Source organism: Podarcis raffonei, chromosome 3 (genome assembly GCF_027172205.1).
Source record: "Podarcis raffonei isolate rPodRaf1 chromosome 3, rPodRaf1.pri, whole genome shotgun sequence".
Lineage (NCBI taxonomy): Eukaryota > Metazoa > Chordata > Lepidosauria > Squamata > Lacertidae > Podarcis > Podarcis raffonei.
Window position 1 is genome coordinate 25,059,656 of NC_070604.1, and position 1,153,433 is coordinate 26,213,088.

Here is a 1,153,433-nt window from a genome sequence, read left to right on the forward strand (position 1 = left end):
CTGCCATTTCTTTCACTTTGCCTAAACCAAATGTGAATCTGCTGAACTGTGCATTTTCAGAGTTTCCAGCATTGTCTAATACTCCAATTTATGATTCTAACACTTATTCCGAGAACTTAGAATAGGATATTAACAGATATACTGGGCTAACATGATGTTGTGCCAGTGTTGTTAGATGTTATGAACATAGCTGTCAACCGTCCCTTCTTTGGTGGGAAACTCCCTTATCCCAGCACCATGTCCCGCTGCTGTCCTGGATTGATGATATCCTGTAAATTTCCCGGGTTTCAAAGGAAGCAGCTCCTCTCCCTCCCTCCCTGCCGGCCAGGGAGGAGGGAGGCTCCAACTGTGTTGCTTGGCTGCGTTGCTCACCCAATAAGGAGTCTAAGAACGAATGGGGGGTGGAGCTTGCATGCCTTGTGCCGATCAAATCGGCCGCGTTGCCTGGAGACTCGCCTTTGCTCAGCGCTTCCCAGCGGAGAGGTGACAGTGGTTTTCCTTGCTGCATCCCCTTTGCCGGGTTGCTGCGCTGTGGGAACCACCGCTTGAGGCTTCGTTTGGCTGCTGGCTGGGCTTTCTGCCTTTGGCTCGGAGGGGCTCAGAAGTTGAACATACCTGTGCTCGGAATCGGATGGATGTGTCATCGACGGCCCATTCACCCTTGCCGGGGAAAAGGTCTCTCTGGAGCGTGGGCACATGGCGGGGGGGGGGGGAGGAAATCCCATATTTTGGCTGCTGATCCCTTATTTTCGAGGCTGCTGGTCCCTTATTTTCAAATCTGTAAGTTGACAGCTATGGTTATGAAAGCTCCCTTTGGGCATGCACAACCTCCTTCAACACCTGCTGGGTTTATAATTTGCCTAATATGGTAAGGTTATCGGATTCTTTTCAATGAATCCGGGGACACTTTTCAACTTTGGTTGATGGAGACGGATTTTGTCAGGGGACTGATTTGTAAATCTGGGGACTTTCCCCTGGAAACAGGGACGTTTGTTAACCTTATAATATGGCAGTGTGTCTTGACACCAAGGCACCCGCATCACATTTTAAGAAGCAAAGGAAGGAAAGGCACCTGACATAAGACCTTGGAAGAGCTGTTGCCAGCTAATTTTAAAATATACAACACCAAACTAGGTGGGCCAATGACTCAGTATGATCGTTTCTTATATCCATAAGCTCATTTGAACAAAATAGCATTGGTATTTCCAACACAATCTTATCTGTAAGAACATAGGGCACTGCCTTATATCTAGTTGAATCATTAGCCCATGTAGTTCTATATTGGTTCTCAGCATCACTCCCAGGTTTGAGAGCTCCGGGGATTCCAGGCACTTAACCCAGGGTTTGTTTTCCTCAGAATGAGGGACAGTGGAGACTGCTGTGTCTGTAGGATATATGGCTTATTCACACACACACACAATCTGAGCCTACGATGGAGGGGCTGAGTCAACACCACAAGGTCTGACAACCATAGCCTTGGATTCCAGCACAGATTTCCACCTGCCACCTGCTTCTAGCTCACTAAAGGTAAAGGACCCCTGGACAGTTAAGTCCAGTCGAAGGCAACTCTGGGGTTGTGGTGCTCATCTCGCTTTCAGGACGAGGGAGCTGGCATTTGCCCAAGGGAGTGGTGCCCTAAGCTATTAGCTTGTTTAGCTTATACGTAAATCCGGCGCTGCCTATTAAAACAAACGACACACACACATCATTGACCGCAGTCAAACGTCTGGCTTTTCCTGCAGCTCAAAACCGGGGAGAAAAGAAAGCAAAAGCAACCCCCAAAACAAACGCAATACACCACCCATGGTGGGAACGTCTCCAAAACGTGACCTAAGCTTTTGTAAGAGCTCCCTGACTTCCATTGCTTTTCAGCTCCCTGAACGATAGTAGCAGGAAGAAGGCGGGAGCGGGGCAGGGAAGGGGACGATACCCGACTTTAGAACTTTCCCCGTACTTTATGACGCTCATAGTGGGAAACCCCACGCCCACTTTTCTCTATGGTTTTCGTGAAGCAAGAGCGGGACCGGAAGAGAGTGGGAGGGAGGGAACCGGAAAAGAGGGACGAGAGAAAGGCATGCTCTGTGCGCATGCCCCTTCAGCCGACGGCGGTTTCTTTTGAACGGCACCGTTGCTCCCTTCCTCATGGAGCTCACCGACGTCCCGCCGCGTTGTGCCCGGCCTGTCTTGACAGGTAGCGGCCCAGCGGAGAGGCGGCCTCTTGTCAGGCCTCCCAGTGGGGATGGGGGAGCCTCTGGAGCGCTTTCCCCACGTGTGCGGGGCTTTTTGTCGCCTTGGACTGGCGACGGGGAGGTGGGGGGCGCCCTCAGGCAGAATACTTTTTCCAGCTTGGGGCGAAAGCTGGGCCTACGAAGGAGGCAGACGCGCGGGGTTTGCAGCCTTTTCTCTCCCCCTCGCGGTCGCCCACCCGCTTCTTCCTAAGGCATGTGCTTGAAGTTAACCCTTGGGGGCTCACTAGAAATGTTTGGGGGGCGGGAGCCTCCAGATCAAGGTCAGGAGCCCCTCTCCGCTCAGCCCCCCCCGCTCGTTTTCCATGGCTGACTGTATAATGTAACAGACCGCATGCTGTGTACCCAGTTTCTTAAAGGTAAAGGGTAAAGGGACCCCTAACCATTAGGTCCAGTTGTGACCGACTCTGGGGTTGCGGCGCTCATCTCACTTTATTGGCCGAGGGAGCCGGCGTACAGCTTCCGGGTAATGTGGCCAGCATGACTAAGCTGCTTCTGGTGAACCAGAGCAGCGCACGGAAACGCCGTTTACCTTCCCGCTGGAGCAGTACCTATTTATCTACTTGCACTTTGAGGTTCTTTCGAACTGCTAGGTTGGCAGGAGCAGGGACCGAACAACGGGAGCTCACCCCATCATGGGGATTCGAACCGCCGACCTTCTGATCGGCAAGTCCTAGGCTCTGTGGTTTAACCCACAGTACCACCCGTGTCCCTACCCAGTTTCTTAAGGGCTTAAAAATAATAAATTCCCATTTTAAACAGTACTGAATACAGTCATACCTCGCTTCAGGTTGTGCATTTTCAGGTTACGGACACACTGAAACCCGGAAGTACCGGAACGAGTTACTTCCGGGTTTCAGCATTCACACATTCACACAAGTGTTAAATCGCGTTTTGTGCATGTGCAGAAGCGCCGAATCGCAACCCGCATGTGCGCAGACACAGCGCTGCGGGTTGTGGACGTGCCTTCCACACGGATCACGTTTGCAACCCGAGCATCCACTGTATACCTTCCTTTTTGTACAATGTTGATACTTCCTTAATGGTGGTAGTGGTGATTTATTAAATTTCTATACAGCCCAGTATCGGAACAACAAGCTAACCTCCCCCTCCCCCCAAAAAATGCATAGTAACAAACTATGCACACACACACACCCCAGTTTAAAAGGCACTTATATAACCAGTCAAAGGCCTAATTGCAGTGTCCTGGGCTGCCCAGATGACAAGGCCCCCCATTGGCCTCACTGATGTGGTTAAAAGGAAAGCAGAGCAATGCATTTGGCGGCAGCTTGGCTGTAGGAGTTGCCAGAAGGAGGCATACAAGATGCTATGCAACCATCTTAGGCACTCCTCTGGATTTGCGTTGGGTTTACTCCTTAGTCTTTTCTTCACTCAAGGATGTCCCACAAGGCAGTGAGTAAGAACAACTATATGCATATGATGTAAAGCAGGAATTAACTGATGTAATTCTATGGAAATAATTGAGACACTGCACCCTGAAAGTGGCAATCCAAAGATTATTCAACATTTCGTACTATTTAGACAGGAGTGCCTGGCGTGCTCTGGTCCATGGGGTCACGAAGAGTCGGACACGACTAAACAACAACAACTATTTAGATCTTTCTCTTTTTTTTATTCCTTTATAGGTGTTGTAGCCTATGTTGAAGTATGGTCATCCAGCAGAACAGAAAACTACTCTAAAAGTTTTACTCAACAACTTATTGATATGGGAGCAAAAGTAAGTTACTCTTTTTTGAAGAAAGCAGAATTGGTTACACATTGTAACAATTGTTGCTACCTAAGAATATCAATGAATTCAACCACACTCCCCTGTGTGTTGGACTGTGGCCAAGGTGTATAGTAAAGCGCTTTAGAATTAATCAGCTTGTTTTTCTGCCTAAATAAAATATGTTAATAATTGACACATTTTTAAAAGCTGCACATTATTTGCTTACCTAGTAAAGTGGTGTGTCATAATGTATTGCTTTTCATTCAGGTCGGAGCTAAACAGTACAAACTGAGAGCATTTGCAGATGATTTAGTTTTAACTCTACAAGAGCCAGACACTAGTACGAGAAGAGTCTTAGAGTTAATACAAGTATTTGGTCAAGTAGCAGGTTTTAAGCTGAACAAACAGAAAACGAAAGTACTGGATAAAAATTTAACAGTTGCAGAAAGAGAGAAATTCCAGAGTGAAACTGGTTTAACGGTAGCAAAGAAGGTGAAATACCTGGGGATAAATTTGACATCCAAGAATGTGAATCTATTTAAAGATAACTATGAGAAATGCTGGGCAGAAGTGAAAAAAGATTTAGAAATATGGTCAAGTTTGAGACTTTCCTTGTTAGGCCGAATTGCTGTTATCAAGATGAATGTTTTGCCGAGAATGCTATTTCTGTTTCAAACATTGCAGATTGTGGATAAAATGGATTGTTTCAAGAGGTGGCAAAAAGATATATCTAGATTTGTCTGGCAGGGCAAAAAGCCCAGAATAAAATTTAAGATACTAACTGATGCAAAAGAAAGAGGGGGGTTTGCCCTGCCGGACTTAAAACTGTACTACGAATCAGCGGCTTTTTGCTGGCTGAAAAATTGGCTGCTTCTTGAAAATACAGATATTTTGGATTTGGAAGGGTTCAATAATAGATTTGGCTGGCATGCATATATGTGGTATGACAAGGTTAAAATCCACCAAGGTTTCAAAAACCATATTGTTAGAAAAGCCCTATACAATGTATGGATTAGGTACAAAGACTTGTTGGAAAACAAAACCCCCAGGTGGTTGTCACCGATGGAAGCAAAGGAAGTGAAAAAATTAAATATGGAATCCAAATGGCCGAAATATTGGGAAATTATAGAGTATGAGGAGGGAAAAGTTAAATTGCAGAGTTATGAGAAATTGAAGTCTAAGGTAAGAGACTGGCTTCATTATTACCAGATAAATGAAGTTTTTAAACAGGACAGGAAAATTGGCTTCCAGGTGGAGAGGTCGAAACTAGAAACAGAGCTTTTGGAACCCAGTACTAAGAATTTGTCAAGAATGTATAACTTGCTGTTGAAATGGAACACACAGGACGAGATGGTTAAATCAGCTATGATTAAATGGGCACAAGACATTGGACATGACATTATGTTTGCTGACTGGGAACAGTTATGGACCACCAGTATAAAGTTCACGGCATGTAATGCCTTAAGAGAGAATATTATGAAAATGATTTATAGGTGGTACATGACCCCAGTCAAGCTTGCAAAAATTTATCATTTGCCCAATAACAAATGCTGGAAATGTAATGAAACAGAAGGTACTTTCTATCACCTTTGGTGGACGTGCCCAAAGATTAAGGCTTTCTGGGAAAGGATTTATAATGAAATGAAAAAGGTGCTTAAATGCACTTTTGTGAAGAAACCAGAAGCCTTTCTCCTGGGCATGGTAGGCCAACTGGTGTCAAAGAAAGATAGGACGTTTTTTATGTATGCGACAACAGCAGCAAGAGTACTTTTAGCAAAGTACTGGAAGGCACAAGAACTACCCACACTGGAAGAATGGCAGACGAAGGTGATTGACTACATGGGACTGGCTGAGATGACCGGCAGAATCCGCGACCAAGGGAAAGAGACGGTGGAAGAAGATTGGAAGAAATTTAAAGTTTATCTTAAGAACTGTTGTAAAATTAATGAGTGTTAAAATGTTTTGAGTAATGCAAAATAGAATTGCAGTGATAAACAACTGGACATGAGAAAAAGGATTTAAAGGAAGTGTTATAAGTAATTAAAATCAGGGGTTGCTGGAAAGATTTAAAACAGGGATGCAGAAAAAGGAGGTATGGGGAAGTCGCTGAAAGAAGGTTTAAAGAAAAGAAGGTTAAGAAATTATACGTGTTTATATGTTTGTTTGTTTATGTATTGTTTTGTATTGTCTTTTAATATGTGTTGAAAAATTAATAAAAATTTATTTAAAAAAAACATAATGTATTGCTTTTCAGTACAACTTATAGGGAGATACTTTATGTTCTTATGTTCTATAGGTTTCTAAGACTTTCAACAAGCAAGTGACCCACGTAATCTTTAAAGAAGGACTCTCCTCCACATGGAATAGAGCTCAGAAGGCTGGGATAAAACTAGTATCAGTGCTTTGGGTTGAAAAGTAAGTACTGCCAGTATCTGTAGACTGCTTTTCACCATAGATGAAAGCAATTTGAAGAACAATCAGTAAAACAGTTATTCAGCCATATAATGTGGCATTTAAAGCAAACAAAAAAACATGGGTTAAAAAAACCATAAATTTCCTAGTTAAGTATAATACAACACACTTAAAATGTCAACAGAATAGAAAGCTCTTCAAGTGCCTGAAGTTCAACAGGCTGCAAGGTATACCTGATCTCAGCTGAGAGGGAGTTTCTCAGAGTTGGGCCTGCACTGCTGTGACTCCTAGTGGCTGCAAGGAATATGTTGGAGACATGGATGACCACAAACAGTGACTCCCTTGAAGACCTCAGTGATCTGGCAGGGATATAAGAAATCAGGTGGTTTTTAAGGTATCCTGGACCTGAGTTGTTAATGGCCTTGTAAATTAATACAGTTAACCTTGAACTTAGCCCAGTAATATATTGGCAGCCAGTGCGAGCTTTTAAGGAAGGGAGTTATGGGCTGCTGGTAGTTTGTGCCCACCAACAGTCTACCTTGAGTAAAAATTAGTTGAATACAACCAAGTCTTGAGGTTACCAATGCATGAATCACCATGGCCTGGCAATCCCTGTCCTGGAAAAGCCAAAGTTGGCATATCAGCTATAGCTGAAAAAAGGCAGCCCTACCCATTGAGACTGCTGTAGCACAAGTAACAGAGATGGGTACAGGAACACCTCCAAACAATGAACCTTTTGTTTCAGAGGCAACTGGCCAATCTCCAGGGTATGAAGGGGGAAATACTGAAAGCAGAATGCTAGTAGCATCAGTGGGGGTGTCAAAAATGCAGTATGTAGTTGCATATTTGAATAAAATGGTGGCAAGCAACAACTGCTGGCGACAATTATGCAAGATCCAAGCTGAGCCTCTCAAAGGAGGCACACATTGGGGAGAACTCATAGCTCAGAAGTAGTACATGTGTGTTGCTTGCAGAAGGTCCCAAGTTCAATCCTTAGCATTGCCAGTTAACAGCATCTTGGATACCACAGCTAAGGAAGACCTTGGAGAGCTACTACCAATCAGAGTAGTAGACAATACTGGACTAGATGGCCGAATCATCCCGTGACAGAAGTATATATGTAGGTATCAAGTATTTTTTCTTAAACAAAATGTTTAAGAAGAAGATAAATGGTACAGTGAAATTCAATGTAAACTACAAGTGTGTGTGTCTGTGTGTGTGCGCGTGCGCATAAAATAAGGATTTAATTTTTGTAATCTTTAGAGACATAAGCCTGACATGGGCACAGGATATGTCAAAAGGATGGGGGGGAAAGTAAAGTATAATGATTTCTTATTTGGTGTTTTAGAAACAAGTGTATTCAATTTACCCAATTCTTAAGTAGGTTATCTTGCTCTTTATCTGTGCAGGCTGTTGGCTTTGATAGCTGATCTTGCTTTAATTATTTATTTTGTGGTGCACCAATGCAATCTGTCAAATGTTTTCATGACTGTATATATTTTCAACTTCATTAGTAAAATATACCAGATGTCTGGGGTATATTTATAATGTGTATGCTTTACAACTGTAAGATCACTAGGTGTCACTAGAAGTGCATTGTTCAGCTACTTAAATTTTTTTTGCTGTTATCTCATAGTTTTGTAATCTGAGTTTTATATCAAGAGATTGCAAATCAGGGATTTTCAAACTTCCTACCTGAAGGGGAACACTTTTCTGTGTTAACTTCTTTGTTGTGGAACACCCCTGTTGCAGAGTGTTCTGTGGCGTAGTTGAAGATGTGCTCTCAGTTCTCCCAGGGCAGTGGATGAGCTTGTTTATTTATAAAGTTTATTGATTACCTAATCAACAAAAGTTTTCTGGGAAGTTCATAACAGGTTCTGACATAACTGAAACATGAAAATATTAGAACGTTAATTGAAACACTGTTACCTTGGAGAACTGATGTTATTTGAGAACAACCCAGCAGTAACCTGCAGTTTAGATCCCTTCAGGATCAGCCCTCCCAGTAGCCCCTTTCATTTCTGTTTTGCTGCGGCAATACAAAAACTGGGTGGGATTAAACTAATAAGCCCTGTCGGCAGAAGTCCTATGCAAGAACTTTGACTTTCATAATGGGGCTTTTCCCTCTCCTCCCTCCAAAATTGGCTTGGGTGGGGGTTCAGGAGAACTCCCAACACAGTGTGCAAGGGGAGGAGGAGGAGTATCGTTTCCCCTGGCAAGCCTAAATGCTTGCTGTGATGGAATGATAGCCTTAGTGCAATGCTGAATTCCTGTGGATGCTTAACGTTTAACAATAATAAACTAACAGTTTAGTATTGCTAAACTCTAAACATTACGGTATTTGCTTCTGTGGTAAAGCAGCACAGGCATTCTGCAAGGCCATTTCACTATAGAAAGACCCTACAACAGATGGTATTGGAAAGCCACAACAGTGAAATCAGGAAGAGGTTGATGCCCTAGGGGTGGCAGTGATAGCTGCTGGTCTGTCTTAGGAGGCAGGATGTTTTGCCTTGAACCTGGAAGGGCCCACAACAAAACATTACAGTTGTGAAGTGCTCGTATTCAGAGATCCAGCCAGGATCTTCCCCAAAAGAAGTTATTCAACATGTTCTGTCTTCATTGAGCTACTTTGAGATCTCTCCCACTAAAATATGCCTTGTATGTATACAAAGCTTAGAATTTTTCCAAGCATCTTGACACCCCCCCCCTTTAGTGCAGTTTCACCTGTAGTGTCTAAAGAAGAATAGACATTCGGAAAATGAGTTTCTTGGTAACGTGATCATATGATGAGTAAAGTTTGGCAATGGAGGACAGTTCTTTCTAAATATTTTCTAAATAGGCTTTAGAAAAACCCTAATTTTTTGGAGTGCAGATTGGACAATAGTGCTGCAGTGTAACATAGTAACAGTTCAAGCCCATTATTAGAAAACTGGCAGTTCAGATGCTCTGTGAAGTGTTCACATCATTCATCACACAAAATTCAGGTCATAAACTCTTAGATACTGAAAATTTATACCTGCTTTGGGTGAGAAATATTGACCCTGTGTGTTCTTAGAAAATACTTGTCAAGACCATTTGATCCATAATGAAATGCTTACACTGAAAACACTTTCATGTGAAAATTAGCTTTTTGCACTTGGACCGATCATAGCTTGCAATTTATATATAAAAAGTCCATAATCTCTGAAGCTTCTGTAACAGATCTATGGATTCCTAGGATAGGCTGTAGATAAAGGCATAGTGGCTGGGAAGAAACGTATCTGTTAGACCACATTGCAAATATTTTGTTTTGCTTTCTGTTACTGCCTGCTGTGTGTGGATTTTCAAATTTGTCTTGGTTGGTTTGACTAGATTAGGCATGACATGAAGGATTGAAACTTTTTGGCATGCTCACAGATAGGGAAGCTACAGCCATGCATGTTAGCAAGAGGTTAGCTGGGCAATTTTATGTTCCTGAGTTTTCAGGACTGAAGAAATGACTGATAAAAGTGTAAGTATTAGAAATAGTGTATGTTCTCTCATTGAAATTCCAGTGCTTGTTGTTTCAAAAGAGTAGGAGAGACCAAGGATGCTCACTTTGAACATAAAACAGAGTGACTGACATTTAAGCCTTGCCAGAAGGGCTTTGTCTTGAACTCTGGGTGCCAGCAAAACTAAGGAATGTGACCCCTGTCCTTCCTATCCAGTGCCTAAATTACTAGTTTATTTACAGCTTTGTGCTCTATCTTCATTCTAATGAATATAAATAGAAATTGTAGCATGTTAAACATCCCTTTTACAAGCAGGCGAGTGGTTCATATGGTGATCTGAGCTTTCTAGAAAAGAAATATAACTAAGGGATTTTAGATATGATGGAAGGAACAGATGAGAAGTAAACTATAGAATTGTAGAGTTGGAAGAGATCCAAAGGGTCATCTAGTTCAATGCAGGAATCACAGCTAAATAATCCCTGACAGATGGGCATCTTAACCTCTATTTAGAAAACTCCAGTAAAGGAGAATCCATCACCTTCTGAGGTTCGAGCCCTACCCTTTTGAGCAAGATACCCTCTAGGGCAGGCAGATGCAAACTCCAGCCCTTCACATGTTTGGGACTACAACTCCCATCATCCCTGACCACTGGTCCTGTTAGCTAGGCATGATGGGAATTGTAGTCCCAAACATCTGGAGGGCCGGAGTTTGCCTATGCCTGCTCTAGGGGTTGTGGCCAGCTGTGGCTTTGCAACCAAATTTTACACTAAAGATATATATGAATTCATTTTTGTTTTGTTTTGCTCAGATGCCGAGAAGCTGGAGCACATGTTGATGAGTCACTGTATCCTGCAATAAATACTAATGAAGGGTTATCTCAATTTTTTAAAAAGGTGTGTATATAGCTTCCTAATGGTCTTGAATGTAACCTTTAATTTTTATTTCAAATTGATCCTAATTAATCTTTGGTTGTCTGAAAGTTATCAGTGGGTTGAGTGCTTAAAATTTAGCACAGGTGTTCCAAAGTCCAACTTACCTATAAGTGACCTGCGGTTCAGGTAGTGGTGTTTACTAACATTCTAGCCTTGCACCCTGAGAAAATTATCTGGTAATGTTTGTTATTAACATTGCAGTTATCAGCTGCCCCCCTCAACCTTCTTTTTGCCTCCATAAATTTATGGTGGGTCACTCAACTTCTCATATGAAGCCAAAATGTCTGTAGCCTGTTTTTTTAAAAAATTATTATTATTATTATTATTATAGGTCAGTATGGGATGTGCAAAACCCACCCTTTGGAGTGTTTCAGTTTATCTTACTCAGCAGGCTTTATGTAGATTTCCAAGAGAGTATCTCCTTAAAATAAAATAAAAAAGCTGCTCATGCAGCGTTCCTGCAGTTTTGAAATTGCGTACTTATAGGAGGAAACCAGTGCACACATGCTGACAAGACTGCTAGATATGGGTAGGAATGTTTTGGCGGCTGTGCTGTGGCTTGGTGGAAATATATTATACCTTATATACAGTATTTCTATCTTCCCATATCCTGTGAGAAATGTGAAAGAAGTATTATTTCTTAGATTTATGAATGCTTTAAATATTTTGTTGTTGTTGTTTCATAGCACAAATGCATGCAGCCCAAAGACGTTGTTAGAAAAGCTCCGGAAAATGACAAGAGACTACAAAAAAGGATTGATGTTCTGACTAAAGAGTTAGCTATACAAAAAGCAGCAACAGGCAAGTATAAAACCTGTTCTAATGCACTGAAAAGAAATACTGGGATTTTCAAAAACTTGAGGATGGTCTTAAGGAATGGTTTTTCAATTGTAATTGAAACTAATATCAAGAAGTGGAGGCCCCTGTGAAATTTGTAGGGTCAGATAAACCATGAGAAGGGAGAAGGCAAATGTCTTCCTTCACTATTTTGTTCCTCTTTCTTGTCTTTCCCTACTAATTGATCATTTGTGGAGGAAAGAGGAACAGGAGCAACTAAATTTTCCACAAACTTGTTTCTCTATAACTTTCTCAAATCCTCCCCAATGGCCAGTTTGGGGTCAACGTGCTCTGAATCCTTTGATTTCCCACTCTGCAGTCTCTGGTTAGAAAGGAGAAACTCAGGCATGCTCAGCTGTCATACATAGTTCTAGTCTCTGTTCTGGGCCAGCCTCCTCTGCACTCCTCTCTTTGGCTGGATATATTTCTGTGTCCAGGGCAGCTGTCTACCAGCTCCATCTGGTACACAGGCTGAGACCCTACCTGCCCACAGACTGTCTCGCCAGAGTTGTGCATGCTCTTGTTATCTTCTGCTTGGACTACTGCAATGCGCTCTACGTGGGGCTACCTTTGAAGGTGATCCGGAAACTACAACTAATCCAGAATGTGGCAGGTAGACTGATGACTGGGAGTGGCCGCCGAGAACATATAACACCGGTCCTGAAAGACGTACATTAACTCCCAGTACGTTTCCGAGCACAATTCAAAGTCTTGGTGCCGACCTTTAAAGCCCTAAACAGCCTCAGCCCAGTATAACTGAAGGAGCGTCTCCAACCCCGTTGTTTAGCCCAGACACTGAGGTCCATATCTGAAGGCCTTCTGGTGGTTCTCTCCCTGCGAGAAGTGAGGTTACAGGGAACAAGGCAGAGGGCCTTTTTAGTAGTGGTGCCTGCCCTGTGGAACGTCCTCCCATCAGATGTCAAGGAAATAAACAACTATCTGACTATCTGACTTAGAAGACATCTAAAGGCAGCCCTGTTAAGGGAAGTTTTTATGTTTGATGTTGTATTGTGTTTTTGATATTCTGTTGGGAGCCTCCAAGAGTGGCTGGGGAAACCTAACCAGATGGGAGAGGTGGAAATAAATTATTACTATTATTACTATTATTTCCTGGAATCAGTAAGCTACAATAAAGTATATGTGCTTCACCCACATTCAGAACCAACTCTGAGCAAGCAAGGGAGCAGTTTTTGACAGACACTCCAAAGTTTTTCTACAAGGGTAATGAGACCCAGATAGCCAACCTTCCTCACCACTACCCATGTTAGACACTCAGCCTTTCCATACTGTGGAATTCTATAGGATATTATAAATCAGATAACTTACGTTCGGAATAATATTTTCTGTTAAGGTTTCTCCAGAATTAGTGCCTTTTTAAAAAGTCTGGTGTAGGCCTTCATCTAGCAGCAGCAATCTATATATAGAAATAGTTTTCCTTGCATGGATTAGCTGCAGCACAAATGCCAAAGTTAGCTACACATAATAGGGAAATCTGCATCCAGCATCTAGTTTCCATGTGCATTTCTCCCTCTCTCCCCCCCCCCCCCGCCTTTTTGGGCTCTGCCTGATTGATCAGTAAGTTTTAAGTAAAATAATTATTAGCAGATAAAATTCCCATACAGTGGTACCTCTGGTTACATATGCTTCAGGTTACAGACTCCACTAACCCAGAAATAGTGCTTCAGGTAAAGAACTTTGCTTCAGGATGAGAACAGAAATCGTGCTCCGGCAGCGCAGCAGCAGCAGGAGGCCCCATTAGCTAAAGTGGTGCTTCAGGTTAAGAACAGTTTCAGGTTAAGTACGGACCTCCGGAACGAATTAAGTACTTAACCCGAGGTACCACTGTAGTTTCTTTAGCAGTGACAAAAGTATTGGCAGAAGTAGATAGGACCAGGAAATAGCTGGTGAAATACCAGCCTGATCTTAATTTCCATTGTTGGGTTAGCATGTGTTGCTTATCCCACCTCATATCCCTATATTGTAGTGCAGGCTTCCTCAAACTCGGCCCCCCAGGTGTTTTTGGCCTACAACTCCCATCATCCCTAGCTAGCAGGACCAGTGGTCAGGGATGATGGGAATTGTAGTCTCAAAACATCTGGAGGGCCAAGTTTGAGGAAGCCTGTTGTAATGCAGTAGTAGCTAATGTGAACACCTCCCTATGTTCTTGGACTCCATCAGTTTCAGCCAGCATGGCCAATAGTGAGGGACTGTAGGAATCGGAGTCCAATAACTTGTAGACAACACCACATTGACTGCCTCTGTTGTATTGCATGTGTTTGGTTCTTTTATCGACTGACTGAATCTGTCATGTTTCAAGTTTAATCTCTTGGCCACAATAAACTGAATTAAATATTGAATTGGATGAATGTTGTGTCCTATGGGAGGCTATAGCTGATTGGCTAGAACCATGAACCAGAGTGATACTGTGAGGAGGTGAAGATACACTGCAGCATTCTAGTTGTGTTTCCCACTTGTTTAGATACGTTTGGAAAGTTTTTGGAAACTTGCCCAAAACCTGTAGCTATAAAATTGTATAAAATTAGCTTTTCAAAATGTTACGTTGAATATTGCCATTGAATATTTAATCCGCCTTATAATTTGCCTTTTAGAAACAGATGCACCGGTTTTGTTATTTAAAGATGATGGTTCATTAGTCTACAGCCCAGCAAGTAAAATAAAGTATCAGTGCAGAGCAATGGAGAAAAGAATAAAAGAAATGAAGGAGAAAAGAGAAAATCTTTCCCCTACTGGTATGATTCTATGTTTCTTGTGATTTGTGAAAGGGCAAAAATTATTTTACTTTTTTACTGCTGATGTTTTCTGGGCATTGTCACCATTTTGCCAGTATTTTGCCCCTGAACCAGACTATAGTGCTGGAAACATACTGATATATTTTGTTATTTTGTGTAAAACACCTGAGTTTGATGTCTTAAGTTTTGCAGCTTATTCATGTGTATGTTCTCTAAACCCATACATATTGAAGCCTTGTTTACTTTGCTCCTAATATAAATAAGTATGAGAAAAATTGCATTAAGCTTTACAGTAAGTGTTGTGATGGGATGTGAAAGTTTTCCTAGACCCAAGAACATGTTACTTTTTTGTTCTAAACTAGCACATTTATATTTATTTTAATCATAAATAGACTTTTTTCTTTTCATGTTTTCTCCTTCTCTGCAAAATCAAAAAGCAGAAACCAGTAGAAGTGTGGGGAATATTCTGCCTGTCAGATCTAGATTTAAGAACTCCTCTAAGCTGTTAACAATCCCTCATTGAAGACAGACAAGTCTCTCAGTAGCTTTATGACTATTAAATACTGAACACTTAACACATCTAAAATATTTAAAACTAATTTGAATTTCTAAAAGGCTTGTAAATATAGTACTATATAGTAGTATGGTGTTTGTATTAACACATTAGTATTTAATAAATCTATTTGTTCTGTACCTTAACATGTATTGAAATACAAAAATTGAATCTGTGAATTATTTAGCTAATTATTTGCACTTTTAGCTTCACAGATGTCTCAGGGATCTGACTCTAGTTCTAATCCAGCAATGCATGAATCAATTCTTGTTTCTACCAGTTCAGCTTGCGCATTGTCATCAGGTAAAAGGAGGGGGGGACTTCTAGTATTCATGTGTAAAAATTAAAACATAAATATAAAATATTGTCTCATGTTAGATAGTATATTGTAAATAAGATGTTTTAACGCTGCATATGAGATTAAATTGGCTATGTGGCCTCTTTCCAGGCTTGCATCAGTGGACATGGTGTGTATGATGCTGTAGTCATACAAAGGTTAAGGACTGCATGGGATGTTTTACTGAAGAGAGCTGTTGAAATAGACTTTTCTCAGTTATGAGGGGGAAATGCTAAGTTTCTTGATGCTCTAGTATTTCTAATTGTAAGCATAAAAGTATGACTTTTTAAGTCTCTTGCCTTGTTCAAAGCTTCAAAGTAATTTGTGATACAAAGTAATCACAGGAATTAACCAGACACAAGTTACTTGTTGCCAGAGGGTGCAATTTTGCTCGCAAGGCCATATTCACCAAACCTTGTCCACCCAACCATCAGCTGAAATTAGTGGGGATTAAAGCCTCTGTCAAAAATAACTGAATAGTGTTGTGCCGATTTCTTTGAATCGTCTTTAAGATGCTGGTTGTTTTCTGCTTTTAATGCAATGTTAATTGCTTTCTGCTTTAGGAGAGAGCAGTGACCATTTAAACTCAAGTTTCACTAACTTGTTGGGAAATTCTAAAAGCAAGAACCTGAAAAAGGAATCTAGCAAATGTGTGCCTGAAGTTGAAGGAGCCAGAGAAGTGCTAGGCAGTTCTCCAGTTTACGCAGGTGACCCTAAACACACAACTCTGAAAGAATCTAGTGGCAAACATTTAAGAAATACATTTTGCTTGGAAGATGGCTTGCTTCCCACAATGGCGAAAGCTGAAATGTCCTCTGCAGAGAAACACAGTGAAATGAAGGATTGCTTTACAGCTAAGACTGGAAGTCACCTTTTCCAGACAAACAATGAGTACAGACTGTCTTCGGAAAAACTGGACCACTTGGAATTTGCTGAAAGTAGCAGCAACTATCACATAAATTCAGAAAGTGAGCTACCTTCAGTTAATCAAAGTCTTTCTCTGGTAACAACTGAATGTTCTTCCACTGGCAGAAAGCCAAGGAAACCAAGGAGGAGATCAAGAATTGGATTGAATACCTCTGTAATACGTGAGAGTGATTCTCAGAATGAGTTCTTGAAATCAGTGCTCACACCTGTTAAGTGTGCTAAAGACCAAGATACTTCTTTTGAAGATTATTTTTCACCTTCTAACGGTAATAAGCATAAAAGTAGAGTTAGCCTTCCTTTTCAATGCCTGCAGAAATCACAGAGTCCTGAGCCAGTGTTGCAAGGGTCAAGTAAAACCACTGCGGTATGTAGCAAAAAGAGGAAAAGGGTGGCTGAGATTAATGAGAATACTACAAGTAGTGACTGCATGCTGTCTGTACTCCCTTGGAGTAAAGAAAGTGAAACTTTAAAGTGCATGTCAAAAAGGACAAAAGGAGGCACTGAAGAGACCCCAGACTGTCTTCCAAAGCCCAGCATTCAGGAAAAAAACTCCACACCCAATATAAATAGATGCTTTCCCACAACTGGTAAGTTGCTTCAAAGAATGAACATCCAGAGGTAAAACCCTGTAAGCTACTTAAAAGCATTTGAGAATCTTCATTCTGAAGTGTAGATTGAGAGAGATTTGTTGTTGTTGTTGAGAACACATATTGGTGGAAGAAGACTTCCGTATACATGGTATCAATATTTTGAGTGGGGAAAACGGCAACAGAAAATACTTTTTAGAGGCCTAGATTTGGAAAACAAATGGAGTGAGAATAAGAGGCTTTTTGATAGTACTCCATAAATGTTTTTGTAACCTCATTGTTACAAAATCCACTCCACCAGCCCGGTAGTCCAGCTCTGGCACAGAAATAGGGCCTGATCCTGTGGACCCTCCAACAAAATAGGGGGTGGGATTTGGATGCATCAGTATTGTGCCCCTGGAGCTTTCTGCAGGTTCCGTGAGGTTTTGCTGTCTACATGAAGTTAATGTGTTTTTCAAAGTGGAATCAATTTCTTATAAAATCTAATGCTACCAAGAGTTCTTGAATGGTAGAAATCCGAATTACTGTACCAAATTTGGCAGGTACCATTTTTTAAAAGATATATACATCATGGGGAATCTTCAGCATTTGACTTCCTAAGTATATTATTTACTGTATATTATATTATTGTAAGAATCACATTCTTTGAATTACTGAGATTTTAAGGCCTTGATGCTTGGGTGAGTGGAAGTTGTTTCGTGGTCATGTGTTTTATGTTAAATAGGATTTAATGTTTAGGGCTTGCATACTTCAATAATTTCAAGCAAAATACAATGTATAGTGCATATACACTCTTGTGTATGGGAAGTCTTGTTTAGTCAAGTGAAAGTGGGGGTAAACAAGTGAAAATGAATCATATGCAGTTACATGTGTTTTGTGAATTGAATTTTTAAAAAGAACCCCTGAACAGAATTATTACGGATTAAAAATGTATGTATATGATTATTAAAAATGTAGCATATGTAATGAATACAATTTCAGATTTTCAGCAAAAATTACTTGATTCTCAAAGCAGGTTTGTCTATTGCTTTTGTCTCTCAGTTTCTGTGATGTAGCTAGTGATTTAAGAATGTACTAAATGTAAAATAATTCATTTATTCTAGTAAAGAACAAGCTTTTTTTTAAAAAAAGTCAGCGTCTTCTATTTATTACAAGTGTTGTTCAGTTCAGTGGGTCTTGCTCCTAAGTATGTTTATATGAGATTGCCAGTTTAAGAAGTATACTTCACTGGGACTAGTGGAATTTACTTCTGAGAAAACTTGCTCAGGCTATAATGAGAGATTGCTTTACATGTATTCTAAGTAAACCTCATTGTGTTGATTTCTGAAGTCAACGATCAGCCAGAATTCAAATCTCACATTTGGAGTGAATAATTTGATCATTGCATGGAGAAAATAACTACCCTGCCTTCCTCTTAATGTCTAAACTGAATGCAAATTTTTCAGCAGTGATGTGCGGTAGAACAATGAATGGATGCCAATTGCAAATATAATACAGAACAACTTTCAAAGTTACAGCTTTATTTGCTAAATTCAAGTTAAATAAACATGCTAAATAAACATTTGATCATTTGACCATACAATGAAACGCATCCAGTATTTCTTAGAGTTGGTTCACAAATGTATGTACAGGCCTTTCCTAATGATAATCTATTAGCATTGGAGCTACGGTGCAGCATTTACATCCCATACTACTTAAGTAAAACCACAAGCTCCAGATTGTATGGGAGGGGTTTGTCCCACAGCCCCTCCTCGTGGGTATTTAACTGAGGCATGCATAGCTTAATAAACCAGAGCCCTCTGCATATAACCAGACACTTCCATGGATTCACCATGGCTCCATCACTTTGCTGCAGCATTTTACACTAAATCAGATATCGCTTATATGCAGAAGGGGAGTTTCTTAGCTTTTTCAGGCAGCTCAGGGAACTGTAGAAAGGTTGTTAACCATATATGCATCTGCAGCTATTTGGATCTCTGTCTGATGGTTCTCTTTGGGGTTACCATTGTCTTTGGCACCTTGAAGATGAGGAAATATAATATGGCATAAGCTTTTGCAGGCTGAGTCCCCTTAAACATATGCAAGTATAGGGTAGAAATCTTTCAGTCTTGTGAAAATATAGAAATGTCACTCAGATATAAAAATAGTCTTGAGCCCACAAAAGCATATGCCATAATTTCTTCATTTTTAAGGTGCAACAAGACTGTTGTTATGTAGCAGCAAACCAAGGATATTGTTCAAAAAATAAGTAATAAATCCATACCAAGTGCCATACTACTGCTATCAAATGCTGTTGATAAGTGCTGCTATTTCCACTATCCAGTGAACCCTACCCTGCCTCATTTATGTCCTAGAACTTCTAATTTGTGAATTTTCAACCATTTCAGACTCAGGATCCACCTTTAACCTAAACATGCATTTGGGGACCTATTTCTTAATAGTTTACCATATATTTGAATGGTGATAGTGCTTCTGCTGTGACCCACCTTGGATCAGGCCTGAAGACCAGTATTCGAGATGATCTAAATCTCTCGTATTTAGGGTTAACCTCCCATTCTGTCCTTGTTTCAAACTCACAAGGTGAGCGGTAATAAAAACGTTCATGGGGGTTGCACATGGAAGTTGCTATTTCAAGAATGAAATGCAAAGTGAGTTTCTATTAGTAAAGCTTGGCTTTCTCTCTTCCTGCTCTACAAAGCCCCCCAAAAGCCTTGGTTCCTGAACATTTTTTAGGGGAGAAGCAACTGGAAATGGGTGCTTCTAGCAATCCTCTTCATGCAACCCAGGACTTGACCATGTTCTGCATAAGACCCAGCCTCATTCCATTTTGAAAGAGATATTTTCTACCACCCTGTATTGCAAGACTCTTTTAAAAACTTAATACTTCTCCAGTAAAGTATGCTAACTAGAAACATTCTCTGCCGGGTGTTCAAGTTAAGTTTACAGTAGGCCCCGGTGATGTATTTGTAGACTCCTGAAAATGCATTAATGTATGTTCAGGGAGTTTCTATAACCGCTGATTACAAAGTCGTGAACTTTTCACCTCAAATTATACAGTTTCCTGAATTAGTGGGCAACTGAATGCATGTACATTCATAATCGGCAAGGCTAAAAGTTAAACTTGATATCTAGGCAATAAATACTATGGCTAGAATCCAAAGAATACAGGAGGAACACAGTATATGGATCTGGAGCTTACTCTAAAAGGGTCTTGCCTCTTAGGAAGCATGAATGTGTATGGTAAAAAAGAAATCTAGCAAAATAAGGTTTTGTACCCACAATCTGGCTCAAAAAAATTGACAAAGTAACTTTGTTTAGGGACTAGAACATCTTGAAGGAGACTTCAGTGGCATCAGTCTGTACTTTATCCTAATTGATGCAAACACAGATTTAATATCAGTAGCTCTGAAACTTACTTTTTTGCCAAGAGAAAAATGCATACAGTCGAAGTTCATATTTCATTTTTATCTAGTATCATCGCTGGTATTAAAAGATGACAGGTGTCTTGAATGTCAGCTTTTCTTAAATATACCATTTGCATTGTGGAACACTTGAATTGTGGGTGAATATACAGGAAAATATATAGGAACGCGGGTGGTGCTGTGGGTTAAACCACAGAGCCTAGGACTTGCCGATCAGAAGGTTGGCGGTTCAAATCCCCATGACGGGGTGAGCTCCCGTTGCTCAGTCCCTGCTCCTGCCAACCTAGCAGTTCAACAGCATGTCAAAGTGCAAGTAGAGTCTGGCGGGAAGGTAAACAGCGTTTCCATGCGTTGCTCTCGTTCACCAGAAGCGGCTTAGTCTTGCTGGCCACATGACCTGGAAGCTGTACGCCGGCTCCCTCGGCCAGTAAAGCGAGATGAGCGCGCAACCCCAGAGTCGGCCACGACTGGACCTAATGGTCAGGGGTCCCTTTACCTTTACCTATACAGGAAAAAATAATATGGAAAAGTTCACAATTGCTTTATGAAAGCGTGTTTGTACTAAATGAATACTGTATATACCAGATAATGTCTATATAGCAAAGTAAAAGACAACATTAAGGCTGCAGTCCTGTGCACACTCACCTGGGAGTAAGTCCATATGAACTCAAAGGGGCTTACTTCTGAGGAGACAGAAATAGGATTGTACTGTAAACAATCTAAATTATATTGAAATATAATTTTCATTAATGACATTATTAAACTTGCCACATTTTAACCAACAGCAATGGGTTCACCTATTTGTTTCAAATATTTTGTGCTGAAAATAGTAGACTGTAAGATGAAAATAATTTACATAATATTGGGGAACCCCATATGTTTGGAGGGAGGTCCAGGGTGGGATTCAGCTAAGGAGCCCTGTCAATGGAAGCTCTTCCCTCCTCTGTGCACCCCTTCACCCCTTGAAATGGACTTGGGGGTGGGAGAACCCCCCAGAACAGCATGGGAGAGGCTGGGGCAAACGGAAAGTTTGTAATAGCATGGCATTTAATTCTACACAGCTTGAAAGAGTTGCATCAGTCACATTTTGAAAAATGTCCATTCTACAAAAATTGTGGGTTTTGTATGTACAGTGGTGCCCCGCAAGACGAATGCCTCGCAAGACGAAAAACTCGCTAGACGAAAGGGTTTTCCGTTTTTTGAGTCGTTCTGCAAGACGAATTTCCCTATGGACTTGCTTCGGAAGACGAAACGTCTTGCGAGTTCTTGTGAGTTTGTTTCCTTTTTCTTAAAGCCGCTAAGCCGTTAATAGCCGCTAAGCCGTTAATAGCCGCTAAGCCACTAATAGCCGTGCTTCGCAAGACGAAAAAACCGCAAGACGAAGAGACTCGCAGAACGGATTAATTTCGTCTTGCGAGGCACCACTGTACAGAGCTGCATCTAATCTTATTCCTTTTCCAGATTATTTACTGCTGTTTTGAATGACCTTGGTTTCTAGGTGGTGACAATTTGTCCATGGATGAAGTCAAAGATGGTTCATGTGAATTTTTGTGTGACCAAGTGAATGAGCCTAGTGAGAAATTAATGAGTACCGGGAGACTCAAAAAGGTGAGTGTGCCTGGTCAGAATATCAAGAAACACATACAGTATGCATGGAAATAGGCATATAGGAAGTGCATTATAGGGATACAGCTCTGGAGAAAGACTTCCTTCCATGTGTAGCATTCTTAAATCACCCATCCATCTGATATTTGCCTTCCTGGGGGGGCAGGGAAGAGAGGTGCCAGTACAGTGGTGCCTCGCAAGACGAAATTAATTCGTTCCGCAAGTTTTTTCTTCTTGCGAGTTTTTCGTCTTGCGAAGCACGGTTTCCCATAGGAATGCATTGAAAATCAATCAATGCGTTCCTAGGGAAACCGCCTTCAGACCAGGTCCGGGGACAGTCTGTCCCCCAACCTCTTCTGAAGGCGGGGGGGGGGCAAGGACTTCTCCGCTGTCCCGGGGCGATCTGAAAATGCTGGCGGGCGGCAGCGCAGCGTTCGCTGCCGCCCGCCAGCATTTTCAGATCGCCCCGGGACAGCGGAGAAGTCTCCGCTGTCCAGGGGATTTTAAAATGCTGGCGGGCGGCAGCGCAGCCTTCGCTGCCGCCCGCCAGCATTTTCAGATCGCCCCGGGACAGCGGAGAAGTCTCCGCTGTCCCGGGAAGGCAGGCGGGGGGAGCAAAGACTTTTGCCCCCCGCCGGCCTTCAGAAGAGGTCCAGGACCTCTTCTGAAGGCCGGCGGTGGGCCAAAGTCTTTGCTCCCCCCGGCCTGCCTTCAAAAGCCATCGGGATAGCGGAGAAACGCGCTGCGCTTCTCCGCTATCCCGGGAAGGCAGGCGGGGGGGAGCAAAGACTTTTGCCCCCTGCCGGCCTTCAGAAGAGGTCCAGGACCTCTTCTGAAGGCCGGCGGAGATTTCCCTATGGGCTTTCTTCTTGCGAAGCAAGCCCATAGGGAAATTCGTTTTGCGAAGCACCTCCAAAACGGAAAACTCTTTCGTCTTGCGAGTTTTTCGTTTTGCGAGGCGTTCGTCTTGCGGGGCACCACTGTATTGTTCCTGTCTTCCCTGCCCTCTCCACAGTGAGTTTTAGCATGAGGGGCAAGGGGTACTAAATCAGGGAATCAACAGCAAGGCTTTTTATGATTAAGCCTGTTCAGTGGGGCATGCAGCAAAATGTTTCCGTGTATTCCTACGGAAGTGTTCCTGTTCAGAGTTCCAGAAAGCCATTCCTTCCAAACAGAACGTGGATTCTGCTCTGCCCCCGACTTTGTTTTTCTGAGTTTCTTTTTCAATTGAAACTCAACATTTCATAGCTATGGCACGGCACATACTTATCCTCATAAGGCTGTTTCTTGTTGGGGGGCTGGTGGGAGCGTTGCCTCCTAATTTAGGAAATATATATCATTATATTTCATGGTTCCCTCAAGCAGGGCAATACCTCCCTCTTTTCTCTGTGATGGCCCCATTTTGGCTCTCAACTCCTTGACTTTGTTATTGTGGGGATCGATGCTTAATGGCTCTTAAATTTTTTTTTATATATATAAGATATTTATTAAGATTTTTTATAATATTACAATAAAATAAAATAAGAAAAAACAGAATAACAAAAATACAGAATAAAGAAACTTTTTAAGAAAAGAAAAACACACATACATTTTCAATTACTTATTTTCTTTTAACTTGTTTCCCGGACCTCGTCATACCTCCCTTTTTTGTATTCCACCCCAAATTGTTAGTTCAGCAAATCCTTACCATTATATTATTACCTATTTATAATCCTTTTTTTTCATATCTCTTAAAGCATTACAGCTGGAAACCACTTAATTTCAATCCAACATCATTCTAACACTCATTAATTTTACAATATTTCTGTAAATAATCTTTAAATTTCTTCCAATTTTCTTCCACCGACTCTTCTCCCTGGTCTCGGATTCTGCCAGTCATTTCTGCCAATCCCATATAGTCCATCACCTTCATCTGCCATTCTTCCAAAGTGGGTAGTTCTTGTGTCTTCCAATACTTTGCAATAAGTATTCTTGCTGCTGTTGTAGCATACAGGTGGCAAAACCAGAGCAGCACACGGAAACATCGTTTACCTTCCCACCAGAGCAGTACCCATTTATCTATTTGCTTTCAAACTGCTAGGTTGGCAGGAGCTGGGACCAAGCAACAGGAGCTCATCCCGTCACAGGGATTCAAACCGCCGACCTTCTGATCAGCAAGCCCAAGAGTCTTAGTGGTTTAGACCACAGCGCCACCTAGATAGATAGATAGATAGATAGATGCATTATATATTATGATATATTGTATATGTCATATATATTCCTATATAAATATTTCCTATATTTTCAAAGTTCAAGAGTGAATGTCACTTATGTCGCACAAGAGGGAGATATCAGTAATCGGGGGCGGGGGGAAGAATATTAAAAAGCTGCCCAGTCAGCATGCTTAGTTGCCACTGGCTTTGTGGGGAGAGGAATGATGGAGAACTAGGTGGAAGGAAATTGGAACAAAGTGTCATGTTAGAGGGTATGTCCAACAGACTTGTGCACTGAGGAGGAAGACTTCACACTGCCATTTGATTACAGGTCCCACTTATAGTCAGTGGGTACAAACAAATTATTAAATGGCTGTTAATTTTTGAGTAGTTGGCAGCTTAAAGTGTTCTTTTCAGTGTTGCTCAGTTCCATGTACAAACACAGGAATCAAAGTACTTTTCCAAAGTCTCTGGTGTGGTTCAGAGAGGGTGTGGGGCTTGCCTGTGTGTGCATCTCCTATTAACAAAGTGGCTCTCTTTTGCTTAGTACTGTACCAATAATTTGTTGTGGATTTGCTAATGTGTTCTTTAATATACTTCAGTAGGGGAAAGAGAGAGAGAATGTGTGTGTGTGTGTGTAATTGAATTTATCTGTCCAATGCTTCAATCTATTCACTTATCTAAATGACATGTTCTCTGAAATAATAAAATCACTTGGTGTGTCTTGCAGATTAGAGCACAACAGAATTTAATATGATTAATCAAGGATGTTCAAATTATTTAATGGTTGCATCACCTCTGTAGGCAGTGGAGGCAGGTCCATAACAGTGCATTTACAGTTTAACAAGAGATAGAGGCAAGTTCAGGCTCAGCGGACTTCATGTCTAAAGCTACATCCCCCCCCCCAGTATTAAAGAATCCAGGTCATCAAAATGAATAACCAAGAATCCTATTATTCTTGTAACATACTGTACATAGTATTTGCATATTGGGGGTATTCACACAAGCCTCATTACATGCTGTATGCACGAGAGAGCGTGTGGCTAGCACTGCTCTCTCTGCATCAGTGCATGCTGTGGCCATGACCCCTGCTGACCAACAAAGCAGGAAATTCAGGACCATTCAGGAATTCCCCACATGTGAATAAGTGCTATGCATACAGAATAGCCGCAGAATGACCACCAAACTCAGAGCTGACAGGGTGTGCCCAAGCATGTGCATTGGCAGCAGGAGTGTGAAGCTAGCCAGCTTGATCCCACAATCCCGTCCTGTGTCCTTTCAGTGTATAAGAGCAGTGAAGGGGAGGGATGAATTCCCTCTACTGTGTGTATGATGCTATGTTGACACCAAATGGCCACAGATTTGATTAGAAAAGACTTGCTTGAGCATGGCCCAGCACTCAACCTTTCTTCCCAACAGAGGCTATGTGAACAGAAACAAAATAAAATCTTGCTTTTACTGGATACTTCTGGCATAACCTCCATATATGGTACTATATAACCAGTAAAGGGAAACTTTAATCTTCATATGATTTACATCTTTATGTCTTCAGTGGAAGGTTGATAACTACAACTCTGGGTGGAAATGTCTCATACTTGTTTGACATGCTCTTCCTTCTTTCCTTCCTTAACCCTGTAGCCATCAAGAACATTGGTCATGACAAGCATGCCTTCTGAGTAAGTACTAGATATTTTGATGACATTCCTGCCTGCGTATATCTTGGTTTGTAGACCCAGGCAGGTGTTACAAGCCAGTGAAATGTAAACATGTGAGGCAGGTCAGTGGAATGCTAGTTCCTCTTACCTTCCATGATTGTCCTGTCACACTCAACTTATGGATGATGATTTTGTGAAGAGGGGAGCTTCTGGTATCTGTGGAAGCTCCACACCTCTTTTGGAACGCTGAAAGAAATGAGGGTTCCCAAATGGGGGGAAGAACGTTTTCAAACCTTTGCAAATACAGGAAGCTCCCCTCTTCACACAGCCATCCTCTATAGGTTGAAGGTGACTGGGGCGGTGATGGAAGGGGGCAGAGCTAGTGCACTTGTCCTTGCTGTCCTTCGCATAGTTACTCTTCATCGGATCATAATGGCAGCATTATAGAACTAGTATTACAGAGACATCACCTTGCCAACAAAGGTCCATATAGTTAAAGCCATGGTTTTCCCAGTAGTGATGTATGGAAGTGAGATCTGGACCATAAAGAAGGCTGATCGCCGAAGAATTGGTGCTTTTGAATTATGGAGCTGGAGGACACTCTTGAGAGTCCCATGGCCTGCAAGCAGATCAAACCTATCCATTCTGAAGGAAATCAGCCCTGAGTGCTAACTGGAAGGGCAGATCCTGAAGCTAAGGCTGCAATACTTCGGCCACCTCATGAGAAGAGAAGACTCCCTGGAAAAGACCCTGATGTTGGGAAAGATGGAGAGCACAAGGAGAAGGGGACGACAGAGGACGAGATGGTTGGACAGTGTTCTTGAAACTACAAACATGAGTTTGACCAAGCTGTGGGAGGTTGTGGAAGACAGGAGTGCCTGGCGTGCTCTGGTCCATGGGGTCACGAAGAGTCGGACACGATTAAACGACTAAACAACAAATTACAGGGCTATGTAACTTAAATGGCAAGGTTTGGTTGACTACGGTAGGAATAACAGGGCAGCATTGAACTAAGCAGTTTTGCTAGCAGAAGCACCAGAGAACTACTTCTTCCCTGGATCCTCCGGAACAGATTCACAAGGCGTCTGGGGAAGGGGTGGAGTTGCGTTATGCAACCAGAAATGCTTCTGCTAGTGGAATTGTTTAGCTGGATACCATGTATAGAGTTGAGCACACCAAGCTATAACTAGCAAAGCTACCGGTAGAAAATATAACATGTGATTAGAAAGTTGAAATTTAAGTATACACGGAGTCTAACTTTTGGTCTTTGGGCTCTGAAGTTTGCTGTAGTTTTCTAATTTTTTTAAAAACACACCATAACAAATCTATTTTAGTTACTTTTGTGCAACAGGTACTATAGAACACATGCTATTTTCCAAGGGATGCTACAAATAAGCCAGATGTTGAGGGCAGCTGCCATAATATGCGGATGCGCAGCAAGACTTCTCCACGTACTTAGCAAAGAGCATCTGACAAACTTGCACTTTCCATTCTGTCTAGTGGTGGTTTCTGAAATACTTTGCTTCTTAGGGATATATCTGTGAGTTTGTGTATGTAAACCCTAAAAATCATTGCCTGTATGGAGAAACATATGTCAGTGGAGAAGCATGACTGGCGGTGCAACCTTCTGTATGTTTATGCAGCAGCCCCCAAATCTTACTTGTCCTTAAAGTTGCAGCCTAAGTCAAGACCAGCATATTTGTGCTGATGTTTTTTCAGTGCTTATGGATATGTAATGATATGCATATATCAATTTTTAAAAATCCACAATTTCAAAAATATTCTATTTAGCCATATTAACTTGTATTATGGACTTCTCTCCATCTCTCTTTGAAGGAAGCAGAATGTGGTTGTTCAGGTGGTGAAGAAGTTGGGAGGCTTTCTGTTTTCAGATGAAGTGCGTGACAATACAAGCCATGTGATTGCAGGGAGCTCCCGTCGTACTTTAAACATATTGATGGGAATTGCTCGCGGCTGTTGGATTCTATGTTACGAATGGGTAAGTAATATGGCTGACCATCCATTCATTGTTTCTTCTCTTTCCTTAACTATTTGATATTTTTAGCTATTTCTAAATGAACACATAATCCTCCATTACATGAAATGTTTCAGGTGTGCTGATGATCAGGATAGCTTCAGGTTTTGCAACAGTCATACATAAGGCAATCAATACAAACTTCTGAACTTAAGCACTGTTATTTCCACATTTCTTTGGCATTCTGTCAATGCACAATGTTCCCATTGAGAGTTTCGTTTCCCCCAAAGCAAACCCAAACTGCAGGCATGGAGTTGGGGGTGGGTGGGTATTGGGAACACAGCAGAGACTGAAGGATTCAGGCCACTCTGCACCCCAAACCAAAGGGAAATTAATTTTAGGATGGATGTTTCTTTTCTGTTGTTAGTAAGTAATCAGGAAACAGAACTAAAGCAATAACTGATTCCACCCATATGGTGATGGATGACTGTTGCTAGATTATTACATTGGGGAGGAGCCCCTTGTTTGAGTAAAAGGGGTGAGGTCTCTAATTTACACACACACACACAGCTGCAGCTCTTGGTCGCATATCAATATCATGCATCATATCATATCATTCCTCCAACCCTCAGGACTGACTTTACAAGGGGGAGGTGAGAAAGCTCCATTGTACAAACAGATTTCTGCTTGCCATTTTCTGGATGCTATCGAGCACTACAACTTTTGCTGAACATCTGCAGATGGTTTGGTGAACATTGAACTGAACATACATGTTAAACCAGGCTTCCTCAACCTCTGCCCTCCAGATGTTTTTGGTCTACAACTCCCATGATCCCTAGCTAGCAGGACCAGTGGTCAGGGATGATGGGAATTGTAGTCTCAAAACATCTGGAGGGCCGCGTTTGAGGAAGCCTGTATTAAATCACGAGTATATGCTTTATTCATCTAGAGTGGGGTGGGGAAATTTGACCCAGCACATGTGATGTCAGGTGCGGAGCAGGCTGGATCAGCTATGCAGTTAACTTCTCTATGGGGAACTCGACCATGCAGCTGGTCTTTCCAGAAAGCAGGAATGAAGTTGACATTAAAGCCTGAGGAGTCAACTTGCATGGCCAAGTTCCCCTTGGGGAACTCGATTGTGCAGCTGATCCCTGCAGAAATCAGCTTTGCTAGCCCTATGCTTGGCACAGGAAGACATAGGACTGGCAAAGGCTCTTGGGAACTGCAGTACTACTGACTGTTGGGCACTTGGAAAGTGCTGCACAAGGGATTTTGTCAGATGGATGGGCGTCAATCCTCTAGCATCATAATGGCATGAGGTAATTGACAGGTGGGTCATCCTGCTCACTCGTCAAAGTTGGCCCACAAGGTTGGGACAGATAGGGATCTGGCCTGCTAGGCCAAAAGATTCCCCACCTCAATCTAGATTTTCAATTCACTGTATAGGAGTTGCTTTCAGCATTAAATCAGCCTAAAAATAAACTCCAGAAATAACAGCGAGGGGTTTACATATATTTTCTACATTATTTTAAAATCTAATGGGATGAAACACAGACATTCAAAAGAATGGTAAACTAGTATTCAAACTCTACATACTACTATGTAGTTATTTTAAGAAAAATAGATTATAAGCAAAAGACAACTGAAACCCCACTGTCCCAGGACTAGGAAGGAATCAAATACAGCTGCAGAAACAGGAAGTCATTTAATGCCAGGGGATTTCTGTGCCAGATGGATCATATTTTCTGAAACCGTGTTGAAATAAATGATATCTGGCTAGATGTTTCTGAATCAGGCCTGTAAATAAAACCAATATAGGTATGGCATTGCCTGCAATTGTACATTAATAAGTACTTTTAAACTAAAACTTTTACACAACTTGTTTTTTGAAGATTTGAACTGCATTGTCTAATGTTTGCTTTCTGTTTTCCCCTATTTGGTGTTACGTTAGCCATACCGGAATCTCTTGAAATGTTATATTTCACAAGTATCTTCTTTTCTCCATTAGCAACGTTCAAAGTGACCTGGATAACTTGTGTGTCATGTGTACCGTGCATTGCAAACTTCTCAGATAAAATAATCTGGTATTTGAGTAGGACAAACTGGAAGAGCCCTTGAGGTCCAGGAACAGGGAAAAAAGAAAAGAAGGGGGGGGGGTTGAGCCTGGGAAAAGCTCCAAGAATTTGGTGATGGAGCCAGTATTTAATTTCACTTTCTCCTTATTTCTGCTTGTTGTGTGTGAACCGGGGATTGTAGTTTATCACAAATGCCGGCTTAATTAAACAAGCCTGCTTCATAACCCATGGTTTAAAGTTAGCATATTTTGAAATGGACAGGAGTTTGAGACTAATCCTAGGTCTTTGGTGTATATGCAGAGAAAGTCACTTTGAATGTTAGCAAAGTCACCCTATCCACTCAGGAAAACAAGATGGGTGTGCAGAAAACAGAAGATTCACTCAGGCATTTTGCCTAGCACTAAACCATGGTTTATTGCTTTGTTTGAAACAGTCCATTATTACTCCAAGAGCTTTCGGAGACAATTGACAGGCCTTCATTCAACCATTAATGCTTCTGAGCCACTACCCCTTTGTTGATTTAAGAAGGATTACCATGAGTTGGCAAAGATTTGGCAAGTCACCGGATACTGTTAACAATGTTCTTCCCTCACTTACCAGACAATAATTGCATTAAATCTTTTATTGGTGAAAATTTGTGACAGAACACATCCCAGTCTTTTTCTTAAATAGAAGCCAGTGGCGGAAGTGACACACATAACAGAGGATGTCATATTGTTCCTGTGGAAAAAGTCATTGAACCGTTTTCAACTGCACTTGTTTTGATCTTTTGTTCAGCTCTCTTTGTAATGGCCCCTCCGGGTATGGGCATGTTAAATCATTGTTATGAACACCCCAGCTGCTGACCACTGATCTAACAATGAATGGCTTTGATTTTTGCTGTCTGTTTTATTGTTTCACACATTATCTAATTTTGCATAGCACCGAGAGACAGAAATTGCCAGTGGAGTTAGCTACTGTAATTACAGTCAGGTTACAGCTGAGGAAGGACGGCCAGTTGGTGCAAGGAAGCCTAAACTATTTGTTCATATCCTTGCACGTGTGTCCTATGTAGTGTGGGAGCCGAGAATAAATTTTTTTAAAAAAACTTAAGTTTTATTAAATTTTCATAACTTGAGACAGTTTTGAATTGCTCCAGATTGCCGAAATAAATCAACAACTGTGCTTTGCACCCGAAACCTTTTTCTAAGCAGATTGCCAAATAAAAGAAGCAATAAACTTGGTAAATATAGACTTGTATCCAAAGATCACCAGCTACAAGTGGGTGACTTTTTAGGGCCAAAAAAGCCATACACAAAGGAGGTTTTCTGACTTCCACCAGGTCTTTTCCACAGTTATAGGCTGCTGAACCACAAACATGCTATCTAGGGGAGCCACTCACGCATCTAAGGAACACAAATTTGGTAGACGCTTGGGTCTGTAGCAAGAAAGTAGATTTTTACTCGCAGTTAATGCTGCACAGATAAAAGTCACTGTTCCTCTCTACTTCTCTGTCTCATGGGACTAGTGGCATAGTTGCAATGTATGCCACTAAGTAGTGGCATAGTTGCAAGACGATATAAGACGTATTTGAATTTTTCAGCAGATCTGTTCAAAACAGCCAAGCAAGCTTGGTTTCTATGCTACATTGTTTTCCAGCTCAATCCTACATCAACCATGTTACAGCCCAATCGTAACCATGTCTACTGTGAAGTAAATCCTACTGATTTCAATGGGGCTTGCTCCCAAGTAAGTGGGTTTAGCACTGCAGGCTTAGTCAGCAGCAAAAGCAACAAGGGGTTGTGTGACACCATTAGCTTTCATGATCATCCAGTGCCATAATAAGACAGCATCTTATGACTGTAGTGCATGAAAAGCTATGCTGTGCTTCCTTTGTTGCTCTCTAAGTGCCACAAGACTCGTTTTTTAACATCAACATTGGTATTCTCTTGCAGCGGTCCTCTTTGCGGAGGTACCTCACTTGCTGAAGTACAATTGGCGCCAATCTTGTTTACCTCAAGCCTTTGCCTTAGTTTGATGGAGTTCAATTTCACAGTTGTAGCTTAGTTTTAAGAAAGTTTGGAGTTGCCTATGACTACAGGTGACGCTGTGGTGTAAATCACAGAGCCTTGGGCTTGCCAATTGGAAGGTCGGTGGTCCAAATCCCCGCGACGGGGTGAGCTCCCGTTGCTCATTCCCTGCTCCTGCCAACCTAGCAGTTCGAAAGCACACCAGCGCAAGTAGATAAATAGGTACCGCTGTGGTGGGAAGGTAAATGCCATTTCCGTGCCCTGCTCTGGTTTTGCCAGAAGCGGCTTAGTCATGCTGGCCACAAGACCCGGAAAAACTGTCTGCGGACAAACGTCAGCTCCCTCGGCCAGTAAAGCGAGATGAGCGCTGCAACCCCAGAGTCGTTCGTGACTGGACTTAACTGTCAAGGGTCCTTTACCTTTACCTTTTTATGACTACTTTAAGTGTGGTGTTTTATCTGCTTGATAGTGAAGGTGTTGTTTTAACCCTTATGCTGTAGCCCACCCTGAGATCATGAATGAACAGTGTGCTAGAAAAGAAATAAGTAGAGCTTGGGCTCAATGGCCAGGATCCGAAGACATGGGCAGTTGCTTTCCATTTTCAAAAGAGCATTGAGGTTGTGCTTCTTGAACAGCTGATTGCCTTGTAATGCAGCAAAGTTGCTTCTCAGACTGAGGGCACCTCAAAAGGAGTCTGTGATGCAGCATGGACATCTGTTTAAAGAGGGAGGAAAGAAAAGAAAAAAAATGCCCCAAATCCCAAACATCTGAAATAATACTGTGGGTCCGACCCATATCTACAGACTTGGAAACCCTTAACCTTCATTGAAAAACCTTAATGTTTTTCCAGTGTTTTTCCTTGACTTTTAAGTTTTCATCTTGTCTTTCTGCACAGTAGTATATCACTTCTGAGAAACAGTTTAAGTAGACTAAAATTTATAGCGCCATGTTTTCTTTGCCATGTTACGTCTATATGTATAATTCATAGCTTCCCAGAATCTGACATGGGGAGTAGAACCCCAATATAGTGCTGCCTGTTCAACTTCTGATTTATTTTATTTATGTATTCATAGAGACTACTCTTCAGGTTCTGAATACAACTAAATATAGTTTGATCTTTTTGTAGGTGTTGTGGTCTCTTGAATATGGCCACTGGATGTCTGAAGAACCCTATGAACTCTCTGTGGATTTCCCTGCAGCCCCAGTAAGTAATACATGATTTACTTTTTAACTTATTCAGAAATAAGTCAATTTTTTATCTTGGAATATGGATCAACAACAGAAGTGTGCTCACAATATATCCAATCAAATGGTGACAAAAAAATTTCTTCCCCTTTACCTTCTCTTGACAAAGGCCTGTTAGTACGGGAATATTCAAACTTTCAAGTCATGTAAAATTTCTAATGAAACCGCCCCATTCACCAGACATGGGGCTGACAACATCCCTTATGGTGTGATTCCTAAGTGGAAATGTTGTGAAAAGGCTTTTGACAGGTGGGTGGGGGCAACCCTCCTGTCAATCATCTGTTATCAGAATGTCAACTTTCACCCGGGAAGCTGGTCCCGATACTCCTGCTCTAATCTGTACTTAATTCTCAGAGAAAGCAGAAACAGTTTGCTGTTGTTTAAATGCATCCAAAATACCGAGAAATGTCCCAACTACTGGGTGTTATTTAAACATAAAGGAACTAGGAAAGAAGAAAAGTGCAATTTTCCTACAAAATATATTTAACCACACAATATGTGTTGCAGGGCTATTCTGACTTTTAAAATACTGATGGAAATATCTGATATATTAAAAGGGGGAAATAGTTGTCTATTATTATATACTTGGTACTGGATGTAAAGCATAGAAATATTTTTTACAAATCCTTATTAAATATACTAGTATGGGCTACCAAATATCCCCAAATATGTGATTACAAATGGTAGGAATCAGACTACAGGAAGTAATTACAAAACAATGTGCTTATGTACATAATTACAACCATGGCATGAGATAGGAATAGGAATACAATAAAGATGACCAAATAAGTGTCCCTTGTTTTAAGGTAGTCATTAAAGTTCAGTAAAAGGGCATAAAGAATCACTTCGAAAGCTTAAGTAATTTCTGTTTATGATCTAGATGTATTTCACAGTTCCAGTTATGCACTAACACCTTAAGCTGGTTGGGAGTCCTTTTATTGTTCTCTTTTGCCAAATCATTATTGCATCAGATACCTCTTCTTGCTTGACATTTAATTGCGATGAAATTCAGTGGCTGTTGAAAACAAGCTGATTCCCGAAGGATATATGTGCATGTTATCCAGGCGGAAAAAAACCAGTTAAGCTGCATCTGTGGTCTTAAAATATTTGTCAAATATAGTATTTTGAAGTTATTTCAATAGGCACTTCATACAAAGAGCAAATGTTTTTAGAAATCTGCTGGTCGGATCATCATAGTTGTGGCCTTGAGAGAGTAGCCTGCGCCTTTCCAGTAGTACCATTTAATTCCTTTAAATTTGTTTGTGTTCTGTCGCAATGGATAGTAGAGGCCATTCAGATTGGAAGGACCGCATGCATCAAACCACCATCCTGTTTAAAAAAATATAAATGAAAGGGAGTATGAAAAAATAATAATAGATGCATTGCTTTCAAGTTGTTTATACAGATTCTCAGATTTTTTTATAAATCTTAAAATAATCACACGTACACAACATACTAGAATATATGTATATGTGTATATGTTATATACACGTATACACCTGACACCTGCTGTTCTAGCTACTCTCATTCTAAGTAAGCTGAACAGGAACTGCTTTATATCAAAGACATATATCTTAGTGCACAAGTTCAACATGATGTAGCCCTCTTGGCACTCATCCTGAGATCCTTGTGCTGGATCAAGTGCTTCAACACACTGGATCAAATTTGATCGCCCCCTTTTAATTCTCTGCTCAGTCAACTTTAAAAGACCCACAAACACAAAAATCCCTGGACCTATTAGCAGGTTTCTTCTCTAGGGGCACCTTTCTTATAAACACTGTTGTTGTACAAATTGATCCCAAACCATAGGGAATTATTTCAGGCACCCCAGAACCTGAAGCTTTCTTTTGCAAGAAAACCACAGCAGCTATCCTTTTCTTATGTGGAAAGTATTCATCCCTTCAGAGGAGGATGCCGTGCCTGCAAATTTTATCCGCTTCTGGGCAACAGAATCCCCTCTGTTGCCATTCTCTAGGTTTTATAGTTCCTAGATATATCTAAAAATGGTGAGTTTAAAAAATGAGCTGTTCTAGTGGCGCTAGTTACTTTTGCTGGGCCTGCACAGTTATTTCTAATTGTTATTACTATGTGTAATAGCAGTTGCTGCAGTGTTTACAGAGTGAAGTTCCTGTGGTAGGAACATAAGAACAGCTCTGCTGGATCAGACCAAAGGCCTATCCAGCTTAATATCCTGTTTCCCACAGTGGCCAACCACTTGCCTATGGGAATCCCACAAGCAGGATATGAGCTTTCCTACTGTTATGCCCCAGCAAATGGCATTCAGAAGTACCGTATTTTTCGCTCTATAGGACACACTTTTCCCCCTCCAAAAATGAAGGGGAAATGTGTGTGTGTCCTATGGAGCGAATGCAGGGGGAAGGCAGGCAGGAAAAGCCCTCAAAAACCGCACACAAGCTCCGCGCGGCTCCTGTGGGCTTTTGCGGGAGGTGGGGGTGTTGCCATAGCCCCGCGACCCTCTCCCGGCTGGAGAGGTGGCGCGCGGCTATGGCAGCAGCCTCTCCGCTGCGCGCCTTTCTGCTGCTCCCCGACTTGCTCTTTGGGGCTGGAGGTGGGCTTCCCCCCAGCAGCCCCAAAGAGCAGGTTGAAAGGAACCTGAACGGCACCTTGTTTTAGAGGGGGGAAACAAGGGGCAGCACCCTCTCTGCGCAGCACCTCCTGCCACTTCGCTGAAGAGGCGCTGGGCAGAGAGGGGAAGAATTTTTTTTCTCCCCCCTATAAAACAAGGTGTGTCCTTTTGTCCAGTGCGTCCTATAGAGCGAAAATACGGTATTTGCCTCTGATACTGAAGGTATCGGGAGGAATCCAAGAATTCAAAAATGCTTAGAGCCCAGTAAGTGCCTGCATAGAGTTAACTGCAGCTGCACCAAGCACGCTGGAACGAAACGCTAAACTATAGTTTAGAGTTAGGAGAACTAGCCTAGCCTCCCCTGAGCTCATGCACTCTGCTCTCTTCCCCGTAGCCACAAGGAAGAGGTTTTTTATTAGTAGTATTAACTGCAGCCGGTCCACATCGGGCAAGACTGCACAAACTTTGGGCAGTATTAACTATGGTTAGTGGAAACAAGCCAAGCCATAGTTTATTAGGCTGTCTGGTTTTTGCTAACTGTAGTTAAGATTAACCACAATTTAGTGTTCAAGTGACACCTAAAATGGAAGCAGTACCTTGTTTTGAATCTCCTTCTTGCAGAAAGAGAAGATAGGAAGGGGAGCGTGTGAGCCCAGTGAGACTAGGTGTAGTCTTGTAATGATAAACCATGGTTGAGCATTTCGTCCAAATGCAGCCATTATCTAATTCTATGTTGCATCCCAAGGTCCTCTTTAGCTATAGGTCACAGTACTTTGTACTCAGGTTTCATCAGTTAACACTGTCATACTATTATTGTGACATTACACCGGTTCAAAAGGAAGGAAGGAAGTTGATAATTTGACTGTTCGCCATTCCCATATTTTCTTCACTTCCTCTGTCTGTCTGCATATCTGACTTGGACAAGCTACATTGCAGATTGCACCCTTGCAGTCATAAAGTCCTAGTGGTTGTATCGCAGTGTCCCAGGTATTTTGCTGCTGCGATGCAAAACCAGAACTTACTGCTGTTCTGTTGAGCACAGCCCTGGCAACTGAATGTGTCCACTTTTTGGTTAATTGGTTATGTGCTATTTATTCAAAAGTGAGCATCAAAATGGAAAAATGTGGAAGCCATCAAATTGCAACATTTCGGACTTTTCATGGTTTTGCCCAGATACCATGGCAAAATCTACTTTTATGGCTCGATTCAGCGCCAGCAGAAATAGGAAGAGTCTGAAAATAGGAAGTGAGCAGAAAATGCTACTCTTACCTCCTGTTAGCATTTGTGAGCATTTGCAGATGCATTTGTCATTGTCTGCATCCTTTGTGCTAAAACCATTTCCTGGTTGGCTTATGCTGCTTATTTTCCCTGCCGTCCCCGTAACTCCTTTAAGGTGGATCCTGTAGAAAAGCAAAATGGGAAACAAACGAATACATGCTGAAGCAATTGTGGTGGTGAAGTCTGTGCTGGAAAGGAAGCGTTTTCCAAGAAGTATCCTGTTCTGTTCTCCAGTTAATGATCTACTATGTGTCTTTTGCACACAGTATGCCAGGAACTTCTTGTCAACAAAATGTGTTGTTCTGGAAGAGAAATAGCCTTGTTTGCTCCTGAACTGTTGTACTAGATTAGCAAAAACAACAAAGAGATTTGAATAGATATTAACTGTGACTGAATTACAGTCCAGAGCCTTCTGGAAGGACCACAGGTTCTCTGCTCGCGATCTAAAGCCAAAGAAAGTGTTTTTTCCTCTTCAAAATATAATTTTTGTATGCAAATTCACATTGATGGAATTGCTTGACCTGTTGAAACATACAATTCTTCAGCTGGGATATAACACTAGTGCTCTGGTGTTTTGGCACAGAAAGTATTCTTCCTTGCAGGTCCAAGTTGGAATTAGAAAGCTTACAATTTATATTCCTGCAAGAAGTGGTCTTATTTTTCAAAAGTTCTCAGCCCCCCACTGCTTCTCTTAAGATTCTGAAAGAAAGAGACTGTTCAAGCCAATTGCTATATAACAGAGTCTATTTTTTATGCTAGCATTTATAAACATTTAAGACGTTATTCAGAAAGGAGTCTGATCTGTCTCAGGAGCAATACAGAGAACCTGAAGGGGATGTATCCAAAGTTTGATAATTCAGTCTCATTGCCCTGATGAAGTGAAGGCCTTTGACATTTTCCTACTTGTCATTTGAAAATGTCTGTGAGTTCAAGCCAGCAAATGGCTACAGATATATAGCGTGGGAACATCGCCTCAGATTCAGCACTGAGCATTCAGATGACATACATCTGAAGCCATTTTCTGGCAACCATTCCACCTGTGCATTTGAAAACATTTAATGTCTGACAAAGCCAGATCTACCAAATGCTTCCTGTATCATCATGGCTTATAGGTACAATACACCGAGCTTTAGAATATCTATGCACAACATATAATGACTGATGCTTGAACAACAGCAGTCAGTGAGGTCCGGATCAAGTCTCTCCATCTCCCAGTCGAGATTTACATATTTTCTTTTGGGGAAAGTGTGCACAGCTGAAATCACTAGACATGTAACTCTTGGTGGTACATGCAGCCTTTTTCAGGCTATATCTGTGCATGGATCATGTTCAGTGGATGGCTAGGGGAGACTGTCATTGCTAGTTTATGTTGGATTCCCTCAGCAGCTGCCACTTTATTTAATCTATATCAGTGTTTATTTTGGCTTTTTCTCAGCTGCTTTACATTTCAAAGTTTTCAAAATGATAAGCAGAAACTGCTTTCAAGTAGTGTTACTATATAGCTTCACCGTCAGGTTGACTATCAAAATAATCTATGTTTCGTAAGTGAAACATGTTTTCAAACGCTACGTTTTGTGGCTCAAAAACTTGGTTGCATTTCAAAAGGACCTATATTTGCAGACAGCTATCTTGTTCTGTAGAAATTGCTTTTTAATAATGTAAATGGACAAGGGCAATGACCCATTTTGCAAAAGTTACCTTTATAAAGATTATATTGCCTTCATTTTAAAAAAAATCCCTGCTGTAGAGCCTAACTATTTTCAGATGAGGAAATATTTACGTTGGAGTCAGAATGATATTTTGCTTCCTTATGAAGAAGAAACAAAAGCTTTCTTTAGGATATTGCTGTGACCCACAGAATGCTTAAGTGGGCTGTACCTAAGTAAAAACTAACGTCCTTGCTAGTAAATCTTTCTTTGTACTTCGTTTTTTAATATAAGCAGAGCCCTGCAGACTCTAGTCTGTCCAGCCCAGCACCCTGCTCTCAGTGTGCCCAGTCAGATGCCCTTGGGAAGCCTACATGCAAAGACATGAGCACAACGGCACTCTTCACAATTGTGCTGCCCAGCAACTGGCATTCAGAGGACATAGACATCATATCTAGTAGCCACTCATAGTCTTACACCACAAATTTGTTGCTGGGACAGCTCTTGGGTTGGGGCAACTGAATAATATGTTTTAAACAGTTCTAGTTTTCTTCCTCTGTTTTGTTTTTGTTGGGTTGGTGTTGGTTAAATGTTTAGTTGGGGTTGGCAGTGACTGTAATTTGGTCATAACTGTAAACTGTTTATTGTTATTGTTGTTTTTAGTTTCTTTTGATTTATTGGTTTGTTTGTTGCTCATATGGGATATTTTGTTTTTTAATGTTTTATCTTTTGTTGTGTTTTTATATGTGTTGTAAGCTGCCCAGAGTGGCTGGGGAAACCCAGTCAGATGGGAGGGATATAAATTAAATTATTATTATTATTCATTTTTAAAGCCATCCATGTTGGTGGCCATCACTACATATGATGGATGCAAACGCCATCGTTTAATTATACTTCATTTGTCTGTCCTGGCTCTTCCACTATTCAGCTCCATTGGATGACCTCAGGTTCTAGTTTTATAAGAGGGAAAACCTCTTGCTTTCCAATTTCTCCACACTTAATAATCTATCGTGTCCCCTTTTACTCTTCCTTTTTTTCTTAAAACAAAAAGGCCCAAATGTTGTAACCTTTCCTCATAGAGGAGTCTCCCTGGCACCTTAATCATGTTGGTTCCCCTTTCCTGATCCTTTTCCAACTCTAAAACATCCCTTTTGAGGTCCAGCAAATATTATAGAATGGTACATTTGTACAATAAATTACGGTACCATGAACTTCTTCATTGGCTGTCAGAGCTAGTAAGGCAATGGAAAAGATCCTATGGTGATCTGTACTCAGTGACTGATGCCCGAACAAGGTGTATCTTTTTCCCAAACTGGGAAGGCTTTGAGTTTAAGTGGAGGAATTGCTTGACGCTTCCTCCTGCCCATTTCTCCACTCAAAATGCCCTCTCGGCAGGTGATTCTCCACCCATGGGGAATAGGCATGCTTCTATCTTCAAAACAATAAAAAGGAGCTTAGGGTTGCAATCCAGTACATGCATACTGGGGAGTAATTCCTGTTGAAAACAGGGCTTGCATCGGAAAGGCCATGTGTATAGGATTCTGCTGCATATTGCATTTAAGCATTTCCCATTATCTTTCAAGTCAATATATTGGTTCTTTGTCAAATGGTTATAACATTAAAAAAACAAAGTAGCAATTAAGTTTATAGATGAGCAATGGTCTAGCTCTTTTCAGCGTTGACTTACCTGTATTTTAGTTCTTCGTTTGCAAGATAGAAATGTTCATATAAGGAATATGCCTCATTTGCTTCCCAGTCCTTCAACTGTATTCTAAGAACATACTGCTTCTGATTGGTTAGTTGGGAAACTAACTCATTGCCCAGCCAGTACTCCCCAGAAGGATTCCCAAATCCCTGTAATCCAAATTGGACATTTTAACTGTATTAGTTTTGTTTGACTCTGAAGTCAGCAGGTCACGCCATCCCAAAAAATAAAATGTTACGGTTGTCAATCTGTCATCACATAAAACACTTCACAATGCCAAAATTTCTGGGTCTTTCTATTTTTTTGAGAAGTAGATTTCAACAAACGTAAACTTAGGAGTCTGGAAACAAAATGGAACTTTGTTCTTGCTAACTGTGGGGCAAAATGCCAGTGGAAATATCCATTAATATTTTTTTTAAAAAAAAACCCACCATAAATTAAACATCACCGTGTTAATAGCCAATGTGTGGGCTAAAGATTCCTTTTTAAAACACAGATGCCTCTCATGCAGTAACATAAGGCAGGTAAGATTGCTCTAGTCTCACCCGAAGAAAATGCCTTATTACATAGATCTAAGTTTTATAATTCATGTTAAACATCCAGAGCTTAGCTACTGGGCCTATGGTTTGCCTGTAGAAGACCCTAGTTTCATCCTCCTGCCTTCTCTGGTTAAAAGGAACTTAGGTCCAGAGCTATGAAAGATCTTATAACCTCCAATTGTGTGGGTGACCTCAGTTATAATCAAAGCTATTCAGAAGTTAAATTGTTCAAGATTATGGCAGTTCTGCCTTACCGCTTTGTACTCCGCCCACGTCCGGTCAAAGTCAACTTTGCCGTCTGAGCGTCGCTGAATAATCGTCCAACCTCCTCCGCTGGTCTCCATATCACAGTATGTCTGTCAGTACATACAAACATTGAAATTACTCACATTTCATTTGATTCATTCTATCTGATAGAAATTCTGGCAAAAAAAGCATTACTGTAAATGGGAGGAGGGAATAGGAAGACACTTACTCGCTCATTTCCATAGCATTTTTGTTGTTGTTGTATTAATAGCTTTTACTCCAACTTTTATTCCCAAGAGCTCAAGGTGGCGCATACATGGTTCTTCCCCCTCATCCTTTAATCCTCACAACCACCCTGTGAGGTAGGTTAGGCTGAGAGTCCCCGGTGAACTTCTATAACTAAAATGAGCTGCTTGCTATGCAAACGCTGTTACCTTAATCCAGCAAGATAGATAACAAGTATGAACTCAAGGATGCTGTGGAGGGAGAAAAACTGCCCTGAGCATGCATGGGACAAGTCCAAAGTGCTCCTGCACTAGTTGTACACAAATAAACGGTACCGTTGAAGGGGAATTGTTGCTTTCTACTTGCCGCCATTACTGGCAAGTAGAAAGCAACCAGTAGTGATGTATGGAAGTGAGAGCTGGACCATAAAGAAAGCTGATCGCCGAAGAATTGATGCTTTTGAATTATGGTGCTGGAGGAGACTCTTGAGAGTCCCATGGACTGCAAGAAGATCAAACCTCTCCATTCTGAAGGAAATCAGCCCTGAGTGCTCACTGGAAGGACAGATCCTGAAGCTAAGGCTGCAATACTTTGGCCACCTCATGAGAAGAGATGACTCCCTGGAAAAGACCCTGATGTTGGGAAAGATTGAGGGCACAAGGAGAAGGGGACGACAGAGGACGAGATGGTTGGACAGTGTTCTCGAAGTGACCAGCATGAGTTTGACCAAACTGCAGGAGGCAGTGGAAGACAGGAGTGCCTGGCGTGCTCTGGTTCATGGGTCACGAAGAGTCGGACATGACTAAACGACTAAACAACAACAACAACAACTTGCCGCCATTATTTTCCTTATTGGTCTCCATTATTGCCCTTAAAACTGCCTATGCTAACCATCTAGTCCAGGCATAGGCAAACTTGGCCCTCCAGATGTTTTGGGACTACAATTCCCATCATCCCAGACCGCTGGTCCTGTTAGCTAGGGATGATGGGAGTTGCAGTCCCAAAACATCTGGAGGGCCGAGTTTGCCTATGCCTGATCTAGTCTGATGTGGAGGTTTCATGAAACTTAGAGATTCATGAATTCACAGAGGCCTCTCCAACAGATAGGCAAAGGAAACTTGTTGCTGCACTACAATTCCTATCCTACCTGTCCATTAGCTTTGTTGGCTGAGGCTGATGGGAGTTGGCATCTGTAGGGCTGCAGATTGTGTTGCAATGAAACCATATTCCTGAAATGGTTAAAATGTTAGCTAAAGTCTCCTTCCATCAGATCCTGTATTTTGCTGCCAATTTTGGTTTCCAAAACACTTCTGTTTTCTTTTTGTTTTTGAAGGCCTTTCTTTGTTGCTCTGGGGGAGACCTACATAAAGCTGAAAACTAAGGAGCATTATTAATGGACAGAAGCCCATATAATTAAGGATTGGATTAGGTAGATCGTGGTAGATGGAATGCATCCCCTTCAAAAAATGCATGACTAATTCTAGTTCAGGAGGTTATTTACTATGGCCCTTCAGTTTCCTCAACAGAATTGGTTTGAACTTTTCGGCTGCTAAAAGGCGTAATTTAGTATTTAAAAGGGCAAGGGTTTTCCAAATGGGTGTTGCACTGAAAGAGTAAACAACCATAGGATTCACAAAATCATTGAAGTGCACAAAGAACATTTTGGCAACAGAATGTATAGAATTTCTATGAAACGGGAGGCCAAAGTTAGACTCTAAACAACCACGTGCTCATTGAGATTTTGGCTATGTGCTTTTCAAACAGCAGCCCTCCCTGGCACCAAGCAAAGAGTTTTTGAAACTTCTGCTGTTTGTGGTGTGGCATGATGGTGTGATATTTCTTTGGGGTCCCACTAACCTGCCTCAAGCTATTTTTCAGTTGCATGTAGTAGGTAAATATAATATGGCCCTCTTAAATGATTATTGTTTCTTAAGATAGGGGAGAAATGAGATCACTTCTAACAACAGTACAGTGGTTTTTTGCCTTGTCAGTTTTTAGCATGTCAGTTTTACACTGTGCTTTCCAATGAAAGCTTGCAGGGGGGAAAACAAGCCCAGTAAAATACATTGTGCAGCAGTGTTTATAAGTCTCTTGGGAATTTAGAGTCAGCATCGAGAGGAAAAAGATCAAAACAGAGTAAACGCCGAGAGGAAAAAGATCAAAACACAAACAGCCAGAGTCTAACAAATGAAAGGCAATTCTGTGTCACCGCTCACAAAGTAAGTAAAATAACATCAATAACCTCTGAAATAAATGGCAGTTTGAGATAATAATTTGGACATCTATCCCAGCCTACAAAAATGTCACCCATATTTTCTCTATTGATGTAATGGTAGCAATTCTGCAGCTTCCATATGCAGTGATACCCACCAGGACTGCTTCTGCAAAACTTCAATTTCCAAGGGGTGCTATAGGTGGCTCCATGTAAACTGCACTGAAATGAATGAAGGCAGTGCAATAATAGTGTTTGATGGATTGCACTCCTAAGGCTGTGATAATCCATTAAACTTCTTCTGCAAATAAGAGTCAGTATGATGAAGTCTAAACACTATAATCATTGTATTCTATGTAGCAGGTCTGGGAATAAAAATAGCATCATCAATCATACTGCCTAATTACTGGCCTAACAATGACCCTGATTTTGGGTGGGTGTTTTGTTTTGCTTTTTTTAAAAAGAGCTCTTTACAGAAACATAGTAAAACAGTGGTATGCAGAAACCTGACGATTACTTGAAATATGTAGAGCTGACATGTTCCACCACAAGCCTGTTGACTGACGTGTAAGATACTGAGAAGGCTATTGAAGTCACTTACAAAACTGAGCAGATATCCAAGTGCAGAATATTGAAACTACAGTGCTAAAAGTGGTTTATGTTTGACGCAGTGAGAGCCAATGTGGACCAGATGTTTCTAGTGTACTGTCCACCCAACTGCTCTACAATCTCCCTGACCAAGCTGGCAGAGGTAGGTTCAGCGTTGGGGTTGGAGAACCCTTTCACAGTGTTGTTGAGGGTGGGGGGAGGCATCTATATCCATGCCAAAACTGCTTCAGATGAGTCATATCAGGACTTCATGGCCTCCACGATAGCTATGCGGCTTTTTCAATACATCAGTGGTGCAATACATGTAACTGGTCATACCCTCAACCTGGTCTTTGCCACAGAGCAGAATGGAAATACTCTGTTGATTGTGTGTGTGTTCACTATGAATCCATTGTCACCATCATCTTTTTATTATTTGTACCCTGACCATCTGACTCAGTTGCCCCAGCCACGCTAAGCAGCTTCCAACAGATATATAAAAAAATAAAATAAAACATCAAACGTTATCTTTGATGCCTTTGGATGTCTTCTAAAAGTTGTATAGTTATCTCCTTGAAATCTGATGGGAAGGTGTTCCACAGGGTGGGCGCCACTACCGAGAAGGCCCTCTGCCTGGTTCCCTGTGACTTCACTTCTCGCAGTGAGGGTACTGCCAGAAGTCCCTCAGACAGACCACTCTCTGGTGAGGTTTGGGCTAAATCTTCAAGTATGTGGGACCCAGTGAGTTAGTCTGCTTTTGAAGACTGCTGGTATCTGACAGATTCCTGAATGCTCTGGGGGATTCTCCGGCTGACATGTCTGGCACCCCTGTTGAGACTATTGTTTCACTATGAAATGGTGAGCTGCATAAAGCTATTGAGGGAGTATTTCCCCTTCCCATGTTTTCTTAATTTGTTTGTTCCTCAGCTTCTTGGCCTCCTTCAGTGTATGAATGTGGTTGTGTTGTGAATTTGCAGAAGGGGTGGGGCCATCAATCTAGCTACTGAAGAACAATTAGATGGGGACAACTATACATCATAGTGGTCAACAAAGTTTGCAACTGGACAGTCTCCAGACTGTTGATCTACATAAGGATGGACACGGAAAGCATTCTTAGCCCTCTTTCATAAGACTATACTGCTGTTGTTGCATTTTCCTTTTCTAAATTGGAAAGCGGAGTTTCATGGTGAGTTTAAAAGTACTTAAAACTGACACAATGATATTGGGGGGAAAATATTGAAGGAGGATCTGGTCCTGCCTAAATTTAATCAAGAGAATGTTTTACCTTTTTTGCATCTCCTGTGTTTGGCACTGTTAATGTGTAGACACCACTGGTTGTCAGTCCTGCTTTGAATGCTTCAGCACAGTCCTTGAAACTGATGTGTTCTCCTCCAGTTTCCAGAGCATTATTGGATGCTGAAAAGCAAGTACACATATTAAGCATATAATATAAATGCATTCAAATGGCCATTGTATTTGAAAAACCTCTAGGAAAACTTCTACAGAGCTGACTTTAGCTATGTACTATTCTCTTCTCTGCCTCATTTGTTCAAAGCCTTTCAGATTGTTTACCTTTTAGATCTGCTTCATAAATTTGGTTTCCTTAAAGTACAAGGTTGCTTCCAGCTTTTTAATTGTTTTTCCACACTCCTCTGATAGTTGACACTTTTAGAAGCGCCCCCCCCCCGACACTGGCAAGTGTTCAGGATTTTATTTTTTTCCCACATCGGTGCTGAGGCTAACACAGCTTGTTTACTTGTTTGTGCACTAACTTAGGAGATAACATCAGCAGAAACACGCAGAGTTTTGGAAATATGCTTAACAGGCTATCTTTAGGCCTTTGAGGACTGTATTGTCCTGTATAGGGCATGGTGGTTTTGCTTAAAGAAGAAGAAGAAAACATTCTGAATTGGTTCCGTGTTTATTATGTTTGCGTAACTATATTTATAATTACCGTATTTTTTGCTCTATAAGATGCACCAGACCACAAGACGCACCTAATTTTTGGAGGAGGAAAACAAGAAAAAAAATATTCTGAATCTCAGAAGCCAGAACAGCAAGAGGGATCGCTGCGCAGTGAAAGCAGCAATCCCTCTTGCTGTTCTGGCTTCTGGGATAGCTGCACAGCCTGCATTCGCTCCATAAGACGCACACACATTTCCCCTTACTTTTTAGGAGGGAAAAAGTGTGTCTTATAGAGCAAAAAATACGGTATTTGTAAATAGAAATGGACCTGCAATAAAATATGTGCAGTGAAGAGTGCAGCAGTTCAGCTAGCCATGCCTTATTTCAGTCATCGTCCCCCACCCCAGTTTTCTTCCTTCTTCCAACAACCAGTCAGTATGCTCAGTCCCCATTGGGCTGCTGTGATTCCATTTTCTTCTTCTTCTTTTTTAGGCTTCTGCAAAATATGCAGTTCATCAAGCATGCCAATATTGTCTTCATGTGTGTGGATGGTACTGTTTTGGCTACATTAAATAAACTCCACACTTGGGGAATGAGTTCGCTTGCGACTTTTTTCAGCTGGAACTCAATTCTGGCACCTCTCATGTGGGCACCATTGCCATTCTAAGAGAAGAAGAATGAGTTCTGGCACCTCTTTTTCTAGAAAAATAGCACTGAATATATAGAATCATGGTAATTAATGGTGGAGTAAAAGTTTGTTCCTATCTTCTCAAGTTCTGAGGCCGTTAACAATTAACAGCAAGTAGCATCCCTGTCACATTTTAAACGTGTTACTTTCAATTCTGTGCATACGGCTTGGGAGATTTTGTGTAAAGCGTGGGAACTAAACCTAATCAACCTCAGAGAAACCCCCTAGAATCACAAAACGGGGACTGTGAAGGGCTTTAGTTGGCGTTAGCTGGGTCCTCCTCATTGCTGGTGTCACACAAGCTGCAAAAGACAGCCTCTGGCGCCTCAAAGGGTTAATTTAATTCAGATACTAGAGAGCAACCAGAATTGTCTTTGGCAGAAGTTAGTCCTCTGTGGTCACACTGTAATGGTGCCAGAGGCTTTGGCCTTGTGGGTGACCCGCAGGCTTGTCATTCTCAGAATTACTATGGTATGAGGTTCGACACACACACAGGAAAGCAGGCTAACCAGATCTCACGCTGGTGCCAGGCTCAGAGTATCTTTGGCCCTCGTCATTCCTTTCTTACCCACATGGATAGGCAACAAACTGGCCTAAGCCTACGCATACCTGTTATAATTATACTTTACACTTGGAAAGAATCTGAGGGTCGTTGCGGAGGTGGGGGAAAGCTCACCAAAAAGGAAATTGTTTCTCACTGCAGCAATTAGCGTCTTCTACTCCACTTACGGTTTGGTGTAGAAATCATAGAGAACAGGCTCTGCACAGTCTCCCTCAGATCGTGTTGCTGTTTTTGCAGGAACGAGTTGTTGGCTGTGGCTGTGGCCAGCTGTTTTTCTAGTTCTTCTATTGTGGAGTTCTGTCTGGACACGAGTGACTGGAGCTTATCTTTCTCATCTCTAATCGACTGTAACTGGGACGTATGCTTGTCTTCTATATCAATAACTTTTTTTTCCAGAAAGCTAAAAAAAATAAGAGGGGGAAGAAAACACTGTTATTGGTTTAGCACTTTTACGTGGCTAAAGTGAGGGGGGGGGGGGACAAAACTGAGCCAGCTAAGGAACCACAAGTTTCCACTGTAGGTTCTGATCAGAAGTTACCTGCCATACAAAGTCTGGTGAGACACCCGAGTGCCTCTCCTGTTCCCCAGCTCCTAATGGTGAACAAAAAGTAAAGTCTTTTGCAAGCTTATACCATGGTTATTTGAACGTAGTATCTAATTCCCTGATCTGTTCCTTACAAATAGTAGTGGATTTTGCGGTGGGAGGAGACCCACAGTGCCATGTTTCAGTACAGGGTTCCCCAAACTTGGATATCCAGCTGGTTTTGGACTACAACTCCCTTCATCCCTTGCTAGCAGGATCAATGGCTGGGGATAATGGGAATTGTGGTGCAAAAACAGCTGGAAACCTAAGTTTGGGAAACCCTGTGTTAGAAGAATCACATATTCCTTTGCTCTGATGATCTAAATTCTACAACATGAATGCATGATGCGAATTCAGCACAATATACACAATAGCCTTTTCTTTTGTTTTGTTTTTTTTAAAAAAAGATTTTTATTGAAGTTTTACAGAAAAGAAAAATAGAAATTCACAGAATAAAAAAACCCTAGATTACAAAAAAAAGAAAGAAACACCAAAAATACAAAAAGAAAGCACAACTAATTAAGAAAAATTAAATTTAAACAAAGAAGAGTTAAAACCAATCCATTTTTCCAATAACCTCAATTTCATATGCTTATGTTCTTGACCTCCTCGCACCTCCCCCCTTTTGTATTCCCATTCAGATATTTAATTCAGCAAATTCTTACCCTTTTTCAAATGTTAAACTTTATACCATAACATATACTATATCCATATTTTCAAGCATATCAATACCTTTTTTTGCATAATCTTATTAACTTTTATCACTAATTACCACTTATTGCCAATCCAAGCATAGTTTTAGCATTCATTAATTTTATAGTATTTCTGAAGATAGTCTTTGAATTTCTTCCAGTCTTCTTCCACCAACTCTTCTCCCAGGTCTCGGATTCTGCCAGTCATTTCCGCCAGTTCCATATACTCTATCAGCTTCATCTGCCACTCTTCCAGGGTGGGTAGCTCTTGTGTCTTCCAATACTTTGCGATGAGAATTCTTGCTGCTGTTGTTGCGTACATAAAGAAATTTCTGTCTTTCTTTGGCACCAATTGGCCCACCATGCCCAAGAGAAAGGCCTCTGGCTTCTTAAGGAATGTATGTTTAAATATTTTTTTCATTTCATTATATATCATCTCCCAGAAAGCCTTAATCTTTGGGCATGTCCACCAAAGGTGAAAGAATGTTCCTTCACTTTCTTTACACTTCCAACATTTATTGTCAGGCAAGTGATAGATTTTTGCAAGCTTGACTGGTGTCATGTACCACCTGTATATCATTTTCATAATATTCTCTCTTAGGGCATTACATGCCGTAAATTTCATACCTGTGGTCCACAACCATTCCCAGTCAGCAAACATGATGTTATGACCAACATCTTGTGCCCATTTAATCATAGCAGATTTAACTGTTTCATCCTGCGTATTCCATTTTAGCAGCAAGTTATACATTCTTGAGAGTGTTTTAGTTTTGGATTCTAACAACTCAGTTTCCAATTTAGATTTTTCCACCTGGAAGCCTATTTTTTTATCCAAGTTATAGGCTTCTCTTATTTGAAAATAGTGCAGCCAATCTCGCACCTTATCTTTTAATTTCTCAAAACTCTGCAGTTTCAGTTTATCTCCTTCTTGTTCCAATATTTCCCAATATTTCGGCCATTTGGCCTCCATATTGGACTTTTTCAGTGCCTTTGCTTCCATTGGTGACAACCACCTTGGGGTTTTATTCTCCAGTAAGTCTTTATATCTTAACCAGACATTAAACAATGCTTTCCTGACAATATGATTTTTAAATGCCTTATGAGCTTTAACCTTGTCGTACCACAAATATGCATGCCACCCAAAAACATTGTTAAAACCTTCTAAATCCAAAATGTCTGTGTTTTCAAGAAGCAGCCATTCTTTCAGCCAACAAAATGCAGCCGATTCATAATAAAGTTTCAATAGCCTTTTCTTTTGGTCAACTCTGCAGCTTTTAATTTTGCTTAATTCTGCAACTTTCACTCTTTTGCAAAATTTACTCCGATTCTGACAACATACTGTAAAAGAGAATCGGGATCTGTGCAGGCCACTAAAGCCCTACCCCAATGCCTAGGAAATCTGATTCAGCTGCCCCTCTGGCAGCTGAGATTCCAGCAGCCATTGCAAACTTGCTTTCAAATGCATCTTCAGAACGTTGACGCTACACGGTTTTAGAACTGGGCAGGGGGAATGAAATTTGAGATTCTCATGATGCTGAATTCCTCAATCAATGCTGTTATGTACTGAAGTTCTCACCCTGGGCCAGCAGGGGGATACTGTAGATAGTTATGCAAATGAAGGATCAAAAGTGACGTTCAGTGATTGGATGGATACTGTAGATAGTTATGCAAATGAAGGATCGAAAGTGACGTTCAGTGATTGGATAGTTTTAGAAAGTTGTTACAGTAACGAGGTACTGGAGCTCTATATAAGCAGGCTGACTGAGCCCTTCAGTTCAGTTCTGTTTCAGCTTACAAATAAAGAGCTGCTTTGGAAGAATCGCTGTGTCGTCTGATATGTTCACCCACAACTTAACAAATGCCATGTTTGGTTTTGCTGTATATGCATAAATCAAGCAGTCCTGCTGTATATGTCCTGCCCTGAAGACACCATATTCAAATAACTGCTGTTCAGCATCGATTGCGTGCATTAGAAGCTGTGTTGGATCAGCAGACCAGATTTCATTTTACACTTCTTCTATGTACGCTGAGAAAATCTTTCACAACTCAGGTCCCATAGTATACTTGTTCTAGCAAAGGACAAGTGTGTTCAAGTGCTATCCCTGCACTTGCCGCAATAAATCACATTGTAATAGTGAACCCATATTTTCTTTGCTCCCCTTGAGTAAAGTATCTTGTTTGCATAAAACAAACCTTGCAGGAGCATGCACAAATATAGCAAGGGAGTGAAGACAAATATGAAAACATGCCCTTTCCTTTCAGCACTCATGTTTACCAGAAATGAAAAGCCATTTCAGCATAGGACTTCAGCTGAATCATACAGCTTGGCTCATTTTACATTCAACCCCGCATTGTACTGTTAGAAGCACAGGATGGCAACCCTATGATTCGAAACATATTTCATCTTCATTTCAGAAAACAATTCCCCTTTCTCTGTAATATAGCTGTTGACACATCAGCTTCTCCCTGTGAGGACTGTTAAGCCGAACAGATGGGCTGATTATGCATTTACCATTGAAAAATTGTGTCGGTAGCAGATTACAATCCAGTTTGGAGAACAGTAAGGTTGATTTCTCTTCCATGTGAGACTAGCCAACTGCAGATCACGCATGAGGCTTATGCAGTAAGCAAAGTTCACAGTTCCCCCTCTTTTCTCCAGCTAGCCTAATGTGATCCCAGCTCAGCAAGAAATGTTAACAGTTCTGTTGGCCAGCTGTCATTCAAAATGTTCTGGGTAAACAAAAAGAGCCTCCAAGTCCTTTGATGTTGTATGCTGAGAATGGATGCAAGCAGGGATCATGTCTGGCTCTCAATTAATACAAAAGGAAGCCAAGAGTGGAATCAAATACTTATCTCTTTGGTGGTTTGAAAATCACAGTAACATTTTTGCAGCATCCAGCGCAGCTGGACAGCCAGATTTTGCCTGGCAATCAAATAAGCTTTCTCATTAGGAATGAAGGGTGAGTTTCCCCCCTTTTGGTGGGGGAAATGGTAAATAAAGGATATTTCAAATCCACCATCTTGTCACACCAGGTAGGTTTAGAATATGGCTCTAGTGAAAGACACACAGACAAGAGATGGATTGTTTTGTCATCTGATAGGCAGGAACTCATTATATTCCTTGGTATGATCAAGTGGGTGAGACACAACTTGGCATCTTTTGCTAAATAAATAAATAATGCTGCCTTATGAGTGGGAAATAATAATAATAATTATTATTATTATTATTATTATTATTATTATTATTATTTATACCCCGCCCTCCCCAGCCAAGGCCGGGCTCAGGGCGGCTAACAAGCAATAATAAAAACAAGTTGAATGAATATGACTTAAAAACAACATTAAAATACAACATTAAAATATTGAAACATTAAAATATTGAAACATTAAAATATTGAAACATTAAAATATTAATATGTAGCCTCATCGCAGGAGGAGAAAGGAAAAGAAAAAAGAAAGAGGGGGAGGGAATCAAATTGGCTCCAAGCCAAAGGCCAGGCGGAACAACTCTGTCTTACAGGCCCTGCGGAAAGAAATCAGATCCTGCAGGGCCCTGGTCTCATGAGGCAGAGCGTTCCACCAGGCCGGAGCCAGAGTTGAAAAGGTCCTGGCTCTGATTGAAGCTAATCTAACTTCCTTAGGGCCCGGGACCACTAGGGTGTTGCTATTTATGGACCTTGAGGCTCTCAAGGCAATGGGATGCCTTTAATGAGCTCAAGACCTGATAGTCATTCCTCAAGTTCAAAGGAATTACACATGTAAGCTAGGTTGGCATCCATTGATTGCTTATTATTCTCTTACAGCTCCCATTACCCACCTGGCCCCCCTGCATTTTTTTTTAGACTGCAACTCCCATCACTTCAGCCAGCACAACAGTGGAAAGCTAGGGGTGATGGGGCTTGTGGTCCAAAATATATTGATGGCACAAGATTGATGAAGGCCATCTTTACAGTATTGCTGAAATGACTAATCTGCGGAGCTATTCTCCTTTTCCAAATCACATATCAGTTTTTGTTATTTGTAGTCTCTGCTTATCTGTAGGTAGGAGGGAAAGTGGGGACTTTAGTGAGGGTGAAGACTAAAAGCTACAGAGCTTTTGCAAGCAGGAGAGAACTTAGATTGTAAATGATAGTTATTTTCATTTCTTCAACAGGACCTATGTGCATGTCAGTTGAATTCTATATATTGCACACATGGTCTTGGGAATGAAGAATGTGGCCCCATAACTTCTGGCACATTTCAAATTCCATGCATACAAATAATATTTCCTGGTGTTAAAAAAGTCATCTCCATTTCTGTTCATTGTTACAAAAGACTTGATGCTCATTTGAAATATCCTGAGGTCATTTCAATTCGTCATCTCATTATAGATTTCCCTGCTGGGAATAAAGCACATTTGAGAACAATAATACATTACCAGATAGGAAGAGTTATTACCTGTTTTTTTCTTGCAGTTTTCCTATCTCGCTGGTCTGATCTGAAATCTGCCTTTCTAGTTTGATAGTTGAAATTGAATGCGCCTGAAGCTGAAGCTCAAGCCTTGTTGTCTGATTCAGTACCTACATTTTGAGAAATGCAATTTTGAATCACATTAGAAATAATTCAGAATAATTTACAAATTAATCCCATCCTTAAACACCTAGACTGTCATCACTATTTACCTGAATGAAAGGAAAGCTAAAACCTCTTGAAGGTTTGATAAAATGTAAGTGACATTTACTTATGTCTATATTTGCAGAAGACAAGTTGCAATATATGTGGGCCGTATCAGTCTTGTGTGTCGTGACCTGAGCTGTTCCCAGTTTTATGAATGACCAAGGGCACCCACAGTTGTAGCCTCCTGGATGTGACAGCCATTTTGTGGATGTGGTGGTGATTTTCTAAGTTGCCACGCTGACTGGAGTCACTTCTAGGTCACTGTGGGTGTACCTGTAGACAGGGTTTGTTTTTCTTTCTTGATTAATCATTCCATGGTTCCAGGTTAGTATGATATCCGCTGCTTATTCTTGAAGTCTCAAGAACAACATCTGTTTTTAAGAATGAGGCAGCAAAATTGTCACATGGACTGTTGCTTAGCATTCCATTCTGCTGCATGCTCCTCATTGTGTTTTAAAATAACTCTTTTAATTCATCAGAATTTGGCTTCAGTTGGCAGGAGGAATTTATTACTCACATCCTTCATGTTGAATGGTCATTGAGGACATGTTTTCACACTTAAGGGTATTTCCAAAATGTTGCAGAGGAATTCATTCATTAATTAGAAGATATTACACACACACACACACATACACACACACAATGCCCTTTATCATATCAAGTTCCCAGGTAACAGACAACACAAAATATTAAGAAAAGAGAAGATGAAACTTCAAAACGTACCAAAACTTGCACAATTAATTCACTAAAGTCTATTAAAATGTCTCAGAAAATCAAAATGGTTTTGCCTGGTACCTAAATTAAAGCCATGTTGGTGCCAGTGATCTTCTTGCAAGGACATTCCATCACTGAGGATACACTGCCAAGGAAACCCTTTTCCTTAGTAATAATATTTGTCCCTCTGGTGAAAGAGGAACATAGGAAGGGCTTCTGTAGACTATCTTAAAGGAGCAGCAACAGGTTGAAATGAAACACACACACATGCTCCTGAAATTTGGGCCCCATACCATTTTGAATTTTAAAGTAGGAACCAACTCCTTCAGTTGGGCCCCGAAATAAACTGACAGCCAGTTCTGTTAAAACTGCTGTGATATGGGTAAATTAGGCCGCACTAGTCAATATTCCGTCAGTCTATGCTAACTGAGGCTCCTGAAGCTTCTGAGAACTGTCTTCAAGAGCAGCTCCACAAATAACACATTGTAGTAACCCATTTGGGAGATAACCAGAGCGTGGATCACTGTGGCCAGAACTAGCGTCTTTGAAAGAGTAGTTCTTTACTTAATCCCCTTACATTGTTAATTAAACCCAGTACAAACCCAGTCACCAGCACAAATATTCAGCTTCTAAACTAATGCTGACTATAAAAGCATTCTTCAGAAATTTAAGTTTGCAGTAGTATGACATTACACATGGTTTGAAACTGATTCACATGACTTTTCGGAAGCAATCAAACAAATGTTTCATTGATTCTGCTACTCACACTTTTGACCTTGGACCACTTTGGACATGAAAAATGGAATAAAGCGGGGATGATTTAGCATTGTTCTGAAGTAGAGATTTAAGTGTTTCCGTCTTTATAGGAAGCAACATTACAGTGCAAATATGGTAGTGATCTGAGAGTCATCGTGTAGCAGAACCCTTTCCCTGGTGTACTTAGTGTACCACATATGGTGAACTACTACATTGGAAGAGCTTTTGAAAATATAACCCCACACCATCAATATGAAATGGTGCATTCCAGAATTTTGTCACCTCGTTTTTGGTCCTGTATAGAATGCTTTTGGTTTTTATACTAACCAATCGCTATGTGCTAACGCTAGGTTTTCCTCCCCCAACCACCCTTCACTTTAGTTTAAAAGTCTGGAAAATAACTATAACTATACACAAGCTCCACTCGAAAAGCTTACTTAGCTTATTCTAAGAATGTAAGGAGTTCTGAAATGAATTTATTATTTCAAAACATCTATATTGTTTTTTCTGTGAATATAATAGTTTGCGGTTACTCCATAATAACCATATTTTTGGATGAGATCTGACTTGAAATCTAAAATGAAGAGCAATTTTTGTTGTTGTTCCAATCTGAGTATGGGAATGTCTCTGTTCCCCACAATTGATTTGGGACTTGAACAACAACTTGAAAAAAATGTGACAATTTATTTTTCTTTGTAGCTTCCTGTTACTCCCTAACCTTTCTCCCACTCAGTTCAATCTTTTGATTTATCCTGCAACTAAATTATAACCATTGAAATGCTCAGGCTTATCCAAGTTCCATTGCAGACTATGCCTTGCATAAGGCGTGCATAACTTGGGTCACTCCAAGTTTTTGCAGCCTGAGTGCTGCAAATTGGACTCAGCTCTGAATTTTGATGCTAGTTCGGATCAGAACTTCTCGGTTTCAAACATTAGTTTGACCACTAGGAATAACAGTAACCTTCTTGAAACACTTTGCAAATTAGAGTGCTATGTAAACAGCAAGCCTCCATCTGCAGTATACTTTTAAAGCAGTATCATACCATGTTAAACAGTCATAGCTTCCCTCAAAGAATTCTAGGTGCTGGGAGCTGCAAGGAGACCAGTTTCCCCTCACAGAACCATAGATCCTTATGGATCCTCATAATTTATATAAGAGATCCCCTCAACAATTCGTAGGTCTCCCCTGTGTCCTGAAATGTGTTCTATGATTGGTTGGTTGCTTTGTTATTATGTGAAAAACACAAAGATCCACAAGATGTGACTAAGATCAGGTTTTTTGTGGTGCTGTCAAGCGTTTGAGCTATGATTTATACTGTGCAGTCTACTAGTGTAAGTTTTAATTGACTGATTAGTAGGGCTGGGCGATAATACCATCCCAAACTGGTTTGAAATCCATATCATGATATCGGTTTCATAATTTTTGACCTGGCAATATATTGTGAATCATGAAGTTTGTTTGCCTTGCAAAAATCATAATGTTAGGAAAAAACGTGAAGCCAGCCAATGTCTCTACATAGTTCTATGCTTAGTTCAGACATTGTGATATATCACAATGCTGCAAACCAAATATCATCCAGCCTGACTTAAAGCATACAATATAGAGCACACGAGTCCTTTGAGTTCAGAGTTAGCTTCAGCTTGAACGACTGGTACTTACATGTGCTTCAACATCTGTTAATTTGCGGGTCTGTTCAGCAGTTTGATTTAGCAGATTTGTGCCTATTTCAATCATGACCGCCGTCTGGTTCTGCACTGCATTCTGCTGGATCTCCACCATTTCTTTTTTCATGTTATCCTGAATGTAGCTTTCGAGCTGCATGTCGGAAGAAGAAGAACGTTTTATGTTCATGTGCTGTTTTGTTTATTTATAAACATGATTCTGGAGAGATTGCTAAGCATTTCTTAAATTACAGATGTTTCCCGTCCGTTTCGTGGGAGTGGGGGCGAAAGAGTTTAACAAGCAAAACAAAATGGGGAAGCCTCTTACAAACCAGAGATCAGCATCTGGAGATGCTTGAGCCAGCTCTGCCATTAGGAATGTGGAGCCAGTCCACTCAGGCAGCCGGTGCTGGTGGGTGCAAGACAACTGCAGGCCCGCACTGTTCCCAAGGCCCCCTTGCACACCCATTGACAGCCAGTTGTTTCAGGTGGATGCTGTCTTGTTAGCAGTGATGAGGTAATATGCAGCTACCAGTCCAGTTGAGTCCCATATGTAGAAAGTGGGCCACCATTTTGTCTTTGCCTCAAGCAGCAAAATATATTCGACTGTCCCTGCTAATAGTAACTGCCTGTAGTCAATGTAGAGACAGGGGGGATATGAAAGGAGCATTTCATATGACCCTGGGACTTGTCAGCAGTTAACTAGCCAGGTATTCTAATCCACTCCACCTTCACAATAACCATCCAGTGAAAACTAGTCACTACCCAGAGTTGTAAGCAACAAGCTGGCGTCGAGTGAGAAAGGGAGAAATTTGTTACATTTCCCATCTGTCTCTATGCTCCCATATCTCTGACTGGTAAACACCACTGTCACTATTTTGTTACAACAGCCCCTTATTGAGAAAATGTTGGACTTTCGATTCGCTGGGGTGCCTTTCTCTTTGATATTTTTTTTTTAAAATGTGCTTATGCATCAGCCTGAACTAGAGCTTTCCAGAATTCTTTGGTCTCCAGAAATTCAATATCTCAACAGAAGGGTTAGGGTTAGGGTGCTGGTGCTCAGTGCAAATGTACATGTATATAGTCACCTGTGTGTCACTGGAAAGAGTGCATTGCTCACACACTTTGAGAAGTTTAACTGACTTTTGATATATGGCTGCTTCCACCCATTGTCACCTCTGGTGGCCCTGTGCTGGTGTTAGCAACAGCGGGAATTTTATTTAGATATCAGAGCAGCTTAGACAAAGGCTTAGGAGTTTAGTCACCTTCCTGAACCAAGAGTTCAAATGTTTAAGAGCATCTTACACTTTCATTGTTAGGGATTAGACAAGAAGTCTGGTATGCTGTAACAATGCTGTTTGCACATTGTGGCTCAACTTTTAGACAAACAAAACATAAAAAGCAAGGGTGAGAAACCACGTCTTCCTTCTAGGGATGCCAAAATAACAACTGTTTCGAAAGGCTCTCCGGGCACGTCGGCATAATAACTGTTTAGCAGATCTCGCCAACCCCATAGTCCAAGGCTTTAATTAAGCTTTTTATTAAAAAGGAATAAAAATCCTTTTTTTGCATTATGGATTAGCAAGTACAGTGACTTCGCTTAGACCTGAAAGTCTCTGAAAACTGATCCCCACACAAACACCATTTTATGATTTCTGAGAGATGTTTTAAGGTCTCTCCTGCCCCCAGCCAAGTTCTCAGCAGCTAGAAGCACTCTCATCTCTCACCATTCAATTCCCAGCTCAAGCTAGTTATTCAGTAAAGTCTCATTCCTAATGGGAAATATTATGCTTAATTGTATCTCCTGACAATATTTGTGGGCCATGACCTTTTCTTCTCTCTTCCTTCCCATGTTGCCATTATCTCCTTTGAGCTCCTCTAAATAGGAAACTGTTCTTTATGTATCGTCTTATTCTAATGCCAGGGTATGTGGCAATGATGTACAGTAGAAGTTTTTTTGCTATAAATCTCTGAATTGTATGGCTTTTATTTTGATTAAATTGGTTCTTGGGACTTACCCTTAAGCATGCAGCCCATCCTAATAATTCCTTTTTAGTGCTAAATTCATTTCTCTGGATTCCAGAAGATCATATATAATCACTTTTTCTTCTCTGAAACCCAGATATCGTAGCTGATATCTGGGCTTAATATAGACAGCTAGTTTCAACTTTCCATCTGAAGACCCTGCATTTTGTCATTTACTGTTTGTACAAAGCTTACCAATTGTTCACCACCCCAGTTTTGCTTAATGGTGATTTATTGGCCTGTGGAAGTTGCCTTGTAGACTCAAGAAGGATGAGTCTGTTGTACTTTGTTACTTCCAGGTGAACTGGGAGAGGTGACAGTGACTGGGGGAGTTCATCCCCAATTCAAAAGATTCGCCAGCTATGGTAATTTTCTGGGCCTTGCCTAACCTGAGGGAAATAGACGGCATGGACTTGTGTACTTTATGGTTGTTCAATCAAAACTGTATGTTCTCAGTCTAAACTGCATGTTTCCTTTTATTTCCTTGCAACTGTAAGCAGTCCAGTCCCCATTCCCCTGAAAGTGTCAAGATGTTGTCTTTAGAGAATTATATGCCACTCACCTTCTCTCAAAAGACATCATCTCGACACTTTCAGGGGAATGGGGACTGGACTGCTTACAGTTACAAGGAAATAAAAGGAAACATACAGTTTAGATTGAGTACATACCATTCCTTGAACACCAGTTGGAAGTACATTATTACTCATTTTTAAAATAAGAATGGATTTGCCAGTTCCTGTCTGAAATGAAGACTCTCCTTGAACCTTCTTGTTTACGTCTGTTTCAAAGAACAAGTCAGGCACCAGACTAACAAATGGGTTGTGCTTTTCTTGAGACATTTTAGTTGCTCATCCATGTGATTTATAATTCCACATTGATGAGGAATAACTAAAACCTCGCATTTATGAGGACTAAGTTTTCCATATATATGCATTTTGTGTTCTTGGCAGCAATGATTGTTGTATGCGCAACTCTTCATTTTTGCCAACTAAGTGCCACCATTTACAGAAAAGTGAATGCTGAAGTACATGATGCAGACGGCTGGTGGGAGGCATCTCACTGGAACAGTCATAAAAATTTAAGCCTGAAAATACTGAGTTACTTGGAGATAATTAGGATGGAATTTAGAAGGTCCTGGGAATGTGCATTGGAATTCTTGACTTTTCTTTAAACAGCAGATCCTCATACACTCCTTCATGATGCCCAACGGCTTGAGGGGGAAAGCTGCTGTTTGAAAGCCCACTCCCTCGTGTGAAATTAGTTGCCCGTTTCCTCAGATCCCAGCCTGAGAACAAGTATTGAAGGAACTGCTTTAGGTACCCAAGCCTGAGGGTATTTGGTTCCAGGCTGTCTTAGAGGTCAGCCTTTAAAAAGTGGGGGCTTGATTCTGCCTCCTTGATGCACTCTAACATGTCCCTTCTGTGGATTAACAGCAGAAGAGAATTGTGTGAATGTAAGGTCTAGGGCAGGGGTCAGCAAACTTTTTCAGCAGGGGGCCGGTCCACTGTCCCTCAGACCTTGTGGGGGGGCGGACTATATTTTGGGGGGGAAATGAACGAATTCCTATGCCCCACAAATAACCCAGAGATGCAGTTTAAATAAAAGGACATATTCTACTCGTGTAAAAACACTCTGATTCCCTGACCATCCACAGGCCACATTTAGAAAGCGATTAGGCCGGATCCAGCCCCTGGGCCTTAGTTTGCCTACCCATGGTCTAGGGTAAATGACAATGGGATGGATCATAGGCAGAGACGGTTTCCTTTCCTGGAAATCCTTTTTGTCCCATTCCATAGCCTTCTCCCTCCACCTCCAGCTACCGTGTTAGCTTCCAGACTTTCACAATGAGCAGTCCAAAGTTGCAACAGAGCTTGCATTTGAACCCTGATCTCCTTGGTCCTACTGCAGCACCCTAATCATTACAGTAGAGGTGAGAAGTACAAATATTAACCCCACTGAGGGGTGGGACATGGCAGTGGAGAGGAGAAAATGCTGCCAAAAGTCATTTGCTCCCTTCATCCCTGGATTCTGAGCCTATATCAACTGCTCTTGAAGGTCTTGTGAGTTTTAAAAGCTTCCACTGTGCCACACAAGGATGCAGTTTTGGGGGGGTGGGAACACAAGCTCCCTTGGGCATGCAGAAACTTCGAGTAGTTCTTTGGTTCCTAGGCAAAGTTTATTTGCTGTATGTGGCTTTTGGTGCTTCTTCCCCTTTTTATCCTCACGAAACCCTGTAGGCAAGTCAGGCTGAGAAATGGTGACAGGCCTAAGGTCACCTGGTGAGCTTCACTGCTGAGGGTTTCCTCAATCCTTACCCATTCCATTGCAGTCTAACTGCTGTACCACGCTGTCACTCTGAAGCTGTATTCCAGTGAAGGCTTGTTCATGAGAAGTACTTTTTGGTGTTTTCATGGAATCAGCTCTGGAGTGACCCAACACCAAAAAGATGGATCTGAGAGGCTAAGTAAACAAATAAACAGACAAACCTGGAACAAAATTACGAAGTGGAGTAGCTGGGTTCACTGCCACCTGCAATCTTATCCCAGGTTTACTGAGTTTTAATATCACCAGATGGGTCCAGAAAAGTATGGCTTTGACAAAGTATATTTCAGAAAGGTCAAAACTACAATACCCATGTACTAATCACTCAGTAACCTTATTGTCCCAGACTAATTTCATGGTGCATGTCTCAAATTCAGTCCTGAGAAACCACATACCAGAACAATTTTGCATAATGTGGAAGAACGTACATGTAGTCTTAGAGAAATCTATGAATTTGCTATAGGTTAGTATGAGTTGTACAGGAACAGCATGCCACAGTAATATGCTTGGTTCAATTAGAGGCTTCCCACCCCACAATTTACAGGTCGTATAAAACCAGAGCAGATGTATTAAATACATGAGACTTGGATAAACAAATAATAGTAAGGGAAGGTAGAACTACATAGGTGAGTTAAGGTCACTTAAGGTTTCGTTTCTTACTTTTGTCGCCAAAAAAGCACAATTAATGTGCCCACAGCATTTAACTACTGGCCTCTGTTTTCTAATGCAAAGCAGAACGTTAAAGATGTAAAAAGGTTTATTGAAATACAAAAAGCACAGCCCTTCTTTAGGGGCATATCTTAAAAAAAATAACACCCCTATTAAAATTACTATGAGACTTAATAGCATTCACATTTCTTTTTTCTTTTTTAATTGCAATTAGCCAGCAACATTATTTTAAAAAACACAACATGGTGGTGACAATTTATTATTCTGAAAGTGTTCACAATTGATTAACCGGAGTGGACTTTTTAGAAGCCTTCTTCAGTCTAGGAGGCAGGATTTTTGTACAATAGTAGGCATTATCATAATTGTGTGGGTTTTTTTATATGTGCAACTTGTTAGTTTACCATTCTGTAATGTTGTTAGTCCAATATTCTAGGGTATTATAAAGTTAATGAGGAGTTCATCATTTTTTTCCAGATTATTCCCCTGAAAAACTGTGTAGTTCAAACTATGTGGACTCCCAATTTTTTATTGGTTGAACCTTCTGTGAAACATTAATAGTATGCCATCATCCTCTTTCAATGGTCTTCTTTTCTTCATAGCATGTTGATCATGCTGTGGGAGTTAGAAAACAATAAAACTAATCTGGATATTTTTCTCAGGGGAAAAATAGGATATTTGGCCATTTCAAGTGGTGTTCTAAAATTGCTTACTTATGTGCTGTAAAAAAGAACAGGTGTGTGAATTATATCTTTATATTCCTATCTCAAAAGAGCCCAGAGAACATGGTCCCACTCCTTTTTTTTCCTTTGCTACAATGTTATGTGGTAAGGCTTGCTGGGAAAGTGAAGTCACATCCGCCCCATATATTTATAGCACATGGTTTCCCCTAAGAAAACATGAGAACTGTCGGCTACGCCTCACAGAGCTACAATTCCCATTACCCTTAACAAACCACAGTTCCCAAGATTCTTTTGGGAAAGCCCAAATATACGGTGTGCATGTGACCTGGAAATTTTTCCATGTCTTCACTTTATCAGAAAACAAATGATATCTTCTCACCACCAGCCATCTCCAACTTGTTTTCATCAAGTCTTCAGTCAGAAGGGCCTTGGCAGATTATAGTTTCTTGGCAAAGGGCAATGCACAGTCACTAATTTGTAATCTATCCTTTCGGATAATCGTTGGTCTTGTCTCGGTGTTGGATTTTTTAAAGTCTGCAAATCCCAGAGAGATACCATGCAGGAGATACATGGAATAACTTGATTTTGAGAAGGGGCCATAGCTCAGAGGCAGAGAGCATACTTTTCATGCAGACAGTGGCTTTCCCTATTGCTAAAGTCACCCAGTTCTAGGAAGCTGGGCAGCGATGGCATGGGATGAATGATACTGTGGACTTCTCCTTCAGAAGCTTCTGACCTTGAAGGTGGTGTGGAAAAGTGCAGGGTTACTAAGGTAATGTGAGAAGAGTGCCCAGGATGAGTCCCACTGAAAATCAAAGGGCTTCCTATGTATAGAGTCATAGCTTGGTGATGTGATTTATTTCAAAAGGAAGCCTTGCATTTATAGCAAAAGTCTAGTTTAAAAGGAGTAGGCTGAGAGGGGCTGCCATGCTCAATGGCCTTGCTTTATGCGTTATTACAGTGGGGATTCCAGCATTTGCTTGCTGTTATCATATACATCCATGATCTACCAGCTGCTTCAACAAGTATATTCTTAAACCTTCTGAATTCTGTTTGAAGTTCATAGGGTGAATTCATCCTAAACACAGAGGTTCTTGCTTCAGTAGCTTGTTGACTTTGAAAGGGTACACCATGTTTTAGCAACTATCTTTGGCCACGTCCCCATGCAATGCGGGGGGGGGGGATTCAGCTGCCATTTATTATTTCACGTGAACAGAAAAATATGGTTCTTAGCTTGCTGCTTAACTGTGTTCTCATTTTATATAACGCTTTAAAGTCAATTAATGCCAGTGCTTTATTGACAAGAGTCCCCAGCCCACAAATCGTTTATGATACCCTCTTTAGATACTGGCTTTAGACGGCCGGGGAAGGGCATGGTTTTCCTAAAAGCACTGGAAGCCAGGCTTGTGGATTTCATTAAGGGCTTCCCTTTCCCCCTGAAGCAAATGTCACCCTCTATCAGCTTGCCTGTAATCCTTTCGATTCTCTTCTGCAAAGCCTAAAACTAAAAGAATTATACTTTCACAATTCACATTTCCCCCCCACAAGAGCCTGTTATTTATTTTCTGTCTCTTGTTTTCTGTCCTCTTAGTGTTAGAAAGATACGTGGATATATTGACATAGATAGATAGATTCCCAGTAACAAGAATTTAGTCTTGTGAAATTTGCAGCCTAACAAGTACATAACTCCAGGCTGGAAAAGAGTCAATTTAAAACTGGTTTGCTGCCCTTTATAGTTCGGGCAGGAAGTCCCTGTAGACCTCTGTTGTTTGTCAAGAAAAAACAATCCTCTTGAGAATGCGGATGGGAATGCTTGAGAAGCCTACAGTATTAATTTTATATACAGCCTGCTGAGAGCGTCTCTGTCAGTCCAGACCTCCAGCTAAGCTTGCCTCTCTTATCTCCTTTTCCTGTCAACAAACGAAAAAGGTGAAAGTAACTAAATGAAAACTAGCTAGACAGACATTGGGATAGATTAGAAATCCTCAGGGCAACAGCCACATGTGTGTGGCATGTATATAAGCACAGACATATACCTTCCAGAAAGTTTAAGTGGTAAGTCTTACAACAGTAAACAGAGATGGAAACCAAAACGCTAGAGAGGAGATCGTCTTAATGAAAGCCATTTGTGTGCTAAATTGAAAGGAAAGCTACCGTCTTTGAAGCCATATGTTTGATTGGTTATTTGAAAATTCTTCTTTGCGATGGTATTCTGTGATTCCGAAGGCTAGAAAAGTGTAACTTGGGCTTGCTATTTATTGGTTCTTGAAAGCACCCATTGACCTTAGAGTTTGTTTTGGCAGTACATGTATGCATTATGAAATTGTGGATGTACCCAAAACGTAAGAACTGGGTCTTATACATACACTTTCTCTCTGCATAGTAGACATCACTGCTCAGTATAAAAAATTCCTGGGGACGCTTAAGTAGGGAATAATCCCCACTGGACAGAAGAGATTTACTTCTGAAGTTGAACAAACATTCATCATCTTCACCAAAGGCCTTTCTCTGGCTACACTCCGTACCTTCAGAGGTCAAACAGGTGGTCTGTGGTTAGACCCAGACTGTGGAATCCTCTTTGTCAGCAAGTTTGCTGTGTGTTTAGTCTGCCATCTTTGATGCACCAGTCAAAATCCATCCTATCATGAGTTTATTGCTGATTTTTGATTTATTTACTTATTGTTACATTATTTTATCAGTTGTTTTAACTGCTGGCTCTGCAGTTTTGTTCATATGTTTATTGTTCCAGGGTTTGTTTCTTACTTTATTCAGTTATTTCATAAAATTTATACGCCGCTTGAATGTTAAAAACAAAAACCTCAAGACTGTGTACAAAAATATAAAAATAAAACAACAAAATCATCAATAAGGAGAATTAACAACAATTACTGGAGACTTTCGAGAACATTAGATGCAGAACAGGGTATGGTACAGTATCTGTGTGAAAAATCATGACCTTTTAATCATTTCACAGCATTCCAAACATTTACAATATTTCTTTAAGGTTCTGCCTTTGGAACAAAACGTGTGTGACAATTAGGCAGTTCCTAACAGGCAATATGCCAGACACAGCATATCACATTTCCGTATGTTGTGCCCACAATGGCTTCTCCAGTTTGCAAACATGCCCACGAAGTTTAGCAGCTCCTGTTTTCAAGCATCCATTTCACTGTGGTTACACGAGCTCTTAATGGAATGCCTAGTAAGAAAATCCTGGGAGCTAGCTGAAGTCTGCTAATGCCTGAATATAGGATGAATTCCTTTGTTTGGATACTAATATGCCATAATCCATAATAATTTTCCTCGTATCAAAGAGTAGCTTGGTATATGTTTCACTTTTTCCTGCTGTTGGAATGAACACTGTACTTTTTACAGCATTTGCTTTTTCTTAAATTACTCATATAACTGAACCAGTTTGGGTATTAGCATTGTGCCAAAAAAATTTATCCTGCATTTTTTGACATTTCTCCATCAGTTAATGCGGGAGGGAGAACGTATTTGAAAATTCGCAACAGTGAGAGAAAAATGTCAGTGCAATTCTCCTGGGAGGGATGTAAGCTTTCTGTTGTGCCTGTGTTACTTTTGAGGTGCCTAAGGGATGTTTAAGGCACATGGGTGGCGCTGTGGTCTAAACCACAGAGCCTAGGGCTTGCCAATCAGAAGGTCGGCAGTTCGAATCCCCGCGATGGGGTGAGCTCCCGTTGCTCGGTCCCAGCTCCTGCCAACCTAGCAGTTCGAAAGCACATCAAGTTCAAGTAGATAAATAGGTACTGCTCTGGCGGGAAGGTAAATGGTGTTTCCGTGCACTGCTCTGCTTTGCCAGAAGCGGCTTAGTCATGCTGGCCACATGATCTGGAAAAACTGTCTGCGGACAAACGCCGGCTCCCTTGGCCTATAAAGCGAGATGAGCGTACAGCCCCAGAGTCGTTCGTGACTGGACCTAACAGTCAGGGGTACCTTTACCTTTACCTTTAAGGGATGTTTAGGAGCATCCTTCTTCTCATTCTCCAAATCACCTCACCAGTGATCTGTACTCTGAGGCTTTCCCAGGTTCCTGGGCCTCAGTTAAAAGCCCATTATGAGGTAAACTTATCTCACGGGCCTTTTTAAGATCAGGAAGCATGTGGTGCCAAGGGAGGCTGCAGAGTACCAGAGAAATGTTCATGGCGAGTGGAGGAGAGACACCACACACCATCCCCAGCCTCTTCAGAACAACTGAAATTCGAATAATACTGAACTTTAAAGAAAGTGAGGGACAGGACAGCACTGGTATTAAGAAAATGGTGGGCACATAGTACGTGCTATTGAATTTTCAGTTCTCTAATAGACTTTGTCAACCATCGTCATGGCTATGTCACTGGTTTATTTTTCCATGTAAGATCAGTGGCGTAGCGTGGGGGGTGCAGGGGGGGCTGGCCGCACCAGGCGCAACATCGGGGGGGGCGTGCTCGCAGTGCTAAAATCAGTGCTAAAATCCACGGGTTAGGGGGCGCAAATTACTTGCCTTGCCCCGGGTGCTGACAACCCACGCTACGCCACTGTGTAAGATTGATTTCATTCAGCTCAGTTTCACCATTAAGAAGCATTGAGAGATTCCACCTGGGCAGAGCTTAAGGTTCACTATGTGCATCGTAAAACAGAATAAAGGGGAAACTCACACATAGACTGTAACGTTACTGACCAGGTCAGCGGAACAGCTTCCCATCTGATGTCAGGGGATGAGTAATTCTATCATCTTTAGAAGACATCTGAAGGCAGCCCTGTATAGGGAAGCTTTTGAATGTGCAATGTTTTATTATGTTAAATATATGTCGGAAGCCAACCAGAGTGGCTGGGGCAACCCAGTCAGACGGGCGAGGTATTATTATTATTATTATTATTATTATTATTATTATTATTATTATTATTACTATTATTATTATTATTATTATTAGGAAGCTGTGACCTTTTGCTGCTCTCCATCATGTGTAATGTAGAAAGAACAGCAAAAAGCATTTTCTTATGCACGTGGGAAGGTCACATTCCTCAGCTGCAGATCCCCATTTCGCATCACGCTCAACATTAGAGCGTCTGGGGTGGTTTTGTGGGTGCGTATAGGAGAAAATTAGGGAGAAGGTTTAGTAAAGAATGTGAGTTGTGCAGAAATCCTTTCTGCTCGTGCACAGTGATCTTTGTATCCAAGCCACAATGCCTAATTGGCGAGTTGAGCCCCCTTCTATTTATGCATCACAGGATATAAATTGCCTTCAGAGATAATTTTATATGCCTCCAGCCCCTGACTGTGAAACGCCTCGCATTCTGCTGCTGCCTGTTTTTGTGGAAAGCAGCTTAGTTGGTTTGGCTTTTGTGCCTGTTTTTACACAGCAATAAAGGGACTGCTTTGATTTCCCAAGCATGCTGCTTGTGTTTTAGCTTCCTAAGGATACCTATTTGCTGGTAGCCAAGCATTAGACCCAACTTAAACAGTATTGCACTTGAAGGAAATTGTTCTCAAAATAACACGCTTTGAAAGAATATAAATCTCTTTCTGCCTGCTGCTCCCTGAGCACAGCATTTCAGAAGCTACCAAACTATTCTTCCAAAAGTTCATATTGACCTTTCTTAAATATTCACAGAGGTTGTTACGCAACAGGTGGACAAACGTTTCTCAAATATCTGCAGTGTTTTCTACTGTGGATGCACATCTGCTATTGAATAAGAAACTTTTTTGCTAGAGAAGATTGGAGCAACTTGCAAAGGCAGAGACAGTTCGGTGTGAACCAGTCCTATATGTTCCCAGCTTCTACCCAATAATCAAATTTAAGAACAGAAGTGATAATAGCTTACTTTAGAATAGTAATATATTCTGTCCAAGCACATAACATAAGAGTATAAATTTAATATATCATGAGAACCTGCTTGTTGCATTCAGGTCTTGCAGAAAGTGCACCTCACTTGGAGCTAAAATGATTACTTAGAGGTTGACTTAGACAAGTGATGTTCTACCCCCCACTGTGCCATTTCTTTCTTTCTTTTTTATTGGAAACTTTTCCATCTGGCTAACCTGCTTTAACTTCAAGAAACGGGTCAGTCCAAAATCTACAGTTTCTAGGCAATAAATAATTTAAAAAGAAATGGGTCAGCAGTCTGATAGGATTCAATCTAATAATGGAATAAGTGGATCTGGCTGTTGAAAAATATACTTCCTTCCCTAATAAATGCAAGCTTCAAAGCCTCCATTTCCAATGGCATCTGAAGCCACACAGGCCAAGCAGAATATATAAAATTAATATATGTTAGATATGTAATATAGGGTAATTCATAATGAAGTATGCAGTTTCCATTTATAGTAAATGGAAACTGTATGCTTCATTATGAATCACCCTGTACAATAAAATCAGACTTTGTACACATTGTCTTGTCCTATATGATCATATGGAGTCACTGCAACAAAGGACTTAAGGCCATCTTTAACACCATGCATTATCAACTTATTGAAACCCCAAAATAACAATATTGTCCAGTTTAAAGTTTATTTACAGTTAGGTAGGAAGGTTACTAATTAGTGTAAGAATGTTAGGATGCCATGGGAGTAAGATCCCCACCACCAAGCTCCCTCAGTATGTTCTGATTATCCAAATCCGGGTCATCTTTGATACCACCTCCATGCATTTTCTCTGTCCAATTCTATATGACACATTTGCACGATGTCAGACAGTGAAGCATCCTTGGCAATGTGGGGGAAATAGCCCAAGTCATGCAGTGGCATAACCTTGGTGCTTCCTCCTAGAGCCTTATTTGCTCTGTAGATGCTTGTTGCATTGGACCATTTGCTTCTCAAAATCCCTGGTTGTGTGGCCAATTCAACAGAAACTAGGTAGAGTCAAGAAACTCTCAAACAAGGGATATGTGCCAATGAACTGAAGTATTTTTTAAGAGAGCAAATGTTTTCCACAGGCTTTCTTATGCATTATGTATCTGTTCTGGAATTTTTTTACCTCTTCTTTGCTTGGTCATCTTCTACCAGATTTTGCTAAGTTTTTATACTCCCATACCTTAAGAATTTGTACCTTGCTCTACAGCTCACAGACTCATATATTGTGTAATGAGTCACCTAGATACCCTCTTTGTATAGATAGAGAGAGGTTTCTAAGGTCAAAATCTCCATCCATGCCACTTGTGATGGCACGAATCAAAGCTGAACATTTTCATGCTATTGAAAATATATGTGGTTGGTGGCATTTGGTGGTACTGTCAGCTAGAGACAACAGTACTTTCTTTAACTGTGGGCCAGAGACCAGCTCAAAGGAAGCTTGCACAAAAATAATCACTAATGGTTTTGCATCACCACGGAGGATTATTGGTAGACAGGGGAAAGCAGCGTTGCTGACATCTTGCTGTCTGACAGCAGATGACATTTGGGTGTACTGGACTAGGACCTTGGGTGTATTGGACTAGGGTTCAAATCTCCACTGAGTCATGAGGCTCACTGGGTGACTTTGTTCAGTCACCATTACTCAGTCTAATCTACTTCACAGAGCTCTTTGTGAGGATGAAATGGGAAGCAGGAGAATCATGTATGCCACCTTGAGCTCCTTGACAGAAAGGTGGGATAGAAATAATAAATGGATAGTAATAACTTGCTAAGTTAGGCTTGCTAAGATATATAAGACTGAATCAGGTAAGTGGTGGAGATGCAAAGAGGTAGAGGGAACGTTCTTTCATACATGGTGGACCTGTAAAAGGGTAAAAGAGTATTGGGAAGTAATCCATAATGAATTGAAAAAAATGTTTAAAAGTACTTTCCAAAAAAAGAACCAGAATCCTTTCTGTTGGGGATAATTCAGAATGAAATTCCCAGGTGTCAAAAACGATTATTTATGTATGCCACTACTGCAGCCCGTGTTTTGTTAGTCCAAAAATGGAAAATGAGCAAGGTCCCAACTAAAGAAGAATGGCAACTTGAGCTGACGGAATATGTGCAGCTTACAGACTTAACATATGGAAACAAGAAGAAGATACATTTAGAGAAGATTGGAAAATGTTTATTGAATATATGGGGGGGGGGATTCTGTACACTTGAAAATGTTGGCAGCCTTAAGATAAATTCAACAGTGTAAATAAATTTTGATGGATGTAATAATGGAATGCTGAATGGTTTAGTTTATGTAAAAGATGCAGGTATTTATGATATGCAAAATGAACCATGGAAAGGGAGGAAGGGAAGTCATTGATATTTTAAGGATGTTTAAATGAGTACTCTAAATTGTAAAACAGAAATTTTAAGAAAAATTATATATAAAAAAGATAGTAATAACTTGAAAACAGTACATAAATAGAAATAAATTTTGCTCCCTGAAGGAAGCCTCCACCCACTAGAATAATTCCAAATCTCACCAAATTATTTGTACACCAATTCCTGCCTTCATCTATTTCTCCCACCTCTATGGTGCTACTTGAAACAGGTCACTTCTACCTGCTGTTGAATTCTGTTATGCTATCTCTCATTCTTGTACACCAAACAATGATTTGAAATAAAAACCATTGGAACTATTTTGTCTCATAGTTAATAAATTTTATGGTAGCGTGGAGCTTAACACACAACGGATTGGCCTGTGGGGTCTCCTCACATCTCAAAGATCTCAAAATTATGTTAACACTAGAAATTATATTAACAGCTGTACTGTAACAGTGTAATAGCTGTATAGTATGGTATGTATTTTCTCCATTAGACTATTAAAGGATTTGAAAAGGTCAGTGATTTATTTACATCAGTTTTTTCAAAGCATCTAAAGTTTACCCAGTTAAGTGAGCCTATTCCACTCAGGAAGCAAACTGGCCAATGGACATTATACAAAGAGCTTAAAGTAAAAAAATAAAATAAAAAATTATATATATTCCAGGCTAAAACTGCTTTTTATAAAAAGGGCCTTCTGCTGTACACATCAGTTGTTTGGAATTTTTGTATGCAGCCGTTTTAACTAGACGCTCTTGCACAACTTAACTAAAATACTTTTTGAAAAAAAGAATGTTTTCCCACAAAGCTGGACAAGCCCAGAGGTCTATTTTGCGATCTAAAATGGGGTGTGTTGAACTTTGGTCCAGTCATTTTAGGTTTTGTCACAGGAGCTCCTTCGCGGAGCGCAACTGAGTGAGATGTTGCCATTGATCCATCTGTCTGAATGGCAGTTCCATCAATAATTGTAATAAATAAGCTCACCTTCCATGTGCAAAGTAACAGCGGAATGAAAAGTTTGCCGGAAGTTGTGCTTGTTCTCAGGTCTGTGCTATTGAACAGAACTGTTCAAAGTATGGCAGGCAAGCCAGTCAAATGCTGAACACAGATGAACATGCCTGATAACTGAGTCAGAGCAACTGTCTATCTAGCTCACTATGTCTGGTTTTACTAGCAGTGCCCTCTCCAAGGTCTTTCCCAGCCCTGTGATCTGAGATTCTTTACTGGGAAGTGCCAGTGATTAAATGTGAGACAGTGAAGCATCTACTCTACCATTGAACTGAAGTTCCTCCCCAGCTGGCTGCCTGTTACTCCGAGCATGGGGAATTATTTCCAGATATTCCATGTAGCCAAGAATGAGTGTGCAGCCAGGGGCATCAGCTCCTGGGGGCTGAGTCCTTTTGGGTTTGTCTATATTTCAGGAGTAGCCCCCCCCCATGCCCCAAAAGTACAGAGCCAATTGTGGCACAGCTCCAGTGGCCAGCTCCTTGGGTTGAAGCAGTCTCTTGCCAGTGATGGCACCAAGAGGAGGTGGAGGATGAGCCAATGGGTGTTGAAGCTGCGTGGCCACCAGGTTTGGTTCTGTCCCTAGCTCCTCCCAGCATCCAGACACCATGTGTATGACATCACCCCCCTCCCATCGCCCTTGAAAGCTGGTGCCTCTGGTAGCAGCCTTGCTTATTACTGCATTTTGATGTCACCTGACAGCAATAGTACAAGTGTGTGAGTGAATGAACGTCTTCTGGAGATCTGCAGGAGTCATGGGTCATGCTCCCTGATTTAAGAGTGGACATAACCAGCCTGCCAGCTTTCTCAAGTGAGCTTGTTGCTGTCCATTTTCTCAACTGTTTAGCGAGCATCTCTAAACAGGAACAAGGCCTTTGGCATTCAGGAACACCAGGAGACGAGCCCGTTAGAGATTCAGCATAGTGGTCCTGGCCTAGACTGCCGGGTAGCTGGGGAATGATGATTGCACATTTGTGTAGGGCACTCCTATACCCTGTGCTTTGCATCCCAAATGCATACTGTGTGGCTGCACACAGCGTCACCTGTAAAAGAACCAAGGAGATGACCTGGGCTGTGTGGCAGTGTGCATTTGGTGACCTTGCATACAGCTGTGTTGATCTCCCAGAAGTTATGCAGATGAACCAGCTGTCTCATTGCAGAACCAGAGCTTCATATGCATTAGTCAAACAACTGCCTGTCCATCACATCCCAAGCCACCTTTCAGACAGGGGCAAAAATGAATATTGTCCTTAGATTTTTCTTTTCTTAAACTTCCTTTAGGCGGAAGGAACTCTAGTCAAGTCAAGTACCTTTATTGGCATCACAATATAAAACGTTTCAGATCACTGGGATAATTAAAGGACAAGGTTGAAGCTGTCAAGGGGTATAGGGTCTATTTCCCGAAGGGATGGTTCGTTGGGAACCCTTTCAGGCAAAATTGTGGCTAAAAAGGAAGCTACTAGAGCAGTGGTATCTTTGTCCCGATCTGCCAGGAGAAACCTCATTTGATTTCTCCTCTGGGCCGTGGGCCAGAGGTCCAACATTTTACTCAGCATCAGTTGGCAAGGTCTGCTATGTAAAGGGCAATCTAAGAGAATGTGTTCCATTGAATATGGTACTTCTTGGTTGCAGGCACACAAACGGGCTTGATATGGAGTGTGTGAGAATCTGCCTTTAGTTGCTGCAGAAGGGAAAGCATTTAATCTCGCGAGCATAAAGGCTCTTCAATGGGAAGGGAGTAGTAAATCCTTTAAGTATTTGACACAGGTTCCGTAGGGTGTTGTAATACCTAAGGCCTCCAGAGAACAAGATCTTGGAGTGGAAGGAACTCTATTCATGCTTAAAGGCACTTTGTCCTAGATGCCAGAATGATTATAAACAAAAGCTGGCACAGGTCAATTGCATTTGCTACGGCGTTTGCATTTGCTATGGACAGGGGGGTGCATTTTAAAGCTTCCAGGGGGACCTGGCTTCTGAAATCTTACAGAAGACAACAGTCTCTGCAAATAGCTGAATTCTCTATTCCCCGCTCACTGATCAAATTGTGATCAGGGCTATGCCAGCTAGTCCCACCCCTGACATCAAGCATGCTGGCTTGTCCTGTCCCCTGCTGTCTGCGCATTTGGCATGAAAGTCTGCAGCAAGAAAGCTTGCAGATATATGTGAAGGCTTCCACACGATTGGGTTCCTGGTCCACTGAATGCAGAGATAGTTAAGGCAAGCCAGCATGTCTGGAGGTGGGGCTAGCCAAGCATGGCACTGTTCATGCGAAATGTGCTATTGCCTGACTATTGCCTGATAAGATGTAAGTGGTATTTAATTGATCCATTGCTAGCCCTCCTTCAGAAAGCCACTTTCACCACTCAGGGTAGGAGAGATACTTTGTGGAATATGAAACCAAGGTTGTGAATAGGCTAGGTTGCTCTCCCTGTGAGAGATCTCCCAAATGCTTCTCTCCCGTCAAAACTACAGAGGAGAGCATTTCCAGCAAGGCAGCCCATACAGACCCTTCATTTACCTTTGCATCGTCAGCAACCATTATGCCAGTCTCATCCTGCGCACTCCTTTGATTACAAGGCCCTGCACTAACTGACAAGCAGCTGCTGTGCCTTCCATGCCGATAAATAAACAGGTTCCCTAGCAACACCAACACCTCCCTTGAATACTACAAATGCATCCCGTGGCTTTTAATTACATGCTCCCTATCAATGATGTTCAGCAGAGGATATAATAACGGCATGGAAAGCAATATTATTGTAATACACGTTATGCTGAGATGTTAGGGAGAGGAAATGGCAAGAGCCTGGGCGAGGGGCAAAGGTTCCTCTGTATAACAGAAATGAATGAGGAGGGAAACGGGCCTACAGAAGAGAATGTGAATCTGCACAGCTAAGTGTCAGTTAGGGAAGGCATGTCCAAAGTCCGTTTTGGGGGCCTAATTCAGCCTGTTGGTTGGTTCAATCTGGCCCCTGTGGCAGTTAATTTCCTGGGGTAAAATCCTTTAAAAAAAACAACCCTTACCAACTTAAACCCTTAAAAAAAACCTCAACAACTTCAATCCTAAAAAAGCTCAACAACACTGGAGTTAACAACTTTAGTCAGCCCTTTGGTCGGCCCTCACGGCCCTTCACTTCATCAAATCTGGCCCTCTTTGAAAAATGTTTGGACACCACTGGTGTAGGGTTTGGGGAAGTAGAGGCATATTTGCCAGCATTTGGCCAGTTTGAGTGTATATATGTAAGCTTATGTACATGGAATAAAGTTTGTGTGAGAGAGCGTGCAAAGATTTCTTGAGCCATTATTTTGTGGGCATCTCCACAGTTGGTTTGCACGGTCCTTTCAGAACAGCTAGCGGAAAGTTAGTTTATTCTCCATCACAGATAACCTTTAACTATTTCATGCCTCTCTTGAGAGGGCAGCGCATCTCATTTGTCAACATTCCTAGCTGTAATAACGTAACTACACGACCATCAGATCTGTCAACCCCTTCGTCTGATATGTTAGGCTATTTCTGTGAAGCAGCTGTGAATCAAATTAATGGCTGTACCTGTTTGCAAACCACACCAGGGTAAAAACCTCATTTTTCCATATCTTGAACCTACTGCAACTGTAGACTAACAATAGCGATAGTTGTTTCTTGGAAACAACATTATATTATCAAGTATGTTAGAAATTGATTACAAGGGAATGTAATAGATTGTTTAGCCTATACCGAACTCAAGCAGGCTTTGTTTTTCTCCTGCAATACTGGGAAGACTTAAATAAAAATGGGAAATTCTGGGGTTGTGGCAGACTTCAAAGGACTATTGTGGTGCAGAATCTTATATGCATTATAGGATTCTACTTCGTCTTGAATTGTGATTTGCTGGAACATATCGTATGAAATTAGCCTGTTCTTTTTGTATGCCAGATATTAGTTTTGCTCAGACGTCAGACAAATTGGTATTTTTAGAAAAGGGGTTTTAAAAGATATTGGAAGATAAGGTGGTGTGCTAATAATAGTAATCTCATTTTAACTGCAAGCCCTTCCATGGTGGTTGTGGTTTTCTAGGAACGTCTGAAACACTGGCCTTGGTTTTCTGTTAGTTTCCGGAATGCACAGCAACTCTTGACACCTTCCAGCTTCCTATTGGGCTTGTGAGGCATCCACAGTGATTTCCACTCTCTTCCATTCAGACAGTTTGGTGTCCATTCAGAAAGATAACATTTCCTTTTGATGACTGATTGAAGGTGGGAAATGTGATACTGTGTGAGGATGTAGAATGCATTTGAAACAAAGATTTTGTGCATAACTGGTGCTAGAAAGATTTTTATGCTGGCAGTGTTATTTCAAGCACCCTTCAAAAATAAGTGGTTCCTAGGGTTTAGAAAGGCTCACTAAAGAAAAAAGGGAAAATTAAATTTGTCAGATTTTCCAGAACCGGTTGAAATGGTTACAAAGTGGCATTCGAGGGCATCCATGTGTTATGTACATTAATTTGCCTTAGCATAAATAAAAGAGTTTATAAATAATGAATTGGAATGATCCCTATGGATTTTTCTTCATGTTATTCTTATTTACTAGGTTTCATTAGGAAAACAGTTTGGGACCTAAGTTGCTTGAGGATAATGAGGGTAAGATAGCCTAAGTGCCCTATGTTAAAGGAATGACAAGCCAAACACAAAACCAGTGTCATCCAATAGAAAGTTAGGGTTTCGGTTAACCCAATGGACCTTACTTCTGCACAATTGCATTGTCAGCTGATAAAATGTAGAAATAGAATGTTTATTTGTTTTTTAAATGGATTGACTGACCTCCAAAAGTAAGTACCTGGTTTTAATGACTTTGCTGAATGTGCTTGTCATAAAGAAATTCCCAGAGATTTATAGGAAAAAGCAATAAATAAAATTGCTGACCTGAGAAATGTGTTGTGGCAGTCTTGCAATTGATCCTGACTCTCCTAGTTATTTTAGTTTTTTACTTAAAGTAAAAGGGTGGGGGTGTGGAAAGTAAACTTTTTTTGTAATTCAGTGCTGTTATTTAAGTAAATATAAAAACAATGGACATAAAGCTGGGTTCTGAAACCCTTTTTCTATCCATCTATCTACCTACCTGTCTATATGAATGGTGGCATGACATTTATGGTAAACATTTTGCAGCTTGAAGTTCAATCTTACCAATGCCTACTCAGAAGTAACGCTCATGATGTTCAATGGGATTTGCTCTAAAATAATCTGTATAAGATTGTAGCCCATCTATCGGGAAGTAAGGTCTCATTTAACTCAATAGGACAGACATACTTTTGAAAGGACATACCTAGGATCGTTCTGCTAGATACACAGCTATTTAAACAACCTTCCCCAAAGCATATTTTAGATTATTAAATGCAGTTTTAAATTCTCTCACATAACTGTTCAGTGTTACTTTATAATCTTATCTGCTTCTTATCATAGGAAGATGTGGGACACATTAGTCTGCAATAACAGCTCATAATACATGCTTGATTAAAAGCTTCAAACAGGGCCTATATTGATTTTAATTTTTTCTGATGCTGCGTTAGTGAGGTGTATTCTAAGTATTTGCAGCCTTCTCTGTAATGAATATACTGAGATATTAAATGAGATCCTTTAAAGCTTCAGTCCTTAGCAAGGACCCTAGAGAATTAATCTAACTGAACTTAATGGGACCTACCTCTGAATCTGCAGGCTTAGGTTTTCAGCGCAATCATTTCATCCTCAGAAGACATGTCTTGTATCATGTGACTTTGCAAGGATATCATGCAGTTAAGCTGCACTTTCTATTCAGTTTGTCTATGATGCTATCCTTTGCACACTTACTTTGAAGTAAACCTCAACTTCAGAGTAAACATGAATAAATTGAACTGTCACACAGTCTAGATAAACTGTTCGATAGTCAAGAAAGTGATTTTGTTAGCTTTTTCCATGTAGGATGCTTGTTCGCAAATCCATTTGTTTGTAACTAACCAATTATCACATATTAATCCATCATAGTCTAGTGGTGCAGGAATTACAGAAACTTGTAGAACAAAACAATAGTTATCCGGACGCCACCCAAAGTAACGTTATTTCACACACAAAATTGAATCCCTATATCGAAGTCAGTAACTTAAGACATTCAAAATGATTAAAATAATATTCACAGATACATTCTGCACCAGTCCACAGAGCTGTTGTTCAAGAATACTGTTGCCAAAGTCCCATTCAAATCTTTGGGACTCAAGCATATCTCATTTTAAATCATATGTGCACACTGTAGGAAACCACAATTAACTTTGATTATGACCCCCCACCCTTGCACATTATACGCTATGCTATGGGTACACACAGTGTAAAATTGGGCTTCCTGCTATTTTCTCATGGTGTGAATCAGACCTTAATAATGCTAACTATTGCCTGCAGTGCTAAGCAAATTTAACTGGAAGTAAATTCCACGTATGAAACCCTGCATATCTGACAGTTGCGTGCATGTGAGCTTGCACCCTCCGCATGGCATTCTGAAAATATAATATGGATAGAAACAAAGAAGCTGTTTCTAGCTATTCATAGCATACAGGTTTAAAAGCTTTTTTTTTTCCTCCCTGAAAAACATGGTGCAACATTTTAGAACAAATAAATCAGTTAGCCCGTTGCTCTAGTTCAGGAAACAAAATTCCTCAGGCTGGATTTTTCACATGGCTGTAAATAGCATGCAGTCGTACTAAATGTTTTCGACAAAGTTGTTTGTCAAGAGCAAGTGAATGAAATGTTCCGCAACTCAATGTACTCACTCGTCAAAAGGGAAAACAACAAATCAGCAAAGTGTGCTGCTGCAAGAACCCGCATGTAGGATAGAAATAATACGGGGGGATTTTTTTACCTTCATTAGCCACTGCGTGTTGTTTTCCAGGATGTTTTCAAGAAGCTGGAGCCTTTGTATGGAATCATCATAATCTAAAGGTGCATCCCTCTGCACTGCATTGGAAACGTAGGAGGTAGAGGAAGAAGAACGGCAATTTTCTGTTTCAGGCAAAAGGAAAGTGTAGCTGCACAAGCCATGCTGGACTTGGTACTGCTTTTTGCCCAGGGTCTCTATGTTTTTCCTAAAGGAGTTGAATCCCAGAACGAGAGCGAGATTGCAGCTCAGAATAAAGCAAACATGCCGCCACATTTTCTCCTTTATAAATCAGAAGATCAAACGCTGTTAAAGAGCGAAGGTTATCTAGATAGCGTCTTCCAGCAGTCAGTGCCCCACTGACATGTGCGAATCTGCGGGGGGGGGGGGGGGAGTTGAGTCCCAGTTTCTTGTTGAGTCCCAAGCTTGGTTAAAAAGTTGTCAGGCAGATCTGTCTCAGCTGCTGCTGGCTCTGTGGTCCATTTTCAGATTCTGCGTTTTTCTTTTTGAAAAGGATATAATCATCTGCTGTTCCAAATTATGCAGTGTCCTTTCCTTCAGCTAGATTGAGAAGAGGACTTGAACATGTGCAGCTAGTAACATTCCTCTTTCTTGTATATCCGTTATCTTCCTGGTGAGGGTTGCGTAGTGAGGCAGCATGACTGTTTAGAGCATGCTGTTTTATGCATTTAGCGTCCTGCAGGAAGCCTCTCCAGGGGCAAAAATGGATCAGCTAAAGGAGACTCATGAATTTCCTAAGCACCTCCCCTATCGAGGGTCTCCAGGATGTCTCATTCTCTCTGAAAATCTCTGTGTTGTGAGCTTGTTTTTTAAAAAAACTGAGGCTGTATCTGTTACTTTTAATACTTTAAAATTTACAAACACAGTCACAGGCATTCCTTTGCTTCCTGCTGGGGAGATGCGAAAAGTCCCTTTTGAGTTTAATCTTAAAGTCAACATTGTATGGTTTGCTTAGCATTTTGTGCAAATGGAAATCTTATTTCCAAACAAAAGCAGACTTCGATACTGCTGGAAACACTTGAGTGAATATTTAGCCCAGAGTAGTAAGAAACCTCGGATTATCTCTTAGGCAATACAGAATGCTGGAAATTGGTTTGGGACCATAGAAGCAAGACATTGAATATGTGTTGGCTCTGTTCAGCCATCATGAATAGGCTTTGTGCTAATACGTTCCCACCTCCCACTGCATTCTATTAATTTCTTTTCAGGCGAGTGCAAACCATAGTTTGCCGTGACATCCAAATTCAGCAAACTATGGTTTGCACAAACTACAATCAGCATCCATGATTTCAAGTGTATTCCCAGTTTGGATGCATACTGTAGTTTGGTCACACTGTAGTTTGTCCCAATTCGGGCACCCTGGCACCCTGTGGTTTCTGTGAAACAAGAAATGAGTGCGCCCATAGGAGAAGGGAGTAAATGAAGCCCATGATCTTTTTGCTGCTTCCTTACCTAAATGACGATATTTTCCCCACACTTCCATCTACAAACCAGAAGTTTGCTTAGGAAGCACATGTTATCTATGCTTACATCTCATTTCAGTCCCAGAGTACCATGTTTTTCAGATACCTGTCAATGTATCCTCAAATGACCCAGATGTTCTGCATGCTAGCTATGCTTCCTTCCACTCCCTCACTTGTACTAAAGCACAAGTGACCAAGTTGCATCCCATCTGACCCCCAACGTCACTTTAATGCAACCCCTGGCACCACCTGAAGCTGCTTATTGTTCTTGTCCCATCCCCCTGCTTCTTAAGTTTCCCTTCCCTCTTTCTTTGTAGTCTCAGGACAATTGGAAGGAGCACTATTTTGTTTGATAAAAATAAATTGATTGTATTTTCATGTTATTACCAGTATTAGTGTCCTAAGTATAGGAAGCCGGCGGAACTTCTGCTGCCTTAAATTAAAATAGCATAATTTATTTGTTCAGAAGCAGGGCTACTGCCTCCTGAGCTCACCTAAGCCTGACCGGGGTGGGGGGGAGCCTTAAAAGGTCGGCGTGCACCACCCTTTTTTGCAAGCATAGACCTCTGGGTAACCTCTGAGTTACCAGGTCATGTGACTGAACTGAATGAAGTTAGGATCCAGCATATGCCCAGTCCCACTTCCACCCGTCTTCCAGAGCACCCTTCCCCCCCCCCCCAGGGCTTACACCAGTATAAAATTCACCAGTCTCAGCTTAGAGGGCTCAGCTCTGGTTGAGCTGGGAGGGAGGTGCATCTCTCTGGCTGAGCCAGGGTGTGGGACTTATGCCAGCAGAGCCTGGCTGCACCAGGTATTGGCAGCTGAGCCAGAGATCTATTGGATCCTAACATCATTCCAGCGAATCTTTGGTTTATGTTGCTCCCTAAGTCTGCTGTACCACAGGACACTATCATCTGTATACTTGCTTGAACGGAAGCCAATCAAATCCAGTGGGAGTTACTTTTGAGTAGACCTGCACAGGCCTGGGAATTCTTATCTGAGGTAGTCAGGGTGAATTAGCCAGTACTCATTAGAAGTTTCCAGAGCAGTATCTTCAAGGGCAAGAGAATTTCGCACAAAATTATAATTGCAGTATATTTAAAGAAGCGCAAGAAATAAAAGAGTGTAGAGCACGGGTGTCAAACACAAGGCCCGCGGGCCGAATCCGGCCCGCCAGACCTCGTCATGTGGCCCGTGTAGCCGCCGCCGGCCGCCAGCCTTCACCTTTTATTCTCGCTTTTTTTTTTTACACAAGAAAGCCGCCTCTTCAGCGCATGCGCGGCAGCCTACAAGCCAGAGAACGTCTGCCCTCTAGCGGCACCGGCCGTTCTACAGAGGAAACCTCCACTTTACATGCATTCCTACAGATACAACCGGCCCTTTGAGGGTGACCAAACTGCTGATGCGGCCCCCGATGAATTTGAGTTTGACACCCCTGGTGTAGAGGGTATCCAGTGATGGCTGTCTGTCTGTCTGCTTATACAACAGAAGTCCGCTTATGCAATGGGATTTCCTGTTTCCCTTCATCTTTCCTCCCGCACTCCCCCCCAAAAAAAAACTCCTCTAGAGGGTTCTCTGGAGCACATTTGTGAAAGAAAAAGCAATCATCCAAGGACAAACTGCATGATAAGTATCACATGCCGTTTGGACCTGATACTGCTTTACCAAATGAAGGTGGGGCCATAGCTTCATGGAGCTATGGAGCTTCACGGAGCAGAGCGGGGACCGCCTTCTGCAACACTGGCCAGCTTCCCATTGGCCGCAGGAAGCTCCTGCAGCCAATGGGAAGCTGCGCGCGCCTCCTCCGCGCCAGAAGGAGCGCCGGAAATAGCGTTTGCACATGCGTCCGGTCCACCGCGGCATCTGCGGGACCGTGAACCGGCCCAAGCCACAAAAACTTTGCCGACCCCTGTGCAAGATCCCTGTTTCAGTCCCCAGAAATGCCAAGTAAAAGAGGACCTCGCAGCCAACAATGGGAGAGAGGTGTGCCTGAGATCTGCTGCAAGTCGGATCAGGCAATACTGGACTGGACCTGACATAAGGCAGATTTCTGAGGCAGATCCATAGGCATCTACATATTCCAACAAGCTGGCGAAACAGTGAGAAATGCCAAGGGAAGTTTGCAGTAACTTCCCATGTGTTCTTCTGTACTGGATGCAAGCTTGTCTAAACACGCCCTGTAAAAATTACCCCATCCTGTGGGAATCCTAAAATTATTATTCTCCCAATAAGAGGTCCTCTTGAGGAGGCGAGCATTCTTTATTGAGCATGGTCATGTTTTGCTTGGCCAAGTGTGTTGAAGTTTGTGGTGAAGAATATGTTTTGTAGATGTGTCAGCCCAATTACACGTTGGCTTCCTCCTCCTGGTGTCCATAGAATGCCCCTTTTCTCATCAGTGTCATTATTAGATCCCTCAGGGAGGGGGGAATGGTTGGACTCTCCCATAATGTCCAGGAATGTATCCTGCGATTTTTACCACAGGATGTCATTAGGGTAAGAACAGTGAGGCCCATGGGGAGATTCTTGGCCATATTCTCCATGGTCTTGGATGGATCCTTCCCTCAGCCATGTGGCTATTTTGGATTTTCTGAGTCACATATGACTTAAGCTCCCAAACTGGTATGCCATTGATAGACCCACATCGTGATCTTAATATAACATGGGTGTAATTCTGGTTTCTGTACATGCCAGAGCAATTGTATAACCGTCGTGCCCTCAACACCACCTCTGCAGTTTTGCTCAACATCCAGCCTGGAGAACGCCTAAGCTTGCCTACTATTTTGTTGCATTTTAGTTGGTTCAAGTAAAGATAAATGGAATTTATTTAGCAAATGCCCAAGATCTCTGAGTCTGGGGCATGTGTGGCCAACCTGTGGCATACCTACATAGGTAGCACATTTTGTGGTATGGCTGGGCCAGAGCTGGAGAGCTTTGGGGCTAAAAGCACAATCAGACCTGCAATCCTGTCTATCTTTCTCTTGATACTTTGCTGCTTATTCTTTATAAACCCCATACATAGTGCTGTGCTTGATGAGTAGCACAGTTAAAATTTTAACTTGTGAAAGCAATGATTGGTAGAGGAAAGGCCCCAGCAAGTTCTGCTATGCCAATATACTAACTCTGCAAAAAGTTTTCTAAAATACCTGTGGCCAAATGTTCTTTAATATTCTTTCTCCACACAATTCAAAGGATGTAGTAATGGTTTACTAATCAATCTTGTTTTAAGCATTTCATTTAGCACTGACCACACCATCTTCCAGTAACATCTTGCCTCCTGACGTCGCCACTATATATGGAGGAAAATCCCCCTTACTGTCTTTGCAGAAACAACATTTGTCATTGCCTTAATCCTATTGCCTTTTTACTCCTCCATGCTATTGTTCAGCTATTTTAACTTAATTTTATCTAAAATTTGTTGCTATTATGAAGTTGGCACCAGTGCTGAATAAAAAATTTCAAAGTTAATCCAGGATTTCGTTCTGCAGCTCTTTTGCAATAGATCTGTGCTAGTCTTGGGAATTGTTTGACTCCAGTTGACACACACACACACACACACACACACACACACTCATTCAAAAGCTACAGTACAGCTTTTTCCACTGCCATAATATCGCAGAATGATCACTCCAGTCCTCAATCCCACATCACTGTCATGTTGGCTCGCCAAATACCAACTACCAATCTGGTTTATTAGACATTTTCCAATCAACTTTTCAAACATCTCCGCTCTGAACTCCTACCTTTTGATTCTGAGTTCTTTAATTTGCTTCATATTTAATCGTGTGTGTGTGTGTGTGTGTTTCAGACATAATCTTGTCATCTTCATGTTCAGCATGTTCTTCAGATGGAACAGTCATTTTTTTTTTGCACTGTGATTTCCTGCTTGTTTTTGATTGATTATACACTTTTAGACATAAAATAGCAAATACTGTCTCAGTATATTTAAAGTATAAATTAGATCTTTCCCATTTAAAAAAAAAAGTTAAAGGGTGTTCACTCAACATAACTCACCTTGTAAAAGGGGTTAAAGATATAGTTTGCCAGATGTGCTTCAGGCATTTTCTTTCCTGGGAAACACTAATTTCCCCTTCCTTAGGCAGTCTTTTTTTCTCCCTTTTAAAAAAATCCACACAGTATATTACTTAGCTCTTTTAAAAGAGATGCCTGGATCCCACTGCTATTATCTTTTTACTTCCAGCTGCATAGCCTCTGTTTGACGGGCACTTCTGTGAGATCTTTGGTTCCAACACAGAAAGCATAAACATTTGGAAAGTAGTATAAAACTTGGCAGGCTGGCTTACATGCAGATCCTCAGCGTACTTCCTTGTAATCCGTCCCGTTGATTTTGAGTGAGCTTTCATTCCAGTAGAATTTAGGTTGCAATGCCCTTCCCATTTATTTGTTTCTTTAAAACACTTCTCTGTTGCTTTATATTCAGGAATTCCAAAGGGGTGTGATAAATCCTTTTCTAAATAAAAAAATAAAACTCGGTACCAATGTTAGTGGTCAATAAGTCCAGTTGTGAGGAAAGAGATTTAAAGTACCATATTTTTCGCCCCATAGGGCGCAGCGGCCCATAGGGCGCACCTAGTTTGGGGGGGGATAAAGAAAAAAATTACCCCCCCCCAGCACAGGGCTGGGGTGGGGGAAGCCCGAGCTTCCCCCGTCCCCAGCCCCCAGAACAGGCTACTATCCGCAAGCCTAGGGAGCCCGGCGGGAAGTCGCGCTGGTCTCCCCAGGCTTGCGGATATCTTCCCGAAGCCCGGGGCACGTGACTCAGCGCGCCCATGGGTTCGGGATGCAGGCAGCTCCCACCGCCACCCTCCAAACCAGATCGGGGAACAGCAGGACGGCGGCGCTCCGCCTCCGTGCTGTCCCCTGAGCTTGTGGGGCTGGCGGTGGGGAAAGCAGCGCTTCTCCCCACCGCCAGCCTCCAAACCAGGTCAGGTTTGGAGGCTGCTATCCGCAAGCCTTGGGAGCCTGACGGGAACTCCCGTGGAGCTCCAAAGGCTTGTGGATAGCTTCAGCGAAAGCCTGCATTCGCCCCATAGGATGCACACACATTTCCCCTTCATTTTTGGAGGGGGGAAAGTGTGTCCTATAGGGCGAAAAATACAGTATCTGAAGAACTCTGGGTGCATGCCATATCTGACGGAGGACTGTTCCATTTGGAAGGTGCTGGCCTCTTCCAAGGTGGTTGTCAGATAGATCCTTGGTTGAAGACCCACCAAGGGGGCTTCATCTAAGAATCTCAGTGAACACGCAGGTCTGTATGACAGGAGGCACCCTCTCAGGTAACCAGGTCCCAAGTTGTTTAGGGATTTGTAAACTAGCAACAAACCTTTCAGCTTGACTTGGTATGAAATTGGCAGTCCGTGCAGTTCCTTTGTTGTAAGAAAAACTGCACCTTTTCCCTTATGGGGAATCCAAGAGCCCATATAGAGGCCTTAAGTAGGTTCCCTCTTGGAAGGAGAAAATAACAGAGGCCAACCAGAAAATATTGAGAAGCTGTTGCAACAGGGTGCTCCCCTCGCACACAGGAGGCAGAAGGGACCCCAAACAATGGTGTGCAAGCCCTTATATAGACTTCTGAAGTTGCCCACCCTGTAGCCAGAGACCACCCCCAAAACATCATACATACATCACAGAAAGAAGCTGTCTACAGCAGAAATTCTTTCTGCCAGGATACCTGATAATGGTCACTGGTTGCATTAACAAGACAGCCCAGTCATTCTTTTGTGATGGTAAATACTTTAATTCCTGAATCCAGGTCACAGGCATACCCTATTCACCCCCACAAGTACGCCCTTAAGACAGGTAAGCAAAAGACAATGGAGAGATTTTCCCATTTCCTTCCTCCTTGCAGAGAAATATTTGAGGTCACTGGGAGAGTCAAAATGACTTCAGGATTGTTCTCCTGTTCTATTTTAGACACGTGGCTTAAATACTTATGTATGTGTTTGCCTTGTAAATTTATGAACGCTTATTTTATATTTGGGACCTTGGAATTCTTTGTTGTTGTTGTTGTTTACTCGTTTAGTCGTGTCCGACTCTTCATGACCCCATGGACCAGAGCACGCCAGGCACTTCTGTCTTCCACTGCCTCCCGCAGTTTGGTCAAACTCATGCTGGTAGCTTCGAGAACACTGTCCAACCATCTCATCCTCTGTCGTCCCCTTCTCCTTGTGCCCTCCATCTTTCCCAACATCAGGGTCTTTTCCAGGGAGTCTTCTCTTCTCATGAGGTGGCCAAAGTATTGGAGCCTCAGCTTCACAATCTGTCCTTCCAGTGAGCACTCAGGGCTGATTTCCTTCAGAATGGAGAGGTTTGATCTTCTTGCAGTCCATGGGACTCTCAAGAGTCTCCTCCAGCACCATAATTCAAAAGCATCAATTCTTTGGCAATCAGCCTTCTTTATGGTCCAGCTCTCACTTCCATACATCACTACTGGGAAAACTATAGCTTTAACTATACGGACCTTTGTCGGCAAGGTGATGTCTCTGCTTTTTAAGATGCTGTCTGGGTTTGTCATTGCTTTTCTCCCAAGAAGCAGACGTATTTTAATTTCGTGGCTGCTGTCACCATCTGCAGTGATCATGGAGCCCAAGAAAGTAAAATCTCTCACTGCCTCCATTTCTTCCCCTTCTATTTGCCAGGAGGTGATGGGACCAGTGGCCATGATCTTCATTTTTTTGATGTTGAGCTTCAGACCATATTTTGCGCTCTCCTCTTTCACCCTCATTAAAAGGTTCTTTAATTCCTCCTCACTTTCTGCTATCAAGGTTGTGCCATCTGCATATCTGACGTTGTTGATATTTCTTCCAGCAATCTTAATTCCGGCTTGGGATTCATCCAGCCCAGCCTTTCGCATGATGAATTCTGCATATAAGTTAAATAAGCAGGGAGACAATATACAGCCTTGTTGTGCTCCTGTTGCTTGGTCCCTGCTCCTGCCAACCTAGCAGTTCGAAAGCATGTCAAATGCAAGTAGATAAATAGGTACCACTCCGGTGGGAAGGTAAATGGCGTTTTTGTGCGCTGCTTCTGGTTTGCCAGAAGCAGCTTATTCATGCTGACCACATGACCAGGAAGCTGTACGCCGGCTCCCTCGGCCAATAAAGCGAGATAAGCGCCACAACCCCAGAGTCGGCCACGACTGGACCTAATGGTCAGGGGTCCCTTTACCCTTTACCTTTAATGGCAGCTCCACGTACAGAGTATTTCAACAATCTGGGCTTGAAGTTACCAGTGCTTGGGACACTGTGGCCAAGCTGTTGCTGTTCAGGATGGTTGTAGTTGGTGTAGCAGCTGAAACACTTTTAGAAACGCTTAGGTCAATTGATTGTGGATTAAAAAGAAATTGTGCTGTGTTTTCTCCAGAACGCCAAGCCATTTTTGTTGTCGATGTTGAATTATTCCTTGCCCTTGCGCCAAGAGAGCCAAGTTCTCAAATATCCTTTGAGCTACTTGACAGAAACGTACAAAGATGCCCAAGAGAATGCACAAAGCAGCAGCAGAGTGTACACAAAGCCCCACTCTTCAAAAGAGAAGGGATGCAAGAACTCAGAAGACATTTTGGTGAGATGGCATCTGTTGAAGGCGCCGCTTTTTTCACAGAGGTTAAAATAGTGTGCGCAGTTCCTAGCAGCATTGTCATGTTCTATAAACTGCATTAGCATTATTGCTATAGCAGGGATGCAGAATCCAGATGTTTGTGGACTTCAACTCCCATCAGGGCCAGCTGGCCAGCCAACATCTGGAAGGCCACAGGTTCTCCCTTTCTGCCATGTTGCCCATGGTCTATCAGTCCTTGTTGAATTCTGTCTCTTTCCCATCTCACTCTGTTTTAGCTGTACAGTGGTACCTCGGGTTAAGCACTTAATTCGTTCTGGAGGTGCGTTCTTAACCTGAAACTGTTCTTAACCTGAGGTACCACTTTAGCTAATGGGGCCTCTTGCTGCCGCCGCGCCGCCGGAGCATGATTTCTGTTCTCATCCTGAAGCAAAGTTCTTAACCCGAGGTACTATTTTTGGGTTAGCGGAGTCTGTAACCTGAAGCATATGTAACTTTAAGCGTATGTAACCCGAGGTACCACTGTATATAAATTGCTTTTCAGTATGTGGCATTGAAGAATACTGTATGGTTGAAACATGTTTCGGCAACTGAAAGTTTTGCTTATCAGTAATAGGCTCTTGTTACTCTCCTGAGAACATTCCTTGTAATTTATCACTTGGTACATAAGCTGTTTTATCTTATTATCTTTTATCTTATTTCAGGGCAACTGAAACTACAGTTTACCTGTGTAAATCTGTTAATGTTCTACTCCTTTCTATCTTTTAATAACCACTGAATTTTATCATTGTGTTTCTCAGCTGTTTCTTCTTATTTTTTTAAATAGTTATATAATTAATAAAATTTCCAGAATTTGATGGTCCTGACTTCTTGCATTGTGCTCTGGTGTTGGGTAGACAGGAATTATTATTATTTGTTTGATTCTAGTTTCACTTTTGCATGGCTTTACTAGGGTCTGTTTCCATCTACTCAAGAGAGTTAAAATGTTGTAATCCTGAGGTTTACTGCTCCGTTCTTCTATAATACAGCATTTGTTCAGATAGGCTAAAGCAAATCTGTCTCATCCTTGAATGTCTCCAACATTATCTTGCTAAATAAGTCCCATGGACTTTCCCTCCCAAAATACTTTCTTCACCTAAAAGGACTCGCTGATTCTGGATATTTCCAAGTGGTGCACCTGACCTTTAACCCCTGCTAGTTTCAATCCCTTCACCTCATAAGGAAATCTCAGAACAGTTAGTCAATTGCTAGAGAAACAGGAGGTTTGCCTTGTTGTAGACTTCCCCTGTTTTCTTTAATCTCCTGCACACCTCTGAGTACTCCATATTAGTATTTATTTGTTTAAATATTCATAGCAGTGCGGAACACAATGTACAGAATTACAATAAGATCAGTAAAAACATCAATAAATACTGGGCTGGAAAAATAATTCCTGTTCCAAATGCTGTTAATTAACTGGCGATTAATTAACGCTTATTGTCCGCATATATTTTAGCCATTTAGATTTAGTGGCACAACTTTATGAATGTCTAGTAGGAAGTAAGGCACACTGTGTTACATGGGGCTTACTCCAAGGTAAATGTGTATGGGATTGCAATTTAAAACATAGGGAGAAAGAAGTTTTGTAGCATTAAGCTTCTTGCAGTTGTTTGGATGCAGGTTATTTGTATTTTTTTAAAAAATGTATTGCTTATGTATCTATATGAAACTATTATAATGCATTCCTGTTTTTAGATACGTTGTAAGCCACTCGGTGTATCAAGTGACTTACAAGTCTAATACAAATAAGATTCAGAATTGGACTAACAAACCTAAATATTTATTGCAATATGTAAAATGGGTCAAAATACATGAAACTGAAAAAGAATGAAAATTCAAAGCAACACTTTTTATGCTTCCGCCAATCGTCCCAAATTTATTTCTGGTTTAAAACAAAACTTACCCAACCGAAAGGTTTTGGTCCTTAGTTTAGATTTAGAACAGATGGAGGAATGTACTTGAATGAGAAAACAAAGCGCTCTGTATTCAAAATAAATTTTAAGAATGTTAAATCTAAAAATCATTTGGCCAACATTATACAGAGCAGGGGTGGGAAGCCTTTTTTAACCCAAGGGTCATGTTCCCTCACAGGAAACCTTCCAGGGGCCGCATGCCAGTGGTGGGCGTGGCCAGAGCAATGGCTGTGGCTCCTACCTTTGTATAAGACGCCACATTTCAGCCACACAAACTTCATAGGTTTAGATGCATGTGCTCAGACACCTCTCTTTTCAGTCAGAATGGCACATTCCAAGCTGGTTGGTGGGGTGTGGGATGGCTTTGGAAAATAGGCATGGCAGATAGGTAGGTAGGTAGGTAGGTAGGTAGGTAGATCGATAGATAAATAGATAGATGATAGATAGACAGACAGATAGATAGATATAGATATAGATAGATACAACTCTGTTAAAAGGAACATGGGTGGCACTGTAGTCTAAACCACTGAGCCTCTTGGGCTTGCCGATCAAAAGGTCAGCGGTTTGAATCCCTGCAACAGGTGAGCTCCTGTTGCTCTGTCCTAGCTCCTGCAAACCTAGCAGTTCAAAAGCATGCCAGTGCAAGAAGATAAATACGTACCGCTGCGGTGGGAAGGCAAACGGTGTTACCATGCACTCTGGTTTCCGTCACGGTGTACCGTTGCGCCAAAAGCGGTTTAGTCATGCTGGCCACGTGACCCGGGAAGCTGTCTGCGGACAAACACCGGCTCCCTCGGCCTGAAAAGCTTTGACTGGACTTAACCGTTCTTGCAAATATAGAACTATTACAGGTTTTATTTTGTTAAGGTTAAGATCATTTTCAGTTGCTGTCGAAGCTGAGCATTATATTTTTGCATTTCTCCCCAGTCTGGTAGTTTATGCATTAGGTGTGATCCAAGGGCTTGCAAATACAGTGGTACCTCGGGTTACATACGCTTCAGGTTACGTAAGCTTCAGGTTACAGACTCCGCTAACCCAGAAATAGTGCTTCAGGTTAAGAACTTTACTTCAGAAATCATGCTCCGGCGGCGCGGCAGCAGCAGGGAGGCCCCATTAGCTAAAGTGGTACTTCAGGTTAAGAACAGTTTCAGGTTAAGAACGGACCTCCGGAACGAATTAAGTACTTAACCTGAGGTACCACTGTATACAGAGGCTTCCCCAAGACTATCCATTGCACATGAAACGCTTTCCACTACTTTTCATAACACATAACAGGGCCGGCGCTACCATGAAGCAGAACGAGGCAGCTGCCTCAGGAGGCAAATTCAGAGGGGTGGAAAGTGGCTAGAAAGGTGTGCCACGTGGTCTTCCCTGCAGTCCCTAAGCTCTGCTTGCTGCCTTGGCATGACCAGTGTGCCAACGAGGCAGCCTGCCTTGGGTGGCATGCTTCTCCCACCCCACCAGGGTGTGGGCCTGATTCTGTAGGCGGGGTGGGGGAGCATCAGTAGTGCATCTTGCCTCAAGTGCCCAAAGGTCTCTGGCCAGCCCTCGCACATAATTTTACTTTTAAATAGGCCTCATTTCTACATTACGTGGTATATAACTGTATTTAGGTCATTTATTTTCTTGGGCTCCATGATCACTGCAGATGGTGACAGCAGTCACGAAATTAAAAGACGCCTGCTCCTTGGGAGAAAGGTGATGGCAAACCTAGACAGCATCTTAAAAAGCAGAGACATCACCTTGCCAACAAAGGTCCGTATAGTTAAAGCCATGGTTTTCCCAGTAGTGGTGTATGGAAGTGAGAGCTGGACCACAAAGAAGGCTGATCGCCGAAGAATTGATGCTTTTAAATTATGGTGCTGGAGGAGACTCTTGAGAGTCCCATGGACTGCAAGAAGATCAAATGCATCCATTCTTAAGGAAATCAGCCCTGAGTGCTCACTGGAAGGGCAGATCCTGAAACTGAGGCTCCAATACTTTGGCCATCTCATGAGAAGAGAAGACTCCCTGCAAAAGACCCTGATGTTGGGAAAGATTGAGGGCACAAGGAGAAAGGGACGACAGAGGATGAGATGGTTGGACAGTGTTCTAGAAGCTACAAACATGAGTCTGACCAAACTGCGGGAGGCAGTGGAAGACAGAAGTGCCTGGCATGCTCTGGTCCATGGGGTCACGAAGAGTCAGACACGACTAAACGACTAAACAACAACAACAGGCCATTTAGGCTGCAGTGCTAGCCTCACTTTTTGGGAGCAAGGCTCGGGCTGATCTGAACCAAAATAGAATTATTCTACAGTACTTTGCCTTCATGCACGCTACCTCTTAAACAGGTTTCAAGAGAGAGAAAACATGCATTGTTTTGTACAGGCATGTTTAATGATGGATTTTAAAGTCCTTTCAAAGTATTTGCCTTTTTAAGTTGTTTTGATTTCCAAACACCTCCATCTCCGCCGCTTAGGAAGCCTCCCGTTTCAAGCTGGCATTCATGAATCAATCGGTATAAATACATGTTACCTCAACTCTGGAGTCACACGACTCATTAAAAACTGATGTCAGAGAAAATAAAAAGGAAGTGAGAAATTGGGTAAGAGGAATAAACAATGGTTTTAGAGCAAAGGACATTTGTGGCAACAGCAAAATAATTAGTTCCTGACATCTGTTTCCCTAACAGAAAAAGCAGTTGTATGTTAACCCCTTTATAAATGCAAGCAGTATGTTTGTAGAGAGTTCTGATATGGAGGTACAAATAGTGAACACAGTTCCTATAAACTAAACTTCTCATCACAACAAGTTAATACCGCCCCCGGCCCGATTCTTATCAGCTGAGCTCTGGTATTTTCTAGCCTGGCTCTAAAGTATAAGTACCAACAAAATGTTCTGATGTACTAAACGTGCCGCATTTGTATTGACCTTATTCAGTTCTGATGAAACCAAACTGACCATTTCCTCCCTCTGTTTCCTTCATGTTGAATTTTAGATTGTAAGCACCTCGGGGCAGAGCCTGCTTTGTGTGTTTTCCCCAGGTAGCTCTGTTAATACTCAGGAGCTTGTTTTATCCACTCTGGCTCACACCCTAATGCATAACAGTTTTCCTTCACAGTACCTGAAATCCAAAATACTGCCTGTAGTGCTCATATGTGCAATGGAGCTTTTCAGGCGACCCCTTCCCAACACAGCCATTCACAAGGTTTCCCTGGGGTCGTATTCAATCAGCCACTGATTGTAAGTTGTTTAAAACCTTTTCTTTAAAAAAAAAAAGTGTGTGTGTGTGTGTGTGTGTTTTAACCCACCTTGGAAACTTAGGGTGAAGGGTAGGAAATAAAGAAACAATTCCATAGAATAAGGTCAAAACCAAAGTGGGTTAACCAGAATAGGCATCCTCAAAACAAAATAGTTTTGTGAACGGGAACCGATTCCCGCGCTGCGCAGGGGGTGTTCCGGCCCCTGCCCTGCCATCGTCGCTGACGCGCCACGCCCCCCGGAATGGCACCAATCGGGTGGCAGCTCGGGGGCGTGGTTTAGCTGCTCAAATGCAGCTGCGCCAGCTTTTCCCTCCATTGCACTGCCGGATTTCTTCAAGTCACCCACCCACCACTCTCTTTAGTGTGTACTTCTCGCTTGACCTTGCTATGGGCCTATGGTTGGTCGCCTTGGTTGCCCAGGGAGCCTGGTAGGAGTTTTTTCCCAATTGGCAAATTGGCACCGGCCTCTTGGTTTTCTTGCCTACCTTGTAGCAATCGTCACAACTTTCTTGGTATTTGGCGGTTAGGCATTGGAATGTGTTGTTGGTGTATGGAAGGGCAGGGCGTGGCCATCGCCTACCCCTTCACTTATGGGTATTCCGTTAAAGGAATCCGGCGGTCGTGGATCCTGTCCGATACCCTGCATGGCTGGGGGCCATGGCACAACCCCTGGTGACATCAGGGGAGGGCTTATAGTTGTATTTGCATCAACAGGCTCTCCCTACTGGTGGTTAACCCTTGTCAGACTCACCCCTCTCCGAGTGGGTGGAGTCAAAATTTGCTGTTGTCCAATGCCTAAGCCAATACCTCTCACATGCTGTAATCAATAAAGTTGTGGCCTTTTCTAGCCCATTAACCTAATATACTGTGTCCACGTGTCTTTATTATTCCCAAGTGGGGGATGGGTCCTCGAATCACAAACCCGTTTTAGTTTTCACCATCGATTTATTTGCCCTTCTGCTTGCCCTACTATATGAAGTTTCCACATTTTATCCTAATGTCCCAGGTTCAGTCCCTGGCTCTGGGTAGAGTAAACAAAAAGCTCCTCCCTAAATCCTCAGAGGGCTACTGACATTTTGTGTAGCCATATTGAATTGATCTAGGAGAGCCATGTGGTCTCATTGGGATCAGTTCATTTAATGTTTGATATTTTACTAGGTTTTTATATGTGCTGTAAGCCGCCCAGAGTGGCTGGGGAAACCCATCCAGATGAGCGGGGTATAAATAATAAAATTATCATCATCATCATCAGTGTGCTCTACGTGGGGCTACCTTTGAAGGTGACCCAGAAATTACAACTAATCCAGAATGCAGCAGCTAGACTGGTGACTGGGAGCGGCTGCCGAGACCACAAAAGACATACATTGGCTCCCAGTACATTTCCGAGCACAATTCAAAGTGTTGGTGCTGACCTTTAAAGCCCTAAACGGCCTCTGCCTAGTATACCTGAAGGAGCGTCTCCACCCCCATCGTTCAGCCCAGACACTGAGGTCCAGCTCTGAGGGCCTTCTGGCAGTTCCCTCACTGTGAGAAGTAAGGTTACAGGGAACCAGGCAGAGGGCTTTCTCAGTAGTGGTGCCTGCCTGTGGAACACCCGCCCATCAGATGTCAAGGAAATAACCATCTCACTTTTAGAAGACATCTGAAGACAGCCCTGTTTAGGACAGTTTTTGATGCTTGGTGTTTTATCATGTTTTTAATATTCTGTTGGGTGGGGTATAAATAATAAACTTATTATCATCATCATCATCATCATCATCATCACTATTTCTGGGCCCAACTGAGCCACGATGCACCAGCACAATAGATAACTATTTCATTGATGAGTAAAGAAAATTACATTAGTCCATAAACTACCAATTTTATTTTTTTGAGGTCTGAATTATTGCTGCTCTCACATACATGCATGTGTGAACATCGGCGTGTAGTACTTTGAACCCCCAAGAGTTAAGTCTTGTAGCTCAAATCTAAACTCTCAGCTATTAATTCTGTTGTCTGTGCACAATTCTATTAGAATCACAATATGGTAACAATAAACAATATTATTTAGCAGGAACGGTTTGGGTGAACACCGCAGGGTAGCTGGAATGTACCAAATAGGCCTCAGCAGGGAATGTCATGGTATTTGACCCAGTGTGAATGCAGCTGTTTCTGTGATGGGTATAGGACTCCTGGCAAAGGCTTCGCGCACTCTCACTCTCTGTTTTGGTCTGTTTCAAATAATTTTTTATATTAGAAGAAAGAATGATAGAAAGGGCAATGCCTGTTGGCCTGAGCTCTCTTTGTTTATCGGAATGGAAAGTTACAGAAACATTTCCCAAACGGTTCTGACCTCATTCCAGTTTTTATGTATGTACAGAAAGTCACGAGGAGTGTAAATGTGAATTACCGTATTTTTTGCCCCATAGGACGCACTTTTTCCCCTCCAAAAATGAAGGGGAAATCTGTGTGCGTACTATGGGGCGAATGCAGGCTTTCGCTGAAGCCTGGAGAGCGAGAGGGGTCACTGCGCACCGACCCCTCTCACTCTCCAGGCTTCGCGCAGCTCTCCACAAGGCGCGGGAGCCCGGCGCCGGGCTCCCATGGCTTGTGGAGAGTTGCCTGTTCTGGGGGCTGGGGGAAATAACATTTTTTTCCTTTATTTCCCCCCAAAAAAACTAGGTGCGCCTTATGGGACGGTGCGTCCTATAGGGCGAAAAATACGGTAGTACCATTTCTGTTGGATGCAGACAACTGATAACTTTTATGGTCAATTAATATGTGAGAAGCTTATTAAGCCTTGTGAACTGCGGTTCTCACCGCAACTACTTCAACACTTTTTCCAGAGGGTCGGCCACAAGTCAGTGTCACCTTCAGCAGACCCTCCAAGTGACCCTATTTTCCAGGAATGGTTCTGGATTTACAGAAGCCATCCCAGTTTCTGATTTGATCCTAGAATGTCCCTCTTTTCCTTAGAATGTCCCTACTTTCATCAGAGAAGTGTTGGAGGGTATGGTAGGATGTCCCTATTTTTGTTGGGCAAATGTTGGAGAGGACATCTCTATTTTCACCAGAGAAATGTTGTTGGGTATGCCTTAGCCTCCCCAAAGAGTTAGCCAGCCCTAGGCTAGAGCAATCTATACAGGTCAGAATCAGCCACATTATCAGCATGCTGGGCCCTGTGTACCTGTGGAATGCTATTCCATTTAGCTTTTAAAAAGTCAGATTTTCAGATCTGGGAGGGGGAATTCCAGAAGCCAAACATCGGGGGGGGGAGAGGGGGGGTTGTTCATGACATTGTACAGGTGGCCCATGAAAAGTGTGTGAACAAAGCGTGGATATTCCAAAGCACATGCGCAGCACTGAATCAAGCCGAAGGGCTGCACCACCATTCATATAAAGTAAAGGTGTGGGAAACCACATAGGTGCAGGTTCATATTTTAATATTTTCAAGTATAAAATATCTGAACAAATAAGGAATGAAATGTGATAAATCCCAGTGCATTTCGAGTATCACTCTTCTTCAGCTGAGGAAGAAGGCTTGGCCAGGATCCAACCCATTATATTTAGCAGGGACAGTTTGGGTGAACACCGCAGGGAAGCTGGAAAGTACCAAAGAGGCCACAGCAGGAAATGTCATGGTATTCGACCCACGGCAAATGCAGCTAATTCTGAGATGGGTCTTTTGTTGGCTAAGCCATTGCTGCTTCTTTGTCTGTTTGAAATATTGTTATTATTTTAATTCTAGAAGCCCAAAAGATTGATGGAAGGGGTAATTGGCATGAGTTCTTGGTGTATATTGGAACAGTAAGCAAAAAAAAAAGTTTCTCAGCCAGCCCAAAAGTAGACGGTCTCTATCTCATTTCAGTTTTTATATTTATTTGGAAGCTTTAGTGAAATCCATATGGGGAATATAAATATTAATTACTGGTGTGTGCATTGAATTCAGAAAACTTAAACCTTGTAAGTTATGGCTAGTTAACGTATGAAAAGATGAGGTCCATGAAAAAAAAAGGATAGTCATGTTTCATATCAGGGATGTTGATCTATTGAGAAAAGAAGAAGCACTGATAGACAAACTCCAAACTCCTTCAACCTGCTACGGCGGCGGTTAGGCATTGGAATAATGTGTTTGTGGTGTGTGGAAGGGCTAGGTGTGGCCATCGCCTACGCCTTCAATTTTTGGGTATTCCGTTAAAGGAATCCGGCGGTCGTGGATCCTGTCCGATGCCTGTGTGGCGGGAGGCCATGGCACGACTCTTGGTGACATCAGGGGAGAGCTTATAGTTGGATTAGCATCAACAGGCTCCACCTACTGGTGAATAAACCCCCTTTTAGACTCACCCCTCTCCGAGTGGGTGGAGTCAACTGACGCGATCCAATGCCTAAGCCAATACCTTTTCACTTGCTGTAATCAATAAAGTTGTGGCCTTTTCTTGCCCATTAACCTTATATTACGTGTCCGTGTGTCTTCATTCCACTAAGCGGGGATCGGGTCCTCGAACCACAACTACCTCCCGATGAATGACCCTCTGGAACTTTAGGGTAAGTGATTGGGAGTGGGGTTGCATCAGCATCATTTTATTTTCCTTTCCTCAAAAAACATCATGCTCAAAGCGGCTTGCAACAAAGAATACATCTCAAGATCAACCATCGCTAGAACCATTTCATAATGGCTTGCTGAAACTGCAACATAACAGCAAATATAACATCCAAAAACAACATTTCAGTACTATAACTATAACAAGATTGCATTGACGACATTATACCTCCTGGCAACAGAAAAATAACAAGGGAGCTTGACACCTTGGTTTTGTCTTGGTCCTAGAAACACCTGTCCCTTGATCTTGCTCACAGGCCTTCTCCAGCAGCAGCTTCTTAGAAGACTTCCAAAAGCAGGGAGTGGGGTAGCTGGGAACACTCCTCCAACGATGTGGCAGGAAGAAGAGGGAATCTGCAGAAAATCATCTTTTCCCTCCTTCCTCCAGCAGCAGCCTACTCTGCATCTAAGTCCCTTCGGTGAATGCAAAGAGCAATTCATAATAATAATAATAATAATAATAATAATAATAATAATAATATAATAATAATAATAATATAATAATAATTATTATTATTTATACCCCGCCCATCTGGCTGGGCTTCCCCAGCCACTCTGGGCAGCTTCCAAAAAAATATTAAAATACTGTGATACATCAAACATTAAAAGCTTCCCTAAACAGGGCTGCCTTCAGATGTCTTCTAAAAGTCTGGTAGTTGTTGTTCTCTTTGACATCTGGTGGGAGGGCGCTCCACAGGGTGGGCGCCACTACCGAGAAGGCCCTCTGCCTGCTTCCCTGTAACTTGCCTTCTCGCAGTGAGGGAACTGCCAGAAGGCCCTCGGTGCTGGACCTCAGTGTCCGGGTAAAATGATGGAGGTGGAGACGCTCCTTCAGATATACGGGACCGAGGCCGTTTAGGGCTTTAAAGGTCAGCACCAACACTTTGAATTGTGCTCGGAAACGTACTGTTTCAGTTTTGCCGAAGACGAGCCTGATACCAGCCCGTTGTCTTTGAGGAGGTGTCAGATAATAGGCAAATCCTGTCTCGAATTGTTTTGTTCTTCAATGGCTGTTTTACACATGTGGGTCACCACTTAGTATTGCAGTCGTTGGCAAAGAAGCATGTTTGAGCTCATCTCTCCAGCTCACCCTGATGAGCACATAATAATAGATAACTCTTTACTGGCAAGTAGCAATTAAAAAGTTGATAATATATATGCATGTGTAACATGAATTCTTCTTCGCTTGACTGTGGGGGTTATGTCCCAAGCTTTGAATTGTGTGAGATCTGAATTTTTGGCCCATCTCATGGGGAAGAAGTATTTTGAACCAATGCAAGTTAAAAACATAAGAAGAATAGAATTGTAGAGTTGGAAGGGACTCTTGAGGATCATCTGCTTGAAGCCCCTGCAATGCAGGAATATGTAGCTGCCCCATACGGGGATCGAACCTGCAGCCTTGGCATGATCAGCACCACGCTCTAACCAACTGAGCTATCCAGAACACTGCTGCATCACACCAAATCAGTCCAGCTTGTTGTTGTTCTCATAGTGTCCAAGCAGAAGGTGGTGGAAGCCAGCCTGAAAGCAGGCCTTGAACACAAACAACACCCTCCCCATTTTCGGGTCCCCAGCAACTAGTGTCCAGAGACTTACTGCCTCCAACAGAGCAGCTAGTAGCCTTTGAATCTCCATTAATTTCTCTAAACTCACGTATGCTTGTAAAAGTCTTTCATAGATTAGGTTTGACTCCAAAGACATCCACCTGAAAGTGTGTTTAGGATTGCAGCCTTAGCTTGTATTTGGAATATAATAGTGCTGTAGTTAAATCAACTGCAATTCACGTGTAACTTTACGCATCAGTCTGTTTGAGAAATGACCCTTCTTTACTTTGATTTTTTTAAATTTCACACGTAAATGAAAGGAACTTGACATTACCTTCAAATGTCAAAGCAGTATGTGTTAAAGCTTCTGATACAAAATGTGTGAAGATGAGTGTTTATCTTTTGGGTCGAATCCTGATTCCTTGGTTCTTTTAATAGCCTATATTCCACAATTTACTGCTGCTTTAGATAAACAGCTGGAGAAACAGACCTTCAGAGCTTACTATTTATAGTTGTCTTAAATCTTACAAGAGAAAAACCGTAGTTCGTTAGTGTTAGGCAGCTGTTTAGGAATCTTTATTGGCTCTTCCTTATCATTCATTTAGAGTAGTATATCTAGCAATAAAAATGATCATAAATCTGCTTTGCATATTATGCGGACAAAATTGATTTCCCCCCCTTAAGATGTTAGTCCTGTTTTATATGGAAGGCAGGACTGCTGGATATTTAGACTAGAAATCTGCCTCACGCTATAAATGTTCAAATATCTGTTGGACACTCACAAGTTTTGAATGGACAGAATTTCAGCTGTGAGTCTCTAGAGAATCCCCCCCCCGAAACTTATATGTTGAAATTCTAGACGCAAAGCTAACTTGCACTCCTTGTTCTACACATGAAGGGGGTTATTCTGTGACAATTAATTATTCCTGTTGCTTCTGCAAGGTGCACAGAGATGTTTTGCAGCCCAAGACAGGAAGAACATTCAACAAATGCCTCTTCTCACTCACTGGCGGTTAACAACGCAATAATGATAATGAATTTGCTGCCTCCTTCTGCCCAATGATGTTCTAATGTCCTATGTGAAGAGACATACGCACAAACCAATAACAACTCTCTTTATTTATTCCCAAAGATTATATAGCCCCTCTTGTTAGCCCTAAAGCCTGCTACCTATCAGTTTCAGGCGATGACAAATTTTGTATTCTGAGCTGATTATTGGCCCTCCCCCACTTCCTCCCATGCATCCCACCCATAGTTAGCTAGTATGAGGACCACTCATTTTCATTTGCTTGCCTTTTCACGGCTCCCGGCATTTGCAGGAAGCAGATTTATCTTTCTGTTTGGCATGCTTATTAACATGGACAGGATTCCTGTGCCTAGGAGGGGCTTTGCCTAATAAGCAAGGGAGCAGCTCTTGGGTGCATTCAGCGCATATCTCTTCTGCATTGTGGGGCATGTGGAGACATGGATCAGCCCAGTCCATTCAAATGAATGGGCAAGCCATTTGTGCTTGAAACAGTAAATTGGATTTGATAAAAACAGTACAGGGGGCATCAATTGACGCATGGCCACTGACGTGTGGATCCTTTTGGACCTGGAAGAGGGTGGAATGGATGGGGTGGAACAGGGGCAGAGCAGGCTTATGCGCACTCTGTTGACATGTGCGGGGGCCAGGAGCAGAACCCCCCAGTCAAAAATGGTCTCGGCCTATACTAGGGTTGCCATATTTTGAAAAGCAAAAAGGAGGTCACATTTGCCAGCTTCTACTTTTAGCTATGGATCTCTAGGACGACTCTCATTCTACACACCCATGAAAAAGAGAACATGTCCTACAAAAAGAGGACATATGGCAACCTGAACTAGCTCAAACAGTGTAACATTCACTCAAATTCAAATGCTTGAAGGCTCCAGTGCTACAGACACATATTAGTGTCCCTACAGTGGGACTTGCTTCTTAATAAATACGTGTAGGGCGATTGCTTTTATAGCCAATTATTTTCTTTTATTTTCCCCTGCTGTGTTATCATTTGACTTCAGAAAAACACATATTTAAACCAGCAGTGTTTTGGTTCCTGAATGTGATAGATTGTAAAATTCAAAACAAAGATATTTGCACATGCTTCCTTGCTTTATGTTTTCAGGTGTCATCTTTCCAAAAAAAGTTAGATTGCTGGGCTTGATATCTTCTTCTTTCATCTATTGATGGTAGGGAAGTGTGTGAGAAAGCTGCTCCTGAGAGAGAAAAAGCTTGTGATCCCTAAAACCACCCATCTCACCGTATCCCTGAAAGGGATTCAAAGACCTTGCGTTGTACTACATCATCTATTAGGAGGGTTCGCGTGTTACATTCAACAATAGTTGAACTGTACAAATCAACAAGTATGCACTCTTTCACACAAAATGTGAACATTTGTAGAAATGAGTGCAACATGTGAATAACCTGGTGGTTTTGTAGCAGTAGCGGTTGCAATTGCATTCCCTATGGCTTTGCTTTTAAAAGAATGTGCCCCCAACCGCCACTTAAACATGAAAGGAAAGTGACAATTTGTTCATACATCATGACTGCAATGTTATTTTTTAATATACTCTGCCTTGTATCCTTCCCCCTGCCCAGTTTAGTAAATGCAGTGTTCTGGTTAAAATGACTGACTATAGATCACTCACTCTCTTCCCTTTGGACTCTTCCACTCATCCTCTCAGTATGTTGTTTGTTTCCCCCATGCACCCCCTTTCCTTTCCTTCCTTCCCCTCTGTCTATTGTTTCCCACCTGCTGTGATTTACATCGGTTTGTGTCCCGTGGTATCCTACTGCTGATGCAAGCTTATTTCATTGAGTGGAGGCTTCCATCAGTGGAACAGGGAAGGCTGTGATTTTTGCCAATCTACCCTCCACCTGCCACTAATGCTTTCCCAAAGGGCCATCGAACCCTCTGAAGCCCATTGGGGGTGCAGAGGGAGAAGGAATCAAACGGAAATCACCTCCATCCCCGTGTATGGGAAATGCATGCAGAAGACAAAAATGTTAGTGATCTGACACAGTTACCCTTCCTGTCTCTGTTCCTTCCCCCTCCCTTGGTCTTGTGAAAATTTTTGATGGTGTGAGAACAGTCTTTAATGTCCTGAGAATGTTGAGAGGAGGCGAAGCCCCACACACAGCTGGCTTAATCAGTTTTGGAGGATAATGCTGGGTACCTTCTTTGATGTTGGACATTGTTTTGAGAAAGTGGGGCGTTGGGAGGGGGTGGCTAATGGATGATCTGCACGTCGCCAGTCTTGGAAGCCACACAGGCTAGCTATAAAATCAGATGGTTTGGGCAGAGTTTCTTTGAAGCTCGCGCAGGGGCCAATCGGCCACAGGGCCGTGCAAACTGAGGCTACCTGGGGGAGTCGCTTTGCTGCTTCTTGAGGGCCTGCTTCAATCTTCAATCTTCTCACTCGCTTGTGTATTTTATCTCACTTCTGAACCACCTTGCCTTTGGCAAGACACCCCGGTCTGTTGATGGAGACCCCTGCTGCCTCTAAGAGCTTCCTATCAACAGGGTGCTAGAGGCTTTTGTCAACATGTGATGAAAGATGCCTCTTGGGAGCAAAGACCAGTATATGGCCTACTCAGTTCTGTAAGCCGGTGTATCGTGTTTCTGGTGCTGTATAATAAACGGTTTACCTTTATAAAGTGTCTCTGCCTACTTAAAGCAGAGGTAGCCTATGCCATTGCCTTCAGATGTTGTGGAATGCTGTCAGCCATCATGACTAATGCTCAGGGATGATAGGAGTTAAAGTTCACAACATCTGCAGGGCGCCATGTTGGCTACACCTATTCTAGACCTTCCATATGGCAAAAGTCATTTTCTCTTCAAATTCAATAAGAGAATTCACCAGTGCAGTGTTCTTTCAGATGTTTGCTACGTCTGTGATGAATGATGCTTGTTTTTCTGGGCTTTTTTAATTAGAGTGTTTCTACATTTGCCAAAGAAAATGTTGGAAGGCAGACAAAAACTGAAAATTATTGATGTAATAGCTTATTTGTAAAGGAAACTGAACTTGTTTGGTATTTTATTGAAACAGGAAGTTCAGCAATCCGTCCGCAGGACTAACAAAAAATTCTCAGGTGCTGGTTGAGTCATCTGTTGTTGAGCGTAATCACATTCTCCCCTGATTTGCTTTTAAAGTTCAGTGCAGTTTTTTAAGGAAGGAAATTAAGCGTGGATTTGTAAATCTGTCTTCTAAGAGCTGCCAGCTGAAATAATTCAGCACTGTAAGCACCATGTTGTATGGATTTCTGCTAGACCTTTCTGTTTTAATACATGCCAGGATTCTACAGGTTTTCAAGTTTTTTTGGGGGGGAGGTGGAATTGCAAAGAATGCAAGGATTAGCTTTAAACTAGATGTCAAACTTGAAGTTTGAAGCTGGTTCTTAATCCTTTGCCAAAACTCATGTTTAATCATGTTGACCTTGATGCCATTATTTCCCAACAGCCTCCAATATTGAAAGACCTGTTCTCATTCGTTGCATTTCACTGTAGATGTAGTTTTAGCAAGAACATCTTTATTCAGAGAAGTAGCTGAATGACCTCTGCCTGAATCTGAAAACTTAAGGAAGGTGAACCTATGGTGGCTAAGACCATCCTAAAGCATGAAAAAGTGGGGTATGGAGGTTTTTAAAAAGTTATTTGTAGATTCCCAAGAGGATGGTGTTCCCTTCCCATCACTTCTTCTAACATTTGCAGCACAAATGATGCCTGAAATAAAAAGAAAATGTTTGGCACACTACGAGGTACTGTTACGCGTCTTAATGGCATCTCAGCTAAAATTAAAGAATAAAGAATGTACCCGGACTGTGCTTTTAATAATTGTAGTTTGTTTTAGATAGAACAGAAGGTCTAGCATAATGCGTATTTTTGGTTAATAAAACAAAGCGCAGCTCTTAATGTAGTACTCCATTTATGATGAACTTTGGGAAAGAAATCTTTGGGGAGCATGTTTGCCAGGCTTTCGCTTTCAACAATCTCTCTGATAACTGTTATTAGTGGAATAAAAGCTCTTTCAGTTTCAGTGCACCACAGTAATAAACAAACATACAAATCTTGCACGGTAAGGCAAAGGCAACACTGAAAAGACCAAAAAAGAGAGGTTTTTTCATTAGAGAGAAGCTCCCTCACAATCGCCATATGAATTCTGAATTCATATATAGCTTTTAGAAAATCACTTTCATCTAGAATATAGGCACATGTACTTCCTTCTGGTAGAAATTGTATTTGCTATGCAGGAAAAAGTGATTCAGACATTTTCAATATGAAATTGAAAATTTGCCAGACAATAGATTCATCTGCCAAACACTTTCACAGAGCGTTCCCACTGGAAGGTTGTATTTCAGACAATTACTGAAATTAACTTTTCTTATCAGTGTGTGAGAGTATTAAGGCTTATCTTGCAACATACGGTGGAAAGGCACATTTTAGTTAAATTGTCCGTGCTCTAGTTTGTTCTCCCTCCCCTTTCTTCTAGGGCATGGAACATACTTGAATGATACAAACAAAGAGACACAATAACTAAGGGGGAAATACACTTAATATAGCACATTAGTTTTCAACTGGGAATGGACAAATGGTGGAACAGCACTCTTGTCTTCCCTTAATTTCTTATTTGTGAATTTAGCCTGTATACACCATGACTCAAGACTTTATTAAGTATTATAATGGATGCTAAAGTAATCTCACAACTTTACATTCTAGAACTGTAATATGTGAGTTGCTTAATATGATCTGGATGTGCAAGAGAGTGGCGGGCCTTTTTAATTTTGCATGTGCTTTTTTGAACGTGGGTGGAGGGCACCACACAGGAAACTAGACTTTTCTGTCTGGATTTTTTATTTTTTAAATATGGCAACCCTAGCAAACCTACTCTTGTTGATGTCACCTTTTCAGGTGTTCATAGTAGGTGCAATATGGGAAAGGGAGTGGCAGCCTCATGCCCTGACCTACAGGTATTCATTAACATGTGTGTGTGAGTTCTCACAGCTAGAAGAATGGAAGTAGTTTAAAACACTATCCTAAACTCATATATATATTGCCGCACCCGGCCATAAGACGCACCTAGTTTTTAGAGGAGGAAAACAAGAAAGCAACGCAAAGCCTCCTGAGCAAAGAGGGAGGAGCGCTCCCTCTTCGCTCAAGAGGCTTTGCATGGCTATCCCTGAAGCCAGGAGAGCAAGAGGGATCAGTGTGCACAGATTCCTCTTGCTCTTCTGGCTTCAGGGAAAGCTGCGCAGCCTGCATTCGCTCCATAAGACGCACACACATTTCCCCTGACTTTTTAGGAGGGGAAAAGTGTGTCTTATAGAGTGAAAAATATGGTACTTGATTGCTGCTCCATTGATTTAATGGAGCAAGGAAGCATACATTTTGATTGCTTTTAAATGTGAACAATTTCTGTAGAAACTGAAGTGCCGTGTCTCTTTCAAAGAATCTGATTGCCAATTCCAGTTTCAAATGGACAACTCGCTCCATAGGCTCTGTTCATAATCTCAGTACTATCCATTCCAGCTGTGCAGCATGTAAGTATTTAAATGTACAGCAGCCCTTGACATCATGGTTTAGAACTTTTCCTCTCTGGCATTTCCTGATTTTACATCTTTATTGTGAAACATAAAATAGAAGCCATTTCTTTTTCCTTGTTCGATTTCCTTGTCTACTCGAATACATTGCCAGTACCACTGGAACCACTGTGAAAACAAAATGACTTTTTGTTACGACCACAACAAATAAAAGCTTTCAGGAACAATGTTGAACAAGCCGGAATACAGCAGGCCCTTTAAATCATGTCCTCCAAAATGTGTAAAACAGCAGGATTACAAAGCAAGTTACATTGTGTGTGTGTTCTTTCTAACAAACTCTGGCTCTTGCTGGCTTTTAACATAAACAGAGCTTGTCACTTCCAATCAGCATCAGGTTAGAAGCTTTAGCGCCACAAAAGCGATGGGACAATTTTAGCACAATCTGGTTTGATTATTAATTTTAGATAAAGCAAAGCTAGATTAATGTCTCTTGCAGATCGTTTTATTTCTCTTGGATTTTGCTGATTAGCCTAAATGTCTCTAAAGGCAGAGAAACGCTATTTCGAATAATTGAAAAGTGTATAAATTGCATTTATCCTGAGGAGGTTCTAACATTTAAAAGAGTGTGTACGTTATCCATGTTAACGTAAATGTTTAACCCAGGGTTGGAAAACCTGTGACTCTCCAGGTGTTTTTGAATTTCAGCTCCCAACACCAGCAGCAGCCACCAACCATCACAACACCTGGAGGGCTACCCCGTTAACCGTTTAACCAAGTCACTTTGTATTTTCACGAATAAACATTTTTCACTTTTGTTAAAGTCATTGTAGAGATCTCCCTTTGGCAACTTGGTGCCCTCCAGAAGTTTTGGGCTGCTCATTAGGCCATAACTCTCATTAGGCCAAGCCAGCATGGCTGATGCCCGAAAGGGTGGAATAGATTTAGTGCATACATCACTCTATCAATATCTTAACCACAGCTTCAAGATCAGACTCATGTGCCTTCTCTGTATCCTCTCTCTGGTATGAATTCCAACTCCCTTCCCAGCCTATAGCTCACTATAATATGTGCACTGATACTAACCATGGTTTATATACTAACAAGTATTGCCAGTATAGTATCTCAGGGCATTATGCATGGTTCTCTGCCTCTTTTTCAAAATATAGTCCGGCCCCCCACAAGGTCTGAGGGACAGTGGACCGGCCCCCTGCTGAAAAAGTTCGCTGACCCCTGACTAACACATTAGCTCCATCCACCTAAGGAATTGGTTAGCATTTGTGTTGTATTTGCATTGCAAATGTATTTCACAAAGAATAAGTGGTATTGGGGAAGAAGTTGGCAGTTGGTTATTCTCTTAGTTGATTCTTTGACTCAGAACCTGGGAGTGTGGCGACTTCGACACTGCCTGGAGGTTTGTGAGGAGAGGCAAGCTGTGGATTAATAACTTGTGCACAGTTGTGATGGAGTTTTGAAAACAAAAAGGACTAAACCCTCTCTTGGGTTCAAGGGAGAGAAACACATTGTATTCATTCATATATATATATATATATATATATATATATATATATATATATATGAAGGAAGGAAGGAAGAATACTTGTTGCTCAACTGTTGCCAACCTGACAAGTAAAGATTTATCTTCAAGTCTTGTGTAAGGTATCTATTTTATCACAAATAGCTAACAGAATTCACCTTTCATGCCACACTAAATCTGTTGGCCTGGGATTCAGTTTATCCAAAGCCCACCCTCCTCCCCCAGCACTTTCCTAGACTGGATCCCTTAACTAACCAGCCTAAAGCAGGTTTTTGGGAAAGTGGTAGATCATTCGCTGCTTAACTCTCCAGCCTCCGCTTCACTTAGGAATGTTCTGTACGGCCACAATCCTATCTTACCTGGGGGTAAAATTCAGCAAGTGCAGGGGAATATACTCCTGAGCAAACACATATTGTACTTATTTATTTATTTATTTTAAAAAGAGGTCATTTTGGTTCATTTAAATAAATATCGCTGTGTGTAAAATATTTTTTTTAAAAATGGGTTGATTAATATCAATGTTGTCCTGACTTTGTTTTCTAAAAATTATAGAGCCCTCTATCAATGTCCTATGGATCTCTTCTAGTCTTAGTTATGAGACTTTGGTATATAACTATCACACTTATATCTCGGTTAGCTTTAACTCTAAGACTCTGCATTGGTAGACTTCATGTGCATGTGAGCTGTTATGCGCAAAATTCAATTTCTAAAGAGTGCATCAGAATAGTTCCTTTTTTCTCTTCAAACAGATCTGCAGATTTCAGCGCTACCTTCCAAATAGAGAAGTTCACCAGAAACTCTTTTCAAATCATCCTGCAATGTTCATATCTCCTGCTAGTCAACCACCCTATAAGAAACTATGTGAGCTGGTACAGCTTTGTGGGGGGAAAGTGTGCAAAACTCCCCGTCAGGCTAAAATCTGCATTGGAGAATACAGGGTTAGAAATAATATGGACATACAGTGTTTATCCGAAAAATGGATTCTAGGTAAGTGATCTGATTATTACTTTTTAACATAAAACCATAGCTGTGCGTGCACTTAAGCAAATCTGCACATCATCCACTCCCATGTTAACATGCCAGTATACAATACACACATAGAGCTGTCTCACAAAACTAGTTCTTCCTATGCACAAGAAATGATGATCCCTGCTCATCAATCGCACACAAGTCCTCCATAATTTAAGGGAAATGTGAATGTGTGAGCTTGACAGTGCATAGATATTGCTTTTCTTATTTCAATATCCGTAGTCAAACACCTTCCATTTTCTTTGTGCATAAAAATTCCTCTGACTATATCCACATAACACTTCAGCCCACAACGACATTTCCCCATCTGATCACACGTGTGTGTGGCAAAGAAGAAGCCATGCCTGCTGGCACTTAGGAGAAACTGACTGTGTGACCCAACTGCTGCTATTTGAACTGCCTACCAGTCTAGTTGGGACGCGGGTGGCGCTGTGGTCTAAACCACAGAGGCTAGGGCTTGCCGATCAGAAGGTTGGTGGTTTGAATCCCCGCGATGGGTTGAACTCCCGTTGTTTGGTCCCAGCTCCTGCCCACCTAGCAGTTCGAAAGCACGTCAAAGTGCAAGTGATAAATAGGTACCACTCTGGCGGGAAGGTAAATGCTGTTTCCGTGTGCTGCTCCGGTTCGCCAGAAGCGGCTTAGTCATGCTGGCCACATGACCCGGAAGCTGTCTTCGGACAAACGCCAGCTCCCTTGGCCTATAGAGTGAGATGAGCGCGCAACCCCAGAGTCGTCTGCGACTGTACCTAACAGTCAGGGGTACCTTTACCTTTAACTTACCAGTCTAGCTGCATTACTGAGCCTGCCTATCCCTACGCATTTATGTGCATGGAAATTATGAGTGGGCCTTACACTGTTCCACTTTCTTCTCAGTGTGTATAAAAGAATATTCAGACTGAGGAATCCTACAGTTATCTGAATGCAGGATCTCCTTTTAGCTCAGTCTTGAACCTACTAGGCCAGGTGGGTTCAACATCCAGGCTGAAAGGTGATTCTCCCATTCGGTGTGCAAATAGATCTCCCAGTTTAGTGTCTGCTTCTATGCAAATCTGTTGGTCCGCTCTAAATAATATCCTTCATTTCCCATCCCCACAGATTCAGTCACACAGAACAAGATCTGTCCGCCTGAAAACTACAAATTTCAGAGTAAGTAAACAACACCAGAATCTTTGGACTTCATCTAGCAAACCGAGCAATAAATACTTCCCACGTCATAAATGTAATGAAACATGCTTACTTTTTTTAAAAAAATGCAAGAACCTTCAATGTTGAAGTGGCAAAGGACATCTAAGCCCTACACTCAGTCTGTCCAAAGATATGTGAATGAGCATCACACAGATGTAAAGCCAAACAGCAATGTGGTTTCACAACCATGTTAGCGTCACAAACGCTACAGTGGGCTGCAAATAGATACTTTTGTTTATGAAATCAAAGCCTATAAAACATGAAGACGGGGTAGATGAATTTCTAACTTTGCCAATATTTTTGCTCTTTATGCATATAAAATTTTATTTGCTCCTTTCATACAAATGGCACTAGAAGACTCTCTGCAAACGAGGAACCACCTTTTACAGACAAGCATATGAACCCCTTTATTAGGAAACTTGCTGCCAAGACAGCAATATATCATGGACTGAAATAGAAATAAATAAAAAGTGGCATGTGAACACATGGTTCCCAGTAAAGAGCAGAATATGATATCAAAAATTATTCTTAAAAGTTTGTGTATCATGATCTCCTAGCCCTCTCATAAATGTTTTATGCACAAAAACCTGTCATCACTAATTTATGTAACCCAACATACCAAATTGATTTTCTCATAAGTTGTCTTGAAATGAAATTTCAAGTCATGTACAGTGCAACCTCCTGGGACAAATGTTCATTTTTATTAGGTGCATATGTAACAGACTTTACAGTGGGAGAATAATAAAGATATTTACAACAAACGTATTTAAATGACGGAAACTGGTCATCTTTGCTTTAAAAAGACATTTTCTACTCACTCGATAGCTCTGTCAGGTTTTATGCATGCAGCTTCTTTGTTAAACAGCTCTGATTTTAGCCAAATGCAGGAACATTTGACAAATTGGGAGTCACCAGAGTTTACACTGTTGGCACATGAGTGAAGAGCTTTTCTAATATATATGCAGTGGTACCTCGGGTTAAGAACTTAATTTGTTCTGGAGGTCCGTTCTTAACCTGAAACTGTTCTTAACCCGAGGTACCACTTTAGCTAATGGGGCCTGCTGTGCAGCCGCCGTGTGATTTCTGTTCTCATCCTAAAGCAAAGTTCTTAACCTGAGGTACTGTTTCTGGGTTAGCGGAGTCTGTAACCTGAAGCATCTGCAACCTGAAACATCTGTAACCCAAGGTACCACTGTATATATGCCACTGTATATATATATACTCAGAGATCCTTACAAATAAAAATCTCCTCCTGCAAGGAATACTTGCATTTCACACATTTCACACATCGCACAGCAAGAAACCAGTTTGCTGCCAAGCATACGAGGCTCTTTAGCCAATCTTAACTCCGTATTGACTGCATCTGTGTAACCCGTGCGTTTTTAAAAATACTGGTTTGTTGCATTCACACTTTCGCGTCCTTAAAAATGCAGCATATGAAAAGGTTCTTGGTTCTCTCCTGTAGATGGAGAAATTTGTGGAAACATTAATCCGGAATGCATAATCTTGTCACCCTCTTCTGCGCTTCACTGGGAGAGAGGCACTACAGTGGAAAGCAATATTAAGGAATGTTCTTTGGCTACAACTCTCATCCATCATTATGGGCCATGCTGGCTGGGATGGGTGTTTTGGCTAAGTGTAGTTTCTGTTCTTATCAGTTTAATGCTTGCTGGGATGGTGGGAGTTGGAGTCCAATAACCTCTCAAGAACCACAGGTTTCCCATCCCTGCAGTACAGCGTAGGACCTAGCGTAGGATCAAGCAGTTGGTCCTTTACCTTTCCCGCCCCGACCTGGCCACAGTAATCCATGCGACGGTCACCTCCAGGCTTGACTACTGTAATTCGCTCTTCGCGGGGCTGCCCTTGAAGCTGTCCCAGAAACTCCAGAGGGTGCAGAATGCTGCAGCGAGGCTCCTCACAGGGTTTCTGCTATGGGAGCATATTCACCCAGTGCTTTTCCAGCTGCACTGGCTCCCGGTGGAGTACAGGGTCAGGTTTAAGGTGCTGGTTTTGACCTTTAAAGCCCTTTACAGCCTAGGACCCTTGTACCTACGGGACCGGTATGCCCCACGGAGGACCTTAAGGTCCATAAATAGCAATAACCTAGAGGTCCCAGGCTGTAAGGAAGTCAGATTAGCCTCAACCAGAGCCAGGGCCTTTTCAACTCTGGCTCCGGCCTGGTGGAACGCTCTGTCTCATGAGACCAGGGCCCTGCAGGATCTGATTTCTTTCCACAGGGCCTGTAAGACAGAGTTGTTCCACCTGGCCTTTGGCTTGGAATCAGCTTGACTCCCTTCCCCTCTATCTTTTTTCCTCTCTCCTTCTGTGATGGAACTCCTATTTGGGGACTTCCTTGGCTTTTTTTATGGCCCACATAGAACCAGTCTGGATAGTTGGCCTTGGTGAAGATTTAATGTTTTCATCCCAAAAAAATTTTTGATTTGAGTTTCTACTGAAAAGAGGCTGCATTTTAATGTTGTATTTAAATCTGTTTTTAAGTTGTATTTCAATCAATTGTTTTATATCTGGCCCTGAGGAGGGGGGGGGTATAAATAAAATTTACTATTATTAGAGGAATCCTGAATCAGTATTGGGGTCTGTGGAGTGAGAGAAGCATAGCTATTGGCCAGCACTCTGAGCCAATTCCCCAAAGCTGTCAGAGCATCCCCATTTCCCAAAAGCTGACAGAGCTTTGCATCAATAGAACACTTCATCAAGAAGTACGGCAAGGGATTTCAGTAGAGCAGAGCTGTCTACCTGTGCCTAGGCTGCCTTTTTGTAGGATGTTGCTTTAGATTATGTTTGTATCACTGCTGCTTGCTCAAACGACAAAAGTGGGATATCGGAATCCAGTGGTAAGTTCTACCAGGTTATAGATACCTTTCTGAATGTTTTCCAAATAGGTTTGCTCAGTGCTTTTTCTGGGGGGGGGGGTTACACGGGGGTACACATACCCCTAAACATTTTGTGAATCTAAGTTTGGCCTCATTGAGGAGCAGTATTTCAATGAATAGGAAAATGAGAGTGTCCCTAAACATTTTTTTTAGAAAAAATGCATTGGGTTTGCTTTACATGTCACATATATATTCTTGCCATGGCAGTAGGATTTCAGTGCTATCATCAAGAGACATTAAGGTTATTACAACCCCGCACTTAAATATCATTCCCTGGATGAACATCATTCAAACACAGGTCAATGTTTGCAGAAATTCAAATAATTTCAATATATATTAGCATGTGGATGACATGTAGCTGGTTTGGAGTCAAGGTTTTGCGGGTCCCAATAGCATGATAGCATTTACAGCTTTCAGTTTCTGGGGAAGGGAAAGCTTCTCTTTTTACAGTTCACATTTGGAGTCTGCCTACATGGCCAGGAGAAGGAAACTTCCATCACTCACCTTGCCTTAAGAAGACCATTATTTCCAAGTACCTATTTCCATTTTCTCACCATTAAACTACTATTTGGGTTCATGAAGTTCAATAGGATATATAAGAAGTGCACTAAAATATGGCTTTGCAACACAATCTTGAAACCAAAAATAAAACACTCATTTTTTTCTGTTCAAAGCAGTTATTATTTATTTATTTAATAATAATAATAATAATAATAATAATAATAATAATAATAATACCACCTTTATTGTCATTGTACAACCTGTGTGCAATGAAATTAAACAAGCCTCCCCCCCAACACTCAATCTCTTATCAAACAACATACCACCTCACAAGTCAATTTCACTATGCTATTTTTCGTTCAACAGCCTAACAGCCCGCAGATAGAAGCTATTTTTTAGCCTGTTGGTACGGCTGATTATACTTCATTATATCTCATTTCTATACTGCTTTATATTTTAAGGAAACAAAGCTCAAAGAAAGCTACATTAGAATATCATATAAAGCCATCCAGAATAAAACAGTACAGAAGAAAGTCAAATATAAAGTATAAATTGGGACTCTCCTGAAATAAACTTCTATATAGGTATCTCCTAACAAGCATATGTAGGATGTCAGACATAAGAGGAAATGCTACTTCTCTGCAGAAGGGATTATTTTATTGTTTCTTAAATAAATGGCACCGTTTCCTGACCTTTTAATTCCCCATAACTGTTTTCCATAAAATATCACAAGAAGCAGAAGGTATTAATACTTAACCTTCCACCTAATCGGGCTTCCTGAACTGAAACAACTGTTCTGGGAAGACAGTGTTCTGAATGCCTCAATCCATACATTGTACTGAGGTCCTTTTCATCATAAAGAATAACTTCCTTCCATCCACAGCAGCCAGTAATAATGATAATGAGCTTGCCTGGGGATGTTAGATGGCAAGGCTGAAACTAATAAGTGGGTGGAGCTGTCATCTCATTTGTGGCGCAGGGTTTTTCCGTTATAGAGGCCCCCAGGCAGCACATATCATGGATAACAAGCTAGTAAATGACTCTTTTACTAAAGTAGGAGGAATCTACAGCCTCTTCCCTGGGGCACAGATTTGTTTAGGTATGTATGCTCCCTTTTTCTTGTCGCGTTCTGGCCAAACCTTTGAAGCAATGGTTTCTACAGTAAAAAGATTACTTGAGACTGCTGCTATTGGCCTTTTGCTGTGCTATTTGGGGATTCCAAAATAATATTACTATTATATTTGGGGTCAGGAATAATACCGGCACCCAGTGAATGGCTAAGCATTTTTACAAGCAAAACATCTGAACTGGAGGTGAGTTTCCAGGTGCATTCTGCAACGATTCTGGCATGGTCCCACCTTGTTCCGTAGGGAACAGTATTCTCCTATATAGCTGTCTGCAGATGCCTTGGGATAAATTATTGGAATGAGATGTCTTCCATCCACACTCACATGTATGTATACAGGGACTGCTCCTTATGGAATTGATTTGTCTTTATAGTGATTTCCTATGCCCATGTAGCTTAAAATTTAAAATGAATCCGGAAATGCTTATGCAGATAAAGTCTGGAAAGCATAAACAGATGTGCTGCCTGATAGCTCTCTGCTTTAGCCACCGTGCTGCAAGCCTCTGCAATGCGCTGGAACAGTTAATGTGGCACCCTAGGCAAATCAAGAGGGGCAGAGCAGTATCTGAGCTGTATAAGTAGTTGCTGAAATCATTATGACAGGGGGAACTTTAAAAAAAACCAAAAAAACTCCCCAGCTCCAGATTAGAAAATAGCATGAAAAGCTTTCAGGCAATATGGGGAAAACAGTGGTCCAGGATATGAGTTTTATAGCCTTCATTCATTAAAGAAAACACATTGCGTGTACACGTGCATCACTTTCCATCCTGTGACCAGGCAGTCCTGTGTCAGTAGGAGCTTAAACTTGATATTCATATCAAGGAAGTTCTCCCACCTTTGTCCAGGCCATTTCCTCCCTGTTTGTAATCCATTTCAGCTGGGGTGCGTTTGATATTTAGATGTAAATATCCTGTGTCCTGTATCACGCAGTGGCATGAATGATATCATATTTTGAAAGTATGTAAACATCAAAAATTCCTCAATTGACTCATCACAAAATGAGCTCATTACTTTCTGTTTTCTGCATAATTTTGTTGCTGTGAATGATCCTTGCTGGGATAAGCCGTTTACGTTAGAATGTTGCTCAGATTTTCCTGGCTAACTCTGAGACAACTATAGCGGTATGAACCTAAATCAGTTTCCACATAACAGTGTTGAAAAGTGAAAGGCCCATTCAATATAATGAAATAATTAAGAATTCCCTTATTGCATAGCTATTTAAAATGCCCAATCATTGCAATTTATAATGTGCTTATCCAACACATATCAAGCATTTAAAAGAGCAGATACTATCTCATTAATCCTTACAGCAGCCTTGTAAATGATTTCAGTATCCTGCACATTACAGAGGGAGGGCTAAATGTGAGGAAATTTGGACTTTCAAAAAAACCCCACAGTAGACTTATGACAAATAGGAATCAAACCATGAGTTTCCTTGTTCACATTCTTAGTTGCAAAGCTTTTACTAGTTTAAAGGGGGAAACCTTGTCAGGTGTCCAACGATCATAGCTGTCAAGTGTCCCTTATTTGAAGGGACAGTCCCTTATTCCAGCGCCATGTCCCGCTGCTGTCCCTTATTGACGGATGTCCCTTAAATGTCCCTTAAATGATGTCCCTTAAATTTCAAAGGAAGCAGCTCCTCTCCTTTCCTCCCTGCCAGCCAGGGAGGAGGGAGGCTCCAACTGTGTTGCTTGGCTATGTTGCTCACCCAATAAGAAGTCTAAGAAAGACTGGGGGGGTGGAGCTTGCAAGCTTTTTGTGTGGCTAGTTAATGCAAGCTGAGGAGGGTTTTGAATGCTGGGCGCCATTTTGTTGCACATGCTGCTGCAAACTTTGCAGTGCAAAGCCAGGCCGGGGAGGCATCTTAAGTTGAGGCTGCATAGGCCTTGTGGTACATGTGATTCAGATTCTATTCAGTGGAACCTCTGGTTACAAAGTTGGTTGGACAGTGTTCTCGAAGCTACCAGCATGAGTTTGATCAGACTGCAGTAGGACAGGAAGACTGGAGTGCCTGGAACAGGTGAGGCTGCAGGTCCCTTATTTTGGCTGCTGGTCCCTTATTTTCAAATCTGTAAGTTGACAGCTATTCCAATGATGCCAGCTCCTGATGTAGAACCTGAACATGCAGTCATACCCATTCAAAACGTGTCCTACTGAGGATCACTAGTTTAGAGCCTAGTGTGTCTCTAGAGCACAGAGAACAGAAGAAGGTGTGTCAGACCAGCAACTAGCAGGTCTTGGAATAAACTCACTCATCACTGCACAGAGCTTATGCACAGGAACAGAAAGAAGTACTTTGGTAAGATACTTCCACACTGGCTGTGCAAGTCCACCCTTATAGACAGGCTTCCCCCTCCTTGTCTTACAACAGCTCGTTTTAATTGTACACAAAGATTGTCAGTTGCGGAGCTGGAGGGCAAAATGCTGCTGTTTTTATGGCAGAGGATTTATATTTTCTCTGACATTGCCCAGGCAACACACACCCAATTACAAGAAAAATCAGAGTCTGGGAAGCAACGATGTTGTTTTGTTCCCAGTAAATTCCATATCTTATTTACAGTCTTTTTTTTTTTAATGATGTTTCAGATATTTTGATATCCAGTGTAAAAAGTATCACAATGCTTGATGACAGAAAGCAAGACAATTGGACTTTCCGAAGGAAAAAAGCTCTTTAGAGTTCCCCCTGATATAACGTTCGTTTACACAGGTCCCTTCCACAGAAATAAATGCCACCCATACTCAGGGAAATAGCACACGTGATATTTTTCTACGTTGGTCATACATAGTCCAGAAAAGTAAGCCAAAGGCACTCTCCCATTCACTGAGATATGAAAACTAGGAGTTAAATGGCACCTTCAACCTAGGTTATGGGTGCAACAATGGGATGTCTAGGTGTACTTTTTTTTATAACAATGAACTGCAGCTAAAATATTCATTTTTCACATGATCTAGTCCTTCCCCTGCTCACCCCCTTAATATTCTTAAGACGGTCTCTTCTCCAGTCTTCAGAAAGTAGCTGCAAGTGAGGAGGCAGAAAAGGGCCTCCTTTCCTCCCACTCTGCCATTTTAATCAAATCTTAGGTGCGGTACTGCGCCCATAGCTCAGAAACTGCATGCACTAATGAAATGTCCTGTCGCAAAATGCGCCCAGAACAATGGGAGTTTTGAACACTGATGTGGGTGCATCACTCAATGAACAGTAACTGAGTGTGTAAACTGAGTCCTGAAAACACTTTGGGTGATATGAAAGCCCCCATCTGGTGCTGAAATTTGTAAACATGCCTCAGTTTTGCACTACCAGTGGTACTTCGCCAAAAAATGCAAGAGGCATTAGCTGTGTTTATGGTCCCTTACAGAAAACTAATGACAACAGAGGTAAAAGCCCATTGGAGGCTGAATGTGTAGACCGTGCTATTTCCATGCGCTTTGCGTAAATACAAAAAGTACTTTCCATATACTGTGTGTTAGAAGTAGTGCAAATGTGCAAATGCTGCACTCCTCTATAGAATTACAAATGAGAGAAATGGGAAAACGATGGTGCTGGAAATCTGCCAGTCATCTATGAATGGTGGTTACACCATGTTGATGAAGTGTCCTAATTAATTGTATTTTACACCCTGCCTTTCCTCTAAGGAGCTCAAAGCAGTATTCTCTTACTGCCGTTGTACCCTCATGGCAACCTGGTCACATAGGTCAGATTGAGAGAAAGGACCCAACCCAAGAACGACCTTGGGTGCAAACTTCAAGAATGAATAGGAATTTGATCCTGGTTCCCCTGAGTCCTAGTCTGGGACTCCAAGCCCTTCAGACGTTACAACAGCAGTGGGATCTCCTTTTATGTGGTATTGAGATACAGTGGTACCTCTGGTTAAGAACTTAATTCGTTCTGGAGATCCGTTCTTAACCTGAAACTGTTCTTAACCTGAGGTACCACTTTAGCTAATGGGGCCTCCCGCTGCTGCCGCCGCGCCACTACCATGCAATTTCTGTTCTCATCCTGAGGTAAAGTTCTTAACCTGAGGTACTACTTCTGGGTTAGCAGAGTCTGTAACCTGAAGCATCTGTAACCTGAGGTACCACTGTACACTATATCTGGCCTCACATGGGTAGGTCCAATCATGCAGATCTTTCCAACCTGGTCATTGACCAAGGTCCTAAAAAGATGGTTCCATGCACAAGAAGGCTTCATTTAATAGGCGCTGTGGGTGAAGTCCACAGAAAAGCAACTTCTACACTCCTCCTTTAACATATTGAACTGATAGGAGCGCATCCGTTCCCCGTTATCCTGCCATCCCTTTTTCAAGGTGCTGGAATCCGAGGAATCAGCTGTATCTCAAGTTGGATCTTATACCGTACACAGACTCCAGAATCTTGGAGCTGGTTCTTTGTGTGTGCTGTATTGCAGCTTTTAGTCAAGCTAAGTGAGTATTTTATAAGGGCTTTTTTGTTCTTGTAGTTTCCACATGGCTATCTTAATATCTTCTGGAAGGTTATCACTTGTAAGTGACTGATAAAAGCACATAAATGATTTTGGCTACATCTTTTTAACCAAAATAACCGCTATAAATAGGCAGATAATGTCTGGGATCTCCACAGCCTAAGTGCTATAAATAGTTCTTAACATTTTCCCACTTCATGCTTTTGAAAAGAACATTCTCCACTTCCTTTCTTCAAGAACCCTGGGGAATTATACTAGAGCACCACTGCTCAAATATATATATATGTTTGGAGAGTTACAAAAACATGGTTAACGAACTTGATAACAGCCACTACAAAATCCATTGAAGGAGGTCAAGTGCACTGAGTTAGCGCTGTTCAAGTCATCATTCATACTAAACTGTCTAACCCAATTATTTGTCTTCAGCTTGGTTCAAGAATAATGTTACTTTCTAACCTTTCATTTAGGGATTTCAGCCGTAGGAATATGGAATGCAGTTGATGTTCTTGAAGAATTAAAACAAACCATCTAGACCACTAAAGATCTTCTCTTTAGAATGCCCTTCCTGGGGGCATCAGCCTGATTTCAGCAATAAATAACTCAGGTAGGAAAGATGGGCTGTACAATATTATTTATGTTTTCTGTACAGTAGTTGGCCCTGAAAACAGACTCCATAGGTGCAAGTCAAAATGCCTGATCGATAAAGAACTAGCAGCTGCCTAAGTTCTAGCACACCCTGCTGGCTGAGACATTAAGAAAAAAGCTGCAACAGATGTAAAACTGGGTTAAGGAACTTTGGGCAGGTTTTTCAGGTTTCGTTAGCATTCAGAAATGCATGTTGAGTCATCGTATTGCCATGTGTTATAAACATGGCCCATGTTTTGCATTCAGACGTTCCCAGCTTCACCTCCAGCGGGTGTTGTGAAAGACCTTTGGCTGAGGTCTCATGCTGAGGTCCCATACATTTAAAGCACTCTTAAACCACTTTGACCGTCGCCCAACTCAAAATAGTCCGGCATGAAAAGCCCCAAACACGGCTCCATGGGTGATTCTGAGTCAACTCCCTGGGACAGTTTATTGTTGTACATTGTTGCTAAATTTAGTGTTGTACATTGTTTTAATTGTCTGTTTTAACCATATCTGCACAGCAGTTTCTAATGTTGTGAGTGTCTTCTATTTAAGAGGCTTCTACTCTGCAGCCTATTATAGTTGTTTTAACTGCGAGTCTTTTAGTTCTTTTGCTCTTACAGTTGTTTTAACTGCGTGTCCTTGTTTGTTTTTAGTTCTTAGCTGTTTTAATTATCAGTTTTTTATCCATCCATTATCCGTGTTTAATCTTGTATTTTATCCAGATGTTTTATCCTATGCCTGTTTCCTTGTCCTCATTTGCTCGAACAATTATCGGTTAAAAAAAATCCTAACTGCTATTTTATCTATATGCTTTTTTTAATCCTGGTCTGAGACCGTAATAAAGTTCAAACCACTTTGACCGTCATGGCTTCCCCCAGAGCATCCTAGAAACTGTACTTTGATAAGGGTGCTTAGGGTCTCAACAACTTTCAGTACCCTATTAACAAACTATGGTTCCCAGGATTCTCTGTGGCCGTCCAAGCATAGCTGTCAACTTTTCCCTTTTCTTGAAAGGAATCCTATTCGGAATAAGGGAATGTCCCTTAAAAAAAGGGAAAAGTTGACAGCTATGCATCCAAGCAGTGCAAGAGTGCTTTGCATGTATGGTGTGGGTGTGACTTCGACCCTGGACATCTGCTGCCAGTCAGAGTAGACTGTATAGGGCTAAACAAATAATCCGATGTGGCATAGGTCCAACTTCCTCTGATAAGCCATCCCTGACAGTGCTTAAATGAATGTCACTGCATGAGCAACAGCGGCTACAGAGGTGGCAGAAAGCGAGCAGTGGAGACAAGCAGGAAATAGACACACAAGACTGAAATAGCCCACAGATTCCCATTTCCATCTCATAAAAGGGGTAGTGTGGGATTGAATGATGGGAAACTGAGAATAGACCAGAGTGTGACAAGAACTCCAGATTTCCACACACACCCCAATACTGCTGGACCTTGTAATAAAAAAATTAAGGTCTTATATATGTTCATAAATGTACCAACCAAGCACGTACATAGATATGTGGACCACATGTCTGGAGCAGCACAGGAAGACCATTCTGAAACCATTTTGACTCCCCAACTGACCAAATGTTTTCTCTGCAAGGAGGGAGGGGGTGAGGGAACCTCCCCATTGTCTCAGGAATTGGGTAATCACTATCTCAAAGGAATGGGCAGACTACCAGGAAAGGCAATCAGATAATGCATTATCAGATAACCTGGCAGACAGGAAAAACAACAACATTCAAATTTCTGTTGTAGACCACCTTTTCTGTGATGTAGGTATGATGTTTGTGGGGGGTGGTCTTGGGTTACACCCCTTCTGTGATGTATGTATGATGTATGGAGGGGTGGTCTTGAGCTCCATGGCAGGGAATTTAAAATGTCTATATAAGGGCAGGCACACCTTTGTTCTGGGTCCTCCTCCGTCCTCCTGCATATGAGGGGAGCACCCTGTTGCAACAGCTTTAATAAAGATCCAGCTTACTAGCTGCTTTGCTTCTCAATATTCTCTGATTGGCCTCTGTTATTTTCTCCTACCGATAGGGAACCCACTTAAGGACTCTATACGGGCTCTTGGATACCCCATAAGGGAAGAAGGGCAGATTTTGTTTACAACGACCTTTTCATTGAAAAGAAAAAGCAGTGATACCAACTGGACATTTCTCAGAAGCCTCTTTGCCTTAAGGTCCATGTCAAAAGCAGTCCAGCTTTTTCAACTGTGGGTAATCATGCTTCTCATGCAGCCCTATGCATCAAGAGAAATGTAAAAAGACTTGTATCTCCTGGTTTTCATTCATTGCTCACCTGTTTGCACTTGTTTGCTACCCCACCCCACGCTTTGTAAATAAAATTACTTTTGGTTCAGTCTTTGTTTAGGCCGACTCAGCCAGGACTTCATCACAGTCCCTGCAACTTGTTCTATGTCAGTGGCTTGGAAAATTACTCTGAATGGCTTAATGAAGAAGCATCTGCAAATGCCATGCTTTGTCGTCACACATAATATAGCTGCTGGAGATGTTCTGTGCCTTGCATCTGTAAAATAATCTGGGAGGTGAAGAAGGCAAGGTTCAGTTCAGTTCACATCCCACCTTTTCTCCAAAGATATCAAGGTCGTGTCCATGGTTTCCCCTCTTTTATTTAATCCCCAGAACGATCCTGTGAGGTAGGTTAACCTGAGAGGTGGTGACTGGGCCTAATTCAATCAGTGAGCTTCATGGCCAAGAGGGGCTTCAAACTCATGTCTCCCAGCGCCTAGTAAAACACTCTAAACACTACACCACATTGGCTGTCATGTAAATACAACCTGAACCATACTCTGTCCAATTTTGGTTCTGTAATGTACATGAATTAGGGACGCGGGTGGCGCTGTGGGTTAAACCACAGAGCCTAGGACTTGCTGATCAGAAGGTCGGCTGTTCAAATCCCCACAACAGGGTGAGCTCCCGTTGCTCGGTCCCTACTCCTGCCAACCTAGCAGTTTGAAAGCACGTCAAAGTGCAAGTAGATAAATAGGTACCGCTCCGGCGGGAAGGTAAATGGAGTTTCCGTGCGCTGCTCTGGTTCGCCAGAAGCGGCTTAGTCATGCTGGCCACATGACCTGGAAGCTGTACGCCAGCTCCCTTGGCCAATAAAGCGAGATGAGCACCGCAACCCCAGAGTCGGCCATGACTGGACCTAATGGTCAAGGGTCCCTTTACCTTTACCTAATGTACATGAAGTCCAAATTTAGGAATATAGCATTTTTCTTTGTCAAAATTGGGATGTTGGAGGGCTAAGGATCTGATACAAAATTATCAGCAACCCTCCTAACTAGACTTCTTCAAGATTCATATGGCCAAGAAAGATTAGTAATGATATTGTTCCCTGTCATAGTCTTCATACGGTAACCCCCTGTTATATCATCCATCTAGGACAACAGAGGGCATAGCTTGAAAACACAGCTCAGTAAAAGCGAATCAATGTGAAGCTGGCCAGGGATTTGATGGGTAACTTTTTCTAACATGGACCATCTTTAGAAGGGGAAACCAAGGAGGCAAAATTATAATAATTTTAAAGCCTCCTGAGAACTTATTACCACTTCATCCATTTTTAGCACTGCATTTTGACCCCAGTATGAAGCAAATATATATTAAACCATTTATCTAATCTTGGACAAATGGTTTATTTGGCACATTGGAATGAAGTACCAAAATTCTGGTAAAAGGTGGCTCCTGACTGCATGAGAGCTTCAGCAAGCTGAATTGCCGATCAAGCTTAAGATCAATCTAGCTGTTTGCTGAAGCTTTCAGATTCAAGGATGAGCAAACATGCTATTAAAAGCAACGTATTAAACCCTTAATGCTAGCTTCGCTGAAGAAATGGCATGATTTGGCAGTTGTCCTATAATAGCAAAAGGATTATTCAGACATATATAATTATTTGGATCAGAATGGGAAACTACAAATAGCAAAAAGAAGCTGGCAAACAGCCAGATGTGGGAATGGACCTGAAAGATGGAGAAAGAGAAGTCTCAGTAAAACTTAAAATGTGGCTTATTGTAAAAGCAAAAGAAGTTGCAACTTACATATTAATAACAAGCTGGATCCAGACTTAATCACACTTAGTTGCGAGTAACATAAGTTCAGTTGATTTCAATGGGTCTGTTTTAAGGATTTATTTATTTAAAAACATTTCCATACTGATTAATATCTTAAAATTCTCTAAACGCTGTAAACACTAAGTCTAGATGCTTTTTATGTTAGAGGAAATTATGAAATGGTGAAGTATCTCAATATCATGCAGACCTATTCTTGCACACCTTTAAATACAGTGGTACCTTGGGTTAAGTACTTAATTCGTTCCGGAGGTCCGTTCTTAACCTGAAACTGTTCTTAAACTGAAGCACCACTTTAGCTAATGGGGCCTCCTGCTGCTGCGCCGCCGGAGCACGATTTCTGTTCTCATCCTGAAGCAAAGTTCTTAACCCAAGGTACTATTTCTGGGTTAGCGGAGTCTGTAACCTGAAGCTTATGTAACCCAAGGTATCACTGTATTATATTATTTTTGAAATTTGTTAGTGGTCTTTTTTCCTAGAGGGTACCCAGTTAGGCCTAGAAGATGTCCAATTAAGCCTAGAAGATGTCCAATTAGTATAGAAACATATTAGCGGGAACAAATAGTCTCCACACACAAAAATAATAAACATAGCATTGAGTTTTTCGCATCATTTTACATAATCTTGGTTTTTTTGCGGTGGCTGTATTAAATTTTATTCAATCATTTTTTAAAATAAAGGAACATATAGAAGTTGCTCTAATTTGCCTGTTTATTTCAATGTTGAGCAGCATACTTATTCTAATGTGACATTTACCAGTATCTTTTCAGCCCTTACAACAATGTAAAGTATTACATGCAGCAATGTCAGAAATCATAGTTTTTCAACTTCCCACCCACATCTTGGCTCACATTGCTTGCCTGAATGACCTTAATTCAGCCCTGAGAAAACATATCCAAATAGCAAATATGCGTCCTAAAAATAAAATAAAACCAAGTTGGCACCGATGGGCAAGGCTGTACTTTCTTGATGACTCAAGGCAGGTTACCCTAACTCGGTAATTTTTAAACCGTGATAAACTGAAAAGAGCACAGCTACTTACTCCCCTGTCTAAGGATCACAAATAGCTGAGCAGTATGGCATGCTTTAAAAGCTAGCCATTCCAAAGCAGCTGTTTCTGGCACTAATAATAGCTGGCCTGGGACCCTAGGGGCTCTGCCCCATGCCCCTCACTGCTGTGAGCATGCTCTTTATTAGAGGAGAATGACAGGCAGATCCAGCTCAGGCTGAATCTGACATCATGACTTTGGGAGGTCAAAACAAAGCATCAGTAGGTCTGGCACAATTTGTGAATGTGTGCAATGCAGGTGTGAGATGTTCACATCTGAATAATCCATGTAGACTTTGTTGTTGCTTTTAATGTACTTATATCCTGCTGTTTTAATGTACTTTTAATGTACTTATATCCTGCTATTTAACTTATATGCAGAATTCATCATGCGAAAGGCTGGGCTGGATGAATCCCAAGCCGGAATTAAGATCGCTGGAAGAAATATCAACAACCTCAGATATGCAGATGACACAACATTGATGGCAGAAAGTGAGGAGGAATTAAAGAACCTTTTATTGAGGGTGAAAAAGGAGAGCGCAAAATATGGTCTGAAGCTCAACATCAAAAAAACGAAGATCATGGCCACTGGTCCCATCACCTCCTGGAAAATAGAAGGGGAAGAAATGGAGGCAGTGAGAGATATTACTTTCTTGGGCTCCATGATCACTGCAGATGGTGACAGCAGTCACGAAATTAAAAGACGCCTGCTCCTTGGGAGAAAGGCGATGGCAAACCTAGACAGCATCTTAAAAAGCAGAGACATCACCTTACCAACAAAGGTCCGTATAGTTAAAGCTATGGTTTTCCCAGTAGTGATGTATGGAAGTGAGAGCTGGACCATAAAGAAGGCTGATTGCCGAAGAATTGATGCTTTTGAATTATGGTGCTGGAGGAGACTCTTGAGAGTCCCATGGACTGCAAGAACATCAAACGTATCCATTCTTAAGGAAATCAGCCCTGAGTGCTCACTGGAAGGACAGATCCTGAAGCTGAGGCTCCAATACTTTGGCCACCTCATGAGAAGAGAATACTCCCTGGAAAAGACCCTGATGTTGGGAAGGATGGAGGGCACAAGAAGAAGGGGACGACAGAGGATGATATGGTTGGACAGTGTTCTCGAAGCTACAAACATGAGTCTGACCAAACTGTGGGAGGCATTGGAAGACAGAAGTGCCTGGCGTGCTCTGGTCCATGGGGTCACAAAGAGTCGGACACAACTAAATGACTAAACAACAACAAATCCTGCTGTATTTTAAAAGAAAAAAATCAACTTACAACATAAAACAAAAATCAATAAACTGCTTACAAATGGTGTAAAACTATGCCTAAAGTCTGTCTAAAATATGTGAGGGTTCCTTTTCCTCTTAAAATCTGATAACTCCCCCTAGTTTGGTGTATTTATCCAACCACTGTTGTATTTATCCAACCACTGTTTCTATGTTTTTATTAACGGGCAGAGCAGACACTTGGTTATGAGCTATCAGACAGTAGACTCTTAAATCAGTGGGGAAACCATTAAGATATCGGAGATGATCTGCCAAAAAAGCTGAAAAACATCTTCATGTATGCAACAACGGCCACAAGAGTTTTAATAGCACAAGGATGGAAGGCTGAAGAAACCCCAACTAAAGAATCACGGCAAGAAAAATTGATGGACTATGCAGAACTGGCAAAACTGACATACAAGCTACGGGACTAGGATAACTGTGACTTTAAAGATGAATGGGAACCCTTTACAAAGTATTTGAAGACGCAACAAAGCGAACTGGACTCCTTGGCTGGTTTTGAATAAACATTCACAAACTTTTCATTGATAATAATCAGCTAAATAGTGTGAGGATTTATATGAAAACAGCAGAAAACAGAAAAATACTTTAAAATATACTCATCTCACTTTATTGGCCGAGGGAGCCGGCGTACAGCTTCCGGGTCATGTGACCAGCATGACTAAGCTGCTTCTGGCGAACCAGAGCAGCACACGGAAACACTGTTTACCTTCCCGCCGGAGCGGTACCTATTTATCTACTTGCAATTTGGCGTGCTTTCGAACAGTGCCACCCTATATATAAAAATGAGCAAACCAGTGATATTTTAGGGAGCAGGTGGAGCCCATGGCTTACATCCTAGGAGCCTACACAACACAAAACACTGTTGCTGTATGTAGGTTTTACTTTATTTGTTTTCTATCTTATATTTTGGAAATTGGTACATCCAGTTTTGTTTTTTTCTTTTAAAAAGTTTGGGGCCCCCAAGAGAGTGGGGCCCTAAGCTATAGCTTGTTTAGCTTTTAAGTAATTCCGGCGCGCTTAACAGCAAAAAAAGACTAACGAATTAATGCGGCGTTTGGAATCTGCAAAACATTGACAGGAGGAGCAATTAAAAAAGATAATGAGCTAAGCCCTAAGGGCGCCTTTACGCGCGCCTTTTCCCTCCCGGGCACGAGAGGCGAGAAGCGAGGCGGGGAGAGGCTCGCCTCCTCCGGGCAGGCGGGCGGAGCAAGCATTGGCCAACCCCCGGAAGTCTCCGGCGAAGCGGAGGCGGAGCTGCCTTGTCGCCGGCGCCCTTCTCCTCCTCCTCCTCGGTGCGCGGCCAAGAGGCACGGGGGTGGCGGGCAGGTGAGGGCTTCACGTGCGCTTCCCGAGCCGGAGGAGGAGCTGCCGGTGCTGGCTGCTCCTTGCTTCTCCGCTGCGCCCTCCCACGCTGCTTCCTGCCTGGGCCACCCGCGGGCCATGCGGCCGAGCTGCGGAGTCCTCCTCTTCCTCCTCGGCGGCGGCGCCTGCAGCTGCGAGGCGTGAGAAGAGGCGCCTCCTCCATCTCCACCTCTTCCTCCTCCTCCTTCATGTGCTAGCGGCGTCGCGAAGCCCAGGAGCCAGATCTTCATTTCTTCTTTCTTTCTTTCTCCCTCCCTTTTTTAAAGTCAGCCCAACTCTGGCCGAAAAGATGCTGCTGTCGCTGGTTCTGCACACCTACTCCATGCGCTACGTGCTGCCCACCGCCCTGATGATGGGCACCGCGCCCACCTACGTGCTGGCCTGGGGCGCCTGGCGCCTGCTCTCTACGCTGCTCCCCGCGCGCGTCTACCACGAGGTGGATGACCGGCTGTACACCCTCTACCAGAGCATGGTGCTCTTCTTCTTCGAGAACTACACCGGCGTGCAGGTCAGGGCGGCTGCTGCTGGCGCTGGCGGAGGCGCCACGCCTCCTTAGGGGGGGCTGGGGGAGATAGGAACCCACCCCCTCTCACCTTTCCCTCCACCACCTCGCGTCTCTGGATGCCAAGGCGGAGAGGGACTCGGGCAACTTGGCTACAGGTGGGCGAGGCTGCGCGCAGGTGAGCAAGCGGAGGCAGGGGCTGCGCCTTCCTCGCAGCGCGCGCTCTCTCTCTCTCTCTTCCCACAGAGAGGGGGTTGCCAGCTCGGTTTCCTCACCTTCCCAGGCTCTGGGTGGCCTCGCTGGTGGGAGCGATCCTTCCCAGGCAGCGCTGGGGCTCTGCCTACTTCCTCGATGCTGATAACACCTAGGTTGTGCACAGCAAGCCGAATTTGCGCTGGGGAGCCAGCAGAGTTTCATTCTGGGAGGGTGGAGGGAAAGGGACCCTTCTTGGTAGTCGCATCCATCCTGTGGAACGCCTTCCCACCAGATGTCAAGGAAATAAACAACTACACTGGTACGTCGGGTTACATACGCTTCAGATTACAGACTCCGCTAACCCAGAAATAGTACCTCGGGTTAAGAACTTTGCTTCAGGATGGGAACAGAAATCGTGCTCCGCTCGCGCGGTGGCAGCAGGAGGCCCCATTAGCTAAAGTGGTGCTTCAGGTTAAGAATAGTTTCAGGTTAAGAACGGACCTCCAGAACAAATTTCTTAACCCAAGGTACCACTGTATCTGACTTTCAGAGGGCATCTGAAGGTGTATAGGGAAGCTTTTAATGTTTGGTGTTTTTTTGTTGGGAGCTGCCTGGAGTGGCTGGGCTAACCCAGTCAGATGGGCGGCATATAAATAACAAAGGTGGCACAGTTGGTCTAGTCTTCCTTGTAACTGTGGCTCCCAGAAAGAGGTGATCTACCAGAGGCGGTGGCTGCTCCTACCAGTGTCTGCCTCCTCATCATAGCTTATCTGCCATGCCCCTTTGAGTGGCACGTTCAGTCCGATGCACCCAGCCTTTGCTGCTGTCCATTGTGATGGTGCACTTCTGCCATTCCTTTCTGGCTAGTACATCACTCGGAGGGTGAGTGATCGAGGAAGAGAGGTAGCTGTCAGGAACAGCCCTGCCTCGACTTGCTCTCCACTCTCTGTGGGTGGTAGAGCAGGCAGGAATCTCTGCCTGTTGAACCCAGTTCCAGGTTGCACAACCTAGAGAGGCTGGCAAGCGAGCAGGTGGGAAATGAGCAGAGGTAGCAAGGAGCAACAGTCAGCTCTTCCTTTCCACCTCCATGCCTGGGCTGGGCTCTATTCTCAGCACAGAGAGAGGGCAGTTGAATGAGGATTGCTGGTGCTCTTTTGCAAAGGCCACTGTTTACCCACGTTGGTAGGTGAGCAGGTGAACAAACAGTATCTGTATTGGCAACCTTTGCCTTTTTCCAGCAAGACCTCCACCTCTCTAGGGTTAAAGGGGAGGAGCAGACTCTTCCACCCCAGCAGAGTCCGAGCCTTCCAAGATTACTCCTCCCAACTTTGGCGGTTGTTTATCATCTGCAGGAGACTATCTTGACTTGTCTGGGACCTTGTAAGTTGCCTTACCATCCACCGTACTGTCTTAACTGGCACTCGGGAAACAAGTGCAGGCCTCCTCCCAACTAGAGAGTGAAAGGGGAATAACACAATGAGGATTCTGTACACCTTAAAGACTTAAAGGGTTTATTTGTGTCATAAGGCTTTGTGAACTTGGCCAATGAAAGCTGGCCATTGTAAACCTGGCAGCCTTTAAGGTACCATGCCTGGTGTTAAGTCTTAACAGAATAATATGGTTGCCCTTCTGGAATTTGACATAGAGGAATATAAAAGGAAAAGGTATGATATTGCATGTTGCTCATCAAGGTACCACGCCTTTTTAAAAGGTGGTGTTTTGTGCATCTCTGGTTGGCCGCACTCAACTGCAGCTACACTGGTTCAGACAACGTGCTTGAAATGGTGGTTCGTGCATATTTGTTGAATGGCAGATCTTCAATAGTGGCTGTGACGTGAATACGGCACTAGAAAGGGCTATCCTTCTGGACTGAAAGGTAGCCCCTGAGTGGGGAACCTGTAGCTTCTCAGATGTTGCTGAACTACATGCTTCCATCATCCTTGACCACTGACCATGCTGATCGGAGAGGACTGGAGTTCCACAGTGTCTGGAGGACTGCAGGGTCCCTGTAATCCTTTGAATGGCTTGGTATTTGAGCAAATTATGCAAGTATGGTCCTTCCTAGCTGTCTTTGCCACCCATCTAAGGAAAGGCATAGACGTATGAGCTCTCTGTGAACAGTAAAAGGTAAAGGTGAAGGTACCCCTGACCGTTAGGTCCAGTTGCGGATGACTCTGGGGTTGCGGCGCTCATCTCGCTCTGTAGGCCAAGGGAGCCGGCGTTTGTCCACAGACAACTTCCGGGTCATGTGGCCAGCATGACTAAGCCGCTTCTGGCAAACCAGAGCAGTGCACAGAAATGCCATTTACCTTGCTTTCGAACTTCTAGGTGGGCAGGAGCAGGGACCGAGCAACAGGAGCTCACCCCATCACGGGGATTCGAGCCGCCAGCCTTCTGATCGGCAAGTCCTAGGCTCTGTGCTTTAGACCACAGCGCCACCCACATCCCTGTGAACAGTAGACTTAAATAGATCCATAAAGCAGCAGTCCCACTTCTCTAATAAGGCATTGTGGTTTGACTTGTCCCTTGTTGTAGCACTCCATGTTGTTACCTGTTGCTTTCTAATGTGAAACAAGGCATAGGTTTAACTTGCCGTGAACTTCCAGTTACCATTCCATCCAAGTCCATACATTCAACATCAGAAGGAGGAGTTACTTCTACATGGCTTTGGTGCACCCAACTGAAACTTTTCTGTCTCTTCCTCCAATTTCATTTAGTATTTAAACTGTTGAAACTCTTAAAGATGCTAATAAGAGTTCAATTTGCAGAATTTTTCAACAACTTGTGTTGCATGTTTTCTTCCCCGAGTTGTGCTACCTAAGCCTGATATCTAGAGGATGACTTCTAGTTTCATTCTAAACCATCAGTTCATCATGTGGTAAAGCTGTTCCTAGGCCGTACCACTTCGGATTGTAAGTGGGGAATTGCACGATTCAATGGTCTGTTCCCCACTTGAAAGCAAAACATACTAACAATGACAAAGAGATTAATTTCAGTCAAGCTTATCTGTTTCACATGATGGTTTGGGGCCAGGATTGGGAGTTGTTGTTTTCTTACTGGTGGTACATTTGATCATACAATTCCATACCTGCAACCTGTCAGTACATTCATTCCAAAGACAGTTTTATTAAATAATATAAGCTATATTACTCTTAAAAGTCCATTGGCTTTACATTATGCCTGTCGCTACACCAAGTGCCTGCTTGATGTCTTAAAATGTCTTCACCAAACTACGCGTGCTAACAGAAGCAGCAAATCCTTTCCACTGATGAGAACTACCAGTGGCTATGTATTACAGTGTAGTTTCCCGATCATAAACTAGAATGGCTCCCCAAACTAATAGCTGCTTTTAAAAATGAGAGATTTGACAGGGTATCTTTAGGGCAAGTGCATGTAGTTTCGTTGGAGATCTGGAAGTGATAACTTTTTTTGGCTGCTGAAACATCTGAGGGCCGAACCTCAAGGATCGCCTCTCCCCATATAAACCCACAAGGACCTTGCAATCATCACCTGAGGCCCTTTATTTGTGTGTCTCCACGAGAGGCCCAAAGCGTAACAACATGAGAATGGGCCTTTTCTGCAGTGTCTCCCTGCTTGTGGAAGCTTGCCTGGCTTATATATCTTTATATATCTTTAGACGCCAGGGAAAAACATTCCTCTTCCCTCAGGCCTTTGGCTAATTAAACATCTAATTAAATCTAAGGCCTCTTAAATTGGGCTGGGACCCAGGGATATTGTTTCTGTTTTTTTAATTATTATTTTATATATTTTTGTGTTTTTGTAAATCGCCCTGTGATCTTCGGATAAAGGGCAGTATATAAATTTAATGAATACATAAAAATAAAATAATAATATGTTTAAACAAACAAGCAAACAAAAATCTTTTGAGATGAATGCTAAATGGGATGGTAGTATCCTGATCTTTGGACATGCCAGTTTGGAAGCGAGTTCCAAGGAAGCTTGTAGTCAGCCAATTGTATTTAGGCAAATCTTTTCAAGATCAACTGTTCATTTCAGCACTGCTGCCAGCAAGCAGATGTTTCAAACTAAGGGTACCAAACTGATGTTAGATGGTCCTTTCATTGAGTATGCTTGACTAAACTAGTCATCCAGAGGTCAAAGACTTCTGCATCCTGTTAAACTTTTCATTGCTTTCTCTTCATTCATGAGGTAATGTTTTCCTGTTTCCTCCCCTGCCATTTCTATCTTTATGATGATAGTAAAATAAAAACCTAACCCTCTCTCACTTGTGTACCTTACCTCAATCAGGTTGTGTTAAGAAAAATATATTTTACATATTTGGATCGTGTTTGCTTTATAAATATGCATACATGTTTGCTACTAATTCCACAGGAAGATCGAGAGAGTGTGCTTAAGGGGTTTTCATCTTTTAAAAGGGATTTCAAAGATGGAAGCTGGGTCTCTGTTTAAAGCATAATACATTCCCTCACGTGAAATAATTCCATTATTTTCACATGTTGGTTCTTGAACTGATCAGGTACTGATTGTTACATAGAAACACTTAAGACAATGTCTGCTGCCATCTTTTTACTGCTGCTTCAATGGGTATTGCGTATGACTTTTGCTGTAATTGTATTTTTTTTTTGTTTGTAAACTGCTTTGAAATTCATTGGAATAAATAGCAGCCTAGAAATACTATGAATCAAATCAGTATTAAGACTTTACCTGAACCGCACTAACATGAACATGTCATGATTTTGCAAGACAAACTTTTTCTCCTCTCATTGTAAAAGAATGATTGCATGTAAGAGTACACTTTTATAAGCCAATTTAGTTGTACATCCCTTCAGTTTCATAGACACAGGTGAACGCTTAAGTTATACATGGTCATTCTGACTTCAGTAAAGTGCCACATAAAGTCATGGGTAGATTAAGTTGGGGCATCAAGGTGAAAAAAAGGGAGAAGGTAGTCCTGTCATAATGTGGGAATTGTTAAATCTTCTCTCTCAAGAGTTTAAATAAGATAAAGCTTGATCCTAGGTTTTGTTGGTGTTCTTCAGGCTGTTAAATCAAGTACCTTTTTTCTTTCCTAGATAATTCTGTATGGCGATCTGCCAAAAAATAAGGAGAATGTGGTATATATATCAAATCATCAGTGTACAGGTTTGTATGCAATTTCCTTACCTGTAAGAGTTTTTTAATTAAATAATTATTAAAAGCAAAAACAAAAAGTGTTCATATAACCACTGAGAATGAAATTCTCTAGATATAGATACTTGGGATTGCATGTTAAGATTAAATAAACAAAAATACATGGTATGATCCTGATAGATGAGCAGAATAATGGGTCTTTTAAGCTGTTTCTTTGCAAAACAGCCCCCACATGCTTCCTAACAAGGTGCCTCGAATTTGGAAGTGCTTTTGAACCAACACAAACAGTTGTATCCAATGGCGGCTCTTGCACAAAGCAAGACACCCATTGGTTTATTCCAGTCCTGCTCATGGCAGCCCACTGAAATGCCACCCCTAAGCTTGGGAGGAACCAATGGAAGAAGGTATTGTAACGCTCAAGAGGGATGCAGTAGGATTGGTGAAAAATGGGGGGGTTCTGCTTTTCATGAGCAAAAGTGATTTCCACTGGAAATCTGCATACAGTGTTCAGTTTTAATTGTGTGCTGCTCATTTTTTGCCAAGTGTCTAATATCTGTTTTGAACTTGGCTGATTGGCAAATTATATTACGCCACTTTTCCGTGTATAAGACAATTTTTAAAATTATAAATTAATGTTTGAGCGATTCTCAGCAATCTCCCCCCCCCCCAAAGCTCAGCAACTCTCAACTCTTTTGTAAATTTGGAGTCCCCAAAAATAGGGGTCGTCTTATACATGGGGGCCCGTTATACACAGAAAAATGTGGTAAATACTGGAACCCTGGGGGGGGGGTGATTTCAAGAAGTCCCATTCTAGTTCTTCTGATTCTGGTTTTAAAAAAAAACACTACTAAACATGAAGGTGTGTTTCTGGTTTGTTGTCTGTTGAGTCAGTGTTTCTCACCAGATCCTTCAAGATATGCATCTATTCTGTGTTGGCAGGAGATTAACAGTTATGTAGTGGTATTGTGCAAACAGTACAAGCTTTGTTTAAAAAATGAAGAAATGTGTGCTAAAATACTAAAGAGTAATAAGGGAATATGATTGTGGAAAGAACTTACCTTGCATTGCCACTGACCGCAGTTCATCTTTCATGTTCATAAGCACTAGACAAGCATTAAATAATGTTGGGAAGGATTTTGACATTAGCCTAGGGACATAAATGTTTGAGTTTTGTTTGTTTGTTTTGCAGTTGACTGGATTATAGCAGATATGTTGGCCGTCAGGCAAAATGCTCTGGGACATGTTCGATATGTTTTGAAAGACGGGTTAAAGTGGCTTCCTTTATACGGGTGGTATTTTTCTCAGGTAAATCCTAATCCTTTCTCCACAAGACATGAAATAACTAGTACTTTCTGCTAAATTTTGACATGCCTCAATCCTGAGCATATTTACTTGGAAGTAAATCCCATTTATTTCAGTAAAACTTAGTCCCAAGTACTGTAAGGCATGCTTGAAGTCAGGTCCATGCAATGATTCTGTCTTGATAATGTGTTTTTGTTTCATATTTGAAACAGAATAGTGAAACTTCAACTCTTTCTAGTTAGCAGATTTTATCTGGTAGGGTTAGGAGGGTATTTTTGGCTCTCCAGTCAGGTGTTTAGCAAACTAAAAGTAACTCACTGAACTTGGGACAATGCCCGCTAAGATGCAAAAACCACGTGTCCATGTCCTACACAATTAACAGTGCAATTCTGGCATTTATTTATTTATTAGAAGTAAGTGACATGGAGTTCTCAGGTAAGTGGGTGCAGGATGAACCCTAATACAATTTCGAGCGTACTGAATTGAGTCCCACTGAATTCAGTGGTGTTGACTTCTTAGTAACCATATATAGGATTGCATTTGAAACATTTATCCTTTAGTTAAATTAGTTACGTATTTCAGTCTGGCTTTAATCACATTTTAGTCCTGGGTTTGACTCAGTGCATGGACTGTGTTTATGGGATAATATCCTTGCTGTTGCACATATTCATAACATGTTAGCAAAATTGGGTTGTGTTTCCAAAGAAAGCAAGAATAATTTGATAGATGTCTGCATATGCTAAAATTCACTGAATTGTGGCTTTTATGTCTTTGTCACCGTGAAGTTTCTGATTAAAAAAAAACCAAGTAGCCCTTTTATGTCAATGACTTGATTTAGATATGTTCTTATATTTTCTTATTCTCTTTCCTTTTTGCTTTTTTGCTCCTCTAGTTGAGCTTCATATGGATTTTATCCTAGTAGGCTATCAGGGTGATCTAGTGAGCTGTGTTCCATTAGACACAATAGTTGAAATTCAGAAGATCTTTGGCAGACAAGGGGTAGTGTTTCTCACTAGGTGAGTGTGGTTCCATATCTAAACTCGTGACATATATTTTTAGCAGAGAGAGATAAGAGCTATAATGACAGTTTTCCACTTCTCTGCATATGGTCCCATAATTCACATCTTGTGTCCCGAAAGTCACAAGATGTTGGTTCGCAGATGCCAAAACACAAGCTGCATAGCACATACCTCCATTTTTCGAACGCCACTCTATACAATCACTTCAAATGAATGAACCCCTTCTATATTTTGAGTAAATCTGGAGTAGCTTTCTGCTGCCAGGCAGGGATGAGGGGTATAATTTTCATACATTAGTTTCTTGTAGGTTCCCCTTTGGCATTCGTTCAGACTAGGACTGCCATACATCTAGACATTACCGGGATTTCAAATGCGGAATTGACGTCTGGGGGGAGGCGGGATTTCCGAAAGGCGGCGCTTTGTCCTGGATCTTAGGCAAGTCAATCGGAAAAACCCTTTGAAATATGGCAACTCTAGTTCAGACCGGGTAGTGACTGATCTTCCATGGGTGTGCTGCCATAGAAAATATTAATTATCAGGGTGAGTTGTGTTTTGTCAAATCCAATGTATGAAATGGCCACCATAAGAATCACTTCAAATGTTACTGCTTCTGTGTGAAGGCCACTCAAAAAGTTGGGAGTAGATCCCTGGAGAGATCCAGCCTGATCTATGTGGTCAGTAAACTGGGATTATTCATATGGTCACCCTGGTGGTAAGTAACCGTACACATGTTACAGTTCCCCCATGGAATCCTTTTTTTGGTTGCCTTCTCTTAAGAACCACAATGTTTGACTCAGACCTACAAGTTTGGTGCATGGAAAATAGGTTCCCCCTGGAGGAAGCTTTCAATTGCTCTTCATGGCTGTTGCTTCTGTGGTAAAATCTCACCCTGCATATTCATAAACAATATGTGACTGCTCATTGAGTGTGTCACCGTGTGGATTGAAAAGCTTGACAAATAAGATTGGCTATTTTTCTCCATAGCAATAAGTTTAAAAACAAAACAAAAAACTTCTTATGGGCATAAGAAAATTGACTCCTGTATGGCAAGCGCTGCAGAGAATGATTTTGCAAATCATTCCCACATGGTTGTTAGTTGGTACGCGCCAGCATTTGATCTAGCAGGTGCACTGAGAGAAAAATGGACCTTTGGTACCTCATGGTAAACAATATGGCATGAACTGTAGTAATTTACTTGCTGGTGTACAAATCAGGCCTTGAGTTGAACCAGTGAAGTTGCTTTCCTTTGGCATAAATAATAATAAATAATAAATAAATTTTTATTTATATCCCGACCTCCCCAGCCGAAGCCGGGCTCAGCAACAATAAAATAAGACAACATTTTAAAATCATTTCATTAAAAAATTACTTCAAATCAAATTGATGGCAACCATTGGGTAGAGTTCTGTGAAGATTGCCAAAGGAGGGAGTCAGCCTGTGTCCTGGCCAAAGGCCTGTTGGAACAGCTCTGTCTTGCAGGCCCTGCGGAAAGATGTCAAGTCCAGGGAACAAGGAAGGACAGCATTGTTTTTACATTGCCTCTTTTCCCTTGTTTCTCAATACAGGTGCTGCAATCCTGGCCAATTTATCTGTTTCACTCCAGAGATAATTGAGCGATTTGCAGATTTTTTAAAATCTTGCAATAAAATCCAAAAATTAAGTAGTCCCACAAATCCTCGAACTGCTTTAATAGTTCATAGGTTTTCCCCAAAGAATTCTGAGAACTGTAGTTTTAGGTCCTCACAGACCTAAAATTCCCAGCATCCTTAACAAACTACAGCTCTGAGGATACGGTTCCCCACCTTTTCTTGTCCATGCCCCTCACCTAAGCATCTCTGAAATCCTGATTCCCCCCCCCCCGTGACATATAATTCTTATTATTCAAAAAGTGAACTCCTGTTTACGTGGAGGAAGCTAAAAAGCCATTAACTTGGTCTAACTCATTCTCAAATTGCCCCCCTTGAAAATCAAACTGCCCCCCTGTGGGGCCTGCGCTCCACGTTGGGAACCACGGCTTTAGAGGAATTCATGTGCTTTAAATGTATGGTGTGGTTGTGACCTCAGGAAGTGGTTTTCAGGACACCCCGTGGCTATGTATTTTTCATCCTCGGGCTGAGACCAAATTGTCCTCCTCCTCCTTGGTCTGTAGCTGTGTGATAACAGATTATTTCATCAGAATAATGCTCTTGTTGTTTTCTGGAAGGGAAGAGGCAGCAAATTAGCAACGCAAGAAGAGCCCTCCTGGATCAGGCCGAAGGCCTGTTTAGTCCAGAATTCAGTTTCCCACAGGAAACAGCCAGCAGCTGTTGGTTTTCTTGCCAGTGGCTATCACCAGACTGAAAATGCCCATTCCTGGAGCTCCCTCTCCTCTTGGAAGCAACCCCCTTCCTCCTGACAAGTGACTAGGACCAGGTGGTTCTTCTCCTCTCTTGTGCAACCACAGTAAATAATTCTACTTGCTGTCATTTTAGGATAGGTATTTTGTTTACTCCCCATTGTTGTTCAAGATCATTCATCTGCAGTTTTCCCAGTTAACTTCCAAAAAATACTAGTCTGCCGAGCAGTCTTATTCCCATGGATGATGAGGAGATAAAAAGCTGGGTTTTCCTTTAGATCAGCAGTTCTCAACCTGTGGGTCCCCAGATGTTGTTGGACTACAACTCCCATCATCCCTGAGCTCTGGCCTTGCTAGCTAGGGGTGATGGGAGTTGTAGTTCAACAACATCTGGGTACCCACAGGCTGAGAAAGGCAGCTTTAGATCATGGGTTGTGGATGCTTTTCATGCTGCAAATAGGAGAATTCAGTGGACACCTTGGCCAACATTCAGTGTCGCAAATCACATCTGCAAATTATGGCACTTAAAGGTATTTAAGGGGAAATTCTATTGATAAGGATATGCAAAGTATATGGAGTCAGTTGGCAGGTATTCTTTTTTTAAAAAAAATTCTCCCTGACATGCCAAATGGTACAAGAACAAAACAAAAAACCACTTCCTCCTCTTCCTGTTGATACTGTGTTGGTGATGTCACTCGCGCTCCACTAAAACTTTCCAGTGACAATTAATTACAGAATTGTGATGGAATGCATATTTCCTACCTCAGATAAACATCCTGTTGTGGAATATATGTGTGTAGGATCTGAGTATGTAGAAAGCAGAACACAACTTTTAAGGAAAACACGCTAGTAAACACTTCTGTATGCCTCCTTCCCAAGCACAAAACACACTCTTAAAGCATTAGAGAATAACTATGAAAAAGCTAATAAGGTATTTATCAGCTTCTTGGAAATGTATTCTAACACTCTGTTGATTCTCAGTTTAATGTTGATTCCCAGAAAAGTCCTACATACACAACACAGTGCCGTGAAGTGAACATGTAGATAAAAAGTAATAGCTTAAAATGTGGCAGAAAATTATCACCTGATCCACCTGACTCTATAGAAAACTGATCTCTCAGTTGCAAACATTTTTACTTGGAAGGAAGGCCTGGGGATTTCAGTGGAATTTAGAACTTGAAAACATGTCGTAACTTCATCAGAGGTGATGGTTTTAACATTTTCCTTTGTGAGATATGTTATAGCTCCCTGTAATTATTTTGTTTCAACCCTCTACTTCTTGTTATTACCTGCTTTACCCTATAGCTGGTCAAGCCCATTTATAATAAGTTTCCTATATTAAAAGTTAGGGTTGTGTTTGGCAAAGTCATACTTAGAGTAAATCAGTGGACGTGATAAACTTAAGTCCTTTGATTTCAGTGGGTCTGCTCTGAGTTTGACTTAATCAGGTACAATCCAGTATTGTATGTGTGCCTGTTGCTTTTCTCTTGAGTAGGCATTGCATGCTGAGCCAGCTGTCTTTGTTTTGCAGACAAGGGCTGCTGAATGCTTTGAAGCAGTTGGCCAAGGTTGAAATTAGGGAACAAAGCGATAAAGTGATTAAACATTAGTAGCTTTTCGTCTTAATTGATTGTAATAATCGTTTTATTACTTGTATGTGACACCTGAGGTCTGCTATAATCCTGATTCTGAGGCAATCCCTGTTGGATTCTCTACATCAGCCTTTCTCAAGCTTGGGTCCCCAAATGTTGTTGGACTGCAACTCCCATCATTCCTAGCTAGCAGAACCAGTGATGATTGGAGTTGCAGTCCAAGAATATTTGGCAACCCAAAGTTGGGAAAAGCTACTACGTACTAATCAGCCCACATCTATGTCCAGTTCTGGGTGCTGTAATTTTAAGGAAGACATTGACAAATTGCAGCATCTCTAGAGGATGGTGACCAAGATGCTGAGGGATAAGAATTGCAATTTATTTGAGGCACAATTGAAAGAATTGAGTAGAGAAGACCACAGCGAGTCGTGATAGCTGTCTTCAAATACCTGAAGGGCTATCGTGCAGAAGATAGAGCAGTTTTGTTCTCTGTTGCGCCAGAGTACTGTATCAGCAGGCTGGGGAATAGAATCCTTTAATGCCATACTTGAAATGTAACTCTTTTTTTGTTAACTTGGCACAATAGGACATTTTATTAATTAACTGTTATGCATGGATGTGTTCATGAATTCATTACAACTGCTTCTTTTAAGTCAAGGCATCTGGTATTAATTGAAGCCATCGGCCTTTCCCTTTCCTTCTCTCTCCTTTCCATTTTGCACTTGGGGAACCAGTTCAAGAATTAGCCAATATATCTGCAGTTCTGAAAATGGGTTGCATTCAACTAAGCACTAAATAGTGCTTTGCACAAATAGAACAGCTTCTCCTTATTCCCCCCCCCCAATGCCTCACCCCTAAATGTGTTCTGGATTTTCTCCCTCCCCTAATCTTCCAGAGCAGATTTGAGAGAGGATAGCCCAGGCTGGGGATGGAAGGTGGAGTACAGATGGAGTCCCATTGCACATTCATAAGTTATTGCACACTCTTGCATTTATTTAGTTTCTTACTGCCCACTGGTTTAAAATACTTTTAGCTTATATAGTGCCCCCTTTTTTGGTTTTATTTCATTGTAAGCATGTCTATAAACATAAATGTGGGTGTGTTCAAAGGTGGGTTGCTTGGTTCAACAGCATTTTGTAGTGTGACTATGCATGCATCTAGCTCGGGTCGGCAACCTAAGGTCCATGGGCCACAAGCAGCCCATGGGGGTTATTTAACCGGCCCATGGACCGCCACCACCTGCTCGGTTGGCTCCCGTGCGCCGCGCTAAACTGGCCTTCCACAACACTGGCCGGCTTCCCATTGGCTGCAGGAAGCTCCTGCAGCCAATGGGAAGCTGCGTACGCCTCCTCTGTGCCAGAAGGAGTGCCGGAAATAGCGTTTGCACATGAGTGCGCACACTCTGGCCCATTGTGGCGTCTGTGGGTCCGTGAAACGGCCCAAGCCACAAAAGCTTTGCCGACCCCTGATCTAGCTGATATTATTTGCTTTGTATTCCATTGGGGGAGGGGGAAATACCATACTTAAATGACTTTTTCTTGGAACGTTTGATTAGTCTCCATATAGAATTGGCTGTGCTTTTAGAAAAATATAACCTAGGTGTAGTTCATGAAGCACAACTGGAAAGTGTGCTCCCATTTACGCTCCATCTGCACTCTACATTTAACGTAGTATAAGAGTCATACCTCTAGTTGCGTTAGGTTCACGTTGCATTTTTTCTGGTTACAAACATGGCATAGCCGTAAGTGTTTACTTCCGGGTTTGCCACTATGCACAGGAGCGATCTGTGCGCTTTGTGCATGCGCAGGAGCGATCTATCGCATCACATGCAGAAGCGGCGCTCCACTTACAGACTTTTTGGGGTGCGAACGGCACCCCAGAACGGATCACGTCCGTAAGTAAAGGTACCACTGTACTTTATCCCGAGAGTTGCAGCTTGTTAAGGGTGCTGAGAGTTCCTAGGAAACCCCCATTCCCCCTCACAGAACCACATTTCCCATAGTTCCATGAGAAGAGGGATTGGCTATTAAGCCACTCTGAGAATTGCAGTTCTGTGAGGGGACTTGGGGTCTCCTAGCAACTCTCAGCACCCTTAACAAACTACACATCCCAGGATTCTTTGAGGCAAGCCATGACTGTTAAAGTGCAGGTGCAGCATTAGACAAAGCAAAGCTGAGGAGTTTAGCAAGTTGACTTATGCTAGACTTATTTGTCCATCTAGCCCAGTATCAACTATTTTGACTGGTAACAGCCCTCCAGGATTTCACCCTGGTAATGGATCCTTTTAACTGAACCTTCCAGGGATTGAACCTGGGATTTTCTGTATGTAAATTATCCATAGTCCTTCACCTTAGCAAATGGCAACACAGCCTCTCTGCTTATCCCTCAGGTCCCTGTCAGTGTCCCAGTTCTTCTATTACTTTCCCGATTTCTCTGCTTTCTCTCTCTGGAGCACTCCTCCTTCTTCAGGAGACACTGAATATCACCAATGAATTTTAGCTCTTTAATATCCTTGCTACAGTTTCACCTGTAGCAGTTTAAGCTGTTGTGTTCATATGGACACAAATGTGAAACGAGTTTTGCGTTAAGTGTAATAACGGGTCTTTTTAGAGGGACCTTATTTCTATCTATTTTTTAAGAAATTGGCATTTCTAATTTCATGTTTTTTAGAGTATTGAAAATCTGTGTACTTTGTTTCATAAACTATTGTCATCAGTATATTTTCTTTCTTTCTTTGCTAGCATGGAGGAGTCTATGTGAAACGAAGCGCCAAATTTAATGAAAGGAAAATGAGGAACAAGTTGCAAGCCCAGATAAAGGCTGGAACTCCAGTAAGATTATATATTTCCTATGTGTGTGTATGTGTGTTTTATAACTGCCATAAAAATGAAAGTGACAAGAATGCTTGTCTCATATGTTGCCCCAGATGCATGGCTCACCTTTCTTCCCCCGCTGAACAGATGAGTGGCTGGATTGGCTTGTTTGTTTGTTTGTTTGTCGGTTGGTTGGTTGGTTGGTTGGTTGGTTTATACACCGTGTGCATGCCAAAATGGCTTCCAGCATGGAGGAATCTTACGTTTGCGCGTCGAGGTCCCCAAAACACCACAAATAAGGAAAAAAAAGAAACTTGATTTTTAAGGCTTTTGGCATAATTTTGGCCACAACTTTATTAAAAATACAGCAATGTGAGTGGTTGCTTAGGCATTGGTAGCGACTAACTGACCCCGCACGGGGACAGCTCTGACATTCGCACGCCCCGCGAAGTCAGAAAGGGTAAGTCACCTGGGGAGAGAGACAGGACTGGGAACCATGCCTCACCTCTCCCCAGAATGCTCCCTGGGGCTCTTGCGTGGCCCTAGCCCCTTGCCAGGGGGTTCGGACAAAAGCATGGGGAGCCCCTGGGTTCCTTTAACGGAAAACCCTTGCAGCAGCAGCATTTTGGAGGGGCAGGCACCACCAATCCTTACCCCTCCACCAACCAATTCCCAAACCAATGCCTAACCGCAACCTTACAAGTTGTGACGACTTGCTACGCAGTAGACAAAAACCAAATGGCATCAGCCAAATGGACAAAATTCCTATCACGCCCCTGCCCCAAAGCAGACGACCCCATGACAGGCACAGCAAGGTCAAGCAAACAGCCTAACATTAGGGAAGGGAGGGCGGGTGATCCGAAGCACGCAGTGAAAGAGGAAGCTCGTCACTGCGTGCAGTGTATTTAACCAACAGGGCTCTCAATCAATAAATGGCAACATATAAATCTCCCCAGTAACAGCCCGCCCCTGCTTAAAGATGGCCAAACTCTTTTGCCCAGCAACAGTGAGGTGTCTTGTCAGCCCCCACCGCAACACGTGCTCTCCATGAGGGAGAACACGCTTTGCCTTACACACTTTCGTTTTCTGTGAACGGATGTCTTCCACGTGGTTAGTAGATAGCACTGTACCCTCCCAGAAAACTCTTGGTGTCAGAATATAAAACCTATTTCTGCAGTATCAACTTTCTCTGAATTAGGTCTGGTGGTTGTTGCTGTTTTTGCAAATTAAATAATGCTTCTATTGCTCAGCTAATATGAAGTTTCATATAGGCTAAAAAAGGAGGTGATTGCTATCATAACTCCCAATAGAGTGTCATGTGGATGCTCAGTCTTACAGCTTACCTGGAACCTTGTAACCGAGTGTTCATCATACCCACCAAAGCATCAGTTTTTGCATGTTGGGATCAGGAAGAAATCAGCAGCAGCATTCCTTCCTTCCTTCCTTGTCAGCTGAGTGTCATACAAAGGATAGCATGTTCTCTTTGCTTGCCAATACCTATAGCTGTCACACACCAAACAAGGTTTGCTAGCCAGGGCTGTTAGGTTAATTTGTTCTAGTTGAGAAGGCATCTTGTATTTCTTGGTCTTTGTATTATTTAAAGTTGCAGTACATTCAGTTGCAACTGGTTAGGGATCTCTGGACAGGATATAAAGAGAGAGAGATTTGCTCACTAAACTGTGTTGGTTTACTTTCTCTGACTTGAACCATTTAGTATGTTCTTACACACAATTTTTGTTGCTTCTACTGCTTAATTTTTCCTTGAAAATTCGGATTCCTTGAATATCAAGATTGCTCATCTTAACAGAAAACGACTGTTATTGCATATCTTTATAAACATGTCCTCTGTGTTTTATTCAATCCACTTCTCCCCTCCCCATTGCGCACACACATACTGTGCACACATACTTTGCTGTCATACTGTAGCTTAGAGATCATGTTGTGATGCTTCCTTTTAAAAAAAATTGTGCATATAAATATGTTTTAATTCCACAGATGTATCTTGTGATTTTTCCAGAGGGAACACGGTACAACCCAGAACTACCAAAAACCATTGCAGATAGTCAATCATATGCTGATAAGGCAGGTAAGGTGAACTTCAAAGAATTTTGGGAAGCAGGGAACTTCGAACAGATAATATTCACTGTTGCGTAGACACAGCCCTACGGTTTAAGGATCACCAAGGAGAAAGGGACATTAGTTGAAAAAGAGTGAGGCTTGACCATAGGTGGGTGCTGAATCTACACATAAAAGATAACATGTGTGGTCTTAGTGTTTGTTCCTTTTCATTGGTACTGCAGGTAGCATTAATGTTTAAAGTATAGTCAGACAAGGAAACTTTTCACAAGTATGTCCTTTGAGAGATTCATTGCAAGCAAACTGTGCTTGCATGCAATAAATATTGTGCCCACGCGATTCCTCTGGCATGAGCTTTGCAGAGTACGCAATGTCATTGGAAGCCGATTGAAGTCTGAACACTGTCTGTCCTTCTGGACAATGAAGGAAAGAACACCTTGAAAGCTACAACTAGTGTTTATTGTAGTAAACAATAATAAATACATAGATTACTATATACAGTGATACCTCTGGTTACGTACTTAATTCGTTCCGGAGGTCTGTTCTTAACCTGAAACTGTTCTTAACCTGAAGCACCACTTTAGCTAATGGGGTCTCCTGCTGCCGCCGCGCCGGAGCACGATTTCTGTTCTCATCCTGAAGCAAAGTTCTTAACCTGAGGTACTATTTCTGGGTTAGCGGAGTATGTAACCTGAAGCGTATGTAACCTGACGTACCACTGTACAGATACAGAGTATTAACAGCATGTACACTCTCTCAGCAAACTGCCATTAACCAATCCCTCACACTATAACCACCACAGACAGAGAGACTCTCTCAGAACACAGGCATATACGTATAGCTGCTCTGTTACAGTATAACACTGATTGGCTGAGCGCTCTGCCAAGAATATCTCACATGTCCGTGTGCACACATATATATATTTGAGTCAGTATTTTAAAAATGGCAACTAATCCAACGGGCAGGATTCACCTAACAGGACCTTCTAGCAGAAGCCCTGTGCAAGGACTTCCCCCTGTGGAACGGGGCTTCCCCCACTGCACCCCCTGAAATTTGCTCATGAGGAGATTTGTTCTACCTCGCAAGCTGAAATTCTTACACAGACAAAACATTTATCATAGTGCAGCATTGAATTACACCCAAAGAACTTAGAGTAAACTTTTTAAAATGCAATTTGCCAGGCATTTTTGGGTGACCACGCTCCTTTTTAGAAGCTTAAATACAATGAATATTTTCTCGCTTCTGAATATTGTTAACAGTCTTGGATGCTTTCGTTGAGATTCCTGCATTGCAAAGGGTTAGAATCCCTTCCAGTTCTGTGATTCTATGATATATTAATATTATCATTTGCTGCGCTTATTAGTTACTTATTTAATGAAAAGTAAACTCAGATGAATATAAACTGGACCAGGTTTTCCTGTAACAAAAGGTTCAACTATCCAGGCAACAAACCTGCTACTTGACGTCTTTGTACTCTGAGTACATAAAGGTTTAGCTGCAAGTCTGATAATCATGTATCAGTTTCAAGGATCACCATCTAGTTGGCAAGGCAAGAGGCCAGGCTCTCTTATCTTTTTAATTTTTCTGCAGTTGTAACATTCAGCCTAACAGTACAAGCTTTGTACTACAGAGCTTCATTGCTCTTCACTTAGAATTTATTTTCAAGTGGAAAGAAATTGGAGCAACAGTGGCTGGTTATCGGACTTCCTTTCCTAGTCTAAACACAATAAAGCATTCAGAAACTTTTAATTGCTACAGAATTACTGCTGCTAGCGTTTTGGCTGGGTTTAGGCTTTGAGAACATACTAAACCATTTTTTTGTCCTGTATTGAATGCTAATTGGCTTCTGGGCTCAAATCAAGGTGCTAATTTGACTTTTTAAAGCCAACTGCATTGCGACCTGGATACCTTGGGTGTCTCATTTTTCTGCTTTGTTTCGTCTTGAACACACTGTTCAGGATCTGAGTTCTTGCTGCAGGTTCCACTAGCCGTGTTTTAATGATATGTACTACCTTAATGACTGGCACTTGTTTGAATTTGTTCTCTTATGTTTTACTATTACGTGTTCTTATGTGAGCCACCTTGAATCCACCTTGTGGGAAAGAACCATTTTTAATACATAGGCAAATCTGGTGGTTCACAAGGCTACATCACAGACGAAATAACATTAGGAATAAATATGAATATCAAGGTAAAACTTATTCAAACAGAAGCAAATAAACAACAGAATGTTTTGAGAGCCTCCATTTAGAACACCAAAAATTAAATGCTTAGTTCTCAACAACATGTTTGGTAATCTTGCCAGTTATTACGAAGGCACAGAGCTCTGTTAAAATTCAGAGACAGCTTTCTGGGTCATGTGGTCAACATGACTAAACCGCTTCTGGCGCAATGGGACACGGTGACAGAAACCAGAGCCCACGGAAATGCCGTTTACCTTCTTGCAACAGCAGTACCTATTTATCTACTTGCACTGGTGTGCTTTCAAACTGCTAGGTTGGTAGGAGCTGGGACAGAGCAACGGGAGCTCACCCCGTCGCGGGGATTCGAACTGCCGACCTTCCGATCGGCAAGCCCAAGAAGCTCGGTGGTTTAGGCCACAGCACCACTCGCATCCCTTACAAGTATTATTTAGCAACATGGCAAGACTCAGTATTTAGGCTTGGGGGGGTGATATCTACTTGTTTCCATCCACCAAGCACCCTTCAGAGCAGACATGGGGGGTTGCAGGGGCAGGAGAGGAAAGGGAATTCCTGTCAAACAATTGGACATGGGTTCCTAAAATAATAAGCAGATGTTCATGGTAGTCAGTGCTTACTGCCAAATCAGGCTAGTAATTTGACTAGTACTTTGTGACGCATGTCCAGAACAGCAGTCCCATTCTTGCATCATACATCTGGAAGGCCACAAGGGATTCAGATATGTATGTGCTAAAGTTGCAAACCTGTTCTTTGCAAGTGAGGTACATATTTTTCCTTGGTTATGCTGACCATTCACCTTCCTAGCCATTTTCACGTGTGGTTTTTTTGTGTTATTTTGTGGATGTTTTATCGAAAGCTTGGAGCAATATTAGCCGAACTGAACGCTTGGTAATAAAAACAATTGCTGTCATAACACTGCGTCCAGCACACATGGGCTGGAACAACATCTCAGCAACACAAACACTGTGGCACTTTTGATACAAAATTCACATGCTAAAAAGCTGTGTTAGGTTTCAAAATATTTGCATAGTCTTGTATTGAATAAGTAAACATTTCTGGAATGGCTGCGATGGACCTGACATCAGTGTTGTCCTTGGTTGTAACAAGTGTTGAAGGAATACAGTTTGGTGGAAGCAGGAAAAAGAGAAATATTGTTTGCAGGAAAGTTGGTTAAGAGATGCAGCACATTCCTGATGGTGTAGAAAATGAATTGTCTTTAACTACTCTGTAAATGGAGGATTTGAAGCAACCCTCTTTTATTCCAGTTGCATTGTATGTAGCAGAATCATTGGAGCACTGAGCTGTAACCTAATATATCATGCTCACAGTCATGTTGTCAGATTATTATTTTTTACACAAAATAAGGGCAAGACTGAGACCTCCCTATTATTTTAATATTGATTTTGGATGGTGGCATTTTGTTAACAGCAGGATACTGGAATTCCAGTTAATGTTTCCAAAAATAAAATCAGGCTGTCTCTTCTTTAACTAAGGAACTTTTGTCTTGCTTTAGTTCACATTTTAAATTATTTCGTTTTCCTCTTGTTGAACAGGTTTTATTCCTCTCAGTTGCATTATGTTGTTTTATGTTTCAATATTGTGCTATAGTTCTAAACATATTATGTATTCTGCCATGAACTCCATTTTCTGATGAAGATGGCACCTCATAATTTTTTAAAGGAACGTGATTGTGAGATTCATTGTAAGATCCTTTTGTACAAGAACTTGCAACTTACCAAAAGTAAATCTCTTTATTATAAACGCATAATAGGAATTTAGAGCTTTACGTATTTCTGCTGCATATTAACATGGTTTAAATAATCTGAGAGTAACATATGAACCATAGTTTTGCTTGGAAGCAAAACTTAACCAAATAGGGCAAAATCTTTGAGGGCATGTAACTTTATTTAGGATGAAATGAGCCAACTGATATATCAGTAAAGCCCACCCAACTATCAGGACTCATCTGGGTTCCTCCTTGAGCTACTCAATTGAACCTGGTTGTGGAAAACGGATGGAAGCAGTTGAATAGCCAATGTCCACAGCAGCTCTCTTTGGACGTGAAAGTAGTTAGGGCAAACCTTAAAATTAGGAAGCCCTAACTTACAGGCTACAATTTATCTAGTGTTCCCCATAGGCTGAAAGTTTATAAAAGGCAGACTTCAAATACTGGCCTCTTAAGACTTGAGGAATACATGAACATATTGTGCAAGCTGGGAATACTGTTATTTTCCCATGGCTTTCTAGTGGGGGGAATATTAAGGTCACCATTTTTATCTATGCAATACGGTGTACCACGGATATGTGTGCTTGACAATCCTTGATATTATTTCACCTAGAATTCAATTTGCTTAAGATGCTTGCTCTTGAAATTTGATCTAAGCAGTGGTTTTCATTTTGTTTTTCTGTGTGGGTTCTTTTGGTGCTTAGCTAGCGATCCTTGATGAGATCAGTGGTAGCAGACGGGCTTCAATGAAACAACGACTTGTTTGCCACAACCAATGTTTCCACCTTTGGTATGCAGAACAGTGTTGGATACATTTGTGTGTGGAATAAGTAAGACGCTGTGCGTCTTAGGATGCTGTTGCTGAGGCCCAGCCGGCCTGGCCGCACCCTCCATGAACTCTGTGTCTAACCTAGAACATGTCCCAGAATCCTCTGCAGTGCCCAGCAATTCTGTGGCAAATTGTATTAGGGTTCCTGGGCAAACAGTTCCTTGAGGTAGAAAGTTTTCAATACACCGGCCTTGTTCACGCATAACTCGAATCCAAGCCATGATTTAGTGTGAACGAGCAACTTCCAAGAAAGAGATTGTGGTTATTTTTGGCCTGTCCCTGTTTGCTGCTCCTTTTGTCTTAGCATATTGTCTGGATCTGAACTTGTGGTTGAGCTCTCTGAAACCAAATATGAGTTCTAAACTGTAGGGCAAACCTTGGTTAAAGCTCGTGGTTTGTCTTGGGAGAGCTAAACCATGAGTCCAGCTTCAGACGATGCAGTAAGCCAAACCGTGTCATGTCCTAGAGCAGGGATGGCCAACAGTTCGATCGCGATCTACTGGTAGATCCCCAGGAGGTTTTGGTAAATCGCGGTCGATCGCTGGTTCCCTTTCCTCAGCGGTGGTAAAATAGAATCAGGCCCCACCCCCTCACCCCGCCCTCCATTTTTGCACAATCTCCAGAACGCAACACAGAGCTTTTGCAATGATGCTGATTGTTTCCTTAGCGATCTTTTGGTGAGCAACTTTCCTCCTAAAAAAGCTCAGCAACTTTTCCCTGAACCCCTAAAAAAACAGAACTTTCTTCCCTAAAAAAAGCTCAACAACACTTTGACCTGTGAACCCCTCCCCAAAAGGGGTAGATCACTGCCAGTTTTTTATTTTGTGAGTAGATCGCTGTCTCTTAGGAGTTGGCCATCCCTGTCCTAGAGCACAATGAGTGGAAGAAGAGCAAAGCTGCTGCAAAATTGGCTTTGGGTGCCCACATGACTTGGCTTAATGTTACGTGCGGACTGGCCCCCTAATTTAATGTGACCTGCAGACTAGAGACAAACAGGAGTTAATATGTCACACTATCATCATACTCTGGAGGCTTCAGTTCTCCAGGAGAAAAAGCCACTTTTAATACATTTTCAGTATACTTTTTCTCTTGCTTAGGACTTGCTGTATTAAAACATGTACTGACACCACGGGTGAAGGCTACTCATGTTGCAATTGATTCGATGAGAACCTACTTAGATGCAGTTTATGACATTACGGTAGCATATGAAGGTACTGTGGACCAGAAAGGACAAAGGAAAGTGGCTCCATCCATGACAGGTGAGTTGGTGATGTTGAATTAATTTAAGCAAGAATGGGGAGTCTGTTTTGGACAGCGGGTTGGACCAAATTGTGGCCAACCCTCCACAAGCCATATTTGACAGGTGGGCGGGGCCTAGTATACAGGGATGTGAACAAAGCACTTGTGGAAGGTTTGGGCCAATGATGTATCTCAACTCTTGCCCATCATAGTTTTTAAAAACCAGCCAGAAGAGGTTGATTGGGTTGGTCTAGAAGTTAAATGCTTCTGTGCCAGCTGCCTTAAAGGAGGGGGTGGTGTAAGGCCTCAAGAGGACAGTCCTGAGGTTTGTGACAACTACTGCCCAGTTGCTAATATCCCCTTCTTGGGCAAGCAAACTTGAGATGGTTGTGACTGTTCACCTTCATTCAGTGCTTGGGGGGAAACTGATTACCAGGTGTCTGAATCATTTTCATGAGAGGTTTTTTAGCAGAGACTGGGTAGCAACAGATTTCCTGCAATCAGCAAGTGTGTGGCCTCTGAGGTTCTCTGACCAGGTATTTTAAGTTCATGTAGGCTTTTCTGCTCGTAATTTTTAGCTGTCTCAAAATGGGTTTTATGAAGATTTTGACTTAATCTTTTGTTGTGGTTATTCTCATCCATGGGGATGAAGGATGGTCCAAAATATTTTTTAATATACTTCTTGTTCAGGAGACTGGTGGGAAGTCACACGCTCTCCCTGTTCTGATGTTAATTTTGGTACTTAATGTCCATCCCATTATTCCTGACTAGAACGTAATGTCAGGTCCATTTACCTCAGACCTGGGGGACTTTGGCCCTCCAGGTCTTGTTGAATTGCAGTTCCCATCAGCAAACATGGCCAGTGGTAGTACAAGAACCTTTGAAGGGCCAGCGTTTCCCCACATCTGATTTATCTGAACCTTACCCCCTTTTTCATTGTGGGTGATCGTGGGGTGATTCGCAGCATCTTTCAATGTGGCAGTGATAGCCAGGGTGACTGCAGCATCTACCCTAACCTTGGGAGATTAAGCCCTCTTTAAAGGATTGTGGATATCTGTCCCTATCTCCTGGGTCACTTCTCTGTCTCAAAATACTAAAAACTTTGAAATCATCCCTCTCTCCTATTGCACTCTGCCTTTGGCATACTTGCAAGATCTGACTAGTGTTCATTAATTTTGGAAAACAGCCCTTCAATCACTGTTTTAGATTAAAACCTACATGTCAACTCTTGGCCTGTGATGAAATCGGGTGCAGGGGCTACCAATATATTTAAGAATATCACCTCTTTTGTCAAAACAAACGGGTGACTTCAGTCATTTTGTGGGTACTCCTAGGCGGGATTTTTCCTGTTTCAAAAAATGTAATGCATTTAAGCTAGTTTATATTTTAGTATTAGTCTTTTAATGTATCACACAAAACATAAACCCATTTGACAAGACTCAAACTACTACTTGTCTCTGAGCCTGTAACCTTTTGGAGAGTTTTGTACTTTGCTTTCTTTTTATCCTTCTTTGGAGATAATGGATGAAGAACACTGTGTCACATTACGATTCAGTCCCATTCCTTGGTACCAGTGGTAGAAACATTGTAGTGCTAATGGTTTTGGTGTTCTTGCCATTTAATCTATCTGAAATTATCTTAGTTTTTCCTCCCGTTTCTCATGATTACGGTACTTCTGCAAGCAAACACAGATGCTCATTGATGTTTAGTTTCTACTCCTTTTATTTCCTATGACTGAAAGCCATCCTAGAAATAGTTCCTTTCAAGTTGGTTGCGCTTTTGTTCCCATGAGAATTTGCCTAACACATTCTAATCAGTTTCTGATTCACAGCAAGAAAGTTGTCCCTAATCAAAAGCTTGAGGGGTAATGTATGGTTCTTAATTATGTTGCTTCTTGCGGAGGGAGCATTTTGTTTTATTCCTCCTTCCAAGAATAGCCTTTTGGCAACTTTGGAAGAATTAAGCAACCCATCAAATGCTGGCATTTCAAGCCAATGTTTCTGAAGTTGGATGTAATTTGTACTTAATGAATTGTTGCAATGGGGTTTGGTTTTTTTAGCTTAATTACATAAGCCTTTGGGGAGTTGAGCCGATGTGAAATTAAGGGTCATGGGACTACGCAACCTTTAGTGGCTCTTATGATAGAATCCAGCTGTTCCTCCGCAAAAACAGGAATGCCATAAATTGTTCTTATCCACTGGTAAGCCAAAGTAGTTACAGTGACATTGTGTCTTTTGGAAAAAAATGAATTAGTCTCGCTAAGATGAACTGCGTACAATTAAAATAGTTCCTTGGTCAACTGGCTATAATCAAGAGTTTCGTTCTTGCAACTGCATTGACTATTTGGTTTTTTTTAAAAAAATTAGAATGGTATTAAGGCTAAGGGTAACATAGTATGCAGGAGTGAGAGTGGCAGTTTCTCCCACAGTGGTTTCCACACTTTGGAAGAAAAGCTGGAGGACTGCCATGAGGCAGTTTTGATTTTATGTTGCGCCTTCCTTTTTGCTTTATCCCATGAGTACAGCACTGACACGGTTGAAACGGCGACCCAAGATATAATGCATTTCAAGGATTTGCAGGGCAAATTGGCACTTGGAGGGCGAAGAGCTAAATGAGATTGCTTTGCATTGCTTGCACCTGCCCAGGACCCTAAAATAACCTCAGCTAGGGCAAAGGCAACATGCAACTCTTGTAATGATAGATGCTCCTGACCTACCAGTGTGTGGCAGAAGTATGGAGAGGCACATACCTAAAATACTCGTGCGAGTTAAAAGGGAAGGAGTGCAGAAGTCCCCAGTGTCCACTTTTCTTCCATGTTACATTCTAAATAAAATCAGAAGGATGCAAATTATTATTTATATTGTTCCTGCAGAATGGTATTTTGTGATTAATGGACACCCAAAGCACACAAACCATCAATAAAAGTAAAACTAAGGTCATGGTTTAAAATCCTTTCAGCTGTGCCTAGTGCTCTTGGTATCAGAATTCACTTAACGATACATACTACAGTTCTCGTGTTCTGTTTTCTGCATTCCTGAATTGCATTGCGACTTACAAGTCATATCTTGTTCCTGCTGGCTCTGAACTTTAACCCTGTGGAATTATTCGTGATTCTCTCCTCCCTTCTCTGCCGCCCGAAATACTACTTTATACTGTGATTCTCAAGATCAAATGGATTTAGTAGCTTTCATATGTGCACCTGAAGTTGGGTGTTTAGTTTGTGTGTGTTGATTTTCACAACTCCTATACTGAACTGTAAACCATTAGGCATCTGGTTGGCCACTGTGGGAACAAAATATTGGACTTGATGGGCCTTTGGCATGATCCAGAAGTGCTCTTCTTATGTTCCTAACAGTTTCATATATTTGTGCAAGTTTTAGAAGAAGGTGGTGATTTTGACTTCAATAGCCAAAGAAAGTGAGAGAATGTATGTGTCCACTTCAGTGGCACTTATGAAAGTAACACTCCTACCCTCTATTTTTTAGATTGGAAAAGTATTTTAAAAGGGAAAAAATGCCGTATTTTTTGCTCTCACCTTTTCCCTCCTAAAAAGTAAGGGGAAATGTGTGTGCATCTTATGGAGCGAATGCAGGCTGTGCAGCTATCACAGAAGCCAGAACAGCAAGAGGGATTGCTGCTTTCACTACATAGTGATCCCTCTTGCTATTCTGGCTTCTGAGATTCAGAATATTTTTTTTCTTGTTTTTCTCCTCCAAAAGACTAGGTGCGTCTTGTGATCTGGTGCGTCTTATAGAGCGAAAAATACGGTACATTTCATACATTATTTAAGGTTTAAGTAGACATTAATGTCTCTGAACATGGATGGAAACAGTGGTGTTATACTCTGCCTTGTGAGAGTACTTACCTTGAAAAGCAACCTAAAAAATTTTTTTTAAATAAAAAAAATATAAAACGAATTGTGATCTTGTTACTCAAAGTTCCGACCTTGGAGTAATTTTCAAAAGCCTGTTTCTTTTAAAGAATGCCGAATAACACTGCACAATTACTGGATTTGGCTTTAAATTTACTGAACGACAGTGGAGTTGCTGCTGATGGGACAAGTGTATTCATGATGCTCTTTTGGGTTTTGTAGACTTCCTTTGTAAGGAGTGTCCAAGAATCCATATTTATGTTGATCGCATTGCACTCAAAGATATTCCTGAAGAACAGATGTATATGAGAAGATGGCTTCACGAACGTTTTGAAATCAAGGATAAGTAAGTAAATACAGTGATGTGACACTGCTTCTGGAGCAGCATTAATACGGCTTGAAAGTTCCACAGAACTCAACAAAATCTTAACTCTTTATTGCATACCATCAGTGAAGGGTTGGATCCAGATTTTGCCTTCCATGGTTGAAAAGGCACCTTCTGGAAAAGCTTCTGGTCCAGCAAAGGGGTGCTGCTGGTGGAGAAGGTAGAGACCTCTTTTGCCTGTTCATCTAGCACCCCCTATTACGCTCTTCTGAAAGGTTGGAGAACCTTCCGGAACAAGAAAGAGGTGGTGCTCTATGCTACGGGAGGAGTAGGGAAAGTAGACTTTGCTTTCGTTCAGGGGGTACTTCTGCTGGTGGGAACAAAGTTTGGATCCAATCTAAAATGTTTCCCACAGACCTTTTGCTTATATTTTATAAATGTGTGGATGCCCACGAGTTAATATAGCCAATGTGGACAAGGAGTTGGATTTGGATATGGGAAGCAGAGCTTCAAATCTTGGTTCCTATAGTAAGCTTCTTAGTGGCTATGAGTCTGCTCACCTTCTCTCAGGTTAAATTTACTTCCATGGGTGTTTCGGAGTATAAAATTCTCAAGCACCAAAAACTACAAAGCACAATGTTTTTAGAGCATACATTTTAGGATAGAGATAAACTGTTGAATTGGGACGCAGGTGGCACTGTGGGTTAAACCACAGAGCCTAGGGCTTGCCGATCAGAAGGTCGGCGGTTTGAATCTCCGCAACAGGGTGAGCTCCCGTTGCTCGGTCCCTGCTCCTGCCAACCTAGCAGTTCAAAAGCACGTCAAAGTGCAAGTAGATAAATAGGTACCGCTCCGGCAGGAAAGTAAACGGCGTTTCCATGCGCTGCTCTGGTTCACCAGAAGCGGCTTAGTCATGCTAGCCACATGACCCGGAAGCTGTACGCCGGCTCCCTCGGCCAGTAACGCGAGATGATCGCCGCAACCCCGGAGTCCGCCACGACTGGACCTAATGGTCAGGGGTCCCTTTACCTTTACCTAAACTGATGAATAGTGAATTATCTTTGCTCGCTATTCCAGGCTGGATTTACATGACCATTTGCTACATAGCCTACCTGGGCAAAGCCAGGCTGTTCTCCTCACTTGAGTCTATTTTGCCCACTTGGGAGGAAAAAAGTGTCCAATTCACATAATGAAGTTTGCCAGTCCAACAGCTGCCTCTGCCCAATACTGTTTGCACATGATAACGTGTGTGACATTTGTGTTCATCACCCAACTATGATAAGCCTGTTACCTTTTTTTTATCCTTTCTTTGCTCCTAGGTTGCTAATAGAATTTTATGATGCAAAAGATTCTAAAAGAAGGAACAAGTTCCCTGGGAAATGTGTCCGTTCCAAACTCAGTCTCAAGAAAACTTTGCCATCTTTGCTGTTTTTAAGTGGGCTGACTGTTAGTATGCTGCTGACAGAATCTGGACGGAAACTCTACATGAAAACATGGCTCTATGGAACTTTGATTGGCTGTCTGTGGGTCAGCGTTAAAGCGTAAGGTTCTGCACCTACAACCAGTGACGTTATTCTCCTGTCTTGCACATCACATCAAACTCTTTCCTGAATTTATAAAATGTAAATAAAGCCTTATTAATGGAACATTGGATGAATTGAGACTTGTGACCTAAATCTGCCATGGTCAGTGTGGAGAACATGTATATGTAATTATGCTCCTGATTTTTCCCCTCAGAAAAAGCAGCAGAGAGCCAGAATTATAATGCATTTTCCCTCTATGGGTGGATATCTATCTATCTGCACATGATTTAATAGAACATGTGATTATAGATAAACAGCTGAAGTGGACCTCTGAATGTATTTTACTTTAGGTTTATATATTTATTCCTGACCCACGTTCTTTAGTTCACTATGGAAATTATCACAGCTGCGTCACAAACTAAAAACCAAAGCTAATAGCTCCCAACACATTTGTTTCCTTTTTTTTCCTTTTTAAATTGAGTTTCTCAAATTTACAAAGCAATTGGTAGAACATGAAAAGCTATTTTTAAAGAAAAAATATGGGTAAAAACTCTTCATGTGGAAATTACTTTAACATATGCATGATTTAATTATATTACTAGATGGCTTAGTTTTTGTTTGCAACATGTTTAATTTTATTCTCGAAAAGACTTGTGTTCTTGATTTAAAACACCACGTGTTGGTGCATAAATGATTTTATATATACAATATGTTCAACTAGTAAGTCGATAATTGAGGCTATCTTGGTTGTAACCTACCTAGATTCGCAAAGAGCATATTGGTACATTTCAGCTACACAATTAGTTTAAGTCATAATATGTGTGCCATAAAAAGCAGTGCGCATTCCAGTTTCCTGTTACCCCAGGACCACTTCACATGGGGTGTTTTGTCCACAAAGAAAACGATCGCTTTTATCAGGAGCGACCATATAGTGTCACTTGTGAATATTTTGCTGTGAATACACCAGTCGGGAAACAAGTGTTGGTGAAACATTGACTTGTGTGAAGTGGTTCTGAGCCATATGGAACCAAATGAATGTGCCTTGCCATGATTGATGCTGCTGTGCAGCTTGGAGTATATTTTATGGTAACAAGGAACATCAATGTGTTCTTGCCAAAATGTAGACTATGTGCCTTTTTAATCTACTGATCTTAAATTTAACCTAATATTTCACAGCCTGATCATTTAACACTGTAATTTTGGGGTATTTCCAAAGCTTTTCACAGTTGGCGTGCACTTGAACTTGAAGTATGCAGTTTTGCACTGTAGAATAATAGTGAGAGATGCATATTCTATTAGTATTTAATCCACTCACCAATGTGTTTTGTAAGAACCAGTGGTTCTTGTTGCTATTTGGTGATATATTGGGGAAATATTTCCTGTTGTCATGGGGCTAATTATTCTGTATCAACTAAGGGAAGGGATTCTATTTCGTATCTATTATTTTGTAAAAACAAAAAATCAAGATTCCACTATCAAAATGGAAAAAGATTAGAGGCTATTTTTATCTTTCTGAGTTTTTTTCACAAGAAGTTTCTGTTGGCCTTGGAATTATTTAAGACCCAACATGAACTAAAATGCTTGTCTTAGATTTTTAAAATATTAAATGCGTTTAGCTTCAGTTATGATGAGTAAGAAACACCTTGTTCTTGTGTGTTCTCCTGGAAGTGTATAGTATACTTCATTTCAGATGTTCATCTACTTCATTATTCTGCCTTCTGGTTACTAGAGCAGACTTGCTGGTTAATGGAATAATCTATGGAAGAACAATGTGTTGGGTTTGTAGCCTCTGAGAAAGGATATGCTGTCAATCTCTGTGTCCTAGACCTGCGGAATTGCCTTCCAGTTTTATTGTAAAGCTTTTTTTGTTAATGGTTTGCCTATCAAACCTATGGGTATCGTTCAACTCTACAACTAAAACAAGCTGCTTAAATTTAATGAGGCAGAACAATTCTTTGGAAGTTGAACAGAAACATTTTAACTGTTCACAGATTCCAGATTATCTGGGACACAAATCATCTCCTTCGCGAAGCTTTATTTTAAACTTAATATCTTTGGCAAGTTGCTGTAGCTTCCCCCATGATTTGTTTATTTAAAAATTGCTATTAATTTGAGGCATTGGCTGCTATTTCAGAACATAAGTAGATATTGACTTATAATTTTTTAAAAGCAGTGTGACAACCTACTGCCTGTTACTATTGTTTCTGAACTTTCAGAGTTTTAATACCTTACTCTATATGGACAGGCCACCACTAACCTTTAATGTAAATTGGGTCAATAAATATAACTTTATTGGATGCCCTGCTGCTACAGCAGTCGAGATACAAGTTTTCATCCGCAGGGTTGTAATTCTGCAAAAACAGAGAACATGCACACCCTTCAGACTTTCACACTAAATGGCTCTTTTGACATCTGAAGAGGGCCTTTGTAAGAGAACAAAACTAAGGGCAGACAATGTGATTGTCCCTTTGCCTTGCCTGACAGGAATACTAGAACTGAATCGCCTAATTTTGATGGAGCATTTATTTGTGGCAAGGAGTAAGCAAGGCCACATTCCACATGTAGCCATAGACATACGGGAGTCACTTCCTCACGGTGTGATCTCATTCTGCAGAGGTTTGTGTGAATCAAGGGACCATCAGATTGGCAACACTAACTGAGCCAGGAGCAAAGTGATTGGGTACGAAAGATGCACATAATTAGCCCCACCCATATGGTGGATTGACCCTCATGCTTCTCACTAGTTTGGGGTTACACCATGAGGAAACAAGTCCCACACTCTTGCAGAGCCAGATGAGTTTTAAAGGCATGGATGCTATTGGCAACTTGGAGTACAATTGGCTTAGTTGCCTGTTCTGCTCTGGATATTCCACTGGATAAATCTTAGTATTTTTGTATTTCACATCAATTTTTTTTTTTAAATGGCTGTGAAAGCTTCAAAAGTCACTTTACCTGAGACCCCTGGTTCTAATTTGCTTAAATTCCTTTGAGTATCACAAAGGCATAATTAGAAAGGGGGTTGTAAATGTGCAATGAAAATAGGCTCCTTTGAAAATGATTTTTTTCCCCGTGCCAGCATTACTCAATAATAGTTGTGTTCACCATATTCATTTTGCTAATTGGTGTTTCTGGTTTGGTCTCAGTTGTTCGGAAAGAGTTTCACTCTGTAAATGGTTTCGAATATTGCACATTTATATGTGCTGGCTGGTAATAAGTTCAAACTGCAAACTGCATTGCAAAGGCAGTGAGGTAAGAGACAAGTACCAAAGAGCGGTTTGGTGATTTTGCATTCGTAGAAAGTCTCTCTCTTGAATTGGGGTAATTATGTAGTTCACAGAAATGTTTCTTGCAGCTCACATAAATATTTCTTTGGGAAATGAACTGACAGCTTCTCTTGTCAGTTTAAATGTGAAATCTCTCCCTCTCTCATTGAAAGGGTTATGATCTGTGCTTATGGAAGAGATACTGTTTGTTCACATTCTGGAAACTAAAAGAGTTGATGCCAGGATTAAATTAAACATACATTCCAGTAGAAACTTCTTTGAAGGATTATTTTATTGATTTTGAATGTGTGTGATCGTAAGTAAATATTGAAACTGGAACAAACTTTCGCAAATGATTGCTGTGTCTGGCCCATTCTGTCATGTGAAAAGTCAGTCTCAATAGTTACAAGGCGTTGCTTGGTTTTAAAGTGCGCTTTAAGCCTTTAACAAACATGTATATTGCATGGCACGGCTGTGATGTTCCAAGGTATTCAGAATTTCTTTCATGGCCACTACATTGGCTCAACTTGGTTTGGTTTGGGTGTTTTCTTTTTGGAGGTGTTTATCAACTCTGTTGGCCTGCATAGTGTTCATCATTATCACAATTGCACACATCCACAATGTGAAGATTTACATTGTTTTATTCTGGTTCAGAAAGTGGGGCTTTAACAGAGTTTGGGTGCTCTAGAGCAGTGGATCCCATTTAGGGATCTGGGGATCCCCGAGAGTCTGCAGAACACACTCAGGGGGTCCACGGCACCATCCCCTGCCAGGGACTCACTTTTTTTGTTAATTGCACAGTGAAAGCCACAACCTCACTCCAAATAAGTACTGTTTTTAACTAATTAATCGCTTTAAGCCTAGGATGAAATTTGCACACAGGAGGACTAATTAATAATAACAAATTACTACTATTAAAAGGGACGCAGGTGGCGCTCTGGGTTAAACCACAGGGCCTAGGGCTTGTTGATCAGAAGGTCAGCGGTTCGAATCCCCGTGACAGGGTGAGCTCCTGTTGTTCGGTCCCTGCTCCTGCCAACCTAGCAGTTTGAAAGCACGTCAAAGTGCAAGTAGATAAATAGGTACCGCTTTGGCGGGAAGGTAAACGGCGTTTCCGTGCGCTGCTCTGGTTCGCCAAAAGCAGCTTAGTCATGCTGACCACATGACCCGGAAGCTGTACCCCGGCTCCCTCGGCCAGTAAAGCGAGATGAGCGCCGCAACCCCAGAGTTGGCTACGACTGGACCTAATGGTCAGGGGTCCCTTTATCTTTACCTTACTACTACTACTACTACTACTACTACTACTACTACTACTACTATTACCAACATTACAAAATTTCTCCTGTTTTCCACTCAGTCTTCACAAATACTTTTATCAAGCCCTGACCATGCCTTCATCTATGTCCCTGAAGGATCCCTCAGTTAGCAGAACCATATGCTGCAATGTTTTCCTAAGGTGTATCATCTCAGATTACAAGTAAGGAATAGCATGTTTAATTTCTCATATAAAAAGCCTTCTACATACAGAACACTTACAAGTTGGGGACACAATTGCTTTTCTTATTATTCCGTGAAGCAATGGAGACAAGTTTTTCCTGCTGCCTAGGGATAGGCAATTTGTGGTAATTCCACAACTTTCATGGTCTGTTTTTCAGTATACCAAAAACCCTTTGCTTTTTAGGGGCCACCCCACATCTTCTTCAAACAGTTGCTTTGCACAGGTAACTACCATAGAGTTATCAAATTTTCCAAAAGTAGAGAGTCTGTGGCTTGGTTTTTGGAAAAATAAGGGGTCCTCAGTAATTAGCTAATTGGGAACCACTCTAGAGGCATGAATTGACTTGCAAAGGAAACATTGCTTATTAGAGCAGGAACCAAAGTAAGAAAGATGAATCTCCCAGAAAGGTTTTGTGTTCAGAATGGAAAGCTCCTTTGAATACATCAATGTAATGTTCCTGGGGCAGCTGGGAGAGAGCGAATAAAATGCTGTGGAAATTTCATTGTATAAAAATCATCAATATTCTGAGGCAAGTGTTTCCCATCTTCAAAGTAAGTCTTTAAAAAATTGTTTTGGGCAACCCCCTGCATTTCTACAACATCACCCTTCAAACAGTTACTTCCATCAGAAATGGACGTAGCGTTCCTGTCTCCCCAGAGCATAGGAAACATTTTGTAGAGAGCCCCTGAGTAGCTTTGAAAGCTATTTGTACAAAAAGTCAACCACACACAGCAATATCCGCCAACACAGCCAAGTGAAACTGCAGGGGAAATTAAGCAAGGCAGGATTAAATTTCTAGAAGAGTACTTCACCAGAACACTGCTTTGTATTGTTGGCATTTACAAAAAAAGAGGGGAAAGTACTGTGCTATTCAGCTACAAAGAGATTCGAAGCTCTCCAAAGCAGCAGTCTGAATTTGGCACTTCGCTTTAATGCACCTCACATAATAGACACACACATTATTTTTATTTTTATTATTTAAGAACTCCAATTCCTTCACAATGCACCCACACCATGGGAGTGCTGCTACTTGCATTGTGGCAGCACCTGCAAAAAATCTTGCAGTTGTTATGTCAGCATTCTGAAATTAAGCTCCTTTAACTGCAAAAGTGGGGAAATGTTATTGGAGAGTAAGCCTTGTCTTTGGATGTTGACCCAGTTTGACACTGGGCTGCCATTTAATTGGAACCTATTAAGAGGACATTGGATTGCCAAGGCTTAAGTTTTGGCAAGATTGTTATTTTTTTTTCTTCTAAAAGGAACAGGCAACCTGGATAAAACAATATATGCTTCAAATGCTTTACAAACTGGATGTGAGTTGACTTGCAAATATGGAACTGTTAAGGCACTTATCATAAAATATGTTATGTTGTTGTCGTTTAGTCGTGTCCGACTCTTCGTGACCCCATGGACCAGAGCATGCCAGGCACTCCTGTCTTCCACTGCCTCCCGCAGTTTGGTCAAACTCATGCTGGTAGCTTCGAGAACACTGTCCAACCACCTCGTCCTCTGCCGTCCCCTTCTCCTTGTGCCCTCCATCTTTCCCAACATCAGGGTCTTTTCCAGGGAGTCTTCTCTTCTCATGAGGTGGCCAAAGTATTGGAGCCTCAGCTTCACGATCTGTCCTTCCAGTGAGCACTCAGGGCTGATTTCCTTCAGAATGGATAGGTTTGATCTTCTTAAATATAGTTCACCAGATAGCATTCGTACAAGCATTTAAGTAACATTTCCAGAATAGCAAATTCTTTCAGGAAGGAGAGGTTGGTATTCATTCTTAAATTCTAAGGCCATGGAGGTTATTTCACACTGTTCCTTCCCACCTCCTCCTTGGTGAGCACTCGATTTTCATCACCTATTTATATAAGTTATTCCTAAATATTAGATTAGTTGATTGAAAAATATTGATATGGCTCTCCTTCATCCTCCTTGGCTTACGTATCCAGTAAAATGAATATACTGAATCCAATATGTTTCCTGGTGTTTGTTTTTTGCCCAGTGCAGCAGAACATCAATGTCTTAAGTCTACAGTGGTCTACCAGCGTCTTACAACCACAGCCTGGGTTGCTCTTAATCGAGGGTCAGCAAACGTTTTCAGCAGGGGGCCGGTCTACTGTCCCTCAGACCTTGTGGGGGACCGGACTATATTGGGGGGGACATGAATTCCTAGGCCCCACAAATAACCCAGAGATGCATTTTAAATACAAGCACACATTCTACTCATATAAAAACACCAGGCAGGCCCCACAAATAACCCAGAGATGCATTTTAAATAAAAGCACACATTCTACTCATGTAAAAATATGCTGATTCCTGGACCATCCGCAGGCTTAATTTAGAAGGCGATTGGGCCAGAACCCGCCTCTGGGCCTTAGTTTGTCTACCCATACTCTTAATATTTCCTACATATAACTGGGTGGATGGGGAGGATCCTATAGAAATAGAGTCATATTAGTATACTGCTCTTCAGTCTTTTTAAATCTATTTCATACCTGGCACACATTTGCAGGAGAGTTCTTTTTTTCTTTAGTTTTTGGTTACAGGGACCAGTCTCCTTCCCGCATTGTCTTCTGCCTCACAGACTGCCTCCCAACATATATGTGAATTTGGGGTGTGGATGGCAGGCTCCGTGTGAGTACAAGACCTTTTGTACGCTTGTACACAAATGCATGAGAATTCAGGCTTGTTTAGTGCAGCTTTAAATAAATCCAGAAAAGATGTTGGTTATCTCCCACTCCCATGTGTGCACACATCGTTAAATCAGCTCTGGGAGCAACATCGTTGGACAGATCTGGCACCACTTTTATGGCTTGCAAATGGACATAACTTATCAGGGAAGACTAGAAAATCCCTGTTATAAAGATGTAAATTAAGCTTCCATCAGCACGTTTTTTTGTTAATTCCCAATACCTCTTCCCTTGCGAATCCTGAATCTTAAAAGTAGTGATGGGAACAAATTGATACATTTAATCTATTGTCATTCGCTTCCATTGCATCTCAAATGTTACTTAATGGCAGATTATTACCTTCTTCTTTTTTTTCCTTTTTATTGTCACGTTTAAAAACAGCCCCATGTTAGGACTGTGGCAGATCTAGCAACTTTATTACAACGTGTTCTGAAACAAAATTAATTTGGCTACGGTAAGACTAAAAGTGGCAAACCTGGGAGTAAGCCCCATTTAGCTCAGTGGGGTTTACTTCTGAGTAGGCGTGCGTAGAATTGCACAGACAATAATTTTTCAGCATGTCTTCCAAGTTTTTTTTGTAACTAGATATGTGCTCTCAGCTGACTGTCTATGCAACATAAAACTTGCACCGTAAAAAAAAACTTCAGTGGCTCCTAGAACATTTGGTGTGGAGTTTGTTTTTGAGTTTAGGTGGGCAACAGATTGCCTCATTTTAGGCACCCTCCAAATAATTATTTAATCTGCCCACTGGAACAAGTTTTCTTGACTTTCTAACCTTCTTTCATCCTTGTTCTATGTAGTATCAGAACAATTGGAAGGGGCCGTATTTTTTTATCATAAATTGCTTTTTCTCAGCTGTGTGACTTGGGGGGGGGGGAGTCCATCGCTCCTGCAGTCTGAGAACAAGCTGTCAGGCTTCTTTTATATGCCTATGTGGCACATTAAAACTGGAAAGGAATTCCTTTCCCTTCCCAAACGGTATATGTAATTGTCAATTGTACTGATATATATACAGTGGTACCTCGGGTTACAGACTCCGCTAACCCAGAAGTAGTACCTCGGGCTAAGAATTTTACCTCAGGATGAGAACATAAATTGTGTGGCGGCAGCAGGAGGCCCCATTAGCTAAAGTGGCACCTCAGGTTAAGAACAGTTTCAAGTTAAGAATGGACCTCCAGAACAAATTAAGTTCTTAACCCGAGGTACCACTGTATAAATTTTGAGAGTAACCCCATGGTTTACTTCTTAACAGATGTGCATAGGATTAGGAAATCTAATCCGAGACAGCCATGGAAAAAACCAAAGCAGGGTGTTATTTATTCTGAATTGATCCATGCTACTTTTGTCCCTAGATCCACCCACCGTCAGATCTGGCCTACCTACTGCCGAAATGTGACTTATTGCAGATAACCCCAAAGTAAATGCAGCCCTTGATGGGGAGAAGGAGGAGTTGCCCACAAAATGCAAAGCCTAAAGGGGAAAGTTGAGTTCTTTGGTTCATTATCTGACCAAGAAAACTTGACTGAATGAAAACCTTATTCCCCTCGGTGCCTTTTTGCCCTTTAGAGAAGGCATGCCAAGAAGCTATGTTTAAAACCTGGCTCTTAACACTGCTCAACTAGGGAGATCAATTGAGCTGTTTTCAATGTCAGTGAGTAACCTGATGTCTCAGCGGGCAACCCATCAGGGATTGTTGCTGGAAAGAGAGATCATCCTCCAGTTTCTCTTCTCTCTCAGTTGTCACACTCCACTTCTTTTTGGAGCTGCTCCAAACAAGCAGATGTAATGTGGGAAGCATTGGTTTAAGTGGCAAAATGCACATCCTTCACTGTGGATTCAAAAACATTTGCTGAAACTGAACTGAAACGTCTCATAAACATCAGCTATCCAAAAGTGCATTTTCAGTGTTGGAAGAGCTTTAATGCCTCCTAAGGGCGTTCCCAGAGTTCTCTTCAGGGTTTTCTTCCTATTTGCTGTTCATACTTTAACCCAGCTTCCCCCAACCTCCTGTCAGTTGCAGCAGACATGGCCAATGGTCAGGGCTGGATTTAGGTTTGATGAGGCCCTAAGCTACTGAAGGTAACAGGGCCCTCTGTCAACAAGGTGAAGGTGAAGGGTCCTTTGTCAACAAAAAAGTGTCACTATTTTTTGTGTTGAATATATGCTATATGGTAATTTATGGACCTAATAGGTATCTAAAGCCATTTGCACATAACAAAATATGTATTTTATCAAAGTAATTGTTGAACTGAAATACAATTAAGAAGAAGAATTGTATGCTTTTGAATTATGGTGCTGGAGGAGACTCTTGAGAGTCCCATGGACTGAAAGAAGATCAAACCTCTCCATTCTGAAGGAAATCAGCCCTGAGTGCTCCCTGGAAGGACAGATCCTGAAGCTGAGGCTCCAATACTTTGGCCACCTCATGAGAAGAGAAGACTCCCTGGAAAAGACCCTGAAGTTGGGAAAGATGGAGGGCACAAGGAGAAGGGGACGACAGAGGACGAGATGGTTGGATAGTGTCTTTGAAGCTACAAACATGAGTCTGACCAAACTGCGGGAGGCAGTGGAAGACAGAAGTGCCTGGCGTGCTCTGGTCCATGGGGTCACGAAGAGTCGGACACGAGTAAACGACTAAATAACAACAACAACAACAAATATTAATAGTGAAATACAATTAAGAAGAAGTATATTAATAGTGAAATAATCATTAAGCTCTAACTTAAAATGATTTTTTTATTCATAATAATAATGCAAAAACATTGGCATTTGGCAATAACAAAAGTTCCTTTAGAAACACAATTTTCAAAGACTCATAATTTTTTGGGGGGGGCAAGAGAGTGGGGCTCTAAGCTATAGCTTTTTTACCTTATATGTAAATCTGGCACTGCCAATGGAGAGAGATGGTGATAGTGTAGAACAGCAACATCTGAAAATAGCTAAAAGCAGCATCCCTCAACTGTGTGCCTATCAGAGATCCTGCTCGTGAATCATTCCAGCATGTGAGTGGAGCCTCACCAAGTAGGCAGGCCTACTATCTCCCTGATGATTTCCCCCTGAATAGCACAGAACTGTAAAATGGAATATCTGTTAATTTGGAGTGATAAGTTGTAGGTTTATGAAATCCTCAACAGTTGCATATTTAAGGCAAAACTACCTTGCTAGGGGGACGCAGGTGGCGCTGTGGGTTAAACCACAGAGCTTAGGACTTGCTGATCAGAAGGTCGGTGGTTTGAATCCCCGTGACTGAGTGAGCTCCCGTTGTTTGGTCCCTGCTCCTGCCAACCTAGCAGTTCAAAAGCACGTCAAAGTGCAAGTAGATAAATAGGTACCACTCTGACGGGAAGGTACACCGCATTTCTGTGTGCTGCTCTGGTTCACCAGAAGTGGCTTAGTCATGCTGGCCACATGACCCGGAAGCTGTACACTGGCTCCCTCGGCCAATAAAGCGAGATGAGAGCCGCAACCCCAGAGTCGGCCACAACTGGACCTAATGGTCAGGGGTACCTTTACCGTTACCTTTACCATGCTAGGAGCAAACAGCTGAAGCTACCTTGTCCTGTAGAAGTGGCACGGTGTACTTCAAAACACTCTTATCTATTTCGAGATTGAATCCATTGGACCCTAGTCCCATGGAGAATCTGTGACGGCCCCCCCTTATTTCACGCAGTCATGGAAAACTGTTTCTGTCGTAACAGACATCTGGTGTGCCAAACAGCTGCTAAAAAATAAGTATTGTGGCAAGTGCTGCGTTTTTGTTGGGAGTGCTGCAGCAGTGGAAGAAACAGCTACAAAGATTTGTGCCAGTTAAAAACATTTCTCGGGTAACAACTCCTAAGGAGAGTACTCTTTGAAGAGAGAAATAGATGCAGGAGGTGAGAAATGAAGTAGCACGTTTCAGGAAGTCTAGGTTTGAAAGTATTTTTTAAAGCATTTTAACGGAGTGGGAGTGAAAAAGAGACCTCAGGTATAGATATCACAGAGCTGTTATTCTTAGCACCATCTGGTGGTAAGCTACACATACCAAAAAAATAATAATTCTGAATTCCACAGCCGACACAGCAGAAACATAACTACAAACTATGGTCTTCTTCCTCCTCCTCCTCCTCCTCCTCCTCCTCCTCCTCCTCCTCTTCTTCTTCTTCTTCTTCTTCTTCTTCTTCTTCTTTTTTCTTTTTCTTTTTTTTTTTTTTTGCATGAGAAAGTAGTAGGAAATTATGACATTGGGAACACATATTGAATTGGTTCAACATTGGGAGGTGGTGGTGCCCAGGAATGCTGGTAAAAGCTGGGGAGACGAAGGCCACCTTAGAATACTGAAGGGTTCATCACTTAGCTCATAGGAAGATGATGCCACAAATTAAATTTGGGTGAATAAGTGTTGCCATAGAAGTACAGGTCATCCATAGCCTTGACACACATTACATTTACTTCTGGTTGATAGGGTTTTAACAAATGAAAAATCACCAGCTTATCCAAATGAGAAGGAAATGCATGCAGTCACCCTGGATCACATAGATAGACAATGCTACCTCGGGTTACATACTCTTCAGGTTACATACCCTTCAGGTTACAGACTCCGCTAACCCAGAAATAGTTCCTCGGGTTAAGAACTTTGCTTCAGGATGAGAACAGAAATTGTGCGGCGGCAGTGGGAGGCCCTATTAGCTAAAGTGGTACCTCAGGTTAAGAACAGTTTCAGGTTAAGAATGGACCTCCGGAACGAATTAAGTTCTTAACCCGAGGTACCACTGTATAGATACTGTATACAAATACCCACCTTGAACTAGGGAATTCCACTGAATGTTCCCCGCAGGGCTGGCCCTACCATTGGGTAGAGTGTGGTGTTATGGTCAGGACTGTGTGCCATGCGGCCTGCCTTCTCCTCCCTCAGCTAGTCTGCCTCCCTCAGCTGTGTTAGGGCAGGGGTGTCCAACCAGTAGATCGCAATCTACCGGTAGATCCCTGGCTGATCCTGGTAGATCATGGAATCCTTATCGTGTACAAAAAGTTATGGGGGGGAGCTAAAAATCTCTGTGCAATCCTCCCCCAAAAAAGCTCAATAACTCTGGGCAATCCACCCCCCCCCCACACACACATGCTGCTCCTCCCTCCAATGACAATGCCAGTTTTTTTATACTGGGAGTAGATTGCAGTCTCTTGGGAGTTGGACATGCCAGTGTTAGGGGATGCAATCCCACAGCCGATGTTGATGTAAAGTTCCCTGGCTTCTGCACATGGGATTGCTATTCACCTCAGGCAGCCAAATGTCTTGGTCCGGGCCTCAATACTTAAGAGTTCTATTTCCCACTGCCTTTTTAAATAGCTGCTGTGCTTAATCTCTTTGAGAACAAGGACTAACACTACCTGCATGCTCTCTCGTATCATGGAGCCATCCCTCCCCATTTCCCCCCTATACTTTTTTCTGATGAATTGCTTGCTTTCACAAAGTGCATAAGGGTTCAGGAATAAACTATAGCTTGAATCCCACAAAAAGTGTAAGCATACAATCAAGATATGGATAAAATTATTAAAATACAATGATTTGTGATCTTGCCTATGCAGAATGAAGCCTCAATATGAAACTGAAAAGGCAAGCAAATAATAGATTTATACGACAGGATAAAAGCAGTTTGACTAAGGGGTCATTTTCAGTGGTCCAAAAACTGGATTTTGCAGTAAGAGTTAGCCACTTGGCTGAACTCTACAGATGATAAGGTGAGCTGACTAACCTTTAAGTTACTGTGCACACGTGGTGAATATGAAGATATCTGAGCTGACAGAAAAAGCTGGTGGTGTTTTGCTGCTAGTGCCTAGTCATTCATATATTTTGGGACACCCTCCAGATCTCAAATTATAGATTGCCAGTTATCGTGCATTCTGTAAAGAGAAATTGTACCACTCTACATTTAATTCTTGCTTGCCTTTGGGGACATTTAGGTTAGGTTCCAGCCAATATTAGCCATGTTTAGGTCCCTCATTGTTAAAGAGGCAGAGACAGACATGCCCAATGGGATATTAAGTGGTCAACAGGGCTGGGTAGGGTCCTTTGTTTAAAGCTGCTCAAGCAAATTGCAGTGTCTGCACAAAGTTTATGTTCAGCAGCACACAGTTGCCTCTGGTGTCAATAGTGGACGTTTCACTCTCCACACAGAGCAGCCTTTGCCAACCTGGTGCCCTCCAGAACTTTTGGACTTCAACTATCAAGTGGGCTGGTAGGATGCTGTAGACCATAAACATCTGGAGGGCAAAGGCTGTTGACACCTCCAGCAGCTAAGAGCATATTTGGAACAGGGCAAACTGTGGTCAAAAGCAGGAAGCGTATGAAAAGCGGGAACCATTCTTCGAAGAATGTCCCTGGATGATAAATCTAGGATAGTTTGTTTATGGAAAGACTTTCTGCCTGTATTAGGTTCAGTGTTGGACTATGCTGGAAAAGAAGAGCTCAAGTAACATGAGATCCCTAAAAATAGATGGCTTGCAGAAGAATTAAGTGCACTTACTGTGCCCTCTGACATACACAAACACTGCTTATCTTCATTTCCTTATCTTGTCTGTTTGACACCTCATTTGATTACATATTTATTCATTTGGCTCCACAATCCACCTCCTGACAGTTCAGTACTGATACTGTTCGCAGCCTGAGGGAAGGGTCTTTCTGTTTAGGAGAGCAGGGGGTGGGAGTGGGTTTCTGTGTTTGAAAAAAAAGAAGAAGTAGGCAGATTCTCAGTAAACAACAAGCACAGCAATTATTTTAGACGGGCACCAGCCTAGTTTTGCTGGGCTTTCAGTACTACTCTTACTTTTTCCTGTATGGATTCAGGGACTTCAAAATGTGCTCTTCTGAGGCAAGACTTGGGACAGGGGCATACCTGAGGGGGCTTATTGGTGAAAGCAATGTGAAGCAATGTATATTTCAGGAAGCAGCTTGCAAAAATCTATATTAGGTGTGCATTATGCGAAATATTCACAAAACTTCATACACATTTCTGTGTAGGTTTTTTTTTAAAGACTCAGAACTGCTGCAGAAATTGACTGAACTGAAATAAAGATTGCGGTTCTCTCTTTGTTTGCAGTGCCCAAGAAGACGTGTAAACCATTTTGAGTGGGGTTTTTTTTAATACAATCAAGCAGTAGTATATAAACTTTATGAAATAAATAAAATTAAAATGCCAAGTTGCTGCTTTGGGTGTTATTCATTTCACTATAAACATTCAGTATTGACATCATCACTCACTCTGCTGCTTAGATCAGGGGGCCGTATATCCAGAGCAGTCTAATCCCAAGATTTTTTGTGAGGGACATGGTCAAATGTTTCTATATCTGCAGAATTCCGATCAGTTGCCAGCTTTTTTTCTGCCTGAAAAAGGCTATCCAGCCTCCTATTCTCACAGCAGCCAATCAAAGGCCCATGAGAAGTGCCCAAGCAGAACCTAAACACAAAATACTTATCCTTCCTGCCATTTCAAGCAACTGGTGTTCAGATGCATTGCTCAGGTAAGAGATGGCCCAGATTTCAGTGTGCACCAATGTGCACTCGATCAATTTAGGATAGAAAATATGAGCAGTGTTATCCTTGTTCTACCTCTTTGCAAAGAAGCCATTCAAATTCCCTCCAGCCCAGGCAGCTGATCAAACACCATGTTGTTGAACTGTGGATATAACATAAACTTTGACCCTGGCATGGCACACAAACAATGGTGAAGAATATCGCACCTGTGGCATCCAAAGCACCAGACAACTATACAAGACATGTGTTGTGGGAAACAGAGGAGCCAGCACAAGGAAAATCCATATAGTTCTGTCCCGGTAGAGTGCCACACAGCAGATCCAGGAAGTAGTTATGCATTATGTGACCACAATTAGCAGCGTAATTAGGCACAGCCGCCTACACCAACTTGTTTGTGCTGTAAGCAGACGGGGAGCTGTTACTCTCTCTCTCTCTCTCTGCATAATGCAGATGAGGAACTGTTGCAGATTTCAGAGCTCGCTCAAACATCCACACATGGGATTAATTTCTCTTTGTTAAAAGTCAATTTGGAGAGTGAACACTTTTGCTTGAAGCAGATTCCATTAGTCCACCCTAATCGGGTTTAGTGCAAACAAGGACTAGGAATTTTTACACCCTCTCGACCAAGGCGGTAAGTCTTAAAGGCTGGGTAAAGGTAAAGATAAAGGGACCCCGATCATTAGGTCCAGTCGTGACCGACTCTCGGGTTGCGGCGCTCATCTCGCTTTACTAGCCGAGGGAGCCGGCGTACAGCTTCCGGGTCATGACTAAGCCGCTTCTGGCAAACCAGAGCAGTGCACAGAAACGCCGTTTACCTTCCCGCCAGAGCAGTACCTATTTATCTACTTGCACTTTGATGTGCTTTCGAACTGCTAGGTTGGCAGGAGCTGGGATCGAGCAACGGGAGCTCACCCCGCTGCAGGGATTCGAACCACCGACCTTCTGATCAGCAAGTCCTACGATCTGTGGTTTAACCCACAGCGCCACCTGCGTCTCATTAAAGGCTGGGTAGGAGGAAGAAATTCAGCAGCTGTAGTTTTTATGATAGAGGTAGAAAAGACTCTACAGCCTGAAAGAGATAATGCACATACAGTGGTACCTCGGGTTACATATGCTTCAGGTTACAGACTCCGCTAACCCAGAAATAGTGCTTCAGGTTAAGAACTTTGCTTCAGGATAGGAACAGAAATCGGGCTCCGGCGGCACAGCAGCAGCAGCAGCAGGAAGCCCCATTAGCTAAAGTTAAGAACAGGTTAAGAACAGTTTCAGGTTAAGTATGGACCTCTGGAACGAATTAAGTACTTAACCCGAGGTACTACTGTACTTTTGTAACCTAAGAAAGTTTATTTTTTAAAAAAATGTAAACCAGCATGATGCATTTGGGGGAACTTTCTGCTGATTGGGGCCCTGGATTTCTGCTCTGTCCTTTAAACTGTACCACCAAATGAAAGACCTTTGATTGGGAAGTGAAACTGCTGCACGTAAGCTCTCAGGAGTTGCACTGTGATGACATCCTCGGTGTTTGGTTCCACCTCTGTATTACTGTGAGAGTCATGATACTCATGATGTGTCATTAGAGACCTTGCAGATGATTCAGCTGAAGTTTTGGCTTCCTGATCAGATGAACCCTGATGCAAATGTTACCATAGTGCAGAGCTTTCCAAACTGTGCGTCGCAACATGTTAGTGTGTCAGCAGCATTGTGTAGGTGTGTTGCACAAACGCTCCCTGCGCCCTTCCAGGGGGGCTGGAGAGGGGTTAGTTTAACCTCTGGTTTGCTAGTAAAACCAGAGTGATGCAAAATGATGCATGCTCAAAAAGTGTGTCACCAACTTGAGAAGTTTGGAAAGCTCTGCCATAGTGTATTCACAGAGCTATGCAAATTAAAAATGGTGTTGCAGTTGTTGTTGTTGTCGTTTTAAACCTATTATTATTATTATTATTATTATTATTATTATTATTATTATTATTATTTTAAGCTCGAACTTTATTGACAATCTTATACAACAAACATAATGTATATCTTCTTAACTAGACAAGAATATAAACCGTATAAACAAAAAGCATATACAAGTAATACTCCATTTGTTTACAGACATTGAACTTATTTTATATTTTTACTATCTCTTATTTTCTTATCTATTTATTAACATAAATTTTAAAAATGTAGTTGGACTTCCTTTCATTTCCCGATGTGTATTTTCTTTCTGATGTTGAATGTACCTTACATTATTAGCTTATCCTTTGTTTTCTTTTCCAATACATTCTTACAACAGTTTGTACCTTTTGATTTCTTTCGTTTGTGTTTCATTAGACAAGGGTCAATCAAATGCTTCCATAGACAACATACCCCTATTATGAATTCGTATATATCTCTTATTTTTTCCCATTTTTGTGTAAACACTTGCCTTGTATTGCCTCTCAAGCTGTTTGTCAGTTGTGCCATTTCTGCATATTCCTGTAACTTGCTTTGCCATTCCATTATAGCTGGAACATTTGTTTTAATCCTGTTATTAATCCATACCCAAAGGCAAGCATATGGCACCTCGGGAAGAAGAAACTTTGAGTCAAACTTTAGGACAAGGTGGAGGTTAAAGAATGCATTTCGACACAGACAAATTTAATTAACAATGTTTGAGAGCAGAGAGGTATATGCCAATGTCTGCCCCCTCTCCCCGGTTCCAGCCCAGATCTGCAAGATCTGTACTGTAGCGGGAAAGTTGACAAGGTCAGTAACAGTAGATAGGGAATTGATGCCACAGACACCAATCTGACCTCTACATAGTCATTAGCACTAGTGGAATCGTTTCCCCAAGACCCATGCAAATTCCTCCCTCAGGTACCATTTACTAATGAGATCTTCAAAACCAAATCTCACCCACACGTCTCAAATATGGACGCAAGGCCCAGAATGGAGACAAAAGTTCCCAGACAGCCTGCTGCGGAATATATCTCTGTGTAAATAAATCAAAGGGCTGTTTTTTAAAAACCATCAAACTGTCAGCAGGAGCTAGTTGTTTATTTTTAAATACAGTATATTTTACAGATACCCTGTTGCACTGAGACAAGAGATCTTGTTTTATGAATGTCTCTCAGTGGTGGGGATATGGAAATCTTGAATTATAATCTCATCTCACTGAGGCCTGCTTGAGTTTCCGCGAAGACAGTTAGCAGGAAAATCTCTCAACAATGTCCTGAAAAGGGCTTAGTAATTTCTTTGGAAATTCATCCCATAGGGGATTTAGACTAGACAATACAGAGACATACATATATTGCCTCTGTCATGAACTCAAATTGGTTACAAATTCCATCTGCATGATCCACGGCATCTATTGACACTTCCTTGGTAACTTTTTTCATCTGTTGTACGTATACTGCTTGAAGATTTTTAAATGTTAAATTAATGTTTTAAATTTCATTAAGAAACATTTATTTTCTTCAACTTTAAAAGTTGTTAAATGAATAAATTTAAATGCATTTCTAAACCTCATAATACTTAAATGCATTAGTCTTTAAGGTTCCATGAAGCTCTTGGTATATCAGGATCCGCCCTGCCCCTGCATAGTATTGTTACAGATTTGTGGGTGCCCCGACTCCTCTGGGTTTCTGGGTGCCCTGCCCCCCCCCGATTCCTGGGTGTTGGGGTTTAATCAGTGTTTAGACAATTAAGGTGAGCTAACTGACGTTGAAATTAGCAGTGTAAAAATACCAGTTTTCCTGTTCAGGAGATCAGCTGATAGAGGTGCCATTAAAAGACGAAGAGAGCAGGTCATTGAGAGACATTGACAATGCAAATATTGTCCTTTCCCTGCCAGCCGTGATTAGTGGGCAGAGACAAAAGAGTTGGGAGGGGAAGGTTGCTGGGGTTACAGGGGGCATGATGTTACCACAAGAAAATAGTCTCCTTTTGCATGAGGTTTTTGGAAGGAGCAGGAAGGATGGAGGGGGCAGAAGTCCATGTGGGCTGGCTGGGATAGACTAAACACAGAGACCAGGGAGCATGGCTGGCTTCTACTTTGGACTGAAGCTATGGGAGAAGCAACAAGAGACACTCGTGGAGTATAGTTCTGCACTCCCTCCATCAAGGTGTACATATGTGTAAATAGAGCCATAAATCTTAAAGACACTGCAGTCTCCTCTGCCTATTTCCCCTGCCCAAAGGGGAAACACAAGGCCTGGTTAAGTGTCAAGACTACTGGGGTGGCCTGTAGAATTTCTTGCCAGTTTCATTCGCTCCCACACATGGAGAGAGATTCTTTCACTTGAAGATGGCCAACTGATGTGATCGGTCAGGTCTGCTGCCTTGAAGCAGGGGGGCGGGGCTTCCTGTTCATTCTGCTGAGTTCTGTCCTAAAGTCCTGTTCTGATGCCACCACTGCATTTAAAAAAATCTGTTATGATGGGGAGACTGCTCCTTGGGATGCTTGCAGTGGATGACCCAAACCCAGGGTGCAAATGTGCAATATTAGTAACTGTAATACTTATTGCCCCCCTCACCACTCATCAAATTATTGATCTATTTATTGGGAAGAGAATGGTTTGCACCCGCATCAGAGTGCTGGGCTTCTCCTGACTCAGCACTGTTGAGATAGATAGATAGATAGACAGACAGACAGACAGACAGACAGAATGCCACTGACACCAAAATCTGAGGTGGGGGCAGGAAAAAAAATGCTTTGCATGGACAGTTTGAACCCCCAGTCTGAGGCTTAACTACACCTGCTCTACAGTGTAATACTAGAATTAAAGTCTGTTCTGAAGTCCTGGAGAAGATAGGCAGCCATTCTAAATGTCCCTGTGTTTAGGCAAGAACTTGAAAAAAAAAGCTAATAATTGGATGCAGGTTTTCTGGTGATAAGCATCTGTCCCCCCCCCCCCAAAAAAAAAACTATTTTCAAGGAAGGGGCATCCATTTTAGGACAGTTAAAAGCTTTAGGATTTGGTTTTAGAATGTTAAGAGGGATTATTTTTCAAGTTCCCATTTTTGTGCCAAGGATTATATTAATAAATCAGATCAGCGGATGATGAGAACTCTTTTCCTTTCTCTTTTGTTTAGACCATTGCCCTAATCTTAAGTGTATAACTGTACTGGAAAGCTGGAAGGTCTCCAGAAGCAGCCCTTCCTCCTTAGACCACTTCCGCTGCCACTCACTCGCTCAAGCCACGATATTTGGCTTGGGCCAAATTCCAGCTGAAATACATGACATGAAAAGCACCAACTGTCTCTCAAAAAGCAAACACTGTTCCAGATTTAAACTTGAACTGTAAAACGGGAATGTCGGCGAAATAGCCAAGGGAATTAACAGTAGTTGGGATAGGGAAACTACTTCCCTCCCACCCTCTCCTGCTGCTGAAAACAAGGGAAGATTTGATGCATTAAACAGCTTTTCTTACCTACTTAACATTTGTTTTCTTTTCCAGGTCTCTCTGCAGACTAATGAGGAAAAAGGATCTGTTTGCACAAAAACTGAGCACCCTGGAACTTAGAAGTGTGTTTGAGGCTGCAGCCTCTGCGAATCAAGCTCTTATTATTTTCCATCTTGATTCCACAGCTGAGACATGCTTCATTCTATGCATTCTTCACGTATTGGAAAGAAAGACATGATAGTTGCAGTACAACCTCATAAATCTCCTCTGATTTCAATTCTGAGTCTATGAACTCCAGCAAAATTCTCATGAGAAAACAGTATCTGTCTATAAAAACTCCTGAACTCCCCACGGGAATTGGCTGGTTTAGAAGGGTTCAGGGGTTGAGGGCTGTGGCTTATTTGCAAAGATTTTCTCAGTAAATACATCATGGCAACACAGGATAACAACCACTGCACTCCGCGCGAGGAATGTCCATCCTTCTTTTTATAATGCATGAACTTTTGAGCCTTCCGACTGAAAAACAAACTTTGAGCAAATGGATTAAATGCAAGCGTATCCTTTCAGTAGGAGACGCTCCAATTATTGGTCAGGGATTTGCTTTCTGTTACAAGAGAGCCTAATTTCACTTTGCGATAAACCAGATTATGAGAACAGATTTGTCAGCCAGATTTGTTTGGCTAAGACATGACTTATAGCAATTCTGTCAGCAGTGCTTATAGTTCTTTCAGAAGGGCGACGCTTCCATCAGCCATCCTGCGGTGACTCTCTTTCTGCCATGAGATGCACAGCCGATCCTAACAATGCATGGAACACATTAACTGGATTCTGTAAGGTGTCCTAGGAATCAGTATGATCAGTTCTATTGGTGAAGCCCTAGGCTGCCACCACGGCAAGTGTGATCACAGGTTCATAAGAGTTGGAGGTCGTTTAGTTCAACAGTTGGTAGAGTGTGAGACTCTTGATCTCAGGGTCATGGATCTGAGCCCCACGTTGGGCAAAAGATTCCTGCATTGCAGTGGGCTGGATTCAAAGACCCTTGGGGTCTCTTCCAACTCTATTCTATGAAACCCTGTGCTCAGTGTGGGATTTGCAATGCAGGATGAAACAACAGCATCCTTAACAGAAGGCCACCCTATGTTTTTGTTGTTTAGTCATCTTAATGACCCCTTGAACATGCCTTGGAAACTCTCGCTTTCTTCTCAAAACTTCTCCTTTTTTTATGTCCTTGGAGCTTTCCTGGCAAAATACTGGAGTGGTTTGCCAGTTCCTTCTCCAGGTGGATCACATTTACAGTGGTAGCTTGGGTTACATACTCTTCAGGTTACATATGCTTCAGGTTACAGACTCCGCTAACCCAGAAATAGTACCTCAGGTTAAGAACTTTGCTTCAGGATGAGAACAGAAATCGTGCTCACCGCGGTGGTGTGGCAGCAGCGGGAGGCCCCATTAGCTAAAGTGGTGCTTCAGGTTAAGAACAGTTTCAGGTTCAGAATGGACCTCCGGAACGAATTAAGTACTTAACCCAAGGTACGACTGTAGTCTAAACTCTCAGCTATGACCTATCCGTCTTGGGTGGCCCTGCATGGCATAGCTCATAGCTTCTCTGAGTTATTCAAGCCCCTTCGCCACGACATGGCAGTGATCCATGAAGGGGCTGCCACCCTTAGCCAGGGACTAATTCCATTTGCTACTCTTAAACTGTGTGATGTGACATCACATAAGCAGTCAAATACAACATTTCCTGTTTGCCCAGAGTGGACACGCAAGGGAATGTTGCTCCAGCCAGGAGGACTTCCTGTCAAACCTGGTTTTCAGCATCCTCCCCCTCCATGTGACTAGGTAGATGGGCATGACCCTGGCAGGCCCTATAAAGGGGCTAGTCACACAGCCATCTTCCTCTTCCTCTTGATTCTCTCAATCTCTTGACGATCTTGATGCCTTTTGCTGTGTGCTGGCTCTCAGCCAGCTGCAAATGGGCTCATCCCTCACAAGAGGATGAACTCACACCTTTCTCTGCAGCCGTAACTAAAATCTAAAGCCTGTCTTCAGGATCGTACTGTGAACGGAATGTAAGTAAACCTTATCATTACTTTCTAAAGGAAGACTGTCGTGTCATTATTGTTTTTAAGAGGGAACTAAAGGGGAAATTTGGGACGTGGGTGGCGCTGTGGGTTAAACCACAGAGCCTAGGACTTGCCGATCAGAAGGTCGGCAGTTTGAATCCCCGCGACGGGGTGAGTTCCTGTTCCTCAGTCCCAGCTCCTGCCAACCTAGCAGTTCAAAAGCACATCAAAGTGCAAGTAGATAAATAGGTACCACTCCGGCGGGAAGGTAAATGGCGTTTCGGTGCACTGCTTTGGTTTGCCAGAAGCGGCTTAGGCATGCTGACCACATGACCCGGAAGCTGTACGCAGGCTCCCTTGGCCAATAAAGTGAGATGAGCGCCGCAACCCCAGAGTCGGCCACGACTGGACCTAATGGTCAGGGGTCCCTTTCCCTTACTAAAGGGGAAATTTACCAGGAACAATCCAATCTGGACAAGCCAGACTGGATTTCTCAATTTATATGGTTCCAATGAATCCATCAACTTGCTTCTGGGAATGGGCTCTGCTATTAGCTCACTAGCGTGTGTGAGGAAGGATACTATTTAATCAATATATGCTCTCCTATTATCCTCAACATTCCCACACAAACACCTGACTAGCACTGTTGTAGGCAAGGAGGTGCACATTTTGTGTGTGTGTAACCTCTCATATGTCACACACATGCGTGACAAAGCGTGTGTGACACAGGAGGATGAGGGCTCTGGAGGAGTCGGCCACTGGACCTGCATTGCGTGTTGCGCGCGTGACTTCACACATGCGTGACGCACTAAGATTGATGTGTGGGTTGGACTGCATCTCTTTGTTCTGAAAGGATGTTTGCAACAACACTGGGATGTAAAATTATTTGTTTTCTGCTTAAAGTTCACTCTTATGTAATCAAAGGAATAACTGAGCCTCCTTTCTTTGACCAAAGTAACACCTTCACATCTTCGTGTCCCTGTTAATAAGATTTGTTTAGTCTCATGGATACAAGACTGGCATCACATTTCAAAAAGCCGCTCCTAAGTACAAATCTTATTATTAAAAAGATTTACCTTTATCTTATTATTAAAAAATTCTTTGTCTCTTTCTGATCTTCTGATCTTAGCCCAGAACATTTAACTAAAGTCTAAGACCTGGATTACAAGGATAATTCGGAAATATTCAAGAAATCTTTTTTTGGGGGGGTGGGGGAGAGAGGGAGATGCAAGGTATTTTATTAGTAACCCATATTGCGCTGCACTGGAAACTCACAGAAATACAGGAGGCAAATATGATGTTCACTTTAATAATAGTTTTATTATTTATAAAGGGCAGTCATATAGGTAATGCCCTTTTAAAATGTGTTGGGGGGGTTATTGGGTTGTTTTTATTTTGATTATATATTCTGTGGTTTTATATTCTGATATTTTTCTGCCCTGAGACCTGCATGTATAGGGCAGTATAGAAGAAATAATAATAATAATAATAATAATAATAATAATAATAATAATAATGGTGACCAAATTCATTTGCTGCTTCTCCAGAGGGTGAGACCTAAAACAGTGGATCCACATTACGAGAAAGAGGATTTCCATCTATGTTATTGTCAGAGGCTCAGGAGCAGAAGAGCAGGGGAGAGAGCAAATAGAGAGCGGAGGAGAGGAATCAGAGGGGAGCGTAGGGGAATATGACAGTGGACCGAGAGATTCCATGAGCTTCTCCAGCGAATCAGAAGATTCCCAGGAGGGGGCGCCTATGGTAAGGGCGAGGCGAGTCCCAGGGGGGACGATCCATAAACAAGGAACCAGAGGGGAGTCCCAAAGGAGTAGCGGAGGAGTAGGGCCAGTTCCCCCACCAGAGCACAGTGGGGGGGAAGAGTCACGTGAGTCAGGACCAGCTTCTCCTCCATCGGGGAGTGGGGAGACGGAGGGAAGGCCAGGTCCAGCTAGCCTCCCCGAAAGGGGGAGCAGTGACACAAGTGCTACGGTCTGATGGATAGATGTAGCGTTGCGCGCTGCGCGTCTGGAAATGAGACTGAACTTCAATAAAGACTTTTTAACTTGAGCAAGAAGCAGCGTTGGTCTTGTGTGAGCTGGGACCTTGGGCAGCGCTGACAGTTATACTCAAAGTAGACTCACTGAAATTAATGGTCCAAAGTTAGAAATCTGCAGAGCCTCAAATTAGTGCTTATAATGGAAACACTGACTAAGTATTAACTTTGGCATGGCAAACACAACATGCTAATTATACCTCTATTCTTAACTATAACTTTTGTGGCTGAAATTATGGCTAGAACATACTATGTTTCATCATGGGATAGTTCTGTCCTTAGCATACACATGTAGCTCCCAGATAAAGATTGTTTTGATTTCTTTCCCAGCAAGACTTCCATGCATGGCACTGATTTTATACTGGCCCCAGTTAGGTTTACTGCCAATTGTAGACTTTGCTGAATGCATCTACACACACTCATTTTTTAAAATCTTGAAATAAGGAGTCTGAATTCATCCATACTAGTATTCTTCTAATACTAGATAAGGTGAAATGGGTTCAGCAAGACATTTAAACAAGAAAATGTTCAACCAGACAAGAGGAGCACTCTACAGTATTGACCTAGAAGGTACAATGACCGTGCAGAAGTACCGAATGGATGAGTTAGTTAATCAATTCCTTATTTATTATTCTTTAAATTACTTTCAGTATTATAATGATCACTGTCATATTACTGTGCTGGCTTATTTGGTTGTGCCTAGTTTGTTCTCTTTTTCAATTATAATTTTGCATTTCCCTGTAACAATAAATTATGAACTGCCCAACTAATTTCATCTCATAGTAGGACATTAAAATAATGGATCTAAGTTAGACATGTCCGTTAATTTGAATAAGTCTGCTCTGAGTATGGCAAACACTGTATGCAATTCTATATATTTTTGCAGTGTTTATAAATAAAACACATCTGGGTACTTTTTCCTTCCTTCCTTTCTTTGTTTGTTTGTTAAAGACAACCAATTTGAATACTTTTAGAAATTGATCCCCAAGACTTGGGGGGGCGGCGGTATTTTAGGAGTACATTGTATTTACACACACTTTTAGAAGAAATGCTTTGTTCCATCAGTAAAAAAATAAATACTTTCAGGCATAATTACATAAAAATACCAGGTAGGATTTAAATAACGCTTAAAATTCTCAGCCTCTGCTGAAACATTTCAGAACAAAGGAATTGTCATACGCACACTAAACAAATAACAGGGAACGATCTTGACAAATATTTTCTCAGCTGAGTACAAATGGCTTCAGATGGCTCATTAAAAAAATAAATAAGAAGTTTTTAAGGGTTGGTTCTACTCTTTGTACTTTTGCCTGGCTTCTGCTTCTGGTCCCCAGATTGCAGGAGGTTCACTAGTGAAATATTTACCACTATGTCAACATTTGCTACCAGAATTACTGTTGTTGGCAATATAGCTCCTAATAACTGATGTGATGTTTGGCCCACCCAGCAGGAGTTCTGTGTATCTTAGGGGCTTCTGGCTAACCACTGAATTCAGGATACAGGAGAAAAGGAACCTCTGGTTTGCTCCGACAACACAGTTCGAATGCTCTTGCATGCCACCAAAATGGGTAGCATTACATGAGCAATAGTTGTGGATTGTTGTGGGAAAATAGCCCATAGGATTGTGTTTGTCTCAGAACTACCTGAGCCGCCTTCATTACAAGCATACAGAGAGAAACTACTGTTCTAAAAAGGGATGCAGGTGGTGCTGTGGACTAAACCACCGAGCCTCTTGGGCTTGCTGATCAGAAGGTCGGCGGTTCGAATCCCCATGAAGGAATGAGCTCCCGTTGCTCTGTCCCAGCTCCTGCCAACCTAGCAGTTCGAAAGCACACCAGTGCAAGTAGATAAATAGGTATGGCTGTGGAGGGAAGGTAAACAGCGTTTCTGTGCACTGTGGCTTCCCTCAAGCTGTCTGTGGACAAACGCCAGCTCCCTCAGCCTGGAATTTGACTGGACTTAACTGTCCAGGGGTCCTTTACCTTTACCCTATTGTTCTCTCAAACAAGCAAAGGCAAAGGCTTATAGGGAAAGAAAGAACACACTTCCTTATCTAATAGTACAATGCGTTTTCAATATAAGAAATATCCTTGTGGTTACAGAACAGCCTGACTTTTCTCAAAACCTTATTTTCCTCATCAAACCTCCCACCCCCTTGCCACATACACAGTTGTCCTGGACTTCCCCACTGCAGAAGGATGTGCAGATCAGGAATTGGCCTTTATGGTATGGTTACCAGATTTTTTCCAGTGAATCTGGGGACTTTTTTTTTTTTTTTTGAAGCTGAGTAGCAACAGGGAGTTAGTAGTGGGGATGGTGAGGCAAAAGACCCTGGGCCCAAGCACACATGCATATTGTATAAAGGTGCAAACCCTTCTTTCGTGCCATGTGAAACATAAATGCGCAGTTTTTTTATAAACTGGGAAACGGCGCACCACCTGCCCATGACTCCCGAGCCTTCCCCGATCTCCTTCCCCCTTCCCCCTTCGTTTTGACAGATCAGGGGAGGCTCAGGAGTCACAGGCAGGCGGCCGTTGCCCAGGAGGAGCCAACCGGGTAGTGCAGTTGGCTCTGGCTGGCTTCAGGAGCTGCTCACTGCCTGCTACCGTGGCACAGGAAAAATGGCGGGTGCCACGGCAACAAGCAGCTCCTGAAGCCAGCCAGAGCCAACTGCACTACCAGGCTGGCTCCAGACTGCTGAGGCTGCCGCGGCCACGTTTCCCAGGGACAGATTTGCAAATCCGGGGACTGTCCCCCGGAACGTCTGGTAACCCTACTCTACGGTCACTTGAGGACACACTGTTAAGCCAATCTTACTCTGCTATGAGTGATCACCAAAGAAGAAAATGGCCAAGAAGCAGCATGTAGCCCTCATAACTAGTAGTCTCCACGAATGTGTCTAGCCACATCTAAGCTTGGGGCCATTGTGATAGTGTATTCAAACGCATCAATTCTTAAGGAAATCAGCCCTGAATGCTCACTGGAAGGACAGATCGTGAAGCTGAGGCTCCAGTACTTTGGCCACCTCATGAGAAGAGAAGACTCCCTGGAAAAGACCCTGATGTTGGGAAAGATGGAGGGCACAAGGAGAAGGGGACGACAGAGGACGAGATGGTTGGATAGTGTTTTTGAGGTTACCAGCATGAGTTTGACCAAACTGCGGGAGGTAGTGGAGGACAGAGGTGCCTGGCGTGCTCTGGTCCATGGGGTCACGAAGAGTTGGACACGACTAAACGACTAAATAACAACAACAACAAATTCCTCGGCTTAATGATGTATTGTGTGAAGAATCATTTCCTTTTGCCAGTCCGAAATATCCCATCAGTCAGCTTTGTTTGATGATACCAGCTTCTGTTATTGTGAGAGAGGGAGGAAAACTTCGCTGCATCCACTTTCTCCCTCCACCAACTTGTATAATTTTATTGTACAATTATTATACAATTATACAACTATTATACAGTTATTCTCTAATCCTTTTAGAGTTATTGGTGGTGATGGGAATACAAAGAAATGGGGAATATAATTTAAAAATAGACTGCCGAGCAGAAACAAAGAGAAGAAGAAAAAACAATGTTTTTCTTTGGAAGAAAGATTAATTGACCGTTCCAGTTATTTTAAAGCATTTGCATCCAAGGCCTGCAAATATACCATATGCTTTATGGTCCAGACTCCAGGGGAAAATAATAATAATAGGGGGGCAAGCTTTAATTGGTATGCAACTTGATGATGCATGTGTTTATTCATCGGCATTAATCAGCTGATTTATCAGAGAAGGCTGAGATGGAAATTATATTTGGGAATCTATTTTGGCCGTTTCATGAGCATATCCATAACACACACACACACAAATTTTAACAGAGTGTTAGACTGCATAGAATCGACAGGTCCTTTTTCATAGGTGGAACATTATCTATTTTTTATTTTTATATCCCACCACTTTTTCTCCAATTCAGGCAGCATCCCTGGCTCTCCCTCTCCTCATGCTGTCCTCACAACAACCCTGTGAGGTAGGTAAAGCTGAGAGACAGTGTTGGGCCCAAGGTCCCCCAGTGTGCTTCGTGGCCGAGTGGGATTTGAACCCTGGTCTCCCAGGTCCTAGCCCAGCACTCTAACCATTATACCACACTGGCTTAGCCTAGGCTTGGCAACACTCCTTCTCACCACTGACTAGATATGGAGACATGCCGTGGGATTGATATACAGTGGTACCTCGGGTTAAGAACTTAATTCGCTCTGGAGGTCCATTCTTAACCTGAAACCGTTCTTAACCTCAGGTACCACTTAAGCTAATGGGGCCTCCCACTGCCACCACACCGCTGCCGCACAATTTCTGTTCTTATCCTGAAGCAAAGTTCTTAACACAAGGTACTATTTCTGGGTTAGCAGAATCTGTAACCTGAAGCATCTGTAACCTGAAGCATCTGTAACCCAAGGTACCACTGTACTGAACTTGTTCAGCAAGACACAGGTGGTATTTGCCCCTATTTTGCAGGGACCGTCCCAGATTTACAGAAGCCATCCCGGTTTCTGATTTGAACCCAGAATGTCTCACTTTTCCTTAGGTAAAGGTAAAGGGACCCCTGACCATTAGGTCCAGTCGTGGCAGACTCTGGGGTTGCGGCGCTCATCTCGCTTTATTGGCCGAGGGAGCCGGCGTACAGCTTCCGGGTCATGTGGCCGGCATGACTAAGCTGCTTCTGGCGAACCAGAGCAGCACACGGAAACCGCCGGAGCAGTATCTATTTATCTACTTGCACTTTGACGTGCTTTCGAACTGCTAGGTTGGCAGGAGCAGGGACGGAGCAATGGGAGCTCACCCCGTCGCGGGGATTCGAACTGCCGACCTTTTGATTGGCAAGTCCTAGGCTCTGTGGTTTAACCCATAGCACCACCCACACCCCTCCACTTTTCCTTAGGAAGTCCCTATTTTCATCAGAGAAATGTTGGCAGATATGCATTGAGTCTCACCAGATCTCAGCCTGTGGGTACCCAGATGATGTTGAACTCCCATCATCCCTTAACTCTGGCCTTGCTAGCTAGGGGTGATGGGAGTTGTAGTTCAACAACATCTGGGGACCCACAGGTTGAGAAAGGCTGCAAGTTTACACTGACTTCTTTAAACTGACTTCTTTAGAACCACCTCCTTTTAGACTTGGCACTTTCGCTTTCTACTTTCACCCACGCGGTGGCACTGTTGCCTTGCCTTGAAACGCTCCGGCCTCGGTCAAAGGAGCAAAAAACCCGGGCAAGAAAATAAAGAGGACGTACTAGGAAAGGTCTTGGAATTACGCCCACCCTACCCCACACCCCATCGCAAACCCGCACCTCCGAGGGCCGTCGCTACCTTGCAAAGAGGCCCGCGAAGGCACACCCACCCACGAAGCCTCCCTCTCACTCTGCGCCGGTAGGAGGCGCGCAAGAGAGCGCAAAGATGCGGATGGAGACGGAGGCGGATCCCGAAGGCGAGGAAGGCGCTGCCCGCACTGCGAAGCTAGGTAGGTGGGCAGCGGGAGAAAGGAGGTGGGCAGCGGGTGAAAGGAGGCCGCGCGGGACAGAGGCTTGCTATGCGCCCCCCAGGGAGATGGGGGCATGGGAGGGAGAGGGCCAGGTGGCGGCAGCAGCAGCAGCAGCAACAGCCGCCTTTGCATGCCCCGCACTGTGCACCGGACTGACAGCAGAGCGCGCCAGCCCGGGCTGGAGCTCCCTCCTTCCCCTTCTCCGGTGCAATAGCCTCGCCTGGCCTATGGCAGCCCGCCGGGCCGCGATTGACAAGCCCGGCCAAGGCCGAGGGCCTTGCAGAGCCGTCACTTCCTCGGGTGCCTCCCACTCCCTGTTGCTGCTCCGGGTGTCGTTTTCGCGTGAACTCTTTGCAGGGCAAAAGGGAGGTGCCTCGCCCCCGCCACCGGGGATATGCGGAAAGAGCAAAGGGAAACTTGCAGGATTTGGGGGTGAAAACCTGGGCTGGGGGGGCGAGGGCGAGAGAGAGGCCCGGCGCGCCCAGATAATGCCTCTCAGCTGGTGGTCAAACATGGCAGGCGCGCCGCCCGTGTTTTCCAAACTGAAACTTTTGCACGCGCTCAGAAGATCGGCGAGGGTCGCGTTTTGCAAGAGGTGTCACATGTGCGGGTTATCTTCCTGCTGATGCTGCGCAAAGCCATCCTGAGTCCAGAGCAGCCTTTCTCAGCCTTGGGTCCGCAGATGGAACAGGCTCCCTCCAAACGTGGTGGGTTCTCCATCCAGAGGAGATTTTTGAGCAGAGGTTGGACGGCATTGGGGGAGGGGAGGGAAGCTGCTCCGCCCCCTAAATAAAAAAAAAAAATAGTAAAGGTAAAGGGATCCCTGACCATTAGGTCCAGTCGTGGCCAACTCTGGGGTTGCAGTGCTCTATTGGCCGAGGGAGCCGACATACAGCTTCCGGGTCATGTGGCCAGCATGACTAAGGCGCTTCTGGCAAACCAGAGCAGCTCACGGAAATGCTGTTTACCTTCCCGCTGGAGCAGTACTTATTTATCTACTTGCACTTTGATGTGCTTTTGAACTGCTAGGTTGGCAGGAGCAGGGACCGAGCAACGGGAGCTCACCCTGTCGCGGGGATTCAAACTGCTAACCTTCTGATCAGCAAGTCCTAGGCTCTGTGGTTTAACCCACAGTGCCACCCGCTAACTGACAAATCGCATTGCAGATAGCTCAGTTCTGCCACACAGCCCAACGTTATAGATCCTGGCTACGCCCATGCTGGATGGCCATCAGTAATGGATGTTTTAGCTGAAGTTCCTTCACTGCAGAGGCTTGGATCAAATTCCATGATTCTTTGACTACAACTCTCATCGTCCCTGGCCCCTGGTCCCGCTAGCTCTAGGGGTGATGGGAGTTGTAGTCTTACAATTGGATTCTGCAACAGGGCTCCCCGTTCTGGTCATTTTGGGAGGGAAGCTTGCATCCAAGGGCAAACTGAAAAAGTAAATAACAAAAAAAAAATTGGCCCTGGGAAACAGTAAAAAAAGTTTCAGAAGTTAAATTGCTAGGTAGGAGGTTGACCTCCAGGACCTCCAGGTTAGACTTTTGAAGAATGTTAGGTGGCCATTGCGTAGCCTGGAAAAACTGCAAATTCTCCATGATTTGTAGGGAAAGTGGTTAGGTTTATTATGCTCTGGAGAGCAGTTTGGGATAAAGGGCCAAGGTACTTTAGAATTAGCTAAGAGCGGTGGCGGAATTTGGGCTTTTATATTTCAGCGGCGCTGAAATTCGGTGCCCTCTCCTGGCTCTCGCGTTCCGTTGTTTGCCATTGTTGCAGTGTCCCCAGTGGCGCCCTCTCAGCTCAGCACCCCCCAGTGCTGACAAACCAGTCCTGCCCCCCCCCAATCCGTCTCCACTAAGAGCTAGTTTGCCCCTTAACACCTGCCATGTGGAGGCTGCTGTTACCATGTGGTGAGCAGTTTTGAGTACAGTGGCAGGACAGGGCAGACTGCACCATACTGTTTTTATTCATTCATTCATTCATACATACATACATACCCCGCCCATCTGGCTGGGTTTCCGGGCAGCTCTCAACAGAATATTAAAAACATGATAAAACATCAAACATTAAAAACTTCCCTAAACAGGGCTGCCTTCAGATGTCTTCTAAAAGTCAGATAATTGTTTATTTCCTTGACATCTGATGGGAGGGGGTTCCACAGGGCGGGTGCCACTACCGAGAAGGCCCTCTACCTGGTTCTCTGTAACCTCACTTCTCACAGGGAGGGAACTGCCAGAAGGTCCTCTGAGCTGGACCTCAGCTGAACAATGGGGGTGGAGACGCTCCTTCAGGTATACTGAGCCGAGGCCATTTAGGGCTTTAAAGGTCAGCACCAACACTTTGAATTGTGCTCGGAAATGTATTGGGAGCCAATGTAGGTCTTTCAGGACCAGTGTTATATGGTCTCGGCCACTCCCAGTCAACCAGTCTAGCTGTAGAGCTCGAAAACTCACTTTGTCTCTGGTATTTGTAATATGGAGACTGGTATCTTAAGACAGCTTGAATGAAAGACAGGATTTCTTCTAATCCTCCAGTTTGCAGACCTGACCATGGGTGCATATTGGTTTGCTGGGTGGACAGAGCTGACCGCCATGTCCAGGAATGTGTTTTCCTTTAATTGTTGGGTGTTCATAACTCTCTTTCCCCCTCTTTCCCTGAGTTTTTCTATATTCTCACTGGTAACTTGGTTTTCTGCCCTATAGATTTTTCATCATGAGTGTGGACTGGATTGGCTTTGGTTATGCTGCGGTTGTGGCTCTCGGAGGTGCTGCAGGATATATTCGCAAAGGTAAACACTGGAATTGTAGAATACACACACACAAAAATGGAGTCTTCTTTCCCACTTCTCCTTGGATCACATTCCAGTGGTGTAGAAAGAATCATGTGAAACACTTCAGTTTCCCGTTTAGGGAAGATTTTAATGTTTGATGTTTTATCATCTTTTTAATATTCTGTTGGGAGCTGCCCAGAGTGGCTGGAGAAACCCAGCCAGATGGGCAGGGTATAAATAATAAATTGTTGTTGTTGTTATTTATTAAATGACTAAATAAATAAATATGTAGGGCTGGAGGAGAGGGGGTTACTCCCCTCAGTGCCATCATGATACAAAAGCTCATTTTCTGTCTATACTTTACCAGAGTGTTTGATGTGAGACGAGCCTAGTCATTTAATAATTCTGATTTAGTCTTCAGGTAAGGCCAAAAATCTAGTTAGTTAAGATACTTATGGAATCCAACTTGGCGGGCACCCCACCAGATTTTGAGGTTCTGCTGAACCTCAGCCAGACAGCTTGCTTTTCACTTCACTATAAAAAGAAACTAAATTAAAACGTGAGCGTTCTCTCCTACCAAAAGTGCTCCTTCTTTTAAAGTTTTTTTTTTAAGATGTCTTTGAATTTATCTTGTATATTTATTTTCTCTCTCACATACATACATAGCACTTTTGCACAAAACTGGTTTCAAGACTGAAATCCATAAAGCCTTTCAGATTTCAACCAGATCAGAATAAAATCTTAAATCTGGTCTGGTCAGATACATTTTAAATACAGTCATACCTCGGGTTGAAATAGCTTCGTGTTGAGCGTTTTCGGGTTGCGCTCTGCGGCGACCCAGAAGTAACGAAACCTGTTACTTCCAGGTTTCGCCGCTCACACATGCGCAGACGCTCAAAATGACATCACGCAGATGCGCGGAAGCGGCGAATGGTGATCCGTGCAGACGCGGGTTGCATTCGCTTCAGGATGTGAACGGGGCTCCGGAACGGATCCTGTTCGTATCCAGAGGTACAACTGTAAATGTATTTTAAGTTTACCAAAAGGTGACCGTCATATTTCAAAAAGACATTGTAGAAGCATTTCCGTTTCTTTTTCAGTTTTTTGCATATTTCCTTTTTTCCCTCTAAGCTTGATCTATTGTGATATCATTGTTACAGGCAGTAAAATCTCCTTGGTGGCTGGCCTGTTCTTCGGCTTGATGGCTGCTTATGGCGCATATTGGGTAACTCACGACCCCAGAGATATAAAGATATCGTTGTGTAAGTATCCTGCTTTCTGGAAAAGGCAGTGCACAGCAAGTTTAACAAGAAATTGAAATCTTGCTTTGAACGTAGTCATCCTAAAACAAATGATCATAAACTGAAAACAGATAGCTGTAAAATGGGAAGTACCTTTGTAACAGCTGCAGGTATTGACTCAAAATAGTCAGTCACCTCCAGTTTTAACTGCTTCATTTGGCTCCAGGGGGCATTTGGACTTCCAGTGAGTAAATGTAATAGGCTGAGATGAAAGCAGCTCCCATGTTTTCTTTAATGTTAGGAAATGTTTCACATTTGGCAACACTAATCGATGGTTCAGCTCTTCCATGTGCAGAGCTATAATCTATTTACATAGTACCAGGGTGGATTTGATTTAAATCAGATCAGTTTAAATCACGATTTAAATCATGATTTAAATCACTAGTCAGTAAGATTTAAATCATTTTTTTTACAGAAAGGCTCATTCTTGCCGGTATAATCTTAATATTTACAACCAGATGAAGGTTTCATTTTTGGAATAATTAATTTTCAGAGTAGTTTTTACAGTTATATCAAAAATTACTGATTTGGTTATACATAGACAGATAATTATGAAATTATTGTGAGGTTTGATAAGTTAACTGTTTGTATTTGGACAACTTTTCTGCTGTACTTTATTGGAAGGAGAAAAACAATCATTTCCTTAAGAACAATTTAAACAATTTATTTAACTAAAACACTCATATTATAGCATATTTATCCATGTTTGTTAACTGATGTGGTTAAACATTTTTTGAAAAAACAAACAAACCTCAGACTGAGTTTTAGCACACATGAAAAACTTAAAACAAATCCTTATTTCCTGATGGATAGCCTTTGGACTATAATGTAACTTAAATAGAAAACTATCTTTAGAAAGATTTTTCCTCCAAAAGCATTTTATTTTAAAAATCCAATTTAAATTTTTTATTTCCAATTTAAATTTTTAAAAATCCAATTTAAATTAAAAAATCTGATTTTTTTAATTAAGAAAAACTTTGATTTTTATCCACCCTGCATAGCACTCACCTGAGCCTTGCAGAGCTGTGCATCATGAGGATAGAGCAGTCTGGTACCCTCAAGATCTTTGGGACCACAACTTCCATCATCCTTGGTCACTGAGCACGCCCTGTTGTTGTTACGTTTTGTTGTTGTGAACTACCCTGGAAACATGGTTGAAAGGCAGCATTTAAAAACCCATAGAATTAATAATAAACTAATGCTTGTATGTATATTTGCAGTCACAGCTTTCCTCCTGACAGTTGTAATGGGAGTGAGGTTTAAGAGGACCAAGAAGCTAATGCCAGCTGGAATCATAGCAGGCCTCAGGTAGGTAAATAAAGAGAGAGAGAGTCCCCTTTTTTACTCAGCTGCACTCCAGTCAGCACATACTTGAGAGAGTAAGCATCCTTGAACACTGGGGGACTTACTTCAGAGTAAGTAAGCATAGGATTGTATTGCACACAACTTTAAACCACGGTCAGAGAGCTGCTGGTTGCGAATCTGTCTCTTGATTATAGAACTAGTTTTTAGGTGACAAAAGTTGTGGCAGTTGCATCCAGACTGTCCCTTACACAAGCAGAAAGGGTCTATCTGTGAGGTCATGGCAGAAACTCTTGCCGGAAGAACAGGAGGCGATTTGAGTTGATCCCAACTTTTCCTCCGCAAGCACTTTTCCTTCCACACTGTTCCCTTCGGAGCTGGCTTCAGGGAGCAGCAGGATACTGGGGAAAGTTTGCCTCTTGCTGGTTGCAAACCACAGCATTTCATAGTTTTCTGAGACCAAATTCTGTGTGTTCTGTGATTTTGCAGCTACACTGAGGTACATGCTTTTATATTGGAGATACAGTTTCCAATATAGATTTTATATTGGAGATATAGTTTCCTGACCTTTAAAACAAACAAGCAAGTTTCTTGTGTTTTAAAAGTAGAAAGCTAGGATTGAGAGTACATCATCAGTAGACTGAGGGAATGTTCTTTCATATGTGGTCAAAGAGTATTGGGAAATAATCCATCATGAATTGTGGGGAAAGGTTAAAAGTACTTTTCCCAAAAAAAACCCCACACACACCAGAATCCTTTTTGTTGGGGATAATCCAGACAGAAATTCCCAGTATGCCACTGCTGCTGCCCGTGTTTTGTTAGCCCCAAAATGGAAAACGAGCGAGTTCCCAAATAAAGAGGAATGGCAACTTAAACTGGTGGAATGTGCGCAGCTTGCAGACCTAACATATAGAATAAGAGAACAAGAAGAACAAATGTTTCAAGAAGATTGGAAAAATTTTATTGAATATTTGGGGGAAAATTGTGTGCGCTCGAAAACGTGGGCAGCATTAAGATAAATTCAACAGTGTAAATAAGTTTTGAAGGATGTAATACTTTAATGGAATACTGAATAGTTTAGTTCATGTAAAATATGCAGGGATTTATAATAGGCAAAATGAACCATGGAAAGAGAAGAACGGAAGTCTTTGATATTTTAAGGTTGTTTAAATGAGTATTCTAAATTGTAAAACAGAAAATTTAAGAGATAGAAAGAGACAGAACATCTTCAGTGCCTTGTAAAACTGGAGAGAGGGGTAGGGGGCAGTTTTGGCCAGCCTTTTTTTTGCTTATCTCTATGATTTGAAGAATAACTAAATGCACTAACTAAATAACCAAATGAATAACATTTGCATAGTTTGTGCAGTTCACAGAATTCAGGTTTTCTGAGCAGGGACTTTGGGTTACCTTGGTGTAGGGTTTTGTTTTTTAAAAAAAGATTAGAGTACACATAGTCCTAGATATGGAAATGTATTTTTCACGTCTCAACTGGCAGCATGCTTGCTAATTTCACTCTCTCTCTCTCTCTTTTAAACATAGCCTTCTGATGATCTTGAAGCTTGTTCTCCACCTGGTATGAGAGACCAAAGCAGGAAGAAACAGCATTTGTATAATTTTACATGAACAAGCAACAATTCCTTTGTATTTTTCAATGTATATGTAGGAAGATCAAGCACTTTTGGGTTTAATGACTACTGCACAAAAGGCAGTGTTCCTTTTTTTTTTTTGGATTTGGGGCTACATTCTTTAGTGTTTTCTCTAAGTAGCATTTTCTTGGGCTGTGGTCCTATACCCCTGGGAGCTATTGACCTCAATGGCATTTATTTCTGATTAGAAATGCATACGATTGTTCGTAATTTTTGTTGACATCTATGTTCTTGTTTAGACAAGTGATTGACTTGTTCTTTAATGACGATCCTAGTTATTTTTTTTACTTTTTGTGGAGCAATGAGATTTCAGTGATGCCTTACTCTTAACAGTAAGAAGTACACCATCAGAAATAATAGGAATCACAAGAGCATTGAAACTCAGACTCCTGCTCTGTGGCATATGCTTTGAAATTCATCTGCAGCCCTGAATGACAATTTTGCAGACATGGAGATTTACAAAACATGAAACAGAGCATTGCAAACATGCATACATAACAATTTTCATTATATGGATCTTCTTATGTTGTACTGAAGCTCCCTGATTAATAGACATATGTGATGCATATAGAACTAAAAACATTTTTTATTGCCGAAACACAGGAAAGCTTTGTTTCCGTCCAGAAATCCAGAATATAGAAACTGCCAAAACTGAAATAAAGAAGTTTAATATATTGAAGGCATGTTCTCTTGTCTTAACTGCTGACATTGAAAAACTTCTTGAATTCTTAGGATGATGAGGTATAAATAACCAGAAGCTTTTGTGATGTTACTACTAGGTAAAGGTAAAAAGGTTAAGTCCAGTCAAAGGCGATGATGGGGTTGCGACGCTCATCTCACTTTCAGGACGAGGGAGCCGACGTTTGTCCACAGACAGCTTTCCGAGTCATGTGACCAGCATGACTAAACCACTTCTGGTGCAATGGGGCACTGACGGAAACCAGAGCACACAGAAAAACTGTTTTCCTTCGTGCCACAGCGGTACCTATTTATCTACTCGCACTAGTATGCTTTCGAACTGCTAGGTTGGCAGGAGCTGGGACAGAGCAACAGGAGCTCACCCCGTCGTGTGGATTCGAACCACTGACCTTCCAATCGCCAAGCCCAAGAGGCTCAGTGGTTTGGACCACAGTGCCACCCGCGTTACTACTTGGTGTGACTTATGTTCTGTGTCCTTCAAATGTTGTATTGTCACCACTCGGGATTTTTAAGGTGAACTTTGGAAGAGTTCAGAATCAGGCCAAAATCCTCACCAGTTCATCATCCCGTTGTCACAGTAATCAGCCAAATGCCTATTCAAACCCCCAAAACAGGAACTGAGTGCAAGCACTCTACTCACTTGTGATTCCCAAGTCTGGCATACAGTTTGCCCTAAGTACCATATATGCATTTCACATATTTCGTTTAATTTTTATGAAAAAATAATACCATGTGGAGGGATCAGGTCCATGGCACACTGGAAGAGAAGGCTAACCCATTCCCTCTGCTGAGTCTTGATGGAAACCCACTGCCACCTGCCAAAAGATGCTTCCTGCATGATGCTTCCTGCCAAAAGATGCTTCCTTCTTTCAACATGAGATGAAGCCTTAACTCCCTTCTCCCTGTTTGTCATGAGCCCAATCCTGATTTTGCTCTGCTGCAACTGCTGACCTCAGAGCAACAGGGAGACATATTATTCTCTCCAACACTGTCCAGTGTCGCAGCTAAATTTCTGCTCCAGGGCGAAACTTAATTCTGCAGTCCAAACACCTATACAGTACTCAGATTAAGATCTGAAAGGAATTGTGCAATTCCTTTCCCTCTTGTGTTTCTTTAACAATTAACCACCCTGTTTTCTTGCTTGACTTAGACACACTATGTTCATTCTCTCCCTCCTCCCCCCACCCGCACAATCATCCCAACCTTTCACCCAGTCAGACACTTGGTTACATAAGTGCCAGGTTGCTAGGCTGATCATTTGGTGCCCCCCCCCGCAAAATGTCCCCCTGTGTCCCTTTAACATTCTGTGAACCTTTGCCCAGACTGTGCAGCGCAGGCCTCTGAAACCAAATGCAACCGTTTTGTAGCATCTAAACACAAAATGGCGGAGCATGTTAATTTCTTCACTCTACTTGGTCAGAAGCCCATTGGGTTCAATGGGACTTGCTCCTGATAAGTATAGGAAGGCTGCCTGAGGAGGCTCAGTCATCTAAATGCTATTTACCTCCCATGTTCACTACGTCGGCATGACAATTTACAGTGGCACAATGACACACAGAGCTATTTATAGTGGTCACCAGACATGAGCTTTGCCTGTTTCTTTCTCTCTCGCTCTCTCGCTCTCTCTCTCTCTCTCTTCCTCTTTCTCTCTCTCACTCTCTCTCTCTTGTGTGTGTAAGTGCCCCCAGATTAATCTCCAGAATCAATAAACAACAGTAAGACAGTCCTTTCTGCATTTGTTCAACAGCTTAATTTTAAACCAGCTATTAAACTGCTGAGTTGTACTCATTGTATCTCCAAGGCCAGAAAAGTTGATAATTAATTCATGCAGTGAGTTTTGCAACTTTTTTTAAAAAAGACAACAAACTAACTGGATAGGGTGAAAACAAAGTAAAAAAATTCCTTCCAGTAGCACCTTAGAGACCAACTAAGTTTGTTATTGGTATGAGCTTTCGTGTGCATGCACACTTCTTCAGATACACAGTGTGCATGCACACAAATACTCACACCAATAACAAACTTAGTTGGTCTCTAAGGTGCTACTGGAAGGAATTTTTTTATTTTGTTTCGACTACGGCAGACCAACATGGCTACCTACCTGTAACTAGAACTATAGATAGGGTCAGCCACCAAAGTCTGGCAGAGCACCCAGTCATTTTCCCACAGACAGAACTTCAGCAGCTACAGTTTTCCATTACTTCATAGTGAATTTTGCAGCTGTTGAAGGCCACATATTTAATAATATAAGCAGGCGTATTCCATGCATTATACTGAATGCACACATGGCGGGGAGCATGTCCATGGAACATGTCCGTGCTGCAGGTGGAGTTAGCTCATGTGGTCCTATTAAGCCATGTGCCAAACTCCCAATAGGAAGATTTATGGCTCTAAATCGGGGTGCGAAGCCTGTGGCCTTCCACATGTTGTCAGACTCCAAATACTATCAACCCCCATCCAGCATGGCCAATGAACAGAGATGAGGGGCGTTACAGTCTGACAACTTCTGGAGGGCCATAGGCACAGAAATCACACATCAATACTTTTATTTCTTGTATTTATAAAGTGTGCAACCTACTCAAACATTCCAAGCCGACAGTATTATTGTAGGTCATGTGTAAGGTTGCCAACTCTGGCTGAGTGGCTGAGGTAATTCCAGGATAGAGTTTTCAAACTGAGATTGAATTTCGGCATGTTTCATTACCCTTTGAAATGCTGGTTAGAATTCACAGAATTCTTTCACCCCTTTAAACAGTAAACCCTGGGGAGCTACCAAGATAAAGAAGCAGCATAAATTGGAACCTCCTAATGCTCTGGGTAAGTGGGGGAAAGGATAAACACAGGTTAAATGCAGGCCCAGTCTTGTTTGATGACACAAGGCTGACAAATTAACAAGGCTGAGAATTGGGATTCTCTAGTTTAGTAGTCTAAAGCAAGTATATTCAGGGATTAATATAGTACTTCTCTGAAGTATATTCAGGGATTAATATAGTACTTCTCTGAAATGATCAGAGCAGTAATCATTTGCTTTGTGAATATTCCAGTTCTCATACTGTATCATCTATTTGGCTGGAGGGTGAAAAACAAACCCAAGGAGTGGCTCAGTGACTGCTTACCCTGGTATAATACTGTTGTTTTAAACAGATTAGTTCCTTGTTAAGTGCCCATGGCAACTTTGGAAAACAAATAAATGTGGGACAAAAAGAAAGCACTTTTCTTTACAATATTCTACTTCTAAGGCAAATCTACCGATTAAAACTTTTAAAGGCATGGGAGACGTGAAAGTTTTGCATCACAAGTGTAACACTCGTCCTCAGGCCCTTTTTGCAGAGAGGTGAGTGGTGGTCATGTACCCATTGCTGAGAATAGTCCTCTGTTTTGGGGGGCTGGGGAACCTGTGGCTCTCTGTACATCAGCTCTTAACATCTTCCTGACAGTAAGAGCTGTTTGACAGTGGAATTTGCTGCCAAGGAGTTGTTACGAAAAAGGAGCAATGCAGAAGCGAGCTCCAGATGGCTGGAATGGTAAACAGGAAGCTGATGTTATTGGATTGTACCGTGGGAACCAGGGACAGTCTGTTCAGAGCTCTGAGCGCCGGATGTTAGCTCAGAGTGGCACATGACCCTGTACTGGAAGTACATGGGTGGAGTTTTTCTCTCTCTGCAGTTGTGAATCAGAGGGTACAGACGTGTTTTCTCTGTACTGCTGAAAGACAGGAATAAAGACATGTAAATATATTTCTGTCTGTCTCTTCCCGCCCCCCCTGGGAATGGAGGAGGGGGAGGAGTGGTGTGTTCTTCTTCACGTTGAGGAGAATCGCCGATTGGAGACCTCCCTTGATCTTGCCGGGAGTCGCAGACAGGAGGTCATAAGGATTCAAGCCGGGCACCTGGAGGGTGGCCAAATTCCTCTGGACTAAGCTGGACCTGCTGGCTTGAAATCCGACATCTGGTAGCAGAGGTTACATCTGGAAGCAATCGCCGATGGATAAAAGATCCATGAGAATCTGCATGAGAGGTGAGAGGTCGATGAATCGTTGCCATCCTCTGCACCTAAGGAGATAAAGAAAGCGTCTGCCTGCAGCCAGAAAGCTGAACAGACAGCTGGACACCGAAAGGCAACGGAGCTAAAAGGTAGGCTGCATTTTGGGCAAAAGAGAGTGAACACAGAAAGGATTATTCTCTGTTCACGAAAGAGCTGCATTTTAAGAAAAACAAGCTCTGAGGGCAAGCTTGCATACCAGGAATTCCTGTGGTGAGATAAGGATTCCCGTCTTGAGCAGGTTGCTAGGCAACGGCCGCACAGTACTTGTAAAGTTACTGAATGGCTCAAAAAGAGCCTGGGAAGTCGAATTGTTATGATATCTGCGCAGCTGTGCAAGGGTTTTGAAAATAAGCCCAAAGGTTTGCCTGCCAGTGAAAGCAGTAAACAAGCCTAAAGACTTTTGGGTTTTACTGGCTTGAAAGTGAAAGCAGGCTTGAGAGAGAAAGCACAGACTTGGTTTCAGCATGGATGCCAGGAAGGGGGGAGCGTTACCTTGTCCACCTCCCCTGAGTGCCGTGGTTCTAGATGAACACAGCCGGCATGCTGCACTGGAAGTAAAGCACAGGGGGAGGGAGGAACGGAGTTCTAATTCCCCCACCGATGAAGCTACTGGAGAGGAAGCTGTAGCTTTGAACGTTGTCCAGTGTTACAATTGTGGACAGGCTGGGCATCTTCAGCGGAACTGCAAGAAGCCACGTCAGCCAAAAGGAGCGAAGGGCCGCTCAGCAAAGCCTGAGGCATCAGGCAAAGGTCATACCAAGACTTCGGTGAAACCTGCAAAGGCTTTGATGGCGAAAGGAACCACGCCAGATGTTAGGAACGCGTTTGTAATTGACACTGGATGTACTTTTCATATGTCCCCACACAGAGAACTCTTTTCAACGTTTAAGAAGCAAAGCTTCGCTGTGAAACAGGCCAACGGTCTGTGTGTGTGGATCATTTCTCTAACTATGTCTGGGTTTATGTGTTGAGAAAGCCACAGGAAGCCTTAGAGAGGTTTCAGGAGTTTTGTGACAAAGTTAAGAGTATGCATGATGCTAACATTGATTGTCTATTCACAGATGAGAAGCAGATTTTTCTTTTACAGGATTTCCAGCGGTTCCTGCAGAAGAAGGGGATAAGACACAAGATTGCTGTTTCAGCGGAAGCGTGGAACAGGGGTGTCTGTGTACGTGTGAACAGAGAATTGCAAAAGGGGATGGAAGCGCAATTGCTTAGTTCACATTTGCCACATGAGTACTGGGCCGAGTCTCTGATGTCGTATTGTTATACGAAAGTGAGAAAGGTTTCAAAAGAGTTGGGAAGTTCTCCTTTTGAGAAACTGTTCCACAGAAAACCTTCTGTTGCCCATTTCAAGGTTTTTGGGTCTCATGTGAGAACAGAAGCTCCAGGTGGAGTAAAGAATGCCAGAGGCATTTTTGTGGGGTATGAAAAGGGTCTCTACAGAGTAATTTTGTCTGAATCTGGTCAGGTGATTCTCACAAAATTTCTAGAGAGTGCTCCTGAACAGGAGAGAGTGATAGTACACACATTTCCCACTGAGGACGATTCAGATGATGATGATTTTACTGATTACAGCTGTACTGAGAGTGATGAAACTGATAGCTCGGAGAGCTCAGTTGTCACAGTCATTGAGAGGAAGTCTCACACAATGGATAGGCCTTCACAACTGAAGGATGAACCACTGTTTACCATTGGAACTGGTTCTCCAAAGAGTCCTGAGACTGGACCAGTGAGCAGAGAGGATCAGCACCTCATACGTAGGTCTGAGAGAGTTACAAAGGGTCAACCACCCAAGAGGTACTCAAAAGAGTTTGCTAATTTAGCTGTTGCATGTGTTGCTGTTGTAAACAACCAAGGACAGGTTGGAGCTGTGTCTAAGTCAGAGACAAAGACACAACAGAGAGTTGCTAGCCAAGGTAATGCAGATGCACTCATTCCTTGGAAACCAGACAACCAGAGAGGTACACTGGGGAAACCAGTGGCGGGGAGTTCCAAGGGTGGAACTGAAACAACAGGGGAGTGTTATGTGTATAACAACTGTTTGTTTTCTTCTCTGGATCACGCTTTGCTTGCTGCAACACGCATTGATTCTTTTGGGGGAGGATGTTACGAAAAAGGAGCAATGCAGAAGCGAGCTCCAGATGGCTGGAATGGTAAACAGGAAGCTGATGTTATTGGATTGTACCGTGGGAACCAGGGACAGTCTGTTCAGAGCTCTGAGCGCCGGATGTTAGCTCAGAGTGGCACATGACCCTGTACTGGAAGTACATGGGTGGAGTTTTTCTCTCTCTGCAGTTGTGAATCAGAGGGTACAGACGTGTTTTCTCTGTACTGCTGAAAGACAGGAATAAAGACATGTAAATATATTTCTGTCTGTCTCTTTCCCCCCCCCCCCCGGGAATGGAGGAGGGGGAGGAGTGGTGTGTTCTTCTTCACGTTGAGGAGAATCGCCGATTGGAGACCTCCCTTGATCTTGCCGGGAGTCGCAGACAGGAGGTCATAAGGATTCAAGCCGGGCACCTGGAGGGTGGCCAAATTCCTCTGGACTAAGCTGGACCTGCTGGCTTGAAATCCGACAGGAGTGTGGTGGAGTCTCCTTCTTTGGAGGTCTTTAAGCAGAGGCTTGACAACCATATGTCAGGAGTGCTCTGATGGTGTTTCCTGCTTGGCAGGGGGTTGGACTCGATGGCCCTTGTGGTCTCTTCCAACTCTATGATTCTATGATTCTATGATCTCTGACCATCAGCCACATGGGCTAGGCTTCCCTGTTCTATTCAAGGGACTGACCAGTTCAAGCCCTTCAAATATAAAGAACCCTAAGAAAGACGAGTAGGGATCTTGGAGGTGCCCATCAGAAGCTGGCACATGGGCAATGTTTCTCATTTGGCAGCACTCATTGATGGGGCTGTGAGATGTAAGAATCAGGTGCAGTCAAACACAACATGGGTAGAGTAGACATGAAGGTTCTCTCAGTCCTCCAGCTGGAACTTCCTGCTTTCCAGGACTGAGACGAAACTTCCTATGTACAACTTGAGATGGACGTGGCCTCTCCTGAAGTAGAAAGAACCAGAACCACAGGCTGGCGACCATCTTCTCTCTCTCATCTTTATTGATGCCATCTTAACAACAGCACTACTAAGATGCACCCTTGGCTCCAGGCCAAGAGAAGAAAAAGGGGGCTTTCTCCCATAAGGAGATAGTCACCACATTTAAACTATGTCCTAACCTTTTACGTCTGGGAACCTTTGTGTGAACAGATGATTACTTGTGAGTAAACATTTTATGCTTTACAGAAGAATGTGTAGCGACTTATTTTAGGGAGGATTAAATGGGGGAAATACCAGGAAATATTTACAGAGACTCTAAGGAGTCTGAGCAAGCTATCTGCTGTGTGTGTGTTTAAGAAAGGGGAATGTTAACTCTGCTGATTTTGTTGAACTTGTAAAGACTAGTTGGGATAGGATATCTTAGACAATATATCCTCACCTCCATCCCTAAACATTCCCACAGGGGCTGCCCCTTCTTGTATGGAGCTCAACTCCCCTGCACTCACCAGAGCCTTGCACAGCTTTGTATTCTCATCATTTCTGACCACTGGCCAAATTGACTCTGCTGGCTGTGACTTGCAGGTTTCCTTTGAACTGTGGGTGGAAGGGAGATGAACACAGCTTTTCTATTCCAGTGTGGACTTTGATTCTCTAGCTGAATTGGGCAGCTTCCAAATCACTTTGCACTTGAGACAGGCCATTTTCTAAAATGCCAAATTGGAGTCGGAACTGAAATCTGTGATCAGCACATACTGAAGCGTGTAAGATCATGGAAAGTTGGGAGGAAAACCATCTGGGTTGAGATCTAAGCATGCTTACATGAAATGAGTAGGATTTCCTTCTAAAATCCATGTTTCACAGAGAGATGCATGCTAGCAAACAGTCGTAATAAATTCAGCTCAACAGAAAAGAAAGAAATGCATTTTAATTGTTAAGGCAATTATCCTTGTTAATGATTGAGTTACTACATAGTAACAAATTCAGTGCCTGAATAGATTTGTGTCGTAGGGCAAGGAAGACAAAGGATAATTTAGTAACATAGTAATAATCACTAACAGTACATATGACTGCCTTTGACATGATTTCTACATTTCTCCTGCTGCTGCTCATCTGAAGACATTCTAAGTGGCACATAACCAGTTGTTTGTTGACCCTGGCAATGTTTTCCAACAATGGACAAAAATGTAATTTAAACATTTTATTCAATTTTTTCAGTATATGAATGCATAAAAATCAAAAGGCTTCTGAGTAATTTGCATAAATCTAACTGGATGTTGGGGTTGATATTATAGTACACAACAACTGATTTCTCAAAATTAGCACACAGCCCTGAAATTCATGCAAAATGTTGTAATTCAATTTTAAGACCTTGTTTGGATCTACCTGGGTTCTCAAGCATCAAAATCATAGACTCCCCACATGTTTAGCATAAATCCTGATTAATGTAATTGAACTACTTTTGCCACCAGCAAGTTATATCTCTGAGCTAATACTGAAAGAACATACTTTTAGTCTGGATTGAGCGGCATGAAGGGTCTATATAACCCCATCATTTTCTTATCCCAAACTGGTTTGGACATTATTATTACCCATGATTATGCCAGGTTTCTGAAAGCATGGCCCCTTACCAGAATGGATTTAAAAGTTGAGTTAGATGTGGGAGTAACTTTTCACAGAATTTGTAATAAAATATCAAGGTGGCTGACAAAAAGTTAGCGAAGGTGTATGTGGAGAAGCAGTATAAATCAAGAAAAATAAGGCCAATGTTTGCAGTGATTGTCGTAGCTCAAGTGCTCAGAAGTTGAAAATCTTCCTGATCTGTACAATATAATTTTCATCAAATGGGGGCTTCCTCTGGCTGCCAGGCTGCAAGAATTTCTTAATTGTAGGGATGTTGCTTACTCTTGTCTTGAAGGCCTAGATGAAAAAACAAGAATCTCCTCTAAGAATAAGGAAAAACTTCCCAACATAGATGGGCTTACATTTGAGAAAAAGACCCCATCCTTTAGCTTCAAATGTTTGCTTTCCTCTTCCCTCCCCATTCCATTTTCCTTTTGAATCATTGTGAACTTTGGGCAGGGGTTTTGAAAATGTTATATGTTTCCACATGCATTATTATTGTTGTTGTTTCTAGACATGTACAGTGGTACCTCGGGATGCGAACGGGATCTGTTCCAGAGCCCCGTTCGCATCCCAAACAGAAAGTAAGACGCAACAGCACGTCTGCGCATGCGCGTGTTGCGTTTCGCAGCTTCCGTGCATGCGCGTCTGCGCATATGCAAGCAGCAAAACCCGGAAGTAACGCGCTCCGTTCATTCCGGGTCGCTGTGGAGCGCAACCTGAAAATACTTATCCTGAAGCGTATTTATCCAGAGGTATGACTGTACTGAAAATGGAATTCTTTGATTGTCAAATTCTGAGTGGTTGAAATAAAGTTTTAAGCACTATTATGACATGGGAGTTTTGAAAAGCAACCAATCTGCTTAATAATAAGCAGGGGCATATTTTTACAAGCATTGTAAAAGTATTCAGAGATAATTATACACATGAGTCTAAATCAGTGAAAGAATGCATCCATGGAAAAAGATCTGTGGTCCCATGGTGTTGAATCCACATGTGAAATCTGAACTTTATAGTCTTTCTACAAGCCCCCCCCCCCAGCTTTATAATCCGGTGGGCCTTTTTTGGTCAGGTTGTCTTGTAATGCATCAAACTAAGGCAATTCTAGCCAGGAGACGAAGCACTTTTACCATCAAGCAAAGTAGATGCAGAAGTCTAGATGCCTGCTCCACAGAAACTTCCAGATGCCTGACATAAGGACATAAGACATATCCCCCAGATGGCCACTTGGACTTGCTCTCATACACCACCATAATCACCATCATATAGATGCTAAGTGCGGCACACTCCTATGACTGAAGTTTATCCAGTTGCTGTATTTGCACTCTGTGAATACACACAGTCTTACAGTTTCCGTTCCATCTCATTTCTCAGAACATGTCCTAGTTCACTCACTTGCAGCAGAGGAAACGCAGAAAGAACATCAGGCTTCATCTCTTCGACCATCAGAATAGCTTCAAGCAGATGAACATCTGCCCAGCTGAACTTCCCACCAACAAGGAAATCTTGTCCATGATCTTTTAAAACCTGTGGCATACAAAGAAATATAAGTCAGTGTTGAGGGTTTGTAGACCCCTGGCTCAGACTGGGCAACAGAGGCTCCTTGTGGATTATTTCTGCTTCTTTTGTGTTTCAGACATGTAAGGCTGAGAGGCAGGCAGGGACTGTCCCATGAGAGTAGCCACTTGGCTTTTTCGTTCAAATATACATTTTACACACCTGCATGTATCCCATTGAATAACACCGAAAGGACCTCATTGCTGTGATCCTCTGCTCAGTAGCATTGGAACTTGACATCGGGAGTGGGAAACCACATATTTGCTGGACTCCAGCTCCCATCAGCCATAGCCAGCATGGCCAATGGTCAGGAATTAGGAGAGTTGTAGTCCAAAAAGAAATGTTGGTAGACTTGTAGGTTTATTATTCCACATTTAAGTGCTGCTGCAGAATTTTGCTACTGCTATGGATGGTTCCCCCCATACACCTTCAGCAGTTAAGATCTAGTTGCACATTCTACGTTGCTACCTGACAATCCCTTACCTTTTCATAAACTGGGAAGTATCTGGTTGTGGCCCTCTCAAAAATTAGGCTGGTCTGCTTTTCTTTGTTCTCAGGGGGCTGGAAAGGGAGCGTCATTATCATCCCCATCAGATCAGTTGTTCCTTCCACGTACATGTCAATCCTGAAAGAAGCCATTAGAACAGTTACTTTCTTTTTTGTTCTTCTTCTTGTTGTTGCTGTCAATCAAAATACAAGAAAATCGAAATATAATTACAGCATATTATACGCCCCAAAATTAGAAATACATTAACAATATAATGTATACAGTAAATAAAAAATAGAAACAGATTCAATGATGCTGTTTATCCAAACAGAAATATATATATAATTACTTATGTGACTTTCACCATTCCTAAATTTATATGCAGGTGAAAAATCATGACCAGCTCTAATACATTTCAGCAGCCCTGTGGAAGGACATATATTTGTGCAACCAGTCAGTTGCAACCCAGCATGAATGATGGGATCTTCCACACATGTATGGAAGGTTAGCATATGGAAGGTTAGCAAGCATGATGCACGATGTGTTTGGCATTATCATGTTATTGGACAGTTTCCCTCCCCAAGGAGCTTTAGTCTAAATGTTCTTGTAAGAATCACATTGTGACATATAGCTCTGGGAATATAGAGATGCATAAACAGAAAGATGATTGCATGTTTGCAGTTCAGGGCAGACATTCTGTGTTTTCAGCTTCTGTCAAGAGCTGGCTTTCTATTCAAAAATAAACCTAGGATGAATTCTACATGTTCATAAGTACAGTGCTCTCTCCTTCAGGTCCTTCCCGTAGAGGTTGTGCTTTGCTGCGATGTAGCTGAGAATAGCTCGCGTCTGCACCATCTTCATCCCATCTATTTCCACCATGGGCACTTGCTGAAACAGGAGCTGTCCATCTTTAAAGGAGAAAAAGATGGGGATGAATGATTCAGTTCTCACAAACTTAGATAGTTTAAACGAGTACTTCAAATTGATTCAGCCTGCCTTCTTTGAAAGCTAAAACTGAAGTATTGCAGTCTCAAATAAGGATCACATCTTGGTAGAGCAGCTTTCTTTAGGAAAATGTGGCTCCCCATTGGTTTGTATGATTCAAATAGAGACGTTTTCCATTCCAGCCTGTTTTCATTCCATACACTGTTTCTATTCATCATTCATTTCTCTGTCCATTGTAATGGGATTTAAAAAGATTTTTTATTGAAAATTTTCGAGATACAATACAATAAAAAACTAATAAAAAAGAGGAAGCAAAAGGAAAACAAAAGGACAAAGAGGAAAGAAAGAAAGAAAGAAAGAAAGAAAGAAAGAAAGAAAGAAAGAAAGAATACAAAGCCCTTTTTAGGTGGATCTTAACCTTTATCTCACACAAAAGTGGATGGACCCTCCCAGTTCTCACTGGGGGGATCTTCCTTTCCCTGCCTCTCACACAGGATCATTCATCAGCAATCCATTACTTTCCCACAGTGATAAAATTATGTAACTTACAGAATTAGTTACATAGCTTACATTGGTGTTACGTTACGTCATCCCATTCATTTTGGTGTGACGTAAACGCAACACAAATGGGGTGTTTGTAAGTACTTTCAAACTGTTTTCAACGTTGTGTTTTAATATTGCAACCCCCTCTTTGGGGCCTTAGGTTGAAGAACAGGCGGGAAATAAATAAATATAATCAATTATGTATCATTTGCGGACAGAAAGAAACAACAGTGAATACCAGTCATATTAAGTGGATTGATTTCCATTCTGGACATGGGCAAATATACCAAGCTGGCAATTTCTGCTCCCACTTCCATTTCTGTTGAAATTCTATGACATCCCCAAATCCAAATTCCTTTGTGTTTTCCCTGTGCAAGCAAAAACCAAACCATATTTTTTTTACCCATGAAAATAACAGTATTTGTAGACTCTGATGTGGACCCCAACACTAAGTGGTTTCTGAAGTTTTCATTTAAAGAATCAATGGGGGCTCCCCCTTAATTCTTTAAATATATCAGTCCCATGTAGAGAATACCTTCACCCATAGACTTACTCTTCCGTAATTTTTCCAAGTCTTCATTTGTTTCAATAAATTGTTCTTCAAACTGAAACAGAATAGAACAAACAGAATCATGTTTGCTTTTCATGTCCTAATTATCTTGAGAGAAATAGATGCTTGTCATTTTCCTTGACTTTAAAAGCACCTGGAGCTTGGGGGACTGTTTTGAAAACCTGCAAAATGCAATACAGCCATTAAATTCCTTTTCCCCTGCCTCACTGCTGTATCCTCGTATTGATTCATATTACAAAAAGGATGGTTGGGATGAAAAGGGCCCCTTTGTCTTGGCAGAAATCATGTGTTTGGTCAGTATACAAGGCAGAGTTTCTTTCCTATGTTTATTTTCAGCGTGCCACACCATTCATATGATTCTATTGCTTGAAATGACTTCAAAAGACAAACCGTCCAAACCACTGAAATGAGATCATATTGAAGATTCTGAAGCATTCCCAGAGACACATTTGTCTTGGCCTTCCCTCTGTAGCTGGGGAGTGTGATCCCTCTCTCTTACATATAGCATTTTCTATTATGCCAAAAATAAATTTTTATATATTCTAAAATACACCCACAGGTTCTCTGTTTTTGAAATATATTTGGAGTTGAGAGTGGATTTCATGCTCTTTATTCAGCTCATAGTGGTGAGGAAGAATGGAAGTTCCCCCAGAATGTCTGCTTTATATACATTATTTACACAACGGGCCCCACGTGATTGGCTAATTCCGGGATTCTCCTGTAGGCCAGTCAGGTTGCAGATTCACTTCCACCTGGAGCTGGATTGGGTGGCTCCTGTGGACCAATCAGACTGCTGCATTCTGAATCCTATTGTTCTAGGACCAATCAGACTGCTGCATTTTGGATCCTATTCAACTCAATACATAACAGGTTTGCATGCATTTCTCTGAACTATATGGCTGATTAGATGACCTATATTCACTTGCCTGGGAGTACAGCCCACCAAACCCATTGGGATTCCCATTTAAGTCAACATGTATAGGATTGTGCTGCATGATTGAAAACAAACAACTGTCCCCTGAATTGGCAGCCAAATAGTTTTATTACTTGGGACAGAGATTTTCCATGCAGCTAGGGTTGCCATACGTCTGGGGAAAGCTGGACATGTCCTCTTTTGGAGGGCCAACATGCCGCTGCCAGCCTGAGCTGAGGACTAAGAGGCGCATGGGTGTGGCGGCAGCCCCAGCTCGGACTGGCAGTGGCTCAGGCTGTCCTCCTTTTTGCTTTTCAAAATATGGAAACCCTAGATTAACATCAGAGTCTTGTGGCATCTTAAAGCTGCACTGAGTGGCTGGGGCAACCCAGTCAGATGAGCGGCATATAAACAATAACAACAACAACTAATAATAATAATTTTAGTATGGCATAATTTTTCATGGACTACAGTCCACTTCATCAGATGCTTAAAACATTCTCCTGAGTTGCAGCAGGAGTGTATGTGTTTGTGTATACAGACACACAAACATACAGAGAGAATTGTGTTGATAGCACAACATATTGCACATATATTCAGCTGTGTGTGCAAAGGAGGCCATTCATCTTAACTATTGCTAGTTCATTCATCCAGCGTTGCCTCCTTCCTTTTATTTTTATGGTCACACAAACCTCCACTCCAGCTGCTGCAAGGAGCCAGCGTATAGATTCCATCTTCCCTCTCCCTCGAACATAGTGCAACTTGGGTTTCCCAGCCATCTTTTCAGCCTTCTACTTTGTCAAGTACTGCACAACTGGGTTTCGCAGTAGAACAATGTTATGGACTGTCCTAAAATGGAAGATACAGAAAACTGGGGATCAAACAGACAGAACATTGGAAGTGTTGGGATACAACTCCGCTTGTATTGGAGGCTGGTGGGTCTGCACGGGGAGAAAGAAGATAGAGAGGAAACCTCATGGCTTCCTAGATTGTCCTTTAACATGTGCTGACCTTTCCTCAGGTGCTAGACTGATGCACTCACTCTTGCTGACCTCATTTCCTACGGCTCCCTCTTATCTTGAGAGAGGAGACATTGTTATGTTTCTCTTGCTGAGAACAAAGAACAGGCATGGCGCTCTTTTTCTCCCTCCACTTTAGTTAGCTAGAACTAGGATCTTTTCTATCAAGCATGTACTGTATTTTTCGCTCTATAAGACGCACCAGACCATAAGACGCACCTAGTTTTTGGAGGAGGAAAACAAGAAAAAAAATATTCTGAATCCCAGAAGCTAGAACAGCAAGAGGGATCGCTGCGCAGCGAAAGCAGCGATTCCTCTTGCTGTTCTGGCTTCTGGTATAGCTGCGCAGCCTGCATTTGCTCCATAAGACGCACACACATTTCCCCTTACTTTTTAGGAGAGAAAAAGTGAGTCTTATAGAGCAAAAAATACGGTATTTCCGTTAATAAACTTGTCTTTCCTACTCAGAGCCTCAGTGTGATTGCATCAAGGGTAAGGCATGCTGCTCATTGTTAAGCTCATCTTTTAATGATCATGCACTTAAATTCCGTCTCCCATCATTCAGCAGGTAGACTGCTCTGACTTTGTGCTGGGCGACAGTTTTATCTGTTGAATTTCCACCTCTCATACAGTTGTTAAAGGCACAAAGCATACAGTTATCTACCTTTCAGGCCTTGGAAATAGAATGGGGATGTATGACTAAGCAGATCTGAGTAGCTTAAAACTGAGCTGTTGAACAAGCACACATAGAATCTTAGAATTGGAAGGGACCACTAGGATCATCTAGTCCAGCCCCCTAAAATGCAAGAATCTTTTGCCCAACATGAGTCTCGAACCCACAACCCTGAGATTTAGAGCCTCGTGCTCTACCCACTGAGCTATCTCAGACCCTCTCTGCTTCTCTGCAGTTTCTTTGTTGATTTTGGATCTTTCTCTCAGGTCAGATACACAGAGTGAACTATGCCACCAACCCAAGTTCTTGTAGCTGCTCCCTCTCTGTCCTTCTTCCAGCTTTGGATTGGCTATGGAGAGGGCCAGAATTGATCTCAGAGGCTTGCAGTTGATGATGAACTGCCCTGAGACCTCTGGGTATAGGGCAGTAAATAAATGCAATAAAGAAATAATAATGGTGATGATGATCTGTTAAATACAATCTGGATTTTAGTATGCTGCAGCATGACCTTGCAATTAAGTTAACCATTTACCTTAAGTACGGATTTATGTACCCTGAACCATTTGATAGTGATAGCTGTTGCAACCAGAGCGGCCAACTTTTGAACTGAACACAAAAAGAGTTCTGCTGGATTAAGTCAATGGCCAGTATCTTGTTCTACAGTGGCTAGCCAGATGTCTATGAGAAGCTTGCAAGCAGAACCTGGGGGGGGAAAGTACTCTCCCCTCGTATTGTTTCCAGTAACTGGTATTCAGAAACAGGCTGCCTATGACAGTGGAGGTAGAATTACCTCTGTGTGATCAGACTGTGGACTTCCTCTTGAGCTCACCTTTGCTTATTACATTGCCTGAACTATTGCCTCTGTGTGACCTGACCTTGGACTGTCTCTTGACCTTGACCTTGCCTGAATTACTAGCTGGGTGTCCAGTGCCTGGACTGCTTTGTGCCCTAATTATGGACCCTTTCCAGCTGGGAGACCTGGCTTGGAACTCTCCCAGTCTTCAGCTTCATTGAATGTCCTCAAGTTCCAGCATTATGAGTGTGAGTGTGTGTGTGTGTGTGTGTGTGTGACTCCTCTATCCACTTTCTCTACACCATGCATAATTTTATATATGTCTATCATAATTTTATACACCTCCATTTGCTCCTGTAGCTGTGCCTTTAAAGGTCACGTGATGTCCTATAATAGTACTACTCTCCTCTGCCTTGTATCCTGGAGTACTGTATCCAGTTATGGACACCACAGTTTAAGAAGGTTATTGACAAGCTGAAACGTGTGCAGAAGAGGGTGGACAAGTTGATACAGGATCTAGAAAGGAAGCCTTATGAGCAGGCATAGGCAAACTCAGCCCTCCAGATGTTTTGGGACTACAACTCCCATCATCCCTAGCTAACAGGACCAGTGGTCGGGGATGATGGGCGTTGTAGTCCCAAAACATCTGGAGGGCCAAGTTTGCCTATGCCTGCTTATGAGGAACAGTTGAGAGAGCTAGGTATGTTTAGCCTGGAAAAGAGAAGACTGAGAGCCCTTCAAATACCTGAAGGGCTGCCACATGGAAGATGGAGCAAAATGTGCCCAAGGCCCTATAAATTAGGGATTGTCATTTGATATAGCATGCCTGTTCATTCAGCTTTCATTCAATCTTGAACCCCTCCCGGTTCACTACAGTTTCAGCATTTTGTTGTTCTTGCCGTTTGCTGTGCAGCAGGACTTGTAATCCATTTAGAAATGTTTGAGCCAACTTATGTAACAAGGAGGTGTCCGCTTACGAAATCAGCTGGGTTCTGTAACCTGACTTCTCTGACTCATATCAGATGTGCATATATACTGCATGGGTTGCAATGTGAATATGCAGAATACTGTCTTGATACATTCCCCTTTCGTTTCCCCACAACCTGCTGGCTGAGTGTGTTCAATGTGTTTGGTCCTTCGTGTTTTCTGCTTTGGGTTCAAAAGAGCACTTGCCATTCTTGTTGAAAGTGGTCTAGACACCTCAGTTTATTACAGCTAGCCAGGGGGGGCAGTTGTCCCACTTTTGTGGTGACTATAGCCCCTCTGGACAGCAATAATGTGGGAGCACTGGGGAAACCTTGCAGAACAAACTCAAGCTGAATAAACCCAACCCGAATGCACTATTATTGTGTCAGAACATGCTGCAGAATACAGCCACAAAAAACCACCAGCAGTCTGGAGGGGTCTCTTGTCTCCCAGGTCCTAGTCCAACACTTCAATCGCTACACCACACCGAAAGGTGTTTGTAAGAGAGGATTTTAAAAAATAAAACATAAAGGGAGGGAACACATTCTTTCCCCATAGATTTGTAGCTTGGACAGAACTATCCATTTGGTAATATGTATGTGTGAATTGAAAACTGCACGCTTCCTAATTTGAAAAGAAATTAAAATTTTAAACAGCAAATAGAACTTCTGAAACAATTGGTTTCCTTAAGGGTCATGGAAGGAAAGTTTCCCCTCCTCCTAGCAGCCATCTGAGACTCTCCAAAAGGTTTCCAGGAAAAAGTCATCCCTAACCGCTCCCCCTCTCTCTTGGCATATTACTATTGTCAGCTTGTTCTTGTAGCAGTTGGTAAATTGTTCCAATCAAATCTCCGCGAAGCCCGCCTCACTTTCTTCCCTGCAACATACCACAAAACCCCAGAATAGTGGACCTTGCTTACTTTATCCAGCTTCTTCTCTGTTCCTCTTTTTCCCCCTCTCTGCCCCTCCCAACACCCTTCACAGCTCAGGAAAAGAAACTCCGGTGATCCAACGTCTAAGTTTTTCAGTTATTTCCCAGCCACGATATATCCCCTATCAAAGCTGCCTATCCAATTTGCTTATCCAGCTAGTTTTAATTCTTGCTAACATTTGCTTTCACCTTTTTAGATTCTACTTCTCGACTCTCTAAAATCCCTCTTTCCCCTTTCCCCAGCACAGCAAGCTAGCAACATGCAAACTTTGGCAGATGTCAAGTTTATTTTAAACAGCTGAACTACTGGCCCCATTTCCCCTCCCCTCCAGCCCTCGTTTACATGGCAGGAAAGCAGCGTCTGATCCTGAACTGTTACTTCCAAGCTTCTTGTTTTGACTTCCCTTCCACCCACTGTACTGTAGTTTCTGCATTCTGCTTTCCTTTCTTTCCCTCCACGCTTTAAAATCCCACCGTCCTGCTTTCGAAAAAAGAAGGAAAAACCCTTGTTCTCCTTTGCTCATCTCTACTGCAACTAATGTCTGCTAAAGTGGATTTTTAAAAAAATGCAAATCTGTCACCTTTGCTGCACTTCTCCCTGGTTTAAATTACTTCCCACATAGCTGAGTGCAGAAAGCAAAACACTTCACATTTTCGAGTACTAACCTCCAAACCTGAATCCCCTTCCAGGGTCTAGGCAAAGAAACTGAGCTTCAAAAGGCTTTGTTTGGTTTGGTTTTGGTTTTTGTTCCACCTTCTCTGAAGATTTGCACGGGGGTGGGGGGTTATCCTGTGAGAAAAACACAACGCCTGCTGCACAGATCCAATCAGCTTTGCCTGAGTTGCCCACAACTTTCTGACACTTGAGTCTCTCTCGCCCACCCTTGCAGACGGGGAGGAGGAAATCTCTGCAGCGTCAGGACTCAGCTGTACAGAAGTCCTATAAAATTCCTGAGGCGTGGCTCCGCTCTGAACAGAGAATATTCTGGAGACTAGTTTATTGTGGACAGAGTTCACTTCATCAGACACATTCTATGTTATCCGTTTGTGTGTGTGTGTGTGTGTGTGTGTGTGTGTGTGTGTGTGTGTATTATAGTTTGTTTCTGTGTGTGTATGTGTGTAAAAAAGATAAAAATTGAAATGCTCATACGCAGTGCTATTTTTGTAGAAAAACAGGTGCCAGAGCTCACCATAAACTTCCCCATGTTCTCTTAGAAGGAGGTTGGCACCCACCTGAGAGATGCTGGAACTGAGTTCTAGCAAGTTCTGGCTGGGGAAAAAAGCCCTGCTTATATGCTGATAAATTGTAAAATGCCTCACCGCTTCCCTCTTCCAGCACCCATTCCCCTATTGCTATTGAATTTGTAATAAACAGTTACGTGGGTGAGAAAACCTGACTGACAAGACTTGTTTTGCAAGGTAGTCATTTGATTGGATTGGAAAATAAAAATATTGCTCAGAGAAGAAGGGAAGGGGAGAAAAAAGACCTTATACTTATAACCAAGGCTTTTTTTGTGTTGAAAGTGCTTACTGGTATGGAGTAGTGGCCATCTTTTGTTGCCTGTGGCAGCCATTTTGTGCTGGCACCCACGGCACATTTGTCAATATATGAGTACTGGCACCTCTCTTTCTTTCTTTTTCAACCAAAAGGTTATGATACTACGATCCTACTACGTATAGCCCCGCTGAATCCAGTAAAGCAATCTTTATTTTTTAAAAAAGACTCCTTTCATTCCTCACTTGAAACAGACAGTATTGATCCCACCAGCAGGAAGAGAGGAGCAGAAGCCGGGACAACTGTAAAGCAGGTAAATGTTTTGCCACCATTTCTCTGCTTTGCTCCCTTCTGAAGGGAGAGGGGAGATGTTGGAGCATCCATGAAGGACCCTGGACCCAGATGTTAAGTTGTGGGTGAACATATCAGAGGACACAGTGATTCTTCAGACAGCTCTTGTTTATTCATAAGCCAGAGCAGAACTGAACCGAAGGGTTCAGCCAACCTGCTTAAATAGAGCTCAACTACAAGGCAACAGTAACAACTTTCTGTAACTATCCAATCACTGAACGTCACTTTCAATTCCTTATTTGCATATGTGGACCTGAGTGAAAACTATCTACAGTATCCCCCTGCTGGCCCAGGGTGAGAACTTCAGTACATAACACCAGACACTGCTGATTTGCAGCAGCTGGCCTGATGACAGACTTCTGGGCCAGGTTAAAACGAGGGAATTGCTGGGTTGAAGGGGATTGCTTTTGGATGGTGGGATCTGACTTTCCATTTGCTTGGGGATTAAATAAGCAATTGCATGTGGACCAGATAATGCACTACCGCCACTGAACAACAGCTGTTCCTAGGCCTACCTCTTTTTGCCATTCCTAAGAGAGTACTTTCAGATGTCAATGTAAGTACTTTTCCTGTAATTTCATTGGTGTCGTTTTCTACCCCATACGAAAATAGTAACAGGGCGTAATCCTGTGATAAAATGTTGCGGTCAGTGCAGCAACGGAACAAATCATGTGCTTTTCATGTGAAAATAAATGATCTGAGCATTATTATTTTTTAAAAAAACAACCCATGCCTGTCATCAGGGATTTGGGTGAAGAGAACATGAAGGGTGTTTCACGTATGACGCAGCAGGAAGCGTCTGGCACCATATATACACCTGGCAGGAAGCCACAGGTCCTTTCAGTCTGATAATAGTATAGAAGGTGTAACTTTGACATTTTAAAACTGAATGGTAAGACAGTGGAAAGAGACTTCACCAGAGTAGCTGGAATTTCCTGGGCTGTAGGACGTTTTAAGGCACAGTTTCTTTCTGTGTGGAGAAAGAGATCGGATAAAGCAAGTCTTTGCAAAAGGTTAGTACTGGATGTTTGAAGTAAGTGACTTTTTCAGCCTTAGCATGTGCAATTCTATACAGGTCTACCACAAAGTAAGCTCCATTGCAGCCAATGGAACCCAGTGTGGATATAGGATTGCAGTTTAAGATACTTTAAATTATCTGCTGTGTGGGTTATGAGTTAAATATTAACTTCAAAAAGCTACTGGAGCAATGTAATAATTTTTTGCAGCTTGCTGACTTTACAGTGCGTTTGCAGAACTTTGACACAAGGAAAGAGGGGAGAATTAATTGCATTTTAATCTATGAAAGCAGGACAAGTGAAAATAAAGCATGGGGCGGATTAGCCAGGGCAAACAGTGAAAGCACAGGATGAGGGAGAGGAAGGGAAGATAAAGAGTGGTTGAAATTCAGCTGGATGAAAGCAAAGAGAAGGGGCTTGGGCATGAAATGTGGTTCAGAATGGCATGTTTTGCTTTGAAGCAAAGCCACAAGTCAGAGAGGAATGTTCCCTCGTGGTGTGAGAAGGGGGATTTCATATGGTTTTCTGTTGCTGGAAGGAGTGGAAACATTGTTGGAGCTCTTATAAAAGAAAGACATTGCTGAAAAAAGCCAATTTGGAACAGACTACCATCATTTTCTGGGGACGCGGGGGGTGCTGTGGGTTAAACCACAGAGCCTAGGACTTGCCGATCAGAAGGCTGGCGGTTCGAATCCCCGCGACAGGGTGAGCTCCCGTTGCTCGGTCCCTGCTCCTGCCAACCTAGCAGTTCGAAAGCACGTCAAAGTGAAAGTAGATAAATAGGAGCGGGAAGGTAAACGGTGTTTCTGTACGCTGCTCTGGTTCGCCAGAAGCGGCTTAGTCATGCTGGCCACATGATCCGGAAGCTGTACGCCGGCTCCCTCGGCCAGTAAAGCAAGATGAGTGCCGCAACCCCAGAGTCGGTCACGACTGGACCTAATTGTCAGGGGTCCCTTTACCTTTACCATCATTTTATGGGGGCGAAATAAATGCTGTAAAAATCCCACAACATATTTTTCTGAGAATAAGCACCATTGAATTCTGTGGCCCTTGTTTCTGTATAGGCCTTGGCTGCATAAGACAGGAATCCCTAAGCACACTTTCCTCAGTGAGTGCCACTGAGTTTCATGGGACTTGCTTCCAGGGAAACATGCATAGGATTGAGTTTCCATGTCACCATTTTAATATTATTATGCACCATTATTTTAAAACTATTGCAAAATGTTCTTAAATTTAGGATTGCTTTATGCATACAACAACACCTGTTGATTTGATGTCTGTACAGCTTGCAATAAATAAATAAGAAAGAATATGTTGATTTTCTGCATACAGTGGTACTTCGGGTTAAGTACTTAATTCGTTCCAGAGGTCCGTACTTAACCTGAAACTGTTCTTAACCTGAAGCAGCACTTTAGCTAATGGGGCCTCCTGCTGCTGCCGCGCCGCCAGAGCCCGATTTCTGTTCTTATCCTGAAGCAAAGTTCTTAACCTGAAGCAATATTTCTGGGTTAACGGAGTCTGTAACCTGAAGTGTATGTAACCCGAGGTACCACTGTACTGTTAAATGCAGATAATACAAGAATGGAACATGTGCAGTTTTGGAATTTTTAATGCAAGCCAAAACAGCTAACAACCCTCCGAGAACAACTTGGCTCGCCCCTCAAGGCAATACCCTTTGCTCCTTTCAGTTGGCTCCAGCTGCAAATTTTCATGGTCCACCCAACCGCCCATCTGGGTCCAGCTGCAAACCTCTGAATCTCTTGATCTGCCAAGAAAGCATCAGCATGTGAAAACAGCTAAAGGCGAGGGAGTATTTCTTTAAGGTGAAATAACTAGATAACCTCAATGAAACCAACTTTACATGTTAAAAGAATGGCAATGCTCACAATTTTGCAGCTGCCGTACTGGATTTGGACCTTAACAAGTCCTAAACTGCCTGCAGGGGGACTGTTTGCATTGCTTTTTCTCTTACAATTACATTTAACCTTTCTGTTGTGCTGTGGATTTCATTCCAGTCTTAAACGATGCGCTGCCTGGACATGTAGAGCTGGTAGAGAGCTTTTGAGCTGTGACATGTTTGCAGAACAGAGATCTCATTCATCCATTTCTGAGGGCAATGGAAATCTTGGTGTTTGCTTTAGATTAAGGTTTCATCAGCCTTTGAGCATTAATACCTGTGACTCAGCCTCGGTTGACTTGCTTCATAGTAACTCCAAAGCCGCTGTTCTTTTCTCCCTCCTGGGTTCTCCTTTGTGTCAGGTATAAAAAGCAAGATGATGTGGCTCAAACATAATGATATTGAGCTGAGAAACCACCCTAGTCATATTGTGTTTGTAAGCAGCGTTTAAAGCAGAGTTTCCCAGCTCAGACACCATGGGAACATTTTTTAACCTGTCAATATATAAGCACTGAAGGCAAACATGTGAAGAGAGGAAGGGAGGAGGAAATGCACATTGCACATGCACACTGCTCATTCTCGAGCCAGTAAACAATGGTTTGTTGTTTCTTTGTTGTTTGAACTTGGTTTAGGGGGATGGGGACTCAACTGAGGGTGCAGTCAGATGTGGGGAATGCTGCATTTGTTTTCCTGATTATAAGGCTAGCACTGCTCTCCCAAATTCTAAGGTTCCATTTATACTGCATTACCTATTGTGTTGGACGCAGGTGGCCCTGTGGGTTAAACCACAGAGCCTAGGACTTGCCAATCAGAAGGTTGGCGGTTCAAATCCCCATGAGGGGATGAGCTCCCGTTGCTCGGTCCCTGCTCCTGCCAACCTACCCGTTCAATAGCACGTCAAAGTGCAAGTAGATGAATAGGTACCGCTCCAGCGGGAAGGTAAATGGCGTTTCCGTGCACTGCTTTGGTTCGCCAGAAGCAGTTTAGTCATGCTGGCCACATGACCCAGAAGCTGTACACCAGCTCCCTCGGCCAATAAAGCAAGATGAGCGCCACAACCCCAGAGTCAGCCACGACTGGACCTAATGGTCAGGGGTCCCTTTACCTTTACCTTACCTATTGTGTTGTGCAACTGGCTTTTTGATTAAGATACCATCATTAAATTTTAAATGGGGGGGGTTGTATACCAGAATACTGCCTCAAATTTCATCCCGTGAAATTACAACACAAAGCTCCAGCAATTTTCTGAGTCAACAGGGTTGTAAATGGTTTGTTTCTGGAAGAAAATAGCACAGAAGTGAGCACTAAACTTCTGCTAGTTTTCCAGAAGTGGCCTTTACACCCTGTGAATGATAACGTAAAATGTGGAAGTTATCAGGTAAGGAAATGTTGGGGAAACATAATAAATTGCTGTCTGAATGGAGATCAAGTTCTGTCCTGACCTACTTATTATAATTTAAAGCCTCTAATCCATGGGTAGGCAAACTAAGGCCTGGGGCCCGGATCTGACCCAATCGCCTTCTAAATCTGGCCCTCAGACGGTCTGGGAATCAGTGTGTTTTTACATGAGTAGAATGTGTCCTTTTATTTAAAAAGCATCTCTGGGTTATTTGTGGGGCATAGGAATTCATTCTTCTTCTTCTTCTTTTTACAAAATATGGTCCGGCCCCCCACAAGGTCTGAGGGACAGTGGATCGGCCCCCTGCTGAAAAAGTTTGCTGACCCCTGCTCTAATCTGAACCAGCCTTCACCAATCCGACACCCTCCAGATATTGTTTGACTCCAATCCCATCATCCCTGGTCTTTGGTCATGCTGACTGGATCTGATAGTAGTCATTGCCCGAAACATGTGGGAAGGACAGATCTAATCCATACAATTCAAGTTGTTTCCATAAATTTGTGAGCATCATTAACATAAAGAATATAAACAAGGGATTGAATTATAATAAATGTGACAGAAAACGATGCCACAATTTCAGGCCCAACAATATCCACCTATGGAGCCCATTTCAACGCTGATGAGTTTGTAGGTTATTATGGCTAATGACTTTTGAAATTTTGTGCTTGGGCACCAATATAAGATATTATTTATTTCATAAAATTTATATACCATTTGATTGTAAAAACATTGTTTACCGTGTTCTCCTCTTAAATGTCCTTGGGAAATCAGACAATTCTTCCATGTCCTTTTCCTGTTGTAACCACAAGAATACTCAGCCTTTCCATCTGTGCATAATACATATTCTCTTCGTTTTGCTCCACCTAATCAAACTTTTCAGCAAAATCGTACCTGCATGGTTGTGTACACAATTTATCTAATTAAACTTTTTCTTCTCCCCATTAAATGGCACTCATCAGGAAACCAGCAGCTTGGAAATATGTCTGGGAAACCAAAACTGACGTATTTTGAAGGCAGAGGAAGAATGGAGTCCATCAGATGGCTCTTAGCAGCAGCTGGAGTGGAGGTTGGTTGCTTATGTTTGGAAAACTCCCCTTACACCAGATTGCTTGTGAAATTTGCACTATTGTGTGCTCTGAGCTTTGAACAGGAGATTTCACAATTCACAGCTCACACTCTTAGCTATTTCTGTATCTACAGAAGAGCCAATGCAGTACCTTTATGCAATGAAAAGAACTGGCATGACATAGGAATGAAAATAACTTGATTTGTTTTCCTGTCTTTTTCCAGTTTGAAGAAACGTTTTTGAAAACAAGAGAACAGTATTTGAAGTTAATCAAAGGTAAAACTCACCTATATATGAGTTAATCAAAGGTGAAACTCACATATATAGGTGCAAACCTATATATGCCTATTCAGAGGGGAACCCCACTAAATTCAGTGGGGCTTATGCCCAGATAAGTGAACAGCTTTTTGCTACCCATGTATCTTTTTCTCCAAAATCTGGAAATACCATTTGACATGTTTGACAAATATGTCATCTGAAACGGCAGTCAAACTCCATTCATTTGTTTAAGGATAACCTTGCAGGTGGCTTGCACATGCAACTAAATCTGAGCAAATGCCTGAAGCTTTACTTATAACCTGGATTTAAGGCTGTTGACAAGGGGGTTAAATGGATTGTAACTGCACTATCAATGCTAAGTCTTTATCAGCATATATGGTGCAGCTATGATCAGTTAAACCACTAAGAATAGGCTTAAATCTTCCAGGTTATAAATGGCTTAAATCTAGGTTGGTAAGTGGATTGTTTGCTCAGATTTAGCTAGATGGGCAAACTATCTACAAGATTGTCCTTGGAGAGATTAGTGGAGTTCAACTGACTTTCCAGATGACATATTGACAAAGGGTACATGAGCAGCAAAAGCTACCATGGATGGTTGTTTCCTGGCACCTTGCGTTGCTTATTTTCCTTACTGTGGGCAACTCATGCATGCATCTGAGTTTTTATATTAAATGTTGGTGCTGTAGGTGCAGGCAATGTTTCATGAGAACATGCATCTATAGATAACATGCAGTGAGGAATGCACAGAGATTGCTGCCATTTCTCACAAAGGTTTGACTCTTAAGTCACTATTTTTATTTCAGCTAGAAGTAGGTATGTGGCTGAACTCTTGGGCTAGCTAGACAGTTGTTGAGTTTTTTTGAGAGCTGAAGGTAGTTTGAGAGAGACCTCAGCATCCATGGGTCTACACACACACATTTCTTTTGTCCCACTATTGTTACCTCTGGCCAAACAGGTTTTGCATGTTTTCTGAAACCACAAGGCAAAAGTGGAGAAGAAGCAGCAAAAGAAGCAGAACCTCTTTCTTTTGTGCAGCCAACAGTGTTTTCACACATAAAGCACAAGTCATGCTGTTGCCTCTTCTGCTCCTGAATGTCCCACATATAAAATATAAAATGTAAAATCTATATTGGTAGGAATATATTGGTAGGCATCAGGCTTGTTTACACATTTTTGTCTACTTGAAGAAGCCATGGTCCGATCTGAAAAATACAAATATTTAGGTTATAAAACTATAAAAATAAAGAAAATTTAAGCTTGCAAAACAATAATTGCCATGTGGTTAGGGTAGAACGACGTGTCAGTGTCCACTTATCCCCAGTGTAAATATGACATATCGGCAAAAGTCGGAAACTGAAAGATAATAGCATGTACACGAAAATCGATTTCAGATTATCAGCATTGAAAGAACGTATAAGAACAATTGAAAAATCTCATGCAACAGAAAATGAAAAAAAAATGTTGGAGATCTGGACGGGGGAAACATAATTAATATTCTCCCCAAAATGTGTAATATTCCTTGGTGCAAAAGATCTTTCAAATTTTATTGCATGTTACATAATCCAGGTTGCAATCCACAAGCTCTTCCTTGCAGGCAGTTTTAAATGGGCTTGAGTACCTGGGCTGTGGGATAGAATATTGTAACATACCTCCTTGGAACAATTAGCTTTATTTTGCTTGGTGTATTCTTTGGGGGTGGTAGATTATAAAATGGCCCCAGGATCTGACATTCAAATGGCCTGAGCATGTAGAAATCTGTCCAGATTTAAAGGTGTGGTTGATTCTTGGAATGCTGCAGAACCCATGGGAAGCTGGAGGTTTGAATCATATGCAAAACAGGGCCTGGGTTAGAAAATTTACTGCTTAGCAATGTTTTCGAATCCTTTTAATTGTTTTTAGCATTGTTTAGCCAAAAAGGTTCCAGGAGTGGCTTACAGATCTTGAAAATAAACAAGACAGTTCCTGCTCTCAGGCTAACAGTCCAAAAGATGTGACAGAAAAGGAAAAAGGTGTTGGACAGAGAAGAAAATAAGCAAAAAGCTGATACCAGTTCTTAGTGCTACTAGGTAAAGGTAAAGGGACCCCTGACCATTAGGTCCAGTTGTGACCGACTCTGGGGTTGCAGCGCTCATCTCGCTTTATTGGCCGAGAGAGCTGGCGTACAGCTTCCAGGTCGTGTGGCCAGCATGACTAAGCTGCTTCTGGCAAAACAGAGCAGCGCACAGAAATGCCGTTTACCTTCCCACCGGAGTGGTACCTATTTATCACTTGCACTTTAACATGCTTTTGAACTGCTAGGTTGGCAGGAGCTGGGACCGAGCAACGGGAGCTCACCCCGTCACGGGGATTCGAACCGCCAACCTTCTGATCAGCAAGCCCTAGGCTCTGTGGTTTAACCCACTAGTTTCTTCTACAAAGCCAAAAGGGGCTGGTCTCTCTACAGAACTAACATAGGAGCCCTAGCAAAGCACTTCTTGCTATGCTGAGCTGATTTCCCCCAGCTCTGCAAACTGTGTAAAGTATTGGTTGTTTTTTCTATCTCAGGTTGTGAGCTTGATGCAATCTTGTGTTAGACACTCACACAGGTGGCACCTGGGAAAGGTGAGAGAGCTTATTCAGTGAGTCGAATGTTGGACTCATTAGTCACCATAGCAGGGAGAAGTCAGCTTTTCTTCTCTGACAATGGAAGAGCCTCCAGTCTATTTGGAAGGTTGCACACACATTCCAGACATGAGATACGTTACTAAATGATAGTACTGTAGATTGAAATTTCTCTTGGCTGTTTGCCTTCTGGCAGAAAGTGAGGCCACACGCTAGCTTTGAAAGTGTTTCACTGTGGAGGAATCTTGCCACATTTCCTTAATCTCACAGAATAACTGTTTTGGAAAGATGAATAACTTTGCCTTTGCTTTTTTCCTTTGCTTTCCTAAAGATGGATACTTGCTGTTTGATCAAGTCCCTCTGGTCGAGATGGATGGACTGAAGCTGGTCCAGACCAAGGCCATCCTCAACTACATTGCGGGGAAATATAACCTCCATGGGAAGAACCTGAAAGAAAGAGCACAGTACCGTATCATGGTTCACCATACTGTACTTGATAGCTGCATTAAAAGACTCCAGTGGCGTTAACAGTGTTTGCACATGCTCACAAATTTGCATTGACTAGGAAAGAGGGAAAAGGCTGTGAGAGGCCAAGGAAAAGATATTCTGGAATATTTTGGCTTCTTGTTCTAACACCCATCCCATATGTGTGTTCATCTGGTGTGTTACATTTTATGGGTGATGTCCAGTGTTGATCACACTCAGAATAGACCCACTGAAATCCATGAGCAAAAGGCCACTGATTTCAATGGTCTCCTTGTTCTTCTATGTATGACTAACCTTGGCTTTTACCCTAACATCCTACTGTTATGTGCTCTCACTTTAGAGTGTCAAGGAGCAATATTTAGAGGTTCAGCTTCTTTTAGGATGATGGAGAGGGAACCCTGGAGGCTTATGTAAATAATGACATTATTTACATATCTAGGGAAGCAAACAGCCTTTCCACCAGCCAGTAGCAGCTCCCTAGGCAGCTATTTCTGCAGCTTCCTTGAAATAGCTCCTAGGTTCAGCTAATTCCACTTAGAAACTTCCAGTTCTCTCTCTCTAAGGGGGTTGAGATAACCGCTAAGCATTGAAATAATGCATGAGGATAGGTCAACAGGCCACATAAGTTAGACCCACCTCCCATTTTTATGTTCCTATTTTCCCAAGAAGTTCAATCTAGCAGATTAATTTTCCTTCTCCATGCCTGCCTTGTCCTCACAGCATTGACATGTATGTGGAAGGAACCATGGACCTGATGGGCATGATTCTGGTGTATTCTTTCTCCCCACCTGAGCAAAAGGAGAAGCAGCTTGCTTCTGTTCTTGAGAAGGCCACTACCAGGTACTTCCCAGTCTACGAAAAGGTATGACAACAACGATTCCCATTCGTAGCTACATCAGGGATGGGGAACCCAAAGCTGAGTTACACATTACCCAGGACCAGCCTGTGCCTTCTAGATCTTTTGGACAACAATTCCCAACTGGCAGGGTATTTCAAGGACCAGTCCTTACCCTCTCCTTCTGGGTCTTCAAGAGTTTATTTGCAGTGCCTTGTCCAACTTTATGTTACCAAATCAATGGTTGGACTAAATCGATGCCTAGGGTTGTCCCTTTTTTGTTTTCAACTTCATCACTTGATAAAGATTTGCATAGCTGGGAATATAGATTGCAGGGAGAGGGCTAGATTTCTCCCTCCAGGCATTCAAGTCCCAGCAGGCAGGTCTTCTCAGCCTTGGCTGCCAAGTGATGGCCGTTCCAACAGGCATCACTTCTGTCTAGTAAGTCTCTCTGTAAACTAATAGTGATCTCAATTCTTTGAGTGCTGGTTTTTATGCAGCCAAAATGGCATCACGCAGACATATGTGGGAGGCATCACCATGCTTTGGGGAACCCCTGAGGTTTTCGCAAAAACAAAAGCTCTTTAGGTGGGGGGGGCACTAAGGCAGTTTTTTAAAAAAAACAAAACAAAACACCTTGAAACACCGAGAAGGGGCAAAGCATGGTGTGCTGAGTGACTGGGTTTTTTTGGGGGGGGAGCCGAAAATGAGGATGGGTAGCTAGAATCTTCTACCCTGCAAATTCTGATGATTCCCTCACAGCAGGGGGGAGTGTTTCACCTGCATTATCTCTTATTTGAGCCTGTCTCGCCTGGTGCTGCCTGTAAGGGAGAGGGGTGGGGAGAGAACTATCAAAATCTGCATAGCACATATGATGTTTGAATAGAAGTTGGCCACACTATCCCAAAATTCCCCAGAAAAATTAAAAGTACATTCTTTATTTTTGTTTTCTAGGCCCTGAAACAGCCGGGACAAGAGTTTCTCGTTGGCAATCGCCTCAGCTGGGCAGACGTACAGCTGCTTGAAGCAATCTTAATGGTAGAGGAGCTAAAAGCTGATGTTCTTGCACCCTTCCCTCAACTGCAGGTAAACGGTTGGTCGAGCGCGTTGCGCATAATTCTGCTCTTGTCATGTCTCAGAATGCGTCGGTTCTGACCTCTGGATTGACGTGTGTAGAATTCAACTAAGGCTGAACTTGACCCTTCTTTCTTTCTTCTTTCTCTCTTTGGCGATCACTCGTAGCCGAGTAAGATTGTCTTCCATAAACACAGTTTTAACAATGAGTCCGTAAGTGACTGTGGAGGCCAATTCTGGATCCACACGTCCTTCCACAATGGGGACATTGGTTTCTGGGTGGGAGTTGATCACCGTGTGGATTTGCCAAGCGTGCCTTCGTCTTAGCACGTTTCTCCCTTGCATCCTGAGTTTGAGTGTCTTCAAAGCCCATGGCACCTTTGGTAAAGGCTGTTCTCCAACTGAGGCGCTGGCCTGTGAGCACTCCAGTTGGAGAACAGCCTTTACCAAAAGCTTGACCCTTACACAAGGGACTATAATGATTCCCTATCTGGGCAACTGATACCAGGAAGCTGCCTTCTAGAAAGTCAGACTGTCAGTCCATCCAACTCAGTTTTGTCTGCGCCAACTCGCCAATTCTCCATAATTTCAGACAGGGGAACCTCTGAGCCCCACTTGGGGATTGAACCTGGAACCTTCTGCATACAAAGCAGAGGTTGTACCATGGATTTATGGCCCTTCCTGCTCCTTCCCTGCTCCCTCTCAGCATGTTGGCTGAAGGACTCTGGGAGGGTGCAGTGACCTCTCTTTGCTCATCTTCCTCACACACACACCCAATCTTTAGGCAATGTGCTGTGACCATGAGTCATTGATTTTTACAGTGCTTGATTGTTCAAACAACAACAACCCTCAAAGCTGTCAACTCAGTGGTGTTGATGTGATGAAGCGAGCCAAGGGAGAAACCAGACCACTGTGCCCACCTTCGCTCCCCACACTTCTCAAGTCCTGCTGCTACCTTGACACAGTGGCTCTCTGACACTGTTCTTGGCAGACTGGCAAGCCCTAAGTGCCAGTGGTGTAGCATGGGTTGCTGGCACCTGAGGCGGGGCAAGTGTTATCCCCACCCCCTGGTGGACTGGGCAGCTGGTGTGGGGGCACATGCTGGGCTGTGTGTGTGTTTGCACAGAGCCTGCAAGGAGGATGAACGGAGCCCGCCTCCAATAGGCTCTTCGCTGGCTGCTTCCATCCACCTGCCCTCTAACCCAACCCACCCACTGCCTTGCCTCAGCTGCCAGGGCTCTTTGCCTGTCTTGAGGGTGCCTGGTTGTGCCCCCTCAAACATGTGCACCCCGGTCCACAGTCCCCCTGCCTCCCCCAAAGGCACACTCCACAGAGCTGCTTCCCTGTGCACAATCCCCATCTTGTACTATTATGTTTGCGTCTCGAGGCCCCAAGACCCACCCCCAAAATAAATACACACAGACACTTATATTAGTTTAAGTTTTTTGGGCAAATTCTGGCCACAACTTTATTGAAATACAATCACGTGAGTGGTGTTGGCTTAGGCATTGACTCCCCACTATAACTGACTCCACCTCTCAGGGTGATCGACCAATGGGGTAAACCAAATGAGGGAGCAAGGTCGATGAGGACCAACCAAAGCTCACCCCTGGGTTCCTGTGGTCCTGGCATGGCCCTAGCCCCTCAAGCAGACTTCAGACGAGATCCAGGACTCCCAGATTCCTTTAACGGAATACCCAGTTCCTGGAGGGGCAGGTGATGGCCGCACCTCCCCTCCCCACAATCCAACTGAGCCAATGCCTAACCACCACCTTACAAGTTGTGACGATTTGCTAAGGGGTAGGCGAAAACCAAATGGCTAAAAGCCAATCTGCCAAATGGAAAAAATTCCTACCCAGCCCCTGTTCCAAAACAGGTGACCCAAACCAAAGCAAGGCCAAGTGACTCTACCTAAACTAGGGAGGGTGGGCGGGTGTTCAGCCGTGCAAATGCAAGTGCCCCACTTGCATCACACAGCAGTTTTTAAAGCCCCTGGGATCACACCACCTACTGGCTATTGGCTAAAACAGCCTGGCATGATCCCAGGGGAATGTCCAGGACTTCCTGCTGCTTCCTCTCCCCCATCATTTTAACCCTGTCAGGTGAGCTCTTGGATCCCGAGCGCAACCAGGACCCTCTGTTATGAGGATCCCATTTACTTGTTTACAAGTACTGGCAAAGGGGCAGCAGGGGTTGAAAGAGGTCATGGTTAAAGGATCGATGCCAGCTGGCAAGGCAGCAGAGAACACCAGGTTGGTGGCGTCAGAGATCAAGAAGGCAGCTGGGTGAGAGGGTGTGTTTCTGGTTCAGAATTCACGAGGCCGGCAAGCTGCTGTCTGTTCTGAATCCAAGTGTACGGAGTCATTTGGATTACTTCAGACCTTCTGCCTGAAAGGGTTTCGCGCTGGTTTGTACATGAATTGGACCAGATTATCTTCATTAGTGCTGTGAATCAAGACTGGAGTAGGGATAGATGAATCTGTTAGATTCAAGTTGTCTCTGTTTCTCAGTTTTCCAATCTCAAGTGGAGTTTGCTACCTTTCCAGGTTTTTTTCACCAGGTTTTTTTAGTGCGCATATTTCTTAACATGGAGATTATTGTATCCAGTGCAGTAGCCTAATACGCCCACCTTTGCAAGTGATTTCCCCTAATAGAAATCATTTGGGGAACTCATCGTCACTCACAGTATATGCGATTTTTGTGCACTTTTCTCTAAAAATTCCATTTTTGTGGAGGGGAAAAGTTCATTTGGAGAAGCGCATAGCAAAATGCAAAGAAGTGCAAATGCTGAAGGACAGTTTCTTGTTTCGTGGAACATGAATTATGCTATTTATCCTTAAAATGCAAATTTCTCCACTATCCTTAGGACAAATGGGAAGAAGTGAAGTTTTTCGGGGGGGGGGCAGGTGGCAGCAGGAACATGTACTCAGGAAGATACACCCTAGGGAAGTTCCCACATAGCTCCAGCAATGTGCCCAGAGGCTTCCACTTATGCAGCTGATTGCAGCATCTGGTTTCCATATCAAAGAAGTGGACCTTTTTGCCAGATTTAGATGTTGGCACCACAGACTGGGATCCATTCAGGGGGGAGCAGCAACCAGACCATGTGGATATTAGCTTTTTTTATGGGCAGGGCAAGTCTCTCTTTCTGATGATTGCTTTATATTGACGCAATTCCTTTCTAAACAGCTCTTCAGGTTGTATTTTCAAAAATCCTTTTAAAAGGATGTTGCTCTGTGCTCAAGAAGCTATTCTGTTGCTTAGGGGGGGGACTTCTATGCTTTATTTGTTCATCTTTTGCTCTAGGCTTTCAAAGCAAGGACAAGCAATCTTCCCACTATAAAGAAATTCCTGCAGCCTGGAAGCCAAAGGAAACCGCCCCCTGACGATGCATATGTCGCAACTGTGCGTGAAGTTTTCGCGAGTGAATAAGAAGCATTGAATCAGATTTTTAAGGCTACTTGCCAAAGTCACTATGACTGCTGAAAACCAGTAGGCCTGTAAATGAAATGATTGTTACCTCTCATGAAAAAGCAAAAAGTGACGATACGGAATGTTGAGCAGATGCTGTTTCTGTGCATGGGGGTAAATTGATTTAAAGTATGTAAAGTGCTTGCATTAAAATATTCAACAAGAGTGTGTTTTCTTTTGTACTGCAAAGCGACACGGCTACTTATTTATTTATTTGTGCAAATATTTATAGCTTCCCATCTAATGCATTCCTTTTACTCAGAATGGCTCACAATAGTATTTTTTAAATTTTTTTTAAAAAAACCTTGACATCCACAATAAAACAACTATATACAGTGGTACCTTGGGTTACATACGCTTCAGGTTACATACGCTTCAGGTTACAGACTCTGCTAACTCAGAAATTTTGCTTCAGGTTAAGAACTTTGCTTCAGGATGAGAACAGAAATTTTGCTCAGACGGCGCGGCAGCAGCGGGAGGCCCCATTAGCTAAAATGGTGCTTCAGGTTAAGAACAGTTTCAGGTTAAGTACGGACCTCCGGAATGAAGTACTTAACCCGAGGTACCACTGTATTCCAACAGCCATAAGAACAACATCAACCTATTAAAATAGGAAAACTTCATTTTTCCAGCACAGTAGTGGGCGAGAACAGGAACGTGTTCGGCAACCAATGGAAAGCGGCAAGGGAGAATGTGAAAGGAACCTCATGTATTCCAAAATTTGGATGCAGCCTCTCAGAAAGCCCTTTCTTTTGGCCCAGCCAGTTGTCTCTCCAGTGTGGGGAGATGGCAGTTGTCTCCATGCCCTGCTTTCAGGTTTCCCATTGGCCCTTGGTTGGCCACTGAGACAGGATGCTGGGCTAGAAAGGCCTTTAGTGTGACCCAAGAAGGGCCCTTAAACAGGCTCAGATGGTCCTTCTAGTGATCTAGTCATGAGCCATTTAGCACATCAAGGTCGTAACCAGCATTTTGAATTGTGCCTGGGAAAGAACCAGAAGCCAGTGCAGCTGTTGTGCTTCTTTGTCTGGCACAATTTCTGCAGATTATATTTTCCCTTCCTATCCCCAATATTACCTAATTACTACTGTTTATTAAATTCTAATATTCCCGAACAGGCTCTATAACAGTATCATAGCTTTCAGATGCTGTATTTTGCCTTGCATGCATGGGGAGTCAGATTCTGTGAGCAGAAAATAATCCATTTGAGATGGGCTAATCTTTGCAGATAAATAAAGTAAATAATAGGATAAAAAGTGTCTTGTGCATTGAGGACTAATAGACTAGAGGTTTTTTCCCCAGTGTCCGTGTGACTGTAGCACAGATGGATTTGTTTCTCTGTGTGGATACATATATTTGGTATTTTTAAAACTTTCCACAAGGGTCTTTTGTGCTGTGCTGTGTAACAGAGTAGCATAGCTACGCTTCAGGAATGTGAAAAGGCCTGGCCTTGGGGGGACTTCCTCCTCCCCCTCAGCAAAAGGGTGGGCGAGGGAAACCCCCCTGATTTAGCAGCCAGGCAAAACTGCTTGGACTTGTTCAGCAGCAGCAGCAGCAGCTTTATCTTCTCGTAGATGCAAATCTTCAGAGAAGGTGGAACAGAAAGGAGCAAAGAAAAGGCAGAGCTCAGTTTCTTAGGCTTAATCTGGAGCTGGTCCTGCCTTTTTTTCTCATCTACTCTTCAGAAAAGCAGCTGACACAGGCCTCCAGACTGCTCACATATCCTCCAATATTTCTCTGATGAAAATAGGGAAGTTCTGTTCAACAACAACAACAATTTATTTACACTCGACCCACCTGACTGGGTTGCCCCAGCTGAAATAAATCTGGGAGTGTCCCTGGAAAACAGGGACACTTGGAGGGTCTGTCATCAGCAGGGAAGTCCTGTGTATTTGACCTTTTCCTGTATTTTCTAGCTAGCAGCTGCAGTGACTTCATGCTCAATGATAGAAGGATTTGGGCTGAATATACCAAGAGCACAAATGTTTGTCTTCAGTGCACCTGCATACATTTACCCAAAACTGAGTTGCATCATATTAGACACTACAAGCATGAGAAAACTACTCCCATTTTAATTAACTGACTGATTGTAGGTGAAAACTGTTACGAAAGGCAAAGCAAGTGTTTATTTCTATTTAAACTAGGGAGATACAGATAGGCTGTTCTCTTGTCTCAGAAGGTGGAGCTTCTGAGCTTTTATAACCTTGAACCACACAAATTCAGGCCTCACTCTGCTTGAGAAGAACTTTCACATGTCCAGCAGGACTTCCAGCAGGTTAGTATTCTAAGGTAGACAATTACTTTGGAGAGTCATAGCTCAAGAGCAGCACCCTGGACAGAGCAGTGGTACAGGGACAATCCCCAGAGACCTCACCTCTGCCCAAAGGTTTTCTTCTTCTTACCAGGAGAGTACTAAAGGTTTGAGGGGGCGAGGGGTACTGTAATCCTCAGAACCGAAGCCCAAAGGCAGGAGCTGGGCAGCAGGCAGAGTTCTAAAAATTAAACAGGAGGATAGTCTTGGTCGCACTTCAGAGGAAAAAGGAGTTTTGGGTAGGCACAGGAGAGAATTTTTTCCCTTCTTTTTCCCTTTTATTATTATTTATTACTTATTAAATTTGTATACCCCCCATCGTTCACAGATCTCAAAGTTTACAGCATAAATTTTTGCATTTGAAAGGCAAAACTTGCCAAATCTGCATCTCCAAACAAACCTCTCCCTTGAAATTTACACTTATTGTAATGCATATATTATAGAAAAGAATGTACAAAGAGGGTGTGGTTATCCACGGTTGAGGGGGTTGTAGATCCTTTTTGAGAGAGAGAGAGAGCAGGGACCCTATATAACTATCCTAGGAACCCAGCTGCCAAAAGTGGAGATCTATATTGGCTTAACAGCAGTGTTGGTAAATGGACTGCAAAGAGTAATACCAACTATTATTAAAAATGACTAAACAGGGTTTATAAAGATGAGACAAGCTGCAGATAACATCAGGCTGGTAGTGGATTTGATAAATTTAAACAGGAACAGTGAAGATTTAGCTATACTATCTCTAGATGTGGAAAAAGTTTTTGATAAGGTCCACAAACAATATATGGAAAAGGTAAGCAAGATGAGTGCCACAACCCAAGAGTCGTCCGCGACCGGACCTAACGGTCGGGGGCCCTTTACCTTTACCTTTATTATAAAAATTTGGCTTTCCATTAGACTTTATAAAATGGATAAACATATTATATTGCTCCCCTACCTCTAGAGTTAAGACAAATGACGTTATGTCTGCACCTTTTGTATAATCCAGAGGTACTAGGCAAGGCTACCCACTTTTGCCCTTGCTTTTTAATATCTGTTTGGAACCCCTGGTGTGTACAATTAGACAGCATAAGGAAATATTTCATGTAATTCATAACTCACTTGAATACAAATTGGTAATGCTTGCAGATGATATTCTTCTGTTTATCACAAAACCTCACAGTACTATTCCAATATTAATGCAAAATATAGGTGTTTTTGGGAATATCTCTGGGTATACTATAAACTGGTCCAAATCGGAGTTGGTGTTAATAGGAAATAACTTTTTGGTCCAACTGTTTAAACAATACCAATTTCATATTTGCATAGACAACATTAAATATCTAGGCATATTAATACCACGAGACTTATCCAAATTAGCGTCATTAAACATCAACAAAATATATCATGAGGTATCAATTGATATCGACAGATGGGAGTCATTGAAACTGACCCTGTGGGGAAAAGTCAATGCTATTAAAATGAACCAAATACCTAAACTAGTTTATATCTTAAGAGGAATTCCAATCCACATACCGAGCAAATACTTTCACAAAATTAAATCTTTGTTTAGAAAATGCCTTTTGGGATCTTCAGTTCCAAGAATATCTATGCAAAAAAATGCAAATATTGATAAAGGAAGGAAGATTTGGGATCCCAGACTTAGAACTGTACCACGAAGCTTACTGTATTTACTGCCAGGTACACAATTCTGGAGACCCATAACTGAAAACAACTGTCCAAATTGGGCTACAGTGGACGCTCAGGTTGCAAACATGAGGCACGTTCGCAACCCGCAGTGCAGCGTCGGCGCACACACGGGTTGCGATTCAGTGCTTCTGTGCATGCGCAAAGTGCGATTTAGCGCTTATGTGCATGCACGAGCACTGAAACCTGGAAGTAACCCGTTCCGGTACTTCCGGGTTTCGGTGCGTCCGTAACCTAAAAATGCGCAACCTGAAGCGTCTGTAACCCAAGGTATGACTGTACTTTGGAATATTCCTATGTAGCACCTTTAGATAGTTGGGCGGCACTTGGATCTAAATACATTAATACTCAAGATACTATCGAAACAATAACATCATTTCAAACAATATGGTACCACATGTCCAAAAAAATATAAATTTGACCTTTTCTCCCACAACAAAATGACTTTGTGGCAAAAACCCATCTTTAAAAATCGGGAAAGAATTAACTAGAAAAAAGAAAGAAAGAAAAAACATTGGGAAAGAAATGGTTGTATGGGAGAGGTGGATGAATTTGGGTATATTAATGTTAGACCAGCTGATAAACGAAGAGGATGAATTTTATACATATTCTATCTTAAGAGACAAATACAGATTACCTATAAAGGCTCAATGGCAATATCTCCAAACACCTGCTAATCACCATCTATGGACCAGCAGCTTTAAAAAAAAAAAAAACTTTTGATTTTCCAACATAAATTATAACACATTACAACTGACAATACAAAAACAAACAAACATATAAACATGTATAATTTCATAACCTTTTTTTCCTTAAACCCAATTTCAACGACTTCCCCATGCCTCCCTTTTCTGCATCCCTGTTTTAGACTTTTTCAGCAACCCCTGATCTCAATTGCTTATAATTCACTTTCTTTAACCTTTTTCTCTTACCCAACATCTATGGACCAGCAGCTTTTACAGCCCCAGAGACCCCAGAGATATTGAAGCAGCTGATTAATTCTTATGCAAAAAAAAAAAAAAGCCATCCATCAACATATATAAATCTTTGTTACTAGCAAACCAATTTGATATACAGGTATTGAGGGAGGAATGGAACAAAGAATTGGAAGTCTCAATTTTGACCACATAGTGGTGAACGCTTTTAAAGTGCTATAACAAGGGTGTGTCTGGACCTTAAATTGAGGCTCATACAACAAAAAATAATATTTAGAATATACTGGACCCCATTATGTTTGTTTTAAAAAGGGCTATCTAAGGTATCTAACTGTTGGAGATGCAAGAGGAATAATGCTTCTCTAAAACATATGTTTTTCCATTGTCCTATGTTGAAATATTTTTGGCAGAAGGTAACTGACACTATCAACAGAACTGTACGGAACAACTTTACATTTACAGAGCAAAATATCCTCTTGAATTATATACCCAGCACATTTTGTGACAATATGAGATGACTCTCTGTGCCCTTACCATGGCAAAAGGACCAATACTGATGAATTGGAAAAATAAAAACGCGGCTCCCTTCTACGATTGGATTGAAGACTTATACAAACTTGCAACATATGAACAACTTGCATATGAACGCAGACTTCCGATGGACAAATTCAACAATATTTGGAATCCATTCTTACAAATACTGTAATAGGTTAGGATCTGGTGAAGTACAACAACAAATTTGTAAAGTATACTGTTTTGGGTTTTCTTCCCCTCCCCCCTTTACTTTCCCTTCTACATGGGTGCTGTTTCTCTTTCTCTTTTTCTCTCTTTTCTTCATGTCTCACCATGTTTAGTGCGCATATTTTTTTTTAAAAGGGGGAAAGGAGATGCAAGGCAGTTGATGGCCATGGCAGTGGTGCGAGTACAAGGGGGGAGTTGCCATTTTGTTTCTCTAGGAGCAAAGACAATGGCCATCTGATGGAGGTTAAATAGTAATGGATGTTTGGGAGGACGGGTTTAATTCTTGTTTCCTATTTTATCTGTGCAATACTATGCTACATCTGCTTGCGCTTCGTGATTATGAAATTGAGTTGTTGTTTTTTTAAAAAAAGCAGAAGGCTTTAGTATGAAATCCTTTCTTGCTGCAAGCAATCACCAGAGCACCATTTTGAACAGTTGTCCTGCTCTGCAGTGGTTTCCCTATCAAACATGACCTCTCAATCTCTCTCTCTGTGTCTTTCATCATAACAGGAAAGCAAACACTTAGGAACATGGCTGGGAAACCTAAGCTTTACTACTTCAATGGAAGAGGTCGAATGGAAACCATAAGGTGGCTGTTGGCTGCAGCAGGAGTCGAGGTTTGTTTGTCTTCAGAATTTCTCTGAGAAAGCACCTTTCCCCCACCCCCAAAAAGAATGAAGGGAACTGTTGTTTGTTCAGCGTTGTTATGTAACAAGAATTGGGGTAAACTACACCTTCCAGGATTCCTCGTGGGAAGTCATGTGCTTTCCAAGCGCTCTAAATGTAAGGTGTGTACAGAATCTCCAAGTGTCCCTATTTTCCAGGGATGTCCCTGTTTTAGAGAAGCCATCCCAGTTTCTGATGTGATCCCAGAATGTCCCGCTTTTTCTTAGGTCGTCCCTATTTTCATTGGAGAAATGTTGGAGGATATGGAGTTATCTGACTCCCGAACTGTCTGAAGGCAATCCTGTATGAGGATGTATTTTTAAAATGTTTAATGTTTTCTTATGTTTTTATATGTGTTGGAAGCCACCCAGAGTGGCTGTGGCAACCCGGTAAGATGTGGTATAAACAATAAAATTATCATTTATTGGTGTTTTGCGACTTTGACCTGTTGCAGGACCTTAGCCAGACCTTAGTAGAGCATATGCAGAGTTCCAGAAAGCAATCAGTTGCAGGCAGGATGGACGAAGCAGGAACAAATGCTGCTACTAGTAACTTGGTTACTTTGATGTGTTTATTATTTACAGCAGACTCTACAAGTTACTGGGGATGCAGGTGGCACTGTGGGTTAATCCACAGAGCCTAGGATTTGCCGATCAGAAGGTCGGCAGTTCGAATCCCTGCAACGGAGTGAGCTCCCGTTGCTTGGTCCCAGCTCCTGCCAACCTAGCAGTTCAAAAGCACATCAAAGTACAAGTAGATAAATAGGTACCGCTCCAGTGGGAAGGTAAACAGCGTTTCCGTGTGCTGCTCTGGTTTGCCAGAGGTGGCTTAGTCATGCTGGCCACAGGCCAGCTGTACGCCACAGGAAGCTGTACGCCAGCTCCCTTGGCCAGTAAAGCGAGATGAGCACCGCAACCCCAGAGTTGGTCATGACTGGACCTAATGGTCAGGGGTCCCTTCACCTTACCTTACTACAAGCTACTATATACAAGAACAAAAATGGATCTTAACTAGCTCTCTCTTAACAAACTCCAAACAACTCTCAGAACACCACACTGACCAACAACACATTCCAGTCAGTAGGTCATAAATCATTATGCCTGTGTGAGACTTCAACCAATGGTAAAGCTGTTCCCAGGCTTCCATATCTCCAGGCAGAATTACTCCTTTCTGCTCAGTCATCCTTGGCTGTCTGCCAATTCTTAATTGACTCTGTGTGAAGCTGAACAGAATAACACGTAGTCAAAAATCCCAACATCATTATGGAATGGGACGTCCCTATTTTCATCGGAAGAATGTTGGTATGTGTGTGCATGTAGACTAAGAATCCATTTCTGGCAGTTTCTAATTTTGGTTCCAGCCCTACCATTTGCCAGGGGGAAGCACCTGCCTCAGGCGGTTGATTTTAGCTATCCTGGAAAGGGTGGCAGATTGTTGTGTTATTTCCATTCATTATTATTGTACTTTTACTGCTAAGGAGGGGGAGACATGATTGTAGGATTTTTTTATGCTTCATGTGATAAGGTAATGTGACCAGCCTGTAGTACTAGTATCTACCTTGATTTCTGCATGGGAAACATTTGCTGTTTTGTCCCAGACAGAAGGAAAAAAGCTGGCCCAACTTTCACACCGAGGCAACTGCTTTTTGTTCCCAAAAAGTTGACTGTGAAAGGGGAGAATACTTAAAAGGTTTTCATCAAATTTCCTTCAGTGGTTTGGAAGGAGTTTGGAGCCTGAAATTATTTCATGATGCCCCTGAAATATTTTGCCTCTTTTATTTTCTAGTTTGAAGAACAACTTATTGAGGTGAAAGAAGATCTAGAAAAATTAAGGCAGGGTAAGTATGTCATCTGAATGTTTATTATATTATATTATATTATATTATATTATATTATATTATATTATATTATTAATAGTTTTTTATATTTTATATGTTATATGTTATAATCCAGTTGTGGACTGGGTATTTTCCTATCCCTACTCGGATCAGAACAGAACTCCTGAAATCAATACACATGACTAATGCAAGTCTGTTGATTTCAGTAGGTCTGTTCTAAGAACAACTTTATAAGATACAACCCATAGAAATGGGTATTATTTCTATTCACCTCTCAAGACATTTACAATGATAAGCACACAAACCTCAGGATTGCAGTGAAGCCCTACCCTCCTCCTGCCCAGGTTTATGGCAAACCTCCAATTGAAGTTAATAGAGCAGGGTAGATTCTCTGTACAATATGAAGAACAGATAGCCGACTCAGAAAAGTCACTGTGCAATTTTACGTGTGCCTACTCACATGTGGACAACACTGAGTTCAGTGGGACTATCTTCCAGGGAAGGGTGTATAGGATCTCAGCCTTAGTAGCAGGTGTTTTCTAAATATACTTGTTTCTCCAGTTCTGCATTGTGCAGTTTCAGTTATGTGTGCACACTTTAAGGCAAAAATATGTGTGAATACACTGTTGTGATCTAGTTATATTACTTTTATATACAATGTTGTCATCTGGTTATTTTGCCACTCAACTCTGCATTCTGAAGAATGGTTTGCTTGTTTTTTTTAGCTAGAGAGCAGAAGTAGCTTAAATAACATACAAAACTAGTTTCCACTGTGTGCTTGCTGTACAGATTTAGCACATGTTCTGCAAAAAGGTTTTGAGGGAAAAGCAGAGGCAAACATGATTATCGCAAAGGCTCAATGTAAAAGTAAAGTCTCAAAATCAAAGCATGGCTTGGGAGATGCTCCTGAAAATTAAATTTCCATAGTAATTACCTGGGAGGATGGACTGATTTTTCATCTTCCTTTCACAAGGTGGAGACCTGCTCTTTCAGCAAGTGCCCATGGTGGAAATGGATGGGATGAAGATGGTGCAGACCCGAGCTATTCTCAACTACATTGCAACCAAACACAATCTCTACGGGAAGGACATGAAGCAGAGAGTATGGTACTGTAACATTCCTTTAAGTTTGGTTCATAAAGCACGTTTTGGTTTGCTGTATATGATATAAGAGGAAATCTCTGCTCTGTCATATGATCTACTGATGACTTATGAGTCAGTATGTTTCATCTCTACTGTCAGATTGGGCAAGAAAGGTTCCAGAGGAACCGGCATGAGCTAATTCGACCTCTCAGTCCCAGCAAAGTTTTTGTGGACTGGTTCCTTTGAAATCAACGTGGTTTCTCCAAAGTTCATACTCTAGTCTTTCATGTAATCCCAATAACCTGGATCACTGGAGGGCATTGTATTTTTCTTTTGCAGATGTATAAATTTGAGTTTTGACATAAGGCTCTTCCTTAGAAAAAAGTGTAGCCATTGAAGATCATAGTACGCCAAGAAGCACATGTATTAAAAACACAGAGAGAGGCTCTTTCCAAAGAAAAATACCCTTTCTCCAACATACCAGATTGCACCTGTTTATCTGCTGGGATATCACACATTTTGTGCCTGTGATGCTACTACAATATTCCATGCCCCTCCCCTCCCTGACAGGTTTTTGGCTCTGTTTGTTTTACATTATCATTATCATTACTGCCACTGCTACTGTTGTTGTTTTTCTTGTAATCTGAATAACTGAGATGAGGAAACACCTTTCTACTATTGACAAATGAGTTTTATTATAACCAACACATTTCCAACATAACAGAGCGATTCACCTGCTACCGAGTGATCCGGTCATGGCAACATTCTCTTTCCTTCAGGATTGATACGTACTGTGAAGCTACTATGGATATGAATAAATCAATAACCATGCTTCCCTTCAAGCCAGCTAACAAGAGGGAGAAGGCGTTTGCAGACATTATTGAAAAAGCCACCACCAGATACTTCCCAGTCTTCGAAAAGGTACGAGGCGAAGAAGGAATGAAACTTACAACCCTTTTAAGAGAAGTCACCTAGGCTCAACTGCAATGTTGATAGGACTGCTTGGTCCAACATAAAAACATAGAAGCATAGAATTGTAGGGTTGGAATGTTGGGAATCATTCTGCATAGAAACAGTAAAGATGTTTGTACCTTTAAGAACTGTTTATGGGAGCTTTGGGCAGATTGGATACAGCTGGTCTTGACTACAAAAGGGGAAAAGCTTCAGTTTAAACTTTGCCTGCAGAAAAAACACCCACAAGCTTTGCTGTTTGTTGTTTTGTAATAAAACCTTTATTTAATTTGGTTTTACACCAGTCTCGTGGTGTCACAGTCTCTGTCATCTGCCACCAGTGGAAAATCCCCCTCTAACATGGACGGGACCACAAGGGACATCTATGGCAACTCCTGCAAAGCAGGAATCTTTTCCCAGCATAGGATTCAAACCCATGGCTCTGAGATTAGGAGCCTCACATTCAGTGGCGTAGCGTGGGGGGTGCCAGGGGTGCCGGCCGCACCGGGCGCAACATCTGGGGGGGCGCGAGTCCAGAGGGAAGGGACAAGTTCCTTCCTCCGCCGGGCTCCCCGTCGCCACCGCCAGCCTTGCGCCCTAGCGCGCGCGCCGCCCCCCGCCGCCGCTGCGGCTGTGCTCCACTCACTGCTCGCAGGAGGAGCAGCCGCTGCAGCAGCGCCGACGCCGCCACCGACGCCTGGCCGGGCGCGGGCAGCCTCCGCACCCCGATGCCGACGCCGACGCCATCCCCTCGGCCCAGCCACAGGCGGCGGCTGCTTCTGCCGACTGGGAGGGAGGAGAGCTCCGAGGGGCCTCGACGCGCCCTGCGCTCCCCAAAACCCTCCGAGAGGAAGCCGGCGGGCGGGCGAGGGTCTCCCGGCGGAAGGGGGCGCCGCTGGCTCCGGCTCTCAGCGCAAGTCTCAGCCGCGGGGCGGGGGGGGCGAGGACGGAGCTCGGCTGGAAGCCCCCGGACCTGGCCGGGAGGAGGAGAGGCGCTCGCCAAGCCCGGATCTGGAGCGCCTCGGAGCGCGGGCTCCACCTACAGCCCAAGGAGAGGAGGGGGCGGGGAGGCGCCCGAGGGGAGGGGGCTTCGGGTGCCTCGGCCCGGGGGCTCTGCAAATAATAAATTTAATAAATTCCTGCTGAGCCTTTGGGGGGGTCCTTGGCTCCTTCGCTCGCCCCCAGCCCCAGTGGCATAGCGTGGGGGGGTGCAGGGGGGCCGGCCGCACCGGCCACAACATCTGGGGGGGCACTCGCACTCGAGTGCTAAAATCCACGGGTTAGGGGGCGCAAATTACTTGCCTTGCCCCGGGTGCTGACAACCCACGCTACGCCACTGCTCACATTCTTACTGACTGAGCTACCATTTCCTTATTCTTTGCATTTTCCAAACTTCTAATAGCAACTCTTCAGTTTTAAAAAGCTGTGTGAGAGAAGACCAGGAATCACACACAGTATTCATTTATGACATGAACTTCTTATCTCAGCTTCTGCACGACCCCATTGAAGCAGTGATTTGGGGGAAAGTGCTCCATCTTCTCCTTGTTAGGCAGTCGTTTGTTGGAACTCATACTTCAGAAATTATACAAATCCTCTTCCACTCATGATGCAATATTATCCGGGTGTTAGATAATTCAAAAGTGGTCGGAATACACATTCTTCTTTTTGCATATTTTTGTGTATTTACCTAAAGCACTCTCAATATATTTCATGCTGGCCACATAACCCAGAAAGCTGTCTGTGGAGAAACACCAGCTCCCTCGGCCAGAAAACAAGATGAGTGCCACAACCCCATAGTTGCCTTTGACTGGACCTAACCATCCAGAGGTCCTTTACCTTTTCTTTTTTTCTTTTTACCTTATTTCATGCTCTGTAGGTCTTCAAAGATCATGGGCAAAATTTTCTTGTTGGAAATCAGCTCAGCAGAGCGGATATTCAATTGCTTGAAGCCATTTTAACAGTGGAAGAGCTGAAGGCTGATATTCTCACCAAATTCCCTCTTTTAATGGTAAGTAACACCATTTCACAACTTATTATAAAAGTGAAAAGATAGGCAGTGAACAGGTTCCCTGGCTCTTGCAAGATCTCATTAGCTGCCAGATCAAGAATGTGAAATCCTCCAGATATTGTGCAATGCAGCTCCCATCCGCTCTGATCATTGGGTTTCTACAAGTCATTTGTGAATTAAATGTAGACACATACAGGTTAACCCACATACGATTATAAACCTGCAATAGAGCTCAAATGTTGACCTCCCTTTTCAAAGGGACATAATTGGGTTTTCAGTAGATATGAAGTTTCTCACTTGTAGTTTCATTATTGACCATGAAACTGTTGTAACCGTAGATGACAAATTATTATTTGGGAATGCCACCATTTCTCCTTTTCTCTTCTAAAATATTTTGCTCTCTCTCTCTTAGGCTTTTAAAGAGAGAATAAGCAACATACCTACAGTCAAGAAATTTCTGCAGCCCGGTAGCCCAAGAAAACCACCAATAGATGAAAAGGGTATTAAAAAGGCAACGGAAGTTTTCCACTTAATTGACGACTAGCATCATAGTTGATGCACTATTGTAGCCACAGGCAAAGCACTAAAACTGAAATGGGACAACACTGTTTCGCCTCAGCAAGCTGTCCTAAGTTATAAAAGAGTCCTTAACTGTTAACAGATGAAATAATAGTTTAATGGGAATTGTCTCATTTCATTTTGTTCATTTACTTGGAGCACAACCTCAGTAAAGCCCTTTGATTCCTTTATAACAAGAGTTTCTGCAATAACAACTCAAATAATTTTTTGCAAACACTACCCTCAGCTAAAGCACACATGATGCAGGCAATAAGAACACTGTCATATCAATCACCAAAAAAAAGATAAAAGAATATACAACCCATACAATAGGTAAAGGTAAAGGTACCCCTGCCCGTACGGGCCAGTCTTGCCAGACTCTAGGGTTGTGCGCTCATCTCACTCTATAGGCCGGGAGCCAGCGCTGTCCGCAGACACTTCCGGGTCATGTGGCCAGCGTGACGAAGCTGCTCCGGCGAACTGGCACCAGAGCAGCACACGGAACGCCGTTTACCTTCCCGCTAGAAAGCGGTACCTATTTATCTACTTGCACTTAAGGGTGCTTTCGAACTGCTAGGTTGGCAGGCGCTGGGACCAAACGATGGGAGCGCACCCCGCCGCGGGGATTCATGCGATTGGCAAGTCCTGGCGCTGAGGTTTTACCCACAGCGCCACCCGCGTCCCTGACAATACACAACATTAAAACACAATATCTATCTATCTAAACAACTAATACAAATAGGGTGGGTTTTTTCATGCCCGGTCCACCATGTTCTCCTCAAGGAATGTTCTTCTCAGTTTTCAGGGACCATTCCTGATATAAAACAGAAGCTCCCCAAGGTTTAAAATGTTCCTGTGTGTATGGTGTATATATATGTATGTGCTTTGGTGGTGGGGCACACAGCATTGCATGGCAACGGGCACTTCTCCCAAACCTGGACTTGGTTGTTTTATAGGTTGAGAAGTTCTGGAGCACTTCACTGTTGTACCATTAATTCAGCCAAGAACTATACTTGCATCTTCAGCCTCCAATTATATGGATGTGGTGGGCCGCTCAGTATGCTTACTGAAGCATAAGCAAAGCTCTAGTATGGCACTTTTATTCTTTGCATATCTAAAACACCATTGTCTCTGGATTTCTATTGCAAAAAGTCTAAATCACATAGGAGGCCCACATTCATGGATAAGCCTTTTGTGAGTTAAATTTAGACACATATAGGTCACCTACCTACGATTATAGACCTGCAATGGAGCTCGAATGTTGACCTCCCTTTCCAAAGGTGCATGCCAGAAATAATTGGGTTTAGCGTACATATCAAGTTTGAGTACACATAAAGTAGTTTCATTATTGACTATGAAATCATAGTAACTGTAAGCGGCAAATGATTACACCTACTCTCACTCTCACACACATTTCAAAGTATAATATGCTAATAAGTGTAAATAAATGACAGCCTATGTTTTAGTTCCAAAGTTTTAACCACAACTTTTCATGATTCATCCTATCAAACTAAGATCAGCCCAATCCTCCCATTTCATCAACAAGTACCGCCAGTGCTATTTTTCTAGAAAAAGAGGAGCCAGAGCTCACCACGAACACCTCCCTTGTTCTTTTGTAATGGCAATGGTGCCCACCTGAGAGGTGCTGGACCTGAGTTCTGGCTGGTGGGGGGGGGGAGCCCTGCATACAGATATACTCTGATTGAGATCTCAGTTCATATTGGGTTCTGATTGCTTTAAGTTGGACTTTGACCAACCTGAAACTTCCATTAGTTGAAGCTCTCTTGATGGCTGCTGAACATTGCAGTCAACTCCCTTACTGCTAATTCCTTAGGGTAATTGGCATTTGACTCAGGCTCCTATTTTCTTTCCAAGCTCGTCATATTATGTGAGATGTACCGGATTTTTCGCTCCACAAGACACACTTCTTTCTTCCTAAAAAGTAAGGGGAAATGTCTGTGTGTCTTATGGAGCGAATGTGTGGTCCCTGGAGCCGAATTGCCCAGGGGCAAAAAGCAGATCAAGCTTTTTCTTTTTTTCTTTTCTTTTTTGAAAGAGGGAAGTGGGTGTTGAAACAAAGCCACTGATTGTTTGCCGATTGGGGAGAGATATAAGGGATGCTAGAGATAAAAGAGGCTGCCTGGGAGGGGGGAGGTAAAGACAGCGAACTTGCAAAGGGGGGAAACAGGAAGACTAAAGCAATAAGGAGAGAAATTAGAAGAAAAGGAGGAGCAAAAAACTGCTCCAGCTAAGGAAAAGACACTAAGGCAAACAAGAGGGAAGGGAGAGTTGAAAGGAAACAGCTGATTGGTGGGATCGGAAGAGAGATGAGGGAGGCTAGTGGAGGCTGCCTGGGAGGGGGGAGGTAAAAGCCCATGGATCCTCAGGATTTTTACATTGGGTCACCCCAAATTCACCATCAGATCACATAGCATGTCCATGGCTACAGCCTGCACCAAAAAAATCACGCACCCACTGTTGCCTGGGGCTGCAATGGTGCAGAAACGTGGTTACAAAGCATGGATCCACATGGATCCTCAGGATTTTTGCATTGGGCTACCCCAAACTCACCATCAGATCACATGTCTGTGGACACAGCATGAACCACAAAAATCATACATCCACTGTTTCGTTCAGAATATTTTTTTCTTGTTTTCCTGCTCTAAAAACTAGGTGCGTCTTATGGTCGGGTGCATCTTATGGAGCGAAAAATACGGTATGTATTCTCAATTCATGACAAGTTCAGGACAGGCCAAACAATACCCCATCATTAAGCAGTATATAAATAAATACCTGTGCGTGTTTGCTTTGATGCCATTTTACCCGTCGCTCCTGTGTACATACACACAAAGGCTGGGACACTCAATGGCCCCCCTCTTGCTCACCCCACCCCCAACTACGGGACTGGGCGAGACTACTCAGTTAATAATAATAATAATAATAATAATAATAATAATAATAATAATTTATTTATACCCTGCCCATCTGGCTGGGTTTCCCCAGCCACACTGGGCAGTTCCCAACAGAATATGAAAAACATGATAAAACATCAAACATTATAAACTTTCTTGAACAGGGTTGCCTTCAGATGTCTTCTAAAAGTCAAATAGTTGTTTATCTCCTTGACATCTGATGGGAGCGCGTTCCAGAGGGCGGGCACCACTACCGAGAAGGCCCTATGCCTGGTTCCCTGTAACCTCACTTCTCACCGTGAGGGAACCACCAGAAGGCCCTCAGAGTCTGAGCTGAACAATGGGGGTGGAGACACTCCTTCAGGTATACTGGGCCAGAGGTCAGCTTTGAAGGTCAGCACCAACACTTTGAATTGTGTTCGGAAACATACTGGGAACCAATGTAGATCTTTCAGGACCGGTGTTATATAGGCTGCAAAACCACAAATCAGGTGGTTCTCCTGGAGCTCGAGCTCCAAATGTCTATTCCTTGCTGGTACAAACCGGAAATTCCTTGCAATAGAAACTCAAAACCTGAGCATCTGATAAGCCTTATCTAAAAGTCTTATACTAACTTTCATCCAAGTCAGGAGATCACAAGACTCTAGTGTCAAATATCGCTACATGCCACCCAATTTCCAAGCGGTGCGAGTTTCCAGGTGTTGAAGGCATTTATCCAAGATTGTGCTTCTTTGTCTGGCACAATGTCTGCAGATTATTTTTTCCCTTCCTATCCCTGATATTACCTAATTACTACTGTTTATTAAATTCTAGTATTCCCGAACAGGCTCTATAACAGTATCATAGCTTTCAGATGCTGTATTTTGCCTTGCACGCATGGGGAGTCAGATTCTGTGAGCAGAAAATAATCCATTTGAGATGGGCTAATCTTACACAATTTTGCAGATAAATAAAGTAAATAATAGGACAAAAAGTGTCTTGTGCATTGACGACTAATTGACTAGAGGTTTTTTCCCCAGTGTCCGTGTGACTGTAGCACAGATGGATTTGTTTCTCTGTGTGGATACAATACAGTGGTACCTCGAGTTAAGAACTTAATTCGTTCTGGAGGACTGTTCTTAACTGGAAACTGTTCTTAACCTGAAGCACCACTTTAGCTAATGGGGCCTCCTGCCGCCGCCGTGTCGCCGGAGCACGATTTCTGTTCTCATCCTGAAGCAAAGTACTTAACCCGAGGTAATATTTCTGGGTTAGCAGAGTATGTAACCTGAAGCGTATGTAACCCGAGGTACCACTGTATTTGGTATTTTTAAAACTTTCCACAATGGTCTTTTGTGCTGTGCTGTGTAACAGAGTAGCATAGCTACGCTTCAGGAATGTGAAAAGGCTGTAACTCAGCACTGGCCTTGGGGGGACTTCCTCCTCCCCCTCAGCAAAAGGGTGGGCGAGGGAAACCCCCCTGATTTAGCAGCCAGGCAAAACTGCTTGGACTTGTTCAGCAGCAGCAGCAGCAGCAGCTTTATCTTCTCGTAGATGCAAATCTTCAGAGAAGGTGGAACAAAAACCAGCAAAGAAAAGGCAGAGCTCAGTTTCTTTTGCCTAGACCCTGGAAGTGGATTCAGGTTTGGTTGTAGGTTAGTACTGGGGAGGCGGGGGGGGGGGCGGATTACTTACACACTCAGTCATCTGGTAATAATTGAAAAGAGGGATGAGGAACCAAAGGTGGCAAACTGGCATTTCTATCCAGTTTGGCACACCTTAAATGCAATTCGGTTGCACTTTGATTTTAGTGGAGGTGAGCGACGGAGTAGCAGGGGGTTTTTAGAAAGCAGAAGGGTCGGGTGTTGAAAAGAGAGGAAGGGGCAGAAGGGAAAGGGGTTTGAGACGTAGAAGTGGACTCCTGAAAGACAACAGGGGCAATTAGTTGGGTCAGCAAGTTGGGTAGGGGAAAGGAAATACTGTGGGGTAACTGCAAACGGAGAAGTTGAAAGAAGCAGAGGTTGCTCTCCTGAGATGTGAAAAATGGTAGGTGGGAAGGTGAGCGGGAAGTGGCTGGATAAAGAGAACAACACCCACCATTTTGAGGTCTGGGGGATAAGCAGGAGGAGTCCAGAAAATGAAGCATTGCAGGAACGAGCTTACATTAATAGTATATCAGGAGACAGGGGTGGGCTTTCCCTGGAAGGACTATTGTACTGTAACTGCACAGCAGCCAGAAATTCAACAAGAAAGCCCATTGCTTTGTCAGTGGGGCAGAGTGAGAGAAAAGCTGTCGGTTTTCTGGTGCTCTGGCTGCCAAGAATAGAAGCTCCTAGTTGGCAGCAATCACCTCTGCATATTAAGAAGTCTAAAAATGTGTTCTAATGCTGTGAAACTTTGTGCGCACACTTGAGAGTAGCTAGTTCTAGTGGTACTTTCTTAGTGAACAGACTTAACACCTGGGCTAGGACTGAAAATTATTATCAGTTTTAAGAGGGCTGGTTATGCTTTGCCTGCCTTGCATTTGCAGTGCCAAGAGAAGAGGGGAGCTTTGATGTTTATATTGACTTGGATCCTAAGGCAGGTTAACTCAAGAGAAATTCCCTATCCCTTGTAGGTGGTGTAAGGGATGGAAGGATTAACCAAAATCAGACTTCAGTTCTAGGATAACTTAAGGAAGTTGATGGAAGGAAACATGGGCATAGTCAAGGGGAGGGGGAGGGCATACTGAAGGGGACCCTCTAGGTCCACAAATAATATTGAAAAGCATTGAATGGACTCAGTTATCTGAGGTTCTGTACACAGACACACACACACACACACACACACACAGCAGAAGCCTGCCCCCCGCCGCAATGTCCTATTTAAAGGTAAAGGGACCCCTGACCATTAGGTCCAGTCGTGACCGACCCTGGGGTTGCGGCACTCATCTCGTTTTATTGGCCGAGGGAGCCGGCGTACAGCTTCTGGGTCATGTGGCCAGCATGACTAAGGTACTTCTGGCGAACCAGAGCAGCGCACAGAAACGCCGTTTACCTTCCCGCCAGAGCGGCACCTATTTATCTATTTGCACTTTGACGTGCTTTTGAACTGCTAGGTTGGCAGGAGCAGGGACCGAGCAACGGGAGCTCACCCCGTCATGGGGATTCGAACCACCGACCTTCTGATCGGCAATTCCTAGGCTCTATGGTTTAACCCACAGCGCCACCTGCGTCCCATAATGTCCAATTTACAGGGTATTTAAACTCATGATTTCCTAAAGAAAACTTTGGCTGCTCTGCCTTCTAACAAGAATCCTGGCTATGCCCATTAGAAGGAAAGTTTCTAGTCCTCTTCATTCCCACATCAGCCACTCATGCTGGAGCATTGTGGAGGGACCACATTGTTTAAGAGGACCCTCTGATTCTCGTTACACACTTTGGAAAGAATATATCTATAACTGCCAAACATATAGGATTGATTACAATAGCAGACATGCAAAGTTAACAATCTTCTTTAAAACTTGGGGAGAGTCAGTGACATGATTACCTAAATAAAGGTGCTTGCTTGGCAGAAGTTGTTCAGAAGTTGGCAGTCTAGTTGCAATAGCTATCCCTATGAAATGGACCAGTTCATACATGCATACTTCTGGTCAATGGTTAACTTATTGCAATGTCATGCTACAATGTGCTCAAATCCTGAAGGAATGAATCCTCAGTCGGAAGCCTCTAAAATTACAGGTGCCCCCCAGAGAGATTCTTTCTGACCCTCTCCCCATCCAATCTAAATCTGGAAGAGGGACAAGGAAAGAGCAGCATCTGTGGCATCAGGCTACAAAAAGTTGGATGGGGGGCATAGTTCACTCTGTGTAAAGATCCAAAAACAATTTTTGAAAAAACAGCAGAGAACCAGACATGTGCGCAATTGTTCAACACCTCAGTTTTAAGGCTGTTGCTGCTGGTGCTTTGTGCATTGAACAGCTTCAGAAGAGGCAAAAACCCAATGCATAAATTTCACCCTCAGCATGAAGCTAAAGTAGTGGGGGAAAGTCTACCTGCTGAAGCATGAGAGTTGGAGTTTAACTGCAGATGTTGAGCTTAAAAATAAATCTCTGTTTTGGGGGAGCATGTTTTACCATCGATGCAATTGCACTGAGACTCGATGAGTTTAGGAAAATAAGAAAGCCAAGTTGATTAATGGAAATAATGCTCACTGGAAGGACAGATCATGAAGCTGAGGCTCCAATACTTTGGCCACCTCATGAGAAGAGAAGACTCCCTGGAAAAGACCCTGATGTTGGGAAAGATTGAGGGCACAATGAGAAGGGGACGACAGAGGACGAGATGGTTGGATAGGGTTCTCGAAGCTACCAGCATGAGTCTGACCAAACTGCAGGAGGCAGTGGAAGACAGGAGTGCCTGGCGTGCTCTGGTCCATGGGGTCACGAATAGTCGGACATGACAACGACTAAACAACAACAACATGCTTGATAGGAAAGATCGTACTTCTGTCTAACACAGGTTGCAAGGAGCCTCGCTTGTTCTTTGTTCTCAGTAGGAGAAACATATAAAGATGTCTCATCTCCCAAGGTAAGGATGAAGAAGTAGGAAAATAAGGTCAGCAACCATGAGAGGATCAGTTGAGAACCCGAGGACAGGTCAGGTTAAAGAACAGTCTAGAAAGCTTGAAGCTTTCCTCCTTTTTTTGGGTTATATTTTATTACATTTCAACATTTTTAGCATATACAATCAAAACACAATTTCATATTTTTGTCAACTTCCAATGTCTTTTTCCATGGAGTTGTTGTTTCTTTCCTTCTGCTGAACCCTCTCTTCTATCTATCAAATCTTAACCACAATATTGTGCGCAAACCTACCAGCCTTTAGTACAAGCTGAGTTGTATCCCAGCACTTTTGACACTGAATGTTCTGCCTGTTCGACTCATGGCCATTTCCCCCTATTCTAATGCATCTTTCTCCCGCTTCCATTTTTAGGACAGTCCGCAATACAGTTCTACTGTGAAGTTCTTTCGTCAATTGTGTTGTGCTTGACAGAGTAGAAGACTACCCAAAACGATGGCTGGGAAACCCAAGTTGCACTATGCTAACGGGAGAGGGAAGATGGAATCCATCCGTTGGCTGCTTGCAGCAGCTGGAGTAGAGGTTTGTGTGCCCATGAAAGGAAGAGGCGGGGCAATGCTGGGTAGATGAACCAACAATGGCCAAAATAAATGGCCTCTTCTGCACAGGAAGCAGAAGATGCCACAGATGTCTTATCAACATAACTGTGTGTGCGCATGTTCCTGTATATATTCTTATATGCATTTATATGTGTATGCTTCAGCTCAGGAAAACTACTGAAGCATATGATGAAATAGAGTGTAGTCTTTCAAAAATATGCTCCTGCTTATGTCACTCAAGCAGTGAAGCCAATTTCCACCGACTTTTAAGGGTGTGGGTTTCTCAATTCTGGGTGCTCATACGCTGTATGGGAAATATCCGTCCCCAGAAAGCAAACACTTTGGCTGACAATTAAAAGACCATTTCTTCATATTGACTCATACAGCAGAAGCCAATGCATGTTCACTTAGATGTGAGTCGCACTCAGGAGATATAGGACTGCAGCATCAATCATCTGCTAGAGAACCTGCGGCTATATTTTAGAATATATAATTTCCAACGTAACAGAAATGTCACCAGTAAGAGAGGGGAATCATAATACAGTTGTACCTCAGAAGTCGACTGGAATCGGTTCTGGAAGTCTGTTCAACTTCCAAAACATTTGGAAACCAAGGCACAGCTTCCGATTGGTTGCAGGAAGGCATGGAACCCACGTCGGACGTTCGGGTTCCAAAGAACGTTCTCAAACTGGCCAAAATGTTCAGCTTGCAAAGCGTTTGACTTCCAAGGTACGACTGTATTCCACAGCTACAGAAAGAGGGCCAAGGGCAATTGGATGTCTGGCATTGGTTCAGAGTTCTTTGTCTGGGTCTTATTTCAATGGGTTGAATGGCTTGTCCTTGGAAGCCATTTTTAGGAATATGCTTATATGAATAGCGTGGCTAATCTGCACCATGAAAATAAAAATAGCAAAGAAAATATGCATTGTGTAGAGTCTGAGCATATGATTTCTGCAAAGACAAAGAGCCCATTTTCACCCAACCACTGCTTCTCTAATAGAAATCAGTTCAAATGAAGGGTACAGGTTGAGAAAAATGAAATTTAAAAGCTGTACTGCATCTTGCAGTTTTTCAAAAAATTCCAAGAAGCATCAGCTGCTCTTAAACTAAAATAAAAGAGAAGTATCTGTTAATTATTCTCTGTAAGGTCAGCAAAGACTTGTAAAGTTAGGATTTTAAAAAAAAATTGGCTGCTTTGTTTCAGTTTGAAGAAGAATTTATAGAGAAAAAGGAAGACTTGGAAAAATTACGGAATGGTAAGTCTATAGGTGTAAGTGTTGCCCGCATGTGACTGCTTTAAAGAATGGCTCCTTATTGACTGAATCTGTTAAAAATAAAAACCACTTTGTCCTGGGGTCCATGTCAGTGTCTACACATAGTTATTTTCAGGGGTGAGATTGGTTCAGTCTCCCTTGAACTAGAAAAACAATAGGGAATCTGGATTTAGGGATGTTGAAGAATTTCAAGCAAAGTGGAAATGGGAGGGGAAATTGCCAGTGTTTGCTTATTTGTCTCATGTCCAGAAGAGAAATCAATCCAGTTGATGGGATTAAGCTTGGATAGCTTAGTTGGATAGAGCAAGGTGCTGATAAACCCAAGATTGCAGGTTCCCTGTGTGGGACAGCTACATATTCCTGCATTGCAGGGGTTATGGACAAGATGATCCTCAGCGTCCCTTCCAACTCTACAATTCTGTGGTTGGTATGCACTGTTGTTGCTTTCTGTCTACAGACAATAAATAAATGATTGTGCCATTCATTCATTCATTCATTCATTCATTCATTCATTCATTCATTCATACATACATTTCCTACTCTTCACCATAAGGTCCCAGGGTGGGTTACAACATTGAAACACAACATTAAAAACAATTTGTAACAATGTATATAAACACATGAGATGTATACACACAGAGACACACATTTGTGTTGTGCTTCCTTTGCATTAGAAGGAATGAGATGGCAAAAGATAACGACCATGTGATTTACACAATGAGTTATGTAAGTCACGTAATTTCGCCAATGATGAACAGAATAGAAATAGCACATGGAACAAATACAGGGTGGAAATAAAACGATGCCTTTCCATGTTGCTATTTGAGCTGTGCAAACCAAAAGGGAGGCAGATTTTCCTGAAGAAAGATCTGTATCAGAGACTTAATACAGTGGTACCTCAGGTTACATACGCTTCAGGTTACAGACTCCGCTAACCCAGAAATAGTGCTTCAGGTTAAGAACTTTGCTTCAGGATGAGAACAGAAATCGTGCTCCGGCAGCACGGCGGCAGCAGGAGGTCCCATTAACTAAAGTGGTGCTTCAGGTTAAGAACAGTTTCAGGTTAAGTACGGACCTCCGGAACAAATTAAGTACTTAACCCGAGGTACCACTGTACACCATTTTTAACTTTCAAAGAAGGCAGTCTGAATCGATCTGAAGTATTGGTTTAAGCTACTTAAGTTGGTAAAGACTGAATCACTTATCCCACACTCGCCCCCTTTTTTAAAGATGGACAGCTCCTGTTTCAGCAAGTGCCCATGGTGGAAATGGATGGGATGAAGATGGTGCAGACACGAGCTATTCTCAGCTACATTGCAGCAAAGCACAACCTCTACGGGAAGGACATGAAGGAGAGAGCACTGTACTTACGAACATGTAGAATTCACTCTAGGTCTATTTTTTTAATAGAAAGCCAGCTCTTGACAGAAGCTGAAATATGGAATGTATGCACTGAACTGCAAACATCCAGCTATCTTCCTGCTTTTGCATCTCTGTATTCCTAGAGCTAGAGCTAGCTATGTCACAATGTGACTCTTACAAGGAAATTTAGGCTATAGCTACTTGCGGAGGAAAACCGTACCATAAAATGGTAATGGCAAGCTTAACATAACTGTCAACTTTCCAACCATGTATGGAACATGCCAGATTGAATATCAGAGAATGGAAAGACATTGCATATGTTATTTATAATACAGTATTAATTATTCTCTTATTTCTGTGTAATTATGATATGCTCTAATTATATTTAGATTGACCTGTACTTTCACGATAATAATTGGGTGGTAATTTCTTGTCTGAGGATATGCAGCGTTAAAATGGGAAAACGGGAAGCCACGGGGGGGGTTATTGTTGTTGCTGTTGTTGTTTAGTCGTTTAGTCGTGTCCAACTCTTCGTGACCCCATAGACCAGAGCACGCCAGGCACTCCTGTCATCCACTGCCTCCCACAGTTTGGTCAAACTCATGCTGGTAGCTTCGAGAACACTGTCCAACCATCTCGTCTTCTGTCGTCCCCTTCTCCTTGTGTCCTCAATAATCTTTCCCAACATCTGGGGGGGGGGGTAGGAAATCTAATAGGAATAGATGGAGAAAATATGTAGAATATGCGTATATGTATTGAAACTTTGGAAAAATAAAAAATAAAATAATAGTAATAATAATAAGGCAAAAAAGAAAAGAAATAAGAGAAACTAAGAAAACAAACCCTGAAAGGAACTGTTCTAATGGCTTCTTTCAGGATTGACATGTACGTGGAAGGAACAACTGATCTGATGGGGATGATAATGACACTCCCTTTCCAGCCCCCTGAGAACAAAGAAAAGCAGACCAGCCTAATTTTTGAGAGGGCCACAACCAGATACTTCCCAGTTTATGAAAAGGTAAGGGATTGTCAGGTAGCAACGTAGAATGTGCAACTAGATCTTAACTTCTGAAGGTGTATGGGGAGAACCATCCATAGCAGCAGCAAAATTCTGCGGAAGCACTTAAATGTGGAATAGTGAACCTACAAGTCCACCAACATTTTTGGGGGGTAGTACAACTCTCGCCGCAACCCCAGAGTCGTCTGCGACTGGACTTAACTGCCAGGAGTCCTTTACATTTACCTTTTTTACAACTCTCCTAATTCCTGACCATTAGCCATGCTGGCTAGGGCTGATGGGAGTCCAGCAAATATGTGGTTTCCCACCCCGATGTCAAGTTCCAATGCTACTGAGCAGAGGATCACAGCAATGAGGGCCTTTCGGTGTTATGCAGTGGGGATACATGCAGGTGTGTGAAATGTATATTTGAACGAAAAAGCCAAGTGGCTACTCTCATGGGACAGTCCCTGCCTGCCTCTCAGCCTTACATGTCTGAAACACAAAAGAAGCAGAAATAATCCACAAGGAGCCTCTGTTGCCCAGTCTGAGCCAGGGGTCTACAAACCCTCAACAATGGCTTCTATTTCTTTGTATGACACAGGTTTTAAAAGATCATGGACAAGATTTCCTTGTTGGTGGGAAGTTCAGCTGGGCAGATGTCCATCTGCTTGAAGCTATTCTGATGGTCGAAGAGATGAAGCCTGATGTTCTTTCTGCCTTTCCTCTACTGCAAGTGAGTGAACTAGGACATGTTCTGAGAAATGAGATGGAACGGAAACTGTAAGACTGTGTGTATTCACAGAGTGCAAATACAGCAACTGGATAAACTTCAGTCATAGGAGTGTGCCGCACTTAGCATGTCATAATCTCGATGTTGGTGATTATGGTGGTGTATGAGAGAGCAAGTTCAAGTGACTATCTGGGGGATATGTCTTATGTCAGGCATCTGGAAGTTTCTGTGGAGCAGGCATCTAGACTTCTGCATCTACTTTGCTTGATGGTAAAAGTGCTTCATCTCCTGGCTAGAATTGCCTCAGTTTGATGCATGGCAAGACAACCTGACTGAAAAAGGCTCATGAGATCATAGAGTTGGAGGGGGCCTTGTAGAAAGACTATAGAGAAAGTTCAGATTTCACATGCGGCTTGAGGACCATGGGACAATAGGACCGCAGATCTTCTCCTTCCCATAGGTGATTGAATGTGAAAACTATTGTTACTGTGTTCATTAATCAGTCAGAATCTTTATTTGTTTGTGTGGGGAATGTTCAGGGATGTAGGAGAGGCTATATTGTCTGATAATAGCCTTTCCAACTTGTGTTAACAAGTTCACAATTTAGCAGAGTAACATTCTCCTTTTTAAACTTGCAGCAGATGCGTTTGCTCAGGCTCGCTAAAGCCTCTATAAAAACTGTTCTGGTATTTCCCCCTCATTCCCTCATAAAAGATAAGACACGACACAGTCTCCTATAAAAGCATAAAAAGGTTTACTCACACATCATTCTGTTCACAATAGGATCCCAGGAGGCAGACTTAGCTTACCGTAGAAAAGTAACATATACCTGGAAACTATCTCATAAGAAGACAGTACCTTTGTCCTCTCTTGGCTGGAGCCAAGAGAGCATCTTTGGCTAAGCAGATGTTGCTTCTTTGATGCATGTAGTCAAAAAGAGAGGGAGATGGCTGCCCTGCCCTGTGCTTTTGTTGTTACCTGCACAGGTGAGGCCACACCCACTTCAAGTCACATGCAGAGGAAGTCTGTCCCAGCCCAGAAGGAAACAGGAAGTTTACCTGCTGGCTGGACAAACGTTCCTCCCCATGTGTAAACATGTTCACTCTAGGAATGTTGTACTTTACTGCTCTTGTGTTTCACATCCCACAGTTTGAAGGAATTGGATTTCTATTATAATCAAACCAGCCTTTTACCCAATTTTATTTTATGAATCTGAAATAAATAGGGAAGGGAACAAATTGAGACCCCCCCCCACACACATTACTAATAACCCCATGTAGTATTTATGGGGTTTTTTTTAAAAAAAACTTTTTATTAACACATACTGCACTACTTCATTAATTTAGACTCATGGGCTTAATTTTTTCTGTATGGTTTTTGAATGCTTGAAAACAAGGTACGGCTTATTAATGAACAGATAGGTTGCTTTTCAAAATTCCTCCATCAAATGACCATTTAAAAACTTTGTGATTTTAAACTTTTATCCTATGATAAAATAACTGCTTGGAATGACATAATCTTCAACACATGCACACAAAGCACTGCACACATATTGAAAGTAAAAATGGCCCTTGCCCCCAAGCTTGCAATGATACACATGATACACATGATACAAAAGGGAAAAGGAATGGGGAGGGAAGAGGAAAGCAAACATTTGAAGCCAATAGATGGGGCCAGGCCCAGTGGTGGAGGAACCCTCTCTGGCACCTGGGGTGGCACAGCCTGTACAGACTGCGCATGTGTGGCATCTCGCGCGTGTGCACTGCTTATGGAATGCCGCACATGCGCAGTCCATACGGGCTGCCACTCGCCCACGGCAACCGTACGGGCTGCCACACAAGCGGTATCCCATACGGACAGCGCACGAGAGTGGCAGCCCATATGGACGGCACACGCCATCTGCCGCTCTACAGCTGGGGGGAGGCAGGGGCCATCTTGTCACCCCTCCCAGAGTGGCACCTGGGGCAGAACGCCCCCTCCCTCCCCCTTCCTACACCCCTGGCCAGGTCGGTCTTCTTCTCCAATATGTGAACTGCATTTTTTTGTAAGTCCATCTATGTTGGTACCTTTTTCTTAGACGTGCTTCTTGTTTTTCAATCTAGGACTTCAAGGCAAGGGTAAGCAACATCTCCACAATTAAGAAATTCTTGGAGCCAGGCAGCCAGAGGAAATTTGAATTAGACGACAAGGCTCTTCAAGAGATCAGGAAGATTTTCAACATCTGAGAACATCTGCTATGAAGATCACAACAAATACTGGCATGATTTTAACAAATCTGTATGACTTCTCTTTTACTAGTTGGAGGATTAACAGTGTAGTCCTAGTCATGTCTATTCAGCATTAGTTCCATTTGAATTCAGTGTAGCTTACTTCTGGGTAAATGTAGGTATAGGATTGGAGCCTAAATTCATAAAATAGTGTTTCCTCTTGGTTCCATAGTCTCAAATGCTTTTGACTGCAAACTCATGAAAAATGTAGTAGATGAGAACTCTTTTGTGAAGATTCTGAGGCCTCCTTTAGATATTAGTCTAATGCAACCTTCCCAAACCTGGTATGAAACCTTCCAGGGGTTTTGGACTACAGTTCCCATCAGCCACAGCCAGCACGGCCAACAGTCAAAGAATGAAATTGCCAGAGCCAACAAACATTTGATATTGTGCAAGGATTTTTTTCAGCCAGAACTCACTGGAACTGAGTTCCGCCACCTCTCTGGTTCATTCCAGAGTTCAAATGCTACTGAGCAGAGGATCACCATAATGGCACTGTGTAAATCCACAAAAGGAGATGATGATAATACTGTGTGATGGTACAATAAAATGAAATAAAGCATTCTAAAGCATTTGTACTTCAGTGCCATGTTTTACTTGAGTAGACAATAACATGTCTGTTCTGTCATGACTGGTTCCTGTTGTGCTTTGCGTAGATGTGACGGGATCTGTGTGGTCCTGCTGGATTAGAGGCAAGCAAAATATATCCTATTAACGTACTTCCTGCCAGAAAATGAGCTGTTTTCATAGCCTTCTACAGCAATTAGACTGACCAGCCATAGCAGCAATCTTTACCAGTCCACCATGCTATCCTCAAGGAACGTTCTTCTCAGTTTTATGATTTGTCACAAATTTGTAAAAGCCAGACAACAAATATGTGATTTTCACTTGATCATCCAGATCAGGTATCTTACATAACAAATCAAGAATAATTTCTGGATTGCCTGTAGAAATCCAGTTTTGCATACCTTTAATTGTAGCGATCTAGTCGCCCCAACCTATGCCAAAAGGTGGGTGGGACCAACAGGGAAGCCCTGTGTATTTGACCTTTTTCTGTATTTTGTGGCTAGCAGCTGCAACCAGAGACTGCAGTGGCCTCCTGCCCAGTTATACAAAGGCTTCAGTTGAATATACAGTACTAAGACCAGGAATGTTTGCCCTCAGTGCAGCTGTACAGATTTACAATAAACCGAGTTGCATCATGTTACGCAAGCATGAGACAACCTTTCCCATTGTGAATTAACTTTGAGTGACTGATTTGTTGTAGGTGAAATGTCTCACAAAAGGCAGAGTCAGTGTTTTTCTATTTGCAATAGGGAGTTTCTGCTACAGATAAGCTGTTCTCTCAGAAGGTGGAGCTTCTGAGCTTTTATAACCCTGAGCCACACAAGTTCGGAGCTCTCTCTCCTTGAGAAGAACTTCCACTTGTTCAGGACTTGCAGCAGGTTAGTATTCTAAGGTAGACGATTGCTTTGGAGAGTCATTGCTCAAGAGCAACACCCTGGACAGAGGAGTAGTGCAGGGACAATTTCCAAAGACCTCACCTCTGCCCAAAGGTTTTCTTCTTCTTACCCGCAGAGTACTAAAGGTTTGTGGGTTGGGAGGGGGGGGATACTGTAATCCTCAGACCTGTAATCCTCGGAACAGAGACATTTCCCTTTGGACAGACCAAGGGCAGGAGCTGGGCAGTGGGCAGAGTTCTAAAAATAAAATGGGGTTGGTCTTTGTTGCACCTCAGAGGAAAAAGAAATCTTGGGTAAGAATGGGAGAGAAATTAGATTCATTTTTGTTATGTACTGAGTTGAATAGGATCCAAACTGCAGCAGTCTGATTGGTCCTAGAACAATAGGATCCAAAATGCAGCAGTCTGATTGGTTCCTAGAACAATAGGATTCAGAATGCAGCCGTCTGGTTGGTCCTAGAACAATGCAGCAATATGATTGGTCAGCAGGAGCCACCCAATCCAGCTCCAGATAGAAGTGAATCCGCAACCTGATTGGCGTACAGGAGAAGTCCGGAATCAGCCAATCACGTGCAGCCCATTGTGTAAATAATGTATATAAAGCAGATACTTTGAGGTGACTTCTATTCCTCCTCACCACTATGAGCTGAATAAAGAGCATGAAATCACTTTGCGACTCTGAGTATATTTCAATTTTTAAAATAGTAACTCAGTAAATTTCATTTTCCAAAAACATAGCTATCCCTTGAAATTTGACTGCAGTTCTCCAGCCAAACAATGTGCAAAAACACATATGGTGAGGTAAAATGTGCATATAAATGCATATATTATTGAAAGGAATGTAGAAAATGGGTGTGGTTATCCAGGGTTGAGGAGGGTGTAGATGCCATCCAATTGTCTTAGGGACTCCAGTCTGGATTTGCTTAGGGTTTAATCCTTAGCCTTTTCTTCTTCCTAGGATATCCCACAAGGCAATGGAGGTTTAGGGTCAGAGGTTACCTCCTCCTAGATGGGTTACCTTCCCAGATTGATGAGCCCCACCTGCCCCTCACTTCCCTCTACAGCATGTGCAGAAACCGCCTTCTTGACCCTTGGACCCACTGTTGGTCTCATCCCTCAACCTGCCAGAGCTTGTCCTTGCATGGAGGGGAGGTGCCTAACTCACATGGGTTTGAGACCCACCAGCTATCCTTACCTGGTTTAGCCAGCCAGTCAAAGAGGTGGTGCTTCAGATGTGACTCATCACTACAAACACCCATCATCCCTGGCGGTTGGCCATGCTGGAAAGCTATGTGCCCAGACTTGCCTGAGGAGATGAGAGGCAGCTGATGGCAATGGCGATGGTGCGAGTATGAGGGGGAAGTTACAATTTTGTGGCTCTGGAAACATGGACCATGGCTGTCCAAGAGGGGGTGATAGTCATAGATCATGGGTAGGCAAACTAAGGCCCGGGGCCCGGATCCGGCCCAATTGCCTTCTAAATCCGGACCATGGATGGTCCGGGAATCAGCATGTTTTTACATGAGTAGAATGTGTCCTTTTATTTAAAATGCATCTCTGGGTTTTTTTTGGGGGGGCTGCCTGGTGTTTTTACATGAGTAGAATGTGTGCTTTTATTTAAAATGCATCTCTGGGTTATTTGTGAGTTAGGTGCCTGCTTTATTTATAAACCAGAAGGCTTTAATATGAAATACGTCCTTGCTGTAAGCCATCACCAGAGCACCATTTTGAACAGTTGTCCTGGTTTCCCTATCAAACATGACCTCTCAATCTCTCTCTGTCTGTCTCTCATCATAACAGGAAAGCAAACACTTAGGAACATGGCTGAGAAACCGAAGCTTTACTACTTCAATGGAAGAGGCCGAATGGAAACCATAAGGTGGCTCTTGGCTGCAGCAGGAGTCGAGGTTTGTTTGTCTTCAGAATTTCTCTGAGAAAGCACCTTTCTCCCACCCCCAAAAAAGAATCAAGGGAACTGTTGTTTTTCCAGCATTCTTATATTTCAGGCAGTTTCCAAATTTGGGTCGAGCATTATCATTTGTGAGTGAGGTGCCTGCTTCAGGCGGGGGATTTTATCTATCCTGGAAGGGGCAGCTAATTGATGAGTTATTTTCATTCATTATTATTGTACTTCTGTTGCTAAGGAGGGGGGGGTATGATTGTGTGGACAGGCGGAGTCCCTCAAACCCTGTGTGTCCCCTGTGTGGAATAACGACTCAAGACAACGTGCTATGGGATTAAAATTGGCCACAACTTTATTATGTTTCAGATGTGGGTAGACCTTGGCTCAGGCATTGGACGTTTATCCCTCTCAGTCCCCTGCCAGGGATCTGGGGAACATCAGGGTTATCCATGCGGGGGTGGGCTGGCTCTGGAGAACATATGTTCAAGCAGAGAGAGCCTGCCCGTTATGCCGCCGTCGCAAGGAAAGCAATGACAATCTCCAGTCATACGGCCGAAGCCTCCCCTCAAACAACCCCTTTAACGGGGAACCCTGGTATCGCCACCACAAAGAGAAGGGGGGGCATGAGTCACTGCTGCACGCCCCCCCCCCCATTTAGGGAAGATAGACTAAAGGATTCTGCCCAAGGCCTGATACCACCAAAGTTGTGACGTTTTGCTATGGGAAAGGCAAACCTGCCAATGCAGGAGAATTCCTTTGTGACCCTTCAACAGCGACCTTGACATAGTAGCGCCTGCATACCTGTGAAGAAAAGGTTAACCTGCAAAAGAAGTCTTAACTAAGGGTGGGTAGGATGGGAGAAGCTCTGGAGCCAACTGACGATTCCCAGGTAAGATCCTCCCCCTACTGTGTGGGCAGGTGGTCCCTCAGCAACTGGCTGAGGTAGGCGGAGATCTCCAGGTGTCCCACCTGGGGAAGGCCAAGCCAAGCCTGTGCTAATGGTGCCACATAGGGTCCAGGGGGCTGCACGTGACCACACAAAGAGCACCCCCCCATTTAATGTGGGGAGCGGTCATTGTGGGATTTACTGCTTCAAGTGCTAAAATGATATGACTAGCCTGTAGTACTTGATTTGTGCATGGGAAACATTTGTTGTTCTGTCCCAGACAGAGAAAATTATTGGGCGGGCTGGCCCGGAATTCGGCTGGGAAAGGGGAGTTTTCATCAAATTTTCTCCAGTAGTTTGAAAACTTGAAAAGCCCTGTGTCATTTTTGGAGCCTGAAATTATTTCATGAGACCCTTGAAATATTCTGCCTCTTTTATTTTTTAGTTTGAAGAACAATTAATTGAGACCAAAGAAGATCTAGAAAAATTAAAGCATGGTGAGTATGTTACCTGAATATCAGTGGGACTGTCTTCTAGTACAGTAAAGCCTTATAGTCTTAATACCAGGGGTTTTCAAAGTGGACTCGTTTCTCTAGTTCTGCATTGTGCACACTTTCAGGCAGGAATATGTGTCAATACACAGTTGTGAGCTGGTTATATTGCCTTTCCCCCTCTTCTTTGAAAGAAAAGAGAGTTATCCAGATACCCACAACACATACCACTCAACTCTGAATTGTGCAGAATGGTTTGCTTGTTTTTTAGTTGGAGAACAGAAGTAGCTTAAATAACATACAAAACTAGTTTCCAATGTGTGATTGCTGTACTAATTTAGCACATGTTCTGCAAAACGGTTTTGAGGGACAAGCAGAGGCAAACATGATTATCGCAAAGGCACAATGTAAAAGTAAAGTCTCAAAATCAAAGCATGGCTTGGGAGATGCTCCTGAAAATTAAATTTCCATAGTAATTACCTGGGAGGATGGACTGATTTTTCATCTTCCTTTCACAAGGTGGAGACCTGCTCTTTCAGCAAGTGCCCATGGTGGAAATGGATGGGATGAAGATGGTGCAGACCCGAGCTATTCTCAACTACATTGCCGCCAAATACAATCTCTACGGGAAGGACGTGAAGCAGAGAGCACTGTAACATTCCTCTGCGTTTGGTTACTAAATGCATACTTTGGTTGGCTGTACATGATATAAGATCATCTCTGTTCTGTCATATGATCTACTGACGAGTTATGAGTCAGCATGTTTCATCTTGGGCAAGAAAGGGTCCAGTATGAGGTAATTTGACCTCCCAGTCCCAGCAAAGTTCATGTGGACTGGTTCCTTGGAAATCAATGAATTTTCATGTAATCCCAACAGGAGATTGGGAGGTCATTGTCCCTTCCCAATGTTTGGTTTTTTTGGGGGGGGGGTTCTTGCAAGTGTATAAAATTGATTTTTCATATAAGGCTTTTCTTATAAAAGGTGTAGCTGGTGAAGATCACTATAATGTCAAGCAAATTATAGGGGCTTTTGTTGCATAGAGCGAGGCTCTTTCCAGGGAAAATGCCCTTTCTCCAACATACAGAATCATTGTACTTGTTTTTCTGCTGGGTCATCACACATTTTTGCCCGTGACACTACCGCCCAATTCCTCCACAAAGTTTTGGCTCTGCATTATCAGAATTAGTACTATTGCTGTTGCTGCTGCTACCACTACTGTTTTTCTTGTTTCAAATTTTTTTATTAAATTTTCCAAATTTTACACAACACAAAATAACAAAAAACAAAACATACAAAAAACAAAAACAAACATACATTCAAAACTTCTTACAGATAAAGATCCAAATTACATTCCATTATTGAGAGACTTCCTCAAATCCTTCCTAACTGATTTTCATTAAATCTCATTTTAGCAATTTTCCAATATCCACTTTCTAATAAAATTAACCTGTTCAAATTACTAATTTCCTTTCTTTCCATATTATTCTGAATCCATAATCTTATACAGTAGTGCCCCGCAAGACGAATGCCTCGCAAGACGAAAAACTCGCTAGACGAAAGGGTTTTCCGTTTTTTGAGTCGTTCCGCAGGACGAATTTCACTATGGGTCTTGCGAGTTCTTGCGAGTTTGTTTCCTTTTTCTTAAAACCGCTAAGCCGCTAAGCCGTTAATAGCCGCTAAGCCGCTAATAGCCGCTAATAGCCGTGCTTCGCAAGACGAAAAAACCGCAAGACGAAGAGACTCGCGGAACGGATTAATTTCGTCTTGCGAGGCACCACTGTACAACCACTACTGTTTTTCTTATTATTATCTGAGTATGGGAGGAGGAAACACTTTCTCTTTCAAATAGGATTGATATGTATTGCGAAGGTGCTATGGATCTGAATGAATTGAAAAAGATGCTTCACTTCAAGCCAGCTGACAGCAAGGAGAAGGAGTTTGCAAACGTTATTGAAAAAGCCACCACCAGATACTTCCCAGTCTTTGAAAAGGTATGGGGCGAAGGAAACTTACAAACCTTTTAACAGAACGAAGTCACCTATGCTCAGCTGGAGTTGGCAGCTGGCAATGTTAATAGGGACGCGGGTGGCGCTGTGGGTAAAACCTCAACGCCTAGGACTTGCCGATCGCATGGTCGGCGGTTCGAATCCCCGTGGTGGGGTGAGCTCCCGTCGTTAAAAAAAGTTTAAAAAGTAAAACAAAAAATTAGCTGTGTGAGAGAAGATCAGGAATCACACACAGTGTTCATTTACCATGTGAACTCTGATCTCAGAATCTGCCCTGCCTTACTGAAACATGATAAGCAGTGGTTTGGGAAGAGGGAATGTAATGATCAAGCTTCTCTTTCTTAGCCAGCAGTTTGTTAGAAGACATGAATCAGAACTGATACAAATACTCTCGATCTCCTGATACAATATAATCTGGGCGCGTGGTATTCAAAAGTGGTTCAGATATAGAGTCTCCATTTTGTGTATGTACCTGAAGTACTCTTCAAACATTTCCTGCTCTATAGGTCCTCAAAGATCATGGACAAAATTACCTGGTAGGAAATCAGCTCAGCAGAGCAGATATTCAATTGCTTGAAACCATTTTAATGGCAGAAGAGCTGAAGGCTGATATTCTCTCCAAATTCCCTCTTTTAAAGGTAAGCATGCTTACTGAAGCATAAGCAAAGTTCTAGTATGGCACTTTTATTCTTTGCATATCTAAAACACCATTGTCTCTGGATTTCTATTGCACAAAGTCTAAATCACACAGGAGGCCCACATTCATGGATAAGCCTTCTGTGAATTAAATTTAGACACAAACAGGTAACCTACCTATGATTATAGACCTGCAATGGAGCTTGAATATTGACCTCCCTTTCCAAAGGTGCATGCCTGAAATAACTGGGTTTAGCGTATGTACAAAGTTTGAGTACATATAAAGTTTATCACCTGTAGTTTCATTATTGACTATGAAATCATAGTAACTGTAAGCGGCAAATGATTATTTGGGGATGCCACCATTTCTCCTTTTCTCTTCAAAAATATTTTGCGCTCTCTCTCTCTCTCTCTCTCTCTCTCTCTCTCTCTCTCTCTCAGGCCTTTAAAGAGAGAATAAGCAACATCCCGACAGTGAAGAAATATCTGCAGCCTGGTAGTCCAAGAAGACCACCAGCAGATGAAAAGGCTATTGAAAAGGCAATGAAAATTTTCGCCTGAATCATGGCTGAGGATCACAGATGATGCACTATTGTATTCACAGGCAATGGGCAAAAACTGAAATGGGACCACAATGGCATAGCGTAAATCCACAAAGCTACAGTAGGAACCAAAATAACTAACAGAACAAAAGGAAGTGATAATACTGTGCTGCATTACACTAAAATGAAATAAAGCATTCTACAACTTTTCTATTCTGGTTGTTTTAGTTCCAGTATGACGTCATTTACATTGATCTTAAACAGCAGGGGAGCTCATAAGCAGCCTTGTCATACTTTTTGTTGTTGTTGTTCGAACTGGAGCTGACAACCGACAGTTTACACCTACTCTCACTCTCTCACACATTTCAAAGTATAGTATCCTAATAAATGTAAATAACTGACACTCTGTGATTTAGTTCCAAAGTTTTAACCACAACTTTTCATGATTTATCCTACCAAACACTGCTGTAAGATCTACAAAGGTTGTAGATAGGTCTTAGGTCCTTTACCATACTTCTTAATCTGATGGTTTAAGATGTAATATTGGTTTATATATTTAGCTAAGTGTGCATTTATGAATATTTATTCTATGATTGAGACCTTAAAATTCTTGTAACAATCCCCCATTGGGGGCAATAATTTAACTAAAATTGTTGCCCCACTAAACAACCTGATGTCCACTCTTCCCAAATGTTGAAACAGGGTGTGTTTATGTAACCCTGAGGAAACTTGCATGTCAGGTCTTTTTTTCCCCCTTCAATTTTTAAACATACATACATACATACATACATACATACGTCTTAATTGTACTTAATCCAATCTTAGTAACATTGTTAAGTGACTTCCTCAAATCCCCCTGGCTGAATATCATTGTAACAGTTTTCCAAAACCAATTTTCTTATAAAATTAACTTAATCACTTAACATCTTTCTTTCTTTTTTCCCCTTTTAACTTTAAACATGCTATTCTCTAACATTTCATATATAAATCCTAAGCCTATCTGGTATTTGCAAGTTTTTCCAATTAAGTTATCTTAAAATGTTTAACGACATAGTCTTTGAATTCATCCATTCCTCCTGGCAGTCCTCCTCCTTCTGGTCGCAGACTCTTCCAGTCAGGTCAGCTAGCTCTCAAAAGTCCATCATCTTCATCTGCCATTCTTCCACTGTTGGGACTTGTGTTTTCCAATTCTTAGCTAACAAAATTCTAGCTGCAGTTGTGGCATACAAAAACAGTCTAACATCTTTTTTCGGCAATTCCAAACCTGTTATTCCAAGAAGAAAGGCCTCTGGTTTCTTAATAAATGTATATTTCAACATTTCTTTCAATTCATTATAAATCTTTTCCCAGAAGTCTTTCACCTCGGGGCAGGTCCACCACATATGATAAAAGGTACCTTCTTTTTCTTTACATTTCCAACATAAATTATCACTATTATTATATATCTTTGCCAATTTTACAGGAGTTAAGTACAATCTATACATCATTTTCATAATATTTTCCTTTAACACCGTACATACAGTGAACTTGACCCCTTTCCTCCATAACCTCTCCCAATCTTCAAACATTATGTTATGTCCCACATCTCTTGCCCAGTCTGTCATCACAGATTTAACTTGTTCATCCTTTGTATGCCATTCCAACAATAAATTACACATTTTAGACAAATTTTTAACTTTAGACTCTGTTTCCAACTTAGTTTTTTCTAAAACAAAACCATCTTTCTTATCTAATTTTCACAATTTATTAATCTGTTGGTAATGTAATGTAGCCAATTTATTTTATCTTTAATTTGATCAAATGGTTTTAAATTATCCTTCTTTATCTTCCAGTAACAGATCAGAGTATCTCAACCACTTGGTTTCCATATTTAACTTTTTCTGGGCCTTTGCCTCCATTGGTGAAAGCCATCTCTCTAAGAGTTTTCCTCTCTAAGAGATCTTTGTATTTTATCCAAACATTATATAAGGATTTTCTAATTACATGATTTTTAAAACCATTATGGACCTTTACCTGGTCATACCATAGATGGGCATGCCATCCAAACACGTTATCAAATCCCTCCAAGTCTAAAACATCAGCGTCATGCATATCAGGTCTCTTAAGACTATTCACAAGTGTAGCAGTGCACATAGCTGGACATAGGATTCTGTATCATATAAAATAACATCATCTTGTTTTGTTCTATTCTTAAAATACTGGTGGCCTTCTAACACTTTGAGAGAAGACTTCTCTCCCTTTTCGCTTTTAAAATCAGGGTCTATGCTTTGCATTCCGGGATGCAGGTGGCGCTGTGGGTTAAATCACAGATCCTAGGACTTGCCGATCAGAAGGTCGGCGGTTTGAATCCCCGCGACGGGGTGAGCTCCCGTTGCTCAGTCCCTGCTCCTGCCAACCTAGCAGTTCCAAAGCACGTCAAAGTGCAAGTAGATAAATAGGTACTGCTCCGGCGGGAAGGTAAACGGCATTTCCGTGCACTGCTCTGGTTCGCCAGAAGTGGCTTAGTCATGCTAGCCACATCACCCGGAAGCTGTACGCCGGCTCCCTCAGCCAATAAAGCAAGATGAGCGCCGCAACCCCAGAGTTGGTCACGACTGGACCTAATGGTCAGGGGTCCCTTTACCTTTACCTATGCTTTGCATTCAGCAGGAAGGTCCATTTAAAATGAAATATGATCAAGGTAATCTTAGACCACACCAAATAATTGTGGGGTGGGGGAATGAAAGCAGAATTTCTTCCATGAAGAAAACACTGTATATTTCCCAGACAATGGGTTATATTCTACTAAATAGTTGCTATAGCAGGAGCTGGCACAGCGACTCATGCTAGTACAACAAGGATTCCCCCCCCCCACGTCCTCCATGCCTTCCCAAACAGCTCTGGGGGTAGGTCAGGAGAACATCAGGATGACACACAGAGGGAGGAAAAGGGAGGTCATTCTGTCTGGCAAGAAGCAATGTTTGTGTTGGCAGAATGATCGTAATAGCGCAACACTGAACTCCTCCCAATCAATTGTATCCAACCCTGCCATTCCACTCACAAAGCAGGAACAACTCCTCTCCTCTGCAGCCACCATGCAACCTCAAAATCTGCTCCAGGGTGCTGGGGGAACCTCCCAGAGCAGATTTGGGAGGGGAAATAGGGAGAGGACACACATCCAGGGCACACACCCCTCTCTCCTCTTTTGACCCATGCAGAAAAGCTGAGAAGAGACATTATCACCCTCCCCGGAGTGGGAGCCTCTTCGGCTACCTGACCGGAAGGTGGCGGATCGAATCCGCACAACAGGGTGAGCTCCCATTGCCCTGTCCCAGCTTCTGCTAACCTAGCAGTTCAAAAGCACACCAGTGCAAGTAGATAAATAGGTACCACTATGGCAGGGAAGTAAATGGCGTTTCCATGCGCTCTGGTTTCCGTCATGGTGTCCCGTTGTGCCAGAAGCGGTTTAGTCATGCTGGCCACATGACCCGGAAAGCTGTCTCTGGACAAACAGCGGCTCTCTCAGCCTGAAGCAAGATGAGCACCACACCCCATAGCCACCTTTGACTGAACTTAATCGTCCAGGGGTCCTTTACCTTTAACTTTTGCTCTTCAGTAGAATCTAAAGGTGTTTCCAATAAACAAAAAGGCTTGACTTCACAGGCTCTTGGAATGAATGAAAGTACAGTGGTACCTCGGGTTAAATATTTAATTCGTTCCAGAGGTCTGCTCTTAACCTGAAACTGTTCTTAACCTGAAGCACCACTTTAGCTAATGGGGCCTCCTGCTGCCGCCGCGCCGCCGGAGCCCGATTTCTGTTCTTATCCTGAAACAAAGTTCTTAACCTGAAGCACTATTTCTGGGTTAGCAGAGTGTGTAACCTGAAGCATATGTAACCTGAAGCGTATGTAACCCGAGGTACCACTGTAATAATCTATTCTGCCTGAGACCTCTGACACATTTTTATTTTATTTTAATATAATTATCTCTGCTTTCCTAGAGACTTTGTCCTCTGCTATTGATGAACCATTATAATAGACCAGGATTTCACTTTAAAGCATAGCTCCAGGGAACGTATTTATTTCCATTATCCCCCTCTGGACCTTCCTGGTCTCTGCTTGCTGGGCTCTAGGCATTTAAAGGTTAGCTGTGCAAGTAAGCTGTGTGTAGATCAGAATAACATCAGCCCCAGAGAGCAATTTCCTGCGTGGTTGAAGATAACCAGCACTATGGTAAGCATCCTTTCCTATTGTCTTGCTTTGACAACCACAGCTAATGAAAGGAAGGGAGGCAGATGGCAGAAATGTACAAAACGTATTCATGGTGTAGAGAAAGTGGATAGAGAGAAGCCTTTTTTGTCCCCTTCTCCTAATACTGGAACTGACAGCCAGCCAATGGAACTGACTGATGGTAGACCCAAGACAACACACAGCTCATTTATGGAACTCACTGCCACAAGATGTGGAGATATGGCCACTAGTTTATAGGATTCTGAGATGTAATCACTAGGGAATGTCTTATCAATGGCTATAAGTCATGACAGGTATGGGGAACCTCTAAATTCAGAGGAGCATGTTGTTGAATACCAGCCCCTGGAAGGAGAGGGCTGTTGCCTTCGGACTCATGATTGTGGGCTTCCCAGAGGCATCTGGCTTTGCCATTTTGGAAACAGGACACTGGGACTGGAAGGACTTTTGATCTTATCTGGCAAGGCTCATTTTGCAATGTTATGTAGTAGCAGGCTAAAAAAAGAAAGGTATAAGGGCACAAAATACTCTGTCATTCAATGTAAATGACTACAAAAGTCAGATGATTTGTCTGTCTGTCTCTTTCTCTCCAGTACGGATTCATCAACACTTGCCTGAAGTCTCTTCTAATAGAGAAATTTGGTGAAGAAACCTGGGAACATCTCAAGTGAGTATGTGTACCTTTCCGACATTGTACGAGTGAGATTTGAAAACTTAAAAGTCAAGCAGGGGATAATCCTTTCAGTTATGGACACACTAGAGAGAAACACGGGGAAAAAAGAAGATCCTCATTGCACCTTAAAGACTAACAGATTTATTGTGGCATAAGCTAGTGTGGACAATTGTCCACTTCATCAGATTCATTCAGAAAGATGCATCTGACATGAAGCGAGCTCTAGTGTGAAATTTGTTAGGTCCACAAATATTTAGAGTGCCACAGTTAACATTTGGGAAAGATAAAAAAAAAATTCAGAATGGGTTCAGCAACATCTCTGGCAAGTGCAGTGGTACATGCGCCCTATTTTTGTTTTATACAATTCATGCATGTCCATGCATATTTCACAGTAGGCTCCATCTTAAAAGAGGCATTCTCTCCTGTTTGAGAGAGAAGGGGAAATTCCTGTTTTTAAGAAGGTGCCGGCCAACAGTGGGTTTGTAAGCACTTGAAGAACGATTTTACAGGGTTAAAAAAACCCAAAAAATCTCTCTCTAATTAATTTTGTGTACATTTAAAATGGTTTTAAGAAAATTATGCAAGTAACATTGCAGTCTTCCTTAAAAGTTTTGCATTGATATATTTTTAAGTAGATTGTACACATCGCACAATAAATCATGCTCTCCGTTTCGTTTTATATTCAGATGCTGATGTTAGTTTTGATACTTTTACAGGACAAAAACTGGGATTGAAGACACCTTTATGACATACACAGTTTATGATGATGCTGTCACAATGAAGCTGGTCCAAGAAACCTGCAAAACACTAAGTTGTGAAACATGTTCTGGTTTCATTTATTATCTTTGCATTCTTTTAATTTTGCCTTCTTAAAATTCACTTTCTCGCTTTTAATTTACTTTGATGTTATGTTTAACTGTATTATTTGGTTTATATTGTTTTATCTTATGAAATAAGCTTAGTTTAGGGACAAAGAATTGTGCGACCCCATTCTGAATGTGTTTTCTGCCGTCCTGGGTTCTTTGGGGAGGAAGGGAGGGATAGAAATACAATCAATGAATAAATAAAATACTGATGGACAAGTAAAACATGCAACATGATCCAAGGAATGTTTACTCAGAAGTAAGCTGCATTATGTTCCATTGGACTTAGTCCTAGGAAAGTATGTATGGGGTACAACTTAAATTCAATTGCAAATTGCACTTGTTTCTAGGCAAATGGGCATGCGCATATATATATATATATATATATATATATATATATATATATATATGAGTGTCCTGGAAGTAAGTCCCATTGGACTTATTTAAAGTGGGCCTGTCAGCTTCATCAGTGGAGCATGGTGCCGCTGCCTTGACTCCAGATGAAGGCCATGGGGTATCCTTCCCATTCAGGGGTGTGGAATCTGTGGCCCTCCAGAGGTTGCTTTCATCCCTGATCGTTGGGCTAGCTGGCTGGAGCTGGCTGAAGTTGCCGTCCCATTACACCTGGGGGGGCTGCAGGTTTCCCACCCCTGCCTTAGCTAATCATCCAGTTCCCTCATCAGCTGCACTTTTTGCCCACCAAAACAGCTAAATGGAGCTCCTACTAAAATGCAAGAACTAGCCTTGCTATTGACGACTCTGCTGTCCCGCCCATTGCCCTGTGAGAACTGTACACATTTCTCTGAATGGAGAAATTTTGTGAAGAAAGTCATATGATACTGGGGGCATTAACAAATGCTAGGGTGTTGCGTTGAGGGGGGGAACAGGCAAGTCTTCTTCATGGCAAAAGGTATACTTTCTGCTGTGCACAGGTATGTCTCCTTCCTGTCCTCTGCCAAACGCAATATTAGTGCTATGCCATGCCACACACTCTCCTCACATCACCAAACAAGGGGTAGCACTATTGGAGAGGGTAGGGTCAGCCATATGTTTCCTGGCAAGAGGAGGCGAGATCTTTCTGAGCAGCTGAGAGGTCTCTGCATTCAGACTAGGACGTTGGCCAGGCTTGTGATCTTTTGAGAAGGTATAATGGCTGGATTTTGCTCATGCTCAGTGCTTAAGAGCGATTATTATTTGTTCATTATTTGTTCATCTCATTTATTTCCACTCAGAGGTGTCAGAAGAGGCAGTGCTCAAACTTTTCGGGGAATACTTTTTCAGTTTCTGTAAGATGTCTGGATACGACAGAATGCTACGGACCCTAGGAGGAAATTTGATGGAGTTTATCGAGAACCTTGATGCCCTTCATAGCTATCTTGCCTTGTCCTACCAGGTACCTCCTTTGCTGTGTAGACACAATTCTGAAAAGCCCTTTTTAGAAAGGGGGGGTGAATGTGTGACCTGGACCTGCCAGTCCCTGGCAAAACTGAGGGCTTCTTTTCCCTATCACAATGCTGAGGTGAGGGGAAAAGTTTAATCTGCTCATTCTACCTGGGATGATGTGATACAGCACTGTTCTCTACTGGGGCAGTTTGATAAGTTTAAAGTCCACCTCTCAGCTTAGTACTACGACTGGGAAATCTACAATGACAATACAAGAATTACAATACAATAATTGTTCAGTCCGGACACTGAGATCCAGCGCCAAGGGCCTTCTGGTGGTTCTCTCACTGTGAGAAGTGAGGTTACCAGGAACCAGGCAAATTACCTTCTCAGTAGTGGTGCCCAACCTGTGGAACTCCCTCCCATCAGATATCAAGGAGATAAACAACTAACTTTTAGAAGGCAGCCCTGTTTAGGGAAGTTTTTAATGTTTGGTGTTTTATTGTGTTTTTCATATTCTGTTTGGAGCCGCCCACAGTGGCTGGTGAAGCCCAGCCAGATGGGCAGGGTATAAATAATAAAGTAGTAGTAGTAGTAGTAGTAGTAGTAGTAAAAGCAATACTGAATCCTTTTTCATTCCTCCTCTTGGCCGCACAAGAGAAAGAGAGTAGAGGGAGAAGTATGTGATGTAATATGAAACTGTGGTTAAGCATTACGACTGAACTCCCTACAGGCATTTTGACTCTGAAAAGTTGCCTGGGAAGGGAATGTGGTTCTTGTTTGGAGAAAGCTCGCTCCCCCCTTAACAGAATTGTCTCAGAAGCGCTTGTCCCAAGGATGTTAGGAATGCATCTTTTAAGAATGTTGAGCATAACTATTGTGTGTAGGATTTCCGCCCAAGAAAATAAAGCAATAGTTTTTCTACTTAGGAAATGAATGCGCCATCATTCCGAGTAGAAAGAACCGATGGGATGTTGTTGCTCCACTATTACTCCGACAGAAAAGGCCTGTATCATATTGTCCCAGGTATGCTACAATATCTTGTTCCTTGTCAGGTTTTGCTCTGGAAACCTTTCCATAGAGGGTAGAAAATATGTTTGCACTAATGAACTACCTGTTTCCTATTTTGGGACAATTCCTCCTTCCTCTCCAGTGGTCCTTATGACCCATCCCACATTGTTCAACAGGGTTCCCCTCCCTGACTGCAGTCTCCATGAAGAGAATTCCACCTAAAAAGCCAGAATGCTTCAACCCTAATTGCTAGAGGAGAGGGAAGTCTGGGCATGTGTGAAGAAGGAAGGATGGAGCATTGTTTTCATCCAGGAGCGCCTCTTGATTAATGCCAATTGTCCGAATTATGGAGGAGCCAACCACAAATCATGCTTGAGGTGGAGGCTGGTCCATGGCAGCAACACACTCCCAGGCCGCACCCGCTCTGCCTTTCAAGTTGGCAGACACGGGTTAGCGTGGCACAGCGGGATGCAGTGAGCTCCCCAGACCCCACTGGGGAACATTGCCAGGAATTTTGCCTCATAAATCCTGGCTTTCCCCTGCCTGAACCTGAGGAGCAACCACCATTGACTCATGACGTGACCGGAAACACAAATGATTATTCTTTCATACATAGGAATCCTTGAAGCTGTGTCAAGAGATTTCTTTGACAGCGAAGTGACGCTGAAAATTCTTCATCAAGATGTAGAAGAGGAGCGCACTGGGAAGAAAGAACACGTGGTGTTTTTTCTTTCGCAGAATGAGAAAGAAGCAAAGAATGGGATCGAAGAAAAAATAGCCTCTGCAGGTGGAGACTGTCAGGAGGATGAAAAGGTGACAAAATTGGTCCTGTCAAAAGTGGGAGGGGGGTTAGTTTTGAGTTAGCAGAAACATTCGTGGCTTAGAGAGGGGGAGCAGCCTTGCAAGTCTCTTAAGATATTGTAACAGATGAATCACTCTCCATGTGTACAGCAAAACTGATGTATACAGATTTAATTATTGTGCTTTATACCTTCTATGGCAACCATGAGGTCGCTCTGTGTAAATGGAATATGAGCATGATTCAGTTAATCTTAATTACCACGATGTACCATTTTTCTACCAATGTTCTATTTAGGGACTGGATGCTGCTTTCCAGAAAGGGAAGGAAGAATCTGTGTTGCACCAACTAGAAAAGAAATCTCACTGGGACATTGTGAGGCACATTGTGAAATTTAGGAGAGGTATATTAGAGCCTTTTTAACCTCAGCATAATTATTGAAATGAAAGAAGGGCCTCATCTGCATAAATTAGAGGCTGTCCTTGGATGTAAGTATCCTTACAGAAAACTGCCAGATGATATAATAGATTGATATAATTGGAATGTGATGCCTTGCTGCTCCTCAGTTTCACTGATCTACCCTTAAGTTCAGGTAAGTGAAAGCCTGGAATATTATGTCATAGACAGCGATACCCACCCCTTCTGACTACACACACCAAATGTTGTATCCTGCTCCAAATTTTGATGCCATGTTCTCCCCACCACCACCACCACCAATAAAAATCAGATTGTAAATATGTTAGAAACTGTGTGGAACTGTTTCAGCCAAACCTTTATTATCCAACGAGTAGAGCTTCACAACCTCCAGAATAATGAATATCAAGGTGTAGGGGGGTGCGGGTTCTGAACAGCTACTTGTGTCTTCCAAACCAGAAATAGATGCTGGTCTGGCCCTATCATGCATTATCCCCCTAAAACGGTGAAGCATTATCCCGCTACAAAGGGGGATAACTAAGGCAGGAATTGATATCTGAATGGTATAGCAAGACGTTTTCCAAGTGTTGGCTACAGCAAAGGAAAGGATGTATCAATGGAGAATGATCAAATTACTATATACAGGCGAAATGTGGATATTCAAGAAAAGATTCTCTCTTTGTAAGTTCACTCTGTGTGTTGTCTATCACTCTGTGTTTCATAGAGGACCTTATTCGTACCTTGGAGCCATTTTTTCCTGAGAGACTTTGGGTTGAGGAGAGAACTTTCTGTTGTGCGTTTCCTTTCCACATTGTGTTCGATGAAACAGTAAGTTATCCGTTGGCCTGAATCCTTGTAGCTGGAATAGAGATGTGTGTTGAGTTGGTCTCATAGTATCTTTGGTTGAAGTATATGCAAAGTTTTAAAATTACGAATGCATGTTGACAAAAGGTTTTGGGTTTTTTTAGTTTAAAAAATGATGTAAGTAGGATCACACATGAAGGGTTTTTTTGTTGGTTCTCAAGAGAGTTTGAAAACTTTCCTTTTAGTCATGAAATTATGCTACCTTTCTATCTGCTCCTCAGCTGATGATCAAGCAGGCTGGTGTGAACATTCAGAAATTTGTACCAGGCTTGCAGATCTATGGAACCAGATTAGATGAGTATTTCTCTATTGTTCACCCACAAGTTACATTCACAATCTTTAGCATACGGAAGTTTATCAACAGCCAGTTTGTTCTCAAGATACGAAGGGATGCGCTGCCTAACTTGTGGACGAGAAGGCCCATGCTAAAGCTCAGAGGTATCAAACAAACTTGCTTTTTGCAGACATCTGAATGCTAAGGACCCCCATGCTAGCACTGTGGTGGCAAGGAAACTTGAGAGATGGTCACCTGCAGTTTTATTTAAAAATGGTTGGAAGGCTTTGGAAGACTCCCACATTTCTAGATGTTAGTTTATCTATGTGATTCCATTCATGGATTGCTTCCCGTAAGTGTCCTGAAGTGATTTCACAGAAAAAATATATAGAGACAATTAAAAATAATTCCATATTTAAAAACAATTTAAAAGTCAATGCAGAAACAGACTGGTATAAATAACTCCACTTAAAAGGCTGGCTGAGAAACAAAGGTCTTCAATAGGCACCAAAAAAAAAAGAAAGAAAATAAAGATGGCACCAGAATAGATGCAACCACACTAAGGGCCAGATTCATATACAGTATTTTAGTAATTTGGGCCTGTAAACAGTTAATCTGAACAATTAAGATCTAATGTCCATTCATTCTGAGTGGTGGTTGCACAAGAAACCAGCATTTAATACTCGGGAGCAAAGAGAATATAGCCTGGTGTCTCCTGATCCTATGAAACTTACTCACAAATCATATAGAGACTTTCCTTAGCAAATGGAATACCACCATAACTGCTTGTACGCAAGACAAAATAAAACAAGTAAACAGATCTACATTTGGGGTGTACAATATACATCTCTGCTATAAATTTGTGTATTGCATTTCCATATTTTATTAATATGGCAAATGCCAATTAAAAAAATGTTGCCCACCTCTCCCTTAGGAGCCATTCCTCCTTCCCCAACTCTTCCAGTGCCTCACAAAATAATTCAAAATTCTAGACCCAAATTCTAAACCTCTGTTATGATCTGGTGACGAAGCATTTGCAAGATTTGGGGGGGTTCAAGGTGTACAATAGGTTTGTGGTGGTGTTACAAGTAAGATCCCACTTAATCAGTAGCTTTAAACACAATGGAATATCATTCTGTAACTTATTTCATTTTTTTAACGAAAAGGACAAATGATCTGGATGGATTCCATGCAGTGCATGATGTACTTGTGCTCACCCAAGTTGCGCAGTTTGGAGGAACTGGAAGAGCAACGGATGCACCTCTCTGACATTGCACAGCACGACACAACAAGGGATCTCATCCTCTTCAACCAGCAACGGCTGGCAGAGATAGAGCTATCTAACCAGCTAGAGAGGAAGAAGGAAGAGCTAAGGATTCTCTCCAAAAACCTGGAAGCGGAAAAGAAGAAATCGGAGGCTCTGCTGTATGCCATGTTGCCAAAACATGTAGCCAATCAGCTTAAGGAGGGCAAAAAGGTGGAAGCAGGTAAATGCTTTTTATTGTCCTTTCATGCTTTTGTGGCAGCGAGGATATCACTGTAATGTTTTGAAAGACTGGGCAGCTACCCAATTTCAAATGGGAAATTCTAATAAAGCAAGACAGAGGCGGTTCGGCAGATAGTCTGGGGAAAACTGGCTGATACTCTAACATTGCTGATTTTGCAGGTTTGGCCTTGGTTGGTTCCCCGAGTTAGGCTGGGAACTCAAAATTAGAGTGGGGTGTATGTCTCATAAATAAATATATTACGGTATGATGAGCTTGAGTGATTTCAGCTGGAATGTGGGGTTATAGCTTGCTATTTAAAGTGTGTCAGAAGTACTGCCACCTAAGAGATTCACCTCAACGCAAAAGGATTCAGAGGATATGTTATTCTTTCTTTGCATATTTTTACATTAAAAGCAGATTTTGAGAACTGGAAAGTTCTGTCTGAATGCATCCTGCTTAAAAGTGTCTGGGACCATGTGCAAAGGTTTGCTGCCTTCACTGACAAACCCATTGGTTCAATAAAATGTAACACTAGTCTAAGCCACTTGAGTCCATCTTGAAACAGAAAGACTTTCCACGGTCTGGGGTTGCCAAGCTTTTTTGGAATAGAGGGAACATTTTGAATTTTGAGAGGGTGCTGGGGACTCAAGTCACAAAATGGCTGCCGTGGAGTGTGGCATAGCACAAAATGGCTGCCATTGGGCATGCAGCATAGCACAAAATTAAAGAGACAACCACCCCTGACTGCCTTATTCTTACCATGGGAAGAATGGTCCTAATGAAGGAGATTGCACACGTACCAATGGTGTTGCTGTCTAATGATAAGAAGCAATATTCCTCAGTACCAGAGGGAATATGCAGGGTGACCATAGCCACAGCCACCGCCTGGGAAGAGTGGGGCCACTACTGCCTGCTCCTCTCTGCTCTACTTTTCTCTCTCCTGCCACAGGAGTTTCCAGTCACCTCAGGCAGCAGCAGTGGTGTGTGCATGTGGCAGTGGAGGCAGCAGCGGCAGGGCGCCATTTTCTGCTTTGCCTCGAGCGGCAAAATATCTTGGGCTGGCCCTGAATGTGGGGATTGGTTTTTCATCTCTACCAACAGAAGGACCGAAGCAAATGGCACTGTCAACTGTGTTGGCCTTACAAACAGAATGGTGTCTTGTTTTTGTGGCTTAAAATAAACAAAACAGACTTTCCAAAATAGCCATTCTTCTTTTAATTATTCCCTAGGAGATTTTAGTTGCTGCACAATACTTTTCAGTGATGTCGTGACCTTCACAAACATCTGCTCTGCCTGTGAACCTATTCAGATAGTGAACATGCTTAATTCCATGTACTCAAGATTTGATCGGCTAACTAGTGTCCACAGTGTTTATAAAGTAAGCGTTCTTGCAATTTACACACATTTTCATCACTTATTCTGCCTTTCCTGCTCATCTTGATGTTTATAGCTGGTTGTATCAAGCCCTATCGCTATGAAAAATTGTTTTAGAATGATGGGCACAAGGATGAGAATGAAAACTGAAGACTATTAACTTGTCAAAAACATTATATTGTCAAGCCTTTCCAGACCAGTTTTTCCTTCATATCATTTCCCTCTGCAGAATGCCAGTGTTCTTTCCTCCTTTTATTCCTGTAAATATTTCCCCTGCTACCTAGAGCAGGCATAGGCAAACTCGGCCCTCCAGATGTTTTGGGACTACAACTTCCATCATCCCTAGCCAACAGTGGTCAGGGATGATGGGAACTGTAGTCCCAAAACATCCGGAGGGCTGAGTTTGCCTATGCCTGACCTAGAGGATAAACTGCACTAGTGCAACCCTTTAATTGTGGTGGTGGTGATAATGTATTATGTTAACTATCCGGGACAGATTAATGTCTCCATCCAACACTGCCCACATAGAAACATAGAGTTGGAAGAGACCCAAGAGTCATCTGGCTCAACCCCCTGCAATGTAGAAATCTCAGCTGAAGTCGAGGAAATGTTGTGTGCTTATTAATAAGCCTTGCTACAGGGGGCAACTGGCTGTGGACCCTCATGAGAGCAGCCCCTGAGCTATAGGTGAAATATAGGAAGGACATCTCTCTGTGTGGGACAGAAAAGTGGGGAGCAGTCATGGCACGTGTTGGCCAAGGAATTTTCTGTCTTCCCATCCCTACAGTATGTCTCTCTATTGACTTACAGGTGGAAACAATAGGAGACGCCTACATGGTTGTAGGAGGGATCCCAGTGCCTGTCAGCAGTCATGCTGAAAGGGTGGCTAATTTTGCCCTGGGCATGAGAATAGCTGCAAGAGAAGTGATGAACCCACTCACAGATAAGCCTATACAGGTACATTTGATCTCAACTTCAACTGCATGATTCTATGGATGCCTAACTCAGAAGTAATTCCCACTGAATTCCTGCAGTTGGCAAGGCAGTTGGATGGGATGACCTCCCAGTTCTCTTCCAACTCTGGATCTCAGTTCCAGCACCTCTCAGGTGGCTGCCATTTCCATTGTAAGAGAACACAGGAGGCATTCATAGTGATTTCCGGCACCTCTTTTTTCTAGAAAAATAGCGCTGTTGGAAGGTGTCCCTGTTAGTTATGCCTTTAATTGCCCTCCTGTGTCTGGTGAGACACTCAGACATTGCTATATCCCATTAAGGACTCACTGTTAAAACCGTGTTCATGGAAGACAATCTTACTCGGCTACAAGTGATCACCAAAGAAGAAGAAGAAGAATCCCATATATTATTTTCCCAAATGTTCCGGAGTATTTCAGTCTGGTTCTTCCATTGCTGAGCTATCTCTCATTATGCTGCAGTCAGTAGGAAGCCGACTAGTTTGCTGTGGTGCAGAAAGTGTTTTCGAATGACGGCCTTGCTAAATGTAATGTTATACTGCAACAAATCCAGGAGGTTGAATGAAGAACAACCAACTATTTCTTTTAGAGCTGTAACAGAGAACACATTTTTCTTTGTTGTGTTTATGCCAGCAGATTAGAATTGGGGTGCACACTGGACCAGTTTTGGCTGGAGTGGTTGGGGAGAAAATGCCCAGGTATTGCTTGTTTGGCGATACAGTCAACACAGCTTCTAGGATGGAAAGCCATGGACTTCCAGATAAAATCCATCTGAGCCCAACAACGTTCAGGTAAGAACCTGCAAATCAATCGCAACACAAGGAAAATTCTCCTCTTGTCTTATCTACATTGGCAGTACCAAGGCTATCAAATATCAGACATTTTGTGGGATCTGTGCTGTCCCTAGGACCACTAATATGCTCCACATCAATTATTGAATTATCTTCAAGGGAAGGCAGTGAGAACTTTTGTAGGGCAAAGCGGATGACCTACTGATGGGTACTACTGCCTTTCTCATATTCCAATTGTCCACTCTATATATCATGTGTGGGGAACCTCCAGGTGTTGCTCAACTACAACTCCCACCATTGGCCGTGCTTGCTGGGGCTGATGGGAGTTGTAGTTCAGCAACATCTGGAGGGCCAAACGTTCCCAAAGCCTACTGCAGATCAATAGCAACATTTTCTGGCACTGGCTCCTTATCTAGCCAAAAGAGCACTAGGTAAAGGGACCCCTGACCATTAGGTCCAGTCGTGACCGACTCTGGGGTTGCGATGCTCATCTCACTTTATTGGCTGAGGGAGCCGATGTACAGCTTCCGGGTCATGTGGCCAGCATGACTAAGTCGCTTCTGGTGAACCAGGGCAGAGCACGGAAACACCATTTACCTTCCCTCTGGAGCAGTACCTATTTATCTACTTGCACTTTGACGTGGGACCGAGCAATGGGAGCTCACCCCATCACGGGGATTCGAACCGCCGACCAAGTACCAAGGCTATCGAATCCCAGACATTTTGTGGAGGAGTGGGCAGTATCATGAGGGACAGAGGTGTTGGACACCTGAGGATTTTGGGAAATGGGTGAATTGTGAGCCCCACATTTGCTGTGCTTCTTTCACTCAACAGAGCATTATCACACCAAGTGTTTGAGATGGTGGAAAGGGGAGAGATACAGGTCAAAGGAAAAGGGAAAATGACAACGCATTTTCTGAGGAAAAACCTCCATGCCACCGAGAATGAAATAATGGGACGACTGGAAGAGACATCTGGTAATGGTGACGGCAATGGTGTGAGTCTGTCGAGGGACAGAGAAATTCTTACTGTTGTTTAATATTTATAGCATCATGTAAGGTGTCAGTTCTGAAATGAAATCGCTCCGCCACTATCTACATTGTGTGATGTATCTGCACTAAGAGGTTGATGTATTTATCTCTATATTCTTGGATTTAGGTTCCATGGGCAGGCCTAGTTCTTATGAAATCAAGCATTGTTTTTCCTACACTTTATTTTTGAGCCTCGCTGTGCAAAACGTCACCTTACAATTAGCCTTTTGAACGCACAAGATTCTTACTTGTCTTTTCCGTAACGGATTAATCTTGCTCATGTGCTTTGACTGGTGAGATACAAAAATGGAATCCTCAGCTCAAATTCAGAGAAAACCAAGCAAAAACTAACAAAGAAACAGGCATTCCAGTTGTTGTTGTTGTTTTTAAATGCAGTAATAATAATTCTGCCTCAATATGTTGGTGCTGGAATTTCCAAGCTGATGCACTTTTGATGGTTCTTAAATGCTTTAATTTTTATTTCATTTTTAGCTGTTTGTTTTGGTGCTTTGTTGTTTGCTGCCCTGGGCTCCTTTGGGAAGAAAGGCAGGATAGACTTTTAATAAATACTACTACAGTGGTACCTTGGTTCCCGAATGGCCTAGTTGTCAAACAAATCGGCTCCCGAAAGCTGTAATTGTTCTGGTTTGCAAACGTTTTTCACAAAGCCGAATGTCCAACGCAGCTTCCGATTGAGTGCAGGAAGCTCCCGCAGCCAATCGGAAGCTGCGCCTTGGTTTTCAAATGGTTTCAGAAGTTGCACAGACTTCAGGAACGAATTATGAGGAGGTGTGTTAATTTGTATAGAATTTACACAATACTAGCCCTTTTTTTTGTTGTTGTTGAAGCAGACACTTTGGAATGCGATCATGGCAAGAATGTTGTAATAATGAAGTATGCTGAAGATTCTCTTACAGCCAGGGACGCAGAGCATTTCGAAGATGTGGCAGGTTTGTTACAATGTTCACCCAATGCACAGGAACTGTGGGATTAGTATTTGTCAGCGCTGCCCAAGGTCCCAGCTCACACAAGACCAACGCTGCTTCTTGCTCAAGTTTAAAAGTCTTTATTGAAGTTCAGTCTCATTTCCAGACGTGCAGCGCGCAACGCTACATCTATCCGTCAGACCGTAGAAGTCCCATCTGAATCTCCGCCCCCCTGACACCAGCTTAAGATTCTAGCTTTACTCCACCTTTTCCTCTGTTCCTTCTTTCTCTGGGTCCTTCTGCTAGTCGGAGTCTCTGCCCTCCGAGATTCTTCTGACGCTGATTCTCCCGACTCCTCCCCCCCCCTCTTTCGGGCTTTAGGACCTGGCTCCCAATCCGGGTTTTCTGCTGTCCCGCGCTCCTCCACATTTGAACTTGGCGCGCGCGCGCAGCCTCCCACTTTCCTTCTGACCGTTACACTTGTGTCACTGCTCCCCCTTTCGGGGAGGCTAGCTGGACCTGGCCTTCCCTCCTTCTCCCCACTCCCCGATGGAGGAGAAGATGGTCCTGACTCACGTGACTCTTCCCCCCCACTGTGCTCTGGTGGGGAAACTGGCCCTACTCCTCCGCTACTCCTTTGGGACTCCCCTCTGGTTCCTTGTTTATGGATCGTCCCCTCTGGGATTCGCCTCGCCCTTACCATAGGCGCCCTCTCCTGGGAATCTTCTGATTCGCTGGAGAAGCTCATGGAATCTCTCGGTCCACTGTCATATTCCCCTACGCTCCCCTCTGATTCCTCTCCTCCGCTCTCTATCTGCTCTCTCCCCTGCTCTTCTGCTCCTGAGCCTCTGACAGTATTGGTTACCATACTCATGTTTATCTCCCCAATTTTGGAGAGGGAGGGGGGAAGTGAATAAACTCACCATCCCTCAAAACTTCTAGCAGCCTCAAATAAATCTGCTGCTATAGTGAATCCAGAAGGCTTGATTCAGTTGGTGCAATTCTATAAGTGCAAGGGCTTTTGAACCTCAATGGAAGAGAATGGGTTTTTTAAAAAATCAAGTATTAAATAAAGGAAACACATGAGATAAAATTGGATGGTATAATTGAATATGTAGCAGAATAAGGGTTGCATAGAATGCCATGGAAAAATGAACTGGGAAGTGATATGTGATGGGCAATGTATGTATGATGAATGTAAAATTCAGTACGTTTCCGAGCACAATTCAAAGTGTTGGTGCTGACCTTTAAAGCCCTAAACGGCCTCGGTCCAGTATACACGAAGGAGCGTCTCCACCTCCATCGTTCTGCCCAGATGCTGAGGTCCAGCGCCGAGGGCCTTCTGGCGGTTCCCTCATTGCGAGAAGCCATGTTACAGGGAACCAGGCAGAGGGCTTTCTCGGTAGTGGCACCTGCCCTGTGGAATGCCTTCCCACCAGGTGTCAAAGAGAAAAATAACTACCAAACTTTTAGAAGACATCTGAAGGCAGCCCTGTTTAGGGAAGCTTTTAATGTTTAATAGGTTATTGTATTTTAGTGTTTTGTTGGAAGCCGCCCAGAGTGGCTGGGGAAACCCAGCCAGATGGGCGGGGTATAAATAATAAATTGTTGTTGTTGTTGTTATAAAAAAACAGTGGAAAATGCAAATTTAAAAGGGGGGGATTTTTGCTGATTTCCCCTGCCTCTTGGAACTGTTGTCGCTTTGATTACCTAGATGCAGAAACATGCACATTCCCTTTCAAAAATGAGAGTTGAACTGAATTGGGGGGGGGGATATTGCGTGAACTATCATTACCCATGTGAATTACTGTACTCCCTTACGGCAGCAGACAATAATGGGGCTACCTCTAGCATAGCTAACAAATTGGCTCTAAATTAGAATATTCCTGATTGTTTTTCTCGCACCTTTGGTTTCCTTCTCCCTGGTTACCTGTTAGGGGCTGAAAGTGATGCTCCCCGCGGAGAGGATTCACAGCAGAAAAAAGAAGTCTCACTTCCTAATCTGTCAGAGAGTGCGGCTCCCTCAGCACTTTGCGTCCTGTTTTAGAAAAATGGTCATATGAGGAATGAAAACTCAATGGGGGGGGGGGAGGAGAGAACTTCTGCATTTTACCTACACTACAGCTTGGAACGTAACCGTGTGTGATGAATTAAAGAAACAGCAAAGGAAGGGCAGGCAATATTTTGCTGAGAATAAATGGTCTACTTCATCCTTCTCTTAAAGAGTTTGCACTCCTTACAGGCCAAGCATGAATGGCTTTGAGTCATTTTAAACTTCTTTCCTTCTTGTAATGTTTGGCCACATTGGATAGGATGAGAGAAGCCACAGGAAGCGCAGTTCTCCTTTCTATGCAAAGCTATGTGATGGGGAGGGGGGGCTGTCTGTCTGTATGTGCATAAATACATAATTGATGAATGATACGGGTCTTATATATTCTTTAATGGTATATTTATGATTGTTTTAAAAGGTGTTCTAAGTTGCTTGGAGACCTTTGGGTAACTAGTGACCAACAAAGAACAATAGACAATAAACTGTCCGTCAGAAACAGGGCTTAGCTTTAATCACCATTCTCACAATTCAAGATGAATTATCTCAGATTTATTTATATGAATAATCACATCTGACACAATGGAATTAAATTATAAAGCAAAAAAACCCCCACACCCCTACTTTTTTATTCACAACAAAACCTCTGTCTGAGTCTTTCCCTTAAATTGTTGTTGTTGTTTACTGCAATTATTATTACAATTATTACAATTTGTTATCCGCCCTTCACCCTAAGGGCTCATGGCAGGTTACAGCAATTAAAGCACAACATTAATGTTAAAATTATTATTATACAATATTAAAAGCAGTTTTAAAATGAGTTAAAATTTTACAAAAATAAGGCAGGTCCTAAAAACATACATCTCAAGAGTCAAAACATTAGCAAGTCCCTGTTAATTGCAGTTGGCAAGTCTTTTCCTGATCTGCGATTTGGGGACTACAAAGGGCTTAATGCCACATGGACAACTTTCTCTTCAGGCTTCCTTAGGGAAGCTGCCATTAATAATCAGCAAAGGGCAACAGGCAGTGCACTAGCTCGCCTTTCAGGTGGCACTAGAGACTAAAAATCTCTCTCCCACCTTTCTTGTGATTCAGTATGCCCAATACCTTTCCTTCCCAAAAGCCCTTGTTTAGAATCAGCATAGACCCAATTACCAGCTCCTGGCACTTTCTGAAATAAGATTTACCACTTCTGCTGGTGCTCAATGAACGATGAGACACGTAGCTTATCGAGTTCTTAGAGCAAACTGTCAGCAATTGACACTGTTTATTTAATGCCATGACTGTGCCAGGTGTTCCTGGGGTGTTAGGCAGGTGGGTAAGCTGGTAAGAAGCTGTGGTGTTTCCCATTTCCTGAGGTAAATTTCAGGAGGAGCCGTACTCCTTCGATTTCTATCTCTTTTCCTTCTGGTGTGGTGTTCTGTACATAGTATGCTTAGTGGTAAGGTTTAGATTCATTATAAGTAATTGTAAGTTTAAGTTAGGTCTGCTGCAACTGGATTTCTTATGGACAGTGCCAATCCTGAATGTATTGGATTTGTGACCATTATGCTCATTTGCCTTCAGTAGCCGTAAAGCTCAGCTGGATGAAATATAATTGTCTCTGGTCTATTTTTGGGGGAATCCTGCAATGTGTTTTAATTTTTACTCTGCTAATTATACATTGGAATCTGCTCTGGATCAATATTGAGTAGAATTGCACGACACAAACGCCACTCTGTAACTGGAAAGATGTGCTGTGCAATTCTCTCCATGGTCTGTCAAAGCACATCTCACTTACATTTTGACTTTAATTTGCACAAGACACTTTTTGGTGCCTGATATCCCAAGAATACTAGGCCTGAAATCCATTCTAAGGAGTAAACCCTCTTGAACACAAGACATAATTCTGTATAAACGTGCCTAGGATGATAGAGGTGTCCTATCAAACAGAGCCAGGACATAGCTTCCAAAAAACTGAAGAAAAATTAACCAGACATACATTTAAACAAGATGACCTGGTGGAGGACAATGGGAAGTTTTACGGTTTGTACTTTCTTCTAAATAAGGTACACCGGGTAGAGGAACAGCACACAGCTTCTAAAAATTCCATTTCCTCAAACAAATAATAATGTGATTTGAGGGGAAAGTGCAGTATCGCCACGACAAAACACCTGCCTTAAGGGAAAATAGGAATCATGTGTGGGGAAAAGTGCATCTTTATTGTGAAGGGAATAATCCAGGGTAAAGGGTTCTTTGCATAGTCCCTGGTTCATTAAACTACTTTTAAAAATTGACATATCAACTTTCAACAGAAGTTTCCATGGCAGAAACCCAATAAAAAAGTAAAAAGACCACACAAAAAACTTTAACATTAAATTGCTAAAAATAAAGAAGAAAAGCACACACCCAGCCATCAGAACAGTAGTACAAGTAGTGCAAGAAACAGTAATAATATATCAACCTTTCAAAGTTCAGGAAGTTAGTGAAGCAGGCACAAGCCAAGTATCTCTGAGTTTCCCCCAACCAGGGAACCACCACAGAAAAAGCACTGTCTCTTGTTGTCATCTGCCTCTATTTTGAAGGCAGAAACATACAGGCAAGTTTATTTGGGAGCAAGTGGTCCTTCAGTTACCTTTCCTCCCATAGGCACAAGGGTTAGATGTTGTGCTTTTTCAGAAAGGAAAATAAATTACCTATATATGCCCTTAATAAGATTAAACAGTATTATCTAGAGCTTTCCCACGCCAGAGTTTGCCGTAGGTTTGCGTTCACACGTAATTTGTGTTGTACCAGAACTTTACCCTCAAATAATACAAATCTTGATTGGTAAATCGCTGGAAATTCGACTCCAAACCGCTCCATTCAGGGTCACAAATAATTTGTTTTGGTAGTTTGGGGTGGGTGGATCAATTGTCACTTTTGGCTAACCCCCTTCCACCCCACTGCTTCCTCAGTCTTTTCATTTCTTTTCTTGTAACTATTTCTGGTACATTCCTGAAAGGAGGATATTTTTATCCTTTTGATCCCTCAGATTTGCACAAAACCAGAAAACTGCACAAGGAAATGGCACTAGCATTAGCCTCTCCTCCTTTGTGTGTGTATAATTCTGAACCATCAGGTTTGCTGAGACCAGAAAACTGCACAAGCAAATTTACAATTGCCTGGCTATGCCTACTGCACACTTCTTATGCAGATTTTCCAAATAAATAAAAAACCCAAGGTGCACAGCTATCTGTGCGCGTTCCCTGTTGTTACTTAATTGGCATAATAACAAATGAGAAGACAGGTTCAAACAGAAAAGGAAACTCCTACCAGTATGAATGCGAAAGATTGTGGTTTCTCCTCAGAAACAAATTCAAGTATGCACAAGTGTGGAATACTCCAAGTTGATTTGGATGGGAAAAAGTGGATTAACAGATAAATAATGCTCACATGTGGACAAGCCCCTCAATACATTTGCTGGAAGCAGACAGCAGTAAGCAGACAAGGTGCACCAAGCCAGAACTGCTCAAAGGACAAGGAATAATTGTACTAGATCAAAATCTAGAACTTCAAGCGAGAGATCCCAACCACATACCAGAAGGGAAATTGACCTCATTGAATTCCAGCTCTACCAACAAATCTCACCTGGATAACAGTCTCTAACAATACAATTTGCATTTCTTTAAAATGGCTTTAGGAATGTTCCACATTAAAACAAGGCATCCACATTTCCTTTCATTCCCTTCATCTCTTCCTCTGGTGACGGGCAGACATCTAGTGAAAGAAAAAAGCACATCTATAAATATTATTACCCAGATGATTTGTCAATGAATGTATTTGTAACACTTTGATTTTGACAGTTCAGTCAGTTTAACAATATTTTTTAAAATACTTTTTACTGTTTTATTTTCTTTTATTGCTACTGGATTTTATTGCTTTTAGGCACCATTTTACATTTTTTTGTAACATTGTATTTCTAAGTCAGTTTCAAACAGCAAACTGCTCTCTTTTCCCATAAGTATTTTGGTACATTTGGCGCAATTTTTAAAAATAACCTAAAACACACACACACAAAAATGCCACCTTTTAGTAAACAAGGGGCTCTGCTGAAAATGGATTCATGACGACTGTATCGGTGTTCCTCTGTTTGAATGAACAGTCAATTTAACAACATTGTTACTGGCTTCTGTTTTAACACACACACACCGTACTTTTCCGTCTATAAGACGCCCCCATGTATAAGACACCGCCTATTTTGGGGGACTCAGATTTAAGAAAATCGGGCGAGATGGCGTCGTGTATAAGGCGCCCCCTAATTTTAACATTATTTTTAAGGGGGGAAACCTAGTCTTATACACAGAAGAATACGGTGTGTGAGTGTATACACACCCACACCCATCTTTCCTGATAAATTTACTCCCACACAAAATGTGTGCTATTTTACATTGGCAGGAAAAAAACTGCTCTGGGGGGTTCTTTAACTCGCTGGGACAGATTTTGAAGATGCACTGATGGAGGGAGGAGCTATAGGGGAGAGGAAAGTTCGGTTGCACAAGCTGTTTTACCAGAACAGCAACATTGGATGTGATCCACTGTCACTATATGGAAAATTATTTGGCCAACTTGTAGTCCTGCTGAGAGCTACTTTTCCATTCTAATTAGGAGATGTCTCCAACCTCAGCTTGTGTAACTGTATATGAGACTTTCTTCCAATAAGCGTCCAACTCTCTTTAATAAACTTTTATGTTTAAATCAGCAGACTCTCTAAAACGATGTCCCTTTAAATTGTCCTTATTGCACAGAAAGAATCACTGATATTCTTGAAGCAAGGATCACTCACAACATGGAGAAAACACGTTTAATCACGTATCACATCACTTTTCTTGAGAAACTGAGATTAACCATACACTGAAGCATAACAGCTAACAAAAAATCCAGCTCACTAATGTAATAAGCAAAATGCTGCCATGTTAATAGCAAAGTGTATTAGAATTTGTCTAGTATTAGTATATCATTAATTCTTAAAACTGAAAAGTGATTTTTAAAAATGTGCTCTTATATCCTAAAGACTCTTATTTTCTTTAGTTTTTGTATGCCCAAGAAACTTATTTTTCCTCTCTTTGTATTTGTTAATATTCTAAAATTCAACAAAAACCATTTGGGGGGGGACCCAGTTCAGGTTTTTTTAAAAAAGGAGGAAACAATTGGCATTTCCCTAATCCACATCCATTAAAAAGACAAGAAACAAGAAATATCTGTTTCAGAAATGAATTTATTTTACCTCATTACATTACATTGCAATGTGCACTTTGTAGCTTAACAGTGCTAAATAAACAAGCATATTGGCTGATATGATAAGTTACCAAAATGAGTTTTCCCAGTGGGAACTACAATAGGCTATCCTGACTTTGTTTTACACAATATTAACTTTCACAGTACTGTTTCTACTTTTGAGCCCTAACTTTAAGTAAAGGGATATCTGAAAACTTGGGGGGGGGGGGAGGAAAGAAGTGAGAAAGAAGCTGGCCTATACAAAAATAATTACTGTATCAAAAGTCTCATTTTGTTGTTTTAGTTTTTGAACTAAAGAAAGAAGACATTGTTTTCATGCCACTCTTGTCAACTTTTGCCAGGGCCTTTTGAGCAGCTGACATCTTACTGTTTGCCTGGAAATAAGAACAGAGGAAAAAGTTAGACTAAAGTACAGTTTCCATGCTACGTCACATGCCTATCAAACAGAAACCACACATACCCTTTAGCTTTTGTATATCCCTTCACACCATTGTGCCTAAATATTTTATCTGGGGGATAATTGGATAAATGTAATCACATGGTTTGCAGATCTGGCTAATATAAAAAGGTGACATTCGGCCTGATCCGAACAACATTTCTTCACATTTAGATAGGTGGGATGTTTTATCAGTTAGACGGCACAAACATTAATGAAAACATCAGACACCAGAATTCTGATCATGCTGGGAATACACTGAAGTTAAATGCATGGTTTTTTATCCCAGAAATGCTACAGTAAAAACAAAGATTAATATACACAACTTTAATGCACATCCACACATACAGTGAACCGCCCTGAGATCTTGTGATAAAGGATGGTATATTTTTTTAAAAAAATGTTAAATGAAGAAGTAAAATTAGACTACTGTTGCTGCTTGAAATTCTTCATCTTGAAACTCTGTGTTTCTCAGGTTTTCCAACATCTTTCATGAGTAAACTGAACTGAATTATGCAGACTACTCAGCTCTTTCCACATCTTAAATACTGTACTATGCCTGCCCCAAAATTTTGTACTGTGTGTGATTCTCGAGTTCCTTTTTACTAAGCTAAGAGTGTCACCTGTAAGCTACACTCCAGCCCTAAGTCTTGATGTCACAAACATCCTAACTGCTTGGGGTGAATATGTTAGAAAATTGTTCCTTAACTAGGGAGGCTTGCTGTCACCAACAATGGAATCAGCAGTGCTGTGGACTTCCCCAATGGGAACTCCATAGAGCAACTGACCTCTGCTGAAAGCAGGACTTTGCTTTTCCTTTATAGCAAGGCTTGGCCTCAAGCTGTGCTATGAAGGAAAAATGGGTCACCTGATGTCATAGTGATGTCAGGTGACTGACAGATGGGCGGAGCCTCTCTCTCACACCCCTTGCTTAAAGTGGCCCACTGTGGGTGGAGGAACTCAGGGAATGGATTCAACATTCCAGGATACTGTTGTAGCAGATTTATTAAAAGCTTTACTAGTTCTTTAGTCCTAGATAGCCATGAAAGCCTTTTAAATTCCTGCCACCAATATTTTCACCATTTCTTGAACTAGTTAGAATATACTATTCTAAAACTTAATGGGTTTTTTCCTCACATATAGAATTAGGGGTTTTTTTCAGCCAGAACTTCCTGGAACTCAATTCTGGCACCTCTCAGGTGGATGCCATTGCCATTGTAAGAGAATGAGGAAAGTGTTCATGGTGAGTTCTGGCACCCCTTTTTCTGGAAAAATAGCACTGGATAGAATGCACTGTACATGTTTAGAATATGCATTCTACTTTCTCCTGAGTAAAGGAGCATCCTACAAGAAAATGAGGCTGCTAGTCAAAAAGCTAGTCGGAAAAGCGATATACAACTCACCTTTTTGCTTTTCAGATCACTAGTATTAAACTTGGTGTAATCCTCTTCTGCTTCCACGGGGGCATCTGATAATTTCCTTTTCTGCAATGTTAGAGTGAGGATTTGCTCCATAAAAATCACAGTGTATTGCATACACTGATCTTCAGCATAAACAAAAAACGTTCAGGCTTAATGTGAGCAATGGTGATAAAGTCATCCAAAGCAGTATCGCCTGTCCTCTAGATTAAGTGGGTAAGCCGATTGCAGAACATGCAAGCAGAGGTGGGAAAAATGCTGAGTGAGAATGGTTGGATAAAGGAAGAAGACTATGAGCAGAGGAAGCAGAGATCTGAAAAGTGGAAGTAGTATGGACCTGGGGAAGTGAAAGGCCAAGGACATTAATACAAAAGACACAAGTGTATTTTCTTATCCTGCATGCATCTGTATAACTCCTGCTTTGAAAACCATAGGCATAATTGTAGCACTTCATTGCCAACATATACTCTATGTACCAGTCAATTTGAAAGGACTTCCTCATTTGATTGGTGGTTAAAATGTCTGTGATTAAAAATAATTGCACATTCTTCTTACATCTTGCTGAACACTGTGACACTGTTTCATGCTTTCAGCTCGATGCTTTAAAAAAGCCCAGTTATCAATGGGGGTGGGGAGTTTGTTATCAATGGGAAAAGAAGTATTTCAAGACTTGACTTCCTCTCCTCTAAGGATTGCTCTGGAACAGCATTTCTTTTTCACCATCTCCAGGGTTCCAGACCATGGTCTGAAGGCTCACGATGCAACCACCTCGCTGAGGCTAAGCTCACCTGAGTCTGGCCAATGCCTGAACAGGGATCTGCCTGAAAACCCCATGCAAACTGCCCTCAAGTTCCGTGATGGAAGGAACGCAGGGCATAACTGCATGAAAACGATATGTATCCAGCAGTATCTAAATATTCATTACCTTAGATGCTGGCTCCGCTGGAGGACTTGCAATCTGTGGGAGCCTGGAAAGCAAAACAAAAAAGAAAAGAGGTTAAGGAAGTCAAATTTTAGAACTATCAAGCTAGAATATTTTATCTATTTATTTTGAAGTATTTGTGTGGGAGACAAGCAAGAGTGGGTTTTTATCAGGGTGGGAGCCTGGGGAAAGGGGAAAACTTTCCAGGTGGGAGCTGGGGATACTCACTTTTTGCATTGAAGATTAAGGTAAAACTGGAATATATATATATAGCCCTGTATTCGAGTTTTACCCTAATCTTCAATCCTCTCTTTTCTTTCTTCTTTTGCCTTCCTTTCTTTGCTTTTGCTGTCTCTCTCTCTCTCTCTCTCTCTCTCTCTCCCTCTCTCTCTCTGACTTCATTTGTTCTAGATATAATTTGATTGCATTGTGAAAACTTTAATAAAAACTTCTGGGCTAGAACAGCCATGCACCACAAAAAAAAAAAAAAGAATTCTACTTTTATTTCAAAGTTGTATTCCCTGTGTGTCAGTTCTGAAACAAAAATGCCAAAGCCAAATGACAACAAATATTACTTCAGATGCAACCGAATAATCAAATGATGTAAGCAGTGGGCAGGAAGACTAAAAAACATAAAAACAGCATTAGGAGAAAATGTAATATGTACAAAAAATAATCTAGTGGGGGTGTAAGAAAGGAGTGTGTCTTGAAAGGCTGTGTGGCCTGGGATAAGACCTGGAGGGCCACATTGGCCCCTGAGCCTCCCCTTTCATCTTCAGACAAGTAACTAGGCAAAGCAAATGTTAAACTTAGTCACAGGCGTCATATTTTCTAAGTGCTGAATCAAGTGCATGTGTACGTACTTTACAAATTAGAAAGAGAAAAACACACCCACCAAAGGCAGAAACAGCAGTAAAGCAGCAATTTCAGTATTTCATTATAATATTTTCTGACAGTCTCAATGCCTTCTGTACTTAACTAAAACAGTGATTCTCAAGGTTTGAGCCCCCGGGTTCCAAATTAACTGGCTGAAAATTGCAGACACAGATGGATCCTTTCCACCTAATACAGTGGTACCTCGGGTTAAGTACTTAATTCGTTCTGGAGGTCCGTTCTTAACCTGAAAATGTTCTTAACCTGAAGCACCACTTTAGCTAATGGGGCCTCCTGCTGCTGCCGCACCGCCGGAGCACGATTTCTGTTCTCATCCTGAAGCAAAGTTCTTAACCTGAAGCACTATTTCTGGTTTAGCGGAGTCTGTAACCTGAAGAGTATGTAACCCGAGGTACCACTGTATATAAAGAGCTAAAACATGGGAGGGAATCAGTCATTGTCATCAAAGTTATCCCTTACAACATAAAGCTTGTATACTCACCTCAAATACTGAGCTAGTGCGGTACTCAGCTCTTCAGAAATATATTCAGTAATTAAACCATGAGCATAGCGAATATAGTCCTCTGAAAGAAAAACAAAATAAATGCTATAAAACATCTCTCCTTTAGAATGCTCAGTCTCCTAATTAACACTGCCCCAAGTTTACCACTTCCATCTGTGATGAGTGATCCGCACCTTTAGTTTCATGGTGTTCCCATCAGTGCATCTCACACACCCTTTGGCCTAAACCAGATGTGGGGAACCGCTGACTCTCAGCAAGCATGGCCAATGGTTAGGGCTGACGGGAGTTGCAGTCCAGCAACAGTTGGGAGGGCCAAAGGCTTCTCACACCTGCCCTAAACGGAATCAATACTTGCAAAGAGCAGACACCGAATGCTATAGACAGCTTGCAGCATGCCAGCAGTACTTACGTCCCGACTGTCACTCATAATTCAAATGCAGCAGTGGTTGTCAGCTTTGTATTGGTTGTGTCTTGGGGAAAAATAAAATTGGAAAGGTATGGATAACCACACAGATGGCCATGCAAATGTTCCCTATTGGTTTCATAAGCCCAGGCAACCAGATGGGTCTGACCCTCCCTGTCTGACCCTCTCTTCTCTTTCCAACTGAATACTCCTGAAGGCATAAAACTGGCTATAAAGTTATGTAGCAACTATTATCTGTTTTGCCTCAAAAGGATAGCAGTGCTGGGAACATCAACTAGTTTTGGGGAGGGAGATGGGTGCATTGTGGCCACTGTCATAGTGTTTAGCAGGAGTGGCCTGATGACTATAAAAACACCACAGAGAAACTGAAAAGAATGCCTGGAAAAGCAACTAAGTGAAGGAGGGAAAGTGCAACACACAAGCTGATGTCATATGGCAGTTGTTACAGTAAGGAAAATTTAAATACAGTGGTACCTCGGGTTAAGTACTTAATTCGTTCCGGAAGTCCGTTCTTAACCTGAAACTGTTCTTAACCTGAAGCACCACTTTAGCTAATGGGGCCTCCCGCTGCTGCTGCGCCGGAGAACAATTTCTGTTCTCATCCTGAAGCAAAGTTCTTAACCTGAAGCACTATTTCTGGGTTAGCGGAGTCTGTTACCTGAAGCGTATGTAACCCGAGGTACCACTGTACTGCAAGAGAAAATCATGTATGCGAACAAATTAAGTACTGTACAAATCTTACCAGCATAAATGTTTTATATTTCACTTGGGACCTAAATCCCCTTACCTTCAGTGGCATCCGTGTTCCGTTTGCCGCTGATAAATGTAGCAGACTGCACCTTTCCACCCACAGGTATGTCATTGTCTTTTAACACTTTGACAGTCTGGTCGACCTGACAAAAGCCGCAAAACAGAAGGGCTTATCATCGCTGCCGTTGCGCGTACATGCAATGTACCACCAAAGCCAAACCCTGAACCTACGAACTGAAATCTAGCACACGTTTGTAGCTGCTACCACACTGACATGGGTCACAATCTTCTACGGTTGCCCAAATAAACCCCCTTTTGGTGGGATGAATGAGAATTGTGCAAGAAAAAAGTGGCACTCCTGAGACATTTCCGTTCGTGTAAAATGTAACTGCTCAGGAGAAAATCACAGAGGACTGCATTTACGGCATACAATTTACTGTTACAATAGCTACAAACTTAGCAAATTATTGATACACTTTTAAAAAGGTTTCCTAACCAAACTTTTTCCCTACTGCGGCCAGCAAAGGCTACTGAGGTATTCCATTTGGAGAGCGATCACAACTAAGCTAGCATAACTACAGCAGAAAAAGTGGGGATTTTAAGCAGAGATTGGATGGCTGTCTGTCAGGGATGTTTTAGCTAAGATTCCTGCATTGCAGGGGGTTGGACTAGATGACCCTTGGATCCCTTCCAACTATGAGTCTATGAGTAAGTGGAATGCAGCTTATGCTGCTCACAGAAAATGTGAAGAGACAGGGGAGGGGAGAGGGAAAGTCCTGCATTACATCTGAATGCCCCCCTTTTATTTTCAGACAAGTAACTATGCAAAGCAAATGTGAAACTTAGTTCAGGGGCGTCATATTTTCTAAGTGCTGAATCGAGTGCCGCATGAGAGCACATGTACGTACTTTACAAATTGGAAGGAGGAATACACACCCACCAGAGGCAGAAACAGCAGTAAAGCAGCAATTTTAGTACAGTGGTACCTCTGGTTACGAACTTAATTTGTTCCGGAGATCCGTTCTTAACCTGAAACCATTCTTAACCTGAGGTACTTTAGCTAATGGGGTCTCCCGCCGCCGCTGTGTGATTTCTGTTCTCATCCTGAGGTAAAGTTCTTAACCTGAGGTACTACTTTTGGGTTAGCGGAGTCTGTAACCCAAAGTGTTTGTAACCCAAGGTGTTTGTAGCCCGAGGTACCACTGTATTTCATTGTTATATATTATGACAATCTCAATGCCTTCTGTACTTAAGTAAATCAGCAGATCTCAAAAGTTTGCACCCCCATGGTTCCACATGAGTTGGCTTAAATTATGGAAGTCCACCAGTCACAAAATGGCTGCCCAAGGGTTGAGCCAGTCACAAAGTGGAGGCGGGTGGAGGTGGAGTTTGGGATAATCTGCAGGAAATTACTGACAACTACTGATATCTAATCCGTCCCAGAAATTATATAGGAACATGGGACGCTTACTGGTAAGGTTCCTTCCGGACTGGTGTAACTAAGGCATCCAATAGTGCAGGTAAAGAAGAGGAAGGTCCTTAGAAATCGGCTGCATCCTTATAGCACTGTTACACGTTTTCAGTTTTAACTATGGTCCCTTGCTTTTGTACAAGGCAACATGTAATATTCAGAATTCATCACAATAGAAAAGAAACTCTTTTAACATAAAGATACCTTCTTCTTCAGCCACTTCAGTGTTTTCTCCTCGCTGTATTTATAAAATTTTCTGCCACCTATTTCTGAGACAAAAAGAGTCACTTCGTATTTAGGTTTGTACTTTCATGACATTTATTTATTTATTTGTTGAATTTATATACCGCTCTGACATGAAATAAGACATTGCATTAGATATGCTATTTCAGCATCCGTACAAGGTTACCAGTGAACACATTTTTTATACACACACACACACACCAGGTTACCAGTGAACACATTTATAAACACACATATACATATACAGTGCTTTTTTTTCTTTAAAAAAATGTTTACGGGTACTCTCATTTTGACTCAAGAAAATCACCATTTTATAAACCAAATCGGGGTAAATAAATACAGTAAATACAACGAAACCGACCAATCACTGTGCTAGATTCCAACTCCTACTTCACACATTAAATGCTCACTTCCATCTGAGATTCTGGAAACACCATGCCAGGAAATGAGGCCGTCATCAGAGGTAGCAATGGAACTGATGATTCACCGTGCTAGAGAAGAAGCTTTTTTTATTATTATTTTTAGTTTCTTCTCCCGTTAGATTCACAAAATGTTTAAGGGTATGCGTACTCCTGTGTACCCCCAGAAAAAAAGCACTGTACATACACACACACACACACACATATATATATATATATTACACACCCAAGGTTACCAGGGAAACACACACACACAACCTTATAAACATTGGTCTATTTTGCTCATTAACTGGCAGGGCTCTCCTGTGTTTCAGAGAGGGCTCTCTTCCAGTCTTACCTACAGATGTCAGGGACTGAACCGGGGACCATGTGCATGCAAAAAATGTATTCTACTACTAATTAAGCTACAGTCCCTCCCTCTACAACTTGGGCATGTTGAACACGCTTAGAGTTTCAGCTTACATTCCTGGCACTCACGATTGCAGAAACTGTTGTGAAAGTATGAATACTCTGTGTTCAGTGGCCTCTGTCATACAGACCCTCTATAGTTTGACATGGTTCACTCGGAGTTATTTCTGCATGTATGGCTTGTGAAAGCTGACTGTGACAAACCTTCACTGTCCTAACAGCATGAACTGACAAAGGACTGTAAAACCTGTATCAAATGCTGCTTGCTCAATTTATTTGTCAGACCTTGTACCTTTTTCATCTACTAGGTGGTGAACAGATTGAGAAACGTTCTTGCAATTTAGCAACACTGCACAGGAAGAGAACTCTTCGTCTACCAGGAACTGATCCAAAGGCTGAAACTTTCCCTGCTGGAAAAAGGGAAGATAAATCAAAATGGTGAATGGATCAAAGTGATTCTAAAATATTTTGCCAGAAATATATTTTTTTTTATGGCCAGGTAATTTCAGCTAGAGATGGATGGCTGACAGGTACTACCAAAAGCTGCTAAAAAATTAAAGAACATCGAAGCATTAACAGTTATTTCGGACTGATGAAAAAGGCAACAGAATTCTTTAATGAAGGGTGTTTAAATAAAGCTTTTTTAAAAGAATCAGTATTTTAAACTCCTAGTGACTCTTTGTTGTCAAGGATAAATACAAGTTCTGCAAGTGAAAATGCACCAACAGAATTAGCAGACCAAAAGGCAACAAGATTTTGTACTCTCTCTTTCACTAGAAAGATTTACGGACAGAACTCTGGAATAGCCAATCTTTCTTCCTCACAATACATGTTCCAGTTTGGCTTGAAGCCCTACAGGGGTTGTTTTCTACATAATTTAATAATTTTAAGTGACAGCCATGCCAACCTAACCAGGTAGTACCCAAATACATTATAATATGTAGTGGAGTCTACTGACTACAGCACTTGAACACCTACCTACTTTAGAGCATTAATTTACAGTTGTTTTTGGAGAAAAGCAATATAATGTCATCCTTAAAAATTTCTAGTTACCTACCTCTTTCTCTGCCTTGGTAAGGTAAAACAACAACAGAAATAAGGGATCCACTGGTGTAGCAAATAATAGCCGTCCATCTAAAAGTATATAAAAAAGCATCATCATGACAATAGATAAATAATTATAATAGTAATTTCCCTTGATAAAGACCATCTTCCCCTGAATAAAGAAATAGGTTCTATACCACAAATAAAATATTGTTATATTTGATTTTGGGTGCTCAAATGTATTTCTTTATCCAGGAGCAGATCCATGTAGACAATTTTGAGCTAGGAGGCCTGACTTGGTATAAGACAGCTTCCTATGTTCCTGTGTATATTCTTATACAGATCTGAATTGAGGGCAATGGAAGCATAAAGCTTCGCCCAGGTCGTTACATGTAAATGAGGATAAACTAAGCCGCAGTAGCTCAGGAATCTGTGTATGCCTAAAATCATGAGGAATCACTGCTTGAAGATCAGGTTGCAAATGGAGAAAGAGGACACTGCTCACCATGTTGAACAGCTTCGCCTATAAACCACGACCGGTATTCTTCATGAAAAGCTTTCACTTCAAACACCTGACGGCCATCACTTCCGAACAAGTAAAGGGCTGCTTGTCCTGTTAAAACGACGACACAGATATTGGTTTCGGATTTCTGAAGCTGCCAATAGGCACCCCCAATCAAAGGAGGAAAGTAAACTCTCAGGAGAATGCTGGACTATATGCAAAAGAAACTCAGACAAATAGAAAAGTTTAAGCATCACACTGAAACTAAGGATTGCCAACTCATGCACCCACAGAGTATCCCAGGTACCCACAGAGTACCCTTAGACTGCAAAGAAGCATTATATTGTAGCTAACAATTGGCTGCTGTTCATGAATGGGTGAAGTGGGGGGGTCACCATTGTTTCCCTGGTTTGCAAATGTGCCCATGGGTCCAAAATGGTTGACAACTCCTGTGCCAACCCATGGTTTAGGAAGCTTAACTATCGTTTGGCAGGGATGACATCTGGATGTAATGCTAACTGTTGAGAGAAGCAATAAGCTTTGGCTCCCCGACTGTGGTTTGTTTCAGGGCGGGGAGTTGGAACACAAACACTGGTTTGGACAGAATGTCAAGCCAGCCAACTCTGTGGTTTGTTTCCTTGCTCCAGGAAAGGAAGAGGGAAGGAAGGCTCAAGCTGCGTGCACAAGCAGGCAGCTCATAAAGGTAAAGGTACCCCTGACCGTTAAGTCCAGTTGCGGACGACTCTGGGGTTGCGGTGCTCATCTCGCTCTATAGGCTGAGGGAGCTGGCGTTTGTCCGCAGACAGCTTCCGGGTCATGTGGCCAGCATGACTAAGCTGCTTCTGGCACAACGGAACACCGAAACCAGAGCAGCACACGGAAATGCCGTTTACCTTCACGCCAGAGCGGTACCTATTTATCTACTTGCACTTTGATGTGCTTTCGAACTGCTAGGTGGGCAGGACACAAGCTAAATTTGCTTAACGTGTTCCATCTGAATGTAAGCATTGTGTATAAACTGGTAAACCATGGTTTGCAGTCAGCTAGCAAAGCAAAACTGGAAATCATGACCTGAAGTAGATTTACAAAACCATAGTATTAACTATAAAAGGTAAAGGGACCCCTGAACATTAGGTCCAGTCGCGGATGACTCTGGGGTTGCAGTGCTCATCTCGCTTTATTGGCCCAGGGAGCCGGCATACAGCTTCCAGGTCATGTGGCCAGCATGACTAAGCTGCTTCTGGCAAATCAGAGAAGCGCACGGAAACGCCGTTTACGCTGGAGCGGTACCTATTTGTCTACTTGCACTTTGATGTGCTTTCGAACTGCTAGGTTGGCAGAAGCAGGGAACAAGCAACGGGGCACTCACCCCATCATGGAGATTCGAACTGACGACCTTCTGATCGACAAGCCCTAGCCTGTGGTTTAACCCACAGCGCCACCTGTGTCCCTGTATTAACTATAGTTTGGCATGATGTCTGAACTAAGTCTATTACAGATATCATGTGAGATCAACATATCCCAGTCCTTTTGACCCTTGGGAATTAATTTCAAAGAAATCTGACATGGATCTGGGCAGCCCAGGACTTCCATACACATTGCCCAGGCTTGTGGTGCTGCTAACACAGTGGTTTTAATTCACCCCCAGCGGCACACTCCATTGTCTCTCGAGACAGACGGATGTCAACAACAATATGCCTTGGATGTAGCCATTGTTTTATTAGCTCTGGGACAGAGGAACAGCTGGCAGCTTAACTCAGCCCCCCAAACCCATGTATTTTACAGTAAAACACAATTCACAACATACAGAAACATACAGACATAATCTTACAGAAAACATTTACTGAATAGACCAAAAGCCCTATTCTTTTTTAACACGTCCTTTTAAAGCTTCAGCCTACAAAGGAAATACAGTGGTACCTTGGTTCTCGAATGGAATCTGTTCCAGAAGTCCATTCTTCTTCAGAAAACATTCAAAAACCAAGGCGCAGCTTCCAATTGGCTGCAGGAGCTTCCTGCACTCAATCGGAAGCTGCGGAAGCCACGCTGGACGTTCGGCTTCCAAAAAATGTTCACAAACCGGAATACTCACTTCCAGGTTTGCGGTGTTTGGGAGCCAAAACATTCGAGTCACAAGGTGTTCCAGAACCAAGGTATGACTGTAATTCAAATTTGAAGGTAAGGGAAGAATTACAATTTCAGACTTGCCTGTACTTGGATTACGCAGTTTTGTAAATAAAGGCTCAGAGCCCGGCTTCTTTGGCAGATTAGTAGCAGATTCTGAAAAAAGTTAAATTCCAAAGTGAGATATACCCTTCATATATTTATAAATATTCACATCTAACTACTATTACTGTAAATATGGTTGAGGCTTCCCTCGTTACCTGTGAAGAGTAAGAATTGCCCCCAGGAGATCAGGTGAGCCCCTATCTTCTGAATACAGTGGTACCTCAGGTTAAGTACTTAATTTGTTCCGGAGGTCCGTACTTAACCTGAAACTGTTCTTAACCTGAAGCACCACTTTAGCTAATGGGGCCTCCCGCTGCTGCCGCACCGCCGGAGCACGATTTCTGTTCTCATCCTGAAGCAAAGTTCTTAACCTGAGGTAATATTTCTGGGTTAGCGGAGTCTGTAACCTGAAGCGTATGTAACCCGAGGTACCATTGTACAGACTTCTATTAAACAGGGTTGCAATCTAGAAGCTGTGCACTCAGATTCACCAAGTCAACATCATCATCACTCATAGGCAGGGAGAGAGTATGTCTGAGCTGCCACAACATTTCATGCTACTCATCCTAATTTCACCTGAAAACACAGCCAGGCAGAGCCATTGCTCTCTCCATGCTTTCTGAAGCTGGAAGACAAAGCAGAAGAAAGGAGGAGAAAAGAGAGAGCAGTGCAAATCACAGCAACAGCCAAGATGAAGAGAGAAGAGGCAAAAAGCAAGACAGGGGAGCAGCCCTCATTCCCCACAGTTGTAGGCCTAGTCTACACACGCAACAAAACATAGCAATAAGAGCTGTGATGTGGTAAAATACTGCGTGGGCTTGAATGTCACCTGACATAAAAGAAACTTCACACCAACAGGAAACATGTTGGACCACAACATCTTTCACTGGTGTGCTAGATCTTTCCTTGTGGGGATTTGAGTGTTTGTTTTGCCACATGGGATAACAATCTTAACTGGCAGGCTCTCACTCCTGCAGTTTGATATGTTAAAGACTCATGGGCGTAGCCAGGAGGGCAGCTGCCCTCCCAATCAAGTAAATAAATAAAAATACTTAACTAACTGACCAATTGCATTGCAGATAACTTGGTTCTGTCCCCCCCCCCAACATAAAGCCTGCCCCACACCGAAAATAAATCCTGGCTACACCAGGCCATGTGTACATGGTCAGAATCCCATCTCAGAGGCAGATGAAATGGAGGAGAAAGAGGTCAGATTGAGAAGAAGATCAGGAGGACACGGAGACTTGAGTGATAGGGGAAAGGCAGAAAGAGGAAACGCTTGCTTCCTGTGTCTCATCCTCCCACACTTTGTGTGAGATGGTTTTGTGTGTGTGTGTGCACACTCACACACACACACAAGTTGACATGCATGCACGTGCATGTGTGTGCCAGAGAGAAGGGCACAACTGTGAGAATGCCCTCTCTGCCCTATCTTCTCCACCCATTGCAAATATTGGCAAACCCCCTGTTTTTAAAAAAATCTGCAATGTCTGCATGTCACAGAAGTCAGTTCAAATTCTTCAGCATTTTAATAGTGGTCTCCACCCTTGCATTCAAAGAACTAGCTTTACCATGAATTCCCGCTCATGACTGCGACTGCCACAGAATGACAAACCGGTATGATTATGGCTGTGATCCAATGAGATGCTAGAGCAAGACCTTAGGGATGCCCTTGTTGTTGTTTAGTCGTTTAGTCGTGTCCGACTCTTCGTGACCCCATGGACCAGAGCACGCCAGGCACTCCTGTCTTCCACTGCCTCCCACAGTTTGGTCAAACTCATGCTGGTAGCTTCGAGAACACTGTCCAACCATCTCGTCCTCTGTCGTCCCCTTCGTCTTGTGCCCTCAATCTTTCCCAACATCAGGGTCTTTTCCAGGGAGTCTTCTCTTCTCATGAGGTGGCTAAAGTCTTGGAGCCTCAGCTTCAGGATCTGTCCTTCCAGTGAGCACTCAGGGCTGATTTCCTTAAGAATGGAGAGGTTTGATCTTCTTGCAGTCCATGAGACTCTTAAGAGTCTCCTCCAGCACCATAATTCAAAAGCATCAATTCTTCGGCGATCAGCCTTCTTTATGGTCCAGCTTTCACTTCCATACATCACTACTGGGAAAACCATAGCTTTAACTATATGGACCTTTGTTGGCAAGGTGAGGTCTCTGCTTTTTAAGATGCTGTCTAGGTTTGTCATTGCTTTTCTCCCAAGGGATGCCCTTAGTATATATATTTATGCTCTTTCCACACACACACACACACACACACAAACACAAACACAAACCAGCTCTAAACAGCAAATCCTCTGGGGCCATATTGTAGCTGTCCCAACTTAGCACAGCAGTAAATTGAGGAAAACAAGTCCAGACCCCCTTGGACACGTGTAACTGGTCAGAGCAGCTCTTTGGATCGAGGCCTTTATCGGCCACAACTCATTTTAAAAAGCGATCATATTTTTTTTATCTTGCTAGCAGGCTCCACCACCTCCCCTTTTTAAAAAAAAAGCACCAAGTGCTCCAGGAAGTGACTTCCAGTTTCGTTTCTGCGAATTCTCGCCGAGATGTTTTCTGTTCCTTATGGCACTGATCAGATCCTCCAGAAATGCCTTTAGGGGGATACACACATACATACATACCCGCGCGCGCACAGACACGCGTTACCCCAAGAGGGCAACTTAACTTCAGGACAAGGGAGGGAAGATCCATTCATTCAAATGAAAAGATTCCACCCCCACCCCAGAAAAGAGCCCATCCTTTCACAGCTGCAGCAGCCCTCTCCCCGCGCCTCTTTGCAAGGAGTTCTTTACCTGGCGCAACGATCACCCATTGGCCGCCGCCGCCTCCGTTCCCCGCGGAGGCTTCCAAGACCCGCTGCCTCCCAGCCGGCATGTTGCCTTCTGCTCGCCGCGGACCCGCCCCCGCCCCTCCCCTCGCTATAACCCTAGACATACAAAAACTAAAAGAGGTGCACATGCGGGCCAGCTGGCGGGTCGTCGCATGGGAATGCCCTCGCTAGACTTCTTCGCTTGGCGTCCACGCACAAAGACAAGTTTTATACATTTTAGTTTTTGGGTCGGTGCTTTTTTTCTTCTAGGAAAGAAAAACGGTGCTGGTACACGCCCATGAAGCTGTTACACTAAAGGTGCCGGTTGAGTTCCCCCGGGGGGGGGGGAGCCCTGTTTTTGTTATATTTTCTAAATTTCTGATAATATTTTACTTTTATGTTTTGGATAATGTTATCATTTTTGAAGTCACTTCTTTTGGATAATTGAAACAAGTCGTTTGGCATGGGGGGGTGCAAGAAGCAGGGCACCAGCAGTGTGTATATTTTTATATATTCTGTAAGTCACTTGGAGATCTTTCAGTGACCAGGCTGGGTATTGATTGATTGATTGATTGATTGACTGACTGACTGATTAAATTTGTATACCACGCAATAGCCGGAGGTCTCAGGGCGGTTCACAGAACAAAATCAAAATATAAAACCACTATATATATAATCAAAATAAAAACAACAACCCAATAACACCTCCCCCCCAAAAAGGAACCAGGTTTTAAAAGGGCATAGAATGTCAATCAAATCAACCAAAGACCTGGTTAAAAAGGAACGTTTTTGCCTGGCGCCTAAAGGTGTATAATGAAGGCGCCAGGCGAACTTTATACTGTTTCACTTTGTAAAATTTGGAACTTTACACATTGTTCCCTATGGGTAGGCAGCAGCTAACTTTGTCAGGGTGTGTGAGACAGAGAAGGGACCACGAGGGTCATCTAGTCCAACCTCCTTTTCACCCGACGTGGGGCTCAAACCCACAAACTCGAGAGTCTTATGCTCTACCGACTGAGCTATGCAAGCTAAGATCCTGGCATCTAAGGAACCAGGCTATCTCATCTTCAACCAATGGAGTTATCAGTCTATAATTATTGCTAATGTAAGTCTGTGCTGCTGACTTTAGGCGGAAATCCAAAATTTCCCGCGCAGGCTTGGGCCAGCGCCACCTGGCGGAATAATACTTCCAAAGCATTTAATCGACAATAAACTCTGCGGCTACCCTCTTGTGGCTAAATCATATCATTTCAGGCTTTCTGAAATATGTCTCTCTGAAAGATATGTTTGCACAGTATTCTTTACTTAACAAGCTTTGGGAGAAAGTGCTGGACTGTGTAACTATATGACTGTGCAGAAAGTTAACTCTTTCAGCGGAGAATATTTTATTGAACTATATACCTGCAGTATGGAAATTATCAACGGGACAACGGAAATGGATTTTCCATGCCTTAACAGTTAAAAAAGAACATTTATGCCTGGCGCCTAAAGGTGCATAATGAAGGCGCAGGTAAACTTTATACTGTTTATACTGTCAGTTGTCAGCTCCAATTCCAACAACAAAAAGTATGACAAGGCTGCTTATGTGCTCCCCTGCTGTTTAATATTAATGTAAACAACGTCATACTGGAGCTAAAACAACCAGAATACAAAAGTTGTAGAATGCTTTATTTCATTTTAGTGTAGTGCAGCACAGTATTATCACTACTTCCTTTTGTTCTGTTAGTTATTTTGGTTCCTACTGTAGCTTTGTGGATTTACACTATGCCATTGTGGTCCCATTTCAGTTTTTGCCCATTGCCTGTGAATACAATAGTGCATCATCTGTGATCCTCAGCCATGATTCAGGCGAAAATTTTCATTGCCTTTTCAATAGCCTTTTCATCTGTTGGTGGTTTTCTTGGACTACCAGGCTGCAGAAATTTCTTCACTGTCGGGATGTTGCTCATTCTCTCTTTAAAGGCCTAAGAGAGAGAGCGAGAGAGCAAAATATTTTTGAAGAGAAAAGGAGAAATGGTGGCATCCCCAAATAATCATTTGCCGCTTACGGTTACTATGATTTCATAGTCAATAATGAAACTACAAGTGATAAACTTTATATGTACTCAGATTTTGTACATGCGCTAAATCCAGTTATTTCAGGCATGCACTTTTGGAAAGGGATTTCAACATTTGAGCTCCATTGCAGGTCTATAATCGTAGGCAGGTTACCTGTTTGTGTCTAAATTTAATTCACAGAAGGCTTATCCGTGAATGTGGGCCTCCTGTGTGATTTAGACTTTGTGCAATAGAAATCCAGAGACAATGGTGCTTTAGATATGCAAAGAATAAAAGTGCCATACTAGAACTTTGCTTATGCTTCAGTAAGCATGCTTACCTTTAAAAGAGGGAATTTGGAGAGAATATCATCCTTCAGCTCTTCTGCCATTAAAATGGTTTCAAGCAATTGAATATCTGCTCTGCTGAGCTGATTTCCTACCAGGTAATTTTGTCCATGATCTTTGAGGACCTATAGAGCAGGAAATGTTTGAAGAGTACTTCAGGTACATACACAAAATGGAGACTCTATATCTGAACCACTTTTGAATATCACGCGCCCAGATTATATTGTATCAAGAGATCGAGAGTATTTGTATCAGTTCTGATTCATGTCTTCTAACAAACTGCTGGCTAAGAAAGAGAAGCTTGATCATTACATTCCCTCTTCCCAAACCACTGCTTGTCATGTTTCAATGAGGCAGGGCAGATTCTGAGATCAGAGTTCACATGGTAAACGAACACTGTGTGTGATTCCTGATCTTCTCTCACACAGCTAATTTTTTGTTTTACTTTTTTAACTTTTAGCTCAGAAGCTTGGAAAATACAAGGAATAAGGAAATGATTTCTGATGAGCCAAGCAGTCCTATCAACATTACCAGCTGCCAACTCCAGCTGAGCATAGGTGACTTCGTTCTATTAAAAGGTTTGTAAGTTTCCTTCGCCCCATACCTTTTCAAAGACTGGAAAGTATCTGGTGGTGGCTTTTTCAATAACGTTTGCAAACTCCTTCTCCTTGCTGTCAGCTGGCTTGAAGGGAAGCATCATTATCAATTCATTCAGATCCATAGCACCTTCGCAATACATATCAATCCTATTTGAAAGAGAAAGTGTTTCCTTCTCTCATACTCAGGTAATAATAAGAAAAACAGTAGTGGCAGCAGCAGCAGCAGCAGCAATAGTACTAATTATGATAATGCAGAGCCAAAACCTTGTGGAGGAATTGGGCAGTAGTGTCACAGGCAAAAATGTGTGATGACCCAGCAGAAAAACAAGTACAATGATCCTGTATGTTGGAGAAAGGGCATTTTCCCTGGAAAAAGCCTCTCTCTATGCAACAAAAGCCCCTATAATGTGCTTGCCAGTATAGCGATCTTCACCGGTTAGACCTTTTATAAAGAAAGCCTTATATCAAAAATCAATTTTATACACTTGCAAGAACCCCCCCCCCCCCCAAAAAAAAACATTGGGAAGGGACAGTGACCTCCCAATCTCCTATTGGGACTACATGAAAATTCATTGATTTCCAATGAACCAGTCCACATGAACTTTGCTGGGACTGGGAGGTCAAATTACCTCATACTGGACCCTTTCTTGTCCAAGATGAAACATGCTGACTCATAACTCATCAGTAGATCATATGACAGACCAGAGATGATCTTATATCATGTACAGACAACCAAAGTATGCATTTAGTAACCAAACTTAAAGGAATGTTACAGTACCATGCTCTCTGCTTCATGTCCTTCCCGGAGAGATTATATTTGGCGGCAATGTAGTTGAGAATAGCTCGGCTCTGCACCATCTTCATCCCATCCATTTCCACCATGGGCACTTGCTGAAAGAGCAGGTCTCCACCTTGTGAAAGGAAAATGAAAAATCAGTCCATCCTCCCAGGTAATTACTATGGAAATTAAATTTTCAGGAGCATCTCCCAAGCCATCATTTGATTTTGAGACTTTACTTTTACATTGTGCCTTTGCGATAATCATGTTTGCCTCTGCTTGTCCCTCAAAACCCTTTTGCAGAACATGTGCTAAATTAGTACAGCAATCACACATTGGAAACTAGTTTTGTATGTTATTTAAGCTACTTCTGTTCTCCAGCTAAAAAACAAGCAAACCATTCTGCACAATGCAGAGTTGAGTGGTATGTGTTGTGGGTATCTGGATAACTCTCTTTTCTTTCAAAGAAGAGGGGGAAAGGCAATATAACCAGATCACAACTGTGTATTGACACATATTCCTGCCTGAAAGTGTGCACAATGCAGAACTAGAGAAACAAGTCCACTTTGAAAACCCCTGCTATTAAGACTATAAGGCTTTACTGTACTAGAAGACAGTCCCACTGATATTCAGGTAACATACTCACCATGCTTTAATTTTTCTAGATATTCTTTGGTCTCAATTAATTGTTCTTCAAACTGAAAAATAAAAGAGGCAGAATATTTCAAGGGTCTCATGAAATAATTTCAGGCTCCAAAAATGACACAGGGCCTTTCAAGTTTTCAAAATTTGATGAAAACTCCCCTTTCCCAGCCGAATTCTGGGCCAGCCCGCCCAATAATTTTCTCTGTCTGGGACAGAACAACAAATGTTTCCCATGCACAAATCAAGTACTACAGGCTAGTCATATCATTTTAGCACTTGAAGCAGTAAACCCCACAATGACCGCTCCCCACATTAAATGGGGGTGCCCTTTGCGTGGTCACGTGCAGCCCCCTGGACCCTATGTGGCACCATTAGCACAGGCTTGGCTTGACCTTCCCCAGGTGGGACACCTGGAGATCTCCGCCTACCTCAGCCAGTTGCCCAATCCCGCCTGGGGAGGCGTTGCCAAGGTGACCAGGCCAGGTAGGGGGAAGGACCACCTGCCCATACAATAGGGGGAGGATCTTACGCGGGAATTGTCAGTTGGCTCCAGAGCTTCTCCCACCCTACCCACCCTCAGTTAAGACTTCTTTGCAGGTTAACCTTTTCTTCACAGGTATGCAGGCGCTACTATGTCAAGGTCGCTGTTGAAGGGTCACAAAGGAATTCTCCTGCATTGGCATGTTTTGCCTTTCCTGTAGCAAAACGTCACAACTTTGGCAGTATCAGGCCTTGGGCGGAATCCTTTAGTCTATCTTCCCTAAATGGGGGGGGGCGTGCAGCGGTGACCCACGCCCCCTCCTCTTTGTGGCAGCGATAACAGGGTTCCCCGTTAAAGGGGTTGTTTGAGGGGAGGCTTTGGCCGTGCACCTGGAGGTTGTCATTGCTCTCCCCTGCGACGGCGGCGTAACAGGGGCAGGCTCTCTCTGCTTGAACATATGTTCTCCAGAGCCAGCCCACCCCCCCACCCCCACACTGGATAACCCTGATGTTCTCCAGATCCGCGGTGGGGGACTGAGAGGGATAAAAGCCCAATGCCTGAGTCAAGGTCTACCCACATCTGAAACATAATAAAGTTGTGGCCAATTTTAATCCCATAGCATGTTGTCTTGAGTCGTTATTCCATATGGGGGACACCCAGGGTTTGGGGGACTCCGCCTGTCCACACAATCATGTCTCCTCCCCCCCTACTTAGCAGCAAAAGTACAATAATAATGACAATAACTCATCAATTACCGTATTTTTCGCTCTATAAGATGCACCAGACCACAAGACGCACCTAGTTTTTGGAGGAGGAAAACAAGAAAAAAAATATTCTGAATCTCAGAAGCCAGAACAGCAGGAGGGATCGCTGTGCAGCGAAAGCAGCGATCCCTCTTGCTGTTCTGGCTTCTGGTAAGCTGCGCAGCCTGCATTCACTCCATAAGACGCACACACATTTCCCCTTACTTTTTAGGAGGGAAAAAGTGAGTCTTATACAGCAAAAAATACGGTAGCTGCCCCTTCCAGGATAGATAAAATCCCCCGCCTGAAGCAGGCACCTCCCTCACAAATGATAATGCTGGACTCAAATTTGGAAACTGTCTGAAATATAAGAATGCTGGAAAAACAACAGTTCCCTTCATTCTTTTTGGGGGTGGGGGAAAGGTGCTTTGTCAGAGAAATTCTGAAGACAAACAAACCTCGACTCCTGCTGCAGCCAAGAGCCACCTTATACTTTCCATTCGGCCTCTTCCATTGAAGTAGTAAAGCTTCGGTTTCCCAGCCATGTTCCTAAGTGTTTGCTTTCCTGTTATGATGAGAGACAGAGAGAGAGAGATTGAGAGGTCATGTTTGATAGGGAAACCACTGCAGAGCAGGACAACTGTTCAAAATGGTGCTCTGGTGATTGCTTACAGCAAGAAAGGATTTCATACTAAAGCCTTCTGGTTTATTTTTATTTAACAAACTCTTTTTCATAATCATGGAGCACAAGCAGATAAAATAGGAAGCAAGAGTTAAAAAAACACCAACGATCTATGACAGGGGTCAGCACTTTTTCGGCAGGAGGCCGGTCCACTGTCCCTCAGACCTTGTGGGGGGCCGGACTATATTTTGGGGAAAAAATAATGAATGAATTCCTATGCCCCACACATAACCAGATATGCATTTTAAATAAAAGCACACATTCTACTCATGGAAAAACACCAGGCAGGCCCCACAAAAAAACCCAGAGATGCATTTTAAATAAAAGGACACATTCTACTCATGTAAAAACATGCTGATTCCCGGACCATCCGTGGGTCGGATTTAGAAGGCAATTGGGCCGGATCCAGGCCCTGGGCCTTAGTTTGCCTACCCATGATCTATGACTATCACCCCCTCTTGGACAGCCACGGTCTATGTTCCCAGAGCCACAAAATTGTAACTTCCCCCTCGTACTCGCACCATTGCCATTGCCACCAGCTGCCTCTCATCTCCTCAGGCAACTCTGGTAACATGGCTTTCCAGCATGGCCAACCGCCAGGGATGATGGGTGTTTGTAGTGATGAATCACATCTGAAGCACCACCTCTAACTTAAAACTGTTTCAGATTTCCTTACATGGACACTCCCTTCTCTCAACCTGTTTTCCCCAATTGCCACCAGTGAGAGACACATCATGCTCCTTCTAGGGTTGTTTGTCTGTCTTTGGTTCCCACTCTGCACTCAGCTCTCTCCTGTGGCTCCTAGAAGCTGCCAGCATGTGACAGTGGCCACACCCTGGGAAATAGCTTTGACTGGCTGGCTAAACCAGGTAAGGATAGCTGATGGGTCTCAAACCCATGTGAGTTAGGGACTTCCCCTCCATGCAAGGACAGGCTCTGGCAGGTTGAGGGATGAGACCAACAGTGGGTCCAAGGGTCAAGAAGGCGGTTTCTGCACATGCTGTAGAGGGAAGTGAGGGGCAGGTGGGGCTCATCAATCTGAGAAGGTATTTTTAATTAATATTTTCTTTTTTATCAACCACCAAAACACAAACAGTGAACCCCCCCCCCAGGCGGCTGATACATTGGGTATATATATTCAATAATATACATATTCAATAATATTCAATAATAACATATTCAAATCAACCATATATACACTTCTATATACCTTAACACTCCTCCCTCCACAAGGTTTATTTAACTTTTAACATTTTAATTGCCCCAAATTGTTCAAACCTGCCCAAATAATTCAATATCTTCTCAAACCAATCCTCCTCTTTCTCACTGACCTTAAGCCCTTTCATTCTATGTATCCTCACAGTTAGGTATTCTAAAATCATAATATTATTCAGTTTTTTCCTCCCTTGGTTCACCCCTAGCTCTTCTGCATTTTTCCAATTACTCACTATAACCTGTTTGGCTGCAATTACCACCAATTTTACCCATTTACATTCCTCTTTTGTTTTTAACTCGGTACTACTCAGGGTAATAAGAACCATTAATTTAGATATTTCCACATCAATCTGGGAAGGTAACCCATCTAGGAGGAGGTAACCTCTGACCCTAAACCTCCATTGCCCTAGGAAGAAAAGGCTAAGAAGTAAACCCTAAGCAAATCCAGAGTGGAGTCCCTAAGACAGTTGGATGGTATCTACACCCTCCTCAACCCTGGATAACCACACCCATATTCTACATTCGTTTCAATAATATATGCATTTATATGCACATTTTACCTCACCATATGTGTTTTTACACATTATTTGGCTGGAGAACAGCAGTGCAAATTTCAAGGGATAGCTATGTTTTGGGGAAATGAAATTTGGTGAGTTACTATTTTTTAAATGAATCTAATTTCTCTCCCATTCTTACCCAAGATTTCTTTTTTGTCCGGGGTGCAACAAAGACCAACCCCATATCATTTTTAGAACTCTGCCCACTGCCCAGCTCCTGCCCTTGGTCTGTCCAAAGGGAAATGTCTCTGTTCTGAGGATTACAGGTCTGAGGATTACAGTATCCGCCCTCCGCAACCCACAAACCTTTAGTACTCTGCGGGTAAGAAGAAGAAAACCTTTGGGCAGAGGTGAGGTCTTTGGAAATTGTCCCTGCACTACTCCTCTGTCCAGGGTGTTGCTCTTGACCAATGACTCTCCAAAGCAATCGTCTACCTTAGAATACTAACCTGCTGCAAGTCCTGAACAAGTGGAAGTTCTTCTCAAGGAGAGAGAGCTCCGAACTTGTGTGGCTCAGGGTTATAAAAGCTCAGAAGCTCCACCTTCCAAGAGGAGAGAACAGCTTATCTGTAGCAGAAACTCCCTATTGCAAATAGAAAAACACTTACTCTGCCTTTCGTGAGACTTTTCACCTACAACAAATCAGTCACGCAAAGTTAATTCACAACGGGAAAGGTTGTCTCACGCTTGCATAACATGATGCAACTCGGTTTATTGTATCTGTACAGCTGCACTGAGGGCAAACATTCCTGGTCTTAGTACTGTATATTCAACTGAAACCTTTGTATAACTGGGCAGGAGGCCACTGCAGTCTCTGGTTGCAGCTGCTAGCCACAAAATACAGAAAAAAGTCAACTACACAGGGCTTCCCTGTTGGTCCTACCCACCTTTTGACGGGGGTTGGGCCAAATAGATCACTACAATTAAAGGTATGCAAAACTGGATTTCTACAGGCAATCCAAAAATTATTCTTGATTTGTTATGTAAGATACCTGATCCGGATGATCAAGTGAAAATCACATATTTGATGTCTGGCTTTGAAAAATTTGTGACAGCTGAAGTTGCTGTCATAAAACTGAGAAGAATGTTCCTTGAGGATAGCATGGTGGACTGGTAAAGAATTGCTGCTATGGCTGATCAGTCTAATTGCTGTAGAAGGCTATGAAAACAGCTCATTTTCTGGCAGGAAGTACGTTAATAGGATATATTTTGCTTGCCTCTAATCCAGCAGGACCACACAGATCCCGTCACATCTACGCAAAGCACAACAGGAACTAGTCATGACAGAACAGACATGTTATTGACAGCTCAAGCAAAACATGGCACTGAAGTACAAAAGCTGTAGAATGCTTTATTTCATTTTATTGTACCATCACACAGTATCATCATCATCTCCTTTTGTGGATTTACACAGTGCCATTATGGTGATCCTCTACTCAGTAGCATTTGAACTCTGGAATGAACCAGAGAGGTGGTGGAACTCAGTTCCAGTGAGTTCCAGCTGAAAAAAATCCTTGCACAATATCAAGCATTTGTTGGCTCTGGCAATTTCATTCTTTGACTGTTGGCCATGCTGGCTGTGGCTGATGGGAACTGCAGTCCAAAACCCCTGGAAGGTATCATACCAAGTTTCGGCAGGTTGCATTAGACTAATATCTAAAGGAGGCCTCAGAATCTTCACAAATGAGTTCTCATCTACTACATTTTTCAAGAGTTTGCAATCAAAAGCATTTGAGACTATGGAACCAAGAGGAAACACTATTTTATGAATTTAGGCTCCAATCCTATACCTGCATTTACCCAGAAGTAAGCTACACTGAATTCAAATTGTACTAATGCTGAATAGACATGAATAGGACGACACTGTTAATCCTCCAACTAGTAAGAGAGAAGTCACACAGATTTGTTAAAATCATGCCAGTATTTGTAGTGATCATCATAGCAGATGTTCTCAGATGTTGAAAATCTTTCTGATCTCTTGGAGAGCCTTGTCGTCTAATTCAAATTTCCTCTGGCTGCCTGGCTCCAAGAATTTCTTAATTGTGGAGATGTTGCTTACCCTTGCCTTGAAGTCCTAGATTGAAAAACAAGAAGCACTTCTAAGAAAAAGGTACCAACATAGATGGACTTACACAAAAATGCAGTTCACATATTGGAGAAGAAGACCAGGGGTGGCCAGGGCCTGGCCTGGCTAGGGGTGTAGGAAGGGGGGTGGAGGGGGTGAGCCGCCCCAGGTGCCACTCTGGGAGGGGTGACAAGATGGCCCCTGCCTCCCCCCAGCTGTAGAACGGCCGAGGGCATATGCAGTCCGCATGGGATACTGCTTGAGTGGCAGCCCATATGGACTGCGCATGTGCGGCATTCCATAAGGAGTGCACACATGCGAGATGCCGCACATGCGCAGTTTGCACGGGCTGTGCCGCCCCAGGTGCCAGAGAGGGTTCCTCCACCACTGGGCCTGGCCTCATCCATTGGCTTCATATGTTTGCTTTCCTCTTCCCTCCCCATTCCTTTTCCCTTTTGTATCATGTGTATCATTGCAAGCTTGGGGGCAAGGGCCATTTTTACTATCATTATGTGTGCAGTGCTTTGAAAATTTTAGATTTTTCTAAATGTTTAGTAATAATTATTATTTCTAGACATGTGTTGAAGATTTATGTCATTCCAAGCAGTTCTTTTATCATAGGATAAAGTTTTAAATCACAAAGTTTTTAAATGCTCATTTGATGGAGGAATTTTGAAGAGCAATCTATCTGTTCATTAATAAGCAGTACCTTGTTTTTCAAGCATGCAAAAACCGTACAGAAAATATTAAGTCCATGAGTCTAAATTCATGAAGTAGTGCAGTATGTGTTAATAAAAAGTTTAAAAAAACAAAACCCATAAATACTACACGGGGTTATTAGTAATGTGTGGAGAGGGGTCTCAATTTGCTCCCTTCCCTATTTATTTCAGATTCATAAAATAAAATTGGGTAAAAGGCTGGTTTGATTGTAATAGTAATCCCATTGCTGCAAACAAATAAAGATTCTGACTAATGAACACAGTAACAATAATTTTCACATTCAATCACCTATGGGAAGGAGATCTATGGACATAATGTCCCATGGTCCTCAAGCCACATGTGAAGAAATATAAGTCAGTGTTGAGGGTATGTAGACCCCTGGCTCATACTGGGCAACAGAGGCTCGTTGTGGATTATTTCTGCTTCTTTTGTGCTTCAGACATGTAAGGCTGAGAGGCGGGCAGGGATAAAACATCTGTGGCATCTTCTGCTTCCTGTGCATCTAAGGAACCAGACTATCTCATCTTCAATCAATGGAGTTATCAGTCTATCATTATGCTATTGTAAGTCTGTGCTGCTGACTTTAGGCGGAAATCCAAAATTTCCCGCGCAGGCTTGGGCCAGCGCCACCTGGCGGAATAATACTTCCAAAACATTTAATCGACAATACACTCTGCCGCTACCCTCTTGTGGCTAAACCATATCATTTCAGGCTTTCTGAAACATGTCTCTCTGAAACACATGTTTGCACAGTGCTCTTTACTGAACAAGCTTTGGGAGAAAGTACTGGACTGTGTAACTATATGACTGTGCAGAAAAAGTTAAATCTTTCAGCGGATAATATTTTATTGAACTATATACCTGCAGTATGGGAATTATCAACGGGACAACGGAAATGGATATTTCATGCCTTAACGGTGACCAAAAGATTGATACTGAGGAATTGGAAAAATAAAGATATGCTATACCCTTCAATCAATAGACTGACGATATGACATCAATGGCAATTTATGAACAGACTGCTTACAGGCGCAGACTCTGTATGGATAAATACGATAGCATTTGGAATGAGTTTATGCAAAATTTAGTAGACTATTAGCATTTAAATAAGCACTAGGGCAGGCATAGGCAAACTCGGTCCTCCAGATGTTTTGGGACTACAACTCCCATCACCCCTAGCTAACAGGACCAGTGGTCAGGTATGATGGGAATTGTAGTCTCAAAACACCTGGCAGGCCGAGTTTGCCTATTTCTGCACTTGGGCAATAACACTACACCAATTTATACAAGAATGTATGGGAATATCATATATTGCTCCCTTTTTTGTATATTTTCGTTTTTATATGTGTTATTGTTGTTTTTCTCCCTCTCCCGTTTCCTTCTTTTTCTGTATCGCTTTATTTTTTTTTTAACTGAAACACAAAAGAATGGCCAGGCTGCCCAGGTAATACAATCAGAGACAATGATCAGATATCGACGAAACCTCAATTTTTACATCAAAAACAAAACAAGAATTACATAAGTTCCCATGGACTTCCTCCCTCCCCTTTATAGGTTAACTTTTTTTCTCCTGCAGTAAATTGCCTCCTTTGGCTGCTGAGCTTTGGACTTAAGCAGCTTTTTCAAAAGAAGAAGAAGAAGGGAGGGGGGAGAATCAGCAGCAACCGGATCCGCTCCAGATTATCCACCCCATCCCCAGCCACTCTTATGGCGGAGTGTCGGAAGTCAGACGTCATATCCGGGAGAGAGGCGAAGCGAAGCGGATGTTCCCCGCCCGCCTTCTTCCGGCGCAGGCGCAGAACGCGGTTGTGGCTGTACTGAGGCTTCGCGGCCCTCTCGCTCGGTCAGTCGCGGCGCCGACGACGCTCCCGTTTCTCTCAGCAGCGGCAGCAGTTTCCCACACAAGGCCGTCGCCATGGCGATGCAAGCGGCGAAACGCGCCAATGTAAGCTGGGACCCCCCTTTCCCTTTCTCCTGTGCGTGGCGGGGCCATTTTGCACGTCAGCTGCCCTTTCCTCGCTTCCGACTCCTCTTCTCCTTTCTGCCCCTCTCTCTCTCGCCGCCTTCCGCCTCTGGTTCTTCGCCTCTTCCTCCTCCACCTTCGGGACATTCAGGAGGGCGCGTCACGTGGGAAAGGGCGTGAAGCGGGTCCGCTGGGGTAGCCTCCTTCGGGCTGGGGGGTGCACTCCCATATGTTGTGGGGCTGCCATTATTATTATTATTATTATTATTATTATTATTATTAGCCGCCTTCGGGCTTTGGGGGGCACCCCATATGTTGTGGAGCTGTCATTATTATTATTTATTAGCCTTCGGGCTCGGGGGGGGGGCACCACCATATATTGTGGGGTTGCCATTATTATTATTAGTCTTCGGGTTCAGGGGCACCCCTGTATGTTGTGGGGCTGCCATTATTATTAGCCTTCGGGCTTTGGAGGGCACCCCATATGTTGTGGGGCTGTCGTTATTATTATTATTTATTAGCCTTCGGGCTCGGGGGGCACCCCCATATATTGTGGGGTTGCAGTCACTAATTATTAGCCTTCAGGTTCAGGGGGTTCCCCTATATGCTGTGGGGCTGCCATTATTATTATTGTTATTATTAATTAGCCTTTGGGCTCTGGGGGCACCCCTATATGTTGTGGTGAGCATTATTATTATTAGCCTACTTTGGACTCTGGGGAGGCACCCCCCATATGTTGTGGGGCTACCATTAGTATTATTAGCCTTCGGGCTCTGAAGGGCACCCCCATATATTGTGGGGCTGCCATTATTGTTATTCCTCACCCACCTGACAAGTTTGCCCCAGCCACTCTGGGTGGCTTCCAACATATATAAAAACACAATAAAAGATTAAAACCCTACTAGGTCTCTATGGTTTTTCTCCCTGAGCATCTCCTCTTGTGAACAGATGCCAATTTTTATTCGTCGACTTGTATGGTCCTGTCCTCTCTGTATGCCAGTAAATGTTGATTGATTGAAATAAAACATCTAAAAACTTCCCCATACAGGGCTGCCTTGGAATGTGTTCTAAAGGTTGTATAGTTGCTCTTTTCCTTGGATCAGGAGTCACATAACTACACACCCTCCAAACTTTCTCCGATGTAGAGACCAGGAGTCGTGCTTTTTCTGTTAGCAAAGCTGGCTGGGGATGACCTGGATAGCACTCGCAACAAGGCAGAGTCATAGAATTGCATAGAGTTGGAAGGACCCCCTGAGGGTCATCTAGTCCAACCCTCTGCAGTGCCAAAGTTAAAATTATTCTCTGATTACATATCTACATACCATACAAAGAAATCATGTTGCTAATTTGTTTCTGGTTTGTAATTTTTACCGACTCTAGATCCGTCTGCCCCCTGAAGTGAATCGAATTTTATATATCAGAAACTTACCGTATAAGATCACAGCAGAAGAAATGTATGACATTTTTGGAAAATATGGACCGATTCGACAAATCAGAGTGTAAGTCTGTTGTACGTTGCCAAACAAAGCATAGAAATTAGAATTTTCTTACTTATGTCAAGTAGCTTTCTAGTTGACTGACACATCATTATTGCAGCTTTCAGTGTAAAATAAAGCAGTTGGGAGTCTAAATATATCAGCCCACTTGATTTGAATTCTGTCTGGGGAACAAACCAATATAGGCAATGCACATAGAGACATAGATAATATGGGGGATATTCCGTGAGTGAAAATATTAGAATTATGTAGAGAGTTTTGGTTGTGTGTGAGTTTGGGTTGGGTTTTTTTGTTTTGTTTTTTTACAGGGGGGATAATTAATAGACCCAAAAGGGAGCAATTTGTTGTGAGAAAATTGTTACTGTATAGGCATATCTTACGCAGCCCAATCTAATGCACAGTTTCATTGAGTTCAGCTCCAAGTGAGACAGCATAGGATTGATGTCACTGCCTTTCCTAGGGTCAGAATGTAACGGTGACTACAACAAAGAGGTGTAAATATTAACATGATTTTTTTCTTATCTTTTGCTAACATTAATTTTTTGTTTTGTTTTTTGTTACAGAGGAAATACTCCTGAAACTAGAGGTACAGCCTACGTTGTCTATGAAGATATCTTTGATGCCAAGAATGCTTGTGACCATCTGTCAGGATTCAACGTGTGCAACAGATACCTTGTTGTCTTGTACTATAATGCAAACAGGGCAAGTACAAGAGCTTTTCTTAAAACATTTGAACATGAGATTAACTTTTTTATAAGATCATTGTGAAAACAGTTCTGGAATAATTCAATTTAAGTGAATTGGCGTGTTTCCTCTTTATTTACCCTCAATAGCAGGGGCTTGTATAAAGGAAACAGGACTCTTCCAGTCCTGTTTATTCCTAATCAGATTGTGTGTCCTTTAAGATTCTCTAAAGCAAATATCCTCTAAACTTCTTCAGCTGACAATTGAAGTGAATCTGTATTTTGTGTAAATAAAAAAACCTGAATCTTTAAAAGTGTTTATCAAACTCGGAACGGAACAAGTTCAATACAGGCTGCGTATTCAGAGCAAGGTATTGACTGAATGCCCCAGCCAGAGTATTCAGAGTGGACGGGGAAATGCACAATCTCACAGGATTTCCATACGTGTTAGGTTTGTCCAGCCCCCTGTGTGGACGAGGAACCAGCAGGCAGGATGGAGGCTTGTTGTTTCAATGCTTTAGCTCACTGTTGCAGACTGTGAAATAACCTTGTGGGAAAGGTCTGGATTTCTGTGTACCACAGAAAGAAAATGAGCAAATGATTTGAATGGTTTGACTCCTCAGTCTAGCATCTTGGTTTTGAGCTGCTTTGGCTACTAACATAACTGGCATTTATGTTCAAATCTCTCTTGAGGCTCAGAACAGATGTCAGGGTTTTAATCTGTGCATGGATTGATTGATTGATTGATTGATTGATTGATTGACTGATTGACTGAATCTGTGCAGATCTTGATATGTCTCTTAGAAGCTCTGCATCTGTCTTGCCTATGAGACAAATGTGTGTTTTTTTCCCACAGAAGTTAAAATGCCAGCAAAAAGGGGGGGCGGAATGGGGGTTAGTTTAGTTGCTTGTACCGCATTGATGTCTTAAAACAAAGAAAGGGATCACCTTTCTTTCATCCAGTTCACAAAGCTTCTTTGCTTGGTTACTTGGAGGTGAATCTTTCTACAGCTGATGAGAGGAGATGCCTTATAAAAGCCTGTTAACAGATGTGCCTGGGGGCACCCAGCAATTTCTCCCCTGTTCCACCTCCTGATTTGTGAAAATCTTAGAGCAGCATGGGCACAACATGAGGCTGCTTATGCAGTATTATTTAGGGTCAAGCTGTTCTTTCCCAAATACCTTTCCTGAGGAATTAAATAAATGTGTTTTGGAACATAGTTACTATAAAGTGTCTGCTTTTCTTGGTAGCAAGGCAAGTTGCCTGTTTATCATTTAAATTCATAAGATAATCATTTAAATAAAAAAGTGAGATTGCTTTGAAATAAATAGATGGGATGAAGTTGTTTTGACTAAAGCGTGTTCTTTTGTTAATAATATTTTTGTTTTATTACAGGCATTCCAAAAGATGGATACAAAGAAGAAGGAAGAGCAGCTCAAACTTCTGAAGGAGAAATACGGAATAAATACAGACCCACCAAAATAAAAAATATAACCTCTATGAGGAACTGGCTTTTTTGGACTTTTTTTTTTCTTTTAAAAAAATCCTATCGGTGTTTCTAAACTAAGTGCCCCACAAAATGTTCATGATTAGTTTGGAGCAAGGACATTTTGGGATGCTAGATTTAGTGAAAACATAGCTTTATAATCCCAGTTTTGGAAAGACTCGTGACTGCCCTATCGTTATGATACTTGGCACTTTGAAATTAAGGTTAGCCATAGAATTTGGTACACTTTTGTAGAAATCTCCTACAGCTCAGAGCCTTATAAAAAGCTTTTTGAATATTTAATCAATATAATCATTACAGTTGTGAGAACATGTAAAACATTCCGGGATAAAATTCTGTATTTAATCTGTTAGGAAAGTACACTTATTTTGTGTTTTGGTTTCATAAATGTATTTTCACAATTTGTCTTTTTCAGTGGCATGAAGATATGCTTTAAAAAGAGCTGCAAGTAGGGAATGAGGTTTGCAAGTGAGATACTATGCCTAGTGTTCATCTAACCTTAGGGAAGAATTCAGCTTGATGTCTGGTGCAATTAGGGTAGTGAACTGGCTCCAAGATGTATCTTAAAGAGTTTTGTTACAGAGAATAGCAGAGCTCATTTGGCATTTGCTGCAGTGGTCTTATTTGCTTGGGCTGACCCACTATCTTGGGTTTTGAATCCGTAATTCATCTGCAAGGACGACTAAAACGACAAACTCATCTCTGCAGTGAAGCTCTTCAAAAGAGGAAAGGAGTTCTAGGCTTATTGTGTCCATCCAGAGACAGTGTCAATTTTTTTGACAATGTTTTTCTGGTCTGGCTTTTCATTTTGCTGTTAATATTGCTTGCTCTTCTAAGTGACAGACATAACTTTAAAATTAAGTTTTAACTTTGTTCATTTGACAAATAAAAATAGTATGCCATTTTCCTTTTAATTTCTGTTACTATGTGTTTATTCAGATTTTAATATTTCTTTGGTTCTGACAATATAAAACCAACTGTACTTAGTGCTGATTACTCAGCAAAGCAGTGTCTTTGGGGTTTCATTGACAAAGGAGATTCGCAGATTGCTCTTCTAGAGCCTGTTTTAGGGGCCCTGTTTCTCTGTGTGCACACAAAGTAAACAGTTTTTGCTTTCCGCACAAGGATATGGAAAGCAAGTGCCTAGAGGGTTATTTGGATGAAATCTCTTCAGTAGTTTCCTTGTGAGGCAACAGAATACAAGGAATGAGGCCAATTTAAAAGGAATGGGGGAAAGGGTGGCTTGCCAAGGTATTAATGTCTTTGTACACTTCTGTTGATGCAGTTGAATTTATGTTTTTTGTGTGTTTTTTAGGCTACACCAGAAATTGTGCCCAGAAAGTAGCTTAGCCTTCTAAAATGCTTTTATGTTAATAATGGAAGGAAACAGAATTCCCTTATTTGAAAATTACACTGACATAATTCTACAACAAAGCTGAGAGAAAAAGAGCACAAATTAATGCTTTGGTTGTCTTGATGAATATCATAACCCTTATATATATCTGCAACTTGTGACAGTACGTGGAATGGGGTGCACTGATATAACTGTGCTAGTTGCCTAAGCTTAGCATTTAGACAAACCTCAGATCAAGAACTTAAATAATGGCTCCTGACCCTCATGATTGTAGGGGCAGAATGCTCAAACCATAAAGTTCCTGAAGAAAGCTAATTTTTATTGAGAAAGCAAGCCAAAGCTTGTATGCTAGTCTTAAGCCTTCTTCCTCCACGCCTGGCTCCTGTCATTTTATTGCCTCCTGCTTATTTGAGGCATCTATATACTTCTTAATTATTCACATTTCTAAGTGGTGTGCATCAAAGCAATCCACTGAAAATGGGACAAATACAAAAATGATCACACAACACTACATTAAAATGCTGTTAAAACCTTAAGTTTAGCAAGGTGGGGGGTGCCTGTCTCATCTCAGGAGAGCATTTCACAGCCTTGACCCCACTATGCTGAATGCATAGGTAATAGTTACGGGCTGTTAATCTGAGCAAGGGGGGATCAACAACGCAGACTCCCCCCACAAGATCTTTGTGATCAGGCCAGGATATAAAAGATCAGGTGGTTTTTAAGATTTACCGCCCCCATGTTAAGGTGCTTGTAATTTAATTTTCCAAGAGAAAAAAACCGCCCCAAATCCTGCAGATTGATTCCACTCTAGCTTCTGTGTTTCTACTAACCTCAAGTGTGAAAGCTAAGCGGGTATCATTTTGGTCAGCCTGAATGGGTTCCATCACTTACAGATTGCCTAGCTGGGCTTGTATGGCATATGAGTTCCAAAAAAAAGAGCAGAGATATAAATTCATATGGGAGGAATTGTAGCTCAACAGTATAAGAAGGCCCAGGTTACAATCAGGCACATCATCAATCAAAAGAACCAGATAGCAAGTAATGGGAAAGGACTCTGGCTGAAACCTCAAAAAAACACAGCTTGTCAGAACAGATGATGATGCGCTAGGCAAGTTGAGCTATCCTGTCCTTTCCCTTTCAGTACCCACTACATGCACACCTCCTCCAAATTTTCTGGGGACATACAAGGGGCCACAGCTTGGAGAAAATAAAGTTTCGCTGTGCAAGAAGAAATCTGACGACTTGACACTGGACATCGCCCATTATTTACAGAGTATATTTTGAGTGTAGAACACGGTATCCTTTCTTAAATACATTTTGTACAGAGTTTTAATTATTCAAATACAGGCAATCCTTGTTTTGCTCGCATTGGCAGGGCCTGCGTAAAGGGTTTGGCCCTTTTAGTGACGTTTTTGTGTCACTTCCAGGTTTGGCACTGGGTGCACATGCGCAATTGGACGAACATCAGTCGGTCGTTGCCTGTAATACATGAAAAGCACTTGTTTCCAGTCAGTGTAGACAATATTCAGATAGACTAATGGTCTGAATCAGTAGAAGGAAGCTGCCTATGTGCCTATAGTAAGATTTTGGTTATTAGATCCGATTATCCAAAAACTGCAGCAATATTACCAGTGGAGTGAGAAAGAATTCTTGCGCTTAAGTTTTTTAACTGCTTAAAAAAACGAGAAAGCAAAAAAAAATTCCATAAAGTATCAAGATTTTATTTTTCTCCTTGGAAAGTTATCACGTGAGATGTTTTCTTTAAAACAGCAGCAAGCAGAACATACAAATTGAGGGGAAAGTGGCAGCGCAGGTAACTAGGTTTGGCTAATGCCCACTCGTGTACGAAACGTACACTGGATTTCTGAGCACCCTTGTGTGTGTTTTTCTTTAAGTGTATAAGGCAGTGGTTTTTCAGTAAGTAAACTATATATTTATAGGTTTATATATATATATTTATATATTATATATAGTTTCAATCACAATTTTGGAGCTTCACATGCAAATTAAAATAAAATGTACAACTCAGATGTAACAGCCATCTTTTTTTCCTGTCTCTACAGCAAAGAAGCATCTAATCGGGGACAAATTCCAACACTAATAACAGTAAAAAAGGGAGGAAGAAGTGGGGAAAACAACCCTCAGACGAGGCATGGTAGGCATGAGAGCTTGAGTGAAAACGATGGAAATTCCAGTGAAGATGCCTCCCTTTCAGAGGAAGGGGAAAGAAGGGTGGTTATCAACAGGTGCTTTCAGTCAGTCGCCCCTCTTTACTCTATCCTAAGTAGCTCCACGTCAAAAATCAGAGTAGCGTTGGGAGGGATGACTCCGGGATGCCCCATGGGTCCATACGCCATGTCAGGTGTACAGGTCAACTTTGCTCTTTGTCCTAGGCTCATCTGGCATTTTTTTTAAACGATAGCAAATGGGAGAGAGAAAACGAGAAGCAAAAGAAAAGATCAGAACATGTCAGCAACGCAAGCATTTCAACATGTGCTGTATGTTAAAAAAGAGTGGTTCCAGTGAGGAAGTCACAGGTCATAATCTCCATCTTTTAAGTAATAGGGGTCAAGATACCATGCAGGAAGGGTGACTAACCTGTGGCTCTCTAGGTGCTGTTGGACTACAAGTCCCATCATCCCGGACTACTGGGCTGCTAGGAAATGGAGTCCAACAACCTCTGGAGAGCCAAAGGTTCCCCATGCTTGCCACCTAGCAACCAAACACCACCAGAAGAACGCAGGAATTTGCAGTAGGGCTATGCAGAATGGTACTTTGGCCAATCTGCCAACAGGTGGAAATAATATATTAATGGCATCACAGTAATTCCTAATGCAGCAATCCACTAGGTGGAGCCAACAGACACTTGACCAAGGCAAGCAATTAATTGCGGGATATCAATGAGAGGTTGGATGTCTTAGGATGGCAGAAACTGCACTTCTAGAAACAAATTCATTGGCGTAAGCATCACTGAACATAATGGAATGAACCTCTGAGTAAAACACACATGAGGGTGGGAAAATGCCATCTTAAAAGTAAGGTATTCCTCACACATGCTGAATAATTTTCTCTGCCACACTCCACCTGGAGGTTGTATATTTGGTAATATAGCAGCTTCGGGAATCTAAAAGGTAAAGCTCTGCTCCAGGAAGAGCAGAAGCAGCTGCAGAGGCACTCAGTTGATCATACACCTGAGGATGATGCAATCATGAACAAATTCACTGCACTACTGTAAATTTAGACTTTGCCTAGGATGTTTAAGGCCTATTCACATTGGCTGTATGGACTCCCAGCTGACTGAGCCTGCAAGAAGGCAGTTGTCAAGCATGTTGCTTAGACTGAATTTACGATGCACCACTACGAACCTAAATCACTGGTCGCTTAATTTTAAAAGGTACTGTTTGATTAATTCCTTAAGTTACTGCAAATGTAGGTTCTGGAGCATTTTCAGAAGTGCAGCAAAAGTTGATCTCTGCTGAATTCATGGTGAGAGCAGGAACATAGCCAATTGAGGCTCCGACAGGCTGAAGCAGGAAGTGCTGGAGTAATGCCCCTGGGTTCCAAAACTTTAAAGGGCAATCCTAGGCATTTCTACTGAGAATCAAATCCCACTGAGTTAAACTGGACTTCCTATCAGGTAAGCGTGTACATAGGATTGCAGCCATATTCTGCTGAATGCTGTTTATATTCAAAGCAGCATACAAGTCCATGCACATTACGCTCTGCTCTGAGACTATAAATATGACACTCTTCCCATGATGTTAACCCCTCATTATTGTACTTGTTCTATCGGTTCTGAAAAGAGCACCAGCATAATCCTGCATACCTGTGCAGTACCTTCCTCAAATCCTTTAATGACCTCTTGCCTGCCGATCTTGAACCTGAAAGGCTTGTTTCGATCTCGGGAGGAATCAAACTTCTTTCCGTTCTGTAGCATTCCTGCCAGAACACAAAAACAGCTCTTGTTCCAGTCAAGCCTGCTGAGTTTTTGAGATGGTGGCACATTTGAAAAATGGCTGCTGAAGTCTGAACAAAACAGATATGCTCTGCTAGTCTTTAAAGGCTAGGCTAGGAAACCCACATACGGAGTTAGCTGCAATATCCCCATGACAGTGGTTTGTTACTGTAGTTATCTGGGTGGTGGTAATTCAGGCCTAGAGGTCACTACCAAGCCTTGGGTCACCTAATAAAGGTAAAGGTAAAGTGACCGCTGACCATTAGGTCCAGTCGTGACTGACTCTGGGGTTACGGCACTCGTCTCGCTTTATTGGCCGAGGGAGCTGGCGTACAGCTTCCGGGTCATGTGGCCAGCATGACTAAGCCACTTCTGGCGAACCAGAGCAGCGCACGGAAACGCCGTTTACCTTCCCGCCAGAGCGGTACCTATTTATCTACTTGCACTTTGACGTGCTTTCGAACTGCTAGGTTAGCAGGAGCAGGGACCGAGCAACGGGAGCTCACCCCATCACGGGGATTCGAATCACCAACCTTCTGATCGGCAAGTCCTAGGCTCTGTGGTTTAACCTACAGCGCCACCCGAATGCTGGACACTAAAAAAGCAATATTTTGCTCCCTTGGTGCTGGTCTGTTGCAAGACACTTCCAGCTGTACTATAACAGGACTGCATTTATCCTTCAAATTCCAGACTATGAATGAGTGACCAATTTCTTACAACTGCGTAACCCTCCCAGCAATGCTGTTGCCTGCGAAGACCCCCCAGAGTCATCCAGACAAATAGGCAACTAGGGCAGCCGACACAAGACTATCCGGTTACAGACAAACAAGCCGCACTTTATATATTCAAGAGAAAAGATGACACAAGCAAATAAGTAAACAAAAAAACAGAAGTTCTCAATATTACGACTACCAATAAAACAACAGAGGCTTTTAATTTTTTAAAACAATGGAATATGAATTTTGTATATTTATGCCAAAACGCTTGGCAGCCATGATGGACTTTCTAATGTGAAAAGGGTTAAAATTGTAGGTGTAAGCCAAGAGAGAAAACAAGGATAAATAATAATTTTATAGACTGCTGTCATGTCCCTCCCTTGCTTGCCTTTGTTCTAAACTAATGTGTGCGTACATTTTAATCAAATTGATTACACAGCAATACCGGTATGTTTCCCTTTCAAATCGCACATGTTCCTGAAATCAAGAACAAATAGAAATTGGCAAGCCAGAATACACTCTGTAAAGTCTGACCTTGCATTATGCAGGTTGAAACAAAGCCTAGAAACTTCAGTGGACAGCTGTGTAATGTATAAACTTTTTCTACTAAAGGCCAGTGCGACCACACTCAGCATCACTAGAAACAAAAGAAATGTGCAAGAGAAACCAGTGGAAACACGACAAAATGTTAGTTGAAATGGCACACACATATATACACAGCATAACAAACTCACACAAAATATAATGACAGAAAAAATAGGGAAAGGATTAAGGCTTTCATTAGCATTCCCAAAATATATGGGGTGTTCCTGCCAGCCAAAATGAGTGCCAGGTGTGCCTCTGTGCCCAGTGGAGCCAATAAAATCTTTGTGTCTAAGCATAAAATGAATCATACCTTATCCAAGATAATCTGCCATCACTTAAGGGAGATCATCATTTAAGTGGGGAAGCATGTTCTGTTCAAGGGCCGCATTCCCTTGTGGGCAACTTTCCAGGGGCCACATATCAGTGGTGAGTGGGGCCAGAGGCAAAATTGGGTTGAGCAATGAATGTAAACTTTACCTTTGTATATTAGGGTAGTTTCTACACATATTCTATCCTCCATCCAGGAAAGCAAGAGGCATGATCAGAGCAAGGGTAATTGTGTGGCCTAAGGGGAGTCCTGAGGGCCAGGCAGAGAGGCCTGAAGGGCCATGTTCAGATTCCAGGTTCCCCATGCCCAACATAAAGGCATGGAAATAGAGGTTTCCCCAGGTGCATAGTGGAAAATTTTGCTGTGGGAGATATCGGGTGATGCCCTATAGTGGCCCTGTTCTGGATGGGTCCTGGGGAAATCCTTAAATTTCTCAGCTGCTCATATTTTACTCAATTATATTCCAATGCTGTGGGCCTTAACAAAGGGGCAACCTAATGTCCTCTGCCCTCTCCCACCTGAAAAAGCTATCCTTAGGAGGTGGCATAAACAGAACAAACATTTGGACATTTGAGATCCATACTTGGAATTGTCTGAATGAAGTAGAAGCCCAGAGGCTCTGCTGGAGCCTATTCCCCACCCTTTCCGCCCCTCTTCAAACAAATGTCATGGGAAGAGACTAGAAGAACCATAGGTAAATATACCTCACCAAGAGCTTCCAAAATTAAGTGGAACTTAAGAGTCAAAATAGATGTGACATGGTAGCCTTGTCTCGTTTAATGATGTATCTGCCCCACTGGTGCCTAAAGAGAGGGGTAATGCCTCTCAGTTCATTCATAGCCCACCTTTCCACCAAGGAGCTCAAAGGGCATACAGTGGTACCTCGGGTTAAGTGCTTAATTCATTCCGGCGGTCCGTTCTTAACCTGAAACTGTTCTTAACCTGAAGCACCACTTTAGCTAATGGGGCCTCCTGCTGCTGCCGCGCCGCCAGAGCATGATTTCTGTTCTCATCCTGAAGCAAAGTTATTAACCTGAGGTACTTATTTCTGGGTTAACCGTGTCTGTAACCTGAAGCGTATGTAAGCTGAAGCGTATGTAAGCTGAAGCGTATGTAACCCGAGGTACCACTGTACATAGTTCTCCTTCTCCCCATTTTAGCCCTAGTCTAACACTTTAACCATGACCCCTCACTGGTCCATTCTCCTTTGAAAGAGATCTGTGACCGAGGGAGCCAAACACTCCCTCATCTTACCTTCCTGGCTAATGTCATTCAATAAACTTTTTCTCAAACATGGTTCCAGTGCTAGACTTGAGCTGGCCTTGGAAAAAAGCATCTGGGGTGACAGAATGTGAAGTAGTAAGACAGGAAAGTTTCAACTCCACTTATCCACATATCCCTTCCTTGTAAGTGAATGGAGCATGCTTAATATCAAACACAGCAGCCCCCCCCATCACATCTTGCTCAGCATATGACTAATTCCTTAGCTAATACTGTCTACTGATAATATGGCTGAAGGGCAGTCACACCTCAATTAAGGCTGAGATGCTTAACTGTACCAGATACAGCTGCACTGGTGACATGCTGACTCATCCCAGAAACTCAGAAGCTCAAGGATACTTGAAAAAAAAATTCATCTGCAAAGAGACAGTATGAACATCTGCCAAAAATCCAAATATAGCTGCAGCTGTTTTGAACCACAGTCTAAAGGAATGTAGGAACACAGACCTTTTTGCTTCTATTCTGAATACAGTGAGTACATGCTTTACCTGGTCAGGGGAAGTTATTCACTCATGCTGTTTCCAGGTAAGATTCTCATTTTTGCAAATCTCAGTTGCAATAAGAATACATTATTGGTTGTGATTTTGGGAATGACTATTATGCCACTTGCTATTAATAGTCCTTGCTGAGAGCCAATCAGCATTTTAACAACCCAATATGGCTTCGGCTTCTGAGTTGCTTGTCATCTCCAGCACAGACAGTCACTGAGTGCAAGTTTTTGCAAGGCTTGCAAGTTAAATGCTCCTGCTCATGTCCTCTTTTGATCCATGTAGCACGTAGGGACTTTACATTGAGCCTGTGCCTTTGGCTGCTTTAACAACTTTGCTTCAGAGACATCAACCAGCAACAACTTTGCTTCAGAGACATCAACCAGCACTGGATAATGTGCCTGTAATTAACATTATGAGAGGCCTTGGGACATTTAGGCGCTGAAAAGGGAATATGATGAAATTGGGTGGCGGCAGAGCTCGCTTTACAGAACAGGGTTTCAAATAATTCACCAGGATGGTCAAAATATGCTTAACATTGCTGCGTTTCCAGTCAATTTGATATCACCTGCCCTTTATTTATTGAAAAAAAGATTTTACTCTCCTCAGTTGATTATATTGTGTTCATATACGCATAAACAATCCAACCCAATCTTTATAATGATCACTTATCAGCCACCAAGTTACAGTCAAACAAATATGATTATAAATTGCAATTTACCGGTCAATATAAGAATATTAGAAATTAACAACATAGCAAAAGAGAAGGATATGTGTGTGCATTGTCACACATTCACAGTCATACTTAGAATGGGTTATTGTGTGCTAGTATCATTGGTAAGAAGATTTAATATAAGCAGTAAATGTAAACATAAACTGTGGACGTCCCACTACTCCAAGCAAATAAGTGAGGCAGGGGGAGAAGAAATAAGAGAGAGGTTGCAGGTCTCGTTCAGATGACAACATGTTGCCAAGCATCCCAGGAAGACTCAGGTATGCTTTCTTTGAAATATTCTTGCAATTACCCCAAGACAGGACACATTTGACAGATCACATAAACCTTGACTTAAATTGTTTTTATACATTATTTTTCCCCATTTTGAGGGGGGGGGAGAGATCAAGCTGGATTATGAAAAATCAGGAGACAAGTAAAACCAGAAACTGATCATATAGAGAAGGAGGAGTTCAAAGAAACCCCTAGCATGTCAACAACACATGTGAGAAGTCTGCAGAATCATGCCCCTCACTGCCCATTCTGCTCCATTTGCATTTAGCTAGGGTGCAGAGGAGCCCTATTATAGACATGCCTACATTTATGCATGGAGTCCTCAGGGTAAGGGGATTCTGGGTTCTTTCACATGGAAGAGAACACATTGCACACACATTGGTAGCTGCTTACTTTCGGTCTCTTCTCACATTGGCTGAATGCCTAGTGGGGAACATGGCCAGAAAACGCATCAACAATGGGCAAAGTTAACAAACAGCTCCAGAGCCCTTCTTTCTCGTGTGCTTTTAAAATGTGAATGGGTTCATCAGAACTTCTGCCTGCTATATAAAGATGGTCGTGTTGACACCTCCATATCCCTGGCCAGAACTGATCGTGCAAGGACTAGGAAGTCCTACCCACCCTGCACACGGCTGCCATTTAAATTTTAGTGATGGTGCTGATCCCTTGTTGGGGCAGGGGGAGTTTAACTCAGTCACACTCCCCTCCCACTACTGAATCAGGGACAGGCCTATTTAACTATATGTAGCACTGCTTTGTTCATGCATAGCTGCCATGAAATGACAAGCTGTGGCAGAGGAGTAACGTTCCTTTGACCACTGTGTTGAATCAAGCACCATGAATAAGCCACATAGCAATGAGATGAAAACTGAGATAGCTGAAAGGCAATACCAGATTTTAAAGGGAAAGTATTTGTTATTTCACCTGCCAACTTGCCCTTTGCTCACTCATCTGTGAGGCCATTGGGTTGGGGCAGGGAAGAGGATGCGAGTATGGTGACGATGGAGGGAGCTGCCATCTTTTCTCTTGGCACTGATAATGCCTACAGCCTGATCAACAGAGCTGAGATGCTCTGTTACAGCAGGTTTGTCTGGGCAAATCAGGCCTGAGTACCATGTTTGCAATCAAACCCACAATAATAGTAACAGTATTTTATTGATCCTCCCAGACTATGACAGTCTCCAGTTCTCTCTAGACCACATGCAGTAAACAATACCAATAACCAGATGGACTGATAGTCCTCTAGTCTGATATCTATTTAACGTATCAACAAAAGTTGTTGACTAACAGTCTTGATTTGTTGTACACAGCGAACAAGCAACTGGGCACTTTAAAATGCATATGTGGTATGCACAGCTGATGAGACCAGTTAAATGGATGACACCTTCTATTGCAGTGTGAGCACAGAGTGGTAGTTTGGTGGTTAAGCAAATTATGAGGTTATTCCACCTTGAGCACTGATGCAATGTAACTGCCTAAAAAGCACAATCCGGGAAAGAGTTTAGTCACAATCAACTCATCCGGGGGTCTCAGGTAAACCATGATATCTAAGCCATAGCCCCTACTGTCTTCTGCAAGAAGGGGATAATATGATCCTACCTGAAAATGTTGTTGTGAGAAGTAATGAGATAATGTATGGAGAATGTTTTGAAAACTCAGGACTATATTAATGTGAGGTATGAGTTATTGTTACTGAATACTGCTTGTGGCATGATTCAGAAATGTGATTTAACCCTTGCGACATTTTGCCTTGCTGCAATCTGTATTTTCATTTTTGTGGTTATGAGCAGCTGCTGCTCGGTTATTTATTTATTAGCCTAATGGATTCCTAACCGTGTAGGAGACAGTTACAAAGCCATGCAAGACACACACTTTAGGGTTTCAGGAAATCCTAATCTGCACTGCCACAAAACATGCAAAGAAGGAGCTACACTTTTATTTGAACCTGCCAAAATTAGAAAGTTCAGTCTTTCCCATTTCTCTAGATAATAATGTCAGTCAAAGCCATATATCAGAGTCCTAGGTGGTCGATTGTTTCCCAGCTTTAATGCAATCTCTGGGTGGGTATATAGCAATTTCACCACACATACGCATGCACCTGATGAGGGCTTCCAATCTCTCTAACTATTTGGCAAGATAACACAGGCAAGCATGCTATCCTGAGGTTAACAAGCTCACAAGGGGAGGGGGTGAGTATGCCTAAAAGGTAAGTAAAAAGAGGAGAGTTTGTATTTTGGAAGGATTTTTTATGTCCTTGACAGACAGACATAATCCTCCCCAGGGATGAACTTTGGGAAACAGCTTCTGCTACTTTAGATGGCCCTTTCACCAGAGCAATTTTGTAGCATTTAAAAATGTGCTTTCATTATTTTCTTTCTTTCTTTTTACAAATAAGATGACAAATGATATTTGTTGTTGCCTAAGATGTACAGGTGTATCATTTTAATAATAATAAAAGAGGACAACAGCCCACCTGAAAAATGCAGGGAAGGGCAAGGCAGACTACATACCCAGAATTGCTGGACTGTATCTCAGCCAGAGACATTAGGAAGGCAGGAGGGAGGCAAAGGGGAGCCAAACTATCACTTTTGTATCTTACTTCTCACCCCAAGGAAGATCAGACCTCCATACAAACTTGTGAAGTAGTAAAGTTAGCCAAAGATATATAGCCATTTCCAGAGCTATCCTTTCACAAGCAAGAATTGGGAAAGAAAATAACCCCCCTGATTTGTTAATGAAACAATTGCTTTGATTCAATTCACACAGGAAGAAAAAAGGCATGTTGTGTGGGAGATCTGTGACTGGCTCTCTCAACACTGTGAATTGCATCCTTCTCACAGACAACAGTTTACCTAAGAATGAGACAAGTGTTTTGTGTAAGGAGTTACCATTGTCTTTTCGGCTTGCTAATAGGGAATACTGCTTGGATTGGTTTGAATGGGGAGCTAAAGGTGTCACTCAAAGGTTGACTGGGCAATTTCATCCAGGCACTGAACAGACTCAAACCTGATTAGCTTCAGTAAAATATCTTCGGGTTATGCTGCTGGCCTGGTTAAGAGAAGGAATGAACCATAGGATTACTGTTAGGAGGTCATGGGTCAATACTGGCCCTTACTGGGCGAGTCTATTCAGAGGCTGCTTGAATGTCATCAACTGGTAGATCACCAATACAACTTCTGCTTCATAATAACACCAATGCTACATTAGAAGATTGGCAGCTTCCTGAAGACAACAGGAATACAAAGACATTTTCAAATGACTAGGCTTCCCAAAATGGCTGCATACACATTTGCGGGAGAAGACAACAATAGTACACACTGTGGGTAGTGAAATACTAATTTTCTTATAATAATTGATTCACATGTGGGGGTGACATTCAATCCAGAAATTCACAAGCAGAAGGTGTTGTGTTGCATTTGTCTCATTCACAAAAATACTCTAGACTTGACATGAAGATGTTAAATCTATGGATCAAAGCTACTCTTATAATTCTCAATTAGCAATCTCTATCGCAGCTGCCACCCTTCCTGGTGCGTCTAAATTATACACAATTTCAGCTCATGTGCAAATCATCATTTCAAGCTTTGCTTGATTCGGAAGGGGGGGGAGGTGTAACCACAGAACTCTGAAATGCCACCTGCCAACTAAATGGCAGATAAATATTTTAACAGCAGCCACTTCATGCTGGGAAACTTGGCATGGCTGTTGAAGACAATCAACAGCACCACGACAGAAATGTGCATCCTGTATGGATTAGCTGAAGAGGCATGCTGGAGCAGGGCGGGGGGACTCTGACAAGCAAGACAGGATGGCGTGTGCTAAAATGGCAGAAAACAAAGTACTCTCTGGTTTACAGCAGTGGCAAAAGCCTGTCTTGTGGAAATTCCTGCCTAGCTTAAAGAAAAACATCAGTTATTACTGGGGACGGGGTAGGGGAGAATCTGCCCCAGGCAGTGAAAGAGGCCAAGATGCTTAGGTCTAGCTTTCACTGGCACAGAGCCATATATGCAATGAAAGGCTTAAGAGAACTTTCAGCTGGTGTCTCTGTGCCAACAATAGATATGAGCAGCAAAAATATTTACAGAACTAAAGTGGGATGAGACCAGAAGGTGGGAAGTCGTGCTGGCGCTTAATATAAACACAAGAGCACCATTAGAGAGCCTAGTTGTGACCCATGTTGGCTTACCTCAACCCGCGGGGAGCGTCTGCACAGGGAGCCCTGACAGATGGGGAAGAATGACTCAATCCAAAATTCATGTCACCTCCTAGCACAAGATCTCTTTTCACACATGCTGTTCTGCCCAGGCCACCCCTTGCCACAAGGGATATATTAATAGCAACATGTTCATACTGTACACACTGCAGGAACGCAAGCACTTCCATAGGAAGGGTGAAGTCAGAGCTGTAAAAACCAAAGCAAACCATTTTTTTAATGGCAAAAGTCAGAGCTGTAAAAACCAAAGCAAACCATTTTTTTAATGGCATGGACATCCCCTGTTAGAATCCCCCACCCCAACCTTTTGATGTGCAATCCAGTGCTTTCTCAAAGAAAGGAAATCCAAAAAGCTCAATAATGTTTTGCTTTTGGAACAAGCAGGCCAGGAGGCAGCTGTACAGTAAGCAACACTAGAAATGTCTATATGTAGTGTTAGAAACTGGGATAGAAAAGCTGGGGGCCAAATGGCTTCTGGGACCTGAGTTGTGGGTGCCAAAGCATAATGTCTAGTCACCACTGGGGGGCGGGTGTCAGCAACACTTTTTATTTATTATTTTGATAAGCATGAATTAATACCCAATTCACATAAGTGACACATTGTTAATATCACATTTTAGCAGAAATTGTTAATACATGTTGAATTTGGTGTTTACAATAAAAATATTGGTACCGTACTTTAGTTTTCAAATCATTCTACTCTTTATTGTTAAACTCCTTAACGTATTGTTTATCCTTAACATACACTTCGAGGCTTCAAAGCACATATATTTCGGTAATATTTGAGTATCGGCCAGGTGCAAAAAAGGGCACCAAGACTTTTTGAGGTTCTTGCAAATGAAGAAACTTTAGGCACAAAATGCGCCTGGCACCCTGCTAATTTCGAACCCTGTCTATATGGCATGCTATTCTCTCTTAATCTTTGTTGATTTTTACTTTTTGGGGGGTCAAACACGTATCACAATATGCCAGTCAATACCTACAATGGGAGGCCTATGCAGGAAAAGGTCCTTGATTCAGTAACAGAGCACATGCCTTGCATGTAAAATGTCCCCAGTTGAAACTGAAGCTCCTGTTATTTTTGCTATTGGATGCTGCATGTTGTAATCTTGTTACATTTATAGCATTGAAATGTGGGGGTTTGTGTGTTATGATTGCTATAGGGATTCCACTCCAGATTTGTGTAGGGCTCTCTTCTCCTGAAGATCTCCCACAAGGCAGCCGAGGTTTAGGGTCAGAGTTTTCCTTCTCCTAGATGGGCTACCTTCCTAGGTTGAAGAGCCCCATCTGCCCTGGTTGGATGGTGCCCTGTATGCCTCCTTCGGGCAACTCCTGCAGCCAAGCTGGTGCTGAACGTATTGCTCTGCTTTCCTTTGAACCACATCAGCAAGGCCGAGATAGGAGTCTTGTCATCTGGGCAGCCCAGGACCTCCATGCGCACTGCCTAGCCTTGTACCCCGGGGATGTCACTTTGATGCTACTATCACAGCAGTTTGACTTCACCCCCAGAGACATACTCCATTCTCTCTTGAGACAGATGGATGCCAACAACAAAACAACTGTTTTGCTACATAATTATGAAATTGTTACTATGTTGTTTTGCAGTATATTACAGTATACAGTGGTACCTTGGGTTACATACGCTTCAGGTTACATATGCTTCAGGTTACAGACTCCGCTAACCCAGAAATAGTACCTCAGGTTAAGAACTTTGCTTCAGGATGAGAACAGAAATCGTGCTCAGGCGGTGCGGCGGCAGCAGGAGACCCCATTAGCTAAAGTGGTGCTTCAGGTTAAGAACAGTTTCAGGTTAAGAACGGACCTCCAGAATGAATTAAGTACTTAACCCGAGGTACCACTTTATTGCATTGTATTTCATATATTATTATGAAATTGATTTGTAGTGCTTGCTTGAACTATTTCCCTCTTTGCTTTGCTGTAAGCTGCTGTGAGCATGATTTATTTTGGGGGTGGGGGCAGAAAAGCTGCAGACACATAAAATCAATGAATGAATAATCTCTGGTAGACCTTGTGGGTTAGTAACTGAAAAACCATTGTCAGTCAGTGTCACTCTATATTTGGCAGTTTCCGATGCTTCACATAAGCAGATTCCTCTATGACTAAGGACATGTGCAAGGACTAGTCATGCTCCACTGAAGAGTAGCCTTTTTGTACCTCTATGGGAAAAAGCAGGCTACATGGATCTACAGTATATTTTTAAGGCCATAGCAGCCAAGCACTGCAGTGTGAATGTAGCTGCATGAGGGCTATGAGAAAAATGAAGAGGAAAGACTGAAGTTGGGGGAGATCCCCTCTTCTACACGTAGAGGAGAATGGGTCATGCCCAGAGTTATGCAGTGCTGACTATAAGGGTTAAAGCCACACAGTCAAATTCTTGCCTCAAATTTCCCCGCAAGTGAACAGATGTACAAACAGCAATAAAAGGTAAAGGGACCCCTGACCATTGTGGCACTCATCTCTTTACTGGCCAAGTGAGCCGGCGTACAGCTTCTGGGTCATGTGGCCAGCATGCCTAAGCTGCTTTTGGTGAACTAGAGCAACGCACGGAAACGCCATTTACCTTCCCGCCAGAGCGGTATCTATTTATCTACTTGCACTTTGACGTGCTTTCAAACTGCTAGGTTGGCAGGAGCTGGGACCGAGCAATGGGAGCTCACCCTGTCACGAGGATTCGAAACGCTGACCTTCTGATCGGCAAGCCCTAGGCTCTGTGGTTTAGACCACAGCGCCACCTGCATCCCACACAAACAGCAATAAATGCCACTTATTAAAACTTTTTAAAACAACAACAACACATGCACAAAATTAGGACTGCAACTTTTAAAACAGAGAAATCTGTCAAGTCAGCAGGTGCCAGTTTTAAATGACGACAACACGTTTAAATTGGTGGAGATGGGAGCTAAGATCACACTTTTAACAAGTTAGTCATGTAATGCTGCTGTAAAAACAGGGGATTAAAAACAAAATATTAAAGATGGGGATTCAACAAGAGGTGGTGTGTTGCAAACGGGCTGAAGCAGTGCTTTTCTTCCAGAAAAAAAAAGGTGCGGGTAGTGCATACCCTTAAGTACCCCCAGAAAAAGCACTGGATTAAAGCCACTCAAGGATAACTATACCACAAGAATGCAGAATGCTGGTTATTATGATGCTAAAAGCAATATAGAGCAAGTAGAACCCTAAGAATTTATAAAATCTGCCAGTGATTCTGGAGCAATATTTCATTTTAATTAACCAAATTATATAAATATGTGTTTCACAGGACCCTAATATATATACATACATTCCTAATATACATATACAAGTATTGCAAGATAAGCTTAGCCGGCACAGAATTTTGCTCAGTTTCTGCACCATGAGAAATGCATGGTGACCACAAATTCCATAAAAGCACTAGCTACCTTTAAAACTGCAAAAACCCTGAAGACATATTATGTAATACATTGTTCTTCAGCAAAGCACAGTATCAAATACAAGGAACCACCTCAGAGGTCCATGCAAAATATGATTCCCACTAAAAATACAATATTGCTTTTCAAAACTGGTTATTTAGGAACACAATCCCCACCCACCCATTTTATCCTCACAACAAAACCCAGTCAGGTAGGTTAGGTTGAAAGTTACTACAAAAATCTCTGTGGAGAGGATACTTGAATTGACAATGCATAAATAAACGTATTGCTTGTGTACTGTGTACTGCATATCAAACTTAATAAGAATGTACCACTGGACAAGTTACTGCAGCTATATGTTGTTCTTGTATTTACCTGAAAATCAATAAAAAATATTTGGATTTTATTTTTTAAAAAGTTACTGGCCCAGGATCATTCAGTGAGCTTAGTGGATCAGAAGGGGGAGGGGGGATCACCCCAGGACTCCCAGCTCCCACAATCCATCATTCTAACCACTACACCACACCATAGACAGAAGTATAATAAAGCCTATTCCTTTTTATTGTTTGTTTAATCCAGGGTTTCCCAAACCTGGGTCTCCAGCTGCTTTTGGACTACAATTCCCATCATCCCCAACCACTGGTCCTGCTAGCCAGGGATGATGGGAGTTGTAGTACAACAACAGCTCAAAACCTATGTTTGGGAAACTCTGGTTAATCTACACTTCACAGAAAAAACGGCAATGAGTAATTTCCACTATCTGCCATGTTGATTGTCCATGCTCAGAACCAAAAAAATGTCCCATTCATTAAAAAAAAAAACCACCCCCACCCCCAAACACGGCTAAGAAAGTGAGAATAACGGCAGGATCAGAACGATTTTGTCTCATTCCTGTTGGCCAGTATTAACTTCCCTTGTTCTACTGACTCAGTAGTTCTGTGTGCCATATTAGCAGCTGTCCATGCTAGCTCTTCAGGATGAGAGACAGATTAATGCACCAGGAGATACTTAATCGCACCAGTAATTATTCACATGTTATCACCTCTGTGACTTATTTCCAATCACACATAGATACATTTCACGCTGTGATATATTTTTCACACATAGGCTGCCCCGATGGAAAGAGCATAAGGGACAGCTGCCAGCTCCACAGCTAGAGAGGCCGTCTGTCTTCTGACAGGGTTCCTGTACACTGAAACAGCTGCACAGACAGGCAGAAGTCCAGCAGGTACAGTTTTACCAGGCAAGGAGACGTAGCGAAAGGGGAATCGGCACCCACTGAACTGTGCCTCGCATGCTGCTGTTCAAGCCACCCTGACAACGTTGCAACCTTATCCACAGCTCACCCCCAGTATCTCAAATGTTACAGCAGCATCAGGACTGATTGCTTAACACTGTCTTTCGCACTTACAATGTCTGATACAGTATCCAGGTCTAAAATAGAACTTGGATGTGATGTGGTTAATCAAACCAAACACAGTTGGTGCAGGGCTGGCCCCAGACATTTTGCTGCCCGGGATGTAATGGCATGTGCTGCTTCTCTCCTCGCCCCCCACCTGCCAGCTCGAGGGGCACAGCACCAAAGGCTTGCCAAGTCATTTGGCACCAGTGGTAGAAAATCCCACATTTCAGGAGTAAAAACACAACTCTTTTATTCATTCATTCATTCATTCATTCATTCATTCATTCATTCAATTTCTATCCTACCCTTCCACCTGAAAGAGCCCAGAGTCACAAATATATTGATGATGATGATGATGATTATAACAGTTATCCCAAAGTGCCCAGGAAGGGTGTACTGTAGCCATCAAATGCCTGGGTAAACAATGATCTTTTTAAATTTATCCTGAAAGTCAATAATGAGACACATGTCACCAGAGAAGACACTCCACAAATGGAGAACTGCCACTGAAAAGCCTGTGTTAAAGGTCAATGTCTGCCAGGCAGCTGCTGGTAGTGCAAGCCTCTAAGATGCCTGATGCTGGGGAAGGCACTCTTTTTATGTAGGTTCCAAGCTATTTAGGGCTTTGTATACTAGTACTAAAAAAAAGTATACTAGTACTAAGGGACGCGGATGGCACTGAGGGTTAAACCACAGCGCCTAGGACTTGCCGATCAGAAGGTCGGTGGTTCAAATCCCCATGACGGGGTGAGCTCCCGTTGCTCGGTCCCTGCTCCTGCCAACCTAGCAGTTTGAAAGCATGCCAGTGCAAGTAGATAAATAGGCACCACTTCGGCAGGAAGGTAAACGGCATTTTCGTGTGCTGCTCTGGTTCACCAGAAGCGGCTTAGTCATGCTGGCTTAGTCGTGCTGGCCACATAACCTGGAAGCTGCCGGCTCCCTTGGCCAATAAAGCAAGATGAGCGCTGCAACCCCAGAGTCGGTCACGACTGGACCTAATGGTCAGGGGTCCCTTTACCTTTATACTAGTACTAACGTTCTGAATTGGACCTCACTGGCAGCCAGTGCAGCTTTCAGGACTGGTGACACAGGTTCCACTGGGCTGCCCCACTTATCATCTGCAAGAGCTGCAGCCTCTGGGCCCTCTTCAAGGGCAGCCCTACATATAGCCAGTAGCCAAGATGGGAGCTCACCAGAGAATGAGCAACTGAGCTATCACAGTACCTGGAGAATCAGCTTAAGTTAGGCATAAGCACTCCTAGTTACAGAAGTCACTTGAGACCCTAATGACAAGTTGGAATCCAGAAGTACTCCCAAAAGTACTTGTTTCTTCAGTGGCGAGCTGCAAACCTTCCAGAACAGGTTGTACACCTTAATTTCTGGACATGGGAATCACCTACCCGCAGTGCTTCTGTCTTATTGGGATTCAGCAGTAATTAATTGGCCCCGATCCAGCCCTTCACTGCTTCCAGACACCTGTGGAACACCTTCACAGTCCCTCCTGATTGTGATGGAATGGAGCTAAAGCTGTGTCATCAGCACATGGGTGGCACTGTGTTCCAAATCCCCAGGTGACAGCTCCCAACTGTTTCATGTAAATTTTAAATAGCTCAGGAGACAGAAGAGACACTTGTGAGACATCAGAGTCCCAAAGCCACTGAGCCGAGCAACAATCTCTGATTACTACTTTCTGGTAGCAATCCTATGCGTAGCAGCAGAATTACAGTAATACGTTACCTCCAGTTTCCACCTCCTTGGGTTGCTCCAGAAGAACACTATGTTCAATGGTGTCAAAAACCACTGAGATGTCAAGGAAAACTAAGAGGTTCACACTACCCTGTTTTACTCCATTTGAAGGTCATTTATAAGGGTGACTAAGGCTGATTCAGCATCCAAACCAGAAAGGATCTTGATAATACACTTCTTCCAGGCATACCTGCAGAACTAAAGTCGGGAGATTCTCCAACTCACCAGATTACTTCAGACAGCTTAGTCAGGGAGGTGGTTGGGCAGTAGGGAAGACAGTATACCAACATGACTTGCCTCCCAGCACCAAGTATAAACCCTCCCATCCAGTTCCCAGATGGACTGACCTCTTGGTGAGAATGATAAAACTTTTATGGGTCACTGCCCAGTCACCTCCACGTCTCTCTAACCTTGACTGAATCTGTACCTTCAGGACACGTAAAATGAGCTGCCTGAGTGGCCACTCCACTCTACCTCATGGTAGGGTTTGGCCCTATGAGAAAAACTTCAGCCTTCACCTTCCATAGAAGACAACTAGATCTAATCTTCACACACACAAAAAAATAGTTTCTTGGTAGCTGATTCAGGCACAAGCATGCTTATAGTTGCAGAAGCTCAATAACATGGCTCACTCACACCTACTATACATCCAGGGTCGGCTCAAGACCACAAAATGCTTCCCTCCACCAGGGAAGAAGGAGTGAGTGATGATCTACATCAGGAACAAGGCGGTAATAAAGATCTACACTGAGAAAGATGCGGGAATAAGGATCTACTTTAGGTACGAGAAGTGGGGGAAGGCCTACTTTGGGGGGAAAGGGTGGGAGAAGACCAAGAGTGCCTCCTGTCCACCAAGAGGCCACTCTAGAGGCAGCATTGATGGGGGGATGCCAAGGAAGAGGCAGATCTGGCCTCCAGGAAGTGTATCACAGCTGTTGCTGACACTGTACCGGGGCGGCAGCCGTGGGCGGGGCATTCCTTGGAGGCTGGATCTGCTGCCACTGTGAATCCTGCCACCCAAGGTGATCACCTCAGCTTCCCTCATGGGTGGGGTCAGCTCTGCATGCATCTCAAGGCAATTTACAAGTATGCCATATAAAGTGGTACCTCAGGTTACATACGCTTCAGGTTACAGACTCCGCTAATCCAGAAATAGTGCTTCAGGTTAAGAACTTTGCTTCAGGATGAGAACAGAAATCGTGCGACGGCGGCAGCGGGAGGCCCATTAGCTAAAGTGGTGATTCAGGTTAAGAACGAACCTCCGGAATGAATTAAGTACTTAACCCGAGGTACCACTGTAACCAGTTTAGAAACAGTACAAAAGACAACTGAAGAGAGGTTGGAAAAACAGTTCTCAATGAACACCTAAGGCAGAGCCCTTTTCATCCAGCTGGAAAAGCTTGTCAAAACAAAAATGTCTTCAACTATTTCCGGGAAATGCAGTGAGTGGATGCCTGTCATATCTCATCAGGGATGCTGCTCCACATGGTTTATCGTGCTGTCTATTTCCCCACCTTCCTACCCTATTATTGGTGGGAGGGGAAATGCTCAACATGACAACGCTGAGACAGGGAAAGTTTTGCTACACTATGATGAGGGAGAGGAAGCCTGAGACGCAGTTGCTGCTCGGAATATTCAGAAAATACTTGGTTAGAATCAGAAGACATTTATGGAGTGAAAGACATGCTACTCTGTACTTAATGCAGTGCAGAAATAACTTACATTATTTCAGGAATACAGAACAGGAACCGGAGGAAAAGAAACCCACAACAGGAGCCAGCGAACAATCAATGAGTGCTCTCACTTACAAAATATTGCCAGAGTTGTCTATTTTGAACAAAATCAATTTAGCCCAAGGTGCCTTTCCATAATGAACCATTCACAGACAGTGGTCTGCAATTACTTTCTTTTTTGGTGGCACAATCAATAAACAGTAACGTTTTCTAATAAAGTTGCCTTCCTTACAATTCCTAATTGGTTGCAATTGATGGGCAATTTTCCCCCATTAAAGTCAATGTCTATGCTTGGTGGCTCCTTTTTTCCAATCTTAAGTGCACCGTCCCATTTCCACATCAGCTTGCAGTAATTCTTTTTAAACTCTGGACAAAAATAGATACAGACTGGGGTGTAACAGGGTAGGGCATGCTTATGTGTGCTCCACCAACACGCACAGGGTCTGGGAACGGAACCACAGCACAAAATGGTAGCTGCCTGTATGTATTTTTATGTATGGTACATTTCTCCCACACATTTTTGTATGCAATTTTGCCTCGTAAATACATTTTTGCACAGAATTTCTAACAACACTTATTTTTGCACAGTATCGAGTAATATACGCTTTTGTGTGTGTGCACCCTTTCCCCTCAAATAAAGATTTGGCATTTTTAATGTTTGGCTGGTTAGCTGCATTGCAAAATTCAGAAAAAATGTGAATTCCTGTCACACTCCCATGGGTGCCAGGAGGTATAAGTCTCTCGCCAAAGCATTCACTAAGGATACCATTGAGGGGGTGCAGTGTAGTGCAGTGCAAAGAAACTGGGGACAAAGACAAGGTTCAAAACATGATCCAGAGACAACCCTCCCAAGATCAGTTAACACAGGGTGTCCCAGCACCACGTAGCTCAGCAATCATAGAAGACTAGGTTTCGGAACGAAAAGCCTTTCCTCCAACAACTGGATGGCTCAAGAGGGAGACCTTTAATACTGCAGTCTCCTAAACTACATCCTAACCTCAGCAGCTGACAATGAAGCAGCTTTGGGGATTATTTACTCACAGGGAGACACCCTCACTCGCAACCCAAGGTCCATAGATGTATACTATGTTGCTGCTCTTTGTCTCAAATCTTTTGGTTTGGGCATTCTCTAGAACTGTGGAGGGTGACAACACCTCTTCCTCTGCTCTTCGGCAGGTCTCCCCAGCACCAGGAGGCCCCTCAAGGAGACCCTTAGCACTGTTTCCAAGGGACCCTGCCTGCTCCTCAACACCCTTGACCTGTGTGGAGTCTGAGCCATCCTTTCAGGACTCAGTGTCTGGTACCAGGTCAGTGCCAGGCTTGGCAATTTCACAGCAGCAATCCCATTCTTACGTGGGTTCAGGGACTACAATTTAGGTGGGCTCAAATGGAATGAATTTCTACTTCATCCGTACTCAGAAGTTCTGCTGCGCCTATGTGTCTTACTATGGAGTTATGTGTGTTTACAGCCAAAGGGTTTTTGAAAAGCACACACTCCATCACCATCAACACAGTTTCCTGTATTGGACTTTATGATTAAAATGGTGGCAAATAACACAAGATACCTAAACATAAAAGAAGAAAAAGGTTATTTATCCAGAAGATTTCTGTGAACTCAAGTATGCTGAATTAACACAGCAAGCTGCTGAATATAAAGGTCACTGGATTAACATGGCAGCAGATTTACAAAAAATCAAGTTGAGTTTTACTTATCCAAGCAATTGTTCACCTGTCAAAGTGTGAGTCACAAAAGAAGGGGTAAAGAGCACCGTGGAACTGAACAATTTCACCCATGCCGCCACATTTCTGTAAAGACATTCAGAGTAATCTGGTTTAAATATGTGGTTAATAATAAATTGGTATCTCTGCATTTTGGGTTGGTTTCCCTGCCCCACTTTAAGGAAATTCTAATATGGTAGCCATGTAGCCTGAAGTCTTCTAGTCTGCTCCTTCTTTCCATTACCAGAATGGTGATAAATATATCATCATAGTCATCTCAAGGGAGAGTTATTTTTTGCCACTTCTTGCAAGTTTCTGCCAGTTATTGCAATTATATTAATGGCCACAGCAGCCAAGTTTAGCTCACTTTACAGTGGTTCCCAGAATCAAGAAAAAAGCCGGCTAAAAAGGGATTATAGGATCATAGTACAAGAGTTGGGTCTTTGTATAACTCCATCAGTAATGACATCTCAGCATCACACACATACTATTCTCCAGCTATGTCAGAAGCGAGGCACCTCCTCCCAGATCATCAGAACTTCTGCTGCATGGAGACAGCACTCAGATACCTTTTTGGAGAGCAGTTCTTACTCTTTACTAACTCTGAACGAACCCAGTAAATACAACAATAATCTATGGATCATTTCTAAATCCCGATTTCATTCTGTGCTGAGTCAGTGATTTTGGTAATAAGAGCAAACAGTTAAAGGCACACAATGTAAAAATGGAGGGAGGGGGGGGCTCACCTACTTAAAAAAAACCCAATTTCATTAAGAACCTAACAACTTGAGGTTGTTAAAATGAAGAAGCAATGCTTAAAAATACTTCTCTTTATGTCAACATTTGTCAAACGCGAGATATGGTTTGCAGTGGCTTTACATGACAGAATTCCTGTTCTTCTCTTAGTGACATGGTCATTTTCAGTTGTCTCACAAGGACACACTTGCAGAATTGGGCTTCAGAACTGAGCAAACTTCACCACCGTCGTATTGTCTTCTGCCAAGTAATGTTCCACAAGATCTTTCTGCGAAGCAACTGTCTGGGGGTGGGGTGCTTTTCTCTGTGTGCCACATTATAATAGCAGAACCCCCCCCCCCAATCATCTGGATCTACCTACGGTTTTGAATTTTGCACCTTTTTCCAGAAAAACCACCGGCGTACATTCAGCACAATGCAGCTTCCTGTTTTCTGCCATTGCAACAATCACAGCTCACAACAACACATACAGAGCCTGCGTGCAAACAGCTGTATGTGCATGATGGCCACTCCTCATAGAAAAGCCAGCTCTTACTTAGTGCTGCAACACTATCAGCAGCAGTAACAGAGGTGAGGACAGACAAAGGCGGCTCTGCAATCTCTGTGGGCTACTACCTGCACACACACCGTCCCCCAGGCACACACATTAAAATTGCCCTACCCACTAACATGACACTCCACTTCTTCATGCTGATTTTCTTTTAACACTCTGCTTCTTCAGACTGCCTCAACCCACCCCAGATTCTTGGGTTCCACCCTTTTTAATGCTGGGCTCTGCCCTGTAGCCTATGGTCGTTTGAAAGCGAGTCCCATATTTCAGGTTGGGATTACAGGTGAGTCCCAGCTCTTAGTAAGCTGAAGACCACTGCACCCGAACACTGACAGGCTTTCTAGCTGCTCTCCACAAATAACATCATAAGTGTTCAGTATGTACTGAGCAGTAGAGGAAATGGTAAAAAACAGCAAGGCAGGAGTGGAGTCATTTGTGCTGTACTGAAGAAAGAAAGCTTCTGCTTTGATTCTGTAGCGATGACAACATGAATAGCTAGACTACAACCTCTGGTCCTTTTTATGAAATGGGTGGGGAGATGGAGAGAAAAGCTAGAAGGGTCAGGGTACTTCTTTTAGTATAATAACCTGAGCAACAATTATCCGAATTCATGTAGCATTTTGAATAAACTGAATGCCATTATACAAAGATGTAGGACATCATGAATCAGTATGGAGAAATGAATATGGTTGGACTGCAAACGGAAAATAACAATCTGAAAACACAAAATGGTCTATTCATAATGGAACTCACCTGTATAATGGACCACACATGTCTGGCCTTTCTTTGGAAATGTCCTTCCTGTTTAAAAACATGAACAAACGCATACGTTAAAAATGCTGTTGAACATCCTTTTAGAAAAGTGGATGTTTAAAAAGAGTCAAAGCAGAATAAACTCATTCATATCAAAACCTACATTAAATACAAGATAAAATGGAAATTGAATAATTTGGGTTTTCTGTGTTAAAAACACCGACCAGTGTAAGAAAACAAAGGTGTAGAGGCAGAGATGGTGTCATGTAGTGTGAATGACATTGTAATCACATACCTGTAGCTTATGCTAGTCTCACCCTCCCAGAGAGTGGCTTATATGTGCCATTTAGAAAGAAGGGGGAACAGATTTCAATTTTCAGTGACCATCAATTTAAACAATACAATTGGGATCATTCTTTTACTACTGTGTTTTTTTAATTAAATGACAACCATGCCTAAAGAGGGCCCACAAATATGATTTCAAAGAGCAGTGACCAAAAGCTTGATTTCGGCCAGCTTCTAGTTTGCTTCATCACAGGACCATTTTCAACAAAGTTATCAGTGACATGGGGAGGCAAACAGCAGAAGAATGTGCCTCATACTGGGATCATGATGCCTTCCACGTTGTCCCTGTAAAATGTTGAGCATCTGGTCCACAGGGGATACACTTACCGTACTTTGTATCGGCTACCTTGAGAACAAAAGAGCAGCCCTGCTCATTCAGAGCAAAGACCTAGAATAATAGAATTTTAGAGTTGGAAGGGGATCCGAGTGTTATCTAGTCCCCTGCAATGTAGAAATATTTTGCCCAGCATAGAACCGGAAGATATTTCAAAAAGTTCCAAAGTTGTTGAGCAAAAATAAATAAATTGGAGCTATTTTTTCAGGTAAATCATCAGAAATGACACTGCCGACATGACTTGCCATGCGTCCAGATTTCCCCGGACATTTTTAGCGATTTCTGCAACAGACACTGTTACCAAATGCAGTATTCCGGCTATGTCCAGGAAATTCCAGAGGTATGGCAACCCTACTTGAACCCACAATCCTGAGATTAAGAGTCTCATGCTCTACTGACTGAGCTATCTAGTCAAGCATCCTTTTCCCATGGTGGCCAATCAGATGTCTCAGGCACTTACTCACCTGCCAAAATCTGTAGACTATTGTCCACAGTAATTATATTCACCAGTCAGGGGCTGTAAATCTGGTGAAACAGAAGAGTTATGCCTGGCTGAACACGCTGTAACCATTTTAGAATGAGCAGAGCATTTGAGGTTTTACAGGATTCTTCCTCTGTGCTGTGAGCTGGGCTAAACTGCCATCATTCTATTGTATGTTCTCAAACCAAGCTGCACCCACAACGAAGACTTCTTCAAAGTCAATGTTTGGCTAATGACTAAGTGGCACACATTTCCTCCATGGCAAAAAGCTATCTCCACTTCATGGCAAAAAGCTATCTCCACATGTTACTGTCAGCCACAAAACCCTGCTAAATCCCATTCACTGGTCACCCCCACCCCGTAAAAACAGGAGTTCTTTGCTTTGCTAGCTCTGCAGTTGCAGCAGCGGTCTCTTCAATAAGAGCCTTCTCCAGGTTTTCACAGAGGAGCAAGCCTGAAGCCTTGTCTTTCTCCTGAATGGAGAGGCTCACATTTTAAACAGGGAAGTACAGCGTACTATAATTTGCTCTTGTTACTAAATTACTTCACTGCGCTTGGATTTATGCAGCTGTCAGCAAATGCCATTTAAATATCCCTAATCGCTTGTGGCTGCCGATGCTGCTGCCGAAGAAGCAGAAGACTGCAGCCCACCGATCCACAGAGCCCTCTGGGCATTTTCCCTCATTATGTTGCTCAGGACAGGCACCCTCCACTATATTCTAAGCCAGGGAGTCTCAAGTTTCCCCCCACCCGACAGCAGGAAAACACCGCTCCCATCCCCCACCATATATATATGTAGGTATATTTGCATTTAGCATTTTTTCCACGCATTTTGCATTTTAAAATTCCTGTTCCGAACATCCTGTAGGTTCCACTTTCTCCGATCCTCCCTGATTCAATCTCCTGAGACAGCCAGAGAAAGAGACAGTCACCTACCCATTCAGCCCTCTGACCTCAAATATCCCTCTGAAATGATAGGAAATCCGATCCCTTCGTCAGCCGCAGATGAGCTGAAATATACTTTACAAGCTTGGCAAGGTGGACAAGAGTGATGGCCAAGGCAGGAGAGAGCCAAAGAACCACAGGGTACTGACCAGGGTGTGGAGAGCAGGAGGACGCGCTGCACCTCAAATAAGGTACCCAGAAACCCTGAACACGCACCTGCATTGCACTGAGCTGGCCCTCAACAGCTCCGTCGGTGGAGCCTGAAGCTCTTAAATCTCAGAGTCGTGGGTTCGAGTCCCATGGTGGGCAAAAGATTCCTGCATTGCAGGGGGCTGGACTAGATGATCGTTGGGGTCCCTTCCAACTGGACAATTCCAGAACCGACGTTGCTCCACCGTTACCAGGAGCACCCCTACTTGGTACCATTCCCTGGCCAAAAAAACTCCCCTTCCAGTTCATTCATCGCCTTCTCCCAACCAAATCTCTCCTCTTCTGAGCAGCCAGAGGCTTCACCACCACCACCACCACCCTCCTTTCCCCCATAGGCACCCAGCTCCGCCTGCAGCTGCTTTGCCCTGCCGCCCCTCTCTTCCCCGCGCCCCTCAGCCCGAACCCGCAGCGAGGGGGGCACCGCACCGTCTCCCGGCGTGATGGTCTCCACTTCCACCCCCATGGCCGCCGTGCTCCCGACCCGGCGCGCTCCCGCTTGGCAACCTGCTCCCCGCACCACGCGCCACCGTCCTCCTCGGCAGGTCCCGGCTTAGCTAGACCCTCCAGCCGGCGCATAGCTCCCCGCCCCTCTCCGCAGCTGACGGACAAGCGCCTCCGGAGCTGCCCATCAGCCCACCCGGCCAATGGAAAAGTGGGGAGGGGGCTGCAGGCGCCGCCGTCGCCCAATCCCCCCGCGAGGTGGCGGAGGGGAAGGCAGGGCGAAAAGCCTCCCGTGGGGAGGAGCTGGGCGGCGGAGTAAGAGGGCGGGGGACCGCACTGCAAAAAGATTAGACCGGCAGGCAGGGCGCGCAGCTTGCGGAATGAATGCAGTCCTGTTTCCTTGCGGGAAGCAGGCGCTGCTCCTTTGGCAGCGCAGAGCCCGGCTTGCCAAACGCGTGCGGGAAACGGCTCCGCATTTTAAGTGGAGGTTGGGTGGCCGCATGTCATGTGAGATCCCTGCATTGCAGGGGGTTGGGCTAGATGATCCTCGGGATCCCTTCTAACTCTGTGAGCCTATGATTCCAATTTAGGGCTTTAATGCACTTTTTTAAAAACTTTACTTTGCTCAGTTCCATGCTGAGTATCAAGCACCGTTTCAGAGGCAGAGCGCTAAGGCAGGAAGCTACTCCTATTAAGAGGCTGGTTTTCCTCAAGGGCCCCATCTCCCCATATGAACCAACCCAGACCCTGCGATCTTCCTCGTGTGCTTCCTCCACAAGAGTTCTGGAGTGGTAAAACAAGAATGGCCATTTTCTGCAGTGTCCCCCCTCCCCTGTGAAATACTCTCTCCAAGGAGGCTCACCTGACACCTACATTAAATATATTTAGGCGCCAGGTGAAAACAGTTCTCTTCAACCAGGCATTTGGCTGATTAACATTCTGTGGGCTTTAAAATGTGTGAATGGGGCAGGGAGGGGTTATTGGTTTGGTTTGTGTTATGTACTGAGTTGAATAGGATCCAAAATGCAGCAATCTGACTGGCAAAATATTCCTACATTGCAGGGGACAATAGGATTCAGAATGCAGCAGTCGGATTGGTCCTAGAAAAATAGGATTCAGAATGCAGCATTCAGATTGGTCTTAGAACAATAGGATCCAGAATGCAGCAGTTGGTTTGGTCCACAGGAGCCACCCAATCCAGCTCCAGTGAATCTGTAACCTGGTTGGCCTACAGGAGAATCCCACAATTAGCCAATCACATGGGGCCCATTGTGTAAATAATGTATATAATGCAGACATTCTGGGGGAACTTCCATTCCTCCTCACCACTATGAGCTGAATAAAGGGCATGAAATCCACTCTCGACTCTGAGTATATTTCAGTTTGCTTTTGTTTTATTATGTATTTTGTGTTTCCATTCTGTATTTTTATGTTGTGGACTGCCCTGTGATCTTTGGATGAAGGGCGCTATACAAATTTTAAAAATAAATAAAAATACCACAGAGTAAGGATCCAGGCCTACCAAACGGAATTGAAAAAGCTGCAACCGCGAGACTCGTTTCCAGAGAAACCCTCTCTGCCTGCAGCCTCAGGAAATAAAGCAACAAGGACCCTGCAGCTATCATTATACTGGACAAGAATAGAAATGAACCTGTAGAAAACAGGGGTGTTGATTTTTTTAATAGGGAGGCACCATTGCTCAGCGGTAAAGGTAGCAGCTTTGACTGCAGAAGGTCCCTGGGAAAGATCCTTCCAGTTGCAGAACTTGGGGTCTCAAATTTCAGCAGCGCCCTGTGCAACGCCAAAATTGGGCACACACCCCCACTCAATTCTAAAGCATAGTTTGCGTCTCTGGCGGAGTCCCCAAGGCTTCATGCCCAGTGCAGTTGAATCAGTTGCATTCCCCTACATCTGCCTCTAATCCTCTTCCTAAGGCCCAAAGAGCAAATGCCTGCTGAGGAAAAGCCTTAGCTAAGCGGTGGAGCATTTGTTTTGCATGCAGAAGGTACCAGGTTCAACCTCCAAGGCATCTCCAGGTAGGACTGGGACAGGCTTCCTGTCTGAAGCCCTCATGAGCCACTGCCAGTAAGTATAGCGCCAAATTGGAACAAATGGCAACAGATTGCTATTTGTTCCGATTTAGCTCTAAAGAGCAGGTTTTCTGGGGGAAAGCAGTGGAAGAAAGGCAAAACAACTCAGACCCATACCTAGATAGCACAGGACAAGTGGAAAACTGCTCAGATCCATGCTTTCTAGTCACAGGGCAAGCGGAAGTGCGGATGAGCCCTAAGTGTAAAGCAGTTTCCTAAGAAACTGAGAAAGGAGCTCTGCTGGAGCAAATCAAGGGTTCATCTAGTCCTGCATCCCACAGCAGCTAACCACAAGTGTCATGGAATTTGGGTAAGGGATGTAGCTTGGATGCATTTCACAATCCTTGTTGGAAGTATTGGTGCACACTATTCATGATTTCTTTTTTTAAAAGAGGAGGCTATCAATGGCTGATAATCCTAAAGGCAATATACTGCCTCCATGATCAGATGTACTGCACCTCTAGATGCCATTTGCTGGGGGACAACAGCTAGACAGAGCATCTGACTAGGAAGACAGTTAAGGAAAACAGGAATTAAGGAAAATTAAGGAATTAAGGAAAACAGGATACTGAATTACACAGATCTTTGGTCTGATCCAGCTTTTTGTATGCACTTATGTTCTCTAACCAAAGGTTTTTCAAGGTTAGAATTGCCTTATATATAAGAAAGTAAATTGCACAGAATCCTATGGCAATATCAGGCTTCATACAATTCCTAAGCACAATAGGACTATAACAACTGTATGATGCAAGTGACATATATATGTAATAAACGACAGATTTCTGCCTTCACTATTTACAAAGAATTAATGCTGGAAATTTTCCCAATCCTTCTCTTGCTAGTTTAATTTAATTTTCACTAAATCAATTAAAGAAACAGTCCATAAAATCACTTTGTTTTATTCTTATTTCTTTTAAATCACTTTCCAGGAAGATTTACTTTAATATATACTGTTTACTTGCAAAAAATTGTTTGGAAACAAATACTTTCATTCCTCCATCCAATTGCCCCCCCCCATTCAGTAATTCAGTACTGTAAGGTTTTGAGGTCCTCTCGGGGTCTGCCCCTAGCACTCTAAGTGGTAGAAAGCTTTAAGACAGATCCAGTCCAATACATTTTGCTGCCTGGGGTGAAGGACAAGACGACAGCTCCCTCCCTTCTTCCATGTACTGAAGCCCACTAGACTGGCATTTGGATATTCCTTCAGCCCTGGTGATGGGACAGTATCCATCACTACATGAGGGCAGCAGGCTAGCTTAGGGACTGGAGAGCAGGTCACATAGCACAAACAGCTATCTTCTTCACCTCACTGTTGCCGCCTGCCCATCCCCACCTGCCACTTGAGGCAGATGTTTCACTCTACCCAACGGTAGGGCTGGCTCTGCTTTAAGAGACAGTGCAAGGAAGGAGATTGGATAGGATGGAAGCCCCCCATTCCTCCAGGAGCTGTTGGCTCCACACAGAATGAATTGGCATAGGAGCACTTTTTGACAAGCAATCCCCCTCTCCCTTATTTAGATGATGTAGTTCTTTATGGGGAACTGGCTTCAGCCACCACGCCCACTGGCAGACCAACTCTGTATTGCAAAGATGTCTGCAAATGTGGCATGAGGAATGAGATCATTACCCCACTCTTACTTACCATCCTAGGCCGCCCATCTGCGGCCACATTGTCCTTTCTTTTATCAGATCAAAATGATTGGACAACAGCAAAGGTTGCCAGGTTTATCAAGGGTGCAATGAGATTAAGGGCCACTATCTGAACGATAATCTTGGTCATTTGATTGCCCTTTTTACACATTGTTGTCTTTTTAATTGTATATATTGCTTGTTTTATGTTGCTATGGCTGTTGGCTAATGCAAATAAAGTTTATCTATCTATCAAATGTGGCATGAAGGCTGGCAACATCAACTCCATGATGCCTGGAGACAGTCAGGTCATGTATCCGTAGCAGTGATCAGAGGAGGAATGACCACTGGGAGGAGCTTCATCCACCCCACCTGCAACAAAACATGTCTCCCCTGTATCGGTCTGTAGAAGGCCCTGTAACCTTTCAAGTTTGACTTCGCCCTCAAGGCACACTATGCCAACCAGTTATGTGGAGGACTACAGCACCATATGCCTTCCTTAATGTCTGAATCAACTTACAAGCACTGAGTCATTTATTGGTGCATTTGGATTTCTTTCAGCATGTCCAGTCTGTGAGACACACACACACACACACACACACACACACACACCCTTCAAGGGTAAAAATGCTGAGAAAAGAATTTGGATGTGAGAATGTTCTCTCAAGTCTTCCATTGCAATATGTAACCTTCTACAGAGTGACATACTTTTGATGGACCACAATGCACAGACATACACACACAAAGTAATGTGCAGGAAGTGGGGGGCCTGAACAAAATGTGTTTGCTTTCAAGTTCTTTTTGTAACTTCACAAAGAGATCAAGGCCAAGCTGTGAAAATCATTGTAATAGCCCTTAAAGCTTCTAGCTTAATTTACAAGTCAAGGCTGCAGTCTGATACATGATTAGTACTGACAAGCAGCCCAATGCCTCAAGGTTTTGTGTATTGGGCTTATATTGTTATTGTTGTTGTTATTATTATTATTATTATTATGCATTGTTGCTATATTTCACCTATGTGTGATTTTACCCACATGATACTGTATATTTGAATTTAAATTATGTTCACAATATTTTTGTGAATACATTAAAAAAACAAGAAATAAAGATTTTAGGTAAAAGGAGGAGGAGGGTTGAAGTACTTCTTCTCTATGTTCCTGTGAAATATTGGTAGTGTTCAGCTGATGTATTGGTAGTATTAAATTTGAAGTCGCAACAAGGTTTATGAGATCTGAGCCCAGCTTAGCCAGGGGAACCATTGTGAATTGGAGGAAACCTGGTCCCTCCCCCCATTTCAGGTCATCGGTGTATGCCACAAATAACTAAAACCATTCAAGTATTTTGTGAACAGGGAACTTTTGCAGACATGTCTGTTAAAAGGCTGCTTTAACTGTGCCTGTGAAACTGTCAGAGGCGCCATCTGGTGGCTGTTTTTACTTTTGTGAATTGATGTACTACTCCAGCCAAAGATACAGAATTGATGTACAAGTCATAATGGGATCTCGGAGGAAGTGCATTTCATTTGGAATTCCTTCTGCTCTGTTGTGGGAAAGAACAGCCTATCTGCTGCACTGGGTGCCTTTTGTGTCAGTTAGTGGGTGGTTACTTTCAGTTCTACAATTCTATGAATCTATTATTCTAAATAAGGTCAGCAAGATGGGAGGCAGTTGAGGCAAGGGAGTAAAGTAAAACATGGACAAGAGATGAACTGCACTGCTTTGAGTTGGCTTCTGCAATATCTTATTCACAGCAAGAAAGAAATTCATTGCAAAGCCTTGCATCTTTTAATCATACAGTATTGTGAACATTTATTTCTCATACTCCTAAATGCTGGGATTCAGCACTCAAATGTGTGAAATAAAACTAATAAAGATAACAGTGCTTCTGAGCATGTGCAGAGCACATTTCCTTGACCAGAAAGTAATCACAGGTAGCCCATAAGCATCTTTAATTACCATCAGTGCTTCAAGATAGTATGACTCCGGCTTGAGGCCCAGATTTTCTCTTTTTATGACCTTTTGATTTGGATTACAGAATAAAGTGAGAAAAGAGTAAATGCAGAAGAAGAAAAGTCTGGAATCAATTGGTCTGCCACTCACAGAAACCAACACCTTATTTCTGTTGCTCTTGCTTTTGTTTCCTGTCACTCCCATTACTTGTTTGGAACTACTGGCAAAACTGAATACTACCCTTCTTTCCTTATACTTCAAGAATGTGATTAAATATTCTTTGTGTTCCCTTCAGGGGCTGTGAAAGAAAAAGTGTCAGGTCATTATTTCATGCTGCAGCTGCATTGCTTGCTAGTGCGTAAGAGCTTTCCTCCATTCAGTGAAGGGACCGTTATTCACTGAAGGTATTAAACTGCTATTTTAAAACACAGGCCCAGCCCTTAAAGAGTTAAAAATAGGCTTCCAAGAACATGTCATCTCAGAGAACAGTAATTAGCTAAACCTTATTAGATGTCACATGTGTCTGTGAGAGACACAGAGAGAGAGAGCGCCTCCCCAGAAAAGAGTATGGTTAGAGCAGCTTTGATGTAGATCTATACATCAGCAGAGCTACATCGCAAAAGAGGCTTGAAAGAAGGGGCATTGCCATAGGGAAATCGGTCTTCGGTCAAGGAGCATTTGCTTTGTCAAGCTGTTCTGATGAATCCTGTGGGAAATCAACTTTGGAGCCAACCACATTAGCAAGGAGGGTTGAATAATGGAACTGGGGAAAGCGAAGCTGCTGAGAACAGGCCTTAATGCTTTGCACCAGGCCATACACCCTGTGCATGGGATTGCTTGGACAGATGGCAAGCAGGTGGCACTGACTGGCCTGCACTTTCACAACAAAGAACTGCGGTTTGGTGACTCAACGGTTATTGGTCAGTTTGAACACGTCCATGGACTTTACTGGAGCCCGTGTTACTCGTCTGACACGCCAGCCCTGCTAGCTGTTCAGCATAAGAAGCATGTCAGCGTTTGGCAACTGAGCCACGTTGCCTCGGAAAAGAATAAGCTCCTGGTTTCTCAGACCTGTGAAATTGGCGAGCCTTTCCAGTTGCTTCCTCAGGGATGTGTGTGGCACCCAAAGAGGGACGTTTTGTCTGTGCTTACCAAAAGGGATGCTTCTGTTTTATATGCCGTTCGTTCAGACAACTCCAGGATTAAAGCAGATATCAAAAGCAGTGGTCTCATCCACTGTGCTTGCTGGACTAAGGATGGCCATCGCTTAGTCGTTGCTATAGGCAGCGCTCTTCACTCCTATATATGGGACGATGCCCAGAAAACATTAAACGCTTGCTCCTTTTGCCCAATATTTGACGTTGGAAGCTACATTTGTGCTATTGAAGCCACTTTGGATTTTCAAATTGCTGTGGCTACCGAACTCCCCCTTGATAAGATTTGTGGCTTAAATGCAGGCATTACATTTGAATTGCCTGTAGGAACGGAAACGGGTTCTTTAACTTCGCAGTCTACACTGGTGCTTGGGGATGAGGAATACTCTATGGATCTGCGAAGGAAGTCTATAGATTCAGACAAATCAGTAGCCATTGATTCAGTAGCTTCATCTTCCTCGGGCCCAGTTGATTTAACCCACATCCTTTCAAATCACCGGAGATCTGATCCCAGTCCTCTCATTCCTTTGAGAAGGAAGGATTACCCTTCAGGAACTGGCCAAGATTCGTCACACTTGATCTTAGTGACTTTTGAAGGAAAGGTAACCACAACCAGGAAAGTCAGCATTCCAGGAATTTTGGTCCCTGATATAATTGCTTTTGACCTTAGAGCTCAGATTGTGGCAATAGCTTCTAACACTTGTAACATTGTTTTGGTCTACTCAGTCACTTCATCCTGCATGCCCAACATTCAGCAAATCCAACTAGAGAAAAGCGAACGACCCAAGGGTCTGTCCTTTTTGACAGAGAAACTCTTACTAGTTCTGATAGGGAAGCAGAAGTTCACTGACCCCTCACTTATCCCGTCATCTAATTCTGATAGATATATCATCCGACTGATGATCAAAGAATTAATATTTGAGGAAGAGCCATCAGCAAAATCTGATACCGCCCACAGTCTGCCATTCAGTTTTGAGTCCTCTGTGAACATTCCTGGGAAAAGAAAGTATTTTGAGAATCTTGCTGCAGAGGATCACATTGTAGGGCGGGAGCTCTTAATCCCAGGCAGAACGATTATTCAGTCACCTAGTGGCAGGAGGCGAATGCTGGAAGAAGTGAAGAGCCCTAGTTATGAGCAAAGTTCATCATCTAGTGTGAGCGATTTTGATGAGAAAAGAGTCTTAGGTGACCCATCCATTGCACTGGAAACTTTGGATGCAGAACCAATTAATCGGTCAGTAGCCCTGTTTGGTCTTGGAACGCCTACCAGGTTTTCCAATAGATCAGTTTCTTCTAAAGTGATGCAGGAAACTTTGAATTCTCCTAAAAACAGCAGCTTGGCTAATGAAAAAGGAACCAGTCAAATATCCAGGAATTTGGAAAAATTGTGTGGCAGCTTCAATGACTTACAGTTGAGACTTCTGGAACTAGTAGATTTCACAAAAAATGGAAAGAGACTATCTGTAGCTTACCCATCTTCTCAAGAACCACCTTTTGTTCACATCACCTACCAGGTAATTTATATACCATTCTCCAAAGTAGTTTGCTCTTAGAAACTTCATGACAGTTCTTAGAAACTTCATTACATGATTTTGCTTAATTAGTAAGTTTCACATGAGCTTCATGCTGTGCTTGATTTAAATGGTGAAATGATAGTTATTAGGAGCAATGGTTATGTCTGATATTCTGCACAGGAAAATCCAGACCTATGCTTCCTTTACTGTTCAGCTTAATTGTCATTGATGTATTATATATGTCCATTTGTTCTAAGTCATCTGTTTCCAAATCTTACGGCATATTTTTTTTACTACAAGAGATAACTGGCAGCTCTATATGTGGCTTTCGAAATGCTTTGAATCTTTTTAGAGAGAGAAGATATCAGACCAACTTCTGTAGATAAGAATATATAAGCTTCAAAGGATCATGGGTCTCACAGCATAAAAGCGTTCAGGAAATATGGGATATTAATATTTGATTACATAATGAAGCAATTTAAGAAAATCAAAATCCATGGATCAAGGTTCCTGTTTCCTCAACAGCAATTCTTTTTTCCTCCCTTGCTTTTTCATGAAATAATTGTCACTATTTTATTAATTTGATTGCTAGTCAATGTTGTAGTGTTTTGTGGTACAACACTAATGGCAACAAAAATTAGTCAATAATTTAGATGTGCTGCATTAAGCAAGCTGGAGCATAAAAACCATTATTTGTATTTCTTTAATAATTCAGAGTAACTTCCATTAATATATAAAATATAGTGTAGTAGCAAGGCAGATATCTATCTTCCTCCTTCCACTCTTTTCTAAGAAACTTCTGTAGAGTTGCTATTGGGTTTTTCCTAACAAATTTTATTATTATTATGAAGCAATAGTTTTTTTAAAAAAAATATCTCTATGATATGAAGCTTGACTCTGCACTCTCCTATTCCAATGACCCAGGCAGAAAATTGTGGTGTGCTGAGGATTTGGGGGCTGCTTTGTTATTAGAGGTATAGCAGTGGAATTATTTTACGCTTTTTGTTTTGCTGTGAGTTAATTTTATCTAAACCAGTCCATCCAGAGGGTAAATGAGATATTTGCTCTGGGAGCTGCTTCCGCTGCCTTTAATCCTTCCAACTCATGGTTGACTTTTCAACTACTGTTGTTGCCTTCCTCTTCCTCCTCTTCCATTCCACCCCGCTCCACCCACACAACCACTCCAGGGGTGCATTTTTCAGGCCTGGATAAAGTCACTTTGCCAGCCTTTAAGCACAGCTGCTTTTAAAGCAGAAGCTACTCAAAGAGTAGGGCTATGTACCTGTCATGGGGGTGCCTTATTGCGCCCCCTCAAAAATATGCAGCTGGGGCCATGCCCCCCGGCTCCCCCCCCCACCTATGCCTGTGTTTCCCAGTGACCAGGCTCAGGCTAGCAAATAGGAGTCAAAAACCCACAAAACTTTTTTGAGGGGGCCAAACGCCCACAAAGTTAATGGGCATTTCCATTCAAATGGGTGTGTGTGTGTGCACTGCATCATGTGATTATGTAGAGTGGGGCTTACCTGGGTCCCCACAATATTTTATTTAAGTTGGCATCCCTGACCTTGCCATAGCTGTCAACTTTTCCTTTTTCTTGTGAGGAATCCTATTCGGAATAAGGGAATTTCCCTTAAGAAAAGGGAAAAGTTGACAGCTATGGACCTTGCACCTGGGATAGGTATAAGTAGGAACCTAGATACATCGGGCTGGTCTGCACCGATGGCTCTTTGATGCAGATTGTCATGTCAGTAATCTCTAACGTGCTTTTCCCACACTGAGTTGTGGGTTGTCTTTTGGCTCAAGTAACTTAAAAATAAATAAATGAATACATAGATGTAGTCTAATACAAATTAATGCTTTGCTGATGGTAAAAAAGGAGAGGCCTTGGGGATCTCTAGGAGTCATGGTTGTACAAGACACAGTTGTACAAGTTAGTGGGGATTCCTGAATGGGTTGGATGTGAACAAAATAAATTGTGGAGTGTGCCTGATAGTCAAGGAGGAGGGCTGAAGCAATGGCTGAAATGAAATGAAGGGAACTGTAATAAGTTTTTTCCTCCAATCTAAAATACAGAAGCCTGCAATACAGATAATAATACTTAATGCTTTTGATGAAGACTTGCAAAGTATGAGAATGCTCATTCATGGTGGGCCATGAATGCAACAGACATGTACTTTTTTTGTATGTAAATAGCAGGCAAGAATCTTGATTCTGCCTGACACAATTCAGCAATTTTGTGGGAAGCAATATTGTGGGAGAGAAAGAGCTAAGTTCCTGCTCTCTTCCACTAATGGTCCCAAGCCTACTTTGCAGTGGTTGCATATGTTAATTGCCTTCATGCAGTTAACATCCCTTCAAGTTTGGCCCTTAAAATCAATATATATATAGTGGGAGCATGCTGTTAGTCCAAATGGACTAGCATGTTCCCACGTGACATTAGACTTCAGTGAGCCCACTACCACATGCAGCTTCTAAGATGGGTTGCTGTGGAAGGGCTGCGTAGGTGCCCACTGATGCAGCAAACCACTGTTGCTCACTGCTGACTACCTTGACCCTGTTAACCCATTCATCTCACTCCTTGATGGACCCTTGGGCACCCTGTGCAGGTGGGTGGGGTGGTAGTGCTTGGCTCCAATCCTGCCCCACGTTAACCACACTGCAATGGCTAACCCAAAGGCCCAGGTGAGTGACTAGTTTCAGAAGCATGAGTTGTCAGAGTCAGGCCATTCAGCAATCAGTTCTTCTGACCAGATATTTTTTTCCAAAGCTGGAACGCACCAGAACTCAGTTCTGGCACCTCTCAGGTGGGCGACATTGCCATTATAAGAGAACAAGGCACCTCTTTTTCTAGAAAAATAGCACTGCTTCTGACCATGCTGACCCCTTAGGGTAGACCTGCATACACAAGCAATTGTGCGAATGTGAAACATATATGGCATCTCTTCTGTACCATTACTTTGCCTCCCAATGTAACATTCAAGAGTCATTTTACATATTGTGCAGAATGATGATTGTGCTTGTTTACTGCAGGGAAGCATTAAAAAACATAACTTGCCCACTTGCTGTCCAATTTTCTTTCACTTAATTTAAGATGTACCTTTATATTATAGGGGAAATCTGTAATAGTGATCTTCTAATAGCAGTCACAAGGGCCCCTGAATCAGATTGGGACTCTTTAAGGCGCGCACACACACACATTTTCTGTTTTCCCAGTTAAAATACAGAAAGAAAGGGGGGGGGGAGAGATGCCATTTGCCCTGCAGGACAGGATCTTACCAGAAATTGTGCTTCAGCATTCTGCACTAACTCAGGTTTCTGGACCAAACAAGGGAAGTCCCACATAGATTGTATTGCAGTAATCCAGTCTTGAAGTTACCAGTGTCTGATCTACAGTGGCCAAGCTATCCTGGTCCAGGAATGGCTGCAGCTGATAAAAGGTGCTTCTAGCCACCAAGACTACCTGATACGAAGCTGCACTGGCCAAAAGCCAGGGCACATCATTCTGTACTAGCTGCAATTTTTGAATCAGACTCAAGGGCAGCCCTACGTAGCATGCATTGCTATACTGCATTCTAAAGGTTACCAGTGGCTGCACCACTGTAGCCAAACTATCCCTGTCTAGGAACATACGTAGCTGGCATACCAGCTGAAGTTGGAAGAAAGCACTCTTTCACAAATCCAGTGTTTCTCCCATCCTCCAAATATGCAAGGTTCATTCCAACTCCTCACCATTTTCCCACTGCTTGACATTCACCTCTAAGGTGACCTGCTGCTACCCTGAAGTTTTATCTTGAAAGAGCTGCCATCCAGGTAGCTTATGCTCTTCTAGGCTGCAGGAAACGCTGTGCACCTCACAAGGACAGAGACTGCAAACAAACTAGGCAATTGTGATGGTGGCTGGATCTCATCTCCTGTATACCCTCAGAGGGCAATTCCCACTCACGACATTTTGCAGTCTACTTTAGAAATATAGCAATATTTTTACAAACATATTCTTTTAACCAAAGCATCTGAATGAAAATAGCTAATTATTTTGTGAAAATTTGTTTCCTACTATCCTCTATGGACCTTAGCAGCCTCCTCCCCAATCTGCAATCCTAGGATAAATAGGCTGGCCTGCCTTGTTCCTGCAATGTTAAGGGTTGTTGAAGCTATGTGTGTAATCACTATAGAAATCTTTATTCTCATTGTGCAGTTCAGTTAACATGGAAGTATAGTCCTCTCCCACACCTTGTATCTAAGCCTGAAATATAGGAAGCAACCTTAGATAGAGTCAGCATTGGGCTATGTAGCTCAGTGTTTATCAACTAGAATATATTAATATATACAGTGGTACCTCGGGTTACATATGCTTCAAGTTACATACGTTTCAGGTTACAGACTCCGCTAACCCAGAAATAGTACCTCGGGTTAAGAACTTTGCTTCAGGATGAGAACAGAAATTGTGCTCCGGTGGTGCAGCAGCAGCAGGAGGCCCCATTAGCTAAAGTGGTGCTTCAGGTTAAGAACAGTTTCAGGTTAAGAACAGACCTCTGGAACGAATTAAGTACTTAACCCGAGGTACCACTGTAAAAGTAAGAAATTTTGCATATGGAAGGTGAGAAGTTCATACACAGCTTATTGTGTGATCCTTGAATCATCAGAGGTGCATAGTAGTTTGGCACTATTTTGAAAATTCAAATAAAATCCTTTACTTAAGGATAAGTAAATTACAGACATGTATAATATAAGATGATACTAAAGAACCAGGGGAGGGAATCAGAAGTGAAGCAACCTGTTCCAGTACTGGATCTGAGACCTTCCGCATGCAAAGCTTGTGCTCTGTTGCTAAGCTGTGGCCATTCCCAAAGGATGTGGGGAATCAGAACTGGACACAAAATGTAGTGCAAACCAGTGCTACTCAAAGTAGTGGTCCGTGGACCGGCATCAGTCCGCAGGCTATTGGCTGCTGGTCCCTGGTGAATACACAACAGCCTGGGTGGGATGTTTCAGGGACCAAATATGGTACTGATCCCTGGTACATTGGGTTGGGGTGGGGGGAATTGCTGGTTCACAACATCAAATAGCTTGAGAAGCACTGGTGCAAACAACACATGCTAAACACAACAATAAGCACAGAGGTCCAAGCAAAAAGTGCAAGCACACAATTCAGACTGCACATTATGTTAGCCTGATTACTGCTTCTTCCTTATAATGGACCCAGCCACAGGATGGGGGGATCTATAGCAGAGGAGTGCTTAACCACCCTTGCTGATGCACCCTCATTTCATGCTTTGCTGTGTCTTGTAGAGTGCAAGGCTTTCTTTAGGGAAATAAACAAAAATCAGTGTGTGTGATGAATTAATTTAGAATTAGAAGAAACAGTTGTGGTTTGGACAAAGTTGACAGAGTTGGGAATAAGTGTGTATGCCATGAGCAACTGAGGGAAATTATTGTAATAATGCACATCTCTAAGTCGGTAAGGAAGAAGATATTTGGTATAAACAGCTATTACAATGTCCTATTTAAGAGACACCGAGGAGCTGAGGATGTTTAATGTACAGCATCGAACCCTCTTTTTGCTGGCAGTGATCATTTGCTCCATCAACAGTAAATGAAACAGAATAGGAAGGTAAATTTAGGGAAGCGTGTTAAATGTACACAATAAAGTTGAGAAAGATAAGAGGCAAACTTGTGATAAACAGTGAGAGGGTAGAGAACAGAGAGGAAGGAGAGACTGGAGAAGTCAATAAACTGAGCCAAGGAGCAGGTGAATCATCACAGAGGTCATCTTTAATAAATCCACAAACCATTCTTATAATCGGGAAGGCAATTTTGAACTAGATTGAAAACATAAAAGGAGTCATGAAAACTGATGAAAGATGAGGGCGATATGGCTCAGCTTTATAGTGTGATAGACTAGTCAGTTTTGAAAGCAAGATTTAAAAAGCCTGTTAAGAAGTGGAAATGCAGTAGTCAAAACAGGGGATTAATGCTTGGAGGCATTAAAGCCCAAGAGGACGGGGTGAAGAAAGGGCGCCTTCTAATAGCGTTCTAATGAGGCTGAGCACCCACAAATAGAAATTCTGAATGAAAAACAGTACTGTGTATTTCAAAATTAGAAGCACAGACTTCTTACTTAGATGAAAGTCCTGGTTACTAATTCTGTGAAGGTCCTGGTTACTAATTCTATGAAGTTCTATAAAAGTTCCTTCCTCTCTAGCTGGTAACCTGATTAATCATTCAACTAGACTCTCTTCAGGGGATAATAGTGTTCTGTTTGGTAAAGAGCCTCATTACTGTGATTTATGTGTATGGTGTTAGTAGCTTGCTAACTTTTGCAAATGAGAGAGAGTCTTGTCTTTGAAGCTAAACAAGTAGAGAGAAGCAGGAGAGATCTTTAAAGAATGTTACAGTGGGTAGATTTGACGGAGGGGGCAGGAGGGAGCCGAGGGGGCTGCCCAGCGCAGCTGAGACCTGACACACATGGTGGTGGCACCAGTCATAGTGCAAGAAACGTGTGGCGAGCCGTGCCAAGGCACCGAAAGGGGCAGGAAGCAAGAGGGTGCTCCACCCCATCAGAGGAAGGCCTGACCAGCTGCCTGCTCTCCACGCGCAACCCATCCAGCCACCCAGGGGCCGTGCATGCTGCTCACACTGTGCAATACCAGACCAGAAAAGGGAACCCCCTTCCTCCCAGTCTCATGGCACCTTCGGGGCTTCTGCAGCCCAGCTGTGCCTGGGCCAACAGCCCCTGCTGCCCGCCCCCACCCCCACCCCATGCTACGACTCCAATTATATTTATTTGCCAAGCATTTTCTGATCAGTTATAGTCTTGTCTGCTGTATCTGTACATTGCATTTTGTTTAATGTGGTTTGGTTGAATTTCTTTAAATGTTTTAAATAGTTGCTTCTAACTGTGTTTACTGATAATTTTCTTATTTTATTCTTTTTGTAAACTGCTTTGAGGTTTTTTAGTTAAACAGTGTATAAATTTTATGAAATAAATAAATAAGAAAAAAAGTGTACTATCATAAGTAAGAAAACACAGTATTACTGAAATCTAATAGTGACTCTGCGTGATTGTAGTGATGGTATATCCAAGATATCCTTTGACTGCTCATTCTTGATGTTGTTTGTGCTGTACTTTTGTACTGTTTTATTGTTGTTAGCCACCCTGAGCCCGGCTTCGGCTGGGGAGGGCGGGATATAAATAAAATTTATTATTATTATTATTATTATTATTATTATTATTGATGGCTTGTGCTCCTGAAGCTATTGGGGCAGTCATACATGATCCCGCTGTCAACAGCATTTGCACCAGCAAAGGTTATTTATTTATTTAGAGCATTTGTGTTCTTTGTCCAAAAAAATCTCCCAGAGCAGCTTACATACAACAAAAACAAGGCAGTCCCTACCTGCAGGCTTGGGGGAAGGGGGAAGGCTAACACACAAGTGGAAAGTAGGGCTGCCATACGTCTGGATTTTCCCAGACAGTACCAGGATTTCAAAGGCGGTATTGACTTCCAGGGGAATTTCTGAAAGGCGGAGCTTAGTCTTGGATTTTAGGCCAATCAATTGAAAAATCATGTGGGTTTTGGGGTCTTCCTAAAAAAACAACCACTCAACAACTTTCAGGGTGTCCTGGTTTTTACTTTTTGAAACATGGCAACCCTAGGGGAAAGGGACCGGGGAGAGAAGAGAAAAATCAAAATTCAGGCACTCTATTTCAAATACAACCAACCTCTTTTAATCAGTTGCTTTTGATAACTTATGCAACATTTTGCGTGTTAAGAAAGCTTAATGGGTTTTTCCTCCTCTATAAATGCACAGTCCGTCACGTAAGAAAAAATGAGAATCTGTGCCAAGGTAGTGGTTATTACCTGTCACATCCTCTCACAGAAAGTAAAATCTTCAACCATTCATGGTGCCTACCTCCCCTTTCCTTTACAATATTTCTGTTCAGAATGTATAGTATGTGGTTAAGGTTTCAGTCTGAACTACTAGAAAAGATTTGGGTTCTGTTTGCAGAAGCATAAAGGCAGCTTCTGATGAGGTGGTGAAGCTGTTGGTAAGGGTAACAACATAATGGCATATTCCCACATGAAAAACTAGCATGCAATGAAGGATAGGCTTTTGATCTCAGGTTCCTTCCCTATGTACACAATATTTATTGTACAAAGGAGCATTCAACCATGCGAGACCCTACCTGCTTATGAAATAGTATAAACCAGGCACAGATTTACCACATTTTCCTGCTGTTTGTGAGAACTAGACCACTGTGATGCTGTATACTGTACATCAGAAAACACAAATATAAAAATGACCTTTAACTGAAAGAAAATGCACATAAGAGGAGGGTGCTTATAGGATTTTGCATGGTGCGCAGGTGCCCATTGATGCAGCAAAACTATCTAAGACGCTGACAGAGCAAGTGAACCTGAGTAGAAACCAGCATCTGTGTGCTAAAGGAGATTAGGAGACATTTATTTGTACTGAAGGTTAATTAAGATGAGGAACAGATTACTAAAAACAGAAACAGAAGATGCAGCTGTGAGTCTGCTGAAAGGGAATGTTGGTATAAGTTTTCAGTATCAGAATGGAAACACTGCAGAACCACAGCAGAATGAGATCTATATTACTTTGATGGTCCTGATTATTTTCCCGTTAAAATGCCTGTGACACTGCATTTTATTTCTTGTTTAATATCTGGAGGACTAAATAGGATGTTGATGTGATTTACGGATGGTCTAAATTGAGAAGTGTTGCAAACAAATACCAATTACTTAGTGGTGAGGGAATAGGATGCGCCCTGGATTGGTTAGGAAGTAATGGAGTGAACTCCAAACAGTGTGATCCTCAGCACTTTTACTGAGAATCATAGCATGTTGACTGGGGACTACCTTGTGTATTTAATGCTGAAGCCAAAATGAGTAAAGAAAGGGGGGAGAGATTTAATAACAAAACCAGTCTCTTTATTTCCAAGCAGGAATGTGTGGGGTGTTAGGGAAGGGGAAGTACTTCTGGTGGGGAATAGGTCATGCTACTTCTGGAGTAGTTTATCCACCCTGCACTCAGCTCTCACCTGTGGCTCCTGGAAGCTGTCAGTATGCAACAGTGGCAACACCGCAGAAATTACTTTGTCTGGCTAAACCAGGTGAGGGTAGCCAATGGGTCTTAAACCCTCCACACTACTGGTCCAGATCGCTACATTTACACACATGCTCTTGAAGTCACCATCTCTAGCCTGAGATGACTGAGCCAGCAGCATTCAGAGACTCACAACAACATCTGAGTGATCCTAGCAGGGTTGTAGCCCCATACTTTGGGAAATCCCGAACCTTTCTTTAAAAAACAAAGAAGTCTCTTATAAACAAGTTGTTTTTGTGCTGTCCCCACCCCTTACTTTTGGGCATGTGAAAATATAGAAAGCAGAATTTATGAAAATTGCTGATTCATAGGGCTAATTAACAATAATTAATGTAAATGTGACCAATATTCTAACAAGATGTTTATCCCTATATGTTTATGTGCCTGAAGAAGCATTTTTCAAACGGAGCTATAGCTGAAGAAACAAGAACTGTTCTCCTGTGTGATGGCAAGGTTCATCTGAATTTAGTCCAACGACTTTTTGATCTGCCTATTGTTGAAATGAAACATGGTAAGTTCTCTATTACTATAATAATAATAATTTTATTATTTATACTCCACCCGACTGGGTTGCCCCAGCCACTCTCTCTCTCTCTTTTAAAAAATGCAAGTGTTTATTATAGTAGGTAGTACTTTTGGGGAACATAAGTTGTGCTATTAAGGGATTGTTTACATGTACATCCTCCAATGTGATGGAAGTTTAACTGAGTTCTATTCCCTTTCCTGGCAACCTTATTCTCCTGAGTGCATCTCAACACTTGCCTGACACTGATCAAGCCCTACTCAGTTGGTTCACAGGTATCATGACCTATATCTACAATAGATGGTCAGTTTAATCCTCATGTTTTTTCAGCAGAATGTTGTTTCTACCATTGATAGGGACCTTCTTGTTTTGTCTCAATGTCTGTCCTTAGCCATATATTAGTTGACTATGTCCAGAAATATGCTACATATTAGTAGGGTTCCCTTCTTGCAGCAGAGCACCCAATCAAGCTACTAATTCTCACCTGGGTCTAATGTCATGTAGCATAAATGGGGAAGTTTAATATTTAGCATGATTGTTCAGCAATCCCACAACCGAAACAGGCTGGTTGCTGCCTTTGCTTACTGGATTAAGTCGAAAAACAAAACTCATAGGAAAGATTTCCTAACTGGTTTGCTGACAATTGAATGCCTTTCTCTTATCAGATACAGACACCATATACTCAGTGATACTTAAAACAGGTGTATCAATTTGTTATGCTCTGGATTAGTTTAATCTACGCTGAGAACAGAAGGAGCTCAGCAACATAATCTTCCAAACTCCCACCTTTGATTTATTTGTGAAGGTAGCGAGCAGTCGGGAAAAGAAAGATCTTTATACATGGCTTCTTTGTTCATGCCTCTATGTATTCAATGATTTAACAACTTCAGCAGCAGCTCAACCATTTTCAGCCTATAATGTTTTCTGCAAGTAGCTTTATCATATACTGTAAATATATACACAATACATTGAGGACACAGGGATTGTCCACACTTTTGCTTGTTCCATACCTAGAATGGGTCTGAGCGGTTTTCTACGTGCCCCATGCTTTCTAGCATGGGTCCAAACAGTTTTGCCTTTGCACCACCACTTTCCCCCAGAAAACCCACTGTTTAGCATTAAATTGGAACAAATGGCAATCCACAGATAAATGTATAGCTGTTTGTTCCAAATCAGCACTAAAGAATGGGCAGTATAATTAATAATAATAATAATAATAACTTGAAGGGAAACATAGGGGCAGACACTTTTAAGGTTAGGTAACTATTGAGTGTTTTCATAGCTTTGCTTTTTGAATGCAAGTGAGGGTCCAACTTTAATTAAGGAAAAATGTATATCTTTAGGAAACACTGCCCCAGTCCCATACAAAACACAATGTGAAGTTGAACATATCATTTTGAATGTAGAATTTTAATTCATTAAGGAAAACTGTCCTTTCCTCCTTTTTAAAGAGTTATGTGAGCACTTAATCACCCATACTTTCATATACTATGGCTTAGATCAGGCATAGGCAAACTCAGCCCTCCAGATGTTTTAGGACTACAACTCCCACCATCCCTAGCTAATAGGATCAGTGGTCAGGGATGATGGGAGTTGTAGTCCCAAAACATCTGGAGGGCCGAGTTTGCCTATGCCTGGCTTAGATATTAAGATTAACTTTCATTCAACTTTCTTTAGGTTTTCCATTCTATGCTCCTCCATGCTACCTTCTGTACCCCATAACAAGCCTCTCTGAAGGAGAAGGGTTGTTGGCAGGGTTGCTGGAGGAGTGGAATTGCCCCCAAACTGGGCAAAAACTGGTAAAAGCCACAGTTGTCCAACTCAGACAACTAATAAATCTAACTCTTTAGTTATACTCTGAAATAAAAAATAATTATTGATATTATATTCTTATTAGGCCAACCATGTTTAGAAATTACTAAAGCTTTTTAACCCTTCAGTCACATCCTCGCCTATCCAGATACTGTATACTTTAATTTACAATCTAGATTTGTTAAATGCTTTCTCCCTGCTAAATGAATTCTGTACATGCCAACTCAGAAACCAGCTGTACTCAGTTCAATAGGACTTACTCCCAGGAAAAGGTATATAGGTTTGCAGCCTTTGTTTTTCTCTAGTAAGTTTAGAAAAACACAGTTTACTCTCAAGTAAGTTGACTGCATTGCAGGCATAATAACATTTATCTGTACCCAATGCAGAGTGTTAAATAAACTATTTTGGAAGTAACCCCCCCCCCCCCATGTTTTACATATAAGGTTAGCGATGTAATTGCGTAGGTTTACATGACACACACAAACACCCAAGCACAGGGTAGTTTATAGAATCAAAAGTCTGTCCAGAATTAGAAAGAAAGCATTAACTGCAAAAGATTAAAAGTTCATGCTTGGTAACAGTAATCTTCTTATGACGCGACAGACAACACGAAACAGCAAAGCAACATGTGTAGGTGTTTAATTAATAGATTTAATAAAAAGAACTTTCTGTACTTTCAGATACAGTATTATAAGGAAACAACACATTTGTTTTGCTTTAATTGGTCAAATTGGAGTGCACAGTTTATTATTTCCCACCAAACCTTATTGGGTACAAGATACCATCATCTATAAAAGGTAGCTGTTCTGATTATAGGCATGCACATTAAAAACACACACACACCTGCTCTTGGTAGAAATTAAACCTAATGAAGTTCTAAAACACAAATGTCTTAGCTCCTTTGTTTTAAATTCAGAAATTAACTTGAACTGTGAATTGGATAGATTTGACCCATGCATAAAGCAGATCAATTGGCTTGGTTTGCACGTTATGGTAAGCCATGGCCTGAAACAAACAATGTCTTAGGGCTCACCCACACTTCTGCTTGTCATGCCACTTTCCTCTGGGAAACCCACTCTCTACAGCTGAATCAGAGCAAATGTCAATAGGGTTTTCCATGGATTGACATTTGCTCCGATTCAGTGGTAAAGAGCAGGTTTTCTCAGGGAAAGCAGTGAGGCAAATGGAAAGCCGTGCACAGAAAGCACAGGACAAGCAGAAAACTTCTCTGGCCCTTGCTTTTTAGGAGTGGGACAAGCAAAGTGTAGATGAGCCCTTATTACCGTGACAATGTGTTGGTGGAAACACTTCAATTTTTGCCCATTCAGGTGCTCCCTTTGCAAAGCCAGGAGTACAAAAATAACAGCAATGCCCTAGCATTACTTGCAAAGCAGCACTCATTGTTTGTTTATCTCCAAACAAACCATAGGTGGCAGCCAAAGTTTGTTCTTGAATTACCTATACATAATTATGATTTCACATGCAGAAGTTTCTCTAAACACAACTTGACTTCACATGCATATTCCTGCATGAGAAAAAATTCCACATGCCAAAGAGGTTTCTCAAAGTTTAACTTGAGAAAGTGTACAAGGAGCCTTTGAACAGACTTATGAGTTCAATCTGCCCCGCACAAACACACCAATTCTCCATGCAAAGCTAGTGGAACAAAGAGGGTAAAGTATACATGTTCAATATTTTTACTAGGAAATCATCCCTGAATGTTAAAATTTTTAGTTAATCCTAGAAAAGTCTTGATATGTGAGTTGAAATCATGGTAAATAAAAAACATAATAAACTGGTGCTTCATTGTCAGTTTTCCCCAGGCCCTTGGTGTACACGTTTCCAGTTATGAGGTTTAGTTGTTCCTTCTCCTGCCCCCTTCCCCATTACCATGCCAGAACAAGTGGAGCCAAATGAAAATACCAAAAAGGGAAAAAATACTGATAAATGGTTTGTCCATCTTGGTTCAAAAGCTACATCAGCATGGTAACCCATTAAGCTTTGCAACACTGTAGGAAGAACCTATGAAAAAGACATGAACAAAGCATGAATTTAGGGTGAATGCTAACATTTACGTAGGCAATTGCATTCCCTACATAACACTGATGCTTTCCTTTCCTTTCCCTTTAGGTTCTTCTTGGATTGTTCTTACTGCAGATGGTGAAGGTTTTATACCATTAACATTTAAGGCAAAGCAAGAGATCATCATAAGGGAAGGGAGTGATAGTTTGGAAGCCTGTGGAAGTCACTCCTTCAAAAGAAACATTTCTTCGCAACCACCGAGCAGCGTGACATAATGAGGCAAACCAAAAAAAGATGTTCTTCAACATAAATAACTGCATGAGTAGAAAATGATCAGCAGGATTTTTGACTGCATTTTAAACTATAACTCATGTGGCTTGTGTTCCATGGTAGCTAGTCCTCCTCACAGTAATCTACTGGATCAGATCTAGTATGTCATGTCTGTATCCACTGAGGCTACAGACTGAGATTCCTGGCACTGAAAAGGAGAATACTGAACTAAAAGTAATGTCACGACAATGGGTAAATATTGACATATTCAGATTTGGTATATATTCTGTGCATGAAAAGTTAGCATTAATGAAGTTCATGTTTGCTAAAGAAAGGCTAAGTTTGGTAGGCTGACTAACTTGCCCTAAGGATTCTGGGGGTGTGAAAAACATGCACTCGTTTGGAGTTTACACAATGCCAAGATGCTGGTGCAGAATGGTTTGGTCTGTTTTAATTTTTCATGTGGCAAAGCTTCTCCCTAGATTATACTAAAGAACATCAAGAAACAACAAAGCAAAGAAGAAAAAGATACAATGGTGTGGTTACTAACTTTTAGTGAGTACAACTCATTCACAGGAAATGCCCATTGGCAGAAAGAAATGGAAGCAGATTTCACCAATATCTCCTTCCCACAGCAGCTTCCTGTGCCCTCTGTGGTGTAGTGGCTAGAGCACTGGACTAGAACCTAGGAAAACCAGGGATCAAATATCCACTTAGCCATGAACCTACCTGGTTTCTGACCTAGAAGAAATATGAGTACCTTTGAGGAATGGTGGGATATAATGGTAACATTAAAAAATTGTGAGACCTTCTGACATACAGGTGGCGATTTGGGCTGCAGAGGAAAACGAGAACTGGCAAAAAACCTCCCCCTTTGGCCTGTTAGTTCTGCTCTAGGCAACTCTAGATCCAGTCCATATGTGTTTATTTTGCCACAAATGCAGTGAGATTGACACGTGCATTTATTATAAATGACATAACAAAATGTATGTGTTCTACCTTTTTCCTACATGAAACTGAATTATGAAGCAATTATTAGACTGTACAGTGTTAATTAATTAATTAATTTTTTACACAATGCATAATGGTTTCTGTAAACCTTTTCTTTATTGCTGACAACCGCATTCATACAGTCTACACATAAGATGAAACTCATATGGCAGAATATAAATTGTTGCTGAGAATCCCCTTCCGGTTGTTATTCTAGCATTTCAAGTTTCTCCCATACGTAAGACTAACTGGCCTATATTTCCACTCTGTCTATGAGCCAAACTGAATGTGACATGGAAGATCTCCTTGGTTACTTGTATGCTTTTCCACATGAGACAAATCAACGCTTTGAGTGATTTAAATTAGGAAAATGATGTGTGGAGAAGGATTAAAAAGTAAAACCCTTCTCCTAGCACCATGGCCCCTGTCCAAACTGGGGCGAGGGTGGGATTTACTGCTTTTAATTAGGAAAAAAATGGAATATCCTATTATCATCTCTCTTATATTGCATCTAGTTTGGCTCTTAGTCTAAACTAAGTTTACAGTGGCTCAAAGTCTAAGACGATTTATACTGAAGTCCTAATAGATAAAAAAAAAATATTTTCTCCAGAGTTCAGTACAAAGGTATGCTTACATTACAAGCTTAAATTGATTTCAGTGACATAGCTTCCCTTCCCAGAACACTGGAAATTGTAGTTCTGTGTTGCTGTGAAGGCTGCCACAGAATGTCTGAACCCTTGGAAGAACATTTCTAGAGTTCTGTGGCCAAAGTAAGGACAGCTAAAAGCAATCAACCAATTTCTTTCTACCTGTAGCATTATACTGTAAAACAAGAATTCTGTGGATCTTGAAATTAAAAAGAAGTAACTTTAGATTATTATTTTTTCCAAAGCTTCTATTTTTGGACTTTTGATATGAAGGCAGCTTGCTTTCAATTACTGAAGATGAGGCGCAAAGGTGGCACTACCAGCCTGATTATGAACGAACTGCCATAATTTATGAGAGACTTTACATATATTGTGCAATGTGACATTCGCTAGCATATATATATTTTCTCTACTTGTATTATATATTTACATAGTTAAAACAGAATTTTCAAGAAGTTATGCTGCATCTGTGCCAGCAAATATATATATTTTTATAAACACGAGAGATGTATCTACAAATATGCAGATTATTAAATGTGTCTAATTCATGCCATGGAGTTATTATGCTTGTTATTTGGAAGGAGGGACTTACTCATTTCCTTAAGTAGTGGATTGCTGCTTTTAAAAATATGATCCAGTATATTACCTGTGATGGTTCATCCATATAATTTGGGATACATATAGGGGAAGAAACTAGCCCTTTCTCCTCTAACTGTAATTCTAAGTCTTACCTCTTCTCCCTCATTGTGACTTATTCAATATTTGCTCGGAATATTGTTCTTTCTTCCGCTACCATGTCTTTGCTCCACCACAAGCCTCCAAGAGTCCTTGGGAGAAGGCTGCACCTTTTCACAAAACAGCAAAAATGACAGGGGGTTTCATTCTGACATTGATTTGATATTATTTCTAATAATTTCTAAACAGGGAGAGATGTGTTTAGTCTTTTGCCGCAAGAGCAAGAGTCCTGCGGCCCCTTAAAGACTAGCAAATATGACATAAAATGTTCACCATCAGATTGTTATCCCCTTGTTCCAGGTAACACAACATATATAGTAAGGTTACATGTGTGAAAAGAGCTCAGAGGTACTGAAAAAGCACAGACAGCAATAAACCACGGGGTTTCATAAACGCACAGGGAAAGTCAATTCATCTGAACCCGTTCTTAATAATGGCAAAAAGGTGAGAGGAGACCTTCATAGCTTACCAAAAAAGGGGCCAAGACAAACAGGAAAAACACCCAGAGCGCCTCCATTTAAAGACCTCCCAGAGACCCAAGGACTGCACATGTGTGTCTTCTTATTTGCTGTACACTTGTTTATTAAATTCAGCGGTTGTTTTTTACCAGGACGAGAGTTTCAGAGGCAGAGCTAGCTACCTACACATGTAACCTATTTCTACGAAGAGGTCGGGTTATACTCACAGCAACCTTACGCGCTAGGACGGAGACTAGCGGCCTGCGCCCATGTGTATATAAAGCCCAGGACTTGTCCCCCGACCCAGAAACGTGGGAACTGTGGTGTGTTAAAATGTTGGGAACTGTAGCTCTGGAAGGGGGTGAATTATAGCTTCTGACATTCTTGGTGGTGGTGTTTGGTGCGTTTGGTCAACCTCAGCCTGACGCGCTTCGTGGCCGAATGGGCGTTTGAGGCAGGCTTTCAAGCCGTGGTCGCCTGTGAGGGAAAACGCCAGTATATATATAGACCTAATGTATATATGTGTGTGTGTGTGTGTGTGTGTGTGTGTGTGTGTATATATATATATATATATATATATATATATATATATAGACCTAATATATGTATATAGACCTAATGGTCAGGGGTCCCTTTACCTTTACATGTATGTAAGTATACACACAGCATACACACAGAGTATACACACAGAGCACTTGTTTTTATTGTCAGCCACATAAAATGTATTGAGAAGCTTACGAGCTCCTAATGAACAAACCGTGGAAGGTTGCCTCATAACGGCCAAATGAAGCCCCGCGGACGAGGCGGGACCAGCGCGTCTCCTGGCCCCGCCTCCCTGTCAGAAATTCTCCTCACGAACCGCACGCGCCGCCTGCCACCCAACCGCATAGAAGCTTAAGCCACGTGAGCGAGGCCTCAAAAAAAAAGGGGGGGGAGGGGAAAGCAGCTCCCTTGTCGCGAGAGGGCGTTTGTTAGATCATAGAGAGACCCGTTGGTGGTAAGTAGAGCGCCGTCGACTGAGGAGCGTAGACAAGGGGAGCTGACGCGAGGCGCCCGGCTTAAGGTCCCGCCCCTTTTTCCTCCTACTGCCACCACCGAAGGCCTCCCGAAAGCCAGCCAGCGCCCCTTGTGGTGGCTCGGGAGCCGAGCAGCTCCTCCTCCTCCGCTCGCGAACTAACAGGAATGAACAGAGCGCCGAGCGGGTGCGAGAAGAGGCCGATGTCGTTATCCCGATTGGCGACCGAACCGCGTTTCCTTATAAGGTAAGAGCCTCCCGCGGCTGGGGCGGGGGCGGGCAGGTAGGCGGGGGCGATGGAGGAGGAGGGGGCGGGGCCAACGGCCCGAGGGAAAAACCCCGAGGCGCTGCTGTTTTATAGTGGGTGGGTGTGTAGCACGATTTAGGCCGCAGTCCAATACGCCTGCTTGGGGCTGAGTCCCGTTGAACTTCAGTTTAAAGAAAAGCAAATCCACACGGACAGTTCTTTCATGGTATCGGAAGGGATCCTGAGGATCATCTAGTCCAACCCCCTGCAATGCAGGAATAAGGCAGCGCCGGTCCCATACGGGGCTCGAACCTGCGACCTTGGGGTTATCGGCATAGCTGTCAACTTTCAGATTTGAAAATAAGGGATCAGTAGCCTCACCTGTCCCGGGGAGCCTCGAAAATAAGGGATCAGCAGGCTCAACTGTCCTCGGGAGCCTCGAAAATAAGGAATCAGCAGCCTCACCTGTCCCGGGAAGCCTCAAAAATAAGGGATCAGCAGGCTCACCTGTCCCGGGAAGCCTCAAAAATAAGGGATCAGCAGGCTCAACTGTCCCGAGGACAGTCTACGGAATATCTAACAATCTGGGATAGCAGCGGGAAACGACACTGGAATAAGGGAATTTCCCGCAAAAAAGGGGAAGGTTGACAGCTATGGTTATCGGCAGCCCGCTCCAAACCAACTGGAGCTGTGAGTCACAGAACAGTCCTCAGTCTAGGCCTTGGGGGCCCTTCGCAATACGGTTTGTATAAAATCGTAGAATTTCAGTGTCGCAAGGGGTCCCCGAGGGTCATCTAGTCCAACCCCCTTCAGTGCAGGAATCTTTCGACTCGGGGCTCGAACCCACAACCCTGAGAGGAAGGGTCTCGTGCTCTACCTGACTAGGCTGCTATCGCGCTGGAAGAGAGATTTCTGCTCTCATGAAGCAGAGTTAAGCGTGACCGCGGTTGCTCCAAGCGCATTAAAAATTGTCAAATTGGAAGGGACCCCATCTGGTCCACATTTTGCTTGAGTCTGCAACCCTGAGATTTAAGAGTCTTACACTCTGCCAACTGAACTAGTGAAGAAGCAGGCATGCGGGTTCCAACAATTATATATGCTTGTATGATTCTGAACTCCCCAAAGACTGGCAGAGCCTACAGAAAACACCTTGCTTGCTTTGTTCGGAAATTTTTTTTGTTTGGCTATTGTATGCACTTTACAAGTTACCTGCCGCCAAGCAACTGGGTTTTTGAAAGACTTAACAATGATACCAAGGCCAGTGCAGAGTAGCATAACAAATCAAGCTGGAATTGTGTCACAAGCATAAAGCAAGAACTATGTGCAGACATCCCTGCTGTGGTCTATACATCAAGTCTCACACATGCAGCACTAGTTTAGTTTGCTGCCTGATAGCTGACAAAACGGGTTCTGGGCCACAAGAGTTTATGCCACAATTTATTACTTCATAAGGTACCCCGAGACTCTTTGTTATATGTGGAGTGTATTGTCAAGTAATCGCTCCTCAGTTGTCTCCCAGGACAGACGGATGCCAACCATGCATGTAGAAGACATACTAAAAAACATACCTATTTCACAGATGGGATCACTAAGGCAGAGTTGGGACGTATCACTGGCTTGGATCATTTTGAATGCTCTGCACGTGTTCTGAATTCTCTACCGTAGATACTCATTTATTCACCTTTAGCCTATCTATAGTACAGGGAATACAGAACACATGCAGAGCATTGAAACTAATCCAAGCCAATGGCAGGAAAGGCACAATCTGCATTATATAGTCAAGGTTTTAGGCTTTTACCAGATATTTTTCTGTTGCACACTTCTCCCAGCCACTACAAACACTTTTGAAAAAAAGAAATGGGAAGGCAGCTGTACCCCAAGCAGTAGGGCTGATTATTTTTCACTCTGATGGTAAACTTAGTACAAAGTTCCCCCTCCTCTCCCCAGCTTCTTATATTTGCCTTATGCAAGGCAGATTTGGGTTTGACACAAAGCATACACTTGGCAGGGAGCTGCTGCCAATCCTGACTCTGTGGTGAGAGTACCTGTCTGACATAGATGTCAGAAAACACATCCCACCCCCTCCCAAAGAATTATGGGTACCATAGTTTTGTCAAGAGTTGCTGGGATTTGTACCTCTGAGGGATAAACTGCAGTACCCATAATTCTTTTGAGTGAAGGAATGTGTTTCAAATGGGCTTTAAAGCTATAGTGTGTATGCATCCTTAGAGATAAAAATGGGTAATGTGAGAAGAACATCAATATTCTAGCATTTGTTAAAGTTGCTATTGTCTATTACAGTATTGTAACAAAATAATATAAATACTTTTTAAAAATTGCAAATAATACCTACTGATACATGGGCCCCTATATCTCGGACTTTGTTATTTTAACCCATGTGCAACTATACTCATTCCATGTGCCTATTTTATAGTTTTGTTTTTCATCTTTTTATTCATTGTTCTTTCTTTTATTATATACATTGTAAAATGAAATTTAAAAAACTCTATGGAAAAAAGATACATGAACCTCAGTTGTATACTTTACTCCCCTTTTTGCTTATTGTCTCAAATCACTAAAGATTTTTTTTAAAAAAGGATGAATGCTAGAAGAAAACAAGGAACCTTGATGGATCAAGGCAGAGATTCATCCAGCATGCTTTTTTAGACAGTGAGCCTCAAAATGTTCTTGGGAATTTACCTTTCGTATTTGCGTCATTATATGGCATAAAGACAAATTAGCAACAGCAAAAATGTTTCAAATAATGTTTTTTGTTTGCTTGCTTTATAGATGTATTCCTTCAGAACATAAAAATGGAGTTGGGGAAAGGAAAATTGCTGAGAACTGGCCTCAATGCCTTATACCAGGCCATACATCCTGTGCATGGGATTGCTTGGACTGATGGAAAGCAAGTGATCCTGACTTCGTTGTATCAGTATAATGGAGAACCTAAATTTGGCAACTCGAATGTTGTTGGCCAGTTTGAACACGTTCACGGACTTTACTGGGCTCCATCTTGTGCCCCAGATCTCCCTGCACTCCTTGCTATCCAGCATAAAAAACACATCACCATGTGGCAGCTATGTTACAGTGTTTCTGAAAGAAACAAACTGATGGTTTATCAAATCAGCGAAATTGGTGAGCTGTTTCCCATCCTTCCTCAGGGTTGTGTGTGGCATCCGAAAAAGGAAATCTTGGCTGTGCTTACTACGCGGGACACCTCTGTGCTACACTCGGTTCGGATCAACAACTCCAGAATAAAAGCAGATATTAAAAGCAGTGCACTCATCCACTGTGCTTGCTGGACTGAGGAAGGCAACCGCTTGGTGGTTGGGATAGGCAGTGCCCTCCATTCCTATATTTGGGATGATGAACAGAAAACTTTGAATGCATGCTCTTTTTGCCCGATATTTGACGTGGGAGGCTACATCTGTGCAATCGAAGCGACATTAGGTTCTCAAGTGGCGGTTGCTACCGAACTTCCACTAGATAAGATATGTAGCTTAAACGCAGGCATTTCGTTTGAAATGCCATCTGAGGCTGTCGGAAACTCTGTTCCCTCACAAACTTCCTCGTCGGCCTGCAAAGAAGAGCTCTCTGTAGACAGTGGGAAAAAGTTAACAGACCAAGAAAAACCTGGGTCCATTGCAACTTCTACATCTTCGTCGGTGGATCTAACCCACCTTACTGCAAGCAAGCAGCAGACTGATAACAATTCTCTCCTTCATCTAAGAACTAAGGATTACTTAACAGGAAGCGGCCAAGATGCCTCACACCTGATCTTGGTGACTTTTGAAAGAAAAGTGACAGCTACCAAAAAAGTCAGCATCTCAGGGATTCTGGTCCCAGACATAATGACTTTTGATTCTAAAACTCAAACTGTGGCAGTGGCATCCAACACTTGTAATATAATTTTGGCTTACTCTTTATCTTCATCTCACTTGCCTAACATTCAACAAATTCAACTGGAGAAAAGCGAAAGGCCAAAGGGATTGTGTTTCCTGACAGAAAAGCTATTGCTGATACTGGTTGGAAAACAGAAATTAACAGACCCGGCTTTTCTTCCATCGTCACGCTCGGACAAGTACATTCTCCGTTTGATGGTCAAAGAAATTGTGTGCAAAGAAGACTTTTCTGCCTTTTCGGGGACTACCCAGGTTTGCTTTGCAAACATACCGGTAAAAAAAGAAGGCATAGAAATTCATTCTTCAGAGCCTCATATACTATGTGATGGATTGGTACTGCCAAGTTGCACAGCGATCCAGTCTCCTAGAAACAGAAGAAAACTCATAGAAGAAATTAAGAGCCCTGCTAATGAGCAAAGCATGCTGACCAATGCAGTTGACTTCCAGGAGAAAAAGATTTCCAGGGACTTCCCTCAAGTTCTGGGATGTTTGGATGCTGAACCAACAAATCGTTCACTTGTTCTTCAAGGAATCGAAACCTCTTCAGGATTGTCAAACGTATCCATTTCACCAAACAAGCATGTGCATAGTTCTACGGATATGTCAAATTCCTCAAAAACAAACTTGCTGCAAATTGAAAAAGAACCCTCTTACACCTCTAAGCATCTGGAAAGGCTGTGCTGCAGGTTTGCAGAATTGCAGCATCAGCTTTTTGAACTAACTGAGCTTTTGAAATCGGGGAAAAAACCTCTGCTGGGATATCCATCTTCGCGTGCTCCCTCTTTTGTTAACATCACTTATCAGGTACCTTTCGAACAAAAAGTATATGTATTCATCTGCTTTATTGTTACCAGCTATGCTTAAAAATACTAGCAATCTTGCTTCCTATCTCTGGAGAGAAGCAACTTTTGTATAGCAGCATGGGCTAAGACAAACTCACTGAAGGGAGGCAAACTATTTTACTGTCCAAAATTAGCTGTGTGACACTAAGAGCATCTAGGGATGGGAGCCTGTGGCCTTCCAGACATTGCTGGACTACAACTCCCATCATCCCTGGCAATTGGCTATTCTGCCTGGGGCTGATGAGGTTTGGGAGTGCAACAAATCTGGAGAGCCACATCCATAGAGCAACAGCTGGGAAGGAGACCTCTGGAAATTCTCCACTGGGCATTCATCCGTTGAGACTGCTTGGAATTCTTGTGTGCACAAACAATGCATATCTGTTGCACTGGCCTGCAGATCCTTGAATGCAGTCCCAGACTCTGGGCATCAGTTTGATTTTGGCAAGTGCTGTCCAATTTGAGTGCTTCTGCTAATTACCTGTTAAGGGCAAATCAGCAAAGAGGTGGCCTGGCTATAGTTCCCCCGCTCCTGGGCCAAGCAGGTGATCAGCACAGGCTGAGTTGGAACATTCAGCAAATTTAGATACATGCAGATTTGTTGCAAGGTGCCTGGGAACGGGGTGAAATAAGTCTTGATCACGCTAGTAGTTTGTTGTTAATTTACAGAAGGATTGTTCCGGAACTGTTACACCTGAGAAGCGAGCTGTTATCCTCTGCGATGGCAAACTTCGTCTAAGTCTAATTCAGCAGATTTTCAACCTGACTCTTGTTGAAATGCAGCATGGTAAGTTCTGTTTGTCAGAAATATGGTATTTAGTGAAAATATTTGATTGATCTGGAAGGAAGGCAGTGTGCCAGTGGGAAAACAGTTGTGCCTTTTATTGTGTGTGTTATATTTGGTCTAATTTAGAATTCAGAAACGGAAGTTGCTTTACATTTTTGTTTATAAGAGGCGAGGGTGCCAGAGCCCTTTATTTTCAGCTAGGGTTTGTGCTTATTAGAAGACCATTTGGGAAATCAGAGAAGGAATACTGATTTCTTCTGCATAACTTGTATCTTCTGTGTCATTTCTCACAATATCACCTATGCTTTAGAGTAATGTTTACAATTATACCTTGGGTTACAGACGCTTCAGGTTGCGTTTTTTCGGGTTATGGACGCGCCAAAACCCGGAAGTACTGGAACAGGTTACTTCCGGGTTTCGGCAGTTGCGCATGCGCAGACGCGCCGAATCGCAACCCGTATGTGCGCAGACGCACCACTGCAGGTTGCGAATGCTGCAGGTTGCAAATGTGTATCCCGCACGGATCACGTTTGCAACCCGAGAGTCCACTGTATTTCAGTAGCAAGTGTAGAGATATTTCTGAGCATTAGCTCTGCTTTTCCTCATAGGGAATTTCATTTTGATTACCCTTTTCCAGCTCTACAGTATCCTTTTTGAGGTGTTTGACCAGAATTATACTCGGCATCCCAAGTGCAGTTGCCTAATTGCAGACATTTTACAAGTTAACAGCACTATCAAGGCCCAGTAAAAAAACAGAGTGTGCCCAATTTAGCAACACCCCATTCCATACCCAGTGGCTTCAGCATGCTTCATTTGTTGCAAGCTGCTGCAAGAACTCCCAAATGGCATTTGGAATAATTTAAGAAAATTGCCACCGTTCCGTTCAAATAGGCAGTTGCATTCTTGCTATCAATAGTGATTTTCAGATTGATTCCCCTTATTCAATTATGAAAGTAAATCTTACAAATTGCAACTTGCCCTAATTTTCCTTGCACAATTTCAGGGTGGGTTATTAACACGTCTACAATGTGTTACATATACTGGCTTGTTTAACTGTGCCTGCAGAGATATTTTGAAAGTCTTGTGCGGTATTGGCCTTAAGTTGAGTTCAGATAAAGCATTAAGCAGAAAGATTAAAAGTTCACATGACTGTAAAGCCTCAGTCTTCTCATGATGTCACTTGCCGCATAGTGTTACATAACTGACAAATGGAGCTGCCAGTAAGAATTGCATTTCTAGCAGTTCCTAAAATTACGGGTAGTGAATGACGTCGCCATGTCGATATAAAATTTGAGAAGTACTGCATGACTGCTAAAAGGTGACTACACCTGTAATCCAGGAACAGTTTTACAGTTTGGAACCAAGTTCCTTTGGAAAGGCTGCTTCACGAGGTGCTGGCAGAACTATCATTTGGACCTGCCAGTTTTCGCCCTGATTGCGCTTTCAGGAAGAGGTGGTTTGGGAAAGCTGTTTGCTGCCCTTCCTGACATCTTTTACAATAATGCCCCCCTTGCATGTCTGCGAGTGTGCCTCCCTGTTTCTCCTGAACTGCTTTGCTGATGCTGGTATTATTCTATCCATGCCCTACCCCAACTCAAGCTGGCATGTACTGTCTGGTTTTACTCCCCTTCCCTATTTTACCTCCTGCTTTTTAAGCCTCTGACCTGAAAAAAGCAAGCCTCCAAATGCCTCTTTAATAATGATGATGATGATGATATATTATTATTTATACCCTAAGGGATGCGGGTGGCGCTGTGGGTTAAACCACAGAGCCTAGGGCTTGCTGATCAGAAGGTCGGTGGTTCGAATCACCACAACGGGGTGAGCTCCCGTTGCTCAGTCCCTGCTCCTGCCAACCTAGCAGTTCGAAAGCACGTCAAAGTGCAAGTAGATAAATAGGTACCACTCTGGCGGGAAGGTAAACAGCATTTCCGTGCGCTGCTCTGGTTTGCCAGAAGCGGCTTAGTCATGCTGGCCACATGACCTGGAAGCTGTACGCCGGCTCCATCAGCCAATAAAATGAGATGATCGTCGCAACCCCAGAGTCGTCCACGACTGGACCTAATGGTCAGGGGTCCTTTTACCTTTACTTATACCCTGCCATCTGGGGTATAAATACTTTGGAATGGCGTTGGGGGAAATGGCTGCTTTTAACTGCTTTAGGAAAGCAGAGGCATGCCAAATGCTTTCAGTTCTATCAAGGCTAAGATCATCTCCACAGTGTTTCCATGCACATTCCAGGAAGAACACCCCACCACAATCTTTAGGCAGCTCACTAACATTGCTGTATCAATGGGCTGAAACTGAGATGAAAGGGAGGAGGGCCCTGAATAGTGCAGCTAGGTAGATATGGACCTTGGGCTTAACAGTCATTTCACACCCACCCACCCTCCACCATTTCATTCTTTACTTCCAACATTCCTGCTGTGTTGGAAGAAGGCGGGGGGGGGGGACCCCAAACCAAAAGCAGTTTGGTTACCCTGATTTTTTTTAGAGAAAAATACTCTTGAGCATCTGCAGCACTGCATTTTCAGACTTCGCAAAATTGTAGTGCCATCAGGACTACAATAAAAAAATGGGAGTTTGCTTCTGCTGCTCAGCAAGAAACATCTGAAGTCATTGGCAGCCAAGCTACAGAACAGTGGGGTCTGTGGCCTTGCTTGACAAAGGCTAAAGCATAGAATCCAACCTTTGTTGCTGCTTCATTCTCCAGTACTGAGGTGCTGCATGCTTCTCTGTTCACTGGGCTACAAGCTGAACCAAGACATGGACGGCTGTCAGAGTGGAGTGGTCACCCCCAATTTCTGTTTGGTTTGCTAGTACTATCCCTTCCCTTGGGAGTGTTCATGTCTTACTAACTTGTACCAGCCATTCAGAGAGTATAATCACTGTATTGAAATACCACCATTCTCAATGTACAAGGTAGAATCTGAATTGCAAGAATTGTCTGAATTAAATGTTTCCAGCCAAGAATTGCCCGTGTCATTTTGATGCACTCATTTTAAAAGTTGTCTGTGACTTGGAAGTCATGTCAAGATGTATTTCTTGCTGCTTTCTGTGTACGTAAAAATTAATCTAACATTGCTAGCTAGAAGCAGGAGTTCCAGCTTGGTCCCATGACCATGGATGCCCAGGGCTGTGGGTGCCCTTCATGGGGAATTTTGTGGGTGCTCGGGCACCCAGGGCCCCGGGGAGTTGGCACCTATGGCTAGAAGTGTATTGCATAATACATAACTGTTGAGTCTGATACCGTTAAGCTAAATTCTGAATTTAGGCCAGCCAGCCAGCTACTGTCATTTTATATTGCAAACAGTGTAACAAAGATCACTGTTTTTCTATTATGCTCTTGAAAAATTGTATGTATCTAATGTCTTCAACAGGTTTGTCCTGGATTGTGCTCACTTCAGACAACGAAGGTTTTATTCCATTAACATTTGATGCCCTGCAGGAGATAGTCATAAGGGATGCCCGCTCTAGTGATATTGCCAGCTGTAACGATAGCAGCACTGATTCTTCCAAAACACTGAAAACTATCAGTTCCACAGGTGGTGGATACAGGAAGATTTCCTCCCAAAGCTTGGATCGTGATAACAGTTCTATGGAAGTAATGGGAGAACATTCTTCTCAGTGTCTGGTACAGAGCAGTTCTTCAGGCCAAACCAGTACGGCTTCATAACCAAATAAAGTTTTTACTGCCCATAATTAAAAGTTGCATTTTCATGGGGGGGAGGGTTCCCTGCTTTTACACTCCAATGGTGTTTCACCATTTTGTACATCTTACCTTGTCGGTCTTTTTTAAAATATAATTTACAGCTCTGCAAACTTCAGGTTATTTTAGTAATGGATCCTGGTATAGTTCTGTAGATTACATCCACATGTTTATTCAGTCTCTTATTTTATTTATTTATTTATTTATAAAAAGTATAAATTGCCAGGGCAGTGTACAGCAACAACCCTATTTATTAACAAATTTATATTTTCAGATTTCCTCACCAATTATGTTTCTCTACTAAACACAAAAGTCAAATTTTATCCAGAGCATTGGTCTTCAGGGGGTTTTGTCATTAGAATTTACTCAGGAGACATCTCAGTGGCATGAACACACTGAAAACTATGTTACTGGTGGTATTTATGATTCTAGAAGCGGAAATCAAAACTGGCTCATATTTATTGCTGTGCCATATAACACACTCCTCCTGCTACAGTTTCTGTATTGTTATACTAATGTATTTGTATTTTACCAGTGCCTGGAAATTCCTATGCACTTGAACAAGTGATTATTTAAATCCACTTACAGAACTAGTCACTAATTAGAATCATGATAAGAGTAACTGCATCTAACCTTAATGTATCTCAACTGAAGTCTTCCTTCAAAATGTCAAAGAGTATGCATGTATCGAAGAAGAACAATTCTAAGCTATAATAAAAAGTAGATTTGTTTAATTCATAACAGCTATGGAGACTGATTGCTGGGTATTCTAAAGTGATATCACATACCCTAGGAGGTGAGGGGCAGAGTTAATATTTGGGAACTGGAGATCTCAAACATGATGTTTTGCTGCTTTGCAATGCTGTTTAGACCTTACAGGTGAGTAGGTTGGTGGATGTTTCAAGAAAGAAGAATGGGAAAGGGGCATATAAAACATATTAAAAACCCTAATCCATTTTTATAAAATCCTGGTTAAAATAAGATGTTAAAATAATAATGGAGAAACTGTTAAAATCACCTGACAGCTAATATTGCCATTATACATTTTCATTGCACTGCTAACTATTATCTTACATATACCAAAATATTTTTTAATAAACTGATTCAGCTTCTCCAAAAAGCAGCAGCTGCTATCTCTCCTATGCTAGTCAGCTGAACAGCATGTTTTCGTTCTGGAATACGGCATGTTCTATTCTAATAGTAATTGTCAAAACTATCCTCTGTGGCATTTGCAGGTCTATCAGCAGTTTGAGATGATTTAATTGATTATTTAATTTCTATACTGCCTAATAGATTAGACTTTTCTCTAAGCGGTGTACAAAAATTTGAAGCAACAACTTAAAATATTACAAAAATACATAATTACATATAAAAATGTTACAAAATACAAAGTTGTGAATATATCTATAAAGCAGTATCAATTCATTTTCCTTCTGACACACCCTTCAGCCTTTGGGTTCTCACCCAGGGTCCAAACAAACTCTCAGCTCAACCACAAAAGTCCCACAATTAGAAGACTTCCTGGAAACAGCAGGCATGTGAAGGTTTAAAGGTTTAAAAAAAAGTGCCTGAAAGGCAGTTCAGTAATTTATCTTCCCTTGCAATGTTCACCTACAGGGGAGTGTTGAACGCATACTAGGCGTGCTTTCAGTTCCAAAAGGGTTTTCACAGGTTTAAAACTGGTAATGTGGCTGCTAGGGATGTATTAAGGCATCGTTTTCTGTTGTATCTTGTATTTGTGGCATCCACTGCAGCTTGCCTTGCACCAAAAACGTTACTCATCTTGCTGTCCGCTGCAGCAAAAATACAGAACCTATGTGATTTCTGGCATAAATTACTTTGTCATTGTTATTCCATCCCATTCATTTTAATGCAAAGCAAACATAATGCAAACAGGGGGGAATATAATCAAATACACATTGGTTGAAGACAAACCATCAACAGTGACATACCGTTCGGGACATGGGACAGATAAGCAAACATGATGTTGATTTCCTCTTCAGCTTCTGCCAGAATTCTCCGACATCCCTTGTGGCTGCACAGAGACTGTAAAGGAGGACAAGCTTTCTTGGCAGCAAAAAGATTAAAATTCCTTGGGTTACTGTGTCATCTTTGAGACCCTTAAACAATACAGTGGCCTAGTCTTGTATTTTGTAGGCTTAATATCCACTATGTAATGGAAGAAGCGTTTAGTTTCCACCACCTCATTCAGCTCATATATAGCTTGACAACTCCCAGATACATTAGGCTTCAGGATTAGATACAAAAGCAACTTTTTTGCTTTGTTGTGAGGTATCACGGCAAGCAATGCCAAATAGCATACTTTTAACATTTAAATCCTCAAATCTACTCATTCATTGGGCCCAGCTGATTATCTGCTTCAAATGGGTTGTGCTCCAAAATAACTTAAATGCGCCCGTTCTAAGTGTTCAGAATTTTCCCCAACCCTGTGAAAGCTTTTAAACATAAACTTACGAACACTACAGTTCATTAACAAAATACATGCTCCATTTCTAAATATATTCAGCTATACACTCTAGCCATTAAAAATCCAACATGTACCAGGTCAGACTGAGAGAACCTGCTCTTCACTGTAAAAATAGCGCAATTTCTCTGCCGACAGCTAAGTGTGATAATGGGAGTTTTATACTTCATCATATCCAGCCAACACTGGTCACAAAGCCTGCCATGTACCATATAATCTGCCCCCCGCTTAGATTTCCTAGCAATGCTACATGCTGCATTGGATATTTTTAGCTCACTAAGAACCTACCTGGAGAGTCAATTTACTTGCAAGCAGAGGAAGACAACACATGTAGCTGTGTGCTCTGTTTTTGTATCTCTTTCTGTGTATGGACTGGCTTCAAGTTTCATTAATCTGTACTCTCAACACAGGATCAAAACATGACCTGGGAGAAATGAGTGAAATAGCACTGGATGGCAGTTACAGTGTGACATTGGGAAACAATAACTTAGCACATTGTGAAAGAGAATGCCAATATTCTGTGTGCACAGGCAGACACAACACTGACTAATCACTCCTGTCCCAAGCATTTGGCACCTGAACGGATAATTATTTACATTATCTGGAAACTTCTGTGGAATCTGCCGCGGAGCTCATGAGCAGGTGGTGTTCATTTGCAGATGCTATTAATAGGAACTGGTGCCTCCATCTGAAGACTGTATGCACCTCTGCTGCAATTAGAGTCCTAGGAGCTCAGAAAAGCACCATAGAAATTACCCAAATTGTGACTCCAATATGAAGGTGCCAGTTCAAAACAACAACAACAGAACCTCCACATGAACATCTGACTACAAAATCAGTGGTGGACCGTGTGGTACTCCTGAAGGGTGGCAACTATTTGGTGCAATAACCTCTGAAAGTCTTGACTTTCAGAATGTAGCAATCAAAAGGGTTCTCCCAATAATACAGTACCTGGAAAAAATATGGTTTTCACCTGATTAGCTATTTTTTAAATAAACTACCTCCAACCCTCTTGTGCACACTGTCATACCAAGAAATGCCAAAAGTAGTAATGCAACGGAGTGGCAATTGTTTGAACCCTTGATTTTGAAGAGCCACACTCAATATTATTATCTCCAGGTAAATAATCACGGAGCTAGCTGTTCACTTAGAATAGCAAATCTCCAACATTTTACAGGAGCAAAGACACAAAGGTTTTGCTCTTTTCTTTTGGAGCATCGTGCTGGATTACAGATGCTCTTGCTTTGTCACAGCCTTAATTTGATAGTTTAAATATGGGCTTGAATTTAAAAAGCACATGAAAAGCAAGCCTTTCTATTTGTCAATATGTTTTTGCACAGAGCCACTTTTCATGGGACATAACCAAGTGTCTATAAAAAAAGTCTTGATTTAGATAAGTAGAAGGTGCAAAACATTACATTTCAAAATCATGAAAACATGCCGACACTTTGAAGGGTTGATGAAGAAAAGAAGATTCCCCCCATTTTTATTTTTGCTGTCATCGGTTATTTATAACAAATTATCAAAGGGGATTGTTTGACGAACAGAGAGTCTGCGTAGGCATGGATAACATGACCTCTTAGTTGAAATTTTGAGGACTACCCATCCTTGGAGACAGACTGTCGGGTGATGCTTAGAAGGCAGCTTGTTTTCCAATCCTCAGTATAGCTGTAGATCAGTGGAACGAGCAGCAAGCAGTTTCCCCAGTGTTCTATACATACAGGTTCTAAGCATTCCTCTCCAAACTATGCTCCAAGTTACAATGTGTTCTGAATTCATTTAGCCTTGATAAATAGATATGTGTATCATCTGTGAAATAAAGCTTCGGTGGAATAAGGAACAGCCTTTTATCCCACAAAGCACTGCTGCCTGGTTAGGTTTTCGTTACCACAAGCTATTCCGGCTTTCAAAGAGGAGTGATTTCTTCATTCTTACAGAGAATGCTTGAACGACGCCTGTTTGAAAAAATGCAAAAGAACCACACATGAAGAAATGTGGTTTCTGTGGTTGACGTTGTAACATAGGTGCTAAGACAATGACATCTAATAAAGGTAAAAGGTAAAGGACTCCTGGATGGTTAAGTCCAATCAAAGGTGACTATGGGATGCGATGCTCATCTCACTTTTCAGGCTAAGGAAGCTGGCATTTGCCCACAGACAGCTTTCCGGGTCATGTGGCCAGCATGACTAAACCGCTTCTGGTACAATGGAACACTGTGACAAGTGCCAGAGCGCACAGAAACACTGTTTACCTTCCTGCCACAGTGGTACCTATTTACCTACTTGTACTGGTGTGCTTTCAAACTGTTAGGTTGGCAGAAGCTGGGACAGAGCAACAGGAGCTCACTCTGTCACATGGATTCGAATTGCTGACCTACCAAATGGCAAGTTCAAGAGGCTCAGTGGTTTAGACCACAGCGCCACCTGCATCCCCTGGACCCAGCCTTTTTGAAGTGTTTCGTTTCAGTTATGCATCATCTGAAATTGTTCCTGAGGCATTGGGAACCTGGCAACTATTCTTCCATGCTTTTGTAACTTTCAGGGTGGTTACATGGTCCTGCCCCTTAGTAGTATTTGAAGTGGCAGCTTGTAGCTCAGAGGTGGGGAATGCTTTTGGCCCGGTGGGGCCTCTCCCCTACGGCTGCTTTAGAGTGTTGATGGACCCTCCAGAACACTGTAGGAGGTGGCCCTGAGAAGTGCAGGGTGAAGGGGCAGTCAACAAAAATCACTTTCCTTTGCAGCTTTGCACTGACATTATTAACAATGCAAAAATGCAATAGCAGGGCATTACATCATACCATATAGAAAGCCTATAGAGCCTCTGCTGAAATGAAGCCAGAAAATGCTGGTAGTCAAGCAATGCAGTATGATTTTCAAAGTAAAAGACTTTGTTTTCTAGGTCAGTAAAGGGGTTCTCTGTATGCAGCATAATACAAGGTGTTTGTTTTGGAATTGCCTATCTCTTCCATAGTGAGCACTAAGAGAATCTGTTGTAGGTACATACTTACCTTCGTCTTTCAAGGGCATGTTTTGTTTCCTTTCGAGTTTCTTCATTGATTGGATAGAAAATGAGTATAAACAAGCCTAATGGCACGAGAATAGATGGGACTGCTCCAACCAAGACTTTCAGCATGATAACAACACTGTGAGACTGTTTGCACACTCCTGATTTGAAGCCTGCAAGACTATTTAAAAAATAAATACAGATGTTACAGTCGTATCTTCATACTACTAGTGTGTGTGTGTGTGTGTGTGTGTGTGTGTGTGTAACCTCTCCCACCCACAATGTAGAGCCTTCCCCATAATTTTTTTCCCTGGGGTTTCACTGGCTCCTTGATATCATCTCAGCTTCCTTGGAGATTTTTTTTCTTGCTGATGCCAGATCTGAGTAATGAAGAAGGTAGGGGCTTACAGATGAAACAGTCACGTTTTTACCTCTCGCTGTGGTCAAGACTGAAGCAATGAGCCAATTATTAACTACATTCTGTAGCCGAAATCTTCGGCAAACCAGTTTCACATTGTGGAATTAATTTATTTCACCCTGTACAAGGACATGTATTTATTAACCTTTGTATCCTATGAAACTTTTTTGACATTTTTAAGCAAGCAGAATGCAGTAGAATTCATTATCTGCTAGAAATTCTGTGAACTATAAGTTCCCTGTCTGCAGACACTAAAGCAGGAGTAGAGCATGTTCACTGCATTGAGGCAAGACTTAATTTTAAATTGTCTTGCACTAAAAATTGCATGTGGAGTCTTTGCTATTCACTCAAACACTAGCTGGATTTTGTGACTTTTTAACTGATGCACTTCCTATTTCACATCAAAATGCACATTCAGGCAGTTCAGTGGAGCTCTGATGAAATTTGCAATATAAATGCACAGGGGTCCACAAACTTCAGATGGCTGTGGTAGCAACCAAAAAGAGCAGAGTCTTTACCCAACTTCAAACTGCATCTCGGAAAAACACAGTGCAGGATTAAGGACAGTCCTATTTCCCTCCTCCCTCTCTAAGCCTGGGTATAAGGAAGGTGTAAGGAATCACCTTTGCAGTTACACAGAGCTTCTGGAGGCCTCTGACCAGCTCTGGGGCACAACATCACTGTTGGAACGATTCCTACACACTTGGGAGCGGATCCATTTGATAAAGAGGACTGAGGCTTGTAGTTTGTGCTTCATAAGCCCAGTATAACTGTGGGGATGATACCCAACCCCTTTCCCCACTTTCAAGGTCAGTAGGGAAAGGTGAGACTCATCATACTAGCCATGGAAAGTGGAATTGTACATCTGTGCAGGTTCACACAACACCCCCAACAACAATTTGTACATGTGAACTGCTTTGAGGTTTTCTACAATCGAGCAGCATATAGATTTTATGAAATAAATATAATTTGACATGTAGGAATTTGTCTCCACACACTGCTTCCAAGCTGTTAAATGAGTGTTGTTGTTTTTAACCCTCATTAGGAAAGAGCCACAATCCACAGCTTGTATATTCCAAGTAGGTTGAAAACTAAGCAGGGCTGGCTTTGGATTTCAAAATGGTTTTTTGTATCAGGTAAACAAATATTAATTTACACATTTAGATTCCACTCGGAATGTCATTCGAGGGTCTCCTGCTGCCTATTTTTACAACATGGCAGGTTTGCAATCTGAGAAATCGAGACTCGCCTAAGGTCATCTAGAGAACCTCTCTTTTTTGTATTTGTTTGTTTTTCTTTTTGCCCAGCAAACCTCATGGTGAGGATTTTAACTTGGATGCTCCTCCGACCTAGTTTGACCCTTTAGCCACCTCACTTGACTGGCTCTCATTAGGTTTGATACTCAGAGATTCACCACTTCCTGCTTACTGATACTCCTGGGCGTGGATGCTGGTTCTAGTGGTAATAAGAGCCTTGAACTATAAGTGATACTGAGAGTTTAACTGAACAAACCCCACATTAGTTTACCATGCCCTGGGTTCCTATGTACCTAAAAGAACCCAGATACTGACACATGGATATTTATAATGTGGTCCTATATCTATGTCTGGAGCAACCATGTGTGTGCGTGCGTGTGTGCGTGTTTTACTCACTTCAGACTAGCTGCAGAAATTCCTAGTCCAATCCCAGCTGACATCTTATGAAAAAAGGTATATGAAGCATAAAAGATGGTTTCATGTCCTACTGAATTAGGATTCTGCACCCGAAAGTAGTCGACTACATCAGGCAACATGGACCTTTAACCAACCAATGAAAATAATTACACATCCATTAGATATTTCTGGGAAAAGATGTGACATTTTAATGAGCAGCATACAGTACTTTAAAAGAAAGACATTTTCATCTTTTGTGGCACAATTAATAAATATTATACCACTTATGTAAAACATGGAGGGTTTACAAACTAATTAGGTCAGGTCAGGTAGGAATCCTGAAGCAATTAATGATCTCGCAGGTTAATGGACAGAAACTTAACACTGGCAGAGGTTTGCTATTCTGGAATAAGCATGAGGGAGGGAGGCTGGGACTGCACTCTTGATTAACATCAAATTTAATTACTTCTGCTGATAGGTTAGTGATGTCTAGAACAACAGAGAATAAAACTGAATGAGTGTAGCATATTCCCCAGGAGGACTTCTGTAATGAGTTACAGTAAGAGACCTTTGTAAAACCTCTCAAGCCATTACGAGAGAGACATAGCGAGAGAGATCCCAAATATCTATGCTCCTAACAAGATAGCAGATTTTCAAAGCATCTGCGGGTATTGTACTGGCTGAAAACACCAGTGCGACTCTCAAGAAAATTCATTCCTCTGTTTGAACAGCTCTTTGATCTGCTCTCAACCAATACAAATTATGTTGTACGTTTATTATTATGTTCCCATAAACCTTTTTACAAATGCAATAGCCATCTTAAGGTGCCTGGCTGTGCTCTCTATAGGAGATGAATAAATGTAAGTTTAAGTCCTTCTTAGTGATGCCTAACATTTCAAGGAAGTATTAATATGGCAGAGGCTGCTTCTCCTAAGGTGAGGGTTAAAGAGAGAAACAAGACATTTGTGCAACTCTTCTCACATCCCCTTTTGCATATTTCCACACTCAATCTCTTATCTATGCTAGGGGGAAAATAGCATGAAAAGTGGCTTTTAACTTCTGCTTAGGAAGCTGCTTTCACTGCGTGCAGGCGAAAAAGAGCTGGCCTGTGAGTTTGGGCGAGTCAAAAGTCTACTGTGATACACTGCTCTTTTTCTTAGTGCCCTGATACAGGGCACAGGTAGTATACCTTACAGATACTACAAAGTCTGATGTGCCGCACATCCTACTGTGTAACAGATATTTCCTTTTAAATGCCGATAACAGTTGATTTTGTACCTGGTACACATATGCACACACACCTATAAGACTGTCCTACCATGGCAACAGCAAAGAGGCTGCGATGCTAATCCCTGAAACACCAGCCGAAAGGTAGGCAACAGCCGGTTCTGGAAAGAACACCAGCATGGTCGAAGCAGGAATCATCAACTGGAAGAAATGGAAATCGGGAGAAATGTGTATGGTTAGATCAGCGTTACTGTGGAGTTGAGAAACAGGAGTGCAGGAGTGGGGGACCTGGCTCCCATTTGGCCTGCAACGCTGTATCCTACAAATGGTGCTCACCTGCCTCATACCTGCTATGTCTGATGTGGATCAGGTATGGACTTTGTTATAAAGGAACAGCTGACAGCTTAAAGGGAGCTTCTGATTTGTTCCTTTGCAAGCAGGGCTCCCGGCTAGTTCCCATCAGCTGAGCAATGCCGACAGGGAACTCTGCTGAGATCGGGTGTGCTAAGAAGTTCCCTGTTGGGAACTCCCTAGGAGAGAGCCTGAGGAGGCTGGAGGATGCAGTCTGGGTCCAAAAGGCTTCTTCCAGTGCTCTGAATCCAAACAGCTTCCCTTGCACCTGCAACCCTGCCCTCGGTGGTGGCATGGGTGCTTTGGTGGAGGCTTATATCATCAGTTAGTGGATCCCCTGTCCCTGAGGACGTCCCTTGGATCGTGACAACTGCTTGCTTTTTAACCATTTAGTCTTAAATTTATCCAAGCATGGGCACCTGGACCTTAACTACTCTAAATCGAAAGGCTGACTACCTTCCCCGCAAACAACACCCAGAATTACTAAGCCCAGTCTTGCACCAAATGCAGTATTGTAAGCCTAAGATCAGTTGATGAAAATAATGCATTTGGTTTGCAGTTCATGAAGCTTGTGTTTTTTTCATGGAACAGGGTGGGCATTAGGGGAAGACCCTGGTTTTCGCGTCTGTATGCAGGTAGAAATATGACCTGCTTAAAGCCTTTTGTCATTTGGAAAGACAATTACGGGGAGAGCTTCACCTGTTGACACTCTGAAGTCAAACCTCTTATTACGTGTGTGGGGGCCCTGATTTATTTTGGGGCCCTCCGCCCCACCTGCAGAAGCTATAAATCTTCAGTCAACAGACACACCTGTGCTTCCTATATGCAACATGTGGTCATCCACTCAAGAGGTTAAAGATGCAGGCTGTGTTTGCTGCAGGGGAAATCATGGACTTCCTGCCTCTGCCTCACACAGTGCATCTCGTACCCACCACAGTATAGAACACACCCAGTTTGCTCTGTGAGGAAAATATCTGCCAATCCATGTTGACACCATATCTTTCTAATTTTATAATTTCTTACAGGTGTGCATGGGGCAGACATTTCTGGCTCAGCTCACCATGCTATGCAAGCATCAAATATATACAGTCGTACCTTGGATCTCAAACGCCTTGGCTCCCGAACGATCAAAACCCAGTAGCTAGTGTTCCGGTTTCCAAAAGATTTTCAGAAGCCAAACATCCAACACGGCTTCCAATTGGCTGCAGGAGCTTCCTGTAGCCAATCAGAAGCTGCACGTTGGTTCCCAAACATTTTGGAAGTCAAGTGGACTTCCGGAACGGATTCTGTTTAACTTCCAAGGTATGACTGTACATAGCTGAGCAAGCTCTGCTTAGAAGCGCTGCCTAATCATTCATAAGCAGACACTCAGCTAGACAGCTCTGCCTATAATAACCAGTGTTTCTAAAACGAAAGAGTCAACAATCAACAGAACTCTGAATGAGAAATACACACACTTGAATTAGTTTGTAATACTCAGCAATAGACCTTGTTTCACCACAAGAGAGCACTCAAACAATACAAGATTGCATGTGCACAGATTAAGCACAGCTGCAGTGTTTACCCACTTGGAATCCAAAGCACCCAGATATTTAAAACCAATAGTGCCATAAAATGGGATTTTCTTGTAAAGAAGGAGTATGACCCAGCATTCCAGAGGCTCACACTAATATTCTTAAAAGCTTTGCTAGCATAAGCAGAGAAGCAGGAAATAAATTCACGGCTGATGTATCTCTGCTCTTTGCAGACAAATGATTGTAGGTAGTGCTTGCTCTTAGCCTTCTCATTAATTGTAACAGAAAATCTGCACTTACAAAGTATCTTCCTCCCTGACACAGTTCAGGAACTCCTGATATGCACAGATTTTATAATTAGCTCATTTGGGTAGGCAATTCTATGATATTCTAAACCAGAGTGGTGACAGAGAACCTTGATTAAAGGCATGAGAGAATAAGCCCTTAGGAAAATAAAATGCTCTAATACTTCATGTTATAAATTTCAGAAAGATAAAAGTACCAGGTTGACCCATTTAAGAATGTTCTAAGTGTGCTTTATACTATACCAGCCAAAATCAAGCAGTTTGCCATCATCAACATTCCCTGTAGTTAAAATTAATCAAGATTTCCCTTATACTGGATTAAACAATGGCTTAAAGGGAAACACTGGCTAGTCTCTTGAAGACTGCAGGAAAGAATGCAATGTTACCAGAAGTAGCCTTTAATTAACCTTGCGTTATATAATCTACACCCTACCTATCAAGGCAGAGTATAGCCCATAGTGTGAAGGAGAGAATGATCCAATCCAAAGTAGGAGGGAATGCAGGGAAAATGAAGACAAATCTGAACGATAACCAGAAATTGGGAGCCCATGTTGGCCTGGCTAGGAAAAGAAGCACAAAGGCCAAAAGGGGGAAGGTGTCTCAAGTTTCAAAAGCACTGTTAAAAATGTTTGGTGCAATCCCAGAAACGGCTATTTCTAAAGAACAAAAATGCCAGCTTGCATTTAGTGCCTCAGTTGCTTACTTACTGATATCCCACCCGCAGTAGTCTTTTTGCCGAACTTGTTCAGAAACCATTGCCAGCATGGAACGCTCAGTGCTGCAGATATCTATGAATGATGAGAAAAACCATTACAGGAGAAAGTATGCTTCATATCAAGGGGATCAAGGAAGCACCATATGAATAATTGCACACATCACAAAAAGGGAAGGGCACAAACGAGGCCATATGGGTTCACCGCAAAGCAGTTCTCATAGAATCATAGAACTGTTATCTAGTCCAACCCCCCTGCAATGCAAGAATCCTGCCCAAAAAAATCCCTGGGTGGACCCAAACCACCAACCTTCTGGTTAAAAGCCAGACACACTAACCCACTGCACCATCTCTATCATGTGAACTTGATAAACATGGGTCAAAAAGCTGATCAGAGAGTTAGCAAATAATGTTTTTAAAACGCAAATCAAACTCAATTAATTTCACATCCTGCCCAACTTCCTAGCTGAAATCCAGATCATTTACTTGCCTGATGACATGAAATTAACCCTGGGTGTGGCATGATCCAGGGTCTAAATAGTGATATGCATACCATATTATGAAAATAAGAGCGTAAGAGCAACATACTTTGCAAGGGGCTCTGCTTTGTCCACATGCTTACCAAGACAATCATCACTAAATAATCAATGTGGTTGTGAAGATTAGTTGCAGCAGAACAAAAGAGGACAAAGTTGTTTTGTACAACCTGGAGAGTTGAAGACAAGAGGAACAAAACGATAAATTAGTCACAAAGCAAACGTGGAGCAGGGTTGATTAATCAAGGCCATTTAAATGGTTTAAAACCAGATTTCCCATTTACAAATGCTGAACAAGAGCGCATGTGAACTGATTGCTATAATAATTAAACACATGCTGGCTGGCAACAAGACAAAGCTGCTACTAGCAGGGAGCATAATCAAAATATCTCATTATGCATGCCATTTAAACAATGCAAATATATATACATTCACTTTTTGAATATATTAAAAACAACAAAATTTGTTCCAATATAAGTACATTTAACATAAACTAGCAGTTGTGCAGTTAGGTAATTTTAGACTATCTACGTACTGTTACATACGCTTCAGGTTACAGACTCCGCTAACCCAGAAATAGTGCTTCAGGTTAAGAACTTTGCTTCAGGATGAGAACAGAAATCGTGCTCCGGGGGCGTGGCAGCAGCAGGAGGCCCCATTAGCTAAAGTGGTGCTTCAGGTTAAGAACAGTTTCATATTAAGTATGGACCTCCAGAATGAATTAAGTACTTAACCCGAGGTACCACTGTAATGGTCTTATAGAGAGTTTCCTCTATAGGTGGTAGTGAATTAGTTCACTAACATCAGATAAATAACCCTTCATGTGTGCAGCAAACAGAGGGTTATCACTGGCTTATCTCCCAACTTTCATCAAAATGCCTGAAGAAATACAGCATGGTGAAGAGGGGGATACCTGTGTCTTCCAGGCAGAGGCTGCCCAGTTTATATCCCTGATAATCAACATCTTTTACTCCAATGAGGACATATTTATGTGGGAGATCATTTCCAGTGCCACCAATGAACTGGACAAGATCCACTATAAAAGTATGACAGACCCCTCAAAGTCAGTCCACAATGACTGGCAGTGTCTCGCCAGGGTTATTGCAGATTGCACAGCTTGAAGCAATTGGATGCATAACAACTGGTTCATTTTGGAATAAGCCATTGTCCAGACCCATAAGTTTGATTCAAAGCTTTACTTGCAGAACTTTATTCAAAACAGAACAAAGCACAGTAAATGATACACCCAAAATATCCATAAGGTCATGTGCAATGGCCAGCACAGGCTCAGTTTCTTAGAAATAAAATAACATGATCAGAGCTGACAAACATAGCTCTCTCTCAAAGACTCCATTAGCCTGTATTCCAGCCCCAAGGCTGTTGAGCTCATTTACGTATCCCTACCCCAAGGAGTCTGGGAACAAAGACCAAAGGCCACTCCCTTTCAAAATGGTGATTTGCAATTCAATACCTCTCATGTGATCTAAGGTTAAACACAAGGTGTTAGCTAGCAAGAGAGGAGTAACAGTAAATTATCAACTCATCTAGGAGCGTAGAGAGCTTAATATAGCCCCGTGGAAAATCCCCAAGTTAAAGCGTTCAGTAATATACATAGGCATTCTCCATTTCAGTGTGAATTGAACAATTATACTTAACAAGGGTTTCAGGCAGTGGACATTTCCAGCCCCACAGGGAGATGCCAGGTATTGAACCTTGGACCTTCTGAATCATCATCCATTGCTGAGCTAATTGGACTGCTTTTGGATAAGCTGTTGTTCAATTATTGTTATATTTTAAAATGGTATTTGTATTTGTTAAAGAGCCAAAGAATGAGTTTGGTAGAAGGAACTCTTGAGATGGTCCAACCATCTTGAAGTGGGGGGAAATCCACTACAGCTTCCAACTTAACACCGGTGGTTTGTAACTAACTATCTATCTATCTATCTATCTATCTATCTATCTATCTATCTATCTATATGACCATGTTTCTGTTTCACAGTTGATGTGGGTTCTTTCATAGTTCAGGTACAATCTATGCTGCTGCAAATCCTCTTATGAACTAGAATTACCTGAACAGCTGTTGAAATCAGGAGAAATGATGCTGCAAGTTTCACATATGGTCCACACATCAGTGCAAGTTTGTGTCCCTTAAGGAAGGGAATTTGTTGGTCTGATTTTAAGGCATAAGGATCTATAACGAGTGGAATAAATATATAAATGCATATATGATACCTTGTTTTTAAAGTAGGAAAGAAATGTATTAGGAATGTTTGTTGCGATTAAATAAACTCACCTACTTTTTCTTTCACTCCAGCGCAAAGGGCAATAATGCCAATGAGGTATAATACTGATATTGTTCCTCCTGCAATCATGTAGAGTTTTTTGTTCTAAAAAATAAAAATAGGTGGTAGTGGTGATGTGGGGTGGAAAAAGGGAATCAAATTTCACTAAGACTATATAGGTGAGAAAATGCTTGATACAAACAAAATGAATATATATTTATATTTGAAAATCTATGAAGCACGATGGGTAGAGGGGCAAAAGGATTAGTTTCTAAACTGTACTCTGTATTGCTTAAAGTAACTTATGGATATATGGAACCTCTTAAAAAGATATGGGAACTAGATACTGGTACATAAATTTTCCCCAAAGATTAGAATAAAATTTGGGATTCACAACCCTTAAAATCTGTTTCCAGTTTTCTCAGGGTAAACACCTTAAAATTGTTACACAGATGGCATCACACTCCTTTCCAAATGTCAAAAATGTTTTCTTCTGTATCACTTAACGGTTGGAGAGGTTGCAATAAACTTGGCACATATTATCATTTATAGTGGGAATGTCAATTGGTGCAAGATTTTTGGAACATAAATTTGATAGAAATGATAAACATTACTAAAGAAATTGTTGTTTGCTGTCCAAATTAATATTACTGAGTATTTTTTATGATAACAATGTAAATATATTGTCAAAAGAATTGGTCTTATATATCATCTTGGGAGCATGAATAGTAATTGTAACTGAATGGAAAACAACCCCAAATCTTAACACTGGACACTTCGTACTGATCACTCTGGAATATAGCTATAATAGAGAAAATCACACAGAATCTGAGGTTTTGACAAGGACTAGAACCTCAAGAAACATTTTATATGATTTGGCATTCCTTTATGACATATACAGTACAACGGAACCATCATTTTAAATACAATCCTTGTCACAAGCCAGCAAATCTGGAATTATACTTGATCTGATAAAGTTGATAGTCTTTACCCGGACTTTATTATTTTAACTCATGTACAACTACTCATTCTATGTTATAGTTTAATTTTCATCTTCATCTTCCAGTTAAATAAAAAACTTTACACTGAAACTTTACACTGAGCCAAAATTTCACCTACATATGTAATCTATAAAGTTGTGGCCATTTTAAATTCAGATTGTTGTCTGTTTCAGTTTGTTCTATCACACCTCACTTTAGTCACTGCCTAGGGGAGGGTGGCACTGCGACTGGGACCACAACTCCCAGCACACATCAAATGCCAAACATATTTTATTTTATTTATTCAAGATGTGTGTGTGCGTGCGTGTGCGCGCGCGCGCACACACACAAACATACAGTCTGTGTGTGTGTGTGTGTGTGTGTGTGTGTGTGTGTGTGTGTAAACCAAAGCTTCTCAGTGGTGTTGAACAGATAATTGGAAAAATAAGAGTAGCAGACAATAACTGAAATACTAACATCCCTCAGAAGTAATGAATACCACTATCATGTTTAGGCTCAAAGTTCATTTTAGTAGGGTTACCATGTTTCAAAAAGTGGTTGACAAAGATGTTGAGCCTCTTCTTTTTTCCCAAAGTGGTTGAGCTTTTTTGGCAAAACTGCCCCCCCAAAAGACAATCTTGAGCTATTCTTAAGGAAAATCAGCAAAAACAACGCTGCTGACATAGGTTGCCATACATCTGGATTCTCCCAGACATTTTTCCAATTTCCGCCCAGACACTGCTTCCTACTACAGTATTCCGGGTACATCTAGGAAATTCCAGATGTATGGCAACCCTAATTTTAGGAAAGTTCCTGTCCCAATTCTATTGCGATTGCTATTAAGAAAATCAATAACATATCTAGACAGTAGGATGGTGAAATACAGTATGCTCCTTCCCCCCTGCCCAAATCTTTTGAAAGCTTTTCAACTTACTGCCTCAGACATGTCTGGAACCCTGGAACTGTTTCCGTACAGATCGGTGGGAGAGTCCATGTTATCCACACTATCGTTACAGTGGTCAGAGCTGTGAGCATTGGAGACCATACTGACCTGGAGTGTAGCTCCAACCAATGTTCCAAGACCTTCAAATCCCATTCCTAAAGTAGGGAAAAAAGCCCACTTCTTTTTAAACCTGAAATGGTGGAACAGCTGCCAACAAGGTTCAGAAATAACTGAGCACTTCCCTGTTGTGATGTCAAAAGGTTTTTGTGACCCCCGCCACAAATATTGCCTTTTAAATAAAGAAATAAAACTGCCCCCAGCTATTCTTGCTTGGTGACACCCACTAGGGGCCAGGAGGGTTGACCATGTGTCAATGTGACCCTTAGCTCAAAAAAGAAGCTACCCACCCCTCCCTTGAAGATTATGAGCTCCTATAGACAAGAACAGCCTTTCTGGAGTCATCTGTCTTCCAATATAGTTCAAGCTATGTTACTAGAGGCTACATTGAATCATGATCCCTCCTCTACCTCCGTCTTCATGCTTCAATTCCTTCCCTGCATCTGAAACAGGGGGAAACAAAACTGAAACCAACTTCAAACAGTGACTTCCAGTTCTAATTTGGAGGGCAAGTGTTAAAGGAATTTGCTAATTTGGATATAGTAGTAGCAACTGTGGTTTGCCTGAAACGTTAAGGCAGGGAGAGAATCAGGGTGTGGAAGGACAGGAAGGAAGGGGATGGGGAATCATGCAATTCTGAGGCTTGCTTACAAAACACCAACCCATAGTTTGGCAACACAAGAGAACTGAGCTTTTCTGTTTTTCAATACTAGTCCCACCCCTTTGCCACAGCTCCCCCAATATGTCTGGGGAGAGGGGAGTCTCCAGAGCATCATGCTACATGCAGCATGCTCAGTAAGACTCACGGTATGCCGTTGCTGAATCTCGTTCCTTCTGGTCTGCACTCAAAAACATGACGAGAGCTGTATATGGTACATGGAATAGCTGTAACAAAAGTACACACACACCAGTTAGGAAAATGCAATGTTTTTTTCTGGGGGGATGCAGGGACACGCATAGCCCTAAACATTTTGTGACTCTAAGTTTGGCTTCATTGAGGGGTAGTACTTCAATATGAGTAGGAAAATGAGAGTACCCCTAAACATTTTTTAAAGGAAAAAAAGCACTGGAAAAATGTATCACTTTAGCATGCTGCTTTTCATCGTAACCAGAAGGCTTGCCATGTAGTTAGGCCCAGTAATCCTGCTCCTTATGAGGCATGCTGTACCTTTCTCCTCCAACCTTCAAATGTGCAATAGCTCAAAAAGGAAGTAAAAAGAGCCTTAGCCATCCTTGGAGGCAGGAGTTTCTTCGCTCAACTCCCCGACAATTTTTTTCTGGTCCCCAAAGACCTCACTCGTTTTGACGGTTGTGGCTGTAGGATAATCAGCCTCATATAACCAAAATTCTTAAGTGTAATTAATGCACAAAAGGGTTAGTGCCAGAATAAGCTGTCCTGCCAGGCTTAGCTAGGTCACATACACCCTACTTTGGCAGAAAGGAAGTCTAGTCTATTGTTCCCTCAGTCTACCATGCGAACTCTGGTGTGTAAAGAGGTCTGAGCTTGGTTCCTACAAAGCCATCTTTGTGTATCTATACAAATTATTTAGGAACTTCCACCACTTTGGAACTAACTTAAGTCTTTACTGCCTGTGTTTTCTGAATGCTGTATGGAAAAGCACATGATTCTGACCTTTGAAGAGTTTGTAAGTAAACCATGTTAACTTACTAATGGATGGTATTTTTCTAGTCTAAGGGAAGTGGGGAAATTTGGAAGGAACTGAGAATGACATATTTTAAGGTATAATGGCCTGTATTTCCGTGCTTTACCTTGCTGCATGTTTTGTGATTTTAAATCACAGCAAAGAGTACTCTCACCAAAGAGTACTTGCCCCAAACCTGGATCTGGACATCCAGGAATTCTCCTTTTTATACCTATCTTTTCCTTTCCCAACCAACAGTGGCAAGGTAAATAAATAAATAGACACAGCGCACTGTGCACAGTCCAGTGCACTGATGGGGAGGTAGATCACCCCCACCCTGGTCATCAAGGAAATCATTTTGTAAGTGTGGACAGAATGATACCCCCCCAGCTGTTCTGCATGGCTCAGCTGAGGCTTTGTGTGGCAGAGTATGGGTTGGCCACACCCTTCAAAAGCATATATCCCCCCTTGCAAAAAAGAGGAGTTGGCAAAAGGTGAATGCAGCCCTTAGACCAAAAATGGGTTAGCTACCCTTGCTCTAGAATTTCCTGAAATGCTGCTCTGCAGGAGGCACAGATCCCAGGTGTGTTGACATAGGTCTCCTAAACACAGGATATAACCTACCAGGAAAGCTCCACTGCTCATCCTGGATTTAAAACTTTAATATTTGAAGCAAGCATTTATGGTAAAAAAACGACAACATTACTGTTCAGAAAAATTAAGGGCATTTTCAAATATGAACTAGAAGAATGTTCTGCATTTCTTATGTCTATAATGCTAATAGAAAACCTGCACTAGCTAGAACTAAGTACCCATTCAAATTAAAAATTGGCCTTCCCCTTTCTATCCTGATCAAGCATGCACAAAAATGATGAGATAAATACAGGGGTGCTGTTGGTATATATCCGGAAATGCCCACACATTGCCTGGCAAAAGGGTATGAGGAAGTTTCTTCTTCTTAATTCTTTTTTGTAAAGATGAATATTTTACCCCGGATGACTTTTCTGTTCCAGCGGATTCCCCCACCCCCCAACAAGGGGATCAAAGAAGGAAGCTTCCGGATTGGCAGAAGTGTTAACTACTGAGATTAAAAGGCCCAGAGCAATATCCCAGAGTCCTCTTAGATAGCAGTCAGGCTGTGGCACCCCCTTGTGAAAGTACAACGTTTCCAAAGCCTGAATAGGTTCTATGGAGGCATTAAGGAAATGAGTACAACTGAGCACAAATATGGGTACAGAAAGTATAATAAGCTGTGAGGCATATTTGTACTGTGCGATGAATAGCATTTCGCGAGGGTGGAGTGCACCTTCATCCTAAAAGAACAACAAAAAGTCACTCTAATGGAGGGCATTGTTGTTTGTTGACCTATTTCCAAACAGATTTATAGCAAGGCAACTGAGTAAATATCTCAGATGAATAAAGAAACACAAACTCATCTCTTACTTCTAAAAGCCCATTGTTACAGTATAAAGGCATGAGAATTTAACAGAATTTAACAGCTGTACTGAACCTCAGGCATATATGCTTATATGTTAACTAAGAAAACCAAACAATCACTGGTGGCTCCCAGCAAATATTTCTTTGTCTTTGTGACATATTATTTCACGAATGTTGTCTCACTGATGCAATAGGATCTAGAGTACTGTTTGTATCTTTCCAAGATATGCAAAAAAGCCTTTGCGATGTGGTAGCAGTTCTACATTAAAATATGATGTACAGCAGCTTTCATTAACTGGCCTGCTGAAATCCCTCTGTACTTTCTAAATTAATCAAGTTACACTGCAGAGGTGCAGTTCCTCACTTCCTAGCCTATATGACCAAATAGCTGTCTCGTTCTATATTAGAAATAATTGTGATCCGACGGATGCGATGTCCAGAAGCATCTAATTGCAGAGGAAAAGGGTGTCAGTATTGATCAACTTACTGTACTCAATGCCTGGAAAAGGCAGAAGAAAGCCATATACCATACATCTTTTGCTTTTATAACGCTTGGGCAGTACCACAGGAAGAAGTAGGACACAATAAGGAAAGGTGTAGTACCCAGTAACCTGGAATAAAAACAATGCGGTGAATGCCAAATATACCTATGAACCATTTTGATTGTTAAAAAGCAAAACTAAAAAGGGGATAAAATCTGTCCGGTTCAAATTCAATACTGTATTGTCTGCACCATCTCACATGTCTAATTTTTTAAATATTCTCTATGGGCATGGTTGTTATTATTTCTTTACATATATTTTATACAGCATCTAACAAATTTAGCGGCTTAATAAACAATATGATTATTTTTACTACTACTACCTCACTCTGCTTAAGACACAGGAAGGGCTCACTATTGCTCTATTATCTATTAATGTAGACGAACAACTGTACAAGAGACGAAAGCCTCTCTATCACTGTCACCTAAATACGGTCCCTCTTTAGTCATCCCTGTGTTTTACGATGCTGGAAGCGATTCAGCTGTCATTTATTTAAATGGCAATGACTCCGAGGAAACACAGACCAGCCCTTCAATAGTAAACATGGTTCTAAAGGCAACCGGTAAAGTGACACTCAGGGCTGATAAGCTGCATGTCATTCAAGGCTTGTGTAAAGCTGGGAGACAGAATCTAGTATATTCTAGCTTTGTTATGTGCAAGTGATGGGCAGGTGCAATTAATTCCGCAGAGTGTGACCTCTAACTACAGCAGAATTCTCCAGTGTACTTGTAAAGCAGCCGCTACACAATGTAATTAGATGACCACGGACACTATTAACAAAACCCTGAAACGAACAGACAACACAGATTAATCCTTTCAGAAGAGTGCTATCTGCACAGTATTTTCTTATACATTACATGAATGGGACTGGGTATGTCAGCTGATGATTTGCAGCAGGGGATTGGCGAGGGGGAGGAAAGAGGTGGAATGCACTAATTCAGTATAATAGCTCTTCCATTCTGTTGTAAGGGATACAAAGGCATTGTTAGAGGCTGGCATGATGGACTGCAAGGAAAGCACCCACGATGTGGAGCAGGGCACTGAGGTTAGGTCAGGGTGGATCATTAATCCACCACAACAGAGTGTGACAACACAGCATTACTGTATCCCATTCTAGATTTGCCAGCCCAGCAATTCAGAGGGAAGGCCATGTATTTTACAGACATACATAATTTCCACAGTTCAATCCATGCTCAAGGCAGCTTACATCATGAAAAAATACATACCGTATTTTTTGCTCTGTAAGACTCACTTTTTCCCTCCTAAAAAGTAAGGGGAAATGTGTGTGCGTCTTATGGAGCGAATGCAGGCTGCGCAGCTATTCCAGAAGCCAGAACAGCAAGAGGGATCGCTGCTTTCGCTGTGCAGCAATCCCTCTTGTTGTTCTGGCTTCTGAGATTCAGGAAAAAAAAATTTCTTGTTTTCCTCCTCCAAAAACTAGTTGCGTCTTATGGTCTGGTGTGTCTTATAGAGTGAAAAATATGGTAACTACAATGTGACAAAAGTAGCCATCCATAGTAAATACAAAAATACAAAATACAAAACCAAACTGAACAATTTCCACATAAATCACAGCAAAAGAGCCAAAGAAAAAGCAGCAACAAGAGCAACAACTCCCTCCCCAACAACACCTCAGCTGCCTCAGGCCCTCCCAAGTCAGGTGTAAAAAGGCCAGAACTTTGTGGGATGCTCAATTCTCATTTCCAGTAGAAGAGCCAGTCTGCCCAGGTTAAGTACCTTAAGACAAGGGCCAGCATCAAGGATCAGCATGGGTGGCATCTGCTGAGGGCTCACACTCATGCCACACTCATTTTACAAGGCATTGACTGAACTTCCTTGCTTTGGTCACATTTCTTGTGCTATTTTTGCAGAGCTTTTTTCCCCAGCTGGAACTCGCTGGAACTCGCTGGAACTCAGTTTCAGCACCTCTCAGGTGGGCGCATAGAAAGACACCACTAGCTATTTGGATGCAAGTTATATTTAGGAATAAGATGCAACATTTATCTGGTGACTTAAAACAAACAACACATAAAACAAATAATCCAATACAGTCATACCTCGGGTTGAATGTGCTTCGGGATGAGCGCATTTGAGTTGCGCTCCGCGGCAACCCGGAAGTAACGAAGCTAGAGAGTTCCAGAAAAACATCTACTTCTGCTTCATTGACTATATAAAAGCCTTTGACTGTGTCGACCACAGCAAACTATGGCAAGTTCTTAAGGAAATGGGAGTGCCTGATCACCTCATCTGTCTCCTGATAAATCTTTGTGTGGGACAAGAAGTTACTGTTAGAACTGGATATGGAACAACTGATTGGTTCAAAATTGGGAAAGGAGTACAACAAGGCTGTGTATGCAGAATTCATCATGCGAAAGGCTGGGCTGGATAAATCCCAAGCCAGAATTAAGATTGATGGCAGAAAGTGTGGAATTAAAGAACCTTTTAATGAGGGTGAAAGAGGAGAGCACAAGATATGGTCTGAAGCTCAACATCAAAAAAAATAAGACGGCTACTGGTCCCATCACCTCCTGGAAAATAGAAGGGGAAGAAATGGAGGCAGTGAGAGATTTTACTTTCTTGGGCTCCATGATCACTGCAGATGGTGACAGCAGTCACGAAATTAAAAGACGCCTGCTTCTTGGGAGAAAAGCAATGACAAACCTAGACAGCATCTTAAAAAGCAGAGATATCACCTTGCCAACAAAGGTCCGTATAGTTAAAACCATGGTTTTCTCAGTAGTGATGTATGGAAGTGAGAACTGGACCATAAAGAAGGCTGATTGCCGAAGAATTGATGCTTTTGAATTATGGTGCTGGAGGAGACTCTTGAGAGTCCCATGGACTGCAAGAAGATCCAACCTATCCATTCTTAAGGAAATCAGCCCTGAGTGCTCACTGGAAGGACAGATCGTGACGCTGAGGCTCCAATACTTTTGCCACCACATGGGAATAGAAGACTCCCTGGAAAAGACCCTGATGTTGGGAAAGATGGAGGGCACAAGGAGAAGGGGACGACAGAGGACGAGATGGTTGGACAGTGTTCTCGAAGCTACCAGCATGAGTTTGACCAAACTGCGGGAGGCAGTGGAAGACAGGAGTGCCTGGCGTGCTCTGGTCCATGGGGTCATGAAGAGTCGGACACGACTAAACGACTAAACAACAACAGACCACCCAGCTTGGAACGGTTCAAACAGGCTTCAACCGGTTCAAACAGGTCTGGAGCAGTTCCAACCGGTCTAGACTGGTTCCAACCGGCTTCAACCGGTTCAAACCGGTCTGAACCAGTTCCAACCGGCTTCAACCGGTTCTAACTGGTCTAGACCGGTTCAAACCGGCTTCAACCGGTTCAAACCTGCTTGGACAGGTTCAAACCGGCTTCAACCGATTGCGACTGGTTTGCACTAGATTTAACCAGTCTAGACCGGTTCCAACCAGTTTGGACCGGTTTCAACCGGTCTAGACTGGCTGAAACCAGCTTCAACCGGTTCCAACTGGTCTAGACCGGTTCCAACCAGCTTGGACCGGTTCCAACGGGTCTAGTCTGGCTGAAACTGGCTTCAACCAGTTAAAACAGGTCTGGACCGGTTCCAACCGGTATAGACCGGTTCAAACCGGCTTCAACCGGTTCCACCCAGCTTGGACCGGTTCAAACAGGCTTTAACCGGTTCAAACCGGTTAAGACCAGTTCCAACCAGTCTAGACCTGTTCCAACCAGCTTGCACCAGTTCAAACTGGCTTCAACTGGTTCTAACCAGTCAGCGCAAGTTCCACCTGGTCTAGAAAGGTCACAATGACCTTAGACCGGTTCCAAACTGGTCTAGACTGGCTGAAACCAGCTTCAACCGGTTCAAACCGGTCTGAACCGGTTCCAACCGGTCTAGACCAGTTCAAACCGGCTTCAACTGGTTCAAACGGTCTGAACCGGTTCCAACCGGTCCAGACAGGTTCGAACCAGCTTGGACCGGTTCAAACCGGCTTCAACCAGTTCCGACTGGTTTGCACCAGATTTAACCGGTCTAGACCGGTTCCAACCAGCTTGGACCGGTTCCAACCGGTCTAGTCCGGCTGAAACTGGTTTGGACCGGTTCCTACCAGTCTGAACCAGTTCAGCTTGGACCGGTTCAAACTGACTTCAACCAGATCAAACCGGTCTGAACCGGTTCCAACCAGTCTAGACCGGTTCGAACCAGCTTGGACCGGTTCAAACCAGCTTCAACCGGTTCCAACCTGCTTGGTCAGGTTCAAACCGGCTTCAACCGGTTCTAACTGGTTTGCAACAAATTTAACCGGTCTAGACCGATTCCAACCAGCTTGGACCGGTTCCAGCTGGTCTAGTCCGGCTGAAACTGGCTTGGACCGGTTCCTACCAGTCTGAACCAGTTCCAACCACCTTGGACCAGTTCAAACTGGCTTCAACCAGATCAAACCGTTCTGAATCGTTTCAAACCGGTCTAGACCGGTTCGAACCAGCTTGGACCGGTTCAAACCGGCTTCAACTGGTTGCGACTGGTTTGCACCAGATTTTACCAGTCTAGACCGGTTCCAACCAGCTTGGAACGGTTCCAACGGGTCTAGTCCGGCTGGAACAGGCTTCAACCAGTTTAAACCAGTCTGGACTGGTTCCAACTGGTCTAGACCGGTTCAAACCGGCTTCAACCAGTTCCAACCGGTTCAAACAGGCTTTAACCGGTTCAAACCAGTTAAAACCGGTTCCAACAAGTCTAGACTTGTTCCAACCAGCTTGGACCAGTTCAAACTGGCTTCAACTGGTTCAAACTGGTCTGGGCAAGTTCCACCTGGTCTAGAAAGGTCACAACCAGCTTGGACCGATTCCCAGCTGGTCTAGACTTACTGAAACCAGCTTCAACCGGTTCTAACCTGTCTGGACCGGTTCAAACCGGCTTCAACCGGTTCTAACCGGTCTGGACCGGTTCCAACCAGTCTAGAATGTTTCAAACCGGCTTAAACTGGTCTGAAACGGTTCTAATCGGTCTACACCGGTTCAAACCAGCATCAACCAGGTCAAACCGGTCTGAAAAGGTTCCAACCGGTTCCAACCAGTCTAGACCTGTTCCAACCAGCTTGGACCAGTTCAAACAGGCTTCAACTGGTTCTAACCGGTCTGGGCAAGTTCCACCTGGCCTAGAACCAGCTTGGACCGGTTCCAAACTGGTCTAGACTGGCCGAAACTAGCTTCAACCGGTTCCAACCGGTCTAGAGCAGTTCAAACTGGCTTCAACCAGTTCCAACCGGTCTAGACCGGTTCAAACCGGTGTGAACCGGTTCCAACCGGTCTAGACCGGTTCCACCCAGCTTGGACCGGTTGAAACAGGTGTCAACCGGTTCCAACTGGTCTTGGCAAGTTCCACCTGGTCTAGAAAGGTTAAAACCAGCTTGGACCGGTTCCAACCAGTCTAGACTGGCTGAAACCGGCTTCAACCGGTTCAAACTGGTCCGGACCAGTTCCAACTGGTCTAGACTGGTTCAAACCGGTTTCAACCGGTTCAAACCAGTCTGAACCAGTTCCAACCGGTCTAGACCGGTTCAAACCAGCTTCACCCGGTTCAAATCGGTCTGGATCAGTTCCAACCGGTCTAGACCGGTTCAAACCGTCTTCAACCGGTTCAAACCAGTCTGAACCGGTTCTAACCGGTCTAGACCGGTTCAAACTGGCTCCAACCAGTTCAAACCGGTCTGAACCGGTTCCAACGGGTCTTGACCAGTTCCAACCAGCTTGGACCGGTTCAAACCAGTCTAGTCTGCCTGAAACTGGCTTGGACCGGTTCCAACCGGCTTCAACTGGTTCCAACTGGCTTGGACAGGTTCAAACCGGCTTCAACCGGTTCCAACTGGTTTGCACCAGATTTAACCGGTCTAGACCGGTTTCAACCAGCTTGGACCAGTTCCAACCGGTCTAGACCGGTTCAAACCGGCTTCAACCGGTTCAAACCGGTCTGAACCATTTCCAACTGATCTAGACTGGTTCTAACCGGTCTAGTCCAGCTGAAACTGGCTTCAACCAGTTTAAACCGGTCTGGACCGGTTGAAACCGGTCTAGACCCGTTTCAACCAGCTTGGCCTGGTTCCAACCGGACTACACTGGTTCCAACCAGTCTACACCGGTTCTAACCAGCTTGGACCAGTTACAACCAGTCTAGTCCGGCTGAAACCGGCTTCAACTGTTGAAACCGGTCTGGGCCGGCTCCAACCGGTCTGGACCGGTTCCAACCAGCTTCAACAGGTTCAAACTGGTCTGAACCGGTTCTAACTGGTCTAGATCGGTTCCATCCAGCTTGGACCGGTTCCAACCAGTCTAGTCCGGCTGAAACTGGCTTCAATCAGTTTAAACCAGTCTGGACCGGTTCCAACCGGTCTAGACCGGTTCAAACCGGCTTCAACTGATTCAAACCAGTTCCAACCGGTCTAGACCGGTTCCACGAAGTTTGGACCGGTTCAAACAGGCTTTAACCGGTTCAAACCGGTCTGAACCGGTTCCAACCAGTCTAGACCGGTTCCAAACAGCTTGGACCGGTTCCATCTGATATAGTCCAGCTGAAACCAGCTTCAACCAGTTTAAACCTGTCTGGACCGGTTCCAACTGGTCTAGACCGCTCTGGACTGGTTCAAACCGGTCTGGACCGGTTCCAACCATCTTGGAGCAGTTCAAACCAGCTTCAACCGGTTCCAACCGGTTTGGACCAGATTCAACCAGTCTAGACCGCTTGCAGAAAGACATCTACTTCTGCTTCATTGACTATGCAAAAGCCTTTGACTCTGTCGACCACAGCAAACTATGGCAAGTTCTTAAAGAAATGGGAGTACTTGATCACCTCATCCGTCTCCTGAGAAATCTCTATGTGGGACAAGAAGCTACCGTTAGAACTGCATATGGAACAACAGATGGTTCACAATTGGAAAAGGAGTACAACAAGCCGGAATTAAGATTGCCGGAAGAAATATCAACAACCTCAGATATGCATTTGATGGCAGAAAGTGAGGAGGAATTAAAGAACCTTTTAATGAGGGTGAAAGAGGAGAGCGCAAAATATGGTCTGAAGCTCAACATCAAAAAAACGAAGATCATGGCCACTGGTCCCATCACCTCCTGGCAAATAGAAGGGGAATACATGGAGGCAGTGAGAGATTTTACTTTCTTGGGCTCCATGATCACTGCAGATGGTGACAGCAGCCACAAAATTAAAAGACGCCTGCTTCTTGGGAGAAAAGCAATGACAAACCTAGACAGCATCTTAAAAAGCAGAGACATCACCTTGCCAACAAAGGTCTGTATAGTTAAAGCCATGGTTTTAATACAATTTAATATAATATTTAATACAATTTAATTTTATCCAGCACTAGAAAAGCTTCCTACAAAGGTAGTTTACCAGGAAAGGAAGAAATTCCCTCCCTATCCCATTCCAAACCTTGAGTAAGCTAGAAGAGTATCAATGTTGCAGCATCTGTTTCCTGTCAGGGCCTCATATATTTAACATGCTCTTGACTCTGGTGAATTTGTCTAAGCAGAGATAAACTACTCGACTCATCTATTTTGGCAAGCCATCACCCTTACCCACATCAGGTCTCTTGGCCATATATGCTTTGCTCTATGAAAGGCAAATGTGGAGGTTTCAGAGTTTAATCTACAAGTCCTTTTTCTAACTTATTCTCATTCTGAAATCTAGAAAGAAAACGTTTTCCCCCCCTTCCCTTTCCATTGGCCACAACTGGGTAGTTTTGTTTTAAGCTTGCACCTCTTTCTATCTGAGCAAGCTTGTTTAAAAAAAGAACCTGGAACTAATACGATTTCCCTAGGGGCAAAAAGAGATATGCAAGAGTTAGTTTGTTCTGCAAGAGGCTCATAAGAATGAGCATAGCCAGCGTAAAAGGTAGACGAATGCTAAACTTCAGCAAGGATGGCAAGTACCTGGCTACCAATTGCTGCTATGCTGTGTACTTTTCCTTTTGCAAATCTGGAAAATGGATAGGTTTTACAAGAACATGTTCATAAAAATCAACCGACTTAGGGACCGGGCATGCATGCAGAATACAAAGGAAAATATGTTGTTATCAGCAACCAGCAAAGAAGAAAATAAGCCAAACTACTAGCTTGCTTACCAAGGCATAAGTAGGCCAATTTTGGTCCGTTTGCTTTTACTAATAAGATAGCCGGCAACAGGGTCTGCTGCTGCCCCCCATGTCTTGCCAATAAAAAGCATCAAAGAAGTATGAAATGGAGTAATCTGAAAAACAAAAAAGGACACCTACCTTAAGAAAGGCGTAACTATTTCAAGAATCAGAGAGCACAAAATGTACTTCAGTGCATTATATAAAATGAGGGAAGAATTCTATTACTGTATTTTGTTGCTAGAGGTTTCATTTGTGCTACTGCTAGTTGGTTTTACTGTATATTTTGGCATCATTCTAGTTGTATGGAAGCTTGATTATATTTTAAGAAAAGTGAGATAGAAGATTAAATAAACATGGACACAACACCACATGCTGGTTGCTACTGAAGGCATAAAATAGATGGCTCTCCATCATCAGCGAGGAACAGCAAGCTAGCACTATGCTGGTAATGAACAAAATAGCACAGTGATCCATATACTGTGCTCCATGGACAGCTTTCAGGTGGTCTGTGAAATGGCACCCAAAATAAAGAGGTAAATTAAGGCCTTTCCAGAGCAAACAATGACAAATACTTTTACTAGATAGAGTCATGAATGTTCTGTCACTGAAATTCTGTCAGGCAAGAAGTTACAACTCAAAGTTCTTCTCCACCCCCAAAGTACAGCTTCACTTCAAAGAAATTGTGTCACAACCCAGAAAACTTTCAGGAAGTTTTCTACATAATGTATGCAATTACGGTGGTCTTCAAAGGATAGTCTGATCTGTTATAATAGCACTGTTAAGAATTACTACTACACAGAATTTGAGGGCTGATGCAAACATTTTCAGAGCAGTGCAAGGGGTGTTCCTATAAGGCTGAATGCTGGCTGCATCTGCATCATACCTCGGGTTACAAACGCTGCGGGTTGCACGTTTTTGGGTTGTGGACCACACCGAACCTGGAAGTACCAGATCGGGTTACTTCTGGGTTTCGGTGCTCGCTCATGCACAGAAGCGCAAAACGACATCACGCACATGCACAGAAGCGCCAAATTGCATCATGTGCGTGTGCAGACGCGGGTTGCGAACGCTGCAGGTTGTGAACGTGCCTCCCGCATGGATCATGTTCACAACCCGAGGTATGACTGTATATGCAGTAATCATGTGGCTCATGCAACTGGGGAAAAAACCAGGAATAGACTGCAGTTTACATGTCAATCACTCATTTGACCGTTTAATCATAAATTTGTCCAAAGGTCTGAACTGGCATTGGGAGGTAGAATCAAGCTCTACTGTGGAGACAGCTGCCACTTCAAATGATTTGAACTTTACATTTTAAACTTTACATCTTAAATGAACCTCCACCACGTGGCTGTTAGGTGAGCAGTGGTCCATAGAAAGGGTTAAACAAAAATCCACAAAACTGCACACAGGTACGTGAATTATCCAATTCCATATACAAGCTGCGAGACATATTTGTGCAACTGCACTCAGGAGACATGGCTTGGGGGATCCATGACAGCTGAGCATGCTAAACCAACCCAAAGTCCTAAACAGATTACTGGAGGTTTGGTTTGGGCCGACGAGAAATGGCATCCTGGGACTGTTCAGGGGGTGGAAGAGAGGGAGACAGATTGGTTCACCATCACTTTGCTACCTAAATGATTTTGGGGGAAGAAGTGAGGATTTGGCTCCCCCTCTAACCATCAGGTTATTGTGGGATGTGAGGCAAATGTCCTTCATGCTCTTTTCCTCCCATTCAACAATTCTTTGGTGGCTCCCACTCATTAGTAAGTCTTTTTACTCCTATCGAGTTCAGCAAGTGCTTCCACAAATCTTCCTAACTGGAGATGTGTAAGAGCAAAGAGAGATGTTTACAAGCTCAATTATCTCAATATTATTAATTTTTATTTTATTTTATTTTTAATACTACCCTATACTCGTAGGTCTCAGGGTGGTTCACAAGAAAAAATCACTATATAAAACCACAAAATACATAATAAAAATTAAAGCCACCACCACAACAATCCAATAATCCCCCGCAACGCATTTTAAAAGGGTGTCGGATGTCAATCAGCCAAAGGCTGGTGCAAAAAATGTACAGTGAAGGCACCAGCCTAACCTCCCTAGGGAGAACATTCTGCAAATGGGGAGTCACTGCAGAAAAGGCCTCTTCTTGTGTTGCCATCCTCCAGACCTCTCGTGAATACCAAGTTGACACACATGACACTGGCAAGGATGACATTCTCTAACTTGTGCCTGGAGCTTACAAAACTACTTACCATTGCTATATCTAAAAGAAAGATTTGCAGAAAGAAAGAGGTGGCACTGCTAGCAGCCTGGTTTGGAGCACCTCCAATGCCATAGCACAATTTGCTGCACACCGAAAGCTTGTCTTCATTGCTGAGCTGAAAAGATGAAAAGACAGGCCAAGATCAAGTACAGAAACAGTGGCGATCAAATTTCAAAAAGTTATGAATAGATTCCAACTGCTTGCTTGCGCTCTCTCTCTCTCAACAGAATGTATCTGCTCACCTAAAAAATAATTGACAGAGAAACAATAGGTCTGAATCACTTTTAATCAGGAGCCCACAAATATGGTTGCCATGGCGATCAACTGTGCACTGCAGCTCCTAGCCATAAGAAGGAATTTGTCTGCCCTTTTTTGTTTGTAAAGAAAATGTTTAAAATAAATTTGCCAGGCCAGACTCTCCTACTGTCACTAATCTCGCCACACCCATTTCTGTGTCACCCCTTGCTGAACAGAAGCAGCACTGTTTTCAAACAGGGTTTTTAAAAATAATAAAATAATACAGTGGTACCTCGGGTTACATACGCTTCAGGTTACATACGCTTCAGGTTACATACGCTTCAGGTTACAGACTCAGCTAACCCAGAAATAGTACCTTGGGTTAAGAACTTTGCTTCAGGATGAGAACAGAAATCGCATGACGGCGGCGCAGCAGCAGCAGGAGGCCCCATTAGCTAAAGTGGTGCTTCAGGTTAAGAACAGTTTCAGGTTAAGAACGGACCTCCGGAACGAATTATGGTAAGTACTTAACCCAAGGTACCACTGTAGTGGCAATTGCAAGCCCTAATGCATATATTTAGTTTGTGTATTTTTGAAACATTGTTAACAAGGAACTATACATAGACAGGGTTATTTTCAGCTACTGATTTCAAAATCTGCCAGTCAAATAAATATCCACCCAGTCCCATGTTGTTGCTGTTTCATTATCAGAAAGGACCAGGATTGAACCAGCAGAAGTTTGAAAAAAATGTAAAAGAACTACAAAACATGGGACTCAGAGATAAAGCTACAGGCTGGCCTCATCAATGAGAAATGAACACTGGAAATTTTGACAAACTCTCTGAAATTATCTTGTGAGCATTAGTTGGTTTCATGCTTTCCAGCCTTCTAAAATCCAACCATTTTCCATTCTCTTTGCACATACAGAATCCACAGAATTCCCAGTGTTCCATTCCTTCCTCATCTTTATTTATCTATTTCATTGTTCTAAGGAACAAACTGGGTTATCGATGGATTAACTAAGTGGTTCTCAAACTTTTTTCCCTGGGTCACCCTTTTAGAATAAAAATTTGCTTGCAGTTTTTTTATTGATAAGAAATAAATTGGGAAACAACTAGGAATGTCCTCAGTATCACATGATGCTCTTGATGCTTTCAGTAATACTGCATGGCACACAACACTCCTAGAATTGTACTATTTCAGGGACAATGCTTTTCCAGGTACTAGACCTAGCATTCAGTGCTGCTAAATAAATATTGAAGCACACCTGCTTTATCCAGCTCCTTCCGTCTCTGAACAGTGAAAACAGGAGGGAGTAATAGGCAACAGGACACAGTGGGAAGGACCATTGGTGGTGTGGAGAAAACATACTAGCCAAGAGGAATGTTGTCGGGGGAGGAGAAATAATTGTATCTGAGTTAGTTTTACTGTCGTACCTTGGATTTCAAATGCCTTGGCTCCCGAACAAATCGGCTCCCACACGATCGAAACCCAGAAGTGAGTGTTCTGGTTTTCAAAGGATTTTCGGAAGCTGAATGTCCGGAACGGCTTCCATGGCTTCCAATCGGCTGCAGAATGCTTCTGCAGCCAATTGGAAGCCGTGCATTGGTTTTTGAATGGTTCTGGAAGTCAAATGGACTCCCAGAACGCATTCTGTTTGAGAAGCAAGGTACAACTGTAATTTGCTTTAAGGATTATTTTGAATCAAAAGGTGGGGTAAAGTTAATAAATAAATAATTTTTTTGCAAGAAAACAATTGAATACAATATCTTTTGAAAAAATTGTACATTTTGCAAGGAGCGGAGCTTTTTATATTAAGTTGTTTGTTCAATATTTGCTTCATTTGGAAGTAACCAGAACATATTTTAGGCTGCAGTCTGATGCACATTTATCTGTCCCAATAAACTCAGTGAGGCTTATTCTGAGTAAAATGTACAGGATCGCACTGTACGCAAAGTGCAGGTTTTGTACTGTTGTACTGCAAGACTTTTTCCTCACACTCTCTCACCTACTCATTGAATGAAAGCAAGACATTTAAAAGCCACTCGCTCTCCTTGCCCCACATTCTTCTTCTTCTTCTTCTTCTTCTTCTTCTTCTTCTTCTTCTCATTTACTTTTCACTAAGTTTGCAGGGGTTTGGATTATGGGTGTGTGATGGTTTATCACAGAAGAATGGGCAATTCTGTAGATGCATATTGTTTGCATTGCAATGTTAAACCAAAAAATCAAATAAGGTTTACATTTTTAAAACAGGCACCTATCTATAATATTTTGCAATTAATTTAATTTACAGAATGCAGTATTTTAAATTCAACTGGAGTTTCACGTCGTGTGATCTTTTTGTTTTGTTCATTCTTATTCTTAAAACTTCTCTCTATACTCAGAAAAACCTTACGCAGCCTTCACAATAGGTTAGCTACCACTTCATAAATCAGTTGGTTCACATTAATTGTAAAAAAAAGGCTTCCCCACTACTGCTCTTTCTTTACACGTTTTGAGTGAGAAGAAAAACTATATTATTATTATTATATTATTATTATTACCCTTTATCCATAAATGTCAGAGTAGTTCAAAGCATTTTGAATACCCAGCAAGAAAGTCAATAACTTCTGCTGGCTTAATTTAACCTTGAAGTTGTGATCTTCAGAATGACATGTGAAGCTATGTTTTTGTGAAGAAAGAGACGTGGGAACTATATTATTATTGTTGTTGTTAGCAACCTTCATCCGTAGATGTCAGAGCGGTTCAGAGCATTTTGAATACCCAACCAAAAAGTCAATTACTTCTTCTGGCTTAATTTAAGCTTGAGGTCTGAAGGACACATGAAGCTACATTTTTGTGAAGAAAGAGATGCGGGGAATTACTATTACTGTATTATTATTATTATTATTATTATTAGGCCCGCCTTTCTCCCTGACGGGACTCCAGGCGGCTTACGGATTAAACAAAAACAAGTCTTGCCACCGGGTTAAATTAAGTAAAAGCACTTGATGGTGAGACTTCGCGGTGTTCCCTGCCTCGACGTGGTGTTTTTTTTCCCCGAGGGACGCACGCAAGCGCAGGCAGCTCTCCCCTCGGGGCGTCCCGGCCAGGCGAGGGAGCCGGGACGCCGCTCCGTGTGGAAGAAGGGAACTTTCTGGACTCACCTGTTCGTCGCAAGCCCCCTCCAGCCTCGGCTCGGGCAGCAGCGCGCCGCTCATTCTCGCGACGGCCATCGCGGCGGCGGCGGCGGCGGCAACGGCAGCCCTTCGACAGCGGAGCCCCGCGGGCGCTGGTTCGCCCAGGGGCGGGGCCGCCCGCCCGGCGCTCTAGCCTCCCTTCGACCGGGCGGGCAGGGAGAGAAACGGCCCACGGGGTGGCCCCTCGCCGCTCAACATCGACCTAGAAGAACCGCCGCCGGCGGCCCTGGCCGAGTTGGCTTCTCCGCGGCCCGTTAGGCGCGCGTCCCTTTCCCGCCCCCTCCAGTTCCTCAGAGCCCACCCGGTGCCCCCCCAAAAAAGCCTCTGTGTAACTCAGTCTGCAACCCCTAAGTGCTCCTTGCCTCCGTGAACTGCCCTGAGACTTCCGGGGTATACGGAGGTATATAAGTTCAATAAATAAATATGAAACCCATTGAATGCTGTGGGTTCTGCGCCCAACGTCCGAATGGAGTTTAGACGCCTCTGCGTGCTTTCTACACGGATGAACTGCCTCAACTCGGTTCCTCTGGTGTGGACTTGGGTCACATCCGTTGGATTCCTTTATTTTCTTGTATATAATTTTATTAAGTTTTCTGTTTTACGGTTTAAAATACTCATTTGACATCCTTAAAATATCAGTGGCTTCCCTTCTTCTTTCTCCATGGTTCATTTTACATATCATAAATCCCAGCGTGTTTTACAAAAACTATGCCATTATTGCATCCATCAAAACTTGTTTACACTGTTGAATTTATCTTAATGCTGCCAGCGTTTTCAGCTGCCAACACATTTCCCATATATTCAATAAACGTTTTCCAATCTTCCTTAAACATGTTTTCTTCATGTTCTCATTCTATATGTTAAGTCTGCGAGTCGTGCCTATTCTGTCAACTTAAATTGCCATTCTTCAGTTGGGACCTCGCTCGCTTTCCATCCGTTGGCTTCCTTTAAACCTTTTCTCTCTCAAACAATTCTGAACTGCAAGGGCCCACATTTATATTGTTGTATAAAACCCCTGAGCTTTGTGTTTACAACAGAAACTTAAGGAGCCTGAGCATGGCGTTCAAACAGAATTGCTGGCAAAAGATGCGTAGAGGCCAATCTTTCTGGGCTAAACTGGGTATTTACACCTGCTATCCTCCAAGGCATCGCCTATCCTCCAAGACAAGGCATCTTCCAGGGTTATCTCTCTCCTCTCATTTTGCCTTCACAACAAGCCTGCAAAGTAGGCTAGTCCGAAAGGACGAAGTCTTCAGATCATCCAATAAGCTTCATGGCTGAGGTCAGAGGGTTTTGGACATGGGCCTGTGCTGTCTCGCTCCAGCAATCTCATAAGCGCTATATACCAGGGATGCCAAGTTTTTACATTGCAAAAGATTCAGCCCATTTTTTATAGCGCTGTGCCGTTAAGTTACCGTCAGAAACTCCTGAACCTCTCCAGCAGCACATATCAGATTTTACCACAGCAAAAAAGACTGATACTGATGGACTGGAAGAATAAAAATGGGGTTCCCTTGTACGACTGAACTGAAGACTTATACAAACTCCCAACATATGAACGACTTGCATATAAATGCAGACTTGCCATGGAAGAATTCAACGACATTTGGAATCCATTCTTACAAATACTGTAATAAGTTAAGATCAGGTTAAGTACAGTAACAATTGTAAAGTATAGAGTTTGGGGTCCCCCCCTTTACTTTCCCTTCTACACGGGTGCTCTTTCTTTTTCTCTCTTTTATTTACATCTTACCATGTTTAGTGCACATATAATTATGTACTTTTAACTTTCAATAAAGATGTCTGGTCTAATTTTTTATTTTGTTTAAAGACGTATCAAATTTTAAGCCATGTGTGAATTACAAGGACAAAATATAGCCAAAGACAATTCAGGCTTGAAACAGTGCTTTTAATTGTATTCATTTCACCACCCCCTCAGAAAAAACCAACTACCCTACAATTTTTATAAATACAAATAGTTCTACAAATAGCCCCCTATTAATATTGTGCCTCATCTTTCCAGTTCGGTACTGTGCTGAAAATATGTTTCAAAGTAAAATCTTCGTATTGTGCTTAAAATCATAACAAATGAAGAGTTTAAACTGCATCCAGTCCAAAAATTGCAGCTGCAACCTAAGCACACACCAGCTCCTTCTGAAAAGCTTGCTTCGGTCATGGCATGCATAGTGATTGCGCTGTGAGTCCTGCATCTGTAGAATCCCATTTTTCAGTCTTCAACTCTCTGGATATCACACTTCTCTCTGGCTGCAAGCCTCTACACGCTTACCTGGGAGCAAGTCCCGTTGAACTCATTGAACTTACTTTGGAAACAACATGTATGAGAGAGCACTGCACATCGCTATTTCTATGGTGATCTGAACAAATGGGTCTGTAAACGGGTTGGGGCTAACCATGGTTGACACAGCTAACCACAGTTGCCTCCAAAATGGAAAGGTGGTAGGAGAGTAACACCTGCAGGATTGTGTTTGCCTGCTTTTCAGCTCAGCAAGTTAAAGCAATCTTTATGTCTTCTACCACTTTTTAAGAACTGTAACAGGAAGGTTATTGCCTATGCCAAGTCATTTTCCAGCAATTTTAAGAAATGCACTAATTAATTTGCTTTATCATCTAAGATTGAATGCCCAGCTTCTTGAAACAACACTGCTCATCTCTTATTACCAGGCCATTTTGACTTTGCTGCATATTATGATATTAAGGCACTAAGTTCAAACAAGTATTATTATACTGGAACACTATGAAACAGATACTGTATGTGTGATTTTCAACATACTGTTTATAAAGTTGATGTTGTTACTGGATTGGGTGTCCTACAGTTCAACGCATAGCTACGTAAAGGTATGCATATTAATTAACGTCAACAATTTGGTATCAATACATAACTTTTTTCAGGGGAAAATACCATCTGGTTCTTTTAATACTTCAAAAAAGCAAATCCTTCTCGCATGAAGAAAAAACAATATTAGCAGGCACTTGCTTTCTGTGGATCTACGGTAAACAAGACACAACAATCACTTGCTTTGAGAAATATATACAGCATTCCGTGTAGCAAAGAACAGAGAACACTATCCAGATTTTCTAATCACTAAAGCAATTAGTAGATTGGATAATTCTATATATTGTTCCATGCTTCACTAACAAAATATGCTGTTTCTACGAACAGTACAAGTGCATCATAGTAAACATACAAGAAGATTGAATATATAACTTTGTGCATGTGTGTTTGTATGTGTGTATACACACAAACACACATACTATATATCAGGAGGGCCCATGAACACACTTGCAGACATCCTGGGCATCACACACTCTGCAACTTATACTATTGGCTACAATAGAATACTTCTTTCAAGCCTAATTTCAATGGGAGAGGGTAAGGGGAGAAGAACTGAAGGGCTCCATGGGTACTTTTGTACCCACTGCACCGGCAAATATAAATGTGTACACACACATGCCAGCATATTTATTTTTAGTGGTTTCGTGCAAATTTGGGTAAGCTTTTGTAATGAAAAACGAATGTCTCTGCGTGTATAAGGGCTGCTTAACACAAGATGAAATATTCCACATGGAAAAAGGAAAGTGTGAAAGTCTTGTGCAAGGTTCCATCAGGTATAATGAGCAGACATGTCTATTTCACTGAGAGAGCATACCGATTGGAAGTCCCCATTAATTCACTCCAGTAAAACACATTTCCATTTTTATACAGAGAAGGTAACTGAGAAACTGTCAGAAATGCGATTTCTCCTATTCGTTCTTTGATTTTCTTTCAAAAGTGCAGGCAAATACAGTCAATACCGTTTAAAAGAAAATAAGGACTTTCAAAGAGAGATTTCTCTTAGAGATGGTGTTGACAATAACACTTAATGCCCATTAGTTACGGCTCTGTTATGTTTGATCTTTTTTAAAAACATATATATAGAAAAAACATTATTGGGGTATGTGTTTAAATAAATAAATAAAAACCAGTTTAATGTTCCAAGAGGCTTTCAAACCTGAAGGCAATATAAATCTACATTCATGGCATTTAGAGCATTCCAGGTTAGCTTTCCTGAAATGAGCTAAAAATTTAAGTACTCATCTCCCTGTACAAACTCCATGTTGGCTATGGTAATCAGATCAAACCTTGTTCTATTTCCTTATTACAGAAAAAATGACTAAGAGCAGAGTTTAGTCAGCCGAATAATCTGGAATGACTCACCTAGTGAAGTCAGAAAATGTGCACACCTGATAATGTTCTGGTTTTAGTAAAAATGGTATACAAATATCTCAAATAATATTATAATATATTAATAATAATAATACCATTTAAATGCTCCAGATATTTGGAGTCGGGGAAGGGAGATCCTTTGAGGCTAAGGCATGGTTAAATTGCAGAGTGACCTTGTGAATGCATCCTAAAGTTTGGAGTACTAAACTGCAGTATCAGGTGAAAATTAAAACATCTCTTCTTGCATGCACAACAGAACTTCTCCTGCCTTTCCTACCCCTCTATCAGCCACCAACATCTGCTGTGAAACCTCTTCTACACAGCTGGATTCAGCAGAACATGAAGAACTTCTGCATGGGACAATTACACAGGTCATTCTCCTCACTCTTATTTAGAGTTTTTATAAGCCACTGGGAAAGACATATGCAATTGGCCCTTGCATACGTTGCCATTGTGATGTGGTGTCTGGCTACATCATTTTTGAAATGCATGAATCTGTTCTGAGCTATGGCTTAACAAAACTGCACTCTTTTTCTCCAGCAAACAGAGGATTTCCCTATCAATTTCTCTGCTCAGTGGTATCAGCGTGAGACTACTGCACTAGGCTCCTTCTCTTGGTCATCAGGCAGAAGCCATTTTTGACCAAGCCCAATATTCAGGATGACACCTCAGCTGTAAGAAAACTTCCACTGCAGCTGACAATAAATCATCAACCCAACAGTATTAACATCAGCAGAACTTTAACAGGTGAAAAATACAGTACAGTATATAGGCCTTCATGGATCTAAAACAGAGTTGCATGGAGAACAAAAAAATAAAATAACTGTACCCAACAGTCATGAGGGGGAACTGTATGTCTGAAGAACCCCTTGACAGGTGGACTGCCCCACCAAGAATGGCAACTCACAGATAAGGCTGTTCCCCATCCTCTAGTAGTATCTGTGTGCGACAGTCTTAACAACCAGGATGCAGATAAGCAGCGCCCCCAAAATGTGATTGCCACCTGTTTCTGACAAACATTCCTATAACTAGAAGATGAGAACTAACGTCCTCGTTGTTCAGTGCCCTTCCTGCCACAGAGTGGGATGGGGATAAAAGCTGCTATTTTTGGAAATCAGGCAAATTCATCTTATAAAGATACATAAGCCTAAAAACCCCCGAAAACAACTTAAAACTCTCCTCTGCTTCCGAATACGTCTGGTTGTATCTGCACTGTGGGCGGGCAGGTGAAGGTGAAGGTGAAGAATAAGAAGAAGAAGAAGAAGAGGAGGAGGAGTTTGGATTTGATATCCCACTTTATCACTACCTGAAGGAGTTTCAAAGCGGCTAACAATCTCCTTTCCCTTCCTCCCCCACAACAAACACTCTGTGAGGTGAGTGAGGCTGAGAGACTTCAGAGAAGTGTGACTGGCCCAAAGTCACCCAGCAGCTGCATGTGGAGGAGCGGAGACGCGAACCCGGTTCCCCAGATTACGAGTCTATCGCTCTTAACCACTACACCACACTGGCTCTGGTGAGACGCCATGGCTTGAATAGGACTAACATGGCTCTTTGTTTCCCAGACCTGTCTTCTTCAATGACCATTCCACCGGCTCATGAAGCAGCTGTGAAGAATTAATACCTGAATTTCTCTCTATCTCCTTACCATAGGGCAGAGGTTTTCAACCTTTCTGAGTCCGTGGCGCCCTTGACAAACTACATTCTTTCTGTGGCACCCCTGTGGGGCTCAGGAGCCCAGTTATGTCACCCCTTGCCTGCAGAGCTGTCAGCCTCTCACCCTTTTTCGAACACCTTCCCTTGTGGAGGGTTCCCTCAGCCTTCTCTCCCCTCCCCTTGGGAGTCCTCTGGGCAGCTGCTGCTGTCATCCCTGGTCTCTGAGCTGCCCCCCCCTGCCCCAAAGAGAGGTGCCTCTTCACATTGACCCATGGGACTTGTTTGTCCTCCTTGCATGCTTACTCTGAGGCCACTTCAGCTCCTGGCAACCAGCACCCCCTGGACCAGCCCCAGAGGCAACATTTGCCTGGGGAGTTTGTAGCCAGGGCTGCTGCAACAAACAGCTGTGCAAGCCTTTGGGTGGCAGAGATGCGAGAGGGCATAAAAGCAGGGAGGGAAGGAAAGAGGGGCAGAGGCCAGTGTTGCCCATGGCACCGCTGACTATCATTCAAGGTAATTAATTAATTAAATAATAATAATAATAATAATAATAATAATAATAATAATAATAATGTTTCCTCCAGAGGAGGGGTGTAATCCAGCAACACCTGCATTCTAACTCTTAAAAAGCAACATGCTCAGATAAGCCCATGCCAAATACATCTGATGGTTTTAAGACAAGCTTCAAGGTGAAAACATGTTCCTTTTATTCAGTGAGACTATTCAGTTGTGACATGGTACGATCTCACAATGAGAACGTACCATTTCATAATGCATGTGTGATTAGTTGTGGGAAAGTGCCCACAAAGCTTCCTGACCTGTGGCAAACTTACAGCTGAACTTTTGAATTAATACTTCTCAAGACAATTGGTTGTTCATCTCATATACATACTTCCATCTCACTAGCTAAAACTACCATCGCAAGCACATGAGTGCAGAAGTTCTAGTGAGATCAGTGGAGTTCAATTTCAAATAAATTTTTCAAGACTGAGCATAATGTATGGATCTAATGGCACAAAATGAGATTAAGGCTGCAGTCCTACACTCATGTAAGTGTAAGCCCTGCAGAACTTTTACTTCTGAGTGGAGATGTATAGGATCGCATTTTAAGACATGAATCGGCAGATATGTTTTCAAGGGAGGCAGCAACTACTTCAGAATTTAGAAACTACTGCCTCAGATGTTAAAATTAGTTTTAGCTTTAAATGTTAAATATTAGCCTCCCATAAATTCTGCACTGTGGCACTGAGAAAACAATAAAGCATATTGGGCTATAGCAGAAAGCAAGAATAGTATCAACCGGCAGTACCTTTGAAAAGCAAGGTGCATTTTTTTTCCAGTTTGTAACTAAAAGTGCGAACAAAAGCCTAGGCATTTCTCTAAAATGCCCCTTTGCAAGACTATCACAGCTATCTAGCTAACAAAACACACAGCTTAAGATGGCTGGCCTGGTGAATTATTGCCCGTTATATTCTACTTAGGTTGATAAATAGAAAAAGAGAATGCACTGGAGTCAGTACAGCACATGCTATATGACTTTTCCAACAAGCGCTGCAGATGTTATACACCACACCACAAATATTGCTATTGATTTCTTTTTGGGGTTACATACACCTCTTGGGCTTTGGTAAAACAAACCCAGCCGAGCAACTGTTTGGTGGGTACCATCTGCTTCTTCTCCAAGACTCCACCGCTAAGGTATCTTAGGCAATCTTCAGAAAGGATGCTAGGACAAACTCTGAAAAGGCTCGCCATTTTTTTTAAGTCTCTGAACAACAACAGCATTTTTTAAATTAGCCTCCTCTAAGGTGAGAGATTCATTCAGCAGCTCGTGAAAAGGAAGCGAGGTGGTCAGTGTGAAAGGACTTCTCCCTTGATGTCCTTGGTAATTTGCTATGAAGTCTCTGACGTGCCATATTCTAGGAAGAAAAGCAAATATATATATTTTTAAGTCTGTGGGTGGTATTCAATGAAGTTTTACTCATCAAGTTGACATATTAAAATTAACAAGCACGAAAAAGTCTGTAAATTTCAACAGGTCTACAATGGTAAAAACCAAGCTGTATACCACCGTTATTTTGAATCATTTAGGGTACAAATACAGTAAGGAAAGGGTGGTTCAGGGAAACAAGTTTTTGACAGAACACTTACATTGCCCAGTGAGTGGCACGTCCACTCAGAATCTAGTTTGTGTCGACTCAGCCTCCTTCACCGCTAGGTTAAGTGTGCAAAATGTTTATGAGAATAAATTCATTAAACATTTGCCAGTTGGTTCAATTGAAGAGAGAAGCTCTGATCTTTGGCAATTCTCATAAACTATCCAAACTGGTATGTAAACAGCTTAGAGTTTTCTTCTTTTTTCTTCTTCTTCTTCTTCACTTTATAAATTTTGTAAAATAAATAAATAAAATATCCAAATGAACTAAGCTGCATACTGATGGATTTACTGTAGAGCTGCTAGTGTCGCTGAGAATATGCCCATCCATTAATAGCAAGAAAGATAATCCTTTATCATACTCAAATCTATAGATTGCCCTTCCCATATAAACCAAATATTGCCACTGCTTTATGCACAACAATCCTATAGGAAATGTAATAACGTGTTTAACCTAAGGTAGACAAAGTGCTTTTCTTTAGAGCCTCTTCAAACTTTCAAATAGGCTGATCCTACGCATGTTTATTCAGAAATCATTCCCAGTAGGTTCAACAGGACTCTCTACATATGCATGCACAGAACTTCATACCAAAGTAACTAAACCTGAGAAATAATAGGAACAGGAGACAAGGGGGATGTTTTGTTCTGTCTGCAGTAGAGAAGAGAATTCTGTCCATCCAGAATTTTCATTGTTAATAAACATATGTCTTCTGGTACAAAGCATGCTTGCAATCAGGGATATCTGTTCATATAGTACCTCCTTCCTTATCCTGCAATACTTGTAAGATGACAATAGAGGATGTTCTAGTGATCTGAACAAAATGATGAAATGATGATGGCAAGGCAAAGCACTGTTAGTCCATATGTGAAACTATGTAAAAACAAGTTCTTGGTGTTATGAAACCAAGAAAGCAGGGTTTACAACACTGGATATAACCCGAACATTGAAAAATATATGATTCTAAGCTGTCACAAATCCAAAGACTTTTTGCTAACTGGCCAGTGCAAAACAAAACAAAACAAAAACAATACTACAAATTTTCATTTTGAAAATGATCATGTTTGGGACTTAAGAAAAATGGTATTAAGTCAAAACTAAATGTCTGGTCTCGATGACTTCATTCTGAAAACCCAGATAGGTCTGAGATTCTTTCCATGGAATTCTTTCCATGTTACAATCTCTTCCTCTGTAAGCCTATATGAACATTTCCCTGGGAGTCCCGTTGAACTCAACAGAGTTTAATTCTAAATAGACATGTACAGGATTGCATTGCACTTGTAAGGGTGTGCGTTAATACGATCGGTTCTTACCTATGAGAAATATTAAAGTTTTGTACTATCCTTGTTCCATCTGCTAGCCAGATCTGGATACTAGTAATGGGTTCTGAATGATTTAATACCACTGTTGGTTTTCTCTTTTCAATTTCTTCTACATCTCTTTTTACTTTAGAAATTATTCTTGGTGTGGCACTGCAAAGTAAAAGAAAACAACATGAACACAAACAAGGTAATATCACCTCTCCAAGAAGGGTCAGGCCACACACTGGCTAGTCTTATTTTCTGATGACTTCAAAATGCTTCTAAAGGCTAGATAGCTTTAATCACGTCAACACCAAATAGATGAAACAATAGCATTTTCACTACATCCTTAAAGGATGTTTAAATTAAAAGCAGACAGAATTTTTCAATCTATTAGGTAACGTTAAAAATAGTGCATTTGAGGCTGGCAGAATAACTCAGGAATAAGCATGTAAAAACTGCTATCTCATTAAAATCACTGTTCTGCTTTTAAGATAGTAGGCACTCTACTATTCCAGCTCCCTCTTCAAGGGAGCAGTGATTTATAATTTGCCTCTTTGTGGCTTTATTGTTTGAAATAGATTCTCATTCTACCTTGCCATGGACTTTATTTGTATTTTTAATGGAAAGCCAGAGATATCACTATTTTAAATCAATCAATCATAATATACACAAGAAATTTGAATGGCAAAATTATGCATGAGAAAAAAACAATTTCTAGAAAATAGAATAAGCTCTATGAATCGATAAGATTTTGTCTACCCATCAACACCTTGAAATCAGGGAGAACTTGTGTATTTTTTTGATAACCCCTTCCAATAAAAGGAGCACACTTGGGTCTGTGCCATTGTCAAGTACAGAACGGCTCCCAGAAGTAGCATTTTAACATTGCAACCTTCCTTCATCACCATACAAACTTCATTTTTAATGGAAAGCATGGGACAGGTTCGCACATGTATGGTGGAGCCAACCTGTAATGGCAGAGGACTATTTCCTAATCAGAAGTAGAGATTATTTTGGCCGGCATCTCCTCTCCCACTATAGGTCACACCTGCGACATATTTACAATGGGACACAGTCCCAATGGATCAGCATAAGGGATTCCCCCCCTCCAAGTGACCTGGTCTGGATAGTGTTCAATATCTCCCAACAACAATGGCTAGTCAGATAAACTGGTCGGTTTACACGGCTAATTAAATATTGTCAGAACAGCAGGACCAATTAGGCATCCTAATGAACTCTTGCCCTGCATTGTTGAAAGGGAATTTGCACAGTGGTGATTGATAAAGGAGCTGTTCCGTTGCTACGGTTGTTGCTATAGCAGTTTCTACATTTACTGTTCTTTTTGGCGTCAATCCTGTACTCACTTTACTGGGAATATGCCTCATTGGACTCAGCGAGACTCGCTTCTGAATAGATGTTTAGAATTAGACAGTTAACATCATTACTAATGATTTGTTAGTTGCTGGTGAGGTAGAACCAGGCAGAGGGCCTTCTCAGTAGTGGTGCCCACCCTGTGGAATGCCCTCCCATCAGATGTCAAGGGAATAAACAACTACAGTGGTACCTCTAGTTATGAACTTAATTCGTTCCGGAGGTCTGTTCTTAACCGGAAACTGTTCTCAACTAGAGGCGTGCTTTCGCTAATGGGGCCTCTTGCTGCCGCCGCGCCGCCAGCACATGATTTCCGTTCTCAACCTGGGGCAAAGTTCTCAACTCGAGGTAACTCTTCCAGGTTAGTGGAGTTTGTAACCTGAAGCGTTTGTAACCTGAGGCGTTTGTAACTCAAGGTACCACTGTATCTGACTTTTAGAAGATATCTGAAGGCAGCCGTGTTTAGGGAAGTTTTTAACGTTGGTTCTTTTATTGATGTCAGGGAACTGCCATCAGAGCCAGAGGCGGAGGGAAGGCTCCAGAGGGATGCCGGAGAGGGTCCCAGCAGGCAGAGAGGCAGCCCATCTGCTGGGGAAGGAAATCAGCGTAACACCAGTGGAGAAGGGGGGCAGAATGGGGAATCGGCGAGGGGGCTCCAGGATTCCTCGCCGGAGACCAGCCGGGAGAGCTCGGGTCCTCCGCTGCCCACACCCACCCTGCGCGGAAGACTTCCGCGCAGGGAGAGTAGGAGGAGACTCGGCGTCAAAGAACTTCTTTGCTGGAAGAAGTTCAAGAAACGCCCACTGACAGATTCTGCCAGCGACTGAAACAGCCACGAAGTGAAGGGCTGTCCAGACAGAAAGGGTTCAACCAGGTAACCTAGCCAGGAGTGGCGGCAACTTACGCACGGGCAACCCCGATAACCATTACAATTGCGTTTTTAATATTCTGTTGGGAGCTGCCCAGAGTGGCTGGGGAAACCCAGACAGATAGGTGAGGTATAAGTTGTTGTTGTTGTTGTTGTTGTTGTTGTTGTTGTTGTTGTTACTACTACTACTACTACCACTACTACCACCCTGTGCTAGTCTAAGCCAACTGCAGCAGTAGCCATCGTAAGAGGGCTAGGTCTTAAAGCAAGTTGCCTATCTCTCTTTTACAAGTTATAATCAAAATCCTGAGAGGCAGGCTAAACCTATGAAAAAACCCTGTTGATATTGTAATCCTATGCATGTCTACTCTGAAGTAAGCCCCGCTGAGTGCTCCCAGAAAAGTGAGTATTGGATTGCAGTCTCAAAGAAGGAAGCAAGAGCAACAACCTTAATTATTTCCCCAAACCATTTTTTAGTTTTATAGAAATACCAGGCTCTTCACCTTCCTAATCTGTAGCCTTGTCCAGAGAAAGGATGGAACGGTGGCTTCCTCAAAGCATACACCTCGTTCTTCTTATCGTCTACCTTAATGTCCACCTCTTCTTTATCACAAATCTTCTGCAACTCAAGAGGCAGCTCCCTGTAAAATAAACATAGAAAAAGTTCCTATGCGTGTGGAAAGTGATATTTTAAAATTTTTAGTTGAAAGGAAAAACTCACGTTAGACACTGTTATAGGAATTCTAAGGTCTCAAATATAGAATAGATGTTGATAATTGCACAAGGTAAACACACATACATAAGTAAGTATATAAACCACATCTAAAATAGTACAGGAGAGCAATCCAAAAGCCATATTTGCTCTCCTAAGGACACTAAATATTTCTTCTGCCTCCTTAATCTCCCTTGCCTGAGAACAGATAGCAATCAGGGGAAGTTCCTGAAAGGATTCCTCTCTTATATCTTTGAACCCCTTTTGTATTAATTGTCATTGTTTGCTCTGCACTGAGGGATGTCTGACCAGCATCCTGATTGTCTAATCAAATGCTGATGTTTTGTGTAAATTGTGTCTGGAATTATGTGAAACTTGCTAAATCCTCAGGAGTATCACATCTAGGCCTGCCTGAGCCACAGTAACACCACCTTACGTGTGATGGAATTTCTGACCGTTTGTAGAGGGGATGACCTCCGTGCCAAAATTCAAACCCTTAAAAGAGATGTTTCTTCTTGGTTCTGGGTCTCTCTTGCCTCCTTGCTAGGAGGGAGGGAACTCAGAAAAATAAAGATCTGCCTTGCTTTCACAGCATCCTGCCTCCAACAATTCTTCTCTGACTGACCAATCATGGACTTAGGGGATTCAATCCCTTGGGGAGTTGGGTAGCAAAAGCCAACCACCCCTATTTTTCTTTATCACCACAATTACGTACGAGCAACAACATAGGCCATGGTTTATGGCAAACAAGGGCTCGTGGTTTGCCCCCTTCAGACAAACTATGAGCTATAATCATGGCTTATTCTTGGGTTCACAGTTCACAGTCTGTCTGGAGCAAGCCCAGGTTCATACATTACACTAATCCTGGAGTGGGGAACTGTCCAGGCACAAAGCAGGCATTCTCAGAGTTCAATCACATATTTCAACAAGGCAAAAACATCCATGGGGGCTGTGAAGGTGGGACAGTGAATGGCATGAGGGTGCACATGGCTGGGGAGAGGGTGCACATGGCTGGGGAGGTGGTATGGTCTAGGAAAAATCCCAAGGGCCAAATTTGGAAAGTTGCATTTGCCTCCCAGGCCTCCTCATCTCTATGCTAAGCCAGAGCAGAAACAAAGCTGTGCTTGTGCAATTTGGCTCAACATACAAAGCTGACTTGCCCTTTTTTAATCGAGTCCAAGAAACGCTTGTTTGCAACATCTGTGTAGCTTCGGAGCTCGCCATCGTTCACCGTGAACCCATTTTTCCATAATTTAATTGTTGTATCAACCTGCAAAGCAAAATAAACTCAAATGAACATTATGTCACAACAAGCAAGCAGCAGGTTCATAAAACATATCCAAATGGAAAGCGGCATAGGAAACAGCCTTATGCCAAGTCATTCATTGGCCCACCAGCTCAGGGTTTATTTACAAGGCCTGGGCAGTGACTCCCCAGGGATTCAGACAGGGCCCTTTCCCACCCCTTCCCAGAGATACCAGGAATTGCACTGGGGAACATTTGTATGCAGAACATTTGCTCAGCTATTGGCTTTGCAACAACTGAACCTAGACCAATCTATATGAGTGCTGTCACCAACAAGGAATGAGTTGGTTTTTAGTATGCACTGAGTCTAGAAAATCATACCAGAACATCTGGATCTGCAGATTTGGAAAATAAAGGGCATGGATATGGGGACACACACACATATATATTCCACCACCCACTTTCCTTATCTTTGTTGCTTGCATTCTGGGTGGGTGGTAGATTTCAAGGGGAGGGTGAGTCCTCTGGAGAGAACAATTTAGCTGTCTCTTAGTGCAGACTCAAGGGACGCGGGTGGCGCTGTGGGTTAAACCAGAGCCTAGGGCTTGCCGATCAGAAGGTCGGCGGTTCGAATCCCCGCAGTGGCGTGAGCTCCCGTTGCTCAGTCCCTGCTCCTACCAATCTAGCAGTTCGAAAGCACACAGTGCAAGTAGATAAATAGGTACCACTCTGGCGGGAAGGTAAATGGCATTTCCGTGTGCTGCTCTGGTTCGCCAGAAGCGGCTTAGTCATGCTGGCCACATGACCCGGAAGCTGTACACTGGCTCTCTTGGCCAGTAAAGCAAGATGAGCGCCACAACTCCAGAGTCGCCCCCGACTGGACCTAACAGTCAGGGGTCCCTTTGCCTTTAGTGCCATCTCAAGTCATTGAGACTGACCTTCCACAGCCACTGCTGCGCTGAACCAGGATTTGGCAGCAATAGCAGCAGATATGTTCTATCCTTATGATAATACTTTATCCTCTTGCTAATTATGCTGTTTTAAATGTGCATTTTATATTTGACTTCCCATTAATTATGTTGCTTTGAATGTATACTTGAATTTGTTCAGTACAGAATAATGTTTTATTCTGGATGGTTTTATTTGATATTTTAATGTAGGTTGTAAAACCACTTTGATTCCCCCCACCTTAAAATTATAATGCGGCATAGAAATGAAATTAAGAAGAAGAAAAAGACAGCTTGTAGTACTGCATACGTTAAAAGAAAAACCTTAAACAAAATTGTACACAACAACTTAAAACTCACATACTCTATTTTTAACTTGAGACTGTTGCGTGCATACAGCTCCGAATTTCTGTGCTTCTTCAAAAAGGTCATCAATAAAAAGATCACAGCCTTTCTGGTCTGCACAATCATGAATTTGGTCATCAGTTCTAGGTTTGCAAGCCCTGCAAAAAAAAAAAAAGGAAAAGGGGGAAAAAAGGAAGGTGCATATGAAACACATTGCTTGACTTAAACCACATGTCTATTGGCCTGTCAGTTATGTTAAATCTGAACCAAACATTCTTGTAAGCATTCCAGAAAATTATGAGTGTGCACCTTGTCCTAAATACTGCGGAGTAAGATAGGAGTATCATAGATCAGGCCAGCCATAGAACAGGAGGCTCACAAATCCCTAAACACCAGCAACAGCTAGTTATATATTTTTTGAAAGTATCTTCCGCTTAACAAGGCAGCCTCAGTAACGTACCTGGAATCAGAAAAACCACTTCAGTCCTCCAAATCAGATGAGGTAGCTAACTTTTGGCACTTGCACTCTATAATGCCCTGCTGTGTAATACAAGTCTTCTTGCATTCTATAATGTCCCAGTTCAGATTTATAATTTTTGTTCAGTGGTGTTTCTGGTTATATTTCAACCCAGCTACCAAGTGTCACGTATAAGGCCAAATTTGGTGGGGTGGGGTGTGCAGTGGGGGAATTCATATGCAAAAGGAGTATGTACCTGTCCACGGGCTGCTTCCAAGTTAGAACCAGATTTAATGTGGCCTGGCAATTGGCTCATTTTGATATGAACAATCTAGATGTGCTTCACGTTCCTTTGTTAACTGTAAGTGTAGCTATCCTGGTGCATCGACTCTCAGGTCACTGTGGCAGTCTATTACTTGCAGTAAGACAAGAGGACTAAATAGGTGTCATTTTAATGGGCCCTAGTTTATTATCTCTTTATGTTTTCGAATGCAAGCCACCTTGAGTTTCTTTGAAAATCAAGCGGAGTGTATATGTTATATATGAGGAGGGCAGGACTGTTAACATGTGGTCCGTAAGATCCTGCCTTGCTGCAGATTATACTAGAAAATTATCCAACCTTTCTCAACTTCTTCTCGTGTTTCAGTCTGCAGATTTATCTCCAGCTCCTTCTCTCTTATTTATAAAATAGGGTTCCTGGTCTTTAGTCGAAAAATACTCTTTGGGTGACAACATTAGCAAGTAGAGATATCCTTCACAGTCAACTATCTAGTAACACTGTGTTATGTTGTTGTTGTTGTTGTTTAGTCGTTTAGTCGTGTCCGACTCTTCGTGACCCCATGGACCAGAGCACACCTTTAGCTTAAGAACAGACCTAAACTAAGCATTACTGAAGGGTAGTCATTGTGTTTATATGTAATATATATGTGCACATTTTTTAAAACAACAACAAACCTGGAGCACATTTAATTATTGATCTTAATAATTCTAAATAATTAAAGAACTTAAGATGGTAATACAATATGCATGTCTGAAGTGGTCCATTTATACTTTATGCATAAACAAAGATCCACAATGCAAAAGCGAGTTAGACATTATACTGATTAACAGCTCTATGGATAATTTACTTTACAGTGCAATCTTATGTGTGTTTATTCAGAAGTTTGTTCCACTATGTTCAATGGGGCTGTAACAAACCCCTATATTCTGATGCAGACCTATAGAGTATCTGGGATTCAGAAGTGCTCCAGAGGAAACCGTGTTTTGGATTTTGTGTCCAATACGTTTTCTCAGTTTCAAATGGTTTTTTTTTCTCCTTAGGCAGAGAATAGAGTGAAGCCCCTTCTCTTTCTGCCTCTTCCAAAATAAACTTTTTATAGAATGACATTTGGTTAAATTGGTTTTTTAAAAATAATAATCTCAGCTTGACTGAGGCTTCCCAAACCTGCATGGGTTTTTTTTTGCAAGGAGTCACCAGAAAAAAAGCAGCCACTGCCAATGAGTCTCTGCAGCTGCCCTTGTTGCATGTCCTGCCTGGCCTGCTCCTTTGGCTCCTTGTCAAAAGAGCATTTTCCTCCTGGGGTGGATTTTGAACCCTTGCCCCAGGAGGTCTTTGCGCTCTCTCTGCAGACCCCCTGCCTTGGGAGCTCTGTGTGTGCCACATTGTGTAGGCCAGCCTTTCTCAACCTTGGGTCCCCAGATGTTTTTGGCCTACAACTCCCATCATCCCTAGCTAGCAAGGCCAGAGCTCAGGGATGATGGGAGTTGTAGTCCAACAACATCTGGGGACCCAAGATTGAGAAACTCTGGTGTAGGTTCTCCTACCTCCCATTTCTGTATTGGGTTCACAGAACAGCGGCTAGGAGGGCCACGGGTAGATGCCCACTGGGAATGCTGTGGCATTGTATGTTCTGTGTGTTGTGATGGAGGAGGCAGGCTGGGGGCATGCTCCTATCACTGTGACTGTTGTTTAGTTAAAAAGGGCCAAATATTATTATTATTATTATTATTATTATTATTATTATTATTATTATTATTATTCTGCCCTTGAAGCTGACCCAGAAATTCCAGCGGGTGCAGAATGCCACAGCGAGGCTCTTTATGGGGTCCTTGCTGCAGGATCACATTCATCCAGTGCTTTACCAACTGCACTGGCTCCCAGTGGAGTACAGGATCAGGTTTAAGGTGCTGGTTTTGACCTTTAAAGTCCTATGCGGCCTAGGACCCACGTACCTATGGGACAGCCTCTCTTGGTATGCCCACGGAGGACCTTAAGGTCCACAAATGACAACATTTTGCAGGTCCCAAGTCGCAAGGTGGTTAGAATAGTCTCAACTAGGGCCAGGGCCTTTTCAGTACTAGCTCCGACTTGGTGGAACGCTCTGTCACAAGAGACTACGGCCCTGTGGGATTTGACATCTTTCCGCATGGCCTGCAAGACAGAGCTGTTCCGCCTGGCCTTTGGTTTGGACTCAGTCTGACCCTTATGTTTCCCTCCCCTTATGGTTTTGATCTATGGGCTACTTTTAAAATGAGGCTGCATTTTAAATTGCATTTTAACCTGTATTTTAAATTGGTGTCCCCCCCCCCATTATGTTTTTACTGTAATTTTACTGGTGTTAGCCGCCCTGAGCCTGGCTCTGGCTGGGGAGGGCGGGGTATAAATAAAATTTATTATTATTATTATTATTATTATTATTATTATTATTATTATTAAGGAAAGGAAAGGGAAAGAAGCCCTATGCGGTGGTGTATCCAGCTAAATAGTTCCACTAGTTCCGAGCACCACCTCTAAATATTTTCTGGGATTTCCTCCCACTCTTTGAAGCAATTTAGGGGTTGTGCAGAGAGAGAAGAGGGCAGAGAATATACATTGTTCAGCTCCAAGTCCAACTATGCAACTGGATACCACCCATGATCTTTCACATTTACTTGCAAACATATACGCACAATTACACAAAACATTTAAGAGAGCATTTAACGCTCCTAAAATATACTGTATAGGTACAAGTGCTGGGTGCGTGGGTGGGGGTGGGGTGGGAAAACCCATTCATCTGCTCCACAAACAAAAGCTGTTTGGGAAGGGAAATGTTGCTTTTGCAAAGCAAAAGATCAGAAGAGAGCAGCTTTCTTCTTTAACAGCAAGCTTACCTCGGCACTTTATTATAAAGGAGAAGGCTTAATAACGTGGCATGACAGAAGCCATAACGCTCCCTTCAGCCTGCAGCTGCAGCAGCTGTGTCCTTCAAGAGGAGAGGAAACCGTGAACAGGAAGCAAACTAGCCTGACAAAGCATTTAAGGCTCTGCAGGACAAAGGATTTTTAGAACACGCAATGTAGTGATTAAGGCCTTGTTCCAGCCAGGGCAGGTTGAGACTAACACTACTAGCAGCCTGTCTCACAAATTTAGATGTCATCGTATGTGCAGAGTAGCCAAATCATTCAAATGCCAGTGTTTCCCTAGAATCTAGATATATTTACATCAGTGGGCCGATCAGATGGACAGAACCTCTAGGCCTTCTTGCGTCACGCCTGGATCTGTCCACTAGTCCCCAAGCACATCCCCAAATTCAGGTGTTGCGGTCAAATCTTACTCAGAGTAAGCCTACTGAAATTAATGGACCTAACTTAATTTCAATGGGTCTGCTGCTCTCAGGGGGGCTTAGTTGGATACCACCAGTGCTTTTTTTCTGGGGGGATGCAGGGGGACGCATACCCCTAAACATTTTGTGAATCTTCATACCTTTGTCCATTTACTGTATTTATTTTTCCCGATTTGAACTATAAAATGGTATTCTCTTGAGTCAAAATGACAGTACCCCTAAACATTTTTTAAAGAAAAAAAGCACTGGATACCACCCTTCAGCTTTCATTGAGGCACCCAATCTCTTCCCTGCAACAATTCCCCTCTCCCTCTTATTCTGTACACAAGCTCCTTCCTTAACAGAAAACCCCTCTCGCCTAGCCTTCCATGGTAATTATTGTGCCGTCCGTTCCCAAGTTCTCTATGCTATGGTTCATCCCTGCATGGGCTGGAACTTCAGTTCCCAGTTCTTATGAGTTGCTGCCACTGGTTAGGGGATGTCCTGAAGCAGAGGACCTTATGCATTATATCTTGCGCTGCCCCTTATATAATGAAGCAAGAGAAAGATTTTTAGCACCTATAATGACCAGGTCCCCTGGCCAGAACCCCTCTGACATGATTTTATATCTCCTCGCAGACACAGATAAGCATGTGACCTGGCGTGTAGCACTCTTTGCAACTGCCACTAGGAAAATTAGAGCAAATTGTATAGCCAAGGTAGCCACCAACTGTAAAGGAGATGAATTTATTTGACCCTATCTACATCAAGCTATATTCTATCTTTATCACCAAACTCCGAATATAATTGCACATTGTATTAATTAACATTATTTTTTAATATATTAGTGGCCATGTGATAATTTTAGCTTATAAATGTTATTGTTTAATGTCTTAACTTGTATATTAACGTACTATTATAGCTCTGTTTAGAGTAGGTAATGTCTTGATAATATAAATGTTTTAAGTTTTTTGTATCAATCCAGTATATTTTCTTTTAATTGTTGAATGATTCTGTGTACACTGCGGCAGTAAAACTATGTGCAATGAAACTGACTGACTGCTCCCACTTGTGGAAGGTTGGGTAAAGTTAATTGATATTCATCCCTCCTTCCCTCAAAAGCCCTACTGTAGATCTTCCATCCTGGAATAAAGACAGAGAAAGAGAGGAGAAGGGAGACTCCCCTATATGCCTGATGTATCTATGTCAGAATCTGTCTGGACTTTTGCCACCAGGGCAAAAAGCAACACTCCTCTGGAAGCACGGCACGGACCAAATCAATAACAATGCCTGAGTCAGGGCCACAGCCGCCAGACAATTATTCCCAAGAACAGCTGGCTTGATAGCAATATGAAGCCCCCAGCGGATTTGTCCCTCAAAGTATGTGCCTCAAGAATCCGTTCCAACCTAAGCAATAATGGACCCCTAATTGCCCCACGGGTCGCATCTCGACTCCATTACCAAAGGCTTATCTATTAATAAAAAATCAGTTTCGTTGTAAGACCGTATTTAAAAGGCATGAGATCACAAACGGCAAAAATGCAACGTAACCGAAAAATACCCACCATTCTTGTTTCAAAGTTTCAGACTTGTTGACTTCTTGCATTGTGCTGCACCTAGCATTGGGGAGACAGAGAGAGAAATCAATAAAAGCCAAGCAACGCAGATTTTCTAGACTGAGTAAGACTTTGGAACCATTGAAGTAATTTGTTTGAAATACAGATTGCTTTTCCCACGAAGGTCTCCGATTCTTATGTACCGTAATTTGACAGATGTTGACTTTAAAAAAGAACAGGAAGACACTTATGGGTCCATGCACTGGCACTACTCTGATAGTTAACAAACCACCAAGTTCATTATTAATGTCAATCGTCCCTCCAAAAAACATTCCCAACCATAGCAGGGCATGTGAGGGACTGGAACACAAATGGGTACATGGTGTTCTTTTAGGACTTGTGGAAATTAGGTAGGGGGCAGAAGAGGGTGCCAGGCAACTTGCTCCCAATAAAACCAATAATAGCATTAGATCCCACACAATGCACATACCATAAAAGGGAGGCTTGCCTGACTGGCAAATCCCAGTAAACTCCCACTTTGCACTCAGGTAAGAAGCGATATGATTACCACACGTTTGGTTCATTGACACTGTTAGACAACCGTGACTAGAGACAAAAATTCCCCGAAATATGTTCCAATGGAAAACATATATATTGCTCCACCCAATAAAATGGTTTCCCTCGGCAGTGGCTCCCACCCTGTGGGACACCATCCCTTCAGATGTCAAGGAAATAAACAACTACAATGGTACCTTGGTTCTCGAATTTAATCCGTTCCAGGAGTCTGTTTGACTCCCGAAACTGTTTGAAAACCAAGACATGGCTTCCGATTGGCTGCAGGAGTTTCCTGCAGTCAAGTGGAAGCTGTGTCGGATGTTCGGCTTCCGAAAAACGTTCGCAAACAGGAACACTTACTTCCATGTTTGCGGCTTTCGGAAGCCGTTTTGTCCGGGAGCCAAGCCGTTTGAGACTAAGGTACTGTACCACTGTATCTGGCTTTTAGAAGATATATGAAGGCAGCCCTGTTTAGGGAAGTTTTTAATGTTTGGTGTTTTATCGTGCTTTTACTATTCAGCTGGGAGCTGCCCAGAGCGGCTGGGGAAACCCAGCCAGATGAGTGGGGTATAAATGATAAAATTATTATTATTATTATTTATCATCATCATCATCCCTGACAAATGAATCTCAGTCGAGCAACTGGGCACATAGAAAGAGAAATAAGAAGACGGTTGCTATGATTCTTGCATTGCAGAGGGTTGGACTTGATGACCTTTGGATTCCCTTCCAATGCTACAATTCTATGACTGTATGGTTATATGACCAAGAGTGTAGGGAGTGAAGTGTGCACAAAGTCAACTCTCTCACATACTCCTTAACACAACCGTTCCTTTTTCAAGTGCAAACCACTGAGTGCCATTACGGTGGTACCTCGGGTTACATACGCTTCAGGTTACAGACTCCGCTAACCCAGAAATAGTACCTCGGGTTAAGAACTTTGCTTCAGGATGAGAACAGAAATTGCGTGGCAGCAGCGGGAGGCCCCATTAGCTAAAGTGGTGCTTCAGGTTAAGAACAGTTTCAGGTTAAGAACAGACCTCCAGAACGAATTAAGTACGTAACCAGAGGTACCACTGTATTAATGTGCATCCCCCCCTCCCTGCAAGTATCCATCCACTACTCATAAATATCCTCTAATTCAGGGGTCAACAGTGTCTCCAACGCCGATTGTGTGGCGGGCCGGAAAGCGTATGCCCATACGCTATTTCCAGGTCGGAGGAGCACCGTAAATAGCTTGTGCGCATGTGCGTGGGCCTCCTCCAACCTTGATGTGCACTGGAAATAACACTTGCGCATGCGTACAAGCTATTTCTGGTGCTCCTCCAACCTGGAAGTCGGCAGCCGCACAGCGCAGCGCCGGTAAGAGTGGGCAGCGGGCAGCGCTGCAGGCTGGATAAACAAGTCCCTTGGGACTTATCCAGCCCACGGGCCTTAGTTTGGGGACCCCTGATGTAACTGATGCCCTATGCATATGAGAAGCATGGATCCGCAAAGAGACCAAGAAGTAAAAGTAGTGAGTTGCCAACCACACAGCCGTGATATTGCTGTACTATCAGTGTCATCCTCTGTGCAAGTGTGTCTTGTCTGAGGTTGACACTATGATGAATAGAATAACTGCTCCTGTCTTTCTTGTTCTTTGAACATTAATATGTGTTAAGTTGCCGTCGCACAAGGATAGGCCATCAATTAGAGTCTGTCTGTGTAGCCAGCTGCAACAGCAGAACCAGCAGATTGGAATTGGCACTGTGTCCTTATATGTGACACATTATTTAAAATCATTGTGCCAAGCTACATGGTATATAGGAGGTGTGTGGCCAGAACTCTCTTTTAAATGAAACATACCATGGGTGGTTGCTGATTTGACCAAGAGGAAGGGAATGTTTTCTCAATCAAAGCTGCCATCACCCCTCAAAGATTCTGTAGGTAAAACAATACATCTCCACTCATGGCAAACATAAGCTCAGGTTTGGAATAAATCACCATCATCATAATATTGATAAAGGTATTTTATAACTTATAGGTGGGAAATGGTAGCAAGCACCAAAAGCACAATAAAAAGAATGAAACATCCATTAAAATATAAATATACATGGAGAAAGAACCCCGATATTGTCAGCTCCCTGTGGCTCCATTTCATTAAAAAAGAAAACATTGGGGCACCCAACAACAGATCTTCCACATGGTACTTTGGCCCACTGAAAATTTAATACCTTGGTAGCATGAGAGTCCACAATGGCATTACTTACAACAGTGGAAACCATGTCCTGCGCCACCACAGCTGAAGTCTAATTTACCAACTGTTTCCCTGCCAACATGGAATGGCTGGCATAGGTGTGTGTTTGCCCCAGTGGTTATGCCCATGGACAAGGGGGCTACTGTCTCTTCTAGCAATGTACTTCCACAAAGAAGCAACACTTGCATGTAGCTCCTAGGTACAACACTAGGATTTATCACCCATGTGCCTTCTTACACCATTGTCCGGAGCACACACTGTGGTGCTTGTGTGGCAGTAGGCTTGGGGTGTATATTTCATCAATGGTCTTTTCTGTGTCTCCAGGCAGAAAAAAGCTACAATACAACACAGAGACCGCAGGATATCCCTTGTACATATAATTGCAAACACAGAAATAACAGTGTAACCCAAACAAGAAAGTATGGCACCTCTCCAAAATATGCAGGGACCATGCCAGAAATAGCTTACATCTTCATCTGATCGGTATTCATACGCCCAGGAAGAAAATTCTTGGTTATCCATAATTATAAGAGAAATCTGCTGCTGGGCCCATAAACGAACGGGAGCTTGCTGTGCTTTCCAGAACATTTTGCCCAAGGCGTGGCAAGCCAGGAGAGCTTAAGAAGCGGCTGCACTTCACATTTCACAAATTAACAGCAGCAAGCTAAACACACGCACAATAGCTAATCAGAATACTGTTTTGTGTTCTGGAATCATGTAGGCTGGAAGGGTGCTGTGCATAAATTAACCCAAATCAGGTCAAAGGAAACTGGTAACTGCTTGCATGTACAGTCATCTTGAGGGACTGGGAAACAGAATTCCCATCTATCTCCCTAGCCCAATCCATATGTGTTTTCATGGCACCAACAGGCAATGTAATGCAGCTAGACTTGGTTCTCCTAGCCCAGAATGGTCTGGAGCACTCTTCTAGATAAGCCACTGGCAGATGTAACACCCACAAGACGACCAGCAGCTTCCTAGATAGCAAGAAGGAATTCTATTCCTTGGGATGGCTCTGTAGCTGCGAAGTGTGAAATACATCCTTATTCTAAATCTAATCAGTTCAGCAAAGAAGATGCGCAGAAGAATTAGGGCAGGCGCCCCCAAACTCGGCCTTCCAGCTGTTTTGGGACTACAATTCCCATCATCCCTGACCACTGGTCCTGTTGGTTAGGGATGATGGGAGTTGTAGTCCCAAAACAGTTGGAGGGCTGAGTTTGGGGATGCCCAAATTAGGGTAAAATTCAGAGAAGGCCCACATGGGAAAGAAAGAGCGGGATTTCCACCTGCTAAAAACAGTGCCACTACTAGTAGGCATAGCATTTTGGCCAGTTTGGTACCAGTGGGAGTCCCACTGCCACCAAGGCTACCGGTAATTGCAACGTGGGGAAGCAGATTTTTGTTGAAATCCAAGCTGGGGAGGTAAGGGTTAAGCCTCTCCATCCTATGTGCTGTGGTCCCAGTGAAAATCAGCCCCATGCTTAGTATTAAACAGCAAAAATCAGAAGAAATTGCTAAAGACAAATGCCCTTTGGCAAACACACCATGTTTGCTTTTCCCTACTTGTTTGAAAACTAAGCACTCTTAATAAAAAGAGCCTTTATTTTTTTTTAAGTAGAAAATAATATTCTGAATTAACAGAAGCCATTTTTAAAAAATAGACTTACTACTTTGGGCGTTCTCTTCCCTTTTCTCTCCCCCCCCCCTCCATTTCCTTCTCACTACAATTACCGGTAGATTCATCCATCCAAATTTATATTTGTTGTTTTGCTGCTAGGATTATTAGCAGCAGTTCAGAGTCATGCCATCAGCACTGCAACACCAGCCAGTTCCCCTCTTAAAGGCACACCTGTCAATAAACCTGGGTATTGAACAACCCTACTAGATAACTGAGCAAAACATTTCAATTTTCAAAATAATCATGTTCAAGCATAACAGCTTCACCAGGTTAGCTACCGATAGTGGAAGCCCGAGTACTAAGATGGCTACCTTATTTTTGACATTACCCCTAATATGCTCAATCTGAAACACGTCAGGATTTGACGCTTGCTCTCTAAGAATTTTGATACTTACGTAACAGCACAGTTCTGAAGGCACATAGACACACTGCCTTAAGTAGGGCTGACCCGCTAGTAAGACTGACGACCTAAGAGTGCTAGCCTATACTTGACTGCCTATATTTGTCTACTTAGAAGTAAGCCTCGTTAAAATCAATCAGACTTATTGCGAGGTAAGGATTGCAGTCTTAACTGGCTTTTATAGATCATACTTGATGGTATGGGATAAATCCTTTTGGCTCTTTCTCTACTTTTACAGTGAAATATTTAAATTAGAAAATGTCATTTTATGCATCATTTATTTCAGCAATTCATCATCTCTCTCTCCCCCCCCCCTTCTGCAGGTGGGGCTTGAGGTAGAGACTGGCTTACCTAGCCTACTTCCCAAAATCATAGCAGACTCCAGATCTGAACTGGGATCTTCCCGATTCATAGCTCAAGTTTCTGAGCTACAGCATTACATCCAATCAGCTTTACCATCAGCAGGTACTGACAGATCTTCCAGGTGTCAACAAAAACAAATTATTGCAGAACGTGCTTCCATGGGCCAACGTCAACATTTATAGACAGATGAAATGAATTAAGTAGTACAAAGAGAAGTCTCTTCCCCACCCCCACCCCCAATGCCATGCATTTGTTTTTCTAACAAAGTGAGGCAAAAAAGTCAAGCGATAGAGCACAAATATATGCAAATCAAATGTGTGCACGATCAACCTTTCTGTAGAATTTTCTCTAGCGATTTCCAGCACCTGCGGCAACCAATTTGTACAGTCAAATTTGCTGAATGCCAGTTGGTAGCATCACATTGAAGTCTTCCTTTGAAACTTACTTTTTGGTTTAAGAATATCCTGTTGCTGGGATGAGGAACCTGCAGGTCTCCAGGTGTTGCTGGACTCCAACCCCCATCTGCTCCAAGCAGCATGGACAACGGAACGCTCAAAGATCCATGACTGTCTTAGAGAGAATGTCTCAGAAGACTTAAATGCTCTCCTACTGGCTTCTAGGTATAAGCATTTATTGTCTAATTTGAGTCCATTTAACCTCTTCTGCAAAGGATGACCTGCAGCCTATAGGGCATCCTCCAGAAGCTATAGAGTGCAATTCCCATCACCCCTGGAGAATCTTGGAAGGGACCGATGGGAGCTGCAAGCCAGAAACATCCACAACAGCACTATGTGGCCTGTCAACAGGAGGGAACATTAGCGGAGAATGGCCTGCATCCATGCCCTGGATCACAGATGAACCAACTCCCAACGGCATGGCTGGTGTTGTGTGGTTCCCCAAGAGTGTTGCGCAGCAGATAATGTGTTTTAAACAGCATATAAATCAGGCATGGCCAGACTTGGCCCTCCAGCTGTTTTGGGACTACATTTCCCATCATTCCTGGCCACCGGTCCTGTTAGCTAGGGATGATGGGAGTTGTAGTTCCAAAACAGCTGGAGGGCCAAGTTTGGCCATGCCAAAAAGGAAACATTAATACCCCCAGCAACTCATTGCATGGCCAGAATGCAGGCTATGGTGTGACCAAAGCATCATGCAGTTCCTGTATCTTGTCATGTTTGCAGCTACCCTGACAACGATGAATCATGGTGCAAAACAACAACAGAGAAGGGAAAAGCAGCAGGTTGTCATGTTTCCCTTATATGTCTTTCGCCACACATTTGCATTACTTCTACATCTGTGCAAAGGTTCTCGGAAAATCCCACTGCAATGTCAACAATCCTGTTTCCAAGCTACACGAGAGAAATAGCTTTGCCACTAAGGTTGTTATCCAGCCACCCCCTTTAAAGATGTGGCTATATGAGCCTTCTGGTAAAAGGCAGAAGGGACATGGGGACACCATACTAACTTCCATTTACCAATCTAACTTGTTAATGTCTACACACTAACTAGTAACAGCTCCTCGGGGTTTCAGATAGGGGTCTTTTCCAGCCTTTCCTGGAGATATCAGGGCTTGATTCAGGAACCTTCTACATGCAAAGCCCATGCTCTACAAAAGGCATCCCCAAACTTGGCCCTCCAGATGTTTTGGGACTACAACTCCCATCATCCCTACCTAACAGGACCAGTGGTCAGGGATGATGGGAATTGTAGTCCCGAAACATCTGGAGGGCCAAGTTTGGGGATGTCTGCTCTGTAACTACTGAATCATAGAATTGTTGAGTTGTAGGGGACCCCGCAGATCATCTAGTCCAACCCCCTTGCAATGCAGGAAACCTGCCCAAAGCTATCCCCGGGTGGGCTTGAACCACCAACCTTCCGAGATGCAGCACTAGCAGGCTGTGACAATTTTTAAAATATAGTAAACACTACAACTAAACCGATTATCCTCAAAACAGCAGCCCATTGTTATAATAAAGGACAATGCTGCTGGTTGCCACCTTGAAAATTTTCATAGTAATATTTAGCATGGTGGCGCTGCGGGTTAAACCACAGAGCCTAGGACTTGCCAATCAATAGGTTGGCGGTTTGAATCCCCGTGACAGAGTGAGCTCCCGTTGCTCAGTCCCTGCTCCTGCCAACCTAGCAGTTCGAAAGCGGGAAGGTAAACAGCGTTTCCATGAGCTGCTCTGGTTCACCAGAAGCGGCTTAGTCTTGCTGACCACATGACCCGGAAGCTGTACGCCGGCTCCCTTGGCCAATAAAGCGAGATGAGCGCCGCAACCCCAGAGTCGGTCACGACTGGACCTAATGGTCAGGGGTCCCTTTACCTTTACCTATACATTTTAGTACTGCGACTGAACAAACCGCACACATAATTGCAATAACTCTTATCAGTAGGCTATATTGCCATCTGCATGGAAGAGGCAACTGAGAAGTTTTGAAGCAGCTGTTGTGACTGCTGCTGCTCCACTTCCAAGCGCGGTTAACAGTGCTGGTTTTTATCTGAGACTACAACTCCTGTCATCCCTGACCACTAGTAATGCTGGCTGGAGCCAATGGCAGATGGAAACCACCATCTGGAGGGCCCCACGTTGCTCTTAACAGCTAGCTGAAAAATAAATTTAAAAAAAACTGACAGCAAAAAGGCCACAGATGCTTGAACTTTGCACCTAACAAGGAAGCGCAAACAAGACAGGCTTATTGGGTCGTTGTTTTTATTTTGAGGTTTTATATTTTGATTTTGTTCTGTGAACCGCCCTGAGACCTCTGGGTACAGGGCGGTATAAAAATTCAATCAATAATATAAGTGAATGTGTAGAGTGCTATAAAACCTCCGAAAACCCCAGTGGTCAAAGCCAGGTGCATTTTTACCCAGATCAGAAGTTTGGTGGCTGCAATCCTATTTATTATGCGCGCTTGGGAGGAAGCGCCACCTAACTCAATGGGAACGACCTTTAAGTAGACGTAAGGCGAGGAGGATCGGACGCTACAACCAAACTACATTTACCGATCCACTGAACGGGGGCGAGGGGGCTTACTCGTGAGCAAACACGCTTCCGGACCTGCCTGTAAGGGTTTGTTTTGGGGGGGAGGGGGGACACTGGGGGAGAGACAGACAGCTCCTTGCATAACGCAGCAGACGCTATAAACTTTCTGGAACTTCAGACACCAAAACCTACAAACCCGACGGGGCGATCTCGGCGCAGCCCAAGAAGCCGCTCCATGGTCCCCGGCGCAGAAAAAGGACAGATCGCCGTCGGCCCGGCGGGTGCCCACCCAAATCGCCCAAGTCTCTTTCCCTCCCACCCCGGAAGCCAGAAGCCCCTACCCCGCCTCTCCGGTGGAACATCGACCCTTCCCGCCAGGAGAAAAGAGACGCGCATTCCTTGCCTGCGCGCAACTTGGCCGAAGCCCCGAAGTGCCAAGTCATGCTGTCGCCCCGGGATGCGCCAAGCCCCTGACCCCCGAGGGCACCGCCGGGAAGAATTATCCGGAGCTCCGTAGGGGATGGAAACCCCCCCAAACCCGGTTGTTTCCTTCGCCGCCTGCCAGAGGCCCGCCATCCCTTCGCTCTGGCCCTTACCTGCCGCCCCCTCTGCGGGAGGAGAGCAGCCCGATCCCCGCCAAAGCGGCCGCCACGCTGCAATGTTTCCCTTCGATTGCGCTATAGCGCCGGCGGACGGCGAGCCGGGCAGGGGCGGCACCGGCGGCTCCTTTTTTCCGCCCACCAAAGAGGAGGGCCCTGGCGGGGGCGGAGCGGGAGAGGCGGCGCCAGGGGCTCGGGGGCGCGGCGCCCGTCGTTGCTCAGGTGTCAATGGCGCGGTATATATTTCTTATTTTCACAAGAATTACTTTTTGTACAGTTGCTTTTTAAATGGATATTCTCAATAGATACCTATATAAATATAGGTATGATGGTGATGTGCCCCCTCAGCTTGGTGCCCTGTGTGGGGCAACTGCCCTAAATCTGGGGTTGGAAGAAAATAATAATAACAACAACAATAATAATCATTATGCAGAAGAGGGGTTTTAGGCAGCAACGAAATTGCCTCTGCCAAGCACCCCCTTTTCTGCATAACTACTGAGAGGTGCAGGAGCTCTGCCTCTTTCGCACCTGGCCATCCCATCAAGAGACAAGGAATTTGTGCGTGTGCTTTTATTACATTTATATACCATATTTTCTTCCCAGAGGCTGGTTAAGAGGCAGCCATCATCCCAAGGTGAACAAGTGTGGTCGATGACTGAGTGGGGATTCTAAAATCCCTGGTCTCCCGGGTCCTGAAATTCTATTTTACTAAAAAGTATAAAAAGTTATTTAATTTTCAGATTTTGAAATTTACAAACGTCAAACAATCAAAACAAGAAGAGAATTCAGTAAATTCCAACGGACTTCCCTGCTCCCTTTTGCGGGTTATGTTAACTTTTTTCCTTCTGCACCTTCTCTATGAATCTCCAGTACAACCATAGCCCAACAAGTATCATTCCAACCCTACTCGTAATTTTAATTGTTTACAATGGTGTGCTTTTTAAGGTAAATGATATATTTCTCCCGTTCCTTATTTAAAATGTTAGTCTCCCTGGTTTCTAATTCTTCCCCTTTTTCTTTTCTTTTTTGCTATTTCAGTATAACCCATCAGTTTAATCTGCCATTCTTCTCTGGTGGCGACTACCTAGGTCTGACCGCTCTAACCACTATGCCGCACTTCCTCTTCCTGGGGAAAAACGGGCCTAGCGACCCCAATGTAGCCCGACCGGGCGGCGCGTTCACTCGGAGGAGGTGGCGGCTTCCCTCCGCGGAAAACGGACCCGGCGGGCCAAACCTCCTTTGCGCTTGCGGCTCTTCCCCCCGCCCCCGCCGACAACTCCAGCGTGCCAGGGGGGCCTCAACCATAGAGACGCGAAAGGGCCCTTCCAAAGTCGACCGGAAGTTCCGGACGCCGCGCGTCGTCACGCTCTCTGTCGATCTCTCCCGGGCCCCCCCCTCACTTCTATGTTGCCAGGGGTAGGGAGGAGGCGGTGGAAGAAGAGGCGGCCCTATGAGCGGCGGCGGCAGACCGGCGCCCCTCAGCGGCAGCGGGCCGAGGAGGAGAAAGGGGGAGAGGGAACCAAGTAATGGCGGCCAGTTAGTGTGTGACTGAGCTAGAGGAGGAGCAGCTCCCCGCGTCCCTTCGAGCCCTTGTTCCTCGCCCGGCGGCGGCTGAGGCGCCGCTCCCCAAAGCAGAGGCGGCGGCGGCGGCGCCAGAGACTGAGCCTCCCTCTCCGGGGCGGCTGAGGAGGCGGCGGCGGCGGGAGGGGGGCGCCATGGTGAACACCCGAAAGAGCTCCCTGCGCCTCTCCCGCAAAGCGGCGGCGGCGGCAGGCTCCGGGCCCGGCAGCCATTTCATCTCGTCCAGGACCCGTTTGTCTAGGACCAGCGCTCGGGCAGCGGCGGCGGCGGCAGCAGCAGCAGCGGCGGCCGCCGGTCAGGATGAAGAGTCGGCCCGGGTCAGTGGGGGGAGAGGAAGACGAGGCGGGTGCCGAGGGAGGGAGACTCGGGGCAAGTCCCGTAGCGACGGCGGCGAAGAAGGGGCCGTTATCGGTGTGGGTCAGCCATTGGGGTAGGGGGAGGCGGGGAGAGGGGCGAGCTTGCGGGGGGGGGGTTTGCGCTGGCTCATTGTCCCGCTCCGAGGGGCTGAAGTGCAGCGCGACCGCTCGGGGCCGCAGTACCTCAGAAGGAAACCCCCTATAGAACCGATCCGGACCCTGCGATGACGGGGATTTTCTTCCGGAGGGTGGCAGCAGGGGAAGGAGTTTGGGGAGGCTTTTCTGTGGTGGCTCCCCATTCGCCTGGTACCTTCATTGCATAAATCCGGGCCTGGGCGAAAGCATTCTTTTCTCCCAATTAAACCATCTGTGTCCTTTTAAACTCTCGATGTGTTCGTGTGTGTGTGGGTTATCCATTTGTTGTTTGTATTCAGGTTTAATTTCGCGTGGTTTTTCTGTTGTGAAGCGCCCTGCGATCTTCGGGTGAAAGGGCAGTCTACAGATGTAATGAACAGGAACAACAACAAGAGGAGGGGAAGGGGCTCCGGCTGAACTTCTCCAGGGTGGCTGACTGCTTGCGTTATTTGCATGCAAGCACAATATTGTGTTTTTTTTTGTGGGGCTTCTGCTGCTCTGTATGTGTGCGGAGGCTTGTCTGGTTTGTGGGACTAAAGAAAGACACGAGAGTCTGGAAAAGGGGGGGGGTCCTTTACTTGTATCCGAGCTGGCCGCCTTGCTTTGGTGTTGTGCCAGAGTGAGGGTGGGTGGGTGGAAAGCATCGGGGCCTGTCTGGCTCTGTTGCAAGAGGTGGACGTGAGCAGCGAGCCGGGAGGGAGCTTGGGGTTTTTTTTGCAGCAGCTCTCTATGCGAGCGAGTGAGCGAACCGAGGTCATTTGAGGTAGGACGTGTTGTGTGAGCTTGCACAGCTGAAGGAGGACGCTGCTGGCTGCGGCCAAGAGCTAAGCGGGGGCAAAGTGTGGCTGGTTGGGCGGCTCAAGAAGTAGCTGTAGAGGCGGTTTCGGGCGAAGAAGGGGCAGTTGATAAGAGAGAGGAAACAAAAACCCCAATGTGCGCTCTTGCTCTCTTTCTCCCGTCTCCTGTATGTAGGAGGCGCAGAGAGACTGGCAGGGTCTCCTGTGCCACCCAGCTGTCTGGGGCACGGCGAGGCTCCCCCGCTGGCCTATGCTGGGACTGCATTTTAAAGGACAACATGGGGAAGAAGAAAAAAGTTTAGGCTTAGAACTGCCAATTTTGTAAATTTCTTAGAAAACCTAAATGGAGTGCAGTTTTCTTTATTAAAAACTGTTTCCTGTTTGGCAGGGTAGGGGAAACTGGGTAATTCGCTGACAATTTTGGATAGAGATGCAATTTTACCTCTTGAGGAACGTATCAATAGCTCGGTCCGGTAGAGCATGAGACTCCTAATCTCAGGGTTGCGGGTTTGAACCCCATTTTGCGCAAAAGTTTCCTGCATTGCAGAAGGTTGGACTGGGTGACCCTTGTGGTCCCTTCTAACTCTATATGACTCTTTGATTAGTTATTTGCCTACATTTCCGGATAGTTTTTTTTTTAATGACAATCAGTAATGTGGATAGGTTCTTCATCTATTTATTAGTTTTCATTGGCGATGCACTATGTAAATGAAGGAAGAATCACCCCCCCACTTTGTCGCACACCTTTCTCTGCCACCCCAACCTTATGCTTACGATAGCAGTGTTTCACACTGAATGTAACTGACCTGTAGATAGGACTATGTGAATGAAAACAGCAACACTATACGTATCTTTGTTATCCATTAAAATCTATTTATAAAAACAATAAAAAAAGATAAGCAGTCATGAACTTTTAAAAAGAATCACAACTGAATCTTATTATACCCTGTTCAGGGTACCTTATTTTAAATACTGTATGTGAGCATTATCTGTCAACCTTTCAAATGTGAGAAATTATAAATTCCTGGCATGACACATTCAGCCAATCTGTTGTTTCTGTAGGGACAGACATAGATGTATTAAAGGGTGTTGTTTCTGTTGCTTCTTTGTAAAGTCACAAAGTAGCCTGATCAATGGGTCATCAAAAGTACTGTATAAGTACGGTATGTTATGTATAAAATGTTCCGATTATTTTTAACTTAAAAAGAGCAGTTGAGTGATTCTGTATGATAGCCTTGGACACTGAAGCACATCTTTTGTTTTCCTTACATAAACTTATGGTGTTTCGATCTGAACCCAACTAGTTTACAATGTGTGAATATGAAATATCTTTCCTAAAAGAGTTTAAAAACCTATTGAGTATTAGTAGTTTGCAGTGCTTTTTTCTGGAGGAATGCAGGGGTATGTATACCCCTAAACATTTAGTGAATCTTAAGTTTGGCCTCATTGAGGGGCAGTATTTCAATATGAGTAGGAAAATGAGAGTATGGCTAAAATTTTTTTTTAGAGAAAAGGCACTGGCAGTTATAAAGAATGCTTAAAGACCCATTTAATAAAACAGCAGCATGATGCTGTGCATGGCTACTCAGGTACAGTGGTACCTTGGGTTAAGTACTAAATTCGTTCCGGAGGTCCGTTCTTAACCTGAAGCACCACTTTAGCTAATGGGGCCTCCTGCTGCTGCTGCGCCGCCGGAGCATGATTTCTGTTCTCATATTGAAGCAAAGTTCTTAACCTAAAGCACTATTTCTGGGTTAGTGGAGTCTGTAACCTGAAGCATATGTAACCCGAGGTACCACCGTACATCCCACTGAGTTCATTGGGACTTACTCCCAGGTAATTGCTGTAGAACTGAAGCCTAAATTTAATCATAAGCATTTAAGATTGGTGAGTATGTATAAATTTACTGACAGTGAAAATGTTAAAGATGTTTGCATCCATCCATGATAACATGGAAAACTAATTTCAGATATATGCCTTTAAAATTGCTTGTGTGCCTGTTCAGATTCTTAGGACAGTTATGTACTTTCATAGTGCACCTAATATTTTCTAATTTCGGTCTCATAGAAAGAGATGCATATGATTGTGAAATGCGCCTAGTACAGCAGATATAGGTATAAGTGTTTGAAAAATGTCTTTCAGGCCAGGCAAGTGAGTCTCTTAAGTATTCTTTCAAAAACTACAGATGCTATATTTGAAATATTTGTATTGGGAACTAGATCCTGAATATTAGCCAGCTGTTTTAATGCGCTTATGGAGCTTTGCGTACATGCAGGGATTTTCTTATTCTATCCTGAGCTGTTGGGGGAATCCCCATGCTGTCTTCTTTCCATTGAAGAGGAGGGTTCTGTGGAAGTGCATCTTGGATTGCAGTTGTTTCTTGCCATTCTTCCTTATCTGTTCCTTGTTTGACAAGTGGAATGCTTCACAATATTGCCTTTTTTGTAGGCTTATTTCAAATTTTTTAAAAAATTGTTTGCTTAGAAATCTGATGATGATTCTGTTCAGCATTGTTTCGCTTATTTCTGATTGAATATCATGCAAATTACATGCACTACTTATGTTCATTGCTGTTAAGTCTTATGTGCCTGTATGAATGGGAAAAACTGTATAAAAGGTGAAGTGTGATCATTTATTAAAACCACTTAGATAACAGTTGTCTGTCTCCCCCCCCCATGAGATACCATACAGAACAAAGCTGACCTATTAAAATTTTCCTTAGACCTTGTATAATAGTGGATTTCATGCAGACATTTTGAAGCCAGATTCCAAGGAAAAAACCCATACATATAATAGTGATTGTTTTACAAATAGCACCTTGCTATTTTTATTCTGCCATGACATTATGTGAGGTCATAATCCTAAGCAATACATGCTTCAAAGTCAACTCTAGTGAAATTAATAGGATTTCCCTCTGTAAATATGATTATAATTGACATATAAGCTTGTGCAACTTCTTGCTATTTGTTGTTGAAACATTTTTGTTTATCTAGAAAAGAGATCCTTAGCCATTTTTGTTAGATACCCGAGAGGTGATTTTAGTGTTGGAAAAAGTAATGTTTAGTGATTCTTGGATGAACATAGTTGCAGTAGCCTAGGTTACAGATAACAGAATGAGGTTTTTCCCCAAGTGGTATTGTTATTGTATATTTGGTAGTACGTACAGGAAATAAAGTGGAGTATTGTTCAGATTGATTTTTCAGATCATAAAAATTGTATGATTCAGGTGTGATTTTTTTAAAAAAAGAACCTAAGCATTACTGTTGATAATATTTGAAACTGTAAACGAAAAGGATTGAAATGGTTTTAAAATTAATCTTCTTTCATGTGGTTATTATTCTTGCCTTGTTATTTACAAAGCTAGTTTTATGATCCTTCGGGATGAAGTAAGATATTGCAGGGGGTTGGACTAGATGACCCTCTGAGTTCCTTTAAACTCTACAATTCTATGATTCCATGAGAACAAATGCTGTCATAAGGACCTTAATAGTTCTTTGTAAATTACGGTTGCTGTTTGAAGAAGGTCCTTATTTAGCACAACAGGGAAAAAGTTTCCATTCTTGTGATTTATATTTTGGGGGGTGGGGGGAGGGGAAGATTTATGTAACATTTACCCAACTTAATTGAGCAAGAACACATTACTGAGAAATGCTGCCAGAGTTGTTACATGTGTTTGTTGCTGGAAGCAGCACTTTCAGCGTTTCTTGATTTAGACGTACAGCACCCTCATGTATTTAATTACAGTTGAGGCATAGAAATGTTCCAGCTGAAGTCTATACCACTCTTCCATGATTTATCAAAATTGAAGTATTTTTGGAAACAAATCTCACTTAAAGGCTGAGAAATCTATCTAGTATAATAGGCTTTATTTCATATTTAAAATTGATGTTGAATTCCCTGTGGCCCATCTAGTCCAGGTGTTGAATGGATATTGTATGCTTCAGTGACCCTCATGGATCATCTGTTTGAATCATCAGAACAAAGTTATTCAGAACAGCCTGTCAGAAGATTCTTATGCACCCTCTTCTTAAAAAATCCCCAAGAATGAAATTGCATCACTTACTAGTCAGATTGTTGCAGTTAATTTCTAAAAGTCATTGGGTTTTACTGTGTAATTCTAATCCATTGTAAGTTCTGTCCTTAATTGTTAGGAGAAACAATGGTTTTAGCTTTTCATTCTGAAATACATTTGATGTTTAAATCGCCCCAGTACTCTGTAGTCTGAACAAACTTGCTACTTCGAGTCACTCAGCACATGAAATTATTTCAAAGCTTTTATCATTCTTGTAGCTTTCTTCTGGGCTGTGTCAATATTACAGATCAGGGGTCACTAACATTTTTGGGAGGAGAGAGAGATGAAGTTATTCAATGCACACAATGCTCGACTCTGCCCAGTATTACCTTGAAGAATATAACATTTAATGTCAGTGCTTAAGACACATCACATAGATTGTGCAACATCCTTACCAAAGCAAGTCCAAGGTAGTCAGCTGTAATTTAAATTGAACCCAATAGTTTCACAACCAGCCTTTGCCAAAATATTTTGTAGTTGTCTCCTAAGAATTAAAAAAAAGGATAACTGTTGACAAAGGACTGTTAAGCTGTCTTGAAACAGTCACCAGAGCTAAACTAGAAATATATCTGGAAATCAGTGTAGCTTGTGATAATATTTTTTTTAAAGCTTTGTGTTTAGAAATACTTGTTTTTAATTACACTGAGCAATAAGCTGGTTGCTAAGTGTCTTCAGGCAATGATGCAACAGTTTTTCTGCCTTGTCTGCTTTAGCTAGTTCAGCTCTCCAATACCACTCAAAAAACAGGTTTCAAACCAGTTGTGTAGCTTCATTTTCTACTCAGAACAGAATTACTCAGTATATTTAATAAAGGATTGGCCTGTGTCACTGGTATACTTCATTAATAGTGCAGGCACACCTTTGGGTTGTTCACACAGCATGTACAAACATGGCTGTGGTCTGGTAGCTTACTGTTTAATATTTTAAATTATATAGTGAGTTAATTTTTTTCTAAATTAATTAATTCTGTTGTCTGTGTTCAGTATATTTAGTTTACAGCTCCATGAAGACTTGATAGCTAAGGAGCAGTCAAAGCATTTATTGCAGTAGTGTTCAAACTATAGTCTGTGGAATTCAGAGGTTGTCAAGAAGATCACCAACAGCGCTTTTCTATTTTAAAAAAAGATAGCATGTCAGCCTTTCAGAAAGTCTTGAGCGTATTCTAGGGCACTTCCTTGGTTCTTTTTGGTTAAAGGTTTTTCTGGTGCCCGGCAAAAACTGAAAAGTATGCCTGGCATGGTTTTCACAGGAGAGGGATCCACAAGGAAAGAAGACCCTGAGGTTAGGAAACTTGAATTTTGTTGGCTTTGCAGGGAAATGAGGACTCTGAATTTCAATGGGATTTGAGAACTTCAAAGTACAAGTCCTTAATTTGTTTATTGTTGCAATTCATTGAAACCTTCAAAAAGGTTTTAAATTCCCAGTTGCCAGTAACTATTCTTCAGAAGCAAAGAAAAGCCATTTCAATGATGATGAGAAGAGGGTGTAAAAATATTCTGCAAAAGTGATTTTCCTTAATAGCTTGCAAATTATATTATTTATTAATTAAAGGTTTTAGAGCGTTTATGACCTCTAGATGTATCATGTGTTGTTTTGGGATATATTGTAGTTTGATCAAAGGAAACGTTGGCTCTCCTCTCCTCTCTAATATAAATATTGGAGCTTGGTGAAAAATCTGATGCAGTCTCTCGAGAAAGATATAAAGCAACTCTTTCATTTTCCTCATGTCTTCTTCCTAGGATTAGATTTCAGTTTTGGCTTAGTTACATGTATTTTGTGAAATTCCTGTGGGTTCACTAAAAGTAGTACTACAGTTGTCTGAACAGAAATGGATTGCCCATCTCTTCCAGATATGGTCCCAGAATGTTTCTTTACCGATGAGAGGTGGTTTAAAATGAGACTATCAGCTTGTCTTTTTTTTTTTCCTCTTAGAGAGATGATGGTAGTGATGGTAGCTTGAGTGATAGCCACATATCTCCTCCAGCCAAACGTACCTTGAAACATGCAGATTCTGTATGCAAAGACAAATCAAAATCTCGCAGTACTGGCCAGCGAGAGGAATGGAGCATCTCAACTGGACAGTCCCGGTAAGAATGTTAACAGTATTCAAATATTTGTCCAATAGAGTTCTGCCCATTTGCTTGAACCCTGTAAATCTCTTGATAAAATGTCAAATCTCCATTCTTTTGCAGTGAAACATGTTGCAAAAAAGTTTATCTACTGCTCTAACAGCATCCCCTTTAAAAGTTTTCCCCTTCCGTAGCATAATAAAATGAGTCCCGTGTCCTGATGTTACGGTATTAATGCATTTCCTGGCAGTTAATTATGTGGTGCATAGACAATGCAATGAAAAATGGGGATTATACCTGGAGGGGAAGGTGATGATTTGGAGTGTGTGTATGCTTTTGCCAGCAAATGTGGATTTCTTATAATCTCTATAATTTCTCAATCAGTCACGTGCTAATGGAAGCTTCTTTGTTTAGAACTTTATAATAAAGAATAAAAATATAGCTGAGGCTTCTGATTTCATGCATGTCCATGAGACACAGCGTGTTCCTTCTCCCCCCACTCGACCACTTTATTTCAGATGACAAGCTTTGGTGGTGGAAAAACATCTGTTGCTTACATTTAAACATCTGCAATTCCTTGTGCTGTAAGTGCTGTAATACATTCCGTAAGATGAACTAGTTTAAAGCTCTGTGCCTAAAAGTAGAAAGAATGTGTCGATCTCTCCCTGTTTGCTACATGACTGCCTGTCAAGGACTCCTCCTTCAGTCATTCTATGCTGAGCTGAGCCATTATTTGTCCTAGCGTGTTGTCCAAACCTGGGCTCATATTTCAGCTCTCCCAGAAAAACCACAACCTGTAACTAATGTTTGTGCTATGCAATGAAGTCAAACAGGAGAAGTTTTCTTGGTTATATCAGCATGGGGGGGGGGAACACTGTACAGAGATGATATATAAAGCATTTCAATCACTCTATTTCCCACGAATGTTACTAGCCTACAAAAATGTTTACTAGCCAGCTGGGAGATGACAGAAGATGTATGAAGAGCTGTGTCCCTCTTGAAGCAGCCCATTGCATTTCTGTGTGGGACATAGAGGATGCCGTTTTCCTCCTATGGCTTGGTTTATATGTTGGGCATGGAGGGATAGAGTACTCTGTCCCTCTCTTGCTAGTCTGCTCACTCGCCTGCCTGCAGTTCCATGTTGCCTACGGCTACCAGTAGCTAGTACTTAAGTACAAAGCTGCTCTGTTTTCCTATTTGGTTCCCAGAATTGCAGAGATAGATGATAATGCTTTTGGTTTTCTGAAGTTAAAGTTTAAATTGAACTCATGGTCTCATATGTCTGAAAATTGCACAACGGATGTACATTGTTATTTAAGTTGGTAAATAACTATGCACTGTTTATGCTGGTTCGAGTTGACGTATAAATATCCTTATGCTTTCCCCCTACTTTGCCAAGGGAATAAATTGAAATACTGTTTCACGCCACCACAGTAGAGAAGATCCTCCAATGCTCTAGTTGCAATCTTCAGACTATCTTCAAGGGAAGTTCAGTATAAAGCTCGTTACAATAGTCTAAGCATAAGGTTACATGAGCACGCATCACAGTGGCAAGGTTATCTTGATCCAGGGCAAGCTGTGGCTGGTGCAACCTGCCAGAACTGGTAATAAGCAGTTGATAAGTAATGATGGTGGATCAGGAGAACCCCCAGACCTATGAACCTGCTCCTTCAAAGTGTGTGACTCCATTGAGGACAGGTTATATACCCAATTCCTGGGTACGACATCAACATACCAGCAGTACCACTATCTTGTCCAGACTCAGTCTGTTTGATAGCCCTAATCCAGCCTATTACCACTTCCATGCAGTGGTTCAGCACTTACACAGCTTCAACCAGTAAATGGATCTGTGTGTAATCCACATATGGGTGACACTGAACTCCAAAACCCCAGATGACTGCCTCCAGCTGCTTCATATAGTTTGAGGACAAAATAGTACACTGCCAGTCCCTGCAACACAATTTCCAAGGCATCTAACAGGATTCTTCCATTGCTAGTTTTTGGAAACATTCCTGCAGGTAGAAGTGGAACCACCACAACTCAAATACCCCACAGAACCGCTCCAGGAAGATGTCATTGGTGATATCAAAAGCCTTCAAGTTTTCAAGAGGAATCAACAAGGTTGCACTTTGCCCCAACTCTGTAACAAAGCTGGGTATAAATGGGTTAAGATAATTAGTTTAATCCAAGCACTCCTGGAGTTGCCTGGCTATCGCTCTTTTGAGAACCTTTCCCCAAGAGAGGATATTAGCTATTGGCTATAGGATCCAGAGAAAACATCTTGAGAAGGAGGCACTCCATTGCCTCTTCCAAAACAAGAACAGCCACGCAAAGACACATTGGTAGCCACAAACTGAGCCTTCTTTGGCACCATCACTTCCAAAGTAGGCACAATTATAAGTTCTTTCTTGTGCTTGGTCATCTTTGCTGCAAGTCTTGCACTATAGCTTTCCCGCTTGCTTCATTGCCTGAAGTAGTAGTAGTAAGAATAAGAATAAATATTTTTTTAAATTTATACCCTGTCTATCGGGCTGGGTTTCCCCAGCCACTCTGGGCGGCTCAGAGCACATAAAAAATTGTAAAACATTAAACAAAAAATTTCCCAATACAGGGTTGCCTTCAGATGTCTTCTAAAAGTCAGGTAGTTTTTTATTTCCTTAACATCTGATGAGAGGGTGTCCCACATGGTGGGTGCCACTATCGAGAAGGCCTTCTGCCTGGTTCCCTGTAACCTCACTTCTCGCAGGGAGGGAAGCACCAGAAGGCCCTCAGAGCTGGACCTCCGTTTCTGGGCTGAACGATGGGGGTGTTCCTGGAAAACCATTTTTGGACACTTAGCAGTAATGGTGTTAGTGCCTGTTCCCTCTCACCATCTTGTAGTGACACCAGTGCCTCAACAGGAGCACTAGTAGTGTCAACTTGAAAATCCCAAAGAGCATTCAAGAATCCTGCTTCCATAATTCTTTGCGAATGGACCATCTTAACTGACCCCACCCTCCGCCCTGCAGTGGGAAGTGGGGCAGAACTTGCTACCTTCGGCCTAAATCTGACAGGATGTGGTTTATCCATGTTTCATAGAACATCTCCTAGCATCTTTATTTTTACTTTTTGGAGAAATATTTTAAAACTGAATGCCTAATGGTCCTGCCAGTCATTTCCTGTTCCAGAATAGAGTAAATGCTTCAGTAATTTTTCTGGCAAGAATCTTTTCCATTTGTCTACTGATGGCCTTATCAGACAGGTGAAACACCGTAGTTATTTGTTTGCTTTATATTTCTGAATTAAACACGGTATCTTTGTGTGTGCTCTACCACTGAGCTATGACCCGTTTCCTTTATTTTGGAAAGTACTTCAAATTTGAAATCTATTCTTACTTTTTAAAACAGAAAATTACAGTCTATAGAATCAATGTACAGAATACTTGTGTCTTATGAGTTCTTGAGCTGATCAATAGAGTGGCTGTAAATTTTGTTTATTTAATCCATTAATGAATAAAGCATAAACCTGCAGTTGGTAAAAAGAGATGTGGTGTGTTTTGTAAAATCACTGTTCAGCTGATTCCCACCATTACTTATTAAATAGTTTTAACCTAAACTATGAGCTAATATGTATGCTGCAGCTTAGCAAGACTCTTAAAAATCAATATAAAGGCTCACACAGTGACTATGAGCCCCTCTATTGCAGCCTGTATGTACTTGCTAACCATATTGTGTCATGTGAGCCAAGTCTATGTTTCACATTGCCTAAATATTGGCTTTTGAGTCTTCACCTCAAGTGGAATTCCAGTTTGTTTTTTTATCTGAACAGTTTCACAGGTACAGATTTTCTCATCAGCATAACAGTGATGGGGAAACATATCTGCTAAAATTATCCTGGGCATACAGCTATTTACAGTCCTGGAACCTGTCACTGATTAGCCCTGTGAAGCTTATGTCTTATACCAGCACAAAATTGTGGGTAATGGGTTAAATAATCATAATAGGCAAGTTTTTGCTGTTTTAAGATCTCCGTAATATGACTACTTCTTACTAATACGTTTTAACATTTGAGAGCTAATGTTCTGCAGATAAGGACATTCTAATTTCATTATTGATTCCCTGGGTGAACTTGGGCAAATCTCTGGCTCTGGCTCATTTCCCCATCCACAGGTGTTGAAGAATAGTTATCTATTGTGAAAGAGAGTGAGATATAAAACTACTTGTTTGAGAAGTAGTTTACTATGATACTAGCAGTGGTCATATTCAGTCTGTAACATTTAGGTGTAATGCAAGTTATGTGTGGCTTGTAACTTTTAATAGAACAAATGAATATATTTTGCAAATTTAATTATTTCGTAGGTTAACTTCTCAATCTGGTGCTACATTACCAAATGGACGTAGTTTATGTAAGTACTTCATTTTTTACCTATGACCTTTCCTATTAATAGTGATTTTTTTTTGTTCCCTTGTGTCGTCTGTCTTTCAGTGTCAGGAATTTGTTGTTTTTTCGCCCACGCAAACAAATGAATTACCAATAAGATTCCATGCAGCATTCTTTGCCATGATTTTCTTCTTATCACATTCACACATTATGATAATTGTCATCTAAAAATAGTTGCTACTCTAAAGAAATGAGGATAAATATACCGTAAATCAATAGTGAAGTGGGAGGCTATGAAATGAAAAGAAGTGATTTTTACAAGGAAATTGCTTGTTTATATTATGAGGTTGAAGCAGAATTGATAAGGTGATTTTTACTTAAATAAAATAGAAATAGACTAAGGATTTATTAAGGCTAAAAAATAGCTAGAAGATATTGCAGGAGGAGGAGGAGGAGGAGAAGAAGAAGAAGAGAGTACAGTATAATGATTAGGATCTTGGGAGTCCATGGTTCAAATCTCCACTCGGCCATGAAGCTCACTGGGTGACCTATGGCCAGTAATTGTTTCAGCCCTAGCCTACCTCACAAGGTTGTTGTGGGGATTAAATGAGAAGGGGGAGAACCATGATCTCTACCTTGAGCTCCTTGAATAAAAAGCGGGGATATGAATGCAATAAATAAATAAATAAATAAATACATAAAATAAGCAGAGAGACAAGGTGACTTACCTGAATTTAGGCATGTGGCTGATCTGTCAAGTTGGAATATAATAAAAGTGATCCCACAAGGAAAGTGAGAGGGGACAAAGTATCTTCCCAGCTTTCTTACTGTACTGTACCTTTCATATTTTAAATTTATCATTATTAGCATATAATTCTTATTAAAACATTTAAAATCATTTCAGCTCTCAAAAGCAATTCTCTTCGTGGGGAGAAAAAGGTTGATGGGGACCATGCCTGTATAAATGGAGGTAGAGAAATCAGAAAAAGTTGCCGATCCAGAAAAAACAGATTTGAAAGTTTGAATCAAAGTTTACTGTTTGACCAACTGGTAAACAGGTATGTGGAAATTTTCCAATAACGTTTTCTAGATTACTGGCTTTGCTGACATATTTTGTTTGCAGATTGCGAGAATACGTCCTTTAGCCATTCCTAAATTGCTGCTAATTAATTTTTGATTTAAGTGTTTGACATATCATTAACAAATATATCCTAGTGCAGAACTGTTGGTCAAAATATTGAAATTTTTGTTTAATCAAACACAGCCATGCATACAAATTGGTTTCCTTTCTGGATTATTTTAGTCTTAACTCCGTTTAACAGAGATTTTGATCTTTTTCTTCAGCTTCTAACATCCTATGGTTTTTGCAAAGTTATTGAAACTACAGATGTTAACAACGATGATTGAATCTACTGTATAGTAAATTTCATGCTTGGACATTATTATGCTCCAGTTTTTATCACGGTTTTATTTCAGTGTAACTACTGAAGGCAGGTGGCTTTTATTCTCTTTGTGACCTATAAAGCAGGGGTGGCTAATTTTTTAAAAAAATGCTATGGGCAATTGACAGCCACCCCTCCCAAGTACCACATGGCAGTGGTGTGCATGGCCAATATATTTGCAGACTACACATGCAGCATACATACGCAAAAGAGACCACAAAGTACACATGCACACTCATGCAGTGCGCATACATCCATAGACTCTCTCACACACACTAGTAACTTAGCTAGATTCTTATACAGTGGTACCTCTGGTTACGTACTTAATTCGTTCCAGAGGTCTGTTCTTAACCTGAAACTGTTCTTAACCTGAAGCACCACTTTAGCTAATGGGGCCTCCTGCTGCCACCGCACAATTTCTGTTCTCATCCTGAAGCGAAGTTTTTAAACTGAAGTACTATTTCTGGGTTAGTGGAGTCTGTAACCTGAAGCGTATGTAACCTGAAGTGTATGTAACCCAAGGTACTACTGTATGGTAGAAAAGGCACTAGCATTTCTCATCATATTTTCTTCTCTCAGAAATTTAGGCCGAGCTAGCATCCATTATTCATGCTCATGCAGTTTATAACTGATTAGGTCATACAGCATTCCATGAGTACCTTGCATTCACAGAATACCCAAATCACAAAATCATCATCTCACAACTTACTGTGTTAACACAGATGTTAACACAGATCACACACACACACACACACACACACACACACACTTTCTCTGCAGGATGAGAGTTATTATAAAGTTCTCCCCACCCTAGCAGTAAGGTGGTGGTGGGGAAGTGAACCTTTTCCTGTTCACAGTAGGACCCATGGAGAATAAAAAGAGTGTTCCCAAGACACCCTGTCCCCACATACCTGTACTAACATGAGGAAAATGCTGCTTTTTATTCTTCATCTCTAGCGAGCAGGTAGAAGGCTTTATCACCTGATCTTAGAGGGAGATGAAGCGATAAAGCATCCTTTTGCTTTCTCTTGATGGAGCAATTTCAAACGAGGATGCAGAGCACTTAATCTCAGTGCTGAGCACTACTGTTTGCATAGTAAACAGTATCACATATCATTTAAAAACAATGTTCATATATTACAGCACTGCTGAAGCTGTTCTTCAGGAAATGGACAATATTAACATCAGACGGAATAGGCGATCAGGTGAAGTGGAACGGTTGCGCATGTGGACAGATACAGAATTTGTAAGTTCAAGTTTCCAGACCTCAAGTTATAAAAATATACCCTTTCAATTTTAAACATTTCGAAGATATCTGTATCTTCTATGCAGCGCTTTAAACAGATGAATAAAATATTGACTTTTTTAAATTATAAATTAATGTTTGATTCATTTGCAAATAATCATGACAGCGATGGAGCAGAGAGGGAGAGGTATGTGATATAGGCTTATATAAAATAGCTGTCAATTTATATTGTGTGTGTGTGTGTGTGTGTGTGTGTGTGGCAGGGGGTGGAAATCTAACAGCAGTAGTATAACTTCTGGCAAAACTGAATACGAATTCTGTGTGTAGCACATATTTGGCTGATCCATCTTTGGGTTTGCAAAGTTAGTATAGACCAGTTCAGCTGTTGTTTTCTTCTACTGTTGAGTGGTCAGGGCCTGTATTGTTCCTGTGATTTCTTGAGGCCTCCCTCGAACAGTACAACAGCACATTTGAAAGCTAGTCATAGCTCAGGGAGTTGTCTTAGTTCCCATCTGCCACAACTCAGCAGACTTGCACAACTGTTGAAATGCAATGGCAAATGGCTTGGTAAGTGAAAGCCAATTGATGAGGCAACAAGGCTTCCTCTTTTATGAGCTGGCTAAGTTGCAACAGCCCCGCCCTCCCAAGCAACCCTATTGGCTGCTGGGAAGCTGTAGCTCTGTGTGGTGGAATCCCAGAGTCTCTGGTTCATTTCTGTGGCTCCCAACCTTTGGGCAGCATCTTTGTGGGTGTCCCATTGCTGCATGGTGGCAAGAAGACCAAAGAATTTGAACAGAATAATTGGGGGCACTTGCACTGTGCACCACCTGTAAGTTCCAGAATGCTGAATGTGCTCCTTTCCCCAAAATGTGAACGCTTGTTCAATAGCAGCTGCTCCACTATTACAATAGCAAATATTTTTGTATGGCATAAATTTGTGAAGATAGATGCTGTAACAAATTTGTTTTGTTGGTGTTGATGTTGCTGTAGTAGGGAAATGATAACATGCTCACTGTGTCTTCAGTGTCAGTAGCTGATTTATAATTGCTTATAGTCCCAAGCATCACTTATTTCTCACCTTGAACACTTCCCAGATGATGCGTGTTTCTTGTTTTACAATGCAGATCATGCTGATATTATCTTTATTCCAGGAAAACATGGATATGTATTCACGTGTCAAGAGGAGGAGGAAATCACTTAGGAGAAACAGCTATGGAATCCAGAACCACCATGAAGTTTCCACAGAAGGGGAAGAAGAAGGTAATGACAGAGGTTAGCTAGCTACCTTTGTGGGTGCTATTGAAAATGTTTGTGTAAAAAAGCTAATATAGGGGTTACAAGATTATATAGTCATGGAATTGCTGACATCTTTAAATTTGTTTAGTTATATCCCACAGACCAAAATAATCTCTGCTCTGAACATATTCAGTCAATTTACTGAATCTGTCATTACACTGAACGGATTGATTTTAAATTCTTTATCACCTGTGATAAAATTTATCCTGATATATTATAAAAATACTCTTTGTGACCAAATTTTATTTGTCTGTCTATTAGAATCATTTTACAAATTAACAGGAATCCTTTTACAAGAGTCTGCAATGAAGTTGTATAAATTCTTTATTTGCCTTTTATTTCTAGAATCTCAAGAAGAAGATGGAGATATTGAAGTAGAGGAGGCAGAGGGAGAAGAAAATGATCGTCCATATAACCTGAGACAAAGAAAAACAGTGGAGAGATACCAAGCGCCTCCTATAGGTAAGAGAGGAGCATAAACATGCACACCACTCTTCCTTAATTTTAGTAGCTGTGTTGGTCAGGCTGTCTTCAATGTATAGCAAGAGAAATGGTACCTTTTTACCTGATTATTTATTTAACTGCTGGAAGCCCAAGGGCCTTTCATAATATTTTTCTTTTTGCTCTGGATGTTCTTTGAAACATTATTGCTGCATTTGCATGTTGCACTACAGCATAGTATAAGATAATAATCAATGAGCTTAGGCAAGCCTCGAGCTCATGTGCTCTTCCTTCTGAATGAATAGCTGGAAGGAGGTCAGGTCCTTTTTCCTTTTCGTAATTGTGGCTTGTTATGACATCCTAGACTTAACAAACCGTGGATAACATAGACTGGTTTGTTTGAAACCATGGCTTCAAGTTAATGTTAACTTGTTGGTTTGGATGTCAAACCGCAGTTAAGAAAAAGAAGAAAGCATCTAACCTTCCAGCAATTCAGAATGAATTATGTATGGTTCTAACTCTGTGTCTGTTTCACTGACAATTCTTGTACAACCTCTGCCATTTAGGTATGATGAGATAAGCAGTAGAACTTTGCTCTCCTGTGTGACTCCTTTTCTCTCTGCCCTCTTGCTGTGTGCAGCAGTGATGGGAAATCTGTGTTTCTCCAATTGTTGGACTCCAGATCCCATCAGCCCCATCTATCATAGCCAGTGCTCAGGGACAAATGGAGTTCATAGTCCAGCAACAGCTGGAGGACAAGAAGTTTCCTACCCCTGGTATAAAGGACTGGGAGAGCCCATAATTAATTTAAATAGGAAATCTGCTTGGTTGCACCTTTTAACTTTTATTTATACTTGTATATTTTGAGAGGAATCCAGTGGAAGTTGTGGTACATACGTCTTAAAGAAATGAGTGTGATTTCAGTAGGGTTGCCATATGTCCAGAATTTCCCAGACGTACCCGGGATACTGCAGTTGCAAGCAGTGTTCAGGCAGAAATTGACAAAATGTCTGGGAAAATCCAGACATATGGCAGCCCATGCCAGCACTGTCGTTTTTACTGAATTTCCTCAGAAATAGCTCAAAAACAACCAATTTCTTGGCAATTTTGCAAATAAAGCTATTTTTTAAAAAATATGGCAACCCTAGATTTGAGAAAACTGGTTTGGAGAGTTGATGATGATGATGGAGTTTTTTAAAAAGTTATTGATTGATTGATTGATTGATTGATTGATTGCATAAAGGTCTGAGCTTTGCGTAAAGGTTGTGAGCTTTAGCAAGATACCTAACAGTGAGCATGTAGTTGTTTGTATAAATCTGTAAGAAAATAAAAATAATAGTACACAAATTTGTATTGCATTGTTTTTCAAATTGGTTTGTCTTCTCCAGTGCCCGCACACCAGAAGAAAAGGGAAAATGCATTGTTTGACATACATAGATCTCCTGCAAGAAGAAGCCATATCAGGTAAATCAGGGGCCAGAAATGTTTGGGGGCATATAGGTACATTTGGAATTTTGAGAGAGTCCCACGGGCACTACTTTCTCTTCCCCAAGTCACTTCCCCCAAAAGATGTAAAGAGACAACGTTTCTGCAACACACACATAGGGGAGCAGGAAGTACATTGGCGGTAATAAACTTGGTCTAATATATCATGGTCAAGTCACAACAGAACCAGGCCATAGTGAAACATTTCAGATACCATTATAAACTAGAGCTTTAACTTCTCCTGTTTCGAACAAATCTTGCTTAAGATTAACCATAGTTAGTTGGAATTTGATAAAATGACATCCTGCAGTTAATAAAAATGGAAGTAAAAGCTTCCAGTCTTATATGCTGATGAAGGGGAGGGGGGTTAGTGTGAGGCTTCTTGTAACTTAGTCCTTTCACAAGAAACTGGTTTATCATGACATCTGAGCCGGTTCAGTGTATGAAGATAAGGTGGTTTTCTCTGCTTATTACATTTTGTTGGTGTTCTTAACTGTTAGCATTGGAACGCTGAATACATGCTGTTCTTCAGTGAAATACTTTTGTTGCTTCCATAGGAGAAAGAAGCATGCTATTCATAGCAGTGATACAACCTCTTCAGATGAAGAACGCTTTGAAAGAAGAAAATCTAAGAGCATGGCAAGAGCAAGGAACAGGTAATTTTTTGTTCTTTTCAACTTGGGGAATAACAGCTTCACTATACTTGGCTTGGTGAAGCTTGTCAGACATGCAAAACTATTTTATTCTGACTCAGATAATTGGCTCATCTAATCTAGTATTCTCTGCTCTGACTGGCAGCAACTCTGCTCCTTAAGTGTTTTTTAAATTAAAGATGCATGGGTGGGATGTAGTCTGAGACTTCGCTTGTAAACTATGTGGTTTATACTTTTTATCGTACAAATTTTGTATCTTTGCATGTGTCGTACTCATACTCCTTATTGTAAATTAGTCTTTTGGTTCTTTCTCCCTGACACTTAGCGACACTTTTCCTCATGGTGGCTGAAGTTATTAGTATTATGTTGGGACATATTGAAACATCATATGGTTTTCCCCTTGACATACATGTAGTTTCATTGGATGGCATCCCTGCTCACCTTGAAATTGAATGTGACCTAATTGAGTGCTGTTTTTGTATCTGTATTGAAACAGATGTCTGCCTATGAACTTCAGAGCAGAAGACTTGGCCTGTGGAATCCTGCGTGAACGAGTGAAAGTTGGTGCAAGTTTGGCTGATGTAGATCCTATGATTCTTGACAAATCGGTGCGTTCCATCTATTTGTCTTCATAACTATTTTACAACAAACTAATCGGAATTGCTAATCCGAAGCTTAAATAAATGCATAATGAGTTGCCTAATTAGATCAGCACTTGTTGTGTTGTCTATTGCTGACTCAAAAACAAGCAAACCAGGAAACCATAAATTACACTTCCAAAGTTAAAAATAAATTCATAGTTTAATAAACCTGGTTGTGAATGCCTACCTGTTCCATACCTGACATCATACGTTAGGTATAGGGCAAGTGGAAGCATGGGTACCAGAGAACAGTTGGGAGCCTTAAAATGCTCCTGTTTGTACCTTAGCCGGGGGGGGGGCCTTGCTGTCAGTGTCAATCAGCTGATCAGTGGTGACAGCAAGCCTGCAGCAGTCAGCTGAGCTGCAGAATACCCCGTTGGGGCTGGCAGTAAGCACAAGTGCCCCTTTGCATTGCTGTCTTGAATTGAAGCCAGCAATGCCAAAGGATCTTCTTCTATAGGTATGGCAGGTGCTATACCTGCAGAATATTTTTTTCTTTTGGGGTCCCTTGATGTCAGATGACTGACACTTGGGAGGCTCTGCCCACCTGTCAAAATGGCCATGGTGGGAATGATCTGGGAGGTGAGGATCCGACTCACTTCCTGGATCCTGTTCTAAGCTTATGCTGATTATAAATGAAGCCAATAGCTAAAAAGTACTATTTCTCTCCCTTTTAGGTGCGCTTTGATAGCATAGGTGGACTGAGCAATCATATTCATGCACTTAAGGAAATGGTTATATTTCCTCTTCTTTATCCTGAAATATTTGAAAAATTCAAAATTCAGCCACCAAGGTAAGTAGATTTTTTCCTTTCATATAAATTTTCTTTGTATTTGATGTATATTGTTTTAATATATTGTGCTTGAGAAGGAATTTAGCATACTCTGGGATGTACTATGCCACTTTCCCCAAGATTGTCAACACAGAGGTGAAAGAAGAGTGATGTTGAAGGGAACATTTGGCCGGCTAAGTCCACCGTTCACTTATTTCTTGAAGAAACCATTCAGCACAACTAGTTGTAAAGTTCAGATTAAGTTAATTCCAATACATACAATTAGAAGAACTATGTATTTGGCTCAGTCCAATTGACTAGGAGCTGTGATGGGGTGGTGATTGCAAAAGTAATTTGAAGAGTGTACAAATTTTTTTTTTAGTTTGCTTAGAGTCTTAAATATGCATAAGGGATTTTACTGGATGATGGTCAGGACCTCTATAGCTTGTTGCTGTGGTTAAAAAAGGAGTGTTAATGTGGAAGGACTGATGAACCGAACATTTGCTTTTCTTTTGCGAATGTGTGTGTCAGGCCCTTTCTGAAGAATAAAGCAGAGGAGGCTTTTTATGTGTGGTCTAAAAAGCATAGTAGCATTTTGGATTTAATCTGACCAGGGAAAGAAGTTACTGCATTTTTGAAGATTCATGCAGTGATGTCAGTAGAGATGAGATGTGTTATTCAGAGCCTTTAAAATAACTACAAGAAGTTGGCAAAAAAGGGTTTCATGACATGGCAAACCCTTGAGACAGAGCTTTTCTAACAGAACCAATATGTTAAATCATAGAATCAACACTCTACTGTTCCTCTTGTGCCTTAATTGATTTCCTCTGCCTTTTCCCTCATTTTGTAAACTGCTTTGAGGCTTTTACAGTAAGGCGGTGTATAAATTTTATGAAATAGATAAATATTGGGTAGATTTGCATAAGGGTAAGAGAACCTGAGAGAGAGAGAGAGAGAGAGAGAGAGATGTTTGAATTGTAATCTTACCAGTAAAAACTTTTCCTCTTGGAAATCAATCTTTAGAAATATATCTGATGCTTCTTTTAATCTTTGATATTGCACTAGAACCCACTGACCTGGCAGCTGACACATCAGCAAGAAGTGATAGACTTACCTTTCTCTTGATTTGGAACAGAGAGAATAATTATTACATTCCCAAACAAAAAATGAACCGGGGGAAAATGTTGGGCCCATCATTATTGGCATTCGTGCCATGTGGGTAACAAATACTTTCTGCATTGAACAAGAAAAAAAGAAATAGTGATTACTATATTTATCCATTTGTCTTCAGGGGCTGTTTGTTTTATGGTCCTCCTGGAACAGGTAAAACCTTGGTAGCTAGAGCTCTGGCCAATGAATGCACACAAGGGGAGAGAAAAGTTGCTTTTTTCATGAGGAAAGGAGCAGACTGTCTCAGCAAATGGGTTGGTGAATCTGAACGGCAACTTCGACTCCTCTTCGATCAAGTTAGTACACAACATTATCTCTTTGATAGTTTCAACCAAAACAGGATGGGAGTGCTTGTCAGAAACGTTTTCATTGGAGGCTGTGATTCTGGAGGCAGGGATGTTAAAAGGCGGTAAAAATTCACCTATTGACACAGGGAGGGAAATAAAATCCAGGAACTTGCTCAGAATGATCTTCTTTTGCAGTTGGTGAGGTCATGTTGCCAAATTGGATTAGCTGCATAATGTCGTAGCGTCATCATATTTTCTACTGGAACTTTTGCTGGAATCACTGCAGGAAGAGAAGAAGGGATTTTATTTAAGTAGCAGCAAAGTGTGGGCAAGAATGGCTTCACATTAATAAGCACAAAAGGGACATTAAAGCCAATTCTCCTGTGTAGGTCTACTCAAAGCTAAGTCCCATTGAGATTAATGGGGCTTACTCCTAATAAAGTAATGATAGGATTTCAGCCTTAAGTTTACTTTGGGACACATCCTCCCCCTACAATTGCTTTCACTCTGTGAAAATCAAAACAGGCATAATTTCTCATATCCCTAGTTTCTTTATAGCAGTGCTTAATTGCACCGTGTTGGCAGATGATATAAAAAGATACAAAGGAAACAATATAGTATCTAGATTGTCTAAAGCTTTTGTTCACTAGCATATTCAATATACCGATGGAACTCAGCAGTATGGAATGGAGCCTAATTTCTTGCTACATAAAATGCAGGATCTTCTGTTTATGAAAGGGGTCTTCCCATGAACAGAAGCAGTTTTTCCATGAGCAGAGTGAAAATTAAGATCAAACTCTATAATTGTCAGATTTTGTTAGAAATAGTTTAAGTAAGATATCGGGTTTTTCTTAGAATACTAAAATAACAAGATCACTTGGGTGAATTCCTAGAATAGAAACGTACAAGAGGACAAAGCATGCTTTGTGTAAATTAGAATTTGAGGCTTGTTCTCTTTTTATAGTGTGTTCATCAAACATTTCTTTTTGTTGGATTGGTTGGGTGTACCTGCTTGGAAAGAAATAGGAGCAGGTTGTTTGAGCAAAAAACTTGCTGCAGCTTCTTTTTACCTTGAATTAGAAGATGAGGGACGTTACCCTGACAGTTCATACTTCTCAGCTGAACACTGGAAGGGTTGCACTTCTGATTTGCCTGCTTCAGTGATACCCTGGGCCATCTTATATGGAACATAGACCAACAATTACAATTCCCTCCAAGCAGATGGAACTGTTGAAAGTGAATCTTGGCTCTCACAAAAAGAAAATATTTAATGGTACTTGCATGACTGGCATGAGACAGGAGGTAGACTTATGAAAGTAATCTTGCAGAATGTGAGAAACAACCTGTTTATTTCCCCCTCTTTTAACAACATCCTGAATCTGTACTATTATTGCTGTTGCCATTTAGTAAAATGCATTTGATCGGTGAACACCTTTAGTTGGTGAACTTTAGATTTGTGACCAGAAGGTTTTCCCAGAAGGACAGCAGTTCAAGTTAGACATTAATTAAAGGTACAGGTAGGCTTAGTTCTTGGCATTATAAACAAATGCTTTTCTTGTGCTTTTTTAACTAATACTGTTTGTTGCTCACCAGGCATACCTGATGAGGCCATCCATAATCTTTTTTGATGAAATTGATGGATTGGCCCCAGTCCGTTCTAGCAGGCAGGACCAGATTCACAGGTAATCCTAGTGTATTACTTCTGGATATCTTGTGTTGGCCAACAGTTTCGTTGTTCACACAATGGTAGATCCAACACCTTTTCATATTAAGTGTATAGGGCTGGATTCAGATAAGGGCTTTGTCAAGCACAAGGATTTCCACTTGCACAGTTGTGTTTTCCTGCACACTCCCTGTGCCTTCCACAGATCTTCTGTGGAGGGTTGGGGGACACGTCAGAACAGATTTAAGGGGTTTGCAGGGAGAGGAGAGGGAGGGGAAATTCTGTTATGCAGCCAAAGGTTCTTGTGCTAGTGGAAGCACTTCGTTGAATACCACCCATAAATATTTAGGTCAGTGAATATGATAAAGAAAATGTAACATGGAAACTAGTAGTAAGCAGATTGTCAGGAGAACATTCTAAATGGTTTAACTGGATTCCCCCCACCCCAACTTTTATTTCCTGTGAACAAAATTATTTTTGTTAGCTTCTGCAGGATAAGCCTCATTTTAAATCTAGCAACTTATTTGATCACTGATGTATAATTGATACAGGAATTGTGCACAAAGTGATGCGGGTGTGCTCCCTGGATGCTTATCAGTGGTACTTTATATGGGGGAAAGGGCTGTGGGGCTCAAATGTGGCTGTCAATGGATTGGAAATTCGCCCTGCAGCTGTAGTGATAGGCAAAAGATAGCTGGTATATCTCTTTGGCTATGACAGTAAAGAGAAAGCTTTTCCTTCTTTTTTATTTGGGAGAGATTGAACAACAACAAAAAATGGTTTTCTCCAGACTTTGTGTAGGTGGGCAAGGATCAAACAGAAACAGGTTAAGGATTGCTCTTTACGTTGCTTCTCTGTGGAGCATTGTCAGGGCATAAAAGAAACTCTTTGTTCAATAATGGGATACAACATAACTTTGGGAGAAGACATATTCAGAATTATTATGCCTTTTGGGATCGAATGCTTATCACTTGCATACTTAGGCCTCGTCTATGAGCAACACCAAAAATGATTGTTCATTTCAAGTGCTTCACTATAGTGTTCATAACTATAGTGTTGCTAACCTTGGCTGGGATCCAATCTACCACAAGCAGTGTTTGACTCTGGACTCTCCTGCTGGTAGAAGGAGCCGACAATGATTTTTCTGACTTTCCTTCACAACGAAAAAATTCGTACCCTCTGAAAATCTTCTGCAGAGGGTTGGGGGACCCAGCAAAAAAGGGGAGTATTTTACAAGAGAATGATTCTGAATTGCTTTCCCCTTTCTGCCAGCAGGATATCTCTGTCAAATCTTCTAAGGAAAGAAGGAACCCTTCCATTTTTGAATGGCTTAATTTGGTTTTGCCACACATGTCATGGTTATCCATGTCTTTTATCTGGGATGGTTAAAAACATTTTTAATGACTGTATTTACATATTTTGAACGTTCTCCCTAAAAATGCGGTTGAAATGTTGTTTTAGCTCTATAGTGTCTACTCTACTTGCTCTCATGGATGGATTAGACAACAGAGGAGAAATCGTTGTCATTGGTGCTACAAACAGACTTGATTCTATAGATCCAGCACTCAGGAGACCTGGTCGTTTTGACAGGGAATTTCTTTTTAGCCTGCCTGATCAAAAGGTAAGAATGTGAAGTTGTTGTTTTATTTCTTATATCCCACCCTTCCTCTCAAGAGCCCAGGGCAACATTAGAAGCTAATTGAAAGCACAATACATAATACAGCAAATAAGTCAGCATTAAATGATACAAATTCAAATAGGTAAACCAGGACTGACCAGAGACATTTTGATGCCTGTTGCAGGTCAGTAAACAGTAACGGTAACAGTTTGCTGCCCTTCCAAAGTTTGAGGGAGCTCCCTCATCTGCCTAATGGTAGGACAGGCTCTCATGTAAGCAAATTTTTTGAACTAAGAGAACCTAGTAGTGCCAGATAGTCTTCTTATATTACATTTGAAAAAAAGCTCTGTAGGTAAACCATATCAATAAAAGTTCATGGCTTTCTTCATGCCAGCATTCTTATACTCAGCTTTTGTCTGAGAATAAATATAGTTCACTTCTTCCCGATATGAACGGGTGTACATCTTAATAGAAATAGCTAGCAACATTTTATTTTTATTTTTCCAGAATTATATTCTCCTATATTCTTTTGCATTAACTTATCTTTATTGAAGTCGTCCTTTGAAGTATTAGCTTTCTATTATACTGCCTGAATAATCATGTTCGTGGTATTTTTCTGCAGTAATAAACTGCATGTTAAAAATTAAATGGGGAAGCACATAATTAGTTTGGATTAAATGAGAGGGCATAAAGTAACCAATTTGACTGTGAAATTCTTTATATAATCATCCCAAGATTTCAGTTACTTTGGGAGCAAAAGTGAGCTTGGAGAGACAATCTAGGGCAGTGATGGCGAAACTTTTAGAGACCGAGTGCCCAGACTGCAACCCAAAACCCACTTACTGTATTTATCGCAAAGTGCCAACAAGGCAGTTTAACCTGAATACTGAGGTTTTAGTTTAGAAAAAAACAACTCATACATTAACATCTTTTGTCTTAAAAGAAGAACACAATAACAGAGCTTTCAATGATACAAACAACTTTTTATTGAAAGGTAAAAGTTTGCATTAAGATGATCCAAACAAAGTAAGGAGAGCAATCCCAAGTGCTTTCTCTGACTTAAAATTATTTGGCAGAGAATTCCACACTTTAAGAATTCCCCGCTTTTAAGCTCCAGCCCAAGCAAGCAAGCGTTCTTGGTGTGGCCCTCTGAGCACATGCAGAGTGGCGCCCCCAATCACGCCGTCCCCCTCATCGTGCCGCTGTTTCCTAAAAGGGCCCCAGGGCCCCATGTGCTAGACCTGCTCCCTTGCCGAGCCCCGACCGGCCTCTATGCAGGGTGTGTAAAGCCTCAACCCTGCAACAGCAGCAGCAGGAGGAAGGCGGCTGCTCAGAACTGTCGGCGGCCCACCAACGCAGCAGCACGCCTCTGAGCGTGTGCAGAGCGCTGCGCCCTCCCCACCCACAGCGGAAGCTCCCCAAGGGAAAACGTGCGCCCTGGAGGTTGTGGCTCCGTTTTGCGCCCCCCAACGCCCCATCTGAGGCGCTTCTACTCAGACACAAATCCCATGATCCATACCCAACCTCTGACAACAACATGAGCGCCTGCTTGGGGATGGTGTCGTGTATCCGAATGAGACCGATGCCCCACCCTGCCCTTCCCTTTGCGCCTCCCTGGCCACGAGGGCGCCTTCTCAGTCTGGGCATCCTGTGCTGAGCAAAAGGAGTCCTAAAGGCGCTGCAGCAGACAGGCCAGTTCGGGGATTTCGGCTCTTTACTGTCCTGCTTGTGCAGCTCCCAAAACTGAGGGCCCACCATAATCATTGCCGGTGCTATTTCGCAACCCGCTCACGCAAAATACTAATTGCCACAATATGCTCCAGAAGCCTCCGTGCAGTTGGGCGCACTGAACAATTGGGCCAAAGAATAGCTGTGACCCCCGTTTTGGAGAGTTGGTGCCCTGACGGGCATCACATCCCACTCCTGCCGCACAGTTTCCTGCTCTGACCCGCCGCGCACATGGCGCTCTGGCTGGCCAAGTTGAGCTGAGGACTCGACGCACCGTCCTTGCCTTCTGATGGCTCTGTGCTGGGGCAAGGGCGCACGTGCCTGCAGAGAGGGCTCTGAGTGCCCCCTCTGGCACACGTTCCATAGGTTCACCACCACTGATCTAGGGATTGGGTCTTATCCATGGGTTGGCAAACTAAGGGCTGCGAGCTGGATCAGGCCCAATTGCCTTCTGGAGCCGGTCTGCGGACGGTCCGGGAATCGCCAGCGTGCACGTTCTTTCCCTCTCCCTCCCTCTTGCTCACACAGCGGCGGTGCCTCCTCCCTCCTCCCTCCTGGCTTCTCCCTGCCCTGCCTAGAGGAGGAAGGGGGCTGGGCTTTGTTGGTGCCAGCAGCAGCAGCAGCGCTTGAGCAGCTGCCATTTTAAGCAGCCCCTCTCCAGAGCTCTTTCGCGCGCCGCTCATCGTCCCTCCGCCGCCGCCAGCCCCTGCCGCTCGCAAGACACAGGTAAGCGGCCACCGGGGCTCGTGGTTCTCTTGCATCATCCCCCCCCCAAATATAGTCCAGCTCCCCACAAGGTCTGAGGGACAGTGGACCAGCTCCCTGCTGAAAAAGTTTGCTGACCCCTGGTTATCAATAGGCCAATAATACCTATCTCTCCCTGTCAATTAATGCCAAGGAGACTGTGAAAGCTGTGCAATGTTGCCTGGAAGCAGTGAAGACAGAATGCGGGCTAACAAGTTGAGCCTTTGTCTAGACAAGGCAGAGATGGTTTTGGCCAGTAGATGGGCTAATTCAGGACTGAGAATGCAGCTTGTCCTGGATACTTGTAAATTCCTATAAAGGTTCAGGGTCAGCTTGGGGAGGGGGGCTCCTGATGTTCAGGTAACTTCTAAGACCAAGAGTGCCTTGTCTGAGTCACTGGCTGCATCTCTTCCTGGAGAAGTTGGATCTGGCCGCAGTATTACATGCATTGGTCACCTTCTGGGTAGATTACCGCAACGAGCGCTGTGTTGGGCTGTCCAGTGTTCACCCACTGTGGCTGGTGCAATCTGCAGCCACCAGATCACGTGTGAACCTGTTCATAGGTTGAGATCATGAGCCGAAGTTAGTCATCTCCATTAACTTAAATTGATCAACTCTGAGAAGAGCACCACTTCCTTTCCCCAACACAATAAAGGATCTGGTTGGGACACAAGATAATGTCTTTTCTGTGGCAGCATCTCTGTTATGGAATCCTGTATCTAGAGAGGTTAGACTGGTCCCACCCCCTGAAGACTTTTGGGCTGGGAATAAAAGCATTGTACATTTCAACTGACTTTAAGCAGCTTTTAATTTCGCAATGAAGATTTATACTCCGCTGTTCTTGGTTTTAATGTTTTGATTTAAATCTGTTAATTGTGTATTGTATTTTTTCCCCTTCTAAAACTAATGGTGGATCTGGCCTGTAAGAGTCAAAAGGTATATAAAAGTGTGTTAATAAATAATAATAAGGGGTGTGTGTGTATATTTAAGTTAGTTGATTCACTTGTTCATGCAAGTGATAGGTTTGATATATTGTGATGCAGCTCTTAATACTGAATTTATTCTTTCTTTCCAAGGCAAGAAAGCACATATTCCAAATACATACCAGGGACTGGAACCCAAAATTGTCTGATCATTTTTTAGGAGAATTAGCGGAAAAATGTGTCGGTGAGTGGTATTATATTAGTGCTTTCACTTTAGATGTCTTTGCTCTTGAAAGGTTTTTTCTTTACTTTGTAAGAATCCTTAATGTGCGCTTATTAAATTATGTACATTTGTACTGTTAAAACATATTAGAAAATTGAAATACATACTAATTTATTGCTCATATACTATCTTAACTGATGTTTCCTGTTACCAACGCAGATCCTTTATAAGACAGTTTATATGTCGAAAACTTTGGCATGATTGATTATCCCTTTATAGGACTGAACATGCAAAGCTACCCAGCTTATGGGATACTGGTCTTCCAGAGGACAATGGCAGCTCTTTTTATATTACAAATAAAATAGAAAAAACCCAATTTGTTTCCCTACATGTGTGGATGCTAAAGAGTTCTGTCTTTTTTATTATTGAAATGGTTTTTGGAAGGCAACTGAGCTAAGAATCCTCAAGACTTTTAAGAGTATGCTAGTTACAGAATAGGTATTTCTTTCTCTAAAGTTGGACACTGGATATCTGAAACATACTATGGAGCACCAGACATGAAATACTGAGTAGTAGATTGGCTTTTCAAGATAAAAATAAGCCTTGCCATACTAGCAACTATACTATAAAATCAGTAGGTTAGAAAAAGTGAGATGTGTTAACATAATAAATCAACCCTAAACAAATAACCATAGCCTCTTCCAAACAATTTTTCATCTTCTGTCCATCTTACGCTGCTAGTCAACAATTTTTAGGAAAACCACAACATCAGGTCACTGGGTCTACCACATCAAAACAGTAAAAATTTTAAATTGAACACCATCCATTCAGTCAGCTACTGTACATCCGAATTATCCTCTTCATCCACAGGAACATCTATCTTCGAAGCAGCATTCCTCCACTTTTGATCTGCAAAGACCCCAACATCTTCTGGTGAGAAGAAAACAAAATATCCAGCAAATGACAAATTAAGCTTTGCCTGGTGTAAGAAAGCATGTGCCAAACCCCATTTCACGTAGATTCTTCTAGAGATTCTGCAAAAACCATTTAGTAGAAGGTAGATGATAACAAAATAGAATTTTGGTCCCTTCATGTTGTGACCATATTTCTATTTGAAAAAATACTAAGATTGCAACGACATGGCTTGGATATCTTATAAGAAAACGTGCCCTTTACTGTGGTGTAACCAATTGGATTTGAAGGGAAAATCTGTTTAATTAAATGGGAAAAATATCCCAGAGCTTATGCTCTGCTTTTTCCTCTGAAATTAGATCTATATTTTAAATCCAATTGCAGTGCAATTGTTAGATGTGAAACTTGAAAGCTGTGGTGGCAGATCAAGTTAGACAAGAAATCTAGTTCCTATCATTTGCAAAGAGGTTGTCTCATTTTTTTCTCAAAAGGGCTTAGAATGTGTAGCCTATTTATTCAGCATTTTGAAAATTCATTGGGACCATTTAAACACATGTTTGCTTAGCCCTTAATTTGATGCAGTTGCTAAACACTTTGCAGTTCACCCCTTGTGGGTTATCTTAAAGACAGAACTCTCCCAACTTTGATAGCATAAAGAAGAAAATGATAACAGAATTATCTGAAAACAATTTTGCTCAGCAGTCATGGATTGGGAGCATTCACTAGCATTAGGCTTAGACATCTTAGTGCTTAGATTTGTTTTGAGATTTTGAATTACAGGTCCTGTAGTCATCAGGGTTGGTTTCTTGAGGCTAACATACTTTGGTTATAAGTGGAGTTTGATTTGGGTTTTTGTTTTGTTTTGTTTGTTTTTTAAGCTTGCACTTCAGAATTTTTATGTGGGACATTTAAGAAAAATAATCCAGTTTCAAGAAAAATAAATGCAAATTTGTGTGAAAACATTTAAAAAGCCAATTCTGTCAAAATAAAGCAGAAGTAATCAAGTGGCAATCTGTCTGAAGACCAATAAAAGTAGTTGAGATAGGGATCAGACTGGAAGGGATCAAAATACATTATCAAGCCCTGGACCTATCAGTGTCTTTCAGCAAATTAACCCAGCATAATCCTAGCCCTGCTAAGCTGCTGTCAAAACGGGTTCTTCAGAGGGCATAGCTCTAAAATGGCTCATGCAAGTCAATCAAGCCATACATTTTAATGAAAGCTGCAGTAACACTGTGGGTTTTTAATCAGTTTGGCACGAGGAAAAAATGTTCCTGCATGGATTTGGTCACAAACAAGCCTTTAGAATAAATTTATAAATTATGTTTCAATTTCTGTACCCAGCTCTTTTGAAAGCAGGATTTATTACTTGCCCAACGGTTCTCAAGAAATTATTCCAGAATTTTACACTTCAAATAGAAATCACTCAAGTTACCTCTAAATTTTATTTAATAATTAATTTATAGACATTAATTTTCATAGTACAGGTATCTTCAACTGAAATGTTCCTCTAATCTGTTTGTGGTATCATTCAGGCGTATTCACTGCATGTGAATATCATCTGTGCCTTTTTTCGAACTAAGCAATCAATAAACACTTCTGCACTTAAAATAGATTAAAATATAGATAATCAGTCTGGTTGCTCCAGTGTGCAATAGCTTATGTTGGAATTGATCTTTCTTAATTTGGTACCAAAGCTAGACGTAAATATTTTTGCCTCGATAGGCTTGTTTTTTAGTGCATGTTCATGTGTTGAATTAAAATCTCATTCCCCCCCACCTTCCACTTGAGAACAATGTTGTCAATTCTTTTTAACGCATAGCTTCAGTTTACTTCAGTTATTCTAGTTTCTGAGAACATCTGCTTCATCCTGTGTAATGCCATTATGCCTCTCTATATTTCAGTGTGGTGTGGCACACAATAGGTCCTAGAAGCTGCTATGATCTAACCCTTGAAGCTTATGTTAGCTCTCAACTTCATCAATGCAGCCCTCCTTCCCTCCAGTAGGTCGTAAATGAAAATGGAATTAAGTAGCATACAAAGCTGATCATTATGGAATTCTGATATTTGGATTTTATTTATTTGGGGTGTTTGTAATTTTACATACTGCTCTTATATCCCACTTGAAGATGTGAATTACTTTTGAAAAGGTGCTTTCTCACCCTGGCATTCCAACTCAGTGGTGTAACGTTGGAAAATGTTGATCACTTCTCCTACCTAGGCAGTTATCTTTCCACAATGGCCAACATTGATGCTGAAATCCAGCATCGCCTAAACTCTGTGAGTGCGGCTTTCTCCTGATTGAAGTGCAGCGTGTTTGAGGACCAGGACATTTGCAGGGAAACCAAAATGCTTATTTACAAAGCTATTGTACTGCCAGCATGTACTGAGATATGGACCACTTATAAATGCCATCTCCAACTCCTCGAAAGATTCCATCAATGGTGTCTCCAAATTTTTTTTACACATCACTTGGGAAGATAGGCGAACTAATATCAGTGTACTGGAAGAAGCAAAGATCACCAGTGTTGAAACAATGATTCTTCAACATCAACTTCGTTGGACTGGTCATGTTGTGCAGATGCCTGATGATCATCTTCCAAAGCAACTACTCTTCCAAACTTTAAAATGGAAAGCGTAATGCTGGTGGTCAACAAAAGAGGTTTAAAGACTGTCTCAAGACAAATCTTTAAAAATGTAGTATAAACACTGACAACTGGGAAACACTGGCCTGTGAGCGCTCCAGTTGGAGAACAGCCTTTACCAAAAGTGTCATGGGCTTTGAAGACACTCAAACTCAGGACGCAAGGGAGAAACGTGCTAAGAGGAAGGCACGCTTGGCAAATCCACACACTGATCAACTCCTGCCCGGAAACCAATGTCCCCACTGTGGAAGGACATGTGGATCCAGAATTGGCCTCCACAGTCACTTACGGACTCATTGTTAAAACCGTGTTTATGGAAGACAATCTTACTCAGCTACGAGTGATTGTCAAAGAAGAAGAGAAGATTCTTTTTGTGTTTTTATGTGTACTTGCCACCAAAGAAATACTAACCACTCCATAAATATAACTGCCTAGACGGCCTTTATTCTTCTCATATAGCTTGGCTGTCATTCTCTGTTCCTCCTTTAAGATTTTTAAGATTCTTTATTGAGTCAAGATGTCTCAGCTTCTATTCTGTTCCACTTTAGGCAACTTTTTCAGAGTGAAAGCATTCAGTGCTATTCTTAATAAGCACCAAAGTGAAGTAATATTCAGTTCATCCTCCAAAGCTGGATGAGTTGGATGACTTGAAACATGCCATGATCTTACAAGTGCTCCTATTATTAGCTTTTTCATCTGGTGCTTTCGTATGATAATCTCCCCCACCCCACTATACCCTTTCTACGATGCCTGAATTAGGCTAATTATGTCATATGTGCTAACCACAATTGCCTGAAAACCATGTTTTCATAGCCCACCAAACTATTGTTTCAAACCATGGTTTAGAGGTTTGCTTGTTTTTGGATTTCTTAGCAGAAATCTTCTTGGAAGAAATTAGGAAGTGAATGAGGAAATTGTCATGGTGAGGGCAGGGAATGTAGAATGTAATGTCCAGAGCGTGTTCGCTGTTCAGTTTACCAAACTATGGTTTGGAGGTTTGAAATAAGACATCTGAATTGGGCCACTTAGCAATTTGGTCATAGCCAAATCGTTTGAAATAGATTTAATTGGCACAAGGTTTGGGTGTTCCAGTGGCTCTTTTGCACTGTTGTCTTTATGCTCTGTGCAAAACTGATTACACTTTTAATGTTTTAAAATATGTCTTTCTACATTACATACCGTTCTCTGTGCAGATGTCGTCTATATTTCTATTTGCCTTCTGTCCATCCCCCCACCCAAAGTCATCTTTGAAAATTTCCACATTGCATGATATGCTTTTTGTCAATAAATTTCTACACATGATCAGGTTACCATTTAGGCTCCATGTTCAGACTCCATGTAATGATTCTTTTAGGGCAGCTATCTTCAACTTTTTCAGACCCAGAATCCGCTTTTAGCACAAACATGCCTTTGGGGACCCATTTCTTAATCTTACCTTATATTTGCAAGGTGGTAGTACTCCTGTTGTGACATACTTTGCATCAGGCTGCAGCCCACAAGTGGGTCCTGAAGACCAGTGTTCTAGATTACCTATATTTCTGATTGATGTGAGATATATATATCCCAATAAATACTCTCACATATTCATATCCCAATGAATACTCACAACCAGCCTTTGAACCTTGCACTTCCCCATTGAAATAATTGGTCACTAGAGATCTAAAACAATGTCCCTATTCTTAATCTGTTTTGTCCAACTTCTCTCACTATTTTACTTCCTTATCTTACGAGATCTCTCTCTCATAACCATATATGAATACTCTTCTGGTTTAAAATATGTAAAATTTGTTTGTCTTCCAATGTGAGATTCTTCTCAATAACTCATAAGAGTAATGAGATCCAACTTTCTCTATTGTAGCCTATACGATTATTTAGAAAGCAGTTGATTGGACCATGTTTGTAATGGGTACGCCAAGCCCAATATCCCATAATAGCATAAGGCGTCCAAAACATGCCTATCTAAGAATTGTTAGACATAATTCAAATTAAGACCTCAAACTAGCACACAGGGGTGTTTTTTTTGTTTGTTTGTTAAATTGAAACTGTTCCCTGTCACTTTATGAACACCTTTTAAGAATATTTTTAATTAGTCTCCTACTGGCAGTGGTGACCTTGTACTCCAGTAAGCTGAGCTGAATATTTTTTTTGGTTTTAATATGTTTGAAGCAAATTGCATAGGGAATCTATTTCTGTACGCTCTAGATCATAATACATCTAGGGTGATGCAGCTACAAACAGTAATGGTGGAATAATTAACTGCAATCTTTTCCAAGATAAGCCAGTTTATTTTCCTTAGGGAACTAGGAGAACTGTCAATGTTTTAATATAGAAAATAAACAAATTAAAGCTCCAAACTTAAGTTTGTGCACAGGCCCTAAGTTGATTTAGTCCAGTGATGTTCCTTTTAAGTAGTAAGTAGCTCTCCCCTCACCTCCCGGAACAACCTATGTAAGAAAGCAGAATGGGCATTTTAATGTGGATTGTGTTTTAGGTAAGGAACAGTTCATGTTTTCAAGAGGCAAACCAGATAATGCCTTGCTCAGAGACAATAGGCAACACATCTTCTCATTGGCTCTGGCTAGCCTAGATAGCATGTTCAGTCACAGAATAATGCTGATGGAAGAGGCTATAACTACTCTGTGTGACAATGGACAACAGCAGCCACAGTGTCTTTCTTTTACCAAGAAGATTCTAAGCAGGAGCAGCTAATCAAAAGCAGAAGCTTCCAGTCTTGTGCCTGTCCTTGTTATGGTAAATCATGAGATTAGCATTAAGTGTATTCCACTAGGTACTCAATACATTGTTTTGGTGAGTTCCTGGGAATGCAAAAAAATCGGGGTGTTTAGGTGCTGGGGGGGGGGTCATACTGCATTGCTGTTGAGCTACTTTTCATGCAACTGAGATGCTGCTAAAAACTCTTACTGATGGTTAGCTATCGCTAACACCGCAATGCATTTTAAAACTGCTTATCAAAGGCAACGTCAGTATCATGGTGGAAGCATGGAGACTGTAAATATGAGGACAGGAACCTCCTAGTAAGCAGTTGTAAATGCTTAACAGGACAGGGATTGCTTGCCATAGGAAGTGAGCCCCCCCCCCCCAATTAACTGTATGATGTTTCAGACAAAATAATTTTTCTTGGTACTTTAGAAATTATGCTTATGTATCTGTTATATTTGTATGAGCAAATAATTTTGAATACACTTTCTGACTGCTGTAGAGCAGGGTGGCCAATTTTCTTGGGGAAGGGAGAGAGCGAGGGTCGCGCCAACTGAATCACCCATGTCCCTTCTTCAGCTGCACCAAATTTCCCTAACAATTTACTGTATAACTTTAGACACATCAGCTAAACGTTTTCACAGGCAGGCAACATTTTGCAAGAACAAAACTTACAGTCATATGCAGAGTATGTTAGTAGCACTTACATGCCACTGACATTAATATTGACTAAGTAAAGCTACACTGATTTCATTAGGAGCTAAGTTCAGCAAATACACAGAGTGACCACTCATAATATAGAGCATTCTGTACTGAATCTTGTAGAAATGTCCTGAATAGCACAGCTGTCTATAAGGCAGGATCACAGTAGTTTTGGCTGTTCAAAGAATGATGTGGAAAACCTGGATACCAGCACAGAGATTGTTTCCCAATCTCCTTAATCATGATGGTCAGTTTACTTTCCATGGAAGGAGAGAGCAGGAATTCCTCAATGCATGGAAGGTTTCTTCCCTGAAAGCCAGACCCAACATTGTTTCTAGTGAGTCTTCAGCAGATGCAGCAAGTGCTTCCTGTCTTTTCACGAGGACTTGACTTTTTCTACCTCAATGAAGGCTTTATTTCTTAGTTCCAATCCTCCTGAGATTGGATATTTGCTTACATAGTGTTCCTGCATGCCTGAGGTCCATACACCACTCGGGTAATGTCAAACAGTAATGTATTTACACTTGCCTTTGTCTCATAGGTTCTTCTGCAATGAATTTTTTTCAGAGGCTTGGTTATTCTTAAGAGAGAGTTTTAACATTTGCTTCTTCAGTTGCCAGCAGGTGGTTTGATTTATATTAAAGCTGCACATATTACTAAATGCACTGTGAATGAATCTGACAGAATGCTGCTGGCTGCTTTCGGCTTCAGGCGGGTGCTTGACATATGCAAAACATTGGTGCTGCTTTATGGAACCTTTGTATGTTTTCTTTCTTCTTTCCTGTGCCCTAGGGTATTGTGGAGCCGACATAAAAGCACTTTGCACTGAGGCTGCCTTGATTGCCCTGCGACGGCGCTATCCTCAGATCTACGTCAGTAGCCAGAAACTGCAGCTAGACGTCTCTTCAATAGTTCTCAGCGCACAAGATTTTTACCATGCAATGCAGAATATTGTGCCTGCCTCTCAACGTGCCGTAATGTCTTCAGGGCATGCACTATCTCCCATCATAAGGCCACTTTTGGAAAGAACCTTCAATGACATTCTGGCAATTTTACATAAAGTGTTTCCTCATGCCGAGTTCAGCCAGGCTGACAAAAGAGAAGGTATTTCCATCTTTTCACTCCAGTCAGTCTTGTATCAGATTAGAAAACAAAACAAGAACAGTTTTAAAGTAATGTTTTGATGTAGACTATGGGGCATTATATTAAGTGTATTCTTGTGAAAGGTTTCGTTTCCTCCCTTTTAATTACAACTTCCTTTTATCTTGGCCAAAATCCATTTTAAGCACCCGTTTCATGACGTTTGAGGGAGGTGTCAGCTAACGTATTAATTGGCCTTTAATTTTCATTGAACAGATGCAACTAGTCTAATTTTGGACGATAGTGAAGATGAGCATGCTTCATCAATATTTGAGACAAGTTGCCAGTCGGGATCACCAAAGAAACATTTATCAGCTGCTGTACACAAACCTTACCTTCATTTTACAATGTGAGTAGATGTTCTGATAACTTTATCATCAAGATTTACACAGGAATAGCTGCTTGTAGTGCCTGCATAAGTTTGTGATTTGTGGTACTACTCTGGTCTTCGGTTTGCTCTGGTATACTCTTACCCTAAACCTTTCTTCTAGAGAGATTTATAGAATCAAGCAATAAAGATTCTTTGTTTATGCTTGCTTCTCTTGCCATCCTGCCGCCACCCATTTCCCTACACCTGATAAACCCCCTCTGCTAAGCTGACTTAACTCCCTGCTAGAGAGTCGGGCATGCTAATTGCAGGTGTGTTGCTATAATTCATTCAACTTGCTCACTAGGAAGCGTTTAACAATACTCAGTGTATAGCAAATATAAAAATATATGGTAAAAACAGATCCGGTCTAAAAAAAATTAAAATGTTAACTTTGGTTTCAGGTCAGCTTACCATCAGCCCACCTCTTACCGGCCAAGATTACTGCTTTCTGGAGAGAGGGATTCAGGTCAGACTTCGCACCTTGCTCCAGCACTTTTGCACTCGCTCGAAAAAATTGCTGTGCACAGATTAGATCTGCCAGCACTTTATTCAGTCAGTGCCAAAACACCTGAAGAATCATGCGCGCAGGTTAGTCTGCCTTTATACCCCTTTTGACCTTTGACGCAACATGTCACACGCAGAAAGTTTCCCATCAGATTTCAGTGAAATAAATGTCAATAAGGAATCCCTCTTTGCAAACATACCATGTGGATGGGAAATTTTTAGTGTTCCTAGAGACACAGATAGGGGTTTCTGTGTGAAGCAGAAGCCTCAGTTAAAGCTGTGTCAGACAACTAAAAGGGAATCCTGTACCCATCTCCCTTTCTACCCAAGTCCACAGAATTAAACGGCAATGAAATCTTAAGGTGCCACAATACACTTCTGCTGAAGCAAGAAGCGTCACTGCTAGAGCTAAGCATGCTTCTTCTCTGGTCTGAGACAAAGCATTTCCAGTCACCAACTGTCAGAAAGAGACTGAGCTTGGTGGAATTTGTTAAAAATGTTTAAGATTGCTGTCAATTTATCTTGAACGGTGAGATCGCTACGTCACTTGCAGGGTGAGAAACTTTTTAAGTTTCAGGGCTGCCTTTCTTCTTCCATCCACCCTTCTTTTTACAGACTTGTAAAAAGCATTTTAGCTTTGGCACCAACAAGAGGTATTTTCAGTCCTAAAACCTGGGAGGGAGAATTCTGTGGGTTGAGTGGGGAGGGCTGTCAGTTCCCTATTCCCAGACCGCTGGGTTCTCTTTTAACTTACCTGTTGAGGTTGGATTAAATCTCAACTTTGCAGAAACTAACAATATCTTCTATAAAAACACTTCAGAAAACCTTCAGCTTCTCTAAATGTTCTTTATTTTTAGGCTGCACATGTAAGCTCTGTCATAGCATTCTCTGAGCCAAAGCCATGGCTGTACATGGAATATTTAATATTATTGGGGAGAGAATTGGCAATTGTTAAGTCCAAAGATTTCATTGTTAACTGTCATCTATAATCACAACCCTGCTGTCTCATATCCATTTAAAGTATAGGAAAAACACAGAATGATATGTTATGGAGACGATTTTGAAACATGCCGCCATGCTATGTCTGAAGTTATTGGCAAGATGCAGAGCGACCATTAATTTCAGTTTAGTTAAGCGGCGGCATTTCAAAATTGAGAGAAAGCAATGTTTGAGAATATTATACCAGTAAAAAATAATAATAATCGGAAGAAGCAATAAAAAAGTGCTGTTTAATGTTCTTATGCAAGTTAGTGATTTTTGTGATGATAGATGATTAGAACAATGCTTTGAAGTTTTACTAAGACAAGACCGAGATAATTTGGAGCCTTAACGTGAATGCATATGGAAAATAGCTATTTACATCTAACCTTTAAGAAAGATACAGTTGAAAATACTACATTCTTAAATGTTTGTGTGCCTAAAATACAAATAATTTTTTAAAAATTATTTTCTTAATATCATTTTAACATTGGTATTCTCTTAAATTAGATCTTTCGTGAAGCAAGAAGAACACTACCGAGTATTGTTTACATGCCTCATATTGGCGATTGGTGGGAAGCTGTCAGTGAAACTGTGAGAGCTACTTTTCTAACTTTGCTGCAAGACATACCATCATTCTCACCTATATTTCTACTCTCTACCTCTGAAACCATGTATAGTGAATTGCCTGAAGAGGTGAGCACGGCGTGATTTCTTGAGAAGTGGAATCATTGTAGGGAAGAGTGAACCTGAATCAGAGAGGGACTTGAAATGTGCATGTAGGGATGTCCACTTGGAGGGAAACATCTACCCCAATGCTGAAGCATCTTTTTATTCCTGAGGCTGTTTAACAAACCACTTGTACTGTGGCAAGAATGGGGGACTGCGTGTTAGTAAGAAACTTGGTTGTATGTATCGTTAGATTGGGATAATGTTGCTTACTAACGTAAATCAAATTTGGAAGCTGGCATTGCAAAATTAATTTTGTCTAGGTGGTTGTACCACTGACGACAACACTTTAGAAAAATTCCCTAAAACAAGAAAGCAAATGTTTCCCGTTCTAATTTGGAGCTTCTGTCCAATGTTCTTTTCTTGCCCTGACACTGCCTTATTTGGTCCGCTAGGCTCAAGCCCCCCCTCTGTGATTGTCAGACTAGCTGTTTTTGTTAAATGCTATTGAAACAATGCTGTTTTTTACCCTAGTGTGTGTTTTTCTTCCCTGCTGAGGATGCAACCAATTACTAGCTTTTGCTAGGACCAAACCAAATTGGCATGTGCAATTTAGCTACCTCGTTTTCAGGCAGTAAAATTATGAGGGTCATTTTGTCTATTTTACGTAGTGGGAGGGGGTGGTGTAGTAAAATTTACTTGTTTTGTTCGATTAAGTAGCTCGAGGAGATTTTCAGCTGCCTAATTCTCATTGATTTTATGTAGGTGAAATGTATCTTTAAAATCCAGTATGAAGAGGTTTTTTATATTCAGAGACCTAGTGAAGAAGACAGGCGCAAATTTTTCCAAGAGCTTGTCCTCAATCAAGCATCTATGTCTCCTCCAAGAAGGAAACAAATTGGTAAGTTAATTCTCTGTAAAGTCCAGAATGTATGTAATTTTCCACCTGAAAGCAGCCCTCCTTGTGTTCATTTTGAAATAAGATTAGAAATAGCAGTCGTTGGTGGTGATGGTGCATAGGATAAATATTTGCATCCACACCATGGTGTTACATGTTCATTGAATGATGTGGAATTAAGGATGGGCAGAGAAGTGGCTAAGTTTGCATATGACACCAAAGTATTCAGGTTGGTGAAAATCCAAGATTGTGAAGAGCTCTAAAAGCAAAGTAACAAATTGAATGAAATGGGCAACAAACTGGCAGATGAAGCCCAATGTAAATAAATGTCAAGTGATGCACATTTGAGAAAATAAAATCTTAACTTCCCATGTACACTGATAGGGTCTTGACCTTGCAGTGACACCAGGAACTCTTGGGAGTTGTGTTGGATAGCTGTGGAAAGCATGTCTTCAGCGTGTGGCAGCTGTGAAAAAGGAATGCCACAGTAGGAATTATTACAGAAGACATAGACAATAAAAATTCTGGTGTTGTAATTAGTATAGAGTACAGCCATATTTGTAACACTAAACCAAAAACAAACCCCATGGCTAAATGGTCGCATACCTTAGCCTTTTCCGATATGTGTAACGCTATGCAGTTCTGATCATCCCAGCTCCAAAATGGTATTGTAGAGCTGGGAAAGGTGCAGGAAGAGTAACCACAATTAACAGAATTGCTTGAGCAGGCCAGTTCCACCACACTCCCTCAGCTCCATTTTTTTTCTCTCAGCTATTACCTCAACATACATTCTGGAGGCTGGTTGGTTTCCTGAACGTGTTAGAATTAAAGGCAATAAATGGGCTGAATAGGCTGCCAGAATAGCATCTCAGTATGCCAACGAGCACCCATTTATATATTTTTATAACAGTCTTCATATCTAAACGGATTGAAAAATTGTTGAGAGTTGTGGGATAGCCATATTCAAAGCAGTAAAGACTTTGAAACGGATAGCAGCTTTGAGAGAAAGAAGGAAGCATGAACTGAGCTGAAATTTAGAGAGCTGCCCAAAACAGCAGCCAATCACTAGATTCTGCCAGTGTGGTCTTGGATTTTCCTGCACTAGAAACATTTTTACTCCTACCCCCATAGCCTGCTTATAGAACCTCCTAGAAGCTTGCCTGTATGTAAATCTTAAGGGGGGAAGGCAGACAGTTTTTGTAGTGGCTTCAGATTAATTGGGGTTTGGGATTTGGAACATTTTCTTTGGCACTGAAAGGAAACCCATCTTTCGGTGGAGATGACTTACAACTTGGCAGGCATTAGTTGTGCTTTCCTATAGACTGAAGGAGCCAAAAATATCTCTGGCTCTAACTTTCTGATAGCTGTGATAGAAGGCCATGCAGGATCTTGAGATTCCTGCCGCCCTGTCTCTTGTCAACCCCTCTTATTGAAGGAAAGGTGTCTGGTGCTGAGCAGGCTGCCGTTGTTCGCAGTAAAGTCTCCACAAGATGGTTACTTCAGTTTGGTGTGCGGAGCTGAGATAAGGAGTGCAGAGTTCTTGGCATTATCAAGTCTGATAAGGGTAAAAAGTAGGAAATTCACTGTGTCGTGTGAAATTTTCCAAGGATGTAATCTGAAAAGCCTATTTTGCCTGACTTTTTGATTATTCTTATTTTTAAAGCTCTTTCTGATATGGAGGTGCTTCCTCTTGCACTACCATTTTCTACTCGCCAGCTGTCAGAGGCAGAAAAGCAGCGAATGGAGGACCAGGAAGAAAACACACTGAGAGAACTGCGATTGTTTCTCCGGGATGTTACCAAGAGATTGGCCACAGACAAGCGCTTTAACATCTTCAGCAAACCGGTGGATATTGAAGAGGTCTTGTTTCAGTAACGTGCAAACAATGAAGTTGACCTTATTAGTGATTAATTAAGAATACATATATTAGTTGTTATTGCAGATATCCCTGATCTAACCTGTTTTGCATATTTACAGCAATTGTGGCTTAATTTTAACATTTGAAGCCACTGCTAACTTATTTCGGCAAGAATGCTAACCTATAGAATACTGTATTGTTCGAGCTGCTTCTATTCTGTAGCAAAAAATTATTTGTTCACAGGAAGCAGATGTAAACTGTTTTATCTGGAGTAACACCACATAGCCAATGGGGATGTTGAAAGAAATTTATTGAATTGTAATTTCTCTTCCAGAATATTTCACAAATTAAACTATCATCTCTCTCCCCTTGCCTGTTTCTGGCCAAAGTGAAAATTGAAAATTTATAAATCTGTAATGACACCATTTGATCTGACAACTTGTAGTCAACTACAAATATAGTTTTATAAAAAATAAGACTGAATTTGGCGACTTAAGTTTGAGTCACTGTTAAATTTTCTGGGCTTTGCCTTTAGAGTAAAAAAAAAAGTTTAATGTTCTGTATAAAATTAAGCAGTGAATGGCAAAGCTGCATAAACAAGTAATCTTGTTTACTAGAAAATCACTTTTAGTTCATGTTTACAAGCAAATTTGTGACATTCTGTCCGATTTTCGGTCAACTTCAAAGCTCAATTTTGCACAGATAACTTAAGAAATAGCCATTTGTGGTGATGTGCTTATAAAAATGTAATTTGCATTGTGCTAGCAATTGGGGGCTTGATAGTTCAAGGAATAGCTCTATCAAAGGTGCGCTCTCTCAGATGGTCTGCATGTGATCAGTTCAGACTGTTTGGAAGGAAATGCTTGCTTTTTGTTCATTCTGCAATTTCCTCCTCCAGTAGCTCACTGGGCGGAAAGAAGAGAGCCTGGAAAGAGAAAAAGAGGGGACAGAAATACATGGGAGTGGCCCCATCCGCAGTTGTTATGAGACCATGACAGATTACCAAGGGAATGTGGCCGTTAAAAAGAATGGTTGCCCGTCCCTAGTCAAAAAAGTGCTGTGGAAGAGTAAATTACTGGCTCCATTTTGCAAATTTGTAATTGGACCACTGGTTAGGTTTCTGAGTGGTATCAGCTCAGTCTACAGTGACAGCTATACTATTTAATATGAAAACACAGCCCCCAATCTAGACTAAGAGCAGTGAATATTGATATAAATTTATTGAGTGAGATCTAATGTTGTGCCAGCAGGCATGATGATAGAACTTACGCTCCCTCTTTTCAAAATCAAAGCTCCTTGGCCCTATATTTTGTTTTGGAGGGTTCCCCAACTCTCCACAACAGATTCTGAATGCATGCAGGAGACTACAGGGGAGAGGGAAAAAGGGGTCAAGTCCTATTTGTGCAAGGGGCGGCGGCAGGGGGGGGGGACACACACACCACAGTTGAATATTGGTCTTTCTGTGCATTTGCTGTTTTCGAATACTACCTGAAATGTTCCAAGGTTCAAAATAGATTCCTGTGTTGAGCCCTAGCTCAAATCAAGACCTGGTCATCACTTTAGCCATTAGATTTTTAAAATTCTGTATATGTAACCAATTTATTTCTTGTACTTAAAAGGTATTTTCTACAATACATTTTTAACATTACATGAGCGCTATTGCAAGTCAGTCCTGTCTAAAAATGTAAACTGACGAGTTTACTGATTTATTTGAAAATGTAAAAAATAGAAAATAGTTGATTCATGGGCATGAAGCTGGTCCAAGAAAAGACAAAAAGCTGTGCTCAGAGGAGGACTTTCAGACAGGGAGGAAGGGACCAGTAGAATTCCTCAGGGACATTTTAAAAGTGATCCAGAGATTCACAAATGCACTTTGCAGCATGATTGTAGTTTTTATTCCAGGGTGCACATTTGTAGCGCCTGCCCCAGCCTAAAGTGAGAGACAGGCAGGGTCTTGTTTCCCACATTGCACAGGCTTTGATATGGGCATTCAGAAGTAATGGAACAGTATTGATGCTTCAAAACTTTGTCCAGACCTCAGCGCAACTGCAGGGACAAACCTCAGCCCTTTTCCCCAGTGGTGGGAGCTCATTCCTTTGACTGCATGGAGCTCCAGAGGTATGCCAAAGAACTACAGCATTTTTTAAAATTATTTTATTCCATGATTGCGGTTCACCTGCTATAAAGGCCTCCTCTTAGGTGAGGATTACATACTGTGCCCTATTTGATAGGGGCACCTGTAGAAGGGCCTCAGATGCTTGGGTAGCTATATCTGGGCCAAAGCTATCTTTAGGCAATTAGACTTCCAAGCAATTTCGGTCTTTGAATCTGTTTCATCTCCCCTCTTCCTCAAATATTAAATGCCCATCAAATGTAAAATCTATATTGGGCTCTTCTTTTCATGGGATGGGGCAACTCCCCTATGACAAAAGGTCACAGCATTCAAGCTTTTTTGGTTTAGAGCAGGCTTCCTCACCCTCAGCCCTCCAGATGTTTTTGGCCTACAACTGCCATGATCCCTAGCTAGCAGGACCAGTGGTCAGGGATGATGGGAATGGTAGTTTCAAAATATCTGGAGGGCCGAGGTTGAGGAAGCCTGGCTTAAAGGCAAGTAAGTCATGATAGAAGCATACATACTTTATTCCCAGCATGAAGAAAGTGGATGGATAAAAGTTTTTGTCCCTCTCTCGTAACACTAGAACTCATGAACATCCATTTAAGCTGAGCGGTGCAGATTCAGGACAGATAAAATAAAGTACTTCTTCACGCAGTGCCTAGTTGAACTGTGGAACTCCCTTCCACAGGAGTCAGCGAACGGCCAACAACTTGGATGGCTTTAAAAGAGGATTAGACAAATTCCAGGAGGATGCAGCTGTCTGGGGCCACTGGCCATGATGATGGATGCAGTAATGCTTCTGAATACCAGTTGCTGAAAATGGCAAGAGGGGAAAGGTGCTCTTGTGCCTGGGCATCTGGTTGGCCGCTTTGAGAACAGGAAGTTGGACAAGACAGGCCATTGGCATCCAGCAATGTTCTTATGATTCTGACTGCAGGAACTTTCTAGTAGTTGTGTATGTCTTGGAAGCAGATGTGTGAATAAGGCCTTCTTCATTGTGTTTGAAAGGTCCTGCACTTTTTTCTCTCTTTACAGAATACAGTGGTACCTCGAGTTACATACGCTTCAGGTTACATACGGTTCAGGTTACAGACTCCGCTAACCCAGAAATAGTGCTTCAGGTTAAGAACTTTGCTTCAGGATGAGAACAGAAATTGTGCTCCAGCGGTGCGGCGGCAGCAGGAGGCCCCATTAGCTAAAGTGGTGCTTCAGGTTAAGAACCGTTTCAGGTTAAGAACGGACCTCCGGAACGAATTAATTACTTAACCCGAGGTACCACTGTATTTAAAAATGAAAATTACTTACATATACAGAACAAAAGAGCTTTGATAGAAGTTTTCCTTGCCAGGTAAAAATCAGAGTGATGAATCTTGGGGTGAACAAATGTTGTTCCAGCATTATTTCTTATCATGGTTTCAACTGTTTAGAATTACTGTGTTCGAAAACAAAATGATAGTGCTGAGTATGTTAAAGTTAGCATAAATCTCTGTGTCACTTTTGTGTCACTCTGTGTCACTGTTTGATTATAGGTTTCAGATTACCTTGAAGTTATCAGAGAGCCGATGGACCTGTCTACAGTAATAAGTAAAATTGATAAGCACAATTATTTAACTGCAAAGGATTTCCTAATAGACATAGATCTCATATGCAGCAATGCATTGGAATATAATCCTGACAAAGATCCTGGGGGTAAGGATTTTTTTTTTAAAAAAAACAACTTAAACATGACATCACATTTAATTGTGTATTCAGTTGCAGTTCAACTATTTGTATAAGCTGTGTCTTATACAAATTGGTTAAAAGCTAACATTACTCATTATTAGTTACTGAATGAATGAATGTAGCAGCATAGGCTACATCCTGCACTGTGAGAAAATAAAGAAAACAATCCAAATGACCTCCTGGGTCCTCATTGCTGTCACCAAGCGAAAGTCTTTAACTAATCCTGTGTGATTTTGTTATTACCCTACCATTGCACTATACTGCTGGTATGGCAATTAGGTGTAGGATAAAAGTCAATTATCAGACCAAAATTAAGCAAATATCAAATTTCATTTGTACTAAAGGTTTTAAAACACAGCTGCTGTTGTAATGCTATTTCTAAGGAGGTAGGTGTAGGGAGGTCTTAAGGCACTCATCTGTTTTTGCTTTTAAAACTGTTGGTGCTTTCGCAAGCAATTTCTGTTATGGAGTGGAGTCTTACTGTTCAAAGAAAAAAGTAAAAAAATTCAATGAGCTCACCTAACTTCTTTGCCATGCCTAAAGAAGCATTTGGATCTCAATATGTATTTATTTAAAAGCTACATCTGATTGATTTTGTTGGGAACCTAAATGTGTAGGAATGCAGACATAATATTTAAACCCAGGTATTCTAAAGTAAAGTGTTTATTAGCCAAACTGGAAGCTGGAAGTATGGATTTTTTAAAACAAAAAGCTTTCAAGACAAAGCTGATAGAACTGATACATACATACATACATACATACATACATACATAGACACGTGAAGTCTTTATAAATCAGACCTGCACAGCTTATGACCCACCGGTGTGAAGGTACCATGTAATTTGATCTTCCAGTTTTACAGAAAACAGTTCTTCACTGGCAGTCGAGTAGCATAATGAAGATATTCAGCTTAGAGTGCAAGTTGTGCAAGCATGATACATATCAGTATGCCTGTTAAGCAGCACTAATGTTAAGTCTTAGAAGGCTGATTAAAACATATTTGTTCCACATTTGATTACTTATATGGATATTACTTATTTTATGGCTCTTAATTTAACTCTGAGCTGTTTTAAAAATTGTTTTCTCTTTTATTTCTGTCATTGTCTTCAGCGGTCCTGTTACACAAAGACGATAAATAAAGAAATAAATTAGATGTTTTTGATTGTTAAAAATGAAATTTATGTTGATTTTCCAGATAAAATCATTAGGCACCGAGCCTGTACTCTGAAGGACACTGCACATGCTATCATTGCTGCTGAGCTTGATCCAGAGTTCAATAAAATGTGTGAAGAAGTAAAGGAAGCAAGAAAAAAGAGAGGTATTCTTATAATTTTTAAAAAATACATTGACTATATATGATACACAATACACAAATGACAATTGAATTCTTGATCAATAAATGCACAGTCTCTAAGAAACCAGTTATCACCAGAAAAAAATCTGATGAAATGTTGCATTTCAAGGTTCACATTATTTAGATTTAGATTCTTTAAGTCCAGTTTGAAAGTTTTGGGGCCAGTTCAAGAAACTTTTTATTAACCCACTTTTAGTAGCTCATAACCACATTTTTAGTATTCATCTTCCTCAGATAGTTGTCAAGAAAAATAATGATAAAAGTGTTGTAAAATGTCTTGTGTACTGTAAATTCTATAGAAATTAGAATTCAAAGGAATAAGTAAATACGGAAAGTAAAACCATTTTGCTGATTTTTAAAATCAGAATTGAGTACCGTGTATAAGACTAGGTTTTTCCCCTAAAAAATAATGTCAAAAATTGGGGGCGTCTTATACACAGATACATCACCCTCCATTTTTTAAAATCGGAGCCCCCCAAAATAGGGGGCGTCTTATAGATGGAGGCGTTTTATAGATGGAAAAATACGGTATGTTAGGAACCTTGTAGAGTTAAGTAGTTAGCAATGCAAACTTCTCCACATTTATTCAGAGCAAAGTGTTTGAATCTAACCTTTACCATAGAATCACTTGATGGACCTAGAGGCAATCTATTTTTCCCCTCCGCCACAGCCCCCTATCTGCATGACATGGTTAATAATACTGACCAATAATACAATCACTACAGGGTGATTGTAAGGCTTGCAACATATAATGGTTGTGTTTGGACTTCAGGCTGTTCCATAGGAATGAGCAGCAGCAAGCCTCAGATTCACATGAACCCACCTGCTGTGCTGCCAGGAGTTCAGACATTTTGAGGTCGGGTTGTTTGAAACCAACCATTGTTTGCATGACATGTGAAACCACAGTTAAGAAAAAGCAAAAGCAAAATAACTCATCACAGTCATGCGGGGAAAGAGGCAAATAAGAAACCTTGTTCAAGCCCAAAGGCATGTTGCTCTTCATTCCTACTCTCATACACGTCACACTAAACTAAGGTTTGGCATGATGTGTGAAGGTGGTTAATTTTTATGATGAGCTATGAACACTCTTCAAGCAGTGATTCTCAATTAGCTAAGTACTGGGCAACCTCAGGTTTTTCAAAAGCGAAGCCATGGACCCTCTACTTTTGAAAATTTTGATATCTCTATGGTAGTTTTTATTATGTGAATGGTGCCACTGACCCCCTGGGGTCGGCAGGCCACCAGTTGGGAAGCCCTATATAAATGCTAAGTAGTATTTTCTTTGAAACAGAGAAGTTTGAACTGTCAGGTTTCATACTGCGGGTCTCATACATTCCGTTGTTGGGGGAAAAGCAAATATTCTTGATGTAGATGTTTGGGAGTATCTGGTGAAATTAATTTAATCACCGAAAGTTTTTAATGTTATACTTTATTCCAGGCTGCTTTTAATAACTCGGGCAGTTAATACTGCTGAGATTATTAAAATAGGTATGCTTATCTTCTGTACACAGGCTTATCAGTAACGGCAGACCAAATAAATCCTCATGGTTCCACTGTACAGAAAACAGAAACGAGAATTGAGGAGGCATTCCAGAACAGGCAAAAAAATGCAATGTCAGTTTGGCACAACTCTGCAAATAAATGTGCATGTGAGTATTTCAGACCATTTTATCCAGGCGATAAGCATAGCTCTAAACAAGATGAGTATATATCTGGCACACATCTCCTATTACATTTTTTTTAAAAAACGAAGCGTTCACCTAATTGCTATTACTACTTCAGCTAGTTTTTATAAGATAGCCAGAATAGTACTCATCCGTTGAGTTAGGTGTCAATTTACTAAAATTCCTTATGAGAGTGGATTGGAAGAAGGTTTGACTGAAATAGTTTTTCACTGAACAATTTCAGATATTAGAATTAGTATGAAAAATACTTTTTAAAGAAGCATGCTGTCCTGGTCTGGTAGTTAGTGTGGATGGAATCCAGTTGGTATCCTTGCACTTATGGGAAGGCTTTTGAGCTAGCAGAGGCATCCTCTATTGCAAGAGGATGGCCAAACTTTGCCCTCCAGCTGTTTTTGGACTACAACTCCCATCATCCCTAGCTAACAGGACCAATGGTAAGGGATGATGGGAATTGTAGTCCCAAAACTGATGGACAGCCAAGTTTGGCCATCACTGCTCTAATGGAAGAGGATGGGAGGCAACTTTTGACGATTTCCCCCACAGCCTCCCATGACACCCGTTCTCTAATATCATCATCTCCTCTCCCCTCCCCAGATCCAGTAGGAGTTGTCCATTCAGTGTAGTGGGTCCAGTTCATAGAACCATAGAACTGTGTCATTGGACGGAACCATGAGGATCATCTAGCCCAACCCCCTGCAGTGCAGGAATCTTTTGCCCAACATGGGCCTTGAATCCATGACCTAGTGGTTAAGAGTTTTATGCTCTACCAATTGAGCGTGCATTTCTAACGGAGCTCCCATTAGAAATCAGGCAGGCAAAGTCCCTACTAAGTTTCAGACATCAGGTTAAAACGGATGTATTTTAGGAGACCTTTTGCACCATGTTCTGATCTCTGATGTTTTAATCTGTGTTTTAAATTTTGTATATTGTGTGATTTAATGGGACATAAGGGTGAAAATAGGGACGTGGGTGGCACTGTGGGTTAATCCACAGAGTCTAGGACTTGCCGATCAGAAGGTCGGCGGTTTGAATCCCTGTGATGGGGTGAGCTCCCGTTGCTCGGTCCCTGCTCCTGCCAACCTAGCAGTTCGAAAGCACGTCAAAGTGCAAGTAGATAAATAGGTACCGCTCCGGCGGGAAAGTAAACTGCGTTTCCGTGTGCTTCTCTGGTTCGCCAGAAGCGGCTTAGTCATGCTGGCCACATGACCCAGAAGCTGTACGCCAGCTCCCTCAGCCAATAAAGTGAGATGAGCACCGCAACCCCAGAGTCGGTCACAACTGGACCTAATGGTCAGGGGTCCCTTTACCTTTACCTTTAAGGGTGAAAATGGTAGTGTGTAAATTCCTTAAAATAAAAACAAAACAAAGGTCTAGAGCCGAAAATGGGAGCTTCTGGAGAGAACCAAAGCTCTCTCTCATAATAAAATTTCTTCAGTGGATTCCCTTGGTATAAAAGCCATACTTAAGCCTAGACGAAAGACGACCTGTTGGACATATAACCATGTTGCGCTAGAATATAGCCCTGTAAAAAGAGGGATGAGGGTGCATGGATGTTTGTGTCTGTTGCCAGTTTGCCTTGCAAACCATTGTGAAATGAATAAAAGACTGTGGTCACATTTGACACACACTGAGGTGTTTTTACACAGGAAAGGCAGTACTGCCTGCACACGTTTTGAGAATAGAACATGTTGAAAATGAACTTTTTAAAACATGGGATTGTTCCTTGCTGTTGCCAGTAGATGGTGTCAAAAGCACATTGTTTTGCATCTTTAAATGGGTTACTTGATAGCTGTATTCAGTAGCTGTCTCTGGGAAAGATAGTTGTTGAACTACTACTTGAACATGCATTGTTCTATTAAATTGTTGAAGCGCAGTGACCAAAAAATTGTACTATTTATGTAAAGGCCCACAGAATTGTGTTGCAAGAAATAAGACATGCTCCCAATTTTCTCCTTAGGGAGGCGTAACTCTCTCTTGGGAGCAGTGAATAGCCAGTGTGAGAGAACAACAAGGGTCTGCAGAACATTACTTGGAATAAATGCCCCCTATAAACAGTCTCTCTCAGACTTGGCAACTGTTTAATTGCATAGTATTTAGATAATCCAGATAGATTTGGAAGGGCAAGGTACTGAAATATTGCTCTGTAAACACTAGAAATCTTTGTCAGCATTTCCCATTTATGTCACAATAAATTTGTTGGTCTTTTTATGGGCCCAAAAGACTCTTTGTTGTTTTATGAAATGGATAAATAAAGTCAGAAACTTTTTAAAATTTATTTTTTTTACTTTTTGTAAACTCAAATATACTAAGTGTTATAAGCATAAACAGGAGTTATAAGCCTTAGAGGGCTGGCTATCTGTATTAGGATTTTGTGTGTGTGTGTGTTTTAAGAAAGTGTTACTGTTTTTTTTAAATGTTGTTTTATATCATAATTAGCTGCCTTGGATGACCTTTGGGCCAGGCAAGGTAAAATATTAAAATAAATAGACTTGATTTTATTGATACCTTGCCCGTTGCTTACTAAGCAAATCTTTGCATCTCTAATGGAAACTTTTATCTCTTCATGATTCAGTTCGATTAAGGAGGAAATCAAGACGACGTTCACAGTGGGGCAAAGGCATTATTAAGAAGAGAAAAGTGAATAATTTGAAGAAAGACGAAGATGATGCCAAGTTTGCAGATGATGAAAACCAAGGGGAGGACAGCAAGATGCTGGAGAACGGGGAACTTGAGGGAAGTACAGACTGCATTGAAGAGAATGGAGAAGAAACGGGCGATCTCTCTATGACAAATGATGAGTCGTCTTGCGATATCATGGATATACATGGAGAACAGACACTGAACAATGGGCCAGTCGGGAAAGAAAACAGTATTCCATCCACAGAAGAGAGCTCCAACGAGTCCCTGTTAGTAAGTAAGAAGATTACTCTGACTGTAGAAAAGGAATCGAAGGAGGAGCCCTTGTTCAAGGGGGACCATTTAAACGGCCAGGCCTCTGAAGTAGCTGCTGTCCCAGAGTGTCGGTATGGCGAATGTGAGTCACCGAATGCTGTTTTGCCTCCTGCCATCCCTGACGTGTCCATTCCCAAACAAAATGCAACCGCCGATCCCCAAAAGGAAAAACCCGAAGCTTCGAGTGACAGTCCCGACGAGGAACAATTAAAACAGTCTGGCACCGATGTACCACAATGCAGCAATAACGAGAAGAAATCACAAGGCATAGATACTGAAACTAAAGAAGCTGAATCATCAGATAAAGAAGGTATGCAGTGTATTCATCATTTATCCCTGTTCTAATCCTGTAGTCAAGTAAATCTATACTACTTTCATTGAAACAGATGCTTCCTATTTTGGCAGAAAGCTTGTCTGTAGTGATTTAAAGCAACATCAGCTCACTATTTGTTGGATAAAGATGTTTCCCATCCTGTGTTCTTGGAGCCACTTAAGACTTTGAAAATAAAATAAAAATTATTAATGGACCACTTGGAATTTAATGCTGCTGTTAATTGTTACCTTATGTGTCCTGATTTTTGATATTTGCTTTTTTAAAATTTCAGGTACATTGAAAAATAAGAAACCTCGCAAATTTGCTTTGGCACAGGTTCCAGAGGAGGAGCAATTGGATCCCGTACCTCCTGTCATTGTTGACCATGACAGATTAATGGTAAGGGTGGCTGGATAGGTAATCTTAAATCTTAATAGCATTTCTTAATTTTTTATCCTAACACTTCCTTAAGCGTTTGAAGGAAATCTGATTCATACTTTCCTTATAAACTTCACCCTGGATTCTTGCCAATATCTTTTTATAGAATTTACTTGATGTGTTGGTTAAAAAAAGCGATAACCTGACTGTTGACCAGCTTGAGAGACTATACTCCCTCCTTAATCAATGCATCTATCGGCATCGTAAAGATTATGACAAGTCACAGCTTGTAGAGGTACGTTTGCACAACATTTTAATAATTATTATTTTTTGTAACACGCTTCTTTAGTCAGTGTTGCTTCAGAGCCACCAAAATATCTACCAAAAGTCCTCTTTAGTTTCATGTGTTAGTGATTTGAACCACTTTGTGGAGGTCACAGGCATTTGGCTTCTTGACCAAATTTCACTGTGCAGAAGTTTTTTGTCAAGCCCTGGGTTCTATTACTCAGGGAGCAATCCTAAACTCAGCTGGAAATCTGCTGAGGGGCTTCAGGAAGTAACATAGATGCCACTCCGCTAGCAAAGACAAAGATAGCTCAGCAGGATGACACACTGGTTTGGAAGTCTCCTAATATGCCAGCTGATACAGATTTTCTACTGGCAGAGTAGTGGAAAAACAGGTGTGCAAACAAACCAAGCCTCAGGGTTCTGTCCTCTCCCCCATGCTTTTTAATATCTATATGAAGCCGCTGGGAGAGATCATCAGGGGGTTTGGACTGGGTGTTCATCAGTATGCAGATGACACCCAGCTCTACCTCTCCTTTAAATCAGAACCAGTGAAGGCAGTGAAGGTCCTGTGTGAGTGCCTGGAGGCGGTTGGAGGATGGATGGCGGCTAACAGATTGAGGTTGAATCCTGACAAGACAGAAGTACTGTTTTTGGGGGACAGGGAGCGGGTTGGTGTGGGGGATTCCCTGGTCTTGAATGGGGTAACTGTGCCCCTGAAGGACCAGGTGCGCAGCCTGGGAGTCATTTTGGACTCACAGCTGTCCATGGAGGCGCAGGTTAACTCTGTGTCCAGGGCAGCTGTCTACCAGCTCCACCTGGTACGCAGGCTAAGACCCTACCTGCCCGCAAACTGTCTCGCCAGAGTGGTGCATGCTCTAGTTATCTCACGCTTGGACTACTGCAACGCGCTCTACGTGGGGCTACCTTTGAAGGTGACCCGGAAACTGCAATTAATCCAGAATGCGGCAGCTAGACTGGTGACTGGGAGTGGCCGCCGGGACCACATAACACCGGTTCTGAGAGATCTGCATTGGCTCCCAGTACGTTTCCGAGCACGATTCAAAGTGTTGGTGTTGACCTTTAAAGCCCTAAACGGCCTCGGTCCTGTATACCTGAAGGAGCGTCTCCACCCCCATCGTTCAGCCCGGACACTGAGATCCAGCGCCGAGGGCCTTCTGGCGGTTCCCTCATTGCGAGAAGTGAGGTTACAGGGAACCAGACAGAGGGCCTTCTCGGTAGTGGCGCCCGCCCTGTGGAACGCCCTCCCATCAGATGTCAAAGAGATAAATAATTACCTGACATTCAGAAGACATCTTAAGGCAGCCCTGTTCAGGGAAGTTTTTAATATGTAACGCTGTACTGTTTTTAACACTGATTGGGAGCCGCCCAGAGTGGCTGGGGAAACTCAGCCAGATGGGCGGGGTATAAATAATAAATTATTATTATTATTATTATTATTATTATTATTATTATTATTATAACCATGTACAAAGCCCTTCTTTGTTCTTGACCTACCCACAGAAATGGCAGGTATAGCTAATTCCCTCTCATTTGTTACAATATTAAATATTAAAACCTGCATATAAGTAATACTTATAGAGAATAAATATAAAGATAATAGAAGGCAGATAAAAAACTAACCATAAAAAGGAGAAAATAGAGAAAGATAAAAAGATTCTTCTGCTTCCCTATCTGCCACTTATATATAAAACAATTATTCAAAATATTTGACATGTGCACTCCAGAATAATTCTGACTGTAAATAATATTCTGCAAGGTGGTATTTTCCAAAATTGTCCCCCCAGGCCTTCTACTTTTGTCACTCCAGAAGTCCAATATGCCTCTTCTTCTGACGTCCCAATTTAATATTTTCCCAGCTCTTTGTGACATATTTCTCTTAAGGTTTCCAAGGTGCCATATTAATCCACAGTCGGTTGTTGTTGTTGTTGTTGTTGTTGTTGTTGTTGTTGTTGTTGTTGTTGTTGTTGTTGTTGTTGTTAAACTATTTCCCGTTCGTCATTTTCACTGAATAACCAATGTTCTGATTTCCTCTCAGGAGATGGAAAGAACGGTTCATATGTTCGAAACATTCCTGTGAACTCTTCAAGATGTGCAGGTTTTTCTTTTCATAAGCTGCTTACAGGAGAGCAGCCTACTGAGCCATTCGATTTCCAGTTGCACCAAGTATGTGCAGAGCCTTGGTCTTAACACGCTCGCTCTTTGTCTCACTTTCTGTTATGAATTTGGTGCTATTGTCTCAGGTACCTGAAACCAGCCAGCCTACAAGAACCAAACGGAACTTCATAATATTTGTATCTTGATTATAAATAAAGAATATAATGCCACAACTTGGGAGATTTTTGGTGCTACAGAAACTGCTCTTATTTCTGCTGTCTACATGCATTGTCTTGTGAGAAGCTTCAGGCAAAATGGAACAGGCCAACAAACTGGATAAAGCAGATGTAATTGTTTTTAAGGGGGCAACTTTTAAAAGAATTTTACTTTTCCCTTTTTCTCTGAGGTAATGGACAGAAGCCTGTTTTTAAAGCTGGCAGTGAAAGAAAAAATTGTGGTTAGAAAAATGAATTAACTTTGGTATACAATAATGTGAAGATGAGGCTCTCTGGAGCTGCCTTCAATGTGCCTTTTTAGTCAGTTGAGGAGGAGGAGGACAAGGCTATTAAAATGGTTGGGATTGTAGCCAATGACAGAGTTAGAAAGTTCTTTTCAAAAGCCTGTGTTCCCAAAGAACAGTTTCAGGTTCCCACACTGTCAAAATGGCAGCCAGTATTATGTTTTAACATGTCTGTGTTGCTCTCTGGAAACCTAAATTATGGAAATAACCATGTTATCTCAAAATGGTAAGATGCATTTATTCCACAAGTATATTTGTTTTTCAAACAAATTACACTGTGAGGCTTTCGCAGTAATTATTCAAAGTGGCTGTAGTTTATTTTTTTAATGTTCCATTTTATTTCTTCAGAGTTCTTAAAAACAGGTTTCTTTCTTTCTAAACGTCCATTATTTTGGAAGGTATAAGACTGGCTTCCATTATTTGGGAATGTAACTTGCTGGGTGGCTGTAGGCAGAGAAGTGGCGGTTTTGCGCTGCAGTCTTTTAGCCTTTTTAAAAATGAATTACGCCCGGCTCATTCAGTAGAATCCATATGGAGCAGTATTAAGTAGAAAGCAACTGACCGGCCTTTCATTTTGTTTGATTTGGACCCATGGATGCCCTGTAAAGACTGCAGAACTCTAGAGCTGAATGACGTGACAACAGTTTGAAACATTTTCTTCTTTGGCAATTAAGAGGAGACACTCTTAGGCGTTGCGAAGTCTGTTGCAAAAGGCCCTCCTGTGCTCCACAAGCCCCTCTGAGATCTTTTAGAGCAACGTGGAGGAGATCAGGTGGATTTATGAGCTGATAAGAGGTAGTTATCCATTTATATATACATATATATAATCCGAAAGAGTGTCTTCTCCAAAATACGAAACCCAGTAGGTTTTGCTTTAAGTAAAGAAAGACAGCCTTGGACTACTGCAGAGATACTCAGCTACCTCAGCTTTTTGTATTTTACTTACCACCAGTGTTTACGGAAGGCTGTAATCCACCATTTACATGCCGAAGCGAAGGTACTTTGTCACTAGACCACTTCATAGTAGCATGCTTGTGCTCTGAACCATACTCTAGCCCTGGGCTACTGCAGTAATCCAAAGTTTTCCCCCTCCTTCCCAGTCAGAATGTACATGCAAGCACCCTAATTTTAGCCAAGCCTTCTCCAGGCCCCCTCAAACACCACTTGTCTTCGTTCCTAATGTGCATTTTAGTCACACTATTTTCAAACGCGACTCCTGTAGAAGTGCTGTATTTTTGGTGGGAAAGTGCGATTAAAAATGAAAAGCATCTTGAACTAGTTCTTTCATTTTAGAAATTTGATTGTGGGGAACTTTTCATCTTTTAAGTTAGTATTTATTGCCATGACACCCGTCTAGGATATTTTTGCCGCCGTCAAAACCATTAGCATTTTGTATTTTGATGGAAATTGTTACAAAACTTTGAGATTTGATGAAATGAAATGTAGCAGATTTTTTGTAGTAAGTTTCTGGTAAAGCTATTTTTTTGCAAGTCTCAGGTTCTTGCAGCATTTTTAAAAAATATTGTAGTTTAAAGGTTCTTTTGTTCAAGTAGCAGCAGCACTTGTGAAAAGAGAGACTACATACATTTTTAACAGGTTACTAAATTTGTACAAGTTTAAATCCTTTAAATATAGTTGTCAGATAATTTGAAAAGAGTGTCTTAAATTCAGATCCAACATTGAAAATGCTTCCAACTGGTCAGTTAAGGGGAAGAGAGAGAGAAAAAACTTTAGTAGTTTTGAATGTTGATAAGAAAGTGAGGACTGCTTCCTAAATGTTTAGGTTTTTCAGAAGAATTAGCTTATATAAATGTGTTAGTGGGCAACATTAAAATTATATAGTCACCCTTTTTGACTCCAAAACCACACTAAAACATGTATTGCTTTTCTTTACTAATAGCTTAGTGGTTGTAGAGTTAAACCTGTTAATCTATCCATGTTGTCAAGTTGTTTACTCTCTGTATTTTTGTTACTATTATTTTGCCACATAAAATTGGCAATAATCTGTACAAATCAATTCCTGTTCCTTGTTATGAATATTACCAATGAACTCCTGTGCAAAGGCCTTTTCCTAGGGCCAGATGGAGGTTAAATTTCTGTGGGGGTAATGATGGAACTGCTCTAAGATGAACATGGCTGTGGAGTTAATTGTATTTGCAAGCTTGAATTTCACCTGTGATTAATTTATGTTTTGTGTCCTTGGTATTGTTGCTTGAGTTTTCTCATATGCCAATGTATTTATTATAGGGTTTTATTTTGGTTTTGGTTTTCTAATACCTTGTCTTACCATACTTTTTAAGTTGGAGGGTCATTTCTGGCTTTGTTTGATATTCCGAATGGCAGGTCTTGCAGCTGGTCATCACTTCTCCCTCCCTTTTTTGTGTGTAAATTCACCTTAAGCTTGAATCTGGGCTCCTTCTACCTGCTTCTTTTCTGTATTGTACATTGGTTTACTTAGGCAGTGGGGGATGTATTGTTGTTTGCTTCCATTCATGTGCGTCGGCTTTTTGATTAAGTAAGCTTACTTCATCAGCTATGATAAATTTTGGATTCTCTTATAAGTTGTATTCAGGATTGTGTTTCACTTGATCTCTTTTTTTTTTGCATCTTGACTTCATTCTGCATTAGTTAAGTAAATTATTTAATTTTTTTTGAACTTTTGGATATTTTGGACATTTTACTGTAATTTGTAATATAACTGCTGTGAAATACTTGAATAAAGATGACAAGTAAAAATTCTGGGTTTCTCTTGATACTCCTTGCATTTAATGAAATGCTAATCGCAGGACTCCTTGTGATTAAACAGTTTAGGCAGCATAATTTGTTATTGGAAAGATAATGGCCGCTCTTACTTAACACAAGAATGTGGAAAAATCCAGTTGGCCGAGATTCAGCGTGTGACTTTAGGCATATTGAAGGGCTTGGATGCACTTAATGGGAATGTTATACCTCCTCTTTTGAATTTCCATCTATCCTCTCAACCTCTTAAGTTCAGAAAATGCCCTTTGTTGCAGACATGTGTCACTGGGGCTCGCTTGCTGTTTGAAATGTGTTGCTTGGGCTTGTGGAATTAGTCTTGCAGTTCTTTAGATCTATGTCGTTATGTATTAACAGCTGGAGATAACTCCATGAACAAAAGACTGCTGGATGATTGCAGAAACTCCAGATGAAAATGTTGCCCTGGCATTCATCTCTGCCAAAGAAATCTTATGCCACCTGTACAGCCAAAGTGCCTTGCTCTGAACTTGTTTCTGCTCTTAGGAGATTGTGGTACACATACAAAGTGAATATCGTAGCAACAGGGTACAATTGGGTGTGTGGGGGAGAATTATGTATGCTACCTGGAGCTAGTTGGAGGAAGGACAGGATATAAATGTAGTTGCTCCAAACAATTGTATGAGAAATGCTTCTTTGTGTATGACTTACATTGGCATGTGGCCTCATAAAGGATGCACACAGTTCAGATAATGGCGGCTTTACTATTCATACACTGACTTTCCCCTCCTTACTTTTTGGTTGAGCTGTGTGAATGCGACATTGTAATGGCCATTAGTTGCACTAGACAGATTTCTAGCTATGTAGTTATAGCATTTATTCGAGTAACACCTGAACTTTACTGAGCAAGGACTTTGAGTTCCCTGATCTGGAAGCAGGTCAGAAAACTTACCTTCTGGAAAGTGGATGAGCTGGCATGGACTTCTTTGGAGCTTTATGTGACTGCATTGCCTGGCTTCAAAACATATTTAGGGAGTTTACTCTCCACCATCAGTTGTGGCAGAGATATTTGGAGGTGGGTATTTGCATGAGACACTCACTTTACAGTGTAACGTATTAAAATGGTGTTGTGGAAGAGTTGTGTGGCTGGAGGACTTTTCCCCAGGATCAGCAAAGAGGGGACTTGTTGCCTTTTTCCTTTCCAAAAGATCAGTTTAAGCTCCTGTCTTCAGCCCAACGGCAGTATGTACAGTTGTAGCTTTGCCCGGTTTCTATCTATAGCCTGGTAGCTTTGAGTGCTTACGAAACTTTAGATTTGTTGCAGGATCGGATAGCTTCTGTACAATTCCAGAAACCCCCTGAAGGAACAGGTACGACTCAGCCCGGGAGTGCTTCTGGATCCAGCTGGAGGCCCAGGTAACTTCAGCATCTATAAACACCTTTTACCAGTTGCAATTGGTGCAACTGCTGCAACCTGGACTTGTAACCTTGATCACACCAAGGCATTGATTAATCCAAGGTTGGATTATCGCAACGCACTAGTGCAGGAACCAGCACTTCTGTTCAGATCAGCACTGGTTGCTCATTGGCTAGCAGGCCAAGTTCAAGGTGTTACTATTAATCTCTAAACCCCTTAACCACTTGCAACCAGTTTACTGTACCCCTAATCCATGCCCACTTTACTGCTCTGTTGGTTTCTTCTGCACTTGTAAGTAACAAGACCACCACCTGTGTAAAAACATTTTCATTTTGGCAAGCCTACGAGACATGTAGAATTTACCTTTACCCCCACTTCTTAGCCACTTCTGATTTTAATAACCCTTTGACTGTTTTTAAATACCTTGATTTAAAAATCCAGAATCGTAATGTTTTTCAGTTTTGAAAAATGCTCAGAAGCTTTGTTATCATCAAGCATTATATAAATTTTGATAAATGCGAGCTTAGGAACAAAACCTCTGTTCTAGCTAAACTTGTCCAGTTGTGCCATACCACCAAACCTCGGAGCACTTTGCACGATCACATTAACAGCCTACCATGACAAATGTGATACAACATTCTGAGACTTCCTGCTTGATGACAGATGAGTTGTGCCAAACTGTGAAGAGTACAAACAACCTTTTAAAGGGTTGTGCGCTACTCCTGTAGTAAAGGAATGGCTGGTGTCAATAAAAGGTGAAAAGATGAGCCATTCTATGTTTAGAATTTATAAAAGCTTTTAAGGAGATTGCTTTTGCATCTCGTAGCAGATATGTGCATATGATTCAATTATCAAGAGGCTTTCCTCCAATTTCCCAGAGGAAATCCAGAATAATTTGCACATACAAGCAAAACTAAAATGCCCTCTGCCTTGCTCATCTTACCAAGTAGTATTGACTTGTGCTGAATAAGACATCTTCTCCAGTGTTGATAAGGTTGGCAGCTCCTTCAACTCACCCTGGATAGTTTCAGCAACTGAATTGAAAACACGAGTCACTTTCCTGGTGTTCCAGTTGAGCCGTGACACAAAACAAAAATGATTTAAATGACTGCAGGTTAAGATCTCAGAGTTTCACACTGTCTGGAGACTCACATTTTCCTTTAATGAAGAAACCAGACCTAATCATCTTACAAAATGTTCCACTGCTGAAAACAGCCTGCACAGCTAGAGAGCTTCTTGGGACCAGTTTATTGTACTTGGCTGGCCATTTGTTCCCACCTAGCAATTTATAGCTAACCTATAATGTTGAACTGAACAGGCAAGAAACCAAAAAACCTGTTTTAAAGTTTGCAGAGCTGTGGGTTGCAATTACTCCTCTGAGATACTGAAAATGTTTCACCAAATGGTAGAAGTGGCTTCCAATTTTAGCATATTATAAAACAAGGTAGTACAAATCTGTGGGTATAGAAATAAATATTTGTGAAATGTTGACAAAGCTTGATAAGATTGTGGCAGAATATGTGTTCTAGAAGTTAAAGGAAAAGAATGCCAAAACAGCAGTTGTTTCAGTGGCTAGAATCCAGGTTAATTTCCAAGAGCTATAAAGGTTTTGTCACCCGTGCCTAGAAAGAAGCCTGATTAAGAACAACATAGAGTTGATCCAAGTGTTGCTGCTGGGTTTTTTAAACAAAAAATAGTCCAATTAATGCTGAATCTAGATCTAGAAATAGATTTATTTTAACAAGAACTTAACAGTAAAACATATATACAGTATAATTACAGAAAACCCTGTGTTTTTAGTATTCACAGAAATAGCCAGATTTGTTGCAGTGTGAGAAAAGAAGAAAGAAGATAAATTTGGAGAAGTTGAAATGCTTAGCAAGCCTTACAAGCTGGCACCTCCTTTGGAGGCAGACACACACCAATGCTAAAAATCAACCTGCCCCAGGCAGTGAGGAACTTGTGCGCCAATCTTTTAGGTTCACACTTTGCACTATGGTTGACAAAAATACTTCACATAACTTTCCCCCCCTTCAGAGAATAAGACAAAAACTGCATAAATTTGAACACTTGCTGTCCATTTCAGAGTCATTTTATAGATTTGCTGCCTAGATGAGCATTTGTTTTGAAATATGGCAAGTTACGAATTTCATACTAACATCTGCATTGTATAAATTTATTCTTAACAAAATAATGCAATTGGCCAGCCAGCTTATTGTATGGTTATCCAAAACTTCCCAATTAAAAAAAACACAAACCAAAACTTTTTTTGGTATCAAAATCAGCTAGCCATTGGCTGCAGTTCCCTGGCTACTTATAAGTCAGAGTAAGGCTGTGATTCTAACCACACTTTACTGGAAAAGGTCCACTGTAACCGACGAGACTTGTTTCCAAGTTAAGGTGCAAGAGTGAGAGCATCTCTTGCATCTGACTTTGGGATGCTGCCACAAACAGCATCCTCCCTCCCCTTGTCCTTTTAGGGTTCAGGCAATTGCTGCATTGTGCATTTCCCTGCCCCTTCTAGCGCTGGTAATATAGCCCAGAGCAGGGAAATGTACAGAACAAGACACTGTTGCATGGGAAGCATCCCAAGTGTTATCAAGAGGATGCTGGGGTTTTTTTTGGATAGCTACCCATTAAGTTTCCAGCAACTTACTAGGTCACGTCCCCTTGGGAGTAAAATCTCGACGTCACTGATTTCAATGGCAAATATTTGAATGAAGCTAAGATTTCGCTCTGTGATTACAGTATGTGGCATGCCGCACTTCTGATGTAAGTAAGTTTTCTTTCTAATGGCCGTGATGAAGTTTGGTGAAAGAGCATAGACAGTTGCGCCCATTCTGTTTCTTCCTGGCTGCTGCAAAGAAAATAGGCGCTGGCTCCATGGCTCCGGGGTCTTCATAAGGTATGTTTACTGTTAGTATCGCAACCCTGTTGTCCCAGCTTTCTCCCATCTCACCTGCTCCGCTTTACAGTTTTATAAAGAAATGTCCACGTCACAATGCTTCTCTGAATATACAATATTTTAATATACATATAAAAATATAGCCCTGCTGTGTATATACTTACAACTCTACAGAACCTTCCCACCCCCACACCCTCTCTAAAGTAGGAAATAACCTGATGCGTTTCCAATTATAGTTGTTAAACCTGTGCAGTGAGAAAGCTGCAGAAGCATTTATTCCAAGACAAGCAGCCACTGAAAGCCTCTTGGGGAGAGAGAGGGTTTCTTTTAAGACTCCCACATATACTTGGGAAAGGGGAGGGGGCAGAGCGAGAGAGTTTGAAAAAATAGATAGGATCTTGATTCATCTGACAAAAATATAGACAGTGGCATATATCCTGGATAGTGGACTGTCGTTCAGTGGCTATCTTAAACCCCCAATAAAAGGCATTGCCTTAAATAACTGGCTCAAAATAGGGAAACCCAACACAGAATATTCATTCTAAACTTTGAATAGATAAATAAAAGTTTAATAAAAGCTCCTAGATGCCTCTTGCTTTACAGAAATTTAGCTGTCATTTTGTTCATACAGTAGAAAAACAGTAGAAAGGGAGAAACAAGCCCTCCTCACGACCACACATTCACATTGGCATACAATTTCAGAAAACCTTTTCATTAAAAGGACATGGAATGCTAGTAGACAGACAGACACACTTCTATCCTTTTATTAGCTGTGCTCTAAGGAGCCGTCATAGACATCTGCTCTGGTGGAAGACTGACCTCAATCTACGCAGTCTGTCCCATAAGTTCTATCTCGGTCATTGGTATTGAAAAGCATATGTTGGTTTAAAAAGAAAAATGTAGCAATCAAAGTGGTAAGGACACTTTGACCTTCCTTTCACATAGCCCGATGCTTAACGTGTAATAGCAAAACCTAATCAGTTGTTTTAAGAACCGAGCTTGCTCTCTAGGAGTGTTAACGCCGACTCTTCCTTTCCCCCTAGTTAAACAACGTATGGGAAATGCTATTATTGCACCTGGGTAAACCAAAACTCTGTAACAAGTGCCACTACGACATCTAGTGGCACACTTGTGTTAAGTCACACTATCGTACATAGCATGGAGCTGTCCGCTCCTTCACCAAAAGGTGAGGATGAATTTCTACATTCAATGTAGAGATTATTCCCAATTTTAGACAGGTTGTTTGCCGGTTATTCGTTTCCTCGATTTTTCTCTGTAGGACAGTTTATTTTTCTTGCCTACTTTCAGCAGGTGGCAGCCTGTTCGATATCCACGTCTCCATGGCCATCAACCACTCTGAATGTACTTTTTAATTACTACGCAGCCGTGTCGGAAGACAGGGCATGGCATATTGGGCAGAAGCGTCCATGTGTTTGTTTTGGGGTCGTAGGCTTCCATATTTCCCAGAGCAGGGCCTTCGCTGCTGACAATTCCACCCGTGGCGTAAATTTTTCCATCAAGAACCACCGCACTGGGCAGAGAGAAAAAGAGAGACATGAAGTAAGTCATATTTCACGGAAGCACTCCTTGAACCCATTAGTCCAGCCTGCTGTTTCGACGAAATGTTTACATAGCTTAATTATTTCACCCAAACCCTTCTGTGCAGAAAGGCTCTCTTAAGTTTAAATACGGGGACAGCAACTAGTCTTGAGGACCCCCAGTGGGGAATAAATAGGGCATCCAATGTTTATGTGACTAAGGACTGTGTCACGCTTAATGTCACCAAACTGAAAAGCAAGGATTGCCTTCTCTGTGTGCTGCTGGCAGCCAATGTTCCAATGGGGATGGCTAGTGGAGGGCCATATTTGCTCCTTGCTTCTGCTGGGCGAGTTGTTGAAGACTTACTTCTAAATAATAAAATACGTGGCTTTCAAATGTGCCGCACAAAAACGGAAGTTTTGTGTGAGGTACATGAGCACAGGATTACGGTGCATCTCCAAAGCATGAAGAATAAACACAGCGAGCATGAGTTGAGCGACACACGCACACCCCACTTGCAGCATCACCTTGCAACCACATGCTGAATACAAGCAGCAGAGGGCTCTAAATCAGCATAATAATTGGATGTGTGTGTGTGTGTCTTGGATGTGTGTCCAAGAATTTAGCAGATTGGATCTGTGCAGAAACCCCCTATTTAAATGTTACTTCAAAGTGTGTGAGTGTAATTGGTCCTGAGTTGGGGAAAGGCAAACAAAACAACCTAGCTTCCTACCATGTATAATACTTTACAACAGAGCTTTCCAAACTTTTCATGTTGGTGACACACTTTTTAGACACACATCATTTCGCGACACAGTAATTCAATTTCCCTAGCAAACCGGAGGTTAAACTAACCCCTTTCCAGCTCTGGGGGGAGCGTTTGTGCGGCACACCTACATACTGCAGCCGACACATTGTGTCGTGACACACAGTTTGGAAAGCTCTGCTTTCCAAAATGCGGAGATACTTGTGAGCGTGTGAATTAATGATGAAGATGAGAAAAAGTTAGGAGTCGTGAAGAATAAACTGAGAGGAGTGCTGAGTCATTTAAACACAATGGTGTTCCAAAACTAGAGTTCAACTGCATAAGCAATCTGAGACTGAAGGCTAAGAAACTTCTAGACACAGAGGAGGAAGGAAAAAATAGAAATGGCGAAGTAAAGGACGCAACAGGTTGTTAAACTATTTGGTGAAAGTTTGACTGAAACACTAGATTAGTATGAATAGGCAAGTGGGACATTCCATTGCCCCAAGATTTCAGTGGAATCCATTGAGTGACAGTAAATTTGTGTACTTCATGAAGGAAGTGGGAAGTTGTTTTTTGAGAGAAGTCGTCAGAATAAACAAGCTAGTTACTGACAACTTCTCCCAAAGACTACAGAGGTGATTGGAGACAACAGTTGCTTATTTATGTCTTCAAAGACTCTCTTTTTGCCTCTCTCACCATGCTTCCACTACACATTTGTGTTTGGAAATTAGCATCCCTCCTTCACATTTGGAAACTATTCATTAAGCGTAAGGGGGTCAGTCTGCTTTCTGAAGAGGCTGTCCCTCTTCAGGCGGAAAGCACACAGATGAATGTCCCGTAGGCTGCTTGGTGATTATCTCCTCCTAATAGTGAGGATGAGCAGACAAAATAATTTTAAGTGCTCACAAATTGGGCTGGCTGGGCTAATAAAATTCAGGAGACTGAGCACAACCTCATTTTAAGCACCATCACCTCTTGGAAAACAGAAATATCTATATGGCAGGGGATGGCAAACCTGTTGCTTGACTACAACTCCCATCATCCCTGAGCATAGGCCAGAGAAAGAATTGGACCATGATGGGTAGGGCTAAGGCCTGCTAAGACATGCCCCGGTACATCCACATAAGTCCTTTCTTCAGCAGCTTCATGTAAACTGTCCTTTCAGTGTCACTGTTTAGTCCAATAGTTTGTTTCTAGGATTTAAGTGAGGAAGGAGTGGCAACACACATTGAAAATGTTTTCCGGTTGCTATTAAGTGGTTGATTTTGGACAATGGCGCAATTAATTTAGCATGTATTTCTGGAACTGGAACTGCTGGAAATCTGCAGAAAGCTGGTAACCAGTTAGAAAACAAGACGAAATAACTGATGCTTCTTCACCAGCAGTTGTCAGACTATGCAACTCCCATGACTATTGGCCATGCTGGAAGGGATTAATGGGAACTGAAGTTCAACATACGTGTAAACAGGTTGCCAAGCCCTGCTCTACATGCTGATATATAATGAAATGGAGGAGGAGGAGGAAAGTACCAGTTATTTCCCTCTAGAAAGATGCAACTTTAACATTCTTCCATTAAAGCAACAACACTTTGTTCCCTTGCAAAGGCAATATTGGTGGCTGCCATGTGAAGACAGTAACTAGAAAAATCAGGATCCAAGTTTGTTTCTTAGTTCTATTAGTACCTGTTGTCCCATAGAGGGGAAAGGTTAAAATATATATACCGTATTTTTTGCTCTATAAGACTCACTTTTTCCCTCCTAAAAAGTAAGGGGAAATGTGTGTGCGTCTTATGGAGCGAATGCAGGCTGCGCAGCTATCCCAGAATCCAGAACAGCAAGAGGGATTGCTGCTTTCGCTGCGCAGCGAACCCTCTTGTTGTTCTGGCTTCTGAGATTCAGAATATTTTTTTTCTTGTTGTCCTCCAAAAACTAGGTGCATCTTATGGTCTGGTGCGTCTTACAGAGCGAAAAATACGGTATATTATTTTTTGCTTTGTATCCAGAAGATAAGGTCCCAAGCAGTGGGGGAAACCAAGGCAGTCAGGGAAATTGTAACAGGGCTGAAGTGATTTTTGGGAACATATTGTCTTTTTAGAAAGAGATGGAAAGCACTCCCTACCCAACAGTGTAAAAAATAATAATACAATTTTTGACAATTTTTCAGGAAAGGGGGTGGATGACAAGTTCTGAAGGTGTCTCAATCTCTCTCCTCTTTTCCAGAGGCAAAGCTGTTTTATTTCTTCTTCATTTCCACCCTTCCCCCTAGCCTAGCAAAGATAGCACACAAAATATGAATACATGCCAAATGGACAGTCTGGAAAAGATCCCCATCTACTTGATCTTTCTCTGCCTCCTTGGGTTTCAAATATCTTCTGCAAGCTCTAAGTGCCCAGCAACATAGCAGGAAAGAACAAATGGGCCTCACAAATCAAAGAGGTCCCGTAACAGGAGCCTCAACTGTGTGCCTCTTGACTTCACTATAAAAAAGCTTTATTAGCAACAAGCAACTTGATGGGGTTTTTATCATGGCCCATAAGGATGAATGGGTATGATACAGTGCTTAGAAATGTGAGCCCCCAACGGAGATCCCAGCAGCCATGAACGTAGCAGGCAACTAGCTACCATCAGGTTTGCACCTATATTATGTGGACAAAAAACTGCCCCACCTCACAGTGCTGTTTTAAGAATTACAGAAATAATGATCAGAAAGCGCTTCCCAGCTGCTGCTCCAAGATGAGTCAGCCACTGACTCCCCAAGGGATTGGAAGTGAGCAAGCAGTACCTGGAGTGAGTAGGTGTTCGTCTCTGCCAGATCACTTGCAGTACCTGCCGTCAGAATTATGGGCACCAGCCTATGCCTACCTGGTGTGAATGAGGTGGTAAGACTGCTGCCTGGGGTGAGAGTTGCCTGGCAAGGAGGGCACCATTGGCTCTTGTATTTACATGGCTGGATGTATCATTAGTTGAAATCAAAATTTGCCTTGCTGCAGCTAGTGCCACTCTAGACAGCATTAACCAGCATTGATATGTTCTAGCACTACTTGTAAAGTTCTCAAAGAAAAAGGAAATAACATCGGAGTTGCCTATTATAGTAAGGGGAAGATATATGCACCAAATATATATCAGGATCGCCAAAGCATGTGCCATCAGGACAGAACATCATCAAAGCTAGAAGTCAGGTCATTCGTTATTCAGGTCTAGAAATTGCCCACATTCTCACGCATGCATTTTGGGGTTGGGCAACTGGTTCTAAATTTGGTTCCTGTGTTTTGTTTTTGCAGGGTTGGTGTTTGTTAAAATGTTTAGTTGGGGTTGGTGGTTACAAAATAAACTTTATTATTGTTATATTATTATTTTTATTGGTTTCTATTGATTTATTGGTTTGTTTGCTGCTCGTATAGGATATTCTGTTTTTAATGCCTGATGCTTTTTTTATACATGTCGTAAGTCGCCCAAAGTGGATGGGGAGACCCAGCAAGATGGTTGGGATATAAATTTTATTATTATTAGTCAGTGAATTGACCTTTCTGCTTTAGAACCCAGTGCTAATTCCCGCAATGGAGTTATTCTCTGGACACAAAAGCGCTCTAAATCTATTGATTTGATTAAGCAGGAGCTGTTCAAATCTAGGAACACTGTTCAAAGAGGAGAAAGCAGTGGTTTACAAAATGCGCCTGTCTCTTGGTGGAAATTATGTTTAAATTAAAACAAGTGCGAAGCTGTAATGTCCTCTACCTTTCTGTTTTATTTGGGGGGGCATAGTGATTGGGGTATTTTGGAAATCTGAACAGTGCAAAGAATCTGGCATCCACAGACAAAGGCTGAAGCAAAACTTAAAACTCCCTTGTTCTGAAATGCCATCAGTGAAATATAAGAACTTAGGAATGCTGTCTACGGCTTTGACACTATAAAGGCCATGTCTGAGGAGAATATCACTACTCTTTCTTCAAAAAATACAAATATTTTATGCATACTGTTTATACTACAGTGGAACCTCGGGTTGTGAACATGATCCGTGTGGGAGGCACATTCGCAACCCACAGCGCCGTGTCTGCGCACACGTGGGACAAGATTCGGCGCTTCTGCACGTGCACAAAGCGTGATTTATCGCTTCTGCACGTGCACCAAAACCCTGAAGTAACCCATTCCGGTGCTTCCTGGTTTTGGCGTGTCCGTAACCTGAACACATGTAACCCAAAGTGTCGGTAACCCCAAGGTAGGTAAAGGGACCCCTGACCATTAGGTCCACTCGCGGACGACTCTGGGGTTGTGGCGCTCATCTCGCTTTATTGACCAAGGGAGCCAACGTACAGCTTCCGGGTCATGTGGCCAGCATGACTAAGCCGCTTCTGGCGAACCAGAGCAGTGCACGGAAACGGTGTTTACCTTCCCGCCAGAGCGGTACCTATTTATCTACTTGCACTTTGATGTGTTTTCGAACTGCTAGGTTGGCAGGAGCAGGGACCAAGCAACGGGAGCTCACCCCGTCGCAGGGATTTGAACCGCCAACTTGATCAGCAAGTCCTAGGCTCTGGGGTTTAACCCACAGTGCCACCTGCGTCCCGTAACCCAAGGTACCACTGTACTAAATAAGGTTGTGGTAGTTGTTCTTTTTGCGATTTTTGATCAGCTGCTTTTGTCAACATGGACAACATTTCTCAAAATTGTCTATAGCAGCCTTCCCCAGCCTGATGCCCACCTGATGTCACTGACTCCAAATCCCATCAGTCCCCAGCCAGCATTGCTAATGGTCAGGGGTGGTGGTGGTCATAGCCCACATCTGGGCAACATTTGGAGGGCACCAGGCTGACTACCAACCCCACTCTACACTAATGCAGAGTAACTTTAGATCATATAATAGGGAGGTCAAAAGAAGAAGCAGTAAGTGCATCTGCAGTTCATCCATTAATTATCAGCCTTCCATGATCTTGCTTCACGTTTCTGCCGTTTCAAATCCAGGTGAGTTCCCAACACATTAACACTGTCGTTTCAACGAGGAACACTGCATGATATGCATTGAACAATGGACTACACACATGGCAGTGGCAGAGGAAGCAAAAATATGGGAGCTTAACTGGGCAGGCTATAAATTACTGAGTGACAGTTATGCTTGGGTACTGGCTTTTAAGAGGATTCTTGCAAGGTCTTTCATTAGTGACCACTGAAAGCTACTGTTTTTAGACCAGATGTGATAAAACTAGCACTTCCAATGCCGAATGCTCATCAGCATCTGGTGAGGTGTTTTTCCTTGATGCTGAATCATCAGTATCAGGTTCACCTGGATCATCTGCGGCTGGTTATGTCTCAGTAGAATTCCTTGCGCTGGCACCAAACATTCTTTACAGCCAAACCTCCTTTAGAAGCTTACTGCCGAGAGAACTTTTGCGATCTCAGTTTGACTTGGCCGTAAACATTAATCCTTGTCTAGATACAACATTTAAATGAGGAAATATCTTCTCTAGCTGTCCTTGAGGCTATAAAAGAATGTTTAAATGACTAAATTAGCATGCTCGTATGCACCACATTCTTCCTAATTCTCGCAACTAGTTTTAGTAACTGAAAACGGGCACGACGCCACACACACACTAATTTATCTGGAGCTCCTCCAAAGAGCTGTTGAAAAACAAGCCAGAGATTTCCTTTTAAAACTTGCCTTTTAGTGTATTTACAAGAAAAAGCCACCCACAAATATTCCAGTGAACTCTGACCACCCAGGAAGAGGAAATTCAAGCTGCAGAATTTCTGAATTCTCTCTCTTACCATCTGAATTCTATGCCACCACCCGCTTCTGTGTTGTAAAAATTCTGCAACACCACTGTCTTTCTGTGCTGAAAGGCAAGGAAACCCTGTAGCTATTGCTTCTGCCTAGTAGTCTCCTTCAAGATGTGAATGCTGCAAGGTATTCCCCACCTTCCTGTTTGCAACCCTTTTGTGCCCATTTGTATTTAATATTTTGCACTAATGCGTGGAGGGTAGGCACCCATGATCTACCTCCAAAGCAATGTTCACATTAGCTTGATAACAGGTGTAGAGGGCAACCATTTATGCATTTTGCTGTGCTGTTGTGCCAGTGTTTTCCCCTTGTGTATGTTGGAGTATCCACTAATACAGATACGGCAATCATTTAACCCTCAGTTGCTCTACAACAGCCACGACTCCAGCAAAGCCTTTCCTAAGCCGCATTTTCTATTGTCCCATCCCCACCCAAATCGCCACCTCTCCCCAGCCCCACTTTTCAGTTTCTGTCTTGTCTCAGTCTTATCCTATGCCCTGGTCTTGCCCACATAATGCAAGCCATCTGGGAAGAGATTGCATCTGTGTGATACACATATCAATGCTAAACAGTGTTTGCTGTGGTGACAGAGCAGCCTTGGAGGTGCGTCAGCTAGGAAGTGTGCCTGGTTCTCATACCAGCTGACTGCATGGCTCTTTGCCACATAGTTCATTTGTGTTTGAGGTCACCGCAGTACATCTGAGGATGGTGGCAATTGACAGCGTCTACCCATACTTCACCACCACCATTATATACTGCAGGAGTCGGCAACCTGTGGCCCTCTTGGACATGCTACTGAAGGGAGTTGGAGTCCAGCAATAGCTAAGGGTCAGAAAGATGGGACCTGGAGTCCAATAGCATCTAGAGAACAATAGCTTCCCCACCCTTGTTCTAGTGCAATCCCAATGGTGGTGATGTTGCAGCAGTCATTGGACCTCAATGCCCTATACTCACTGACTGGCAGAGCAGCTCTTGGAAGTAGCATGCTAAATTGGATATTCAAAACAAAAACTACACCAATTTGAGTAGGCTGACGGCTGCATTTTAGAATACTAGATGGATGGCATAGCTTCCTTTTTTAAAATCCCATTTTCGCATGTCATTTTTGAGTGGTTTTAATTGTATACCACTTTGAGATTTTGGGGGAAGAGGTATTTAAAATAGTATCAAGTAAGTGAAATGGTGTATGTCTTAGGTGCCCTTGCCTTTGTATTAACTAGGAGTGCTGACTCGAACTCTCTGGGGATCTGGCTGCAGCCTACAGACATTTTCGTTAGTATCATTTATAAAAGTGACTAAAATACATTTAACTATTAACAAATTACAAAACCACGAAACAAGAGCAGAGGGGAAATCTTTGCGCTAGATGGAAGACATTAAGAGCAGCAGAAACGTTAAAGTACATGCTAATTAATTAGATGAATCAAAGGAGTCAGGCAGAACTTAAAAGGAATAATGTTGATGAGTAACGTTCATCACACTTGCGCACCTTTCATCCACCCCCAGAACATAACCTGCAAATGCTCCCTGCACTTTCCTGGCTGCTCACTCTCTCTCATTTACCCACAAGGGACCAGGATGATAGATGCAAAGGTGACCTCTTTTTCCACTGAGAGCCAGTGTGGCGTAGTGGTTAGAGTGTCAGACTAGGACTTGGGAGACCAGGGTTTGAATCCTCACTCTGCCATTAAGCTTGCTGGGTAACCTTGGGCCAAGCCAGTAACTCCCAGCCTAACCAACCACACAGAGTGGTTATAGGGATTAAATGAAGAAGAGGAGGAAGAAGAAGAGTTTGGATTTATATCCCGCTTTATCACTACCCGAAGGAGACTCAAAGTGGCTAACATTCTCCTTTCCCTTCCTCCCTCACAACAAACACTCTGTGAGGTGAGTGGGGCTGAGAGACTTCAGAGAAGTATGACTAGCCCAAGGTCACCCAGCAGCTGCAGGTGGAGGAGCGGAGACGCGAACCCGGTTCACCAGATTACGAGTCTGTCGCTCTTAACCACTACACTGCACTGGTGGTCCCACCCCCTCTTCACCCAGTGTGAAGAGGGGGAAGAACCATGTATGAGCTCCTTGGAGGAAAAGGTGAGATATAAATGCATTAAATTAAGCATCATCCAATTTTCTAGTTCACCTTTGCGTAAAAAGAACATTGAATGTGTTTCCTGTGCGTAGTCATAGCCTGGTTTGTTTAGAATCCAGGCAGCATGCAAATAGACCTGGGTAGCAAGAGATTGCTCACAGGGCGTCATCAGCAGCCATGCGCTAGCGTGAGCAATGCTCCCAGGGAAGATAATTTAGAACCAGCAATTCCCAGCTGAAGGTACCTTTCCCGCCCTCTGACAGCTAGCCTGGCAGATTTGTCATCCGGTCCTTCCAAATGGAACTCCTTAATAAAAAACTGAGGTTCAGGCTATACCGCACAATAACAACAGTGTGTGTATGTGAGATTTTTATTTCCTTTTTTTAAAAAAAGGTTTGTTTCTGAACAGCATAGCACGGCGAGTGCTCTGCTTCACTAATAGTAGGAGCTGCTAGCCCCCACCGTGGGCTGCTGTTCTCCAGCTAACTCATTTCCTTATTATTACAAAATCAGGATAAGCTGGAGGCATTGCAAAAGATAAAAGTAGATGGCTTGTTGAAAATGAGTGTGTAATCTCCATATGGATTGTGCTAGGAAACACCATTTCTTAACAGATACCGGGTGTTGCTCAAGAGTAGTGTTGCCATATGAAGAAGAGGAGGAGGAGTTTGGATTTGATATCCCGCTTTATCACTACCCAAAGGAGTCTCAAAGCGGCTAACATTCTCCTTTCCCTTCCTCCCCCACAACAAACGCTCTGTGAGGTGAGTGGGGCTGAGAGACTTCAGAGAAGTGTGACTATCTGAAGGTCACCCAGCAGCTGCATGTGGAGGAGCAGAGACGCGAACCCGGTTCACCAGATTACAAGTCTACCACTCTTAACCACTACACCACACTGGCTCTCTTTTTCATGGGTATGTAAAATGAGAGTCCTAGCGATCCATAGTTGGAAGTCGGCAAATGTGTCCTCTTTTTTGCTCTTCAAAATACAGCAACCCTACCAATAGCCCACAAATTCTTCTGTCCCCCCTCCTTTATTGCATTTACACCTGAACTTTTTCTTCATGGAGCTGAATGGTTCTTGCCCTCCTCATTTTATCTCTGCAACAACCCTGTGAAGCAGGTTAGGCTGAGAGGCAGTGACTGGCCAAAGGTTTTTAATCTTGGCATTTAGGTAGTGGGATCTACATTAATGGGTTTCAGCTCCCTGTTTTAATTCAGGTTCATATAACATCGCCGCTTGGCCCCCTGCTGTAGGAAGAGGCGACCCTTTGCAGCTTCCATGTAGTAGAGGCCAGAGCATCAATGCTCCCCATTTCTATGCATCCTGGGAAAATAACATCCTTGGGATTTTAAGATAGTGCTTTGGCCCTCCAGATGTTGAACTATAGCTGCCACCATCCCGAGCCTTTGGCCACACTTGCTGGGGCAGAGGGGAGCTGCAGTTCAGTAACTAAGATGACTGGGAGTGGCTGCCGAGACCGTATTACACCGGTCCTGAAAGACCTACATTGGCTCCCAGTACGTTTCCGAACACAATTCAAAGTGTTGGTGCTGACCTTGAAAGCGCTAAACGGCCTCGGCCCAGTATACCTGAAGGAGCGTCTCCACCCCCATTTTTCAGCCTGGACACTGATGTCCAGCACCAAGGGCCTTCTGGCAGTTTCCCACTGCAAGAAGTGAGGTTACTGGGAACCAGGCAGAGGGCGTTCTCGGTAGTGGCGCCTGCTCTGTGGAATGCTCTCCCATCAGATGTCAAGGAAATAAACAACTATCTGACTTTTAGAAGACATCTGAAGGCAGTCCCGTTTAGGGAAGTTTTTAATGTTTGATGTTTTATCACTTTATTATTAATAATATTCTGTTGGGAACCACCCAGAGTGCCTGGGGTAATAATAATAATAATAATAATAATAATAATAATAATAATAATAATAAATTATAACATCTTAAGAAGCAAAGGTCCCCAACACATGTAAGAGGAAACAGTGTACTGCCTCCAATCCTTGGGTCCAGTTATGCTGCTTCTATTTTGGAAGTCCACTCCTAATTCTACATAACTTTGGCTTAACATTGTCATTTTAAAAAATCCCTGTTATTGATATCTGTTGAAAATCCATTGCATCATTATCATAGTTGTGCAGAGGTTACTGCTATGTGAGAAAGGGAAACAAAAATGTAAACAATTCTAACTGCTGCAAAATTTCAATGGACATTTAAGTATTGTTGTGCACATGTTTTTACTGGAAGGGTAGAATTTGTTTGTTCCTTCCATTCCGAACATACAAATCGGATTGTTTCAAACTGCTGCAGTTTTGTCAGTGTGGGGGGGAAATATGTCTCTCAAACGTTGGATAAAGTCTGCCATTAGTGGCCAGATCCCAGTCTATCAAGTGATCTTGGCCAAAGAACTGTGATATTAAAAGCCTTTTACATGAAAGTAATTTAAATGTGGTTAAAGAAAAATTGTTTAAAAAATAAAAAAGATCCCACATAATTAATGCAATGAATTACCAAGGGAAGTTATGTCAGTTGTACTGCACTGTTTGCCTCTGGTTTACAATCTTGAGAGAAAAAATATAATTAACTACTGCCTGGACACAGTGGGGTTCTCCTACATTCAATTTCACTCTTGTTAACACAGAGGAACAATGAAAATCTGTAATTAGCACAGAAGCAGCAGGAACATAGTCGCTTTGGCTGGGATTTGGCCTGTAATTTTTTTTAAAAAATATGTAATGTAATGTTAGCTCCAGGACAAGATTCTCTTGGCAACCAAGAGAGGGCACTCTTTAAATAAAAAAGGAGAGTCAAATATATACATTCTGTTTGTGATGTATGGTTAAATACTAGCTTTATTTTTATTGCCCATTCTACCTCCATTGCTGCTGCTGCTACTACTACTAATAGAGGACTTTTGCTTAACTCATTGACTAAGTATTGTAGGTATGATAAATATTGGGATAAATTACTGGAACAGATGAAAGAAAGTCAGGCTGCCACTGGTACCCTTGCCTCGGGATTCTGAAAACTAATAAGGAAGGTTATTACATACCCTCCAACATTTGTATGATGAAAGTAGGGACACCCTATTCAATAATAATAGTAATATTTTTATTATTTATACCCCACCCATCTCATTGGGTTGCCCCAGCCACTCTGTGTGGCTTACAATATACATAAAAACACTGAAAAATAAACACTGAAAAACTTCCTTATACAGGGCTGCCTTCACATATCTTCTAAAGTTACTAATCTCCTTGGTTCGGGGGTCACATAACTCCATACTCTCCATCATTTCTCTGATGAAAAGAGGGACGTCCTAAGGAAAAGCGGGACATTCTGGGATCAAATCGGAAACCTGGACGGCTTCTATAAATCTGGGACTGTTCCTGGGAAATAGGGATACTTGGAGGATCTGTTATAATTTGATGGGAGCTGCAGCTGATATTAGGACTGCTGAAACCAGCAAAAGTAAGACGAGTGCCTTCCGAAAAGTTAAGATGCATTAAACTATAGCCTCCGTTCCAGACTTTTTCCTTAGATCTCAACTCAGAAAACTTTTGTATGTCATACTTGCTCTCAGGTCTCATTCAGGCCTAATGCTACACCACACCTTAGTGTTATGAGAATGCACTACACATTAGGCTTGTGCACTCCCAGCTCCCCTTCTTCTCTCTCTTGTACTTGAGGGGAGGAAATCTGAAGCTTCCAATCAGAATTCAGAACAAAACACAACCATCCATTTCAGCTGAATAGGGGAAACTGTGGTTTGTACGAGTCATAGTTAATTAACGAGCCTTGGTATCAAACCATTTTTACTCCCGGATTTAGCCAAACCAGGAAGCTTCCAGCTGTCACAGAAAACTTTACATTTTGTTCCCTCATATGTGAAGGTGTGTGAGAGGCTGAGGCTTACTATGGAATGTGACCATGATGCCAAAACAAACAAACCATGGTTTAGCATTCCATCTGATGGTTGCTTCAGATTTTCCATTGTTTCCCCTATACTGGTTGAAACACTTTACTCAGCAGAAAGCTACCTACATGGAAACCACTATATACAGGCTTCACACCATTTCCTATACTTATAGCATTTCCGTATAGCAAAAAGTGCCAAATAATTTTGTCAAAGGTGATGCACTGTAAAAAAATAAATGGCATATTTTGTATATATTGACCACTGCAAGGGTTCTCTATTCTAAGAGCATGGAAAAATGCTTATAAGCCAACTTAAAATATTTAATTTTTAAAAGTCTGAGAACTATTAAATAAGGGACACTAAAAAATGGAGAACATTATAATGAAAAATGGAATTGGGAATAACAGGTGTTGGCACTGGACCATTTATTCTTGTACAAAGTGATCATTTTGTGGGAAAGCTCTATTGGTGTAAATAATCAAGTTTTCTGGTTTTAATATTGTGTATTTATAAAAATTAATAATCAAATAGTGTTATAAGCATGTCTAATTTTATACATATGCAGTTTATGATGTATAAAAATGTTATAACCCCATTCCAAAGACTTAACGCACATGTATTGTGGATTTTGTGGATTAAAGCTCACTTTACCAGATTAATGAAATGTCTACTAAATTAATTGGCTTACATACACATAGGTTAAAAGGGAAAAAAAGTTTAATACAGTTGGAACAAAAGGCAAATAATAATAATTGCAATTTGTAACAAAGCAGAGATTGCCTGTGCCTGCCAGATGGGAAATTAATCCTAAATGGGAATCAGCTCTGAGCTGTCCAGAGAACAAACTGGCTCTTCCCCTGCCATTGTACAACAGGGATGCCAGATTTCATCTTTCTCTAGCATGCTGTGACATAAACAGCAATCCATGAGATCAGTGATGTGCTTGCATTAAAGCTGAATTCACAGCTTTGATACAAGTGTTCTACAGGTTCCATGAAAAAAGTGTGTTTTGTCCTTGGTCCCAAATGCAAACCTGCCGTCACAAATATTGCAGAACGCACATCACTGGAACTTTGTTTATCTGAATTTAATCGATGCTTCTCATATTAATCTTTAAGCAGAAGTTCTAAACGTTTTTTTCTAAACATGATTTTCTAAACATTCTAGATGTCCTCCAGGGCATTTTGGTACATAACATGAGTAAGCAAGATAAGCTAGCAACTTATATGTAACTCGCAAAGCTTCCTTCAGCCTTCACAGTCCTCCTCTGCTTCCAGATAGTGGTTCACCTGCAGTCATTTTGGTTAACCACTATAGAGTGATTTTTATAAGAAGCAACACTTGGTTGACGTGTGTCCATCTTATGCTAACCCCTATAATGTGGGTATCACTAGCCGTGTTTCAGATTTGGACAAAACACATGCACACGCAAGTCTGGCCTCCAGACCATTCCAGTTCTTAAGTATACAGTACAGTGGCACCTTGGTTTAAGAACAGCTTAGTTTATGAACAACTTGGATTAAGAACGCTGCAAACTAAAGAAGTAGGTGTTTTGGTTTGTGAACTTTGCCTTGGAATAAGAACATGCTTCGCTTCCTGTTGAGTGTGTTCCATTTGTAAATTGAGTCCCCCGCTGCTATGGGAAAGCATGCCTTGGTTTAAGAACGCTTTGGTTTAAGAACGGACTTCCGGAACAGATTAAGTTCATAAACCAAGGTACCACTGTACATAACAGGGCCTGTCAGTCTCACACCAGAGAGATCTTGATGTTTAGATACCAAGGGAAAGGATTTAGAGTGATGCATAGCCAGGTAATATTTCTATTAGTGTAGCCCGAGAACACTAAAAGTCTTAAACACACATGCACTTCCATTCCCACCTTAACGTAATAATTTCCTCCAGAAAAAAAAACATACTGAGGTGCTGGTAATTCAATTGTTTGTGTGTGTGTGCGTTTGGTCTCACCTGCAGAACTGCCTGGAGTGGTTCATGTTGGGGCCTGCTTTGATATTGCCTTTTTCTGGGTCATAGATGGTGGTCGCTCGTGCATAAGCTCCTCCAAGAATAAAGATGAAACCATTGAGAGTGACTGCAGGAGCATATTTGTTATCTGTCAACGGAAAGCAACACGGAGATCAGTTTACAAGCTTGGCGCGAGAATCACTTTTTTTTATTTATAAATTCCCCTTATTTATAGATAAGTCACGTTTCTTGAAACCTCCAAGGCCAGAGAAAGAAAAATGAGGAAGTATTTTTGTTGCCTTCATTGCTGTTTTTGTTCTTCACTCCTAAACTTCTCAAAGGCACTTTTAAAAGTTGATTGGTTCTCCCCATTCCTAGCACACACCTGCCTGCAATCCAGGTTCATTTCCCCCTTCCCATCTAAAATTATATATTCTTGTCTTCAACATATTCCTCACCTAAGTATGGTCCTCTGAAAGCACTTCTTTGCAGCTTAAACGAGCATGTCAAATTGTTTCAAAACTGCAGCACATTTCAATACAACATTATTAATTCCCAAGCAGCAGATTCATACAGAAGTCGTCTTAGGTTGAAAATAGTGTTTATTTTGGATATTCCATCCTTTGCCTATAGGTGAGTCTATATCTGCTTTCTCATCCCACCCAAGGCACAATTTTTAACCTCTATTTTTCCCCACACACTGAGAGCTCAGCAGACAAGAACAGCCAGCCAGAGCAGCTGTGCTGGCAACAGCTAATGGGAGATGCAGTTTGAAACATCTGGAGGACATCAGTTTGGTGAAAACTGGGCTAAGACATCTTTGGTTGATCAACGGATGCTAGGACTGCTCATGTATTCATCTGTGTCAAAGTGAATGCATGGATGGGGGAGCAGGACCGATGTACAAGCACAAGTTCTGCTTACAGATTCACCTGAAGTAGGGATTTTCATGTGTGCATCCTTCTAAAAGTGAGCGTGTGGAGGAGGCAGCTGATGTTGCTCACCAGCCTCCACTCGTTGACCTCCATCGATTCATCATTCTTTAAAGCTCAACGTCTGACCACACTTGAAACTTCCATCTGGAAGGGTCTGAGAAGTCTGTAATGAATATGTTTCTGCTAAGGTTTCTTTCTAGGGGTGCTGCAGTTTAATGCCAATAAATCACCACCAGAATTTCTAAGAGGTATCTAAGTCAGGAATACTAAATTATTTCTTAATCCAAACAATCTGCCCTTACAGCATATGCACCAGAACAGCAAATGAACACAGAGAGCTTTCCAAGCTCTTTCTCTAGTGACTTATTCATTTAATGTGAAGACACATGTACACACTGGAAACTGGCTCCCCGCTGCTTGCAATGCAGTAAGGTGAGAGCAGAATGCATTTCCATGGATTCACATTGGATTTTTTTATGCTCCAAAGATAGCTTTATGTTCAGTATCCTTTATGGTATTATGGTAGGGTTCAGTATACACTAAAGCAGTCTTCCCCAACCTGGTAACTTCCAGATGTTTTGAAGTACAACTCCCATGCATCTAAGGCAGCATGGTCAGTGGTTGAGGAGTATAGCCCATCAACATGCAATTGATTGATTTTATGTATATGCCACTTTCGCACAATGAGTTGTGCTCAAAGCGGGTTACAGCAAACCCTCAAAACAGAAAAATAGAGAACACTGGAAATATAAATACACAAAATACTGAAAATCTCACTAAATTCAAAATAACAAAAAATAAACAATTTAGCAAACAAACAATAAATTCAACATCACAAAAAGAAACCATCTAGGCTAAAGTACATAAATTCAAACCAAAATGAAAAGCCAACAAAAACGTTTTAATCTTGCTGCACTCTTAAAATAAAGCCCAGAGGGGAGGGCTAGATGGCATTCAGCTGGCTCCCCCATCTGGCAGCAGCAAAAGGCAAATGTCGGGGACAGCAACAATGGTAAGTATCTTTCCCAACCCCCTGGAAGTATTATTTAGGTAAAGTATGATTATTTAGGGAAGTTTTTCATGACTGATGTTTTAATGTATTTTTAATCTTTGTTGGAAGCCACCCAAAGTGGCTGGGGAAACCCAGCCAGATGGGCGGGGTATAAATAATAAATTCTTATTCTTATTCTTACTACTACTACTACTACCAACTGCTGGAGCAGGTCACCACATTAGAGTAGATTGCACTAACCACCACCCAATAAATCCATGTTTTTCTGCCAGGAAAGGTTAAAGTCTCATGCTCAGTGCCAATGATGCAACTCTGCATCATAAAAATGATATGCACAGTCTGCTATGGTTGCCAATATTTAGGTTTATTTTGAGTATTTTGGCAATGGTAGGGGGTTGGAAAGAAGAGGTAGTGTGAGCTGTTCTGGGTGGGACGAGGACAATCAGAGAATGAGGAGCATATGCCTCAGAGCGAGACAGAAAGCACTGCAGGGCACAGAAATCCATGACTCCAGCCTTCTCCAGGCAGCAGATCCCATTTACTCTTTTTGAGACTTGAGTCTGCAACTTGAAGACCCAGAACTTTGATTGCAAGGAAACCAAATTTCACCTCGAGTTTGTTTCAGCATGGTGTGTAAGAGGATGTATGTAATGTACATAATCCTCTATATATGCAAGGCTAGTCCAAGAAATTTTGTTGCCTGAGGCAAAGTCAAGGTGGTGGCCTTCTCGCATTTCAGGTACAGAGGCCAGCCAGACTTGAGAATTGAATCTTGACTTCAACACTAGAGGCAGGACAGCATCCTCCACCGCATCCAATGACTGCAGGATAGCTTAAGGCAGGGGTCAGCAACCAAAGGCCCATGGGCCACAAGCAGCCCATGAGGGTTGTTTAACCTAAGGTTACCAGACCAGTCCCCAGATTTACACATCAGTCCCCATACAAAATCCATTGAAGTTGAAAAGTGTCCCCAGATTCATTGAAAAAAATCTGGTAACCAAAGTTTAACCTGAGCTGCCCCCGTAACCTTGCCGCCCCCTGGCTTAAGGGTTAACAGGAAGAGGCCAAATGCACACACAGGCCTGTCCTCCAACTTCTCGATGTCACACGCTACCTCCTGGCAGTTGCCTCGTTCCAACGATATGTTTTCCCTTGTGTTTCTTAAGGCAAACTGATCCAATTACAGTGGTACCTCAGGTTACATACACTTCAGGTTACACCCGCTTCAGGTTACAGACTCCGTTAACCCAGAAATATTACCTCGGGTTAAGAACTTTGCTTTCAGGATAAGAACAGAAATCATGCAGCAGCGGCACAGCGGCAGGCCCCATTAGCTAAAGTGGTGCTTCAGGTTAAGAACAGTTTCAGGTTAAGAACGGACCTCCGGAACAGATTAAGTACGTAACCAGAGGTACCACTGTACTTTAAGAAAAGAATGGCTGCTATCCACCATAAATCATCTTACAAAGCGCAAACCATTAAGAAATACATTTGAGCAGGTGGTAAGCACACCATGTACCGTATTTACTCGCATCTAATGCGCCGTCAAATCTAATACGCACCTCAATTTTTCACAACCTTGAAACCAAAAAAAGTATTAGCTGGGAAATGTAAACCTTCCATCGGCTCTAATGTGCAACTTAATTTTCACAACGTAATTTGGCGAAAAATTGGTGAGCATTAGATTTGAATAGACATGGTATGTCAGGGTGTGGAAGCTGTGGCCCTATGGATATTGCTGGACTAAAATTTCTATCAGCTCCAGCCACAGAAGTCCCATCTCTAACGTACACATACATGAAGCTGTTTTTCTAAGCTAGATTTCCATTTGCTTCTCACTTCAGTCAAGGTATATGTGAGAACACGATGCACACCACTTATATATTGGGTTTATGAATAAGTCATGCTTTGGCAAAGATGGACTCGGGTATTTCAAATTTCAGTCTCCAGGTGACGTTACATCTCTGGGCATGTGCGAGAAAGATAATATCTTGTGTATCACTCAACACCAATCTCCCTCCTCACAGGACTGTATGGAGAGAGAGAAATTACAAAAGACAAGAGCCCACTGCTAGATAAACTACACATAGAACACGTAAATCAAAAGCATAAAAACATCAATGAGGAGAACGCTGTGTGATCCTTAAAAAGATAAACAGGGATTGAATCACCAAAAAGATAAAACGCAAGTAGTTGGTGTTTTCCCCCCTCAACTACACCATGACTAAAATTTGACAGTCTTCTGAGTATCCCATTCTTTCTTTACTGCTTGCAGAAATCAAAACTGCCTATGTCTGTTTTTGTTATTGACACAAAGAGCTCTCTCATGTGTGAACCCTCCTCGTATGCTGATCACATTTTCACAGACTCTTTTGAGCTAACACGACTTTTTGGAAGACATTAATCTAACAAAAGAAATCTTGAAACTTAACCTCAAAAGTCCACAGGGATATTCTTCTGGGCTACCTCAAGGCAGAAACAATAGCTCCTCAGGAGGCCAATTCCCTGCCTTCATATGCCTTTGTTGTATAAAAGAAAGAACATCTCCCTTTGGTGTTTTAATAGCAGAATTTTGCTTTCATTTCTTATAAGCAGTTAGCATGGGTTCTCTGATTCCTTTGTAGAGAGCTAGCATTATGCTGGTTTGGATATCCTATAACTGTTTCTAATGTTCAGCCCATGTGCTTCCCCCAATTTCAGCTCTCTTGAAGAAATTTCTTAGGAAACAGTGAGAGGGAATGAGATCTCACTTCTTGCTTTTAGGAAGGAAGAATAGTTTATAAAATGACCTCCGGTCAGGACTTTTAGATTGCAAAAAAAATGTGAGCAGGGCCAGAAAGACAGCACATTTTTCCTTCTTTTTTTGCTATTGTGGTGTACAGTGAACCCCCACAGATGCTCCAGATGGGACTATCCTATTTTTAATTTCTTCACGGAATTATGCCCACTTTCCTGGGAGAAAGCCCTATGGAACCCTACGGGCCCTACTTCTGAGTATAGGATTACAATGTAAGGCACATTAATATTAAAAGGCTTTGCAGTATCTATCTTAAGTTGCCCTCCCAACAAATTACACATCTTTATTACTGCCACTGAACAAGAGGGCGAGGGAGTGAATTGGAGCACGAATCAGGGACCCTCAATCCAGACTTAACCCTTTACTTAGCCCTTCTGTTATTTTAGGCATTCAGTTGGGAAGTATGTGTCAGGTTCCTAATTGTCAATAGGCAATAACTACAGTGTCAAAGTGTAAGGTTTAGGGAGCTGAAGCCCTACAAAGCGTTTCCCACTGGTGTCAAGTTGGTTTGGAGCTTTGGGAGCCAAGTGAAGGAATTTCAACAAGCTTTCCCCCCAATCAGTTTTCTACTTTCATAGATTGCTTTTACTAAATGATTGCTGCGGCTCTCTCTATTTAAAGTAAATAATCTGAACTGCATCGACATTTACAATGGAAATTGTTTAAAGAGGATTATGCTGATTATCCCTCCAATGCATCCAAAAGTAAGCACTCTGCACAACCCCAAATATCCGCTCTGGAGGGTTGAGAGAAACTCCAGAATAGCCTGCAGTGGGAAGAGAGGGGAGATCGTTCATTTTGGCAAGCAGGAATACTTGCAGCGACAGAACCACAGACAGAATGATTGTGTCAGCATGACAATGAACCCCATTGGCTAAGTCTGGATTCGACTCTTTCTCTCTCTGTCTCCTGACACAGATACAGATCTGGGGTAACAAGACTTTGGGGGTGCAAGGGCACCCATACCTGCTAGAGTTAGTGCATGTTAGAAATTAATAAATGGTAGAATTTAGATAATAGTGGGAGTATTGAAGGGAAGATGCCAGACCAGTGAAAAAAATATAGGATAAGCTTATTTTCCAGGTTAGGGCTTCGCCTTAAGAATGACTAAGAATGACAAAAAGTGCTGGGAGCAAGTCATTAACCCATCAATGAAAACCATCATCAAAGCTACAATAAGGCGGGAGTGATGCTTTATCAGATGACTCTACGCCTTAATTTAATTATACTAAATGGCAGGTGTCCTCCAGACATACCAGGGGAGTTCACCCACCTGGGGTTAAAATCAAACAGTGTTCTCGACTATGTATTGGTTTCCCAGGATCTATTTTTGAATGTCACCTCTTTTAAAATTGATAATGCCCAATTTAGTGACCATCTTCCCCTGATAACCAAGTTATGTGTTGACTGGCAGTTGCTCGACCGCTCCCACCCAATCCCGGTGATTGTGGAGTCGTCCACTAAAATAAAGGGGACTAGATGGTCTCCTGCCCTCGCTCATAGATATACGGATTTTATCCGAGAAAAGTTTTCTGGTGATCAGCCGGACGTAGGAATAGTCCCGAGTGATCCTATTACCTGTATGAATTTTTTTTCTTGCCTGATAGAAGTTTTAACTCGCTTTTTTACTTCTCCAACCTATGGAGTTAAAAACGATTATTTTAAATTTGGCGCCCCTTGGTTCAACTCTGCTTGCAAACTAGCCAGACTCCATCTACATACAATATATAATGACTATAAACTTTCCGGCGCTCCGGCCTTACCTCCATCTTATTCCCTGGCTAAAAAAGCATACAAACAGGCCCAGAAATCGGCCAAACGGGAGTGGCATTTAAATCGCTGGCAGACTATAATTTCTGCCTCAAAATCTCATAACTCCCGGAAATTTTGGTCCTTAATAAAGGGAAGAAACACGAAATATCCCTTAACGGTGATCCCGGCCCCTACATGGGAGCAGTTCCTGAGAAAATATTTCTCAGTGGCAGAAGCTCCGGCCACTCATTGGAGACCTTCTAATCCCCTTCCCGTCTGGCCCAAAACCGACCCTGCTGAAATCCTAGAATTGATAGCTGAGCTGAAAACTGGTAAGGCCCCTGGGCCAGATTTGGTCCCTGTTGAGGCTATAAAGCTTCATTCTGCATGGTGGGCAGGGATTTTAGCTAAAACGTTCGATGCAATAAATGCCACAGGCTTAATACCAGGAACGTGGAAGGAGGCCATTATAATTCCTATCTACAAAAAAGGCCCTCCCGGTGACCCAGGGAGCTATCGGAATATCAGTCTGCTATCGTCCATTGGGAAAATATATGCCCGTTTCTTGCTGGCAAGGTTGATGAAGTGGTCAGTTGAGGCTGACCTGATTGGACATGAGCAAGCTGGATTTAGATTAAATCGATCCACAACAGACCAGGCAATTATTCTTTATCACTTAGCCCGGAAATACTCGACACCTCGACGGGGCCAACTTTGCGCAGCTTTCATAGATTTGAAAGCTGCGTTTGATAGTATTCCGAGGAAATTACTATGGGATAAACTTGCCTGTTGGGGAATAGATAGAAGGCTCCTGTGGCTTATCTCCCAACTTCATGCCGGGTCCGTGGCCAGGGTGAGATTATCCCCTGCTGGAGACCTGACCAACCCAGTGCCAGTAAATAAGGGTGTACGCCAGGGTTGTATTTTAGCGCCTCTTCTTTTTAACTTATTTATCAGTGATATGAGGAACCCATTAGCCGCCTCACAAAAATTTATCCACACCCCTCGTATAGCAGATTACCGTTGTCCTCTACTTCTCTACGCAGATGATGCGGTACTACTCTCTTACTCCAGAGTGGGTTTAAGGAGGGCACTAAAGATTTTCGCGACATATTGCCATTCTAATCATCTGTCTATCAACCACACCAAGTCCAAAGTACTGATATTTTCAAGGAGTCGAAAACTTTATTCATGGAAACTGGAGGGCACGAAAATCGAACAAGTACATAAATTTAAATATTTAGGAATTTATTTTCAATATAATTTAGGGTGGAAAGCACACGTTGAATATCTTCAAAATAAGACAAAAGCCCTATCACACTCCCTCCTCCGTTTTTTCTACTCTGAGGGGGCCTTATTCATCCCTGCGGCCTTGAAAGTGTATAGCATCAAAGTGATGGCCACAATGGCCTATGCTGCACCTTTATGGGCTGCCTTTGCAAACCTCTCATCTTTAGAGTCACTTCAAAGCCAATTCTTACGCCGACTTCTAAAATTACCAACATGCGTAAGTAATGCGGCTATTCGTTTAGAAATGAAGATCCCCTCAGTGGAGCTAGTTATATGGAGGAGAGTTTTGATTTATTGGATATCCCTAAGGCATAAACTCCCGAACCACTATCTCATTCAATGCATGTGGCGAGATGACTTCACAAATTTGTGGTCAGGAAAAATCCATGCCAAATTGCTGTCCTATGAGATCTCGCCCACTGAATTGCTCAAACTGGATCTAAATGTGGCTAAAAGGTGTATAAATCAAAGGCTGGATGATGTGGAGCTATACCAAAATTTCATAGCTGGTGGTGGAGCCTGCTCGCCGTTAAATTTAGGCATAACCCCTATCTACCGTGCTCCGTCCTACTTAACTTCACTTATGGCCGCGTCTCACCGATATGCCTTCATTAGAGCTAGGTTCAATGTCTTTCCAACAAACGTACTGAGACATAGATTTACTAAGGGCCAAGTCTCTTCAATGTGTGCTTGTGAAATGAAAACATCTGAATCTCTACTTCATGTTATGTTTATCTGCCCTTTGTACAGTTCAGCCCGTGCTAGTATACTAAGCTCCATAATCCAGCCTATGGCTGACAAACCAGTAGAACTACAGCTTGCCTGGGTTCTTCAAGATGTGGATCCTTATATTACCCAACAGGTTGCTAAATTCCTAACAGCCGTCCTCTCGTACAAGAGACGGAATGGAATGTTAGCTGATTATTGATAGTTATAACAATTTTTTTTTTATAATGACATCAGATATTGATTTTAGTGTAGTGCCGAAATTTTTTAATCTTAATCTTAAACTTTTTTAATGAAAGGCTAATATCTGTCCTTGTGAGTTGTGAACTGTGTTATACTACTTGTGGTTTGTATGAGTCCGCTGTTTTATTTGATTTGTTTTGTTGTGTTGTGTTTCATGATGGGCGTAAAGCCGAATAAACATTTTGGTTGGCTACAACTTCCCAGCACAGAGAGGGGAGGGTTCCCATGGTTACTGTGGGAGGAGAAAGGTTTAGGACTTCAGTTCCTATGACATGGGAAAACAGGAAAGGGTCTCCGTCATTTTACTTGAGACTTGGATCCCGTCCCCCGTCCCCCGTCCCCACCCCCACCCCGGCAAAGGTCTTTGGAAAGGAGAAGGCTGGAACAGGAACTCCAGGCAGAGGCCATATAGGGCAGGATCCTCTTGGCAGCCTGGGACAGAGGCATGGAGATGGTGCGCAAGATGACTTCGGAATCCAGTGCTGCACTGCTGGGGGAACAAGCCTCTCTTGAGATGTAATTCTCTGAACTCTCTTCACTGAAGACTTTAGGTGTAAATATGTGTAAATAGGTAAAGGTAAAGGGACCCCTGACCATTAGGTCCAGTCGTGGCCGACTCTGGGGTTGCGGCCCTCATCTCGCTTTACTGGCCGAGGGAGCCAGTGTACAGCTTCCGGGTCATGTGGCCAGCATGACTAAGCCACTTCTGGTGAACCAGAGCAGCGCACGGAAACACCGTTTACCTTCCCGCTGGAGCAGTACCTATTTATCTACTTGCACTTTGAGCTGCTTTCGAACTGCTAGGTTGGCAGGAGCTGGGACTGAACAACGGTAACTCACCCCGTCATGGGATTCGAACCGCCGACCTTCTGATCGGCAAGTCCTAGGCTCAGTGGTTTAACCCACAGCGCCACCCGCGTCCCATGTGTAAATAAGACCTGGGTGAGTGCCTGGAGCCCCGGGAATCTTACGAAGTCACTTGGTGGAAATTGGGGTGACGTGTAACGATATAACCATTCTGTGATGGACCGTTATTATTAATTAATTAATTATGAAAATCTGTTTGCAAAAACAAAGCAAAACCTCAAAGCGGTTTAGAAAAAAGAACATTAACAATGAGATTATCAGCAAAAGCAGTTAAAAACCAACTGTTCGAAACATTAAAAAAAAATTAAAATCAACTGTGAGCTCAAAAAAGAAGAGAAAAGATTAAAGCACATGCTAGAGTTCTACATATCAGACAGGCTTGTCAAAACAAAAAATTTTTTAGCAGGTGCCGAGCAGTGTTGTGTAGGCACCTGCCTGATGTCAACCGTTAGGGAGTTCCACGAAACCCAAGTATTATATTTATATGAAAGAAACCTATAATAAAGAGGAAACGCAGAAAAGTGACTATATATCTGCCTGTAGGCCGTACAGAATCGTAAGACAACCCTAGCCAAACAACCGACAGTAATGGGGGTAAGATGACCCTGGCTACTAACTGTGGGACGGCAGCCCAATTCCTAGCATAGCTAAGAGAGGAATGAACTGCAAATAGGATAATTAGTAAGTGCTTCTAGGATTTCAGGCAGCTGGCAAGAGCTCTGGCTGCTCACTGAAGCCAAGACTCAGAGAGACCAGCTAGAAGCCTCTTGCAAAGGGAGCACCCAGCGTCAGACAAATGGGTGGGGCATTCCAGCAATGAAGGTGCATAGCAAACCGCCCCCCAGGAATGGAAGCAGGAGAAGCAAACAATCAGACCAGTGGAGTACAAGGAGTCAATACTATCTGCACACATAAGAAGCGGAGCTGTTTATTCACTTCCACCTTCCTCTCCCATTTGAAGAGCGAGTGTGCTATCTGGTTTTCTGCAATTTAAGGGAATAGAAAATGACCCAGAGGCTTAAAACAAAAAAGCATCAACAACGTAAGCCCTCCATATTACTAGCATTCATAATGTTATTTGTGTGTATTTTAATGTGGAAGTCTATTATTGTAAATCCCATCTGGAATACTTTGTTTACTGAACCATATTGACTGCCCCCCCCCCCCAGAATTATACACAAGGCAGTCAAGGGGCTTCCAGAGAAACACAACAAAATAAGGAAGAGAAGCCTTAGAAGAGAACACCACGAGGAAATGGGATTTTTTTTGAAAGCATAAATGCTAAAAGGTAAAATTCAAGGAACCATACTTTTTTTAAAATGTGGAACACGAAAGCAGGACAACGCTAGCAATTTTCTGATGGCATCCGCTTCCTTTGATTAAGTTACATGCTCACTTTTAACATATCGCTCAGCAACAAACCACTGTTTAGGCCAGGAGTGGCAGTGGCAGCATAGGTGATCCCAAGAAATTATTACCTTTTAAAGAGGTACAAAATAAACCTCCCAGTTTCTGGATCTCCTCTTTTCTGCACGGAATTTTGGCACTGCCTGTTTCTCTTATCTGCATTATAGTGTATTGAAGCTACCAAAAACACAAACTGCACCTTCCTTCTTTTTCAAAAAATACTCTGTGCATAACATGAATCACTGCAGTTGAGCTAGGGAAGCTTTTAATGTTTGATGTATAAAGGTATTTTAATATTTTTTTGGAAGCTGCCCAGAGTGGCTGGGGAAGCCCAGCCAGAAGGGCGGGGTATGTATGTATGTATGTATGTATGTATGTATGTATGTATAAATAAATAATTATTATTATTATTGAACTGGAAAGGCAAAGATGGTTTCAAAGATGGCAATTATCACTCAGGTGTCACTCAGGTGAAATTCATCCTTCACAGTGAAAAGTAGAAGAGTACCTAGAAGAGCAGTTAAATTTAGCGTTGAACGAATTCTTGTTTCTGAAGTATGGAGAAAACTCTCAAGGTAGGGATAGTGCATTATTTGCTGAACTGAAAGCTAAGAGAAAGTACAGAACAATTATTATTACACACCCTAACCATCTGGACACCTCACTTTGGTGTGTGAAACTGTATTTCTACACTCCCTGGTATTGTTGTATAATGATCAGAGTACACCTGCCTCCACCCCGCTAGGGCCAATAATATAGAACAGCAGTGGCGAAGGACTGGTCCATGGGTCAAATTAGGCCTTGGATGCTGTCTTAATGTGGTCTGATGTTTTTGTGCAGCCATGTCCACATCATGGACAGCACAGGTAAAGCCCCAGCTGCCAATGATAAATCAGGAGAGCATGAGTGTCTAAATCCAGCGTCAAATGCAAGCCCCACTGCTTTCCATAGGGATCAGGAGTTCTGATTGTATGACGACAGCCCACAGAGAGCAGGCCGCTTTTTAAGCAGACCCGCCTGATGAAAGTTGTTCCCCACCTGGGATACAGAAAGTGAAGGGTAATGGGAGTTGGGGAGATCATAGCAATTTTGTTGTGTCTATCATCATGCATACCAGGGATGCTGAACCCCTAGCCTTTTGGATAATGCCAGACTCCCAGCAGCAGCAGCCACCATGGCCAAAGGTCAGGAAGGATGGGAGTTGTAGCCTAGTAACATTGAGAGGGCCATAGGTTCCCATCCCAGGTATATGCTAACAAGCAACCTCAGTTTGCCCAGTGCTAGCCCTTATGCAGCCCAAACTGCAGCATCCATGAACACAAGGGACATATCAGAGGGATGGGAAACCTTAAAGCTTACAGAACAACAACAAAATCTTTGGGGGAAACATCCTGGAAGGAAGCCCCCTCAAAAGCACCCCAAAGAGGACTGAAAATGCTTACTGAGCACTGAATGTTGGCTGACTGTTGGTGGAAGGAACAGGAAACTGGAGGAAGGGAAACAGAACAGAGCGGCTGGAATCTTAAACATGAAGCAATTCTGCGCTGCAACATTTTGTTGCAAGGCCCACTAATAATAATAATTTATTATTTATATCCCGCCCATCTGGCTGGGCTTCCCCAGCCACTCTGGGCGGCTTCCAAAAAAAATATTAAAATACTATAATACATCAAAGATTAAAAGCTTCCCTAAACAGGGCTGCCTTCAGATGTCTTCTAAAAGTCTGGCAGTTGTCTTTGTCTTTGACATCTGGTGGGAGGGCGTTCCACAGGGAGGGCGCCACTACTAAGAAGGCCCTCTGCCTGCTTCCCTGTAACTTGGCTTCTCGCAGTGAGGGAACCGCCAGAAGGCCCTTTGTGCTGGACCTCAGTGTCTGGGCAGAATGATGGGGGTGGAGACGCTCCTTCAGATATATGGACCAAGGCCGTTTAGGGCTTATCTAATTCTAGCAGCACATGCTGCTTTCATGGGAATGCTTCATTAAACTACATGGAAAAGTTGCATCAGGGTATCGTTTTCAAAGATACAACCCCATCACTAAGAACCAGTATTCTTTTTTAAGATCCTGATTTGAAGACTGTCTATGGCAGAATTCTAATGCACGTTGATGCAAGTTTCCTATATGCACTTGCTCAAATGATGGCTCCAACGTTTATTGCAAATGAGCACACAATATTGTGCAAGGGCTATTGCACTGTTGATAAGAAGGCTTAGGGGCAGGAGTTAGAGGACAGGACAGATGTTGCAATGAGTGTTCAGTGTGCTTATATTGCCATCACGGAATATTTATAGTGAGCATGCACAGAAATAGCCAGATAATTCTCTCATATGAAGTGGTAATGGAAAACGCAGGAAACTTGGTATTGGAGCTCTCAGTGGAATCTAAGCTGCTATTTACACAGCTCTCCGCATATTCTAACACACATCAATATCCACCATGGGATCAAAGAAATAAATAATGCCAAGTGTACCATCAGACCTAAATGCAAATGTCTTAGGCTAGCAGCTTTTCTGCCCTTTTTTTAAAGTTGAGAGTAAGATCCAGCAACCCTTAATACCTAAAGACCCCCCTGAGAGGCAAGCTGGAATTACAGACTAGAATGCCAGCCACCCGTTAATGCATTCCCTAGCTGTAATTACTGAAAGTGCCACACAACAGACTGGGATCAAGAAATGCTACTGCACAATTTCATGTTATTTAAGTGTTACACTAGTGGGAACTCTGACAAGGGCCACGTTTCCTGGAGTGGAGCTTTAGGTGTCAGAAAATGAGGACTAGTCTTTTATTTTCAGGGGACGCGGGTGGTGCTGTGGGTTAAACCACAGAGCCTAGGACGTGTCGATCAGAAGGTCGGCGTTTTGAATCCCCGCAACAGGGTGAGCTCCCGTTGCTTGGTCCCTGCTCCTGCCAACCTAGCAGTTCGAAAGCACCTCAAAGTGCAAGTAGATAAATAGGTACCGCTCCGGCGGGAAGGTAAACGGCATTTCCGTGCGCTGCTCTGGTTCGCCAGAAGCAGCTTAGTCATGCTGGCCACATGACCCGGAAGCTGTCTGCGGACAAACGCCGACTCCCTTGGCCAATAAAGCGAGATGAACACCGCAACCCCAGAGTCGGTCACGAATGGACCTAATGGTCAGGGGTCCCTTTACCTTTTATTTTCAATAATACGCTCTTCTCAGTGTGAGCTCACCTTTTACATCACACCAGTCTTCAGCTTAAGCATGTCGTTTGCCAACTGCTCTCATTCCTGAAGAGCAGGAGCAAACCCAAACCACCACTGATTTCAATGTGGGGCTGCACACAGTACAAAATGATGTAGCTTGGGGTGCATAGGATTCATAAGAAGTGTGGTTTATTGACTGCTTTGGATGCCTGTGCTGGTAAAATACAGTGGTACCTCGGGTTAAGAACTTAATTCGTTCCAGAGGTCTGTTCTTAACCTGAAACTGTTCTTAACCTGAGATACCACTTTAGCTAATGGGGCCTCCCGCTGCCGCTGCGCAATTTCTGTTCTCCTCCTGAAGCTAAATTCTTAACCCGAGGTACTATTTCTGGGTTAGCGGAGTCTGTAACCTGAAGCGCCTGTAACCTGAGGTACCACTGTACTTAGAAAACCTTATATAGTTTGGGACCGTAAAAACTGAAGAATTCTGTCTCCCCTCATTGAGACCTACAGGAGAGGCTATGCACAACCGACTGGCAAAGTTATATCTTCAAGATTTTTTTTTTTGTACTTCTGCAATCCTTGGGCTTCATAGAATTGTAGAGTTGGAAGGGACCCCAAGGGTCATCTACTCTGCAATGCAGGAATCTCGGCTATAGCATCCATGACAGATGCCCATCCAACCTCTGCTTAAAAAACCCTCTGCCCATGTGAGGATGTTGCTGTTTCAGCTATAAAAATAATACTGAGAACTGAGACCACTATTGGTATCAATGATATATGCCAACCCAACTGTGGCCCACCCTGCTTAAGGACCCCTGACAATGGCCAACATCTGTGTGGATTTTGGTTGTGCTCTTTTAAAAGTCTTGATTTATTAGTTTTTGGTTCCGTGTTTTATCATTTTATGTGGGTTTTATTTGAATTTTACTGTATACATACAAAGCATGTTAAATATATGTCATAGATTTTGTTGTAGCATTCCTTTTCTACTTAAGACTTAAAAAAAAACAGAAGGAAAGAAAGAAACATTCAGAAAAGTAAATAAATATAAAGCCAGGGAATTAAATTATGTTTCTGCTATAAAAGCTTAAAGTAAATGCCCAGTGAAACTGATAGCATCATCAGTAGCTGCTGACACCATTAATTCTCTAAAAGACAGTGCATTTCCATGTCTATGTTTATCATAGCCTATTCTAAACTGGGACGCAGGTGGCGCTGTGGGTTAAACCACAGAGCCTAGGATTTGCTGATCAGAAGGTCGGCGGTTCGAATCCCCGTGACGGGGTGAGCTCCCGTTGTTCGGTCCCTGCTCCTGCCAACCTAGCAGTTCCAAAACACGTCAAAGTGCAAGTAGATAAATAGGTACCACTCCGGCGGGAAGGTAAACGGCATTTCCGTGCGCTGCTCTAGTTCGCCAGAAGTGGTTTAGTCATGCTGGCCACATGACCTGGAAGCTGTACGCCGGCTCCCTCGGCCAATAAAAGCGAGATGAGCACAACCACCCCAGAATCGGTCATGACTGGACCTAATGGTCAGGGGTCCCTTTACCTTTTTATTCAAAACCGATAACTACTTTGTGGAATATGAGCTCTAAGGGTGTTTCAAACTTTCTGGCACACTGCTGGAACATGTTTTAGGATTACTGATTAGAAAGAGAATAAATTACAAACTTATTGCTGGTTCTGAAGAAAATCTCACTCGCTGGCATGCCAACTCATTATAGTTCTCAGTTGAAGAGAATGGCGTCTATATCTCAAAGTGTAGATATATGTGCCTTTTCCATGCTCTGGATTGCTGGTTAGGCCAAGATCTCAGTCAGTGTTTTCATACAACCACTGCTGATTCATCCAACAGAGCGACCTTTTAGGCCAAGAGTTCTCAAACGTTGCCGTATGAAGCATCTTTAAACATTTTAGTTTCTCCAAGTGCAATGCAGGATCAATCAATATTTTTCTCAGTTGTGGTTTTTATCCTTTTGATTCTCAAAACTACGCTGTGTAGGTTTGGTTAAGTGGAAAAAGTTCCTAGCCCAAGGACATCCAGTGGCCTTTGAGATTAAGCGAGAACTTTGACACTGGTCTCCCCATAAAAACTCAGTGGTCTAAAATACTATGATTACTGTGACTATTGTTCTTATTTTTGTTTATCCCCCTGTTCTTTCCAATGGGAGCCCAGACTGTTGTACAATATAATAAATACAAACATTACAATAATTAAAGGTTAAGGTAAAGGGACCGCTGACCATTAGGTCCAGTCGCAGATGACTCTGGCGTTGCGGCGCTCATCTCGCTTTATTGGCCGAGGGAGCCAGCGTACAGCTTCCGGGTCATGTGGCCAGCATGACTAAGCCACTTCTGACGAACCAGAGCAGCGCATGGAAACGCCGTTTACCTTCCCGCCAGAGCGGTACCTATTTATCTACTTGCACTTTGACGTGTTTTCGAACTGCTAGGTGGGCAGGAGCAGGGACTGAGCAACAGGAGCTCACCCCGTCACCGGGATTTGAACCACCGACCTTCTGATAGGCAAGTCCTAGGCTCTGTGGTTTAACCCACAGCGCCACCCGCGTCCCTTACAATAATTAAACACATTTTAAATTTCATGCCTAAAACCACACACAAAATACATAATGCACAATAACAACAATTCACTGAACTTCCCAGGCAACCATTTATGACCGCAAAGCCCAGGCTGAAAAAACATGCATTTGGTTTATGTCTAAAGCATTAGCAATGTGCATATTGAGTGGAGTTCAACATAGTGTTAAGTAGGGTATGTGTTAGGAACGAGGTCTGCTTGTGCAATGTGACTTCCATCCTCCTTCAAATCTGTTCTTTGGGGTCCCTGAACCCTCAAGGGCAGAATAAGGAGTGTGCGCAGCGGGGAAAAAAGAAGGAAAGTCCTGTTGCACAAGCAGAACTCATTCTGCACATTCGGCAGCTTAGCTGAATCCCACCCACTGGCTCTCATGATGAAGTTCAGTCTTGCTGTGTTTCAGCCTGTCTCCAAACTGTAACTCACCGTATTCTCAGAAAAATTCTAAGAGGAAGCTAAGCAACTGCAGTTGGAGTTGGAGACATGCTGAAAGAATGAGATTACTAGGTCACCCTTTGGGGAAAACATCTCGGGCCGACTCCATACTACGTGAAAACAGTAAGTCAACAGACTTCACTACATAGAAAAGAGGGGGGGAAAGAGCATTAGCTCAGGTAAATTTAATATTCTAGCCCAGGAATTGGGTACATGCACATTTAAGGAAAAAAGAGGAAGCAGAGCTCATGAGCTCCTATAGAATGCCATAATGTCTCCTATGGAAAGCAAAATGTCTGCCAAAAATACCAGGTGTCTTTCAGTCAAAATAGCCACAGCAGTGGGAATGGGATTTCTACCTCTAGGCCAACTCCAAGAAACATTCAAAACCGGTGCAGAAGCTTTGTGAACAAACGAAAGTATCACTGCACTGTATTTTACTTCAGCACCCCTTCCTCAATAATCTAATAGTTTTAGGATCTCTTTTTTTATTGCAACAATCACATTTCTAGTGGGAGGTTTGTCATCCTTGCCCTTACAAGGGTCTGATCCATTTCTGAAGATGATCATTGAAACTATGTATTCCATCTGTCATTTTTTAAATGCAAATCAACTTACATTTATTTATCTTTGGGCAAAACAACAACAGCACTGAAATGTTTTCTCCTTCCAAGTATTGTACCGACATTAGCTAATTAGCTACTTTTATTCCAAGGAAGCATAAATATCCTTTCATTATCTGTAGTTCTGACATATTTTTGTTAGGGCATAAAGCTATTTATTTGTAAATTTGCAGTGTACTTTGGGACAGTTGGAGAGTATTTTCCCCCCCAAGCTTGTATGCGCTGACAACTGCTAGACACTATAACGAGTCTAGGGAATGAGATGTCGATTTCTGCAGTTCTTCTATTATTTTGGTAAGGAATAAGAACATCCCCCCTTTTTTTGCATAATGCATTCAGTTTTCCAGTCTGCTCAGAGTACACGAAAACCTCATAATGTCACTCAGTGGATTATATGAACAGCGGCACTGTATGCATGTGACAGAAAGAGCCAGGAAATGGGTTTGTTTGCACTGCTGTAATACATAAACATGACTGCCAGTGGATAACGTCCTCCTGCTGGGTGTTTCATACTGCATCATATGCCGGTCATGTCACGTTAGGCTGAACAACAAGAGCAGCCGGGGAACAAGAAAGGGCAATGTTACACCCGCAAATCGATGCGACAAACAAGCGCCAAATTGCTTCTTCCACAGCATCCGAAGAAAGGATGACAAGAGTTAACATAAGGACACGGCTTATTTTAGTTCACAAGTTTCAGGACTTCCATTTAACGCTTTGGAACTTTTCTGAGGACTGATTCCTACAGCCATTGGAGGGTGGGGCAGAAAGCAACAGTTATGTGGTATTTCCCATAATTGTATTGTGGAAGCCCACTTTCATGGGGGGGAAAGCAACATTATTATGTACGGAAGCATAATATCACATGCTATCCTTGTTTGAACGCAAAAGCTTCTAGATTCTGTTGTATATAGAACCCTTGCATTTTAAAGGCTTCTATATACAGTGGTACCTCGAGTTACATACGCTTCAGGTTACATACGCTTCAGGTTACAGACTCCACTAACCCAGAGATAGTACCTCAGGTTAAGAACTTTGCTTCAGGATGAGAACAGAAATTGTGTGGCGGCGGCACAGCAGCAGGAGGCCCCATTAGCTAAAGTGGTGCTTCAGGTTAAGAACAGTTTCAGGTTAAGAACGGACCTCCGGAACGAATTAAATACTTAACCAGAGGAACAAAGTTCTTAACCTGTGGTAATATTTCTGGGTTAGCGGAGTCTGTAACCTGAAGCGTATATAACCTGAAGCGTATGTAACCTGAAGTGTATGTAACCCGAGGTACCACTGTACTTGAGTTCGCTTTTTTCACCTCTCCCACTAGGAACCAATAAACTTCAGGGAGTAACTAGCAGAGCTACCAATTGCACTAACTGAACTGCAGTTCGGGTTAATACGTACTGCTAATATCATGGACCTCCATTGCTTGCATATACACAAATTTGTTAGTCCAATTGATAATCCTGATTGATAACCTTACAAAAAATAAAATTGTTTCCATCATTGCTTTCTGTAATCACATTAACCTTCGAAGACACCCTTTGTGAAATGTTGACCCCGTGTGCGACTGCTGTGAAAAAAATCCGTCGACAGGGATTGAAAATAAAGCCGCCAGTGTCATAATGCCATTATAAAAGTCCCCTGGTGCGAACACTCTTGGAACACTGGGAATGGTTCTGGTCAGCACATCTTAATAGGGATATTGTGGAGTTGGAAAATGTGCAGAAAAGGGCAACCAAAGTGATCATGGGCCTAGAGCAACTCCTCTTTGAAGAAAGGTCACAACATTTGGTGCATTGTAGTTTAGGGAAAAGGGTATGAAAAAGAGGAGAAATTACAATTATCCGTGGTATGAAGAAAAGAGAAGGTGAGGGAGTTTTTCTCTCACTCTCATAATACTAGAACCCAGAATCATCCAATGAACAATTCTGGATGTTGGGAGATTCTAGACAAATCAAAGGATTTTTAATTGTGCTTAGCTAAACTATGGAATTCATTCCATAATGGTGGCCACCAACTTGCGGGGCAGTTTAGGCATGTAAGGTGGTCAATGGCTACTAGTCATAATGGCTGCACGATACCCTCCAATACTGGAGGCAGGGCGTCTCTGAATGTGAGTTGCAGGAAATCATGGTTGGGGAGAGCTGTGCAAAAACAGGATGATGGACAAGATGGGTCTTTGGTCTTACCCAGCAGAGTTCTTCTTTTGTCGCTAGCAATTCAGTATCACAGTACTCATTGCTCTCTCTCCCCACCCCCACCCCCAGTTGTAAATTTAAATCTGTTCCGTTTACCTATCATGGGTGACTCTATAAAACTCCATGTATTAGTCTGAGGGACGTATGACTGAAGGACTCCAGCGGCACGGCCAGCCTCATTTACTCCGCCAAACACATAGATCTTCCCACCGCAAACGGTGGCAGCTGCAGAATGCACAGCCTTTGGCAATGGAGCAACTGTCTCCCATTGATTGGTGATAGTATCGTACCTAGAACAGAAAGACATATGAATCAGCCTAGATGCTACGGTGATTGGCACTTGCCAACGGCTAGGCAGGAAAACAGCTTTGCAAATACGTCTTTGCTCTAAACCTACGGCGATGGACAGAAGTTCTATATTCTCGGTGCAGACAGTGTCAAAGGAAGCAAGGAGAGTGGGAAAATAATCCAAACCTATTAACTATGTATGACCCTTACCTCATTATATCCCAGGATTTAAAAAATAAATAAATCCAGGATACCTTCTATTAAGGTGACTTCTACCAATTAATTTCTGCTAATTAGAACAGAGTGAGATTATTCTTGCAAATCAGTTCAGCGATATTCAACGGTAAGTGGAGACCGGCAAGTGTTAAATGCACTTACAACTGTTTAGCTTGAAGATCATCTGATTTTCAGACATAATGCAACGTGATCGCTCTCTCTGCCCCGGTAAACTAGCTATTTAATGTGCATGCTGGGGATGCACAAGTTTCCTCTGTTTAATTTTCACCGTGTGGACAAAGCTACCACACTTCACTGCAGGTTGCTGCAGATGTTGATGGGAAATGTGCGGCAGGAATAAGATTTCGCCGCTGCATCCATTTCCCCATGTAGCACCGAAGATAAGAATATGCGTTAGAGCGCTAAATTAGTTCTAAGGTCATTGGTATCAGATTTAATTAAGCCATTGACCATAAAGATGTACAGTTAATAAACCATGGATGAAGATTCATTTTAGACAATGTCACCAGTGCAGACACCTATTTTTTAAGCTAACATGGCAGTGATCCAAATAACTCCTGCAAAATGAGCTTGGGAGACAGTAAAAAATGATATGGTTGTTAGGCATCAATATTTCCATGGAATGGCAGCACATCTAGTTAAATAGCAGATTCGCGAACATAATAGCTAGAGCGGTAGATTACAAAAATAAATTACGACTCTCTCTCCCCAAACCGCTTCTCTCTCACACACACTTGCACACACCCCCAATGTTACTGAGAAATAGCAGCTAACAAACATTAAAATTGTTTGGATTCATGTTTCCTGACTCAGGATTATTTTTGTAATGGATTTCTTTATTGTTAATAAATACTTTATTTATTTTAGGTAAAGGTAAAGGTACCCATGACCATTAGGTCCAGTCGTGGCCGACTCTGGGGTTGTGGCACTCATCTTGCTTTACTGGCCGAGGGAGCCGGTGTACAGCTTCCGGGTCATGTGGCCAGCATGACTAAGCCGCTTCTGGAGAACCAGAGCAGCGCACAGAAACACCGTTTACCTTCCCGTCGGAGTAGTACCTATTTATCTACTTGCACTTTGACGTGCTTTTGAACTGCTAGGTTGGCAGGAGCAGGGACCAAGCAACGGGAGCTCACCCCGTCGTGGGGATTCGAAGTGCCAACCTTCTGATCGGCAAGTCCTAGGCTCTGTGGTTTAACCCACAGCGCCACCCGCGTCCCCTTTACCTCTTTACCTTATACCATATTAAGTTTCTTGTAGGAAAGGTGGGGTACAAATGTAATGTACACCTGGCCTACTTGCCTGAATTCATACAATAAGAAATCTAAAGTGTCCCTGATCCCTGAATTAAAACTTTCTTGATATTACAGTATTGATAATGAAAATCTATTTTCACTGCAGATGACAGTACTAGTCAGATGTGAAGCAGCCTGTCTCTCCCCCCCCCCCCCCGTATCCCAGTGGTATCTAAATTTTCCAAGCATCCTATCACTCATCACATATCGCCAAAGTCCAGTTTTGCTTAAGCCTGGTTTGGACCTAACATTCTTGGGTTATGTACTTAGGCACATTCAAGGGCAACGTCAGGTTTATTTTCAGCAAAAGATCTCACTCCTCTTTAGGAGGTGTTCTTAAAGGAACATGTGGGCAGCAAATCCACACGAGTGTTCCCAATATTGGGGAGAAATACTATTCATCAGGCAAGACGTTTCAGAAAGCAGGATGTGTGGGGCTGGGGAGAGGGAAGGAACGGAGGAAAACCAAAAAGCTGAAAAGTACAAAAAATAGGTTGGATGTTGTTATCCATAAGGTCATCTTGTAAACTCAGTTCCAAGATGGAGACTACAGGGGTAGAAGTTCCCTTTTCAGTACCCGCTCCCCCAGCACTATAAAATTAGTTTGATTTCTGCAAACCTTGGGATTCCCCTGGGAGAAACTCTTGAAAAGCGACCTGAAATTTACAGCATGTTATTCATTGAAAGAGAATTTTTTGAAAATGATTCATAGATGGTATTTAACTCCTAGTAGGTTGGCTAAGATTTATAAAACAGAATCAGATATGTGTTGGAAGTGTGAAGAAGTGGAGGGAATGTTTTTCCACATGTGGTGGACATGTATAAAAAGGTAAAAGTGTATTGGGAAATGATTAATGATGAATTGAAAAAAAAGTTTAAAACTACTTTCCCAAAGAAACCAGAGTCATTTTTGTTGGGGATAACCCAGAATGAAATTCCTAGGTGTCAGAAAAGGTTATTTATCTATGCAACAACTGTGGCCTGTGTTTTGTTAGCCCAAAAATGGAGAGGGAGAGAGGTCCCAACTAAAGAGGATTGGCAACTTAATTTGACAGAATATGCAGAACTTGCAGATTTAGCATATAGAATAAGAGAGCAAGAAGAACATTTATTGAATATATGGAAAATAACTGCATACAGCTGAAAACGCTGGCAGCATTAAGATAAATTCAACAGAGTAAATAATTTTTGATGGATGTAAAAGTGGAAAACTGATTTGAATGGTTACAGTAAAATATGCAGGGATATGTAAAATGAACCATAGAAAGAGAAGAAGGGAAGTCATTGGATATTTTAAAGTTTGTAAAATGTTTATTTGGAATTGAAAAATTGAAAATTTAATAAAAATCATTATTTTAAAAAAGCCTTGGGATTTCCCCAAGCCTATTGATATCTTTCTCTTGTGCATGGGTATCAAGCAACAGCACTCACACCTGAACATAAGAAATAGAAAGATTTCTGTTACTACTACTACTACTACTACTACTACTACTACTACTACTACTATAATAGCCTCAGTCTCTTTCCCCTCATTTCTGTCATTTTGTGTTTCTCTCTTTACACCGTCTTACTGTTAAAGGCTTTTTAAAATTTTACTCTGCAGCTCCCGCTGAGTGGGAAAGGGTCTGTGCATTATCAACCTCTCTTTCTCTCTCCAAATTGTATCTCAACACACATCAATTTTTCCTAGACTTCTCCTCTTAATTTCTCTCTGTCTAGGTTAACAGCTTTATGGGCGAATGCTTTAATTTACTTCTGTTTCAAAGCCTTTGCACGATCATTATCTAGAGTTTATATATTATACCTTCACCATTATTCAGAGTACAGCTTACAGAAAAGCAGTCATGGAAAAATAAAGCTGTATTGTGTATTAAGGTGGCCTTTCCCTTCCCACATGACTAGTGACATTTTAAACCTTTGTCCTGACCAATTCAATTTTCTGCACACTTTTCTCCTCTCCTTTCAAAGAATCTTCTGCCTGAAGTGTTACTGGTCAAGAGCTGTTTATAGAATTCTTTTTGAGACATCAAGGTAGCAAAATATTTGCTGGGAGAGTAATGAAAACACAGAAACACTATGAATCCCTTTAAGGGCTTCTGTCCAGTTCTGCATAATAAACTGAAGCAACCACAGCTCAAAGGAATCCCCAGTCCAGTCCAGTCCAGGTGTAGATCTTTATCTGATCTTATTTTTCACAAATCACACCATAGAAAGCAAGAGAGTTGAAGAAATCCCCATCAAAACAACCTGCCCATCCCTGCCGAAGGAGAAAGCCTGTTTTCCTGATGGATAAGCATGCAGAACTTGTTTGCACTGAGCTTAGAATTTTATATTAATAGAGCCAGAGACATACTTCAATGCTGAAATATATGTATATATAATCAGGACTGAGGGATCTTCATCAAAGAGAGAGCTGGTACAGCATAGTGGGCATATCATTCCTCCAAGGATCTCCAAGCAGCATACACCCCGCCCCTTTCATCTTTACATCCACCCTGTGAGATAGGTGAGGCTGAATGTGCAAGTGACTGGCCCAAGGATACCCAGGGAGTTTCATGGCAGAGTGAGAAATTCATTCTGGGTCTCCTCAGTATTAAGACCGACATTCTAACTGCAGCATCACACTGGCTCTGTATAAAAGTTCCCAGTTCTAATCTCAAAATGTGGAGTAAGGGACAGACCCTTTAAAATTTTCAGACAGCTCTCAGGCAGGTGGGGGGCAGAGCCGCTGGAAGGGGTCCTGCCCGTCTTCAGATCACTCTGGTCGTTTACTGAAACCTTGTCTTCCAAACCTCAATCAATAGGGTTCTCTGCAACTCTCCCAGCCTGACCTGGCCTTGGACAATCTTACCACTTCTCCAAGAGCAGAACTGGGAAGCTAGCAGTACTAACCTACCCCAGGGGTGCCAACTTGAATAATCAATCGCATGACATGGTACACGGACACCATTTGAATGGCACTGCCCATCAACTTGGTGGGGCGGCCCCCCTCAAATATTTTATGGGAGGGCGAAGGGACCTTGGCCCCTAGGAGTTGGCTCCTAGGTAAACCTCATAGGGATGTTGTAAGTTTTGGAAGAGGATAATGTCTGCAAAGCGGTCTGAACCCTCTGCTGTACTAACAACAACAACAATAACGACAATGACAAAATCTTCAAAATGACTAAACTCACTCTCCCTGATGAAATGCTTGGCTTAAGAGTGGATTTTTGAAATTTACATTTATATTAGCAACTGGGACTCCTTATTTTCAGGTCTTTCGCCAAGTTACGGTTCAGTGAGCATTTATTTATACTGAATTCTGCATAAAGAATGTGAAATGATGCCCCTTTTTTCAACAACATTACGAATCAGCCGCGGGGGACGGTACATTAATAGAGCATCTTTACCTCTCCACGTGATCAACGTTGCCTGCTACACCAAGGCCTCCAATGGTATATATTTTCCCGTCATACACCAGGCTGTTGTGCCGACACCTCGGGACTGTCATTCGGGAAACGAGATTCCAGTTATCGAGTAGTGACATGTAACACCAGACGTCAGAGAGTGTGACTCCAGACTCCATGCCACCTGCCCTCGGTATGTAGAAGGGGAAAAGAACCAGTGACTTGGCGGGAAAACAGCTCTTGGAGCCTATTACAGTACAAGCCAGTTGCAATGCAATATCTTCTTCCAAATGACACTTGACTAATTAAAATAAATCACCCTCAATTGCAAGCATCTGTTCAGATGATGCAGATTGGTGTCATTTATTCATGTATCCCAAAGGGTTTTATTTTTATTTTTAAAGGCTGTCATGATATCAGACTAGGCAGGACATTTGCATATGGGAATATGCCCAGGCGGCATTCATAAATAACCTGCAGTCTATTCAATTACACATCCAACTGGTATGAATTGACTAAGCAGCTAGCTAGGCGCTCTCTCGTTGGAAACAGCAAAGCGTCACACCACTTAGAAGAAAGGATGTACAGAGGGGCCCTTCTCAAAACCCCTGATACTGACACAAAGTTCAATAAGCGAGAACTTCCTTGAAGAGTCACATCCAATGCTATAGTGTATGCAAGTAAAATTATGCTACTTATAGAACATATTGTACAAATCAGTCGTCTAGGTGCTTGGAAATAGGGGAAAGTGTCAAGCACTGTGTTAATGAACTCTGCCAGTGACAAGAGTTTGTTCATTTTCACCGGAACTAAGAAGAGGGTTGCAGTTCATTTTCAACAAGAGATTTCAAAGACGAACGAGAGCAAACCTCCTTGTAAGCAAATATGGTAAGTGTAGGTCAGGTATGCAACAGCTCAGTCAAACAGATTCGAGATGCAGAAACCTGTCATTTAGATCCAGCAGCCGCCAATGTTTTACAATGCGGTTGCAATAGCAAGGGGAAACTTTTCGCATGCTTGACGGGGTGTTGAGCCTATCCTTTGCACGTTACAAGTGCCGAATGCACTGGGGAGGAAATCTGAGCTGATGTGAAATGGAATGTGATAAAAGGAAGTCTCTCTTTTCCCAGCAAGCTGGCACATAATTCATCCTCGTTTGGCCTGTCACACAGCCTTCCAAATAGACAATGCCCTTCTCACCACTGCTCACCTGAGAGATAGACGTTGTCTCCAGCACTCACCACGCTGAAAAACTCCCTGTCATAGAAGGGCAGGCTGGCCAGGGGGTACCACTTGTTGCTCTGAGGGTTGAAGCACGTTACTGCTGTTAAGGCGCGTTGATTCATCCCGATCATTTGACGTCCTCCGACTAGGACTATTACTTCAGCCACACCTAGGATGTAAAATGAAATATATGCATTTACGGTTTTATATGCCTGTAACTTGCCTTGCAGTTCATAACAATGAAGGGCAGGATGGATAGATACAATATTTCAAACAACCCCCTTTAAAAAATAGGTTATTGCTAACATTAAAAGAAAAAAACAACAACAGTGATATTAAGGCTTTAATCCTATACCCAGTTTCCTGGGAGTAAGCCCCATTGAACTCAAGGGATTTACCTCTTGAGTAAACATGTATAGGATTGTGCTGTAAATCAGCAAAAGAGATGACCCTCAAAGCTAAAAGTTCTTTTTTATTCATTTAATAATCAATTTTTATGGAAGGTTTTCAGCGTAAAATACAATAAAAGCCAAACTAAGCTAAATAAGAAAAAGATTGCATTGTCTTTTCCTTTCTGTTTTCTTCTTTTTGCTCTTTTTATATTTTTTCTAAATGTTCTAAAGTACTATGCAATCGTTCCATTTTTCACCATCCCAAATGCAGATTTGAATAACTGCTTCCTATTTACTAATAATGCAACCCTATACATAACAACCCTGTGTTGAATGGGTTCACTGCTTGGCAAGTGTGTTTAAGTGCCTTAAGGTGCAACTGTGAACCAGCTTGTTAGGGAGTGAGCTTCAGGGTCAGGATACGTAGGTTTGAATCTAAATAAATGGAAAGTGTTCTGACAGGTATCTAAACCATGCAAAATGATCTAGTGAACTTCTTTAGATGCCAATGTGACCTTAGATAGCATAGGAGCCAACTCCTAGGGTCAAGGTCCTTTCGGGCCCCCAATAAAATATTTGAGGGGAATTCTGATTCAAATGGGTGGGTGGGTGCCACATCATGTGATTGATTATGCAGGGCAGGGGTCAACAACAACAACAACAATTTATTTATATGCCACCCATGTGACTGGGCTACCCCAGCCACTATGGGCGGCTTGCAAAAAATTAAAACAAAGTATGAATCATAGAAGACAATTCTAGGGGGCCGTGAATGCTTCGGCACCCACAATAATATAATTGTGGGGGCTGGGCACTCACAAAGTCAATGAGAAAAGCCAGCAGGTAGCAGCGGTACTGCCTCCGAGAGAGAAGGAGTTTAGCTCCACCCTCTGCAGCCAGCCAGTGAAGCACCCTTTTCCACGGGAATGGGCTCGGACTCAAGAGACAGGGTCTCTCTGCCTCTGAGTCTGAGCCCCTCCCTGCGGAAAAGGGTGCCTCACTGGCTGCGGAGAGGAGGCGGAAGAGGAGTCACAGACACCAACCGCCACAACGCAGATTTGTGACGTCATACGCACTTGCACATAGTGCGTGCGATGTCACACACACTACGTGCAGGCGTGTGTGTGTGTGTGACATCGCACGTCCGCGTTGCGGTGGTGTGCACCCACAATCCTGAGGGCAAGCTGGCACCCCTGGTAAGAATCAAACATTCCTGAGCTCACCTGCCTCTCCCCATATTTTATTCAAGTTGGTGCCCCTGATGCAAAGCCAGGTACAATTTGCCCAGTGGGGCGCTGTCTTAGCAACAGTCTATTACTGAGAGGGTGAGGGGCAAGGCAGTGTGTTACACCACTACACCAGTAGAAACGCTGGGTTGGCTGTGCTGGTGCGCTGCACGGCCCTGTCCTTGCCCCCCCCCATCTTGTCTGCCCGCCTCACAGTAAGCAGCAGTGCTGCTGCTGCTGTTGGGAAGCTATTGCTGCAGAATGCGGCAGGCCATTCTCATGCACAGCTAGGTTAAGGGTAAGAGGAGGACCATAGCAGAATGTACCGTATTTTTCACTCTATAAGACACACCAGACCACAAGACGCACCTAGTTTTTTGGAGGAGGAAAACAAGAAAAAAAATATTCTGAATCTCAGACGCCAGAACAGCAAGAGGGATCACTACGCAGTGAAAGCAGCAATCCCTCTTGCTGTTCTGACTTCTGGTATAGCTGCGCAGCCTGCATTCGCTCCATAAGACGCACACACATTTCCCCTTACTTTTTAGGAGGGAAAAAGTGAGTCTTATAGAGCAAAAAATACGGTACTACTTATTGCAAAAGTTGAAATAAAATAAAAAGTCAAACCAACTGTCCAAAAACACCAAATGTATTCTAATCAAGGACAAAACATCTTCAGACATAAATCATTCATTGCACTGATTTCTTCAAACATTTTACTGGCTTTGGTTGCATGAAAGTCAAGACTTCTATGTCATTCCTCCAAGGGTTTCAAGATGGAAGTGTACATGGATTTCCTTTCAATGCATCCTCATGACAACAACCCTGCAAGGAGGATAAGGCTGCAAGAGAATGACTGGCCCAAGGTCATCCAGCCTTGTGACTGGATTGGGAAATTGGGGGTGGGGTGCTAAAAATTATGTGGGTCTAATGGTTAACCCAACCCTAAGAGAATGCATGCCCCCCCCCCAAACCACTGTTTACAGTCTTTATCCCATATACCGTATTTTTCGCTCTATAGGACGCACTTTCCCCCCTCCAAAAATTAAGGGGAAATGTGTGTGCGTCCTATGGAGCAAATGCAGGCTCCTTGGCTTCAGCGATAGCAACGTGCAGCCTCCGAAGCGCAAAGGGAGCGCTCCCTCCGCACTCCGGAGGCTTCGTGTTGCTTTCGCTGAAGCCTGGAGAGAGAGACGGGTTGGTGTGCACCGACCCCTCTCGCTCTCCAGGCTCCAGGGATAGCCGCCTGAAGCCTTTGGAGTGCAGCGCAAGTTCCCACTGTGTTCCGGAGGCTTCAGGTTCCTTTCACTGAAGGCAGGAGAGTCTTGCTCTCTCGGCTTCAGCAAAAGGAACCCGAAGCCTGCAGAGCGCAGCGGGAACTCGTGCTGCGCTCTGAAGGCTTCAGGGATCTTTGAGGCTGGCGGTGGGAGAAAGCAGCGCTTCCCCCCGCCAGCCCCAAAGAGAAGGTTGAAAGGAACTCCCGCCGCGCTCCTGAGGCTTCGGGTTGCCTTCACTGAAGCCTGGAGAGCGAGAGGGGTCAGTGCGCAGCGACCCCTCTCGCTCTCCAGGCTTCCAAGGTAGCCGCCTGAAGCCTCCAGAGCACAGCGGGAACTCCCGCTGCAGAGGCTTCGGGTGAATGCATCTTGAACGCACAGAACGCACCTTGTTTTAGAGGGGGAGAACAAGAAAAAAAAATCTTCCCCCTCTCTGTGCAGCGCCCCTTCAGCCAAGCAGGAGGAGAAATGGAAGGGGCTCTGTTTCTCCTGCAGCTTCGCAGAAGGAGCACTGAGCAGAGAGGGGGAGAATTTTTTTCCTTGTTCTCCCCCTCTAAAACAAGGTGCATCCTATGGTTGGGTGCGTCCTATAGAGCAAAAAATACGGTATGTCAGAAACTGGAAACGCAGATTTCTCTTGCATCATATTTGCATCTGTCTTATGAGAACATAAGGAGTTCAGGAACATTTTCAAAAGATACCCATACATCCTCTGGTAGGAAGATGTCTATGTACTATTATCCTCTATGCATTTAATCACTTTGTAAAGTTATATATATATATCTATATATATGAAAAAATGGCAGGAAAAACTCATCACCTATGCCAAATCTAATGTGATTGTAATGAATGACCTCAAGAGGGCATTGCAAATACTGCAATACTCACAAAGGGTTTAAATACCTTTTGCAAGTACATTAACAGTTCCACATAATTGGACTTCGACCTACAAAAATAACCACTCCTTTCCCCTTATCCCTGGAAAATTACTTTTCTTTAATCAACAAGCTTCTGAAAATAGCATGCATTACACCTATAATTTTATCTGCAAACATTAAATAGGCACTTTTCAAAAATACTTTTGACCAATAAACCTATTAGCCAACCCCTGCTAAAGGGTTTAGAGTGGGCAGTTATTGAAAATCCTATGTGTTTCATATTTCCCATATATTCCCTGATTAAAGTGTCTCTACAAACTAAAAAGGATGCAACTCGACATATAATTTCCTGCCGTTCTGATTCTGCTAGGCAGGATGAAGCAACTTCGAAAAGGCGTTCTGTATTCCTTGCACATACAAATCTACCGTGCTATCTTCCAATTTAATAGGCGCACAGAAAAGTTTAGCATTGCTGTGGTAAAAACTGAGTTGTGTCTTCATATTCCCGAGAGAATAAGACACGGCAACTGAAGCTATTCTCTTTTTACTGATTTATTTTCAGTATTTCTATCCTGCCTTTATATGAAAATATATTCAAGGCAGCAAACAGGTAAGGGGGGGAAAATTAAAACAATATATTAAAAATGATAAATTTTCAATAACAGTAAAAACAGAGTTAAGGGGGTGTGGAATCAACAATTGCTATAGAAACACCAGCAGTCAGAAACCGGTTTAAAAAACAGTATCTGAAAATGCTGGCTGAAAAATACAAATTTTAGTTGCTTGCTGAGAGGCGGAACTATTGCAAAGTGTTGAGCTATAATCTTCCTAACAGTGCCTTTCTCTGAATGTCTACTCTCAGATGAATGTCTACTCACACTGTAAATCATTCAACAGACTGAAAAAAAATGATGGAGGAGAGGGCTATCGGTAGCTACTAGTCACAATGGCTATGCTCTGCCTGCATAGCTGAGTCACTCATTGATGAGTCTCTTAATCTTAGGCTTGTAGGATTGAGCCCCATGTTGGGCTAAAGATTCCTGCATTGCGGGGGACTGGACTAGATGACCCTCAGAGCCTCTCCAACTCTACAGTTCTATGATTCTATAATACACATATTCATACAGAAATAAAACCTATTGAAAAACGAGGCTGCAATCCTATATACATTTATCTAGGGGTAAGTCCCACTGAAGTCAATGTGGCTTCCATCTGTGTAAATAAACATGCCTAGGTTCAGTCTGTTGGGTATATTAAGCATAACAGCTGGTTGTTTTGTACAATAGCCACTCCACGACCCTAAGATGCACTTTATAGGTCTAGATATTATAAGCATTTCTATTAATTGGCTCAGCTGGTTAGCGCATGGTGCCAATAATGTCAAGGTTGCAGGTTTGATCCCCATATGGGACAACAGCATATTCCTGCACTGCAGGGAGTTGGACTAGATCAGTGGTGTCTAAACTTTTTTCAAAGAGGGCCAGATTTGAAGTGAAGGGCCGTGGGGGCCAACCAGAGGGCCAATCAAAGTTGTTGAGCTTTTTTTTAGGATTGAAGTTGTTGAGGGTTTTTAAGGATTTTACCCCAGGAAATAAACTGCCACAGGGGCCTGATTAAACCGACGGGCGGGCTGGATTGGGCCCACAAAATGAACTTTGGACATGACTGGACTAGATGATCCTCAGGGTCCCTTCCAACTCTACAGCCTGTGATTCCATGATATATATTCCATGACCTCCTCTGGCCCCACTGTTGCCCTCCTCTCCACCTGCTCACTCCCCTATTCATGCTACTCCTTCCTGCTCATCTATCTGTCTATCTATCTATCTATCTATCATCTATCTATCTATCATCTATCTATCTATCTATCTATCTATCTATCTATCTATCTATCATCTATCTATCTATCTATCTATCTATCTATCTATCTATCATCTATCTATCTATCTATCATCTATCTATCTATCTATCTATCTATCTATCTATCTATCTACCTATCTATCTATATCTATCTATCATCTATCTATCTATCATCTATCATCTCTATCATCTTTCTTTTTCTTTTTCTTCTCCTTTGCTTTGTGATAATGGCACAAGATAATATCACCAAGGCAACTATCTGTAAACAAACATTAAACGCCCATAAAAATGGCAAAAGTAGTTTCTTTAAGGTTTTATCTTAAACAAGCGCAAACGCAGTAAATAAAAAGTTCAATTGTGATATTCCAGTGATTCAGTGCTTGGATGTTGTTCCAGTAATCCGACGTTTCGTCGCTAAAGAGCTTAGTCTTCAAGCTTTGTAGTAAATAATACACACGAGAAGATAGTATGCAAACGACTTAAAGCAGGGGGCATATCTGTCCCCATCTGCATGTCTCCATCAGGAGGAGCATAGGAAAGAGGACGATGTCCTTCAGTTTGTTAAACCTCCTTCAGTTTGTTTGTGACTTCTCCAGCACCTTGGCTTTGAGAAAGGGCCAAATGAGTGCTCTTCTTCAGAATGAGGTATGCTGGACAAGGTGGCCAGGAGAATGTTTTCATCGCACCCACAGTTTGCCACAACAGCTTCTTAAGCAGCTATTTTTTAGTGTTGACTTTTAAAGCCCTGAATGGCCTCAGCCCTTTCTCCACCTCCCTCATCCAGCCCAGACACGGAGGTCCAGCTCTGAGGGCCCTCTGGCGGTTCCCTCACTACAAAATGTGAAGCTACAAGGAATCAGGCAGAGGGCCTTCTTGGTAGTGGCGCCCATCCTGTGGAACGCCCTCCCATCAGATGTCAAACAGATAAACAACTATTTGACTTTTAGAAGACATCTAGAAGACATCCCCTGTTCAGGGAAGTTTTTCATGGTTGATGTTCTATTGTGTTTTTAATATTTTGTTGGAAGCCGCCCAAAGTGGCTGAGGCAACCCAGTCAGATGGGCTGCATATGAATAACAAAATTACTATTACTGTTATAATTATTAGACAGCTTTCCTAACTGCAACAGCAATCAGAGGTGGTGGTGCAGGTATTCTCTTGGCCACAACACCTGGAATGCCAGGTTCTGAGAAGAAATATACTACTGGCTTTTCCTCAGAGCATCCCAAATGAGGCAGGAAGGGGGAGGCAGATGGTTAGACAGCAGTGTCTGCTCACAACTACCTGGGCCCAGCAGTTTGCAAATGGGCAGCAGGTCAGGCTGAAGGGAATCCCTCAGCCAGTGCCTGACATGGATGACCTCTGGCACTGGACCTGTATGTAAAGAATATATGGTCTTGTTTAAGACAAACTTAATATCTTCCATGATACAGGGGCTTTGAAAGGGGATCAATACCAACAATTGGTGTCTGACAAAACAGCAAACATGGCTCTCCCCCCAACTAATGGCGCTGAGCTGTTTTGAAAATATGGCTGGTTTGTGAAAGAAAACCAACTGCTGGTGACTTAGCACCTGATTTGTGGTGATGAATGATCCCTCTCTCTGCCACAGGGGGAATCAGTGTCAGAGCCTGAAGTAGAACTGCAGGTTTCCTGATTTCACAATCTGCAACTCAGGCTGTATCTTGGAAGTGCCACGGAGAGCGCGCGAAAAGGAAGTAATTTAATCTTGCAACCATATGCAGACTGTAAATAGTCCGCCTGACCTGTCCCTGTCCCGTCAATAACTGCAGGGGGAAAAAGAGAGAGAGATAGGCCCCAGAGTTTCAGCTCTGAAGCGAGCTGAGCTGTACCTGCTGATAACCTGGGTCGGGTTCTTGGAGTCTGCATCTCTTGTCGGGCGTGAGGCAGCATGTGATAACGCTTCGCTTCATTCACTAGATCCCGGCAGGCCTCTGAAGACTTTATCAACTCCTCATTGTCAACAACGTTTAGCAGATAACTGGGATGGATGAAGGGTAGGCGGACCACTGCCAGCAACTCAGGAGCATACTGCAAAAGCAAATGTAAAAACTACTTTACACAACTGGGTTGTCAAGGACTCTTCGCTGCTTTCCCCCTTCTTTGCCCTGTTTGGGACAAGGTGACATTCAAACTGACCCCACCTTCAACTTTTGTAAAATGCATTTTCCATGGCTCCCGCTTCTCAAAAGGCAATTCGGAGTCAGTTGAAGACAACACTTTTCCTCCCCCAATGAATCTTTCTATCTACCTCTCCGCTTCACTACCATCAAAGTCTTTTTAGGTCTCACAGTGGAAAAATAATCTTCAAAAGATAGCAGCTCTTGTTCTACACTCCTGCACACATATATTTCAAACTAAAAACGAATGGTGAATTTATGCTGAATTTATACCCCTTACACAGAGGAGACCTGCTGTAATCTTTCCAGTTTCCTCCGTTAACCTTGAAATTTAAGACCGGCTGCTTGGTTTCAAACAAATAGCTATTCTAGTGGCATTTTAAATGTCAAAAAAGTTTATGTTTATAGAAAGTCTAAGGTGAATGGTTGAATGATGACATTGGTTTTGATAAAGCATGGGTTTTTGTTCACTGGCAAAACAAATATGTTCTTCCAGGTTTCGCTAGAAGTCAAACTCCAGGAGCTAATAATCAAATGCAGATGGCATATCTCCATCTTTCTGCATAAATAAAATAAACTTTATAGTGCAAAGGACATTTAAATGGCTGAAAACATCCATCACCAGCCAAGGCTTAACAGAAAGCAAAAGCACAACAGAGAGAAAATTGCACGTTATAAAATGAAGAATTCATGGAATGATTTATTTTTCTAACTGTTCATTCTCCTAAATATCACATACTGCCTCAGAGCAAAATGTGCACAGCATTTGGTGAATGTGCTGGCAGACAGAGCACAGGAAGAAAAAGCAGATTGGTACAAAAGAGGAAAGATGATTAAGAACAGTCAAGGATGTCGCTAGGACAATGCACTGATGCACTGGAAACAGACATTTCTTTAAGGACCCCAGAGCTGCCAAACAAGCACCTGTGATCTTTAGGCAACTGGGAACATTCGGTATAATTCATAACTCCTTCCTTAGATAATTGCTCACCCTTAGAGAGAGGTTGACTTTAATGGAGAAAGGATGATAATGACTGAGAGTTGAAGAAGCTGAAAGATTTGTGAGGAGTGCAAATTAGTACCACACCTAATGCCCCAAACATGCATAATTCCAGTTTTCTAGACAGTGATTTAAAAATTGGATTCATAAGAAGTGTTCTGCAAATATGTGGTTAGTAGCTGCCACCACCATTGATCAAGTAATTCCAAAAATAATTTGAATTCCCTCCCCGCAATAGGACATTAACCTCTCCATTTCCAGAGCTTCAATGGTCTGATTACAAACTATATTACAAGTAATAATTGGCTCAGTGAGACAGAAAGAAGATAGTTGGATACCTTTTTTTAAAAAAACAAACCCCAAATAAATCCTGTTTGTTTAACAAACTGGCTGAGATGGAAATAAGAAGGGATTTCAAATGCTGCTTCTCAGGTTTTGCTCCAAGCTAACACCCAAGTACTGAAACATCTGAAAACCCACTTATTTAATAATTTGCCTACTCTAACTAATAACACAAAAATGATCCATAGGACAGAATAGGCAAACAAGAGACCTATGCAAGCTTCTAGTGTCTCACTTGCCATCTTGCCACTGTAGCTGGAAAGACCTGCTGGGATTCAGATTTTGAAATTCCTTGCCTTTTCGGAAGCAGGAAATGTTGCAGCACAAGGAGCAAAATAAGGACCTGATTCTGCATGGAGTTACTTCCTAAACGTACACAGTAGTCATTGCTTAAGTAATATGGAACATTCTTACACAAGTGGGGGCACATAACTGCGCCAGCACCATTTCATATTGGTGCTTCGCATTTTAAAATACCCCAAGTCAGTTAGTCATGGTGTCAGACTAGGATCCGGAAAACCATGATTCAGATCCCCACTCAGCCCTGAAGCTCACTGAATGACCGTAAGCCTTTCTGCACTTATTTATAATGATACAGCTGCTGTTTGAGCCAACATTTAGGAGTGAATCAGTAGCTGCATCATCCAGAAGGAACAGCTCAACTGCGGTTACAAAAGAGGGACAAGGTATGGGCCCATAGTTCCCTGATTTGTAGGGCTCCAGAGACAGCATCTTTAAATCGTCTCACTACAACCTCTTCCAGGCTAATAGAACAAAGCCATCTTTCAATGACTGTTGCCGAAAGCCCACAAAGGATGTTCTCTGTCTCTTCTTCCAGTGTTAAAACAATATAGCCACATACTGCTTGGGATAAACTCTGGCAACAACTGCTGTAACAATCAAGAAAACAGCTCACCCAACTTTGCTTAATTAGATTAGTGAGGAAAATTCATCCTGTTTCTCTTCCTTTGTGTGAGCTTCTGCCTCATTCCGATAATAATAATAATAATAATAATAATAATAATAATAATAATGGCAGGTGGTTCTGTTTCAGTGTCACTTGTTTGAAGCTAATGTCACAAGACTCTGATCTCCCTTGCTCCTGAGCACACAGTTTCTAGCAGTGATTGATCAATCTCTTAAAATCAATCAATCAATCAATCAATCAATCACAAAGGTGTTTTAGAATATATAATAATCTCACTGCCCCTGAAAGAGGACAAAGACTTCTCTCATATATATATATGTTATGTGTGGCATTGTGTGTGTGGGTTTTCTCCTTTCGGCTAGCTCTTTTAACCAATAAGGTTGAGGACAAATTTCATTTGGCTTTACTGATTTAAATACATTCATACGAAGAAGGCATCCCATAGCTTATTTCTCTCCATACCTGACCTATGATTGCTTTTTTAGGGCTCAGCTGGCTTCAGTGGCTAGGAACCAGCTCTTGATGGTTCGGCAGCTATGAACCCTATTGGACCAAAATGACTTCATAATCTGCTAACTTCCAGATTGAATAATTGTGATGTGTTCTATGTCAGGCTGCCCTTTAAAACAGATTACTGGCTAGGGTTTCCCTTTAGTCCTCATATAACCTGTTTTTAAACAGCTGAGGTGTATAATTTAAGGACCCATCTTATTTCTGTGATTGTTGCATTAAATTGTTTCTAGCATTGTGTTTTAATTGTAACCTGCCATAGGACTTTAGGATGAAAGGTGGGTAAATACTACTAGTAGTAGTGCTATTACTACCTACTTTTTGTTAGCTATGTATTAAATATCTTGTTAGCATAATTCTTCTTACTGAAACCTGGAGTGAGCACTGTTTAGCATTTCAGCCTCCTTGCCATCTGCCACTACTTGACCATCACTCTCTTTTGTTCTTTCCTACGAGAGCTAAGTTTAACATGATTTCCTTTACTTCCCTCGTCTTCTTCTTTTTAAAAAAATATATTTTATTGAAAGTTTTCAGTGAGAAAAGAAAGGGAAGGAAGAGAAAGGGAAAATCAAAACAACCAAACTGAAACCGTGATGCAATTTTCAAGAGGGAATTTTGTAATATTCCAAAGAGCCTCCATTTTTATGTACTTAAGAAATCAACATGTCTAATCCTATATTTCATTGGTTATCTATATGGAGGTTGAGACTAGGTGTTTAGGGACCTGCAAACAATTAGGTCGTGTGCTACACAAAAATTAGGCTTCAGCTTCTTCAAAGTTCATACTAAAATAGGGCCTTGTTTTGAGGAATCAAACTAACAATAATATTATTAATAATAATAATAATAATAATAATAATAATAATGCCCCACTCATCTGGCTGGGATTCTTTGAAACAAAGAAGAAATGCTATTTCATGAGTACTAGCAGGTAAAGGTCCAACAAGCTTCATCATTCTAGACCAATGTGGAAGCAATCTAATTAATTTTTATTCATGACATCAAAGACCTTTTTTTTAATCATTCTAAGATTCTTTTTCTTTGCATTTCATAGCCCCTTTAGGCTGCAGATCAGTAAGCAGTTAAGCATTCTTAAATCAGCATGACTTCAAAAACAACAATCATGTGCCAAATTGCATCTTCAATGAAGATTTTGTTCTTGGCAACAAGCTTCATGAACTATGTTTACAATGGGATACTATACTCATTTTTGCAGTGGAACAGAAAACCGAGACATGGGCATTTTCTCATGACCACCTCAAGGTGCTATGACTGACTGGGAGATCTGAGCACAAATAGTCTTCCAAATAGCATGCAATCTAACTATCAGCTGGGTTGTGCAACTTTCGTCCCTTTTTTGTGCAACTCTTCTAGCCATCCAACCCCCTAATGCAGAGATTCCCAAACTGTAGTACACAGGCCACTGTGTCAGTGGATTTGTGATTGAAGATATTCATATTGATTTGCATTTTATTTTTATTGCTTCTTTTATTTCTTATATTGCACTTTATTGTATTGTAATCTGAATTCAATGGAATTCCAATTGTAATAAAGGCAACTTGCACCTTATACAGGGGTTACTTTACTTTTTGCATCTTCTAATTTCCTATGGCTTAATATTACACTGGAAAGCTATTAAACTTTTTGACACTTTTGGCAGTTAATACCCTGAAAGGTCAAACTAATGTTTCCCTATTGTCTTAAATATCATCTCCCTCTCCCTTTTCTTTTCTACAGCTGCTATTATTCCATGCTAAAATGACCTTTGCTGCTGCGGGACTAAGCAAACATTACGGTAAGTAGCAGTCAAAAAAGCAGAAGCTAAATTGCATTAAAATTTACATTTTTATGTTTTACGTGACTACTGGTTCAGTTGTTTAGGCATTATACAAGGAGGCAGTTAACAAAAATTAAACTATGCTAGGGATACAGATAATCATAGAGATAAAGAAAATGAAAATACTATACACTTAAAAGATTACTCTGACCATTCCTATGGAACTCAAGTCCGTCCAAAACATTTGAAAACCGAAAAGTCAACACGGAAGCCTCAATACAGAAAACTGAATACGGAAAACTCAAACAGGAAGCCGCCTCGGAAGTTTGACTTCTGAGGCGCGTTTGAAAACGGAAACATTTACTTCTGGGTTTACGGTGTTCGAGTTCCGAAACATTAGTCAACGGAGATGTTCGAAAACCGAGGTAGCACTGCATGTAGATGCTGGCCCTAATCCCTGTTTGCACTGCTGAACGGAGAGAGCTTTCCAACAGAAGCTGTATATCACGGGTGTCAAACACAAGGTCCGCGGGCCGAATCCGGCCCGCCAGACCTCGTCATGTGGCCCGTGTAGCCGCCGCCGGCCGCCAGCCTTCACCTTTTATTCTCGCTTTTTTTTTCGACACAAGAAAGCCGCCTCTTCAGCGCATGCGCGGCAGCCTACAAGCCAGAGAACATCTGCCCTCTAGCGGCGCCGGCCGTTCTACACAGGAAACCTCCACTTTACATGCATTCAGGAAACCTCCACTTGTTTTTATATTGAGCGCATATTGAGTCCTATAGATACAACCGGCCCTTTGAGGGTGACCAAACTGCTGATGCGGCCCCCGATGAATTTGCGTTTGACACCCCTGCTGTATATTATCTAGATAACTTTCCCTAAGACTTTCTTCTCTGGTTTGAAATGGATGAATTAATAGAACATGAAGAAATGAAGCCACCTAGGTATACCTGGCTCTGGTGCCAGCTGTCGATTTCAGCACCAACTCAGTAAGCCCTGCCCATAGATGCCACCTGTTTCAAATAAACCTTTCCATATGATTGTGTATTAGGGAAGGACCAAGTAAAACATCTGTTCTCTATTTATACACTCATCCTCAACTTTATTTACTATTTATTGGCCTCCAGAATGGTTTCTCAAAATCGAGAGATTATCTCACACCAACTTCGGTGGTATCACAGTTTGAAGCTATATAACACAATGAGATGAATAGCTGGCATCAAGTCATGTTTGCCTCACCTGGGCTTAAGGAGACATCACTGAAAAGAGTTGTGCGTATAAATCTTAGGCATAATTGCAACATCCTGTTCAAATGAAGCTATAAGATGGCTTGTTAGTAGCACCACAGATGACTAAATACAGCATTTATATGGAAGGAGCTGCTTTCCTGCTATTCTGTTCTCCAGGCTCTGCCTATGGCAGCACATTCATTTATATTTCTGGTACTAACTTGATGGGGAAAGGATTTTATTTTTACATTATTATCATTAATACAAAAAAGAAGCGTTCATTCACTACGCTGTGGAGGATATCATAACCATCATCCCCTCCCAACTTTTCTCTGATGAAAATAGGGATGTCCTATATAATAAATAAATAATAATAATACTTCTTTGGCAATCACTTGTAGCTGAGTAAGATTGTCTTCCATAAACACGGTTTTAACAACGAGTCCGTAAGTGACTGTGGAGGCCAATTCTGGATCCTCACGTCCTTCCACAGTGCATAGCTGTCAACTTTTCCCTTTTCTTGCGAGGAATCCTATTCGGAATAAGGGAATTTCCCTTTTAAAAAGGGACAGCTATGCCACAGTGGGGACTTTGGTTTCTGGGCGGGAGCTGATCACAGTGTGGATTTGCCAAGCATGCCTTCCTCCTAACACATTTCTCCCTTGCATCCTGAGTTCGAGTGTCTTCAAAGCCCATGACATAATAATAACGCCCCACCCATCTAACTGGGTTGCCCCAGCCACTCTGGGCAGCTTCCAACATATATAAAAACAAAATAAAATATTAAACATTAAAAACAGGACAGTCTTCTAAAGGCTTTATCTCATTGGCTCGGGGGTCACATAACTCCATACTCTCCAATATTTTTCCAATGAAAATAGAGATGTCCTAGGCAAAAGTGGGACATTCTGGGGTCAAATCAGAAACCGGGACAGCTTCTGTAAATCCGGGACAGTCCCTGGAAAATAGGGATGCTTGGAAGGTCTGCATCATTGGTTTAAAAAAGAAGGAAGACCGAAACTTATTTTCCTTCTAAGCACGCAATACACAAATTAATTTCCATGTCCTGAAATTAAGCATAACACTATTGCTTCTGAAAAGATGAAGCAGAGAGCTAGGCCAAAGCTATCTGCATAGATATCAGGCCTGCACTGCTTTGACCTACTGAGCTGATAAAAAAAATCTTGATTTTGCTGCCTACCTCGGAAAAGGTAAAGACAGCCGTTTGTCACGCACCTGGCAGGTCACACTGCGTAGCTGCTGCAGTGCTGAATTTAGTGAATCACAAGCTAGGCAGGCCTGCTGTTGGTTAAATGTCTTCTGAAGGGCACCACACAATGGCAACGGTAATTTCGCAAGCACCCAGGGGAATGCATGAGGGCAATGTTGCAATCATCTTATATATTTTTTTAAAAGAACTTGCCTCGATTAGCTGGGGTGAGGGTACAAAGGGTGAAAAAATAGATAGGCCAAATTCATTACGTGTTGTGAATGGAACTGGGTAAGGAATGAGTCTAGAGTAGGTGAAAGGGAAATCATAAAGTGGTTGAAGAGAAGGCCATTATTGCCTTCTCCACTTCCTGTGGCTACTCCATCAACTGGACCGAACCTTCCTTTCTTCCATGGCAGGCTATTTACGAAACAAACGCACCTTACTAAAAAGTGGGGGGAGGGAGGTAGTTCAAGAATTGTCTTCTTCGTTATCATTTTTTAAAGCATTATGGTGCTGATTAGAATTCTTACCTGCTGTTTACTCAAAGTTCTATAATCAGGTTACATAAAATATAAAATAAATATAATAGATATAAAATAAATATAAAAAACTCCACAGTAGACTACTCGGCAGCACTCAAAAAAGCAGGGCAAGTGGTTAGGGTTAAAACAACTTTCCACCCCACCATTTTTTTCTTTTTTGTTGTGTATTTGCGATTGAAGAAACAGGTGAGCAGAAGTAGAGTGTTTGTGATGGAGAGAGCGAGTTATTATGGGATAAGGGGAATAACAGCACAGGGAAAAAAAGTTAGCTAAGAGAAACCTTGCCCTCCTTTCTTTCCTGAAGGCACTCAAACCAAATATTTAGACTGCTGCCTCTTTGAGGGTATAGGTGGAAAATGACAACAAACCTACCCTGGGATAATGCAGGTTGTAAATAAAATAAAATATCCTGGCACGATCGGGGAAGGCGCAAACAGGAAGTCCGTCTCCCCGTCTTGTAAATAATTTAAAGCAAGGACCTGCTAACTAAGGTCGAGAGAACCCTTTCTTTTTTACTTGGTAAAAGACATTAATTTCACGATTTGGCAATATAAGTAATCTTACTGGAGGATAAAGAGCTAATCTTGGGAGCTGAAGTGCCACCCCCCCAGACCCGGGAGTGCTCCGCGAGAGAGCCTGCTGATGAGGTATTGAAGAGTTTGACAGCTGTCAAATTTAGCTGTCAAGACGGGAAAAGAGAACTTTGTTTCTGTTGTTTCTGCTGGCTATATTTGTTACAATTTGGTTACAATTTGTTGAAAACAAGGAAGAACTGTTACAAACTAACTTGATTTTTGGATTTGAATTGGAAGGAATATTAAGTTACCAAAATCCCTCTAGAGGGGGATTTGGGACATTACAAGAATGGCTGGAGGAGGGAAAATTCAGGCTGGGTTGGACAAAGTTTTTGTTCTTTTGGGAAAGTTACAAGGCCAAATTGATGTTTTGGCTACAAATGTTGTAACTCTGAACTTAACAGTAAATAACATCACTGAATTTGATAAGGATTTGACTCAGGAAGCCCATGCAGCTGGACAAAAAGAGAAACTTGAGAGCTTTGAGAGTGTGGAGAAGGAGATATATGTTGTTCCTGAGGAAAAGGAAGGAGGAGCTGTAACTTTGCAGATGATAAAGGAGAGCCAGAGGCCTGACATGATGGCTACAAAGGAAAATAAGAACTTGATGTCGAAAATCTGGCTTGAATTGGAGATTGAAGAATGGAGAGATCTCCTCATGTGGAGATCTGAAGACCCAAGGATTACAAATTTGCTTAAGGTGGAAGTTGGAGCTTTGGGGACATTTGGACTTGAAAGGAATAAGAAACATGATTCGGGCTCCACTTTTAAGTATGGAGGTCTGGCTGGAAGAAACATGGATCCCGTTGGGCCAGAGCTTCTCCGAGATCTGGTGTTTAATATTAAGGACTATAAAAAAAACCGGCAGAGAGGAATTGAGAGAGAATAAAGAGCCTTGGACGTGAGATCTCCAGGCTGATAGTAGACTAAGACTGATGGACATTTGTTGGGGATTGAAACCAGGAATGGGGGGGTGGAGTTTGGGAATCCAAAGGGTGTATAATTACAATCTGTTTTATTTTTATTTTATTTTGTTATTTGTATGAAAATTGGGGAATTCGTGGAAGGGAAATTGGGTCGACGTTAGAAAAATGTTTTAAGAACGAGTATTGATGCATAAGTATTGTGTTTAAGTTTGGATAAGGCGAAATTGGTTTTTTAAAATGAGCTAAATAGAAAAAGGTTAAAATTAGTGATAAGAACTTGCTGAACTAACATTTTGAATTGGAATATAAGAAGGGGAGGTGTGGGGAAGTCAGGGAAATATGTTATAGAAAAATAAGGATTGTGAACTTTATGTGTCTTTAAACCTTTTTGTTTTTCCTTTTTTGATTCTTTTTTAATGTATTAAAGTTGAAAATTTCAATAAATATCTTTAAAAAAAAAAGTAAATAAAAGAAAATATCCTACCTCACACACACACACACACACACCCCTGCAAACCCCAAAGAACAGAAAATGTCTTTGGAACAAGGTTTTGGATATGTTGATTTGGCATCATACAGGATACCCTTGCTTCTATTTCTCTCATTAATATAAAATAGAAGCCCGTGTTTGGGGGACAGTTGGGAAAATAAAATAAATAAGTAAAAACAAAATGAAATTGTCTAATTTTCAAGCATAGAATCTACTCTGTGGCCATGTACTCACTTTTCAAAATTAGGCTTAATTAACTCTCACAATTATTTTCAAAGTGGAGAGAACCCTCAAAAGACATAGGCCAGAATCCAGAAAACAGGTACTCTTAAGATGATTTATTTTAAGGGATTAAATAGCCTCTCTCTGTTGGATGATGTTCCACACTCAGCAATTAAGGCAGCATTCCTGCCCAAATTATCTGTGGAATTAATTGGCTTCCAGTTATAAGTCACAAATATGCAAATGAATTCTGTATTCACCATGAGAAACTTTAAAAACACTGAATTGTATTTAACTAAGTCATCAGAGGATTCGGCTAACTTAAGTCTATTGATTTCAGTGGGACTCCTTCAACTTGGTTGGATACAACCCATTATATCCATATGTAGTTGCGGTGGTGGAAATATGGAACTAATATTTGTAAGTTACCACTGTATTCCTCTACAAAATAATCAAATATGATTTTTTTTAGCATGACATGTCTATTTTATACTTTTTGTAAAGCTGTGCCTCACACACACACTTTTGCAAAATATGCAGGTTGTGAAATAAATTTACCATTGCAGATGTGAAAAATACATCATTTTCTAGCAACTAAGTATTCCTATCAATTTCTACGCATCTGCTTCTGAAGACAAGTCTCCTGAATATTCAGTAGGTCTGAGATTATCCATTTCCCACCCCATCTCAGATCTGTAATGGTCGGAGAAGAAAAGCACAGACGTTTGCACTATTCTGTTGTGCATCTAAATTACTGGAGAAAAGATGTTGCCTGTAGTACTATATGTGGTGGTGGTGATGATTGGGTGGGGGGCAACGGGAAGGAGAATTGTATGCACCAGGAAATGACTCCTAGACTGAAGTCCCATCTTTTATTTTCTTTTTAACTCCAGCTTGCATGATGCAATTTACTGCTGGCTCGCTCCTGACAACTTGAGAACAACTTATGAAATCATGAGTACAGCAATTCTTCTAGGAGCTACATAAATATGACAAACGTGGGGGCAGTATATGTCCCCATAATCTGTGGAAGTAGCCTTTCCATGAGTGTAGCTTTTTAAAAATTATTATTAAAGATTTTCTTGTTTTACAGAAGTATGTGTAATGTCTCTCGTATTTTTTCCATGTAACATTTTTACAAATCAGTTTCATTTGTTGAGACATTAGTTGGGGGGAAGATGGGTGGGGGTGGGGTCGGGTGGCAATGTTTCTATTTTGCTTAATGTATGTAGGGTTTCGTGTCAGCGTTGCTCGTGCCGGTTCTCTGCTGTTCATTTGTGTTTCTTTGGTGGTGAGAGAGGTTGGGGTTGGCCTAGGGTGTGGTTGTTTGTTTGTGATTGGCTGTGGTGATCTTTGTTTTCGTGTGAGTGGGGTGGGTGGGTGTTTTGGATTAGGTTAGCCATATTGATTTGTATGCTGTTGGTGGGTTATTATCATTGCCTTGTTGGGCTGTGAATGTGATAAAGGGGAGCCAAAGGCGTCTTCTTCTGTTTGTCCCCATGTCAGTTTCAGTTTATTGATTAATTTTTCTAGTAAGGCTGTTTCCCATACTATTTGGTACCACTGGTCCATGCTTACTCCTGACAGGTCTCTCCAGTGTCTGGTTATGGTGTTTCTGGCTGCTGAAAGTAGGTGGGTTATGAGTTCTTTGTGGTGTAAATGGGCATTGTTGTCTTGGAAGATGTTTAGTAGGGCCAATTCTGGGGTGGTGTCTAATACTTGCTTAGTTATTTTACATATTTCTTGTATGGCTGTTGTCCAGAATAGTTGGATTTTGGGGCACTCCCACCACATGTGGAGGTATGTGCCTGGGAGATGCACCCTCTCCAGCATTTTGGTGAGGTTCCTGGGCGTATTAGCGCTAGTTCCATGAGTGTAGCTGGCATAAAAATGAGTCAACTATACAGGCTGATTACCTTGGATCCCAACAATGGGTGTGATACTCCACTAGATTGGGGTGCCAAAGAAGAGTCATATGAGTGACTCCAACCCACATGGTCAGAGCACTCAAGCATCATCCCAGCTGCAGAGGAGCAATTTACAGAAAAGCAGTGCCTGGCAATCTGGTCCTTTCAAAAGACCATCAAATTCTTCTCATGTTAATTGATGTAATAAAAACATGTCTCCCAGAGTGGAAGGATACTGATGGAATGATAAAAGAAGAGGAAGAAAGGAAAGCAGTACAAGAAACATAAACAAAGGAAGAGAGTTTAAAAGCTCCCTGCTTACTTAATTTATTAAGTGCTGCTGCTTAATTGGGGAACATTTAGACAAGAATTACAGCTGTTTACAATAGAAAGCCAGGTTAAGGACATGTCAGATATACAGAAAATAGCAACATCCTTCAGCCCTGTGAGGACAGACACTTATCCATGCTTTCATTAACCTGAACACTAAGGAGGTGGGTAGGTGAAACCAAGTATAAAGCTGTATTCCTTAAATTTTAGATATTTCATCCCTGTTCAGATGGTCTTTGTACACAACATTTGTCTGTCTAGATGTGCAAATGTGATCATGTCTACTGATAACATCCTCCAAAACCCAGTGTCCATGCACTGCACGTCATATCAGCACAGTAGGTTACAAGAATACACTCCAGCTTTATAACTGCAATCTGGAAAATGGAAAGTACAGACTGCACAGATGTGATTAGGGTGTGGGATGTTATTCCAGACCTTACTCCCACTCCCCACATATACAAACATTTGTTGTACTGCCTGGATGTCATCAATGTGAGACAATGAAGTAGAGATAGAAGAAACTTAAATGTTCTTTCAAGAACTTACTGGAAAGCAGCTTGTCAAGATGTTTTAGGTTATTATTATTATTTTCCAGAACTAAGGTCTGCTTTGAGCTTGAATAAGTTGTAACTATGGGACTGGCTCTTCTAGATAGAAAGGAACCTGCAACTAAACACCAATTTTTCTCCTTGGTATCCACTCTAGAGAATAGAGCATTTTAGAGCTAGTTATCTGTCCAAACTCTTACTAGTTTCCTTAAGAAATGCCTTTATTGATCTGTGTTTCCAAGAGATGCCTATTACAGCATTGGATGGTCACTACTACAAGTCCCATACACAGACAGACTTTGTATTTGTGGTCAACCTCAGGTGGAAGACATCACTCATTAACTGTTAGCTCCTCCTTTATATAGAGACCCAAGAGATTGTTTTCTGAAACCTTTGGTCACACAAGCAAGCAGGGACACCCCAGTAAAAATGGTTCAGTTTCTTTTGAGTGAAAATAACACTCTTCATAACACACAAAGTGGCCCTCTATGCACTGGCTGCAAAAAAACCAAAACAAAACATAGAAATCAAGCTGAATTTGAGGAGATAAACAACTATCTGACTTTTAGAAGACATCTGAAGGCAGCCCTGTTTAGGGAAGTTTTATTCTGTTTTTAATGTTCTGTTGAAAGCTGCCCAGAGTGGCTGGGGAAATCCAGCCAAATGGGTGGGGTAGAGATATATTATTATTATTATTATTATTATTATTATTATTATTATTTTATTGCCCAGCCCTAATTATGGCTTGCAGAGATTGATAATCTTATTCCCCATGAAAGTGGTTCAAGGTTTTGTGCGCACTGAATATGACAACGAAGAAACAATAGTGTTGTTGTTGTGCATATCAGAACATAATTCAAATGTCTAAAATAAAAAGGATATTTGAAAGCCGTGGGAATGGGGAAAGAGGGAAGTTTTCTGGAAGATAGCTGCCTTGAGAATCAGCAGTAGTGGGAGTTGGGAAACAGAAATGAAGGAGTGCCTTGTAGCATAACAAAGTGAGCAACCAAGCTAAAGTGGTACAATGAACCGACTACTTGAGGGCTCTTAACTGATTGTTATGTATCACTCCAACATCAGTTTTGCCTCAATTTCAACCATGTGGTACTCCCACTCTCCCTGACATAAGCAATTTGATTTTCTTGGACTTTTATCTGTCATGTTGCCAAGCCAGGCATGTTCAGTTCTTGTAATCCTTCTTTTCAAATCAGCTCCTCGTATCCTTTAATCAATCACATTGCTGTTCTGCAAATTACCGGCAGTTACTTTGCAAACTTTTGGTTTTCCTATGCCATTATGCTACTGTTTATACAGAGCCCTCTTGAAGGTATAGGATTTCATAGGAAGTTCATTAATATGTTTTACTGGCAAACAATTCCATTTTATAACTGAGCATTTTGTCTTCCCGTGGGGATTTTAAAAAGCCAAACATGAGTGTGCACATAGTTCAAACCCAAATGGGTAATTTCAAAATGACCATATTGCATTTATTTATCACCCTGTTCTCTAAGTGGCTGACAAGAAGTAGAGAATCTGACAAAAAATACATACATAAATAAAATGACAGAAGGAAAACAAAGGCCAGATAAAGGTAAAGGGACCCCTGACCATTAGGTCCAGTCGTGGCCGACTCTGGGGTTGCTCATCTCGCTTTATTGGCCAAGGGAGCCGGCGTTCAGCTTCCGGGTCATGTGGCCAGCATGACTAAGCCGCTTCTGGTGAACCAGAGCAGCGCACGGAAACGCCGTTTACCTTCCTGCCGTAGCGGTACCTATTTACTACTATCTACTTGCCTATCTACTTGCACTTTGACGTGCTTTCAAACTGCTAGGTTGGCAGGAGCAGGGACCGAGCAATGGGAGCTCACCCCATCGCGGGGATTCGAACCGCCGACCTTCTGATCGGCAAGTCCTAGGCTCTGTGGTTTAACCCACAGCACCACCCGCATCCCAAAAGCCCAGATAGGAATAGGAAATAGAAACTGATGAAATAAAAATAGAGGAAATTTTAAAAAGCTCTTCACTTGGCATCAAAATGACATCAAGACAGCAAAGTCTCTCTCGGGGAAGGCATTCTATAGCTGGGATGCTGCCACTGAAAAGGCCCTTTCTTTTGGAGTTTCCCACTGCACCTGGTGAGCATAGTCAGGGATTATAGGAACTGGAGTTCAGCAACATTTGAAGAACACCACACTGGCTACTCCTAGTATAATCTGATGCAAAGTTATACCACGTATTACATTCTACATTGGGGTGACTGATACCCTTGAGATGGTGTGGATGACAACTCCCATCATCCCTGACCACTAGCCATGCTGGCTGGGGTTGTTGAGATTTGTACACCCAACATCCAGAGGACCACTGATTCCCCACCCCATTCTACACAATTAACCCACATCGCTTTCCAGATTGCAATATCCCTTGACACGATGCCATAAATATTGCCACCCAGTCTTCTCACCACATCTATGAGCTTACCGGGGGGGAGCTATCTCTCAGTTATAAACACTTGCAATTTAAAATGGTGAGCAATAGAAAAACACCAAACACAGTCCTTCTAGAAGTTCCAGTTAGCTACAGGCTTTCCATTGCTTGCCAAATAATAAAAGGAATGACATCCAGGCAACAGTCTGCTGTTCCTACCACATGGCGCTGCCTAGCTATCCTGGCAACAAAGCATTTAAGAGGCAGTTGCTTCCTCTGATTTTTTGTTGCCTGCAAAAATAAAATTGAACAATCAGGGGTGCTTAGGTAACTCCAGAAATGTTACTACGTGCAGTTGGTATTCAGTTCCAAAGCACTGGGATATAGTTATTTACAAAGCATTAGCTTAATAAATATTGAGTTCTTATTTATTCTTCTACAAGCAGATTGATGACCTTTGAAACGAAGCAGCAATCTTTCTTCCAAGCAACACCCAGCTGCTGTGCTATATAATAGATTAGGTCTCTCTTAAAACAGTCCAACACAACTCATGTAAACAGGATCCTCTGGACACCTTAAGGCAGCAGGAAGCCAGATGCTGTTGGACTCCAGTTTCCATCAGCATGGCCAGTGCTCAGGGATGATGGCAGTCTCTTGGAGACTCCCCTTGCCTCAAGGTACTGGCATCACACATGGAACCCACATAGGTCAGAACAAGCCAATATGGATCTGACTTGTGGCTGCTATGCAGACTCTGGGTGTGCCATTCATGGATGTTTCTACTTGCAGCAAACCCTTTGCATGCCAAGGCCTCAGTTGAGAATCCTCTATACCCCTGCCACATCCAACCCCAATATTTTGCAGAGGGTTCTGGAGCATGCAGAGCATTGGCCAGACTTGTACCCCATGTACACTGAGAGTGTGACAGAACCCACCCAAGACCTTTCTGTGGATTCACAAAGGCTACAGGGGAAGATAGGGACGCGGGTGGCGCTGTGGTCTAAACCACTGGGCCTTGGGCTTGCCGATCGGAAAGTTGGCAGTTCGAATCCCTGCGACGGAGTGAGCTCCCGGTGCTCGGTCCCAGCTCCTGCCAACCTAGCAGTTTGAAGGCACCTCAAAGCGCAAGTAAATAGGTACCGCTCCGGTGGGAAGGTAAATGGCGTTTCTGTGCGCTGCTCTGGTTCGCCAGAAGCGGCTTAGTCATGCTGGCCACATGACTGTACGCTGGCTTCCTTGGCCAATAAAGCAAGATGAGCGACGCAACCCCAGAGTCAGTCACGACTGGACCTAATGGTCAGGGGTCCCTTTACCGTTACAGGGGAAGATTGGCAATGGCTGACAAGCCACCCCTCAGGAAAGCTTGCTGGCCGTAACTTATTTACTCATCTGAGGAATCCCTTGGGTCCACTGCAACAGTCTGAAAGTGTACAACCATCGGGCAATTTCTGCCCTTCTTACACACACACACACACACACACACACACACCACTGCAAAAGGCCAAAGAAGATTACTAATCAGTATAGTAATTTGCTGTATGCAAAGAGCAAGCTGCTGCATGGCATGATTTAAAGCAGGTTTAAAACATAGCTGCACTAACAAATGTGCCAATGCTACTTCACAGCAGATTGGTAAGTGGCCCAAATAGAAATCGTGGCTTCCTACTCAGATTTTGAAAGCTCAAGATCACGACCAGTCAATAACATTATTAGAAATGCGAATAGTTTGCATGAATCAACATATAAGACAGCAGGGGTGGTTGTGTTCATGCCTGAGGCAGGTAGAAAGACTAGCCACAATCCAGCATTTCCTACAGCTTTCATCTCAAATAGGAACTTACCCTAAAACTCTACCTTCCACATCATGCAGGTTGCAAGAGCTCCGTAAACTGACTTGCAAGCTGTTGTGAGGCCTGATCATGTGGGTTGTTTCTTGCCGAAACTGGATTTATTATACAGAAGAAGAAATGGTGTATACCTCTGGGGCTTTGTGTCTTTTTGGTGGAAATTCCATGCAAAAAACAAAACTGTGATAACCTGTACTTATGTAAGTTTAAAAAGGCGTGTCAAAGAAAGCACAATAAATAACCTTGGCTATGCACTGAATAAAACTTATGGGTTGTATTCAACTAAGTTTTACTCAGAGTAGACTTAACGGCCCCAACTTAGCCATGCCAATGAATTTCAATTGGTCTACTCCAATAGGGTCTTACAATGAATACACTTATAAATTCAGTAGAACAAATGCTCAAGCATTTCTTATGGCATGGATAGAAAAGGTGAGTGCTATTCTGCAAGGTACTGCGCTGCCTCTGAAAAGTACAGTTGTACCTTGGAAGTCAAATGGAATCCGTTCTGGAAGTTGATTCGACTTCCAAAACATTCAGAAACCAAAGCGTGGCTTCTGATTGGCTGCAGGAAGCTCCTGCAGCCAACTGGAAGTTGCAGAAGCCCCATCAGATGTTTGGCTTCCAAAAATAGTTTGCAAGCTGGAACAGTCCCCTCCAGGTCTGCGGCGTTCGGGAGCTAAAATGTTCGAGAACTAAGCTGTTCGAAAACCAAGGTACAACTGTACTGAATTCAGAATTCTAAAGGAGCACAGAGTTGCTCCACAAGTATCAGTGCTAGTCTTTGAATTGTATTTTCTGCTCACAAGGAAATGTCATTCATATACCCACATAATTCTTTTTAGCACACATGTTCAGGGATGTTGAGCTTGACTTTATACAAACACACACAGAGAAAAAAATCTCTTCCTGAGTTCCTGAACCAAAAGATGCCATTATGAAATTTTAAAGGAAGGCTTTTCATGGAAGCATTCTGAAAAGGAACAGCTTCTATGTTTAGAAACTAAGCATCTGTGTGACTAGGAAGCCTATTACAAACCAGCAGGATACCGGGAGGTTGCGGGAGGAGGGAGTTAGAGCAGTCACCCTTGAAAGCTGATCTATCTGTGGCACATGAAAGCAACCAGCTACCTGTATTTTAACAGTAATTTAACTGCAAAAACACTTCTTTCTGCAGAAATAGATATATACACACATACGCAAAATTAAAAGCTCCACACAAAAAAAGTAAAAAAGGCAATTCATGAAACCAGAGGCAAGGGCAAAACAAATAAAGATGCCATCATAAACTGAAAAAGCACTTCAGGAAGAAGAGGTGGAGAATGAAAAGCAATGCCGAAAAACTGTCAGGGCAGCATGAAAGGAAGAGTGGGGAAAGCGACGGGGGGGGGGGAATGAAAGCCACCTCTTAACACTTAAATGTATGAAATCACCACAGCAGGAAGCAGGAGGGTATCGGCAACCTTGAAAAAAACAACACCGTTTGCACAATGATTCTCAGCCTCAGTTTACTCAACCCTATGCAAACCACAGAGCCTAGGACTTGCCGACCAGAAGGTTGGCAGTTCGAATCCACGTGATGGAGTGAGCTCCCGTTGCTCGGTCCCTGCTCCTGCCAACCTAGCAGTTCGAAAGCACGTCAAAGTGCAAGTAGATAAATTGGTACCGCTCCGGCAAGAAGGTAAAGGGCGTTTTCATGCGCTGTTCTGGTTCACCAGAAGTGGCTTAGTCATGCTGGCCACATGACCCAGAAAAAACTGTCTGTGGACAAACGCCGGCTCTCTTGGCCAGTAAAGCGAGATGAGCACTGCAACCCCAGAGTCGTCCGCGACTGGTCTTAACGGTCAGGGGTTCCTTTACCTTTACCTATGCAAAAATTATTTTCCCCCCTATAGGAATTCTTGCTGTTATTGATCATGAGAAAACCATCAACGGCCACATCTTTCTGACTGAATTTGATTAAATACAGTAAGTACCTCTTTCAATATCACATCCGTGGAATGCGAGTCTCAAAAAAAGAACAAGGTGCAACAAGAGTCATAGACAGGTTTCATTGTTATTCCAGGAGAAAGGGAGAGCGGCAGGCAGGCGCAGACCACCTCAGAGCCTGCATCATATTGACCCGCACGGTGTAGGGTTGTTCTACTGTGGGAATGATCATGATGGCTTTTAAATATGTTACTATTGTGTTTTTAGAAAAATGTAATTTAATGTGTTACTTTTAAGTTCTCCCCGGAAGGATTTATATTCTGAAAGATAGAATATAAATAATGACAATTAATCACTCATTAAAATAAATATCCAATGGTGTTGTGATATGGGAAATATATAGGTCAGTGGTACAGGGTGGGTGGATATTTATCTGCCTTGTTTTATTCTTGTTTTTGTTAAGTATTGTGCCTTTTTATTTTGTATTTTTATGCTGTGAACCATCCTGAGACCTTTGGATGAAGGGTGACATACAACATTATTTAACAACAACATTCATTTTGCATGAAAAAGGTCTCAGCGTTCATCCCATGGCATCTTTAAGCTGGATGGATAAAGATCTGGAAACTTGTAGAACTGCCATCACTCACATGTCACATATTCTGATTGGTACCCAAGACACATTCTCAAAATACTAAACTAAATTTGGAGAAACCTCAAACTGAGCTTTTATAATTGCGTATTGAAATGTTGTAAAGTGGATGTTCAGGATCTCAGAGATGAATGGAGCAAACTCCACAGTGTCTCTAGAGGAAGAGATGGGTAAGTTCAGATAGATGTTGGAAGTATAACACTGAAAGTGCCTCTTCAAGGCATACAATGCAGGCATGTTCTACGGTTTCTTTTTTATCTTGGAGAAATCATTGATATTTGCAGATGTTCAAACACTCTGAAATCCTATTCCTGTGGTGTCAGGACTAACAGATCAACAACAAAAGTGGGTTTTCTGTGAGCCGTTATGGTGGCTAAGTGACATATACGGCAAGGTTGGGGGGGTCAAACAGCCACCATGTATCAGCCACTGGTTTGAAGATCTCACTGCCTTTTTAAAGACTGAATTGCATGGATTACAATTGACAATTATCTTTACATGTCTATTTGGACTCCATATATGTTTAAGGATTGATTTATGCACTGCTAAGGTTTATACATGTTGGATTATACATGCTGAATTATACATGTACAAATACTGTACAGCAGCAGAAATCTAGAAGAAAAACATCTGTGTAGACACCCAATGATTGCTAAGGGGTCTTTTGGGATTTGTTTGTCTTGGTCAACTCTGTTTTAGCAACAGAACCAGCACAGATACTAAAACTCCTGCTTGTGAATCTGCAGGCAGAAGAGAAGAGGGATTCAAAAGTGAGCCAAACAACTGGCCGAGTCATCTTGTGGCTGCTCAACAGGTGCTCTAATCAACGTCTAATTGTTGACATATTGCAGTTAAGGCCTTGCATTTATTTCTTATTGTTAGTTGTGAAAAACCTATTTTCCTCCTGGCCGCCTCCAGCCGGGTCTGAAATGTTAAATGAAAGGTTTAGGAGGTTTTATAAGACATCACCTGGCCCACTAACACAAATATTCTGGGGGCCATAAAATTTTGAATGGTTCACCTGGACTGTACCATATCCAGCCTGCTGGTAAGTGGCCTTTGTAAACTCCATGCTGGCTACACTCAATAAGCTTTAACATGGAAAGGGAAGACAGATGGAAACTGGAGGATGAGATGGGTAATATCAGGAGAGGATGCTTGTGTCAGGAAGCAACAGGGGTTGTCTATATGGTTGTTCAAAAACCACATGGAAAATTCTTTTTTACCTCCTTGCCCTCCCTCTCTTCATAAATTACTTTTTAAAAATCTCCAAGCAACACACATAAAACTATATTGAATAATTATCCCACACACACACAGTTTTATTGAACTTAGCTGGCATCAAGTTGGCACTCAACCCTCCATATTCAGTTGAGAATTGTTGTCTCTGTGCGTTGTGGACGAACATGCACTAAGGTGACCCAAAGCCTCTTTAAGATAGGCCCTTGAGGGTTGGATTAAGTCAGCCTGTCGCTGGCCACCACTGGAGAGATGCAAACAACATTCTGCATCGTTGAACTCCTTCTGTGCGGGCAGGAGGAAGGCCTGCTGCTTGCATCCCTGGCAGCAGAAAATCCAAAAATGGGGTGTGCTACAAGGGTGGGGAAGCCCAAACCAGCCAGCAATCTACTAGATCCCTCCACTGGTGACATCAGGTCTAATCTTCCTGTCCTCTACACCTTCCACTATCTCAGCCAGGGGCAACTTGGCTGTAGATGTAGTGGTTGCTCTACTAAGCTGGCTGTTTAGTCTTTAGTCCATCTGGGGACTGAGTCTCAAAGTGCCTGGATAATTATATTCTATATTTCATGCTATGTCTGTTTCCTCCTCATTGCTTCAGAGTGTTTTTCACAATACTTACCCCTTCCTGTATATTCTCAGCTAGTAGAATATATAACCTGAGATTACAAGTCTCATTGTGAGTGATGACTAAATTGCAAGATGTGATCGAATAGGGGGTTTGATGTCTTAGAGCCATCTAACAATTTGACAAAAGCACAGAGAGGAGGCTACTTACAAACAATTTGAAATTAAAAGATCATTAGCACTTATCTTAGGACGATGAACTCTCAGCTCTTTTATACACTGACAACCATTCAACTATTTTGACTCCCCAATCAACAAGAATCCAGACAGATATGAAACAATATGATTCCCTAATTCTAGGTGTATATCAAAAGAATCCCCACATTTTTATCCTGTAATAAGTATGAAGGTCATTGCTACCAGCTACATACTTGACTGCCAAGGGATCCCAGAGCAATGAGAGCCAGGAATATATGCTCTGACTACCTCAAATTCCTACTAAAAGTTCTTCATTTCTTTCCCAACTATTGTACGATTAATCAACCAGCTTCTTTCCTGCCACAGGGCTTTCCACAATCCTCACTAAGATTGTGGACATGGTATGCATGCTTTCCAGCACTATTATACAATCAGTCTAGTAACAGTGGTATCACACTATGAAAAGATTTCAGGAGGATATTACATTTGCAGCTAATTCTGAAACTCATAAACTGCATCTAACTGGATGACGCATAAATTGCCTTCTATGTAAATGAAACAAGAATCACAGAGAATTGTAACTACAAAGAAAAGCTCAACAGTAACTTATGTTTAGGGCAATAGCTCTTGAACCTATTAGCATTTAATTCATATTCAGAATGAATTAAATTTTGAAAAGCATTTTTGGAGGGAGTGAGATGCTATAACACAGCAAGGTTCACTGAGAGTAAATGGAACACTGTACACAGGTATATATATTTATTCCTTCCTATAAAATGCCAAACACTCTTAAGAATATCACTTCACCAGTTTATCCAGGAGTTGAACTGAGAGCAAGAGCAAATGTGGAGCTGAACTGATAGCAGCTCAGATGTGGAGACTGCTTGATCACTGAGTCAATTCTCCTGGCTTGGGTCGATAATGTGTGAAGTTCGTTTGCTACAAATCTTAATCAGCTAAAGCAACTGGCAAATTTACGTGCTGCAGTTGCAATTCTTTCAGCCCAAGGACAACATTTTACTATAGCTGTCCACAAAACCAGGCAGTATTTATAACCGTTATCTGAATCCTTATCTCCGTTAAGGTCAACTGCCTAGCAGAGTAACAGTCTAGAGCAGGTAGCCCCAATAAATATTTACTGGCATCTGCACAGCCAGCACAGGAATAGTGAATACTCCTCTCAGTCTACTGACTTTACAAGGCAGCCACATTATTAGTATTCCATGTCTAGAGCTCTTCTGATGATTCTTGCTTCTTGCCATTCCTGAATGCACATCATTTCTTTTTTAAAGCTGCATTTATTTATTTTTAAGGCACATTATCACACAATACTAATCCTTCAAGAGCCATCTTGGACCAAGCTATTTTTAGTGAGATGCATGCAGCAAATGCAAACTTTTCAATTCTAATCAGACATGGGGATTGGGTGACGGAATTAAAGGAAGTTTCTGCATAGCCTGGATTTTCTCTTGCTAACCAGCTCCCCCCACCCCACCCCAGTTTTGCTTTTCTGGTTGAGGGCAGAGTTGGGCTTAAAATGGCACAGAAGAGCATTCTGCTATAATGAGCTATTAATGGAAGTGAGAAAGAGAAAACAAATGTCTAAGAGGAAGGTCTCACCCACCCTATCCCTCCTGCTTACCTGGGCTCTGATGGCAGCATCTTTTTTAATCCACTTTATCACCGTTTCATAAACCAGTTCTTCTGTTTTTGTGTTCAGGCTGTCATTGGACATATAGGAAATGAAGTCGTCTTTCGAGATATTAAGAATCTCCTCTTGATTTGCCACCTCCGGAAAAATCTGCAGGGCGTAGGCCTTTGCCATGTTGTATAGCTCGCTGCACTGCATCGCTTCAGCCATGGCTAATATTCCTAAGCAATTGCTAGCAGTCAACTGTTTTTCTACAATGAACATAGGAAACAGAAAGGGATGGGGAGAGTAAGTCAAAAATCCAGGGCACCTATTTCCTGGTTTTGCAAGCTGTAAACTGCCACCTAAATTTGATAGGAAGGATCCTGCCTTGTGCCTTGAGCACAAAGGAGTGAATTAGATGACCTCTGACCTCTCCAAATATGCGTAATAGGGAAACTGTAGCAGCATAAATACAGAAATAAACACAATCCTCTTTAGACACCGAGAGCTCAATGCAACTTTCTTTTTCTTTCAAATTTGGTTCCCATAGAAATCAATGGGACAAGTTAGTTGCAATTTCAGTGCTACTGAATAAGATATCCAGTGATTAGGGAACGAACTATAAGGAAACTATATAACTGCTTTGGGACTGTAAATGTGTGTAATTGTAGCAGACCCGGGGCTAACAACAATTTCCCCCCAAACCTCTGAGCTTATCAAATTAAACTAATTAATTAAACTGAAGCCAAATTAAGAGCTTCGTTTTTTCTCTCCCAGCCATCTAGACATGTGGGTGTGCATGCCTCAATATTCCTTACATAAAACCAAATTTCCATTTGCCAGCAGCATGTGTGTGTAGTGCAGAGGTTCACATCTAAAACCCATATTAATGTGATAAAATAAAACAGGGTTAACTGTGAGGAAACTGGGTTGCCTGAAATTCAAAAAGCGAAAGAAGGGACGGTGTTTTGAACACGTTTTGTACTTTCTAAATATTAGCAAGGGGAGGTTAAAAGGAGCATTAAACCATCACAAAGGATGTCAAGGCACAGTATAGCCTGACAACCTCTATGAGGCTCAAGCCTATTATTCTAGAGAACTCCATATCCAAAGACTACAAAAGGAAGCTCAGACACCTCCCCTCACAATATTACAGACTCAGTTGTAATGGGGATGGGGGCAGAATCCTTCTGAATCAGGAAAATGGGTGTCTACCCAACACACCTGGGACACAAACTGATGGAGCTCTTATAAAACTGGAACAGTGAGAGCTGTTGTGAACTGCTAGTGAGGGAACTCCATTTTTCCTAAGAGGCATATTTCTCCATTTTTAGGTCTCTGAGGCCATGGGCAATCCATTTCTGACTGGTAACATGGGATCAACCTTTCATAGTAGATACTTTCTTTGCCAAAGTCTGGCCAGTTTCTTCCAGTCCTTTCTTAGGTGACAGATGCAGCAATCCACATTTCACCAAGACTGCCTGTCTCCTCAAACAGAGTTTGGCCCCTTTTAAAATGGCAACTGTTCATAGAAGGACGTCCACAGACATCATAGCCAATGTAGGCCCAGTTTGCCGCAGTGACATAACCTGCATAAAATATTATCCATATGCATAGTTTTAAAGAAAATAACCAACAAGGGGCATAGGTTAAGGGTGAGGAAGTGGGGAGTCCAGGATCATCTAAGTCAGTGTTTATCAACCTTGGGTCCCCAGATGTTGTTGGACCACAACTCCCATCATCCCTGAGCTCTGGCCTTGCTAGCTAGGGGTGATGGGAGTTGTAGTTCAACAACATCTGGGGACCCACAGGTTGAGAAAGGCTGCTCTAAGTGAACCATCCTGAGACCTGTGGGTATATAAGGCGGTATACAAATTTGATAATAGTAAGTATACAGTGGTACCTCGGGTAACATATGCTTCAGGTTACATACGCTTCAGGTTACAGACTCTGCTAACCCAGAAATAGTACCTCGGGTTAAGAACTTTGCTTCAGCATGAGAACAGAAATCGTGCTCCGGTGGTGCGGCAGCAGCAGGAGGCCCCATTAGCTAAAGTGGTGCTTCAGGTTAAGAACAGTTTCAGGTTAAGAACGGACCTCTGGAACGAATTAAGTACTTAACCCGAGGTACCACTGTAGTACTACAACTTCCATCATCCCAAATCACTGGCCATGCTGGTTTGGCCTGATAAGATCTGGAGTCGCACTTTAAAAAGACTTGTAGCATTTGTATTGTAACAGAGAACTTGGGTGAATGTTTTGCCAGCCAACACATCATCCTGTTTGAAGTAAAGAGTTGGGGAAAATGTGGTTGGTGACTTGGATGTTCTTACTTGGCCTCCGCTTGCCAGTATTAATAACAGAACATTTGATTAAGATTCAAGGCAGGACACCCCAAAATGAAAAGGAAGATACGTCCGTCACACTAACAATAAATAGCGTGCAGAAATGATTATCCACTTGCTCATAAACAGCCTGTTCTCCACTCTCACAGCAGCACAATATATTCTGTTTGCAAGGCACTGTTTTATGTTAGAATGCTTAATAGGTCTCCAAGTGAAATTTCAGAAATAATGATAAAAAATGTAACTTACTAGTCCTTGGGGTTGCTAAGGTGTTGGGTGGGTTTTTTTGTAGTATTACGGAAATGAATCTTAAATAAATTAGATTTAATTCTCTTGACCTCTTTCTACAATTTAAAGAGCCAGTAGAGTTATAATACTACCAATCTCTTAACAGATTGCACGTAGAGCAGCATAATCCTTCTCCTCCTACTGCTTTTTCCCTCCCTCATTTAACCCCTGGTTAAACTTTACGTAAATGTCAACTGTGGTTAATCAAAAGTAATTAAGGGGAAAAGTTTGGAAACATCATCTTAACTAGGAAGATAATAAGAAGGGTTCTTGTTAGTGCTAACAGCAGTGCCAATATAACACTTAAAACATGGTAGAAGAAGATAGGAAGAATTTGTGGAGGAAGTAATGATGTTAAAATGGTTAAAAGACAATAAGTATTTTATCTCTAGGGGCCCACAGTCAGCAATACAGTGGTACCTCGGTTTTCAAAAGTCCCGGAAGCCAAATGTTTCGGTTTTTGAACGCTGAAAACCCAGAAGTAAATGCTTCTGTTTTCGAACACACCTCGGGAGTTGAATGGCTTCCACTACGTGTACATGTTATTTCCCCCCCAAGTTTTCTGCAGACCACCCTTTGCTCCTTGGCTTTCAAACGTTTCAGAAGTCGAACAGTCTTCTGGAACGGATTACGTTCGAAAATTGAGGTACCCCCCTGTACTAACTTCTGAAGTTCCTTGCCCCCACTGGTCACCATAGTCAAGAATAAAGGTGGCATACTTATTGTTTCTTGAAGCTGTCTGCACTAGTTAGTATTATTATCTAAGTTATTCAACTTTTTTCTTGCCGCAGGCAACTCACAGTGTCTTTACAAAAACAAAACACAATGAAAGGTAAACAAAATCTCATACACTTAATTAAAACCAATGTGAGGAAGACTTTAAATGCCCACCCTCCAGATTATGTAATTTCTTCCCCCCACCCCCACCCCAGCCCTCCACTTCAGGGTTTTCACTCGATTTATAGTCAAAGTTTTCTTTTTTTTTTTCCTCAATACATTTTTATTCAAATTTTTGTAAATAAACAATTTCTTATAAATGTAAGGTACACAAATAAACATGCCAATAAATATTACAATATATACATATATTTCATTTACATAGTTTATTATATCCCTTCCCCAAACAAACAAACCTACAAACAAACAAACAAACAAAAAAAGAAAAGAAAAGAAAAAAAAACCTTTGAACTCCCCTCTACCCTTTTGGTAAGTATCAATTTTTATTCGATTTATAGTCAAGGTTTTCATGGGAAAGTTCATTATCTGGGAAATCATGGTTCTTATTCCCCCCTTAAAATGTACAAAATGCAAAACAAAAACAAAACACCAAACCAATCAATCTCTAGGCCAATTTGCCTCTATGACATACTAAGAAGAACAAACGAGATCTTCCACAGGTGGCTCTTAGAAGAACTTTAGAAATAGTGGTTTGCTTGTCTTTTTGCATTATAAGATTCTTGGCTAGCCCAATGCAAAAATGAAAAATGAGGCCAACTGAAAACTCCACTATCTCTGAAGCTTAATCCTGTAAGAGCTATAAATAAAAATAAGCAATTATATTTTATGAATTCTCTAAATGAGAATATAAACCTCTAGTTCCCCATATATAATGAAACTTACAGCCAACTCTCCCAATTGCATAACCATAACACGGTTCACTGAATTCACATATTAAGTATTGGAAAAGGAAAATCTCACATTGATTTAGTGGAAATAAATGTATTTTGTTATAGTAGCTGAATCTTTAGAGATAATGTGCATGGATATGTCTGTGGATCATTATGAAAGCCATAAAATCTATTAATTTAAAACACACTGGAGGGCAGCTATTAAAGGAAATCTGCACCAGCACAGCAAATGCCATCTAATATCCAGTTTTGGAATAGATGCGCGCAATTTGGACAAAACAGATGCAAGGGAAGCAGGAAACGCAAGGCCCTCAATCTTCTATGCTCACATCAGAAATTGAACGTTTGGATTATCCTTCAAGGTATACTGTGCCAGAGCATGATGCAAGGACAGGTTGAGCATCTCCCACCACAGGAGATATGAGAGGTTCACATTTAATGTGTAATTAGTGATGCCACCAAAGTTCATGATGGCTTGGATCATAACATAAACTTGTCCCACTCATAATGGTTGGCTGTGGTACTAAGGAAAATTGGGGGCCTTGAAACTAGGATGCAGCAAGGAGCCCTGGGGTGTGCAGTTCCTAGGAAACACCCACTTGTAGGTTAACCCAATTCCAGAACTCTGAAGAAATTACATTTCTCAGGACCTTGAAGAGAGGCCTTCAAATAGTCTGCATGGCTGGTACCACTGATACCAAGTAAGAAGGGGGGTAGCAGCAACCTGTGGTGGAAGTTATGTCTGTGTGCTTATGATGTAGTTGAGGGAGGCCTTTAGACCTCATTTTGTTTCAAATGATGTCATCTGTAGCGTGAGTGAGCCCACATTTCAGAACTAGCACCAAGTCCAATTCTGAACGGGACGTGGGTGGTGCTGTGGTCTAAACCACAGAGCCTAGGGCTTGCCGATCAGAAGGTCGGCGGTTCGAATCCCTGCAATGGGGTGAGCTCCCGTTCCTCACTCCCTGCTCCTGCTCACCTAGCAGTTCAAAAGCATGTCAAAGTGCAAGTAGATAAATAGGTACCGCTCTGGCGGGAAGGTAAACGTTGTTTCCATGCGCTGCTATGGTTCACCAGAAGCGGCTTAGTCATGCTGGCCACATGACCCGGAAGCTGTCTGCGGACAAACACTGGCTCCCTCGGCCAGTAAATCGAGATGAGCGCCACAACCCCAGAGTCGTCCATGACAGGACTTAATGGTCAGGGGTCCCTTTACCTTTTACCAATTCTGAACTGAGGTGGGGGAGTTCACTCATCCAAACCTGTTATTCCTTGCAACAATTCTGCCCTAGCTAAAGCCATTCCGAAGGACAGTTCTAGCATCTTAGAAGCTGCTCTGGTTTGTGGGGCAACCTACCCTACTGGTTCTGGAAACTAACCTTGAGCTAGTTAATTAGCTCTCCTCCCTGCATATATCTCCAGCCTTTAAGGGTACAGAGAGCTAAGTGGGAAGGGTATTTTTTTTATGATGGAGATATGAACCTCTCACATCCCAGGGACAAAAGAACAACTCAATAATAATAATAATAATAATAATAATAATAATAATAATAATAATAATAATACTCAATGCACAAAGAAGCACCCTGTGACCTGTATATATTACGTGAAGTAAACATAATTTACTCTTCAATTTCTTTATGTTTCTGGAAATTAAGGGCGAAGGACATATATGCAGGACTCTGAAACCCCATACCTAATCACTGGACATCTTATTCAGGAAGTTATTCTGTATACAGAGATTATATTGGACACTGCCCATAAACTTCCTAGCGTATTAGCAAGGACCAGACGCTTGTATTTTCTTTTATATGCGAGTTGAGATTCTTGTGGAGGATGCCCAATAGCACATCCAGTGCTTTTAATGTACTTCTGCAGCCTCAAGGCGTGCACCCAGCCTTGGTAAAAAGTCCACAATTCACTCAAGTAAGCAATACTATTTGCAATGCAGCACACCATGACTGGATGGTAGCTGTACTTCAGGTGCGGTGATTTTAACAAGACCACACTGCACCAGAAGTACAGCCACAAACAAATAGTGGTCTGTCCTATTGTAAATGACATTTAACCACGAATTTTATAGAAGAGTTGCACATGGTGGAAAATTCTGAGATTCGGAATCAAGAGAGAGAGAGAGAGAAACAGCATGAATTCTTACCTAGAAATGACACACAGACTTTGCAGAATGTATGAAATTGGAACTTGCTGGCAGCTTCCAGAAGAGTTTTGGCATTGACGGAATCTATTACTAAGGAACCTGTATAAACAAACTCCAGCAGTAATTCCAGGACATCCGCCGTGAGATTTGATAATTCCAACTCCAGCTTCTCACTGCTTCTGCTACTGTCCCGGGGTGACCTAGCAACAGCAGACAATGAAATTCTTACAGGATATTAACTTTCCCCCAGTGGTTGCCACTTACTGATGGCTTGAAAATCATACAACAATTCACTGACACAGAGTTTTGTTGTTGTTTAAGAATTGAAAAATACTGTATCTTTAAAAAAAATAATCAATGAACTTAAAAACACTTTATTACTGGATCTGAAAGAGAAGAGTCTTGCACACCAAAAAATACCAACCCAAACATTATTGCTATTCTGCATATTCATGCAAAAAAATAATACTTTGCAAACCAACCAACCAAACAAAAATTAAGAAGAAGATGAGCCAACATTAATGAAAATGTGGAATAGGATTAACTTTCAAAGGGAAGCAATACATTTTCATGTTTACATTCTGTGTCTCTTCATCTTTGGATAGTGAAAACAAAGTTCCTTGTTTTCAAGAGAAAAGGTCACTTGTCCCCCCCCCCAGACTAGATCCTTCATACAGAACATGGGACAATACCTTACAGGGTATTTAGGGATACATTTATGGACCTTTTCTATAAACCAAAGTAGGAGAGGAATAGTTATAATGGTTCTGAGTTTGACATTCGAAAAGTTGCGGACTTTTTATTTTATTTCAAACCCTATAAATTTTGTGTGCATATTTGTTTGACTTCAAAAAAATATATTGTTCCCTTTTAGGCACTAAAAGAAAAGAAAAACAAAAAAGGAAGGAAGGAGACCCCTCATGGAATTGCTTTGAAAACTGAATACAAGACAAGATAGACAGACAAAATGGTTAGAGCGAAAGAGGGAAGGGTTTTTTTTTGGAACAACAACAACCAGCTCTGCCACAGGAAGCCAGCAGCCATCCTCTCGAAGTTTCATGACCGTGGCCTACCGGTTTTTCCTGCATAAAGTGCTAAACAATTTGGTGATCAAAATAACGCCTGCATTTGAATTGTGCATTAGTGCTTGTGGAACTATCAGACAAAAGATATAAATAAAAATAAAATAGATACATGGAGTGGGTGGTGGGTGGGAAGGGTTCAGTTCCTAACCGCTGGCTCAGGGTATAGCTGCAAAACACTAAAGTTGGGTTATACCTGAAAGACAAAATAAAACAAAAATAAAAATGCATTTGGTAACGTCAAGAAAAGGGGAGGAAAGACTGTTAGCGCAGGAAAGCAAATGCCTTTAAAATGGTTAGAGCCGCCAGGACCTTTTGGAAGCGTTACACTGATCTCAGTGGAGGTACAAAATCCAGTTACTCCGCCACTGACACCCATTTCAGAATTCACACCAAAAAACTGTAAGTCTTGTTAAACTTTTTGTAAAAGGGTCACAAAAGACCAGTTAGCTTTTAAGAGAAGCGTGGAACGCAGCAACTTCGCAACAGGCCTTGTTTTTCAAGGGATGTATCTTGCTAAACAACTTTTACCAGCTTATTTCCAAAGAGTTGGGGCAAGATGAAGGAACATGGATCCTCCATCTTCTTCCTCCCCTTTCCACTTGTTTTTCCTCTACCCAGCTCCGGACTCAAAGCTATGACACGAAATACCTCAGACATATGGATAGCCCTTTCTAAATTGAAGTTTGCTGGTTCTTTCACAAAGGAGTCTCTGTTAAGCCATGGATGCTGCAGAAACTCACACACCGCTCTAAACGTGTGAAGTAACAGTTTAGATAAAACTAAGTAAGCTTGATAAAACTAAGTAAGCACACGAGCCTCTGAAAATTCCCAAAGCTTTGCAGATTTGCTAAATTTAGGGATGGAAAGGTACCTTCATTGGAGGCTGGTGCATTAGCAGAAATGGGCCGTGGCTCCTCAACCCCAGCATGTCTCCACTTGTCTGCTTTCTTGTTTACAAACCAATCAGGGATGGCTCTCCTCGTCATTGGCTTTGGCACCATTGGTTCCCTGCAGGTCCTAATGTTCACCATCTATCCCTGGTTATCTATAATGGGGAGCTCTATACCTAACGTCCCCTCACTGTGAACTCTCATTTATTTGTGAGCATACACGCACTGAAAGCATACCGATGGTGCAATATTAATTTCAACAATTTGCTTAGTATTTGGTTGTTGGGTTGCAAGTTGACAAATCTGCAGCAGTCCTTCCCCTCACTCAGCAGTGAAAACATGGAAGGGAGAGACTAATCTTTGCGCAACATTCAGGAAGTCTAAAACAGAACAAGGATTTAGGTGAAGGGCGTCTCTACTGAGGCTCTAACCACGAGACCATCCTTAATGTTTATGCAAGTTCAGAGTATTAATAAGTGGTTGTCCTTGCTAAGCTTTCTCTGGAGATAACAGAAGCTAACAGCAGCGAGGAAGCTGTTAGCAGCCTTAGCTATGATTAGAATAAAGAAAACACAAATATTAGAGTCAACTCCACCCTGGAATAATTCAGTGATAATCTCTTCTCCTTTGTAATACACCAAGCTTTAAACGGCTGTTGCAATTGATTAAACACCAAAACAAAGCTAAGGTGTTTAATCAATCACAAAAGCCTCTTATGGAGAGCATAATACCCAGCGGAGATTATTGATGTTACACAACCTGCCAGAAATGGAAAAGAAAATTGTATCCTTTTCTTCTTCTGGTGACAGTTTTGATATTGGCAAGATGCTGCAACCGGGATGTTCGTGCAGCATACAGATCATGGTAGGCACTGCTTAAATCCATGATTTGGATTCAAATACTGAGAAAGGGTCTGCTTCAGCTACCGCCAGAGAACAAGTTCAGGTTTCACGATGGTGAACTGACTTGCGCAAATTTTGATTAGATGCCAGATGAGCTACTGGCTGAAATTGTCCCTATGAGATGGGGAAAAGGTAGAGACACATTTCCCCATCTGCATCTATACTGGAATTGTTTTTACCATGTTTTAATTGTTTCGTTGCTTGTGTGTTTGCTGCCCTAGGCTCCTTCGAGAGGAAGGGTGGGCTTGAATGAAATAAATAAAACAAATGAGTGAATTTTCAAAAGGAGCAGAAAAGTTGTGTGTGCAAACAACCAGGACTAGATAAACTCTTAATTTGCAAACTCAGTTAAAATGTACATCTGTAAACAGAATTAACTAGGGGCTGGTTAACTGTTCTCTCTCAAACAGTTGGGTTTAAATTTCTTAATTTGTGTACAGGGCAGTGTGCTAAGCAGATTTCCCGTGAATATATTGGAGGGCATGTTCTTCTCTCAAGTGAGAGAGTGAAACAAAATGGCTTCGTTGTCCTCAGGTAAGCAGCAAACGGAAGCAGGGCTGTAGTGACAGAGAACCAATGAAATGCCGCCAAGCACATGACAAACGGCCCACCCCACCTCCAAAAAGTGCTAAGGGGAATTCACATTTAACAATGACTTTGGATGATAAACAAGTTATTTTTGCTTATTGGATTATCTGTCTAATGGAAAAATCCATATTAAATTGGGGGTGGGGGAGAGTGAGTACAGGCTGGTGTTTTGATGAGGATGCTACAAAAAACTTGCATGCATGAGTAGCACTAAATCTACATTAAATTCCCATATGGACAAGCCTGGAGAGAAAGAGTAATTGCTAAGTCACTGCCCTGGTGCCACTGGAACACAGAGCTCTGCTTGAAATACAGAACTATAAGAGATTCTTGAACAACATCTCAATAAAACAGCAGTTGGACATTCCTAGGCTGCACAGGAAGTTTCAGCTACTTTCTGTTAATTCTGGCTGCCCTAGATGTTTATTTCACTACACAGGAATGGTACCATATGAGTTTTTCAATTGTTGTATTCATTTAGATTCAGAACTCCTTCCCCAGTCACCTTGTCTACCTAGTATGGAACTTGCTATTTGTGGAAACTATTAGTCACCTTCCCCACCCCTTTTGCTCTATGAAAAGCAACTCATAGGGACATACAAATATATTCTCCTAGCTAGCATACTTTCCCCTAACACAAAAAATGTCGCTCACTGGTTCTGGGGCAATTTTATCAGCAAGATAGCTAGTACTGTCAATCCATCCCCATCCCCATCCTTTCGGACAACACATGTCCACTTAGGCCTCCAAGCAGGAAGATGTGTGTCTCTGGAAGACTCATCCCCTACCTCCCCACCTGCAATGTGGGGCTCTCACTGATTGAGAGGGTTGGTGTCCCTTTAAAAAGCTGTTGCCTGTGCTAGCTGCAGCTTCCTTACAATCAATTATGGGATTTCCCCCATCCTTCCTCCAAGCTGCAGCTGCAGCTTCCGTCCATCACTTCCTCCTTCTCTGATCGGCAGAGGTTATTGGACAACTGAAGTTATCTGGCTGCAGCTGTTCAGAACAATCACATTTTAAGGAGACCCTCCCATTAGAAAATAAGAATTCGTGGGGGGGAAGGCTGGGTTGGCTGCCCCAAGGGTCTATTTAGGGCCCCCAAAAATCAGTTATAAAAATTCTTACAAGTGTTGTAAATGTGGTGCTATAATGCTGAAGTGAGAAAAGTGCTGAAAGCCTTTGGTCTCTAAATATAGGTCCACATTCTCCTGAATCACTAAATGCCAGTTATTCCTTCCTAATACTTCATGGAAGACATAATGAATGCCAAGTTTTACTGTAGCAAAACACTGAATAATGTAAGTAGACATAATACACTCAGGAAGAAGAAGAAATGTCAAAAAATGAAATTTGTTTCCATACAATTTTATATGTCTCTGTTAGCTTGCATGTTCCAGAAATCAGCAGATGCATAAATGGGAACAGCTGATAAGTTTTGCTCTTTGCCCTAAAGGTTTAAATAGAATGATGTCATTTATTGGCCTTGTAATCACTGCCCACATTATAAAGGTCAAACTTTTCACACTGCGGCAGGAAATCAATCGTTTCTCCCAAAAACCCATGGGGAAAGAAAGTTTTGCTTCTTGAGAATAATGTGTAATAATAAACAATTTTAGTCTTTATCAGCTTGGCAATCTTGGAGAGTGAAAAGCTGGCAAAGCCTGATAGATAAGCTCATTAAAATTAGGAAGTGATTTAGAACAAGACTCAAGATTTATCAGGAGCTAAACAGCAACACAATTTGTTTAGGTCGGTGCTGAGATAAGTTAGGAGGAGAGCTTAATTTTATGTAGGCTGTCAGGGAATTCTTTCAGAATTGGAAAACGTGGAGCCTACATTGGGTGATGGATACTCTCACGCTTGTACCAGAAAGAAACCGATAAGATATATTACATTAAAGCCCTGCTGTAGATCAGAGTTTTAACTATCTGGAGAAAGTTATGTGGGGGCATAATCCAACTAAAAATAAATGTATTTGTAACATGACCTGCCCACTTAGGCTGCAATCCTTAACCCCACTTACCTGGGAGTAAGCCCCATTAAATTCAATAAGCCTTATGTCTGAGTTGACATAGTTTAGATTGTGCTATTAGTTAAGCTAAAATAATGGGAAAAAACTTAGATAGAAACAAAATATGCAAATAAAACTTCTTGTGCAAAGAAAGGGTCATTTGTTATACCTAATCCATAAGACCCAAGCGGCTACACTTTTCCCATTCTCCTTTTATCAGCTTATTTGAAGATAAAAGAACAAAATGCTTCAAAGGGGTGGGGGGTGGGGGAGAGAGAGAAGATTTAGATACAGATCTAAGAAAGTGTGTTTGCAACCATCTTAAGGTTCTTGCCTTTAATTTATGCCTGACATTGCTTCTGAGATTTAACACAGGCATATGGTCCCCTTTTGATGATTGATGGTGGTAGAACTGTCTTCTCCATCTTCCCTTAGAAACCACCACAAAGTCAAATTTTGCCTTTCTGTATGCGCTTGTACACAAGCACACACACATCAACATATTCCATCAATGATTCTCCCCCCTTCAAGCAGCAATATAGCTCTAGATAATAAAAGTCTCCTCCACGATCAAGGTGACATTTGGGGAGATAGCTGTATCCATCAGTCTATGGATGGGCCTCTAAAATTCCTGAAGTTTCTTTTGCTATGGCAAAGCTACTTAGGCCTCATTAAATCCACTAACCATATTTATTTTGGCTGATTAACCATCTGATTGTCTTTTGAAGATTGGCCATATTCTCTCTCCAATTCTTATTACATATGCAAAGCTACCTATACATATTATAGACAGCTGTCTTCTCTCTAGTTACATGCTTGGGTTAACATTAACAAGTAAAAACAAACTGAGGATGTTAAAAATGAAGCCATCTGCCAGAATAATAAGTGTGAATAATGTGAAATGTGTTATATAAGCCCTGCAACTTAGAACAGCTGGTCTGGTGTCATTTCACAGTGACACACCACCAAACTGTGAGAGGTATTCTGTGCATGTAGAACACAACAATAATCACATATATGTAACCTCCAAACCACACCTCTAATTAAAAATAAAAGTAATAGTGTTAGGGAGAAATACTGGCTAACACACTAGTCAGGCTGAACATTGTATTTGAGAACTTTAAGTCACTGCACTGTTCAAAGTTGAAATTTTAAAGTTATTTTATTTCAACTGGCTAAAACCAGGCAACACCAAGCAACCACAGGTACAAAGCACAAGTAGTTCATATGAGATTAAACTAATTTGAATTAGTAAAAACTTGTTTGGAACTGCAGTAGGTAATTGAAAAGATGGAGCAGGCTGGGGACTATAATCTATAAATCCACACCAGATAATTTCGTGAAGAACACTGGACTACAGGAACAAACAATCTGAGGAACGATTGAGTCTTTGTTGCCATCATGTGTTTCAGAGGATCATGGTTCACTCGCCAGTATGGTAGGATTAAGGCACCACCATGAAATTTCACTGTTACAAAAACACTAACTATGTCCACCTTACAAATAAGTCCATCAACATTTTTACTAGCTTGCATATCATCTGTCATATTGTGCATTCAGGCTGCCAAAGAAAAAAAGACTTTTCCTATTGATAAAACCGTCTTTGCCTGGTTGCCTGGAAGAAATTTTGACTTGTTGCAACCAGCCAGGCAAGCAAACACAACACCAAAAAACACCTGAACTACAGGCTTTCATGCTCTGGGTTTCAGGACGTACATATTAGATGTCCTGTCAGATTCTTTTATTAACAGAGAATGTCTCTGCCAAGCTGTTGAGCCATCTTGGTTCTGGCTCAAAAGTCAGTGCCCAATCTTTTGTTGCAACATTCTCTTTCACCTCTAAGTCAAGGGCCTCTGTGTAATCCCCCTTATCCTGTTGTTACTGCTGTGAGTTCCATTAGCAGACAGTAGGCAATGAATGGCTTCTCAGGCATGCTGGCCGACCGTTGCTGTTCATGCCCATATTGCTAATTTAAATTCCAAGCGTCTGCCCCACCCTCACAATCAGACTACCAAATGTAGTTTTCCTTGGCTCAGCTTCCTTTTGGTGAGGGACGTAATTAACTTTAGAATAAATAGTTGTTCTCTGTATCCACTTAAAAGGAAAAACAAAGATCTGCTACCTAGATCAATGGAATAAATAAACAACAATAAATTGGTTGCCTTCTCTGGATGTCTTGTTTGGTTCTAACAGAAACAGGAAATCCAAGATTTGAAAAAGCAGAATGAGATCGCAAGTGGAGATGAAGTTCCACTTCTTTATTTTTTGTTCTTAACCTTCGTAAAATTGTTTTGGTTGGCAAGCAAAGGACACTACGGACCTCATGAAGCTCATGGGTCTGATACTTAATGCAGTCATATTGTAAGAATTCTGTTGAAGTCTTGCGCAAAGTAAGCTGAATGACTTTTTGCAAGGAAAGAATGGTCCTCAAGGAATTGAAAATTTCAGGCATAAAAGAACAAAGTGAATTTTAAATTCCCATTCTTTGATTTTCCCATCCTCATTAGTTTTGAACTGGCCCCCCTGCATGTTTATTATTGAATCAACAACAGAGAAACAAGGGATCAACAACAGATAAACAAGGTCCTTCTACAATTCACTCCCAGCTATGAAGAGACACTGTTTACTTCAAGGAAAATATAACTTGCGTATGAGTCTTATTTAAAATTCCTTATGAGCTCATGGTATACAGCACATCACAAGGTACATCATATCCAAAGCAATGAATTTCCACAACATGCAATATGCTATGACCTACACATAATATAGTTAATTGGTTAGAGCTGCAGGATAATTAGTCAAGTAATTTAGAACCCTTCCAAAGCAACATTGTAAAATGAATGCCATAAAGCATATGTAATATCTGTATCTATAACAGACTTTATTACAGCTTGAAAATTATATTATGGGCTTTCCCCAATAAATGTGCAAAGTATTATCTTTATCTCATTACATGTTTTGGTAGGGAAAAAGTTTTTTCTGCTTCTATATTTAGCACCACTTAGTACTATATTTAATTAAAATTTTCATGTATTTGTCAAAAATGTGACATACCTAGGAGAGCAAATTGTTATTGTTGTATCTGTTCTTTTCTATGTGCGGATTTATTTATTTGCCCCAGGGGATGAAGATTTGGGAATTCTAGTATAACATACCGGGAAGGGAGAGTCTTTTGGCCTATGTTTACAACTGCTCATCTTCAATAAGATTAAACTTTCAGTGATGCAAATCTATTTATTCAATCTTCCCTGTCAATCTGCTGCCCACCACTATTATTGTCACATCAGTGATAAATGAAAACCAAGACAAATGGCAAATGCTACATGCACAAAAGAGGATGCCAGAACATTAACTAACAGAAACGATATAGGTTCAGATGAGCTCGTAATGCCATTCAAAGGATACAGCATAATCTGAATTGGGATGAGCTTAGCATGTTAGACAAGCGTGTTAGGAGCTGAACTCACATACTGAATCACAAATCTGTTTCCCTGCTGAGCCTTTGGGTGGGAGACAATGGGAGGGGAAAGGTTTCAAACATAAGGCTTAAACCAGGGGCAGAAGAATGAGTCAATTGTCCTTGGAACTACAACGTTCCTTGACCTGCTGTTCTTCCTTTGAAAACTTAAGACAGAATGAGCTCCCTCAAGATAATTTTCTGTAAGAACAAAGAGCCTGGGCCAAAGAAAAATGTTGGCACAAATACGAATTAAAGTATTTCCAGAAGCTGGTACGTCTACTACACTACACAATGGCCCAATTGGCTACAGAATTATGTCAACATTAAGCAGCTGAAACATTCCCAAGGAACGGCAGAGGATGGAATAAATAGAATAGAGAACGTAGTTACCTCCCTAGAAACTAAACACGTTACCTACTTCATTCAGCCCTGATCTCGTTTAATCATATTTGCTGCACAATAATAGTAAGAGCCTAGAACACAGCTGTCATTGTCTGATGTCTTTCATTCAAATGTGGCAAAATGTATGTGAGTAGATTCATGGAAATCTCCAGAAATAGTTAACTATTCTCCAGAAAACTGAATTTTGTAGACTCTGTCATTCTCATATATTATCTAAGTGGTATATTTTCATTATTTGCCAGGTTTAGGTATGAACTATTTCTAAATACCTTAAATCTTTCCCTTTATTACATGCATATCTTGCCTAACATGGGGCTCCCAATGGATTTACATTGGATTTACCTGCTTGCTTTCAGCTTCTTGATCATTCGGTTGTTTCCAGAGCTTGTGGGTTTATGTCTCTTTATACCAGCCAAATATATGCACCCACAGAGTGCTGGTGTGTGTGTGTGTGTGTGTGTGTGTGTGTGTGTGTAAGAGCAACATAAAGTATAATAGAGTCAAATGCAATTAAAACACAATTATGCAACACTCAAAGGAAATGGGCCTATGATTTTAATGACAGTTCTGCTTTGCTCAATGTTTTCAGTGGGAAAGGCACATGGAGGGGTTGTCATAACCTATACAGCTAATCAATCTGAGCATGTGCTGATATAATGAATGAAATGTGAGGAGTTTCATTTCATAGCCCTGATGAAGCACAAAGCCCACTAAGGGGACATGGGCAGCCTATTGTTTGCCTGGGATATCTGCTCCAAGACTCCTGTGAGGAAAGGCGAGCGAAGAATTGTTGACCACTTTGTACAATAGAAAGTGCTAGAGCACTTCTTAACTATAATCTACTGTTCAATCGCTTCAGGGTGTTTTATGGGAAACAATTCATACACGACATAAATAAAACTTTTCTAAACTGAGTCTAGGGATTCCCAATTTTTTTTAAATGAAAGGGCGTCACCACTAGAAACTTCTGTCTTCTTGTGAGACCCATCCTGCTGATTCATCTACTAGTGTCATGTGTGGCACTGATCTCCTACTTCCATTGATGGCAGCCAGAAGTCCCTCAGCTCTAGCCCAGTCTTTTTTTTAATGAGGAATAATTGATTATATTTATATAGTGCCTGCAACCAAAGGAAGCACACACATCTGCTTTATCAGAAGGCTTACAATGTAAAACACAAATAAAAGGGAAGGGAAGTAGGTGTGAGAGAAGGGGAAGAAGAAAAGACAGGCAGGCAGGTGAGATGACATTTTGAACATTGGAGCCATTAGGACAGGACTTTGGAAACAGAATGAGCCCTGACTCAGAAGAATGAGTAGGAAAGCCTCCCAAATGCAGGAGGCAAATGCTGACCACATTTTGACATAAGGAACACAGGCAATCAATCTCTCTGGATGTTATTCACTTAAGACGACTATGTTTTAAGTCTAAAATCAGTTAACTCGCCCTTTTTGGCAACTTTCTTGGCTTGTTTTCTATATACACTCACATATCCTTTTCTATCCTCTATCCAGGCAAGCAAGAGGTACAGTGGTACCTCAGGTTACAAACACCTCGGGTTAAAAACACTTCTGGTTACAGACTCTGCTAACTTGGAAGTAGTACCTCGGGTTAAGAACTTTACCTTAGGATGAGAACAGAAATCGTGCGGCAGCAGTGTGGCGGGAGGCCCCATTAGCTAAAGTGGTACCTCAGGATAAGAATGGACCTCCGAAATGAATTAAGTTTGTAACCAGAGGTACCACTGTATTATTAAAGAGTTCAAGGATACATTCTAGTCAGGCTAAAGCAAAAAAGGAGGGTGCAAAGTAGGGCAGATGAGGGGTCTGGCCTGGGTAGTGTGTGTGGCTTTGGGAGAGTCCCAACAGTAAAAGCTATGTTCACACCTGGGCCTGAGGTTTCCCACCTGTGACTTAGTGGAACCCCTGGGTCATGGTGAATCCCTGCAATACTAGGCAAGAGAAGCTTCCACAAAAAGAGAACTCCGTGAGTGCAAGGGCATGAATAGGTTGATGGAGCAAGCTGTAGAGAGAGAGAAATAAAATGCCACTAGAACACAAGGGTTGAGGAAGGTCACAGAAATATACAAAAGAGTAAGTAACATAAAACTTACTGATAAAAACCAACAGTCTGAAGGGAAAGCACGGAGGAAGAGATAGACAGTGGATGATATAATGGGTCAAAGGGAGGTACAGAGGGCAAGTGAGCAAACTGTAAAATAAGTGTAAGGTAAGAAACGGAAAGCCTAGAAAGAAAGACTGCCTTGATGCAGGCAACTGAAGAGTGCCTATAAAGGCTTTGCAATTATATTGTCCATAATGAAGTGCGTTCTCTCTCTCTTTCTCCTCAAGACATATCTGAGTCCTACAACAGCTAAAGCCACGGAGAGCAACATCTGAATTATCTTCATGTTCAAGCAAGACATACTTCTGAAGACATTTTAAGTGAATCCAGGCGACACCATCTGAACATTTTGTTTGAGTTTCTGCATCATGCTGCTTTTGCCCTCTACCCATTTAGATATAAGTGTCCCTCATTTAGATAACTATTCCCTTTTGCCCTTGCTTATCAAGTCCACAAAGAAGCCAGGATCAAAAAGGACCATGAGATGTGAGTAAATATAGCTAGGTCGTGCAAATCACCTTGGCAAACCACTGTGTGACAGCCGTGTGGCTCGCTGCAGTCTAGTCAGAGCAAGAAGCAAGGATTAGTCTGTCAATTCTTGGATAAGATTTGCAGTTCCATCTAAAGCGAGTGAAAGACCTAACAGTAAAAAACAAACAACCACACAATAAAACAATAAAAGCTGCTAAGGAGGATGTGTGAATTCTGCATCCACAGTTTGTAGCATTCACAAAATGGATGTCAATTTGAGATGGGTTGTGAGGTTTGAGAACGATCCTGTCTACTTTGATTTGCCAGATTTTGCCTGCTGAGCAGGTTAACGTTCTTTCCTGTGGCACTTCAAAGTAAATATCCAGCATAAATCTGACAAATTCGGTAATTGCTGCCAGGGCTGTCAACCAATTAAAAAGTTATTATACTCAATTAACTGCTTTGTTTTTAATTGGCTGGATTTATAATGTAGCTAATTAAAATAAATATGACACCATCTCAATATATTGTGCTATTGCGACACTGATATTACATGGTTTGCACTGACAGCATCCAAGATGCTCCTTGTATGCCTGCCTGTATGATCAGTCAGGCTGGGGAGAAGAGAGATGGGGGAGAAAGCTTTTTTGGTGGTGGCCTCACAATTATGGAATTCATTCCTTCTTTGCCAGCCTTTAATTTGGAACGCAAGTCTCACCATTTGTTTCAGATGGTCTTTGAGTAAAGATGCTGTGGTTATATAGAGGTTTAATTGGTTGGGAGGTCTGTAAAGCTTTAGCTGATTCTAAACCGGTTTTATTAGGCTGGTCCGAGTCGATTCTTTATCGTGGCTGGTTTTAATGATTTTGAAAGGGAGAGGTGATATTTTGTAATCAGTTGGTTCTTGCTTTGTATTTTACTATTAAATAAAAGGCTTCTTTGGGAAGATAGTTGCCCTAAAAGGTGGCTTATAGCTAGTTTGAAGAAATAAAAAACAAACCTCAACTTAAGCATTTTCGCTGTCTGAAGTTACAAAATGAATGTGTTGCTGATGGTGGTAAAAAAATAAAAAAAGCCTCTGTCTGAAGGAAGAAATATTCAGAGGTGTCCTGATTCAGCCGTTACTTACATACATAGGAACTGTAGCATGCCCACAGAGCTTCTTTCTCCCTGTTCGTTTTAATAAAAAATAAGATCCCACCAACACAATGTGCTCATTATAGCACCCATGACCATGCTTTAGCTGAGATTCCTGCATTGGAAGACATTGGACTACATGACTCTTGGGTTCCCTTCCAACTTGACAATTCTGTGATTCTATGGCAATTAGGACTAGGCTTGTGGTTTGCAGTTACCACCAGCACTGAAAACTTTTATTGGCGCACATCTCTGATCAAAGTTATAATTAAAACCTTCAATTCAAATATTCTTTCAGCCCTGTAGTCCAAGGCAGACTCAGTAAAAGACAGGCCAACTTCCATTCTATACTTTTGCTCTACGTGGAAGGAGTTAAAACGCTTTTGGAACTATCAGTGCATTTTATCCAGAATCCCACGAAAATATGTTTTCCAGAAGTCTGGGAGTTGTGCGACATCAGACCTAACAGCCAGTTAAAATGTTAAGGTGGGATATGTGCCATGCTTAACAAAACAAAGCATAAGTACCCTCAAAAAGGAAACCACCAATAAGAGCACGGGACTTTTTTTCCAGGCTAGTATTTCATTGACTTAAGTAAAAGAAAAGGCATCTTAAGTATTCTTTGCACCTCCCCTCAGCTGTAAAACAAATAGTACACTTTGTTCTTTCCATCAAGCCCATCCCCTGGATTTTATAATGGGTTTAGCAGAAACTGTTGACAATATTTCTCTGGCTGCAGAGCACAGGTTGGATGCTAATGGAGAAGTCATAGAATCTAATTTCTCTTCTCATTTTGAACGGGGAGTGGAAGAAAGAATCACTTCACAATGCCTGTTTATCTCCTTGTGTCTGAAGGAAGCACTTTATGAATATTCAGTCTGCCTTCTCCCGTACAGAGCTAAGGGGAGTCCTCCTGGTAAGCGGCAGGACTTTAAACGCCTAGCAGATTCCATATCTAGGACAAGTTAGGCCCCTTAGAAATAATAATTAGAGAGAGCTGTTTATTATCACTCTTGCTTATTTGCTCCCTCCTTGACTTTATGCAATGTAAACACCGACCAAAAGAAGTCCTCTTTCCAGACAAATGCATGGTTTTCTGAGCTTCCACTCTCCTGCAGTGAATGTTCTCAGCAACTGGATGAAACCAACAATATCAACAACAATGTCAGTGGACCCTCGCCAGATATGTAAAAACAGAAGAGAAGAGCGGGACTTTGAGAATTAGGGATGAATGAGAAGTTTGTGGGTTCACATTTTAATATGAACCTACCTAATTTGCAATTGTCAAACTTGCTAAGGCCTACTGGGGAAGGCCTCTCAGCTGCATCTTTTTCAGCTGAGATCTGCTACCTGGTTACACAGAGGGGAAGCCTTCTTGGAGACTAGAATGCCTTCCGGAACTTTCTCCCCCCCTCCGAGATATGGCTAGTACCAACACTTCCTAAATTTTCAATGCCAGCTGAAGACCTGAATTTCTAATCATGCTTTTGTTGGAGTTTATTTAGTGTCACAATTGATGTTTATATTTTAGCTGTCTGGCTATAGTTTACCAGCCTTCCTTTTTTCAATTTGTATCTATGTTTATGTATGTTGGGCTTGTTTTAAATTATAACTCAAGTCTGGAATTGCATTTGCAATGCACAATGGGAAAGGAATATTTTAAATAAATAAACACATAAAATATGTGATTTGAAATCTAGTTATTCTCCAAAACTTACACTTGCCTGAATATTGCAATGCACTTCTCCAGCCCAAGAGGTGTTTTTTTTAAAAAAATGCACATATCTGGGGGACACGAACGTCGAAATGTGTATATTTATGAAAACAATGTACAAAACTGAATTATATTAGGGAAAATTGCTTGCAAAAATGTGTATTCAATGCATAAATTAAGAGAAATGCGAATGAAAATGTTTAATAATTTTTGTGTAGGCTTTTTTAAAAAAAATACACACTGATGTAGAAACAGGGTAAATGGAAAATGAAATTTGACAGTTTCAGCCATGCCTACTGTGAGTACACTGTTTCTCTTTTAGCTTTTCGAAGCACGGAAGTTTAAAGAAGAAATGTCAAAGGCACAGCTGCCACACGGTTTCACAAATAAAATAATTAAGGAAATAGAGTGCCTTCTAAAAAAGAACAACTTGGCCTTGGACTCATTAATTTCTAATCTCCTTGGATGTATGCCACATACATGCTCTAGGCCACACAACCACCACTAAAAAGATAACCCAAATAGTAAAAGAGGGAAGGAATGCTACCTTGATTTGTGTGTGTGTGAAAGTGTGTAGCAGATTGATTCCATAATCTTTCCCTCATCCCCATCTCAAAACATACATATGCCAAGGAACCAGTTTTTGCTGGTATTTCACACCAAAGCACCACTGTCTTCAGCTATAAAAGTCTGCAAATGTTTCCATTTAGGTTAACATTGAAATAACATACCAATACCAATACAGGCAGCAGTAAGAAAAGGTTTGGAAATAAGACATTCCATTACTATGAAATTGTAGACACTCAAGGAGCTGAGCTGGATGTGAATATTGAGTAAACCCGCCAAATGCACAAAAGAGAAAAGCACTTGAGAGGTTGAAAAGCAGCCAAAAAGGAAAAACAAAAACAAAACAGAACGCCACACCACAATTCGGAGCCTTATAAAGAGACTAATTTTAGGTTCAGGTTACGTTCCACAAAAGTTTGCAGACAAACTATTTCAACTCTAAGCTTCTATGAACAGTAACAAGGATGTGCGTGTGACAGGCAACCCATTTGCCTTGCTGTGAATAACACAGGAGGCAAAACGCACAGCTGATTCTTTGATAAAATGTAGTATATTTTAATCAGTCTTCATATTTTGGAGGGTACTTAAGAAGTTGGGAGATTTGGCCAGAGTTCATGTCTAAGAGCTGTTTTACTTGACACGTTCTGAGGAATTATTATTAAAGTTGCATAGCACCCTTCACCTGTACATCTCAGGGCAGTGCACAGCATAGAAATACAAGACAAAAAAAACAAAATACATAATAAAAACAAGAACAAAACAAACCAGTAACCCCCCATTATCAGTTCAGTTGAAATGTGTATGTGGTAAGCCAGCTCTGAGTTCTGCAAAGAATTAATGATCGGCTGTTGGCATACCAGTGATCATTCTCAGCGCGTTCAAATTATTCATACCAAGTGGGCCACAAGAGTCTTTTGACCTAGAACCCACAGACAACACACTGCCTTGTTGTGCAGGGTGGGGAGCAAGGTCAAAATTTGACCCCTCTCCCAGCCCTCACAGTGCGCTTTGAGAAAGAGGCACCGGGTTCTGGCAGGGTCTTGGAGTCCTTAAGCCTCTTTCTCAAAGCTGGGAAAGATCTAACTAAGCTTTGGGAAGAAGGTAGGAGGACTCTAGGACCCTATCAGAGCCCTTGTGCCTCCTTTACAAAGTCCAGCACCTCCCTTACTTGGCTTTGGGAAGACAATGTGAGGGCTGCAGGAGGCATCAAATGCTGCTGAGGGCCACCAAAAAGGTCTCGAGGGCTGCATGTAGCCCTGGACCATCCTGATTCAGATCAAGAAGCTGAAACTGGGCTGGCATACAACCACCAGCCTGTACTGAAATAAGCCTAAAAATAAGTGTATATTGGCCCGAAAATGCAAATGAAATATTTCTTACACTTCCAAGCAACTAAAGTCTTGTTCTCCTGGCCCAGTCTTAAGATGTTTTTCTTGCTCAAAGTTAGTAAAGACTGACACTAGATTTCCTTAGGGCCTATCTTCTAAGTCACTGATAATCCAGAAATGCCAAATTTAGAAGGAATGAAGAATGGTTGAATTTAATTAATGGCTCTCCAGAATTATATTCAAATGCAGTACCACAAAGTGGGAGGGCGGGGAAGGAAGTGGGATGGCTAGAACAGACACAATTGTGTTTTTCCTTAACAGAAGTGGGATGGTTATAGTTAGGCCTGAAAAGAAGTGGGGTAACATCTCACACTGCTCCCTTCAAGCATTGTATGACCAATGTCAGCAAAAGGGAGTTCCTGAGCCTCTGGTGGGTGAGGGAGAAGAGAGAAAGGCTGGGGGGGGGCTGGAGGCGGCGGGGGGGGAGGAGAGAAAGTGAGGAAGAAGGCACTTTTAGGTGAGAAATGGAGAGGGCAGTGCAACTCCAAATACAGATTTCCTCTAAACTTTTATTTATTTACAGTGGTACCTCGGGTTACATACGCTTCAGGTTACATACGCTTCAGGTTACAGATTCTGCTAACCCAGAAATAGTGCTTCAGGTTAAGAACTTTGCTTCAGGATGAGAACAGAAATCGTGCTCTGGCGGCATGGCAGCAGCAGGAGGCCCCATTAGCTAAAGTGGTGCTCTTAACCATACATTCATTTGGGAGAGGTCACATAGTTCATGGTGGCAGAGAATATACTGCACATGCAAAAGGTACCCACATTGAATCCCTGGCATCTTTTATTAAAAAAAAATTAGGAAGCCCCTTCTCCATTTCTGCAACTCTTTAGTTCTCCACTTCAACACAATAGATATGGAAATCCTACATTCCTCTTTTTGTAAATGGCTTCCTGTTTATTTGCCGTATTTATTTATTCCAAGAACATTTATTATATCTAAACTTCCTGCTAAAACATCCAGGATGGCTTACAAAAGTGAAAAACGATCAAGTCCCGAAGGAAAACAGCGATGAGAAGGTTGTTTGGAGGGTTCTCACTTGTCTGACTTAAAGTGTACCGCTTATGGCTTTATTAAAGTTGCAATCAGTCTGCAGTTCATCTCCATCTGACAACTATCCAAGATGAATATAATTACCGTCCCTGATTTTCTCCCGAAATAGACAGCATCTGACGGTTTGACTAGCAAGAAAGAGGCTTCACAGCTAAAGTTAATGAAACCGCACGGCCAGTCAATTACTGGGTTTCTATAAACGGAGACTAAGACTTGCCTTCCCTGCAGATTACGCATCTTAACTCTGTGAGACGCATATAATGTAGCCTTAACTAGTAAGCGATAATGAGAAGACAGGAGACAGAGCGGCTGAAGCCAGCTATCATTAGATTTGTGGAAGGGTGGGGTGGGGTTGGGGGAAACATGCCACCAGGCCAGCTTTTTATGAATATTTGATAAAGCAGTCAGCGCAATTATACGGCAGTTCTGTAATACTGGCACAATTAGAAAAACAAGCTTTAAAGCAATAGGACATAACACACTGAAAAGAAGATGCCACCAAACATGCCACCCTGGAATAAAATACAGTCGCTATTGTGTTAGTTGGCAACATTTAAATGCACAATTTGAAAGCAAGCACAATGTTCTGTTCTGTAATCCTCACCCACCCCAATGTGTCCCCCCCTTTTTTTGCACAGTCCAGGTTCAGAGTTTGGGAAAATACTGCAAGGCAAAAATACTGCAAGGCAAAAATCAGCAGCCACATTATTTTGTTGATGATTGAGAGAAATGTGGAAAGTACTCTTGTGGGTTTCCCCCAATGTTGCTACACTGACTTATTAAACAACATAAAAATAGCAATTTATTTCTACGTTAATCTATAATGTAGACATTTTTTAAAAAACAAAAGTAATGGAAAATTTTAAAAAAATCATGCAGCTTTTAGAATCAACCAGCTAAAAACAGAGGGAGAAAATTGCAAAGGTGGAAACATGCTCTAAGAAAGAAAGAAAACATCTTAACCACTACTCTCAACTAAATTTCTATTTTCAGGGGCGGAGAAAAAACGGTTTCTAGAAATTAAAATTTCCTTGGTCCTGTTTTCCTTTTAAAAAGGTATGAGTTGAATGCTGGCATATAAAAGCACCTCCCAATATTTCTATTTTTTTTGCTTCCAAGAGCCAAAAAGCATTAGGTGCCCAGAATTTCATAGGGTTAAAAGTAGTGCTACTTAACTCCATCCTTGTTCGTATTAGAATTCAGCATCTTTCTATGATATGCATGTGGTTACTGCAGCCTGAAGGAAGAGATAGTAGCATATCTTTAAACTCCTAAACTAACATTTGTGTGTTTTGGGATTGGCATCATTCATGACTTGGTTTGAGGTTAAAATGCTCCATTGATAAGAACATTTCCCTCCAGCCAAAAATGTGCAACTAGTGGGATCGGGAATTCATACAGGTCAGGTTATGTGTAACAAAGGAATCTGAGCGTTTCGTTAAAAAATAAGTAAATAAAAAATACATTCAGAGTAAGTGGAAAGAATGGCTACTGGCTCTGTGACAGGAGAGTCAAATCTTCATAAACCTGAAAGAGAGGGAAGGGAAAAAAAAGCGACACAAATGCTCCCCTACAAAAGAACAGACCAGATCACAGCTGGAAGGAAGGCAAACCTTTTAATCAGGTCCTTGAAATACAAGCTGCAGGAAGCTAGAACATTTTGGTGGACTTCAAACTCTTTGCCTTCAACAATAATTTTCAGGTCTGTAAACTCTTTCGCTCTGCGTTGCTGGTTCAACTCCTTCAACATTTCTGCAGAACAGAGAAGACAGACAGTGCCAGGATTCCCATTAAGAGGTTTTTTTTTATTATTATTCTTTAGAAATAAATAAAAACAAAACAAAAAACAAAACAAGGAAAGTAGAGAAATTGGAAACGCTTGATATTCTTTGTTGGCAAGAATGGCTCAACGTTGACAGTCAAAGAAATCACAAACATAATACATATTATATAGGCAGATATATGTATATGGTTTATGCAAGCAAGAAACAGTAGGAAATAACTCAAAACCCTACATTTCAAAGAGAGAGAAAAAACCCATTTTCCTGCATCAATAAATCGGAAACACAAATAATACATTACCACGGTTTTTAAAAAAAATATTGTAAAAGGATGCAAGAACAAGTGCTTTATTATCTCCAAACATTAATGGTTTTTAAATGTACCGGAATTAATACTGAATAAAAACATGACACTTATGATGCAGTATGAACTTGACATGTTTCAAAGAAAAAAAATGCAAAGCTTGCAAAAATCCTTCTCTTAGGCATGCTATAGAAGTCCTTGAGCCTTACATTTAGCAAAATACAATTGCATTAAACCAGAATAACATTTATTCTAAAATCAACCTACCATCAACAACTGGAAAGTTCTCAAAGCAGGAAGGAACACTTCCTCACACATTAAACGTTTAATTAAAAAACAACACCCAAAAAATTAATACCTGCTTTTCAATACCTGCATTTGCATATATATTTTAAGCCTTGAGTTTTTAGAATTCGTTTATGGCAGCAATTCATTTCAACACAAATACACGACCACCTCTTAAGAGTCTTTATTTCTTGCAATAACTCACTTACCGTGCATAACCTCTCCAGGCTCTTACCTCCTTTATACTTGGAGAGCAAATCAGCAACGTGCCTTGTTTGTGATCGTGAACATGATAAGCAACACCATGGCAAATTATTTCCTAAACTAACGTACCAGACTGGCTAGTAAATTGGACAGAACACGGTTTTGGTAAAAGTGTGTTTCAAATGACTTATTCTGTTGATTTGGTATTTTGTCTACCATTCTTCATTTGCAATAGGCCAAGAGCTCTGTTTTCCTCAGGAACAACCACCTGTATAGTTCCATTCTCACAGCCATCTTTCAAACCTTTTGTTATTATTCTCCTTAGTTGCAGTCAGTTTTCACTGCTCTACCAGGTATAAAAGGTGGCCTTACACCCGGAGTAGGGAACTTCTGGTCCTCTAGATGATGCCAGATTCCCAACTCCCATCAGCCCCAAATAGCATGGTCAATGGTGAGGGAAGCTGAGAGTTAGAGTTCAGTAAGACCTGGTGTGGTGGCGGCCCAAAGGGCCACAATAAATGTGCTAATGTGTACCCCCAGAAATCCTTGAATGCCCTTCTAATAGACAAGTTATGAAGTAACCTGTTGCTTTATGAAACTGATGATTTTGCAAGTTGCCGCCCCACCACTGGGGCAGGAATACAGCTAAAATGTGAATCACAAAGATGCAGCTCAAAGCTAGAACATAAATTGCTACATGGTGCAACAGGTTCCCAACATGCACACTAACACAATGTAACAGCACGCAGTGGGAATCAAAGCTTAAGTCAACAGAAATTGGTGAGAATCAAACCTGAATCAGCATAAATTGCTAGTGCTTATTGTGCACGTGTATTAAACATAAAATGAGGTAATGATGTACATGACTGGTGAAAACTGAGATGCTTTGCTGGAAACTTTATAAATACCACTGCCTGGACCACTGGGTGGGGTTGCGGTTTTGCAGAACTATCTAACTGTAACCTACTGCTTTGCAATAAATGTTGGACCTCTAACATTTCTGAGTTTTATTGTTGGTGTAAACTCAGAAGATAAGCCATTGGCCACATACTCCCCATCCCTGACTTATGTCTGTCACTTAAGTGTAAACGGACCTGGAAACCCTGGCCCAAAAATTCATGCTTTGTTCGTAATCATGCCACTATCAAAACCATACTCTGCCAAACGTTTACAGGGAAAAGAGCAGCAATTAAAAGCTACAACAACAAAAGCTTGCAAACTTAACATATATTGAAACAAAATAAAAAAAATCCTTCCAGTAGCACCTTAGAGACCAACTAAGTTTGTTATTGGTATGAGCTTTCGTGTGCATGTAAACTTCTTCAGATACACCAAAGCTCATACCAATAACAAACTTAGTTGGTCTCTAAGGTGCTACTGGAAGGAATTTTTTTATTTTGTTTCGACTACGGCACACCAACACGGCTACCTACCTGTAACTTAATATATATTGATACCATTCAAGTGATATCCCAAACCAAGCCCAACCTAAACAACAACATTTTTTTCCAAGGCAAAACAGCTAAGTGTCAACTTGCATGTTTATGTCAATGTAACGGAATCACAATGGTCTCTGAAAGGCTAATTATTCTGCACTGAAATGGGTCAGTGTTCTCTGGAGAGCAAGCAGATCATTAGAGATGGTACGGAAATAACAGCAGGCCTGTGTCAGATCTATATCAGAGGAAAATAAACCGCGGTGTCCTTTGGGTGCTATACAAGCAGCTATTTTTAAAGTATCCATTTGAGTTAAAATGCCGTAACGTGTCTCAAATACACATAAACTTAAAAGAAGGTGAGACAGGGTCAGATGGTGGGAAGCTTTGAAAGCCCGGAGTAAATCAGAATTTAGAAGATTAAACTTTGCTTCAACAAGTTCAATTTAAAGATTTAGCTGGTCCTCACTATAAAGCATTATCACACATACAATTGTCCCACTGAGCAGTGGACATCGCTTACTGCTGGGAAGTGGAATTAGTTGGCAGGCGGAGAAAATAAGATTTTGCAAAACCAACAGGTTAAGGTGGAATAGTTAAAAATACACATGTTACTGCAAGGAGATGCTCTGGGTGCATTTAAGTTCACTATATATAACCTGAAAGTGTATTATTTTAAAGCAGAAACCAGAGAAGATCACTTAACATACCATTTTTATTCCTACCTACCACCAATTTGGCCAAACTTGTAAACAGACACTAGATAGGTTTCCTGTAAGGCCTCCAAGAAAGTAGGCAGTTTTTGCAATCTGGAAATCCTTCTATCATCCCTTTCACGCCACCCATGTGCTCCAGATCAGATGCCGATTAATACATGTGTTACAAAAGGGCACATCGTTAATGATTCTTCCTTTCTGTTCCTGGTACTTGTCGCACCTAAAACAGAGCTTGTGTCCACACACTCATACATGCTTGTGGTGAGATATGCAAGCAACTTCATCTTGCTTGGGAAGAGGGAGTAGAACTTCTTCAGATGTTATAACCAGGCACAGACTACAAGAAGTGTGAGCCACTTCCATACCTTGCCTTACTCAGTGCCCACTTCCTATTTCCCATGAAGCAGCGCGGGAAAGGAAGAGCGGCGATTGGGTAAGCAGCAGGGTGGGAGGGGCCAGGGGGCACCATAGAGCTAGGAATAGTAAAAGAGGACTTAATGTGGAGTTAATTTTCTATGGTGCCGGGGAGGGGGGTGAGGAACAATAGAGATCTCTTAATCCGGGTCTTTCCACAATAAAGACAGAATTTGTCGTTACTGAAGCGTGACAATGGTTGTCTTGACACATTAGTGACAATTGGAGGGTATGATCCATAATGTATGAATCCACTTTAGTAGGGGTGCCACACATCCGGAAGTTCCCGGAAACATCCGGAATACTGTAGTCGGCAGCAGTGTCTGGGCGGAAATTGGAAAAATGTCCGGGAAAATCTGGATGTATGGTAGCCCATGTCAGCAGTGCCTTAAAAAAATTTTTTTTGCTGGTTTTCCATAAAAAACAGTCCCAAAACGGCAAATTTTTTTGGGCGATTTTGCCAACAACTTTGGCAAAAAACAACAACAAAATGGCAATCCTAACTTTAGGCACAACTGACATTATTAGAATTCTCTATTATTTCCAACCCAATAAAATCTCCGCTTAGGACCATTGCACATGGCAATGTCTTAGGGTGGTTTACTCAGAGGAGATCCACTGAAATCAACAGTCCTAGAAGGTTTATTAATTTCAAAGGGTGTACTCTTGAGTAAAACTTAATATGGTCCTTATTTTTTTTTATTTTTTTTACAAGCACGAAGCAGGGCGATTCCTATTGAAGATGCAGTCTGCAGTGAGGGAGAAGCTTACCTCTTCACTGCTTGGGCCTGATTATGTTGGAAACAACATCCTGCAGCTAGGAGCCTTAGAAAAGAAATTCCCACTAGTGTCAGAGGAAACTTGTCTCCAAACAATTCTAGCCCGTTGTGGGAAGGATGGGAGATAGCACTGGAAAGTGAAGAAGTTAGCCTCCTTTCACCATGAAATTGGTTTACAATAAGAATTAACTTTTGCCATGCCTATAGTTTAATTACCCCCAAACCAAGACATAGCTACATGCCACACATTAAATGTAACATGTATTCTGACCTTAATAAGCAATTAAGAGAAGCTCACTAGCTTCCTTAGGAGTCAGCTCTGCTAAAACTTTAAACTTATTTCCCCCTCTGTCTGTGCCCCTACTGAACAGTTGTTCCCAGCCTTCGTGATGGTGTCTTATAAAGTACTTTAAGGCTGTTGTCTGCTCTGCTTTTTCTCTAAGCTAAGAAACTCTATTCTTTCCTTACCTCATGTGTCATACATCCATCTAATCTCTTCAGCAGAAGTCAATTCCATTTATAACTGCCTTAAGAGTGGTGACCAAAATTAGGTACACTACTCCCAGCAGAGAACTGAAATGCAGAGGAAACTTCAGGCCTTAAATCACCCTGAAGCTTTTGAAAATGCAAACGTATTAATACTTACAGGATTTGCCAACCACCACACAGCAATTCAACTAGCAGATTCAAAGAACAAAGCCAGGAAACCCAATGGCTAACCTTTTGACAATACAGCAGCTAGCATTCTTCCCCAAGGAGAAATTAAGACACCAAAATGAAAAGCACAAAACAAATGATTCTTTAAGGTGTTCACACAGTCTCTTATTCCTGCATTTGAATAGCAGGCTAAAGAATGGAAATTAACCAGGCTCTATATACTATGACCACTTTTGGCAAACTACGCATTTCATAGCATACAAACTATTCCTAGACAAGTGTTTGCTACCTGTGTGAGCTGGCTGGTCCACAGTGTCTGTAGGGTGGTGAAGGCTGATTAGATCCTTTCCTTTCCAGATGTTAAGGATTCTTATGATGTTTTCTGGATGTGCTATGTTTACTGCTTGGATACTCTGTGCGTTCTGATGACAAGACTGTGCTCCTCCAGGGAGACCACCCTATGGATGCAGCCATGTAATATCTGAGGTAGTATGTCCACATATACAAGTGCCACTATATGGTCGCATGGACTTTGGCCCATGCTCCAGCTACTTTACCTACACAAATCAATGGAGGTATCTTAATTCAAGGACACATTGGACACATTGCGGTAAAGGACACATTTCATACTTCAGAACCAGTATGGTGTTGTGGTTCGAGTGTCAGGCTAGGACCCAGGAGACCAGGGTTCAAATCCCCACTGAGCCATGAAGTTCACTGGGTAACTTTGGCCCAGTTAAAGGTAAAGGGACCCCTGACCATTAGGTCCAGTCGTGGACAACTCTGGGGTTGCGGTGCTCATCTCACTTTATTGGCCGAGGGAGCAGGCATACAATTTCCGGGTCATGTGGCCAGCATGACTAAGCCGCTTCTGGCGAACCAGAGCAGTGCACGGAAACGCCGTTTACCTTCCCGCCAGAGCGGTACCTATTTATCTACTTGCACTTTGACGTGCTTTTGAACCTCTAGGTTGGCAGGAGCTGGGACCGAGCAATGGGAGCCACCCTGTCATGGGGATTCGAACTGCCGACCTTCTGATTGGCAAGTCCTAGGATCTGTGGTTTAACCCACAGCACCACCCGAATCCCAGTTGCTGCCTCTCAATCTAACTTACCTCACAGGGTGGCTGTGGGAATTAAATGAGATGGGGGAGCACCATGAACATCGCCTTGAGCTCTCTGGAGAAAAAGGCGGGATATAAATGCAACAAACAAACAAACAAACAAACAAACAAATCCTTCGCAGTATGTATCCATTGGGGTTTCTCCATATGGTGGTATCAGCCTATGACTATTCAAAGTGTGGTTTCACTTCAAACATAACTGACATTTCATAAAGAAGAAGAAGAAGAGTTTGGATTTGATATCCCGCTTTATCACTACCCGAAGGAGTCTCAAAGCGGCTCACAATCTCCTTTCCCTTCCTCCCCCACAACAAACACACTGTGAGGTGAGTGGGGCTGAGAGACTTCAGAGAAGTGTGACCAGCCCAAGGTCACCCAGCAGCTGCATGTGGAGGAGCGGAGACGCGAACCCGGTTCCCCAGATTACGAGTCTACCACTCTTAACCACTACACCACACTGGCTCTCTAAAGAACATCACTTCTTTCAACATACCCACAGTTTCCCTCTCCTCCCTGCACCCAACATTTGTAGTAATGGTAATTAATGTTAATGCTGAAAGGAAACGTTTGCTTAACAAAATCACCACAGGATTTGCTACATAATGGACATTTTGGAATACATCACATGGAAAATCCTACTGGGTATAACTACAGGAAGCTGTTATGTAGAATTACTGGGGAAAACAGAAAACCTATTTGAAAATTACAAAAGGTAACTAGCAGCTTCATGTTAAAGTCAATTAATCTGTCCCAGAATTCAATACACACCAGTACATTCATCCTACCGTAGGAAGGAGGAGAGTGTGACAGAGAAAAAGGCCTGAAGTATTATTGTTATAATATTGGGGGGGGGTATTGATCTGTCTCCCAACGAGCTGCAAGGTAGATTTCGGTAGAGTTCCTCTAGGGAAGGAATTCTAAAAGATAGAGAAGACCCTAGAATGTAGGTGCATGTCCTCCAAAAGAGACATTGAGTTGAAATCAATAGCCAACGTGGTGCTCTCCATATGTTGTTGCGCCAGAACCATCAACTAGAACCATCACCCCTGACTGCTGGCCATGTTGGCTGAAGCTGATGAGAGTTGTAATCCAATGACATATAGACAGCACTACATATCCCTGCCTTAAACCATACCCTGAAAATTGCAAGTAGACAACCACAACAACAAAAGGCTCTGCTTGCCATTTTGTACCAGCTGTAACCTCCAGACAATCCTCCAGAGTAGTCCCATGTCTAATGTACCCCACCAAGCAAAAGCAAATGTGTTATTTGCTTAGAGGTCTTTCCATTCTCTCCTCCCAGATCTCAGTAGCTCACAATAGTCTTCTCACTTATTTTGAATGATATGTCCCAACCAAGTTGAAAAGAAGTCAAAGGCTTACAACCCACAACACTAAAGTTATACAAGGGGCTCATCAGTAAGGTAAAAGGTAAAGGTAAAGGACCCCTGGATGGTTCAGTCCAGTCAAAGGCGACTATGGGGTTGCGGTGCTCATCTCGCTTTTCAAGCTGAGGGAGCCGGCGTTTGTCCACAGACAGCTTTCCAGGTCATGTGGCCAACATGACTAAAACACTTCTGGGGCAACGGGACACCGTGATGGAAACCAGAGCATACGGAAATGCCATTTACCTTCCCGCCGCAGCGGTATCTATTTATCTACTCACGCTGGTATGCTTTCGAACTGCTAGGTTGGCAGGAGCTGGGACAGCATGACGGGAGCTCACTCTGTTGTGGGGATTTGAACAGCTGACCTTACAACTGGCAAGCCCAAGAGGCTCAGTGGTTTAGACCACAGCACCACCTGCGTCCTTTACCTTCATCAGTACTGCTGTTCTGCTAGCTCTTGAAAATACACCTGTTTATATAAGCATTTCCATCATCTCCTCACTTGAATCTCCTGCTTTGTTATGCTGTTTTAATGGGTTATGCTGTTAATGGGTTAACTGTTAAGCTGTTTTATTAGGCTTGTTTTACTACGCACTTTAATTACGGTTAGCTGTATTTTTATAATTGGTTTTATTTTTTGTTATTTTGCTGTTGGACTTTATTTGTTCATGAACTGTCTTGGTATTTCTTCTTGAAATGGAAGGTATTATATGCACACTAATATTTTTATATAGTTTTTATTGTATGATTTTGTTTTATTGCTGTAAACCACATTGATTTTTTTTTAAAAAATGACATAACAGTATAAGAATATTTTTTAATAAATAAAATAAAACAAAAATACCCCTATTAAAGTAACGGATATGAGGTATATGAACACATCACAAATATTAACATCAAAGCCAAGCACAACAAAATCCCAAGCAACCAGAAAAACTTGTCACTCAGCAACCACTGGAACTGAAGCTGAAAGCTTGTGTGAAAGCTTTCATGAGGAAAACTGAGCTATCTACTTCACATGACAGATTTTGGATGCCATCATTAAATGGAGGTGAGGTCAGGTGTCTGTTCTACTTCAGGCATAAAAACTCCAAAGATATAAAATACAATTTCTAAAAAACACTAGGAAGAACTATATTTTGCCACAACCCAACATTAAAATGCATTTTAATTGGTGCCAGAATGTATCCCAGTAATCAGTGTCATGCACAGTTACATCTCAAAGGGCCTTTTCTATCCCCTCCAATAAAATACTGAATGTCATCTGCACACATATTATCTTAAATATTTTTATTGTCTACTAGTTTGCTCAACGTAAGTGACTTAAGAAATCCCCCTTTTAAAATTTAACGTACGGTAATCTCTCTTTACCTTGTGCACGTGTTGCAGTGATCAGATGTTTCATCCAGTTTCCACAGCCTTTTTTATTATTTACTTGTTACCCTTGTGTAATGCATTACTTTTTTGCCAATTATGAGAGGGAATGGAAGAAGAGACAGCAAAAGGGCTAGGAACTTGAAAACCACATGGAGTTGGTGACGGAGGTCACAATGAAGGAAAGCAAGGCCACTTCCCACGTTGGAAGCACAGACCCTCCAAGTGTCCCTATTTTCCAGGGGTGTCCCTGATTTAGAGAAGTTGTCCCAGTTTCTGATTTTATCTCAGAATGTTCCACTTTTCTTTAAAGGTAAAGGGACCCCTGACCATTAGGTCCAGTCGTGACCGGCGCTCATCTCGCTTTATTGGCTGAGGGAGCTGGTGTACAGCTTCCATGTCATGTGGCAAGCATGACTAAGCCGCTTCTGGCTAACCAGAGCAGCGCACGGAAACGCTGTTTACCTTCCCGCCAGAGCGATACCTATTTATCTACTTGCACTTTGACGTGCTTTCGAACTGCTAGGTTGGCAGGTGCAGGGACCGAGCAACGGGAGCTCACCCCGTCACGGGGATTCGAACCACCGACCTTCTGATTGGCAAGTCCTAGGCTCAGTGGTTTAACCCACAGCGCCACCGCATCCCACTTTTCTTTAGGATGTCCCATTTTCATTGGATAAATGTAAGAGGGTATGGAGTTGCCTGAGCCCGGAGCCATCTGAAGGTTTTTTTTTAAATGTTTAATGTTTTATTAAGTTTTTATATATGTTGGAAGCTGTCCAGAGTGGCTGGGGCAACCCAGTAAGATGTGTAGGATATAAATAGTAAAATTATCATTATGGAATGAGACGTCCCTATTTTCACTGGAGAAATGTTGGGAGGGAATGGAAGCATATCCCACAATTTACAATGTTACCTGCTAGGTTAGATTTGCAATTCACTCAAGTCTATTACGACTAGAAATATTAAAAATGAGGAATCTCCCTCTTTAATGTGTATATTTACATTGCTTTTAAATATATTCCTACCTGTGCATTATTGAACATAATGTTAATATTCAATGAATATATCTTAGAAAAAAGAAAACCAAAAGTAGAATAGCTGTTACTACTGTTTTTAGTATTTTAATGGCATTGAAATTGATGAATGATAGTTTCATTTTGTTGTCAGCTGCCTTGAGATTTTTTATGAGGTAATGCAGGGTATAAATGTTTTGAGTAAATAGTAGAGGACCAAACTGATTCCTATTAAGTCACGCAATTGTATCTGTTTTTCTGCAACAGGGAAACATGTCATGTAAGGAGCCAAACATCAGCCGGTATGATTCCAACAGGGAGTTGAAAGCACAGGCCTGTTCTTAGTCAATGTTTTCCTAAGCCCTCAAGCCAATAAGCAAACACACAGAAAGCTGAGATTAAAGAGCAGTGACAAAATGTCCTAGTATTTATACATGCCACAGAGATTTATGTTATACAAAGCTACCATATTCCATGGTTGAAAATGACTCATTTGCCAGTCCCACACGACTACCTCATGGGAGAAAGCAGGATCCACAGCCAGGTTGAGCATTTATAAAAACGCTGTTTGCATTAACTGGCATCTTTGTGCAGATAGATGATGCACTTGCTGTGATTTCTGGTGCTGTTGTTAGTGGCCCTTGTCACAGAAGCAAGCAAAAGGCATCGGAAATCTGATCTGAACTGGATATGGACGTTCCACCTGGCATAATACAGAACTGTCTTTTGGAGGGTGAAGAGGACGATTTAGCTCGCCAGACCCAGCAGGAGGAAAAGAAGAAACACCACAAAAAGGGCAGGGAGGTCACAGCGGACTCCTGAGACGAGACAAGAATGAATAATGAATGGCTGGGACTCCGCACTGACTGGAGAAATGCTACAGACGTATCATGCAGTCCTGTTAGATAGATCAGTGGCAAAATCCTCTTATTAGTGCCAGCCACGTATTTATTTCCAGTGCTTCCCAGAGCACATAATGATGCAGGATAGGGTCGTAGAAGCAGGCTGGTAGGATGGGAGCGATCTTGGAGCCATCTTTGTCACTAGGGGCCCAGATGACCTCAGAGGCAATGTGCTGGTTGGCCTGGCAGCTGCAGCTCATGCAAAATGCAGTGACTCAAGAGATAGCTGGGGCAGAATATTGCCAGCATGTTACAACTCTACTGGAAAAAATGGTACTGGCTGCCAATTTGCTACTAGGCTAAGTTCAAGGTGCTGATATCAGCGTACACAGGTTGGGACCAGGATACCTAAAATATTGGTCCATCCCTTATCCCTCCTACCAATCGCTGCACTCTGTAGGAGTGGGCCTCCTGCAAAGATCAACTCATCAGGATGTATATTCCCTATAATGTACAAATCAGGCCTTCACCTACCCACTGGAACTCCATCCATGTATGTACATTATCAGACAGGTGCTGTCTCTGTTACCTTTATGGCACCTGTTGAAGACCATCATTTTTCAATGAGCCTTTTAAAGTGGAGATTTTTTACCCTATCCTACATTAGACTTAAGTTTTTTAAAATATATTTTTCTTGTCAAAAAACCACTTTGGGATGTTCTATGGGAAGTGGTCAAACAAAATTATAGATATAGATACAGACAATTTGCTTTGAATACACTATTATTTAAGCTCCACATTCTACAAACTCTGAGCAAGCCATCAAACTTGTTAATGAACTCAAATTTTCTGTCTTTGAATATCCTTTGTAATGACCAATGCCTATTTCATCTGCTGTACTTTAAGAGATGACATACTCCAAGAGACTAAAGCTTTCAAGGCTCAGCTGAATAGTGGAACAAAAGTTACTGAAGTGTTGGTAAAATTTCTTAAATGATCTCCTCTAATAGGTTAATGTTTGAATGAGTACTGAGAATTGTTGGTTACCTAGAATTACCCATTGTTTCTGTATGAGAACTTAAGATGGATAAAACCATGCGTGCTCATGCTGCGGTGGAAGGCGTTAAACCATGTCTTCACTTCCCCTTTGAATACAAGAATTAATCCAAAGTAATGTGACACGGGTCACAAAGTAATAGGGATGCGGATGGCGCTGTGGTCTAAACCACAGAGCCTAGCGCTTGCCGATCAGAAGGTCGGCGGTTCGAATCCCCACAACAGGGTGAGCTCCCGTTGCTCGGTCCCTGCTCCTGCCAACCTAGCAGTTTGAAAGCACATCAAAGTGCAAGTAGATAAATAGGTACCGCTCCGGTGGGAAGGTAAACGGCGTTTCCACGAGCTGCTCTGGTTCGCCAGAAGCGGCTTAGTCATGCTGGCCACATGACCCGGAAGCTGTCTGCGGACAAACGGCGGCTCCCTCAGCCAGTAAAGCGAGATGAGTGCTGCAACCCCAGAGTCGTCTGCAACTGGACCTAATGGTCAGGGGTCCCTTTACCTTTTAATGTGATCTAAGTCTAAAGTCAATGTCATAGTTGGCAGTTAAAGTACACAGACCAGAAGGCTTAGGGTTGAGCTCAGTGTCATGCCATCATGAATATTCTTCTTCTGCCCCTACGTGCTGTTCTGGGGGTTCTCTAGAAAGGGGAATAGAGGGAGGAAATCCCCATTATGCAAGCCAAAGTCCTTGCACAGGGTCTCTGCTGGTGGAGCTCATTAGGGACTCAGCTAGATTGATAAACAAAAAGCGATTTGCGTTGTGTATGCAATATAACATTGTGCCACCAGATGGTGCTGTGGAGTACCATTTTTCTCTGCCTGTTTTCCCTGTTTAAATTTACAACGTGTTTAACTGAAACACTTCTTTGATGTGTCTAGATCCAGCCTAGGTGAATCCTGCCCTTAGATAAAAATGGTCAGATGCATCTTGTGTCAAAACTGCATGCACTCTTTTTAAAGCATGTTTGACAAATGCATGTTGTCCAAAATGACCTTGAAATCATGTATTTATCTAGCATATTCTCCTTGCATCTTATCCAAAGTAGCATAGTACTTAATTTATCTGAACAGCCTGAGAATATCCAATATAACGGGTTCGGTTTTGAGGAGAACAAAAACAAACCTTTCTTAAGGTTTTTACATTGATTTGGAACATACATGGAACATAGACAGTGAATTCAGCTAACAAAATGTTTTTTTGGGGGGGGGATTGCTATGGTATTTCATTTAATCTTATTTTTTTGTCGGGTGTTAAGACATAGGGAGAAAGGAATACAGCCACAACGTCCAGTTTTAAGCTGAAACCTAATCCCGATTGCTTTAATTGCCAGAAGACAGGTCTGAAAAAATCTAAGAGATGCTTTAGGGAAGGTTAAAATATTTATTACAGGATGATCTGGCAGGAATTCAAATTTATCCTAATTGCTTTCAGCAGAAAGCTAGCAGATAGCTTTTAGACCTTTTTGATCTCTTCATGTTGCATAAGGCAGCTACTAAATGTTCTTGAGTTGTGCAAGTTTTGAGTAAGCAGTATCCGTGGGGTGAAACTGAATGGCTAATCGACAGGGCTTCCTCTCAAATGTCAGCATTTGTTGAATCCTGACCCAGTCCGGTGAATCAAAACAAAGCACTAAATTTGATCTTGGAACGTATGGATTCGGCAAAGCTTTTTTTAATAACATTTTTTAAAGTAAATCACTAACACAGAGGAGCTTAGTGGAAAGTAATGAAATGCCATTTGCACTTGCTCACTGCCTGTGGCCAGCTTTGGCTGTCTTAGTTTCAAGTCTTACATTGCAGTTTTATGTAAGTAAGTGCTGTAATAGTGGGCCCCATGCGCCTTTGTAACATCTTTCAACAGACAAATTAAGGTCTTTATCAGAAAGAGACAGAATATAGGGATGTATTTAGGATGAGCATGCATGTGTACAGATGTGGAATCTACCACAGAATCATCAAGGGAAGTTTCAGGCGTCAGGTTTTGTCTAAATATTATTAAGCTTGGTTGGTGATCACGTGAAGACTGCATGTTTAGTACACGTAAGTTGGACCCCGCTAGAACAAATGTCCTAGCAGTGATCAGCAAAGGAAGACCAACCATTGCCATGCAAAAGCAGCAAGGTAGCTTCAATCCTCCCAGAAAACAAGCAGCAATTTTGTGAGGTGTTTCTTATTTCACTTCCTCCTTTGCTATTACCAAGCAATTTCCAAGCCAATAAATTTCAAGAGGCTGTGAAACCCACTGCCCTATTGCTTCTGTGCCAAGGAACCTCTGTTTTAGTCATGGGCCCCTTCTAAGTAGCGACAGCTTTTTCTATTAAGTTTTTTTTCCTGATGTTACTCATAGAAGCAAGCTGGTCCTTAAGGGGGGCGGGGGAAGAGGAGAAGAGAGAACACTGACTCAAATATATTGCACTTCTGTAATACGCTATATTGTTGTACCACTTTGCTAGCAATTCAAGCCTTTTTGGTATTCCTCATTTGACTTTTGAGAACCTGCGAGGAACGCGACAGGATGCCCTTTCACAATGCAAGGCATAGCAAGACTAATTCAAGACGTGTTTCCCATCCCGTGGTGGAAACACCACCGATATTTCTCCACCGCTCCCCGCCTTGCCGCTTTACAAAAACCTCTTTGGAATTCCTGAAGCATCCTACTTCCTGCCAGCTAAATCATATATAGAGTTTGCTTTTTATAACCGCTTTCAAAGTGGCTGTCATTATGCACCCAGCTGAAGCTCATATATATAGACGTGGATGCAAGCACTTTCTCTTAATACGTGGAACTCAGTGGACACCAAAGAAAATGGCAATTCTTTTCATGGACTACAATGGGGTTTTAAAACGTCTGCATGGAAAACAGAAAAGAGGCAATTTCCAGTTCAAGGTACTATTTGCACGATGGCTTTTTAATTCCGCAAGCCATTCAAACAGTGCATGCCTCCTGAAGTGTTGCTTCCGAGACAACTCAGACATATGTTTTATGCCCTCCTCAAACAATACAATTCATGTGTTCTCTTCTTTGTATTTGTAGCTTATGCATTTATTTCCATGCTCTTCGGTGGTTGTTGTAAGGTTGTTTTTGACTATATACTGAATGTACGGTATGATTATGTAGAACGCACAGAATTTTATTGACACAATACCAGGTGTCAGGAGGTGCCAAAGTTCTTACATCAAACTTCAACTGGTAAAACTTAAGAGAAGGTCTGGGCTGAGTGCAACAAGATTGTCCCTAAGTAAGTCAGTAACACCTTCTCAAATGCATTGGTTTTGGAGGACCCTGGCAAGATTAATCACAAATCAAGTTCATTACCAACCAGACGGCCCTAAAGTCTGTGTTAAGCCCTGAATGGCACTATTATTCAAGAGTTGTCTTAGGCCAAAACCCTGAGCTGGCACTGGATGCATTGCCCCCCCCCCAGGGGGGAGGGTAATGCCATCTACAAGAGAAGAGATGGCTGAAAACCTGCTATGAAATCACCCAAAGCACTTTCCTTATCTCACAGGAAGCAGTATTCCCTACCAGTGTGGTGTAGTGGTTAAGAGCAGTGGACTCGTAATCTGGTGAACCGGGTTCGCGTCTCTGCTCCTCCACCTGCAGCTGCTGGGTGACCTTAGGCTAGTCACACTTCTCTGAAGTCTCTCAGCCCCACTCACCTCGCAGAGTGTTTGTTGTGGGGGAGGAAGGGAAAGGAGAATGTTAGCCGCTTTGAGACTCCTTCGGGTAGTGATAAAGCGGGATATCAAATCCAAACTCTTCTCTTCTTCTTCTTCTTAGGGAAAGGGGCTAAATGGAATTTTGAATAAGCAGATGGACTTATATATGTACCCATTAAAACTGTAGCATTTAAAATCCATGCATGTGTAATTTAGCCGTATACAGCAGGAAACATTGCTGCTTTGAAGCGAAACTATTTCCCTCTTCAATGCCATTTTTGTTTTCCTTTAAATGCCAGTCCACTAGCAATTTAAAATTCATGTATTTGAAAATGATTTAAATATTCAAATGAGAAGGTTCCTCACAACACACACACACACATTGCAGTAAGATATGCCAAGCCTTTGTCCCACTAGTTTAGTAAAACTGACACCAGCTTGTGAGTGTAGACAATGTGTTAATCAGACAGATTACCGAGAAAAGCAGGGAACAAATGCTGGTGCTTAGATTTTGCATGATGCAAAAGGTACTGCGCTAGGTGAAATTGAGAACAGGCTTGGCTTCTTGCTACTGCAATATGTTCAAGGCTCAGCAATGCCAAAGTCGACGTGAAATGCTATCAAAACAAGATTAAGGGGAAAGCATTGTTTTGCTGATACTTTTAGGTACTTTGTTGTTCTGGGCGCTGCTGCTTTCAAGTCAGCTAAATATGGGATTTCTCCCTCCCCCCCTCCCCGACATTAGAAGTGTTAGATCTTTATTTCACAACTCCCACTTGTGTGCTTGTTATTTCCTCCTCACTGTTTTCCAAGGTAGTAATATACCACAGCAGAGCACAATTAGGATCATCTGGTACATTCCTCATGACATTAAACTGCTAAAAGGCTGAAACGGAATCTTGAGTAGGTTGAGAGAGAGATTATACCAAAAAACCCAGAACATATTAACACCAAAAGCACTGAATAAAAGCTGAATCTCATCACGGAAGCTGGGAGACGAGATGCAGGATGAGTGGCCTTCAGATCACATTGATGATGAAGCAGTCAGATGAACACTCACTCTGATCCAACTCTTTCTAATGGTACCTGCATTGTGTGTAGCTTTATAAAAACAGCAGGATACTACATGGCCTGAATTTTAGATAGTTCAACTAACTAAGGAAGGCCTCTGAAGGTTAGAATAGGCAATGGGTTGAATCCAGTGGTATCCATGTGTGGGTAGAATTGATTTCAGCTCATCTTATATGATTTCCTCTTCTTCTCCATCCTCTTCAGATCCCCCTGCTCAGGAGGAGAGAAGCTGCATGTGGGTGAACAGCAAGGAGAAGTCCTGTTGTGCAAGCAAAAATCTATACTTGTTTAGATTAGCCAGTGGTCTGATTTGACATAACAACTTGATAAATTCAAGCACTGGGTATGAAGAGATACCATGATTTTGAAGACAACTCTCTCTTCCTTCCCTTGTTCTTGAAACAATATTAACCACCTGACACACTCTGAGCAGAGGAACTTGGACTTAAGCCAGTTTTGCCTTGTTGAAGTGGGCTAATTCCAAGTGCTTGGCTTCACTGCTTTGTGGATAGGAATGCAAATCATTTATATAGGGTAATATTTACATTCATTACAACTATAGCAGAAGTGGCAGGCACAGCGGGAGCTTTAGCAACAGAATGGGCAAGATAATGCTTCAAGAAACCAGATAGAAGTTCATGCAGACATCTGTAGCATCTTTCTTGTTAAGTGATGCCAGGACTCACTGGATCTTGAATCTGTTTTCAATGCCTTGCCTTTGAGGCTAGTGGAAAATAATATTATTATTATTATTATTATTATTATTATTATTATTATTATTATTATTAATATTGTGCCTTTCTATGTGTTTAGTGTGTCGTTTCCTCATACCAAGTAACTACATTCAGCTCCAACACAGCTGAAATCGGAGAAAGGGTTCTGGAATGGGATGATACAACTTCAACAAAATCCTAAGCCTTGACACGACTCATTCAATACTGGATTGTTTCACTCTCTAGCATGGATCCTAAGGAACCCCAGACTGACCCTATTACTAGGACAAGCACATACTAGGAATCTCAGGAAATTTTCAAAGATAAAAATGCACCTAACAGCAAGGAAAAAAACCAACAAGAAATAGTTTCTTTCAAGGATTTGATGAGATAATTTTTGCCAGGAAAATGTTCCTCAGGAGATAATTTATGGAGTGGTAAAGAGGTTGAGGTGATGCTATCTGAGGGATGTGGGAGATGCAGTGCAAAAGCAAGAAAGGCTTTGCAAATTTGTAAGGAAGACAGTCACACCAGCAAAAGATCCAAATATATTGTAACGGTAGCATTGCAATGGTTCATGTCTTTGTCATCCAAGGAAAAAAGGTGTTCAAACCCAATATTGACAGGGCTTCTTGAATGACATAAAAAAAGAAAGTTCTCAACTCCTTTGGAACTTCCTCAAAGAGACTACTTCTTCCCACAAAAAAAACCAGAATAGTAAATATGCAGCTGTGGCAGATGTTAGTGTATGAATATTTATATATCGAAAGGCCTGGCGGACATTCTGGGCTACCCCACTAGACACGTTAATATTTGAACAGATCAATCAAAGCCCCAGGTTCATGAGACAATGACAGGCACAGCCCCTCCTTTCCCTCTTAGTTGAAGAGGCGGTTCACATTCCAAACAGACTGACTAGCTTTAATGTACTCTGTACAAGAGCTTGAGTCTCCCAGGCTTTCTAAGATAAAGCACTATGTGTGTTAGAAAACCACAGCGTCAGACTTCTGGTGACAACAAAAGCAAAAAAAATTTTTTTCATGCAATGCTAATACCTATGGATAACTTACAAGAACAATCACTGTGGATTTAAAGCCTTTTTTAATAAAAGAAAAGAGGGGGGGGAGAATACGTTTCTAGAGAATTTCGTAGATATGGTGGTAAGTGTATGTTTGATGTATATAGGATTTGTTATGTGGACGACATTAAGAAGGATTTCAGACATTGGTGGTTGGTACGGATAATTACCAAATAATGCTGGATAATACAAATTGATCAATCCTGGCCCAACACCAATACTGGCCTGACTGCACTGGCTGCCAATTAGCTTCCAGGCTCAATTCAAAGTGCTAGTTTTGATCTATAAAGCTCTAAAAGGCTCAGGACTGCAATACCTCAAGGATCACCTCTCCCCATATGAACTGATGCAGACCCTCTGATAATAATCTGAGGCCCTTCTTTATGTCCCCTCTCTACTAGAGGTCCATAGGCTGGCAACACAAGAACCTGGCCTTTTCTGCTGCAGCTTCCTGTTTGCGGAATACTTTCCCCAGGCAAAAACTTTCCTCTACAACCAGGCCATTGACCTTTAAGTATGTGTGGCCTATTAGAAGTATGAGGGATGTTTTTAATGTACTTATTTTCCCTCTTGGTTTTAATATATCTACGTTGGGTTTATTGTCCGTTTGGTTGGTTGTAATTCACTTTTGGTTGCTCTGGGCAAGATCTGACTTTCAGAAGACATCAGAAGGCAGCACTGTATACAGACGTTTTTAATGTTTGATGTTTTACTGTGTTTTATGTTTTAATTTGTTGGAAGCCACCCAGAGTGGCTGGGGGGACATATAAACATCATCATCATCATCACCATCATCATCATCATCATTATTATCCTAACAAATTTATTAACTAAAATTAAAAAAATAAAATCATTTGTACTTTTTATTGGTTAATAGGCATAGACCTCTTATCAGTTTTTATACTTTGGCTGGTCAACACAGGGAGACCTGACAGTGCATGAGATCCTGTTGTGGAGAGAGGTCTGTTCTGCATATCAGCTCTGTATGCATTTATTTTTGAAGCAATGCAATTTGCAACTAAGAATGTAAGCAGGCATGGATTTCTGGCCCACCTCACATTTGTCACCTGCAGCACTGTTTCCAAGGGCTTCTGACAAAAACTACAGGCAATCCTCATTTTGCAAGGAGGTTCCATTCTGGATCCCCTTGTGTGTTGGCAGAGCACCCTAGGCCTACTCTGCCCTTTTTATGACATTTTGGGGCTACTTCTGGGTTCAGTGCCATTCGTGTATTTGCGATCGGGTGTCATTTGAACACACCTAAATCGGGAGTTGCCTGTATGCTATTCGTCTCACAGTTTGCTAAGGCAAAATTTTGCGTAATTAATCACATTATTCCACACCCTTCATTTCAGTGCAAAGGAAACAAAATGCAAATTAGGTGTTTGATGTACCATTATGCATCATGTGTGGACTGAAAACAACAGCAGCAACAACAGTAAATACCAATTGTATTTGCTAGACTGATTTCCATTCTGAACATGGAATTAATAAGTGAACATTGTCTATTTCCACTCCCGTTTTCATTTTTGTCAAAATTTTCTGACATCCCTGGTTGCAGCTATTATAGTGACGTTAGAAAAGCAGACAAGTCACCCACCCATGTCTCTTCAACACAAAGACATTCAGAAGTGAATTTTATATTACTGTTATAAGCGGAAGGAAAAAAAGAAAACTTCAGAGGTAGCTGCAGAGAAACCCTCTTTTTGATAAGGGAGTACAAGGCTTCCACAGCTTTGGTTTCTTCTGCTTGCTTCAATCCACTAAGTAGTAATAATAACATCAGTCTTTCTACACATTAACAAGGCATCTGACATTCAGAGGTGCTAATTCAGAGAGCTATCATATTACCTTTAGTTAGCACTGACGACAATTTCATGCTTGAGGTAAGCTGGTGATATTTATAAAACATTGGACAGCAAGCCTGATCGGCACAATCTCTCGCTCCCTTTCTTGCCCCATCCTCAACGTCCTATGGAATGTGTCCATTGGAGAGTGACAAAGACAGTGAGGGCTATAGAGAACAAATCCTATCAGGAGGCAACAGGGTAGTCATCTTCAAATACTTGAAAGGCTGTCAGGTGGGTGATGGAGCAAATTTGTCCAAGGTTCAAATCACAAGAGATTTAGATGAAACATTAGGAAGTTCTTCCTGATGGTACAAGCTATTTGACAGTGGAGAAGGCTGCCATGGAAGGTGGTGGGCACCACATTGTAAAGAGGTTTGTAAGCAAAGGTTATATGACCACCTACCAGGGCTGCTGCTGGATTTTCTGCATCAGCGTCAGGGGGTTGGACAAGATACCTTCCAACTCAATAATTCTTCAGAGCAGTGGGTATTTATATACATTTCATGTTTTCTTCTCTTAGACAGACAGATACCATATTTTTCGCTCTATAAGACACACCAGACCACAAGACACACCTAGTTTTTGGAGGAGGAAAACAAGAAAAAAAAGTATTCTGAATCTCAGAAGCCAGAACAGCAAGAGGGATCGCTGCGCAGTGAAAGCAGCAATCCCTCTTGCTGTTCTGGCTTTTGGGATAGCTGTGCAGCCTGCATTCACTCCATAAGACGCACACACATTTCCCTTTACTTTTTAGGAGGGAAAAAGTGAGTCTTGTAGAGCAAAAAATACGGTAGATCTTCCATCACCAGAACTGATGTACAGTCGTACCTGGGATCCCAAACGCCCTGAAACTCGGACGTTTTGGCTCCCAAACACCGCAAATTCGGAAGTGATTGTTCTGGTTTGCCAACGTTTTTTTGGAACCCGAACGTCTGATAGGGCTTCTGTGGCTTCTGATTGGCTGCAGGAGGTTCCTGCAGCCAATTAAAAGCTGCAATTTGGTTTTCGAACGTTTTGGAAGTCAAATGGACTTCCGGAACGGATTCCGTTTGACTTCCAAGGTACGACTGTACTGTATACATTCGATCATTTGTTTACTACATCTATTTCTTGCCATTTCTCCAAGAAACTCAAGGAAGCAGGCATGGTTCTTTCCCCTCCATTTCACCCTAACAAACCTGTGAAGTATGTTAAGCTGAGGGAACAGGGCAGGGCTAGCCAAAGTCATTCAGTGAACTTTTTGAGTTCTGTATGCAATGAGTTCTATCTGTCCCATAGATCTGCAGAACTGAGGCTTATGTTATTCCCAATTCTCTCTCAGTAGAAGGTTACCCATTGGAGGTCCCTGGGCTAAATTCCAACCTCTGAGAGATGCAGCCTGGCCTGTCAGTTGCCATGCCTAAGTCCATGAAATCAATGGGTGTACTCTGAGCATGATTTATTGGATACAACATTCAGTGTTGCCTCATGTTTTGAACTTAACTTTTACTTCTTGTGAAGCAGCAGTAGAACAAAAAAGATTTATTAACAGTTTATCTGGTAAGTAAAGGTAAAGGGACCCCTGACCATTAGGTCCAGTCGTGACCGACTCTGGGGTTGCGCTGCTCATCTCGCTTTATTGGCTAAGGGAGTCGGCGTACAGCTTCCAGGTCATGTGGCCAGCATGACTAAGCCGCTTCTGGCAAACCAGAGCAGCGCATGGAAACGCCGTTTACCTTCCCGCCAGAGCGGTACCTATTTATCTACTTGCACTTTGACGTGCTTTCGAACTGCTAGGTTGGCAGGAGCAGGGACCGAGCAACGGGAGCTCACCCCGTCGCAGGGATTCGAATAGCCAACCTTCTGATCGGCAAGCCCTAGGCTCTGTGATTTAACTCATAGCGCCACCCGTGTCCCATATCTAGTAAGTAGGATGAAGCAAAAGTGAAAAGTTTTCAAATTAGATGGTTGCAAGCATGAGCGGAGATTGAGGTGCCAATTACAAAAGGGTTACACGATAACATACCTATATGCTGTAAAACAAAGATGAGAAATGAGGCAGTAAAAGCATTTTAGAGAAGATATCAGTATCAGTTATCATCAGGGTGAAAGATGAAGGAATTGGCTTGTATTCACTTCACTTTTGACATGGTAGTGGCAAAAAAATTAACTCACCTTAAATACAGAAGGAAAAATGTATTTTGCTTAATTATTCTGTGTTTGATAAGTATCTAGGCCTTTCGGTTTCAAAATCTCTGTGGAAATCTAATTCTGAAGAAACTGAAGACCTGCTCTAATATATGTCCACCCAGTCTCCTCTCAGTGGCCACACAACCTCTAAAGCTGAAAAGAAATATGGAAATCCACGATCCCAGAAGAGGGCAAGTATAAGAGAAGTAAACTAAACATCATTTTTTTGGGGGGAAATAGCAACCATGACTGGTGATTGTTTTAAAAATAAAGTGCCAGGCATGAGAAGCTATTTTAATCAGGACCACAACACACAGAGTGGTGAGGTTGAGACTATACTCCCCAGTCACCATCCTGTCCCCCCCCCCAAAAATGCCCCTGCTGCAGCAGTTATCCTTCTAAAACAAGAGGAGAGGAGAGAAAAAGCTTCTCATTGGCACAATTTGGAACATTTTTTTCTATGAGTGATTATGGGACAATTATTGTGATTCTGGAAAGATTGGTCCTAATGAAAATTAGGAAGCTTCTTGCCTTGTTCTTAACTAAAAACAAAACAAAGCATAGGGTCACGAATCATGCAATTAAAGTAACATCTGAGGTGCAGGACTGAAGTAATAAAGCAACCTTCATAAATTTATCTAGTTTATCATCTGGTTTCAATTACCTGAAAGCTGCAATTCTGAAACAGGCAAACAAACGCAGCCCAAATCCAGCAGATTATAATGAAACTCTTTGTTGCTAGACATTCATTTTATCTCCTCTGTCTCTAGCAACAGCCTCCACAAACACGAAGGAAGGCATTTTCAATTAGACCATAATCCTGACAGGCATTATGAAGCTTTTCATGGTCAGCAATTTTCATCTGCGTGTGTGTTTGTGTAAGTGTGTGTGTGTCTGTGTCAGAGAGAGACAGACAGACAGGCATCCTACACTATATTAACTTTTGTTAGCTTTAAGCTCTGACAACACGTAAGCAACTGATGGGCGCCATGGTTCTGGCATTTAAATCTGAGCAATCCCAAAACGCAAACCACAAATTAAATGTTTCCTATCTCATTGATAGCATATTTAAAGAAAAATGAATCATTAAGAAGCAGTCAGACTTGGAAAACATTTTCCTCCCTGACATACAGTATGAGATTTAAAGCTATTATGCTTCTTTGTTGTGATGAAACTTACACAGTATAAAGTATTTCTCCTAGACAGCTGTAGCGAAAACAGAACATGGTGCTGCCATTGTTCTCTTAAGTTAGTGTTTCAGAGGAAACACTGGTCTGAACTGAAGGTGAATGAGACCTTTTTCATAGTGAAAATGGGAGTAGGTTTTATAGCAGAATGCCAATTTCAGCCTATTTGTCTTTTATAACAAGGGAACATCTCAAGAGAAATCTACTGAGTGTTTGCAGTATTTACACGCTGTGTTTGTCACTGTTGATACTACAGTTAATTGTTTAAAAGCATACACAAAAGTTTTGTTATTTTTAAGTACAGCCATTCAGATGAATGCAGTCACTGACGTTCATGATGCTTGATCATTGCCAGAAAGCAGTTGGTACCAAGAGCTATTTATTAATCACATCCACATAAATAACACTGAAGGCTATTAGGGCTGGCAAATCATTTCTCCATCCTCAAAAGCCATTGCAACATTTTCAGAAGCCTTAGAAATGAACTAGTCCTGAGAGTTAGTTGTGAAAAAATTAAAAATCTCCAGCCCAATCCTACGCACAGCCCATCTCCTCTCTCTCTCTTCCTAAACCCAGATGCCCGCAACTTATCCTATAGGGCTTGTCAAATTTTTAAACACGAATATTCTGATAAATATTCAATATTCTTTGCTGGCAAAATTCAGCATCTACACCTTTTAGCAACTCCTCCTGCTTCATGGCATCAAAGAGAATTTCGGTTTGTCAGGACAATGTGATGGGGTCACTGGGACACAGCAGTGCCCTGCGTTTTCAACTACAAAAAGGTGAGCAAAAGTTGCCAGGAAATAAAGTACTATCATAGAGAACAAATGACATTTCTGAAGAGAGCAAAGACCTTATTTTCTGATTCTGTATTTAATCCCAGTAGAAAGAAGCAGGGGACAAAAGTGGAGGAACTGAGATTCTGGAAAATGCTGCAAATGAATGAAGGCTAAGGAACAGAGTTCTTCGGTGGCCACAAGGCTTATTACCAGCAATTCAAAAAGGCCAAAATATAAGTGCTTACCAGGAAATACAAGTGCTTACTGGGAAATGTGTTTGTCACTGCTGATACTACAGCAGTGGTTATTTGCTGCAATGGCTAAATGCAGTCTCCACATAGAGAAGCAAATACCTTTCTGATTACCAGGTGGAAAGCTCAGTCCCTTGCAGTCTTCCTAGGGGCATTCGGTCAGCTGAGTACTAATGGAAGTGGCTAGACCGACCCATGGTTCAATCCGGCAGAGGCAGCTGTTATTAATCTGCCTTTTACATAGGTACAAGTTCAGTCTATTGCCCCCTCCAGTTCATTACTGTCTCCTCTGACTGGCAGCTGCTCTCAAGGGTCTCTCTGCACCTGCTGGTGGTCTCTCTCAGACCTACTATCCTAAAAAAAATTAACAGGACAAGGTGCTCTACCACTGGGCTGCAGCCCTTTTCACCAAGGTTGCTAGATGCTTAAGAGCTTGGTAACGTTGTATGCAACAGAAGAGGAACAGGGAGCCAGAACTTGAGAGAATTCGCCAGAACTTGAATACGGGCCAAAAATCAGATGAAACCGACAACAGAGGATTATAAAAAATGAGGTTAAGGTAAAAGGTAAAGGGTAAAGGTAAGGGGAGCAGGTGGTGCTGTCTAAACAACTGAGCCTCTTGGGCTTGCTGATTGGAAGGTCAGTGGTTCAAATCTGCATGACGGGGTGAGCTCCCGTTCCTCAGTCCTGGCTTCTGCCAACCCAGCAGTTCAAAAGCACACCAGTGCAAGTAGATAAATAGTTACCGCTGCGGCAGGAAGGTAAATGGTGTTTCCGTGTGCTCTGGTTTCCATCACAGTGTCCCGTTGCACCAGAAGCGGTTTAGTCATGCTGGCCACATGACCTGGAAAGCTGTATGTGGACAAATGCCGGCTCCCTCGGCCTGAAGCGAGATGAGCACCACAACCCCATATTTGCCTTTGACTGGACTTAACCGTCCAGGGGTCCTTTACCTTTATAAAAAATGAAAGAGCTTGTCGATGGGTCCTTTCAGAGATTTCAAGTGACTGGGGAATATGATATGTTGTTTAGATGTTCCCAGTACCACTGGAGCTAGTCTACACAAGTCCCAAAGTTGACCTCTCTAAAGCTGGCACCATTCCTTTCATGTCAATTAATGAACTTCAGGAGGCTTTCACAACTGATTTAGAAAACGGAAATAGCACTCCAGCGTTGTGACAAAGTAATGTTCACTGGAGAAGACCTGGAAACAACCTACTCCTCAAAGAGGGGAGCAGAATACATCCCTCTCCTCATGCTGATAAATCTAACACTGGTTCTTTGCACAGCTTAAAATGTAGGAAGCTGCCTGTGTCCACAATGACTGGCAATGGCCACAACACATAGGTCATCCCCACCCATATCTGGAGATGGAATGAACCCAAGGTCCTTTATCGATGATCTATGGCAAACACCTCTCTGGGACATTTAGCTTGCTTCAAATGGCATGTTCTACGTGTAATTCATACACCGGTGTCCCTGCCTCCTTTTTGGTGGCTTACGTAGAGCAGATTCCTTGGCAAGGTCAGGCAGAAAACGCTTGCGACGAAAGCCATTTAAGCTGTTTCCCATGGCCAAATAAATGCTTTCCTTTGTTTTGCACCTGGAAGCAGAAATACTTATCCCTGGCTCTTCAGTCGGTGGAAGTTCCGTCAGCTATGCCTGCTTTGTTTAATATCTCCATTCTTAAAACTGTGCAATGGGCACATAGAAACCAGCCTGCACCCTTTCATCTGTGGCTATATCCCTACCTAAATATAAAAATGCACCACTGAGTTTTATTGATTTCAATTAGATTTAAACACATGAAGCTAAGCGTAAGACTACAGACTAACCCAACAAAGCACTGCAACCTAATATCCTCTTTCCTCTTCAATTGTTCATATGTAGCACGGTAAATAAATTGGCACAACTAACGTCTGCCTCCTGGATACAGGAAGCATCCTTTTTTAGTTTTTGCAGATGGTTTGCGTTCTTAGGCCAGCCAATGTTTATGGTTGCTTTCTGAGATAACTTCTGTCCTTGTAGGCTACCGTATGCTGCAGCAAATCATCCTGTCTGTGTCTGTAGCTTTAAGGCATTTATCTTCCACACACACACATATATACTCACATTTTCCTCAACCCATCCCTGAAATCAATATTTTTTGGTCTGTTTGGACTAAGATTTTAATTAGAAAATAGAACCTCCACAGGATAAAAAAAGTTTAGAGGTGCTTTCTGCAATATGTAATCTTTGCAAGAATCACCCAGCATCTGTTTTCTCCCCTTAAAAATAAATGTGTTGCAATTAATATCTCCTTCCTACTGCGGTGTTGCAGCTCTCAGGCTCTAGGTATTTGCTGCAACTTTAGTTTTCTGTGGAACCTTGTCAACAGATCAGCCAGCACCCATATGCTATCTCATGGGTGGCAAACCTTTCCCAACCTCAGAACCACATTCCTTTCTTGGCAAACTTCTGGGGGTCATGTGCCAGTGGTGGGTGGGTGTCAGTGTTTCCGACACTTCCCACTTTGTGGAGTCGAAACACACACTGTCATGTGATAGACAACAATCCTATGACTGCAATCACGGAGCAGGAATTCTAACAGTGGGTAGGGCCAGAACCATGAATTTTACCTTTGTACAGAAGGCTGGTTTCTACACACACCTCTATTTGAGCAAGTAAGCAGCATTATTAGAATTCAAAGACACACTCCAGCCAGGCAAAAGCACCTGAAGAAGGTTGCAAGCATGACTAAATAGTGAGGGTGTGGCTCAGGAGGGTTTATGGCCTGATGAGTGTCCCAGATGCCAGATAAGAGGCCTGGAGAGCCAAGTAAGGCCCCTGGGCCTTGGCTCCCCATCTCTTTGCTATCTGAACTGCAAAAATTAGTGATGCCGACTTTATTTACAATTAATGTCATATGAAATGTACATCATATAAATATTACATATTAAAATCAATTACTAAAGCCATACTGTATCTCTGTACAGCAAACATATTGCTCCCAAGGGAATATTATAAACGTATGATGAATGTAAAAGGATGATAATTGATCAAAGAAAAGTGATGTTAATGTTTCAATATAAAGCTAATAAACTCTTTTTTTTTAATCAGTCAGATCTATAATGCCTCCAATATTATTGAGGATTGATGGCAGCAATCTCTAGGATTTGATTACTGTTCTGGTTTCTACTACTTTTATTCTTCTGTAGCTTATATGGTGTTTTGTGATTTTATTTATTGTTATTAGGTGCCCTGAAGTCTTGTGAAGAAAGATGGAATAATGCCCCCCATACGTAATGAATAGGAGTCTCCTGCAGCCTCCATTACCAGGAATGTTTTGTACTGGAGACAGCAGGAATCTTTATGTGTGGTATGTGCTCTGTCCCTGCACAATGTCTTCTCCCATCTGCTCTGTATTCCCATAACTTGAGTTAATAATTCCTGTGCTCAACAAATTCCTACCAGCTCCTGCAACAAAATTTCTAGCTCACAATTGTACTGCATCTGTTTGACTGCTCTCTTCCTGATAAAAATCAACCTAAAATTAAAATTTGAATTCCTGTAAATTTAACCACGTCACACCAGTTGATACTCTTGCAGCGACTTTGGATATTACACAGCACTGGGCCACTCCTGTTTCTGTGTGTGTGTGAGAGAGAGGGAAGGAAACACAAGGCAACATTTTTGCCCTTCATGTACAAATGACCAACCTCCTATATCTCTCTCATGGTGAAAAGCTTGAAGACCAGAGGTGTCTAAACTGTGGCCATTCAGATGTTGCTGGCCCTGTTGGGAGCTGAAATTAAACAAAATCTGGATGGCCACAGTTTATCAACCCCTAATATAGAGGTGAGACCAGGGAGCAGATGCTTCTAAATTTTTTGTGCTTATTGTGTAATGGCACTTTTGCATACACCGAAAGTGCAACAAAGATGGTGCAAGTACCTTCCTCTTCTTCCCCACCCCCCATTAACCATTTTCTTGTAATGTGTCAGTAATAACTGTGGAATTTTTTTTTAATGCCCTCTCCTTGGGCTTGATGCCATCTTTGTGACACCGATGACCATTTATTTGTCCAACTCCCACCTTTAATTAATTAACTTTCTCTTGGTTGAAGGTGCAATGAAAGTTTGATTCATAGCTTTGGCCTTTTCCATCTACCAATAGTCCAATTTCAAAAACACAAATTGTTTTGAAAAAAAATAATGCACTGCATAATTTAAAGGGATTTTAAAGGTAAATTAGGATGATGATTAAAAAAGAAAGCCAGTGTCTTCTTGGTAAAGATGTAAAGAAATAATAATAATAATGTTTTATTAGTGTGATCCTTTGCTTCGATTCACAGTTGTGCTAATCATTTCCAGCGTATACAAGGGGAACAAACTGTTTAAGGTGTGTGTTGTGGTGGGGGTGAGATGATAAATGAGCTGTAAAGCTGAAGAGAATTCATTGCACATCCTGACCAATACAGCAGTAAAAGTAATCAATCCATTTAGCTCTCTACAGAGAGAAACGGCAGTGAGATAAGAGGATAATGAATGCCAAGCAGAAAGCACAATACCGATAAGAGGAGCGCTTGAAATGACCAGCCTGAATATATTTTGTGTTTAAGAGTCCTGACTAAAACATTGACAGTGAAATAATTTATTCTTGGCATATTGGCCTTTGCTGTGTGAATAAAGGTAGCCATTTAACAGAAGTTAAAATTTCCTAACTAGGTGCCAGAAGGAAAACACCAGGTATTATATAATGTGTTTCTCATATATAACATAAAGGGCACATATTTGATTATTTCAATTTTTTCCACCTTGAAAAAGCAGGTGGAGGGTTGAAGAAACCTTGGGCATCATGCATATGGATGCTTGCTTCATGGGTTGCATTATACATGTAGTGTGACATCTAGAGGTGACGGACACTTCAGACGTATAGATAGCATTTTTTTGCTTTCAAACATGAACTAGCCTTAAATCACCTTTGCAAATATGAAAACGTGATGTACACATTTCAGTTATACCACTGTGCAAACTGGACAACCACCCAACGCCACATGTGTCACAAAACAGATTCTTTCAATACAGCCAATGCCTTTTTCTGCTATCTGCAAAATTATTGGTATAGGAACTCAAAAGTGGCTTGTGAGAGCCATGTGGTCTGAGATGCAGCAACCAGCTCAAAACCTCTCCACACTTTGAGATTCTCAAATAGAATGAAGAACAACAGAAGCTTGATTACCTAGTTCTTCCCATAGTGAGGGGAAGTGGATTTAGCTAAGCCTGGCAGGACAGCTTATTCTATGGTATTAATCCCTTCATGCATTTATTAGACTGAGTCAAAAGGCAGTATTAAAGTTGAATAAAACAACCACTCTCCAAAATCACGGATGCAGGAAGGAGAAGAGACAAGGTGGTAGGTCCCAAATGAACAAAGAAACTACTCTCTGAATCCAAGGAAACCCTGATACTAAGTCTGTCCAAAATGGTCAGAATCTCTGTGCCCAGCTTTTGGCTATGATAATATAAAGCCCTATGTCACAGCATACTGGCTCGTCTAGATTACTATTTATTATTGCTCTGCTAGATCAGAGAATAAGCTTTTAAAAAGGCTCCTATTCAAAGATTTGTATAAGCATACTGATTACAAAATTAAAAATAACATCAAAAAGATAAAAGTACAAAAACGCTTCATTCTGCAATATCATAAAAGTATACTAGTATCATAAAGTCATAATATCGTCATCGTGATCATCATCATCATCATCATCATCAAGTACACTAGTGAAATTGCCTTGTCTGAATAATTGCAATATATAATGCACAAATAAAAAACCTCTTAGGTATCTTAATACTTGAAAAGCAACAAATATGAAAGGTAACGATCCACCGAGTAAGTGTGTCTTGAAACGAATACTCAGTGTGCTATTCAAGCCCCTTAGGGAATTTCGGATCTGGGTCAGCTGCAAGGCAGTTTATTCTCAAGCTTGCAGATACTTAATTTCTTCATGACAGCTTATTAATAGAATAACATTTCACACATTACTGCACAAGAGTTTTCCAGCCTACGTAAGCTTGAACACAGAACATGTGCACACCATGGTGGGTGGGGCAGTAAAGAGAAGTGGGTTACTTCTGCTTTCTCAGTAAGAAGCCATTTTAACGGCATTTGTTCCTTTTGCTAACTTTGTAACCTGACACTTAAACCAACGCAAGCTAAACTTGGACCAGGCATAGGCAAACTGGGCCCTCCAGATGTTTTGGGACTACAACTCCCATCATCCCTGTGTCCTGTTAGCTAGGGATGATGGGAAACATCTGGATCGCCCAGTTTGCCTATATTTGACTTATACCGAACAAGTGGAACCCCATACATGAACTTGTGTTTTCAGAACCGGAGAACAAATGTTTGTATTTATTGGGTGTCTTTCCACCGTGAAAAGTTGGCTATGCTGTTGAAAAATCACCTATCAGCACCAGCTCTGTAGAAGTGTCCTCTATTTCCTAAGATGTTTCTAGCCTATCTCAGAACTTTGAAATACAAACTAGCCTCAGAGGCAACCCAAATGCTGGGAACATACAGTAGGGGTCCGTACAAGCCCCAAGATCTGTCTTATATCTGTATCTATACTTAAAAAAATAATTCCAATTTGATACTGAGTCGCTCTATGCTCTGCCTACCTTCAATCACCAGGACACAGTGTTCAACAGCTCTGGCCCCTCCTCCATTCCAAAGCTTTCTGTTTTATGGTGCAGTATGACTCTAATTAACTATAGAAACCTATGAATAAGGCAAATTGATTGCTTAAGTACCCACCCTCAGGTATCATCTTCCTTCTCTCTAAAATGCATTGTATGCTGGCACAAGAAATAGCTATTATCTATCCCTTAACTCAAGCTGGTTGACAGCTGAAATAAGAGAGTCAGCCATTATCTCATCAAACTATGTTGACATTGGCAGAAATGTTTTGCCTCTGTCTTCAGGTTTTGGAGAACAATTGGAAAGATTTGGGCTAATGATGCTATGGATGCGTACCGCATAATTATGCCACTGTATTGGTGGTAGTGATTTCTTTTTTCCTTTTCTTTAATCATTTCCAAATATCTCTTTAATCCTCTGCTCTCTCAAGTGTATATATAATCACACCAAGTGGCCTTTAGGAAACAATGCATCATTGCAACCATTAGGAAAGAGAATTCGCATCATTAGATACAGAGGAAAATGTCATCTGAAGCACCATTGCCAGAAAAGTCATTCAAAACAAGAAGCTAGCTTCTTCATTTACCAACAGGTTGCTGGCTATTAGGAAACAGATCACTCATGTGCTTCATGCAAAGAGGACCCAGAGAGCTGGGAAGTGGCAAACTTGTCTGGCGCTCCTTTTGCCAGGTGACCCTGTAGATGCAAATGACTCGGGAGATGCCTGGCACTCTGATCCTGAAGACAGCTAAACTGTCAACATGTCTCAACAACTGGAGAAGCCTTTGAACAACATGAAAGCATCCCAACATCTCCTACTAACAAGGGAACGAAGTTTGAAAGTTTCACTTCAGAGTACCTCGGGTGACAGCGTTTGGAAGGTGGGGAGAAAAACATGCTTGTCCTCCTGATTTTGAGTGTCATCCAGGTGAGGAACGAGGACCTCCAGAGATTGCAACCTCTCTCTGTCTGTCTCTTTCAACAGTGTTCCTCAGCTGTGAGCAACAGGAGGAATGTAGACATTAAGTATGCATCCCAAATCCAAGGACCCAACACACCTGTCATAACAAAGAGATCTCCTGTCATGCTCCTCTGCTTATCATAATTAAAGTGGCACAAAAATTAGAAAACTGGGTGGGAGGAAGGATGGGAGACAGCAGAGGGAAGCAGATGGATGGGAGCCTGAAATGCAGATCTGGCGGCTTCTCTTCTGTAGTCAGAACACAACAGAGAATTGTGCCTCTCTTTCCCTTCCTTTCCAAGCCAAATAACTAAATGTCCTTTTTGCGAAACCTGTATTTTCCTAGTGGCAAAAAACGCAGTCATTTTATAGATCGTCTCTGCCTGGGAATTTCCTGTGTTCCTCGTTCTGCACTTGGGCTCAGAACCACAAATAAAGGGAAAAGATGGCATGATATGGAATACAAAAATCTATGTTGATGTTGCTGCTTGCGCAGTCCTTGCTACTGATGCTGCCTGCAACGCAAATCCACTTTAGGCAAAGATGAGCTGGACAGAAGATGCTGTGCTGCTTGTGGCGGCTAGGAGCAATGACCCAAGCCTATCCAGTTCGCCTTCAGACCAGCTAATCTCAAATCATATGAAGACATATAGAACCACTTCCATATTCTACAGCATTTTATGATTTAGCACTTTCTGGTAACAATGCAAAAAGCTGAAGACTACAAAAAGGTCCTTCAAAATGCTGTTTAGAAGGTTGTTAAAAGATGAGTTGCTAGAGCACTGATAGTTAACACCTTTAATGGAATCAGTTTACTAGTTTCATATCACCAGCTTTCAGACACTTGAGAAGGGTAAAAACCCACCCTTTCATCATCATCAACTTCCAATCCAACCCATTTTCCCACTTGATATTTCCAAATTGTCATTTAGGTTCCCCTGTCTCCCCATTTTGAATTATTTATTCCGCTCAAGAGGCGACATGGAGCAGATTTTGAGGTTCTTGAGTTAAATCAAAATGCTTTTTGTTGTGGAGAGACCAGGATCTGTGTCTTGTTCCAGTAGATGCACCTGCTCAACATTTTCATATTTCTGCACTTGTGTGGGTTGCATGCAAGTATGTGTGTGTGTGTGTGTGTGTGTGTGTGAGAGAGAGAGAGAGAGAGAGAGAGAGAGAGAGAGAGAAATGGTGGTATTCTAACTACATAAAATAAGTCATACATAGAAATGAATGGATTTTATTTTCAAGTGGGGATATATTTATTTATTCACAACAATTTTGTTCTGTTTTTCCTCATAAAAATCCCAAGTTGATTTTTATAAGATAGACCTAACGTATAGTACTATTTTTCCTCCTCTTAGTGGAAAACTATCATGATGGTGTGACATCAATTGTAAACTGCAGAAAGTACTAATAAAGCACCATCAGTTACGCCATGGAACCTTACAGCACCCTGTGAAAAGAAGGCTCTGTCCCAGGAGTGGAGAACCATTGGCACTCCAGATGTTATTAAGATTCCATCCATTGTGGCCAACCATTGGGGATGATGGACTAGTTGGCTAACAACATCAGGAGGACCACAGGTTCTCCACTTCTACTCTTTCCTCTCTGCTGTACCCCAAACTACTCATACTTTCCTCCCCTTGTGTTTGACCCCAAACCACCAACCAGGGGACTTCACTAAACCTGTTGTAGGAGGAAGACTACTGCATTGTATTTCTAACAAAATAAAAAATAAAAATCAACCCAGCAACCTTCATCCCATCGGTCTGAACGTGTTGTTGTTTTTATACTTTGTGCTAAGTTATTTCTCTACATACTTGTGGTTTGAGCAGCAGCAAACAAGACTCTTGTTGAAGAGGGAAGTGTGGTTCGAAGTCCAGTTTTCAACTCCGGACAACTGCCTCTTCATTAAATATTTCAGTGGAGTCATTTTATATGCAGCCTTTGTTGAACCTTAAGGCTGCTTTTGACTTCTAGAGCACAGAGAGAATGTGAGGTACACTCTGCTCCATTAACTGAGTTCAAACATAGCTCATGTTAAAAGTCCCAGGGCATGGTTGAAAGGCCCTCATTGAAGCTGCACAGATATGGACCTGGTCAACACCTGGAAGGGAGAGGGCCTGGCAAACCCGATGAATGCTACCTTGAATTCTATGATAACAACAGATAGCATATAAATGTAATGTAATGTAATGTATGCTTGTGTGCATGCAGACTCCAGGGGTGGCCAAGGTGGTACCTCCAGATGTTCTTAGGACTACAACTCCCATAATCCTGGCTACTGCGGCCTGGGATTTCATGGGAGTCCAGCAACATTACAAGGGCACCATGTTGCCTATTATGGATGGAGATAGTTAGTAAGTCACCTGCCAAGAGGAAAGGAAGTGGAAAAATTATTGGTTCCTGATGGCATATAACAGGGGTCAGCAAACTTTTTCAGCAGGGGGCTGGTCCGCTGTCCCTCAGACCTTGTGGGGGGGCCGGACTATATTTTGGAAAAAATAAATAAATAATGAACAAATTCCTATGCCCCACAAATAACCCAGAGATAAATTTTAAATAAAAGCACACATTCTACTCATGTAAAAACACCAGGCAGGCTCCACAAATAACCCAGATATGCATTTTAAATAAAAGGACACATTCTACTTGTTTAAAATCACACTGATTCCCAGACTGTCTGTGGGCCGGATTTAGAAGGCGACTGGGCCGGATCAGGCCCCCGGGCCTTAGTTTGCCTACCCATGGCATATAACAAAGGACAAGATTGCCACACTGCCACCACAAGCTTAAGTTACCACTTATATTTATATGTTACCATTTATATTTTTATCTTCAGTGATGACCACAGTCATGCTGTTCAGATGGATGGTGCCTTGCACAAGTCTCCCAATTTGTTCTTTGGCCTTCAGAGATTCACCTGGCTTTCATAACCCACAGCTGGCTCTTTATAAATAATGCATCACATTTATGCCTGGCACCTTCGTTTACAGACTTTCTAGATGCATAAGCTGGTTCACATTCTTGCAAATTATTTAAAGTGTATGGTCAGGAATCAAAAACTATCAACTAGAGTTTCTCTAAGTGCTCGGATAATCTCTATCCCTCCCTCCTAAAATTTTCTATTTTATGGTACATTATGAATTCCACTCATTGCATTTACTGATGAGAAAGGCAAATTGATCTGATTGTTTAAATTGGTAGAGCTTAACTTTTCTTAAGTGCCCACCCAGAGGCATTGTCATCTCTCTCACTCACTTGATCTCATGTACGAGTATAACAGAGAATCTAACAATCTATTCCTTCACATGGGAAGTTAATCTCTACACAGTACGAGAGTCAGGAGTCCTGGTTGATAATCCCAGACATGCTTTGGGTTGATGGGGTAGAAAGAGATCTGTCAGTTTTACTGCAGCATATCACAGCCAGACATCTTTGTGGATATGCCTTGTGGGAGACATTTTCAGAAAACTAGAGAAGCAATCTGAGATTTGTGCCCTTGATCGGGACCAGGGACATAGTTCAGAAACCTCTGAACCTTGGCCAAAAAGCATGAAGGCAGGAATACCCATTAAAGGGAACTAGTTACATTTTAAGTACCACCAACAAGTAGTACCACATATACGAGGGATCACACTGAACATTACGAGAAGTCATTGATTACACTGAGTAACATGGGATGAAATGTTTTACTAGCCCATTAAAGTTGTCCAGTAGCTCAATCTTTCCATATGGTTATTCTATCAGCTGAAGCATTCTGGCAGGAGAGCTTGGGGCTTTGCACCCGGGGCTCTGTTGTTGGTCCAAATTTGCTGAGCACTCTTAATTTCAAGAGTCTCTGTTAGCTGCGACAAAGCAAAAAAATGGGACAGGGTAGTCCTACCAGTTTAGCCTGGATACTCACAAATTTCAGAGTCCTGTCTTAGGGATCTACTGTCCAATTGTCTCAACTTTTAAAAGGGGGAAAAGCTATGAAGTCCAATGCAGCTGAGGGATTCAATATTTCAAAGGGCTGCCTCTTCCCATATAAGCCTGCCCATCCAGGTGGTGCAATGGTAATCTGAGGCCTGTCACTGTGTTCCAGGTCCAAAAGAAGTACTGAAGGTGGCAGCTAGAGAACAGGTCTTCTGTGTAATAGTCCTCCATCTCTGGAACACTCTCTGCAAGCACCAGCTTTACTGATATTTTCCAGGTGAAAAACATTCATTCACCTGAACATTTAATGATAATGTTGTCACAGTTAACTCACTCTTTAGTGTAAATGTTTTAACATATTTTATCATGTTTGAATGTATTTGTGTGTCTCTAACAGTTTAAGATTATTATTTTACTATAAATAAGTACATCCAAAGATTAGGATTAGGGCCATGGCCCATAGAATCATAGACTTGTAGAGTTGGAAGGGATCCTGAGGATCATCTAGTCCACAGGTGTCAAGCACAAGGCCCGCGGGCCAAATCCGGCCCGCCAGACCTCGTCATGTGGCCCGTGTAGCCGCCGTTCTTGCTGCTGTTCTTGCCCGTCCAGTGCACCATTGCCTGGTTGTGCACCGCGTCGCCTTTCAGCACGAAGGAGGTGGCGAGCAGAGAGGCCGCCTCTGGAGGTCCCCCGCCAGCGCGACCCCGCAGGCCGCCCGCCTCGTCCCGCAGGCTGCCGCGTCTCTGGCGGCCGCCCCGGTCCGGTGGGCGCGCCGCCTAGGAGGCGCCCAGCGCGAGCAGCAGCAAGCGGAGCGGAGCTGCCCGGCCGGACGCTCCTCCACGTGCCCCGGCAGCCGCTGCTGGCACCATGCTCGGTCTCCGCTGCGCCGGCGGCGGGGGGCAGGGATGCGAGTCTGGCAGGCGAGGCGGGCGCGGAGGCGGAGGACAGGAGGGAGCGAGCCGAGATGGAGGCGGGAGCGCGGCGTGGGAAACAACGTGCCAGCAGGGCTTCCACGCCCAGGCGAGGCGCAGCGCCACCCTCTGCCAGTGGGCCCCACCGAGCCCCGGAGCCCGGCCAGCCGCTTTCCCCGATGGCTACTGGCAGCAGGGCTGCAGCGGGCGCGCCGGAGCAAGTGGACGGGAGCCCGGCGCCTGGGCAAGCGAACGTACCCCTCAGCCTCGGCTTGCCACGGAGGGCAAGGGGAGGCGGCTGCCTCAGGCAGCAGGATCCACAGGGGCAGCTCGGCCGGTTGTGGAAATGTACTTCCTCCACCAGCGCCAGATTTGGGGCCGTGTGGGCGCCTCACCTGCCCCAAGCCAAGGGAGCACAAAATAATGATAACGATGCCTATTTATTCTATTGGGGGGGGCACCAAATTTTGTCCTCACTCAGGGTGGGTGCCATATTACCAAAGTCCGCCCCTGTCCCCCCTCAATGGGATTTGAAATCCAGGGATCTGAAATCCAATAAATTCCTAGGAGTGCCCCTGTCCGTACTGAGTAAGCCCCTCAGCCCCTAAAAGCAGACGATACCAACTTTTCAACATTGTGATAGTGATGTTGTGATACGGTAGCGATATATTGCAGTGTTGAAAAGCAGAGGGAGGAACAAGCAGCATTGGGCCCCGTCAGAAACTGGGGTGCAACTGGCACATCTCCCCCCCCCCACCAGCGCCTGGCACAGGGAGGAGGCAGCAACAGGCAGAGAAGGAAGAGAAGGCGCAGACAAGCCCCAGCCACAAGACGCAGTCCAGTAAAGGTGCCCTCAGACTGGGCCTGCACAATGTTATGATACATCACCACAGGGGCAGGCTTTAGTAATCTTTCATAACAGGGGTGTCAGTCTGAATAAAATATTGAGGGGGGGGCAGGTAGGCCCCACCTCACATCATCATCATCATCATCATAATTTATTACTGGTCAAAGACCAGCTCAAACCTCACATAATTTATCACATGCCACACACACCCCATTTAAATGTCAAAGCCCATCAACTTCGGGGGTCTCAGCCTGCTCAAATATTTTAGGCCAATACAACCGGCCCTTTGAGGGTGACCAAACTGCTGATGCGGCCCCCGATGAATTTGAGTTTGACACCCCTGATCTAGTCCAACCCCACGCAATACAGGAATGTGCAGCTATTCCATACGAGCCTCGAACCTGAGACCTTGGCGTTATCAGCACCATGCTCTAACCAACTGAGCTGTCCATGTACTTGCTGCATTTGTATCACGGAACGGATTCTTTTCGTCTAGCGAGGCACCACTGTACAGGATCAGGTTTAAGGTGCTGGTTTTAACCTTTAAAGCCCTATACGGCCTAGGACCCTCGTACCTACGGGACCGCCTCTCCTGGTATGCCCCACAGAGAAACTTACGGTCTTCAAATAAAAACATCTTGAAGGTCCCAGGCCACAGAGAAGTTAGGCTGGCCTCAACTAGAGCCAGGGCTTTTTCGGCTGTGGCTCCGATCTGGTGGAACACTCTGTCACAAGAGACCAGGGCCCTGCGGGACTTGACATCTTTCCGCAGGGCCTGCAAGACAGAGCTGTTCCGCCAGGCCTTTGGCCAGGGCACAGCCTGACTCCCTCCCTCGGCAATCTTCGCGGAGCTCTGGCCCAATGGTGGCCAGTGGCTTGAATTTAATTAATTTTATAATGAATGATTTTAGAGTGTTGTTTGTGTTGTACTTTTGTACTGTTTTATTGTTGTTAGCCGCCCTGAGCCCGGCTTCGGCTGGGGAGGGCGGGATATAAATAAAATTTATTATTATTATTATTATTATTATTATTATTATTATTATTATTATTTGTTGTGGTTTCTGCCTTTGAATAATAAAAAGCATCTTACGTGATCCTGGGTGTTGTTTAATCTAAATGTCACGTTAAGTTAAATGTTAAGTAGTTCAAGAAATATTACTCTCAAATTCTCGGTCCTTCTCCCTGTTGCTTTGATATATACAGTTATACGGTAAGTGCTTTATTACATACATAAAGATGCCCCATGCTAGGTATATACTGATGTTACACGTCTTCGTTCTGACATATGCACCAGACTCCCAGGCCATTGTAAGAAGAAACTACAGATCTTAATAATTAATGTTTCAAATTTTTAGCCAGAATTATCAATGACAGGCTTTGAGCTTTTTCTTTTAGTAATATATCATGGTAAAAATGCACAGACAAGCGATGTGTCAGTCTGATTTTTTCCACCTGATTCAGCAACCCAAAATTCAGACGCAGCAATTTAAGCCGCGTTGCACACTGAAGAATTTAAGTCTAAGCATTTAATCTGTTCTTTCCATAAATTTCTGCTGCTTGTGCTATTATAATGATGCTACCGGTGGAAGTTTATTTATATCACAGAATTCCGGCGTCAGCACATTTGAGATACAACAGCAATCATTCAGTCAATAGTTAACAGTAATACAATATCAGAGATACCAAAGGAAATCAAATATACATTTAGACAAAAGGCAACTGGAAATAGTCACTATGAGCCCATCGGCCAGGCAAGGATTTATCAAAGCAGAACAATAAATAAATAAAAATGATTGTTGCACGATTATAAGTACACATGCTGCAGCAGTTCTATTGTATCAATTTCCCATCCTAAACAGGCTACAGATAACTTGTAATATCTATCTATCATCTATCTATCTATCTATCTATCTATCTATCTATCATCTATCTATCTATCTATCATCTATCTATCATCTATCTATCATCTATCTATCTAATCTATATCTATCTATCTATCATCTATCTATCTATCTATCTATCTATCTATCTATCTATCTATCTATCTATCATCTATCTATCTATCTATCTATCATCTATCTATCTATCATCTATCTATCTATCTATCTATCTATCATCTATCTATCTATCTATCTATCTATCTATCTATCATCTATCTATCTATCTATCATCTATCTATCATCTATCTATCTATCTATCTATCATCTATCTATCTATCATCTATCTATCTATCTATCTATCTATCTATCTATCTATCTATCATCTATCTATCTATCTATCATCTATCTATCTATCTCAGGACTCTTACGATGTTCTCAAAGTTTGGTCAATGACCCAAGGGGTCAGGAATCGTACTCCTCTCTCTCATCAAACTCAGGGCAGGGAGAAAGAGACTAGCTGCTGTTTGCTACACACATGTACGGAGTAGGAACATTTTTTAAACTTATCAGTTACTTACACAATGTTTTAGGTATCCAAGGGGAGGGGGAATGATGTTGTCTCAAGCTGAAAAGACCTGAGCAGATCCTATTTCCTTAGTCTGGGGGGAAAGTGTGTCATGCCCTAAATATGCACTGAAACCTGGTTCAGCTTCACGAAAGTGTTGCCCCTGATGTGCAGGGTTTAATTTTTTATTCTGTCAGATAAAAGGCCAGACCTGTTATCTTTTATTTGGAGCATATTATTTGCTACTGCAGAGTTATTATCCACGCACTGCAATCACGGCAGAAGAAAGCCATGTGGCTAGGCTAGCTATAAGAACATCATGTCAGAGACAATGTAGAAAACCCCCACATTCTTAAATAACTGCCCCATTATGAGTAAACCCAGCACAATTTGAAATAAGAATGCCATTCACCTTCTAGTAAAAAAAGGCATCTCAGGAGAGGCAAGATTTGTACAAGGCTCTATGCATGCTTGTTTTTAAACTATTTATTTATACAGGTGCGTTTGTTATCAAGTGTTCCCATATCAATTTTCTAATCTGCTCTCTCACATATCTCTGAAACACATACAGTGGTACCTTGGTTCTTGAATGTCTCTGTTGACGAACGTTCTGGAACCCAAACGCCAAAAACCCAGAAGTAAATGCTTCAGTTTTCAAAGGCACCTCGGAAATCAAATAGCTTCCGCTGCGTGTTTTTCAATTTTCTCAATTGATTTTGCAGACCACCCTTTGCGCCCCAGTTTTCGAATGTTTCAGAACTTGATTGGTTTTCCGGAACCACTGTACTATGACTGACCTCCCATGAAAAATGTGGCTCGTGGCTAGGACACTGTCAGGGAACTGCCATCAGAGCCAGAGGTGGAGGGAAGGCTCCAGAGGGATTCTGGAGAGCGTCCCGGGAGGGAGAGAAGCAGCCCATCTTCTGGGAAAGCAAATCAGCGTAGCACCAGTGGAGAAGGGGGGCAGATGGGGGAATCGGCGAGGGGGCTCCAGGACTCCTCGCCGGAGACCAGTGGGGAGAGCACGGGTCCTCCGCTGCCCACACCCTCCCTGCGCAGAAGGTTTCCGTGCAGGGAGAGTAGGTGGAGACTAGGCGTCAAAGAGCTTCTTTGCTGGAAGAAGTTCAAGAAACGCCCACTGACGGATTCTGCCAGCGATTGAGACAGCCACGGGTGAGAGGCTGTCCGGACAGAAAGAGTTCACCCAGGTAACCTAGCCAGGAGTGGCGCCGATTTACGCACGAGCAACCCCTAGAACCATTACAGACACCATAGGCATTTCGTTGGCATGTGAAAGCTGGGGCACAGAGGAAAGTTATAAAAGGCATCAACAGTGGCAAACTCTGCCCTTGCACCAGTGCGTAAGCATATTATTAAATGATTGCTTTAAAACCCCCCCACACCTTCAGACTCTCCCTCACTCTTCCCAGTTTACTGTTGTTTCAACACTAAGGATCTAATACTTGAGCCTTCATGCCAACCATCTGTGAAATTTTACTTTATCAAGCTATTTCACAGAGCCATTTCATGCAACTGCATTCCATACCCTTTAAAAACAACAACATTGCACTTAAATAAATAAATATTGTGGAAGGAGAGGGCTGGAATTACTTGTAGCTTACAGCCAAGCACCTTTATTTGGAGGTGTGAAAAATATCTCAGGAAGCCAGTAATATTAAAGACAAGCGCACAGAACAACTTTATACCCTCCCTTCTACTTCGAGATTAAAACCCAGATGTTATATACTCAAGTTGCTAGATTTTGCGCTGCCATGATGGATATTTGTCGAAGGATGGTTTGTGCCACAAACTAGGCCTAAAATGCAAGTCCTGTGCTCCTTCACACTCCCTCCCTTATAGTCGCTTTTAACGGTTTGCTGTTGTTTCTCTCTTTTTAAGTTATGTATGATACCATCACCTTTTAACTACTAGTTTTTAATCCCTTACCTGTTTTAAGTCTTATTTGTTCAGTTCATCTGTACAGTATGTTTCATCTTATGCTGGTCTGTGACTGAAATAAAGTTTGACACTGATACTCTTATAGACAAGTCTTCATTACAGCCAATCAGTATTTTGCGAATGGCACTTTGGGGAAGGAACATATTTTTTGGCCGGAGACAGAGAATGGGGAAGGGGAAGGGAGGCCAAATATAGCTTAGGGCTACTCCCTAAGCAGAAGCAAATATTTCACTTCAGCTGGAAAATTCTAAACAGGAGTTCAAATGGAATATTGTAGCAGGTGAAATTGAAAACTCTGGGTAGATAAGTGGCTGCATAGCATACATTCCCCTCTGGCACTTTTTAATCAGGAATACAGGACTCTTAGGTAGAGGTAATATCACAAAGTTACATTGGATTATATGGTGCAAGTATTAACCTTGCATGGGTAATAAATTATTTTTCCTCCCATTTAGAACACAGACATCTGTGCTGAGGGGTATGCCTGGATATTTCCACATGAGGACACATGGCTAATATAAAATGAGCAGCTAACCCCCTGAGCAGCAATAACCCAAGACAAAGCCTATCTAATAAACCAGCTGTAAATATTCAGAAACAGCAGACAATGCACTGAGCCATGTATGAAATTAGCTTAATACAAGCCAGTGGATTCCGGTGTGGATACCAATGTGAAAATCATCTTAGGAAGAAGACAAATATTGCAAGCAGGAGGGGCAGATGGTGTGCATGAACAAGCAAAACCGAAATACAGTGGTACCTCGGGTTAAGTACTTAATTTATTCCGGAGGTCTGTTCTTAACCTGAAGCACCACTTTAGCTAATGGGGCCTCCCGCTGCTGCTGTGCCACCCGATTTCTGTTCTTATCCTGAAGCAAAGTTCTTAACCTGAAGCACTATTTCTGGGTTAGCAGAGTGTGTAACCTGAAGCGTATGTAACCCGAGGTACCACTGTACAGTATTATGACTTTTTTGTTCACAGGAAAACTCCAGATAATAATAAAAAAGGCACCCTGCATTGTGTTTAAAGTTTCAAAGCCAGGTCTCCCTCACCTGGGCTTATGTAACTGAGTACTCGTCAACATCTAGCAAGGTATGTGGCAGCTTCTTAGATTTCTATGTACCGGCAGATTTTAAGGCTATAGCCAAAGCAGAGCAGATGGATGCTTTAGCCGAGATTCCTGCATTGCAGGGGTTTGGACTAGATGATCCTTGGAGTTCCTTCCGACTCCACAATTCTATGATTCTATAACACGCCACAAAACACCAGCTGAGGGAGGGTCTCCGTAGATCTAAACAGCTACTTAGGGAAAGCCTTTAGCACTCAGCTTCTCTTTCCTACAGCAGCTTAGGAGGAATAACCACTTTTTAAAATTATGATCCTTTCAACAAGCTAGGTTAAAATAAAAGGCGTGTCTACCCACTCAGTTGCTTTGATCTGCTGAACTGGAAGTGTTGCAGGTGCTACATAATACCTGTTCTGCTCTTGCACGAAAGCAATTAGTAAGGTAGCACCTACATTTTGGTGTTCCCTGCCTGCCTGCTGACACCAGGCAGGTGCCTTCACTGTACTCTTTTTGGTGCCCGTTAAAAACAATTTTGTTTTGGCAAGCCTATCCAGGCATGCAGAAGTTGACACATTTTTGAATCTGTTTTTAGCTTAATTGTTGGTTTTATTTATATTTTGGTGTTGCTGTTGTTGTTCAAAAAAAAGCACCTGTTTTAAACTCTGTCTTTTACTGACAATTTTACCGTTTTAGAGGTAAATAACTAAGTACATAAACTACTAAATAAATTGAGTCTAAAGTATTTGCAGCTTTGCAGGTTGGGGGGGGGATGACAACAGGAAGATTTCAGCATCACCCTGACACATTCCATCTGCACAAGCACTGCAATGTGCACAGACAGAACTCCCCCCCACACTGTGTGCTGCTCTGTGGGTACTCCCAACCCCTTAGGTCTACTTTGGGGGCACATAGAGGGAGGAGATGGAGTCCCATTGTGTCAGCCGTAGCCCTTGTGCAAGGCTTTCACAGATGGGACTTCTTGGGTGAATCCCACCCAACATGGATGACATTACAGAGGCGTATAAATGGGGGGGGGGAGGAGCAGGAATTCAGGGGGACTGAGCTCCCTTACCTTAAAAAAATTAAGCAAATATTATTTTTGTGGGGGGGATATACACCCAATGCCTGAGCCAAAAATCCACCTATACAGTGGTACCTTGGGTTACATACGCTTCAGGTTACATAAGCTTCAGGTTACACACCCCGCTAACCCAGAAATAGTGCTTCAGGTTAAGAACTTTGCTTCAGGATAAGAACAGAAATCGGGCTCCGGTGGCGCGGCGGCAGCAGGAGGCCCAATTAGCTAAAGTGGTGCTTCAGGTTAAGAACAGTTTCAGGTTAAGAACGGACCTCCAGAACAAATTAAGTACTTAACCTGAGGTACCACTGTATCTGTAAAGTAGTGGCCATTTCTAATCCACCTATATCAATAAAGTTGTGGCCATTTCTAATCCAGATCATTGTCTGCTTTAGCTTATGAATCACATCTTACATCTAGCCACATGGGATGCAGGTGGCGCTGTGGGTTAAACCACAGAACCTAGGACTTGCTGATCGGAAGATCGGTGGTTCGAATCCCCGCGATGGGGTGAGCTCCCATTGCTCGGTCCCTGCTCCTGCCAACCTAGCAGTTCAAAAGCATGTCAAAGTGCAAGTAGATAAATAGGTACCACTCTGGCGGGAAGGTAAACAGTGCTTCCGTGCGCTGCTCTGGTTCGCCAGAAGCAGCTTAGTCATGCTGGCCACATGACCCGGAAGCTGTACGCCGGCTCCCTCGGGCAATGAAGCGAGATGAGCGCTGCAAGCCCAGAGTCGGCCATGACTGGACCTAATGGTCAGGGGTCCCTTTACCTTTACATCTAGCTACGCCCTGGGGGTGGTGGTGGGGTGGAATAGCACTGCGACTGGACCTGCATTAAACAAACAAACTTCATGGTGAGTTCCCCCACTTTGTTTCCAGAAAAAAGCACTGCTTATAAGGTTATGAATGGTATGGCGATATTGGCTAGAGAACTTTCTTTCATAAAAGAACTTCGAATCAGTCAATGAAATTGATTGGAAGTTATGCTCAGAAGAGACAAAAGGAAGTATTTTTTCATGTAACCTGTAGTCTCAAGTTCCATTGCTTTTGAGGTGAACTGGAAATGAGTCACAGGCTCACGAGACATTTTTCTTTTCGCATCAACAAGCCATGCTTCCAAAACCAGAATCAGGAACCCACCTTATAACCATTGCTTCTGCACCTGGTTTGGAAGGCAAGAGCTAATCAGATACTGCCGTTTCAAATATTACAGTAAATCTATGGTTGTCACGAAACTGCTAACTGAAGCCATGTGCAAGAGGGGAGGAAGGAGAATGAAACTTCTTTCCAATTCATCAAACCGTGTTTTGAGGGAACATTTAAATTGAGCTGTCATTAGCAGATGGAATGTACTGTCAGAATGTAATAATTGCTGCTAGTTTGCGTGGCTTTTTTGATACAGTAACCAAAAGTTATGAACATTGGGCGGGGGCGGAGTTTATTTTAAAAAAATAATTAACTGAATTTCTGTGCCATCTATAGTACCAAATGGCCAGTTTTCAGATTTTACATTCTTTTCCACTGTGCAGAAGGCATAGAGCTGAATAACTAATGGAGAGAATTCACCACACAGCAGACTGCTGTACCAGATACAGATTTTCTGAGCAGTTCATAATTCAGCTCCCATGTTAAACAAAAAGAGACAGCTGTGATAATGAAAAGGAGACCCCCTGGGGGGGACACAGGTATGTAATGGGCATGACTAGCTACTTTGTATTATAGTTGCTCTCCGGTAAGGAAAGGCAGTATGCTTTTGTTTTTTTTAATTTCTGAGTAAATATTTGGGCTTGTAGAGGTTACTTACACACACACACACACACACACACACACACACACACAGGAGACTAGAAACTACCAAGCCTATATCTATTCTCACCCAGGGGACATGATAGAAAGCTAGACTGTGAGCAAACACAGACAATACACTTTATAACACAGAAACCATTCCAGGAATGAAAGGTATACAGTGGTACCTCGGGTTACAGACGCTTCAGGTTACAAACGCTTCAGGTTACAGACTCTGCTAACCCAGAAATAGTACCTCGGGTTAAGAGCTTTGCTTCAGGATGAGAACAGAAATTGTGCAGTGGCAGCGGGAGGCCCCATGAGCTAAAGTGGTACCTCAGGTTAAGAACAGTTTCAGGTTAAGAACGGACCTCTGGAACGAATTAAGTTCTTAACCCGAGGTACCACTGTAATCAGCCTGACTAGAAATTACAATAAAAGACTAGCCTACCAGTCCAAGTGACACCACACCACAGCATAAATTTCCACAGCATGACTGTGGGTGGGTGAGTAGGACTTCAAGATCTGAGTTTTAAAACATGCAATATTTTCAGTCACAACTAGTAAACTTTCAGTCAAAGCTTGGGTGGGGAAGGGAGGGGAGAGTGTGTTAAAGCAAAACACCACAGTTATTTCAGAGGCTAAGTGTATAGAATTCACTGGGAGATATTTGCATCAGTATTTGAGGTAAACACACACAAAGGCACAACATAAAGGTCCAGTTCACACATTAGCCTCTAAAAGTGGTGTCATGGTTAAAAAGCCTCTGTACAGACGACAACAACAACAACAACAACAACAACAACAACAACAACAACAACAACAACAACAACAAACGTTATTATGGTTGCAGACCAGCATAGCCCATACAGAAATTTACACCCCTTGATAACTTGCAACATTAGTGTAAACTTTTAAAAAATAAAAATAAAAATGCTTTGTTTTGTACTCCAGCATCTCACTATTTTTGTGTCTTTATGCCACACTCTCACCATTTTTGTGCCTTTATACAAAAACACATTTCAGAAAGGAGAGCACTTTCTGGAGCCAGCTACGCTTATCATACAATAAGCAACAGAAAATGATAAAATTCAGAGCACATAACATCTCCAGAGATTTAGCAGAAAGAATGCCATTTTTATACTGCTCAGTGTATAAACAAACTTTTAACCAGAATAGATAATGCCTAATGCACTTCTTCTGCCCATTTGAATTAAGTTAGCTACTTCCTTCTCCACAACATATGCAGTTCTCAGTCTGAAATGCAAACTGCATTCTGATACACAAGGGAAGATCCTGCTATAATAATAATAATAATAATAATAATAATAATAATAATAATAATAATAATAATTTATTATTTATACCCCGCCCATCTGGCTGGGTTTCCCCAGCCACTCTGGGCGGCTTCCAACAAAATATTAAAATACAACAGAGCTACCTTCATTCTCTTAGTCCAGGGATCAGCAAACTTTTTCAGCAGGGGGCCGGTTCACTGTCCCTCAGACCTTGAGGGCAGACAGACTATATTTTTTGGGGGGGTGGGGGGGAAATGATGCAAGAGCACCATGAGCGGCAGGGGATGGCGGCGGCGGAGGGACAATGAGCAGTGCACAAAAGGGCTCTGGAGAAGGGCTGCTTAAAATGGCGGCCACTTGAGCACTGCTGCTGCTGGCACCAACAAAGCCCAGCCCCCTTCCTCCTCTAGGCAGGGCGGGGAGAAGCCAGGAGGAGGGAGGAAGGAGCCGCCACCACCGCCGCCGTGTGAGGGAGAGGGAAAGAACGCACATGTTGGCGATCCAAGCGGCGATTTACGGACCGTCCACGGACCGGATCCAGAAGGCAATTGGGCCTGATCTGGCCCGTGGCCCTTAGTTTGCTGACCCATGTCTTAGTCACTTCCGCACAGGGAGTCAAGACCACAGACTGCATCCATCCACACGACAAAATGTGTATTGTACCAACTGGTTGAGGCCAGTGGACAGTGAATCCAATCCTCTGGTTCAAATGTGGGCTGTGAACTCACAGGGTTCATAGCTCACAATTGGCCTCAAGTCGCATCCAGCACACTGACTTTGAGAAGAGGTGCCAGGAAGTTAACAAAATAGGAACAGATTGCAAGAATGCATCCTCCAGGTTACTCGGCGGGGGGCGGGGACAGTGAGTGGACAGAGATTGGAATAGGTAATCAGAGCAAGAGATGAAGTAAGAGCTCAGTATGAGTTGGGAGCTTGTTGGAGCAACCAATGTTTTTCCTAGGAGCTGTCCCAGGTACTGAAGAACCTGGGCTTGTCCACACTAGGGCATTAATATGAATGTAACTCACTGCTTCCATGTGTGAGTTCGCAGTCTGTGGACCAGTGTTTTAAGCTCAGTACCTGGTATTAAACTGGATGGGGATCCAGTGACTCTTCTGGACAGGTAGGACAACCTGCATTCTTCCTTCCCATTCACCTTCCCAATGGGAAGCTACAGGTTTGTGCAGGACTAGCAGTGAGGAAAGAACACACATGCACAGATACACTCCCCAGTTAATATTTACCAGAAAGCAGAACATGGGAGTGCACAACCAGTCAACCATTAACATACCTCTTTGCTGGGTTTTAGCTCTTCTAGGTTTTTTTGGGGGGGGGGTGTTGAAAGAGATGCAATTTTTTTGGCGAGGACTAGCAATAACATATATATAGAAATGACGAAGGAGTGGCATAGATCAGCTCAGTTCTACTGTTAAACCTTGAGAAACTTGCAGTGACAGCTAGCTGGATTTTACAGTCAACAAGAGTTGTCAGATGGAAAGCTATCTAAGAACTGTAGTCAGAAGCTAGTGTTTGTTTCTAAATGCACTTTCTGAAGAAATTGGATCTCAACCAGCCTGTCCTGGGGATTTTAAACACTTTATTTGTATCTTGAAATTGATTTTGGGGGCTCTGTCTCTGTTCCTTTAACAACGGCTGAACACAGAAATTTAGCCCTCCTTTCCAGTTATCTTCATGATAGGAAAAGCTCTGCCAGTTTAATTTCTGTGTTTTAGACTACTTTTTAAGACACGTGGGCAAAAACAGGAGGAATAAAGATAAGGTTTCTCACATTCACACCTTCTCAAAAGTACAACTTGATCCTTTGCTTCTTTACTTAGCTGTAGGGAGGTGTGCGCAAGATTGTGACCTTTAATAATCATAATCATATATTTGTACCCTGCCCATCTGACAAGGTTGCCCCAGGCACTCTGGGCAGCTTCCAACATACAGTGGTACCTCGGGTTACATACACTTCAGGTTACATACGCTTCAGGTTACAGACTCCGCTAACCCAGAAATAGTGCTTCAGGTTAAGAACTTTGTTTCAGGATGAGAACAGAAATCGTGCTCTGGCGGCGTGGCGGCAGCAGGAGGTCCCATTAGCTAAAGTGGTGCTTCAGGTTAAGAACAGTTTCAGGTTAAGAACGGACCTCCAGAATGAATTAAGTACTTAACCTGAGGTACCACTGTATATAAAAATACAACAAAACACTAAAAAGCTTCCCTATACAGGGCTGTCTTCTAAAGGTTATATAGTTACTCATCTCATTGCTATAATAGGGGAGAAAAATTGAGGATCATATTCAAATAATGTTGAGGTTGCGTGAACTTACCTTTAATGGCAAAGTGACCAAGAAGTATATTTGTTTCTGTGTAACACTCAGCAGTGTGGTGGTGGTCCCTTTGAAGATTTGGACAGAATATTTCATAATAATTATGCTATAAAATGATGAAGCATCACTTTGTGTGAACATTTGGTCCAAATTGATACAGGGAAGGCTGTCAGGCTGCTGAGGGCACCCAACTTGCAATGGTGTCAAAGTTTACTCATTTTCATTAAAGGGGGGGGGGACACCCTCAGGAACTTCATCTGTAAATATAAGCCCACCCTCACCTGAAAATTCTTAGATTCTCCCTAAATATTAATCCAATATTCAGACGGGGCGTTCTCACCGTATCCCCACCTCTGAAAGTAATAAAAAAGTCTGGGCTGATTGCTTCTCTGCCCAGCACTAGAAAATGCCCTTAGGCGTTTCACTTCCATATGAATGTGGTTCACATAATTATTTCTGAAGTGCTGAAATCACCATGAGATGATTCTCCTAAATTTTCATGAAAGCACCCTATGCGGTAGAATCATAAGTTACTGTGCTGAGTAAGCCAATTGCCATTATTTTAAACATTCTTTATTCATTTCTGCACTGCAAACTCACCATATATGTGTGCGCAACATACAGAATCTCAAATGAGACCCAAACAACATAGCAAATAAAATCTAGCAGCACACACTAAAATAAACAAAAATACAAAATGGGTCATCTGGCAAGGATATAAAAACTGTAAGTTATTTTCTTCAGAGGGCTTGTGGAAATTAAGTCTCAAGCTGACATGGTAGGGTCAGCCTAGCATTGTGTGCCAGTACTTTCACAAAACCACTTTACTAATTTTAAAAATCTCAAGAGGGGGAGGGAAGTCATGTGAACGAGCCATGTCAGTGAATGTTAATTACCTAGCTGTTACTTTGCTCATAATACAGAATCTATGAAGAAATTGACAGAAGAGAGCAGCCGGCTCATTCAACCTCCAGCCATTTAATCCAGTGCAATATGGGACTCATTACAGGAATTAATATCTTGCACTCTTTATTCCTCTGCCCACAGCGGCTGGCCTACTTATGTGAATCGAGTATGTGACACTGCTTGTTTCAAGTTTCCCTCCCGCATCTTTTGGATACCATACATCTAAACAATTAACTGCTTTAAATTTAGCTTTCCCTTAAAGTACTTTCTTTTTTGTACACATACAGTCTTTCTATATTTCCCCCCACTGTCTTTTGTATTTTGCAATGGCAGCTCCACTAAAAGCTTATTACGGTATACAGGGGGTTCAGGTTAGAGGGGGAGAGCTAGGTGGATTGCAATTACTCCTTCAAGGGATGAGTTTTTGTTGCACAGGCTGTACAATTAAGTGGAAGTTCCTGTCTATATTTTTCTCTTGTACTCATGGAGAAATCAATAAGAAATAAGGCTGCTTGTTATTTAGTGACCTTTAATTGTCCTGAAAGTATCAGGGAGTCTGTATCCACCAGTAGTTTATTAAAATTTGTAAGAGTGGCTGGCTGTAAGATATGAAGTGTTCTAAAGGGAAAAAAATGTTTTCAAATTGAGACCAGGACATTAATACAGAGAGATAATGGCAGAGGACTCAGATTATGCGATAAGGAAGCAATTGCATTTCCTTTTGAAGTTTACATACTTCTTAACAAATCCTTTATTTATTTTTAACATGATTATTCTTAAGACGAAGTATTATACTAGTTAGTTAAGACTCCAGAGTGACGTATTTTCAACTGGAACACATTTTATTTTCAAGTGACATAGGCACAATAAAAGGATGCTATTAACTAATTATGGTCTGAAGTTTAGCACCAGGTTATCTACAAGAAGGAAAGCAGTAATGTGTGTTAGTGATTTCCTTCAGAAGATATTGCCAATATCCTGATGCAGAGTGTACATTCTGTTGTCTTCAGTAGATGAAAATGATTCATAAGAAAGTTTAATATTACACCAAATAAGATTTAGCATTTCAATAAAGATTCAACTAAAAGACTTCTGAGATTTATGATGAAACATCCTAGACTGCAGGTTTCAGAGGCACAAGAGTCCTTCTTCAGAAAGCATGTTGTTAAGATGAAATAAGCATTTAGTTTATCATGTAATACACACAAGCCATGTTGTGAAGCTCAGAGTTTAAACTACAACTTGCTGCACGTTTAAATAATCACTCCCAAGTTTTTATTAATCAGGCATAAGCAATTTCAATATATTCTCCCTAATTAAATTGATCATAATGGACCAGAGAGTGCTACATACGGTACTGCTATGATCAATGACAGCAATGAGCTGTTGTTGTTATAAATTGAACTGAAAAACGACAACAACAAATGGCCATTTGGCTACTGGCTAAACATATTCCACTTCCGTGTCAGTAACGTTTTGGTCAGAGAACTTTGCAAATGAAATTGAGCTGAATGCATTGAGGGATTTCCACTTCATGTATCCAATGTTTCTTCTGTTGAATGAGGACCAAGCACATAGCACCTAATGTTGTGTAAATGCTGATCACTCATAGGGAGGGAGGATCAACTCCAGCCCACTATGAACCGGTGATCAGCTGTGGCAATACTGATAGTGCTGACCATCTTAGCATGAATCAGGGACTATAACTATAAATCCTAGCTTTGGATCAGGGACTATAACTATACATCCTAGCTTAGATTATAGGAAATATAGGAAATAAAGTGATCACAATACCGCAAGGTTAACTTGGGATCACAGTGGCATACCCGTTTTTCAAATGTTCTGCTACAACTTGTTTTGAATGTACTTATTTATTGTCAGATAAAGATGTCAGACCATACAATAGCTTCTCCATTATCTGACGTGATTGTCCAGAATTCATGGTGCCTTTCATGTGAGTGTGGTTAGATGTAGTGCACAGAGTATTAGGCCTCAACATAGGATAAAGGTAAAGGTAAAGGTAAAGGGACCCCTGACCATTAGGTCCAGTCGTGACTGACTCTGGGGTTGCAGCTCTCATCTCACTTTATTTTATTTTTTTTCCCAATACATTTTTATTCAAATTTTTGTAAATAAACAGTTTCTTATAAATGTAAGGTACACAAATAAACATGCTAATAAATATTACAATATATATATAGATATACATATCTTTCATTTACATAGTTTATTATATCCCTTCCCTAAACAAACAAACAAAAACCTTTGGACTCCCCTCTACCCTTTTGGTAAGTATCAAATAAAAATTCTATAATCATGTACTTTGTTTTTAAACTTATATATTAACTGCTGTTAGCGTTACTCCATCCCCGCTAATATCATCTACAAATTATTTCCAATATATTTCCAATATTTATTCCAATTTTTATGAAATTCCTGTTCATCTTGATCTCGTATTCTTCCTGTTATCCTGGCAAGCTCTGCATAATTTACCATTTTAAGCTGCCATTCATTTATATTAGGTATAACTTCCGTTTTCCAGTTTTGAGCCAACATAATTCTTGCGGCTGTAGTGGCATAGAGGAATATTATCTTATCTTCTTTTTTAATTTCTTTACCCAAAATTCCTAACAAAAAGCTCTCATCTCACTTTATTGGCCGAGGGAGCCGGCGTACAGCTTCCAGGTCATGTGGCCAGCATGACTAAGCTGCTTCTGGCGAACCAGACCAGCGCACGGAAATGCAGTTTCCCTTCCCGCCAGAGCGGTACCTGTTTATCTACTTGCACTTTGACATGCTTTCGAACTGCTAGGTTGGCAGGAGCAGGGACTGAGCAACAGGAGCTCACCCTGTCACAGGGATTCGAACCGCCAACCTTCTGATTGGCAAGTCCTAGGCTCTGTGGTTTAACCCACAGCACTACCCGCGTCTAGGCACAGAGCCCGTTGGGATTTTTGACTATGTGCTATTTGATACAGCTTCCCACAAAGCAATTAAGGAGTTGGCCAAAGGCCAAGAAGACTGAGCAGAGGGAGTTTTTCTGCCTAGAGATATGGAGCCTTGGATACAACTCTGCAATTGGTCGAGGTCTCCACACAGGCATGATGACTCATGACCTTCCTTGTTGGTTAGTTGGTTGGTCAGTGTGTGTTCTGAGAGTCGTTTGGAGTTTGTTCAGTGAGAGAGTTAAGATCCGTGTCTGTATCCTGTATATAGTAACTTGTAAATCTGCTGTAAATAATAAACACCTATAAATAACCAAGTTGTTGCAGTGTCTTGTTCCTGCTTCATTCTACCTGCCTGCAACTGATTGCTTCTGGAAGTCTGTGTATGCTCTGCTATATTCAACTGGGTCTGGCTAAGATCCTGCAACAGGTTAAGGTTGTGAAACATCAATAGAGCCTTGGGGGCACCACAACTACAATGTATAATGGGAAACGAGGCAGGAAGCACCAAATTTTCGCATCACACGGGATGCCGCTGAATTTGAGATCCCAAGGTCGTCATTATGTAGCCAAAGTGCTATGTTATGGCGACCATATATGCATCCCTGAACTCCTTAAGAGTAAGGGCAGGGTAAAAATGTAACATAATAATTTCTGTGCGAGCAACATTCCTACCTGAATGTTTGCAAACCAGAGAATTTAGACGACAATATAGTCAGTTGGAAAAAAAATGCCACAAATTCTATTGTCTTTCAGGGATTGCCATCAGAATGTTTATTCACATCTTGTAAATATCAGAATCCCTGGTATATGCTGTCAGCTCTTGGCAGAGACAAACATGCACACCACATTCTAAAATTTGTAGCAGAGATACTTAAAACATCATACAGTGACAAAATGTATAAGGAAAATGCAATTGTCCCTGACAGAAGCCACTGTAACATCACTAACAAGTGCCTTAGATTTCCACTGGCTTTTGAACAATGCCACAACCTTCCCAACATTATTCCTAAATTAGAGAAGGATGGTGGAAAGGATGAACTGAACCTTCCTTCTTTTATGCATGTTTTTTTGCAGCAGAATGTTTTAAAGCGGAGGCACATAGAATCCAGCTTTGGTTTCATTAATTTTTCATCTTGAAGGTCCACAAATATTACCAAAAGTCATGTATGATTTTGTGTGTGATGAATTTTGAATTTCCTCTGGTCAACAAACAGCAAGTTGGTAAGAGGGCTTCCCTTGGAACTGTTAAAAAAGCACACTAATAGCTAATGTTTAGATTTAGCTCTGTTTACATATTTGATAAGGACTTCTGTGAGAGAATGAATAAAGCTCCAATTTCTTCTGTGGGAAGATTAGCCAAACATAAATTATCTGTAAGACATGCATCTATAGAGGGGGATGTGATGTGCCACTATCAATATATTAAAATGCTTGCTGACTCGTGAACTGATGAGGATATAAAAATGAACAGACATCCAGAACAGTTACAAAGCACACCTGCATTCCAGGACAGTAAGGCCAACAGTGGAATATCTGTCTCTCAATCTCTCGCCTTTGAAACCTGGGACATGGAAGTCACACTCTAGATGCAAAACAGAGGATGCTGGGCTGGTGGAGTGATGGTACCCAGGGACAGCAAAGAATCCATTTTATTAAAAAAATTGCCTGGGGGCAGCAAAAACCTCAGATTAGCCTTGATATGCAAACCTCTTTCCTCTGCTGTCCAGTCCTGTTTCTTGCCTCCCTTTCTGTCTAATTGATTCCAAGCTCAAACAGCTTTGGAATTAATTAAAACTGCATGGTATCATCATCATAACTAGCATGACAGGCAAAGACAGCATGAACAGCCTTGGCCCTGCGTGAAAGGAAACTGGTGGGGTGAAACCAGAGCACAGCAGCCAGATGTCATTGTAGCTTCGGATGGAAGCGGAAGCACACCTGCCCAGGCACCCAACCAGTGACTTTTCAGTGTGCCATTGTTCAGTGCAGCAGAAGAATAATGTAAGCAAACACTCAGCAAAGACAGAAGTTTTACTGACATGATTTCATCCCGCCTTTCCACATTAATTTGCTAGAGACATGGATCATTCCATATCCACCTCTCTGCATTTCTAACATATGATGCAACAACCACCGCCAAAATTCCTGGGAATATATCAGAAAAAGGTGGTCTGTACAGACAATTACTGCAGAAAAGGATGTTTAATACTTAGAACATAAATAAGACTCCCTTTCAAAACATTGGTTAATCTTGCTGGCTTTAACTTTTCCTAGTCCCAAACACTAGGTAAAACTTGCAGAATAGAAGGCTTGAGTTAAGGAGGGAAATCCCAAGTACTCATACAAGTGTTAAAAAGAAAGGTCACATTTAGGATTTTTAAAATACAAAATCAAGACAAATCAATCTCATTTCCTGCTGAAATTCCTGAGAACTGCTTGTTCTAAATGTCCTCAAGGCAAAATCCAAGGCATTTCCTAAACTGGTTCTTCAGACTTTGTTTACAAGAGCCTAATGTGGGGTTTTTTTTCATACTTAGATTAGTTATACTCAGGAGAGACTCAATGAAATTAATGGACATGACTGAGGTCCATTAATGTCACTGGATCTACTCTGCAAATGATTAACATTGGATAGAACCCTTGGGTCATGTTATAATTACTGAGCAAATAAGATTTTGATGCGAGAACTACAAAACAATAAAAAATTCCTGAATAAGTGAGATTGTTACAAGGTTCTTTTCTGAATACCACCTCAAACTGAGGTATGGAGGGTGATCACATGAGAAATAGCCTTTTCAGTAATGGCCCCCTGGCTGTGAAAATTCCTTGTCAGGACAGCCTCACCTGGTGTCTGCCTTAATGTCTTTCCAGCACCAGGCAGAGACCTATTGTTTCAGAGGTCTTCTATCTATCTATCTATCTATCTATCTATCTATCTATCTATCTATCATCTATCAATCTATCAATCTATCAATCTATCAATCTATCTATTTTTATTTAATTAATCTGGGCATTTATACTATGGTTGTTTTAGTTTTGTGGAATTTATCCCTTTGGCTTTCTATTGCAATTAAACCTGTTGCTGTGATGTTTTACTCTCTAGATATTTGCTTTGGAATGGCTATACAGTGGTACCTTGGGTTACATACGCTTCAGGTTACATACACTTCAGGTTACAGACTCCGCTAACCCAGAAATAGTACCTCGGGTTAAGAACTTTGCTTCAGGATGAGAACAGAAATCGTGCTCCAGCGGTGCGGCAGCAGCCGGAGGCCCCATTAGCTAAAGTGGTGTTTCAGGTTAAGAACAGTTTCAGGTTAAGAACGGACCTCCGGAACGAATTAAGTACTTAAGCCGAGGTACCACTTAATTGTGAACCTCCCTGTGATCTTCAGAAGAAGGGTGGTATACAAACTTAATAAATAATAAAAAACTATACTGTTTTCATAGTTACTTTATTGGTTTTTGGTTTCTTGGAATTCTGGTTCTTAATCAATTTGATTTTCTGTATTGTTCGGAGAACTATTGTTCTTGGCAAATGGACAGATGAAATGAATGAATAGAATAACTTAAAAGACTGTCTCTAACTAAAGTGGTAAGAAGAACAGACGCTTTTAACAGGATTCTACTACAGTAAAATGAGGCCAGATAATTACATTTTCCAGAAGAGATTCTGCTCCTGTGTGACATTCCTGTCTTCTGTCCAAGTATTTTGTTCTAAGCCATGATGCATCAAAGCATGTCTTTAAATAAAAATAGTCAGATGGGTACTCTTCTAAATTCAGTCAACAGGCGGCTCTAATTTTCAGCCTTGAAAAATGTGTCACTTACTTACTTAAGCTTTCTACACTTCCAACCCCTTTCTAAATCCAGAGCTGTTTTACAAACACAACCATGTACTTTAAGCAAACTGCAAGGGCTGCATTTCTCAGCTGTTGCGATCTGATGTGCGTCTTTTACTGCTCCATCTAACCTAGGTTTGTGTCTTGGATTTCCTTTGATACTTTAAAGTGGTAATGTGAGAATAAATGATAAAAGATGTCACTGAAATCCTATGCTGTTCCGCATCTGCCGAGGACAGCTCTAATCCACGAATTATTGGACAAGATAATGGCTTCATTAGCATGCACTTCAGGGCCCTTAATACATCCATTAGTGACAGTTTTGAAGTAGCAGTGCTATGGTGTGTCATTTCCCACTGAGGAAAGCTGAAATTAGTGGGACTCTGAAATGTACAATAGGTGTCAGCTAAATGCCCTCTTGATCATAGGATTGGGGTAGGGGGTTGATTGGAGGAGTGTGGAAAAAGATCTCCAAAGCTCTTTCTCAAGTAAAGTTTCAGACCTCCACCACTCTCCCCCGTCTAGCCTTGACAAGCTTTCAGTTAAAAGATTATTGTCAAGACCCTTGAATGATGTCTCTTTTCAAGAAGAAATGGCAGATGTGTATACATGCACACATAACCACTCCTATCATCATCATGTCCGAATCCTGCCATTGTATAGAAAGGCAAGTCACTGCTCTTCTCAAAACGAACGGGCCACTTAATTTACAAATGTCTGTGCCACCTGCTCTTCGTTACAAGATAAAAAGGACATGCTTCATGGAGAGGGCTCGCAGATCACGCATGCTGCTCTGGAAGGCTTCCCAACACTGTGTAGTGCATACCCTCCTACATTTCTCCAATGAAAATAATGGTAAAGGTAAAGGGACCCCTGACCATTAGGTCCAGTCGTGGCCGACTCTGGGGTTGCAGCGCTCATCTCACTTTATTGGCCGAGGGAGCCGGCGTACAGCTTCCATGTCATGTGGCAAGCATGACTAAGCCGCTTCTGGCTAACCAGAGCAGTGCACGGAAACAACGTTTACCTTCCCGCCAGAGCGGTACCTATTTATCTACTTGCACTTTGACGTGCTTTCGAACTGCTAGGTTGGCAGGAGCAGGGACCGAGCAACGGGAGCTCACCCTGTTGCGGGAATTCGAACCGCCGACCTTCTGATCGGCAAGTCCTAGGCTCTGTGGTTTAACCCACAGCGCCACCCACGTCCCAATGAAAATAGGGACATCCTATTCAATAATTAATAAATAATAATAATAATAATAATAATAATAATAATAATAATATTTATACCCCGCCCATCTGACTGGATTCCCCAGCCACTCTGGTTAGCTTCCAACATATATAAAAACATAATAAAACATTAAGCATTTAAAAACTTCCCTATACTGGGCTGCCTTCAGATGTATTCTAGAGGTTGCTTCTTGACTCGGGGGTCACATAACTCCATACCCTCCAACATTTCTCTGATTAAAATAGGGACATCCTAAGGAAAAGCAGGATATTCTGGGATCAAATCAGAAACCAGGACGGCTTCTGTAAATCTGGGACTGTCCCTGGAAAACAGGGACACTTGGAGGGACTGGTAGTGGCTTTTCAGAAGGTACAAGGGGGCTGGAATACATTTCTGTAGAACAGCAGAACACCACCACAGGTGTAAAATAGTACATTTTACACAATTCTTCAAAGGCAGCATGTAATTCACCATCCAAATTAAAACCATCCAACCATCCAAATTAAAACCGGCTAGTACAGGAATAGGTGCAGTTGGCACATCATTCAAAGGTGTGTGAAGATGCTCCAAGACAAATGCACTACCTGATATTCTGATAGCTAGATCCAAGAGCACTCCCAAACTACAAACATAACTCTTCAGGTGAAGTTAGCCTCAGTTAAGGAAAGTAGAATTCACCATTTAACTAGTACAAAATACACACACAAAATGGTTAAGAATACCCAGCCTTTACAGTCTGTGAGCTGGATATTACATGGCTAACTTGCTCAGGGGCTGTATTCTCCTGGCCATTATGCCACTGCTTTCTCCCATGTACAGTAGCTGGAGGTTCCCCAGGCTGAAGCACCCTGTCACACTAACTGAGAGGGGAGTAGTGGTGAGCTTCACATTTAAAGTCATGCCAGCTTACTGGGCAAGAAGCCTGAGAGCAGCACTGCCTTTCCCTGGCCAGAACATCCACCTCATCTGCTGCTGCTACTTCCCTAAGCCTCCTGCCCAACTTTCCTCCTGGAAAGGTTCAAGTGAGATTATTCTCCCAGGGGCCTCTGCAATGTTCTCTCATTCTGTGAAGGGTGCTTTGCTGGCTGAGAAGTGGTGCCTGGATACGGTGCTACTGACTGGGAGAGTACACAGCGCATACTGGTCCTGCCATTTTGCACTGCGTGCTCACTTCACTAAGTTAAAGGGGATTCACTTAACTCCCCCTTTTAAGTACCTGGCCAAGCTCACAGAAAGTCACTAGCTAGAAAGCTAAGGCAGATTTGTTTCAGAATGATCACTATCATAAATGATGACTGCATCGTAACAGCTTTAATTCTTAGTGAACTTTTTTAAAAAAATGTCACCCATTTTGTTCGAGGTGCCTACAATACATTTTCTATTATGCTAGGCTATGAGGGCTAAAAGGTATCTTACATTCAAAAGGCATGCAACAGTGGGCAAATGGCCCATTTTCTGCTAGAAAAGTCACTTCAGATATACAACGAATTGAAGAAAATGTTCCATTTAACATTTGTTTAAAAACCTGAAGCATTTTTATTAGGGATTATAGGGAAAGATCTGCCAAAAAAGCTGAAAAACACCTTCATGTATGCGACAATGGCTGCGAGAGTTTTAATAGCACAAGGATGGAAGACTGAAGAAACCCCAACTAAAGAATCATGGCAAGAAAAATTGATGGATTATGCAGAACTGGCAAAACTGACATACAAGCTACGGGACAAGGATAACAAGACTTTAAAGATGAATGGGAACCCTTTACAAAGTATCTGAAGACACAACAAAGCGAACTGGACTCCTTGGCTGGTTTTGAATAAACATTCACAAACTTTTTATTGATAATAATCAGCTAAATAGTTTGAGGATCTATACAACTGTGTAACATGCAGAAAACAGCATTTTTAGAGAAATCAAAGACTGAAACTGAGGGAAGTCGGGGGGTGGGTGGGTTCTGTGGGGGGAGGGAGGGGGAGGGAGGAAAAATGGGGAGGAAATAAGGATGATATGTTTCTGGATAATATGTTTTGTTTTAGTTTTGAATAAAAAGTTATTTTAAAAAAGGAAAAAAAGAAAAGTCACTTCAGGAGAGGGTGGGTGGGAAAAGGCATAGTCACGTACGGCTGACACCACCATGAAATAATCTGGTTGTTTTTATCTCCTCTGAGTAATGGTTGCCGCCTGAAGTTCATCCATCGGGAGATGTTAATAACTCATTAACATGGTATAAACTGCTCACCTCGATCAGAATTATCACACACTAAAAACTAAAAAGGAACAACCAACACAGGTAGGGCTTGACCCATCAGATAAGGCATATGCTATCACAGAAAAATACTAAATTCAAAACAGTGACCATAATCCTTTGTGCACTTACATGCACACAAGTCTCTACTGGGTTTAAGTGGAGCTTCATTACACAAGACTGCAACCATTAAGAAGGCAGCATCTAATTTAGGTGTTCCATAATGTTTCCGCCTGTAACATTAATCTTTTCCTAAGTTGCTAGGAGCTGAAGGCAAAAAGCAAAATAATTTCCCCTTGGATTTGACAAACTTAGACATGAGATATTCATGTTCTTCCCCACCTGCAGATAAATATATATTTGCAAAAATATGTAGAATTCCAGAATACATACGGATAAACATGTATTATTGGTGCTCATTAACCTATAATATATAATTTCTTTCCTTGATTATCTTCATTTTGTTATAAGAAGAGCCTCATTAACTGTATTATATTTCCTAACGTTTTTATAAGCATCCAAAGTTATTCTGCAATTAGAGTACGAAAGTCTGGGTCTGTTGCAACAGCTACTTTCCAAAGTAAAGAAATTCTGTTTGTTTTAAATTAGAACATCTCACATCAGCAGCTCCCAATTTTGGTGAGAAATGTGTTATAGCAACAGCTGAATAAAACAATTCTTTTTCTCAAAATATCTTTAAGCGCATTGTAAAAAAGTTATAATGCAATACCATGCCCACATACTGCCTACTCCCGATATCTACTACACCGCTATTCTGTTTGTTAGAAAACACAGGGCCTTCTGTATTCCAGAAGGAGGTTGTAGAACTTGCCCTTAGAATGCTTCAGTTGGTTCCCTCGGCTGTCAAACTATAGGCTGTCAAACCCATTTTATTTCACCCAGCTTCCAGTTTGCTTTCAAATGTTTGCACCCCTCCATTTTATTTTCAAACGTTTTATTTATTACTTCAATTTCTAAACTGTTCTTCCTCAGCTTTGATCTGAGGGTAGTTTACAGTCTGGACAACAGTAAGATGCCAATAACAATTTAAAAACCATTATTAAAATGTGCCCATAATGAACAATGTAGGAAGTAGACATTCATCAGTTCACAGCTGGTCTCATCTAGATTAAACCCCTCCAAAGGCATGGGGGGGGAGGCACACCCTTAAATCATGTAACAACATTTCAAAAGGTTTATATTATTAGGCCTCTTGGTTCTGAAGTCCATAAATATAGATTTCTGTACTTGGTTTTATTGTACTTTGATTCTCTTCATCATATCAGAGGCCATATGGAGTGACATATAAAAACAATTAAGAGTCCAACAAGATGGCTTCCATTCTTTTAGGCACTAGTCATGCTTTAGGCCAGAGAGCAGGGACTTGACAGCTTACTCACCACTACTGATCTTTCCCTGCAATGCACAGGCAGAGCGCGCCTCCCCATGACCCAAGATGAAGCAACCTCCTCGAGCGCAGAATCCACAGGGGCGGAAGATCAGCTGCTGCTGCTGCTTCTGCAGCTGATGCCCATTTCTGACAAGCAAGCACAGTGTTGCTTCCTGCCCCCCTCCCATCCCTATCGCGGAGAAAGACCAGCAAGCAAAACCTTTCAGGTGCCTCCCTTTCAGCTTAGAGTCCTAGCAAAAGCCAGCCACCCCTGCCTAGCATTGCTTCCTGGTTTTGCAATCATCAAATGCAATTTGCACTTATCACTTCCATCCTTGTGTGGGCTTAAACAAAGAGGTTCACTTACAAGTAAGTGTGTGCACCACATTCGCTTTCATTTATTGCCTTGGTTTGGTCTTCTGTTTCCCCCTTCTCTCCTGCTCCTGATTTCCCCTCATTTGTAAACAAACCTCCTGCATTTCAATTGAATTACTTTCATGTGTTTGTTCTCGCCCAGATGAGGAGCATTCAAGGCTTCCTGTGCCGGTTCCTCTGCCCCCCCGCAAAAACGCCCCAATCTTTGTATTCTGTGTTTTGCACATCAGCTGTAGTCTACACAAAGAGGGGAAACCCCTCTCTGTGCAGACTGCCACTGTTGTGCAAAATGCAGAAAACTAAGGTGAGGGGGCTCTAGCACCATTTCCTTTCCCATTCTTGAACTGCATATTGTTTTGAACTGTATATTGAGTGAGAGAAGCACTATATACAGCAGCAATGTAGTTTATGCCACAGGCTTTGCTCTAAGAAGCAGGCACAACTCTTCCTTCTGTTGGTCTGGGTGTGTAGGACCCTTAAAAATCTACGGTTCTCAGGGCACAATTTTTAAAGTTGCCTCATGTGCCAAATCGAATCCCCGCAACGGGGTGAGCTCCCGTTGCTCGGTCCCAGCTCCTGCCAACAGTTTGAAAGCAGTTTGAAAGCACGTCAAAGTGCAAGTAGATAAATAGGTACTGCTCCAGCGGGAAGGTAAACGGTATTTCCGTGCGCTGCTCTGGTTTGCCAGAAGCAGCTTTGTCATGCTGGCCATATGACCCGGAAGCTGTACGCCGGCTTCCTCAGCCAATAAAGCGAGATGAGCACCGCAACCCCAGAGTCAGCCACGACTGGACCTAATGGTCAGGGGTCCCTTTACCTTTACCAGGTGCCAAAATGCCTCAGGCAGGCCCTGTGCATAGGTGCAGGAGAATGGATGCATACTCTGTTCACATGGGGTGCAGAGACCCACAACATATACCAAAGCCTTCTACAACATGCAAGATTCCATAGTAGGTGTTCAGAGATGTTCCTCAGCCTCCATGACGACTTGTTCCCTGAAGGCAGAATTTTGAAAACGACTGCTTGAGAGAAAGGAAAATGAAGAAACTACTAAGAATCTGTCATTACCACTTTCAGGCTATTCTTACTTTAATATGCATGTGGCTAGTTTTTGTTTTTTTTAAGGGAAGAGTTATTTTTTTCATATTATGGAGGCTAGAAGCAGCATCTCACAGATGCAATGCTTTCATTATTTCCAAAACAGAAATGATACTAATTATATCATCTGTCTTCATTATAAAAGCTAAACAAATCTTTTCATTCATAGAGAACTGCTATTTAGTCAATTAACAGGTAATGACCCATAATACAAAGAAGATTGAAATTGGGAATTACATTCATGTGAGTTTGGTTCCCTGGCTCCCCTCAATTTTGTTCTTTCAGTGAGTGGGAAGAACTGTCTCTTCACTAATTCGTTTCCATTAATGGCTTCTCATAACCCTTGGGAGTTGGTCCAAAAACCAGTAAAACCCAAATGAGAACAAAATTGACTTTTAAAAAGATCATTCACTCCAGTGATGTAAACAGCTTACTAAATCAATCTGCCACACGGGCAAGAATTAACTTGGCAGTGGAACAGAAATTACACATTTCAAAGTTCAGAATTTCTCAAACTGCATAATCATACACACACAAAATCTCCAGGATGGTCTTGAGTTCAGCGGAGCCATGCATTTTAAAAACATGAGAAGGATATGCTCAAAATAGGGATATCTTTCTAATTGAGGAGAACAGCTAACAGTGCACGCCTTGTATTGAAATCTGATCCTTCTGCAAGCGGCTCTCTGCTTCTCCTATAGTCATTAAAGCAAATGACTTCAATGAACATTAGGACCAAGGAAATCTTTTAAAGTACCTCCAAATGTTTATAGAAACATTGCTAGTCATTCATTAGTGCCTTCCATGCTGGCCATTCATTAGTGCTTCTAATTTCTGAATCAAAGGCAAATAACACCTCCAAATTATCCCAGAGACTATTATGAAGAACACGTTCTAATGAGAAAAGCCACCACGGTGGTTCTCCCCACAATGAACTGGACCAATGTAAAATGTAAGAAAAAAGGATCGCACTGATGCATTGCAAGACAAGCCCTCACATGGACAAAGGCATTTCGATGCTGGAAACTAAAGTCCAAATGGCATCCCACCTACGAGAGCCAACACTTTTAAGGAGTCCAGTTGCACTGCTCAGAGATCAATTATTGCCAGACAGAGGGAACTTTCCTATGGGCCTTCTCAAACCTGGAGCCGGTCACGAGATTAGTCAGAAAAGCATTGCCCTAAAGCAGTAAATCTCCCAAGGGCTGGCCCAAAAGTTTTAATCCACCCAGTCTGAAATGTGGAAGCCAGGGGAAAAAATGTTTGTGTGGTCATGCTTCATGGAAAGGCTGTAACATTTAAACCCAGATTGGCACCTGTTGGATAAAGACCACTCGGGTCTAAAACGCTACTGTGCAGAAATCTTTTTTTATCTTGGTTTCCACATGGACAATTATCTGCAAACCCTTTTCATGTGACTCAACTGGCGATGTAAAGTATCTTCACCAGTAAGATTTTAGGAAATTCGGGGGGGGGGTGTTAGGAAATTTATGTTGCACAATTACTTCTAATCACATCAGATTAGTCTGGAACAATCTTCATTTGCTATCATCTATTATCTCCCATTTGCCGTCTTTTTCTATGCCCTTTTCCCATTCAATATTTGTTCCTCTAAGCTCTTACATGATTTTTTCCGAAGTTAATAATATATTTGCAGTTACCGGGTTCGTTTTTCTTCCTTTTCTTAGGCCGCACTATACCTGCCTGTCTTTGAAATCTACTTGCAGTTAATCCATTAATTTTAAAACAACCTTGCTGTATGACCTGCAATTTCAGGAATCAGCTCCTATTTTATTCCTGGACGGAGATGATCTATGCCCCATTTTTCTCACTCCATGCCAATTTGAGCACATTAAGGAGCTTTTAACTGTGCCTCAGGATTAAATACAGCAACTCCTTCCCCAACGCTTGTTTGCATCAGCCAGCCTTTAAGCCTGACCTCTTTCAACTTCCTCCTTACTTATGCCATGCCAAACTTTATCATTCTTTTCTCAACTGTCCTTGTGTAGTGTTTCCACTTGTCCCCTTACAACCTGATCCTAAACATATCTACTCAGAAGATCACAATTTGACTCATTTCCAAACTGGGCTACTATTACATGTGCCTGGAACTAACTGGTTCCTACCTCAACTGTGGTCACTCCTGTGATGTCCCAGAATATGTAAAATGATCTTATCCTTCATGGTTCTGCTCAGAGGTGGCTTTTGCCCATGGAAACTGGCAAAGTGGAAGGCAGGGAGATCAACAGTAGCTGTGACCAGAGCCAGGCAGAGCCAACTATTTTGTCCCCATCCTCCTTCCTGTTGAGTTATAAAGGGAAACATAAAGACTGAGAAGGAAGCTGGCAGTAAGAAGGCAGGCAGGCGTGAGTTGCCCGAGGGCAGACCTGAGGTTGGTGAGGCATAAATTCTCTCAGAGGATTTATAGCATTGGCCAGAGAAAGACCAGCTGCAGGAAACTTGTTCCCTCCTTCCCTGACAGAAATTACACATGGCTCTCACTGTAGGGCACCTAGTGTTCTACTTTACAGAGAATAGTCCTCAACTAGAGCCAGGGCTTTCTCAGCTGCGGCTCCAATCTGGTGGAACGCTCTGTCACAAGAGACTAGGGCCCTGCGGGACCTGACATCTTTCCGCAGGGCCTGCAAGACAGAGCTGTTCCACCAGGCCTTTGGTCAGGGTGCAGCCTGACTCCCTCCTCTGGCAATCTGCACAGAATTTTGCTTAACGGTTGCCATCAATTTGATTTTAATAAATTTTTATAATGAAATGTTTTTAGAATGTTGGATTATTTGATTGTTGTTAGCCGCCCTGAGCCCGGCTTCGGCTGGGGAGGACGGGATATAAATAAAATTTATTATTATTACTACTTGGAGGCCTGTCTGGTCTGAGTCTACTTGAAAGATGAAGACATTACAAGCAAGAGGTGTGTGTTTGTGGTGGTAGAGTTGCCCGTTTCATTTTATATATTTGTAAAAAGCTGAATGTGGATTAAAACTTAGCAACTTAGTATGTAGTGCCAGTTGAGAGCAGTGTCAGTTGAGTGCTGATGGTTGCTCGGTTGTGGAGGTCCTTGTGACACGCCCTTCATTGTGACACCTCCCTCTGCTGGCTCCTTGGTCACTAGGGCTCTAGAGGCATAGCCATCTCCTTTGGTTTGATCATTCAGGGAGTGAGAGAGAAAGTGGATGGAGGTGTAAGTAGACTTTCTCATCGGCATCTGCATTCTGTGCTGGTAATGCTCCCTGACAGTCTTAGGGCACATTTAAAATAGGGAGGTCCTAAGGAAAAGCAGGACATTCCAAGATCACATTAGAAACTCGGACAGCTTCTGTAAATCTGAGACTGTCCCTGGGAAATGGGGGCACTTGGGGGGGGTCTGTTACCTGGCCTTTGACACCAGAGTTGTATTTTCAAGACTCACCCTGTTGACATCCAGTGCCCTTTTGTGTTGGGGGGGTTATTGGGTTGTTTTTGTTTTTATTATGTATTTTGATATTGTGATCTTATCCTGAAAACTGCCCTGAAACCTGTGGGTATAGGGCAGTATACAAATTTAATTAATAACAACTATAATAGATGGTTGTAATGTGCCCTGGGACCTGCTGGTGAAGGAGGGTAATAAAATGAATAAATACCCAAGAGGTGATTTCTGGTTCAGCAATATAGGACCAAAGAGGCAGATAGTAGATTAGATAGCTAATGCTCAGTAAGTGCAGGAACAACGGAAGCTTGAATATAAAGGAATAAATTTCATTTTACATATTTGTAAAAAGCTGAACGTGGATTAAAACTTAGCAACTTAGTGTCAGTTGAGAGTAGTGTCAGTTGAGTGCTGGTGGTTGCTAGGTTGCGGAGGTCCTTGTGACACGCCCTTCATTGTGACACCTCCCTCTGCTGGCTCCTTGGTCACTAGGGCTCTAGAGGCACAGCAATGTCCTTTGGTTTGATCATTCAGCAAGTGAGAGAGAGAGTGGATGGAAATGTAAGTAGACTTTTTCATCATCATCTGCATTCTGTGCTGATAATGCTCCATGACAGTCTTAGGGAACATTTAAAAGATTAAGATTGGGAATAATTTAAATGCTTTTGGGCATCTTTATGACTCCACCCACTGTTTTGTAACAGTGAAGGGAAGTGACTGTGGATTCTGCTTACACTATAGGAAAAGGAAAATTAATAAGATATCATGCCTTAGAAAAGGGTATTCTTTTTAGGCTAGTGACACAAGTGTCACTTGATAACTCACCATGGGAGCATTAAGCATGCCCTCTGGAGAGGGTAGCATCTCGCATTGTCTTCCTCCCCTTCCTGCCTCCCAGGGCCCATCTTTCAAAGGACAGCCAAGGTAGGTACAAAACCCTTCAGGATGCTGATGTTTCTTCTATAGTATTATTAGTATCTGGTATTTGATGTTTCCCTTTTAAACATCCCTTCTCCACGCTAAGCAAATCCACCTCTTTCAATCAGATGATGAGAATTGTCTTATAATATTCAGAGGGTGCTATTCTAGCTACAGTATTTAAGCACTCTCTTCACAGGATACCCATTGTGATATGCCTAGGAAAGTGAATTCATCTTGAGCTTTGAGTCCTGAATGTCCAAACCAGTTTAGGGATGTAGATCAGGAAAGTACTGTGGGTCCCCTTTCTCACATTTTAACCCTTTCTTCCTGTTTTGGTCCTGAGGAAAATCTATTCTACAAATCTGGTATCTGCATTGAGAGGAAATTCCCCATGTGTGCCAATGAACATTCAGATGGCCACCATCTTCACCCCACTATGGTGAAATGAATATTTAGTTCAATAATTTCCAGTGCTCTAACAACAGAAGGGCTGTCATACGGGCTCAAACCTAGTGTCCATTTCCACAGATGCTATCCAAATGACACTGGAAGTTCACCACCTGGATAATGGGCCAGAAAGGACTCCGACTAGAACAACGAGGCTTACCCCATTTCTCCTTCATCTGCTTATCCCCTACCTCCCCAGAATTCACAATGAAAGGTGTGGAGTAACCCTAGAATAGTGCATGGGGACAGAAGGGGGAGGGAGAGATTGGCGGAATTATAACCCTAACGCTACACTGAATCGACACATAATGTATATACATCCCAGAACAAAGCAATTAGAGGTACACTAGGTAGCTTGTTTCTGAAGTAGAATTATTATCTTTATTTATTTATATATTACCTGTTAGATAGGCCATTTCACCGTGACATTTATCCCAGTGGCCATGAGTTCCACAGTTTAAGCAAAGCTCTTAATACACAAAAAGATACAGTTGCTGCATTAGGTTATGCCTCAGGTCTGCATATTGTAAACAGGCAGCAAATGACACCCCTTTTTAGAAATTTCTTGAAGAATATCAAAAGATAGAGGTTGGTTTCCTCACAAATTAACAAGATTTGTTAGAAATTAAAATACACTGAAAAGCCTTCTTTTATATTAATTGACCTCGGATTCTGCTCCCCACCCATTCCTGCCATTTAATTGCAAGTGCTTGGACTGGAGGGGGGGAATGGTTAAATGATTTCCTGGTTTTGATGAAACACAGAACTGTCTTAATCCTTAAAGTCAAGAGGCATCTTCTGTGCCACTTCATCACTGTGAAAGTGAATTAAAGAAACCTTTGATGGATAATGCTAAGAGTTCACTTCTTCTTGCGATCCATGGTATGTCAAAAAGACAGCTTATAGAGGAAAGTAAAATAATCATTCTGTACCAAAAACTAAATGGCCTTTTGTCGAGTGTTGCAGAGTTCAGTTACGCTTTTATAAAATGTATAAATCTGTCCTATGCTGCTATGTTTGTGTGTAAATGCCATCATCCTTAGCAACACACTAATACAGTGATATTTTATTATTATTTATTAGTGGGTACTGAATACATTTTTGTTTGAGAAGTCTTTCCCTGAAGCGTGGCTCAGTCACTTTATGGAATACTAATTGTATAATAGTAGCAATGGTTTATCTTTTTTTTATAAAAAAAATAATCTATCTATTTTGTATTTTACCTCATTTTATCTTATTGGACACCACTCTGATAACTTGGACTGCGAAGCGGTTTATAAAACTGTAACATAAAAATAAAGTTCTATTGACGTTGGTAAGGGTTGTGCAACTGCAGAGCTTAGTACTGTAAAAATATGTCCCACTATGATGAGAGCAAGGAGTAACAAAAATAGAATTTCAGTTTAGTGTTTATATATGGAAGCAAGAAATCAAGAAGCTAGCATTATGATCACTGCTGATGTATCTGCTAGTACTTCCATATTCACTTTATTTAGAAAAACAGCAGCAGTTGAAATCTTTTTCTTTTTCCTTTCCAAGGGCAAAATATGCATCCAAATAATTACTGGAGAGGAACAATATCATCTATTTTTACAAAACTAAAAATATGCATCCTCCCAAGACCAATTATGTATCAGAAAGGAAAGGCCTGCAGTCAACAACTTCTAATTTCCCAGTAATGCATCTGATGAATTTCATATAATTATCCATCAACCAACTTTTATCAAATCTCTCTCTTAACTTACCTTTTCTACACACGGAGCAGTTCACAGACATGACTTGAAATGTAATCTTGTTTATGTAGTGAATGGCTCTTCACCAAGGGGAGAATGGATAACATAACATAAGTACTGAGGAAGAGGAAACCAAGCTGCCTCAAGAGTAGACCGTGGAATAATTAAATCTGGTTTATACGGAAACACAGGTGGGCATGCATATGTCTCAGCATGCGACACAATGTATACGCCCAGTACCCACTCACCTCTACCTCAACCTCGGCCCTCCAGATGTTTTTTTGGCCTACAACTCCCATCATCCCTGGTTAGCAGGGCCAGTGATCAGGGATTATGGGAATCGTAGTCTCAAAACATCTGAGACATGATGGGCCTGGCATGCGGAGTTCTATATGCATATACCCCATGCTTATTTAACAAGCAAATATTCTGAACCACTGGCGCTGCTGAAATGGTCCAACATGTAATTCTTGGAGGTATTACAAAGCGATAATTTCTTAGTTCTTCAACTCAGAATGTCGGGACAAAAATCTGCACATGCAGTCCCTCTCAAGGCTAATTTGTAGGTAACAAGAGTAAAGGTTTGTTCAACGAAGAAGAAGCTTTGACAGCAAAACACAAGTCTTAAGTGATTTGTCTGAGAAATGCTTAGTGTCTAGGAGTGAACTGTGCAAACACTCCCAAAAGGTGAGTTTATGTGTACAGGAAATGGCCTGTGTGCATTTTGAAGGAAGCAGTGGAGTGGCATAATCTCTGATCTCCTTGTGACCAAGCTTAGCATATTCTTGGCTGAGCCATTTTCTTTGTAGAAGGGGTGGCGAACCTGTGGCCTTCCAGATGCTGTCGAACTCTAACTGGTTTTTGTTTTTAACGAAACAGTGTGACACAATCAAGGCACCACCCAACTGCAAGTCATCTGGCAGAACTGTAACTAATAGAGGTGCCACATAATGCCTGTTCCACATTTTTAAGAACTCAGTTGTTTAGTGTGGCAGCACCCACACTTTGGGACTCCCTACCTATTGAGATATGGACGCGGGTGGCGCTGTGGGTTAAACCATGGAGCCTAGGACTTGCCGATCAGAAGGTCGGCGGTTCGAATCCCCCCGACGGGGTGAGCTCCCGTTGCTCGGTCCCTGCTCCTGCCCACCTAGCAGTTCAAAAGCACGTCAAAATGCAAGTAGATAAATAGATACCGCTCTGGCGGCAAGGTAAATGGCGTTTCCATGCGCTGCTCTGGTTCGCCAGAAGCGGCTTAGTCAAGCTGGCCACATGACCCAGAAAAACTGTCTGCGGACAAAGGCCGACTCCCTCAGATTATTTCACATTACCATATTCCAACAGCCCATTGCTGTTTCTTTCCCTCTTTCCTATAACCAGGGACTGATTCAGGCCACCTGCAGAGTTTAATTTTCTTTTGAGAAGTGAGTGCTTGAAGCCCAGTGCATGGTGTAAAAATCTATTAATTAAACAAATTAGACCTTGAGAAGAATGAAAAGGAGGTGGTAGCTAACACCAGAAACACCCAGTAAAATGAAACATAAGGAGCTGTTTTCTGTTATTTTCGGCATCCAGCACACTTTTTCTTTCAGATCCAAAACCTGCCAGTTTTTGCTTTTGGGTTTCAAGGAAGTTCTTTGTGTGTTCTGTGTAGCTGGTTACATAAAACAGATTTAGGAGTTACTTTGCCAAAATTAAGTGGTCACTTGATTCCCACGAATTGCTCTGATTAACCAAGACCTTATGTAGCTGGTTGGCGGAGCTAGACCAAATCTAACCATAATAAAGTCTCTTTTAATGAGTGAAAATACTGAAAGTATGATTGCTATTAAAACTGAGTGAACCACACATTATGTTTTGAATGTTCTTTCCAGTTTTCCAGCAGTCTGTGACTCTAAAACAATGGAAAGCTTTCGCTGATGGGCAGGAATCCACATATTCTGTAATTGCCCAGCCTGATTATAAACAACTCTTAAAAGATGTACATACGTTCTATCAACATTGTACCATTTGATTATTAAATTAATGTAACTTGCACCATTTCCTCAGGATTCTCATAAACATGCCATCTGAAATATATAAATATATTTGACGTTATCCTGCTGATTAAAAAGAAGAATTAAACCATCCATCTACCCTAATTTTCAGTGGGAATTAAATGTGCAATTTTATCTGAAATGCACTCTAGTATGGATGTCAATGACACTTATAATGGAGACACAAGCTTACAATGGAGACACAAGCTAATCACTTAAAAGCTGTCAATATAGCATCTGAAACGGTGTGGGGATGTAGTCATCTACACTCTCTAATCATGGTATTAATCCCAGTGCTATCATCTCTTATCTTCCCTAGATTTCAAGTAGTGGCAGAGAACTGCTATAAAACTGGGCTTAACTGCATGGTAGAAGGTAGACTGTCAAATCATTTCCACTCAGGGGTAAAAGCACCAAATAAGCTATGTGAACCCACCCTTATTGTATATATAGCATCTCATAATGATGGAATTTGCCTTATATAGTGGTGCCCCGTAAGACGAATGCCTCGCAAGACGAAAAACTCGCTAGACGAAAGGGTTTTCCGTTTTTCGAGCTGCTTCGCAAGACGAATTTCCCTATGGGCTTGCTTCACAAGACAAAAACGTCTTGCAAGTTTGTTTCCTTTTTCTTAAAACTGTTAATACTGTACAGTTGCGACTTGACTTCGAGGAGCAACTCATAGCAAGCGGTGTGGTAGCCTTTTTTGAGGTTTTTGAAGACTTTGGTGATTTTTGAAGCTTTTCCAAAACTTCTTTTGCAGCCATTTGGTAAGTTAAACTTTTAAAACTTTTTTGGGGGGTTTTGGATTTTGGGTTGGGGTGTTTGGAATTCAAGGACTTGGTGTTGGGGAGGGGTTTGCAAGAATCTGGAAGCTTGTGTGGTTTTTTCCTGCATTTTTATGATTTTCTGTGACCATTGGGCCACTCTGCTGTTTTTTTTAAAAAAAATTCTGGGTTTGAATTTCTGTGTGCTGGGTGACTGGGGGAACAGTTGGGGAGGGGTTTGCAAGAATATGGAAGCTTGTGTAGTTTTTTTCTGCATTTTTATGATTTTCTGTGACCATTGGGCCACTCTGCTGTTTTTTTAAAAAAAATTCTGGGTTTGAATTTTGAAATGCTCTTTACAGTATGTGTGACTTTAAAGAGCACTTAATAAACTCTTGTTGTACCAAATTTGGCTTTTTTTGGACTTTTTTTGACCATAGGAACGCATTAATTGAATTTCAATGCATTCCTATGGGATTTCGTGCTTCGCAAGACGAAAAATTCGCTAGACGAAAAAACTCGCGGAACGAATTAATTTTGTCTTGCGAGGCACCACTGTATATATTAAAAAAATGCTTGGAAAGAGCTATCAAGCATTTAATATAGAACAGCATTATTTTTAATTTAATTAAAAATTGCATATTTTTGCAATACAATTCTTTGCAGTAATTGACAAAGTACCAGTTGCCCAATGTTTGCAAACAGGCTAATCTTCAACATATTCACAGCATTAAAAAAAAAAAAAAATCATTTAAAATTTCTCAACATCTCTCCTCAATACCAGCATCACCAGCAGCTGTAAGAGACCAATTAAATCTTCATTTGGCACATGGTTCAATGAAAACAAAGGAATAAAGACTGAAAGATAGGCTCCGTAAAGTATAACAAAATACAATGTAACTGTTACTACAATTTAAATAATATTAAATGGACTTGACTTAATTTCAAGCTGTATGTCAAAAAAGACCATTGACCTATTGCAAATGGAATATCTTCCGCATAACCTTTATATATTGGGTTGAGATTGTTATTATTTTTGCCATGTATTTGTTTACTTGTAAAGCAGAAACAGGCCATTAAGAAGAAACATTTGAGTAAGTGCATTTCTAGTGCAGACCCTGCAGGAATACAGCTCAGCCAAATGAAACATAATTAGGGAAAACAAAATGTGAAATTTTAAATCAGTTCACTAATGATGTATAAAAACATCAGTATCCCTTATTTTGACTGGCAAGATGTGTTCTTTTCATTTAGGGAATTGTGAAGTAATTACTCCATACCAGGCGGATTGTCAAGCAGAAACAAAAATGGGGCTAGCGCGTGTCTGTGTGGTGGGAGGAATAATGATGGGAACGTAATGAAAAGGATCTCAAAGCACATCTGCAGCAGAACTTCCTTGCAACACCGGCCAAGGTTCACCCAAAATGAGGCAGAAAAGCTCGTTTCAAAAACTGCTACTGAAGCAGCTCTCCCTGCATGTTTGAACCATTTTGACATTGTGTCGCTGTGCTTCCAATCTCCCTATCTGAGAGAAAGCTGTCCGTCACACACAACTCCGAAATTAGCCAGGCTTTAAAGACACAAAGCCCCTGAGAGAGAAATCGAAACACTCTTCTTATGAACTTGAGGTGGTTTATATGAGGGATATCTCATGCTAAACATGGCAAGAGTTTATAAACTCTTCTGCCTTGCTGGACTGAAGCTTTCCTCTATTTAAGGAGATTTTATATCCGCTTGTTCCACATTAGACCTGACAATCGCAATTATGGTGTCTAAATGAAGCTTTTAAAGAATGAGAATTTCTCTCCCTCTCTGGGTGGATATATGTTCATTTACACCAGGGTTTCCCAGCCTCCAGTTGTTGTTGGACTACAACTCCCATCATCCCTAGCTAGCAGGATCAGTGGTCATGGATGATGGGAATTGTAGTCCAAGAACAGCTGGCGACCCAAGATTGGTAAACCCTGATTTACACACACGCACCCATCAACCTACATAATAAATCATATAGGGATGTTTCACTGTCTCTCTTTATCATTAAACAAATAAATCTGATAAATAAGAAGACAGTAAAATCTAACTCACAGGAAAACAGCTGCCCACCTTACAATTTATGCAAAACTGTAGAGCTAATTCATTGACAGCTGTCATCAGTTAAAACTAATACCTGCTTTCATCTCTACATTTGAACTCAAAGTACATGTAGTTTCTGGGGGGGGGGTGCACCGTTTGGGCACTATCCAGACCCTGATTTGCTTGGCTTCAGAAAGAGGATAGCCTCATGTTCCTTCAGACCATAACCTTGGGCCTATGCCTATAGATATTTATGGTAAAAACTACAATGGGAATCATGATGACGAACCCTCAACTTTTTAAAAAATGGATGAGCAAATTATTTATCTCTAGCAAAGATTTCAACACTTGGAGGCTGCTCCAAGCTGCTTTTTCTGGTCAGCCAGTAATAAATAAATTAAAAACTCTAGAATCAAAATGAGGCACCCTGCCAAAATATTCAATATTTTCTTTAAATTTTGGATTTTGAAATCTCTTTAACATTTGAAATATATGGTGTTATATTTAACATTTTTTACTGAGGAAGGGAATAAGGTGTGAACTTAATTTTCTTGGAAATAATAAGAAATATATGGATAGCAAAGATCCTTCAAAGTCACTTCATCTCATATTTTTTAAGAAGTAAAAACCTGAAAATACTCAAGTACTTTGCTTTAGAAATCAGGGTGTAAAGCAACTGTTCTTAAAAGCTGGACAATTGGAATGAATTTCCTCATATGCAAATGAAAGGTATTTAATAGTAATGAAGTTTCTTTGGTATCAAGCTACACGAAAGATTTTAATATATAAATTAAACATGGGCACTGTTCATGTGTACAATTAGCTTAGCAGACTTAATGGAGCCTTTGTGGTCTTCTATACTGACTTAAGAGATTTTTCTTAAGCTCTGTTCTATTTCAGTTTCATATGGGGAACACTAAATACTTGTTAAGGAGAGACAGGTTAATTTGAAAAATAAAACAGAGCACACAAAGATTAAATTAAATCAGCACTCTAGTGCTGGGAGGAAGAATGAATTTCCAAACACAACACGGTCGCATCTGATTTCTGCAGCACATTTAAAGAGCTATCCTAGCATTCACAGAAGCAAGGCAAAGTACCTCTTCGCTTGTTACCTTCCAGGGGGTAATCTCAACCTAGCGTGAGATACGGTCATGCTTTGTCCCTGCGGATATGGCTGCATGTAACAGGTGATGTGAGCTGTTCTGTTTTTTTGTTTTAAATAATGTAGCATCATCCCACAAGCCTAACCTTCCCTCAGAAAGCAAATGCATTTTCAACGACATGGTCAGAGAGAGCCGCTGTGTTCTTATCAGACTGAGAGTTGCCCAGAGAACATAACAAGGGAATGCTGTAAACTAAAAGAAACTTAACATGCAATGTCACACTTAATGTTCACATAGTGGACTGTCAGCAAGGTATATGCAAAGCACTATACAACAACCCACACAATTCTCACTTTTTTTTTTTTGGTCCCTGGGGCAGATTTGAGGGGTGGGCTGTGAAGTCAAAATGAGGGAAATAGAAGTGTGTGTGTGGGAGGGAAGCATGCAGAACCCCTTTGCGATTTTCTAGTGCAGATTTCCTGCCATGCTAATTTCCCAGCATGGATCAGATGCATTCGATTCTTTGGATGAAATAACTACTGCTCCTGGCCTGATAGTCTCTTGGAGAGTTAATACCAGATCACAGGTCAATTTCAATCAACACACTCTGAAGTACCACCTTAGAGGCTCTTGTTGGGTTGGCTAACCCTACCCAGTGTGCAAAGCCAACTAGAATGTTAGCCCAGTCCACACACACACCACGCTGAATAGGAGGAAATTATCAAGTGTCATATAAAAATACTGATTCAAAAGCCACAACTTAACCTAGAAAGACAGTGGGGTGGTTTTTACGTAAGTGTTCCTCACGGGGACGGGGGTGGGGGGGTGGGACGGGACTCTAAGGCAACAAGTGACAGCTGTCTCATGCACTTTGAGATGTGTATCTTTGCTTGTTTGAGGTACCCTAGAAAGTGTCATTCAGTGCTGAAACCAGTGCATAGTTTTCCCCGACTTCTCAGAGGAAGGAGTTTGTCATCTTTATGAAAAGCTGCCACAGAACACAAGACAGGAAACCGATGCTGGAATACTGGCAGAGGAACATCAGCACTGTGAGCACTCTAACTGGCAAGGCCACCTCTTATGTAGGGTTTTTGGCAGAACTTGAACATCGTTGACACATTACGTCCCCAAAGTACACATAACCCCAAAGTTGTTGTTTAGTCGTTTAGTCATGTCCAACTCCTCGTGACCCCATGGACCAGAGCACGCCAGGCACTCCTGTCTTCCACTGCCTCGCACAGTTTGGTCAAACACATGTTCTATCCCAGAGTGCAAAGTACAAAGCATGGAAAGCATGAGGAATTCTGGGCTAACTTACCTTTTGGATGCCAAGGATCCGTAAACTCGTACTTTCCCACACCAACCGTCCGTAGCATCTGCACGCCATTTGTGCTGTCCTGACTGCCCGTCTGGTTAGGAGGAAGCTGAGGAGCTGCCTGCCCATTGGTAGCCGGAACGCTATTAGGTAGGGCGGCTGAAGGCAAAGCAGGTGGTGGTGGAGGCAGGATAGGACAAGTCATATGACCATTCCCTACTGCACTGTGGCCCGGGTGAGTCACCTGACCAACCCCGGTCATAGAAGACATTGTAATGGGCTGGCTGTTAGTGTACAGAGGCTGGCTTTGCAGGTTCACAACCATGTTACTCAGAGGCTGTGAAGGCTGCTGCTGAAGCTGGTAATGAGCTGGCATTAATGGAAGCTGGGGGGTAACGTGAGGAGGGAGTGAGGGTGTAACTCCAATGACAGGGGCTTGGACGTTCACGGCTGGGCTGAAGGTCGGAGGTTGAGTCATCCCATAAGAATGAGTGATAAGAGTTGGCTGGCTACCTGCTGCAACTGTTGTAACCCATGGAGCTGTACCTGGAAAAAGGAAAGCTAGCAATAAGAACAATTTTGTACAATGCTGCTAATACAGTGGTACCTCGGGTTACATACGCTTCAGGTTACATACGTTTCAGGTTACAGATTGCTAACCCAGAAATAGTACCTCGGGTTAAGAACTTTGCTTCAGGATGAGAACAGAAATCGTGCTCCGGCAGCGCGGCAGCAGCGGGAGGCCCCATTAGCTAAAGTGGTGCTTCAGGTTAAGAACAGACCTCCGGAACGAATTAAGTACTTAACCCGAGGTACCACTGTATTCAATTCCCCCTGTTGAGCCCGTCCCTCCTGCAACCCCAAAGGAAGTGGGGGGAGGGATCTGGAACCACTCCAAACTGGCAAGTGCCTGGAAGGACTACGACATGGCAGGAGAGTGCAAATGTTGAAAATAGCGATCAGCTAGCAATACAGAATGTTTACAATGTTATGCGCTTTGCAGCTTTGTGTAGCTTAAGTATATGCTTCCAAGAAAATTATCCTCTTTCCCCAACGTGTTTTCATGGCTCCCTGACAAACACTTGGCGCGTATAATAACCGTGTTGCAGCCACTACAAAGAGATTGTAATTAGGCGTCTGGCATAGCTGCACATTGTATGATATGTGTCTGGAAGCCGGAAATCATTTCAGGTGGCTCTGGACATAAAAGGAGTTCTTAACATATTATGCAGTGGCGAGTTTTTTTGTGTTTGTTTGTTTGCTTGTTTTCTACCCTGGTGGAGAAGGGAAAAGAAAATGCTTTAATGAACTTGCAGGCATCTTAATACATTTATATTAACCCTGACATAGGAGTAACCTGAGGGGGTCTTTACAACTAGAAAGAAAAGCCAGCTGTAGCATGAAAAAAGGACTCGTGATAAAGTCTTATTTAGAGAGGTAATTGGAGAAAGCATATTGAATTTGCTTTGAACAATCCCTCCACCCACCCACCCAACAGAATTACAAGTAAGGCTGAAAGAATACCTGGGTTTTCAGTCTCCCTCATCTGTTTGGATGGGGGTTCGTCTGTGTCCCAGGGGGTAGACTGATTGATGGGTGTCTGTCCCCACCTGACGCTGGTTGCTAATCCTTGTGGCTGATTCTCTGTCTTTGAAATGCAAGGCGTCTGTCAGGGAACAAGACAATACATTGCATATTTAGACTAATTATATATATATTGCTGTTTTTCAGTATCACAATACTTTTAAAATAATAATAATAATAATAATAATAATAATAATAATAATAATGATGATGATGATGATGTGCACCCCACCACCGAGACCATTCCATTGTAACTATCCAACCTCCCAAAATTTCAGCACCTCTTGCGATGGTTTGACCTCTTTCTGTTTTAACAGCACAAATTCTACAAACACCCTCCATATCTCCTCAAATTCATTTCTCCTGCATATTCCCTGTCTTACCTTAATGGCACATGTTAATTTATCATTAATAGCTATATCCCATACCTCTTTATATCCATTCTTCCATTTTATATTCTGCTTGGTCCTTCCACTTCCTAGCTATAATAATTCGTGCAGCTTTCATTAAATTTGTGAGCAAGTCCATCATAGCCTGTGAACCTTCCACCCTATAATAAATTTATAATAATGCTACCTCTTGACTTTTGGCTAGCTTTAACCCAGTGATTTCTGTTATCTCCTTAAACACCCTTTGCCAAAAAATAGTATATATTTACACCCTCTCTTTAGGATAACATCAATGGCATCTGTATAACTTTTCACATGCTTTTTGTAATAGTTTTTTTATATATAAAAATTCATATTGCATTAAGCCAGACATAGACACAGAGGCAAAACAATTATAATGTTTTATTTTATGGAATGATTAATATTTATAAACAACACAACCACCATCGCTTTAAAGAAATAGGGGGAAAAACCTAAACACTTGCCACAAATTGTCAGCCTACAATTCGCTACAGAATTTTGACAATGCTGGTGTAATGTTTCTGATACTGGTCTGTCACAGAAGTCCGTATGCTTCATATCTAATTATTGATTTACTGGGGACTTCATGTTTTGCCATCAGACATCATGTTTTGCCATTTAGGTTGTGTCCAACACTAGTCATGCTCAGAGAAAACTTTGAAATTAATAAACATGGCGAAACTAGCACCATTAATTTCAGTAAGTCTATTCTGAGCAGAAGTTAGTTGGATGCAACACTTAATTTCATGCTTCCCATTAAATTACATTTTGAAGCTTGAATATATGCTCAGACAAACAAGTTCTGCTTGGTTCCATTCCAAAATATGAAAACCAAAATGAACAAAGCCCCAAGCCCATCAAATTTGGTCTTTCTTGAAAAGTGGATTGCGACAAATTACTGTAAAAAAGGTCTTAGTATTTAATGTTCAACAATCCCTAAAACTGAACCAATAAAGCAGAACCACACTATAGGAGTTGGCTGCAAAAGTGCTTATAATGGAAATGTTTTAAAGCTAAAGCTGTTAAAAGAAACTGTAAAGTGTTGAAAAGGGCAAGGTTCACTAATCACGAAGTGGGGGCATAATCAGAAAGACAGCTCTGTAGAAACAATCACACAAAACTAAATGTTCAACATGATAACTGCTGGGCTTTCCCGCTCTTCCCTGTATATTTGCCAGGGGGCAAAAATTGGAGGCTTTCAGAAATGAAAAACCAACCAACCAAGTCCTTTTTGTAAAGCTACCAGTGAACTATGTGAACATGAATGGTTTGGTTCTGTTGGTTTTGCTCCTCCTAGGCCAGAAGGCAGACACTGGTCTAGTTCATGTGATACGGTATGTCTAGGTAATTTTGGCATATAAGCAATATATAAATTAATAAACAATATACAAATGATAATAATAAGCCATACTACGGTTTGCTGGGACCACGCGAACCTACTGGCTCCCAGAGAGAAGCTCCCAATTGCTTTGCTCCTTTTAGGTCAATGCTTTGTAGCAGTTAAGCCAAGGCTTAGTTTAGTGTGTCATCCAAGCCCACAATCACAGTGAAGCTCTCTTCTCAAAAACCATAAGCTTGTTTGTTGTTGGCTACATATCATGGTTAAGGAAAACTATGAAAGTGATGTCCCAGGGTGGGGGGCAACATAACCCCAAAACCTCAACAACTTGGGTTTTTTCTACTAAAAAAAAGCTCAAACAATTTGTCTGTGTCCAGATTTTCACTTCTTGAACTATGGCAACCCTAGTTCAACCACGATCTTGGGTTTGGATGGCACATTAAGCACCAAACTAAGCTGGGAAGACTGGGGAGGAGCAAAGACCCTGGGAGCCAGCATGTTTGTGCTAAGCCATGGTTTGATAGAACGTTATGTGCGAATGAGACCATTATAAGTGTCCTTTGGCTGTCTCCAGAATCAGTGTGCAAACTTCTCTCTGCTGAAACAGTAGAAGAGCCTGCATCTGTTTGCCCTCATTCTTTCTTATCCTGCCTCTTCCTTCCCTTTCTCAAAACATACAGCTTTAACCAGGAGTTGGCAAAGTTTTTGTGGCTTGGGCACAAAAAACACTATTTCCGGCGCTCCTTCCAGCGCGGAGGAGGTGTGCACAGCTTCCCATTGGCTGCAGGAGCTTCCTACAGCCAATGGGAAGCCGGCCAGCATCGCGGAAGGTGGTCCCTGCTCTGCTCTGCCCCGGTTTAGCGTGGTACACAGGAGCCGACCGAGCGGGCAGTGGGGGTCCATGGGCCAGTTAAATGACCCCCATGGGCTGCTTGTGGCCCATGGGCCTTAGGTTGCAGACCTCTGCCTTTAACCATGAGAACACCACATTTAGCAACTTATGGTTTTATACAAAACTGATGCAGCTCAAAGCCTCCAACAATCTGAATTTGGCTTCAGTTTACACATCTGAAAAAATGTCACTCTAATAATTAAACGTGGATTTTGCGTGTTTGTGTAAATTCATTTTCCAAATTGGTGCATCTGCTTTCTGAAGTTACAACACCAACCAACTTCAAGAGGCACAGAACTATGTAACTAAGTGCTGGATTCCTATTCAAAAATACACCAAACACATCTATATTAGTGTATGGTTTCTGATCTGGTCAGGGGCTCATTTCTGCAGAGATGATATTCACTGGAGTGGCAAATAGGAAATAAGGACATTCTATGCATGAACCAAAGTTTACTCTTATTTCAGGCATGCATCTGCAGAGAATGCATCACATATCCTGGGTCTTAATGGCTCAGTAAACTTTAATACACATATCTAGCCTATTAGGATCCTAAGCTAGTATGTATTCAACCAGAAAGAAGCTACATACTAAGTTAAAATAAAATCATAATACCTAATAATGGAGTTCAGTACCAGGCGCTACAACTTGGGAGAAAGAACAACCTTTGCAATGTTCCAGTTTATCCTATTTTGAAGCTTAAAGAAAACAACACCCTGGATTATTTTTGCTACTAAACAAAATGCTATTTTGGAATAGTTACTCATCTCTTGTCTTGATTATATAAATGCTTCCTTTGTATTTTCAGAAGTCTTAATTATTGAACATTATAAAAAGGGAACATTATGTGCACATTGGAACACAGGAGCACCCTTTTTAGATCCAATTATGTTACGTTCATTGACCACTGTAAAGAGACGGGCTTCATAAAACACTCGGCAAACATCACAGAAAGTAATTGCATTATGCTGTACTTAGCTTTCATGTTTCAGATGCTTGTTTGAATTAAACGAGGGACACATGAAAGAGGTAAATTGCTAGAAACACTCACTCAGGTGTGCATTTCAAAGCGGGGGAAATGGAAAGGTGAAATGTCTACTTGCTTGAAAATACAACCTCTCAAGCTTGTGTGTGTGTGCTATTAAACAAAAACCCACATCTCAGAAAGGAATAGGAAATTTTAATACAGGGGTACAAAAATATAGTCCTCTACTGACATCATGGTATGGAGGTCTGGTAGCATCTTCTAATGAAGAGGTGGCCTTGAGATGCTGTTGGGTCTCCAAATCCCATCAGCACCAGCCACTGCGATAAATGGTTGGGATAAAGGGAATGGTGGTTTAGCAACATCTGGAAAGCCAGAGGTTAGTCATCCCTGTTGTAATAGAAAAGCAAACTGATCTACTTAAAGCAGTAAGAAAATATGGCTAAACTTGAAACTACAACTTCTTTTTGCAATTGGCACCTCTTTACTTTCTCTGATGGAAAATGGCCAACAGAATGCTACCCAACCCAATCACTGTAAAGCTGTCTTATCTTACTGAACATAGGTAGCTTAACACCTGTGACTGACATGTTGACACTGTATTTTGGGAGTGATTTGTTCTTATGTGTCTATTATTATTTCCCTTTCTCCTTAGCAATCATATGTTTTGGTATCTTGTTATATTATTTCTGCATTGTTGAACATGCTAAAATATAATCATCATCATCATCATAAGTGGGACCTGGAAGTTATGTCCTAGGAAGGATAAGTGTCAAAGGGGGGTGGGGTGGAAACACAGCTAGACCCACTTACAGTCATATCTCGGGTTGAAGTTGCTTCAGGTTGAGCGCTTTCGGGTTGCGCTCCACGGCGACCCGGAAATAACGAAACACGTTACTTATGGGTTTCGCCGCTCGCGCATGCGCAGACTGTCAAAAATGACGTCACGCGCATGCGCAGAAGCCGTGAATCACGACCCGCGCAGACGCGGGTTGTGTTCGCTTCTGGATGCGAACAGGGCTCCGGAACGGAACCTGTTCGTATCCGGAGGTACCACTGTATTTTCAAAGCCATTCAAGATTGAGAAAAGGACGTCTACCTTTCCCTTGTGACATGAATCAATTAATGCGGGATAAGCTGAGATTGTAAGAGGCCGGGTTTACAAAAAGCTAATGAAAGCTTATTTTAAGATGGGCTGATTCCTAAAGCTAATAAAGAGTGAGTAGAATCAGGCACTCACATGGAATCATCAGTCATAACAGGAAGATAAAATTTCTACCCGACATGTCTTTGGGGAAGCCTGACTGGTTCCCTCCTGTTGTTGCCCAGGTTACAGACACAGCAATACACATACCAAGCAAGACAAACTAGGTTTGCCGACTCCCAAAATGGAGCTCAGTTTGGGCACTTAAAAAAATGCAGTAGCTATGTCAAGCAGGTGAGAATAATTACTTCTTGGTGTTGGAATAGCAACCAAGCTGACAAGTTATGCCCCTGTTAATATTTGTTTATTCAAAGTATTTTTATATTGTCAAGAATACAATACCAAGATAGAATCACAGAATTGTAGAGTTGGAAGAGGCCCTGATGGTAATCTATTCCAAAGCATCCATGACAGATGACTGAATATGCAATCCTGATTGCCTTACATTAGTTTTATTTTTATTTTTTTAAACACATCTACCAATTTAACACATCTACCAATTCACATTTTAGCACATTTTAATATGGCATGCAATAAAACAATTCAATAGAAAACAACAGCTAAATAGGCAATAAAAACAACATATTATAGTTACTGTAGCTTGAGGAAATAGATGCTCCTCCCCTAGATGTCCCCCAAAGAGGTATCTGAAGAAGTGTGCATGCACATGAAAGCTTATAGTAAGAATAAACTTGGTCTCTAAGGTGCTACTGGACATTATGGGATGCGGGTGGCGCTGTTGGTTAAACCACAGAGCCTAGGACTTGCCAATCAGAAAGTCGGTGGTTCGAATCCCCGCGACGGGGTGAGCTCCCGTTGCTTGGTCCCTGCTCCTGCCAACCTAGCAGTTCGAAAACATGTCAAAGTGCAAGTAGATAAATAGGTACCGCTCTGGCGGGAAGGTAAACAGCATTTCCATGCACTGCTCTGGTTCGCCTGAAGCGGCTTAGTCATGCTGGCCACATGACCTGGAAGCTGTACGCCGGATCCCTCGGCCAATAGAGCGAGATGAGTGTCGCAACCCCAGAGTCGGTCATGACTGGACCTAATGGTCAGGGGTCCCTTTACATACATACATATATATATATATATATATATATATCGATTGCATCAGACCAACACAGCTTCCTACCTGAACCCCAAAGAGATATTAGCAATTAGGTATTAGTTGCGGTTCCAGATGCTGTGTGACAGGATCTGTCAGGGTTGGGCTCTTGGAGAAAAGTAATAATGACAAAACAATGTCTTGGAATCAAATTGGCCACAATTTCTGTTTGCTGGGTGATAATTCCTTCAGGGTCGATCCAGGATGCAGGATCGTGCTATGGTGTGCATTATTATCTGGGCAATCCCTCCAGGATGCCCTTTTGGGGAGTTCTATGGCTTGTTAGTCCCTGTCTGTACATCAGACAGAACCCTTCCCCTTGGACCCCTATAATCGTGTACCCTGATACTCTGACTGAGGAAACAGGGGTTGGGTCCTGGCCCACCCCCTCTGCAAGACTAAGGATCCAACCCAATGCCTTTTTATGCCATCCAAAACTTGAACCATGCAAGTGCGAGTGCAGATAGTTTAAATAGAAAGGTGGTGGACCTGTTTGAAGCCAGGCAGGATAAGGCTTCACTCAAGTCCACTTCAAATGACTCACCTACAATGGCTGGCAATTGGGCCGTTTAAATCAAAAGTTGTCCTGTGATTGGCCCAATCTGATTTGAATTTTGTGGGCCTTCCCATGCACCCAATGAAAGAGACCACAAGATCAAAGGGTTTCCCTCCCCTGACATTGCCTGTGGTCATGCGACCACCACTGCTCATTGACCCAGTAAGCAGGTTTTGTTCCCAGTAAGCACTCTGGATCCAGAGTGGTTTTTCCCCAGACGTGGACACACTACCATCTTCTCAAAGCTGGCAGGTATCACTTAACCCTGCAATGACACACCCAGTCAGCCTTTTTTCATTACCTCGAATCAGCCATTATGTGCCATGGGGTTGGCTGGACAGCTACAAGCACACTGTCCACATCCTCAGGCCACAAGAGCTGGAACTGGCCCCATAAAGCCCAATCAGATGGTGAATTGGAAGCCTCCCTGTCCTGCTAATATGAAACAATACTCCCTGGGATGTAGCAGGGGGGTAAGGGAAGCCGAGAAAAGGATGGTTCCTGTTATATCCTCTTTCTGAGGCAGTTAAGTCAATTTATAAATCTCAAAGTCGAACTCATCCCCTGCACAAGCCCCCAGCAGTAAAAAAAACTACAACAACCTATTTTCCCTTTTTCATCACATGAAATTATATCTGTCCATTTATGACCCCATCTGCTAGCTTCCGTACAGCATACACTTTATATTTTTTTCTCCTTAAGATATGGCATATACTTTCAGTAGGGAATATACTGGATGTTGGGATTATAAGAAGCAATTTGGTGAAATTAAAAATAGCCTTTGCATACAAGTCTAATTTTTCTCGAGACCCTAGAGAACATTTTTAATTTACCCGAGCTTAGTATCTGCAATGTAGCATGCAGCCAGCCAGAATAAAAACAGGAGCAAATAAAAATACTTCAAATGCACTATTATATACTGTTACATGCTTATATGTACATATCAATGTACTAATAACGTATAACAGTAACCACAGCAAATTTTTGAATAACTAATTGTCCACTATTCCCACATTCAATTATGATACGGTTTGTTTTTTTTAACCACAGACCTTCCATACATGAATTTCTTGCTCAGATTTAACCAAACTGTGCCTGCTGCTCTAAAATTAAGAAACCATTTTAAATTGCTTTTGTAAATTACTGAAAAAACATGCACTCTAAATAGAACTCTTGATGTACTACACACAGAGATGTTACTGAAAAGATAGACGTGGCAGCTTAAACTGAGCTTCTCGGGAAGGGAGAGAGAGAAAATGTTGCTACCTGAGAGACAGAGAGAGAGAAACAGAAAGAGATAATGGCTTGCCTCTAGAGAGTTGCTCTAAACGTGCACAAGAAATAGGAAGATGGAATGAGTGGAGTTGCAGCCTGGAGGTAGAAGACATCTGGCAGGTGTTTCAGAACTACAATATGCTCCCTGACACTTTTTCTTTCTTTTTTTTTAATCTTGGACTGAGCAAAATATCTGTTCCAGAACTGAAGCCACTATTGAGGAAAGACGGGGGAAGAAGCAGAATGAAACCTAATTACATCTGCCTCAGATTACATAATAATCCTGAGACTTCTGCAGAAGCAAAGCAGCTCTTGGTGGCTCTTAAAGACTAATGCACACCTCTCTTGTTTATATATTCCATCTAAATATCTGAACTAAGATCCTTAAAATAAGAATGGTGACTTTCACCACACAATGGAACCATGACAGTGTGTAAGTGAGTGTACATATATGTGTGTATATATGTGAGAAGATGGGACGCGGGTGACGTTGTGGGTTAAACCAGAGAGCCTAGGACTTGCCGATCAGAAGGTCGGCGGTTTGAATCCCCGCGACGGGGTGAGCTCCCGTTGCTCGGTCCCTGGTCCTGCCAACCTAGCAGTTCAAAAGCACGTCAAAGTGCAAGTAGATAAATAGGTACTGCTCCGGCGGGAAGGTAAACGCCGTTTCCGTGCGCTGCTCTGGTTCGCCAGAAGCGGCTTAGTCATGCTGGCCACATGACCCGGAAGCTGTCTTCGGACAAACGCCAGCTCCCTTGGCCTATAGAGCGAGATGAGCATGCAACCCCAGAGTCGGTCATGACTGGACCTAATGGTCAGCGGTCTCTTTACCGTTACCTATAAGTGAGAAGAGTCAAAAAGGGGACATGCTGTATAGAGGGACCATAAGAGTCATCTAGTCCAACCAACTGCAATGCAGGAATCTTTTGCCCAAGGTGAGGCATGAACCCACAACCCTGAGATTAAGAATCTCATGCTCTACCGTTCTGGTAATTTGTACTTCCGCTGTCTTTTGGACTACTTATAACATTGCTTTGTTTTGTAGTATGAAAAAGGAACTACAAAAGAAAGCTATTCTGTTCACAATTAAGGCTGCAATCCTAACCGCCCTTAACTGGGAGTAAGTCTCACTGAATTGTGGTATCATCTACAACACACATGCCTGTTCCTTGTATATTTGAAATTGGTGGGGAGCAACAGTATCTCACAGCAGAGAACAACAGCAGTAAATGAGGTGCCCCAGATATATATGGCTACTGGGGAGACGCAGCAAGAAACAAAAGAGAGTGGAGACCAGCTGAGGGACACCAAATAGGTGAAATAGCTATGATTATCACAGTCATCAACAACATCCTGCCCCCCGATTCAGGTTCTGTACGTGAGGGTTGGAAAGTGGCCAATTGGACAACTTTACTAAAAACGATCCAGGAAATTGCAGACTTGTTACATCTGTTCCAGCAAAACTGGTGGAAAGCATTATTAAAGATAGAATTACCAAGCATACAGAAGAACAAGTCCTGCCGAAGCAGAACCAGCATGGTTTCCGCAAAGTTCTGTCTCATTAGACTCCTAGACTTATTTAGGAATACAGTGGTACCTTGGGTTACATACACTTCAGGTTACATACGCTTCAGGTTACAGACTCCGCTAACCCAGAAATAGTGCTTCAGGTTAAGAACTTTGCTTCAGGATGAGAACAGAAATTGTGCTCCGACGGCGCGGTGGCAGCGGGAGGCCCCATTAGCTAAAGTGGTGCTTCAGGTTAAGAACAGTTTCAGGTTAAGAACGGACCTCCGGAACGAATTAAGTACTTAACCTGAGGTACCACTGTAAACATTTGGATACCGATGAGCCAGTATACAACGGTCTGTTTTGTATGCCAATATCCCAGGGAGGACCTTGCAGCTGCTTAGCTCCTCCATGGTCATTTCTCCTCCCACACCACATGGAGTTAAACCAGGGTGTGGCTCAGCATGTTCTCCAAACACAGGCTTGTGGTTAAGTTCTCTTCTCATTAACAACTAGCTGTAGAAGAGGGCACATTAAGTTTAGCAGATACCATTTGACAAAGTAGCTGAGCGACAGTATCTAGCATATCGAAGGCTCACGACCTACTCGATGCATGCAGCAGTTGTGAGGCTTTTAGATTACATTTTTCGTATTTAGTTCTACGGTCATTGTTGTAAGTTACTTACATTTTTAAACTGTTGCATGCCTTATATTCTCATTGGAATATGTGAGACATTTCAAACTGGAAGGGAAGGCATTCCTAAATCAACTGTAATCAGCTGTCTGTATGAAACTTGATGAAAATTATACTTGCCTAAAATAACAGTACGCTCTGCGTGTGTGAAAAGCTGACATTTCTCCATTCTCTACCTCAGGTAAAACCTGCATGCACTTAAAGGCCTGTTGTTTGGAAATTTAGTCTATAGTCTACAGTGTCAATAACCATTGTCAAGAAGACAAGTCTCCATGATGTTTCAATAGTGTTACCCTGGAGATAACTCTGTATTTTATAATTCTGTAATGAAATTACATCTAGCATTGTGGGGGGAGGGGAGCCCTTTTTTTGGTCAATGAGAAAACAGTATCAGATGTGACCAGTAACACCCTACAACACAATGTTTTAATTAATATTAAACATGTAATAGGCACATGAATAAACAACTAAGAGATCAACCTTATCAAGCATGTAACCTTTCTGTAAACTAGGAACAGGGAACTTGTGGCTCTTCAGGCATTGTCTGACTACAATTTCCACAACTTCAAACCATAGGGCATGTCTGACTAGAACTGATGGGAATTGGGGGTATTACAAAATCTGAAGGGCCACAGGTTAGCCCACTTTGCTGTAGATTCTCTCAGGAGAAAAATAAAGTACAGTGGTACCTCGGTTTTCCAACGTCTCCGTTGACGAATGTTTCGGTTTTCAAATACCGTAAACCCGGAAATAAATGCTTCTGTTTTCGAACACGTCTCAGGAGTCGAACATGACATGTGGCTTCCATATTGAGTTTTCAAATTTCAAACATTTTGAAAATCGAATGGTCTTCCGGAACGGATTACGTTCGAAAACCGAGAAACCACTGTATAAGCAATTTCCAAAAGGGTTTCTAAAGTTGCTGATTAAGTGCGTTAAATTAGGATTTCTTTCGTACAGCTTTCATTGGATTATTATTATTACTATTCAAATTTGTTAGTTGCTTTATCTTGCCCAGGACCACCCAAAGTGTTGTATTCCATGTTAAGCATCTGGAGTAATTACCACTGTCTGGTTCCCATATGTACAATCACTAATGTGAATTCCTATTTCACTCATAAAATAGAATTCCTATTTCACTCATAAAACATATTGAAACAGTGAAGGAAAAATCCACCCTTTTCAACTCTTGACAGTGAAAGGTGTGTGTGCTAAGTGGTGCTGGATATATAACCCCAAAATGATGGAAGGAGTGATAATTATCTGATAACTCCTTCAGACAGCCTTTTAATTGTGCATTAATGATTATCTGTGCTCATGGTGCTATCAGGACACTTATATACAATCCTGATTCCAATACTGTTTCAGGATAGACTTTACTGAAAACTGTAGTATGGAAGGATTGGATGGATGCAGGCATTATGACTCTGGATCAATTGATAGATGAGGAAGATCAATTCTATACATTTGCTGTGTTATAAAGATAAATGCCACTTAGGAGGTGGCCCAATGGAAATATTTGCAATTGCAACATTTGTTAATAACCCTGTTTTGACCAACAGCTTTCAAACCGTCTAAGACACCAGAGATAATAGAACAATTGGTTTAAATCCTTTGAGACTAAAAAGCTGGTGACTACTTTTTATAGATATTTGGTATCAATAAATCAATTTGATATGCAGACTCTAAGAAACAAATGGAATAAAGAATTGGAGGTTCCTATAGGGGTACCTTTACCTTTACTTTATATTACCTAGACAGCGAAAGAGTGTTTTAGCTTCTGTAGCAAAGGTGTCAATGGGTTTTAAATTACGTCTTATGCTAGAAAAACTATTACTTCAAATTTATTGGACACTGTTACATCTGTATAGAAAGGGACCATCTACAACAACATGCTGTTGGAGATGTGAAAATGCTTCTTTGAAACAAATGTTTATGCAATGTTCTACACTTATGAAGTTTTGGGAGAAAGTACTAGATTGTATAAATATTATTTTGGGGGGAAAGCTAGTACTGTATTGCCAGAGGATAGTATTACTACTATATGTAATTTGACAGCTAGTCAACATAAATGGATTCTCCACGCCCTCACTACAGCTAAAAGACTTATATTGATCCTCTGGAAAGATAAATATATGCTCCCCTTTAATCAATGGATAGAAGATATGAGAACTCTTGCAACATACAAACCAATAGCTTATAGACATAGACTGCATATGGACAAATATGACATTTTGAAGGTATTCATTTAAAATATATAGTAAGTTATACGTAAATGTATATATATATAATAACAATAATTTTACTTATATACCTTTGTATTAGACAACTATATAAAGAATTATAGATTTGTTCCATATTTTTATTAGGGCACTTTTTGTTTCCTTTTATATTTTTTCATTTTATTATGTTCAATTGAAATATTTTAAAAGGATAGACTTAATTGTTTCGTCCCATAACTTTTACTGCCTGAAATTCTCAAACCTTTTACACCATAAATTTTCTGGGTGGCTGCTGTTCTGTCCCATTTTTGTTGCTCAATAGTGCAAGAGTGCCCCTCCATTGCTAGAGAAAGAGATCTATATATCTAAGCAATCAGATTGAGAAAGGAGTAGTGCTCAGGTGTTTGTTCCCAGCTGCACAGCTAATGAGTGAAAGGTGTTACAGAGCAAATCCACCCAGTGGCAGGTATGAAATAACTTGTGTCCAGTTTTGCAAGGAAGACAAACTTTCATTTTCAGTTGAAGATCAGTCTGTAATTTTCACTGACAATAGAAATAATCTGTGATATTTTACAAGGCAAAGTACTCCTCTCTCAGCAACAATGAGTGCATAAAAGAGCACAATCTCCATTAAAAAAATAAAATAGCACATTAAGAACTGCTTCCATTTCAAGATGTCTGGCCCAGGTCTTTCACATGACAGACTAAAAGCAGCAAAATTGCTGAAGAGCAAATAATCTTATATGGTCATACTATTACTGAGTGCAAAGGTCCAAGGAATAGCTTTCAGTCTTGGTGATTCGGTTTCATGATTTTGTTATTTCATCTACTGAATAACCATTTCCAGATGTGGTGCCATATATATTGCATCTTATAAAGGTATTCAATAGGATAGTAGAGATACCTGCATGTTATAAATCAGCATCTCACTTGTTAATTTGAGATGTTAATTAGGAAGGATGAATGTTCCATAAACATGTCTGATTATTGAAACAAGAAAAAAAAATTAGGTTATTTTGTGAATAGTTTGGTTTATAACCATTTTTCTTATGTGTAAGTATTGCGTGCTTCCACATATCAATTTACTTCACCAATTTAAGCTATAAACCATGTGAATCCTCTTATGAATAAGCACACTGCTCTTTGTTAACGCCATCATAACATTTTGTTATTTTCCCTCTCTAGTCTTTCCTCCATTCTCACCAGTATTACTTTCTCTCCATTCTTTCATCTGTTTCATTTTTCATTCCTCCTCACCCCTTTAAACCTCTTTCCTTAATATGACATTTTCTAGGAAGTTAATCAGATATAGTTTAACGACACCCTACCTACAAAGCGTGAATGGGCTTAGAATTAGACAAAATGTGTTTACTGATTCATACACTTGAGATACATTTCACATGAATTATTCCAAGAACAGTTAAGTATGTCAAGGACATGACATACAACGTCAAAAATACAAATTCATCTAGATACTCTAATTATATGTAAGATTCAAAAGAAAATATCTATATTATAGAAGTGCTTATGAGCTCCAGTTATTGGTAAGAACACAATTGTATAAAGCATTTCACAAGCAGCTAACTTTGGGGGGGGAAAGTATTATGCAAAGAAAGAATTTTAAGAATATATAGTGATACAGTCGTGCCCCGCAAGACGAATGCCTCGCAAGACGGAAAACCCGCTAGACGAAAGCGTTTTCCGTTTTGGAGGTGCTTCACAAAACGAATTTCCTATGGGATTGCTTCGCAAGACGAAAATGTCTTGCGAGTTCCTGCGGGGGTTTTTTCCTCCCCCCCCCTTTTTCCCAAGCCGCTAAGCCGCTTATCAGCTGATCCGCTAAGCCGCTTAACAGCTGATCGCTAAGCTGCTTATTAGCTGATCCGCTAAGCCGCTTAACAGCTGATCCGCTAAGCCGCTTAACAGCTGATCCGCTAAGCCGCTTATCAGCTGATCCGCTAAGCCGCTAATAGCGCTAATCCGCTAATGGGCTTGCTTCGCAAGACGAAAAAACCGCAAGACGAAGAGACTCGCGGAACGGATTCTTTTCGTCTTGCGAGGCACCACTGTACAAGGCTTTCAGAGCAGGGGGTGGGGTGGGGGTCAGTCTGCATGATATCCATGAGTCTCTTCCAGGCCACTGATTCAGTATCTGTGAGGTTTGGAATCTAGTAGAAGCCACTGCTAAACCAGTCAGACAGTTTCTGTTATGCTAATGGCCACAGCGCTTAGCTAAGCACCATATTTCTGCATGATGAAAGAGTGGGGCATGTTGCCATAGCAACAAGTGGAGGTGCTGTCTGCCATTCACCTGGCTGGATGCTACATCATCCTAGGGAAGAGAAAAATAGGCCAGGGGAGGCTACTTTTGTGAGTGAATTCAGGCAGAGGGTCTTGACTTTTCTCCATGGGCTGAATCCCAAAGCTATGGTTTGGGTTGGGGGCTTCCCCCAAAACCTAATTGGGAAGCAAGATATGTTGGGGTGCTAATGCTCTGACCCCTTCCTTCCTGAGCTCAGGTTGTAAAAAGGTAAAGGTACCCTTGACCGTAAGGTCCAGTCATGGACGATTCTGGGGTTGCGCGCTCATCTCGCTCTATAGGCTGAGGGAGCCGGCATTTGTCTGCAGACAGCTTCCGGGTCATGTGGCCAGCATAACTAAGCCGCTTCTGGCGAACCAGAGCAGCGCACAGAAACGCCGTTTACCTTCCCACCGGTGTGGTACCTACTTATCTACTTGCACTTTGATGTGCTTTCAAACTGCTAGGTGGGCAGGAGCTGGGACCAAACAACGGGGGCTCACCAGTCGCAAGGATTTGAACCGCCGACCTTCCAATCAGCAAGCCCTAGGCTCTGTGGTTTAACCCACAGCGCCACCCACGTCCCTGTGCTCAAGTTGTATATATGTGTAAATAGAAACATATATCATAAAGACACCACAGTCTCCATTGACCTTCATTCCAAGTATATTCACCTGGTATATACACCTGGAATCCAGGAATCTCTTGCTGCTTGGAGACTGGGGTGTACACAACATTATTATATTTGGTCCTGTTAAACCAAGAGTGTAGGAATTAAACTACATTATTACATGCAAGATGGAGCACTGCACCTTACGAGGCAATTTAACTGCTCTCGCAAGCTAAGCAGAACTGAACTAGCTCCCCAAACCACAAACCTTTATTCAGCAAGAAATGTCACTGATGAAGTAGCACTCAATTACTTCAGAGTTGTGAAGCAACATTCTCACACAGCCTAGAAGTGCTGAAAAGTTTGTTTCTATGTTTTTATTTTTAGCAAACAGTATCAAAATGGAAGCAAAAACACCTACAGAGACAGGTGGGTTGTTTCATGTGTGCATATATTAAGATATGTGTGTCCTCGGAGTTTACGCAAACAAACAAGAATGGCTTCCATCTTCAACGGTAACTAAATTGGTTTAAAAGGATGCATGCTTTGATGACAACCTGTCTAAAGACTTCAAAAAGGAAACAACTGTGTGTGCAAAGTTTCTACTTTCCCAAGGCCCCTGACTAGCGAAATCAGCTGGCTCCAACAACACATAGGTGACAGACCTGTAATTTTCCGACGACAGGTAATTTGGGCAGTAGTAAGAATTGAATACTACAAGGTAAAATATTTGCTACTATGCATTCTAAAGTTGGTTAGGACATGTTTCCGATCCGTAAATTGCTTTACTGTGTGTCTGACTACTAATGCTACTAATTTAATAACAGAAATTGGATGCTAGGAGATGGAAAACACCCAAAATGCAAGGCAACAATACAGCAGTAGTCAGCCACAATCAACTAAATATACAGATTGAGCAATAGCTGAGCAGACAAATGCACTGCCCCCCATTAGATTTCCAGAGAGAAGCAGACACCTCTCCCCCCAAAAAGGTACTTCCCAGAGCCTGCTCTTTCCTTGTCTCTCCAGCTGCGTATAACTCAAAACTGTAGTCTCTCCCCACAAGTACTTGTACAGTGGTACCTCAGGTTACATACGCTTCAGGTTACACACTCCGCTAACCCAGAAATAGTGCTTCAGGTTAAGAACTTTGCTTCAGGATGAGAACAGAAATTGGGCTCCGGCGGCACGGCAGCAGCAGGAGGCCCCATTAGCGAAAGTGGTGCTTCAGGTTAAAAACAGTTTCAGGTTAAGTACAGACCTCCGGAACGAATTAAGTACTTAACCTGAGGTACCACTGTACTGCTTTTCCTCACATACCTTGCTTGCCTCCTTCCTCTGGCTTAAAGGAGGTGGGGACAAAACGAGAAATGTGATTGACAATTTCCTCACCAACCATTAAGGAACATTTGTAGGCATTCTGTTGCAATGAACCCTCCCCCTCTCTGACCACCCTCAACACATGTGGCGCTGTGGTTGGAATGTTGGACTAGGACTCTGGGGACTTGGGTTCAAATTTTGCCAGCCATGATGCGGACTCCCTCCTGTCACCATCTCTCAGCCTCCTTTTACCTCACAGGGTTGATTTGTGTATGCTGCCCTGAGCTCACTGAAGGAACAGAAGCAGACTATTCTGGCAATGATATAACAACTTGTGGTATGGGGCAGCTATAAACATTCAGTTATTGATTAATAAATATGCTGGATTTGATATGTTTCCATTCAAATTCTTTATGTGAATTGAGACTGAGTCTAAAGCAAATTACACACGCCATAGCATCACGTGGTGTAACCTTTCTGGGAATATACTGTCTCGGACCATAGGTGCATCTCGTAGAAAAGCATATTTAAACGCTCCTATTGCAGAGAAAATAAATCTCTTAAAGAGACAGGTTATAAAGGGGGGATTGTTTTTGTTTGTTACTTTGCTATGCATTTTGTGTTTTTATATTGCAAACCATCCTGTGATCCTTTGATGAAGGGTGGAATAGAATAGAATAGAATAGAATAGAATAGAATAGAAATATAAAGTGCTTTCCCCCTATTATACTAAGGTATTTATGAGCTGGGAATTGTTTTCATGTGGAATAACTGATATGCAATTTCCTCAGTGATCCATTTCACATTGGGCTTTATGTATGCATCGTAACTTCAGTTTATGCTCAGAAATCACGAAAGCCCTTATCATTCTCTTGATTTCCATAGTTCATTCTGTTGAGCACCTTTGCTTATGTTCCCAATACAGTGGTGCCTCGCAAGACGAAATTAATTCGTTCTGCGAGTTTTTTCGTCTTACGAATTTTTCGTCTTGCGAAGCACGGAATTGCACCTCTTCAAGCAATGCGCCCTGGGTATTAACGGTTTTAAGAAAAAGGAAACAAATTCACAAGACGTTTTCATCTTGCGAAGCAAGCCCATAGGGAAATTCCTCTTGCGAAGCAACTCTAAAAATGAAAAACTCTTTCGTCTTGCGAGTTTTTCATCTTACGAGGCATTCGTCTTGCGAGGTACCACTGTATAGCACCAACCCATGCGTAAGAGAGGGATCTCAGCAGACTTGGGGGAGCTGCAAATTGGGCAAGCACCGTCCTACTAAGTTTCAGGTGCCTGGTTAAAATGGCTGTATTGCACCATGAACGATCTTTTAGGAAAAGAGCCATAGCATAGTAGAACATTTGCTTTGCATGATAAAGCAGATGTTTTCCTATGCATGCACTGGGTCCCAGGTTCACTTCCTGGTGCTTCCAGTAACAGTAGAAAAAATTCACCAACTGAAAAGCTTAAAGCCACTGCAGTTCGGTGTAGAATGAACTGAGCTAGATCATCCTATGTTCCTATGAATGCTGTCCTGATGTTTTCATCACTGGTTTTTAATTTATGCTTTAAATTCTGTATACAGTATTTATTTGTTTTTTTTTAAAGCATGTTTGAGATGCAGATGTGGCAAAAAGTGGGATATAAATCTTTTAAATAAATATAAATAAATCAGGATACAAGTGGAGGGGGAGACCATAAAGCAATCAGACTTAAGGTATGGAATGTTAACTAATAATAATTATTTTATTGTTTATATCTCGCCCATCTGGCTGGGTTGCCCTAACTGGGTAGTGGTAGTGGGTGGGTGTGGAAAATCAGAGGAAGCAGTAGCTGAACAGCTGTACTGAACACTTCAGTATTTCATTATAAAGGTAAAGGTTAAGGGACCCTGGACATTAGGTCCAGTCGTGGCCGACTCTGGGGTTGCAGCGCTCATCTCGCTTTATTGGCCGAGGGAGCCGGTGTACAGCTTCTGGGTCATGTGGCCAGCAGGACTAAGCCGCTTCTGGCGAACCAGAGCAGTGCACGGAAACGCCATTTACCTTCCCGCCGGAGCGGTACCTATTTATCTACTTGCACTTTGACGTGCTTTTGAACTGCTAGGTTGGCAGGAGCAGGGACCGAGCAACGGGAGCTCACCCCATCACGGGGATTCGAACCGCCGACCTTCTGATCAGCAAGTCCTAGGCTCTATGGTTTAACCCACAGCGCCACCCGCCAGTTATTCATAACAAATTCCACTGACTTTCTTGGAACATTAACTAATAAACACACTTAAAGCTGATCAATGTTGTAAGCATGCATAACTGAGTGCAAGGCCAAACATTTAATCTGAGGCACTTAACACACTTCCTCGACTTCAGAAACACACCTACACAATTCTATAACTACCCGCAATACTAATTTCCAACTAAATGCATTTGGAGGTCTTTGTGCAAAATGCTTAACACCAGGCGAACGACTGTAACCTAAAATTCATCAGAAGCTTTTATTATTTGCTCTTAATTGCTTTTAATTTTTGAATTCACCATTATCACAATATTTCAACGTTCATTCTAACAGCAAAGATCCTCTGCAAAACAGAACTGTACAGCATTAAATAAAGCAGACAGAAAGGGTTGACGTTAAAATTACTCTGCTGCCTTTGGGTGGAAATGATTCTTTCATGATGCTTTCGGCTCAGGTTGGAAAATTGCACCTTTTTTTTCAGGAACTTGCATGTTTACCGTTCCTGCTCTCACAGTCACATCTGCAATAAGAGTAATCATGTTTGCCAGAATGTACATGCAAATTTCTATCCATGGCTTCATTTTTAATTTTATTATTGCTATTACTCTGAGAGTTATACAAATACTGCTTTTTATATTAGTATGCTACATCAAAGCAGTTATTTAGTGCCCGAGGAATTCATTAAATGCATTTCCATAACAGATATATTTGTCTAGATGTGATTTAGCTTGCCTTAAATTAAATCTTCCATTGAAAGATCTTCCAGACTAATAAAGGGAAGATACCACTGAGTTAGTCGGCTTGCCAAAGTAGTTTTTTCCCGAGAAAAAAAGCCAAGCAAGGAAGTCAGCGACTGTAAGCACACATCACCCCCCCTTCCCAAGGCAAGAAATAGAACAGATTAGAAGGAAAGAAGGAATTCCAGTACACCAGGGGTTTTTTTGCAAAAAAATATGTCCTTGGACAAATGTTTAACATCAACACCCTCTTCATTTTGGCGAGACTGATGACCCTAATGGGCTGAAGCCCAGGCGGACTGGCAATCATTCAAGTCTTCAAGCCGCCGCTGTGCCTCTGGCTTATTTCATACTTCGCAAAGAACCTCTAAAGCTTTAAATTACGCTTTAATTCTACTAACTGGCAGATTAATATAGGAAAATAAATTTGTAATGGCATGAGTCTCATTTCCCTTTTTAAAAGAAAAGAATCCAGGAATTTGTTTTTCTTTCAGCTGCTGATTTGAATGAATTTGATCCAAACGTACAAGAAGGAATTCTGAAGCATATATTAGCAAGACTTGCTAAGTAAAAGGAAGGACCAAGTTCCAATCCAAAATTGGGCTTCTTCTTTTTTTGGCACCTGCCCCCAAACCAATATATAAAGGCCCATCGTGTCGCCGGCCACAACGTCTTCCAACATATTTCTATGTCACTAGAAATTTAATTCCATTTCCTTTCCATTACTTCCCGAACAATTCTTCACACAATTTGCTGGCAATGTTATTAACTCCCCAAAGAAAGGCATGCGCTTTAACTACGAAACAGATCCATTTAACCTGATATACACCTACAGGAAAGCTCCACAATATCAATTGGTCTTGTTCCTGGACACTTCAGACACAACAACAAAGCACTAAATGAGCGACGGGGTGGTGGTGCAGATGAATTGTATTTTTGCATTTTTAAAACAGTAACATTTCCCTCAAATTCCTGTCATCGAAATGATCCAACTTGGTGCCCTTCAGAGGAAGAAAAAACCTGCCCCATGCTTTAAAATAAGAACGAATCTGGCTGGGAAGAGAATAAAATTATTTATTCTACAACACATTTGGAAAAAAAAAAACCTCTGAACAGCACTCTGTGTACTCAGGAAACTAACATTCTATGCCCAGATTTATGCTAATTAAGTAAATCTGCATATATCTGCTAATTCTGCAAGTTATCCTGCTTCCAAAAATATGGCTTTATGAGAATTTAGTGTTTTGTTTTGCAAGGATTAGCAGCAGAAAAAGAGGGAAGTTGCTGAAAGAGATTCACTCAAGTTAGTAAGTAATGTGAGCTAGGGCTACTTGCATGGAAAATATATGGAGCTGTATGGAGAACTGGAAGTCCAAAACACAGACCACTGATTTCTTTCTAACCTACTTCTGGTTTTTCAGCATTCTTCAGATACTATCCAAACAATTCTGGTTTCCTCTTGTTTCAATGAGTACTAGAAACTTGTAATATTATCAGTTAAAATATTAGATTTTTCCAGTGCTAAACTCATTGGTGAGTGACAAGACAAGTGGAATGTACAACACCTTCCCTATGAATAATTCCATTATTCAAAGACCTGGGAAAATAATCTTCCTGAATAATTTACATGATAGGCAACAACATTATTATATTCATCAAATACATAATTCAGCTAAAAGTGCTCAACCAGTACTAATTAAAAGCACAAAAGCTGATTTTTGCACACAGGCAGCTTGGATTGTGATTTTGCCTCCGTTGAAAGAAATGCCATCTAAGGTGGTAGTGCTCCTTACAGCTTTCTAGTGCACCATTAATCTGGGGCCATTATTGATTAAGGCAAACATTTTTCTGCCATGAGAGGTGCATCTCACTGCTACATGTATACAGAACAGTTTGAACCAGAAGATTATGTTTGGCAGCCATTGTGCATCTGGAAAGCCCACTCCAGGTTCAAGGTTCTTTTATTAATTTGCAAGGCCCTTAATGACTTGGATCCAGGATACCTCAAGGGACTGCCTTACATACCTGCTTGATCTCTGAGGTCGTTGGAGGAGCCACTGTTAGTGGTCCCCATCGCTCGTATTGACAAGGAGCTATCTGCTTAATACTGTGGGCTCAGTTTTGTGGAACTCTCTTCCAGTTGGGCAAGCCTCCAACCTGCTGAAGTTCCTTTGCTTACTGGAGACTTTTAAATATATATATTTATATATCTAGCAGGCTTTTAAACAGATTTTAGAGTTTTAAATGTGCTAGATGTATCAAAACACTACCTAGGTTTTCACTATACTGTTTGTTCTACAATGGAGTTTGTGGAAGCCCCTTTCATGGGAGTTTAAGGACACACAGGTCAAGTCTAATGCATTCTAGTACAGTCGTACCTTGGTTTTGGAACAGCTTAGTTCCTGAACATTTTGGCTCCCAAACACTGCAAACTGGAAGTGGCTGTTCCGGTTTGCGAACTATTTTGGGAAGCCGAACGTCTGATGGGATTTCCGTGGCTTCCGATTGGCTGTAGAGCTTCCTGCAGCCAATTGGAAGCCGCCCTTTGGTTTCTGAACGTTTTGGAAGTCGAATGGACTTCCAGAACGGATTCCGTTCAACTTCCAAGGTACCACTGTATCTGCTTTTGAGTGAGCATAAGACAGTGTAGGAGGCAGAAGAAAATTCAGAACTGAAGCTACTCCTTCCTGGACAGCTGAAAGATCTGCACCACCCTGTAGTATAACAAAAGCTGACTCCTGCCAGTAAATGGAGAGTGGTCCTAGCAACCCATTGAAATTGAAATCAACACTTTACATAGTACATAAAGGTAAAGGGACCCCTGACCATTAGGTCCAGTCGTGGCCGACTCTGGGGTAGCGGCGCTCATCTCGCTTTATAGGCCAAGGGAGCCGGCGTACAGCTTCCGGGTCATGTGGCCAGCATGACTTAGCCGCTTCTGGTGAACCAGAGCAGTGCACGGAAATGCCGTTTACTTTCCCGCCGGAGCGGTACCTATTTATCTACTTGCACTTTGATGTGCTTTCGAACTGCTAGGTTGGCAGGAGCAGGGACGAGCAACGGGAGCTCACCCGGTCGTGGGGATTCGAACCGCCGACCTTCCGATCGGCAAGCCTTAGGATCTGTGGTTTAACCCACAGCTCCACCCGTGACCCTACATAGTACATAATCCCCTGCATTGGGCTTCTTATTAAGTCTCAAGAGAGCCTCAACAGCCTTTATTTTCTAAACCTATACAGGGGTGTTTTCATGAAAGGTGCAGCTAGCTGTGGTTCCTTGGATGAGTTCTCATCCTGTTTAATGTTTGTATTATCAAAGGCATTTTCTGCTACTCCAGAAAAGAAGTCAAGCTTACTGCTGGAAGCAGGCAGAGGTTATCAAACTTAAAACCCCTGGAATTTGGAAATTACTTTCCATTTGGTTTAATTCCTCAGCAGACGCTCTTTCTATCTTTCTCCGGCAGCTCCTGGGGATGGGCGGGGGGGAGCAAATGCTTGAACTGTCTTCAGACAATAAAGGCCCCATGAATAAAATGCAGAGGCCAAAGCATTTCCCATGCACTAATACCAATTAGAACAACATCTCTTCTTTAATTTGTGTTACTAAACTAGGCATGCACCATAAGAAACCAGCTCACTCTTGGCTCTCATCCTCTATCCATGTTTTGATCAGGGGGTGGTTGGGATTAATGTGACGAAACACAGCACAGACGGTAAAATTTACACTATTTGAGAAGTAGCAGGTGACATTTACCAGTCACTGATTTCTCATGCCGTGATTGATATCCAGCTATAAAACAGGGAAGTGAGTACTGCCGAGGGTGTCAAGCAGAACATTTGAGACTGTTTGCTAAGAAACTGCTACACACACACACCAGCAGCTGCACAAGAAACTTGGTCTACTGCAGAAGTCTTCTCCAGCTAGAAGGACTTCCATTTCCAAGCTTAAAAACAGTACGCCTCACAATCCAACAAGATGTCTAATAATATGGTTGTATACCACACTAATCTCTGAGCGGTGTGAGATTCCAGGGGTTCCACGCTTCCTTTGGGAATGAGGCACAGCGGAGACAGCGGTGGTTTTATGATATATGGTTTATTTACAGTTATGCGCAACCTGAGCCTATGGTGGAGGGTTTCCTTGCATTAACACCTTGAAAGGGTCTTGTTTCTCCCCTAGCTGCAGCCTTGGATTCAAACAGAAATCAAACACTGTGCTCAAACTTTGCTCTGACTCTCTTTCTTGCTTGCTGCTTTTCGCCTTTGTCTCCGTTCCTTTGTTTCCCCTAATGGCCCATCACCCAGGCTATCACCTTAACAGAGGAAGTGAGCCGTATATATCACACTTGTTGGAGCCAAGGGTTAGAAAGGTCTCACATGCCGTTTACTTCCTTGCCCAACTCAGAACAATACTAAGCAACAATGTGTTAAATTGGTAAGCTTCCAGCTTGAATGATAGAAGCCTTACTATGATTCAAACATTCTGTGCTTACCTTTCTCTGTCGCTTTACTATTAATTTATTGCTTCTGGAAAAATTTATCAAAACAGGTTTTTATTTTAGATTTCACTATCATCAACTCTTGCCTTTTAAATGTAAACACTGAATTAGTCTCCATTCGGTTCCCCAAGTATAAATACAGATTATCTGGAATTGGTAGTAAGTTGGCTGAACACAATTCAAGGAGACATGGACAAAGATAAATCAGCATATTAAAGACATCACAATGAAAAAAGGGGATAGCACAAAATGATTGGGGCATTAGACGAATAAAAGGTTCCTATTACTCTCAGCTACTTTTCCCCAAGCTGCATTGAAAATATCAAGTTAAATGTCTTCAATAGAAACATGAGGGGTGTCTATTCCCCCGTGCAAGGATTTCCTTCTCCAAAGTGAAGGTTTCTGTAGGAGAATACATGACTTACATTCATGCCTGCCTTCAATAGCTGATGATTTGTGTACAGAAAGCAAGGCCTGTTCCATTCTTACTTTGCCCCAGAGATTACACCTGAGGAGAGAAAGCAAACACACCTCAAGCTTCTGCAATCTCACTCCGTCTGCCCATTCCCACAGGGACTAGGTAACAGGTGCAGGATTTATCTCACAGGAACAGATAAATTCTGGGTTCAAATAAATGTAGCATTGCCTGGGTCTGGGTCTCTCAGAACTATCTTTTCTTTTTTTCTAAGTTGTGCCATCAAACAGGATTCAAGATTGTCTGAAGCTGCCATTCCTAAATTATTGTTCCAATGGACACTTCTGAACAGTTTGCCAAGTTGCAAGATATTATAATTGTGGCCTCTGTAGGACCGGGAAATCTTGTTTTATTCTAGATCAGCTTGCAGGTAGATTCCCAAACAATGGCTATTTGCTACCTTAAATCAATTATTATTAAGTCTATCCCATATTCAATTTGCAAATTAAATAAACCACCAGAGTTCTCTTTGCATTTGCTGATTTATTCATTCATTATTTATTGGCAAAGGTTTTTCTGTATCACCATCTCATAAAATACCAGAGCAGTGGACAACAATAAAACACAAAATACCATTAAATTAAAAAAATCATTGAAGTGACTAGCTAATTCAACATCTATAAAGGCCTGTTGGCACAGACAGGTCTTCCACAGATCCCTGAAAGTCAAAAGTGAGGATGTTTGCCAAATCTCTGTGGGAAAGGTGTTCCACAGCACAGCACCAGAGGCACTAAATACCCAACTTTTAATGAGTTTCCCTGCCACTGCTATTCTTACACTGGTTTTTTGCTACCCTCCCGCCACTCCCAACTTTCATTGCAAACTATTCTGGAATCTGTTAGATTGTATTCCTGCATATGGCAATGACAGATGACTCACCATCACAATTTATTGAACTCTACAATTATACAGTGTCTTATTAATAAAAATGAAAAGAGAGAGTATTCTGGTACCAAAGTTCAAAAAATTATAAGAATTAGGGGTATAGATGTGAAGTGACAGTCTACTATTAAACTGCCTTGGTTCTCAAACGCCTTGGTACTCCTATGTTTTGGCTCCTGAACGTCAAAAACCCGGAAGTAAGTGTTCCAGTTTCTGAACGTTTTTTTGGAAGCCAAACGTCTGACACGGCTTCTGCTTGAGTGCAGGAAGCTCCTGCAGCCAATCGGAAGCCGCACCTTGGTTTTCAAACGTTTCGGAAGTCGGACGGACTTCCGGAATGGATTACGTTCGAGAACCAAGGTACGACTGTACCATCATTTAGCAAGAAGTATCCAGCAATATATTTCCTTTCACAAAAGTTAGTCTAGCCTTTCCTCCACAGGGTTTTTCTACCAGTTTTGTTACTATAGAAGGATACTATAGAAGGATATTACTACTAAATCATTCCATACTTCTATAGAGTTGTGGCTATGAATATCCACATCTGATACCAGTGTCGTGCCAATAAGAAGCAGCCAGGCAATGCAAATTTAAGGACTTAGAAAGTAAAAGATTTTAAAATTAGTTCCATGATTAATGTCCCATTTAACTTGGGTATTTGCGGCTTTCAGCCGATCAAAACACCCCAAGCTCATTAGTTCTATTTTTTGCAGTATTTGCGGTTTTGAAGCCATAGGGCCTAAATAATTTCAGTCCTGCCAGCAGACCAAACAAAAAAAACCTGAGCAGCTGAAGATAAATTAATCCCTGCTGCGCACCCATTGAAGTTACAAAATGTCACACCAAGTGTGGCTGACTCCCCAAGATTCTTACGACAAGATTTTATAGTAGACCTTTCAAGGATGAGTGACTAGGTAAAAAGGCTACAAACAATAGTTTAAAACTTTAAAGGAAGAACTGCAAGCATTTCCGTGTGTGTGTGTGTGTGTGTGTGTCTCATATAGGCAAAGCAGCTTTTACAGAAAATCTGCAAACTATTCGGCTTTCCTTTACTTTGTCTGCTGAGAAGGAAACATAAATCGGCTGTATAAAACGTCCCTTTATCACATTCCCCATGAACCCCATTTTATATACAAGGCTGCTACATCACTTATTAGCAAAAATTGCTACGAAGGTACCTGAAAATTTTGTTGCATAACTTTCTAGGAGGGATAGAGTTTTGAACTTTTCTTTTCTTTTCTTCAAATTTTAAAACAAAAGCTCAGAGTATGGAGCACTGGCCCAGGGCCACCACTGAACGTCTTCATGAGTTGGCAACAACCATTGTCTCCATGCCTGTGCAATACAGAAGCATTGTGCAAAACAAACATATATCTTCCAATATGAAATGCTGTTTTGGGGGAAATTGCCAATGCAGGTAAGGCTCACACACCATTTCCTGCTTCCTCATCTCTGCACTAAAACCAAACAGATGCTTAAACATGATCATTTTCCCCCCTACAACACTGGCAATTTTAGTTGCCTCTATGTAGGATGATTTAATTAATGTCCGGAGACTGTTCAGATCTCAATAGCTGCTCTTTAAAAGATTACACTTTTGTATTCTCTTAATTCAGTGGTACAAATCTAGATTTCCCCCTACTTTTTTGGCTTATGTTAATGGACTGACTACAGATTCTTATCTACAGTAGCAATGGAACACATGAATCTAGAGAGGCTATTCCAGTTTAAAAGTTAGTTTACACCAAGTCTCAACAGACCTTCTGTTTTTGTTGAAATTGCAAATAAATTATCAGGGAAAAATCTGTCCTTGAGAGTGTGTCTTTTCTCAAAACAGCTGGCATAAACCAATATCTGTCTTGTGGGCTGCATTTTGCTTTGTGGGTCATGCTGCTAGAGGGGATGGCTGGATGTCCACACTAAAATACACCTCTTTAGCATATAGAACCCTTAAATCCCCTTTGGCCACTCCTGTGCAAACAACAGCTTTGGATTCATCTAAGCATATTTCTCTTACCTAAGCTTGTGAGTTCCTACACACATATGTGCTGATTGTACAGAATTTACTATTCTGCTAATCTCTTTAGAAATGCAGTATGGAAAACAGGAAGAATTAGAATTCCAAACAAATCATTAATCAACTACTGAAAAACCCTGGAGTGCTTGCAAAGGGGGGAAAAGAGCATTTGATGACTTAGTGCAAATGTAGATAACGATTTGCATCTTTTGGTGCTTGAATGAAAATGCTTCACAATGTCGAACAGTTCTAGAAGAAATTTACATGCTGGCTTTAAGGAGGTAATGTTCATAATTCTCACATTGGTTTGCCTATGGAAAATGAAATATTCTAAATTTTGGGCACAGCAAAACTGTTTGGGGTTCTATGGTACCAGGAAGCTCAAAGCAGTTATCTTTTAAGTAAAGCATAAATGAAAATGCTACCCCTAAAAAGTGTAGCAGGAAACCCCCCCCATCCCATCATTCAGTTTGTACAAACTTCACACACACTCACATACTACATACGCTACGCTTCTGTTATAAATTCATAGAAAATCAACCATACATCGGATTTGCACTGTTCCACTTTTATTTTACTCCATGAAGAAAGGACTACAAAATGGGGAAGGTTTGATACAGGCCAGCCATAATCCCTTGAACATCCCAGCACATCCACAGGAGCCCTGCCCAGTTGCTATGCCAACCCTGATGGTCCTAGACAGAAGGCAATCAAGATCACAAAGAACTTCCATATGGGAGTGGATTCAGCATGGACTGGAACAAAGGACAATGATCAGATCTTCCCTCAGGGGGCAGGAAACTGCGACTACCTTTTGTCTTCTGAAAATGACTCATGGGGAGGGGGGAGAAGGGAATCAGCCAGGTGACAGGACACTCAGGTTACCACCACAACTCCTCCCTCAACCCCTCCTTTCTGTAATGTATGCATGATGTTTCTGGGGGTGGGCTTGACCTACAGGATGGGAATTTCAAAAGTTTTTATAAGGTATTGCACACCATTTTTCTGTGTCTTTCCTCTCTCCTGCAAGTGAGGGGAATACCCTGTTGCAACAGTTCAATAAAGGCCAAGCCTACAGGCTGCTGATTTGCTCCAATTTACTCTGGTTGGTGTCTTTACTTTTTGTCCAAGGGAGCCCTCGGATTTTTCCGGTAACAAAAGATGGTTAACAATAGCACAATTGAACATTTTTGCCATTTCCTTCTCATTCCCAATGAACCTTTCACAAAATGCTGAAATTTCAAAGTGGCTTTGAAATAATATGCGCTTGAGTAAAATAAAATCTGAGCAGCTCTGAAATTTAAAAAGCTGGTCATATTTTTAGGATCTTTTCACACATTTATTCCTCTGAAGATCACTCGGGAACATGGATGTTTCCCTCCACAATGATGCCTATGATGTAGAAAGACGGACAACTTACACTTATACAGAGATATCTTGTAATATTCCTTTGAAGACCATCCACACTACTTCTATCAAAAACAATTTCCGCGCTTCCACATCTGACAAATAACCTTACAACATTTCTTAAAAGCAGTATAGAAACCGATGGCCAGCCAGAAATCTCTCTGACCTTCTTATCTTCATGCTTGAAGATGTCTATGAGGATCACTTACTATTTTTAAGCTAATGGAAGGATATGTGGAAGGGAAGACACTTCCCTTTCTTACCTTACACACACATAAAAAGAATGATCACCGGCTCCTTTGATGTAACAATTCCAAAAGTATTAAACCTGGATTCTACCGATTTAAAGTCATCCATGTCAATATTATTTCCAGTCACATCAATGACCACAACCCCAAAGTAGGATTTCTTCAAGCAGAGAACAGCATTTAAAGTCGCATTGTGTTTGGTTGTTTGGAATGTTTCTTTCCTAGCCTTGCCTTCTCAAACTGGGTGCTGTCCAGATGTTTTAGACTACAACTTCCACCAGTGCCAGCCAGCAGAGCCAAAATATTAAACCAATTAAACCAATTAAAAGGTAAAGCCCAATTCCCCCAAATAACCTAGGAAGTGTATAATCACTGAAATAGTGATTATAAACAATCAGCAAGTGACACAATGGTTGGGAAAGGGAGATCTTAGGAAACAGTGGCCTGGTTTGCATGTAACATCAAACCAAAATTAAAAATAATAATGCTTAATGTGAATGTTCAGCATGCTAATGAATACTACTGAAAAATTATCACTTTTCTTCCTGCTATGCCACCAGCCCATAAATCAAAATCTGACTTGTTGTGATGACCAAACCTGGGTTCATGTTTTGTTTCCCTCAATCACAGCGCGCGCGCGCGCACACACACACACACACACACACACACACACACGATAAGCTAAAAAAAACACACACACCAAAATTTGCATACCACTTGTGGTTTGTTTGCAGAGAAAAGAATCACAAACAAGACTATGGCTTGTTTCTGAGTAGCAGAACAGGAGTGGAGCAAGAACCTTTCGTGTTCAACATTAAAACATAGTTTAACTACAGTGGTACCTCGGGTTAAGTACTTAATTCGTTCCGGAGGTCCATTCTTAACCTCTTAACTGTAGCTAATGGGGCCTCTCGCTGCTGCCGCACCGCCGGAGCACGATTTCTGTTCTCATCCTGAAGCAAAGTTCTTGAAGCACTATTTCTGGGTTAGCGGAGTCTGTAACCTGAAGCGTATGTAACCTGAAGCGTATGTAACCTGAGGTACCACTGTATGGTTAAATGCAACCAGTCCAATGAGTCTAGTGTAAGAACGTTTGGTCACTGCTTGCACCATTTATTTTAAAATGCAAGAAACAAGACTGTATAAGTAGCACAGCAATGGCAGTTTTTTTCAGTCCTGCTCCTGGATCAAATTGTTGTTCATCAATAATCTTTGCTTTGTTTTTGCTTTATCGATTACATTTATATACCACCTTTTCCTCCAAGGAGATCAAGGTGGTGTACATGGTTCTCCCCTCCCCATTTATCCTCACAACAAGCCTGTGAGGTAGGCTAGACTGAGAAACAGCGACTGGACCAAAGTGACCCAGTGAACTTCATGGGAGAGTGGGGATTTATCAATTTATATTACACTTTCCTATGATTTCAAAACAAACATACAAATTAAATTCTACTGACTGTATTTTCTCCTCATCATTTGTACAAAATTGTTTTCAAGCACTAACAACATCCCCATTTTAGGCAACTAATATTAATAGTTTATTTTAAAAAGGAAACCAGGTCTGCTAAAATGTAGGTTCAATTACTGGCTTCAGCAACTCCAGTATAGTTTGCAGGTGATGCGAACAGAGAACCTTGAATGAAAGTTAATACAATGTCCTGCTCCATCCTTGTTTGAGCCCTAACAGGTGAGTAACAACACACAGTGTGCACTGGAGAAAACATTACATCATGTACCAACCCTAGTAGAAGCTCCCCAGACTCCACAGATGAAGAATGCAGCTGTAGCAAAATTGGTTCTACCTACAGGGATCCAAATTGTAGCCTAAAGGTACCATCATGAAACATGATGTAAGCGATTATGGAATACACAGTATACAAAGCAGAAGTGAGACGATGGGCTGAAATGTCTCCCAGATGCCTTTCGAATTATTCCGAGAGGGCAATTTGGCCAAATGTATTATGAGAATATTTTTAGTTCAATAAAACTGCTACCTTTGCTGGGATTAATTCAGACAGATGTTTCAGCAATTATGAATCACTTAACTAATTATCCCAAATACCTTTCTGGCCATCACTGACTGGGATGATAAACACCTCAAGCCAAATTGCACAGAGCAAGGCACACTGAAATTGTATATATATATATATATATATATCTGGCTTTGGGGAAAGACATGCTAGTATTTAGGATCTTACAATTACTTTAATCAGTATTATAATGATTCTGCTGAAGTATATATAAATTTTTGTTGCTGACATTACATTATTAGATAATTAAGGTAATTTAAGTAATTACTTGCTAAAAAGACTAATTTTCCTCATCATCATAAAAGGTCTCAGAGCACAGTAATAGAAAGGAATTAAGACTCCAATATGGCAATTTTGGAAGAATTAAAATCTCTGAAATGGAAGCTGAAGGATGCTATTAAAGGAACGAGAAAGCTATTCCTTGCTTAAATAGAAAGGAATTCCCTGTGTCATGATACATACTTTGTACCATTTCATATTATGAACAAATATTTATTTTAGTAAAGCATTTAAAAAGGTCTCACCTGCACACTCATATATAATCAGCTAAAAATAAGATAAAGATAAAAATAAGATAAAAATTCTCTTTGAAGAAAAATAAATGACAAAAGGTCATTCAACGTAACTTGAGCAGTAAGCTATATTTGATTTTTTAAAAGAACCTGTAAATTTACGAGGGATGGATAATGGTCTCCATAAACCCAAAGAGCTAATGCAACATGACAGCCATCTTGAAATTAAAAGTTCATTAAAGCAACAAATCACCATATTTTCCCCATTTGATTTGTGACCATTTTTGTATAAATGCTCCTAACTGTTGGATAAACAAATGTTTACATCAATATGCAAAGCAGAGCAGAAAATATAGACTCTGTGATTAAGATGCTATATAATCTGAGTCTTAAAAGAAAGGCCTATTACACATTTTTAAATAAATATAGTGGGGTCACAACAAGTAAACTTTTTATTTTAAATCAAATGTAGAGGAGATAAACAACCATACAACTTAATTTATTACTACAGAAACAAGTAATCCTGTCAAAACAACCTAAACTGATACACCTGCTACAACCTTAATAAAAAGTGATCTGTGTCACCAAGGCCATGCAACTCTCAGATTAGAAGATGAGTAGATTAACAGGCCCACACTATAAACCTTGGGAAGACAAACTAGCCCCTATCACTACCTCAGTTTCATCTGCATTGAGCTTCAGTTTACTCTCCCTCATACAGTCCACTACTCAGGGCTGGCTCAAAATATTGTGGCACCTGGAGCAGACCCTCAAATGGTGCCTCCCCTCCACACCAGGGAAGAAGAGGTGAGGCAAAATCTACATCCGGAACAAGAGGAGAAGAAAGAGAGACACTGCAATCTACTGTCCTTGTGAATCCTGCGGCCTGAGGCAGTTGGCTCACCTTGCCTCCTGGGTGGGCTGGTCCTGCCATTGCCACATCTAGGCACTGACAACACTGCTACTGCCTCACCTGGGTCTAACAAAAAGGAGAAGCAGAGTCAGGCACCATCCATTTATTGATGGCACCTCATTCCAAATCACTGCACTCAAGGATTTAGTGTGGCAGTTGAAGAAAATACTTTTATTTTCCACATGGTTCTATATTCCACAGTTGTATGTCCTATGTTTTCATCTGGGATCTACAATATGAACTTTCAGTCTACAGAAAAACGCACAAATACGTCATCTATATCTGGAACCAGTAGTTGATCAGTTAAGTTTCTGACAGATCCTTGTTGACCTCAGGAGGATGCAATAGGAAGATCTAATGCAGATGTAACCAGGATTCCTGGTTTAATATGCATGCATATTACTGAAGTTACCATAGTTAATGCCTATACAGATGAAACATCCAGCACTATTTTATATGAATTTGAGTATGAAAGGAACAAGGCTTGTAGAATGGGTCAGAGAGGAGATTCTGCAATCCTTCCGTTTGATTAAGGGATGCCTGGTGTTACGTCTGCACTAGCCCACAGAGCTTTACAGAATTTGTAATTTTATTTTATTCTGGAAGACCAAGTGTGTATCATGTTCACAAATGTCTGGACCCAGATACAGCACATCTTTTTGAATTCATCCTTAAGAATTCTAAAATAAAACATTTGCAGAAAGAGAATATTCCCTTTTCCATGCAGTCTTCAAAGGAGCACTTGAAAGTATATCTAAGAGCCCAGACAGAGTTATAAATACTTTTCTGGCATCAATATATAATGCATACAACAAATGAATTGACTGTTCCCGCTTAGAGTGCTCTGACCTTGATCGTATGAAGGATACAAAACGTAAACTAAAATTGTGCCGAAGTGTTTTGAAAAGCCAAGCACACAACCCTACACTTTGTACAGTCATGCCTTAAATAACACTGGAGAGGAACTGAACCAATACACTCCTTCCTCTGAAGCCAAACAAGAAAGTATCATACATAAAATGAAAAATTGCTTTTTATTAGAGATAATACTTTATTCGGTCACTTCCCCAGTAAAATTGAAATATACCCAAATGAGAAAACTAGTAAAAAGAAAAAAAGAAAAGAGAAAGAAACAGCTTTGCAAAGTTTAATGTGAATCTATCATTTGGCAAGTCAAAAAACTGAATAAGTTAGGTACTAGGACCAAGAAGCAGCCTAAGTCAATACACACAATACACATCATCAGGGAGGTCCCAGGCTGTGATTGGATTCGTAAGGCTGGGCAGTCTACTGTTTGAGATGGCATTCTGCAAACTGAAGCAGCGGGGAAGTCAGTGAGCCCTCATCCAGGTATATCCTTCCCAGATACAGTGGCACCTTGGTTTAAGAGCAGATTAGTTTATGAACAACTTGGATTAAGAACGCTGCAAACCCGGAAGTAGGTGTTTTGGTTTGTGAACTTTGCCTTGGAATAAGAACATGTTCCGCTTCCTGTTGAGTGTGTTCCATTTGTAAATTGAGTCCCCCGCTGCTATGGGAAAGCACACCTTGGTTTAAGAATGCTTTGGTTTAAGAACGGACTTCTGGAACAGATTACGTTCGTAAACCAAGGTACCACTGTGCTTGGCTGTCACTTCAACAGAAGCACTTCTATCTAAGTGCTGCACTGCCTCAGAAACCTAAGAGGCACAGGTGCCAGCTTACGAGGGCAATGTCGTGTGCATGACGTCAGGACGCTGAGGAGCTGGGGGCGGAGCCTAATGTGGCGGCCGCACAGCTTTAGTGGCCGATGGCACCTCCTCTACTCCTCCTGGCGCTGCCCCAGGTGGGAGGCTGATTCAACCCTTCTTCCCATCTGGGGCAGAAGGAGAAGATGCCTCTGCCCTTTCTGGATACTGGAGGGGCCCAGCCCCATCTTCAAAAACATATAGGGGCCAAAAGAGCTCAGCCCTGTGCAGCTGCTGCCCTTGCTAGGAGGTCATAAGTAACACAGTGTAGTATAGTCATACTTTTTGCCCCATATCATCCTTTGGTTCTTAGGCTATAATGACTCTATATCAGGCATAGGCAAACTCTGGCCCTCCAGATGTTTGAGACTACAATTCCCATCATCCCTGACCACTGGTCCTGTTAGCTAGGGATGATGGGAATTGTAGTCCCAAACATCTGGAGGGCCAGAGTTTGCCTATGCCTGGTCTAGATCCATGGTTCCCAACATGGGGACCACTTTAGCTAATGGGGCCTCCTGCTGCTGCTGCGCTGCCAGAGCACGATTTCTGTTCTCATCCTGAAGCAAAGTTCTTAACCGGAAGCACTATTTATGGGTTAGCAGAGTCTGTAACCTGAAGCATATGTAACCTGAGGTACCACTGTATTAACAATTTATGGCCTTTTAGGCTTCCTCCACATGAATAGGAGTTCACTTTTTGAATAATAAGAATTATATGTCACAGGGGGTGGTATCAGGATTTTAGAGATGTTTGGGTGAGGCATGGCCAGAAGAAGATTGGGAACCACTGCTCTAGATGAACCAAAGGAGGCTTGCAATCTGTTCCTTATTTCACACAGAGCAGTTCCTAATACAAGATGCTATCCTGCATGCTCACATGCAAGTATATCATCTCATGATGAACACACTGAGACATCCTTTCAAGTAAGCATGTAAAGAAGTGCATTGTGTGCCAGACTAAGTTGACTACAAAATAGGGAGCTATTCTTTGAAAGAAGCAACAGGTGTCAACCCTGAAATCTATTGCTCACAAGTTCGCCAAAAGATTGAGAGTGGATTTGTGATGAACTCAAAGACAGTTTCTCAGATATGCATACTGTAATGGTTCTAGGGGTTGCTCGTGCATAAGTTGTCGCCACTCCTGGCTAGGTTACCTGGGTGAACCCTTTCTGTCTGGACAGCCTCTCTCCCGTGGCTGTCTCAATCGCTGGCAGAATCCGTCAGTGGGCGTTTCTTGAACTTCTTCCAGCAAAGAAGTTCTTTGACGCCTAGTCTCCTCCTACTCTCCCTGCGCAGAAGTCTTCTGCGCAGGGAGGGTGTGGGCAGCGGAGGACCCGTGCTCTCCCCGCTGGTCTCCGGCGAGGAGTCCTGGAGCCCCCTCGCCGATTCCCCCTTCTGCCCCCTTTCTCCACGGGTGCTACGCTGATTTCCTTCCCCAGCAGATGGGCTGCCTCTCTCCCTACTGGGACCCTCTCTGGCATCCCTCTGGAGCCTTCCCTCTGGCTCCGATGGCAGTTCCCTGACACATACATTACAGACAGGAACCACACCAAGGACAAATTTCTTCATTTCTGAAATTTATATCCTGCCTTTCTATATAATTATGAAGGCACCTAACTTATCATATACACAATGATATGCTTTTATGTTAGAAAAAGGTCACATACAACTGAAATCATAGCCGCCGCCACCAAAGAGAAGTAGCAGCAGCACAATCCCAAACAATTGTTTAAATGACAAATGGGGAATAAAACAGTGAAATCCTGTGAGTACTTTTAAAACATTTACCAGAAAGAGGATACAAAAAATTGAAGCAGGCACTTGTCCTACTACCAATGAACTAATAAACTAAGTCATTGCTGTGGGTTAAATATTGGTTTCTGAACCTATTTTATTGGGATACTGAAACATAGTTATAACGGGTTTTTTATTAACAAGTGTAAAACAGCAAGCGTAAGCCACCTATGGTAAGCCTAAAATTTAATTTGAATGCACAGTACTTAATTTTTATTACTTCTTTAGTCTTTAAACAAATCAGTTAGTTAGAAGAATTAGTTAAATATAAAGTTCTGCCCTAAAACATTATGTGGAAGTTGGTCCCGTTGATTTCAATGAAATTCTCATATAGGTGTTTTTAAGGTTCCTAGCCTTATGCATTATTACCACCTAGGACAGGGGTCAGCAAACTTTTTCAGCAGGGGGCCGGTCCACTGTCCCTCAGACCTTGTGGGGGGCCGGACTATATTTTGAAGAAAAAAAATATGAACGAATTCCTATGCCCCACAAATAACCCAGAGATGCATTTTAAATAAAAGCACATGTTCTACTCATGTAAAAACACCAGGCAGGCCCCACAAATAACCCAGAGATGCATTTTAAATAAAAGGACACATTCTACTCATGTAAAAACACGCTGATTCCCGGACCGTCTGCGGGCCGGATTTAGAAGGCGATTGGGCCGGATCCGGCCCCCGAGCCTTAGTTTACCAATCTATGCCCTAGGACAACATTCCCTTTATTCGTTTTGTTCACTTCAGTTAAGACATTCAGCTTACTTGAGCCTATAAACCCTTGAACATATAAATTAAACAAATCAAATCAAATGATTATTGTTGACCCATTTCTCCTTCTATCACAAGATACGGAATCAAAGTATTATAGAGCTGGAAGGGAAATTGAGGATCATCTAGTCCAACCCCCTGTATTGCAGGAATATGCAGTTGTTTCATAAAGGGACTGAACCTGCAACACTGGTATTTCAGCACCACACTCTAACCAATTGAGCTATCCAGGTTGACATGAACAACAGCAGTATTAGTTCTGGTTGACAGGGGTACCTGGAGGAGAGAATTCCTCGCTCACTTTCACCTCCAAGTGGTATGTGAGCAAGGAGATATGGCAGAAAGCCCTTTACATTTCTACTCCATGCAACAGACATTTCAGTTTCAGGTGCACCAACCACCTTTGAAAATCAACTTATGTTTCTCCACTCAACAAGTCCTAAGATGCTATTTTATCATCTATGACAATGGAGTCCAACAGGCAATCACTAGATTCCACCATTTTGAAAAAGTGAATTTTGAACTTTCACAAACCACTTCCTAACAAACAGGCCCAAGGAGGTTTAGCTAACTTCTTGCCATTGAAAAAAAAGCCTTGTCCTATTCTTAATATGTTTCTGGGGGTAATTAGAAATGAACCTTTTTAATAAACTAGTGCATTAGCTTCCTTAGGGGAATATGAAGCCTGTTCTTTGTAAGGAACATTCAAAAGCTACCATTCTAAATAGAAGCTTTTCATAAGGAGCTACTACATATTTTATTACTGTTTTCTTTAGATGTGTTTCTGGTAGAACACTGAGAGCATTGATCAATTCAGGTGCTCTGACTTCAACGCATCTCCTTCCCCTTTATAAAGGGTCTATAAATCGTTAACAATTCAGCCCATTTATTCAATCTAACAATTGAGTCTTTATGTGAGAAATTTCCAGGTCCCTGGATAGACTGTCTGATCTGGACAATGCTCTTGGCACCTGACTACCAATCTCTTCAATGGGAGAAATCATAAAGGGAACACACACACAAAAAAGGGATAATAGACTTTCAACAGCAAACACCAAAAGCAGAGAAATGAATTGGTCTACCTGGAAGTGAACAAAAGGATACGACTATGTGGTGCAGTAACCCTCTTGTCAGGTACATGTCTCTAGGGCAGGCACCCCTAAACTCGGTCCTCCAGATGTTTTCGGACTACAATTCTCATCATCCCTGACCATTGACCATGCTGGCTAGGGCTGATGGGAGTTGGAGTCCAACAAGGTTTGCAGGGCACCATGTTGACAACCCCTGCTCTGGGGCAATGCATCAAACTGCAAATGCCTTTACAAGTACATTACGCCACTACTTCTGTACTCCTATCTGGCAGTAGTTAACTAAACAATCTTTGTGGTTGGCCAAAAGAAGGCAAGGAGGATAGGGTACTGCAAGGTGCATCAGAAACGTTAAGTATAAAGCTTGGAAATTTCAGTGACAATGATTAGAGGTACAAATTTGGAAGACATGTATTCTGGAGTTCCTGCCACTGGTGCGAAACAGCGCCACCACTGCTCTCCCTGGATTTCCAGTGAAGAAGTAAAAGGTAAAGGGGGTGCTGCTAAAAACTTGATTCCCCTTCCTCTGTTATCAGCCTTTTTTTCCCCATAACACTGTAACTATGATCCAGAAAAGACCGGTGGTGACGAGTATGCGGTGGAAAAGCTAAGCACACAACAGTCCTGGCTTTTCAGCTGCAAATTGAGAGGGGAGAAATGGGAGTGCTAAGATAAGTTTTGGCAGCTGGGGGTTGATGGATGAAAGGTTAACTTTTTGCATGCAACAGCTCCCAAAAAATATACTAAGAATATTCTAATCAGTCACTGAATATAACAAGCCCAGCCAACTTGGGAGTGGGGAGACTTGGAAAACTGGCCAACTGAAATTCCAATGGCTGTAGTTATTCTACTGCAACTGCTGTTCTGGCACCAAGTGTTGTGAAAAGGAGATGCACGGTGGCAAAAAGATTCGCAAAATGTCCACCCATTCAGTTCTACATCCCCTATCAGTTTGTGTGCTTGTAAGAATGAATTTTCACTCTACAGTCAAGGCAAAGGAAATTCTTAGGCTCACACCATAAAACATGTAGCAGGTAACATACAGAAAAGATAATTTGTTGGAATGTCTCTAAGGTCACGTAATATATGACGGAGATTCTGTCTAGAGAAAAAGGATGCACGTGCAGTCTACCCGATGCATTTATTCTGCCACAAATACACAGAACTGGAAGCACAAAGTTTTGCACTTTCTGTAAGGAGTTATATTTTGTTATTTTCCATTACATATGTTACAGCTCCAAACAAACTAACAGATGGGATTAAGGCCACCTCTTCAAGTCTGCCAAGATGTTTATTGTGTTAGGACAGAGCTGGGCACATCACCTGTTGACACATTGTATTACATAGCCATTTGTCAAGGCATCTGACAATAAGAATTTCTGGAGTAGCATGATCTTCGGAGCAAGGGGTGATTAAGGCTGGCAAAAGAAACTGGAGTGAGTGGAAGGGAAGGACTGCTCTTTGTTCTCAGCCCTCTGCGGAGTGATCTGCTTTTAAAACTGCAGCTTGTTTGTGTTTAACTGATGTTGATTTTGCTTGCTAAGTTTGCTTTGCTCTGTGTTTTGTTTTTAGGCTACTTAATTTTGTGTCGTCCATTTTGTGTAAGCTGCCTGATGGACTTTTGCAGAAAGCTGAGGTATAAATTTATAAACAAACATGTCTCCCAAGCCCAAACTGAAATTGTTATAAAATGAAGGAAAAAACGGAATAGGTGAGGGGGGTAAGTTACTCCAGTGCACCCAACTGTTTAATTAATGGTTTGGATCCAGATTTAATCATGATGACAGTGGAACCATAGGAATCAGTGAGTCTAATGTAAGCATGATTTAAGTCTGTATCAGTTCATTGTTTCTGGCCTATTGGGTAAAGATGAAGCTACATTAGGCAAACTGTTTACAGCGAGGAAAAGAGCTGACAGAATGTGAGAGACCACGGCCCAGTTCACATGTAACGCTAAACCAAACCATGAACTAGTGCAAATGTGTGGGCTCCTGGTGAGAAGATTGTGACTTCTTGGTTTCTCCTCTGGTTCTTCTGCTACCATGATGCCGTGACCTAAGCCTTTGTTGGCTTAGTTACAGCCAAACCTGAACTCACTTTTGCAGGGCATATACCTATGCTTTTATTACATAGTATTCATCTTTGCTATACAGGCGACTCACAACTTCTGTGCATTTAACCTGTGCAAATTCAGCTTTACACGCTTGCCTAAAAAATAATAGTGGGGACAGGCGTCGGGGGGGCAGTGGCAATCTCGCCTGCTATTGCACTCACACTGAGACAGGGTTTGGTGGTGCAGGAAGAGTGTGTTTTAAATAAAACACAATTATTGCTCAAGAACTCTTATTGTACAATCTTCTACTGGCATAAGCTAGGCCCTAGTATCTCTTTTATAAACCTCCTCTCCCTTGTATCCTCAGCTTCATTTTTAGGGTTTGCTTTTTTAAAAAAAGTCTGAGTCTGTCTAAGATGGCATGACATAAAAACCTGACAAGAAAGAATGAAAGAAAAAAACATTTTCTAAAGCAATCTCTCTGGAGAATCGGGTCAAAGCCCTCCCATTGGCTTTTAGCAAGCGGAAGACTTGAAAGAAAACTTTGTTTTAGAAATTTAGAGACTGTACACAATATTGATAATTGTTTTCTTCTGTTGTTGCTGTTGCATTGATTTTAATCCAAGATCTGCAGTGCATCAAAGAGAGGTTTGTACAAGTTCCTTTAAAGGAAAGTTTTGATCTTTTTTGGGTTTTTTAAGTCTCAGAAACTGCCTGGAGGAGTAGCATCCACAAGAAGAGCCAACAATCGTGGAGTATAAAACAGAAAGACGTAGAATGTCAGAAGACGACTAAAGAACTTTCCTCTCCGGTACACTGAGATAGTCAAAGTGGAATAAAGGGGAATTAGCAAAACATTGTATTCCACAAGCATGTGGGCCTTAAAAGGGGAAAAAATCCTAAAAACTAAAAGAAGAAGAACCTTGCATTGTTTCTGAAATGTTGATGTTTCATATGGTACTAAACAACATGAAGTTCACAAAATCAATAGTGCCAATAGAAAAAGTCTCTGAGCTCTAAGCGAAATGTAGCAGCGACTTCAGCACGGTATTTACAAACCAAGACCATGTGCATCATCACCGCTTGGATGGTGAAAAGCAAGTCAACTACTGTAGAATTTTAAAACAAAAAAGTGACATTTGCAAGGAAACTGAATAAATCTAGCAGGTACTCGGGCTTTTCTCCAGCACTAATCAGAACACAAGGGATCCTTGTGAGTAGTTGGAGGGTTCTTAACTCCCCAAAGTTGAGCTTTCGAATTATTGCTCTAAACAAAAGAGGCAGCATTTAAGAAAGTGTGCATGGTTGTCAGGTACGAGTCCAATTCTAGTTTTCCTCCAGTATATATCTCTTGACAGGGATAGGAGGCAGAATGCTAATCCCACTCCTCCTATCTCCTTGGCAATGCAAGAAAAGAAGCAGTATTCCTTATTTTAACTGCTGCCTATCAATGAGGCCTTCTGCCCTGGCAGGTGATCTACTTCAATACAATCAGTGTCTTAAGCATGTTTCCATGACCCGGGACTGATTACCGGCCAAGCAAACCTGTATGCGTTTGTTTTGCTGTAGATATTTGGAGAAACTTGAAAAGTCAGTTAGTACAGATGGCTCATTATGAAGCTCCAAGTAACAGAACTTGACAACCTGTTTGCAGGCCTCCTAAATGTCTGCACAGCCAAAAACCCCACAGCTATAGTTACCCTTGGGTATACATTTCATGCAGATATAAGCCGTTCATGGCATGGAGATAAGAGAACAGAGCAAAAGAATGGGGAGATTGTGTTTGAAGTAGTACTTTTGGTAAGCATGCTGACACAAAGCTCTGGCCTGATGTCTGAAGTCTTATTTTTATTTTTCCAATTGTTTTCCTTGAGATACAGTTCCCATTATCACGGTATTTTTTTCTGCTCAATGCCTTATAAGGCATGTTTTATTTATCTCAGAAAGATCCTTTATGCTCTTGTGTGAATTCCCATTGTTACGGCTCATTTTAATTTCCTTTAAAGCTCTTGGCTATTCTTCTGATGAAGTATAGTTGCCTCTGCTAAGTTCTTTTCCACACTGCTATCTAGTGTTTCTCTATGTAGATAACGCGAAGCTTCAAAACACAAGCAAGAGTCAAATTAATCCATCTCTTTCAAAGCTAGCATATACATAGAGAGTGTATCTGTCAGAAATTATAAATCTTTTCATTTTATTTCAACCACTTGGGTTACTAGACCATAGGCATAGCAGAAATAAACACTTGCATTAACCCTAAGGGCAGACCCTCCAAGTGACCCTATTTTCCAGGGGCAGTCCTGGATTTACAGAAGCCGTCCCAGTTTCTGATTTAATTCCGGAATGTCCGTCCCTATTTTCATTGAATAAACATTGGAGGGTATGGAGTTATCCCACCCCCGAGCCATCAGAAGGCAGCCCTGTGTAGGTAAGGTTTTTTAATGTTTAATGTCTTGTTATGTTTTTATGTATGTTGTAAGCCACCCAGAATGGCTGGGGCAACCCAGTCAGATGGTTGGGGTATAAACAGTATTGTTGTTGTTGTTGTTGTTGTTGTTGTTGTTGTTGTTGTTGTTGAATAGGACATCCCTATTTTCATCAGAGAAATGTTGGAGGGTATGTAAGGGCAGGATTAATCTAACCAGCTTTAAAAGCGGAAGCCCTGTGCAAGAACTCTGCTTGCATAATGGGGTCCTCCCCCATGTCCTTGCCTCCTGAAATTGGCTGGGAGGGGGGAATCCTATAGAAGAGCACGTGGGGGGGGGGAGAGCAGGTATCACAGACTCATAGAATTGTGGCGTTGGAAGGAACCCAAAGCAGGAATCACAGCTTCTAGGTAAAGGTAAAGGCACCCCTGACCATTAAGTCCAGTCACGGACGACTCTGGGGTTGTGTGCTCATCCCGCTCCATAGGTTGAGGCAGCCAGCATTTGTCCGCAGACAGCTTCCGGGTCATGTGGCCAGCATGACTAAGCCGCTTCTGGCGAAACCAGAGCAGCGCACGGAAATGCCGTTTACCTTCCTGCCGGTACGGTACCTATTTATTTACTTGCACTTTGACGTGCTTTTGAACTGCTAGGTGGGCAGGAGGTGGGACCGAACAACGGGAGCTCACCCTGTCGCGGGGATTTGAATCGCTGACCTTCTGATCGGCAAGCCCTACGCTGTTTCTACATATGCACAAAGCCAAGGTGAAGAAATGCCTCCTTATTAAGTTGTGTGACCTATAAAAAAGTTGGAACTACCTCGTTCCGTCTGGTAAGCTGCAGTGCTTGCAAAAATAGAACGATTGGGAGAGTGCACCATTGAATTCCACCATATATATATATATTTAAAAATCTAGATTATGTTAACCCAATCTATTAAGCCTAGATCACTGTATTCAAATATCTGAGAGTGAAATTTGGAATAAACCAATTAAACGAGGAGTGTTTATAGACCCAATATAAAGACAGTTTTCATATGCCCTCCTTAACAGTTGTGCCTACTTGGCATCCAATTCTATTTTCCTTTCAAGCTCTTTCTATAAGGAAAGGAGCACATTTTAAATGCCCTCATATCTCTCTTTCCATGCTGACTGTGGCAGATCTAGGCAACAGAGCAATGAGTTGTTTAAAATAGCAGACCTTGAAAATACAACTCCCTGAAACATTAGCAAGTACAAATTTCTCAGTATATGGTTGTCACTGTAGATCAAACATCACTTACCTTTGTGGAAAAGCCACACTAGTATTGTAGATCACAAAAATGTCTCAGAAGATGCCAAAAGGAACATGCCTGGCTAGGTGTAACCCACTATTAAAAAGTTTCCTCAGTTTTCTGAATACTGTTTTTGCATGACCACCTTATGTATTTGTGGAATAAGTTACAGACCTTAGGATGCCACTAATACTTGAAAGTGGCACATTTTTCAGAAGGGACAATGCCTTCATTTTTGCTTCAACCTCATAAAATACTGGGAAGAGACTACTACCCCAACACAAATAAAACAAAAGGACAACAGACTATTAAACATGGCCACATACAGGCACGGTGGTGCTCATCAGTTGGACTAGTTTTTATCCATTGTAATACTTTCTAAAGAATAATTTCTAAAGAAGCTTTGACCATGCAAAAATATTTCACAATTTTATTAAACTGTGTCCTCCTCCCAGAGAGCACGCGTTGCAGTGATCATCAAGACTGACCTCACTGTTGTTGTGGGTGGGAACGATTGGATAGCCACAACAACCCGATTGGCGGTCCCTCGGTTGATGGGGTAAATTTGGCCAATGGGATCGTTTCATGCATTAACCGAGGGACCTATATGTACCGCTGCACGTTGCGTTGGGCTTCCTCTTTTTTGCCTTGTGCATCGGATAACCCACCCTCCCTCCCTATATTTAGGGTTCATCATGGCCTTGCTATGCTGTCGTGGGTCGTCTGTTCTTGGGACAGGGGCCCGGTAGGAATTTCCCCATTTGGCTGATTGGCTGGTGCCACTTGGGTTTCGCCTGCTGCGTAGCAAATCGTCACAACTTTGTAAGGTTTGGCGGTTAGGCATTGGTTCAATGGTGGTGGAGAGGATGTGGATAGGCTGTGCCTGCCCCTCCAATTCTAGGGTATTCCATTAAAGGAATCCAGGGGCTCGCCTTGCTTTTGTCCGATCCCCTTCCAGGGGTTAGGGCCATGCCAGAGCCCCTGGGAGCATTTGGGGTGAGCTTGAGTCTGAACCTGGTCCAATTCTCCCCCATAATGTTTTCCCTTACTGACGTCTACCAGAGTCCAGGTGTCAGTGCTGCCCTGCTGAGGTCAGGTGCAGCTAGTCGGGAACCAATGCCTAAGCAAACCACTCACAATCTGTAATCAATACAGTTGTGGCCAAAATTATGCCAATAACCTTAAACTAAATTCCGTGTCAATTGTGTCTTTATTTATTGGGGGAGGTCTTGGGATCTTAACACGCAACTCCCTTAGTACTCTTACGAGCATTAGCTTGGCAATGCTCATTTTACAGATATAGAAAAGAAAGTTCACAACTGAGCAAAAAAATCTAACCCCATGCCAGCTGAAGACATTTTGCTGCCTGAGGCAAAGAACAAGTCTTTCTCTGCCAAAAAAGAAAGGAAGGAAGGAAGGAAGGAAGGAAGGAAGGAAGGAAGGAAGGAAGAAAGAAAGAAAGAAAGAAAGAAAGAAAGAAAGAAAGAAAATAAATTGTGAGCACACTGGAAGAGAGGCCCACAGCCAGACTGCTGAATTGATAGACACAAGTAGAACTTAAACTCAAAACAAATCTGGCATTGTGTGTGAATGTGTGTACATCTACATCTATATGAAACTCACAACTTCCTTCTCACTAGAAGTCACATAGGCAACAAAACACACACACACGGAAGCAGGTTCAAATGCCATACAAAAGATAACGAAAGAAATCTTTAAAATCAAATTTGTCCTGCACTGTTATGGAAATGCTGGTGATCAATCAGGTTAGACTTCCAAGGGAGTAGACAACAGGGTATGTGCACTTATGCAAGTAAATATATAAATGTCCCACAAAGTTTTAGCGATATAATAGTGATGTCTTCATTATTCTCAAAAGCAGACATGACATTATGTTCTAAAACATACCATCAAAATGCTACATTATAGTATTATATTATATTAAAGTGAATATTGATTTTTTAAGGAGTATCATTGATCTTAGTGTCTGAAGACTCCCTGAACTAGTGGTTTAATGCCAACAAATGATGCACTAGTGAACATAAAGAGACTGTAAATGTTGCACCGCCAGATCCATAGGCATCTTTTTGTGATCTCCGCACTACATTGCATTATTACGATTCCATTTTTGAAACCATTGCTGTTATGTGAAATTTGATCCTTAAGCTGTAAGGGATTGTGGCATTTTCAGTGCTTTAGAAGTTTACTGGGGAAACTCAAAGGTTCCCCCCCCCAAAAAAAAAGGTCCTGACCTTTTCAGGTCTGGTTTCCCTTTTCATAAATGCACTATAGATCTTTTTTTTTTTAATAACAGAAAAGAAAGAACAGATGACCAATCACCCACGGGAGGCAGAAAACCAAAGTTTACGCTGCCAAAGATGGCGCCTGATGCTCTAATCAGGTAACATAGGAAGCACTTGAAGTTGCAGCTCCCCATTATGTTATCTTGGATATGAAATAGGGCAAACATGCCACATTTCACATTATAGGCGCATATAAATGTAAAGGTAAAGGTACCCCTGACCATTAGGTCCAGTCGTGGCCGACTCTGGGGTTGCAGCGCTCATCTCGCTTTATTGGCTGAGGGAGCCAGTGTACAGCTTCCGGGTCATGTGGCCAGCATGACTAAGCTGCTTCTGGCGAACCAGAGTAGCGCAAGGAAACGCTGTTTACCTTCCCTCTGGAGCAGTACCTATTTATCTACTTGCACTTTTGTGCTTTCTGCTAGGTTGGCAAGAGCAGGGACTGAGCAACGGGAGCTCACTCCGTCGTGGGGATTCGAACCGCCGACCTTCTGATCAGCAAGTCCTAGGCTTTGTGGTTTAACCCACAGCGCCACCCACGTCCAATAGGCGCATATACATGGCATGAAAATGTGCATTAAAGTGCTGGATGTGGCATCATTTCAGGTTGCTATACAACAATGTCATTCTCACGTCACCCCTGTCCATGCTATTTGTGACGAGAATGCACTTCTCAAGTGCTTACTGTCTACATGTGTAAACAGACAGCATCTTCTCAGCTCACCTCCTGCCAGGGGTGCCAACATGAACAAAATATTTGGAGGCCCCAGGTAAGCCCCACCTCGCGAAGTGAGGTGCATACGCACATTTTGAATGACAATGCCCATCAACTGGGGGGGCTGCCCCCCTCAAATGTTTTATTGGGGGTGGCAGTGACCTTGCCCTCTAGGCATTAGCTCCTATGCTGTTGTTGGAAAAAGCTAACAAGAGAATTTGCCTTGGGATTATGCAACACAGAATATGTAGAGATAATAACCCGTACCAGAACACCTCTATTGTTCAAAAACGTTCTGCATACTTTTAAAGAGCAAAACAGTTCAGACCATAAATAAAATTATTTCCATGTGATTTGTATGTACATCTTAAAACTTAAGCCATTTAATGGATCTAATATAGTCAAGGAAGAAGGTTCACCAAGGAGTAGACACAGGTACTGGCTGTAGTCATGAGGAAGAAACTACTGCAACAGAAAGACAGGATAAGTAGACAGAAACCCGCTTCAGAAGTTGCAATGGAAATTGAGGCAAGCAGGAAATGGTACAGGGTTTCCCTGACCCATCAAATTAATCCTATTTTACATGTTTGGGTATCTTGAATTCGTCTTTTATTCACCTTTATATGCTTTTATATTGCTGCTTGTAGGTTGTGTTTTTCTTTCAACTATATATTTTTTTTTAGACTGCATCCCACTCAGAGATTTCTAGAATATTAAGTGGTATATAAATATTTTAAAGCAAATATTGCATTGTTAAATCTATATTGAAAGTGTTTGTGTGATTTGATCACTGTACAGTATTCTTAAAAAAAAAACTGCTGTTAATTGCTTTGGGACTTTTTTTAGTGGGAATATATATTAATAAATCTAAACCCAATAAACCTAACTGTGATCCTATTAATTGCATGTGCAACTGGTTCTTATTGGTGTCAATGTTTTTAGATCAGCAATGTGAAAAACCATAGCATGGGTACTTATGGGTACTCTCTTGAGGGATTGCTGCTAACCTATATTTTATTTGCAAGGTCAAAATAGTGCAAAGACTCACGCTCAAGCAATTTCCAAGCTCTGAACACTTTTCTCCTGTATTTATTGATTTAAAAGATGGGAGTGCTGGTACTACTATTGATAAAACTACCTTTGTTTGAACTGAGGTGCAGAGAGAGAAGAATCTGAAGTGTGTCTGATAACTGGTGGGAAATCAACAGATAACTACAGAATCTTAATAGCTGGAAGGTCAGCTGTTCCAACCCCCTTCCCTAAACTCAGGCACCTAGAAATAAAAAATGCTCCATTAGATTTTGGAGGGTAACCAGCTCTTCAAAAGAGTTTGTCACAAGCCCAAGAGCCTCTCCTCCCTGCCACTCAGGGTTGCACTTCCTACTTTTGTTTAAGAGGAGATACGAGTAAAGCAAGCTGCCCTTGCTTGCAGGGATGAAGGTGGTTTCTAGTTGGTCATTACCTCTTTGAGGTAGATAATTGGCTTAAACTCTAGACTTCCTGCCTGCCCCAGTTTGGGAAAAGGGGAGGAAGTGGCAGAAACCCTAAAGGAATGGCTTTCATCACAACCACACACTCATGGAACACAAGTAGCTTGCTATACACCAGGACACCAAATTAAAATTTAAGAAAAATCTCCATTGCTCATGAAGTGAGTGAGGCAAGCACTTTGGTATTTACAAACAGACTAGGGTTTGAACAACTACTTAATGTCAGCTGTCTTGTAAGTCTCTGAAGAGGCACATCTGAGACTACTAAACCTGCACTGGTTCCCTGCAGAGTGTGGAAGGATAAGGAGTGACAGAGGAGCTGTGTCTAGCATGGCAAATAGGCAAAGTTGAACCTGAATGGAGTCAAGGAAAGGCCTCTCCTTAACTGAGTGAGCCACTAGTGTGGTTGTCTCGTTTTGGAACATTCCTTCTTCTCAGACATTTCCCCTACTTGTTTTTTTTTTTTTTACTGATTTCCAAACCATAGCCATAAGTTTAAAAAAATGCCACACAACAAGCCACATTTAATTTTCATGAATGAACTGATAGAAATCAGCAGCCACAGCCTCACCCACCCTTTCCCTGTTTCCAGTCCCTTTGGGAATGAATCGGGACAAAAGTGAGATAGTCAAAGTAATCTAGTTAAGAGCTAACTTTCTAGCAAAGCCGGTACAGTGGTACCTCAGGTTACATATGGTTCAGGTTACATACGCTTCAGGTTACACACTCCACTAACTCAGAAATAGTGCTTCAGGTTAAGAACTTTGCTTCAGGATAAGAACAGAAATTGGGCTCCGGCGGCGCGGCGGCAGCAGGAGGCCCCATTAGCTAAAGTGGTGCTTCAGGTTAAGAACAGTTTCAGGTTAAGAATGGACCTCTGGAACGAATTAAATACTTAACCTGAGGTACCACTGTATTTTAACCTGTACAGTATTTTCCACATACAACCCTGACACTGTATCCATTGCATCACAAGAAGTTATTCTTTCAGCAACCAGTGTTTGCAAACCAACTGGTATAAAAACAACTGAGGTATGTGAAAAAAACAGAACCCTGAAAAGAAATTGCCCTATTAATATTTCATATGACTTCTGTTTTCTTTTTAAATGGCATTTGCACTGGCAAGAGCAAATCTGTTCACCAACAATATAAATGCTTGCATCCTATCTACAGTCCCCTATGCCTTTAGATGGCCAATATCTGACACTTATGTTTGCTATGTAAAAAAAAAGAGAGGCAATTTCAGCCAACTTCTCACCAAAAAGCTCACAATGGGTTCAATGGAACATACTCACAGACAAACACATATAGCATTACTACCTTAATTTCAGAAATGCAGCGGATGCAGGTATTGCCCCTGTATTCTTACTGGTTTTTCAGAACATATCATCTAATGAAAAAACATGGCGCTCTAAGCATGTCAAAGCAACAGGAACAAGACAGATACGCATGCAAAACAACAACAAAAAAGAACAGAACATTGTCATAGGCATGTATGTTTCACAAAGAAATAAAACAAAATACATGAATACTTCTTGAGAGAATGATGGATATCAGCTCCAAATAGAATAAATTAAAGACTTAATTGCTTAAACATTTAATAATATTTGCAGATTTGCCAAGCTTGTATTGTTGGTTGTCTGTAAAATGTACTAAACGCCATGAAAATAATAAAAGGATGCCAAACCATATAAAAAAGAGTGTGGAGATTCTTGTCCTTGTATGGATTCTAGTTGATGTGTGATCCTTCCCTTACCACATAATTGGTATATTCCATAATGATTAACACCATCTATCCTGTAAGAGAACTTGGGTTGTTCCCCACTGACTAGCAACAACCAAGCAAGCTGCCAAATAAGTTTTTTTAAATACAATATTTCAGTATCAGCATCAAAAATGTTCAGCAACATGAGGTAAATTGAACAGCTATTTTAAACAGCTAGCTATGAATGGGTTAGTGTTTATGAAGGCTGGAATTAAAAAGCCCTATATATTAATTATGGGGTGGGGTTAGGAAAAGGAGCACAACAAACTACTTTCATCAGCTACCTTAGAAACAAGTAAGAGGAGAGTAAGAGTAATAGATTCTAGACTTGTTGAGGCTGAATAAATATATTGTTCTATCCCACAGTAGTGCTTCAGGGTTAAGCATATTCAGTGTCCTTTATAATCAAGTTGTCAATATACTTCCTTGGTGCTATACATTGATTTTCTGCCAAAATACAAGGAAGTTATCCTTGTGTGTTCAGCGGCTTGGCTGCAAGTTTATATTTTTAGACAATAATCTTTCCTATCACCCACACACTACTGTTTCACCACACTCATACTTCTTTTTTTAAAAATCCCTGTTAGCATTTAGAAGCATAGATGTAAATTTAAAGGAGCAGTTTTAAATTTATGCAGCTATTACCATCGTGCATCCTAACCTTGGCAAAGGACAGTCTAAAACACTTCAATAAAAAAATGTACACATTAAGCTTAAAACAGAATATTTCCCTTGGACACCCAACTTGACAAAATGCTTCACTAAGGAATGGCAAGAAACTTCTACCTGAGGCAACAGAAACAACATTAATTACAGAATGTTCATGAGAGCATTAACCACATGAAATGGGGTATGAAATACACCAAGGGTGTTCAGAAAAGAAAAAAAGCATAGGCAGCTACACAGTCTACGAGCATTCCTTTAGAGAAAGTTTTGTCTGAATCCAGGAATGAAACTTGTAATGCGTAACTTATGGAGCAGTCACGCTTAGAATACCATGCACAATTCTGGTCGTCCCTGGCCCTCCACGAGCACCTCATTCCTCAATCTGAAACTGAATGCCCCCCACCTTGAGTAAAGGTAAAAGGTAAAGGACCTTTGGACGGTTAAGTCCAGTCAATGGCGACTATGGGGTTGAGGTGCTCATCTTGCTTCGGGCCGATGGAGCCAGTGTTTGTCCACAGACAGCTTACCAGGTCATGTGGCCAGCATGACTAAACTGTTTCTGGTGCAATGGAACACCATGACGGAAGCCAGAGTGCATGGAAATACAGTTTACCTTCCCGTCGCAGTGGTACCTAGTTATCTACTTGCACTGGTGTGTTTTTGAACTGCTAGGTTGGCAGAAGATGGGACAGAGCAACAGGAGCTCACCCTGTTGCATGGATTAGAACCGCTGACCTTCTGATCAGCACCTTGAGTATTCCACTTGAATTTACAAACTTTGACGTTCTGTAAAATACTGAACCTTCCACCTCACTTCCAGTGAAGAGCATCAGAGTTTGGAAGTTCAATTGGATAACTCAAGTTGGGAGGGGCAGGGAAATTCATTTTTAGACAAAGGTATGGGTCCCACCTGTTCCAAATGGCCTTTCTCTGCAAGCCTGCTGTATCCCTTTCCTGGCTCTGATGCAGGAACACATCCCACACAAGGAACTATTACAATGACTGGAGTTCTTTTGGGGGGCAGTGGAGATGAGTACTGGGGGACTGCATTATCAAGGCTTATAAAATTACACAGTTTTTTTTTTGGGGGGGGGATTTTCCACCAACTCACTCAACCTGAGGTCATTCCATGTAGCTAATTAGTGGGTGCTTCAGGACAATTTAAGAAGGATATTGACAAGCTGGAACATGTACAGAGGAGGGCAACCAAGATGATCAAGGGTCTGGAAACCAAGCTTATGAGGAACAGTTGAGGGAGTTGGGTATATTTAGCCTGGAAAATAGGAGACTGAGAGGAGAGATGATAGCCGTCTTCAAATACTTTAAAGGTTGTCACATGGAAGATGGAGCAAGCTTGTTTTTTCCTGCTCCAGAGACTGGGACCCAAACCAAGAGATTCAAGTTGCAAGAAAGGAGATTCTGACTAAACATCAGGAAGAACTTTCATTTGTCATAAAGATTTTTTATTAAAGCTTTTTTGATACAAGATAAAAAAGAAAAGGGGATCGGATTCTGTCTGTTACATAAAAAAAATTATTCAAAACATTCACTCCACGACAGCATCCACTTTCTATAAACCGGTATTTTTTCAATCTTCCAACCCAAATATTGCATGTTCAGCTTCCCTTTCACACAAAAAGTCCAAAAGGGGTTCCCAATGAATAATACTGATAAATGTCAGCAATAGCTTTTCTCCAATTAAACGTATCAACTTTGCCTCCAACAATTTCAGCAACCATGCCTTCATATTAAAGGGTAAATCTTCCCCTCTATGTGCATATAAGAGTCTCTCCGATGTAAACACACATTGAGACAATATTCCCTAATCACTGGTCCACACTCAGTTCTGTATCTTCAACTTCCATCAGGTTGAACTTTCTGACAGTAAGAGCTGTTCAATAGTGGAATGGACTCCCTCAGGAAGTGGTGGAGGTTTTTAAGCAGATGTTGGATGGCCATCTGTCATGGATGCTTTAGCTGAGATTCCTGCCTTGCAGGGGGTTGGACTAGATGACCCTCTGGGTCCCTTCCAACTCTACAATTCTATGATTCTATGAAATCAGAAACCATGGACACAAACAGAGAAGTGTAAATGTTTTAAGACCAACTTGGGTAAAAGGAAGAAAAAGCAGGTGTCCATAATGGCCCACACACTATGGTGGTTGTTTTTAAAGGGGAAAATTATATTGCTTGACTTTGAAAGAACAGACAGATTTGATGCTTGCATCTTGAAAACTTCTTAACCTTTGATAAAAGAAGGTAAATGCATGGGCCAGGAGAAAAATGTTTGAGCAGCAATGAAAAGTTATAAATGTGAATGAATGTAACAAGCTAGCCAAGGTGTTGAAAATCAATATTAGTACTTGGAGCCATCATCATTATTTTTACTGCTCCTGTAAGTAATCCTGTCGTTCTAATTCTGTCAGTGATATGAACTTGGGAAGCAAAGCAAATAATTAACGGAGAAGGTCTGAGGTAATTGAAACACTTGACCTGTTTAAAAGGAGAATGCAGCTCAACACAGGGATGGAAATTGCAATTGCCATCATTCCTGAAGAAGAGAACGGATAGATATTACGCGTTCAGGTATAATGAGTCTCAGTGGCAGCTTGTGTAGCTAGAGATTCAGAAACTGGTGCCATGGCTGAGAGGGATATCAAGGGGCAGGAAACTGATGCCCTTACTGGAGAATAGTGTGAGATAGTAGCATGGGGGTTAAAAAAACTCAGCACTATGCAGGCACAAGTCTGCTTAATTGACCATTTTTCTTCATTTATTTTACACATGTGTAGTCTGCCTGGGACACGGGTGGCGCTGTGGGTAAAACCTCAGTGCCTAGGGCTTGCTGATCGCATGGTCGGCGGTTCGAATCCCCGCGGCGGGGTGAGCTCCCGTCGTTTGGTCCCAGCTCCTGCCCACCTAGCAGTTCGAAAGCACCCCTAAGTGCAAGTAGATAAATAGGTACCACTTTATAGCAGGAAAGTAAACGGCGTTTCCGTGTGCTGCACTGGTGCTGGCTCGCCAGAGCAGCTTCGTCATGCTGGCCACGTGAACCGGAAGTGTCTCCGGACAGCGCTGGCCCCCGGCCTCTTAAGTGAGATGGGCGCACAACCCTAGAGTCGGACACGACTGGCCCGTATGGGCAGGGGTACCTTAGTCTGCCTTTCTAAACAAAGTCCTCTCACGGATGCAAAAATAACTAGTGTTATATCAAAAACCAAAACCAAAAAGCTAAAAGCGAGCAGCAGCATTTTAAAGTATCTTCATCAAGCCTATACTGTGCTAAACTGGGCAAGGGAGCTGAGAAATGAAGGCTTGTGTAATCTTGTCTTCCACAGGTAATCCAAGAAGATCCCCAAACTATCGATCTGTGCATTCACTGGTTTTCTCCTAATGTATTTTAAATAATTTTTTTCCAAGTTTGTGTTTTGCTCTGATGTTCTTTTTCTTTGGGACACAGCCTGTGACCACAAGATATGCAGGTTTAACAAGACTAGAACTATAACTCTGTTAATGCTGTCAGTTTTGAGGCTTGTGTAATAAAAAAGGTTGTGTTGGTAGAGGTTCTAAATTTAAATCTTATGATCTGTGCAAGTTTTTAGTATTTTGGTTTCTTTGATAGAATTTCAGTAGTGGCTTTGTGATAGTTGCTCTTTTTTTACAGAATGCAGTTGCTGTTAGTATACTAAGCCAGTGAAAAGCTACCACTACAACTACTACTATCATTTATATGCCGCCCATCTGACTGGGTTGCCCCAGCCACTCTAGGTGGCTTCCAGCAAAATATAACACCATAAAACATCAAACATTAAAAACTTCCAATACAGGGCTGCCTTCAGATGTATTCTAAAAGTGATAATAGTTCTTAATGAGAAGGTTTTAGAACAAAATGCTTCTCTAGTTTTCCTTTGTTATCAACAGTTTCCTAATATTTTTATCTATGAAATTATTTTCATCTATATTATGAATAATAGATATATTTTTCTATTGGTCTTCACTGCCACAAACTTGCAACAGTTTGACCTCACTTCCCAAAGATGCATTCCTCCATTGTCTCCCAAGACAGACAGATGCCTACAGTCAACAATGGTCATAATGGTAAGCGGGTGGTGCTGTGGTCTAAACCACTGAGCCTCTTGGGCTTGCCGATCAGAAGGTCGGCAGTTCAAATCCCTGCAAGGGGTGAGCTCCCATTACTCTATCCCAGCTTCTGTCAACCTAGCAGTTCAAAAGCACACCAGTGCAAGTAGATAAATAGCCATCGCTGCAGCAGGAAGGTAAATGGCGTTTCCATGTGCTCTGGTTTCCGTCACGGTGTTCCGTTGTGCCACAAACGGTTTAGTCATGCTGGCCACATGACTCGGAAAGCTGTCTGTGGACAAATGCCGGCTCCCTTGGCCTGAAAAGCGAGATGAGCGCCGCACCCCATAGTCGCCTTTACCTTTTTATAGTGGTAATAATCAGCTGTGCTTTCCACAGTATCAGAAATTATTACTTATTATTTCAATGGTTAACATTCAAAAATGTGTGTGTGTGTGTGTGTATATATATATATATATATATATATATATATATATATATATATCACACACAGAGTGATATTAAAAACCAAAATGCTTTGTGTTGACAAAGTCTGCCACTTCCCAGGGTCATTGTAAATAATGAGAACTTTAAAAAACCAGTTTCCCAAGGAGAGTGGGGAAAGTAAGTTGAGAGTAACTGGGGCAGGGGAGGAACAAAATAATAATAATGAAAATCGGGGGAACATGAATGGTTTTTTTAGATATTGCAGTGTCTCTGAAATATTACTTGATAATAAGCTGGAATGTGGCATTATTCCCCTTTAGAATTTAAGTCTTTATACATCAACAAGGCCCCTGTAGTATCTGAATAATAACCCTTCTTTCTCAGGAAGGAAAGTGTACTGAATCATCACACACAATACTATAACAAATTGGGGAAGCATGTGCTGGGGGGAGGTAGAAGGGGATCATATTATAATTATAATTTATAAGGTTCTACAGGGGAATTTAATGATAAAGTCACAGTAAGGCACACTGAACTTCTATTTCTTTGAATCATTCCCACCAGACAAGGGAAAAGGTGAAACAGCTTCTGCGTCTGTCAGCTCTTTGCGCATTAAAATGAACAGTTAATGAAGTCAATGCAGCTGCTGAACAATATGTGTTTATAATGAAGCTGCTGTAGTGATCTGACCTGCAGGTTGGCAGACCTAATATGCTAGACCCATTGACAGAAAAGCAGATAATGGTTCCCCAGCACTCCTTATCTCCATTCAAAAGACAACACTGGATTTCACTAATCAAGGGCTTGTTTGCCTCTAGGGCAGATTAAGCTGCTCAGAAATTAACAAATTTGAAGTCAGCTTTCTAATTAAAAGCTTTATAAAGAACCACTCTTATTCTGTACAAGCAATTCCCAATTAAATTTTCAGGCTACAGCACATGGCCATAATCTCAAGACAGATGACTTTCCAGGGAAAGCCAACCTCCCCCAAATAATGCATTTTTTGGTACTGTCCAAATGTAAGGGTCATCATCTCCAAGAACAAGCAGGTCCTCAAAAAGCAGCTCAGAGAAGATTTATTTTTGCACTGACTGGGGCCCATGGGAATTGGTCCAACAACATATGGAGGGCTACATTTATTTATTTTATTTATCTACAGAATTTCTATATCCCTCCCCCCTCATCCGAGGATCACAAGGTAGTCTGCAATATAAAAGCGCAACAATATATAACATAATAACAAGAAAAACACTAGTTTTTCTTGGGGGAAGAGGAATGTTTTCATCCGGCATCTTAAGATATGTAACAATGGTGCCAGGTGAGGCTCCCCAGAGAGAACATTCCACAAGCAGGGAGCCACCACAGAAAAGGGCCTCAGATAATGATTGCAGGGTCCGGGATTGTTCCTATGAGAAGAGGCGATCCTTGAGGTATTGTGATCTTGAGCTGTTTAAGGCTTTATAGGTCAAAACTAGCACTTTTGAATTGGGCCTGAGATGGTGTTATACAGTGGTACCTCGGGTTAAGTACTTAATTCGTTCCGGAGGTCCGTTCTTAACCTGAAACTGTTCTTAACCTGAAGCACCACTTTCCAACCATCTCATCCTCTGTAGTCCCCTTCTCCTTGTGCCCTCCATCTTTCCCAACATCAGGGTCTTTTCCAGGGAGTCTTCTCTTCTCATGAGGTGGCCAAAGTATTGAAGCCTCAGCGTCACGATCTGTCCTTCCAGTGAGCACTCAGGGCTGATTTCCTTCAGAATGGATACGTTTGATCTTCTTGCAGTCCATGGGACTCTCAAGAGTCTCCTCCAGCACCATAATTCAAAAGCATCAATTCTTCGGCGATCAGCCTTCTTTATGGTCCAGCTCTCACTTCCATACATCACTACTGGGAAAACCACAATAGCTTTAACTATACGGACCTTTGTTGGCAAGGTGATGTCTCTGCTTTTTAAGATGCTGTCTAGGTTTGTCATTCCTTTTCTCCCAGATTTGGTTTGTCATTCCTTTTCTCCCAGACAGCAACATAACATAGCAAAACAATAATTTAATCCGTAACATAGCAAAACAATAATTTCATATTAACATAGCAAAACAATAGCAAATATAAAGGTAAAGGTACCCCTGCCCGTACGGGCCAGTCTTGACAGACTCTAGGGTTGTGCGCCCATCTCACTTAAGAGGCCAGGGGCCAGCGCTGTCCAGAGACACTTCCGGGTCACGTGGCCAGAGTGACAAAGCTGCATCTGGCGAGCCAGGCGCAGCACACGGAAACGCCGTTTACCTTCCCGCCAGTAAGCGGTCCCTATTTATCTACTTGCACCCGGGAGTGCTTTCAAACTGCTAGGTTGGCAGGCGCTGGGACCGAACAACGGGAGCGCACCCCGCCGCGGGGATTCGAACCGCCGACCTTTCGATCGGCAAGCCCTAGGCGCTGAGGCTTTTACCCACAGCGCCACCCGCGTCCCCAGCAAATATAATAACATGCAAAAATGTATGTTTCAATACTATAAATATAACAATAAAAATTAAACAATATACAGTATCCAATAGCAAAAATAAAAAGGAAGCTTAAGTTTCACCTTAGTCCTAGAAACATCCCTCCCGTGATATTGCTCAGTGTACCTTTCCTGCAGTAATTTGCAAGGTTTCCAAGAGCACTGGGTGGTCAACATAATGTGGCCAACTGAACTCCGGTTTCAAATATCTTAAGAGCTTTTCTTATGAAGTAAATATTTACTGATCAGATTATCGACTCGAAAAAGCTATCTTTTGTTGAAATGTTGCCATTTATTGTGCATTTATGTCAGCCCCCATGGCTTCCAAATGAGCCGTATTTCCATGCCTTCCTTAATATAGAACTGCTTGTCATTCAGTGGTGCACAATACCCCTTTGTAGAGACATAAATGCCTAGCAGCAAGGAAAAGCCTGACAACGACACCACGGAGCCAGCGGCACTTCCTACCAGTCCTCTTTTGTACAGGATAGTGCAGGATGCCACCACCTCTGTGCTCTGCTTTGAATGGAAGCAGACGAGAGTGCTTCTGTTCAGAGGTCAAGCCACCCTAGTAAAAACAGTTTCAGCGAAACCTGTCAAGCTGTAAAACAAAAATGCAAGGGAGAAGCAGTTGCTGTGAAATGCTTCTTTGATACTACAAACGGCACTATTCATGAAACACGCAACTTCTTCTTTTGTTAAAAGATGTTCCAAAAGATCCAATGGTTGGAGTGAACATTTTTAAGTCCTCAAAGGGGAGGGGAAAAGGTTGCATGCTCAATTCTAATGCTTAAACTAATACCTGGATGATCCAAAACAGATGTCTTTCTTGGAGCTAGCAGCCCCACATAATTTTTTTTTTTTTTTTGCAAGACATTTCTGGGCACAGCGGCATGCACTTAAAATTCAAATCCATTATTTATAAAGCACAATGAAATTGTCTGAATACATGAATTGGGAATGTGGGCGAGCTGTCCAACAGTAATGCATTTAAACAGCAACACCTGATTTGTTACAAACATCCATTAATTTGGGGGGAGGGGGAGAGTCAACCCTCTGCCCGACTTGCAAGGCTGCAAGAGACTGCCTTTCAGATTCAGCTTGAGAAAAAACAAATTAGACTATGAAACAAACCGATATTTAACTAAACCTTAGAAGGGTTAAAAAAAAAAAAAGCCAAACCAAACTTACACAAGGTGCACTCTTTTATACCAAACTAATCAATCTAGAACACCACCCCAGACTTTATCCTAAGAAATCATTAGCTTGGATTAGAATCCCAGGCCACCCTCTTGAAAGAATTAATCCTTCACATAATTCCATTTATTGACACAGTCAAGGTGATCAAGAGAAGAAGCACAATTCCTGTCCTCAAAAGCATACCCACAGTTCTATATTAATTGTGGTTGTGGTTGCTTTACAGTATATTAGCTTACACAGCAAGTTCTATAAACTGATCTACAATTTCACTGCTCCTTGGAATATTTCCCCCCCCCCATGTGGATTGCCATCCACCCACCCATCCATCCATTTTTCATTTAGCCTACCTTACTCCGTGGTAGGTGGTTCAAGTATATAATTAATAACAGTAACGTAATCCATGCTGAGATACTGTGAACATATCTAAAAATGAGCTCACAGTTGCATGATGCAGGTCATGGGGAAGCTGACAAGAAGACAAGCGTTTACACAGCAAAAAGAAGAACCTTTTATTTTTAGAATCGTTTAATTTCATTACAGCAGCTGTGGGGAACCTTCGTACCACAATTCCCATCAGCCCCAGCAAGCACAGCTAATGGACAGGGTTGATGGGATTTGTAGTTCGGCAGCATCTGGGAGATCAATAGTTACCCATATCTGCCCTACAAATTACTGGGTGCCAATTCTAACTGAAAGATTTTGCTTATTTGTACAGGCCACATTCGTAAAGGCCTTTGAACTTCTTGAAGGTCAGAAAGGAAACACCGTCATTCTCCACAGCTTCATACAGATCTGCCACAATCTGTAACATTCACCACATGATAAACTAAAAGTGGGACTAAGAGACCGAGTAGCAAGGGTAATGGAGTGGTTGGATGAACATGTGCACCCATATATTTGACTCCCCTAGTCCAGTAGTTTCTCGGTCAGCCAGAATAATCACAATTAAGACTGTATTGCCTTTGGTTGACTTGGCTCATCAGGACTGTTTTCAGAGGCAATTAATCGTGAACTGCCATCGTAGTATTCAATGTCAGATTGGGCAAAGGTCAGCTGGACTCATTCCTGAATGTGCTTTTAAGAGACATCCAAGCTGTGTATAAAAGAAGCCTCCAGAAGTTTCTTTCAGAACTCCCAGCTGACTCAACTGTAGAAAAGACGAATGCTCGGGCCTCAACCTAGCAAATAATTTAGGAAATGTTTAAACTTTTTTATTGTCATTGCCCTCCATGTCTTAAGACTTGTCATCAGTCCTATGAGAGATCACTGGGATATCAGCAGTGGGGTTCTAAAAGCCTTTAAAAGAGATGTAAATACAAATAAATTAAGCCAAAATAAAGATTCCAGAGGAAGTCAGATGTTTACAACACTGCTTTATAAAAAACTAAAGTTCATTGTATTACCATTGTTTATAGAGCATTTTCATCAACTGCAAGACAATTTAGTTGATACCAATTCCTCTCGGCTCTTAACATTTGCTTCTAGTTGTGGTTTGGGGAAGATTCCAAACTGGCACCAGCCAAAAATGGAGACTACCTCTGAAATGCAGAAAGTTTCTGGATTGTATCTTTTGGGTCACAGAGGAGTATGCAAGAAAATGACTGTGACTTTTACTGTATCCTAAAATAATATATGAAGACAGGAGTGCCTGGCGTGCTCTGGTCCATGAGGTCATGAAGAGTCGGACACGACTAAACGACTAAACAACAACAAAATAATGTATATTAGACACAGTTAGTGAATCATATGTTCTGTCTTAATTCAGGCTCCAAATTTTACTCCTCTTAAATTGGGACCAAATTGTACCAAGTTCCTAATTTTCCATGGTGAAGTCATGACAACATTTTGTTGTTTTTTAAAGGGAAACATTGCATTGGAGGCAGCAGCATCCAAAATATACCTTAAAATGTCTCTGCTATATAAGTGCTTATTCTTCCAAAAAGGTATTTAAGAGATGTTTCAGTGTTCATGAGCAATTATTCTGAGACACTCAGAGAGAGGGAAATCCGTGATTTTCTTGATTCACAGTCCAGTTTGCAATAAATGGGTCTCCAAGGAATAGGCTGACCAAAACACTGTCATCTTGACACAGAAAGGCATTCAGACCCCAGTTGTCCGCTGCAAACAACATACATTATCAGACGATAAAAGGAACAATGATTGAGGCATGTCCTGCTGTGGGCCCAAAGGTCTTCAACATTAGCGCAGAGTTTCTAATCCTTTAACATTTTCTCTAGCTCATTCCCCCACTTCATATTTGTAACAATGATTCTATTTAACACATGCCAGTATGAGTAACTTTATTCTTCCTTCTGATCTGCTTTTATAGAGAGGCTTGTGTTACCCAGACGGCCTATAATTCATTAAGCCAAATTTCCTTCCATCTGGTGGAGGCTTACACAGTTGTTGAAAAGCTGTCACTATAACCTATTGTCACCGCAACCTTTCATGAACCAAACTACATTTTCTTGTCAAAATGCATTTCAAAGGTCCTGCCAGTGCTTACTTTCAATTATTTCCTTTATCATCAGATTTTGAGCACTGGAGGACTTGAGATCATGTACTGGAGATAAATTTTCCCATGACCATCCTCCAATTATCTAATATGCAAACACGGCTGGATATTTTAATGGAAGCTGCGTAGAAAGGTTCAGATACTGTAGGTGCACTTCAGGAGGCATTAGAGAACAAATCTGCACTATTATTTATTGACTCCAGGCGTAGAAATAGAAGAATTCTAAATAAGCATAATGGGAGGAACCATCGCCATCTCTTTCACTTGTAGAGGAAAGGCAAACATGGTGTTCCTCATCACTGTTTTATGAAGATATATACACATGGGAAACCAACTGAAACACAGCTTGCAGTTGTAATTTAAGAGAGAATGTGTGGAAGCCTTGTGGAATTTGTTTCGTTTAGCAGAAAAATGTGCAATACTTGAATCCCAGTCTTGTACTGATACTGAAAGGGTGCAGCTGCCACCCTCAAACTCTAACAAGTTAAGAGAAATGTTTCGCAAAGAAATGATATGCAGGTTATGCATATGACAACTGACAACGCTGTCTGGTCAAAGGTTTCCATTATACTACATGTTCGGCTAAAATAATCCATGTGGTTTTTAGGTTTTTATTGCTGTTGGCATCCATCTCGAGAGACAATGGAGTACACCTGCAGGGGTGAAGTGGAACCGCTGTGTTAGCTGCACCAAAGTTACCTCCCCGGGGCACAAGTCTGGGCAGTGTGTATGGAGGTCCTGGATTGCCCAGATGACAATATCCCCTTCTCAGCCTCACTGATGTGGTCCAAAGGAAAGCAGAACAAGACGCTTGGCACCAGCTTGGCTGCAGGAATTGCTGAAAGGACGTGTACAAGGTGGAATCCAACTGCCTTAGGAAGTCCATTCCGGATTTCTATATGGTTTACTCCTTAGCCTTACCTTCTCCCTAAGATACCCACAAGGCAGTGGAGGTTTAGGATCAGAGATTTCCTTTCCTAGATGGACTACCTTCCCAGGTTGATGAGCCCCATTTGCCACTCACTTCCCTCCTACAGCATGTGCAGAAACCCCCTCCTTGACTGTTGGCCCCACCATTGGTTTCTTCCACTCAATCTTCCCTAACACCCCATACGCGCCATGTTTTTATATGATTTGGTTAATTTAAGGTACATCCAGTCAGATTAAAAAGTCAATCCTCCGGTTAAGACAAATTTTGTACTAATTTTCAGAATTTGTTGAATTGGGATGATAATGGGTGTTTTGTTGTGGTCCTCACTGGGAGATTAGTTACTTACCTCAGAATAGTTTTTTATAGTGGAATCTTGCCTTCCCCTCATATTTCACTACATTTAACTAATGGATAAAAGCACAGTAACTTAATAGGGTAAGTTCAACAATCACTTTCTAACGAATTCAGATTTATTTTTAGCAATAGCCTGTACAGATTCTAATACCAGTCATTTTGAGAAGAGTATAGGATTCAAAGCTAATCTGAAATTAGTATGCATTTAAAGGATTATACCCTAAATGATGACAACTGATATGTTTCTTTAAGAGCAATGTTCCTTAGCTGAGTATCTTTGGAACATTACGATCATAAGCCATGCTTCTGAACATTTTTACTCTGTTGCCTTAAAAACATACTCCCACAGGGTGCTGTTAGCCTATTGCCATAGGCAATGAGAAACCTTTTTTTTTTTTTTAAGTAGACTAATGCTTCAGAGTCTCACAGGCTTTCCTAGTAATTACATGTACCCTGAATTTCTTTCACATAGAAATATGCATATAGATGCCAAAAATGTATTCTATGAGCACCTGGTGTATAAAACACCACTCTTTTAAATTACTTATTGGAGGGCGAATTCAAAGCTGCTCTAGCAGAAGCCTGCACACAAGTACTTACAAAATTCAAACTTGGAATGAAGAACTAATACTGCACATATCTTAGCTATATGGCACAAAAAAGTTACCTAAGAAAAACAGCCATGTCACAATGATTAATGGAGTGGGGGAGGGGAAGAAGGGCAAGACTGTATAAACAATCAATGGCTTTTCCATTTACTGGAAGGTCAACTACAATACACTCATTGATTCTATTACAAAGCAATGTTACTACTATTGTTTGGAACAATTCCGAGGGAACGGAATGGGAATCCTTTAAAAAGAGCTCTATGTATTTTATTTTATTTTTTTTAAAGGAAGACAATACAATTGGGAATAAAACGTTCCTGGGTCGTGTGCAACTGTCTCATATGCTATATGTTACAGTGTCCAGAATACGAAAGACCTACAATCTTTTTTCATTCATACACACCAATACTTCGCATGTATACCTGACACATCTGATCAGCCTGGACACGCTTTAATGCGGCACCACCACCCGTCCCAGAATGCTGTTGGGCTCAGGTCTTGCTTGCTGGCTCCCCATAGGCAATCTGGTTGGCCATTGTGACATCATGATGCTCAACTAGATGAGCCTTTGGCCTGATCCAGCAGGGCTCTCTTATATTCTTATGTGATCTAGTAGTTTTTAAAAAATCAAAATAGACTGGCAAAGGCACAATGGGGAAGCTTGAAAGCAAGACCTTGGGAAATCTTTCTGGGAACTCCTACTCCTCATGAATTATTGTTTTAATTTCTTCAGCTTACCTGGTATAGATCTTTGTGGAGTTTAAACAACACTCATTAATAATATAGACCACAAGAAAAGTTGAGTAGCTTGAATCTACAGAGAAGTGCACAAGTAGCACACACAGAGAGAATTAAAACCATATGGCTCAACAGTAATTGCCGTATTTTTCCGTGTATAAGGTTTCCCCCCCCTAAAAAATAATGTACAAAATTTGGGGGCATTTTATACACAGATAGATCTCCCCCTGTTTTCTTAAATCGGAGGCCCCCAAAATAGGTAGTGTCTTAAACATGGGGGTGTTTTATAGATGGAAAAACATGGTAATTTGTTGTGATTCTTAGCTGGAAAATAGTATTAAGTCCATATCTGGTTCCTCATGTTTGCTATTTTACCAGTTCCTAATGGAGAATTAGAAGGGAACCCAAGCCACAAAAACTATTCTTGCAGTAAGAAGAGAAGAAAAAACATCAGGAAACCCAGAAAGCTAAAAATCTAACTGGAATGTATTCCAAATACCTTTTATTCAAAAGCATGCCAGTGTTTTAACCAGTATTCCTGTGGATTTCAAGGACCAGTGAAGCAGAAAGAAAACAATCTAGTGAGACTTAAAAGTAACAAATCTCTAGGACCAGATGTATATTATTAGAGAGTATTAGAGAAGATAAAGAAAAAACTTTTGGCTACTGGCATTCATCATTTTAAAGGTCTGATAAAATCCAGATGGAATTAAAAAGAGAAATCGGGAAATACTGTATAAGATTAGTATTAAATGAGATAGTTATGTTTAATGTAAAATTAGCAAACAATTGAACAATATTCCACTAAGCTATAGCAGAGGGACAGGATGCTGTCTAGCAGCAATGATTCCATCAGGCTACATAACAGAGGAAGAGATGGGACGAAATAGTTCAGAAAAAGGGCAACCAAAATTATCAAGGGGCTTGAACAACTCCCCTATGAAGAAAGATTTGGGACTTTTTAGTTTAGAAAAAAAAGGCAACTGGGGGATGAAAACATAAAATGTGGAGTTGCATAAAGTGCATGATGTAGAGGAATGGATAGGGAGAAATTTTACCATCTCATAACACAATAATCCAGGGCCATCCAATAATGTTGAATGCTGGAAGATTCAAAAGAAAGTACTTGTTCACACAGCAGATTTAAACTATGGAACCCACTCCTGTTAAGGATAATGGTTTGATTTCCTGAAATGGGAATGTTTAATTATGTTGAATCACTGTGTATTTTTAGCATGGGTTCCCCCCACCCTTTGGCAGTAGCTCTCATGTGATTGGCTGACCACGAGTCACATGAGGGAGGCTTTCCATTCTGTTGTGACTGTTATTCTATTAACTGTCACTTTTAACTGTTTTCTGTTCTCTGTGTGTGTATAAGAGGGAGAATGGCTGCTGAGAGAGACTTCTTTGGATACTGCTGAGGACAGTGTGTGGTTAGTGTGATCTGTCTGAAGTGAAATAGACAGAGGAAGATCCCTAAACGTTAATAGGGAGAAATCTGTGCAGGAGCTCTGTAAAAGAAGCAAAGTGAATAAGTATGTTATTGTAAATATATTCTTCTCAGTTATATGTTTACAGTGGTACCTCGGGTTATAGACACTTCAGGTTGCGCGTTTTCGGGTTGCGCACCGTGCCAAACCCGAAAGTACTGGAACGGGTTACTTCTGGGTTTCGGCGCTCGCGCATGTGCAAAAACACTAAATTATGCTTTGCGCATGCGCAGAAGCACCGACTCGCAACCTGCACTTGCGCAGACGTGGTACTGCGGGTTGCAAACGTGCCTCCCGCACAGATCACGTTCGCAACCTGAGATTCAACTGTATTAAAGTAAAGGTGTGTTTTTTTAAAAGAGAGAGAGAGAGTGAGTCTGGGCATATATATTTTTATGCATCTACACAACAACTCCCACAGTTTGTAGTGATGACCACCAACTTGGATAGCTTTCAAAGAAGACTGGAAAAATTCATGGAGGATGTGGTTATCAATAGTTATGAGCCATGATGGCTACATTCCACCTCCCAATACTGGTCACTGGGAACCACAAGTGAGTTGTGCACAGGTCCTTCTTATCTGGTTGGCTACTGAGAGAACTGACTAGATAGGCCTTTGGCCTGATCCATCAGGGGCTCTTACTATGTCCCTGCATTAGTTCTGCTGAGAGACCACTAATTTTTGGCTACTGCTCTCCTTGAACTCTTTCTGGTCACTGCCTACAAACTCTGTACAGTGGTACTTCCGGTTACGAACTTAATTCGTTCCAGGGGTCCATTCTTAAGCCAAAACCACTCGTAATATGAGGCGGGCTTTCGCTAATGGCGCCTCCCACTGCTGCTGCACTGCTGGCGTGCGACTTCCACTCGCATCCCGGGGCAAAGGTCACAACTAACCCGAAGCATTCACAAGGAGGGCAGTACATGACACGAGGTTCCACTGTATCTAAGAACTAGTGCCACAGTTCAGAGAATATTTTTTATCAGGTGGAAAGTCAGTGCACATATTAAATATTACGACTGACTGACATATTACTCTTCATATTCATCTCTAACACTGCCCAATCCAAGGTGAGCTTACGCAGAAGCAATGCCACATTGAGTTTAATGGGCCTTCCCCCACAAGGAAACATGAAAAGATTGCACATTACTACACTGGTGTAACTAGTCTGCTTCCTTTAATCTTCTTTGTCTTGAATTATGCACTACTTCAAAGAAGAAAACTATATAAATGGGAGAAGAACCAAAGGAGAACAAAACAAAATCCCTGTTAAGTTATTTTTACGCACACTGACTCTAACCTTTCATTCACATTCTTCATTAAATTTCAGTTCTTTTACTGAATCTAATAGCTGCTGCTTCTGAATCTAATCATGATCAATAATGCCTTTACTCTCTCTTCATTAACTTACTCCTTTTCCATTTCACTTTCAAGAATTATTTTTCACTTTCAAGAATGCTCTTTCACTTTCAAGAATGCTCAGTTCAGGAGCATTGGCTTCTACCAAGTTTTCAGTTATATTAGATATAGAACAGATCCTACAGGGTTGAAGCATATATTCACTGGAGAGCAATAAAGTAGTGCTGTTTAAAAATAAATAAATCCGTAATATTACATATTAGCATTACTACAGCAACAACTGATGGGAGAAAGGAAGGAGTCAAGCTGGAAACAAAGCAAAATGGGCAGAATACAAGCTCAAGAGAGTATGTATAAAACACATAAATATGTGTTTGAGGTCCTGCTATTTAAGATTTGGGCCACCTATTCCTCCCGAAGTATTTACACTGCCTGCTCCAACATGCAATCCTTAATCAAAACACAAACTTGCCCACAATGAATTAAGTAAGTTGCTAGAAAAGGAATAAGGGAGGGGGGAGGCTGACATCCGCATGTATCCCATTCCATTCCTATTATAGCAAAATGCTCCAAGAACTGTGACCATAGTCTAATCTCGTTTTGCTCTTCTGTAGAAAATCTGCCATTTCTGTAAAAGCAGGAATGTTTGATTCTCACGCAGCCAACACTACCCTTTTAAGCTTTCTGTGCCACTCTAGAAATTAATGCTTGCAAACACTTAGAAAGCGTCTGCATTGCAGGCAGAGAGGAATCAGGTGTGTAGGGCAAGTGATCCCCATAATGGGATTGAAGTTCAGAAACTGGTCAAATGAACTCAGTTAATGGCAAGATCAGTAGGTGCATAGCAAAACTGACACTACTACAGAATAAGACACAATACTACTGGAAGCTGGGGTGGTGGGTCCTGTTTCACCGCTTGAGGCAAAACAGAAAGTGCTGCCCTGCTGGAAGCCTGCCCCAAAAGGATGCCTCCAATCAAAAAACAGCAACAGCAGCAACCCATAACCACGTGTAAATCCATTAAAATGCATGAGTAAATAAAACTTACTGTGCTGCACCCAAATTATAGCCATGTTGGTGCCAGAGCAATCACTTTGAGGGGGGCATTCCATAACTGAGGCACCACCACTGAGAAAGATCTCCCACTCTCCTGTAAAGGATTTTGGTAATAAGCCTCACAAGGTCCAGAAGTGAACAGGCAGCTGGTTTAAAGTCGGTGTTTCACACGGGTGAACCCAGCCACACCAGTGAAATTCTGAAAACAGTACAGTGGTACCTCGGGTTACATACGCTTCAGGTTACAGACTCCGTTAACCCAGAAATATTACCTCGGGTTAAGAACTTTGCTTCAGGATGAGAACAGAAATCGTGCAGCGGCTGCGCAGTGGCAGCAGGAGGCCCCATTAGCTAAAGTGGTGCTTCAGGTTAAGAACAGTTTCTGGTTAAGAACGGACCTCCAGAACGAATTAAGTACTTAACCCGAGGTACCACTGTATTCAGTACTAAACAAGGATGGTACAATGGCTGTGTATTCTGTCAATGTTTAATATGTATGAGAACAGTGGCCTGTCTCGAAATGACAGAAGCTATATCATGAATTACTCTTAAGGCCATGATATACTAAATACCTCACTATTTCTCTTCTCGTCTTATTTTAGCTTAAGATTCCATCCTGAAGAGGGCGACTCCACATGAAAACTGTACCCGAAAATAAGATTCAGAAAAGAACAAAGCCGCTTTGGGGATTATGGAGCAGAAGCTATAGATATCAGTTCAAGAAGCTTAATTTATATAGCTGAGAAAATACATGGGGAAAATCTACTTAATAAAAGCAGTCTTTAAACGACAAGTACAAAGTCACTGGAGGAGAACAGAAGAGAAGCTGTCAGGTTTGGTGATATTCTATAAAACTGAGGCTGATATTAAATGACTCAAAGACCACTTGGTCTTGAAGAGATGAAGGCCTGCTTAGCGCAGTTTTTTCCTGACTAGTTCATACTGGCACATGTGTGGCTATTTGTGCCCATGGCAGGGATGCAGTTCGCTGTCACTCATCTCCACCAGCCAGTGCCACCCCAAGACATTTTGGCACCTGAGGCAAGCCACAAAATGGTGCTCCTTGCCTACCAGAGAAGAAGGGGGGAGTGAAGATCTACATCAGGAACAAGGGGAAAACAAAAACGGGAAAAGATCTGCATTGGGTTCTGCTGCCCGTGGATCCTGCTGCCTGGGGCAAGTCGCCTTGCCTCATGAGCAGGCCAGCCCTACCATCAGCCATATAATACAAGCACTGTTTCCTCCTTCCAGTGTGAGCCAGTGTGGTGTAGTGGTTAAGAGCAGTAGACTCGTAATCTGGTGAACCGGTTTCACATCTCCGCTCCTACACATGCAGCTGCTGGGTGACCTTGGGCTAGTCACACTTCTCTGAAGTCTCTCAGCCCCACTCACCTCACAGAGTGTTTGTTGTGGGGGAGGAAGGGAAAGGAGAATGTTAGCTGCTTTGAGACTCCTTCGGGTAGTGATAAAGCGGGATATCAAATACAAACTCTTCTTCTTCTTCCCTCCCCGCCCCCATGCTTTTGATGGCAAAGAAGCAGACATAGACAACATTATGCCCTCCAGATGTCACTAAATTACTGTTCTCATAATTCCTGACCACTTGCCATGCTGGCTAGTGCTAATGGGAGTTGGAGTCCAACAATATAAGGTGGGCAGCACATTGTCTCTATAGCATATCATGAGAAGCGCTGAAAAACATGCAGTACATGTCCTATCAGGATTAGACCATATAAACTGTGTGATGTCCAGCTGGCTTCTAAAAAGTAACCTGATCATTCAGTTGTCTGGAGTGGTTCCAACAAGCATACTGTTTATTCCTCGATATTCCTGGAGTCTCTCACTTGTCATTTTATTTCTAAGCAGAAAGAGAAACAGGCTATAACAAAAAATAGGCATGGCCACATATGGAATATGAATAAATATTTAACTAAATTTATGTCAAACATTATTTACTTCACCTTGCAATGCAGTACTCTGAATCTTGATTCCAGCACACCTGGAATTGCTTAGCAGTGTTCTCAAATCAACTCTCAAGCCTAACAGATTTTTAGCTTTTGATTTAATATGTGCATTTACTTGCATCTGTGTTTTTCACCCTAATTGAGAGAAAAAGCATCACAACAACTTTGGTAGACTTAAGAGAAAAATAAGATCTTGGAAGCTTCCAATAATTTTAAGTCAAAAATATATTCTAATATATATTTTAGACACAGTCACATACATTGGGTCAGTTGAAATGCAATGCCAAACTAAACTTTACCACTATATAAATGAGCCCTGTGCTCATGTTTTCAGTTGTCTGTCCTCTTCCTCTCTGTCAGGGAACTGCCATCGGAACTAGAGGAGGAGGCGAGGCTCCACAGCGATGCTGGAGAGGGGCCAAGCAGGGAGAGAGGCAGGTCTCCGGCTGGGGAAGAAAATCAGCGCAACACCAGGGATAGAGGGGGGCCGATGGGGGAAGCAGAGAGGAGGCTCCAGGACTCTTCGCAAGAGACCAGCGAGGAGAGCACAGGTCCTCCGCTGCCCACACCCACCCTGCGCAGAAGACTTCCGCGCAGGGAAAGTAGGCGGCGACTTGGCGTCAAAGAACTTCTTTGCTGGAAGAGGTTCAAGAAACGCCCACTGACAGATTCTGCTAGCAACTGAACAGCCACGGAGTGGATGGCTGTCCAGAGAGAGACGGTTTAACCAGGCAACCTAGCCCAGAGCGGCGGTAACTTACGCACAAGCAACCCCTAAAGCCATTACACTCTCTTTGCACACTTAGGTTTCTTCTGTTATTTTTAATTAATAGTGCAATTCAGAGATTGAGACTGTGTGGCCTTCCAGGTGTTGTTGGACAACAAGTCCCATCATCCCTGATTTCTGACCATGCTAGCTGGGTTAAGCATTTCCTGATATGGAAATCCAATTATGGGGAAAGCTTCATCTGTTCACATTCTGTCTGTCAGACATGTGTGGCCACTGATTTATTTTTGGGCCTTCTGTTCCACCTGAAAAACAGGGCAAGCTTAGCTTATGACACAAAGTACACACAAAGCTTTTGCAAATCTGCATCTTTTTTGTGAGTGGGTTAGAGGGCCCAATTCACTGACAGGGTACTCAGTCTGAAAAATACTGTTGACATCCAGAAGAGCGACTAATGAAGTGAAACCAGGAGCTGGGACTAACCTCTAGAGGTAATCTTAGGAAAACAGTTGGGAGTCATGCAAATTTAGTGGCACATATTTCTTGCATGACTAAAAAAAGACTTCATTTTTCTTCCTCTGTGTCAGAACAAGCACATAAAAGGTCATTGTAGCTATGAAACACGAAGTTAATGTATAAACTCAAGGAAACAGAAATTAACTCATTTTGCTTGTAAACAAAGTTCAAAAACATTGATAAGCTACACCAGCTCAGTTAGCCTATTCAACAATGGCCCTGGAGAATAAGCTAGGCACACTTACTTTATCCCTCAGACTCTTAAACCAAGGTCCTCCCTGCATTCCTTCAACTGGGTAATAATGTTAACGGTTCCACCTAACTCACATGCATCTTTGGATGACAACTCTGTGGCACCGGCTAGTTTTAAATGCAAGTTCAACTGTCAACCCTAAAGTTTCCATCCAACTCTCTCATACCTGCTTGAAATGAAAACTTAAAATAGCACTAAACATCAAGTTCAAAACTTTTTTTCTGGATATTTACTTTTGAACTTCACTTTTATTTACTTAGGGAGTAACACTGATGTTCAAGACAATTTCACATAGTAGAGCTAGATTATTGTAGGAATTTAAGAAATGAGTGAACTTCTTGCCATGTAACTGTGCATAATGGTACCAGAAGAAATCTGGCTTGTCCTTAGAAAGAAAGGGAGTGGATCACAATGTTGTTGTTGTTTATAAGTAGGTCATCTCTAGAACCCAACCAAATTACATAATAGCTGACAATAAAGCGCAAAATAAGATACCCACTCAAATCCCTTAAAATGTGCATGCCTTTATGATGTGAAAAGGGTGCATAAATATTTTCTCATTAAACTATGTTGTACCCTCCTTTATGTTTTAATAATACGACAACATGAAAATAATTACTTGTAACTTCACTTGCTTGCAGAGTTATGGCTAGAAAATTACGCTGATGAAATTGCCCAACCAATTTGATGTGTTTGATTTATAAGGAAAGGCTCATAGACTAAGATGTTTACGAGTATCATAAAAAATGCAGCATTACAGAAAGGTTGAAATCCTTTGTTTTCTTTAACTCATAAGGATTCCAAGAGCATTTACAAAATGTTTAAAGGCTTAAAATCAAAACACATCTCAGAAGAAGAAATGTTTGAACAAAAGGTCCTCCTTGATTTGTCAAATACTGACTTCAAAGTTCTTGTTTCTTCGTCTTGCTGTTGCGGATAAATCATGAAAGCCGAAGGCCATGTAAGGTATGAGCTTCCCACTTTGTTGTCAGATTTTCAGTGATTCATCAGTGATGACTGAAAAAATAAAGGAATCCAAACCTTGGTCTTGGCAGGTATTAAGTCACCCAATAGAAATTTCAGAGTAAGGCCAACCAAACAAAAACATCTTGGGGGAAGGTGGTGAAGCCAGGATAAAAATAAACAGACATTAAGCACAGCGCATGAAGGAGTGATGAATCTGGGCTGCGTATCATGGGATGGATCTGTATCTAAGGGCAGGTTTGCACACACATGCAAATATATCAATTGGTGAACGTAGCAGGCTGTGACTTGTGTGCGTGTGTGAATCAACCACTGCAGATTAAACACCAAAGAAAAAACTTCCATATTATTTCTTATCTACCTCAAACAAGCGGTCTGGCGCACACATTCAGCTATCAATCACCAGCTGCATGGTTATCTGTATGCATGTGTGAACAAGACTTTAGAGTTGTTTTCGTCACATACTATGTTTTAAAATGCTTACACATCTTAAACCTGTAGCATGTCTGTGGGGTGGGGGTGGGGGAAACAGCGCATACACAGAATCATAGAACTGTAGGAAGGGACCCTAAGGGTCATCTAGTCCAAACCCCTGTAATGCAGGATTCACAGCTAAATGTATTGCATGAGCACAGAGGTCTGCCTTGTAGCAGCTCCCTGCTGAGTACATACAGTGGTAAAACACAACAGGCTGTAGCCAACTACATTTGTCTCAAAACAGACCGACTTGAAATTAGTCGGCCATGTCCATTTGTTTCAATGAGAGCCAGTGTGGTGTAGTGGTGAAGAGCGGTAGACTCGTAATCTGGTGAACCGGGTTCGCTTCCCCGCTCCTCCACATGCAGCTGCTGGGTGACCTTGGGCTAGTCACACGTCTCTGAAGTATCTCAGCCTCACTCACCTCACAGGGTGAGGAAGGTAAAGGAGAATGTTAGCCGCTTTGAGACTACTTAGGGTAGTGATAAAGCGGGATATCAAAACCAAACTCCTCCTCCTCCTCCTCTTCTTCTTCTTCAATGAACATACTTTAAATATGACTAATGTTGGCTACAACCCACACTTTGAATTATGTGCTTTAAAAATCTGTGAAATCAGCCTGCTCCTTACAATTTATTAATTGTAGCCTGAAAAGAAAAGGCTTGGGAAAAGGTTACTCTTTTGACAGCACAGCCATTAGAAACTAAATAAGAGGAATTCAAGTGTTTATTTCTTTCTGTATATTGAAGGGAGGGAAACAACAAAGACATCAACCACACAACACTACAAATCACGCTGGCTGCATTAATTATGGAATGGCACCTCTCTCTCTCCCCCACCCCTCAAGCGTTCTGAAAACAGTTTGATGAAATAACCTATTGTGAGTAATCAACAGTAATAACATTACTCAGGCAGGCCATAAATAATAATGAAATGAGCATCACCGGAATAATATTTGCAGCCATACAGACAAAACTAAACTAGCAGAAAACCCATCCAGTAACCTCAGCATATGGAGAAGAGATGCAATAATGAATGAACAATAGTGAGGAAAAGGACTCCAGGAAAGTTACATAAAAAACCTTTTCGCATGCCAAATCCATCCCATCTAGTAAACAAACTGCAGGTGTCCTAATGGACAATGTCAAATGTATTGCATAACTTTGCTTTGTACCCTAATTTTCAGGACAGCCACACAGCAGATTAATGCAAAATGATGTTATTGTTCAAGAGGCATCTGCCAAGTGCATCCAGAGATGCCCTTTGTCATTTTCTACCGAGATCAACTGCTAGGCAGGTTAACTGCATCTGCAGCATCACCAAATCAACACGCCATGCATGAAATCAACACATTTCACATTTAGCAATTTGCAATATCTACTATTTTGATCCCCCACTCCTAATTTCTAATTTATATCGGACTGTCAATTAAAAAAGCCAAACTGGGAGGGGGGGTAAGTCCTGTTCAGACTTGGGTTGCAGTCCCCATCAAAGAACAGGTCCACAACTTGAGATTTCTTCTGGATCCAGCCTTGCTCCTGGCTGCTCGTGAAGCAACCAAGGCTAGCAGTGCTTTTCTACAGCTTCTCCTAGTGTGCCAGTTATGCCCCATTCTGGATAAAAACAGATCTAGCCACTTGTCACATATCTTCCGGTCATACACAGGCTGGATTACTGTTAACACTGTTCTTGAACCGGCCTCTGAAAGGTGCATGGACGCTTCAGCTTCCGTGGGGGATGGGGATGGTGCAGTGACTTCCATCTATGGGCCAAAGAAGATCTAACTGCAGAGAGATTACCCACGTAAGAAGGTTCTTAGATTGGAAACTCGCTGTTTGATCACCCCTCGGAATTAAAGGAGCAAGTTGTGGGGAGGCTTGCATGTCACATTTAATTTAAAAAAATATTACTTTGAAAACACGAATCCAAAATTTTGATGGCAGAGGGCATCGCCACCATAAATGGGAAAATGTACCCCTGCTACCACAACCATGCCAACAATCCTATGACTTATTTCATGGGTAGGCAAACTAAGGTCCGGGGGCCGGATCCGGCCCAATCGCCTTCTCAATCCGGCCCACGGATGGTCTGGGAATCAGTGTGTTTTTACATGAGTAGAATGTGTCCTATTATTTAAAATGCATCTCTGGATTATTTGTGGGGCTTGCCTGGTGTTTTTACATGAATAGAATGTGTGCTTTTATTTACAATACATCTCTGGATTATTTGTGGGGCATAGGAATTTGTTCATTTCCTCCCCCCCCAATATATAGTCCAGCCCCCCCACAAGGTCTGAGGGACAGTGGACCGGCCTCCTGCTGAAAAAGTTTGCTGACCCCTGTCTTATTTGATGTCATATGAGAGAAAGCAACACAGCAGCACAGTGCCAACTATGCAGAACTTTTCTTTAGCTTAGTTTAGTTTAGTTATTTTTGTTTAAATAATACAGAAAAACAAAACAACAACAAAAAAGGAAGAAAAAAGGTTGAAAAGATACAACCCAAAATACTGAAAACAGATATTATATACTTATCATATAGTACTCCCCCCCTCCACAGTTTCCCTCCACCACAATTTGACTTCTTTAAATCTCTATTTCCACATTTACCTTTGCATTCTCCAAATAGTCACATTCTTTGTACTAACTATGTAGAACTTTTCAGAAGCATTCCCTTCCGCAAGAGGAGGTTTCTTTATAGGGCTTAGATGCCCATATTGCATTCCACTTAGAAAAATATATTTTCACGTGTAGGTCCTTCTCCCAGCTAAGTTTGAGACCTTCTAACGGGCCCATAGAAAAATCAAGTCTCTTTATAAAGAACAGAAACCAGTGCTCTACCCTGATGACTCAGAAGTAATAAAATTTCTTCATATTTAGTAAGGGATCTAGTAGCTCATGCCTTAAGGGCAGGATGAGCCAACAGATGTTGCAGGTAGAAATACACACCCAATTAAAATCTGGATCTCCTACAGATCTACTACTCAACAGAAATTGGAGTATCATTTTTACAAAAGCCACATAACCTGAACAAGCTATTCTTCTCCCAGGATAAAACTATTCCCTGCAATTTCATACCTCTAACCTGTGGGTGGCTGTCTAGTGGCCACAAACATGAACACACTGAAATAAGATGTAACTGCTATTCTCCCCTCCTCTCCTCCAGATACTCAATGTGCTTAAAGTGCAGATTGTAGAGCATAAAGTGTGAAGTTGAAAAATGACAAAATTCGGGTTATGTGATCTGGAGGATATGCTTCGCTGACTCAGTTATATTCAGATGGAGGGAGAAACTCAACATAGTGCTCTGGTGATTGTTCCATCAATGGAAGCATTTCAGATCCCTGCCCTTCACATGCTGTTCTGGGGGTTCCCCTGACCCCACCAGAGCCAGGTTTGGTGGGCGCACAGGGAGAGGACAGATGGGTAGCCCTGTTGCATAAGTCGAAGCTAATACACTGGCTCTCTGATGATGGAACTCATTAGGCAAACCCTCCCAGAATTTCCAAGCAGCAGTCTTCCTGCAAAAACAGCTGTCCCCTGAGTTGTTGCTGATGTGCAAGAACAATGATCAGAATCTAAAGAAAAGAAAGTAAGCCGGCACAATAAAGATTTTGATGGGACCTTCAGTGTTCAGCACATTTATTGTGGCATATACTGGTTCTCAAAAGTGCATGCCACAACTCATTTGTAAGTCTTTAAAGTTGCCATAAGAGACTCATGTTAGTTTTTCACCCCTCTGAAAAGAAGCTGATGATTATCTGTTAAACAGCTGAAGGGAAGAAAATGTCACACCAAAAATGCAGCCGATTTCTACAGCTGATGCACTCCAAAAAATTATTCAGAGGTTCCTGACTCTGATTCTCCCATAAAGATGGAGCTGATCAAGTGGCCGTGTGGTCATGCAGAAGATCCATTTGCACACATCACACCCCTGTTCCAATTATAATACAATGTTCCTGCATGAAGGTAATAGAAGGAGTTTGCAGTACTGCAAAAGTTCTGCCAGGAAACATTTCAAAATGTTTATGAAACACAGGAGTAGTGCTGAACTGTAAGCACTGTTAGCATCACACTCCAGTGGAGTGACAAATGACAAATGCCAAGTAATGTCTGTTCCAGATGATCTTCCCAAGCACAGCCACATCTTGGATAATTTGTATTTTGTATACTATATACATATACTTGAAATATGTTGACATGTTTATGTAATGATCACTTCTACTTTATTGATATTTGGGTTTCTGTGGCTTTGTCCTTTTGTTACTTGCCGACTCAATTTGCGCTGGAAACTAGTATGGAATTGTCATGAGAGTGGGAGTGTTATAAGATCAGGGTAGAAATATACACAGAAATGGGAAGACAGAAGCTTGGACACAATACCCTGAGGCTTCACAATATATGAATATAATTTGACCTGGGAGTTGTTTTGATTTCTTTTGTAGCGGCTCTTACCAGCTATCGGCCTACATAAATCTGCGACTAATGTATGCAGCACTCCTAGATCCATTTTAATAAAACAATTACGTAAAAACTTCTTAACAGCCCACTTCAGTCTCATCATATTAAATAATGGATAACAACTGTCTCGTAATTTCTAACAATCCAAAGCAATGAAGCTTCCATCACACCCTCTGAGCATCTAAGCAGACATCACTATTAGATTATCACTAGCAGTTTTAATGGTCCCCTGAGGTTTCTCCAGTTCTTAACATCATCTAGCAAATTCTGGATCTCTGAACTCCCATCACTTCAATTAATTCTTAGGAATGGCTTTCACAAAATTCATGGATTTGGGGGGGGGGAGAGTACTTATGAATATTGTATGCCCTGTTCTCCCACCCATTAAGAGTAGGATTTTCTAGAGTTTAACCTGAAGTTAAACCTAAGCCCAGATACACTTTCACCACCAGAACACTATCTCAGCATGCATTGGATAGTAACCAAAGAGGGCAGGAATAAATTTATCACACAAAGGTGTCCAGAAGTACCCAAGATTACCATTATGAGTTTTGTGGGGTTCCCCTCCCCCAATATAAGTTTTTATCTCAGGGGCTGCCTACGCATGGATCATGCTAATTAGACCTAAAATAATAATATAAATGGTTGCTTATACAGCACCAACTGAAAGTAGTACAACTGTTTGTTCACAGGATCACAATCTAAGGAAAATTCAACTAAACATGGAAAGGCAAGACAGTCTGAGAAGGATGGGGTAGAGGAAAGAGTGTCTATGATGGAAGAAATACATTAAAAAGCATTTTACATATAGGATGTGATGGGACCATCCATCCAGAAGGGAAATAATGCCAAAGAAATGGAAATAAAGGCAAGAAGCAGTATAAAGTCAGTTCAAATGATCCTGATAGGAAATGAACCACTGCCTCTCGTATGCAGCTTATTTTCAACTTCTTGTTTAGTGCTAATAATACTCAGCCGCGACCTATAAATCAGAAAATTATGGTCAGCGCTCATCTTTCAAACAGGAATTATAAAGTACAAACGGTGCTTTCCAATTTTGGCTTGAAAGATGAGCAGTAGAAACAATTTCCTCATTTGGAAGACAGAGCAAATTACTACCAGAAGCTACAAGCTGCAAGGATGTTGCACATGAAACAGGAGGAAGGAACACAAATTCCCGTGGCTCAATTTCAGTTCTTCAGTCTCCAAACGAACGTTCCTTTGCAGCATGCATTGGCTCAGGGGTTCCCAAACTGTGATCCACAGGCCCTCCCAGTGGTCCATGAGCTACATTCAGGTGGGCTGTGGCGTGTCTGTAAATATACAATTTAAAATCATACCACATCTAGCACAACACTTTACAATCGCTGCGATGGGCAGAGAGATTACAAAGTGGTCCGCCAAGACTCCCCACAATTTTCACGTGGTCCATTGCGGGGGGGGGGGTAGGAACTACTGCATTTGTTAATATGTGCCAAGCATAAATGCTCAGTAAAACAACTTGGTTTCTCAAGATTATAAAAAGACAGACTTAGGAGATCAGGAGATTTTTTTTAAAAAAAGATTCGGGCTAGATTCCAGCTGGTGCTCATTCCCATGCTGACAATATTTCTCAAGGTCCTCATTCCCTGTACCAGTAAATTAGGACCTTGAAGAAGCAGAGGGTCATAGTGGGAAAGAATGGAGAAAGCCCCTGGTTGTTGGGTGCTTACATCCTCTTGTGCCAACGGAACATCTCTGGGGATTGAAGTAAGAAAGGTTCCATGTCTAGGAGATGGGCTTTGCACAGCGATGTTTACAGTGTGACCCAGCTGCCACGTGTGAAGGTTGTGGATATCACACATACTTTCTAGTACACAACACCACCCAATTACCATGGAAAATGTGTTTGAGAGGTCCTGGATGTTAAATCTAGAATGCTAGGCAAAAAAACACACCTAAAGTCCAAGACCTCCCCCATCCACTCAATTCAGAGAGATCATTTTAGAACTCTGCAGTTTGCAATGGATTCCACTATCCTGAATAGCATGGCACCATCCAAAAACTTACCACCTTCACTTCTCAGTGGCTTGAGTTCATTTATTAATCATTTATTTATTTATTTATTTATTTATTTTTATTTCACAAACTTGGACCCTACTGTTCCAAATCGGTTTTCAATTTGTCAATCCTAAAAACTTCATCTCATCACTGTCATTTGACTTAGTTCTTTAGATGTACTCTCCAACAAAGAAACAAACGGAAGGAAGCAAAATAAATAAATTAATAACCAAACCCACAGTGGTTCATGTGCTGGTATCTGTCAAACTTCTTTCAAAGTGAAAACTCATGCAAGGAATTCATTCAGTGTTTTAGCAATCTCCCTACCCCACTTTAGCAATTCTTTAACTTTTTGGTAACCCACTGGTACAATTGCATCCCTGGATGGTTTCCTGTTTCCAATGTATTTAAACTGGCTTTGGACTAGAGCAGGGGTGGCCAACTCCCAAGAGACTGCGATCTACTCAGAGAGTTTAAAACTGGCAGGTTTTTGGGAGTTCAGGTCAAACTTGTTGAGCTTTTAGGGAGGAGGAAAGCCCCATTTTTAAGGGGTTCAGGTCAAAGTGAGCTTTTTTTAGGGGAGCCAAAGTTGTTGAGCTTCTTTGGGGGGAGCCAGTGATCTACCAGTGATCTACCACAGACGTCCAGTGATCTACTGATAGATCACGATCTAACTGCCTGGGCTAGAGGAACTTACACCCACTCAGGTAACACTGGGCACTCAATTTCACATTTTCCCTCTGCCTACCTCAGCCCTCTCACAACCTATTTCCAAGAGTTGGGATAGGAAAGGCTGCAGAGGGTTACAGAAAACAAGGAGAATCAACAAAAGGCAAGAGTCACCTCCCCCCCAATGTGCAGGTAGGAAAGCTTTTGACAACACATTTTTTCCCCTTTTAATATTTTAAAGAATATGCTCCTTTCTTCAACTGCCTTTTGTCAACTCACATTAGTTTTCTGAAAAGCTGGGCTCCATTTTTGTCTTCCTTTTGGGAAGAGTTTTACTCTCTAAGCTTTATCGTGGAAACTTTCCTTGCTTTTACAGCTTCCTTGAACATTGTTCGTTAATCACGCTGTGCAGTTACCCAGTAGCTGATGTCACCCATTACCACAGTGAATTTTCTCTTGACTGCCTCCCTGATTTCTAACTCAATCTCATCACCCTTCCCAGAGTTCTGGTGTGTGGGATAGGTGGGGGAAAATGACATGCCCTTAGTATTTTTTTACATATCTTTTTCTTTTCCTTCCAATGCCCCCAAAACAGCAAACAGCACATTAACACAATAAATCAATCATCAAAACAATGTAAGACAGCAAAATCACAAAATATCTCATAGCGGCCCACTTACGCAGTGGCCGAAACATGATGATGAGCAACAAACCCAGGGCTGTCTCCCTCAACCAAGTCACTGTTTTTCACCACAACCTTCAAATCTATGATGACTACCTTCCTCTCGCTACATTCCAGTGACACAGCGGATGAGTTATTCCTCTTATTCAGATTTCCAGCCAAACACAATGCAAAATCCTGGACTATGATGCACCTTAACACCTTTCAAGACCCTTGAGGAGCAATAAAAGCACAAACTGGAAGAATGATATATACAACTGCCAGGCTTTCCCTTATCTGCAGTTTCAGTTTAAGAGACTAAGGGTTTCTCTCCTCTAAATTTCTTTCAACTGAACATAATTATTACAGCCAATGTCACATTCATTTCTTCTTGATAACAACTGAATTAAATCTGTCACTTGACCAAGGATCATGCAGTTGCTTTTTCAATGATAACTCACAGCACATTGATGCATGGGAGAGAGAATGGTGGGGTAATCCATATCACATCAGTGTAAGGTACAGATTTTGTGTCAAATCTTTGCCACGAACATCCAGACTAACACAATATTAATCAGAGCGGCTATTTCCTGTTGCCCTTCTGTATCGAAATGCATCTGCTCTCCATGGTCTACTAGATAAAACTATGAAGCAGAACCTTACTACCCATAAACTGCAAACTGGGAGCATTTTTATTTAAGTGTTGGGAGGTATTCGTAACTGGAATGATGAAGTGCAGTACAGAAAATTATAGTTTATGAATAAGCTTCCGTTTTTATCGACAATGTACCCCAAGACTTTGATAATGAATTTTAGTTCATTCAAATCCCCGTCCACAATTTATTTATTTAGCCCGTTTATAGCGCTCTTTTCTCCTCTCATGGAATCCTGAGGCAGGATAAGAGGACCAAACCTGCTTCGGTTAGGCAATGTGGCTACATCATATTCCCTCACAGCGAATGTTTGATATCAGTAAAATATATCGATGAACAATCTTATGACAAGGCAAGACTGTGACAAGGTGCTGTGACCAAGAGAGTGGGTCGCACACACATTATGGATGGTGGTCCATCTTTTCTGGTCACATACTTAAGCGCACAGGGGTCTCTTGAGTCCACCAGTACATGCCCAGTATCCCATGTTGCGGCAGAAGCACCATTAACCACAGACATTAGTCATAAAGAAGATATAGTTATTTATGACAAAACATATCTGGCATATAACATTATTATTTTTCATAATCTCAGGGCTTTATTATACTTATTCGCCTTATGTTGAGTTACTCTTGGAGAATGTTTCAAGATTCAGCATGAGGAGAGAGTACCAGTTTGCCTATTATACTGGGATGAATTGTGAATACGGTATTACATCTTCACTGTTTCCCCCCTATATTCTTGCTGAAGTTCGAGGTTATGGGGTTACATACTAGGCAGGCTTTCTTTAAATCAAAAGTGCATATTCTCTTTAAAGTAATATCTGTGTGGCACATTTAAAACAGCAAGGTATTGAGCAAGCTTACAGAATCAATTCAAGTTATGAAAGAAATAAGCTCAATATTATTTTTGCAAAATTTAAAGGTTTTGGGATAAAAGGCACTATTTTTTTAAAGAAAGGAATGATGGGAAAAGCATTAAAAATGTAAGGAAAAAGATTGAAACATTAGCTAATGTAAGTGCACAGGTTCTGAAAATGAAGAGAAATCTGAGATTTGTTACTATTTGTTTAAGAGAAGGAAACATCCAGTATAGATGGAGAATTTGTTCAAATGGACAAAGAGTGGGTGGTTGTTAGAAGGGAAGAAGGAGGTGCACAACTATATTATTGTTGTTACAATTTATTAGGCACCCTTTGCCTTAAGGTCCCAGAGTGGGTTACAACAATTAAAACACAGTATTTAGAACAGTTCATATTATAAATATATGTAAACCCTAATGAGGGGAAAGTAGGATGGAAACAATTTATATTGGAAAATAAATAAATAAATAAATAAAAATTATTTTTAGTATGGTGTTGAAATCAATAAAATAAAGATTTCTTCTCTTAACGTGCAAGGAATTGATCATGAATTAAAACAATTATATGGAGAATTAAGAAAAGGAAGAAGTCATCGTTTGCTTACAAGAGATTCACATAGAAAGGGCACGAAAATTTGCTTAAAAATAGAATTCTTGGAGCAGAATATGCAGCAAGTACAACATCAGTATTTAGACCCATATGGCTGATTTATTGTGTTAAATGCTGCCTTAGGAAAAGATTGTCTTAGGTATAGTTTATGCTCCATATATGCAACAGGTTGCTTAATTTTTTTTCTTCAAAATTTTGATTATTATTTTTTATCATATTGTTGGGAGTTACTGAATGAGGTGTTACAACCCAAGATATAATTACTAATTTGTGGGCAGAATGCTTCAATGAAGTCTAGATTGCCAGCCATTGTAAATCTAAATATGAAATCTTTTTCATTAACAGACTGTTGGAGGTATTATAGAGGCATCGTAACAATTATATCTTTTATTCAATACTTTATGATCACACTTGAGAAATGATAAGATCTGTATGAAGGGAACATCAAGTGGCACAAGCAACAAGTATATATGTAGATCATAATCCAATGCTGGCAGAGCGAAATAATGGAAGGAAAATGAATACTCAATGAAGATTTAAATGAATTTATTTCAGCAAATTCTGAAGTAAAAACAAAAGTCAAGAGATGAAGAATTATATTTTGTCTAATCAGTCAGATGATCTCTTAGAACCAGTAGCCCAGAATGCTAGTAAGGTGTACTTTTGAGGGAAATTCATATAATAAATACATTTCCTTCCTATTCACATTTGTTTGGCGCTAAACCCATTGTGTCAGTCAGGTGTGAGGTAAACACAATGGGTTTAGCGCCAAACAAGTGTGAATAGGAAAGAAATGTATTTACTTATTGTCAAGGATTTTCTTCAGCCATAACTTAGTTCTGGCACCTCACAGGTAGGTCCCATTGCCATTCTAAGAGAATGAGGGAGGCTTTCATGGTGAGTTCCGCCACCTCTTTTTCTATAAAAATAAAACTGCTTATTTTGTTACATTTATATCCCACTTTTCCTCCAAGGAGCCTGCTTTTTCTTCTTCTTCTTCTTAATTCTCACAACAACAAACGTCAACAGATGAACTATTTCATTTACTGCCTGGAACTTTCTTGTCCAAACAATAACCATTTGTGTGAGAGCTCACACTGTAGGAGTGCTAAAGTTTCTGTTTCACTAAGGAGCTGTGGGTTTTCATTTCATTCCTTGTGTGGCACAGAAGACTCCTTCCACGAGCAGAAGAAACACGAGAAAGGTCACTTTTAGATCCAACCTAATATATGTTTATAATCCATTTTTTAATTTGGAAGGGGGAATTGGTTGATTTTACCCAGTGCTATTTTTCTAGAAAAAGAGGTTCTGGAGCCTACTATGAACACCTCCCTCATTCTCTTTGAATGGCAATGGTGCCCACCTGAGAGGTGCCGGAACTGAGTTCTTGAAAGTTCCCGCTGGAAAAAAGCCCTGATTTTACCAAATAACTGTGGTGGTTTGTAGTCTTAAATTGATGCCACTCACCCTTAGCTCTTCAAAAGGAAGCAGAACAAGAAATGAAACAAAATGAAGTCAAGTAAGGTTTAAGAAGCCAACCGATAGTTGTTAAATCAAAACACTCAAATGAAATATGGGCATTCATTATAATGCCACACAATACGTTTTCATGAGAAAATTATAAACAAAATACTACAGTGTAATGCTTAAACACCACAGTATTTCATTTTAGTTAGAAGGAAGTGCTTTACAACAATGCTTAAAACATAGACTGAATAAAGTTTATTAAATTAGAAGGCCACGGCATTTATGAGTTCCATAAATCAGATCAATGGAGCACAGTCAGCTCCAGAAGGTAACTACTGGGCCTCTACAAATGGACAATCCAAGAGACTTCAAGGCCCAGCTTTGCTATAAATTATTTATAAGGAACACAATGTGGCATTGTGGTAGAACCTAATTTGTAATGTCTTTTTAATGCTTTTACAGCACAACATTTGCACTCATTTCTAATCTCAACAGATGACAGGTTGCTATTATTGAATTCCCATTAATATGAGTTATAGGAACAATATATTTTATTCAATATCATTCACCCCAGGCTGAGCATGAGTCCACAATAAAACATCGAAATCAGTACATTTCCGAAATAGAAAGCACCGACATCCATCATAAAAACCAGACTTTATGTTCAATGCTGTACATTTGACCTTGACCCTATGTATGTCTGATTGTGCAGAAGACAACGATGCCAGTCAGCATCCGTATTTATCAACTCAGCCTCATGGTGGTGCATGAAATACTCTTGCTGATTCCTATTCAACGAAGCAATTAAGTCCATACTTTTAACAAGCGGAGTGTTTTGTTGACCCCAGTAGAATTAATGCATGCCAACTTAAAAAATTAGTCACAATGAAGACTTGGCACAAAGCACATGCTCTATCTTGTTATTTGTCTGCTGTCATGGAAGAAGTAACACAGGCTGAACAAACACAGAAAATAAGCATCAGTTTCATATTATGTATTCACTGGGGGGGAAACACAATTCAAGCAGATTAAATACAGTAACAAGTGCACAGAAACTGGCCACCATTTTACTCACAGATTTAAAAACTAGCTGTTGAAAATGTCATTCTGAACTCTCTCTCATACTTCTGTGTAATATTTGCACATGATGGTTTATTCTCTATACCAGGCATGTCCAACAGGTAGATGGTGATCTACTGGTAGATCATGGAGTGTTCCTGGTAGATCTTTGGCCTGTCAGTGATCCCCCCCCCCAAAAAAAGGGGAAACAACCACTGTGGCTTCCTAAAAAAAATGCTCAACAACTTTGGTCCATCCAACGACAATGGGCAGATCACTGCCAGTTTTTTTTACACTGTGAGTAGATTGCAATCTGCTGGGAATTGAACGTCCCTGCTCTATACAGTACAGGCAGCCCACATTTTAAGCACGACCACACGGCAAACCTATAAGGGACCTGGAAACATCATAAAACACATCACTAAAAGGGCAGAACAGGAGAGGAACAAAGCTGGGTGTTTCAATTGTACGCGATTTCATGCAACACGCAACGACCCAGAAAGCAACCCCTGCGCAAATTAGGAGTTGCCTATATTCCGAATGTGAGGGACGCGGGTGGCGCTGTGGGTTAAACCAGAGACTAGGGCTTGCTGATCAGAAGGTCGGCGGTTCGAATCCGGGCGACGGGGTGAGCTCCCGTTGCTCGGTCCCTGCTCCTGCCAACCTAGCAGTTCGAAAGCACGTCAAAGTGCAAGTAGATAAATAGGTACCGCTCTGGCGGGAAGGTAAACGGCAGTGTTTCCATGCGCTGCTCTGGTTTGCCAGAAGCGGCTTAGTCATACTGGCCACATGACCCGGAAGCTGTACGCTGGCTCCCTCGGCCAATAAAGCGAGATGAGCGCTGCAACCCCAGAGTCGGTCACGACTGGGCCTAATGGTTAGGGGTCCCTTCACCTTTTTATATTATGAATATAAAATAAAAATATCTCTTCCCCCTCCCCAACCACCAAGTACTCTTGATGCTTTTCCTACTTCCACTACGGCCAGTGCTTTAAAAATCCTTCCTGAACCATTGGCATACCAATTCCTACCTCCATGTATTGCATCCTCATGGCACCCCTTGAAACAGGTTGCTTCACCCTCCTACACAGCAAGGGTCACCCCTGGCTATGCAGTTCTTTACTGCTTAATCAAAAATGGCATTTTCTTTTTGTTCCTTTCAGAGGATACTTGAAGGTACTTTTTTGCATTTAAATATCATCCACATTTTTCTTTGCAGCTCTTTTAAAATGGTTTCGTTCTGATTTATACACTGGAAGGGAACTTCAGAGTGGTAGAAAGAGGAATCTTCAAAGAATTACAACTCTGTACTATACAAATGTCTTTCTGAAGAAGGATGAGAATTTTAGAAATCTTTGGCACAGGTTTACACACGTAAAACTCATATTAATAGAACTAGTTCTTGCTCATTATATGAACACAAATCCCATTAATAATTCCATTAAGCTTCCACTTCAGTTCATTATTTTACCCATTCCCACTCCACTATATTCACTGTCAACATCTGCTGCTTCTCTTGAGGAGAGAGAGGGCAAACAGAGCACACACATGCTTTTGCACTCAAAGCAGTTGGGAGGCAGGCAAGCAACAATGATATAAAGCCCATTACAGTCTCAACTAAAGGCTGAATGCATCACCTTACAGCAAGCCAGCTACCATCCCGGGATGCATTATCCAACACTGATGCCTGAATTCAAATTACCTAATTATCAGAGCTACTCAACATGCTTGCTGAATGCTTACTAAGCAGAAACTTTTAAGTAAAAATGATGCAACTTAAGGCAAGGCAACAAAGACAATGGAGACAAAGAAGAAGGGAGCGCATTTGAAAAACAGCTACAAGTGAAAAATCACATGTTAACCATTTTAGGAAGTCAAATACTACACATAAACTCAGCGAACCAAATGTTTGTGTCGTAGAAACAGAAGCTACTACGGGGCTCCTTGATGAAGCTTTTGGGCATAGAGCGAACATGCTGACTTACAGCACAAGAATCTCAAGGTAAGAGCAACAACACAGGATGTTTTCCAAGTATTATGCTAAATCACCACCACCAGCTCAATATGCTGTATTTCATTTTATATTTGTGACTCAATGCCCCACAGACACCAAAAAGAGCAGTATCTCCTGGCGACAATTCAAGCTGATATTCTGGAGCTAGAAAAAGGCCGAAAGACCAGGCAGGACCAGGAAAACCAGGATTGCTCTGGGGAAACCGAAGTGGCATGCTAGATTTTGCTGGTATTTTTCTTTTTTAGGGTTGCCATTGGCTCCACTACATAACCTCACATGCAGAAACATTTTTGGGAGAAGAGATGGCTGAGCAGCCCGTACTTTTCCAGTTGGTTCAGGTACTATTACACTTGAGTCTCCCGTATAAAAAGAGGTAGCAAGTACCCATTGGGCACCAAAGCCTACTCTTGACCAAAGGAGCCTTCAGCACAGGGATCTGCTAATCCAGAGAAGCAGCAGTTTGGGAGTACATTTGGGCTACATTTAGCAGCATCCCTGCAGCAAACATCTCTTGTAAGGATCCAGGCCAGTGTTGCACCTTTATCAACAGGGCTGGGTATTCATGGTGATGCAGAGAAAGGACAGGGCCAGTATGTCACTTTTCACCCAACCGAGATATTTCTCTCTAAGTTTAGCACAAAGCAAGGAACTGAATTCTCTCCTCTCCTGAGTACTCTGTAAATAGCATAGGAGAGGACCCTGGCAGAGACAACTGCAAGAACCTGGCTGGCCTCAACAATGAAGGACAGCCAACCTCTACAGACAAATCATGAAGCAGTTATACTTTGTGGTTGACAGCTGGTGAATGAACCCATTGACTTTGACTTAAGGAAATCCTTCTGTCTGGCTCTACCACAGGGTTTCCCAAACTGGGGTCTCCAGCTGGTTTTGGACTATAATTCCTATCATCACTGACCACTGGTCCTGCTAGCTAGGGATGGTGTGAGTTGTAGTCTTAAAAATAGCTGGAGACCCAAGTTTGTGAAACCCTGCTCTAGCAAGCTTCTTCAGTGAGCTACTGACATAGTAACTTCATTACCAGCTTCATGCCAGCAGGACTTGAAAAGTTTAAGAATTGAAAGTTTAGTGTTCCCTTTGGGGCCTGCTATGCTGCCAGCCCCAGTATTCCCAAATCCTCTTCCTTCCAGCTTCTTCTTCTAGGATTAAGCAAACTTCTCTCAGCAAGAAGTCAGCTGTAAAAATGCTAGCAGCAGCAGGAGCCCTCCTGTTTTAACAACCTCCTGATGCTAATGGGACTCAGGAGGCTTAATTATGGAAGGTGATGGTGGTGGTAAATTAGGAGAAATCATGCAGATTCTTATGTAGCAACTGCCAAAGCTTTCTGCGTCGGGCACAACAAGAAACAATAGAGAATGCTTGGGTAAGAACGTAGGAAAAGCCCTGCAGGATCTGGACAACACAGTGGGTAACCAGACGCCTATGGGAAACTTGCAAGAAGGACCTGAGCACAACAGCATCCTCTTGAATGACAATTGATATCCACTCAAGGAAAAGTGTGCGCTCCATAACATATGGTGGTGAGAATGGAGTTAGCAACTGGCCACTACAGTAGAAGCAGAGCCAGTGTTTAGTTCTTTTGGCTGGTTGTCATAGGTCATGACAACCTCAAATTAAAACAGTTACAAAAAAATACATTACATAGATTTGATAAAGCTTCCAGTTAGAGGATGGATGGTGAAGGAAAATCCTATCAGCCAGGGATAGTGCATGCAAGCACACTTTCACAATGGATGAACAGGACCCATTCATCACAGAAAAAGGAGAACGTACTTTAGTGGAGTGGCACATGTATGTGCTCTGTGCATACAAACAAACACACACTAGCCACCCAGTTTATAGCAGAGCCCAAGCCCTGACTCTAAATCAGCTACATCAACGTCTGTGGAGCTACCACCATTCTACCAAAAGTGCAGGCTACCAGCTTCATTGGTAGACTCAGATACTGGATGTATGCAAGCAGGCAATCTATACTATGTGTGGTGAAGTACTTCTAATCTCTTGCCCAGATTGTCAACCAAACTACACCAAGGGCAAGAGAGTTGATCCCAATGAAGACCGACAAAAATTGCTTAGCTGTGAATATATTTTTGGGGTATGTAATTAGGAGGCAAATGTACATGAGGGTTTCTTAATGTAGCAACCCAGACGGAACCATTATTCACTCAACATCTATGCTATCATTAGCACCCATATTAAATGAGTAACTTGTAATGCTGTCCTTAGAGAAGAAAATAGTTCCAGAGTTGTCTGCATGTGCAACAACATGCAAGTGTTTGTTGGTAGCTATAGTTTATCCTGTTCATAAAGTGGAACAGACGAGCACAGAACTCTTAAGGATAAATCAGCATCTGTGCATGTACATGCTTTCTTTTAACACTACAAAGGGCTCCAGCAATGCACTTTGAATCTACCTACTCACAGAAATTATGGCGGTTTAGCAAATGCACATTTACTGGGTGCTTTGAGGCACTTGAGTGCAAAACAACAGCAACAACAACAACAACAGCAAACCCTGTCCAAAAAATGCAAGTTAGATTAGTTTCCACCAGAAGTGCATATAAATGGTAGAGTAGGGAAAATTGTACTTTTGAAGAAATATATATATCTATATATATTTACGGGGCCTAGCAATGGTAGGAAAAGGACTTGCTTTTTTTTCGAAATTCAAAGCTATAGCAGAAGAGACAGTGAATAGACAATCCGCTAAGTGAAAAATCAATTGTGTGGGTAGTGAGAGACAGTTCCGCTTCAACACTTAGCAGATAACACGCTCTTTCATGTTAGGGATGTGTCACCATTCATTTGATAGCCAACTTGCTCCTTCATTTCCAGTGCCACGATTCCATTTCCTGGATCCAAAATCTATAGTGACCCACACACTGTTTTAACTCTTAAGTTGCAAAACATGAAACTATGTATGATGTGAAGTTCCATGAAGGTCACTGATGAGATGCTGCAACAGGAAGGCTATTCCCAAGAGGTTTATGCCCTGGCTTATTAGGTTACGTTTAAGGAGAAAATTGCCCTCATGACTTCTTTCTGTTGCAACAGTAATCACGATGCTCAACCAATCTGTTCTCCAGTCAACAGTATAAAGCAGCATAAACTGAAATAAGAATACCCCTTACACTGTGGGATTATTTTAAATAAAAAACCCCCAACACCCTAAAACCACAAGATCCACTCGCGACGATTATTTATTGGACTCTTATTGTGGATAAACAAATCCACAACTGAGTTGCTAGAGGGTAGGGTTTAAAAGGGAATACTAAAATTTGCACAAGGATCTGTTAAAATGCAACAAAATTGTTTTACAGACAAGGAACACCAAAGTTGGTAGTTTGCACAAGAACTGCTGTGATAGAGTGTTGTGCTTTTTGTTTTTTAAAAACTTGCTGTTGTTAAAGACAGAAACTCTCTATGATCTACTGCAAATTCCTAGAGGATTGTCTACCAATAGATCCTAAGCTACCTTCTCTACCTCCCTGACTCACGTGTTCAGTTCAATTTCAGTGTGTGCCAAGGACTCTCCTCCCTTGAAGAGAGGGGAGTGGTTGTGGGCGGAAGCCGAGCCCCGCCCAGGGGGCGGGAGCCCCCTGCTATCCCTCACTCACCTGGCTGGCGCCCACGCCCACCGGCAGGTAGCCAATCAGGTGCCTCCGGGGGGCGTGCCTGGCAGCTTAATGCTGCGGCGCCAGCCTCGCCTCAGTCTCACTCTTCGTGTGTGGATTTGTGGCCACAGTATAGTCCACTGGGCCCGCGTTCGGGCGGTCAGCTGCGGCCTCACCCCGTATCTTGGTTTGCCATCTGGAGTGCGAGTTTCCTGGTTCTCGAGACGTGGCATGCGTTGGGAAGAGCTTATACCATTGCTGACGAAGAGAGTAGCCATGTCTGGACCTCCTGACATCCTCATCGTTCACTTGGGAGAGAATGATCTTGCTAATAGGAAAAGCGTGGACTTGTTATGGGACATAAAAAGGGACTTGGATGCAATCGCTGCTTTGTGCCCCGGAACAACGGTGTTCTGGTCCTCTTTCTTGCAGAGGCTCTCTTGGCGTGGTGCGCATAGCTGTATGGCCATTGAAAAAACCAGGAAACTCCTGAACCGGGTGATAGCCCGTCGTGTGCGCTTTATGAATGGCCGTGTCATTTCTCATAACCGCATCCGGTCTGGTGACCAAACCTTGTACCGGACTGACGGGGTTCATCTTTCTGATCAAGGAAACGACATCTGGTTAGATAGCGTCATCAGCAGCATCAGGGATTGGTTACAGCTGTGAGGGTATTGGCGGCGAGCCTTTTGGCTCGGGTGGCGGTTAGGCATTGGATTAATGTGTTGTACTGTGTCGAAGAGCTAGGTGTGGCCATCGCCTATGCCTTCAATTTAGGGGTATTCCGTTAAAGGAATCTGGCGGTCGTGTATTCTGTCCGATGCCTGCTTGGCGGGAGGCCATGGCACGACCCTCGGTGACATCAGGGGTGAGCTTTCGTTGGATTTGCATCAACAGGCTCCACCTACTGCTGAATAAACCCACCATGTTTTAAACATCCAATGCCTAAGCCAATACCTTTTCACTGCTGTAATCAATAAAGTTGTGGCCATTTCATGCCCATTAACCATATATCATGTGTCCTTGTGTATTTATTCCTCGACGCGGGGGTCGGGTCCTCGAACCACAACATGCTGTAACGCAAAACTTCAGTGGTTCAATTCATGCCTACGTACTCTCTCAAGATAGCATCAAGATTAGCACTGACAGACAAATGGGTGAAAAGATATGTATATAGGAAGGGAGTGGGGGGTGGGTTGGGGAAGTAAAAAGTAGTGATTCATGATTCATATTTCAGTCCCAATTCCATTTACTGTGGATTGCGCGCGCTCTCTCTCTTGCTCTCTCTCACTCCTTTTTTTTAAAAAACTCACCCTATTTTTGAAGGATGTGTTATAGCAGTAAATGATTCACAGCAAGTGGCCTACATAAGAGTGATTGCCAGATTATAATAGTTTAAAATAGTTAATTTACCCTTTACTTTAAAACTTTGTTATTTAAAGGCATCCTTCAGTTAAACTCTGGTCCAGGAATGGGCAATCGGCATTGACTTTTGAATCGAGGAAGAAAATAGTTTAAAGGGGGGGGGGAGTGGGAAGGAATTCCACCATGTGTACAGACAAGCTAAGTGCATGTCGACCAGCCTTCCTCAACCTGGTTCCCTCCTTTTGTTTTAGACTTCAACTCCCATCAGCCATAGCCAGCAACATCATCTGATGGTCACCAGTTTAGCGAAGGCTGATGTAGGTTACACCACCTCTTGGATTTTCTTGCCAGACTATATAAAGGTTCTCCATAGCTGCAGATGAACCATTAAATCATAGCAGCCAGGTTGTATCCATGCTTGTTCAGGAGATATATTAATTCCACAAAGAGAAACTGAATCTCACTCACTGATTTAAATCAATCTCTCCTACTACGTATTATGCTATTGTCCATACAGAGCCTGATTTGGGACTGCAATAAGTCTGGTGTACAGTCATAAGTGGGATGTTACATGCTTTATTTATGAAAGGGCCTAGGTTCAATTCCTGCCATCTGAAAGTAAATCGGGTCCTTCCTTAAAGAGGGCACGTATTGCGGTGAGACCTGGACAACCGACACCCTGTGTTGTGGGTGGGTACATCTGGTCAGCCACAACACCTGATTGGTAAGTCCCTTGAAGCTGGGTGCAATCTGGCCAATGGGACGCAGTTCAAATAGTTTGAGGGACCTAGTGTATTTATGCCCATGCGCGTGACCCAGAGCTTCCTCTTTCGGCGCATACATTTGGAACACCCACCCACCTCTCCCTACTTTTAGGGCTTGTTGCGCTTGACCTTGCTATGCCATTGTGTGTCGTCTGTCATTGGGACAGGGGCACGGCAGGAATTTTCCCCACTTGGCTGATTGGCTGTTGCCATTTGGGTTTCACCTGCAGCGTAGCAAATCGTCACAACTTGTAAGGTTGCAGATAGGCTCTGGTTCAGGTGATAGGGATGGGAGAATGCTCTCGCCATCCCTATGTGAAGGGTATTCCGTTAAAGGAATCCAGGGACTCGATGGTTTGGTCAACCCCTGTGAGGGGGTTGTGCCCGCGCCTGAGTCCAGGGGGGCATTTAGGTGGCGGAGATAGCCTGTGCCTAGCTTTCCGCTTATCCAGGTGTTCACCCTTGGCTGACCTATGCTGGTGCCCCGGGTCAGCGCTACCTGCATGGCAGGGAGCTAGTCGAACCAGAGGCTATGCAACCAGTCACTTTCTGTAATCAATAAAGTTGTGGCCTAAATTCTGCCAAAAACCAAACCAAAAATCTGAGTCAAGTGTGAATTTATTTAGGGGGGAGGTTTTTGGGTCTGAACACGCAAATAACCCTTTCTGGAATCCTATGTATAATCCTATGTTTGTCTACTTAGAAGCAACTCCCATTGAGTTCATGGGATTTGCTTCCAGGTAAATGTTTATAGGACTTCAACTTCATTTACCTATCAGAACCCAAAAGCAACAGAAAAGAGGATCTCACTTTACAGGGGGTTGGACTACATGGCCCTTAGGGTCCCATCTACCTCTGCAATTCTATACCTCACATTATTTCAGTCAACAGTTTTTTTTGAACTGTACTATATTAACTCTCAATATAAGATACAGTCACAATGAATGCTAAAGGTCACTGTGACAAACAAGCCCTGAGTTTGCCTCCTGATGACCCAGCAACCAATGAGAGCTGGTGAGAACAACAGCCAATTAAGAGAGTGAGAGGATGGAATTTAAGTTATATGATGACAGTATAATGGGCAGATAGGGGCTTTCTGACTGGGTAGACAGATGAGCTCTCTGTCTCAGTGGGCTCAGATAGGGATTATCTGTGGGTTAGACAGGGACCTGTGGCAGATAGGGATTTGACCCCCAATGGGAGAAGGACCAACTGTCAGTGTGGGCAATTGGGATTTTGAACTATTTGAGTGGGGTTAGCTAGACAGAGCAACCCAGCTGCGATTCCCTGTGGGGAAGTTAAATCCATGAAACTTGGTTTGATAAAGAGTGCTGTTAAAATATATATTAAACTGATATTCTGGAAGTTCAGTTATAAAGCGATGTTAGAATTTGTTAACGTCTCGCTTTGCAAAACGGAACTTGGGGACAAGGCTTTTAAAAATGGAATTCGCTTTTCCCTTGCGGAAGAAGGGTGACGGGGAAAGACGCCTGGTTTCTCTGAAAGCAGACAAATGTAGATGACAGCCGTGTCTTTTATATGCAGACAATTTCATTTGAATCAACAGATAGATTAAAGAACACTTAAAAAGAAAACCTGAAGATACATGCAGGGAGAAAAAGTGAAAAAGATGTAAAAGATTCAAAGTAAATAGCTCTTGGCTAACACACACTTTGACTGACTTGCCGGATACTACAGCTCTCTCCCCTTTCTGAAGTCAAAGCATTTTTGATCCAAGTGCCAAAGACTGGAAACAGTGTCTTTGTATACCTAAACATGTCACACTTGTGATCTTCTAAGTGCTTCCTGATGTAAATTGGTGCTTGAAACCAAGGGCTTTCATCTTCAAACAGGGCTAGGACTGGAGTATGGACAGGCCTCTTGGTTCTTTCAAACGATGATAAACACATTGCAAGTCAACAAAACAAGCATATATAAATTAATTGGAACATCAGTTCTTTGAGTTAATAATCGAAACAAACAAAGAAAGAAACCCTGAGGTGCAGAGGAAGTTTAATTTATCAAGCACAAGCACAAACCTCTAGATGTTTTCATTTGGCTTAAAAAAAGCAGCCTTTTCAAGTACAGACAAAAATTAAAGCATTATCTGCTCTAAAATATACAGCTGAAATCCAATCCAAACCCCCGTAACATAAGGCTCAAATAATTCATAGGCTGCTTAAGACAGAGATAGTCAATGTGGTGCCCTCCAGATGTTTTTGACTCCAATTCCCATCAGCATTAGACAGCAAAGTCAATAGTCAAGGATGATAGGAGTTGTAATCTAAACACCTGGAGGGCAACACACTGGCTATTAGGGATTTAAAGACATGTCAACCAAAAGTAACTGGTTTTCAATTCGAAAGGTCAATTGCTTGATAGAGCAATTAAATATGTTGTTTGAACAATCTGTATCGCTGTGAACATGTGAAAAGAAGCAGCCCTAGGAAGAGATGAAAACCATAATCACATTGCCTTCCAATACCAAGTTTCCAGGACACATTAGCAAGCCACTGTAGAAAAAATATTCCAAATACCAGCTGCTGGAAACCAAAGGAGAGCAGAGCGCTCTTGTGCTCGTTTTCTGCCTCCTGGTTTCTCACAGGCATCTGGTTGGCCACAGTGAGAACAGGATGTTGGACTAGATGGGTCATTGCACGACCCAGAAGCCTATTTTTATGTTCTTATAAAATACTTAGTGAATTTGTTTTTCATAGGTAAGGTGACATTCAACGCAGAACTAGGCAATGCCCCTATAACGAGAAACAACAACAATAAATCTCATCCTGAGAGACAGGTTCATCCTATCAATTGTTAGGATGACTAAGCAGTGTAAGAGCTGAGAAAAATCTGTACAGTGGTACCTCAGGTTAAGTACTTAATTCGTTCCGGAGGTCTGTTCTTAACCTGAAACTGTTCTTCACCTGAAGCACCACTTTAGCTAATGGGGCCTCCTGCTGCTGCCGCGCCGCGGGAGCACAATTTCTGTTCTCATCCTGAAGCAAAGTTCTTAAACTGAAGCACTCTTTCTGGGTTAGCGGAGTCTGTAACCTGAAGTTTATGTAACCTGAAGCATATGTAACCTGAGGTACCACTGTAATCTGTAAAAAGATGAAAAACTTGGAAACTTGGAAACAAAGAATGGCTACCAAAAAAAATAAAAATAAAAATCAGCTATCCCCAATCTCCCTATGGGGAATCCAGACTTCCGATGCATGCATGCACATTTTGAAGCATGAGATCAGGTCACTTACAAGTGGGTGGTCTCAACCCACCTGTCAGTTGGCTTGTGGCGAGCTACTTAGATGCCCAAATATTTTACAGAGTTCCTCCTCCTTTAACATAAGCAATTTTCAATCTGAGATTTGGTCAGTAAACACAGCAGGAAGCCACACCAGCTTTCTGTTGAAACACGAACAAGTGATAATCTGCTTCTCTCATAATATTTCCATTTTAATTCCCAAGTGAGCATGCTAATGACAATAGTGTGGTGACAATTTTTTGTATGTGAAAAGCTCTTCCAAGATTACCATATATTGCTTATTATGGAAAGGGCTTTTTTTTGTCTGAAGAATCACAGTTTATATCACTAGCTTCTTTTTGAAAACAAGGGCAGTGTTTATTATCACAGTTCAGCCTCAAAAAGGACTCAAACATCTGGTGCAAAAACAGATCAACAACAGCCAGCAGATGGACTCTATGTACAATATCCAGGAGCAGAGGTCAAGACAAATGAAACCACTGTGTTGGCTTTGCAACTTGACTTCTAATCTTCTCCAGACTAAACACATCCAAACAGCAACTACATAATGTCCCAGCTTAGTGAAAGAGTACTTCAGTTTGGCTGTTAACAAATGGAAATAATGTCAAAACGCTTTGGTCATTTTTAAGAAAAGATGTCCGTATTATAAACCTCAGCCAAAATGTTTTCTCTACAGTATTAGCTTATTTCTTTACCGTGGGTGGTAGAACCAATGTGGTATGGAAACACAATAAAAACTTTTAAGCTTGACTCTGGCTTTCTTTAAATAACTTTATTGTCTCCCTTTCTGGATCTGTTTCATTTGGCACTTAGATTTATTTTAAAAAATGTTAGGAAAACATTCTGTTGATTGCAAAGTAAAAAAAACAGGGGCACATATGGATTCCCATTATACTGCTAAAAACCTTCTAAAAACCTGCTGGTTTTCCTTTTATTCTCCAATATGCTTTTTTAAATAACTTTCTTATCCATTTTTATAAGCTAGAAAGGAACAAATAAGCCACTGTGTACTAATTAAAATCAACAACTCTTGGCTTAAAAACTTTTTAACCAAGGAAGCCAGGAAAACTTAGTAGCAGAACAAATAGGAAAATTAAGAAATCGGCTTTCTCATTTATATTTTATTGTCTTATTGTTTCTTTAAACTGTTGAATACATGTTAACTTATTTTTCATATTTACTTTGATTGTTCTTTTTAAACCACTTAGAAATCTGTGAAGTAAGTGGTATCTAAACTTTGCTAAATAAAATATATTTAGAAGTTGGCTCCTGCTAGTCTCTGCAATGTACTCCTCACCCTACCCCACAAAAAACATGGAGATGAAACGATTTCTTCTAGCTTGATTTATAAATCTTTGGCATGGAGGGGAATACTATATGTTGTTCTTTCCCTGCTAAAGCATGACACTGACCATATCCATCACAGGCATCTATTCATTCTTCTCCAGCCAATACACTTAAAATATTACACATGCATCACAGGAGTTCAAGGAGGGTATCCCCACACCAAGCTATTCCCACAACACAACAAAAGTGGTGAGACCATGTTACACAAATCGAAAAGCTCTGGAACTATCATTAGAGAAAGAAAGAAAAAAGCTCAGAGAAGGTCCTCAGTGAAGGTTCACAGCACACAAAAGAGACAAGCTGTTTGTATACTCTCCTAGAGTATATGCAGAGAGGACAAACCCCTCTACTGAGTTTATCCAGATACCTGCACAGGCACAGAACTCACATGGAGTACTGAAGACAACCAAAAATACTAAAGTTTGCAGAGATAGTTCAAAAGATTGGGACTACTTTTGCATGGCAATCAACAACCGCAAAAGCAGGAAACATGTGACAATGAGCACCCCGGAAAGCACATTTATGAACTATGGGGGAAATAGTCCCAATTGCCTAAAAGTAACGAACTAAAAATGGAATCCCCATAACAGACAGGTTGCATATTCCTCACGGAACTTTGCCCTTTCTTTGCAAGCCGCATTTCAATTGCCTCAAGTGTATATATTGGTAAAATATGACAACACTCGCAGAAAGCTGTTGCTTAATGGCACAGACATTTCAAACTGAGTGCCAGGATGGCCTTTTCCTCCTATAGTTGAACATGGAAATGGTGGAAACTGTTTACCTGAGCCACAATTAGAACGTGGCTGGGGGTTTTAGGGAAAAAATGAGCTGTCAAAGAGGACAAAGTCAAGAGACATGGCAATAAACTTGGTGCAGAATAAAATGTTGACCCCCAGCTTGAGAGGCTGGGAGATAACAGCATCTCTGATAGCAACAGGAAGTTGTAAAAGGTTACTGATATTAAGATAAGAATTTGTGTATCTGTTGGGGAGAAATGTCGATGACTTGTGCTCACAAGTGGTACCTGGGCTTTTACAATGGGCTTTAAGTAGGAACCACAAAGTAGTAAAACAGCTAGTATTTACACTTTACTGTATCCTATTCAGGCCAAGAAGATAATCATTCTCGTTGCTTAAGTTATCCTGCAACATAAAGGGCATGAGCAGGCAACTAAAGAAGAGAACAAGATAAGACAGCCGTATATACAGGAAGGGGGGGATAGTGATGTACATTTTATGCTTATGCTCAAGACAGTTTCACTTTTTAACTATTTGCAATGTTTAGACAATATAAGTTTACAAATGCATGGTAGGGCTTACTACTCCGAGAAACTATATAAGGAAGCTTGAAGGCACCAATGGCACTGACAAGAAGAAAAAACAAAACTAAATCCTAGTGCACACTGTCAAAGACCTTATTGGAAGGTAACATGATCTGAAAGGAAAAGGCGGTATCTTCTAAAGAGGTTTTCCTTAGCTAATACAATATAGAGTACAAAGAATCCCCTTCTTACTTTGGTTGTTGCAGCTGCAGAAGAGTTGGCCACAAGAGTGGTTATCACATCACTGTTCACTGTGGTACAAGCAACTGTGGCTGGGGCATGCAGCCGCGAGGGTACAATTGGCACAGGCAGGAGCCCTGGTCTATTGTTGCTATTGCTGTTCACTGTGCTGTTGCAGTTACTGCTGTTCACGTGGTTCCCATTGGTGCTCCACTCCCGGCGGTCCCATCCTGTGCGATAATCTCTTTCAAACCGGCTGTGGTGCCGTGACATCTCGGCCAAAGGAGGCTTCCGCCTCTTCTCAAAGGGATTTTCAGAGGTTGCCTATCGAGAACCAAGACAAGAAACAAAACGGTTTTATTAAACTAAGTCTTGAGAAAGGAACAAGTTGTGCTAAGTCATCACGCTCATTTCTTTGCCTTAACATGTTGCGCATGACAAAGGAACAGAAGAATTCTGTTGTGTGCCTGGCTTCAAACTGCATTTCAGGAAGTCCTAATAAGGAAAATCCAAAACAAAGGGAACAAAAAACAGAATGAATCTGTAGTGGGGAGAAGGGTCTCTCTGACCCTACAAGAAGGTTCCCCAAACTACCTATCAGATGACAGTTTACGGACAATGAAACACCACGCTTGAAGTAATCTGCCACTTGAACTCTCAATGAGGGATTAGCTCTTGACAGCAGGATTATATTTCTAACAGCTTCCTAAAAATACCCTGTCTGGATCCTGCAACATAGAAAACATGTTTGTATGATGTTGGGGAAAAGTAGTATTGTGTAGGAGTGATGCACAGAATGTGATTCACAGCAGCAATTCATTTGTTTCACTCCCAAACACAAGAAAAACAAAAGTAGTTTGAGAAAGATGAAGCTCACTTTATGATCTAATGAATGGCTTACTAATAGCACATGAATGTTCTATATTTAAATATGAGAACAACACTTTCCCCACCAAAGAGTGGTAAACAGAAATCTTTTTGTGGCCCTGCTTATAATTTAGTTTCAAGCAAATTGTAAAATGAAAGAATATTGATTTTTTTATCATTACTTTTCAGAATTAAGGAAATATATTTCATTATCCATGGAACTGTGTCACCAATATAGGGAAAATAAAGGGGTTTTTGTATATTTTTATGTATAAAAATTAAAAACGTAGTTTTAGTAATTTATTTATATAATCATCAAAACAACATGAATTCAGACATTAAACTTTTAAGTTACTTGCCCAAAATGGACTACTCACTAAAAGAATATTTCTGGCATATACATGGGTTCTAACCATACTTATATTTTCCACAAATTTTATTTCCCATAATGGTAAATAATTTCTTTACCTAAAACAGGGATGGAGAACCTTTGGCACACCAGATGTTGTTTAACTCCTACCTGCATCAGTCCATGCCAGTTGTCAGGAATGATAGCAGCTGAACATCTGGAGGTCCAGAGGTTAGACACCCCTAATCTAAAAGAGTAATGTCCATGAACTAAATGCCTAAGGTCACACTTTTTTCTGTGAGCATTTTGCATCATCTTCAGCTGATACAATTTGATGAAGAGATCCCTGCTTGAAATGTACCCAGTGTAATGCTTTTACTTCCAACAACGTTCCTAAAGTTCAATCTCCATTTTGGGGTGAAAAATTATGCAAGCCATGTTCATTCTGACTGTAACAGTATTAAAATATTGTCTGTTATAACTGTCTACTAGTTGTTTTTTAAGCAATTCATTTTGATTCTGACACTATACCTATAGGTTAAAGTACAGATTAGACAGAACCTTGAAGCTCAACTAAAAAACAAAACTCAAACCATTTCTATTATTATTTCTGAAGCACGCTCTTTTTTAAGAAGTACAATAATACTCACAATTATCAGGACAATTATCAAACAAAAAGGAATGCTGGGTGTGTGGACATATGAGGAGTGTGTTTTAGATATCAGAGCAGTGTGAAGTGATGTGCCTGATTTTCAGAAATCCCACCCACAGTACCCTCCTCCATCCCATTCCACATTGTTCAGGAACTTCCCTCCAACTCTCTGGGAAGGTCTTGGGAGTGCAGGTGGCTGCAGAGAAGGAGAAAGAACAGGAAATTCTTCCCCCCCCTCCCCAATTCTACATGCTTTAAACAAATGAAATGAAAGAAAGCTAATTCCAGTTTCGATAGGCTGCAGCTGCCACCATCCCCAACTATTGGTCATGCTGACTAGTGTTAATGGGAACTGGAGTACACCAATATCTAAGAGACAAAAACCAAGCTGGGAAAAGTTGGCATAGGTGATGCAACAGCCTAGCCTTGGTTCTTTGTGCAAGAGAAGCATAAAGTACCTCCACAAAAAGTATCATTTTTAGAGAGCTGGGAGTGTTCTTCCCTTATTCCTGGAGCAAAAATAGGACAGGCACACACCCAGCTTTTCAGAGTGGGGCACAACAAATCTATTCTTCACAATTTTGTAAAGGGAGCTGCGTGAGGAACCCCAAAAGAATGCCTCCAGAATTCAGAATGGACATTTTACTCTGCTTCAAGATCAAGGCACCTAACTTTGTAGTACAGTGGCACCTCGGTTCTCAAACGTAATCCGTTCCGGAAGTCCGTTCGACTTCCGAAACGTTCGAAAACCGAGGATCAAGGGACGTCAGCAAGTTCAATGGGGGAAATTGAGAAGCTGTTCAACTTCCAAGGTGTGTTTGAAAACAGAAGCATTCACTTCCGAAACGTCTGGCAGCCGAGACATCAGGTTTGGCTGTACCTATGACACAACTGATGATAAAAAAGGAACATACAGTGGTACCTCGGGTTAAGTACTTAATTCATTCCGGAGGTCTGCTCTTAACCTGAAACTGTTCTTAACCTGAAGCACCACTTTAGCTAATGGGGCCTCCCGCTGCCGCCGCGCAGCCGGAGGTCAATTTCTTTTCTCATCCTGAAGCAAAGTTCTTAACCTGAAGCACTATTTCTGGGTTAGTGGAGGCTGTAACCTGAAGCGTATGTAACCCGAGGTACCACTGTACTTTCAGTCCATGCCTAGGAATTTTTGAAACATGGTTGTTTGTTGCATTTTGGCAAACAGGAGCAAATAATTCGTGTAGCAAATATGTAACCTTTTCAGAAGAAACCAGATACCTTTTCCAACAACCTCTGTCCCACCATCAAGTGCTTTTTCTTTTTAAAGAAAAGCACTAAAGCACATATATCTTTGAATACTTTTCTGCCACACCTCACAAAAGGTACAGTGATTTGCACAGTGACTGCAGGATCCATGACCAATGCACAAAGGGGACATTCTCTCCGGTTTCCAGGAAAAACTGATCACGTTCATAAATCTTTATTATAGGGTGTGAATTGCAGATATGTCCCAGCCCAATTCTAGTTGGAAGTTAACGTTTCCTTGTATTTATTCTAACAAGCTTCTATCCCTCTAGAAAATGTAACAGCAGATGCTATAGTTATATTCAGAGATACAGCAACATAAGAAGCAATCCTTTCAAGCAAAATGGCACATCTTTTTAAGAAATTAAATTATATTTAATCCTGAATATTTTGTTAATAACTTTTATCACATTCATCTTCCTCAAACTAAATCCCCCAAACATACTTTTTTGTAGAAGTACTACTTCTCCATCATTTGCCTGTCCCTTGAAGTACTTTTTCACTGGGCTTCCAAAGTTTCTATCTTTGGAGGTATAAATGAACAGAAAAATAGGCTTTCAGCCAATACAGAGCTGAAGAATCATATTTCTCGCGCTAATAGGGATTTAGCTTCATTAAGTGACTTCAAAAACAAATGCCAGCCCTTTAATTAAATTTTTCTCTAATAAAATACATTTAGATTTCTGTTTCTATTTACAAATGCAGACACAATACAAATACATATGACCACAAATAGTTTTATGGAAGCAGCTTCTTTGTTAGAAGTTAGAGAATAGAGACTCGTGAAAAAATTGGACTGTAAATTTGCAGATAAAACACTTGCATTGCATTCATAGTTTTCAAGCCAGGCATTCCAAACTGCCCGCCTTTGTTTCATATTCTAAGGGAGATTTCCACAAAAGGGGAGGTGGGGGCGAATGCCTGTAATTAGATCTAACGCCAAGTACTGCATCTGATAAATATGAAAAACATTTTCATACTAAGGCCAGTATCGCTTCAAAGAGATGTCAAGAAGTAAATAGATGTAATTTTATCAGAGAATGTCAGCACAAACTGAAATAGACAACACTAAAGACCAAGATACGGCAGTCACACAAAATGTGCTATATTTACAAACACATGATAATATTTTTATTCTTGGGTGGTTGCAGCACATTAATTAATTTTATATTTGATGAATTCCCCCCCCCCCCCGCTTTTAGAGTTTGTATGTATGGTCTCATTATTTTGGAGCTTCCTGAACTGATTTTATTGTTCTTAGAACTTGTGTTTCAGTGTTTTGTTTTTGCTGTGTACATCGCTTCAATGGCTTTATGAATTTGCATGACAAGAATAACCCCAAATCATGAATTTTATTGTTAAAGGTAAAGGTAAAGGGACCCCTGATCATTAGGTCCAGTTGTGACCGACTCGGGGGTTGCGGCGCTCATCTCGCTATATTGGCCGAGGGAGCCAGCGTACAGCTTCCGGGTCATGTGGCCAGCATGACTAAGCCGCTTCTGGCGAACCAGAGCAGCACACGGAAATGCTGTTTACCTTCCTGTCGGAGCGGTACCTATTTATCTACTTGCACTTGATGTGCTTTCGAACTGCTAGGTTGGCTGGAGCAGGGACCGAGCAACAGGAGCTCACCCCGTCGTGGGGAATCGAACTGCCAATCTTCTGATCGGCAAGTCCTAGGCTCTGTGGTTTAACCCACCACGCCACCCGCGTCCCCTATTTTATTGTTACTTACATGTAAACACCTGAAAAAAAGCTTAGGTTACAGATTGTGGTTTGCCTGGTGTGAGACAAACCATGAACCCAAGTTTGGATGACCTGCTAAGACAAACCATGGCTAAGTTTAGAGTACAGCAGCAGAGGATGATTGGGAGAGGAGCATAGAGCATCATTACCATTGTATGTTCGCACTAAACCATTGCTTAGCTTATTGTTACATGTTTACCAGCCTGGTCTGTGTGTTGAGGTATGGATTTTATGTGAACAAGCAAAATAACGATCTTTAGCAAGAACTGTTTTATGTGCTATTAAAATCAGAACTTTGTGCTAAACCACAACAAAGTTAGTTATGTTGCAATCGTTGGCCTTTCCATGTGTTTTGTACTCCAGATGTTGAAAAAAGAATTTTTATGTAGACTCCTCATTAGTATTAGGAACTTATTTTCTAAGCCAGAGAATCATTTTTCCTAGATTGATCTGTAACATAGTTCTAACTTTATTACATCACATTTGTTTTTCGTAAGGTTCTTACTGGAACATTTTTAATGGACTAAGAGCACTAATCCTTGGCTGCTGCACAATGGTAATATCTATTAATGCTAAATAGAGCTTGTCTCTATGGAGCACTTGGTAGATTGGGTAAATGGCATGGATGTCACTAGTACAATGATGGGATTCTGAAATAGCTGAACACGTTTTACTGAATAAATGTAATAGTAAGCTGAGCCGTCCATGTGAGTGAGATGTTTGGATTCTTATACTACAATTGTAAAATAAATTACTAGGGAGTAAGCCCCCATTAAAACACAATGGGACTTGCTTGTGAATAAACATGCAGAGATCTGATGTGGATGTGGTATACTACAAAGAACAATGGGGGAATCAAAGGAAACCATATTGCAGAAAAACAACAATGTAATGGCTTACTAACAAAAAGAGGCTAATATTACATTTCCCACCATAAGCCAAGCATGAATGTTCTTGTGTAATGTATAATTTACAATGGCTAAAATCCCAAAGCTGTAGAGCTGTGTCCTTGTGTGCTCCTTGCCTAGAACACAGGTGAGACTGAGAAAAAGTTCTTGGGTTTGTAACAACCTTAAAGATTGTCATCAATGGAATATAAAGAAGATAGCAGCCTCTTGGTATGCAGGACTAAACTGTATTTGGAGTTTTATAGCTGAAAAAGAGAACAAATTTTGTCTTGGAGAGTGTCATTTGTTCAAGTTATTTTTGGAAGTAATTCTACAAAACTGAAAACACACTTTTTGTAGTATGATTATTCTCTCTCTTCTGGGGAAAATAAAAAATCCAGTCTAAAATTTTCAGGTCTATACTAATATAAAGTACAGTCACACTTGGAATATTACCTATTTCTGTTCTCAGCATCTCAAAAAGGGCTATTTTAGAGTTGGAAAAGATGCAGAAAAGGGTGACCACTATGATCCAGAGAGCACCTTCACTACGAGAAAAAATTAAAACATCTGGGGCTGAAGAATTTGGGGAAAGGAAGAGAAGAAATGAGAGACATGGAGATTTATCATGTTGTTCATGGTGTTGAAAAAAAACTCGATACAGAGTGGTTTTTATCCCACTCATAATACGAAAGCTCAGGATCATTCAGTGAAATTGATTGGTAGGAGAGCCAGCACAGACAAAAGGAATCATTTCTACACACAGCACTGAGCTTAGCGATAGAATAAGCTACCATTATATATTTATTTATTTATTTATTTATTTATTTATTTCACAAAAATTCATATACTGCTCGACAGTAAGAAAAACCCCCTCAAAGCAACAACTGTGATGTGATGATGATCACTGGAGAGTCTCTCAATGGTTACTAACCCACTGCAGGAAGTCCACCTTTGTTTGGCAGAGTAGAGCTTTTCTTATGTTCTTACTGCTTATCCTAATTAATTACATTTAGACCCTGCCTTTCCTCCCAAGGAGCTCACATACTTCTCCCTTTCTCCCACTGTACTCTTGCTACAATCCTATGAGGTAGGTTGGGCTGAGATACTGATAGCTGATTTGAGATGTGAACCTGCGCCTCCCCTTTACTAGTCCAACACTTCAAGTATGACACTGCAGAGGCTCTCTAGGTTACTTTCCTCTAGGACAGGCATAGGCAAACTTGGCCCTCCAGATGTTTTGGGACTACAACTCCCATCATCCCTACCTAACAGGACCAGTGGTCAGGGATGATGGGAGTTGTAGTCCCAAAACATGGAGGGCCGAGTTTGCCTATGCCTGCTCTAGGACCTTTGAGGTCCAACAGATATCAACTAACATGTGCCTTTACTTTGATGCCACCCTGCATCGCTCCCACACCCACCTTAACCGTGCCTTTCACCCACCCATCTCACACAGGCTTTTCTTACACGCAAGCCTTGGTAAACAGAACCAGGCCGACCAATACTATCAACTTGCTTAAACTTCTGGATCCCTCCTGCATCCCTACCCTCGTACGTACCGTGTATACACTGAAAACATGCCTACAATATTTATTATTCCCCACCACCTTTCACTTGGTTGCCTTTGAAATATGCAAAATGAAGCAGAAGGAAATGGAGGAACCAAACTACAGAGTGCAGCAGTTCAAGTACTGGCACCCACTGTGCATTCTCCGAGCTTGCAGAAGGTTGTGTAGTCAACATGACCCTCACAGGAAACAGAATCCTGAAACCACTCTTTCTTGAACGGTCTTTCCTTTTACTGACCCATCCATATTAGTAAGACAAAAGCTTCTGAGATTGTTTCATGCAGCTAGCAGACTCAAGATTTTGAAGGTATGACTCAAATCAGGGCAATTATGTGGAATTGTCTAAAAAATAATGAAGGGCTAATGAGGATGGGCCCTCCCAATTCTCTCTGCCTCTCTTGACAGCTGGCATTGCCTCAGACCGGAGGGTTTATTTTGGCAACATGCCAAGGCCTAGGCTGGCGTTTACAGAGGCCTTTAAAGAGAATGAGTTACACTCAGGAGCTGGGGATTTCTATGTGTCAGATTGAGGCTACGCTGTACTCAAGATGAAAGGAACTGCTCATGGGAGCAGTAAATCTACCCGGGCAGTGTCCTGTTAAAACAAATTAGTCCATATGTTGCAGTATCCATCCCAAATAGGTAGCCAGGAATAAATTCCATCAGAATCTCTTCATACCCTAAAATATGCTGAATTAAAACATTTTTGCTCTATTGACTGGATTTATTAAGCCTTTCCTGCCATCGGCCATATGTCATATAATTCAGCTACACAGTGGACACTTCTACTAGTTCAGTCAAAACCACACACATTCTGGATGTTGCTTTCCTTTATTTCATAGCTTTTCCTGAGAACTGGCTCTCATCCACTTTCCTTCTCCCTTCAAAATAGTAAGCCTGTGTCACTTCAGTTTCTCCTAGGCATTCATTCATACATACCGAAAAAAGGAACAAGTACGTACAGCCTTTCCTCACTGAGTAAAAATACAAGGACAGATCTACTTGACCAAATCCAAAGGTTGATGTAGCCCACCATCGTGTATTGCCTTGCCATACAGTGGTACCTCGGGTTAAGAACTTAATTCGTTCCGGAGGTCCGTTCTTAACCTGAAACTGTTATTAACCTGAGGTACCACTTTAGCTAATGGGGCCTCCCGCCGCCGCCGCACGAGTTCTGTTCTCATCCTGAGGTAAAGTTCTTAACCCGAGTTACTACTTCCGGGTTAGCGGAGTCTGTAACCTGAAGTGTCTGTAACCCGAGGTACCACTGTATATTAGATCAAACTGTGGTCTACAAATATTTAAATAAATAAACAAATTGTTCCCCACGGTGGTCAGCCAGAAAGTTACAGGAAATCCATAAGCTGAACGTGAAAGCAATACCGTGCCAGTTGTTTGTGCCACAACAACAACAACTGGTTTATAGAGATACACTGCTTTTGAACATGGAAGTTAAATTAGCCACCTTGGATAATGGCTTCTGTTAAATATCTGTCCCATTGATTTATTTAAGCTAATTTGGAAACGCCAACGGATTCATTTAAGCTCCTTTAGAAAGCATCACCACATATTGTGGCAGATAATTTTATAATAATGAATTAAGCTCTGTAATAATATGTTATATTAAAACATATCTTTGTTTGTCCAAAATGTGCCTTCTAATTAATTTTACTGCATGACACTTGGTTCTGGTACCATGAGAAAGCAAGTCCACATGCCTATTAAGCTCAACCTGGAAAAAACCAAACATAGACAATGGCCATATCCTAACAGTTCTGTTTACAAAGAAGTTGCAAAACACACTCTTTTAGTACCCTGGAATTAAACTGCCAGTCCACTCTCCCTGCCCAACCCCAAACAGTATCACATGTAGTGTGGGGTTTCTGGAGTCCATTATATTCTACCAGCCGTTATTAACTGGAAAAGGAGAGTATCAGTCTACTCTTTGAAAGCCTAATCTATGGAGAAGCCAGGGGAATAAATGAAACATTAAAAATAAAAGTTTGGGCTTTAGGGGAGATTCAATGATAATAGCAAGGCAATCTCAATAATTCATACATACAACTGAATGAACAAGCAGGATTGTTTTTCGGTTATCAGATTGATGCTTGTAGTTTTAACATCTACAGTCATCAGTTTTATTCCCGGTCTGTGTCAGTGTGCAGTTGGCTGTTAACTGTACATATTCAACCACAGATCATTACCTTTTTATTGATCTTACTACCCTCTTACATTAAGTCAAATATGGAAGGGGGAAAATAGTATTGATTTCACCTCCTAGCTATTTTTGTTTTGACCTGAAAGACAATGCCTGAAGAACACCAGGGTCATTGCCAAATACCCTAATGAATTAATATCACATCCCCAACTGCAAAATTAAGCATTTCTCATCTGACTCCAAAGCATTCCTCCACCGTTTGCTGAAAAGCAATCAGACATGCCTGCTACATTAGGTCTTTTATGCTAAATAGGTCAACCCACTTAAGTCTTCTATTTGAAATATTTACTAGCATATGCACTATTTAAAAGTAACATGATACTAATCTTTTAGAACCCTGGGTATCTTAGGTCTCCATAACATTATCTATGAAGTCACAAGTACCAGCTGCCAGACACATGTAACCTTCTGCTTTCATCTACTCGCACTGGATTTCAAGATACTCAGAATGCTTATGATTCCGCAAACTTAATTTGGGCGCCTGAAATATTACAACCCAGAAATTCATGTTTGAAAATATTGTTATTTATCCTGAATGGGTTTAAGTCAATTAAAATCTGTATCCGACTGAGAAAAGCAGCATGAAGCTGCTGGAAACAACACAAAATGACCAATATGGTACTCTGTACTTTATGATTTATTTCCTACTTACCTGGAAGAAAGAAAAGAAAAGAGGTAAGTTCATGTTAACTCTCTTTCTGTACTAAGATCTCAAAACATGTCATGCCTTGGGAGTTTATTTATGTCACACCATAAGAACACATGGATGTCATTGTTAACATTATGACATCAAAATTAAAGTTGTGTTTTGTTTTGTTTTGTTTTACAAAACCCAATACATTCAGCAATTTGCAGCCTTGCACTGACTTTAGCACATCCCATAGTTCTTCTACTGTTGCAGATATGGTCACAGGGGCCCTGCCTGTACACAACGCTAAACCTCTAAAAGAGGAATGTTTTTTCCATCAATATGCTACAAGTCCGCCAACCTGGTGAGCCTCTTGACGGAGAAGGTTCCACAACATATTCTGCTGCCACTGAAAAGGCTCTTCTCCTTTTCACCATCTTTTTTACTTCTGAATGAGCAGGTGCCTTTCCTGATGACCTTAGGCATTCAGGAGGTTCATTACAGGAGAAATACCCAGGTCCTACACCATTAAAGCCCTTAAAAAGGTAAGCATCACCATCTTCAACACAAATTGATGCTAACCCACAGCCATTGGAGTCTCTGTTAGTAACAGCAATCTAAATTTTGTCCACGACATCTAGCCACACACGTACGAGTCAAGGACAGATGTCTGGGGCTTAGAGGCCATCCAACTCACTGTACAGTGGTACCTCAGTCCGTTCTTAACCTGAAACTGTTCTTAACCTGAAGCACCACTTTAGCTAATGGGGCCTCCCGCTGCCGCCGTGCCGCCGGAGCACGATTTCTGTTCTCATCCTGAAGCAAAGTTCTTAACCCGAGGTACTATTTCTGGGTTAGCGGAGTCTGTAACCTGAAGTGTCTGTAACCTGAAGCTTATGTAACCCAAAGTACTAGTGTACTAAGGTAGAAGTCTTAATGTCTATAGGAATTCAAAAACGCTGCATCATCCAAACTACTATGAATCATTTCCGGTATCATTTCAAACCATGTTTTCCTTAAAAGAAGTTTAACTAGGATTCGAAAAGACTTACGAACCAATTATGGTCCTCATTCCATCTCCAGAGGTTGCAGCACCAAGGAGCGAACTTACAATGCAGAGAAGGTGCAAAATGAAAGAAAAGCAGCAGTAATCTATGGTTTACATGATACACATTTGAAAGCTCAAGCTATGGTTGGATTCTAGTCTCTATGACTACTACAACTCGTGGTTAGGTTTGATGCCCACATTGAGCCCATGTGTGATATTCAAGGGATCCTCTTCAAGGACCTAGCTGGAGGTCACTCGTCAGGTCCATGGAATCCAGTTAAGAGATCAAGAATTCTCCCCTTGTTTGCTTGTTTATATCTATGCAAGACATGTGGAATGGGATATACTTATGGGAACACAAGTAGTTAACAACAAGCATATATTCATTTAGAGAACATATCAAAATTAAGTACAGAATAGGAAAAAAAGCTTCTAACATCCCAGATTGATGTTAAAGCTATCCTAACCCTTTTAACCCATGCTTCCATTCTCTCCCTCATCTCATTCTCGCTCACTATCTCAATTCTATCCAACTCTCTTACTCTCCAACTGTCTTGCACTAACTTCACCCATCATTCTATCACACATCACGTATCATGCATGCCAGCTGTCTATATTTTGCAAAATTGCACCCACTTTCTGCCTTGTGTATTCATCAAAGAAGCAGGGATTTCCCTCTCCACACTAAAGAATACTACTAAAAACACCAGCGAGAAAGATGGGAAAGCAAAGCATACCAGCAGCAGCTGTTCTTTGGAATTGCTTTTTCCTGGAAAATGCATTATTGTTACACCTAAATTGGTAATTTTAAAAAGTGCATTTGGCAACAAACAATGACATACAATGAAGAGAAATGTGTGCAGAGTAACAGCAAATGAGCTGAATGCCCACAGATGAATTTGATGTACTGTATACATTACTTATTGACTTCCAAATTAACTTAAGTGGCGGCAACACACAAATTATATGTTACCTAATTTTGACGTGCAAAGTTCTACGTGAAAATGGCATGCTATCTTTGGCAGGCAAAATGTAATGTAGAGAATGGTGTTAATATAACTTTACCTACATGAGCATTTCTCGCAACCAATCAACTCCCTTAGGGGTACAATGTAATTTAAAGCTCACTTCATGGGTCTTGCTCCTGATCGGTCAATTATTCCAAATCAGGCAGAATTAAATGTGGCATTTTTGGGATGTGGAATGATGTTAGCCAGTGACCAAAGTGAAACTAATAAACCAATTTCACTCACTGCCCTAGGCTGTTCTCAAAAATTGAAGTCTCAGAGAAGAAAGACTGCTTTATCTGTTTGTTGCCCAAACCCTCTTGCAATTTATTATCTTTTAATTCATTTTTTTTTTATTCAGTGGATAATTCTGGCTGGGGTTCCGATGAGAATAAAGACCACACCAGAGTTTACAGCACTCTATATGGCTTGAAGCTGTAGAGAACATAAATTTTTTGAGGAAGGAAAGAGGAGCTACTTTCTTCCACCATGAAATGCATAGCATTTGCCCTGCCAGTTGCAAAATTTATCTCGTAGATGTCTGTGCCGCCAAAACCACATTTTAAAATCAACCTTAAACATCAACTGCAGCCATTTCAATTTACAGGAGTGGATCAGGGTAGTTTTAATCTTGGGCGACATGAAATATATATGGCCAGTCTTCTGTTCCAATATATTTTAGCACAGGTTTCAGAAGAATTATGTCACAGCTATTCATTCTTCCTGCCTTCCAAAGAGGAAGCCCTCTTAATTTACAATGTATTTCGTTATGTTAAGGATAAATTTTAAAAAGAATTTGGAAGAAATAGGAAGGGAAGGTATTGCTTGAAGCGATCCAACAGAAAAGTTGTTGTTGACACAAAATGACCATAACGGAGCTTAAGCAAAAGATGGCAGTTGATTGTGTAACTTTCTTCCACCAAACTGAGTTTCATTAACTTAGAATACTTACCTGTGATTCTCAGGTTAAGACATACTTGCCCATATTTGGGGGGGCTTCCTTTCCACATTGCCGTTGCTGCTTAAGGATATTTGGTTAGAAACGTTTTAGTGTTGTTATTTTACGCATTCCACTAAATCCATTGCCAAGTTTTAGCCATGCAAAAACAAGGCCATTTCTGTTGACATACTCTGCATCCTAGCAAAAATGCCTGGCTGTTTGAACAGCTTGTGTGTGGAAAATTAAAGCATAGATTTCTGTTTCCTTTTTGTTTAATTTTAGCTAAGCCATGTATTTCTGTTCACCACTGTTTATATTTGCTTCTGAGAATGCAGGTGTTGCGTCTTTTATGCAAAGGATTGTTTGGCGGATTTACACCATTGCTACCTACTAGACTTGGCTCCCTTACAAACAATTAAGCACTTCCCTGTTTTGTTTTGTCTCTGCTTCTGCCCAATATAAAACACTTTCCCTCTACTCTAAAAGTAAAGGTAAAGGTACCCCTGACCGTTAGGTCCCGTTGCAGAAGACTCTGGGGTTGTGGCGCTCATTTCGCTCTGTAGGCCAAGGAGCTGGCGTTTGTCTGCAGACAGCTTCCGGGTCATGTGACCAGCATGACTAAGCCACTTCTGGTGAACCAGAGCAGAGCACGAAAACGCCGTTTACCTTCCAGCCAGAGCAGTACCTATTTATCTACTTGCACTTTGACGTGCATTCAAACTGCTAGGTTGGCAGGAGCAGGGACCGAGCAACGGGAGCTCACCCTGTCGTGGAGATTCGAACCACCGATCTTCTGATCAGCAAGTCCTAGGCTCTGTGGTTTAGACCACAGCGCCACCCAAGTCCCTTCTTCCCTCTACTCTACCACAATGGCCACATTCCCTCATCACAGTAAGATATAAACAATGTCTTTCCATGAAAAAGTGAATGGCATTCACTTTATTCCTCCTGCTCACAATGGGAGGAAAGAAACCACAACCCTGGCTTAGCATTACGTCCAAACCAGAGATTGCTCCAACAAGCCGTGATCAGTAAACCAGAAACAAACCCTGGATACATATTGTGATTTGTTGGGAGCAATACAAACCATGATCCTAAACATGAACCAGGTGTAACATTAAGCTAGGATTTGTGGTTTGCTTTCTTTCAGGATGATCAGAATTCGTTTGTGTACAGTAAACCATTGTTTATGAGCGACTTGGATGTGTGAATGCAGTCCATGTAAAGAGATTCATTCAGGGGTAACATTCAGATAATGTCTAATTCCAGAACAATATAGTCAGAATATGTTGACAAAGTTAAAAACATACTGAATTCTTATATATTTATTGATACCCAGTCTTTCCCCCTGCTGTTGAGACAAAGGAGAAATACCAGCACATTAAAATGTGTTTGTTGTGTGGACACCAATGCAAAAACATGGTTTATATTGTACCCAAGTGAGAAATATAAGAAGGCTGCCTTAAGAAAAAACGAAGATTTGATAAGTACTAAGGTTTCAAGGCTTCTTATACCCAAACTCGAGGGCTTTTGCACTTCAGGTGTGCAAAAAAAAGGAGAAAACCAAAGAAGAAATTTGTGAACAGGTTTGCATTTTGCCATGTTTATTCATTTACAGGGTTTTTCTTCTCCTCTCTAATTGAAGGAGGAGAAAGTACTTGCAGATTTGCTACTTAAGGTTACTCATGTTACTTTGGGTCTTACGTGACATGTTTCAGACCCTTTGTTGTATTATTTAATAGGGCCACAGCATTATCCACCAAGTATTATTATTGCAACAGCAATAGGGGATCATGGTGCTGTTTCTCAACTACCCACGTAATGATGCAGATTAATTTAATGAGCGTCTTGTAACGATGTGAAGAACTGATAAGTTGATGTTTGGTACTATTAAGACTCATTAGCTGGTAAACCTTTTCCAGTCATTTGACATCACAATGCATAAAGGAGCAACAAGAAGAGGGGGAGAAAGTCTTTTCTTTGAAAAGCATGTTGGTTTAAACAGTTGTTTCATTTTTATATAATAATTATTCCTAGAAGCTTCAATTGCTCTTCAGGATTTTACTAAGCTATAAGACAATAATTAGAAAAGCATAGAGCCAAGTAATAAAAATCAAGAAGAGTTTCCTATCCAACTAATTTTTTTTTCTTTTCTTTTCAAAGGCTATGTGACCTCTACTTCTTCAGGTTTCCAAGCCAATCCATTAAATTCCATTTTGTATAATCAAGGCTGAACAAAATGGAGAAGGTATGCTTGCCAAAGGAGACAAAAGCAGCAACCCGTTGCAAGTTTTCTGGCAATGAAACTGAGCTGTGACGTTTGGATCGACAGCTCAAATTATGGTAGGATTAAAATGCAAGAGAGAAAGGACAGGTTGCGGGAGGGAGAGGAGGCAACTCAGCAGGAGGGACTGACAGCCTTAGACCCAATCATTCTAAAGCAGAAAGCATAATGGAGCAAGCTCTTTTGCAGTTTTTTGCCGTGCCAGAAAGCTCTTTCCTGTAAGTATACTAGGAACGTGGTACACTCTAAAAATTCTGGGAAATGTACAATGCATAGGCAAAAATGGCAATTCATATACCACACACCTGTGTTTTACGCATCATAGATGATAGATAGATGATAGATAGATAGATAGATAGATAGATAGGGAAAGTATTTGATCCCCTGCTAAATTTGCCCACTGATAGGGGATCAAATACTTCCTTCACTCATTATAACGCACATCAATCTCTGACTTTTGTCTTCTGGGTTTCTGGGAGTTTTCCTGTTGTTATTCTGTCTCTCACAGCTACAATAAACCTAACCATTAAAATTATGGACTGGTTATTTCTTCGCCAGAGGGCAAACAGGCAAATTTAGCAGGGGATCAAATACTTTATTCCCTCACTGTAGACAGATGATAGTTAGACACATATATACATAGGAGTTTCTCATGTTGCTATTAAAAATGAAGCCTGTAAGTAATTAGCATCAAAGCCACAACAGTATCTTCAACTCCACCTCCTAGCATGCTAAAGTCAGTAACAACTCTGCCTCAAGACTCAAGAGGATCATGTTTTAAATACCACCTAAGTTACCAACCCTCTGATCATACCATCTGAATTATGGATGAACTAACAGCTTTGAACTCTGAATGATCTCTCCATACACTCCGAGGTCAGATCCTTGCCGCTGTTTCGTAAGGTTTAAAGTAACCACTTTAAAAGCGTGTAAAATACACCAGCAACGAACATCTCCATTTGTGGTACACATGGGGGATACCCGGGTGGGGGAGGGTGGGGAAGAGGAGCAAAACATTGCGCAGGAGGACTGCAATCTTGTTCACCTATGTGCAAGTCGCTTCGGGATTTAAAGGGCATGAATACGATGACTTGTTCAGCTTGGAAGCAGAAGCAATTTTGCAGACTGAACAAATGGGACACATATAGGAAGGTAGAGTTTTCGTTTAGTGTCGATTTTAATTGGTTTTTTAAAGCTGTTTTCAATTACTTGTTTTTAACTCCTATTATTGATAATTTAAATATTTCTTGTAAACTGGCATACATGTTTTGTTAAATTAATTAAATAACTAAAAATAGTTAATCACAGGCCAGAACTTCCAACTCTGCGGTGAGCAACACACTGGGCCCCTAGTCTGCAGAAAACATCTTGTATTTAGAACTTTGTGGATACAAGACTGCATGTAACAGGGCGTCTCTTTCTAATGCAGGCATAGGCAAACTTGGCCCTCCAGCTGTTTGGGGACTACAGTTCCCATCATCCCTGACCACTGGTCCTGTTAGCTAGGGATCATGGGAGTTGTAGTCCCCAAACATCTGGAGGGCCAAGTTTGCCTATGCCTGTTCTAACGGCAGCACCTATCTGCACCAAAGTGCATGTCAAACCCTTGGATCAGAATGGAACACCCAGATGACTGGTTGTTCCTTGGGGTTGAAGATGGCAGGTTATTTCTGAGGACACAACTGTGGGTGAAAAATGTGCCCGTGTGTGTACGCATTCCTGTTACCCCACCCCCCAAACCAAAATTCCGTAACACAGAATATTGCCAAAATAAAATTATGGCAGTTTACAAAAATTTCAATTTAATTTGCGTACTTCGTTATGCTTTTTGAGAGTTTGAGTTTAAGAATCCTGTCTTCAGATACCTAAAAATTTCACAACGTGCCAGCTTGTGTTTCAATTAATATGTGAAAGCAAATCTCGGTAGTACTTTTGAGGCCTTGTGAATTTAATCGAGCATCCTTGGGAACGTGACTACCTCACAAGGTTGTCTGGAAAGCAGGGATAGTACAAAGGCTCATGTATGCTACCTCAGCACACTGGAAGAAGAGTATAAATGCATTTAAAAAGCTTCTCCTCTTACAAGAGGGGAGGTGTTGTGGGCGGGACGCGATTTCTGCCTCATGCAGGGGCGTTATGCCCCCTGCCCCCACTCACCTGACTGGTGCACCACGCCCACAGGTAAGCACCCAACCGGGTGGCTTGGAGGGGGCATGGTTTGCACTTTAACTTACTGCTGCACCAGCCATTCTGCCTCATTTTCCGCCTTCCCATCGCAAAATATGCAAAATAACTAAGCATATTAAAATTTGTTTCTCAAAACACAAGTCCTTTGTACTTTTAGAAGCCACCACATCTACTGGCCCTATGAAAAATCCAAGGTCCTCTGAAAGTAGAAAAACAGCTAGGACAGGCCTACATTCACTTTCCCTTCCTAGTTTAGTCATGGGACAGGTTGCCTTCAGGAGAACAATTCAATTCAACTTTCCATTTAGATAAGATAAATAAGTGTAGTACATAACCCACCAGTACAAAATACTGCATGATAACTAATATAAAGATTTAGCAAAGGAAGGAAGTTTTCTTTTTTTGCCGACGTATTGGTTTAATGAAAGGAATTGCTGACATACAATTTCCAGATGGGTAGTTGCTTTAAGTTTTCTGCAGAAAAAGGAACACACCTTGAAGATGTAACAGCTGTACTGTATAATAATTTAAGATTTCATAGACTTCTGTCGACTTCATCAGGTACATAAAGTGTTATCCTAAATTAATAATCCAGCAAGTGCTTTTTTGACTGCTACAGAATCAAAGTTAGCTAAGGCATTAAGTGTATCACTTTATTTGCCTTGCTGGAAACTTTAAGAGAACTAAAATTAAACATCAGTATTAAATGTCAGCAAAAAAATAAACAAAATCAAAATCAAATTATGTAGGTGATGCATTTGGTTACATACTGATAGATCTAGCTCCTGTGTCACAGAAGTATTATGCCACAGTACAAAAGTTTAAAAAAAGAGTAAGAGGAACAAAGAGATTTTCTGAGAGAGTTTTGAAAAAAGGAGCCTTACAAGAAAGAAAAGATCCACATAAATGTTTAACTTCCAGTTTGTTTTTACTCAAGCTAGGCAGAGTTGCTGAATGTTTCTCAATTTTACATGTATCCTTCATTTATAATAATAAAAATTATTATTTATATGCCATCTGAGTTTTGGGTGGCTCCCAACAAAATATTAAAAGCACAGTAAAACATCAACCATTGAAATCTTAACTGAACAGGGCGGCATTCATATGTATGTTTAGTTAAAAGTCAAATAGTTTTCTATCTGTTTGACATCTGATGGGAGGGCGTTCCACAGGGCAGGTGCCACTACTGAGAAAGCCCTCTGTATGGTTCCTTGTAGCTTCACATCTTGCAGTGAAGGAACTGTCAAAAGGCCCTCGGAGCTGGACCTCAATGTCCAAGCTGGACAATGGAGATAGAGATGCTCCTTTAGGTATAAAGGTAAAGGGACCTCTGACCATTAGGTCCAGTCGTGACCGACTCTGGGGTTGCGGCGCTCATCTCGCTTTATTGGCTGAGGGAGCCGGCGTACAGCTTCCGGGTCATGTGGCTGTTAGGATATTTCCGTTCCACCTTAAAAGGGAGCAGGCTTTGTGAGTCACAGAGTCTGCGTATTTCCTGTTCACAGGAAGTTTATGTTTTGTCTTTGCTTTCGTTTCACTCTGTCTCTCTGCCTGAGCAGACCGAAGCAGGCAGTCATGTTTTTTCTTTGTTCTGACCAACGCTGAATAAACTTCTAAATAATGCTCTCCTGCTGTGCATCTTTCGCTGTGTGAATTCTGCTGATAGAGCGTGCATCAGCCCAGGAATGTGGCAAGCTATTTCTGGAGCTCGTGTCGCTAATTGCTGATACTGCGTGTCTACGGGAGATCGATGGACGTCTGGAGACGACGTGGGGCCATGATGGGCTTTATCTCCCTGGCAGTATCCCAACAGTGGCCAGCATAACTAAGCTGCTTCTGGCGAACCAGATGCCGTTTACCTTCCCACCGGAGTGGTACCTATTTATCTATTTGCACTCTGACGTGCTTTCGAACTGCTAGGTTGGCAGCAGCAGGGACCGAGCAACGGGAGCTCACCCCGTCGTGGGGATTTGAACCGCTGACCTTCTGATCGGCAAGTCCTAGGCTCTGTGTTTAACCCACAGCGCCACCTGCGTCCCCTTTAGGTATACAGGTATACATTTTTGTCATTTAAAGTATGGCTGGGTCAAGCTATGGTCCTCATGATGTTGCTTGGTCCCTATAAATCCCACCAGCCCCAACTGATATGGCCAATGGTCAGGGATCATGGGAGCTGTAGTCCAACAACATCTGGAGACCACAGCTTAGCTACCCTTTCATTAAAAGCATATCCAACTGCCTTCCTTCAAAGAGAATTCTATCCTGAATGCTCATACATTAATACATGCTAAGCTGAACAGACAGAAGATCAAGAGGTTACATTTCAGATGCATGATCATTATTTGACATGTCTACTCATGAGAAACTCAATACTTCCTTCTGTGTTGTCTAAGGCAGCTGCCTCACCTTAGCCTACAATAACAGGCAAGCTGTGCAGGAAAAGGGTACAGGTGTTCATTTGGCAGATCTACCTTCTCCCTCTCCTAGTAATATCCTTGCGGCAGATGAAACAACTTCTTCTGCTAATTACAGCTTGCATAGCAGCTGATACCTGGCTTCCATTGATGACTTTAGCCCTTTACTTATGGCCAAATCTCATTTTAGACAATTAGTGCACTTATCTAGATTTTCCTCTATATTCTGACACTCTAAATCTTCTCCAAATTCTGGTACACTCCATTAAACTAAACACATGCATACTTCAGAAAATCCTTATTTTGTTCTTCTTATATTTCTGCAGTAGTTGAAGCCAATGATTTTCTCTCTAAAGGACTTTAGAGGAAAAGCTAACACATATAAACTGGGTTTGTAATTTAAATAGATAGCAAGGGAGATTTGTAGGCGCTTTTAATTTCAAAGACAGGATGCGCCGGCATCATTCTCTAAAACAACGAATTATGCACTGAGATAAGATGTGGTGTAGCGTGGCATCAATATAAAACATCAACTCCAACATCACAAAAGGCTTATCCACACCTCTCTTGCCTCACCACTTTCCCCTGTGGAAACCCAATCTTTAGTGCTGAATTGGAACAAACTGCAGTCAGGGTTTCCATGCATTGCTGTTTGTTCTGATTTAGCACCAAAAAGCAAGTTTTCTGGGGCAAAGCAGTGGGGCAAAGGCAAAACCATTGGGACCCATGCCTAGAAACAGCATGGGATAAGCAGTAAACTGCTCAGGCACAAGACAAGCAGAAGCATGCATGGATGAGCCCAAACATTCCTTATCAGTACATCTTTTTGAAAGGAACCACATGCCTTAAATGAAATGTTGCATTTCTCCCCACTTGCAAGGAAAGTAGAATAATCTCCGCTGCTCTGATCCCAGTAAATTCAGCTATGCAAAAACTCTATGCAACTAATTTGTTCTTACTTTCAAAATAAATAGCCATCTTCTACAAAGAATGCCTGACAAAACAGAATAAATAGAACATTTATTACTGCATTATGCTACTGTTATAAACATGCCATATAGTAGTGCAAGAGAATAAGGATTAAGCTTCTAAGGCATTCAGAAATACAATGACTACCTGCCACGTCTCAAATTCACTTGTCTTAGTTGTTTCTTACATGAAAAGCACTTCTAAAAGGAACCTTCATTACTTTGAGAAATTGCATTCCTAGTGGGAGTTAGGCAAGGGGAATACTTACAAAAAGTATTTAAGAATATCGAACAAGAAGGGAAAGAGCTACTTCCAAGCGTAAATTTGGCAGGAAGAACCACACATCCAAAAAAGAAAGCCAGAACTTCCAAGCCCAAGAAGCTTCCGTTCCAATGTAGAAGTGGAAAAGATAAATCAGATGCACAATACATTTATAGCTACACAAAATAAAATCTGACTGTGGAACTATCACACCAGCAATTGAATGAATGGCGGAAAGTTATCTAAAAACATACAGATGCAGATACTGAATGAGGCTGCAAAGTTACATTTACCTGGGAGTAAATTCTACTGCACTCAGTGAAGGTTTATTTTTTATCTGACATAAAAGGACTGAATTGTTAATTTATTATCTACTATAAAAACAAGGGGTTTAACTGCTTGATATCAAGGAAAGAGTAAAAACCTAGAGTAACTGAATGTGAAATAATAGTTGGTCCTTACTGAAATTTATTAAACTGACATCTTGGATAAAAGTTAGACAAGAGAAAAATAAGTTGGGTCAAATAATGAATTAATATTTTTATTGCAGAAGAATCCAGAAGTAAGCTGGTATGAACTGGAGTGACCTGATTAACTATTAAAAAGGTAAATTTGTATAGAGCAGTGAAATTGTCTAACACAGAATGAAAAGCCGTATAATATTGAATATATGTAAATGAAGAAGACAGATGAATCATTTTCTTTTTCCCCTCATCTTTTTATTTTTGTACTTTAAATACTCATCTGCAAAATCTTTTATATTATTTTGTGGTACCATTGGCACCCCTCTGTCTTGAGAGACAATGGAGTGTGCCTCTGGGGGTGAAGTGTGAGCAGCACCGAAGTGACCTCCCTTGGGAGCAAGTCTGGGCAGTGTGTATGGAGGTCCTAGTCTGCCCAGCTGACAAGATCGCACCCTCTCAGCCTCATTGAATGTAGTCCAAAAGAAAGCAGAGCAATACATTTGGGACCAGCTTGGTGCAGGAGTGGCCAAAAGGAGGTGTACAAGGTGCCATCCAACCACCTTAGGAACTCCACTTTGGATTTGTATAGTTTGTTCCTTAAACTTTTCTTCTTCCAAAGATATCGCACAAAGAAGCAAAGGTTTAGGATCAGAGTTTTCCTATTCCTAGACAGGCTACCTTCCCATGTTGAAGAACCCCATCCGCCCCTCATTTTCCTTTACAGCACGTCTAGAAACTGACTTCTTGACTGTTGGATCCACTGTTGTTGTCAGCTCAATCTGCCGGAGCCTGTCTTCATATGCACGGGAAGTCCTTAGCTTACCAACGGTATGAGATCCATCAGCTACCCTCATTTCCCAGGCTGTGGCCGCTGTCACATGCTGAGAGCTGAGTGCTTTCATGGTATGTTTACTACAATCCTTTCTGTAGTAATTGTAGTATGTTTACTACAATTACTACAAAAAACAGTGCTTTTCCCCCAAGGGGGACTCAAGGGTACGCAGTACCAGCACCTATTTTTTTTGGTTAAAAAGTATGGCACTTACTGTAACAATTTCATGGTGAGTACCAGCACCTATTTTTCTAGAAAAAAAGCACTGCCTAAAACTAGGTACTGTATTTTTCTGTGCATTGGACGAGGTTTTTTGACACAAAAATGTCAAAAAACTGGGGACGTCCAATACACGGATAGTGGCATGGGGGAGAGATACCGCTGTGCGCAGGGAGCAATCTGGGGGCGCTGGCTGGAGGCGCGCAGCTTCCCCCGATGTTGCTGCGCATGGGAAGCACTCCCTGGATAGTTTTCTGTACGCAGCAGCATGGGGGAAGGTGCCAAACAGCTGGCTGGCTGGAGTGCAACTTCCCTCGATGCCGCTGCACGAGGGAAACACTCCCTACCTTTGCGTGGGAAATGATCTAGGGAGTGTTTCCTGCCCGCAGCTGCATGAGGGGAGAGGCTCCACAACTTTGGGCCATCTCCCCTCATTTTCTTAAAATTGAGTCCCCCAAATAGGGGGGGTCCTTATACACAGGGGCGTCTAATAGACGGAGAAGTACGATAATTTTTTACAGTTACCCAGCTCAGTGACACCCCTCTTGTTATAATGCGTGCTAGCATATATTTCTGGCGTTAACACCCTGATTTACCAGAGCAAACTACATCCCTCTGTAGATGAAAAGCTCCATAATCCAGGAGAGGGAGGGCATTTTTGTCAGTTCACCCTTTCCCCTGTAGCCCCCTGTTCACCCAATCTGCTCCAAATAGTTGTGAAACTTTTTGGAGCTGCACAGTAAGTGGTGCAGGGAACTGTAGAAGAAAGAATAAATTTATGAGAATCACCTCCCTCCTCATCCCACTGGAACAAAGAGGAGTGCATAACCAAAAGAACACAACTAGATACAACCCATTATGCAGTAGTGGTCACCAGGGTGAGACTGCTTATCTGACTTCCTGGCTTACCATGAGGAGGAGGAGGGAGGTGGTGTGGTAAGGTGCAAACGCGGTGGTGAAGGCAATCTGGTCTCCTGCCAGTGCGTTTGCACTGTACAGACATCACTGCCCCCCCCCTTGCCCCTTCCAGAATGCCACAATGATAGTGAGGATGAGAAGTTAGGTAAAAAGTGCCACCCCCACCAACTGCTGTTGCCACAATATAAAGCAGTCAACTGTGATATCATTCTTCATGTTATTCTTTTTTCAGAAGAATTTTACTTTAGAATTTCTACCTATTCCAAGGAACTATAAGAATACAGCCTTTGGGGGCTAGCGTGTTTGCAAAAATGATCTGCTATTGGAAGAAGATGCCATGGTAAGGGGGAGTAGGCCGGAATATGGAGTGCTGCCATTTCAGTAAACTTTACACTTCACAGTAGATGGTCAGGGGGCTTAGCTAAATGGGACAATTTTCCGGGCAGTTGGTTCCAATTCCTGACTTTTGTTAACAAGAGCGGGGAAAGGATGAGGCTGCTACTGGCAGAAGCATTGTTACAGACAGACACCAAGTTAATTGCAATCATTTTGTAACATAGCTCCGGAACTCACAACATCAGATGCACATTGTTCTGCATGGAAGAGTTTAGTAAACAAATGGCTCTGTACGCTTGCAGGTTCTGGTTTTTGATTATTATTTGTAAAGATACAATAAAAAAGGTAAATCACAAAAGAAGAAAGAAACAGCTATTATTCTGATATATTTCTTAGGTTATACTTGCTTAAAGGGAGGAGAGGGAATTAATAGCCTTCCAGAAATGGTCAGATATTTATCATCATAATTTTAAGTGGTACCAACTAAGCAAAATACAGTTTTATCCAACTGTCCTCATTGTAGTGCCAGTTGTACAGTTTCCTCAGGCACTGGTAGCTGGTCAGGACTAATTAGTTTGGTGATATACTGAGGATTCAAATTGTATAGGCAGTCCTTGTTCCCATTTGCCATGCTTCAGAGGACAAATTGCCAAAAATTGAAGAGGAGTCAGATGTTGCTTCTATCCTGCGTGCCCCAGCCATCTGAGCTGCTGTTTCTGCAATTCATCAGTCAGAAGAATGGGACTTGCCATTTGGTAAACACTGAAATTAGATAGTCGTTTAAAACACCCAGAATGTTGCAGAAGACCTCAGCTGGAAAACAGCTATCTGCTGCTTCAGGACGGCCTGCAGCTTGAGCTATAATTGTGCATTTAGCATCACAGGTTCAGCTCTCTAGTGTGATGATCAAGATGGCAGATGTCTCACTGATGTATGCAGATGTATATAAAAGAAAGCTATTATTAACTCTAGACTATTTCAAAACATGGGCACGCTTAAGGCAAATGGGAATGACATTTGTAATTATCACCTTCCTGTCCCAAAAATGCATTTATCCACAAAGTGGCAGCAGTTATTAAAAACAGAGCTGCTGTGGTTAAAACAACTAGAAAACCTCCAGTGGTAAAAAATTGAAATATTTCCCCCTACCGCTGCCACCTTGAGCCTGCCATCTCCTCACTTCCCACATATCTTTTTCATTTATATCCTGTCACATATAGACACTTTCAACACTTAAAAAAAAAAAAAGCAGCATACTCCATGCATTTGCAGAAAAAAAAACATTTTCCAGAACAAAAATGTTAGCATTTATTGGGAGCAATGCACTTTGTGGTGTGAACAATTCACTTTCCCTAAGTACCATATGGCTGCCCCTAGGAAATGCCAACATGTTTCAACTCTACAGCTGGGCCCCGGTTCCTTTTATTCATCATGCAGATGGCTGCAATTGACACCACTACTAAAACAGGTCTCAAGCACTTCCATAGGATCATTAAAGTAATTAGTTATTAAGTACAGCTACCACTTTTAGAAAGCAGGTCTTAATGCTCAGCATAAAATATATATATATATATATATATATATATATATGCATGCTATTTTGCTGCAGTGGGATAGATTGGGGAAAATCAAAATGGGGTAATGGGTGGGAAGACTTATGCAAATGTTTTAAGAGTCCTGGAAGTGGGGAGGTGAGATAGAGAGAGAACCCTAACTCCTTGACCTGTGGAAACAATAGAATGGCGACTATGACAAATGATTGGTTTTGTTCATACAAATCCCATATACTGTAGATACTATGTAGGAAGTCGTTCAGTCAATTTTTATGCCTATATATAGGTTCCAGGTAGGGCTGAGTGATATACCATATTGGCCCAAATATAAGCCACACGATTAAAATTCAGGGGGGTGGGGGGAGAGAATGCCAGAATATAAACTGCTCTCTTAAAATTCCGCAAGCACTCAGCAGCAATATCGTAAAAGTCAATTTTTGGAAGGTCACAAATTTAAGCCGCACTTTTAACTTTTCACAGTCGGAGTTTGGGGGGGGTGAGGCTTATAGTGAGGAGTGCCTGGCGTGCTCTGGTCCATGGGGTCACGAAGAGTCGGACACGACTAAACGACTAAGCAACAACAAAAGTGATGTGTCACAAAGTTGAAAACTAGGTATCACCCAGCCCTGTTGTTTGCCTCTACATAGTTCCATCCTTATTTTAGACATTGTGATATATTGTTATATCTCGACGTTTAGCTAGTGATATATTGTGATGTTGAAAACCAAGTATCACCCAGCCCTAGTTCTGGGTATAAACTAGGCAGGACACTCATTTATACACAACTACATTCTAAGATTACATATTTAGGAAAATGAATGCAATGCAGAACGATGTAGGAAACTCGGGAGCTGTTAAGTAGCAATAAGAACCCAAGGGTTGGAAACAGCAGATTCACCACTGTACGGTATAAATATCTAAGGCTTCCTTTCTCCCAACCATTGAAGGAAAACAACAGGATGCGTATACAGGAAGATACTGCCAACAATTAAGATTTCATGTTTATAATACAGTGGTACCTTGGGTTACATACACTTCAGGTTACATACGCTTCAGGTTACACACTCCGCTAACCCAGAAATAGTGCTTCAGGTTAAGAACTTTGCTTGAGGATGAGAACAGAAATCGTGCTCCAGCGGCGCGGCAGCAGCAGGAGGCCCCATTAGCTAAAGTGGTGCTTCAGGTTTGGAACAGTTTCAGGTTAAGTATGGACCTCCGGAACAAATTAAGTACTTAATCCAAGGTACCACTGTATCTTCCATTTATAGAGGACTGAGATTTGATTCCCTCAGCTTTTCTGGCATCGTTTGCTCATCACAGCAAACCATATTTTAAAACGAAGTATGGTTTAAAGTGAATGACCAATGCGCTGATGCATGCTTTTCAAAAAAGTTCCCTCCCTTCACTCCTACTGCTACCGAAAGAAACAAGCCAGAGTTGGACTCATCACAATGTTCAAACCCAGGCTCATCATCATCATTTTTAATTTGTATCCCGCCTTTTCATAGTGAAAACAATGCTCAAGGCGGCTTACAACATGACAAGATTTACATAATTACAGACATAACAAAAGTCATAAACAATAAAAAAGTACAGTAAAAGATACACAACCAAATGGAAAACAATTTCCACATAAATCATAAAATCTTAAACTAAAAAACACAACATTAATATCAATAACAATTTAAAATGGCATAGATAAAAAAATAAAAACAATTTTAAAAAGGATCCAGCTCTGTTGAGCAGCAGCAACAGCAGCAGCAGTCTTTTATGGAAACCTCCAGGCCCCGCCCCAAGCCAGGTGGGAAGAAGAAGAAGAGGAGGAGGAGGAGTTTGGATTTGATATCCCGCTTTATCACTACCCAAAGGAGTCTCAAAGCGGCAAACATTCTCCTTTCCCTTCCTCCACCACAACAAACACTCTGTGAGGTGAGTGAGGCTGAGAGACTTCAAAGAAGTGTGACTAGCCCAAGGTCACCAGCAGCTGCATGTGGAAGAGAGGAGACCACTACACCACACAGAGGCAGGATGGGGCCCTCAGGCGCCCAGCAGCTCAGTCCTGGGCACAAGGACCAAAGAAGCCGAGAGCAATAAGCCAAGAACAAACTTTGGTTACCACCTGAGAGAGAGAAATGCACCCAGATTTGAACACCACATCAAGACAGAGCCTAGCTTGTCCAATGAACCTTCCCCCTCTCCTCTCCCTGAGAACTCTCTAAATTTGTTCTGGGTTCCCCCCTGCCCCCAACCCTCCAGAGTAGATTTGGAGAGGGTGCAGGGCACACACAGGCTTGTGGGATGGAGTTCAGTTGTGCAAGTGGAAATGGTTGCGCTGCACAAAGTTAGCTGGATGCCACCCTGTAGCCATCCACTACTTCTTACCAGGCTGTTCTAAGGGTTACCAGACTCATGCATGTGAACAATGCTGAACACACTGTAAGAAATGTTGTAGGAAATGCTTTGCATTATTCTGAGTGTCGGCATTTTGAGTATTGCCTTGCTTTGTGAGAGGCAAAAATTGATGGGTTGTATATATAAAACTGGATTCTGAATTGTCTTTATGTAGTTTTATCTGCTGTGACCCTGTCTGTGATCATTTTATGTTGAATGGTGGAATATAACTTTTACAAACAAAACAAACAATCAAAACACTAGTACTAGCCATGCCCTGGGTAGCGAAATTTCTAAAGCAGAAGCAAAACAAAACGGAGAAAACATAAAGGCGCCCTCAAAGCTATTATCTGCATCTATCAGGAACCGAGAGGTATATTCATTGTTTCTTCTTCAGGCTGCAGAGATGTAGCAGTCAATTATATAAAAAGCATTATTCTTTATTGCATTGCAGAAGAGAAGGAAATAAACCAAAGGAATAGATTAGAAGGAAGTGAGACATGAATATTTTAGGAACTCGCAACAAATGAATCTTTTCAAAAAGTGTAAGTGTATATTTATTGATTTAACAAAATGTTAACGAAATTTGTATGTATATTATAAAGACACAAGCACACACACACATACAATGATACCTCGGGTTAAGTACTTAATTCGTTCTGGAGGTCCGTTCTTAACCTGAAACTGTTCTTAACCTGAAGCACCACTTTAGCTAATGGAGTCTCCTGCTGCTGCCGTGCCGCCAGAGCACGATTTCTGTTCTCATCCTGAAGCAAAGTTCTTAACCCGAGGTACTATTTCTGGGTTAGCAGAGTCTGTAACCTCAAGCGTATGTAACCTGAAGCGTATATAACCCGAGGTACCACTGTACCTCAGTTCAAGCCCCATGGCACACAGAGTTGTGGTTTTAATTTCTTGGTCCAAACAAGATTTTTGCTATTGCAAAAAAATTTCTGAACTAGTAGTAGATGCATGAGTGAAATAACTAAAAAAAAAACTTTAAAATGTTATTGTGGTACTTTTCTAATGTCAGTAAGAAGATGTTAGGCTGTTATTCCACAGATGTTCATTTGCACACATACAAGAACACAAGCAAATCCCACAGGATATCTAACTTCACATAGAGAATTACTTGAACATTAAAAATTCTTCAGGCATCACACTTCCCGCCCATTCCCGTCCTACTGTGACAACACACTGAAACGGTGGTGTGCAAATCAGTGTTTTCTTTTTAAGCTAATGTAGACCAGTATATAAGAAAGCATTGTGCTCCAGAAATTACACAACTAAAGCCATGCTAAAATTATAGCAAAATTGTAGCTTGGACTGGGGACAGTAATTATTCTTGAACATTACAGGTGTGCCTAAACCCATCTGTTCTACTAGATTTTTCTCCGTCTTCCAGGAGAACAGAAAGCAATTTTGCCATCTAATTTCCATCTTTTGAAAATAGCTGAGTATTTCTTTTATAGGCAAAGAGGCAAAGCACAACAACTGAGAACACACACCCAAACCCGCCCAACAACCCCCTAAACATTACTTTCCTCCTCTTTTTATTTAAAGAAATAATAGCAGAGTTGAAATGAAATGTTCTCCAGAAAGGTCATGCCTCCCACAGAAGGCCAAGGCAGACTTCTAACCCATTACATTTTCATACAGTGGACGTTCTTTATACTGTGCATGTAAACCAAACACAGCAGCTCATGTTTGCAAGGAAGCCATCAGTTTCTGCTCTCAATTATCTACTTCTTATATAAGGCAAAACTAATTGCACTTTGTACTTCATCTGATCTGCATAAAGCTAATATCACACATTTGCAGAAATGTGTAAGCTCGCGGCATAAGTGGGCTGTAAGATGACTCTTAGTTTGCCCCCCACATGCTTAATCTAATTTTTTACTATTTTATTTACAGTTATTGTGAAATGAAGAAGATACAAATTTGCTGGATAAAAGGGGGGGGGGGAGTTATCATTAAAGCACATACTCTTTCTGATTCCAAAACAATCACTCAAGTTGGCTAATACAGTAAAAGTTTGTATCCAATTATCATTGCTCCACTAACAGAAGCTTCATAGATCCAGTGCAGAGGACAGAGGTGATCTTTTGAGAACACCTCCTCTACCCTGCAGCTGCTGCAGCAATGGATAGCAGTATAAAAGCGTGTAGGGCTGTAGGGGACAGGGGGAACTGTTGAAGATGACTCTGCCATCTGTCTTCAGGGTGCAGCACAACACAGCAGACCAAAGGCAGGCACCAGCAGCCACAACCTAAGGACCTGTTGCTATTCAGCTGGAATCTTAGGATGAGCCACAACTGAAGATGGGGTGAGTAAGGTAGGGTAGGTAGTTCATCAGCTGTAAAAGCTGCTGGGAGGGAAGCAGAGAATTATAGTACTATAGCAGCCTTTCTCAACCTTGGGTCCTCAGATGTTTTTGGCCTACAACTCCCAGCATCCCTGACCACTGGTCCAGTGAGTTAGGGATCATGGGAGTTGTAGGCCAAAAACATCTGGGGACCCAAGGTTGAGAAAGGCTGTACTATAACATGATCTGTGTGGGGCTGCCAAGGTTCAGAGGCAGCTACTGTGAACTGCCCTGAGACCTCTGGGTATAGGGCAGCATATAAATTTAATAAAAGATAATAAATGATAATAATACTGGGGCAAAAGGTGGTGGCTAAGATGTTTGTTTGTATTAAAGATTTTCTTATGTTACAAAACAAATAAACAAACAAACAAAGGAAAGTACATATAGCATCTCAACAGGCACTCCCAGCTGGCTACACAGGTTCTAAAGGAGCTGTACTAGTTGCCAGTTAACTCCTCAGCTCAGTTCAAGGTGCATCTGAGAACCCAAAACAACTTGGGCCCCCAATTTCCAAAGGAACGTCTTCTCCCATACAGACCTGCCTGTGTGTTAAGATCTTCAGGGGAGGCCCTGCCAGTAGCACATTTAATGGCCTCCTCTGCAGCAACTTCCCACCTTTGGAATATACCGTATTTTTCCGTCTATAAGACGCTCCCTATTTTGGAGGGCTCTGATTTAAGAAAATGGGGGGGGGAGAGATATCCGTGTATAAGACGAGACCCCATTTTAAACATTATTTTAGAGTAAAAAAACATAGTCTTATACACGGAAAAGTACGGTACTCCTCCGAGGTGCATCTTTTTACTGTTTGTCAGCAGGTGAAGAGACACCTCATTGCACAAGTCTTTGGAACAGGGTGAGGACCTACTGCCAAAATTGCTATCCTGCGCAGTTTGGTATAGTTTCGATGCTCTTTATATTATTGGCCGTTTAATTTTATATTACGTGATATTAGTTTCGTTAATATGTATTATTTTAATGACACACACATTCCTGTACTGGGACCTTAAGGAGAAGGGTGGGTTAGAAATCCTGCAAATATAATACGGAAGGAGAAAGGACTAGAAGGCAATACGGCTGAAAAGTTTTAGAAGCAAGTCCGGTGAAAAAGGCTGAAAGCTCACTTGCCCCACTGAAACACTTGGCAGAGGGCCCCCATAGAAGCATATATTACTTGCCTTAGGGACATCTACCTGTTTCAGATGAATAGGGTAATGAAGCTTACTAGAATAAACATGCTTTAGGTCTGAATGAGAGCATCAGCAGAGGGCATCACATACCTCAATCTCTCTTCTATCAATGAAAGGCACCGCTGGCTCAAAGAACCTTCCTTCAGTGAAGGGAACTTAATTGGATATAAGAACACAGCACGCTATTTGACATATTGACCATCACTCTGCCTCTGTCTATAGGCTGCTGGTTCATGGAGGCAGGAATGAACTTGTGGAGTTCATACATGGAAAATAAGAGCATAGTAGCAGCTTTGAACAACTATTTATTCATAGCACAAAGGTCCCAACTCCCTATGGAAACCAGTCCCCACCAGTGTCCTCCTAGCTGATTGGCTTATTCTTCCAAGGACAGGGGAGATCCGGCCAATAAAATCAAGCACTCTGAAGGGCTCCCTATGCCTAATTTTTAATTAAAATGCAACTCTACAAAAACAAGATTTTCAGTCATTTCCAAGACAGTCAAATCACTTCCTTGGTAAGCTAGGAAGGAAATTACAGAATTATAAAATCACTGATGTTTGCTCTGCAGGATATCCAGACATGATGGGAAATTCTAGGAAGTTTGCTCAGCAGGGCATGCAATAAAATACAGAGAACAACTGTCATGGCAGAGCCACTCAACAGATACTCCAGAGACTTACTTCCATATTGCATTCTTGCTTTACAAAAGCCTCTTATTACTCGAGATTTTGCAAACAGCTACTTCTGAAGGAAGTCTGGCAAAAAAAGTTGCCAGAGCAGTTTCCTATCTTACGTTCATGATCGGATATAGCATTCCAGAGTATCGGATCCCAGCCCAGTCCTGCAAACCCATTTCCCCCCTTAATAATCAGCAGGGGCAGCCTGCCCTAACTGATTTCACCAAGTCGAGAAGTGTGCTTTTGCAACAATTTTAAAATGGTGGCATATTTCATCCACTGCTGGAAGCCATTCAGAAAACTGAGACATGATAAAATATGAGTGCCAGTTTGGCAGACACAAATAGATCACAGAACACAAAACTGCCTTGCCTTTCCGTGACTAGAAGCTGCTCAGGATAAAAGTTCCTTCAGTTGCCAAAACAACACCATCATTAGGATTTAGAACTGATTAGTAGTAACCTTATTCAAATAGTTACTATAAACTCAGTGGAATCTACCCTGATCTCGGGGGATATCTAACTATGGATTTGTAAGCCTAATGTGCGAGCCAGGCATGTGCAATGTCAGCTAGGACAATTATCTGAGAGATATATTTATACTTGCAATTAATTCAAGACTAGTCTTGCACAATGCAGCGTTACATGTTAAGCTTCACAAGTCTGCTTTTCAGTCCTGTCTCATGGTTTGTAGTCTAGTCTTCTTGTATCAAGAAGTTGCTTCTTGTATCAAGACGTTGCTTTGGAAAAAAGAATGCTAAATTGCAGTTTAAATAAACAATGGATGATCAATAAGTTATATAATTCTATTGAGAATCCTAAAAGCCTCCCAAGAGAAAGAGTAAATCCACACACCCAGGGTTATTAACAGAGGCCACTCATACAAACATCTTCATGCAGCCTTTTAATAAAGGACAGATTATATTAGATATTTTTAATATTCAAATACGTACATCATACATCTTGCAAAACTGATTTGCAACCCAAGTGCTTGTTTAATAATGAAACTGGGTTTAGGTGTAATTTTGATTCATCTTGCCAATGTTACATAATTACAATACTGCATAATATATAAACTGAGAAAGAGAAAATATTTATGATGCAGCAAATAAATTAGGAGACCAATCACTGACCTAGATGGTCTAAAATGGAATAAATTGTTCTCATATTCATTCAAACTTTTTGTTCCGTCTCCTCCTATTCAATTAGATTTAATTAAATCTAAAACACCAACCAAAGTTTTGTTGCCCATTTTCTATTAAGCTTCTACAGTGGTACCTCGTGTTACGTACTTAATCCGTTCCGGAGGTTCATTCGTAACAGGAAACCGCTTGTAATATGAGGCACGCTTTCGCTAATGGCGCCTCCCGCTGCTGCCATGCCACCGGAGCGCAACTTCCGCTTGCATCCCGGGGCAAAGGTCGCAACAAGGGGCATCTACTTCCGGTTTAGCGGAGCGCGTAACCAGCAGCATTTGTAAGGGGGCAGTACGTAACATGAGGTACCACTGTATATTCCTAGCTGTGTAACAAACATTGTTCCTTGGTAATAAGGACCAATATCTGATGGGTTCCATCTTTCTGTCAATTTTTCCCTTTGGAAATTTATTTTTGATAGGCTGCTCACACACTCACATCTTTCCAGCTTAGTAACACTGTTTAAAAAACATTGCAACGATTTTGAACAATAGCTTTAGGATAGCATTCATTCATTTTGATATTTGAACATTGCCATTAGTTGAGAAAAAATGGCTCACTAGTGGAAAATGTGGCTCTCTAATGAAGGTAATGAGGCATTTTGTTTTGGGTCTGAAAGGGGAATAGAGTAATTCTTCTGTACTGTTTGGTGCAGAAAGTTGTGGTACTTGCCCCGGGCAGCAAAGGAAATGGGGCAGGAGTGCCAACTTGAATAAAATATTGTGGGGGCCCAGGTAAGCCCTGCCCCACATAATCAATCACATGGTGCAGTGCACACACATTATTTGAATGGAAATGCCCATCAACTTTGTGGGGGTCCGGCGCCCTCAAATATTTTATGGTGAGGGCTGAAGCCTCCACAGCCCCTAGGAGTTGGCTCCTATGATACAGGGTAAAGGTAAAGGGACCCCTGACCATTAGGTCCAGTCGCGGACGACTCTGGGGTTGCAGCGCTCATCTCACTTTATTGGCTAAGGGAGCCAGTGAACAGCTTCCTGGTCATGTGGCCAGCATGACTAAGCCACTTCTGGTGAACTAGAGCAGCACACGGAAACGCCGTTTACCTTCCCGCCGGAGTGGTACCTATTTATCTACTTGCACTTTCATGTGCTTTCGAACTGCTAGGTTGGCAGGAGCAGGGACCGAGCAACGGGAGCTCACCCCGTCATGGGGATACGAACTGCCAACCTTCTGATCGGCAAATCCTAGGCTCTGTGGTTTAACCCACAGCGCCACCTGCGTCCCTCATGATACAAGGTAGGAGTAGCAATTTAGCACTATATTTTAATAACCTTAGACTTCTGTACATCTACAACAATCCCTCTTTACCCCACCCACTTTCACACCCTGTGCTTTCAAGACTTCGTTGTTGTTGTTGCCGCCGTCATCGTCCTTGTCTCTGGTTGGGCATTATCAATACTGACATCACTACTACTACTAATTTCAATGCATTCTTGACTATTCTTGAAGTGCTATGGGCAAACTGTAGTCAAAGTCTGTCAAGGTTACCAGCTTGGGATAGACAATGCTGGGTTTGGACACAGCATTAAGCCCAAACCATTGCTTAACTCTGAGTAATGCAGCAGGAGAGCTGGATAAGGAGTGAAACAGCCACATTTTTTTTCATTTTTTCATTAGTATTACGTGTGAAGTAGGCCAGTGTAATATAGATCTGTATTATTATCCCCATACTGCACATTGGGTGGTGGTAGTATTGAGGCCGAGAGAAGGGCTGACCTAACACCCCCAATTGATTTCTCAACAAAGGTGAGGTTTTTCTCGAGACACTTCGTGACTCGTCACAGTTTCACAGCTGCCACACCACACCAGCAACAAATCTTAACAGTTTTCAGTACAGTGGTGCCTCAGGTTACATACGCTTCAAGTTACATACGCTTCAGGTTACAGACTCCGCTAACCCAGAAATAGTGCTTCAGGTTAAGAACTTTGCTTCAGGATGAGAACAGAAATCGTGCTCTGGCGGCACGGCAGCAGCAGGAGGCCCCATTAGCTAAAGTGGTCTTTAGGTTAAGAACAGTTTCAGGTTAAGTACGGACCTCCGGAACGAATTACCGTATTTTTTGCTCTATAAGACTCACTTTTTCCCTCCTAAAAAGTCAGGGGAAATGTATGTGCGTCATATGGAGCAAATGCAGGCTGCGCAGCTATCACAGAAGCCAGAACAGCAAGAGGGATTGCTGCTTTCACTGTGCAGCGATCCCTTATGCTGTTCTGGCTTCTGAGATTCAGAATATTTTTTTTCTTGTTTTCCTCCTCTAAAAACTAGGTGTGTTTTGTGGTCTGGTGCGTCTTATAGAGTGAAAAATACGGTAAGTACTTAACCTGAGGTACCACTGTATTTCATCTATGCTGAGGCCATGAGCAAGCATGTTAGCAAATAAGCCCTCAAAGGACAAACCATAAAGTAAAAAATGTGAGGAGACCGACCCTCTCTCTACTTCTGGGCATGTGTATTTGGAAGGTCAAAGGTACAAGCAATGGCATTTGTGTTAGAAACCATCCATATCTATTTTGTGTATGAGTATATTTACTAAAATATAAGCAGCAGAAAAACAAATAGCCCACAGAATAAATATCACTGTAAAACATCAGTAAAGTCAAGACAGGCAGGTGGGCACATTTTATTAAACTAACACTCAAAATAATTTAAGTATAGTATTTCCTAAGAATAATTAAAAAACAAAACAAAAGGACCCAGCATCCCCAAAAAGCAAAAATATGAACACATCTTCTCCCCATCCACACCCCTATCTCTTAGGAAATGGCCCCATAAAAAAGTGACAAAACAATAATGAAAACATGTTCTGTGAAAAGCTCTAGGGACTAAAAGCTAAGGTACCAGGCCAGAACCTTTGGCTCTCACTATTGTGTTTTCTTGTCACACTGTTGCGCTCTGGGAGCTAGCGAGGATGATACTCTTAAATCTTAATCTCTAAAGCACTCTATGACAGTGCTCCAGAGAACAGGATCTTAGCCAATTTCATTCAACTGATATTAGTGCACAGTGGCAGCAGGGAGAAAAGCCTATATATAAAAATGCGAGGGAGACTTATGCTTTCTGGTGATTCAGAAAGCAGGCTATAGGGAGCCAACATGAGATGAAAGGTAATGTTTCCAGGGGAAAACAAAAATTAAAAGGGTAAAAACACAAGAGCTTCCTCTCCCTGCAGTACTACAGACAACCAAGTGCTTGTATTTTCCCTGAGAAAAGTGTGTAACAGGTAACAACATTCCTCACTTGTTTCAAGTAGAGACCACAGGTGCACCGAATCTGTTGCCTGCACCACAAACTATTCAGATAAAACACACTCTTCCTATGGCATATGTGACCCACCATTAGGAATGCTCATTATATTATTCTTCCAGATTTGACACTGTCCTTTGAACAGTGGTACTAAAGGATTCTGATGGCTGTCCAGTATCAATGTGCAAATGGCACGACTAAAATGTACCTAGAGATTTACAATCTATCTTGCTTGCCCCCAGAAAAACCTTGAAAGAAAAGTCAAGTTATTCCAATTTTGCAGACCATGAACAGAATCGAAGGGACTTCAATGTTCCCACCGGGGCTGGCCCAATACATTTTGGTGCCCCCTGCCATGGAAGATGGGTTGAGTGAAAATCTACATCAGCAACGAGAGAGGCTTAAACCTCCACATTTGTCTCTGACGTCCCTGTGGATTCTGCCGCCTGAGGCAGAGGCCTCACCTTGCCCCATGGCCTGACCCTGTTTCCCACCATAAGCAGTGTGCAGCTGAGCTGCGTTTGAACCTACGTTTTTCATTCCAACCCCAACACATACCCATTCACTGCTGGTCAGTGGAAATTAGCACTCCAGAACCCACTAGAACCTCGATTCATGTAGCAATACATTTTTACATCCATAGATGGGCTTCCTACATTGATAGCATTATTATGCTAAGAGGTTTGTGGGTGTTATGCCAGGTGTTGTTTACATCAGCTAACGCGGTGGTGACAGGTCAAGAGAGCATTTGGGAAGTATTAGTATTATGTGCTGGTAATGCTCTTAGAAGTGAAAGCCTGTTGAACTTTGCCCCTTGAGAGGGTTTAAGACATGACATCAGCTGCCCAGTGAGCCACTGACCCAGAGTGCTTATGTGATTTCTCGTCAAAATGCTCATGTCTTATGAGAAGGCATCCTATGAAGGAAGACCAGACTCATTCTGTGTGTGCAGATGCTGTGTAGTCAGAAGAGTACCAGCCGTACACAAAAGGAGAGCATCAAGAGGCTAGGGGAGTATTACAGAAAATAAAAGAAAATGCCTAAGGGACAGAACCTCCAAGACAACCAAATGCCTGAGTGTCTGTTGTAGGAGGGTGGAGGGTGGACGAGCGGGCTGAGCAAGGGTCCACACTACAACATATCATTGCAGATCCCACTGATTTACTCTAATTGCTAGATATGTGTGTTTCATGCATGCCAACCAATACACTTGTTCAAGATGTTCAATCCTACTTGATGCTCAAGGAGTAGGAAGTGCTGTGACTTCACTGATTTGGAATCCATGATGAGATTCGGACCTACAAAACAAACGAGCAGTATTACAGATCTCAACAAGATGGGGAAAAGAATGTGATCTATAATAAAACAACGATGAACAGCAATTGTCTGATCTCCACACAAGCATCCTTTCAATGGCTAAGAAATCTGATGCATAGTAAGATTGTGATCAACAAGGAATACAGTGGACCCTCGGGATACAAATTAAATTTGTTCCAGGGGTCCATCCGCAACCCGAAAAGTTCGTAGGCAGAGGTGTTGCTTCTGCGAGCAAGCAACTGAGAACTTCTGTGCATGCAGCGAAACACTTCCGGGTTTGCCGTGTTCATAATAATAATAAATAATAATAAAAATAAAAATAATAAAAATTTTATTTATATCCCGCCCTCCCCAGCCAAAGCCGGGCTCAGAGCGGCTAACAACATTAAAATAATACAACATTCTAAAATCATTTCATTATAAAATCACTTCAGATCAGATTAATGGCAACCATTGGGCTAGAGTTCTGTGAGGATTGCCAAAGGAGGGGGTCAGGCTGCGCCCTGGCCAAAGGCCTGGTGGAACAGCTCTGTCTTGCAGGCCCTGCGGAAAGATGTCAAATCCCGCAGGGCCCTAGTCTCTTGTGACAGCATTCCACCAGATCGGAACCACAGCCAAAAAAGCCCTGGCTTTGGTTGATGCCGAAAGTTACGTATCCAGATCAGTACATAACTAGAGGGTCCACTGTACTTGCACATCTTGACAACTTAGGACAATCAGACAAAATGGAACCACAGCTGAGAGAATAAGAGCTTTTACCATAGGGGTTCATGGGTAATCTAAGTGCAGTTCACAGTAAACAATCACTTTTAGCTAGTTGTTTGCTTGCTTCCCCAAAGACACAGAGTGAATATTCAATCTAATTGAATAATATACTATATCCCATTATAATTAAGTCCCTACACAACAAATATCAATAGAAGGGTGTACATCTGACACATGGTTCTAAAGATGCAGCCGAGATATGGATAAATGTACAAATTACCAAAATCCCACTATGAAACTTAGTAAGATTTATGGGTATTTATTCCTGTGTATTGCTGTCTTTATTCTCATATTTGTAAGCTAAGGGGAATTGAATGTACAAAAAAAATTAATGTAAGAAGTCACGGAATTGAAAGTTATAGTTCCCCAAGTAACTGTAATTCTGTCATACTACACACATATTAAGGGATAAATTTCACAGCAAATACTGTAACACAAAGACTTTCATCTGCCAAGAAAGACTTGAGTTAAAATTGTAGTGAGTTATGTTTTTGTGTGTGTGTGTGTACAAGCTCTAGTGCATTCAGATTATCAGACCAAACCTTTCATTTGCTTGTTTTCGTTCTCTTATTATTGCTATAAAAACAACTCCAGCTAATAACCACCAATGTTAAGTATAGATCTACACAAATATATACCAGTAATATACTAATGAGTATAATAATTGCTGGCAAGGTCAGGTTTTCAGCAAGTACGCTAGAGCATAGCCTGACACTCTTAGTTTAAGACTGGGCTCACAGGAGTTCTCTCCCTTACTTCACCCCTCTTACAAACTGTTTTCTGCCCCCGAAATTGTTGATTCCTATACCACAATCATCTACTTTCTTGACGATAACACATGCTCAGAGGCAGGAAAACACTGTAAGGAGCAGCCCTTAGAGAGGCAAATTTCCTTTCCTCAAGAATGAACAAAATCGGAAAACACTGAATGATACCTCCTCTCTACCCAGTAACAATTGGTAACAACAATTTTTTAAGTGTTTGAACATCATACTACTATATTGTTTTAGGGGTTTTTTTTGGGGGGGGGTCTTTTGCCTGTCAAGTAAAGATGGGGAAACTTGAAGTATGACATAAGGAAAGTTATTATAGGTGCTAGAGAAGGAAAAGCTGTGGCTCTACTGCAGGAGCTACAATCCGTATCTTTTTGGGTCCTGTCTCTTTTCCTGCTCTTTAGATGTGAGGTGTGACCTAGCACAAAATGGCTGCCATGACAGCCATTTTGTGACTGGCACCCACATCCCTTTTTCAAAATTCCTAATGTACCCACTGGCCCATTAAAGGGTGTAACTCCAGATATACTCTTATGAGGGACATCTAGTTCTACCCTGAGCATAACTTGTCTTCCAGGATTAGGGGTTTACAATGGTATGATACAAAACAGAGGGAATAGGCATCTGGTGTGTGGGTAAGACATTTCAATCAACTCTCAATTTGGCTTATTTGTTTGATCTTCTGGGTCCCACAGCTCATTATATTCATTTGTTTTGCATGCCCACACTCTGCTAGTCAGGCTTTGCTGATAACGCTCACCTGTTGAATGCAAGAACCACAGCATGGCTGCTGGGGTGCTAACAGTTTAATAACTAGGCTGTAGAAGGTCTGAAGGCATATAGCATGGAAAATCTCAAAGCTACAGAGATCAGGGCACTTCATCCAGAAACAAAACACTCCATGTTCCTTTTTTAGAATATTGGCACTGGATATCAATTTCCAACCAACATTGTATAAATTATTCTAGTTAAACACTTAGCTCAGGCAGCTAAAAAAATAAAAAAGAGAAATAATAACCAAATCCTTAAGAAAGTAGTGGTAACATGTTTCAAATGTAAACAATGATTTAAGCAATTTTATTACAGCGAGCACTATCTGATTGCTAGCAGAACCTGTGTTTATTGCTTTTGTGCATTACAGTCTCTTGTCATTTTAGACAACGAAGAATTTCATTCCTTTTGTACAGCATTTGTGAGAATTTCTAAGTAGCGAGGCATCTATAATGACACTGAACGGAGCCTGAAAGTTTCACAGACACAAAATGAAATTGCTAGCTCTTTCTTCCGAGCATCTTCTGACATTTTTAATGCATCTCTTTTGGGACAGTATTAATGTTCACTTCTTGGGCTGGAGGAGTAGGCTTGAACATGCCATCTGCAGAAGTGTCAAAACATGGTTACTCTCAAGTACACAGCAGAAGCACAGATGGCACATCTGAGGCGCTCCAGATGTAGTAGACTACATCTCCCACCATCCTGACCACCGTCCATGCTGAAGGGTGTTGGATCAGGTGGAAGGCCACCCCTGGATTAAAGGGCAGTTTACAGCCAGTGATGGTGTTGGGTCTATGGATAAAAGTTCTGACCTAAGTATCACTTCATCATAACATACATTGCTATGTTTAATATCTGTTTGCATAAAGCTGGGTTCTGGGGGTTTTGTTTTTGTTTGAGTTACTGTGTGTGTGCTTGCTTAACCATAATAATATAAAGTGAAGAAATCCAAAAGATTGTATATCTGAAAAGCATTTCCATTCCTGTTAAATTGTGTGGTTCTTTAAGATGGCATTTCTATTTTGCATAGTATTTCTATTTATTTATTTTTTTAAGTGTAAAACTGCTGCTCAATCAGAAACCCTTTAGTTTATCAAAATATGTTTTAATTGATAACCCTGATCAAACAATTCATTATTGCAGCTCTAATTGAGAACTATAGATGACAACTGAAAAGTCTAGGTCTGGTCACTCAATAAAATTATATTTCACAAAGTTAAATTGCTACAAAATTATGACCGGTTTGTTCACAAAGTTTGAGGAAAACAAAAATTAAGCAAAAATCCTAAAGTTGGCAAGGCTACTCAAAAGGGAATGCCTATACAAACATCTAAATCCTAAATCTTAGTTCTATGAGGCAAGAGTGACAGCTCTGGTTCCAGTTCTAAGCACCACAATTTAAGAAGGATATTGATAAGCTGGAATGTGTGCAGGGGGGGCAACCAAGATGATCAAGGTTCTGGAAACCAAGCTTATGAGGAACAGTTGAGGGAGTTGGGTATATTTAGCCTGGAAATGGGGAGACTGAGAGGAGATATGATAGCCATCTTTAAATATCCTAAGGGCTGTCACATGGAAGAGGGAACAAGCTTGTTTTCTCCTGCTCTGGAGGGAAGGACTTGAACTAAAGGCTTCAAGTTACAAGAAAGGAGATTCTGACTAAACATACAAAAAAAAAACTTTCTGGCAGTAAGAGCTGTTTAGCAGTGGAACAGAGTCCCATAAAAGGCACTGGATTCTTTTTCCCAGGAGGTTTTTAAGCAGAAGTTGGATGGCCACCTGTCACGTATGACCTAGTTGAGATTCTTGCTTTGCAAGTGGTTGGACTAGATGACCCCCGAGGTCCCTTCCAACTCTACAATTCTATTATTCTAAAATTATTTGAGAAGTTTTACACATGTTTAATGAAAATCTATACTAGAGGCCCACATTACAACTAACAACAATTAGCTCCTTTGGAGAAAAATTACAAAGATTCAAAAGACTGGACAGAAGAGTAAGAGAGTCACAAAGGTGACTCTAATGCAAAGGATATGTACCATCCCGTCCTTGTTCCTGTGAGATCATGGTTAGTTCGATGTCCTACCATAAACTATGAATTCCTCTTTCGACTTCTTGAGTACCTCCTCTTTCATTCTGAATATGCTAGGGTGCATTCTTCAATGGGCCACCATTCCTATAAAGATGTAATTACTGTACTGCCCGTAACTCAATCATGTAGAATTCACCAATAGTTCTTCAGCACAAGCATCCAGACTTTACTCCACAAGTCTTCCTTAATTGACAATTAACTTGCATATCCATTCCTCTGCTGCTGTTTCACCTTGGGCGTTAGCCATACTGGAATTTTGCCATTTCATATTTTCTGAATAAAGTAACTGTCACTCCTTACACTGACAGTGAGTCAGATGCATTGTAAGCTAACTTGTTGATGCATTTCAGACGGGATCTTATAACTAAGCAGGCATCCTTTTTTTCCAAGCACACAGTGGAAAAAATCTCTGTAATTGTGTCTCAGGAGCAAAGTAAAAATTCTGTGCTCCTAAATAAATACTTCAAGGGGAGTTACCAAAGACATAATGCTTCTGGTCAATAGTCTTGGCATGTTCTTGAGATATTTTTCAGTCTTTAAAAGGGATTATGTGAACCATTCCTTCAGACACCTTCCTTCTACTCTGCTTAAAAAGAGAAATCAAAACAAACACTGGGGTGGAATTTTATAACCTTTAAAAGCTATGAGCTGTGATAGAGAAAATTATGAATTCCCAATTGTTTTGTACACTTGTGTGGTAGAGACTATTGTCTTGGGCTAAATAACACCAACACTGCTATGCCTTAAAATCTGATTTATAAAATATTGCCCTTAATTAGAAAAAAATACACAAACAGAAAAAACAAGGGTTCTGGCCAGCATACAAATACACCATATATGGCAAGTACAACAAATGTATTTATCACAATGTGCCTGCTGTTACAAGGCATGTAGTACATACAAGTGGTACTCCTGGATCATCAAAATAAGTACAATATTACAATTAATGATATATTTTCATTTCTCCGACTCAAGAAAATTATTGGAAGCGTCAGAGCAGCTGTAGCAAACAGGACTAGAGCCCGGTGATCCCAGTTTTGAAGAGAAGCTCCTTCTTCAGCTGACGATACAAAAGACAATGGTAGCAACCCAAGGCAAACAATAAAACATAATGTAAAGTTTTCCAGACCATGAGCAGGCTAACTCATCCTGAGAAGTTAACAAGGTCCCACATCGGGTACAAGTTGAAGCAACTGCTGCATGCTGGCTAGCAGAGCACAGAGGAAGCCCAATAGTGGATATTTATGAGTAGAAACTGTAAAGCACCAAGGGTTTATTAAAGAGGTATAACAAGAAACAGCCCAAAGCAAAAGATGTATTCAACCCATGAGGTGCTTGTACTGAGAAGATGAATTCACTTAATTTCTTGTCTGAAGAGTATATTCTCAGTGCTAATTCTGTTGTATGGGTCAGACTTCAGTCGCCAAATGGTGAAAAATTGTATGTCAGCGTCTCTGTGCTTTTTCTGGATATAAATTACAATTTATTGCATGTGGGCAAATGTTCTAATCTGTTCCGGAAGTCCGTTCCACTTCCGAAACGTTCGAAAACCAAGGATCAAAGGGCTGTCAGCAAGTTTAATGGAAAAAATGAAAACTTCCGAGGCGCATTCAAAAACGGAAGAATTCACTTCCTGGTTTTCGGCTTTCGAAATGTTCAGCAGCCAAGACGTTTGAAAAATGAGGTTTGACTGCGCTACGATTGGAGAACACAGATCTCACATTAGGAATGCTGTGACAAGTGCCCCTCTGGTGGAAAACTATCTCCAGAAAAAGCACAGTGACACTGACGTACATGCTTTGTAACAGCAGGTACATTGTGACAAATACTTTGTTGTACTTTGCTTGCCATATACTGTGTCTTTGTATGCTGGCCTGAACCCGTTTTTTTTTTCTATTTGTGTATGTTTTTATACAGCGGATTCCTTATTTTTGTGCTTAATTTGTTTGCAGCTGAGGTATAAGTGTAAATTCAGCTACTCCACCTACTGTAAATCTGCAAAAAATAAACATTGCATAACTTGTAAAGAAACAGATTCATAGTTGAATTCAAAGCCACTGGGAGGACTTCAACACCAAACATTTCTTATTGACAGGTGGAATGATTATTGTTTCTTGCCCTGTACATTGCTCTGTGGTTTCTCCTAGCTCTTCAGAGCAAATTTCGGAGACATGCAGGGAAGCCCCATGGTGCTAGCAAAAACCCTTGCAATGGCCTCTGCTAGCAAGCCAACTTAACTGAATCCAACCCACTTATCTCATTATTGCACAGGTGCTATGTGTTAAGTGTGGTTTTTAGCCTCCTCTGTAAGTAGCAGATCCTCCCATCTCTACATTTCTTTTATTTCTGGTCACATGGACCCACACCTACAATGCCAGCATAAAAATTGGAGCAAGACTAGAGTATCTCAGGACACAAAGATTACACCATAGTTTTGTCTGGTGAATGACACGAAAAGTGTTGGTTATTAGTGCTCAAACAAATGTTCCTTTCAGTCACTACATTAATCCTGTAGCACACAAAACACAGTTAGAACACTAGGTACCATTTACTGATTTCAGATTGTCATGCACTCCCTTGGAGAGCCAGCAGACCAGAACTGAACAGCACGTGGAAATTATGATTCAAAAAGAGAAGTGCTAAAATTTGGTGCTTACTGTGGAGCTAAAGACAAATGCAGTACAGTCATACCTCATGTTAAATGTGCTTCAGGTTGAGCGTTTTCAAGTTACGCTCTGCGGTGACCCAGAGCGCATTACTTCCGGGTTTTGCCCCTTGCACATGCACAGTCGTTCAAAATGACGTAACATGCATGCGCGGAAGCGGCAAAACGCGACCCACACACGTGTAGACGCGCAGTCGCGTCTTACGTTTTACTCAGGATGCGAACGGGGCTCCGGGGCGGAACCCGTTCGCATCGAGGTACCACTGTACTACTTCTTCAGTGCTTACTCTAGATGTAAATAAAACAGACCATGTTTATTTGCCCCAAGATCACCACATCTGCCTAAAATGTAGGGTGTTACTTTTGTCATGTAAAGATGAACCAATGCAATAGGCACCATTTCTATTGTCTTTTTGGTGCCTGTTTAATACCCCCCCCAGCACGCACACACCCCCCCCCCAGCATTTTAGCTTGAGATCTTTATCCCAGTCTGCATCTATATGCAATGCTATTTTTCTAGAAAAAGAGGTGCCGGAACTCACCATGTACACCTCCCTTGTTTTCTTATAATGGCAATGGCACCCACCTGAGAGGTGTTCGAACTGAGATCCTCCTAGTTCCAGTTGGGGGGGGGGAATCCCTGTCTATATGTGACTTTGTGTGTGCATGTATATTATATGCAATTGTTTTTATTGCTTTTATTATGAAGTCATTGGGAGATATTTTATGGGAACAGCAACAAATAGATTCAAATAAAAATAAATGAAATTGCATAGACCTTCCTCCTCCTTCTAAAATGTAGAATTTAAATATGCATAGCTCTCCCCTGTAAGGCTTACCCAATACAGATCCTTTATCTAAAATGCAAGTTTCCAGCAGGCTGAGTGGTTTTCCTTGTGTATACCAATCCATATTGACGTTTTAAGTGATAAGTTCTAAATGCAGTCACATGTGCAGGTCTCCCCCCCCCTTTCTTTTTTTACTAAGAATAGGAATACGATGGAAACGGAAGAAGAGGCAAGGAGGGAGAGAGACAGAAAGAAATTGCCTCAAGTCACATTCCTACATATAGTTGGCATGCATCCAGTTTGTGGTTGCGATAAGAAATATGTAATCCTATTATACGGAGTAGAGTCAGAATGTACAAATAGTTCCTGGAAATGGAACTTCTCCAGTAAGATTATTCCTTTTTGGCATAATAGTTATACAAGTAGATCTAGGCTATAAGTCTTGTGACAGTTGACTGTCAGAACAATTCACCACACACAACTGTGGTGTCTTTGTCAACCAGACACAAAGAGTGTACTGCATATGCATTAACTTGCAATTTAAATGTTAATATATATTTTTAAAGCTGAGCTGAAGCCATGATATGAGGCAGGAAGAGGGCCATTCGTCTTAAGTTTTAAGGGGGAAAGATTGAAGTAGCACAATTGCCTATTGCAGGAGCCTTTGCTTTTGAGACATCAGAATAATAATCTTCTTGTGAGGTGATGAGAAACTTGCTATGCTCCAGAGGTTGTTGAACTCCAGCGCTCAACAGTCTTGGTCAGCATGACCAATGGCCAGGGTTAATGTCATGACCTGGAATTAGATTCCCTTTTTTGTCAGAGGAAGATACAGAGCAGGGGTTCCTAAACTGTATTTCCATGAGCTTCATTCGGGTGATCTGTTGCACGTCTACATTAAACAGTCATTGTGATTTTTAATTGTATTTTCATTGCTTCTTTTATTTCTTATATTGTATTTTATCACATTACAATTTAAATCCTGGGCTCGTTCTTAGACTCAAGATCCACAGAGACTGTTGCTATCAGACTTCACGTCCATGAATCAATAATGTAAACTGATCAATCAATAGTGTAAGGAATCAATAGTATAAACTGTGGCGCTCAGCCTATCAAACATGATAGACCTTAAAAATCTGTTGTTTTTAAGTCTTTCATTTTCCGTGGAATAGGACAAAATGTATAAAGAACATGCCTGAGCTGGGACAGTTAAGGCAACAGTGACATTGTGTGATTAAAGAACACACACTATGTCCTGGAAGAAGGTGGAAAGGAAATAATAAACAGAATCAACAACACAAATGTTAAAATTATTACTTATAGGAGCACCATTTATTTCAAACATGGTCTTGCATGCACACACAATCACATACATATACGATACACAAACACACTCTTGAAGCAATGGCTCTGAAAGTAGGGTGGTTGCTGCTTTAAAGAAACTTGGTTTTTTAAAAAGGCTACAATTCTCTCCAACTTGGCTATCAAACATGGCTATCAAAATACTATTTAACTTTTGCTTTTTGTCCAAAAGAATTCACCATGAATTTTGAAGGTAACCCATTGATCGGCCCACAAAAAGATGGAAATTAATGCCACAAATTAAGAACAGGTGAAAGGTGAAAATGCTACGCTGTGCCTTATGCCAACTACCCAAGCCCAGTTATCAAATTATAGCAACTTAACATTTAAAAAATGACATTTATTTCATGGAAAAAGCAGTGTTCTGCCCAGTAAATATCAGTCCTTGCTTGGGGAAAGTTTTAGACACTTATTCAATGGTGAGCCTTCAAGCAAAATTTCAATGAATGTACAGTGCTTAAAAAAACACACCTAGGTGCTTAAGTGTTAAATCACCAGCATTGTCTGAAGGGAAAACAAAGCTTCAGGAACAGAGAGGATATTGAGGTAGATGCAGCCCTCTGTTTCCCTTCCCACTTTTCTTCATAATCAGTACTAAGCAGCCTAACTTGAGGGGGGAAACAAGGGATTATCTCCCCCCCTCCGACCATGTATTTCCCCAATATTTGCAGCAGTGTCCTAGAGGTATAAGTGCTATGCTACTATGAAAGAGAGCTAATGGATCCATCAATAAGATTTATGGAGTCCTTCCTGTTTCCAGCAGCTAAGTATGGCACTGTCAGCACAAGTGGCAAACCGAAGGGGAGTATTATTTTCACTTATGTCAGTCTTTGGAGCAAGCAAGCTGGCCAGATTTTCTGAGCAGTAATCTCATCTGCACTGTCCCCATTAGTAAAGTGTAAAAGAAAGGGAGTGGGGTGGCCGTTACTCTGACCAGTTGGGAGACAGCAGGGGTTTTTTGGGGGGGAGTTAATAGTTTGCCTTACCCACTACTTGGAATGGTTAGGGTATGTAATCCTTCTACTAGATAGAGTTGTTTATTGTTGTTTCAACTATCATGGTTGTATCAACCACAGAAATACACACACTAATACAATATTGAAGAACAGCATCAACCGAAATTTATCTTTACATTAATATATACCATTAATCAGTGCTATTTTTCTAGAAAAAGAGGAGCTGGAACTCACCATGAACACCTCCATTATTCTCTTATAATGGCAATGGTGCCCACCTGAAAGATGCTGGAACTGAGTTTAGGCGAGTTCTGGCTGAAAATAAAGCCTTGTCAATTAATAATAATGTTTATACACACACACACACACACACACACACACACACAGTCATACCTTGGATCCCGAATGCCCTGGAACTTGGATGTTTTGGCTCCTGAATGCTGCAAACCCAGAAGTTATTGTTCTGCTTTGCTAGTGTTCTTTTGGAACCCGAACGTCTGACAGAGCTTCCACGGCTTCTGATTGGCTACAGGAGCCTCCTGCAGCCAATCAGAAGCCTCAATTTGGTTTTTGAACATTTGGGAAGTTGAACAGACTTCTGGAACAGATTCTGTTCGACTTCCAGGGAACGACTGTATTACATATATATTATAAATATATAAATAAAATATATAGGTTAAAGGAACTAATCTAACTTAAAGCAGTGGAATTGACTGTTGCGGAGAGTGGGGTGATTAAAAATCACTCACCCAGTTTAGACTATTCCACCATTCTTCAGCAGAGTTTCCTTTCTTTCAACAAAGTAAGCAACTTATGTATATGTCAAACAATAATAAAGAAAATTGTAATACAATAACATACTATCTGAGAGAAACAAGAACAACATGAGGAGGCAAGAATGACAGTTGGCCTCTCTAACTGAACATCCAAAGGGAGCAGCCGATTCCAGAGAACAACACAAAAACCCTGCCCACCAGACGCCAGACATTCTACTCATCTAATTAGGCCCCAATGTTTTTCTTACACAGACGCTCCTTCATTGGAGGTTTTTAAGCAGAGCTTGGATGGATGCTTCAACAGATTCCTTGGAATAGATGATCCTCAGGGCCCCTTCCGCTCTACAATTCTATGAATCTATGAGAAGTTTTACACATTTTAATGGCAATCTATACTAGAGGCCCCCATTACAATGAATTCTTTACTCAGATTATTTCTCAAACAAGTTTGTGCACACTAAATTTTGCCAAGCTGTCTAGCAATATTTGGCCTTCGGTGGCTGTTCCGATGACACTACCTGGAGCCAGTTTGCTCACATAAACCTGCACCAGAAGAGTAAAGAGGGAGTACTGAACACAAATGAGATCACCATCTATGTTTAGCAAACTGCAGAATGAAGATTTCAGTTCACTGAAGGGAAGGCTGCATTGTTTTCCTGTGCAAGTCATGCAGCTCACACGATTCATACAAGTCTTGCTTCTGCACACTTGTCTTTCTACATCTCATTGGCACCAACCTTCTGCTTGTTTGAATAGAAGGACTCTAGGGCAAGGGGAAAGACACTTTCAACATTTCCCACTGAAGAAGCTGTTCCCTTTTCAGCTGATGGGCAAAGTCAGTCTTTCTATGGGCTCGTCCCCACTTCTGATTGTACCGTGCCTAGGAAGCATGGGTCTGAGCAATTTCCCCCTTGCCCTGTTCCTTTCCAAGGGAAAACGTGCATTTAGCAATAGATCGGAACAAATGGCAATTGTGGAAGTGTGGCTAAGCCCTGTATCTGGGGGCAAGTATTTCCACTACTCAAGTCAAAATGTTAGGAGCAGAAAATGATTTTCCATGTTGGTTTTCATTCAGCTATTTGCCTCCTGATTCTTGTCAGCAGCAGAATTCTTGATACTAGAAATTAAGGTAAGTGTTAATTAGGGAGGTGAAATTGGTGCTTCGGAAATCAATGGTAAAGTATTTTAAAGTATTTCAGATGGGATATTCATCACTGCCTCTCCTGAACTGCTCAACTCTGAAAGTTCAGCTGTGACCCCATGTTCCTTTTTTTACTTGAGAAGTATACATCTGAGCTCAAATTCCACGTATTTCTCTCATTAGTTTGGGAACAACACAAGCAGCAAAATAATTCACATCCATGTCTAAAAACTCACAGTTATCTTAATTTTGCTCATTTGAGGAGATGCTCCAATTTGCTTATTCTAAACATGATTTATTCTAAAATCAAAGTATGTGCTAAAAAGGAGACAGGTTGTTCTATACTGAATGCTGTGAGAATTGCCTGAATAAACCATGCAGTAAGGGAAATAGAGTGAATTTGCCTGCTGTGACAAAAGTCATACAATCAACCTTTGCTCAAAACTTTATTATTTCCTTTTTATATATTTTATGGGCCTTGTCCATCATTTTACAATCTGACCTTTATGTCCTTTACTAAAGCAAACACAGCAGCGATTATGGAAAACTGACTTTAGAACAGCAATAAAGCAAACTGAAAGAGCCTTTATGTATAACACTGGGGCTTATATTTGAACTGTCAAATCAAATACACAGATTATAAAAAAGGAAATATTTTTAAAATCCAAAAGTTTCTTACTGACCAGTTCTGTCCTTTGTTACCTGTATGTTAGTAAGAATGACAGATGAAGGAGTACCTACAAATGCAGAAATAGAAAAGCAATTGTTTCTTTAGAAAGATTAAAGCCCCAAAAAAGCCCAATGGGGGATTCTGCTCATATCACTGATATTCAGACTTAGACAGATGGGAAAACGCAAATGAGAATTGGCTTACACTGCAACTATTCAGCTTCCATCAGAGCAAATGTGTCACTTATTTTGCCTTCAGCGTTCCTATATTTATCCCTTGTTTATTGTTTTGATTAATTGAATTATTAGGATTATTATACTGTCAGACAGATATTGTCTACAGATAATTACTATGGCAGTTTGCCAGTAATCTTGTGGTCACCATGTCTCATCTCTCCTTGAATATGAAACTCTCAATGGAGAAGGAAGTGGGTTAAAAATAAACTTTGTACAACAGCAATCATTACAAAGTCAATGTTCTTCATCCTTTTATGCACAGCAGTACCCAGTAGTCTGTTTTCCTTTCATGTTCTAGAAACTGCTGCAAGATGCAGGCCTTTTAAACAACAGCCCAACAACATTCTAATCAAAGAACCACACGGCCAATGTGAGGACAGGAATTTAACTTAAAGGGGGAAAAAAGAAAAGAAAATAGTAGAGTAAAGTAAAGTAAAGTAAAGTAAAGTAAAGTAAAGTAAAAGCCTACTGGGAGATTACTTGGCCTCAAAGACAAAGTTGTGAACTCTCTCATTTACTCCCCTCACGACAGTTAAAAGAGGAAAGTTCCACACTAAATGTCATCCATTATGCTACACATGGGGGGCGTGGGTGAGGCTGTGGGTAAAACCTCAGCGCCTAGGACTTGCTGATCGCATGGTCGGCAGTTCGAATCCCCGCAGCGGGGTGCGCTCCCATCGTTCGGTCCCAGCGCCTGCCAACCTAGCAGTTCGAAAGCACCCCAGGGTGCAAGTAGATAAATAGGGACCGCTTACCAGCGGGAAGGTAAACGGCGTTCCGTGTGCTGCGCTGGCTCGCCAGATGCAGCTTGTCACGCTGGCCACATGACCCGGAAGTGTCTGCGGACAGCGCTGGCTCCCGGCCTATAGAGTGAGATGAGCGCACAACCCTAGAGTCTGGCAAGACTGGCCCGTACGGGCAGGGGTACCTTTACCTTTACCTTTTTATGATACACATAAAAACCACCCCTTGGTGTTGTGGTCACTATAGACATATTCAAGGTATTCGATTGCCTGGAATGGTGATGTTATTAAAAGTGCTACAACACAATCAAATGGGCAACAAATTCATCTACGCCATATTGAAACTGCCAATTCTTCCTTGGTTCACACTAATTTCACCTCAACCACCATAGGGTACTAAACAAGGATGACCTTTACCACATTTGTTCTTCATTCTCTTCTTGGTAAAGTTTTCACCTATTCCAAGGTGAATTCTTCACATCAAAGTGCAGTAAAAAGAACTGTAATACTTGTCAGGTTCTCACAGTGGAGGGAAGTAGAGTGCATGTGTCCAGCAGAGCCTGCACCCAACCTCAGGACACTAAATGGCTGGCAGCCTGGTTACACAGAAGGTATAGTCACGTGGGAGGAGGTAAATATCATCCCACCGCCATCACTAAAAGCCCGGCAGATGGCAACGGGAAAGATTTACTGTGCTGAACTGAAGTTAAACTGTTCTGGAACCTTTGCTAACGCCATCTTGGTAGTCAAGATAACCCCACAATTAACTGGTAGCTCTTGTAGCAATGAGCTCATATATGTTTATATTCACTTGCTTTGATATATGCTAATTAGCATGCTTTGATGTTATCCTTATCTGTGGGCTTGGAGTGCTGGGCTCTGAGCCCAGAAAGAGGAACTACCTGTAAGCCTTGGGTATTTGCCACCTGTACCCTCAACTGGGCAGGTGAAGTAATGGGAAGTCCTAAGTGGTGTACGCTGCTTTGTGTATAAAGAATGTATTCACATTTGCTTGGGTGCGGACAAGCTATCTGCTTGCCATGGTGTCCATCCCATGTCCCACGGAGAGCTGGCAGACTGCTTTGCTGGAGGTCTATACCTTTCTTAATAAAGAACTAGAACCATAGCTGTCAACTTACAGATTTGAAAATAAGGGACTAGCAGCCTCGAAAATAAGGGATCAGCAACCAAAATAAGGGGTTTTCTGAGCACAGGTATGTTCAACTTCTGAGCCCCTCCGAGCCAAAGGCAGAAAGCCCAGCCAACAGCCAAAAGAAGCCTCAAGCGGTGGTTCCCACAGCACAGCAACCCGGCAAAGGGGATGTAGCAAGGGAAACCACCGTCACCTCTCCGCAAAGGCAGGTCCCCAGGCAACGCTGCCAATTTGATCGGCACAAGGCATGCAAGCTCCACCCCCCCCCAGTCGTTCTTAGACTCCTTATTGGGTGAGCAACACAGCCAAGCAACACAGTTGGAGCCTCCCTCCTCCCTGGCCGGCAGGGAGGGAGGGAGAGGAGCTGCTTCCTTTGAAACCCAGGAAATTTAAGGGACATCATCAATAAGGGACAGCAGCGGGACACAGCGCTGGGATAACGGACTTTCCCGCCAAATAAGGGACGGTTGACAGCTATGACTAGAACTGATCATTCTGGCATTTCTGGCATCCTTCTTCGGTATACTTGCACCCAACCACTACTATGTGTCCTCCTCTGGGTCTGCCGTTTGGAACACTTGCCTTCCCAGTTGTGCAAAGCCTGGCTGGTGCTATCCTTTCTTTTCCTGGTTCCACATGAAGACTTCTGTGCAAGCCGCTTTAGGAGGATGTGCACAAGGTGCTCGGATTGGTCAGGGCAACCACTTGTGCTCTAGACCCTTGCCCCTCTTGGCTGATAAAAACCAGCAGGGAGGGAACAGCTGGCTGGACCAAGGAGGTGATCAATGCCTCTTTACGAGAGAGGGTAGTCCGTGCCTGTTTGAAGGAGGCAGTGGCAAAACCACCCACTGTTTAGGGAAACTTTTAATGTTTGATGCATTACTTTATTTTACTATTGTGTTGGAAGCCACTCAGAGTGGCTGGAGAATGAATGAATGAATGAATGAATGAATGAATAAATAAATAAATAAATATTTTTCCTGGATTCAGAAAACCTAACTAACTACTGGCCAGTTACCAATTTCCCTTTCCTGAGCAAGGTTTTGGATATACAGTGGTACCTCGGGTTACATACACTTCAGGTTACAGACTCTGCTAACCCAGAAATATTACCTCAGGTTAAGAACTTTGCTTCAGGATGAGAACAGAAATCGTGCTCCGGTGGTGTGGCAGCAGTGGGAGGCCCCATTAGCTAAAGTGGTGCTTCAGGTTAAGAATAGTTTCAGGTTAAGAACGGACCTCCGGAACGAATTAAGTACTTAACCTGAGGTACCACTGTATATAGATGATAGTCATTGGCTGAACAGCAGAAAGAAAATGACCTAAACAAAGAGGCCTACTAAGATGGACCAGCACTCATGCTTCTCATAGCTCCAAGGTCAGATATCTTAGATGGCTCATCAAGAATAAGTTATCACAGGGGGAACACTTTTTTTTTTTTTTAACGGTTCTTTAAAGCTGTGTACACATTACCGTTTATTCTGGCTCCAGTGCACTCCCATTGCTGGTGCTTAAAGCTGTGCACACACGATGCTAGTTACAATCCATATCTATCTTGTGGTGCCTTGAGAAATACTGCTGTTTGACGTGTTTTCACTCAAGGCATCTTCCAAATGTGACTTGAAACACAGGAGGTACGAATAACCTTGCTGTATTTTAAGCTGCTGATGTGTACATAGCCTAAGCTATTTCTTCTGATGATCAAGTATATTCTGTTGGCCACAGGAACAGAACAAGAGCACTATGGAAATGGCCTCATTCAGAAGGTCACCCCATTCAGATGTTTTGTACTCTGCTTCAGATATTGTAATAAATGCATTCATATGGCAACAGCTATGGAGGGAACGCACCTGCAGAAATTCCTATTTTTATCTCATAGTAACAAATGAAGAGCAAACAATTTATTTATTTATTTGATTTGTATGTCACCATTCAACCAAAGATCGTAAGGTGGTTCACCCAAAAACACACACACAAAAAAGATAACAAAATACAAAACAAAACAATCCAATAACCTCCTTCCCACACAAGGCCACAAAATGCTTAATCAGCCGAAGGCCTGGTTATAGTATAACGTTTTCGCCTGGTGGCTCCGAAAGATATGTAATGAAGACTCCCCGGAGAGAGCATTCCACAAATAGGGAGCTACCACAGAAGGGCCCATTTCCATGTTGCTTCCCTACAGACCTCTTGTGGAGGAGGGGGTACACGAAGAAGGGCCTCAGGTGATGGTCACAGGTCTGTTCATATGGGAAGAGGGTTTCCATGAAGTACTGTAGTCCTGATCTGTTTAAGGCTCTACAGTGGTACCTCGGGTTACATACGCTTCAGGTTACAGACTCCGCTAACCCAGAAATAGTACCTCGGGTTAAGAACTTTGCTTCAGGATGAGAACAGAAATTGTGCTCCAGTGGTGCAGCAGCAGCGGGAGGCCCCATTAGCTAAAGTGGTGCTTCAGGTTAAGAACAGTTTCAGGTTAAGAACGGACCTCCAGAACGAATTCAGTTCTTAACCCAAGGTACCACTGTATAGGTCAAAACCAGCGCTTTGCATTGGGCCTGGAAACTGGCAACCAGTGAAGTTGGGCCAAGATCGGTATAATATGCTCAAATTGTCTTGCCCCAGTGAGCAGCATGACTGCCACATTCTGCACCAGCTGAAATTTCTGAACTGTCTTCAGAGGCAGGTCCCTCATCTCATGGCCTGAGTGAGAAAAACATTTTATAGCCACATGTATGCGCCCTTTATAAAAACTGGCACATTACGCCCTTGCCCTACAAACATAACCTCTAATACACAGACTTATGGATATTTTCTTGCAGGCAAAGGTCATGACAATGGTGTTATTAAAAGCATGAAATACACTGGGACAAGTATGAGGCTGCACTTTTACATGCTACAGAATCAACTACCACACAAGTGTAATCACTACCTCCGATTCTAGATCAACTGAGTCAGCCATGTCACCATGATTGCAGAAAGATTTTTATGTTTCCCCTCTAAAAATTTAAAATGATTAAAAGTGATTTCTCACAGCATTTTGCTAGCCTGAGGCTTTGATGCCCATCAGTCTTCAAAAATACCTTCCAAAAACACATCCCCTCCTATTAAAACCAAGATGTGCTTCCAAGCAATAGGACAAAATTAATCAGTTGGTTGAGTTACCAAGGCAAAAGAAGGGGGGACTAAATTAAAGCAAATTTAGGCCTCACTTACCACATATCCTTTGGCATTAGCCCACATTATATTCTCAGTCTCTATCAAATGGGATATTGATTTCTGTTTTTCTTTTTTTTTCCCCAAAGCACATATTGTAAAAACTGATTTTTTTTTGCCAGATGGAACAAAGCTGGAGACAGAAACAGCTTCATCAGTACAACATGCATGTTACAAAGACAGAGCTCAAAGCTTGGGCTAAAAGATGAAGGATATGAAAGAGCCAATTTCTTTTACATCAATCAATTATCAACATGATACTCAGTTGTAGGACTTCAAAAGGAAGAGATTTTCCCATTTAGTTACAGCGGGGGTGGAGCTGGGAGGATGCTTGACAAGTAAGTTCTTTTCTTCAGTCTTTATAAAAAGTGCATGCTGCGTTTATGTTCTCCATCGGTGCCATTCTAAAGGCGAGAATCATTGCAGATATTTGACATCTGCTAACTTGGAGCCCTTTTCCATGAACCACACCCCCTCCCCAAATGCATACCATCTGCACTTTTTCTTTTTGGCTTAGTACTGGGTTTGTTCCCATTCTGATTATATGAAACAAACCAGGCTCATCAAACAATGGCTTCATGAAAATTTAGTGGGGAAGATGTCCAGACTATTTTCTTCACAAATAACTTTAATCAGCTGGAAGCAGCCTGGTAGATCTCAAGTCTCAGGTAGATGCAATTGCTAATAGGTCTCACAAGGCTATAACACCACACGCAGACAGACAGACAGACACACACACACACACTGCTCCCATGAGTTTAATCTATTCTTAACATATGAAGTATCTGCTAGTGAATCTCTTGAACATCATCAAGATCTTAAACACAACTCCTCCAATATGAAATGTATGACTGCCATCCAATTCCCACCCCGCTCCTCCACCTCCATTCTAGTGACAGCAGCAAATAAACAACCCTTCCGAAGATGTAAAATTAGAACCAGGATCATCCTCTCTACAGTTCCTCTAGATCAGATCTCATTTCATCCTCCCTTCCCAAAGCTGAAGGTGCTTAAATTCAGAATAGCAAGGCTCCCTGCTGGAGTTGCACAGGCAGCCTAACAGGTGTGCAAGCTTTCCGCTGCAGGCATCTAGCTATGAAGCCTGATCTTGTGGCTGCTGGAGTCCAAGCAGCGTGGGAGAGAGCACAAAATGCAAGAGAATACATAACACACAGGCTTGCTGTTGCTTTTAGACACAAAAGCCCAAAGGCTGAACTCAAGACAGCAAATTTCCTAGCAAACTTATTCTTCTTTTCAAAACACAACCAGCTTGTTTTATGTACTTGTCTGTCAGCACCCTATTTGTAAGAGCACATGCTTTGCCTCTTTAAAGCATGAAAAGTTTTCAAAAATTAAAATGGCTTGACAAAAATCTCCCCCCGATTGAGCCCCATTTCCCTTGCTATGCAATTCACAGGGAACAAAATAAGCCCAGTCCAAGATACCTTCTCATTTCATAATAGCAGGGACATAGCTACGAAGGCCGTATCCTATTTTCCCTTCACAGAATCGTAGGCAATACTTCCATTTGAAATATTCTTTATCTGAATGTGTAAACTAAATATCTGACTGGCTTTACGTCGTTCTGAAGACCTCATGTGTTCTCACCCCAGAGGACAGCATCTTTCCGTACCTTTCCTTTCCTCAAGACTTTGCATACTTAATGAATTGGATCCCAAAGGTTGGGAAAGTAAAAGGCCACTCATGCAAAGATCTTCCCCACTTCATCTCCCCCCTTTGCAAAGCCTCTCAAGATACTTCTGGTCAATTTAGAGTACCACCCAATGCAGCCCCACCATCAATGTAAAGCCCTCTTAACCCTAGAGTTGCTTTTCAGGAGGCAGAAAATATATTTGTGCACATAGCCTTCTCCTTGTGCAACATTTGAATCCAATTCTATGTTTGTCTTTAAGTCGGGTTTTTTTAACGGAGAAGTATTAATCTATAAAAAGATGCTCCCGCAAAAACAGGGACAGTCTTGAACAGTTATGCATAAATAAACATTTTAGACTAATTGAGGGGAAATGTTTTAATATTGGAACACTCTATACAGAGAGAGATTAATAATATATATGTTCATGAACCGCTTTTTGTTAAAAATGCTCAAAGCTACTTACCGTAAAACAATACAAAAATGAAACCACAAAGAAGACCACTAGCATGCATGCAACCCTATAGTGTCATTATTCCCTTCCCATTTTCCTTTTCCTTTTATAATTTGTAACTGCCTATGTATATTGACAGCACTGAATAATGACAAACCATAACACATTTACCCCTCAGTTAAAGTAAGTGAAAGCTTGCATAGTGTACACCTAGCCTCTCTGAAAACTACCAAAACACAGTCAAGCTCCAGATAGATAATCAAGACATTGAACAAACCTGCCTTAGGTAGTTACCAAGCACATTTCTCTACATTTCTTCTGTAGGGGTCTCAGCTGTCACTCTCCTTTGCCTTGATTTGAATTGCTGTTGACAGCATACCAGTAAAGACTTCAGTGATCAGGATCAAGTGTCTCCCAGCACTAGCAGAGGTATTTATACTGCCTCTGCAAGATATATAATATCTACAGTGACTGGGAGTAGTTTGGGCGAATGCTCATGAACCATATATATATATGGATTTTGTCACAAATCCCTTAAGCATTACAGTTTTAGTTTTCATTTTTAAGTACAGGTAATTCTAATAATGCGGGGAAACATCTCAGTTTGTCTTACAGAATTTTAAGAAAAAAGTTCTTACGACCTCTTGTTGCTATGATGGTTTTAAATGTTCTACTCAATGGTGGGGGAGCCTCACCCTACCAAAAAAAAACCCCATTAAAGCCCCCCTGGTGCCCAGGAAGTCAAAATTAGAAATGTTTATTTTCAAAATGCTACCAAATGTAGAACACTTATTTGGCCCAATCTGGAAGTTCAAAGAAGCATTATATTGTTCCTGCAATGTAATGACAAAGTTATTTGCACAGCTAATCATGTGTAATAACTACACAAAGTGCCCATGTAAACAAAATCACTGTTTTGGTAAAGTCACACCTTCCACTAATCAAGTACAGGGATAACTTCTTGCGTGCTAGCCAGATCTTTAAAAAGAGGATATTTTATTAATTTGTAGTAAAATTGATCAATTCCAACAAAACCTGCAGATTGTTACATGCTCATATCAACAGCATATAAAAAGAAGAATTGAGTTGGGATGCTGTCAAATAACTGAATCATTGATTACATCATCAAGGCTGCCACTATCTGTGACTTAGCCAGCCAGATTCAACCCCAAACCAATCTTACTGTGATATTCAGTGGATATACCAAATTCTACAGGCTTGAAAGAATCATTCTGTTTAACTTGGAAAGAAAGAAAATGTCCATACATTTAGTATGTACAAGTATATCTTTATAGGGAATGTCTGAATGCATGTGCTGTAGAATGGCAAGTTGTTTGTTACCTTCGTTATGGGACTTGAACTTATGAGGTTGATTTGTGCAGTAAAATACAGTCTGATCCCTGGAAGGCTGCCTGGAGCCCAGAGTAACCCCTAGGAATACAGAATAACTCCTGGCCATCCTTGATCCAGACTGCGCAACTTCCTTTGTCACTGCAGCAGTATACACACCAGAACGGGCACACTTGCATAGCTTTTGCAGAATCAAATGAGATTTGCCTCCTCTAAGCCTGTCAAACCCAAACAACTCCTGGCATGCAGACAACTGTATTGGCTTTCTCACAGCCCGATTTGTCAAAGTGCTTTACCAGAGCAAGTCTCAGTAAAGTCAACAAATCTTCCTCTATCAGGGCTGCATGAAGACTCCATTTTTAATATACTAAACTGAGCCTAAACAAACCACCCAACTGTGCATGGCTAGAAACTCAATAAATTGAGGGTGGGGTGGGGATAAGGACAAGGGAGTTTTGTTTTTCACCATAAAATGAAAGATATAATTGTTCTGGTCGTCGTTTCCTGAATTTGTACATTACCCATGCAAAGCCTTTAGGTGACTTGCACGTAAAAAGCAATAAATACGATTGCCTATGATCATCCGTAACCCAAGCCTCCTTTCACATAGCTATACTAAAAAGGTTCCCCATCTAAAACTACAAGAACAAAGATTCCCCATCCCCACACCCTAAAAACCAGTCTCCTTGGTTTCAGGTATGGTTTTAGGAGGGAGACAAGCAGACCTACTGCAGATCATGCCAGTCTGTGGCAGAGGTTAGGAAGTGACGCTGGACACCCCTGAGATTAACAGTCCATCCAGCTATATACATGTGACAAATAAAGTATAATAAAATATTAAAACTACCTGTCATTGGGACCTGGCACGGTTTGGCAGCCCCAGCCAGAGGAGGAGTAAGGAGAAAAGGCAGAGGGGAGAAGTGAATGCTGGCACCTAAGGATGCAGGTTCTCCCCCTTGCAACTCTACAAGTTGGAGGGGAGAAAGCAGATCTGCAACTCTCCCTTCTACTTCTCCTGCAGGGAGCAGAGCCTCATTGTGGAGGGGGAAGTACTTTGACCAGCTGAGTAGGAGGAGGTGGCAGCAGAGCTAAAGTTAAAGGGGCAGGACACAGCGCTGTCACTGAGAACCAGGTGCTTCCTCTGTAGATGAGACCAGACTAGAGATGGGAAGGCCTGGGGGGGGGGGAACCTGGAAAAAATGGGGGGACTCAGGTTTTTTTCCGTTTCCCCCCAAAGCCGTTTTTTTCTTGGAAAAATTGGGGGGGGGGAGTGTGTGGAATATTCAAACAATATCAAACTATTTTTTTCTCTCTTTTTCTGGAAAAAAATGGCTTTGGAGAAAGACAGGGGGGAAAACCTGCCCCCCCCCATTTTTCCGGGTTCTTTCCAGGCCTTCCCATCTCTAGACCAGACAGAACACAAGCTTGCACATGAGAAAGTTCTGTGAGTGAGCTTGCCCCGCCATGTCTTTAAAAGCTTTGCAAGAGCTGTGTGGCAACTGTTCGGACATCTTTGCTGCTTCAGTTCAGTTCTGCATCTCTCCGATGCTCTCAAGTAAAAGCTGCTGTCGTGTTTTGATACGAAAGCGTGACACTATCATACAGTTGACACAATCACAGTGATTAATGCAGGTTTTACACTGCTAGAAGGATTGGAATGAACTTCCAGCTTTACAGTTAATGGTGTTTGATTTGTTAGGGTTATTGACTTGTAGTGAGCATGGGAGAAAAGATTAAGAGAGTCTGGCTGACAGTTACACACACACACACACACACACACACACACACACACCCCACTTAAGATTTGAATTAGCATCCTGTACCAAGAATTCATTACTCTAAAATCATCAAGCTGAAGCCCAAACAGATGTCAAAATGCCAAAAAAAATGAGTGTAGTTAAACACAAATCCTGGTTACCTGGATTAATGTCTAGGAGCCTGGTTAGCCCAGGTATTAGAAAAATGTCACTGGGCAATTAAAGTTTTAACTGATGGTTGCTGTGTGTGTATGTACACGCAGAAGCTAACAGCACATTTCCTACCTCCCACATTAAATAACTATTATAGTACAATAACCATTTAACTTTCAACTGAGTACCACAGAATTCTTTTGTGTGCTCATCCCCTGTGGGGAGAACACCCCATCCCTTCCTTACGTTAGCATTCAGTAAACCTTTTCAGCTAAAAGAGGCAGCCACCTGCTGTGCAAAAAGCAGAGCTTCCTTGGAAATGTTTGTCTTTCACCAGGAGACAACAAACCCACACCTCCCACTTGGGTATCACAGTTCACCAAGATGGAAGGAGGAGATCTCGTCTTTTCCTCAATTTCTGACAACTGTGGAAACCAGTTTTGAATTGAAGGAGGCGGGGGGGGGGGAGGCCGATGGTTGGATTTCTGCATCTGGTAAATTGTGGTAGCACTCCTCCCAAACCTTGAATTTACTGCCTACATGTCTCATTATAAAGCCAAAGACTTTGTGCTGTTGCAGTTATTTAAAAGTAACCATATTCAAATTGCGAACGAGTAGACCAACAGATCTTAATGCTTTTAAACTGTTATGTACTGAGTTGAATAGGATCCAAAAGACAGCAGTCTGACTGGTCCTAGAATAATAGAATTCAGAATGCAGCAGTCTGACTGGTCCTAGAACAATAGGGTCCAGAACGCTTTGTTTTTCATGGCTAATTGTTACATGATATCTGGCAGATACAAGTATTTGGCCAAAATAACAGAATTCAACACTCAAAAAAGAACAGACCAGATTACCGATCTAATCAGCAACATCTGCATTTTAGTATATCATTCTTAGTTCCCTTGTTACCAAGCTATAGGAGTCCTGAGATGTTATATAAAGATGTTACACATCTCATTTCCAACTAAATAAAGCTTAAAAGCAACGTTATTGGCAATTGCTATTAAGCCTTCAAAAATCATTCAGGCAATTATTTTCTTAATTAAAAACAAGTTTACAAGATTGGCTATCCCAAACTTTTTATATGAATGATTAAGCAGTGGGGGAAAGACTTTTTAAAGCAGATGGAGCATAGAGCTTTCCACACAATGTTTGGGTTGAAAAAGGAGAATTTTGGAAGCGAGCTTTTTAGACTTATTTTGTCACAAGTTATTTATACCAGCTACTGACTGGAAGATTTGCCTTATGTTAGATGGCTCTCAACAACGTGAGTCACTATTCAGTGCTACTGAAAAACATGATGTACCACTGTTCTCCTTCTGACTACTCTAGAGGCTACCCAGCTTGTTGCCAAGCACAGTGTTAAAGGTAGGTAAATCAATTTACATTTATAGCCTGTTACCCAAGGCTCAAAAGCAGGCAAGATTTCCTATGAGACTGGGCACAAGTTATTTCTGTGCTAGAGATGGGGAACTGGAACCGAGACAGAGATTTGCCCCATGAGATGTTAAGTACAGATTTGGGATCTGAACCAGAGCTTCAAGACACAATGCAAACATGAGGCCTTGGAGCATTGATGTGGAACAGATTAAGAATTCCACCTAAAACTAGGGCTGAAATTTATGATGTCCAGATGCTGTTCTGTATAACACTCTGTAAGAAATCAGCTTCTGGAATCATCTGACAGAACCTGATGGTTCCCTGACCCCAAGGAGCATGCCTGGTTTTTAGTGCTAAAGAAATACTAACAAATGCTGTTTTTAAGGACGCTTCAAACAAGGCAGCTGCTTGCACATGGCCAAAAAAAGGAGGAAACATATCGCTAAAAACACACAGATGAGAACACGGATTTGCATATAATTAACTGCTCTTATCAAGTGTTTGGTATTGTTTTACATTGTTTAACTTGACATTATTAGGGTTTCAATGTACTACTATATTCTGTTTCAATCATTGTACTGGAAACTGCTCCAAGATTGCAATTTGATGAAGGGATGCGGATTAATTTTGTTAAAAATATATATTTTATTATAGGAAAAATGGATTCAAATATTATCTTTGTATCGAAATTAGAATGTTAATCTAAATAAAAACAGAAAAATAAAAAATAGAGAAATAGAAAAGGACAGAGAAAGAAGGGATAAAGGGGAGAAGGGAAGAAAGAGAAAGAGAAAAAACATAGAAGTTAAGAAAATAAAGAACTTCTGATTCTTTGCCTGTCCTCGATATATAAACATTATCCAACTCAGCCACTCTTAATATAACACCCAATAAAACCACTTTCTATAAACCAACATTATCTTCAGTCCTCAAAACCAAATGTCATTAGTTCATTTTCTTTTTCACACAAAAAGTCTATGAGAGGTTTCCAATCTTCAGTAAATGTTAGCAATGACTTTCCTCTGATTAAACATGTCAATTTCACCCTCTCAGCTAAGTCCATTAATTTTAACAACCAATCCTCCATAGTTGGGAATGATGAGTCTTTCCATCTTTGTGCATATAAAAGTCTCACCACCATAATCGTATATTGGAACCAAGTTCCATAGTCTTTTTTTCTAATTGTTTATCCATATAACCTAGAGTTTACCAGAGTGTACACAACAAAAACTAGGCATTCCCTGTCCAGGCAGGGTTGTAGCTGATAGGAGGCGTTCTGCAACCACTAAGTTCACTTGTGCCTCCACAGGCAGACATACAGTCAGACATACCCCCAAACCGTGCACCTGCTCCTTTAGAGGGATTGCAACTCCATTCAGAAGAGGTTGAACTAAACAGAAACAGTGCCCCAGTCTAATCTGTATTGAGCTTCAGTTTATTGGCTCTCATTATGGAAGCCTAACACTGGTCTAATAGATCTTATGCCACACCTCCTGAAGTACAGGAGGAATTGAGTTCCAAGTCCTCGGCATATTGATAACAACACACTCCAAATCCCTGAATGATCACCACTCAGCAGCTTTATGTAGACGTTCAGCTGCATGGAGGATAAAACTGACCCCACATTGGAGGATCCAAGAATCTGAGCATCCTCTTCCAGGTACCACCCTCTGGAGACAGCCATCCAAGTAAGACTGGGATTTACAGGAGTCAACTCCTAGGGGCTAAGATACCTTCTACTCCCCTGAATAAAATATTTGAGCCTGCCGCCCCCCTCAAAGTTGATGGGCATTGCCATTCAAATGGTGTGTGTGTGCCACATCTTGTGATTAATTATGTGGGATGGGGCTTACCTGCCCCCCCCCAATATGTTATTCAAGTTTTCACACTTGCTGGGACTACTCTGAAGCAGTACTACCCTGATTGCAGACCAGAATCCCCACTTTGTAAGCAGTTTTGCACTAAAATCATAGTCCACAATGCACCCTTTACAAGCCCAAGTATAGCAGTGTGGGTAAAAGGTGCCAATGAAGGACATTGTGTGGTAAAGTATATTATTTTCTTCTATATTTTCAGCACTTGATTTGAGGGTGGAGGAAGAAGAAAGAAGATGGTGGGCAGACTAGCATGAATTGCTAAATGAGGAAGATGAAGAATTAAAAAGAATGCAACTCACATGCAAAACTATATAGCAAGTTTTTCTCCTTTAAAGAACTACCGAGTCCAATTTTTAAAGAGCTCAAAAATGCTCAGATGAAATTATTCTTTTACAAGCTCCTTATTTGGATGGCAGCCATATGAAAACACATACATCAGAGTTACTCCTATTTATTTCTGAAACAGATAAATCAAGGAGGCACCTAGCTGATCTGCCACATGGTGCTAGCAAAAGGAAGTAATTTGATGGAAACAGAGGCAGAAATATAACAGAATCTTTGCTCACAGCAACGGATTTGGTGTACATTTGGTTCTACATAAAAAGCAACTAACTCTTGCCTCATTTAACTGATGACAACTCTTCCATTCAGTGTTAAATTATTCTGCCACGGACAACAAGAAGAATATATAGTGGACTTCTAAGTCTACTGAAAACCTAGAATCTTGCACAACTACTCTCAAAACAGAGCCAAAACCATGAAGATGGCAACTGTTTTACAGTAGCATAAACCCTTCATTTTAGCTCCTTCAAATGTTGATCCTGTATTAGAACTAGACAGGTCTTATCTTAGAATGCTATAAACATAAACATCACGAACTACATGCACTTTGCCAGTTCTACACTGATAAATTAAATATACAGCCAATCAACCATTTATTTTTGGATATTAGAGGCAATTCCAATATTCAAATTTAGCTCTTGAAGATTTTCTCTTGGTAGGAATGTAAAAAGAAGTTCTGAGTAGGCTTATGACTAGGGAAGTGGAAGATTATAATCTCGCTAAGATCCTCCTACATAAATAATGCTGCCAAAAAGGGGGAGGGAAATCTGCCTCTTCCATTATAAAGAGAGAGTGTGTGTGTGTAGGAAGGTGCTAAAGGGCTTAAGAAAGATTAAAATATTTGTGTATAAAGGATTTAAGAAGCTGTACACAGCACTTAATGGCATTCATCACAGACTTTAACAGCCAATGCCTCCCTTTTTAAAAACAAGCTCTCTTAAGTAGCTGCTAAAGCTTAAGAACATATATTTTTGCATCTAAAAGTTGAAATTTCACTCAAATCAAGAATTTCTGAATTCAAAGCAAAGGTAGGCAAAACCATTCAAGATTCATTAGGAACACAATCTGTCCTCTCAGTAGCCTTCAACTCTTCCTCTCTTCAAACACTACATGAACACAGAAAGAGTGACTAAAAACAATTTACCTTTCAATAATTCATGTCTCTGCAGTCACGTCTAACTCTGCAACAAAGTTCATTCATAGTGCAAGTTTGATTTAGCTGATTCAAGCAGCATTTTAAACCCTCCTACAAAGGACTGCTGGTCAAAGGAGGTTGACAGGAAATACTGGAACAGCTGTGTTTGTAGGGGAGCTTTTGAGGTGCATCGTCATGTGTCAGAACTGTTCCCAACCTCAAAAAGCTATGGCCAAATAGAAATCTCCCGCTGGCAAATTGCAACGGTTTTTGCAGAAGAAAATATTCTGATTTTTAAATTGTACATTCACACTTATACAACCAAGTGGGTGGATGTGTGTGAATTTTGCATTCAAAGGGATGGATGGCACAAGCTGTCAAAAGGCAACCATGTAAACCAACATTTCAAAAAGGCTAGACCAAAGGGTCTGCCTGCACTACAAAATGGCAGAAATTAAGGGGCAAATTATGAGAGTTGATAGGGAGTAGCGTAATCAACTAAAGACTTAGCTGGATACAATCCTAAGTCATATTCAGACTAGGCCCACTGAACATCAATCAAGTCTATTAATTTCAATGGGTCCGCTCAAAGTATGACTTGCTTGGATATGGCCTGTATATTTAAAGAGATGGTACTCCAGAGTCACAGTGGTCCTCCCTCTGAAGGTGCATGTATTCACTCAGAGGTTCTTTGATACATCTATGTCACTAGAGCAGTGTTCCCCAACCTTGGGCCTCCAGCTGTTTTTGGACTACAATTCCCATCATCCTTGACCACTGGTCTTGCTAGCGAGGGATGATGGGAGTTGTAGTCCAAAAACAGCTGGAGGCCCAAGGTTGGGGAACACTGCACTAGAGGACCAAGCCAGGAATGCTTTTTACCACTTCCAGAGGCCACACTGGTTAAAACCACAGTCAACCACTGGCAACAGCCTGACCACATTGGTTTACGCATTAGTAACCTCAAGGCTTGACTACTGCGATATGCTTTATGTGGGTCTGTCCTTGTCTGGGAGTGTGAACTAATGTAAAACACTAAGTGTGTGGTGTCTGTCAAGAGCTACATCTAAAAGCAAGCACATCTTCATTGCATGCTCTAAGGAACATGCAGTCATTAGGGCCAAGTAATGGCCTTGGAGGACCTGGTGTTACCACACTACTGAAATTAAGAGTTGGGTGGTGCAGACCTGATCAGTTTTCTCAATAGGCAACCCATGGGAAGCCTCATGAAAGAGCAGGGTATGGATATACCGTATTTTTCTGTTTATAATATGCCCCCATGTATAAGATGCCCCCTATTTCTGGGGGCTCCGATTTAAGAAAATGGGAGGGGAGAGCTCTATCCGTATATAAGATGCCCCCAAATTTTGGACATTATTTTTTAGGGGGGAAACCTAGTCTTATACATGGAAAAATGTGGTAATTTAAGCATCAGTTTTATAGCATAGATGTTTGGTATGCAAATAATTCCACACTCAAATTCACACATCCTTGCTTTATGTTTTTAAGCTCAGGTAAAAGGGCTGAAATGAATCTCAACTCAAAGCCTTGAAGGGAGATAGTACTGCCTCACCAAGTCTGACTATAAGGCAGTTTCATATTTTCATAAAAATTGCTTTCCTTGGAAAAAAATATTTGCTTTCCTTTGAAGGTTTTCATAACACACAATGCAGTGTTTACATATAAGAGTACAGAAAGTCACAGAGTACTGTTCCCACAAAAATTCCATTAATAGCTCAGTAAGGAAAGTGTCTGGTGTGTGGTGCTGAATATGTATAAGTAATTTCTAATCCCAAAACAAGACCAAAAGTTTCTGAAATAGCTCATGGGAATAATAGACTGTTTAGTAATACGAACAGAGTAAATCTCATTTCTGATCCCTTCTAGCTGAAGGCATAGTTCTCACTGCTACCTCAAAGTAATTCATGTTTTATTATTAACTTTTAGAATCTCAATTTGTTTTGTTTGTAATAACAGTTATTTTGATAGTTTGGGGGAAATCTCAACATTGTTGGGAAAGAGAGCACATGGGCACTCTGACCTTTAAAGCAATGCTCTTTCTGACATGACAATTTATTTTCTAGTGGCGTGAGATAATCTCTTTAGTTTCAGTTGGGGGGAGAAGGAGGGGGCAGTGTTCCAGTAAAAAGCACACACTGATCAATAATGTTTTCTTAAAATATATTAGCTTTAATTGAAATCATTTTTCACCAAGAGTTTCAGGCTGCACACTAAATGAGATACTGAAGAGTATTTCTATGAAAGTATGATCTGTCTTTTTTGAAGTAGCTTCAAAAAGCCTGTCAAATGTGTACAACAGTTGCTTGACAGCTCAAATAAAGGAAATGAAATAATCTATGGACTAGTTCACACAACATTGATCCAGCCAAGGATAGTCTCCGAGTCACAGCAGACTGAGCCGAAGCTTCTTCCCCCATAAAAACGTAACAGATGACTCAGGCACTCCATTTAAGACTTGGTTCACATGACACCTCCTCCTGTTTTGGGGAATCATAAGAGTTGGAAGGCATACTGCATCAGTCAAACAAGCAGGTATGCGCACTGAATGTATGGATCACACATTGCCTGGCTTACGTATCTATGCACATGATCATCCCCTCAGTCAGGCAAGTTTAAAAATAAGCAGCAGAGATTGTAAAGATCTATACAGTGGTACCTCGGGTTACATACGCTTCAGGTTACATACGCTTCAGGTTATAGACTCAGCTAACCCAGAAATAGTGCTTCAGGTTAAGAACTTTGCTTCAGGATGAGAACAGAAATCGTGCTCCGGTGGCGCGGCAGCAGCAGGAGGACCTCCGGAACGAATTAAGTACTTAACCCAAGGTACCACCGTAGTAGGATGGAAACTGTTCAGGGGGTATTTAGCCTTTCCTAGTGAAAAGAATGCAGAAGTGTGGCTTGTCTCCACCATTCTAAGCAGTTTAGACAAGCACTGTGTCAGCTTAATAACCAGAGAGATGAATGAGCCTTTGCCTGAGCACACAACCTGGTGGCTGCTCCCTTTTATGTGAACCTGAATGCAATATGGGAATCTCTAATTACCCATTCTTTCCATTTCATCCGAACCAGGAAGCACAAGAAACTATCCAAAACCAACTTTCAAGCTGTTTAGAATCCTGACTACTAATCCAGAGGTTAGTAGCCATCGTTTCTTACTTTGGACAAATACAGGAAACTGTTATAGACTTACTGGTTGAATCAGATCTCAAAAGGGAGCAGGAATGGGGCTACATGTGGGTCATTCATAGTTCTACTGAGATGGTCTGAATGGTACTAAGTGTGCATTTTCCTCCATTCTTTCCTGAAAAGAGGAAGGAGACAGGAAATTTTGTTGAGGGAGTTCTCCACTAAGCTGTATCTCCTCTTCCTCCAGGGCAGGCATCCCCAAACTCGGCCCTCCAGATGTTTTGGGACTACAACTCCCATCATCCCTAGCTAACAGGAGCAGTGGTCAGGGGTGACAGGAACTGTAGTCTCAAAACATCTGGAGGGCTGAGTTTGGGGATGCCTGCTCCAGGGAAAAACTACAACAGCTCTGATTGGCTGGTGGGGATGTTGGTGCGCCAGTTTGATAGCTATTGTGCAGCGTGATTCTAGACATGTTCACAAAAAGTCTATGGGGCTTACCAGTCCTTTTTTTTTTAAGAAAAAGAGGTGCCAGAATTGAGTTCCCACTGAAAAAGGAAAGCTCTTCAGCTTACTCTCCAGTAATTGTTTCAGGTTCATTGTCTCAGAGGAACAGTTGCAGGAACACAGTGAAGCTAAGTAGGCTGAAAGTTGCTTCGATGATATAGAAGTACTAGGAATGATGATTTTCTAAAGGTCGGGGTGTTGGACACCCCACACGGCTCCTTCTAGCCCCTTTAATACAATTCAGGAAAAAGGAGAGATGTGCTCAAGCCTCTTTGAGATCAGTGGGGCTTCAATGTACAGTTAAGCTCTTTAAATCTCATGGTGTTCAACGGGGATTTAGTACACCAGTCATTTTCTGGATTGCACTGATGGTTAAATAGAGTTCACTCTTTTAGGGAGACTGCTCTTTTTTTTTAAAGGGTTAGTGCATGTGCTAGATAAAACTTGGAAAGAATTTGGCAAAATGCCTGTGAAAGAAGGTGAGAAATGAGGTTGTTATGCTAGCAGCACAGATGGACTGGAAGACATATGGGAAAGGTAGCTTTTTAAAGTTATTTTCCTCAAAAACAAAGGATCTTTTATTAGCATAAAAGCTTTTAAAGTAAGGAAGGGGGAAGAAATTTTAAGGATTTTTTTAAAAACACACCCACCCACCCGAAAATCATACCAAACTTTGGTGGGGACCCTTGAGAGCTTATTTTCCACTCATTATTCTTTCTGGCTTTTGTGAAAGCATGTTACATTTGCAAATAATGGCATGTTTCTAATATCTGTTCCCAAGATCTGGTTCTAGTCCTAACGCTCAAGTGCGCAGAATCAAGGCATCCTAGCAACCTTACTGTATCTCACCTTTGATTTTCAAGCAGCAATTTAGATTCCCACAAAGTAATAGGTAATTTTGATAAAAGCATCTCATTTTGTTGCACAATATTATACACCATTGTTTTTAAGAAAAGAAAAGCTGGACAGAGATAATGGGAATCCCAACCAAATAAATGTTCTTTTTGAACCACTTAAGAAACTTAAGAGGGAGAACGTTAAAACCGACACTTTGCAGAAGTTAGAAGCCTTCCTGGAACACCTTTTTCTTTCAAGTGTTTTTTTATTTATTTTTTTGCTTACTAAGCTACAAGGAAAGAGATGCACTGTTGAGACTTTCCTGAAATATGCTTTTAATAACCTCACCGATTCAATTGTTCAGTACGCAAGCCTCTTAATACTACATGGGCAATTGCTGTTTCACTGATAGCTTACTAGCTATCTCACATAACTTCCCCAAGGTAATACACAATTGCATCACAGCTTTAAGTTCCAGTACTCGTTTGTTCCTACCCTGACTACAGAATTCAGATTTCTAGCAGTGCATCGGAAACGAATGTCTGCTTCAGGAAGGGGAAAGAAAAGAAGATAACTATCCTTTACTTTATATTATTGGAATAACTATACTGTTTCTGGGCTGCAATTTATAAATGCTTTGCAGCGTGAATATGTTTCAGAAGCCCATACCAAGATTGTGGAAATATAAGAAAATGTACAAGCACTGGCAGTTGGTTTTTATCTGTACAGTGGTACCTCGGGTTACATACGCTTCAGGTTACATACGCTTCAGGTTACAGACTCCGCTAACCCAGAAATAGTGCTTCAAGTTAAGAACTTTGCTTCAGGATGAGAACAGAAATTGTGCTCCAGCGGCATGGCAGGAGGCCCCACTAGCTAAAGTGGTGCTTCAGGTTAAGAACATTTTCAGGTTAAGTATGGACCTCCGGAATGAATTAAGTACTTAACCTGAGGTACCACTGTATCTGGTTATTTTTAAGTCTCTTTGTTTTCAGCATTTTTTTAAAAAAAAGAATATTGTATCTTTTTATGTAAACCGCTTAGATTTTTTTAAAGCACTATTAGCATCCTGCCAAATAAGTTTCTTTTATTATTATTATTATTACAAGGAATATAAGTGTTCCCCACCCTCAGGAACAAAAGTGGACAAAAGCAGGCATTTCCTACTATTTCAAAGCAAGGTCAATTTACAGTAATGGGCAAGAAGAAATAACCTGGGCTCATACATGGCAGAAACTATGACCATTAACGAAGGCATGGACAAGAGGGGATTTGCTTCCCCTAGTCTGTCAGTAAAGCAGTACTTGTACCAAGTACTGGAATACACTTCAGTGAATTTCACAAGATTGGGAGATTGCGGATTTACAACTGAAACAAGCTGATATGTCTCCCCAGGCTGCAGAACTCTTGCAAGATTACTAGACTGCTGTGAAAGCATGGTTGAAAAAGGGTTGACATCAATACTGGGAGCCCCCAAACTTGGTATGTTTAGGTTTGCAAAGCAATGAGAGGTTACCAAAACAACATCTCAGAAAAGGTGTGATATTTTCCCCCCAAACAATTACAGAAGCAGATTAAATACCAATATTGTAATCCCACACCACTAACAGCAGAACGAGTAGCGCTTTTAGAGCCACTCCAAAAATGGTTACACTAATGGAAAAAAACTGCTCTGATATAAAAGTAGTAAGGTAGGCATTGTTGCCTCGCAACAAACCAATTGGTGCAGCAGTTTAGCAAGCAGATTAGCTACAGAAAGAGAGTGTGCATCTTTGTATATCGTTGCAAGTCACCCCAGATATAGCTTCATGTACATCAGTCTTTAGCAGGCATGGTGAACTAAGTAACATGACAAGCAGCCATAAATTCAGAAGTTGGCACCATTTAAAAGGCACATTTGTGACAAAACAGAATACACTCTGCTTTTAAAAAAAAGAGGGGGGGGAGCTTACCTTACAGTTCCCAGAATCTGTATTTAAATCAGTCTCTTGAAATCAGAAGTAACCACAAGATTCCAACTCCTTAAAGCAAGGGGTCTAAGAAACCAAACCACCTAGGAAGGGAAAAAGAAGAAAATGTAAATTTCTGAAAATGAAATTCAACTGAAATATATAAACAAATAAATATACGTTAGCAGAAGTTTCATATACAATGCTTAATTTGAAGGACAATGATTCCCTCCAAAAGAGAAACAAAAATATGTACACAGAGAGCCAAATAGTTTGTTTCGTTGCCTCCATTACTAACACAGAACTAAATCTGACAACAATGCACCATGCTATAATATCGCTAACAACAGTATTTTTACCAAAACTTTGGGCTGGATGAAAGCTCATTCACGCATTTAGCCGGAATGGAGCGGTAAATCTTTTGCTGGATCATACCATTTTAGTACAGCGGCAGGGAGAATTCAAACAACCCTACCACCTGCAGCCTGAAATGATACAGTCCACAAAAAGCGAGGTTTAGTCTTTACTGTTTTGATTCCACTGGCAGATTTTGAGCAGGATAGCAAGCTGTTTCCTTCAAAAGGTGTAAAAACACCCTTAAAATACTACCTGAAACCAAAGGTGGTATTGAACATATGACATAGTGTTCAAGAACAGCATGAGAAGGAATCTATGCATAATAAAGGGGGAAACTACAATAATAAACTTTTGCCCTTAAGGAAACATGCTAAAGTCACAGTTCAATGGGTGATATTCACCTAATTTTTTATACAGAGTAAACCTACTGAAATTGATTAATTTCACTGGGTATACTGTCAGTAAACCTGAGTTGCATACCGACCATTTTTATTTTTATTTTTGAATACGGACAATTTTGGTACCCAGTTATAAAAGAACATCAAGACAGTTTTATATCCATGTGCTCTAGCTCAGATGTAATAAATGTGGAAATAATCCTAAAGACAGGAGGTGGCATGCATTCCTACAAAATGAACTGCTGCCATTACCTCAGAATCAATATAATTTTTTTTCTTTTAAAGTGAATATAACACCACATATTGATTTTGTATTTTCAGTACATCACATTTCAGCCTCGTGTAACAAAGATTTGAGAGAGACGGGAGAAAGGAGTCCTGCAAAGGTAAATGAGATACTAGATAGTTTAGTAGCTGAAACTGAGGGTCATCTCACAGTTACGTTTCTCCGACCTGTGTAGGAAAAGAAAAGCAAAATCCATATGTACAAGTGAACAAGCCACGCTTTTTACCGTGATGCATGCTAGGAGACTATGTTTTGACACCCACAGTGCAGCGCTCAGGTGCAATACCAAGCCATTGACTGTGGTTAAGCTAAGCGGCAAATCAGCATCTATTTGGCTTAGCGCTGCATTTGGGGCTTCTTAAGTTTAGAGAAAAGGTAAGAAAGTAGGAGAAATGAGAGAGGTTTCTAAAATTATGCATGATGTGAGGAAAGCCAGTACTGGGAGTAATGAAGCAGTGGACTGGTTCCCATGTAATGCTAAGCCATAATTGTTTATCAAACCATTGCTTGTCTCACAGATGAACAAACCATGGCTCATTCTCTCTAGTTTGTGTTGTTTTCCATTAATCACACGTAGCAAAGGCAATTCAAAATACAATAAACACCAACACAATCAGCTAGTTTGTCATTTCTTGGGGGGAAAGGTACAATAGCTTAAAGTCAGAATCACTACAGTGGTACCTCAGGTTACATACGCTTCAGGTTACATACGCTTCAAGTTACAGACTCCGCTAACCCAGAAAGAGTGCTTCAGGTTAAGAACTTTGCTTCAGGATGAGAACAGAAATCGGGCTCCGGCGGCGTGGCAGCAGTAGGAGGTCCCATTAGCTAAAGTGGTGCTTCAGGTTAAGAACAGTTTCAGGTTAAGTACGGACCTCCGGAATGAATTAAGTACTTAACCTGAGGTACCACTGTACTTAGAACTGATTTATAATGCCTATTAAAAGCTAATCCAATAGGTCTCTAGTTGTTTCCATAAATCTGAGGAGATTGTCTTGATCGACTCTTGCTTTTCTAGAGGAGTGGATGTTGGGTCTTGTAAAGGATAAAGGACTCACCTTGCCTCTGGCTATCCTGACCTGGCAGGTCAATCAGCCAAAACTGTAGACCACACCTGAGCATACCAGGGATCTATTGACAGCCCTGGTGCAGAGGGCAAACATTTAGTTCTTTCTAAGCAGGCAGTTACCAGCAAAAATATCAACATCTCCCAATGAGATTTAGCTATTATTATATTGATTTAGCTATTATTCCTAGCAAGGCTAACAAAGCAGTTGGGTTTAACATAATATTACAAATTACTCCTATTTCTTTGAAGACTGCTGACTAAAAGCAGTACAGCTTGTCACAGTGTCACCAAAGATGTAGGAAAGTCCCTAAGGTATATTGCATCCCCTCCAACATTGGGCGCTTAATGTACTTTTTTGCTGTTTAATTGTCATTCATCCAATAATAAACATTTTTTCTCTATTAAATTATTCCCGAAAGCCTAGCTCCAATAACAAAATTATACCACATAGTAACCATTCTGCATTTGTAAGAACTAGATTGTTTAGTGCGACAGCATCTTCACTTTGGAACTACCTGCCTATTGAGATCAAGAAGGTGCCTCCAACAATACTATTTTTGTTTTTTAAAAAATAATTTTTATTAACAGACCAATCAGATCACATTAATTCCAAATCACATTAGTTCCAAATTACACAGCCACATTTTTAAAATTTTGTTGGGGGTACCCATACTTCGAGCTCCGAAAGGGATCCAAACATCACTCTTGCTGCTGCTTTAATTACCCAACTATACTAATTTTGGCACCTGGTAAAAACACTCTCATTTAGACAAACCTACCCAGATGCTAAGAAGGTTGAGGTAATTTTAATCCGTTTCAGTGTTTTAAGTATGGTTGTGATTTTTTCTTGATTTTTAAAATCTTTTTGTAAACCACTGCAGGTGTTGTTGTTGTCATTGTTTACAATCAAGCGCTGTATAAATTTTATGAAAACAAGCAAGCTAACAAACCAACCAACCAACCCCCCCCCCATAAATACCTAGAGAACACTGGGGGTGGTAGAATCAATACCAGCACTTCTGAAAACAAGCTGTCTAAAAAAAAAAATGTTCCCATGCAAAAAATATGCGGACAAAAGAAAACCTTAATCGATCAATCATTTTATTTATACACGGCCTTTCCAAAGTCAAAACCATGCTCAAGTTGGCTTACAATATATTATTATTCCACTTATGGCCAGACAGGAACACTTTGTTCTGATAAGAATTAAGCTGTTGTTGATGATTTTTATTTTATACACACACACACACACACACACACACACACACACACAGTGGTACCTCGGGTTACATACGCTTCAGGTTACATACGCTTCAGGTTACAGACTCCGCTAACCCAGAAATATTACCTCGGGTTAAGAACTTTGCTTCAGGATAAGAACAGAAATCGTGCAGCAGCGGCACAGCGGCAGGTCCCATTAGCTAAAGTGGTGCTTCAGGTTAAGAACAGTTTCAGGTTAAGAACGGACCTCCGGAACAGATTAAGTACGTAACCAGAGGTACCACTGTATATATATATACAGTAATACCTCCGTGAATGTCCACCTTGTCTAGCGTCCATTCCAGTGAATGTCCACAGCAAACCCAGAAGTACCGGGACAGGTAACTTCCAGGTTTGCCGCTCGCGCATGCGCAGAAGCGTAAACCGCTCCACGCACATGCGCAGACGTGGCACTTTGCCCTGCGTCCGTTTCGGCTAGCGGATGGGGCTCCAGAACGGATCCCAGTCAAAACAAGGTATGACTGTATATTATATATTTATGTAGCCTTAGAAGCTCAACATTGAGAGATAAAAGTTGTTAACCATGTGGCAGGTGCATGATTTTCTGTTCTTCTACAGGGTTGCACTTTCCCTACATTACACTGAACATTGGGACTGAAAAGGAAGGACAACAGCAAGATCATATATACTACCCCCACTTCCAGCATCTATGAATTCAGTTTAACCCAGCCAGATGGGCAGGGTATAAATAATAAATTGTTATTGTCATAGAAATCTTTTCCAGGGTTCCCAACAGGCCAAAAGGACTCCTAAATTGGATAAGCAAAAGAGCTAGCTGCCCATGTATTAAGCTCAACACAGGGACATTCGAGGCAGAGATTATGTGAGTAAGAAAATCTAAATTTTGTACAAGTAGAGAAGCATGGTAACTGCAACAGTTCATAATTATGGAGACACACAAATTATTATGCTAGCAGCTCTTTTCTTTCCATGCAGAGTTATCTTTGGACCCAACCCCAATCCTTTTATATAAAATGGATTATATATTCCCCAAGGGCACATAAGGTGTTTCTGTGTAGTTCACATAGCAAATTTCACAAAGGCTAGGAGACTAAAGTTGGCTATCAAACACTCATTTATAGTTAGATTATTCTACCTTTTAAGAGAAATGGGAAGGAATGGTACATATGCCACACCTAAAATGTAAGGAAAAAATAATAGAAAAATATGCTATATAAATATAATCTTGTGTAATAAAACAGCAAAAGTTGCCAGGGACATTTAAAAAAAAACAAAAACAGGAGGTTTGTTAAGTATGAAAAAATGTGCTATTTGCTAAATGTGCATCTTACCAATACACATATAATATAAACTTAAGAAAACCAAGCCTATCTAATTATTTAACCTCTATTTTGTTTTACTGTAAATCCTAATATTTATGTGAGATAACTCTCCATTAAGCAAGATAATATGAGCAAAAGGGGAAGCTTAAATAGATTTTTTTTCTTTTTCCTTCTTGGCGTTTTTTGTTCCTTATCTTTTTTATTAAATTTTAGGCAAAATTTTTGCAAATTGTAGAGCTAAATTTGCTAATAGAATCTATGTATAAAAACTCTGTATATGCCAACTTAGCATTTATTAACAAGTTTGAAATTAAAAATAAAGTGAGATCACACTGCAATATCATTTGCCCTTCGTTTTCTCTTCTCTGCCCAACTAGAGACAGGCTCAAGCTAGATGAGTATTATTGCTGAAGGATAAAGTGAATTCTTCTCTGGGTATTTCAGTGCTGCACAAAGCAGTATGAAAATCTTCTCTTCCTACTTTGGTGTATTTTAGCAATTGATGTATTACTTATACTACATAAAATACCACTGCACATTTGTAGATGGCAGTGATTTACTTTTTCCCTATCTTAGAGGTGTGTGTATAACACACTATCTATGCTATTTTCTAAAAAAAATTGTGGCAAAAAAAATATATCAAGGCAGCATACAACAATATGCATAGGTACAATAAAACATAAGGTATCATAAAAAAACAGAATTACACAAAATGAGTGAGTGGCTCATCTTCAGAAAATTTTAAGCAAATGGCTTTACTTTGTTAAGAAGGACTGTTGGCATAATGAGGTCTTCAAAAGACTCCTGAAAGTTAGCAGTGAGGATACCTGCTAAATCTCTGCTGGAAGAATATTCCACATCGTGGGACCGGCAATATTAAATACTCGACTTGAAATCAGCTGGGCTTCTGTAACACTGAATACAACTAACAGTGCTGCTACAGAGGATCTCAGTGATCAAGCTTGGATGTAAGGGCTCAGGTATCCTGGACCCAAGTCTTCTGGGCTTTGTATATTAACACAAGAACCTTGAACCTCAACCAGTAACATATGGGAAGCAGATATTTTCGCAGAGGTGTCAAATGCTGTCAGCTGTCGACTGTCTGCCGCCATGAGTAGTTCTGCACTTGCTGGGCCTTCCAAATCAGGCCCAAGGGAAGCTCAAACTGAGTGCATTGCAGTAATTCAGTCTTGAGGTTACGAATACATGGGACTGCAGTGGCCAGGCTGTCCCATTCCAAGCATGGCTATATCTGGTGCACCAGGCGAAGCTGCAAAAAAGGCATTCCTAGCCACAGAGGTCACTCTTGTGTTTCTAACAACCAAGAAGCATCCAAGAGCACCTCCAAGCTACATACATGCTCCTTTAGAAAGAGTGCAAGACAGTTGGCCTATCATTCAGACATGGGAACCACCTACCCATGGAGCGTCCATCTTCTTAGGATTTAAACTACTGGGTCACATCCAGTCCACCATTGCACTCAGGCACTACTCCAGGGCATACACAGCCATTCCTGATTCAGATATTACGGAGATATAGAAATATGTGTCACCAGCATACGGATGACACTGTGCTCCAAGATTCATAATGACCACGCCCAACAGCTTCATATAGATGTTAGATAACACTGGAGACAGAATAGTGCCCCGTGGAATCCCATAGCCAGGTGGCCAATGAGCATCCCCCACATGCTACTCCCTGAACATGATGGCACAGGTAGGACTGGAACCTCGGTAATACAGTCAGAGTCCTCAATACCCATGCGGAATAGTCAGCCCAGGAAAGTACCATGGTCAATAGTAGCAAAAGCCACTGGGACACCTAGCCTGAGTAACAGGGTCACACTGCCCCATCTCTCTCTTGATAAAGCTCAGGGTGATCAAGGCTGATTCAGTCCCCAACCCAGCCCTCAACCCAGATGAAGTGGACCCAGCTAATCAGGGTCAACCGGGAATACTCTGCAGTTGTTCAGCAACCACCTTATCCACTGCCTTCCCCACTGTTGAAAGCAAAGCTGTCAACTTACAGATTTGAAAATAAGGGGCCAGCAGCTTCAAAAATAAGGGATCAGCAGCCAAAATAAGGGATTTTCCGGGCGCAGGTATGTTCAACTTCTGAGCCCTTCCGAGCCAAAGGCAGAAAGCCCAGCCAGCAGCCAAACGAAGCCTCAGCAATAAGGGACAGCAGCGGGACATGGCGCTGGTATAAGGGACTGTCCTGCCAAATAAGGGCACTTGACAGCTATGGTCGAAAGTGATGCTGGCAATTGCCTGGTAGCTATTACACAGCACTTGGTCTAGGTGAGGCTTTTTGAAGAGCAAACATCACCCCCGCTTCTTAAGAGCAATGGGCACCACCACCCCCAATCATGCAATGATTCGTTCACATAAACCTGTACCAACTTGGTCAGCCTGCTCCAACTAGCTTTAAACCAGCCAGAAAAGGCAGGTGTCCAAAGGGCACGTGGTCAGATGCATTCCTTTGATGACTGCCGTGAAATTACAGGGGGTAAATTAGCAGCTTTTATTTTTCCTTCAAAACTTTCCAACAAACACTGGGTGAAAATTGATGTTGTGATAGATGTAAAGCTTAAAAACACCAGTCTGTGTGACATATTTGGATGGAAAATTAGACACTCAGAACTTTGGTTGTTTTCAGGCACACAGAGCTTTCAAGATTGCTGCCAACACTTTCTGACATTACTGCAAGCTATATATTTCCAAGAGTCCTAAAATCTTATTGTGTGGGGGTTTTTTTGGGGGGGTCAGATTTAAGAGAGAGAGAGACAGAGAGACTGAACAGCTTCAATAGCAAGATGTTTAAACATTAGCAATGGGGGAATCACAGATGCAAACCCAGAAACGCCCCCTTTAAAAAGCACAATGTATGTTTATTAAGCAGGAGCTTGCAGTCTTACACTTTTTTGTTTTATATGCGAAGTAGGATCCCCCCCCCAATCTTTGCGCACTGTGAATGAATACAGTTGCCAACTGGTTAGGAAAAACAAAGAAACGGAAATAAATTCCTGAGGTTTGGCATATGGAAATTATAAAATGATTTCCAAATTCTTCCCTGTTATTTCTGCATCGTTTTGAGGTGGCAAATCTGTTTCTGGGCTGTACTACTTCAGGTCACAGATTCAGGGAAACATACCTGATTATATTTTTTTACATACAAGTAAGTTCTTTTCACACAGGAAGCTTTAATTTTTTTGTATGGAGAAGCATTTGGTCGTATCAACCTCCACCTGCAGCCTGACGTATAGCAAGATTTACGTTCAAATGATAACTCAGCCCAAGCCCACAAGGGGGCAGCTCTAGGAGACAGTTCATAAGATGGCAACGATGTATGAGATCCACCCAAAGTGGAGCAAATAATCTGTTTCACTGCGGGCAAGGCAGACTTCAGTCTTGTTGGATCTACTTTGTTTTTTACTAGTCCACCAGCCAGAGTAGGGTGCAAAAGAAATACAGTTGGAATTAAAGAACACAATACAATGTGAGGCAAAAAACTTGTTTTCGGTACCAGAATTGAGGTACATGAGGTACAGTCATACCTCATGTTACGTTTGCTTCATGAAACGTTTTTTCAGGTTGTGTCCCGCGGCAACCCGGAAGTACTGGAAAGGGTTACTTCTGGGTTTCGCCACTCTTCGCCGCTCGCGCAGACGCATGCACAGACACGCAAAATGATGTCATGTGCATGTGCAGAAGCAGTGAATCTTGCCCCACTGCGGGTTGCATTCTGCTAATGTTGTGAACGGGCCACTGGAACAGATCCCGTTCGCAACCAGAGGTACCACTGTATTGTTCACAATCCTTCCATACAAAAGTCCACTTGTGCATAGTCCCCTCCCACATTTCAACAGTCTTAATTTAGAACAGAAAGAAAATGAAGGCTATCTAGCTATCCCCACAGGTTTATGGCTGAGTGTGCAACCACTCATTATCAATATTGCAGTCCAATCTGTATTATAACTCTTTATGGTCACATCTACTGAATTACAACAAACTCGATTAATATAAAGTCCCAGGGTGAGGTTCACACATGCTCTAATACACACAGGTGACACAAAGAGAAATTAATAGATTTGGTCATGATCAGATTGGGATTCCATTCCCAAGGTCACAGACAAGGTGTCTAGTGGTCATTTCTATCAGACCTTGAATTAATGACAGAATTAAAATCATCATCTTCATTGATTAAGTGTTTCTCACCAGGGGGAAAAGCATGATCCTGAGAACTCTTGATGAAGCAGAGATTCATCCCATGCTACTCTTGGATGGACTCTATAAAGACACAATGCAGGTACATTAACCTGAATGACACTGAGGCAGTCTTTCTAGCAATTTGGCTTGCTTTATTTCCATCGAAGCCTCTTCCACCTCATTTGAGCGAGTGAGCACACATTTTAAATCACGATGAGAGACTCCAATTTTCACATCTTCATGGATGCAGTGTCAAATATATTTGTAATGGGTTCATCTATTATCTGTCAGTGCTGAGCAAACTAGGTGAGAAAATAATGGTTAGTGGTACATTAGGTGGAATCCATGCCTGATGAAAATGAACACAGTGTTAATGGAGTTGTTAAGAGTTTTGTTTGTTTGCTCAATCCATGCAGCCCATCTCAAGTTCATAATTGCATCTCATATAGGAGCAGGGGGTTTAAAGAGCTAGGTCTTTTTTGCAACATAGCTCTTTTATTTTAGAGGCAGAAATCTGATAGATATGCTCAAACAACTGCACCATAGTAGCTTTGCTGGCAGTAAAGGTTAGTTTATAAAAACGCAGGAAGAAAGGGAAAGAAATATGAGCAATAAACGGAAGTTACCATATAAAAGCATGGAAGAGGCCTTGACAAAAAAAATGCTTGATAAGGCACTATGATTTCTCAGCTCAGATTTGTTGGTGACCAGAAAAGCACGCAGGTTCTCTGAGGATATAAAAACTTAAATGAAGAGGCTTCCATTTTTATATTTGTAACACAGGAATTGCTAAATGAGGGGCATTGCAGAGGTGGAGTGGGAAATGAGAATCAACAAACAATCTAAGCTAGCATTCCTCCCTCAGAGACTCACAGTTAGAAAATGGAGGCAATACTGGAGTCTTTGTGCTGGAGAAATGGTTTCCAGTTTCCTAACAGACTGATCACAGTGGGGAATTACTTCTCTGGAAGCATGCACAAAACCAGGCTGCATGACAATATTAAGTTTCCTGCACTGGACTGGATCCAAAAGTCAAAGCTAGCCACCCAACATCTGGTCCAGTGAAAGAAAAGACTCAAAGCACTTCATCTGCAACATGTTTTTACGAGTCTCGTTTATTCATTATATGTGGAAGCAATGCCTTTGATCCAATATGTGTGATATAGGACAAGTAGAAGGCAGTTCCAATTGTGCAAGCTGGGGAGAGAAGTCTCCACCAATACGTGCCTCCAGCTGTAGCTCTCTGGGCAACATCCCACACCATCAAGGTGTCACCTGACCATCCTATGTGCCTTTTTATTGGGTCCAGTGAGTTGCAGCGCAAAGTCTGTGCGAATCCAAGCCTGTTCTTCATATTTTCTCAGGAGAAAGTGGTGCCAAGAGAAAGTCCATCCCTGAGATCAAATTTTGAACCAGACTTTTACTTAGACTTGGATATATATATATATATATATATATATATATATATAATCTATGTATTTAATTCTGTGTACCTAAAAATGCTCTGGTGGGTCTCCGGATCACAAGTGTCCTATAATAAACTGCATGACTCATCACTTGACAATGGAAGAGGATATTATGCAATAAAAATATATATAAATTTAATGCATCTAATATTTGATGGATGAACAGAAGTCTATCGTTTTATTTTTCCAAGTTAACATTAATGTTTAATATACTGGAGAGAACTGCTTCACAGAGTTCTACATTATTCAGTAACTTGTGCAATCATAAAGCGGCTTTGCACATCATTATTGTTCCAAGACTGTCCACTTCCTATAGAATATCCTGCTTAGGCAGCTGTGTACCTTGTAGGTAATGGACACTTTTGACACAGAAAAGTGAAGGTCCCCTAACAGTCAGTTGTCATTTCAATAGAACTTCCCCCACTCTGCATCCCTCCCCAGCTAGGTAACACGCAAATTATCTGTGCTGGCCTCAGCTTAATTTATAGCACACCTCTATGTCATAAACCAATTATCAGCATTTGACACAATCAGCACTTGCTAGTTTGAAAAGTAATTAAAATTTCTGAGCTTGTCTCCTACAATAAAAAACACAATCTGAAGTAGCACTACTGAGAAAGTTGTTACGCTCAGCCCATCATTCCAATTCCAGCTCTATCAATCACGGTAGGCCTCAGTGAATAATACAGAGCCGAGGCAGATAAACAGCAATGTTTATGATGTGCAGCTGGTGGTACTTACCATTAACAGCAAAAGGAGCTTCAGTTAAATTAACATTCTTCATTCTTTCATTGCCATTTGTGGTTTGACAGATATACCTGGAGCCCATATAAATGACTCCTAGGAGCAAGGATGAGCTGTCTGAATGCTACGCCATAAACTAGATCCCCTTATGGAAGCCACCACTGTAATTAAAACTCTGGAGGAAAGAGTTATGCTATTAGAGGTATTGAGTGGAGGTAGCGGGACCTACTTTAACATTTTAACAACCAGTCAACCACCAAATACCTCCATATTTACCAGACTAAAAATCCACAATGTTCTGCCCAATAAAGATAGTTCAGTTTTATCACCTTCTTCCATAATTTCTCTTGATGATGGGGAGAGACGCTTAAGTATGAGTTAATCTTGTGCCCCACCCACTGAATTCCTTCCCTAAACCCTGTTTGTTCACAAGCTTTTATTTGATGGAGAAACTGCAGCAGCTGGTTCTCCTGGCAAACATACAGCATCATTTAATCTCTTGGATCACCAAAAGTCAACTGAACTCTGCAATATTAAAGTCTCACATAAGACTTGGTTTGGAGAATAGGAAGACTGTTATTGTTGTACATTCACTTGGGGCCTGAAGACAGAGGGGTTTAAAGTTGTTGTTCAGAGCCAATCCACGCACTCAAGAGAAGCACAGAGGAGGTTCAAAGACAAAATCACTTCAGAATTCAAACTGGGTGTTGTATGGTCAAATGTTCCCATACATTAAGAAAACCCTACACTAGGAAGATGAAGAGATGGAAAGTAAGAAAATCAAGGAAAAGTGTCCCAGACTCACATTGAAAAATCCTAGGAAATATTTCCTGTTCCTGAATGAGCAACATTATCTAAATTGAATAAAAGGCACATTAATTTCCATGTTCTCTCTAGAAACACATGCACTTTTGTTTTAAGCCATAGCTTTCCTTTGCTTACTACCATAATGGTGCTTTCCATTTTCCACTCCCCAAGTATCAATCTGCAAAAAGATATGCTTAGTTAGCTTACACCACATTTGCTTGTAACTCCCATGTCCAGCACTGTATATTGGTGTGTTTCCCTCCTTCAAAATATAGGATCATTCTACATACTAAAGTTTGGTTGGAATCCGTCTGTCTCGGGAGACAACGCAAGAGTGCGCCTTCGGGGGAGAAGCAAAAATGTTGGTGAGTTACAGCACCTGCTGTGGCTATAGAGATGGATATGGGAGAGACATGTTTGGTTGCAGGTGGGGCAGATGTGCTGATGCAGGTCCACCATGACAGTTCTTCGCTCTGCTCTGCCTTATACCAAAGTAAAACCAAAGTAAAGGTGAGTGAACTCACCTGGCTCTCCATGGTTTCAGGTTGGAGAATTCCCTCACCCACACATATCAGGGCCATGACTTCAACAACTTCCAAATTTCCAGAAAAGTTGTATTTAATCCCCTACACACATTTCCTATGCTGGAGTTCAGAGGGCAGAATTTCAGCCCAGATTTGACTCAGATATCATAGCTTTACAGGTTTTAAAAATAAACAAAACATGCAGCAGCATTCAGACATTCAATTAGCAAGCTGAGGTTTTATGGAGCATCAAAAAATGCCTGCTGTAGAAATAGTTACATCAATACTACACCAGAGGCAAAAAAACCCAACCAAAAACGAAAATGTGCAGGCAAAGAAAGCAAATGATGGTATTCAACAAGGTAGTACAATAACAGTCTTTGTGTTATTAATAATGTATTTTTAATGGTATGCTTTGAAGAATTTATAAATTCAGATTATTAACATGACCTAGAGTGAAAAGGTAGATTAACAAAGGTCTAAAGCTAATATTTATTGCAAACACACACACACACACACACACACACACACACACACACACACACACAGTCTATGTTTAGTCTGGGGTTATAAAGACAATTGTTTGGATTGAACCGTGCTTTTTTAATAAAAAATAACACTTTTGTGCTTCAGACACAGAAGCGCTTGATACAATATTGCTGCTTTTGATCCCAAAACATATTTTTAAAACAATCCCTGACTATGAAAATATACAAGACTCAGTTACAGTGGTACCTCAGGTTAAGTACTTAATTCCTTCTTAACCTGAAACTGTTCTTAACCTGAAGACCACTTTAGCTAATGGGGCCTCCTGCTGCCGCCATGCCGCCACCACCGCACGATTTCTGTTCTCATCCTGAAGCAAAGTTCTTAACCTGAGGTAATATTTCTGGGTTAGCGGAGTCTGTAACCTGAAGGGTCTGTAACCCGAGGTACCACTGTACTTCTTTCCTTGCACGAATCCAGGCTAAAGGAATTTCAACACCCACCTAGGGCAGTAAGGAAGACTGTAAAGATTGAAAGTCTCTACTACCAATTCCTCCTGAAGATCATTACATACCAAAAGTGTACCAATAGTAGGCCTTGTTATTAATTAAAAATGGCTCCCTGGGCTAAGCTTCTATATTAGAGTGCACCTCTCTAATGGTCACTGAGGCCACACACATATTTGCTAGAAGCCAAGTGGAGTTGGCCTGGATAAAGTGAGAGAAACAGTGAGGCCCCTTTCCTTAGGTCTGCTGAGACCGATTGCATTTTACACTACTTCTGTTAGTCTTCTAAATAATAAATAAAAATGTATTGAGCCGAACACTGCTGAGACAGAGTTTGGGGAGCTCACAGAGTTCATTCTGCTTGACAGAATATAGTAGGTGCTTCAGAAAAAAAGCTTACCAAGGCACCTTTTCCACACAAATAGCCCAAGGCAAATAGTTAACTGCACACCTGGTTAATACTTCTGCCAAGGTTCATGGGAGTGTGCAATAAGGGGTTCTAATGCTTTCTAGCTTTAGAACACTCGACTTGGCAAACTAATAAGGTTTTTTTTAAAAAAGGTAAGGTAAAGGACACCTGGACGGTTAAGTCCAGTCAAAGACGACTATAGGGTTGTGGTGCTCATCTCGCTTTCAGACCGAGGGAGGTGGTGTTTGTCCGCAGATAGCTTTCCGGGTCATGTGGCCAGCATGACTAAATAGCTTCTAGTGCATGGAGGACCATGATCAATGCCAAAGTGGAAACGCCCTTTATCTTCTGACCACAACGGTACCTATTTATCTACTTGCACTTGCGTGCACTTGCATGCTAGGTTGGCAAGAGCTGGGACCAAGCAATGGGAGCTCACCCCGTCATGGGGATTCAAACCGCCATGCCCAAGAGGCTCTGTGGTTTAGACCACAGCACCACCCGTGTCCACAAACTAAGAAATGAAGGCCTACACCACAAAGCATAAATGCTGTATGTCAACTGAAAAATATGTATTGTGGGGGCCCAAGTACTACAATACATACAGCTTGTTACTTTTGAATTTAGTTTTGTGGCAATTTTGTCATGAGGGAACTGCTGCTTCCATTCTGGCCATCCCATCAGGCCTGCTAAGATCAGCAGCCTCTGGTGAGGAGAATTGAGTCATTTTAGGCCTTGTTCCTTTGCTGAGCTGCAAAAATGTTTCCCCCCCTCACTGGATGCTCTGTGGTGTGGTTCTGACTTCTAACACCATGTCTAACAAGCACCAGAGACTCCAGTAGATTAACAGTAACCTTTATTGGTCTGTATAGTAAAGCTATGATTTTCCCAGTAGTGATGTATGAAAGTGAGAGCTGGACCATAAAGAAGGCTGACCGCCGAAAAATTGATGCTTTTGAATTACGGTGCTGGAGGAGACTCTTGAGAGTCCCATGGACTGCAAGAAGATCAAATCTCTCCATTCTGAAGGAAATCAGCCCTGAGTGCTCACTGGAAGGACAGATCCTGAAGCTGAGGCTCCAATACTTTGGCCACCTCATGAGAAGAAAAGACTCCCTGGAAAAGACCCTGATGCTGGGAAAGATGGAGGGCACAAGGAGAAGGGGACAACAGGGGACGAGATGGTTGGACAGTGTTCTCGAAGCTACCAACATGAGTTTGACCAAACTGCGGGAGGCAGTGGAAGACAGGAGGGTCTGGCGTGCTCTGGTCCATGGGGTCACGAAGAGTCATACACGACTAAATGACTAAACAACAATAACAACCTTTATTGTCTAAAAGTATCTACAACAGCCCTCAGAAACTCGCTAATGCAGGTGTTAGCTGACCTTCAGTCCAACATTCAGTTTCCATCCCATATTATGCTAGGCGTTGCCTTACCTATTCAGGATCACACTTCATCACAATACGCCTGACCTGTGTTTCCAGCAGCATGGAAGAGATAACACAAAAGGAAGGCAATATCTAACAATGGTCGGCATACGTGGGTCCAATGACCAGACATATATATCCTCTTCAAGAGGGAGTGGCATTTAAGGAGGAACTGAACAGCCACTGCAGTACTTAAGGAACGTTCCTTGGACACTGAAGAGCTTAATAACTAAAAATCCATTCGTTCCTAATATTTCCTTCACGGGCATCATGCCTGAGCTGGTAGTGGTTCTGCAAGTCTAGTGGCTCTTGAATGAAATTTATCCGAAGCCACTTCAGTTAGCCTTCATGCCTCAATTTTCTCTCTCTAACACACACCCCATATATATTTTTTTATATATATGCTATTATCTGAAGCCACGTCAGTTGGCCTTCATGCCTCAATCTGGTACATACCTTTATTCCTCTCTAACACACAACCCACAGAATATTTTTTTAATAGCTATGCTATGCATACATACACGCACCCTAAGCCATTAATTTAAGTCAGTATATCAACTGTTTAATTGTATTTAATAGTATTTAAACCATTAATGGGTAATAAATTCTGTTCCTCCTCCTCATGCGAGCCTTCGTGCTGAAGAGAACAGCCCTTTGTATACTACTGTTTTCCTTATCATAAATCCCCACACATGCTTGTTCTGTTTATCTTCCATTAGGATCTTTCGCAGTACTGTGCCTTAGATCAATCCAGATGCTTTAACAGCACCTTCAGAAAGCACAGGCCTAATGCTAACAGCCGTTTACAGAGACCAGGAATGCTAGTTATACAAGGTCATAACACAAAGCGGCTACTAAAGGCTGGTATCTGATGAGGCCCAAGGGACGCTTGCTGATGTGCCTGGAAACATTTCCTTCACCAGGTGCAGGCCTACGAAAGACAACGGACCATCGTGTAAGAACCGATCAGCTCTTGGGAGCAGATAAAATTAATGCCTAGCTGTAGTTTGCATCAAAAGAATGATAGTTCAAGCGAGGCTCAGAAGGAACAACAACAAAAACCAGTAGCAGAAGCCACACTGCACAGATTCTTTTTTCCACTGAAAATATAGATTAACAGTATGACTCAGCCACCCTCTCAAGACTAAACAGATTCAGCAGTATGCATGTAAGACAACATTCTATAATTTCTTCACCATTCATTCGCATGCACCAAGATGCAACCCACCTCTGCTGTGCATGGCAAAAGCACACATCAGGTCGCGGTGGGGGCAGCGATGCAACAACTTCCTCTCTGCGACGGCATAAGTGGATAGACACAAAAGGAGGTGACTATACCCAGTTTCCAGTTTAAATGATGGTGGGGAGGATGTATAAGATAGACAAAAACAATGGAATTCAGAGGCATTTGAACAGGAAACCAGGACACAAGCTTCAAAATACCAAAAGAGAAAAAGGCAATGACATTTGGTATCCCAATTACGAAAATGGGTTCTCAAGGTGTAAGCATGTAAGATTCTGACTGGAGGAACTGCAAAGAAATCTAAAAATGAACAAGGAATTAATGAGGGACAAACAACAGAATTGTTAGGCAGTGCAGAGAAAGATATCACAACTGTGTTAAGTATTATTTCACACAAGCCACTTCACCTCAGTGCCTGTTTTTATGTTTTATTTTGTGCCTTATGAGAACATTACTGAGAGAAGGAAGTGAAATGAACAAGAACGAATTAGAAAAACTACTGGTATTTTCATAATACCTATATTATAAACATGCAAGATCCTACTTGCTCAAACATTACTAGTGATTAGCACCAATTCTGTAACGAGCTCTGCAAAGAGATTATGGGGTTTTATTGAGACTTGGATGGATGTGGTTGATTTCTTAATTTAACAACTTACACACAGGTCTTCCAATATCTAGCACACAGCATGTGCTATGATTGGTATAAAGGGGTTAATAATTGTTCCTTCAAACAACATGATTAAGGAGAACAATAATGACTGCACATAGCGTTAAATAAATAGGATCCAAATGGATCAAAACTGTAAGTCTGGCAGTGCAGAGATCAATTTTAAGTTATACAAACTATTTGAAATGCAGCCTTCTTTCAATAACACTCCTATGCGCCAAAGGAAAAAAATGAGCATTTTTATGCATTTCAGACACAGAACCCTTTGAAGATCTGAAGATAAACTACTTCTTTCAGATAATTTAGATTTTTATGGTATTTCCTGGTCTTGCCAGAGATGAAATACTATTTTGAAAATCATTGCTTTATACAATTTGGTTTGCATAGATTTTAGTTCTGAGCAAGACATTTACAATTCCATCATGTAGAGCGATGGAATAGAAAAGGTAAGCTTCAGCCATGTATTGTTTTACTGTGACAAAAATGCTCTATTTTTTCAAAATGATCTTGCCTCTACTGCAATCATTTTCTTGATTAGATAGTTTTCTATATGTGGTAAGGCTGGGGGAGGAGAATAGCTACATATATTTTCTGGATTCATCTCCCCCTTGTTGACAAAAAAAAGTATGCTTAAATTCAATTATCTTCCCTTTCCTAAGCTCCTTATTATAGCAGTCTCCAGGAGATGGATGGTGGTGGAACATAGACAATGTGGAAGCCCTTTCCTTGAACTTCAAAAGTAATGACCGAGAACTGGGTTGCTTTAGGCTGTCTTTTGGTTACAGCAGTCTCATTACTACACCATTTTGGTTCTCCAAGATGGCAGTACAAAGTTGGGGAAAGGAAGGTAGTGGCTATGGATATTATATGGTTTTGTGGACAAGGTGCTTGGATCCATTTGGGTGACCACTTATGCTCTGCACCCTTCCCCCTCTTGGCTAATAAAAACTAGCAGCGGGTGGGGGGGGACAACTGACTGGGCCAGGGAGGTGATTAATGCGGACTTGCAAGAGAGAGTGGTCCCTGCCTACTTGAAGGAGGGCAGTGGTAAAACAAGAGACTCTCCTTGGATTTGGAAAGTCTAAGTAACCGCTGGCCAGTGATCAATCACTCCTCCTTGGGCAAGGTTCTTAAGCAGGTGGTTAAGCACCAGATCCAGGTCCCCTTGGAGGAAACTGCTTTTCTAGATCCATTTCAGTTTGGGTTTAGGCTAAGCTTTGGTACAGAAACTGCTTTGGTCACCTCTGTCGGCAGAGACACAGGTGTCCTATTCATTCTCCTTGACCTCTCAGTGGCTTTTGATACCATCTGGTATTCCTCTGTAGTAGCTGTCAGAGTTAGGGGTGGGGGGCACCGTTTTGCGGTGGTTCCAGTCCTACTTGGATGGTTGCTTCCAGAGGGTAATGCTTGGGGAGTGTTTTCTAGGCCTGTGGAGCCTTCAATGTGGGGTTCCTCAGGGTTCAATTTTGTTCCCCATACTGTTTAACATCTACCCATTTTCTATGATGCTGAACTCAGTGTTAATGGTAAAACACTTTGCAAAAGGAAGCTGAACTGTATAAATCATACTACAGCACAGTACAATGTCTTCAGGCATGTCTCCTTTTAATTCGAATCCTGTTTCCAACTGCATGACTCCAACACTAAGGATGAATGCTAATTAATGGGCAAACAGTTCAGGTCACCTAGGCCATTTTTAAAGATGGTCTGCTTACATCTACCTGCAGGGTAGAAAGAGCCTGTGAAATTGGTTTTACTAGCCTGAGTGTGAGCCAAGGAGAGAGTTTTTAATTAGAGCTGCTTTTTTTTTGCTGGACTAAGTATTTAGCGATTCCAGGGCTGCTGCATCTGGTTTGACACTAACTGTTTAGCTGCTGCTTGTTGGATACCTACTGCAAAACCTATGTGCTTATAAAGAAGATATTACAGGACATCATTTTTTTAAAAAAAGTATTCAGCTGTCTTACCTGAAAAGTGAGCTCCTGAATGTCTGACTACTCAGGAAACCAAGTGGAACCACCTGTTATCTACAAAAGGTGGCATCTGTTAACAGACAGGTGCCTATGGAAGCTTCCAAGTCTGAAAAGAATTTCGGGTCTTGGAATGTCTTGCATTAGTTAATAGGAGCTAAGCTGACATTACAATTACAGAAATAGATAATATTTAACTTAGGTTCAGTTTGTGGCAATGTTCTTTATTCCTATCTATTCATTTTTGCCACATTAGCATAGTCTTAATCATTTGAGAGCTCCACATTTCTTACCCTCTTCCAAAACACTTTTCAGATTAATAAACTGCTTAAATTGAAACAATAAGTACACCACCCTTATGTTGTAGTTTCTTTACCACATAAATACTTCATATACCTCTGTTAGCAGCTCAGCCAGGCCATTTTGTTTTCTACATTTTAAAGCTGTTGCTATGATATTCACAGTACTTTTTTAAAAAACTGAGGCTCCAACAGCATTCTTCATGTGAGTGACCTAAATATTCTCCTTTTCAATACAAAAATTCTAGTAACTGGTTCATTGAGAATAGCTTGAGGGAGAATTTTTTCCCCTAGTATAAGAGGAATACAGTCCAGACATTAAATTAGAACAATCCTCTGCGGCTGAGGAATCCCTACTTTAAATTTCTTAAAAGAAAATTAACTTGTGTTCCCAGTCTGAGCTGCTTCACCTTGGTTTGCAGAACAATGTTTTATTTCCAGGTTTTTGTTTTTTTAAAGAGGTTTTTGTTTTTTTTAAGAAAACAGCATTATTTATCCCTCCTAACATAAAGAGTTACCACCTCTAACAAAATCAATATTTCTCAATCATAAATAATTCCCCATTCATTAATAATCTCCCACCGTATTGGTGCTGTGCAGATGATTTCTTGCAGTTTACTGAGGCTTTACTTAGTTTGCAACCCAGAAGCATGGTTAAAACGGATAACAAATAAGGTCACAGAAAGATGAATGTTTCCAGTGCAAAAGGGCCACTTCACAAGGTCCAAAGTCATCCGGGATTTAATGTCTGGATCTCTTCTTCCAAAACAAGCTATCCTACTCCAAAGCTAAACTAAATCAGTACTGAAATCATACCTGGCTTGGCACCAGCCAAATTCTGAAAGAAGCCATTTTGATTGGATATATTTTTTGAAAGGAAGGGGCAAGCACACAATGCAGAAGCTATGCCTTCATAGCCAAAGACTGCAAAACTATAATCTCACACACCAATATAAAGACAGTTAAATCTAAAAAAACTGTGTAGCTACCATTTCAGAAGGTCTTGAAGTGCTTTTGTTGCGTGTCGAGGACCCCCAAGACACCCCTGAATAAAAACACGTTCACACATCATTTTTTGTTTTGGTTTTTGGCATAATTTTGGCCACAACTTTATTGAATTACAGTAAGTGAGTGGTTGCTTAGGCATTGGTTAGCGACTATCTGTTCCCACTTGGAGGTAGGAACAGAACTGACAAGCACACCCGTGCGGAAGTCAGTAAGGGTAAGCAATTTTGGGGAGAGAAAAAGCTGGATGCCAGGCTCACACCTCTCCCCAAATGCTCCTTGGGGCTCTTGCGTGGCCCTAGCCCTTTGCCAGGGATACAGACAAAAGCATGGTGAGCCCCTGGATTCCTTTAACGGAATACCCTTGCAGCAGCAGCATTTGAGGGGCAGGCACAGCCAACCTCATCCCCTCCACCAACCAAAAAATTAACCAATGCCTAACCGCAACTTGAATTATGGTGCTGGAGGAGACCTCTTCAGAGTCCCATGGACTGCAAGAAGTTTAAACCTATCCATTCTTAAGGAAATCAGCCCTGAGTGCTCACTGGAAGGACAGATCCTGAAGCTGAGGCTCCGGTACTTTGGCCACCTCATGAGAAGAGAAGACTCCCTGGAAAAGACCCTGATGTTGGGAAAGATGGAGGGCACAAGGAGAAGGGGATGACAGAGGACAAGATGGTTGGACAGTGTTCTTGAAGCTACCAACATGAGTTTGACCAAACTGCGAGAGGCAGTGGAAGACAGGAGGGCCTGGCGTGCTCTGGTCCATGGGGTCACGAAGAGTCGGACACGACTAAACGACTAAACAACAACAACAACAACCGCAACTTACAAGTTGTGACGATTTGCTACGCAGTAGGCAAAACCCAAATGGCACCAGCCAATCAGCCAAATGGTAAAATTCCTACCAGGCCCCTGCTCCAAAGCAAACGACCCCATGACAGGCGTAGCAAGGTCAGCGCAAACAAACCCTAAATAAAGGGAGGGTGGGTGGGTAATCCGATGTGCACAGTGAAAAGAAGAAGCTCAACGATGCACACAGGGACCTATATAGCACCCCCATCAATCAAATAAAATTGCAACAATCAATTTTCCCCAGCAACATTGGAGGTGCCCAATCAAATCCGTGGCCATCCAAATGAACCCACCCAGCAACAGGGAATGTCATGGTGGCTCCCACCGCAACACGTGTTCTCCATGAAGGTGAACCCGCTATCTCATAACATAGCTGAGAACATCCGTCTTCTTTCACACACTTTTTGTGGTGCAAGGGCACACAAGTCATCTGTCTACTGCCATTCGCTGCTGAATTGCCGCAGAACTGTAAAGATTAAAACAAAACAATTGCATGACATTTTGTTTTAAATTGTTTGTTTAATAAAAGGGGAGACCCTCTTCTCCACCAGGTTAAGACCTCAGCACCCTTGGCTAAAACAAGTGAACAAAACTCCCTTTAGGAGAGAGTCAAATTCATTTCCTCTTCAGGCTGTGTCATTTGACACTTCGGCACTCCAACGTTTCTCTTCAACCAGTGTGTTGCTAATCTAATCTAATGCAGCCCTGCTGTGCTATGGATATGTTTTACAATGCAAACATGATTAGCTGCACAGAAGTGGGACTTTATATGCATGGTACTCTTTGGGGAGCAAAAAAGTGTGTTATAGTGACATGGGCCTCCTTCATCAAATCTGTCCTATCAACACTTAAACAGTAAAGTGTTTGCTTCGGGTTAATCCTTAATCTTGAGAACTGCTTATTCTCTCCTCCTTCTGACTATGGAAAACTTGTAACAGGGAGGGACCACAGCTGCGTGCAGAAAATCCCGGTTTGATTGACAATGAAACCGGCTGCATTCCATTACAGTGGTACCTCGGGTTAAGTACTTAATTCGTTCCAGAGGTCCGTTCTTAACCTGAAACTGTTCTTAACCTAAAGCACCACTTTAGCTAATGGGGCCTCCTGCTGCTGCTGCGCCGCCAAAGCACGATTTCTGTTCTCATCCTGAAGCAAAGTTCTTAACCTGAAGCACTATTTCTGGCTTAGCGGAGTCTGTAACCTGAAGCGTATGTAACCTGAAGCGTATGTAACCTGAGGTACCACTGTAGTTCTGACAGTTTGCTGGAGTGGGGGGCGAGGGAATGCTGTTAACTTTTGGGTATGGGAGGAAGACACAAAACAATGCAGAGAAAAAGCAGGAGAATCAATATGGCAAAATCCATCTTTAAAAACAATTTTGGCTCGCCTCCAGGAAATTTCCTTTAAAATTATTTTTGGGTGACATTGGACCCACACAACACACCTTGCAAAGATAAAACCTTTAAGCTCACCATTATGCTGAAAAGGCTGTGGAGAATGAGGGTCCTATATTCATGTTTGGTGGGAGTGTACCAAGGTCCACACCTGGGGGGGGGAAGGTTTTTAACCTGACCTCCAAAATCACTAAACAATCTATCCTTCCTAATTCGGCACTTGCCTTATTATCATTAGTTTTGACCCCAAATTCTACACTTATATCTAAAGAATTAATTTCCTTCCTGTTCACAGCAGCAAGACTAGTTATTGCCCAACAATGGAAGGAAACTTCTAAAATACCAGTAGATGATTGGGTTAATAACATCTAGAACATTGCTCTATCAGAACTCCTCCCATACCATCAGCGACTAATCAAAGGCATCTCCAAAAAAGATACCCCTGACACGATCTGATCTCCCTTTTTCTCTTTTATTGAAGAACAGCAGGATATTTTAATGCCACTATCATCACAGAAGTGTCTGTGGAGAGGATACATTGATTGAAAATATATTGTGTTGTAAATGTATTGTAACTTTTGAATAAATGTTTTTTTAAAACAACAACAAAGCAACGCAATGTTATGAGCTGTTGTTGTACAATAGGGTTGGGGAACGTTTGGCCTGCAGCTCCAACCAGCTTCCTCAATTGGTTTGGCCAACCCATGCCAAACCCATGTCAGGGGTAGGATAGGCAAAGGTGGGGCTTGGCCTTGGACAGAAGTTGATTATTCCGCTTGTAAAGCACTGAACACACTCTTTTGCCTGCACAGTTGGATTTCAAGTTGTGTGGGTGCAAAAAAAACACACAAACAGGTTGCATTCCGATGTCTGGTAATTGACATGTAGGCAACCCTGACCACTTGTCCAAACAGGCCTGCATGTGTTTATGTGGGGATAAGCAGCCTACTCACTGGCTGAATTCAGTCCCCCTCTCTTACTACACAACATTTAGAAGCTATTATGAGCCATGTAGTAACAAGCTTTGGAAGAGAAGTTACCTAAGCTTTGCAACAAATACTAAAGCAATGGACCAAGGGCCAAGTTACAATATACAGTGCTACGTCTGGTTACGAACTAAATTCGTTCCAGAGGTCCGTTCTTAACCTGAAACTGTTCTTAACCTGAGGTACCACTTTAGCTAATGGGGCCTCCCGCTGTCGCGCCGCACAATTTCTGTTCTCATCCTGAGGTAAAGGTCTTAACCTGAGGTACTACTTCCGGGTTAACAGAGTCTGTAACCCCAAGTGTTTGTAACCCGAGGTGTTTGTAACTCAAGGTACCACTGTACTCTGGATCTTAACTTCAGCAGGAAAAACTGCTTCTGACCATTAGTTCATGATCATTTGCCACAGGAGAGAGTCAGTGTAGAAGTACTGAGTGAGAAATATTCAACCCAAATCCATACCTAACTCTGACTTAGCTGGGCTGAAAACTTTTCAAGCATATCTCTTTCCAGGCTATAAAATATTTAAAGTAGGGATAGATAAATCTGTCATTTCTGGTTTCTCTCCGTTTCTAATTTTAAATTTCATTGTCAGTATTTCCACATCAGCTCGTCATTAAGAAAACAAAAAACTCTCATGAACTCACTAGTATTTTACCAAACAATTACCAAACAATTCTCTTAATATATATCTTTTCGCAAGCATTTTTCCTGAATATAATGCAATTGTGCATGTTGTTGTTATTATTATTATTTGGCTAATATGTGCATTTTTATGAGCACTTAATAATAATAATAATAATAATAATAATAATAATAATAATAATTTTATTTATATCCCGCCCTCCCCAGCCGAAGCCGGCTCAGGGTGGCTAACAACAATAAAACAGTACAACAGTACTCTAATGGGCACTTTTTCCACATCTGGCAGAAGAACTGCAGTCACAAAATGCTTAGATTACATGGAAATACTACTAAAAGCTCTAATCCAGTCCAAAACAGTGTGTGTCCTGGCCTGGCAAAGACAGGCTTTCCCAAGCAGGTTTAAACTTTTTCTAAACTGAAAGCATTTCTCTTTAAGGGTACCTCTTCCAATAAATTATTAGCTTTCCTATGTACAGCTAGGGGGGCTTGTATTATTTTTCTGTAGATCTACAAGGCTATTTCAGATATACATTTGGCTACCCTGCCTCACTGATCTCTCTCAACTCCGCTCTCATTTTTGAAAGTTTATGAAGAAGCGCTGCCAGTATTATAATTTAACTATGCAGAGGACAATTCCTACGGATGAGAAACAGGTTTCACAGAACCCTGGAAGCAATCGCCAAGATTCAGTGTTTGCCAAAACCACACATCCATATCCAAATCTGAGAAATTGCCAGCAATGGCTTTCTAAGGGCCAGCACACCAATAACAGTGTTCTTTTCCTTCTCTCCAGTTTTTATACGAAAGTTTGCATAAAGTTGCCTTAGACAATTCTGAAGGGGAACAATAACTACATGGAAAAAGAGTAGTGCTAACACACACCTTTTTAATAGTCCAATCAACTAATAACATGGATTTTAGGAGATTTTGTATGGATGCAAATTAACACTAGTTCTAAACCAAAATTGTAAAGCACAGATAGCCATGCATCTCCCTTCAGTCCCTGCCAAGCATGGTCACTGGTCAGCTATGATGGGAGTTGCTCAATAACATCTGAAGGGAACCAAATTGGCTACTGCTACTTAAGATGATGGCAGTTGCATGTATGATAGTGAGCATCATCTTAGACGAGACACTTCCTCCTTTGTGCAGAAAAGTTGGAACAATGTTAGATGTTGCTTAAAAGCATAAATTTATGGTTGCCATATTTCAAAAGTGAAAATCCGGACACAAACGTTATTGAGCAAAGTTGTTAAGTTTCGCAAATGAAGTTTTTGAGCTATTTTTAAGGTAATTCTCCAAAAAATCAACACTTCCGACATGCAGGGCCGGATTTAGGTTTGATGAGGCCCTTAGCTACTGAAGGTAATGGGGCCCTTTTTATGTCCAGCTGTCCTTTGTGAACAACAAATTGTAACTCTTTTTTGTGTTGAATATATGCGATATGGTAATTTATGAACCTAATAGGTATCTAAAGCCATTTGCACATAACAAAATATGTATTTTATCAAAGTAACTGTTGAACTGAAATACATTCCATGTAGAATGTAGGCACCCTATATATAGAAGTGAGCAAACCAGTGATATTTTAGGAAGCAGGCTACCAGGCGGAGCCTACACAACACAAAACACTGTTGCTGTATGTAGGTTTTATTTTATTTGTTTTTTATCTTATTTTTGGAAATGTACATCCACTTTTCCCCCCTTTAAATTTTGTTGGGGCCCCCAAGAGAGTGGGGCCCTAAACTATAGTTTGTTTAGCTTATACATAAATCTGGCACTGCCGACAAGGGTTATCTTACGTCCGGGTTTCCCCAAACATTTTTGTGATTTTTGAACGAGTCTCAGATATGTCCAGGACATCCCGGACGTATGGCAACCCTACACTAATTAGTTTGTTGCCCAATCAGGGCATCAGTTAATTTTTTAACTGATTAACCTAGCTGATTGACTATAAACATTTCAGTCCCTCAAAACAAAGAGACAAGTAGGGGGAAATGATGGATACCTTTACAGTGCAATCTTATGTCCACTCCAAAGTTACGTTCCATGGAGTGCTATGGGATTAGCAAGATTAGGATTACAGCCTCTACTCTTGGTAAATGTCTTAGAAACAAGAAAAACAACTTGAAATCTTGAAAATAAATAGCTGACTGGAATTTCAAAAAGGAGTGGCCAGGTAAGATTAAGGAAGCATGAGAACAGTTTATTATATTGTCTAATGAGCTAGACTATCAATAAAATGGAAGGGATACTTTATTAAAATGTTTAAAATTCATCTGAATAATATGGTACAGCAGGAAATGAATTCATGGTCAACCAATACAACTCTTGCCAGGCAGCCTAAATATAACATTTCTCTAGCAAATGTCTGCCTGATATTTTAACAAATACCACCACGGAAATTATTCTGCACCCCCACAACCACATCTCACTTACTGAAATAACTTTAAAATTAGAAAGTGTATGCACAGGGGAAATTTCTTGCCTTATCCTCAGAAGACAGCTTCTTCAAAAACCTTTTGTTACATTTGAAAATTGGTCTGTATGTTCCCCCATAAAAAGCTGTTTTCTTTAAATCCTCACTCCCTTTACACTTTACTCAAATGATGCACCACCTTGACCAGGCATTAAAAACTTTTGGCCTTCCAGATGTTGCTGAAGTATGGCTTCTAATTGCCTTGGCAACCATGGGGAATAACCAGGAATGATGGGAGTTGTACCTCTGCAACATCTGCAGGCCCAGAGGTTCCCCTAGAGCCTTTATTCTACTCCTGGAATTGTTTGAAAAGCTTTCCAGTTACTTAGTGTCCTCTTTGGATTGTGAATGCAAGGCTCCGGGCATAGTATTATTTGTACCAGATGTTACTTTTCTTCCTGCATCAAGGAAAACAATGGTTTTGTTGATGTAAGTCAAAATAGCACTGGGTAGCACATTTAATCATCATAATTCCTTCCATTTCTGATGCTCGTGCTACAAGCGCTATTGCTTATGAAGACAAAACAGCACCACCCATTCACAAGAGGGAGATATCAGCACGCCTGGTTTGTGTAAGTACAAACGAATATTCAGAAAAAAATATTGAATGGGGAACTCCCCCAAACTTGACCAATGAGGACGAGGATGCTCAGTGGCCACAAAATGCCAAATGACTGCTGGGGAGTGAGGGAATGGAATATAACAGAGGAGGAGGAGGATTGGAACTAAGTATATGGAATCCAGAAGATGGCAATGTTTCGCTGCCATTGCTACTGACAAACATTCATAATGAGCTGGCTGTGGGGATATTGATCCTGAGGAATAACTGCATATGGTCTGAAACACTTGGATGGGGTACAATTACCTTCCTGAATGAAGGCCCTGTGCAGTTCAAGACTGGAAAAATGAATTAAATGACAATTTGCTACCCTTAATGGATGCTCCATGGTACAGCCTGCCACTACTTCCAGCATAAGATAGAGAAAACCGAACAGCTGCGAGACTATAATCTCACTAAGACTTAGCTATGATGAACATACCATAGTTTTGCTTGCCTTTCAGTTCATCTTGCTCATTTCACATGCCTCGTCTTCATTATACAAGCCTCTTGTATTGCTTCAGACAAAACAATTCTCTATTATACGCCAGGACACATTTCATTGCTTTCAGTCTAAAATCACAAGGACCTATATCATTTTCCTGGTTTATATATTGTTCCACAATTCTGTTTGTAATACTTCTAGTATAACATTGCATCATACATTCCACCCCTTGCCAGCCATGTTCTTTCACAGTTCTTACATATTTACAGTCTGCACCAAGAACTTTTTTCATTTATATACCATCTTTTCCTTGAAGGAGTTCAAGCGGGTATACATTGTAAGGGGAAAAAGGGAAGGGGAAAACAAACAACCCTGTGTGGTAGTTTAGGCCAACAGACTGTGAATGGCCCAAAGTTAGTGAGCTTCATGGCAGAGAGGGGATTCAAACCCTAGACTCCCAGGTCATAGTTCACAGCACACAATTTCTTAAAGTTATTACCAAACCATTGCTATTAAAAATCGTATTAGCATTTTTCACACTGTGGTTCTGGTTCTCCCATAACACACATAATGATTTATTAAATCATGGCTTAGCATTATGTTCAAACTTGGTCCAAACTATGGTTTATTTCTTGTCAATAAACTAGGAACTGAAACCATGGTTTGTTGTAATTGTGGCTTGGTGTTGTGTGCGAACCCAACACCATTCCTTAACCATGGTTCATCTGAGTACAAAGTCACCCAAGTACCTAAGCATGAGAAAAAGAGCAGCTGAAAAACAAAATAAATGATAGAGAAACAAGCTTTGGTTTGTTTGATCATCTGTGGGACAACACCTGTTTTGTTGGCTTAAAAAAATCAATGGTTCTGCATTATTTACTAACCAGGCCATTGTTATCATAGCCAAAGTACTCTGTTTAAGAGTGTGTAAGCTGTATCAGATAGCAAAACCTACAGAAAAATAAATAAGTGCCCAATCATGAAATAAAGGTAAATTGTTAAAAGTGCTTATAATATGACTTTTTTCCACTTCATGTATAAATGCAAGAGTTGTGTCCCTGCCTATTGAACTGTGGTGTTCAAAATACAGGGAGGAATCTAATAATGTGTTAAGACAATTGTTCCATTAGTGCAAGGATTTCTGTTTACACAGTAGAACATTCTCCCACTCTCCTTCCCCTGCGTGCCCCCCTAAAGGTTCTCCCAACCCTCTGGAGCAGATTTAGGGAAAGTGCAAGGTGCACATGGTGGTGCGAATCTCCTGTTAAAGGTAAAGGGACCCCTGACCATTAGGTCCAGTCGTGACCGACTCTGGGGTTGCACCGCTCATCTCGCTTTATTGGCAGAGGGAGCTGGCGTTTGTCCGCAGACAGCTTCCGGGTCATGTGGCCAGCATGACTAAGCTGCTTCTGGCGAACCAGAGCAGCACACAGAAATGCCGTTTACCTTCCCGCCGGAGCGGTACCTATTTATCTACTTGCACTTTGACGTGCTTTCGAACTGCTAGGTTGGCAGGAGCTGGGACCGAGCAACGGGAGCTCACCCCGTCATGGGGATTCGAACCGTTGACCTTCTGATCAGCAAATCCTAGGCTCTATGGTTTAACCCACAGCGCCGTGCGAATCTCCTGTTGGACAAGTGCAAATCCTTGCACTGATGGGATCCATTAGCAGAATGTCACCCACCGTGTTTTACTGTAGTGCAATCATTTAGGATTTCATTCTGATCTGAACAACTACCTTTGGTTCAGCAGAATGTTATTTATTCTTTCAAACAGTTTTCTCCCCCAAAAGAGGGCTCAACACTCAATTCTTTCTATCTTTCTAGAGCTTCAAAAAAAAGTTTGTTTCCTTCCTTTGCCTTATGCATTCCCTCAGACACAGAAAAAGCCAGAGGCGAAAATATTCTAAGACTCCTTAATCCACCTGGGCCCTTGCCATGAAGCTGTGACCCTCAGCTCCAGTGATCTAGCACTGCTTTGTGATAATGCCAGCAGACATGCCTGTCATCTTTCCTTTTGGAATTCTTTTTTTTTAATAATAAAAAAGGTAGTGTTATGTCAATTAGTGACAGATACAACTAGTTACACCCAATTCAGTATGATTATAATGTTCATTACTGAACTCTTCTACGAAAGATAATTACGCTTTACCGAACTGTTATGTCTACTACTGAAAAAAGAAACAAACATATACACTTCAGAAATCTTTATATTTCCTACTACTGTAGATTCTTTGGAGCAGGACGACTAAATCATAAGAGTCATTTTCCGAGCCTTTTTCCCCCAGCCGAAAGCTTTTTGTCTTTTAAAGAATTAAATCATATCTATAGGTTAGTTATAGTCCTCATGTACCATAGCATAACGGAAACAGAAAACTTCTTGGAGTTCAACCTGAATAGAGTTTAAAAATCGAATATGTTTAGACTATCACTAGTGTACATCACAACACTATATATACACCAGTATTTACTCACATACAATATTTAGTCATTATTTTAGAAAATTTAGTCACTATTCTATCAAAAATACTAAACCACTGAGCGCAGCAGAAAATGAAGAAAACTTCCACAAGACAAATAGAATTTTGCCTACTTCTTCTGGGACATTTGACAAGTCATGTAATCTATGTTATCATTCAGCTCTTTAGGGCAGGGGTCGACAAAGTTTATCTCGCCTGGGCCTGTTTACTCCAGCAGAGATCTCTCCATGGGACGCGATTTCCGGCGTTTGCGCATGCGCAATTTCCAGAACCATGGAAGCAAGTTCCCATGCCGCACTGCACCAGGTTAGCAAAGCGTGGGGGGACTCGCCGAACGGGCGGCTCGGTGGCTGGTTAAATGACCCCCATGGGCCGCTTGTGGCCTATGGGCATAAGGTTGCCTACCCCTGCTTTAGGGATTATAACACCAAGCATCTGAATTATATACAGCAATGATCCAAGATGATGTAGTCGCCAGTGCCACCCTTGCCTTGCAAAGCTTTTAATTAAATGCCCATCATTAGTATCCTGGTTCACAGGTACTGCTGAGCCATGAGTTGACAGGGTATTGTTTATCAAACCATTGTTTATTTGATTGTCCAAACCTACACAGAAGCTTAACCATGGTTTGCTAACCATCAGCGAACCAAGCTAATAAACCAGGGGTTGTTATTGGTTTACAAAACTTGGCTTATGTTAATCATAGCTTAGTGTTACATGTGAAACCAGCCCTCATCCTTTTGGGCACCATTTCTGCCCAAAAGCTGCAAAGCCATGAGCAAAGCGTGGCTGAAAAACTAAACCATTCCGAAGTCTGATCACCTCTTATTAGCACTTTTTCCATCTTCCAACTCTTCCCCATAACCCCCATACCCTCTACTGCAGCAGTTCTCAAACTGTGGTCCCCAGATGTTGTTGGACTACAACTCCCATCATCCCTGAGCTCTGGCCTCGCTAGCTAGGGATGATGGGAGTTGTAGTCCAACAACATCTGGGGACCCACTGGTTGAGAACTGCTGCTCTACTGCAAGGGCTTTGTAGCTTCATATTGTTTCTGCTTTGCTGCAATAAAATAAAAATGAAAATGAAAGGGACCACTCTGGCCAGGTTTTATCTATAAAAGGAATAATGCTAAAGGTGACAATGGAAAATGAAAGCTGCACAGCAAGAAGTTAGTTTAAATGACTTTTATTAAAACGGAAGGGGGGAAATAAAGCTGTTAACGCATTTTAAAGGAAAGAAGTCCTAAGAAGATGAGACACTTTCCACACAGCCAAAATGCTGATGGTTTTAAAGCACCATACTTCCTTGGGTACCACAGCCAAATCTAAGAAGGGTAGAAAACATTTCAATCAACACAAAAGCCTAGCCCAGCATGTTGCATTTAAAAGGCTGTTGATTGCAGCAGGCGACATAAAAGGTAATTGGTACCTTTTGATCAGGGATGAAAAAAGCAAGTCTACGGGTCTTGACTCATCCACATTCCCTCGGTGATTATGTGCCTTGGTGATGAAGAGATTACCCCACCCTTCCCCTTGGCTCTGCCCACTTTCGGGAGAAGCACTCAAAAGCTGCTTTAAACAGTGCTTTTGAGAAGCAACGTAAGACAGCCCCTACACTTAAATTTCATCTGAAACAGAAGCAGGAGCCAGGAGGTAGAGGCTACCTTGAGATTCTTCTCATCTTGTTGGACTATAGCTCCCACCATTCCTGACTATTGGCTATGCTGGCTGGGGTTGGGAGAGCATCTTGTTCCTCATATCTGTGGAGCAGGTAGAGAGGCTCTATGAATTCCCACCTCTTTCCTCCTATTTGAAGCCGCATCTCAACATCCCGGATGGTATGATGGACCTCCCTAAGTTAATGCCTCCTTCGGAGGAGTGGGCAGTAGTGGGGAATGGTTCTGCCCACTAGCAGAAAACCTGAGTGCCAGGAAAGCAGAGCAACAAAACACACCACGAAACATTCCAATTAAAAAGGAGAAAGTTGTTTATAGCAGTAGAGGCAGCCATGCATGTGATCCGAAGCAATGCTTCCCTCTTGCATACACAAGAGTTCCTTCCCCGTTTCCAAAGGTCATTATTAGCTTTTTTGAGCAGCGGAACAAGACTGACTTCATTCCAATCAGCTTTCACTGCTGCAATTCCATAGACTGCAGGGGGAAATCTAGCATTTTTTGAAAAGCAGCTTTTACTAAGAATCCAGTCAGAAGCATACACTGATCCGATCTGCCGGAAGAGAAGTTAAGAACTCCTTCCCCAAGTGCTCGAAACGGACTGAGCAGAGGGGGGGCGGGCAGGATGGCTATTCTCACCATCTCCCCTATGCCAACATTATGGCAAACAAAAACCTAAGCTTAAAAGCAAGAAAAGTGCATTGCATTTTCTGAACAAAAAAATCACAGCTAAATATTATATCCTCTCAGGGTAGCTTCTGGGAAGGTGATCCTGACAATACACAGGTGAAGGACAAATCATGTTAACCCATCATTTTAAATTTAGAGGCTGCCCACAGAAGTATTTATAAGCCTGTGTGGATTTTTTTTAGGGGGGTGGTGATGGTGAAAGAGCTCACCCCCCCCCGTCCCCACCAAAAAAAAGCAGAATCAAAGTCAATAATGACCCACTGCAAATTATCAAGCTGTGAATCAACAAGAGTGCTTTTAAACAAGGCTGTGATGTAATTTTAAGTTAGAAATGAATGCTTCTACTGATTTTGTATCAATACTGAACTGTGCCCAGAGTTCTATATATTTAGGAGACCTTCTTCTAAAAATGGAGGACATACAGAAACAGAACCTATAACTGGTTACAAAGCAACATAGAAGTAGTCAGATGTGCTGTGTTGGACTGTGGAAAATCCTTTTTGTTGTGCTGGTGAAGGATGTGCAGTTCTTTCGATCAGACATTTAGTAGAAATAAATACAGTACACATATAGGAACACATAGTACTTTTTTTTAAAAAAAGTACGATCATTTGAATGGACTTGCTGGAAGTAGGATTTAACAACAACAACAACACCACTATATCCTAAATTATCTCTGATTATGTTTGACAGTGTACACTATCCCCAAGTACTATTATAGAACGACATAAACAGTTCCACAAAATATAAGACACAGATTTGTGATTTGTTCCATTTCTGCATAACATATTCAGCACTTTGCAAACAACATAGAAATATTTCATTTCCAAGACTGCTATCCAAAACCCCTTATCTTCCACACTGAAGGGCTTGGATGTGCTGAAAGTCTCCCACACCCTGCCCAAAACAACTCTATTGGCTTCCACACACAGAATGATGCTGGCATTGTTCCTCTGGTATGGAGCTCCCCATTCTGCCTGTGGAATTCTCACCAGCAGTAGTAGCCTATGGAAAGCATCCAACAGGGTTTTGCCTGCCGCAACTTTAGCTCCAGAATGTGTGGTGGGCTTTCGCATGTGGCAGTGGTTCCATTGTGCCCCACTGCTTCTTGGTTGGGGTTAGGATTGCTGAAGAAGAAGAAGAGTTTGGATTTGATATCCCGCTTTATCACTACCCTAAGGAGTCTCAAAGCGGCTCACATTCTCCTTTCCCTTCCTCCCCCACAACAAACACTCTGTGAGGTGAGTGGGGCTGAGAGACTTCAGAGAAGTGTGACTAGCCCAATGTCACCCAGCAGCTGCATGTGGAGGAGCGGAGACTCAAACCCGGTTCCCCAGATTGCAAGACTACCGCTCTTAACCACTACACCACACTGGCTCTCAAACACTGGCTCTCAAACACACTGCTCTGCCTATATGTTACGGTTTAGGATTTGGGCACTTACAGAATAGTTGCATTTACCTTTTCCTCCTCTCCCACCCCAAGACTCTGAATTTCTGGATGGTCTCTGGGTTGAACAAAATGGGAAGGACCATTTGAAAAAGGCAAAGTTTGCCATCACCATTATCCAGTGTTAGAAACTCATATAAGCTAGGTGCCTTAAATCAGGGTTACAGTCACCAAAATGGAATGCCCAGGTGACATTTTTAGGCGAGGTGGCTCAAAAGTCGTATTTTTCAATACGACTTTTTAGTTCTTGGAATTCGTTCTCATTGCTCATATGAAATACAGTGGATGGAATTCTACAGGATGTGTTGCTAGTGTGTGAAAACAGTCAAGATCGAAGGATCCTCCAGATGGTGGAGACATCAGGTGCCATCCTGGCACCCGGGCATCTTCACTTGGTCACAAGCAGCTGATAGCCAGGTAACCTGAAGCCAGACAAGATAGAAGAGTTCTTAGTTAACAGGCTTTCCAAACGGGCAAGAAAGATGTGGTCCCATTTGAATGGGGTTGCATTGCCTCTTTTAAGAATCAGGTTCACAGTTTGTGCACTCCCGGATGCAGGACAAAGGAAAGGCGATTGTGAATAGGTGGTTGTGCTTTTAGCCAGCCGAATCTCCACAGCCTGAAAGGTTTTGTATGAACATCCAGCTGGTTCTCAAAATGATAATACAACAATCATTGCTTGGGGGGGGGCAGATCATAGGTAATTTAAGATAATGTTCAGACGTTGTTTCACAAGGTAATTTTCCAAAATAGGGGGTAATTTTTCTAATGTGATTTATTTCTCCAGAGCTATACAATTGTTTCATTTACTGAAATCCAGCTAGTTGCTTAGCATGTGTTCTGAACAGTCAGGCCTGTCAGCATGACCCTGACTCAGAACAAACAACCAGGACCTGAAGTGACAAGCAGAAATCAAAGCCAAACTAAAGGGGGAAAGAAGTCTTTGTATGTGCATTAGAAATTCCCATCAGATTATGTTTAGAATATGGCAATGTCTATCACTAGCCCAAGTCCCAAAGTCTTCATGGTATACTTCATAGGGACCAAAAATTAAAGATATTGCAGGTTTTGGGGGGCTTCTTCCTCTCCCCACATTGAAACCAGACTAAATACGGCAACTTGCAGGACACCTTTAAAAATCCAAGCCTAGTAAGTTTTCAGAGGAACAAAGTCAAGCCTTCATGAGCTGAACAGAAGATTCAGCTGATGCCTATATCACTGCAAATCTCATTTTCTCATAAAGCTAATCGTAATATATTTTGACCACTACTTTAAAATTATGAGGTGTCTTGTGGATTCAAAGGGACACCCCACAATGATTTTATGTCCATCACCTACCAAGGTAACAACGGGATAGAAGAGACCAGTCACAGAAGCCAGCCACTAGAGGGGGCCTGGTTACATATACTAGGCCTATTCATTAAAATCTCTCTCAGTCTAGGCTTAAATGATTGGAGTCGTCATGCTTTTAGGGTGCCTACTGCTATTATCTCTACAGACGCTTTCTACTAAACTTGGGAGTTAGTAAGCAACAGGACTGGGCCTCACTTTGTTGCAACAAAAATAATGAGCAATACTCGCCTTACAAACAGAAGAGATCAGCGTCCAGTTTCTCCCTGTCAGATTCCAGCAAAGTGAAATATGCTCCCAATAGCCCACCCCCCAAAAACGTGGCAGCTCTTATTGCTACAAAAAGTTGAAGCCAGCACGCAAATACGGAGGCGTATCAGCCAATGCCATATATACCAATTTATACAGATGGTCATATATTTATTGGAAAGAAAACCATGTTGCATATCCAAGTTGTAGACAAATGCACAAATCGATCAATTTAGTCCATACTAGTGATTCTCTGTTTACACTGCTATGAAATAACTGAATATAACACAGCCAGCCATTTGCCAAATGGTAATTAAACACGGCATGAAAATACTGCTATGGTTATGCATTTATTGAGTGCTTTATAAGTGCAAATGAGTGCTTTATACGTGTGTAAAGCTTTCCTCCAGACAGTCAGGTATGTGCACACAGACATTCACATCAAAATATATAGGCATAGCACACCATTGTGCCGCCTGATGCTCACACTGCAGTTTCAGTGTTGCTTTCATAACAGCAAGTTTCGTTATAAACAAACATGCTTCATTTAACTCCTTTCTACATGATGCTTAGTACTTTTATGTTTTTAATTTGCCAACGCTTCCCAAAGTTAATAAGGGGCTGTTATGTATTCAGTTGTTCTACCGTATCAATTCAATCTTCACCTGGAGTCTTATTTCTAATACATGCCGGTAAACAAGAAGCCATAGTAACATTTTCAGCAGAGAGGGGGATATGTTTAAAAAAGAAAAAGTCACAAACTACATTCCTCAAGGTGCCAAAACAAACAAACCGTGGGATACATACCTACTTAAGTTAATAGCTTAATTTTTAGCAGAGATGAAAAGGGACAGGCTGAGATTTACAAGAAACCAATGTGACCATATGGCATCCGCCAAGAGTAGTTTTTAAAGCTGATCCTTTAATTAAAATGAATAAATTTTAGTGATAGGCTTCTTTACCAGGGGAATGGAAAGAAGCCAAATATAACAACATTTAAGGTGAGATCCAAGGTTGGGGTGAACTCTTATAATAGGCCAGGAACTGACAGCCTTGTCAGCTTAACTTCTGTCCCAGGCAAACTTGCAGAGGGAATTACTGGTATTATTCAACATATGAGTTCGAATCCAGACTTTGCCCTCCACAGACTGAAATTCTTGTTCTGTTCATGGAGGTATTTTGATCCAGTGGGGAAAACAATTGCCACTGCAGCACCTCCCATGCTTATTTCCATACATCTAGAGCAGTGGAAGGCAGAACTGGGGTCTGGGGAGGAAGCGGGAAATGAAGAAAAGCTCCCCTCCTCCATAGAAGGGCTAAAGTCTGGATGCAACCTCTAGGGGGGGGAAATATCGCTAATTCAGCATGGCTCCTGCAGAAAGATGTCTAACTCCACTACCCTTGAAAATTAAGATTGAATCTGGGTTCTTCTGCATGCAAAGCGAACACACTACCACTGAATTATGGCTGTTTCCTATTTTAGAATATTGATTGCAAGTTGGAATATGTATATCAGGACAAGGAAATCGCCAAGACAATGGAGCCTCTTCCCTAAAAGCGGCAGCTCGGCCTTTTAAGCTGGGAGGAGGGAAGGGGGGACATATGCCCTTGCTACCATCTAGCAAAATGAATTTTATTTTGCTTTAAACCAAAAGACAGAAAAAACACAAAATACTCTTCTCGGCTCCCCTCCCACTTCAAATCAGTAGCTACTATTTCTACGCAGGTGTTAAGCACCTAAAGCAGGCATCCCCAAACTCGGCCCTCCAGCTGTTTTGGGACTACAATTCCCATCATCCCTGACCACTGGTCCTGTTAGCTAGGGATGATGGGAGTTGTAGTCCCAAAACAGCTGGAGGGCCGAGTTTGGGGATGCCTGACCTTAAGCAACCTATGTCTCCACAAGACATGGAATCAGAACTGTAGAGTTGGAAGGAATTCTGAGGGCCATCTAGTCCAACCCCTACAGTGCAGGAATCTCAGCTAGATCAAACATGACAGGTGGCCATCCAACCTCTGCTTAAAAACTTCCAAGAGAGTCCACCACCTCTTGTGGTGCTGTGGAGCTGTCAAACAAGAGTTGGAATAAATCAGCTTAAACCAAATTTACTGTAGATTGGCTTTATTAGTTACCCCACAAATTACTTTTGGAGATAGTTTGAATTGTTAAGAAGACAACATCAGGAATACAAAGATTACCAAGATTCCTATATATTAAGGAGCCAATCAACTGTACACTATCAACATGACGACTGTCCCCATGGGAGGGGGGGGATAAAGACTTTACAGAAATAGGAGAGCATAGCAAAAGCCTAATTTGGACACTTCAAGAGGAAATGCCTTCCTTCTGCAGATTAAAATTTACAATTGTCACTCACTTTGAAGCTGCATTTCAGAATGTCAGAAGCAATCAACATCTCATTTAAATTGGTGTTTTTAAAAAACAAAGCAAGAAAGCTACTTAAAAATAGGACAACAAAGATTTTAGTTAGAAATATTTTTGAGAAGCAAATCAGTCTGGCTCCGACAAATTTGTTTTGTTTTGTAAGAAAAAATTCAATTCATTATTTAAAGCCATATTAAAATGAGGAGCACATGACATCTTTAAATGCTTCTGTTAGAGCAACCTACATCATGAACAACACACTAGTCTGAAACAGATCTTAGTCGCTTGTACTTAAGAGAGCTAGCATCTCCACAGCAATTAAAAATCACTTTCAGGGCACTGCCTGCCAGCAACAGCCTCTGAAAACAAGCAAGGTGTGTGTACACACAACTACCGTATTTTTCGCTCTATAACACGCACCCGACCATAACACGCACAGTTTTTAGAGGAGGAAAATCCGTAGGCATGCCACCCGTAGGCATTCCCTCCATAACACGCACAGACATTTCCCCTTACTTTTTAGGAGGAAAAAAGTGAGTGTTTTGGTGCAAAAAATACGGTACTTCAATCATTTTATCTGGTTTGAGTACTAACAGAAGCCATCATAGCAGTACCTGTATTCTGAAAACAATGAATAGGGCTCTAGTTAAACAAAATATTTTCAGTATTAGGCTGCCATAGTGATGCTCTCAGAGCACTTGTCCACAGTGAAGTAGGAGATATAAAGGAAGCCGGGATGTAGCATTATCGCTAGTTAGCAGGCCCCTTATGAAAGTATTATAGCTACCTAGACAGAGAAGAACGGGCAAAAAGCCATAGAAACCAGCATCACTAATCAGCATTTGTAGTGCAGGGGTAGGAAAGGGATCAAGGAGGTGGCTTGCGATGCTACGAAAAAGACATATGGCTTTCTGTTTTAAAGAAATTCATATGTGACTTGTAAAACATGAGCTGTGTCTTATCCCAAGACAGTATGGGCGAAAATGCTCTACTGCTCTTGACTTGACAAGCTGTTCCCATTCCTGTCCTTAGAAACATTACTGTTGAGTTTGCCGTTTGGCGTTCCTTTTTTCCTTTTCTTTCGCCAACAACAGTAATTCATTCTTTTGCCTTATGTCAAACCTAGCTGTTGTGGTAGCACTGTGTTTTCTCCACAATACACCTTCATTGATTATTTTATTTATTTAAGGTAATTTGAAAACTGTTTGATTGAGGAAACATCTACGCAGGTTTTGCATTAAATATAAAAGATAGAATAAAAAATGCCAATAGAAGTCAGAAGCTCAACCTAAAACAATTCAAAAGATAAATAAAACATGCAGCCAAAACATATACATCAATTTTTTAGAAGAAATATTAAACTGCACATGCCAATTTTATAAAACGAGCTTTACATGTTTATGAACAGCTTTCTGGGTTTACAAGTTATCCTGTTCTTTTGGGTTTACTGTGTGCAACTGTACAGTGGTACCTCAGGTTACATACGCTTCACGTTACATACGCTTCAGGTTACAGACTCCGCTAACCCAGAAATAGTACCTTGGGTTAAGAACTTTGCTTCAGGATGAGAAGAGAAATCGCATGACGGCGGCGCGGCAGCAGCAGGAGGCCCCATTAGCTAAAGTGGTGCTTCAGTTTAAGAACAGTTTCAGGTTAAGGACGGACCTCCGTAGCTAATTAAGTACGTAATCAGAGGTACCACTGTATTAGTGTATGGATAAGTGTTCTGTACAGTGCAGTTGTGTTCAGTGGCTAAAGGAGTAAAAAGCTGAGTCCCCCAACGGGTGGAGAAGAAAGGAACCATTCATTTGGCAGAGATGCAATCATGGTGGTTGATGGGAGATAGCCTTATTAATGGTCCACAGGAGAAGAAACAGCATCGCCTCTTGCTGCCCACTTTCAAGCTGTACAGGCGTCTTCTGGCATCATTAGATTCTTTAACCACAAAGGGTCAGTTCAGGGTACCCTAGAGAAGATTCTACCAAAAGCACTCCATCTCTAAGAGAAATGTGCAAAACACATATAAAGGTAAAGGGACCCCTGACCATTAGGTCCAGTCGTGGCCGACTCTGGGGTTGTGGCGCTCATCTCGCTTTATTGGACGAGGGAGCTGGCGTACAGCTTCTGGCTCATGTGGCCAGCATGACTAAGCCGCTTCTGGCAAACCAGAGCAGCACATGGAAACGCCGTTTACCTTCCCGCTGGAGTGGTACCTATTTATCTACTTGCACTTTGACGTGCTTTCTAACTGCTAGGTTGGCAGGAGCTGGGACCGAGCAATGGGAGCTCACCCCATCGCAGGGATTCAAACCGCCGACCTTCTGATCGGCAAGTCCTAGGATCTGTGGTTTAACCCACAGCGCCACCCGCGTCCCTGCAAAACACATATACATAATGATAAAATAACTACCACCTGAAAAGAGTCAACAAAAACACCAAGGGATACCCAGTTCCCACCTCCCCCCCCCATCTAAATGGGCACAAAACCATACAGGAACATACCCATCAATGGGGGGGGGCATCTAAATCAGCCCCTGCCATGTTTGCCCACAGAGAGCAGCTGTTCGCACCTGTTCTGTGTTCAGAACGAAAACACACTGGATGTCCAGTCCTGGCATACAACGAAACAAGATATTTTTAAGGGAGCACGTTCACTGTAGGAGATGCAGAGCCAGTCCAAGCAGAAACTGAGCAGAAAGACCACTGTGTGTTTTTGAAGGAATGTTAACAGAGACCTTTTGCAAGGTAACATAGGACTTACTGCAGCAGACACACAGGCACACATGGGTACTATGCTGTTGACCACTATACTAGAAAATGAACAAAATGCCTTCTATAATAGTGTTATGAAAATTGAACTTCACTGCCAGAATGTGAAGAGCTACTTTAGGAATGCCAAAAGACAGTGGATTATCTGACTTCTCCCATCCTTGAAGTCTCGGAATAGAGCGTACACACACAGAGAGACAGACACGCCAGGCAATTATCTCAACTTGCTTTCAGAAGTGCTCTCAGTTCCAAAAGCAAAAGGCCATGTGTTTCTTGAAGAAGAGTTCAAGTAACAGAAACATGAGCCTGACACCTCCTTAGGCATGCAGAACAAGTTATTTGGATCCCAGCCAACAAGTGGTATAAAATAAGGAAGATACCCCTGGTGTGTGTGTGTGTGTGTGTCTTGCGGGTTAAAAAAAGAAAAGTTTCTTTATATACAATGCCCCCCTCACTGCAGAGTATTTACTTGATATTCAGCGGCTTTCCTAGTTGGGTGAATTTTCATTTGCGAATTCCAGTCTCCTACACAGCAAGATTCCTGAACTGGTGCCTCTATTCAAGAGTGCTAAAGAGGAGCATATAGCATATTCTAATGCGTTGGAATAATAACTCCGGCATATACAGCTGCACAATTTTAGAGGCAAAAGAATAAAGCTTCACCTCTCCACATTTAGCGCCAGCCATCCAGTAGTGCGTAAATCAAGGGGAAATAAATTTTGAGAAATCTGATCTTTAGCACAACCAATATGGGAGAGGAAATCAAATTTTTCAAGCCTATACCCACTTACCCAGGAATAATTCTCATTGAACTTAGACTAATTTCTGAGTAGGCATGTAAAGAATGTGCTAGAAATTCTCTAAGAATGGTTAAGAAGCTAGACACTGTTACTTGACACTATAACCTTTATAAAGATATTTGCCTGCTCTTTTCAGTTCCACATATTCCTTAAGAGTTTATGAAAAATATATTTGTGGGTAAGACCCTCCCTCAAAAACAGAATCCTTTTAAATGAAATATAACAGCACAATAAGAAAAGAAATACTGTCTGTAACAGAAACTTGTTTGTAGTACTCACAGCTGCAAGACATCAAGGTAATCAGCTGCCTAGAAGATTCCTCACAGCCTTGTAGAGGAGGGAAACTGAAAGTTTTTAAGGGGAAATCTCCCCTCAAAACACACACAAAATGGTACTATGGCCAATAGTATTACAATATTTTTTAAAAAGACATTACATCTCAACATCAGCCTCGGAGCTTGTAGGTACACTGTTCAGGTCTAGACTGGTGGACACTAGAAAAAGGATATTTCCACTGGTGTCCCATATAGTGCTCTCTCCCACTTCTCCCACTGTACAGACACAATCCCATCTCCGTTAGCTTTTGAAACATACTGCTGAGCTTTTAAGCTGCTGCTTTTAATTTTGTGATTGGGCTGTTGACACATCTTTATTCTATACTGTTTAAATCTGTTTACAGCTACCTTGGAGAGTGCTTTGCCCCAGAAAAGAAGCACAAACATTTTTCAGGCAAGTCACCTTTATATTTTAGGATCAGGAGAATACTGCGGCAAGAGCTATATTAGCTTCAACTAACCTGTCATTTATAGGATGCCAGCATTAAGAGCAGGAGTGCAAGATTTAAGTACGTTTAAAAAAATAATCACTGGATATAAATTGCGCCACATTTAGCAGAAATTTGAACCACAATGGCCTACCCTGCCAGAGTGTAGAAGATGTTCTTCATACTGCAGAAAGCCCTTTGGATTCTGGCACAGTTTGATTTCAGAAGAACCCATATATGGTTTTAGTAATTCCACAAAGTCTCCCTCCAAATTCAGGAGACTCCTTTTCCATTTTGGCCAAAATTACCTGCCACTCTTTACTGTAACTTTCTGTGATCTGATGGCACTGCACTGCTCCTAACCAGCCAATAGTCTTTAGTCAAAGTTGAGGACTGGAAAAACAAATGCTTCCGCCATAGGATAGCTCATCATGGCTCACTGGAAATTCCAATTATTTTATGGAATCAATATTTCATTGAGGGTTTGTGGGAGCTTAGGAGTAGAGAGCATGGTGTCCTTAGACACTTGTCTCCACTAGGAGAGGACTTTTCCAACAAACAGGGGCAGAACCAGCAACAAGATTTTACTTAATTTGTTTTCTTTAAAAAAAATATATGGGTGTGCTGTCTTAGCACTTTGATGTTTGCTGCCCTGAGCTCCTGTGGGAGGAAGGAGAGGGGAAACAGACAGACAGACAAACAAATAATAATAATGAACCATAATCAACTAATCATTGCACTAGTGGATGGAAGCCACAGACTCACACTCGCACATCAGGAATTCTCTCCTCTTCCCCATCCCGCAACACCCTGTGTCATCTTCACATCTGCTCTGTAGGGTCAAGAGGAAACCCAGAACAGAGTTAGAGGGCCCACAGGGGTGCTGAAGGAACCTTAGCACTACATTGAATACAACCCAATCAAAGCAACATTTTCTTTGATTGGCTTGTATTCAATCTTCATCCTGCCTTTGACATGTTCCAGCTACGTAGAGCTGACGCTATTGATGTGATGGGAAGTGTATAAGATCACATCAGTCTGAGTAATAACTTCCTTCTGGAAGTGAGGCACCACCACACGAAACCAGAGACGATGGGACAACCACATTGCCAACAGATGTCTGGTGAGCATCCCGTAGGCTTACAACACTCTGCGCTGAACAAGCCGAAATCACAGACCCAATGAAAGCATTTGATGGCTATCTCCGTTTGTCCTCAGCATCTGGTCCTCAAAGGTATACCACTTCTGCAGCCTGCTATCTTTGCTAATGAGGTTCCTCCCTGCTAGGGTAAAACTAAGACTGCATAGAAGAAGACCAGAAGAATCCATCATTATGAATTGTACAGTGCACACACTTCACTTATGCCTAACATAATGATCATTCTTCGAAATCAGTCCACATGACAATTGTTCATATTGGTAAACATGTACATTACATTATTATGTATATATTAAATTGCATTATCCATCCATTGGACCGTATGAAATCTGCAATTAAGGATTCCACAATGTCCAATTCTACAGGAGGGCAACACAAGTGGATCCTTGATGCATTGTGAAGAAAGGTGCACTATACAGAACAGTGATAGACGCTCCTTTGGCAGGGCAACTTTGCAGAACATAACTGCTGTTATGAATATACCCAACTTTTGTGTGCAGCAGAAAAAAGTTAATCCAGTAACACTTTGCTGCTCAAGATGCAGAAACAGTATAGTCCCGGGTCAACCAGTTTGCTCCCTAAAGGTTCACATGAAGGGACTGATTAATCATTCATATATTCTATTTCACAAAATTGTTATGACGTGGGTGGTTGCGGGCTTGTTTCCATTAAGGAGCATTATACAGGCTGTAAATGGATCCTATCTAGCAATTTGTGTATTTTGGTTAAACACAACAGGATTCCATTTATGATTACTGAATATGAAAAAGATTATGGATGCCATTCCTTTACTCTTTTTATATGCTTACCCTTTTGCCTACATTTCATTTCTGTGTTTCAGATAGTTGGGTCCCTTAATACTAGCAAGTATCGAAAAGGTTTAAATTGCATGCAGGGACTTAACTCTAAGCAACCCAGTGTTTTTCTTGTCCATCAAGAAATTGCCGGTAGTAGATTAAATAGTACTGAAGAATATGCAAGAAAGCATACCATTGCCTGATTCAGATGTAACATGCAAGCCAAAATTTCAGACTTCGGACAAACTGGAAACTAAAACTTAGAACAAGCCATGAACAGAAGCTTTAAATTTCCTCCCCTTTTATGCAGGGGGAGAGGGAAGAGAACATGACTACAAAAGAAAATGTTGTTTGTTGTTGTTCACTTCTAAACCAGGTATCTGTAAGCACCTTTGTGATATAGAAGAACTTACAGCTATTTTAAATACCGAAACAGAATTTTGCATTTAGAACGCTAGAACTTGTTCTCATTAACATTCATGGGTTTAGTAAGGCTTTAAAACCTGTGTGGAAATTTATAACAAAAGCTCTAGCTCATCTGAGAGTGGGTAGTTATTTCAAAAATGCTTGAAGATCATAGTCCAGAACAAACAGATTTTTAAGCATTTACATTTATGTATAGAACAATAATCATTCAGTTAAACATATGTTGTTAACATATTAACATATATTAATAATTTTTTTAATTACACGTGACTTTGTTACTATTAAGACCAGTTGTGTACTGAATTATAGTCTTGTTTTGTATTTTGTATTATAAAGTTATTCAAGGTTGAGAAAGGCTGCTTTAGGATAATGCCTATCTTGTTTATACTGGCTTTATTTTATTCATGTTTTGTTTGCTGGTGTTTAGAGTCATCCTTAATGAAGACACTTGTAAATTCAGACTTGGCAATTTGAAGTATAACTCCTCAGCGGTTGTTTGAGGATCAACTCTTGCCTTTGCTCTGTTTGGTACTGCCTCCTCTTTGCTGTTTCATGGTTAATAACCATTAATTGGCCTACCTCCAGAAATTAGGTGTGGTTGTTTTAAAAATAATAAATAATAAATAATAAATAATAAATAATAAGCTGAGCTGGGCTCAGGGCGGCTAACACCAAATATGAATTACAATAAAACATAATAGAAAAACAACAACAAAAACAAACAGTTAATTAAAACACGGCTTAAAATATGGCTTAAAATGCAGCCTCATTTTAGTAGTAGCCCATAAATCAAGACCATAAAGGGAGGAAACATCAGATATTCGCCCAAGTCAGCTATCCATGCTGGTCCTTCATGGGTCAGCAAAAAGGCTAAGAGAAAATTTATATAACAAATCCCATACAAGGAAGCAGAGTGAGTCTAAGCCGAAGGCCAGGCGGAACAGCTCTGTCTTGCAGGCCCTGCAGAAAGATGTCAAATCCTGCAGGGTCCTAGTCTCTTGTGATAGAGTATTCAACCACGTCGGGGCCAGTGCTGAAAAGGCCCTGGTCCTAGTGGAAACCAATCTAACCTCCTTGAGGCTTGGGACCTCCAAAGTGTTGTTATTTATGGACCTTAAGTTCCTCCACGGGGCATACCAGGTGAGACGGTCCCATAGGTACGAGGGTCCTGGGTCATATAAGCTAATGGCAAATAATTTTTAAACTATGGAATTGAACCATAGGAGTTCAATAAGGAATACTGTAGAACCCACTTGAATTTCTGCTTCCAAATTCACTGTATGCCCTTCCAAATAGAAAGGGAACAACACTGTCGTTCCTGTAAGTTACTAATTACCAGACTTTAACTGTCCCCCAAGCACTGACATTTTTTGATACTAATCTGTTGCAGTTTATGGGTGTCTAGTTCAATATTAGACTGAATGTGATTTTTCAGACTGGCTTGCTGCTGTTGTATCTTTTTAAAGAATAAAAATAAAACAAATAGATACATCAGAGAACGTTTCTTTTTAATCTAGGAAATATGAATCTCAGGTAAGATCAGAAGACAGGAAAGTGAGCTCTGCCTCCTTCTACAGCTAAAATTTGGACCTACAGAGATAAAACAGGAAGTGGCATTATACTGAATAAGCCCATTCGTGTTTCAGGAAGAGATCCTTTCCTAGCCCTACCTGTAGAATGCTGAGGAGTGAATCTGCATGCAAATGAGATGTTCTACAATTGAACTTTAATCCGTCTCCAGAAGCTTCTACAGCTCCAAAATGCAGTCCTTCATTTTACACATTTGAGGAGAACCGCTTCTATTTCTCTGCACCACATACCATCAGTTGGCCTCTGCAAAATAATGTCTTGCGCATTCTTCAGGTGAAAACTTGTTTTGTGATTTATGATTATGTGGACAAAGATCTGATTTGTCCACATAATCCTAAAAACTGCATTTTAAAAGTTAAGGAAATAGACAAAACTATTTAACTTTGAAAAATACTAATGGTTGCTTTCTGAGATTATCTAGGACACTTGACAGAGTTGGATATGAATCTATTTATTTCAACAGATTTAAACTACATAATGTGTTTGGGCAATGTGTATGTGAGACTCATGTGTACTGGAACATTTTTCTAAAAAAAAAAAACTATTCCAAGGCCAGTAATTACAATGACAGCCTTTACACAAAGTTCTGAGCCATTATTGAAAGGCAAAGATGCGTAAGTATTTTTAATCATTCCCACATGTCTTAGGAACCTTGAATATTGTACTGGGAGGTTGGTGAGGTAGAAACAAAATTGCAACCATTCTGTCCTTTTATGAATATAAATGGGAGCTCCAAGAACTGTTAGGGCAATCAACACCAGGATTTAACATTTAGCATGCTCTAGTTATCTCTCAATTGGACTACTGCAATGCGCTCTATGTGGGGCTGCCTTTGAAGGTGACCCGGAAACCACAACTAATCCAGAATGCGGCAGCTAGACTGGTGACTGGGAGCAGCCGCCGAGACCACATAACACCGGTCTTGAAAGACCGACACTGGCTCCCAGGACGTTTCCGAACACAATTCAAAGTGTTGGTGCTGACCTTTAAAGCCCTAAACAGCCTCAGCCTGTTATACCTGAAGGAGCATCTCCACTCCTATTGTTCAGCCCGGACACTGAGGTCCAGCGCCGAGGGCCTTCTGGCGGTTCCCTCACTGCGAGAAGCCAAGTTACAGGGAACCAGGCAGAGGGCCTTCTTGGTAGTGGCACCTGCCCTGTGGAACGTCCTCCCACCAAATGTCAAAGAGAAAAATAACTACCAAACTTTTAGAAGACATCTGAAGGCAGTCCTGTTTAGGGGAAGCTTTTAATGTTTAATAGGTGATTGTATTTTAGTGTTCTGTTGGAAGCCACCCAGAGTGGCTGGGGAAACCCAGCCAGATGGGCGGGGTATAAATATTATTATTATTATTATTATTAATTATTATTATTCCTGAGTGGCTTCACTGGTAGGCCAAACCACACAAGCATATTCCCATGGGGCTGTTTTTCTTCCTCACAACAACCACAAAATCTCCATGAAGCATTGTAAAGACGATGCTAAACCTTTGGGGGCATTTTAAAGCTCCTTCAAAACAATTTGCGGTGGGGGGTCCTTCCGGGTTTCCTGAACTACATCTTCCATTATTCCCAACCACTGGCTGTTAGATAGGAGGGCCATTTGTGGGGTCCACAGGTCAGATACCATGCTCAGCTCTAATCAAAATGTTCAGACCAAGTGAAACTCCAGGCTGAAACGTCTGTTGAGAAAAGAAAAAACTATCAAAAGGGACGTTTTCACACATAGGCAGTTTTGTCTGTTGTCAGTGTCTGGGGACTGGAACAGGTTTAGCACAAATCCTAACCTACTAACGCAATGTCTGACAGATGATACCTTCCTGCATATTTTATTGCCTGCTGAGTTTCTTCAAGTACAGCTGCAGCAACAGGGTTTTAAGACTTCTGGCATTCCGTTCTAGCTGTATTAGAAGTCAGCAAGTAAATATTTAGCCTTTTGAATTAGTGATGTGGTGTCTGCCTTCTCTCTCTGAGGAGGAACTTACACATTCATTTAAGGGTGAAGACCATGGGTAGGCAAACTAAGGCCTGGGGGCCAGATCCGGCCCAATCGCCTTCTAAATCTGGCCTGCGGACAGCCCAGGAATCAGTGTATTTTTGTAGAATGTGTGCTTTTATTTAAAATGCATCTCTGGGTTATTTGTGGGGCACAGAAATTCGTTCATAGTTTTTTCCCCAAAATATAGTCCGGGCCCCCACAAAGCCTGAGGGGCAGTGGACTGGCCCCCTGCTGAAAAAGTTTGCTGACCCCGGTGAAGACAGACAACTTATAAAGTAGAAGCAGTTTGAATACTTATTCGGCGCCCTGAAAACAAAGCAGAAAACGAGTCTTACACCAACTTCCATCATAAGATAAATTTCATTGTAATGTATTACAATCTGTAAAAGCCAAGCAACCTGTGTCTGACTAAAACAAGATAATGGGGCAGCAGGAAGAGCTCACAATTTGACAAGTCAAAAATAACTTTTTGCTGTGTTGTATATACATTACTGGGACGCAGGTGGCGCTGTGGTCTAAACCACTGAGCCTTGGGCTTGCCAATCAGAAAGTCGGCAGTTCGAATCCCCACAACGGGGTGAGCTCACATTGCCCGGTCCCAGCTCCTGCCAACCTAGCAGTTTGAAAGCACGCCAAAGTGCAAGTAGATAAATAGATACCGCTCTGGTGGGAAGGTAAACAGCATTTCCGTGCACTGCTCTGGTTTCACCAGAAGCGGCTTAGTAACGCTGGCCACATGACCAGGAAAAACTGTCTGCAGACAAACGTCGGCTCCCTCAGCCAGTAAAGCGAGATGAGCGCCGCAACCCCAGAGTCGTTCACGACTGGACTTAGCTGTCAGGGGTTCTTTACCTTTACATACATTACTTACTTCAATGTTCTGTAGGTTTGCTCTGTTAAGGTGGTATGTCTGTTTCTACAGGGAGGTGGGTTGTGTCTCTGGGTGCAACAGTGCAGTTCTTATTAGGGTAAGCCACCCAATGTGTCAGACCTTAGAACTTATCTAAATTAATCTCCTAGCTTCCTTTAAGTTGAACATTATTTATCAATCTTGAGTTATACAGCAGCCAAATATATACGACTGTCAAATAGCGATAGATTACCGAGTTTGATATCCTATGATACTTGCAATGGTATTGTGTAAACTTAGGAATCCAAGACCAACTCTCCCCTTCTTTTATCAAACAGGAATACAAAGTCTGCAGCTTCCAGTCCTTCTATGCGAAATTATTTATGAAGATGTCTATGACCACCCATCAATAAATTTAGATGGCTTACAAACGCAAAACAAAAAACAGTCATGCAGTATTTAAAATACATTAAAGCAAAATGAAAAGGCATAAGGCTTCCCTAGCAGTCACAGAATAAAAACTATCCTTAACAACAAATTATTGCGATCTGGTTGAACATAAATGTTCACAAATGAAACAAAAATTTTAGAATCGTAGAGTTGGAAAGGACCACAAGGGTTAGCTTACCTGGGAGTACACACTACTGAACATAATTGGATTTACTTCTGAGTATACACGCACAGAGCTTGAAATCCAAGTAGCTAAGTGGCAACTTTGGTGACAAGGCTGCAGCACATCCTATACTTATTTCAGAAAGGATTTTTTTTAAAAAAAAATTAACAATATTGTGCTATAGAGCAAGCTCTCTTGTGCAGAAGCACATGCCTTTCAAATTATGGGGAAACAACAAGTTTAAGGCAGATTTAGTTCCTAGAAATGGGCGGTGTGTGTGGAAGGAGAGAAACAAGAATAGCCCTTACATTCATTTATTATTCTGGATGCTTGTTTTTCTACTGGTATCTCAGAGGCATGAAGAAGGTATGCTCTGCTTCCAATACTTTTTTAAAGTAATGCAATGTACTTGGTGTTCATATTACACCCCCCCAAAAAAAACCCCAGGTGATTCTGAAATATCTCAATTTGACATGAATTATTCAATCAATAGAGACAGAAGTACTTGCAGAAATGAATTGTAAAGATTTTGGTGCATTTTTTTTTAACATACCAGTCATTAAACATGCATGTTCAGTGAATCAGAATAGCTGTGTTCATTTTAGCATTTCAGCAAGTTAGCATAACATAGCTTTAAAAAACGTTCATTACTCTTTTGTAGAATTTATTTCTTTTGGATGTGCCATATAGTTACGCCTGCTAAGATACTGTATGATGACATTTGAGTTTTATGCATTCAATGCTGTCATTAAGGAGCCAGCAAGATGAAATACTGGACTGAAAGGAAGCTTTTATTTCAGTTTATGGCATGCTGCTATTTTCAAATCCACCAGTATAGAACATCAGTCCGTCCGTCCATACCCCCCCAAAAAAAACCATCACAAAATATTTTAGCAAGGTGCGAAAAGGCATATCTCCTTGAAAATCAGACCATGCTCCTCTGTTAATTACTCATCACTAAAGACCCTGAGAGCCAAGCTCTTAAATTACCTAAGTCAAGGGTGGTTTTTTACAGGCTGCATTGCGATGCTAATCATGTTTGTTAGAGTGAACACTGATAATGAGTCTCTTGTAGGATTCAAAAATATCAATAGAGATATGATTGAAGCCCAACTCAACAAGATTAGGTACATCTCTTGAAATCTGCAGTGTCTGCACTCTTGAAGCCGTATGTTTGTCTGTGCTTGACAATTATTAAAAATTTATACTTTTGTATTGAATAATTTAACTTTTACAACAACTTTCATTATACTAACAAAGACACATATAATCAAATTAAAAGGGAAGGGGAAAGGGTGTTGGTCAGGGTTATTGTTAAAAATAAAAATAAACAAGCTGATCACATATTAAGAGGCCATCACAACATTTGGTGAAGCACACATACAGCAGAGCCTATATTTAAACTGCTGATTCTTCAGCACTATACTGTGACCAAATATTCAGAATTGTGTCCCTATATTGGCAATGCATGCTGAATAGATGAAATAGGATGAAGCCGGCAATAAGAGGCACACTCACGAACCAAAAGGTGCACCCAGATATTCTGTACATTGATACAGAGGGGGTGGTCTTTCGAATCCTGTAAAACAGGTATTTTCATCACCAAAAGGAGTTCTGGTGGCCATCTGACAAACCACACAATACAGGAATATAGTTCAACACCATATGTACGTGTTTAAGGCTAAGAAAATGTTTCAGAAACCAAGATTAAGGGAAATGAAAAACATAGACTAAAACAATACAAAGGAAGCCACATATTATATGTACCAGGTGTACCTTCCTCCTTCTTGCATCACCAACAGAGTGAGTCACTACTAGTGCGATTTCTGCCAATGTAGCCTAAGGGGTGTCCAATTACCTGACAGCTCTTAATGTAATACTTCAGATGTTTTCCTGAATTGAAGTAAATATTTCCAACAGCAAAACCGCCTACATTTCACTGGAAGTTAGCTTGCTATATTTATTATTACTCAGTGCGAACAAGTCTGAATTATTTCCAGAATGTAGGAAGGGAGGGTCGGCACCGTAGAAGGGAGGTGATTTGTTGCGGAATAGTGTACCCAAGTTTGCTAGTTGTTCTTTTTATTCAGACTGTGCTTGCGGAGAGATCAAGTGCCTTCTAGTATACAAAGAGAGCTAAGACACACACTGGCAATTTTTTTCCTCATCACAAGTTACTGTTTTCCAATCATGCAACATTAATGACTCTCCACTACCAGCCATTTCAGGCCATCCTAACTATGGCAAAAGGCATTTAAGTTTCTCTTATCTGGATTTGCTTCATCCAAACAGTATGTTGTCATCTGTAGCCTGTAGGCCTCCTTATGCTTTGCCTTTTGTTTTATAAACAAAAGGCAATGAAAACAAGTCCTGGTAACTTGATCTTAGTGTTTAGAAGCTAGAGGTAAACTGAAGTAAAAAGCAGTCAACATACAACTTTTCTGTATCAAAAAAACTTGGCAAATTTGTATCTTGATTTTTTAAAATAAAAAATAAAGCTTGTATTCCCACCCTTCAATATACAACTGATAATCCCAGGGAAGTTTACAAGAAAGCAAAAAAACACACAAAAACACTACAAGCACACAATAAAACAGAACAATGCAAGGTTGTAACTCCAATCAATAAAAATTTAGAGCAGCTCAAGAAATATGCAAACCCCAAAAAATTATTGACTAGAAAAAGCACTAAAGAGCAAAAGCCATACACAGGTCATCCCTAGTTTGAGCGGTTTCTGCTGCATTTTCACACACAAACTCAGTACTGAACTAAACCTTTTCCAGAGGCATCCTTGCTGATGCCTCAAGGAAGCATAGGAAATAGTGACCAACCCTGGACATGGAGAGAACATTCAGACACATTTCCACACTCATTTCTTTAACTACACAATTCACCGTTTTGAGTCCCAAATGGGCTGGCCTCTCCTAATGATTCTAAGATACCGCTTCGTTTCCCATGCCCACTACAACAAAAACACACCTTCTTGACATTAGCATGCAAGTTCCATATTCTGACCAGAAGGGCAGCATTATTGAGGGGTTCTTTCAGTGGCTACCCAAAAATTGCAAGGAACTTTCGGATCTTTCTCTTTAGACTAGCACCAGGCACATTTATATTACCATTTTACACCTTAAAGCCTTAACATTTTAATGGGATTCAGAACATCTTTTCTTAATGTATTCCATAGCCTTTGCAATATATGCAAATAAGTGCCTAAATAGAAAGAGTGGGAGACAGAAGAATAAGATTTGCTGACTTGCCTCCTCATTCTGAGGAGTTCAGATTCTCAACTTTATTAAGTTTTCTGTTTTTCTACATCCTGTTCTTAAGACAATTGATTTAATGAAATATTGTGCATAGAAAGTAAAATAAAGTAGCAGACTTAATAGTAAAATTAAAAATTTTTAAAAACCCAACAACTTTATGTCAATTCACAGGATTCAGTTCAAGAAGGATTGATATGGAAGTTTTGAGCAATCGGAACCAGCATTCTGCTGGACATGTGAACCTGGCTACTTTGATTAGAAAGAACAGTCTCCTTAAATTCTAGATATTAGGAATAAAGTCATTAAAAGGAAGGGGAGGGAAGCAATAATAGGACAAGGCTGAACCACCAGTGACCAAACACCTGCCTAGAGCTGGTGCCATGGACCCAAGAGAATCAGCATCCTAGAGAGCAACTACGGTCAAGAAACACAATCTAGAATTAGGCAAGTTTTTCAGTGCAAGCAGATGTCCAAGAACAGATGGCAGCAGTGCTACTAAACTGTAGGCAATAAAGACACTGCTTGGGTGTGCTGTTCTTCAACACATGTTAAATGCTGAAAGAAAGGAGAGGAAACCACCACCATCAGTATGTCCACATATTTCCAAAGCAACAAAACTGCCCTTAACAGTGTAATACATGGTTCCACACACGTTTTCAGCTGCTTGCTGCTAAGGTCAGTTGCAGCTTTTCACCCTACTGTATTTAATGTAGTTACTTCTTACTACTACAACAGCCTCTAAGTCATTTATTAAAAAAAATAACAGCCACAATACATGGAGTGATAACAATCAATACAACTGAAAAACCACAGTGCAGACTAAAACAGCAAAGCACCCCCCCCCAAGTAAAACACAGCAGTTGAAAACATCTTAAGAGTCAGGGATTCCCCCCCTCTTGCCAAGGCACAACCTAGCCCACAATACAAAGCACTTGCCTCAGTAAGAAATCCACAACACATCTAGATTTTCTCTTCCATCTACACGCAACCAATTTTCCTAAAACATTAACATAAAGCATGTGGTACCCACTATTCATCCAATTTAAGTCATCCCACTCTATTCCCCATACCTCAAGCACATCCACCAACGCACACAAATTCACCATCCACCCCATCGGTCCAACATCTCCCTCTTGAACAAGCGACTATCCCAAACGACTCCATCCACACACTAAAAATGTACTGCACATGTACATCAGGGCACTATGAAGCCACTCAGCGAATGAAACATATAAAGTATCGAAACAAATCCCCTTACATCAGTCACATTGTTGTAGAGATCCATCTCTCACCCAACACTCTCATCAAAGGATGCAATCTTAGCGTGCTGTGTATTATTTTCCCCCTCTTAACCACCTGTAGCAGAGAGTGATCCAGTTTATATTGGCTACTGTGTACAGAGGGCTGGACTGGATGCTCTTGTTTCTCTCAAGTCCCATTACTGTAGGATTTGCAGGATGAATCTAGCAAACAAAAAGAATGCTTTACCTTCTGCAGTTTTGGTACATTAAGGGTTTGAAAAAGGAAAAAAAACTTGAAACCAGATTCAATGTTTTGCATTTATTGGGCACCTGAAGTTTGGCTATCATTCATCAGAGATATAATTAAAAGTAACAAAAGAACTTGAATTCTACCCCTTTTCTACTACTGCATTTAGGTGAAAACCAGCAACCATTGCTCTATTTGTAGCCATGACAACCATAAAATATTCTATTCCAGCAATAATTCACACTGAACGTTTGTTCTTGGGTTCTGTTGCTCCAAGCACTGTGAACATACTTCTTACGCTTCACAAGACCAGTTAACACTGAAAACTTGGGAGCATAGGAAACTTTCAAGCCACATCAGTTCACTCAAATCTACATAGAAGAGATTTGAGTTCTCCGTGGAGCTGTCTATACAAAGTGCTCGTTTTAACTTAATCCTCTTCAAATAAGGATCAAACACCACTATGAATCTAATAGCTTAGATAAAAGTTGTAGAAAAGAACCATTTGTCCAGATTCATTATGTTGACTGCAATAACCTAAATCCACATCCTCCGAAGGTGCAGTCCAAAGCACCAAGTTTACATTATTAAAATAATAATCCCATGAAACATGGTTGTAAACTACATGCATTGATAGTTATTTCACTTATATAATCCATGCTTCATTGCAAGCTGGGAAAAACCCTTCCACAGACAGCCACAGTGAGGGGCAGGTTATACAGAGAAGAATAAAACCTCGTTGCTCATTCAAATAAGAGTAGGTAACCCACTGTGAATAACTAAAGTTTCAAACTGTTGAATAAGGCTAAAACATGGTTGTACTTCACTTTGTGAAGTAAATGCCATTACCAGCTTAATCCAGTTGTAACAGAGTGCCAGAGATGCCTTTTTAAAAAGGAATAGGAAGAACATAGTAATGCTTCTCTCATACAATCATATATATGAAGGGGGAGGGGCATAATTTAACAATTTGTTGAAACTTAAAAGATGGTAGTGTAGTGCTGCTATCGGCAATCTGATTGATTTGGCGGAGGAGACACCCAAAATTATTTCTGGTGAAATGTACACTAACAAGATTAACACAATTTATCAATAACAAATTGCTTTTTTTTCCTCCCCCCCCGACAAACTTTTAAACTTTATATCGATTCGTCTATAACTTAAGGGCTTCAATAAGTATCAATGATATCTATATTCACTTAGGCTTTATTAACCTTTTAACAACACAATCCTATAGCAGGTTTTGAATTCAACGGGAGTTGGTCCCAGGTAAATGTGCACATAACAACAGCCTTGATCACAACAGTAGATTTTACAGGTCAGTCACACTTTTCAAAATGCACATGGAGCAAATCTTTAAAATGTATGCAATCAATCACCATCCCAAAATGTAACTGTTTGCACTATTACACAAACACCAAATCCTTTACCCATCATAAAAACAAGGCACGAGAATTAAATGTGGAACAGGGTGATGGAGAGAAGGAAGAAGAGAAACTATAGCTCATGAAAACCACAGCCGATACAACAGAATCAAGTCTTCCAGTCAACAGAGATGTGTGATTTGAAAGTAAACATGCATAGGCTTAGGTAAGTCTCATCCGATTCAATAGAACTTCCTGAAAGCCATGCCTAGGACTGTACACTATAAATGGTTCCTGGACACACCTTCAGTATAGAACTATTTATATTCTGCCAAAAGGCTACAAGGCACTCTACAATTCAGCTGCTGTCCAGAAACCTGACAACCTACATTAGGCAGACAGGATATATTGGGGGGTAGTGGATTGGGGGGGGGCGGAGTGGTTGGAGGTTTGACAATGAGTAGCAGAGACTGGTTAAGGGGATGCAGCAGCAGAGACTAACACATCTAGAAGTTACCCAATCTATTCAAGCTGTGTTTCCCAGTGAGGGTCAACGCATTTTGAAACAAACTAAGAAAAGTCAGCCAGGGATGCCAGACCTGCACCAAGATCCCTGCAGATTTCATTCCGTGGTAGGCGACTGTCATTTTTTATTCCTTTCCGGACAGTTTTAATTAAAGATAGCCTCTGCCTTCTGGTGATGATGGATGATTTTGCAGTGGTGTGTGCTTTTAAACGGGGAAAGCCATCTACGAAACAGAGCCTTGTTTTATTATTTACCAAATTAAAAAAATAAATACACACGCCGTGCCAGAGAACAAAAAAAATAAATAAAAATATGACACACTGCGTGGTTCCCTGCTCCTCCATTCAGAAGAGAGAGAAGTCAACCACCTTTGGAACTCATGCTCCGTGGGGTGAGGAAAGGTGCCTTTTAACCCACACCGAGAAGGAAGTTGAAGAGATGGCGAAGAGAGAAAGGTGGTGCTGGTGCTGGGAGAGAGTGACCGACGCGGGCGGAGGAAGCAGGGTGGGTGGCTGCCTCTCTCCCCGCACCTCACCCCCTCTGGTTACCTCAGAGCACCCCCGCGCTACCGAGGCTGGTCTTGCACCTCACACACACACAAAAAACACCCAAGCAGGAAGTTTTCCCAGGCAGGCGGCGAGCGCAGGCGCGAGGGGGGATTCGCATTCGCCCGCCGCTCAACCCACCCGAGGCGACTTACTCCAGGCGGTGCCACCACCACAAACAGCGGCGGGGGCCACGAGACGCCACCTAGGAGCCTCGCTCCGCCGTCCTCCTTCTACCTTGCGTCGCGAGCTCCCCCTCCCTCCCCCCCCCCGCCGCCCCACATTGGCTCTTACCTTTCCCCTCTGAGCGGTGCGCGCGCGGGAGAGGCGAGGGGGCCCCGGCGCGTAATTACGCGCGTCCTTGGCGCGCGAAAGCGGCTGCTTCTTCTTCTGGGTTCTTCTTGTTCTTGCTCTTCTTCTTCTTCTTCGTCCTCCCCCCCACCTTCTTCAGGCAGGCGGAGAAGGAGGATGCACAGAAACAGCGGGAGGAGGAGGAGGAGGGGGAGAAGGAGGAGGAGGGGGAGGCGGCTTCGGCATCGCAGCCTCTCCGCCCTCCCCCCCTACCGCAAAGCCCCGCACCGCCGCCGCTGCTGCTGCCGCCGCCTCCGGGGCTGCCCCCTCAGCCCCTCCGGAGGGCAGGCACGAGGCGGCGCGGGGAGGGAGCGCGCGAGAGGCTGGCGGAGCGGGCGCGACTCGGGCAGACGGAGGCAGCTGGTTGCGGCGTCGAGACCATGCTCCCTTCTGGCTCGCTCCTGCTCGCACACTGGCCGCTTTAGCTAGAGAGGGAGGCGGCCTCGCAGCCCGGGCGAGGGGCGGGAGGAGCCAATCGCGGCCGCGGGGGGGAGGGACGAGGGCGGGGACGGGCTCCCTTTTCTGGCTCTTTTGCCTCCCTCCTCCTTTCCCTCTCTCTCTCTTTCTCTCCCCCCCTCTCTGCTCCTCCCGTGTGTCAACCCAGCCCAGCCTCCCCCACGGGGAGGGGTTCGGAGCGGGCAATTTGCACACAAGAGCGAACAGCACCGCCGCGGCTGCCTCTGCCCGGGTCGCCCTTTTATTTATTTCATTCGCCGCCGCTTCTCCTTCCCTCTCTCCAAGCAGCCGGCGCTGTTCTTGACGCTTCTCCTCCTCCTCCTCGCAGGCAGCAGCAGCCAAGCGGCAGCAGCACCCGGCAACCGCGAGCTGACGGTGCCATCCTGCAGGAAACGGAGCCCGCAGGCAGGGAGGTTTGTTCTCTTCCCTACGGAGGATGCAGAGCGCGAGGAGAAAAGAGATCAATGGCACCACTTCTGGTAAAGTTACACACGCACACGCACACACAGAGAGAAACAGCAGCTACCGTGGAGGTTGCAAAGAGACAGAAGCGGCCACCTGATCCACTGTTTATGCTGCTTCCCTCTTCCACTAGCTCTCTGACTCATACGTGCTTTATATAGATGCGCTTGTACTGTATTTCCCTGGACTTTATAATCCGGCCGCGCTCACGCAGCGTTGTTGTGCGCATCTTTTCCGGGGAGGGAGAGAGCTGGCGGTTCCTTCTGGCGTTTCCATTCCTCCTGGCGACTTGCAGGCTAGGAAACGTGCTCGGGTAATGAAGCCCCGCCGCGATTGTCGAGGAAACTGCATTGACTGCTGTTGCTACTACGGTCTTATACGCTCAAAACATATATGTGAGGCACTGGGGGGGGGGCGGCTAACACACTCGGCCCCCCCATCTACCCCCCGGTGCAGCAGTACTCATCGTGCCCTTGCCTATTTATAAATCAATTTAACTCAAGTGCTTCAGCACAACGAAAATGCAACAGCACGATCTCGGGTCCATTTGCTCCCCAGCAAGCTCCACTCAGTTCAATAGCGCTTGCTCCCAAGTAGCTCAAGGGTAGTAGCCTGGATAACTTTCGATAAATAGGTGTTCCCTGTAGGCCTGAGTCTGAATCCCACTGAAGTCACCGGATGGGCGTTTCTCTATTGATGTGAAGGGGCAACCTGTAATATCATTTTAAAGAACCAAATTGTGTATTGTCTGTAGAGGACTGGATATGAAACATGCATAGCCAAGATCCAGTGCAGTTAAGTGCATTGGAACCCCTTTATATTTAAGACCGTCTAAGTCTCCCTTGGATTGTGGCCCCTGTTTATCTCTCTACAGATGCTTTCTGCTTACTTTCAGCGTGGGCAGACCTGCCTCTTCCAAAACACAGCCAGTTTGTTGACTTCAGTAGACCTTCTCCAGAGTAAATGATTACAGCCCTTGATTTAAACATTATCCAAATCATGCTTTGAAGAAGAAGGGGTGAAAGCAATCCACATGCTTTAATGTTTGCCATGGACAGATGTGCTCTAACATGCTGAAAGTAAGCCAGCCATCCTAAATAACAGTCATAATAGCAATCACAGCAATGATGAGCAGGAAAACGAAAGCACGGAAATCAGCGCCTTGTTCAAATGGGTAATGAAAGTGAAGAGTGAGGTTTAAATAAAGGACAAACACATTCTAATGTGTGGAAGGAAACGAGATGGCACTGGAAAGGAAATTTCCCTTTCATCCACACTTGCCTTGCACACACATATATTAGCATGATTGCTGCTAGTACTATTGGAATTATTTTAGCTGAATATCCACACAACCTGAAACAGGAAAACATGATCAATTCCTGGAGTGGATACACAGAATGCCTCTACTCTGAACTTGCCTGATTTCTGTACCAAAGTGTGATGTGTGGGTTCATAAGTTCAGATGTGTTTGAATGTGAGTTATTTCACACTCACCCACCCACAGCACTCTCCCAAGTCCGAGGCCATTTTTATCACAGGCCCTTTTAAAGAGAGAGCAAGAGAAGCAGACTCTCTCTCTTTTTTTTTTTTTTTTTTTTGCCCATTGCATCTATTTGACCTAGAATCCAGTGAGAAACCTCCCAGGGACTGTTGACCTGATAAGTAGCATGGCAGTCCCTCAGAGGCGTTCAAATGTTCACTGAATGACTTCAAGGCTTTAGAGGACATGGAGTGGAAATTCTTTAGAAACCACGTAGGGTCATGCAAAGACCGTGTGATCTCAGAGAACCTGCTTGCTTTTTTGCCAGCTTATTGTTGTCTGACCTTTATGACACAGCCTAAGGATTACAAACAACTCTGTTTGCTTATATATATATATATATATATATACCAAACCAGTTTTAAATGGACAGGTTTACTGCCACAGGAGCATCTCCTTCAGGAACATTGCAGTAGCAGTAGCACATTAGTCAATGAAACCAATGAATCAAAATAATATAAATTAGAGCAAATGACAGTTATTTCAAAAATCCCAATATAAGAAGCAGGGATCAGGGCACTTCCAACAGATAAGCAGATAAGTAGGCTAGTCCATTAATGCAAGAGTGTGCATTACCTTTCTGTTGCAAGAAGTGACACAGACTTCTTGTCCATGTGTTATACAGAAGCTATAATGGGCTTGAAAATGCATGAAAGGACATTCTGCAGAGTTCTGGTGCTCTTTTCTCCAAAGGTACTGCAACCCTGGACAGAGTTATTTACAACATATTAAAACCACTCATCAACAGGTTAACAATCCCTAGACATGGCCTGAAGGAACATTGAGAATACCACCTTGCAGATCTAGGGCCTGTCAGGACCTAGAAGGCCTGAGGACCACATGCATGGCACCACACATGAAGGAAGAATGGGGGAAATATCTGGCAATTTGCAAAACCTATGAACCAGTAAAGTACAAAAATACAATCAAATAGCACAAGGTCATGACATATATTAAAAACAACAGCAGTACAGCCAATGTAAACCCATCATACACCATCATTAAACCTGTACAAAGCCAGTATATGGAGAAATTGTAAGTGCCAAATATCTAAAATGAATGAAAAGCATATCTGAAAAGCCTGTGCCCCAGCGACCACAGTGGAGGCGCTAGGCAAGCTTCTCTCCCTAGTAAGCATTTGACTCACCTTATTTGGCGAAAACTCCAGAGGAGATCCACCGATGAATATCTCAAGAAGCAGAGAGACATTTTTGATGTCATAATCTTAGTGCATGTAAAATAGCTGGAAACAAGGCTAAGTCTTGGTAGTGACCCTATGTGATGATGATGATGATACCCCATCATCTGGCTGGATTTCCCCAGCCACTCTGGGCGGCTTACAACATATATAAAAACATAATAAAACATCAAACATTAAAAACTTCCCAATACAGGACTGCCTGTTATTCAAATATTATTCAAATAAAATTTGAAATGGTGTGGTCACCCTGCACTGAAAAAACAACAGCAAAGCATTTTGTTTGTGAAAAAAATGCCTTCGTAAGACGAGGCAAATATGTTGAGATTAATATATATTGTGGTTTGGAATGGCTGGGGCACCAGATTGACTGGGGGACATCCATTGTTCCACGGAGAATATCTTCCGACAGAGAGAAGCATAGCAGCAGCTGCTGGTAAAGGTTTTTTTGCCATCTCTTCAAAATGAGCATACCACTTATGTCCTTTCTTATAATGGCACAATCAGGGACGATGGTTCAACATTTGGATCTTCATCGTCTGATGGCTACAGCATCAAAAAGTGACCGCTACGTGTGGGTGAACCAATACAGGCCAAACAAAACTTTCATATCATTTCAAAGACTGGGTTTTTTCAGTTGTGGGCTATTTTCAGCTGGAAATCATTAAGTGTTGCTAAAGCAGGGAGATTATGTTCTGTCCCAGGCAGTGGTCCCAGGTTTCTAGCACAAGTGAGAGCATGTGCTAGACACAGAATCAATAGGACACCAGGCAATATGTCACTAGTTTCAGTTCCAAATCCAGGCACCAAAGTCTGACCAAGCACAGATCAGGGTCCAGCAAGGCAAGGTCAGATGAAAAGAGGTTAAAATCCAGATAAGTCGAGCTGGGTAAACAAAAGACTAACTTGCAAATTGGGTAGAACCTTGGACAGCTCTAAGTGGCATCTGGAGTGGAAGTCAGAAAAGTCCAGCTTGACTGCTGCTTCAACCAACGCAGAATGTGTCTTAAATAAGACTGTAGGATCCTCTGAGTAGCTAGTCTCATCTACTCTTAAAGAGGCCCAGCTTGTTTTACTGCTGACTCTTCAGGTCAAAGCCTCTTCAGGTCAGAGGGATCTCTGGTGCTCAACCTCCTAAGGATCCAAGAACTTCAAAGGCTAGTTTAGTCTGGTCTGAGGCGCCTTCTCATGGCCTCCTGCCCTGAAAACTGGAAGTCCCGACCATTGCAAAAAATACTGGAAATACTTGAAAGTAACCAATATCACACACCCATTAGAGAGAGAGGGAACCTTCTTTTCTGAAGCCAAAATGACATGGACTAGGATCGACCAAATTTGGGTGACTAGCGGTATGGCGTCGAATATAAAGAAAGTGGAAATCTGCCCAAAAACTCTCTCCGACCATAATGCAGTAAAGATGGTGATGAAGCAAACAACAACTGGCTCTTTCAGATGGAGAATGAATGACACCTTATTTAGAGACGAGGAGATCTGTAAAAAGGCCCAAAAAACCCTGAAAGATTATTTTGAAATTAATCTAAGGACTAAAGTAGAAAAAAGAATAGTATGGGACGCAAGCAAAGCCGTGATGAGAGGGTTTTTGATACAACAAAATACATTAAAGAGAAGAAAGCAAAATGAGAGGAAGGAGAAAATCCTGGATAAGATAAAAGAAGGGGAAAGGAAATTAAGATTGAAGCCAAAATCGCAAGAGATTCTAAGAGAAATTAAATTGTACCAAACACAATATATGGAACTGATGAATCAAGAAATAGAATGGAAAATTAAACAAATGAGACAGAAGTCTTTTGAATCTGCAGACAAATGTGGAAAGTTATTGGCTTGGCAAATAAAGAAGAGACAAAAACTCAACACGGTAACAAACTTAGAAGTGGAAGGAAAGAACATATGTAACCCAGTGGAAATTAGGAATTGTTTTCAGAACTACTTTAGACAATTGTATACACAAGGGCCGCAGAATGAAACAGATATACAACAATTCCTCGAGAAAAATGGGCTGAAAAAGATTTCGCAGGAAAGTAAGACAATTTTGAATCAGGAGATATCAATACAGGAAATAGAAGATGCCATTCAAAACATGACGTTGGGCAAATCACCTGGACCAGATGGACTGACTTCCAAATATTACAAAGTTTTGAAGGAAGGACTTATACAACCTTTGAAGGAAGTCTGTAACGAGATCATGAAGGGGAAAAGGGCACCCGATACGTGGAGAGAGGCCTACATTACACTTATACCAAAGATAGAGACTGAAAAGACCCAACTTAAGAACTACCGACCCATCTCCTTACTAAATGTGGATTACAAAATCTTTGCTGATGTTTTAGCAAAGAGACTGAAAAGAGTTTTGATGGAGGAGATTCATGGGGACCAAGCGGGCTTTCTCCCGAAAAGGCATTTGTCGGACAATGTAAGGAATATAATTGACATTTTGGAGAAGTTGGAAGTGAATATAAACACTAAGGCTGTTTTGATATTTGTGGATGCCGAGAAAGCCTTTGACAACATTTCTTGGAGTTTTATGTTGAAGAACCTCCGGGGGATGGGGGTAGGCCAAGGGTTTGAAAATGGTATAGGTGCAATATATTCTGAACAGAAAGCAAAATTAATTGTAAATAATGTTGCAACAGAAGAGTTTAAGATTGAAAAAGGGACACGACAGGGGTGCCCTATTTCCCCATTACTTTTTATATCGGTCCTTGAGGTTTTGCTTAATATGATCAGGAGGGACCAGTTGGTTAAAGGGATTCAGGTCGGAGTCAAACAATACAAATTGAGAGCATTTGCAGATGACCTGGTACTTACATTACAGGAGCCAGAAGCTAGCACGAAAAGAGTTTTGGAAATAATCCAAGAGTTTGGTCAATTGGCAGGATTTAAATTGAATAAGTCAAAGACTAAGGTATTGGAGAAAAATCTAACACAGATTGAAAAAGAAAGGTTTCAGAATGAGACGGGGTTGACTGTGGCCAAAAAAGTGAAATATTTGGGTGTGAATATGACAGCTAAGAATGTGAATTTATTTAAAGACAATTATGAAAAAACTTGGACAGAAGTGAAAAAAGATCTAGAGATATGGTCAAACTTGAAGCTTTCCTTGTTAGGTCGAATTGCAGTTATAAAAATGAATGTATTGCCAAGAATGTTGTTTTTGTTTCAAGCATTACAAATAATGGATAAAATGGACTGTTTCAAGAAGTGGCAGAAAGATATATCTAAATTTGTCTGGCAGGGCAAGAAGCCCAGAATAAAATTTAAGATATTAACGGATTCAAAGGAAAGAGGGGGGTTTGCCCTGCCAGACTTTAAATTGTACTATGAAGCGGCAGCTCTCTGCTGGCTAAAAGAATGGCTGCTTCTTGAAAACACAGACATTTTGGATTTGGAAGGATTTAACAATATTTTTGGGTGGCATGCATATTTGTGGTATGACAAGGTTAAAGCGCATAAAAGTTTCAAAAATCATATTGTCAGAAAAGCTCTGCTGAATGTCTGGGTTAGATATAAGGACTTGCTGGAAAATAAGACTCCAAGATGGTTATCACCAATGGAAGCTAAGGCAGTTAAAAAGCTAAATATGGAGTCGAAATGGCCAAGATATTGGGAAATCTTGGAAAAGGAAGGGGACAAACTGAGATTGCAGAGTTTTGAAAAATTAAAAGGGAAGGTGAGAGATTGGTTACATTATCACCAAATAAATGAAGTGTTTAAACTAGACAGAAAAATAGGTTTCCAGGTGGAAAAGTCAAAATTAGAGACTGAACTGTTAGAATCCAGTACTAAGAATTTGTCAAAAATGTATAATCTGCTGCTGAAATGGAACACACAAGATGAAACGGTTAAATCAACTATGATTACATGGGCTCAGGACATTGGTCATAACATTATGTTTGCTGACTGGGAAAAGTTGTGGACCACCGGGTTGAAGTTTACGGCGTGTAACGCCTTAAGAGAAAATATAATGAAAATGATTTATAGGTGGTACATAACCCCAGTCAAGCTGGCAAAGATCTACCATTTGCCTGATAATAAATGTTGGAAATGTAAGGAAAAGGAAGGCACATTTTTTCACCTCTGGTGGACATGCCCGAAGATTAAGGCATTCTGGGAAATGATTTATAATGAACTGAAAAAGGTATTTAAATATACTTTCCTCAAGAAACCAGAGGCCTTTCTCTTGGGTATTGTCGGCCAGGGGGTGCTAAAGACAGATACAACCTTCTTTATGTATGCTACAGCAGCAGCTAGAATACTCATTGCAAAGTACTGGAAGACACAGGATCTACCCACACTGGAAGAATGGCAGATGAAGGTGATGGACTATATGAGCTTGGCAGAGATGACGAGCAGAATCCGAGACCAGGGAAGAGAAGCGGCGGAAGAAGAATGGAAAAAGTTCAAGGACTATTTAAAGAAATATTATAAAATTGGAGACAGTTAGAATGATGTTGGTTTAAAACAAATGGTTACTATCAGTAATGGTTATGACAAAGAGAATAAGGGTGATTAGCATAAATTTATAATAAAATAAGGCAAGATTTCGCTGAACAACTGTAAGAATTTGGAATACAGAAACGGGAAGTAAGAGGAGGTCGAGGAAGTAAGGTTTAGAAATTGGGTTATGAAATGGTACTTGTTTTATGTTTTATTATGGTTGAATGTTTGTTCATGTATGTTTTGTTTCTGTTATATAAAAAATTGTTCAATAAAAATATTATAAAAAAAAAAAAGAAAGTAACCAATATCACATTGGTACATTAAAGCATGATTTGCTGCTGTAGCCAAAATAAAGACAAAGCGTATTTGCCATTTGTTGCGATGCAATTTGGTCCACTAATATGGTACATGTAAATTTGAAACTCATGACATCAAGCCGTGTTGGAAGTAATGTAGTTCAAGTTTTCAGCCATCTAACAGAGACAGTCACACATATTACATGCGGAGAATGTCCCAGTCCTCAAACTGGGCACTGTGCTGTAACTGAGTTATGTCAGTAGCACCAAAAGTGTTACTAGGGGGGACGGGACACCCTGTGGTTTCTGATTTTTTTGTACTTTATATCTCTTTGTTATGTTGTCTTTTATAATAAATAAAAACTTTTTTTTTGAAGGGCATGTGGAAACAGAACAGGGCCTTCTCCATGATGGTGCCCCATCTGTGAAACTCCCTCCATAAAGGACCATGAATGACTATGACAATGATTGGCTTCTGCTGCATAGTGAAGACTTCCATACATGTTCTCCAAGGTTTTGGAGCCCGTGTTTATTTTATTTTGTAACCTTCTTTATTATATAATAGTGGTTGTGATTTTTTTTCTTGGTTTTTTAAATTGCTTTTTATAATATGGATGTATTATTGCTAATTACTGTCAATATCATCCTATTGATATCTAAGGTCCTTTTTTAAAAATGAAAAGTGGTATACAAGGATGCTAGATAAAATTAAGAGATGTAAAAGCATGGGTGAACCGGTCTTGTGTTTGGCTGCTGGAGGATGCTTTTATCGCACAGTAAAAGAGATACATGTTGAAGTCAACAAGAAGACGTGTCATGTCAGTGGGTATTCCACAATTTTATGCATTTTGTGGGGTGGAGCCTTTCAAAACTTCCAGGCTTCAACTCCTGGCCCCAGCCAGCAGGTCAGCAATTATGGGAGTGGTAGCTCAGCAACATAAGGAAGGCAAATGTTTAACCACTACTTCTTTAAATATTTTTTTTTAAAAAAATGCATAACAGGGTAAACATCTCATAGTATGACAAAGCATACCCTCTGCAGTAATAATCTAAACTTAGGTATGTTGAGTGCAGAAATTCTCACCCATTAAAACAAATGCAAAATGAGGGTTTTTGATTCAGCCACTGTTAATATTAAGGATTATTACCACAGGCAGATATTTTATTTTTATGGTAAATCAATGATGTATCTTCTTCTGCTGTAAATTTTGTTGCAGCCTTTGAAACACCCGATGTCATTGCAGCCAAACGAACTATTGGCAGCACGAAACAGGTTTCAGTGGAATGATAAGCTGTGGTATTTTAACAAGACTTCCACAAAACAGTTCCCCATATGCCATGCAGTAATAAACCCCTTGGCTTAGGTTACAATGTGCTAGCAGAAAGGGGGAAAGCAGCCCTCTCCCCACGATTTCTGCAGCAGACATGACCATGGAATTGTCCCAGTTTTGCGTTAAGATTAGGCTATAATTCCATTATTGCATACATGTGAATAAGACTGGTTTTGACAAGCAGGTCTCAAGAAATACTATTTATTTAGGGTTTTGCTTTGGATAAAAAACACTGAGTTCTTGAGAAGCCTGTCAATTGTTTCAGATTTCCCGGGCGTGAGGGAACTGTATGGTATTTTGTCTCCTATATTTACTTTGACGGTATTTGTGGAGGGCATGCAAGCTTAGCTTACCATTGATTTGCATAACTGGTTGAAAACCATAGTTTGCTAATTGACACTATGTTGTTGTTGTTGTTCAGTCGTTTAGTCATGTCCGACTCTTCGTGACCCCATGGACCAGAGCACGCCAGGCACTCCTGTCTTCCACTGCCTCTTGCAGTTTGGTCAAACTCATGCTGGTAGCTTCGAGAACACTGTCCAACCATCTCGTCCTCTGTCGTCCCCTTCTCCTTGTGCCCTCAATCTTTCCCAGCATCAGGTTCTTTTCCAGGGAGTCTTCTCTTCTCATGAGGTGGCCAAAGTATTGGAGCCTCAACTTCAGGACTGTCCTTCCAGTGAGCACTCAGGGCTGATTTCCTTCAGAATGGATCGGTTTGATCTTATTGCAGTCCATGGGACTCTCAAGAGTCTCCTCCAGCACCATAATTCAAAAGCATCAATTTTTCGGCGGTCAGCCTTCTTTATGGTCCTGCTCTCACTTCCATGCTTTCCACAAAAAGAGGAAGTGTCTAATTAACTCTGTAAGGGAAGGAGGGAGCATGTTTGAGCACAAGGCTTTGTTTCTGTAGACCCAAACCATGGTTGGTATTATACGTGTCTTGTATCTTGATGAGACAAACAGCAGAAGATAAACATAAGGGCTGTGCAAGCCCCTCTCCTCCAATTCAGTTTTGGGCCCAGTTCAGCAATTTAGACCAGATCCTGATTCTGTTCTGATAAATTTAGATTTGATCAGACCCAATAGGAATCTTTGGTCCTCCCATTGGCTCTAGAAAGCCTGCCTCCATTTGAATCGATTTGTAGCTGCCTGGACCCAATTTAGATTTGGCCCAAATCAGCTTGATTTGGTTCAGGATTCAGGTTTGCACAGCCCTCATAATTGCTGCTGTCATTCACTTCCACTCTGGTGGGCCCCTATCAGAGACAGGATGATAGAACCATTGGTATCATGACAATTCTTATATGCTGATTTTCTGCAAGAAACCTGAGTTCCATAGAGGAAGGAGAAACTCACTGACTTGATTAAAGTTTTCAGGCCTAAACCCATCATTGTTCTCAATGCATTGATACATTCCTTATCATATAAGTACACATTTAAAGGTTCCAACCCACAAACGGCCATTCCCCCCCCCCCTACTTGGGATTCTAGTAGTGCACTCCTGGGATAGCCAAAAGACCTTTTCTAAAGTTCACATATCATATATCCTACAGCACAGAATTAAATGCCTTTTTCTTATTTACATTAAGCCTCCTTTACACCATAGGGGCAACTCAGCAAAAGTGCAGATTGCATTTGCAGCCAGTTTAATTTGAAACCGTATTTAGGAGCTGATCCATTTTCACCTATCCCAAAAGGTGAAAAACACCAGGAAACAGCTGGTGGACGTAATATTCAAGTAAAGTACAAAACTGGATCCATTTTTATAATATACAAGGATCCGATGCAAGGAATATTTTTTTAAAACACACACACACACACACACACACACACACACGAGTCTCTATTCACAAACTGTCCATATGACTTTATACTCTGCCAGCCCTGTGTTAGCCTATAGTCATTTACACTAGTTGTTTTCCAAACTCTAATGTAGCTAACTTCAAATACCTTTCTTCTGAGGACTACAGCATCAACTAGTAGAATAGTAAGTGCATTGTTTGGTATGTATCATTTAAAGTCCTCTTTTCATCCTCCCTCCTTGCGTGCTATATTTATATCCTTCCCATTTTTTATATTAAAAAAGAAACAGGAAGTGATATTTATAAGTCATTTTTTTGTGGGAGGCTAGCAGTTTAAAATTAGCTGCATAAAACTGAATAAAAACAGTAGTTCAATTTTACTCTGTCATGAGTGAAGGCGGCAGATTGTTGGCGCCACATGAAGGAGCCTAACATCTTAGCCCAGGGATTGAGAAGTAGGCAATCAAGAGATGTTATCACAATGCCCCCCCCCGAAACATATGTTTGTTCATTGTTCCATACTTCCCAAGTTTGCGGAGAAAGTACTGGACTGCACAACTATGACTGTGCAGAAAAGTTAAATCTTTCAGCGGACAGTATTCTTTTGAACCATATACCTGTTGTGTGGAAATTAAAAAACAGGACAATGGAAATGGATTCTATGTGCCCTAGTGGTGGCCAAGAGACTTTATACTGATGAATTGGAATAATAAAGATATGATACCCTTTAATCCATGGGTAGGCAAACTAAGGCCTGGGGGCCGCATCTGGCCCAATCACCTTCGAAATCCGACCCACGGACGGCCCGGGAATCAGCGTGTTTTTACATGAGTAGAATGTGTGCTTTTATTTAAAATGCATCTCTGGGTTATTTGTGGGGCATAGGAATCCGTTCATTATTATTTTTTCAAAATACAGTCCGGCCCCCCACAAGGTCTAAGGGACAGTGGATCGGCCCCCTGCTGAAAACGTTTGCTGACCCCTGCTTTAATCAATGGACCGACAATATGACAACAATACTCACAACTTATGAACTGACTCCTTACAGACGTAGACCTTGTTTGGATAAATATGACAACATTTGGAATGAGTTTATACAGAATGTAGCAGGCTATTAACATCTACATATTTATTCGGATACTAACACTAGATCAATTTATATAAGAACGTATGGGAGTATATATACATTGCATTTTTGTATATATATTTTTCTTATACACATATTTGTTCTCCTCCCCTCACTTTCCCACTTTCTTCTCTGTATCACTTTATTTCTTTATAACTGAAATTCTTTCAATAAAAATTACAAAAAAAAGATATTATCACAGTTCCAAGGCACATTCCAGCAAGGCAACAGCCCTTGAGCAAGTCTGTGAGGGATGTGCTTTAGGGACAGTCCCAAGGACTGCATACAGAGGCTTCAAGGGCTGCATCTGGCCCCAGGACCTGGGGTTCTCCCAGCGGCGGAGCAAGCCGATTGGGTGCCTGGCGCATGCCCTGTGCCTAGGGGTGGGGCCAGCTGCCTGTGGGGGCAGGGCCAGCCGTCTGCAGGGCGGGGTGAGCCAGGGCAGGATGCTTCGCAGGGCCTCCAAGGCATCTGCCTGCCTCCTCCCACTCAGCAGCCCTACAGATGAGGGGGAAGCAGCAGGTGGACCATTTGGGGCAGCACGGAGCCTGCAGGCACCCAAGCCACCGCGTCACTCCCAGGAGAGACGTGTGGCTCGGGCGTGCTGCAGGCCCCACGGTGAGTGCTGCCTGGCATTTTGTCACCCTCCCCAGTGGTGACACCCGGGGCAGACCACCTCCACCGCTGCCTCCTCCTCCACCCTAGGGTTCTCTGTCCCTGCCTTAGTCTGAGTTGACATGGTCACTACAATTTAAGACCAGTGTGGTGCAGCAGATAGAGTATTTTATCTCAGCTGGTAAAATCTATTAAAATACCTGTTTAAGCTGAACCAAGAAGCCAATGAACTGCATTGGGGCAGGGATGTTTTCAGCACTGCTCCTGCTGAAAACATTAAGTGTGCGTCTCTTTCTCTCTCCTCACCAATAGTATCTAGTATTATGAATGTGTGACATGGCATCTTTGTGCTGTGAGTTTCACTCAGGGCTAAGTCCAGGTTGTGTGTGTGTGTGTCTTTGGTTTGCCTCCCCATGTCACATCACACATTTTGTGTTATTAGATGTTACCAAGAGAGAGAGAGACAGAGAGAGAGAGCGAAGAGAGGAGAAGACCTGGGGCTGCTGTTTTCAGCAGCAACAATTTGTCTCCTGTCATTTCTCGTTCTGGTCCGAGCCACAAAACTCACTGGGATAAAATGCCTCTATTTCCCAGATTCATTTGCTCCCTCGGAGTTGTAGTGATGCTTAAATGGAAGAGCTCTGTGAATGTTTCTGTAGGTCTTAAGAGCAGGTGGGGATGACCCTGTGGCCCCCTAGATGATGATGTTGGGCTCTAACTCCCATAAGCCCAACCAGTATGGTCAGTGGCCAGGGATATTAGGAACTGATGGTTGGTTGGCATCCCTCTGTCTCAGGAGACAATGGAGGAGTTGCACCTTTGGAGGTGAAGTCAAACTGCTTTGTTGCAGCTGGGGCAGATTAAGGCGTCCTGTTGTGCTGCTGTAGGTGCATCATGGTGTTTCTTCTCTCTGTGCTCCTCCCAGCAGTTACTCCTCCTCTGGGCACTGTAGTCCAACAATAACTGGAGGCCCACAGGTTCTACATCTAAAGTGCAGAGAGATTTCATCTCCTGATACCATCACTGAGCATCACAGTGCTGAGATCAGGAGAAAAAGTTGCCTGTGCACTCTGTAAAGAGCAGGCCGAGCGCTTTGTCCACCAGTCTCAGCACAGAGCACCACAGCACTGAGATTGGGATAGTGTCCAGCTGTGAGCACTGACTGCCAGGGCTCAATGATATAGAGCAGGACTCTGACATTGCTTCAGCAACAGTCAGCCTTGGACCGAGCCCTGTATAGAATTAGAAGTTCTGCCCCAGCTCCAAGCTCCATCTTCACTGAAAGAGTGCAGTAGACTCTGGTTGTATTGGGGGCTCTGTAATGGAATCTTCCTGTTATGTACTGAGTTGAATAGGATCCAAAATGCAGCAGTCTGATTGGTCCACAGGAGCCACCCAATCCAGCTCCAGGTGGAAGTGAATCCGCAACCTGATTGGCCTACAGGAGAATACCGGAATTAGCCAATCACGTGGGGCCCATTGTGTAAATAAGGTATAGAAAGCAGACATTCTGGGGGGAACTTCCATTCCTCCTCACCACTATGAGCTGAATAAAGAGCATGAAATCCACTCTCGACTCTGAGTATATTTCATTTCCTAATCAGAAAGCCTCACCTCAGGCAGGAGAGACACTGGCACCATAAGCTCGTCTTGTGGAATTGATTCTGAGGCAACCCTACTTGCAGTTCCACCTCTAACTCCCAGCCCCTGGAGGCAGATATAGGGCAGCGTGACCCGTTCCCCCTCACAGGGCTGAGGGGTCAAGGCGGCATCTCCTCCCCAAAGCCTAGTAAGCACTGGACTTTGGGAAGGAGGTGTGAGGGCTCTGACAGAATTCTGGAATCCTCATGCCTCCTTCCCAAAGCCTAGTTAGCATTTGCCTAGTTTGGGGAAGGAGGTGGGAGGACTCTAGGTCCCTGCCAGAGCCTCAGGCCTCCTACCCAAAGTCCAGTACCTGGCTTTAGGAAAGTGGAGCGAGGCCTGGGGTATGTGTGTCCAATTTTGGCCTCACACAGGTAGCCATATTACCAAGGTCCACCCCTGCAGGACCTCAACATGTCCTGAAGAACAGGAATCTAAGTCCAGGGTCCTGGCAGAGATAAAGCTGTAGGGGGCTAGTGGGCTACTTCAATCAGTGGTGGAACATATGCTACTGCTGCCCAGTGTAGGTCCACGGGTGTGGTGATCACACAGGGCCTCATGGCGTTTAATGGTCTATTGATCCTGTGCCACCGCTGTGCTCGCTTCCCCGCTGCCACCAACCTGTTGCCCTCTGGTAAAACACTGAGTCCAGAGAGTTGTTAAAAGTGAACAAAAAACAAAACAAAACCAAGTTTATTTTACAAACATTAACAAGTTTATGGTTTCTCAGATAATATTCCTTTCAGTATCTCAACTTTAGTTTCTTTACCGGCCTAAGCCTTCCTAATACCTTCTGACTGATTATCTCAACTGTTTGTCTGACTCCTCTTAACAAATTCTCTCACTCTCTCACACCAGACTAGCCCAACTTCACAGACTTATCTTCTCTGTCTCTTCTAACTCCAAACTGTCTTCTCAACCACCCTAACTCCTCCAAAAAACCCCTCTGTGCTTAAAACCTGATACACAGTTAACTCCGCCCCTTGGATTCCCATTGGTTAGTCATTTTACAATTAGTTAACCCTTTCCTTATGAACCCATTATGATGTCACACACCTAGGAGGGCAGACGCCACAACGGGCAACCCCCGAGGATATGGGAGCATGGAGGGAGACTGCTACGCTCCCAGATCAGGCCTGACCCAGGAATGGAGCTGTGGCCAGGCAAGAGAAAGCTTTCTCAGCAGCTTCCTTGCTTGCCACAGCTCAGAGAACTGGGTGGCAATGTGTTAGGATATTTCCGTTCCACCTTAAAAGGGAGCAGGATGTTTGTATAACAGCCTGCGCATTTCCTGTCTCACAGGATGTTTATGTTGTAAGTTCCTTTCGTTTTCTGCTGTTTTGCCTGAGCAGTCGGAGCAGACGGTCATGTTTTCTTTGTTCTGACCAATGCCAAATAAACTGTAAATATGCTCTCATGCTTGTGCAACTTTTGCTGTGTGAATTCTGCTGATAGAGTGTGCACAAGTCCAAGAATGTGGCTATCTTTTCTTGAGGCTTCGTGTCGCTATAATTGCTAGATACTGCGTGACTAAGGGAGGTCGATGGATCGTCCGGCAAGGAGCTTGGGGGCTCAGATGGACTTTATCTCCCTGGCAGTATCCCAACAACAGGTTATGGGCCCAGATTCACGGCACTTGCAGGAGAGTAAGACAGCGACAGACTGCTGAGAGGTATGTGCTGGGAAAGTGAAAGCAGAGGCTTTTCTGGATGCCGCGGAAAAGGCCTTTGATGTCCGGCAAAGTCTAATTGGCCTGGGAGCCGAGCCAGAGGCATCGTGATTTATGGGCTGACGAGATAAGCCGTTTTTGAAGGCATAAAGGCTCACGGCTAAAGCAAAAAGCTGGAATGGATGTTTTCCAAGCTTCGGAGGCCACTGAGTGCCCAAAGTTAAATCGGCACAATTATCAGACCTGGGCAAAATTGTGTGAGAGTTTGCTGCGTCAGTTTGGAGTCTGGCATACTGTACCTGAAGCCACTCCAGTTCCTCGGACAGAGAAATGGCAGGGCCAGAATTTGAAGGCCGTTGATATAATAGTCTTATCCGTCTCTCTGGAGGAAATAAAGACGCTTGCTGGAAATCTCATGGCACGTGACATGTGGGATGCTTTGAAAAAGGCCCACCTGCCAATCACCCCAGCCCAGGGTTTGAATGCATCGGAGGTCCTGGCTGTTTCCCAGAATGCTAGTGAATGCAGGGATGCTGAGGGCACCGGTTGCAAGCTGCAGGGGGAGCAGACTGCCACGTCATCCCAGGCAGCATTCCAGCCTCCAGGGGGAGCCAAAGAGTCGGCTGCTGAGAGCTCTGTTTCTCGTGAGAACCAAGGTCAGAGCGTTTGCAGAGGCCGGAAGGCCAGATGTAAACAAAGGATAAAGCCTGCAGATGGCCAGGAGCGGGGGGGCAAATTGCAAAAGCCCACGCCAGTGGAAAACAAGGCTATGTTTGCTGGCACAGCTCCACCAAAGGCTAAAGGCACGTCTGATGGCCAGGAGCAGGGGGGCAAGTTGCAAAAGCCCACGCCAGTGGAAAACAAGGCTATGTTTGCTGGCACAGCTCCACCAAAGGCTAAAGGCACGTCTGATGGCCAGGAGCGGGTGGGGCAAGTTGCAAAAGCCCTCGCCAGTGGAAAACAAGGCTATGTTTGCTGGCACAGCTTCACCAAAGGCTAAAGGCAAGCTGCAAAAGCCCACGCCGGTGGGAAACAAGGCCAAGGCCAGGTTTGTTATTGACTCTGGGGCGAGCCGCCATCTCGCGAAGGACCGCCATCTGTTTATCTCCTTCACACCTCAAGATGGAGAGATCCACCTGGCTGATGGAAGGACTTTGCAAGCTGCAGGAGTTGGGACTGTGAAACTTGCAAGTCTGCACACTACCATCAGAAATGTACTTTTTGTTCCAGGAGCTGCGGACAATTTGATTAGTGTACCACAGCTGACTGGGCGTGGTTTTGAGGTTTCCTTCAAGAGGACTGTCTGTGTCATCAGAAAAGGCAAAGAGGACATGTGGCATGCAAAGTTGATGGATGGTTTGTTCTGTCTAACTTATGATGACAATGCTGTTATGTCAAATGCTGATACTTGTTGTGTTGCACAAACTAACAAGGTTCTTCATGCAGGATGCATTCACGATGCACATAGAAGATTTTGTCACCTCTCTTGGCAAGCGCTAGCCAAGATGCCTGGGTTGGTTGAAGGTTTGGACGTCAAACCCTGTAAATTTCACATGAAATGTGTATCTTGTGCAGAGAACAAGGTGAAGGTTGCTCCAAAAGGCAAGGAGTCTAGTAGGCAGGCTTCCAAACCCTACCAGCTAGTTCACGCAGACCTCTTTGGGAGGAGCAAGGTACTTCATGGTTCTAATTGATTTTTTCCCCAGGTACATTCATGTGTTTATGCTCGAGCAGAAATTGCAAGCATTTCCTAGGTTCAAGGCATTCTGTGCTTGGTTGGAGAATGCTCATGGTAAACGTATTGGCTGTCTGTTTACTGATCGGGGCGGGGAGTTCACTTCTCAGCAGTTTGAAGCTTTCCTGACTGAGAAGGGAATCCAGCATGACTTGTCAACGCCTAGATCGCCATGGATGAATGGGCTTGCGGAGAGAGCAAATCAAACGTTGCTGCAAGGGATAAAAACCTTGTTGCATGATGCCAACCTCCCTGAGAAGTTCTGGGGGGAGGCTTTGGCGAATTTTGTTTATTCTTTTAACAGGAGACTGTCATCACCTATTGGCTGCACTCCCTATGAGAAAATGTTTGGGAGGAAACCTAATGTCAAGCACATGAGAATCTTTGGTTCTGACATGTGGGTACACACCCCACAAAGCAACAAGCTTGGGAAGCGTGGGGCACATGGTTTGTTCATGGGGTACGAAAAAGGTGCATACAGGGTATGGATGACTAACTCTAAATCCATAAAGTTCACAAGGAGTGTGGAGTACAATCCTAAGTGGGGGGAAAATGTGGGAATTTTCCAGAGTTACCCAGAGGAGGATGAAGGTGATGTGAAGAAAGCAGATCATGCTGAGAAAGCTGAGGAAACTGAGGATGATGATGATGATGATGATGATCAGAGTTCGGATTCCAGTTCAGTGGGCGGCGCTGCTGCTGCTGTCAGTGACAGTGATGACACAGCAGACTACAAGAGCGCAAAGGCCTCAGTCAGACCATCTGATGAGTCTGACAATGAACTGGAAGAACCACTGTTTACCATTGGTCATTTTTCTCCTAAGAAGGAGGAGATGAGTCCAGAAGACTTGCATCTGGTTCGCAGGTCTGAAAGGGCGACCAAAGGCAAACCTCCAAAGAGATTTGCTGATGAGTTTGCTAAGACAGCAACTGCTGTTCTTAGTAGCTCAGAGAAGGTGTGGGAACCTTCTAGCTTCAAAGAGGTCCAGGAGTTAACCTCTAAAGATGCTGAGCCTTGGCTTAATGCCATGAAGGCTGAAGTTGATTCCTTGAATAGGAACCAAACTTGGGAACTGGTACCGGTAGTCCCAGGGATGAGACTGGTTGGCAGCAAATGGGTCTTCAAGGCCAAGACAGACCAGAATGGCAAGGTTGTCAGACACAAAGCCAGATTGGTTGCCAGAGGTTTTTCACAGGTACCAGGACAGGATTACCACGAGACCTACTCACCCACGGTCAAATATGAGAGCATTCGGCTGATGCTCAAGATCGCTGTGGAGGAGAAACTGCATGTTTCCCATCATGACATTAATACAGCTTTTTTGTACGGGATTTTGAACGAGCAGCTGTACATGCTTCCACCTGATGGAATGCAGATACAGAAGGGAATGGTCTGTAAACTGCGGAAATCCTTGTATGGTCTCAAGCAGAGTGCCAGGTGTTGGAACACAAAACTCACTGAAACGTTGCTTTCTCTAGGTTTTCACCAGGGCAAAGCTGATCCGTGTGTGTTTGTCAAGGAGGAGGGGCAAAACAAACTGTATTGTTTATGTTTTGTTGATGATCTTCTGATGTTTTGGAAGAATCAGGCTTTTTACCAAAGCACCCTAGCTCAGCTGAAGGAGCACTTTGACATGAAGGATCTTGGTGAGGTATCCAACTATCTTTCTCTGCAGGTGGAGAGAGACCAAGCAGGTATTTTTCTGGTACACCAAACACAGAAAATTGCTGATGTATTAACCAGGTTGAATTTGGTTGATGCAAACCCAGCAGACACACCGATGGTGACAGGTTACCAGGTAGACAGTACTGCTGAAGCGTTTTCTGACACAACACTGTACAGATGCATTCTAGGCAAGTTGAATTTCATTGCCAGATGTTCAAGACCTGACATTGCTGTAAGCACTAACCTGCTTAGCACACATGCTAACAATCCTACTGTTCAGGATTGGAAAGCTCTGAAGCACATAGCCCGGTATTTGAAAGGGACTATGCACTACAGGCTGAGGTTCACCAGTCAGAAGACTGGAGGTCTTGAAATCTTTGCAGATGCAAGTTTTGGAAGTGACACCACAGATGGTACGAGCACTTCTGGAGTATGCTACATGTACAACCACTGCCTGTTTGACTGGTTGTGTAAAAAGCAGACGACAGTTAGCCTAAGTTCCTGTGAAGCAGAACTCAATGCTCTGTCATTTTCACTCATGGATTGTGAATGGTTGATGCAACTGTTTAAGGACATTGGGGTTTCTGTGAAATGTCCTATACAAGTGTATCAAGACAATAGATCTTGTTTGGCTTTGCTGAACTCGGAGAGTTGCAAGCAAAGGACCAAGTACTTGCAGATTAAGCTACATCGTGCAAGAGAGTGTATTCAGAAAGGACTCATTCAGGTGTCCTACATGCCAGGAAATGAAATTCCTGCTGATCTGTTGTCTAAGGTTGTTAACAGAGAACAACTTAAGGTTTACGCACAAAGGTTGCAATTGGGTTGAACCACAGGTACTACAGGTTACACGGAAAGGGGGAGGATGTTAGGATATTTCCGTTCCACCTTAAAAGGGAGCAGGATGTTTGTATAACAGCCTGCGCATTTCCTGTCTCACAGGATGTTTATGTTGTAAGTTCCTTTCGTTTTCTGCTGTTTTGCCTGAGCAGTCGGAGCAGACGGTCATGTTTTCTTTGTTCTGACCAATGCCAAATAAACTGTAAATATGCTCTCATGCTTGTGCAACTTTTGCTGTGTGAATTCTGCTGATAGAGTGTGCACAAGTCCAAGAATGTGGCTATCTTTTCTTGAGGCTTCGTGTCGCTATAATTGCTAGATACTGCGTGACTAAGGGAGGTCGATGGATCGTCCAGCAAGGAGCTTGGGGGCTCAGATGGACTTTATCTCCCTGGCAGTATCCCAACAACAATGTTGCTGCCAACTCTCCTCTCACCGCCCCAGTCCCAGGTCAGGCTTGACCTGGGAGTAGAGCTGCGACTGGTGGTGTTGGGCCACTGCGCGAGGAAGCTGTTTCCCCAGCTCCCTTGCATATCACAGCCAGGATCTGATGAGGGAACCTGTCGTGGAGGCACCTGGTTGCACCCCTCAACAAAAAGTACGGCCACAGCCACGATCCCCCAGCTCCCCATGTTACAGCACTGCTTCCAATGGCTTGATGAATCCAGCCCATAGGTTAGTCACCCCTATTGTAAAGTACTTACATGAGTATCTGGTGCCCACACTGTACGGTGGTACCTCAGGTTAAGTACTTAATTCGTTCTGGAGGTCCATTCTCAACCTGAAACTGTTCTTGACCTGAAGCACCACTTTAGCTAATGGGGCCTCCTGCTGCCGCCGCACCGCCGGAGCACGATTTCTGTTCTCATCCTGAAGCAATGTTCTTAACCCGAGGTAATATTTATGGGTTAGCGGAGTCTGTAACCTGAAGCGTATGTAACCTGAAGCGTATGTAACCCGAGGTACCACTGTACATGGAAAAAGTGTACAGTGAGCAATTATATTTGCCTAATAAGGTATGGTGCTGGCTTTAATCAAAATGCATCACACACATGGCTAATTCAAAGATGGCCTATTAACCCAGACACTGGAACTTGGATAGATCCAGGTCACTGTGAAGTTTGACCGATACTCTTTTGTACAGCTGCAGAGAATTGTGTGTGTGTGTGTTGCCAAAGATAGCTTTGAGTCTGATTTTGGCTACATAAATCCCCCATCCACTGAATACTTGTTTGTGTTCAGTCTAAAGATGGATCCTTTATTTACCTGGTCATGTAACACCAGGGAAGACTGACAGTGAAGCAAGTGATGAAACGTTGAAGGGGAAAATGTTTAGGCTGCAGTCTCTAAATATGGATTCCGTTAGTGCCCAGGGCTATGAAAGCCCTTAGGTAATGGCTGAGTATCGGTTCCTCCCCCTCCCCTTCTCATTGTGGGAGGGGGGGATTACAGTTTTCGTATGTGTTAGCCCTAGGCTCCTTTGCTAAAGTTGATACTGATTGTTGATGTTGGTTTTACATTTCGTGAACAGCCAAGTCATGTTCAAGAAGCTGGAAACCGGCCTCAGACATGACAAAACCACTTGAGGCACGGAGAGAGTGACAGAATCACCTCAGTCTGACAGCAAACAGGAAAGGGCACCTTTTCTTGAAGTTTGTCAGCAACTTTCAAGGGCTGTGTGTGAGCTGTATTAAGGAAAAAACTTGCCTCTATACTGATATCCTAATCTGGATATGAAACTATGCACTTTTTGAGAACATAAAACAAATGCTTTAGTTAGATTTTAAGAAACATTTTTATTCATTATTCATTTGAATCGTAAGTCACCTTACTGCCCCCAGAAAAAACCACACACAGACAAGATATAGCTCTATAAATCTGTCTTGTGAAACTTCAGAATGGATGAATCTGTCTGTTTTAGTTTCTTTCAGTTTATATTTCTTTTCCAAACTTAAGCTCAGTTTGCTCCTTTTCTGCACCAGTTCATGAATTTTATTATTAAAAGGTTGCATGAAAATTTACATGTATTTTTGTGCATTTCTGATATATGCATTTTTACAATCAATTTCCCCTAATTTGGTGCATCATTTTCAGTAATATATGCAATTTTGTTTGCATTTCCCCATTCTGCATCCATTTATTTTTGCTGGAGAAATTAAGAGAAGTGCTATTACAGCTGTATTATTACTACTACTACTACTACTACTACTATTGTTATTAACCACTTATATGCAAAAATGGCTTCTAAGTGGTTTACAACTATAAAATCAATTCATATTTAAAATATACCTTTAGTTTGGGAACTGCAGATTAGGCAGATCCACATGAAAATGCAGTTCTGAACACATTTCTCCCCCCATCTTTAGCCAAACACCTCTCACTTGTGAAGATGTCAGAAAATTGTATAGGAAATTAATCCCGCACTTGACTTTCAAAAAAACAGACAATGTTCTAGGTGTCCCCGTGACACCAGAGTTCAGATGAATCCAGCATTGACCAGGAAGCCATGTCAGAGGCTACAGTTTTGTTGACTAAAGAACCAGACCAAATTATTGGTCCTTATCTTGGTGACAAAGGACCACTGAGCCCATGGTTGGCAGGCAGGAGCCTACTGCCACCAGAGCTGTTAGAACTGAGCTAGGAGGGAACCTTCTTTTCTGAAGCCAAGATGACATGGACTAGAATTGACCAAATATGGGTAACTAGAGGAATGGCACCAAAGATAAAGAAAGTGGAAATCTGCCCAAAAACTTGCTCCGACCATAACGCTCTAAGGATGGAGATGAAGCAAATATCAACCGGCTCCTTCAGATGGAGGATGAATGACACCTTATTTGGAGATGAAGAAGTGTATAAAAAGGCCCAAAAAACTTTGAGAGACTATTTTGAAATAAATATAAACACCAATGTAGAAAAAAGAGTAATCTGGGACGCAAGCAAAGCTGTTATGAGAGGGTTTCTGATACAACAGAATGCAATAAAGAAGAGAAGTCAAAATGAGAAGAAAGATAAAATTTTGGAGAAAATAAAAGAAAGTGAGAAGAAATTGAGGGCAAAACCAAAGTCGCAGGAGATTTTGAGAGAAATAAAATTATATCAAGTACAATATATGGAAATGATGAATCAGGAAATAGAATGGAAAATTAAACAAATGAGACAAAAGACATTTGAATCAGCCAACAAATGTGGGAAACTGCTGGCTTGGCAAATGAAGAAAAGACAAAAACTAAATACTATTACAAATTTAGAAGTGGAAGGAAAGAACATACATAACCCAATTGAGATTAGAAACTGTTTCCAGAAGTACTTTAAACAATTATATTCACAAGGGCCTCAGAAAGAAATGGACATAGACCGATTTTTGAAAATAAATGGATTACAGAAAATCTCCCAAGAAAGCAAATTAATGTTGAATTATAAAATATCTGAACAGGAAGTAGAAGGTGCCATTCAAAATATGCAATTGTGCAAATCTCCAGGACCGGATGGGCTGACTTCTAGATATTATAGATCTTTGAAAGAGTGGCTATTACAACCTTTGAAGGAAGTCTGCAATGAAATTTTGGAAGGGAAAAGGGCACCAGAGTCGTGGAAAGAGGCGTATATTACACTTATACCGAAACAGAGACTGAAAAGACTCAGCTTAAGAACTACCACCCTATATCGTTACTTAATGTGGATTACAAAATTTTTGCTGACATTCTGGCCAAGAGATTGAAAAAAGTATTGATGGAAGAGATTCATAAAGATCAAGCGGGCTTTTTCCCGGGAAGACACTTGTCTGATAATTTGAGGAATATAATTGATATATTGGAAAAACTAGAAGTGAATATAAACACTAAAGCAGTTCTGATATTTGTGGATGCGGAGAAAGCTTTTGACAACATCTCTTGGAGTTTTATGAAGAAGAATCTACAGGGGATGGGGGTAGGCCAAGGTTTTGAAATGGTATAGGTGCAATATATTCTGAACAAAAGGCAAAATTAATTGTAAACAATGTGGTGACGGAAGAATTTAAGATAGAAAAAGGGACACGACAGGGGTGCCCAATCTCTCCATTGCTTTTTATATCAGTCCTGGAGGTTCTGCTGAACATGATTAGAAGGGACCGGTTGGTTAAAGGTATACAGGTCGGAGCCAAACAGTACAAATTGAGAGCATTTACAGATGATTTAGTATTGACGTTACAGGAGCCAGAATCTAGTATCAAAAGGGTTTTAGAACTAATTCAAGAATTTGGTCAAGTGGCAGGATTTAAACTGAACAAGTCAAAAACTAAGGTTTTAGAGAAAAACTTAACACCGATCAAAAGAGAGAGGTTTCAGAATGAGACAGGTTTAACTGTGGTTAAGAAAGTGAAATATTTGGGGATTAATATGACAGCAAAAAATGGGAACTTATTTAAAGATAATTATGAAAAAATGTTGGACGGAAGTGAAAAAAGATTTAGAAATTTGGTCAAATTTGAAGCTTACCTTGTTGGGTCGAATTGCAGCTATAAAGATGAATGTTTTGCCTAGAATGTTGTTTTTGTTTCAAACATTGCAGATTGTGGACAAAATGGATTGTTTCAAGAAGTGGCAGAAAGATATTTCTAGATTTGTCTGGCAGGGCAAGAAGCCCAGAATAAAATTTAAGATATTAACTGATGCAAAGGAAAGAGGCGGATTTGCCCTGCCAGACTTTAAACTTTACTATGAATCAGCAGCATTCTGCTGGCTGAAAGACTGGCTGCTTCTTGAGAACACAGACATTTTGGACTTAGAAGGTTTTAACAACGTTTTTGGTTGGCATGCATATTTGTGGTACGACAAGGTTAAAGCACATAAAGCATTTAAAAACCATATTGTCAGGAAAGCATTGTTCAATGTCTGGATAAGATACAAAGATTTATTGGAAAATAAAACCCCAAGGTGGTTGTCACCAATGGAAGCGAAGGCTCAGAAAAAGCTCAATATGGAGGCCAAATGGCCAAAATATTGGGAAATTTTGGAACAGGAGGGAGATAGACTAAAACTGCAGAGCTTTGAGAAACTAAAAAACAAAGTGCGAGATTGGCTTCATTATTATCAGATAATGGAGGCATATAATTTGGACTTGGCTTCCAGGTGGAAAAATCAAAATTAGAAACAGAACTGTTAGAACCCAAAACTAAGATTTTGTCAAAGATGTATAACTTGCTGTTGAAATGGAATACTCAGGATGAAACGGTGAAATCTGCTATGATTAAATGGGCACAAGATGTTGGACATAACATTATGTTTGCTGACTGGGAACAGTTGTGGACCACAGGTATGAAATTCACGGCATGCAATGCCTTAAGAGAGAATATTATGAAAATGATATACAGGTGGTACATGACCCCAGTCAAGCTCGCAAAAATATATCATTTGCCCGATAATAAATGTTGGAAATGCAAAGAAACTGAAGGTACATTCTTTCACCTTTGGTGGACGTGCCCAAGAATTAAGGCTTTCTGGGAAATGAACTATAATGAAATGAAAAAGGTATTTAAGTATACCTTCCTGAAGAAACCAGAGGCCTTTCTTCTGGGCATTGTCGGCCAATTGGTGTCAAAGATGGACAGAACTTTTTTTATGTACGCTACAACAGCAGCAAGAATACTTATTGCAAAGTATTGGAAGACACAAGATCTACCCACTTTGGAAGAATGGCAGATGAAGGTGATGGACTATATGGGATTGGCAGAAATGACTGGCAGAATCCGAGACCAGGGAGAAGAGTCGGTGGAAGAAGATTGGAAGAAATTTAAAGACTTTCTACAGAAATATTGTAAAATCAATGAATGTTAGAATGATGTTGGATTGAAATTAAGTGGTTTCTAGCTGTAATGCTTTAAGAGAATATGAAAAAAAGGATTATAAATAGGTAATAATATAATGGTAAGGATTTGCTGAACTAACAATTTGTGGTGGAATACAAAAAAGGGAGGTATGAGGAGGTCCGGGAAACAAGTTAAAGGAAAATAAGCAATTGAAAATTTATGTGTTTTTAAATTTTCTTTATTCTGTATTTTTGTTATTTATCTGTTTTTTCTCTTTTTTATTTTATTGTAATATCTTAAAAAATCTTAATAAATATCTTATAAAAAAAAATAATAGAACTGAGCTAGGACCCTCTGGGGTGCCTTACTGTAGGCTTTCTCCCCAGCCCAATGGTGCAGGGATTGCAACACATGAGTGGCCGTGGAATACAGGAGAGGGGCCTATCTTCAGGCCAGAGGGTTGGCCCCCTTGAGAAATTCAAAAGGGGTGGAGCCTAGAAGAAGTGAATTGAAGGCAGAGTCTTAAAAGACCTTGGTTCATTTCTAGCACATATTAGAGCAAGTAGCTCTCTAGGAGCTCTCCATGGTGCTGCCGTAGTCTCCTCTGCTGAAGTAGAATGGGACAGTAGAGCTGATAGCTGGTGGGGAGAGCTGTCCTAGGAATCTCCATGCATGAAGACTCAATAGCAAACAATAAGCTCCACGACTCACCTCACATCTATAAAGAGGTTCCAGATCAGGCTAAGCTCTGGACTTGGTTAAATCTGATACTCAGAGAGAGGAAGCATGGATAGGTGCAACAGTTTGCATGTGATCTGTGTGATGAAGTAAAGGACACTGGCAGCACAATCCTATGCATGCTTCTCAGAATTAAGTTCTTGAAAGAGGCTTGTGCCCCAGTACGTGTTTAGGACACCGGCCTGAAAAAAATATAATAGGTATAAAGGAAACTCCTACATTTCTCCTGGATCTCTATGCTGTCGCACAGTGGTCAATGTTTAAAAATCTGAAATAGACTGCAGTCAGTAAACGGAAGATGGTTCTAGATATGTCAGAGATGAGGATGTTTAATGGTGCTCATTTTCTGGGAGTTGTTGCATATTATAGATCAGAGATGGGGAAATATATATCTATATATCTATATACACATACATATCATTTTTGGCAATCATTTAACATAATTTTTTATCTTATACAGTATTTTAGACTTCCATCAACTGCATCTGAAGATTTTTCAGTCTTTATCACTTAGTCTACATTTCTTAATTTATTACTTTTAATTGTCCTTAACTAATAACTCTCTTCATAGTCTTCTCTGCAATATTCTGCATAGTCCTCCTAACAAAACTTCTTGCAATCCTACTAGCGTAATCTGTTTATTGCAATTGCTTTTCAAATAATTCAAATATTTACTCCAGTCCTCTAAGAATCTCTGGGCCCGCAGGTTTTGAATCCTTCCTGTCATCTTATCTAATTCTGCATAATCCATTAATTTCATTTGCCACTCTTCTTTTGTTGGTAATTCTTCTTGTTTCCATTTTTGTGCCAATAATATTCTTGCTGCTGTTGTTGCATAAAAAACAGTTTACTGTACTGTCTGTTAATATCCTCCCCTACAATGCCAAGTAAAAATGCTTTTGGTTTTTTTTAAATAAAGGTATATTTCAACATCTTTTTCATCTCATTATATATCATTTCCCGGAAGCTTTTCACTTTCTTACATTCCCACCACATGTGATAAAAAGATCCTTCTTTTTCTCAGAGATGGGTAACCTGTGGCTCTTCCAGATGCTGGCTTGACTCCATCTTCCATAAGCTCCAGCCACCATGGCCAACAGATGGCTAATTCAACAACATCTGGAAGACCACAGGTTCCCTATCACTGTTCCAGGCAGACTTTCATTCTCCCTGATGGAACAAGTCTGTAATCTGCTAGTGCTCTTTTCAGCAGATTGGAGCAGTAGTAAAATAAAGAAGGAAAGCAGAGAAAGAAGTGTTGGTACTGACTTTTCCTGCAGCTTGTTGGCTATACAGTATAGCTCAGCTTCTTTACTTACATTTAAACTGTCAGCTTAGATGCCTCCAGCAACATGATGATCTGGACTCTCTGGTACCTGTGCATTTTACTCAGGAGGTGGTTGTGATTGATGCTGTATCAAGAGCAAATTCACAGTAGTGGGAAATACATTTATGTGAAACTTCCTTTGGAAAGTTTTCCTCCCCCTCTCCAAAGTAGCTTTTGTGTAGCAGAAGTCGGTCCTTCACAGCGAGTAAAGCCTTAAATACAAGTAGAATTGAGCTATTGAGTGGTAGATGTTTATATGTAATGTATACAGAACATTACACAGAGGCAGAATCCCAGTATGTGCCATAGTGTTCAGAAAATGAGATTCAATTAGATTTCTAGAGAATATTTCTGTACTTTGCTGCTGTTGTGTATTTTTGGAGGCACAGCGGTATTTTTATGTCTTGAGCAATTTCCTCTAAAAAGTGGTTTTCTGCCAATTTAGTTGCTTCAGAGATGGTGTCTGGTATAGCACTATCTTTTCACTTAACTAATAATACACCATTTTCTATAAGGATTAAAAAAAACAAAACACGTTACTTATGTGATTCCTTCCCCAAATTGCTTACTTGTAAACACCCATCTTGATTTTTGGACCTCAGGTGTGGTTTTCCTGCAGGAGGGTACCAAGCAACTTCTGGTGGGGAGCTGAGTGACAGCATTTCATAGGCACTGCTCTATCATGAGAAGGAACAAAGAAGACAGATGTAATATAATAATAATAATATAATAATTTATTATTTATACCCTGCCCATCTGGCTGGGTTTCCCCAGCCACTCTGTGCAGCTTCCAACACAATATTAAAATACAGTAATGCATCAAACATTAAAAGCTTCCCTAAACAGGGCTGCCTTCAGATGTCGTCTAAAAGTCTGGTAGTTGTTCTCTTTGACATCTGGTGGGAGGGTGTTCCACAGGGCGGGTGGCATTACCGAGAAGGCCCTCTGCCTGGTTCCCTGTAACTTGGCTTCTCACAGTGAGGGAACCGCCAGAAGGCCCTCAACGCTGGACCTCAGTGTCCGGGTAGAACGTTGGGGGTGGAGACGCTCCTTCAGATATACTGGACCGAGGCTGTTTAGGGCTTTAAAGGTCAACACCAACACTTTGAATTGTGCTCGGAAACGTACCGGGAGCCAATGTAGGTCATTCAAGACGGTATTATGTGGTCTCGGTGGCCGCTCCCAGTCACCAGTCTAGCTGCCGCATTCTGGATTAGTTGTTGTTTCCAGGTCGCCTTCAAAGCTTTTCACCCTAAGCCACTCCATTATTACTTGCCCTTCTCAGATATAGGATCAGGTTCTATCTCTCACCCCTGCTTACTTCCCTTTGCCTGACCTCAATTAGTTCAGATTTCTATTTAATCCGCCTCCTTCTGTGTGTATTCACTTCTTTTGTCCCATACTTTTACTCCATGTAAATAAATGGAAATCACTCCTGATTGATGTACATGCATTGAAACCCTTGTATATGTATCCTGAGGAATTCACCACTTTCCTCATATGCTTACAGTATTTATGTATGTACTGCATTTATGGGGAAAGGTCATATTACTGTACTTTTTATTTATTGTATTTATTAGACACCCAACAACTGATGTTACATACGCTGGGTGACATGCAGCATATAATCAAAACCATAAAAACACAAAATGAAGTTCAAAATTGCAGTATTAAAATTGCTATTGCTTTCCCAACTCTCCCCACAAATGGATGACAGCCATTTACTTTCGAGAAAAACGGAAAAAGTGTGGCTTTTTCCATAGAGTGCATTGCAGTAGTCCAAGCGGGAGATAACCAGAGCCATGCACCACTCTGGCAAGACAGTTCGCGGGCAGATAGGGTCTCAGCTTGCGTACCAGGTGGAGCTGGTAAACAGCTGCCCTGGACAGAGAATTGAACTGCGCCTCCATGGACAGCTGTGAGTCCAAAATGACTCCCAGGCTGCGCACCTGGTCCTTCAGGGGCGCAGTTACACCATTCAGGACCAGGGCGTCTTCCACACCTGCCTGCCTTCTGTCCCCCAAAAGCAGTACTTCTGTCTTGTCAGGATTCAACCTAAATCTGTTATCCGCCATCCATCCTCCAACAGCCTCCAGACACTCACACAGGACCTTCACCACCTTCACTGGTTCTGATTTGCAATCCTGACCATGTCTACTCAGAAGTAAGTTCTATTGAATTCAGCGGGGATTACTCCAAGGTCAGTGGGGCTAGGACTGCAGCTTTAGTTTCGTAAATACTTTAAAGTATGATAATTTATAAGAAAGACAAACAGTTATTCTATACAGGACCAACATCAAAACTTGGCATCATTAGGTACTTTTCAAGACTACACCCCTGCAGGGGGCCCTGTGCTACTGTAATACAACTGTAACGCATAATCATTTTCTCACTCTTTTTTACTGCATATTTTAAAGTGGTGTTTCCATCTAAATTACCTAGCTGACTTGAGACTTGCATCACTGACAATGCTACATGAGTGCTCTTCCTAGCAAAAGCACACAAACAAAGAGAGAAAGGGCTCCATCACCTAAAATGAAGTGCAAAGCTTGCCTTGGAAAAGCCATTCCTCACCCTTCTTGAAAAGTAGTCTTGCCCAACATTCATTGCTTCATAAGTAATATTTTCTATCTGAAAAGATGGTATTGTTATTCCCTGGACACCTGATGCTTCTATCAGTCATGTCAGGATCTTTGTCTTGAATGTACAGCGAGGCGTTCTGCTAATACAGAGATGGCCAAAGTGGTGCCTTTCAGATATTGTTGGACTCCAACTCGCATCAGCACCAGCCAGCATGGAGCATGGGAAGTGTAGTCCAATGATATCTGGAAAGAACCATGTTGGCTACTCTTTTCTCTAAAAAGAAACTCCTTGTGTGGCTGCTGCTGCTGTTATATTTTATTTGTATCCTGCCCATCTGACTGGATTGCCCTTTATGCATAAATCGCCATTCCGATTTAGATATTCTCTTCAATAACTGTTCTGAGGAATATAGGTTGATTGCTGAAACACAGCACACAACCTTTCCAACTTAAAGGAGAAGCCTAAAAAAGTTATTTTTTAAAAAAGTCTCCTACCTATATGCCCTATAGAAATTTTATTCCCCCTCTCTCTGTCTGGATGTCTCTCTCTGTCTCTCTATCTCCCCCCCAACCTGCCCGCATTTCAACCCTTTTCACTATACGCATCCCCCAGAATTTGGTAATAGGTTAATGATGGAAACCAGCAGCTTATAACTATGATGCTGATATGGGCAGATCAGTATTTACCTAGGAAGGGGGTGATTCAGCTTTGGCCAATTCTCTAGTGGCCACATGTCAGCAGTGGGTATGGCTAAAAGTGGGTGTGGACACCACCTCTTCCTTATTCTTACACACACACACACACCGTATTTTTCCATCTATAAGACGCCCCTATTTTGGGGAACTCAGATTTAAGAAAATCCACCCTTGGCACTATCTGTGTATAAGAAAACCCTCTTAATTTTGGGCATTATTTTTTAGGGAAAAAACCTAGTCTTATACATGGAAAAATATGGCATCTCACTGCACATTTTTATTTACTTCAACACATGATGCTTTGAATCTGCAACGTCATCTGGTGTGCAATCTGAAATACAGAACAAAAGACCCATTGCGAGATTACGAGCCAAGTGATGGACAAATATTCACTGTCCTTAGTCTGAAGGACTATTGTAATTCAGAATGGGAGAAAGGGAGAGCAGTGCACTGTGTTTCACCACCCAGGAGTTGTGTTCCTTTGGAGAGCTGAAGATGCGATGGAGACTGCCGTAGCTTTAAGAAATATGATTTATTCACATATTTCCACCTTCAGTCTGCATGGAAGGAGTCCAGAATTTACAGCATGGTCATATCAAGAGAGACTTGTTCCCCACAGCAGTGCAGCACTGGAGTGCAAGGCATGTCTACCAGCCACCCTTCAGCCAGTCTGCCCAAGATGGATCTGCCCCTTTGTTCTCCCCTCCTTCTTCCCAGCACATCTTGCCCTAAAGGCTCTCTTTTCCTGCCATCTCAAACACACACCCCATCACCATGGCAACTTCTGTCTTCCCAGGCCCAAGATTCCTCTCAGATGGACCATCAACACCATTCTTCATGTTAATGCTTCTATCCCAGGTGAGACACCAGCTTGGAAGGAAACTTAGCCTGTACTTTTCCCACTGGCCTCCAATCTTCCCTTCAATACTCCAAATAATCAAAATCCTACCATTTATTAATTTCTAGGGTTGGGGGGGGGTGTCCCTTCAAATGTATAACAATATGGCATTTGTTCCCCTCCTGATTCATAAAAGGCATTCATTTGCAATGGCTTGGCTCATATTGTTGTGAATGTGAGGTTTTTCCTCTTTGCTGTTTAGTAAAAGATAATAAAAAACACCAGTCTAGTAATTGTATCTCTTCTGTGAAATGCCCTCCGTAATTAGGCAATAGGAAATGAAAGGCTGTATATTTCAGAGTGATTATAGCACACCTCATGTTGTTTTATAAGGCTTGAAATCTAATGTAAAGTGACCACCGGAGAATTGTAGTAATTGCCCTAAAAACACATCTTGGAAAGTCAGGTTCTGGTTGTTATTATGAAATGCAATATGCAAGTAAAAATTAGTACAAGTTCTTAAAAGGCCCTGTAAGCATTGCTGTGGATTCACTAGAGGAGCAATGAATTAAGCTGATATCCTAATGTTCAGATGGTTACTTTTATGCCAAAGAGGTTCTCAAAATGTGTTCAATGGACCGCAGGTGGTTTGCAAGCTCCATTCTGCTTTTCCACACAGCTCTGTTCTTCCAAATTTAGAAGCTGGATGAATTCTGAATTTGATATGAGGCTAAAGCTGAGAAATATGATATGTGACTTATAGCAGTGGACAGCAGGATGGGGCTGAACTACTCACCTGAGGTCCATCTGGCTGAGACACTACAGCATACTGGGACAGAGAGGAGTGGTATTTTAAGATATTCTTTAGATAATCCATTCCTTATTAAGCTTTTGTACAGTCTTTCCTCTAACTTTCCCTGTTATTTTGGTGATATGTAAGTATTCAATCCAGCATCTTAAAAAGCAGAGACATCACCTTGCCAACAAAGGTCCATATAGTTAAAGCTATGGTTTTCCCAGTAGTGATGTATGGAAGTGAGAGCTGGACCATAAAGAAGGCTGATCGCTGAAGAATTGATGCTTTTGAATTATGATGCTGGAGGAGACTCTTGAGAGTCCCATGGACTAAAAGAAGATCAAACCTATCCATTCTGAAGGAAATCAGCCCTGAGCGCTCACTGGAAGGACAGATCGTGAAGCTGAGGCTCCAATACTTTGGCCACCTCATGAGAAGAGAAGACTCCCTGGAAAAGACCCTGATGTTGGGAAAGATGGAGGGCACAAGGAGAAGGGGATGACAGAGGATGAGATGGTTGGACAGTGTTCTTGAAGCTACCAGTATGAGTTTGACCAAACTGTGGGAGGCAGTGGAAGACAGGAGTGCCTGGTGTGCTCTGGTCCATGGGGTCACGAAGAGTCGGACACGACTAAATGACTAAACAACAACAACAACAAGTATTCAATCATTTTAGATAACTAGTCTGTTTTTGTGGGGATGCTGTTACTTTTCCAATTTTTGGCAATTAAGATCCTTGCCACCGTAATTGCATACATAAATAATGGTCTGACTATTTTCTTGATTTCGGAAAGATTCTGGGTTTTTTTCAAATGTAAATTTAAACCTTTTTAAAAGTTCATTATAGATGCTGTCCCAGAATATTCCTATCTCTTTGCACTCCCACCACATGTGTAAGAAGGTGCCTGCCCCGTTGTTACATCTCCAATATACATCACTGCAGTTTTAATACATTCTGGCCAACCTGACAGGGGTCAGATACAATCTGTACTGCATCTTCATTGTGTTTTCTCTTAGATTGTAGCATGCCAAAAATTTCATATTCCGTTTCCACAGCCGTTCCCATTGACTCATAAAGATGTTTTTTCCTATATCCTGGATCTTAAAAACTACGTGGAGAAAGTAGATCTCCTGACAGATATTGAATGAATCTAGAAAATGGAGAGAAGATAATGAAATTAGAGTGGAGAATAACTGAGTGAAGAGATTTTTCAAAAAGAAATGCCTTTAGGATTAGGTCAATTAAACATAAATCAGTACACTGAGAAGGGCTGGATGTCAAATCACTGTGTTCGTGGGGGGTAGATATATAGGTAAATAGAATTTATTGTATAGTAGGTATAGTATAGTTTTGTATTATGGTGTCGATATTATATAGGTTTGTATTTTAGTATATTGTAGTGTATAATGGTGTATTGTATTGTGTGTTTTGTGTTATATGTTATATGTAAAGTAAATCTCAATTAAAAAGTTTTTTTAAAAAAGAGAGAGAGAGGAGTGGTGAGGTGGCAGCAAACCTGATATGGTGCAAATGTTCTGGCAGAGACCATTAGGCACTCTTCCCATTGTGTTTGCACCATGCTGACCTCACTGTCACTGCTCTCCTCCTCCTCCCATGTCCCTGTAAGCTCAGCTGTGCAAAGGTCAGATGAGTGGTGTGGCCTCACAACACCATCCACCACAACACAGAACTTTGCTTAAAAAAACCAAAACAAACTCTGTGGCATTAGAAAGCTAAGAGTATTGTTATGAAAACATGAATCATGTAAGTGCCTTGATTTGTGAAACAAAAGAAAATCTGGTGTTGTTGTTTTTAATTAAAAAATGGATCTAAAAAAAATGTGAGCACCTTTGTCTTATGGAAAATTACGTTATCCCTTAAATGAAAAAGGGAAACCTCTTTTTCCTAGTCACCAGCATAATTTCAAATAATTTCAACTATTTATATATGATGGTTGGCTATAATAAAACACGAGAATGGGAATGGAAGAGAACCCATGAACTACTCTCTTGGATCAGACTATAGATCCATCTAATCCAATCCATGTCTTCAACATGGCAGGGGAAATGAATATGGTATTGAGTAATCAGATTTGCATAGCTCTCTAATCCTCTAATCCTGTCACGGCTTGTAGCCAGAAAAATAGAGGTGGGGGGGGGGAGCTCAACAACTTTTGTGTCTGGATTTTCATTTTTTGAAATATGGCAACCCTGCCATAAGTGATTTGGAATTCTTTAAACATTTAATTGGATTCGCCTTGCATTCTTAATATATTTAATATACCTACCACCCCTGGCCATTGGCTATGCTAACTGGGGCTGATGGGAGCTGTAGTTCAGAAACATCTGGAGGGCCACAGGTTTCTTACCCTTCCACAGGCTGTTGTTTCCAAGTTATGAATTGTTTCCAGGCTATGTTCCTCTGTAAATAAAGGGCCCTTACAGATGTCTTTTTAAAAATTGTGCTTTCGTGACAATTTTTGCTCATGGTGATGTTGGGATGGTGATTACAGTATATGCAATCCGGCTTTCAACATGGTTAGTGCCTGTGACAATTTTGGGACAGACATATTGTTTAGTTTCTGCCCAGTGCATTGCCTGTAGCTTCTTGCTGAAATCCTGAAACTTTTCATATGGAAATGTTCCAGTCTTCTTTTTTTGTCCCACTTATTAAAAATTGTATTTTATTTAGAACATTTATATACTGCTTGCATACATACACACACACACACACACACACACACACACACACACACACACACAGTGGTACCTCGGGTTAAGAACTTAATTCGTTCTGGAGATCCATTCTTAACCTGAAACTGTTCTTAACCTGAAGCACCACTTTAGCTAATGGGGCCTCCCACTGCCGCCGCGCCGCCGGAGCATGATTTCTGTTCTCATCCTGAAGCAAAGGTACTATCTCTGGGTTAGCGGAGTCTGTAACCTGAAGCATCTGTAACCTGAAGCATCTGTAACCTGAAGTGTCTGTAACCCGAGGTACCACTGTGTGTGTGTGTGTGTGTGTGTGTGTGTGTGTGTGTGTATATATATATATATCCAAGCAGTGTGCTATAATTTTGCTGTGCAAAAGACCGCCCCATCAGACAGTAATAATGCGGTGAAGTTGAGGAAGCATTGCAGAACAATTATAAAGGTAAAGGGATCCCTGACCATTAGGTCCAGTCGTGACCGACTCTGGGGTTGCAGCACTCATCTCGCTTTATTGGCCGAGGGAGCCGGCGTTTGTCCGCAGACAGTTTACAAGTCATGTGGCCAGTATGACTAAGCCGCTTCTGGCGAACCAGAGCAGCGCACGGAAACGCCGTTTACCTTCCTGCTGGAGTGGTACCTATTTATCTACTTGCACTTTGTGCTTTCGAACTGCTAGGTTGGCAGGACTGGGACCGAGCAACGGGAGCTCACCCCTTTGCGGGGATTCGAACTGCCGACCTTCTGATCGGCAAGTCCAAGGCTCTGTGGTTTAACCCACAGCGCCACCTGTGTTCCCGCAGAACAATTAGTAACGCAATATAATGTGTGGATGGTTCAGTACAAAACCATCATTAAGGCACATAAATTAATTGAGTTTATTACAGGCTGCAGTAAATATCCACAAGCCTCCCCACCCACCAAAAAAGTCTGGTGGGGCCAAGGATTCCCCTTGAATTTTTTTTAAGAGACAAAGAGACAGTGAATATTTTGGACATGAACTTTTGTTATCCCTCTCCATTCCCCCCAGAAAACCCCACCCTCTACTAAGCCTTTTCTTCAAAAGGGAAACAAATTTGATGTATTTTGCTCCCTCTATTGAAATCTGAATTAATCTTATAACAGCAATCCATAAAATAAGCCACAGCAATAATATACTGATTTTATAGAACAGCATGCATTAAGCGAATATAATTGATTTCCAGGGGGGAAAGAATGACCCCTTACCTATGTTGCATTGCAGTGCGTCTTGCCCCGGTGAGCAACGGTTCACTCCCTTTATTAATAGGAAGGACTTAAATCTTCACAAAAGCTGCAATAAATGCTTCTCTTTTTATTAATAAATTCATATATCATTGTTTAGTAGCCACTCTGTTCCACTGCCATACTTTTCCCATTCACTTTTATCAGGGTACTTTTATGCAAAGTTAAAATATTATTATTACTATTATCGGCATTGAATCTAAATGGGAAAGTAATTGAATTTAAACAGGAGATGCCCTCAATTTAAAGCCACAGGGGGAAATGATTAAATTTAATAGAAGGCAAGGTTTCTAAACACAGGCAGGCAGGAGTTTGGGCAGAGTTTTAAAAGTGAAAGCTAATGTCCTTATCTGCACTGCAGCTTCAGGTGTTAACGCTGCATGGGGAAAAGTTTATACTGTAAGGCAGGGGGGGCCAACAGCGTGCCCTCCAGACGTTTTTGGATGCCGACTCCCACCGGCCCCATATATCAGAGCCAGAGGTGGCTTGCCAGGTGGGGCACAGCTGTTAATGCTAGTTCCCCAGCAGGTGGGTTGCTGTTACTTACTGGGAAGGAGAAGGGAAGGCAGTGGTGTAGCACGGGTTGCCAGTGCCCGGGGCCATGTGGGAGAGAGGGAAACGGATGGAGTATGCATGCACATTCAACTGCCTAACAGCGTCCACATCACCCAGGAGATCGCAGCGCCACAGAGATAAGAAAAAAAGAGTTGTTCTGTCGTCTGGAAATGTCACTTCCTGGTTCGCATGGAGAAGTCGCTTTCAACAGACACCAGTGACAGAAGCGTGCAGCTGTATTGAGGCAACACCGGCTGTTAAAATTTTGCACCCCCTAAATTTTTTGTGCCCGGGGCGACCACCCCTGTGACCCCCCCCGCTATGCCACTGGGGGAAGGTGTGAGGCAATAGGGAGGTCAGCATGGTGCAAATACAATAGAAAGAGTGTTGGATTGGCTCCACCAGTGTATTTGCTCCATGTCGACTTCCGTGCCACCTCTCCCTCTTGGCAAGCAACAGCAACCCTCCTGCTGGCAGCCTAGTGTAGCGGCTCTGCCCTACCTGGTGAGCTGCTTCTGAGTATGGCCAATAGCCCAGGATGATGGGAATTGTAGTCCTACACATCTGGAAGATGCTATAGCTCATATGGCTTAAGAGATGAAATCAAACCAAATTTACACACTGTGACAGAGAAAGAATAGATTCTGTTTGAAACTGTTTACATTCCCATTTGATGTTTCATTCATGTGATCTCCATTTTGTGTCTCTCTTTTTTTTGTTTCATTCTGGGCACAACCATTGTTGTTTTCTTTTTTCCTTTTTGCAAACAATTACGTGTATTTGCATTTTGGAATGTAAAAGTCAGAGGAATCAAGGCATGTTCACTTAGTGCTCCTCAGATCCTCTCTTTGGTGCTTGTTTTTGTTTGAATGCCACGTCTATTAGCTTCCCTTGATACTTTCATTTCCTTTCATGCCACAATTGCTAATCCTTTTCCTCGGCTTTGGTAACTTAGGCTCTCCTATGCACACAGCCCTATCTAAATCATGGACTGCGCTAAAAAGGTAAAATAAAATAACCTAATCAAAGTCACCTGCATGCATACAAAAAAGAATATTGTATTGTTTAATTTAGCAGCTGGAACAGACCATTGATGTTTTTCTATAGAAGCATGGAGACGGGGGAATTTTTTGGGATGTTTGGGGGAGTAGATTAGGAACTTGATTGATTTATAATTTCTAAAATACGTGGCTTGCCTTATTTGCAGGCAGCAGCACCTGCAGCAAGTGTAAATGTAAGCATAAATATGGTATGCAAAGCAGTTCACAAAAACATTAATGAGAACAACGTAACCAACACCTATCACTAACCAAAACAGCATAGAAGAAGGTGGTTCTCCATATCCAAGACTCATCAGCTGAGGAAATGAGCATCACTTAATTATAAGAGGTGAGCTGGGATGGAGGAGGGTGATTTGGAATTTGCCAGCCATCTTGTCAAATGGAACATACCATTAGGGAATGCAGCTAGCGCTGTGGTCTAAACCACTGAGCTTCTTGGGCTTTCCGATTGGAAGGTTGGCGGTTTGAATCCCTGCAACAAGGTGAGCTCCCATTGCTCTGTTCCAGCTCCTGCCAACTTAGCAATTTGAAAGCACGCCGGTGCAAGTAGATAAATAGGTACTACTGTGGAGGGAAGGTAAATGGCATTTCTGTGTGCTTTGGTTTTTGTCACAGTGTCCCATTGTGCCAGAAACGGTTTAGTCATGCTGGCCACATGACATGGAAAGCTGTCTGTGGACAAACGCTGGCTCCCTTGGCCTAAAAGCGAGATGAGCACTACAACCCCATAGTCATCTTTGATTGGACTTAACTGTCCAGGGGTCCTTTACCTTTTTTTACCATACCATTAGGGGAAAAGGTCATGTCTTCTCTTTATGGTTTTGGCCACCAGAGGGAGAAACATTTTCCTGTTGTCTGTCACAAAATAGACCTACATGGCACTGAATGAACAGTACTTCTGTATTTTAAGAAGCACTTGGGTTTTGTTTGATCTTTCCTAAGATTTCAGGTTTTCCATGTGGAACAATGCAGACTACGTTGTCTAAAACATTGTAACATTCTGCAGGTTTTGTTGGAATTTATATTATTTTACTGCAAATTAATAAAATACTATATATATATATATATATATATATATATATATATATATATATAAAATATTTGCACTATTTCTAATTATCCTGGTTTTAAATACTTACGTATTTTATATAAATAACAGTATACAGTGGTACCTTGAGTTAAGTACTTAATTCGTTCCAGAGGTCTGTTCTTAACCTGAAACTGTTCTTAACCTGAAGCACCACTTTAGCTAATGGGGCCTCCTGCTGCTGCCGTGCCGCCGGAGCCCGATTTCTGTTCTTATCCTGAAGCAAAGTTCTTAACCTGAAGCACTATTTCTGGGTTAGCAGAGTGTGTAACCTGAAGCGTATGTAACCTGAAGCGTATGTAACCTGAGGTACCACTGTATATTTAAGCACTTTTTATACATTTATAAACCAGATAGACAACCAGATAGATAGATTCAACTGGAGTTGAAACAGTATATAAACAAACATATTTAGTGTACAATTTTTAAAGCACAGATAAAAATAACATCTGTTCTGGACATACTTAAATGATCAAATAAGAGAAATATCTACATGGTGGCTCATTTAAAGTGGGATATGACCAATACTTTTCATTGTCATGCTATTGTCTTTTGTCCCATCATACCAGGTGGTAAATGCTTTGAGTGAATGGCTGCTATTGGCCATATTCAAATGAATGACCCTGGAATGACTCTTCATTGGCTGGAAAATGAACACCTATGTGCACATATTTTTAACGGAAGCTGTGGTAATGGATCCCTTTTTTGTTTCATATAGATATTAGCGATTGTGTGCTCTCTTTTTAAATGTTACTGAAATGATTGAGTTGGTGCTCCTAACTCATCACTTCATCACAGGTTAACTCAACCACTCTTTGGGATGCCAAACAGATGCCAATAACTGAAGGTTAGAGTTCATCACTGTTCGTGTAAAATCCCGTTTCTCATGATCAGCAGGTGATATTGTTACTGTTAGGAAATCAAAAAGGTTGGGTACCTATTGCCAGTGGACTGAGGTTTGGTTTTAGTCATTCCTACGTGAAAAAAAAGCCATTTGAAGGAAGAAAAATAATTCCACTCAAAGATGAGGCAGCCTTTACCAGATGTTGTAACTAGTTGCCTGAATTAATGAGATGTTGTCTAGGAACAGTCGGCTGTAGTAGAACGTCTCCAATTAAGTGATAAAGACTAAGGTCATGATGACAGAAGAATGCTGGTACTAGGGACTTCCAAAAAGAAAAGAAAAAACCACAATGCTGACAATGAACCTTTTCTTCCAAATATGAGTGGGTAATTGCCATTGCAATAGTCCAAAGGTGTAGACACCCTTCTTGCTTAAGTTAATATGTACAAGAACAGCAAAGGCTGTTTATACACTGGAGATGAAGAAACACTCTAATTCTAATCTGTGTCACTTTCCATGTGGTCCAAGAAAACAGAGGAGGAAAGAGAAAAATGGAACAGCTGAAGCCCAGGTAAGCTCCAATGCCAGTGTTGGGAGGGTGGCAGTGACCTACCATACTGGCCACTACTAGTTCTTAAATAAACATTTTCTGCTTCTAAATGCTGCCCTTTTATTGTTTTCACTTGCTCACAGCAGCCAGATTATGATGCATTGCCCCGTTAATTGCTCCTTGACTAGCTTTCCTCAATTCTTCATTATTATGAATTTTCTGTTCCTAGCAGTGGGACGGTAGGAGGGAAATGTCTTCCAAGTTAATCAAAATTCATTTTTTATACATTAACCCCCCCCTCTCTCTGTGTGTGAAATCAGTAACATTAGACACTCCTGCACAGAAACTGAAACTAAGGGACATTTAAAAGTGGCTATTTAAGGGAGGAAATTTTAGACTACCTCTGGTTAAGAACTTAATTCATCCTGGAGGTCTGTTCTTAACCTGAAATTGTTCTTAACCTCAGGTACCACTTTAACTAATGGGGCCTCCCATTGCTGCCGCACCACCGCCGCGCAATTTCTGTTCTCATCCTGAGGTAAAGTTCTTAACCCGAGATACTACTTCCGGGTTAGCAGTCTGTAACGTGAATCGTTTGTAACCTGAAGCATTTGCAACCCGAGGTACCACTGTATTCATCAGCAGTCCCACTGCCATGCTCAATAAGGAATTGTAAATGTGACAGAACAGAAAGCTTTCAATGAAGGTTGAAAATGACTTTTGCCAAATGAGACAGGCCACCTTCACACCATACATTTATAGTACTATGATATCACTGTAAATGATGGCTTCCCCAAAAGAACGGCTCAGGATTGCAATCCCTCAAGAACCACCTCTTCTCATATGAACCTACTTGGTCCCTGAGATCATCTTCTGATGCCCTCCTTCGTGGTCTGGAGGGTGGCAACACAAGACGGGCCTGCTCTACAGTGGCTCCCTATCTATGGAATGCTCTCCCCAAGGAAGTTTGCCTGAATGTGGATTAAAAGCCTTATAAGGAAACTTAGTAGTGTCAGTTGAGAGTAGTGTCAGTTGAGTGCTGGTGGTTGCTAGATTACGGAGGTCCTTGTGACGTGCCCTTCATTGTGACACCTCCCTGTGCTGGCTCCTGGGTCGCTAGGGCTCTAGAGGCATAGCAATCTCCTTTGGTTTGATCATTCAGTGAGTGAGAGAGAAAGTGGATGGAGAGGTAAGTAGACTTTTTCATTAGCATCTGCATTCTGTGCTGATAATGCTCCATGAGAGTCTCAGGGAACATTTAAAAGATTAAGATCAGGAATGATTTAAATGCTTCAGCCAGCCTCTCTGGGCATCTTTATGACTCCACCCACTGTTTTGTAACAGTGAAGGGAAGTGACTGTGGATTCTGCTTACACTTTAGGAAAAAGAAAACTAATAAGATATCATGCCTTGGAAAAGGGCATTTTTTTAATGCTAGCAACAAAAGAGTCACTTGATAACTCACCATGGGAGCATTAAGCATGTCCTTTGGAGAGGGTGATATCTTGCATTGTCTTCCTCCCCTTCCTGCCTCCCAGGGCCCATCTTTCAAAGGACAGCCAAGGCACAAAACCCTTCAGCATGCTGATGTTTCTTCTATAGTATTATTAGTATGTGGTATTTGATGTTTCTCTTTTAAACATCCCTTCTCCACACTAAGCAAACCCATCTCTTTCAATAAGATGATGAGAATTGTCTTATAATATCCAGAGGGTGCTATTCTGGCTAGAGTATTCAAGCACTCTCTTCACAGGATACCTATTATAATATGCCTAGGAAAGTGAATTCATCTTGAGCTTTGAATCGTGAATGTCCAAACCAGTTTAGGGATGTAGATCAGGAGATTACTGTGAGTCCCATTTCTCACATTTTAGTGGGCCTTCTCTGCAGTGGCTCCCTGTCTGTGGAATGCTTTCTCCAGGGAAGTTCACCTGGTGCCTTCATTATACACCTTTAGGTGCCAGGCAAAAACGTTCCTATTTAACCAGGCCTTTGGTTGACCTGATTGACATCCTATACCCTTTTAAAGGTAAAGGTAAAGGACCCCTGACAGTTAAGTCCAGTTGCAAACGACTCTGGGGTTGTGACACTCATCTCGCTTTACTGGCCGAGGGAGCTGGCGTTTGTCCGCAGATAGTTTTTCCGGGTCATGTGGCCTGCATGACTAAGCCGCTTCTGGTGAAACCAGAGCAGCGCACGGAAACACCATTTACCTTCCCGCCGGAGCGGTACCTATTTATCTACTTTCACTCTGACATGCTTTCAAACTGTTAGGTTGGCAGGAGCTGGGACTGAGCAACGGGAGCTCACCCCGTTGTGGGGATTCGAACCGCTGGCCTTCTGATCAGCAAGCCCTAGGGTCAGTGGTTTAGACCACAGTGTGCGGTGGGTGGGTTATTGGTTTACTGCTTTTGGTTTGGTTTTGTATGTTGTGGTCTTGTTGTGAACTGCCCTGAGACTTCTGGGTATAGAAGTTGAATGAATGAATGAATAAATAAATAAATAAATAAACAAAGCATTGTGGGAGCTCTTGTTTGTTAAGGGTGCTGAGGGGACTCCTATTCCCTTTAGAGCTACAATTCCCAGACTTCCACGGGATGAGGGATTGAGTGCTAACCTACTCTTGAGGGGAATAGGCATCTCCTAACAACTCCTACTGGCACAATTGGTTTATGGACTTTGAACTGGTGTAGCGTCATCTCGCTTCTTTCCTCAGAGAGCAAAAAATGTATTGGTCTGGCCTTGTCAATGTGTAACCTGAGGGAGTACAAGGCAAATATGAGCTGTATCATGTGAGATGCATCGCTCAGGTCTAATAAGAGCTTCATCTGACGGCTTTACCACCATGTAGCATATTATTATTATTATTATTATTATTATTATTATTATTATTATTTATATACCACCCTATACCTGGAGGTATCAGGGTGGTTCACAGAACAAAATCAAAAGATAAAACCACAAAATATATAATCAAGATAAAAGCAACAACTGAATAATCCCGCCCGCCCACCCACAGTTTAAAAGGGCATAGGATGTCATTCAAATCAACCAAAGGCCTGGTTAAAAAGGAACGGTTTTTAAGGAAGGATAACAACAGGAAGATTTAAAGAAGGAACTATTGGAAACTCACGGCAGTAGAAACATAAGATGATTGGAACCCCACTGAACTTGAAGCATGGGAAGCCCCAACAAAAATTTATAATTTGGCAGAATATTCGGACTATATGATATGTATTTGTATAATTTGGAATACTTAATGTGATTTGATTGGATTGATAAAATGGAAAATTTAATAAAAATTATTTAAATAAATAAAGAAATAAATAGGAACGGTTTTTGCTTAAAGGTGAATAATGAAGACACTTTCCCATTGCCCCAAATCCTTGGAGCACAAATAAATAAACAAACCTGCAGAATGAAAAGAGCAGAAGCATAAAGGCTGGCAAGCAAGGAAACCTGGGCCAAGATAAATGGGGGTGGGAAGGGAGAAATGAAGCTTTTACAGGCTGGGATTTTTTTAGATCATTTCTCCCAGTGAGTTGCCTTAATTCCAAATGACAAGTGCTCAAGCCTCCCCAAGTGTACCTTAGGAGCGCAACCCAAAGAACACTTAGGCGACATCAGCTTCCATTAACTCAATGGGACTTGCTTCCCAGGAACGTGTCTGTGATCAGGCTGAAAGGCAAAAACCCTCCAGTCGCATTCAAGGGTTGGTCTGCTTCTGTGAAGTCCTAGTAGATACGCTGTCATTTAAGGTTGTTAATACAGCTGATTACCATGGTTACCACACAGATGCATTATTCACCTTGTTTGTAATTTCAGCTGTACACTTAGGAAGGGAACAGGAGAAAGTCAGAAAGCACATTTGAGAATTGAACACTGTACTTACTTACTGGCCTCGTAGGAGACTGCTGGGGTTAAATTAGCTAATTTTTTCTCCAGAACTTTAGAGATGTAAAGTGCCGTTTAAGTACCAGGTATTAGCATTATTATGGCTATTATGTGTGTGCACAGGGGGGAAATGTACTATTTGCAAACTGTCAGATTTCTTGAAAATATTTCATTTGCTGACCTGTAGCAGAAATATTGTGTGGCTCCTTATTCATAGAGAAAAGGGTGTCTTGCAGACTGCCACCCTGTACCAACTTACCTGGAAGCAGTGCTATTTTTCTAGAAAAAGAGGTGCCAGAACTCACCATGAATGCCTTCCTTGTTCTCTTATACAGTGGTACCTTGGTTCTCAAACTTAATCTGTTCCAGAAGTCCTTTCCAAAACCAAAGCGTTCCAGAACCAAGGCGCACTTTCCCATAGATAGTAATGCAAAATGGATTCATCCATTCCAGACTTTTAAAAACAAACCCCAAAACAGGAATTTAGCATGAATTTTACTATCTAACTAGACCACTGATCCATAAAATAAACAATAAACAATGTACTGCAGTCACACAATCAATCAATCAATCAATCAATCAATCAATCAATCAATCAATCAGTAGCTCAACTTGGTTCCACACAGTCACAAAAGCAAAACAAAAGCCACAAAAACACAAAATAAATAGCAAAAAACAGTGTAACACTCAAAACGGAAGTGCAACACTCAAAACAGAAGCATAACACTCAAAACAGAGCATGTTCGGCTTCCGAAAAAAGTTCACAAAACGGAACACTTGTGGGTTTGCAGTGTTTGGGTTCCAAGTTGTTTTGAGAACAAGGTGTTTGAGAAGCAAGGTACCACCGTAATTGTTGGATGTAAGACTCAGGTGCAGTCAAACACAACATTGCTAGAGTAGACATGAAGGTTCTCTCAGTCCTCCAGCTGGAACTTCCTGCTTTCCAGGACTGAGACGAAACTTCCTATGTGCAACTTGAGATGGGCGTGGCCTCTCCTGAAGTAGAAAGAACCAGAACCACACACTGGTGACCATCTTGTCTCTCTCGTCTCTATCGATGTCATCTTAACAACAGCACTACTAAGATGCACCCTTGGCTCCAGGCCAAGAGAAGAAAAAGGGGGCTTTCTCCCATAAGGAGATAGTCACCACATTTAAACTATGTTCTAACCTTTTAAGTCTGCCTTCTGGGAACCTTTGTGTGAACAGATGATCACTTGTGAGTAAACATTTTATACTTTACAGAAGACTGTGTAGCGTCTTATTTTAGGAGGGATTAAACGGGGAAAATACCAGGAAATATTTACAAAGACTCTAACGAGTCTGAGCAAGCTATCTGCTGTGTGTGTGTTTAAAAAAAGTGGAATGTTAACTCTGCTGATTTTGTTGAACTTGTAAAGACAAGTTGGGAAAGGATATCTTAGACAATATATCCTCCCCCGCATCCCTAAACATTCCCACAGTAATGGCAATGGCGCCCACCTGAGAGGTGCCAGAACTGAGTTCTGGTGAGTTCCTGCTGAAAAAAGCCCTGTCTGGGAGTAAGCTGCAGTGAACTCACTGGTACTTACTTTTGAGTAAACATCCATAGGATTGTACTGCAAGACTGCAGTATCTACTTACCTGGGAGTAAGTATCATTAGACTCAGCAGAACTTAACTTCTGAGCAAATGTGTGCAAATATTCCCTTGCAATGAATGCAGGACATAATTCCAATGATTGCAGTTCAGGTCTCGTCCACTTGCAAATTATTTAGCATCCCTGAATATTGTAGCCAGAGTCCGTTAAAGCTGCAACTAAAGGGTTCAGCATTCTGTCTCCGGTATTCTCTCTCAATAAGCAATCTTGGACTGCAGTGCCAGACAACACTTTTGCCTAAGGCCTCGCTGCCAAACAGGCTAGACAGTACTGCGTTAGATTTATGTGGTATCTGTTTCACCTTCCACTCTAGCGTTTCTCTCTGATGATGACAGTCCTGCATGGTTGCAGAGAAAGTCACCCCAAAACAATCTGTTTTTTACTTGCTGACTTAAAAAAAAAAGCGACCCCCTCCCACACTCTGTAAATCTTTAACAATAATGTTATGCAAAGGATGGTGTGTGTGTGTGTGTGTGTGTGTGTGTGTGTGTGTATTGCTAGATGCACAATGGTCTGTAGGGGAAGAGGGTTTTCATCCTGGATACAGCCATCTGCACAAAATCCTTGGTCTTCATATGTGATGGAGGGGAGGGTCACATTATTGACTTAGGGTAAGATTCAGCTGGGTCCTATTCAGAGTAGACCTACTAAATTCAGTGCACTTAAAATAAACCATTACAACACAAATGATCACAGTAAGAGCAGCAGAAAACCCAACAACACAAGATGATGTCCAACTAAATTATTCTCAGATGGAGAAATTGGTGGACTTCACCCCATTTTATTTATTTAAAATTAAAACAAATAAGCAGTCTAATTATCAATGGGGGAAATGTAGGAAGATCACAATCCTGTTATCCATGCTGTGAATATTTGCATTTGTAGATTTCAAGCCTCACCCACACTGCCTTCATCAGGGGGAGAAATTTGATTTGTTTTGCATTTAAAGCTGAATTTATCAAATCCACACATTCAGAAATAATATGAGAAGAAAACACAGCCATCCTTCAAAAATTGCACCCCTCCAAATCTTGTGATACATTTTTTTCCAACCAACCAATGCTACAAAAATGCATACATTTGGTAAAAGTTTGTATAAAAGTGAACATATCCATAAAAATAACGTGCAAGTGCACTTTATATTAGGAAAAAATTGTTGCAAAAAATGTACACATTGGCCAAGACTGCATACAAAAATGTGTTTATTAGAAGAAATTAGCAGTAAAATGCTGGTTAATTTTCATGAGTATTTTTAACTCTGCAAAATTATTGCAAAATGTGAATTTAGGAATGGAAAAATTAGAAACAGAGAGAACTGAAACTCACTGATTCTCACATCCCTACTGAAGAGCAATATGTCATGCAGTGTCAGCTCCTAAAGTATATGAGATATCTTGTGTTCTTCTTTCTCGCTCAGAATATAATTATGTTTTTACTTGATCTTTGATGAACAGGACTGTCAAATACTCAGCCCCACATCAGATCTCCACAGGGAGGCTGACGGTTATGATGCTTTGTCTGTAAGGCAGACTTGGATTGGACAGCTTTTCCAGTACAGGACACCTTCAAATAGAAGACTATCATCTGAAAGCCTTTCAGACAGCCCTTCTCTATAAATTAGGACACGGGTATTGTCAATCAGAAGCTTGGTGGTTCGAATCCCCGCGATGGGGTGAGCTCCCACTGTTTGGTCCCAGCTCCTGCTCACCTAGCAGTTCGAAACATGTCAAGTGCAAGTAGATAAATAGGTACCACTCTGGCGGGAAGGTAAACGGCGTTTCCGTGCGCTGCTCTGGTTTGCCAGAAGCGGCTTAGTCATGCTGGCCACATGACCCAGAAGCTGTCTGCGGACAAACGCCGGCTCCCTCGGCCTATAGAGCGAGATGAGCGCACAACCCCAGAGTCATCCGTGACTGGACCTAACGGTCAGGGGTACCTTTACCTTTTTATTCTAGGACGGGGCTGGGAAAGGGTTGTAGTCCAAAACAGCTGAAGGGAACTGGGTTGGTGAAGGCTGGTCTTGGATGTGTTTGATGGTCTCTTATCAACGCTACAAGCTTCAACGAATTAAGCATATCAGAACCGTCTTCTTCACACCCCCATCTTCATTACACAAGACTTAGCAGTAAAAACCCAAACAATTTTACTTGCTGCATGCACGTTTAACAGTAAACAGATACAAAGCAGAATTGAAGGGGGGAGGGTGGAATGCCCCAGAGAAAATGCATGAATGAGCTTGGAAAGGACAAATAAAGCAGCAGAGACATTTATATTGGTCCCTACTGCTCTGAACAAAACAATTATGAGATAAGAGAGGCACGAATGGGAGGAAATTCTTTCATTTTTCACAGTGGAAGCTAGCAAGATCCAACAGCCTGTTTATGAAGAACAATAAAGAAGATACATGCACTTGGTAAATGGTTTGTTACAAATATATGGAGCTATTTTGAAAAGCCAGGAGTGGGGTGGGCAGATGGGTGGGAATTGGCATTTTTCTTTTGTTAAAAGCTGCACTTTTAAGGGTACCCCCCTCATCAAAGAACCATTGGCAAAAAGACTAACTGCTCTTATTTAGGCTTTAGAAATGAAAAAGAAAAGAAAAGAAAAAAAGGCAGATGGGATTTTGAATTAAATGAAGCTTAAATAAACTGGAAGAATTTCAGCTACTTTAACAATCAAAAATCCACCAACTCCACCAACTCCGAACCTCTTACTCCCGGTTAATTTGAAGTTATATATAAAAAAGAAAAGACAACATAGCTTCAAGTAAAAGTGACAGTGTAGTACACTGTTGTGTTAATTCAAGTCCCCATCTATTTCAGTGGCATTTAAACATACTTATCCGTTGCTTGTTGGATTGTGGATCAAAATTTAACATTGTATACAGAATCCTTAAGCATGCAAACCATAATATTGTTGTCTCTGCGGATGACTGCATTCACATAGTGACAGGACGTTTTATAACCTTCATAGCAGACGCAGGTAATTTTACTAAACTTCAAGGCGTATATTGTAGAATAGGCCAGAAATCAGTACAATCAATTTTCATGGCTGCAGAGCTACTTTATGGGTCATGTGATCTGGTTAGTTTCACACTGCGTTGCTCCTGTGCAACATTTGAGACTGAAATCTGGGAATTAAAGGTGGGGCATATTCATCTGAATAAAGGATTAAGTAAAAATCTGTGTAGGGCGAGTCAAATACCTCTTTTCTGGATATATATCGCACAGAAATCGGGAATGATGATTTATGGTCAAAGCACAGCATCAAGCATTGGATTACTGTTATGCACTGGTGAAGTGACAATGAGGTTGACAACCACATTGGGGTGGGCTGTCACAGGAGGAGGTTCCCGCTTCCCTTCTATGCAATATTTGATGGCAGATGAATCTGAGCTGATGGGAAGCTGGCACAGACCAGCGACAGTTGCCTCTGTATCCTGCTGTCTCTCCATCAGCACTAGTGCCTCTTGATATTCTCCCAGGGGCATATTCAGTGCAGGCAGGAGAAGACAGTAGCAACTGATCACAACTGCAATTTCCCCAAATGTACAGCAATCAAGCAATAGCCATTCTGTTTTGGACTCTTATGTTGACCCAGTGCTTAAACATACTGGCTTGGGTCCTGAGTTCGCCTTTTGCAAAATAACATGCTCCTTATCTTCTTGGAAGAGGCTCCCTCACATTGGGGGAAGCAGAGATGTAGGAAGGGGTGGGGGTGTTAGAATTCCTGCTCCATGATTGCAGTCATGGGGTTTTTGTCTATCACATGATGGTATATGTTTTGACTCCACAGAGTGGGAAGTGGCAGAGACAGGATGTTTGTGTTACTGTGTTCCATGAAGTGAGACTATTGTCCTTTGTTCTTTTTCTCTTTGCTGTCTGATGCTAGAGAGAGAGGGAGCCATGTTGCAGTGCTCCGTGTGTGTTTTTATGTAAATAAAGTAGATTAGCCAAAATTCTGAGTTGCTGAGGTCTGTTACACAGGCTGCAAAGACTCTGTGGATCCCTAAGTGTGCCTATGTCTGTTGGCATCAGTTGCTGGGATGTTCGGGCAGAAGAAAGCTTTTGAAGCTCCCGAACGATCGACCAGGAGGGAGCTCCCAAACCTACCCCAAGCCATTGGGGGAAGGGGGAGCTGCTGGCAGCCTTCCCCCTTCATTTTGACAGCTCTGGGGAGGCTTGGGAGTCACGGGCAGGCAGCTCGCCCAGGGGTGACATTCGGCCCTACCAAAACTCCCAAGCCTACCCAAAGCTGTTGATGTGGAGGGTTGACAAATAATTTTCTGCACCGGGTACCACCTTGCTATGCCTTTGGGGGGAAGAGGAGGTTTTCACCAATTTCCCCTTTCCCCCTCTAGTGTTCCAGAAGGTAACCCATCCCTTTGCAACAAGACCTGCACCAGCAGCTGGTACCTCCAGGCGGCTGGCGAAGAGATTGACAATCATTGCTCTCCCTTTCCTTTTGCTGCTCTGGAAGAGACTTGTGGGAGCCAGCTGTATGCCATCTATCCCTCCCTTCTGAACTGTATTTAAGCCAGGCTGCTTGGAGGACAGCAAGACCAGTACAGTTTGTACCTTGGTTCTAGAACTTAATCCATTCTGGGATTGTCATTCGGAATTAAGGCAACTCACTGAGAGAAATTAGAGGAAATATTTTTGTTGTTCTGGTAGAAGGGATAAAAGGTAGCATGCAGCAGAGGGGGAGAAATAAAAAAACATGGAAAATGGGGTGAGAAGGAAAAAAATAAAATAAAATGAATTTATTATGTATTGAAACGTATATGTTACACTGCTGGAAATGTAATAAAATTTATTATAAAAAAATAAGCATTTCACCTAAGACATAAAAAAGGAATATATCTCTCAGGCTGAAAAATGTTCCCTACCACTGTTCAGTGTACAAGCGATCTAAAACAGTGTCTATGGCCCCAAAGATTAAGTCATAGCATAAAGTTTTTATGTTTTTATACATTTCCTGCATGTAGCTGTTATAAGAAGATGGAGGAATGGAGAAAAGAGGAGAGGATTGCTTTTCTAAGTGTTGACCAACTGGAACAAAAATGCTTGGGATACACCTTCCTTGAAGGCTTCATTTTGCCTGGCTCTTCTTTCTCGAACAAATCCTTAAGGAAAGAAAGCTATTTCCCCCCTTTCCTTTTTTCCCTTTTGTTCTGCTTTTTTACAGATTGTCTATTTGTTATAGGTATGTGAACCCAATTAACCCAGATAAGGCTAAAGCAAGAACAAAGATAAGGAAAAGCATTTTTATTTAATTTGATCAGTCTTTTCATGCCTGCTTAATTCTGAACAGGTGGAAGAACATCAGAAAAAAAACATATGCAAAGAAATGTGGGCTGGGAACATGGTCAGAGTTGCTTCATTAGCAATGTAGGAAGAAAGAGAGAAAGAGAGAAAGAAAAAGAAAGAGAAAGATAAGGATTTCTCACCTCTGTGGACACCTCTTCAAACGAAAATAAAAATAGGGCATGATCCAGCCATGGAAAACACTTTTACTTTTTAGATTAATACAATCAACTTTTTTTTGGGGGGTGCATGCGACCCTTTCATTGGATTTTTTTGGGGGCCCCTCACCTCCCAGCCCTCCCTTAAAGGTAAAGGGACCCCCGACCATTAGGTCCAGTCGTGACCGACTCTGGGGTTGCGGCGCTCATCTCGCTTCATTGGCCAAGGGATCTGGCGTTTCCGGGTCATGTGGCCAGCATGACTAAGCTGCTTCTGGCGAACCAGAGCAGTGCACGAAAACACCGTTTACCTTTCCGCTGGAGCAGTACCTATTTATCTACTTGCACTTTGACGTGCTTTCAAACTGCTGGGTTGGCAGGAGCAGGGACCAAGCAACGGGAGCTCACCCTGTCACGGGGATTCGAACCACTGACCTTCTGATCGGCAAGTCCTAGGCTCTGTGGTTTAACCCACAGCGCCAGTCAGCCCTCCCTTAGTTTCCCTGTTATATGCCACTGATTGTGCCACAACAAACATATATGGTAACTTCTCTCTCTGTCTCTCTGTCTCTCTCTCTCTCTCTCTCTCTCTCTGTGTGTGTGTGTGTGAAGAGCAGCATTTTTAAAAGTGCATCTCTGCGTAAAGAGTCCTACATTGGCATCAAGTGACAGTAGATGAATTAATGCTCCTCCAGGGCCTTTTTTCTCTAGCAGTGATTGACAAAATAATTTTATTCATGTACTTTAATAAAAGTGTATACATTATATTACAGAGCCAATTATGCATCACATGACTTATCTTGTCACAGTCCCTGCTATCTGAACAATACATTAAAAGCCATCCTCTCTGTTCCAAATTGCATATGTGGTTTTTTTTTTTTTTTGGCTTCTTAACTAGATCTCTTTAGGGAAAGAAAATTTAAAACATATGTGTGCAGCTTACAAGAGCATTGTGCAAACATTCTTCTCTACTCTTTGATAGGGGGGAGGGAGGATTGTGAGGGGGCAGAAGATTTTGTCCCATTTGTGCTCTCCGCTGAATAGTGACCCGCATATGTGACCTGTTTGCGGCAAGGTGCATGTCTGAATGAACATTCTGTTCATTGTAGTGTACAAATAAATCTGATAATGCAGATAGGGAGCTATGCCGATTGTCCTTGTGCAAACATACTGGGAAATAAAACTTGGTCTTAACTTCATATGCATATTCTTGGGTGGGTGGGTGGGTGGTGAAGAACATTCTTTTCAATGTGTAGATGGCATAAGAAAAAAAAGATGCAAATAATGTTTATTTCAAGGTGGGCTTCAGGATTCAAGGGAGATGGTAAGATTTGTGGTACGAAGCACGAACAAGCCGTTGCATTTGGCAAAGATAATGTGACTTAGTATATCATGTAAGCACGGAAAGATTTGTGTTCTCACCATTGGTTTTCTTGCTTTTAAGCACTTGACTTTGTGAAATGGCGCATAACAGGTAAGTACATTGCCATCGCTTAGCAACTTCATTTTTATATATATATATATTTTTATAATATATTTATTAAAATTTTACAAAAACATAAATTTGCAAAATACCAAAAAGAAAAAAAAGAAAAAGAAAAAAGAAACATACAAAATTACATAAAAGAGAAAAAAGATACACATACAGAATACAAGAAAAAAAACAAATAGATACAAAAGAATTAAAAACAAACCCATTTTTTATAACTTTAAACTCATTAGCTTGTTTCCTTGACTTCCTCACACCTCCCCTTTTTGTATTCCCATTTCAATAATCAGATCAGCAAATCCTTACCCTCTTTCGTTTATCTTAACTCTATATCTTAACATATTATAGCTCTATATTTTCATCCCTTATCAACTCATTTTTGCATATTCTCACTAACTTTGTTGCTAGTGCCTCTTATTTTCAATCCAACATCATTTTTAACATTCATTAATTTTACAATGTTTCTGAAGATAGTCTTTAAATTTCTTCCAATCTTCTTCCACCAACTCTTCTCCCAGGTCTCGGATTCTGCCAGTCATTTCCGCTAATTCCATATAGTCCATCACCTTCATCTGCCACTCTTCCAGGGTGGGTAAATCTTGTGTCTTCCAATACTTTGCAATGAGTATTCTTGCTGCTGTTGTTGCATACATGAAGAAAGTTCTATCCTTCTTTGGCACCAATTGGCCGACTATGCCCAGGAGAAAGGCCTCTGGTTTCTTCAGAAAGGTATATTTAAATACCTTTTTCATTTCATTATAGATCATCTCCCAGAAAGCCTTGATCTTTGGGCACGTCCACCAAAGGTGAAAGAATGTACCTTCATTTTCTTTACATTTCCAACATTTGTTATCGGGCAAATGATATATTTTTGCAAGCTTGACTGGTGTCATGTACCACCTGTATATCATTTTAATAATATTCTCTCTTAAGGCATCGCTTAGCAACTTCAGTGCACATTCCCTCCCCCCAAAAGTCCTGGGTAGTCTTGTTGTGGAGATGTTTCAGTGTATTTGTGCAGTTATATACAGCAGCAATGGCTAACAATGGAAATCAAATTCCCTGAGAGGTTTGCAACGGATATTGGAAAAGCTGTCAAAGTAAAGGCAGTGGCTACAAGCGATAGGTCCACCTCGGTGTATTTGGAAATGAGTATGATCAATGAGAACATAACTGGAACAGGTAAAATAGATCACCCAGCATCTTCACCCTGGGATGCAGCATATCTTAAGCAATTCCTAAAAGAACAGTCATTTCGAAATAGGAATTAACACCAAACCTGTCAGCCATAGGTAAAGGTAAAGGGACCCCTGACCATTAGGTCCAGTCGTGGCCGACTCTGGGGTTGCGGCGCTCATTTCGCTTTATTGGCCGAGGGAGCCGGCGTACAGCTTCCGGGTCATGTGGCCAGCATGACTAAGCCGCTTCTGGCGAACCAGCGAAGCGCACGGAAATGTCGTTTGCCTTCCCGCTGGAGCGCTACCTATTTATCTACTTGCACTTTGACGTTCTTTCGAACTGCTAGGTTGGCAGGAGCAGGGACCGAGCAATGGGAGCTCACCTCGTTGCGGGGGTTTGAAGCGTCGACCTTCTGATCGGCAAGTCCTAGGCTCTGTGGTTTAACCCACAGCGCCACCCGCGTCCCTGCAAAACACATACACAGAATGATAAGAAGAAGAAGAGTTTGGATTTGATATCCCACTTTATCACTACCCAAAGGAGTCTCAAAGCGGCTAACTTTCTCCTTTCCCTTCCTCCCCCACAACAACCACTCTGTGAGGTGAGTGGGCTGAGAGACTTCAGAGAAATGTGACTAGTCCAAGGTCACCCAGCAGCTGCATGTGGAGGAGCAGAGACGCGAACCCAGTTCCCCAGATTACAAATCTACCACTCTTAACCACTACACCACACTGGCTCTCATGTGGCTATTGTACATTTGAGTCCCCCACCCAACATTCGCATGGTGTAAACAAGAGACATGGAACCTGCAGTGCTCTAGATGTTGCTAGTGTTAGAATTCGTGACCCAGGATTGCAGTCATGGGATTGTTGTCTTTCACATGATGGTATATGTTTTGACTCCACAGAGTGGGAAGTGACAGAAGCAGGATGTTTGTGTTACTGTGTTCCATGAAGTGGGACTATTGTCCTTTGTTCTTTTTCTCTTTGCTGTCTGATGCTAGAGAGAGAGGGAGCCATGTTGCAGTGCTCTGTGTGTGTTTATATGTAAATAAAGTAGATTAGCCAAAATGCTGAGTTGCTGAGGTGTGTTACGCAACTGCGCAAACTCTGCAGATCCCTAAGTGTGCCAGTGTCGGTTGGCATCGGTCGCTGTGATGTGCGGGCAGAATAAAGCTTTTGAAGCTCCCGAACGATCGATCAGGAGGGAGGGAACATGCCAGTCGGGCATGTGTCTCTGCCAGGGTCCTACTCGAGTGTAGGCTGAACTCCTGACACCTAGGGTATAGCTTTCATCATCCCTAACTATTGGTTATGCTGTTTGGGGCTGATGGGAGTTGGAGTCTGGAATTACCTGCGGGGGCCACACGTGGCCCATCCCTGATGCGAACATTCTGGAAAGCCACAGCTAATCATAGGTTTCCAGCACATGAACACACAGTGAAAAAATTCACGTGGTAGTTTATGACATATTCCAGTCAGCATGATCTGAGCTTCACACTCATTTGCACTTGGAAGTGCTTTCCGTATTGAAATTTGGTAATGCGTGAAGCAACACTTTTCTTACTGGAAATACAGCTAGATCTTAGTTTCTTGCAGAATCTAAAGGCCAGCAAATGTGAGAGTTTTCATATCTCTGAATCTTCACCAAAGCTGTTGCACCTGGAAGTGGGGGTGGAGACTGCAGCTGAACCTGGAAGCACCATCCACCTTGGGTCAACAAGCCTAGAGAGAGAGACTTTTAGAATGTTTTATCATTTTACTGTTGTTAGCCGCTCTGAGCCCAGCTCCGGCTGGGGAGGGCAGGATATAAATAATAATAATAATAATTATTATTATTATTATTATTATTAGGGTGATGTCTGCTTTTTCCAGGAACTCTTCTTGTTGTGAAACTTTTGTGGGTGAGCTGAGATTTTGTTCAGACCCTGGGTGAGAACCCCAAGGCTGAGAGGGAGGGTGTGTCAGAAGGAATACAAATATTTGTATTAATGTAACATTTCTATATGCAACTGTGTACAGTGGTACTTCGTTTTTTGAACGTAATCCATTCTGGAAGACCGTTCGAATTCCGAAATGTTCAAAAACTGAAAACTCAATACAGAAGCCTCAATACAGACAACTCAGTACAGAAAACTCAAGACGGAAAACTCAATATGGAAGTTGTGTGGTATGTTCGACTTCCGAGGCGTGTTTGAAAACCGAAGCATTTACGGTGCTGGAACTGAAATGTTCGTCAGTGGAGATGTTTGAAAACCGAGGCACAACTGTATTTTTATAATATTTAGTTTAAGTTGTCTATTGTTGTTTTGGTTTTCTGTACACTGCTTAGAGATATTTTTTAATATATTATGCAGTATAGAAATTAAATAATCAATGAATAATCAGTTGGGCTGGGAGCCAGTGTGGTGTAGTGGTTAAGAGCGGTAATCTCGTAATCTGGGGAACCAGGTTCGCGTCTCCGCTCCTCCACATGCAGCTGCTGGGTGACCTTGGGCCAGTCACACTTCTCTGAAGTCTCTCAGCCCCACTCACCTCACAGAGTGTTTGTCGTGGGGGAGGAAGGGAAAGGAGAATGTTAGCCTCCTTCGGGTAGTGATAAAGCCGGATATCAAATCCTACCTCTTCTTCTTCTTCTTCTTCTTCTTCTTCTTCTTCTTCTTCTTGACAAGAAGAGGTAGGAGATGCAAGCCTCGCCTATTCATACTATGGTCCTAAATATGTATAATAGTATATTGTTACTATGATACTTGAATTACAACACCCCACCCCTGTACCTATTTATCTACTTGCACTTTGACGTGCTTTCAAACTGCTAGGTTGACAGGAGCAGAGACCGGCAACGGGAGCTCACCCCGTCGCAGGGATTCGAACCGCCAACCTTCCGATCGGCAAGCCCTAGGCTCTGTGGTTTAACCCACAGCGCCACCTGCATCCCTCATTTTGATGAGAGTAGGCTTGCTTATTTATTTCAGTGGGTGGACAGCTTCGGTTGTCTGTAATTTATTTGTGTATGGATAGCTACCCTCTCTGTTGCGATGAAAGAGGAAGCTGCAGTAGACAGGCCAGCTCTGTGTGTACATTGGACGTCCATATGTGCAGAAATGTGTCAGTCCAGGTGATTGTGTTTTGTAGGATTGGATTGATGCCGTGCTTGATGTGACCTTTTTGGAACACTTGCATTTTGGCTTAGCGAGCCTGATATAATGGCTTTTTTTGTTTTTTGTTAATTTGGCCCACTGGATAGAAAATTTCATTAAGAATCAGTTCTAAAAATGTACCTTACTGTTACAGCCTGCTATTTGAATAAAATAATATATATATTTTCATATGCCGTCCTTGAAGTCTGAGTGCGTACATCCTTAGCACATACATCTTTAATTTCTTCAATTAAGGAAAATAAAAGGCCAAACGGAGTTAGATTTTAATTATTCATAGTTCATTTGAGAAAAAATGTTCACAAATGAGAGAAAGTAGAGCTATGCTATCTGTCAAAAGAGGGAAAAAAAGAATGGATAAAAAAACACCCACTTTATGAACTATTTAATAATAAGTATGCTTCTGCTTGCATTAGATACTGTATTGTGTGGGAAAAGATGTTTCTGGTAAGAGCTTACCATTGGGCTGGAGTCATATTAGGGAAAAAGGCAGGGTACATGCATACATACATACATACATACATACATACATACATACATACAGTCAAACCTTGGTTGTTGAACGTAATCCGTTCTGGCAGCCTGTTCGGCTTCCGAAATGTTCGACGACCGAGGTGCGGCTTCTGATTGGCTGCAGGAGCTTCCTGTACTCAAACAGAAGCCGCGTCAGATGTTCGGCTTCCAAAAAATGTTTGAAAACTGGAACACTTACTTCCAGTTTCCGGCGTTTGGGAGCTGAAACATTCCAAAACGGAGGCGTTTGGGAACTGAAGTTTGACTGTACACAAATGGGCTGATGGGACTGAGTTTCTTTCACTCATCTCTTCAACGCTCCAGGTAAGCCTAAGTCATCTAGAGGGACCGTATGAACATTTGATTTAGAATTTACAGACAGATCCATGACAGATCCACTACTGTGAAAACATTAGCGACACAGAGAAGTCAACATGGTTATGTTTCTTGGTGTTTTCAGGCCCCAATAGGTGACCTTTAGAAAGAGATTTCCCCAGTTCTTTATCCGTTAACCCAGCTTTTGAAAAATCCACTTAGCACAATGCAGTTGGGCACCTGGGGTCAAGGAATGTCCTTCAGTTGCCATTAATATAGATTTTAAAGCTTTTACCTACTGGCATTGACTCGCCTAAAAACATTCAAGCTACAGCGCTAAAGCAACTGAATGGTTGTATTTTTATAAGGCGATCCTTTTATTTATCACTTTTAAACCTTCATTATAGCCATAGGTTTCATAGCCCATTACTTTAGATGCAGTTAGCAAGATAGCAGAGTCAGAGACAGGTGTCACCGAGGTCACTGTGAGTGACAAATCAGGACCATTTGCACAAGAATTGTAGTAAATATGTGGTTAAAGAGCAGCAACAGGAGGGGAATCTGGAACTATAATTGCAGGGAAATTGGGCATATGCAAATAAGGTGCATGCACATGTAAAACATCTAATTTTGCTGATTAGGAAGAGAGAAGGAAGGAATGGGGGAATTTAACTGTGTTTCGGTGCACCCTTCCTTCTTCCCTCTTACTAGTGAGTTATGATAGCTACACAAAGACACACATTCTTACCCAAGTTTGTCTCTCTACTGCTGCATTGGGACGTGGGTGGCGCTGTGGGTTAAACCACAGAGCCTAGGATTTGCCGATCAGAAGGTCGGCAGTTTGAATCCCCGCGATGGGGTGAGCTCCCGTTGCTCGGTCCCTGCTCCTGCCAACCTACCAGTTCGATAGCACGTCAAAGTGCAAGTAGATAACTAGGTACCGCTCCAGCGGGAAGGTAAACGGCGTTTCCGTGCGCTGCTCTGGTTTCACCAGAAGCAGCTTAGTCATGCTGGCCACATGACCCGGAAGCTGTACGCCGGCTCCCTCGGCCAATAAAGTGAGATGAGCGCCGCAACCCCAGAGTCGGCCACGACTGGTCCTAATGGTCAGGGGTCCCTTTACCTTTACTGCTGCATTGGCTCAAGTAGTAGCAACCATTACAACCAAAAACTGTCTAGAAATGAGCGCAATCATCTGGAAGAAGGGGGCTGGTACTAGGTGTGGAGCTGGGGCTATAAGATTCTGCAGAAAACTCTGATCAGGGCAGATTGAAGGCATAGCCCCACACACTATAAGCTACAAGGCAGGAGAAGGCGGGTCTTAATAGTGCTTGGCTTCAATCTGTGGGCTGTATCTTTCTTCTCCTGTGCTCTATCTACCTGGCATCTAGTGGGCTGCTATGAGAATAGGATGCTGGATGAGACATTGGCCTGATCCTGCAGGCTTATGTTCTATGGTGGCCATGTGTCCTACTTTACAGAGGGCAATCCTCTGTTTGAAGGTGCCCTTCTAGTTAAGTCAGACCAAATCTGGGTTAACAGATATATAATCATAAGAAGACAACTCTGAGACCTTCTAGTTGTCCATCAGCAGTTAGCAGCTGGGCAGCAGACTAAGCATGTCTTTCTGATAATGATTAAATGCACTGCATTCGTATTTAAAATGTTTTAATCCTTTCTAAAGTGGCACCTGTACATATAAATCAGCACATGCTTTTGTTAATTCTGATTTCAAAGGTTGACAGGAACTGGAAACTGTGCTTCTCTGCCTCCCTCCCCCCATTCAGCTACAGGAAGAACATTTTGAAATAGTCTGTATACAAATGTTTGCAGGTTGAAGCTTGTTAGACATATTTGCATAGAATTGCATTACCCATCCTTGTCCTTGCCTTCCATATTATCCTTCTTGTGTTCTCACCCAACTCAAAATGCATTTTAGGACTCTGCCTTTGCTTCTGCAAGACCACACATCAGGTCACACTCCAGTTGTCCGATGGCCAAATTGAGATGGTTAATTAAGGCAATTAACATCTCTTACCCAGGAATTAGCTGACGTCTCCTCTAGAAGGTCTGGGCAGCTGTGGTTTCCAAATGCCATTTGATGTCTGTAATATTTACCTCCTCCCTGAATTAGTTCTGCTGCTAAAACGAACACTATTATGTTGTGGAAAGCTGCATGGATGCTGTTCTTCGCCAACTTGGTTTGTGCCTCCCTGTTATAGTCTTAGTGTGAAAGTATCAGTACACAGACACAGCTGGTATTCATATCCATGATCATGGAAGTTAGGAAAGTGCCATTATGATGGTATATGCACACAGTATGCTTCAAGTTGAAGTTCTGCCACACAATTCTGCACAGGGGAAGGAGAGTATGAAACTATTCTACTGTACAGTAGAATAGTACAGTATCTACTGTACTTTTTATTATTTGGTCCATCTTCCAAAGTACTCAGGGAGAGATGGAAGTCAATGAAAATCTTGATGTCAAGCTTATCTCCCTCCCCCCCCCCACATCACTGCCTTGCTCCTTGCTCTTTGTGAGCAGCTAGTTATTTTTTTATAGGCTCTGCTAAAAATAGAGTAATTCTTGCACATTACCTGCATTATTATACCTAAACCATTATACACATATGCGCTCCAGGTTTCCTGAAGTAACCAGCACATTAGCAGATACATACAACAGTGCGTATAACTATACAATACGCTTACATTTCAATAGTGATAAAATTGTGCTTTAGAAATATAGTAACACATGAGGCTTGACTGTTGTATATGCATGGTATTGTTATGCATTTTTGTGTATAATTTTCCATTTAATTAGCTGGGTTTTAAAACGAATGCACAAGTGGCTCACACATAAGTGGGCACTCGATGCAAGAGGCAGTTCAATGTGGGCAAAGCTTGGAACTATCAAATTCCATGTATTGACCTTTAAAGATATGTCCTTCATCCCAATTCAGGGTAATAAATCTTAGGTCTTCACAGCAGTGCTGTGAGGTAGACTAGGCTGGCATCACCTAGTGATATCAGCTGATTGAAAGTGAATAGCCAGGTGGGCCAAATTGACCCTGGTGGGTCAAGATTGACCTGCTGGCCAGAGGTTCCCCACCACTGTAGAAGAGTCACATTTGTCAAAGTTAGGCTTTAGCAATGGGAGACTTGGACAAATACAATTCTTGGTTGGCACGGTCTGGACTCAGCTGCTAGAGTAGAATCTGTCAGGAACTAGGCAGAGAAGTTCAGGACCTTGGATAGAGCACTGGCTGATGGTTTCTCACCTGTGACAAGGGGAGCTGTTGTTTCAGCAGGATGCAGACGCCTTCTGAAATCTTATAAAGGCACTCAGGTGGTGCAGGCCTGCTGTGCATTGGGACATTACCTGGGAACGAAAAGGACCTCGGCTGACCCTTTCGATGAGTGGATGATGGACTGTACCAGGAGACAATTTTCTGATTCTGATGGGTCAACCCAAGCCATGTCTTCTGGTCTGAAATAAGTGTGTGTGTGTGTGTGTGTGTGTGTGTGTAAGAGATGACGCCTCACCTAGGTTGTGTTCGAAGTTGTATTGAACAAGACACACTGATAATTTTAATCTAGTAGGGTTGTTTCCAAGGTTGGCCCACCAAAACTCTCTGGGAACTCACTAAACAGGCCATGAAGGTTACGACCAACAACACTGCTTGTTACAAGCATTCTGTACTCAGAAGTATATTGCCTCTGGATTTTAATATTTAATTACCATTCAAATGAATGAGAACATGAACCTCTTGAACAGATCATGCAAATCCATTGAGTTGTTGCAATGCTGGCTACATGCTAATTAAGAACTGATCCATGAGCTCCACTTGCAGGTGCTGTGCTGGCATCTGCGTGGGGTTCAAAGTTGGGGTCCCCCACACCATGCTGTCCCTGTTTTTAAAGGGACCTGTTATTATGGAGAACCATCTTTCTACCTCTTGCCCTGTTGGGTACTACAGGGACAGCCTTCAGCAGCCTTAGAAATTCCAGTTAAGCCCCAGCAGTAGAAAACTATCTCAAAACTAGGTTAGGTCTCAGGCAGTGAGATTGCTTTTGGCAATGCAAAAGTTCAGTGAATAAATACACTCTTTCTCTCTGACTCTCACATGGAGAGCAAGTAACAGATATAACAGGAATCCCACTGCTAGCTAGTGAAAAATGTCATATTTCATGCCTTTCACATAATAGCCATCTGTTCTGAAAAATGAAACACAATGTCCAAATGTCAGCTTACTGCAGGTATCTTCAAATCTGTTTTTTTGTATGTGTGTGGTTGTTGCCGACATTCTATCCACTCCCCCCCGCCCCCCGCTGGTTTCTACTTGCTGTGATATTGTGGCATTTGATTTTTGTTCTTGCCAAGAGGCCAAGGTGCTCAGCTCAGCCTTAGCTACCTTACAAGTCCATGGATTTGCTGTTAAGACATTGTTGATGATTAATGTAGCCTGGTGTAATACCTTGCATGGAATAAGAAGACATCACCTCCATTAGGAATTCATTCTCTGGCTGGCTTGGGGCCAGAAACACAAATCTGTTCTCAATGTTGACGTCTTGTGTCTTTTTGACCCTTGGGCTTAGTAGATTATTTTCCCAGCGTCCTTATTTTTTCTTGTTTAAGGACATTATCATTTCCTTCATTCTCCTGGCTTTCATATATTCTTCCCATGATCCTATTAAAATTAAATCTGTATTCGTTTGTGCAAGACCAAGTGTAGCTTTTCCAGCCCTATAGGACTTTCCTGCTACCACCCTAGTAGATCTTGCATTTATATATCAAGCCACCTTCTCTCCCTCCCTCCTTTCCTAATGGAAAAGTAAATGCTTATTCTCCCTTTTACCTGATATATGACTTCAGTGCATTGCAAAGATATGAACCTGATGGAGTCCCTAAATTATAAAGCAGGAGTTCTTTTTCTATTACTGTGAATAACAATTGGATATCTGGTTCTTTACAATAAGTTATTTATTCTCCATTTTGAGGTTTTATCCTCACCCCAGGTGGTGGCTATGTATATTTCAACAGGTAGTGTACCACAGAGGCGGCTGGACTGCTCTCGTGCTGTATTAGATTGTATCCAGTGGAAATAAATGAATTTGAGAGCAAGACATATAGGCTGATGGGGGAAAAAATCGAAGTCTTCTCTTGTTGAATGTGAGATTTTCTATTTGCTTCATATCTGTTATCAGCATCGCCGTCATGTAAATGCATATTTATGATCTAGCACACACAATATATCAGGGAGAGAGAGAGGGTGCAGGTGCCTATACTGTGTTTAGTACATTTATAGGAGCTTTCCCAATATTCTTAGAAAATAAAAACAAGGTGAGGAGAAGGTGGGTACAAGGAGTCTCGTTGCACTTGTGTTCGGGCTCGCTCCCATTAATGGGGGTCAGGGCTGCCAAATATGTTTTAAAAAATAGAGATGATCTGTATCAATGCAGCCTGGTACTTACACTAATGTATTTTAGATGCCAGACAAATGCATTTTAAAAATAATAATCCTGGGCATTTTAGGACCTTTTAAAAAATCTGGATTTTCTTTACTTCAAAGCTGTTGGGGAAATATGGCCATTGTCCCCCCACCTTCCCGCCAAATGTTTCTTTTACTTATGCATTTTACTATTTGTACTTTTAATTCTATCCATTTTGTCTTTCACGCTTTTCCCCCTTTGTGTTGTTAGCTGCCTTAGGAGCTTTGGGAAGCTGAAAATGTGGGGTGCAAACAGTGTAAAAATAAATCAGTCACATAATGTTTAATTAATAAATCAAGTGGTTAATTTTCCCATGCTGTGGAGGAATACCACTACGCCCAGTGCTATTTCTCTGGAAAAAGAGGTGCCAGAACTCACTATGAACGCCTGCCTTGTCCTCTTATAACGGCAATGGTGCTCACCTGGAACTGGGCTGGAAAAAAACCCCTGACTACACCCAGTGGCAGAGCAACATGCTGCAGCCCCTGGAGCGGAGAACAGGTGGGGGCATGGCTGGCACACATCCTGGGGGCGTGGCACGTGTCCTGGGGCATGGCGTGGTGCCTGCGTGGGCGTGGCGCGTGTACTGAGGTTGCGTGACGTGTGTCCTGGGATGGCATGGCATGCGTCCTGGGGGGGGGGCAGTGGCCATGATGGTGTTAGGTTTCTGTTTATGCCACTGTGCAGTTTTTGGAGTCACAAGACTCTGTCTACATTCAAGACTGTTGGAAGTCTCACCGGAGAAGGGAGACGGATGTTGATGTTACTGGTTTCCTGTTTCTTTGTTCACTGACTCTCACAGAGAGCAGATGCGTATTCTTTTCTGTCCTGCATAGTTAGAAATAAACGTAGCGATGTAGCACATATTTCCATCTCCTTCTGCTGTTTGGATACTCTGCGGAATGGGGGAACGTGCCTGAAGTTGCATCAAAGGCTTAGGTTGTTAATCATCGTCGGAGGAGGAGAGCCTGATGGATTCTGAAGTACGTTGTGGAAGAGAGCTATTTCAGCTTGGTCGTACGGAACCTCCGACATATGGCACCCTTTCCCCAAATGGTACCCGGTGCGGTACGCTCCCCCTGCCCCCTCTATATGCCAGTAACTACACCTCTTAACTGTAAAAGAACCTTGTAGTATTTTTCAGGTTGTAAAGGTGACACTTGATGTGATTCTCCCTTCTTTCTGCATAGCCCTTGAGAGACAGCCACCATGAAAGGCTTTTGGAAATGGATTAGAGGTCTTTTTAGTTTTGAGTAAGTGCTATAGATAATTCTGGGAAATAAATAAAACAAAAGAGCTTACGATGAGGGCCACTTTTGAGGAACAAGTTACACTGGAAGGTGTATGCCACCTTCCTGCTCCTTAGTGACCTTCTGTCAGGTCCTACTGCCGGAGAAGATACTCCTTTATGCTCTTCTGTTGGCCCTATGTGAGAACCTTTGGTGTGCCTCAGGACCAGATTTGGGCTATTGGACTTGGACTATCATAGTCCAGATTTGGACTATGAAGAAATGAGAGAAAGGTAGAGAGAAATGAAGGAATGTTGGGTCAAAGAGTTCACAAACAGGGGAGAATGATGATTTAACTCACTTTCTGTGTTCTTTCTATGATCACTTGGAAAAATCCCGGGATTGGTATGTTTTAAGTGCTCACAAGGAAAGGCTGCAAGAACTGAGTGGAAATTAAGGCAAGCCCCAAAGGAGTTCGCACATCCTAGCAGGAAGTCATGCTGTTAAGTGGCAGAATTATCCTCTAATGTGGAAAAGTTCAGAAAGCATCTTTTGTAATGCCGGCAAATTTTAATTTTAACCCCCAGACACTCCTTAATAAGGATGAAGACAAAGGAGAAATTTGCTATTCTGAGTAGCAAAGAAAAAATTAATGTAACAAAAAAAGTGTGCTAGTATTCATCTCATAAATACCACTGTGTCATCCAAAAAGAACTCTGTCCTTGACTGCAGAGTTTGATTTCTCTATTGCAATCTGCTGCCCTAGGCCAAAAACCTGTTTTGCCTATGGCTAAAGCTGGTCTTAATTGCTAGCAACATGGAAGTGGTGAGCATATGCATTTCACAGGAAGGAAACAAGGGTAATTGACCACATGGAAACAGCTGGGATCAGACACCTCTTTCTATTATATTGCTGAATATCAAACAAATGTGTGGACTTCTGCCAAGGTGACTCACAGTACAATCCTCTAGTATTTACACTTCCATTGAAATGAGTAGACCCAAATAGGCTTGCACTGTCAGGCTGAGAGCTATTGTACACCTTGCTGCTGACTCTGGAAAAACCTGCATGGAAGATCACAAACTTTTTCAAGCAGGGAAGTCAAGTGGGCAGGGTAAAGAGGTAGTCCAGTAATGCCAGAGTATCTTTAGAGTTTGCTACAGGGCTTGCTGCAACAGGACTTAATTCATAACCTTGTTTATTTTGCTGAGGATAGGATAGCCCTCTTTCAAGTTCACTGTAGCTCATGGCTTCCATCCTATTTTATAGCTTGAGGAGGGGCAACATCCCTTCTGGAACTGGGGTCACATTTGGAAATCTAGAAAACTATCATGGGCACCACAACATGCTAATTTCACAGAAGAAAAATGGATGCTTAGATTCCCTTGCCCTCCCCAAAACAGGCAAAACATCTGCATGAACCCTAAAACACACAGAGAGACAGACAAAGGATCAGGACCCTTCCCACAAACACCACACAAGCCTGCCACCCCCACAACTGGATTTAAAATAATGAAAATTGAAAGGGCAAGGGTGATGGGCCTCAGCAGGTGTCTGAGGGCAAAGTGGTGCCCATGAGAACCACATTGGAGCAGGGGCGGAGGAAGGGGGGTACGGTGGGTGGGGTCCACCGTGGGTGTCACCACTGAGGGGGGTGACAAAATGCCGGGCGGCACTCACTGCGGGGCCTGCAGCGTGCTCGAGCCACATGTCTCTCCTGGGAGAGACGCAGTGGCTTGGGCGTGCGCAGGCTCCGCGCTGCCCAAATGGTTTGCCCACTGCCTCCCCCCAGCTGTAGGTCAGCTGAGTGGGAGGAGGCAGGTAGACTCCAGAGGCCCTGTGGTGCACTCCACCCTCTTCCCACCCCTATGGGCGGCTCGCCCTGCCCCTCGGCACGCCGTCCCAGGCGCCTGAGCGGCTTCCTCACCCGCTGCATTGGAGATCTTAGCACCATGCAAATAAATTCAAACCAATTGTATTGCAGTAATGACAGTGGTGAACCATAGTCTGGTTGAACAGCTCGTACTTTGAATGTCTGGCCACCCCTCGTGTCTCCAGTTGAACAGCAATAGGTGATGGGAAATGAATCCTGCTGGAAGCATATGCAGAAAAACAAACCAAAATGCAGATTAACTAGAACAAGTCCCTAACAGTGTCTCTTCTTGTGCAATTCTATACACATCTACTCAAAGGTAAGTCCCACTGAGTTACAATGGGGCTCACTCCCAGGAAAGTATGTACAGGGCTGCAGCCTTAGATAGTATAAACGGCCATGTCTTCTGCGGCTTTCTGAAAAGCACTGGGGAGTCAGGCTGGTGGACTTCATCCGGAGCAAAGAATACAATAAATTCTACAAATTGACGTTGTTGATTTCACATAATAGCAGACCATCCAAGTGTCCCTGTTTTCCAGGGATGTCCCTGATTTAGAGAAGCTATCCTGGTTTCTGATTGGCTCTGAGAATGTCCTACTTTTCCGAGGACTTCCGGGTTGGCGCCATTGTTTAATGGCGGATTCCCTCCGAGCTCCGGAGGGAATCGGCTCCGTAGCGTCTGGGTCTGGCCGCTGCGGCGAAGCGGGGACCCTTAAAATCACAGGCGCGGATGCCTGTGAACACAGAGACTCGGCGAGCACCATTTGCGCCCCCCCAATCCGCGACGGAGCCTTTTTAAAGGCTTCGGAACGGAGGCAGGGTGAGGCGTGGTGCTGAGAGTACTCCCTCGCCTACGGAGTGAAGCCGCAAGCCATTGACAGAGAGCGCCAACTTCTTCCAAGACCGATTGGACTCTAAAATATAAACCCGTGAGTAATACGGAGATTGGAACCTTAAAAATTCTTAATTTTGGATTTGGAACGAGCGGGAAGGGGCTAAAAAGGAAGTTCACCCCCCCTCTTTGTAAACAATTTAAAGCAAAGGACTGGGCAGCTAAGGTCGAGAGAATCTGTTTTGTGTTTTTTAATGAAAGATCCTGACTTCACGGTTTTGACATTATAAGAAGACTTACTGGAGGATAAAAAGAATTTTGGGAGCTGAAATTTCACCCCCCCCGAGACCCGGGAACGTCCTATGAGAAAGCCTGTTGCATTGAAGATTTTGACAGCTGTCAAGTGAGCTGCTAGTCAGCTAGTTGTCAGCTGGAAAAAGAGAACATTGTTTCTGCTGTTTTTGCTGGTTTACTTGGTATAACTTGTTGAAAATAAGGAGGGCTGATACAAAATAACTGGACTTTTGGTTTTGAGCTAAAAGGAACATCAAGGAACTAAAATCCCCCTAGAGGGGTAATAGGGACATTACATCACAAAAATGGCTGGAGTATGTAAAATCCAAGCAGAATTGGACAGAGCACTCGTTCTCTTGGGAAACTTGCAAGATGAGTACAATGCTTTGTCTACAAAGGTATCGCTACTACACTGGACAGTAAACAACAGTTTTGAGCCTGATAAGGACTTGAAACAGGAAGCCCATTTAACTGAACAAATAAATGAAACTGAAAGTGTAGATACGATGGAGCAATATGTTGTTTTTGAAGAAAATGAAGGAGGAGCAGGAGATTTGCAGGAGTCAAAGGAGAGTTACAATATGAGGCCTGACATGATGATAAAAAAGGACAATAAAAATTGGATGTGGAAAGCCTGGTCTGAATGGGAGTCTGGAAAATGGAGAGATCCCTTTTGGAGGAGATCTGAAGACCTGAGGATTACAAACTGGTTGGTGAAAGCTGGAGCTTTGGGGACATCTGGATCTGAAAGAAATTTGAAACAAGAGTTGGAGCACCCCATAGGCTTTGCCTTTAAGTATGGAGGACTGGCTGGAAGCATCATGGATTCTGTTGGGCCGGAGCCCCTCCGAGACTTGGGGTTTAATATCAAGGACTATCAAAGAGACCGGCAGAAAGGAACTGAGAGAGATATAAGGGCCTCGGATGTGAGATCTCCAGGCTAAATAAATAACATAAAGACTGATGGATATTGGTTGGGGACTGGAACCGGGAAAAGGGTGGGTGGAGGTTGGGAATCCAAAGGGTACATAAGGATAATTTGCTTTTTATATTTTTTGTTAGTGGTAAGGAAATTGGGTAAATCGTGGAAGGGAAATTTTGGTCGACTTTAGGAAAAAGGTTTAAGAATAATTAATGAGGTATAAGTATTGATGTGTAATTTTAATAAGGTAAAATTGATTTCTTTTCTTTTTAAATTAATTGAAAATAAGGCTGTTAAAAATAAATTGAAGAAATGGAAAAAAGAAGTAAAGTAAAGCAATAGTATGTTAGAACAAATGTTTAAGCTAAGGTAAAGAAATAAGTTAAGGACTTGCTGAACTGACAATTTAAATTGGAATACAAGAAGGGGAGGTGTGAGGAAGTCTGAGAAATAAGGTTAAGAATAATAAGTATTAGAAACTTTATGTGTTTTTTCTATTTTTTCATTTTTTTTTGTTTAGTTTTGAATGTTATGTATTTTTGTGATTTTTGTTTTGTTTATTTTTTGTCTTTGTTTGTTGTGTGTTATTTGAAAATGCTAATAAATATTTAATAAAAAAAAAAGAGAAAAGCCAAAAAAAAAAAAGAGAATGTCCTACTTTTCCTTAGGATGTCCCTATTTTCATTTGAGAAATGTTGGAGGGTATGGAATTATCTGACCCCCGAGCCATCTGAAGGCAATCCTGTATAGAGAAGGTTTTTTAAAAAATGTTTTATTATGTTTCCAGATATGATAGAAGCTGCCCAGAGTGGCTGCGGCAACCCAGTAAGATATGGGTGGGGTGGGGGTGTATAAATAGTAAATTTATCATTATGGAATGGGACGTCCCTATTTTCATTGGAGAAATGTTGGAGGATATTTAGTAGGCCAATAATGTGCCAATTAACTGAGATACCTTCAGGATAATTCCCAGAGCTGAAAGTGACCACTTTCCACTTGAGTTATCTCTGACATCATTCGTTTCTCCTGCCTTTCCTAAATTATTGGATGAAACGGAATATCTGATACTTGGAAATAGAAGGTTAAAATGGAATGTACAGGTCCAAGAAAAAATGAATCAGATCCTGGATTCCCATGAATTTGCTTTATTAAAGGGGGAAATGTTGTTAGAAACAGGAAACATAATCGGACTTTATGAGAACATAATCAACCAAATGCGCCCACTGATGACCACAACTAGTGTGATAAAAAACAAAAAGTTTAAAAGACAGACTTGGTTTGATAAGGAATGTCAGAATAGCAAAAAATGCCTAGCTAGGGAACTTAGAAAATTGAAGGTAAAACAGGATAAGCACAATCTTGCTTTACAAGCTGAGGTAGCCCAATTGCGATACAATTATAAATTATTACTTAAAATCAAGAAACAAATATATTATGAATAACAGTGGAAAGCATTGGGAGATGCAGCACTTCAAAAATTTTTTAGTAGGCCAATGAAATGGATCAGATGCAGTTATTTCAGTGTGGATACACTATTTGCTTTGCAGTGGGAGAAGTAATACAGCTATCCAAGGCAGCCCCATCTTGGCTAAAGTTAGGTACAGTGTCTGAACTGCAAAACAGCTGGGTAATGCAACGGAGGAGATGTTCAGGGAGGTTTTTAGTGTGCGATGTTGTGTTGTGTTTTTACTATTTCTTTTTGGCAGCCGCCCAGAATGGCTGGGGCCACCCAGTCTGGTGGACAGCATATGAATGAATGAATAAAATTATTATTATTCCTGCGATAGTGGAAGGCAAAGATAAAGAAATTTCTCCCCATAGCCATTCGAAGACCCTGTTATCTCTGCTGAACTTTCCTGATCAGTTTCTTTCTTTTTCTTTACCAACCTAAGATTCTTGGGTATCTTGGTTGCATGAGATGTGCAAAAAAAGAAGAAGAAAAGATTCCTCCACTTGGGCGTGCGATTGCAGGTTAATCACCTGTCAAGAAAAGACCCAGCTGTGGCACCCAGAGGTTGTAGGGGCTCAGAGCAACGGCTAACAGATTACAACACTGGGATATTGAAACACATTAGGATGGATAAGAGCACACAAGGGAAACACAGTGAAGGACGAATGGGTACGCCGGAGCCGATTTGTATGCTATATTTGTGCAAGTACAAGGCTTAGGTTAAGCTGGAGGGGGAATAGGAAGAGGGTTGATCTCTGTGAGGGGCAGGTCATGAAGTGATGCAGAACTTCAGTTGGTCTCAGATGAGAGTGACGTTCATGAAGAAAGTGGCCCATGGAAAGCGTGCTTGCTTGTTTTTCAAGTTGCACTGATTAGGTGTGTTAGCCTATTGCCTCCTAGGCTGCACACACAAGACATTTAAAGCACATTTGATGCACCCCACGGGTGTGGACAGAATTTACGTTGGGGCAGCAGGAAACCCACCTGTCCTCATCCTCTATCTGGCTCTCTCTAGCAGATTCAGAATGAAATGTCTCATATATATATATATATATATATATATATATATATATATATATATACTGTTTTAATATATATATTCTCTTTTACAATTTAGAGTATTCATTTAAACAACCTTAAAATATCAATGACTTCCCTTCTTCTCTTTCCATGGTTCATTTTGCATAACATAAATCCCTGCATATTTTACATAAACTAAACCGTTCAGTATTTCATTATTACATCCATCAAAACTTATTTACACTGCTGAATTTATCTTAATGCTGCCAACGTTTTCAAGTGTACTTAATTCCCCCCCATATATTCAATCTTCTATAAGTTAGGTCTGCAAGCTGCGCATATTCCGTCAAGTTTAAGTTGCCATTCTTCTTGTTTTGGGACCTCGCTCGCTTTCCATTTTTGGGCTAACAAAACACGGGCCACAGTAGTGGCATACATAAATAACCTTTTTTTTTTGACACCTGGGAATTTCCATCTGAATTATCCCCAACAAAAAGAACTCTGGTTGTTGGTTTTTTTGGGGGGTTGGGGGTTGGGGGGGGGGAAAGTGCCTTTAAACATTTTTTTCAATTCATTATGAATCATTTCCAAATACTCTTTTACCCTTTTACACATCCACCACATATGAAAGAATGATCCCTCTACCTCAACAACAATTGTTTTAATTTACTTTCTTTTGACCCCAAGTTCTCAGAAAAATCTGTTAAAATCTTTCTACAATTTTTACTTTTAATTAAGTATTTTTATTTATTTACTTGATGGGTGGGGCAGCTACCCCCATGTTACACCCATGATGCACCCTCCAAATCCCAGGAGCTGTACTTATCACAGAGCTATGATTCTCAGCACCCTTAACAAACAACTCTTCTCAGAATTATTTTTTTTTTTGGGGGGGTGCTTTATATGTATGGTGTATATGCAGCCTGAGAATAGTAAATTCACAAAAAATGGGCAGAAGGGTGGAGAGTCAGGGAGGTGATGGCACCTTCTGTAGCTACTGCTATGTTTCCTTAGGAAAGCGTCCTTCAGCCAAATCTCCTGTTTTTAAAATCTGACTAGCCCTAGTCCACAGTGCTACAAAACTTCCAACACTGTTTATTCATTACACTTCTATTCATTAGACAGTTCCTTTCTATGGAGCCTAAAGTGACCTACAGGAGGGAGTTCCTAAGTCACAACACGTATGGGCACTGATCTGGTCTCACACGTGCTCCAGGACTGGCCCTACTGTTGGCCAGAGTGAGGCGTTTGCTTCAGGGAGCCGATTTGGGGTGTTAGCGAACAAGCAGCAAATGGTGGGGTCATTTAATTAATTATTATTGTACTTTTTATTCCTGAGCAGAGGCCTCGGTGGGATTTTCTGCCTTAGCCGCCAAAATGATTTGGCCAACCTTGGGCACTTGACTGACCTTGGGTGTTGTTGTTTAGTTGTTTAGTCGTGTCTGACTCTTCGTGACCCCATGGACCAGAGCATGCCAGGCACTCCTGTCTTCCACTGCCTCCTGCAGTTTGGTCAGACTCATGCTGGTAGTTTTGAGACCACTGTCCAACCATCTCGTTCTCTGTCGTCCCCTTCTCCTTGTGCCCTCAATCTTTCCCAGCATCAGGGTCTTTACCAGGGAGTCTTCTCTTCTCATGAGGTGGCCAAAGTATTGGAGCCTCAGCTTCAGGATCTGTCCTTCCAGTGAGCACTCAGGGCTGATTTCCTTCAGAATGGATAGGTTTGACCTTCTTGCAGTCCATGGGACTCTCAAGAGTCTCCTCCAGTAGTGGGTAGAATTTGCCATTCTGCCTCAGGCGACAAAACGTCCTGGGCAGGCTTTCTTGGCAGCAGCAAAGCTACAATACAGTGTCAGGTCCAGCTTTGAGAGACCTGCTTGTATAAGTTACCCTTCTCTGTGCGGTCGTTGTTTTTCCACAGAGCTCTATTTTTATCCAAAAATGCCGTGCACTTGATGTATTCTGCCTGTGAATGCTGTCCCTGCTCCAGCCGTGCTGGCTTTCTCTGGTGTCCCAATCAAAGGCTAACATCTTCTTCCCCTCAGCTATATGAGGCCCTCACTAATCCCCTATAGATCACAAGGATAAGAAAGCAGAAGTGTTTTGCCATTCTCTACGTGTCGCGGAGCGCTGCCTATCTCCTGTTATTCCAGTCGTTTAAATTGTTCTGGCCTCTCAAGATCATGGAGCAACTTGAGGTGCTTATAGGCCTTTCAGCTACTGCCATTAAGTACTTTAAACCTTTTCTCCCTGCCTGGGCTCAGTTTATCTCATTAGACAATTCTCGCCTTGAGCTTTGCGAGGTAAACTGTGGTGAACTCCCAAAGTTTCATAATGGTTCTCATATTTGGTGTTTTATGTGATATGATACTATGTCCCTATGCTCTCAAAGCTTAATATAACTGGAGTGTTCTTTCTTAAGTGCAGGACAACTCGACACCATAAATTATACTGTCTTAGGAAAGGTAAGCTAGTGGCATCTTCCTGGCTGTTTGGATATATTTCATCTATCTATCAATCCCCTCCCCCATCTAAGGCTAGCTACTTCAAGACCGACTGTGACTCTGAGAGGAGACAGAAAATGCACTTTATTGTAATTGAAATATAGGCAGGCTTCCAGCCTGTCTGTTGCTCCTTCAGTTTTAATGGTCAGTCAAGTTAGACTGCAATTCTAACCTCATTTTCCTGGGCGTAAACTCCGCTGAATTCTGAAGGGTTTACTTCTGAGTAAACATGGTCAGAAGCAGAAGCAGAGATATCACCTTGCCAATAAAGGTCCATATAGTTAAAGCTATAGTTTTCCCAGTAGTGATGTATGGAAGTGAGAGCTGGACCATAAAGAAGGCTGATCGCCGAAGAATTGATGCTTTTGAATTATGGTGTTGGAGGAGACTCTTGAGAGTCCCATGGACTGCAAGAAGATCAAACCGATCCATTCTGAAGGAAATCAGCCCTGAGTGCTCACTGGAAGGACAGATCGTGAAGCTGAGGCTCCAATACTTTGGCCACCTCATGAGAAGAGAAGACTCCCTGGAAAAGACCCTGATGCTGGGAAAGATGGAGGGCACAAGGAGAAGGGGATAACAGAGGACAAGATGGTTGGACAGTGTTCTCGAAGCTACCAGCATGAGTTTGACCAAAGTGTGGGAGGCAGTGGAAGACAGGAGTGCCTGGCGTGCTCTGGTCCATGGGTCATGAAGAGTCGGACACGACTAAACGACTAAACAACAACAAACATGGTCAGGATTGCACTGTAATAAGATACAAGCTGTTTTCTTTGCTTCTTCTTATGAAAGATCAGATCCCGTGGAATGCTGGCACTCACTTCCCCACTGGAAGTTGCTTGGTATAGACATCCTGCAGGAAAGCCATACTTCAAGGCCAAAAATCCAGATGGGTGTTTGCAAGTAAGCAATTCTGGGGAGAAATCGCACAAGTAACAGTCTTTTTTTTTTTTTAAATGCTTGTAGAAAATGACACATTATTAGTTAAGTGAAAAGATAGCACTACACTAAACACCATCTCTGAAGCAAGTAAATTGGCAGAAACTGCTTTTTGGAGGAAATTGCTCCAGACATAAAAATACTCAGGAGCAGCAAAGTACAAACAATTTCTCTAGAAATATAATTAAATTTCATTTTCCGAACCCTAGGGCATAGGCAATGAATGCAGTAGGACTTACTTCTGAGTAGACATGGTTGGTCAGCCACTTTAGTCACAATCATCACAATGTAGTTGCCTTCCCATGCGTCTCTCCCTTAATAACACTTTGCTCTTCAAAAAGAAATCAAAGTGCTTCACTTTAGTTATAATGGAGCCCACATTTCCTGGCCTCCTTGAATGACAATATCTTCTTCGGTGAAAGGCAAGCAATGGTTTATTCAACCACTGCAGTGCACCATAGAGTGACTAGTAGACATGGATAATCTTATTCTTCATGAATGTGTTTACCGTAATCCTCTTTCAAAGCTATCCTTTAAAACCCTAAACGGCCTCGGCACCAGTATACCAGAAGGAGCAACTCCACCCCCATCGTTCAGCTGGGACACTGAGGTCCAGCTCCTAGGGCCTTCTGGTGGTTCCCTCACTGCGAGAAGTGAGGTTACAGGGAACCAGGCAGAGGGCCTTCTCGGGAGTGGCACCCGCCCTGTGGCATGCCCTCCCATCAGATGTCAAGGAAATAAACAATTATCTGACTTTTAGAAGACATCTGAAGGCAGCCCTGTTTAGGGAAGTTTTTAATGTTTGATGCTCTATCGTGTTTTTAATATTCTGTTGGAAGCCGCCCAGAGTGGCTGAGGAAAACCAGCCAGATGGGTGACGTATTAATAATAATAATAATAATAATAATAATAATAATAATAATAATGCAAGTCAGCACAGTCCTAATTACATCGGTGTAAGCTCTGGGGCCTTAAGGAGGGGCTACCACTGGCAGAACTGGCAGGAGAGCGTGGGTGTGAATTTTGATGATTGGGCCCTAGGTCACGTGACCGAGCTGAAAAGGGTTTGGAATAGATGTATGTCTCTCCTTGCCCTGCTCCCTGCCTGCCCCCAGAATGCCTCTTTTTTTTTTTTATTTACGCTGGTATAAATTATGCCAGCATAAATTTTGCTGGCTGAGCCCTGGTTGAGTATCTCCAGCTCAGCCAGAGTGAGGGACTTATACTGGTACAGCCCCAGCTGAGACCCTGCCTCAGCTGCTAAAGCCCAACATCCACCAAATCCAAACACTCTCATCTTGAGAAGTGGTACCTCGGGCTAAGTACTTAATTCGTTCCGGAGGTCCGTTCTTAACCTGAAACTGTTCTTAACCTGAAGCACCACTTTAGCTAATGGGGCCTCCTGCTGCTGCCGCGCTGCCGGAGCACGATTTCTGTTCTCATCCTGAAGCAAAGTTCTTAACCCAAGGTACTATTTCTGGGTTAGCAGAGTCTGTAACCTGTAGCATATGTAACCTGAAGCGTATGTAACCCGAGGTACCACTGTATATAATGGATAAAACTGTGCTGTAAACATGTGTTGAGGGGGTCACAATCTACTTGACAATGACTTTTTTTCATGATACGCATGAAAGTAGAAGCTTCTTAAAGCTTCTACTCTCCTTTCTTAATTAGCATTATGTAAAACTGACACTGATATTTTGACTCTGCTGTTATTGTGGCTCTGGTTCTCTTATAAGGTGGTTTTAGCTTTCCATGTGAGGGGGAAATATGAGTGTGGTTAGTTTGTTTTTTTAACTGTTCTGCTTTGGCTTTAATGTTGGTGTTTGTTATTGTATTATTTGCATTTTTGTGTTTTAAATTTAGTTTAAAACTTTTATTGTAAAATTGACCAGAGAGTAATGTTATGGGGAGATTAATCATATGTTAATACAGACATACATACCGAGTAAGTAAGATTGTGGGTAAAGAGCTCTAACTATGTGGTTGAGTTTTTTGTTATGGTAATGATGACAATCATTTTATTCGACATAATACTATTACTGCACATGTCAGAGTAACATAAACAAACATACACGAAAAGCTTACAAGCTCAAATTTGACCATGGAGGAGAAAAAGTGAGAAAAGAGAATAAAAGGACAACAAGGGACATGTTTGAACAAATCATGGATTATATATCAGCAACCTTTGACAGAAATAAATGTTTAGTTTGTCACTTAATCCCGGTATAATTAGTCAATCTGAAAAAAATGTTAACAACATGACAGGGAATCACTACTAATTTTAATTACTGCAATAATATGCTTCATAAACAAGCCCAGTTTGACTGCCTTATCGTGTGCATTCCATTACTGACAGTGATAAGGGATCTTTACAGTCCTAGTGCCATTCAGTGATTTATTTTCTTCTTTTTTTGCATATCAGTAGCTGAGGCAAGTGACCAATTTGTATTTCCGGTTGTTCTAGCTTTCCTGAAACAATCTCCAAGCTTTGATGCTTCCTTTGATCCTGCATTTTGTCTCTGAGAGCATGGATGCTCAAAAATTCATCTATTCCCGCAGACCCATTTGGTATCTCTGAGAAATATGAGTCTAGATCCAGATTTAATCTTGTTTAGAGAGATTCACGGAAATCAATGTGATTTAAATTAATCACAGCCTAATCTGGACTAATCCATAGTTAAATGTATAGATTTTTTTTTAAAAAACTTCTAGAGATATACTTGAAGGTAGGGATAGAAATAAATAAGTAAATGCATTTTTCCAGACATATAAACGATCATATTAAAACGAGGAACCTGTGTAACTTCAGATCTGGCTTTAAGATACCAGAAAATGGTGTCTTTTCAGCTTTTTATTTTATTTTTAAAAAAGTCTTGAGCACTTTGAAATTGAGTATTATCTTGATCAAGGACAGACATGTAAATCTTTACTGAAGGTGAGAATTCAGATCAACAAACACTCACAGCAAGAAAAGCATTCAAGAGATAAATAGAATTTATCTGACAGTGTAAGTTCCAACTAAAATCTAAAGTGATGCACTGAACAATGTTTAACAAGATTTCAGTGACTCCTGTTGCCTTTATAATCTGCCTAGTCTTTTGAAAATGTCTCCTATATAAATGTTTAGCCCAGCTGTCTAGCGAGATTAAGAGCTTTACTTCTGCCATGTTCCCCTGACAGACCCAGGGAGACTCTTCACAGAGCATCCTTCTTCAGTCGCCATGAAGTAGTGATAGCAACTGAGCCACTTACTACAGAACTGCCCTACCAAAAGCAAGTGGGACCAGTACTGAAGCAATTACTTTGAGGGCTGCAGCTTAAAGGCATGATGTGCTGAGCACAAAATCTCAGTGGAAACGAGTGAAGGAGCACTTTTGTCGATTTTGGGCGGGGGCAGATTCGAAAGGTCGCCCGTGCTGCTCTCTCGACGAGGCGTGAACACATGGATTGCCATTTGCAGTTTTGCAGGAATGTATTCTAATATTCAACAGTGTGGTATTTTAGAGCACGTTGGCACATGCTATTTGGTTTCTCTCATTTCACATTATTCCAGTTTATAGATCATAGAATTGGAGGCTTGGAAGGGACCCTGAGGATCATCTAGTCCAGGCATAGGCAAACTCCGGCCCTCCAGACGTTTGGGACTACAATTCCCATCATCCCTAGCTAACAGGTCCAGTGGTGAGGGATGATGGGAATTGTAGTCCCAAACGTCTGGAGGGCAGGAGTTTGCCTGTGCCTGATCTAGTCCAATCCCCTTGCAATGCAGGAACATTGCAACTGTCCCATACAGGGATTGAACCTGCAACTTTGGCATTATCAGCACCTAAGCAGCTGAGCTATCAGTTCACTTTGCCACATTTCCACATAGTTTTGCTGTTTTATTTTATCTTTTAAAGGAATCACCTCAAAAATTTGCCAGCATTTTAGTGTGCGTTCCTCCTCTTTTTGCAACCCACTGTCCCCAATATCATGCATTTTATATGCTCTTATCATCAATAAATGCATTTTTATGCATACTTTCCTCAGAGATAACAGTCTTTAATTAATGGGGTGTGTGTGTGTGTGTGTGTGTGTGTGAAGAAGCCATACAAGGGGTTAATGTATCTGGAAATGGGGGCCTGGTGGCTTTCATGAGTTGTAAGCTTAGTTCAGTTTCCCCTTTCTTGCTTGTTCTGTTCTAACACATAATGGCTGATCATCTTAAGTAAGTTGTTGTTGTTTAGTCGTGTCCAACTCTTCATGGCCCCATGGAACAGAGCACACCAGGCACTTCTGTCTTCCACTGCCTCCCGCAGTTTGGTGAAACTCATGCTGGTAGCTTCAAGAACACTGTCCAACCATCTCGTCCTCTGTCGTCCCCTTCTCCTTGTGCCCTCAATCTTTCCCAACATCAGGGTCTTTTCCAGGGAGTCTTCTCTTCTCATGAGGTGGCCAAAGTATTGGAGCCTCAGCTTCACAATCTGTCCTTCCAGTGAGCACTCAGGGCTGATTTCCTTCAGAATGGATACGTTTGATCTTCTTGCAGTCCATGGGACTCTCAAGAGTCTCCTCCAACACCATAATTCAAAAGCATCAATTCTTCAGCGATCAGCCTTCTTTATGGTCCAGCTTTCACTTCCATACATCACTACTGGGAAAACCATAGCTTTTACTATACGGACCTTTGTTGGCAAGGTGATGTCTCTACTTTTCAAGATGCTGTCTAGGTTTGTCATTGCTTTTCTCCCAAGACATCTTAAGTAAAGAAACGGGTTTAAACCTTTTATCTGTGCCTGTCTTCTTTGGAATAAGACAAAAGAATCCACTCTGCAGCAACAAGTGATCATTAAGGAACATTAGCTTTTATACAACCAAATTGTTTTCTCATTGTCTCCCAACCCCTTCTCTGTCTACAGTATGTGTGATAGGCCAATAGTTCTTGGTTTTATGCAATGAGGGGTTCAGTAAAAAAAACCACTGGCACTTCTGGAGTTAATATCTCCCAAACGCTCCCTTCAGCAAATTACTGCTGATATATACCATTTAACTCAATTTCATTCTTTCAAGATTTCGCTAACACCGGCAATTGCTGTGCTGGAGCTCCCTTGAATCTGAAATTGTATAATTGTACTATTGAACTGATGCCTACCTCTCAAATTCTGGTGGGTCAGAGTCCAGGAGAGTTGCCCTGATGATGTCTTTTTCACAAAGCTCCCCCGCAACTCCTTAATTTTTTGTGTGCTGATCTGTATTTATTTCTGGCCCCCTTCCTGCCCTACCTCTTTGGAACAACAAAAGAGCTGATTTTCTTTGAGGATGGCATGTCTAATTTATAGAGCTGCTTTTATTCTGGGTTTTCTAAAGACCTGATAAGTAGCAAACCTCATGCCTCCTCCTTCATGCCTACTGTTTACTGTGAGGTGGCTGAAGATGGAGTTTTAGTTTCCCTCCGTGCCAGGGATGGGCAACCTGTATCCCTCCATATCTTGTTTGGACTACAACTTCCATTGTTCCTAAACAATGGTCATGCTTACTGGGGCTGATGTGAACAGCTCTGTGGCAGCACACCAGCTTTCCATGCAGAAAGTTCTAGATTCAATCCCTGGCTTCTCCACATAGGGCTGAGATCCTGGTTCGAAATCCTGGAGAACCATGGTCAGTCAGTGTAGACAACACTGACCTAGAGGGGCCACGGGCCTGACTCAACAAAAGGCAGCTCAACATCTGGATCAGGGTTTCCCGAACTTGAGTCTTCAGCTGTTGTTGGACTACAACTCACATCATTCCTAGATAGCAGGACCTGTGGTCAGAGATGATGGGGATTGTTGTCCAAAAACAGCTGGAGACCCAGGTTTGGATCTGGAGGCCTGCAGATGTCCTTGCTCTTTGTCTTTACTGTACTGAGTACAGATAAGAGACTGGATTGGACTATTAATATGAATTACGACATTTGCAGCCTTGTGGATGGCAATTTGATCCTGCCACATTAGGTAGTGCAGAACAAGCAGAGGTGTGTGCAGCAACAAGCTGGGGAAACATTTTGTCCCTGGCAAACTGAGCAGAGCCATTTAGCTCTGCCTAAGGGCCTATTCGGACTATTCTCTGAACTCAGATCATCATTTGGACCTGATGCCAGGATCAAAATATACGAGCGCGGATAGTTCACTCACTCACTCACCATTTAGACTTAAAGCCCACCGTTCTTCACCAAATGGTTCCAGAACGGGTTACAAAAATGTCACAATGTAATTAGGTCCCATTTCCTTGTAAAATGAACTCACAAGAGCCGACGATGAAGTGACAAAACAGCAGCACAGGACAGCAGTACAGGAAGAGGGAAGACAGCCACTCAACCAAAGGCCTGGGGAAAGTTGTGTTGGCCTATTAGAAGAAACCTCACCGGAATGGTGAAATGTTAAGTGCCCCTTTTCATTTAGATGGAGGGCATCTGCATCATTGCAAAACATGTCCTCTAGAGAATGGAGAGGGAGAGAAGTTTGGACTAAGAATGACAGCAGAGGTGGGTTTAGGAGAGTGTGACTGGTGTGTCCGCACTGGGTGCCAAACCGAGAGCAGGGCCATAACTATGATGAGCAATGGAAGGCAAGAGGTGCGGTGGGGCACACTCCAAATTTTGGGTCGCACAGGGTGACCCAAATGTAATTTTTAAAGCCCAAAGTTTGCCACTAATTCCAGAAGCTTAGAGTGCCCTTACCAATCCCTCTTAATAACAGGGAGCGATGAGCAACAAGTCCTGGAAGCCTAGAGTGTCTCCCTTAGCAACCCTTGCTCTGAGTCCAGAGCCCAGAAAAACTCGGTAAAATCTGAGTAAGCACAACCCAAGAGTGGACAAAGAAATCTGGGCTTTCTGAAGAGGATTGCAAGACAGAATTAGAAAGCGCACAAATATGGACCCACCAAACAATGAAAGTCAGGATTTTTCTGACAAGTATGTGTCTGCCTTGAACGTCTTTAGCACTAATCGGAACTCATATGTATCTTGTAAGGCATCTTTTCCCAACATGGTGCCCTCTGCATGTTATGGGCTAAAGTCCCACCTTCCCTGGCCATTGTCCATTGGTTGGGGCTGATGGGAGTCCAACAACATCTGTAGGGATTTATCTGATTGGAGAAGGCTGTAGTAAGGCAAAGAACAGAATTAAAAGAAAAATATGGCATTCCTTAAATGAGCAAAGCTGGACATTACTTTTAGAAAACACACCAGGATTTTGAACTTAAACGCACCCCCTTTCAACTCTGTCCTTTTCCAGCTCCATTTGTTCTAACACATTATGATGTAACCATAACCCAGGGCTGCTAATGTTTCAACTGCCTTTTTGACCCGGCATACAGAAATTAAGTCGGGAAAGTGTTTCCTATCATGGAAATAAAGTGATGTGAACGGTTTCATCCGTTTTAAATTCTGAGTCAGGTTGCTATTAAAAGAACTGTAATAGGACCTGTTGGCAGTCTACCTATAACCTGTTCAACTTCTACCACCTGTTTTTATGTGTGTGGTTTTTTTTATGCCACCTTTTGATTTTCCAATCAGATAAATGGCTTATAATTGCGACTCATTTGCATGCCTTTCTTATCACTGTCTCGAGATGGGGGAAAAGGTGGATTTTTGCACCAGCATTTTCACACATAGAGCTATGTGTCTGAACTGAGCCAAGTTGCCCCACGGAATTGGTGCAGTGGCTCAGATTTGGGATCAGCCATGATGGGATTAGCCTTCAGGAATCTGCATGTGGGCAGTTGCTCTGACCAGGAAGGAATTTTTGAGAAGCGTGTTTGTGTGTCTAGCGATGGAAGGGCGGGATCCTCCCGTGTGCTGATCTATTTGCTCTTGTCACTCAGTAGACTTATGCCACACTTGCCCCCTACTTTTTTTTTAAGGTACCCAAAATTTCCCCGTCTTGAAGGACCCAGCTCCCCAAACAGCAGTCATTTTGACTGGACCTGCTGTCCCAGCAAAGCTTGCTCTTTTAGATTTAGGCTCCTGGCTTTACCAAACCCACCCGGGGCACTATGATATAAATATATTGCTCAGTTAACAATGAGCGTGCCTGGAGAGCTCCCTGTCAGCTTTCCCTGGCCTCGCCTTGGGCTCCTTGAGGCTTTTACTGTGAGCATGAGAGTCTGCTCTTCTCTAATCCCTAATGCTAGGAAGCAGAAAGGGACATCTCGAATGCTTAACATACAATCTCTTTGAAGCAAGGCGTTCCAGTGCCAAGGGGCTTAATAATGGAATGACCCGGGGCTAGTTCATAATGTCAAATTCCTCCATGCAAGTGGGTGGGTGGGTTCATAGCTGTATGGAAAAAGGCAAGCAGTCGCCAGGCTGTAACCACAAGGGAGCCATTTTGCGATTGCTGCTATGTAAGCTAGCAGTGCTTCTGAATACTAGTTGTTGGAACCCACAGGAGGGAAGAATCCTCTTGCTTTGGGTACTGCTTGCAGGTTTTTCCACAGGTACCTGGTTGGCTACTTTGGAGTAGTTGGGCCTTTGGCCTGATTCAGCAGGCTCTTCTGGATTGCATAGAACAATGTGAGAGTGTGAAGCCGTCTGAAATGTGAATACAACTACAGCACAAACCTAAGTTGCTGTCCGATAATGAATTTGGGAACTGTAAGGTGCTTGAGGAAGATACTTGAGGGGAAAAGGTGTTGAAGCACCCATTTTCAATCCTAACAAGTTTATGCAACTAATCTCGGTGAAAGTAGAATAACCTAGTTGGGCCACTTCTTAAATAACCCCCCTCAGCAACCTCATGGTTATTAAAATAGCATACAATTGTTTCAGGGAATAGTCCTCTACATCAAACTCTGTCACCTTTCTGGCATTTTAACTATCGAAGGGCAAAGTGGCAAGTTAACCATCTGTACTGGGAATTTCCCTCACAAGCCGTTGTGTCCACATTTCTGTTCTCGTTCGAATATAAATGCCTCAGAAAATCTGGGTCAGTGATGTCTGAAGTGCTTTTCACTTGAATCTTTAATTGACTAAGCTTTAAACAAGCCCCTTTGTGAACCTGAGTAGGCTGCGTTGACAGTAATTTCATTTGAAGAAAATGTCAGCTCTCCAGCTTTCAAGAGGAAAGCCATAACACATATTGAACTTTTAACTGTACCCCATTTTTCTGTACTGTACCCCATTTTTCGGACACGACTAAACGACTAAGCAACAACAAACTAAACAAACTGACTGCTGCTACACATTACTGCTACATACACTACTGCTATGCCCTGCAACAAGATCATTTGTCTTCTGATCTCCAAGAGTTGGGGCTAGTTTGGTGCAGGAGTCCACATTGTAACCACGACCTTCTCTTTACAGGAAATGTTTAATTTCTTTGCAAATGGGATAATTTTCTACACACACACACACACACACACAGTTTATAATATGTATTTAGAGACTGTGCTTCAGAATGGAATGCATCACTAATATGAACACTCACATTCATAATATTAACATCTCAGGCAAGAGGTTTCTCAGCGACCATCAATGGTTGGAAATGCAGTGCAATCCATTGGCCCTTCTGGCTTGCCATACCAGGAGCTCTCAAAGACTTATTGGTATGACAAGTCAGGAGGGTCTGTACACAAGTCTGCTGCATAGCTTCACTCCTCCCTCTCCTTGTAATTGAAGTTTTTGTTGGCATAGCACCCTCTGTTTTCTGTTTCTTCATGCTACTTGGTGCACAAGTTTTGAAAAGGGCAGCATGACTGGCCAGGAAGCGTTCTCTCTCCCCCCCCTCCATTTCTTCTGCAAGTAAAAGTGAAAAAGGACTTCACTGGAAAGGAATTAAATGTTTCCAGAGCTACCCATTTTATCCTTAAGCAAATCATAGGAAACTAAGCTGCCTTAAGTCAGCTGGATATTTAAACGGATACCAGTACACAATGTTTGGCAAGTGAAAAAAAGGAAAGGAAATGTTCCCAAAGGATGCTTCAGAAATGCTTAAACCTCTGGATCCAGTCCTTTGAGTGATGGTAACCAAAGTCATTCAAACATGAGTGCCATTTCTCAAGGGTGGCTTGAACATCTGGTATGCTTGAGTAGCAGCTAGTATCCAGCCAAGGCCCATAGCTGTTTCAGATGTAGACTTCCCTTAATCTCTAATAATCTTCCAGACAGGATCTAGCTGCCATTTCAGTTGACCGCAAAAGTACCCAACATAACATTGTTCAAGGGCATTATGGAAAATTACAATAATAGCGAGACCCAGCTGCCTGGCAATGCTCAAACCACTGCATGCCACGTTCAAGGGAGATTTGGATGGTGGTGATGATAAAAAATAGGCCTTTTCTATCTATGGAATGCTCTTCCTAGTGAGGCCCACCTGGCATCAACTTTGACATTGTTTTGGAGCCAGGCAAAGCAGTTTTTGTTTTCATGGGCATTTGGGCAGCACCAAGGAGTCAACATATTTATTCTGATTATGTTTTTCATTATGTTCATGTATTTCTAATACAATTTTGTTTTGTAAATCAATTCAGGGCTTTTTGTCGTTAGAAGTGATTTATAGATATAATAAACTAAACAATGGTTTTCCCGGCAGTGATGTATGGAAGTGAGAGCTGGACCATAAAGAAGGCTGATCGCCGAAGAATTGATGCTTTTGAATTATGGTGCTGGAGGAGACACTTGAGAGTCCCATGGACTAAAAGAAGATCAAACCTATCCATTCTGAAGGAAATCAGCCCTGAATGCTTACTGGAAGGACAGATCCTGAAGCTGAGGCTCCAATACTTTGGCCACCTCATGAGAAGAGAAGACTCCCTGGAAAAGACCCTGATGTTGGGAAAGATGGAGGGCACAAGGAGAAGGGGACGACAGAGGACGAGATGGTTGGACAGTGTTCTCGAAGCTACCAGCATGAGTTTCACCAAACTGCGGGAGGCAGTGGAAGACAGAAGTGCCTGGTGTGCTCTGGTCCATGGGGTCACGAAGAGTCGGACACGACTAAACGACTAAGCAACAACAAACTAAACAAACTGACTGCTGCTACACATTACTGCTACATACGCTACTGCTATGCCCTGCAACAAGATCAGACCCTCCAAGTGTCCCTTTTTTCTAGGGACAGTCCTGGATTTAGAAAAACCATCCTGGTTTCTTATTTGATCCCGGCATGTCCTTCTTTTCCTTAGGATCACTGGTGGACAAAGGTGGGGGCGTCCACCCCAGGTGCTATCTGGGGGGGGGTGACATCGTGGCCGCCCCTGCCCCCCGGGACACTTGCCGCTCGCTGCACACCCCTGGGACGCTTGCTACTCGCTGAGCACGCCCCGGGACATGCGCCGCTTGAAATAAGGGACATCTCATTCCATAATGATAATTTTACTATTTATACCCCACAAATGTTACTAGGTTGCCCCAGCCACTCTGGGCAGCTTCTAACATATATAAAAACACAATAAAACATTAAACATTAAAAAAAACTTCCCTATACAGGATTGCCTTCAGATGGCTTGGGGGTCAGACAACTCCATAAACTCCATACCCTCTAAAATTTCTCCAGTGAAAATTGGGATATCCTAAGGTAAAGTGGGACATTCCGGGATCCAGTCAGAAACCAGCCTGGCTTCTCTAAATCCCTGGAAAATACCGACACTTGGAAGGTCTGTGAGAAATGTTGGAGGGTATGGAGTTATCTGACCCCCGAGTCATCTGAAGGCAGCCCTGTATAGGGAAGTTTTTAAAATGCCTATTTTAAAAATGTTTTTATATATGTTGGAAGCTGCCCAGAGTGGCTGGGGCAACCCAGTCAGATAAGCAGGGTATAAATAATAGAATTATTATTATGGAATAGGGCGCCCCTGTTTTCATCAGAGAAATGTTGGAGGGCATGCAAGGTAAGCCCACCAGGCCTCACTGTCAGAGGAAGGGGCTTGCCATGGTGCATTCTTCCTAGGACCCCTATAAATCTGGGGCACTTTCTGGTTTCCGAAGGGGCAGAGACAAATACGTCTGTGCCTTTATTCTTTCTGTGGGAAGTGCCAGATTAAACCCTGTGGAGGCAGCTAGGCAGCCGAAATCTCACAGCACCCCCTAGCAAATCATCTCCTAATGCATTTTCTTTCAAGATCAAATGAATATTATTTTGATCCATTGTCGTGGGGATGGAGCTCATAGGCCAGTGCCTATTTTGGTAATCTGGCACTGTCTGTGGGTGTCAGACTGGGAGAAGTAGCGGGGTTTACAGCCAGGCTCAAAGACCTACTCTTGAACAGAGTCAACATTTAAAGTGCAAAAAAAGCTGTGCATGTTAAGAAAACACATTTTAGTTATTTTAATACCTTATTATAATATTTGCACTTCTCAGGGATAATTGCACAGCCTGAAACATTGGTGGCGATGGCACTATTCCCTGGTTTCTCAGAAAAGAGAAGTCCATGTGGCGGATTTATACATATGCGCAATATGCGCAGAATTGGGGCCCCCAAATTATTAGTATGCATTGTTAACTGAAAGGATACATTTGAATTCTACTTGTTTAGTTTGTTTCATTTCTCCTACCCCCTGGCATCTTAAATATACACCTTTAGGTGCCAGGCAAAAAAGTTTCTCTTTAATCAGGCCTTTGGCTGATTGACATCCAATGCCATTTTAAATGTGTTGCAGCTGGGGTGGGGTGTTTTTTTGGTTTGTTCTTATCTTCATTATGTATGTTGTGTTAAAATTGTAATTTTATGTTGCAATCCACCCTAATATCTATGGATGAAGGGTAGTATACAAATGTAATAAATAATAATAATAATATTAATAATACTCCCCAATTAAGGTCAGTGCAGGCTGGTCCTTTAGAGTGGGGCCATCAGCATGGTGCTCCTGAATAGGGGTGCCAGACTCTGAGCTTTTTTTTTTTAAAAAAAGTCTCTAGCCTTTCTGGAAAGAAAGTTGTGAAGTATATTTTGCAGCCAACCTTCTAAGCTGTGGATTGCGAACCTAACACAAATGCTGAGATTACTATAGTACAACTCAGATTGCTTGATGGAGTTCGGACCCTCCCCCTCCACTTCCAGTGCCAATTAACTTTGAATCCCCGCGACGGGGTGAGCTCCCGTTGCTTGGTCCCTGCTCCTGCCAACCTAGCAGTTTGAAAGCATGTCAAAGTGCAAGTAGATAAATAGGTACCACTCCGGCGGGAAGGTAAATGGCATTTCCGTGTGCTGCTCTGTTTCGCCAGAAGTGGCTTAGTTATGCTGGCCACATGACCCCGAAGCTGTCTGTGGACAAACGTCCGGCTCCCTCGGCCTATAGAGCGAGATGAGCTTGCAACCCCAGAGTCATCTGTGACTGGACCTAACGGTCAGGGGTACCTTTACCTTTACTAACTCCTCCACACCTTCACTTACTCATTATTAAATTTATTCGGGTTTCCAAGTGACCCACATTGAAAAATATATATTCGTGCATAAATACATTATACATTATACCATAGAAAAGGGGGAAGCTAAATTGCATAACACATTGATATTCCATATAACCTACTGGGGGAAGAAGAAAAAACTAAACACCTGCCCCCACATAAGGGTGTTAGAAAACATTAGCAGCATGCAAACAGTAAATGTAACAACACTCCCACCCACTAACCAGTGCTTAAAAATAACAACTCAACATCAGTACCCCCTGCCTAGCTCAAAAACAATTCACATCAATCCAGCATTTTTTAAAAAAAATCTCCCCACACCACCCAGAAGTGCAGTGTCAAGGCCAGCTGCTGTAAACCAGTGAGGGGCAGGTTCTCCAGAAATGGTCTGACAGCTCTCCTCTCCTTTCAGAGACAGCAGTACCAAAAGCAGAGCAAGAGGGGAGGACTGGTACGGAATAATAGCACCCACCATTTATTTATTTTTTGGTATTTTAAAAGCCCCTTTTGTTTCCTTTTTTTATTTTTTCGCTTCATGTTGCTGAATGGAAATATTTCCAACAAAATATAAATATTAAAAAAAAGAGAGGCCCCATTCTCGTGTTGCCACCCTCTGGACCCATTTGCCACGAGAGACTTCTCAGACCCTGCACAACTTGTGGAATCGCACCCCAGCTGGCAGTTTTAAGAGCGTATCATGTGCTAGCTGGAGGAAGAAATTTATTTTCCATTTTGTGGCTTGAGCATTGGGGATGGGGAATGCAAGTACTTCAGCAGCGAGAATGATCCCCGGCAACAAATGAGTAACAATTATGCATTTACCACACGCCAAATGTAAACGGGCAGGATACACGGTCACCCTCCTTTCTCATCTCCTTTCCTTAGGCAGTTACTGAAATGCTTTTTTGAGGGAGCAAGAAAGTCAGAGATTCCTCTTTGCGAGCTGTACTGTGGTGCCCGTTGTTTCTGCAGCCTATGAAATCTTAAGGGATGCTTTTCAGTCTCCATATGGAGGTCATGAAAAATACACTTCTGTATAGCGGACGTGTAATCAGAACTGAGCAGAGATTTTTCTATGTGGTCAGGCCGGAGCATGCAGCAAAAAAACCAACAACTTTACAGACGCCGCAGCTTACTGTGGAGACTCCAGGTGGTGGCTGTAACATTTAAAAATGGGCTCTCGGAGTCCTACTCTATCAGCACATTTTACAAGCGACTTGATTTAGCATATGCCCCGCACACTTTGTAAGAACACACCGGTCAGCGACTTCTTATGTTACGTCAGGCCTAGTCCCCCCTCACTCATTCATTTAAACTTTTCAAGTTTATACATTTCACCAATTTTATACATTTCACTAATTTTACAATCATTTTGACATTTCAAAACTTGGCTTCTTTCCCCCTTCCTGCAGTTCCTTAAATTTGTTTTTAATATCTTCTGCACATACAAATTAACTTAATTTACTCATTTACTCACCTTCTTTAACTAAATACAGTGGTACCTCGGGTTAAGAACTTAATTCGTTCTGGAGGTCTGTTCTTAACCTGAAACTGTTCTTAACCTGAGGTACCACTTTAGCTAATGGGGCCTCCCGCTGCCACCGCACGATTTCTGTTCTCATTCTGAGGTAAAGTTCTTAACCCGAGGTACTATTTCTGGGTTAGTGGAGTCTGTAACCTGAAGCGTCTGTAACCCGAGGTACCACTGTATACTCTTATGAAACTGCAGGTTATTACAATAACCCAGCCAATGTTTTTTATCTGTTTATAATTTATCTGTAAATATTCAATAAACCACTTCCATTCTTTTATATATATAAAAATTGTTATCTTGATTTCTTATTTTTTCAGGTAAGTTTCGCCATTTCTGCACATTCCATAAGTTTTTGTAAGATAACGTCATGCCTGAATTTATTAGACCTGGTTGCCCCATCAGCATATTACTTTGGTACGATGCAGATCTGTATCTACTCTGCATTATTTTTAATTCTCTCTCTCCCCCCATCATTGGGCAAACATAGAAGCTCTCCCGTTTTTATCAGTTAGTTTCATACTTTCCTCCACTAAATTTGGCAAGCATAATAAAGGCAGTTCTTCAAATTTACATGCTGGACAGGCAGAGATACTCTTTATCTACTCACTCAGTTAAATTACTCTGGCTTCTCCCCCTCTGCCCCTTCAGATTACACTGGGTGTGAAACACTGACTGCCTGAAAGATAAGATTCTCAAGGTTTTAAAAATGCAAATAATATGCTGAGATTTCTGGAACCCTTCTAAATGCCAAGCAGTCACTGGTGCATGCCTGCTACAGTCTCCCCTAAACTGATGCCCTCCACATGCTGCCAAGCCATGGTTAAAACAAATCAATGATTTTTTTTTAAAGCCAACAACTCTGAAACCTATGAAGTGTCTTCGTACTGAGTCAGACCATTGCTTTGTCAAGCTCAGTATTGTCTATACTGACTGCCAGCAGCTCTTGAGGGGTTCAGACAGGGAGACTCTCTCAGCCCTACCTGCAGATGCCAAGGATTAAATTTGGGACCTGAATAAAAGGGAGATGTTCTATCACTGAGCCACTGCCGTTCCCTGTGAGGTTCAGATCATGGTTTGTTGGCAGTAAACAAACCATTGGTAAGCTGCGCAGGTGGGTTCTGTGTTCAGACATAACACGAATCCATAGTTTAATAAGCCATTGTTTAATAAACCTCGACTTAATGTTATGTGTGCACCAGGCTTCTGTGAAAAGATGTACTTTCCTTTATCTATCCTGACACTCCCACCATTAACCTGCAGAGGGGGAATAAAAAAACTGAGGGCATTTTAAGACCATGTGGCAAGGTGAAACCAACATTGTTTTTTTTAAAAGAAAAATAAATTTAAAAATATTTACATATAAATTCCAGATTCCAAATTTGTTATACATTTCTCTTTAAACTTTGACTTTCCATCTTTCCTTCCATGCTGTTCTTAATCCCATCTAATTTACATACTGCATTATTCACCTAAAACACAGTGCCTTTTTTCTAAAAAAAGATGTTTAGGGGTACTCTCATTTTCCTACTCATATTGAAATACTGCCCCTCAATGAGGCCAAACTTAGATTCACAAAATGTTTAGGGGTATGTGTCCCCCTATGTCCCCCCAGAAAAAAGCTCTGCCTAAAACATATTCTTATGTTTCATATATTGTGAATTTTCTACTTCTCTCATATTTCACATCCTGCTCGCAATTTTGTCTGATTATGGTATTTTTTCAGATGTTCCAGAAAGGGCTTCCATTCGTCCATAAATCGTCCATCACCTTGGTTTCTTGTTTTTTGCTGTTAGTTTCGCCAGCTCTTCAGAGTCCATTAGCTTTAAAGTCCATTCATTGGTGTTTTCTTTGCTTTCTGGTCCTGCGCATGCAACATTTTAGCCGCTGTTGTTACATACATTAAAAAGTTAATCATCTTTTTTTTTAGGGGGGTGTGAGTTCTCTGAACCTGTTATCCCTAAAATAAAAAGGCCTCAGGTTTCGGGTGGGGGGGGGGGAGATTACCAGTTTAAGAAGGTGGTGAAACCAACATTGTAAGTCAATTTAGAAGAAACAGGATTTGCCAAGCACTTGATAGTACACAGCACATGGTTGAGAGGTTGCTGGAAACAAGCTGAGGATGTGGTTGTAGGCTCCCTGCTCCCTTTCACAAGATAATATTCATTTAATATGCCTCATGTGAAATAGTCCTAATTCTGCTGCAGCGTGATATTGGGGCGGGACGGACCTGAAACCATAGAGCCATTTCTGCCGTTCGGAGGAGGTGGGGTTGCGGGCTTCATGGCTCCTCCACGCGCGCAGTGGGTGGAGGCCAGCCCCCACGCGATTGGGGGGATTCCCAGCCGCGTCACCCCCTGGCTGGCCAATCGGCCAGCTCAGGGGGCGTGGCTTGCCCTGTAAAGGCAGGACGCAGCTGGGGATCTCCCTCTTTGCCACTCATCAGCTGTTCTGTTTTCCCACTCCTGCCCTATAAGGTTTTCATTCTTTGACCTTGCTACGGACCTTGGTTGGTCGCCGCTGAGGGGCCTGGTAGGAATTTTTCCACGTGGCAAATTGGCACCAGCCACTTGGTTTTCGCCTACCTCGTAGCAAATCGTCACAACTTTCTGGGTATTGGAGGTTAGGCATTGCTATATTTCAGTAGATGGAAGATGGGAGGTAACGCCATCACCTGCCCCGAATATTGAAGGGTAGTCCGGGAAAGGATTCCGGGGGGCGTGGCCCTGTCCGAAGCCTAGGGAGGTGAGGGCCTAAGGCACGCCCTCTATCGGTGACCCCGGGAGAGTTCCTAGTTGATGTGCATCAGCAGGACTCCCCCTACTGGTGGTTAACCCTTCAAGCGGATGGGCTGAAGTCGGATAGGACCAATGCCTAAGCCAATACTGCTCATCACCTGTAACCAATAAAGTTGTGGCCTTTTTTAGCCCATTAACCTTAATAATTGTGTCATGAGTCATTATTTCCACGGGGGGGGGGGGCAGGAACTTGCCACGCAACCCTTCAGCCTCCCTAAATGGCGACTGAGGCCATTTGTACGAAGCAGCACCCTCCCACCCACCCAAGAGCTGACTCCTTACATGGAATATTTCAAAGGCACAATTGGTAGCCTTCCAGAATAACAAGCAGGTGTTTAGTATTTGTTCCTCCCGCCCATTGTGTTCCTTTCCTTCAGGGAGATGCATCACCTCTTGCTGTTCTGTTTATGCAGTTCTTGACACAATGAGGTTCCGATCTTTGGCCTCTTTGTTGCTGAAATACTATTAATAATCACGATACGTCTCCTTTAAAGCCTGTGTTTACGGTGGGAGGGAAGCTAGTCACTCTGTTAGACTAACAAAGGAAACAACCTTTTCAAAATCTTAGGAAATTAATTATGGCCTTCAGTTTTATTGAAATACAGGGCTGTTTTACAGCATGCTGTTATAAACAGCTGTGTGTACTTTCTTCTTCTTCTTTATGCATATTTGCAGTTTTCCTACTTAGTTATTAATGCTTGGAGGAATAGACACAGAGCAGAGGGACGTGTAGAAGGAATCGAAAACTTTAATTCTGTATATATTCTCATGTAAAATAAAGCAGCTTCGACAAGAGGTTGCACTCTGAGGAAAAAATGCCAGCTAACTTTAAAATTACAACTTGAGGCTGCCAACCTATACATACTTAGCTGAGAAGTAAGCCTCACTAAACTCAGCGAGACTTACCTCTGAGGAGACACGTATAAGATAATGCTGTAAGTGATGTTTTTATTGGAAGATTGTTCTTTCTTACTTTTGCAGGCCAGATTCATCCCTCCTCCCCATCAAGTTGGGTAGAAGAAACATTCTATTCCAGCGTGACTCATAAACTCATAGCTGGAGCATTTTTTTTTTAATTATTTACAATTTTGTTGTACAGTATATGTTGCTGGAATCCTTATTGTTCTTCTATATTACATTACAAAAAACAGATTTCAGAAAGCAGGGCAATATCCACCATCAGCAATGGTTCTGGGAATCTGGAACTGTACATATTGGTTCAAACTATATCACCAAACGCTTAATAGCCTTTGGGATGAGCCATTAATTGCCCTCACTTTCTATTCCCCATTTTTAAATACTTTCTACAGCATAGTGTGTTTAAAAGTTAATAACTGGGAAAGTAGATGAGGTCCATCTGGAGGCCTCGTGCAGCAAACATTTTGTAAAGTGACTTAAATGTGCCCCCCCCCTCCTCTTGCATTTTGGTACCCAGAAGACCTCATATGGGAAGAGGTTAGGGGACTCAATCCTTCACACGCATCCATCACTTATTATCCCTAGTTTGCACAAATCAGGACACATCTGCCTTTGAGATGACATATTATCAATAGCTGCTGAGGTCGTGAGACATCTTTATTAGAATTAAATATTTAAAATACTGCTTCCATGCTCATTAGTTAGTGACTCAAGCCAGCCAGGCGCCAAGACATTCAGACACCAGGCTGATGCTAAGTCCTTAGCTAATTGCATCCAAAAGCAAGCTGTTTCAATGGGCTTCATGTCATATAACACAAGAGAGGGATGTGGGTCTGTCTTTATCTCATCATGCCACAGTGGGGAAGAAAGCCCCAACAGAGGACGACAGAGAAAGGCCATCGGTCTTCACATTGATTTCATTTTGTTTGTGTCACTGCCATAACATCGCTTAATTGCAGCTTTCAGATGTTGCGAGTGCAGCCTTTCAGCATCGGGAAACAACTCTAGTCGGATCCTTTTCATCCTCATGGAGATGGTAACAAAAGCTGAAGAGTTGTGTGAGGGGGTTATTTGTAACTTGTGTGTGCCAAGCTCATACTTAGCATAGACAAAAATGCCAAGATCTTGCAGGCTTTTGCTCTAGATAGTACCGTATTTTTTCATGTATAAGACGCCCCATATATAAGACAACCCCTATTTTTGAACCTAAAATATTTCTTAAGTTGTTGAGCTTTTTTTTGGGGGGGGGAGATCACCCCGAATTGTTGAGCTTTTTTTTGGGGGGGGAGGCCTCCAGTGCCGGTTGCTCACCTGTCCACCCACTTGCCGCCAATTGCCCATTCACTATCCATGTATAAGACCACCCCCAATTTTTTAGCAACAAACATATTATACGGTGGTACCTCGGGCTAAGAACTTAATTCGTTCCAGAGGTCCATTCTTAATCTGAAACTGTTCTTAACCTGAGGTACCATTTCAGCTAATGGGGCCTCCCGCCGCCACACGATTTCTGTTCTCATCCTGAAGCAAAGTTCTTAACCTGAAACTGTTCTTAACTTGAGGTACCACTTCAGCTAATGGGGCCTCCCGCCGCCACACGATGGAACACATGCAGCTGCTGTGTGACCTTGGGCTAGTCACACTTCTCTGAAGTCTCTCAGCCCCACTCACCTCACAGAGTGTTTGTTGTGGGGGAGGAAGGGAAAGGAGAATGTTAGCCGCTTTGAGACTCCTTAAAGGGAGTGAAAGGCGGGATATCAAATCCAAACTCTTCTTCTTCTTTCCTTTGTATTGTGATTATTAGATTTTGAACGGCCTTTTCTTTTAATATGCACTTCTAAAAGCAAGGGTAGAGCATCTGTTTTGCCTGTAGGAGGTCCCAGGATCAGTCCCCAGCATGTCCATGAAAGGCAGAGAGAGAGTCCCTGTCTGAAACTCTGGAGAGCTGATGCCAGTCTCTGTGACAATAGTGAGCAAGATGGACCAGTTGCCTGACTCAGGGTAAGCGAGTTTCCTATGTTTCAGTGCTGTTGACTTGCAAGTCTTTCCAGATGATTATGATGGTGAATTAGGTTTCTTACCTGCCCTTCACCACAAGCTTCCAGGGCAGGGCAGGGATATGCAAAAATACATTATTGAAATCAGTTCCTACTAAATGCCTCCCCCTTCTCACTTCATGTGTTCCAGCATCAGCCTTGATCACTTTGCTTGCTCTGCCTTCATTTCAGCTCGGTGCAATCAGCTGCTATTATTTTACTTATTTTGTTGTTTAGAGTGTTAGTTCTTTCAAAATCTGATTTACTTATATACAACAGTACGAGCTATTATTTAGGGAACAGTGGCAGCTTAATGAATAAATAAAAGCTTTTGTGGTTGTTAGCAGTGTTTTAAGTTGCTATCATTTAGATTCTAACAGTGTGGTAGCAATTCCACCATAAGCATAGCTTCTGCATGAAAGAAAACTATCCCTGGCTTCTTAAAGAGTGATCTCTTGTAGATCTTTTGTAAATGGTCAATCAAGATCTCTTCTCTATATGCTTTTTGTCCCATATAGCTCAAATCCCACCTAATCAGGAAATTCAGGACAAGCAAGGAGCTGCCCAACAGTGGCCACAACAAGATTAAATGTTGCTTCAGTACTAACTGGCCTTCAGCTGTGCAGCTTTATAGATGTGTCAATGTCCCATCCTTTCCTGAACTGTCATTAGGGTCTTGAGTAAGAGTGCATGTCTAGTCAGGCATCTTTCTCTTGAGTAGGGCTCAGGAAGAATCAACTGCACCACTGGCTCTAGGCTGGCTCTAGGCTTCCATTGGATACTCTGGGCCCAAGATCACTCTGGGGGGATCTTGCTTGATCAGAAATGAATGGACGAGACCACTCAGGGTATAACACTTCATTTAAAACTGCACCCTTATTGAGCCGAGGCACCAGGAAGGTGGTGGTGTCATGGATTTAGACTTCGTTAGTGTTATCAAATTACAGTTCCTGTCTTTAAGAAGATGTGGGCTGCCACTATGCCATCTATGTTCAGTTCAAAAAAGCATATAGCTATAAAGGTTTTTGATAGTGGGTTCAGTTTTAGTTTGGTATCAAAGATTCAAGAGAATCTTTGAGTTAATTTTCTATTTCTATGAAGAAACATACACTTCTAATAACTCATATATCAAAATATGAAACATATAGCCTAATTTAGCTATAGTTCAAAAAGGACAGCACACTCCACTCTCTTGTGTAAGATGCTACCAGCCACTTAGGTACAGACAAGATACCTTTAGATGACAGAAAGCTAATATGTTCAGACTTCAGAGCATATTTATACAGTGTCTGTGAATCTTATCATGTAAAGATAATCTCACTGTCCCACATATCTGGCTCACAGTCTTAACCATCTCTTTGTTAAGCTCACAAATGAACCATCTCATTTTTTCTTGACATTCCCAAGTGATTGAAATATACAAAAGGCTTACACCTACTCTCTAAATTAGTACCCTTAAACATTCCCAAAATGTTAACATAAGCAGGAAGCATATATATATATTTCTTCCAGACAAGGTAAGCTCTAAATACACTTTTGATAAGTCTTATAAAACCAATACACCAACTTTTGGGACATATTTATCACGACACATCGAATCACCTTATCCTGTTTTCATATTCCTTTACCCAAAATTCACTGACCATTAACTGAGGAGCTTCAATTAATGAGCAAAGCTGTAAACACGCCTTTGACCTTGAGTGATGGACTTCCCATCCAACACATATGGGGCACTGCTCCATAAGTACAATTTAACAAAGCAAAACAGAAAACCTTCCAGGTTGTCTTACTAATTTATTTATTTTTCCTATCTCTTCCCGTGGGATCAGGAAAGAGATCAACAGTTTAAATGAACATGACAGGGAAGCCTTGCAGGAGACATCTCCCCAGGACTTAGAATTCCAAATGCATTCATTTGTTGCTTCATTCATTAAGTGGTGATTTTGAGGTAATTTATAAAAAACATAATGATATATAAAAGTCAAGCAACATAATAACAGATTGCAGTGTCCAGTATGCCAGGGCCCTGGAAAGTTGCCCAGAATGACCAGTATGGTAGCATTTAACTCCAAAAAGGGGAAGGGGAGGACATCAAACACAAGATTAATTAAAAGGAAACTGAGCCAAGAGGATGAAATCTTTCCAAGTCACTTGGAGGCTATTTACAATCATGATAATAAAAACTCAGCTAGAACGTATTCCACAGATTAGGAAACTCACCCAGCAAATCCAGGAGGATGCTAGTGTGGTTAATGAGCATAGTCAAGAAGGCTATAAAAGGCAAGAACATTAGTGATTGGGTCATAAACAAATGTTAATAAGTAAAACAAACAGCAGTCCTGGGATTAAGAGGATCAGTTGATAACTGGTTAGACAACGAGAAGCCAAGAGTAGGAGAAAATGGGAAGTTCTCAGAAGAGAAGACAGGAAGATGATCTCCAAGGAGTTGCACTACCAGGACTCAACAGTAGTCAAAGGGAAGGGGCAGAGTCCCTGAGGAAGGGTTCTAGGCGCCAGATAACAGAATTGTAGCATGGGAAAGGACCACATCTAGTCCAACTCTCTGCAATGATGGAATATTTTGCCCAGTTTGGGGCTGGAAACCACAACCCTGAGATTAAGAGTCTTGTGTTCCACCAGCTGAGCTATCCATTGGAGTATGTCTGAATCTGCAGCACAGCAAGCTCCTCCGTGCCCTTCCATCAAAGGCTAGGTTGACGACAGGCCAACGAATGGTTGGGGAGTCAACATAAAGATTAGCTATTTATTTATTTTTAAATTTTTTATTTATAAAATTTTCAAATTTAACAATAAATAATAAAAAAACCATTCCATTTGAATTATACATCCAAATCTAGTCCTTCCACTTTCAGACTTCCTTCAGTCTATCTGGAAATTTTCATGTTTTCACAGTTATTCACATTTCTTGCATCTATATTGTTTTGTTTTTTTAACCAAATTAATCTTAACAATTATTATAAAACAATATTTCTTTTCATTATTATCACAGAGCTTCTTGAAAACCTACAAACGTTAATTGACTTTCAGATATATTCTTGATATATTCTGTAAATTTATTCCAGTCCTCGGTAAATCTCTGGTCTCGCTGGTTCCAAATTCTCCCCGTTAGCTTGTCTAATTCAGCGTATTCCATCAACTTCATTCTCCATTCTTCTTTCGTCGGGATTTCTTCCTGTTTCCATTTTTGTGCCACCAAAATTCTTGCCGCTGTTACTGCATATTTTTTTATAAGATTAGCTATTTATTTATTTCAGCCACAGGCGTTCATTGGCTTTGATGAGGCTTAACACCCTGACATTAGCCACCAAGAGACATAAATAAGCCCCATTGATTTTAGTACAACTTCCAAATTAGCATGCTTCAATGCACTGCCTGACTATATATGAATGGGAGCTACGGCAATGACATTGCTAAGCAGCCTGTTTTCTGCTACGCAAATAATTAACACACATGTCAGGACCAGGAGCCTCTTCCTACAGCCACTGACCTTAGTATGCAGGGCCGTTCCATTATTAATGCCTTTTCTGCCAAGCCAAACTTTATGGTTGCAATAAATGTATTTGATGGGAGCAGTCAAACAGTTCAATCAGGGTCTATCTCCTCGGTCTCCCTGCTCCACTTTCTAAGACGTATAGATTCCCATCCTCCCAATTTTAAGCACGTTAATTTCTCTGGAACTAATTTTTAATGGCACTATTTGCTTGAAATACGTGGCATAGATAACTTTACCTTCTATGGAGATGAAGCAGAATCCTAATAAATTCCATATATCAACAGCGAACATTGAGACACTAGTGGCGAGGTGAATTGGAAGCCTTAGTTTTACAGAGCCATGTTACCATTGATTTATTCTTTGCTTTGGGCATGTCTCCTGGGCTATTTCCATTTGAATTCTATTTTCAGTAAACAAGATACTTATAAAACATAACACAGGTGAGCAAACTGGGAACATTTCTTTCAGTGGATCCTGTTTCCTGTGATGTGCCTGGAATTACCTAGTGATACACATCTTTGGGCAAGAAAAAGACTAACACCAGTCAAATAAGTTATTTTTATTTTATTTATTAATGCTCACTAATGAATCAAAACCTAGACGTGCTACACTGCAAGGTTCAAAACATTTGCTCAACACCAAGGGATCTTGCAACCTGTCTTACGCAGCAGCCTAAATATTTGTTTGTGCATCCATGTATTAAGAAGCCAAGAGGCAAACTTACTACAAGTGGGGTTCAATGGTTTCTGTACAAGTCTGAATGGTGAAAGGCAAAGATGATACCAAAATACACACACACGCACCACACCCAGAGGTGAATTTAGAGCAGTGCGACTGGTTCCACCACACCGAGTGCCGAGTCTAGGGGGCGCTGCAGGGTGTCGCAACTATGACATAGTGAAAGATCAGAATGGAAGGTGAGAGGGCGCAGAAATTTGGGTCGTCGCCGAAATGTGAAAGGCCAAAGTCCGTCCCTGCCACACTATACCACCCCTTTGCAAAAAGTCCCTATTGTACATCATATATAGAACGGCAGTTGTTTTAAAAAGGGGCAGGGGGTAGAAGAACATATAGATGCCCGCCTCCATAAGCCCTGACACTTTTAAGGTGCTGGTAATCTGGTCCCTAAGAATTTAAGAATTGCCTTACTGAGTCAAACTATCCTGCAAACTGGGTTCTAACAAAGCAGCATAGGCTTATTGACTGCTTGGAGATATTCCATCTCAGGTGGGAAGAGAACAGCATCAGCTGTTGATAGCAGAAGACAGGTCACCTGTCCAAATATTTTCCTCCTTGGTTTAATTAGTTGATTATTAAAATGACTGATGTGGGGGGAAGAGAACCGAGATGCAGCTTCTGACTGTGGTAGTACAAGTGCCTGGTCTTTTCTCTTACCAGCAAAACTTGCCAGTGTCCAAACCTAACACAGTTCTACGTTGACACACATGAGAATATCTCTGTGTGAGTTCTGAGGGACTCCTGGAGAGTGTCTATACCCTGCTGTATCCGACTCCTGACTGCTGAGTAGGTTCATATTAAACCCAAGAACCGAACCAAATTTCTCTCCCATCCTTACTGCTGAGTGACTGAGTGTCAGGATGCTGCCAGTGGCTCCCGGCTGGTTGCCCAGGAATTATAAAGACAAGGAAAAGTTTCTTACAGCCTTTTTTAAATGTAAGTCTTTACAGAGAGAGGCTATAGAACCCAGCCTCTTGGATAACGGCGTTGTCCTGAGTGAATCTCCACCCTCCCCTGTCTCTTCCTCATTCGTCATCATCATTATCTCCTCTACGGGTGCCACTAAGTGCCCTCTGCCTTTGAGCTCTTTGCTCTCCTACTTTTAAGGCTTGCCGGGTTCTGGGAGATGGAGGGTCTGGAATGCTTTCTAATGATGTGTCAGCCAGGTGTTGCTCTGGCTCTCCCATGATTTCCCAACTTCCTCCCTCATCTGCCTGTGAACTACAACCTCCCTCAAACCTCTGTTGTAATTCTATACTGCCTTCCTCTTCCTCCTCCCTGGAAGGGTCAGGATGGGAAGGTGGTCTCCACCATTTTGCCTCTGCCCAGTCCCAGATGCTGAGTGAGAAGTGATACTTTTAAAAGAAAGTTAAAAGAAACAATTTATAGCTGAAGCTCAGGTGCCAAACAGTATTTTAAGAATCTGTAGAAGATGGATAGCTGTTTCCCCTTATTCTATTATCTTTTTTTAAAAAAATAATATTTATTGCTTTTAAGGATTACAAAAAAGGAAAAGAAAAAAAAGAAGACAAAAGATAAAAAAGACAATACAATACAATATATAAACAATACAAAACATAACCTAAACCCATTAAACTAAACACATTAAACTAAACTAAACAAAACCCAATCCCTAACCCTAACCCTAAATGAAAAAAACAACAACAAAAACAATTTTAAAACATACATCACATCTTTTCCATACTCTATCTTTCATTCCCTTGTTTCCTCAACCTCCTCTGACCTCCCTTTTTGTATTCCACTTCTGTTAATTGTTTCAGCAAATCCTTTCCATCTTTCTCTATTTTTATCATATGATAAATAACATATTTTTTAACCTTATTTTCCATTAAAACTAAAATACTTATATATGCTTAACTCCTTATAACATTTCTGCTAAGGCCATAAAATATCATTCCACCATTTTTCTATCACTCATTAATTTTACAATATTTCTATATATAAACTTTAAATTTTCCAATCTTCTTCCACCATCTCCTCTCCCTGGATTCGGATTCTGCCAGTCCTTTCCGTCAATTCCATATAGTCCATCAACCTGGAGATCTTATGTCCGAGGCTCTTAACTCTTTTCCAGGTCCCTTCTGCAGGACTTCTTCATATAAAGAATATGTAAATGCTAAAGAGCAAATCTCGGGAAAACTCCAACCTAACAATACTTTTATTCCTTCTGGACAGGTCAGCCAAATTTCCATAGTTGAAGCTAAGATCCATAGAGTATTTCAGGACATGTTTCAAGATTCCTCCAAATCCAAAGGCCCCCAAAACTTCAATCTCCTCCAGACCCAAGTCCATGTCCCAGAAGTCAGTTAATCCCTGCATAGAGGGATCTTTCCAACTTTCCTTCTTCAATCCGAGCCGGGACCCAATCCTCAAAATCTGACTTTTTCTAGATCCATCATAAAAGGCCTCAACTTATAGTCCTCAATTTGCTTCTGTAAGACTAAGGATCCCGCTTGTATTACTTTAGGTGCTTTCTCCTTCTCCTCCACAATTTGTCCTGCCAAAATAGATTCCTGTACCAAGTCCTGAATTATTTCTGTGTTGGTGCTCACTTTTTGTCTCAAATTAATCACTTTCTGTTCCAAGTTATCAATTTTAAAAGTCATGTCATCGGTCTTCTTATGAAGCTGTTCCAGCGAATAGCTTATCTTACATAATACAGTCACAATTGCTTCTCCTGTCAACATTTTTAAATGGTCCAAGGTCAATCTCTGGTTCTCACAATTCCTTATCTTGCAGCTGGTGATTCCCCAGTTACACTCCTGTAACAGTTTCAAAAGCTCCCTCTAGAGGGAGACAGTTTCCACTTGTATTAATCCTTTCAAACACAACTCAAACCATAAAAATAGTTTCAATTTTCAGTTACTTTTCCTCCTTTTTAAACGCAGAAGAGGACAATGGAAACAGTATCTTTCTCTTATTTAGCTAGCTGTCAAATATGTTCTGTTCGCAATTAATGAACTCTTTCTGGCAGCCCGTTTCCAGGTTCAGAGCAGTGGTAATTAGATTTTTCACTCTCTCCTGCAGGCTCTCTAGGTCCAAATTCCCCCCCCCCCCCTTCTCCTGCTTCCAAGGGGGGTTTTGTAATTTTAACCGATGGAGATTTAATCCTTTGCCAAAAACTTTCAAAGACTTTAGCTTGTAACGTCTTTGCTTCAATCTATTTACAAAAGCGGAAGGCGGACTTCCTGTTTAAGACCTTCCCGCTTCTGTGCCAAATTAAGGTATTTAAAGATCCAATTTTCCGTTCTACTCACGGGTTGTTGTTTAAAGTCCAATTGTCCACAGGAAAAAGTCAGAGCTCTCCGGCAACAGCAATGCGGCTTCACTCCGTGAAAGAAGCAGTCAATTCGAAGCACCGCGCCACTCACCCCACGTCGCTCCGGATCCCCAAAACAGGGTTTCCCTGCGAGTAGGGGAGGCGCAAAAGGTGCCAGCCGAATCCCAGGTTCACAAGCTTCTCCTGCTTGTGATTTCAGTGGGTCTCCGCCTTCGCCGTGGCGGTCAGACCCTGCTTTCCATGGAGCAAGTTCCTCCCGATCGGAGGAGCTCCGCCATTGCCGGAGGCGCCAACCCGGAAGTCTCCCCCCCTTATTCATTTATCACCGTTATTTATACCCCACTTTCAGGATACATAACCTTTCAAGGAGGTTTTACAAGTTACATGAAACTTTGAACAAACCGCCATAAACAATAAGAACATTTGAAAAGTCCCCGGGATTTTCCCCTCAGGACAGTTGATGGGAGAAGCTATGGGAGTTTATCTGCAGCAGGCCCCAAGACGGTCTCCCTTCCTCTGCTGGAATTTGACCTAAAGGCTGCTGTCCATTAGAATATAAAATAATGAGCTAAAGAGACAAGTAATCTGACCAGGTTTAAGGCAGGAATCTTGATCCAGAAAGTCTTGCTGCCTTCCCTTCAAAAACAGCCTTTAAGACCAAAAAGCTGACCGCTTTTGGCAACCTGCATCACTGAGTGCTGTCGTCATGATAAACCGCCTTTGCATCCATCATACATTTTGTTTCAATGACCTTAGTAAACAACTTCTGCAGGTATTGCATCTCCCATAAATAGATTGCTCCCAGTTTATGGGATACCTTCAGATCTCAATGACACAACATTTTTTTCATTGATAGAGAACATAAAGAGCTGCTGATGTACGGGATATTATAGAGCCTGGCTACTTGCATGTTTGGATTTATCGATGAACTCCTCCCTCCCTAAAAAATAAAATAAAAAATCCCAGCCGTTCAAAACTCAGTAACAGCGGCTCAGGTGATAATCTAAATGCCAGTTTTATACTTACTTGCTGCAGTTGCAAATGATTCCTTTGTTGCGTTTCCTCAGTGTGGTGCAGATATATGACAGAAAATTGATATAGGCAGGTATTTATTGATTTACTTTCTAGCAAGAAAAAATGTACATTAACATGAATGCCCTCGGGTTCTCCTCCTCTTCCCATCTCTTGTTGAATTCCCTTCTGATATGGCCATTCCCTTAAGGAAATAACATGTTCCAGTCTGGGGTTCCAGTTCTTTTGCTATGACTTTGGCATGTGGTACCCAGGCAGAGGAAGTCAGGAGAACGAAAGTGTGTGTGTGGGGATTTGGTTCAGTTTGCATTTTAATGTAAAACTACATGGCATCATGGTTCTCAGGGAAGGGACTTCCTGTGATGTCACATGACATCAGCTGTCAAACAGGTTGTTGTGAGGTGCTCACTTTCTACTACAGTGGTACCTCGGGTTACATATGCTTCAGGTTACATACGCTTCAGGTTACAGACTCTGCTAACCCAGAAATAGTACCTCGGGTTAAGAACTTTGCTTCAGGATGAGAACAGAAATTGTACTCCGGTGGCGCAGTGGCAGCAGGAGGCCCCATTAGTTAAGTGGTGCTTCAGGTTAAGAACAGTTTCAGGTTAAGTATGGACCTCCGGAACGAATTAAGTACTTAACCCGAGGTACCACTGTACTTACTTAGCATTGACCAAAACAAATGCATGTATATTGAAATGCAGCTCTCCTTCCAGATCTGCACTTCTTCACCCAAATAATGCATACACATATTCGTATATTATGGGTGTGTGTATAAATATTAGTGAAAACAAACATAAACATGCATTATATTATAGGAAACTGCTTGTTAAAAATGTATGTAAGGCAAAGTTGCATACAAAAAAATGTATATTGAATACGCGTGGAAATGCTGGTGAATTTTCATGGGGTCGTTGTAAATAAATAAATCTGTAAACTGATGCTCAAATATGGAGAACTGAATGTAAGATAGTAAAAATGAGGTACCAAGAGAAAGTGAAATTGACAGATCCATTCATCCCTAGTAAGGATGATGTATAAATGGGTTACTATACACCTATAGTAATTGCATGTTTAGATGAGCTAAGACTTACTAAAGGAGCTGAAAACTGTATGAGTGACAGTTCGTATTCTGAAAAATCACCCTGAATGAATTTTTCATTTGTTCCCTCCCTCCCCTTGTTGACAATCATGTTCATAAACTAAGTGGAAGGATAACCAGCAATTACTGGTTGATGTGAGGATGTAAGGCTAAGAGGAAATAAGAAGCATCCGACTGCACTGGTCTGACTGCACTGGCTACCAATTAGTTTCTGGGCCCTATTTTGACCTGTAAAGCCTTAAATGGCTCAGGACAGCAATACCTCAAGGACAGCTTCTTCCCATATGAACCTACCTGGACCCTGAGATCATCTTCTGAGGTCCTTCTTCGTGCGCCTCCTCCTTGAGAGGTCCATAGGGTGGCAACATGTGAACAGGCCTTTTTTTGCCATGGCTGCCCTTCTGTGGAATGCCTGGCGCCTTTAATATGTACCTTTACGAGCCAGGCAAAAACGGTCCTCTTTAACTAGGCCTTTGGTTGATTGACATCCAATGCCCTTTTAAAATGTGTTTATTTTTGCGGAGGGAGGCGTTATTATTGTTTTTATTTTTATTATGTATTTTGTGTTTTTATATTGTGATCTTATCCTGTGAACTGCCCTGAAGTCTGTGGGTATAGGGCGGTATAAAAGTTTAATTAACAACAACAACAACAATTTTACATGGTTGTAACCTGCCCTGGGACCTGCTAGTGAAGGAGGATAATTATTATTATTATTATTATTTACATTGGAAGCTACGGAGGACCTTTATTGCTTTTTATTGAAATTTCCACAAAAAACAGAAAGCATAGAAAGAAAAAATAAACAAAAAGAGAGAGAGAAAAGATAACACTCTTATTAGTCAATGTTAAGTATCATCCACTTATTTACACGACGTTAACACACGTCTTGACCTCCCTCCTATCCTGTTACGGTTTTCTTACATTTTTTCTTCTCCTGCAGTTTCTAAATCTGTGATTTATGCATAACAAGGTTTATGTTAGACCTACTGTAGTTTTTAAATTGTTACAGTTACTCCATTCTTCAATAAACTTTGTTTCTTTTTGATGTCTAATTTCGTTTGTCATCCTTGCTAATTCTGCATATTCAAATAATTTTGTTTGCCAATCCATAATCGTGGGGGTCTCCGCTGATTTCCAATTTTGAGCTATCAATATCCTGGCTGCCGTTGTCGTATACTGAAATAAATTCTGGTCTTCTCTTTTAATTTCATCCCCAATTATTCCTAAGAGGAATGCCTCTGCTCTTTTTAAGAAGGTGTACCTAAAGATTTTTTTTAGTTCATTATATATGCGCTCCCAAATTTTTTTTAGGAGGATAATTAAATGAATAAACACGCAAGGGTTGACTTCTGGTTTTCCAATGTTCAGCAATATAGGACGACACCGAAAAGAAGGATAGGACTACTTGTATATAAAGGAATAAATTTCATTTTACATATCTGTAAAAAGCTGAACATGGATTAAAAGCCATATAAGCAACCTTAGTAGTGTCAGTTGAGAGTAGTGCCAGTTGAGTGCTGGTGGTTGCTAGGTTGCGGAGGTCCTTGTGACACGCCCTTCATTGTGACACCTCCCTCTGCTGGCTCCTGGGTTGCTAGGGCTCTAGAGGCACAGTGATCTCCTTTAGTTTGATTATTCAGTGAGTAAGAGAGAAAGTGGATGGAGATGTAAGTAGACTTTCTCATCAGCATCTGCATTCTGTGCTGGTAATGCTTCACGGCAGTGCTTGGGAATGTTTAAAATAGGGAGGTCCTAAGGAAAAGCAGGACATTCCAGGATCACATCAGAAACTGGGACAGCTTTTGTAAATCTGGGACTGTCCCTGGGAAATGGGGACACTTGGGGGGCCTGTTACCTGGCCTTTAACACCAGAGAGTTGTATTTTCAAGACTCGCCCTGTTGACATCCAATGCCCTTTTAAAATGTGTTGGGGGGCATTATTGGGTTGTTGTTGTTTTATTATGTATTTTGTGTTTTTATATTGTGATCCTATCCTGTGAACTGACCTGAAACCTGTGGGTATAGGGTGGTATAAAAATTTAATTAATAATAACAACAATAATTTTAGATGGTTGCAACTTGCCCTGGGACCTACTGGTGAAGGAGGGTAATAAAATGAATGAACACGCAAGGGGTGATTTCTGGTTTTCCACTGTTCAGCAATATAGGATGACACTGAAAAGGAGAGGGCCGCTGTGGAGCTGCAATGAATCCTTGTGAATTGTCGAAGACACGGGGCCCTTTCCATAGCCTTTTGGTGTGTGGCAGTTGCACCAGAGAGGCAGAGAGGTAGATTAGGTAGCTAATGCTCAGTAGGTGCAGGAACAATGGAAGCTTGAATATAAAGGGATAAATTTCATTTTACATACTTGTAAAAAGCTGAACATGGATTAAAAGCCAGATAAGCAAACTTGGTAGTTGCAGTTGAGAGTAGTGTCAGATGAGTGCTAGTGGTTGCTAGGTTGCGGAGGTCCTTGTGACATGCCCTTCATTGTGACACCTCCCTCTGCTGGCTCCTTGGTCACTAGGAGAAAGTGGATGGAGATGTAAGTAGACTTTCTCAGCAGCATCTGCATTCTCTGCAGATAATGCTCCCGACAGTCTTAGGAAACATTGACAGCCTATACCCTTTTAAAATGTGGTTCTTTTTTGGGGGGTGGGGTGTTATTGGGTTGTTGTTTTTATTTTGAATATATGGTGGTTTTATATTTTGATTTTATATATGGTGGTTTTATATTTTGAGACCTCTGTGTATAGGGCGGTATATAAATTCAATCAATCAAACAATCAATAAAAATTAAGCATCACTAATGACGGTGAAAAATAGGAGGTTTTAGTCTAGTGCAGGGATGGTCAGCCTTGGCCCTCCCAGTGAACTCCAGAACCCATCAGTCCCATTTGGCATGGTCTATGCCCAGAAAACATGGGTGCTGCAACCCAGCAACATCTACAGGGCCACCTGACCTCTGGTCTAGTGCATAAACCCAAAGGACCTAGAATTCAGTTTATAATGGGGAAGTCCTAGGTATTTGAGACCACAGTAATATTAATGACACATCTTTTCATCAGCACGATCTGTGGAGTTAGCGGCTTATTCTAAGTCCAAAGACCACAGAATCAAAATACTAGGCAAGACACATCGTTCATGCCAAGGCTGCTTCATAACTTACAATTATTGTGTGCACCTGTATTAGCCACACAAAAACGGTAACAAATACATGTTTTAAAATGTGCACTACAGATGCGGATACTCAGAAAGGAGGCCCCAAATCTCATCATGCTCCACCTTTGTTGGGAAAGGGTAATGTTTTTGAGGCTGTATCATGGGAAATGTCCCACATGACAGGAAGGAAGTGACTGGTTCTCAGAGTCGTGTGCTATGTTAGAAACATGACCAGTAACTAATTCTATGGCTCCTGGTTAACAATCTAGTGTCCTTTTTTCTATATCCCTATAAATACAACTGATTAAAAACAATGGAATGCCCAGTATTGGGGCGGCTCATGTTGATTTAGGCCCTGAGGAACAGCATTTTACTCTGGAGCAGTTGAAGGAGTAATCTTTAACAACCTTGCAGGGTTTTCTTTCCTTCCTGAAGGAGAAAGGAGCTGATTAAGTTAAGTGATTGCCAAGTGTATTATAAGTTTAACAAAGCTCACATCATATTTCCCCCCTTACATGCCATACAGTAATTGTGCAAAATGCATGATTTTACTTTGGCAGCATTATTCAAACTTAATTACAGTGCTAAGAAGCAACCACAACTGAAAGAGAAAAAGCTACATTGCTCCAGAGATCAGCGTGGCATTTCTGGCTTAAAAAAACACAGTTCTTTTGTCAGGGAAATAAACTGTGTGGAAAGAACTTTTTTGCTGTATAGAAAGCACATTTAAAACAAACTTTAAACAGACACCTGAATAGATTTAAACAGCTACTTGGTCCGTAGCTTTTAAGATAACACTTCATTCATTGCCTTCCCATAGTTCAGTCCTCTATACACAATAGACACTAGACATTTTTTTAAGGACCTGGAAGTAGATTGTTCTCTTAAGTAAAAGAGATGTTAAATAAGGAAATGACAGAAGGCCATGCATTTCAGCAGTGGCATAGAGTTTGTTGCCAGCACCCGGGGCTGCATGGAGGGGGGTGGGAGGGAAATGGACATTCAGCTGCCTAACAGCATCTGAGACAGACACCCAGGAGATGGCTGCTGATAAGAAAAGAAGAGTCGTTCCATTGTCTGCAGAGGTCACTACCTGGTTCACATGGAAAAGCTGTTTTCAACGGAGCCCAGCAATGGAAGTGAACAGCTGTACAGAGGCAGCACTGGGTGTTGAAATTTTGCCCCCCTAGCAAACTTGGGCCTGGGGCAACCATCTCTGCCACTAACCACTGCATTTCAGCCAGGTGGGTCAGCAAGGCACCAATTTTGGCTACCTGGATTATTTTAGCAAAGACATGTATTTGAGAGAGGAAGAGGTTTAGCCTCTTTTTTTCAGCCTAAGGGATTTTGCCCCTTTGAAGCAACCTTCTGTGGACCACATCCCCATGGTTAAAGGCAACAGCAGACTGAGCAATGGATGTGAATTTTACCTTTGTACATAGGTTACTTTCTACACCAGGGGTCGGCAAGGTTTTTTGTGGCTTGGGCCAGTTCACGATCCTGCAGATGCCGTGGTGGGCCAGAGTGTGTGCGCGCATGCACGCACGCACGCACAAACTCTATTTCCGGCGCTCCTTTGGGCACGGAGGAGGTGTGCGCAGCTTCCCATTGGCTGCAGGAGCTTCCTGCAGCCAATGGGAAGCCGGCCAGCGTCACGGAAGGTGGTCCCTGCTCTGCTCTGCGCTGGGAGCCGACCGAGTGGGTTGCAGGGGTTACTGAGCAGGCAGCATGGGCCCATGGGCTGGTTAAATGACCCTCATGGGCCGCTTTTGGCCCATGGGCCTTAGGTTGCTGACCCCTGTGCTACACACACTCGCACACCCCTCTCTTTGCCCCATCCAGACAAGAAAGAGGAATTACCGGAGGTCAAGGACACATTCCAGCCAGGCAAAAACGCCCAGGATGGGGAGCATTATTGGTTGGCTGATGTAAGGGATTTGGAATTCAGCTGTGGAATTTTGTGTTTTTAGGTGTATTTCGAAGGAGCTAGATCTAGATCAAGTCATGCTTAGAGTAGATCTGTGGAAATGAAGGGATTTTTAGTTATAACTTAAGCCCCCTTGACTTCAATGGGTCTACTTTAAATGCCAACTAAGTCTGGCCACAACTCAACAGCATTTCCTTAAGAAGAATGAAATGAGGTTCTTGAATGAAGAGCAGTCTTTTGACACATATGCTGCTGGACTATCCATTGATGGTTTTTTTTAAAATCCTTTCCCAGGCACAAATCACTGTAGCTGTGTGCCCACAAATTGAGGCAACTGGTTTTGACAATCAGTGCCTCTGCATAAGTGCGGTCTGGTTGTAAGCACAAAGTCACTCTTTACTTGTTCCCCTGTGCAGTTTATCCCAATTGTGTGTTGCCACTCAACTGTAATTTGCATTGAAACAACAACTACTTCTAAAACTGGGTGTGAATGGGTGCTGGACTGCCCAGAACAGTGCATTTATTTGTTTCTGTTTCAGTTATTAGCTCTGGTACACCTGTGTATTATGGGGGGGGGGGAGTTCAGGGCATTGTGATGCAATGTGTTTGCAAGTGTCCTGTGGCTCATCTGTTTAGCAGGGCTTTAGAGAACTGCTGTTAGAACAGCAGCTCAACATGATCCATTTAAGCAGCTCTAGAACTGGAAGGTGAGACCGATAGACTATCTGAAGATGTACAAATGGATCAGAGGGAAAGAGGGACACTTGCAAACAGAAGCATATCAGGACCAAATCCTTTGGGGACGTGAGATGGCGTGCGATCTACCTGGCCTTTTAAAAGACACAGCTAACTCTTTCTTGACTTCTGCTAACTCATCACAAGCTCACTAGCTGTTCCTCAAAAGAGTGCTCAGCATTCCCTTAAGGTCAGTCAAATGGGAGCAAAATGCACTGTGACCCTCCCTCCAGCCTCTGTACTAGAGAAGTACAGAAAAAGGCACTTACCTGGTGTTGATAATGGAGTGCTCTGCACTTTACAAGTGCTGTGTGAATGATGAACAGCAACACCTAATGGAACAACAACTCCGTCAAAATAAACTTGCCCTTAAAATGTGCTGTGGGTGGCCATGGTGCAGAATGCAAAGGTAAGATTATCACTGGAGGGGGACACTTAAAATGTTGAGGAATGGCGGCAAGCAAAATGATTTCTTTCTTGTGGTTGGTGCAGATGCAGCTTTGTGACTCTTCAGTTTTATCTTCATGCACCAGTGATGGGGAACCTGTGGCCCTTCAAATGTTGCCAGACTCCAGCTACCACTATCCCTGACCACAGATCCTCCCCCATCCCTGTCCTACATGCTAGGGGAAAATGCTAAACTATCATTTGCTTAGCCAGGACATACTTATATTCAATAAACTCCAAGGAAGTTTATTTTGATGGAAGGGCACAGGACTTACTTTTGCCCTTATAGAGGATGTTTCATGTGCTGTGATTTGTTTGGATTTTAGCAAGCTCAGGCATGGAGAGCTGTTGGAAATTACCTTTCCACCCTAAGTCGGTCTGGAACCGGTCCAGAGTATTTTCTTTCTCTCCAGGCTGCCTCTTAGTCAAATCCTTTCCACCAAAGGAGAATGAATAAGGCAACTTAATAAACAAGCTTGCACTCATCCGCTGGAAGGAGGGGGAAGAGTGAGCCAAGGATGCACATCTCAGTGGCAACGCAAGGGCTGAGAAGGATGCAGACATTGTCCATGATGAGGACCTAGTGTGAAAGCTGGAGCTATTAGCCCAGGAAAGGTTTAGAGGACACCGGGACACATATCTGCCAGCTCCTCCTTCCCCAAGGAAGTCATTGTTTGTGGCTGAATCTTCTCCCTTTTCCTGAATAGGCCCTTTTTTACAAGGAAATATCTGTTTTCAGCCAAACAGTTTCTTCTATGGTGACTCTGGGCTTCCCAATGCTGCTGTCTTTGTGGTCCAAGAGTGGTGGTGGTGAAGGGAGAGAATCAGGGATTGAGCAGGGCTTGAGTTGGAGGGTTATGGGTAGGGTCCATGCAAGGTGTGCATTAGACAGGATGTGGCGATCACACAGGGTCCCCGGACGTTTGACGGTCTATTGATCCCTGTGCCACCACTATGATCACTTCCCCGCTGCCACCAACCCGTTTCTCTCGGGTACACACTGAGTCCAGACAGTTGTTAACATTAAAACAAATAATCAAGTTTATTTTATAAGCATGAACAAGTTTATGGTTTCAGTTAATTTTTCTTGTCAGTTTCTTATCCTTAGTTTCTATACCGGCCTATACCTTCCTAATAACTTCAAACTGATTATCCCAACTGTCTATCTGACTCCTAACAGTTTCTCTCACTCCCTCACAACACATTTTGACCAACCCACAGACTTATCCTCCCTCTTCCTTCTCCAACTCCCAACTGACTTCCCAACAGCTCCAACTCTAACTCCTCCCCTTGGGTTCCCACTGGCCAATCACTTTACACTCATTTAACCCTTTCCTTATGACCCACCTAGGAGGCAAACGCCACACAGGGCATTTCAGGCGGTCTTGGGAACAATTGTGGGTTCCTCCAGGTCCTCAGCTGGAGGGTGTTTTCTGCAATCTTCCTAGCCCTTTTCATTCAAAAAGGTCTTCCTGGGGTCTCGGTTGGGTGGGATCTTGACAGACACATGGGAAGGGCCACATAGCTCAGTGGTGGAACTCATATTGTGCATGCAGGTTCAATCCCTGGCATTTTCAGGTAGCGCTGAGAAAGATCCCTGTACCCTAGAGAGTGCAGACCTGGGTTGCTGGATTCCAGTTCACATCAACTCCAGGCTGCACTGCTAATGGTCAGAATGATGGGAGTTATAGTTCAGTAGCATCTGGAAGTTCACCATCCTTGGTGTGAGACAATACTGAGTTAGATGAATTAGTGGTCTGATTTGGTAGGAGGCAGCATCCTGTGTAGCGCTGTTCAGACTACTTCTGTTGTGGTTTGAAATGCCTGTTCTGGTTTCAGTATCCCATTTGGAGATAAGGAATCTTGTTTTCTTATCTCAGCCATTAGCTCAAAAATCATTTTAAAAGTACTTTTATGATGAAAAACCACACGTAGATCATTACTTGTCATAACTGGTATCTGAAGAAGTGTTCATGCACACAAAAGTTCATACCAATAACAAACTTAGTTGGTCTCTAAAGTGCTACTGGAAGGGATTTTTTTATTATTTTGTCACACCTGGGTATCCCTCTCTTTTGTCACACGTACAGATTTTGGAAAAACCAAAATCAGGCATGGATTCCCAGCACAGACACAGCCTCTTAAAATAAAAGAAGAGAGAAATGCTAAGCAGCTGGAGTCACACTCAATTTATCTGAATACCCTGACTCATTTGTATTATGGCCTGCTTACTAATACATCCTGATTGATTCATTTCAGAATCGCAGTGCAGCTAATAAATCACATTACAAATCATAACACATGACAAATCAGTAAACCTTCTGCTATATTAAGATGCAAAAGCAAATCTTGACAAGACACAGCGCTAAATGCCCATCAGGCACAGCAGTTAATGCTGTAGTGCGGAACACTGACAGGGCCACCGATGTAAAGGCTCTGCACTGTAGCTCCTGAAGAATTGCTCCCAGAATGGATGGAAACCTGACCCTCTCTGGCATATCTTAATGGACTTTTCAGCTTATATAGGGCTAAAAACACAGAGCTCTGCATGTATTTTTACTCATTTCCCCCCATACCCTGCCCTCCAATGTCACCTTCCTCTCAGCGGGGTTCTGATAACAGAAGCAAACTTAGGTGCAAGGAGGACCCATTGGATTTTGTGGTGGGCAGGCAGGGAGTGCTCCCCTGTGTGACCTTTGCGATCTTTCGATCAGCTGTCCTCGCCATATTTTGCCATTGTCGCATCTAGTATTGCTCTCAGCTCTCAAAGATCAAACAGAATTCCAGCACTGGGAGCAATAGTAACTTGCAGGAAGGCTGGATAAGGTTTTCCTGAAGCCTTCATTTTAAATCCTGCCAGTTTGTCTGAAATACAATTGTTTTTCCCCCTCCTCTTATGAATTTCTCTATACTCTCTGTATATTGGCACATCCAGGAATTGAAGTAAGGGACTATTTCAAAATATCCCTTACTGGGCGTGAGCTAAAAATGGAAACATTCCACCTCGCTGCCACTTCCCAGGATTTCTGGGTGGCTAATGTGATGGCAATCATGCTCAGAAGAGCCACCACCAAGGATGTTGCCCAGTGTGCCAAACCATGTGTTCAATGACCACTTGTTCCGTTTTGTGCTGTAAGAACTGCATGGCTGTTTCAACGATCCAGAACAGATTTTATTGGGTTGTGATAGGATGCCACCATAAGCTGGCCTTTGTGGAAGTACTTCGATCTCCTTGCCCCCATGCCTGATGTCCACAGCCCATATGTTGTTATGGGCCACCATGTGGAGACCACTTTCAGTGCAGTCCCTGTGGCATTAATAATGTGCACTCCATTTCTAGGCAAAAGACACCAGATTAAACATTCTGAGCATGTCTGGCCCCTGCTGCCATGGTTTTCTAGCTGCCTGTTCTGCACGTAGACAAAAATCTATTGAAGTGCATATAGACTATATTACATCTCCTTGCTTGATGTAATTAGTTGAGTCTCTTTTGGTTTGAGAGAACTTTTTCCCTGGAACAAAATTGATTTTTAAGTTATCTGATTTGTATTGAATAGTGTATTCAAATCTCCTTTCCCAGAATCCACAGACCATCTTTCTGACCTGCATTGACTGAAAATATCTCAGAATAGTTTTTAAACCAAATGCACTTACTCTCAGCACAGTTTTCCTCCCTAGCAAAAGAATTTAATGCTCCTTGTTTAGGCTGGATTCTTTCTCAACACCCCCCTCCCCCCCCCCGTTTCATTGTTTAAAGCCAGGTTCTCATTGTCTGAGATCTCGTCTCCAGGTTTGAATGTGGGGCGAAAAGACATAGCTGGGAATACAGATTAATGTATGTAAGCATTATTGAGTATTTATAGTGCAGATGTGCGGTTCTGCTTTCATAAAAGCGAAACCCACAGATGTTACGCTTCAACATGACAAGCCATTTTTATTCTGGTTAGGAAAAGATCTTCCGTTTAAAAGAAAAACGATGCCACAAAGGAGACGATGCTCTTGGGATTCAGCAACCACAGCAGCTTTCAGAAGCCCCCAAACTCTTCAATTCAAAGAAAAGCTAAGCTCCTTTCCTCCAGAAATAATCCTTTCTTTAGCAGGTGTGTGTGTAAAACATATGTCTCTGAATCCTCAGCTGGTGTAATTTCAAAGATGAAGTCAATAGAACAGTGTTGATTTAACTAGACTTGAGATACAGCCTACAGAATTTAAGGGTAAGGAGTCCCATACACACAGCTATGGCTACAGCTGGGCTTCTCGACAAGTGCTGCAGGGCTTGAAGTGGGAAATGTGAGTGAGACATGGATCAGAGAAGGGGGACTGCAAGGATTTCAAGTTAAGCTACTAGCATCACAGCACAGAATTCTCTTGGTCCTGGGAATCAGGTGATACCAGAGAGCCAATCCTGTGCAGCCGGCTGCTGGCTGCTTGGCATTGCCCAGTGAAAGGGTCTTCTTGGTGATGGTTCCCTCTTTGTGGAATTCCCTCCCTGGTGAGGCGCATCTTTCTCCCTCATTCTTAATGGTGCCCCTCCTCTGTCAGTGGGTCCTCCCTGCAGAGACAACACTCTAATCAGCCCTGAGCGTGTGACAAAATTTCCTAAATTATTGGTATAGGAACTCAAGAGTGGCTTGTAAGTGCCATGTGGTCTGAGCTACAGCAACCAGCTTAGACCTCCTTACACGCTGAGTTTCTCTGGTAGACTGGGGGGTTGTGGTGGATGGGAAGGACAAAGACTTGATGACCTAGTCCCTCCCAAGGTGAGCTAAGCCTGGCAGGACAGCTTTCTCTATGGTCTTAACCCTTTCAAGCATCAATTAGACAGGTATGTTGGTTATATGAGACTGATTATACCCCCCCCCAAAAAGGAGCGTTTGAGAGAGATGGCATTGTGCAGGTGATTGGGAGACAGTTCCCAGCATACAGAGCAGCGAGGAGGAAAGAGCAGAGACTTTTCAGGAAGGAGGAGAATATTGGATGGTGGTGGCTTATGGGTGAGGAGTTCAGAACCCTCCCCATGCCAGCTTGTCTCTCACTGCTTTCATTTGCCCTTTCTCTTGAGCTGAACTCATATATCAAGAGTGTGCTTGGTTGGGAGAAAGTGCTAGCAGTGGGAGGATGAGCCATAGGCAGGCTCACTTCATGTAAACATCCCTTTTGCTGGTTTTCTCAACACCACAGTCTGTGCGATCAGGGCACGACCTGTATGCAAACATACGAGCCTGCCGACATCGCATCTCATTTAGCCCCGAGGAGAAAGAGAAGGAAAACACAGCCCACAGACAGTAAAGGGACAAGTCTCTCTGTATTGTCATATGACATACTATACTTTCAGAGGATTTCTGCCTTTCTTCTTCAGTATGCACAGTATGGGTGTTCTGTACTTGGTAGAAATGGCACCTTGCTTGCTAGTTCCACGAGTGATTTCTTCTAGTGAGTCAGGAGCATGCTTCAAAATATTTGGCTTTGAAGTAACAGTGATATAAGGCTCCAGTATGCAGGAATCATTGGAGGAATTAGCTTAACATATTTTAAAATATTTAAGGAAGTTTTTTATGTTTAATGTTTTATTATGTTTTTATATATGTTAGAAGCTGCTCAGAGTGGCTGGGACAACCCAGTCAGATGGGTGGGGTACAAATAACAGTAACAACAAAAACACTTTATGATGTAAACTTGAGCTGTAGATTCTCCCGTAGTTACACTGTTAGGAACTTATATGCCAGTAGTGAATGGCTTTCTTCCTTTCTTTTCCAATACTGCTTTAATTGATAGATCAATTGCTTCCCCTCTCCCTGCCCGCAAGGCCAGCCACACACAGAACTGGAAATCAGGGAGTTGAACCATTAAAAACATGGGGATGGTTCCAAATTGTTATTTATATATATATTTTTTTAACAAACTCCCTGATTTGGTTTCTGTTTAGACATTTCAAACTGGTTTTGAACCAGTTCAGAGACACTGCTTGCACACTGACATTATAAAACTCTTACGCTGCGATCCAAACTCCCCCCTTATGTAGGGGCTATGGGGGGTTTGGAATGAGTGGAGGCATCACTCTGCTCATGTCTGCTGGTTCAGCAAGCCTCCCACTGTCTGTTGAATTGGTGGATGAGTGGAAGATCCACCAGTGATGGGCCCGCCAGAACAGCCCAGTTGACAGCTGCAAAATGGAGTGCTCTGAGGATGGGCCAGGGCTGAGAGCCTGGGATTCCCCGGATCCTATATTGCTGCTCTCAGGGATTGGGCCTGAAATGCCTCCCCCCTGGCAACCTTCCATTGTTGCCACAGAGAGTTAGGTAAGCTTGCCTTTAAATGCAAACCAAATCATGATTTCTCCGTTCCCTAGTTGTGATAAAGAGGGGTATTGTGGGTGTGCCTCTATCATTACAAGTTCATTGGTTCCCTCTATTTGCAGGTATCATGCTGGGATCATAAGTCAGCGTAATCCTTGAATGGTGGACAGTGGGAGCTTGCAGAGACGACTGCGGCCTGTCTTGTTTTCCAGCTGGTTTTTTTTAAATCTTCTCATTGCACATCTTGGACACGATGGCGTGAAAACGTAAGTAGCAATAGCCATCAGCTTAGATCACATTGAAAAACCTTTGTTAGACCTTCATAGGTAAATGGAGACTGCAAACCCAGCACCAGTGGACCTCTGAGGGTCAGAAAGAAAAAAGGGGATAGTGATCATACCATTCCTGTGAATTCTGAAAGCAACTAGCTGGCTGCTTCTGGAAATGGGATGCTGTACTTGACAGATTGTGGTCTTTTCCAGCAGGGGAATTCTCTCATTTCTATTTTCAATTTCAATGAAATTGAAAATTTCACCAGAGAAACCATGCCATTAGTTCCCTAGCAACCACCCACAGCCGACTTTCTGCTTCTGGGGTCATCAGAATGAGGTTTCCCACAGACCGAGACTCATTACCACAAAGGATAACATGGCCTTCCTTTACGCATTATTAACAACTATAAAAACAGAATGGTGCATCTAAAGGGTTTTTTAATATAAAGAAAATAATGATTAGACTACTATTCATCTTCCACTTGTAATCCACGCATTGAATGTTTCAATGACAGAAACTTAAACTTGTTATGCCCTTTGCTATGCCATCCATCCAAGTCTTGGGGACAAGAGGACTTCATAGGATCTGTTTTCTGGACATTCACAGTCAACCAAGACAGAAGTACTGTTCTTGGGGGACAGGGGGCGGGCGGGTGTGGGGGACTCCCTGGTCCTGAATGGGGTAACTGTGCCCCTGAAGGACCAGGTGCGCAGCCTGGGAGTCATTCTGGACTAAAAGCTGTCCATGGAGGCACAGATTAATTCTGTGTCCAGGGCGGCTGTCTACCAGCTCTACCTGATACGCAGGCTAAGACCCTACCTGCCCACGGACTGTCTCACCAGAGTGGTGCATGCTCTAGTTATCTCCCGCTTGGACTACTCCAATGCACTCTACGTGGGGCTACCTTTGAAGGTGACCCGGAAACTGCAATTAATCCAGAATGCGGCAGCTAGACTGGTGACTGGGAGTGGCTGCCGGGACCACATAACATCAGTCCTGAGAGATCTGCATTAGCTCCCAGTACCTTTCCGAGCACAATTCAAAGTGTTGGTGCTGACCTTTAAAACCCTAAACGGCCTTGGTCCTGTATACCTGAAGGAGTGTCTCCACCCTCATCGTTCAGCCTGGACACTGAGATCCAGCACTGAGGGCCTTCTGGCGGTTTCCTCACCGTGAGAAGTGAGGTTACAGGGAACCAGACAGAGGGCCTTCTCGGTAGTGGCGCCCACCCTGTGGAACACCCTCCCTTCAGATGTCAAGGAAATAAGCAGTTATCCTATATTTAAAAGACATTTGAAGGCAGCCCTGTTTAGGGAAGTTTTTAATATTTAATGCTGTATTGTTTTTAACATGTGATTGGGAGCCGCCCAGAGTAGCTGGGGAGACTCAGCCAGATGGGTGGGGTATAAATAAATTATTATTATTATTATTATTATTATTATTATTATTATTATTATTTTATTATTATTATTATTATATAACATGTGAAGGTTTGCAGCTTCCTGTGTAGGTTTGTTTTTGTTTTTTGCAATGGGCAGTGGCAGCCAATGTTGTGCATTTCTCAAAAAAAGGAATGTCCCTCGCATCAGGCCGTTGTGCTCGGTCATGTGGGCAGAGATGTTGGGCACTGGAAGGCCGGAAAGTCTTGTGTTCTAATTAGAGCTAGGTTTGCAGTTGCCCCTCTTCTTCTTTGGAGATGTTTGAGTGTTGTGATTAACTATCATGTATGCCAGGGAAGCACCTCATGCTCCCGTAAGGATTGGGCTCCAACTGTGCTGAGTGATTTTTATATGCACATGCATATGCAACAGTTCAGGGAGAGGAAGGAGACAAGAACGAACATAAGATGATCAAGGTGATGGTTGGCATATGATGTCGGTGGCATGTGTTGCTGTTGTTTGTATTCATCGGCCCACAAGCAGATGGTCATATTTACACATTTGGTTGTTGCCTGAAATTGTTCCATGAATATTTTGTTTAAACTTTTTTTTTTAATGCAAACCTTTTTGCCATTTGAGATGCCAAACTTGAATACTGGTTCCTTGGCTCATCAAACTTGGGTTTCTTTCTCTTGGTTGGCAAGCAAAAGTTTTCTGTGTTACTCCTTTTACCTTGAAATAACTTTTATTTAGCCCCCAAATTCCAAAGACTGTACCCTCAATGCCTAGTAATAAAAATAATGCTTTTTTAAAATCTTCTCTAGAAAAAGGTCTAATTATCCTAAACCATCTTAAAAATAACCCCCCAAAAGCAGAGGTTAGATTGTATGTAATTCCAGCTATAGGATCTATTGAATTTCAAGTACAGTGGTACCTCGGGTTAAGTACTTAATTCGTTCCGGAGGTCCGTTCTTAACCTGAAACTGTTCTTAACCTGAAGCACCACTTTAGCTAATGGGGCCTCCTGCTGCTGCCACGCCACCGGAGCACGATTTCTGTTCTCATCCTGAAGCAAAGTTCTTAACCTGAAGCACTATTTCTGGGTTAGCGGAGTCTGTAACCTGAAGCGTATGTAACTCGAGGTACCACTGTACAGTCGTACCTTGGATCCCAAACACCTTGGTACTTGGACATTTTGGCTCCCAAACGCCGCAAAGTGAGTGTTTTGGTTTGTGAATGTTCTTTGGAACCTGAATGCCCAACAGGGCTTCCATGGCCTCTGATTGGCTGCAGGAGCTTCCTGCAGCCAATCAGAAGCCGCACTTTGGTTTCCGAACATTTTGGAAGTCAAACGGACTTCCGGAACAAATTCCGTTCCGACTTCTGAGGTACCACTGTAGTAGTATTTCATTTCATTTTTCCCAAGGGAACTCAAGGGAACTTGTTAAATTCTTCCTTGATTTGTATCCTATTGTGGTAGAGTAGTTTAGAACACCGGTCTTCAGCTGGTGGGTTGTGGCCTGATCCAAGGTAGGCCGCAACAGGAGCACTACTACCGTGTAAATCATGGTAAAAGATTAAGAAATGGATCCCCAAATGCATGTTTGGGTTAAAAGTGGCTCCTGGGTCTTGAAGATTCCTGGTTTACAGCCACAGACAGTCAGGCAGAGTTGCTGGTTGCCTGCAAGTGTTTCAGCGGAGCAAGCCAAGCAACATTCAACATGGGAAGGTGAAATAAATAATTTTAAAAATCCAGGATCACAAGCCAAATATTCATGTGACGTGTACTTGAAGCAAGAAATGCAACATAAATTTTGAGGGCTTGAGCAGAAAGGATGGAAGGTTAGGCAAAGAGTTAAGAACATCAGGAATGGAATTGTCAGGGTGGCTTAGAATTCTGTACCTAAACTCTGTGATTGTCATCTACTGTATATCACAGGCACGGGTTCCATAACCTTAATATGTTTACAATTTTGGTCATACTATTTCTGGGGGGGGGGGGAGCTTTGCTACATTTTGAAGGTTTGCCATAACTGAGGGCATGAGATGTGGAGCTCGCTGGACATTGCAAGGGTGTTGGTGTGCAGAGTATGTCTCAGGAAATTGGAAATTTCCAGGTGCTATGCAGCCTTTGGGCTAGAAATGTTCAATAAATATAGAAATTCCCCCAAGAAGCTGCTGTGTTCCATGTTTCACATTTTGCACTGGAAGTCAAGACTGTGCAATACATATCCCTATAAGATTTCCAGTACTCCTGATGAGGTGCTATTACCAAGTCTCTGAAAATACAACATGGGTGGGTTGGGGGGGGGGAAAGAGATTTGAATACTAATGCCAAAGGTTCAGGGAATTGCTATGTGTACCTTCACCTGCCTTATATGACTTATTAATGAATCAGCAAATGGCATGTTTTATTTTTAGTGTACGGTATTAGAAGTAATTTGTAAGCATTAAGTGAGTTGTGAAAGCCTCTGCAGCATTTTGAAAGTGTGAGCATTTGTTATTAAATTAGACGAGGCTCATATGGAGAACATAATTTCCTCCTTATATATGAGCTGCCAGGGAGACAGGTTGCTTAGCATGTCAGACCTGATCCTTGTTTTCCTTTGCACGGGAACACTAGGTCACTCTTCTGTGTCTCATAGAATATTTCACACCATTATCCTCACATATATCTCATTGTTATTCCTCATTGAGTTGCCACTGGGAGAGTTCAGCTCGAGTTCATTTTTCATCAGTCCTGGGTTGCTTTTCCCTTTTGGAGACGTGCAGGGCTCTCTTCAAATTTATGGCATACTTCCCCTGAGAAACTAGCTGAAGCGAGCGGTCTTTCATTTTTAGCAATATTGGCAGGGAACAGGATGATGCCATTTATGCCTCTAACGCAACCCTCCAAGTATGTGGCTGGTCCAAAGTCACGCAGTTCCTGCACAGCCATGAAGCCAGGTCTATTCAACCCTAATCTAATGACACACAGGACACCATACTGCAGACTTGATTTCCCTTTTAGAGTTAAACTGGCAGCATCACACTTCCTCCTAATATGTTTACTAATAACATGCATTGCAGAATTTTCCTGCCCTAATGTCATTGCCTTTGATCAGATGAGAATGGTCAGGGTGGCTGCATGTGCTGGCAATATTTATGCTGAACAAGGTAGATTTGCACCAGTGTTTCTAGAATAAAACAATGCACTATTGCTTTGCATGCAGAAGCTCCCAGGTCCAGTGTCCCGCGCCTCTGCAAATAGCACTAGGAAAAACTTCTGGCTGAAACACAGGAAAGCTACTACAAGTCACTGTAGACAAAGCTGAGATTGATAGACAAATGGTCTGATTTGGTATAAGGCAAATGTTCTTAAGAATATCCATTTCAACCCGGTGACTTAAGCTCCCTGAGCATTTTTAATACTGCAGCAGATTCAAGCCATCATCATTTTTCAGAAACTAGCACCTAGAAATCGGAAGACGGTTGCAGCTAAACGATGATGCTCTCGAGAAGACAAATTCTCGCAGCCAAATTAAGTGCTGCTACTGAGCCTTGTTCTTCAGTGTGTTGCACCTCACTGTTCTGTCAATTATTCCTCTTAAAAGAGCATGGGAAATGGATTTTAAAAGGCTGTCACCTGTGTACATTGGTAAAGAATTCCAATTTGGCACTGTTTTTAGTTCCAATTGGCACACGTGCTGCACAAAATGGCCTAAGCGACAGAAGTTGCTGCAGAACTTCCATTTCTGAAAAATGCTGAACACACCAGAGAGCAGGGGGGCTGACTTGGGCCCCCCGATTATGGGTGCCCAATGGCACCCATGACGTAATGTGGCGCCATGTTACAGCGGCACGCCAGATTGCCTATTGATTTGAGGCAACTTTTTGAAGTAAATCTACATTGTAGGGGGAAAAGCCCATTCTCAAAGCAATGTGTTTTGTTCTTATGTGTGGTGTGGAGAATTATAAAGTTCTGGTCCTTCATTCTTCCTAGTCTGTTGGAGGGAGAATCTATTAAAGGAGGTTGTGTTCCTGCTTAAGATCATGGTGATGTGTCTCTTCATGTAATAGCTCTGCTGGATCATGCCAAAGGCCCATCTAGGCTGGCATCTGTTCTCACATTGGCCACTGCAACACTCTCTCAACTTGAGGCAAGTGCCAGCCGGGGAACCCTCAAGGGACACCGCAGGGGAAGAAGGCTCAGAGCCAGGGGATTGGTGGTGGGATGATGATGAATGGTCAGAGGGAGAAGAAGGAGCAGATTGGGAGGAGGAGTTGTCAGAAGCTGAAGAGGCAACAGGGTTTAGTGAGCAGGAAGAGGCTGTGGCAGACAGCAGTTCAGACTCCGAGGCAGAAGCAGAGGCTGGAGAGGAGGGGGCCAGGAGACAGAGGGGCAGGCTACTGAAGAATCCAGGGTTTCTCTCCATCCTGCTGCGACCAGCTCCCCTTCTCCTGATCTAGGTCGCACAGAGAAATGAAAAGAGCAGAGCAGAAATTACTTGTGCGCAGATGCAGTCTGAGATTGCTTGGGAGAGGAGAAGTCTCCTTTGTTTTGCTCTGATTGCTGACCTATGCTTCACTCCATCTCCTGACAAACGTTAACTTTGTGCTATATGAAGTATTTTCTTTTGTCTGTCCTGAATCTTCCAATATTCATCTTCATTGAATGTCCTTGAGTTCTAGTATCATGAGAGGAGAACAAACTTCTCCCTGATCACTTTCTCCACATCACATAATGTTAGACATCTCCCTTGAGTTCACCCTCTGAACTAAAAAGCCCCATGTTGTAACCTTTCCTGCAGCCCCTTACATAGGGGATTATAATTTCTTGGGTTTTTTTAGTTTAAAAGACACTTGTAAAGTATAAGTTTAACAAGTTTGATGACTAGCAACCTTAACATTAATGACTTGTGTCTTTGCTGTAATTCATTGGACCACCTGCTGTCCATGAACATCTGCTAAATTATTGAGTTCGACGCACTTCTATCATGCAAGAGAAAGACTGGCATTTGCAGTTTCCTCCAGTGACTGGAAAATGGTAAGCAAATGAAGGAAAATTGGCACATGCGATCTGTTTCTACTGCACTGCTTGACTTGGTACTGATAATTCAGCAAACTGACAAGCTGTGGCTTATGAGAATGGCACAGCCATGTTAAATTATCGCTTCTGGACTAAGATGCAGATTGAATACAACAACCCCCCCAAAAAAAAGGTAGAAGAGGGAAACAAAGGTTGTAATCACAAGTCCATATGATTCTTTCCCTAAAATATCTAATTTGGGGCTATAGCATACACCTCCTACATTCCATTCATTCCATTAACTCATTCTTTCTGATGAAAGAAATACATAGTTATTGCCATTTATGAAAATGGGCTGTCCGTTTTGCCCAAGTCCACTTCAGACACTTTTGTCTTAATCCTAGACCCTTAGCCCAGATAAAGCTTAAGGTGCCAAGATAGTCAATAATTTAGAAACATCCCCGTATTCGGCATACCAGTAATCCTTTCTTAGAAATTGGTCATTAGTGGCCATGCCCTAAGGGCCATTGGAGCAGAGGAAGGCCTGATGGAGATCGGGCCATGGTTCAAGTTCTATTGTCAAATATCTCATCCATCAGAGTCCCTCCCAACTGTACAATTCTATGAATCTATGATCCATCCATCCATCCATCCATTATGTAGGCTCATGTCAGGGACTGACAGGGCTCTGATGGGTGTATGATGGAGGCAGGAGGGCTGGAGGTGGACCAGTGAGAAGTTTGGTGCCACCTGCGTGGTAGGAGCCAGGGAAAGGGAAGGCTATGAGCCATCAGAGACAGAGGCAGAAGTTCCAGATGGGTCAGAAGCAGAGGAGGCTGCTCAGGTGGGTGGGCTGGTCAAATCCCTGCTGTCCCCTGCTCTGCTGTCTCCTAGAACCAGGAGGTGCTTGAAGAGGGAAGTACAATAAAGACTTCCATGCAGGAAGTCTCAGGTTGCATTCATGCACCCCATCAGACGAGGGCACATAAGCCATGGGGGTGTGGGGCATGGCCTGACTGTTACTTCAACTGCTCTGCTGGGCAGTTGGAAAATAGCCATATAATGTAGATGCTAGAAATGTGCATCTATGGTGTAAGTGCCTGCTTTTGTCAATAAAGAATTCCTTCCTTGGCTGGGTATGCACAGGACAGCTGATACGTAATAAGGGGTAAGTTTTGTAGATGAAAACCACTGTTGGTTAATGTAACTGCACCCAATATTCCAGTCTATAGCACTGCGTGTGTGCATGTCCTCAGTGTTCTTCATTTGCAACATTTTTTGCTGAATTTTGTCCTGAGGATGCAGCTGTCCAAGTCTGTTATGGCAAAAAAGTAAAAAGTCTTGTGGTACCTTAAGATGATATTTATTTTAGTTACTATTTTATTTCTTTATTAGATTTAAACACCATCCTTCATCATACGATCTCAGGGCGGTTAGCAAAATAAAATGCAGGATAAAAACAAATAATGAAAACAAAACAGCAAAACAATAACAACAATATTGTTAAACATCTGATGAACTGGGCTCTTTTCCATGAAAGCTAATGCCACAATAAATCTGTTAGTCTTCAAGGTGCCAGACGTTTCCCCTTTTTGTGTGTGTATGTTGACTGAATTTCATGATCACGATTTTAAAAAGAATGGCTAGCCAGTCCTTTTGGCTACTTTGCATTTTCTCCATCAGTTTGAAACTTGTCTCATTTCTCTATCTTGTTCCATCCTAAATAATAGAAATCATGATTCTACTTAATGCACTAAATGAAAGCAAGACGGAGCCACAGTTGGCAGCAACTAGAAAAGATAATGCAGTCGAAGTAATCAATTTATGTTTTATTGGCTCCTTCCAGTGAGCTAATGAATAAAGGTACCCTTATGCATGCTTTGCTCAAGGCTGATTAATTATCTCGACAAAATTTGCTTTTTTCCATGTACAAGTCACATGAGGTTAAATGAATCCCTGGGCGTTTAATTTTGCTTGGACCTATTAAAGGGAAAGATGCTATATTGATCATTATATTTTAGAAATATAACGCATATATATATATATATATATGCAGAATCCTTATATGGAGCCCTGTAATCATTATGTGTATAATCCTTACATCCATTCACCTATGTACTTACGCAGTCAACCCTGTCTCTCTGTGTGTCTTCATATAAACCTGGAATCTGTATGAAGAGAAGGCTATAAATAGAATCTATCTATCTACGCTGTGTTTATCCATCTTTATCTATCATCTATCTATCAGAATGTATCTCTATTTGTTTATCTAATCTCCTTGAGTTATTAAAAACAGGCAAGCTCTTTAATTCAGGGCACACATGTTGAAATACCTGCGCAGAAGAGCTGGATCTTGTCTGCATACTGTGCTACTTTACTACTGCCACACTGGTGCTTTTAATTAGCTCTCATTGTCTCACTACTTGGCTGAGTGGTTTTTACAGCTAACCTGAGAAAAAGGTAGGATGCAGAAATCCTTCGTCCGATACATCAACTTAATTAGAAGCAGGAAGCATGACTTCTCCCTATGACTTTTGAGGAATAAAAAGCTCTTTAAACCAATCTTGAGGTAGTTTTCAAGCACAGTAATACCAAGATATTATTTTATTTTCATATATATATAGAGAGAGAGAGAGAGCGCGTGAGCACTATTTTCTTAGAAAAAGAGGTGCCGGAGCTCACCACAAATGCCTCCCTTGTCCTCTTATTATAATGGGACTGGTGCCCACCTGAGAGGTCCGGCTGAAAAAAAAAAGTCCTGTGGGTATGTCTAGCTCATATTTGAGGTCAGGCTGTAATTGCTCCACCTTAGACAGCATCTTAAAAAGCAGAGACATCACCTTACTGACAAAGGCTTGTATAGTTAAAGCTATGGTTTTCCCAGCAGTGATGTATGGAAGTGAGAAGGCTGATCACCGTAGAATTGATGCTTTTGAATTATGGTGCTGGAGGAGACTCTTGAGAGTCCCATGGACTGCAAGAAGATCAAACCTATCCATTCTTAAGGAAATCAGCCCTGAGTGCTCACTGGAAGGACAGATCCTGAAGCTGAGGCTCCAATACTTTGGCCACCTCATGAGAAGAGAAGACTCCCTGGAAAAGACCCTGATGCTGGGAAAGATGGAGGGCACAAGGAGAAGGGGACGACAGAGGACGAGATGGTTGGATAGTGTTCTCGAAGCTACCAGCATGAGTTTGACCAAACTGCGGGAGGCAGTGGAAGACAGGAGTGCCTGGTGTGCTCTGGTCCATGGGGTCACGAAGAGTTGGACACGACTGAAGGATTATCCTTACCATTCTGGAGCCGTGCGCCAAGCAGGCCTTGCAAACACACACACACCAAGCTTGATGGGCTCCAGGCTGCTCTTGCATGAGATTTCATGGGGCTGTCCAAGTTCCTGAGAGATCTCGGGAGACCCCGCCTGCACAAGAGCACCCCAGAGCCTGGAATGCAAGGAAGGTGCAGAGCTTAAAAGATTTTTCCATGCCGGGAAAACCCTGCACAAGAAGAGCTTTTAAGCTCTCCCCCTTTGCTGCATTTAATTCATGTAATTTCAACCAGCCAGCCTTCGACCTCATCATATTGGTATCACGCATGTTAAATACGTGCAAGTTGCAATTTTACTGTATTGAAGAAGAAAGGTGGTATCGTAAACTTTGGTTTCTTTTTTTTTAAATTAATTTTTTATTAAAGGGTTTTTTTTTATAACAACAAAAACAAAACAATACAATACAATAAACACAACAAACAAAAAAGAACAAGTACAATTTCAGATCTTATTTTCTTGTACCTTACTTCCCCGACTTCCTCATGCCTCCCTTTTCTGTATTCCAATTTCTAATCATTTATTCAGCAAATCTTCCCTTATTTTAACTTAGTTTGATCTTACTTATTCTCCTTATCTTATCCATTACCAATAGTAACCATTTATTTTCTAATCCAACATCATTTTAACTTTCATTAATTTTATAATATTTCTTTAAATAGTCCTTAAATTTTTTCCATTCTTCTTCCGCTGCTTCTCTTCCCTGGTTTCGAATTCTGCTCGTCATCTCCGCCAAACCCATGTAGTCAATCACCTTCATCTGCCATTCTTCCAAGGTGGGTAGATCTTGTGTCTTCCAGTACTTTGCAATGAGTATTCTTGCTGCTGTTGTAGCATACATAAAAAAAGTTATATCCGTCTTTAACACCCCTTGGCCGACCATACCCAAGAGAAAGGCCTCTGGTTTCTTAGGGAAGGTATATTTAAATACCTTTTTCAGTTCATTATAGATCATTTCCCAGAATGCCTTAATCTTCGGGCACGTCCACCAGAGGTGAAAGAATGTGCCTTCCTTTTCCTTACATTTCCAACATTTATTGTCAGGCAAATGGTAAATCTTTGCAAGCTTGACTGGGGTTATGTACCACCGTGGTAGGTGGTACGTAAACTTTGGTTTCATGGATGCAGGAAATCCATTCCCTCTTAGCTTGGCTTCATTATCAATCGATGGGGAGGAGGTGTGGTTGCCTTATACTTATTTATTTATTCATGTAAAGCATTTCTTAATTGCCATTCATCAAATGATCCCAGAGTGTTGTACAAAACGGTGAATAAAATTAATTCACACATCATATAAATACTGATTACAAACCAAGCAGTAAATCACTCGGGCCTTTGCCAACAGCCAAGGGACCGAGTCACTGAGAGGCTGTACCTGCTACCTCCTAGGAGCAACGTCAAAGCAAGGTGGAGACCAGCTTGGCCTTGTCCCTTGGCCAGAGAAGCAGCAGCTACAAGGAGCTTGCTTCCCCCCTCTTGATGACCTTGCCCGCTGGACCCCTGCCCCATTCTTTTATGTTTGGCCAAAAAGAATGGGGAGCCACTGCCACTTGGGGACCGAGAAAGAGCCAAATGGGTCCTTCAGAGTGAGGAATTCGGGGCAACGTGGCTTGGGAAGATTGCCTGCTATGGCTCTGCAGTTACAAACACTTTTTAAGCTTAGATTCTAAAAACTGAAGGCATTTTCCTGGGCCCATTGCCTGAATACCTGGCTCTGGGAAGGACCCCCTTTGTCCTTTTGCATCAGCCCAGATAAGGCAGCAAGAAGGCCAAAGGTGGAGGTGGGTAGCTGGCTGCCATGAAGGGGAATCAAGTTTAGCTCCTAATTAGACGGTGCCTGCACATTGTCACTGATGCTGAATGATGAGATGTGCTTTGGCCAACCATTGGCTTGCCCTCTCCCTACATGAAAGAATGCTCTGCTTCATCTGCCCATCTCAACTAAGACCAGAAACAAAGGGAAAGGATACTCTGGCCCCATCCATTGGCCAAAGGGGTAAGAGCATCAACTAAGCAAGAGCAGCAGTAAAGGAAGATCAGCTTAGCCCAAACAGGATAATAATGCCCATGTATAGCTCACCACTTTATTCTCATAGGCTGGCCCTGTAGCTTCTTGGGAGAGCTGGAAGATTTGCTAGTGAATGACTAGTGCTTTATTACAGCAGTAGTTTTAACCAGGGAAGCAAAGGAGAACTCAGCATGCAGAAATGATTTAAAACAGGCCAGAACTGCCACCACTGCAGTGTAAAGTTTCTGGCTGGGAAGAAACTTAATAATGTTGACTTCTCCAGGTTTTTTTTTATAAAAAAATATTACTCCCCCAAACTGTGATAATAATGAGATTTCACATTTGCAACATCCCTGTCTCCCTGGATAAATTATGAAGAGATCAATTTTCCCCCATTAGCTTCCTCCTCATTAACAACTTGGCTGAGGTCAAGGAGCCCCTTTGCTTGCACTTAATGGTGAACAACCTTTCTCTTTGGATAGAGATTTTTCTTTGTTGAGATGAAATGGAACAAAATCAATGACCCTTATTTAAAGTTCAAAGTGAAATAGGTTTTCTTAAACAACAAGAAAAAGCTACACATAACATTCTCACATATATGATATGCACAGATTCTGACTAGGGCAGTATATATTATTAATCTCAAACCTGACAGAGACTGTATGAAATGGGAATATAATTTGCTACCCTTTCATGAAAGTCAAACTCTGCTGCCTGAGGTGGCTGCCTCACTTTGCCTAATGGTAGAGCTGACTGAAATAAGAGTTTTGAAAGGTGGAAGCAGTTGGCAAATGCTTGAGCACTCTCTAAAATCTGATGAACAGATGCTGGCTAAAAACAGTCCAGCTGAGCTCAGTCACCTGAGGAACAAGCATTTTTCTACTTGCAGGTCAGTCCCCTTAGTCAAAGGAGACAATGTTCAGGCAATGTTCTGTTTGCCACATGTTGAAAGGTAAAGATAAAGGACCCCTGGACGGTTAAGTCCAGTCAAAGGCAACTATGGGGTTGCGGCGCTCATCTCGCTTCTCAGGCCAAGGGAGCTGGCATTTGTCCACAGACAGCTTTCTGGGTCATGAGGCCAGCATGACTAAACTGCTTCTGGTGCAATGGAACACTGTGACAAGTGCCAGAATGCACGGAAACGCCATTTTACCTTCCCGCCACAGTGGTACCTATTTATCTACTTGCACTGGTGTGCTTTCGAACTGCTAGGATGGCAGGAACTGGGACAGAGCAAAGGAAGCACACCCTGTCGCGGGGAATCGAACTCCCAACCTTCCAATCGGCAAGCCCAAGAGGCTCGGTGGTTTAGACCACAGCGCCACCCGCATTCAATAGCATTCTTATAGCATGAATAATACCCTCCAACATTTCCCCAGTGAAACTAGGGACTTCCCATTCCATAATTATAATTTTACTATTTATACGCCACACATCTTACTGGGTTGCCCCAACCACATAAAACCTTAAACATTAAAAAAACACTTTCCTATACAAGGCTGCCTTCGGACGGCTCGGGGGTCAGATAACTCCAGACCCTCCAACATATCTCCATTGAAAATAGGGACATCTTAAGGAAAAGCGGGGCATACCTGTATCAAATCAGAAACCAGGATGGATTCTCTAAATCAGGGACGTCCCTGGAAAATAGTGACACTTGGAGGATCTACATATATGCATATGATAAGTCTAACGTATTCATTCAAACTAAGGTTCCTAGAAGTGCCCAGGCTTTCAAAGAGGCTGCTCTGTTTCCAGAAATAGTCTTGCAGGCACTGGTGGAATAATGGCTGCTGTTGCTGACAATTTCGGGAGGCTGAAAAAAAAACTATAGTTCACAAGTTGCTTCTTGTCACCTGAAAGAAAGGGCAGAAGTAGGGGATTTCATAGGTAAGAAATTGTACCTACTGGGTACAAGGTTGCTTTTGCCTCATAAGAAGTCTGCTGACAGACATAACTACAGTAATTATCATGTTACCACATTCCCTGTAAAGAGTAAGAGTCAAAATAATTTTGCTGGTGAAAAGCATATTGGAAAGCCAATAAGAAATCAACTTATTCTAGGATAGCACTAAGTGAACTCCAGTTGGAACAAATGCTCCAGTGGGCGTTTGGCTCATATTGAATTAACAGCATTTACAACTGTCCTACTAGACAACCATAAATACTAGTATTTATTTGCTTATTACAGTTGTTTTCTAACCTTCTTCTAAAGAGCTGTCAGCTGCACACAGGGGGCAACAAATGTAAAGCTTAATGGCTTTGGGCTTAGATCATCCTAGACAAACTCCAGAACACTATCCCAGGGATAGCCAGCAGACCACCCTCCAGATGTCAAGTATTGCAACTCTCATCATCCTTGCCCAACTAGCCATGCTGGTTGAAGCTGATAAGACTTGCTTAGGGCTAGATCAGAGGTAGCAAATGTAGTGTCCTCCAGAAGTTGTTGGACTCCAACTCCCAACGATATCATAACACTACTTCATGGCTGTCGATAGAAATAGACCCTTAAGAGAACACAGAGTCACTGTACAGTACCATCTGAACTCTTCTCTTTGTCATGTTTATTAATAAGTGATGCTAAACTAGTCAGGTGCTCAGAAAGGCTTGGCAGAATAGCTTTAGGAATGCTCAGAAAAAACCCGATTATCTAGACCCATTTCAATTTGGCTTCATGCCTGGTTTGGGGACTGAAGCCCTGGTCAATGGCTGCCTGCCACCAATCACCATTGTTGGGATAGAGATAGGGGGAGTGCAAACATGCTGACTTTTATTAACATCATCTTTATTAACAGCATCTTTGGGATGAGCTTTGAGGAGTTGGGGACATTGTTTTGTGGTGGTTCCATTCTTGTCTCCAAGGCTGCTTTCAGAAAGCAGCATTGGAGACTTCTGTTCAACCCTGTAGGAACTATCCTATGTGGTCCTACAGTCATCAGGCATTTAACCTGTGCTGTATGTTATCTATATGAAGTTTCAGGGAGCAACAATCAGGGGAGCTGAAGCTAAGTGTCATTAATATGCCGATGACACCCAGCTCCATCTCTCTGCTCCATCAGTATAAAGAGGGGCAATGAAAGTCCTGAATCATTGCCCATAGATGGTAGTTGGCTGCATGTGGAGTGATAAATTGAAACTAAATACAAATAAGATTGAAGTTCTATGGTTGGATTTTTACTAAATGTGGAATTTGGTGGAACTGCCTGTTCTGGTTGGGATTACACCGTTCTTGAAGGAGCTGGTTCATTGTCTTAAATTCATTGTCTTAGAACCATAATCGCCACTCCTCAGTATCTAGCCATTCCTATGCTTGGTTTTGGTTAGCGAGATAGATTTATTTTTTATGGACAGTAATAGCTTGGCTACAATTGTTCACACTCTTCCAACCTTCAGGATGGACTACCATAATGTGCTTTATGTGGGGCTGCCCTTGAAGATGATCCAGAAGCTGCAACTGGTGCAGAATACAGTGGCCAGGGTGTTGATGGGAACAGTGGGTGAGTAGCATATAATCCCTATTCTCAAACAGCTACATTGGTTGCCTATTTCCTTTCAGGCTCGATTCAAAGTGCTTATGTTGACATTTTAAGCCCTGAATGGCCTTGACCCAAATATCTTTGAGGAAACCACCTCCTGTATCAATCTGACCATGTATTAACATATGCGGAGGAAGTTCTCCTGATACCTCCTCTGTTAAATGGTGTGTAGCGTGGGGCCCATTGAACAACCTTTTCAGTGATAGCCACTGAAATGAGTCTCACCCCAACCTTGTATTTTTTTAGATGCCAGATTTAAGAAATAAATCTCATTTTTGGTTGAGTTTATAGAGGCTGTTGGGTTAAGCCATTTCTAGGATGTTAATTATGTAAGTTATGAAAATTGTTTTAATATTTCTCTTTATTATGTGTTATGTTTTTATATTATCTTATTTTTGTAAACCACCCTGTGAAATCTCTTAATAGAATAAAGGAATAAACTGGAGTGTGCTGCTAAGCTGGAAACAGACATATTGAAAAATAAAAACTGAGTTTTTACAAAGCATAGCACAGATATTTTCAAGGGGTGGTAGGGAGAAAACCACCTTGGTCCCTCTTACCTTCTGTTTGTGTTTCTAATCACTGGAATGTTTTCAGAGAGCCAAGGCTGGGCGTGGGTCCTGATACCACTCAGAAATCTGTACACCAGGAAGCAAACACATTGAACAAGAAGGCTAAGATTCAGCTTCTTGCAAACCACAGCACAGCCTAAATACAGAACCCATGGAGGTACCATTAGTTCGCCACTTAAACTTCCAGGCATGCATTTGGGGGCCTGAACACAGTGAATAGATGCACAGGCATGGAGACTCTGTTTTAGACCTCTGGATGAACACATGGAGTTTAGGAGCGAAGCTGGCAGATGCGATGCCATTTCCCCTCCCCTCTCCATCATGTGTTCGCTTTACACATCTTTGTCGTGTGAAGCTTCTGCTTCTGCTGTAATGTATACTATTTACAGAGACACTTTGCTCAGAATGGTTGGAAGCCCTTCTCTCCTCTTGGTACTATGTCAGGGCGCAGGGTACCAAAATGGCACCCAGCTCAGATGTGATGGGACTGCTCTGGAATACCTGCTGCAAAACTAGCAATACATGTTTAACATATTGTTTTAATTCTGTTGTATAGTCTGCCACCTTGAATATTTCTCCTGTAGAGGTGGGATATAAATCCTAAACAAACAAACATCTTAAGCGCCTTTAAGCTGAGGGGTGCTCCGCTTACTGGAAGCATCCATGCTGTCTTAACAGCTGCCATGATAATGTCTATTCCAAAAATTGAAAAAAGAAACAGATTTGCAGATTTCCCCTTTCAGCCAATATTGTATGCATTAGGGACATTCTTTAGAGAGTTAAAAAGACAAGGGAGTTATCTCCTACAAATCTTTAAGCTAATGCTTGGCTGGAGTCAATAATCACTTGCCTGCTGGACAGATGTTCAGTGATATTAACTGCTGCCGAAGAGCTGCCAAAAAAATGGGAATGAGGGGGAGGGGGGGAACCCACATTTCTTGCCCAAAAAGAAGGAAAGAATCAGATGAAAGCTGTCTTTTCAATTAGTATTGGCTGCATATTGTATGTGATGGAGCCAACTGATTTACATATGTTACTTATTAAATAATTCTTAAGGCAAAAATTCACCTGACTACTGTTTTGATGCCAGTGAACAGAAGACAGTTTTATAATGTCTATGTTGATAAGGATGATAGAATGAAATGGAAGAGAATCTACAAATGGTCATTGGACAGGGGAATCGGGTGAATGAACACAACATGTGGATATATGTATATGTGTATATATGTGTGGAAATACCCATCAGTGCTCACAGTATGACAGTATTTGTTTATAGTGAACATCATACGTAATAAGAGTATGGATGCATAGGATAGGCCCACCCATGAGGCAAGGTGAGGGGACTGCCTCAGGTGGCAAGATTCACAGGGGAAACATATTCTGATGTAGATTTTTATGCCCCCTCACCCCATGTTCCTGATGTAGATCTTCACTCATCCTTTCTTCCCTGGGGAAGGAGGCACCATTTTGTGGTTCACCTCAGGTACCAAAATATATTGGACTGGCCCTGGGATAGTTACAAGTGGATAAAAGAGGGAAATTATTACTGCTGAGCTGACCTAAATGCTCACCAGGAAATATTTTTGTAGCAGTCAAGGGGTTTGGAAGGAGTTTGAATGTTCCCCAATTCTCTCTCTCAGTGCTCACCCCCACCTTGACATCAGCTTTAGTGCAATTTTAAAAACACTGTCATTTTCTTCATGCTGTCTTTGTGAGCCTAGCCAATGAGGAATTAAGTAGTACGCCCTGGTACCATGTAGCCAATTAGATTTGGACATGTGACAATGTCGCAAAGCCAATTCAGACAGCATAAATCATTCCCCTCACTTTGAATATGTGAACAGTTTTGTGTTTGTTTGCCACTCTCCTGAAAAAAGAAAAATCTGTCTAGAGGGTGCTTTTTGCAGGGTTGGAAACTAAAAGCCCCCTCAACTCTTAAATAAAATACCATGCAAGTTTTGGGCGAAGCAGGCAAAAATATGATTGTTTGAGAGTATTATTTTCAACCTGGTAATGTTGGTGCTACAAAAGTGTTCCATGTACCAGAGTTGTTCAGGGCTAAAATGATTCAAGATTGTGTCTGGGCTGAGATTGTGTCAGCTGAAGGAGGACAGTATTTTCAACTAGGCACCAGAGTGAATTAGCTTTCCACTCACAACTGGTTTTCAATATTTCCTGAAAAGATATTAGCAGATGAAAGATGTAGGGAATTCTGAAGGAAATAGCACAGCTGCAATGGTTGTGTGTAGCCAAGAATATCAGCGATGCTACTGTAAAACAAAGTGCACCCCTAACAATATTGTTTCTGCACCTAAAGTGGGGGCACATTTCCACTTCCAACCTAACTCTAATCTAACATATTTACCTACATATTTAACATAACACATACTATCACATACAGGTTTACCAAAATTACTCTAACATTTACAAATTTCATTTACATATACAAACATACCTCAGATATATTGGAGGTTTGGTTCCAGACCACCACAATAAAGTGATTATCACAACAGTCACACATTTTTTTGTTTGTTTCCCAGGGCATATAAAAGTTATTTTCATAGTATAATGTAGTCTATTAAGCCAGGCCCCCCTGGCTGCAGGGGCAAGAGTGCAACGCCCCCCCCAGCCCTAGCTAGCTCCTGTCAATTTCAATTTATTTCAGTGTTTTGTTTTTATAACCTTAAATTCAGTTCTCCACATTTCCACATCAGGTTTTTTTTGTTTTTAAAAAATCCTTATGAAGATACATTGGCATTTTAGGGCTGATTTCTCCTAATATATAAATGCTTGCCTGCAATTCTGCCTAACATATATACATTTTTGCAAAGCAGTTTCCACTAAAGCAACAGCTAAAGGAACACTTGTTTGTACAGTACTTTGACTAAAACATGCATTTTCACACACATTACTTGGCTGGAGAACTGTACTGACTGCAAAAATTCAGAGAAGCAAGAATGTCAAAGGATGGTTGCGTTGTATTTTGCTCTAGTGTGAATTAGGTAGATTTGTGCTTAAATTTGAACTGAATCAAATTTCTGTTCTACCGTTAAAGTTGAGTTGTAGACAGCTGTGGGGTGGGATCCACGAGTGAACATGGAGAGATCAGATCAGTGAGCAACCCCAAAGCCAGTCGTTTCCTTCTGTTGACTGCTCAGGTTAATCTGTCCCAGCCTGAAGACTTTATAGCTTTTCCTATTGAAGAGAGCCAATGATGAAACTGGGCAAGTGGAATCGATCTGGTACCTGTGAATTCTTTGATGCCTAGAGAGATCCACCAATCTGAAGCTCAGGGGCTCACAAGAGCCAGGGATTTCTACTTCTAGCTCTAACAGCACCTAATAATAGCATGCTTTATAGACAGAGAAAGCTACAGAAAGGTTTTCTCTGCAAATGGACTAGCTATACTAAAAGTAGTGCCAGGTTTGGCACAGCCTGTGGGATTTTTGAAATGGCGGGAAAACATGGCATCTGAACTCCTGACTTGACTTTTTCCTACTGCTAAAATGATTTACGTATAATACAAAGTAAAATATATGTACAGTGGTACCTCGGGTTAAGTACTTAATTCGTTCCAGAGGTCTGTACTTAACCTGAAGCACCACTTTAGCTAATGGGGCCTCCTGCTGCTGCTGCACCGCCAGAGCATGATTTCTGTTCTCATCCTGAAGCAAAGTTCTTAACCTAAAGCACTATTTCTGGGTTAGCGGAGTCTGTAACCTGAAGCATATGTAACCCGAGGTACCACTGTATAAGAAGAATAAGTAAGAAAAGAAAGATAACCCAACAACATGCTGAAACTATAATTACAAACCAAAGATTTGGTTTTAAGAGTGGGAGGGTGGAAAAGAACTCGCTGTACATAGGAAACACAGCATACAAAGACGGACAATAATATTTATGAAACAGGTTGGGTATTTTGACAAATGCACATACACCCTCCTGCATTAATTAATGTGTGTCCTGCTGTTAATTTGGCTTATTTTGCTAGTAAGAAGGATGATAAAAGAACACAACCAATTTATCGACAGGTACAAACTGGCAACTGATAGATTTCTGCAGAGTCTAGGATATAGCTACTATGATTAACAGCATGATTCTAGCCATGTCTGCTCAGAAGTAAGTCCTATTGAATTCAGTGGTGCTCGTTCCCAGGTAAGTGGGGTAAGGATTGCTGCCCATGTTAACCAGTCTTATATGGATTAGGGAAGGGCATCAACTAGACAATAGTTTTCTAGATAAATAGACAGGTGTCTCCAATAGAGGCTGGATCATTAGGGCAGCCAGAGCTCGAATGAAATAGCCAGCTTTTAAAAAAATAAAAATGAAAACCATCTCAGAACCACACTCCTGTCACACACGTACTTCCACAATCCCTGTCAATGTAGAGAGAATCTTGGATGCTTTTCTGTCAATTTCCTGTTCTCTGGCCAATTCTCCTAGACTCTGGAGCCTTCGCTTTTTCTTCCTCACCACGATCTGCCCAAGGCCATCAATTGTCAATTTCTCCCACCTCCATAAAGGGAAGATGGTTACATGCTTACATACATGTTCAGATATTTGTGCTTCTTTAACTTTTTTTTATCAGGGTCTATGGAACTTAATGGCATAATAATTCACAATTCCTCCATGTGACCAGTGGTAACTTTGTGATTACTCTGGTAACTTTCAGACTAGATTATTGCAATGCACTCCATGCAGGGCTGCCCTTGAAGGTGACTTGGAAACGATAACTAGTCCAAAATACATCAGACAGATTAACGTATTTTTCGCCCCATAGGGCGCACCGGCCCATAGGACGCACCTAGTTTTTTTTGGGGGGGGGAATAAAGAAAAACAAAATTATTTCCCCCCCAGGCGCGGGGCTGGGGCGGGGGAAGCCCGAGCTTCCCCCGACCCCAGCCCCCAGAACAGGCAGCTCTCCGCTAGCCTTAGGAGACCGGCGCGACTTCCCGCCGGGCTCCCACGGCTTGCGGATATCTGCCTGAAGCCCAAACCAGGTCGGGGAACAGCGGGATGGCGCCAGCTCCACAAGCTCGGGGGACAGTGGGGAGGCGGAGCAGACAAGCATTTATATATTAGGAGGAATCAGCCCTAAAATGCCAATGTATCTTCATAAGGATTTTTAAAAAACAAATGAAACCTGATGTGGAAATGTGGAGAATTGAATTTAAGGTTGAAAAAACAAAACACTGAGATAAATTGAAATTGACAGGAGCTAGCTAGGGCTGGGGGGGGGGTTCCACTCTCGCCCCTGCAGCCAGGGGGGTTGCAGTTCTCCCCGCCTCCAGCCTCCAAACCAGGTTGGGGGACAGCGGGATGGCGGCGTTCCCCCTCTCCGCTGTCCCCCGAGCTTGTGGGGCTGACGGTGGGAAGAAGTGCGCTTCTCCCCACCGTCAGCCTCCAAACCAGGTCAGGGAACTGAAGCCCGGGGTGCACTGTGCAGCGCGCCCCAGGCTTCGAGATGCAGGCTGCTATCCGCAAGCCTAGGGAGCCCGCGGGATTTCCCGTCGGAACTCCCACGGGCTCCCAAGGCTTGCAGAGAGCTTCCTGAAGCCTGGAGAGTGAGAGGGGTCGGTGCGCACCGACCCCTCTCGCTCTCCAGGTTTCAGCGAAAGCCTGCATTTGCCCCATAGGACGCACACACATTTCCCCTTCATTTTTGGAGGGGAAAAAGTGCGTCCTATAGGGTGAAAAATACAGTACTGGCTGGGGTTTCCTTTAGAGATCATATAGCTGCTGTTTGAAAGCAGCTGCATTGGAAGGCAGCTATGCTCACCACTATACCACCAACTAAAGAATCATGGCAAGAAAAATTGACTATGCAGAACTGGCAAAACTGACATACAAGCTATGGGACTAGGATAACTGTGACTTTAAAGATGAATGGGAACCCTTTACAAAGTATTAGAAGACGCAACAAAGCGAACTGGATTCCTTGGCTGGTTTTGAATAAACATTCACAAACTTTTTATTGATAATTATTACTTAAATAGTTTGAGGATCTATACAACTGTGTAACATGCAGAAAACAGCATTTTTAGAGAAATCAAAGACTGGAACGGAGGGAAGTCGGGGGGTGGGGGTTCTGTGGGGGGAGGGAGGGAGGGGGAGGGAAGAAAAAAGGGGGAAAATATGGATGATACGTTTTTGGATAATATGTTTTGTTTTAATTTTGAATAAAAAAGTAATTTAAAAAAAAGAAAAAGAAAGCAGCTGCGTTGGTTGCCAGTTCATTTCTGGGCTGAATTCGAGGTGTTCATTTTATTACTGAAGCCCTAAATGACAGGCCCCAAACTTCTAAATGAAAGTGTGGGCCAGAGGGACTAGCCTAGTCCTCCATGTTCCTGATAAATTAGACACACACCTCTGTGCTCCATTTCCAGAAGAAACCCTTCCTGCTCACTCTCCCTTCTTTCTCCTCCTCTCAGTCGTCCTTGGACCTTACTTCCTGAGCCTCTTTCTTCTTTTGCCTGCTTTACCCAAGCCGCTGTGCTCCTTGCATGGTCATCTTCAGGAGGCATCCAAGGGCGTGTCCTCCTGGAGCTGTGTTGGTTGAGGCATTCCCTTTCCAGAGGTGCATCTGACATCTTCATTATATAGTTTCTACCATATGCTGAAGACACACCTCTTTACCTGACCTCTGGCATCTGAGATATGTGTTTTCAGGATTCAAACTGTTCTGGTGACTGTAATTGGTCTTAACTGTTTCAATGCTTAATTTTAGATGGTTGTAACCTGCCCTGGGACCCACTAGTGAAGGATGGTAATAAAATGAATAATATGCAAGGGGCGATTTCTTTGTTTCCAATGACACATACAGCAATATAGAATGACATTAATGCTCAGTAGGTGCAGGGATAATGGCAGCTTGAATATAAAGGAATAAGCACATTTTACATATTTTTAAAAAGCTGAAGATGCATTAAAAGCTATATAAACAAACTTACTAGTGTCAGAGGAGCTGCTAGGTTGCAGAGGTCATTGTGACATGCCTTTCATTGTGACACCTCCCTCTGCTGGTTCATTGGTTACTAGACATGTCCTTTTTAATACATATACTTTATTGAAATTCATAGATATTGGAACCAGAGGAGTCTCAGTCTGCACTGGATCCTTTGCCTCTGAACCAAGTCTGGGGCCTGATCCTGAAGAGTCCCAGTCTGCACAGGTTCCCCTGCAACAAACACCAGCTGGGCCGAGTCAGGGGCCTGAGCCTGCCCTGGCTCCAGATGCGGGGATTACCTCGTTGCCTTCAGCTAGGCCATCACTTACAGCTGCTCCACTACCAGTTTGGTCAGGGGAGGCTGAGGCGGCCCCTGGGTCTAGTAACTCTACAGCAGAGTGCCTGTATCAGACTCCAGAAGCCAACCGAGGGACCCAGTGAGGCACCTCTGGTGGGGGCCACATAAACCAAGAAGGAAAAAAAGTAACGTGGATGGAATAGTACTTGACACAGTAGCAGTAATTTGGACATTGGTAGACAAGTAAGTGCATCTGAAGAGAAATATTGCCATGGATGTACCGTCCTTATCTTCTAAATTTCTGCGCTGCAATCTGTGGAGACTGCTCTAATGTCTCCCCTCCAGTGGCATAAAAGTGGACAACTTTGTGTTAGAATTGAAAATGTCTACAAATGTTTCAGGAACAATCCATGAACAAGACAGTAGATTCCTCTTGGGATGCAGATCAGGAGAGTGCTCTAGGTCCCATTTGTCTCTTTCTTTTCTAGGCTTTCAAGATTGCAAAAAGTCTTATCCCACTTTGGGAAAACAAGTAAGGTCTCACCCCTCCCAGAGACCTTCCCTCCCTTTCTTCCTCCCCTTCCTGCCTCCCAGGGCCTGATGTGGCATTTGCCCATTCCTTGTGGTTATGTTTGTACAGGGGGATGGAAATGGTTAATGCAGATTGACCAATGAGAAGGCTCAGAGGTGCAGCCTACCTGGTTCTGAGGCTCAGCCCTTGGGTTTTACCATTGGGAGATAGGGGAGACAGAGCCAGTAAAAGTCGAACTTAGCGGTTGTGACAGTTAAGTGGGAAACAGGGATAGAACTGAAGGAGAAGAGTGTGACAGTGTGAGATAGTGCCACATCTAGTTAAGGGCACACATTTGAGAAACCATTCTGAACCTATTTAAAACTTCTGTGTTCTTCAATAAACGTTAATCTTCGTTGTTGACATTACAACCTGACTGAGATTCAGTATTTCACCAGAAGAAACCTGGTTGGTGGCAGCGGAAGAATAAAGCAGTGGTGTGCAGGTCAATAGTCTGTGAAATGAGCAGGGGCTCTGTACGAATGCCACAAAATTGGCAGCAGTGGTGGGATAAATACACCCATGAGGGGAAAGGTAGATCGAGGAATGACTACCTTATCCTGGGTGAGAAGACATACTGGTTTATTTGTGGAAAACCCAGTGTGTGAAGTGAGGCCAAAGTAATAAATCAAAAAGAGAACTTGAAGCTATTCTGGCAGAGGATTAGACTTGTGGTTGGGTGAAGTGAGCTTGCAGGGTCAGTGTAAAGACCCAGTGCAGGACTTCTGGGCCAGAGTCTAAAAGGAAACGTAGCTGGAGGGAATAGCAGTGGGTTTTTTAAAAAATAATTCTATCTGACCCTGGTTTGCTGTCAAATCACACTCACTCCAAATGCCATCCAAAAAGCCTAGAAATCCTGTTAAGGAAATACCATATGAAAGCTCTGAAGGGGGATGGGGAGAGAAATGGGAATCCTTAGGAAGAGGGGCAGATTTTAGAAGAAATATTAGGAATTCCCTCTGACGCAGTAGAACCTAAACTCACTTTAGAATTTGAAATTGGAACAGGAATACAAATTTAAATTAGAAAGAGAGACAAAGCTGAACAAGAAAGAGAGCAGTACCATCTGAGGGAAAAAGAGATGCAATTCCAGTTAGAAATGCGGAGACTGGAACTAGCAGCTGGGGAAAACCAAAATAATAATAATAGCGCAAGGGACCAAGGCCAGTTTAGGGTAGATCTCAAGCGGTTCCCTGAATTCAAAGAGAAAGATAATCCAGAGGCTCTCCTCATCTCGTTTGAAAGAGCATGCAATGATCTGCAAGCAAAGGATGAGGAACAAATGGTAATATTAAGGGCTAGAATTAGTGGAACCTTAGCAGAAAGATATGCCCAAATGCCAGAAGACCAGTCCAGAAACTTTGACATGTTTAAACATTTAATCTATACACAATTTGGAATCATCTCAGAGCAGCTAAGGGAAAAGTTCAGAAGGGTAATGGTTTGACAAGGAAACATTGAGCATGTATAACGTAAGTATTAATGTGTTGATTTGCTGTGCATGTCAGATGCAGTTTGATTAGAAGTGTAACTCTGTTCAGTTATCCATCCTGAACCAAAGTTCTTTAAGGGGGGAGGGATGTTGCGTGGTGCACAGGTCAATAGTCCGTGAAACGACTGAGGGCTCTGTACGAACGTCACACCCATCTTTCAAAGGACAGGCAAGGTACAGCATGCTGATGTTCCTTCTATAGTAGTATTAGCCACTAAGGTTGCTTAGGAAAGGTCTTTCAGCCAAGCGTCTGAGGCCTATTTCAAAGTTCAGAAAAAGAACAATCTATTTGGAGACAATGGATGCTTGGGAAAACTAAGAAGGGTAGTAGGGGAACCTCTTCCTTCCTGCTGGCTCTATTTCTGTGTCAGTTAAGGAGACAGGCTGATGTCTGTGTCAGTAAAGGAGAGCCAGCCCGGAAAAGAGCATAGGTGGGTGAAATGAACAGGGAATGCAACACTGAGAAGGAAGAGGCTTTCCTCTGGATAGCAGAGCAGCTGCATAAGTTTTTCAGGTGTGAAATAAAGCTGTGACTTCAGGATTATGCCAGAGCTGGTGTTTTTATTCAAATGCAACAGCGGAAAACCTGGCAGTCGAGTTACTGGACTATTCCAGAAGAGAACTGTGATGGGTTAATGGGACCTTGAATCATAGGCTCAAGACTTATGCCTACAACCACCCAAATGATTGGGATGCCCGGTTGCAACATTTCCTGTTTGGGTACAGGGAGGTACCCAAGAAAGCTCAGGATTCAGCCTATTTGAGCTGCTGTTTGGAAGACAACCACGTGGTCCTTTGGACACCTTAAAAGCTGCATGGACAGACCAAGAACAAATTGAGAGCCAGGAGGAGATGGCGTACCTACACGAGCTCCAGGATAACCTTAAAGAACTGAAGGAGTTGGCAGCGAGCGACATACAGAAAGCCCAACAACAGCAGAAAACATGGTATGATGCCAGAGCCAGGAACCGAGAGTTCAAGCCAGGAGATCAAGTGCTGGTGCTGCGTCCCAGATGGAAGAGGAAGCTGGAAGTTTCCTGGGAAGGTCTCTTCTGTATTGTTAGTAGAATCTCCAATGAAAAATATTTGGTTAATTTAAATTTGGAAGGTGTGTGGGCTGTAAAGGTGCAGTCAAGTGCAACCTTCCGACAGAGGACTAACGGCCTCCATGTTCTAACCGGTTGCTGTGACTACCAGTTTGTCGGTTGCTGGTAGTTTTGAAAGATAACTGCTCAGTTGCAGTCACCTCAGGACCAACTTCCCTCTGGTATAGTTGATTTGCTTGTTATGTAACCTAAGCCTGCCTTCAGGTACAGTTCTGTAAACCTGAATGAATCTGAGAGTAAAATAGTTTTATATTAACATGAATCAGATTCGTGGGTGTATTCTTTAAGAGGGATTCAAAGGGATTTTTTAACCAGGAAGGCATCTTTATTAGTAGAACTCAGACGAGTCAGCAACAAGCTGACCGCTGCATAAACTTATAAAGGGGATTGTTTAACTCTGCTAAAGTAAAGCTTCCCACAAGGTGGACATTGTAAAGTTTTCCATGTTAACATGCTTAAACCTTGTTATGAACGAGGCAACCTAGTCTTAGAGACTAGTGGGGAAATAAAGCCATGAATTAATTTAACAGGTTGGGGGAGGTTAAGTAAAGGAAGCACCCTGAAAGAGGTGATACTGTCCCCTGATTTAACCAAAGAACAGGAATGGCAAGTTAAAGCTGTTCTTATGGGATACCAGTAGGTCTTTTCAAACTTCCCTGGGAAGACTAATTTGGCTTTACATAAAATTGAGACTGGAGAGGCTAGACCTGTAGCTTCGCCTCCATATCGGGTAACAGGTTCACAGGCTGAAATCATCTCTACAGAGATTCAAGAGATGCTGGACCTGGGGTTAATAATCCCATTGGACAGCCCTTGGGCTTCCCCAGTTATTCTGGTTCCCAGACCAGACCAGACTGTTTTTGTGTGGACTACAGGCGTTTAAATCAAGTGACCGTGCCTGATGTCTGTCCAATGCCAAGGGTAGACGAGTTGGTGGAAACAATTGAAGCCGCCCAATTCATTTCAACTATAGACTTAACCAAAGGATATTGCCAAGTGGCTATGGATCCTAAAGATCAACCCCAAACTACTTTTAGAACTTGAGATGGGTTACTTGAGTTCACTGTTTTAGCTTTTGGGCTAAGCTCCGGCTACCTTTCAACGTTTAATTGATAAGATGTTGGTGGGGTTAAAAGATTTTACCCTTGCTTATATCAATGATGTAGCCAGCTTCAGCCAGACCTGGAAGGAACATCTGCAACATATAGCCATAGTCTTCCAACACATAAAGTCAGCTGGCCTAACTGTCAAAGCTTCTAAATGCCAGTTTGCTATGAAGCAGATAAAGTATTTAGGTCATGTCCTAGGTTGTGTTGTGTTGCATTTCATCCCAAGGCCTGTCTTGTTCATCTCGGGAAGCTTTAATCCTCAAATACGTGGATTAAAAGCCATATAAGCAAACTATGTAGTGTCAGTTCAAGTGGATGTGGTTGCTAGGTTGCAGAGATCCTTGTGACACGCCCTTCATTGTGATACCTTCCTCTGCTGGTTCCTTGGTCACTAGGGCTCTAGAGGCATAGTGATCTCCTTTGGTTTGATCATTCAGCGATTGAGAGAGAAAGTGGATGGAGATGTAAGTAGACTTTCTCATCACCATCTGAATTCTGTGCTGGTAATGCTCCCTGACAGTCTTAAAAAAGTAAAGGACCCTTGACAGTTAAGTCCAGTCGTGAATGACTCTGAGGTTGCAGCGCTCATCTTGCTTTACTGGCCGAGGGAGCTGACATTTGTCCGCAGACAGTTTTTCCGGGTCATGTGGCCAGCATGACTAAGCCGCTTCTGGTGAAACCAGAGCAGTTCACGGAAAAGCCGTTTACCATCCCACCGGAGCGGTACCTATTTATCTACTTGCACTTTGTGCTTTTGAACTGCTAGGTTGGCAGGAGCAGGGACCGAGTAACTGGAGCTCACCCCATCGCAGGGATTTGAACCACTGACCTTCCAATCGGCAAGCCCTAGGCTCTGTGGTTTAGTCCACAGCGCCACTCGAATCCCTTTCCCCTGACCTTCTTAGGGAACATTTAAAATATTAAGATCAGGAATGATTTAAATGCTTCAGCCAGCCCTTCTGGGCATTTTTATGGCTCCACCCACTGTTTTGTAACAGTGAAGGGAAGTGACTGGATTCTGCTTACACTTCAGGAAAAGGAAAACTAATAAAAGGGCATTCTTTTTGGGCTAGTGACACAAGAGTCACTTCATAACTCGCCATGGGAGCATTAAGCATGCCCTCTGGAGAGGGTAATATCTTGCATTGTCTTCCTCCCCTTCCTGCCTCCCAGACCCTATCTTTCAAAGAATAGTTCCTCCTATAGTAGTATTAGCCACTAAGGTTGCTTAGGAAAGGTCTTTCAGCCAACTGTCTGAGGCCTATTTCAAAGTTCAGAAAAAGAACAATCTATTTGGAGACAATGGATGCTTGGGAAAACTAAGAAGGGTAGTAGGGGAACCTCTTCCTTCCTGCTGGCTCTATTTCTGTGTCAGTAAAGGAGACAGGCTGATGTCTGTGTCAGTAAAGGAGAGCCAGCCCGGAAAAGAGCATAGGTGGGTGAAATGAACAGGGACACAGCACTGAGAAGGTAGAGGCTTTCCTCTGGATAGCAGAGCAACTGCATAAGTTTTCCAGGTGTGAAATAAGAGCTGTGACTTCAGGATTATGCCAGAGCTGATGTTTTTATTAACATGCAACAGCGGATAACCTGGCAGTTGAGTTCCTGGACTATTCCAGAAGAGAGCAATGGAGAGAGAAAAAGCAGCAGGACACTTGAGGTCCACAGTTGTGTCCATCATGCTGAGGGAGACTTTAAAAAGTGATGGACGCCAGATTTTAGCTTCTGGCAATTTTATTCATTTCACTGTCTTCATTTGTGTGTCCCCAAATTAGCTCTTAAGAAATCACTTCCAGGGGGCGGGGACTTTACTGGTTGCAGGTTCAGCAATTGCACAATGATTTATGTGGAGAAGTGGAAGGTGGGGAGAGTTCTACCTCTCGAGCTATCCCACGTGGCTCTTTATTTCCCTGTGGGATCTGCATACCTCTCCAGGGCATCAGATGGCGGAAGAGCTCCTGCTATGTCAGAGGAGCTCATGACACTCCCTGGACAATATGAAGGTAACGTCTATTTCCAAGAATATGTGCAATGTATGTAAAAAGCAGAGACATCACCTTGCCAACAAAGGACCGTATAGTTAAAGCTATGCTCTCCCCAGTAGTGATGTATGGAAGTGAGAGCTGGACCATAAAGAAGGCTGATCGCCGAAAAATTGATGCTTTTGAATTATGGTGCTGGAGGAGACATTTGAGAGTCCCACGGACTGCAAGAAGATCAAACCTCTCCATTCTGAAGGAAATCAGCCCTGAGTGCTCACTGGAAGGACAGATCGTGAAGCTGAGGCTCCAATACTTTGGCCACCTGATGAGAAGAGAAGACTCCCTGGAAAAGACCCTGATGTTGGGAAAGATGGAGGGCACAAGGAGAAGGGGACGGCAGAGGACGAGATGGTTGGATAGTGTTCTTGAAGCTACCAGCATGAGTTTGACCAAACTGTGGGAGGCAGTGGAAGACAGGAGTGCCTGGCGTGCTCTGGTCCATGGGGTCACAAAGAGCCGGACACGACTAAATAACAATAATGTAACTGTTGCACTTTTCATAGTCTGTGGCCAAACAATTTGCTTTCCTTGGTCTATACCAGATGAAATGCCAGAGGAAATATGAATCTTTATAAGTCCCTACAACCAAACTGTATGGATGCCGTCATCCCCACCAGTTTGAGGGGGGGGTGTCTAGTGCTAACACCAACAAACGCAGAATTAATCCAATTTTTAATCCAGATCCAATTAGACAAGGACCAGGGAGACCCAGGTTCGCATTGTCGGGATTTTGTCGAAATCAGAGGGTGGGTGTCAGCCAATCACCATTATGTGTGCCTGCCCGGTTCTCCCTCCTGTGTGCCATCCGGAAAAATAATATGCCTCCTTCCCAACAGGACTCCGTGACCCATGTCTTCCGACAGTAGGCACACATTAGCAGAGTAAACAAATCATCAACAAAAACCAGGCCCGAGGTGGGGGACACTAAAGCTACTTTATTATTTATAGTTCAGAACAAAAGGAACATGTCTCCTCTCCTTCTTGCTCTCAGAGAGAAGGGAACAAAAGCAATACCAAAACGGAACAGTGAAAGTCAAAGCATCCGTTTACGTGCTCCAACAGCTAGTGCTGGAATGTATATGGACATGTGATGATTAACAGTTCCACTCATCTGAGAAGTGCAGTGGGGGAATCGAAACCTAGCACACATTTCCAGTCAGCCACAAAGCTCCCTGATTGGTCATGGACAAGTCATTGCTTCTTGTTGGGTAGAGAAAATGGGAAAGAACCATTAACCAATCCAAGCTTCTTGGTGAGAGGTGGGGTAAAAATGACAAAGATAATACATCATCTGCAGAGACCCTTTCTCCAGACCATTCCCTAAGCAGCTATAATTACTAGCTTTCTCTTCCCTTCCATTCAGATGACATCCTGACTGAAGAACTTGAGGAGGACTAAGAATGGAGGCCCTTCTCCAGAAGGATGTTTCCCCTGACCTCTGCCATCTATAACCCCAAGATCAAAGTACTCTCTGCTGACCTGGAAAGGGCTTTTTCCACCTTCCTCCAGCCTTCGTAACTAATCCAGAATGCGGCAGCCAGACTGGTGACTGGGAGTGGCTGCCGAGACCACATAACACTGGTCCTGAAAGACCTTCCTTGGCTCCTAGTACGTTTCCGGACACAATTGAACAGCTTCAGCCAAGTATGCCAGAAGGAGCATCTTCACCCACATCATTCTGCCCAGACACTGAGGCCAGCTCCGAGGGCCTTCTGGCAGTTCCCTCCCTGCGAGAAGAGAGGTTACAGGGAACCAGGCAGAGGGCCTTCTTGGTAGTGGCGCCTGCCCTGTGGAATGCCCTCCCACCAAATGTCAAAGAAATAAACTACTAGCTGACTTTTAGAAGACATTACTTTAAACTGCTTGGCTTGGGAAACAATATGCGCCATTTTCATTTCTGAAACCCAGAAAGGGAAGATGCGATTCCCTGCACTTTAAACTGAGGCATAGTTTCCTGTTACCATCGCACAGTAGGCTCTTTGCGCAGCCATAGTTTTTAAATCAATTATTTCAGAAGGCCTTGGGCCTATTGTACAAAAATGAGTGCCCAAAAGATGCCCAAAACTTATTCTCTTCACAACAAATGGGAAATTGAGTATTTCTTTGTGATGGTGAAAGACAAGTGTTGCTGTTTAATTTGTGACTTCTCAGTGTCCTTATCAAAAAGGGAACACCATTATAATGCTCTCCATTGTAATAAAATTGATGTTTATTTTCTACTCAAAACTGAAATCCGTAAACTTAAGCTCAAAGAACTTAAATCAAAATTAGCTGCTCAGCAACAATTACTGGCAAAATCCAGCTCACATTCCAACAATGCAGCCATTTTATCCTTCAAGGTGAACAACCTGATCGCTAAAAATTGCAAACCTTTCACTGAAGTAAAGTTTGTAAAAGAGTGTTTTCTTGCAATAGTTGATAAATCTTTTTTGAAAGTTTTAAAAACAAAAAAGATCACAGCTGCTAGCCAAGATCTTCAACTATCAAGTAACACGGTCGTGCGGCGAATGGGAAAAATGTGTAAATATATAAATGAACAGCTGTTGAAAGATGTGTCCAATTGTGCTGCTTTCTCAGTTCAACTGGACGAATCTACAGACATCAGTGACACGGCTCAGATACTAGTTTTTATTCATATGGTTTTTGAAAATTTCAGCACCAAAGAAGAACTACTTGGGATGGTTTCTTTAAAAGAAAGAACTACAGGTCAGGAAATATTTAATTCTTTCTATTCCTTAATGTAAGCTTAATGTACCATTACACAACCTTGTTGCCATCACTACTGATGAAGCAAAAGCCATGACAGGTCAGGCTAATGGATTTATTGCCCTTTCCCGACAGCATGGCAATTTCCCTGACTTCCTTGCGTACCACTGTATCATTCACCAGCAAGTTTTGGCAAGCAAGAGACCGAACACAAAGAATGTCATGGACATAGCTTTTAAAATTGTAAATTCAATTTGTGGAAAATCACTTCAAAGGCTGCTTTTCAATCTCACTCTTGAGAAAGGGCAACTTGAGGAAGTAATTTTACACACTGATGTAAGGTGGCTCAGTAGGCACAAATTTTTGCTCAGATTTTGCAGTTTGTTGACAGAAATAATATCCTTTTTGAAGGAGAGGGAAGATGATTACATTCAGAAGATGAAGAGTGGTTGTTTCATCAGGCTTTCCTTGCCGATTTCACAGGTAAACTTAGTGATATGAACCTAAAGCTACAAGGTAAAGGTAAATGCATTGGAGAGACGATCAGCATAGTTTCATCCTACAAAACAAAATTTAAGTTAGTGATGACTGACCTTACAATCAACTATCCTACTATGCGGGACCATCTGGAAAAAAATCCTGACTTTGTTTTTCAAACAGAGAAGTATGTGGCCGAAATTGGTTCTGTTATTCAGGAGTTTGAAAAGAGATTTGGTGACTTCCCCAAAACTGAATCAATTGTACAGTACATGTCATTTCCATTCAAATCCAATTTGGACATTAAAGAAATTAGTCATCATCTGTTAATATTACTCATTGAGCAAACCATCTCTTGAAAATGAGATATTAACTCTGAAAAATGACATTTTTCTGAAGGCCCACGCAGGAGAATCATTTTGAAAGTTTGTGCCTAGACAAAATTTTCCAAATTTGAGAAGATGCATTGAAATTCTACTCCTGTTTCGATTCAAATTATTGGTGTGAATCTGCATTTTCACATCTAAAAATGACAAAGAGTAAGGAACGTTCCAACATGACAGATGAACACCTTAAGGGCTCTGAAGCTGGCCTCACCCAGTACTCACTTGATATCCAACTGATGGTGAATGAAATCCATACCCAGCTAACACACTAATGACAGAGGTAAGCATGTATTTTAAAAAATATATCAATTTATAACAAACTTTTCAGGTTTTATGGAAGCAACGATCCTTTGTTATTATTTTTATCATAAGCTTAGCCAAATATAGTATGTTTAAGTTGAAGAATGACAATGGAAGAGTGTGTTAGATCACTACCAGTTTTTGATTCTGGATAGTAGATCTCAGCCTACTTGAAGTTGGACATGCCTGGTGTACAGTAATACTTGCCATTACAGTTGATGGAAGGAAGTTATCGGCTTACATTTTTTTCAAGAGGAAAGCAATCCCTCAGGGTAAGTACGTTTCCCCTGCGGAATTATTGTGCAAGTGCAAGCAAAGGGTTGGATGGACTTAGGAACTCATGGCTGACTGGATGAAAACCATGTGGAACATAAGACCGGGCGTGCTATCGAAATATACGTGCTTAATATTACCCACTGATATGCATGTGGGTAATTATGAGTTGGGACCTCATACCACAAGAAGCAGTCATCAAAAGCTTCAAGAAGATGGGAATTTTGAACGTGCTAGATGGATCTGAAGATGACAGACTGTGAGTGACGACGAAGACAACGTATCTGCCATGAGTGGCGCTGAAGAAGGCGTGTTGTATTTGTGCTGTTGTGAGGGATTCTATTCACAAGGTTGAATAATAGTGAGACCGGAGAAGCTAGTATAAGTTGCATTTTCAGCTGAATTTGAGGAAACCACTTGAAGCATCCGTTGTGTTGAGCTATTCAAATTGCTTTTGTTTGATTTGTTCATTGCAAACAGCTGAAAGTCTGTAAATTTTGATAATAACCTTATTTGCAATGGGTGTGTGTGTGTTGAATAATTTTGATTGCAACTGTATGAGTCATGAGGATGGGAAGTGGGATTTAAGCAGTGCTTGGTTTTGGCTGTTAGTTTGTTAATGTTGTTAATACTGTTTTGTGGATTTGAGTACTGTAATGCTTTGTGAATTTTTTAATATGACTTTTCTTATGGCTGTGCTGTTTAGCCTCTTTTTAAAGTTGCTTTGTCAATAGTGTTTTTATAGAAGGGGGTGTTTTATTGATAATTTGTTTATTATTTTATAAGATATATGTTGTGGTTGTGATGCTGTACTATGTTATTATTTATGAGATATAAGCTGCTTTGTGACTCATGATTGAAAAGTGGCATGGAAATATAAATCATCACCATCATCATCCTCAAGGTCAATATAAGGTTGCTTTACAGCCGATGCATTACACCCACCAATGGCAACAAAGCTGGCAACATCCATCAGAGCCCTATAAACTTGGACAACACAAACTGCTATGATCTCTACAACCACCTAATGGATTTCCTTTCCATCCATGAAATTGTGAATAGGCAGATTGATCATGAGGTGGTGCAGAGCTGTCAGCCAGGTGAGGTAGTGATTTGGGGATACACTGTACCATCAGTGTAAGACCCAGATCAAGACAGAAATGGACATTGATGACTAGATAGATTGCGTAACCTGGTTGAGGTGGTTGCCTTAGCCATAGGGATGAAAGCTGGACTGTGGATACTTTTATTATTTATTATAAACATTTAAAAAAATGGTTTGTAAGGTGTTACATAGCATAGATATAAGGTCTTTTTGCATTTTTCTTTAAAATTTGTTAGTAATACTTTGTTCACTCTATACTCCATTTTCAAACTCTGGCCTTTTTGCTTCCAAGAGCTTTCTCTCATGCTTTTCCTGATGCCCTTTTTTTTCTCCCTTAAAGTTCAAAAATTAGTCTGTCAATTTTACTGACCTTCCCTCTTCTCTTAGTCATTTATTATAATTATAATTTTCCTTTTTCAATAACTTCCTCTAGGCTCCATACTTGCTTTTGAAAAAATGTATGGCAGGCTTCCTCTGGAAATATTTAAACCTTTTTGAGGGACAAAAGGTAACATTCTATTTCTTAATTGCTCCAGTGATATAACCTCATTATTAAGATTCAAAAAGTCTGACAGAGTATAGAAATCTTGTCTTCCCCATTCTCTCATATCTCCCAGTTTCTCCATTTGTCTTATTTGATTGTTATAATTTCATGAAGTACAAGGGGACAATCCAGGAGCATTCCTTTTATGCCTCAGCCATACATCAAAATGGATTGTAAACCTGGTTTTTGTTCTTCTTGGATAATTGATTTCCTCCCTGTATACGAAATCAAATCCTTCAACCCTGGATATGATCTTCTTTCAAATTCTTCCATTTCATCTGATGTCATGTACTCTGATAGATTGTTAATTCGGCATGCATAATACAAGTAAATATTAGGCACTGACAGGCCTCCTCTTTTTCCAGGAGTGCATATATTATTTAGAGCAATTCTTCATTTTTTTTACTGTTCCATACAAATTTTAAACATAAATCTTGCCATTTGTTCAACATATTTTTCTTTACAGCTAATGGAAGATTCATAAACAGAAATAACATTTTGGGAAACAGCTTCAACTTTGTAGTTCATATTCCACCCACCCAAGACAATCTTAAATCCACTTCTTAAGTTTCAGGGATATCTTGTCAATAAACTTTAAAAATAGTCTGCTATTTTTTCATCCCTCCACCTTCTGAGCCTTTTATATGTCTATCCCAAGCCAGTCAAATGTGATTTTAGGGCCAGGAATATTTTTCCCCCTCTTGAGAAATATGTATTTTTACATCACCTAATGTCAAAACTATGTTGTCCACGTATAATAATAATTTAGATGGTTCTGTATATAATTGAACTCCAGTTTTAGATCTTAAAGGTATAGCTAAAGGCTCCATCATAATATAAATAATAGCATACCTCTAGAGAGAATAAATTCATCTGAGAAACATCCATTGACTAAGATAATAGCTGAAGAGTGTTACAGATTATATTTCTCATTTGTCTGTGTATGGGACCATATCCCTACAATTCCAATACTGCTTTTAAAAATGGCCATTCAGTGTGGTCAGTTTCTCAGCATCCATAAAAAGAATGCTTCTGGTTCTTTTTAATTTTTAACCTTATAAATAACATTAATTTCCTTGCATTCTTTAGAAAGCTTGATTGTTCTTTTTCCATATATTGATACCCTATTGATACATATATTGATACAAAGATGGTTAGCTTTGTCTTTAGCTCATATCTTTAGATAACAGTGGGGCAACTATATGGTCTATATCAGGCACATCCAAGTCCCAAGAGATTGCGATCTACTCCCAGTACGGTGGTACCTCAGGCTAAGAACTTAATTCGTTCCGGAGGTCCGTTCTTAACCTGAAACTGTTCTTAACCTGAAGCACCACTTTAGCTAATGGGGCTGCCGCCGCGCCACCGGAGCATGATTTCTGAAGCAAAGTTCTTAACCCAAGGTACTATTTCTGGTTAGTGGAGTCTGTAACCTGAAGTGTCTGTAACCTGAAGCGTATGTAACCCAAGGTACCACTGTATATAAAAAAACTGGCAGTGATCTACCCATTGCCATTGGAGGGAGGAGGAGCGTGCCCAGTGAGTGTGTACCCAGTGTCCCTGAGCTTTTTTTAGAAGAGAAAGGCCAGAGTTGTTGAGCTTTTTTTGGGGGGGAGGGGGGACTACGCCAGAGTTTCCCAGCTTTTTTTAAAGGGGGGAGCGGCTAACCATTAACTACGATGCCAACAAGCGCACAAATCAATAAAGCCAACAAACGTCGGCAGCAGACTACAAAATACAGTGGTACCTCGGGTTACATACGCTTCAGGTTACAGACTCCGCTAACCCAGAAATAGTGCTTCAGGTTAAGAACTTTGCTTCAGGATGAGAACAGAAATCGTGCTTTGGCAGCGCGGCGGCAGCCGGAGGCCCCATTAGCTAAAGTGGTGCTTCAGGTTAAGAACAGTTTCAGGTTAAGAACGGACCTCCAGAACGAATTAAGTACTTAACCTGAGGTACCACTGTATTACCCTTTTGACGCTATGTGAGGACAGAGCGAGGTGGGCAGAAACATTCTAAATGCTTTGCTTCTATTCCTGCGATTGATAAGGATCACCCAGGGATCCACCCGTCAATCACGGTTGACCAGTTGGACACCGCTGATCTATGTGGAGGAGTTTTAGATAGATCTTTACTTTCTTTTGGCAGGACTACTATTTTGGCTCGCTCCCAGCTTTTTGGCATTTTAAAATACATTTTAATTAAATTAATCATATAAGTTTAAAGATCTGCAAGCTGCTCCATTAGATTTTTATTTTATTTTATCGAGTTCTGGTAGAATTCCTGGTGCTCTGTCACTTGAAAGTCCTCCATTTGCAGCTTTAACATCATCCACTGGTGCATTCAATTTCCTAGATGGAATCAGGTGGGCAGTTGAGGCCAACCAGTGGCTGACAGGCCAGAGGATCCAAGCAAGTGAGTGATCAGCTGTCCAGGAGACAGGCAGCTGAATGTCACATGCCAGTGAGCAGAGCTTCAATGAAAATCTAAGGAGAGGAAGAGGAGTTTTGGTGAGCTCTGGGGAGAGTGGCTTGTTTTGAGGTGTAAAAGAAGTGGATTGGTGTAAGGGAAGGAGGCACCTTTGGCGAGGAAGAAGGACAGATCCTGAAGCTGAGGCTCCAATACTTTGGCCACCTCATGAGAAGAGACGACTCCCTGGAAAAGACCCTGATGTTGGGAAAGATGGAGGGCACAAGGAGAAGGGGACGACAGAGGATGAGATGGTTGGACAGTGTTATAGAAGTGACCAACATGAATTTAACAAAACTCCAGGAGGCAGTGGAAGACAGGAGTGCCTGGTGTGCTCTGGTCCATGGGGTCACGAGGAGTTGGACACAACTAAACGACTAAACAATAACAACAAGAAAGGGGTAGTTTTGGCTATGTGTAAGGGATGATGAGAAAGGGGAAGCTTTGGCGAGTTTTTCTGTTTTCAAAATTGCTTTGTTTTTATTATAATCAACTGCATTACAAATAAAATGTTAAAACAGCCCTTCCTTATCAGGTTCCTAATTTCTTACTGTCCTTCAAATTTGGCTTTCTATGTTTCTACAATTCTTGACGACCTTACATTTAAATGTTAGCGTTGATCTTTTATGTTGCAAACCTTTGCGTTTAAGTTCTCTGCCTCTGCTGTGTCACTATTCAAAATGTTAATTCCTCAACACTTCCAGGAATTTCTTGTTTCCCCTCATTGTCTTAATTGCTATTTGTTCAGATGGAATGGAAAACTCCTTTTTACTCCAGCGAGTGATGCTGAAACTTCAAATCCAGTTCTCGTTGATGTTATGAGGAAAGATTCAGAAATAGCCTAACTTCCGAATCTTTTATTTGTTTGGAACAGAAAAGATCAGATACTAGCTTCCATGATTCCGGCCTCTGTCTGGCTGAGCCAGGGAACCCCTTCAAGCGCTGCCCTTAACAAGGTGCAAGCCGCACAGTTTATGGCTGCTCAACTCACTTTTAACACAGTGGTACTTTATTTCAGGGCTGCTGATATTCTTTATAGCTTCCTGCTCAGAAAAGCTCCAGACTTGAGCAGCTTGGACAGTGTATGCTGTCAAAAGGGTCATCTGCTTCCCTTAAAATCTTGGGTTATTGGTCTACAGACCAGCTTTCTGTCTAAGGGCAGGCTTCTCCTCCCAGGGAGTTACTTGACTCCCTGCATCAATCAAGCTACACCATCTATTAGACAGTTCTGTGCGCATTCAGCAGCTGATTTGGGAATGACACCACCCACTTTGTGAAACAATGTAAAGAATTTTTTAAAATTACTTAAGATGGGACTGTGCAATTCGGCTGCTGGGTTCTCCAGAAATCAATTCTCTTCTCTGATGCACTGCCCACCAAAAGAGAAGATAGTGAGATATTTTCTCACAGGCTATTGTTTTTAAATGCTGGGAGACTTTGCAAAGGGATAAAACAGTTGCCTGGTTCTAGCCTTCCTCCAAAGCCACCAAGTTGCTGAGGAAAGAATGATCCATACACCCAGCTTCTTTACGAAAACCGATATTGGACTAGTAGTAGGTCAGTCTAAAGTGGGATAGGAAATCCTAAAACGTGAATTGGTGAATGGAAAAGAAACTGCAGCTCGTATTCAGCTGCACAATATTGCCTCTCCATCAGGAAATCCGTGCCTCACTGGCACTGTTGCTATTTCTCAGCTCATTCCAGTCTTGCTGAGAAGTACAGTCATACCTCATGTTACGTTTGCTTCAGGTTGAGCGTTTTCAGGTTGCGTCCCGCGGCGACCCAGAAGTACCGGAAAGGGTTACTTCCGGGTTTCGCCGCTCACGGATGCGCGCAAAATGACATCACGCGCATGCGCAAAAGCGGCGAATCGTGACTTGCGCAGATGCAGGTTGCGTTCTGCTCATGTTGCGAACAGGCCTCCGGAACAGATCACGTTCACAACCAGAGGTACTACTGTATTACAAAATCAAGTTCAAGGGAAAACAGTTCTTTTTATTGATTGATTGAATGCATCTTAGCACATCAGTTATACAATTGTCATTGTTTATCTTACATTCCTTGACTTCCACACACACCCCTCTTTGGAATCTTATTTAATCCTTGTTGAACTGCATCTTCCCTCTTCTGATTATTTTTACCTGCTGCTCATATATCTAACCCCACTTGGAAATTTATCTGGTTGTTATATTTCTTTAAATTGGGTATTTCACCTGCTGCTAAACAGTTCTAACACATCTCCTCTCAAGTCTCCTTAGAACTTTGACCTTGTTGATGTCCTTCATCAACCATCAGTGGAGGTGGTGCTCACTACTGAATGTGCTGCAAACTTTGAGCCAGGAAAACACAGACAATAGGGTTGTTGTGTTTTCCCCAAAACTACTTCTGCTTCCACTAGAGCCACCTGGTTTTCTGTTTTTTAAAAGTGCATCGACAGAGCAGACGAAACAGATCTTAGCCTTACAACCAAAATGCACGCCAAGAATACTCCTCGCATGAAGATCCAAAACTCCAAGAATCTCCAAAGACGTTAAGACCTACAGCACAATATTCTAAAAAGACAGCAAGAAAAAATGCTGCATAGTGATGAAAAGGACAGCAGCTGCCTGGATCTTGTGAAGGAAAGGGCTTTGCCTGACAACATATCAAGCGCTTCCTCACAGCTGGAAGGCACTGCAACAAAGGACATTTTTATGAATGTGTTTGATGACCTATTTTGTAAAACTTTTGAGTTTATAATTTTGAATATAAATTCCTTAGGGATTCAATATTGAAAGTGGTACAAAAATATAAGTTAATAAATAAATGTGACTTGATCTTAAAGATGCAAGGCTTGTCCGGGTGATACTTTGGCCTCGTGCTTACAGAGTCACTTCCTGGTGCTTGGAGATAGGATGCTGGAGGTCGGAAAATACAACTTTTACTGGGACTTGCTTCCCCCAGTAACAAGCTCCATCTTGCTTCTGCAACTGCCTCTAGCCATGCACTTGTTGTTTATTCATTTAGTCATGTCCGACTCTTCGTGACCCCATGGACCAGAGCATGCCAGGCATTCCTGTCTTCCACTGCCTCCCGCAGTTTGGTCAAACTCATGCTGGTAGCTTTGAGAACACTGTCCAACCATCTCGTCCTCTGTCGTCCTCTTCTCCTTGTGCCCTCCATCTTTCCCAGCATCAGGGTCTTTTCCAGGGAGTCTTCTCTTCTCCTGAGGTGGCCAAAGTATTGGAGCCTCAGCTTCACGATCTGTCTTTCCAGTGAGCACTCAGGGCTGATTTCCTTCAGAATGGAGAGGTTTGATCTTCTTGCAGTCCATGGGACTCTCAAGAGTCTCCTCCAGCACCATAATTCAAAAGCATCAATTCTTCGGCGATCAGCCTTCTTTATGGTCCAGCTCTCACTTCCATACATCACTGCTGGGAAAACCATAGCTTTAACTATACGGTCCTTTGTTGGCAAGGTGATGTCTCTGCTTTTTAAGATGCTGTCTAGGTTTGCCATTGCTTTTCTCCCAAGAAGCAGGCGACTTTTAATTTTGTGACTGCTGGTGACAGTAGCCCTGCACTACAGCAAGCAAATACCAGGCTTTCATTGCCCACGGGTGATGCCTCTCCCAACATGTTTGTGCATATTTATTACTACATATACCAAGGTTGGGGACTTGATCTGAACAGCAGGCCAAATCCTTATGCATCGTGAGTCAATTCTGACAGGTAGGAGGGGTCAGTCACCGTCTGCACCGATGCCATTATCAGTAACAACGAACCATGTAAGAAACTCAGACAAGCGCCCATCCTTACACGAGTATTGATAAAACTGAAATGTTTAAGTCTCCACTGTTTCTGTGCAAAAGGGGAAGGATAGAGAGAGAACCAGAACAGGTGGAAGCCATACAATGTTTCTCCCAGCAGGGAACCAATTGTGACTGCAGGAACCGCTCCTGAACCAAAGACATTTGTCAGTTTAGTTAGGCACTAACTATTTTGAACATAACTAAGAGACTCTATGATCTAAAGAGAGACTTGCACATTCTTTTGTAATTCAATAAATAATTTTAAACGCACCCACCCACACCCCAGCAATGCTTATCTGTAAAATAGGAACTTGGCCATACTGCCATGACCTCTCATTGGCCACATTCCCATGACACATTTGTGCCCTCTCCAATATAGAGAGCACCATTTGCCATTGAGTGTCTTGCAGATCCATATGCATAAAAAGGCTCACGCAGACATAACTGCCCCTCTCCTAAATAAAACTTGCTTTATTTGTTGAAAGGGGAACTGTAGTAAGTGGGTCTATCCACCCCCCCACCATTCCTCCTAGACACTGGCAGGACTTGGCCAGGAAGGGGGAGAAATTGCTAGGTGTTGCAAATCACAAGCCAAACAGTAAAGCTGCCATCACCTCCTTTCCCAGACCACCCTCGAATGGGGTTCAAGAAGGAGAACCCCACTTCGATATTTACCGGGTTTGCCCAGCCCTGAGTCACTTTACCGTGACGCAGACAGAAATTCAACAGGTAGGTGTCCAAACGGTAAGCACCAGTTTAGCTCCCCCGAGCAAAGGCACAGAGTACAAAAACAAAAAGTCCTTTTCCAAGTTTACTTGAAAAGTTGCACATTTCTTAGAAGGTTACAAACAACAAATAAAAACATTGTAAAATATGACTAGCTCAAACCATACTCACACAGTAACAATAGTTCAAAACACAGCGAGTAGTCAAGAGTCCTCTCCCTGGTCAAGCGCCCCCAGGCAAAGTACCAGGGCAAGATGTTCTGCCCTTTGCATCTGAATTCGCAAATCCTTTATCCTTGAGAAGCTACGTGGAGGACAGGTTAGGGACCAATCATTTCTTTAGGTTAATTACCAATTTACCAATGGCTGTATGATGAGACTACAGTGGTACCTCAGGTTACATATGCTTCAGGTTACAGACGCTTCAGGTTTCAGACTCCACTAACCCAGAAATAGTACCTCGGGTTAAGAACTTTGCTTCAGGATGAGAACAGAAATTGTGCTCCGGCGGCGTGGCGGCAGTGAGAGGCCCCATTAGCTAAAGTGGTGCTTCAGGTTAAGAACAGTTTCAGGTTAAGAACAGACCTCCGGAACGAATTAAGTTCTTAACCCGAGGTACCACTGTACATCTCCTGATTGTCAGGACACTGGCACAGCTGAACTTTGTTTAGACTCAGAGACCCCGAAATCAAAAGGCTCTCCCTCCATTCCCAGGCCTCTCCTACGGGTATCAGGCTCCCGAGTTGTAAATTACTTGATAACCTCCTGTACCTTTTTACAACCCAATCCACACTCAGGCCCCCAGCTGTGCCAGAGTCTACAAATAAGATAACTTCTCATCTTGCCTAGAGTCAAGATGTAAGAGACAAGGACACCTCTAGAGACAGGGAGTTTTACTTTTAAAGAGACCAGACACCCATTCCCCAGAAGGCCACAGTTTTATCTCTCCCACAATGCCTCACTCCTGCGTGAACCAACGTTTGACATACCAAGATTTCCCAACTTCACTACAGGAACTGTGGGCATAAATCAAATATACTTTCAAGTCAGCATTTCTCCCAGGAAATTGGGGAATTGGTTAACTTTTCCGGGAGGGGTAAAGCCCTTTCTTTGCATTTGGCAAATGTGGATCCAGACTGCAAGGCGCCATATTTAAAAAGAAAAATGTTTAGCAATCATGCCATATATTGAATTTAAAGTTTAATTAAAATTAGTTGCATTTACATATGTCCTGTTTCTTGTAATTTTGCATGTCTGTTAATCAGCTTCTTGGACACAGCGCCACTCAACTTCAGTTGCTTCCTATGTATCCGCTAGTTCCAATCCTTCAAATTATATAGTTATTAGTTCATTCACTTGACTGGGCAGAAGACAACTTATTTCAGAAAAGAAAAGCTTACTCACTGATGAGAAAGGGTGTTGACCTGCTGTTGTGACTGGAAGTAGCCATAGATGAATTCCTACTTTACGAACTGATGGGAACGCCGTAGGTGCCAATATTGTTTTCAAAACAATGTATTTTTGTTGTTAGAAACATGAAGAGAATTTGTGTTGTGTGTGTGTATGTAGAAAATTACCAAGTCCCTTGTATATCTGGCCTTAACAAATCTTTTAATCTTAGTTCTCTTTATTAGGCAACATTAGCTTGCAATCTGGTAAAATTTTATGGCCTTGACTGAAAAATGTCTCTGAACCCAACCTACTGACCCTGAATTAAGAAGAGAGGAAAGGATGGAAGACTGGGACTCATCAGGGTGAATGGGATATGGGAGTGTTCTGCGAGACATAAGTGTAGCAGGCAGCCAAGCCCATATCCCTGCACGCAGGGTAGTTCACTGACGACCTTTCAGTGTATGGCCAGTGACACCCATATATATATAACCCCTTTAAGAGGGGGACCCTGGAATCGCTGCCACGGAGGGGTGAGTCACCACTTCATGCCCCACATAGGGAAGAAAAGACTAAAGGATTCCACCCAAGGCCATAACCGTCAAAGTTGTGATGAATTGCTACGGGGAAGACAGAACCTGCCAATGCTTGAAAATTTCTTCCATGTCCTTCAATAGCAACCAGTCAAAGACCGTAGCAGCACCTGCTAAACATGGAAAAAAAAGTTAACCTGTAAACAAGAAACATGAAACAAAGGGAGAGTAGGGAGGGTGAATCTCCAGAGCCGACTGCCTGGCAATTGTCGGCTCCACCCCCTATTTATAAATGGGGCTGGCCCCTCCTCCCAGCAAGAAACTTGATTACTGAGGTTGGGCGTGAACCTCCAAAAATTCACTGAGAAGCAAGCCAGGCCCTGTTTGCCAGTAAGCTCCCTGGGAACTGTAGCACCACGCGCAATCCTGCAAAGGGCACCCACAATGTAAAGTGTGAGTGCTCATTCTCTGAATTTACCAAATTGAACTAATTTATATAGCTTGAGTATCTTGTCAACAAGGCTTCTGAAGCAGCAGAGGGGATCACCTCCTCTGCACATCATTTTGTTCCATGAACACGGTCCAATAAGTGGTGCAATCAGAATTGATCTTAGGTATATCTATGCTTGAAACAAAAAGAATGACACCTTCCCCACTACTCATTCTTTTGAAACTCTCATGAAGAATTTAAGGAGAGTGCATCCAGTTTCTACAATGGTGAAGGGCATGCATGGAATTAAAGATGATGTCTTCCTTAGTGTTCCTTGTGTCCTGGGCTACTCAGGAATTACCGATGTGGTGAAAATGACCCTGAAGAGTGAAGAGGAAGACAAGTTGAAGAAGAGTGCAGATACACTCAGGGGGATCCAGAAGGTACTTCAGTTTTAAGCCTGATGTCCTATCACCTCACTGCTTAACTAGTGTTTAATGGGTCTTAGTGGATTGTCTTGTTGCACTTTTCAGATAGATCAACTCCCTTTACGATGTGTGTCAACTACCAACACAATGCAGAGCTAAATTTGCAAATGAAATGCCTATTTTATCCAGTAGGAAACTTGCAGCTCCTCTTTACCACAACCCCGGTCTGTGGCCAGAACTGGAAGAACCTAGTCTCTTGTTAAGTGGTGTAAAAGTAGATCCAGCATGGTCTGAAACAACACTGCCAAATGGAAGCTTCCTGCCTTTCCTCAGCTAAACTTTAGTCACTCAGAAGAGAAGAGCTCAATTGGTCTTCCAAAAGCTGTAGAAAACCAAAGAATATTTTGTGATCAAAAAAGATTGGCAGATTCACTGACCAATATTCTCTGCTTAACAGATGACTTAAATCTCCAGTATTGAGCAGTTCTAAATGTCCTTTTTCCTTAGTCTTTGTGCATACTTTTCAAGAGAACCATGTGTACTCTAGAGGAGTGTCTTAAATGTTATGTAAAAAAACCTCTGTATGCAACAATTACAACTGATGCAATTGTCTAACTGTAGTATCAGCCCAAGCAACAAAATAAACAGTTAACTGCTAAAACAACAACAACAACAACAAAACAACAGTACTTTTGCTATTGATTTCCTTGGGGTGTGAATTGCACCTCACTAGGAGGCCTGAGTACTTGCTGAGTACAGCAAAGCAGGAGCACACCCCAAAAAAGACTTCTTTGGGGGAAATAATTCTCTCTCTACATATATCTATAGCATCAAAGTAGTCATCATGGGAAGATTCAGAACTTTGCTAGACTTCCTTAAAAAAGGTAAAGGTAAAGGACCCCTGACAGTTAAGTCCAGTCGCAGATGACTCTGGGGTTGTGGCGTTCATCTTGCTTTCCAGGCTGAGAGAGCTGGCATTTGTCTGCAGACAGTTTTTCCAGGTCATGTAGCCAGCATAACTAAGCTGCTTTTGGCGCAACAGGACACTGAAACCAGAGCAGCACATGGAAACGCCATTTACCTTCCCGCTGCAGCGGTACTTATTTATCTACTTGCACTTTGACGTGCTTTCGAACTTCTAGGTTGGCAGGAGCTGGGACTGAGCAATTGGAGCTCACCCTGTTGCGGGGATTCGAACCGCCGACCTTCTGATCAGCAAGCCCAAGAGGCTCAGTGGTTTAGACCACAGCGCCACCCGCATCTCTCCCTTATCCCTCCCCTATTTTAATGTTCTCTTTTTATTATGTACTTTCTTTGAATTACATTGGGGCACCATAATCTTTCCAGTGCTTCTAAAGTTGCATGTAGTCAGTCTCCCCATGTGGTTAAAACTGTATATGGCAGGGATGCGGAACCCATCCAGCTTTGCCCACTCTGACACAGCTCCGCTGCCTGTCTCAACTCTCCCACACAAGGTTAGGGGGCAAACATCAACTCATACGTCGTAGAACCTTCAGGTAGGATTCTAAAACTGTGCAGTGAGTATTTCAGGCTCCCCATGGCATACACTTGCCTTCCAATGGGTGGAGGTCAGTGGGGCTGGCAGAAGTGACACAGCAGAAAGCCCAGAACTTGTTCCCACTCTCGCACCCTTGTTGTGTGAGAAGAACGCCTGTATAGGTCTTCTGTTCCAAAGGAAACAAACACAGAAGTCAGAACACATCTGCTGATTTGCCTGGGCTTTTGGTTTCTTCGCTAACCTCATGCATACCCTCCAACATTTCTCTGATGAAAATAAGGACATTCCATTTAATAATAATAATTTTACTATGTATATCCCACTCATCTGACTGGGTTGCCCCAGCCACTCTGAGCAGCTTCCAATATATATATAAAACCATAATATATATTTTTTTTTAAAAAGAAAAACCTTCCCTACATGGGGCTGTCTTCGGATGGCTCAGGAGTCCGATAACTCCATACCCTCCACCATTTCTACTATGAAAATAGGGATGTCCTAAGGAAAAGCGGGACATTCTGAGACCAAATCAGAAACCGGGATGGCTTCTGTAAATCTGGGACTGTCCCTGGGAAATAGGGGCACTTGGAGGGTCTGTTACTTGGCCTTTGACACCAGAGTTGTATTTTCAGGACTTGCCCTGTTGACATCCAACCCCCCTTTAAAAGGTGTTGGGGGGCTGTTATTGGGTTGTTTTTGCTTTTATTATGTATTTTTATATTGTGATTTTATCCTGTGAACTGCCCTGAAACCAGTGGGTATAGGGCGGTATACAAATTTAATTTATAACCACAACCACAATAATTTTAGATGGTTGTAAGCTGCCCTGGGACCTGCTGGTGAAGGAGGGTAATAAAATGAATAAATAACCAAGAGGTGATTTCTGGTTCAGCAATATAGGACCAAAGAGGCAGATAGTAGATTAGATAGCTAATGCTCAGTAGGTGCAGGAACAACGGAAGCTTGAATATAAAGGAATAAATTTCATTTTACATATTTGTAAAAAGCTGAACGTGGATTAAAACTTAGCAACTTAGTAGTGTCAGTTGAGTAGTGTCAGTTGAGTGCTGGTGGTTGCTAGGTTGCGGAGGTCCTTGTGACACGCCCTTCATTGTGACACCTCCCTCTGCTGGCTCCTTGGTCACTAGGGCTCTAGAGGCATAGCGACCTCCTTTGGTTTGATCATTCAGCGAGTGAGAGAGAAAGTGGATGGAGATGTAAGTAGACTTTTGTTACGAAAAAGGAGCAATGCAGAAGCAAGCACCAGGTGGCTGGAATGGTAAACAGGATGTGGATGCTATTGGATTGTACCGTGGGAACCAGGAGCAGTTTGTAAAGTGCTCTGAGAGCCGGATGTTACCTCAGAGCAGCACATGACCCTGTACTGGAAGTACATGGGTGGAGTTATTCTCTCTCTGCAGTTGGGAAGCAGAGTGTGCAGACATGTTTTCTCTGTACTGGTGAAAGACAGGAATAAAGACATGTAAATATATTTCTGTCTGTCTCTTTCCCCCTCCCTGGGAGAGGAGTGGGAGGAGTGGTGTGTTCTCCTTCACGTTGAGGAGAATCGCCGATTGGAGACCTCCCTTGATCTTGCCGGGAGACGCAGACAGGAGGTCATAAGGATTCAAGCCGGGCACCTGGAGGGTGGCCAAATTCCTAAGAGCTGGAGGCTCTGCTGGTTTGAATTCCGACAACTGGTAGCAGACCGATGGTTATCTGATCTATGAGAATCTGCATGAGAGGTGAGAGGTCGATGAATCGTTGCCATCCTCTGCACCTAAGAAGATAAAGAAAAGCGTCTGCCTGCAGCCAAAAGCTGAAACAGACAGCTGGACACCGAGAGGAGTGTGTTTCAAGGCAACGGAGCCCCAAAAGAGGTATGCTGCATTTTGGGGGAGAGAGAATGAACGCAGAAAGATTAATTTCTGGTTCACAAGAGCTGCGTTTGAAAAACAAGCTCTGAAGGCAAGCTTGCATACCAGGAATTCCTGTGGTGAGATAAGGAGTTCCGTCCTGAGCAGGTTGCTAGGCAACGTCTGCCAGTTACTGAGTGGCCTAAAAAGAGCCTGGGAAATCGAAAGTGTATCTGCGCAGCTGTGCAAGGGTTTTGAAAAAAACAGCCCGAAGGTTTGCCTGCCAGTGAAGCAGTAAACAAAGACTTTTGGAGTTTACTGGCTTGAAAAGTGAAAGCTGGCTTGAGATTGACTGTAAAGCTGACCCTTGGGTTCAGCATGGATTCCAAGAAGGCGGGAGGTTTGCCCTATCCCCCTCCCCTCACTAATGACAATTATTCATCTTGGTCTATAAAGATGAAGGCCCTGCTGCAGAATCAGAGGGTCTTTGACGTGATTGAGAACCCCATCCCAGCAGCACCAACCCGAGGTTGGGAGTCACAGAATCTGAAAGCCAGGACGGCTATAATTCTGTGTGTGTCAGATGACCAATTGGTGCATATTCAGGGTTTGGAATATGCACGGGAAATTTGGGAGATGCTACGAAGAACACATCAGAGGGATGCTGGTTCTTCAGCGTTGCTGTATTTTGAGAAGCTGACCAATCTGAGGCTTGCGCCTGATGGAGATGTTCAAGCGCACCTGACGGAGATGAAATATCTGCGCCAGCAGATGGTGGAACGCAATTTCCGTCTGCAGGAGGAAGTGTTTTGCTTCATGATGATCAACAGCTTAAATCGGACTTACAAAACGGTTGCCAGTCAGCTTGGTTCCCTCCCGGCACAAGATTTGACTGCGGAGAGGGTGTGTGCCGTAGTTCTGAATGAACAGGACAGACTTGCTGCACTGGAAGTAAAGGACAGGGGGAGGGAGGAACGGAGTTCTAATTCCCCCGCAGATGAAGCTACTGGAGAAAAAGCTCTAGCTTTGAACGCTGTCCGATGCTACAATTGTGGACAGGCTGGGCATCTTCAGCGGAACTGTAAGAAGCCACGTCAGCCTAAAGGAGCGAAGGGCCGCTCAGCAAAGCCTGAGGCGTCAGGCAAAGGTCACACCAAGACTTCGGTGAAACCTGGAAAAGCTTTGATGGCGAAAGGAACCACGCCAGACGTTGGGAACGCGTTTATTATCGACACTGCAGCGACGGTTCATATGTCCCCACACAGAGAACTCTTTTCATCGTTTAAGAAGCAAAGCTTCGCTGTGAAACAGGCCAACGGTTAGGAGCTGGAAGCGGCCGGCGTGGGGACTGTCTATCTTAAGAGTCTGGACTTGACAATAAACAATGTTTACTTGGTTCCTGAATTAAAGTTCAATCTGCTAAGTGTTTCGCAGATTGCAAAGAGAGGACTGAAACTGTCCTACGATGCTGAGAGCTGCGAGATCTACAAAGATGGAGAGCTATATCTTTCTGCCAAACAGAAGGATGGACTATATTTGTTGACTTTTGCACAAAGTGATTACATGGAATGTAATTCATCTGTGTCTAACCTAGTTTCTCTTGCAGGTGTGAGCAAGAAGAAGACCGGAGTCAACAGAGCATTTCAGCGGGTGTATGCTGATGTGATTGGTCCTCTAGAACCATCTAGAGGCAATGCAAGATATTATCTTGTGTGTGTGGATCATTTCTCTAACTATGTCTGGGTTTATGTGTTGAGAAAGCCAAAGGAAGCCTTGGAGAGGTTTCAGGAGTTTTGTGACAAAGTTAAGAGTATGCATGATGCTAACATTGATTGTCTATTCACAGATGAGAAGCAGATTTTTCTTTTACAGGATTTCCAAAGGTTCCTGCAGAAGAAGGGGATCAGACACAAGATTTCTGTTTCAGCGGAAGCGTGGAACAGGGGTGTCTGTGTACGGGTGAACAAAGAATTGCAAAAGGGGATGGAAGCGCAATTGCTAAGTTCACATCTGCCACATGAGTACTGGGCCGAGTCTCTAATGTCGTTCTGTTATACGAAAGTGAGAAAGGTTTCAAAAGAGTTGGGAAGTTCTCCTTTTGAGAAACTGTTCCACAGAAAACCTTCTGTTGCCCATTTCAAGGTTTTTGGGTCTCATGTGAGAACAGAAGCTCCAGGTGGAGTAAAGAATGCCAGAGGCATTTTTGTGGGGTATGAAAAGGGTCTCTACAGAGTAATTTTGTCTGAATCTGGTCAGGTGATTCTCACAAAATTTCTAGAGAGTGCTCCTGAACAGGAGAGTGTGATAGTACACACATTTCCCACTGATGACGATTCAGATGATGATGATTTCACTGATTTCAGCTGTACAGAAAGTGATGACACTGATAGCTCGGAGAGCTCAGTTGTCACAGTCATTGAGAGGAAGTCTCACACAATAGATAGGCCTTCACAACTGAAGGATGAACCACTGTTTACCATTGGAACTAGTTCTCCAAAGAGTCCTGAGACTGGACCAGTGAGCAGAGAGGATCAGCACCTCATACGTAGGTCTGAGAGAGTTACAAAGGGTCAACCACCCAAGAGGTACTCAAAAGAGTTTGCTAACTTAGCTGTTGCATGTGTTGCTGTTGTAAACAACCGAGGACAGGTTGGAGCTGTGTCTAAGTCAGAGACAAAGACACAACAGAGAGTTGCTAGCCAAGGTAATGCAGATGCACTCATTCCTTGGAAACCAGACAACCAGAGAGGTACACTGGGGAAACCAGTGGCGGGGAGTTCCAAGGGTGGAACTGAAACAACAGGGGAGTGTTATGTGTATAACAACTGTTTGTTTTCTTCTCTGGATCATGCTTTGCTTGCTGCAAAATGCATTGATTCTTTTGGGGGAGGATGTTACGAAAAAGGAGCAATGCAGAAGCAAGCACCAGGTGGCTGGAATGGTAAACAGGATGTGGATGCTATTGGATTGTACCGTGGGAACCAGGAGCAGTTTGTAAAGTGCTCTGAGAGCCGGATGTTACCTCAGAGCAGCACATGACCCTGTACTGGAAGTACATGGGTGGAGTTATTCTCTCTCTGCAGTTGGGAAGCAGAGTGTGCAGACATGTTTTCTCTGTACTGGTGAAAGACAGGAATAAAGACATGTAAATATATTTCTGTCTGTCTCTTTCCCCCTCCCTGGGAGAGGAGTGGGAGGAGTGGTGTGTTCTCCTTCACGTTGAGGAGAATCGCCGATTGGAGACCTCCCTTGATCTTGCCGGGAGACGCAGACAGGAGGTCATAAGGATTCAAGCCGGGCACCTGGAGGGTGGCCAAATTCCTAAGAGCTGGAGGCTCTGCTGGTTTGAATTCCGACAACTTTTTCATCAGCATCTGCATTCTGTGCTGGTAATGCTCCATGGCAGTCTTAGGGAGCATTTAAACGATTAAGATCAGGAATGATTTAAATGCTTCCGCCAGCCCTTCTGGGCATTTTAATGACTCCACCCACTGTTTTGTAACAGTGAGGGGAAGTGACTGTGGATTCTGCTTACACTTTAGGAAAAGGAAAACTAATAAAAGGGCGTTCTTTTTGGGCTAGCGACACAAGAGTCACTTGATAACCAGGGGTGTAGGAAGGGGGGGTGGGGTGGGAGTCGCCTCAGGTTCCATCATGGAGGGGGATGACAAATTATCAAGGAACAATTACAGTGGTACCTCGGGTTAAGTACTTAATTCGTTCCGGAGGTCCGTACTTAACCTGAAACTGTTCTTAACTTGAAGCACCACTTTAGCTAATGGGGCCTCCCGCTGCCGCCGGAGCACGATTTCTGTTCTTATCCTGAAGCAAAGTTCTTAACCTGAAGCACTATTTCTAGGTTAGCAGAGTGTGTAACCTGAAGCGTATGTATCCTGAGGTACCACTGTACTGCCCTACTATGGTGGTTCATAAAAAACTTATCTTACTACACTAGGGATTATATAGCTATATATGAAATTTTATGAATATCAGTTAATATCTTGATCCTTCTCCACGAAAATAGCTGTTTACTTGGCCGTTTTCCTATGTAGTTAAGGGTGAAATTTCAATTCAGTGGAGCAGGTCCAACTCTACAATTCCCTGGTGCAGGCTTGTGCAGAGTTTTAGGTACAAGTTGGATGCATAGGATTGCAGCCCATCTTATGCACCGTCGGCTCGGGAATAAGTCCCACTGATCATGATGGGACTAGATTGCTGCTGTGCACTCCTGTTTTTTAAATAAATGTTTTCCTTTTCAGATAATACAGAGCATGGTGAAATCACAATAAATAAAACCTCCCCTTCAGTAGTTTTCAAGCACTACTACAGGTTCTTTTTTAAAAAATAATTTTATTAAATTTCCATTTACCAAACCAATCATATCATATTAATTATTCCAAATTAAACCAATACATATCACAGAGTCCAAATATTTAACCAAATTTTATTTTTTTTGTGGGGGGTACCCATGCTTCGAGTTCGGTAGGGGTCCAATCATCTTATATTTCTCTGCTTTGATGTTCACAGTCCCATCTTCTCATCTCCTTGTCGTTATCCTTTTTCTTCTTAATAACCTCCGCGTTGTATCGCACTACTACAGGTTCCACATAATATCTGTACTGCATTTCACGCCTTGGAAAAGGGCATTCTTTTTCAGCTAGTGACACAGGAGTCACTTGATAACTTGCCATGGGAGCATTAAGCATGTCCTCTGGAGAGGGTGATATCTTGCATTGTCTTCCTCTCCTTCCTGCCTCCCAGGGCCCATCTTTCAAAGGACAGCCAAGGTACAAAACCCTTCAGCATGCTGATGTTTCTTCTATAGTAATATTAGTATGTTGTATTTGATGTTTCCCTTTTAAACATCTCTTCTCCACACTAAGCAAACCCACCTCTTTCAATCAGATGATGAGAATTGTCTTATAATATCCAGAGGGTGGTATTCTGGCTACAATATTCAAGTACTCTCTTCACAGGATACCCATTGTGATATGCCTAGGAAAGTGAATTCATCTTGAGCTTTGAGTCGTGAATGCCCAAACCAGTTTAGGGATGTAGATCAGGAGTGCACAGTGAGTCCCATTTCTCACATTTTAACGGGCCTTCTTTGCAGTGGCTCCCCGTCTGTGGAATGCTCTCCCCAGGGAAGTTTGTCAGCACCTTCATTATACACCTTTAGGCACCAGGCAAAAATGTTCCTATTTAACCAGGCCTTTGGTTGATTTGATTGACAGCCTATGCCCTTTCAAAATGTGGTTCTTTTTTGGGAGTGTTATTGGGTTGTTGTGTCTGCCCATGCCCCTCTTCTAAGTCCTGAGATTTGGACATTCCAGCCTCCAAATGGCCAGTGAAAGACTGAAGTCAGGCCCACCAGATATTCTGCAAGGTAAATAAGAAGCAAATGATTGCCGGGGGGGGGGGGGGAACCCTCTTAAGAATTAATTAGCAGGATTTATGATGCCATCTGTGTAACTATAAAAAAGTAGGGAATGGCAAAAAGAGAGAAATGGTGTTGTCTTTGCTAAACTGTTCTTCGTTAAGGGCAAAGTTGTAAATTATTTGCCTTTCGTGTGGAAAAGGAGGTATGTAATCAGACCTAGGGAAGCAGTGTTTATCTGAAAAGTCATAGGAATTCTATGCTGAGCATATGAAAGAGCAAAGTGATTGCATTTGCTGAGCATTGAGATATTTCAGGTGAGCTGTTAGCAGGAATGGTTAGCTGGAGCAGCAGCAGCTTCTGCCTGCCTGTAACATGTGGCCTCCATGATACTGAGTATAGTTTATGGGCAGAAAAACCTACACCATATAACCTATTCACAATCACAGGGCTACAATGACCTTTAAATGAGGAGCAGTTTAACAAAGGCAAAGGGGCTTCTTACTTTCTGTCCTCGTTAGGCTGCAATGCTGTGCAGACTCCGTGGGACTTACAGGACGATAGCATACCACTCTTACTAGAGTATACCATGGACTGGAGATGCGAAAGTGACATATAATTAAATGGCAATGGCAGTAATAGTATCAACCGTCATCATTTCCCAGTGCATCGGAAACTAGGTGCCAGGGAGAAAGTCTTGAGATGCGATTTATTATTTGGGTACACAGGGGGTTCCTTTTGAGTAAACATGCTTAAGAATTCTAAAACAACAACAACCCCTGGGATAGCTCAGTTGGTAGAGCATGAGACTTTTGATCTCAGCATTGTCGGTTCAAACCCCATGTTGGGCAAAAGATTCCTGCATTGCAGGGGGTTGGACTAGATGACTCTCGTGGTCCTTTCCAACTCTACAGTTCAATGATTCTACGTTTAAGTCATCCCCACCCCGTCAGGCTTCAGGGAATCCTCTCTCCCCCATTGTGGGATGCCAAGAGGCAGATAAACAAGAAGAGTTCTAACCAGTATTCAAAATTCACATAGAGAGACAAAGGAATGCGCCCTCAGTCCCTCCTATTCTACGTTACCCCTGCGCCGGCTGATCTATGCTTCCTGCCTCTGAGCTTTCTGTTCTACTACTCTCAAGGCACGCCTGGTCCTAGGAGAGGAGGGGTGTCAGAAATGCTTTCCAGAGACAGAGTCTGTTAGCTGTCTGTCCCCTGGTGCTTCTTCCCATTATTTCCCAGCTTCTCCCCTCTGCAGCCTATGAACTATGACCTTCTGCAAACCACTGTTCTAAATCTATATTGTCCTCTTCCTGGGAAGGTGCAGGAAGGGGGGGGCAGTCCGTACCATTCCTCCTCAGTCCAGCCTCTGACATCTTCAACCCCCCCATCAGTGATTTTGCTGAAACAATACATGGTTCATTCAGCCGCTACAATGGTAAGCTGCAGACTTCATAGTGTCTTACTGTTCATGCATATGCTTTGAGTAGGATGTGCACTGGAATCAAGAGATATCCATTCTCCCTTCTGGAGCTTGTATCTAAGAGGCACACCATTATACCTATTTTTGCTTTTGGGGAAGTGACTTGCTGGAATGTTGTTAGTGTTAAGTGCTCATGGTGATTTACCAATCACACCAGAAAATTGGGACCTTCCCTGCTAAATAGGGGGAGTTTTGAGCATATGTGATATCTTCACATCTGTTAGTGGCGTCAGCAATGCAGATTTTAATTTGGATTCCAGTTTGCCAGATGCGGAACTCCCACTGCCGTCACGGGAAATTCTTCACAAAAGCTCAGGGAGAAACAGAATCGGTATGTAAAGTTTGTCAAATGCCCTGGGATCACTGGATGAAAGGCTCTATTTAAATGTCACTTGTTATTATAAGTAGGGTTTCTTGCATGATTTGACAAAATAATAAATGTTTGTTTTAGCACAATGTGCTCCAATTTCTTGATTTCCCCCTTTCATATTAATCTGAAACAAAGAGACAAAATAATAACACTTTAAGCATCTGGCAGTGATGATTTAATTTAATTTATTATTTTTTTAAAAAATGTTTCAGTACTTGGGGATCTGTTGAAAATCAAAGTGAGGGAAAATACTTGCAAGTCAGAATAATGAATGTTAATGACGTGAATAGCAGAGCAGATTTGGTCGCAAAAAGAGAGGGCACAATTTACTATCATCAACAGTGTATTGGATACACACACATATATGGATAGGCTATATTGTTGGGGAAGGAAAGTTAAATTCAGTCTCCTTGGAATAGCACACCGACGTTTTTAGAATGCATAAGCAAGCACCAGCCATAAAAAGTGTAAAAAGCTAATTCCAGGAATTTCTATAGGCACACGTGTGGCTTGAACATTAAGAAGTACCCTTGAGAAGGAGAAGGGAGGGGATGAACCAGAAGGAGCAATTTTATGTTTATGCATCATAATGGCTCTGTTGAAGAAAAGCAAAGAAGTGAGACTTAAACTTGTAGCTAAGAATTTGCCACATGCAAGCAACATCCTTTGTTTGCAGAGATGGCATTTCATATGGCATAACTGAATGCTTAAAGGGGCTTGATTCTAACACGCCAGCTTTCTACATTCATGCCACTTGAAGCAAGGCAGTTTGGCATCATGAAAAAAGAAAATATTGGTGGGGTACTGCCATGGGCAAAATTTGAATTCCATATAACTGGTTGGACAGCACGTAGGAACATAGGAAGCAGCCCATAGTTCCATCTAGCACAGCACTATCTATCTCAACTAGTAGCAGAGCTCTCCAGGGTTGTAGGCAGGAATCTTCCCCAACCATGCATGGAGCTGTTGGGAATCGAACCAGGAACGTTTCTTTCAACAAAGCAGATGCTCTACCACTGAGCTAGGGCCCTTTTTGAATTTGATGCTATTCAGCGTCTGGTAAGGGGATCCTGTTTTGTTCCCATTAAGTCTTTTTCCTTATAGAGTTGTTGTTGTTGTTGGCAGGGGTGAAGGAAGGCGTTGTGACACCTGGAGCGGGCGTCATGACGTCGGGCGCATGTGCGACATCGCTACGTACGACGCATGTGCCGTACGTAGTGACGCCGCACATGCGCTGTATAGAGGTTTGCCACTGGGGCCACTCCAGCACCGTACAGACAGTGCCAGGATCCCTCCGGTGCCAGCCACGAGCGGAGGATTCCGGCACTATCTGTACGGCGCTGGCGGCAAACTGCCATACAGCGCATGTGCGGCGTCGCTACATACAGCGCATGCATGTGATGCTGCACATGCGTTGTACTTAGCCGTTTGCTGCCGGCGCCGAGATCCTCTGCTCGCGGCTGCAGCCGCGAATGGAGGATCATCCAAAGGCAGCTGCGGCACGATGGTTGCTTGCACCGCCGCGAGTCCCCGTGGGGTGACCTGTCACTCCCGCAGGCATGGAACCTGGGGTGTACCGCCCCCCACTGCAACGCCACTGGTTGTTGGCACCCGTCTGTTTCGAGAGACAATGGAGTACGCCTCTGGGGGTGAAGTCAAACCGCCGTGTTAGCAGCACCTAAGTGACCTCCCCAGGGTATATGCCAGGGCAATGTGTATGGACACCCTGGGCTGCCCAAATGACAGTCCTCCCCTTTGGCCTCACGGATGTGGTCCAAAGCAAAGCAAAATGTTTGGCACCAGCTTGGCTGCAGGAGTTGCCGGAAGGAGCTGTACGAGCCATCCAAACACCTTAGAAACTCCACTCCAGATTTGTGTTGGGTTTATTCCTTAGCCTTTCCTTCTCCCAAAGATATCCCGCAAGGCAGCAGAGGTTTAGGATCAGAGTTTTCCTTTTCCTAGGTGGGCTACCTTCCCAGGTTGATGAGCCCCATCTGGCCCTCACTTCCCTCTACAGCATGTGCAGAAACTGCCTTCTTGACCAATGGACCCACTATTAGTCTCACCCACTCAATCCGCAGGAGTCTGTCTTCACATGCAGGGGTGGTGGTGTCTAACTCACTGAGGGTTTGAGGCCCATCAGCTATCCTCACCCGGTTTAGCCGGTCTGACAAGGCTGTTTCCCAGGGTGTGACTGGTGGCACAAGTTGACAGCTTCTAGGAGCCACAGGCGAAAGCTGAGTTTTCTTATAAAGTAATACACACTTTAAAATGTACCACTTTGTGGTATGTTAGATTAAGAAGACATGTTGATATATTTATATCCTGCCTTTGGGGCCCTCACGAACAACTTCCCCAGCATAGACAGCTCTCAGAAAGCACAGCGTTCAATGAAAACAACATTCAATTTAAACAATAAAATGAAACAAAAAGTCACATGCCAGGGCTGGATGTTAAACATACATATGAGGTGAGAAAAAAACCTAAGCAAGAATTTAATAAGTATTAACAGAGCGCCAGGACACGGGTGGCGCTGTGGGTAAAAGCCTCAGCGCCTAGGGCTTGCCGATCGAAAGGTCGGCGGTTTGAATCCCCGCGGCGGGGTGCGCTCCCGTTGCTCGGTCCCAGCGCCTGCCAACCTAGCAGTTCGAAAGCACCCCCGGGTGCAAGTAGATAAATAGGGACCGCTTTCTAGCGGGAAGGTAAGCGGCGTTTCCGTGTGCGGCTCTGGCTTGCCAGAGCAGCAATGTCACGCTGGCCACGTGACCCCGAAGTGTCTTCGGACAGCGCTGGCCCCCGGCCTCTTGAGTGAGATGGGCGCACAACCCCAGAGTCTGGCAAGACTGGCCCGTACGGGCAGGGGTACCTTTACCTTTTTAACAGAGCGCCAGGAAGATATTAGTGAAGTGAGGGAGCCGCTTAAGGTACAGAGCTCCACAAAGTAAGCACCACAACTGAGAGCAGCAGCCAAACCTCTGAGGGCAACAGGATGCAGAGCAAGACTTCAAAACAGTGCTAATCCAGTATATTTTGCTGCCTGAGGGAGAACAGCAAACTGCATCTCACCCCTAGTAATCAAAGTACATATAGGACTCAAGGTCAGCCAGGTGTTTTCTGGTACCTTAAGCCAAAAATCCAAAAATGATCTCTCCCACTCCTTGGCATATAAAATAAAATCTAGGGTGCAATCTGTTTTTCTGTTGATTTTCATTTTCTAGCACTGGGTCACACACACACGTGCATTACTTCATTTCTCTAAAACGCGATTATATTGTACACCTAACAAATGGCAGTTGAAAATGTGATTTGACTCCATCTTGTTTAAGGCTGTATCTGTAGTGGTAGACCTTTGATGGCCTGTTCACACAAACACTTGATGTTCACACATCCACTTGATACTGCAGCTGTGGGAAGTCAACCAGTACAAGGAAAGGGTCAAGAAGAAAATTCTCTCTAAGTCTTCAGAGATCTTATGCTTATTCATTTGTAAAGTGTAAGTGCAATTCCTGGCAAGGAATCAAATAGCATCTGATTCCACTAAGATTCTGCCATCAGACTACCCAATGTAAACATTCTTTATCATTGCAAATCAATTTATCCTTTCAAAATATCTGAAATTTAGCTGCATACATTCAAAACATTACAGAAATATTTTTCTAAGTGACTGGCCTTTTCTTTCTCACTGAACCTGAAATCTAAATGTATCTGTTTGTGCAATTTTCAGTCCTTTGTTTCACTGACCTTTAATAGCCTTCTGTACTCAGAATAATTATTTGACTTCAGCTGTCTATGAGATCTACTTTTTCTCAACTCTTGATTGTTTTACTGGGCATTAGAGTGGAAAGGCCATTTCCCACAAGATGTGCCCCTCTCTTGAGTATCTAACCATTGAATTACTTTGTACAATGAACACAATTTTGATAACTTACGTGATGGAAACAACATCTTACAATACTGAATTCTTATCTACCCTGAAGCCTTCTGTGGCAACTTTACAATATACCTACACGTGGTTTGCCAAAATATTGTATGTTCTACCTTCTTAAGGGCATTGGGAAACATAATGAAGTGATGGAGGTCTTTTTGCTAAAAATAGCAGAATGTCTGGGTGGTTTGTCATCACTTCTATAACACATCGATATCACTAATGGACCCACATAAATCCATGTGAGCCTATGAGTGCTAGTGATCATAACATAATAGGATTTACAAACTTCATCCACTTGGCAATACTAGGAAGATAAATAACTTTGGTTCAGAATTTGAGCTAATGGTAACTGGCAGGGATTCACAGAAGCAGAAATAGGTATTCCACATCTGAAATTACTTGCCAACTTTGATTTGATCGGGAAATATTAAGGATGGATGGCAGGTAGATAAGAACTAGATTTGCCGGCGGTAGGGATGATGGAGAATTCTGATCGAAACAGAAACGGATATGGAAATGGCTACCATTTACAGATTCGCTCATCGCCGGGACTACATGGATTTTATATAAATGCAAGCGGCAATTGTTGACACCAAATTCAGAGCTGTGACTATGTATGACTAACAGGGAGGTAAAAAGGTGTCAATTTAGTCCCGATGGTGTATTCGTTTAAAAAATATATATTCTCCCCATTTTGGGTGCTCTTGCATTTCATGTAATGAAATTCAATCCATGGCTTTTTTCAATGGCAGGTCTTTCCAGTAGTAAAACATATCGTCATATTTTCCTTTCATATTGGACTTTAGAGACAGATATGTTTCTCACCCCCAGGGTCTCTGTGTGCGTGGGCTGAAGCTTCTATCTTTCCGAATCCAAACAATATCTACTCAGATATGTCCTATTGAATTCAGTGGGTCTTCCTTCCAGGGGAGCCTTTGCATGTAAAAGAATCTGTTCAGCACAGTGAATAACTACTGCCTAATTAAAGTTTATGGCAGTATAGCCTTGCAGTACAAACCTAACCATGTCTACTTTGATGTAGGTCCTATTGAATTAATGGGGCTTACTCCCAGGTAAGTGAGTTTAGGAATGCAGCCTTAGCGTGCAAATGTTTACTCGAAACCAAGTCACAACCTCAAGTGTGATTTGAACCCCACAACATCCCTGCAATTCTACACACAAGTGTCACTTCATCCTCTCAGGAATGTGAAAGAGATGCTTATTTAGAAAGGGAGGAGGGAGTCAAAAGCTTGGGGAAACTCCAGATCATAGGAAGTATTGCTTCAAGAAAAAGTGGGAACTCCAGGGAAAGCAAAACAGCAACTACATCAAGGGAACAGAATTAAAACCCAATCGTATGATTTACCGGGCAATCCTATGTATGTCTACTCAGATTTACCGGGCAATCCTATGTATGTCTACTCAGAAGTAAGTTCCACTGGGTTCAATAGAACTTGTGTCCAAGTAACGTAACTTGAATGCAAGTTATGTCTGGGCAAGTCCCTCAGTCCCCACTGGTCTGGCTGATATTTGTAATGCATAGGCCATATTTAATGTTAATACCTATTTGCAAAGAACACTAAGCCCTAGACCTAAAGGTAAAGGACCCCTGACAGTTCAAGTCCAGTCGCGAATGACTCTGGGGTTGTGGCGCTCATCTCGCTTTACAGGCCGAGAGAGCCGACATTTGTCCACAGACAGTTTTTCCGGGCCAGCATGTGGCCAGCATGACTAAGCCACTTCTGGCGAATCCGAGCCGCACACAGAAACACCATTTACCTTCCCGCCAGAGCGGTACCTATTTATCTACTTGCACTTTGACATGCTTTTGAACTACCAGGTTGGCAGGAGCTGGGACTGAGCAACAGAAGCTCACCCCGTCGCGGGGATTCAAACCGCCGACCTTCCGATCAGCATGCCCTAGGCTCAGTGGTTTAGACCACAGCGCCACCCACGTCCCAGCCTAGCCTAGCATGTCCCAATTAACTCACAAGCACTTTTTCATGGCAACTGGATAGCCATCATCTGGCCATTTTCTCAGTTCAACTGAGATAGCTGCGTTACATAGCATTTGTTTTCAAAGGACCTAATTCTGGCCTGTAGTATTTTCACTCTACTCTGGTTAATTATAATTAGTGATTAACCCCCACCTCCTGAGATCAATGTTCGGCACTTTCACATATTGAAGATCAATAGTAGGCACTTTCACATATTGAATAAATGCGCAGCACCGAAACAGAGCTTAGTTTGCTTGTGAGGATACTGCTAAAATGCTTTTCACTGAAAAATGGCACTGCGACTTTTGTTATCTCTCCTTTTTTTGATCTGCAAAGTTAAAAACCCTAGCATTTTTAATAAAAAATATCCAGACCTGCTACCTGATTAAAGAAAGTTTAGGGGATTGCTTATATGAATTTCAGCTGATTAATCCATTAAACTTGCATAGATGTTCAAAGGAATTGAAACAATAGTTCCAACTCAAAAAGAATATCCACCCTTTGTTCATAGCTGAGGTATGCTTTAGTTGAGATTCTTGCATTGCATGTGGACTAGATGACTCTCGAGGTCTGTTCCAACTCTACAGTTCTATGCATGTGCCGTAGCAAGAATCATCCTAGAAGACCCAATTCTGCGCAAGAGGAACTGGAATGCGTTTTCAAAGTCAGTGCCCACGATCCTCAATTTTTTTGGTAGCATGTACACAAATTATGGGATGTGGGTGGCGCTGTGGTCTAAACCACAGAGCCTACGGCTTGCCGATCAAAAGGTTGGCGGTTCGAATCCCCGTGACGGAGTGAGCTCCCATTGCTCGGTCCCAGCTCCTGCCCACCTAGCAGTTTGAAAGCACAAAGTGCAAGTAGATAAATAGGTACCACTCCGGCAGGAAGGTAAACGTTTTCGTGCGCTGCTCTGGTTCGCCAGAAGCGGCTTAGTCATGCTGGCCACATGACCCGGAAGCTGTACGCTGGCTCCCTCAGCCAGTAAAGCGAGATGAGCGCTGCAACCCCAGAGTCGTTCGCGACTGGACCTAACAGTCAGGGGTCCCTTTACCTTTTACACAAATTATATAAAGGTAGAACACACCCAGTTTCCATTCTTAAATCAAACTGCCCAAACCATATTAAATTATCATCTTCTTTGGGGCTGGGACTGTCACTTCTTCACCTTCATCTCTGGGCATGTAAAACTAGCAGCTGCTGGAAACCTCAAGAGTGGAGAATGCTCTTGTGCTTGGGTCTCACTTGAAGGTTTCCCTCAGGCATGCGGTAGGCAACTGGTGAGGGGATGCCGAACTAGATGAGGCATCGGCCGATTAATCCAGCAAGCTCTTCTTATCTTCACTTTGTCACACCCTTGTAAATAGCCTTGTAAATACTTCTAAATACTCCCCTCCTTTTTTTTGCACCTGCTAGTTACTGAACTAAGACAGATTCATAAATGAATCTTTATAGTATAGTAGATGGGAACGACTTTATAGTAGATAAGAACGAGTGACCACTCTGGAGAAAAGGTGAAAAGGTAAAGGACCCCTGGACAGTTAAGTCCAGTCAAAGGCGACTATGGGGTTGTGGCACTCATCTTGCTTTCAGGCCGAGGGAGCTGGCGTTTGTCCACAGAGTTTTCCGGGCCATGTAGCCAGCATCACTAAACCACTTCTGGCACAATGGAACACTGTGACAGAAACCAGAGTGCACAGAAACACTGTTTACCTTCCCGCTACAGTGGTACCTATTTATCTACTTGCACTGGCATGCTTTTGAACTGCTAGGTTGGCAGGAGCTGGGACAGAGCAACAGGAGCTCACTCCACCATGGGGATTCGAACCACCAACCTTCCCATCGGCAGGCCCAAGAGGCTCGGTGGTTTGGACCACAGCGCCACCCCTGATACAGGGTGTAGGCAAGGAAGAAGCACACGTTGGGTTTGTTTGGTTTTTATTCTATTAGTGTGGCGTGTCTTATGAGGAATATGTGCAACTGAGAAATCTGCTTTGAAAGAAAACAAAAAAAACCTGTTTGACACAATGCATGAAAAAGAGTGTGAGATGACAGGAAACTGCCAGAATTAGAAAGCAGCCAGGTGGCCTTTATTTAGTTGATCCACTACTTCATGGCTCTAACTATAGCTCATGACTTGTTTGATTTGCATATTCGTATGTCTGACCGTTTTACCACCCATGAGGGTCAGCAACGTTACACCTGCATTCAGAAATGGAAATAAAATATAGCTTGACACTTCCAGATTGATTGCTTTCATTATATTTAACTAGAGTACTCAAAAGAAATGTAACGAGAATTTAATTAGAAGACTGGCCTATACTAGTGGTGGCACAGGGCTGTAAACAGATATGGTGGAACGGCTGATGAAATAGAAAGAAAAATTAATTATCTGCCCATATTAAAATAAAACTCCCTTGACTATATAATGAACCTCTTGATGTAAAGAATTGTGGCTTCTGCTTGAAACACTTTAGCCATCTACTCAGGAGTTTCTGCGATGCCTCTATTAAATATTCTGCAGAACAAAAACTTAGTAAAGATCAGTAATGTGTGGCTCTCTCTGTGTTACTGGACTACATTTCAGCATGGAGTTAAAATATTTGTGGTGGATTTTTTTTTGGCATAAAATGGGCAGTGAAATAAAACCTATGTAGTGGTTTCAATCTGTTTTATACCACAAGGAATATGGGGGGGGGAAGGAATTTGAGGAGCACATGGCTAAAAACATTAAGAATGCAGCCATCATTTCTTGTATGTTGCATTTAACAGAATTTAACAGAATTTCTGAATGCAAGTAGATGTCCCTTTCACATATTCCATGGAATGTATTGATGTTAGCATATGGTTAGAGTGCATTGAAGTCAGTTGGGTGGCTAGCCATCGCTTTCATGTTCCTTGCTCATACAATAACTGAATGCACGAGCAGTTTGTGTGAACTGACTCCACTGAAAAGCATTGCATTGGAATGCACAAGTTCTATCAGTGGTATTAGATATGTGGGGGCTCATTCACACATGGAGATCCCCCCCTTGATGCTGCAATAAACCAGCCCTCAAACCTGATAAAATAAAATTAATGGGGAGGGGGGGAATGGAGAACCACTTGGCTCTGTGCATTTGGGTCTGGTGCATTCTTTAGTCTTGTAACTTCCCTTTTATCTTGATTTTGTAGGCTGCAGTGAGATGCACTTAAAATGAATGCCCTCAATGTTGTTGTTGACACAAGACTTTGTAAACACACGGACAAAAAATAAACCTTAAATAGATAATCACAGGGGACGCGGGTGGTGCTGTGGGTAAAACCTCAGCACCTAGGACTTGCCGATTGCATGGTCGGCGGTTTGAATCCCCGCGACAGGGTGAGCTCCCGTCTTTCGGTCCCAGCTCCTGCCCACCTAGCAGTTCGAAAGCACCCTTAAGTGCAAGTAGATAAATAGGTACCGCTTTCTAGCGGGAAGGTAAACGGCGTTTCCGTGTGCTGCGCTGGTGCAGGCTCGCCAGAGCAGTTTCATCACGCTGGCCACGTGACCCATAAGTGTCCTCGGACAGCGCTGGCCCCAGGCCTCTTAAGCGAGATGGGTGTGCAACCCCAGAGTCGGACACGACTGGCCCGTACGGGAAGGGGTACCTTTACCTTTACCTAGATAATCACAGTGTATTAGGTGTAGAAGGTAAAGTGATATCAGCATTAGAAAGCACTATATCAAAATACCATGTGTAAACATTAACAGGTGAACAATTTTTTTTTGTGGGGGGGATGAAAATCAAAATTGTAAAATCAATGCAATGCAACTTCTTACTCAAGCTGAAGAAAATCTTTGCATTTAGTTTCCCCTTTTTGCACAGCATTAGAGGAAAACCTTTTAAATCATACCTTCCATTAGTGGAAGATGCCTTCTGAATGTGGAAGTAAACAGCAGGATCCAACCCCATGTTGTTTGGATCTCATTTTAGTGCATGCAATTTCACTTTAACTGCATCTGCTGAATATATGCTAGAACCATCTGCTCTTTCATCTGTGAATGCATGTGGAATGACGAGATCATAACCTGGCTACTCTTTTCTGCCCTCCACAGCTTCATCCAAACCTTTGAAAAGGGGCTACTCATGTACAACAAGTGTGGTCCCCAACTGCACAGAGTTGACCTTATTGGTTACAATTTACTTATTTAATAGACTTTTCAAGCACTTATTAGACCAAATTGCATCCCAAAGCAGTTTTCCAACAGTAAGGTAAAGGTAAAGGGACCCCTGACCGTTAGGTCCAGTCGTGGCTGACTATGGGGTTGCGGTGCTCATCTCGCTTTATTGGCTGAGGGAGCCGGCGTACAGCTTCCGGGTCATGTGGCCAGCATGACTAAGCCGCTTCTGGCAAACCAGAGCAGCGCACGGAAACACCGTTTACCTTTCCGCCGGAGCGGTACCTATTTATCTACTTGCACTTTGATGTGCTTTTGAACTGCTAGGTTGGCAGGAGCAGGGACCGAGCAACGGGAGCTCGCCCCGTGGCGGGGATTCAAACCGCCGACCTTCTGATCGGCAAGTCCTAGGCTCTGTGGTTTAACCCTTTTTCCAACTGTACATGGCCATAAAATCCAACACTAAAGAAATGTTTTAAACAGCCAGTTCTGTTCAAAAATATACAGATCAGCCTTCCGTATAATAAAAGGAAAAATTATCCAACTAGCTCTAAAACAGCAAGCAAATTGTAGATCCTAGATTAGTCCTGTTTAAAAAGGCTGCTATGTAAGGATGTGTCTTTATGGCATATATAAAATTAACAAGTGATGGGGCTTGCCTGATCATACTTGCAATCAAGTACCATAATTGATGGGATGGGGCACATTTGATAAGGCCCTGTTTTGTTTGCCTGCCAATATCCATACAAGTTGAGTCTGGATGAATGTGCGAAGGACTGGGGTTGCTGAGTGGCGGAACAGTGGCAGGACCAGCCAAAGGTATTTTGCTGCCTGAGGCAGAGCAACAAATAGTGCCTCTCCTGCAAAACCAAGCTGCATAGTACTGAAGGCCAATCCAATTATTTTGGCACCCTAGCTAGAAACACCACAAGCATTCCCCCCACCCCACGGCAGTAAAAATGCAATAATCATAGAAATAATAATTAATTTTCTGCTCTTCCTGATGCTTATCATCAGTTGCTGCCTCATTCTGTCTAATTGTAGGGCCGGCACTGAACACCAGGTGTTCATTGCTGCACAAGTGACACTTAGGAACAGTCCTTCTGATTGTTTGCTTTTAACAGCTGGATTTTTGTTGGGTTGTGTTAACAGTCTGTTCTGGTGGGTGCACAGCTGTGCAAGTCCTTGTTTGTTCCAGTATACCTCCTGTCTTCCCCTCTTTGGCTTCTTCGCTGAATGACGATGGGACTTTGGTTGTAATGATAAAATATTTACAGAAAACTCTTAAACAAGATTACTAGAGGAAAAGAAATCTACTTATACACAGAATTTGGATTGTTCTCTGCAATTACATATGTTAGGAATTACATGGGGTGGGGGGTTTGCCCAAAGATGGGAGTGCAAAAACAACTCTTTCTGATTTAAAAAAACCAACCAGACTAGTTATTAGAATTTTATTTTAAAACGTAAATAAAACCAATCAGGCTTTGTCACTGGCATTCTGTCTGCCAAAGTACAGTCTGGGTGAAGGCCATTTTTCCTGTGAGATGAGCTCCTGCCAAAGGTCTGAATGCCTAATGGATTGCTAGGCTCACTGCCCAGGCATACACTCAAACATAACGCCTTTATAATCTGCCACATTACTAATTCAGTGGGAGACAAATCCCCTACCTTCTCAACACATCATCCCTGACAGTAAGAAAACATGTGACATCACAGAAGACTGCCGCACCATCTATCCTTCAATGTGGCGGAGCTGGATAAGAACATTTCTTACATTCATCATACGTGAACCAGGGGAAGGCTCTGCAGGCTGTATAATCAATGTCCGGTAATTCTGGCATCTAACAAGAAGCTCTGTGGAAAAAGAGCTTGATGAGAAGATGACATTTGGGGAAGTGATCTTGCTCACCCCTTCTCATCTAAGAACCTTGGAAATCGAGGGCAGGAGGAATTCATAGCAGAATGAGCATCATTAAAAAAATGTGGTACAGAAGGAAACAAATGTGTGTACACACACCTTTTGAATCAGACGCAGGGTCTACCTAGACTATTTTTCTTTTTTCTGTGTGATAAATGTGGGAATCCCACAAGCAAAGCGTGAAGCCAAGAACCCTCCCTTGTTGTTTGTCCCCAGCATTGAGTATTCAGAGATGATAATAATAATAATAATAATAATAATAATAATAATAATAATAATATATTATTTGTACCCCGCCCATCTGGCTGGGTTTCCGCAGCCACTCTGGGCAGCTTCCACAGAGACCAAAAGTACACTAAAATGTCACACATTAAAAACTTCCCTGAACAGGGCTGCCTTAAGATGTCTTCTGAATGTCAGGTAGTTGTTTATTGCTTTGACATCTGATGGGAGGGTGTTCCACAGGGCGGACGCCACTACCAAGAAGGCCGTCTGCGTGGTTCCCTGTAGCTTTGCTTCTCGCAATGATGGGGGTGGAGACGCTCCTTCAGGCATACTGCCTGTCCAAATTTCTGCAATGGGAAAAGGAAGGATAGAATCAGGCCTTTCCCCCCCAGGGTGAACTCACAGGAACTCAGTTCTGGCACCTCTCAGGTGGGAGCCATGGCCATTCTTAATAGAACAAGGGAGGTATTAATTGTGAATTCTGGCACCTCTTTCTCTAGAAAAATAGCACTGGATAGAATGGTCAACTTAAATGAAAGCATCTCCAGAAGAACAAAGTGTAGCGGAAAGCTGTCTTAAAGGCAAATCTGTGTACATGTGGCTCACCAAAATATCAAAGGTGGTGCTTAGGCATTGACTCTGGACAGATTCATAATGAAGACAATCTTCCTTTGAATTCCATGCCAAGTAGTACTGGACAGAAAGAAAGAAACCAGCAGGTTGTCTCTCAAATATCTAACACCCAAACACACCCACATCACGTCTGACACTGCTTGGCAAAATTCCTGGATTTCCATCCTTTATCCTTTGGAAGTAGCTCACAAATGCTTTTCAGAAAATGGAATTTTGTAAAGCAGAAAAGAGGAGAAAGAGAATAAAAATGTTTGTGTTCACTCATTAGTATCGCCCTGCAACACAAATTAATATGATGCTTAAGTTCCTTTTGGATAATCTCTGTATTCCAGAAGGAAATAACACAATTTCTTGATTAGTCTTTTTCAAATGTGCCTGGATAACTGACTCAGTCTAAATGGTTTTTCATAAAAATCAGCTATGTAAATAAGCCCACAAAAGTTCCTAGCCTGCAAAATCTTCAAGTGGGAATGACAGTGGGGATTGTAGGAAGAAGAGGGAATTAATGAATTTCTCTAGTGAGAACCTCTGGGGGGTCTCAAAATCTCTCCAGATGACTTGCTTTTTGAACGTTGATTCTGATTTGCTTGCAGGGAGGTTATATGGAAATGAGCATTCATTCTGATTTGTTTGTGCAGTGTTTTTCCCATTAATCATTTATTGCATACCAGAAATTTCTGGTATGTCCTTGGATCCCTCTCACAATATTCCCTCACTATGGAATGCTCTCCTCAGAAAGGTTCGCCTTGCACCATCATTAAATGTCTTTAAGCGCCAGGCAAAAACATTCCTCTTTACCTAGGCCTATGGCTATTAAATAATCTACAGCCCGTGAAAGTGTGAGGGACTGTTTTATTATTTGTCTTTCTGTCAGTATGCTTTTTATCATGCTTTTATTACTGATGTTCTGGAATGCATTTTTAATGTTGTACACTGCCCTGAGATCTTTTGATAAACGGTGGTATATAAATGGAAGTAACAACTCAACCCATTATTACTAGTAAAAAGAAAAGTGATTCTGCTAAGCAGCACCACCAGACGTTGAGGTGAAACTAGCAAAATAATTTTGTCCTGGCCTTGGTATGGAAAACATCACTGGAAGCAGACTTGAAAAGGTGGATTTTCAATACACAGAGCAAACAGGACAACCCCTAACACCATAAAGTACAGGTTCATGTTGCGTCTTTTCGGCTTGTGAACACGGCAAACCCAGAAGTGTATACTTCCGGGTTTCGTCGCATGTGCAGAAGCGTTCTGCACACTTCACACATGTGCAGAAGCGCCCTATCGCACTCCATGCTTGCGCAGAAGCGCCGCTCTAGTTGCAGACTTTTCGGGGTGCGAATGGCAGCCCAGAACGAATCATGTCCTCAACTAGAGGTACCACTGTATTCCTGGTTGGGTATTTGTGGGGTTAGGGTCAAATAAATAAAGCTGTTCTCCCATTCCCTAGTTCCTGACTAAAAATACAGTATAGCACCAGACAGAAACCTTGGCTTGTGCTTGTTCCTAGCTAGCAAGAAACGCCAACACCCCCCCCCCAACCCGTCTCCATCAGCGGCAGTTTTCCCCTGCCCTCCAGCCCTGTTTTTTGCTAAGTTATTGAAGTGATGATTCCCTGTTAAGTTCTCTCAGACAGAAAAATATTACAGCACAGGCCCCAGATCTTTCTGCAGGGCCTGCAGGTTCCTTATTGCCTCCCCTTCTCCTTTTATGCTGATCAACTGATTGTCTGAAACCCGCCCCCCCCAAACCAAAAACCCTTTAGATGAAATATTGTCTACTGATTTTTGGCCTTGCATTAGAGATAGGTTCCAAAACAAAGCAGCAATAAACTGCCTAGTTTGCTTCTTCACCCAGAGTCAGATTGGTAGCTGTTTACCGTGTGCTCTGCAACTGGCAGGATGGCCTGCTCAGTTCCCTCTGCCAGAGTATTTTGTACTGTCTGCAGAATTGAGTTGCCAACCAGCAAAGCCTTTTCAGAAGGTTCTTATACAGTCTGTTACAGACTCAGTGCAGGCCTATGATTGGTCAGGACCATCTGACAGGCCGGAAAGGAGGAGTTGAGTGAGCAAAAGCCAAAGAAGCAATTATAAACTGATAGTAGTTCTCTGGTCTGGCTTATTAACTGAATCTCTTCTGCCTCTCATACCCAGCAGAAGCCCTCTGTGTTTGTGTTTGTTTGTGTGGAAAAGAAATAAAAATTGTGAGTGTAGCACTCCTCCAAGAAAGCAAAACATAAATAAATATGTTTCCATTGGTGAAATATTGGTCACTGAGTGTGCTGAGAGAGCGGTGCACTCCATGGTTTTGCAAGACAAGGACAAATTCTTCGCAGGGTTGCAAAATTACAAGGACACTGCTATGATCCTTGGCTGCATACTCACTGCCAAACCCAGAAGTGGTGGCATTTAGAGGCTCATAATTCAAGTGCTGTGCTCCAAAGTGAAAGCAAGGCCCGACTATCCATGGAAACAGAAAACTTCTACCTTTACTTCCATTATAATATGCCACCATTGGCTGCAAAAGAAGGAACATAGTGTGAAATAAAGCCTTAAGGTGCTAACTTTAAAGGTATTTATGAGATTGAAGTAGAGGAGAAGAGAGAAGTAGAGGAGGTTCTGGCCATTAAAATAAAGTGGTTTGGGCAATTTAAGTTCTTTTAAAACAAACATCTAGCATGTTTCATTTTTCCAACAGCACCCCCCCCCCCCGTAAACTGCACATTTTGTGTCCAACTGCACACTAACTTTCCACCCAGATGAAATAAGCTCGCTGGCAATACAGGCAATAAAGATAATATAGGGATCCTACCCGTAGCACAGCAAAATTTAAGGGGAAGGCCGTATATACAGCCCAAAGTCCTATCAATAGGGTCAAATGGAAGTGGCATTTAGTGGCATGGGAGTTCTGGTGTAAGAAAAGCCACAGGCGTGCAACTCATGGTGCCTGCAAAAGACAGAAAGCCACGCTTCTGAAGTGGCAAGAAAAGAAACACAATTTGCTCGGGCCTCATTGGGCAATGGACCACAAATGAGAGAGAGCAAACCGTGAGCAAAAGCAGCAGCAATAAAGGCCTCATAGGCCTCTAAAAGACCACAGCCATGAAACAGGCTCAATAAGACCCAGCAGAGATAGTGCAGATGTCGTCTTTGGTGCCGAGCTAGCTGCAAAAGAGGCTGGAAGATTGGCTCTGTGCTGACATGGTTCCTGTGAGAGATAAACCTCTCATGATGTTCATTCCTGAGGCAGGTGGAACAAGGCAGATCCCACTGAACCATATTCTCCACATTTATCTGATGAAAATAGGGACGTCCTATTCAATAATAATCATAATAATAGTAGTAATGATCATAAAAATATTATTACTATTTATACCCCACCCATCTGACTGGGTTGACACTCTGGGCGACTTCAAACATATATAACAACATAATAAAACATTAAATATTTTTTAAAACTTCCCGATACAGGGCTGCCTTCAGATGGCTCAGGACATCCTACCATACCCTCCAACCAGTGTTTTTTTTTCCTGGGGGAACACAGGGGTACGCATACCCCTAATTTTTTTGTGAATCTAAGTTTGGCCACATTGAGGGGCAGTATTTCAATATGAGTACCCCTAAACATTTTTTAAGGAAAAAAAGCACTGCCTCTAACATTTATCCAGTGAAAACAGGGACATTCTAAGGAATAGTGGGACACTTGGAGAGTCTGAAGTTTTGAAGTAAGATTAATAAATTGGACCCCCCCTCTTTTTTTAAAAAAAAAAGAAGCTTGGGGAAGTAGATAATACAATTAGTTGGGTAAAAGAATGTGGTGCCAGTATTTGTACTATGATAAAAGTGTTATGGGTGCCAGCACAAAATGGCTGCCATGGGCAGCAAAAATAAGGTGACAGTATTCCAAGTTGATTCTTTAGAGTGAGTCGCACACAGTAACAGAAGCAGCTGTGGATGAAGAGAGAGACTATATACAGAAGCAGAATCCTTTTGCTTTGTTCGCTCATCTGGAATATTTAAAGCATAATATATTAGACATTAAAAACTTCCCAATACAGGGCTGACTTCAGATGTCTTCTAAAAGTTGTATAGTTCTTTATTTCCTTGACATCTGAAGGGTGGGTGTTCCACAGGGAGGGCGCTATTACCAAGAAGGCCCTCTGCCTGATTAAACTCATATAATCTATGACCTATGGACCTTAAGCAAGGCTCTCCTTTCGTAGCCTCAACACCCCATCTGCAATCCGGGAATAATAATACTGACTTACGTTATTGGGGTTTGGTTTTTTTTGGACAATTTATCTACCACTTAATTACAATCATTTCTAAGCGGTGACATCATCTCTGAGGTGTGTTAAGAGTGTTGTTATACACTGTTGTTACAAACAATCCAAAATAATCTGAATATACTATGTAATTGCTTATTGATATTATTGCACTCTCAATAGCTTACAAGTTTTTAAATAAGAAGTGCATTTAAATATAAGAACTAAACAAATGTGGTAGGAAAAGTTTGCAGATGGGGTTTCTCATTTAAACTTGTCATTCTTCATAATAATAAAACAATATCTGTTCATACCTCACTTGTGGGAATGTCATTTCTGGATCAAGTTAAGATATTGGGGTCCACCATATAAATAGCTCAACTGGAAATAAATTAATGGCTTTTGTGATCGAATGGTTACTTGTAAAACTGGAGATTGCAAACCAGAGATTCTAAACTCTTTTCTTTTTTTAACTTGCCTTGAAATATTATTTTGATAGGTTGTAAATTGTTATGCTCCTTGGTATTAAGCTATGTGTATTCTTGGACTTCAATTTCCATCAGCACCAGCCTGCATGACCATAGTCAGGAACGATGGGAGTTGCAGTCCAGCAAAAACTGGACTGTCAAAGGTTAGCTACTTTTGCTTTAAATAAAGAATGAAACAGCTATTTAGCCACTTAGCAAAAAGAAAAGGCATGAAGACTAGGATATCAAGATGAAGTGCCTTTCTAGCTGAAGAACTAAATATCAAATCTCCCCCTGAGGTCAATGAAAACTTCAGCCTATTTTAGCAGTGCTACAATTTCCCTTTGAAACTTCCTTTTTAACTGTTAGGCACTATAGAAGCAGACAGATAATATATGCCCTGTAGAGCTTATAATATGAAGACTGCTGTACACATTATACTTTTCACTAATGCAATCCCCTGTTGCTCTCGCATTGTTGTATAAGCTTGAAGTTACATTTGGTTCTGGTGAATTCTATACACTACAGAGTGGAAAACATAGCAGTCTCTTCATGCTACAGCAATTAAGTGGGGAAATCTATTGTATGGGCAAGCCTTGAGGCCACAGATCACCTGTATCCCCTGTGGTAAATTCTGCGTGCCCAAGAATCTCTACTTTAGGTACCTGGTTTTTGGCAGGCAGCATGGCGGGGGAGAAAGTGGCCTTGTGTACAATAACCTGTTTCCCTGTTGAAATATACTCGGAGTCAAGAGTGGACTTCATGCTCTTTATTCAGCTCATAGTGGTGAGGAGGAATGGAAGTTTCCCCACAATATCTGCTTTATATACATTATTTACACAATGGGCTGCACGTGATTGGCTAATTCCGGGATTCTCCTATAGGCCAATCAGGTTGTGGATTCACTTCCACCTGGAGCTGGATTGGGTGGCTCCTGCAGACCACTCATACTGCTGCATTGTTCTAGAACCAATCAGACTGCTGCATTCTGAATCCTATTGTTCTAGGACCAATCAGACTGCTGCATTTTGGATCCTATTCAACTCAGTACATAACCCCTGTTCATGCAGTTAAAGCAGTCTTATGTACCCATGGACTATTTCCTGGAAGAGGGGTAATTTTATCCTGATTTTTAAAAAGGATTTGGATGGTAAGAGTTATATGCTAGAATTGGTTTTGCTTGTAACTTAGTGGGAAACGCGGTAATTGGCTTGTTGTGGTTTCAGGACATTGATATGTGTATATTTTATAGAGCCCGAGGGGTGTAATGGTTAGAGTGTTGGATTATGACCTGGAACATCAGGTTTCGAATTCCCACTCAGCTATGAAGCTCAGTGGGTGATCTTAGGACAGTTGTTTCTCAGTCTAGCCTACCTCACAAGGCTGTTGTGAGGATAAAATGGGGAGGGGAGAACCACGTACACTGCCTTGAGCTCCTTGGAGGAAAGTATGGTATATAAATGTAAAAAAATAAACAATAAATCATTTGCATGAATATTTTGTTTGCACAAATGAGGGTTTAATACACACTTTTATATGGAACTGGATCTTGTGAGTGGTTGCATTGTGCCAAAAACTGGGCAAAAATATGCCATCTTTATTAGATTCAGTGCTATTTTTCTAGAAAAATAGGTGTTGGAACTTACCTTGAACTCTTCCCTTGTTCTCTTATAATAGCAATGGCACCCACCTGAGAGGTGCTGGAACTGAGTTCCAATGAGTTCTGACTGGGGAAAAAAGCCCTTATTAGATTGGTTTGTTAAAACCTGGTCCATTGTAATAATGATCAAGTAACATACAGTGGTACCTCGGGTTAAGTACTTAGTTCGTTCTGGAGGTCTGTTCTTAACCTAAAAGCACCACTTTAGCTAATGGGGCCTCCTGCTGCTGCCGCGCCACCGGAGCACGATTTCTGTTCTCACCCTGAAGCAAAGTTCTTAACCTGAGGTACTATTTCTGGGTTAGCAGAGTCTGTAACCTGAAGCGTATGCAGTGGCGTAGCGTGGGTTGTCAGCACCCGGGGCAAGGCAAGTAATTTGTGCCCCCTAATCCGTGGATTTGCGCCCCCTAACCCTAACCCCCAGATGTTGCGCCCGGTGCGGCCGGGCCCCCCTGCACCCCCCCACGCTACGCCACTGGGCGTATGTAACCTGAAGCGTATGTAACCCGAGGCACCACTGTATAGGAGACTTCCTATTATTGTTAGTATTATTATTGGTTTATAGCAGATCTGAAAACATAAAAGAGATTCATGGAAAGCTGTTGCCTATTTGTCAGGACTTGGAACAACAAGTACCATGATAACGCACAACTGTATATTGTCTTTGTTTTATTATAACTGTGCATATCTGACTCATGTACACAATATGAAGATTGTATTATTATTTTTTAAAAAAATACTTTCAATAAATAATAAATACTATTATAACAACATGATTTTAGGCATTCGTGGCTGGTAATAAGCAACTGCTGAAGATGTTCCCACCTGTTGTACCATGTGTAGGGCCTCCAAACAGGGTGTTTTATGGATCTTGGTGTTCCCCAGAGAGGGGTCCAATCTTGGACTGCCTGGGTTGACCCAGCCTGGAGCTGGATTAGCTACAGGAATTGAAATGTAGAGATCTGCCAGGTTTTGAGCCCTGATCCAGAGCATATTTTCCACAGCGTTTATATTTACTTACATGTAAGATTGGCTTGTTAAGAAATTGAACTGCATCCTTCTCATATTAATTCTTACATGTCTGGCTGATGAAGCATTGAACAAAACAGGTTGGTTATCCAGAAACTCTGTTCTGGTGACATTTGGTGACAGATTATGTATATATCAAACTTTTGAATTATTCTACCACGACTGGTGGAGAAGATTTAATCTAATATAGTGTTTAGTGCCATTGTTATTGGCCATCGTGTTGTGTCATTTTGTTCAGGTTTTGAAGCTTGACAAAGCCACCCTCTGGAAGGGTTTGGAATGTGGCAAGTACAACTGCCCCCCTTTATGGATCACTGCCTTGTTGTGGCGAAGGGGCTTGAATAACTCCAAGAAGCTTTGAACTATGCCGTGCAGGGCCACCCAAGACGGACAGGTCAGAGCTGAGAGTTTAGACTAAATGTGATCCACCTGGAGAAGGAACTGGCAAACCACTCCAGTATTTTGCCAAGAAAATTCCATGGACATAAAAAAGGAGAAGCTTTGAGAAGAAAGTGAGAGTTTCCAAGGAATGGTCTGGTTCATGGCATCACGGAGAGTTGAACACGACTAAGACGACTAAAGAACAACAAAGTACAACTGCCATGTACCCCACTTGACTGAGCACTGCTCTGTCCATGGACCAAAAAGCCTGACTTGGGATAAGGCACCTTGATCTGTCTGCTCTGGAATGTTCCACAACTTCAGATGTGGCATTTTGCTAGGCAGCTGTGTGAATAAGAGACTCTCAGTGTCCATAGTTCACACGGGGCCAGTGGCGTAGCGTGGGGGGTGCAGGGGGGGCCGGCCGCACCGGGCGCAACATCTGGGGGTTAGGGTTAGGGGGTGCAAATCCACGGGTTAGGGGGCGCAAATTACTTGCCTTGCCCCGGGTGCTGACAACCCACGCTACGCCACTGCACGGGGCTCTTTTGAATCCTACCACATAATGTACAGTGAACGCTCGGGTTGCGAATGTGATCTGTGCAGGATGCACATTCGCAACCCGCAGCGTTCGCAACCCGCAGCGGCGCATCTGCGCACACGCGAGTTGCGATTTGGCGCTTCTGTACATGCGCAACCACCGAAACCCAGAAGTAACTCGTTCCAGTACTTCCAGGTTTCGGCGGTCTGTAACTCGAAAAAACGCAACCTGAAGCGTCTGTAACCCGAGGTATGACTGTACACTGATATAATTTTGCAGCAGGGAGAGATTTCAAATCAAGCTCCAGCACGAAGGAACCATAGCGCAAAGAGATTTGAAGGCATATCGCTAGTTTATATCACCAAACTATTTGTTATAAATAATTCAGACATCTTGAATATGAATCTGTTGCCCTCAGTCAGCTCATTTTGCTTGTGCTATGCTCAGTCACGTTATCACAAATGCATCAAATGTAAACATGGTGTTTTATAATTCAGTTAGGATAAGAAACCCAGCAAGGGTTTTATGCTGCATTACTTGTTTTAATGCAAGACTTTTATGGAGTTCACTCATATCACCGAGCCAGGCTTCTTGGATTATTGTGAAGTAATGAGAGGGCAGAAAATGAGATTTATTTATTTTTTGGAAAAGGAAAGAAAAGAAAGGTGACTGAATTCTTGTCAAAGGAAGACAGGAAGAAAAAAAACCACTTGGGATTTCAGATGCTCATGAGGCACTGGCATCAGAAAAGAAGCTTCTGCTGTAAAACAATAGCAGATGTTTTTTGGTAACCAAGAAGGGACAAATCTGCAAATTTTGAGTCGTGGTCTCCCATTTCAAATTAATGTGTGGATAGGAGAGCATAGGAACGAATAGACTTTACTGAAATGAGAAGTTATTGCATTGTATGCCTAATTGGTTCAGCCTACCTATCAGTCATTAATTATGAAACAACACCAGGACACCATGCTGATTTCAGATGGACCTTCTGGTCTGACCCGGTAAAGCAAATTGTACCCTCCTAATATTTCTTTTCCAGGTGTAAATTGGTTGCTGCTGACACCAGTTGTCATGCGGGGCTCTCTAGGTTAAAATGTAATTTTCAATGAATAGAATACTAATATTAGAAATGAGACCTTTGTCTCTTGAAATTAAAGTGCTTGTAAAGATGAAGCTGGCAGCTCCCTTTATTAGATCCCAAAGAGATAATACACTGAATCATTCATTTCCTTTTCCCATTCTTTTTTTGCTTTCCCCAGAAGCAGTGACTATTTCTATTTCATTTCAGCCCTATAATGAATTTAGCACTGACTGGCTTATTGTCATGCAAGATCTATTTTCAGATCACATTTGCATAAACTCAGGACATGTGTTCCTTTTCTCCATTTTGGAATCAGTGTTCAGTAGTTTTTGGCATGTCAAACTTACGTTGATGATGCTTTATCAGTTATCCTGATTCTGATTCAGTCCACTTTCTAAAGAAGCTTAAAGTCATGGCTAATCATGTTCTAGACATCTTCAGGATCTGGAACCATTTTCCCTCTAGAAGTTGTTGGACTTCAGCTACCATCATTCCTGATGATTGGCCACATGGCTGGGTTGATAGGAGCTAGGAGAGGGTTTCAGGTCCTCATGCTAAAAGAATTTCCAGAAGCAATTACCGTATTTTTCGCTCCATAAGACGCACCAGACCACAAGATGCACCCTGATCCAAATGCTTTATATGGTAGTGAGAAGAACCAATTCAACAAAGAATTCTGGTCCATGGTACAATCTTCAGAACACTTATAACATCCCCAGTATGGATATGAAAGGGGACAGGAGAAGGTTTCTAACCTTCTAAGACTTCTAAAATGAACATTTAGCCTATATTGTGTTAGGTTTGGAGATGCTCAGGTGGACTAATTTTGATTTTGTTGAGTCCTTTCAAAAATGCAACCTTCTATGTACACTTCCAGAATTAGCATGGAGGACTGTTCCATGCATTTATTTTTATAAAAGTCATAAATTTAGCACAGTCTTCTACCATGCTAAAGGTTTGTTGTATATGTACAATCAAGGATCACTTCCAGTTGATCTGCTTATTGATCATTTATCCTGATTTGTTTGCCCAAAGTTTGTGGGGAGGTTATGCGGCATTGTGTCAAACAATCATTATCCTGTACTTTCCTGTGTGTTTCTCCATTAATTTGCATATCACAAAAAGTTGAGATTGGGGATGATGTAAGTTTGTTGCACAGGAATATTGAATCATATTTAATCGGCACTACCTTAATTTCTCGCCGTGTAATTGCATTCCACAGTAAAAATAGAAACTAGAAACACCCAATTGTTCCTTCATTTAACACTTAGATTCTTTTACAATTTTGGAATTTTGTATTTTCCATTGACATCTCATTTTCTTCAGGAGACGTATTCTTGAGTATGGAGAAAACTAAATTCATTAAAAAAGTCTGAAACTTTATCCTGGGATAGAACAGATTAATGCAAAAAACAAATTCAGAAGATGTATGGGGAGAAGAAATGCAGTGACTATTAATGAGATGTAGGACACAACTTTGTTACTTACTCAAAGTTCCTTCTCCAGGTGGTTGGGGGAAAGAGAATGTTATTTTTAGGGGTGCGATTTGTAGAGAATAAAAAAACTATAGTGCCCCAAATTTCCCATCAAAACTTTGCAGCTCCTACAAGATCTCATATTCAGCTTCTGGCAATAATTAAAACCAACTATAAAATACTATATATTGAACACATTAGGTAAAGGTAAAGGGACCCCTGACCATTAGGTCCAGTCGTGACCGACTCTGGGGTTGCGGCGCTCATCTCGCTCTATGGGCTGAGGGAGCTGGCGTTTGTCCACAGACAGCTTCCGGGTCATGTGGCAAGCATGACTAAGCCGCTTCTGGCGAACCAGAGCAGTGCACGGAAACGCCGTTTACCTTCCCGCCGGAGTGGTATCTATTTATCTACTTGCACTTTGACGTGCTTTCAAACTGCTAGGTTGGCAGGAGCAGGGACCGAGCAACGGGAGCTCACCCCGTCGCGGGGATTCGAACCGCTGATATTCTGATCAGCAGGTCCTAGGCTCTGTGGTTTAATCCACAGCACCACCTGCGTCCCTTATTGAACACATCAAAGGAAAACAATATAATGAAAATAAGCAAGTGTATTATATAAAGCAGAGACACTGGATCAAATGAATTATCTAACCAAAAAGCCTGCCTACCCAAAAAGGCTCATTGTACAGTGAAGTACCATAAGAGAGGGACCCAACCAAGTCTCACGGGGCAAAGAGAAAATCCATATCAATCAGAGTTCAGATAAGGCTATTGGTTAGAAGCTGCCTTTGTAGTAGAGATACATGTGCCCCTGTACTTGCTGTGAAAGGGACTAATCTTTTTTGCGTGTGAGATGTCATTTACATAAAAGCCCCTTAAATTATACTAGGGAAATGGTAAAATATGTCAGTATTGGGTTTTTTCCACTTCTTATTTTACTAGTCTTAAAATCAGTTCTCTACTGAAGAAGTAACCACAACAATTAGATTTTTTTCTAAAAAAAAAACAACCTCATGAAAATTCTTAAGAATTTTAATGCTCACTTCTCTTAACAAACACATTTTTGTACAGTCTTAACTAACATATACCGTATTTTTCGTCCCATAGGACGCACCGGCCCATAGGACGCACCTAGGTTTTTTGGGGGGAAATAAAGGAATTTCCCCCCTTTATTTCCCCCCCAAAACCAGGTCGGGGAACAGCGGGATAGCGGCGCTGTGCCTCCCCGCTGTTCCCCAAGCTTGTGGGACTGCCCGATGCCTGCACGAAGCGCGGGGCGCTCTGCTTCAGCGCGCCCCGCGCTCCGTGCAGCAGGCTGCTATCCGCAGCCTAGGGAGCCCTGCGGGAACTCCCGCAGGGCTCCCTAGGCTGCGGATGTCTGCACGAAGCGCGGGGCTCTCTGTTTCAGCGCGCCCCGCGCTCCGTGCAGCAGGCTGCTATCCGCAGCCTAGGGAGCCCTGCGGGAACTCCCGCAGGGCTCCCTAGGCTGCGGATGTCTGCACGAAGCGCGGGGCTCTCTGTTTCAGCGCGCCCCGCGCTCCGTGCAGCAGGCTGCTATCCGCAGCCTAGAGAGCCCTGCGGGAACTCCCGCAGGGCTCCCTAGGCTGCGGATGTCTGCACGAAGCGCGGGGCTCTCTGTTTCAGCACGCCCCGCGCTCCGTGCAGCAGGCTGCTATCCGCAGTCTAGGGAGCTCTGCAGGAACTCCCGCGGGCTCCCCAGGCTTGCTGATAGCTTCCTGAAGCCTGGAGAGCGAGAGGGGTCGGTGCACACCGATCCCTCTCGCTCTCCAAGCTTCAGCGAAAGCCTGCATTCGCCCCATAGGATGCACATATATTTCCCCTTCATTTTTGGAGGGGAAAAAGTGCGTCCTATAGGGCGAAAAATACGGTATATTCTTTGCAAGCAATTTCTCCTAATGTAATGCATTTGGGTGGTATGCTATTTTCATAAATATATGCATCTTTATGCCCACTTCCCACCAACATATGCATTTTTTGGTACAATTATTGGTTGGAGAACTGCATTGCGAAATTCAGAGAAGTGCAAGCTTTAAAAGATGAATGTGTTTGGGTTTGCTTATAGTTCGGAAAAATGTGCATTAGGTAGGTTCACTTTTAAATGTAAACGGAATTGTATCACCCTGCCCATCCCAAATCCTTGGTGCCATTCATATATATATATATATATATATATATATATATATATATATATATATATATATGATCAGATCTCTGTCCACCAACTCACAGTTTTAACACATGAGACAAAAGGAGGGGGGAAACTTTGCACTGGCTGAAAGAAACCAAAAAGGAACTAAAGAGAAAGAAAATAAAACCTATACAACAATTAACAGTGGAAAAATAACAAAAGAAAGGAAACCGAACATTAAGAAGGAAGCACAATTTCTTCAAGCAGAAGCAGAATTTCTTCAAACAGAGAAAGCAAGCTGAATATTGAAAGCAGGAGATCTCACGTGCTAGGGGGCTGAAAGAGAAAATGCATGGAAATGAAAAATCGTGCTGAGGTGGGATTGCCAGGGACTTGGAACAGCATGGATTCTTCAAAACTTCCTGTTAGGAGAGTCCAGCTCCCAGCTTTATACCTAGGATTTCCCTGTTTTCATCGGAGAAATGTTGGGGGGTATGGTAGGATGTCCCTATTTTCATCGGAGAAATGTTGGAAGGTGTGCCCTTTTTGCCACCAGACAAGAAGTTGGCTGATTTGAGAGCACTTGCCCTGGGCTGGATAAGTGCTCTGCCTTCATCAGTGACATTACACTGGCAACAGATCTATTCATACGTTCAAAAAACCTGCAAAAGAGTTTATATTGGGGAGAGGGAGATGGTACAGTCACTCCACCCCCAACCATCTCATGTTGAATAGGAAGGCCAAACATTCCTGATTGTGAGGTGACTTGGAAGTGTACAGTGGTACCTCGGGTTACAAACACCTCAGGTTACAAACACTTCGGGTTATAGACTCCACTAACACGGAAGTAGTACCTCGGGTTAAGAACTTTACCTCAGGATGAGAACAGAAATCATGCGCCAGTGGCGCGGCGGCAGCGGGAGACCCCATTAGCTAAAGTGGTACCTCAGGTTAAGAACGGTTTCAGGTTAAGAACGGACCTCCGGAACGAATTAAGTTCGTAACCAGAGCTACCACTGTACTCAGCTTATGAACTTCTCCCAAATTTTCCCACTTAACGCAAGGCAGTTAAGGGTGTCCTGGTTTTTATTTTTTGAAACCCTATTTTATACCTGGTATTATTGAACAGTGGTGTATGCATTCTGAAGGGGAAACTGGCTCGTAACTATATAAATAAGCAAACTTAACATTTAAAGGATACACCTCTATCTGGTGTTCAAGTTTAGCTGGTCTGCTGTTCGCCCCGAGGTGTGTTGCTCTGGAAAGTTTGAAGAAAATTGATTCAGCTATTTTCTACTTAGCCAAGTGTTTTTCAGCTGTTAAGAAAATTGGTTCAGCTATTTTGCGCTTGACTAGCTCGGTCTTGTTTAAAATGTCAAGGTTGGTATAGCTGTAGTTTTGAAGCAGGAACTTGTCTTGTGTCCTACTGAGAAGATGAAAGAGGACTATCAAAGGGAGGTGATGGACCCATCCTATGGCTCATTTGCATATGTTAACACAACCCACCTCCCCTGCAAATTTAAATCTGGCTAAGCTTAAGGGTGATTAAAACTTCCAGCTGAGTGGGTGGGCGGGGGGAAACCCAGTTGGAAAATATTTGGCTTTTAAATCATACTGTATATATGAAAGGACGGGAACCTGTGGTCCTCCAGATATTTGTTGTTGCTGTTGTTTAGTTGTTTAGTCATGTCCGACTCTTCGTGACCCCATGGACCAGAGCACGCCAGGCACTTCTGTCTTCCACTGCCTCCCGCAGTTTGGTCAAACTCATGCTGGTAGCTTCGATAACGCTATCTAACCACCTCGTCCTCTGTCATCCCCTTCTCCTTGTGCCCTTCATCTTTCCCAACATCAGGGTCTTTTCCAGGGAGTCTTCTCTTCTCATGAGGTGGCCAAAGTACTGGAGCCTCAGCTTCAGGATCTGTCCTTCCAGTGAGCACTCAGGGCTGATTTCCTTCAGAATGGAGAGGTTTGATCTTCTTGCAGTCCATGGGACTCTCAAGAGTCTCCTCCAGCACCACAATTCAAAAGCATCAATTCTTCGGCGATCAGCCTTCTTTATGGTCCAGCTTTCACTTCCATACCAGCAAGAGATTATGGGAGCTGTATTCCAGCAAAATCTAGAGGGCACAGATTCACTCACCCATACTTTATAGCATGGGCATAGCCAGGATTTTTGTTAGGGGAGGCAGAATCTCAGCTATGTATTTTTTATTGATTTTTATTGATGTAGGGGGGCAGTTGCCCCTCCCTGCCCCCCATTGGCTACACCCATGCTTTATAGGCTGGTGTTAATGTTCTCAGGCCCAGTTACAGTGTTTGCATTGGAGAGCATCAAATCCCAACAGCTACTACATACCAGACATCAGTGTCAAGCACAGCACAAAAGCAGCACATGAACTGGTCTCTTTCTTTTCAAGGATTTAAGTGGAAGTCAGGAGTGTGATTACTTGCATTAGCTATTTATCTGAATGCCCTTTTTTAGAGCACAGTCTGCATGCTCACAGATCCGTGTACTTTACAGGCATTTGCGGAAGCTGGGCCTAATTTTCAGTTTCATTGCCCAGATTGTTTTCTATAGGCCAGAACAGTTTAAGACCACTTTTACTCTGGCCCTCGATAGTGCTGAAGCAGCAATCTCTCCCACTTTCCACAAATTAGGCAGGAAAGCTGCTGAAGCAAGTAACATCTTTAACTATGCGAGAAATAAAATATAACAAGCAAACAGCTCTCTCTCTTTTTAGGCCAATTATAAGTTCTGCTCTCCTATTATGATGTGGGCTGCCTGGCAATTTCTTTCGGGGGCAAATTGCTCTGTTTGAGTCAGGAGTTAACCGGTTGCAAGTTGACACAACGGCATGGGGTTCTGACTGTGAGTTTTTTTATTTATTTAAAAAAACGCCAATTAATAAGTGGAATGTCTGTCATTTGTATAATGAAGCTGGCCGTCTGACGGCAGGTGGGTGTTCATACAAAAGTCCTCAAGCACTACTAATGCTAATTAACCCACATACCTTTTTGGGGCTGCCGTTTAAGAGACCAACCAAATCCCTATGGGAAGTGCATTGCACAGTGCAGGGGGCAGATTGTGCTGGAACCATCAAAGCACAAAGTTTCCCACATGCCTTGTTCCCCACCACCCTGGCTGGGACCCTCAGAAGGAAGAGCTGCTGCTTCGGGATTTACTCTTGCTCCTCTAACAATTGTTTGACACCGTCCCTCTAACTGAGGTCCAGCGCCGAGGGCCTTCTGGTGGTTCCCTCGCTGCGAGAAGCCAAGTTACAGGGAACCAGGCAGAGGGCCTTCTCGGTAGTGGCGCCCACCCTGTGGAACACCCCCCCCCCCACCAGATGTCAAAGAGAAAAATAACTACCAAACTTTTTGAAGACATCTAAAGGCAGCCCTGTTTAGGGAAGATTTTAATGTTTAATAGGTTACTATATTTTAGTGTTTTGTTGGAAGCCGCCCAGAGTGGCTGGGGGGACCCAGCCAGATGGGCGGGGTATAAATAATATAATATTAATAATATAATAATAATAATAAATTATTATTATTATATTATTATTATTGTTTGACACCGTGCTGCATCACCTCCACACAAGCCTTGGGCAAACAAATCAGAACAAATGCTCAATAAGCAGATCAACTGGAAGTGATCTTTGATTGCAGAACTTCCAAGAGTTCCTATTTTCCAGGACAGTCCCAGATTTACAGAAGCCTTCTCAGTTTCTGATTTGATCCTGGAATGTCCCACTTTTCCTTAGGATGTCCCTATTTTCATTGGAGAAATGTTGGAGGGTACAGTATGTGACCTCCGAGCCAAGGAAATAAGTAGCTATACAACCTTTAGAATACATCTGAATACAGTCTTGTACAGTCGTACCTTGGAACCAGAATGCCTTGCGAGTAAAACATTTTGGCTCCCGAATGCCGTAAACCAGGAAGAGAGTGTTTCAGTTCGCGAACGTCCAACGCGGCTTCCAATTGGCTGCAGGAACGTCCTGCAGCCAATCAGAAGCTGCAGTTTGGTTTTCAAACATTTGGGAAGTCGAACGGATTTCCAGAGCAGATTGCGTTCAATTTCCGAGGTACCACTGTATAGGGAAGTTTTTTAAATGTTCAATTATGTTTTTAATATATGTTGAAACCCGTCTAGAGTGGCTGGGGTAACCCAGTCAGATGGGCCAGGTGGTGGTATTATTATTATTATTATTATTATTATTATTATTATTATTATTATTAATTTAGGATGTTCCTCTTTTCATCAGTGAAATGTTGAAGAGTTTGACTCTCAGGTAAATAACTTTAGGACTGCAGCCTTAATGTTATATTTATGAAATACAAACTTAGAGGCGGGGGGAATCATATTAGCAGAGAATGAAGCTTAACAGCAAACCATAAAGGAAGAAGTGAATGTATTTATATAGGTTTGTAAAAGTTTCTTCCCCTACATGCATAACTGTAAAGGAACCTGTGCCTGGATGAGGACTAACTGCCCAACTCCCCATTAGCTGTGACCATTTTGACTTGAGTCTGTGCTGTTTTTCCCTCTGTAGCCTTGGCAGAAGTGGCTGCTGGCTCCCAACTTCTGTTTCCTTGAAATCAATATAAATGACAGTCATAAACTGGGTTGCTGAAACCACTCACTCTGGAGCACACAGGTGGGAGTACTCTAGTGTAAGTGGTTTTAGGACTGCAGCCACCGTGATTATTTATTGGCATTGCTACAGGACACAGTGGCCTTAATTATTGCCATGCCAAAAATCATGCAGATACCTCATCTGTTGTTGCCAAAAAATGGTCATCCAAGGAGTTTGGGGGGAACGCTGCATTTTATCTCTCAGTTGCTGTATCAATTAGTAACTGCTGTGTTTTTACAAGGTTTCTGCAAGTGCATTTACTGTTAATTATGCAGTGGCTAAAGACATTTCACTAGAGGCTAATGAGAATGGGATGAGCAAAACAATCAATTTTGGTTTCTCGTTTTTCTAGTCTTCAGTTCTTCAGATCTGCACATCTGTTTCCAGATATATATATATATGTATATAAAGTCCTCATGAAAATCTGCCAGCATTTTAGTGTTAATCTCTTCTAAAATACGCATCTTTTGCAATCTATTTCTCCATATATAATGGATTTTTCCATGTTCTTTTCCTATATATACATTTTATACACACTTTTGACTAATATAGATATTTTTTTTACACATTACTTGGTTGGAAACCTGCATCGGAAAATTCATAGTAGTGAAAATTTTGAAGGATGACCTGCATTTCAATTTGCATATTGTTTTCAGTAAGTGTGAATTAGGCAAATGCAAACAGAATCAAATTTCTTCATCATTGCTAGCTGGCACATGACTAAACCTGTTCTGAAATCAGGAACTATTTTTGAGAACTTGAGCTCTGTCCTGGCCTCCCTAGAGTGAATTCCTCCTTCTGCCTTATTGGGATAACTGAGTCAATTACCTATTGAAACCCTTTAGTATGCAAAGTGTGCAGTGTCTGGCCTGCAAATTTGGTTAGAGGGTAGGCTTCACTTGTTGCAATCACACACACAGAAATGCTTGTAGGTAAGAAAATAATCAAGTTGTTTATGGTAGGAAATACATAACTTGGATGGAAAAGGGCTCTAGTTGTAGTCTAACTAGCCTGGAGAAGAACAAGGCAACCAGGCCTGTTCTTTCTGAGGATACGGAGATGACCTCTTATCTTGAGGTCTGAGAGTTAAGTGTGAGGAGGAAGCTGTAAACACTAAGCAACCTAAGAGGTATCACTCTAAACAACAAAGAAAGAAGTCAGCATATAGACACTAATACAGGTATACGGGTATAGCCAAGGAATGTGGACGTTCCTCACTCTGTCTTAACTCAATGCAAGTCCCTCTTTTCAGTTTGAGATGCACCCAAAATTCCAACTTAATCTCAGGGTTGTGGGTTTGAACCCCACCTTGGCAGGGATTAGATAACCCTCATGGTCCCTTCCAACTCTACAATTCTGTGATTCTGTGCCTTAACCACAATTAAGTAAAATATTGGCACCAATGTTAACTGTGCTTTACAGTAACCCGGGTTCTTCTTAATCCAGGATCTGAACCCTAATTTTAACCATGGTTTCAGATCCTTGGTTAAGCATTATCTGCAAATTCTGTTTGATGTCAGTGTTATCCTTAGTTGTGCTTGCGGGATTTGCTCCAAAGGAAGGAAGGAGTGGAGGAATGGATTGTGCCCCTGAGCTGACGGTTGTAGTATGATATTTGCACCCGATGACATCACCCGTTGTCTGACATGATTGGAGGGGAAGTGGCCGCTTCCCGAAGATTCCTGCATTGCAGGCGGTTGGACTAGATGATACCCTCCAACTCTACAATTCTATGATGCTGTGAAATGTATTCATCTGTAAAAATTGTGCAAAAACATCGTTGCTGTGATTCAGTGATTCCTAATATGAGTGCAGGAGCTCTGATGGGCACCAACAGCATTCCCTTTGTGAGGGCTGCTCCATTCACTTTGACAGAAGGGGCATAAGAGAGAGAGAGAAGCTGCCCACCTTCATTGAAGTAAGTGGGAAAGCTGAGAAGAACCTCCCAAGCGGGCTGTGTTTCATCAACACTGGGGTACATGGAAAACTTTGGTTCATGGATTCCATTTGTGATCAAATATCCCAGGACCACAAAGCTATGTTCTGTGGATATACCTAACACCCAGCGCTTGCTTCCATCCATTATGTGGAAGGAGAAGCCACTGGGATAAAACTACCACCTTCCTATACCCCAGTAAAACGGCAAATGTCCCAAATGTGACATTAGAAATTAACCTGCCCTTTTAACCTGTCCTTCATTTCTATAAATACCAGGGCAAGGTAAAACAGGCAAAATAAACAAAACGAAACAGGGCAATACAGCGCCACATACCTTGAAAAGTTGGGAGATATGTGCAGTGTTACTCTCAGGCCTGCCTTCCTTTGAGCAAATTAGTAGTGGCTGCGGCATGTTGCACAATTGATTTGTGCTACCAACATAGTGCCATATTTTGGCTGGAGACTGAATTGGCCTGGAATGTCCTGTGCAGTTCTGTGGATCCGATTCTTTGCTTTCTTACTTCTTAAAGGCTACTTTCAGAAATATTTGGATATAAACTAACTAGACCAGTATTCAATGTGCTTTTAGAAATGGTTTTTTTAAAAAAAAATTAAGACAAGGGGGTTATTCCTGGGGATATTCTTGGCTCTGCAGCTAGTTCTCAAATTTATTACCTTGAACAATTCATTTGTCATCCCTATATGGTTATTTAATGCTGCTCAATGGCTGAGTTAATTTGTCACCTATGCATGATTATTTAATGTTGCTTGCTGGCACAGTTAATACGTTACCTGCTTGTAAATATTTAATACTCTAGGGCGGTCGCAGTTAAAATAATATAAGTTCAATTAACTGATATGAAAACATGCCATATAACTTTTTTTCCGAACACACTTTGAACATTTCCAGTTCTAAGAAAATTTTGCCCTTCTAGGCTTGTCATTTTTAAAATATTGCCATCAGGGTTGGCTGTTATCTTACTTACCTGGGCTCAAAGCAATTAGCCCCAGAACAAATTTGGAGAAACATGCAGTGGTGACTGGTGACCGCTGGACCTAGTGGGGTGCTAGGAGGTCGCAGAGGTAATGGAGATATAGCCAAGTTCTGATTTTCTTCCCATCCTCCTCCATCTCAAGGTTACTGCGGACACTTCAGCAATGCAGTTTTACAAACAGCAGCTAAAAAATCTGAAAGTGTCTTACTTTTCTTCAGAAGGCGGCTCTGTTATCACAGTTGCTCCTCTGATGGGATAAAAGTTGTGTGCCCCCTCACCTTCTCTGGTTCTCTCCCTATCCTTCTCCTTAGCAAAGAAACAATAGACACTTATATAATAATAAATTATACATTGCAGTTTTATTGATACTTGGCACCCAGTGGTTTTACCTTGCTTCAAGAAGGGCCCTGCTGTCACAATTTTGAGCCTGGGTTCATGTCACATTACTCCGAAGTAAACCACACTGAATTCCATGGAGATTGTTCCCTGGTAAGTGTGTGGACAGCATTTGAAGGACACAAGGTTGGCTGTCACTGACATAGGAGGTGTTTTCCAGAACAGCAGATGCACAATTGTTGTTGCTGCTGTTGCTGCTGTTTTAACATGGAGTATTGTTTTGAAGAAAAGTTAAAAATACAGGCACACACACAACAATTCAACAGGATTACTAGGCAAAACTTAGCAATTACAGTCTTTGTGGGACAAAGTTATAAAGCCTTACATGGCTCAGGACCTCAATACTTTAAGGATCTCCTCTCCCTGTATGGACTAGAGAGGGCCCCTGAAGCACAGAGCTCAGTTCAGGAGCTTGGCAGTAGTAACAGAACACTGAGAACATCGGAGGCACTGGCAGAGGAAGAGGAGTGCTAACTTTTTGGACCCTCCTCCTAAATGTGTTCAATAGGAAACACAGTATATTTTAAGTACACGGAACAGCAACAGAATAAGTGTGGTATATGTTGAAGTGTGCAGCATTTCATCATGGTCAATTCATTGTTGATCATGAATGCAAAGTCACCAGGGAAACCTATTTTAATGGAATGCAAACACATCACAGCACCAGGGTATTACAATAATAGCTTCTATGAAAGTTTACAGTTTGTACAAAAAGAGACAAAGGAGCAAAAGTTAGAAGAACATTTGCACAATTAAAACAGAAAGCCCCTTTAGTATAATAATTAATGAATCACTTGATATTTTACCTGGTAGCCTCCTTGAACATCTTCCTTGCTTTCATTTAGGTGAACTTATCAATTAAATTGTCAAAAGAGATTTGGCCAGCAATCTTCTTTCCGCTGCGTGCATAATAAGGTGATTTAGCCTTAGGCGAACAGTTTATAAAAGGTACACTCACCTGATGCAGCTGATATGGGGAATCAGCTGGGGATTCATCCTTGGGGTAATGTGCACTTGCAGAAATAGATTTTGCAGGCCTTTGGCATAAATTTGGAGTGAAATGGAATCAGGGTGGAATTCTAAGTAAAAATGCAGGCAGGCCCTGCAACCCCCCGACAATAGATGATCTTACACTCCACTTTCCATCTCCCATAATCTAGACTGATATATAGTAAAGCTAAGATTAGTTTTAAGGGCGGTGAGTGAATCATTGACAAGAGAATTGAGTCAAAACACACAGATCTGTCAAGAATAGTGAATCGAGAAGCCACAAGGCCACCCATCAACTCCACACGTGCATTTGGCCAAGCAATTAAACTTGTCAATCCAGAAGCAGAGTTGTTAGTGCCCAAATACTTTATTTCACTGCCTGAATGGTTTAACCGAGGCTTCACTTACTAGAGAATATGCCCAAAGATTTTATTTCACTGCCTGAACGTTTTAACTGCGCTTGACTTACTAATTTACTTGCAGATTTACTTGCCTTAAACCACAATGTTCTTAAAACAATAATGCAGTGAGGCTAATTTAAAATGCATGTACGTGATTTCTGAGAGTAATAATGAGGAATATCCATACAACTATGAGAAGCAAAATTTAATTGATGCTCAGTAATCTGCCCTGATGTTGTCCGTTTAACAGAGCAGCAACCAGTTAGTTCCTCCAAGTCTTCCTGACTTTACCTGGGATCAAAGGTCCAAATGTAATTCAACCCAAGCTTTAGAAACGCTAACTGAAAAGTACAAAAGAGCCAGACTCTTCTTCCGTGCAGATCCTTGAACCCAGCAGCAAATGGTAACATTTTGACTTTGTAGTGCTGTAATTTTTAATCTGGCTGTTTACATCACAATAGGACCTGTACAGCACTTATTAAGAAATGTGTGCCATTACACATGTGCAGAGTGACAGTGTCTCTTGACTAAAAACAACTATTACTTTCTGCACGTCTATGGCTGTGGAAAGAGCTTCCATTTAAGAAAGCCCAGGTAGGATTTCTGGACAAGACTGGCTCCTGGATTGCCAATTGTACATATGAAAAGAATTGAGGGGTTTTAGTGAACCACGATCTAGGGGTCTTAGTAGACCATGAGTCAACAGTGTGATGCAGCAGCAAAAAAAAAATCTAATGCTATTCTAGGTTGCATCAACAGAAGCAGAGTGTCCCAATCAAGGGAAGTAATAGTTCTGCTTTATTCTGCCTTGATCAGATCACACCTGAAGTACTGTGTCCAGTTCTAGGCACCACAATTTAAGAAGGATGTTGACAAGCTGGAACATGTACAGAGGAGGGAAACCAAGATGATGAAGGACCAAGGATCCTTATGAGGCAGCTGGGGATGTTTAGCCTGGTAAAGAGGAGACTGAGAGGAGATACAATGGCCATCTTGAAATATCTAAAGGGCTGCTGCATGGATCAAGCTTGTTTTCAAGCTCCAAGAAGTGGGATTCTGACTATACATCAGGAAGAGCTTTCTGACAGTAAGCGCTTTCCACAGTGGAGCAGACTCTCCTTTCTTGGAGGTTTTTAAGCAGAGGTTTGATGGCCATCTGTCATGTACAGTACAATCTATCAGAGATCCCTGCATTGCAGAAGGTTGGACTAAATAACCCTCTGGATTCCTTCCAACTCAACAATTCTATGAGTCCATATCTCTTATTTATAAATTAAGCCATACCACATAAGTTACCAAATTCATGTCTTGATTACACCCTATGGTAGCCACTTCCCAACCACCCTGAGTCACATATAGTCTGAGTGGCATTCCCTTCTACTCAGTCCACCCTTTTCCTTTAGACAGCTGTCACTGTCACCAGATACAAGGGGAATTTATTTCTACAAGTTTGCCCTTCAGCCAATCAGCCTTAACGCTTTCCTGAGGTCTATCTGAAGCCTTTCAAGATTGTTTAGTCTATGGCTTTTAGGCATGGGGGTGTTAAAAATAAGATGACAGGATCCCAAAACAAAAAAATTAATAGGACCAGTTTCTCAAGGAAAAGTTACAGAAAACCAGCATATCCCCAGTGAAGCAAAGGACAAACAAGGAGTTGCAGACAATCCTCTATCCTTAAAGTTAGAATCCTAGATTTCTTTGTTATCCTCCCAGTATGCATTTCTTGCACCTTTCTCCCCCAGGTGTACAAAAGCCTTTGATGCCTCAGGAGTTCTGCCTTAGACTGATGCCTCCAGGCTGGTTGCCTGTAGATGTAGCCTTATCAACGGGTTCCCTGCAATTGACAGGAAACCATGGAGCCCCTCAGACAAAAGACATGCCAGCTTTCGCAAACACAATGGAGTTCCTTCTTCCCACAGGAAGGGCAAGGCAGATATCATAAATTAAGACCATATTCCACAAATGAACAAACAAGAGAAAAGCACATTCCCATATAATGCACAACAGGCCATATAAAAGCTAAGTCCACATAAACAGTCAGTTTCAGCAATCCCTTCACACATACTTACACATCAATTGTAACCCCCCCCTAAACACACATTTTAAAAATGTGAAGAAGGCTCGCTTCCTGTTGCATGTTGGATTTCTCACCCCACCCCAGCTCAAATTTAACTTTTCATTATCAAGAACACCTTTTGGTGTTGTCTTTTTTCTTTTTTCTTTTTTAATTTTTTTAATGGCAGTATTTCATTTAAACAAAATAAAGTGAAAAAAATGCAACACGAAACAAAAGGAGCTTAAAAATAGAAGTATTAGACAACAATGTACTGAATTATAGTGAATTTAGGGTTTTTTTTGTCTTAGAATCATAGAATCGTAGAGTTGGAAGGGACCCCAAGAGTCATGTAGTTCAACCATATTACCAGCTTCCTCACAAAAATATCATGGGGCACTTTGTCATAAGCCTTACTGAAATAAAGATATACTACAACCACAGTATTCCCCTGATCCACCAAGCTTGTAACGCCATCAAAAAAAGAAATGAGATTCGTCTGGCATGACTTTGTTTTTGAGAAACCCGTGCTGGGTCTTGGTAATCACAGCATCCTTTTCTAAGTTCTTGCAGACCGACTGTTGAATTATCTGTTCTAGGACCTTTCCTGGAATCGATGTCAAGCTCACCAGTCGGTAGTTTCCTGTCTTATAAATACCTATCTTTTTGCCTATGCTTTCTCTGGCCAATAAAACATTATTAAAAGAGTAGGGGGCACCTGCAGAGTACTCTTCTTTGATCACTAAGTACCCACATGCAGTTCTCCAACAATTAGAATTAGAGATAAGGGCTTAAATGATGGTGGGAAATGAAGCACAGCTCAAATGGTGGCAGACTTACCCCAGAACCTTTTTCATTACAGCCAGGATTTGCGGAGCATCACTAGATATTACTCCTACTATTGCTAAAAAAAACTCCTTCTCCATTAAGTTAACTCTCCCAAGCAACTCGGGGAGAGAGCTGTCACTCCCAGCTGTATTGAAAAATAAAAGAGTATGCTTCCTAGCAGTGCTATTTTTCTAGAAAAAGAGGTGCCAGAACTCATCATGAATCACTTGTTATCTTATAATGACAATGGCTGCCACCTGAGAGGTGCTGAAACTCAGTTCCAGCGAGTTCCGGCTGAAAAAAGCCCTGCTTCCTAGATATATACTCACCCAGGTAACTGGTGGTGTTTATGTATATATATGTATTTATGTAGATAACCAGCCAACCACTTTAAAGAACAGAGTAATCATAATAAAAATATATAATTTAGTGTTTTCTTAGCAAAGACTTTGCTGGGCAACAGTGTGAGTGAAACTGCATTCCAGTGTAATTGCCCCTAAGAGTAAACCCCATTTAACATTTCATCCTGTATTTTTATCTTGTGAACCGCCACCCTGAGATCTTCGGATGAAGGGTGGTATACAAATTTAACAAACAAACAAGCCTTACTTCTGAGTAGATAGATATAGGCTCAGGCTGCAAGAGACTTGCAGAGAGCTTTTTGAAAATGTGGGCAAGGTTGGAAAAAGTAAAAAGAAAATACCACTACCTCTACCTTTTCCACAGAGACAAAATAGAAAACGCTTAATTTTAATTATTTTATTTGCTTAGGGGAGGAAGAGCCTGGGAGGGATTCTTCACCGCATTTGCACAGTTGGTGGAACAATTACTTAGCAGCCAGAGAACGCTGAAGAATTTCATTTTATTCAACATTTGGTGCCATCAACCCCTTCATTCTCTCATCTGTTGCAAACAACCAACCAAAACAAGAACAACAAGCACTCTCATTCTCCACCTGAGACACATACCCTGGGGTAAAAGGGATTATTGCAGATTTTTTTTCTTTTATCCCCAAGGGTTATGCATTAACACTCATACACGTTCTCCATCTCACACACAAACACAACCAGGCAGTAAACTACTACTACAGCTAATAATAAAAATAATAAACAGCTATCTACATGGTCCACATGCTCAGCCAGGTTCTCTTTGATCTCAATCACTTATATACAATAAAAGTAGACCACTGGCTGTCCACATGGTTCCTTCTATTTTGCTGATCATGTACTTTCTAAGACCAACTTCCTCATGCCACTCAAACAGCCAAAATAATGCAACCAAATGTGTCTGTACTAACAATCATACTAACTTCTGTGTCCTGAATTGGTTATATTTTGATAACCAGGAGAAGATAAGTCTAAATAAAGGAGAGATGAGTAAGGACACCCTACTTAATCAGTACCCCCCCATGGAAGCAAAGTATTTTAGTTTTAGGGTTTTTAAAAATATGGCTTCTCCAACCCCTGAAGATAGTGGTAGGAGCTGCCAACTCAGATTGGACGCATGTGCATGCAGTGAACTCACCACAGTTGCCACCAACCTCTGACTAGAAGGAGGGCCTCCCATCCATTAACCTGCCCTCCTTGCTACTCCCTGGTGGTGGTTTCTGATTTCCTCTCACCCAACAAAGAGCCTACCAGTTGAGCATAGGGGTGGTTCTCTTGCCCCTAGATGCCAGAAAGACGTTTTAATTTTCCTGGGGCTCTCAACTCTGCCTGGCTCCCAGTCCATTTCTAAGCTCAGCTTAGAAAAGTGTTGGTGTTGACCTTGAAAACCCTTCATGCTATCAGTCCCTAAAAGGTAAAGGTAAAGGTACCCCTGCCCGTACGGGCCAGTCGTGTCCGACTCTAGGGTTGTGCGCCCATCTCACTTAAGAGGCCGGGGGCCATCGCTGTCCGGAGACACTTCCGGGTCACGTGGCCAGCGTGACGAAGCTGCTCTGGCGAGCCAGACCAGCGCCGCACATGGAAACGCCGTTTACCTTCCCGCCAGAGCGGTACCTATTTATCTACTTGCACTTAGGGGTGCTTTCGGACTGCTAGGTGGGCAGGAGCTGGGACCGAACGACGGGAGCTCACCCCGCCGCGGTGATTCGAACCACCGACCTTACGATCAGCAAGTCCTAGGCACTGAGGTTTTACCCACAGCGCCACCCGCGTCCCTTAAGGGAGAATTTTTATGCAGCACATTGCATTCCCGTGTAGGCACCCATCCAGATACAGACCGGGGCTGTTTCTGCTTAGCAAATGGACGACTACATGCGCACTGCAACGAAGCCACAGTGTATTACGCGCCACAGTGTATTACACAGTGTATTATCAGTCCCTGCAATCTATTAAATCACCTTTCCCCCCTCACCAGTCCAGGAGATCACAACTGATGCTAATATCTGGGTTTCCCCATTTGCTGAGATAGGGCATGTTGTAAAGAGAGAGAGTCTGTTGTGCTTTGTGGCATTCAGCGAGGCTCACTTGGCACCATATTGCTCTCTTTTCAGCACCTGGCTAAGCCTTTTCTTCTCTCTTTTAGATATTTTAGCTTTTGGATCCGCTGTGACATTATAATCTATTTCATCATCTCTTTTAAATGTTTTAAAATAGCCTTTCAGGGCCCATTGCCCTCCCTACCATTGGCAGTGTAGAGAAAAATCTGTAGCGAAGCACAGTATAATATAAGAAAACATCAAGTTATTGTGATTTTTATATTTAAAACTCTCCTTTATTTATTTATTGGCACTGTATTATTTCCTGCTGTTTGTCATTTTATTGATTTTTATTGAAGATTTGTATTAAGTTTGTGCTTTGTTTACCTGCCCCGGGGAACTATTTGCACCAAAGATGTTTAATAAACAAAGATCTAAACAACCAGGGCTGTTTTTTTAAGGCACCATTTATTTGTTGTCTTCTAGTTCTCAGCACTGTTGCAGCCTGTATTTTATTTACTTTGTATTTCATTCTTTTGTCTGTAAACCACACAGGAAATAGTTATACTGAAGTGGGGGGGGGCATATAAATCCTTAAACCAAACAAATAAAATAAATATTCGATGCCATCTTTTTCATTTTCCGTATTTCAAACAACCATCTCTGTGATCTGCACACCAATCCTGTATCCTGATGAAAAGGTAAATGAAGTTTCACAGCCGGGCAAAAACAGGTGCTGAAAAATAAGTAAGGACAAGCTCACAGAGGGGCCTGCACATAATTTGATTTCTTATCAATTGGTTTCCTTGGCACTTGAATGACAAAGAGACTCGCCACACGTTAAAGACTAACGAATTTATTACGGAAAGAGCTTTTGTAGATCACAGCCCACCAAATAATAGATTTAATGGGATTTCTTTTATTCCATGATTTCTTTTTATTTACAGGAAAAAAATGTAAATTGCTGAAATTTGGGGCCATCCTTTACTACCATGCAGGTGGCCATCAGATAGTATAATTATGCTGCAGGCCTGCTTCTGTGTAACAATAAGCAATGACCATGAGAACTCTTATTTTCTTGGAAGATGGTTATAGACTAAGGGGCCAATCCCAACTCCCCCATTTAGCATGGGGGGATTATATGGACTATCATGTGCTGCAGACCCCATCAGATGCTGGAATGTCAAGCATACAAGTGCACAGTGGTGCACCTGTAGCTGAGTGAGCAGGGACAGCCTGAGGCGTTTTGGCCCCTGAGGTAAAATGTCCTGCTGTGGGGGCAAATACTGTCTGAGCTTTTCCTCCTTCATGAGAAGCCCTTGTGGACTCTCCCGTACTGGGCAGGGGGAATGATCCTTTCAGGATGCTCTCCCACCCCTGGAAGCAGAGCTTTGCATTGGCTCCTCCCTTCAGGAGAGGCCTCCCCACTGCTGGGTGGAGGGGAGGAGAATCTCCCCTGCTGTCCCTAGGCAAAGCTGGGCGATAGACCACCTCTCCTCTCCCTGACTTAGCAGGAGGGGAGGCATTATGCAAAGCATCCCTCTTTGCGCCTAGAGACCAAGCAGCAAAAGGGGGGGTGGCAGAATGGGGGCCACACGCCGTGGAGGGTGCTGCTTGACGTGGCTGCCTCACCCCACCTCTTGGGGCGACCAGTTCTGTGAGATACTAAATCAGGCATAGGCAAACTTGGCCCTCCAGATGTTTTGGGACTACAACTCCCATCATCCCTGACCACTGGTCCTGTTAGCTAGGGGTGATGGGAGTTGTAGTCCCAAAACATCCGGAGGGCCGAGTTTGCCTATGCCTGTATTAAATGCAACAAGAACAGTGAGAACAAATAGTTACAGCCAGTGCTGTTTTTCTGGAAAAAGAGGTGTCAGAACTCACCATGAACCCCTCCCTTGTTCTCTTAGAATGACAATGGCGCCCGAACATGGCGCCCGGTGAGTTCCGGCTGAAAAAAAGCCCTGGTTACAACTAATTCAGACGGTGGCGTTGGTGCTAACACAAACATTTGGTGGCATTGGTCAGCTAATTAGCACAGGATGGAAAAAACAAACCAACATACCCTTGAGGTGAATTGTGTGTGGATGGACTGCAGTGAGAAAGACTGCGTCCGAAGCAAGATGAGGTGATATGAAAAGTCTGTTGGTGGAGTTGGATTTAACAGTGAATAAGTGATGGGCATGCATGTGCAAACAAGGATGTGTAAATTCCAGGGCTGGCCCTTCAGTTAGGCAAGGTGGGGTGAAACCACCTCAACTAGTGGATGCTGGATGTGTGGAAGGGGGGAAATGGCAGTGGCGGCATGACCCCCCCCCCAACCCTGGCTGTTCCCAGCTGTTGGAGGACAAAGCTGTGAGTCCCTTCATGACCTGCCATGTACCTCTTAAGCAATTTTATTGCCCTCAGGTACGGTGGAGGATGCTGCCCCACCAAGCAGTGCTGAAGTAAGATTGTCTGATCTGTTTCTGCATATGAAATGGGGATGTTGGGAGCATCTCTTGTCCATCTCAGGCAGCAAAATCCTTTGGGCTGACCCTTAAAGTTATACCACATGTTTTCAGATCAGGCCTCTTTTTTGGACAGGAACGATGGGTGAATAGCAGGTGCTGGCAGATGCAGGAAGGTACATGTGGGAAGAGCTAAAAAGCCCCACCTTACCCTTTTGAGCTCAAACAATTACTTTTGGACAGAATCCTGTTAGCAGACTATTTGTAGGATCTGCTCACAGCATCAGTGCTGGGGAAAAGAAAAAGTTAAGCCAGCTCTTAACCCGTTCTGCCATAACTTTCCAACATGTGTGTATTATTCACAGGATGACTTTCAGAATTAATTGTGTAAGCACGAAATGATACATCAGAATGAGCCCACAAGAACGAGCTGTTAAAAATAAGTATCTTATGTGTCAGAGAAAATTATTTGAGCAATAACCATTCATCTGTCAAAAATGCAGAGCAGATGGTTGGTTCATTTCAAAACGACCTAAAAATGATTGCTAGCCAGGTAAAACGATACTCCTTGAAGGCCAAGCAGAGCTTGCATCTTTCAGGGTAGAGGTTTGGTAAATGCTATGATGCTGAAGCCTTTGAGCTGCAAAGCCCCCTTCATGCAGCAAATTCCATTTTCACCTTGGGTGGCAAAATGATTGCAGATTCAGGCCAGTAAGCAATGGGGATCTGGGCCTGGATTTGTGAAAGAGGTGCACAGAATGTCCTTCTGTCTTTAACTTTGTTTTTTATCACACTAGTTGTGGTCATCAGTGGGCTCATTCGGTTGATTATGTTCTCATAAAGTCCGATTATGTTTCCTGTTTCTAACAACATTTCCCCCTTTAATAAAGCAAATTCATGGGAATCCAGGATCTGAATAATTTTTTCTTGGACCTGTGCATTCCATTTTAACCTTGTATTTCCAAGTATCAGATATTCCGTTTCATCCAATAATTTAGGAAAGGCAGGAGAAACGAATGATGTCAGAGATAACTCAAGTGGAAAGTGGTCACTTTCAGCTCTGGGAATTATCCTGAAGGTATCTTGGTTAATTGGCACATTATTAGATGTTAGGATAGAATCCATGGTGCTAGTAAATCCTCTGGGGGAGATAAGAATGTCCTCCTAATTCACAGGACATCGGGCATAGCATATTGTTGTGTCTGCCAAGCTGTGTTGCTTTTAGCTGCAGCAGGTGTGGGAACCTTTTTGGAATGCTTTCTGCCCATGCCTGGACACCTATACTGATTTCTGTGTGCCCCACGCATGTGCTCAGTACACAGAAATGTCCTATTATATGGAGCAAGGAATTTATTTATTCATTGAATTTATATACCGCCCAATACCAGCAGGTCTCAGGGTGGTTCACTCTACGCTGAGAGAGAAAACAGTTCAATGGTGGGCTGCCATTGGCTCAGGATTTCAGTGTTTGATCTAGGGAAGGGTTTGTACCAACACCTGACAAATGAGGAGTTTGTCAGCAAATGGCAAAAAACCATGGCTAGAAAAACCACCTCTATTGGTCTGTCACCCCCCCAACTTTATTATGAAGACGCCCAAAAGACATTAAAGCAAAGATTATCAGATAATACACACAGTGACTTGCGATCTCGATCACACGCAGTCCGTAGTCTGCTGGCAGTTGGAGTACAATATGGGCATGTCTTTAAGTTAACACCTTACATTAAAAACCTGACAGTACCAAATTATCAAAGGTTATTCTCCAAAGCCAGACTAAACGTCTTTCCTTCTGCAGTGTTGGATGGCAGGTTGAGAGGAGTTCCCTACCAGGACAGACTTTGCTCGTGTGCTCAAGAAATCAACTCTATAAAACATATTTTGCTGCACTGCGTGAAATATGAGCAAGCTGAACTGATATTAGCCTTGCTGGTACCTTTCCTGGGAAAAGCAGAGGCTCACTATGTCAGGTTCCTATTGGAAGACCGGATAAACTCTAGAACATTAGCAGTGGCAAAGTTTTTATCGGTAGTTGCAAGAAGCAATGGTCCCTATCTTTAAGTCTGAACAAAATGCTTGTTTAACCTGGAGGAAGGCTGCCTGAATTGTGCATTGCTTTGTAACGATTTGTTGGGTCTCTGGACCGTAATAAAGATTGATTGATTGATTGATTGAAAACAGTTCAACAGGGATATTCAGATCCAGTTCAAACATCGCAGGGTATAGTCCTATCAGACAGCTGTGCCACCAGAGAATGCACCCAGGCATCACTTCTTTGAAAGTTGCTTTATGGCTTCACCCCACTCAGAAACTTTCCACTTATCATTATCCGTTATGTAAACATTTGTAAGAACTGGCACAGCACATATAATATCACCAGAGCAGCCTTGCTGGACCAGACCAGCAGCTCACAGGCAGGGTAAGGGCACCAGCCATTTCTGGCCATTATTCCAAGCAATGGGCAAAATTGGGCTTTATTTGATTCTGAAAGTATCAACATGACTGGTAGCCACTGGGAGCTTTATTGTCTGCTAATATTATTATTTTTATTAATTATTAAATTTCTGTACTGCCCTTCATGTCTATTCCTCCTTTATTTTTTTTTATAAAATATTTATTAGAGTATTACAAAAAACAGAAAATTACAGAATAAAAAGAAAACAAAAGATAAAAAAAGAAAAGAAAAATACAAAAAATACATAAAAAAAGAATACAAAATACAGAAAAAGTAAATAAGAAAAATTAAAAACAAATCCATTTTTTTCATATCTTGAATTTCGTTTGCTTATTTCCCTGACCTCCTCACATCTCCCTTTTTTGTATTCCCGTTCACATAGTCAGTTCAGCAAATCCTTACCCTCTTTCATTTATCTTAACTCTATATCTCAACATATTATAACTATATATTTTCATCCGTTATCAATCCATTTTTACATATTCTTTAACCTTGTTGCTAATGCCACTTAATTTCAATCCAGCATCATTTTAACATTCATTAATTTTACAATGTTTCTGCAGATAGTCTTTAAATTTCTTCCAATCTTCTTCCACCAACTCTTCTCCCTGGTCTCAGATTCTGCCAGTCATTTCCGCCAGTTCCATATAGTCCATCACCTTCATCTGCCACTCTTCCAGGGTGGGTAAGTCTTGTGTCTTCCAATACTTTGCAATGAGTATCCTTGCTGCTGTTGTAGCATACATAAAGAAAGTTCTATCCTTCTTTGGCACCAATTGGCCGACTATGCCCAGGAGAAAGGCCTCTGGTTTCTTCAGGAAGGTATATTTAAATACCTTTTTCATTTCATTATAGATCATCTCCCAGAAAGCCTTAATCTTTGGGCACGTCCACCAAAGGTGAAAGAATGTACCTTCATTTTCTTTACATTTTCTTTACATTTCCAACATTTATTATCGGGCAAATGATAGATTTTTGCAAGCTTGACTGGTGTCATGTACCACCTGTTTATCATTTTCATAATATTCTCTCTTAGGGCATTACATGCCGTAAATTTCATACCTGTGTTCCACAACTGTTCCCAGTCAGCAAACATAATGTTATGTCCAACATCTTGTGCCCATTTAATCATAGCAGATTTAACCGTTTCATCCTGGGTGTTCCATTTTAACAGCAAGTTATACATTCTTGAAAGTATCTTTGTTTTGGGATCTAACAGTTCTGTTTCCAATTTTGATTTTTCCACCTGGAAGCCAATTTTTTTGTCCAAATTGTAAGCCTCCCTTATTTGATAATAGTGAAGCCAGTCTCGCACTTTATCTTTTAATTTCTCAAAACTCTGCAATTTCAATTTGTCTCCTTCTTGTTCCAAAATTTCCCAATATTTCGGCCATTTGGCCTCCATATTGAGCTTTTTCTGAGCCTTTGCTTCCATCGGTGACAACCACCTTGGGGTTTTATTTTCAAGTAAGTCTTTATATCTTATCCAGACATTAAACAATGCTTTCCTGACAATATGGTTTTTAAATGCCTTGTGTGCTTTGACCTTGTCATACCACAAATATGCATGCCACCCAAAAACATTATTAAAACCTTCCAAATCCAAAATGTCTGTGTTCTCAAGAAGCAGCCATTCTTTCATCCAGCAGAATGCTGCTGATTCATAATAAAGTTTAAAGTCTGGCAGGGCAAATCCACCTCTTTCCTTTGCATCAGTTAGTATTTTAAATTTTATTCTGGGCTTCTTGCCCTGTCAGACAAATCTAGAAATGTCTCTCTGCCACTTCTTGAAACAATCCATTTTATCCAAAATTTGCAATGATTGAAACAAAAATAACATTCTTGGCAATACATTCATCTTTATAACAGCAATTCGACCCAACAAGGAAAGCTTCAAATTTGACCATATTTCTAGGTCTTTTTTCACTTCTGACCAACATTTCTCATAATTGTCTTTAAATAGGTTTAAGTTCTTAGCAGTCATATTAACCCCCAGGTATTTTACTTTCCTAACCAATGTTAAACCTGTCTCCTTCTGAAATCTCTCTTTCTCAAACGGTGTTAAGTTTTTCTCAAGAACTTTAGTTTTTAACTTGTTCAACTTAAATCCTGCCACATGGCCAAATTCTTGAATCAATTCTAATACTCTTTTAGTACTAGATTCTGGCTCCTGTAACGTCAGTACTAAGTCATCTGCAAAAGCTTTCAGTTTGTACTGTTTGGCTCTGACCTGTATACCTTTAATCAGACGGTCTATTCCTCCTTTAAACTCCTTCAATCTGGAGTTTAGAAAGAGGCAGACCAACAGACCACTCCAATGCATGCTTCTCCAGAAGCAAGTCAACTCAAAGGGGGGAAGCACAAGTTGCTGCCCCCACCTCTCCATGAAGACATCTTCAACTGCTGAGTTAGGAAAGGGGTCAGAGAAAAGCCTCCCTAAATAACTGCTTCCTTAGCATGCACCGCCCAGTCTTACAATGCACTGCCAACACACAAAGGGGATTATTTATTTATTGAATTTTTGGGTTTAAGGAAATCCAGTTGGTTAACAAACCCACACAGCACTTACTAGCACTATCAGGGTGTCACCTTCTGTCCCTAAGGAAACCTTTCTTCTGCCATCAAAGGTGGCAGAACCACCTCTGGCCTCCAAAGACCTTAGGCAGCTTCTTGTATATTGCTTTTGTGTCTGTTGAAACAGTAGAAATCTCAACATGACATAAGGACAGTTTGCCATTTGGCTCTCCTCCTACAACATGTGTAGGCATTGCAGTGGCTGCTACTCAATGTATTCAGGCAATGTAAGGTTACAGGACAGAGTTGAATTTCACTGAAACAAAACTTTGGACGTCAAAATGAACTGCTGGAGGGGTATTCAAAAAGCACAGGAGTTGCGAGGCGAAGCCAAGAGGAATCTACTCCCCTAGTACTCTTCTTAGTTTTCCCAAACGTCCTTTGTCCCAAAAGTTATTTTGATTTATCTGAACTTCAAAATATGCCTCAGAGAGTTGCCGAAATACCTTTTCTAAGCAACCTTAGTGACTAATATAACAATGTAAGGAACATCAGCACGTTGAAAGGTTTTGTACCTTGGCTGTCCTTTGAAAGTTGGGCCCTGGGAGGCAGGAAGGGGAGGGAGAAAGGGAGGGGTACGTCTCTGGGAGGGGTGAGACCTTACTTCTTTTCCCAAAGCGGAATAAGACTTTTCGCGGTCTTGAAAGCCTAGAAAAGAAAGAGAAATGGGACCCAGAGCACTCTCCTGATCTGCATCCCAAGAGGAATCTATTGTCTTATTCATGGATTGTTCCTGAAACATCTGTAGACATTTCCAATTCCAACACAAAGTTGTCCACTTTTATGCCACTGGAGGGGAGACATTAGAGCAGTCTCCACAGATTGCAGCGCAGAAATTTAGAAGATAAGGACGGTACATCCATGGCAAAGCCTTTTCTCCTCCCAGAGGGGAGGTATTGTGAGCGGGAGCCATTCCTGCGTCGGCAGGGGGCATGTTCGGCCCCCTGCATCATCATCCGGCTGCCATGCCCCCTGTAGCAGGCCAGCCAATTGGGTTGGCCCGGAGGTGGGGTTTAACTGCATTCAAGCAGCCGCGGCAGCCTCTGCGCCTCATTCTGCTCCTGGGAAGACGTCGGATCACCCACCCGCCCACCCTCTAGGCTAGGTTTATGCTCTTGACCTTGCTATGGACCTTGGTTGGTCACCCTGGTTGTCCAGGGGGCCTGGTAGGAGTTTTTATCCAATTGGCTAAATTGGCACCAGCCTCTTGGTTTTGCGCCTACCTTGTAGCAAATCGTTACAACTTTTCCGGTTTTGGCGGTTAGGCATTGGAATATGTGTTGTGTGTTGGGGGGCCGGCTGTGGCCATCAGCTACCCTGCCCCATTTTGGGTATTCTGTTAAAGGAATCGGGTGGTCGTGGATCCTGTCCAATGCCCTGCTAGTGGCTAGGGCCATGGCATGACCCCCGGTGACATCAGGGCAAGCTTCCAGTTGTATTTGCATCAGCAAGCTCCTCCCACTGGTTGTTAACCTTCAAATGACCCCCCGCTGCGTGGGTGGGGTCTGATATAGGTTGTTTGATCCAATGCCTAAGCCAATACCGCTCACATGCTGTAACCAATAAAAGTTGTGGTCTTTTCAGCCCATTAACCTAAATACTTGTGTCCTTGTCTCTTATTTCAACACTACGCGGGTTCGCGTCCTCGACTCACAATATGTCTTTTCGGGAAGTACTTGTCTACCAACATCCAAATTAGGGCACTCTGCTGTTCTCTGTCTGGCGAACTTCGGCATTCTGCATTGTCTTCTACCCCACTGTCTTCCCGACAAACGCAGGAGTTGCCCATGCATGCCCCAAGGTTTGCAGCAAAAAGGGAATGTGCTGTTCAAGGGTCAGCTGTAAACCTTGAAGGCTCCTGCTCACATAGAACACAACCAAAGCAGCGAGAATCATCTAGATAATTTTAAAAGCAATTTTTTTTGGATCCTGAATTGCAGCCTTTGCATCATATGAATGACATTTAGAACCACACTTTGTTGTTTCCATAACAGCTGCTCTAATTTGATTATGACAGTATAACACAGAAGGTCTCCCATCTTCCCATCGAACGCTCCAGGCTAATGGAAAGTACCGAGTATGAATCAATTAAAAGGTGGATGGTATACAACATGTAAGGTATCAGAACTATGCCCACTCCATAGAGGAGGCAGCATCCAAAAGTAACAGAGTGCAGCTCATGTGCTCAACTTACCATTCACTTGACGAACATGGTAGACCTCCAGACCAGTACGTTCAGATAATCAGATCTCCCCGTTTCTTTTGCTGCACACCAGTCTCTCATTGCCAGTGGTTGTCCTCTGTAAGTTGTGCGTGTTGGGAGGAAGGAGTCTCACCACCAATACAATAGTGTCTGGCGCTCACTTGGACTGGTAGGGCAGTGTCAATGTGCTGTCAACGAGCCAGGTCAACCACAGACCAGGGCACACACATGGAAGGAACAAAATACAATTTACTTACAGAAATTAACAACACAGCACAGTCCTCTAGTTTGGCTCCCCTCTTGATAGCTCAAACCCCCTAGATTGCACCTCCCAGCTCATTCCTTCTACAGACTGTTCTTCAGTTTCCCACCACCACCTGGGAATCTAAGTTATCTTCTGTGTCTACCGGGGGGGGGGGGCTCTTGGGCTCCTGGGCGGTTCCCACCACACTTCCTCATACAGCCAGTTCCTGACAGAAGGTAGAGAGCCCAATGGCAGGTACAGCCATCTAATTCTAGTATTGTCCCTGTTCATCTCCCTGGTGAGTTCTACAAGGGGCAAGCACCGACATGAAGCTAATGGGCAGTGTCATCTGCTAGACTGGTTGTAAGTAGGCAGGTTGGGGGGCAGGCCGAGGGGAGACTGAGGTTGGCCAGCGATGCCCATTCACCCTAAATAACTTTCGAAACCAAAGGGCAGTAATTCATTCGAAAACCAATCTCAGCTTGTCGTACAAAAAGTGTTGGGCCACCCACACCTTTGTCAGAGGGAGCCCAACTGAACCCAATTCAACCTCCTGCTGGGTACAGAAAATCCAGAACGGAATATCCATCAAGAAAAGGACAATTGCAAAGTTTAGGCTCTGTACTTCATATTCATCGAAGTGGAATGTTTGGTGAATTTCTTAACAGGGGGTGGGGGAGGTTACTCCACCCACATCAGTAGGATGAAATAATTCCCAGGCATGAATCACGCACAGTTTACAAATTATTTCAGGAAGATAATAATATCATAAATGAGTCAGATAGAAATGTGAGGGCGTACGGAAGGAATTCATAGCTGTCAAGTGCTTTTATGGGGCAAGTTTGTAACGTAGCCATAGAAAACCAAGCAATGGTTCAGAAAACTGAATAAGACCAAGAGGGAGCCATAAAGCTATCTCTCAAATATTTGGTAGGCCGAAAACAGACAAGAGCCTCAATATTCATTCACACTTAGTGTGCAGGATTGGCACCCATGGGGGATTTCCTCTCAATTCAGATACCAGATTTGAAGAGAAGATTTTCCTCAGGACCAAAACAAGAAGAAAGGGTTAAAATGTGAGAAAGGGGACTCACAATACTCTCCTGATCTAAATCCCTAAACTGGTTTGGGCATTCAGGACTCAAAGCTCAAGATGAATTCACTTCCCTAGGCATATTATAATGGGTATCCTGTGAAGAGAGTGCTTGAATACTCTAGCCAGAATAGCACCCACTTGATATTATAAGACAATTCTCATCATCTCATTGAAAGAGGTGGATTTGCTTATGTGGAGAAGGGATGTTTAAAAGAGAAACATCAAATACCACATACTAATAATACTGTAGAAGGAAACATCAGCCTGCTGAAGGGTTTTGTACCTTGGCTGTCCTTTGAAAAATGGACCCTGGGAGGCAGGAAGGGGAGGAAGCTCTATTACCCTCTCCAAAGGGCATTCTTAATGCTCCCATGGCGAGTTAGCAAGTGACTCTTTTGTCACTAGCCCAGAAAGAAGGCCCTTCTGCAAGGCGTGACATGTTATTAGTTTTCCTTTTCCTAAAGTGTAAGCAGAACCCACAGTCACTTCCCTTCATTTGATGTTACAAAACTGGGTGGAGTCATAAAGATGCCCAGAGAGGCTGGCTGAAGCATTTAAATTATTCCTGATCTTAATCTCTTAAATGTTTCCTAAGACTGTCAGGGAGCATTATCGGCACAGAATGCAGATGCTGCTGAGAAAGTTTACTTACATCTCCATCCACTTTCTCTCTCACTCACTGAATGATCAAACCAAAGGACATTGCTGTGCCTCTAGAGCCCTAGTGACCAAGGAGCCAGCAGAGGGAGGTGTCACAATGAAGGGCGTGTCACAAGGACCTCCGCAACCTAGCAACCACCAGCACTCAACTGACACTCCTCTCAACTGACACTACTAAGTTTCCTTATATGGCTTTTAATCCACGTTCAGCTTTTTACAAATATGTAAAATGAAATTCCTTTATATTCAAGCTTCCGTTGTTCCTGCACCTACTGAGCATTAGCTGTCTAATCTACTATCTGCCTCTTTGGTCCTATATTGCTGAACCAGAAATCACACTTTGCATATTTATTCATTTTATTACCCTCCTTCACCAGCAGGTCCCAGGGCAGGTTACAACTATCTAAAATTATTATAGTTGTTGTTATTAATTAAATTTGTATACTGCCCTATACCCACAGGTTTCAGGGCAGTTCACAGGATAAGATCAAAATATCAAAATACAAAATACATAATAAAAACAAAAACAACCCAATAACCGCCCCCAACTCAAAAGGACATTGGGTGTCAACAGGGCAAGTCTTGAAAATACAACTCTCTGGTGTCAAAGGCCAGGAAACAGACCCCCTAAGTGCCCCTATTTCCCAGGGGCAGTCCCAGTTTTACAAAAGCTGTCCCACTTTCTAATGTGATCCCGGAATGTCCTGCTTTTCCTTAGGACCTCCCTCTTTTAAATGTTCCCTAAGACTGTCAGAGAGCATTACCAGCACAGAATGCAGATGCTGATGAGAAAGTCTACTTACATCTCTATCCACTCTCTCTCTCACTTGCTGAATGATCAAACCAAAGGCTATGCCTCTAGAGCCCTAGTGACCAAGGAGCCAGCAGAGGGAGGTGTCACAATGAAGGGCGTGTCACAAGGACCTCCGCAACCTAGCAACCACCAGCACTCAACTGACACTACTCTCAACTGACACTACCAAGTTTGCTTATCTGGCTTTTAATCCACGTTCAGCTTTTTACAAAAATGTAAACTGAAATTTATTCCTTTATATTCAAGCAGCCCTCTCCTTCTTTTCAGTGTCGTCCTATATTGCTGAACATTGGAAAACCAGAAATAACCCCTTGTGTGTTTATTCATTTTATTACCCTCCTTCACCAGCAGGTCCCAGGGCATGTTATAACCATCCAAAATTATTATAGTTGTTATTAATTAATTTTGCATACTGCCCTATACCCACAGGTTAACAGGGCAGTTCACAGGATAAGATCACGTATAGAAACACAAAATACATAATAAAAATAAAAACAACCCAATAATGCCCCCAACACATTTTAAAAGGGCATTGGATGTCAGTCAACCAAAGGCCTGGTTAAAGAGGAGCGTTTTTGCCTGGCTCCTAAAGGTACATAATAAAGGCGCCAGGCATTCCACAGAAGGGCAGCCATGGCAAAGAAAGGCCTGCTCACATGTTGCCACCCTCTGGACCTCTCAAGGAGGAGGCACATGAAGAAGGGCCTCAGAAGATGATCTCAGGGTCCAGGTAGGTTCATATGGGAAGAAGGTCTCCTTGAGGTATTGCTGTCCTGAGCCATTTAAGGCTTTCTAGGTCAAAAGCAGCACTTTGAATCGGGCCTGGAAACTAATTGGTAGCTAGTGCATTAAAAGTCACTATTAAACCAGTTAAAACAAATTACAGGAACAGGGTGAGTCTTGAAAATACAACTTTCTGGTGTCAAAGGCCCAGAAACAGACCCCCCCCCCAAGTGCCCCTATTTTCCAGGGACAGTCCCAGATTTACAGAAGCTGTCCCAGTTTCTGATTTGATCCTGGAATGTTCCGCTTTTCCTTAGGATGTCCCTATATTCATCAGGGAAATGTTGGAGGGTATGCAGTTATGTGATCCCCGAGCCAAGAAGATACAAGCTTTCAAAGACATCTGAAGGCAGTTCTGTATAGGGATTTTTAAAAAAATGTTTAATGTTTTATTACATTTTTATATATGTTGGAAGCCGCCCAGAATGGCTGGGGGAACCCAGTTAGATGGGTGATGTACAAATAATAAAATTATTATTATTATTATTATTATTATTATTATTATTATTATTGTTGTTGTTGTTGTTGAATAGGATGTCCTTATTTTTATTAGAGAAATGTTGGAGGGTATTGTGCCAGCTGTGATCCCAATTGTTATTAGTTGTCTTCCCACTAATGCTATTTTTAAAGCTTGCACATTAAATGCAAAGACATATGTCATTTAACCTCACATCTAACTTCACCCTGACTTTAAAAGGCATCTAGCGGTTGGCTGGGCATCACTCCAAGTGGTTGGAGTTTGAATCAAATGGGGGGTCTGGACTCTGCATAACAATGAGAGTAAGACTTTTTAAACACACACACACACACACAAATGTGATGCCAGGTTAAATGAACAACCCCCAAACAGCTGTAGGAGTATTGTGACAGAAAGAAGAGCAGAAAAGATTCAACACAGAGACCCTCCAAGTGTCCCTGTTTTCCAGGGACAGTCCCTAATTTACAGAAGCTGTCCAGGTTTCCGATTTGATTCTGGAATGTCTCGCTTTTCCTTAGCACGTCCTTGTTTTCATCAGAGAAATGTTGGATGGTATAGAACTAATCCAAGGAGATAAGTAACCATACAACTTTTAGAAGAAATCTGAACGAGGGCCTGTATATGCGATTTTTTTTTTAATGTTTAATGTTTTATTATGTTTTTATATATGTTGGAAGCCACCCAGAGAGGCTGGGGCAACCCAGTCACATGGGTGGAGTATAAATGATAACATCATCATCATCATCATCACCATCATCATATCCTGTTTTCATTGGATAAATGTTGGAGGGTATGATCACATCAACTATGGGATCTCAATAGCCCTATGGAAAGTGAAGGGCTGAGATAGAGAGCATCATTTGCACCTCTGGAGACTCCCCCAGGTGACTTTGAACCCTGAGATTTTGCAGGGTTCTAAATTGCTCCCTCGGCCAATAAAGTGAGATGAGCGCCGCAACCCCAGAGTCGTCCGTGACTGGACCTAATGGTCAGGAGTCCTTTTACCTTTTTTAATTGCACAGGGAGTCTCCAGGAGCACAGCGTGCTCCCACCCCTATTGCAAACCTTCACCCTCCAATGTGCCGGATTAATTGTTGGCGATTCGACAGCAGGGGCAGGGCCAGGTAACATATCCCCGTTCCCCGCTGCATGATATGAGGCCAAGGATGGCTGAGCAGGGCTACCCCAGTGCTAAGTGCTTTTCCCTTTGGAAATAAGCTCCATTAACTACAATTGGGCATCCGCCCATTGGAAATACCATTCGGACGGGATCACAGTCACAATCTACATCAAAAGAGACGTTTGAAAGATCATTCTCCCCGCACTACCAATATCAGATCAAACTTTGCACAAACAATATAGAGTGCCGGCACTTCAGAAGCTATTTTCTTTTAAAGAGCTCAGCTGAAACATCAATAGGCTCGGTGTCAGAAAAGTTGATGCAATTCATTCCTGAAGCATTAAGACTTTTTTTTTAAATATTGGGCAGATGCAATAAAAATGTGACTGGAGTCAAGACCAAAGTACAGTCATTCCAATAGGTCTCTAAATTTAGCTGGAATTTGGAATGTGCGGGTTTTTAAAAACCGAATCAAGTGTCAGCGCATTGAGTCTCCAGCCTTTGAGTGATTGAACTATTCACACTGTACAATCCTAGACGTTTCTACTCAGAAGTCAGCTGCAATGGAGTTCAGTGGGATTTATTCCCGGCTAAGAAAGTACAGGATTTTTAAAAAATTAAAATTTATTATAGTGTTCAGCATGGCATAACAACAAAAAAGACTCAGATCAGCAATATAGGCAGACAAGACAATTCTGTTAAAACTTTGTAACTTATTAGGGAATGGAAGAAGAAGAAAGTGCAGGATTTCAGACTTATTAACTAAATAAACAGTACTACAAAGGTGACTAAGACCAATTAATGAAAATAAAACACAGTATGAACTCTCACCAATTAACATAGACCATGATTTCTTTTCCAAAAATAATTTTGCAGCCCAGTCCCATCTTCTGGTTTAGCTATTAATATAGTGCAAACAAAGGCTTTGGCAGGAACATATTATGTTATGAAGCTTGCAGACCACTGGTGGCCCTTGAGCCACAGTTTCAGAACCTCTGGGCCAGCATGCATTTTTGGTACACAATACTTAGCTGGAAAACTGCTTTGCAAAATTTGGAGAAGTGGAACTTTCAAAGGATGGTTGTGTTTTGGTTTATGTATCAGCTCAGAAAGTGCAAACATACATGTGAATACAACCTGAATTGAGTTTGTATCCCCATCCCAAAAAAGAGAGTAAGCCCCACCAAATTCAAAGGCTGCATGCACTCTCACTCTCCAACATTTCTCTGATTAAAATAGGGACATCTCATTCAACAACAACAACAACAACTTTATTATTTATACCCTACCCATCTGACTGGGTTGCCCCAGCCATTCCGGGCGGCTTCCAACATATATAAAACATAATAAAACAGTAAACATCAAGAAACTTCCCTATACAGGGCTGCCTTTGGATGTCTTTTAAAGGTTGTATAGTTACTTATCTCCTTGGCTCTGGGGTTGCATAACTCTGGACCCTCCAAGTGTCCCTATTTTCGTTTTTTAAAAAATACCTTTTTTATTAGATTTTAACATATTAATTATCATTCATACAACAAAACTTCTCATCTTATACAATAATTTTGGACTTCCGTTAACACCTCTGATGATTTTCAATTCTTATCACTTATTATGCATTTCTTAGTTTCATATTACCTTTAATTATCTTTAACTAACAATTCTCCTGCTGGAGGAGACTCTTGAGAGTCCCATGCACTGCAGGAAGATCAAACGTATCCATTCTTAAGGAAATCAGCCCTGAGTGCTCACTGGAAGGACAGATCCTGAAGCTGAGGCTCTAATTCCAGGATCAAATCAGAAACCAGGACGGTTTCTGTACATCTGGGACTGTCCCTGGAAAACAGGGACACTTGGAAGGTCTGTGCACTGTTCACATTGTAAGGAACAGCACAGTCCTGTTGACTTGCTTATTAGCCTGGTACTTCACTAATGAGTCCTGACGTGTTAGTTAAGCAAGATCTGCCTTCTCCCAGTAAGTGAGCCACAGAGCTCTGCAAACAATGGAGGCAATTCAAAAACTACCAGGCTTTGCCCTGTGGGTTTCCTGCAGGAACTTGTCCCCTTAAGGACTGCATAGAAATTCTAAAGGCCCAGCGTCTTTTGGAATTTATATACAGCGATAAGACTGCAAGCTGCAGGATCTTGGCAGGTAAGTCTTGCACTCACACATTGTCAGTGATGAGGCAGACATGCAGAAAGGAGATACTTATTTGTGACATGCACCAGGTTTTTGTCTCGTGTTGCTGGCAAAGTGACAGTGGCAGGGGAGAGTCTCTTCCTTTGGTGGGGTTCTGTGGGCTCCCCGAGGGGGGAAAAGAGAGAGAGCCTGGAATTGCAATGCAGATTTTCTGCCAAATCCCTCAAATCCCCCACTGCGGGGATTTGACTTCTGGAGCATCTATCCTCCTGTCTGCAGAGTGTTCACATTCAATGCAGAAGGGCTTATCACTGCCTTTTAGGAACGTACGGCTCGGTGCTGCCCTATAGCTTGCTAAAGCCAACTTGGCAAGGCAGCTCATAACAACCTCCCTTGCTTTTTAAAGCTTGTCAATTGAGAGGGGGGAGAGGGGGGGAAAGGACGTAACATGGCTCTGACAAGGCTTTTTCTTGTACTCGCTCTTGTTCTGACTTGTGTCTAATCAGCTGCTTATGTATAGGCTGTAGAAATATATTATTTGAGTACCAGACAGAAATGCATACTTTGTTTTTAGGTGCTGAACACTCCAGTGAGTCACAGAAAAAGAATAGCACTTATTGTCCTTAAAAGAGGTAAAGATGAGGAAAAGAGAGGAAGCTGGTGTCCTACTTTCCCTGTGTTTGGAAACCTGCCCTTTATCGATCTTCAATATTTTCCACTTAACTTCTCTGTCCAGGTTTGCGTTCTATCCAGGGCCGACCACACCACTGGGTAGAGTCAAAAGACAATGGAGTGTGCCTCCAGGGGTGTAGCTGCATTAGCAGAACCCTAGTGAGCTCCCCGGGACACAAGCCTGGGCAGTGTGTATGGATGTCCTCAGCTGCCCAGATGACAACCCCCCCCCCACCGGCCTCTTTGATGTGGTCCAAAGGAAAGTAGAGCAATACATTTGGCACCAGATTGGCTGCAGTAGTAGCCAGAGGGAGGCGTAGAAGGTGCCATCCAACTGCCTTAGGGGCTCCACTCCAGACCTGAGTAGGGTTTACTCCTTTACTTCTCCAGAAGATATCCCGCAAGGCAGCAGAAGTTTAGGACCAGAGTTTTCCTTCTCCTAGCTGAACTACCTTTCCAGGTTCATGAATCCCATCTGCCCTTAACTTCCCCCTAAAGGTTGTGCAGAAACTGCCTTCTTGACTGTTGGAGCCACTATTAGTCCCATCCACTCAATCATCCAGAGCCAGTCGTTGACTGCAGGGGAGGTCCCTAAACTCACTGAGGGTTTGGGGCTACCTTCACCTGGGTTAGGGTATGGCAGGATGTCCCTGTTTTCATTGAAGAAATGTTGGAGGGTATGGAATGTGGCGATCACACAGGATTCCCGGACATTTCACCGTCTATTGATCCCTGTGCCACCACTTTATTTCTTGCTGCCACCACCCAGGCCCTACCTGGTACCATAGTGAGTCCAGTCAGGGTTAAATTGGAACATAAACTTTTGTTTATTTATTGCAGTTTAACAAGCGTGTGGTTTCATAAACGGTATCGGTCAATTACAATCATGCGGTACCTATCCAGACCTATAACTTCCGCTACCTGCTCTCACTCACTAAACTACCTCTCAGATATTTACTTGTCTTCCTAGCCCCTAACTATTCCTGACTCAGCTTATTTCACTACACTAAACCTACCCACAAACTCTGTCCCAATTCACATCCACTCCAACCAACCACCCAACTCCCAACAAACTCTTCAACGAACTCCCCCCTTTGCCCCTCCCAGAGCTGGTTTTATAGTTCCTCTGACTCCACCCCCCTGGGTCCTGATTGGGTAACCTATTTAACTGTTTTACCTCCAGCACTCTCATATGTTAACGTCACATGGAATTATCCAACTCCTGAGCCATCTGAAGACAATCCTGTCTAGGGAAGCTTTTTAAAAAAAAACGTTTAATGTTTTATTATGTTTTTATATATGTTGGAAGCTGCCCAGAGTGGCTGGGGGAACCCAGTAAGATGTGTAGGGTATAAATAGTAAAATTATCGTTATGGAATGAGACGTCCTGACGAGAACCTGCTCGTCATCAGTAATAATCAGTCTCACGCCAAGATGGATTGAAGGAGCCTAACAGCCTCAGGAGCTGCTGCAGCCCAACATTTATTATGAACAGATAAAATGGACTGTTTCAAGAAGTGGCAGAAAGATATATCTAAATTTGTCTGGCAGGGCAAGAAGCCCAGAATAAAATTTAAGATATTAACGGATTCAAAGGAAAGAGGGGGGTTTGCCCTGCCAGACTTTAAATTGTACTATGAAGCGGCAGCTTTCTGCTGGCTAAAAGAATGGCTGCTTCTTGAAAACACAGACATTTTGGATTTGGAAGGATTTAACAATATTTTTGGGTGGCATGCATATTTGTGGTATGACAAGGTTAAAGCGCATAAAAGTTTCAAAAATCATATTGTCAGAAAAGCACTGCTGAATGTCTGGGTTAAATATAAGGACTTGCTGGAAAATAAGACTCCAAGATGGTTATCACCAATGGAAGCTAAGGCAGTTAAAAAGCTAAATATGGAGTCGAAATGGCCAAGATATTGGGAAATCTTGGAAAAGGAAGGGGACAAACTGAGATTGCAGAGTTTTGAAAAATTAAAAGGGAAGGTGAGAGATTGGTTACATTATCACCAAATAAATGAAGTGTTTAAACTAGACAGAAAAATAGGCTTCCAGGTGGAAAAATCAAAATTAGAGACTGAACTGTTAGATTCCAGTACTAAGAATTTGTCAAAAATGTATGATCTGCTGCTGAAATGGAATACACAAGATGAAATGGTAAAATCAAGTATGATTAAATGGGCTCAGGACATTGGTCATAACATCATGTTTGCTGATTGGGAAAAGTTGTGGACCACCGGGTTGAAGTTTACGGCGTGTAACGCCTTAAGAGAAAATATAATGAAAATGATTTATAGGTGGTACATAACCCCAGTCAAGCTTGCAAAGATCTACCATTTGCCTGATAACAAATGTTGGAAATGTAAAGAAAAGGAAGGTACCTTCTTTCACCTCTGGTGGACGTGCCCGAAGATTAAGGCATTCTGGGAAATGATTTATAATGAACTGAAAAAGGTATTTAAATATACTTTCCCCAAGAAACCAGAGGCCTTTCTCTTGGGTATTGTCGGCCAGGGGGTGTTAAAGACAGATACAATTTTTTTTATGTATGCTACAACAGCAGCTAGAATACTTATTGCAAAGTACTGGAAGACACAGGATCTACCCACACTGGAAGAATGGCAGATGAAGGTGATGGACTATATGAGCTTGGCAGAGATGACGAGCAGAATCCGAGACCAGGGAAGAGAAGCGGCGGAAGAAGAATGGAAAAAGTTCAAGGACTATCTAAAGAAATATTATAAAATTGGTGACAGTTAGAATGATGTTGGATTAAAACAAATGGTTACTATCAGTAATGGTTACGACAAAGAGAATAAGGGTGATTAGCATAAATTTATAATAAAATAAGGCAAGATTTCGCTGAATAATTGTAAGAATTTGGAATACAGAAACGGGAAGTAAGAGGAGGTCGAGGAAGTAAGGTTTAGAAATTGGGTTATGAAATGGTACTTGTTTTATGTTTCATTATTGTTGAATGTTTGTTCATGTATGTTTTGTTTCTGTTATATAAAAAATTGTTCAATAAAAATATTATAAAAAAAAAAACATTTATTATGAACAGTAAAAACATCCAACATTGTATCAGCCGGCAGATAAAGACAATACCATACATGGGTATCATGCCACCATCAGGCTATGCTACGTGGACCAATCATTGAGATCGCATGAGCTGTTCACGCGCTGTTCATACTCCAAGCAACGCTTCTTGCTTGAACCCTGCAATAAACTTTCACCCATGCGCCCATGCATAAGCAACCATTTCCCTACAACGTCCATATTTTCATTGGGGAAACATTGGAGGGTAAGTGGAAGCAAACCTTCTTTGTGTAAGAATCATCTTTACATCCTTGCAGTAAGAAGCCATTCTGCCCATGCGGAAAAACGTGCAGTTTGCTGCAGGGAGAAACGCACTGCGTCAAAAACACACACACTATCCAAAAACTTTCTTTTTTACTTTTAGTACTGCACTCTCCAGGATGTCAATAAATGCCTGTCGATTTCCGATAGTTCCAGGTAATCCTGGATTTGGGGCTTATGGATAGGGCATGCCCAGTGACCTCCCCACCCCCACACTTCATCTAATGATTCTCCTCCAGTGGGAGGGCAGTTTCATGGAAAGCCAGGCTTGTGTACCTCCCTTGTCGCTGCCACAAAGCCAGGGGAGCTTTGTGACCCAAGGGCTGCAAAGTTTGCTTTCCATATAAATCACACTACTAAGCTGGCGTTCTGACCTTTGGCCTTCCCCTGTATTTGGCTGCTATTTATGAAAAGGCAATCCACAAATCATTTTACTAGCACCCCTCTCTTGTCAATGGTTCTGCAATTGAATATAATGGGAGGAGGCAAACAGCACGGCACCTGTATGAATTGCTCCTTTAGCAACAGGCACCCTGGTCATGAAAAGATTTTGTGGTCGCGAATTCTGCTAACATCAAGGGGGCATATTTCCATGAACCTTTCCAAACACTTGGTTGCAAATCTGCGAACCCTTCCTGTATGGTTTCGGAGCATGGAGGGATTTGTGGCAACTCACCTACTGATTTAGACCATTGGTATTGTCTTATTTTTAGTGATGTATGGAAGTGAGAGCTGGACCATAAAGAAGGCCGATCACCGAAGAATTGATGCTTTTGAATTATGGTGCTGGAGGAGACTCTTGAGAGTCCCATGGACCGAAAGAAGATCAAACCTCTCCATTCTTAAGGAAATCAGCCCTGAGTGCTCACTGGAAGGACAGATCCTGAAGCTGAGGCTCCAATACTTTGGCCATCTCATGAGAAGAGAAGAGTCCCTGGAAAAGACCCTGATGTTGGGAAAGATTGAGGGCACAAGGAGGAGGGGACGACAGAGGACGAGATGGTTGGACAGTGTTCTCGAAGTGACCAGCATGAGTTTGACCAAACTACGGGAGGCAGTGGAAGACAGGAGTGCCTGGCGTGCTCTGGTCCATGGGGTCACGAAGAGTCGGACATGACTAAACAACAACAACATTGTCTTATTTGACTGGCAATGGCTGTCCAAAGCATCAGACAGTGTTTTTTCTAATCACCTGCTATTGGAGATCTCACGGCTGGTCCTACATGCAAGGCAGAGCTCTACCAGTGGGCTACAGCCTCTCTACACAGGCTAAAAGTGTGCAAAGGGAAGCCTATTTAACATGCTACATCCATACCCTGCCCCGAACTTAAAGACCTCAAAACAGCAGCTCAGCTTCGGTTCCCCGGCAGTGCTAAAACCAGTCCTGCTTAGCTTCTGTAGCAGAGCTGTAACCCTATTTTCGTTTTTATGTTGCTATTTATTGTTGTGCTTTTAGAACGCCTTCCATCCCATAGCATCCCACAAATGACAAACTCTAAAACAGTATAAACCCACCCAAAAAATTATCCTGGGAAAATCCCAGCCATTTA

The 1,153,433-nt window shown here is 42.0% G+C and overlaps 20 protein-coding genes and 1 long non-coding RNA gene across 46 annotated transcripts; 13 read left to right on the forward strand and 8 right to left on the reverse strand.

The window, feature by feature from the left end:
* Positions 1-2,083: 2,083 nt before the first annotated feature.
* Positions 2,084-109,440, forward strand: MCPH1 (microcephalin 1). Its single transcript, XM_053380829.1, has 14 exons — positions 2,084-2,191; positions 3,893-3,984; positions 6,272-6,390; positions 10,666-10,750; positions 11,476-11,590; positions 14,236-14,376; positions 15,137-15,232; positions 15,830-16,780; positions 21,701-21,810; positions 25,638-25,675; positions 27,491-27,653; positions 32,840-32,917; positions 107,202-107,439; positions 108,577-109,440. Exons 1-14 carry the CDS (start codon positions 2,143-2,145, stop codon positions 108,633-108,635), a joined length of 2,334 nt encoding a protein of 777 aa, XP_053236804.1. The 5' UTR covers positions 2,084-2,142; the 3' UTR covers positions 108,636-109,440.
* On the reverse strand, positions 33,419-78,732 carry ANGPT2 (angiopoietin 2). The gene is made up of 9 exons (XM_053380822.1): positions 77,975-78,732; positions 56,201-56,356; positions 52,852-52,973; positions 47,307-47,539; positions 45,270-45,400; positions 40,968-41,069; positions 40,157-40,323; positions 36,815-36,945; positions 33,419-34,287 (listed from the first exon to the last, which is right to left on the reverse strand). Exons 1-9 carry the CDS (start codon positions 78,263-78,265, stop codon positions 34,127-34,129), a joined length of 1,494 nt encoding a protein of 497 aa, XP_053236797.1. The 5' UTR covers positions 78,266-78,732; the 3' UTR covers positions 33,419-34,126.
* Positions 109,441-125,900: 16,460 nt separating the features above from the next.
* On the forward strand, positions 125,901-158,242 carry AGPAT5 (1-acylglycerol-3-phosphate O-acyltransferase 5). Its single transcript, XM_053380823.1, has 9 exons — positions 125,901-126,010; positions 126,313-126,554; positions 131,798-131,867; positions 133,045-133,160; positions 140,845-140,934; positions 142,912-143,002; positions 148,846-149,007; positions 153,081-153,204; positions 154,503-158,242. The coding sequence occupies exons 2-9, from the start codon at positions 126,336-126,338 to the stop codon at positions 154,726-154,728; spliced, it is 1,098 nt and encodes a 365-aa protein (XP_053236798.1). The 5' UTR covers positions 125,901-126,010; positions 126,313-126,335; the 3' UTR covers positions 154,729-158,242.
* A 26,217-nt stretch (positions 158,243-184,459) lies between these two features.
* TMEM14A (transmembrane protein 14A) lies at positions 184,460-192,362 on the forward strand. Of its 2 annotated transcripts, none has more exons than XM_053380827.1 (5): positions 184,460-184,641; positions 187,367-187,452; positions 188,595-188,696; positions 189,956-190,043; positions 191,577-192,362. In XM_053380827.1, exons 2-5 carry the CDS (start codon positions 187,377-187,379, stop codon positions 191,614-191,616), a joined length of 306 nt encoding a protein of 101 aa, XP_053236802.1. In that variant the 5' UTR covers positions 184,460-184,641; positions 187,367-187,376; the 3' UTR covers positions 191,617-192,362. The 2 variants fall into 2 exon arrangements, with proteins under 2 accessions (XP_053236802.1, XP_053236803.1); XM_053380828.1 differs by lacking the exon at positions 184,460-184,641 and adding an exon at positions 185,128-185,369.
* An 8,016-nt stretch (positions 192,363-200,378) lies between these two features.
* On the reverse strand, positions 200,379-211,353 carry LOC128410094 (glutathione S-transferase-like). Its single transcript, XM_053380826.1, has 7 exons — positions 211,157-211,353; positions 206,802-206,958; positions 205,179-205,230; positions 203,913-204,045; positions 203,134-203,275; positions 202,489-202,620; positions 200,379-201,390 (listed from the first exon to the last, which is right to left on the reverse strand). The coding sequence occupies exons 2-7, from the start codon at positions 206,886-206,888 to the stop codon at positions 201,268-201,270; spliced, it is 669 nt and encodes a 222-aa protein (XP_053236801.1). The 5' UTR covers positions 206,889-206,958; positions 211,157-211,353; the 3' UTR covers positions 200,379-201,267.
* A 1,839-nt stretch (positions 211,354-213,192) lies between these two features.
* LOC128410093 (glutathione S-transferase-like) lies at positions 213,193-226,625 on the forward strand. Its single transcript, XM_053380824.1, has 7 exons — positions 213,193-213,349; positions 217,608-217,714; positions 217,939-217,990; positions 220,926-221,058; positions 221,801-221,942; positions 222,870-223,001; positions 226,296-226,625. Exons 2-7 carry the CDS (start codon positions 217,628-217,630, stop codon positions 226,419-226,421), a joined length of 672 nt encoding a protein of 223 aa, XP_053236799.1. The 5' UTR covers positions 213,193-213,349; positions 217,608-217,627; the 3' UTR covers positions 226,422-226,625.
* Positions 226,626-228,612: 1,987 nt separating this feature from the next.
* On the forward strand, positions 228,613-239,491 carry LOC128410100 (glutathione S-transferase-like). Its single transcript, XM_053380839.1, has 7 exons — positions 228,613-228,732; positions 232,638-232,744; positions 234,579-234,630; positions 235,604-235,736; positions 236,492-236,633; positions 238,540-238,671; positions 239,084-239,491. The coding sequence occupies exons 2-7, from the start codon at positions 232,658-232,660 to the stop codon at positions 239,213-239,215; spliced, it is 678 nt and encodes a 225-aa protein (XP_053236814.1). The 5' UTR covers positions 228,613-228,732; positions 232,638-232,657; the 3' UTR covers positions 239,216-239,491.
* A 4,111-nt stretch (positions 239,492-243,602) lies between these two features.
* On the forward strand, positions 243,603-254,494 carry LOC128410098 (glutathione S-transferase-like). Of its 5 annotated transcripts, none has more exons than XM_053380833.1 (7): positions 243,680-243,775; positions 247,094-247,261; positions 248,483-248,534; positions 249,783-249,945; positions 250,791-250,932; positions 251,516-251,647; positions 253,747-254,494. In XM_053380833.1, exons 2-7 carry the CDS (start codon positions 247,175-247,177, stop codon positions 253,867-253,869), a joined length of 699 nt encoding a protein of 232 aa, XP_053236808.1. In that variant the 5' UTR covers positions 243,680-243,775; positions 247,094-247,174; the 3' UTR covers positions 253,870-254,494. The 5 variants fall into 5 exon arrangements, with proteins under 5 accessions (XP_053236811.1, XP_053236808.1, XP_053236809.1 ...); XM_053380834.1 differs by having other exon boundaries at positions 249,783-249,915; XM_053380835.1 differs by lacking the exons at positions 243,680-243,775; positions 248,483-248,534 and having other exon boundaries at positions 247,159-247,261.
* On the forward strand, positions 243,695-262,016 carry LOC128410101 (glutathione S-transferase-like). 2 transcript variants are annotated; one of them, XM_053380841.1, is made up of 9 exons: positions 243,695-243,775; positions 255,264-255,356; positions 256,332-256,722; positions 257,174-257,280; positions 258,608-258,659; positions 259,173-259,305; positions 260,504-260,645; positions 261,167-261,298; positions 261,738-262,016. In XM_053380841.1, exons 4-9 carry the CDS (start codon positions 257,194-257,196, stop codon positions 261,855-261,857), a joined length of 666 nt encoding a protein of 221 aa, XP_053236816.1. In that variant the 5' UTR covers positions 243,695-243,775; positions 255,264-255,356; positions 256,332-256,722; positions 257,174-257,193; the 3' UTR covers positions 261,858-262,016. The 2 variants fall into 2 exon arrangements, with proteins under 2 accessions (XP_053236816.1, XP_053236815.1); XM_053380840.1 differs by lacking the exon at positions 256,332-256,722.
* A 6,822-nt stretch (positions 262,017-268,838) lies between these two features.
* On the forward strand, positions 268,839-281,707 carry LOC128410102 (guanylate cyclase soluble subunit beta-2-like). Its single transcript, XM_053380842.1, has 13 exons — positions 268,839-268,993; positions 269,913-270,009; positions 270,611-270,807; positions 271,091-271,196; positions 271,932-272,035; positions 272,293-272,509; positions 273,512-273,832; positions 275,062-275,210; positions 276,017-276,163; positions 276,814-276,968; positions 277,803-277,945; positions 278,848-278,949; positions 280,863-281,707. The coding sequence occupies exons 1-13, from the start codon at positions 268,892-268,894 to the stop codon at positions 280,970-280,972; spliced, it is 1,950 nt and encodes a 649-aa protein (XP_053236817.1). The 5' UTR covers positions 268,839-268,891; the 3' UTR covers positions 280,973-281,707.
* Positions 281,708-283,026: 1,319 nt separating this feature from the next.
* RNASEH2B (ribonuclease H2 subunit B) lies at positions 283,027-300,791 on the reverse strand. Of its 3 annotated transcripts, none has more exons than XM_053380831.1 (11): positions 300,686-300,791; positions 297,870-297,941; positions 295,665-295,772; positions 295,173-295,249; positions 294,408-294,522; positions 293,250-293,314; positions 291,612-291,717; positions 290,380-290,461; positions 289,008-289,050; positions 288,068-288,148; positions 286,191-286,602 (listed from the first exon to the last, which is right to left on the reverse strand). In XM_053380831.1, the coding sequence occupies exons 1-11, from the start codon at positions 300,765-300,767 to the stop codon at positions 286,495-286,497; spliced, it is 939 nt and encodes a 312-aa protein (XP_053236806.1). In that variant the 5' UTR covers positions 300,768-300,791; the 3' UTR covers positions 286,191-286,494. The 3 variants fall into 3 exon arrangements, with proteins under 3 accessions (XP_053236807.1, XP_053236806.1, XP_053236805.1); XM_053380830.1 differs by having other exon boundaries at positions 294,408-294,525; XM_053380832.1 differs by lacking the exons at positions 286,191-286,602; positions 288,068-288,148 and adding an exon at positions 283,027-284,710 and having other exon boundaries at positions 294,408-294,525.
* A 1,562-nt stretch (positions 300,792-302,353) lies between these two features.
* Positions 302,354-310,934, reverse strand: LOC128410103 (glutathione S-transferase-like). 3 transcript variants are annotated; one of them, XM_053380844.1, is made up of 7 exons: positions 309,222-310,934; positions 306,791-306,897; positions 305,110-305,161; positions 304,464-304,596; positions 303,691-303,832; positions 303,080-303,211; positions 302,354-302,666 (listed from the first exon to the last, which is right to left on the reverse strand). In XM_053380844.1, the coding sequence occupies exons 2-7, from the start codon at positions 306,875-306,877 to the stop codon at positions 302,547-302,549; spliced, it is 666 nt and encodes a 221-aa protein (XP_053236819.1). In that variant the 5' UTR covers positions 306,878-306,897; positions 309,222-310,934; the 3' UTR covers positions 302,354-302,546. The 3 variants fall into 3 exon arrangements, with proteins under 3 accessions (XP_053236819.1, XP_053236818.1, XP_053236820.1); XM_053380843.1 differs by having other exon boundaries at positions 309,236-310,931; XM_053380845.1 differs by lacking the exon at positions 309,222-310,934 and adding an exon at positions 307,530-307,552.
* A 2,398-nt stretch (positions 310,935-313,332) lies between these two features.
* Positions 313,333-318,135, forward strand: SF3B6 (splicing factor 3b subunit 6). Its single transcript, XM_053380863.1, has 4 exons — positions 313,333-313,516; positions 314,915-315,033; positions 315,594-315,732; positions 317,110-318,135. Exons 1-4 carry the CDS (start codon positions 313,487-313,489, stop codon positions 317,197-317,199), a joined length of 378 nt encoding a protein of 125 aa, XP_053236838.1. The 5' UTR covers positions 313,333-313,486; the 3' UTR covers positions 317,200-318,135.
* A 2,145-nt stretch (positions 318,136-320,280) lies between these two features.
* On the reverse strand, positions 320,281-371,743 carry FKBP1B (FKBP prolyl isomerase 1B). Of its 6 annotated transcripts, none has more exons than XM_053380868.1 (6): positions 371,652-371,743; positions 370,433-370,546; positions 343,217-343,264; positions 323,781-323,883; positions 322,402-322,514; positions 320,281-320,974 (listed from the first exon to the last, which is right to left on the reverse strand). In XM_053380868.1, the coding sequence occupies exons 4-6, from the start codon at positions 323,785-323,787 to the stop codon at positions 320,846-320,848; spliced, it is 249 nt and encodes an 82-aa protein (XP_053236843.1). In that variant the 5' UTR covers positions 323,788-323,883; positions 343,217-343,264; positions 370,433-370,546; positions 371,652-371,743; the 3' UTR covers positions 320,281-320,845. The 6 variants fall into 6 exon arrangements, with proteins under 6 accessions (XP_053236843.1, XP_053236840.1, XP_053236842.1 ...); XM_053380865.1 differs by having other exon boundaries at positions 371,633-371,719; XM_053380867.1 differs by lacking the exon at positions 371,652-371,743 and adding an exon at positions 371,122-371,234.
* On the forward strand, positions 352,272-368,793 carry WDCP (WD repeat and coiled coil containing). Its single transcript, XM_053380856.1, has 3 exons — positions 352,272-354,308; positions 363,828-363,948; positions 367,903-368,793. The coding sequence occupies exons 1-3, from the start codon at positions 352,398-352,400 to the stop codon at positions 368,067-368,069; spliced, it is 2,199 nt and encodes a 732-aa protein (XP_053236831.1). The 5' UTR covers positions 352,272-352,397; the 3' UTR covers positions 368,070-368,793.
* Positions 371,744-371,842: 99 nt separating the features above from the next.
* On the forward strand, positions 371,843-381,378 carry LOC128410106 (WD repeat and coiled-coil-containing protein-like). 2 transcript variants are annotated; one of them, XM_053380854.1, is made up of 4 exons: positions 371,843-372,156; positions 374,947-376,865; positions 377,570-377,687; positions 381,068-381,378. In XM_053380854.1, the coding sequence occupies exons 2-4, from the start codon at positions 374,970-374,972 to the stop codon at positions 381,361-381,363; spliced, it is 2,310 nt and encodes a 769-aa protein (XP_053236829.1). In that variant the 5' UTR covers positions 371,843-372,156; positions 374,947-374,969; the 3' UTR covers positions 381,364-381,378. The 2 variants fall into 2 exon arrangements, with proteins under 2 accessions (XP_053236829.1, XP_053236830.1); XM_053380855.1 differs by lacking the exon at positions 371,843-372,156 and adding an exon at positions 372,781-372,898.
* A 3,957-nt stretch (positions 381,379-385,335) lies between these two features.
* On the reverse strand, positions 385,336-416,093 carry MFSD2B (MFSD2 lysolipid transporter B, sphingolipid). 3 transcript variants are annotated; one of them, XM_053380858.1, is made up of 14 exons: positions 415,326-416,067; positions 411,932-412,057; positions 409,659-409,783; positions 401,489-401,612; positions 398,728-398,806; positions 397,796-397,959; positions 395,893-395,986; positions 395,669-395,790; positions 393,686-393,769; positions 393,059-393,139; positions 390,273-390,382; positions 388,955-389,098; positions 386,889-387,065; positions 385,336-385,836 (listed from the first exon to the last, which is right to left on the reverse strand). In XM_053380858.1, the coding sequence occupies exons 1-14, from the start codon at positions 415,392-415,394 to the stop codon at positions 385,788-385,790; spliced, it is 1,548 nt and encodes a 515-aa protein (XP_053236833.1). In that variant the 5' UTR covers positions 415,395-416,067; the 3' UTR covers positions 385,336-385,787. The 3 variants fall into 3 exon arrangements, with proteins under 3 accessions (XP_053236833.1, XP_053236834.1, XP_053236835.1); XM_053380859.1 differs by lacking the exon at positions 415,326-416,067 and adding an exon at positions 414,188-414,659; XM_053380860.1 differs by lacking the exons at positions 385,336-385,836; positions 386,889-387,065 and adding an exon at positions 387,137-387,421 and having other exon boundaries at positions 415,326-416,093.
* Positions 416,094-421,919: 5,826 nt separating this feature from the next.
* On the reverse strand, positions 421,920-444,722 carry UBXN2A (UBX domain protein 2A). Of its 2 annotated transcripts, none has more exons than XM_053380862.1 (7): positions 444,591-444,722; positions 435,785-435,835; positions 430,201-430,339; positions 428,805-428,914; positions 427,436-427,573; positions 424,703-424,861; positions 421,920-423,155 (listed from the first exon to the last, which is right to left on the reverse strand). In XM_053380862.1, the coding sequence occupies exons 2-7, from the start codon at positions 435,823-435,825 to the stop codon at positions 422,963-422,965; spliced, it is 780 nt and encodes a 259-aa protein (XP_053236837.1). In that variant the 5' UTR covers positions 435,826-435,835; positions 444,591-444,722; the 3' UTR covers positions 421,920-422,962. The 2 variants fall into 2 exon arrangements, with proteins under 2 accessions (XP_053236837.1, XP_053236836.1); XM_053380861.1 differs by having other exon boundaries at positions 430,197-430,339; positions 444,591-444,715.
* Positions 444,723-445,995: 1,273 nt separating this feature from the next.
* Positions 445,996-503,870, forward strand: ATAD2B (ATPase family AAA domain containing 2B). 5 transcript variants are annotated; one of them, XM_053380846.1, is made up of 28 exons: positions 445,996-446,491; positions 453,467-453,621; positions 457,941-457,987; positions 458,867-459,020; positions 460,548-460,650; positions 461,802-461,922; positions 462,292-462,408; positions 463,776-463,851; positions 464,430-464,528; positions 465,022-465,133; positions 465,844-465,959; positions 467,230-467,404; positions 468,989-469,077; positions 470,520-470,679; positions 474,225-474,315; positions 482,064-482,375; positions 482,628-482,760; positions 483,183-483,369; positions 484,774-484,959; positions 485,698-485,833; positions 487,494-487,690; positions 491,334-491,493; positions 492,722-492,844; positions 494,392-494,529; positions 497,138-497,827; positions 498,123-498,229; positions 498,375-498,503; positions 500,553-503,870. In XM_053380846.1, the coding sequence occupies exons 1-28, from the start codon at positions 446,309-446,311 to the stop codon at positions 500,592-500,594; spliced, it is 4,338 nt and encodes a 1,445-aa protein (XP_053236821.1). In that variant the 5' UTR covers positions 445,996-446,308; the 3' UTR covers positions 500,595-503,870. The 5 variants fall into 5 exon arrangements, with proteins under 5 accessions (XP_053236821.1, XP_053236824.1, XP_053236823.1 ...); XM_053380849.1 differs by having other exon boundaries at positions 487,494-487,675; XM_053380848.1 differs by having other exon boundaries at positions 461,802-461,910.
* Positions 503,871-508,721: 4,851 nt separating this feature from the next.
* On the reverse strand, positions 508,722-916,096 carry KLHL29 (kelch like family member 29). 2 transcript variants are annotated; one of them, XM_053380852.1, is made up of 15 exons: positions 915,613-916,096; positions 858,246-858,346; positions 785,563-785,874; positions 686,491-686,632; positions 684,970-685,512; positions 607,304-607,442; positions 589,091-589,174; positions 587,897-588,096; positions 581,487-581,746; positions 558,159-558,357; positions 550,661-550,843; positions 549,454-549,634; positions 544,341-544,534; positions 524,204-524,348; positions 508,722-509,699 (listed from the first exon to the last, which is right to left on the reverse strand). In XM_053380852.1, the coding sequence occupies exons 3-15, from the start codon at positions 785,821-785,823 to the stop codon at positions 509,516-509,518; spliced, it is 2,715 nt and encodes a 904-aa protein (XP_053236827.1). In that variant the 5' UTR covers positions 785,824-785,874; positions 858,246-858,346; positions 915,613-916,096; the 3' UTR covers positions 508,722-509,515. The 2 variants fall into 2 exon arrangements, with proteins under 2 accessions (XP_053236827.1, XP_053236828.1); XM_053380853.1 differs by lacking the exon at positions 589,091-589,174.
* A 109,025-nt stretch (positions 916,097-1,025,121) lies between these two features.
* LOC128410112 (uncharacterized) lies at positions 1,025,122-1,057,844 on the forward strand. 2 transcript variants are annotated; one of them, XR_008329385.1, is made up of 4 exons: positions 1,025,122-1,025,182; positions 1,034,572-1,034,715; positions 1,054,583-1,054,670; positions 1,057,631-1,057,844. It is a non-coding gene; the product is annotated as an uncharacterized LOC128410112 (long non-coding RNA). The 2 variants fall into 2 exon arrangements; XR_008329384.1 differs by lacking the exon at positions 1,025,122-1,025,182 and adding an exon at positions 1,032,034-1,032,253.
* Positions 1,057,845-1,153,433: the final 95,589 nt, after the last annotated feature.

What these genes read in the sequence shown, in the direction of transcription:
- LOC128410094 (XM_053380826.1), bottom strand. Translation starts at nt 206,888, where the DNA reads ATGGCTGGGAAACCCAAGTTGCACTATGTTCGAGGGAGAGGGAAGATG. An exon ending in TTGCAGCAGCTGGAGTGGAG is followed by an intron (nt 205,231 to 206,801) that starts GTTTGTGTGACC and finishes ATTCTGTTTCAG; the next exon opens with TTTGAAGAACAATTTATTGA. An exon ending in ACTTCCCAGTTTATGAAAAG is followed by an intron (nt 202,621 to 203,133) that starts GTAAGGGATTGT and finishes TGTATGCCACAG; the next exon opens with GTTTTAAAAGATCATGGACA.
- LOC128410106 (XM_053380854.1), top strand. Translation starts at nt 374,970, where the DNA reads ATGGAGTTGGGGAAAGGAAAATTGCTGAGAACTGGCCTCAATGCCTTA. An exon ending in TTGTTAACATCACTTATCAG is followed by an intron (nt 376,866 to 377,569) that starts GTACCTTTCGAA and finishes GTTAATTTACAG; the next exon opens with AAGGATTGTTCCGGAACTGT. An exon ending in TCTTGTTGAAATGCAGCATG is followed by an intron (nt 377,688 to 381,067) that starts GTAAGTTCTGTT and finishes TGTCTTCAACAG; the next exon opens with GTTTGTCCTGGATTGTGCTC.
- LOC128410100 (XM_053380839.1), top strand. Translation starts at nt 232,658, where the DNA reads ATGGCTGGGAAACCTAAGCTTTACTACTTCAATGGAAGAGGTCGAATG. An exon ending in TGGCTGCAGCAGGAGTCGAG is followed by an intron (nt 232,745 to 234,578) that starts GTTTGTTTGTCT and finishes TTTATTTTCTAG; the next exon opens with TTTGAAGAACAACTTATTGA. An exon ending in GACATGAAGCAGAGAGTATG is followed by an intron (nt 235,737 to 236,491) that starts GTACTGTAACAT and finishes TCTTTCCTTCAG; the next exon opens with GATTGATACGTACTGTGAAG.
- LOC128410101 (XM_053380841.1), top strand. Translation starts at nt 257,194, where the DNA reads ATGGCTGAGAAACCGAAGCTTTACTACTTCAATGGAAGAGGCCGAATG. An exon ending in TCTAGAAAAATTAAAGCATG is followed by an intron (nt 258,660 to 259,172) that starts GTGAGTATGTTA and finishes TCCTTTCACAAG; the next exon opens with GTGGAGACCTGCTCTTTCAG. An exon ending in ACTTCCCAGTCTTTGAAAAG is followed by an intron (nt 260,646 to 261,166) that starts GTATGGGGCGAA and finishes CCTGCTCTATAG; the next exon opens with GTCCTCAAAGATCATGGACA.
- KLHL29 (XM_053380852.1), bottom strand. Translation starts at nt 785,823, where the DNA reads ATGTCACGGCACCACAGCCGGTTTGAAAGAGATTATCGCACAGGATGG. An exon ending in ATGCTGCCATCAGAGCCCAG is followed by an intron (nt 558,358 to 581,486) that starts GTAAGCAGGAGG and finishes TTGCTTTTGCAG; the next exon opens with TATGCTCCTGAGTTGCTGGC. An exon ending in CCGACCCAGGTTATCAGCAG is followed by an intron (nt 550,844 to 558,158) that starts GTACAGCTCAGC and finishes TTTACATCCTAG; the next exon opens with GTGTGGCTGAAGTAATAGTC.
- TMEM14A (XM_053380827.1), top strand. Translation starts at nt 187,377, where the DNA reads ATGAGTGTGGACTGGATTGGCTTTGGTTATGCTGCGGTTGTGGCTCTC. An exon ending in TGCAGGATATATTCGCAAAG is followed by an intron (nt 187,453 to 188,594) that starts GTAAACACTGGA and finishes TCATTGTTACAG; the next exon opens with GCAGTAAAATCTCCTTGGTG. An exon ending in GGAATCATAGCAGGCCTCAG is followed by an intron (nt 190,044 to 191,576) that starts GTAGGTAAATAA and finishes TTTTAAACATAG; the next exon opens with CCTTCTGATGATCTTGAAGC.
- FKBP1B (XM_053380864.1), bottom strand. Translation starts at nt 345,994, where the DNA reads ATGGGGGTGGAAGTGGAGACCATCACGCCGGGAGACG. An exon ending in GACCATCACGCCGGGAGACG is followed by an intron (nt 343,265 to 345,957) that starts GTGCGGTGCCCC and finishes GTTTTTAAACAG; the next exon opens with GAAGGACATTTCCAAAGAAA. An exon ending in ATGTGTGGTCCATTATACAG is followed by an intron (nt 322,515 to 343,216) that starts GTGAGTTCCATT and finishes GTGTTCTGGCAG; the next exon opens with GAATGCTACAGAACGGAAAG.
- MFSD2B (XM_053380858.1), bottom strand. Translation starts at nt 415,394, where the DNA reads ATGGCCGTCGCGAGAATGAGCGGCGCGCTGCTGCCCGAGCCGAGGCTG. An exon ending in ATTGGCCTACTTATGCCTTG is followed by an intron (nt 401,613 to 409,658) that starts GTAAGCAAGCTA and finishes TTTTTATTCCAG; the next exon opens with GTTACTGGGTACTACACCTT. An exon ending in TGGAGTGAAAGAAAAAGTAG is followed by an intron (nt 395,791 to 395,892) that starts GTGAGTTTATTT and finishes CACTCGTTATAG; the next exon opens with ATCCTTATGCCTTAAAATCA.
- LOC128410093 (XM_053380824.1), top strand. Translation starts at nt 217,628, where the DNA reads ATGTCTGGGAAACCAAAACTGACGTATTTTGAAGGCAGAGGAAGAATG. An exon ending in TAGCAGCAGCTGGAGTGGAG is followed by an intron (nt 217,715 to 217,938) that starts GTTGGTTGCTTA and finishes GTCTTTTTCCAG; the next exon opens with TTTGAAGAAACGTTTTTGAA. An exon ending in AACCTGAAAGAAAGAGCACA is followed by an intron (nt 221,059 to 221,800) that starts GTACCGTATCAT and finishes TTGTCCTCACAG; the next exon opens with CATTGACATGTATGTGGAAG.
- ANGPT2 (XM_053380822.1), bottom strand. Translation starts at nt 78,265, where the DNA reads ATGTGGCGGCATGTTTGCTTTATTCTGAGCTGCAATCTCGCTCTCGTT. An exon ending in TAACAGATGTTGAAGCACAT is followed by an intron (nt 52,974 to 56,200) that starts GTAAGTACCAGT and finishes CTCAAAATGTAG; the next exon opens with GTACTGAATCAGACAACAAG. An exon ending in AAACTGCAAGAAAAAAACAG is followed by an intron (nt 47,540 to 52,851) that starts GTAATAACTCTT and finishes TATTTTTTTTAG; the next exon opens with CTTTCTGGAAAAAAAAGTTA.
- RNASEH2B (XM_053380830.1), bottom strand. Translation starts at nt 300,767, where the DNA reads ATGCCGGCTGGGAGGCAGCGGGTCTTGGAAGCCTCCGCGGGGAACGGA. An exon ending in CCACCTAGTAGATGAAAAAG is followed by an intron (nt 293,315 to 294,407) that starts GTACAAGGTCTG and finishes TTTTTGTCTCAG; the next exon opens with AAATAGGTGGCAGAAAATTT. An exon ending in TGAAGTGGCTGAAGAAGAAG is followed by an intron (nt 291,718 to 293,249) that starts GTATCTTTATGT and finishes GGCTTTTGTCAG; the next exon opens with GTCGACCAGACTGTCAAAGT.
- ATAD2B (XM_053380846.1), top strand. Translation starts at nt 446,309, where the DNA reads ATGGTGAACACCCGAAAGAGCTCCCTGCGCCTCTCCCGCAAAGCGGCG. An exon ending in ATGGCAAGAGCAAGGAACAG is followed by an intron (nt 464,529 to 465,021) that starts GTAATTTTTTGT and finishes GTATTGAAACAG; the next exon opens with ATGTCTGCCTATGAACTTCA. An exon ending in CTGAAGAATCATGCGCGCAG is followed by an intron (nt 483,370 to 484,773) that starts GTTAGTCTGCCT and finishes CTCTTAAATTAG; the next exon opens with ATCTTTCGTGAAGCAAGAAG.
- LOC128410103 (XM_053380844.1), bottom strand. Translation starts at nt 306,877, where the DNA reads ATGGCTGGGAAACCGAAGCTTTACTACTTCAATGGAAGAGGCCGAATG. An exon ending in GACATGAAGCAGAGAGCATG is followed by an intron (nt 303,833 to 304,463) that starts GTACTGTAACAT and finishes TCTTTCAAATAG; the next exon opens with GATTGATATGTATTGCGAAG. An exon ending in ACTTTCCAGTCTTTGAAAAG is followed by an intron (nt 303,212 to 303,690) that starts GTATGGGGCGAA and finishes CCTGCTCTATAG; the next exon opens with GTCCTCAAAGATCATGGACA.
- WDCP (XM_053380856.1), top strand. Translation starts at nt 352,398, where the DNA reads ATGGAACTGGGGAAAGCGAAGCTGCTGAGAACAGGCCTTAATGCTTTG. An exon ending in TTGTTCACATCACCTACCAG is followed by an intron (nt 354,309 to 363,827) that starts GTAATTTATATA and finishes ATGTGCCTGAAG; the next exon opens with AAGCATTTTTCAAACGGAGC. An exon ending in TATTGTTGAAATGAAACATG is followed by an intron (nt 363,949 to 367,902) that starts GTAAGTTCTCTA and finishes CTTTCCCTTTAG; the next exon opens with GTTCTTCTTGGATTGTTCTT.
- LOC128410098 (XM_053380833.1), top strand. Translation starts at nt 247,175, where the DNA reads ATGGCTGGGAAACCCAAGTTGCACTATGCTAACGGGAGAGGGAAGATG. An exon ending in TTGCAGCAGCTGGAGTAGAG is followed by an intron (nt 247,262 to 248,482) that starts GTTTGTGTGCCC and finishes GCTTTGTTTCAG; the next exon opens with TTTGAAGAAGAATTTATAGA. An exon ending in CTGCCTTTCCTCTACTGCAA is followed by an intron (nt 251,648 to 253,746) that starts GTGAGTGAACTA and finishes TTTTCAATCTAG; the next exon opens with GACTTCAAGGCAAGGGTAAG.
- AGPAT5 (XM_053380823.1), top strand. Translation starts at nt 126,336, where the DNA reads ATGCTGCTGTCGCTGGTTCTGCACACCTACTCCATGCGCTACGTGCTG. An exon ending in AGATAAAGGCTGGAACTCCA is followed by an intron (nt 140,935 to 142,911) that starts GTAAGATTATAT and finishes TTAATTCCACAG; the next exon opens with ATGTATCTTGTGATTTTTCC. An exon ending in ATCATATGCTGATAAGGCAG is followed by an intron (nt 143,003 to 148,845) that starts GTAAGGTGAACT and finishes TCTCTTGCTTAG; the next exon opens with GACTTGCTGTATTAAAACAT.
- MCPH1 (XM_053380829.1), top strand. Translation starts at nt 2,143, where the DNA reads ATGGAGCTCACCGACGTCCCGCCGCGTTGTGCCCGGCCTGTCTTGACA. An exon ending in AGCTTGCGCATTGTCATCAG is followed by an intron (nt 15,233 to 15,829) that starts GTAAAAGGAGGG and finishes TTTCTGCTTTAG; the next exon opens with GAGAGAGCAGTGACCATTTA. An exon ending in TAGATGCTTTCCCACAACTG is followed by an intron (nt 16,781 to 21,700) that starts GTAAGTTGCTTC and finishes CTTGGTTTCTAG; the next exon opens with GTGGTGACAATTTGTCCATG.
- SF3B6 (XM_053380863.1), top strand. Translation starts at nt 313,487, where the DNA reads ATGGCGATGCAAGCGGCGAAACGCGCCAAT. An exon ending in AAGCGGCGAAACGCGCCAAT is followed by an intron (nt 313,517 to 314,914) that starts GTAAGCTGGGAC and finishes TACCGACTCTAG; the next exon opens with ATCCGTCTGCCCCCTGAAGT. An exon ending in TGTACTATAATGCAAACAGG is followed by an intron (nt 315,733 to 317,109) that starts GCAAGTACAAGA and finishes GTTTTATTACAG; the next exon opens with GCATTCCAAAAGATGGATAC.
- UBXN2A (XM_053380862.1), bottom strand. Translation starts at nt 435,825, where the DNA reads ATGCAAGAAGTCAACAAGTCTGAAACTTTGAAACAAGAATG. An exon ending in GAAACTTTGAAACAAGAATG is followed by an intron (nt 430,340 to 435,784) that starts GTGGGTATTTTT and finishes TTTTTTTTGCAG; the next exon opens with GGCTTGCAAACCTAGAACTG. An exon ending in AGTCTCAAGTTAAAAATAGA is followed by an intron (nt 428,915 to 430,200) that starts GTATGTGAGTTT and finishes TTTGCTTTGCAG; the next exon opens with GTTGATACAACAATTAAATT.
- LOC128410102 (XM_053380842.1), top strand. Translation starts at nt 268,892, where the DNA reads ATGTCTGGATACGACAGAATGCTACGGACCCTAGGAGGAAATTTGATG. An exon ending in GGGCAAAAAGGTGGAAGCAG is followed by an intron (nt 273,833 to 275,061) that starts GTAAATGCTTTT and finishes ATTATTCCCTAG; the next exon opens with GAGATTTTAGTTGCTGCACA. An exon ending in GCATTTCGAAGATGTGGCAG is followed by an intron (nt 278,950 to 280,862) that starts GTTTGTTACAAT and finishes GTTACCTGTTAG; the next exon opens with GGGCTGAAAGTGATGCTCCC.